General features: G+C 45.9%; 1 protein-coding gene across 1 annotated transcript; it reads right to left on the bottom strand.

Moving 5' to 3' along the window:
- Window positions 1–106885: 106885 nt before the first annotated feature.
- Window positions 106886–871779, bottom strand: LOC146798080 (cytochrome P450 2C11-like). Its single transcript, XM_085625295.1, has 8 exons — window positions 871611–871779; window positions 870332–870481; window positions 539228–539388; window positions 477928–478104; window positions 333366–333507; window positions 229356–229543; window positions 141057–141198; window positions 106886–107282 (listed from the first exon to the last, which is right to left on the bottom strand). The coding sequence occupies exons 1-8, from the start codon at window positions 871657–871659 to the stop codon at window positions 107101–107103; spliced, it is 1191 nt and encodes a 396-aa protein (XP_085481421.1). The 5' UTR covers window positions 871660–871779; the 3' UTR covers window positions 106886–107100.
- Window positions 871780–915840: the final 44061 nt, after the last annotated feature.

Below are 915840 nucleotides of genomic sequence, written 5' to 3'. Positions count from 1 at the left end.
ATGTACATAAACTTTGACCTCTCTGTATATATTGCACACTCGTTGAGCACTGAGCACATATGTCACATGATCACCATTTATATGTAAATATTTCACTGTATGTTGACAGCCTCTATCTACTATTCAATTCAATTCAATTCAAATATCTTTATTCGAATGTAATACAATACATCCATAAAAGTACATTTTAAAACATACAGACATAACATATTCCTTTCATATAAAAAGAAACCATCCATTTCATCAATGAGACGCAAGATAATGTGCAAGAGTTTTGTAAAACCAGGATAACACATAAAATACATCAAGTTAAAAATATAAATAATTATTCAGAGTTAAAAAGGGATAAAAATACAACGATAGTAGCAGCATAGTTAACCTTCCATACTTTTCCTGAAGGTGATAGCAAGTTTCAAAAAGCTACATATAAACAGAGTATAGTCACAATTCAGGAGTTGGAGGTAATAAAGTGCTGGTTTGATTTGAGTAAATTGTAAATCCTTTAAACAAGGCTTCAAGTACAACTTCCGAGGTACTAGATAATAAGGACAAACAAATAAAAAGTGTGCCAAATCTTGCGGAGACTTCCCGTCGCAGCCGCAAGCAGGTAACACTTGACCTCGGTGGGCTCCTTTTGGTGTTGCCAACAGGAGATGAAATAAATCAAAACGGAACCTTATCAAGAGATAGCGTTCATACCCTGACATAGGCCAGGATAGGTATGGTTCCATTTGAGAACATGTCTTAAGTAGGGCGTGCTTCCTTACACTATCTTTCGTCAGCTCGCCCTCCTCCCGGGCAAGATACCTAGTAGACATGAATGTCTTTTTCACAAAAATTACATCAGCTTTGGTTATAAAATTTGGGGATGAGAACAAATCCGGCCGTCCCATTTCAATGAGGCGGTCGTTAATGTACCTCAGCCACGGAACCTTAAACCTACCGTCCCAGGTTAGAGCTTCTTCTAGTATAGCATGAGTGAGAGGTATATCATCATTTAGCCAGGAGTTCAACCAACATAACAGGGGATTTGCTGCTATTCTGTCACTCAGGAATGGTACCCCTAATTCCTCGTGTACCGAGAAATTTCCGGTGCCCCTAGGCAGCCTCAATACCTTCTTTAAAAAGTTATTTTCTGTAACCTCCAGGGCTCGTGTCTGGCAGTAGCCCCATATCTCACTGCCATAGCAGGCGATGGCGACACTTTTGGCTTGATATAGTTTGAGCAAGGCGGCCACCGGACTGTTGCCCATTTTTCTAGCAAAGCCAAGTATTGCTGCATTGACACGTATTACTTCGCCCTTTTTTTTAGCAATAGCTGGGCCCCACTCTAGTTGGTCGTCGAGAAGGACCCCGAGGTATGAGAAGGTTTTGGAATTTGGAATTCTTTCCCCATTTGTATGAAAAGAGTTGGGTTTACGTGACCCCTGGCCTATTTTCATAGTGTAGGATTTTGAATTATTGATACTTAAGCCTCTGGACTCCATAAATTCATAAAAAGAATTTAGAAGTTTCTGAAGACCAATTGCGGTCCTTGAAATAAGGACAGCGTCATCCGCATAGAGTAAGACTGGGATACCTTTTTTGCCTACATAGGGGTAATCTGCACCTATTCTCAACAAACAGTCCTCCAGCTCATTTATGTACAAATTGAAGAGAAATGGTGCTAAAATACATCCTTGACGGACGCCCCTATTAATTCTGATGTCCCCTGTCACCTTCAGGTCTTGTGAATAACGGACGTTGGCTCTTGTATCTGAGTGCAAATCGATCAGAACATAAACTAAGTTCTGATCAATGCCCATTTTTAACATAATGTCCCATAATTTACCTCTGTCCACACAGTCAAATGCGGACGATAGGTCCATAAAGGCCATGTGTATGGTTCCCTGGCGGGCTAGAGTGTATTTGCTTGCAATTAAATACAGGTTCAGACACTGGGTCACTGTTGAGTGGCCTGGTCTGAAGCCGTATTGTATTGAAGATAGAATATTTTTCTCTTTTGCCCATGTTGTAAGTCTGTTCAAAAGCACACCCCCTACCACTTTTGCTACAGAATTAATTAGGGATATTGGTCTGTAGCATGTCGGGCTGCCGCGATCACCCTTTTTAAACACGGGGACAATAGTTGATTGTCCCCAGGATTTTGGGCACCCAGATATTACAGCTGCATTTATTACATTTGTAAGGATAGGAGCCCATAACTGAATACTGGATTTAAAAAGATCCGGAGGGAGGCCATCCGGACCAGGTGCCTTATTGCTAGTTAAACCTTGGATTGCCTTTTCTACTTCGTTGATTGAGAAACAGGGAGGCTTCTCCTCTAGAATTAAAAATTCATGATCTGAAAGTTGATCATGACTTTTAAAAATTGCACTAAAATGGGACACCCAATCTGCCTCTGGGATATTTGTGCCTATTGCAGTATCACTTGGGTTGTCAAACAAAGGTTTGTTGACAATCTCCCAAAATTTGCTGCTATTTCCCAGGACAGCTGGGTCAAGCAGGGACTCCCAAGTACTGGCCTTAATTTCCTTTTTCCGCTTGTCTAATGTTTTTTTATAGGTATAGCGGAGGATCCTGATTTCGCCTAGATCTCTAGGTTCGTTTTTTAACGCCATCCTTAAATTTCTGTTTGCAACAGAGCATGCATGATCAAACCATTTAGGGTGACTATCAACTTGCCCATTTGCTGGAACCAGTAACATAGAGCTTACTGTTAACGCTACACCTTCAAAAGTGACTAAAGTTTGCTTTGGAGACATAGAAGTTGAGGCACAGATCGCCAATTCCTCACCACATAACTTATTAATATCAATATAAAAGTTTTCTTGATTTACCCTATGCCATTTCAAACGACGTTTACCATTAGTACATTGTAGAATTCCCCTGTCTTTACATTGTTTACGTAATTCAAATATACCACCATTCAAATTGATAGAAATGGGGTTGTGATCACTGTAAATATTCATGTGAATAGTAAAGCAGGAGATCTGGTTTACAAGGTCAGCAGATAATAATATATGGTCAATAAAAGACCCATAACGTGACCCTTTAAACGTCGGGACATCAAAAACTTTGGATTCTGGGACCAAAGACATGGCTGCAAACAAATTATATTCATTGAGTAAATCATTAAGAAGGGAACCGCGTCTAGTATGATCAAAGTGAAAACCATCCATGTTGTTACACCCGAGGGATCCCATTGGGGTATCTCTTGGGTTACCGCACGGATGTGCATTAAAGTCACCTACAATCAATACTTTACAAGGTAATATGTCTGTTCCTTCTTTCAACATTTCATTCAATAATAGTATGTTACATTCCCCTTGACTAGATGTGGCGTTATAAAAATTGACTAAAGTCAGAGCATTTTTGCCTCTCTTCAATATAAGCACTTGAAGGTTACTATTTACATATTGGTGAATGGTTATATCACAAGACAGGGCCAAGATTATAAAAATGGCCAGGCCCCCTTTTGCTCTGCCACTAATAGAGGGGGATGCTGGCCTAAGGAAGCTTTGATACCCTTCGATGAAGGCAGTATTTTCTTCTAACCATGTTTCTTGGAGACATATAATCGCATATTTTTTAACAAAAGCAAGCCAGGCAGGGTCGCATATCTTGTCTGCCAAGCCTGCAATGTTCCAGGAAACTAAACTCATTTTACAACCATCATCATTCTCTGTGTTCATGGGAGCCTCAGTACTAGTAAGTTCTGATAACTGGTTTTGTTGTTCATTGACAGTAAATCCCAAAGTTTCTACTGCAGAGGATTTTAATTCTACATTAGATAGGTCAACGTTAAGTGCGTCAGACTGATGATGCAATATATTCGGATATTCACAATCAAGGGATACAGGCCTGGATAGCAAACAATCTATATCTGGTTCTACAAAATTTATGTTGTCTAATTCTTTATTTGGATGACAAATGGAAGCATCGCAATTAAAATCACTTAATGGGGAATCAGCAAGCGTAGGCATTGCTGCTGCAGCATACAGTCAATCAACCCCTTCTAGACCATTTTGCTCGTAAAAAACATCAAACCTGTTTGTAGTTGGGACATTATAATATGTGTTAGAAGGTATTGGTTGGAAATGATTTTGATAGCAATATGGGTCATCTGGGGTCTTCCGTCTTTCATGATAAGCAACTGGATAGTTAACATTTCTGGGTCCCCCAAATATATCATTTCTATACTGTCTGTAATGTCCTGTGTTATAAGAATACTTCATCGGTATTTCTCCATTAAAATGTGAGTTGTAGGTGACATACTTATCTTTTTCCTCAATGATAGGGTGTATAGGCAACTTATTAATGCCATAATCACTTGTGGGATAGAAATAGCTTAAATCTTTAGTGCGGATCAAACTATTGATCGTGTCATCTTTCCAGCCAATAATGTGTTTTACTGCTCGATTATCAGCAAAAGTAACGAGAATGCAGTCCCCCTCGGTAGATTTAAATCTATGGCCCACCCAATCGACCCTCCTGACATTTAAGATTTTGCCACTGATGTGTCTGGGGAGCGGTCTATGCGTGGTTAACCAATGACTTACTTTATTTTTCAAGTCCCCATATCTCTCCGCCTTATCCTTTTCTAATTGCGGGACACCTATCATTACTATGGTGTGTAGTTGGGATTCCGGAGGGAGATGAATATGAATGGGTTTTTTGTTTTGTGGGGGTTGCATGAGGTTTCGTGTTGGTCGTATATTTGTGGCTAGGGGTACCGCTGGTAGAGTCCTAATGGGCATAGCTCGATCGGCAGATGATACTTGGGATAAATCTTCTGCGGCCCATTCGCTCTCGTCATTGTCAGCTATGGAGTATGCCAGCATGGAGGATACACTCGACAACACTAATGGTTCTTTTTGTGTTCTTATGTGTTGTGGTTTGTCGTTCTGAGCATTAGATCCCGTAGGGGTAATGATTGCCGTATTGCAACAAACGGTTTCTGAGTTGTCAGTCTGTATAAAAGTAAGAGGGGATTTGGGGTTTGCGATCTGGACATTATCTCGATATTTCTCGAGTTTGGCTAACATTAACTCTATATTAGTGATTTTCTCATTTATAGGCTGGAGAAGAAGTCTAACCAGCCGTTCTAGATCTGTCAGGTGAGATGTATCGGTTAAACTCACCCTTTCAGTCTGAGTTGTCTCATCTATATGAGGTTTTTTAGTTTTTGGCTGTTTTTCTTTGGCTATTGGTAAATCTTGTTTGGTAGATGTTGTAGCCATGTTAGATGTACTCATTATTGGTTTAGCCAATTTAAAATTAAGCCATACATCTTTGGCTGAGGATTTATGGTTGCCCAGAGGTTTATAAATCTTCCTCGTAATAGACTTAGTTTTTTTTCTCCCATTACGTCCTTTCTTCTTTTTGGGAGAAGGAGACTTATCTGTCACTGTTATGCTAGTCAGGGGGGAACTTTCAGCAAGTACCTCTCCTGGGGAGTTTATTGACATATTTCCTGGTTGTACTAGACACGGGCTAGCGCTAGCCCCGCCATTAGTAGTGGACGAAGGACTTCTTTCATTACTATTTAGAATGATCAGACCTGAGGGTGTTTCATTTCTACAACCTTTACCACTCGGTAACCCCGAGAAGGATTGCAACAAGAGCGAATCGTCCACATTTATAGTTGACTCCACAGTGTTATTATGCTCAGTGGTGTGCATTGAAAGATTTGGGAAACACATATTCGGAGTCAAGGAGAGACGTCTCTCCGTATTTTGAATCGCATCAGCTACTACACTGATCGTTTTCTGCAGCATAAGGTCAATAGCTGTTAAGGATGGCAAGGGTGTAGAGGGGGTGAGATTTTTTCTGGTGGATGATCTTGTAGCCACCGGAGTCTTTCTAGTTTTCGTCATTTTTTGCAGACTATCCCTCTATATTCCAACACAGCTGAATATTACACTTAACCTATGCTCGTATCAGTGCAAGGTAACATATAGCACACAGATGAGATACAGAAATCACCTCACAGCTTTGTTCTGGGTGGCAAGATGAATGCAATGGGGGTGGCCCGTCCCGTCCCCCTCAGTCCCCTGAGGGCCACAGAGGGCCCGCCCTTTGCCCGGGCTTAGCCCGGCGTGTCCCGCGCGCGTCCCGCGACGCGGGGGAAGACCTCACAATTTTAAACGCCTCCTGGCGCGAAAAGGGATCCCCCGATGACGGCTTCCTGCCGCAAAGGTTCACGGGTAATGTAGTTCCTCCCTCCCTCACTGCAGCCGCGCTGTTGGTGGAGGACGCGGCAGCGGGGAGAGACCTTCAGCAGGATCGGCAGAAGTATCAGCCAGGTAGGGTTCCTCAAACTAATGTCAGCCAAGCGCCCACTCCACCGGGGAAGACCTCACAATTTTAAACGCCTCCTGGCGCGAAAAGGGATCCCCCGATGACGGCTTCCTGCCGCAAAGGTTCACGGGTAATGTAGTTCCTCCCTCCCTCACTGCGGCCGCGCTGTTGGTGGAGGACGCGGCAGCGGGGAGAGACCTTCAGCAGGATCGGCAGAAGTATCAGCCAGGTAGGGTTCCTCAAATTAATGTCAGCCAAGCGCCCACTCCACCGGGGAAGACCTCACAATTTTAAACGCCTCCTGGCGCGAAAAGGGATCCCCCGATGACGGCTTCCTGCCGCAAAGGTTCACGGGTAATGTAGTTCCTCCCTCCCTCACTGCGGCCGCGCTGTTGGTGGAGGACGCGGCAGCGGGGAGAGACCTTCAGCAGGATCGGCAGAAGTATCAGCCAGGTAGGGTTCCTCAAATTAATGTCAGCCAAGCGCCCACTCCACCGGGGAAGACCTCACAATTTTAAACGCCTCCTGGCGCGAAAAGGGATCCCCCGATGACGGCTTCCTGCCGCAAAGGTTCACGGGTAATGTAGTTCCTCCCTCCCTCACTGCGGCCGCGCTGTTGGTGGAGGACGCGGCAGCGGGGAGAGACCTTCAGCAGGATCGGCAGAAGTATCAGCCAGGTAGGGTTCCTCAAATTAATGTCAGCCAAGCGCCCACTCCACCGGGGAAGACCTCACAATTTTAAACGCCTCCTGGCGCGAAAAGGGATCCCCCGATGACGGCTTCCTGCCGCAAAGGTTCACGGGTAATGTAGTTCCTCCCTCCCTCACTGCGGCCGCGCTGTTGGTGGAGGACGCGGCAGCGGGGAGAGACCTTCAGCAGGATCGGCAGAAGTATCAGCCAGGTAGGGTTCCTCAAATTAATGTCAGCCAAGCGCCCCTATCTACTACATTTGTGAATATTTGTGAATATATATGAATCATTTAACAAAAAGCAGTAGTCAGAATTTTGAGTCACGTTTTTATTTGTTTGTAAAGTTTTCCTTGTTCAGGCGTTCGAGATACGGTTGCTTTAAATTGGAATTAGGACACACATATGACACTAAGTGTGCTGAAAAGTAATCCACTTTAACCCGACAGAACCATTCTTTGTTTACTTATGTATACCCAGGTTCTGAGGGACACAGGGTCACCCCATTTTTGTTAAACAAATTCTTTATTTAGGCAAACCAGCACTTGCATGCAGATTATTCAAATGCTTGACGCGTTTCGTAGCTGCCTCACTCTTTGATCACAGGCTGTTGGTGCACCTTCACAGATCAAAGATCGTATTTGCATATTCTTAAGCTCCTACTGCCTGAACAGGAAGAATTTAAGGTGTCATAATCATACGGGCTTTGACCTGTACCGATCTTCCCAGCAATCCTAAACACTTTGAATAGCTAGTCGGAAGGGGAGAGGGAGGAGGGCGGGGCAGTTTCTTGTTCAATTCTAACTGTTACTTTACACTTGTTCTATTTTGGTTTTCCAGTTTTGGGATGCATAGCCTACGAAAGCACTTAGCAAATCAATGCCATGGGTGTTGTAACTCTCAGCAGCTTATGATAATTCATGCACCCTTATTGTACTTGGATGACCTTTACCTTCCGACTCCCATACGTGGCCGGCCCAATCTGGGTTGTAGGCAACATGCTGTCTATTATCTCCTTAGTCTGTGATCACCACTTTAATGTAATATGCTCTGCCGTTTAAAATGCATTTGAATCCAGCGGCCGGCCTGAAAGGGGTTGTTGGTGACTTGCTGTGCATGTGACCCACCTAATTATTTATCAACAAAAAGATTTGATCCTGAAATCATTGTCTTCCAGATCTGAGGAGCATCAGCTACAAGCCCAATCACAGTGGAAAGTGATGATGATGAGGAAGAAGATGGTGACATCTTCATGCAAAGCAGTCCAGTCCCCAGCAATGTGCAGAAGATTCACCCACCTCTGAGACTTCACAAAGGCACAAGATTTGGAGCAAGATTGAGACAGCACAGAATACAGGGTCTGCCCCACCCCGACGCACATTGAGTCTATCACTTCCATCTACTTCTCAAAAGATGATTGCATCAGTAGCCCCAGAAAAGAAGAAACTCAGGCTACTATTAAGGGCATGCTTAGACCAGAGGGGCCCTACCAGCTGAACCACCCAATCGTACATTTGAAAAATTGGAAGCTGGCAAAAATGTTAGCGCTGAATCTCCTCCCCTTTTCTTTTGTGGAAGGAGTTGGATTCTTAGAAATTGTGACAGCCATTAGCCTGAAATGGAAGCTACAAGTAGAACCTATCTTGCCAGAGTTGCTGTTGCAGCATTACATCACGATGTGCTTCAGTTGGTTGGACAAGCTTTGCAGCAAAGTGTTGTTCACACCATCCACCTAACAACATACATCTGGACCAGTTGTCAGTCGACTAATTACATGCGCATCACTGCACACTGGATCCCTTTTGCTGGGGTAAAGCAAATGATATCTTCAGGTCTTGGCCTTGAAGAGAGTTTTAAGAGCATTCAGTGGAATGCAACAGTGTCAATTTTCACCATGGAGAAATCACATACAGCTGTAAACATCTTGGAGGAATTCAACAGCAAGGTGTATTAATGGCTGTGACCCAGAGGTCTCAGAATTGGATTTCCTGCCATATACAATAGCAGGAACATAGTCAAGTTTGGCCCATTGCATCAAAGTGGTGGTGCAAGACATCCTCAAAAAAGAAGACCAAGTCAGCAACCTACTGACCACCTGCTGAAGAATCTGCACTCATTTCAGCCATTCGTGTAAAGCATGGAAGCAGTTGTGGATTATTCAGCATAATAATAGAGCACCAGTTAAAGCCCTGATACAGAATGTGCCAACATGTTGGAATTCAACCTTTTACATGTTGCAATGTCTATTTGAACAGTACAAACAGATCAATAACTATATCATTCAAAGAGGAGGGGATGCAGTTGGGAAAGCTAGGCCATTGAATGAGGACAGAAGGGGCCTAGTCAAATGCATGACACAGATGCTACTCCCTTTTGAAGTTTTCATATGGGAGCTTAGCAAGGAGGACAGTACGATGGGCCACGCTATTCCGTTGTTGCATCTCCTACAGAACCAAGTAAAGAATGTGTCTGAAAGGTTCAGCCCTGCAGGTGTGAATGGAAACAAAGAATCACATTTCTTGGTTGAGACCTTAATCCTTCACATGGCTTAAAATACAAGGCGGCAACATGATATCATCCTGTCCAAAGAGTACATCTGTGCCACACTACTTGATCCACAGTAAAAAAATATCCTGTCCACTTTCATTCCTTTTTCTGATGGGGATGTTTTAAAATACAAGTGGTGGATTGTAGAGCAACCCGGAGACTTGGAAGAAGAAAGGCTGGAACTTTGAGTCATACCTCACAGTTCTGGGATGCTGCCTTCAACTTCCAGATGGGGCACTCTTGTCTAACAGCAGTCAAACACACCATCAGCCAGAACACCGCCAACTACAGCAACAGAAGCACTGCACCCAACCTCTGTATTGTATTTGTTTCAATTGGCAGGGCTGAAGTACAGTGCAGAGGCACCGGCAAAACAGGTTGAGCAAGTGGCAGCATCGATAACCATTGTCTCAAAACATGGAAAGATTGACTTTGATCAAAACCAACCAACATTTTATACCACAAAATTACACTGTTCCTGAAAAAGCAGCACAGGAGCAGGGTGATTGGTCCAAAATGTATTCAAGTGTGTTAGCTAATCAACTTCTGGGCAACCGCCTGAGTTTGGGGTTGAGCTCTAGTTCCCGGACTAAGTATGATAGTGCTCCAATAGACCTTTTTAAAAAAAATTCTCGTTAAACTTCTATTGTTGCAACAAAAAAATAGCTAGTGGATCTTTATTATTTTTGTGTTACACTTATGCTGCCTCACCATTATTTTAGTCACATTTATTGACAGATTGCAGTTGGACCAGTGTGTATTGAAGAAGCCTCCACAATTTATTCATAGCTTTGGGGACAATGCCTGCCGCCTTGCATACCTTTGCCTATCCTTTTTTAAATCACTTAGCACTAGAAGGTCTGCCCCAGACGATAGTTGATTATTTACAAGACTGCCTGCCAATACCAAATTCCAATGTGTTACCTGCATCAAAGATGAATACGTAATACCCAAACTACCCGTGCTTGGATTGGAAGAGGTAACTATAGCTATTGCAATGGTGATTGAGTCATTGTGTGAGTGGTGATGATGACAGAGGCTTCATGTGGTGGTGGCAGACAGTGAGGGAGGGTCTTGAACTGTAATATGGGAACTTGTGTGAGATGATTGATTTACAATGTGTGTGGCCTGATTGATGATCATTTTTTCTCTGGAGGTGATTGGCCTTCACAAACGTACTTAGCAAAAATTAATTAACATGTCTGGTTCACTCCTATAGTCCTTCTGGGTTTTCATAATCTAGGTTGGATACCGAGACAATCTTTTGATTTACAAGACTGTCAAATTTCAATCTGCTACTGGCATTAATGGGGAAATAGCGCACCTAATGCACCAAAAAATGATCAGATTATCAAGTGAACATGAGTGATGATTGATGTGGAGTCTGACAGTAAGAGAGGGTGTCTTGAACTGTACTACGGCAAATTTCTTAGGATGAATATTTAAATGCAATGTTTGGGGCTTAAGTGATGGGCGGTCATTGTTTTGCCCTTTCACACTTAGCCAGATATAATTGCAGGGTGCTTTCTTTTTTTCTGGTTCTTTAGAGACCAGGACAGTCACTTTAGTTGACGAATGATAAACTATGCAAAATACAGCAATTCTGTTTCTCTACTTGTTCTTTAACAGCAGTGCACAACACGTCTATCTTGCTTGGGTCATTATGATGACTGGTCCAGGAAAGGGTTACTCGGAGACAGGACTCAGGAGGAGGATGGAAGAGCTCAGGGTGGGAGCTGTGGGACTACCTCATCAACAGTTATAAGCAAGACATTATCAACTTCAGTTCAAAGGTAAATCAAGAGTCAAAGACCTAGTACTCAGGTATGTGAATAGAGAGAGAGATATGTTTGTGAAGTGCTGATGTGTGTGAGTGTGAGAGTATGTTTGTGTGTGTGTATGTTGGATATGTGGCAAAAGTAAAACTCTGAGTACCTTACGTCTGTCCTTCTCCTTGACTCTAAAATGCAGTTTCTCTTTTACAATCTGTGGGCCTTCTTCTAGTCTCCTGCATGAATGAAAGCTGAGCTCAACAACACTTCTGCTTACCTACCTGACCAGTCCAGACAGGTACCAAGAGGGAGAATGCAGATGTGCCTCCTAATTTTGCAAAACAGTATCATTTTTCTTATAACAATCCTACTTGGAGAGCTGGGTGGGTGCTTCACTCCCTAACCTAGAAGACAGAACATTTAAATATCTGATAATTTGGGTCTCGGGGGCAGAAGAGCTGTTAGGAATGCATTTATCTGTATACTGTCATTCTCATTCCTATGTTTCCTTCCACAACAGATTGATGGCGAAAGGAATGCTGCTCATTGCCCGGATGAATATTGTCCTTGTGTAGTGTTTGTCTTTGTCAAACCTTTCCCCAAATCACCTTCCCATCCATTCATCAAACCCCTAACCCTCTTTGCCCGGGCTGTGTAATTATTGAGGTGTTGCTTAATTTACACCATCAATGGATCACACACTTGGTGGGGCGGAGGTGGTGAAAGCAACACCAACTTTCTGCAGGATCTTCTAAGGAATAGCCCACACTGGCTCCATGTATCTACCTATGCATGAAAAGTTATCCATATTTTAGATATAAGATGAAGTACATCAGTCGTCAGCTGCATCATTGACTCTTTGTGTTGTGTAACCATATCTGCCTAATCTAAACTTGTCCACTCCTGACTTTTAGTCCATTTTTTATAACTCAAGGATTTCGTAAATACTACTAGCCGCACATTAACCAAAACCTACTAGTATTGCAATTCTTTGTATTTTTGCACTATCAGGCATTCTCGTTGTGTCATCATGTAATATTTAGGTATCATTTCTTTGTGAAGCTTCGATAAAATAAAACCCACTAACTCACTCTTTTTATTTCCATTTAGTTGCCTACGGTGGATAATCAATCATTCAGATTAATCCTATAGCTGGAGCTCACCTGGGTGGAACTGGAAGTGGCACCTCGCTTGTGAACTTGTGATGCCTTCCCTGTTATAGATTCATCTATATCCAGGAAACAAAAACTAGTATGGAGTGAACTGAGCTAGCTAACATAGTAAGTAAGTAACTAACTGCTACTGTTTTTTATCTAGGTTGTTGTAAACAATGTAGGTAGTCAGGGCAGCATTCCCACTAATGGTCAAGATAGTTAGAGAAGTATGACTCTATAACTAAGTGCTACACTCTCTCCTACAAGCACATAAAAAGGCAGTGTAAAAGCTGAAGGCAACAGTGCAAAGTAAAAGTAAAAAAACTACTTCAGTAATACATTTAAAAGAAATGAAATAGTTTCCCCCACTATTTATTTGACAAAGAAACCTACTCTCTTCGCCCACACAACATGCCTACCCCTCTCCACAAACAACACAGACCCAAGCCTCAAAGTACCAAAAGTCAAAATGTCCAAAGAAATTCACTCCCAACTCCCTTCTCACTCTCTCCACTCAGTCCTAACAGTGCTTCCCACCAAAACAACAATTTTTAAAAAGTGTGAGAAGAGTAAGTAAGTAAGTAAATATTTTATTTGTACATGATTAATTAAAATCTTTACAAGTCGAATAAAAAACATTTAAAAGGACAATTAAAAATTGCAAAGAGAATTAACCAAAGGGTATTTAAAAGTTCTCTCTGTCCTGTGCGTTTGCCAAGTTGATTCAGATTAAAGTGTTGCATTGTTAAAATCAACAGTCCTCAAGCTCTCATGTATCTGACTCCGGCCAGTTCAAAGAATTTTACGACCTGACAGTTTAGTTTTGTTTTGCTGGGATTGAAGCAAAGTTTGACTGCCTGTCTGCATGTCCGTATACCATAGGTTTTGAATGAGTCTCGCAGGAATTTGCATCTCAGATCTTTCAGTTTGGGGCAGATGCACACTGCGTGGACAAGGTCTTCCTTTCCTGCTTTACACAGACGGCATTGTGGATCAAGATTTTTCCTTATCCAGGGCGGTAGGTGAGGATATACCGGGATTACGCCCAGACGCATTTTTAAAAATTTCTCTTTCATTCTTAGGTTCATGCCCACATTGAGGTAAGCCTGTGGTTGCATTGGACCATAATCATTAAGGATTACCCAACCATGTGCTTTTTTTGTCAGGGCCTCCTTGTCTTCAGTTTTAGAGATGAGTCTAACTACTTTTTTGGCTGTTTTTTTAAACGTCACATGGTCTGTTGGAATGTCCCATAAGTTGGATAGGCCCAGCACTTCAAGAGAGTCAATTAAATACTTCCTCGCTGATGATTTTTGATGCTGAAGAGTCTCATCCCAGATGTTAGAATTTAGGGAATCATTGTTGGCGTTACGTATCTTGTGCCAGGCAGTGACGTATGCACACCGTCTTTCTAAGGTTTGTTTCGCGATGCCAAATTCCAGTCGTATTTGTGCTGAGGAGACTTGTTTTGGCAAGTTAAAGATGAGCCTGTAAGAGTTTGAGATGATTGTGTCCAGAAGAGTGGCGTCTTTTCCTTGAAGGGGTTCGCTCCCGTAGGTGAGTGTTGGTTGCAGTTTTGCGCGAAGTACTTGGAGAAGTGGATAGAAGGTCAGATCTGGGAGTTTAGTTTTTAAGGATTTTAGGGCAAGGGAGGTTGCCATTCCCTTGCCTCGCAGGGAGTCCAGCTGGGGTTTAAAAGTGATCTTCGAGTCCAGTATTATGCCCAAGTATTTGTAAGTTGTTACGTTTTCCAATCGTTCTCCATTTATATGCCAATTATGTTCCCTTTTCTTTTTGTAGTTTACTGCCATAACCTTAGATTTATTGAAATTTATCTGCAGTGCATTTTTATTTGAAAAATCGTAGATGGTGTTTAGAAGGTGCTGAAGACCAATGGGTGTCTGGCTGATGAGCACCAGGTCGTCTGCATACAGCAGGTTGGATAGTGTGGTCTTCCCTAGCTTTGGTGCATGGCAGTATTTTTTGTCTAGTTCGCCGGGCAGGTCGGCTAGGAAGAGGTTGAATAGCATTGGGGCTAGGACACAGCCTTGTTTGAGGCCCTTTGTTGTTTTTATTGGTTTTGAAAGATGTGTGCCTGCACCAAGTTTCACTTTAATCCAGGTGTCAGAGTGTAGTGCTATCAGTACGTTTAAGAGATGAACAGGTATGCCCCATTTGGTCAGTTTTTGCCATAACATGTTGCGGTCTACATGATCGAACGCTGCAGTATAGTCGATGAAGGAGAGATATAAAGATTTATTGTTATCTCTTGCTGATTCCATCAGTAGAGTCAGGGCCGTGATGTTTGTAATTGTTCCTTGGCCCTGACGGAATCCGGTTTGGGTGTTCGGGATTACCGAGTTTGCGGCGGCCCATGAGGTTAATTCCTCTAGTATGTTCCCTGCAAAGTATTTAGCTTCTACGTCAATTAGTACTATCAGACGGTAATTTTTTGGGTCTTTTTTGCTCGAATGTTTATGGATTGGACTGATTATTGAACCATGCCATGACTCTGGTAGAAACTGATTAGTTTTTGCGTAGTTGAATAAAGATGTTAACGCGACGCTCCAGAACTCTACGTCGTTTTTGTAAAGCATTGATGGTAAGCCATTGGGTCCAGGGGCTCCTGTTGGTCTTCCTTTCGCTATTTGTCTTCTGATGTCTTCAGTCCCAATCGTCGATGGCTGTGGATCTGAGACTGTTGAGGTGTCGGCGGCATTCTTTAAATCGTTCGCTTTCAAGATGAAAGTGCTGCGTTTGTTGTTTGCTTCTCTTTGGTGGTATCCTGGTACTACCTCCACGTCATCCGTGCTCAACCTCCTTAGCACTTCCTCTTTAGTTGTAGCCTCGCTATTAAAGTGACTGGCTAGATGGTTTATCCATGCTTCTTCTGTGATGTTAGAATCTATGCCACCATGGTCAGGATTTTTTATTTCCTTGATCATTCTCCAGAATTTAGAGCTGTTTTTTTGTTTCGCTTCGTGGAATAGTTTTGCCCACAGTTGATCGTTTTTATTTTTCTGTTTCTCCCATTTCTTCTGTTTTAGTGTTTTTTTAGCTTCCCTCAAGGTTGCCTGCATATCTTTATTGTCCGGGTCTTGCCGTATCTTTCTCAGCGTGTGGTTTATTATTCGTTTTTGGATCTTCATGCCTGGAGAGAGTGATGTTTTATTTAGGTGTCCCTTGCCATACGGAGGCTTCTTTACTGGACCCTTAGATAATTTGTCTGCAACTTTTTGGGTGAAGTTTTGCCATTCTTTTGATGGTGTGTTCAGGCGCTTTACTGTTTGAATGTATAAAGATTTTACGTCGAGACTTATTGTAGTGATGTTGTTGGAGTTACATCGAAGTCGCCTTAGGTTTGATGTTGTGTCTATCTTTGGGCCGGTGTATGGTTCTGTGTTTAATAGTGCTCTTGCTTTTATACAGATTTCTTGGGGGAGGTGGTCACTAAGGTCGTTGACCCCTATCCTAAATGTTGTTATCATTGGGAACATGTTTAAGGATGTAAAGGTGTAGTCGAGATGGGAGGTGTGATTATTGGAATGAAATGTTGGGGCCGGTGGATTGTCGCCAGCAAGTCGCCCGTTAAGTGCCCTTAGGTTGAGGTCTTCTAGCTGTCTCAATAGTTTTTTTGAGTTGGTTGTTGATTTATCTGTTTTAGCCATGCTTTGTCTTGGCACGCCCCACGCGGAGCTGAGTTCTTGCTGAATGTTATTATCGTGGTCTGTGTTGATGAGGAACATATTGAAGTCACCACCGACTATGATCTGGTCGGACTGGTCTTCTTCGGAGATTTTTTGCAGTACTTTTATCAGTTCATTTGCTGCTTTTCGTTTTTGTGTAGGATGAATATAAGTATTTATTATTATAACCTCTTGAGTATGTTGTTGTAGTGTTAGCTGGGTTTTAACCGTCAGGATTCCGCTGGGGGGGGATATGTAAAGCTCTGTGGGTCTTATTGTTCCTATTGTGGCTATGGATGCCAAGATGGCAAGACCTCCTGATCTGCGTCCAAAGATAGAATTTTTGCTGGCAGGGAGAAAGCATGATGTAAACCCTTGAATTTCGAATGGTTCTTCCTCCCAAGTTTCTTGGAGGAGCAGGAGGTCGAATTGGTTTAGGTACTGCAGGAATTCAGGGTCGTGTCTTTTGCTTGCCAGGCCGTTGATATTCCAAATACAAATTTTTATTTGTTTGACTTTTTCTGTAGTGCTCTCAGTGTTCAGAACCCTTTGTCAATTTGGAATAGCTGTATTAATGGTTCGCTGGATCAATGGCAGCTTTTGGGTGAAGATTGGTGGGTTTTGGTCATTTTGTAGGAGTTCCTGACCATTGACCGTTGTTGCCCCAAGTTTGGAATGTGCTGTCGGCGAGAAACTCCTTGCTCCTTTTAGCACTGAATTGGTCTTTTTTCGCGCCGGTGATCTGGGCGGAAGTAAAAAAGGTGCCGGGTATCGAGGTTGTTCTACAAGTCGTAAGTCGATCCCCCAATTTTTAAAGATTATTTTTTCTTCCATTATCTTTTTCGCTGTCTCGGGAGTATTCCACGTTGTTTTTGTCATTTCTTGGTGGATGATGTCGTTACTGGGGATGAATTCAATTTGGAGCAGGTCTGAAGAGTAAGTGTTCTCTAGGGTTGTTATTGAGTGAAGGAGTTTAAGAATGTTACCCCTGTTTAATATGTCGTCCCTGCCAAGGGACGTGTATTCTGGCGCAAAGAGAATGACAGTGGAATTTGCTTGGTTGGTGATGTTTTTGCAGTTTGGTTGGAAACTCACGTAGGTGTTGTGACTAGAGTGGGGTTGCCTGCTTATGCTGCTCACAGTTGGGCTGTTTATTTGGGTTCTTAATGTGTGCTCGACTCTTGTTTCGGTTATATTGCTATTAGTTGTGCTATTTGATGGTTGAATGAGTTCTGTATTATTAATGAGCTTAGTTGTAGAAGTGGTTTTTTGTGTTGAATTAAACTTGACTGTGGGGTCATCGATCTTTCTTGGTTCACAATTGTTTTGGTCAAGTAATTGGTTGTTTGTTTCCAGGTGAAATTTCTTGGCTGGGCTTCTGGTTGTCTTTTGGGCTGTGGCGTGAGGAGGGTTAATTAGCTGCTCTTGTATTTTATCTTGATCCTCTTGTTGTGGTGTATGTGGGCATGGCTCTGTGTCCGTTGCTTCAGAGGAGCTTTTGCTGTCTTCTTGCTGTGGGTTGGACTGTTTTTTGGTGAAAAAGTTGACGTTTGATATGAGCTTTTTCCTCCCTTTCCTTTTTTTCCTTCGAATTTTGTTCTGTGCTTTGTTGTTCTTTGGTGTCAGATTAGTGGGGGTGGCTATTTGGATTACTGGTTCGACGCCTGGGACCTTTAGCTGGGTAGAGGTCAATTCCCTGCTCTCTGCAGTTGGATTGGTGGCTGCTCCCGGGACCAGTGTTGGCTTGGGGTCCTGCGGTTTTTGTTTTGGAATTGATGCTGCACAACAATCTTGCATTAGAGGAATTGATGGTTTTTGTTTTGGAAATGATGCTGCATTACAATCTTGCGTTAGTGGAATTGGTGATTTTATTTCTCGCATCAGGTCCCCTAGCATTGATGGCATTGTGGCTAGTTTGTCTAATATCAATTCACAGGAGCATGGTTGGGAGGGTGACTTGATCGTGTAGGTCGCTTCTTGGCCCCTTTTTATGAGACCGTTTAGTTCAGATATCTTCCCCTCAATGCCTAGTATAGAAGTAGCTATTGATTGTAAGACAGTTAGCTGGGTGTCCATTTTTAGCGATTGGAACTCTAGTGCTTTGGCAGTTGTTTGCAAAGTATTTATGATTATAGGCCATGGGCTTTCAGCTAGTGGATTTAACGTGCTATTGCTGTTCCCCTGGCTTAATGAGGTGTTTGGTTCGTCGAATAAAGTGTTGTACTCTGGCCTCAGGTTGTAAGAGGCGATGAGATCTTCCCATTCCTGCGTGGCCATGAATGTCATATCATTTTCCGCGGAGCAGGTCGTGGAGTTGAGGTCGCTGTAATGAGATAGGGAGCGACGCGTTTTTGAATTGGACTCGATTGTCCCGCTCTGGGCGCTTGTATGCCCCCCATGGTCTGGTTTTGTTCTTATTGGGGGCTCTGTTTGCGTAGTGGTTATGTTAGTCTGTTGGAGTTGTTGGTATTGTTCTTTTAGTAATGTTTCTTGCTTGGTGCTCAAGCTGTCCCGGTTTGTCCGGTTGTTTTGTTGCTCCGTTGAGAAATTTCTGTTTGTTTGTCGAGGTAACGCATCTTGGATGTTCCAACTGTTACCGTCCTTGCTGTCTACTGTCATGGATGGGCTTTGCAGTTTCTTGTCCTGGTTCTCCTGGCTGACCCAACTTTCCTGATGCGGTTTGTTGGTTTCAGTTGAGTGAAGTGCCTCCCTTGAGATGGTATTTGGGGTGTTGGCTGTCACGGCGGGTCCGCCCGTTTCTGATGTGGTCTCTCTTGTGCGATCGACCGTGTCCTTGTCACGTGTGTTAGCCAAGCTTTGGTGGTTTCTTCTGATTGCTCCTTGGTCTACCTTTGGCGGTGACGTTGCCGGACTCCTCAGAACTGGCGAGGTTTTTGAGACTGGTGGATCGTCTAGTATGGTGCTACTGCTCCCCTCTGTAGTCAGTAGGGCGTCATTTGTGTGACTATCAGAACAGGTATAAGTGACTGCCTCGGGTAGGAGAGGAGTTTGCAGACCCTCTATGCATCCAGTCTTAGAGTAGATTGCTAAACCTGGATCTTTCAGGAAGGAAAATTTTGTGTATATCTTGGGTTGTTTAGTACATTTCCTTTTTGTTTCTGATGTTTCTAGTAGTCTCTCTATAGAAATGAGCTCCTTTGATTCGCTAAGAGATTTTAAAAATGACTTCGTCCTGATGATTGGGGGTTGCGATGTTGAGAGTGATGGGCCTAGTGCGGCGGCTGTTGGTAGTTCCGGGTCCGATTGTTGTTGATGGGCCGTGACAGAACTCAGGTTGGGGAAGTTGGCCTTTGATGGTGTCTTGTCCTGTTCTGTCCTTTTGCCGTCTCCATTCGTAGGTGAGGCTGGGTTTGGTGAGGCCGTTAGAACGCTCCTATCTGTCTTGACTGAGGTGTTTTGGGTGACCTCTACAAACCCTTGAAGACCCTCTTGAAGCGGTTTGATGTGCAGATCGAGTGCTCTCTTTATCTTCTTGGGCTTTGAGGGAGGATTCAGGTGGGGGTTGGGTAGCAATTCCCTGACTCTGCCAGATCTCATCTTTGTTGTCTTGAAGGCCTGTTATCTCGGAGGCCTAGTTTAGAGTAGTTAAGTTAGATTGGAATGAGATGGATAAAGCTGGGGGGGTGTGTAGATAGTTAGATAATGTGCAGAAGGGGTGCACACGATCAGACCCTCAAACCCTCAAACCCCTGACCCCCAGGACCGTGTCCGTATCCGTGTCCGGGTTGTTTGCTGTTTCCGGGAAGCAAGTAAGTAGACGCCTGGCGTCGTCTGTGGCGAGGGAGAGGTAACTTGAGGACAGGCGCTGGCAGTCCCCTCAGGGGGGGTCAAGGCGGGACGCTGAACACTAGGCACAACAATGGACAACACTGGACACGACAAGCAACAAACAACAAGACAGCGTCAGGAGATTACTCCTTGCCACATCCCGTTGTGTCCCACTGTCTCCCGCTGCGTCAGCTGTGCCGGTTTTGCCAGTTTGCCAGTCCTCTGACCCGTGTTCTCCCGTGCGTGCGCGCCTCACCTCGCCTCGCCTTAGCTCACTCGCTCACTCGGCACCACTGTTGGCCGGGTTCAGTCCGGCGATGAATCAGTGGTCCTGTCGTTTCTTTTCTTTTCTTTTTGCGGCGTCGGCTTGCTGATTCAAGTTTCAGGTTTTTTGGCTCGGACCACGAGGAGGGAGCTTGAGGGGGAGGGGTGGTGGTCGATGTGACTTAGAGAAGCGCGCTAACAGCTTGCACCTCTCACTGCGCCCCTCTCATCTCCTCTGATCGCATTGACGTTATATCTGCTGATTTCTGCTGATTTCTGCTGTCCTGCTGTCCTGCGAGGACTCTGCGCTGCTCCTCTCAGATCACGGCAGTGTTTGGGGGTGGTGAGACAAGGTAGCACCTCCTGTGCCTGCAACCTCCGTCCTCCGTCCGCATCTGTCACTGTAATGCAGGCGGAGACGTTGAAGCTGTAACGCCAGCTCTGTGTGCGCAATTTTAAGCACCCTTTTAGTCTCTTAAGGGTGATGCCGAGGTGGGGCGGAGAACAAACGAGCCGGAGCTACAGGGGCCGGAGCTGCCGGAGCTACGGGAGCTACGGGAGCCGCGGGGAGCGGGGAGGGGGGAGGGGGGGGGGGCAGATTGGACTGCTGCACCAGCCTGCTCAACCCGACCCGGCCCAACCCAACCCACCTGTGTCTCTCTTGCTCTCTGCCGAATCGTCACGGCTCCGCAGCACCCGGCTCCACAGCTCCACAGCTTCGCTCAACTACTGCACTAGCAGTCCGCGGGAAAGCAGGCTCCTCCTCCTTCGTGGGCCCGTGTGATCAGCTCTCCAGAAGCGTGATTGAAATTCTTAGTTAAAGTAGAGCAGCAGGGCCGCATCCGTCTGCCTGCCACGATTCAATCACCAGTGTGAGAAGAGGACATTGTGAATTTCGGTCTGGAGCTGGTCCATGTTCTGCTCCTTTGTGATTAGCCAACTCTCGATAAAGTCCATCACCTGCAGGTTGTAGCACAGCACTTGCCTGATGGCATTGTCAGTGTGGGAGGGGGTGGCAGCAGTTGATGGAAGCTGGCAGCGGCGCCGGTGATGGGATCGCCAAGTGGCTGGAGGCTGAGGAGTTTGTTTCCTCAGCGGACTAGCGCTCGGCCCCTCCCGCCCTCAGCCCTACAAAAACCCTCCTTGTGCCGCAGTCCATTGATAGACGCTCACGCTGTCAGAGGCTCCTCTGGGCCCTGTGATTTAGCGCAGATATTTTAAATTAATTCTAAAGTGAATTGTATACTTTGATTTTGAACTGCTGAAATTTAAAACTGAACTGCATATTCCGTGATTTTAACTGCACTCTGTTTGCTAACCCCCCTTATTGTTGTGCAGGTCCACTGTTTGCGTTTACCTTGCCTTTATCTCTGTATTCGCCCTGATCTGTCCCCTGGCTGGCGATCGTAGCGCCGCCTGGGACCCGATTTTGGCCGCCATCTTGGGTGAGGAGCTCGGAGCGGAGACGAGGCGAGCGGACTAGCGCTCGGCCCCTCCCGCCCTCAGCCCTACAAAATGGCCATCCCTCCCCGGAAGCGCAGCGGACGAGCGCAGCGGGCGCGTCGTAGGCGCGCCGGAGTCTCGCCTGAGTTAAGCCCGTCTGCGCCCGTCCGCGGCCTGCCGGGCCCAGGGCCCTGGAACGTTGCCCCTGCCCTCACTTATTCCGCTGCTACCCTCAGAGCACTACAGCACTGTCCTTGTGCTCTCCCTTCTGCCGCTTGGGATCGCCTAGTGTCTCTTGGCATCTCGGCTGACACACCTTCATCCCCACCCATATATCAGGCTCCGTCTGTCCCGACCCAGCCTGAGTCCCGGATTCGTATACTCTACCTCAATACACGCTCCCTCCCTCAACATCATTCTGACATATTTCTTCTCCTGACAGCCGAGAACCCTGATGTTCTGCTGCTCACCGAGACTTGGCTATCTGACCTCTCCCTTCCAGATATCCTGGCTGCTCTGCCACCTAGCTATTATATGCTGAATGCCAATCGGCCTTCAGCGCGCCGTGGTGGAGGTGTGGCAGCAATCATACGTAAAGATCTTAAATTCATTGCTTCTTCTTCGCTCTGCCTCCCTGAGGTTGAGAATCTTGTTATCAGCCTAGCCTCCGAGGCTGGAGCCCTGACCCTCATTGTTCTGTACCGTCCTCCTACCCCTATGCCTTCGTTCTCTGCTGCCCTCAGCGAACAGCTTGCCGCCCTGATGATTGCCTCTGCTCGTATCGCCATGTTTGGCGACTTTAATTACTGGTATGATCAGGCTGATGCCGGTCCTCATGCTACCGAACTGTTCGAGGCACTCCTCAGTTTGAATCTGACTCAACATGTCACTACTCCCACTCACATCGGGGGCCACATCTTGGATCACATTTGGTCGATGGGGGTATCGCTCTCTGGCCCGATTATCTCTCCATGCATCTGGTCAGATCACTCTTTGATCGAGACCTCTATCTCGGTGCAAGGCCCGGTCAGACTCCCGCCGTTGGAGGGTGGGGTTGCCAGGAAATGGAATGCCCTCGATTTTCCTGCCTTCCTCTCTCTTCTTGCAGAAACCCGACCCCCTCTTAGTAACAGCTCAGGCGTCAACGCCTTGGAGGCTGACATCATTCACTGGCTTACGATAGCCAGCGACCAATTCGCCCCCATCTCTCGGTTCCCTCGATCCCGACATAGCAATTCCCATAAATGGTTCAACTCAGCTCTGAAAACTCACCATCTTGAGCTACGTCAAGTGGAGCGTAGGTGGAGGCGTAATTACCTCAGCACCGACAGGGAGGCTTACGTGCTAGCACGCAAGGAATATAAAAAAGCCATCATCACCACCAAGGCTGCCTTCGTCTCCAAGAGAATACTAACTGCCCCCAACAAATCCAAGGAGATATTCAAGGTTCTTGCTGAGTTAACTTCAGACGCCAGGACACTCCCCAACCAGGCGCCTTCCGCTGAGTCCTGTGAGGCTCTGAACTCCTTCTTTATTGACAAGATCTTGACAATCAAAAATTCTATTCCTCACTCTACCTCCCTGACCACTGTCGTAGCCCCTTCCATTAACGCTTCTATCCTGACCTGTTTCCCCCCCCTTGGTTCCGAATCCCTAGCAAAACTGGCTACACGTGTGAAATCTGGCTCCCCTCAAGACTGCTGCCCTCCCTCAGTGCTTCGCCAGATCTGCCTTACTTTTCCACACAGTGTTCTTCCCCTACTCAATGCCTCTCTCAGCTCCGGAATAGTGCCCAGGTCATTCAAGGAGGCTATCCTGGTTCCTCTGTTGAAAAAACCTGGCGCGGATCCATCTATTCTCGCAAATTATCGGCCCATTTCCCTCCTGCCTTACCTGTCTAAAATTCTAGAAGCACATGTCACTGCCTGCCTCTCGCAATTTATCGAGGAATCCAATTTCTTAGAATTAAATCAAGCCGGCTTCAGACCAGCCCATTCCACCGAGGCTGTCATTCTCGCCGTGATGGATAACCTCAGAATTAACGCCGACAGAGGTCTCTCCCAGGCCCTGGTCCTATTGGACCTGTCGGCGGCATTCGACACGGTGGACCATGCCATCTTACTCCACCGTGTCGAGTCAGCAGGAATCCATGGGCTTGCTCTGACCTGGGTTAGGTCTTTCCTTGAGGGAAGATCTCAAGCTGTCAAATTGGGCCCTTTTACAGCTCCTAGCACCCCGCTACTCTGTGGCGTCCCCCAAGGATCCTCTTTGTCCCCCCTCCTCTTTAATTTGTACCTTCAACCCCTTATTCACTCCTTGGGTAGGTGGGACGTCACTGTGTTCAACTATGCGGATGACTTACAAATTATTTTTCCACTCACCTCCCCTGACGCTACCACTAATTTCCAAATGGTCATGCTACACATCCAGCATTGGATGAACCAAAACCAACTGAAGCTCAACCCAGGTAAAACTGAGCTCCTCCTTCCCGGGAGGAGCGCCGCCCACTGGGGCCCTCAGTTCTGGCCTTCTGAGCTCGGCCCTCCGCCTTTACCAGCTGACTGTGTAAAGAGCCTTGGAGTCATTATTGACTCTCAGCTCACTCTCAAGGCTCAGGTGAGCGCCGTAACTTCCGCCTGTATGTTCCAGCTCTACCGGATACGGAAAGTCTCCTACCTTCTGACCCCGGAAGCCTTGCTACAGGTGATAATAGCCCTGGTGATGTCCCGCCTGGACTTCTCCAATTCCCTGTACCTCGGCCTCCCTAAATCCTTGCTATCTAGGCTCCAGCTCATTCAAAACCAGGCTGCAAGACTTGTCTTTAGAATCCCTAGATGGCAGTCAGCCAGACCCTTGTTACTCCAACTACACTGGCTGCCCATCAGTGAAAGAATAGCCTTTAAGGTCTATTGCCTGGCTTTTAAAGCTCGGTCAGGCCTCTGTCCAGCTTTCCTGAAATCTCTGGTCATCCCTTACTGTCCCTCCCGCACTCTGAGGTCCATTCATCTCCAGCTCCTAGTCATCCCTCGCTTTAAACTTTCTAGATTAGGCGGCCGCAGCTTTTCTTACCTGGCTCCCAAGCTGTGGAACTCTCTCCCTCCCCTCCTTAAGGCTGAGTCCTCTCTCCTGCCTTTTAGGAAATCACTGAAAACTATGCTTTTCTCACATGCCTGTTAAGCCTCTCTGTACATCCCCGTGGTCTATCAGCGCCAGGAAACTTATGGTGACAGCGCGCTCTATAAATTCCCCTTAACATTAACATTAACATTAACATTCCTCCTCTTCCAGAACCACCATCTGCCAGTACTCTTGCTGGATATGCTCCAGCCTTTGCTGTCACAGACAGCCTGCTATTTCCTGCCCGTTGCTGGTCTGCTGGACCAGCATGAGCAGCTAAATTGAGGAAAAAAAAAAAAAATTGTGAGTAATGCTCTGTCCAAACCTATTTTTTTAAATTACTAGGTGGCAAAGCAGTACATTGCTGGTCCCCTAGGGCCATTGGATTTTGATGTGACTATGATTTTATGTTTTACCAACACATGCCTTGCAGAAATAGCACTGACTGCATGGGAGAAAAGTATTAAAAGGCAGAATAACACCGGGTTTTCTTCTAAAGGATTTTCAAGTAACTAACTATAAACAGATACTTTGAGTTGAAAAATAAATTACCTCTCATTAATGAGTATGGCATTATGTACTATGGAGTACAAGTTGTGTGTTGTGCTAAAAATTATGAAGCCATGATCATTTCTAGCCAGCGCATCAGGTAGTTTGCTACTGTCTGTTGCGGGGCAGCTGCAGTTGACAGTGTTCTATATTTAATTCCAGTGGCCCGCTCTTCTCCAAATGTATTTCTCCTTCTATCCTGATTCCAAAGAGGCAGATGAATAATAAATAAGATACTACGGGCCAGATGTACGACTGCCTGATTTTGCGACTCACAATTTGTGCAAAATAGCGACTCGCAATTTGCGAGTCACAAAAAACTATGTACGTACCCAAGTGTACCCCAATTTGCAACTCGCTAATTACTCGCATTGCAATTTAGTGATAATGCAATTAGCAACTCTAAGCACACGTAAATAGCGTACGCAGCTGAAAAGTGCATTTTTGCATGCGCAAATAGCAAGCACGGTTGGAAAGGCCATATTGGATGCCCGAATAGTGAGAGCAAATTAAACAAAATTTTAAAAAAACATTTCCTGGGAGTGGAGAAGAACCCCAAACCAGGAAGTGGTGTCCCAGGAGAATCCTGATAAAATTTGACAGCACATGGCATGGTGCAGCAGCACAGTACAACACTGCAAGTCAAACAATCAAAAACAAGAAAGATGTGCAGAAAGTCCAGTGAGAAGGCAGGTTAGGGGAGGCTGCGCAAGCTCGAATTCTCTGAGAAGGAACTGGACATATTGACTGAAGAATGCTGCAACAACCATAAGCAGCTTTTTGGGAGGTCATCACAGACTGTACCTGAATCAGAGAAAAGGCGAATCTGGAGAGACATCCAGCTTCGCATAAATGCCCTGAGTGTGGCTGACTGGTCCCTGGACGACATTAAGAAAAGGTGGTACGACCTGCACTCCAGGGCCAAGGAGAGGGTGGCAGCAGGGCTTCTTGAAGCATGAGAAGGAGGCTCATTTAATGTTCCTGAAGCTTCAGCAGCAGAGGCAATGGTGGAAGGTAGCCTTGAGAAAGAGGCAGTAGTGGGATATGGGACCCTTGACACATCTCAAGCTCTACCACACCCTGGTAAGTGTGAGATGTGTGCCATATTAGCATGCCAACTAAACGACAGCTCCCAACATGTATGCCCCACACCCAGAACCAAATGCATCTACATGCTCCCTCTACATGATCCAAAGGTCACACTAGGTGCATTGTGGGAAATGTAGAATGTGACATGAACAGTCCAGTTAGGGACTGACATTACTTGTAAACATAGTACCACCATTGAGAGAGTGACTCAGAATATACCCTTTATTTCCTCTGTTGTAACACAGATACACCTCTGGGAGGAAAGCCAAGGGGAGCTGCAAGTGATGCACAGCAGGGGCAGATCCAGAGTAGGGGCAGGATGAGCCATCTTGTTCTAATGTCCTGGGAAGTGCTGCGCAGAGTTCATCACAGGCTCCAGCGCATGACACACCAGCAACACAGCAGAAATCATAATCATATTGCATTATGGGCACAAGGGTCCGGGTTCTGCGTCCAACACAGCAGTCAGGAAGGCGGCTTCAACCTTGGATACACACTCCCACACACACTGGAGCAGGCATTCATCTGGCATTCGGTGGCTTGGAGCAGGCCATGTTGAAGGTTCAGCGCCTGCAACAAAAGCAGATAAGGCTGATTAATACAAAGCTGAGCCAGGGGTTCAACAACTTCACCCAACAAATGGCTGAAAACAAGGCCTGCATGGAGGGTAAATTTGATGCCCTAAGAGGGGCTATTGGGTAGCTATGCACTGAGTTGTCGGAGGAGAGAGTGCAGCACAGAAGAATGAAGTGCAGCAGGGTAAACGGAATGCACTCAATGAGCAGGGCAATTGGTAGGCTGGCAAAAGCAACAATGCAAAACAGCAAGTGCACTCTGGCTCTGCAAATTAAAATGGGCCACTACAGTGGTGACGTAGCATGAGGGCTGCAACAGATTACAGCTGCAGTTGAGGCAATCCAGACAAACATGGTTGCTACAGGGGGAGCCACATAGAGAGCTGACGGCGAGGTGTCCAGCCGCAGTAGTGTATCTACTGCAGATACACCTATGCAGCGACGAAGCAGCAGTTGGCAGCCAACAATACCACATACAAGATCTCCACATGCTGGACATAGAGGCAGAAAATGATTTTTCATCTAGAAAAGTGCCTGTTTTTTTTTTGGGTGGTGCAGTAACCACTTGCCATTTCTAGTTTAAGTTGGTAATATGGATTGCAATGTACAGGTTGTCCAGCATTGTCCATTGACATGCCTTTCAAATAAAGAGATATTCTTTTTGTGTAATTCACATTTCAGGGTGTCATTTGTTATGTGTAGACTGCCAATGTTTATGACATACCTTGAAAAATAATGTCTGGGTATGTGTTCCATGTGCCTTCTCCCCTCTGCTGCTGAGCTTCCATCGCTTGGCTGTTGGGCTGGTGGGTCAGGGTCTTCATCTCCCGAGTCTGAATCAGACACCTCCATGGGCAAGCCAAGGCAATGTTATGGAGTATGGCACAAGTAGCCATAATTTTGCAGACTGTCTCAGGGGTATACTTCAAGGCTCTTCCACTCTTGTGAAGACACCGGAATCATGATTTCAGGATGCCAAATGTGTACTCAATGACTAACCTGGTGCATCTATGTGCCCTATTGTACCTATTGTACCGCCTCTTTGGTGCGTTGTGGGAGACAGGTACGGTGTGAGGATCCATGGATGCAGGTCATATGCACTGTCACCTGGCAGAAAATATGATGGTAGACAAAAGGCATGCAGACACCATAGTGCATTACATTTCACAGTGGACATGAGAATTCAGTACCTAGTAGGTATCCTTCATCAAAGTCACCTCTCTCTAATTTCTGGTATATGCCACCGTGTCTGAAGATGTATGAGTCATGTGTGCTTCCTGGATATTTGGTAACAATGCCTGTGATGATGTTGTTTGCATCACAGACAACTTGGATGTTGAAGAAACACCGGTTGTAATTTTTGCGAGTCAGTATTTGATCGCATCGCAGTTTTGAGGTTTGCCAGTGCATTTAGTACATTGCGGGCGTTAATTTTTGCATGCGCAAATCGGTTTGCGACTGATTTTGCACTCCCAGATTGGTCATATTACTGTTTTGATATTCACTGTGTATGGTGTATATCTGGTTGAATATGTGACACATTTTGAAGGTCTCTTCTGTCATCCAGGCTAAGTTTCATTAAGTTGTTTGCTGTAGAAAAAGTTTCTCATTATTTAGATTGTCATCTAAAAGGAAAGGTTCCTCATTATGTGTAATTGTTAAAGGTTCAGGAATATATCTTGGTATCTTCTAGGGGCAGGAGGGGTATCTCTGGTGGCTTTTCTAGTTTGTGCAATCAAACATTTAAAAGTGGGGATAGGTGCTAGTTGCCCTGTTATGTGTTCTGAGGCTCTAGGTAGGATAACTTTCAGGATTTTGGTGCTTGCTTCCCTTATATCCTGCAATAGCTCTCTTCCTTCTATTTCTGTCACATCTGGGGGGTAGTTTTGGCCTCTTAGATGAATTACAACATCATCTTCTGCAGTCAGTCTCTCATTGCATGCATTGGAATAATATTGAGTACATTTTCAGGTTATATTTTCTGATGATGCACTCTTGGCTGTAGGTGTAGTCCATGTAATTAAAAAACTGCTTTCCTTTTTGTGAAGTGATAAATGTGGTGGTCTCTGTCCTTTCCAAGGATGCGTAAAGTACACACCTAAGTTTGCCTGTACTCACCCTCTGGTAGGTTGGCACAGAGCAGTAAGGCTAAACTACAGAGGCAATGTGTAATGCATTTGTATATGACCCACAGCGACACAGTGAAAACACCACAAATGGACACAACACCAGTTTAGAAAAATAAAGTATCTCTATCTACACCAAACAAGACCAACATGGCAAATATGCAACATACAGATATTAAAATATGACTTTTAAAAGGTAAAAACAGTTCTGTCCAAAGAAAACTATGGATGTGTCACTTTTGGTGCAAAGTACTTTAGATGTATCAAAATTACAGAGCGGAAACAGGTGCAGGGAAGGTGATGCATCTGTTACTTACTCATAGGGAATGTGATGCGTCAGTTCCTTGCTTCAGCAGAGGTGATGACTGCCATGCAGGGGAGGTAATGTGTTTGTTCCTTACTGAAGAGGTGGTGATTTGTCGGTTTCTTATTGCAAGGGGAGGTAGTGTGTAAGTTTCTTACCAAAAAGTGCAGAATTGTTGATTCAGCACACAGGTGCAATGCGGGAGAAAATCCAGGAATTACAGGTCGATGCAGTGGTGATTCAGGAACTACATCGATGTCTGCAGCTGCAGACAAGTGATGATTCCACTTTCCCAGATGCACAGCAGGGCCTGCATCGGAGTCAGGGCGGTTGTGTCAAATTTAGGAGACTGGTGTGCTGGAGTCTGCTTGCGGTGATACTTCGGGGCACTAGCAGGCGATGGGTTGATTTCTTCAGCCATTTATCCTTCATGGCGGCGCTGCATCGGAAAAACAAGCACTGGAAGTGCAAAGCACGGATGTTGACCGAGAGGAGCAGTAAAACTTTGGCACCACAAGGCAGGTCACAACATCCCAGCAGTAGAGTGCAGGGATGCTGCAGGTGAAATGGTTGTGCCCCCAAGACTTCGGAACAGGAAGAATGCTCTACATCATGTCCTTGGAGATCTTTTCAAGCAGGATTCACAGCAAACGTCAGTCTTTTTCCTCATTCAGGTAATAGCAGGCAACTGCAAGCCAACCCAGCAAAGCAACATACAGGAAAGAGGCAGTACTCTTCCTCACTGCCCTTCAACCCTTTTTCTTGACAGAGGTTTCTTTTGATCTAGAAGTAATTTAAACTGCTGAGGATTTTGGTCTTATACCCTTTGTTTCCTTTGAGTATTTGTAAGAAAGTCTCTCTTGCTCAGTAAAAAACAGTTCTGTCTTCTCTGGTCTAACCACACTGCAGAGGGTGGAGACAGTATTATGCAGAGCAGGCACAGCCTATTCATGTGCTAGTGCCGACTCTTCCCACCACTCTAGCCCAGGAAGACCCATCAGCATATGTACGGTACACCTCAGCTCCCTTCATGTTAATGTCTGGAATGAATGCACAACCAGCTCCTGTCAGTCTCAAACCAAACAGTGACTCACCAAGGAGGCAGAGGCACACAGAATGGTTAAACAAGAAAATGCCCACTTTCTAAAAGTGATATTTTCAAACACACAATTTAAAAAACAACTTTACCAAAATGTGTGTTATTAAAGTCTGATTTCAGAGTACCGAAACTCCAAATCCCTAGCTGTTCCCAATCATTGCTTCAGGACAAAGCCACCTTGATAGAGCGTGCGCACGGCTGGCTTACAGTTCAATCGTACATCAAGCCCGCACCCCAAGCTTATCTACAGACAGGCTTCTCCCAAAAAACAAAAGAGAAGTTCCTGAAATTCCGCCTAGGGCTACTGCCGTCAGCGGCCCACCTGCCACCATGGTTACGGCCGCAGCTACCAATAACATGCCGACTTTGCGGGAATGGCAAAGAAAACACAGTACATCTCATCGCCATCTGCAGCAAACTCATTCAAGAACGTAGCTCCTTCTTGAGACCACTTTTCAACAACCACAGGATATGAACCTAATGCTTCAAAGGCGATGGCATCCAACTAAGCTGCTGAATGGTAAAACTCCTTGAAACAGCAGAAACCTGCTTCAAAATGCTGAAGGATACCCCAAAAAACCTAGCAGCACCATAAAGGACAAGAGGATCAATTCACTCTTACCCTCAAAGAGCAAGCATCAGCTGGCACTGGCAAAGAAGCAGGCGGCATTATGTCAGCATGTGGGGCGTCTAAATACTCCTAAGCATCCACAAACCAACTTTAGGAGAACACGGCCCTGGCAGGGAATCTGAAAGGCCCCAATGTTTACTGCTTAATCCATTAGGAAAAATAGTGCACCTAGAGAGAAACACTCTAGCAGCCCACCTAAGATGCAAGTGGACATGAACCCAACATATGGACTATCCAGCTTCCACCAAACCATCTGATAAGAACGCTCAGGAACACCGCACCGCAGTTAATTGCACCAGCTCCTCGAGCAACGAGTTCCAAAGTGCACTTGCTCTAAGGTTGAGCCTGCGCCAGACATTTGGTGAGGATGAATAATAAGCTGCATCTCCTGGTCCAACTCAAGCAGAAGGGCCAAAACTAAGGTCCCTGAATTTTACCTAATCCTCAAATTGACTCTCACTAGGTGGAGGACAATACTGAAAGCAAACAGCCTCTTTGAACTATACTGAATAGCACTGACCAGATTACAGGGAGAGCCCGAACTGTCATCATAATTAATCACATTCTCTTTTTTAACGCAAACATGTTTTTATTGAAGTGGCACTTTCAAAAAATGTTCTTATTGCATTGGCACTTTACTACATTACCCCTTGGCCAGCAACAAGGGCTAACTTACTGCACATCTTATCATGATAAACAGGCTGTCTAACTGAAATTCTACTTTATTTTAACTTTGCTGCTGCTGTTTCAGTATGTTTTTTACTGAAGGATTTATTGTCTTAATATGTATGGATTTGACCTTTGTTTTATACTGAATTTTTTTTTCCACATTGTAAAGGTTTTAAATAACCATGTACAATAAAGCATTACTTACTTACTTACTTACTTACTTACCTAGCTGTTCCCAATTAAAAGTTACACTTGTAAAATGCTGCAAGGCATATTCAATGATAGCCTACGGGAGAGCTAGTGCTTACAATAGTGAAAAACGAAATTGGCAGTATTTCACTATCAGGACTTGTAAAATACGCCAGTACATGTCCCACCTTTCACATACATTGCACCCTCCCCGTGGGCCTTCCTTGGGGTTTCTTACATGTATAAAAAGGGAGGGTTAGGGCCTGCAAGTAGGCGCCCTTGCTAGGTTGAAATGGCATATGAGAACTGTGCATGCAGACACTGCAGTGGCAGGTCTGAGATACATTTGAAAGGATACAGGTGTGGGTGGCACAATCAGTGTTTCAGGCCCACCAGTAGCATTTGATTTACAGCCCTGGGCACACATAGGGCACTTTCCGAGGAACTAACCAGTAAATCAAATATGCCAATCTTGGATAATCAATCATAATCATAATTTACACAGGGAGCACATGCACTTTGGCAATGATCAGCAGTGGTAAAGTGCCCAGAGTATCTAAACCAGCAAAAAATAATTCCAGCACACAGTTAAAAATAAAGGAGGTAGGGGCAAAAAGTCAAGGGAAACCATGCCAAGGATACAGGTCTAACAGGTGTTCTAATGTGTAGCAGGTACTTTCTTTTCTGTTGAATGAAAAAAACTATAAGTTTCATTTATTTTAAATGGTACTTTGTTGGCAGTTTGTAGATGTTGATGTCATTCGGTTTATTTTTGGTCGGTATTTGGGTGAGATTATAATTTATTTATTTATGTATACTTACTTTCTCATATCTTTTTACTGGTTTGTGATAGTTGGTATTTTCTGGCAGTGTATCAGTTTTCAAGTTGGAGATTTTTTTTTCTTTTAGGAAGTCTATGTAAAAAGATAAAAGTTGGAGAAAAATTTTAATATATCCTTTTTTACAATTTGCACTTTAATAACAGTTACATTTTTTACGTTCAAATATAATTGAATTACTTTATTATGTAGTTGTTGAGATTTTAGATGTATATTTCTTCCAACCGTTGAAGGACTCTGCCAGAGTTTCCTCCCATGGCAGCATTAGTCATTTTTGAATTAATTAGTGTGCCTTTTGTATTGCTGATTTAATTGTTTGCTTGAATTTATCGTTTTTAATTGGTTTGATTAGTATAGTTTGTAATTTTTTTATCAATTGAGTCCTTCTATGGTATTCACAAATGTAGGTATTTTTTTAATGTATGATAATGTTTAATATTTTGGAACATACATACATATCAATATATAAAAATATACAAACACACATATATTTATATACAGATATACACATATTAGCATTTAAAAACCTTAAAAAATTCACAGAAAAACCCACAGGTTTCAGGGACTTTATAGTTAGTTGGACATTTCACGATTACTAAACCAGAGAAATTAGGCCGTTATAGTTAGTTGAACAAACTATAACTTGCGCCACTCATTGCACTGCTGGTGACTTCACATATTACATCACTCATGACATGGTCATTGACATCACTGATGACATCACTAATGACATCTCAAATAACATCACTGATGATATCATCCAGTGACTGAGTGTTTCTGAAAAGTTTAAGAATGTTATCTATATATACGCCAAGGTGTATTGAAGAATGAGTGGCTGTATAAGTCTCTGTATTGATTAATTTGTGGGTGCGTGACTGACTGTATAAGTGAGTGATTAAACGTGTCTCAGTGAATGCATGGGTGAGTGACTAATCTGTGTGATTATCTGTATCAGTTTGTCAGTTGGTGTGTAAGTGGCTGCATGGGTTGGTGAGTAGCTACATGAGTGTCTATATGGATTAATGATTGGTTGTCTGAGTACCTATATGGGTGCCTGAGTGTATGTGTGGATGGATGGGGGTATGTAACTCCCTGCATGGATGTATGAGTGAGTGATTCACTGAGTTTATGGGTTCATGAGAGTGTCTGTGAGGGTCTGTATGGCTGGGTGACTGTGTGTTTGGCTGTGTTGGTGAGTAAATGGATATCTCAATGGTACATGTTTGAGTAACTGCATATGTGAAAGGCCGTATATGTTAGGGTTGGAGTACATAAGTGACTATATGTGAGAGTGAGTGATTGTGAGTGTGGCTGTATGGATGAGTGTGTGCTTCTGTCAGTGATTGTATAACAGAGTAAGTATGTGTTAGTATCTGTATGAATAAGCAAGATGGTGTGTGTATAACTGTATAATGAGTAAATGGCAGTGTGATTGATTCTTTGGGTGACTGACTAGATGTATGAGTAACTGTACGTGTGAGTGGCGGTGTGTGAGTATCTGTATAGGTGCATGAGTGCATCTATCAGTGGCTGTATTGATGAGTGACTGCGTGTATGAGTGACTGTATGGGTGAGTGGAAGTGTTTGTAGACCTATGAATCAGTGAGTGGGTATGTACTAACTGGTATTGGTGTGTCTATGGTTTCGAGAATGTTTGTCTGTATTTTAGAGTAGTTGTATGAAAGGTTATATTAGGGTGTGAGGAGGTGCATCATATATTACGTGGATGATGTCATCAGTGATGTCATCATCAGTGATGACATCAATGATGTCATTGACCGTGTCATAAGTGATGTACTATGTGATGTCATCAGCAGTGCATTGTGGGGACACAAGTTATAATTAGTTCAACTAACTCTAATGGCCGGTTTTGTACGAGTGAAATGTCCAACTAACTATAACGTCCCTGAAACCTGTTGTTTGTTCAGTGAATTTCTACGGTTTTTGAAATGCTAATTTCTAACTATAATGTCCCAGAAACCTGTGGTTTTTTTCAGTGAATTTCTGAATTTTTGTAAATGCTAATTTCAAACTATAATTTAGTAGTCTCATTTGCAGAGTGGTGTAGAAAGGGGACTGGGCCTCTAACCAGTGCTCAGGAATTCCGCTGCATTGGACTTACAGGAGGTACCAGGAGGGCTACTTGGCAACCAAAGTCCCTCAGGAGTAAAGTGGACTTCATCCCCCAACCAGTACTGTGCCAGGAGGTGCATATGCAGAGTGGCGGAGAAAGGTGAGCGTGGCCTCCTAAGACCTCTTAGCAATCCCACTGTGTGGGACTTACAGGAGGTAACCGGAGGGCAGTTGGCCCCAAGGAAAACCTTGGGGGCCAACTACCCCTCCTATTACCTCCAGTAAGTTCCACACAGTAGGGTTGCTAAGTTCTCAAAGCAGGCCATGCCCCCTTTACCCATCAGTCTGCAAACGCACTCCCTGGCACACTCTTGGATGGGGATTAAAGCCCCCTTTGCTGCTGGGGGTCGTTAGGGGCCGACTAGCCTACCAGACACCTCCAATAAGCCCCAGATAATGGGATTGCTGATACTTGGATACAGGCCACGCCCCCTTTCTCCACCACTGTGCAAGCATGCCTCCGGTCATGCTCTTGGTTGGGGTATGAAGTCCCCTTGCCTCCTGAGGGTCCCTGGGGCCAACTAGCCCTCCTGTTATCTCTAGTAAGCCACACACAGCTGGATTTCTGAGACTGGTCTGAGGCCACACACCTTTATACACCACTGTGTAAACGCACCTCCTGGTGCACTGCTGCTCAGGGAATGAAGTCTGCTTTAGTCCTGAGGTACTCAGGACACAAGTAGACCTCATTGCCCTACCAGCAATGCACCAAGAGGCGCATTTGCAGAGTGGTGTAGCAAGGGGTGTGGTCTCGGACCACCTCTCAGCAATTCCACTATGTGGGGCTTACTGGAGGTACCTAGTGGGCTAGTGGACCCCTAAGGACCCTTAAGATTCTATGGAACTTAATCCCCAACCCAGAACGCGCCAGGAGGCATGTTTGCAGAGTGGTGCAGGGAGAGGGCAGGGCCTCCAGAGAGATACCGGCTTTTGTTTTGTTTTGTTTTTGTTAGAAGGAGGGCTGTGTGGCCCCCCTTCACTTAATATTTTGTTGGCCCTGGGGACCTCATCCCCAGGACCTGAGTCATTTATTTTATTTTATTTTATTTTTTAACTGGGACGGTGTCAGGTCTGGGCAAGACAAGTCCTGTAGTGCACTTAAATCAAGCCTATTGGGTGAAGCGGTGTACAGGAGCAACCGATTTAAACCTCGCAGAGTAATATCTCTGTGAGTAATGACCAGTTTATTTCATAATCTCTTTAATTATATTCGGCGGAATTCCAAGATGGCCGCCGGCAATGCCAGTCAAGATGCTACGAGTTGCCGCTCTAGTGGTTCAATGGGGATTCCTCCTCAGCTGAGTTTGCGCGCTCTCGCGCTGAGCTCATCGCACTTCAACGGTGTATTTTAAGGTAAACGGTCGCGTATCTATTTGCGGCTGTTATCACGCTACCGAGGAAGACCAACAGACCACCATTCAGTGTATTTCCAGAGTATTTCTCATAGTTCGTGTACAAAGGGTGTCACAGTATGTACACTGTGACAGAAGGTCAGTCTCTTCGCGAAATATTACGCGGAAGGAACTTTTGGTATTTTGGGGCAAAGAGAAGATTAGTAGAATAATAAGAGCCCAGTCAGAGATATTTGAAGTAGTGCAAAAATTTTTATTGATGTGTCATTTTGTAGACTACAGAAGAGTCGCCTACTACTTAGTTGTGTTTGCACCAGGACATCTTGGAGAACATTTATGTAGAGACAATTTCTGTGACAATTGAAGAAGAAGGAATAAAAGACAGTAGCAGTTCTTAGTCTTGGCCAGAGTATTCTATAAGGAAAAGACAGAGCGATGAATAGACTTGGAAGGAGTGTCAGCGAGGAACCAGCAGTAGATATGGTTATATATATATATATATATAAGTATACTTACCAACTACTCAACAAAGTTCTGCATCATTTATTCCTGCATATAACCAGAAAAGAAGAGGGTTAACTTAAAGAATACTAAAGTGGCAAGATCTGAGTAAAGAAGATATGACACAATAATTCCTATTTTGATTAGAGAGTTTAATAAAATTTATTTTCCACAGAATTCTATAGAGAAAGACAGTTCAAATAGGAATCCTTAGAATTCCAGCCCAACAGTCAGACCTTAAAAGAGAGTGGCAAGCCAATTAAGAAGGACAGGTATTGAAGATAGTTTTAGGGATTGAGAGGGAAATGTAGGAAAAGATTATTCTTACATAACCCTTTATTTTTTAGGAGACAATTGAAGTCAAGCAAGAATCCAGTCCAACAGAAGCAGAAGCAGTTTATGGCAGTCTCTCTTTTTCATCCCAATTCCCCTTTCCCCCTCGTTGCTAGTTGTGAACTTGGTTCACGGTAGTGGAGTAGGGGATTGAGGACCATTCATCTGCTCCTGCGGAAACCCAAGTTCTGGAACAGGTACTTGACAGACGGGGCCCTTGTGGCCCCCCTCCCGAGAATGATTTCAGTCCTGGGGCCCCATCCCCCCAGGCTTGGCCACATTGTCTTTTATTTTTTATTCATATTAAAGGAAGGGGCGGCACGGCCCCCCTCCTGTGGTCATTATTGGCCCCGGGGACCCCATCCCCCGGGGCATTGCCTCGTTTTAATTTTTTAATTTAATTATTTATGTAATTAGAAGCTACCTACAGAAAAAAACTGATTCGACTTTGTCTTGTGTTGTTACTGCTCCAACTGTGTTAGCAGCATATAACATAAAAGGAATTACCTGACATCGTTTGCTAATGTTACCAGTAGAGCATGAGAACAAAATACAATACCACAAGCTAACAGGAGAAGCATGCTTTGAAGTTTCAAGAGTATTGAAGAAAATGAAAGTTCTCATTATTGATGAGGTAAGCATGGTATCAAACTTAATGCTTGCCTTTGTGCATTTAAGAATGCAGCAAATTCTAAAGACAGACTATGACGTGTTATTTGGACAAAAACATGTTTTAGTTTTTGGGGATCTACTGCAGCTCACTCCAGTTAAAGGACAACCAGTATTTCATACTCTTACACATGAAGACACGAAAAAGTCGTTAGGAAGTATAGGTAATGTGAATATTTGGACATACTTTCAGTACAAAGAACTCATTACCAATATGCAGCAAGCAAATACTGAAGATTATGCAAGTATTCTCAAAGATATCAGAATTGGACTACTCACAGAACATGACAGAAAAGCTTTACAGAGTCGATTACTATGTAATTTGTTTCCAACAGAACAAATAGTTCCAGAGAAAATATACAAGAAAATTGCAGAAAAAATTACTGTAATCTGCTTAATGACAACACTACATGAATGCTCTATATTCAATCAAGAACTTTTGAAATTGGAAAATGAAGAGATTATAAAACTGGATGCTGTGGATAAAATACAGCATGAAGGAATAACTATTATATTGACAAGCAAATTGACAACTAAATTGGAATCTCTAGAGAAAAACATATCGGAAACAGCTGGTTTAGAAAAGAATCTTGATGTATGTATGAACTGTCGAGTAATTGTAAGATGTAATTTGGATGTAGAAAAAGGTTTAGTGAATGGAGCTATGGGTAAAGTTGTGGGTTTTGTTAACTACCAGAAAAAAGATGGAATTGAATTTTTAAAAATAAAATGTGATCAGATTGAAGAGGTTAAAGACATTAGTCGTTGTTCAGTTCGTTTTTTACTTGTGAAAGACTTATATGTACGTAGGAAGCAGTTTCCGTTTTCTCTAGCATATGCTGTAACTATTCACAAATCTCAAGGATTAACTGTAGATAGTGCTTTTGTAAACATTGGATCTAGTGTGTTTAAAGAAGGTATGGCATATGTTGCTTTGTCACGCGTGAAAAAAATATCTGGTTTGTTCATGATAGACTTTGATGAGTCAAAAGTTAGTGCTGATGCAAATTGTATAAAGGAGTATAATAGATTAAGAAGAAGCTATGCTCCTCATTTAGGTCAGTATCCTGTGTTTGAAAAACGTGTTGTTTGTCGGAAAAGGAGAATTGTGAATATCTGTAATTAGGATGTACACAATAGTAAACAAATAGAGACTGATGTGATTGCAAGCAAAATGAAAAAGGACAATGTTGAAGAGGTTGTTGGTTGTCATTTTGAAAATAGCTCTGGTGTCAACTGCTACGCTAATGTAGTGCTGAATGTTGTATTTTATCTTGAAAGTTTGATAGAGCAGATGATACTAAATCATGATAAAAGATTCTGTTCTCTGCTGAGTTTCCGTTATGAGAAGCTGAGTAATGATAAAACTAAAATAGAAAGTGCTTCTGATGTTAGAAATCTTTTAGATGTATGTTCGGGATGTATACAGTTTACTGAAAATGTCCGTCCAGATGCACATGTATTCTTAATGTATATGCTTATGGTACTGGAAGATGAAGTTGTAGACATAGAAAATATATTTGGTCTCTAATAAATGGGAACATTCTTGTGAAAATTGTTTGAACACATGCAGCACTAATGTTGATTCCGAAAGGTTCATATATTTAACATTACCAGAGAGTAAATCAGTGACTTTTAGTAAATTAGTTAAAGATGCAAATCACAACATGGAATGTTCTCAATGTAAATCAGAAATGTTATCAACGTTATTTTTAAAGAAATATGGACAGTATGTAATTTTAATGATACAACGTTGTAGAGCTGATGGAACAAAATTAGACACTTTAATAAAGAAGTTTGTAGGAAATCAATTATTTATATCGGGAAAAACTTTTGTTGCAGTTGCAATAATTTTTCATGATGGGCCTTCTATAACTTCTGGTCATTACACAGTTTATATAAAATGTGGAAAAGGCTGGACACTGTGTAATGATTCTCAATTGATTTTCAATCGGTTGCCTGCAGAATTACGAAATTGTTACTTAATTTTTGTAAAACCAAAATTTTAGATACAAATTGCAGCATCTGAAGAAACCATTGTTTCAATTTTATACAATTAACATTAGATATTTCACTTAAAAAGGATTTAAAAATTACCATTGGGCCTCATGGAAAGGTAAATCTTGGTATTGTGGACTTCTTTGACAGATATTATTTTGGTGTATGTGCTTAAGCAACAAGATTTACAGACGTTATATATTGCAAATAGTTATTGTTCTTAGAAGATATTTTTTATATATATGTTATATTTCTAGCAAGGTATGTTTTACTGAGGATACATTCAGAGCTTTTTTAAATAATCTTTCAGATTGTTTATTTTTTTGCCCGCTGTTAAGTGATGAATACAATTGATATCACTATTTTCAGTGAAGTTCAATATATTCTGAAAACAGCAAAAAAAGGGCAAAAATTACTTTGTAAAAAATGAAAATATATGTACTGTTTGCAAAAATGTATTGTTGAATATTAATACTTTTTTCTTTTTTTTCAGATCTAGAAAGAAAATTTAGGAAATTGAATCCATTTTTCTTGCAATTAAAAAAAACCAATAATTTCTAATTAAGTTATTGTGTTAGTCAGGTAAGTTTAAAATATGTGTATTTCTCCCCCTTCACTTTCATGATCCCTTTTCTTCACTTCTCCTCACTCTGCTTTTCTCATTCCCTTCCCTCTCTCTTCTTCTTTTTCTGCTCTTTCGTAACTCTTTCACTCCTTCTCTACTACTCCCCTAGATTTACTGCCTCCTTCACTATTTTTTCAACCATGTTTCTCTCCCTGTCTCCATATGTCTCAGTCATTCTAACTGTCTTACTCCTTCTCAGTTCTTTGCTCTGTGTCTCTGTTTCTGTCTCTCTCCCTTTGTCTGTCTTACCCTTATTTTCCTTTACATCTCAGGGGCAGATTTATAAGCCCCCTGCGCCATCACTATGTGACTTTTTATGATATACTGGTGGCGCAGGGGGCTCCTCCATATTTACAAGGAGAGGAAAAGCCACTCTGTGTGACTTTTCCTCTCCTCGTAAATACGGCCACTTCACATGCAGCACTGTGCGTTGAAGGGGCGTTCCATGGGTGTTGTTGTTGGTGTTTACATGCAACACCCATAGTACTAGACACATCTCCAGATTTTACGAGAAATTGTAACTCTGGAGATGCGTGTGAATGCTACGCCACCCTAGAGGTGGTGTAGCGAGGCACAACGAGGAGAAATGTTTTTATTTCTCCTCGTTTTTTCCTCTTTTAGTGCGTGCTCCATTCTACAGCACGCACTGAAAGAGGAAAAAGCCTCTTGTGATTGTTTTTGTGCAGGAAGGTGTCCCTTCCTGCACAAGAACAATCTCCCCACCACGCAGGCATCCTTGCACCATGGTGCAAGGGAGCCTGCGCCAGCGCATGGCTGCAGTTTGTGCGCCTGCACAGGGGAAGCATAGAGATGCGACAAAAAATTGTAAAGAAAATAGAATTAAAAATCAAGTTTAAGTGTTTGGATGTTGGTTGGCTCTAAAAAGAGCTGTTGTGTTTATTGAGTGTTTTTTGGTACCTACAAGTAAGTACCGATGCAGAGTCGAAAGTTCAAGAGGAAGACTTTGTTCCCTTCATCTGTGAAATGTACACCGTCTACTCTATCAATGCCTTGCCAATTCCCTCACTATTTCTTCTTATTTTGTGGGACAAGGAGCAGAACAGGTATCAATTTTAGTTGAAAATGGCAGAAGAGCACTCTACTTCAGGGAGTGAGGAGGAGATCTGGATGCACTCAGGAGCATTGGTTCATAGTAGTTTCTCTTCCAGAATCTTCAAACACCACAGACACTCCCCTCACTATTTCTTCTTATTTCCTGGGACAAGGAGCTGAACAGCTATCAATTTTACTTGTAAATGGTAGAACAGCAGTGTACTTCAGGGAGTAAGAAGGAGACCTGGATGCACTCATAAGGTGTCTTTCAGTAGAATGGCAATATGAAATGAAAGATAGGTGTAAAAAGGAGGCTTATATACTTTTTTAAAAATAAAAAGAACTCATTGGCTGTTTAAGACCATTTTACACTAAAAACTAGGCTGTGTGTTTACATTTTTGAATGCATGTTTTGTATTGGTTCAGAAAAATGTGTTCCCACAGAACATTACTTTGGATTTGCTGTTAGGTTTGAAAAGTTAAGCAATCTTGCTCTTTGGATTAGAAACATTGTGTGCTGAACTTCTGACGTCTCTGCTCACACCAGTGTTCCATGATCTGTTGCTATGCTAGCAGGCAGAAGTCATGTTTGGGGTAGGAATCATTTGGAAAGGGTTGAAATTTACAACCAAAAGAAATGTGTGTTTCCATTTAAAAGAAAGGTGGAGAACGTGAAAAGGGGGCAGCGCCTTCTCCCAGGGAATCAGAAGTAATAATGAGGGGAGTGGGTGTGGTGTAGGAAATATCTGGAACTGGAACTACTATAAACCAATGAAAAATGTTGTTTCTTAATCACATGACCTGAAACTACTATAAACCAATGAAAAGTGTTGTTTCTTAATCACATGACTTGCCGTGCGCGCACTGTGCGCGCATGGTACAAGCACGCATGCGCGTACGGAGCACACGCGCATGCGCGTACGGAGCACTCACGCACGCGCATACGGAGCATGCACGACGTACGCATGCGCACGTGGATCACGTACGCATGCGCACAAGGAGCACGTACGCATGCGTGAACCGTGCGCGCACTGTCCGCGCACCGTACACGTACCGTGCGCGAACGGTGCACGCACGGTCAAAAACCCTTAAAAAAAAGAAAATGTTTATAGGTTTATAGAAGATATTAACTATGCTGTTCAACTATATCCAAAATAAAAAAAAATAAGAGCTGAGCAATTCCATATTGCAGGATACAGTCAATCTATAACTATATACATAAGTAGCTTATTGAAAAATAAATATTTAAAAATATAATAAAACATTCATAAATTAGCATTTAAAAAACCTTGCAAATTCACTTAAAAAACCATAGATTTCACACACGTTACAGTTAGGAATTAGCATTTAAAAAACCTTTGAAATTCACTTCAAAAACCATAGGTTTCACACACGTTATAGTTAGGAATTAGCATTTAAAAAAACCTTGCAAATTCACTGATAAAACCATAGGTTTCACACACGTTATAGTTAGCTGGACATTTCACTCGAAAAAAAACATTGAAATTCCCCATTTATAGTTAGTTCAGCTAACTATAACTCGCGCGCCCGCAATCCGCTGCTGATGACATCACATATTACATCACTCATGACATGGTCAGTGACATCACTGATGACATCTCAAATGACTTCACTGATGACATCACTGATGACATCATCAATGTGATAAATTACTGCATCTTCTCACACTCTAATTTAACCGTTGATACAAGAACTCAAAATTTCAGACGTCCATTCTCAAAACCATACATACTCCAATACCAATAACTAAATACCCACTTATTAACTCTTAGGTCTACATACACCTCCAATCATTCACATGTACAGTCACTCATAGTTACAGTCACTCCGTACACGACTATCATATGCACTTATGCACCTACATAGACACTCACACACCACCAATCATCCATAGAGGTACTTTCACACCTAGTCAGTCATGCAAATAATTAATCACACTCCCATTTTCTCACCTACACAGTTATACACACTCAAGTTCACTTACTAAATAGTACCACATTCTTACGCTCTTATACAATCATTGATACAAGCACACACTCATCCATACAGCCACTCTCACAATCACACACTCTCACATATACCCACTTATATACTCTTACACGCATATATACTGCCTTTCACATATGTAGTTAGTCACAAATGTACCACTGAGATATACATTCAATCCCTAACACACCCATACATACACTCACTCAACAATACAGTTCATCAGAGATGCACTCTTAAAACCATGCACCCATAGAATCACCCACTCACACATCTATGCACAGAGTCACACACAGCCTACCCACACAAACACTCAAGCACCAATACAGATACTCAGACAACCAATCGTTAACCCATAGAGACACTCATATAGCTATTCACAAAACCATGCAGCCACTTATACACCAACAGACAGAAACATGAAGACATTCACACAGTTTAGTCACTAGTCTGCAGTAAGATACATTTAATGACTCACTTATACAGTCAGTTACGCACCTAGAAAACCATCCATTCACACACTTGTACAGCCACTCATTCTTCTACAGGCCTTTCACTATAAATATATAAAACATATTTAAACTTTATAGAAACACACAGTCACTGGATTATGTCATCTGTGATTTCATCAGTGATGTCATTTGAGATGTCATCAGTGATGTCATCAGTGATGTCACTGACCATGTCATGAGTGATGTAATATGTGACGTCATCAGCAGTAGATGGTGGCGCGCGAGTTATAGTTAGCTGAACTAACTATAAGGGGGAAATTCAATTATTTTTTTCGAGTGAAATGTCCAGCTAACTATAACGTGTGTGAAACCTATGGTTTTTTCAGTGAATTTGCAAGGTTTTTTAAATGCTAATTCCTAACTATAACGTGTGTGAAACCTATGGTTTTTTCAGTGAATATATATGTATGTATATATATTTATACATACATAGATAAATATATATATAATCTGCATATCTATATAAATACAAATATTAATGCATGCATACATAAACATATACATATGTGCATACATATGCATGTTATGTACATGAAAGTTTGAAAAACACTAATGAAAGCAAAGCTAAAAAGCCACCTAATTACAAACTGAATTGCTTTAACTTAAACCAGGGCGAAACCTATTGCATTTTCATTGCTTGTTTACCTTGGTTCCATCAAGAAGGCATTCAGATGTGTCACACATTTGCCATCAATTCTGAATGTTAGCACTCTAGTTGCTCATTAGATCACTGTAGTAAAGCTACTGCTCACCAGGGAAATCTGCTGCTGGTATTCAAAGTGCATGTTTCAGTCTGCACGTCAGAGTTTTTTTAATGAAATAGAAGAGGATTTGAGAAGTCAAAATGTGCCCTAATTTTTCTTTCTGCAGCACTAATCATAATTTCTATGGCAAAATGAACCCCTTCATTTTGGTCCTGTGCCAATTAAATGTTTTAAGTGTTACCACTTTATTCCAATCAAGATAGCTTCAGGTGTGACCATACTTTTGTCATAAGTAAGACTGTTAGTGCTCTAGTTGTTCTTTAGAACACTCTGGGACATTCTGTCATTGGGCTATACTTGGGCTACATTTGGGTGATATTTGTGCTACATTTGGGCTCGTTTGTCTCTGGTGGCCATCTTGGGAGACTTATTTGTTATGAAGTTTCCTAATTTCCTCATTTACTACAGTCTCCTCAGTAGGAAATACTTTCAGTTTTTTACTTTTATTCCATCAAGAAGGCATTCAGATGTGTCACACATTTGCCATAAATTCAGAATGTTAGCACTCTAGTTGCTTATTAGATCACTATAGTAAAACTACTGCTCACCAAGGAAGTCCGCTGCTGGTATTGAAAGTTTATGTTTCAGTCTGCATGTCAGAATTTTTTAATGAAATATAAAAGGATTTGAAAAGTCACTCAAAATGTGCCCTAATTTTTCTTTCTGCAGCACTAATCATACTTTCTATGACAAAATGAACCCCCTCATTTTGTTCCTTTTTAAATTAAATGTTTTAAGAGTTACCACTTTATTCCAATTAAGATGGCTTCAGGTATGCCATACGTTTATCATAAGTAGACACTAAAGGAAATGATCTAGGTATTACAGTTTTGATTACATCAAGATGACGTCAGGCGTTCCACACTTTTGTAATAAATATAGAATGTTAGCAATCTAGTTGTTCATTAGGATACTGTTGAGAGGCAGAGGCCAGGGGCACGGACTCTGAAAATTGAAGGCAGGTAGGAGGGTGCAGAGGCAACAATTTGACCACACTGGGCAGGAAGGAAGGGCAGTGGCAGCACAACAGACTATGGAGGGCAGTGGAAAGGGGGGAAGGGGCAACAAACCAACAATACAGGACTGGCAAGAGAGGCTGTGGCAATATAATAGACCATTTTGGGCAGAAGGAAGAGGCAGTGGTAGTACAACCATACATGCCAACAGACCCGGTCCAGCCAGGAAACGCCCAATGTTTTTAAGCTCAAATGGGCTTTATTTGATCTGTCTCCTGTCTACATTCTCCACTTTTTCAATGTAACTCAAAGGGGAAAATCAATACCCCAGTTTTTTTTTCAAAATCTCCCTTTTACCAAGTTCAAAATGTTCGCAAGTATGGTACATTGGATCATGGAAGGCAGGAGGAATTGGGGTAGGGACATGGACTCGGATAACAGTGGACAGGAGGGACATGGAGAGGTGCATCAAACTGACCCTACAGGGCAGGCATCAGGGTTTGCAGCCGCACAATACACCACACAGGGCATGCGGGACGGGAGTGCAGCACAACAATCCATAGAAAGCAATAGGGAGGGGACAGGACCATGCACATGGACAACAGAGAACAGAGGGGCAAGAGGCAATGGAAGCTAGCTGACCATAATGGACAGACAGGAGAGAAAGCTGCAGCATAACAGGCCATAAAGGGCAGGAGGGACGGGTCAGGGGCATTATAATGGAACAGACAAGCCGGGAGGGAGTAGGGGTCTGCACATGGAAACAGAGGGCTGGGGGCAAGGGGGCAGGGCAGGAGCAGCAAGATAGCATGGCGGTCAGGCAGGATGGGCACTAGAAGCAAGACACACCATGAAGAGCAACACTGAGACTGTGATGGCATACACACAGACCATGGAGGGAAGGTGGGAGGGGGTCAGGGGCAGCTAACTGACCACACAGGGAAGGTGGGAGGGGCCATGGCAGCACAGAACACTATGCATGGCAAGTGGGAGGGTTAGTGGCAGCACAATGGCTATGATGGGCAAGAAGGAGGGTGCAGGGGCATGCACAAAGGACGATGGAGGATAGAAGGGAGGGTCAGGACCTGTGCACAGACAAGAAAGTTCAGGGGAAGGGACCTCACAACAGACCGCACGGGGCAGGCAGTACAATGGACCATGTAGGACAGGAGGAAGAGGATAGGGGCATGGCATGTGGACAGGCAGGGTGGAGGTGGCAGGGACAGGTTACAGTCATCTGACAATGCTAGGCAGGTGGGAGGGGAGTGGCAGCTCAACAGAACACTCAGAGTAGATAGGAGTGGCAGGTCCATGGAACATGGTGGGCAAAAACGATGGAGCAGGAGCATGCACAAAGACATCGGAGGGCAGGGGGAAGGAGAATAGGGGCAGCAAGCTAAGCACAGAGTTTAAGCAGGAGGTCAATGACGGGGCATAGAATTGGGCAATGGAGGGCAGGAGGAGTGGACTGGCACATCATACTAAATTGAGGGCAGTGGCAGCACATCAGACCATGCATGGCAGGAGGGAGGAGGCTATCCCATGGATTCACACAACAGAGGATAGGGAGGAGGGGGATGGGGCAGCAAGCTAACTGTTCAGAGAAGGCGGGTATTAGGAACTTTATTGTTTTTAAAAAACTTACAATATGAACAAGTATGCAGCATAATCTCACTTTTATTCAGGAAGAAGAGAACGTTTGTGACTGTGACTCCGGGCTCACTTGGCAGAAACACCCCCTGACCCTCCACCCCCTATCGCAAAATGTAATGCCCGTGAAAAGGGTAGGTGAACACAGTGTTATACAGAACAGAGTCCTGAGAGCACGATTGAAAATGAAAACTAGATATAGTGGATGTTATAAACTATGCACCAAAAAGTGTGATATAAGATGAACCGGGCATGAAATATAATATGCAATACATTGTGCGCAATGACAGATTCATTGGAGAGCACGAGATAGCACAGGCACTAGCGCGTGCTATGCGATATGCGCCTTGGAGTGTAATATGCACAGGGCAGTGTTGTGTAACTTAACTAGTCTCTAAAGTTGTAATATAAAATATGTGCTGGGGAGTGTAACGTTGCATATGCACTGTGACAAAGATATGGATCCCAGATTGTAATATGTATGGCATAGCACTGTGCGTTATAACATAGGCATCGAGGAAGGCACGTTAGATGGGGCAATATAACCCGTGCGAAGACAAGTGTGACATGACATTCACGGGGTGGTGTTACAGTGCACATGGGCTAGAGAGTGTCATAGTATATGCACTAGCTAGTGCAATACAACAGAGAGGTGTGTGGCACTCAGCAGGCAATGGTGGGTGTAACACAGCATTGGGCTCTGCCAGGAGCGCGCTGTGACTCTCAAGTGATGTTCGTCCCCTTTCCAGAGAGTAAAATAAAAAGTATTACACATCCGGCAGTGGATGTGTGTTTTATTAACCGTGAGGGGGGTTTCTTGCATAGTTTTGGTCAAATTTTTGTCGAATCCCCTTTGAATGGCTTGGTGTGCATGTGTATTAAATGTGCCCGTCAACAGCTAGCCCTGTTTGTATAAATAAACGACAAGGGTGTCTACCGGGATTAGGCACGGTAGGGCATCAGACATGTCAGAGCTTCACTAGTGGTGTAAATACATTCCACGTGGATTCATTGTATGCATAGTCGCCTTTTAATGAATATCACGCAAATCGTCATGGTGATAGGTACGTACGGTTTGTCCAGCATGTCCTAGGTGTGTCTATAAATATATATTTTTTAAAAATAATAAAAAACAGTGGCCGGCCCAGGGGATTGGGGTCAAAAAAATATAATTAGGAGACAGGCCCTGGGGGATGGGGTCATCAGGGCCAATAAATTAGAATAAGAAGGGGAACCACACAGCCCCCCTTCTTAAAAAATTAAAATAAATAAAAGACTGGCATCGTGCCGGAGGCCACGCCCCCTCCTTGCAGCACTCTGCAAAAGCGCCCCCTGGCGAGTTGTAAGTTGGGGAATTAATTCCTCTTCAATACTGAGGGTCCCTGAGGGCCAACTAGCCCAACAGGCATCTCCAGTATGCGCCAGGGAGCTGCGCTGCAGACAGGTGTTCTGAGGCCAAGCCCCTTTTTACACCTCTCTGCAACGCAGCTCTGTGGCGCTTACTGGAGGTACCTAGTGGTCTAGTTTGACCCTAGGGACCCTTAAGATTCAAGGGGACTTAATCTCTCAACTTAGAACAGCCACAGGGCGTGTTTACACAGTGGTGAAGGGAGGGGACGGGGTCTGAGGTGACGTGTGCAAACACGCAATATGGCACGTTTTAAATTGGGGATATCATTTCCCTTCAATACTGAGGGCCCCTGGGGGCTAACTAGCCCACCAAGTGCTTCCAGTAAGCGCCACTGAGCTGCATTGCAGAGAGGTGGTCCAGGCCGTGCCACTTTTTACACCTCTCTGCAACGCAGCTCTGTGGCACTTACTGGAGGTCCCTAGTGGGCTAGTTGGACCCTAGGGACCCTCAGGATTCAAATGAACTTAATCTCCCAACTAAAAACGGACACAGGGCATGTTTACACAGTGGTGAAGGGAGGGTATGGGGCCTGAGTTAACGTGTGCAAAAACGCCCTGTGGCCTGTTTTAAGAGGTAGTGTTAATCCCCCTGCCCTATTATATACTAGGGGCTTACAGAGGAGGTCATGCTAATCACAGGTGGACCCCAACGCATAGTGTTCCCTAGTGTATGTAGATGTATGTAGATGCTCGGTGCGCTTACCGTAAGCTTACCGTACGCGTACGGTGCCGTGCGCGAGCGCGATTCTGATTGGCTGTTAGATCTTAGTGAACATTCGAATCGGTCGAAACCCGGAAGCTGCGTCCGCCATTTTCTCTCTCGCACTCAGAGGGGTGGATGAATAACAAAGACAAAAAACATGTAAAGGGGCTGTTTAGACAGCTACTAACCACCTAGCCTTGATGATGGTGTCCTCAAAGAACCTCCAAGGCCAAAAAATTAATTTTTATTTTTTTCGAAAAATCGCCGATTACGCTTACCGTACGCGTACAGTAAAATTAATTTAAAAAAAAAAAATTATCCACACTCTACACCCCGTGTACAAATGGTGCCCGAAGAGCACCAATTGTGCATGGCTTATGGTTACTCCCAAAAACGTAGAAAATTTAAAAGATTTCCTTTCACAACGAAGCGCATAATATGTCCTCCATATGCGCACGGTGCGCGAAGTGCATCGTGAGTACATGGCCCATCCAGCGTAACGTGGGCACGCGGTGCGCGTAGCGCACCGCGTTCCTACCGAGCGTGCACGGCACTAACTGCGTAAAGTGGGCGCGCGGTGCGCGAAGCGCACCGCGTGCTCACTGTGCGCGCACGGTGCGCACACGGAACAAACTGCGTTAAGTGGGTGCGCACGCCACGAATGGCGTAAAGTAACTTAGCATTTAAAAAAACGTACAAATTCACTGAAAAAACCATAGGTTTCACACACGTTATAGTTAGGAATTAGCATTTAAAAAACCTTGCAAATTCACTGAAAAAACCATAGGTTTCACACATGTTATAGTTAGCTGGACATTTTACTGATAAAAAACCAATGAAATTCCCCCGTTATAGTTAGTGCAGGCAACTATAACTCACGCGACCGCAATCCTCTGCTGATGACATATGTGTCTTTATGAAAAAAAAATATTTGTAATATATGTATAGCTAAAATTTAATGGAAGAAGACATGGGCAAATAAGTGTCTAAATACAGTATGAGCATCAGCAGAGGATTGCGGTCGCGTGAGTTATAGTTGCCTGCACTAACTATAACGGGGGAATTTCATTGGTTTTTTATCAGTAAAATGTCCAGCTAACTATAACATGTGTGAAACCTATGGTTTTTTCAGTGAATATATATATATATATATATATCACCAACACTCGCCCACAATCCGTATATTTTCTTGGAAAGACGAGGCGAACCCAGATTCTGTGATTTCAAAGATTTATTCCGTGCCCTGCACCGATATATATATATATTCAATGAAATTTCCAGAGGGGCAGAAAAAGGTAAATGCTCCATTAGTCACCTGCTCACTTTGTGAGCGTGTCTTATCTAGAGGTAACCCAAGGAAGAAGTATTCCTTTGGTAATCACACTATGGTGAGACACATTAGGGATGTACATCCCAGGACTTTTGCTCAACATTCTGAAGCAAACCCTTCAGTAAGTCACCCGAGCACACCCGCAGAAGCTCAGCCGAGAACATCTTCGGCGGCTCAGCCGAGCCCTTCCTCTGCGGTGGGAGCATCACCCTCTTCTGCTCCTCTGGAAATGAACCCTCGATTTCAGAGGGTACAAATGAGGTGCACCAGATGTTATGGTCTAATTGTTCATGGGGAGAGCAGTGTTTCCCTAATAAACAATAAGATAGACCAGCACATCTGTGGTCCTTGTTAATATTCCCATTCTTTCTTTCCTCTGTCCCTGTATTAACACAACGGCTCTTTTAAGAGCCAACCTTACCTCACAACTATTTTTTAATTTTTTTAATTAATTTTTTTTAATTCTTTTTTTACCGTGCGCGCATTTTTTTTTTTTTAAAACAAGAATTTTTTTTTTTTACCCTACAAAGTCCTTGAGGGAGTACAACGGAAATGAGTACAGCAGAGAGAGGAGAAGTGAAAAAAAGGGAGCATGAAACTAAATGTGTGATAAATACAGAAATTTCACACTTACCTGACCAACAAAATAACGTATTTATTATTAAATGGTTTATTTATATTGCTAGAAAAAAGGTTTATTTTTTCCTAAATTTTCTTTCTCAATCTGAAAAAAAAGAAAAAAGTATTCATATTTAATAATACATTTTAGAATACAGTACACATATTTTCATATTTAAAAACATTTTTTTGCCCTTTTTTTGCTGTTTTCAGAATATATTGCATATCACTGTAAATCGTGAAAGCAATTGCATTCATCACTTAACAGCGGGCAAAAAAAAATAACAATCTGAAAGATTATTTAAAAAAAGCCCAGAATCTCTTCTCACTAAAACATACCTTTATAGAAATGTAACATATTTTTTAAAAATATCATCTAAGAACAATAACTATTTCCACTAAATATCGTCTTAAAATTTTTGTTGCATAAGCATAATCACCAAAATAATATGTGTCAAAGAAGTCCACAATACAAATTGTTACCTTTCCTTTAGGCCAAATGGTAATTTTTAAATTCTTTTCTGATGAAATTTCCAATGGTAATCCAATAAAATTGCAAAAATGATTTGTACAGATGTTGCAAATTCTATCTAAAATTTTGGTTTCAGAAAAATTAAATAGGAATTTGCTAAATCAAAAGGCAAACGTTGCTTAAAAACCAATTGAGAATCATTACACAGTGTCCAGCCTTTTTCACATTTAAGATAAACTGTGTAATGACCAGAAGTTACAGTAGGTCCATCATGGAAAATTATTGCAACTGTAACAAAAGTTTTTCCTGAAATTGATAACTGCTGTCCTATAAACTTCTTTATTAAAGTGTCCAATTTTGAACCATCAGCTCTACAACGTTGCATCATTAAAATTACATACTGTCCACATTTCTTTAAAAATAACGTTGAAAACATGTCAGATTTACATTCACAGCATTCCATGCTATGATTGGCATCTTTAACTAATTTACTAAAACTCACTGATTTACTCTCTGGCAATGTTCTCAAATCTCCTTTTCCGAGAAACAACACGTTTTTCCAACACAGGATACTGACCTAAATGAGGAGCATAGTTTCTTCTTAATCTATTATACTCCTTTACACAATTTGCATCTGCACTCATTTTTGAGTCATCAAACTCTATCATGAATAAACCAGATAATGTTTTCACTCGTGACAAAGCAACATATGCCATACCTTCTTTGAACACAGTAGAACCAATGTTTACAAAAGCACTATCTACAGTTAATCCTTGAGACTTGTGAATAGTTACAGCATATGCTAGAGAAAACAGAAACTGCTTCCTACGTACATATAAGTCTTTTACAAGCAAAAAACGGGCTGAACAACGACTAATCTCTTTAACCTCTGCAATCTGATCAAATTTTATTTTTAAAAATTCAATTCCATCTTTTTTCTTGTATTTCACAAAACCCACAACTTTACCCATAGCTCCATTCACTAAACCTTTTTCAACATCCAAATTTCTCCTTAAAAATACTCGACAGTTCATGCAAAGATATAGATTTTTTTCTAATCCAGCTGTTTTCGAAATGTTCTTCTCTAGAGAATCCAATTTATTTTTCAGTTTGCCTGTTAATGTAATAGTAATTCCTTCATGCTGAATTTTGTCAAGTGCTTCCATTTTCTTAATCTCTTCCTTTTCCAATTTCAAAAGTTCCTCATTGAATATCGAGCATTCACGTAGTGTTGGCATTAAGCAGATTACAGTATTATTTTCTGCAATGTTCTTGTATATTTTCTCTGCAACTATTTCTTCCTTTGGAAATAAATTATGTAGCAACCGACTCTGTAATGCTTTTCTGCCAACTTCTGTGAGTAGTCCAATTCTGATATCTTTCAGAATACTTGCATAATCTTCATCGTTTGCTTGCCTCATATTGGTAGTAAGTTCTTTGTACTCAAAGAACGACCAAATATTCGCATTACCAATGCTTCCTAATGACTTCTTCGTGTCTTGATGTGTCACAGTATTAAACACTGGTTGTCCTTTAACTGGAGTAAGCTGTAGAAGATCCCCAAAAACTATAACATGTTTTCCACCAAATAACAAGTCATAGTCTCTCTTTAAAATTTGCTGCATTCTTAAATGCACAAAGGCAAGCATTAAGTTTGATACCATGCTTACCTCATCAATAATGAGAACTTGCATCTTCTTCAACACTCTTGAAACTTCGAAGCATGCTTCTCCTGTAAGCTTGTGATATTCTATTTTGTTCTCATGCTCCACTGGTAACATTAGCAAGCGATGTAAGGTAATTCCTTTTATGTTATATGCTGCTAACCCAGTTGGAGCAGTAACAACACAAGACAAAGTTGAATCTGTTTTTTGCTGTAGGTAGTTTCTGATGACTTTAATTAGGAAACTTTTTCCAGTTCCAGCTTGTCCACTCACATACATCCTGATTGGTTCAAATGATGTGCATGTGCACTCTTTATTTTCATGTAGTAATCCGTGATCAATTTTTTTTCTGACTTCTTCGTAAATTTGTTGTTGTTCTTCATTCAGTTGTTGTTCCAAATTTGGTAAGTCTATTAAATCTTCTTGAGCTTGATTCATAGCTGTTTCAACTTCATTCATGGCTATTGCAGCTTCATTTTCTATGATTGGTTGTCCTAGGGGATCTTGACTGAGCGTTTCAGAACTTTGGCTGTCTTGAGAACTGTCTCTAGCTACTTCAGCTGCAATTGTTGCTTCCTGTTCAATTTCTTCATTTAACATTTGCACATAATTTATGAAAGTACTGCATTCAATCGTATCTTTACATGCATTGAATGAATCCTCATAGCTTTGAAATTCTCCAAGTAGTTCGTCCTCTGTACGCCATGGTTTAAACAGCTGTAAAAGTGCCAAGTAGTAAAATTCCTTTTTGTCAGTAGTGTTGCAACTCAGCTTCCTATGATTAATCAAACTTCCTTTTGTTTGCTTCACCAAACATCCTTCCTCACCAATGACTTTATATTTTCCATTTTTGATGTCTTCTGTAGCTTTCCGTGAAAAAATGTAGTTCTGCAGCACTTCATAGAGACACATGTTCTCAAGATGACAACTTCTTTTTGGGTAATACGTGTCCAACATGTTTGTTTTCAAAATATCTGTACTTTCCGGGTCGTTCTCGGCCAAATATTCAATTTCTCCAACAGATTTCAGTACCCGATTTCGCATTTCTGCAAGGCCTAAACTTACCCAAATTCTTCTTCTTGATTTCGAGTACAGACTTGCAGATGATAACCTATCTGAGCATTCGTAGGATCCAATGTCTCGATGCAAAAACATCTTTAAACTGAAACTGTATAGCTTCTTACTGACAGTTTTCTCATGAGAAATCTCTTCCCACATTTCCTTCAATTCCGTTTTCTCAGATTTAGTAATGTACGATGTGACATACCGAGCAACAGCAATAGAATTGTCTGCCACATACTGAATATCCATGTTAGCATTCCACATGGATAAAATGACTGGGTTGTAGTCATTTATATATTTTGACTCTCCTTTTCTTCTTAGGTTGTACATATTTTTTGGAGATTTTCTTGTAATAGTATGTCGCACAGCTGACATAAAACTGTTTACTCTTCCTTTTGAAAGAACAGGTCTGGGAAATCCAAATCGACATTTTGTGTAGAATTTATCTTTGCTCTTGTACTTCCGTCGACAGTATTTTCCACACCGATGACTTTGGAAACGTAAAACTTGCTCTTTTAACTTTTTCTCTTCTGTGCTTTTAGGTATAGCACATGTTGCATATTCTTCAATGAAAGATAAAACTGCTTCATCAGCATCTGTTCCAAATTTTGGGGCATCCTTGATCCACAACAGCATACGAACATGAGGAGCACCTCTTGCTTGGTACTCTTTTCTCCAAAAGAAATCCACAACTTCTCCAAGAGGTGGATTTTTTTTATTGCAGATGAAGGACATCATAGCCTCAAATCTATGATTGAAATATCTGCAAACATTAACCGGATCCAATGAGCACAGTTCTCCTGCTGTCTTGTATTCGATGTTTTTAATGTTTGAATTTGCCTCTCGAAGAAAATCCAGAAGATCATCCCAAGCGTACTCTGCACAGCTTAGGGGAAGGAACCATGTAGGAGTTCCTAAATTCCGTAACATACATTTCAATTCTCCATGGCCTTGGTACCAATATTCATTGGTCCCACGCTGACAAGCCATCAGATTGATCAATTGTGATTCCAAATGATCATCTTGCTGCTGCACTTTGTTCATAAAATCCTTTGCAGACACATTATGTAGATGTACTCCACTTTTTAAAATGTGATGTACTGCATAAGATAGTGCAGACAAGTCACTTTCAAATAACAGATGGAACAAATAAGGAATACTTTGACGAAATCTGGGATCTTCTGCATATAATCTTGTAGTCCGATACTCAGAAGCAGGAATCTGGACTGGACGTTCATTCGTATCGTCCACCTTCTCCTGTAGGAAGCAGCTGGGGAAAACAACGAGCTTCCAAACTCTCCTCCCATACACTTATGGGAGTTCCTTTGGCTTTTTTCATCTGAAACAGATCAATAGTGTTTGCCATAACTTCTTTTGAATGAAGAGGATGTATGCTGAAATGTTCATAAATTTCTTCTTCTTTGACTTGTCCACTTTTTCAATTTGCCCAGTTGGTGTTTCTGTGTCTCCTAGTAAATCTTCTTCATCTTCATCTATATAAATTGATTCATACCATTTATTATTCCTTTTCAAATATAAATTTGCTCTTTGTACTTTCCGTACATCTACCAGCTCCTGCCAAATGTTCTTACTCTTTGTAGGTACACCATTAACCAGAATAACTAATGGTTCAGTTTCCAAAGTATCTGTATCAATAGTTTCCATATTTTTTTTCAAATCCAACGGCAAATAGACAACTCTTCCTTTTAAACCTCTCTGTAAATCTGAAGGAGGTAATTTACCAGTTTTGGGCTCCATACGTACTATAGTCTGGAACGGATGAACACATTGAATGAGTATAGACTCATACGTATTTAAATCAGAAAGTTCTGCAGGAATATCAACAAATTCTAAATTATTATGTACAGCTCTAGCTGGCATTTTATTTTCTTCTAACTTGTTATAACAGTATTTACAAATACGATGATCTTCACCCAAATCAAAACAATTTTCAAGAAATATATATGTTGCAAAATCCTTCCACTTATAATTATCTTCTTCTTCACTTTTTTTGTAGAGATCAACATTCCTTGTTTGGATTTTATAATGGCTTCTCCGGAAACAAATACAAGTAATATTTGGTCTTTCATTAGAGATGATAGCAAATTTTGTCATTTGATCTTCAAATTTCTTATTTACGGAGGGTTCTACATTCTCTTCCACATTTTCCTCAATAACTTGTGTCATTCCCTGCACTTTCTTGTTCCGGACCAAAATAACTTAACTGAATTTCATCAGTAACCTTCTCAACATCTGATACAGTTCCACAGAACAGAGCCCTATTCAACTCATTTAACTTTAGTGCTGGACTTTTAGCAAAATACAATCTTCTCACAAATTTTCTAATTTCAGTACGATGAACTGCCAGCATCCTAAAATGGTGAAAAACACTTTGACAAACTTTCCTAGATAGACAAGCCAGAGAGTGTCCTTGCAAACCAGTATTCTCTCTCACTCTGCATGGATCTAGTCTTTGAAGCACCTTAATCTTCTGTTTAACACTCTTTTTACTATATTCTCTTAAAAACTCACGTAATTTATCAATAGATTCCTGTCGCACAGTGCAAATACTACTACAATTCCAAGTGTACACTGGGGCTTTAGGACATCTCCCCATAACCTCATCCGCAATCACTTCTTCCTCATTTCTTGGAACCATTTTCTCCTTTTCCATTATACAACCATCTTTCACTTCATAAGCTCGTCCAGTGGTGTCAACTGCATGCAGCAAACTATTACTTTGAAGATAACTCTCTTCATTAAAAAATGGTTCAGTACTTGAACTATGCATCCATTCTCCTAAAAACACTTTACTAAAGTAATTTTTTTTCACTACTCTTTTTGTTTTGCTTTGTGACTTCATTACATTGACTATTTTTTCTAATGTACGCATCCTGTTCAAAATTAAAATGAATAGTTTTCTTTTTAATTCTAAAGCCTTAGCTACAATGGCTTCAATATCTTTTTTTCTCTTGAAAAATTTCGCTTTTTTCTTATAGTTTTTCACATCCTTTAGCAAATTGGACATCACTCTTCTCTGAAACATTTTTCTACGGATCTCTTTAAATGCTGTTTTTCTTTTTAAGTCAATCTTTATTGCTTCTGCTTGTACATTAGCATTTAGGAAATTCTCACTTTTGTCCTGTTGTTTTCTACTTGAAACAGTTTTTCCAGTGGGGACATTTTTTAAATGTTTCCTTTATTTGAATATATTTTTAAAGAATTCCTTTGTCTGCTTACCAGAAGACTTTTTCTTTTTTCCAACATGAGCATCTTCAACTAACTTGGGTCCTCCAGTTGTCTTCAAATATACATGTTTTTTCTGTTCTTTTCGCTTTCTTGATTTTATAGGCATCTTAAATTAGCTTCACTGCTCTGCAGCAATACCTGAAAGAAACTAAAAAAAAAATACCTTTTTGTAATTTAAATATATTACTATATTTTTTATGAGCTTTTCAAATCTTATAATACTATCTACCCCTTTCCTACAAGTGAAAAACACAATAAAACCAACATGAATTAAATCTCTAAGAACAATTCCTATGTGCACACAGACTCTTGGTGTGATTCTAGGCAGAAAACGATATTTGATTTGCAATTCAAAAGCACACTTACTACTCTTTTTTTTGCAAGTGAAAATTACTATAACAGTCTGACACATTTTCCTTATAGTTTAGAGAGGCAGAAAAGAGCACATGTCCAAACAGCTTTTTCAGACCATGTACATGTGTAACCTGGCTGACTGACTACCCTCCAGCAAAGGTAATGAGCCTTGGTGATATTCAATGCATTAGCGTTACTCACTCCTACCTAAAACACCACACAGTGCTGATTAGTAAGCATGAGTGTACAGGATAAACAGCTAGCTCTCTGCTAAGAGTGTGGTTCTGGAGACTGTCTACTGTCAGGTGCAAGAGAGACTTGAATGGACCCTTACATAACTGCATAAACACTGTAAACATGTATGTAAGACTACATGTGTGGTAAGGGTTAATATGAGTTTTTAGCATGTAGCAACTACATGACCCATTGCACAAGTGGAAGACAAATCTACCATGTTGATTTCAAATATGTTAGCATTTGCCTCTCCTTTGAGATACTCTTTTGGGCTGAATGCTAACCATCACATTTCCAGAAAACAAGCTTCCCTTTTCCTACCAATGCAATTCTAAAAGAACCAGAGTGACACGAAATACATCTCTGACAACAATTCCTGTGTGCTCACAGACTCATGTTGTGATTCTAGGCAGAAAACGAAATTTGCTTGCCAATTTGAAAGCACACTTACTACTGTTTTTTCTGCAAATGATAAGTACTCTAACAGTCTGATACATTTTCATTACAGTTTTCAGAAACAGAAAACAGCACATGTGCAAACAGCTTTTTGAGACCATGAACATGTGTAACCTTGGTGACTGACTACACTCCAGCAAAATAAATCAGCCTTACTGATGTTGAATGTATTAGCGTTACTCACTGCTACCTGAAACACCACTCACTTGTGAATACTAAGCATGATTCAACAGGATAAACAGCTGGGTGTGTGCCAAGAGTCTGCTTCTGCAGACTGTGTATTTTCAGTTACAAGACACATATGCATGGATACATTCATAACAGCATCAACATTGTAGTAATGTATGTAAAAGTACATGTGTGGCAAGGGTTAATTGGAGTTTTGTATATGTAGGACCAACCTCACCCATTCCATGTTTAGTAGCAAAATCTACTATATCTATTTCAAATGTGTTATCATTTGCCTCCCATTTGTGTGATACTGATTTATGCTGAATGGAAACCATCACAGTTCCCAAAAAAAAGCTGACCCTTTCCTACAAATGGCATTCTTACAGAACCAGGCCAACAGAAATAAAATCTCTGACAACATCCAAATCCTCCCCCTTCCTACCAATGCAATTCTAAAAGAACCAGAGTGACACGAAATACACCTCTGACAACAATTCCTGTGTGCTCACAGACTCATGGTGTGATTCTAGGCAGAAAACGAAATTTGCTTGCCAATTTGAAAGCACACTTACTACTGTTTTTACTGCAAATGATAAGTACTCTAACAGTCTGATACATTTTCATTACAGTTTTCAGAAACAGAAAACAGCACATGTGCAAACAGCTTTTTGAGACCATGAACATGTGTAATCTTGGTGACTGACTACACTCCAGCAAAAGAAATCAGCCTTACTGATGTTGAATGTATTAACGTTACTCACTGCTACCTGAAACACCACTCACTTGTGAATACTAAGCATGATTCTACAGGATAAACAGCTGGGTGTGTGCTAAGAGTCTGCTTCTGCAGACTATGTATTTTCAGTTACAAGACACATATGCATGGATACATCCATAACAGCATAAAAATTGTAGTAATGTATGTAAAAGTACATGTGTGGCAAGGGTTACTTGGAGTTTTGTATATGTAGGACCAACCTCACCCATTCCATGTTTAGTAGCAAAATCTACTATATCTATTTCAAATGTGTTATCATTTGCCTCCCATTTGTGTGATACTGATTTATGCTGAATGGAAACCATCACAGTTCCCAAAAAAAAGCTGACCCTTTCCTACAAATGGCATTCTTACAGAACCAGGCCAACAGAAATAAAATCTCTGACAACATCCAAATCCTCCCCTTTCCTACCAATGCAATTCTAAAAGAACCAGAGTGACACGAAATACACCTCTGACAACAATTCCTGTGTGCTCACAGACTCATGGTGTGATTCTAGGCAGAAAACGAAATTTGCTTGCCAATTTGAAAGCACACTTACTACTGTTTTTACTGCAAATGATAAGTACTCTAACAGTCTGACACATTTTCATTACAGTTTTCAGAAACAGAAAACAGCACATGTGCAAACAGCTTTTTGAGACCATGAACATGTGTAATCTTGGTGACTGACTACACTCCAGCAAAAGAAATCAGCCTTACTGATGTTGAATGTAATAACGTTACTCACTGCTACCTGAAACACCGCTCACTTGTGAATACTAAGCATGATTCTACAGGATAAACAGCTGGGTGTGTGCTAAGAGTCTGCTTCTGCAGACTGTGTATTTTCAGTAACAAGACACATATGCATGGATACATCCATAACAGCATAACCATTGTAGTAATGTATGTAAAAGTACATGTGTGGCAAGGGTTAATTGGAGTTTTGTATATGTAGGACCAACCTCACCCATTCTATGTTTAGTAGCAAAATCTACTATATCTATTTCAAATGTGTTATCATTTGCCTCCCATTTGTGTGATACTGATTTATGCTGAATGGAAACCATCACAGTTCCCAAAAAAAAGCTGACCCTTTCCTACAAATGGCATTCTTACAGAACCAGGCCAACAGAAATAAAATCTCTGACAACATCCAAATCTTCCCCTTTCCTACCAATGCAATTCTAAAAGAACCAGAGTGACACGAAATACATCTCTGACAACAATTCCTGTGTGCTCACAGACTCATGGTGTGATCCTAGGCAGAAAACGAAATTTGCTTGCCAATTTGAAAGCACACTTACTACTGTTTTTTCTGCAAGTGATAAGTACTCTAACAGTCTGATACATTTTCATTACAGTTTTCAGAAACAGAAAACAGCACATATGCAAACAGCTTTTTGAGACCATGAACATGTGTAACCTTGGTGACTGACTACACTCCAGCAAAAGAAATCAGCCTTACTGATGTTGAATGTATTAGCGTTACTCACTGCTACCTGAAACACCACTCACTTGTGAATACTAAGCATGATTCTACAGGATAAACAGCTGGGTGTGTGCTAAGAGTCTGCTTCTGCAGACTGTGTATTTCAGTTACAAGACACATATGCATGGATACATCCATAACAGCATAAACATTGTAGTAATGTATCTAAAAGTACATGTGTGGCAAGGGTTAATTGGAGTTTTGTATATGTAGGACCAACCTCACCCATTCCATGTTTAGTAGCAAAATCTACTATATCTATTTCAAATGTGTTATCATTTGCCTCCCATTTGTGTGATACTGATTTATGCTGAATGGAAACCATCACAGTTCCCAAAAAAAGCTGACCCTTTCCTACAAATGGCATTCTTACAGAACCAGGCCAACAGAAATAAAATCTCTGACAACATTCAAAACCTCCCCTTTCCTACCAATGCAATTCTAAAAGAACCAGAGTGATACGAAATACATCTCTGACAACAATTCCTGTGTGCTCACAGACTCATGGTGTGATTCTAGGCAGAAAACGAAATTTGCTTGCCAATTTGAAAGCACACTTACTACTGTTTTTTTTGCAAGTGATAAGTACTCTAACAGTCTGACACATTTTCATTACAGTTTTCAGAAACAGAAAAGAGCATATGTCCAAACAGCTTTTTGAGACCATGAACGTGTGTAACCTGGGTGACTGACTACACTCCAGCAAAGGAAATCAACCTTAGTGATGTTGAATGTATTAGCATTACTCACTGATACCTGAAACACCACTCACTTGTGAATACTAAGCATGATTCTACAGTATAAACAGCTGGTTGTGTGCTAAGAGTGCGCTTCTGCAGACTGTGTATTTTCAGTTACAAGAGACATATGCATGCATGCATCCATAACAGCATAAACATTGTAGTAATGTATGTAAAAGTACATGTGTGGCAAGGTTTAATTGCAGTTTTGTATATGTATGACCAAGCTCAGCAATTACATGATTAGAAGCAAAATCTGCTACATCAATTTCAAATGTGTTAGAGTGTTACTGATTTATGCTGAATGGAAACCATCATATTTACAAAAAGAAAGCTGCCCCTTTCCTACAAATGCCATTCTTACAGAACCGGACCAACAGTATTAAAATCTCTGACAACAATTCCTGTGTGCACACAGACTCATGGTTTGATTCTAGGCACAAAACAGTATTCCTCAGTGATACCAGTACACCTTAACTTATGTTGAAAACATACTCCATAATATTTTACAAGTTCAAGACAGTTAAATATCTCCCAAACCACAAAATGTAAAACATAACTTTTAAAGAAGAACCACAATTCTAATATTTATATCAAAAATCACCACATACATCCTCTCTCAAACTCATATCTCACCTTTAAAATTAGTTAGTTGAGAAAGAAATGTGGCACTCAAACAGCAGACTATCAGAATCAGAATATCAGAGCTCTACACCTCTCTCCTCTCCCCAGAACCAGTAAATGGCAATGTTTCCCTCTCTTTTTTCACACATATACATGTTAATTACAAATCTCAGTGCTTCCCACATTTTTTCAAATGAAATCACACATTTCTATTGGTTGAAAACTTCAACCCTTTTCCAAATGAACCCTTCCCCCAACTTGACTTCTGCCTGCTACCATAGCAACAGCTCATGGAACACTGGTGTGAGCAGAGAGGTCAGAAGTTCAGCACACAATGTTTCAAATCCAAAGAGCAAGAGTGCTTCACCTGTCAAACCTAACAGCAAATCCAAATTAATCTTCTGTGGGAACACAACTTTCTGAACCAATACAAAACATGCTTCTAAAAATGTACACATACAGCCTAGTTTTAACTGTAAAATGATTTGAATCAGCCAATGAGTTCTTTTTATTTAAAAAAAATATGTATGCCTCCATTTTACAACTGTCTTTCATTTCATATTGCCATTCTACTGAAAGACACCTCCTGAGTGCATCCAGATCTCCTTGAAAGATGTTCACAGTGTGGATTGTAGGTCACAGCTATGTCTTCTGGAGTGAAAAGTATGCAGAAAAAAGAGGTATGGTGAGAGACCTTGCTTTGCCAAATGTAGACATTAAATGGATTGGTCGGAGAGGGTTAAAGTGGCACCAATTAATGCCTTTGGTGAAAACCTTTCTAGATCTCCCACAGCCTAACCTTATTATTGTGCACTGTGGTGGAAATGACCTAGGCACTTTAACTGGGGTAGGTCTGGAAATGCTTATTAAGGACACCTTTGTGCAATTGATGTCGCTTTTTCCTCAATCTGCCTTTGTATATTCTAACATATGCCAAAGGCAAAAGTGGAACTGGTCCAACCAATTTTGTCCGCAGATTGACAAAGCAAGAGAGCACGTCAACAAATCTATTTCTGCTTTCCTCAGAGACTATGGTATGGGTTCTATATACCACAACAACTTGCGTTACAACATGCAAGGCATTTATAGAAGAGACGGTGTACATTTCACTGATGAAGGCAACAGAGTCTTCCTCTTGAACTTTAGACTCTGCATCGGTACTTACTTGTAGGTACCACAAAAAAAAACACTTCATAAACACAACGGCTCTTTTTAGAGCCCCCTAATATCTAAACACTTAAATTTGATTTTTACTTCTATTTTTTTTATTGTTTTTTTTCTGCCGTGCGCGTACGGTAAGCTTACCATACGCGCACCCCGCGATTTAAAAAAAATATATATTTTAATGTATTTTTCATACTTTTGGGACCTTCTTGGACCCCCTGACAAATGCTAGGGCGTCTGCAACTCTCTTCGTTGCCCCCTTTTCACATTCTCCACCTTTGTTTATCAGTGTGAGACACACAAAATGGCGGCCGACACTTCCTGATTTCGACCGATTCGAATGTTTACAGTCATGTAACCACCAATCAGAATTAAGCTCGCGCACGGCACCGTGCGCGTACGGTAAGCTTACCGTACGCGCTCGGAGCGCGCTTATAGATATATATATTGATTTAAATGCTATTTTCTCAGCAAATACTGAACACATTTACACAAGAGGGCACTAAAGGGCACATTACTACAAAGGGCACATCCCTGACCTGAGGACTACCTCTCTGCCAAATTTCAAGTAATTCTATTCAGCCGTTCGGGCTGTAGCTTGGACTAAAGGTCCTATGGAAAAATGCATGGGGAACACATGTTTTGGGACCCCCCCTTTTTCTCAGCCCCCGCTTGACGAATCCCCCCAAGACTTTCAGGATAGGAGCAGAGCGCCCCACCTATTTTGAAAATTTCACCAGGATTCGTCAATCGGCTCCAAAGTTATTCAAAATAGAATGTTGCGGATTTCCTATGGAAACCCGGTCCTAACTATAACTGTCTACTGGCAACCACCAGTAAATAATATATATATATATATTACCTACTGGCGGTCGCCAGTAGGTAGTTATAGTTAGGACCACGTTTCCATAGGAAAACCTCAACATTCTATTTTGAATAACTTTGGCGCCGGTCGACGAATCCTCGCGAATTTCTCAAAATAGGTGGGGCGCTCCGCTCCGCTCCTACCCTGAAAGTCTCGGGGGGATCCGTCAAGCGGGGGCTGAGATAAAAGGGGGGTCCCAAAACGCGTTTTTCCCATGCATTTTTCCATAGGACCTTTAGAACGAGCTACAGCCCGAACGGCTGAACAGAATTACTCAAAATTTGGCAGAGAGGTAGTCCCTAGGTCAAGGAAGTGCCTTTTGTAGGTTTGGTGTAAATCTGTTCAGTAGATTCTGAGAAAATAGCCTTTAAATCAATATATATATCTGAGCCCGCTTACGGTACGCTTACCGTACGCTTACGGTAAGCGTACGGCGGCGTGCGCGAGCGCGATTCTGATTGGCTGTTAGATCTTAGTAAACATTCGAATCGGCCGAAACCAGGAAGCGGCGGCCGCCATTTTGTGTATTTCACTCTGAAAAAAAAGAGTGAAAACAAGGAAAGGGGGCAATGAGGAGAGTTACAGACCCCCTAACATTTGTAAGGGGGTCAAAGAAGGACAGAAAAGTACAAAAAAAACATTTATTGATTTTAAAAAAAATCACGGGGTACGCGTACGGTAAGGTTACGGTAAGCGTACGGTAAAAAAATAAAAATAGATAAATGAAAAGCAGATTTAAGAGTTTAGAAATTAGGGAGCTCTAAAAAGAGCTGTTGTGTTTATGAAGTCATTTTTTTAGTGGTACCTACAAGTAAGTACCGATGCAGAGTCTAAGGTTCAAGAGGAAGACTCTGTTCCCTTCATCATTGAAGTGCACACCATCTCCTCTATAAATGTCTTGCATGTCATAACGCAAGTTGTTGTGGTAAATGGCACCCATACCATAGTCACGGAGGAAAGCAGAAACAGATTTGTTGACGTGCTTTCTTGCTTTGTCAATCTGTGGACAGAAATGATTGGACCAGTTCCATTTTTGCCTTTGGCATATGTTGGAAAACACAAAGGCAGTTTTAGGGAAAAGTGTAAACAGTTGTGCAAAGGTGTCCTTCATAAGCATTTCCAGACCTACCCCAGTCAAAGTGCCTAGGTCATTGCCACCACAGTGCACTATTATGAGGTCAGGGTGTTGGATTTGAATGAAGGATTTCACCAATGGCATCAATTGGTGCCACTTTAACCCTCTCTGACCAATCCATTTAATGTCTACATTTGGCAAAGCAAGGTCTCTCACCATATCTGTTTTCTCTGCAAACTTTTCACTCCAGAAGACATAGCTGTGCCCTACAATCCACACTGTGAACATCTTCAAAGGAGAACTGGATGCACTCAGGAGGTGTCTTTCAGTAGAATGGCAATATGAAAAGAAAGACAGTTTGGAAATGGAGGCATACATATTTTTTTAAAACAAAAAGAACTGATTGGCTGTTTCATACCATTCTAGAATAAAAACTAGGCTGTATGTGAAAATTAATAGAAGCATGTTTTGTATTGGTACAAAAATATGTGTAACCAAAGAACAGTACTATGGATTTGCTGTAAGGTTTGAAAAGTCAAGCACTCTTGCTCTGTGGAATTGAAACATTGTGTGTCGAACTTCTGACCTAACTGCACACAGCAGTGTTCCATGAGCTGTTGCTATGGTAGCAGGCAGAAGTCAAGTTGGGGGAAGGGTACTAGGCAGAAGTCAAGTTGGGGGCAGGGTACTTTTGGAAAAGGGTTGGTTTTCAACCAATAGAAATGTGTGATTACATTTGAAAAAAAGGGGGAAGCACTGAGATTTGAAACTTACATGTATATGTGTGGAAAAATAGAGGGAAAGTTTGCCATTATCTGGTTCTGCTGAGAGGAGAGAGGTGAACACAACAGAGATCCTGGCTCTGATAATCTGCTGTTTGAGTGTCACATTTCTTTCACAACTAACTAATTTTAAAGGTGAGTTTAGAGTTTGAGAGGGGATGTATGTGGTAACTTAAGAAATGAATAATAGAAATGGGAATTGTTTTTGTTGTAGTTACACATGGTGGTTTCATAATGTGACAGTGTGTAAAAGTGATTTACACTTGCCCCGAAAAAAAAAAGAGCAGTAAGTGTGCTTTCAAATTGGCAAAGAAATTTCGTTTTGGGACTAATGTGAAAACATGACTCTGTGTGCATAGAAGAATTATAGGCAGAGATTTATTGCGTCTTGCTCTGGTGATTTCACAGTTGCATTAGATGGAAAGGGGGAGCGAATTTTTTGGGGAAGAAGCAGAGGCTTAGCACACACCCATGTGCTTGCCATGTATAGTCATGCACAGTATTTAGAAGCCAGTGGGGTTTTCAGGTTTAAGTCTGTAATGCAAATACATTCAGCATCACTAAGGCTGGTTGCCCTTGGTGGAGTGTAGGCAGTCACAGAGAATGCACATGGTGGTGGTCTGAAAAAAAAACAGCTAGGACACGTGCAATTAAATAAATCAAAAATAGTGGTTTCATAATGTGTCAGTCTGTAAAAGTGATTTCAAATTGTAAAAAGAGATTTTCACTTGGCCCGAAAAAAAAAGAGCAGTAAGTGTGCTTTCAAATTGGCAAAGAAATTTCGTTTTGGGACTAATGTGAAAACATGACTCTGTGTGCATAGAAGAATTATAGGCAGAGATTTATTGCGTCTTGCTCTGGTGATTTCACAGTTGCATTAGATGGAAAGGGGGAGCGAATTTTTTGGGGAAGAAGCAGAGGCTTAGCACACACCCATGTGCTTGCCATGTATAGTCATGCACAGTATTTAGAAGCCACTGGGGTTTTCAGGTTTAAGTCTGTAATGCAAATACATTCAGCATCACTAAGGCTGGTTGCCCTTGCTGGAGTGTAGGCAGACACAGAGAATACACATGGTGTTGGTCTGAAAAAAAAACAGCTTGGACACGTGCAATTAAATAAATCAAAAATAGTGGTTTCATAATGTGTCAGTCTGTAAAAGTGATTTCAAATTGTAAAAAGAGATTTTCACTTGGCCCTAAAAAAAAAGAGCAGTAAGTGTGCTTTCAAATTGGCAAAGAAATTTCGTTTTAGGACTAATGTGAAAACATGACTCTGTGTGCATAGAGGAATTATAGGCAGAGATTTATTGCGTCTTGCTCTGGTGATTTCACAGTTGCATTAGATGGAAAGGGGGAGCGAATTTTTTGGGGAAGAAGCAGAGGCTTAGCACACACCCATGTGCTTGCCATGTATAGTCATGCACAGTATTTAGAAGCCACTGGGGTTTTCAGGTTTAAGTCTGTAATGCAAATACATTCAGCATCACTAAGGCTGGTTGCCCTTGCTGGAGTGTAGGCAGACACAGAGAATACACATGGTGTTGGTCTGAAAAAAAAACAGCTTGGACACGTGCAATTAAATAAATCAAAAATAGTGGTTTCATAATGTGTCAGTCTGTAAAAGTGATTTCAAATTGTAAAAAGAGATTTTCACTTGGCCCTAAAAAAAAAGAGCAGTAAGTGTGCTTTCAAATTGGCAAAGAAATTTCGTTTTAGGACTAATGTGAAAACATGACTCTGTGTGCATAGAGGAATTATAGGCAGAGATTTATTGCGTCTTGCTCTGGTGATTTCACAGTTGCATTAGATGGAAAGGGGGAGCGAATTTTTGGGGGAAGAAGCAGAGGCTTAGCACACACCCATGTGCTTGCCATGTATAGTCATGCACAGTATTTAGAAGCCAGTGGGGTTTTCAGGTTTAAGTCTGTAATGCAAATACATTCAGCATCACTAAGGCTGGTTGCCCTTGGTGGAGTGTAGGCAGTCACAGAGAATGCACATGGTGGTGGTCTGAAAAAACAGCTTGGACATGTGCATTTAAATAAAAGAAAAAAAAGTGGTTTCATAATGTGTCAGTCTGTAAAAGTGATTTCAAATTGTAAAAAAGAGATTTTCACTTGGCCCGAAAAAAAAAGAGCAGTAAGTGTGCTTTCAAATTGGCAAAGAAATTTCGTTTTAGGACTAATGTGAAAACATGACTCTGTGTGCATAGAGGAATTATAGGCAGAGATTTATTGCGTCTTGCTCTGGTGATTTCACAGTTGCATCAGATGGAAAGGGGGAGCGAATTTTTGGGGGAAGAAGCAGAGGCTTAGCACACACCCATGTGCTTGCCGTGTATAGTCATGCACAGTATTTAGAAGCCAGTGGGGTTTTCAGGTTTAAGTCTGTAATGCAAATACATTCAGCATCACTAAGGCTGGTTGCCCTTGCTGGAGTGTAGGCAGACACAGAGAATACACATGGTGGTGGTCTGAAAAAAAAACAGCTTGGACATGTGCAATTAAATAAATTTTTAAAAAAGGTTTCATAATGTGTCAGTCTGTAAAAGTGATTTTCACTCGGCCCGAAAAAAAAAGAGCAGTAAGTGTGCTTTCAAAATGGCAAAGAAATTTAGTTTTGGGACTAATGTGAAAACATGACTCTGTGTGCATAGAGGAATTATAGGCAGAGATTTATTGCGTCTTGCTCTGGTGATTTCACAGTTGCATTAGATGGAAAGGGGGAGCGAATTTTTTGGGGAAGAAGCAGAGGCTTAGCACACACCCATGTGCTTGCCATGTATAGTCATGCACAGTATTTAGAAGCCAGTGAGGTTTTCAGGTTTAAGTCTGTAATGCAAATACATTCAGCATCACTAAGGCTGGTTGCCCTTGCTGGAGTGTAGGCAGACACAGAGAATACACATGGTGGTGGTCTGAAAAAAAAACAGCTTGGACATGTGCAATTAAATAAATTTTTAAAAAAGGTTTCATAATGTGTCAGTCTGTAAAAGTGATTTTCACTCGGCCCGAAAAAAAAAGAGCAGTAAGTGTGCTTTCAAAATGGCAAAGAAATTTCGTTTTGGGACTAATGTGAAAACATGACTCTGTGTGCATAGAGGAATTATAGGCAGAGATTTATTGCGTCTTGCTCTGGTGATTTCACAGTTGCATTAGATGGAAAGGGGAGCGAATTTTTGGGGGAAGAAGCAGAGGCTTAGCACACACCCATGTGCTTGCCATGTATAGTCATGCACAGTATTTAGAAGCCAGTGAGGTTTTCAGGTTTAAGTCTGTAATGCAAATACATTCAGCATCACTAAGGCTGGTTGCCCTTGCTGGAGTGTAGGCAGACACAGAGAATACACATGGTGGTGGTCTGAAAAAAAAACAGCTTGGACATGTGCAATTAAATAAATTTTTAAAAAAGGTTTCATAATGTGTCAGTCTGTAAAAGTGATTTTCACTCGGCCCGAAAAAAAAAGAGCAGTAAGTGTGCTTTCAAAATGGCAAAGAAATTTCGTTTTGGGACTAATGTGAAAACATGACTCTGTGTGCATAGAAGAATTATAGGCAGAGATTTATTGCGTCTTGCTCTGGTGATTTCACAGTTGCATTAGATGGAAAGGGGGAGCGAATTTTTTGGGGAAGAAGCAGAGGCTTAGCACACACCCATGTGCTTGCCATGTATAGTCATGCACAGTATTTAGAAGCCACTGGGGTTTTCAGGTTTAAGTCTGTAATGCAAATACATTCAGCATCACTAAGGCTGGTTGCCCTTGCTGGAGTGTAGGCAGACACAGAGAATACACATGGTGTTGGTCTGAAAAAAAAACAGCTTGGACACGTGCAATTAAATAAATCAAAAATAGTGGTTTCATAATGTGTCAGTCTGTAAAAGTGATTTCAAATTGTAAAAAGAGATTTTCACTTGGCCCTAAAAAAAAAGAGCAGTAAGTGTGCTTTCAAATTGGCAAAGAAATTTCGTTTTAGGACTAATGTGAAAACATGACTCTGTGTGCATAGAGGAATTATAGGCAGAGATTCATTGCGTCTTGCTCTGGTGATTTCACAGTTGCATTAGATGGAAAGGGGGAGCGAATTTTTTGGGGAAGAAGCAGAGGCTTAGCACACACCCATGTGCTTGCCATGTATAGTCATGCACAGTATTTAGAAGCCAGTGGGGTTTTCAGGTTTAAGTCTGTAATGCAAATACATTCAGCATCACTAAGGCTGGTTGCCCTTGGTGGAGTGTAGGCAGTCACAGAGAATGCACATGGTGGTGGTCTGAAAAAAAAACAGTTTGTACACGTGCAATTAAATAAATCAAAAATAGTGGTTTCATAATGTGTCAGTCTGTAAAAGTGATTTCAAATTGTAAAAAGAGATTTTCACTTGGCCCTAAAAAAAAAGAGCAGTAAGTGTGCTTTCAAATTGGCAAAGAAATTTCGTTTTAGGACTAATGTGAAAACATGACTCTGTGTGCAAAGAGGAATTATAGGCAGAGATTTATTGCGTCTTGCTCTGGTGATTTCACAGTTGCATTAGATGGAAAGGGGGAGCGAATTTTTGGGGGAAGAAGCAGAGGCTTAGCACACACCCATGTGCTTGCCATGTATAGTCATGCACAGTATTTAGAAGCCAGTGGGGTTTTCAGGTTTAAGTCTGTAATGCAAATACATTCAGCATCACTAAGGCTGGTTGCCCTTGGTGGAGTGTAGGCAGTCACAGAGAATGCACATGGTGGTGGTCTGAAAAAACAGCTTGGACATGTGCATTTAAATAAAAGAAAAAAAAGTGGTTTCATAATGTGTCAGTCTGTAAAAGTGATTTCAAATTGTAAAAAGAGATTTTCACTTGGCCCGAAAAAAAAGAGCAGTAAGTGTGCTTTCAAATTGGCAAAGAAATTTCGTTTTGGGACTAATGTGAAAACATGACTCTGTGTGCATAGAGGAATTATAGGCAGAGATTTATTGCGTCTTGCTCTGGTGATTTCACAGTTGCATTAGATGGAAAGGGGGAGCGAATTTTTTGGGGAAGAAGCAGAGGCTTAGCACACACCCATGTGCTTGCCGTGTATAGTCATGCACAGTATTTAGAAGCCAGTGGGGTTTTCAGGTTTAAGTCTGTAATGCAAATACATTCAGCATCACTAAGGCTGGTTGCCCTTGCTGGAGTGTAGGCAGACACAGAGAATACACATGGTGGTGGTCTGAAAAAAAAACAGCTTGGACATGTGCAATTAAATAAATTTTTAAAAAAGGTTTCATAATGTGTCAGTCTGTAAAAGTGATTTTCACTCGGCCCGAAAAAAAAAGAGCAGTAAGTGTGCTTTCAAAATGGCAAAGAAATTTCGTTTTGGGACTAATGTGAAAACATGACTCTGTGTGCATAGAGGAATTATAGGCAGAGATTTATTGCGTCTTGCTCTGGTGATTTCACAGTTGCATTAGATGGAAAGGGGGAGCGAATTTTTGGGGGAAGAAGCAGAGGCTTAGCACACACCCATGTGCTTGCCATGTATAGTCATGCACAGTATTTAGAAGCCAGTGAGGTTTTCAGGTTTAAGTCTGTAATGCAAATACATTCAGCATCACTAAGGCTGGTTGCCCTTGCTGGAGTGTAGGCAGACACAGAGAATACACATGGTGGTGGTCTGAAAAAAAAACAGCTTGGACATGTGCAATTAAATAAATTTTTAAAAAAGGTTTCATAATGTGTCAGTCTGTAAAAGTGATTTTCACTCGGCCCGAAAAAAAAAGAGCAGTAAGTGTGCTTTCAAAATGGCAAAGAAATTTCGTTTTGGGACTAATGTGAAAACATGACTCTGTGTGCATAGAGGAATTATAGGCAGAGATTTATTGCGTCTTGCTCTGGTGATTTCACAGTTGCATTAGATGGAAAGGGGGAGCGAATTTTTGGGGGAAGAAGCAGAGTCTTAGCACACACCCATGTGCTTGCCGTGTATAGTCATGCAAAGTATTTACAAGCGAGTGGGGTTTTCAGGTTTCAGTCTGTAATGCAAATACATTGAGCTTCACTAAGGCTGGTTGCCCTTGCTGGAGTGTAGCACTGTGGACATGGGCTTTTTAAAAAATCTGAAAAGTGGTTTCATAATGTGACAGTTTGTAAAAGAGATTTTCACTTGCCCAAAAAAAAGAGCAGTTTGTGTGCATTCAAATTGGCAAAGAAATTTTGTTTTATGACTATTGTGAAAACAAATGTAGTAATATATTTAAATACAATAAAGGATTTTTTTTTTAGTTTTTTTCAGGTATTGCTGAAGAACAGTGAACAAAATTTAAGATGCCTACAAAATCTCGAGCTCAAAAAACGCTAAAAAAAAAACTATATTTGAAGACAACTGGAGGACCAAAGTTAGTAGAAGATGCTCATGTTGGGAAAAAGAAAAAATCTTCTGGTAAGCAGAAAAAACAATTTCTTAACAAAATATTCAAAACAAAGAAAAATGTACAAAATGTCTGTCCTCGGAAAAATGTAACAAAACATAGAGAACAGCAAAAAATTGAGAATTTAGTTAATGCAAATATACCTTCTGCAATTGAAAAGTTTAACATAAACAGAAAAACAGCGTTTAAAGAGATACGTAGAAAAATGTTTCAGAGAAGAGTTATGTCCAATTTGATAAAGGATGTAAAGAAATATAAGCAAAAGGCAAAATATTACAAGAGAAAAAAAGAAATTGAAGCCATTGCAGCAAAAGCATTAGAATTAAAAAGGAAACTATTCATATTAATTTTGAATAGGATGCGTACATTAGATAAAATGGTTAATGTACTGAAATCACAAAGCAAAAGCAAAAGAGTAGTGAACAGAACAAACTTTTGTAAAGTGTTTTTAGGAAAGTGGATGCATAGTTCAAGTAGTGAACCTTTTTTTAATGAAGAGAGCTATTTTCAAAGTAATAGTTTGCTGCATGCAGTTGACACCAGAGGTCGTTCATACGAAGTAAAAAATGGTTGCATAATGGAGAAGGAGATAATGGTTCCAAGAGATGAGGTACAAGTGATGGCAGATGAGGCAATGGGGAGACGTCCTAAAGCCCCAGTGTACACTTGGAATTGTAGTAGTATTTGCACTGAGCGTCAGGAATCTATTGACAGATTTCGAGAGTTTCTAAGAGAATATAGTAAAAAAAGTGTAAAACAAAAGATTAAGGTGCTTCAAAGTCTGGATCCATGCAGAGTGAGAGAGAATACTGGTTTGCAGGGTCATTCTCTTGCTTGTCTATCTAGAAAAGTGTGCAATAGTGTTTTCCATCATTTTAGGATGCTGGCTGTTCATCATACTGAAATGAGAAAGTTTGTGAGACGGTTGTATTTTGCCAAAAGTCCAGCAATAAAGTTAAATGAATTGAATAGGGCTCTGTTCCGAGGAACGGTATCAGATGTAGAGAAGGTTGTTGATGAAATTCAGTTTTGTTACTTTGGTCCTGAACAAAACAGTGCAGAGAAGGACACAGTAAATGAGGCAGAAGTGGAAGAGAATGTAGAACCCTCTGTAAGTAACACATTTAATGATCACATAACAAAATTTGCAATAGTCTCTAATGAAAGACCAAATGTTACTTGTATTTGTTGCCGCAGAACTCATTATAGAAAACAAACTAGGAATGTTGATCTCTACAGAAAGAGTGAAAATGAAGATAATTATAAGTGGATGGATTTTGCCACATATATATTTCTTGAAAATTGTTTTGAATTGGGTGAAGATCAGCGTATTTGTAAATACTGTTACAACAAGTTAGAGGAAAATAGAATGCCGACCAGAGCTGTACATAATAATTTAGAATTGGATGCTATTCCTGCTGAACTTTCTGAATTAAATACATATGAGTCTATACTCATTCAATGTGTTCATCCGTTCCAGACCATAGTACGTATGGAGCCCAAAACTGGTAAATTACCTCCTTCAGATTTACTGAGAGGTTTAAAAGGTAGAGTGGTGTATTTGCCCTTGGATTTGAAAAAAAATATGGAAACTATTGATGCGGATACTTTGGAAACTGAACCATTAATTATTCTGGTTAATGGTGTACCTACAAAGAATAAGAAGATTTGGCAGGAGCTGGTAGATGTGCGGAAAGTACAAAGAGCAAATTTGTATTTGAAAAAAAATAACAAATGGTATGAATCAATTTATATAGAAGAAGAAGAAGAAGAAGAAGATTTTCAAGAACACACAGAAACACCAACTGGACAAATTGAAAAAGTGGACAAGTCAAAGGAAGAAGAAATTTATGAACATTTTAGCATACATCCTCTCCATTCGAAAGAAGTTATGGGAGACAATATTGATCTCTTTCAGATGAAGAAAGCAAAAGGAAATCCCGTGAGTGTATGGGAGGAGAGCTTGGAAGCTCGATGTTTTCCCCAGCTGTTTCCTAAAGGAAAAGGAGGACGATACGATGAACGTCCAGAACAGATTCCAGCTTCAGAGTATCGGACTACAAGACTATATGCTGAAGATCCCAGATTTCGACAAAGTATTCCTTATTTGTTCCATCTTTTATTTGAAAGCGACTTGTCTGCACTGTCTTATGCAGTAAATCACATTTTAAAAAGTGGAGTACATTTACAAAATGTGTCTGCTAAGGATTTTATGGAGAAAGTGCATCACCGAGATGATCATTTGGAAACACAACTGATCAATCTGATGGCTTGTCAGCGTGGGACAAATGAATATTGGTACCGACGCCATGGTGAACTAAAATGCATGTTACGCAATTTAGGAACACCAACATGGTTCCTTACCCTAAGCTGTGCCGAGTACGCTTGGGATGATTTACTGGATTTTCTACGAGAGGCCAATTCAAACATTAAAAACATCGAATACAAGACAGCAGGAGAACTGTGCTCATTGGATCAGGTTAATGTTTGCAGATATTTCAATCATAGATTTGAGGCTATGATGTCCTTCATATGCAATAAAAAAAATCCACCCCTTGGAGAAGTAGTGGATTTCTTTTGGAGAAAAGAGTACCAGGCAAGAGGTGCTCCTCATATTCATATGCTGCTGTGGATCAAGGATGCCCCAAAGTTTGGAACAGATACTGATGAAGCAGTGTTATCTTACATTGAAGAATATGCAACATGTGGTATACCAAAAAGCAAAGAAGAGAACAAGTTAAAGGAGCAAGTTCTACGTTTCCAAAGTCATCGGTGTGGAAAATACTGTCGACGGAAATACAAGAGCAAAGAAAAATACTACACTAAATGTCGATTTGGATTTCCTAGACCTGTTCTTTCAAATGGAAGAGTCAACAGTTTTATGTCAGCTGTGAGACATACTATCACAAGAAAATCACCTAAGAATACCTACAACCTTAAAAGAAAAGAAGAATCAAAAAATATAAATGACTACAACCCAGTCATTTTATCCATGTGGAACGCTAACATGGATATACAGTATGTAGCTGACAATTCCATTGCTGTTGCACGATATGTAACGTCTTACATTACGAAATCAGAAAAAACAGAATTGAAGGAAATGTGGGAAGAGATTTCTCACGAGAAGACTGTCAGTAAGAAGCTGTACAGTTTCAGTTTGAAGATGTTATCGCATCGAGAAATTGGATCCTACGAATGTTCAGATAGGTTATCTTCTGCAAGTCTCTACTCGAAGTCAAGAAGAATAATTTGGGCAAGTTTAGGCCTTGCAGCAATGAGAAATCGGGTACTGAAATCTGTTGGAGAAATTGAATATTTGGCCGAGAATGACCCAGAAAGTACAGATATATTGAAAACAAACATGTTGGACACATATTATCCCAAGAGAAGTCATCATCTGGAGAACATGTGTCTCTATGAAGTGCTGCAGAACTACATTTATTCACGGAAAGCTGCAGAAGACATCAACAGTGGAAAATATAAAGTTGTTGGTGAAGAAGGATGTTTGGTGAAGCAAACCAAAGGAAGTTTGATAAATCACCGGAAGCTGAGTTGCGACACAACCGACAAGAAAGAATTTTACTACTTGGCTCTTTTACAGTTGTTTAAACCATGGCGTACAGAGGATGAACTACTGGGAGAATTCCAGAGCTATGAAGATTCTTTTAATGCTTGCAAAGACAGCATACAATGCAGTACATTCTCAACTTATCTGCAAATGTTAAATGAAGAAATTGAACAGGAAACTACAATTGCAGCAGAAATAGCTAGAGACAGTTCTCAGGACAGCCAAAGTTCAGGAACATACAGTCAAGATCCCCTAGGACAACCAATCGTTGAAAATGAAGCATCAATAGCCATGAATGAAGTGGAAACGGCTATGAATCAAGCTCAAGAAGAATTTATAGACTTACAAAATTTGGAAAGACAACTGAATCAAGAGCAGCAACACATTTATGAAGAGATCAAAAACAAAATTGATCACGGATTTCTACATATAAAAAAAGAGTGCTCATGCACATCATTTCATCCAATCAGGATGTATGTAAGCGGACAAGCTGGCACTGGAAAAAGTTTCCTAATTAAAGTCATCAGAAGCTACCTAAAGCAAAAAACGGATTCTACTTTGTCTTGTGTGGTTACTGCTCCAACTGGGTTAGCAGCATATAACATAAAAGGAATCACCTTACATCGTTTGCTAATGTTACCAGTGGAGCATGAGAACAAAATACAATTCAACAAGCTAACTGGAGAAGCATCCTTGGAAGTTTCAAGAGTATTGAAGAAGATGCAAGTTCTCATTATTGATGAGGTGAGCATGGTATCAAACTTAATGCTTGCCTTTGTGCATTTAAGAATGCAGCAAATTTTGAAGACAGACTATGACGTGTTATTTGGTGGAAAACACGTCATAGTTTTTGGGGATCTTTTGCAACTTACTCCAGTTAAAGGACAACCAGTGTTTAATACTGTGACACATGAAGACACGAAGAAGTCATTGGGAAGCATTGGAAATACAAATATTTGGTCCTTCTTTGAGTACAAGGAACTTACAACTAATATGAGGCAAGCAAACGATGAAGAATATGGAAGTATTCTGAAAGATATCAGAATTGGACTACTCACAGAAGTTGGGAAAAAAGCATTACAGAGTCGGCTGCTACATAATTTATTTCCAAAGGAAGAAATAGTTGCAGAGAAAATATACAAGAATATTGCAGAAAACAAAAGTGTCATCTGCTTAATGCCAACTCTACGTGAATGCTCAATATTTAATGAGGAGCTTTTGAAATTGGAAAAGGAAGAGATCAGGAAATTGGAAGCAGTGGACAAAATTGAGGATGGAAGAATTACTGTCACAGTAACAGGCAAACTGAAAAATAAATTGGACTCACTAGAGAAGAACATCTCCAAAACAGCAGGATTAGAAAAAAATCTATATGTTTGCATGAACTGTAGAGTATTTTTAAGGAGAAATTTGGATGTTGAGAAAGGCTTAGTGAATGGAGCGATGGGAAGAGTTGTGGGTTTTATTAATTATCAGAAAAAAGAAGGAATTGAATGTTTACAGATAAAATTTGATCAGATAGATGAAGTTAAAGATATTTGTCGTTGTACAGTTCGTTTTATGCTTGTGAAAGACTTATATGTACGTAGGAAGCAGTTTCCGTTTTCTCTAGCATATGCTGTAACTATCCACAAGTCTCAAGGATTGACTGTAGATTGTGCATTTGTGAACATTGGTTCAACTGTGTTCAAAGAAGGTATGGCATATGTAGCTTTGTCACGAGTCAAAACATTATCAGGTTTATTCATGATAGACTTTGATGACTCAAAAGTTAGTGCTGATACAAACTGTGTAAAGGAGTATAATAGATTAAGAAGAAGCTATGCTCCTCATTTAGGTCAGTATCCTGTGTTGGAGAAACGTGTAGTTTCTCGTAAAAGGAGAAATGAGAATATCTGTAATGAAGATATAGAGAAGAGGAAAAAAAAGAGGAGTGATGTAATTGCAAGCAAAAAGAAAAAGGACAATGAAGAACAGGTTGTAGGATGTCATTTTGAAAATAGCTCTGGTGTCAACTGCTACGCTAATGTAGTGCTGAATGTTGCATTTTATCTGGAAAGTTTGCAAGAGCAGATAATAGTAAATCAGGGAAAAAGATTCTGTTCAGAGCTGAGTCTCCTTTTTCAAAAGCTGAGTAAAGATAAAACTCAAATAGAAAGTGCTACTGATATTAGAAAACTTTTAGATGTATGTTCAGGACGAACACAGTTTTCTCAAAATGAACAGCAAGATGCACACGAATTTTTGATGTATTTTCTTCAGGTAGTGGAAGAAGAAGGAGTTCCCATTGACATTTTTTTTGGTCTCTCTTATAAATGGGAACATAGTTGTGATAATTGTTATAATATATGTGGCTCTATTGTTGATAATGAAAGGTTTATTTATTTGACATTGCCAGAGAGTAAAACAGTCACTTTTGCAAAATTAGTTAAAGATGCTAATCATAGCATGAAATGTGGTGAGTGTAATTCTGACATGTTTTCAACATTAATTTTAAGGGAATACGGACAGTATGTAATTTTAATGATGCAACAATGTAGAGCTGATGGTTCAAAATTGGATACTTTAATAAAGAAGTTTACAGGACAGCAATTATCAATTTCAGGAAAAACTTTTGTAACTGTTGCAATAATTTTCCATGATGGACCTACTGTTACTTCTGGACATTACACAGTTTATCTAAAATGTGAAAAAGGCTGGACACTGTGTAATGATTCCCAATTGATTTTCAAACAACGTTTGTCTTTTGATTTAGCAAATTCCTATCTAATCTTCCTGAAACCTAAATTTTAGAGAGACTTGGCAAGATCTGGACAAAATAATTTTACCATTTTACTGGATTACCATTGCAATTTTGTAGAAAAAATATTTTTAAAATTATCATTTGGCCTAAAGGAAAGATAACCAATTGTAATGTGGACTTTTTTAATTTTTAATGCAATTTTGAAAAACCAATAATTTATAGATAATCGGTAACTTCTGCACATTTTAAATTTTGGAATGCTATTGGACTGCCATTGGAAATTTTTTCAAAAATGATTTAAAAAATTACTATTTGGCCATGTGGAAAAGTAAGCAATTCTATTGTGGACTAAATAAATTATTCAAAAAATTTTCGTGAACCAAAATGTTACAGAGAATCGGTGAGATCTGGACAGATTAAACTTTAGAATTTTAATGGATTTCCCTTGGAAATTTATTCCAAAAAAAAAAAAATATATACTATTTGGCCTAAAGGAAATGAAATCAGATGTATTTTGGAGTTATTTGAGATATAATATTGTGATTATACTTCTGAAACAAACATATCAGACGGTATTTTAAAGAAATAAGTATTGTTTTTAGATGATATTTTTTTAGAATAATATGCATTTCTGTAATGATAAGTTTAAGTGAGAAGAGATTCTGGGCTTTTTTAATACAATCTTTGAGATTGTTATTTTTTTTTGCCCGCTGTAAAATGATGAATGCAATTGCTTTCACAATTTATAGTGAAATGCAATATATTCTGAAAACAGCAAAAATAAGGCAAAAATATTTTTTTGAAAAAAATGTAAATATGTATACTGTATTATAAATTGTTAAAAAAATATTAATACTTTTTTCTTTTTTTTCAGATCGATATAGAAAATTTTCGAAAACTACAACCATTTTTAAAACTATTTTTTAAAAAAACAAATGAATAAATATTTTTTTGAGTGAGTATGGTAAGTCAATAATAATAATTGTAGTCTCTCAAGGACCTTGTAATGTGATAATTGATTTTTAGTGGTTTTTTTAAAAAATAAAAAAAAGGTACGCGCACCGTACGCGTACGGTAAAAAAAAAAAAAAAAAAGGTTTTAAAAAACATATGTAAAAAAAAGATGAAAGATAAGGTTGGCTCTTAAAAGAACCGTTGTGTTCATGCAGGGACAGAGGAAAGGAAGCATGGGAAAATCATTCAAAGCTACAAATGTGCTGATCTATTTTGTTGTTCACTAGGGAAACACTGGTCTCCCTATGACAAATTAGACCTTTACAAAATGTGCAATGAATATCAACCTTCCGAAATCGAAGGTTCATTTCCAGAGGGCCAGCAAAAGGAGATTCTCCCCCCACAGATGAAGGGCTCACCTGACCTGCAGAAGAAGGAGTCAGCCCTGCAGATGATGGTCCAGGCTGAGCTGCTGTGGATGTACTGGCTCGTCTTTCTGAAGAGTTACCTCCAAAAAGATGACCATGTGTCCTTCTGTGTACATCCTGGAGGTGTCTCTTCATGGTGTGATTCCCAAAGGAATACTTCCTGTTAGGATTACCTCTAGAAAGTACACGCTTACACAGCTTGCAAGTAACTAAGGGTGCATTCACCTTTTGCTGGCCTTCTGGAAAAGTAAAATAATCCCAAACATAAGAAGGCTTTTGTTTCCTCGATCTCTGCCTCAAGACAGTGCTGCTGGTGCTAGCCTCACTCTCAGAAGAGCTCTGCTGTTCTGCCATCGTATCCCAAAGACAAACCAGCTCCTTCTCCCAAGGGATCACAAGCAGAAATGAGGGGAATGGGTGTGGTGTAGGAGAGTTCTAGAACTGAAAGTAGTTTCAACCAATCAAAAGTTGTGTTTCAAGATCACATGACCTACCGTACGCTTACGGTACGCTTACGGTACGCTTACGGCAAAAAGTACGCGTGCGCGTAAAAAAGACACGCGCTTGCGCGCATGCGCATAACAGTAATTTCCCGGCACTTCCGCGTAACGTGCGCGTGTGGCGTAAGCGCGCACGCGTCCCACGCGCAGTACGCGCGGCTACGCAAAGTGCGTAACTATACGCAAGCAGCGTAGATAGATTACGGACGTTGCGTAAACCGTACGCTTACCGTGAGCTTACGGTACGCGTACTATAAAAAAAAAAAAAATAATAAATAAATAAATCTGGTAATAAATTTTACATGTTTATTTTAAAAAATATATTAAAAAAAAATATTTAAGGATTTTAAAAATTTAAGCATAGTCTTTATAAAATGAAAGAAAATTAAATTAAAAATATGTTTGAAAAAAATGAAGAATAAAAAAAAAAATTAGCATTTAAAAAACCTTGCAAATTCACTGAAAAAACCATGGGTTACACACACGTTATAGTTAGGAATTAGCATTTAAAAAACCTTGCAAATTCACTGAAAAAACCATGGGTTTCACACACGTTATAGTTAGGAATTAGCATTTAAAAAACCTTAGAAATTCACTGAAAAAACCATAGGTTTCACACACGTTATAGTTAGGAATTAGCATTTAAAAAACCTTAGAAATTCAGTGAAAAAACCATAGGTTTCACACATGTTATAGTTAGCTGGACATTTTACTCGTAAAAAACCAATGAAATTGCCCCGTTATAGTTAGTTCAGCTAACTATAACTCACGCGCCCGCAATGCACTGCTGATGACGTCACATATTACATCACTCATGACATGGTCAGTGACATCACTCATGACATCACTGATGACATCTCAAATGACATCACTGATGACATCACTGATGACATCATCCTTGTGATAGAGTGGCAGACCTCCTCTCACCTTAATATAAGCTTTGATACACACATTCAAAAATAGAGACTAAAATTTTCAAAACAATGGACATACCAATACCAGTTACAACAACCTCTTCAGTAATTCTAAGATCCACATACACATCCACTCATTCACCAACAGTCCTATACAGTCACTCATACATGTACTCACTCATCATATGTACTCATACACCTATACATCCTGTTACATAATGCCACTCATCCATAGAGTTACTCACACACATAGTCACTCATGCTAATAAAGAATCAAACATACATTCACCTGCATATACAGTTATACACACACCACCACACTTACTTCTACGGAAACTTACACATACTTTGTCTTTTAAACAATCACTTATAGAAACACATACTTATTCATACAGGAACTCTTTCAATCTCTCCCTCTCACATATACTCACATATATACACCAATAGTCACATATACTAGTTTAAAACATATGTAGTTACTCCTGAAGACACTATTGGGACAGTCATTCACTCACTAACACACCCATACACACACTCATCCACCCATACAGTCCTGCACACATGCTGTCTTCAACACATACAAACAGTGAGTCACTCATTCATGCACCTATGCACTACGTAATACCCCCCACCGAACCATACAGACACTCAGACTGATACTCAAAAAAACAACTACTAACCTATATAGACACCCATGTAGCTACTCACCAACCCATGCAGCCACTTATACACAAAGTGAGAGATACACTTAATCAGTCAGTTACACAATCAATTTTTTAAAAACAAATCATCCATTTAGACACTTATATACCCATTTATTCTTCCATCGACCTTGAGATATACATATATAAAACATATTTAATTTTCAGAAAAACACACATTCACTGGATGATGTCATCAGTGAGGTCATCAGTGATGTCATTTGAGATGTCATCAGTGATGTCATGAGTGATGTCACTGACCATGTCATGAGTGATGTAATATGTGACGTCATCAGCAGTGCATTGCGGGCGCGTGAGTTATAGTTAGCTGAACTAACTATAACGGGGCAATTTCATTGGTTTTTTACGAGTAAAATGTCCAGCTAACTATAACATGTGTGAAACCTATGGTTTTTTCACTGAATATATATATATATATATATATATATATATATATATATATATATCAAGCTCAGAGTTGCACTCGGACCGCATTTAGAGATTACACTCTTTTTATTGATATGGGTAGTGTCCATGCAGATCGACCCTCTGCCTGACGCGTTTCGGATATTATTCCTTCTTCTGAGGCGATGGGTTCAGTGCAAGTGCCGCAGGTCCTCCATTTAAAAGAGTGTTATCTCTAACAGCGGTCCGAGTGCTTCCTACGAGTGGGCAACTCTGAGCTTGATGTAAAACGCGGCAGCCCTGCCGCGAGTAGAGCACCACCCCGTGAATTCCAGGGGGCCACGGCCAGTGCGATATTGATTGTGCCGACAATATGTAGGGCCAAAAGTTTTGAATTGAGGACAGTTTTCCGTGCTGAGACTCATTGGAGTTTTTTACTATTCATTCACAGAGTGCAATTATTGAAATGTTAATGAAGCAACTACGGTTCCCAGCATGCTCGGCACTGTGACATTCGGACTGCCCATTCAGGGAGTGCCATTACGCATGTTAAATGGAGGACCTGTGGCAGTTGCACTGAACCCATCGCCTCAGAAGAAGGAATAATATCCGAAACGCGTCAGGCAGAGGGTCGATCTGCATGGACCCTACCCATATCAATAAAAAGAGTGTTATCTCTAACAGCGATCCGAGTGCTTCCTACGAGTGGGCAAGTCTGAGCTTGATGTAAAACGCAGCAGCCCAGCCGCGAGGAGAGCACCACACCACGAATTCCATGGGGCAATGGCCTGTGCGATCTTGATTGTGCCGACAATATGTGGGGCCACATGTTTTGAATTGAGGACAGTTTTCCGTGCTGAGACTCATTGGAGTTTTTTTCTATTCATTCACAGAGTACAATCATCGAAATGTTAATGAAGCAACTACGGTTCCCAGCATGCTCTGCACTGTGACATTCGGACTGCCCATTCAGGGCATGCCATTACGCATGTTAAATGAAGGACCTGCTGCACTTGCACTGAACCCATCGCCTCAGAAGAAGGTATAATATCCGAAACGCATCAGGTAGAGGGTCGATCTGCATGGACACTACCCATATCAATAAAAAGAGTGTTATCTCTAACAATGGTCTGAGTGCTTCCTACGAGTGGGCAACTCTGAGCTTGATGTAAAACGCGACAGCCCAGCCGCAAAGAGAGCACCACCCGGCGAATTCCAGGGGGCCACGGCTGGTGCGATATTGAATGTGCCGACAATATGTGGGGCCACATGTTTTGAATTGAGGACAGTTTTCCGTGCTGAGACTCATTGGAGTTTTTTACTATTCATTCACAGAGTGCAATTATTGAAATGTTAATGAAGCAACTACGGTTCCCAGCATGCTCGGCACTGTGACATTCGAACTGCCCATTCAGGGAGTGCCATTACGCATGTTAAATGGAGGACCTGTGGCAGTTGCACTGAACCCATCGCATCAGAAGAAGGAATAATATCCGAAACGCGTCAGGCAGAGGGTCGATCTGCATGGACCCTACCCAAATCAATACAAAGAGTGTTATCTCTAACAGCGATCCGAGTGCTTCCTACGAGTGGGCAAGTCTGAGCTTGATGTAAAACGCAGCAGCCCAGCCGCGAGGAGAGCACCACACCGCGAATTCCATGGGGCAACGGCCTGTGCGATCTTGATTGTGCCGACAATATGTGGGGCCACATGTTTTGAATTGAGGACAGTTTTCCGTGCTGAGACTCATTGGAGTTTTTTTCTATTCATTCACAGAGTGCAATCATCGAAATGTTAATGAAGCAACTACGGTTCCCAGCATGCTCGGCACTGTGACATTCGGACTGCCCATTCAGGGCATGCCATTACGCATGTTAAATGAAGGACCTGCTGCACTTGCACTGAACCCATCGCCTCAGAAGTAGGAATCATATCCAAAACGCGTCAGGTAGAGGGTCGATCTGCACGGACACTACCCATATCAATAAAAAGAGTGTTATCTCCAACAGTTGTCCGAGTGCTTCCTACGAGTTGGCAACTCTGAGCTTGATGTAAAACGCTGCAGCCCAGCCGTGATGAGAGCACCTCCCCGCGCATTCCAGGGGGCCATGGCCGGTGCAATATTGATTGAGCCAACAATATGTGGGGCCACATGTTTTGAATTGAGGACAGTTTTCCGTGCTGAGACTCATTGCAGTTTTTTACTATTCATTCACAGAGTGCAATCATTGAAATGTTAATGAAGCAACAACGGTTCCCAGCATGCTCGGCACTGTGACATTCGGACTGCCCATTCAGGGCGTGCCATTACGCATGTTAAATGAAGGACCTAGGCACTTGCACTGAACCCATCACCTCAGAAGAAGGAATAATATCCGAAACACGTCAGGCAGAGGGTCGATCTGCATGGACCCTACCCATATCAATAAAAAGAGTGTTATCTCTAACAGCGGTCTGAGTGCTTCCTACGAGTGGGCAACTCTGAGCTTGATATATATATATATATATATATATATATATACATATATTCACTTAAAAAACCATAAGTTTCACACATGTTATAGTTAGCTGTACATTTCACTCGTAAAAAACCAATGAAATTCCACGTTATTGTTAGATCAGGTAACTATAACTTGCGCGCCCACAATAAACTGCTGATGACGTCACATAGTACATCACTCATGACATGGTCAGTGACATCACTCATGACATCAATGATGACATCTGAAATTACACATTGTGGATTGCGGTCGCGCAAGTTATAGTTACCTGATCTAACTATAACGTGGAATTTCATTGGTTTTTTACGAGTGAAATGTACAGCTAACTATAACATGTGTGAAACCTATGGTTTTTTAAGTGAATTTGCAAGGTTTTGTAAATGATAATTCCTAACTATAACGTGTGTGAAACCTATGGTTTTTTCAGTGAATATATATATATATCACCCAGTCCTCTGCAAACATCCAAAGGATGACGACGCCGTGTCCAGGCTCAATAAGTTTATTATTCAATCAGCCGGTTTGTTGTACGCGTTTCGCCTACCCAGCAGGCTTGATCACCAACAATTCATTTGAACTCAAACTCCTTATTTACATATTTTTTTTTTTTTGTGCTCGTGACAAGTCACGTGACGTGACTACAACATTAGTGCATTAAAAGACAGACTCGTAGTCCAACGGGAAAGAAACACTCTTGGTTCAATAGTACACAATTAATCATAATTCTTAAAAATGGAAATAACGTGTAGGCACATCCCATGTCATGCCTCCCCAAAGAAACAAATGCGGGCAAGTGCCCTGATTATTCCTGATTAGTGCAATTACTGATAGCAGATATAATCATAACATTATCCACACGTGTACTGCGCAGTTCCATGTGGATGTCTTCAAATCGACAAATTGTCATTCTATAATAGCACGTTCATTACATTTTGCATGATTAACAATTAAGCCCAAGTGGGCAGTCATTCATTATACTTCTTAAAGAATAGCCCATTGGTCATGTCTTACTATAGACTATACTCGACAAAAAAGTGTGTGCAGTGCAAAAAGAACCAAACAACAACTCATAAGTTTAAATCACAGTCGAGGGGGATTATTGCTGTTATTACATGTGTATATTATACAGGTCCTTTAAAGATGTGTAATCAGATCTTTCTCAATATTAAGACCTGTGGGGGTTTGTGTATTGAGTACAAGGATACAACAAACCGGCTGATTGAATAATAAACTTATTGAGCCTGGACACGGCGTCGTCATCCTTTGGATGTTTGCAGAGGACTGGGTGATGTAATGTGGACTTTGCTGGGGTAGTTCGCGGCCGACGACGCACCCTCTGTTCTGGCGTGCGGCGGCAGTTACTCGAGTGAGGAGGAGCAAATATATATATATATATATATATATTCACTGCAAAAACCATAGGTTTCAGGGACGTTATAGTTTGTTGGAGATTTCACTCATACAAAACCATTGAAATTCCCCCGTTATAGTTAGTTCAGCTAACTATAACTTGAGCCCCCACAATGCACTGCTGATGACGTCACATATTACATCACTCATGGCATGGTCACTGACATCACTGATGACATCACTGATGACATCTCCAATGACATCACTGATGACATCATTCAGTGACTGTGTGCTTCTCTAAAGTTTAAATACGTTTTAATATATATATATAGGGAAAGGCTTGTTGAAGAATGAGTGGGTGTACAAGTGTCTGAATGGATGATTTAGTGGGTGTGTGACTGACTCTATAAGTGAGTGATTAAACATAAATTACTGAATGCGTGGATTAGTGACTAAACTGTGTGAATGTCTGTATGCATCTGCCTGTTGGTGTGTAAACGGCTGCATGGTTTTGCGAACAGCTGCATGAGTGGGTTATTGATTGGTTGTCTGAGTATCTGTATGGGTGCCTCAGTGTTTGTGTGGGTGAGTTGTGTATGACTCTGTGCATAGATGTGTGAGTGGGTGATTCACTGGATGCATGGTTTTAAGAGTGCATCTGTGATGGGCTGTATGGGTGGGTGAGTGTATATATGGGTGTGTTAGTGATGGAATGTATTTCTCAGTGGAACATGTGTGAGTAACTACATATGTGAAAGGCAGTATATATGTGTGTTAGAGTATATAAACGGCTATATGTGAGAGTGTGTGATTGTGAGAGTGGCTGAATAGATGAGTGTGTGCTTGTATCAGTGATTGTATAAGAGCATAAGAATGTGGTAGTATTTTTATGAGTAAGTGAGCTGGTGTGTGTATAACTGAATAGGTGAATAAATGGGAGTGTGATTAATTATTTGCATGACTGACTAGGTGTATGAGTACCTCTATGGATGAGTGGCAGTGTGAGAGTGTCTATATAGGTGGATAAATGCATATGATAGTCCTGTACTGAGTGACTGTAAGTAAAATCTATGGTTTTGAGAATGGCCATCTGTAATTTTGAGTGGGTGTATCAAAGGTTGTATTAGGGTGTGTAAAGATGCATCAAATTATCACATGGATGATGTCATCAGTGATGTCATCAGTGATGTCATCAGTGATGTCACTGACCATGTCATGAGTGATGTAATATGTGACGTCATCAGCAGTGCATTGCAGGGGTGTGAGTTTTAGTTAGCTGAACTAACTATAACGGGGGAATTTCAATGGTTTTGTACGAGTGAAATGTCCAACTAACTATAACACCCCTGAAACCTATGTTTTTTTCAGTGTATTTCTAAGGTTTTTCAAATGCTAATTTCTAACTATAACGTGCCTGAAACCCTTGGTTTTTTCAGTGAATTTGAAAGGTTTTTCAAATGCTAGTTTCTAACTATGCCTACAGAGGTAGGACATGTGAAGAAAGAAGAAAAAACACTCAGAAAGAAGCAAAAGATATCCAGAAATAGGCAACAGAAGTCCACAAATACGAAGAAAATTGCAGGAAGAAGTAAGACATGTGCAGAAAGAACCAACAGAGGAGCAAAAAGAGGCCTTGTTGCAAAATCATCCTGTGCCCACAACTTTTTCAGATGGGTATTGGTGGTAAGTGACTGACTAACCAGGCCTAGAGCCAGTGCTATGCTAAAAGACACTTAGAATATAGTGAAAACACCTACATATACTAGGGAACACTATGCATTGGGGTACCCCTGTGATCAGCATGACCTCCTCTGCAATAACCCTAGTACATATTAGGGCAGGGGGATTAAAACTACCTCTTAAAACGCGCCACGGGGAGCGTTGGCACACTGGTGAAGGGGGGGCGTCTGAGGTTACGTGTGCAAACACGCCCTGTGGCCATTTTAATTTGGAGGATAAAGTCCCCTTGAATCCTGAGTGTCCCTTGGGTCCAACTAGCCCACTAGGTACCTCCAGTAAGCGCCACAGAGCTGCGTTGCAGAGAGGTGTTAAAAGGAGCGTGGCCTCTGAACACCTCTCTGCAACGCAGCTCCCTGGTGCACACTGGAGGTACCTGGTGGGCTAGTTGGCCCTCTGGGACCCTCAGTATTGAAGGGGAATTAATTCCCCAACTTACAACTCGCCATGGGGCTTATTTACACAGTGGTGAAGGGAGGGGACGGGGCCTGAGGTGATCTGTGCAAACACTCCCTTGCTCTCTCTTCCAAAAACCACAGCAGAGTTTGCTATTGCAGGGCAGGACCCACAAGGCTCCTGCCCTGCCATAGCAAACAGCAGTGTCCCGGAGTGGGCACCCCGGGACACTGCAGGAGCTGGCCCTTGGGGGTGGCGGTCCCCGGGGCAATCGAGGGCTCCAGGAGGGGGGCCACGCAGCCCCCTCCCAACATTTGCAAAGTCCCAGGGGGGGGGTTGGACCCCCCAATTTAAAGAGCCCCAGGGAGGTGGTGGTCCCTGGGGCATGTGGGGGGGTTTGAGCCCCCCACAAAGGTCCCCCATTATATTCTAAACATTGCCCCCGGGACATGGCCCACCCGGGGGCTAATTAAAAACGAAGCGCAGGAGCCCGCGCTTTGTTTTTTTTCATTTTTGCGGCTGGATCCACGGATCCTCCGTGCATCCCACGGGTTTTTAAAAACAAAATGCACTTGTAGGCCCACCTGAGCAGGCCTAGGGGGTCAGGGTGTTTCTACCGTGCCCCCTTTTCATGTTTTGTGCATTTGATTTTTGCTTTTCTTGTACCTCGGTTCTACCGAGTCACAAGATGGTTGACAACACTTCCTGGTTTGAAGTGTTGACAGCCAATTAGCATGAAGCTCGTGGTCAGGAAGGTGCGCGGATCCACCGCAGCCAAAGTTATCACTATCTTTATTTCTTAATTTCTCAAAAACTACTGAACGGATGTACACAATATTTAAAAAGGTCGCTTTCTTAGCCAAGTGGTACCTTTTTGCCAAATTTGGTGTAATTCCGTTCAGCAGTTTCTGCTATAACTGTGTCTACAGTTTCCTATGGGAAATTGATTTTTTGACCACTATTTTTTTAATCTCTCTGGAACTACTGAACGGATTTACACCATTTAAAAAAAAGGGCACTTTCTGAACCAAGGGCTACCTTTTTGCAAAATTTGGTGTAATTCCGTTCAGCAGTTTAGCCGTGTCTAAAATTTCCTAAGGGAAATAACATGGGGAAAACGTGTTTTGGGACCCCCCCTTTTTTTCTCGGCCCCCTCTTGACGAATCACCTTTCAGGATAGGAGCTGACTGGAGACCCCCACCAGTTTTGAAAATTTCGCAACAATTCGTTATCCTGTGCCAAAGTTATTGGAAATAGACTGTTACGAATTCCCTATGGATAATAGGTCCTAACTATAACAACCTACTGGCGACCGCCAGTAGATAATATATATTAAATATCATTTACCGTGATGCAACTCGCTGAGGAGCCCACTTGGGCAGGATACAATTGATTTAAAATCACGGTTGAAGACGGAAATGATCATTGTGACTGCATGCCACCTATGAGGAAGGACATAATGTTTGAAACACGTCAGGCAAAGACATGCTTTCATTAAAATCTGCATTTTTTGGTGACCAAAGTTGTTCCATTCCCATGATTAACTTGTTGGGAGTGCACTCCGCATGAAGGCACCTTAGTTTTTGAATTTATTACGGCCCCGCTGGGTCGTGGAGTAGCACCATTGCGGATCAAAGGCAAGTCCATGGGGCTTTATGTAAGTGGCCACATTATGGAGCAACAAAGGGGCATATCAACAAGGGCTTTATCTCTGCTTTTTTGGCTTTAAAAGCCAAAAAAGGAGAGATAAAACTAGCGCCCTATCAACAACAGGGTGCTAACATGCAATTTGCATGTTAGCACCCTTTTACTCTACGCTTCCCTTTGCATCTCTAATGAGATGCAAAGGGGGCGTTCCAGAGTAAAATAATAGGAGAAATGTCGCTAAGCGACATTTCTCCTATTATCAAGAATGTCGCTTACCCTGTTAGAGACAAAAAAAGCAGCGCTACCCGCGGTTAACGCTGTTTTTTTACGTCTGGTATTTTTCTGACTTAGCCATGATATCCTATGGAAGGAGGATATCGTGGCTAAGTTTGCCTGTCCCTATCAACAAGGTAACGTGAGATTATCGCTGGGTTTTCAGCGATTATCTCACGTTAGCCTGTTAGCGTGAGGATTTGTATCGCTATTGAGATAAGCGTTGCTAATAGCACGCTATCTCAGCGATAAAATTTCACGCAAGCCGGCGATAATTATCCTAGTGCTAAGTGCGCTTAGAGATAATTATCACCGGTTGTTGTTGATATGCCCCAAAGTTTGGGTGTATTTTTTGGAGCAATTGCTGGTTTCCGAACTTTGCAAAGCAATAAGCTAAAAAGATGTCACTTTAAATTGCACAGGTTCATGTTTTTCCGACCCATTTGGGTTTAATATGAACTTTATTTTCCGTGATGCAATTCGCTGAGGAGCCCACATGGGCAGCATACAATTGATTTAAAATCACGGTTGAAGACGGAAATGAACATTGTGACTGCATGCCGCCTATGAGGAAGGACATTATGTTTGAAACGCATCAGGCCAAGACATTCTTTCATTACAATCTGCATTTTTTGGTGACTGAAGTTGTTCCATTTCCGTGATTAACTTGTTGGGAGTGCACTCCGCATGAAGGCACCTTTGTTATTGAATATATATGTGTATGTATATATATTACCTACTGGCAGTCGCCACCAGGACCTAGTTTTCATAGGAAAAGCGTTTTTTGTTTTCCCAATAACTTTTGTGGCTGTTGACAAATCTTTACGAAATTTTCAAGACTATTGGGACGCTCCAGTCAGCTTCTGTCTGGAAAGTTTCAGGGTGATTCTTAAAGCAGGGGCAGAGAAAAAAGAGGGGTCCCAAAACACGCTTTCCCCATGGTATTTTCCACAGGCAACCTTAGACAAAGCTACAGAACGGAATTACACCAAATTTGACAAAAAGGTTCAGAAAGAGTCCTTTTTGTTAAATGGTGTAAATCCATTCAGTAGTTCCTGAGAAATTAAAGAAAGAAAATGTTTCAATATCTGTGGCCGAGGAGGGTTCGAGAACCCTCCCGACCACGAGCTTCATTCTGATTGGCTGCCAACACTCCAAACCAGGAAGTGTTGGCATCCATCTTGTGACTCAATAGAACCGAGTCACAAGAAAACAGTAGAAAAAATGTTAAAAAACAAAAAAAGGGGGCTGGGTAGAAACACCCTGACACCCTAAACCTGCTCGGGGGATCCCACAAGGACCCCCAGGGCCCCAAAAACATTTTTTTTTTATAATTTCAGCGGAATTTGCGCTGGGGTCAGGAATCCCATGCTTCATTTTAATGAGGCCCCCGGGTGGGCCAGGTCCCAGGGGCTTGTCCAAAAAATAATAGCGGGGGCACGCGGCCCACCGCAGTACCGGGGACCGCCACCTCCCTGGGTTTTATTAAAATAATGAGGGGGGCCTTGTGGATCCACCAATTCCCGGGGACCACCACCTCCCCGAGGTATCTTTAAATAATGAGGGGGGCCTTGTGGACCCCCCAAGCCCTGGGGACCACCACCTCCATGGGGCTTTGAAACTGAAGGGAGGGGGACCCCACGGCCCCCTCCTGAAGCCCTTTATGGCCCTGGGGACCACCACCCCCCAGGGCCAGCTTCTGCAGTGTCCCAGGGTGCCCACTCCTGGGACACTGCTGTTTGCTATGGTAGGGCGGTGCGGCTCCCGCCCTGTCATAGCAAACTCTGGTTTGGATTTTGGAAGCGAGAGCAAGTTTACTGCTCTCACATCCAAAATCCAAAGCAGATTGCTTTTCCACAAGGGGAGCTGCATGTCAGCAGCTTCCCTTGTGGAAAAGCAATGCCGGCTCCTGCAGGAGGCGGGGAGCGGGCGGGACCGTAGGGACATTAGGGCTCCCTCCACTGTCCCCAACGGAGTGGCTAGGCCCCGGGGGATGGGGTCCCCGGGGCCAGAAGTGGCCCAGGAGGGGTGCCACGCGGCCCCCATTCAATATTGAAAGAAACAAATAACTAAAGAGGCACAGCCAAGGCACGTTATAGTTAGGAATTAGCATTTTAAAAAAAACCTTAGAAATTCCCTCCTGGAGCCCTTGATAGCCCTGGGGGCCACCACCCCCCAGGGCAGGCTACCCTTAGGACATTGCCGTTTGCAATGACAGGGCGGTCATTGGAAACCTACTCTCACTTCCAACAAGCAAAGCAGAATTGCTTTTGGGCAAGGGGAGCTGCATGTTAGCAGCTCCCCTTACCCAGAAGCAATGCCAGCTCCTGCAGGAGGTGGGAAGCCTGCTGGAACCGTTGGGGCATTGGGGCTTCCCAAACGGTCCCCAATACTAATGATCGGCCTCAGGGATGGGGTCCCTGGGGCCAGAAGTGGCCCAGGGGAGGGGGCCACGCCACCCCTCCCACGAAACTTTAAAAAAAAACAATGGAGGCCAACCCCTGGGGGATGGGGTCCAGAGGGGCCAAAAGTGGCCCAGGGAAGGGGGGCCACATGGCCCCCCTCCCAGAAAAAAAAACAGAACAAGGCAAAGCCCCGGGGGGTGGGGTCCCGTGGCCAAGAATGGCCTCAGGAGGGGAGTCGCGCAGCCCCCTCCTTAAAAATGATTTGAAAAAATTAAATATAAATATGTGGCCATGCCGCGGACGATGGGGTCCCAGGGGTAGAAATCAGCCATGAGAGGGGGCCACGCAGACCCCTTCCCGTTTTTGTGAAAAAAATTAAATGGGTCAGGCCCTGGGGAATGGGGTCCCCAGGGCCCAAAAAATACAGAAAGAACGGGGGCCACACAACTCCTCTTCTAAAAATTAAAAAAAAAAGAAAAGCCCACATCTCGCCGGAGGCCCTGCCCCTCCCTGCACCACTGTGCAAAAGCGCCCCTTGGTGCGTTCTAAGTTGGGGGATGAAGTCCTCTTCATTCCTAAAGGTCCCTGGGGGCCAACTAGCTCACCAGGTACCTCCAGTAAGCCCAGTCAGTGGGATTGCTAAGAGGTGGTCCGAGGCCCCACCTTTTTTACACCACTCTGCAAACGTGCCTCTTGGCACATTGCTGGTGGGGCGATGAGGTCCTCTTGTGTCATGAGGACCTCAGGACTAAAGTGGACTTCATCCTCCGAGCAGCAGTGCGTCAGGAGTCGCGTTTCCAGAGTGGTGTAAAAAGGGGGCGTTTCCAATGAGCACTCTCAGCAATCCAGCTGTATCGGGCTTACTGAAGGTAACAGGAGGGCTAGTAGGCCCCCAGGGACCCTCAGGAGGAAAAGGGACTTCATCCCCCAGCCAAGAGTGCACCAAGAGGTGCATTTCCACTGTGTGGGGTTTACTGGAGGTAAGAGGTAGGCTAGTTGGCCCCTAAGGACCCCCAGCAGCAAAGGGCACTTCAATCCCCATCCAAGAGCGCATCAGGGAGCGCGTTTGCAGAGTGGTGGGCAAAGGGGAAGTGGCCTGCTATAAAAACTTAGCAATCCTGCTGTGTGTGACTTACTGGAGGTAATAGGAGGGGTAATTGGCCCCCCACCCCTTTTGTTAGCTCCAGTAAGTCCCACACAGTGGGATTGCTCAGATGTCTTCGGAGGCCATGCCCCCTTTCTCCACCACTCTGCAAACGCGCCTCCTGGCAGACTACAGGATGAGGGATGAAGTCCAATTTACTCCTGAGGGACTTTGGAGGCCAAGAAGCCCTCCTGGTATCTACTGTAAATTCTAGACAGTGGAATTCCGGAGCACTGGTCAGGGCCCAGCACCCTTTCTCCACCACTCTGCAAACGCGACTACTAGTTAAAGAAGATTTTGCATTGTAATAGGCTTCGCATTTGCGAGAATTAGAGCTAATGGCATTGTAAATGCAAAAGTTTTTACTGATGTTTTTTGGAGTGGAGTGGGTGTTCGTTGTGTGTAGTGGAAATATGTGGTAAATTGTGCAGTGAAATTATGTGGATAGAAAGTATGTGGTATTTAGTGTATAGGAATTATGTGAAGTGGGATTATGTGTTATGGAGAGTAGTTATGTGGTATAGTAGTCTGTGTTGTGGAATTGTAACCTCAGGTTTAGTCTTCCTTATTTCCATAGAAGCTCAACTATGAACTCAGCGAGACAAAAAAAGAAGGAATCCCTGAGGAGCACTTGTGGACCTAGTCAGAGGTATGAGCGGGGCCATTGGAATTATGTGATTGTTTGGCTGCACCGACTTTCTCACAATTATACATTTGGTGCATTAGCCACATAATTCATCATCTGCTCCCTAATCTGCAGATTTGAACAAAAAAAAGCCTTGTTTCTAGCTCAAAGGGCTCAAAGGTTAACAAAAATCCAGTGACAGGTGTTACAGCTTGGTGGAAGGCCCTTTGCAAACGTAGAATGGTCAACTGTTACTTTTTGCTAAATGTGGGTGTTAAATTGGTACTAATGGTGTGCAAGCCATTCTTGCTTCCTTTTGCGCCTCTCTTGCATCTGTCTGCATTTCGGTTGCTTCTTTTTGCACATTACTTTCTTTTTCTGCACTTCTCTTGCCTCTTTCTGCAACTCTATTGTACTTTCTGCACCTCTCTTCCCTCTTTCTGCATGTCTGTTGCCTCTTTCTGCACCTCATTTGGTTCTTTCTGCACCTCTACTGTCTCTTTCTGCACTTGTCTTCCCTCTTTCTGTAACTTTCCTGCTTGTTTTTGCATCGTACTTACCTCTTTCTGCTCTTTTCTTGCTTCTTTCTACACCTCTGTTGCTTCTTTCAGCAATTCTCTTGCCTCTTTGTGCACTTCTCTTGCCTGTTTCTGCACCTCTCTTGCATCTTTTTGCACCTCTGTTGTCTCCTTCTGCACCTCATTTGCTAATTTGTACAGTTCTCTTGCCTCTTTGTGCACCCATCCTGCTTCATCCTGCACTTTCCATGCTTCTTTCTTCACTTGTCTTGCTTCTTTCTGCACCCCTGTTGTCTCCTTATGTACCTCTTTTGCCTCTTTCTGCACTTTTACCCAGGTAGTACCCATGCAGTCCAGCAATCCCCCTGTCACTCCTCATGCAGTCCTCCAATCACCCAGCCAGTACCATGCACTTATCCAATCATTCTGCCAAAACCCAAGTACTTATAAAATCACCATGTACTCTCCTTGCAGCACTCTAATCATCCAGTGACTACTCAGGTACTTATGCAATGACCCAGGCACTAACTCATGCAGTGCTACAATCCCCAGAGCACTACCCATGCAGTCCAGCAATCCCCCTGTCACTCCCTGTGCACTCTTCCAGTCACCCAGCTAGCAGCATGTACTTATCCAATCACTGTGCCAAAACCCAAGCACTTATAAATTAACCATGCACTCTCCTTCCAGCACTCTAACTATCCAGTCACTAACCATGTACTCATGTAATGACCGAGGCAGTGACGGTCCGTGTAGGGCGTTTTACCGGGGTGGTGATGTGGCGCAGAGGAGGGGCAGGGTGGGGGGTTGCAAAATGCGGCAAACGGCCGATTTCAGGTAAGTTACGAAAAAAATTAATAAAGCGAATTTCGTTTTAATAATTTTTTTCGTAAGTTACCTGAAATCGTCCGTTTGCCGCATTTTGCAACCCCCCTCCCTGCCCCTCATCTGCGCCACGTCACCGCCCCGGTAAAACGCCCTACACGGGCCTTCACTGGACCCAGGCACTAATTTATGCAGTGCTACAATCCCTAGAGCACTACCTATGCACCCCAGCAATCCCCCTGTCACTGCCTGTGCACTCTTGCACTCACCCCACCAGCACCATATACTTATCTAACCAGTTTGCCAAAACTCAAGCACTTATATTTTCACCATACACTCTCCTTGCAGCACTCTAATCATCCAGTCACTACCCATGTACTCATGCAATAACCCAGACACTAACATATGCAATGCTCCAATCCCCAGAGCACTACCCATGCAATCCTATTATCACTACTGATTTACTCCTTCAATTAACCAGGTAGTACCCATGCAGTCTAGCAATCCCCCTGTCACTACCTGTGCAGTCCTCCAGTCATCCAGCCAGCACCATGTACTTATCCAATCACTCTGCCAAAACCCAAGCACTTATAAATTTACCATGCACTCTCCTTGCAGAACTCTAATTACCCATGCACTATCTCATGCACTGCTACAATCCCCTGAGCACTACCCATGCAGTCCAGCCATTGCCCTGTCACTTCCAATGCACTTCTAAAATCACCCAGTCAATTAACCAGACACTACACATGTACAATTCCAATCACCCAGGCACTACCTATGCACTCTTTCAATTAATGAAGCTTTAAACATGCACTTATGCAATCACCCAGGCATTATCATGCACTTATTTCTCTTTTTTTAACAGATAAGGTAGTTCTGAAAATAACTTTTTTCTTCTTCTTTTTTTGCAGTTATAATTTTGTTGTGTTTTTTAAACCATTTTGTAAATGTTGTTGTTGTTTTTTTTAAAACGAGAAAAACAACAGAACTAACTTTCAACTTTTTCAATTAAACAGTCATTGAAACCATAAAAATAATTAACAGCGGTGATTTCTTGCTGCAGAAATCACTGCATCTACAGATTGCTCCCCACAACAAACCACAGTCTTGCATTTGATGCAGTGTTGCTGTAGATTAGCAAATTCAGGACGAATGTCCGGACCTGAATATGAGGAGCTTGAGGCTCCGGAAGTGCTGGGACCAGCTCCCTGGTCATTCTGCTGCATCTCTTCTTGGGCACGTCAGAGTTGTTCACATGCCAGAGGTAGAAGGTGAATTCTCTGAAGATGATTCATCATGCTAGATGGTCCGCATGAGTACTTTTTATCACTTCCCCTCGACAGTACTCTTGCGTCAGGAGTGCAGCTGACATTGCGGGCATTTACTTTTTTTTCACCAACTGGATTGGTGAAAAACTTCCACACAATGGATTCCTTCTTCTTTTTTAAAGGTTGGTCCAAGACCTTTTCTTCAGATGAAACATCCACAATAGGATTAGAAGAAGCCATTTCTGTTCAAGAAGGAAAACACAAAAAAATATACAAAGCAGCTCACAAAATACAGCAGGTGTGTCTCCTGGGATGGTGCAGCAAGAATGAGAAAAATGGGTGGGTTCCTTCTATTTCTAGAATGGAAAACCTTGTGAACCAATGAAATGCTTTCTTTTAAAGTCACATGGGAGTCGCGCACCCAGCACGCGCCAGGCGCGACTTTGTGAAAGTATCTTTAAGAGTAATATAAATTTATTGTAATTAGAAATATATGATTTTTATAATTAGTTTACATAATCTCTTGGTCTAATATACATATTAACTAATATACAAATAGTTTTAAACATAAATTTGTTTTACGGAAGTCGCGCACCCAGCATGACCCCACACAATGTTACACGGGGCGGGGCACCACGCACCCGTCGCATACCGCATGCATATACGACGCAATCCCATACGTATATGACATTACGCAGGGCCAGGCATCACACACACATTGCATACCAAATGCGCACACGATGCGATCCTATACGTATATGACGTTGCGAGGCGGCTGGTACCGTGCACTCGTTGCTAACCCAATGCGCATAATTCACAACTTTGGCAATATGGCGGCTTGACTCCGCGCACCCACTGAGAAAGGTACATGATGGGTGCGCAACTCCACTGTTTTCTAAAAAAAAAAATCTTTATATTTAAGAAAACACAAGACATTACATAATTTTAATTAAAATAAAATAGAAAAAGTATTTTTGGGATATTAAATTTACACAATATCACAAAGAAAACTTTGAAAATAACTGGAAAAACCATAGCATTAATGAATATTATAGTTAAAAATTAGCATTTAAAAACCTTTGAATTTCACGGAAAAAACAAAGGTTTCAAGAACATTATAGTTAGAAATTAGCATTTAAAAAACCATTGAAATTCACTGAAAAAAACATAGGTTTTAGGGACGTTATAGTTAGAAATTAGCATTAGAAAAACCTTTGACATTCCCTGAAAAAACTAGGTTTCAGGCATGTTATAGTTAGAAATTAGCATTTAAGAAACCTTAGAAATTCATTGAAAAAAACACAGGTTTCAAGGATGTTATAGTTAGTTGGACATTTCACTCGTACAAAACCAGTGAAATTCGACCATTATAGTTAGTTCAGCTAACTATAACGCGCACCCCCACAATGCACTGCTGATGACATCTTATATTACATCACTCATGACATGGTCAGTGACATCATTGATGACATCACTGAGTACAATCTCAAATAACATCACTGATGGCATCACTGATGACATCATCCACGTGATGATTGTATGCATCTTCTCACACCTTAATATAACTTTTGATACACCCACTCTAAATTACAGACTGCCGTTCTCAAATCCATCGACACTCCAACAACAATAGCTACATACTCACTCACTGATTCTTAGGTCTACACACCCATCCACTCACTCACCCATACATTCACTCCTACTTTTGGTCACTCATCAGTACAGGACTATCATATGCACTCATACACCTATATAGACACTCACACACTGTCACTCATCCATAGAGTTACTCACACACCTAGTCAGTCATGCAAATAATTAATCACACTCCCATATACTCACCTATACAATTATACACTCACCACCTCACTAACTCATACAGATACTAACACATACTTAAGCTTTTATACAATCACTGATACAAGCACACACTCACTCACTCTCACATATAGTCATTTATATACTCCAACACTCACATATACAGCCTTTCACATATGTAGTTACTCACACATGTACCACTGAGACATTCATTCACTTACCAACACACCCATACACACACTCACCCACCCATACAATCTATCACAGATGCACTCTTGAATCCATACACCCAGTGAATCACCCACTCACACATCTATGCACAGAGTCACATACCCCCCACCCATACAAACACTAAGGCACCCATACAGATACTCAGGCAACCAATCAATAACCCAGATAGACACTCATGTAGATATTCATCAACCTTTGCAGCAACTTACACACCAACAGACAGACTGATACAGACATTCACACAGTTTAGTTACTAACCCATGCATTCAGTAAGATACGTTTAATCACTCACTTATAGTGTCAGTCATGCAGCTACTAAATCATTCATTCAAACACTCATATACCCACTCATTCTTCAATACACCTTGGTCTATATATATTAAACATATTTACACTTTACAGAAACACACAGTCACTGGGTGATGTCAAAGGTGATGTCATCAGTGATGTCATTTGAGATGTCATGAGTGATGTCACTGACCATGTCATGAGTGATGTAATATGTGACTTCATCAGCAGTGAATTGTGGGGGCGCGAGTTATAGTTAGCTGAACTAACTATAACGGCCGAATTTCACTAGTTTTGTACTAGTGAAATATCCAACTAACTATAAAGTCCCTGAAACCTGTGTTTTTTTATGGGAATTTCAAAGGCCTTTTTAACTAATTTCTAACTATAATGTCCCTAACACCTATGATTTTTTCAGTGAAAAAATAATTAATATATATATATATATATATATATATATATATATATATATATATATATATATATATATATATATATATTCACTTAAAAAACCATAGGTTTCACACAAGTTATAGTTAGCTGTACAGTTCACTCGTAAAAAACCAATGAAATTCCACGTTATAGTTAGATCAGGTAACTATAACTTGCGCGCGCACAATAAACTGCTGATGACGTCACATATTATATCACTTATGACATAGTCAGTGACATCACTCATGACATCAATGATGACATCTGAAATGACACATTGTGCATTGCGGTCGCGCAAGTTATAGTTACCTGATCTAACTATAACATGGAATTTCATTGGTTTTTTACGAGTGAACTGTACAGCTAACTATAACTTGTGTGAAACCTATGGTTTTTTAAGTGAATTTGCAAGGTTTTTTAAATGCTAATTCCTAACTATAACGTGTGTGAAACCTATGGTTTGTTCAGTGAATTTGTACGGTTTTTTAAATGCTAAGTTATGTATTTATTTTTAATTTTTTTAAATTATTGAATTTATTTTTCATACTTTTTGGTCCTTCGTGAACCCCCTGACGAACGCTAGGGGGTCTGCAAGTCTCTTCGTTGCCCCCTTTTCATGTTATCAACCTTTGTTTTTCAGTGCGAGAGACAGAAAATGGCGGCTGATACTTTCTGATTTCGACCGATTCGAATGTTTACAGTCATGTAACCACCAATCAGAATTGAGCTCGCGCACGGCACCGTACGCGTACGGTAAGCTTACCGTAAGCGCACGGAGCGCGCTTACAGATATATATATTGATTTAAATGCTATTTTCTCAGGACCTACTGAACAGATTTACACCAGACATGCAAAAGGCACATCCCTGACCTGAGGACTACCTCTCTGCCCAATTTCAAGTAATTCTGTTCAGCCGTTCGGGCTGTAGCTCGGACTAAAGGTCCTATGGGAAAATGCATGGGGAAAACGCGTTTTGGGACCCCCCTTTTTTCTCAGCCCCCGCTTGACGAATCCCCCCGAGACTTTCAGGGTAGGAGCGGAGCGTAGCGCCCCATTAGTTTTAAAAAATTTGCGAGGATTCGTCAACCGGCGCCAAAGTTATTCCAAATAGAATGTTGCGGATTTCCTATGGAAACACGGTCCTAACTATAACTATCTACTGGCGACCGCCAGTAGATAATATATATATATATATATATATATATATATATATATATATATATATATATATATATATATATATATATATGTGCGTGTTCCCTGTGTAAATTGTGATTACCATTGGTACTAGCTGATTGGCATATTTGATTTACTGGTAAGTCCCTAGGAAAGCACATTGAGTGTGTGCTAGGGCCTGTAAAACAAATGCTACTAGTGGGCCTACAACACGGATTTTGCCACCCACAAAAGAAGCCCTGAAAACGTATCTCAGACCTGCCACTGCAGTTTGTTAACTGCCATGGCTACTTGGCAAGTGCACCCACTTGCCAGGCCCTATCATTCCCTGTTTTGACATGTAAGACACCCTATGGTAGTCCCAAGGTACTCCCATGAGCAGGCTTGCAGTGTATGTGAAAGGCAGGATGTGTACTGGTGTGTGTGACACTATTAAAAGGCTATCTATCCCATATGATAGAATGGGAAATACTTTGTAACATCTTACAAGTATAACTTCCCATTGGGCAAGTTAAAGAAATAAAGTTTAGGCTCTCTGAACTCAGAATTTAGCAGCACATGTTTTAGTAAAGATGGTTTTTAAATTGGGTGTTTGAAAATGCCACTTTCAGAAAGTAAGAAAGGTCAAAGTGCCCACAAGGGATTTATTTGAGATATATTGTTTTTAATAGCTCTATCTTATATAAATAGTGACATCCAATGACACTTTTCAGAATGCCTCAATTTGATTTCAACAGAATTTATCAAATAAATCCCTTGCAGGCACTTTGAACTTTCTTACTTTATTACGCATGCCCACAAGTTGTTATATTAAATTTTAGAAAGTAGGCATTTCCTTGTTTAACCATTCTGTCTGCCTCTGCCTGTTTGTGGATTGACTGTCTGGTTTTGTAGTGACAGGGACTTGGGATGTGCAATCACCGTAGACAGCCACTGAGGGGTTGAGGTGCGCCTGGCCCTGCCTGAGTGACTCAGAGCTGATCTGAATGGGGCTTTGCTACATTTAGAGAAGTGGGAAGAGATTTCCTTACACCTGTCTCCCTTGCACAATGCTTCTTCCACCTCCTGTGTTCATACTGCACCAGTGAGGACAGAACTGGTTTAGACTGGGTTCAGATACCCATGCACAAAGAGAACAAAGACATTTTGGGGTATAAGTATAACACCTACAACCCCAGAACTTTAGATCACTTCTGGGCTCAAAAGGAACCTTTGCCATGGAGAAGCACTAAAAGAGCTGTGAGAAGAAGTAATGCCCCTTTGCTATGTGCTGTGTAGTGTTGACCTGCAGTTTCAGTTTCTGCCAAGGAGAGGACAAAGACTGGAACTTTTCTTTAAACCTGCTTGAAGAAGATCTGCAAGGGACTGTGTGTGCTGGCCTCCTGTTCTGAAGTCTCAGGGACACAAAGGCTACACCCGGAACCTAAAGAACTGAAGAAATTGATGCAGCACTCTTAATGCAGCTGTCTTTCCTGACGCAGCACCGCCGTGCAAGAAGAATCTTCATGCATTGACGCGCCGCTGCCGAGCAGGCCCAGTGCCTGTCACTGCTGCATGAACTGACGCATCAAGGGATTGCGGCTGAAGAAAGTGACGCAATGCCGCATGCCAATGCCACATCAATCACTGACACATCCTAGATTTCCATGCATCGCATCTCTGTGGCAAGTTCTCCCAATGCATCACCCACGGACCAGATCTCCTTGGAGTCGACGCATCACTTCCCCCTACAGTCTGGTTTCGACGCATCACTGCTCCTGTGTGCAGCTAAACTGTTACATCGCCGCCCTAGGGAGGTGGAGACATTTAAGTCAATACGTTTGAGAAATTTTTAACTCGTAAATAGTGAATGGCCTAAAGTAGTAATGTTAATCAAAAGTGTAAGTATAATCTTAAACATGTCAATTACTCTCATGTGTAAGTTATCTTTGTGAATAGCCTTCATGGCATTTACCACTATTAAAGAAAAATATCATGTGTGTAGAAAATTAATTTTTATATCACATTCATTGTTTCCTCTCTGTTGAACATGCTATAGTCTGGTCTAAGGAATTTCATTCAGATAATCCTCCTGTTCTGGTATCCATGTTGATCCAAATGCACTCAGACTTGGGTAAAGGTTCTTTTGAGCTCTTCCAATGAATAATCCAACAAGATTACATTGGAGAATGGCCTAAAACAGGGTTGTGTCTTAGCTCCACTGCTATGTTTTGTATACATATCAGATCTTTGCCAGTATCTAGATTCTACTTTGTCTTATTCATCTAGCTTGACTCTGAGAAAGTTCAATTCATTAAAACAATATGATTTTATTAGGTTTTACTTCTATAGATTTCCAAATCAAACTGAAAATATTTCAGAGGTATTTGGAAAGATTAAACTTGATACTAAATGAAGGAAATCAGAGATTCTGGTGTTCGGGTGACAAACTTGTCAAAATTGATTTAAGTGGGTTGGTAATAATCACCTTTTGGAAAATATTCCAGAATGTACCTATCTGGAGGTGGTAATTTTTAATAACCAACCAACCAAGGATTTTGCTAAGTTCCAGACAACTAAAGAAGCTGATGTTGAAAATTGTGTTATCTGATTGTTAGCTTTTTAGCTGCTTGGGTAGACAGGAGGTTGATGCAATTTTAAAAGGTTACATTGCGAAGATTCCTGGGATATTATTTTACTGTTTTGATTTTCTTAAAATATATGATTATCAAATGTTGTCAGTGGTCAAAAGTACACTTCTGAAGCACTAGACATGGTGGGTATTTTATAGCGAGATACAGGCAGATACAGGCATCTCACAGGGTTATTGTATTACTTAAGTATAAGTTATTCTACCTCTTTAAAGTACCTTTTCTATCCAGCAATATCTGCTCTCTACCTCTCTATAAAGTAATGCAGGCAATAATTTAGCTCTTAATCATGATCTATTCAATTATGACACAACTAAAGTTTGTATTAAACAATGGGTCAACAGATGTGTTAATGTTCAGAGCTGCATTCATAATTGTAATCATTATATGTGAATCAAACATCCAGGGTTCTTATGTATGCTTTTGTCAACTCTCAACATTCAGTTTCATTTTAAGGATAATTTAGATTAGCATGTTTGTTATTTTCATTCATTTTTCAAAACTGAAGGTTTACAAATTGCAGATACCTTATGGTCTAATTATTCCTCCACTTCTGGAAGAAATTTTATTTTTGTTCCTGGCCAACACAGGATTTAAAGTATTTGCTGTTACATGCCCTGGTTTGGCAACAGCACGTCAGCAAATATTATCCCTATGTTGTTTAAATCGGGGAATCTAACGTAGTGTAATGTAATTGTTTTATTCTATTTGGCAAATTTGCTTAATATATGTTATTGTTTGTATACATTTTTTAAATGTTGTATTGATATTTAAGACGTTAATAACAATTCTGTTAAATAGACAATATTATCAATAAATGACACTGTTGAATTGTGCTGTAGTTCTTTATTGATTGCCCCAATGCTCCAAGATCTTAGTCTTTTACACTCTGGAAGAGATTTACTAAGATTTTGCACCATGTTTACATCACAAAAGTGACGCAAAATCTTTTTTTCCTAATTTACTTTTTGGCGCTAAACTTGTTTAGATCTAGAAATAACTTAAAAGTAATGCAAAGCAGTGCATAGCACTGCTTCGCATCACTTTGTGCTATGGGGGAGTGCCAAAGGTGATGCAAGGGTGAGGTGTTCCCATGCAACCACCCAAGGTTTCTAATGCTAAACCCAATTTACTAAATACAGTAGAATGGGATTAATGGGAAAACGGTGCCCTTTTAAACTAGGCGCAAGGAAGAAATGCTTTCATGTCTCCTTCCTTTGCCGACTATGCATGCGTGCTGCACTGCGCACCATGCAGACAAAATGGTAAAAGCTTTCCCTCATGTCTAAGCATAGTATTTTGTACAGGAAGGGTATCTTTCCTATGCAAAACCTATGCTAGGCTCATACACACACACACACCCTAGCGCTGTGGTGGTGTGTAGCACACGGCAGCTGTAATCAGCGCTTGTGCAAGGGAAAGGGGAGTATTGAGCTATATCTTTGAAAATATCAGCTGCTTCCCTGTTGGGCAATGCAGAGCAGCCTCGTGGCTGGCTGCGCTGCGTTGTGTGTAAATTTGGTAAATCTCCCCCTTTATGTCCAAGAGCTTAGGCTCACCAATCTGCATAAAAAAGCCACACAATTTTCCCTTTGTAAGTCCATGAGCCTTAAGCTCCTCAATTGCATGTCCAAGTGTCACAAACTCCTCAACCCTGAACACCCCAAGTTCTTCTTAGTGTATGTTCATGTTCTCAGTCTCATCACTCTGCTTGCCCATCCATGCCAGTGGATCATATTCATTCCATCATATGTCACATTCCTCTTGAAACGTGTTATTCACTTCAGTGACTGTCATATTATTTTTAATACGTATAAATCAATTCACTGCTTGCTATATATTTTTCAGTGAGGGCCACATTCATTGTCGTAGGGTTGACATATTTTGGTGTATTTTTTATTCTATATAGCAAATGTGTTCATATCGTTCAATAAGAAATGTATGCAATCTGTAGTGTATCATGTTTGTTTTACTACGTGGTATACCTATTTGAGACATATAGTCCTTCTGATATGTGTTATAGTCTTTTTGCTACTTTTTTCCAGAAGAGTCATATTTTTTAGAGCTGTAATTTTGACATGAACGGCTTTCCATAGACTAAAGAACAGCGAGTGTTCCTTGATCAAGAACATGGTATGTAGCTAGCCTCCTCATTGTTATCATTTTCTGTTTGATCTTGAGTCTCCGTGTCCCTTCAATTCTTGACTATATGCTGAATTATTCAGTTTTAGCATGATTTTAAGTGAATTAATTTTTCAAATAAGTATTTCATTCTTGAGCTGATACTTACATCTGCCATAACTTAACTCATGTTTAATAAACATTTTTCAGGAATGTAACGAAATTTCATAATAAATAATAGTGGACAAAATATAACAAAGTGGAGTGCAAACATGGATGTGTTGCGGTTTAAGATTTATTTCTGAAGCACTTTAAAGCAGCTTATAATTTGTGAAATACTATTTATTTCTATCAGTGGTTGACAAATTCAGTGAAAAGAAAACATGTATTCACAAAGCATAAGTACTATCATATATTTGGCTTTAAAAGTAAACGCCTAATCACAGGCTGTAGTACCACAATATAGGCCTATCGCTTCCATTCACGCGATGCCCTTAGCGAGGAATGAAGCATATCTTATATGGTGGTGGCAGATTTTCAAAACCACTCTCAACCGGGGTGAGGTCAACATCTTTCAGGTCAATAGGAGATCTTAGGTTGAAATTCTTCAGGATGTTGGTGAATAAAAGAAATAACTCTGCACGAACTAGGCTTTCTCCCGGACAACTCCGTTTACCTGGAAAACATGAAAATACAAATTAGTAGAGTGCCTTTATTAGTTTTATCTGCTGAATGACTTTCCTATGATTCTTTTAAAACTCAGACTCCATTTTAAATCTGCTTGCATTAACCAGAACATTGTGTCCCATTATCCCAAACAGCGTGGGATGAACATTACAACATAGGCCAAGCATTTACTGCAGAACTTCACATGACAGTTAGTGAAACAGTAACTCCAGTCCTAATCCTGAGAAAATATCACTTTAACCTAAACGAAGAAATGAAGTCACAAGTGATCATGAAGAGGCATGGCTTGAGTAATGTATAGGAAATAGCAGGACATTGTCTAATGTAGTACACAATTAGAGGGGACTACATTTCCCTGTGCTGTTCCGTTGCCCACAAAGCAACCAGCAGATGAAGAGAAACTCCCAGAAAGTATGAAGGAGGGAATATTGGACTATTCCTTAAAATTTGGATTTAATTTTTTAGACAATTTTTCAGTAAATAACCAAAGCAGTTCGAGCTGAGGAGATGTATTTATGTAAGTGGTGATGGGGGCTGAGTTTAATAATACTTTCCCGAAATTCTAAGCTTTTTCTTGCATATTTGGAATATCATCAGTTTTTCTTCTCCACACAAATATTCTGAATGTTCAGAGAGGACAAAGAGCTGTGCCTTGATTCAGGGCAGTCGATGTGATTTTACAATGTGAATGCACTGCTCCTTTGTTCATTCTAACACTGGTGCTAGTTTGGTGCTGCAACTGCTGTCCCACCATTTGACTACCGTAAGGTCCTGTAATTATTGGGTTCACAAGTACTGCACCATTCCAACTTTTGCACCTCAGAACAAGGAATGATCTGCAATCTGTGTTCACCTGAGTTGTAATTCTGTGTTGGTGGAAACTTATATGTTCCCTCTGAAACAGAATTAGCATTCAATTTGAAATGAGGGCCGAGCATGCTTATTAATAAAGATGAGGTTTAATAATCAGTCATCGTTCGACCAGTACTAGAAAAATAATTGCCTGTAAATTTGTTTTAGCCAAATACCAGCAACATCTCCATGTGCTGACAGACTGTGTCCCTCACATGAGTTATTTTATGGTAGAAGTTAGGATGCCCTCTTTGCACTTTCCTCGAAAAGTATTTCCACTTTTCAACTCCACAAATTGCTTTAATTGTCTCCTTGCACAGCTCCCATAGGCGGACATTGATGTGTAAATATTCTAAAATGTACCTGTAACTGCTAACACTTCTTTGTAATATAGGTTGACAACGCCACTGTTAAAACTCTTGCATGTCTCCTTCTGTGGTGTATATAATTTGCTTGCTAAGGAACTCTATAGTGTGGCTTTCATTGTGAATACTGTTTGGAGCGTTAGAAACCTTAACTTGATCTTTAAATCCTAATTGAGGCCAATGTATAAAGCCAACTAAAAAGGTGCCCCATTTCCCACACAGCTGGACGTTTGAAGGTGCTCACATTTAGGAAGGCATGCCTAGCCATGTATAGAAATATTATTTTAAAGAGTGCTAATGCTAATTTATCGAATTACTATGTGTGACCAAAGGCTGCTCTTCTCCTATAGATATGACAATAAAATGGACCCTCTCTGCACACAATTGCAATTACCAAAGGATGAATCAAGGAGCAGTCAGAGGAGGGTGATGTAAACCAAACACCCACATGCATAACATTAAGCTATAAGAGATTCACAAAACACATCCACAACTTCCCAACTATTGTTTCAGTGTGAAGCATACCATTCTTACACCTATCTTACAGCTATCCAGCTTTGAGGAAATTCACAAACCAGACCACACAGGGTAACAGTAGATAATCCAGCACAAACATCATTAAATAATTGAAAGCATTTTTTCAGAATGAGAACAAATATCATGTTGCCAGTTTGTCATTAGGTGAAACATCTGGATTGACGTGACACATTGGCCCAGGTTTAATACAGGTTTTCGCTGGTGCAAAGTGACAAAATATAAATGCATATACTTGCATGAGTATTAACTACCTAACACTTTGTCATGAAAATGTTCTTATTTTTCTAAAAGCAGACCCACCTATGCGCTGCTTTGCATCTTCACGACCTTACTAGGCTGAACCACTACACATTCCCTTATGTTTTGACACATTCCGTTTTGACACAAACCCAATATACTAACTAGACTTGGCATACAGAAATGCCTCTTTGAAGCAGGCCTTTACAATCAGTCATCATCCCAAAAATCCCAGGCATTACATATGTGCCGCAGTGCACACAACATACATCTAATTTGTTTATCTAGGCATAGCAATTTTACTGGAAGGGTATGCTTCTACTGTGAGAAGTTGGCCTGATATCTGCTGTCTACTAGTTATAGTGGGCACCTTGTATCAGTCCAAACAACCCCTTATTGGTTATAGGTTAAAGACAACCTTTATTGAATGCTATCCAAGTGGTAGCTATGGAGAGCAGCCTTCAGGCTAAGTCTTGAAGGAATGTAAAGCAGCTTGTTTTACCAGTTTATAATCTCTTGAGTCACTAAATGAAAGATATCCACACCAGGTATATATATAAAATATATATATTTATTACTAAACACACTCTCCTAGTCTCTTAATGAGATTAGAGGTCAAAACACATAAGTTACACTTCAATAATCACAGTAAAATAGCACAAATACACGTCAGGCCCTAGGGGCTAGCCAAACCATATACTAAAATAGTGGTATAAGAACCACAACATAACTAGACACAAGGCCTAGAGCCTGTAGAATCGCTGGGACCCCAAGGACCCACCCAAGGTAGTGACATAGGGGACCCACGGGGGCCGTCTGCAGTGTGTGAACACAGCCGCAAGCTCCCATTAGCTTCCATGGGGAAAGTCGCGGTTAGATTTTTAAAGATTAGAGACACTTGGAAATAAGTCAGGACCAAACCCTTTTGGATTTAGGAAGTTCTAGGGCTACCCCCCATGGGAGCACCAGAGTACTCGTGTTACCTCACCCAGGGAAGCCGGGTGCATAAGTGTCTTATTGTGTCAGGTTGCGTCGTCGATTTCAATGGGAGCTGCCGAAGAACTGCTGCTGCCGTGAAAATGCGAAGTGTCTGAAGAGATCCAAGCCTGGATCGAAGATGAGAAGAACCTGAAAGCAGAGGGGACAGAGTCTGGGTCACTAGCCAGTGACCAGGAAGGCGATGGACAGATGCCCACCAATGTCGGGTGATTTCAGGTGAAAGAGGTGAAGCTTGACTCTTCAGCCACGAGGACCAGGAGTCGTCGAGGACAACCAGGAGCTGGATTTGAGCTGTCCCATAAAGGATGTCGAGTGCTGCAGCATCGGGGCCTGGATTGGACACAACAAACCTTGGCAACAGCAACCCACGCATAAATGAGAAAGATGCTTCGGTGCAGACCAGCAAGGTATGTGGGACTCACCACTTAGGTAGGGAGTCGGGGCACATCTGGAGCAACCAGGGAAGCCCAAGGAAATTCAAAATTACCCCCTCAGGGACCCAACAGTCAACGGATCAGGGATCGCAAAGGGACCTCAAGACAAAACACAAAATGGCGCTAAAGGGGTCACTCGGAATGACCAGGCTGACAATCTTTGGTGGATTCAGTGCTCGAGGTGGGAGCTACAAGTTAGTCCAAGCACGACTTCAGGAGACATTGAGAAGTCAATGCACTTGCAAAAGTGCACAGTGACCAGGAGTTCCGGTTCCACGCTACTCACGAGGGCTGGGGGTATCAGCTTTGCTGGGCACTCAGATCGGCCTCTGAGATGTCTGGAAAACCTCTTCCTGGGCTGCAAATACTTCAGAGTCCTGCAGGAGCTTCAGAAATGCAGACTGGCAAATTGCTTCATTGTTGCCTGCCAAGCAGGGGAGTAACTCCTTGACCCCAAGGGAGATTTCTTCAGTCCTCTAGTCTTGAGCAGAGCGTCGAAGGTCCAGGATTTGGGTTCAGAGTTTCGTCCAGGGTAATCTACAGTTCTGGTTACAGAGGTTCCTTACTTATACCTAAGGAAGGGGTTAGACTAGCTCTGGGGACCCACCTATGGGATGGTTTGGAAAGAGGGGTGGCTACACCCATTTCCTTTGTCCATTTTCACGCTAGAGCAGGGGCTGGAAGCCCCTGAACCGGTCTGAGCTCGACTATGCACAGGGTCACCAAATGTGCCCCCAGTGCAGGACTTCAAAGCACACAGAGAGTGCTCCCACCCAGCCCCAATACACATAATCCTGTCTGGGAGGTGGTTACACCTCCCTGTGAAAGGAAACCTATTGTCCAGGCCTCCCCTGCCAGAGTTTCAGTCAGCAGTAGGAGGCCAGACTTGTGTCTATGGCTGTAGCATCCATTTTGTGATGCCAGGGCTCTATGAAGTTTCTACCGGGTATACCAGTGCTGCCATGTCTCTCCCTCTAGAAGGGTGGGATCATACTCCCACACCAATTACTGGTGTGGAGGTATGTTTCCAAAGTGTTTGACACCAAACATGACATGTTTCCGTGCAGCCAGTCCAAACTTAGCATTTACCGTTTGGTTATAATGCACTTAAGAGTGTATGGTCAGGCTGCACTACTGACAACCCCGAAGAAGAGATTCCGAAGGCTGCAGAGGGGCTCAGCTCATGCCTGGGCACCCCCTCACATATAACCAAGCACCCTGCCTTCAGGATTGATAAGGCCTGCCATAGGGGTGACTGATAGGTTTGTATGTGCAGTATATGGTGAGATATAGTGAACCTATATCTCAGTAAGGGGTGCATGCACCACCTTACTCAGGCTGCAGTAGCAGACCTGTGGTGTCATTTTGGGTGGCTTTCCAGGGGTGGCATAATACATGCTTCAGCCCTTGGTAGGCCTCTGGGGTACCTATGCCCTGGGTACATAGTATACCATATACTAGGGACTTACAAGGGCACTCCAGATCCAATCTGAACTGCACCTAAAGTACATGCAATCAATTTAGAGAGGAAGCAGCTAGGCTGGGGCCCTGAATAGCAGGGTCCCAGCCAGACTAAAGTCGAAAAACAGTGAAACACCAGCAAAAAGTGGGGGTAAACATGTGAAGCAGATCCTACTCTCTTACATCTACTAAAAGTCGTATGCTAGAAAGCACACTCTCACGTCTGCTCCATCATGCAAGGCTGTACAACAATCAAGGTACCCTTATTTGAGAGCCAGCACAAGGGATGCCACTAACAACAGGCCAATCGTGGCAGGTATGGGTCTGTTCTGTGTTTCCACCCTTGAACAATGCAGCTAATTTGAATATTGTTATGTGTTGCATGAAAAATTAGCAAATCTGCCCTAACATGGAAAATCATAACAATTAAAACATCACTGCCAAATGAATGTAGAACATGAGAATTAAACTGATTACTAACAGGGAAGAGTCATTGGTACAGCTCATGAGCCATATTGAATAGCTTCATAAATTTTGTTCTAACTTACAAGAATTGTTTTTGCTCTGCTGTGCAATACTATTTTGGATGTTTCTAAAGTGGGGAATATCTACATTCTGACAATGCAATATGAATGCAACAGTTGTGATGCAGAGATTCATACACAATTGAGGCCTAACATTTTGACTGTGTGGGTGTGTTTAAGGCATAAATGATGACATCCAGCCAGAAGACTAGACTACAACAATTAATTTTACCAGGATGCTTTATAGCATGGGTACTCACAAACTTTCTCTCGGGGGCCAAATTTACAGTGTGGTTTGTGGCTGAGGGCCGCACCGGTGGGGGCAGGGGCAGTGGGGGAGGAGGCGGGGCAAGAGCAAAAAAAAACTATGACCATGAGGTTGAACACAGGCCCCTGCAGCGGACGTCTTCGTCCACTGAGCCACCAGACCCGGCATTCACACATCTTTATCTATCTATCTATCTATCTATCTATCTATCTATCTATCTATCTATCTATCTATCTATCTATCTATCTATCTATCTATCTATCTATCTATCTATCTATCTATCTATCTATCTATCTATCTATCTATCTATCTGTCTGTCTGTCTGTCTGTCTGTCTGTCTGTCTGTCTATCTGTCTATCTATCTATCTATCTATCTATCTATCTATCTATCTATCTATCTATCTATCTATCTATCTCTCGCTCCGTCTCCCTCCCTCTCTCTCTCTCCCTCTGTCTCCCTCACTGTGTCTCCCTCTCTCTGTCTCCCTCCCTCTCTCTCCGTCTCCCTCCCTGTCACCCTCCCTCTCTCTGTCTCCCTCCCTCTCCCTCTCTCTGTCTCCCTCCCTCTCCCTCCCTCTGTCTGTCTCCCTCCCTCTGTCTCCCTCTTGTCTGTCTCAGTCTGTCTCCCTACCTCTCCCTCCCTCCCTCCCTCCCTCCCTCCCTCTATCTCTCTCTCTCTCTCCCTCTGTCTCCCTCTCTGTGTTTGTCTCCCTTTCTCTGTCTCCCTCCCTCCCTCTCTCTCTCTGTCTGTCTCCCTCCCTCCCTCTCTCTCTCTCCCTCCCTCTCTCTCTCTCTCTCTCTCTCTCTCTCCCTCTCTCTCTCTCCCTCTGTCTCCCTCTCTGTGTTTGTCTCCCTTTCTCTGTCTCCCTCCCTCCCTCTCTCTCACCGTCTGTCTCCCTCCCTCTCTCCATCTCCCTCCCTCTGTCTCCCTCTGTCTCACTCCCTCCCTCTGTCTCCCTCTCTCCGTCTCCCTCCATCTGTCTCACTCTGTCTCACTCTGTCTCCCTTTCTCTCTGTCTCCCTCTCTCTCCGTCTCCCTCCCTCTCTATCTCTGTCTCCCTCCCACTCTCTCTCCGTCTCCCTCCCTCTCTCTATCACTCTCTCTCTCCCCCTCTGTCTCACTCACTCTGTTTGTCTCCCTTTCTCTGTCTCCCTCTCTGTCTCCCTGTCTCCTTCTCTCTTTCTCTCTCTCTCTCTCCGTCTGTCTCCCTCCCTCTCTCCATCTTTCTCCCTCCGTCTGTCTCCCTCCCTCTGTCTCCCTCCCTCTCCCTCTCTGTCTCCCTCCCTCTCTCTGTCTCCCTCCCTCTCTCTGTCTCCCTCCCTCTGTCTCCCTCTCTCTCTCCGTCTCCCTCCCTCTCTCTCTCTCTCTGAATCACTGTTTGTCTCCCTTTCGCTCTCCCTCCCTCCCATCTGTCTCCCTCCCTCTCCCTCTGTCTCCCTGTCTGTCTCCCTATCTGTCTCCCTTTGTCTTCCCCCTCTCCCTCTCCCTCTGTCTTCCTCCCTCTGCGCACTCTGTCTTCCTCCCCCTGTCACCTCACCTGCTGCTCTCACTCCCTGCTGCCCTCCGTCACCTCACCCTGCTGTCCTCCTCACCCTTTGAGACCTCACCCGCGCTGAGACAGCTCCCGAGAACACACACAGCCGCCGCCGCACCCAAGTACTTAACAGGTGTTTTAAAAACCATTCACTTGTTAATGAGGCTTTATTGTATTTCACCTCTTCTTAGCGCCCATGCATCAGGGGCACTAAGAAGAGGTGAAATTCAACAAAGCCTCATTTACAAGTTAATGGTCTTTAAAAGAAATCGCCCGGGCCCCAGAAGCTCCATGCTGCTGCAACCGGCGATGTAAAAAACACACAGGTGTGATGTCTGTAAGGTCCGCGGGCCGCCACGGAAGGCTTGCCGGGCCGCCGCCGGCCCGCTGGCCGTACTATGAGTACCCGTGCTTTATAGTATGCATAAGAAACAAAAAGAAAGCAACAATGCAAATAAACCAAAACCTGTCATACAAGAGCAGAGGTCGCTGGCAGTGAAATAAAAAAAGAACTGAATGGGACATCTTAGTGAAGATGTCACAAAGGATGCAGAGAAATAGTTTGCAAGGAAAGCTAAGCATGTTTCACTGGTACAAAGATGCGGTTCAGAAATTGCTCACCAATAAAATGAACTCACTATGGGCCACAGCACACACAGTAGAGGTAAAACAGAAACAATGCCATCGTGTTAAGATGAGCAAAGATTGCTGTAAATGAAATGTTTGTAGGAAGAGCAAGTGGTAGCATAACAACACAGATAATAGAAAACTGAAAACTAACCAAAGAAATGTGTCTTAAGTGCCTTTCTAAATCCCTTCTGGCTGATAATTTGACAAAGGACAAAAGAAATGCAGTTTCAACATTTCCGGGTGTGGACGGAGATGATTCTTCCCCCATTCAAAGAGTTCTTCTACCAGGGAACATTTCCAGAATCAAGGAACAAGAAGGAACATAGGGAAGTAATCTGGAAAGGTTGCACTTAGATACAAGATCATAAAATGCCCAGTGAGAAAGGCATATATTTTTTAATTCAGTGCACTGTTCCACAAGTACCCATTGTAAGCAGTGGAAGGATGATGATACATGATAACATGTGCATCATTGGATTATCAGTCTCACTGCCATATTCTGAATGACCAGAATTTCATGACTCATTTTTGTTTTTTGGAGCAAGCAGTTGCTCAAAGAAGTTGAGGTAGAAATATAAGAATCTTCTTGTGAAGCCTCACCTGATGAAAGCTGCTCAATTCAATAAATTCAACTGGCCCCAATACACTGTTTTCATACTTGGCCATGCTATGAGTTGCAAGGCCTGACCTCATACCTGGGGCCTCAGGCTGTCCTGGTTAAAATAACTCATCTTGGTAACACTGAGCTTCAGAGAACTGTTATTCCTTCAGCTCCTCATTGCCACATAGGAATACTTGGGTGGTTGCTGAAGTTTCAGTTTTTCAGTTTTTAAAGCTTTATTCGACATTTGTCATAAAAGCATTCCCCTATCCCTAATACAATAAATACTACATATAAAAAATACATATTAAACATGAAATGTCGAATAAATACATAATAAAAATACAAGTACTTCAATTTGTCAAATTTCTTAAAATATAGATTTTTCTATAAATAAAATACAATAATCCATGTGGGAGAGTGCAAGATTGGGAATATACATAATTTCATTACGATGCAATTGCCATAAGTGAACGAGTACGAATTAACCATGACCAAGCCAAAAATGTTGCCACCCCAACCACAAGCAATATGGAACAATCTGTTTCAAGTATCCTTAGGGCTACGGATTGGCTGCGGGTTCCCAAACTAGAGCACACAGGTTTTAACCATTTACGTCTGGGGGACGAATACAATGGGCAACAGAACAAAAGATGGGAAATGTGCTCAGTTTGTTCATTACAGTGGTGGCAATGTTCATCCCATGCTGGGGACCAGTGCTTCTTAAACGCATTCACCGGGAGTGTACCTATGCGAAATTGAAAATAAAGTTTTCTATCAAGGGGTTTTTCAATAATATCCCAAAAAATTTCGCAAGAAGGGTACATTTTTATGTCTAAGAAGCGAGATGTTAGGCTTGTGCTTGTGCCGTCACTAGACATTGTAAGATATACCATTTCCCAATATAGATCTTTCAGCTTTGCCTTCGTAGGAAAGCAGGTTACATCTTTGGTATCCCATAGATGATTCAAATTCATTTTTATAAGGAGTCCCCGGAGCTCCCTTAGCCATGGGATAGTATGGAAACGGTCGAATTTAATAACATCCGTCAATGCCGCCGCATAATGGCTTAATTCTGGGGTCACCATAATCCGTCTCCAATATAGAAGAGGGCGTAGCCTCGCTATGTCCTCTATTCCTTTTCTTCCCATATCCAATTTTAGTGGGATTATGGGTGTGCTTTGGGGGACCATCACAATACCTCGTAAAAACCTGTTTTCTGCTCGGCCCAGTTCTCTCAAATTAGAAAACCCCCATAATTCAGAGCCATATAAGCAAGCCCCTAGTACTTTCATGGAATATATTTCCAACACACAATTTACTGGCTTTGTCAGCGAGGAGCGATGTTTTAGGGTAATTGCGCCTGCTAGCTGCCTAAACTTTAGTAAAGTTGTGGTTATGTGTGGCTTCCAACTCATTTTTTCTTGCAGAGTGATACCTAGGTAAGAGAAAGAGTCCACCCTTTCTAAGGGTGTACCTTTATATTTTATTACACCTTTGAAGGTGGACTGCTGGTTGAGGCACATGAATTTTGTTTTGGAGGTGTTCAGTTCAAGGCCCCTCTCGTCACAAAATATACCAAATGCATCAACCACTTTTTGGAGCCCACTGGGGGTGCGGGAAAGTAGGAGCGTGTCATCCGCGAACATGAGGACAGGTACACGAGAGCCTGCGATTACTAGGGCGTCACTAGCAATCTTCTCTAGATGCTCAACGATGCCGTTTATATAAATTGAGAAGAGAGTCGGTGCTAGGACACACCCTTGCCTCACCCCACGTTCTACCGGAAAGGGATCAGTTACTTCTCCGTGCTTGCCCCACCTTATTCTTGCAAAGTTATTTTCGTGGAGACGAACAAGGAGTGTGAGCAATTCCTGACTTAAGCCCACGTCCGACAAGGTCTGCCAAAGTTTTTCTCTGGGGACCAAGTCGAAAGCGGCTTTTAGGTCCACAAAAACTGCATACAATGTCCCCTTCTTTAGGGTAACATTTCTCCAGTAGATGGTTAAAAAGTGGAGGACTTGGTCAACGCTGCTAGTTAAAGGGCGAAATCCAGCTTGATAAGATGACAAAATATTATTTTCGTTGATCCATTGCTGCAGTTTATTTTGGACTAATCGGCCCATTAGTTTTTGTGCTGTATCAATCAAACTGATGGGTCTATAATTTTTGGCCAGGGTTCTATCACCTTTCTTAAATATGGGAATAATTTCGGCTCCCTTCCATGAGGCAGGCACTTTCCCTCCCATTGCCACCGCATTAGCCAGCATTGCAAAATAGGTACACCAGGAATTACGATCCGATAAAAATATATCAGCCGGAATTCCATCCATGCCTGGAGCTTTGCCCCCAGCCACACAATCCAGTACAATACTCACATCCTTTTCATCAAATATTGGAGATTTGTAGAAGACTTGTGGAGGCGGACAACCAATGGTAAATATGGGATTACAAGCATACTGTGGTTGGAAGTATTCCACCCAATTGCTTTTCGGAACATGGTTCGTAGGATGGAGTGCTGTGCCACCCTTTTCCCACTTTACTGTGGACCAGAAGCGCTTAGAATCCTTGGAGGCACACGCCTCCTTGAGTTCGCGCCAGTATTCCTCATCCCAACGCTTCTTTGCCAGTTTTTGGGCCTGTCTATACTGGTTTCTTGCCAACCTTACTGCTGCTGCATTTCCTGTTCTCAGTTCCACGCTAAGGTTATCTCGTGATATCCTGAAACTCCTGTCATACCACCCTTTACTCTCTTGGACTTTTTTCTTTTTATTTGGGGCTACTGTTTTAACAAAGAAACTTTGGATTTTTGAAAATAGTTTCTCGTGAGCAGCCATCATGTAGTCTGTAAAATCAGTCCTCCCATAGTGGCACTTAATCTTGGATACCTCAGTCGCCACTAATTCCTTTAGAGTCTCTAAGTTGGCAACATCTTCCAAGAGCATACTCCACTTCAGGTGACGAAGATTGTTTGAGCTTACAAGATCTTGCGTCACCATTTGGTTCCCTCTTGGGAGATCGGGCATTTCATGGTAGGGATGGAGTGTCAGGCACAGTGGATTGTGATCACTTTCTATTTTGTCTTTCACTTCCATATCCACCAATTTATCCCAAGCCCTTACGTCCAGTAGTATATAATCTATTCTGCTGGCTGCTCGACCATTGTCGAATGTGTTTTTCCCCATTAAGTCAGAGGATGCCCGTCCATTTACTGCTCTGAGCCCTCTTGATAGACAAAGACTCTTCAGTTGGATTGCTACTGTGCTCCATTTTCTAATTGCTGGGATATCCAGTTGGGGAATTCTCCACTTGGTATCCTCATCTTCGGCCAGTGTCCTATCCTCTTCGCCCAAAGGTTCGAAGGTGGTGTTAAAATCCCCGCCTATTATTACATGGGGTAGCACTGGTAGCATTTCAATATAATGCTCGAGGGTCGTTAGGGTCTCTGATGGTTTACCCCTACCAACTCCCCTGGAGTAAAGATTAAACAGGGCTACTTGTTGACCATTTTGCCAACTAATGTCAAGAGCTAGAATATCATTAGAGGGTATAGACCTTTGTTTAACTGAGCAATTCAATGTTTGACGTACCCAAATTAACAGGCCCCCAGAGTGTCGACCCACTCGGTTTCTTATGGCTGGGACATAAAAGTTCAAATACCCTTGTCGGAAAATTGGGGTGAGCGCCCAAGTTTCTTGCAACATTATTATATCGTACAGGTCGATAAAATCGACCCAATCTGGGATGTTTAGCTTGTTTGTAATGCCAGCTATATTCCAAGAAATAATAGATAATGGCAATATATCCAGTTGGTGCTGAATCTGATCCATAACAGAAGTGTATATTCGATCTTCAAGTTCTATACCTGGCACTAAGTCACCATTCAATATTGGTGAATTCTCAATTACCTCTAGTGTTCTTTTTTGCCCCATCCAAACTCCACTCAGATCCTCTGGGGAGGGAGTAGGGGATGCCTTAGAGACCGGGGTCAATTCATCTAGTACAGGCTCATTAAAAATAAGAGGCCTATCATGCCCCTGGTGCAGCTGGAGTTCAGGGGCGACAGGAAAAACACATGCGAGTCAATCACACTCGTTTAGGTCAGATAGCGCGGAGTAGTGGTTATCCAACCTTAACCCCCACTCACATAATGGGTCAGTCCTGGCCCTTCTATTTCCCACAGCTGTCCACTTTGTTCTCAATGTGCTAGGTTTAGCTACTAGTCCTCTTCTACTATAGAAGAAATCCAGTGTCAGTGGTATTATTTCTGCTGTTCTAAGTTGTGGAGGGAAGATGTTCCGTAGGACATCAGGTAAAACTTCAGGACCCTTAAAATTCAAAACCACACAATCCCCTTGAAATTTCTTTGCCTTAGTGCCTATCCACTTAACCCTTCTTGCTGTGAGCAGATCATCAGATAGTTTTTCCTTACCCCAAGGGGAATATGTGCATGTTATTGCTAAGCCACTGCAAAGCCTTATTTCGTAAGGAGTCCGAGGACTCGATCTGCCCTGTTTTCAACGTTGGTGTGTTTGCGAGTACTAGAATCAAGGGGGAAGCTTCAACGATTAATTCAACTGGGCCAGTTTCTGGATTAAGAGTCTCAGAGGTAGTATTGCCTACTGGTTGTGCTGTTTCTAATGTTGGGGCGGTATTAGGAGTCTCACCATGTCCAGAGCAGGCTTGATGAATATGGTCAGGTGGAATTTGTAGGCCTGTATTTATAGTTCCCCCAAGTGTTTTCCCTGCAGCCTCTATATGTTCAAATTTGGATGTTATTAGGTTTGATATTTCCCCCACCCCCTCATTGGTTTTTCTTAGGAGGGTCTCTAGTTTATTAACTTTATTAGCTAATTGGTCTACTTTTGATATAAGAGGTTTCATTAGCCCTGATAATTTGGACTCCAGTGCTCCCATGAGCTTATTTAAAAAGGTATCCTCCCAATCTACACTTTCGTTCTCTTCTTCCCTTATCCCTTCTTCCACCCTTTTCTTTACTCTTCTTGGTGGGGTTACAGATTTAGTTTTACAGGAACGTAGGCCACCTCTTCTAGGAGGTTCCTTAGTAATCCCTTTTTTAACTCTTGGTGCAGGGACAGGAGTGGGAGGAGTATTGCTCTCTGGATCTAGCTCCACAATTGTGTCAGATTGGTTTGGCTCTTCTAGGATAAGTAGATCAACAATAGGATCAAGTTGTTGGACAATAGAAGGCGTGGATACATTTGTTGTGGAGGAATCATAGGGGTCCTCAATCGGGTCGTTAGTAGCGATTTCATCTCTAGCAGACTGAAATATCCCTGATTGGTTAATTTGGGCACAAGGTGGGGAGTCCATAAGTCCCAGGGAAGACCTCCGATCATTATTAATCTTTGCCACTACCTGGACCAAATAATTATCCATTGTGTTTGCCCGGGTGACAGGTGTTTTTTGTCTCGACATTATAATCAGTCAAACCTGTGCAGAAATACCCTGATGGTAACTGTAATAAGTCAATTTCACTTTCAATATGAATATATATCGTCTTACCACAGGTGAATTTGAGGTTGGGGGAAGAGGGGTGGCCCAGTCCAGTCTCTCACAGTCTAGAACGGGCTAAAACGGGCCCGCCCTTCGCCCGGGCTTCGCCCGGGCGCTGCCCGCGCGCGTCCCGCGCTGCGTGGGGCCTGTGAGTTATTTATACAGCCCGGGCGCTGCCTGATGACATCAGCGGCAGGCGCCCGGAGCTGAGGGTGCTGGGAAGTGTAGTTCCGCCGCCTCCCGGCGGTGTCCCAGATCAAGCAGGATTCGTTTTGGCCCCGTCGAAGAAGCCGTTCCCCTCACGGCGAGCCTGGTTCCAAATGGTGGTAGTGGTAAGTTCAAAGAGCGCGTCCCGCGCTGCGTGGGGCCTGTGAGTTATTTATACAGCCCGGGCGCTGCCTGATGACATCAGCGGCAGGCGCCCGGAGCTGAGGGTGCTGGGAAGTGTAGTTCCGCCGCCTCCCGGCGGTGTCCCAGATCAAGCAGGATTCGTTTTGGCCCCGTCGAAGAAGCCGTTCCCCTCACGGCGAGCCTGGTTCCAAATGGTGGTAGTGGTAAGTTCAAAGAGCGCGTCCCGCGCTGCGTGGGGCCTGTGAGTTATTTATACAGCCCGGGCGCTGCCTGATGACATCAGCGGCAGGCGCCCGGAGCTGAGGGTGCTGGGAAGTGTAGTTCCGCCGCCTCCCGGCGGTGTCCCAGATCAAGCAGGATTCGTTTTGGCCCCGTCGAAGAAGCCGTTCCCCTCACGGCGAGCCTGGTTCCAAATGGTGGTAGTGGTAAGTTCAACAGAGGGTCTTTAAAGTGTACAATCAACTGTTTCTTCATATGAGACTGACTCGCTGCATAATAAAATAATAAAAGTAGCTCAAAAGGACTGCATGTAGACATTAACCAGAATGGGGATCATGTTGGACCCCAGTGGAACTCCAGAGTTCACAGTTGACGGTTGAGAAAGACAAAAAGCGAACAGTCTACGAATGATTTTGGTCTGATAACAAATAGAGGAAAATCAGGAAAGGTTTTATTTAATTGTAATACTTTTTTATAGAAATCTCCATCCCTGATGAGGCATTATATTACTATATGGTGAGTAGAATACTACTCTGTTACCCAATGTTTGTGTAATTTCTTTTCTTTTTCATTCATATTAATATTCTGTTGTTAAAAACATTATTCTGTGCTTTGATCCTAGTTTCTTTTCCTAGAATTAATGGAGTTTGGTGAGATTGCTAGTGGGAAGTGGGTGGTTACTTCATACAAATGCTTGATAGGGTTGATAGGCAGGGAGAAGATTGGAAAATTGATAGATTGCAAGAATGTGATTGCCAGTTTCTAAAGAAATAGGGTATTGTGGGATATCGTTCAAAATATGGGCAATTGACAGAAATACAAATAGGCAGTAAATCATACATAATACAAATAGTTTTGAGTAGCTGTTGAACAAGAATTAGCAATTTTGAATTGGGTTGAAAAGGGGGACCAGGTCATGCGCTGGATGATAGGTATTGGATGGTAATAAAGCAAGGTCATTTTGTTTCATATGGTTTTTTTGCAATATCTCAGAGGGAGTTTCTTGAATTGCATACAATCCTGAGTATGTAAGAAGAAGAATAAAAACAAGCGTATTTGCTTGTGGGATAATAGCTGTTTTGTATATTTGATTATTGTGGATCTGGGCCGAAAGAATATCTGTCCAAAGGCAATATTCAATGTTTTCACCCCTATGTTCTTGGCAGGTTGGCAACGACTTCGGTCTGTGGACAGGGAAGGTCTAATTCTTGTTGTGTTTGATGTCATTTAGAAAATAGAGCATCAGGGTGTCCATGATGGTCGGGTAGGTAGGTAATAGCTTGGTGGCTTTTTTTTTTTTGCTGAGCGAGAATTTCACTATTAGGCGTCCTGAAGCAAGAAAATACTGTCACTGACTGTTGTCTTTTTGTAAGCTGAATTGATTATTCACAGTGCTATTCTGGAATTTAAATTCCTAGGTTGTGAGTATTTGATAATTTTCATTTGGAAGAACTCTGGATAGTTATGGTTTATTGTAATGGGTAAACAGTAGGGAGGCTTATGGTGAGGGGACACGTGTATGTCTTTACAATGTAAAGGTAACCTTAGCAGTCCCCCAAAGTTTGTTTCCCTCTGCCTTTTCATGGCAGTGGGACTACCATGAAAAGGAAAGGGACCCCCTAATCCCTATGGCGGTACCTCCACAGGCACCACCTCCATTTTAGAGTTATGAGTCTGACCGCCGCCCTAACGGGATCTTGGATTCTGTCAGAAGCTGTATCCTGCACCTAGAGTAGACCTTAGGGTGACTTACATGTAGAAATAAGGTAGTTTGAGACTTTGGAAGTACTTTAAATTCTAAGTCAAATTTGTACATAGTTTAATTTTAAGACAGCCTGCAAAGCAGGGCTGCCTTTAAAATGACGGCAGGCACCACAGCAATACACACTTAAGTGCACTAAATCTACGGGGCTTCTAAACCTACATGCCCTATGTTAGAAATGGGATTACGGGTTGGCTAGGTTATGCACCCAGGCCAGGCAGGAACAGCCACTCTAGTCAGGGTAAACTAGATACATCCTGTGCTCACCCCTGGTAGCTTGGCACAGAGCAGTCAGTCTTATCTAATGAGGCAATGTGTAAAGTATTTGTGCAACACACACACACACAGCAACACAATGAATATACCACAAAAAGACTCCACACAGGTTCAGCAAACTAGAGAATATTTATCTAAGTAAAACAAAACCAAAATTACGAATTTCCAATCAGTAAATGTCAAGATATGAATTTTTAAATATTACATGGAAAACAGTCACTAGCGGTCAAAAGGTTGCTTGAGGTCGTGAGAGACCGGTACAAATCCGAAGTTCATACCAATTGCGACAGAGTCAGGCCGGCTATAGGACAAATGCAGGGCCGGCTGAGAAAGTATCTTGGATGGAGCAAAGGGTTGAAGCGAAGGGCACAAGGCAATGATCTTTTCCACGCAGTCTGGTTCCTGAGTCATTGTTGAGCTTCATTGAGGTGAAGGCAATGCATCGTTGCCAAGCCGCGCAGAACGTCATCATCAGGCTACAAAGGCTGTAGAACTACTGTTGTCAAATAGCCTCTACTTCGGGGTCGATCAGTGATGCATCGGTTCCGACAGGTGCAGTGGTGACAATGCATACGTTGTGTAGCAAACCTGCTGCAGAACCACTTATGAGGCCCAGTCCTTGGAGGGGCAACTCAGGCAAGGCTAGGATTCACAGGTGGCAGAGTCCAGCAGCATAATCACAATTGCAGGAAGGTTTTTGTGACCTTGAGACTTCAGAAAACAAGATTCAAGCCAGCAAGCCATTGGAGATCACTTGGAGGGAAAGCAGAGGCCAGCTCTTCTTCAGCAAAGTCAGGGAGCTGTAGGCAGCAAGTAACACTCAGAAAAGCCGGCCTTCCAGAAAAGCAGTCTAGTTGAGTCCTTTAAGCAGCACAGCAGTCTTTCTGACTGAGATTCAGTTCAAGATCCAGAAGTGTCTGATTTTAGGGGATCAGAGACCAAGTACGTATATGCAAAAGTTTCTTTTATGTGGGGGATTACTTCAAAGCAGCTCTCTGAAGTGCACAAGGATCTTTTTCAACCCAGTACTGTCTGCCAGCTATCTGTGCTGGGTTAAAACAGTGATATGTGTGGACAAGACACCACCTATTGAAGAGTATGTGTTAGCCCCTCCCATTCCTGCCTGCCCAGGAAGCCTTATCTGAATGCAGATGAGTGCACAAAATGCAGATGAGCCTCACCTTCCTGTGGTTGTGGCTATCTAGAGGGAATGCACAAAGTGTTCCTGTCACTCACTCCAAGCATTTTTTGGAGACACGCTGCCAGGCACTTAGAGCAGTAAGTGCAGAGAAATGTCCACTTCTAAAAGTGGCATTTCTAAAACAGTAATGTTAAATCCAAGTTCACCAGTAAGGAGGATTTATCATTACCATTCCAAAGATATAAAACATGAAAAAGCCACTCCTTTCTGATCATGAATTACAGCTCAAAATGTATTAAGGAATTCACAATGCTGGCATATGAGAGGGGTAGGCCTCACAGTAGTGAAAAACAAAAAAGGGTGTTTGTCACTACCAGGACATGCAAAACATAAAAGTGCATGTCCTACCGTTTAGTTACATAGCACCCTGCCATTAGGCTTATGTAGAGACTGCCCTAGGGGTGACCTGTATGTAATAAAACTGGAGTTTAAAGCCAGGCAAGCAGTTTTTAATGCCACTTCGAAGTGGCAGTAAACTGCAAACACAGGCATTGCAGTGGCAGGCCTGAGACAGGTTTGAAAGGCTACTTATGTGGGTGGCACAATCAGTGCTGCAGCCCACTAGTAGCATTTGAAGTACAGACCCTGGATATGTGGCATATCACTTTACAAGGGACTTAGCAGAACAACAAATATGCCAATCAGGTATACACCAATGTCATCATGTTTAGGGGAGAAGCACATGCACTTTAGCACTGGTTAGCTGTGGGGAAGTGCTCAAAGGCAAACAAAAAGAATCAGCAAAAATGGGAGGCAAATGGCAAAACATCTGGGGAAAGCCCACCCTAAGGATGACAGGTCTAATACCATGCCATATACTAGGGACTTAAAGGTAGATTGTCAGTAACAATTGTAAATACACCTAAATACCATATACCTTATACACAGAGCACTGGCCCTAGGACTGGTTAGCAGCACTCAGGGCACAACCTGAATTAGCAAACACTGGTATCAGTCACAAATGGGGCCAAAAAGAGGGGGGACAGCTTTTTCTCACAAGCATCATAAACAAATTTGTAAAGGTTAAGATCAAAGATGTTTAGTTCCGAAAATTGTTTCACATATGTGTGAAAGAGGACAGTAGATACGATATATATCAAGGTGACTCCTATCTTTATTTTGTACGGTGTTGAGAAGACGTGGGGCATAAATCATTAGTATAGCAGGCTAGCCAAGAAAGAATTTTACAATTAATTATAACTTCCCTAGATCCATTAATAAAAGTTTGATGGTGAACTGTATAGAAAACTGTGGACAGATCCAGAAAAAGTAGTGCAAGTAGGCTGTTTTTGTCAACTGCCTTTTTAGTTTCTACGATATGGTGATTAGAACAGATTCTGCATATGAGAAAACCCAGAGCGGGTGTACTTAGAAGTCTCAGGCCAGGAAGGTGTTGTCACCACTGGGGTGCTGTGGGCCATTGGTACAGGTGAAGTCCCTCACATTCGGACATAGAAACTTTTCTGAAACTAGGAAGTTGAGTCGGACGAGCAGTTCGATGTTTGCCGCTGCGTCTCTGCAACAGTCTGGTGGCAGCCTCTGGTTCTTTCATCAAAAAGGTTAGAAAGAGTTTCTAAGTGTCCAGTCTTGCAATTTTGGAAGGGAAAAGAGTGCACATAATGCCAGTTAAGGGTCCAGGACCTTTTGGAAAACACTTGGAGGTTAGGATTTACCAGCAGGTTCCAGGGAAAATCGAATTGGAACTGGTCAGCTGGGCTCAGCAAAGTTTTTTGGATTCTTTCAGCTTTTGTGTTACTATAACTGAACAGAAGGCTAGCCAACTAACCCTCGGAGTCTACTCTTCTGTCCTGGCTACAAGTGGGGAGCAGGCCGTCCCTTAGATTTTATCTCCACAGGTTTAGTGCCTGGATATGTAAAAGTTATGTACACATGTTGCACTTTTTAAATGCCATGCACCCTGCACTATGGGAACTTAGGGCCTACCTTGAGAGTGACTGACTTATTAGTATTAAAAAGAAAGATTTAGGGGACGTGGCCAAGGCGACCAAGGCAGCCAAGATGGCAGTCACAGTCTGAGACTGCTCCCAACGTCCTCGACAACCACCAAACTCCAGACTGGTCCTATGGCACACCAGGTCCCCATGACTCTCTTTTGCCTCTTGAGGGACCCAGAGCCTTCGTTGAGAGGCCAGAGCCGCCAGGACGAGAAAATGCCTCACTGCTTGAACTCGGCAAAAGGCAGCCTCAGCTACTGCCTGCTACATCTCGGCCTTGCTGGTGAGCCGGGAGTAGATTTTGGTGCCGAGAGGTCATCTCCCTTGTGAATGTCTCTTGGCCCTGCAGCGGCTTGCCGCTGACTTTGTCTGTGCGGCTCCCGAGGGACACAGGGGTTGCTGTATCATCCAACAGGTGTTGCCTCACACCTGAGACCGGGGCCTCCCCTGTGTTGTGCCGGTGGTGGATTCCAGCAGACTTGCTGGTCCCTCGGGCTGGGTGCAGGGCTCACAGTGGACCCATTTTACCAGCAGGGGAGTTTGGACTATTGTTGTGATCCTTGAAGTGGGTATATGCCCCCCCCCCATGATGGGCATTGTTGTGCATTTTGGGCCCCCCCTCCTTTCTTGTGTTTTGGTCTGTGCCCCACCCTAGGTAGCAGAAGGAGCCACCATCTGAGGTCCCCTCCATCATACATCGCATTGGGGGCCTTGTCTACCCTCTGCACCACCGCTGGGGTGGGTGACATGACATCTCTGAGGCCTTTGTTTGGACCCCAGGTTGGGGCCTGGTCCTGGGGCTGTAGATCCTTGCACAGAGGGTTTTGGGGATTGGTGTGAGGCACCCCTCCTTAGCCTAGTTCTGTGGAGATTCCAAGGTGTGGAGTGCTTCGCTGTCCATGTCCCATGTGCTGGTACTAAAGGCTGGCTACCAACATCAACTCTCTCTGATCTGGCTGTGCCATCTTACCACCCACTCTGCCTTGTGCAAACCTTCCTTCTGGAGGTGACCTGGCTGCTTGTGCTGCCGGCAGGCAAGCAGACCAGTGCAAGATGCCCTGTTCCTCTTCCTTGTTGTTTTTATTGGTATTCCATATGGCCTCCGCCATTTGAGGTGCCCTGATTGTTTGTGCTACCTATTGATAAGTGGGCCAGGAGGGAGTCCTCGCTACATCGCTGACCCTTACTCCAGACTCTATGACAGCCTCAATGGACAAGAACAAGGCTCTGCCATCTGCCCCAGACCAAGATGGGTCACTTCACTATGACGGGCCTTGGGGCTTCTGGGAGGTCCACCAGCATGCTGGACCCTTTGGGACATGCCCAACCTGATCTAGCCACTATCCTAAAAGCCATGCAAGAATCCAGAGATGACCTAGACAACATGATGTGTGAGGTACAAGTGAAAGTGGCGCTCCTCCGTCAGGACATTCCAAGTGTTGCCACCCGATTCCCAGAGGCCGAGTGCCGGGGGTCCTTGATGGAAGACGACATCTCTACATTGAAGTGCCAGGTGGCAGGACTAATGACTAGGCCTGGGGGAAGTTCACAGAGTGACAAGAAAACTTCCCAGAGTTCCAAAATTGTGAGTGCAACGCAAACTGAAGTTCGCGCTGACCTTCCTGTTGCTCAGGTAGAAATTCTACCCGAGTGGCAGCTTGTGCTCACCAATTAGCCATTGGCTAGTGAGAGCAGAAAAGAAAACTCCCCTGTACAACACAGAGCTGAGTTTTCTGCACTGCGTGAGCTCTGCCAAGTGCAGTAAATCCCCAAACTACGTGAACGTAACAGAGTTCACTGCTACTACTGACCTCAACAGCAATCCTTGCGGAGCGGGTGGTGGATGTCGAAAATGACTCACGCCGCGACAATCTATGGATAGTGGGGCTCCCGGAGGGCTCAGAAACAGCAAATGTTGTGCACTTCTTGGAAACCTGGTTTCGTTTGTAGGTCCGGGAGTTGGCTCTTTTACCATGGTTCATGGTGGAAAGTGTCCATAGATCCTTGCCCCAAAAGCCCCCACCTAGGGCCCCGGCATGCCTATTGATAGCCAAGATCCTGAACTTTTGTGACAGAGGAGCCTGAGGACAGTCCGACCTTCACTTCCAGAATGTGTACATTATGCTCTTACCTGACTACACCAGGACCTTCAACAACACTGTCACTACTTCACAGAGGTCAAACAAAAAGTCAGGGCACTTAGCCTTGCCCCTTTTTCTGGTAAAACTCAAGGTGCTGTTTAATTCCAAATCATTCTTTTTTGACACTCCGAAGCAGGCATTGGAAAGGGTTGAAGAAAGAAGAGATCCCTGTGCCTCTTTGGATCGAGCGGGTCCCACATATCTTTTTGCAGAACCACAGGGGAGGAGACAGACTAAATAATATGAACCCGTGCCTGCGATGACAGCTGCCTGCGCTCCTCTGGCTCGGAGCCTCTCCCTCTCAGAGTGACAGAGGGTGGCAGTCAACCACTCGTGGCTTCACAGGAGCAGGCCCCCGTGGGATGGAACTCACTTACCTGACCCTGTCTAGATGTGCCCCTGCAGTTCTTGAAGTCAGAGCTCTAGTAGCTATGCCACACTTTGATCCTCCATACTCCGTTGGACCTGTATAATATGCCGAACTTGACCATGCTCAACAATGTCTTCTGTAGGAGGAGGTTCACTAAGTTTCCTGCATTCACTACTTGCCTCCCTTCTTTTTTTCTCTCTCCTTTTTCTTTTTCTTCTACCTCCATTGAGGGCCCATTTGGGCAACAGATGCTTCAACAGTCGAAGTATGAGGTGGGGGAGTTGGGGGTAATGAAGGGATTGGTTTCTTGTATAGGGCTTTTATTGTTTCTGTTGTATTCATTGCACTGCTTTACCCCACCTGTTCTGCTCCTCCAGACACCCACCGCCCCATCATCACACTACCCATGCCCCAGGCCAGGTCACACTTGATCGCAGCCCCACAGCCCCACGAATGAACTAGATTTCATCCTTAAACTGATGTCCTGGAATGTGAATGGTCTCCTGGACTGCATTAAACGCACCTCCATCCAACATTTTACTAAGCACTTCCAGCCCTCCACTCTCATGCTCCAGGAAACTCACTTGTTGGGTAACCAATGTCCCTTCCTTTGGTGCTATGGGTCTGACAGGGTGTTCCGTGCAGGGGTACGTGATGCTTCAGAAAGGTGGCCATCCTGCAGCATAGAGGGCTCTCCCTGACAATGATCAAAGCACATTTGGATGCTCAGGGACGTTACATGGCATTGTAGTGCCTCCTTGAGGGCTGTCAATATAACTTTCTCTCTGTTTACCTTCCTAATCAAGCACCTGCGGAGACACTAGCATCGCTTACTTCCTTTCTCGCAGACCTACAGAAGGGTGTTTCTATCCTTGGCAGAGACCTCAATGCAGTGCCAACCCAGACCATGATGCATCCAGCCACCCCACTCAGGGACGCATCTCCAGTGCCTGCCAGCTCTCGCTTTGGATAAACACACTGGGGCTCTGAGATGTGTGGACGGTTTGTCACTCTGGGACTATATTTATACTCACACTTCGGCTGTACATGGCACAAACTTCTGTATTGATCTCTTCATGCTACCGACTACTAATGTTGGTCACGTAAACTCTGTGTCCATCCCCCCAAGGGGGATTTCTGACCGCACCCCACTTACCATGACCTTTGGTATTGCAGACCTCACTGACCCTCACTTTTTAAGGCTTCCCCAGACCCCAAGATCCAGGCCTACTTTGAAATCAATCAGGTATTGGTGTCTTCGGTGGCCACCCTATGTGGAGCCAGTAAGGCAGTGATTTGTGGTCTGGCGAAAGGGTTAATCCGACGGACTGAAAGGGAGAAAATTGCACAAATTATTGACCTTGGACCATTCTACTCCCGCCCGCATGCATCATCTCTCTATGGTCAGAAGCCACCTACATCAGCTCAACCTTGAGGATGACCATCAATGTTGGTCGGCATGTACTAGAAGCATGTATGAGCATGATAATAAATCTGTGTAACTACTCTACTGACTTGCTACTCATGACACTGTTTTCTTAATCATTCCTCAACTCACAGAAGAGGACAATTGACGCCTAGTCTGCACCCCCGATATCCTACAGTCTTTTGCTGCCTTTTATCAAGACCTTTATGCCAGTAGACCTTGCCCCTCCTGAAAGATAGAGCACCTACTACTGTCTGACATCCTGCTACTTGTGATTCCTTCTTCCCTGGCCCGTGAGTTGAACCAGCCAATAACTGCAGAGTAGAATTACTCTGCCCTTTCCGATACATCTTCTGGCAAGACCCCTGGCCCAACAAGTTCCCTGTTGAGAACTTCTAGAAATGTAATACTCACCTGATCCCATTCTAGCCCAAGCTCTATGCTGATGTGGCTGAGCAGGGAACATTCCTGCCTGAGATCGATTTGGCCTCCATCAAGGTCAATTCCAAACCAGGCCACCCTCCGGAGAAGTGCTCTTTATACAGGCCCATCTCATTAACCAATACTGAAGTTAAGCTTCATACCAAAATTCTGGCCAATCGACTGCAATCTACTCTGCCCTAGGTAATTCATCATTATAAATGTGGCTTTATCCCAGAAAAAAACACTGTGTTAGGAGAGTCCAGGTGTCAATTTCCAGGTTGACTGCATCCTAACCCCCCAGCGGCACTACTCCTTATTGATTTTGAGAAGCCACTTCATATGGTGGCCTGGTCCTTTCTCGATACTGTCCTCAAGTGTGCTGAATGTGCTGGACTTGGGAGAAACATACAGGACCTCACTAGCACCCCTTACCAACAGACCTAAGCACAAATCCAGGACAATGGGAGACTCTCAGGTCATTTCACTATTAGTAGGGGCACACACTAGGGCTGTCCCCTATCTCCCCTCCTAATTGCCACTGTGATAGAGCCTCTGGCATGGTTTATCTGCTGGGATGCTCAGCTTAGTGGCTAGTCGTGGGACGACGGACCGGAGACGAGGATTGCTCTCTACCCTGATGACCTCCTGCTGTTTGAAGCTGACCCCAAGTCCCCCGGACCCCAGTGTCTTGAACTCCTCAGTTTGTTTGGTGAAGCCTCAGGCCTCATAGGGTAACACTGCTGAATCACTATTGGTGCCATTTCGAGGGGACATGAGTGGTTATTCGTGGTAGTCTGCCATCCCGTAAAGAGTCTCTTCTTTAAATACCTTGCGTTTCACATCTTGCTCCTCCCGAACTTACGCAACACCTCAATTTGACCCTATTGGTGTCCAAGATAAATATGGACATCCAGAGGTGAACACAGCTTCCTCTACATGTGATGGACTGCATCACCTGCTTAAGATGATGATTCTCCCTCATTTTTTATACATATTACAGCCTTCCTACTCTCAATTTCCCCAGCTAGTTTCATACCCTTAACTCTACCATTTGTTCCTTTCTTTGGTCTGGTGGTTAGTCCCAAATCACATTTCCCAACAGTAGGCAATCCCCTTACAATAGCAGATTGGGGATGGTGGACCTCCAGTGTTATTATATTATTACCCATCTCAACTAATTGTCATTATTGACTGGTTTAGTGGCGGTGGGTTGATCCAACCTTTTGGGGAAGCTCTCCCTTCTAGGGCTTGACCGCATCCTAGATATTCTATAAGGTGCCCTAAAACCTCACACCCTCCCCAACATCACTAGTGTGATATTCCTTTGCTCGAGGTCTTCAGTGAGATTTTTGGGTTGGAACCGTTGACTTACTGGGATGACCCTGCTCTGAAGGCAGCGAATGCTCTGTCATGCAATGGGATTGGAGGGATTGCAAATGGAATCACATCTTGACTTTTCAGGACTTACAGGACAGCTACAAACTTTTGAGGGGGAAGTCCTCAAGGTTCCCCGAAGCCAGGAGGCAAGCCAGAGTGAACAAAGACTAAACGTAAAGTTCTCCTTTCAAGAGCAATTCAATCACATGTGCACTTTGCAATCATGCCTCAATCCCCTCAAAAGCCAATGTCCAGAGCCACAACAATATAGCAAGGACACAAAAAAAAAATGAATGTGGTCTTTCTCAAAAGTTCATTGTAAAATGTAAATACCCAAATATTAAGCAATCCTTACAATGAACATACTCTCAATCAAAAACAGATTTAATAAGATTTTCTCAAGGATTACAATATGTGTGATCTTCAAGAAACACACATGTAAATATAACATAACACAAAGACTGGGAGAAAACAAAACAAACACAATCGTCTAAATTGCAAAACGGATCAGTTCAATCCAGGATACAAAGTGGTAATCTGCCATTACTTCGTGGCCACTACAACGACTTACCATTACTACGCATTTTTTACTTAGCAGAATCTTTTACTTTGCATGCTTTAAGTTCGCATGCATCTACTTCACATATACCGTTACTTTTCACATTGTTGTTTGGAAAAGGAGGTGCTACCGCTTCCAAACAACGACGTGCAGCTGTGAGGACGCCTGAAGCAGGAGAAGAGAGGAAGTGTGGTGAAGCTAAGGACAACGAGGAGAGAGAGGGAAGTGGGGCAGTGTAGTTTTTGGGGTGTGCAGGGGGTTGTCTTTTAGGTTTTAGGGTTGTGTTTATGTAGTGCAGAGTTGTGTATTTGGGTTTAGTGTAGTGGTCATGCAGGGGGTTGTCTTTTAGGTTGTAGGGTTGTGTTTATGTAGTGTAGAGTAGTGCATTTGGGTTTAGGGTAGTGGTCGTGCAGGAGTTGTCTTTTAGGTTTTAGGGTTGTGTTTATGTAGTGCAGAATAGTGTATTTGGGTTTAGGGTAGTGTTGTGGTGCAGGGGGTTGTCTTTTAGGTTTTGGGGTTGTGTTTATGTAGTGTAGAGTAGTGTATTTGGGTTAAGGGTAGTGGTCGTGCAGGGGGTTGTCTTTTAGGTTTTAGGGTTATGTTTATGTAGCGTAGAGTGGTGTATTTGGGGTTAGGGTAGTGGTCGTGCAGGGGGTTGTCTTTTAGGTTTTAGGGTTGTGTTTATGTAGTGTAGAGTAGTGTATTTGGGTTTAGGGCAGAGGTGTGGTGCAGGGGGTTGTCTTTTAGGATTTAGGGTTGTGTTTATGTAGTGTAGAGTAGTGTATTTGGGGTTAGGGTAGTGTTGTGGTGTTTGTGTAGTGTAGGGTAGTGTTTTAGGGTAGTGTAGTGGTGTTTGGGTAGAGTAGGGTTTTGTAGTGTATGAGGGTAAGGGTAAAACAATAAAAATGCATAGAAGTTGTAAACGTAGTAATATACTGCGAAGTAAATGCATATTTAGTACTTTTAAATGTATTTGCGAACTAAAACCATGCGCAGTTAAATCTTGCATAGTAATGGTGTTTGCGATGTAAAAACATCATAGTAAAAACTTGTGAAGTAATGGTCTGCTAAGTAACATCATATATATACCCATCTACTGAGTACCCAGTGCACTCAGATTCAGTGACACATTTTGGCAGATCAGACTTATAGGTCCCACCTTCCTCAGGACATATAAAATGATTCTCCCACAAATATATGACAAAACTGTAAAAACATGTAACAAAAAAATCACAATTGAAATTCGATTTTTCACACATAAAATTACACTGTAATGGAACATGCAGTTTAGATGATATTGTCCAAACAAAAATGGTCCCAACCTCTCATACTGTTATGGTACCTGGATTGTAGCAATAATAACCCTCTTGAGTCTTTCATTCCATTTGGTGGGTGCCCTGAGCAGAAGTGGTACACACAGGGTCACACTTCTTCATGTCTTCCATACAAACACTTCTGCTCTCTGTGATTCACATATACATCATTTATTGTTGCCAACTTCCACACTCATCTTCAATTAATAAATGCTCATAAGCTCCACCAGGACCCCTATGTAGTGATCCAGTGTGTTCTTAGAACCTTCAATATTATTAACAGAGGAGCACCCTCATTGAGATTCCAACCATATAAGATAGGAAGGAAGCAACATTTTTTTTGAATGTTCACCCTTCATTGACCACCACCTATGGCCCTATTTGCTATTTATATTACTGTTATTTTCTTTTTGAATTTTAAATTCAATATTTTTATTATATAATATTTTTTCTTGTTACAGGGGACTCGAGTGGAGGCTCACTTTTTTAATTATAAGGACTTTAGATGACACATGGCCATTCTCCTTGAGTTTTTCAAAAAGCTTGGCAACCAGAGTGCCCCAGTAGGGTACAAAATGATGCAGCAGGGCATCATAGAATTCCTCTTTCTGCTGCGATGTGGCTGATGCGTCAGAAATTTGGTTTGCCTTGGGACTTGAGTCAGAATAGGCTCTGAAGGTGATGACTTTCAGGAGAGAGACTGAGAGGCACATTGATGCCCTTGAGAGTTCTCTGGAGTTTGAAAGTGGCAGGAGGGTTTGAGTCCCACTTGGTCTTCTTGTGGTTCCTTTTTAATTTATCTGATGACCAGGACAATGATCTTCCATGGACACAACTTTGGGAGCTGGACCAGGACATCCCCTTTGACCTAGAAAAATCACTGTGTGGAGTTTTTCGCGTTGACTGGGTACCAAGTTCAGGTTAAAAGTAGTTATGATATCTCTAATCAGTCTTTTACTACCAAAAAGCAGCCTATTCAGGAATATTGTGAATGTACTATAGAAAATAAGGTGTAGGCTTTGGAATCCAGGCTGCACCATCTCCCTGGATTAATCAGGGCTAAGACCTTATTTAGAACTTGGAGAAACTGAATACTCTGTCAAAACGTGACATATTGCAAGTACCTTAGGCTAAAATGAACTTGTAATAGAGAGGATGGGATACATTTCTTGTTTTGTTAGAGTAGCCCGCCCTCATAACTCTAAATAATACCCTAAGCTATCAGTAGTGAGGAGATGATCTTTCTCACTTTTGCATCCAAGGATGTCCCTCTGTATTAGCATTATTTTTGGTTGGACATTGAACACAATTAAGCTGCAGAGATATATTACCTAGATAATGACTAAAGTATTTACCAAATTTCATTGTAAAGGACGGGATTTTTCTCATTATTCCCACATAGTAAGCATGTATATAATGTACTGATCTCTATTTTCATTCTGATCACTATCTACTGCCCCACTGCATCGGATTTGTTGTAAATGCTTTGATAATTAGCATTAAAAATCACAGTAGATGTTCCTTTGACAGTAGTACCCCATGAACTATCATAACATTCTCTAGCTCCTAATCTCCGAACGACTAATCTATCCTTCTGAACCACACTTGTTTCCTGGAGGCTTTCAATATTTGGCATTAAATTAAATCATTCTATTTTAATCCTCCTTTTTTGCTTTTGAATTGTATCCCCTTTACTTTTAAAGTGATAGTCGGTTTTGAAACATTTAGGAATGTGAACATCAGCTTCATGTATTGGTGCTTTTGTCTCCTGACCATTTTCTTTTGCTTTCTTCCCTCTAACCTGATTGCCCTAGAGCACCAATTTTTTGTCCGCTTAAACCCCATTTGCCTTTACCTTCCTTTAAGATGCTTGACACTTAACTTCCTCAGGGAACCCATCTTGCCATTAGAAGAATCCCCTCCCTCCCTTATCCCATTAGATGTCTGGATGTGTATCCAGAAAACATGACTATCCCTTCCTGACATCTCCCCTTGAAAGAACACATTAGAGTTTGTGCATAAGTTCCAAACTAGGTTGAAATCATGTCAATTCTTAAGGCCCATTTGGTGACATTAGGATTACAAGGTTTTAAGCCATGAAATAAATTGCTGCGCTCATTAGCATCTGCAAATCATAAATGGACCCATGGCAATTAATTGTTAGATTGGATTTCAATGTTGCAGGAATAGAAATTCCCTGAAATTCTGGGATTAAAGTATATAGTAAACATTATCTTTTAGCAGTCTCCCAAGCCTGGTCAGGGATTATATTGAAAAAGAAAATGCATGCTTGGTTGTAAATTACCCTTTTTACCCTGGCATTGCTGAGGAGCAATTACTTAATTTTATGGTCATGAAAATAAGTGATGTTGGGCTTGGGTTTACATCCTGATTTAGGCACACTTTTAGGCACACTGTGTATTCTTGCAACTTATAAATGAGGTGTTGTACTAGATATTTCTAAATCTTTGCCTACATTTTCCTCCAGTAAATCACTGACCCAGATCATTGAATCTGAGGCTCCTGCTTTTGTCAATTCAGGTACCCCAATTGTCCTTTGGCTGAAATGCCACAGGTCTATTTTCAAGGTCCTCAAACTTGAAAGTTAGAGTTTTAATTTGTAGTTCAAATTTGGTCGCTTGTTCCTCTGACCGGGGTACTCTAGAAACTAATTCCAGGACATGTTTCCAATAAATGAAGCCGAATCACTTTTTTGACCAGTGCTTCTATCATGGATCCTTTGTCAATTTGAGATCTTTTTTTATACTACCCTTAATTTCCTTTAAGATGCATTTAAATGTAACTTTAGTAGATTGGGTGATGAGTGAGATGCCTGTGAGCTCTCAGATTATTCTGGTCATAATTCCTGGAACTGCCTGCTGTGCCAGGGTATAAAGCTCATCAGTCTGGTCTTGCTTAGGAATGGCTTGTACTATAGTATTGAGTACTGAGTCAAGAAGGCTAAATCTGTTAGAGCTTGGCACTTGTATGAGTTAGTGGCTATTTGCGCCTGCACCACCAGAATATAGTGAGCGTATTGCACCTGGTCGGGGATCACCCGTCCCAGTACCATATCATTAGGTATTGGCTGGTCATTGAGGAAGGGGACTTGCCTTTCATTGTATATAGGGTATCACAGGTGGTCTCCAATGAGCCCATGTCTTTCTGATAGGGCTTTTAGGGAAGCCTACTTGAAATGTTCCTGTGCTTTTCATTACAGAATAGTTTAGTTTTTATTCCTCTTGCAGATTTTCTATGTATGTGAAAGCCTTGGAGACCACCCAGGAGGTTTGTAGTAGAGGAAAGCTAGATGTAGAGGAATCTAATTGGGTTCCACTGTAGATGCCCAGTTCATGCTCATCAGGAGGCACTTGATTTTTCACAATATTATTTTCCTTGCGCTTAATAGTTTACAACATATGTTTCTTTGGTATAATGCCCGTTTCTCTTGTCACTTGTGTGAGGCCCTGTTTTGCATTCATAATGCCTCTGCTACAGTCTGGATCTCCTATAAAGCTAACTGGACTGGAGCTATTCTGACCGAAGTCCTGACTGTTTGGGATGGTGGAATGGATTTTTTTGACTAGCTACCCTGGCGGGCCTAAAGTTTGTTATAGTTGACCCCTTTGCTTCACTGCTTTAGACCCTTTTGCTGTTGCAGCAGATCTATTAAGTAATTTAATAGGTCCTTTACTGATCATTTCTTTTACCAATTTAGTATCCATGATATGTGGTAAAAGTGAGAAGGACTGAGAAAAACTGCTGGTGCAGGACAGTCAATGTTTTATAGCTACTTATGGTTAGTAATGATGTTTAAATGAGCTTGAAATTAAGCTAGTCCCATTCAGTTAATAAATTATTTTAGTAAAGCATCACCATTCTCATATTTATTTGTGTCTATTTATTAGTTAATACAATGTTATATGGCCCTATGGTGACTGTTCTGTTTGTTGCTTTACAACTGTGGGACCAATCAGGACACTTGTATTGTTTTTAGTCATATAACCCGAGGGACATTCCACAATGAAAATGTACAACTGTAGATGCACTGGTGATTTTTCTTAGGACCCACTACAACCACACACTTTGGTGGTGTTTGAAACAGTGTTGATTTGTGAAAGCTACTGATCATTTAACATAAAAATGTGAAGATAGATTCATGCATGTTAAGAGCAGGCAAATAGTGAAGGAAGTAAAATATGTCTGTTGAATTTAGATGAGCACATATTATATGTTGATGTATATTTACTTTTGAAATTTAAAAGGTTGATTTATATCATTCATACTATGTTTTTGTTTGCAACTTTGCTGTTGTTACAGATGTCCTGATAAAGCCGATGAAGAGTGAAATTGATTCACCTAAATATTTATGTGTACATAATGGGAAACATAAGGAATTTTGATGAACCATAAACTGCAGGTCCATCAACAGGAAGTGCAGGGGCCACCTAAATCCTGATTTCCTCCTTCCCCACACACGATGCTTCATCCTCACATTCTTTCGCACCTTCACATAATGTATTTATGAGTTTCATACTCCTGTCATTCTTTAGAACAGTGAGATGCTTCCAAAGAGCTGCTGTATGACCTGCATTCTGAATTGCTGAGGGTATTTAAAACCAGACAAATTAGTTTGTGAGTGTGTGAATACAGGATGTCTGAGTGAAATTCCTGTCTGTCTTTGGGTTTTTTGATACTTGTTGTGTGACAGTATGGTGGAGTGGTAAATGTGTGAACAGATGTGGTAATTCTGTCTTTGGTTTTGTTTTTGAACGTGATTTCTTAATAGTGTAGCTTTCTATCCCCAGGAGTGATCTAAAATAATTAAGGTATATAGGTATTCACATATGAAAAAATTTCAAATGCAAAGCATGAGTTGGCCTATCAGGCTATTTGCATATGTAAATTTGCTAATTGATGCATTGTAAATCCCATGAAATTGGCAATTTAAGCATGCGCAGAGGTATAAAATTAGACAAGCTTTACAATCACATAAATACATTTTTATGAGGGTCGTAGGGAATTATACTGAATAAAAGCAAAGAGAAGGAAGGAGAGTTTACTTCAAATAGTTTTCATAATGAAAGATCATTTTTTCTTCCCAGGCAAGAAATCATTTAAACCCCACTGACTGGATATTCTGCTATGAACATTTGTGAAGGGGGATGTCACTAAGCACACATATGCATTTGATAGTGTGAGTGGGTAGTGAAAAACTGCACATTTTAGCGCCCTGTTTTAAAGGAATTGAAAACTTCAGTCAGGAGCCCACTCCTCTGTGGGAGATTGGGATCACTGATCTAAAACCAAGAACGCAAATTCAAGTCTTTTCAATTTTTCTCTGCCTGATTTATAAGTGCACAAGAAAGGGGCACAAAAAACTGTGTATGTAATCATTTTATATGCGTTATTACTGATTTTTGCACACACTGTTGGCACCAACTTTGGATCCTAGCTAAGTTAATAATTGTTATTACTGCTAAAAAGAGCAAGATAGATGTGTGCTCAAAAACGTTTACTTGCACCGGAGTCTAAATTAGGCTCCGTAGGCCAGATATACTAAATGCAGGATGCAAAAAGTGGTCACAAATTGTACACCAACTATTGAGATGCAATGTTTGTACTTATAGGTGTACAAAATATCCTTTTGCAGGGGTTGCTGAATGACTTGCTTAATGAATAATAATTCGGCAGGTCACTATTTATGAATTCATGTGATTGGTTGCAAACACTGGGATGATGGCATATTAGGAACAGCAGGTCAACATACCTGAGTATGCATTCCCAAATTGGAAACTTTTTTCTTAAGCAGCCCAGGTTCCTTAAAGGAACAGGTGCCACCCTAAAACAAAACAAATTTCCCATTTGCAAAAACTTTGAGTTGGTGGGATAACAGGCAGCGGTTCATAATAGGTTAGGTGCCTGAAGGGGACATCGTCCACTTTGCAAATCAGTTAGCATCCCAAGTCAGGGGTTGGCAATTCATCAACGGTTTGCAACCATAATTGTGGTTACAAATTATTGATGCATGCACTAGCAAATCACAAGAAGACAGGAACATGCTCTTTCGTAACTACAATTTGGCATGAGTCCCAAAGTCCAGTCTTCCAATCAGCCAAATGAGTCAAATACATTCCTAAAACCCATTTTCCGGTCAAAAACCCTGTGACTTTGCCAAGTGCAGGATGTGTGATTTCAAAATGGCTTTGTATATCTGGATCTATAGTTGTTGTTGAAACCAACTACTCCAGCCTTTACTTTGAAATGTTTGTAAAAACACAATAGAAGAGAATGCAACTGCCCCATACTACATAGAAATTGGAGGAGAGGCTATTTACTATCACTGAGGAAGTAACAGTATCCAGAAATGTCAAATGAAGTTGGGTGAAGGAGGGAGAAGTACCCATCTTAGCATAAATAAGTGTAGTACCACATGAAAGAGGAATTAAGGCATCAACTGTTTTGAAGCTTCCATTTTCATCCAGGAAGTGTCCAGGGTTGAATTTTTGGGGGTCAGGAAAATATTTCGGATCATTCAAGGAAGTTGTCAGAATTCCAAACACATTTGTTCCCTGCAAAGCAAATAAGAATTTAGTAAGAAAAACATAAATAACATTTCTAATTACAACTTGTTCAATCAACAGTTAGGGAGCAAGAACTGAAGAATTTCAAAGCATTTCAGCAAGAGTACAACATATTGGACAGGAATGGCTAAAACTCATTGACATTGAGGCTTAGATTGAAGGTGTCAAAGAAAATGTCCTTATTTGAATGGATGATAAGGGTCAGGAACAATATTATTTACGCCCAAACAAGAGAACATACAACAAGCAATCAGAATTCAAAGCATGTCAAGTGTTGGTAGTGGTATATCTAAGAAAGATCAGCTAAGTTGTGAATAAAGCATTTTCTAAACTTTTATACAAACTTACATATATGAGGAAATTGGTTATAAATTTGTCAGGGGGTACCCATAACAAGTAAATAAATATACTTTGGAATAAATACTGTTCTATGAGAATCTATGCTTAATCCCTGACATGAGCGGCAGGCAATATCCAAAGAAGTGTGTGTTAAGTTTAAGCAGTGTAAACAATTTTAAACTAATGAATAAAACACAATAAAATTCCTAAACCAATTTGGCAAAATTGAGAAACATGTAATGAGCTAAAAGACACCAAGATCAAGTTGGTTTAGGGGAACAATAGATATAAATGATTACATGTTTAAAGCAGAAAGATCCTAGAAAAAGTGAACTGACAATCAAAGTCATTACTCTTGGTTGGCCTGCTCTTAAACAAGATGTCAGGCTGACCACAATGGAGCAGATCGTGGATATGCCTATAAGGTCATCCTGGGCAATGTGTTTGCCTTTGGACTAAGTCTCTGAAAAGTAAATCAAAATGTTCCAGCATGGCAAGACCTCAGACTGTAGCTTGCAAGAGATCCCCCCCGCTGAAACTATTGCTTTTGGCTGCACAAGCTCCAAGTGGGATATATATGAGTTTTGAAGCCACAGAGGTTACTTTGTGTGTCAGATACATTTACTACCAAGCCCCAGTCCAGAATTTACCTTCGGACCTATTCACTTTTCGGATATCAAAGTACTCCAATGGGGCAAATTGGTAACTGTAGCTGAGCAGGGCTCCATGAGTCTGGATACATTTGCTGTGAAGGCCTGCTGAACCACTTTTCAACACTGCCAACAATTCTGGGAAGGATGAACACAGTTTTGTTGCCCGCTTTGGGTGCGCATTCCCTGGGCAAGCCTCAGCACCTTGCCTCAATGCTCCAGGAGAGGAAAAATTATTGATTCCCAACTTTTTCAAAGCACTGAAAAAGTTCCTCCCTGTCAGGCCTGCAACCCCAGGCACCTCATGGTTGGCTTCTGGGCACCATGTCTCACCAGGCAGGGATCCTGCAGGGTCGACGTCTTTATGTTCAATTAGCACTTTCTGGGATATAGGATCCCTTCTGCTTTTTGTTTCCCTGAAGTAGGCAAAAAAGAAGGCAGCCACTTGACACTTTGAGATCCAAACCAGTCTCTAGGGGATATTGGGTTTTGGGAGTCCTTGAGTTCCTAAGTCCTCAGTGAGCACTCTTCTTCCAGCAGGAATCAGGAGGCTTCTTCCAGCAGGGCCTTCTTTTTGAAGTGGCATCTACTTAGAAGTTGGTAATCAGATTGCCAAATTTATGCTGTGCACTAGCCAGTGATAGCAGAAGTTCTACCACCAAATATCAACTATTTTCTCACAGTTGTTGATGTTCTTTTCAAGAATACTTCTTTTCTTTACTAAACTGTAAAATTACCCAGGAGCCCTTGTTTCAATATGGAAGAGTCCAGCTGCCTAGAGGCAGACCTGTCTTCAGCCCATTAGCTAGTTCCCTATAAAGATGAATTCTCCTCTCACCTGACATGGTCGAAACTGGTTCTCTTCTTCACTGTGACTGTAGCCTTCCTTTCTGGAAGGCTCTGGTAATGATTAGAAGAAACCCTTCTTGTAATTCCCTAATCAAACAAGATAGTGCAAACGCTGTCCTTTGTTCTGCAAGCTGTTCCTCTCAACTCCCAGATACCTTACCTTTGATAAGTGGTCAACATTTAACAACAATTTGCTCTACCTGAGCTCTGAGGCAGGCAATTGTCCTCTTCGGCAGAGTGATCAACTCTCACAGTCAAGGATGTGTGTCTCCCCTCTGAGAGTGTAAAGAGCGGCAGAACTGGTTTTAAGCCAGCTGTGTCTGAGGTAGCATAAAATTCTGTTTTACAAATTACTTTTCAATCTGGTATCAAAATTCTCGTTTCACCTTTAAATAAGATTTTGGAAATTAAGTAGGAATTTACTATTGTAGCCTTTTGCATGCATTTTCACCTGTGAAGTTAGGAAATAAAGTTTTTGGTGTCCATCTAGTCTTGTTCAGGAAAACGTATAGCAATGCCTGCACAGTGAAATAGCTTTAGTTTTTTTTTCATTGTGACAGCACCCTAAACCCAATATATAGTGTGGCCTATTGTTATATATTAGCACACTGTCCTATTAACTAAAGGCCTGATTTGGATGTTGGCAAATGGATTACTCTCACAACGATGATGGATATCCCGTCTGCCGAAATATAAATCTCATTATAGGTTATAGGATTTATATTTCAGTTAATGTGATGTAATTCACCATTGTTATGGAGTAACCCATCATCTAACATTTACATCAGACCTAAGATACTAGCCACATTTTAGCAGTGACTTATGAATTCATAAAAATAGACTTTTCCTACATAGCAACAACACTTTTACCTGTCATGTGTACTTCAGTGTACTAAAATTGCAGTACAGCCAGAATACAGTGGTGCTCCTGGCAGAAATATATGTATGGCATATATGTGTGGTGTAAACACATTACAGTTCACATATGACATTTAGCATGCATGCCAGAGTTGCATCTTCTGTGCCATCTGCAATTGTCTTACAGGACAGATAAATGGACCAGCTGGGCAACACCAATTTTACCACTACCCTTTCAAGGCCAGAGCACATGCACTGCAGCATAGATTAGTAGTGTCACAGAGCACACAGTCCTAATACCAGCAAAAATAGAATCCAGGAAAAAAGCTACTGTGCAGAAAAGAAAATGTTGCTACATCAGGATAACTGAGCATCGCTGAGTCCATGATGCTGACCTCTCCTTAAGGCTCCGGGGACCCCACATTTACTTACAATATTTTTCACTGAGGTGTAGGGATCCTAAACTAACCGGATATCCTTGTGGGCAGTGGTGGTGTATGTTTTGAGTTGGGACACTTCACGTTTTGACCCCAGAAACAATGCTGAAACCATCAGGATTTGCTCCCCCTCCTCCTACTGCCTGCAGGGGTTGTGGGGAAGCACTTCAGACTGGAGACAAGGAAGGAGAGGAACAAGTGGGTCTGACTGGTAGATTGCTGAGATGGGAGCCCACCAGCTGATTACAACCGCTGTGTTATAGAGCAGTATGCGGTCTTATGCGGGCGGCCAGAGGCATTGATTGCGGATGAACTGCCATTTTATGTATATGCGCTTCCCTTCAATCGTAGATGTAATGCCCACAACTTTTTGGGGGCATGAGGAAAGTTACCCGAGTCAAAAAAAGGGCCTTTTTCTTTAACTAAAGTTGGGGAACACATACATTGTTATACATCATGATGGCCGCATATACTGGTAAAGTCAGGCAAATCTCCTTATAATTCTTTGTTGATATTGAGCTAGGGGGTTAAAAGCCTTATGAATGAGTGATAAGGGGGGGGGACTACTACAACGTTTCTGTTGCCTGCTACTTAAACTGCCTATCCCCTGAACAAAGGTACAGTGCCATTTTTTGTTCTGGCAAGTTTCTCTGTTTGTAGATATTTTCACTGTGGATCCTCTTAAGAGATGCCCAGAGACAGAGAATGACTAGAACTGGTGTGCGAGCAATAAAGAGGGATTCCGTTCGCAGTCTCCTTTTGCTGTGAGTATGTGGAGTACGCTGTATGTGGCAGCAATGGGTGGTGGCTGATTGAATAGAGTCCCAATCCCTGTGGGTCTATTGTGTACTCAAGGTTACTCAGGGTGGGAAGCAACCTTATGGCCATCTGCTGCTTTTTCTAAATGTCTACGGCCCATAGACGGAGTGTGACCAATGTGCCTTGCAACACACTTGCTTGGCAGCGATACTGCGAGCAGACAGAAGGAGATTAAGGAGGCTCTGCTACTTTCTGAATGTGGTCTCCCTTAGGATGCACAAGACATGGATAGACATTTCATGATTACCAGATGGCCCCCTCTGCACTAGAGGTATTGCATTGTTTGGGCTGTGGTGCTCTTCAAGTACTGGATCAGAGATTGTGGAGGGAGTCAATGCAAGTTCTGCTTGATGGGTAAACTCTGGGGATGTGGCAGAGCTAGGTTCAACTGACAGTAGGATGCATTTTGGTATGTGGATCCTCTGGATTATTAGCTGTGGAGGTCTGATTCAATAAGGGCAGGAAAGCCTCAGAATGTGCACTAGATTTCTTCTGATGACGGTTTGGGCCTGATGCTGATGTGTAACTTTAATATGGGTCTGTGAGCTCATTGTGCCCAATGTAAACATAAATAGGATTCTCATGGATTGACAATTGGATGTTGCCTCATGGAGTATAGGAGGGTGATTTTAATCGAAGACCACTCTCAGTGAACGTTCTGACACTCCAATTCCAAGGAGTGATATTACTGTTGTTGAGGAAAGTTTGTCTTTATGAACTTCAGAGACATTTATGGTTATATACTTCGCTAACGGGAGGGGGAAAGTGCTGCGGCCTGTTAGGTGGCTGCCCTATACCCACCTGTGTCTGTCCTTAAATTTTATGCCCAGGCAGAGAGTAGTTCATAAACTAAGGTATGCTTCCCACAGGTTAGCAACATAGCAGGGGGGTCAGATATCACCTGGAGTTGACACCGATACATTCATCTTGATTTTACAGGTAACCTCTATCAGTAATAAGATCTCTAAATTTGACACAAACATTTCTGACATGGCCACAGACATTGATTCTTTGAGATTAGATCTGACTATTATACATCAGAGTTTAAACATCACTAACAAGAGGCAAGATAAGATGAATCAGGTCAATGGGCAACAACATAATTGAGGTACTGATTTTGTCTGGCAGGTAATAAATTTAAGGTTATTGAGTTGGAGGACTGTTCAAGGAAGGACAACATTAGAATGTATGGGCTCCCCGAGGATCGAGAAGGAACTGATATGTTAGGCTTCCAGCAAATATTTCTCCTAGACATCCTTAAGGTTATGTTTGAGGAACCCTTTGAATTCCAGAGGGTTCACAGGTTCATATCATGGACTACGTCAGCCAGTCAAACACACCAAAGACAATTATTGCATGCTTATTACATCATCAGCAAGCCAGAACAATTTTTCAAACTGTTAAAAAATAAGTGTGCCCCATAGGGGCATTGCAAATACATTTCAACAGATTTTTCCCATAAAATGATGGTAATGAGGAAAAGGTTTTGCTTTTACCGCCTCATCTCAGGAAGAAAGACAATAGATATGGTTTGTTGCATCCTGCTACAATTATTATCACTGTAGAGGGGAACACAAGTGAATTTTTAAATCCAGACCAGCTGAGTGATTTTTTATATCTTTGAGAAACCACCACCATGGAGGCTTTTCCATGTAAGACAGTCGCAGACTACATACCCTTCTCTGAAAGTGTCTCTCATTTCAGAAAGGCATGCAAATCTTTCCCCCAACAGGTAACCATTTGCCTTACGCTTCAACGGCGGTCTAACCAGGAGAGACTGGGTAGGGTTATTTTTGCACTGTCACTGGAACAGGGTAGAGACAAATCACTGCCCCTGTAAAAGGATTGCTCAGTGGGGACTGTGGAACCACTTGCTAAATAAATGGTCTCTCAGTCGACGGCAATATACAAGTTTTGACATGCCCATCACAATGACCATCAAGTAGGACCATCCAATTAATTGGAATACTAGATGGAAGGGGGAGAGGAGTAGATGTATTGCCTCTGAGAGGAGATTGAAGGAGATACTTTGCCAACATAGATATACTTAAGTTATGAGGTTATTCCAAAGACTGTAGAGGGTGGAACAATTGTTCGTCATAGGGGAGGTGGATGAGACCAGAATACAGTGTTTCCTGTTCTGTTTGCGAGATACTTTTGGTTCTGTAGTTAAAGTAGATGTGGCACACATGATATTTGTGCATTATTGAGATGGAATTGTCTCTACTATTTCAGTGTGATGGATCTGGCATCCCAGGGCAGTGGTTTATAGGTTACTTGGGTGCTTTTTGTTGAAGATTTACACCAGCTTTGTTTCAATTGATATTGTATCTTTATACTTTACATTCTACTTCTGCTGGGATTCTGTTTCTATCAGGGGAGGATTATGGAATATGGACTCTAGTCTGGATATTTCAGTTAACTTGCAGACGTCCACTCAGCATCAAAAGATTCAAATAGCATCCTTGAACGGAAATGGTATGATGAGCTATGTGAAGAGAAAAATGGTGCTGACCTTTCTACGTCACCACCATGATTGCATTGCTGATACATGCGTCCCATGTGGGATTCATCCCAGAACCAGCCTCCTACATTAATGAATTCATTGTAGACTTCCAAGTATGTGCATGATGAGCTGTTTGATATTTCACTAGATGCAGAAGGAAAACATTTGACAGAGTGGAATGGCCTGATCTATATAGAATATTGCATTAATAAGGGCTTGGAACTGATTTTAATAATAAAGTAAGATGGCTTTATTATTCCCCAACAACACAAATTAATTGTGAAGCACACTTTTCTCATGTAATATCGATCAAGTGGGGGCTAGACAAGTGTGTCACTGTCACCACAGCTTTTTCATCTTGCTTTGGAACCATTCAATCGCCATTAGGAGTTCCCTCCGGATTGCAGGGATCCCATCCAGCATGGAAGCGATAAATACTTTTTGGTATGCTGATGTAATTCTCTTGACATTATCTAACCCACAGAGTTCTTTACCGCATGTCATGTCACTTTTGAAAACGTTCTCGATTTTCACGGGTAATAAAATCAAGTGGGGGAAATTTTAAGTGATTCCCTTGTCTCTGGCTACTTCCAAAAAATGTCTGCGGGGTCTGCCAATGTCCTGCTAACCAAAGCAATGAGGTACTTGGGGATTAGAATTAATAGAGGAATGGCGGATATAATATCAAACAATTTACAACTGTTGATAACGGCTATGAAACTGAATTTAAGTAGATGATCGGGACTCCAACTGTTCATGTGGGGCAAGATTCAGGTGATGAAAATGTTAATAGCACTACTATTTAATTATTTTCTGGGTATGCTACCACTTTAGGTACTGCTGTCCCTTTTAGGGAGCATTGAGCGAATGATCATGCAGTTTGTGTGGTGTTCGGTAAGGCCGATGCTTTGCATGTCCAAACTTCATGCACACATGGAGGCAGTCGGTTTTGCGACTTGCGCTTATTTTATCATATACCATTGCCAATAAGCTCTCACAGATGATTTATTGGTCAGAAGAGGTCACTGATCCACCCATATGGATGCAGGTGGAGGCCGTGGAGTTACAGTGCAACCAACATTTGAAGTGTTCTATGCAAATATGGGGGCCATAGGGAAGGTGAACAACTAAATTATTGACCAAAGGATAAGGATCTGGAGATTGGCACATAAACTGTTGGGTATGGACCCGTGGGTACATGCACAAGCTCCCATATGGAATGATGCTGGTATCAAGATTAGGAGAAGAGTTATTAGTTGGGGGTCATGGCGTAGTGACGCTATCTTAAAGGTGGATACATTGATATCAGATGAAAAGACAATCAAATCTTCCACTGACTTAAGTGTTGAATTTGGCCTTAGCAATGGCTATTGGTGGTGTGAGAAGTTGGCCTGGCACATGCTGGTCACTAGTTATAGTGGCCACCTTGCACCAGTCCAATTCAACTTTTATGGTAGATAGGTTTAAGACAACCTTTTAAAGAAAGCTATCCTAGTGGTAGCTGTGGAGAGCAACCTTCAGGCTAAGTCTCAGAGAAATGTAAAGCAGCTTGTTTTTACCTTATAATCTCTCGAATTACCAAATGAAAGGACACAACACAGGCATATATATATCAAATATATATGTATTTATTTTTAGACACACTCTACTAATCTCTTTATGAGATTAGAAGTCAGGAACACATTCAAATATCAACGTTTCACAATAAGTTAAGGACAAATATGGCTGGGGCCCTAGGGGCGTACCAGACCATATACTAAATAAGAGGTTTAGGAAAGTCGACTTGCAAGGGGACCAGGCCTAGGGCCTGTAGAATCGCTGGGGTTCACTAATCCACCCAAGGCAGGTAAGTAAAAGACCCACGGGAGACGCGTGCAGTGTGAGAACGCAGTCACGGGTTCCCTATTGATTTCAATGGAGCAAGTCGCGGTAGGAGTTTTAGGGTACTTCGAGGAAGTCTACAAGCAAGCCACTTACAAGGTAAGTAATTCAAGGGCCAACACACACTGGAGCACCGGAGTGCACGAGTTACCTCACCCAGGGAAGCCGGGTGCATAGTTGTCTTTTGGTGTCGTGTCGGGTCGCGTCGTCGTTTTCTATGGAAGCCGATGAAGATTTGCTGCTTGCGAAGACTGGAGAAGTGTTCGGTGAAATCCAAGGCTGGATTCAAGATGAAGATGACCTGAAAGCAGAAGGGACAGTGTTCACAGTCACTTGCCAGTGACCCGGGGTCAGGACGATGGATGCCCACGGAAGTCGGGTGATTTCAGGTGATCAAGGGTGTTTTGACTCTTCAGCCACCAGGTCCAGGAGGCATCGACGATGACCAGAAGCTGGATTCGGACGGCCCCACAACGTCTGCAGCTTACTGAGGTGTCGGCAACAGGATTGGAGCCAACAAGCCATGGCAACAGCAAGTCTCATGGAAAGTGAATAAAGTCAGCGGTGCAGACCAGCAAGGTCTGAGGGACTCACCCAGCAAGGGTGAGTGAGGGCAGGCCAGGAGCAACCAGGGGAGCCCTTTGGTTTGATAAGAAAGTCTTCGGGGGACCCACAAGCCAACGGGCAAGGGATCGTGAAGACGCCTCGTGAGGAAATGCTTTACAGGAGCCCACGGGGTAGGCCTCTGATTTTCGGTGCACAACCTGCTGGAGGCTTGGGCCACAAATGGTCCAATGCACAAGTTCTTAGAACGTCGTGAAGGGGTTGCACTCGACAATAGTGCACGGTACCCGGGTATTGCTGTTCCTCGTCACTCGTGGGGTCCACTCGCCACAGCTTTGCTGGGGACTCACAATGGCCATCGAGAAGTCAGGAAATCCACTTCCGGGGCTGCAGGGACTTCGGACTCCAGCGGGTGCGGGAAAGTTTGCGACCGTTGATTAGAGTTTCTGGTGCCTGCCAAGCAGGGGAGTCACTCCTTGACTCCAAGGGAGATTCTTCAGTCTTCCAAAGGTAGTGGAACGTCGAAGGGCCAGGATTCTTCTTGTAGAGCGTCGTCTAGGGATATCTGATTTGCAATGGCAAGGTTTCCCTATCTTATACTGAAGGTAGGGGAGGGACTAGCTCTATGACCACTCCTCTGGGAGGGTCAGGGTAGGGGGTGGTTACACCCACTTCCCTTTGTCCAGTTTCGCGCCAGAGCAGGGACAGGTAGGCCCTGAACCAGTTTGAGCTGGCATATGCACAGAGGAGCCTACTGCTCCACCATTGCAGGACTTCAAAGCACTCTAGGAGTGCACCCACCCAGCCCCAATACCCTAAATCCTGTCTGGAAGGTGGTTACACCTCCCTGTGACAGGATGCCTATTGTTGGGCCTCCTCCACTGCGAGTTTCGGTCAGCAGCAGGAGGGCAGCCCAGTGTCTGTGCTGGTGGCATCCATTTTGTGATAGTTTTCAATAAATAGGGGGGAGGTAGAGGTAAAAGCTAGGTCCACCCTCCAAATGTACGTAGACCTAAATAACCCGAAATAGCGGGTAAAGAACCTAGCCAAAAAAGGTGTCGGAACTCAGTCTAGGTTCGAAAAACACCAAGAAAGAAAAGCTTTTCCTTCTTGAGTCCCCTCACTCACCAGGGTTTCCCCACGGTGACATACTTAATCATTGGGGCCATCTCAGTCTTCTACGGACTGAGGCGTGCTACGACTTGCGGATTACGTAGAAGCACTGTTGTGACAACTATGTGTGGTGCAGGAAGTGTAGTGGAGTGGGCTAATGTGAGTGTTAAAAATACCTAGCTAGTGGGCCAAATAATTTTATTCTTGCTCCTAGTTAGTATAATCTAAAAACGGGGTAGAATGCTGGAAGGCCTAGCTGTAATGGGATAGGTGTACCTAGCATCATGTCAACATGTTTCGAGCTTCCCCAAGCTCTTCGTCAGGACCACACAGGGACCAGCCCTGTGTAAACCACTCCTAATAGACCTAATTAAGGTGAAAAAACATTAAGTGACGCTGCAACTAATAAGCATGCGTTAGTATATACATACGTATGAGCATTGTCATGTAGTAGCTATAGGGTACATAAAACAAACATTTGTTAAGGAAAAAGATTTTTTTACGTTCCTTTCAGGTTCCTCTATGGTAATCACTGCACGCACATTCAACCTAAATGTTGGTAGAATCCTCTGTTTCTGTGCCCCTGCGTGGGTTAGAAAATAGCATTATTTATCACTCTACATGCAATTTCTGTGCTTTGAAAGAAAGTTCCTCTAGAGTGATTAAAGTGAATTAACAATCATGTGATATGACACACAATACGTAAAACACAAACACATAAGGTATTGCAAGCATTACATACATTTTAGGAAGCAAAAATGTGCCCCATGGTCTCGGAGGGGGTGTGGGTATCTCGTACACCTGTAATGAGCAAAAGTTGAAAGGAGAAAGAACCAGAGAAAATAAACGGAGGAGCAAGCCATGTCTGCGGCTTATCTCTGTAGAAATATGGGAGATGCTAGTAAATTCACATCGGGTCTGATTATCCAGGTTTCGGGACCTCTAATCTGCCTGGAGAAATCACTTACTTGTTAAGAGACGCTCACACTCGAAATCACCTATTTGGAACCCTCACGGACCGCATATTAGCATGTCCTCCTTCAGCGCCAGTATTTATGTGTGTATTTCTGCGTTGTCATGGCGGAAGTGGACATAAAAAATGGACTTCGTGAAACGGGCTTCCGAACCAGAGGTTCGGCCATGATGGGTTGGGTGGGTTTAAAAGTATGTTGCCATATGGTGTGGCGGTTTTATACTGTGTGTTAATATTACTGATAACACATATATTTTGTTATTGTCGAATAAAACATAATAAATTAATTACAAAAGAAATTGTTTTGGAAAAATATTATGGAAAAACATTTCCAAACAAGAAGTTATTGTTACAGTATTGAAGTGAAAAACAGATTGTGAATACACAACTAGTATACACCCACTTCCCATTGTCCAGTTTTGCGCCAGAGCAGGGATAGGTAGCCCCTGAACCGGTTTGAGCTGGCATATGCACAGAGGAGCCTACTGCTCCCCCAGTGCAGCACTTCAAAGCACTCTAGGAGTGCACCCACCCAGCCCCAATACACTAAATCCTGTCTGGAAGGTGGTTACACCTCCCTGTGACAGGATGCATATTGTTGGGCCTCCTCCACTGCGAATTTCGGTCAGCAGCAGGAGGGCAGCCCAGTGTCTGTGCTGGTGGCATCCATTTTGTCATGCCAGGGCTCTTTCAGATTTCTACCGTGTTTCCACAGTGGGTACATGTCGTCCCCTCTAGAAGGGTGGGATCATACTCCCACGCCAGTTACTGGTGTGGGGGTATGATTCCAAGTTGTTTGACACCAAACACAGCATGTTTTGATGCAGTCATTCCAAAGTTAGCATTTACCGGGAGGTTATAATACACTTAAGAGTATATGGTTTAACCGCATCCACAAACAGCCACAGAGAATAGACTCTGCCAGCTGCAGAAGGGCCCTGCTCATGCAGAGGCACACTCTCACATTGTAAACCAAGCACCCTGCCCTCAGGAAGGATTGGGCCTGCCTTAGGGGGGACTGATAGGTTTATATGTGTGTGTATGGTGAGATATAGGGAACCTATACCTCAGTGAGGAGTGCTAACACTACCTCACCCAGGCTGCAGAAGCAGGCCTGTGGTGTCAGATTGTGTCTGCTTCCCAGGGGTGGCATAATACATGCTTCAGCCCCTGGTAGGCCTGTGAAGTACCTATGACCTAGGTACCTAAGGCACCATATACTAGGGGCTCATAAGGTACCATAGTATCCAATCACTAGTACATCTAATATGCACTCCAAGTCGTTTAGAGAGAACAGAGAGACTGGGGCCCTGATTAGCAGGGACCCAGCCAGACTATAGCCAGAAACCAGTGTTAACATCAGAAAAAAAGTGGGGGCAACATAAGTGCAGATCCTACTCTCCTACAGGTGGCAATACCAACAGCATCGTAACTGCTTACAGGTCTGGATAGGCAAAATACCACAGATGCTACTGGAATCTCCAGTCACACAGTATTTTAAAGATAGGTGTATTGTGCGAGGCTCAATTACTGGGTCCCACAACATACTTATTCAGAGGGTCTTCTCAGATTCCACATTATATTCTATGAGACTTTTTTAGGAACCAATTGTGGGAAACTCTCATGATACCCATTTGAGGGAATCTCGCCTCAAATTCTTATATTTCAAAATGTTACATAACTGATGCTGTTCCCCACTAAAGCTGTTCCAAGCATATATTTTACTAAATTCTAATTGTTGGAGATATGATAGGGAAAGGTGCGATATAACCCATATACTTTGGTATTGCCCTAAATTTACATCCTACTGGTCATAAGTTTGGGAGTCCCTTGGTAAACATGAAGAAATAAGACGTAATTTGTCCATATGAATGGCACTCCTGCACGATATGTCAGGAATCAAAATTACTTCAAAACACACAAAGAGATGGGCTACGATTGCCCTTGCAACTGAAAAACTTTGAATTCTTAGTTACTGGAGAACATTAATATTTGCCACGAATAGGAATGGTTATCAGAGGTGGCCAGAGTTGCAGATTATGAGTGAATTATTTATAAAAATGAATGACCAACTGCATATATATGAGCATGTGGGAGAACAAAGCAAACACAAGGCAGCTGAGCTAAAGAATCATGATGGATTCAACCCAGATCTGTGACTGGGGGTGAGTGTCTGAAAAGTTTCAGTGCTCCGTCTATCATCTCTTTCTGTTTGCTTTGTTCGCCTTAAGTTGGCAGGGTATGCCCGGACGTGGGTCCCTTGCTCACTTTGCCACTGTATTCTAGCTAGTCTGGCTAATGAAGGGTGTTACCCAGAAACCGTTCCAGGATGCTTGTTTCCAGTTCAGGGAAGACCTGGCTTGGCAGTTGGGGCTGGACTGTTCCCATAAGGCACAAGGTCGATACTGATTTGCATACTGTTGGGTCTGATCTGACGAAGTGAGCTAAAGAATGATGATGGATTCAACCCAGATCTGTGACTGGGGGTGAGTGTCTGAAAAGTATCAGCGCTCCAACCATCATCTCCTTGTGTTTGCTTTGTGGGGGAAACCTTTAATAAAAGACCACCGGTTGGGTGTGAAGGACTGGGCTATTCTAAGGCCCAGCGGTGCCAGGGGACAACACCTGAAACCTTCGTAGGTTACCTGTTCCGGCGTAGAAAACACAGAGACACGGGACACTTCCTGCGGCGTCAAAGTTCAGCGTTTATTTACTGCAGGGATACAGAAATCGCAAGAAGTACACAACGTGTAGGTTCTGAGAGACTGCTTCGAATTGCAAAAGTGGATTGCTCCTTTTATACACATTTTGATCATAGCACAACATGGCAAACAAAGGTTACGACTCAGTTCCCACAATAAACTTCAAAAAGGGTCGCATTCATGTTTCAAAAGCCCGGGACATAATTACAGCAACATTGCCGGTTCCCAACTGTAAAGGCACGTTATCCCCACATTAAGCACATTCCATCCTGACTGTAAACACATTAAGAGAAGGGACAGAAACAGATGCAAAGGAAGAACAAGGATGCACAACAGATTGAAAAAGAGTGTAGAGAGTAATAACAGAAACTTGATTGCAGGATCAAAGACCTCGTGCCTAATGCATGCATGACTGAAACAATAGACTGGCACGGCAAGATGAGCCTTGAGCGGGGCCATCTGCCTTTGCCGTGTCATTTCCCTTATCATAAAAGACCCTCTCAAAGAAACACGAGTCCTTCGTGGAAGCTTGGGAATCCCAGGGTCACAGAGCGAACAAGGTCCGTTCGCTGGCTACTTGAGGGCAAGAAACAAAATGGATGCCGCATCTAAAATGGAACCCGAGGGTTCGGATGGACGTACCTAGAAATGAGACGATCCATACATGGTAGCGTAGCGAAAACGCGTACACCCACTAAACTCGTCATTTGCGGTTCGTAGATACCAAACTCGTCCATATTTGAACACACCCAAAAAGTGTCGTTCCAATTCACACGGAACCTCAGACGCTCCTTTTGCCCTCATGTAGGCAAACACTAGTCGAGATCAGAATCGATTTCGATATTCATCAGATCGTTCAGCTGTTGCTGGAACATCATTCTATTCATCAATGTCTCCTTGGTAACAGATGACCGTCTTATACACGTTGTAGCACAGAGACTACATAAAGCAGGACCACACTGCACACAAAGACAACACATGAACAGAAACGTCACAACAACCCCCACGATCATCAGAATCTTCCAGCCCCAAGTGGATATCAGGCCCCAAAACCATCCTAGAAGTGTCCAATTACCTTCGTCCACGTGTATGGACTCGGAAATCTTATGCAACTTCGAGATGGCTTGGTAAACAGTTGGAGCGTTGTCAGGAATGAAAATGCAACAGCTCGAATGGATAACTTTGCACACACCACCTCTATCTGCAAGAACAACGTCTAGAACCATACGGTTCTGCAACGTCATAAGTCTATCCGCCTGAAGTTCCGCTGTTAAATTACCAAGAGCACTCGCAGTTATGTTAGCAGTCGACTCTACCACACGGGTCAATTGTCTTAGGTTCCTACTATTAACCATAGGTCCGCAAAACGGCAAGAAACCCTTAAAGAAGTCTCCTGCTTCTTGACCGGCAGTATCCTCTTTGCTAATAACGCCTCTCACAATTCTAGTCTTGTGATAGTCTGAGGCAACCGTAAAAGTCGGTGGCAAAAGATTCGCAATGTAACAGGTACCCGAAAAGTCACGGGGCAACCATGTATATGCACGTTCATAACATACAAAATAGGTACCCTTGGCAGTCAGAAAAACAGGGGAAGAGAGCATCGGTAGAACATACGTATCAGTACAAGCACTGTTCCCAAGTTGTGCTCTCGGATTTCGACCCAAACCTTTCAAGCAGAAATTACCGAGGTGGGGTACGATCCATATTGGAGACGAGCTCTTAAGCTGTCTATCACCCACTGACGCACCATACTCAGCCTCACTCAGGTCCTTATAGGCTTGCACCTCTTCATCTGGAATAAGCGATGCATCAAAAACATCTCTATCTAAATCCGCAATCGCTATCGCCAAAGGCTTGTGGTACGGACCAGGACCAAAGTTTGCAGAGCGTGGCTCTCGACTGGGGTAGGAATCTAGTGCACTACGGAACATAGTTTGGAATGCTCGAGCTGACCCTTGGGAGCTATAAGGAAGAACCAGATACGGAATACCCCTATCCATGGTATGTGGCATTAACCCACACACCCAACAGTTAGTAGTATTCATCACCAATTGATGCTGATGTAGGAGTTGAACGAAGGAATTATTCATGAATTCAGCACGTCTAACCTGTTCATGTTGGGGCAGAGGATGAAAGGAATGTGGAGAAACAGTGGTAATAGAGCTTGGTTTAGGAGAAAGAGTAGGTGAAATGGAAGGCAATAACGACTGTATTCCAAAATACACTCCAACCACCAATAGCATAGACACAGTCAGAAACAGTAGGAATACCTGAAACAGAAAACATTTTGTTCGTACAATCTTATGCAATTTTGATCTTTGCGCCGACATCCTTTCTACTTCCAACAGCTTAGAGAATGCCATCCTCTAAAAACCGTCCGTGACGTACTTGACGCACTTCGTTCTGAGTAGCGATTATCAATTCCCAGGAGTTCCCAGGAGTCGATAAAAGTAACCAACCTAGTGTCAGAAACCTGCTAAACAGAAGGGAGTACCCGCATGGCCCTACGGTTAACCCGGATGATAGGTTTTCCTAAACACTCGGCTCAATACAAATCTCTTTAGCTGTGAAAAGCGCACATAAAAAGAAACTCAAAAAAAGGATGTAATTGTTTGTAGTGTTCGTGGCAACAGAAAAGGGAAATATAAGAAAAATTTTATTAGTCTTTGTTACGTGGACGAAGAAAGTATCGATTTCTTCCAGGTCGAGTCTGTTCTTCAAATAATGGTTCAGCTGGTGAAACAGTGTTCAGTCGATTGGATGACGATTCAGACCTCGACTTCTCTACAACTGACGACTCAACAGGTGTGTCTTGCTGCAATGAATTGTCTCCTACAGGTTGAGCATCGCTAAACGGCACAAAGCATAGAGGGGTCTCAGTTTCCATTGCCGCAATAGCAGTTCTCACCCAACCATCTGTTGGTGAAGGAATCGGCACCTTCTTGGTATGGCCGGCGTGTACCCAGTTCTTTCTGCCTTCCAACCGAACTGCAGTCCTTGTGGCCAATAGCACTTGAAAGGGTCCCACAAATCTTGGCTCCAAGTTGCGTTTTCGGCCAAAATTTCGGGTAACGACCCAGTCACCCGGTTGGAGCCGATGTCCAGGACCCTCTGTCTGTGCCGGCAAAGCTTCAAAGACCTGTTGATGAATTAACCTCAGTTTAGTAGTCAGTTCATGAAGATAATCAATCAGCATTGGATACTCAAGACTATCAAAGGCCTTAGGTCTCGGAACTCCCCAAATGTTCGCAGGGCGGCCAAACACAATCTCATATGGGCTGAGCCCTACTCGAGAGTGTACAGTCGCTCTGGTTGATAGGAGAGCCAGAGGCAAGGCATCAGGCCATGACAACCCAGTCGTAGCTTGTATCTTTGCAAGTTTCAGCTTCAGAGTACCATTGTACCCTTCAACCAAACCCGCTGCCTGGGGATGATTGGCGCTATGGAATTTCTGTTGAATTCCAAGGCCTTTACACACACTCTGCATCACACTTCCCACAAACTCGCTTCCGTTATCTGACCACACAATCCGTGGCATTCCATACCGAGGGAAGTATTCCTTCAGTAGGACTTTCGCTGTGGACAGGGCAGTATTATCCTTAAGAGGATAGGCCTCGATCCATCTGGAGAACGCACAAACCACAACTAAAACATACATCAGATTATTGCATCTCTCCATATGGATGAAGTCCAGTTGGATAACCTCAAAGGGACAGGCAGGAGGAGCAAAATGACCGGGTGGAGTGGGGGTGCCCTTGCCAGGATTATGCATTAAACACACCATACAATTTTTAACCACTCTCTCAGCACATTTAGCAATACCATCATTCTTCCATACAGGAGACAATAACTTGCATATACCTTTCGCACTAATGTGTGACAACCCATGAGCCATAGTCACGACAGCCAATACATAAGCATCCGGTAGCATCCACCTCTGACGTTCCGACAAGTCAACCCAACATCCATGCATGTCCAACTTTCCCGTACTTTCTTTCCACTTAGTTCTTTCAGTTTCAGTGGCCTCATTCTGAATTGTTTTCACGCTCTCAACAGTGTCTTCACACATACCAGTCTCCGTTGGCCACCTCACTGAGCTCGTAACATACATTCGGGTTGCAAGATTCTTAGCCGTTTCCTTGGCAATCTCGTCCGCAAATGCATTACCACGACTAACATCATCCGTAACCTTTCGGTGCGCACTACATTTAACAATCGCTACCTGTTTAGGCAATGTAAGTGCATCCAAAAGATCATTCACGAGCTGCCCGTGTTGGATCTTCGTACCATGCGATGTCATAAATCCTCTTTCTCTCCACAAGCGACCAAAACTATGCGCAACACCGAATGCATACTGACTATCGGTGAACACATTCACTCGCTTTCCCTTAGACAAAACACACGCTCTTGTCAATGCAATCAATTCTGCCACTTGCGCTGAATTCTGACTCAATCTCGCGGTTTCCACAACTGTGCTCAACGTCACTACAGCATACGCAGTCGTCACATCACCATTCGGCAACTTAAAACATGAACCATCAACATACAAAGTGCCATCAGGATCTGTCAACGGAGTGTTTTTCAGGTCCACACGACCCTACGTTTCCTCCTCAGTTCGTAAGTAACAATCATGTGGTGGTACATCATCTGATTCCATATTAATCGGCAACAATGTCGCCGGATTCAGCACATTACAATGCTTGATCTGTATATGACTTGCCAAAAGGGTCAACTCATACCCGGACAACCTTGCACTCGTCAGATGTTGAGTTTTTGTCCGATTCAGGAGAGTGTCAACTGCATGAGGAACCATCACTATGAGCATATTATCCATAACCAGACCTGCGGATTGTCGAATAGACACCGCAGCTGCCGCTGTCGCTCTCAAGCAGCTCGGCAACGCCCTAGCTACCGGGTCTAAGGTCGAGGAAAAATATGCACATGGACGCTGCTTACCACCGAATTGTTGCGTCAAAACACTCAACGCACAACCTTCTCTCTCGTGAACGTATAGTGTAAATGGCTTACTGTAATCAGGAGTACCTAACACAGGAGCCGAACACAACGCATCACGTAGTTCAGAAAAACTTTTCTGACACTCTTCCGTCCATGGCAAAGGAGTCGAAACATCCTTGCACGTGAGAGCTATCAATGGCTTCGCTAACAGTGAAAAATTTGGAATCCACTGTCTGCAGTATGACGTGATACCTAGAAAGGCACGCACATCTCTCTGAGTTGTTGGCACAGTCATTCGAGCAATTGCTGCAATTCTTTCAGGGGTCAACCTTCTTCCCGCCTTTGACAATAAGTGACCTAGATAGGTTACTTCTTGACAACAATATTGTAATTTAGAAGGTGACACTTTGTGATGTAAGTCACATAGATGCTGTAATAGTGACACCGTAGCAGTTTTGCAAATCTGTTCAGTGTCAGCAGCTACCAACAGATCATCGACGTACTGAATCAAAGCCGCACCAGCCGGCAACACAAACGCATCAAGTTGACTCTTAAGAGCTTGACTGTAGATCGATGGACTCTCACAGTAGCCCTGAGGTGCGCGTTTAAACCTGAAGCTGCGACCACCTAATGAGAAACCGAATAAATCTCTACTTTCCTCAGCAATCGGAATGCTAAAGAACGCATTCTTCAGATCAATTACAGAGAACCATGATGCAGAAGCTGGGATCAGAGTCAGCAAAGCTGTAATGTCAGGCACCACGGGAAACTGTGGAACAACAATTTTATTCACCTCCCTTAAATCAATAACAAAACGATACACAGGAGGCTTAGATGGATCAGTTTGTTTCAAAATAGGTAACACAGGACTATTACACACGTTACCCCGTGTTTCCTCGATGACATCTTTATCGATCAAATCGTAAATGATCGCTAATAGTGCTCGTTCACCATCAAGAGAGATACGATACTGCGGAATGCGTGGCAATCGCACGTTTGATTTTAATTGAACGACATAAGGTGGGATATCCAGCAGGCCCACGTCATTGGGACCTGCCGCCCACAAAGAATCAGGAAGAGAACTCAATTCCGGTGGGAGCTTATCAGTCGACAGATACATAGGGGAGATCACTCTCTGACCCAATGTAAGCTCCACTCCCGCAGGAGAACAGTACAAAGTCGCATATAACCGCTTCAATAAATCCAGGCCCAAAAGATTCTCACCACAACCAGTGGTCAAAATCAAGGGAGCTTCTAACTGACGAGACCCAATTGTAAGGGGCAAAGGGCTAGAAACTGGATTTCTAACGGGGGCGCCAGAGAATCCAACGGAAACATTCGTTAAGCCAGACAAAGGCGCGCCAGGGAGTTTCGAATGAATGATGGAACTTTTCGCTGCACCAGTGTCCAACAGAAAAGGCTCAACTATGCCCAATGTAGCAACTGCGACATAAGGCCCTCTCTGATCAAACGGAACTGACACTACTCCCTTTCTTCGTCTAGGGCTGTCCTAGTAATTACCGTCCACACCAACATCATGCTCGACATAATAGTCGTCCACATGATACTGTGCAGATCTACCAGACAATGGATCGCGTCGATCAAAGCAATCTTGCGAATCTGAGGAAGCGGCAAGATGCTCATTCTGATTCTGAGTAACGCCGCGACCTCTGCCACGTGATGCTTGTTGAGGACCACTACGACCTCCTCGAGCCGAAACACCATTGTTGCGGTCACGCAAAACTGGACAATTAAACTTCAAATGGCCCTCACCCCTACAATATGCGCATTGATTGTACCCCAACACAAAGCGAGGTGTAGAGGAGTCATTACGCGACTGCGATCTAGAAGACTGCGATTGTAAGCGATGTGGCTGTTGCGAGTCATTCTGATTCGAGCGCGGGGGATATGCTTGCTGTAATAAGACATTTGTTTTAAGATCCTTCGTTTTCTTATCTGCGCGTTCGCTTTCTTCTTTCTCTCTATTTTTGTAGTATTGGGCCGTGGCTAATATCTGAGCAGTGGTAGAAACGGCCCACGAACTTTCAGAATTCTTCAACTTGTTGCTTAGTTCGAGCAACAAATTCGATACAAATTTATCAACAAACAATCGCTGACCTCCCTCAGAGCTCATATCCTGACCACTATGATCAATAAATGGCTCCTCAAATCTCGTAAAGAAATCGGAGACACTTTCATCCTTCTTTTGTTTGCACGCAGATAATTTGTCCCAATTAACGCGTATAGCTGGCATAAGTGTCTTCATAAGGGTAATTATCCTCTGGGGCAGATTCTCAATGAGCTGTTCAGGTTTAGTCCCACCAACTTGCCGTACGTCAGCCGCCGCAAGAGCAGCCCAATCACCACCTAACTCAGCTCCGTGATTCTCTTGACGGATTTTCGCCCAAATCGGTTGAGGTACTACATTACCAAACAACATGTCAATATCGGCAAGGTTCATGACAGTAGCATCCACTAATTGGGACAACTCCTTATAATAACCTGCAGGATTTTTACGGGGGTCGGGCAAGGTTTGCTTTACCTGCAAAACTTCCGATCGCTTCCATGGGAGGTGTATCCAAACTCTCTGAAAGTGTGGTAGAATAGCAGGATTAGCATTAGGATCACCTGGCATCCATACTGGGGGAACTTCCTGCATAGGATACTGACCTGGTTGTGCCATCCATTCCTCAGTGGCGTCCTTAAACAATGCTCGAGGTTGCATTATAGATCGAAAAGATAACAGACGCTCTAAAGCACGTCGGACGTTGTCACCTACAATCGTACCAGTCGAAAATTGATTCTGAAGCTCAGTGATCTCGGGCGGTACATTCTCTACCTCCTCATTATCCCACTCTTCTCTCAAGGATTTACACATTTCCTCGAACACGAATCTTTGTGTGGGCTCATTAAATTGAGAACATGTCTCAAAAACTATACGCAAAGCGTACTTCGCAGGATGCCTAATCCATTTACGCGCCGTTTTCACTAACGACTCACGTTCCCTACCATCAGGGAGTTGACTGCGCCTCTGAGCAACATCAGAAAGATTGGACCCAAGTACAGGTCCAAAAAACGGAGAATAGAGAGTAGCGACAGTATTAAATATACGACTACGAACAGAAGGGGAAGAAGAAGAAGGCACAGGAGCAACAACATTAGGAGTAAGCGTAGAAACAGTAGCAGTAGTCGGGGTAACAGGAGTAGTAGTAACAATAGGCTGGTGAGGTACCGGCAAAGGAGCAGTAGGGAAAAGAGCGGGTAAAGGAGGATGGACAAGTTGCGGCACAAAGGGATTCGGGAGAACAGGAGGAACGACAGGCTGACCAGCAGCCGCCAAAACAACAGGTTGAGGAACAAGAGGATTCACAGGAACCACGGTATCTGGTGCATAGGGAGGTGGTGATTTCAGTAGATAGGACAATAGGGGATCTTCCACCACTTCTTCTCCCGTCTTATCTGGACTAGACGGTAAAACCGGATAACATCTATCCACTGCCATATGATGAAGCCTAGCACTAACTTCCTGCTCCTTCTCATCTTTTTCTCGCTGATACTGTTCTGCATTTCGCATCACCGTAAGGACACCTCTCTTATTTTTCTTAATCTGTTTGATTTCTTTCTGCTTGGCCTCTTTGCGCCATAATCGAAAGGAATCAAACATGGCCGGCCTAGCCTTCTTTTTAAACAATTTAGCTTCAAGATTATCTAATATTGCAGTTTTGAAACTACCATGTGATGGCCAACTAAGAACACCATCATTTTTAGTGTAACAAATCCAATAGTCATTATATACAATAGGACCTACGCCGTGGCGACTATAGAGCTCATAAATTGGAGTTCCAACTGGAAGTATCGGGCATGAATCCTCCAGTCGGGAATCCGTGCTGCAACATTTGAGGAAACCAAACAAAGTACTACGGCCAGGCATCGTGCACACTATCCGAGTTTACAAACTTCAAGGGCTATCGAATTACGATGTCCTCGCAAAAATGCAAGACCCTCGGTTTTTGGCGATTGCAATCGTCAAATAAGACCCAACAACTAAGAACCAACAACTAAGAACCACAAATGCAATGGAACCATGCAAACAACAAAGTAACCTGGGAGCGACCCCCAAATACTTAACTGAAAGAGCAATGGCGTTACCAGGAAGGCCCGTCTATTGTCTCGCCGTACAAAGGACTACGCCAGGCGCCAAAACAGGTCGACAGTCAGGGCATCAGTCCGTCGCAGCCGTCAGGAGGCGGGAATCTTCGCGGGAAAAGTCTTCGGGCCACTTATTTCGACAACTGGATCGATGAAGTGGGGTGCACCTTCCCTCGGAGATTTCACACGAAGTTCCTCACAATCGTCGGGCTTTGGACCGGTACCGCTGATGTCGCCCCACGTTGGGCGCCAACTGAAGGACTGGGCTATTCTAAGGCCCAGCGGTGCCAGGGGACAACACCTGAAACCTTCGTGGGTTACCTGTTCCGGCGTAGAAAACACAGAGACACGGGACACTTCCTGCGGCGTCAAAGATCAGCGTTTATTTACTGCAGGGATACAGAAATCGCAAGAAGTACACAACGTGTAGGTTCTGAGAGACTGCTTCGAATTGCAAAAGTGGATCGCTCCTTTTATACACATTTTGATCATAGCACAACATGGCAAACAAAGGTTACGACTCAGTTCCCACAATAAACTTCAAAAAGGGTCGCATTCATGTTTCAAAAGCCCAGGACATAATTACAGCAACATTGCCGGTTCCCAAGTGTAAAGGCACGTTATCCCCACATTAAGCACATTCCATCCTGACTGTAAACACATTAAGAGAAGGGACAGAAACAGATGCAAAGGAAGAACAAGGATGCACAACAGATTGAAAAAGAGTGTAGAGAGTAATAACAGAAACTTGATTGCAGGATCAAAGACCTCGTGCCTAATGCATGCATGACTGAAACAATAGACTGGCACGGCAAGATGAGCCTTGAGCGGGGCCATCTGCCTTTGCCGTGTCATTTCCCTTATCATAAAAGACCCTCTCAAAGAAACACGTGTCCTTCGTGGAAGCTTGGGAATCCCAGGGTCACAGAGCGAACAAGGTCCGTTCGCTGGCTACTTGAGGGCAAGAAACAAAATGGATGCCGCATCTAAAATGGAACCCGAGGGTTCGGATGGACGTACCTAGAAATGAGACGATCCATACATAGTAGCGTAGCGAAAACGCGTACACCCACTAAACTCGTCATTTGCGGTTTGTAGATACCAAACTCGTCCATATTTGAACACACCCAAAAAGTGTCGTTCCGATTCACACGGAACCTCAGGTGGGTTAAGTAGAGAGTGATTACCTGAAGTGTGATTCGGTGGGCTATAAGGGATACTGATAACGCTTTACCACTTACAGATATACATGATACTATTTCATGGCCTTTGGGGGCCTATTTATTTTCCTCACTTGGTCCTCTCTTCCTCTTTGCTCTTTCTACTTTTCCTCTACAACATTTTTTCTCTTTTGTTTTCTTTTTTCCCTTATTGATCCTTCTTCATATTGAAGATATTGGGGTGGGGTATAGGAGAGGGGTGGGGGAGCTGACAGTTATCATGTTCGGAGTTGTTTTTTTATACTATTTTAATATTTAAAAAAACATGAAGTGCCTGTAGAATTTGTTATGCTATGTGATGAAAAGTTAAGTACACATTTGTTTTTATACCTGTATATATGGTGGAAAATGTTTGAGAAATGAATGACTTAAAAAAGCCCCCAAAAAATGCTACATCAAACAATTAAATATAGCAAGATCAGATCATTTGTTTCACTGCATCACTTTGCATATGTTAGACATGATTACTAAGAAGGAGATAAACTAGACTTTTAGGTTTTTTAAACTAAGCCATAATTGATATATGGTAAAGTATGAGGATATCTCTGAAAGAAGTATATACTTTGATTGAAATGATATAGTCCCAAACATTGATACAATACATCAAAAGGACAAGGCGACACCAGGTGGTGGTCCACTCTGGGTTTTGGCAGACACACAGTCGCAGCACAGTGAGGACGCATGGCGTAGAAGCGAGGTAGTGAGAAGAAGAGGCTACACTGATCCGCTGATTCGCTGACCCCCGCTGCCACCACCAAGGAGGGGACCTACTTCGGATTTGCCTCTTACAATCGCACCATGACCCCACAGGAAACACCTCAAACGCCACAACCCCTGTAACCAGCCCATGAGCACATGACCAATCAGTAAGGCTGGCTTGGAGGCTTGGATGCGAGTGCAGCCATCACTAGCAGGCGGCTGCAGAGTGTGAGCCCAGGTGGATCCGCGGAAGTAGCCCAACTAGGTTGGGTGCAGCTTGCGGACCCACCCAGAGAGCCCCGCTCACCTGGCCCCCCAGGAACCAGACCCCTGAGGCCCAGTGTTAGGCCGAAACAGCAAATAGCTTGGGCAGCAGCAGCGACAGCAAGACCATTTATACCAACAGTGGATGCAGTGCTGATAGTAGGAGCTGCAGAGGGGGCAGGAAGGTTGGGATGTGCAGAGAGCAGGGCAGCTCTCCACCCATCTATACCCTTTACCTTCCCTGCCCCAGAGATGTGCCACCCCCGCCCAATGTGCCTTCATCTAACCAGACTGCTGGGCAACTGACAATACCGTGGACAGCCCCCTCCAACTGCTTATGAGCAACCAGGGTGATTAAAGATTGGCTGAGGGGCCAGAAGAGCCAGAGGGGCTGGGGCAGAACCACAGACCCAGCCTGAGCCTGTTCAGAAGCAGTAATAGTGACTGCGCCAGGAGGCTTATTTTTAGTGCGGGTGCTCCCGTGAGCATGAGCCAGAAGAGCCAGGGGGGCTGGGCCTAACCTCAAGCAGAACTATAAACTCCAGACGACAAGCCACGGTCTGCTGCTTTAACCTGCCATAACCCGCAATAACCCACTATAACCCGTCTCAACAGCAGCTGCCCCGACTTCTACTCTAAGGGGCTGACCGATGCTTCAGTCTCCGATTCAGCTGCCACTAGTTGGCAACTAACTAAGAGAGAGGGCCTGAGGATTGGGACTGGGGGAGACTCGTAAACCAGGCAAAAGGGGAAAAGGAAGCCGGGAGAAGCACTGAGAGACAGGGAAGATACTCAGGAAGGCTAAGGGTTAGTCATCCACCTGGTCACTTTCTCGCCTAGCTAGCTTTCAGGCACCACACTAGCCCAGAAACCAACCCGCATCCTAACCACAGATCGGCACAGGAGGTGCAGGGGCCAGGGGACCCGGGAGCCAAGGTACACTGGGAAGCCCAAAACAATGAGATCTGCTGGGATAAGAGGAAGACCCTTGCTCAGAACAAAAACAAACAAGTGTAAAAGGAAATCCCAGTCGCCTCAGGGCATAATGGCAGAACCTCAGTCCAAAATCAGACCTGATCATGAGTCAGACTGCTCTATAATAGAAATAGGCTCCACCACAGGCGATCTACAAAAAGGGGAAAAAGCTTCTAAGAGCCATCCCATATTCACATAGCCAAAGATATACACCGAATTCTGGTTTCTAAAAAATATAGGAGACACTCTCCTCTCAAGTACAACTGAAGTCTAGCGCCTTCAGACACCGCTTGAACCGCTCCAACTGCAAGGCAATGGCAGCAACAGGCACGGATCAGACCCTGGTCAAGCACCAGGCTGGACCCAGAAATCCAACTTGGACCTGAGGCTAATCAACTTACTGCAGCAGTTTCAGGATTGAGCCCACAGGACCAAACCACACACTCGTTGCAGAATCCCCAGCACCCTGTTCAGCTGGACGTGGCAGAAGTAATAGCAACTCAAGAACAAGGATTGGAAATGGCGAGGTCTTCTCCCCCTGAGGGGAGGGCACCCCACAGCAGCTGCATGAGGAGTAATTGCATCACAAACGAGGACTTAATAATTAAGCCTGGGCAGAGTATGCAGAGCGGCACTCTGTGGAGTTCCACGGAGTAAAAAAAATACTCTGTGGAACTCCACTCAACCCCAGTCCCACCATTTCTTTTAAAAAGGGGGGAAAAAAAACTTACCTTCTCTCTGCCATCAGTGGGCCACCCTCCTCCTCGCCGTGGTGTCGCCTCTTTTCTGCCGTCAGCCTCCTCGTGTTGCTGGTTGCAACCCCTACATTTTACATCTTGCATGGAGTTCACGCAAGAGGTAAAATGTAGGGGGCTGCGACTGGCAATGCGAGGAGGACGACAGCAGCAAGGAGGAGACACCACGGCGAGGAGGAGGGCAGCCTGCAGAGAGAAGGTAAGTGGGGTTTTTGACCCTTTTTTGGGGGCCGCGTGATGAATACAGGCCCCAGCTAGGCCCGCAGGACACAAGGGTTCGCTCTCCTGCAATGGAATCTACAAGGAAGTTGGCACGGAAACTGCAAAGTACAAAGACAAAGTTTATTAACCCTTAAGGGTGGTCCTACAATCCATACAACACTCTTCAATATTGCATAGAGTAGCACACCGAACTTGCATACACGGTCCCCTTTTATACATAACAGAGGGGCTCATAAGTGGGTGGATACAACATGAGGCAAAGAATATTACCTTTTATGGTCATTTTCGATACAGAATCAATATATGGGCGGAGCTAACACACTCCTTGAGCCCGCGAAAACATGGTCAAGCAAGGACTAACTGATAACAGATGTGGTCAAGTCTGGGCATGCGCCAGACGGACAAAGGAGCTATTTATAGACTGTTACTAGGCAGATTACAAGAGCAACTAACACGAAGATAGGACTCTTCTCGTGCTGAGCACGTGGAGGCATGACAATACAAAATGGAGTCCAGACTTTAGTCAACATACCGAAAGAAACTCGGTCCTAAAGGGGAATTCATGTCTTAAGTAAATGCTTAATCACATCGTTGTTTCAATTTTCAACAGACGACCCTTTCAGCATTTACTGAAGACATCCGGTTTATTAGAACAATCATCGTATATGTACATTTTCATCATTTCTTCTATTTCTTTAGTCAAATGTTTCTGGTAAGTGACATTGGCAATAGCTTTCTTATCAGGAATACAGAGTGACACACACAGGGAACAGGGTAAAGGACCACATTGGATACAAATACAACAGGAAAACAAAATCGCTACAATGATACAGAGACCAGTTAAATCCTTCCATCCCCATGTGGTGATCAATGCCCAAAACCATCCAGAAAAGGTCCAAGTGCCATTTTCTGTATGGATTTCAGCTGCAATTTTATGTAATCTATTAATGGCATTATAGACTGATGGCGTGTGGTCAGGAATAAACACACAACAACTACTTCCGATGATTTTACAAGCTCCACCTCGGTCAACTAACATAACATCTAACACCATACGATTCTGTAATGCAACAATTCTAGTAATTTGCAATTCTTCCGTAAGATTCCCAAGAGCAGCAGCGGTTTGATTAGTCACAGCCTCTACAACTCTTGTTAACCTTCGAACTTTCCTACTATTTAGGGCAGCTCCAACAAAGAAGAACAACCCTAAATTAAAATCAATATACTGCTGTAGGCTAGTATCAGTCTGATCCACATCATCAATGGATAGAGTACGTTTATACCTATTTACAGTCACATTATTCAACAACTTCAAATCTTTATGATAAGATGCAGGTGCCAAGAATACAGGAGGTAATAGGAATGCTACATAACATACTCCAGACCAACCGGCTGGCAAACGGTAATAACCTTTATTTCCACATACGAAGTATGTATTATGGGATGCCAAGAAGGTACTGTTATTCAACCCGTCGATGTTTAAGATAGTGATGCAATCACTAACACCGACAGGAATATAACCCACACTCTGGACACACAGGTCCGCTTGAGCTTGTGCCACTTGAATCACGAATCGATCTTTCCCCACAGTGTCTCTAGTGTTCGTGAAAATATAGGGAATCGATTCATTGTCCGGTCGATACTCTTCCCATTCCCAGATTGTCCCATTCGCTTGCGGATATCCATCTTTATCTTGATGACATTCCCTATTAAGTCTGAAGAGTAGCCGTCCCACGGTAGGTTTCCGTGTGGCAAAAAGCAAAGTGTACCATGCTCTACAAGAGCCATTATGAGAAAAAGGAAGAGGTATGAACGGAGTTCCTCCTTTCTTCTGGTGTGCCGGCATCATGCCACATATCCAACAGTTCGTAGCATTAGTGGCAACATGGGTATGATGCAACATCTGGATGAAAGTGTTATTCAGATAAGACTGGCGATGCTTCAACTCTTGATACGGAAGGGTATAAAAGTAGTGCTCCGCAGGCACTGGAGTAGTCAAAACAAGCAACTCTCGAGCAGGAGTCACATCCTCCACAAACCATGTGGTTATCCCAACAATAGCTACTGTAAGCATAAAACCTGTTGCACAAAGGATTTTCTTTTTCTCCATTTTAGAATGAAAAATCAATATCTTCTTGAAACTAAAAGGTTGTCAGAACTCTTCCCCTTAGGCAGTGGTTGATTTCTTCACCAGCGGGCCAAGACGGGTGTCGCTACACTAATGCAGGGCTGATCCCCCCCCCTTGCCACATCGGCTCTCCGTTTCACTAACCTAAGGGCCGTTCTGACAACTTATCCTGATACTGAAGAATTCACTTCCTTGGTCTGAGATGATATCGTCTTCCTCCAGGAATCACGTGGTCCGGAAAGAGCTCCTCAGTGTCGTTCGGTTCCACAGCACGGCCTTTCTCTGCAGTCAGAATTTCTCGATGGTCGGTCAATACAGCAGGCTCCACCAATCCGGGCGGCACTTTACGACAGTGCAGGGAATGGATCCAATTCTTTCTGTTGGAAACCCGCACAGCCGTCCTCGTTGCAAGTAGGACTTGCTCAGGACCAACCCATCTCGGCTCCAAGCTGTTCGTCCTTTCAAAAATCTTCACCATAACATAGTCTCCAGGTCGGAGACTGTGACCTTCGCCGGTGGACCGATCAGGGAGCGCCTCCCGGACCTGTTGGTGAATAGAAACCAAGTTATCCGTTAACTGTGCCAGATAATCATTCATCATTACACAAGGTACATCATACACAGCCTTAGGTCGTGGTGGACCCCAAATATTCATTGGGCGTCCAAAAACAATCTCATACGGTGTAAGACCGGTTTGAGAATGCGGTATCGATCTAATTGACAATAATGCCAGCGGTAAAGCATCTGGCCAAGTCAAAGAAGTCGAAGCTTGAATCTTAGCGATCTTGAGCTTCAGCGTACCATTATACTTCTCGACCAGTCCTGCAGACTGAGGGTGAAACACTGCGTGAAACTTCTGGGTGATGCCCAGACCCTTCAGGACATACTTTATAACATCCGCTATAAAGTGGGGTCCGTTATCACTCCACAGCAGTCTACAAACGCCATATCGAGGGAAGAACTCCTTCAATAGCATCTTGGCTGTAGTCATTGCAGTATTATCTTTCATAGGGTATGCCTCAACCCATTTACTAAAGGCACAAACCACTACTAGAACATACTTCAAATTGTTACAGCGCTCAAGCTGGATGTAATCCATCTGCAAAACCTCAAAGGGTGCAGTAGGTGTCGCAAATCCTCCTGCTGGAGTTCGAGTACCCTTTCCTGGGTTGTACCTCAGGCAAATCATACAGGTCTGCACTACCCTCTTTGCCGTGCTAGCAATCTCTGGATGCTCCCAGACTTGAGTAAGCAATTTTACAATTGCGGAAGCTCCAACATGTGCTAGCCCATGTGCCATCTGAACCATAGGTTGTACAAAGGCTGTGGGTAACTTCCATCTATCCATCTGCTTATTTCTCCAACAACCCTCATCATCCAATTCTCCATGATTGGACCATTGCTCCCGTTCTTTGTCAGAAGCGGTCCTCTGTATTTCCAGCACTTCTCTTTTCGCATCGTGCCATCTTTCTACCTGCGACTTCACTACGTACTTGGCAGTAGTACCAGGCTGCATTGCAGTCTCCCGTGCCACCCGGTCTGCCAAAGCATTCCCTTCTCCAACTTTGTCAACCACTTTCTTATGGGCACTACATTTAATTATAGCAATCCTCTTCGGATATGTCAATGCAGTCAAAAGGTTGTGAACTAACTCTCCATGCATTATCTGTACTCCATGCGACGTTAGAAACCCTCTCTCCTTCCAGAGTAGGCCAAAATCGTGCGCTACTCCGAAGGCATAGCGGCTATCTGTATAAACATTCACACACAATCCTGTACTGAGCTCGCATGCTCGTGTTAATGCTATAAGTTCCGCTGCCTGAGCTGATTTCTGTGGTATGCGTGCTGTCTCCACTATTGTTTGCAGTGTGGTAATTGCATACGCTGCTGAAGTCGTACCATCTGGTAGCTTCAGGCATGATCCGTCCACCCACAATTCTCCATCTACATCTGGAAAGGGCGTATCCTGGAGATCAATACGACCCTTTGTCTGTTCCTCAGTCACAAGAATACAATCATGTGCTTTTCGTGCTTCAGACTGAGTTTCCGGTGAGGAAATATGAATTTTGTGATCAGTTATGTCCCCTATCGTAGACCCCAACGGCTCCATGTACATGCTATACGTACATGTATGTTCCCTCCTGCTCCAGTTTTGAAGACGCAAATATATGTGCGTCCACCGTCAACATGTCCTCTTTCAGATCCACCATGAATGGGTCAGATATTCCTTTCCTAAGTATGAAAGGCCACCGACTTTATGTGGTTCACTTTCCACATTTTTACAGATTCAGGCGAGTAGGCCCGAATTCTGTCATCAAGCCTTTTCCTGCCTTCTGCCTCTGAAAGCTCCAGTCTGAGCCTGCATCTGTGACCATGAACTTTGTCTTACTCCCTGCGCGGCTAACGGTGCCTGATCCAGCCCGTCGCCTGCCAAAAACTGTATTTCACCTTCAAGATTATCTTCTCCGCCCCTCATCCGAAGCATTCCTGTCTAGCAGTTTAGGTAAACATTCCTCCAGCTACCGTGCAAAGGGCCAGGCCTCGCTGTCCTCATGCAAGTAATTCATAGCCCTGTTACCATGGAATATTCCTACCCCCTCGCATCTAGTGTAGACACTTAGACGCTTGTACACGCACTAACAGTCAGTATAGTCAGTATAGAATAAGATTCTATCCTAAAGAGACCTCTCTTTTTGGATAACACAGTTCTTTAAACATAGGATATTAGATATGATTTGGGATTAGGTTGACATAACCCCAGACTTCTGTCTCCACATGTAGAGCTAAATGTCAAGTCCCATTCTCCCTCTAGTTGCACGTCAATCACACGTCATGCGGCTGCGCACGCATCTCTGCCAAATATTTCTGCTGACATTGCAGGATTCTCTTATGGATCCACCCACTTGTGACATCATGTATAATGACGTTTTCTAGTTACGCCTATTCTAGTTACGCATGCATATTTTATTTTGTCTTATCAGTTGTTACGCCTACTGCATCTGTTTCACTGTAATGCCTTTTCTATAAAAATGATTACCTGTCAATAATATATGCCCTTCCTTCCTGAACTTTCGTGGTGATGGAATAGAATGCCTACAATTCGAATTGTATTCCTTTGTATAGGAATAAAGCCTTTTAAAACCTCTAATACCACGGATTCTGCCTCTCATTTTACTGAGTTATTCTTAATAGACTTTACCGCATAAAAAATAGTACCGGTAACGGAATATTTACCACATAAATTGGCGCCCGAACAGGGACACTTTCTCATCTCACGCGCCGGCGGTGCATTGCAGGCCCGGTCTCCTGCCACAGCTGAACGGACAAAAACGCGTACCTGCAGGATTTCCTGTATCTCCCTCCGGCCAAGCGGGGACGACTGAGGCTGCGATCAACACCCAGACGAGGCGGTGAGAAGTGCGAAGTATCCCGACCAGAGCCTAGCTGAGAGAGCAAGATCCGAGGTATACAGAGACCCGCCAGGTTCCGAAGTTCCGAGTCCAGTCCGGTCCAGTCCAGTTTCAGTTCCGTTCCGAGGCCTTCCGTTCCGAGCTACCCGGTGAGTACCATTACCGGGGAGGCATTTAACGTGCACATAGTCTGTGCCGGTCAAGACGGGTTTGGGTACACAAATCCGGTCTGCACTGTTTTAGCAGTGTATCTGTACTGTTTAGCAGTATATATAGTATGTTTTGCATATAAATTAATATAAATAAGTATTATCTAGTGTCAGTATTATGTCAGTAACTAGTTTTCTATTAGTTATCATTGTTCGTAAAACTGTTAAGTGTTAAATGTTTTGAAATACGTTCTATATATTGTGGTGTGAATGACTGTTCATTATTGTGTTTTTTGTATAAAGTGTGTTCTAGTAATAAGGTCTAAAAATGCCGCTCTTTTCGAAACTAAGACAGATCAAAACTAGAAAAGGTGTACTCGAAGAAGCTGTTCCCATCCCACCTAGGGACACTCCAGGGTATTTTATGTATCATAAGCATGGCCTAGATGCCGTATTATTTCTTGATTTATGGGTGGACTACACCAAGGATTTACCAGAAAGTCAGAGATGGCCCGCAGCGGGGACCTGGGATGCAGATTGCATCATGAGAGTAGAAGAAGAATTATGGAAAAAGAAAGCCAGACAGTCACAGAAAGATGCCATTGAATTATGGCATAAAGAATCGTATAGACGTACAGAAAAAGCACTCAGACAGGAAGAGAAAGGTAGAGAGAATTCAAATAAAACCCGAGAAAATCTATTACTTGAGGAAGGTACCCGAGTAAAATCAGAACAAGTAGACAGACAAAGAAACGCCCTTATGAATGGTATGTATCCACTTCTGGCCGAAGGGTTACCTAAGGCTACTCCGGAAATACCAAAAGACTTGCCACCTCCATTGTTTCCGATAAAAGCACATCCCAAGGGGCATCCCAGAACCGCAGAAGATGTTTTCCTTTCCTCTTATTTAGATGACGCAGCTCCCGAGTATGCAAATACCGCACCACATAGACCGCTTGCCGATGATGCTCGTCGCCAAGATCCTCCGTCTGTACCTCCACAACAACAAGCTCCGACACACATTCCGACAAGCACATCTGTTTCTACCGCTTTTCCCGCAACGACGGTTGCTGTCTCACCTTCAACAAATCCTTTCACGTCCAGCACCCCAGACGGTGCTACAGGAGGTACGACAGACATTTTTTCTACGCCACCCAGAGGAAATAAATTTTCCCTTAGAGAATTAGCACACCAACGTACGCCCAAACTAGCAACGGGATGAAATGCTGCTGTCATCATTACGTATTCGACGAGCTGCAATATATTTAACGAAGCTACCAGGGATGGCTACACATTTAGAAAATATATATCACTTTGTCCAGTCAGGGCGAGGTCCTGAAAGTATTAGCAGAGCTATGGAGTACCAGAAAGCGGAGGTACAGGGACAACTGTTACGTTTCCTCATAAACTGTGTAATCAGAAATCAAGACCGGCCTGGGATAAATCCGGAAGAAATGCAAAAACTTGTCACTTGGGGCCAGAATATATCAGAAGGGAGACATGATAAACAGTTATGTATAGTAGCTATGTACCGAAAGATCCGCAAAGAAGTAGAACGAATACACGAAGAAAGATTAGAGGTAGACGCCACTGACTTAAACAGAGAGGAGGGGGAGCAAGAATCAGACCAATTAGATACAATAGCTGATGTAGGTAGAGGAAGATCCCATAATAATACCAGAGGTTTTATCGACCCAATACGTCCAATACGTCCAGAATATAATAGACATCTTCCAAACCCTATGCTAAATACAAAATCCCCTGAACACTTATTCCAAGCCGCTGATAAATTACTCCGAGATCGAAGGGGATACCACGTGCTTGATTCCATGGACGAACAAGAATTAGCCAGGTCCGCAGTACAATGGGCTGACAGTCCCGGCGAATACAATGATGATGTACTTGCACACACGTTTCTGAATCTAGACCCATATGAACAGCGTTTAGCTAGTATGTACATGATTCAACACCTCCTTATATTATATAAAAGCCAACACTCCGATCCAGGACCCTTACCTGACATATTGACAGAACTACTCACGAATATATGGAGAGGGTCAGGTACTGATTTGATTAAGGAAATTCTAGAATGCCGAAACCAATATTTAAATTTCGTATGCCCAGAACACGTTCCAGTTCCCATTATGGGAAGAAAAATGTATCACATAGATAGACAGAATCCGTTACGCGAAGTGCACCCAATCAGAGGTGCCGGTGATAATTTTACACGCGTGTTTGTGTACACGCCTATAACTAAACTGGAATTATTAGAAATGAAGAAAGTAGTACCCAGCCATGACAAGGACCCAGCAGGTTTCCACCGTGAGATAAAAGACATGTTACTCATGGGAGAGTATACCTACCCCGACATTATGAAAATATTAAAAGTCCTATTACCCGCCGGTGTTTATGAGAAACTCAAAGAAAAGGAATGGGAGGTGGGAGACCAAAAGATAGATTGGACAGCATTAGAAAACGAAGAAAAGGCCCGAGCTGCAGGAGCAGGGCTTGGGGAAAAGACTTCAGCACTAGCAGGATTATTAATACAGGTACTGCCACGTTTATTAACTACGAAAAAGGAAGACTGGGGTGCAATCTCAGCCTGTAAACAAAAGCCAGATGAAGACACTAGTGATTTCTATTCCCGATTTGAAAAATGTTTTAGTATAAATAGTGGCATAAAAGCCAGTAGTGAGTCATATCCAATCCAATCCAAAATTTCTTTATTTCGGCCGATTAGGCCATAAAAGATAAAATCACACAATACATTTAAAGCATCACTAAAAATACAAGCATGATAAAAGCAGTAAAATCAATGTACAAGTGTTACGGACATCTAGACAATGGAATTCATTAAACAACACAGTTCTTATTTATGTTAGACCTTATGTGCCACATAGCCGTTAAAAATTTTGCAACTGCAAACACTATATGCGGATCAGTGTTCGTTTTCAGTATTCTGTACACCTGCTGATGACTCCTAATGCCCAGATTTCTGCATAGTGGGACTAGCCAGTATCTTCTTGGTCTATTGTAAGCTGGGCAAAAGAACAAAATATCCACATCTGTTTGTGACAAAATTAGTTGAAAATTCTCTGCTACAAGTCAAGAATAGAGTATTGAAATTCGAAAGTACCTGGCAAGGTAATACCCCATCACAGATGCTACAGATGTTACAATATCACCACAATAGAATTAGAGAAGAACAAGAACACGAACAAAGACGTATGAAAGATACAAAAATGAAAATGCTTGTTGCACAGTCAGTTCCAGCCGATAGTCATCAAAAGGGTGATTCCGCAGGTCCTGCGAAAGGGACATGCAACTATTGTAAACAACCAGGTCATTATATACACGATTGTTCAGTCCTGAAACATAATATTGCCACAGGTAGAACACATGAGAGACCACGTCCACCTAGACAGGATCAGAATCAACAGCAAATGCCTCAGCAGGCACAACCTAGGTTAGTTCCGCAACAACTAGCTCCGCAACAGGCAGCTCCACAACAGATCGTAGCACCACCACAAGCGCAGCCTATCGCTGCAACACAAGCAACAACACAACAGATGTATCAGTACGCACAAACAGATTATCCCGATTATCAGCGATACTCATGAGATAGCCTAGAGAGGGAAGTTGGCTTACCCCTTATAGAGGTTCCTGTAGACCAAGAGGGACCTTATGTACATAGTGAACTATTAGGGGAAGACAGAAAGTTTTTACTTGATACAGGGGCAAGCAGAACAACTATAAGACGCAGTGAAGTTCCAGGGGCACCCCTCTCAGGCTCACAAAATATTTCCCTTGGATTCTCAGGAAAACCTATAATAAATGACGTAACACAACCTCTTCCACTTACAGTCGGTCCATTGACACGTACTACAGATTTATTGCTTACTAAATCATGTCCAGAAAACTTGTTAGGTATAAAAACATTGAAAGCTCTAGGAGCCATAATATGTTGTTCTCCGGAAGGAGTACGATTATTTTTACGTGACTTTAAAGGTCACTACGTATCCAGAGACATGGATCACCGACTGCAGAATTTACCTACACATTTATGGGCACAAGGCCCCACTGATGTTGGTTGCATGAACATTACACCATATCGAGTCACACTAAAGACAGGAGTGGTACTACCACGAATGCGACAATACAAGTTACCACCAGATGCTGTAGTGGCTTTACTGCAAATCATTGACGAGCTCATTGCACAAGGAGTGGTTGTCAAAACGGACTCTAATGTATGTAATTCCCCCATAATTCCAATTCTTAAAAGAACGGATCCAAAAGCTCCGCCAGTATACCGATTAGTTATTGATCTGCGCGAATTAAATAAATGCATTGTACCACAATACCCCGTGGTCCCAGACATCTCTTCATTACTGACAGCCATTGACTCAGAAGCAACGTTTTTCACTGTAATTGATCTCAAAAATGCTTTCTTTAGTGTCCCAATAGATCTGGGAAGTCAATATCTTTTCGGTTTTAGTTTAAATGGACGAAGTTTTAAATTCACACGCGCACCTCAAGGATTTACAGAAAGCCCCAGCATCTATAGCCAAGCACTGAAACGAGAACTTGACAGTATCCACATGCCAGTTAACACTGCCTTGCTTCAATATGTCGATGATCTGCTGATCACCGCCCGAAGCGAACCTGAATGTGAAAAAGCGTCACTGACGGTTCTAAAATTTCTGGCCGACAAGGGGCACAAGGTGTCCCCCTCTAAGCTGCAATTCTGTGTCCCGCGAGTTGTTTACCTTGGGCACTCGCTGTCCAAGGAGGGAAGGCAGCTAACACCCGATCGCATCCAGTTAATTGCTAACATGCCACCACCCAAGACACAAAAGGAGGTGCGGGCTTTTATAGGCCTCACTTCATACTGTAGGCAGTGGATCCCTCAATATGCATTTCTAGCAAAACCACTCATCCAGTTGACAACACAGGAGGCAGCCACATCGACTGTCCTCCCTTGGACTCCAGAACATACACATGCCTTTGAAAGCTTAAAGAAAGCTTTATGCCAAGCACCTGTCCTAGCAACACCATGTTACAGTAAACAGTTTACACTCTTTGTTACAGAACGCGAAGGTACTGCTTTGTCAGTACTCACTCAGGAACAAGCAGGATCACACAAACCATGTGCTTATTTCTCTAGTACATTAGATCCAGTAGCTCAGGCACTTCCAGCGTGCCTGAAATCAGTGGCAGCAACAGCTTTAGCAATCAGACAAAGCGATGCCATAGTGTTAGGACATCAATTGACAGTACAAGTACCACACGCAGTAGAGGTTCTCTTGAACCGCACACAAACATAACACTTGACTATAGCGAGACTCACCGGTTACGAATTGACATTGTTTCAGCCACACATAGAAATCAGACGTTGTAATACGTTAAATCCTGCCACATTGTTACCAGTAGGTGGAACAGACCCATTGGCACATGATTGTGTCGAAGTCATTACCACCACGACGAAACCCAGACAAGACTTGACAGACATCCCTTTGTCAGATCCAGACTTGACATTATATGTAGATGGGTCATGTATGAGAACAAGTACAGGAGAGTTAGTGGCCGCTTACGCAGTCACAACAGACACTGAAGTCATAGAAACAAATTGTATTAACACTTTGTCAGCTCAAGCAGCAGAGCTCACCGCTCTGACACAAGCCTGTATTCAAGCCACAAATAAAAAAGTTAACATATACACAGATTCACGTTATGCATTCGGAGTCGTCCATGACTTCGGCGTACTGTGGCGAGAGAGAGGTTATTTAACGTCTCACGGTGCCCACATCCAACACGGACCTCTCATTCAAGCCTTATTAGACGCGATTCATCTACCTATTGCAATATCGATTATGAAATGCAAAGCCCACACAAAAGTTACCGATATCATTTCTCAGGGTAATGATCTAGCTGACAGAACAGCTAAACAGACTGCTCAGAATCAGACTCACACAACTGACATGACAAAGACAATAGTCCCGACACCAACACATTGCATGACAGTTAAGGATCCCGCCCTTGATGTAATTGACATACAGACACATGCTACACCAGACGAAATAAAGAAATGGACTGAATTAGGAGGGATCCAAACAGATCAAGGATGGATGACGAAGGAAAAATCTATATGGTTTCTTCCCGACTCAATGGTCCAAGTCATCATTAACACAATACATAGTCCAGCGCACCTAGGAGAAAAAGCTATGCTAGACAGCATTCAACACATTTGGTTCAACAAACACTTGCGAGCCGCAGCTAAACAAAAAGTTCGTACCTGTATGATATGTTGTCAGTTTAACCCAGGTAAAAGCATTCCCGTAGAACAGGGTGGATTTCAGCCTCCTGATCACCCTTTTGAAGTCCTCCAGATGGATTATATCCAGATGGAACGATGTCGAGGATTCAAATATGTTCTCGTAGTTGTCTGTGCTCTTTCCCGTTGGACCGAAGCCTACCCGGTTTCAGATTACACTGCCCCGACTACTGCCAAACAGTTAGTTCGAGAATTCTTCCCACGGTACGGTTTACCACGTGTTGTCTACTCAGATAACGGCCAGCCGTTCTCATCCGAACTAATGAAACACGTTTCCCTTCTATTAGGCTACCAATGGAAATTCCATTGTGTCCGACATCCTGAGGCGGCAGGTCTCGTGGAACGTCATAATCAAACTCTGAAAATTAGATTGTCCAAAATATGTAGAGAAAAAGGAGTCGATTGGATAGTAGCCTTACCAGTTGCGCTCTTTTACATGAGAATGGTAGCACATTCTCGAACAGGGCTATCCCCGTATGAGGTGATCTTCGGTAGACCACCAAATATGTGGGGGACGCCTATACCTCGTAAAATCACTGATGTTGACTGTAATATGCTGACAGATTACCTGGCTTCCTTGATGTCTGCACTACAATCTTGTCGTTCACAGGTATCCGCAGCTTTTCCCGACAATACTGAGGTAAAACCCCATGACGTGGTTCCTGGGGACTTGGTGTTGGTCAGGAATTTTGACCGGAAGACCCAACTGGATCCTAGGTGGAAGTCACCGAAGTTGGTTCTACTCACCACAAGGACAGCTGTGAAGATCGAGGGAAGGAAAGGGTGGTTGCACTCGAGTCATATCAAGAAATTTTATGGACTACCATCCAGCGTAGATACTCAACCCTGTATTCCCTCACAGACAGACTCAAAACTCCCCTTGGCTGAATTAACAAAACCAGAACTGTATAAACTAAAATTGAGGTCTAGTAAGTCAGACAATTTGATTGTTTAAGTCCTCTCCAAGGTGAATCGGTTGAATTTGTCTCTGACATGTATCCTCTAGACCGGAATAGAGAAAGAAATCATCAAATACAGCTCAAGAAGCATGCGTATTGTAAATCATTTCGTAGTCACTGCACAGTGACATTATTAATTTTGTTTTTTCTAAGTCTTCTGATCATCATTGTCAGCATCCTATTGCAGATGTATTATCCTATTCCTAAGCGTGCTTACAATATAACTGCAGAACATTCTTTTAGCGAATTACCTCCGCATGAATTGTCCTATAGATTTGCGCTGCGCAACAACACATTCATTAGTATGCTACATCATTCCCATCAAACCAGCAATGCCACAAATTGTTGGATATGTGGCCGACTCCCTCCCTATCAGAACTATAAGGGAGTTTTGCCCCTCTTTCCCTATCCGTTCACACACAATGGCTCCTGTGGAGCATGGTTTAGTTTGATTAATTCCCTAGATTCGAATTCCGCAGTTTATCAAGACAACTGGGTATGGGGAAACCTGAACTTAGTTTTGCTTAAAGTCTGCTACCCTAACAAGGAGGGACTTCCCAAAAGAACAGGAACTGATCTAGAAAATGAAGTATATGGATTAGGTAATTTTACACTTAACCTTATGATCCTGAACGTTGAATCAGAGGCTACACCAATCTTGCCCGCCATGTCCGTATTCCCAGTAAAAGGGGAACTATGTATAAGAAAGAATGGCTCCATACACATGGGCCATAGTAAATGCACCACTGTAATAAAATTCAGTGATCAAGGCAAGTCTACATTTAGAGCTTCTCGTCATTCCTACTTTATATGTGGCCAGACCGCATATATACGCCTACCTTTAGATTGGGATGGTACTTGTTACATAGCATTCCTTCTACCACCTGTTTTCCTAGCTCCTCCTGATTATCATAGAAATACCCATTTAGTACACAATAGACAGCAGAGAGATCTCCCAATTGTCGATTACACTGAAACAGCATGGGAAAAATACACAGATTTCAATAAAGGTTTCTTTCCCTATATAGGTACAGTCACTAACAGTAAGCTGATACGTAGATTAACCAGAACCCTTGAAGCAGTAGTGAACGAAACTATTTCCGCCTTAGGCAATTTAACAGAAGAGCAGTCTGTTATGCGGATTGTTGTGCTTCAAAATCGTCTTGTCCTTGACGTCATCCTGGCCGATAGGGGCGGAGCTTGTAGGGTCATCGGATCAAGTTGCTGCATTTTCATACCAGAAAATTCGCCGTCAGTATATAAAGCCATAACTCGCCTTCATAAGATTGTAAGCCAGATACACCAGAGTCCAGGCACCTGGACTTGGTCCGGTTGGTTCTGGGGCGTGTTGTCAGCCTGGGGATGGAGAATGCTCTCCTTCCTAGGTATTGGCTTTCTCATACTATTCAGTTGCTGCTTATGTCTACAATGTGGGCCAGCGATTTGTGGTCTGTGTGCCACCTCGTGTATCCCACATCCAAGTTTTCGTTCGAGATCCCGGAAGAAGAAAGAAGAACAAATGATGCTATATGAACAGATCGATGGATTGATGAAGATCGATATCTCCTAAGGGTCCGAAGGGGACAAGGAGGGAATGAGGAAATATGAATTTTGTGATCAGTTATGTCCCCTATCGTAGACCCCAACGGCTCCATGTACATGCTATACGTACATGTATGTTCCCTCCTGCTCCAGTTTTGAAGACGCAAATATATGTGCGTCCACCGTCAACATGTCCTCTTTCAGATCCACCATGAATGGGTCAGATATTCCTTTCCTAAGTATGAAATGCCACCGACTTTATGTGGTTCACTTTCCACATTTTTACAGATTCAGGCGAGTAGGCCCGAATTCTGTCATCAAGCCTTTTCCTGCCTTCTGCCTCTGAAAGCTCCAGTCTGAGCCTGCATCTGTGACCATGAACTTTGTCTTACTCCCTGCGCGGCTAACGGTGCCTGATCCAGCCCGTCGCCTGCCAAAAACTGTATTTCACCTTCAAGATTATCTTCTCCGCCCCTCATCCGATGCATTCCTGTCTAGCAGTTTAGGTAAACATTCCTCCAGCTACCGTGCAAAGGGCCAGGCCTCGCTGTCCTCATGCAAGTAATTCATAGCCCTGTTACCATGGAATATTCCTACCCCCTCGCATCTAGTGTAGACACTTAGACGCTTGTACACGCACTAACAGTCAGTATAGTCAGTATAGAATAAGATTCTATCCTAAAGAGACCTCTCTTTTTGGATAACACAGTTCTTTAAACATAGGATATTAGATATGATTTGGGATTAGGTTGACATAACCCCAGACTTCTGTCTCCACATGTAGAGCTAAATGTCAAGTCCCATTCTCCCTCTAGTTGCACGTCAATCACACGTCATGCGGCTGCGCACGCATCTCTGCCAAATATTTCTGCTGACATTGCAGGATTCTCTTATGGATCCACCCACTTGTGACATCATGTATAATGACGTTTTCTAGTTACGCCTATTCTAGTTACACATGCATATTTTATTTTGTCTTATCAGTTGTTACGCCTACTGCATCTGTTTCACTGTAATGCCTTTTCTATAAAAATGATTACCTGTCAATAATATATGCCCTTCCTTCCTGAACTTTCGTGGTGATGGAATAGAATGCCTACAATTCGAATTGTATTCCTTTGTATAGGAATAAAGCCTTTTAAAACCTCTAATACCACGGATTCTGCCTCTCATTTTACTGAGTTATTCTTAATAGACTTTACCGCATAAAAAATAGTACCGGTAACGAAATATTTACCACACCGGGAACGGCAACAATGTGGCCGGATTTAACGTTACACACCTCTTTAACGTAATATGAGGAGCCAAAAGCGTCAACTCATATCCCGTTAAACGGGCACTGGTCAAATGCTGCGTTTTTGTCTGATTAAGCAGGGCATCAACAGCATGGGGGACTAATACCAACAGTTTGTGAGATAACACAATTCCCTCGCTTTGGCGTATTGACACAGCTGTCGCTGCAACCGAGCGAAAACAACCAGGTAATGCTCGGGCAACAGGATCAAGTACAGCCGAAAAATATGCACAAGGGCGCTGCTTGTCGCCGTGCATCTGCACTAAAACTGATAATGCACATCCATCTTTCTCATGCACATACAGCGAAAAGGGTTTTGTATAATCAGGAGTCCCCAACACTGGTGCTGAACAAAGGGCCTGTCGCAATTGCTGGAAGGCAACGTCACACTCGTGTGACCAGGGAAGAGGAATAGGTGTGTCTTTTGTCAATAGGGCTAATAAGGGCTTAGCTATGTGTGAAAACCCTAATATCCATTGCCTACAAAAAGAAACAAGACCCAAAAATGCGCGCACGTCCTTCTGCGTGGAAGGCACTGGCGTGTCCAAAATTGCTTGAATACGATCTGGTGTGAGTGCACGCCCCTCCTTAGACAAAAGGTGACCCAAATAAGTCACCTTTGGTCTACAGAATTGCAATTTCTTCCTCGACACTTTGTGATTGTGCGATGCCAAAAAGGAAAGCAAGGATAACGTACTTTCCTCACACAGCTCAGGAGTGTCAGCCGCCAACAAGATGTCATCGACATATTGTATGAGGGCGACACCCTCGGGCAGAACAAAGGAGTCCAATTGCCTTTTCAGGGCTTGACTGTAAATGCTAGGGCTTTCTGTGTAGCCCTGAGGAACTCTACAAAATCGATAAGACCTATTATTCAGTGTGAAACCAAAAAGGTATCAGCTATCAGGATGAATAGGAATCGAAAAGAAGGCATTTTTCAAATCAATAACCGAAAACGTGGTCGCCGTAGGCGGGACCAAAGTGAGCAACGTCGTGATATCAGAAACCACTGGATACTGAGGTATCACGATCTTGTTCACCTCCCTCAAATCAATGATAAACCGATAAACTTTGGCATCCGTATCTTTCTTCAAGATGGGTAAAATCGGACTGTTACAGACGTTGTAGGGAACTTCCTCCACTACTCCCACCTTAATCAAATGCTGCACAATCTGTATAAGAGCCTCCTCCCCCTCCTGGGAAATACGATACTGCGGGAGGCGTGGTAACACCGCCCCTTCCTGGACACTAATGTGGACAGGCGGAATCACCATCTGTCCCACATCAGTATCTGAAATGGCCCACAAGGTACGAGGGAGAGAAGCTAACACAGTGTCCTCTGCAACCACACACATCCGTTCTGTTAGAGGGTGATTATCGTTTAATATCACACGTACTCCAGCGGGGGAGCAGCGGATCGTAGCTCTGAAGTGCTTGAGCATATCAAGACCCATAATGTTGTCAGGCGTGTTCGGGGCAAGCAAAAACGGACAAGGTGCAGAAAAGGGATCAACCTGGAATGTAAGGGGTCGAGAAAGAGGGCTTCGAGAGAGTGTACCATCAAACCCTACCAATGTAACCATTAAGCCAGATGGGGGAGCCCTCGGAACCAATTGTTTAGACAGCGCGCTACGAGTCGCTACTGTATCTACTAGGAACCGATCAGTAGAACCCAAAACCTCCGCTGATACATAAGGACCCTTCTGATCAACCGGCACTTCAACTGATTCTAACCCCCATCCAACGCATTCCTATGCATGCTGAGAATCATGGTACCCAGAGCGGTCAGTCCCTGACACTTGATACTGGTGCTGTCGATCAAAGACATTAGGTCTATCTCGCTGCTGCACGGTAGGTTCAAAACGAGCACGATCATTAGAATTCCCTCTAAAACTCGAGAAACCCCCTCTACCTCTCGGTGTACCCTGATTATGCCCCTGACGAGATGCATACAACGCCGGGCAATCTCTGGCCCAATGACCCGATTGTTTACAATACGCACATTGATTCCTATTTAAATCTGATCGACCCGAAGGGGGACCATAGAATCCTCCCCTACCTCTATTGACACCCCGACGGGGCGGACCATACACTTGCGCTAACATCACCTTTGTTTTTAAATCTTTCGACTTCTTCTCCTCCTGCCCCTTCGCTTCTTGTTCCTGACGCTCATAATACTGAGCTATAGTCAGGAGGGCTGTCGGAGACGCGGTGGACCAAGAACTTTCACTCGCTTTTAAACGAGCTGCTATTTCCGGTAATAAATTCGCCACATATTTATCAGCAAAAAGGTGTCGACCCGTATCATCCGTAAGTGACTGACCACTAAAATCATGAAATGTCTCCTCAAAGCGCGTAAAAAAATCTGCAACTGATTCATCAACTTTCTGTTTACACGAGGCTAACATGTTCCAGTCGATCTTTTTAGGGGGAATAATTGTTTTTAACTTGGTCAAAATAGCAGCGGGGAGATCTAGGATAATCTGGGGCGGTTTCTGCGCGGGCTTTCTCTCCCTATCCTCATCCTCAAGCTCAGACCACCGGGCCTTAAAAGCGGCTTGATCATCCACCTTCCGTACAGACCGCCACATATCCGGTGGTAGGATAAGCCCAAAGAACAGATCTATATCTGCTAAGGTCATAGTACAAGAATTCAAGGCCCCTTCGACTTCTTCGTAAAAGGCCGCTGGATTCTTGCGGGGATCAGGCAATGCATTCTTTAATGCCATAACATCAGCCCTATGCCAGGGAGTATAAACCCAATTGTACACAAAATATCCCTTAGCATCGGCAGAGGTAATATCCGAACTAGTTCCCGCTCCTTTAGGAGGAACATACAAAGGTGCCGCCTCTCGCATGGGTTTAGCATGCACTAGCTCGCTCTTATCTGACTGGGAGGAAGACGGCTGCTGGTCGTCCGCCTGCAAGGTCAAGCTCTCCTCCTCCTTGTTCCGATGCGCTTTATCCCGCAGTCGAAGCATCTCATCCCGTAGCGCAAACAGACGGCGGACCGCATCAGGCACCTGAGAGGGAGAGAAAGTACCATTACGTAGTGCTCTAGAATCCGACACTATCTCCTGTGGCTCAAAAACATCAGAATATTTGCGAAAGGCAGCAACTACTTCATCAGAAAAAATGGCAGCAAAATACAACTTCTCCCTATCCTGCCATCCTTCCAGATCCGGTAACAGCTCTGCAAACGACAGCTTATTTGAAACAGCACGATAAGAAAGTTTCCGAAGCTCACCCGAGCGCTCAAGAGATAACATGGATCGCATGTCTATCTTATCTTTACCCGATCCAGAATCCTGAACTGTCGGAGCAGACGCACCTACATAAGGTGGCGGGGAACGATCTAATAGGAAAAAATCATCATCAAGATTAGTAAGGACAGGATAAAGAGGCTGCCGAACAGCATATTGACCCGACACTTGCAGCCTACGCTCTTTCTCTTGTTTTTCCGCCTGTTCTTTTTCCTCCCGACGCTTCGCTTCCTGCGCTCGCACATGATCATTCTTCCGTTGCTCTTTATCAAACAGCGCTTTCTCACGTTTCTCTCGCTCACACACTTCCTTCACCCATAACCGCACACACTCAAACATATCTTGACGAGCACGCCGTTTACACATACACTGTTCCACATACTCAATCTTACGCATATCAAACGATCCATACAAAGGCCATCGTAACTCAGGATCCTTCTTGGTGTATTTCCTCCATACTGTGCTGTACATTATGGAAGAAAGACCATGCTTCACATACATATCCCTATTAGGAGTCCCCTCTGGGGGAGCTGGAGCAGATTCCTCGAGGTTTAACCGGTTTCCAAAGCAGCAGCACCACTTACGGAGTGCGCTAAAAGCAGGCATGCTCAAAAATAATGCAAAATATGCAGTATTATCATAAATGGCACTTAAACTTTGCGCCGTTCAAATTTACACAGCTCCGGAGAAATATCTCCACATTACCTGCCTATATGTGTTGCAACGCATATATTCTCACAGTAATCAATACAAGATATGACCGGTCATCACAAATCAAACTCAAATAGCCAACCCAGGCTTCAAAAACTCGGAGCAAGTACCGTACAACGGTTCTTACCAATCAAGAGTGTCCAGATTCCAACTGCCAAGCTCCAAAATTCGCCCAAACGGCTGTCGCGGCAAACCGACAGAAGAGGTCTCAGTCGAGGACCGGCGCCACCCAGATGGTCAGCTCGGAAGGGAAGGAAGAAAACCTCGGGATGCCAGGACTAAGGTGCCTCTGGCAGTGATCACATCCCCGGCCAAATTCCTCACCTTCGTCACGACCAGTCCTTCGAGCATCCGAGTCGCCGATGAGCCCCGCGTGACGGGCGCCAATTGATGAATACAGGCCCCAGCTAGGCCCGCAGGACACAAGGGTTCGCTCTCCTGCAATGGAATCTACAAGGAAGTTGGCACGGAAACTGCAAAGTACAAAGACAAAGTTTATTAACCCTTAAGGGTGGTCCTACAATCCATACAACACTCTTCAGTATTGCATAGAGTAGCACACCGAACTTGCATACACGGTCCCCTTTTATACATAACAGAGGGGCTCATAAGTGGGTGGATACAACATGAGGCAAAGAATATTACCTTTTATGGTCATTTTCGATACAGAATCAACATATGGGCGGAGCTAACACACTCCTTGAGCCCGCGAAAACATGGTCAAGCAAGGACTAACTGATAACAGATGTGGTCAAGTCTGGGCATGCGCCAGACGGACAAAGGAGCTATTTATAGACTGTTACTAGGCAGATTACAAGAGCAACTAACATGAAGATAGGACTCTTCTCGTGCTGAGCACGTGGAGACATGACAATACAAAATGGAGTCCAGACTTTAGTCAACATAACGAAAGAAACTCGGTCCTAAAGGGGAATTCATGTCTTTAGTAAATGCTTAATCACATCGTTGTTTCAATTTTCAACACGTGGTGCAAGGGTTGAGGGGCATTCTCCACTCTGCCACTCAGTCTGAGTTTTACCTCAACCTCACGTTCCCAGTGGAGCGTGGAATTGGTAAAACACTGCAAACTCTGCTGGCGGAGTGGAGTATGCCGCCCGGGGTTATTAATAATAACAGAGCTGGGAAGCTCAAAGACGCACAAACAAACCTGGACTTCCTCTAACGAAGCAAAGTTCAAACCAATCCTAACACTAAACAGACTCAACATAGAACTCAAAACACCACCAACACCGGCCAGATCAGAACGAACATCAAGACATGAGCCTGGAGGCCCTGATCAGCTCTCAAAGCTCAACCCATGACTTGCCAGCAAAGCCCAAGAGCGATTCTCTATGAGACTCCAAAGTACTGGAGCGCCAAGAAGCAAGAGGAAACTAGGAGTTGGAGGAGCCAACATTAGGGACTAGGCCCAGAAGTCTTACAGGGGAAGTGCAAAAATTAAACTCTGAAAGTGCCTGGGCAAGCTTGCTCAAAACAGTGCAACTACTGTTGGAAGCCCTCCAGTACCAATCAGACAAAATGGACACTCAGCTAACCTTATTGAACACCCTGGCGGTTTTGTGATATCAATCAACAGGAAGCTAAGAGCCCTAAGCACGTTCCTTCAGAACACACAGGGAAATGCTCAAGACATCAAATCAAGCTGTGGGTGTGGCTCTATCATCGACAAATTAGCCTCCCTCCTCTCAATGCAGAGCAACATGTGCACGCAGCTCAAATGTGTATCCCTGAGACCAACCACATCTCAGCTAGAGGCGCAACCCCTTACAGTAATAAAAGAATGGATGAGAACATATCATCCAAAGAGCTGGGTACCAAAGTTTCCCCCTCCTAAAACAGCATTAAAATCTAAACTCACTAACGATGGATGTAATAAAGCAACAACACAGGAACCGGCCATCAGGCAGTCTCTTAGACCCAGGACAGAACCTGCCTCGCTGGGAACAAAAACAAACACAAAACAAAGAAGAGCTCAAAGGAGGAAAGGCCGAAATCAAAAGCCCAGCCTAATTCAAGAAGAATTCCCATGCCTATATAGGCTGACACCAGAAAACACTAAACAACAATCCACATCTGCAGCGGACACGAGGAACAAATACCCCATGCCCGTCAAAAAGGCGGTAAACCAAAACTGCAAGGAACAAACCATCACTCCTGCAAAAATTGAGGCAGGCTAAGGACAAAGACAAAATCCCACCCAACCACAATAACTTCCAACAAGATGCAGATCCTCAGGCCAAGGCTCCAACAGAACACTGGTTGCAACAAACTCATTGAACCATCTACCAATTACTTCAACAACAGCCCCATCAGACCACCAAGCAGTTAAGGCCCCCAGGCCTCCACAGCCATATCTATTAACCAGCCTACCCTCCACTCAGACCCTAGGGAGCTACATCCCATATTGGCAACCAAACTCTCAATTGACTTTGCATATCATCAAGCATGGATGAGAGTCCGGAAGTCTCAATTCCATCGAAACAGCGCCAACCCAATCTTAGGTCTCTCCCGACAAAAAAAAGGACTAGATGATCAACATCGTTCCCCAATGCAAATAAAAAACAAAATGGAGGGCGCATGGCTGATAGTGGGCCGCCAATAATACTCGACATACCAGGCAACAATAACCGCCACTCGATTCCAAACATGCACCCGGCCCCCTCGGCTGGCAACCCAAATAGGAGTGGAAACATCCTCATGTTTACTCCAGAATATAATTCAAAAGACTCACAGGATACATTGAATCAAGGAAATATACTGCGCCTGATCTCACACATACCAACTCTGACATACTTAACTACCACAGATTTGGTCTCAGTAGAATTAATTCACTGCAATGACCCCCAGGAGGGAGCGGACACAAAGACCACATGGAGAAAGCAATCTGTTACACAAAAAGTACTCTCAGAAAGCCCCGTATTCAAGAGCTGGGGGATAAACATCATCCCAGTTATCGAACCTGGCTATCCCATTCCACTGACTTAGGAGCACACAGGTAGCGCATCGGCTGTCCTAAAAAACACCATATGATCAGTATTATAAGGAGCAAGAGGTCATTCTCCAACCACAAAGGAGTGTTTTCAGGAAACAAACAGAAGTCGTCTGGAATCTGTGCATCCAGTGGACTGGCATGATGACCTGAGATGGATCTCAAGGACAACTAACAACCAAACAAAGAATAATTGACAAGGCAGCCACCAACCCTCCAAACAGGAGTAATGAGTCTACTGCAGATATACTCTTGGAACATCAACGGACTGTTCGGTAAGATGTCAGATCCAAACTTCATCAGCTATCAAAGGTTATTCCACATCATCGCACTGCAGTAAACTTGGCTGATTGACCCACCACACTTCCAAGGATACCTGCACTTCTTTACCCCAGCTGTTAGGGGGGCAAGATAGGGGCATTTGAAAGACTACCTCGTAATCTATGTCTCCAACATAAGTATTACCTCAGCATGTACAGTCGGCCTGACATCATCAGGAACTATTGCAATAAAAATATCTGGACCAACCGCGTCATTGTGAAATAGATAAAAAAGACATAGTAATAATAAATGCTTATATACATCCAAAAAGAAAAACCAAGGCAGCAAAACAACTGACAAATTTCTTGGAGTAATGCATAAGCGGGGTGAACACAACAGACATGATCCTTACTGGGAACCTCAATTTACATCTAATAGGTTCATCGACTGCCAAGTGTCCTCCCAAAACTTGGTCTGGAACATTCCTTTGCAGGAGAAGAGTCCATTGGGTCGCCCAACAAAAACTGACCAGTGTCTTTTAGAGGACCTTGAACTCCTCAGCTTTAGAGCAGTCAATGGCAGAACCATGGGTGACAACCCTCCTGCATGTACTCACTATCCTTCAACCAAAAATGAAATATTTGATTATACTTTTGTCTCTCTGCTTTGTTTAATCCAATTGTTTAATTTCTTATGGGCGACAAAGTGGACAGCGATCATCGCCCACAGGAAACCACACTCCGAATGAACATGCCCAAGTTCAAGCAGTCCCAGACCCTACAAGGAGTGAACTTCCCAATTAAATACAGAAAAATCTAATTTGTACAAGCATCACACTGGCGCTTTCTACAAACTACAACACTCCTTTTTGAAGCACGGGTAGAGTGGAACAAAATTGAGAAATGGGTGAACTTTACAACCACTATGGCAGAGACCTTTACTACCCCGATCAAACCAAGAGCACACTTCAGTCACTGTAGCATGAACAATATCTCAAAAGTGCATAAAATCCAGATAAGGCTCATAAAAAATATAATGTACTGCACACTGAGATACTTTCGACATAACCCAACTGACATAACGCCCTCAGCCCTATTACGTCAGTAGAAAGCCCAGCTAAAGAGAGAAATATGGGTGGGCAAGAGAGCCCCGGAGGAAGCCGCCTGGGCGAAACTGCATGCCTACATCAAACAGATCCACAGTGCAAGATTCTGGAGAACAATAAACCGACTCGTCCCACACATGAGGGAATATCATCTAACACATGAGAATAAGTTTGGGCAACTTACCTCGGAGACCATTTCCATCAAGATCACAATTAATTGGCTACAAGATCAAGGATCATAGCAATTCCAGGAGGAGCATCCTCTGAAATCCAACAGGAAGAATGGAGTGCTCTAGTACCCAAGTAGCATAGGGTAATATGCCCTGTGCCCTGCAAACAAGGGACTACATCACATAAATTAAACGGCAAATAGGAAAGCGCAGGAGAGAAGTGGCCCTGGGCCCCAACGGAATCTCGCCTATACAAGCAAGATGCAGATCACTGGGTCAAAGCACTCAGCCCTCTCTTCACTGAAGTAAGGCAGTCCGGCTTACTGCCCCCCTCCTGGAGGACCTTGATAATTTCTCCAATCTTTAAATCGGGAGACAGATCACTGCCAAAAAATTACCGCTTAGTAGCTCTCTTGGGCAACAAGGCAAGTTTGTTTTGCAGGAATACTCCTAGAAGAGCTCCAATCCTGGCTGAACGGAAGATCAATTATTCCCCTAAATCAGCCTGGCTTTCCAAAATCTGTTGGAACAATAACAAACATGAAGACCATGGCTTTGCTGATCGATAAGGTGGAAAAAACAAAAATGCCATTACATCTTTGCTTTATCGACTACAGGGCCATGTAAATCGAAACAGACTGTGGGCAATACTGACAAAATGGGGCATACCATAGCCACTACTGAGCTTGATAATCAACCTGCACACAGATACATGGATCCAAATAATGTTGGGTGATGGATTGTCCCTGTCAAGAACTAGAACAACTAAGAAGGGGCTCAAACAAGGTTGTGTATTGGCCCGACCCTGTTTACCTTGTTCCTAGCAGATCTCGTCCTGATATTAAATGCCAGCAACTCACACGCCCCAAGATTAGGGAGTTTAGCACTACCATGCCTACTCTACATGGACGACTTAGTCCTAATCAGTCAGATGCAGGTGGGTCTACAACATCTTCTTACGACCACACAGGAATGCTCTGAAGCCAATGGCCTAAGTATTAATTGAAGAAAACCAAGACTGTGACAATCAGGAAGAATTTAAAGATAAATTGGCCTGGTTCTGGGGGACCACACGCATTGAATCTGTTCCAGAATACAAATACCTAGGTGTGGTCATTCACAAGGGTGGCCACTTCACTGCTCAGAAGAACTCGATGAGAAGGAAGGACCTTGCCCTGGCAGTTTCATTAAGGAATCTCAACTCCAACTGAGCAGCCAATCGCTACTCCCCGTAGGTCAAGTCTTACGGGCAAAACTCTTAACAACAATAGCCTACGGTAGTGAGCCACAGAGGAGTAGGGATGCAAAAGTATTGGATAGCACAGTCATAACAGCGCACCCTATATTTTTTTGCCTACCAAAGCACACCTCGACTGCACAGATCAGGCTGGAGTTTGGTATACAAAAAAAGAGCCTGGCAAGTCAAGGAGCATATATTATCATCTTCTGGGACAAAGTACGGAAATTTGCAGTAGGAACTCTCAGTTGACACATGTGGTTAGAACTACAATGGCAAGCTTCATCACCTGCCGCAAAATACCATCAAACCAGTCTGACCAACACAGGGTTAACCCAGCTCTGGTAAACACCAACCAACAACTTCACATTTAAAATGTTAGTATGGAAATCAGTCAAACTCCTATCATGGATCGAGGACAAAGCTTCCCTATCAAAAAGGACTCATGGCTGGATGACCCTGAATACTTACTCGACACCTGCGGCACAAAAATATCTAGCCTTGGGGTACGCTAAAACTATCAAAACCCAATTTTTGAAATATCAACTAGGCCTGCTACCCTGCACAAACCACTTTCCACATTGACTGAAGGTCAAAGCAGACCCCACCTGCCGCCTATGTGGCACAGCACCAGAGGACATGTTGCACCTACTTTGCATTTGTAAGGAGCTCTTGAATGAATGAAAGTAACTTTAAAAATCTCATTTTAATCAACAAAGTATTCGCACCCAGAGACAAGCTGTGTTGGCCTGCTTCGCAACTGATGATTCACAGCTGAATTGCTGCTCGGTGAAATTCTTGAGATTGGTGGGGGACAAATGCCATATCAATGTTGGAGCTCAATCCAATGGGAACTCTGAGATACATTTTAACTATCCTGATAGAAGTGCTGGTTCTCAAACCGCACCATCCTCCATACCGTGACTGCACAGCGATGACATCAGACTAAACATATAGGCTCTTAATAAAAGCCCAGGGAATGAACTTAACATTTCAAGCTGAAATGAAAACGAACAATCACTTATCTTAATTTAATTCCTTTAATTATGTTATTACTATTATATAACTTTTACAAAAAACTATTCTTTTTATCGATGTGTTTTCATGCAATGGTTTTAAGTAACTATGCTAATAAAAATAAACTAAACTAAACTAAACAAACTTGGGCAAGGAAAATATATTGATTCTGTTGAAAGTGGGCCAAACGCTGTGTTTGTGTTGGCCATATAGACACATTTCTCTATAAAGATTGATAAGGACATTTTCTTAAACTTAAAGATACTAGGTAGTATTATGAGTAAACATACCCCAAAGCTGGTCAAGGCTGAAGAACATTGATGTATTTACCAAGACTCTTTCAACCATTACATTTGCAGAAGTTGCCCTTGTGAGCATGCCCTGCTCAGAATTATTAGTTTGTAGGCAGAGAGGATGTTCAGTAGATTAGATTAGATTAAAATACTTATAAAGCGCATGGCTGCCTTGGCGAAGAGGCGTCCCAACGCTAAAAGCCAGTCTAAGTGGGGAAAAGAGACAGGGGGAAAAATTCCTGAAATGGGACAGGGAATGGGCCAGAGGAGATTCGACCTGGGCAAAAAGCCAGGTCTTCACAAGGCATCTGAAAGCCTGATGGTCAGGGTTACTGCAGATGTGAAGGGGAAGAGAGTTCCAGAGAGTGGGGGCCAGGCGTCTAAAGGAGCGTCCACTAGATCTAACTCTACGTATGCGAGGGATGAAGGCAAGATTCTGGTTTGCCGAGCATAGGGCACGCAAGGGGATGTACCGGATACAAAGATCCCCTAAGATGTCTGGGGCACTTCCTGTCAGTATCTTATGTGTGATGCAGAGCGTCTTGAAGCGGATACGCTGTTCAAGAGGTAGCCAGTGCAGGCGCGGAGAAGATTAGAGGCATGACTGAATTTAGGAAGGGCAAAGATGGCACGAGCTGCTACATTCTGGACCTGCTGCAGTCTATTGAGCACGGATTTATTGGAGCCGAGCAGAAGCATATTGCAGTAGTCCAGACGAGCCAGTATAGAAGCTTGGATAATCAGTTTGCGTGTTTGGGCATCAAAGAGGTCCAGAATCGGTCGGAGACCGCGCAATAGTCCAAAACATTTCCAAGCTACTGATTTGGCAAGTGTTTCAAAGTTGAGATTTTTATCAACTAAGAAACCTAGGTTTTTCACCGCAGGTTTGGGATCAGGTGGATCACCAAGTGCCGGGGGCCACCAATCATTCATCCAGAGATGGGACTCTCTGCCAACCAGAAGAATCTCTGATTTGGTAGAGTTCAATTGCAGAAAGTTAGCTCTCATCCATTCTGCAATTGCCAAGATGTCTTCTTTGAATTTTATTTTGTCCAACTTGGGGTCATTAGACAGGGCAATCACCAGTTGGGTGTTGTAGGTGTATGACACCAGGGATATTCCTCGTGCTTTAGCTATCCATGCCAGAGGGCTCATATATATATTAAAGAGCATCGGGCTCAATGCAGAGCCCTGAGGAACCCCACAGCGAAGGGAGTGAACCTGAGAAGAGAAGGGAGGAGAGGTCACTTGAAAGGTCCGGTCAGAACAGGAAGGAGGAAAACCACTCTAGAGCTTTACTCCCAAATCCTATCTCCTCTAAGCGTAGGAGCAGGATTTCATGGGACACCATGTCAAAAGCCGCGCTTAGATCCAGCAACACCAACGCTGATATGCTGCCGGCATCCAGCGCGGATTTGAGTTGTTCTACCACAGCCAATAAGGCAAACTCGGTGCTGTATCTTGGTCGGAACCCATTCTGTGAACGGTCAAGTATATGGTTTGATTCTAGAAACTGTGTTAGAATGGAGTTCACATGTGCTTCCAAGATTTTAGAAAGGAAGGGGAGCAATGAAATCGGGCGGTAATTCTCTGATTTAGAATTATCAAGTGTAGGTTTCTTGAGTAGAGGGACCACTTTAGCGTGTTTCCATGACTTAGGCACCATCGCAGTAGTGAGGGATAGATTAAGTAGCTCCAGACACTCAGACAGAGACCTTGTTGAATTTTCCTGAACGCGTCTGGTTTGAGAGGATCATCTGGGGATCCAGATTTAATTTTAACTACTAGTCTCTCTAATTCCTGCAAGGGAATGGAGGGAAGAGATGCAAGGAGGACAGCCTCAGAGCCAGTAGGAGCATTCTTCTCGCAAGCACTGGGGGATATACCGTGGTCGAATTTTTGGTAGATATCTTCAACCTTCTTCAAGAAGAAGGTTGCCAGATCTTCACAGTGTTTGTTGGAAGAGATAACATTATCCGATTCCCCTGGGGCGGAGATCAGGTCTTTCAATAGAGAGAAAATAGTTTTACTGCGGTTGGTGCTAGTACTAATCAAACTGGAGTAATGGGCTGCTCTGGTTTTGTGCACCAGCTTGTGATAGGATTTAATGGTCGATCTATAGAGTACTTTGGCCTGGGGGTCATATGATCTCCTCCAAGATCTTTCCAAGACCTTGCAGTGTTTCTTAGTGAGGATTAGATCTTCATTGAACCAGGCGTTAGCCCGAGTGCTTTTAGAATGTGTGAGTTTAAGGGGGATAAAAGTATCTAAGGCTTGAGTTATCCACGTTTGGAAAATTAAGTTAGCCTCTTCCATGTTTGTGACTTTTACCAGAGGCTTTGCACTCAGAGATGTGAGAAAGTCTACTTGGTTCAATTTATGCCAAGGCCGTTTTAAGGAGGGATATTGATTAAGCTGGGGCTTATGGCCGGCTATAGTTAGCTGCATCAGGATGAGAAAATGATCTGTCCAGATCATAGGTAGCGGTGGCAAAACCTCCAGTGGCTCTAGATTAGAAAAGATAGGGTCAAGGAGATGTCCTGCTCTGTGCGTCGGACTGGGCGTCAGTTGAATCAGCTGACAGGCTGCCAAATCCCCCAGAAAGCTAACATTCTCCGGAGATTCTTGTAGCTCTAGATGGAGGTTCAGATCGCCTATAATATTGAAGTTGGCAGTCTGGAGGGCCAGCGCTACGACAGTATTTATTAGGACTTCTCTAAAGGTTTTTGATGGGCCAGGAGGTCGATAAATAAGCAGACCAGAGAAAGTGAAGTTGGCACTCAGTGAGATTTTAAATAGTGAACTCTCACAGTCAGGAAGATCTAAGGGGAACAGACTGCAGGAGTGAATTCATTTGTAAATAACCGCAATACCGCCCCCTCTTCCTCCAGATCTATTTATGCTGCGTATAGCATAGCCTGTTGGAAGAGCAAGTGCTGGGATATGCACCGAAAATTCACAAAGCCACGTTTCCGTTAGGAAGAGAATCTCGGGTGAGTGTTCCTGTAGGAGATCAAACACCTCAGCATGGTGTTTAGGCAATGAGCGACAATTAATGCTCAGTGTGTGTCGACACCCCAGGACCAGCGAATATAATGTGCCTCAAAGGTAGCGGTCTGAATTCACAGTGTTTACAAAGAGAAAGACAGTTCTCTGGGTCCCAGCTATGATTCCCACAGGAGCCTTTCCAATGTAGGGCCAGTAGTTCTTCGCCTGTGTAGCTATCTCTTTGAGTTTTGGGAAGAGCAGGGTCCCTGGCTCCTGGCGATGTCCCGGCGCGGACGGGCGCAGACGGGCTTGCCTTTGGCGCACCTGCTGCACGCGTCCGCTGTGCGTCCTCGCTGTGATGTGCATTTGGGGCCACGGGGTACAACAGACTCCCCCCGAGCTCTGCGCTGATTGGCTAAGGGCCAACCAATCAGCTTGGGAGGATCGGCAACCAGGAAGTCCGGGCAAAAAGTATGATTTTATCCTTTTTACATAGAAAGCAAAGGTGCAGAGGGCAGAATAGTGAGTGCGCTTGTCAGATTTTAAAAACAAATACAATAAAATTCAGGAAAACGTTCCCCCAACAATTCCCCAACTTAGTTAGCTGCGCGTTCTCGCTGCGGCGCAAATTTAAGGCCACGGGGCTCAACAGACTCCATCCGAGCTCTGCGCTGATTGGCTAAGGGCCAACCAATCAGCGTGGGAGGATCAGCAACCAGGAAGTCCGGGCAACTACACAGTAGTGTGTGGAGAAAAGTACGATTTTATCCTTTTTACATAGAAAGCAAAGGTGCAGTGGGCAGAATAGTGAGTGTGCTTGTCAGATTTTAAATACAAATACAATAAAATTCAGGCAAACGTTCCCCCAACAATTCCCCAACTTAGTCAGCCCTCAGTAGACTTGACTGGGACTGCCTATCAAGCCTACAGGAACAAAATACCTTTCTTCATGCATTCTTAACTATGGTAGAGGCATTACATCAGCACCTCGTTGCAAAGACTTTCAACTGCCACTTTGTACTTTGCTTTCATTTCCATTAGTAGATGCTCAAGACATGAGTATCCGTCATCTCCAAGTTTGTGTGCTTAGATTTTTCAACTACTTGTTCAATTCATTCACAAAGCTATGGAACAAAAAGTGTATCAGTTTGTATAATTCAAATCCTGCATTAATCTCTATGTGCATAATTTTCTAATTTTAATGGGGAACTATACAATCAACATGGCCTGAATTCAAAGCAAACATTCTAAATGTCATATTATACTCTGATTACAAAATAAATTAAAAGAAAGCTACACTAAGCTCAAAAATACCAGAGTTGGTCTAGACAGAGAGAGAAAAAGAAAGAAAAAGTTAGGAAATATGGAGGATAGAAACTACTCTCAGTTTCAAAGACAGATGAAAGGCAAAGTTTGAAAATATGTTAGGTAAGAGTACAGTTCATCAGAACACTAAAAGTAAATTGGCCATTATCATAATTGTGAGAATAGATCTCACCAAAATGAGAGCTTTACCAAACATGTTATTGTCATTCCAGACATGGCTGATACATGCTTCGGCTTCCCTCTTAGCCTAGGTCCAGTTAAGCTTTATTTAAATTATCTTCAATTCAAACAGCCCCCAACCATCTTGGAAGAAAGCATGCCATTCAAATTCAAGGGGTGGCTGACAGTTCCAAATGGGAAGCTCTGATATTGTACAACATTATTACTATCGCTTGTTATTGATGTCTTGTTTGGGCTACATGTCAATGCTAAGTTCTCCAAGCTGTAATAATTCTCCTTGAAATATTGAATTATGCTTTTCATCACAAATTAAAGATTTTACAAAAAGGTGAGATTTAGGAAATGTTTTGATTTCTTTAGATTCCAAGATTAGAACAACTACTTTACTAACAGTAATAGTCTTTGTTTGGTATTTGTAGGAATCTATTGTGTGACTTGCATTCCTTTTCATTTTGGTTGTCAATGAATAAAAATGAAATCATTATGAATGTGTTTACTTTGGAGTGCATTATTATTTTCAACACAATTATGGCAGTAAACTGGAATGTAGTCTGTTGTGTTATAAATAGAAAAAGGATAATTAGATCTTTTGCGACTGATATAGCTATTGTCACACTTAGCTCAAAATGTTAATACAAGTTGGTGGGATCTCTTTGATGTCAAGTGAGTTGAACTGACCATAATGATTGGAGCTGGGACCAGAACTCAAATCCTTAGCTTCAGAAGTCTCCTGTACTGTATTGAACTATGATGAGTACCACCGATATTAACTTAGAGTCAAGCCTAACCAACCTGCACTACGAGTGTAACCAGCTGTTGACATGTACACTTCTACAGGGCAACAAATAGCAGATGAGTTCCATCCTGTGAAAAGTGCCAGCTGTCAATTTGTAAGTTAACCGCAGTGGACTTCGGGTGAGCCTTGGTTTGTTAGAGACCGAATGCCTAGATGCATGCCTTAAGGAGCTGGGGTTTATAGGCTAGTCTAGGAGGTTCTTTCTCAGCATCCAGACTTTCTGGAAGACCAGATAAGGCACCAAGGTTACCCATGAAAGGTACATCCTTAGCATAATGATTTTCAGGTCTTTCCAGCTTGGAACTTTCTACCTCAAGAAAAATGCATTTAGCATGACCTCGCAAAGAAGGCATCCAGCCACATGGATCCTTTTGTGGCTATTATGTTCAGGAATGCGATTAAGGGGGTGATTTATACATTGATGGAATCAAGATATATGGAAAAACTAGCAAACGACTCATCTGCCAAACTAGCAGTTTGTCAACCCCTTTCACAGGTGAGCAGCATGCCAGGCATCAAGTGGCAGAGTCTCAGTTTTCTCCTCCATGTGTAAGCTTTGGCTTATGGCTATTCTGCCACAGAGCTATTGGTTAATTAATACTCTACAGAAGGTTACCCATATTTGAGACAGCCATCTACAAACATGTTCCTGCTTGCTACGGTCAGAAAAAATGTATTTGTTCAAAAGCAAATTTTGGTAACTCCATAAGAAACATCATTGCTTGGATGAAAAACAAAAGCCTCCAGCTCAACACATAAAAAATCAAAGACCTAACCTTCGGCAACAACCACTAACCCTGGGGCACCTCCTGGTAATACTCTGAATCTTGGCTACCCACCCATCCCTGCAGATCCCACCAAGAATGTCCGGATAATCCTGGTCAGCAACCTCTCCATGTGCAGACAGATCAGTGCCGTCTCCTCATCATGTTTCCACATACTGTGAATACTACACAAGTTTTTCAAGTGGATTCCACTGAACATCAGATGAATGGTCATTCAGGCTCTTATCACATGTAGACTTGATTACGGAACCGTCCTCAAAAGTGGAATCTCAGCTCATGTCCTACGCCGTTTTCAAAGCACCCAAAACACTCCTGCCAGACTCATCCAGACATCCAATGAAATAACCACATCTCTCCACACCTCAACAATCTCCACTGGCTCACAGTCCAGGAAAGATGAAAGTTCAAACTACTTACCCACACCTACAAAGCTCTCAAAAACACCGCCCCAGCTCAGCTACCGCCTCAACTTCAATCAACCCACCAGACACCATCAAGCTGCATCCCAGGCAAGAGCAGGCCTCCCTCGCATCAAGAAGACCAGAAGCGGAGGACACTCCTTCTCATATCTTGCAGCCAATGCTTGAAATGACCTCCTGAAACTCCTCAGTACCTCCCCCTCCCTCATGGACTTCTTAAAAAATCTCAAGACATGACTCTTCCAGACGAAACAGGCATGATCTTCTCCTCCCCTTCAGGTCTGCCCTACTCAGCGCCCGAATACCTCCCTGGTGATTAGCCACGCTCTACAAATTTACTTAACATAAGTAACATAACAAGAAACAGAAAAAACTCCCAAGCACTGGAAGAGCACTCTAATCACATTAGGGTTTTTTGTTTTACAGAAGAAACACGCACTTTGGGGATGGCGAGCTCATCTGCACCTTCTTACCTGTATGTTCCACAAGGTCAGCTGAAATGAATTTATCTCTTTGGAGGACCTTGTGACATTTTGAAAGGAGAGTCAATACTTCTTTACCTTACTTCCCTCGAAAAATATCTGAATTACCTCATCTCGCAACTGAAAGAAAAGTCATATCTCAATTGCAAATGAATGAATGATGTCGGTATTCTAGCTGTATAGAATATTTTGCCAAGTTTTCTCTGACTTTGATATAAGGTATTTGGTGCTCTCATAACCATCAAAACCATTTTGCTCATTACAATATTATTGGTAAAAATATAATTTTACAGCAATATTGTGCCCTAAATATAGTTAATTAAAATGTCCTAAGCGGTAGATTTCCCATTATTAACTCCAGTGGGTAATCTTTTTCTAAACAATGTTTATGAGGAAATAGGACACCATTTTTCTGTCAGAAGATGCTTTTATTACAAAATTCTGATACTACACCATAGGCATTATGTAAATGCCCATCTTTTTAACACGCACAGTTTTTTAAGTTTCGCCTGCACAGTGCTTGCGCTGTGCTTGTGAAATCAATTTTTTTGCATATAAACTTAAAGGGACTTACATACCGCCCCCTCTATTTCCTGACTTTTCATTGGTTCCTGTGCTCGACACTTACTTTGTCTCCATTTCTACATTTCTATTGACTGTTTCATATTTTCCTGCATTTTCTTAAATGCTTGTTCCTTGTCTGCTTCTGTTATCAGTTCCCCATAGCCGAAATACTGTTAGCATCCGCTTTGGTGGAACTATTTCTTCATAAAGTTTTGCTTCTTTCTGCTTTTGCGTCTTGCAGCAGAATTATATAGCGCAACATATCACCCGGAGAGATTAAGTGATTTTCCCAGAATCACAGAATTTTGTGCCCTGAGACTTGAACTGGGATCCCCAGCTCTCAAGTCAGCAGCTCTCGCAGCTGCACTACATCCTCTCAACTATTGTGACACTTGTTTCCTATGGTACAGCTGTTATTTCAGTCTGAAGCCGACAAGGCATTTTTTTAGGGGCCTATGCGCAGAGTGCCATGGGAGGAGCGGTGACTGATGGGGGGCGCTTCATCCTGGCTCTCCTCTAGCCCGCTGTCATTAATCATGGCTACTCGGTGTTTCTTCCCTTTTCATTTCCTGCGAGCTGCCTTCTCTGTGCCACTGCCTGCACCTACAGAATAGCACCTGCAGTTTTTGGCACAGTAAAGCGAGAGACTGATTTTGGGAAGAGGGTGGGAGGGCGTGCTCTCCTCAAAACTGCCAAGTTGCATAGTTCCTCTTATGAAAAGAATGGGGCTTGTTTACTGCTGACACGCTCACATGTCAGAAGGCGTCCATTTTATTAGAAAGATAATACGGGGGCGGCGAGTTCTCACAGCATGACCTTACAAGTGCATCTAATTTTGAGCAGATTGAGGTGGAAGAGATTGCTCAACATCTCATAGCAACCTTGAGGTTCTGTAGCGATCCGAACCCGTGTATTCGGTATCATAGTACTGACACGATTTTGGTACCAATGAACCGTAAATGATCCATTTAATGCATGACAGTGTTTTCGCTGCGCTACGAGCATGAATTCACTGAGAAATAGGGCATTCTGTTGTAAAATCATGGCATCCATTTTAGATACGGCACCCATTTTGTTTCTTGCCCTCACATAGTCAATGAACGAGCAATGACCCCGGCAGAATCACCTTGTTAAGGACACGTAAGCTCGAGCCCGAGGAAGCTGACGCTGCGTGACTAGGCAGAATCAAGCTGCCTCCCCTGCCTGAGGCCAGCCCTGCTATACTGGTTCTCGTGTCCATTGTCCTGATTGAGAGGCCGAAGACGGTAGCCATGCCCGTTTATGATCCATAAACACCTCTTATCCTACTTTTCTATCCCTTACACCTGGCCCTGCTCCTCTCCTTCTGGGCTTTTACAATGGGGAGGATACGATTTTTATGATGGGGAGGATTGGTCAAAGAATGGAAAACTGACAAAGAGACTTGATCGAATACTGAAAACCTACGACTAATTATTGTTTGGTGTATGTTTATTGTCTGTTTGGGATACCGGGTTGGGCATGAAAGATATTCGTGTAATGTTGCCTGAAGACATATTTTGTGTATTTAAGGAGCAACCCACTTCTTGCAATTTGAACAGTCTCGTAGATTCTGCCTTTGTGTGGTTCCTATGACTTCTGTGTCCCTGCAGTAAATAAATCTTGGTCTCTGACGCCACCATCCAGAAGCCCGCGTCTCTGTTTATTTGTGCACCAAGGCAGGAAGGAACTCAGGGGTCTTTGGGTGTTGTTTCCCTGACACCTCTGGACTCTTAAAAGTCCAGAACCTCAAATTGGCGCCCACGTGGGGCGACGTCATCCGGTACCGGTCCAAAGCCTTAAATTTCGAGGAGCTTCGTGTGAAGATTCCGGAGGGAGGTACCCCGCTTCATCGATCCCTGTATGTCGTAAAAGTGGCCCGACGATCTCTTCCACGAGGGTTCCCGTTCCCAGACGGCTACAGAGGACCGCTGCCCTGACTGTCGCCCTGTCTTGGACCCGAGGTGCAGACCTTAGTACGGCGAGACATAGACGGGTTCTCCTTGGTGACGTCTTCCACATTTCAGTTAAGTATTAAGTGGGTTGCGCTCAGTTTGGTTGTTCTTTGTTGCTCTTGTTTTGCTCTCTGGATATGTTTGTTTTTGAATTCGTAGATTATCATTGGTTGCTCTTGTTAAGATAATCTTTGTTTTGGTATTGGTTCATTTGGTAGGCCTAAGTTCTTTTGCGCATTTTGGTTGGAATCTGTCCTTAGTTTATAATGACTAACAGTAGTAATTGTTTCCCGTTCTGGTTAAGTTGCAACGGGGATTCCCGGTTGGAGGATCCGTGTTCGGTTCCTCCGATTGGAACTCCTACATATGAGCTCTATTGTAAACACGGTGTAGGTCCTATCGCTTATAATGAAGTATGGGTCCGTTACACCAGGAAAGATGGTGTCCTTAGTTGGCCACCGCATGGTAGCTTTGAAATTGAAATTCTAGACAATCTAGAAATGAAGTTGTTTAAAAAGAAAGCCCGGCCGGCAATGTTTGATTATTTTCGCGTGTGGCGTAAAGAAGCCAAACAGAGAGAAATTAGGAAGATGAAGAAGAAACAGAAAGAGAAAGGGTTGACATTAATGGAGTCTGCTAGACAGTTGCATGTCAACGAAACTGAGAAAGCAATAGAGATGGAGAATAGAAAACATAATTTGGCGATTGATAAATGCTACCCTGTCTTGCCATCTTGTCCTGCTAAGCCGATAGAGGACTCTGAAAAGGATCCTCTGTTGTCTTACCTGTTGAGATCACCTCCACCGTATGCACGGGGTAATACAGCACCACAGTTACTACCTGTTGTGCAGCCAGCTGCTGGTCAGCCTGGAATAGTTGCTCCACTTCCTTTGATTCAAGCTCCTGTCCTCCCTGTGGTTAATGTTCCCTCGGCACCCCCTCTTCCTGGGTTCCCTATTCCGCCTTTGCCTGTCGTTTCGCAAACTGCTTTACCTGCTACTCCCACTGTTACCATTTCATCTGCTCCAGCTTCCCTGTTCCCGAACTCTGTAAACATTCTGACTCCGCTTTCTGTTCGTCGGAAAATAACCGACTCTGTAACTAATATCTTAACTCCTCTCTACAGGTCTTTAATTGGGACCCCCGTTTCTGACTCTACACAGAGACGTAGCCAATTTCCTGTTCCCCAGGAATGAGAAATATTAGATTTGCCAGCTCTTAGGTGGATGTCGAAAGCTGCGAAGTATGATGCACGAAGAGTGTCAGATACATTTATGCAATGGAATGAACCAACTCAACGTTATGTCTTTGATGTGATGTGTTCTCTTTTGCGTGAGGAATGGGATGATGATGACTCAGATTCCGTCCCCTCTGATTTGATAAATATTCAGCAAAAGTTCGCCGCAGGAATGGTGATAGGTTCAGAAGTAAGGGAAGCGATAGAACTGATTTTAGCTTATAGGGATGATTCTCCTCTTCGGTCTCCAAGGGGTTCTGATGGTTCACCGATTACTAGGAAAAGACGTGGTCAATATCCGATGAGGGAAGTTCCACCCATATGGCGCGAAGCAGTTCAAGCTGATGCGGCTAATGGTATTTTAGCTGCTCCAGCACATTTCCATAGAGTGTGGATACACATCCCTTGGAAGCGGGCAGAAGTATTAGCAGTAAAACAGGCATTACCGGATCCACGTAAAAATCCTGCTGGTTATTATAAAGAGTTAACACAGACAGTTCAAGCGTGTGTCATGAATTTGGCAGACATTGAAATGCTATTTGGCAATGTAGTGCCACAACCTATATGGGCCAAGATCCGGCAAGAGAACCACCCAGTCGCCTTAGGAGGTGATTGGCCAGCTATTATAGCGGCAGACGCGCAACAAGTTGGTGGTGCTAAACCTGAGCCTCTGATTGCTGCTTTACCTGGCAGAATAATTAATCTGATGAAAACACTGATGCCAGCGTTACGGGTCAACTGGGATAAACTATCAGCATGCAAGCAGAAGAAAGACGAAAGCGTCTCTGACTTCTTCACTAGATTTGAAGAGACCTTCGTAGACCACAGTGGGCAAGATATGAGTACTGAGGGAGGTCAGAGGTTGTTTGTCGACAAGTTTGTGTTTAATTTACTGCCTGAGCTTAGTAACAAGTTAAAGGATTCTGAGAGTGCATGGGCAGTGTCGACGACAGCACAGATACTTGCAACTGCTCAGTATTACGAGAATAGAGAGAAAGAAGAGAAGGAAAAGTCAGAAAAGAAGACAAAAGATTTGAAAACTAAAGTTCTTTTGCAACAGGCATACCCGCCTCGCTCAATTCAGTCAGATTCACAGCAGCGACCCCAGTTTCAGCAACAGCCACAATTCCAGCAAGGGACGTCCCAAAGATTTAATTATGGTTTTCCCCGACAACAGTTAGCATGGAATCAGTGTGCCTATTGTAAAAAGGAGGGCCATTATAAGAACGAGTGTCCAGTACTGCACACACAAACCAGTGGTGTCCCAGCTCAGAGAGGTAGTGGTGGGTTTATGCAAGCTCCTAGAGGTAGAGGACGTGATACAATGACTCCACAGGCTGATCGCCCATCAAATTATTTCGATCAGCGAAATGTACAATCTACGCAACTAGGTAGATCTCCACAGTATCATGTTGAGGATTACTATGAAAATATTGAAGAGATTCAGAAAAGCGAGTACTAGGACAGCCACAGGCAAAGAAAGGGAGTAGTATCAGTTCCAGTTGATCAGAGTGGACCTTATGTCGCAGTAGTTACATCAGGCGTGGTCGAACCATTTCTGTTGGATACTGGTGCGGCAAAAAGTTCAATTATGCATGCGAAACTCCCTGGCGCACCTTTGTCTGGCTTAACGAACACTTCAGTAGGTTTCTCAGGCGCCCCTGTTCACAATCCTGTTTCTAGTCCTTTGTCAATTTCTGTTGGGCCATGCGAACTAGAAGCACCCCTTATTCTAACAACCGGTTGCAATGAGAATCTGCTTGGTTTAGATCTGTTGAAACGCCTGCATGGGACACTGTACTGTTCTCCTTCGGGAGTACAGCTCACATTGGGTAAGAGAGTCATTTCTCCAATGTACATGTCAATGAATAAGCTCCCACCGGAGCTGCGTTCTCTCCCTGATACTCTTTGGGCGACTGGTCCTAATGATGTAGGTCTTTTGGAAATTCCCCCTTATGTGGTGAGTCTGAAAGCGAATGTTAGATTCCCACGAATCCCACAGTATCGGATTTCGAATGAAGGTGAACGTGCACTTTTACTGATCGTGAAAGACTTAATACAGAAAGATGTGATAGAGGAAACTAGAGGAAATGTGTGCAATAGTCCTGTTCTGCCGATTTTGAAACGCACTGACCCTTCCAAACCTCCAATCTACAGATTTGTGATTGACCTCAGAGAGGTTAACAAAATAGTGATTCCACAGTTTCCTGTGGTACCAGATATCAATGCATTATTGACGTTGATTCCTGCCTCAGCCTCATGGTTTACAGTGATACACTTGAAGAATGCCTTTTTCAGCATCCCGATAGCCGAGGAAAGTAGAGACATTTTTGGTTTCTCCTTAGGTGGTCGCAGTTTCAGGTTCAAGCGCGCTCCACAAGGTTATTGTGAGAGCCCTTCAATTTACAGCCAAGCATTAAAAAGTCAATTAGATGCTCTTGTACTTCCTCCTGGTGTTGCTCTGATCCAATACGTAGATGATCTCTTACTGGCTGCTGATGACAAGGAAACTTGCAAAACAGCTACAATTTCTTTATTACGTCATTTGTCAGACTTACATCACAAGGTTTCACCTTCTAAACTGCAATATTGTTGCCAAGAAGTGACCTACTTAGGTCATCTTTTGTCAAAGGAGGGAAGAAGGTTGACCCCAGAGAGAATCAAAGCAATTTCGCAGATGACTGTACCAAGCACACAGAGAGAAGTGCGTGCGTTTCTGGGTATTACGTCATACTGCAGGCAATGGATCCCAAATTTTTCTCTCATGGAAAAACCATTGGTAGCCCTGACTGGAAAAGGTGTTCCGAGCCCTTTGCCATGGTCTGATGAATGTCAACAGAGCTTCTCCGACTTACGTGATGCGCTGTGTTCAGCTCCTGTGTTGGGTACTCCTGACTACAGTAAGCCATTTACTTTATATGTCCATGAAAGAGAAGGTTGTGCGTTGAGTGTTTTAACGCAACAATTTGGTGACAAACAGCGACCTTGTGCATATTTCTCATCCACATTAGATCCAGTAGCCAGAGCATTGCCAAGTTGTTTGAGAGCTACAGCAGCAGCTGCAGTGTCTATTCGACAGTCTGCTGGACTAGTCATGAACAACATGTTAGTAGTCATGGTTCCACATGCTGTGGATACACTCATGAATCGATCGAAAACTCAGCACCTCACCAGTGCTAGACTATCAGGCTATGAGCTGACGCTTTTGGCAAGTCACATTCAGATCAAGCGATGCAACATATTGAATCCAGCAACGCTGTTGCCCACTACTCAAGAGTCGAGTGATTCAGAGCCCCATGATTGTTGTTTTAGAACTGAGGAAGAGACAAAAGGTAGGATTGATTTAAAAGATACTCCGTTACTAGATCCAGATGGCACTTTGTACGTTGATGGGTCATGTTTTAAACTACAGAATGGTGATGTGACGGCCGCGTATGCAGTTACGACTTTGAGTACAATTGTTGAGACCGCAAGAGTAAGTCAGAATTCTGCCCAAGCTGCAGAATTAATTGCATTAACAAGAGCGTGTGTTTTAGCTGAGGGAAAGAGAGTGAATGTGTTTACTGATAGCCAATACGCCTTCGGCGTAGCACATAGTTTTGGACGTCTGTGGAAAGAAAGAGGTTTTCTCACGTCCCATGGGACTAAGATCCAACATGGACAGTTGGTCAATGACCTGTTGGAATCTCTGACCCTACCGAATGAAGTTGCGATTGTGAAGTGCAGTGCACATCGAAAGATTACGGATGATGTTGGCCGTGGGAATGCGTTTGCTGATGAGGTCGCCAAAGAGACGGCCAAGGACATGATGAGTCGAATGTACGTTGCAACGTCTGCAAGATGGATTGCTGAATCAGGAATGTGTGAGAATACGATTGAAAGTGTGAAGGCAATCCAGAATGAAGCAACTAAAAATGGGAAGAATGAATGGAAGGAGAAAACGGGTAAAATGGATTCAAGTGGATGTTGGGTTGATTTGTCTGAGCAGCAGCGTTGGATGTTACCTGATGCGTATGTACTTGCGGTAGTCACGATGGCGCATGGAGCGGCGCACATTAGTTCGAAAGGGATCTGTAAAATGTTAGCTCCAGTATGGAACAACGATGGAATTACTAAGTGTGCGGAAAGAGTGGTGAAAAATTGCATGATATGCCTGATGCATAATCCTGGCAAGGGAACCCCAACCCCAGTTGGTCACTTTGCTCCCCCTTCTTGTCCCTTTGAAGTGATTCAGTTGGATTGTATCCACATGGACAGGTGTAATAATCTTAAATATGTCCTAGTGGTAGTCTGTGCTTTTTCAAGATGGATTGAGGCGTATCCGTTAAAGGATAACACTGCTATGTCTACTGCCAAAATCCTCCTCAAAGAGTACTTCCCCAGGTATGGTATGCCACGGATTGTTTGGTCGGACAATGGAAGTGAGTTTGTAGGGAAAGTTATGAAGAGTGTGTGTGCGGGTCTGGGAATCACCCAGAAATTCCACAGTGCGAATCACCCACAGTCAGCAGGTTTGGTTGAAGGGTACAATGGTACCTTGAAGCTGAAACTTGCTAAAATTCAAGCTTCCACTGGTCTATCTTGGCCAGACGCACTGCCTTTAGCTTTACTGTCCACCAGAGCGACTGTACACTCTCGAGTAGGGCTTAGCCCATATGAGATTGTGTTTGGTCGTCCTGCTAATGTTTGGGGAGTCCCTAGGCCAAAGGAATTCAAACAGATCGAATATCCAATGTTGATTGATTACCTTTTTGACCTGACTGCTAAATTGAGCCTTATTCATCAACAGGTATTTGAATCCTTGCCTAAACTGCCAGAGAGTCCAGGCCACACATTGAAACCCGGTGATCAAGTTGTGGTGCGGAATTTTGAACGAACCCGGAACCTCCAGCCAAGATTCGTGGGCCCGTTTCAAGTGCTCCTGGCCACAAGAACTGCTGTACGCCTAGCTGGAAGAAAGAATTGGGTGCACGCTAGCCATACGAAGCGTGTCCCTCTCCCACTCCCCTACGACAACTGGGTTAGACAGGGATTTGGTGTATCTGAGACAGAACCTATTCCTAGGCTCATCCCCTTCAGTGATGCAGAGTACATAACGGACAAACGAACTGAAACGCAGAACTCTGATACCCCAACAGGAACTGTTCCTTCGAATCCTGAACAGAGTGTTGTACAAGGTGAACATTTGTCACCTGAGGATTCGAACATTACTGTACCTGTAGATCAATTGTTTCAAGATCAGACGAGACCAGAAAAATTTAGATACAATCTACGTTCTCATTTTAGAAAACAATAGCATTGCATAATTACCTTTCTATTTAAAAAAACTCTTTCACATTTCCATTCAGTCAGGAAGTTTGCTCTATAACTTTTTTTGTTTTCTTTGTGTGGTTCTCTCACCTTGCCATCTGGGTTACCGTAGGGTCGTAACGTGTGCCTTGTTTTAACTTGCAGGGAACCAGACACAAGGTCGGTTTCTTCGGTTTATTTTGGGAACTCCCAGGGTAGACAGAGGCAATTTTTTAACAGGTACAAACCATCCGTTGCGAACGGTTGTAGAAGATGGAGCTTCCTGAACTGCGACGGGCTAACGTCATAAATGCTCGCAAGACAAAACTGTATGAAATATTGAATAGCAAATGTTTCCTAATGCAATGTGCTCTGACATTTCTGATTGTTTTAATAACTCTGGTAGGCGGAATTATTTTTGGTATTCAATTGATCTTTGCACCTGTTACATCTACAGTATCTCCCCATGTTTCTGTTTCTCCGACTGTTGTTTCTTTTCATTCTTTCCATCCTTTTCCTGCACATGAGCAAGCTCGACGCTCTGAGTTTATAAATAACACTTTCATTCAGCTCTTGCACCAACACCAACTAGTGGTAAACACAACGAACTGCTGGGTGTGTGGCTTGATACCACATACCATGGACAAGGGTATCCCTTATCTGGTTCTGCCCTTTAGTTATAATGGATCATTCTGGGCATTTCAGACCATGTTCGTCTATGCTCTAGAGACCTATCCCCCGCGACCTCCGCGTTCCACTAGGTATAACTCCGCTAATAGAGCCTTGGTAAAGGGAATTACTGACATGGTTAGAGATGTCAATAACACTCCGTTTATTCCCAAGGATGAATTGCGAGTTTACATGGGTTGGAATGTTACGGAATATGGCATTACTTTGGGTGAGAACAAACGTAAGAGCTCGACTCCGATCTGGGTCGTACCCCACCAAGGTCAGGTCTGTTTGCAAGGAAATGGGAGGAATCCGAAAGCTCGACTAGGGAAGAGTGACTGTACCGAAACATACGTTTTCCCGTCACAGTCTTCCCCTGCATTCTTAGCTGCTAAGGGCACCTATTTTGTTTGCAAAGACAGAGCATATACATGGCTGCCTGCTGACTTTTCAGGCTCATGTTATATCGCTCAACTGTTGCCTCCGACATACACTGCTGCACCGGATTACCACAAAACTAGAGTTGTGAGAGGTGTTTTCAATAAGGAAGACACTGCTGGCCAAGAAGCAGGAGACTTCTTCAAAGGTTTCCTTCCGTTCTGGGGGCCTATGGCCAACAGTAGAAACTTACGTCAACTAACACAGGTAGTTGAATCCACTATTACCGAAACTGCGGGTGCCCTTAGTAACCTGACAGCTGAGCTTCAAGCGGATCGCCTCATGACGTTACAGAATCATATGGTCCTTGATGTATTACTTGCAGATCGAGGTGGGGTATGTAAGATGATCCAATCGAGTTGCTGTGTTTTTATCCCAGATAATGCGCCAACGGTATATAAGGCCATTTCCAAGTTACACAAAATCTCTGACTCTATTCATGTAGAGGAAGGTGACTGGTCACTAATGGGATGGTTCTGGAATCTGTTATCTGCGTGGGGATGGAAAGTTCTGATAGTCACTGGTGTTGCGTTGGTATTTTTATTCTCGTGCTGTCTCATTGTTCAGTGTGGTCCTGCCTTATGTGGCCTTTGTGTTTCAACATGCGTAAGAAGACCACCTGTTTTTGGAGATACGCCACTCGATAGAATAATGTTCCAGCAACATATCAGTGACCTGATGAACATAGAGATGGACTCTGACATAGAGTAAGTTATTGCCTATGTAAGGGCAAAAGGACGGTCTGAGGTTCTGTAGCGATCCGAACCCGTGTATTCGGTATCGTAGTACTGACACGATTTTGGTACCAATGAACCGTAAATGATCCATTTAATGCATGACAGTGTTTTCGCTGCGCTACGAGCATGAATTCACTGAGAAATAGGGCATTCTGTTGTAAAATCATGGCATCCATTTTAGATACGGCACCCATTTTGTTTCTTGCCCTCACATAGTCAATGAACGAGCAATGACTACGGCAGAATCACCTTGTTAAGGACACGTAAGCTCGAGCCCGAGGAAGCTGACGCTGCGTGACCAAGCAGAATCAAGCTGCCTCCCCCTGCCTGAGGCCAGCCCTGCTATACTGGTTCTCGTGTCCATTGTCCTTATTGAGAGGCCGAAGACGGTAGCCATGCCCGTTTATGATCCATAAACACCTCTTATCCTACTTTTCTATCCCTTACACCTGGCCCTGCTCCTCTCCTTCTGGGCTTTTACAATGGGGAGGATACGATTTTTATGATGGGGAGGATCGGTCAAAGAATGGAAAACTGACAAAGAGACTTGATCGAATACTAAAAACCTACGACTAATTATTGTTTGGTGTATGTTAATTGTCTGTTTGGGATACCGGGTTGGGCATGAAAGATATTCGTGTAATGTTGCCTGAAGAAATATTTTGTGTATTTAAGGAGCAACCCACTTCTTGCAATTTGAACAGTCTCGTAGATTCGGCCTTTGTGTGGTTCCTATGACTTCTGTGTCCCTGCAGTAAATAAATCTTGGTCTCTGACGCCACCATCGAGAAGCCCGCGTCTCTGTTTATTTGTGCACCAAGGCAGGAAGGAACTCAGGGGTCTTTGGGTGTTGTTTCCCTGACACCTCTGGACTCTTAAAAGTCCAGAACCTCAACCTAACTAGTGATGTTACAACATTTTGATGCTGCACCACCCTGTGGGTATTAAAATGAATCGGGTGGGTACTCCAATCCCAGAATGGTAACCATAGTAACATAAAAAATGCATCCCTGAACAGATTTAACATATCAAACATTGCAGTTACGTTTGGCTTTCTCTTTTAAAAATGCAATCAAATACATGAGCGCCAACATTTTATGCGCAGCTACCATGTGATCCTTTATCAGAAATATGGAACAGGGACATGGATATGGAGTGTCTATCCCTAGCCCCGCCTAACAACTACTCTGAGCCAGGAGCCAGGATAGGAGTGACAAAAGTCCTTACTGATGACCCTTTACAGAGCGCCAATGTGCCACTCTGTTTTCTTTCATCCAAAACACTGTTTTGAGGATGCTATTTGTCCCTGTTCCCCAGAGGTTTTATAAATGCTCCTTCTCCAAGATCAAGTAAGGCCCACCCCAGAGGTCTCTGCCCGTCAGTTTGAAATTCTTAGACCACACTGCATGAGGATTCTTACACAACGCACTCTGCAAACTAAGCTCCTCCAGTTATGTTTGTAAGTAAAGAACGCCATTTTTGGTTCTCAAAGGATGAAGGATTTGAGAGCACAGGATCCCAAAGAATAAGAATGAGTCTCGTTGGCGCACAGTCGGGATCATTAGCTGAAGGAGTCACGATGCTGATCACGGCGCTGAGATGTTGAATGAGTGGATCGTATTAATTGTTTTGTAAGTGTACTTCTGGATAATTTTTTAGTTTGCATGAACAAGGCCTAGCATGGGAGACCTTACACAAAAGTAACACTCTTCATATTTTAGATTAAATATGTTTCCTAGTTTTGGCAAATTTTCAGTTATAACGGAGCACAGACGTTAGTGTCTAATTGGCACATTTGCAGTTGAGTCTTGGTGCATTCACATCACGGAGTTTAAGGTTTTTTGGGAAATTCACTTGAATATATTTTTGATTACCATCAAATTATTCGAGAACGCTGATGGTTTGTTTTCATACTACAGTTACCCCTGAAGAAGGGTGTATTCCCAGACCTGCATTGGGAGAATACTTGAATGGTAACCTAGGACAAAAGTGGATTCTAACGTGCTGCAATAAAAGGCCTGGATGGGCATTTATTCTGCATTTGAAGTTTGGAATCTCATTGCCTCCATCGTGAATTTAAGATTAATGTGGAATAATTTTGGATAAACATGGATTACTATGGACTACGATGGTTTACTTGAAATACTCGCTGTTGGATGCTATAACGCATGCTTGTGTGGCTGTGTGGCTTGAACACAGTACGCGATGTCGCAGCAGTCTAATATTGTAAATTAAGAAAGCCATTTTTGGTTCACAAAGGATGAAGGCTTTGAGAGAATAGGAGCCCAAAGTCCTTCAGAACTAATCACATTGCTTGCCTCTGTGAATTAAACCTGAAAGGTTTGCTAAAATTCCGCAACTGGTTCAATTCCTGGGTATTGTATGGTAGCTTCACTGCCACTTGTGTGAGGGCACATTAAACTAGGTCCTAGGATTTGGAATTGCATAATTGTGTGTCCATAGGACTCACACAGGCTGCTACTAAAATATATGTAGATGGTATTGGCTTTGGATCAGAATGGTGTGGTTGCATTAATATGGGCTGTACAGAGATGAAAGGCCCTAGATCCCAGATGCAAGTCATGCAGCCAGTCAGACTCCCTTTTTGAACACTCAGGTGCTTCAGGCCTGTTGAATAATTTGTCAGTTGAGAAACCAGGGTATCTCACTTTTACACTGAATCCTGTCACATCACTTTTTTTCTATGTGCCTCAGTACCCTTGATTGGTAAAATTGGCAACATTCCTAAGTACCTGGGGGACCATATATCTCTGCTTCCAACGTATGAGACATCTCAATTTTGCGCCATGGTAGCGAATATGACGCGTGACCCTCAGAGATGGGCTCAGCTCCCACTACAAGTCAAATACACTAAAAAAAAGTCTTGTTTGTCCAATCAAATGTAGTCTCCTTTGTTTTTAATTACTATATACCAAAGTTATTCATCTAACAACAGTTATGCTAGCCGAGAGAGGCACCAAAACGAGATTAGAATTACTAACAAACCCCACTGTCAGCTCGGCTGCCTCTCTTGATGAAAAAAAGTCTGCTTGCTTTTCCCTTCTGTTTTAAGTATCTTCTTAGATTCAGATTCAACAACGAGTCAGTGAGGTTTTGAGCAAAATAGGCACAATTGTTTTAAACAGTAAAACAATGAAAAAAAAATAAAATACTGGATGTTAATATTCCTAAGAATTTTCAGACATGGTAAGTGTCTGTCCATATGTTTAGGGCCATATCACAATCTCACTATCTAACTTCTTTAAGGCTTACATTATAATGTGCAAGAACACTGCACAAATGTGTACAGCCATCCAAACCCATAGGGGGTGATCCTAGTCAAAGAAAAACCTTCTGGCCACAGCTCATGCTTGATTCCACCAACATATGCTAGGAGATTTATGCTTGAGATTCAAAACCTTTAAGACAACGCTTACTTGCAAGACTGTTATGTTTTAGGAATTTGCAAAGCTTTCATATTCCATAATGTAATAGGCAATAAAAATAGACAACCAACAATTGGCACTATCAATAAAGGTTTGCTGCGTGAAAAACATGGGGCAGATTTACAAGAACTGACTCATCTCTATATTTTATCAGAGCTCAGTCAGTTCAATTGGGTCATGCAAGAAAACCCTTGCGCCACCATGGATGCGCCGCATGTACAATGCGGTGCACCGTGGCGCTAGGATTGACAGGTGCGTCACACATCTGTTGGCGTACCGGCAACGCATTGCTGGAGTCGTGTCGCAAGCACAATGCAACTCCAGCAATGCTAAGGAATGCCTATTCCTAATGAGCTGCATCACTCCTTATGCCTGCTTCAAGCAAGCATCAGGTTTTGACGCAGTGGCATCGTTGAAGTGATGCAGTGAAATCTTGTAGATTTTACTGTGTCACTTTTATGAGGCTTTCTTGTGTCGGAACCCGGCATACATTATACCTGATGCAGGTATAATGTGACACAGGGCTTTACAATGTGATGCATCTCCCTAGATGCGTCATGTTGTGAATGTGTTGCAACGTGTGCATTGTTTACAATGCCGCTGCGTCACAAAAGTTACGCAATGGTGGCATAAAAGTGTTGCAAGGGGCTTGTAAATCTGCCCCCATGCCTTTAGCAGTTTTCCAAAGTTTAGAAAACAGGACTCATGGCCCATGGTTTGAGTTCCAGCGTTTTAATGTCTTCACAGAGAAATACTGCTTTCAAATCGTAACACCTAAATTGGGACAGCCAAAAAAAGCCTAACAGTCTGACCGGAGAGGACGAATGGTGGAATATCAGTTGACCTTTGAGGCCATGAAGTTAGTCAGTAAACTGGAAGACAGGTCTATGGGCAATGTTTCTTTAGAGGTGACTCACTTTTAGGTTTTGCCTGCACAGTGCTTGTGCTTTGCTTGCGAAATCTATTGTTTTTAACATAAACTTAAAAGGGGCTTACATCACGCTGCCTCTCTTTCCTGACTTTTCATTGGTTCTTGTGATTGCCACTTACTTTTCCTCATTTCTGTGGCTGAGGCATATTTTCATGCATTAACCAATGCTCACCATGCCACCCCAGTTTAGACCCAACATATGTAAATCAGTCTTGACCTCATGGGAACAGTCCAGCCCAAATTGCCAAGCCATCGCATTGAGCCCCAGGTCCAGATGCATCGGTGTCAAAGGGGCATTCCGAGGGAGCTACAGAACTCAACTCACAAATGAGTTTTCAGTTTTTTCTAGGGAACCAACATGTTTGTGGCCCCAAAGCTCTGCCGCATAAAATGTGACTCCGATGCCCTGAGCTTGATACACTTGGGTTACTTTATGCCAGTGGTCTGTGTAAATTGACTTTCTTAATTTAATTGTACTAGGGCAATGCCTACATGTTGAAGTGAGAGCTGGCTTTTTACAATTTGGGGGCCCATGATTGTGTACTGGTCAGCCTTACCCCCAGGTACTCCAGTTGATTCACCTCCTCTAATATGGTGGAGCCTTCCCTTATTCTCCTCCTAAAAGACTTGTGTTGATTGAATGCCATAAATTTTGTTTTCGAAGTATTAATTTTTAATCCGATTTCCTTGCAGGCTGTACTAAACCGATCCACTATATTTTGGAGCCTCAACTGTGTTCTGGAAATGAGCAGGGTGTTGTCTGCGAATAATAGCGCAGGCACTGCTTGTCCTGCAAGCTTGTGGGGGCCACCTCTGCAGTCTGTTAGCGATTTAATCAGGCCATTGATGTAGAGGGTGAACAGAGTCGGCACAAGGACACAACTTTGGCACACTCCTCTGTTTACCCTGATCTGGTCGGTCAGCCCCCCCACTCACTCCCCCACCTGACAGGTGCATAGTTGTCCTTGTGGAGTCTCATGATGATCTGCAAGATCGCTCAGGATCCCAATTTTATTTAGGGCCGCCCAAAGTTTTTCCCAGGGGACTAGATCAAATGCGGCACAGAGGTCCACAAACATCACATGTAAGTGATACTTTTTGATTGTTACATATTTCCATAGGATCAGTAAAAAATGAAACAGTTTGGTTTATGGTGCTTGTGTTACCTCTAAATCATGCCTGCAGAGATGACAGTATAGTCCCATCCCTCATTCAATCTAGGAGTTTCTGCAGCAGATGCCGGAAGAATATTTTCTGTGCTATATCGATGAGGCTGATGGGCATATAGTTTGCTGGATTACTTTTATCCCCTTTTTTTAAATGCGGGTACCATCTCTGCATCTAACCAGGAATCCAGAATTTCTGCTCCCTTCAAAATAGCATTGAAGGTGTGATTTAAGATCACACCCCAAATTTTGGGTTCAGAGAGATAGAGGTCACCCGGGATTTTATTGAGACCTGGTGCTTTACCCAGCTGCAGAGTAACTATTACTCTCTGAGTTTCTTCTATGGTAAAGATATGTTGATCTATTTCCAATTCTGCAGCAGGGTATGTACTGGGAGCTTGACTAGTATCCTTTGGTCCAGCATAGATTTGACCAAAGTGGTCTTCTCAAACCTGTGACAGTATATGAACATTTTCTTCTTTGAATACGTTTTTTTGACCCTTTGGATATCAAGTGCCAGAGTTGTTTGCTATTTTTGGCTTGCACCAAAACTAATAAATCTCTCCAGAAGCCTTTGTGCCAGTTTCTTTTTGCCTCAATTTGGGCAATTTTATATTCTTTCCTTTTTGTGGATACCATAGTTCGTAGGCCAGTTTTGATGGCCCCCATCAAAGATTTTAAAGCTTGCTTACAGGACTTGTCAAACCACTCGTTCTTGTTTCTGGTCATTTTCTTGCCCCTGCCTTCCTTATAAAAAAAACTTTTTAACATTACTTAATAGGTTCGTAAATATATCCACCAGAGATTGCAGCTCAGATCCCTGGGTGCCCAGGTCAACCATAGAGAAGGCTACTATGTTGTACATTTGTGCCAAAGTGTCAGCTCTACACTCAATCTCTAGCCATTTAACCCTACTTCTGTTATTGCTAAGGACACCTGGAGTGGATAAAATACTCTCTGGGCATGGCAGGTAGGAATTGAACACTTTAAATAAGTTTAAGGTTAGGGAGTCATGATCACTATCCAGTTTCTCAGTTACACACATATCCACCAGCTTGCACCAAAGGACTACATTGACCAGGATACAATTGATCCTTGTTTGGCAATTATCTTGTTTGTATGCACGGCCGGGCTCTTTGTAAGAGTTAGAACACCCATTACTGGCCCTCAGCCCATATTTAAGGGTTAGAGAGTCAACTTGAGATGCTAACTTCACGTTCTTAGCTTGCTTTACCTCACTTAGATGTGGGAGGCCCGATTCGACATCCTCTTCGTCGGTGACATTCATAGTTACTTCAAGGGGCTCAAAGGTTGTGTTAAAGTCCCCCGCAAGAACTATGTTATGTGATGCCCTTCCCTTTCCAAGAACTCATCTAGGACAATAATTGTGGGGGAGTCATGATGTTGGGAGGGAAATCTGTTGTACATGTTTACCAGGAGCACTGATCTGTTGGTAGTGATTCCTTGGATGCTCAAGGCCACTCAATTAGAGGATTTTATATCATACTTTATAATGCGGACCCCAAGGTTAATTTTGGTCCAGATGATAAGACCACCTGAAGGACGACCCTTTTTGGACGGTACAGCTTCAACACTACAATTAGTAAAACCACTCTGAAAACTTTATCAGTGGGCCAAGTCTTGTGAAAAATACATATGTCATAACTATCCACAAACTTCCCCCATGCTTCACAGACAATCTTAGATCTGAGACCGGCTAGATTCCAGGACAATAGTCTGAGTTTCTTAGTAGGCTCAGGGTTTGAGGTAGTTTGCCTTTCCTCTTGGCTAGTCAAACAAGTCATGGTAGTTGGTGATGTGATCATTAAGGTATGAGACTGCCCCTCCGCGTCACTATTCATATTTAACCAAGCTGGCTGTACTAACTCAGTTGGTGTAAAAGAATAATAGCCTTCCTTTGGTGTATTCTTTTTGACACAGTCGGGAAGCAGTCCCTGCAAATGTCTGCCTGACCCTTGAGAGTTTTATCGTGGGTAATATCTGTTTGTCTCCCATGCTTTAGATCGGTTTCCAAGATATGATTTGGTAGGGAATATTTAAACTGGATCAGAGAACCCTTAGGTGGTGAGGTACGCAGGTCCACCTTGACTAGACCATCCGCTATATCCCGGCCAGCCAGATCGAGTATGATGTAATCTGATCCCTTATCTATAGAGCAGCGTGTTACAGTTATTATGTTTGATCTTATGATCTAACGACATTGCCTTACCTGTCTTAACCAGTGGATGACTTTATTGATAAAAACATTGTTTTTTTCTCCTGAAGCACATGTCAGTTTAGGTACACTTGTCATGAACACTCTATTTCTAGCCCCTCTAGACAATTTGCAGTAAATGGCCCTCCTCCACGACCTGGGGATTTCACCGTCAGTGTGTGAACTTTCGTGAAATTGATTCAAACCATGCACCCCTATCGGAGCCTTTGCAGTCGGGAGTCCTACCCCCAGAATGTTTTTTCCCTTGCATCCTACCTTGACTGCAAAATCTGCCCTGACTCTGCTGACCTTCGTATGGATTACAGAATGTAGTGCTCTTCCCTGCAGCCTCCCTTCAATTAGGGCCTGGGGCATTTGTTTTTTTAAATGCTGCTGGTGGATATGTGAATTTCTGTTGTTTTTGGGGGGCTAAAATTATATATTGTGTAACAATCCCTGAGCTACTATTTCCATCACCCTTGTCCACCCAATCATTACTCTGCTGGTAAGTAATATTGCCCATTTGCCTCCCTCTATTTGTGCTTAAGCTTATTCTGCTAAGCTGATCTATGAGAGACCCCACAGTCATTCTCAGAGAAAGTACCTCTAGAGTTAATTCATTAACAGTTTTTTTGAGGTCACTCAATTCACTATGAAGGGTACTGGTGTCCGCTTTTGTTAAATTATTCCCCTTCCTCCTCTTCGTCTCTGCCTCATGGGGGCAACTACGATCTCCTGCTGACAGTAACTTCAGTGCTAGCAACAAGAGGGTCTAACTAATTTGTGCATACAATATCCGGGGCTACTCTTACCTCGACGTTAGGGTTTGTGTGACCAGTTCCAGAGGGTGAGGGGGATGGGCTCCAGCTGCTTCCTGTTACTTGTGTTGCTGGAATGCACTGAGCACATAGCAGTATCGCTAGAGGCTGGGAGCTTGACCCGGATATTTTTCAGAATGATCCTTTTCAAAAAAATGTCTGCCACTTTCTGGCATGCTTTAAATGGCTTATTCTGATCACTTAGTAGGCTTCTTCAATTAGGGTATCTATATCGTTCACCACATAGTTCGCTGCAGACCTTTCAACTTGCTTAGAAGCCCAATTTTAGACTGCCCTTGGCCTTCCGTTTGCCCATTCTACAAAGGTAAGCAGTATCATCCAAAACTGCGATAGGCAGTAAGCAGGCCTATTAGAAGTAATCCCTTCAGAGGGACTGCGTCAGTCCTACTGCTTTTTGGCTGTTTCACCTGCTATGTTATTAAAAGGAAGAAGGTCAAGGGCAACAGTACCTAGATTGGTGCTTGGTGGTGGTATCCACTTTTTAATTCCATCACCTTAAGCCTGAAAACCAAGGAGGTGGCTTAGCCCAGCCTCCTCTGGGCTGCGATGGGCATGGAAGGGCCCGCCCTTGGCACGGGCTTTGCCTGGGCGCGTCCCATGCCACGGGGCAATGCAGCGCTGAGATCGCAAGGTGGGCGTGGCCTCCAGGAGAGGATGCTGGGGGTCACTGTCCTCCCCCCCGCTGCCAGTTCCTGGCATCCTGTTGGTGGTGGCAGTAACACTGACCGCGGGAACATGCAGCGCTTAAGAGCGCTTAGTGGGTGTTGCTTCCAGGAGCAGATGCTGGGGACTGTGGTCCTCCCCATGAGTGTCGGTTACTGGTGTCCTACTGGTTTTGGCGGTAACACTAACTGCTGGGCCACACAGTCGTAAGAGCATGGGGTGGGTGTAGCCTCCAGGAGAGGATGCTGGGGGCCGTGGACCTTACCATGGCTGTCGGTTTCTTCGGTCCTGCTGGTGGTGGTGGTGTACTGTGTATTGAATTATCAGTTCAGAAGTGCTATCCTTTCGTGTCATCATTAAGGAGTCACAATTAGTCCAGTCAAACCATGACCTTGTGGTACTCACAGGAAAAACTGCATGTTATTCTTATGTTGAATTTTAGATGAAAAAACACTTGTAGAGTGGTTACAACTTACACGATTCAAGAAATCATTACTCACTTTCTCTGAATGTTTCTGCGAGACAAGGTCTACACTCATCTAGGAGTTTACACAACATCTAATTAAACTAGTGATATCTGCACTCCAGTTCTTTGACAATTCCATTGTGGCAAATAACTGGATTTTTCAACTCCATCAAATAATGTGATCCAATGTATCAATGCAGATCTCTAGTCTTCACCCTGGGACTTCAGCTGCCATAAGCTGTCAATATCTCTGGGAGAAAATCTGTTCAAGACCATATGATAAATGGAGAAGAAACAACAATTCCCACAGGTTTTTACTCAAAATCCCTTAATGAGCAATATTTTAATCCCACACAGAATTCCCAGTGTCCCAAATAAAGCCACTCCAAAGGGTAGTGGGTAAAATTGGACTGAAAACTGCATTGTAATGGTCCTAAGAAAGTTTATAAAGGAATGCACAACTTTCCCTGGACTCAGAAGAGGACCTCAAAGTATGAGAAATGTTACTCTGAGATAAAATCAATAAATAATCTTCAGAAGAAAATGAGAGTGTATTGATCTATGTCTGTGCACGAGGCCTCGTGCTACTTGTGGAACCTTAGAATTGTTATGTGAAAGGTCCACATGTAGGGTGGTTAGGAATGGAGAGTTGGAGATGGACTGCACCGCTACTAAGAGCTCGTTGTTATAGCTTATAAACAGCTTACAGATACCTACTTGTAGTCTCCTTTGTTTGTGAAGTACCACAGGTTTTTCTTGGCAACAAGTGGAAGCGAACCATTAACACTGACTCACGGACTACAGAAGGAGTGGTTAAGGACTTAAATTGACTCCTGAGGGGGCATCCAAACCCAGGTTTTGTACCGGGCAGGACTTCATAGCGGGGCATGGGGAACAATCTTTTTCGCATTGTGCAGCGTTTTCACAGATTTGCGGTCAGTAAGTCAGACCAAGAGGGCGTTGTGAAGGTGGTAGAATGCAGACAAAGACCTCTGGAATGCAGCACCGGTTTTGGTGGTGATACGCATTTAGAAGTTTTAACCGTAGCGTGGAGACGCACAGTGTGAACGTGGAGCGAGAATTTTGAATAGGGAAATCCAGTGTAACAGAGGACCTGAGGCATGCAAGTGTAACTGTCAGTGAGTGTCCAGTCCTGTGTAATGTGCTGCAGAGTCAGTGGCAGCTGTCAGGCACATCACAGTGTTATGCTGGGAGTTTCAGGCTGCAAAGAAGGAGTGGTCTTGGTGACATTCACAGCTTACTTCAGATTATGCGTATCACTTGAGCAGCTGTTCACTAACTGAATTGGCACTTGTTAACACCCACACCATGCATGTATTTCAGCACTACTGAGGCTAATATTAAAAAAGGTCACAGCATCTGTGATTCACACAGATTAATTGCTTGTTGTGGTTATTTTAAACAAAAGAATATTCTTGCTGGCACTTGGCACACTTCCAACTATATTTGTTGCAATTCAGTGGAACACTGTTCCTGTGATGTTTTGATTGACTAGAAGCTTCACCACAATTACATTTCCTCGTCTATCAGCCATATGACTAGTGTTAGTCCGTCAGCGTTAGGCTAGTGTGTGTGGTTGACCAGTACAAATGTATTTATTTTCATACAGGGGGTGTCACTAAAGAAAAGGGAATTGGGTAATTCTACTACAGTTCAACTTGATCTTAAACCATACATTTCTTAATGTCAGTATCTATTTCAGTTTAATCCAGGTTTGGGAAAAATTCAAGCTGTATGCTCTCCAACCCATTTCTACAAACACCAGGTGATCCACCAGTAGCTTGAAAATAATGGTTTGAAGCCTTTGAAACATACTTGAGTGCCATTGGAGCTCTACGTTTTCGACCAGAAAGGAAAAAATACCTTATGTTACGCTTGTTAGGCATTGAGGGCAGAGATTTTTTGAAACATTTTCCTGATGATGAAATAGTAGTAGGGGAGGAAGAGTTGGATGAATACCAGGATATGGTGCAAAAATTACAGGATAGGTTTGATGTTCAACCCAGCTTAGTGGTCGTTAGACATAGGTTTTTCAAAAGAGTCCAGCAGGCAGGAGAAGAAGTAGATACATACATAACGACAGTCAGAAGGCTGGTGGCAGATTGCCAATTTGAGTATTTTGCAGATATTATCCCAGGGAAATCCATTTTTAGAGACAACAATCAAAATGGCAAAAAGTATACAAACTTCTCAAGTATTAGCAAAGGAACTGGATTGCAAGAGTGCTGAGCAGGTGGGTGTGGTGAACAAAAATGTGAACAAACTCTAAAAAGACAAAAAAACAGCTGGACAAACCTAAATCTTTTTTCTCCCAGCAGGATGTGTGTTTCTGCTGTGGAAATCATATGCATAATAAAGATGGAATACAATGTCCTGTGAAAATTGTGGTATGTAGGACATGCAACAAACAGGGACATTTAGACAAGATATGCCAAAGTCACAGGTCTAGGATAACATGCATTACTAATGAAGGTGTACTCAATGATGAAGAAAGTATTGGAAGGGATTTGAGGGACATGGTTCTAGTGGTGAAGACAGATGACATAAAGATTGAGGACCACAGTTAATGCATTGATCCTTATGTTGAAATTTTAGTAGGAAGTTAAATGGTAACATGCTGGTGGATTCTAGGGCACGTATAACTATGGCTACCAGAGAGCTGTTGGAAAAGGTGTGGCCTAACAGAATATTATTTCCCCTGATCGAAAAGCTGTGTCCTATGAAGGCTGCAGCATTGGCCTTTGTGGTTACATTGATGATATTTTAGACGATAGAAGGATAGCAGGCATTACTTGCCTTATGTGAATTTTATTCTAGCGTTGTACAAAATTATGCAACCAAATTGAAAACATTGTCCAGTATGGTCAGGAGAGGAGTTGATTTAGAGTGGAGCAACGAGTGTCAAGAAGTATTTGAGTGGGTGAAAGAACAATTGACCTCACCCAGAGTCTTAAATATTTACAACCCAGAGCTGCAGTGTGTCCTTACTTGTGACGCAAGCAATTCAGGGTAGGGTGCTGTGCTCAGCCAGTTAAAAAAACTCCCAAATAAAGACTATTAGATATGCATTACGAGTTTTGATGGACAAACAATACTATGTGATCAAAATGGAATTGTTAGTCTGTTGGTGGGCTGTCATGAAATTTAGGAACTATGTGTGGGGTAAACGCTTTGTCATGCAGACCGATCACAAACCCGTGATATATATCTTGAGTTGAGTGGAAGGAATTCCAAAGGTTTTACACCACGCATTACATGTCTCTCGACTAAATTGTTGCATTTCTACTTTGCACCAGAATACTTTCCTGGTGTGAAAAATGGTTGTGCTGATTTTTATCATGTTCTTCAGATTTTGTCACGGATGATAAGGAATTTAGTTATGGGAACAACAAGGAGAATTACATTGTGGCATAAATTAATTTACCTTTAGTTGGATTCGAGCTTTTTAGGAGCAGGATTGGCGGAAGGTGCTGAAAGAAGATTACACTTTTGGCCTGGTCATGAAATATATTGAGACAGGTTGGCCAAAGAAGAGAAAACTTGATTTTGACTTTAACTTTTGTCACGGTAGAAGAGGGACTATCTCTGGAGGATGGTCTACTATTAAAGGCTGACAAGTTTCTTCCTCCTATTGCTTTGAGACAAACCATCATTGTGGGTGCCCATGATGGTCACTTAGGGGCTATAATGACTAAAAGGTGTGAGAGGTTGTATTTCTGGTGGTCGGCAATGAACCGCAAAATAGATCAAGTAGTCCAACAATGTATGATTTGTTCCAGCTGTGAAAAGTCAATGAAATTAGGAACTCCTCCCTTGTGTCCCATTGAATTACCCACTGGATCTTTGGAACAAATAGGCATTGACATCGTAGGACCATTCTACTCATTAGCCAGCAACTGGATTTTCCCAAGTCATGACTCATGATGAACTACTACAGTAAATGGCCTGAAGTGAGGTTTGTAGGTGAGGAGACATCTACAGTAGTTATGGAATTTATGAAAGAAGTCTTTCTGAAGGAGGGATTTCTGGCTACATTGGTCTCGAACAATGGGGTCCAGTTTGTTCCAGAAGAGTTGAAAGTGCTCCTGGGTGTGAGTGGCATAAAGTATCTTGAGAGTTCTTTATACCGTCCCTAAATGAATGGTCTTGCTGAGAAAATGCACACGTGTTGGGGGAGTGAATTCAATGGGCAATTGCTAATGTGTGTAATCGCCAATGCAGTGAAAAGTATGCTTTGGTTTGATTAATCTGCTCCTCATGTTGCAACAGGGGTCTCTCCTTTCGAATTATTGCCTGGGAAAAGAGCTTCCACATGTTTTTGCCCTGCATGGATGAATACATTGGTGATGTATGGACAAGAACAAAGGTCAGATGACAATGTCAGGGAAAGAGTTTCTAGACGGCACCAAAAACAAAAACAATATTTTGATGATAGAAACAGAGTTAGGCCATCGAATTTTAAACATACAAAAAAAAAAAAAAAAGCAGTGTAGGCACCACTGTTGTACATCATTGATCCTACGTTCAACTTTTCATGGCCCTGCTGCCTAGAAGCCACAACTATTCAATTTACACCACAACAATTAGAAAAAGAGCGTCCACTATATTGTTTTTTTTCCGGCCCAAATTCAGGCAATCCAATTAAAAAAATATAACAATGATGAACAAGAAGTCAGATTCAGTTGTCAGGAGTCTTAAGAATGCATCTAGTATCCAACTTTTATCGATTTTTCAATGTATGAAATTTTCCAGTCAGTCCAGCCAACACATTTCATCCTCTGTGGACTTCATCAGGGTTGTGCTTTCCAAACTTGTGCGAATTTTAAGTAGCAAGAAGTATGGCCTCCTGTGTCAATGTTTTCATGGGTCATAAATCTCTTTTCGGGCGGTGTAGTGCCCCATAAATCATCTTCCTCCTTTGTGCGTCAGGGCTCGAGTGTCATGGAACAATGCCTCTCTCCAATTTCAAGTTTGGTGATATGGTTAGTGTGTGTAAACCTATACATGTGTCTAAAGGGACAACCAGGTTTGGTGTTCCTGTCATGGTCACAAAGGTGAAAGTTAGCATTGTGAAAGTAGTAGGTGGCCAATGGTGAAGCAGTAAAAGTTTGGTGAGAGTGGAGATTGCTAAAAACAAGTTGGAAGAAGAAAGGTTTTTGGTTCTTGAATCAAGATTAGTGAAGAGCACAGGGGATGCAGGTTCACATGGCCAAAATGTTATTTAAGCCAGTCAGAACAAGAACTTGGTCTGAGACGTAGAACTAGCTAAATTAAGGTACCTGTAAGGTTCAGAGGTAATATCCAGTCTAGAAAAGGCTTCAAGTTTGATTTTTATGATCTTTTGACTCACATCAATTTTATCACTATCAATTGTTTAGGTTTTTGATTTTCCAAATCATTATTGTTTTTTACTATTATAATAGTTATCTTGTAACTTTCTTTTAGGGGCACCTTGGGGTGTTTTGTAGTAGGTGTAATGTGTATCTATTTGAATTACTTTCTGTATGTAGGTGATATTTATTTGTATAACCTTCTGTACATTATATTTGTTTGAATGTATATCAAAGAAAAGCATTTTTGCAAAAGGAAAGAGCCATGTTGTGATCTATGTATGTGCATGCAGCCTCAAACTCATGGTGGAACCTTGGCATGGGTATTTGATGGTTCCACATGTAGGGTAGTTGAGAGTGGAGAGTTGGAGACAGACTGTGCCACTACTAACAGCTCGTTCTTTGTTACAGCTAATAAACAGCTTGCGTTTATCTACCGGTAGTCTCCATCTTTACTGAAGAATTAAATAGTGCGTTTACAAAGTAGCAACACGAAAACAGATAACACTCAGAGTAATGGAAAGGGAAAGCATGTGGAAAAGCAACTGTGTTTGGAGTACTATCTCTTGAAACTATGAAGAAAACTTGCCAGAGTCAGGTGAATATATATTATAGACCATTATAATAAAGCAGCTTGCAACTGTTATCAGGAATCAATTGAGGAAAATTATTGTGAAATCTCGTTCTTTCTATATTAAGAGGGATTACATAAAAATCAGCAATATATTATTTGCATTTCTGGACAGGTTGCTTCTTTTATGTTATGTTAGATGTTCTTGTATAGCGCATGGCTGCCCCAACAGCGGGGAGTCCCAGCGCTCGAGGACGGGTGGCCGTGGTGACAAGTGTTGCTAGCCAGATGGAATGACAGCCATATATTATCTGTTTTTAAAAGCCCATGGGACAAGAGCACAGCAGGCCCCCACATTGTGTGCTAGATGGATGAAAACAGTCAGGTTTTGATCTGATCTCTGAATGCCCAATGATCTTGTGTGCTGCGCGCCATGATTGGAATAGAGTTCCATAGGGCTGGGGCCATGGACCTAAATGAGCCCCCCCCCCCCCCCGCTCTGCTCCTGCACATTTGTTTTTCCATTTTTCCATTCATTAAAGGATTATTGAAAATTATGTTTGCCTGACTGACTTACCTATTTGATGCTATGCTTTTATTATGTAACCACTCCAACAAAAAACGCAGGAAACAAGACAAATACATTTTGCTTATGTTGGAAGGCAATTTAAAGATGGATTCGAAACCAAAAATTAAACATTTTCATGATTGCCAAAAAATCAAGGTTCATGTGTTGTTATTATCCTAAACAAGCATTTGCAGAGTGGGAGGAGGTTTTACATGTACATAAAAGTGGCAGGTACCTTAGGTAAGACAAACTCCCTAAATGGAGTATCACGTGTCACAGCGTGAGTACCTCCCATTGGAACGGTATCACTGCATCGCTGGATCTCGGCAATCACAGCTTTGGTGAATGGCATCTTCCCTCTGTCTTCAAAGGTTGGAGTACGGTTCTCACCAATCACATTGTCGATCTCCTCCTGGACCTTTGCTGCCAAGAAAACAGACTTAATTAATACTCAAAAGCAAATTCGGGTTCACAGTCATTGTGAGTAATAATAAAGATCAGCACACATGATGCCTTGGGCACACTTCATGTTCTGTAGTTCTGATGATATGGAATTGACTCTTGCAGTGCTTTAAATGGAAATATAAAAGAGCAGGTACTCACTATTAAGAGTACCTCTTTGCACCTGAGACGAGCTCGTTTTCTTCCTTTATATGTATCACAGCAGTGCTGAGAAGTACAACTGCTCTTTCTCCCTTTCAAATTAAAGAAGTGCGGGTACTCAGTAACTGACGGTGCCTGTCCATTTAAAGCCCTGACCCTTGTGTATTTTGCCTAGCATGCAGTGGACAAACACACATATTTAGACCTGGGATCCCTGGTTGGCTGATGTAGGTACCTTAGGCCAAATAGAGACCCTTGTTTCCACGTCAGGGAAAGGAAGGACGCTTTCTCAGAAGCCCCCGCTCACCCCCTCGGTAGCTTGACACGAGACGCCAGGCTTATCTTCAAGGCAAATGTGTAAGGTATTTGTAACCACGCTCACAGCAACCCAATGATGACACCACAAATGAACTCCACAAGAGTTTCATAAAAACGAATATAAATTTATATAAAAATATATACGATAAGACCACACAATATAAATCCAACATATGCGTATTTGTAATATTCCTCCTGGCCGGTTGTTAGGCCAGCCAGTTCTTGTAAGTTCTGGTGATATTAAAGAGCACTTCTAAACGTTCTACTGCAGTCCTAATGCAATGCTATACAGTTTGTAATGCTAGAATCAGGCACTTTGCAATGTAAAAATAATGCAATGCGTAACGCAACAATCAGGTACTTCGTTATGCAGAAATAATGCAATGCGTAATTCACTAATCAGGTAGTTCGTTATGCAGAAATAATGCACTGTGTAATAAGTCAATCAGGTAGCTCGCTATGCAGAAATAATGCAATGCGTAATACACTCCAGCACCGATCACGTGCCTTTGGTGGTTTCTCCGCCACTCGTGCTGACTCGCAGTCAGCCTCAGTCAACAGTTGCCCCCACATGGGTATGGTGTAAACAAAAAGTGCAGCTCTGCACTACGGCCCCGGTACTGCCACTACTTTGGCAACTACGGGCCGCGATATGAGCCGAAGCAGAGGCTCGCGCTGCAGGAATGGGAGAGGCCGAGAATGTCTCCCTCCGAGGGGGGTGCGACCTCGCTCTTCTCTCCTCTTCCAGCGACTTGGGCCTCTGATGCTATCTTTGTCAATTCCGGACAGTGGGACTCAGGCCCTTCCTTGACGAGGTTAGTTTGAGGTCCCACTCTAGCACTGGCGGGCTCGGGCCGGCGGCTCAACTCCTCTGAGGCTGCCGGTCTGGGCCACTGATGCTACGAAGATCTCGGGCTGCAACAGGGCACACGCTCACAGCGTCGCTGAGACTCACTTGAGCTTCGGATACACGATCACACGGTACTCCTCACAAAGGTATCAGGCTGCACAAAGCACATGCACACAGCGTCGTTGAGACTCGCTTCACCTCCGGGTGCACGATAACAAGGCAATCCTCCCGAAGGTCTCACGCTGCACAAAGCACACGCACACAGCATCGCTGAGACTCACTTGGACTCCAGGAGTGCACAGTAACAAGGCAATCCTCACGAAGGTCTCAGGCTGCACAAAGCACACACACACAGCATTGCTGAGAGTCACTTGGACTCCGGGTACATGATAACAAGGCAATCCTCACAAAGGTCTCAGGCTGCACAAAGCACATGCACACAGTGTCGCTGAGACTCACTTGGACTCCGGGTGTGCACGATAACAAGGCAATCCTCACAAAGGTCTCAGGCTGCACAAAGCACATGCACACAGCATTGCTGAGACTCACTTGGACTCCAGGTGCCCACGATCACAGGGCAATTCTTACAAGGGTCTCAGGCTGCAAAAAGCACACGCACACAGCGTCACTGAGACTCTCCTGGACTCCAGGTGCCCACGATCACAGGGCAATCCTTACGAGGGTCTCAGGCTGCAAAAAGCACATGCACCCAGCGTCACTGAGACTCTTCTGGAAATGTTTGTGTTCCTGAGTTTCCTCGACAGGGAGCCAGCTCACCTCGGGCCCTTGGGGATAAGTTACTTCTGGAAACAGCACACAGCAATCATTTCAAGCAGGGGGACACAACACAAAGCAAAGTCCATTTTAGCCTCTCCTTGGTTAAAGCAGCAAATTGCAGGCCAGCCCCAGAACACACAGCAAGGGTCAGTCCTTTCCTTCAGTCTCTTCAGCTGTATTTTCCTTGGCAAAGGTTCCTCTTGACCACGAAGTAGCTTCAGTCTTGTTCAATCTTGATCAATCCATTTCTCCAATGTTCAGGGGCGTCAGCTCTCATAGTTATACCCCTAAATGTCTTTGAAGTATTTGTGTTCAGGAGGGCACTGACCCCTGTTCAAACCAGTTCTGGGTGCCTCCCTGCCATTGACACCTTCTTCCTTTGATTAGTGGGGGTCTGGATTCTCAATCACTCAGCGGTCGATGGGACAATTGTTTTATGGCAGCAACCCAGGCCTCTTCACCTGTATGGGCTACTCCTCCCCCTACACTCCAGATGCAGGTCAGCCTTTTGCTGTCTCACCTCATCCCCTGGGTCAAGACATTCCCCAGATCCTATCACTTTCAAATCCAGACAGTCAATTCACAACCAGGCAGAGACACACAGAAATGTTAGAGCACAAAAACCCAGCCACTTCTAAAAGAGTGGCTTCTAAACACACAATGCAAAAACCACTTTCATAAAAAAGTTGTGTTATTACATTGTGAGTTCAGGCACACTAAACTTCATATCTCCATCTTAAGCCTTTGGGAAGATAGGCTGGAACACATATTACACAGACTCCCCATTCAATCCTATGGGCAAGATGGCCTTTCCACAGTGAAAAACGAAATGGATATTATTTCACTGACAGGACATGGTACACACCTTAGTACATGTCCTACCTTTCACATGCAGTGCCATGCCCAGGGGGAACCTGGGACCTACCATAGGGGTGTCTGATGTGCTTAGAGAGGGAAGGGTAAGATCTGGCAATTGGGTGCACTTGTCAGAATAACATGGCAGTGTAACAAACTGCGCACAAGTGTTGCACTGGCAGGCCTGAGTTCCCTCTTTAAGGCTACTGGTGTGGGTGGCACAATTAGTGCTGCAGGCCCACTAGTAGCAGTTGCATTACCAGCCCTGGCACACATAGTGCACTTTACTAGGGACTTTACTAGTAAGGCAAATATTGCAATCATGGACAACCAGTTACCATTACACTTTATACAGGGAGCACATGCACTTTGACACTGATCAGCAGTGGCAACGTGCCCAAAGCATCTAAGTTGGCAAAACCATGTCAGAAAAAAGGTCTAGGGGGAAAGCAAAAAGTTTAGGGAACTTTAGCCAAAAAGGGCCAAGTCCAACACACATCAATTGAAAGAAACATATATTGGTAAGTAGCAGAGTGTTAATCATATACGGGCAATGACATACTTATTTTTGGAGCATTCTTAATTTTCTTTTTTAACTTTATTTCTATTGAGCAGAAAAACAAAGGTACACCAATTGATTTATAATAAAAGGACAGAAAACTGTTTTTATACAAATCATAACAATGTAGCCCCTGGCAGCAATCTGAACCCAATCATAGATTATACACAGTGCAACAGCAATGCATACTTCGGTCCATATTATATACAACAAGCGTTCCTAATGCTTCTAGCACCATATTTAAAACACAAAATGCTATCCTAATTCACTGAAGTGTCGACAAAAGGAAACTCCCTTGAGCTTTGTCTAAGAAACAATAAAGTGCATACGATTCAATAAATTCAGCTTAAAAACAACTTTTCCGCTGCTCAAACGCCTTCACTCTTCATCCATAATTTAGATCCTAGTCTGGAGCATGTGCAAAGAGCAATTGAAGGTGCAAGAGTGCTACTTAATTATCAAACAACGCTTTAAAGTTCCAATCATATGTAAATACATTAAACAGAGGAAAGTGTGATAGTGCTTCAAAAGGTGCAATCATATGTATATGCCAGTCAGTCAATCAAAATACTTTATTTGGTTAACTAAAACCAAAAAGCACACACAATAAAATCTAATAAAAACATTGTAAGTATAAATATCTAAAAAGTCTTACTCTAGATCATCACAATAGAACAAAATATATATCACAAAACATCAAGATAAAATATTACTAAACGTTACTGTGTCGTACTTTGGTATTCGGAACCGCGTAGGGGACAGGGCCCTACCTCTGTCTATTTTGGTATTAGCGAACCGCAAATGGTAAATGCGGCACGTACGAGTGCTTTATGTGCCGTTCTAGCTACGAATGCACTGTGTACACGTATTCTGCTCAACTACGCAGGTTCCATTTTGGAAGCAGTGGCCATCTTGTCATTGCCCTCACATAGGCTATGATGGAGTTAATACGGGCCTCACAGTACACGGGCTTTCCCTCTGACTTCTCTGTGACCTGGGCAGCTGGCTCTGCTGCCCCGGGTCAAACCGGTCTCACGAGCTCCCCTTCCTCCTTCCACCTGTGATTCGTATCAGGGCTTGACCCGTCATAAAACCCTTTCATTCTACACAATCCCCCGGCTAATCTCTTCCACACCTGCTTGTTCTTGCTTTATGACTTGTTTCCCAAAACAGGAGATGCTCATATTTATAGGGGGGTCTATTTACTTCAAACATGGGATCTGAACCTTCCTGTGTAAATCATTGTGGGCTGGCCGAACTGGAATGTGGGATGGTCATCATGACTCTGCTTTTTCGTTTGTAATGTATGCCTTTATATGACCATATCGTAAACCAAGGAATGTATGCCTGGAGCATGATATTTTGTACTTAAGGAGAAGTCCGTTCCTATGATTTTCAGCAGTCTCCTGAGAACATACACGCTGTTGTACTTCTAGGATACCTGTCATTGGTCTGCAGCCAATAAACGATTCTTTGACTTCACCCAGAAGACTCTGTGTTTCTGTAGGTCCGGAACAGGGTGAAACCCCGAAGTCATAGGGTGTGTGCCCCTGCACCGCTGGGTCTAAAATACCCAGTACTTCAGTTTGGCGCCCAACTCGGGCCGATTTCAGCGGTACCAGTCCAAGCCAGAGGTTCGTGAGGAGCTTCGTGTGGAAATTCCGGAGGAAGGCCGCCACTTCATCGACCCCTGCATGTCGACGTGGTCCGAAAGTCTTTTCTGCGAGGTTCTCCGCGTCCCGACGGCTACGAAGGACTGCTGCCCTGATTAATCGACCTGTTTTGGACCCTTGACGAGTTTGAGAGAGCGAAACAATCGAGAGAGTCTTCTGGTGACGTCATCGATCAGCAATATTCAGTTAAGTATAAGTGGAGCGTCTCCCATTTGTTTTGGTATCCCTCGGGATCGTTTGATTTGATTTGGTAATTGGTGATTTGGTGTTTGCAAACCCCAAAGCCAGAGAACTCGTGTATTCACGAGAATATCGTAATCGATAATCCTTTGACGTTTGGATCTAGACTAGTGAGCGAAGATGCCTGGTTCTGGACTATTTGGTAGATTATTCTGTTTGGGTTGTGGAAAAGATTTCCAGCTGGAAGAATCATGTCCGGTTCCTCCGGTTGGAACTCCAACTTATGAGCTCTATGTGAAACATGGCGTAGGCCCCATTGCATATAACGAAGTGTGGATCCACTACACCAGGAAAGACGGTGTTTTAAAATGGCCCCAAAATGGTAGTTTTGATACCGATATTTTAGATAACCTGGAAATTAAATTGTTTAAGAAGAAAGCCTGGCCGGCGATGTTTGACTCTTTCCGCTTATGGCGAAAGGAAGCCAAACAGAAGGAAATTAAGCTAGCGAAAAAGAATAAGAGAGAGAGAGGTATGTCAGTAATGCAAGCAGCTGTACAATTTAAAGATAATGAAGAGGAGCAAATGAATGAGCAATTGCACAGGCAGCGTAAGTTAGGGATTGACAAATGTTACCCAGCTTTGCCACATTCTAAGCAGGATGAGTCAGAAGAAAAGGAGAAAGATCCCTTAATGTCGCATTTGTTGAGTTCGCCACCCCCGTATGCTCAAACTGCCACGGCGCCTCCCCAGCTTGTAAATATGCCACCTCCAGTGCATATACTGCAAGCCTTGCCGCAACCGCCAGTTGCTTTGCAACCAGTTCCTATTCCTGTAGCGCAGTCCTCTCAAGCGCCTCCGGTAGTGCTTCCAACTACCCCCGCACTTCCTGCGACTTTGCTTAATCCAGTAACTGCCTCCCCTAACGCTCTTCCTTCTACCACTCCAGTACCTGTCTCTACATCCTCTTTTCTTCCCTCTGTTTTTCCCCCTGTTCTCGCCTCAGCTTCTCCTTCAGCGCGACAGCGTTTAGCCAATGTGGTTACTACATTAATGTCGCCTCTCTTTGGGTCATCTGGTGCAACTCCTGGTGTACAGCGTAAGCAGTTGCGCAGCCAATTGCCTAACCCCGATGAGAAAAAGGTAATAGATCACATGGCGCGTAGATGGATCGTTTTTCCTTCACTGTATGATGTGGAATCGGTTGTTAACACTTTCCATCAATGGGATGCCCCGAAACAGAGATATGTATTCGAGAAAATGTGCGAAATTCTCTGTGAAGAATTGGAGGATAGTGGTAGAAATCCGAACCCGCAGGAATTGTGTAGAGTGAGGTTCGATTTTGGAACTGGTATAATTGTGGACCGCGAAGTAGATAAAGCAGTTGCGGTTGTATTGTCCTTAAGGAATGACGATTGCCAACAGTCATTGTTTGAACACGAGGTCCTTGTGGGGAAAAAGGCAAAAGCGCGACAATACCCTATGAGAGAAGTTCCCCCGGTATGGAAAGAAGCAGTTGCAGCTGTCGGCAATAACCCCGCTGTGCCAGCGCATTTCCAACGTGTTTGGGTGCATGTTCCATGGAAGCGCTCTGAGGTGTTAGCACTTAAGCAGACATTGCCTGATCCCCGTAAAAACCCAGCAGGTTATTATAAAGAGTTGTCACAGACGGCAGGGTCATGCATTATGAATCTGGCCGACATAGACATGTTGTTTGGTAATGTTGTTCCACAGCCTCTATGGGGATCAATTCGTAATGTAGATCACAATGCAGAACTAGGGGATACCTGGGCTAACATTGTTGCTGCTGATGCTAGACAAACGGGTGGTGCGAAACCAGAACCTTTAGTAGCTGAATTGCCTGGTAGAATCATCACGTATATGAAGACAATAATGCCTGCGATGCGCGTAAATTGGTACAAGTTATCTGCATGTAAGCAAAAGAAAGATAAGACAGTGTCAGACTTCTTTACTAGGTTTGAGGAAACGTTTATTGACCACAGTGGGCAGGATATGAGTACTGAGGGTGGCCAACGGTTGTTTGTGGATAAGTTTGTGCAGAATTTACTCCATGACCTGTGTAAAAAGTTGAAAGATTCAGAGAGTTCTTGGGCTGTTTCTTCTTCAGCGCAAATACTGGCTACTGCACAGTATTATGAGAACAGAGATAAAGACGAGAAAGATAGAACGGAGAAGAAAACGAAGGAACTAAAGACAAAGGTCCTTTTACAGCAGGCCTATCCACCACGTGGCGGCGGTAATAATTATAGACAACCCCAAGGTGTCTATCACCAACCCCAACAATTTCAGACTAATCAGCAAATGAATGGGTATTATCAACCACGTGTCCCTGTAGGTCCCAACCAATGTTCATACTGCAAAGAGGAAGGTCATTTTAAATATAGTTGTCCTAAATTAATGCAACGGAACGGTAATGCGTATGGCGCCAGAGGTAGAGGTGGTCAGCAAGCTCCTAGAGGCAGAGGGCGTGGAAGTGTTCCCCAAAACGCGCGTCCTCTTCCGCCCCAAAGCGCCATTAATAGTTTTGATCAGCAAGCTAATGCGACTAGTAATACGGCTCAGTATTACAATAATGATTATTATGCAGAAGATGGTGATGCAGAGAATAATGATTACTAGGATAGCCATAGACAGAGAGAGGGAGTTGTTTCAGTGCCAGTGGATCAGAGTGGACCGTATGTTGAGGTGACTACAGCAAATGTAACGGAGCCTTTTCTGCTAGACACTGGTGCTGCAAAGAGTTCAATCATGCATTCCAAACTCCCTGGCGCACCTTTGTCTGGCGATATAAATGTTTCAGTAGGTTTTTCTGGCGCCCCGGTTAGGAACCCGATTTCCAGTCCCATGTCACTTTCCGTTGGACCTTGCGAGCTGAAAGCGCCCCTGATCCTGACAACAGGTTGTGGTGAGAATTTGCTGGGATTAGATTTGTTGAAAAGATTGCACGCTACACTGTATTGTTCTCCTTCAGGAGTACAACTTACATTAGGCAAGCAAGTGGTTTCTCCAATGTATTTGTCTAAAAACACGATGCCACCTGAATTGTCATCCCTTCCGGATGCCCTTTGGGCTACTGGTCCCAATGATGTGGGCCTCTTGGAAATACCACCATATGTGGTGACTTTAAAGGCTAATGTCAGACTGCCACGTATTCCCCAGTACAAGATCTCTAATGAAGGCCAGAAAGCATTGTTAGACATTGTCAGCGACTTGATTAATAAGGGTGTGATTGAAGAGACAAGAGGCAACGTTTGCAATAGTCCGATTTTACCTGTCTTAAAACGAACGGACCCTTCACAGCCACCTGTTTACAGATTTGTGATTGATCTTAGAGAGGTTAATAAGATTGTTGTGCCTCAGTTTCCGGTTGTCCCTGATATAACTGCCTTGTTAACGATGATTCCAGCCTCTGCTGCATGGTTTTCAGTGATCGATTTAAAGAATGCTTTCTTTAGTATCCCAATTGCAGAAGAGAGCAGAGACATTTTTGGTTTTAGTCTGGGAGGCCGAAGCTTCCGCTTCAAACACGCTCCCCAAGGCTACTGCGAGAGTCCATCCATATACAGTCAAGCTTTGAAAGCGCAGCTTGATGCACTTGTTTTACCTAGTGGCGCTATCCTGATCCAGTACGTGGACGATTTACTGATCGCTGCGGATACTGAAAAGATCTGTAAAGGAGCCACATTGTCACTTATCCGCTTACCATCACAAAGTGTCTCTCTCTAAGCTGCAATATTGTCGACAAGAAGTGACCTACTTAGGTCATCTCTTATCGAAGGAGGGAAGGAGACTGACCCCAGAAAGAATTCAAGCCATTGCACAGTTGAGTGTGCCAAAGACACAGAGAGAAGTGCGTGCTTTCTTGGGCATCACCTCATACTGTAGGCATTGGATCCCTAGTTTTTCTTTGTTGGCAAAACCTTTATTAGCATTAACATGCAAAGACACACCGAATCCTATCCCATGGTCTGAAGAGTGTCAGAAAAGTTTTGTGGAATTACGCAATGCATTATGTTCAGCTCCTGACCGCGCCCATGCGCGTATTTTTCATCCACCTTGGACCCTGTAGCGAGGGCATTGCCAAGCTGTCTGAGAGCGACAGCTGCTGCAGCGATGTCTATCCGACAATCTGCTGGTCTGGTAATGGACAACACATTGATTGTCATGGTTCCACACGCTGTAGACACATTATTAAATAGAACCAAGACACAACACTTGACTAGTGCGCGATTATCAGGGTATGAACTCACACTGTTAGCGAATCACATACACATAAAAAGATGCAATACGCTGAATCCAGCCACATTATTGCCGATTCCAGCAGACTCAGATGAGATTGAGCAACATGACTGTCTGTTCAGGACAGAAGAAGAGACGAAAGGGAGAGTAGATCTCAAAGATACTCCCCTGACTGAATGTGATGGCACTTTATGGGTAGATGGGTCATGTTTCAAGCTCCCTAATGGTGACACGACTGCTGCATATGCTATCACGACTTTACATACGGTCGTGGAAACTGCACGAGTGCCACATAATTCGGCCCAAGCAGCAGAATTGATCGCCCTCACGAGAGCATGTGTGTTGTCTGAAGGAATGAGAGTGAACATATACACAGATAGCCAGTACGCCTTTGGCGTGGCTCATAATTTTGGGCGTTTGTGGAAAGAGCGTGGGTTCCTGACGTCGCATGGAGCTAAAATTCAGAATGGCAAGTTGGTGAATGATCTCCTTGAGTCACTGACCCTACCTTTGCAAGTTGCGATCATGAAATGCAGTGCGCATAGGAAAGTCACAGATGATGTTGGACGTGGGAATGCGTTTGCTGATGAGACCGCGAAAGAGACAGCACAGAATGTGAAGACTAGAATGTATGTTGCAGGCCCCGCAAGATGGGTTAATGATGTGGGAATGTGTGAGAACACAATATAGAGTGTGAAGTCGCTTCAGGCTGAAGCTACAGAAGAAGAGTTAAGCAAGTGGAGAGAGAGTATGGGTAAGTTGGATGAGAATGGTTGTTGGATTGACCTGACAGAACATAGACGATGGTTGTTGCCTGATGCATATGTGCTTCCAGTGGTTACTATGGCACATGGAATGGCACATATCAGTACGAAAGGTATCTGTAAGTTGTTGGCTCCAGTATGGCAGAATGTTGGGATTCCCAAGTGTGCAGAGAATGTGGTCAAGAATTGCATAGTATGCTTGAAGTACAACCCTGGTAGGGGAACCCCAACTCCGGCCGGTCACTTTGCACCCCCATCATGTCCATTCGAAGTTTTGCAGCTGGACTTTATTCACATGGAAAGATGCAACAACCTGAAATATGTATTGGTGGTTGTTTGTGCTTTTTCCAAATGGGTAGAGGCTTATCCTCTGAAAGATAACACTGCCCTATCCACAGCCAAAGCCCTTGTGAAGGAGTTTTTCCCCAGGTTTGGGATGCCGAGAATGGTATGGTGTGATAATGGAAGTGAGTTTGTGGGTAAAGTGATGAAGAATGTATGTGAAGGTTTAGGCATAAGGCAGAAATTCCACGCTGCAAATCACCCCCAATCAGCTGGACTAGTTGAACGCTACAATGGAGCCTTAAAGCTCAAGTTAGCCAAAATCCAGGCGAGCACTGGTCTTAAATGGCCTGACGCTCTGCCTCTAGCACTCTTGTCCACCAGAATGACGATACACTCACGAGTGGGACTTAGTCCTTATGAAGTAGTCTTTGGCCGCCCGGCCAACGTATGGGGTGTGCCAAGGCCTACGAAGTTCAGTGAAATAGAGTATCCAGTACTGCTCGATTACCTGTATGATTTGACTGTTAAACTGCGTGTTTTGCACCAACAGGTACATGATACTCTTCCCCAAGCCTCTGAACCTCCTGGACACCCCATCAACCCTGGCTCGTGGGTCCTGGTCCGGAATTTCCAGCGTAAGGGCAACGACGAACCTCGCTGGATCGGCCCCCATCTTGTTCTTCTTTCGACAAGATCAGCAGTGCGAGTGAAAGGGAAGAAGCACTGGATTCATGGTACTCACTGCAAGGTAGTTCCCTTGCCTCTGCCATATGACCAGTGGGTCAACGAGGGTATCGCCGACTCAGAGACAGACATTGTACCTCGCTTTGTACCATTCAGTGACGCACGCCTAAAAGACACAGCTTCAGTCCAAGAGAGTGACAATATTCTGCAGGAAGCTGTGCCGCCATCAAATCGACTGGACACCACTGAGCCTGAACTTTTGTTTCAAGACCAAACAGCACCTGGCCGTCTCCGCTATAACTTGAGACCTAGGCCCATGGACAAATAAAGATTTCCTCATTATTTCCCTTTTGACATTTTTTGCTCTCCCATCTGAAGGACTTTCTTGATTTTTGTTTTTCGAACCACCATCCGGGTTCTGCCGCAGGGTCGCGGTGCCAAGACTTTGGGGTACAGGCCGAAGACGCTAGGTCAACGGTTCTGGTTGGTCTAGGGCGTTTCCCTGGACTGACAGGCGTACTCCTTAGCAGAAGAAACTCATCCACCGCGAGCGGCCCGAGTAGAGGATGGAGTTTTGTAGGATGGAGAGACCGATTGAGGAAATGAACTCTCAAACAAGGATGTGTAGAATTGTAAAAAGTAAATGTTTTGTCTTTTTGTGCTTTGTTACACTGTGTAGTATCATGATGTTTATTGTAGGATGTGTGTTTTTCTCTGCTCCAAAACCCATTGCACCCACTCAACAGCCTATATCTCTTTCTACTGCCTCCTCTCACTCTTTTCACCCTTTGCCTGAGCACGAACAGACCCGACGATCAGAGTTCGTAAATAACTCGTTTATCCAACTCTTGCACCAGCACCAACTGGTAATGAATACGACCAATTGCTGGGTCTGTGGGTTAATGCCCCATACCACTAACAAGGGTATTCCCTACCTGGTGCTACCGTACAGTTACAATGGATCGTCATGGGCATTCCAAACCATGTTTCTCTACGCCCTAGATACATACTCCCCTCGCCCACCGCGTTCCATCAGACCCATCACCAATAATAAGGCTTTGATGAAAGGAGTTGCCGATATGAGTAGGGACATTAATGCATACTCGTCCATTCCCAAAGAAGAGCTGAGACCTTATGTAGGATGGAACGCGACGGGGTATAGTATTAGTCTGGGTGAAAGACAGCGAAAAATCTCATCTCCAATCTGGGTCGTACCCCACATGGGTCGGTTCTGCTTACAGGGTAATGGTCAGAACCCTAGGGCTCAACTGGGAAGAAGTGACTGTACTGAAACGTACACTTTCCCGTCACAGTTTTCCCCTGCGTTTTTGGCTGCTAAGGGCACATATTTCATCTGTCATGACCGAGCATATACGTGGTTGCCCCCTGATTTCTCGGGCACATGTTATATTGCGAACTTGCTACCGCCGACATTTACTGCCGCCTCTGACTATCACAAGACCAGAGTTGTGAGAGGTGTGATTAGTAAGGAGGACACTGCCGGTCAGGAAGCAGGAGACTTTTTCCTGGGTTTCCTGCCGTTTTGGGGACCTATGGTCAATAGTAGGAACCTGAGACAGCTGACTCGTGTGGTTGAATCCACCATCAATGTAACGGCTGGTGCCCTTAGTAATTTGACAGCTGAGCTCCAAGCGGATCGCCTTATGACTTTGCAGAACCGCATGGTCCTAGACGTTATTCTTGCAGACCGCGGTGGGGTATGCAAGGTCATCCAATCCAGTTGCTGCATTTTCATACCAGATAATGCTCCAACAGTGTATCAAGCCATCTCCAAACTCCATAAAATATCTGAAGCCATACACGTGGATAAGGGAGATTGGTCACTGATGGGATGGTTCTGGGAATTGATATCTGCCTGGGGTTGGAAAGTTCTGATGGTCATTGGAATGATCTTAGCCATTCTTTTCCTGTTCTGTCTATGCATACAGTGTGCTCCTGCGATATGTGGCCTCTGTGCTACCTTCTGTGTAAGGAAACCTGTATCGAGGGACGAGCTAAGTAATAGGATGATGCTACAGCAACATCTCCATGACTTCGTGAACATTGACCTAGACTCGGATTAAGATGAGTATAGTGATTGCCTATGTAAGGGCAAAAGGAGGGTCTGTCGTACTTTGGTATTCGGAACCGCGTAGGGGACAGGGCCCTACCTCTGTCTATTTTGGTATTAGCGAACCGCAAATGGTAAATGCGGCACGTACGAGTGCTTTATGTGCCGTTCTAGCTACGAATGCACTGTGTACACGTATTCTGCTCAACTACGCAGGTTCCATTTTGGAAGCAGTGGCCATCTTGTCATTGCCCTCACATAGGCTATGATGGAGTTAATACGGGCCTCACAGTACACGGGCTTTCCCTCTGACTTCTCTGTGACCTGGGCAGCTGGCTCTGCTGCCCCGGGTCAAACCGGTCTCACGAGCTCCCCTTCCTCCTTCCACCTGTGATTCGTATCAGGGCTTGACCCGTCATAAAACCCTTTCATTCTACACAATCCCCCGGCTAATCTCTTCCACACCTGCTTGTTCTTGCTTTATGACTTGTTTCCCAAAACAGGAGATGCTCATATTTATTGGGGGGTCTATTTACTTCAAACATGGGATCTGAACCTTCCTGTGTAAATCATTGTGGGCTGGCCGAACTGGAATGTGGGATGGTCATCATGACTCTGCTTTTTCGTTTGTAATGTATGCCTTTATATGACCATATCGTAAACCAAGGAATGTATGCCTGGAGCATGATATTTTGTACTTAAGGAGAAGTCCGTTCCTATGATTTTCAGCAGTCTCCTGAGAACATACACGCTGTTGTACTTCTAGGATACCTGTCATTGGTCTGCAGCCAATAAACGATTCTTTGACTTCACCCAGAAGACTCTGTGTTTCTGTAGGTCCGGAACAGGGTGAAACCCCGAAGTCATAGGGTGTGTGCCCCTGCACCGCTGGGTCTAAAATACCCAGTACTTCAACTGTGTACGAATCAGATGTGCACATTACCAGGGAAGCCTTTTTTCTTTTTCCCGACAGCCGCAATTAAGAAACTAGCAATGTTGAAACATTCCCATGAATTATTCAGCACCTGCAAATATGCTAGTGCAGGTCTAACATTCACGAAACCTTTATCTTTTATTAACGGTAATAAAAAACATTTGCGGATACAATCTTAATAGTCACAAATCATCATAAATTACAAAGAATCTTAAGTGGAGAAATTGTCACAGCAGCAGGGGCCCAAGTCTTTTGCCTTACACTACCCCTGAGATTCCACCAGCACAGAATATAACAGATTAAGTCTCTACCTTGTGAGGAGGAAGTGGTGATGGGGATTTGTTAATCAATTAAATAGGTTTCTCTCAGTGGAGTAATTTTTAGTAATACATAGGCCTGTACCAAAGGTTTCAGGGGCTCACTGGCTTCTCTCTCTGCCTGTACCACAGACAGAAAGCGTTTCTTAACTCAAGACAAGTGCTCTCTGACCAGCTCATTGAGTGAGTCAAATAAAGCAGAAAGCTCTAATTTCTTAGCTAAGCTCTTTGAATGTCTGACTAAATATGGACATACAGAAAATCGACCTACAAAAATATCGACACAGAAATATCGAAGTCAAAAATATCAAACTCCTATCTACATAAAGGTAAGTATAAAAATATAGAGAAGAAAAATATAGTTGGGAAAAATATCGATGTTAAAAATATAATTTTTTTAAATGTATTAATAATAATGTAAAAATAAGTAAATAAAATATATAATTAAAAAAATTATAGATATAAATATTAAACATATTTCAGAAATATTAACTAATACATATAGGTGCCGATTCCGATCAGTTAAAAAAAATTCATATTTTTTTACGTACGAATCGTACAAGTCCCTTACAAACAGCGAAGTACGATTCGTATGTGAAAAATACATACGAATCACTGCGGGAAAAGTCTACGAGACGTCCCCGGTCCGTTTTCCATACTTGTGCCCGGGATACGAGTCGTACAGCCCCCTCCCCCTCCCCCCCCACATGTCCGCACCGTATCCCCCCCATGTCCGCACTCTACACCAGCCACGTACGCGTACACACCGTACCCCACCACTGTACCCCAGCCCCATATGTGTACGCACCGTACCCCACCACCGTACCCCAGCCCCGTACATGTACGCACCGTACCCCACCACCGTACCCCAGCCCCTTACTTGTACACACCGTACCACACCACCGTACCCCAGCCCCTTACTTGTACGCACCGTACCTCGCCACCGTACCCCAGCCCCATACGTGTAGGCACCGTACCCCACCACCATACCCCAGCCCCTTACTTGTACTCACCGTACCCCACCACCGTACCCCAGGCCCGGACTTGGATGCACCGTACCCCAGCGCCATACACCAGCGCCCTACCCCAGCCCCGTACCCCAACACCGTACCCCAGCACCGTACTTGTACGCACCTCACCTACAACAAATGCACTCACCTAACCCCAAGCCCTCACCGGACACAACCACACTAAAAAACAACGCTCTTGCCACTAACATGTGTATGCCCCATTCACAAAGCAAGGCCATGCCATGTCCCAGCCTACACAAACCACAAACAAAAGACTGGATGTCCGGGATGCTGGGAGGGTGGGGATCACTAAACACATTGTACAACTCAGAAACAGACACCATTGCCCTCAGCCCATATGGCCCAGGCACATACCCATGCACCACGCACAATGCACAGGGACAGGCAAAGTACTGACAAGGTAGCTGACACTTGGCCCTGCTGTAGGCAGCACAAGGCCCTCCTGTGACAACTGCAAACTCTAACACAAACACAACAAGCTCAGATATCTAGGACAGAAACTCACACTCACTGACATGGCAGCATGCTCCATGGGGGGACAGATACATCACCTTGGAGACCCCCAGCAAAATCACATTACACCCACCAGCAGGCACCGCCAATCAATCAACAATCGATCAGGGTACTTGTAAGGCGTGCTACTTACCTGTGAAGGTCTCAAGCCGCTGAGGGGGTGGGGGTTCCACTACTGCTCGAAGAGCCAGGTCTTGAGGAGTCTTCTGAAGGCAAGTAGGTCTTGGCTGAGTCGTATGTGGGTTGGGAGGGTGTTCCAGGTCTTGGCGGAGAGGTAGGAGAAGGATCTCCTGCAGGCGGTCATACGTTGGATGCGGGGGATAGCTGCGAGGGCGAGGCTGCCGGAGCGGAGCTGGCGGGTGGGGGTGTAGAAGCTGAGTCTGATGTACAGGTAGTCTTGTCCGGCGTTGTGGAGTGCCTTGTGTGCGTGGGTGAGGAGCTTGAAGGTGATCCTCTTGTCGATGTGGAACCAGTGCAGGTCACTCAGGAGGGGGGTGATGTGGCTGTGGCGGGAGGCGTTGACAATCAGTCGTGCGGAGGCGTTTCGGAAGTGTTGTATCCGCCGTTGGTGTTTGGATGGGAGTCCTGCGTAGAGTGCATTGCCGTAGTCCAGTCAGCTGCTGACGAGGGCCTGTGTCACAGTTCTACTTGTTTTGGTCAGGATCCACCAGTAGATCCGGCGGAGCGTGCATAGGGTGTAGTAGCAGGAGGAGGAGGAGACAGCGTTGACCTTCTTGGACATGGAGAGGGAGGATGTGAGGATCAATCCTAGGTTGCATGAGTGGTGGTTGGGTGTCGGTGCTGTCCCCAGAGCGATCGGCCACCAGGAGTCGTCCCAGGCTGAGGGTTTGGGTCCCAGGATGAGGACCTCGGTCTTGTCCGAGTTCTGTTTCAGATGGGCGCTCCGCATCCAGTCGGCGATGGACCTCAGCCCTTGTGGAAATTTGTTTTGGCGGTGTGAGGGTCCTTGGTGAGGGAGAGGATGAGCTGGGTGTCGTCAGCGTAGGAGATGTTTTTGAGGTGGTGGTGGCGGGCCACTTGTGTGAAGGGTGCCATGTGGATGGTGAACAGCGTCGGGCTGAGGGATGATCACTCACCCCTTACACAAGCACACACCCCCGGGACAGCCAATGGAGTTACCCACTCTCACAATGGACATGTGACACAACAAGATCAAGCCACAGCCAAAGAAGCATCCAAGCCCAAATTCGACATGTCAAACACCCTGGAGAATATTTCAATCAGTCCCCTGCAACATACCCATCCACAAGTGAACATTGATGTGAATGCTAGGCACATACAACTACCTGGAGGAACTGTGGCAAATAGAATATGTATGAAACATGGATGTCGCATTAAACAGCATTAACATTGTCTCTCTCTCACACACAGGGCAATGTCATGGATCTCCCCCCAACAATGGGGGGGAAGAACCACAGTCCCAGGCTCGGGAGGAACCTGATCCCACCGGCAGCGACACCTCACAACACTCCGCGGATTACCCCAACCCACCTGGCCCCTCTGGTGTCCAAGCCCCTGCAGCACCTGCTTCAGGTAAATCTGTGCCAACCACCACCTCCATTCCTGTCACATCCCAGGAGAAACCCAGGAGCCCTGCCCACACTGAACAACTGAGCCAGTCTGACCTGAAGGGACACGGTTCGCCGGGCACCCAGGAGGAGGCAGCCAACACCGACACTGCCAACCCTCAGGGGTCCCGTAGACCCGATGTGCCCACAACGGCAGGCCAGGCTCGTGTGGTCAGGGGTGGTGTGAGTGGAGGCAGGAGGAGGTGAGAACCTGACCAGACAGCTGAAGGGACCGGTATGTCACACGTCTGCAACATCATGGAGGCATACCGACGTGACACCAGGGCCATCAGTCAGGTAGTGGCGACCCTCACAGACATTAAGAATCAGCCAAGCAACATGCCAGTCAACAACAACACCAAGGACGGATGGAGGCAAGACTGGCTGAGCTTCTGGCGGTGCAAAGGGACATAAGCCATTCACTCCGTCGGATCGCCGACAACATGGGCAACCCTCCCTGTGACACCAGGCGCAAACCAGCACCAGCCACAGGGAGGAAGGAGGAGGAGGAGGATTCGTCCGACGGAGTGTCCCAAACATCGTCAAGGCCTGCATCTGAGGGTCCCCGAAGGAAGGTGGGTCGTCCACGGAAAAGACCGTGAGAGGCAGCGGACCATCCACATCTCCCAGGTCACCTGGCCTGGCACCTGGCCTTCATGCGCAACAGCAGCACATCATTCACTGACATTCTCTGCCACATGGACTTGCTGGTCACAGTCTGACCAATGATGACCAACACTGTGGTCTGGACTCTGATGACTTCAAATGCCAAGGATACCATCTCCCCCTGTGAACTTTTGATTCTATGCACCCGGTAGAGCACCTTATTTTATCTACCAAAACACGCACCCCACCGAGAATAAAACTACTTCTTTTTTCATGAGATGTTGCAGTCATTTTGCATGAGTACACAACATACGTGTGTGTAAATGTCAAACTATGCCTGAGTGTTAAACTAACTCCAGCCATCCATACCCTGGGATCTGAGTCCGGTACAGGACACACATGTGTCACAATGTATCATCCAATACAGCCTGGGAGCACAATACTCACCCGTGATGGCCTCAAGCTGCTGAGGGGGGGCTTGAAATACTGTGCGGACACACCAATCAGGAAGAGGATCATGAAGGCCTAGAGGTCATGGCTCATGTGGAGGTTCCCGGGGAGGGAGTCCCAGGTATGTTTGTCCAGGCGTGAGAACCATCTCCTTCAAGCTGGAGTGTTGTGGATGTGAAGAATGGTGGCCAGGCCAAGTTCGGATGCATTGAGTTGGGCCAACAGGGTCTTGGATGACAGACGTACAAGGTTGATTTTGGGGTCTGGGGTTGTTGACTGCCTCCTGAGTGTGTGTGAGGCGTGTGAAGGTCATCCTGCAGCACACAGTGATCCCTTGCAGCTCTATTAGGTGGAAGGTGATGTTGATGGGGTGCGGGATGTTGAAGCTGAGTTGTGCAGATGCACCCTGGATGTGGACAAGTTTCCAGTGAGTTTGGATGTACTTGCTCTGTAGAGGGCGGGGCAGTAGTTGACACGGCTGGTGTCATGGACCTGGGGGATGGTCTGTCTTTCCTTGGAGTGGATCTATCTGAGGATCATGTGCATCATGCAGAGGGTGTTGCAGCATGAGGTACAGATGCTGGTGATTTGCAAGGCAAATGTGAGTGACAAATCCATGATGCACACCATCTTGTGTGCGTGGCCACTGGGTGCTTGTGTAGGGCTCCTGTGGGTGGGACACAAGGAGTTGAGCCAGCTGTAAGGGGACAATCCTCAGATGCTTACCTCAGTCCTGTACAAGTCCAGCCTCAGGTGGCTGATGTTCAGCCATTCATCCACGGACCTCATGCCTTCTTGAATGTGGGAACTGGCAATGGCTGGGTCTTTGGTGAGGGTGAGGAGCACCTGGGTGTCAATAGCATACGACATGATGATGTTGTTGTGTGCGCATGTGATGGTGGAGAGGGGGGTCCTGGACACATTGAAGATTGACACGCTGAGAGATTAATCCTGGGCCATGTGCCATATGACGCCACTATACCACATGCTGAAGGCTTGAGTCCCACTCCCATGGCCTTGCTGGTGGACGGAGCGGTGGGGAGCAGGAGGGACATGATCTGGTTGGTGTGACAGGGCCTGGAAGGTGAGGCAGCACTGTGTTGGCAGTTGGAGTTGCACACTCAGCATGCAAAGGTGCCATGTGTGTGCTTAGGGTATGCCTGAGAGCAGGTGGTTGAGTGTTGGGTAGACATTGCTTGGAGGGTGGCTACAACATCAGACTGTAGTGTGATGTGGGTCATGCAAGGACATGAGGGTCGTGCAATGTGCACGTTGCATGTGCTGAGGGTCCTGCCTTTGGCACCGCGTGGACCTAACAGTGGCACAGACAAGATGATGACACCCAAATGAATGGGTGGAGGGAGGCAGGGATGAGCATCTTTGAGGCGTGTGTGTTGCCGAATCCCGCAACTTTGTGGGCCATTGCTGCAGGGGCCCCAGATGCAGGCGGCATGTCCTTGAAACTATGCCAAAAGTAGCACACAAAGACAAGGATGTCAGAAAGGACAACTGCAACAGGCGTATGTTAAGGAAGGAGTGTCCGGTTACCCAAGGAACACCCAGAGAAAATGGATGCACAATCACCAAAGATGACTGACACAGGATCAGGAGACAGAAGGCCGAGCCGCGCACAGGAGACACACCCTCAGCAGACGTTGACGGCCCGTCGTGGGGACCAACATGCCCAAATACATACACAACCATGGAATTCAGGCACAATCGAGATTCTAACCCATGAAGAACTGCATGCATGTAGCCAAACCACACATAGACTCATATGCACAATCTTTGACAACTATGCCAGAGATGACGCATGCAAAGTGTCAAGAGACCTGCATTGACAGAGATGAGGCACCTGGGAGGGTGAGGAACCCCTTTATTACTCAGGCTCACACTAAGGGAAAAGCAACAATATGAACAGACACACAGGTCATTGGGCTGAACATGTGGGACCTACACTGGACACCCCCTTCACAACACAGATGTAGTAAATCCAAATGGCCTGGCACACAAGTTAAGGGGATGAGCCAAAAACCACCTCTGCACACGGAGAGGCTGCAATTCCCCATTGAGCCTGTTATGGGGATGTCCCACACCTTGTCCACCCGTAGCATCCTGTATGTTTCTGAGGGAAGTTATACACACATTGATGCCTTCATCAGAATCCACAAACCATTAGAGATGACTGTCACGAAGGTTGACTATCAATTCATGGGAGTCATGCTACATGTCATGTGCCCCATGGTGAGTCGACATGTATGCATGGTAACCCAACATGCACAGGAGCAGTCCCCACACATTCCAAACACCCAACAACCCCAAAATGCCTTGCTGCAATCCTCACCCAAAAAGACTTTTCCACATGCCCGTGAATGGAACCCAGATTCAGCACACGTCGCAATACTCATGAGGAATAGCAGGAGGCCAACAATGACACAACCAGACATCATGTGCAAGAACCTGTGGATGACAGACACACAAGCAGTCAGCTAAAAGATTGTTATCCGCATACATGGCCATGTACTCTACAGGAATAATGTTGTCACCATGCGAATCAAAATATCAATGTCACAGCTAAAATGAGTGGAATGATATCATCACTCGAGTGACACATCAGAACACACTTCTAAGTCACTTAGCATACAGTCAGCTGGACACACACATTGCAACACATGCCACACAAGGCTCCAAGCGTGCACACTCAGACCCAGTGACTCACCATTATGAGAAGAAGTTGCATATGAGCTGACTCCGGATATCCTCCTCCTCCTCCTCCTCCTCCTCCTCCTCCTCACTTGCCTCGTGACCAATCCCTTCATCCTCCACGGGTGGATGTTCCTGCTCATGCTGCTCCAGGATGAGTGGCACTGCCTTCTCCACTGCCATGTTGTGCAGCATGCAGCACACGAGGAAGATTTTGCAGACCTTCGCCGGTGCATATGGGAGGGACCCGTCTGTCTTGTGAAGGCACCGGAATCGGCTTTTCAGGAGGCCAAATGTCCTCTCAATCACTCGCCTGGTCTGCCCGTGTGTATCGTTGTAATGGTGATCTGCAGCTGATCTTGGGTTGCGGAGAGGCATCATCAGCCATGGCATGTTGGGATAGCCAGAGTCCCCTACATGGAAACATCATGTAAAAAAGTGGGTCAGGAGATGCCGTAAGGCCCAAAGATACCGCAACACACAGGACAAACAGAGTATACCCACCAACAAGACATGCTCGCTTGTTGTGCAGCTGCAGCATCATTTGTGGCACCCTGCTACGCCTTATGATGTAGGCATCGTGTGCTGACCCTGGAAAACGTGCACAGACATGGGAAATCCGCATGTTAGCAAGACACACCACAAGGGCATTTATAGAGTGGTAATGTTTACGGTTGCGATAGGTACCTCCTGTGCCTGTGGTGGTACAAAAGCCACATGTGTCCCATCAATGGACCCAATGACATGGGGCATCCCTCCCAGGGCATAGAAATCACCCTTGACACCTGTCAACTCCTAAAGAATCGGAAAATGGATGAATTCATCCAGGTGCTCCAACATGGCTGCCAAAACATCATGCAGGACACGGCTGAACATCAGCTATGGTGAATTGAAACGTACCTGTGGCAAAAAAATGTAGGGTGGCCATTGTGAGAAGTTGGCCTGATATGTAGTGCTCACTATTCTAGTGATCACTGTGTATCATTCCAAACGACCCTTATTGATGATTGGTTGTAAGTCAACCTTATAGACCAGCTATCCTAGTAGCATGGACAAGAGCAGTCTTTAGGCTAAACTCTAGAGGGCGTGTTAAGCCAGCTGTTTTACCACCACATTTACCCCTTGAACACCACGTGAAAGGACACCCCACAAGTTGTTATGAAAATAAAGGATATTTATTTATACCAAGACTACCCTGGCTCTTTATGAGTCAGGGAGCTAAGCACACTACAAAACTCTTATGAAAATACTTCAAGTTGCACAATTTACACAAATGCCCGAGGGGCACGAGAAACCATATACACTAACAGTGGAATGCGAATGGTTATAGTCTAAAGTTACTGATTCCGGAAAGATCCGATCAGTGGGACTAAACGAAAAAGGAGCTGGACACTTGTAGAGCGAACCTGCGATGGAGCACCGAAATGCTCGAGTTACCTAGCCCAGAGGCTGCGGCTGCGTGAGGTTCGGCAAGATGTCGGGAGTCCTCGTTGTAGTCTCAGGAGCCTGAAAGAAGAAGTTGCTGGCAGGCGACCAGTGTCGATACTCGGAGGGATCCAAGCCTGGATCGGTGATGGTGATAACCTGAAAGCAGAGGGGACTCAGTTCTTAATCACTAGCCAGTGATTGAGGTGGCACCAGGATGGCACCGGAGGTAGTCACCGCGATCAGGTGAGTGGGTGACGCTGGACTCTGCTGTCCCTCGGTGCAGAAGGCGTTGTCGGCGACCAGGCAGAAGGGGCGAGCTGTCCCACAAAGGTGTCTGCTGTTGGCGATGCTGGACCCAGGATTGGGCAACAACCCTTAGCAAGGCAAGCCCACGTGGTGGAGTCAAGATGGCGTCTAGAGTGGACCAGGGGGGTCCGGGGTGCTCCTCTGTTGGAGGGGAGCCAAGGCCAGTCTGGAGCAACCAGACCAGCGACGGAAATGTCGTGGTGCGTCGTTAGGAGGGCCACTAGCCAACGGCAAGTGACCGAACAACGCGGTGAGCGGCAAAGAGCAGAAGGGCCCCCACACAGATCTCGGGGATGCTGGGAGGCTGGTCTTCGGTGCTGGAGCTGCTCAGGGTTGGGGCTTCTCAAACCCCAGGAGCACTCACTCGAGGGTCCCTCGGTGGTCGTGCTAGGCAAGCGTCGTGCAGGTTTTGATGATGGCCGGTCCCGCAGGTCTCGTCACACCCACGAATCTCAGCTGAGCTGATGATGCAGGTAGAGGTCAGAGATGGCAGGGAACCCGGGTCTCGTCGAGCTGGTCAGTCTGGATCCGGAGGATGGACGTGCAGCAAACCGCAAGCGCTTAGGTGGTGCCTGCTGGTGCAGGGTGGCTATTCCTTAGCCACAAGGGAGAGTCTTCAGAAAAAGTCAAGAGTTCCTTTTGTGGAAAGTAGTTCAAGATTCAGAATTATCCAATTTGGGAAGGGGGCCCGCTCCTACCTTTATTCTAAGCAAAGGGGCTGGCCCGTGACTAGGTCCTGCCTATGGGTGGGACCAGGGGGGGGGTGGTTACACCCTTCTCCTTCGTCCGGTCTCTCCCCGGCTCAGAGGCTGGGGTGCCCCTGGAACTGGTTCAAGCCGGCCTATGCACAGTGGGCACCGGGGTGCCACTTGCAGTCACCTTCCTCTCAGCCTTGCCTACCTGGAATACACAAAACCCTGTCTGGGATGGCGCGGGCACCGCCCCCGACAGGAAACCCTTTTGTCCAAGCTCTCCCCGCTGGAAGGACTCCCAGCAGCAGGAGGTCAGACTTGTGTCTGTGGTGGCAGCATCCATTTTGTGATGCTGAGGCTCGAGTCAACTTTAACCGGGGTTCACAGTTACATGCATGTCGTGTCCCTCTAGAAGGGTGGAATGCTAACCCCGTCGCCAGAATTGGCGAGGGGCTAGTATCCCAATTCGTATGACACCTTACTCGACATGCTTTGATAATGCGATGCCAAAGTTAGCAAATAACCGCAAGGATTATAATGCACTTTAAGAGTATATGGTACGCGTTATCCTGGAACAGCTATTAGGACTTGGTTCCGCAAGCTGCAGACGGGCTCAGCTCACGCCAGAGCACCATCTCCCATGATTCCAAGCACTCTGCCTTCAGGATTGATAAGGCCTGCCATAGGAGTGACTGATAGGAATACATGTGTCCATTTTAGGGTTAGATATAGGAATACTATACCTAAAGCAAAGGGTGATTACACCACCTTGCCCCAGCCGTCGTGCAGCCAGTTGTGTCAGATTTGGGTGGCCAGCCAGGGGCGGCATAATACATGCTGCAGCCCCTGGTAGGCCCTGGGTACACGTAGGCCCTGGATACCTAAGGTATGCTGATACAGGGACTGATAAGGTGGCCCAGTTCCAATTAGTAAATGCACCTAAGGTACATGTGTCACTTTAGAGAGAGAACAGCTAGGCTGTGGGTCTGACTAGCAGGCCCACAGCCAGGAAAAGTCGTAAACCAATGAAGCAAAAAGCAAAAATCTGGGGTGATCATAGGATTGCAGACCCTACTCTCCTACATGACCCCCCCCAAACTTTGGGACAATAAGCTAACCTTGACCAGGTGAGTCTTCTTGCTCTAAGTGGAAGTACCTGGAGAGCCCATCTGCATTGCCATGATCAGTGCCAGGTCTATGCTCCACTGTAAAGTCCATCCCCTGTAGGGAAATGGACCACCTAAGTAGTTTGGGGTTTTCACCCTTCATCTGATTTAGCCACAAGAGGGGCTTATGGTCGGTCTGAATCTTGAAGTGAGTGCCAAACAAGTATGGCCTCAACTTCTTCAGGGCCCAAACCACAGCAAAGGCCTCCCTCTCAATGGCTGACCAATTCTTCTCTCTGGGGGTCAGCCTTCTGCTAATAAAAGCAATGGGCTGGTCATGACCATCAAAATTCAGCTGAGATAGAACAGCTCCCACACCCAACTCAGAGCATCTGTTTGGACAATGAATGTTTTGGAGTAGTCTGGACTCTTTAGGATAGGTGCTGTGCACATGGCCTGCTTTAGGTCATCGAATGCCTTTTGACAGCTTGCTGTCCCCTGAACTTTCTTTGGCATTTTTTTACTTGTCAGGTCATTAAGTGGGGTCACAATGGATCCATAATTTCTGACAAATTTCCTGTAATATCCAGTCAGGCCCAAGAAAGCTCGAACCTGAGTCTGGGTGGTTGGAGGAACCCAGTCCTGGACGGCCTGTATCTTGCTCTCCAATGGCTGAACCTGGCCTCCACCTACAAGGTGGCCCAGGTATACAACCTGTGTCTGCCCTATCTGGCACTTAGTGGCCTTGATAGTGAGACCTGCCTTCTGCAGTGCCTCTAACACTTTCCTCAGGTGGACCAGGGGATCCACCCAGGTGGAGCTAAAGACAGCTATATCGTCGAGGTATGCTGCACAGAAGTCGTCCAACCCGGTGAGAACTTGATTCACCAGCCTTTGGAAGGTGGCAGGTGCATTCTTCAAACCAAAGGGCATTACCACAAACTGATAATGCCCACCAGGGGTAGAAAATGCTGTTTTGGGCTTGGCATCCTCAGCTAACCTGATTTGCCAATACCCAGCTGTCAGGTCAAATGTACTTAAGTAGTTGGCAGAAGCCAACCTGTCTATAAGTTCATCTGCTCTTGGTATTGGGTGGGCATCAGTCTTAGTGACTGCATTGAGGCCTCTGTAGTCCACGCAAAACCTCATCTCTTTCTTACCGCCCTGGGTGTGAGGTTTCGGCACGAGAACTACGGGACTAGCCCAGGGGCTGTCCGAGGGCTCAATGACGCCCAGCTCCAACATTTTCTGCACCTCTGTCTTGATGCAGTCTCTGACGTGATCAGGCTGTCGATAGATTTTACTCTTTACGGGCAGACTGTCCCCAGTGTCGACCTCATGGGTACACCAATTGGTCTGACTGGGTGTCAGAGAGAACATATGTCGGAAGGATTGAAGAACCTGTTTACAATCCTTTTGTTGACGTCCAGAGAGGCTGCCACAAAAGACAACACCATCTACTGACCCATCGTCAGGGTTCTGAGAGAGCAGGTCCGGGAGAGGGTCACTCTCCTCCTCCTGTCCCTCATCTGTGGCCATGAGCAAGCCCATGCCCTCCCTGTCGACATATGCTTTGAGCCTGTTTACGTGGAGCACCCTGTGGGGGCTCCGGGGAGTTCCCAGGTCTACCAAGTAGGTGACCCCTCCCTTTTGCTCAATGATCGTGTGGGGCCCAGACCATTTGTCTTTGAGTGCTGCCGGGGCCACTGGCTCCAGCACCCACACCTTCTGTCCAGGCTGGTACACAGTCAGGACAGCCTTTTGATCGTGCCAAGCTTTTTGTAATTCTTGGCTCGCCTCAAGGTTTTTAGATGCCTTTTCCATGTACTCGGCCATCCGCGAGCGGAGACCGAGCACATAGTCCACAATGTTTGATGCCGGCTTTGTGAGAGGTCTCTCCCATCCTTCCTTTACCAAACAAAGGGGTCCCCTTACAGGATGTCCGAACAGAAGTTCAAAAGGGCTGTAGCCAACCCCCTTCTGCGGGACCTCTCTGTAGGCGAACAAGAGGCAGGGTATCAGGACATCCCATCTCCGCCGAAGCTTTTCAGGTAGTCCGTGAATCATCCCTTTTAGGGTCCTGTTGAATCTCTCAACAAGCCCATTGCATTGTGGGTGATAGGGTGTGGTGAACTTTTAGTTGACACCACACTCCTTCCACATTGCAGTCAGATATCCCGACATAAAGTTTGCACCTCTGTCTGAGACAACCTCCTTAGGGAAGCCCACTCTGGAGAACACTCCAACTAGGGCCCGTGCCACCACACGTGCTGTAGTGGTCCTAAGGGGAATAGCTTCAGGATACCTGGTGGCGTGGTCCACCACCACCAGTATAAACTTGTGCCCTGATGCTGTCTGGGGTTCCATTGGTCCGACAATGTCGATCCCCACTCGTTCAAAGGGTACCCCCACCACCGGCAGTGGTATGAGGGGGGCCTTTGTCGTGCCACCTGACTTACCACTGGCTTGGCAAGTGACACAGGAGCGGCAAAACTCCTTCGTATCTTCGGACATGTGGGGCCAGTGAAAGTGTGGAACAATTCTGTCCCAAGTCTTATTCTGGCCTAAGTGACCTGCAAGGGGAATCTCGTGGGCCAAGGTGAGAAGGAATCCTCTCAGAGACAAGGGGATGACCAGCCTCCTGGTCGCGCCAGGTTTGGGGTCTCTTGCCTCGGAGTACAGGAGTCCATCGTCCCAGTACACTTTGTGGGTACCTGTGGCGTTCCCTGCAGCCTCAGGAGCCGCCTGCTGTCTGAGGGGTTCAAGTGAGGGGCAGTCTAACTGCGCCTTCCCCAGGTCTTCCCTGGAGGGTCCCCCTGAGCCCAGAAACTCAACCTGACCAGGTTCAAGCTCTTTTGGCTCAGTTTCCCTCAGGTCTTTAAGGTCAGCCTCCTCAGAGACTTGATCCACGACCTGGGGCAAGGGGGAAGGCGAGGCCTTACCCTTACTGCTCCTTTTCTTGGAAGGTGTCTGGTCCGTTCTTCCAGGATCCAGCACCGGTTCAGTGGGGCATCTTTTGGCCTGTGACCTGGTCACAGCAAGGACATGTGCTGGCAAGCCTAACATTTCCATGTGAGTCCTCTGCTCCACTTCTGACCATTGTGACGTTTCCAAATCATTGCCCAACAGACATTCTACGGGGAGGTCTGAACTAACCACAACTTTCTTTGGGCCACTTACCCCTCCCCAGGAGAAATCAACAACTGCCATACTGTGATTGGTAGTGACATTGCTGGCATTGGTCACTAGGTAATCGGTACCTAGCATGATCTATCCAGGGTCCACAAAGTTAGGTGTCACCATCGTGACACTGGCACAAGTGTGCCTGTAGGCCTGAGCCACTTTTCCATTGATCAAAGGCGTCTGCCTGTATTTGCCCAAAGTATTGGGACTGGCATCAGGGGACATATCCATATTTCCGGTACAGACAAGGACGGCCTGAGTGAGCGTGCCGACTAAGTCGTCACCTCCCTCGGTTCCCAAGGTTAACCCAACTAATGCCTTGGGAGGCGCACTACCACTGCTGACTGTACTAGGGGGTGCAGGTGCCTTAGGGGCTGCAGTGGCAGGAGTTTGCCCTCCTTTCTTGGTGCACTCACTAAACCAGTGAGTCTTACTTTTACAGTATTGGCACCACCTTTTTGACTGACCTTCTTGAGTCTTCTTCTTCTGTGAAGCCTGACCCCCACCCTCTTTGGTTTGTTGGGGACCTGTTGAAGACTTCTGGTCATTTTGTTCGTTCTTGTTACTACCCTTTTGGTCTGCTTTCTTCTGACCACCCTGGTTCTGAGTCTGGTTCTGCTTGACCCTTGTTCTGACCCATCTGTCTGCCTTCTTTCCCAATTCTTGGGGAGAGGTCAGATCCGAGTCGACAAGGTGCTGATGCAACAATTGGTTCTGACAGTTGTTTAAAATCTGTTCTCTCATGATAAGATTGTACAATCCTGTGTAATCAGTAACCTTGCTACCCAGCAACCAGCCTTCCAAAGCCTTAGTGGCACAATCGACAAAGTCAGTCCAATCCTGAGACTGAATTTTCTGGGTGTCCCTGAACAGCAACCTGTACTGTTCCGTGGTTAAGCCAAACCCATCAATCAGTGTATTCTTCAGGACTTGGTAGTTGTTTGCATCCTCAGCTCTAGTAGTGAGGAGCTTGTCTCGCCCTTTACCTTCAAAGGAGAGCCACAGTATAGCTGCCCACTGGCTTGGGGGGACGCACTGGACAGTGCAGGCCCTCTCCAAAGCAGTTATCCACTTGTGGATGTCGTCCCCTTGTTTAAAGGGGGGCACTATTTTACTCAGGTGTCTAGTGTCTATACCCCTGTCTTTATCTCTAATGATAATGCTGCCACCAGTGGGGTCTGACCCACTCAATTTCTGCTCTCGGGCAAAGGCAAGTCTTTCTTTGGCGAGGGCAAGTTCTTCCCGCTCGATCCTCAGATTGACTTCCCTCATCTTCGCTTCATGCTCCCTTCTCTGAGGGGACGTCATTCCTCTCTGAGAAGATGCCTGAGAGACATGTGTTCGAACAGATCTGTTAGAGCCTCTGGAGAGAGACCTAGCTCGTCCGTTCCCAAGGTTAGGCCTGCTTGAGCGTGGGCCCGGGGCTCCCCCAGTTCCATTCTCATGCCTGCTTAAGTTGGTCCTCGTAAGCCTGCTGACTACTACTGGACCTTTGTTTGCCTCGTCTCCTGATAATTCCTCCTCGTCTTCCTCCTCTGTATGGAGGTCGAGGTCTGGGTCACCAAGGGTTCCCTCTAAGGGGGGCATGTTCCCATCCTGTTCAGGGGGGCCTGTGCTAGAGGCCCTCCTCGCATCATAAGTCTCTAAGAGACCTATCAGAAATGTGATGGTAGGGTTAGAACCCTGGTTTAGCTTCCTGGAGGCACACAGTTGTCTCATCTCCGTGAAGCTAAGAGCTGCATATCTTGACGTGACCTGTGGAGGGTCAACAACCACTAGGGGAGTCTCTGAAGACTCTCCGTGGTTAGACATGCTTTCTAGTGAGGTGTAAGTGATGCACCTACCTACACTATGTGTTTTCCTACTGATCCCTTGCTAAGAGCTGTAGTCAGGGTGTGCTACTCCCTGTTACACTACAACAGCTGGTTCAGTAGAACTCAGAGTATTCTAAGTTAAGTTATATGTACCTGGGTACTTATGTGATCTTTCAACCGATGTTCTTAGGATACGTGGGTGGTAAAACACAGCAAGCTCAAATCCCAACCGCTGCTCACCAATGTGAGAAGTTGGCCTGATATGTAGTGCTCACTATTCTAGTGATCACTGTGTATCATTCCAAACGACCCTTATTGATGATTGGTTGTAAGTCAACCTTATAGACCAGCTATCCTAGTAACATGGACAAGAGCAGTCTTTAGGCTAAACTCTAGAGGGCGTGTTAAGCCAGCTGTTTTACCACCACATTTACCCTTTGAACACCAAGTGAAAGGACACCACACAAGTTGTTATGAAAATAAAGGATATTTATTTATAACAAGACTACCCTGGCTCTTTATCAGTCAGGGAGCTAAGCACACTACCAAACTCTTATGAAAATACTTCAAGTTGCACAATTTACACAAATGCCCGAGGGGCACGAAAAACCATCTACACTAAAAGTGGAATGCGAATGGTTAGAGTCTAAAGTTACTGATTCCGGAGAAATCCGATCAGTGGGACTAAACGAAAAAGGAGCTGGACACTTGTAGAGTGAACCTGCGATGGAGCACCGAAATGCTCGAGTTACCTAGCCCAGAGGCTGCGGCTGCGTGAGGTTCGGCAAGATGTCGGGAGTCCTCGTTGTAGTCTCAGGAGCCTGAAAGAAGAAGTTGCTGGCAGGCGACCAGTGTCGATACTCGGAGGGATCCAAGCCTGGATCGGTGATGGTGATAACCTGAAAGCAGAGGGGACTCAGTTCTTAATCACTAGCCAGTGATTGAGGTGGCACCAGGATGGCACCGGAGGTAGTCACTGCGATCAGGTGAGTGGGTGACGCTGGACTCTGCTGTCCCTCGGTGCAGGAGGCATTGTCGGCGACCAGGCAGAAGGGGCGAGCTGTCCCACGAAGGTGTCTGCTGTCGGCGATGCTGGGCCCAGGATTGGGCAACAACCCTTGGCAAGGCAAGCCCACGCGGTGGATTCAAGATGGCGTCTGGAGTGGACCAGGGGGGTCCGGGGTGCTCCTCTGTTGGAGGGGAGCCAAGGCCAGTCTGGAGCAACCAGACCAGCGACGGAAATGTCGTGGTGCGTCGTTAGGAGGGCCACTAGCCAACGGCAAGTGACCGAACAACGCGGTGAGCGGCAAAGAGCAGAAGGGCCCCCACACAGATCTCGGGGATGCTGGGAGGATGGTCTTCGGTGCTGGAGCTGCTCAGGGTTGGGGCTTCTCAAACCCCAGGAGCACTCACTCGAGGGTCCCTCGGTGGTCGTGCTAGGCAAGCGTCGTGCAGGTTTTGATGATGGCCGGTCCCGCAGGTCTCGTCACACCCACGAATCTCAGCTGAGCTGATGATGCAGGTAGAGGTCAGAGATGGCAGGGAACCCGGGTCTCGTCAAGCTGGTCAGTCTGGATCCGGAGGATGGACGTGCAGCAAACCGCAAGCGCTTAGGTGGTGCCTGCTGGTGCAGGGTGGCTACTCCTTAGCCACAAGGGAGAGTCTTCCGAAAAAGTCAAGAGTTCCTTTCGTGGAAAGTAGTTCAAGATTCAGAATTATCCAATTTGGGAAGGGGGCCCGCTCCTACCTTTATTCTAAGCAAAGGGGCTGGCCCGTGACTAGGTCCTGCCTATAGGTGGGACCAGGGGGGGGATGGTTACACCCCTCTCCTTCGTCCGGTCTCTCCCCGGCTCAGAGGCTGGGGTGCCCCTGGAACTGGTTCAAGCCGGCCTATGCACAGTGGGCACCGGGGTGCCACTTGCAGTCACCTTCCTCTCAGCCTTGCCTACCTGGAATACACAAAACCCTGTCTGGGACGGCGCGGGCACCGCCCCCGACAGGAGACCCTTTTGTCCAAGCTCTCCCCGCTGGAAGGACTCCCAGCAGCAGGAGGTCAGACTTGTGTCTGTGGTGGCAGCATCCATATTGTGATGCTGAGGCTCGAGCCAACTTTAACCGGGGTTCACAGTTACATGCATGTCGTGTCCCTCTAAAAGGGTGGAATGCTAACCCCGTCGCCAGAATTGGCGAGGGGCTAGTATCCCAATTCGTATGACACCTTACTCGACATGCTTTGATAATGCGATACCAAAGTTAGCAAATAACCGCAAGGATTATAATGCACTTTAAGAGTATATGGTACGCGTTATCCTGGAACAGCTATTAGGACTTGGTTCCGCAAGCTGCAGACGGGCTCAGCTCACGCCAGAGCACCATCTCCCATGATTCCAAGCACTCTGCCTTCAGGATTGATAAGGCCTGCCATAGGAGTGACTGATAGGAATACATGTGTCCATTTTAGGGTTAGATATAGGAATACTATACCTAAAGCAAAGGGTGATTACACCACCTTGCCCCAGCCGTCGTGCAGCCAGTTGTGTCAGATTTGGGTGGCCAGCCAGGGGTGGCATAATACATGCTGCAGCCCCTGGTAGGCCCTGGGTACACCTAGGCCCTGGATACCTATGGTATGCTGATACAGGGACTGATAAGGTGGCCCAGTTCCAATTAGTAAATGCACCTAAGGTACATGTGTCACTTTAGAGAGAGAACAGCTAGGCTGTGGGTCTGATTAGCAGGCCCACAGCCAGGAAAAGTCGTAAACCAATGAAGCAAAAAGCAAAAATCTGGGGTGATCATAGGATTGCAGACCCTACTCTCCTACAGCCATCACCTTCATCTTGGGGGTTAGCGCAGTAGGATAACTGTATCGCGGTTGGAGGTGTGGTGCTAGCCTGTTTGTGAGGTCCTCAATCAACTGTTGGGTGAATCTGTAACAGCGTATGGAGTCACGTTCCCTCATGGCACCCAAGTTTGGCATTGATCTGGGGACAGGCGGTGCCCTGCATAAATTTGGAATGAATAACGAAGAGTGAGAACATAACAACATCAATGTCAATGACCTGAGCACATGCGCAACTGGTAATACACATCTGTTAAATACAGAGTCTGGTCTGTGCAATACATCCAGGACACGTATGCCAGCCAGGTGATACTCCTACGAAAAGCCTGCTACACCCGTTGATTGTAAAGTCTACATGACATGCCCTGAAACGAGCTGTGGGCCAGTGTTAGTGAACAGCCAGAGACATCACAAGAGTGACATACATCCACATCTCAGCATTTTAAGGATGTCATCTCATATAGACAGCTGACGGCAAGCTAGACGCACAGATCACATGGAATGTCAAATCTACAGATCACACACATGGCGATGAAGGGGTACACGTGAAAACAGAAAACACAGACATTGAGAGGACGCAGATATGTCCTCATGTCAAAACATCAAGTTAGATGCATAGAGACACATGTTACGTGGAAATCCACATCTGGCATGGAGTGCGTAGATGTGTGCCATGCCCATCCAGACACAGACACATGTTGGATGCAGCAACAGCAGATGCAGTTGACGGAACACCAACAGCAAGCTCATGGGAACACATGACACACACATGACATAGTCACATCGTTGCACGCTGGTCGTTAAATGTCAGTTGTTAGTGTCCTTGTCCCTGCCATCAGGGGACAGTTGCGGGTGGTGGTGACTGTGCCATACCAGTGATGCTGTGCTTGACACATTTCTACTACATGCACACATGTGCAAAGTGTGAAGGGGAAGTGTCCCACATAGTGCCCCATCACACATGACATGTGTACACAGGTCATCACACATCAATTGTGAAAATACATGAGGAGACATGTGCAATATCACTGCCTGACACACCTAGGCCCTGCACATGTAGGACAGCAATGACAATGACTTGATGTACATCCTTGTGCGAGTCTGAGACCTCCATTCCTTTCGTGTGCGCATCCTCTCAACAGTGTAAGCGTGTGAAACGCACCGTACACACGCTCTGAGGGCGTGTGTACGGTCCGTATCGCTAGAGTTGTGTGGCCGTAGGAGCACGCAGCGGCGTCACTAGGGTTGGTGTCACCTAGTGCGGTAACTCATGGTGTCACCCGTGCGGTCGCACCCCCCGCACCCTCCTAGTGACGCCACTGTCTCTAGTTATTGGTGTGAAACCCCCCAACAAAGGGCCTCGGTGTGACGTGTCGATGGTCGTGGGGATTGTTGCTTCTGGTCTGGTAGAGTGGATCACTTTTAACCGTGAGCTTGGTCAAGGCCATGCCTACCACCAAGTGTGACAGTGAACCTCTGACATTCAAGATTTACAACCCTCGCGGCGGGATTTTCAACACCCATGAACATATCAGGCGGCCCGTTATCAGAATAACATTCTCTGACACGCTGCATGGGCTTTACAACAGAAACAACCGTGATTCGCCCGCACACACCACACAGATTAAAGGCCCGTGATACCCACTGGCAAGCTAAAAAAAAATAAAGTACTCACGAAATTACGTAGCTTTCAAGGGAATCCAGGGGTCACTAAAGTAACTCAGTGGGTTGAACACTTGCTGAGGAAATCCTTTTAGTAAATTGCAGTTTACGGTTTCTAATCCTAGCAGGACAGGCTCAGCCTTTCATCTTTCTGGAACGGGTACAGCCAGTACAACAAAGCTGGGTAATTCTATGTAAACGACATTTGAATAATGTTGGATGCAAGTGTAAAACGGACAGAGAGACTTAAATGATGCTTGTCTCTCCCAGGCACCTGCTGATCCTTTCATTCGCTCACGCGGTCACGTCATACTCTTGTCTCTTAAAGGCTCCGTCGGGCCACTTCCCCTATAAGGTTGGAATACCTGTGAGAGAATCAGTCTTACGTGAGGCCAACTCTTGTGAAATGCTAGTGAAGCATCCTTCTCCGGGGCTAATACGGGCCTGGCAGTGCTCGTGGCTAACTGGCTTTCGGTTTCGGTGCGAACTGGCCTTCGGAGATGTCCACATGTCCCTGTAGACCCCCCCACTGTGTCACCCCATGTGATGGTGTCACCCGGTGCGGTCCGCACCCCCCGCACCTCCCTAGTGATGCCACTGGGAGCACGCATGGTACGGAACGTACAAGTACGGTCCATATCACTATAGTAGTGGTGCCGTAGGAGCACTCGTGGTACGGACCGTCCACACGTACGTGTACTACCAGTGCATACACGTACGGGTACATGTACTACCAGTGCCTACACGTACGTGTACTACCAGTGCCTACACGTACATGTACTACCAGTGCCTACATGTACGTGTACGCACTGGTAGTACACGTACAGGTACGTGTACTACCAGTGCCTACACGTACGTGTAGGCACTGGTAGTACACATACGTGTAGGCACTGGTAGTACACGTACCCGTACGTGTACTACCAGTGCCTACACGTACGTGTCAAAGGCACTGTGCAACTGGTGCCGTAGGGGTACGTGTGAAACACACCGTACCTGTGTGTGGATTTGAAAATTACATAGGGGACACATAAGGGACAAGTATTAGGCACTAAATGCATGCTGGTTGTCATGGATACAGAGTTTTCAGTTCAAATTTTTCCATCAGGTGGCCTGGAAAAGTCAGTTGGCCACTAAATACAATGTTGCAAAGTGGTTGTTGACTTGACATGCTGCTCAAATTTTGAACGATGCAACTGCTGTCACCGGTGTATGTGGAAAGGGATTGGAGTAAACGTAAGATGCAAATGAATCTGACCAATCACTATGTACTCCTCCAATTGATTGCCCCTCAGCAAGACAGATATAAGTCAGCCAGAACCCATGAGAGGGCACTTGCCTGCACAACGTTCCTGTCGACTGGATTGCTGATGTCTCTGCTTTCCTGTACCATGTCAAGGTCTGTGGAGAGGGCCCAGCCATTCACCCAGGAGGAGAATGAGGCATTGCTGTATGTCATCCTCCCACAGTACCCCAGCCTGTATGGGAGACCAGGGGAGCAGGTGAGTGCTGACTCCACTAGCTTTGACTGTGCACCTTTTTGTGACTGTCACTTCTGGCATTGTGTCCAGGTGTGACAGACATGCAATGTTGTTTAGAGTGGGTCCCAGGGGGAAGAATGGCTAATGTCTCCCATGCAGAGCATGATGTAGTTCATGTGTGCACTCCTCACTTGCATTGTGCTTACTGTGACATTCACTGCATAGTGCATGACACATTCAGCCTGGCTAATCCTTTGCGGCATTTTTTGGCTATAGTCCTGAGGTGATTCAGTGGTCCCCCCGGTGTGACAGGTGACTGTACCCACAGATGTGTGTGAGTTGAGTGGAGCTGTGGTGAGAGTGGCCAAGTGATGTGTACGCCCATGGACATTGATGTGTGTGAATGTTCCTTGTCATGTGGGTGAGTGTATATGTGAAGTGTTGCACCACAGCTGCATGGAGGAGGCAATAGCTCTACCCATCTGATGTGAGAAGTAAGCCGTGCTGTGTGTCTGACTTGCTGAGGTAGACCCCCACCTGTGACACCCCACAGGCAAGTGGCACATGTGCAGAGTGAGGTTTGTATCCACTGTTGCCAATGGCATGTGATTGATCTGTGCCTGTGTGTGTCTGTGTACTCTGCTGAGGTTGCCTCAGTGGCCTGGGGCATGTAACTGCTTGGAGGTATGTCCATCAGCCTGGTGTTGCTTGTGATGCACAGTGTGTGCCATGTTCATGGAGTGTGTCGCACCCCTCATGCCACCTGTGTACTTTATATGCCATGTAGTGCATTGGGGCTTCCACAGAGGCCGATGTCCATATGACTGAGATGCTATTCCTTGGCAGCATCCTATGCCCTGTTCAACATATCAAAGATGTTCAAATGTGTGTCTCTCTGACATGGAGCAGGTGTAGTGATGTAGTCTCACTTTTTCATCCTCACAGGTAACTGCCTACGCCAAGGGGGAGATCTGGAAGCAGGCCGTAAGGGCCTTGAGATCTGTGGAGGGTCGTAGTCGGTGCCTAGCGCAAGTAAGAAAACGGTGGCAGGACATCCAGTGCTGGACCCAGGGGATCGCCCGGGTCATGCTGGAGGACTCACCCCCACGCCGCCACGGAGGGTGCCGACGCCTGACCCACCAGATGAAGCGTGTCCTGGCGGTGGTCTTCCCTGACATGGATAGGCGGTTACAGGAGAAACAGCAGCAAGGAGGGGGTAGGTACATGTGTGTTTGTTGTGTGTCACCAACTTTGGAAAGTGCTCAGTCACCTGGATACACTGCCACGGTTTATATGTGCAGTGCAAATCCTTTTCCCCCAAGTCAACCGGTGCTGTTCTTCCTCCCTTCCCCTCCTTGACATGTGTTCCCTGGTCTGTGTGTAATCACTATTGCACATCGTCATCTAGGCTGCCAGTTAATCCAAGTGCACATTGCTTTCTGCATCATGTGTGGGGGTGGTCTGTGACATGTTTTGGTACCTTGCCTGTGCCCTGTCCTGTTCAGTCATTTGGGGGTCCATATTTGTTGGCACTGATGCTGAGTCTCAACATAGGAGTGCGAGCGTCCAAATTAACAGACTTGCAGCATGCATGACCGATGTAGTGGCCTCAGACATGATGTGCATGAGTGGGAGATATGCATAGTGCCGGGACGGTTGCTCATGTTACAGTCAGATCATTCCAGGACCATGGAGCAGTGTGCCCACTACAGTCCCCTGTGACACCCTTGTCTCGGAATCATGTGTGTCATCCAACACTGTGACCATTCTCTGTGTGTTCCTCATAGGTTGGCCTCTGTGGCATTTTTCCCTGGCCTCATTTGTATTCATGTAAAGTGTGCTACATGTGTCCACTGTACGGGGTAACCCAATTTGGCTTGTGCATCCTCACACTGGGCAGTGCCTGTGTGTCTATGAGTGGGAGATATGCATAGTGCCGGGACGGTTGCTCATGTTACAGTCAGATCATTCCAGGACCATGGAGCAGTGTGCCCACTACAGTCCCCTGTGACACCCTTGTCTCGGAATCATGTGTGTCATCCAACACTGTGCCCATTCTCTGTGTGTTCATCATAGGTTGGCCTCTGTGGCATTTTTCCCTGGCCTCATTTGTATTCATGTAAAGTGTGCTACATGTGTCCACTGTACGGGGTAACCCAATTTGGCTTGTGCATCCTCACACTGGGCAGTGCCTGTGTGTCTATGTACAACTATCTGTTGATGGTTGTTTGTCACAAATATGTGTTGGCAGCCTCACGAGGTGATGTGGAGTGCATTTAGGAATTCTTGATGCACATTTTAGTAAACACAGATTAAGAGGTGTAACTTCTTGATCTGTCTCAATCACATTGTCTCAGGTATGGGGGTTTTGTGCGGGCAAGGCCTACATGTCCAAACCTTATGTCTCCTTGCCAGGTCTGACCTGTGTGTGATAATTGTCTGGACAGACACTCAACATGAAGTGACCCAGTCACGTTGTGCAGGGTTTAATGTTTGTGCTTTGCAGCATGTGTCAAAAGTTTAAATACATGATTCCTGCTCATCCATTTTTGGCACCAGTGTGTGGTCCAGATGCTACGTAGTTTGGTCTTTGTGTGCTGACATCTGTGTGGACATTCTTGGTTGCCATGAGGGTGTCTCCTCAGTGCAGGTGCTCCTTATTCTGACACAATTGCAGGCCCATTAGCTTATGAATTGTCCTGTGTTTGGACATGTGTGCCACTCCACATGACAGGCAGTGGGTCAGATGTGTTGCCAACTGTGTCATCATGGTACGGATGGCCATGTGACAGGTGGCATGATTCAAGTTGTTAGTCAAGAAGTCTTGTACCTTGGCACTCACTACACTTGTCAACATGTCTTAAATCTTTCAATGCTTGACTTTGATGTTTTGTTGTGAAGGACAATAATGTGCCTGCATGACAGATGTCTCCCAAGGAAGTGCACAAGAAACCACCTTTACACTTTCAGGGGACACGCTGGCACATTTTAAAGGAAGGCACAGTTCGAATAACACTTTTTTTCAGATTATACATATACATGTTCCCACAGTGTGATGGCATTTGGGTAAGTCCTTGGTTGTTGCTGATACCAACTTACGAGTGTCAAGTCATCCAGACCGCCGTGGTGCCATGTATATGTATTTACTGAAACCCCATTTCTTTCTAAGAGTGACTTATTTGAATTAGGCTGGCAGCTCATACAATGACTGTGTAAATGTAGTTTTGTGTGCACCTCCTTGTGTGACTTCTTTTATACAGGCACATGTGTGTTCTGTTCGCAAAGTGGCACATTCACACATTCTAAACATGTAGATTGTGTAAAGTGTTGTGATTCCCAAGGGATCACAATGTATTTCGTTTGAGTTTCCAAAGTACTCACAGGTCTCGGAGTGTGGGGACACCTTCAGCATTGTGGTCTGTTATTTAGCCTTGGGTGCACCAATACTGTTTCGTTCACAGTAAACAAGAGGTGGCATGCCTTCATAGTATTGCTGTGCTCAACTGTTCCCAGACACTAGCTTCTCAGTATAATTCGATATCAAGTTATTTGCTGTTGTGTCCTATTTTTCCTAGTTTCCAAGTGGCATGGTGGGTCAACCAACTGGGGAGTGCAGGGCTTACATATGTGCAGAGTAATCTAGATGTTACTCATGATGCATTTCCTGTAATGCACTGTGACCTATTGTGTTTGGACACATGTGTCAGATGTATACAGGGGACTGATTATTTTCTGTATCTTCACCTTGCCCACAGCATCATCGGAGGACACCGAGGCAGACACCTGCACGGACGTGGAGGAGGGATCCAGCACTGGTGCCACCACTGCTGGTGAGTCTGCGGGAGCAAGTGGCATGGAGGGCGAGGGGAGTCATCAGAGGACCTGTCTGGTGGCGACACCGACTACGACGCTGACGGGTCCGAGGCTGAACTCCTCGAGGGGGCAGAGGCTGCTACAACACCTGGCAGCAGCACAACATATGTCACCGCCTCCTCCGTTCCCATTACCGCCCTCCCAGTTGCTCCGGTCCCTTCTGTCCGTGCAGGGCACCACCATGTCTCCTTTGTGCCAGGCAACGCACCCCCTGCCCCTGTCACCCCTGCTGCCCTCACTGCAGAGTCTGTGGACATTCAGCGGCAGTTGCAGGTTGGCCAGACATCGATTCTGAATGTCCTCCATGGCCACACCAGACTGCTGACACAGATGGTGTCGTTCATGGAGGGCATTTCAGCAGCAATGTCTGACCAACAGATGTTGCTGAGGTCCATGGACTCTTCACTGACGGCAGCAGTGAGTCTCATGCAGTGCTTCGTCCTCCCCTACCCCTGCCCCATCCACACTTCCCACTCTCATGCCTGTCCCATGCACACCCAGACATTCCCAAGCACGCAACCCACCAGACACAGGCAGCACACAAACACGTAAGGGAAAGCACACACCTCCTGGCACGCACACTCAGGGGGATAAAGGCACACCCACTGGGTTTGGGGCACACAGGCATACACGCAGCCACAGTCTGAGTCTGCATGCCTCACTACCCAGTACCTCCAAAGGCACTCCCCTTGGCTCCCCTGCCACACAGTCAGACAAGGAGAGCTACTTGGCTGTGCTGGGCCTCAGCCCCACTGGGGCACCAGCCCGCAAACGGGCAAGGCACTCCCCAGGTAAGGGAGTTGAGTCCCCCCCTCTCCACCACCTCCCTCAGTAGCGCTGCACCCCATCCCTCCGACCACCCTCCTTTGTGCCTGTGGTTCCTTCCGGTGCAGGGGATACTCTGGACGACCTGGCAGAAGTGTGCAGCGCCGAGCTCACCTCCACCTTTGGCGCTGCTTCACCCCCTGTGGTGGAGGCGTCCGTCCCTGCACCCACCACACCTACCCTTACACCTCCTGTCCCTGCAGTGCCTGGTCCTTCCCAACATGATGCCCCCACCCCAGTCGACGAACCTGAGGGTTCTAATGTGCAGGCAAGCTAGGGGAGAGACGTGCCCATGTGTCCCCCCAAGGACTTATATTCTGGACTGGCCATTGGCCTTTGTATATAGTGTTGTTGAAAAATATTTTATCTTATGCTGATTAAAGCATTTTCTTTTTACTTTGAACACTATTGCATTTCAGGTATTGATGTTGGTGCTGATGCTTGGGGTTGTGGTAATGTGTTATGTTTTGGGCAAAGGTTCGAGTCGGATGGTCATGAGGTGGCCCATGGGATCTGCGTGCCATCACAAGGTCTCTGCAAAGGATCTTTGGTCGTGTGTGTTATTTGCTTTTTGATACATTGTACCAAGGATTGTCCCTTCCTCCGTGGCACCTGACATCTTCCCTGCGAGAGTTGCACAAACGTTGTGCTGACCTGTGTCTACATTCCCTTCGTTGGTGACGGATCCCTTCAACTATGGCCATGCCTGCTCAGCAATGTCTCCGGCTGCATCGTCTGTGCCATCCTTGCTAGTCACTGTACTTGTGTATTGAGAATGTTGCCATGCCTTCATGGAGAAATTGTCCCTTTTCCGCACTATGCATGTGTGTAATCCCAGCCTAGCACACATATGGTACTTGTTCTGCAGAGTATTTGGGCACCTGACTCACAATAGTGGGCATTGTATCTGTGGGAATTCCACCCTATTCCTTCAATGAGAGACAACATCTTGGTGGCTGTCCCAGCACCTGTACATTCCTATCAATCCTGGGATGTGCGTGACAGTGTGTGTTCCCTTTGGCTCTCTTAGTTTACTAGGCATTGACATGACTATACAGTCTTGTGGCATGATCTCTGTTTGTGTATTGTGCTGCATCCGCCAGGGGTGGGTATGCATGTGTCATTTGTCATCACACCCACATGTGGTGTGTCATGCAGTGGGAGAAAGACATCCATCCTCATGGGAGTGGGACACTGCTGTCAGTGATGTGTTGTTATGGCACTATCAACATAGTAGAAAATTAGGGATGCGTACATACACCCATGGAGTTGTGGTCATCTGATAATGATGTACACACCCCCATGTCTCTGTCCACTGCTGGGAGTGATAGGCACCCACCCCTCACATGTCTATGTCCACTGCTGGTATTCCTCTGCACCCACCCAATGTCTCTGTCCACTGCTGGGAGTCCTCTGCACCCACCCCTCACATGTCTCTGTCCACTGCTGGTATTCCTCTGCACCCACCCCCATGTCTCTGTCCACTGCTGGGAGTCCTCTGCACCCACCTCCATGTCTCTGTCCACTGCTGGGAGTCCTCTGCACCCACCCCCATGTCTCTGTCCACTGCTGGTGTTCCTCTGCACCCACCCCTCACATGTCTCTGTCCACTGCTGGTATTCCTCTGCACCCACCCCCATGTCTCTGTCCACTGCTGGGAGTCCTCTGCACCCACCCCCATGTCTCTGTCCACTGCTGGTGTTCCTCTGCACCCACCCCTCACATGTCTCTGTCCACTGCTGGGAGTGATAGGCACCCACCCCTCACATGTCTCTGTCCACTGTTGGGAGTGATAGGCACCCACCCCTCACATGTCTCTGTCCACTGCTGGTATTCCTCTGCACCGACCCCCATGTTTCTGTCCACTGCTGGGAGTCCTCTGCACCCACCCCCATGTCTCTGTCTACTGCTGGGAGTCCTCTGCACCCACCCCCATGTCTCTGTCCACTGCTGGGAGTTCTCTGCAACCACCCCTCACATGTCTCTGTCCACTGCTGGGAGTGATAGGCACCCACCCCTCACATGTCTCTGTCCACTGCTGGAATTCCTCTGCACCCACTCCCATGTCTCTGTCCACTGCTGGGAGTCCTCTGCACCCACCCCCATGTATCTGTCCACTACTGGGAGTTCTCTGCAACCACCCCTCACACGTCTCTGTCCATTGCTGGGAGTTCTCTGCAAACACTCCTCACATGTCTCTGTCCACTGCTGGGAGTGATAGGCAGCCACCCCTCACATGTCTCTGTCCACTGCTGGTATTCCTCTGCACCCACCCCCATGTCTCTGTCCACTGCTGGGAGTCCCCTGCACCCACACCTCATATGTCTCTGTCCACTGCTGGGAGTGATAGGCACCCACCCCTCACATGTCTCTGTCCACTACTGGTATTCCTCTGCACCCACCCCCATGTCTCTGTCCACTGCTGGGAGTCCTCTGCACCCACCCCCATGTCTCTGTCCACTGCTGGTGTTCCTCTGCACCCACCCCTCACATGTCTCTGTCCACTGCTGGTATTCCTCTGCATCCACCACCATGTCTCTGTCCACTGCTGGGAGTCCTCTGCACCCACCCCCATGTCTCTGTCCACTGCTGGGAGTCCTCTGCACCCACCCCCATGTCTCTGTCCACTGCTGGGAGCTCTCTGCAACCACCCCTCACATGTCTCTGTCCACTGCTGGGAGTGATAGGCACCCACCCCACACATGTCTCTGTCCACTGCTGGCATTCCTCTGCACCCACCCCCATGTCTCTGTCCACTGCTGGGAGTCCTCTGCACCCACCCCTCACATGTCTCTGCCCACTGCTGGGAGTGATAGGCACCCACCCCTCACATGTCTCTGTCCACTGCTGGTATTCCTCTGCACCCACCCCCATGTCTCTGTCCACTGCTGGGAGTCCTCTGCACCCACCCCATGTCTCTGTCCACTGCTGGTGTTCCTCTGCACCCACCCCTCACATGTCTCTGTCCACTGCTGGTATTCCTCTGCACCCATCACCATGTCTCTCTCTGCTGCTGGGAGTCCCCTGCACCCACCCCCATGTCTCTGTCCACTGCTGGGAGTCCTCTGCACCCACCCCCATGTCTCTGTCCACTGCTGGTGTTCCTCTGCACCCACCCCTCACATGTATCTGTCCACTGCTGGTATTCCTCTGCACCCACCCCCGTGTCTCTGTACACTGCTGGGAGTCCTCTGCACCCACCCCTCACATGTCTCTGTCCACTACTGGGAATCCTAGGCAGCCACCCGCACCCTTGGTGCAGTACACTGCTGTCCTGGGCATACACACACCCCAATATACTGGTTATATGCTGCACCAGGCCTTAAGCCAACATTCATGGCGTGTGTACGCCTTGTATCACAAATGTACTGGTGCCCTAGGGGTATGGGTGATGCGGTCTGTACCCCCGCATTCATCGGTTGAGTACGGTCCATACCACGCGTACCCCTACATCACCACAACAATGGTGGTACGGACTATACCCACACTCTGAGGGCGTGGGTACGGTCCGTACCACGCGTACCCCTACATCACCACAACAATGGTGTTACGGACCGTACCCTCGCCCTCAGAGCGTGGGTACCGTCCGTACCATGCGTACCCCTACATCAGCACTACAATGGTGTTACGGACCGTACCCACGCCCTCAGAGTGTGGGTACGGTCCGCACCACGTGTACCCCTACATCACCACAACAATGGTGGTACGGACCATACCTACACTCTGAGGGTGTGGGTATGGTCCGAACCACCATTGTAGTGGTGATGTAGGGGTATGTGTGGTACGGACCGTACCCACGCTCGAGGGCGTGGCTGCGGTCCGTACCACGCGTACCCCTACATCACCACAACAATGGTGGTACGGACTAGGGGTGGGCGGAATTTGCGTAATCGCGTTACGCAAATCTCCGCGAAACGGTAAAAAATCTCTGCGAACACGCAGAAATTCCGCGAACATGCGGAATTGCTTGTTCGCGATACTTTTTTCCTGTTCGCGATCGCTGTTTGCGTGCTCGGGGTGAAATATCTCGCGAACACGCATATTGAGAACGCGAACAAGCAAAAAATTTCGCGAAGTCGCGGAACACAGATTTTTGGGCAATTTCGCGTTCTCCGCGGAACGCGAAATTACCCAAATTCCGCAAATTCCGCGAACGGAACAGAATTTACCGCCCAGCCCTAGTACGGACCATACCCACGCCCTCAGAGCGTGGGTTCGGTCCGTACCACACGTACCCCTACATCACCACAACAATGGTGGTACGGACCGTACCCACGCTCTGAGGGTGTGGGTACGGTCCGTACCACCATTGTAGTGGTGATGTAGGGATACGTGTGGTACGGACCATGCCCACGCCATGAGAGCGAGGGTACGGTCCATACCATGCGTACCCCTACATCACCACAACAATGGTGTTACGGACCGTACTGCGGCGTGCGCGGCGGTTTCAGTGCACCAGGTCATAGGCTAGGAGGGCCGGGATGACACGTAGGATGGGGTCCATGGCTGTCCGTTGCGTACCGGTGCTCCTTCTTCGCGTCGTCCTCAATTTCCCGGGAGTTTTTGGGTGCCGTAAAAAATGAACCGTGCGGAGTGACGTAGGCACGAATCGTACTTGCTGGTCCGTAAAACGCTGCCTGGCTCCGTCCGGACGTCACGTACGCGACATCCCGGATCGGAATTGTGGGTATTTTTTCGCCGCACGTAGTTTTGTACGATTTGTACGGAAATCGTATTTCTGTACAAATCGTACTTGTTGCTTTGTAGGGAGGATTTCCCGGGTACGAGTCGTACGGAGAATACGCTCCATACGACCATTCGTACCCGGGTTTTACAGGATCGGAATCGGCACCATAATGTTAAAATTAATTAAACATCTATATATAAATTAATATATTTACTTACTCCACATATTGCAACATTAGGGAAAGCGTTGAATAGCGTAGGGGTAAAAATTGCTATTCCAACTCCAGAGAGTGCAACAGTAGGGAAAGCACTGGATAGCGTAGGGGTAAAAATTACTATTCCCACTCCAGAGAGTGCAACAGTCGGAAAGCTTTGGATTGCGTAGGGGTAAAAATTATTATTCCCACTCCAGTGAGTGGAACAGTAGGGAAAGCGCTGGATAGTGCAGGGGTAAAAATTACCATTCCCACTCCAGAGACTGCAACAGTAGGGAAAGCGCTGGATAGCGTAGGGGTAAAAATTACTATTCCCACTCCAGAGAGTGCAACAGTAGGGAAAGCGCTGGTTAGCGTAGGGGTAAAAATTACTATTCCCCTCCAGTGAGTGCAACAGTAGGGAAAGCGTTGGATAGTGTAGGGGTAAAAATTGCTATTCCAACTCCAGAGAGTGCAACAGTAGGGAAAGCGCTGGATAACATATGGGTTAAATTAACATAATTATCTATTAACATATTTTTTTATAAAAAAAATAACATATTAATAATTAATTTACAAAAGAATAATTCATAAATACCAATACATTAAAATTAATATTTAATTAAATAACAGTAAATTACATCCCACACTATTCCCCCTTTAACACACAACACACTACACATACCAAAAAACACAATTAATTTAACTATCAATTAATCAATTATTAATAATTAATAATAAATTATGTATAATTAATATAGTTATAAATTAACTAATCAATACATATTAATTACCAAATAACAATTATTCACCAATTAATTATTAATTAACAATAAATTAATTAACACTAACAAATAAACATTAATAATAAATTAATTATAATAAATATATTTAGCTAATTAATAATTAATTACCAGTTAATAATTAATTAACAATTACTTAAGAATAAATACCAATAAATAAAAAAAATATCAATAATTAATTTAATTTAATTACATCCCACCCTATTCCCCTTTAAAACCTACAATCCACTACACATGAAAAATCACATAATTAATTTAATTATCAATCAATCACTTAATAAAAATTAATCACCGATAAATTATTAATTAACAATAAATTAGTAAACAAAAAACAATAAATAAAAATTAATAATAAATTAATTATAATTAATATAATTAGCTAATTAATAGAAATCAAATACCAATTATTAATTAATTAACAATTAATAATGAAAAACAATTAATAAAAATATGTTAATTAATTGATTATAATTAAATTACTTCCCACCCTATTCCCCTATAAACCCACAACCCGCTCTTATACGAAAACGCAAAATTTACTTTAACAAAATTACTAATTTCTAAACATTTATTTTAAAATGTATTCAAATACATAAAAAAAAGTTTAACATACATATAAAATACATACTAAAATACATAACACTAAAAAAAATTGATATTATTGACAGCAATATTTTTGCTTACGATATTACTTTCTTCGATATTACTTACTACTTTTGAGTGGTGTGGCTCAATGGTTAGAATGGCAGATCCTGATGCAGAGGTTCTGGCCCGGACCAGGGTTCAATTCCTGCCTTGGCGATTCTTGGGCTCAATTTCCCCAGACCTGTTAATTCTCGCCTCGGTGCCTATTCTAATCATGGGTCACACTCTGCAACTCTGGGCAAAAGCTTGCTTAAACTCCACAACAGCCCCAACAGTGCTAGGATGCCTGGCCGCACCCTGGGGGTGCCCAGGAGTGGGCACTTCACAGGGAAAGGCCAGGAAGTGTTCCACAGCGGTATGTGTACAGTGCCTTGAGACCCTTTCGGGGGTGATACGTGCGCTATATAAGCACTACATTTACATTTTTTTTTTTTACTTCGATATTAAAAAAACAATATTACTTACCTTGGGGTCGATATTCTGGTCAACGACATTCTTGACTTTGATATTCTGTCCCTACGATATTAAAAACTCAATAATAATGCAGGTCGATATTTAAAATTCGATATTTTGGCTAACCACCAAGCTCTTTATGTAGCATAGCCAGGGAATGTTATTTGCTCTATTTAAGGATAAGCAGTCCTGAACGATTTCACGGTTCAGCTCCAATTCTGGGTTGGTCCAAATCATAATCCAGCGCAGAAGTGGGGCCATTCTGATCAGGTCTGAGACAAACTCAGCCCCCAATTCCTGATGGATAATACAATACAGTACTGATTGCAGGACTGAAAGCAGGTTTCTAAAGAACTTGTTCTTCACTATTTGGAGTGCTTCTGCTTCCTTATACCCCGAAATATCAGACCCATAGCATGTGATAGCAATGCAGTTGGCTCTATAACTATTAACCATAGCTTGAAAAGGTTTGGCCCCTAACCTTCTAGGAAAGTCTTGGACCGCTACGGTTGCTCTCGCCATGACATTTCTGTTTGCCTTTCTTTGTGAAGTCCATGTGCCCTTTTCATCGAACAAAACCCCTAAATAGGAGAATGTAGTCACACTTGGTATTTCGTTTCCTTTACAACAATTATTTTTTATTTTTCTAGCTCTTGGGCCCAGTATCATTGCTCATGATTTGGAAAAATGTATACTTAAGTCCAATTAGGCCATGAAGTCAAAAAAAGAGTAAAGTAGACCCTTGAGTCCTACCGCTGTTCTTGCCATTAATGCCGCGTCATACGCATAGAGGAGTGCAGGAATTAACTGTTCCCCTACACAAGGGATATCTTCACAGACTATGCACAGAGACAAACCTAAATTGTTAATATATAACGTAAAGAGTAAAGGGGCTAGAATCCATCCCTGTCTGACTTCCATAGTTATCTGTATATGCTGTGAGACATTACCCCTTTGATCATATCTCACCACAGCAGTAAGATCCCTATGCAGATCAGATACGAAAGTGTTGATATTCTGATCCACTCCTAGATTAATCAGTAGTGCCCATAATTTGGATCTATTCACAAGGTCAAAGGCCGAGGATAGATCCATAAAGGCTAAGTGTGATGACTCCTTCTTGGCAGCTGTATATTTCCAACTAACAAATATAAGTTGAGAAGTTGAGACACCGGTCTATCGTTCCCCTACTTACTCTAAATCCATATTGTAAATTGGACATTACCTTACGCTCATCTAACCAATCTATTAATCGCTTAAGTATCACTCTTCCCATAACTTTTACTGCTGATTCAGTCAGCTATAAAGGCCTGTAACATTGTGGGTCATCTCTCTGCCCCTTCTTAAAAACTGGGATAATGCTAGATTGTGACCTTGGCAAACCACATAGATAGTTGGCATTAAATACATGTGTTAGTATCTTGGACCATAACATCACATTTAACTTGTAAAGGTTGGTTGGGATGCTGTCCGGTCTAGGCGCTTTATTACTTGACATTAATACAATCGCCTCACATAGGGGCATAATATCAAGACAGGCGATAAAATTATCGCCGCTTTAGCGGCAGAAAACAGCCGCTATGACGGCGATAATGGGCTTGATAATATGCTCTATGGAATTCCAATTGAAGCCCATGTTAGATGTGGAGGACATCTAACCTGAGCTTCAATTGGAATTCCATAGAGCATATTATCAAGCCCATTATCTCCGTTTTAGCTGCAGTTTTCTGCCGCTAAAGCGGCGATAATTTTATCGCCTGTCTTGATAATATGACCCTAACTTCTTCTTCATTAAAGACCATAGAATATTTGTCATTATCTGGTGTCATGTGAGTAGGAATTCCTGCTTCAGCAGGATTAACATGTATGCTTTGGAAATTAGTGACCCACTTATCTTCAGGTATGGTACAGTCCATCGGTTAGTTTGTATCAACCTAAAATCGAAGGTTCGTTAACAATCTCCCAGAACCTGGCACTGTTTTTGATGACATCTGTGGACAATAATTCATTCTAGGCTTCTTTTTTATTTCTGCTTTGTGGATTTCTAGGACTTGCTTATACAGTTTCCTACATGTAACTACCTGGGCCCTTTCTTGGGGTTTATGCTTCAGGGTGTTTAATAATTTCTGACAGGCCTCTGTACATTTGGTTTTAAACCATCTTTCCCCCCACCCTGGTTTCACTAGCAGGTTGTGTGAGTGTTTTGGCCACCTGTTGGCAAACCCTATCATAAGCCTTTGGTATTATATCCCCTTTGTTAGTGCCATCTAAACAGGATCCAATATCAAACCTGGAAGTTTTTAGTAGGTCATTGATAAACTGCTCTGCGACCACCTTGTTCCATTTAAGCCTACGTGCCTGATCCTTTGGCCTAACATCGGCTCTATTAGTACCCCCATGGAAATTTACATTTTCCATAGCGCCCATCTCAACTTAAGGTGTATGGAGTCATGGTCACTGAATTGGTACCACTTGACTGTGTAGGATACTACCTATGTGTTAGACCTGGTACCATTAGGGTGAGTCTCCCTTCCATTTTTTGCTGTTGTCTCCTCTGTTTTTGATATGTTTTGCTGGTTTTAGATGCTTTGGGCACTGTGCCACTGCTATCCAGTGCCACAGTGCAAGTGCTCCCTATGGTAAATTGATGTAATGGATTAGTGACTCCATGACTGGCTTATTTGATTTACTTGTCAGACCCTAGTACAGTGCACCATGTGTGCCCAGGACCTGTAAATCAAATGCTGCTGGTGGGCTTGCAGCACTGGTTGTGCCACCCACAGAAGCCGCTTGTAAAGTTTGTCTCAGTGCTGCCATTGCAGAGCCTGTGTGCATTGCAGCACTGCAAGACTGACCTGGCAAGTGCCCCTACTTACCAGGCCCTAAACCTTCCCTTTTCTTCATATCAGACACCCTTAAGAAAGGCCCAAGGGCAGGGTGCATAGTAAGTAAAATGTAGGACATGCCCTGATATGTGTGGCATGTCCTGATAGTGAATTGCAGCCAATTTTGTTTTCACTATTGCAAGGTTATCTGCTCCCATAGGCCAGAATGGGCAGTTTGATTAAAACATCTTATAATCGTATGCCTGAACTCGGAATGATAAAATACATCTCTTCATGAAGTTGCTTTTAACATTATGGGGTCGATTCCGATCCGGGTCGGACAGCTCTCCGAGAGCTGTTCGTACCCTTACCTTGCGACCGACTTGCACCCTGAGCCGGTCCGTCCTGGCGATGAAGTACGATGCGCATAGCTGACAAAAATCCGACCGACACGTAGGCTGTGATTCAAGCTTCATTCTCTGACCGAGCCGTAACTCTGAACGCCGAACCGAGTCGCCCGGAAGCAGTATCCATAGCAGTTTGCGGCCGGACAAGTACAATGCGCACATCATACGCGCCAGACGGGTCGCCACGTACGGCACATCACAGCATCTGTAAATGAAGCATATCAGGTACGATTCGCGCCAGAACTCAATCCCCGGCTATTAGATGGACCAGCTTGCAACGGGTACGAGACGGAGCAACAAGAAGCGTGTATGAGACAAACACATCATGAATCCCATCGCACAAGTCATACCAGTACTGTACATCTATGACCGGATCAGGAACAGACGCGGACGGCGCAGACGGTAAGTCAGACACCCACCACACAAACAAATGAAATGTACCCGCCAAATATCACACACACCCAGGGGATCCATATCCTGTCAACTAGCAACAGGCCACCATAGGGGTTGCATGGCCAGCACCACTACCACCCCCACTCATAGGGGACCTGCTGCCCATCACTACTGCCACCCCCAACCATAGGGGATCTGTTGCCCATCACTACTGCCACCCCACCCATAGGGGACCTGTTGCCCAGCAATACTGCCACCCCCTCCCAGAGGGGACCTGTTCACTACTGCCACTCCCACCCATAGGGGACCTGTTGCCCAGCACTACGGCACGCACAGGTGACACTGGGACCCCTTGGGTGGTTTTGCTGATGGTGTTGTCTGTAGCTTCCTGGGGGTCCTGTGTCCCTGTGCTGTCGTTGTTCTGTGGCCTTGGCCTGTCCGTGTTGATGGGGGTGCCCTGTCTGTTTCCAGATGCTGGAGGCGTGGGTACAGATGTTGTTGCTGCTGGTGCTGCACGATGACTCACACCGGAGTGGCCAGGTTGTTCGTCGTCATCCGAAGAGGACAGAGACTGATCCACACCAGAGAGCTGAGGGTCCACCAGAGTCTGGGACAGGGACTCCTGTTCATTTGGTGCTGTGTCCCCAGCACCACCTGTGTTTGGAAGAGTCACACACGGTAAGTTATGTTTCTACAGGCATCAATGGATCACATACCTGATATTTTCTACTGTACGTTCGGATGCCTGCCTGTACACTGCTTTGTCCAGGGTTGTCACAAACAGAGATTGATATTGTTGTTGCACATTGTCCAGCCAAAATGAAACATTTCAATGTGCAGGTCGAAGTGTGTGCATGCCCAGCTCATGTATAGATTTATCTGTACATGACCATTACTACTCAAGGTCCATCACGTTGCTGAGACAGGTGTGTCATCCCTGTACACATGTGAGCTTTAACAAGCATGTACCTGCTATTCCACTGAGGATATGTTGTAAGATTGGGGCATGTGTGGTAGCAGATTTTGCTAGTCTTTGTGTGCCACATTGGTGTATTGGTACGACATGTCACAGTCCGGTATGCCTGTGATCTCTTTGGAGTAAGTGTTTTTTTACAGTGTTCCTAGATCCCATCTCATTTCATACAAGTGATGATGTCACCATCATTAATGAGTCTGGTGCTGAGTTTTGTACGTGCATATGTGATTTGACTTGTCAATGTTCTCCATGGTGACATGGAATGGGCAAGGTAGCACTCTGGCTTTTCAATGCTCATGACAGTGAGGGCCGGTGGTGTGTGTGTTGCAGTTTGGCTGCTGTGAGTAGCATGTCTCCTCCAATGCAGTCCAGGTTAGACCTTGTGTCTACGTGTCTATGTCAGTGAGTGGTGTGTTGAGTGAAGGATGCATATGTTTCAGCACAATGTAGGAGTGGAATGCAGCTCACAAGAGCACTGAGTGTGAATGAGACCATGCTATGGTGTCGGCTATATTGTTGTGTCCATTCCATTCACTGTCAGATGTCCCCTCTCAATGATGTATATGTGAGTTCCTGTGTGTTTTGTGCAATGTACCATATATGGCTCTCCACACTTGTCATCTGCAAGACACACCTCTCAGACCAGCCAGGGGGCACCCCTGGACACTGCATCCCCAGACAATGAGTTTGAACATATGGTTGCAATGGCTGTGTGTGCGACCGGGATTTGTTTGGCCAGTGCATATGTGTGATTGTTAGCCACATCATTTCTCAGGCCCAGTGTCAGACATCTTGTCAGTCCATTCCCACTCCCTGTGAGGCGAGCATGGTTCAGTGTTTGCTTGCTGGGCCATGTGGATGGGTGGGGAATGTCTGTGACTGCAACTCTCATCATGCTCTTGGCTACAGCCTCCTTCCCAGCATGCCCATACTTCCTTCCTTTTGACTCTGCTTCCCTGTGAGGGGGTGTGACAGCAATGGCAAGATGGCTGACTGTGCAGTCGTGGTGTTTGTTAGTGTCCAGTTCCCAGCAGGGCCTTGTGCTCCCCACAACAGAGCCCACTGTCAGACATCTTGTCAGTCCATTCCCACTCCCTGTGAGGCGAGCATGGTTCAGTGTTTGCTTGCTGGGTCATGTGGGTGGGTGGGGAATGTCTGTGAATGCAACTCCCATTCATGCTCTTGGCTACACTCTCCTCCCCAGCATGCCCATACTTCCTTCCTTTTGACTCTGCTTCACTGTGAGGGGGTGTGACAGTAATGGCAAGATGGCTGACTGTGGAGTCCTGGTGTTTGTTGGTGCCCAGTTCCCAGCAGGACCCAGTGTCGGCCATCTTGTCAGTCATTTTCCACTCCCTGTGATGTGGGCATAGTTCAGAGAGGTCTTGATGGGCTAATTTGGAGCGGGAGCATTATCTGTGACTACAAACCCCATCATGCTTTTGGATACACTCACTTCACCTGCATACCCACTATTCCTTCCTGTCAGTCAGCTGCACTGTGAGGTAGTGTGTTTGTGGTGGCAAACTGTCTGGCAGTGTTTATTTGGCTTTGTGCCACTGCCTTGCTCTATTTGTTTTTAGGTTGGTACATGTCATGACACAGTTCCAAGTCACTATGAGATGGCAGGTATTGTTTTTGTCTGACTAACATTCACATTTTGGGATGGTTATCTATAGGTTACTGTGGCTTTGCCAATGGTGCATGGTTTCACTGTCCCCTTGCCACACAATATTGAGTATGTTGGTTGTGTACTCACCAGGCTCTGGTATGTTTGCTAGACCATGGACACTCTCTGGTGGGAGGATGTCACGTACCTTCTCTTCCCAGGTCCTGAAGTATACAGGTTTGGCAGGAGGGCCACCGCCAGTGCGCTGACTCAAGGCGTGATCTTTCTCGATTAGTTTCTTGACTCTCCTGCGCACGTCATACCACCTGTTCTGGATATCGTCCTTTGTGCGCAACGTTGGTGCTTGTGCATTCACCTTGTCCACAATCCTCACCCACATCTTGGTTTTCTGTGACATGGGGGTCCTTTGGACCAATGTACCGAACAAATGTGGCTCTACACTGATGATCTCATCTAACAGCACTTCTAACTCATCATCTATTAACTTTGGATTTTTCTTTGGGGGCATGGTGATGGGTGGTGGTGGTGAGTGATATGTGTGTGAGGGTGCAAGTGAGGGTGGGTTAGTGTTGGTTGTGCTAGCTGTATGTGTGGGTGCTTTTGGTGAGGTGCTAATGGTGTGAAAGTTGCGTGATGGGTGAGTTGTGAGTGTGTCTGTGGCTGCTGTGTGTAGGCTGTTTTCTGCAGGCTGTTGTCTCCTATTTGCAAAGCATCATGGTAATGATTGATGTCCTTTATATAGGTGGACTTGTGGGTGTGTCTTTGCTCCAGGTTTTTTTTTCTGATATATATTGACTTTGTCATTGCTTGTTTGGTCCTTTTTTTGTCTTTTTCCTTTGGACTATCTAGGCATGAAGGAGACGTTCTTCTGACCGAGATGGATGCTGATGTTGGCTCGTGCGGGCTTCTCCGGCTCGTTCATGCTAACTTTCTTCTGTGTTTCAAATGCGTCGGTCGCGGAGATCTCTATTGCTTGAGGTCCCTGTATTCTGTGCATGTCGGTTTTGCGGCTTGGGCTCCGTGCAAGCCGGTCTGGGTTTACACGCATTGCATCGTACTGCGCGGATCGGACATTGCGGGTATGTGTTGGTCGAGTTCATTCCTGGTCTGTGTCAGTTGGTGCTAATCGCGTCAGTTTTCCGGGTGAATCACTGTTTTCCCTACGGCTTGGTCGTACGGCTTTTATTCTGTACGTGTCGGTTGTAATTCACACGTGTTGCATCGTACTGCATGGGTCGTACGGCGCCGGTCCGTGACGGTCGGTCTCCGTTCCGTGTCTGTGTCGGTCGGTACGTTTCAGAATCAGCCCCTCTGTGTTTGAAAATACCACATTTAGAAAGTGGGTATTTTCTTACCTAACCATCCAGCCTGCCTCTGCTAGGTTGTGTATTCCATGTCTGGTTTGTGAGTAAAAGGGGCTGGGGTGGCTCCAGGAGACAGGGTGAGTCAGTACAAGGCTGAATAGACCTATCTGCATTGGGAGTGGTGGGAGGAGTAGCACCTGGGCATGAATAGGGCTGAGCCTGCCTTCCACAATGCTGGCTTCACCTCCTGTGGTGCGTCTGATGACCCTGACCCACACTGACAAAGGAAGAAGTTGTGCACAGGCAGAATGCACTCAGAACTGGTTTGGACTAGGTACAGACACTCTCTGCCTTCAGAGACAAAGGATTTACTGGTATAAATATTGGGGCCCAGACCCCAAGACTTTAGATTACTTCTGGGAATCAAGACAGACCTTTTGCCAAGTAGAAGAACCAGGGAATCTACAGGGGTTTTTGACTACCCATATGCCAGTGTGTTATTGGCTGGGGTTGGCGTGCAGTGGTTTCTTTATTGCCAAGGAAAGGAGAAAATACTTTTATTGAAGATTTCATCATCTTGAAGAAGAATCTCCAAGGACTTGAATTGTGCTTGCCCCCTGCTAAAGTCTCAGGAATACAAGACTTCACCACCAGTTCCCCTCTGAATTCGTTTGCTGGGGATTCTGTCTGCAGTAGCCTGCGTGTTGCTGGGAGCTGGAAGTGCGACTCAACAACAAGAAGCGTGTCGCATCAGCAGCTGTTGCCGTTGCATAATCGGAGAAGCGTGTCGCCACCGCAAGGGTCGCCGCCGTATCACCGGAGAAGCATGTCTCCGTTGCAGCTGTGTGTCGCCGCATCACCGGAGAAGCGTGTCGCCACCGCAAGGGTTGTCGCCGCGTCACCGGAGAAGCGTGTCGCAGGGCCTGTCACGGCAAAGTTACATCTTCACGTTGTGGCATCACATCAAGGGCGCCATCTTATCACACCGGATCGTCGCATCACATTGAGGCATCATTGTGTCGCATCACAACTGGAACACACCCGAGATTGTCACATTGCCTCCTCTCCGGTAAGGAACAGACGCATCGCCTACTTTGCGCAAGCACTGAGGGACAGACGCATCACCTCCCCCGAAGCAAGGAACAGACGCATCGTTCTCCCTGCGAACATTTTGTTGTTGTGCGTTATGCACTCCAGGTACTTTTGTGAGAAACGTGCTGCATTTACCATCAACTTGAACTAAGTTACTTCTACCATCTTTAAGTCTATTTTAAAGAATACTTATTTTTAAAAAGCCTGTGTGGTGTCCAGCTGTAGTGTTTTCACTGTATTACTGTATGTGTTCACAAATGCTTTACACACTGCCTCTGAGATAAGTGTGCCAAGCTACCAAGGGGGTGAGCAGGGGTTATTTAGGAGTGTAGCCCCCTTACCCTGACTAGAAGTAAGGGTCCCTACTTGGTCAAATGTACCTACCTCTGCCAACAAGAGACCCTCAGTTCTAACACTATGCAAACAGGCGCTGATAAAAATATAGTCAATTGTGGAGTTCATACCTCTACCAATAAAAGAGGGAATACTGTCCTCACCCTTGTTACCACTCTGGAATTGTAGGTCAAAATCAGGCATAATGTTCTCCAGTAACCTGCGTGTTGCGTATGCTCAAAATACAGGTTTAGACATTTCCTATGGCCAAAATCGTCAAAAACATGGCAATCCTTCTGGCATAAATGCACATTAGAATCCCCAAAATTAACACTGAAAAAAAGTATTTTACTTATCCCTGTAAGACTCTAAAAGGTATTTTAGACTTAGCAAGTGTTTGTTCATAAAATTTCTCTCAAAAGAGTTATAGAAATTCACAAGTAAATTTGGGGCATTTACGGGGGTTATTTGAACCACTAAGAGGTTGTTGGAGCCAGAATTCAGTTTACAGTGGGTGCCTACATTATTGAGGGAGCTTAATGTAAGTAAGCCCCCTTTAGCTTTACCTGCCATTAAGGGTCTTGCAGGTTTAGAGTAGGTCATGAATCCGTCCACCCAGAATGTTTAGCCACTTTCCAAGGTTTCTTGTAAACCCACCACGTTGTGTTCCCTTAAAATATCTATCCATCCTTCGTCTTCTCTTTTATTTTCTAACCGTTATATTCCAGCTAAGAACATTTAAGTGTCTAACTGTATTGGCTACCTCGTCCTTTACAGGACAGGGTCTACCAGGGATTGGGTTATCCTCGGTCTGTGGTAGAGAAGGGAAGGTCAATATGAGTCAGTCATTATTATCCATCTGGCTCACTGCAGATAATCTATTTGTTTTTTCTACGCTGTTTTCAAGAGTCCTCCCCACTTGAACAAAAGCTGGTCTTAGTGGGAGGATTAAGGATCCCACCTGCCCCACTTTTCCTGGGGGACAAAACAAACCAAGTAGCAGTTCTCTTATAACTCCAGTGCTCCGATTAGAACCTCCAAAAAACAACCTCCCAGCAATATCAAAATAATCAAAGTTGATTATGATACATTCCCCCTCTTCCAGTTTGGTTCTCTGACCTACCTAGCCCACCTGTCTGGCCATGATGATATGGGGGAAGCCTGTGCCCCATAATCTGACAAATTTTTGCACCAATATTTTGTTTTCTTCAGGAGCCCTGCAGTGGATTCTTCTATTCCAACTTTAAACGGGGATACCCCTACCAGTACCACTCCCAGGGGTGTAGCCTCAGGGAGTAACTGTATTATGCACTTGCTACCAACCCTGGTTATTGATTCGAACATATGAATAGAATCTAATTTTTATGGGGCTTTACATCGTGTTAAATAGGGTAAATTCCCTGAGCGAAAAGGAGAGTGAACTCCAGACTGGGTTAGACTAATTTCTCACATCCCAGGAGCAGGCCCAATTGGGGACTTCGCCTTGTCAGGTTTAGAGGCAACGTGTTTTCACAAAAGGCAACTACTGATATCTATTTCCAAAGGTTGTTCAATAGTTCCCCGGAATCAGTTTTTGAATAAGTCCCGGTGGTCTTATGTCACAGATGTTGTCCTAGACCATAACCATTCTAAATCCTTTAGGATATCCGCAGATATTGGAGAAGACGCCTCACTCACTTGATAGTGACATGCTTCATCATAGGCGTCTTTCCACACCCAGGTGAGATGGTACTACCTGGGCGGACTCAACCGAAAGATGTTATGGGAGTTCTTATATTAAAAAAATTCTGGTTATGCAGGGAACCAGTTTGGTAATAAATTTAAAAATACCTACAGGTATACCCCGATGCTTTGCTTTATTCGTGGGGTACCTGGGGTATTAGATAAAAAAACGTATGTTTTGATAGGGTTATTGTGAACTATTCGTTTCAGATATACCCTTATTCATGTGCCAACATGTTTCGGCCCACACCAAGAGCCCTAACGGGTCTGGGGCCTTCTTCACGGCTATGCTGTTTACTGTATGGTTTCCTTGGCTGTTGTTTAATACTATACTGCATATAAACATCAGCTTAAATGAGGCCTATTGCACTCACCTATTTGACGAAATCCAGTAGATTATCTGGAAAAAGCAAAACAATTATATATGCCTATTACTTGGTCTATATTGAAAAACCACCATTAGTGACACCTATGAATATCTGTGGTACTATGATCTATTCCATTAAACCCAGGAGTCAACATGGTGAAAGTATCCATCCATACCTGGTGTGTCTAACAATCTAAGTAAAGGCAACGAGGCCTGGATCACTATTTTGTGGTTGCCCCCCCTCTAACATGACCATCCTTCTGTTTACTTTGAGTAGTGTCCAACAGATTAAATGCAGTATGAGAGTCATTTTCCACAAGCCTTGCATTCAAATCAGTCAACAATGTCTCTAAGTGGCACACTTTTCCCCTCAGCCCTTGTATAGTGGAACCAACCAGTTTGGCTAAATTTTCATATAAAGAAACGAGAAGTAGTTCTAATGGGGGCTGGGCAAAGGTCAGCACGTCTGATTTGAAAGGTGGATGCAGCAAATATTCATTTTCCGGGGGCATTTCCGATCCACAATGAATGATAGGGGGAGTGTTATCTCTTATTGAGGGTTCGTCAGTGGCAGTGCCAGCCTTTTGGGACTCTCTTCTTCCTTTTTTGTGCAGGTGCGACTCCTATTATATGTGTATGCATTAAGCTGAGAAAAGTGTGTTAGTGCTACTAAAACATTTAATTTGAGATGCGGGGAAGTATTTGATTCAGGACATCTTCATATATAGTAGAACAAGAAGTACCAGAATTTACATGAATTGATGTTGCAAACTACAAACCAGCACACCACCTAACAACGGGTATAAAGCTTTTAACTGCCTTAACAACTTATTTCCAACTTAGCGAGATGGCATTAAGGACCAGATGCATCCAGCATTTTTCTCCTCGCAAATGGGCCGTTTCGCAGGATCGGCCCGTTTACGATCGCGATGCATCAAACCCAATTTTGCGATTCAGTGACCTTATACCGAATCGCAAAATGGGTTTGGGATTTGCTATTTGGAAGGGGCCTGTTTATGGCGTCCCTTCCAAATAGAGAATCCGAACAGTATGCATGAAGTTTTATGACCGTGAATGGGGTCGCAAAACATTTGCATATTACCACCTACTTCAAGTAGGTGGTAAGACATTTGCAAATAGCAAGGGGTCCCCAAGGGACCCCTTCCCCTATATGAATGTTTGTAAAAGCATTTTTAAGAGCATGCAGTGGTCCTACATCTTTTCAGTCCCCCACCCACTTTGCATATACCTCTTCAAACTTCATTGTGGGGGACATTTTATTCTTCCAGTCTAATATTGTCGGGACCTTGGCGGTCCTCCAATTCTGGAGGATAAAAGAACACACAATCGTCAAAGCTACAGATAAGAAATATTGTTGACCCTTTACTAGTTATTGGCTCCTGTTGGAAACACCAAATAAATCTAGGGTAGAATCTGGCAAAACTGAGCAATCTACAGCATGGCCAATAGCCTCAAACACTTGCAGCCAAAAATGTGAAGACATAAAACATGTGGAGCCACCCCCCTTCGCCCGGTTGATGACAATGAAAAAAAATCTTGGAAACTGCAGAATACATTTTAGGGAGAATTTCCGGGGTATAGATTGCCATCTATCTTGACAAGAATTACATTCTTTTAAAATTAACGGCCAGAAGAAATTCGTTGCCTATCTCTGCAATTATTTGCCAATAACTCACTGATAAATGAGGCACATTTGAATACAAATAATGTTGGTGCTAGATGCAATTTGGAGCGCATTCGCTCCATGAGACTTTTGAGGTATTTAGCATATACATTTCGCACTTGGAAAATTGGGACATGGTCTCTATGTCTAATAGGTTTGTTTGAGTAAAAAACACAATGGTGTGTATCTTGCTTTGAACTCTTATGGTTTTAGGCAAAAGTTTTTGGTCTGTTTTTCTCTTTACTAATATCACTACCTTCACACTCATTAACTTAGATTTTGGTCTTTGGGGTCACATCTAAGGTCTCCTCTTATCTTGTCTGCTCTTTCTTTAAATTGTAGTTGTGGTTATTTATATGCTAGAATTTCCTTTGCTCTTAAATTCTTATGGATCATATTTTTAAACCTGGCACATTAGTGCTTCTTACTTGCTTTGTGATAAATGGAATGATCAATAGGTAATATGTAACACACTGTGATTACCTGTAATAATTGATATTGTACAGTGTTTAGAGTGTGTATTTTTCAAACTTACAGCCTTGAAAAAGTAATCAAATGACAAAACACGTGTCTGCTCTTTCATTTTTGGATTCCAATCAGTTTGAGTGTTTAAGAAATAAAAGCTTTTGGAACTAGAGACACCCGGGTTGGCCACAGGGCCAGACTACAATCAAGCCTTCTCTTCTTTTTTTAGAGTTCAGAAACCTAATTTGGGTTTGCGAACACCATATAGATTCTGGGATTGCAAACCTTAATCCAGCAAAAAATCCCTCTAAGGACCCATGCCAAAAGGCTCTAGGTGTCAGGGGATGTACCACCTGATATCTATTAGGGTAATTATTTTCAGGAAATCCAGAGCTGCATTAAGTAATCCTGAAAACTACAGAAATATTCCTGTTGCAGCCAATCAATCACAGTGCTTGGGTCTATGAAATCAGATTTGGGTTGTGAACCGACACTGGACAACAGGAGAAAATGCTCCCTCATCAATCGGAATTTTTTAAAATAAAATTGAAACCTCACACCAAACCAAAACTGTAAACATGGCCACAATTGTAATTTTTCAAAATATATGTACTTGTATATAATACCTGCTGGTGGTCCTCTGTAGGTAGTTATAGTTAGGGCCATGTTTCCCTTCAGCCAATGGGAACCCTAGCCCAAACCCTAACCAATCATAGCCCTAAACCCAATAGGAGACCAAGACCTTGGAACCAATCATAGCCCTAGTCCAAGCACTCAATCAGACACAAACCGTAAACCCTACGCCCAATAGAAAGTCGAAATCCCAACTCTATTCCTAGCAACTAATTATACAGGAAACCCTAAGACCTATATCCAATAGAAAGCCGAACCCCAGCCCTTGTCCCAACCCTAGTCCCAGCAACCAATCACACAGGAAACCCTAAGCCCCATTTCCACTAGAAAGCCTAACCCCAGCCCCATTGTCAACCCTAGTCCCAGCAACCAATCAGACAGGAAACACTAAGCCCTACGCCCAATAGAAAGCCTAACACCAGGAATCAATCCGAAACCCTAAATCTATTGTGACATGGCCGTTGGAGACATTGTCGACATCACTAGGTTAGCATGAGCCCTGCAGCCATTATGCAGCTTTGCGCACGTTACTACATGGCTTTTTTTTTGTAATTGGCTTTGTTTGTGTCTTTCATATGAGAACTGTTTGCTCTGTTAGTTCTATTTTGTTCTGGGCAGACCTTTGCACCTAGACACAACATACTGAGGCAGCTGTTATTTGGGACATTGTACTTTGGGCTTTAGGATATACAGGAATAGGTGTGACACACTTGGAGAGGGAACTTTCCAAGGAGAAGAGCGAGACACCACCTGTGATGTATATCTAACATCCATAGTCTATGATATGTGGTCTGCAGACAAAACCCAGAGATCTTCTAAAATATAATAATACTTTTTCTTTGCAAAGGGAGGGAGGTTAGGCTCTATAGTCTTTTCTCTACTTTCTTATCATTATGACATCCCCCTTCATGATATATGGACTAGCTGCTCTGCTGACTGTATTTGTATTATGCATTTCCTGCTTGTTTTGGCAAGTATACTGCATGTTAGGGCACCTTAGTTAAAATAAATATTTTAAACAGTTTTGTGTCTCTGTTAGATCTTATTGTGGACAGGTACAAGAGTGTGTGCGAAAGGGTGTGTCTTGTTACCGCGATTCCTGAGAGATCTGGGAGTTTTGTGTTCTGGGGTGTCTAATCACTTGTATTTCTGTGAGTGAATAGGAGAGCAAGTGAGTCACTATGGCTAGTCGGTCCTGGGCTTATGGGTACTCAGGTGGTAGGATGATTCAGTACCGACTTACTAAGGTACCATAATCCTACACATCGTTCTGTTCTTGGGCATAATCTCTGCAACTTGGCGCTGCCAAAGTTCGGCCTGGTACTCATTCGCGAGACCCCTGAGTAGCGCTTGTGCTTGTCCACAATCCCTCTTGCTGGTTTGAGGAGACATACATGGTGAGGGGGAATACACCTCCTATTTTTTTTTTATAGCTATAAGTTTTTTAAGCTTGAGATTTAAAAGGTATTTGTATTGACCCTAAGTTGCGCTACCGTTTCCATTCTTACTGTTCCGCTTTTATCATGGCAATAGCTCTTCCTGCACCTAACCGAGCTGAGGTTACAGCATTTTTAACTGACCATGTTGTGCCCGTGGCTGGGGCTCCTATTGTTTTTGTGGTGGAAGCGGACCCTGCGTTTCGCTTCAAAGTCTTCTACTGTTAGGTTATATTTCCCGCGGTGGATGGGAATAATAATTTGTTTCATGAATATACTGCAGCGGCTGTACTGCATGCTTACCATCCTTATGCATTACTTGAAGTTCTGTTGACATCCTAATTATATGAATGCTACTCTTGTTGAACTTCGTCAGCTACATACAGTTTATGTCACAAGCAGTTCAGGTAGCTCTGGCTAGAGCTGCTTCACTGCTGCCTGGACACGGTGGGGTTGACATTAGTCCCATCAAGTTTAATGGCATCTGCCCATGCCAGAGTGAATGCGAAAATTTCTCTTTTGCAGCAATGTTTCTGGTGGCGTGATTTATATCAGCGAGAGTGTAAATATGTTCCTTCTTCCGATATTAGTCAACAAATTAAACCTTCTACAGTGGCACGCCCACCACATACCCAACTTTACATCTCTAATCAGACCCTTGGCTGTGTTTACCTTGATCACTGCGGTCCTTCAACTTCTGACACTGCATTTGAACATGTTTTCGTTGAAATGGATTAGTGCACACGGTTCCTTTGTGGTTGGCCGCAACGCAGTGCAGACACACAAACTGTTATCAAGGATTTGCGTGTCTTTGGACATTTGCCTGTGGCACTTTTCTTTCTGACCGAGGTCCTGCGTTTGCCTTTAAGGTTTACCGGGGGGCAATGAAGTAATTCGAAATGCAGGTGCAATTCTCGTATCCATATCCGCCTGAGGGCAATTCAGTTGTGGAGAAGAGCGAGACACCACTTGTGATGTAGATCTAACATCCATAGTTTAAGGTATGGGCTCTGCAGACAAAACCCAGAGATCTTCTTGGGAGATTATTTAGTGCATGCTGGACCCTATAAAGATGAGTCAGCCAGGCCAGGCCAGTTGCAGCTGTTCTGTGACCGAGTGCAACAACTTTTTAGATGCTTGCCATTTACGACTCTAGGTAACAGCTATAGGCTTACCTTCCCCTTCGCCTACTTCACTTGCATGCAACCTGTGTTCTATTATTGCCGGTGCACCTTTTTCTGGGCCCTGTATGTCTGCCTCTCCAATACAACACAAGCTGACCTGGATTATGAACTGTTGGTGGGTCCTTTGCTGGCCCATGACCAGGACTGTTCCGGAGAACAGCGTTTGATGTATATGGCTACTCAGAATCAGAATCAGAATAAACTTTATTCGATTTTAGTCATTTAAAATCATAAAAGAGACAGTTAAAACATTTCATACAGATAGTGGTCAAAATACATTTTACTATATCAAATAGCACCTATTCCATACATGTGAATTTCTATCAATTACTTTTGACTGCATAACTAGTAGTTTGCCATAAAGTAATACGGTATAATATGCTTTTTCAATGTAAATATTAGCCAATTATACTTTTCCTTATTCGCAGTATATTCTTCAAAAAAACAGTCTTAACACCCACGCAGTAAGCATTTCCCAGTAATTGTAAATATAAAAAGGCCGGACGACATTGCCTCCAGCCCCCTTGCTCCAACAATGGCAGGATCCATCTTGCTCTTTCTCTTGAATAAAATTTACGAAATAAGGTCACATGAATTGTTGATTGTGGTGACATATTGTCACAAGGGCAGTGACAAAGATCTCTAGACCAATCATTTAGCACTGGATAGCTAACCAGATGTTTGAAGCTGCCAAACCTAAACCTTGTTAGTACATATATGTTGAACCCCCCACTGCACCATACCAAATATGGTTGAATCTGATAAGTTACCAGCGTCAATTGGTGCTGGGCCACAGTACATTTATTCATTTCCAGGGTACCTCTAAGAGACTCTAAATGTGCCATACAAATTATTTTGAATTCCTTCCTAGAGATATCTTCTCCGGGGAAGTATGAAACTCTAAGCGGTCAAGATCCGTCCAGAATTTCTTAACATAGTTCAGCCAGGCGATCTTGTTTGCATGGTCCAGACTCATAGAGTCCCTAACAATTTCTCTATTTAGTCCTGTACTGCTGAAGGTCCATACTCAACGCCACAGTAATAATGGCTGTACTTTAATAATGTCAGAAATATAAAAAATCCCCAACTCGTAATGACAATTAAAAACAGAGGCACTTGAAGGCACTGCTAAAATAAACCTTAAACAAGAATTTTCCACTTGTTGGATTGAAGATACATCTTAAAAACCCCACATTCCCGCCCCAAACATTGCAATACTTATACACTTAGCCTGATAAATGATAAGAAGAATCCCCGCTGGCCCTTGGCCATTTATTTTGCAAAGTTAACCACAGCAGCGATTGACCTCATAAAAAGGAGACTCCTACCTCTTAACCTCCGGTCCCCATGCCCCGGTGTGCTCAAACAGGACGTCCAAATACAAGAACATATTAGTAGAGTCTGCTGGAGCAGGGTTTTATTAAAATTGTGTATACCCTCTCCATTTTGCATGTTTAGATTAATAAGATTAACTAACTAATAGTAACCGTATTACTTGGTTTGCTGTGGAATTTAACCAACCTTACTAACATAAAGAATACACGTGGGAATTGCATTTGCATGGCCTAATTAATATGTGAACTAAACAGTGTACACGTATTGATCATAGATAAATAGAGTATTACATGTTATAAGTTGCTTCCGTGATGTATTTGTAATTTGTGCTCTTTAAATGTGAGTATAACCCTCAATGAGTGTTGCTTCTGCTAGATAAATACACACACATATGGGTATTAGCGAGGGGATAACATTTTATTAGTCATTTCTACGTATTAATTACGTTTTTGTGTCTCTTTGCTTAAGTTGTCCATTATGGCCTGCCTAAAGATGGCTAACATTTGGTACTGAACCCGATTGCCAACGCTGAACAAGGCTTGGGTGAAGTGCGCATGCATCGCCGCTAGCAACAGTGGCATCTACGCGACCCTAACTCACCGTGCCCCCTAGGACGCTCTGGGATGCCAGCCAGATGCCCAAAAGAAACAAAAGAAGATACTTTTTTATTCATGAAATATGAACTATATCTAAAGAAACATTCTCCGTGTGAGAAAGTGGTGGAACGGATTTCATTGACCAATCAGAGACTTTCTAAAATATCATTAGTTACTTTTGGAATGTAATTTTGCTATAAAAGACCATAGAATAGAGAGGTTGCACCTTTTCCTTCCCCATCGATTTCCTGACGTTATGCTGACGGAGAGGAGGACGGTGACACTGCAGGACAGCTGTTTCCAGAAACTCTGACAGATTGAACTGATGACCAAGATTCTGACTTAGAAAACGACTTTTAGCCAGAATAGGTAAATATGATGGTCAGCTGCTTGATTTAACAAATGAACTATTTCGCAATTATTTAGATAAAATATTATTATTATTACAAGAACTGTGTTGGGTTGTTTTTTATGAGAAAAATGTATTAATGTAAATAAGTTATAGGTTTGAAAAGTCACTTCAACCAGCAGCTAGTTGATCCATGGCCTATTCATGAGAGGAGTACCAAACAGGTGAAGTTTAGGCCTTATTGAATGCACTGTTAAGGATTTGAGTCATTTTGTATACAGATTTGTACATGGTTTACGTCCAGACATTGGTGTTATGATAAAACAACATACGGTAGATTGGCAAAATAAGAAAATAGATGAAGTTTTGAGACATGCCAAGTGATGAAATAGAGGCCAAACAGCGAAAATTAAAAGAAAAGGCCATGTGGGCACAGGTGAAGGTAGTTGAAAGGCAGGAATCTCAGTTAGTCGAACAAGCAAATAACCCAGGAACTAAACCCAGATTCGGCCCAGGGAAAGGGAAAGGTAATATAGAAGAAGCTAAAAAGAAGTTCCCATGCCATAATTGCGTTAGGTTAGGGCATTGGAAATCCGAGTGTAAATTTCCTCCGAGTACTAATAATGAAAATCCATCATTGAATCCACAGGTGCAGAATGAGGTGAGTGGTCAACTGCAGCAACAGCAGCAGGTGGTTACTTCACAGAATCAGGTGCAAAAACCACCTTTCTCGCAGAGCAGAAACACTCTGAAGTATAGTAATGAATCAGGATTCTACAATGAAGAACAGGTAAATAAACCATCACGCGCTCGCGCAGTTTCACAGTATTGGCTGCAACGCGATGAAAGTGATTCAGAAGGAAGCTATTGACTGCGCCGAAGGGAGGAAGAGGAGTGCATACTTGGCGCAACACTAGAAGTACACCAGACAGGACCATTTGTAGATGGGAAGGTTAATAATGAAAATATTACTTTCTTAGTCGATACTGGTGCTACTCGATCAACTGTTAGATCAGCTGATGTCAAGAATCTTCCTCTCTCGGATGAAACGATCCAAGTAGTTGGTGTATCCAACAGACAGATTAAAACCTACCTTACAGAACCAGTGAAAGTTAGTATAGGGAAATTTTCAGAAATGCACCGCTTTGTTGTGTGCGACATCAGTCCTGTAAATTTATTAGGTAGGGACCTGTTGTGCAAGATGAATTGCACCATATTCTGTACTCCAGATAGAATAGCATTTGAAACACCAGATGAGGATGTACTGTATAAAATGACAATAGCTAATCAAGATAGTGAAGTTACCGGAACTTATGCAGTATTCAACCCTGATGAATTACCCAAAGAATTGAAACAGTCTGTGAAAGCAGATGTATGGGATTTTACCGGAGATGTAGGGCTAATGAGAAATATAGATCCAGTGAAAATAACTGTAAACGAAGGAATAAGCTATCCAAATGTTCCCCAATATAAATTGACACCTGAGATAATTGAAGGAGTTACTCCAATAATTGAGAAAATGATTAAGCAAGGAATTCTAAGAGAAATAATGAGTAGTCCATGTAATTCACCAATAATGGGACTGAAAAAGCCCAATGGAAAATTCAGGATAGTACAGGATTTGAGAAAGGTAAACAAAATTGTTGTGTCATGTTGTCCCATTGTGCCAAATCTATCAGTAATTTTGTACCAGATTCCCCATGATGCAGAATGGTATACTGTAATTGATCTATGCCATGCTTTCTTTTCTATCCCATTACATCATGACAGCCAGCACATTTTTGCATTTCGGTTTGGACAGCGGATTTTGGCATGGTGCCGAATCCCACCGGGATATTCAGAAAGCCCCTCAATATTTAATCATTTGTTGAAGAAATCATTGGAAAGTCTGCAAATGCCTGAAAGTTCAGTACTAGTTTAGTATATCGACGACCTTTTGGTGGCGTCGAAAACACGTGAAGCTTGCGAAGTAGACACTATAGCACTACTAAGTCACTTGGCAGATGGAGGACTGAAAGTGTCACCAGCAAAATTGCAGTATTGTAAGAAGGAAGTACAATATTTGGGACATAAAATTGAGAAAGGGCTAAGGAAAATAACGATAGACAGAATCAGAATCATAAAAGGAATGAGAGCTCCCATGACTCAAAGAGAGGTGAGAATGTTTCTGGGAATGGTAAGGTATTGTCGTCAGTGGATCAGCAACTTCTCGCTGATTGCAAAACCTTTGGTGCGGTTAACCAGGAGTGATGTAAAAGATCCCCTGGAATTGAACAAGGAAGAATTGGCAGCATTCAAATGATTGAAAGAAGGTTTGTGTGAAGCACCAGCACTAGGCATGCCTGATTACGAGAAAGAGTTTGAGTTGTATTGCAGTGAGAGAAATGGATGTGCACTTTCTGTATTGATTCAGAAACATGGAAGATTGAGGAGACCAATTGCGTACTTTTCATCAATGCTTGACCAGTGGCTGCAGCTTTACCTGGGTGTTTGAAGGCAGTGGCTGCAACTTGTCGAAGTTTGGAGCAGAGTGAAGGAATTGTGATGGGATATCCATTGAGAGTGTTTGTACCTCATGATGTGGCGATTCTTTTAACAAGGAGTCGTACTCAGTATATGACACATAGCCGGCTGACTAAGTATGAGAAGGTCATATTAGGTGCAACAAATGTGAGCCTTGTGAGGTGTTTGAATGTGAATCCTGCAACTTTGTTACCAGATGCTGAGAATGTGGAATTGAGAGATGAAGCAGATCATGATTGTTTGGATGTGCTTGAGTATTGCACAAAGCCACGACCAGATATAAAAGATGTACCATTGCCACTAAGTGATTTTGTGTTGTTCGGTGATGGGTCATGTTTGAGAACAGATAAAGGAGTGCTAAGTGCAGCATACACAGTATGCACGGTTGCAGTAGTAATGGAAGCATCTTACTTGAAAGGAGTGAGATCAGCTCAAGTAGCTGAACTTGGTGCTTTGACAGGAGCATGTAAAATTGGGAAAAGTGTGAGAGTGACTGTGATAACTGACAGCCAGTATGGCTTCGGGGTCGTCCATGATTTTGGCCAACTTTGGCTACAAAGAGGTTTCCTGACCGCAAGTAGAACCCCTATTAAGAATGCTGAAGTGGTTGGAAAATTGATTGAGGTGATACAGCTGCCTAAACAATTGGCTGTGGTGAAATGTGCTGCCCATAGTCAAGGTAGTGGATATATCACTACCGGAAACAGGTATGCTAATGATATGGCACAGTATTGTGCACGGAATCAGAATTCTGTCAATCGGGCAAAGGAAAGCGAAATGTCTTCTTGCTCAGTGATGTTCACTAACGTTGTGGGAACATGGGAAGAAGTGAGACAATTGCAGGAAGAGTCAGGAGATGAGGAAATGAAACAGTGGATAAAAGCATGGTGTGCACCAAGAGAAAAGGACCATGTGTGGGCCTATCGAGATGGAAGACCAGTAATGCCTGATAGCATGATGTCTACCATGGCACGGATGTATCATGGCCAGGGACACATAGGGAGAGACGCCATGATCAGGTCCTTTAAGCAGACCTGGTACAACCCCAAGTTTAGGCTTGTAGCAGAGAGCCTATGTCAGAGATGTGTAATATGTCAGCGATACAATCCTGGAAGGAAGACAGTGGTGGGTCTAGGAACCATAGGCCGAGAAGGAGGGCCTTTCACAAGAATGCAGGTGGAATTCATTGAGATGCCTCCTTGTAACAGATTGAGGTATGTTCTGGTCATAGTCTGCCTATTCTCCTGGTGGGTGGAAGCATTTCCAACTAGAAGAAATGATGGGATGACAGTGGCAAAGCTTCTTTTGAGAGAGTTCATTCCCAGGTTCGGGTTTCCAGTAACCCTTGAGTCAGACAGAGGGGGGCATTTCCACAATGAGATCATAAAATTGATTAGTGAAGCATTGAATGTACAACAAAAATTACATTGCGCCTATCGACCAGAGGCTTCTGGTGTGGTTGAACAGATGAATGGTACGATCAAAAACAGAATAGGGAAAATGTGTTTAGCCACGGGTATGAAATGGCCTGATGTCTTGCCTCTTGTGCTCATGACAATTCGAGCAATACCAGACAGAACTACAGGGTTGAGTCCTCATGAATTAATCATGGGACGTGCAATGAGGCATGTGTTCATCCCAGTCAACAAGCTGATGACAATAACTGATGACATGGTGTTGGAATACTGTAAAGGCCTGGCTGACGCAGTTCATTCTGTGTTTCATCAGGTTGGAGTGGATGCCACCACCCTTGAAAGGAAGCCAGCCCATGATCTGAGCCCAGGAGACTGGGTAAGGATAAAAGTCCACAGAAGAAGAAACTGTTTGGTTCCGAGGTGGGGAAAACCAAGACAAGTCATTCTGACCACGACAACAGCTGTGAAGTGTTCTGGATTGAAAAACTGGATCTATGCCAGCCATACCTTGAGGATACCAAATCCAGTGGACAGCAGAGAAAAAGAGTACTATGACGATTCAGAGTCAAGTACTGAATCAGACAATGAAGAGCTGAGAACACAAGAAAACTCTGAAAGGGGGAGACAGAACCAAAACAAAGATTGGTCCCCAGAAGTATCTCTCTGAGAAGAAGATTGCAGATTTCTGATATCAGTTCAGATTCCGAAAACGAACAAGGAACGCAAGGTTCTAGAAAAGAACACAGAAAGAAGAAGGAAAAAGACAGAGGAGAGACAATAAAAGAAATTCGGGCGAAAGAAGTTTCAGACGAAAGGCTGAGAAAGATTCCACTTGAAATAACTGATTCAAGTGAACAAGGGACAGGTACAGAGAGAGAGGGACAGATTGTGGAAGACCCCAGAGGAGGTGTAGAGAATTGCAACACCCAGTTAGGTGAAGGGACAAGTAGTCAGTAGGAAGATTGCGTGCCGGAGACCCGAGGAGGGACAGAAGTAGGGAAAACAAAACTGGTCGAAGAAGAAGCCGCTGAAGAGACAAAGCAAGTTGAAACAGAGTCTGAAGAAAGTGAGAATGAAATACCCGAAGGTCGAGTATTAAGGAAAAGAGCTTGGAGAGAAGAAAAGAATAATAAAGGAGATAAACAGAAAAGAGTTAAGAAAGATGAGGTGTGGCCAAACAAAATAAAGAGATTAAGATATCGGCTGACACAAGTGCATCCACCGAGAGCTGAACAGGTGAATGAAGTGACAAGCCAAGAAAAGTCAAAAGGAGAAGAAATAACTGAGAATAAAGAAAGTAAAAGAACAAGAAAACCTAACCAGAAGTATAAGTCACCGGAATGGACGTACGTGGCTCTGCCTGACAAAGAAGAAGAGGTAGATAGTCAAGGAAATCCAGAGGAGACTTTACTGAAAGTGGTTCAAGAGGAAGAAGAAGCAGGAATCCTGAGAGTTATCTTGTCCGACATCGGAGAAGAAGAAACGGAAATTCAGGAGTTTCTGTATTGGGATGACGAGAAGGAAGTGAAAAATGATGAGATGCCAAACTGAGTAAAATCAAAAAGCAACTGATGGAATAATAAAAGTCAAAAGATAGAAAACTGGTAGAACCAAGTAGGTGTAGAGAAATCTAAAAGTAGAAACCAGTTGTGAATTAGAAGAGGCTAAGTCAAAAGACACCGTCCAATTCTAACAAGATGGCTAACATAGATAGTAGCAAAAGTAGATGTACATTCATGAAAAGATGGTGTAAAATGTGTTGTTGTTGTACAGGATTATTAATGCTTCTGTGGAGTATACTTGCTCTACTAATTTCTTTCAAGGTTACTATAGATACACTAGAAGGACACACTGAAAACATTACTAATGTAGGGAAGATTCAAAAGGTAGTTCCGCCTAGAATAGATAATAATTATTTACATAAAGATAGGTCTATTAATGATTTTTCAAATAATGTGTTTTCAAAGTTATTGTATGAATATGTAAAAACCATGGACGTAAGGGACTGCTACGTATGCATGCAGTTACCTGTCTCTGTTTCAGGAGTGACTTATCATCACCTTCCAGCAACGTATGGAATAGCATGTAGTGTAATAGCTAGTTTATTTTATCAGACAGGTAAAATAGAATATTATTTTTCAGATGTAGATAATATTTTTGCGCAAGTACATGCTAATAACAAACTAAACAAAGTAAGACCTGCTAAGCTATTAGGTGAATTGTTCTTAGAAACTAAAGAACTAACATTAGAATATATATATTTAGAAACAATTTGACTTGCAGTTTGAAGAAAGAAGAAAAGACATTCTTAGACATGGTCGAAGAAAGGAGATTGAAAATGCAAAGGAAAGTAACAGAAGGAAAAGGGGAGAAAACAGTCTGGGATATAGAAAACGAAAAACATCTGAAGGGTGAAGCTAGTCCAACTATAGCTTTAGATTTGCCTCAGAAAGGGAAGATGTGTATTAGAAGGAATCAAACTGCATATGATAATTATTTTGTAGGTAATAGTGAGTGCCATGATACATACCGAATCATGGGTGGATGGGGATTTAAAGGTGGAAGAGATCCAGTTTTTCCTGGTCTTTATTTTATCTGTGGGAACAGGGCATATTATCGTTTGCCAGACCATTGGTATGGCACATGTTACATAGGCCTGGTTTTTCGAAAAATCTTTCACATGAACAGAGGAGAAGATGGTGTACATAGTTTAGGTAATCATTTAGTACGTAGTAAAAGAGAATCTTGGACAGAAATTATAGGTGATATTTTTGGAGCATTGATACCAGCAGTGGGAATATCTTTGAATGCCGACAAAATTAGAAAATTATCAACAGTAGTGGATCGTTTGTCAACAAGCACCGCTGGAGGACTTAAATTGGTAGATACTGAAATGGTTGCCATGCGTGCTATGGCAATGCAAAATCGACTTGCCCTTGATATATTATTGGCAAAAGCGAGTGGAGTCTGTGGAATGCTAAAAGTTCAACATTGTTGCACTTACATTCCAGACGAAAGTAAGGATCTGAAAATTTATATTAAGAACATTACAGAATTGCATGACGAAATTGTACCACTTCAGGTTGAAAGTGTTTGGGAAAGAATTGGTAAGAAAATAGCTGCTATTAAAAACTATTGAGTTAAAATAGGTAGTACATTTATAGGTAAAATATTGTTTCCATTAACATGTGTGATTTTCATATTATTAATATTAAAATTAGGTTGTATGTGTTGTAAAAACAAGAAAACAAAGAATAAAATAAAAAGAGAAAAACTAAAAAGAAAAGAAAAGGATCCAGATAGAGATTTAGAAGAGATAACTTTAGAAGAGTGGAAGGAAAGTATATATAAAAAGGCAAAAAGAGATGAAGAAGAAACTGAATTATGAATAAGAGCAAGAATACATTTTGAGTTTTCCGTAAAAGGGGTAAAGAAATTTAGTGTTGTTGTGGTGATAAAATCACCAAAGGGGGGATTGCTGGAGCAGGGTTTTATTAAAATTGTGTATACCCTCTCCATTTTGCATGTTTAGATTAATAAGATTAACTAATAGTAACCGTATTACTTGGGTTGCTGTGGAATTTAACCAACCTTACTAACATAAAGAAAACATGTGGGAATTGCATTTGCATGGCCTAATTAATATGTGAACTAAACAGTGTACGCATATTGATCATAGGTAAATAGAGTATTACATGTAATATGTTGCTTCCGTGATGTATTTGTAATTTGTGCTCTATAAATGTGAGTATTACCCGCAATGAGTGTTGCTTCTGCTAGATAAATACACACGCATATGGGTATTAGCGAGGGGATAACATTTTATTAGTCATTTCTACGTATTAATTACGTTTTTGTGTCTCTTTGCTTAAGTTGTCCATTATGGCCTGCCTAAAGATGGCTAACATTTGGTACTGAACCCGATTGCCAACGCTGAACAAGGCTTGGGTGAAGTGCGCATGCGACGCTGCCAGCAACAGTGGCCTCTACGCGACCCTAACTCAACCGTGCCCCTCAAGGACGCTCTGGGATGCCAGCCAGATGCCCAAAAGAAACAAAAGAACATACTTTTTTATTCACGAAATATGAACTATATCTAAAGAAACATTCTCCGTGTGAGAAAGTGGTGGAACGTATTTCATTGACCAATCAGAGACTTTCTAAAATATCATTAGTTACTTTTGGAATGTAATTTTACTATAAAAGACCATAGAATAGAGAGGTTGCACCTTTTCCTTCCCCATCAATTTCCTGACGTTATGCTGACGGTGAGGACGGTGACACTGCAGGACAGCTGTTTCCAGAAACTCTGACAGATTGAACGGATGACCAAGATTCTGACTTAGAAAAAGACTTTTAGCCAGAATAGGTAAATATGATGGTCAGCTGCTTGATTTAACAAATGAACTATTTCACAAATATTTAGATAAAATATTATTATTATTACAAGAACTGTGTCAGGTTGTTTATTATGAGAAACATTTATTAATGTAAATAAGTTATAGGTTTGGAAAGTCACTTCAACCAGCAGCTAGTTGATCCATGGCCTATTCATGAGAGGAGTGCCAAAAAGGTGAAGTTTAGGCCTTATTGAATAGAGAAGTGTTGGACCCGGCCTCGTGGCGTGGTCCTTACCCCCGTGGATTGTGCCCGTTCCCCACCCCGGCCTTCATGGGCCACCCTTCTGAACTGCACCGAGACCCCTCATCCTGAGCTGCACGAGGTCGCGTACCCCTCGTGGCTCCGCCATCTTGTTGGCCTCCACGTGACACTGTGCACCAGCCAGTGCAACCCCGCTCAACCCGGCCTCGACCCCAGCGAAGCCCCGACATCGAGGCACCACGAACTGGCCAGGGGGTGCCGCAGGAACCATTCATCGCCCCCGGCGGAGGACAGTATCGATGGGACCCCCAACTGTCCTCCCCTCTCTAGGTGTGATCGCCCTGCAACTCTCGTGGGCCTGGCGCCTCTCATGCTGGGCGTCTGGCCACCTCCACCCGGCCCCTCCGCCCCCACCGGGTGCCTGGGTCCGGACATCAAAGGGCTCCAGACCTATATCTGGGGCGACCCCGCCACAGACCGGCAGTTGAATCCCGGAGTCGAGAGCCCTGCTGATTGAATCGCGGCTGACCCCACGGAGAAGAACCTTTGTCGGAACCATCACGAGCCCTGCTGACTGCGTCGCGGCTCCTTCTTGTGAACACTTTGAAGCCACCTGGAACATCGGAGCCCTGCTGACGCTGTCGCGGCCCAAACCTCGCTGATGCCTCCCTCGGAGCCCTGCTGACGACGTCGTGGCTCGAGCTGAGCAGAAACCATCTTGAGAGCCCTGCTGATTTGATCGCGGCTCTCCACGAACCATACGCCAGAGCTCTGCGGACGCCGTCGCGGCTCGACCCCTCCGAGATCCGGAGGCCCTCCAGCTTGAGGAGAAGAACTGGGCCCCAGGTACCCTCGTACCGCACCCCTGCCAAAGACTGTCCCGCTACCCCTACCCTTCCAAAGAGACACTGAGACTTTTGGTGGATCCCTCGATCCCTTCGTGTAAATATTGACCTCGTAACCTTTTTATTGCTGATAAAGAATTGCTTGTCTTGAGACAACCTCCTTGAGTCCTGTGTGGTGGTGTTACTGTGCTAGTACGTGATAGGAGAAGGATCTCTCAGGAGACTTCTCGGCAGCGCTCGGCTACTTCGTACAGTGTGAGGGCCCCCCTTGGTGGTCTCGCCGACTCCTCGGGGTCCGCCTTCCAACATTTGGTGGCAGCGGTGGGATCCGAGCCGAACGCAGTACGTACCAGCCAGTACCCACTAGCTACCCATCCAAACGAACAGTAATCATGAGCAGCCAGGAAAATAACGCGACCATGGAGTTCCAGCCCGAACGGCTGGAAGAATATACGCACAAAGAGTTAAAACAGTTCTGCAAAGCCAAAGGCATTACAACCACCGGCCTAGGTACCAAAGAGGAGATGCAGAAAGCTCTGAGGACATGGCTGGAGGCCGGGGCGGGCCCCTCCCAGGAAGAGGGTCCCTTGCCCCTGACTGAGACCACATCAACCGCACTGACTCCGGCAACCGGAGGAAGAAAGAGCCTAGAAACCGGCCTCTCCGAAGAAGAAATACGAGAGCGGGAGAAGGTCCGGAACCACGAGCTAGAGCTCGCACGACTACGGCTGGACGGCGAACTCCAGCTGGCGGAAAAGAAACTGGCCCTAGAGCAGCTACGGCTTCAAGAGGAGATAGAGGAGAAGAGACGACACCGGGAGTTGGAGGAAAAGAAACTGACCCTTGAGCACGAGCGCAGTCTCAAGGAGCTCGAAATCAAGGCCAAGAACGGAGGGACCAACGCCCCCAGTACTAGAGACACCCTACCGCCTTCCGAGACCAAGGTACATATCCCGAAAGAGGTCGTCAGGGAGTACTACAAGAATGATGACATCCAACAATGGTTCAAGGCCTACGAGGTGGCCATGACCTCTCATCGGGTGCCCTGAAAAGACTGGGGCGCGGGCCTGTGGGGGCGGTTCCTGAGTGAGGGTCGAGACACACTGCTCCAGCTGCCGGAGGAGGTGATGACCTCCTACAATCACATGAAGGAGGCCCTGCTCACCCGCTACGGGCTAACAGCGGAAATGTACCGCCAGCGGTTCAGGGACTGCAAGAAAATCCCGGGTACCACCTGGGTGGAGTATGTGGACTTTTTCAGTCGGGCCCTAGACGGATGGATCAAAGGCAGCAAAGTAACAACCTACGGGCAGCTGGTCGACCTCATCGTGTGGGAACATCTCTCCAACAATTGCTTCGTGGAACTAAGACAGCACCTCCTCGACAGCAAAATGACCGACCCGCGAAAACTCGCCGTCGAGGCCGATCGATGGGTCAACTCCCGGGTCCCCCGGAACTCAATGGGGGAGTACCAGAGGAACCCCACCGTACCCCCCCGCCAACGCGGTGGAGGGGGAGGGCCGAACAGGAACCGAGACCCTCCCGCTGGGGCCCCCAGGAGCCCCCCTCGAGGGCCACCGCAGCAACAACTCTCCCCGAGCCTAGCCCGAAGGGGGGCGCCCCCGGCCAGACCCGGACCTCGACCACCAGTAACGTGCTACGGCTGCCAACAAGCCGGACACTATGCCAGCGATCCGGTCTGCCCCCTGAACCGACGAAACGGGGCCGGCAGGCCCCCGCCCCGACAGCTGGCGGCCGCCGCCCTGGGAGAAGGAGAAGAGGAAGAGGAGGCCCTCGACCAAGGGACCACTGAATGGGAGCCGGCAGCCATGTCCCTGGTCTGCCTGGGTAGCCGAGAAATGGTACCCTGCACCCCCATCCCAAGCAACACCCAGAAGTACCGGCAGCAGGTCACGGTCAATGGACAACGGGCCGAAGCCCTTCGTGACACCGGCGCCAGTGTCACCGCTGTCCGCTGCCACCTAGTGACCCCCGAACAGGTCCTACCGAATGTGCTGTGCCCCGTCCGGACGGCCGACAACTGCGAAAGCCTGTGCCAGATGGCCCTGGTCCCCTTCGAATGGGGAGGGGTGACGGGCCTGCTGAAGGTGACGGTACGCGACGACGCCCCTGTCGACTGCCTCCTGGGGAACGACTTGGAGAGTTCCCCCTGTGCTCAAGTAGAGCGACGAGAGCACCTCCGAATGCTGGGACTATCCGACTGGGCCTGCGCCATCACCCGGTCCATGACCGCCCGGGCCCCCCGCTCCTCCTCGGCCTCCGGGGCCGCCCAGCCTGAGGGGCTCGCACCCCCTCCCGCCATCAGCGAGGGGGAGGCGGACACCGACCCTGGACCTAGTGAATCCTTCCCCGAGGAGGTGGCTTCCCCGTGCGCCCTACCAGAGCTGACACAATGGCGACATGAAGGGGGCCCCACCCGGGAGCAGTTCCAACAAGAGCAGCAGTCCTGCCCCACTCTCGAAGGGGTCCGCCAACAAGCGTCCGCCCAAGCCAACAGGGACCAGACCGGCACCCACTGGGTCTACTGGGCCGAGGGCCTGCTATACAGTGAGCAAAAAGTGCCAGAACTCGGGGCCAGCCGAGTGTTGGTGGTCCCCCTCCGCTTCCGGGAGTTCCTGCTCAACCTGGCACATGATGTGCCCCTCGCCGGACACTTGGGGCAAGACAAAATGTACAGCCGTCTGGTGACCCACTTCTACTGGCCCCGGATGCGGAGAGACGTGGACAACCACTGCCGGTCCTGCCAGACCTGCCAAGCCAGCGGGAAGACGGGGGGTCGGGTCAAGGCCCCCCTCCAGCCCTTTCCAGCCGTCAGCACCCCGTTCGAACGGGTCGGAATCGATATCGTGGGGCCCCTGGACCCCCAGACCGCCCTGGGCCACCGCTTCATCCTGGTCCTCGTGGACCACGCCACCAGGTACCCAGAGGCGGTCCCGCTGAGAACTATAATGGCCCCCATGGTAGGCCGGGCCTTAATGGGGATCTTCTCCCGAGTGGGATTTCCCCGCGAAGTGCTGAGCGACAGAGGCACGAACTTTATTTCCAGGTACATGCGGTCCCTGTGGCAGCAGTGCGGGGTCATGTACAAGTTCACGACCCCCTATCACCCTCAGGGAAACGGACTGGTTGAGCGGTTCAACAGAACATTAAAGGGAATGATCCAGGGCCTGGAAGAGCCCCACAGGCTGAGATGGGATGTTCTGCTGCCGTGCCTCCTGTTTGCCTATTGGGAGGTCCCGCAGAAGTCCCTGGGGTTCAGCCCGTTTGAACTATTGTACGGACACCCGGTCCGCGGACCGCTCAGCCTGGTCAAGGAGGGCTAGGAGACGAAGCCCCAAGGCGCCCCTCCTGACGTCTACCGATACCTCCTGACCCTCCGAAACCAGACCCGCAAGTTCCGAGCCATGGCCGAAGCCAACCTCGAGGCCAGCCAGGAGGACATGAAGCGGTGGTACGATCGGAACTCCTCTACCATAGAATTCGAGCCAGGTCAAAAAGTATGGGTCATGGCCCCGGTTGAACCCGGCGCCCTCCAGGACAAGTGGACGGGGCCCTTCAAGGTAGTGGAGAAGAAAAGTCCCGTCACCTACCTGGTCGACCTGGAGTCCCCCCGGAACCCCCTCCGGGTCCTTCATGCTAACAGGCTAAAACCCCATTTTGCCCGGACCGAACTGAGCCTGCTGCTGGCGACCGACGAGGGGGGCGAGGACGACTCCGAGCCCCTGCCCGACCTCTTGCAGTCCAACGTCCATGATGGATCAATCAAAGGTGTCCAACTGGCCTCTTCCCTGACTCCGGAACAGCGCAACGACTGCCAGCAACTGCTGCAGGACTACGCAGCCCTCTTCTCCCTCACCCCGGGGGTGACCCACTGGTGCGTCCACGACGTCGACACCGGGGAGAGCCCTCCCGTGCGACACAGAGCCTACCGGGTACCCGACCGAGTGCGGGCATGCATCCAGGCCGAAGTAGCAAAGATGCTGGCCCTGGGGGTCATCGAACCCTCCGACAGCCCGTGGGCCAGCCCTGTCGTCCTGGTGCCAAAGGCCGCAGCTCCCGGCCACCCCCCGGAGTTACGATTCTGCGTGGACTACCGAGCCCTGAATGCAGTGACCAAGACGGACGCCCACCCTATATCCCGGGCCGACGAGCTCATCGACCGCTTAGGGGCCGCTCGCTACCTGAGCACGCTGGACCTCACCGCCGGGTACTGGCAGATCCAGCTCACCCCCGGCGCCCAAGAAAGATCCGCCTTTTCTACCCCGGATGGGCATTACCACTTTCGGGTGATGCCCTTCGGAATGAAGAACGCCCCGGCCACTTTCCAAAGACTGGTGAACAAGGTTTTGGCCGGGCTTGAGGCCTTCAGCGCGGCCTACCTAGATGACATTGCCGTGTACAGCAACCACTGGGCAGAGCACCTCCTTCACATCAAAGCCGTCCTGGCCGCCCTCCAGCGGGCCGGGCTCACGATCAAAGCCAGCAAATGCCAGATCGGCCACGGATCCGTGACCTACCTGGGCCATCAAGTGGGGAGCGGGCAGGTGGCCCCTCTCCAACCAAATAATAGATGCCATCCAGGCCTGGGAACCCCCCACTACCCAGACCGCTGTCCGGGCCTTCCTGGGTCTCACCGGATACTACCGGCGGTTTATCCGGGACTATGGGAGCATTGTTGGCCCCCTCACAGAGCTAACGTCCAAAAAGCAGCCCAAGAATGTGCACTGGACACCCCGCTGCCAAGCAGCCTTCGACACCCTAAAGACAGCAATGTGTACTGCCCCGGTGCTGCAGGCCCCTGACTACAATAAGGAGTTTGTGGTGCAGACGGACGCCTCCGAGTATGGGATCGGGGCCGTCCTGTCCCAGGCCGATGAAAAGGGGCTCGACCGACCAGTGGCCTTCATCAGCCGACGGCTACTGCCCCGGGAGCAACGATGGAGCACCATCGAGCGTGAGGCCTTCGCTGTAGTGTGGGCCCTCAAGAAGCTCCAGCCCTACCTCTTCGGTACCCACTTCCGGGTCCAGACTGACCACCGGCCCCTGCGGTGGTTAATGCAAATGCGGGGCGAGAACCCCAAGCTGCTGCGGTGGTCCATCTCGCTACAAGGGATGGACTTTGACGTTGAACACCGGCCCGGCAATGACCACGCCAACGCCGACGGCCTGTCCCGCTTTTTCCGCCTTGACGAGGAGAATCCCCAAGGAGATGGGTGACTCTCCATGCCTTCGGCTGAGGGGGACGCCTGTTGGACCCGGCCTCGTGGCGTGGTCCTTACCCCCGTGGATTGTGCCCGTTCCCCGCCCCGGCCTTCACGGGCCACCCTTCTGAACTGCACCGAGACCCCTCATCCTGAGCTGCACGAGGTCGCGTACCCCTCGTGGCTCTGCCATCTTGTTGGCCTCCACGTGACACTGTGCACCAGCCAGTGCAACCCCGCTCAACCCGGCCTCGACCCCAGCGAAGCCCCGACATCGAGGCACCACGAACTGGCCAGGGGGTGCCGCAGGAACCATTCATCGCCCCCGGCGGAGGACAGTATCGATGGGACCCCCAACTGTCCTCCCCTCTCTAGGTGTGATCGCCCTGCAACTCTCGTGGGCCTGGCGCCTCTCATGCTGGGCGTCTGGCCACCTCCACCCGGCCCCTCCGCCCCCACCGGGCGCCTGGGTCCGGACATCAAAGGGCTTCAGACCTATATCTGGGGCGACCCCGCCACAGACCGGCAGTTGTATCCCGGAGTCGAGAGCCCTGCTGATTGAATCGCGGCTGACCCCACGGAGAAGAACCTTTGTCGGAACCATCACGAGCCCTGCTGACTGCGTCGCAGCTCCTTCTTGTGAACACTTTGAAGCCACCCGGATCATCGGAGCCCTGCTGACGCTGTCGCGGCCCAAACCTCGCTGAAGCCTCCCTCGGAGCCCTGCTGACGACGTCGCGGCTCGAGCTGAGCAGAAACCATCTTGAGAGCCCTGCTGATTTGATCGCGGCTCTCCACGAACCATACGCCAGAGCTCTGCGGACGCCGTCGCGGCTCGACCCCTCCGAGATCCGGAGGCCCTCCAGCTTGAGGAGAAGAACTGGGCCCCAGGTACCCTCGTACCGCACCCCTGCCAAAGACTGTCCCGCTACCCCTACCCTTCCAAAGAGACACTGAGACTTTTGGTGGATCCCTCGATCCCTTCGTGTAAATATTGACCTCGTAACCTTTTTATTGCTGATAAAGAATTGCTTGTCTTGAGACAACCTCCTTGAGTCCTGTGTGGTGGTGTTACTGTGCTAGTACGTGATAGGAGAAGGATCTCTCAGGAGACTTCTCGGCAGCGCTCGGCTACTTCGTACAGTGTGAGGGCCCCCCTTGGTGGTCTCGCCGACTCCTCGGGGTCCGCCTTCCAACACGAAGGGTATATCCTTTCATTACAGCGAATGGAACAATCACCTCCCTAGAAAAAGGGATTAATAGAGAATTGAATGTTGGTGTTATTGGCCCCACCAGTGAATGTAGTGATTGAGTGTGTCTGTGCGATCTATGATCTGTGACGGAGGGAGGGATTTTGCATTCCGCGCTGCAGCAAGTCTACCCTGCTATCCCCTAGCAACATACTACTACATGTATTTCTCCCCTTCCACATGACATTACAAAGGTTTTTTTCACATTAAGTTTTAGACCACGGCTATCCTTAAAGCTGGTGTATGAAGCAAGGGCTTTCTGAAGACCTAACTGCGTTTGGGCCATAAGTACTGCGTCGTCCGCGTAGAGGAGGGAGACAATCAGCTACTCTTGGAGTATTGGCAGGCTTGAGTACCTGTGCTTCTGCACAGCGCCTCTTGCGACAGAGTTTCGTCGAATTTCATGCAAGTTGCCCGGCTATGCTCCTGGATGCATTGAATTATGAGTAGCATGTCTGTTCTTTTGAATTTCTCAATTGGATGTCGTCCCTCTTTGCTCTGAACAACAGGAATGACATTTTGGAACTGATTGCATTCCAGATCAATCTCAGCGAAGCAAAGCTAAATACAACTCCAAAGGAGTAGGAACGCTCATTAACTAGAAGGCAAAGGAAAATGATGGCAAGCAAGATAAAACATTGACAAACCACATATCCATCCTTCCCAACAAACAAATTCAAAATGTAGTGAAAGTTGGACCGCACCCCAGGACAAAATGCCCAAGACCAACAGGCTAGAAGGGTGAAGCCATCACATTAGAGATAAACCCCAAAGAGCAACCCAGAGAAGGGAGAGATGAAACACACGTGTACCACAAGGTGGAAAACACAGAGGGTACACACGGTGAGGTGCGGGGCGACTAACATACAAGACAGAAACACATGAGGCACAGGGCGGCTTAGACACAAGACTACAATATGTGAGGCACGGGGCGACTTACACACAAAACTAAAGCAAAATATAAACTGTGACAATGGGGCTAACACCCATAAACACATATGCTATGTAGTGATGTACCATAAACATGTAAATTGGTCTAACACCTGTAACCCAACCTAGTGTAAGGGTTGTCATCATAAACACGTGTAGACGGGAACTGAACCACAAACCTACCCCCATGTAGAGGTCCCTTAATGTAAAAGTAGAAATGGGACTAGTACCCAAACCCATCCCTCATGTAAGAGAGTACAATGTGACTACCACCCACTAAAATACATGGGCCACCCATCTGTTGTGAAGTGTAAACTGTGGCATCACAAAATATGAAAATGATCCTTAAGTCATGCAAAAACAATTCCAATTGTAGTACATTTATAAACTGTAACTCATGCCAGCGATCGACCTCTCAGCCGAGTACTACTAGGCTAGAAACTCCTAAGCGACAGAATATATTAAACACCTTCTCATTAAGAAATAACCTAGTACATTTGAAATGTAGTGTCCAAATTCCACAGGAAACTGATCAATGGTGCTAGGTTGCACCGACAAGTTAAATGACTCAATGTTCAATCGAAAGTAATATGTACCGTGCTTCTAAGCCCTGTGCCACTTCACTGCCTGTTGACACGAGTACTGTGAGACAACATGACAGCATCAATCGGCACAGACTAACCATGGTGACAACAACAGATAATCTACCTAATAATACTCCCTCTTGACCTAAACAACAGTTATTTATATATAAACTAGCACACAAAGCACAAAAGTGTATTCTTAATATTTTTTTTATTTTTCGTATTTTTATATTTTCATTTTTTCTGTATAAAAATATAATCAATTTTGAACAGATAAATCAATTTTTCATAAATGAACGTTTCACTTATACTTTACACATTGTTCATGTCAATACGATAAGACAAAGATATTCTTTTGATTCATGACAAAAAAAGGAAAACAAAACCCAGGGAGAAAGAACACTGCACATACAAACTCTTCATTCATGCAGACACATATCAGACATTCCGTACACATATATCTCAGTAGCTTTACCACTTAACACAAAATGAGTGGTAAGGTAGTCCTAATAGCCCCCAAAAAAAGGAGCTGCTACAAAAAATTTTTTGTAGGATCTACAAGAAGATTTGGTCAACGCGTTTCGGTGGTATAAGCAAACGTGGAAACCACCTTCTTCAGGACCAGCTACTTCTCTTAGCACAAGTTCTCAAAACCTGGGGTATTATTTAGGGGGAAAATATCACCCTACAAAGCCTGCTGTTTGTACTGTAAGACGTAATCACAGTGGAAATTCTTCCTCTTATTTGTCTGTTTATCTGTAGATGTCCGATAGTGGTTAGACTCTAAATCCCACTAAATGTAGTATGCGGCTAGGAGACATCCAACAATGATTCCGTAGTACTCCATGTATCTTTAAAAGAAAGTTTGCACTTCTTGACGGCAGGACGATCTGAGGACGCCTACGTGTGGCAGAAGGCCTTAGATGTTTTGAACGCTGATGATACGGCTTTGACAATCTTGACTACGGAGGGAGGAGTAGAAGTAGATACACGCATTTGGGTGTAGGCTCACTTCCTGACAGCAGGACGATCTGAGGATGCTTACGTGTGACTGAAGGACTTAGATGTTTTGAGCGCTGGGACACCGTAAAGAATTGCAACAGCGTGTATTTGTACGGTTGAGACTCTGCCTATATCTGGTTATGGATGGAAATAATATACTTTGGTGATCTTTAAACAAACTTTCTTTTAAAGATACATGGAGTACTACGGAATCATTGTTGGATGTCTCCTAGCCGCATACTACATTTAGTGGGATTTAGAGTCTAACCACTATCGGACATCTACAGATAAACAGACAAATAAGAGGAAGAATTTCCACTGCGATTACGTCTTACAGTACAAACAGCAGGCTTTGTAGGGTGATATTGTCCCCCTAAATAATACCCCAGGTTTTGAGAACTTGCGCTAAGAGAAGTAGCTGGTCCTGAAGAAGGTGGTTTCCACATTTGCTTATACCACCGAAACGCGTTGACCAAATCTTCTTGTAGATCCTACAAAAATGTTTTTGTAGCAGCTCCTTTTTTTGGGGGCTATTAGGACTACCTTACCACTCATTATGTGTTAAGTGGTAAAGCTACTGAGATATATGTGTACGGAATGTCTGATATGTGTCTGCATGAATGAAGAGTTTGTATGTGCAGTGTTCTTTCTCCCTGGGTTTTGTTTTCCTTTTTTTGTCATGAATCAAAAGAATATCTTTGTCTTATCGTATTGACATGAACAATGTGTAAAGTATAAGTGAAACATTCATTTATGAAAAATTGATTTATCTGTTCAAAATTGATTATATTTTTATACAGAAAAAATGAAAATATAAAAATACGAAAAATAAAAAAAATATTAAGAATACACTTTTGTGCTTTGTGTGCTAGTTTATATATAAATAACTGTTGTTTAGGTCAAGAGGGAGTATTATTAGGTAGATTGGCTTCATTTTCCCCTTTTCTCCCTGACCTATTGGAAAATTATCTCGTATAAAGGGGGTCCCAGTATTTTCTGCATTGACAACAACAGATAATACATGAGCATAGCACTGAAAACCAGATGTAGACCCCCTTAAATAAACATTTCTGGTAGACAGAATAAGAACGTAGTAATAGCCAGCACTCAGAAATAACATTCAGGCAACGTAACATGTGTCCATATGAAGAATGTGGATCCAGCAAGAACACAAGATAAAGAAGTCAGAAGCAGTGACCACAGGTCAAAACCGGGCAAACCAAACCATGCTGTTGCGTGCCGAAACAAATTTGTGGAAGCTGACAGACATAACTGGCACCCAAGACTGTGCACTGTGTTCTGCCAAACACATGCGCATGAATTGCAAAGCAAGCACCTGTTGTTACTTGATGATCGTCAAAATCATAAAACACACCAGACAGACAGGAGAGATGATCTGCAAATGATCTTGACACTGCGACGTCCCCGGACTCCATGAGGTTTTGCTCAAACTTTATTGAACACAGCGTGGTTGACAGTAAACGACCAAGAAATGTAGACCGCTTTGTGGCTCAGGTCCTTGATAGGTGCCTCCAAACTCAAGATGAGTGATACAGAAAACAATGGTCCTCAACCTTTCTTTAAGCAGTGTAAATCTAATCTGTAGTAATCTTTTCATATAGTTTACGAGCATGCACAATGTCACCTCTGAGTAATCAAAATCGTCAAATTAATAATGTGCAACAACCAATACATTCCAAAGATAACGTATATTTATTTAATCATAATTGGACAGGCAGTAGATATCTTACTGTGTTCTAGAGACAATGAAGAAGATATAAAGGGGGGTTTGCTCCAGGGGAACGTGCAGAAAGGTGTGCTCTAGTGCAAAAATGAGGTTAAGGAATGGGAAAAAGTTCCCAGTAGTGCTCAGAAAAGAAGGATTAAAACAATTTACAAATTGGACTGATATGAGAATATCAGTCTGAATAAGCCTGGCCACAATAAATGAATTATATTCAAAGTCTATTTACATATTTTTGAAATTTCAGAGATATATCATCATTTTGCACGGTGGGGTTGAGGGATCGAAGAACGTCACAGAAGAAACAACACGCAACTCCAAAGTTGAAGGTAAGTGTGCTTGCGCGTTCCATTTTAAAATGGTATGTTGCAGTTGAACTGCCATTGCAGCCACAAATGTAAAAACCCAGGGAAAACCACATAACATGTATGCTCATCGCATTGTAGAAAGGTGCGCATGAACCGGCTCGTGCCACAATTTAAAATCAAAACAATGCGCAACAGTTCCACATGCCTCAGAGTAGGCAAGTCATTTCATGTGATGAAATAAATCAAAAATCATAATTTGTCTCACCTTGATGGAACCCACTAGCTGCAGGCAGTGGGCCAAGCCACAGAGAGTGTCCTCAATTGCTTGACGAGCAAGAGTTGCAGAGACACAACAGTGCAGGGCTTTCAGAATATTAACACATGTTGTGCAGCCACTCCTCACAGAGTAGAAACATCCCGATCCAGGGCATATGCAATGAAAGTGAAACAGCACATCAGGGGTATCCATAAAGATGACTTTAGTGAACTTATGCTGCCATTTTACATCAAGTCAATACCCTCTTTGTAGACCTCTGTAAAACGATATGGCTGGATCACCCACATGTGGCACTAGTGTACGTTACACCACCTACTCACTAAACCCTTTTGTAAGACCAATGGAGCATTTCCATGCTGGGGCTGTCCATTAGTAAGGACACTGGTGGGCCTAGCTTGCCTGTTGCGCTAAACTGCTTCTTGTAGTTACTCTTATTTCACCTAGTTGCTATTTGTTTCTGTAGTACTCTTGATTCTTGTAGTTTAACCTTGTCCACAAGTAGTCAGCTTTTAATTCCTTTAAAACGCTTGAGCCCAGGTCCAGTCGTCACCAAAATATGTTGTGCCCTATGACACAGGTTGACACAGGTAGCCAGGAAGAGTTTGAAGACTTCTTTATTGTTTCCATGCAAATATGTACCTCAGTCCAAATTCTAGTTGCCAGCCCTTATTCCAGCCCCACCAGGAGCAGCCTCCCTGCTGCTCAGCCCATCTCCAACTGTCACCACTCATCCACACAGGCACCCAGGCATTCCACTCATCACAGTCACACCAACACTCCAATACCATCTCTCACTCTGGCTGAGCAGCTAGAAGAAAGCTAGGCTGGCTAACATACATACACAACTTTGCTTTCCTGAGTTTGAACTTTTTCTTCTTCTGTATATTCTCTTGTTTATAGGTATTCCCATGTTTTCCCATACTTTCAGTTTTCATTTAAAAGGAAGGGGATAATGTTAAATCCTCATATCGTGTATGTATGTTACCCAGCCTAGCTTTCTCCTAGCTGCTCAGCCAGAGTGAGACATGGTATTGGAATGATGGTGTGACTAAGATGAATGGAATGCCTGAGTGCCTGTGTGGATGAGTGGTGACAGTTGGAGATGGGCTGAGCAGCAGGCAGGCTGCTCCTGGTGGGGCTGGAGTAAGGGCTGGCCCAATAGATATATCTAGGTTTAAGACTGGTGTATGTTGCAACTTGGAACTGATAAAGATAACTACAAAACTCATCCTGGCTACCTTTTTTAAGATACAACATAAACTTTTGGCTTTCACTGACTTGCCCTAAAGGGGCTGGGATACCCGTCTCGATGGCCTGTTTTTTCTGCATTTCAATGACAGTAAAAAAAAATATATATATTCCAGCAATTTGGCCTTTTCGATGAATGCTTTGGCTCTGCTTACCTCTACATTCTGTTGCCATAGGTGCTGCAACCTGACCCGAGGGAAGAGGGTCAGGTGGCCGTTGGGGACATTGTCAATATCACTAAGTTAGCATGAGCCCTGTAGCCATTATGCAGCTTTGCACACATTACTACATGGCTTTGGGCCATATGTATGAAGCTGTTTTGTGATCGCAAACACTGTGAATCGCAAAAAAACTATGTTTGTGATCGCAAAACAGAGTGTTCCTGTGTGAGAAAGGGAACCAGGGTACAAAAACAGTAATCGCAAATTTAGCAATTAGCAATTTAGCGAGGCAGGGAATCTGTGTAAAAATATGCGAATTCGCAATCAGTGACACACAATTTGCGATATTCGCTAATAGCGAATTAGCAAAATGAAATGCAGGTAAAATTCGCAAATTGCAAATATCCAAAAATCACAATTTTGCACATCGCAATTACCACCAACTCTGAGCAGGTGGTAACCAGGTGCAACCTATTTAAACAGGCCCACAATGCAACAGGGGGTTTCACAATGACTGGGCTGTATGTGATAGCCAGAGCTGCTTCACAGAGAAGGATAAGCCATGAAAAAATCTTCAGAGTGCGCATCACCCTGTTCCAGCAGATCGAGGAGGAGATTCATGTGAACTACAGGCTGGACGCAGACAGCATCCTGGACTTAATAGAGGAGCTCAAACCCATACTAGAACACCCCACACACAGGGCACACACCATTCCCACCCATGTACAGGTCCTGTGCTCACTGCACTTACTGGCATAAGGGAGTTTTCAGGGGGTGATAGCTGTAGCAGGAGGGGTCTCCCAGAGTTACCTTCCACGCTTCTTTCATGCTTTCCTTGATGCAACGGTACAGAGGCTGCATCACCACATCCAATTCCCCAGCACACAACAGTCACTAGATCAGACCAAGTAGAATTTCTACCAGCAAGCCCAATTCCCCCATGTAATTGGCTGCATGAATGGGACCCATGTCGCACACTCACCCCATCACAGAATGAGTATGTGTTTAGGAACTGCAAGTCATATCCTTCCCTGAACATACAGGTAGTGTGCAATGCCAAACATGTCATCACTGATATTGTTGCTAAATACCCGGGCAGCACACACGACTCATTCATGTTTTGCCACAGTGGAATAAACAGATGACTCACAGATGGTGAATTTGGTGAGGGCTACCTGCTAAGTAAATGCACAGCTTTCAAACACACAATCAGTAAAGGTCTGAAATGGCAGGACAGTGTTTGACCTAAATCTTGTCACCCTGCAGGTGACAGTACGTATGCTGTAGGTGACTACATCCTGACTCTGTGCCTGAATCCAGCCACTGCATGGGAGCGGAGGTATAACAGTGCCCGTAGAGCCACACACTGTGCCATTGAGAGAACATTTTGAATCCTGAAGAGCCGTTTCCGCTGCCTCCATAAGAGTGGAGGAGCACTACAGTACAGCCCTGAGATGAGCTGCAAAATCGTGGCCACATGTGCAATGCTACACAACATCGCCACCAAGAAAGACACCCCAGTGGAGCTCACAGATTCCAAGTCATCGGATGAGGAGGGCCCAGCTCCACGGTGCAGACCAACAGGTGGTGTCGGTGCGGCTGCCGGGCGCCAGAGACGAGATGAGATCACACAGAACTATTTCTAGATGAGTAATATGACACAATGCTACAGATTGGTACACAACTGTGTTTTTTATTTCCTTGGGGGCAGGAACATACCTGTCACACAGCCTGACGTACACCTAATGTGTGTCACAATTGCATGCACATGTTGGACCCACAGTGCAAGAATGTCGCACAAACATAAGTCAAGATGCAATGTGTTGCCTCGCCCATGCCATACTAAACTTCTGCTTCCTTTTTTGTACATTCTCCTCCTACTCCTTCTCTTTCTCCTAGGGATTCATTTCTCCTTCTCTGACTAGCAGTACACAGTTCTTTCCCTCTCCTCCCAGCCTCTCACTCAGCTTCTGGCAATCAGGTGCAGCATGGGCAGTCACACTTCCTGGTTGTGATGTCATCAAGCTGCACCTGAATTGCCAATTCTCTAAATTGTGAATCCTTATTTGTGAAATCGCAATTAAGGAATCGCAAATTAGGTATTCACATTATTATTCTGCGATTTTATGCGAATCGCTCAAATTTTGCGATCTTTTATATACATCTGGTTTTGCGATTCTCAAAATGCAATTTGCTAAAAATCGGATTTTGAGAATGGCAAAAAACAATTTTGATACATATGGCCCTTTGTTTGTGTCTTTCACGTGAGAACTGTCTGCTTTGTTAGTTCTCTGCCTGTTCCCAGAATTTAGTCTGAACATTTTATGCAAGGTCGATAAACAATGCCCCTTATTATTTTCTGTTCTGGTCAGGCCTTTGAACCTATACACAACATACCGAGGCAGCAGTTGTTTGGGACACCGTACTTTGGGCTTTAGGGGGATACAGGAATAGGTGGGACACACTTGGAGAGGGACCTTTCCAGAGAGAAGAGCAAGACACCACCTGTGGTGTAGATCTAACATCCATAGCCCAAGGTTTGGATTCTGTAGACAAAACCCAGAGATCATTTATAATACAATAATACTTCTTTTTAGCAAGGGGTGAGCGGTTAGGCTCTATAGTCTTTTCTCTATTGTCTTAACATTATGACAACCCCCTTAATGATATATGGACTAGCTGCTATACTGACTGTATTTGTATTATGCATTTTCCTGCTTGTTTGTGGCATGTATACTGCATGTTAGGGCACATTAGTCAAATAAATATTTTAAACTGTTTAGTGTCTCTGTCAGATCGTATTGTGGACAGGTAAAAGAGTGTGTGCGAAAGGGTGTGTCTTGTTACCGCAATTCCTGAGAGATCTGGGAGTGTTGTGTTCTGGGGTGTCTAATCGCTTGTTTCTCTGTGAGTGAGTAGGAGAGCAAGTGAGACACTATAGCTAATTGGTCCTGGGCTTATGGGTACTCAGGTGGTAGGATGACTCAGTCCCTACTTACTAAGGTCCCATAATCCTATGCATAGTTCTGACCCTGGACAGAATCCCTGCAAAACTGTCCACCAATCAGATCACTAACCCTAAGCTCTACATCAATAGAATCACTGACCCAGGAACCAATCAGTATGGGAAACATCATTTACAACGCATGTAATAGGTCGCATGCCATTACAACGCAAGTCATTACAATGATGCGTTGTTACATTGCATGCCATTACAACGCAAGTCATTACAACAACTTGCTGTCAGTGGCAGAAGGTATTGGATTTGTTGGATTTTCAATCCAACACCTTCCCTACTGTTGCACACATTGGAGTTCGAATAGTAATTTATACTATTCCAAACTCCAGTGCCCGTCATTGTACTGATTTGCGTTTTAGTGGCATGTGTAGAAAACACATGCGTTGTAACGAGTGCTATTCATCAGTACTCTCAAATAACCAACCAATGAGCACACTAACCCTATTCCAATAGAAACCAGAGATGCACCCACCAATCAGTGCACACGTATACCATCAAATAGCAGTCTTTATAAGGTCCCTGTTACCTCAAGCAAGGTTAGCTGGTCAGGGAGTTGGAAGCTGCTCCTCAATTCAGAATCTCCTAGGAGACAGACAGGCTCAATCAACACTTTGGACTTCTGCAGGTAAGGGCCTAACAAACTCGGCCCTCTAACAATACTGTTTATATAAAACTTTACTCACTCTCCTAGCCAAAACACGAGTGCACAATCGCTAAATAACACAGGTTAAACAGCTCACAGTAGATTACTGTTGCCTCAAAGCACCCTCTGTTGTCTCTCTGATGTAAAAAATCCCTGTTGCTAGGGGGGAAAATGGGGGGCTGGTTGTACTCACTTGCTAATACAGAATGGGAAATGGGGGTGGATTGCTTAACATACAGGTCTGAATACAGAGCAAGGGAGAAATTAGGAGGGAAGAACAGGTAGTCATGGGAAATGTGAGAATTAAAAACAACCGATTTTGGACTGCCAATCCCACAATTCAACTGGTTAAATGAAACAGTCACAGGCAAGTAAAAATCGCAAGTTTCTATACAAAACAAATAAAAAATGATGCAATCACAGGCAGGTTAAAAACTTCAATTTTCAAACTGTAACAGCCACAAGCAAAAACAGTTAAAAATAATGCAATCACAGGTAGGGAAAATCGCTTTTTAAATTTCAGGAAAGACACAGAACTAGTCTGCCTCCTTATCACCTCCTGGTCCTTGGTTCACTGCAATCTGGAGCACAGGGAAACTGCAGCTCACAAAATGGTGGTGAAACTAGACCATTGTATAATTGCTGTATCTCATTACCATTGAGATTTTGTAGGTCAGGGTATGGGTATAATCAGCTAGAGCAGGCCAGGTGGCCCCTTCATTAATAAAGGGACACATGCATACACAAGTTAGTGTGTGTATAAAGGCACCGCGGAACCAATTTTGATGTTTCCAAGGTGAAAGTGGAATTTCTAAGAGCTGACACGCAATGTACTGTTGTGGTGGTGCAACATCAGTGTATTCACAAAATGACTGTGTATTTGCATCCATAGCTGGAAAATTGACTCAAGAATAAAATACTCCCAAACAGCAGGCATTTTGGGCTTCAACCACGAAGATTATGTCACCACCAACATTGCCAAAGCCATGTAAATTTAAATGTGCATGGACAGCAGGTCTTCAATTGTCAGCTATAGGTATAGGCTATGGCGCCACCAGTAATAAAACTGTAAAGGAAACTGAGTGCTAACACTAACATGGGTAATACTTTTAAAGGTTCAAGCTTGAAAAAACAATAGAAAAAATTAGGTGCTTCCTAAAATACTGTGGAGTATTAATCCCCAACACCATGGAAAACTCTGGAGGAAGTGTAAGGGTACTATGGGCACACCCAAATACTACTCAGGAGACCTGTTAAATATGTACCGGACCAATGTTGTTAGCATCATGTCGCAGGGATTCTGCTGGTAAAGCAGAAGTGTACTTTGGGATGACAGGACGTCAGAAAGTAGGGCCTGAGGCTCTCTATAATGTCAATATCTGTCAACCCAAATCCTGGCTAGCTCACAGTGCCTCATCTAAACTCCTAACCTTTCCAGAGTAGTAGGTGATTTTGGCAACATAAAACATGACCCTCTAGTCCCCAAGGGAATCGTGGAAACAAATCCCCACCTTTCGTCACTCACACATGCATGCCCGCAGTGAAGATAAGAGAGACACAAAGAAAGCTTACTATACATTTATTGAAATTATCGTAGTCTATTATGCAGTATATATGCAGCGATCACTAGGCAGATGAAACTAAACAAAGTAATTTGCATTACTATCAAACTGTATAAAATAAACGCCCCCACCATGGCAAACTATCTATCTGTCTAGGCCTACCCTAACTATGAGGACACAGGGTTATATAAGTGATCTCTGGGATTGGCAATAGACCACATATCTGATATATTTAGTTAGGTGGCCCGCATCATGAGTATCAACTCAGTTTATGCAAGGCTGCATGTCAGGCTCTGCGTGCCTTTGTTCCAGGACAGTTCTCTCTGTTGGAATTCTCCTCTTTGCCCTCAAGGGGACAAGACACATTTTACATGATCAGAACTACTGTGTTTGAAAACTGGAGCTGTGCTACCATGTTATGTCTAAAACGTTAGGAGCTGTTGCTGACCAGGCAAAGAAAACAATACACCATGTTGGTATGTATTCTCTTCAACCTTGGATGAAAAATGCAGACTGGATCCCAAGAAAAGTCCCTGAACAACAGACTCCTAAAATAATTGTTATGAAATCAATTGTATTATGTGTGGCTGTGTAAGAGACAGCTTAAACATTTAATACACAAAACTAAAGGGGAACCAAAGTGGGTCGAGAAGAGAAATCACTGCAATTCAAAGTAGGGGCAGATTATTTTAGGGGTCATACATGAAAAAAACCTGTTGATAGGTAAAAAGTTAACTATGGGGATGTTTTTCACCTCGGGGTTCTGAGTGATATCATAGACGAGTTGAGCTATGCTCTTATTATCTATTTGATGTCACTCTGATGCTCTCAGTGAAAAACATCCCCGTAATTCACTGGTACCCATCTATAAATCTATATATTCTATGTCAGCTCCTAAATGTCCAAAACCAACTATAGGTAACTAGGACAAAACCAAAGTCTACTTCGTAGGCACCAAACCCTCTTTCTGGTTCCCTGTTTGGTGGCCACCTGTTCTTGGTCCTCCCCAATTCCAGCCATGCTGTGAAGAATAACAACCTAGATAGATTTTTGATAACTCCACATCATTAATCACTTCTGAACAAAGTTCTTATGCTTCCTTTAAACTCCTGAAAACCTTGAAAAATATTACATTTTTCTTCCACTGGGAGGAACGCTCATGGTTATCAGGCAAGAATTTTGTTCAGAGTACAGCATTGTGATTATCCTTGGCATGTCAAAATATTTTGTACAAATAATAGAAAATGCATGGCTTTCCTATTTTGGAACTCAAGCAGTATACATCTGTGACCTTTTCTCTTTCCCTGGCAACTGATTGGAATAAGAACCAACTTAAAATCACATTCCAAAGTTCATTCCAATGTCTTCACTTAAGGATGTCTTTTTTGTAGCTGGTCACTGGCTTACACCATTATCATTATTAGTTCCTCTTTGCTTTCTCCGGTGAAAGTTTCCTATATCCACCTCACTCTTACAGGATGCAACTCTTTCGTTTACAAAGCCTCTATTTTCTGCAACAGGCTTTCTCAATCACTCCCTACCATTGTGAATAACATGCCATTCCACACAAAATTTAGATTTTTCCTTGACCTGGATGACTCTTAGCTGTAATTTAACTACTACAATGGAAAAACATTAAACCAAATAGTGACTATACCTTTGGGCCTCCTATTCAGATGAAGAGTAATGGGACGTCTTTAAAAAATGTATGAATGTCTCATCCCTGTGTAAGATCAGTGACTCCAGTCCGTGTTTTCACCATCCAGACGAGACGAGCCGAGCAGTCCGGCGTGTAGGTGAGGACGGCGGCGGCTCCCAGCTCCCAGCACTCAGCTGCCGGTTATCGGCTCTCACTCCTTGGCTCCTTGGCCCCCTGGCCCCTTGGCCCCTTGGCCCCTTGGCCTCCGCTGACTTTTCTGCCTCTGGACGACCGTTGGGTCAGACCGGGCCGCGGAGGTAATTAGTCAAGTGCCAAGTGAGGCAGAGAGCAGACTGCGGAGAGCAGACCGTAATCGAACCTCACGACGTGGAGAGAAGCGCACGGAGCTAAGCGCTGGAGCTGCTGGTGAGAGTGGGGCAGAGCTGTGAATCCAGGCGGCAGTGGCAGGGTTGAGGCAAGCTGAGGCGAGCAGAGCGGAGCCCGGGTGGCAGCACGGGGCTTTGGAAAAAGCGCCTGGGACGCCTGATCCTGAGCCAGGAGGCCGCCAGAGGGGGGGGGACCGCTCACGGAGTTCGAGGAGCCAGAGACTGAGTGCAGCGCACCGCACGGAAGCTCGGAACCGGAACTTGGGCTTTGACGGCTTTGACTGCTTGACTGGAGCTTGAGCTGGAGCTCTCTCACTCTCTCGCTCCCATCTTTTCTGTCGGCCGTAAGAGTCGCTGTGCTGTGCCGTGTTTGGAACAGTGGCTGGAAAGGAGCGGAGGAAGGCTGGGAGGCTGAAAGGCTGTGGCAGCCTCCAGGGGGCTGGGATATTCGAGGCCCGTGGACCTGAGGACCTTAGAGGGATCAACAAAGGTGGAGTCGGTGGAGGAGGAAAACGGAGAACAGCGCATAAGTTACAGCGGACTGTTGGGTGAGGCACTTTAACTTACTATCTTACTACCTTACTGCCTCTACTGGTTACTGATACGCTGGCTCATAGTATAAACTCGCAAAACGCAGAAACGTCATTCACGTTCCCTCCTCCCCCCTAATTGCTGCGAGGCGCGCCAAATGCAACCTATCAAGAGGGTACATTAATTTATGAAAGACACAGCACAAGGAAATTTTATAGTAGTTTCAACTTAAAACCGGTGCTCAGTATCCCGCACAAAAATGCGATCCGGAAGGATAAGACAACAGGAACCTACTAACCCTGCCAAAAGAACCAGGAGGGCAAACAAGAGGTCCATAAACAAGAGCAGTACCGAAGCACTCATGAGACCTATAGATGAAGCCCAGCATCGAATCTCCCCGCTCCTTACCAGCCCCGTACCTTCATCAAGCGGAATGACAAGCAGCGCAAGCTGTGATTCCAGATGGCCCAAGTTAACATATCAACCAAAAATATACACAAAATTCTCCTTTTTAAAAGATGCCGGGCCGGTGCTGTGCTTAAACAGTAGCAAAGTAACCAACCTCCCGGTCCCACTTCAACCTCTCAATGCATGGCAGCAGGGGTCAGACGGGAGAGACCTCTCAGCTACTGGAAAAAGCTGCGACATGGGCATCTGCGATGTAAGCCTTAAAGAGAGAAAAGACATACAAGCCATAACCAAGGAGGCAAGGACCCAGGTATTCAAGGAAGATAATTACCTGGGACTTGATGACATCGCAGTGGGAGGAATTGAAGGCAGAGAGGGAAAAAAGGGAGAAAGCACTAACAACACCACCCACTACAAACAAGATAAGGATGGAACTCTGTCCAAAATGTTACCATCGCAATTGGGAGGGGAGGCGAAGGCTCCTGGGAATCAGAAACATAGCCCTGTGGCTCACGGCTCGTTACAGCAACTGGATATGCCATCGTGGGCCAATACTGAAGATGACCCCAAGGATAACTGTCCCAATCTGGGTTTTTTTTCTGTACAGGACTCATCGGACGCACTGGATAGACTTGGATTATGCAAGTACCCGGAGGAGTGCAAAGCTAAGACGACCACGTCTAACATGAGCAAAGCAGATAACATAGACTCTCACAATGCGATCAAACAAACAGAGGCCGAAATATCACCAACTTCACAAGTCGTGCACACTCAACTACCCCGGGCAAAATCCAATACCCAACTCAGCCCTGTCACTCCACACCTTGAGGGTATTATAGAACGACCACCAATATCACAGGAAATTGAACTAGAAACATCATATCTTACACCCGAAGAATGGGAGGGATTAGTCGCGTCCTATTCTGCTGCTAACGGAGGCGAATCAGAAAGAAGTAACATCAATTCTCCAAAATCCCACATCGGGAAAGACACATCATTGGATTAGGACGACATCTGGCCCACACTACTGCACACAATGCAAATGTCTGTGAATGCACTGCAGTACCACTCAGACAAGATGGACCTCCAGCTGTCAGTCCTCAACTCACTCTCCATCTTTGTCGCTGGTATTGATGACAAGCTGGCTGACCTCAACAATTTGATCAAGAGGGCACAGTCAGAGACAAAATTCACCCAAGCCAGCTGCACCTGTATAACAATTGTAGATAAGCTAGCAACATTACCATCGGCACTGGATAATCTCCTTGCTGACATAAGGAAAGCAGTACCTGCCCAATCATTGCAAGGAGAGATCCCCTCCAGCGTTATTGGCCAAGAAATGACCAAGTTAAGCAAACCTCAAAAACGCAAGGCACAGGTTAAGCAAACCGCAAGCGCGGCATCAACATCAGATGGTAACCAGCATTGCGAGGATGGGGACTCATCCATACTAGTGCAAAACGCTAGCGCATTATCTGAAGGAGCAACAGCAGCACCGAAGAGTAACACTGCCCAATCCAGCGACTCTCTGGAAAAACGGGCACCAATCGAGGGGGCACAACTATCCGCTAAACAGCGGAGAAAACAAAGAAGGAAGGGGAGAAACCAAAATCCAATGCAGGCATCGCCACACAAAAAGGACAGAACCGATAGGACCCGGGTCGAACTAAGGGAAGCCCAACCAGTGCATATGTGCAGCGAGGGAGAAGATATGGCCCTGGGGCGGGAGGAAAAAAAGAGCCTAAGACAGGAAAACGGACTAGAAACTATTGCACAAACCATTGCCATTGATTTGATTAGTGATGGACTGGGGCAGAAACCAGGAAACAACAGCGAGAGTTCTACAGGGGAACCTCCAATACTAAAAACAATGGACTGTACTCTCAATAGGGTAATGCAAGGCCCAGCTTCACCATCAACTAATGGCTCGAGGGAATTAGTAGGAGAAAAAACAGCCCCACAGAGCAGCATTGGCATGGAGGAGGTGATAACTAATACATCAGCACTGAACTTGGAGAAAGCTTCAGTAAGCGATAGCCAGTCATTAGGCTTGACTATGACAACACGTGGACTTTCACTGCCAACAGAGACCTCAACAGCGGCAGAGCCCATCATGGCTCAACAAACAGGGCGCTCAGACGCTATGACAGCAATCATGTTTCACCCTGAGTACACATCAAGGGGTCGGGTCGACATACTAAACAGGTGTAACATCCTGCATTTACTGAGGTCCATTAACACTCTCGAGAACATAAAAACCACTGACCTGGAGTCAGTTGAGTTTATATAGTCACCTGACTGTCCAGGATCAGAGTTAACAAAAACAGTATGGGCCTCACCAGACTTAGCCGAGAGGGTCTTAAAGGAACAAAACAGGTTCAATGAATGGGGCATCAAACTTCAACCACTACCAAAACCAAGGTATCCCGACCCCCTATTGGCCGATTTAAAGTACCAAGAAGAAAACCTCGGTCATGAACTTCTGAGGCCACAAATTTTCTCAGTTCTGCGAGGGGCACGTAGTAAAAGCATAGAACATAGGGCAAACGGAGAACACAATGTACTGAGGGTACCCGTGGACAGAAGCAGGTCCACACTGGAATGGAGCAGGGTCTCCAGGACAATAAACACCAAAACTGGAAGACCATGACACATTAAACATAATGAACCCCCACACAAGAGCTCATTGAAAATCTGTTCCTGGAACATCAACGGGCTGGGAGACAAGACCTCTGACCCAGAACTGCTAGCCTATCTACAGAAATTTGATATAATTACACTCCAGGAAACATGGAGCGAACTACCTGCGGCTCTGCATGGCTATAATATGCTCCATTTACCGGCAACTAGAAATGCAAAATTCGGTCATAACAATGGAGGCCTTGTCACATATACTTCCATAAACAGCATTTACGCAATAGAACCTCTATCACACAATCTGGCGCCACCAAATGAAATGCAAGTAAACCGAATTACCCTACAGGGGAAGACAAGTAAAGAATATATAATACTTGTAAATCTCTACCTACACCCACGTGACACAAATAAAGGGAGCCAACAACTAAAGGAGGAGTTGGTAAAAATTATAACAGGAGAGAAGACAAACAATTGGATAATCACCGGAGACTTCAATTTAAACATGCTGAGGAGACGAGCTAACAACATCTATCCAGAGGAGGACCCATTCGCGTGGGAGTAAATGCCCCAAGATGTAAGCACAGCTGGAAGAACCACTAACACCTCGAAAAATCTACTATCGTTTTTAGAGCAATTGGGTGTACGTGCATTAAATGGCAGATTCCCGGGAGATCGCCCGCAAACAGCAACGTTCAATAACACTGTAACAAGGTCAACAATTGACTACACATTCTGCTCTTGCAGCATGTTCACTAAAATAAAAAACTTTTGCATTGGGAGCGAAGATTTTAGCGACCAGCTACCTCAGGAAATCACGGTAGAAGAGCCAACACTATGTAAGTTGACCTCAGCAAAAACACTCTGCTCAGAATTTACCAACAATGAGAGAAGAGTAAAATGTAGTACTAAAGACCCTGAAGGTCTACTCTCTCGAGCGAAACAACTCTGGGAAGAAGGGAAGGCAGCCACCCCTGATATAATTGGATGCTGGGAGGCATTCATAAACGCCCTAAGTAATAGCTATGGCGCTACAAAGGGTAATCCTTCAAACGGGAGTAAAAAACAACAGCAAAATCCCCGCCCAGGCCCTACTACACGGAATAACATCAAATTAAAAAAGCTAAAAACACGGATAAACTCCACATTGCGGAGACTGAAGAAAGATCCTTCGGCACTGCAAGAACTGGGGCAGTTGAAAGAGACTCAGAAAAAAATCATCTGGCAAAATAAAAAGGAAGCAGAAGAAACCCTTTGGGCCAAGCTCCTGCATGATATTAAGAACAACAACAGCGCCCAATTCTGGAAGAAAATTAATGCCCTATCTAATCCTCAAGGACAGTGTATCAGTTCTAACGTCACAGAAGAAGCTTGGACTACTTTCCTTGAACCACATTTTAATAAAAATCAGATCCCCCAAACTGGCTCAAATACTCCTGTGTCCAGTATGGAACCCCAACCGTCCCAGCTGAATCTGATCACAGAAAACGTGCATAACTGTACAATCACAACAACAATCACACAAATTTACAAAAGAATCTTGAAAGGTAGACTTGAAGGAGCTCCCGGGCCTAATGGGATTCCGCCGATATTATACAAACAAGACTCTGAATTTTGGGCTACTTCCCTAAAACCGGTTTTTGATAGAATCCTGCAGACGTCGATAATACCAACATCATGGAGAGGCTCGATAATCTCTCCTATTTACAAAAAAGGCAACAGGAATGATCCAAGGAGCTACCGATTGGTAGCTCTTTTGGACAATGACGCAAAATATTATGCTGGGGTGCTCCTCCAAGAATTAATAACATGGTCCACAGAAATTAAAGCAATTCCTTACAACCAAACCGGCTTCTGTAGAGACATGGGTACTGTTACCAACATCTCTGCCCTCTCACTAATGATGGACGCTGCACTTCTAATCAAACAACCTTTATACATCTGTTTTATCGACTACAGCTCCGCATTCGACCATATCAATAGAAATATTCTGTGGCAAAAACTAAAAAAACTAGGTATTCCACCATTGCTATTAACACAATTAATCCTTCTGCACAGCAACACCTGGGTACAAGTAAAGCTGGGGGCTGGAGACCATCTATCAAAAAATATGAATACAAGCTCTGGATTAAAACAAGGGTGTGTATTAGCCCCGACATTATTCAACTTATTTATGGCCGAGATCTCAATCAAACTTAATAGAAGCAATGCGCATGCCCCGAAGCTGGGAGGTTGCCAGTTATCTAACCTCCTATATGCAGATGACTTAGTTCTCATCAGTCGGACACCCATAGGATTACAACGCCTGCTGGACATCACATCCCAATACTCAGAAAACAACAAATTAACTATTAACCAAGATAAGACAAAAGTCATGTCTGTAAATTACCGGAAAATAAAAACAAAATACAACTGGCATCTGGCAAAACACAAGCTTGAAGTCGTTCATGACTATAAATATCTGGGGGTTATGCTAGACAGCAGAGGCAATTACAAAGCTCAGCTCGATGCAATAAAAAAGAGGGGGTTGATAACAGCAGTAGCTTTAAGAAATTTGAAGAATATAACCGCTGGACCAAGTTATCTCCCACTGACCAAGGTGATTCAGGCAAAACTGATACCATCAATCACCTATGGAAGTGAAGCCATGAGAGGGAGAGATGCGGAAATTCTAAATGGCACCATCACAAGAGCATTGAGAATAATTTTTGGATTGCCTGGATTTACCTCTCCGGCACAAATGAGGTTGGAATTTGGGATACAAGGGCAGGAGTTAGCCAGAAAAGGAGCCTTTGTCAAAACCTGGTTTAAGATAAAAAAAGGGCAACCAGGAACGCTGAATTTTTACTTGTGGAGAGAAGTGGAAACAACAGGTTCTTGCCCAGCCAGACATTACTTGAATACTGCACTGGACCAGCTGGGGCTACGGCAACTCTGGGCATTGCCCGGGACCATGGCTAGCTTCAAGAAAATTGTAAACAAGATAGTCAAAAAAGAGTCCATTTTACAAGATAAAGCGACCTTGACAAAACGCTCACACGGCTGGCTCACGATACAAACCTATGGGAAAGCGACTCCTCAAGCCTATCTCCTTTCTAACTTCTCTAGAACCATTAAAGAAAAGTCTCTGAAATTTCGGCTAGGTTTATTACCGACGGCATACCATCTGCCTCCCTGGCTGCGCCCTCCTAAACCTGCAATGTGTCGTCTTTGTGGTAAAGGAGAGGAGGACATAGTTCATATCCTAACGATTTGCCGTGAGCTGATGCGAGAACGCCGGTTACTACTTAGGCCTATTTTTAACAAAAAACAATTACGGTCGTGCAGACAAGCGGTGCTTGCAAGCTTCTTTGGTGAAGACATTCAGCTAAGCTGTCGCCTAGTAAAGTTCTTATCTGTAGCTGACCTTCGTTTTAAAAATAAGTGTACTGCAACAGTGTTTTAAGTTTATTATCTCATGCTTTTTAGCACAAGTAAATGCCCTAAGTAAATCAGCAAAAGGACATCTAAATGGCCAACTCTGATACTTGTGGCGGCACTATGCACCTTATACATGTATGTTTAATCCTGCACGCCATGGCCTGATATCATTCTGCAGCTAAGACTCTGAATGGGGGGGAAATGTTACCCAACAAATTGCTGCTAATATTTCCAATAGAACTGAAGAATTAAGACTACGGGCCACCAATGCAGGGGGAGTGGATATTCCGTGCAATTCTAAAATGTGTGTTCTTTTCTTTTTTTTTTTTTTAACTGTTTATCTTTCCTTTTTTTATCATGTTAATAAGAGATGGTCAATTTTTGTAATGGTTTTAATTAACTGTACAATAAACTTATTACTTACTTACTTACTTACTCATCCCTGTCTCTCAGTTCCCCCACCATATTTGAAGGTTGATGGACCACTATATTTCTGATAAGCAAAACGTCAGCTGCCTTTGTTGTCAAAACATGCACCCTCCCTCCCACCTGCCTGTGTCAATGACATTGGAAGGAATACTCGACAAAAGATGACCCTCTGACTTTAATTATTGCGCCTTATTTATGTCTGGGACCACAATGCCCAACATGACAACCTTGGGCAGGAAAAATTCTTAGATGTCTTACCAAATGCTGAGGAATAAAACACGACATGTCAGAGACATTGCTTTTTTCCTTTCTAAAAACACTGGCCAATCTACTTTGTGGATTTGTCTTTGAAAAATAAAGAAAGGTACCAACTTTCTGCAAAAATCCCCATCAAACAGGTAGGGACTTCATGTTAGGCAGACCGGTCACTAGACCGACAGAGGAACGGACTGTGATATGCCCGATGTTTTGCAGTCTATCCATCAAGGGCTAAATGAAGTCTTTAGTTGTATACTGAACTGTGAATCTTCTGACCTGAAACCAATGTAATTGTTTTATGTGACGTTATTTGTTGGAAGTTTGGTTGATCTCAACAGCCCAGTGTACAACCAATATTTACAGTGATGTACGTTCTAGAGAATCTGTGAAATAAAGCTTCTTGACAGACAAAAGGATGAATCTACAGTCTTCAATCAAATTTCAATTTATAGTATTTTTTACCTAGAATTTCAGGATGCTTCATGAGTGCAAGTAATCCGTATGCGGTGGTGGTGGTGATAGTCTCAGTGCCACCAAAAATGATGTCCATAACAGTCATGACTAAATTCATGATGGTAAATACAGATGATGGATCTTCTTTTTCCTGGAAATAAATGCAATGTATTTATTAATTATTTGAATTAGCAAACATATAGATCTGTCCTGTGGGCAAGAGAGTAGCGTATAGAGTAATATACTAATTATAAGTGAAAGTATGCAGAATAGAGAGAAATATATCCATGAGACAGATAAGCTTATGATCCTTAAGGCACAATTGTGAGCCAGATAGATTGAGATTGGCTGAATAGGTGGTTGGCTGGATAGGTAGGTTGTCAACTTCTCTGTGAAGAAAGCAGAATGGCAACCAATAAGCAGAGAAAGAACAACTTCTTCCAGAGCCTCTAAGCATACAGAGAATTTAAGGTAAATGGCTATTCATTCCACATTTCTCACTTTTAGGCCAGGCTGCAACAGATTTATGGATAAGCTCTAGGTTGTTGTTCAATAAATAGCCTTTGATAAATAGTTTATTTGCAATGTAGTTCTTTAGACTAATGGCCTTGAAAGTGCAGACTTACAAAAGCAAGCATACCTGAAGTTAAAACCAGTTTAAATCTCCAAGGCCTGGAGTGTCATGGTCAAACTTATTATGACTTGTGTAATGTAAAGCTAACACATGGGGGACAAATTTAGGAGTGGCGGGATGGTGTAGCCTGGTGAGCAGGGTATTTCACTGGTAAAATATCATGTATCTGGCTTAGAATTAGAAAAAGGTAGGGAGCATTGTTGCTTCTGCAATCAAGATGGCTATATATTACAACCCCAGCGGATCGACCCACTGCGAAGAAAAAAATATGCAGATTGGCAGCTGTTGGCAATCTAAAATACTAATACATCATTGCAGTTTTAACAAAGAGACGAGTTTTTGAAAAAAAAAATCTGGTTGTTAGTTTAGCCCATTACTAGATGTTGCTGTGGAATCAGCACAAGGCTGCCAACTTTAAAGAGACATCTTTCAACTTGTGTTGCTACTATGTTCATTGACCTGTGAGAACACTAATCATAGTATATGTTACTGCAGACAAGAGATAAAGAGTACAGTAACACAGGCTGTTACTAGAGGCCATTTGTGAGGCAGCACTAAGGCGGAGTATCTTTGAAGGTCCCTACATAACTCCACAGGGAGAGACATCAATGTTGTGTTCCATAGTGTGCTTGCTTCATCCTATCTTTAGAGCAAAGGAAGTTAGGACTTGCAAGGAGGCTTCGGATCTGTGCTTTACTGAAACCATGGCATGCAACTTAGCCTGAATGGGGAAGTTCACAAATATAAATAGAATTGCTTTTAACGAGTCGTCACAGACTAACGCCACTCCCAACACAGGCTAATGATTCCACATTTTTGGCACAGTGCACTTTATCCCTTCAAGGGAGCAGCAAGGCAGGTCCCTGACAAATTAGAAGGGGAAGCATATAATGGGCCACCATCCAATAACTCATTAGTTCAATTTACTAACCCTCGACTAACTTGTACTTAAACCTATTGGTCTGTATTAACTGTGCTGAAACAGAATATTCAATTGGCTAAGATGGGAAAGCATATAGTATTTTAAATCAGCACTTCCTGCACCTTATCCTTTTTAACATGTTTGCACAGCAGACCCCTACCAGGTGCAGATGACCTGGACTGCAAGGGCCCCACTGTCCATCTGTGTATTTAATCTCAGTCTGAATGTCCCGGTTCACACACAAGTCCTTAGGACGAGCTAGGCCTTATGTAGAGTAGCACAGTATAAGCTCAAGAGGAAGAGACTCACCTTACTTTAGGATACACAAGCAACTGTACAGGAGGAGAGTCATCACCAACAATCGGCCTTGTAGCCAAAGCCTTATTCACATGAAAGTGCAAATAACTTTGACTTAAGAGCATATGCAGGCCAGAGGAACATCCCTGCTCCAAGACCTGAATAGAGTGGAGGGCGAGGGGGAGGGGGGGTACAGCATAGCACATTTTACTGTAATCATTTCAATTAATTGAAGAATTAATAAAGAAACTTCAAACTTCAAACTAGTGCCCTGTTTTTTTTAAATGAAAGATGAATAATTCCTGGTTACTTACCAGTAATTTTCATTACTCTGAGTTCATGTCTTCCTGATCACAGTCCTTACGTACGAGTTTATCTTCATTCATACAGAACCTAATTACCAATCTTGACTTTTCCTCCCCATTCCAAGATGGTCCCCATACTTATGAGTAAAAATTCATCACTTCCTGTGAAGGACTTCCTGAAATAATCAGGCTAGAAAGAAATCTCTTGAACCACAGGGAGAGGTAGGTGGGAACTATGAGAAGGAAGACATGAACTCGGAATGATGAAGATTGCAGGAAAGTAACCGGGCATTGCCTCCTTGTCCGTCTTCCTCTCACAGTCATAACGTGTGAGTACGTACCCAAGCCAAAACTGATTTTAAAACAAACCACACCTTGGATAAGCATAAAACAGGTGTGTTTAATTAAACAAATGAATCAAAACATGACACTGCAAGAGAACCTACAGAACTCAAAATAGCAGTAACAAAATTAGAGGTAATGGGACATGAAGGTGTGGGGCAGGGCCCAAGTGGCAACAAAACAAATATCACAAATGGAAGCCCCCTTAAATGCTGCTTAGGGGGCAGAGATACCCCTAGTAGACCTCCCTGGGAAAGACAGCAGGATGAGTTGGTCAGCCACGGTATAAGAATAAGAAATGATCAGCTTCCTCCAGCAGGACAAAGTAGAGAGAGAAGGCTTGAGACCTCTCTTTGCTGGCCCATGAGAGGCAAAGAGGCATCAGATTTGTGAAATGAGGCTGTTGGCTGCAAATATATGGAGAAAGCCTGATGGACATCAAGAGAATGCAAACTCACATCCACCTCAGACACTGGTGAAGGGCCAAGGGTAGGCAAAACAATATCAGATTCCAAATGAATTGAAGATACCACCTTATGGAGAATGGCAGGACTAGGACACAGCACCACCTTTCCAGGAATAACCTAAGGAATTTAGGGGAGGGCAACAAAGCCCCAATCTACCCTACCCATCTCCTGTCGTAAGGTCAGCAGAATCCATAGGGTCAAATGGAGCACCCTGCAAACCTTGCAGAACTAGAGGCAAGTCCCACAGTGGCATCCGGGAATGAACAACCAGACTCCACAGAAAACAAATGTGCAGCAAGTGCTCCACCAGAGGGGCCACAGACAACACACCAGCCCCCTCAAAATGACTGAACAGCCATCCACTGACTGCTGAGGGTAGAGACTGCCAAACCCAGTTGAAAACTGTCCAGAAGGCACTCCAACACCACCATAAGATCACAAGATGAAGAGGACAAACCCTTGACCTGACACCAAATGGAAAAATTCCGCCAATGACGGCCATAACTTAAGGGTAGACTGCCACCGAGACTGCTGGATCAGTGCTGCAAAATTCAAAGAACACACTTGCTCTAAGATGGACTGCCTCCAAAGTGCCAAATCACAGCCTCAACCTGGGAAGCATATCCAGAGGAACAAGTGATTGAGGCAGCGAGGACAGATGTATTGGCAATACCCAATGGAGCTGGACTTGCATATGAAGAAAACAAGGGGACCAAGGGCATCACGTCCAAGCCGGGGGAATAAAAAGAAGCTCTACCTGGTCCTTGATCACCTTGTGAATCACCTAAGAGAGAAGAGGGATTGGTGAAAAACAATAAAGGAGACCCCTGGACCAGGGAAAAGTTAGGGTATCCACTGATAAGCCCTTGAAGATGGCATCAGACTGCAAAACTAAGGAAGGAGGGCATTCTCCTACTTTGAGAACAAATTCAGCAACGGATGACTGAACTGAAGATTAACAGACTGAAAGATTGCCAGATCTATACATGTCATCACAGAGGACGGAAACATCCAACTCAGAGCATCGGCAGGCCCATTCTCCCTCCCTGGAAAGTAAACTGCTGAGAGAGCCAGGAGAGGATTCCGCCCAAAGATAAATCCTCCAGGAAAGGAGAAACAGAGAGGGGCACATACCACCCTGCTGATTCAGACTGAAGCAGACAACCTAGTTGTCCATCGGAACACACACAGCCGTGTGTGCAACAGGGGACGGAAAACCAAAAAGGCCTTCGGAACCGCAGCCAGCTCCTTCCAGTTGGAAGACTAAAGCGTCTCCGACTGAAACCACTTCCCCTGTTCCACACATTTACAAAGGTTTTTTGTCAGGTTTGCTGTACTTTTATAATGCAGACCCACCGTAAAATCTTTTTCAGGGTTACAAACCAACACAGATTGCTATTTGTATTGGTTTGTAAAAGAAAGGTAACACAAATCTGCACAAAATGCTTCTTTGTGTTACTCTGCATTCAATGGCCACTACATGGGTGGTACATGTGCGCTCCTATTATTACCACCCACTTTTTTAATGCAAAACCCTATCTAGTAACAATAGTAAACAAGGCTTTTCCACAAAAATCCGTGCCATTCCAAAGCAGGCATTAAAAGGAGAAATTATTTTATTTTGCCTTCTTTTTGCAACTTTGCATGTGTGCTGAACTGTATAGTACACATACAAAGTAGGAAACGTTTTAAATTATGTCTAGGCATAGTATTTTGCTTACGTATCTGTACAGGGATAAGAGTTTCCACAGTACCCATTAATTAGCGGTGTGATAAACTGTGCACCCTTGCAATTTCAACAAGGAAATTATAGCAGGTCATATCTGCTGATATTTGCTGGAGGATAAATGCCTGATTACCCTAATATGCATAATTTGGAGTCATAGGCACATATTTCTGCTTGTCGTGTCACTTTTCTGAGTTTGAACACTGAATAAAAGGTAATATTGGACTCTGTAATTACTCACACAAGTGAAGGTGGCATATCTAGTCAACTCGCCTTCCTTGTCAATTTAAAGAGGTGTCAAGTTTGACAGTCAACTCCAATAAAGAAAATATGGTTCAATATCTTTTTTGGCTTAATTTAGAGCAAGATCTCCATCAGTTATCAGCCTCTGATACGCTGCTTTATCCTCTTATCCTGACCCACTGCCTTGTTTTATTAAGTTGAAGGTCAAACCAGGGGATAGAAGGAGATTAGACTCTGGATGTTAAAGTGATAATTGAGGTGGATGCAGTTCATGTATGCTAACAGCATCTCTAAGGCATCTTCAAATGATTCCTTAAAATTAGAGAGCACAATCTCTACCAGAGTAATATTTTAGCAGCGTGTTTTCAAGTGGGATAGGGTATAGTTTTTTTTAACAGATTTTGGATAGGGTACTTGCAGTTGAAATGTAATCCCTTAGTGGTCAACCAAATGCAATGCAAAGCACATAAAGGGTAGAAATATCAGCATTTAAAAAAAGTATCATCAAGGGTGTGCTCCGTGCAACAAATGAAGATGTTCACCAATGGGCTAAAACCTATATATTTGGGGCCATATGTAGGTAAATTATTTTTACCGATTCTTAAATACCGAATTTTACCGAATCGGTATTTAAGAATCGGTAAGTTATATGTAGGTCAACATTCGGTAAACATTACCGAATCGGTAAAATTCGGTAAACATGAATCGGAATTTACCGAATCGGTAAATACCGAAGCGGTATTTTCCGAATCGGTAAATACCGACGTGGTATATTCCGATTCGGTAAATACCGATTCGGTAAATAACGAATCGGCAGTTCAAAAACACATGACTTCAAGCAGCCAATCCTGTGCAACCTCAACCCCACCCAACCAGGGAGTGGCCACACCCAGGCAGGTGCACACAATTAGCAGACTCTGCAGAGGCTGGGAGTGCTGAGGAGAGGAAGAGAGCAACTGCCAGATTCAGACCTGGAGACTGCAAGAATGGCCAGCCAGGACCCAGAGAGGGAAGGAGGGGAGAGGAAGCGAAAGCTCAAATTCAGCCCGAAGGAGCTGCAAGTTCTGGTGGAGGAGGTTGTGAAGCAGCACCAGAAACTATTTGGGAAACTGTCACAGCAAGTGCCTGAGTCAGAAAAAAGAAAGATCTGGCTTGGAATCCAGGCACAGGTGAATGCCATAGGAGTGACCCCCCGGGACATCGATGTCCTGAAGAAGCGGTGGTATGACATCCGCATTATCACAAAGAGGAAGGTGGCAGATTTAAAAAAAGAGGCCAGCCAGACAGGAGGTGGACGCAACAGAGCACCAGCCCTGACAGAACTTGAGGAGCTAGTGGAGACAACGATTGAGCCAGAAAGCATCGTGGGGATTGGGGACGCTGACAGCTCCGCCAGAGGCACCTCCAAACAAGGTAAGACGCTTGCACAGCAATGTGCCCCCCGCTATCCCTATTCCAACTCCCAAAATGTGCCATGAGAATCCCACTCCAGTACAGGTATTAGTGCATGCTTGCAATGCATCATGGGAGATGTAGTCCCTGAAAGGCCAAACATGATACGAGGACATTGAGATACTGTCTAGAAATTGTTTTGTCATGTCATCAAGACAAAGCTTCAGGTACACTTAGCTGCTGTTGCTTTTCTGTCCACAGGCACTACTGCGCACAGAACTGGCCATGAGAAGGGAGAGAGGGCACACCACACACCCAGCACAGAGAAGGCCACCACCAGTTCCGGCCAGGGAACGGCACCACAGGCACTTACACCACCCCAGCCAGCATCGCCGCTCCTGCCTGCATCCCCAGTCCTGCAGGTTTCACCACCATCTTCACCTCTTGCACAGCACAGGTTGAGGAGGCGTCCTGCAGCTAGGTTGGATGTGACCGACTCATCATCCGAGGAGTCGAGGGGCCCGGAAACGTCCACTGTACCCCAGGATGCAACCCATGCCAGTGTGCCTTCCGAGTCTGAGGGAGAACACACAGTTGGCAGATGGCGCCGCAGGGCTCGGCCGCAGAGTCCACCTCCCCTTGGGCAGGGCCATGGAGTGTTCTCAGGTCTTGAGGGCACCATGGTGAAAATACAACGCGTCCAGGCAAGGGCAATGGTGTCCGTACAGCGACAGATGCGTGGCCTAAACAACACCTTTGGAAACATTGAAAAGGGCATCACCACCATGGCAGGGGGCATTGCTGATATTGCAGCGGGCATGCGGGACATGTCCCAATCCATCATGCAGCTGTGCTCAAAGTTCGATGAGGACAGGGCCACACGGCGCAGGGGACATCAGAGGAAGGATCAGACCTCGAGGGCAGTGAACCGGCTGGCAACTGCCACATCGCTGATCTGCAGGCGCTCTGTGGCGATGCAGGAGGGCCTTGCACAGTGCAGCACAGATGTGTCCAGGGGGATGGTTAGGGTTACAAGTGCACTAGAAGTGCTGCTCACCAGCCAGTCTGCAGCAGCTGGCGCTTTGGATGCTGGCGACACAGAAGACACGACCAGAAGGAGCAGCATAACTCCCCCCCGTCCCAGACACTCGTCGGAGCAACAGGCGTCAACGTGGTGCCACTGGTACCCCAGCCACTGAGGACGCCCCCCTCAATTCCTTCCCGCACTGCTGCGTGTGGGCGCAAACATTAATGCCCCATGCGAAACAATGACACATTTGGGTGAAGTAACCCTTAAGTCACAAAATTTATTTTTTCATTGTTGTTGCAATACAGTTTCCTTTGTGTTGTGGCGTAGTGCTGCCTGATTAAACTACGTCATGGCATCCAACTACAGGCTGTGTCCCCTTACTCATTCAGAAATAGTTGGATGTGATCTCCGCCCGTCTCACTCTTCCATCTGCTGCTGTTTGTACTCCTGCTGCGTTGGCCTCTGCATGCGCAGTCTCATCATCATTTTCCTCAATATATGTCATTTCGACCTCTGTGCCTCTCTTTGTGGCAAGGTTGTGCAGCATTGCACAAGTCGCAATAATCTTGCAGCAGAGGATGGGTGTGTACTGGCGTGCACCTCCACTCTTATGGAGGCAGCGAAACCTGCTCTTCAGTAGTTCAAACGTGCGCTCCACCACATTGCGAGTAGATTTGTGTGCCACATTATATCGTCTCTCACTCTGGGTTGATGGGTGTAGGTAGGGAGTGAGGATGAATGACCGCACGGCATATGCACTGTCCCCTAGGTGAGTAAAAGGGAGACATCAGTCACATGCCTCAATACACTATGATTGGCACTGTGTACTATGTAGCGTCACTGTTACTTACCTAGCAGGTATCCTTCTCCAAATTCTCCCGCAAGCAGTCGTGTGTAGATCCCACTGTTCTGGAATATGTAGGAGTCATGGGTGCTCCCAGGGAATTTGGCAACGATATCAGTGATAATGTTCCCTGCATCGCAGATTACTTGCACATTGATGGAGTGGGTGGACTTTCTGTTTCTGTAGATGTGCTCAGTGGCAGCTGGTGGGCAGATTGGGATGTGTGTGCCATCTATACAGCCAATGACATGGGGGAACTGTGCCATTTGATAAAAGTCAGTTTTTGTTTTCTGCAGTTCAGCCTGTGTGTTTGGAAAGCTGATGTAGTGGTGCATTCTCTGCATCATGGCATCCAGGAACTTCCTGAAGAAACGGGACAGGCAACTCTGGGATACACCGCCCACCGCAGCTATCACCCCCTGGTAACTGCCAGATGCAAGTAGGTGTAGGCTGCAGAGCACCTGCACATGTGGTGGTATGGCATGGGCCCTTCTTGTTGGCTGGTCCAGGAGTGGGTGCAGGTCCCTTATCAGGTCCAAGATGGTTTGGGGGTGTAGCCTGTACCTTTCATGTATCTCTGCGTCAGTCAGTTGGAAGAGTGATGCGCTGTCTGTAGATGCGTTCCTCCCGTCTCCATATCCTCAGTCCTGCAGCCTGTAGACGTAGCCGCCTTGCAATGACATACAGAGCGGCCATGTTGTCCATGCTGTTGCATTTTGGGATTGCTTAAATGCACTGTTGAAAATTACCACCTGCTTTCTATCAGTGTTAATTACCGACTTATTTACCGATTTTGAAGGATTTCTTAATTACCGAATTTACATACATATCATTTTTCCGTGTTACCACTTCATATTTACCACTTCATATTTACCGAATCGGAAAATATGTATTCGGTAAATTTGAAGCGGTGTTTTTGAAGTCGGTAAACTTGAATCGGTATTTACCGAATCATATTTACCGAATATGTGTTTTTGGCCTCCTACATCTCAACTATCTGAATACCGGTCGGTAACGGGTTTTTTACCGAATTTCGGCCGTTACCGACCGGTATTTGCCTACCTACATATGGCCCTTGATGAGGTAGGAGGCTCTCTGATGCTTCAAGTCAAAAATTTAAATTCCCTAACATAACAATAGATGACTACATAACCAACAGATCTTCAACCATAATACTCTACTTCACTCCATGCCACTCCACTCGATGCCACTCTACTAGGCTCTACGACACCCAACTCCACTCCACTCTATAATATGTCATTCCACTCTATGTCACTCCACTCCATTATACAACATGCCACACAACTCTCTGACACTCCACTTGACTCCACTCCACTCTATGCCATTCCCTACCTCTCCACTCTACAACATGATATGCCACTTCACTATAAGACATGCCACTCCACTTTACAACATGCTACTCCAATGTATGAGTTGCCACTACAGTCTACACAACTCCACTATACACCCCGCACTCTAAAGCATTGTACACATCACTCTATGACACGCCACTCCACTCCACCCTACTCTGCAATATGCCACTCCACTCTACACCACTCCACATGACTTTATGACACACCACCCCACTCACCACCACTCCACTCTACAACATTCTACACCATTCTAAGCCCTATGCCCTTCCGCTCCACCCATGAGGCACAAGGTCAAGACTGATTTGCATATAGCTGGGTCTGAACTGAGGTGGCCAAGTGAGCTAAAGAATGATGATGGATTCAAACCAGATCTGTAACTGGGGGTGAGCGTCTGAAACGTTTCAGTGTTCCGTCCATCATCTCCTTGTGTTTGCTTTGTTCACCCTAAGTTGGCAGGGTATGAGTGAAGGTAACTGTAGGAGAGTAGGATCTGCTCCACATGTTTACCCCCACTTTTTGCTGGTGTTTCACTGTTTTTCGACTTTAGTCTGGCTGGGACCTTGCTATTCAGGGCCCCAGCCTAGCTGCTTCTTCTCTAAAATGATTCCATGTACTTTAGGTACAGTTCAGATTGGATCTGAGGTGCCCTTATAAGAGCCTAGTATATGGTATACTATGTACTCAGAGCATAGGTACCCGAGAGGCCTACCAGGGGCTGAAGCATGTATTATGCCACCCCTGGAAAGCCATCCAAAATGACACCACAGGTCTGCTACTGCAGCCTGAGTAAGGTGGTGCATGCACCCCTTACTGAGATGTAGGTTCACTATATCTCACCATATACTGCACATACAAACCAATCAGTCACCCCTATGGCAGGCCTTATCAATCCTGAAGGCAGGGTGCTTGGTTATATGTGAGGGGGTGCCCAGGCATGAGCTGAGCCCCTCTGCAGCATTTGGAATCTCTTCTCCGGTTGTCAGCAGTGCAGCCTGACCATATATTCTTAAGTGCATTATAACCAAACGGTAAATGCTAACTTTGGACTGGCTGCATGGAAACATGTCATGTTTGTTGTCAAACACCTTGGAATCATACCCTCACACCAGTAAATGGTGTGCGAGTATGATCCCACCCTTCTAGAGGGAGAGACTTGACAGCACCAGTATACCCGGTACCAACTTAACTGAGCCCTGGCATCACAAAATGGATGCTACAGCCACAGACACGGGTCTGGCCTCCTGCTGCTGACCAAAACTCTGGCAGGTGAGGCCTGGACAATAGGTTTCCTGTCACAGGGAGGTGTAACCACCTCCCAGACAGGCGTATGTGTATTGGGGTTGGGTGGGAGCACTCTCTGAGTGCTTTGAAGTCCTGCACTAGGGGCACATTTGGTGTTCCTGTTCATAGTCCAGCTCAAACCGGTTCAGGGGCTTCCAGCCCCTGCTCTGGCACGAAACTGGACAAAGGAAATGGGTGTAGCCACCCCTCTTTCCAAACCCTCCCATAGGTGGGTCCCCAGAGTATGTCCAGCCCCCTACCTTAGTATAAGTATGGGAACCCAGTCCTTAGGACTTTAGATTACCCTGGACGGAATTCTGAAGCCAAATCCTGGACCTTCGACGCTCTGCTCAAGACCAGAGGACTGACAAAATCTCCTTTGGGGTCAAGGAGTGACTCCCATGCTTGGCAGGCACAAAAGAAGCAATTTGCTGGTCTGCATCATCGAAGCTCCTGTCGTACTCTGAAGTATTTGCAGCCCAGGAAGAGGATTTGCAGACATCTCAGAGGCTGACCCGAGTCCCCAGCAAAGCTGAGACCCGCAGCCCTCGTGAGTAGCGTGGAACTGGAACTCCTGGTCACCGTGCATTTCTGCAAGTGCATTGACTTCTCGACGTCTCTTGAAGTCGTGCTTGGGCTGATTTGTAGCCCCCACCTCGAGCACTGAATCCACTGAAGATTATCGGCCTGGTCATTCCAAATGACCTGTGGGCCACCATTTTGTGTTTCGTCTCGAGTTCCCATCGTGATCCCTGGTCCATCGACTGGTGGGTTCCTGCATTTCCTTGGGCTTCCCTGGTTGTTCCAGACGTGCCCTGACTCCCAACCAAGTGGTGAGTCCCACAGACCTTGCTGGTCTGCACCGAAGCATCTTTCTCGTTTCTGCGTGGGTTGCTTTTACCAAGGCTTGTTGTGTCCAATCCGGGCACCGACGCTGCAGCACTCGACATCCTTCGTGGGACAGCTCAAATCCAGCTCCTGGTTGTCCTCGACACCTCCTGGTCCTCGTGGCTGAAGCGTCAAGATTCATCTCTTTCACCTGAAATCACCCGACATCGGTGGGCATCTGCTTATCGCCTTCCTGGTCACTGGCTAGTGACCCAGACTCTGTCCCCTCTGCTCTCAGGTTCTTCTCATCTTCGATCCAGGCTTGGATCTCTTCGGACACTTCGCATCTTCACGGCAGCAGCACTTCTTCGCCAGCTCCCATTGAAATCAACGACGCGACCCGACACCAAAAGAAACCTATGCACCCGGCTTCCCTGGTTGAGGTAACACGAGTACTCCGGTGCTCCCATGGGTGCTAGCTGTAGAACTTCCTAAGTCCAAAAGGGTTTGGTCCTGACTCATTTCCAAGTGTCCCTAATCTTTAAAAATCTAACCGCGACTTTCCCCATAGAAGCTAACGGGAGCACGCGGCTGTGTTCACACACTGCACACGGCCCCCGTGGGTTCCCTGTGTCACTACCTTGGGTGGTTCCTTGGGGTCCCAGCGATTCTACAGGCTCTAGGCCTTGTATCTAGTTAAGTCGGGGTTCTTATACCACTATTTTAGTATATGGTTTGGCTCGCCCCTAGGGCCTGACATGTATTTGTGCTATTTTACTGTGAATATTGAAGTGTAACTTATGTGTTTGAACCTCTAGTCTCATAAAGAGACTAGTAGGGTGTGTTTAGTAATAAATACATATATTTTATATATATACCTGGTGTGGATATCTTTCATTTAGTGACTCAAGAGATTATAGACTGTTAAAACAAGCTGCTTTACATTCATAACCAATAAGGGGTTGTTTGGACTGATACAAGGTGCCCACTATAACTAGAGGACAGCATATATCAGGCCAACTTCTCACAGTAACATTTTGGGCAAAAACTTTAACTAATGTTTTCAATGGTGCTACTCAGTATGGGTTCTCAAGGCCTTGGTCCCAATTCACCATAATTCCAGGGCCCGATTCACAGAACTAACTTAAGACAAAATCCTAAACTTACTACTTTTGGTATTCACAGAAGTTAGGATTTTGTCTTAAGTTTGTCTTAAGACAAACTTAAGACAGACTTAAGGCAGACTTAAGTTAGAATTTTGTCTTAAGTTTGTCTTAAGTCTGTCTTAAGTCTATCCTAAGTTTGTCTTAAGTTTGTCTTAAGTTTGTCTTAAGGCTGTCTTAAGTCTGTCTTAAGTCTGTCTTAAGTTTGTCTTAAGACAAACTTAAGACAAAATCCTAACTTCTGTGAATACCAAAAGTAGTAAGTTTAGGATTTTGTCTTAAGTTAGTTCTGTGAATCGGCCCCATCGTGTTTAAAAAGGACAGGAAGGATGACCCGAGTTGTTATAGGCCAATATCCTTGATAGACTCTGCGGTGAAAGTGGTGGGAAGAGTGATTCTCAGCAAATTAATTGACTGGCTAGAAGAGAGTGGGGTCCTGTCTAATTTGCAGTACGTCTTTAGGAAGGGAATGAGTACACTTGACCAGTGCCTAAATTTGCAGATGTTGGCTGGGAAATATACACCTGCCAAAAACAAGACTTTACATCTGGCCTTCATGGACCTGTCCTCGTCTTTTGATCACGTTTACACTGTGGGTATTATAAATAGACATGGGCATGGACCGCGGCATAGTTAATTTCCTGGCCGACCTGCATAGGTATCTCCATGCTTGGGTGAGATTTGATCAGGGGTAGTCATACTAAGCACTTTCGTTTAGGAAGGGGCGTCAGACAGGGCTGTATTTTAGCTCCCCTTCTTTTCACCCTTTCTGTTAATAATCTAGAGACCTCATTGTGCATGGCATTCCAAGATATTCCTAGAGCTGGGACATGGTTAATCCCGGTGTTATTAGATGCAGATGATGCGGTTTTAATAGCCCGCGCAGCAGTGGGGCTTCACTGACTCCTGGATTCCTTTGTGGTCTTTATGGGATCATTGAACTTAAATGTTAATATCCTCAAATCACATACCATGGTGGTTGGTAAGAGACCTAAAAAGTAAAAAACATTCTACTGCCAAGGTTCTGAATTCACAAGGGTGACCTCATTTACAAATGTAGGGGTCTTGTTCTATAAAAAGGGCTCATGGGCGTTGCAGGGAAAAGCTACAAAGCAAGCTATAACAAGATCCACAGTAGCACTCCTTGGCTTTGCACAGAGGCTCGGGCCGAGCCAATCGAAGCCATGCGTAACATTTATAGATCAAAATGCATTGCTAACTATGAGTCAGCAATTTGGGGCTACAAGTAGGCAGAGGACCTATAAATAGTAGAAAATAAATTCCTTAGGAATTCGTTAGCCGTCCCGCAATCCACTCCCTCGTATATTATTCACCAAGAATTAGGCTCCGGCTTTGTATCCGACCTTATAGGTCTGGCTCCACTTGTATGTTGGATATCGAAATGGACAAATCCTGAATTGCTGATAAATAGGGAGATTGCCTGGTATTGCTTAGCTCTGGATAGAACCAGTTGCATTCCGTGGATACAGTACATAAAGACGATTACAAAGAAAATAGGACGTCCCGATCTCTTTGATAACCCACATAATGTCAGGAAAGACGATCTAGCATGGGTTAAGAAACATTTTTTAAATATGATGTACCTAGAAAGAGAGGCAAAAGAGTTAACAAAACTCACTGTACAAGCATATTTTTTGCTAAAAACTTTACCATTGACAGAACCTTACTTGAAAATTGTTACAAAAACACACCATTGCTTTCTTTTAACTAGATTTCGTTTTAATTTCTTGCACTGTATATTGGCCAAACCTCTAGGGGGGAGCATGTTGAAAGATCATGGCCCTTGCACATGCGTTCATTTTTCAACACAAGACACTTAGGTGCACATGCATCAACATTGTGAAAAGCGATTCCTTAATAGCGAGAAATAAGGAATCGGTATTAAGGAATTGCATTTCAGAATGCATCAACAGATTCGGTAAAAATGAGCGATTTCTTAAAAATCGCTAATATTTACCGATTCCGCATTAGCGAGTAGGGCAAACACCGAATAGCAAAAATTATCGAAATCGCTATTACCGATTTCGGTAATACCGAAATCGGTAATAGCGATTTCGATAATAGCGAAATCGGTATTAGCGAAATCGGTAATTGCGAAATCGCAAACAACGGGTCGCTCTGGGAACGGGCTTATGACATCACTACCAGGAAGTACAGCTGCTCCACCCTCATTCACTCGCCTGAGGAGCTCACAGGAGGAGGAACAGGACACAGGCTGAGGCTACAGAATCCTCACTGACAAGACTTCCACCCTACCCTCAACAGGATGGACAAGGATGTACCAGGCACCGCTCAAACAGCCAGGAAGAGGAAGCAAAAGTTCTCAGACCGGGAACTGGAGCACCTGAACGAGGGGGTGAGCAGCAAACATGATAGGCTGTTTGGAAAGCTGTCTCTCAAGGTGCCAGAGGCAGAAAAAAGGCACATATGGCTGCGCATCAGGTAGAGGGTCAATGCCGTGGGAGTGACGCCCCGCAGCATAGACGAACTAAAGAAGAGGTGGTACGACCTCAGGAAGAGGGCCAAGGAGAGGATCACAGAAAGGGTCAGGGAGGCAGCTGGCACAGGAGGGGGACCATCCACAGTGCCTGCAAACACTGCCCTTGAGGAGCTAGTCGAGGGGACCATCGAGCCAGAGGTGGTAGTGGGAGTCACGCAGATGGACACCTCCGGCGCAGCCACAACTGAACAAGGTAAGATGCATGCCTGCAACCATACTCTGCATATCGTATACCCATTCCCACCCCCCAGCTCGATCACAGTGTGCAGGCAGAAGTGCAGCACACATCTTCCCTCATATCAGTAGTGCATCATGGGAGTCGTAGTCACGTCAGCCCGGTGTGCAAGTATAGTCATAAAAGCACAATTATTTTCCATCAGCAGTAGAAGCAAAACAGAGACTCAAAAATTTTAATTAATAGAAGGACATGTATGAAAGATTACAAACTGATGTAGTAACAATCCCACTAACCATGCACTGTTTCACACAGATGCATCTCCTGACGAATCAGATGACAGCGGCCGCCTCATCATCTCAGAGACACCAGCTGATTCTGATGGCGACACTCGGCAGGAGGGTCAATCCCCACCTCCACCAGCAACCATACCACCACCACCTGCTGCACCAACTGCAACCAAACCGCGAAGACGCAGGGCACAAGTCCCCCCATGCAGGGGATGGATGCATGCCCGAGTCCTGCAACACCATCTCCCCAAAGTACCACTGTTGTCACACCGCCAGCACCACCACCAGCACGTGGCCGAGCCACGCAGCGGCGCAGGTCCCTGCGCAGTACTTCGGATGTAGCCAACCAGGCAAGCTCCCCATATGGTGGCATCGAGGCACAGATGCTGCGTGTCCAGCGCCTGCAGGGGAGACACATGGGGACCATTAGCATACACATGGCGCGCCTGGCAAAGCAAATGTGTACCCTGACAGAGGCAGTGCGGGACATGACCACTGTAGTGGCAGAGGGGAACGGAAAACTGAGTGAGGACCTCCAGGAACTCACCCGTGCCATCAGAGCAGGGCATCACAGTGAGCGACGGAGGCACAGACAGAACTTGCTCCGTTCCACTGCATCAACCAAGGCAATCACTAGGCTTTGCAACAGCACTGCTGTATTGTCCCGACGCTCCATGTCACTGCAGGTGGACCTCGGCCATTATTGTGGTGACGTCGCAAAGGTCCTAGGCCAGTTGACCACTGCAGTGGAACACTTGCAGAGCGGAACTTTCAGTGGCAGCACCTTGGGAGGGGAGGACGGCAGTGAGGCTGCCTCAAGTGTCAGCAGCGTATCCGTGGTGGAGACCAGCACCTGGAGGCGCAGTTCGCGCTGCTCCACAGCCACAGGGACAGGCCGTGGTGAGGTGGAGGAGACAGGTGATAGGAGGCTGGGCGTTCGTGGCAAGCGCTACTAGACATACAGTAAGCCATCCCTGACCATGGTGGGGTAGCCATGGTCCTATCCAATTGTACAATTGCACACCCGTGACTAGAACGGGCATGTTTATTTCCTCATTGTGTGGGGGAGCTCTTAATCGCATTTATGTGTGCCTGCACATACATCAGTGCTCCTGTGCATTAAACAGTAGCACCACAAATGATTTCGTCATGGCTCATTCTTACCTGGATCAGAAATGATGTTGCGTGATGTATGTCCGCCTCCTTTGGCCCTCAGCTGTGTTAGGAACGTGTGCCTGTCGGTGTTGTGCGGGTGGTTGGTCATCCCGGTTGTCGTCATTCCTGTCCACCTCAATGGGTATCCCCCTTCTGGTTGCGATGTTGTGCAGCATGGCACATACTGCTACAATCCTGCAGCAGGTTTCTGGTTTGTATTGCAAGGCACCACCAGTCTTATGTGAGATACGGAAGTGACTCTTCAGAATCCCAAAGGTCCTCTCTATCACATTCCTGGTGCTTATGTGGGCCGCGTTGTAGCGTTGCTCCTGTGGTGTTGCTGGATTGATGTAGGGGGTGAGGATATATTCAAGCAGGGCGTATGCACTGTCACCTACAAGATGGAAGCAAAGGCTTAGCGACAGTGATGAATATACATGTGTGATGCTCATGTTTAGATGAGGTATGTGTACGTACCAAGCAGGATTCCCTCTCCAAATTCTCCATTGAGTAGGCGCCTGTGGATGCCACTGTGTCTGAATATGTAGGAGTTGTGTGTGCTCCCTGGAAATTGTGCCACTAGGTCTGTGATGATGTGCTTGGCATCGCAGACGACCTGCACGTTGATGGAGTGGTAGGACTTCCGGTTACGGGAAATGTACTCATTGGCTGAGGGTGGACAGATGGGGACATGCGTGCAGTCGATGTATCCTATGACATGGGGGAATTGGGCCACCTGGTAGAATGCCTGTTTGGTGAGGTCCAACTGCTGTGGGGTTGTGGGGAAGCTGATGTGGGTATGAATCATTGTCAGCATGGCATCAACGAATTTGTGGAAGAAGCGTGAAAGTGCGCTTTGTGATACGCCTCCCGCTACGGCGATGACCCCCTGGAATCTTCCAGAGGCCATTAGGTGCAAGTTGCATAGGACCTGGACGTGCGCAGGAATTGCATTGGTTTGACGTGTCTGGTGCTGCAGTAGTGGTTCAAGGTCTGCAATTAGGCCCATGATCATGGCACGATTGAAACGATACTTGTCGTACACCTCATCCTCATTTTGTCCTAGCAATGTGATGCGCACTATGAATACTCTCTCCTGGACCCTTCTCCTGCGCTGTCCTGCTGCATTGATTCGCATCCTCCTTGCAAGCACGTAGAGGGCTGCCATTTTCTGCAAGGAAACAGGGTCTCCTGGCCCTATTTGAATGGCTTACTGATTGGTAGCATCTTTGGCACATGTAGTGTTTTTTGGTGAAAAAAAAATTAAATGTAACTTTACCTCCAGGTTCTGATTCCCCTTAATCTGCTCATGCTAAATAGCGATTTTTGGGATTTTCGGTATTAGCGATTTTTGGGTTTAGCGATTCTTTATTTTGACGGGGCTTCTTTTAGCGAATCTATATTTTTGCAGGGAATTATTTAGCGATTCTTTATTTTTTCCCGATTTGTGTTGATGCATTGGGAATCGGTTTTTGCCACTCGCTAACGGGTGGTTTTAGCGATTCGGTATTTCAGCGACTTGATTTTTGGTTGATGCATGTGCCAGTATGCTCTTTATCATGTTCTGTGATCATTTTAATGAAATTCGTAGAAAGTTTTTATTGCCAATTCTAAAGAGAAAATGTTTATACAGGTACGACCGGCTTTGGTGTACCTTCAGATGCTGAATAATACTTGGGAAACTTACAACATTGCTAGCTTTTTAGTTGACGCTGACAGGTAGAAGAAAAGAAGGCACGTCTCATATACCCATGCTGTAGTTCGTTCTTAATTAGGCTAAAAGCTGTTTTTAATGATTGTATTTTTTTTAAATGTGGTGTATAATTCTAGGATATGAATATACGAAAATTATTGTTAGGCATGTTTGTTCTCTCTGACTTAGAAGATTTAACAACGATACTTTTGTCTAGATTCATATCAAATATATATTTTTTTTTTTTTTTTTTTTTTTGGTCGTAAGACATTTATTATGAACAAATGAAACAGATGACATACACTGCGTCACGCCAACAACCCGGAGGCAGGCCGCTATAGGGTAAATTATACAAAGATTATACAGAAATATCTCTGAGGCCTTCATCCGGCCAATGGTACCGGCAGAGGTGAGCTTAAGGTATAATAAAAGTCTACAGTTCGTATTGTACATCTTTTAGCGAGTAAACGGTCTTACTTTTGACCCAGTGCTGCTTCCAGCTGAAAGGTAGCGAAAATCAACAAATCCGCCCACAAATAAGCAGCGGTCATCCGCCCGCTTCAGCAGACTATAAAAAGGATGTGTCGGTCAGCACCTTGTTTCCCCCAACAGGACCCCCCAACAACTAAACCAAAAACATCAAACAAAGGTGCAAGTACTTGGAAAACAGCTATGTGGAGAGCGGGTGCGGGAAGGTATCTTAGCTGTGTGCGACTTAGCGAGGGAAGGGCGGGGCGGGGGGCAGGGGGAGAGGGGCGGCAAATTATCCACAGTGGGACCAGGAGGGCGGAGGGGGGGGGGGGGGCAGTGGACTCCGGTCAGGTCAGTGGAGTCAGTAAACGCCAAAGCTTGCGGCTGAGCAGTGTCCAATAGCCCAAGTGCGGGGCAGCGGGACCTCTAACGCTAGTTTACGCAGCGCGCTCCCTCAGCCCATGTCGTCGGAAACGCTGGTAGCGCGTGAGGTGTCGGCGGAGTCAGGGGCCGCGCGTCCTGTAGTCCACTGTATAAACGGGCCCCATATGTCAATGGGTCTGGAAGCGGTGGGCATGGTCTCCCAGTAGTTCGCCAGTTGAGTTTGGCCGTAAGTCACATCACTGATCCAGCTTTCGAGCGTGGGGAGGGCCGGTCTGCCCCAGTGTATAGCTATCTGCCGTTTGGCGTATAACAGGAGTAGTGCATGTAGTTTCCTGTCGCAGGGCTCAGTGCGCTTAACATACCCCAGCAAACCCAGCAGTGGAGATGGGGAGTCGTTCCTCTGTACGATTTGATTTATGGCGTTGAAGACCCCCGACCAGTATGCCTCCAGCTTGGGGCAGCTCCAAGCTACATGTAGAAAGGTGGCATCGTCACCCCCACATTTCCAGCAAGCGGCATCTTCGCGGATCCCCATGCGGCGTAGCAGTGTCGGAGTGCGGTAATATCTGTGTAGGAATTTGAAGTGTATAAGCCGCAATCGGTAACTCGGTGATAGAGCTGTGAGTTGAGCGCAGCAATACCCCCATGCATCATCCGGCAGCTGATCCCCCAGGTCTGCAGCCCAGGCGGACTCGGCCGTGGCTACTGTCACCGGGGCTTGTTCCTGCATGCAGTTATACAATCTGGACACCAGCTTTTTAGGAGAAGGTCTTGAGAGCAAGTCTTGCAGGGCGGCTAGTGCGCAAGGCTCGTCCGGGAAGCCCTGTCCCATTTTCTTGCAGGATTCCCTAAGGGAATGATATAGTAATTTGTCCGCAAACGTGCAAGGTTGGTCATCCCCATCCGCAGGCATCTCGAAAAATGAGCCATCTGGATATATGTCCGCAAAAGTGAGTAGCCTATTCCCACGGATAGTGAGGACTTCACCTCTTGCCGTCAAACAGGGCAGCATCGGGTTGCCCCTGAGAGGAACCGCAGGCGCATAGAGCAGGGAGAGACCAGCTCGCTTCCGAAGCTCGCGCCAGGACCAGCGGATCATTTCCACCGTGTCCACCTCACGCGACGGGCACGTAACCGCTCCGTATAATGCCACTCGTAATGGCGAGGGGGCGACCACTGCAAGCTCCACCGCCACATGCGGCTGGTAGGGGGCTGGGTAGGCCCAGAAATGAAGGAATTGAGCTTGTGCACAAAGCGAATAGAGCTTCAAGTCCGGGGCCCCCAGTCCACCCTGTCGGAGCGGAAGCGTGAGTAGGTCCCAGGATACTCTTGCCTGACCGCCGGCCCACACCAGTTTCAGCAATAGTGAGCGGACCCGTGTGTGGAAGTGCGTCGTCATAGGTAGTGGTACATTGACAAACAAGTACAAGAATTTGGGGAGGACCACCATTTTGGCCAACGCAATTCTAGCCACCAGGGACAGCGGCAATTTATTCCAGACTTCGACTTTCCCTTCCAGCCAGTCCACCGCCCTACCAAAATTCAGCGACCACAGCTCCTGTACATCTCGGCTAATCCAGACGCCCAAATACTTGACAGCTTCCGTCTCCCATCTGAGGGGGTAGTCAGGGGCAGGTCTACCAGTGCTCTCCGTCAGGGGGAATGCCACTGACTTCGACCAATTAATGGATATCCCTGCTAGACCCTCAAATCTCACAAACTCGCGCAGCAGTGGGCTCAGGTTGTCTCTGGGGTTCTGAACGTACAGTGTGACATCGTCCGCGTATAGCGAGATCAATAAGCTTCTAGCACTGAATCCGATGCCTCTGGCAGTGTGGTGTTGCCGAATTCGAGCTGCTAAGGGCTCCATAGCAATCGCAAAGAGAAGCGGGGATAGCGGGCAACCCTGCCTAGTTCCCCTCGAGACAGCGAACGGCTTGGAGACAAGACCATTAACGCTCACCCGGGCTCTGGGTGACGTGTATAGGAGCTTAATAAGGGTCATGAAGTTTTGACTGAATCCCATCCGCTTCAACACTTCGAAGAGATAGGGCCACTCCAGGGAGTCAAAGGCTTTGGTGGCGTCCAAAAACACCACCGCTGCCTGTACTGACGGGTGTAAATAGTGAAGGACCGAGAAGATAGTCCTGAGGTTGTGTGATGTTGCACGTCCAGGGATGAATCCCGATTGATCAGGGAGCGCTATAATCGGCAACAACGGTTGCAATCTATCCGCAATTACTTTTGCGTAGATTTTGGCATCTACGTTTATGGAGTCTGGGAGGGATTGCGACTCGAGAGCCTCAACAAACACAGAGTGCAGTCTCGGCGCTAGTTCAGCCACATAGGTTTTATAAAAGGAGGTGGTCAGGCCATCCGGGCCAGGAGCTTTATTGGCCGGCATGCTTTTAATCACTTGGGCGATATCTTGCACTGTAACGGTGAGGTCCATGTACTGTCTGTGATTGTTGTTGAACCACACGAGGGCTATGGAGTCTAGGAAGTCCCGTAGTGACGCCGGTGTCGTGGGCTGTTTCGAGGTGTACAGAGAGGCATAAAAGTCTGCAAAGGCGCCCAGCACCGCCTCTTGGCCTACCACTAGACGGCCAGTGTTATCATAGATTGCGTGTATGTAGTTCGACTGTGTGCGAGGAGCAATCAGTCTGGCTAGAGTCCTGCTTGGCCTATCTCCCTCCCCGTACCTGCGCGCCTCAGCCTGCCGCCCCAGGAATCGCACCTCCCGCTCCGCCTCCTCTTTGAATGCTAACAGTTTAGTTTTCAGAGCGCCAGCAAGCGCCAACGTTGGGTCGGAGCTAAAAGCGACGTCGAGGGCCTTCAGTTCCCCTTCAAGTGAAGCTAACGTGGCCCGTATGGTACGGAGGACCCCTGCTTGTCGTGCAATGCATTGGCCCCGTACGACAGCTTTAAATGCATCCCACACAATGGCATCAGAAGTTGCTGACCCCTCATTCTCAGTAAAATAATTAGTGATATCCTCCCTTATCTCCTCCACAAACACAGGGTCAGCAAGCGCATGTGGGGGAAGGCGCCACTGGAACGCCCTGCGTGCAGCATCGGGGGGGCGCAATACCAACATACATGGAGCATGGTCTGATAGCGATCTAGCCATAATATCCACATCCGACACCCATGTCGCAACCTCAGGAGACACCAGCCAGAAATCCAGTCGCGACCAAGCAGCCTTGTGAGAGGTGTAGCAGGTCCCCACTTTAGCACCCGGATTTCTAACTCGCCATACATCGGAAAGCAGACCCTCCCTCATGATATCAGAAATCGCTTGGCGCGCCCTAGTGTGCTGCGGTCTGCTCACACCTTTGCGATCTGAGTCATCATCTAACACCACATTAAAATCTCCCCCCAACACCACCGCCCGGCAATCCAGCAGCATAATTTTCGCCCAAACAGTTCTGAAGAAGTCAGGATCGTCCACATTCGGGCCATAGATTGCAGCCAGGACAATGGGTCCCCCCTGCAGAGCCCCATGAAGCAGAACATACCTACCCTCCGCATCCCTCACATGAGAGTACTCCCGCCAATCCAGCCCCCTCCGAATGAGTATTGCTACGCCCCTCGCATAATTCGAGTAAATGGAGGAATAAACATGCGCCCATCTTGAATTCTTCAATCTAGCTGAGGGGGTGACATTCAGATGCGTTTCCTGTAGGAAGCATATATCTACAGTATGCCTTGACAACATGCCATGTAGCAAGCGGGCTTTTTGGAAGTCCCCAAGGCCTCTAATGTTCCAAGTCCAGATTTTGATGTCTCCCATTAAAGCAGTTGACAGACCCAAACCCCTGACACCCAGCCCCGCCCCCGGAAGTCTACCTGGCACCCGGACCTCCTATCTGCGGACCCAGCGCCTTGAGAGCTAGGCTCGTGTTGTAGTACAATGCACCTAATATGAACCAAAACTTGCAACTTTTCAAAACCCCCCCTCCACCCCCTTCCCTCAGCAACCCCCCAATTAGGTCGTGATATATCCCAATAACATGTACTCAATGTGTCAAAAGACCCCAACAACAGCAACAAAGGGAGGCACCCCATGAGGCGTGGTGCGCTCGGCTAACACCCCCACACATGTGGGGTGGCTACTGTCAAACTTAAATGGTCCTGGGTCTGGCAGCACCCCCACCCTACAAACCCCAAGATCCGCAGCCAACCTGTGTCTCAGTGGGAACTCGGAGATGGCAGCCCAAGTCTGCATGCAGTGGCGTCCCATCAACCGCCCCCAAGTAGGCAGTTCGGGAGCAGCAAGCCTGTGCGAGAGGTCAGTCCGGCTGTCAACAGTTGCTCAAAGAGGATACCCGCAGCCCCGTTGGCTGAGCGTGCCAGGGTCCTCAGTCATTGTCACTCAGGTGCCCTGAAGCCTCCTCGAGTCGTGGCGACTTTCTCCTGGCCCCAGCACAGATGTGTTTGGCAAATTTAAGGGCTGCCTTGGCGTCCGTGAAAAAGTGCGAAGTGTTTTCGTGCAGGACCTTTAGCTTTGCCGGGTAGAGGAGAGAGTAGGACACGCCGGCTTGTATTAGGACTTTCTTAGCTGGTAAAAATTCCTTCCGGGCCGCCTGCACCAGCGGGGTGAAATCCGGGTAGAAGGATACGTGATTACCCTGATGCATGATCTTACCCTTCTCTCTCGCCAATCGAAGAATGATGTCCCTATCTTGGTAGTTGAGTAGTTTGGCCAGGATCGGACGTGGTGGGGCCCCCACCGGAGGTTTCTTCCCCAGTGACCTGTGTGCCCTTTCCACCGTGAACACCGGGGACAAGTCCGGGTCGAACAGCTCATGCAGGAGGGACGACACAAACGATTCCATCTTTCCCGTGTTTGTGGTCTCTGGGACACCCGTAATGCGAATATTGGATCTTCGGGAGCGCGCTTCCAAATCGTCTGACTTGGCGCGCAAATTGTCGAGTTCGCGCTCCAGCGTCGTAATGTGTCGCTTAGCTTGTTGTTGGAATTCGCAACACTCAGTTTGCCCTTGCTCGAGACTGTCCAGTCTCTTCTCGTGGGTGTCCACCTTCGTCTGCACGGATTCGAGTTGCGCCGTCATGGTATCCAGCTTTGCATCTATGCTCTTCAGGCTCGCCCTCACCTCCATTATGAGAGCCCCAAAGTCTATATCCGGGGTCGACCCCCGCGACGGTGATGTGCTCACATCAGGTTCCATTGTCGCGCCCTTCGGAGTCTTCTTACCGTCAAATGTCAGCTTCGGTTGTTTGGCGTCCGTTTTCCCCATCGCAGCGGGCAAGAGAGATCTACCGGCCTATCAATAGGGCAGCACCCCACTGCGCGACCGCCAGCAAGCGTCCCGTGGGTGTGCGACTGTCCAGTCGGCACTGGTGCGCGCCAAGCGTGACCCTGAATGCGCAGCAAGTGTGGCAATACACGGTTGAGAACTCTGTAGGCGCCCAGGCCGCTCTGCAAGCGCCAGCGGTCAGCGAGAGCCTTCCTCGGGCGCAATGTGCCGTCTTCCCACTCCACTAGGATAGCGCCGCGCCGGGGCTCAAGGGATTCAGGGCTACAAAGGCCCACTCCGGGTGTCCAGGCGTGTGGCCCGCCCGGCCGAAGAGTAGTGGGAGGCCCCGGTGCCGTTTCAACGTGGCAGGATCAGCTGAGCCCCTCGTCCCTTCAGGGCGCCCTCTCACCTCCTCCCCAGCCGTCGCTGTGACGCCGCCGGCGCGGGCTTGCCTGCACGATCTCCCCCGGGCTCAGCCCCGGTCAGCACCGCCCTCCGCGGCCGCAGGATCTTCGTTTCGCCGCCCGGCTGTCTCTCCAGGTCGCCCCGGGCTTCTCTGTCTCCCCGCAGCCGTCCGCTCAGGGAGCTCACCGTCGGCCGCAATAGTGGTACAGCGGCGAAGCCTTCACAGCAAATTCCGCGCGGTCCGCTGAGGCCTCTGCAGCCTCGGTCTCCCGTGACTCGCGGCTCCCCGCAGGAGGCACTTCCGGCGCAGGTCAGGACCTTCCCGTCAGCCGGCAAATAATTCGACCGCCTCCGCTGCGAGGGGAAACCATCCCCGTGCCCCCAAGTCGAGCCGAAGGATCACCAGGTCGTTAGCCGCAGAATCCGGGAGGTGCGGGGCTCCGCAGTCTCCAGGAACAGGATTACTGAAGGATTAATCCGAGTAGCCGGCGGAGCTCACTCAGAGAGCGGCCATCTCGCTGCTCGGCTAGCCACGCCCCTCATATCAAATATATTTTAATTGCATGGCGCCTAAGTTCATTTAATTCAGAATTTCTGTATATTGGCGCTGAGTATTGTTTTTGTTATGTACTTTTATGGTTTTTATCAAGGGCCATTTTGTATTGTCAGTGTCCATAGGCCTGCATGTGTTCATTGTTTTCCAAGCCTCTTGCTTCTTGTTGCCATGTGGCTGGAAGTAGTATGTTTAGGCAGTCACTGTGCTTTTGCCATAGGCCTGCAAGTGTTCTTTGTTTGTGGCCATGCTGTCTTGGTGGTTGTTGTTGTGACCATTGACCATGTGGCTAGTGGCCATTTTGTGTAGCCAGCCAGTGAGCTACCCCCATAAGCCTGCATGGGTTCTTTTTAGTTTGTTCCAATGCCTTCTTACTTGTTGTTTCTTGTGACTATTTGACTGGTGGCCATTTTGTGAAGCCAGTCAGTGTGCTTTGCCATAGGTCTGCCATCTTCTCTTTGTTCCCGATGACTTTTTGCTCAGTGTTGTTGTTGTTGCTGACAATGTGGCAATGACAGGCAGACATTTTGTGCGTCCAGCCAGTGTGGCCCTTTGCTATATGATTGCATGGATGGTTGAGCAATGAGATAGCAGTTTAATAAATTATGATATTTTTGAGGATACCTTAACTCAATTAGAATTTTTTTTCAATGTTATTTTTTAATTTCTTTAATCATTGTTAATTTTTATTATTTAATTTTGGATTTTTTTTTAAATGCTTACATTTTTGTTGTTTTTTTAACCATTTTCATAACATCTGACATCAATGAATCAACCCTATGTCTGCTATAGGTGAACAACAGCATTCATTGTCTAAGGATTATTCCATTCTCATTTGTCAGCTGCACTTCCTTGAGTTCCATATCCCATGTGAGGCACATAAAGGAAACAGTTACAGCTGTATGTTGTTGTTGCTCTTACTTAACCTTCCTGAATGTACACCATGAAAGTTTATGTTGGTATGGTTTTCCATTTTACGAATGGAAACACTGTATTGTTAATTATTTATAATAAGAGTAACCAGTGACCACACTAAATGATATTGTTTGTTTGTACTACAAATTGAACTGCAACAATGTCATGTTTCACTGATGTTCTTGCTTCTTTTTGGTGCACAAGAGACAACATCACCAACAGTATTGCCAGATAGAATTCTTGTGCGTGACATGTCACTAACCCACACATCAAAGATATCTCTTCAGCTTGTGAAGCTAAGTGCCTCTGCAGCCTGACAGCTATAAGATGCCCCCAAAGAAAGGTGCTACCAAGAAAATGGCCACTTTACACCACTCTACTCTACTCTACTCGCCCTTCACTTTAAGACACCCCACTTCAGTGTATGGCACACCATTCCACTCCAATGTATATTACTCAGTGCCACTCCACTCTACAACATGCCACTACTCTATATGACAAGAGACTCCACTCTTTGGCGTGCCACTCCACTCAATGAGATGCCACTATACTCTACAACACTCCACTCTATGCCCCTACAATCTAAGATGCTCTATGACGCACAACTCTATGACACGCCACACCACTCTACTGTATGATATGCCACTCCACAGAATCCCACTCCACGACAAATCACTCCACACTATGAAATGCTACTTCACTCTGCGATACTCTGCTTCATTCTATGGCACTCCACTCTACAACACACTACTATACTCTAGGATTTGACACACCACTCCACTCTAGGATAGGCCACTCCATTCTACGACATGCCACTCTACTGTAAGCCACTTTACTCTACTCTGCAACACCCACCAACCCTAAAACACTGAACTCTACTCCACTCCACTGTATGACACTCTATTCCACTCTACACCACTGCACTGCTCAACATGCCACTCCAATCCATAAAACACCACTCCACTCTATGACATGGCACTCCAGTCTAGACCACTCTACTATATGCTCTTTGACTCTAAGACACTCTACGACATGCCACTCTAAAACATGCCACTCTACTCTATGATACTCCAAGCCACTCCACTCTACAATACTCCACTCCACTCCACTTTACAACATGTCACTCCACTCTACGATGTGCCACTCTACTTTAGGACACTTCACTTCACTCTATGACACAACGCTCCACTCAATAACATGCCACTACACTCTACCCCCACCACTCCACTATATGATAGGCCACTCCATTCTACAACATGGCACTCCACTGCATGCCACTTCACTCTACTCTACAACATGCCACTCAACTCTAAGCCACTCCACTCTACAACACATCACTCCCCTCTACCTCATGCCACTCCACTGTACAGCACTCTACTCCACTCTATGACACTTCACTGCATAACACGCCACTCAAATCTATGACATGCCACTCTACTCAACGACATGCCACTCCAATCTACACCACTCCACTGTATGGCCTTCCACTCTAAGACACTCTATTACATGTCACTCTATCACATGCCACTCCACTCTACAACACTCTATGACCCTATACTCTATGCCACTCTACTCTAAGACACGCCACTCGACAGCACTCCAATTGACTCTACAACACTCCATACCACTCCAGTCTATGACACGCCACTCCACTCTATGACACATGACTCCACTCTATGACACGTTGCTCCATTCTTCGACATGACACTCCTTTCCATGCCACTCCACTCAACACCCCTCCACTCTAAGACACTGTATGACACACCACTCTATAACACTCCACTCTACTCTATGACACACTACTCCACTTTATACCACTCTACAACACTCTACACTACTCTCTGACATTGTACAACATGCCATTCCAGTTCACTTTATGATACCTCACGCCACTCCATGCGAAGCCTCTCTACTGTAAGCCTCTCCACTCTACTTCACTCCATTATATATCACAACACTCTGTTCCATAACACTTTATGCAGAGCAATAAACACATTCAGTGACATGTTGAATGGTCTGAAAGGGTTTTTATGTGGGAGCTCTGCTTTTCTGTTTGCTGCAGGGCTGGGATTGGCTATTAGGCTACAGTGTTTACACTGGAGCGGGCTGGGGGGGGGTAGTAAGCACTTACATAGGTGTTTAGGATTGAAGGCAATGTCCATCCGGCCTAAGCTGAAGAGTCCACCCCGACTGCGGAGATTACAGCCTGTGTGTGCAGATTCCAGCCCAGGTGCAGAGACTGCATCCGAGTATGGAGATTCCGGTCTAAATGCGGACATAAAGATATGACTTGTAAATGACCTCTCTGAAAACCAAAAATCATAAAGTTAGACTGTTGCCTCAGATTGCCTTTGTTAATCAGGCCCCTTATTTGGAATGTAATATAAATCACACATAATTTTAAAGGCATGGGTCTTAAGCCTAGATTCATTAAGGGTACTCCAAAAGCCTCTTGGTGTATCGCAGGTGAGCTATGGAACCATTACAATGCAAACTATGAGAAACCTGACAAAGTACAAAATGTATTGACCACATTTCGCTGGCCCAACAGAATCTGGTAGAAAGTGTGCATATACACGTGCCTGGATATGTAGATGAAGCTTTGTAAGAATAAATTAGAAAGAAAAACAAAGAGGGGAGTAGAGAGGTTCCACTCAACGAGTGGTGGAGGTGGATACTTCCTCCCTGTAAAGCGTATATAAACAAAAGGATCCACCCGCAGGTACAGTAAATCAAGAGTCTCCCGTTTATACAATGTGTATCCCACGGTCGTGGAGAATACACATCAGCTGTTAAAATACCCCTCACACACCAAAAGGGCCCTTGGTGTCATGCTTCATCATAGGGGTCTTCCCGCCCCTCTACGGGACGGGGCGTGCTACAACCTACGTATACGTGGGAGCACTGTTCTTAATGAGACTACTATGTGTAGTGCAAGGGTGTGCAAGGAAGGGTCAGGAGTGAATGGAGAGTGATTTAAAAAATACCTGGCTCTCTGGACTTGGAAAATTTATTCTGCCGTCTAAGCTGGTATTAGTAAAAAGGTGGGGGGTGGAGGGTGTATGCCTCAATGAGCTTGGCCTCCTGGTGTCGACATGTTTTGAAGCTTCCCCATGCTTCTTCGTCAGGACCTTAAGGATCCCTTCCAACGACGCACTGTGATGTGTTAAAAAATAATGGGTGAAAAAATCAGAGTGGAGGTAAATAGCCTCCAAAAGTTGGTAATGCCCCAATGGGTCTTAGATACTCATATTAACCTAAAAGGAAAAAATGGTATAAAAGAGAGATACACAAGACATTTAATCACGTAGATAGAAGTTCATTCCGTCGTGTTAGAACAGTGATCTGAAAAAGGAGGTGAACGATGATCGTCTTTTAACGCTATCCATAACGTTATCACGTGATCTGTGATGAAAATACTGTGTGACACACTACATAAAAAACACAACATAACAAAACAAAACAGAAAACACACACTCTACTCAGAAAGGAAACAAAGTTCCTGTAAGGCAAATATAACAGTGGTTGTTTACATGCCCAACAAAGCAAAAGTAAAACATACTTGCTGCAAAAAAGAACAATATCCTCATGAGCTCAAATACCGAGTGGTAGGAGTGCCAAAATAGGCTACCCCACATACTCAAGGCCGCAGAAATGCGTTCTGTTGATTGAGCCACATGCTTGTTCATACAAGACCCAAGAACACGTCTCGACCAAGGCCTGTTGGTCTACTACCCCCAGTACAAGGGCATCACCCCTGTGGTAACTGTAGCACCTGTCATCTGACGAAAAAAAGTACACACATTACATTCCGGAATGGCGATGAGTGGGACCAGAGTAGTTTCACGAACTGTAATAGCAAAATTGTTGTCTATTTAAACACCTGTCCTTTCGGCCTTGAGTATGTGGGGATGACATCCAGACCAATCAAGGTACGTATTGGCGAACATCACAGCAATGTCAGATGCGGTAGGAGCACTACCAAAATGTCTAATCACTATATCTCCAATAGACATGGCATAGACGATTTACAGTGGACAGTGATAGAACAATTGGGTAACGAACATGGACTCCTCGAGAAAGAACAACGATGGGTTTTCCGTCTTAAAACTCATATCCATGGATTAAATGAGGATATACCATGGAATCAGTTCCGTGTCTGATAAACATAATACCTGACTGAAAACTGTTCAGCTATCTGTCTTTCTGCCATAGGCATCCAACCTAGCGAGACGATTCCTTCTACATTTTATATGCCCCCAGGGCCTGTCCTGAACCAGTGTAGCAGCACTCCGGTACAATTGTGTGGTTAATTTTCATTCATGCACCTATGAATACCCCACTTAGACCACAGCAGAGGACCTCCCTTTAGTGGCTTTCTCATTCGTGTAGGCATTGCCTATCTGATGTGTATGTACTATTGATTGGTTTAGCCATGTACCGGCTTCATGTACTTAGAGACACTGCCCTGCCGGTGTATTTGTATTAGGTTGAGGAGCCCTTTCCTAGTTTGTCTGTTATTCTAACAAAAACCCCCTCTCCTCAATCCAGGTGACTGTGCCCACCCTTGAGTAAACCTGTCTATCACGCAGGTTTGGACATATCTCCCACCAGTTTTCCATTTTGTAATTTCACTTCGTCATAGTTTTATACAGGCATCTAACATAGACACCTCTCTCTCTCTCTGGGGGTCCTTCGCCATCTAACCACGGTGACCCGGCCGCTCTACCTTCCGGTTCCGGGTCCCGTTAAGCAGTGCCTGCGGGTCTCCGATAACATTGCCAGCGGGCTTCCTTCCATTGGCCTATCATACGTGGCTCACTGGCGCGTAATCCCTGATTGGTGCGGGTACTTAAACTACGATTTCTCCAGTCTGACTCGATCGACGGAGCCGACCGGGGTGGTTATTTGGGCAGGACATTGATCCTTGGAGGCGTAAGTACGGCATAGCCGGCAGGTTGAGGATGTATCCTGGTAGTTCGTAGTATTGACGATTGGATTACAGTCTCCTCTCTCCCTTTACTCAGGTAGCCTATTTTGGCACTCCTACCACTCGGTATTTGAGCTCATGAGGATATTGTTCTTTTTGCAGCAAGTATGTTTTACTTTTGCTTTGTTGGGCATGTAAACAACCACTGTTATATTTGCCTTACAGGAACTTTGTTTCCTTTCTGAGTAGAGTGTGTTTTCTGTTTTGTTTTGTTATGTTGTGTTTTTTATGTAGTGTGTCACACAGTATTTTCATCACAGATCACGTGATAACGTTATGGATAGCGTTAAAAGACGATCATCGTTCACCTCCTTTTTCAGATCACTGTTCTAACACGACGGAATGAACTTCTATCTACGTGATTAAATGTCTTGTGTATCTCTCTTTTATACCATTTTTTCCTTTTAGGTTAATAGGAGTATCTAAGACCCATTGGGGCATTACCAACTTTTGGAGGCTATTTACCTACACTCTGATTTTTTCACCCATTATTTTTTAACACATCACAGTGCGTCGTTGGAAGGGATCCTTAAGGTCCTGACGAAGAAGCATGGAGAAGCTTCGAAACATGTCGACACCAGGAGGCCAAGCTCATTGAGGCATACACCCTCCTCCCCCCACCTTTTTACTAATACCAGCTTAGACGGCAGAATAAATTTTCCCAGTCCAGAGAGCCAGGTATTTTTTAAATCACTCTCCATTCACTCCTGACCCTTCCTTGCACACCCTTGCACTACACATAGTAGTCTCATTAAGGACAGTGCTCCCACGTATACGTAGGTTGTAGCACGCCCCGTCCTGTAGAGGGGCGGGAAGACCCCTATGATGAAGCATGACACCAAGGGCCCTTTTGGTGTGTGAGGGGTATTTTAACAACTGATGTGTATTCTCCACGACCGTGGGATACACATTGTATAAACGGGAGACTCTTGATTTACTGTACCTGCGGGTGGATCCTTTTGTTTATATAAAAATAAATTAGGACACATGATGATTTGGTTGAGAGAAGATGTGATAGGAATATCCTTAGTTCTAAATAGCAAAAGAAGCCTATTTTGGTAAGTCGATTTTCACCACTAATGTCTATAAAAGAGCAAAGATGGCCATCCCTAAAAAGGCCTAGGGAACAGAGGTACCCCTCATGCCAACACATAGAGTGGGCATCTTGCAGCACCTGGGGGATGCAAGGGTTATTTCCCAGTGACGTGTAGCAGTTGAACCATAGGATGTGGTATATTAACTAAAAATCCTGCCACACCTGAAGATAAACAGGGGGCAGGTTTATTAGTTTTCTATGTGGCATTTTGTGCAATACAAAAAGGTGCAACAACACTTACAATGTTGTTTTAAACCAGTTTGGCATCCCATTCACATGCTTGCATAACACAAAACAACTCTGGTGTTTTGCGTGAGAAGCATGCAAATGAATTTTAAGTGAGCATGGTTGGGTGATTTCCACACAAGATGAAGATTAAACCAGTGCTAACCCAATTCACAAAAGTAAAGCAAATCGCTGCAAAGCAGCGAATTACATTGTTGCAAAAGAAAAATAGCACACATACAAAGCAGGGGCAAAAGTAGGCTCACCATAACAAGGAGGGACTGCGAAAGAAACAACATAGAAAGAATAGTCCTATGGGACACCAAATGGAGATAGTCATTGCAAGACATAGGAATCGACTAATTGCACAAGGAGGAAGAAGATGGCGTAAGGAGAAAATCTTCAAACAAAGGGTACCCTTGTTTGACCACCATTAGGAAGAAATCATCAAGAAATACAGACTAAGCAGGGACATGATTGTATGTATGCTCCAACAAATTGCACCAGCATTTGAGCCAGCAACCACCAAATCACATGTCATACCAGCACGTGTGAATAATATGTCAGTGCTGCATCTCTTAGCATTTGAAACCTTCAGGAATACAGGAGCTGCGGTGACAGGTTTTTCACAGGGTACCTTGTCTGTCTTTCTGCCAAAAGTTCTGGAAGCTATATTGAGACATACACCGCAGCACATCAGGTTCCCCAATCCTGGGCCAGAAATTCTAAAAATGAAGAAAGGCTTCTACCAAGTAGCTATTTTTCCACATACCATTGGTGTAATAGACTGCACCCCTGTCAACCTTCTCCCACCACCTGGAACAGCACACCTGTACAGGAATTGCAAACTGGCGCACTCAATCAATGTACAGGCCATTTGTGATGACAAATACTGTTTCACCAATGTAGTAGCCAAATATCCTGGCTTTGCACATGACTCCTACATATTTCGTCACTCAAGGATCAATGAACACTTTGAACATGGAATGTATGGACGAGGCGTACTACTGGGTTTGTATGCATGACAGAAGTGACAGATAAAGTAGTAGAAAGTAATAAAAAGGACTGCATTTCCTCCATGTGGTTTGTAGAACAGAAATGCATTGACAAAAAGCCATAGGGAAGTCAACTACAACTATAGTGGGGTCACAGTGATGTAGCATTGCATAAAATAGGCTATCACAAGGTCGGTGCATGTGTCTCTGCAATCTGGGCAAAGTGTCATACATGTCATAAAGTCAAATATATTAACCAGGTCTGTCAAAACTGTTTTGTTGTTTGAGAAGTAGTCACCCACATCTCTTCATGTAATACACATATTCAACATCAAAGTGTAATTTATATGAAGTGTTAAAATCAAACATTGTTAGCAGTTATCACGTGTCATATTAACAGTAATGTAAGTCAATTTATTCCAGGTGATCTGGGATAGGCTCTAAGGCATGCCTAGTGACTCCATTTGGGCATTAAAGCAATCATTCTGAAGAAGAATATAATACTCCCCACAGCAGGACACTAGCAATCATTGAACACTGTTATGGGGTACTGAAATCCAAATTTAGCTACCTTGAGCTATCCTGTGAACGTTTATTGTACAGGTCAACCACCATCTGTATTTTGAACAATATATAACATATAAATCAGAGGGAAGTTGGACATTTTGGACCAAACTGAACCAGCAAATAATTATCCCACCATGCCAAATGTGGACTAGATTCATATGAAGAACATATCAAAAGGAATGGAACTGCAGCTATTTTTTTAATAAATTATCAACTATTTATACTGATACCAGCACACAACCAAAGTTCATTTCTTTTTTTCTGCGTGTAGGCTGTACCTGATTTGACAGACAATCTTAGAAATAATAAGTTCAAATAATGTAGTGGTGGTGTGTAAACAAACTCTGTCATCATATCACATCAATTTCCAAGTGTCTTACATACATGTCTGTGAAATAAATAATTCATTAATAAATATGAACTGTGTTCGTTCTAGTTTATAACAGCCAAAAATATCAAGTAAGCTGCTGTCCCCCAAAACTCTGTGTTGAGTAGAATGATTCAATAGGTGTCAAATATCATTTAAATAAATTGTATAATGTATGGACATATGGAAAACATATCACATACGCTAAATCAGCTTACTGACAGTATAGACTATGATAACATATGTCAATGGTATCACCATGTCTCGTGTAACATAGAAATTTAACATCACAAGGTATATTGGTCTACATACTATAACTAGATTCACATACTAATGAGGATGCAACAACAAATTCACATGCACAAAGAACAATTTCTCCATATCAAATGTGTCTGTATATACAAATTCCATTTCAATCCATGAACTACACAGACAGATGTTTCCATATCATGTAACATAAATCAAGGGACAGTTGACTCAATGGACCATAACTGCTACCAAGAAAGTATGTCTCACATTGGAGTGGATCAAATCCCTTGCGATGTCTCTTCCCACTAGGGGAGATATAGGGGTGTAAAAGCAGAGATATCGTGCAGTGCCGCAGATATAAATGTAGCACTACACTGTGTGAGAAGGATAGAGCATGAAATGTCAACATCAACAGAGACATGACACCACCCAACACTTTTCCCTATTGCCAATCAAATCAGGTAAACATGCACCCCACACACACATTTTCACCATTTTGCAAGGGTGTTTGAATGAGGCTATATACAAAGATGTGGGATCAGTGAGTGTGGTTGCAGGGTAAAAGGTGTGGGAAAAAATAGTAGTTCGACTGTAACATTTGTGTGGCCTGTTAGCATCAGATAACAGCTTCGAAATTATTCACACAAGACAGACTAATATTGAAAAATGTAGGTTTCTCTGTTGGAAATGCACTGTAGGTCTTTTTGCAACCTCCATCAGCTAATGCACTGCAGAGGTCTGTGTGTGACCAGAAAGCCACAGATGGTAAACTCCTGTGGAGCAAATGTACTTGTATACTTTTAGTGCTACAAGTTCACAGCCCGTGTCAGAAAGCACTGTGATTGTGGAAGTCATTCTTTTCAAATGGAATTACACACTGTGTAAGTTAGACTGCTAACAATGTGTACAAACAGTCAAGATCAGATGGTGCTTCTGAAACATAGATGCTGTAGTCATACCAAGACTGTACGTAATGCAATGTAAAGAACATAACTGTCTTGTCAACACTTCTGTGAAAGAAAGTGCTATAGAAGGAACAATAAAATAGGAAGCAGCCAGTTCACCGCTCAGTTGTTCACTCGTTGGCCCCCCACTCGGAATCAATCTAACTCAACACAAAGGTTTGAGGGATTCACTCAGTTAAAGCCAGTACTGGCTACAGAGCACATGTAACATAATTATATTGCCAATTAACATAGCAGCTTCTACTTGTTGCAGAAACTTGCATATCTTCCATGCAAGCAGGAGCACTGGTAGAAATGCATGTTAACTTGTCTGCCCGATTTCAGTTGCACAGCACAGGAGACTCACAGAATTGCACTACACCTGATGCCTATGTAAAATTGGAATGAACCATTCCGGGAAGGTTGTGTGTGGGCAAACAGTACTGGAATGTGTTCTATCTTGTCACAATAGTATGGGCAAGTACTGGTCCTTTGATCCCGCACACTTGTACCATGGGAGGAACAGGGGCGTAGTATGTCAGTAAGATTGGGAGCATGTGAGCTTTCCCTACAATCATGCTGGCATATAATGTTTAAATAATCAATACAACAATCAGGGTGCACAACAGCGGCTGAAGGGGCAGTGGAAAGGGAGAGACATGCAGATTGTTCAGAGTACTAACCAAGAGAAACACATTAATTTGTGAAATAACCGACCTTTTCGAAGTCTTTCCAAACAGACAGAGGTAGAAAGTGTGTGTAAAAATTCCTGGTGAAATCCAACACACCTAAGCATACCCCACTGAAAGCATCTGTACCCAAATATGTATCATAAAATAAAGTATTTTAGAGGTGTGTAACACCTCAAACATCCCCCCTGAAGCTGAGAGCCTGGTGAGGTTCCGTGTGAATTGGAACGACACTTTTTGGGTGTGTTCGAATATGGACGAGTTTGGTATCTACAAACCGCCAATAACGAGTTTAGTGGGTGTGTGCGTTTTCGCTACGCCACTATGTGCGGATCGTCTCATTCCTAGGTATGTCCATCCGAACCCTCGGGTTCCATTTTAGATGCGGCATCCATCTTGTTTCTTGCCCTCAAGTAGCCAGCGAACGGACCTTGTCCGCTCTGTGACCCTAGGATTCCCAAGCTTTCACGAAGGACACGTGCTTCTTTGAGGGTGTCTTTTATGATAAGGGAAATGACACGGCAGAGGCAGATGGCCCCGCTCAAGGCTCATCTTGCCGTGCCAGTCTATTGTTTCAGTCATGCATTCATTAGTCACGAGGGTTTTGATCCTGCAATCAAGTTTCCGTTATTACTCTCTACACTCTTTTCCAATCTGTTGTGCATCCTTGTTTTTCCTTTACATCTGTTTTTGTCCCTTCTCCTAATTCGTTTACAATCAGAATGGAATGTGCTTAATGTGGGGATGATGTGCTTTTACAGTTGGGAACCGGCAATGTTGCTGTAATTATGTTCCGGGCTTCTGAAACATGAATGCGACCCTTTTGAAGTTTACTGTGGGAACGGAGTTGTAACCTTTGTTTGTTATGTTGTGCTATGACGAAAATGTGTATAAAAGGAGCGATCCACTTTTGCAATTTGAAGCAGTCTCCCAGAACCTACACGTTGTGTACTTCTTGCGATTTCTGTATCCCTGCAGTAAATAAACGCTGATCTTTGACGCCGCCGGAAGTGTCCCGTGTCTCTGTGTTTTGTACGCCGGAACAGGTAACCCACGAAGGTTTCAGGTGTTGTCCCCTGGCACCGCTGGGCCTTAGAATAGCCCAGTCCTTCAGTTGGCGCCCTCGTGGGGCGACATCAGCGGTACCGGTCCAAGCCCGACGATCGTGAGGAACTTCGTGTGAAATCTCCGAGGGAAGGTGCACCGTACGGCGAGACGATAGACGGGCCTTCCTGGTGACGCCATTGCTCTTTCAGTTAAGTATTTGTGGGTCGCTCCCAGAATTTATGGTTTTGTAGTTCCTTTTTGGGACGGTTACTCTGTTGTTTGCATGGTTCCATTGCATTTGTGGTTCTTAGTTGTTGGTTCTTAGTTGTTGGGTTTTATTTGACGATTGCAATTGCCAAAAACCGAGGGTCTTGCATTTTTTGCGAGGACATCGTAATTCGATAGCCCTTGAAGTTTGTAAACTCGGTTAGTGTGCACGATGCCTGGCCGTAGTACTTTGTTTGGTTTCCTTAAACGTTGCAGCACGGATTCCCGACTGGAGGATTCATGCCCGATACCTCCAGTTGGAACTCCAATTTATGAGCTCTATAGTCGCCACGGCGTAGGTCCTATTGTATATAATGAATATTGGATTTGTTACACTAAAAATGATGGTGTTCTTAGTTGGCCATCACATGGTAGTTTCGAAACTGCAATATTAGATAATCTTGAAGCTAAATTGTTTAAAAAGAAGGCTAGGCCGGCCATGTTTGATTCCTTTCGATTATGGCGCAAAGAGGCCAAGCAGAAGGAAATCAAACAGATTAAGAAAAATAAGAGAGAAGGTGTCATTACGGTGATGCGAAATGCAGAACAGTATCAGCGAGACAAAGATGAGAAGGAGCAGGAAGTTAGTGCTAGACTTCATCATATGGCGGTGGATAAATGTTATCCGGTGTTACCGTCTAGTTCTGATAAGACGGGAGAGGAAGTGATAGAGGATCCATTATTGTCTTATCTATTGAAATCACCACCTCCCTATGGACCTGATACCGTGGGTCCTGTGATTCCTCCGGTTCCTCAACCTGTTGTTTTGGCGGCTGCTGGTCAGCCTTTCGTTCCTCCTGTTCTTCCGAATCCCCTTGTGCCGCAAATTATCCACCCTCCTTTACCCGCTCTTTTTCCTACTGCTCCTTTGCCAGTATCTCACCAGCCCAATCTTACTACTGCCCCTGTTACCCCGACTACTACTACTGTTTCTACGCTTACTCCTAATGTTGTTGCTCCTGTGCCTCCCTCTTCTTCCCCTTCTGTTCGTAGTCGTATATTTAATGCTGTCGCTACTCTCTATTCTCCGTTTTTTGGACCAGTACTCGGGTCAGATCTTTCTGATGTTGCTCAGAGGCGCAGTCAAATTCCTGATGGTAGGGAACGTGAGTCGTTAGTGAAAATGGCGCGTAAATGGATTAGGCATCCTGTGAAGTACACGTCGCGTATAGTTTTTGAGACATTTTCCCAGAGCTTCAGAATCAATTTATGACTGGTATGATTGTGGGTGATAATGTCCGACGTGCTTTAGAGCGTCTGTTATCTTTTCGATCTACAGTGCAACCTCGAGCATTGTTTAAGGATGAAACTGGGGAGTGGATGGCAAAACCTGGTCAGTATCCTATGCGGGAAGTTCCCCCAGTATGGATGCCAGGTGATCCTGCTGCTAATCCTGCTATTCTACCACACTTTCAGAGAGTTTGGATACACCTCCCATGGAAGCGATCGGAAGTTTTGCAGGTGAAGCAAACCTTGCCCGACCCCCGTAAAAATCCTGCCGGTTATTATAAGGAGTTGTCCCAATTAGTGGATGCTACTGTCATGAACCTTGCCGATATTGACATGTTGTTTGGTAATGTAGTACCTCAACCGATTTGGGCGAAAATCTGTCAAGAAAATCACGCAGCTGAGTTAGGCGGTGATTGGGCTGCTCTTGCGGCGGCTGACGGACGGCAAGTTGGTGGGGCTAAACCTGAACAGCTCATTGAGAATCTGCCACAGAGGATAATTACACTTATGAAGACACTTATGCCAGCAATATGCGTTAATTGGGACAAATTGTCTGCGTGCAAAAAAAAGAAGGACGAGAGTGTCTCCGATTTCTTTACGAGATTTGAGGAGGCATTTATTGATCATAGTGGTCAGGATATGAGCTCTGAGGGAGGTCAGCGATTGTTTGTTGATAAATTTGTATCAAATTTGTTGCCTGAACTGAGCAACAAGTTGAAGAATTCTGAGAGTTCGTGGGCCGTTTCTACCACTGCTCAGATATTAGCCACGGCCCAATACTACGAAAATAGAGAGAAAGAAGAAAGCGAACGCGCAGATAAGAAAACGAAGGATCTTAAAACAAAGGTCTTATTGCAGCAAGCGTATCCTCCGCGCGCGAATCAAAATGACTCGCAACAGCCACATCGCTTACAATCGCAGTTTTCTAGATCGCAGTCGCGTAATGACTCCTCTACACCTCGCTTTGTGTTGGGGTACAATCAATGTGCATATTGTAGGGGTGAGGGTCATTTGAAGTTTAATTGTCCAGTGCGGCGTGACCGCAACAATGGTGTTTCGGCTCGAGGAGGTCGTAGTGGTCCTCAACAAGCATCACGTGGTAGAGGTCGCGGCGTTACTCAGAATCAGAACGAGCGTCTTGCCACTTCATCAGATTCGCAAAATTGCTTTGATCGGCGCGATCCATCGTCTGGTAGATCCGCACAGTATCATGTGGACGACTATTATGTCGAGCATGATGTTGGTGTTGACGGTAATTACTAGGACAGCCGTAGACGAAGAAAGGGAGTAGTGTCAGTTCCGGTTGATAAGAGAGGGCCTTATGTCGCAGTTGCTACATTGGGCGTAGTTGAGCCTTTTCTGTTGGACACTGGTGCAGCGAAAAGTTCCATCATTCATTCGAAACTCCCTGGGGCGCCTTTGTCTGGCTTGACGAATGTTTCCGTTGGATTCTCTGGCGCCCCCGTTAGCAATCCAGTTTCTAGCCCTTTGCCCCTTACAATTGGGTCTTGTGAGTTGAAAGCTCCCTTGATTTTGACTACTGGTTGTGGTGAGAATCTTTTGGGCCTGGATTTATTGAAGCTGTTATATGCGACTTTGTACTGTTCTCCTGCGGGAGTGGAGCTTACGCTAGGTCAGAGAGTGATCTCTCCTATGTATCTGTCGACTGATAAGCTCCCATCGGAATTGAGTTCTCTTCCTGATTCTTTGTGGGCGACAGGTCCCAATGACGTGGGCCTGCTGGATATACCACCTTACGTTGTTCAATTGAAATCAAATGTGCGACTGCCGCGTATTTCCCAGTATGGTATCTCTCTTGATGGTGAACGAGCACTTTTAGCGATCATTTATGATTTGATCGATAAAGATGTCATCGAGGAAACACGGGGTAACGTGTGTAATAGTCCTGTGTTACCTATTTTGAAACAAACTGATCCATCTAAGCCTCCTGTGTATCGTTTTGTTATTGATTTAAGGGAGGTAAATAAAATTGTTGTTCCACAGTTTCCCGTGGTGCCTGACATTACAGCTTTGCTGACTCTGATTCCAGCTTCTGCATCATGGTTCTCGGTCATCGATCTGAAGAATGCGTTCTTTAGCATTCCGATTGCTGAGGAAAGCAGAGATTTATTCGGTTTCTCCTTAGGTGGTCGCAGCTTCAGGTTCAAACGCGCGCCTCAGGGCTACTGTGAGAGTCCATCGATCTACAGCCAAGCTCTTAAGAGTCAACTCGATGCGTTCGTGTTGCCGGCTGGTGCGGCTTTGATCCAGTACGTTGATGACCTGTTGGTAGCTGCTGACACTGAACAGATTTGCAAAACTGCTACAGTATCACTGTTACAGAATCTAGGTGACGTACATCACAAAGTGTCACCATCTAAACTACAATATTGTTGTCAAGAAGTAACCTATCTAGGTCACTTATTGTCAAAGGCGGGAAGAAGGTTGACCCCTGAAAGAATTGCAGCAATTGCTCGAATGACTGTGCCAACGACTCAGAGAGATGTGCGTGCCTTTCTAGGTATCACGTCATACTGCAGGCAGTGGATTCCGAACTTTTCACTGTTAGCGAAGCCATTGATAGCTCTCACGTGCAAGGATGTTTCGACTCCTTTGCCATGGACGGAAGAGTGTCAGAAAAGTTTTTCTGAACTACGTGATGCGTTGTGTTTGGCTCCTGTGTTAGGTACTCCTGACTACAGTAAACCATTTACACTATACGTTCACGAAAGAGAAGGTTGTGCGTTGAGTGTTTTGACGCAACAATTCGGTGGTAAGCAGCGTCCATGTGCATATTTTTCCATGACCTTAGACCCGGTAGCTAGAGCATTGCCGAGTTGCTTGAGAGCGACAGCGGCAGCTGCGGTGTCTATTCGACAATCCGCAGGTTTGGTTATGGATAATATGCTCATAGTGATGGTTCTGCATGCAGTTGACACTCTCCTGAATCGGACAAAAACTCAACATCTGACGAGTGCAAGGTTGTCAGGGTATGAGTTGACCCTTTTGGCAAGTCATATACAGATCAAGCGTTGTAATGTGCTGAATCCGGTGACATTGTTGCCGATTAATATGGAATCAGATGGTGTACCACCACATGATTGTTATTTACGAACTGAGGAAGAAACGAAGGGTCATGTGGACCTGAAAAACACTCCGTTGACAGATCCCGATGGCACTTTGTATGTTGATGGTTCATGTTTTAAGTTGCCGAATGGTGATGTGACGACTGCGTATGCTGTAGTGACGTTGAGCATGGTTGTGGACACCGCGAGATTGAGTCAGAATTCAGCGCAAGCGGCAGAATTGATTGCGCTAACAAGAGCGTGTGTTTTGTCTAAAGGAAAGCGAGTGAATGTGTTTACCGATAGTCAGTATGCATTCGGTGTTGCACATAGTTTTGGTCGATTGTGGAGAGAAAGAGGATTCATGACATCGCATGGTACGAAGATCCAACACGGGCAGCTCGTGAATGATCTTTTGGATGCACTTACATTGCCTAAACAGGTAGCGATTGTTAAATGTAGTGCGCACCGAAAGGTTACGGATGATGACGTGGTAATGCATTTGCGGACGAGATTGCCAAGGAAACGGCTAAGAATCTTGCAACCCGAATGTATGTTACGGGTTCAGTGAGATGGCCGACGGAGACTGGTATGTGTGAAGATACTGTTGAGAGCGTGAAAACAATTCAGAATGAGGCCACTGAGATTGAAAGGACTAAGTGGAAAGAAAGTACGGGAAAGTTGGACATGCATGGATGTTGGGTTGACTTGTCGGAACGTCAGAGGTGGATGTTACCGGATGCGTATGTATTAGCCGTTGTGACTATGGCTCATGGTTTGTCACATATTAGTGCAAAAGGTATATGCAAGTTATTGTCTCCTGTATGGAAGAACGATGGTATTGCTAAGTGTGCTGAGAGAGTGGTTAAGAATTGTATGGTGTGTTTGATGCATAATCCTGGCAAGGGCACCCCCACTCCACCTGGTCATTTTGCTCCTCCTGCTTGACCCTTTGAGGTTATCCAGCTGGACTTCATTCATATGGAAAGATGCAATAATCTAAAGTATGTTTTGGTTGTGGTTTGTGCGTTCTCTAGATGGATTGAGGCCTATCCTCTCAAGGATAATACTGCCCTGTCCACAGCGAAAGTCCTACTGAAGGAATACTTTCCTTGGTATGGAATGCCACGGATTGTGTGGTCAGATAATGGAAGTGAGTTTGTGGGAAGCGTGATGCAGAGTGTGTGTAAGGGCCTTGGAATTCGACAGAAATTCCATAGTGCCAATCATCCTCAGGCAGCGGGTTTAGTTGAAGGGTACAATGGTACTCTGAAGCTGAAACTTGTGAAGATACAAGCTACGACTGGTTTGTCATGGCCTGATGCCTTACCTCTGGCTCTCCTATCAACCAGAGCGACTGTACACTCTCGAGTAGGGCTCAGCCCATATGAGATTGTGTTCGGCCGCCCTGCGAACATTTGGGGAGTTCCGAGACCTAAGGCCTTTGGTTGTCTTGAGTATCCAATGCTAATTGATTATCTTCATGATCTGACTACTAAACTGAGGTTAATTCATCAACAGGTCTTTGAAGCTTTGCCGGCACAGACAGAGGGTCCTGGACATCGGCTCCAACCGGGTGACTGGGTCGTTACCCGAAATTTTGGCCGAAAACACAACTTGGAGCCGAGATTTGTGGGACCCTTTCAAGTGCTATTGGCTACAAGGACTGCAGTTCATTTGGAAGGCAGAAAGAACTGGGTACACGCCGGCCATACCAAGAAGGTGCCGATCCCTTCACCAACAGATAGTTGGGTGAGAACTGGTATAGCGGCAACGGAAACCGAGACCCCTCTAAGCTTTGTGCCGTTTAGCGATGCTCAACCTGTAAGAGACAATTCATTGCAGTCAGACACACCTGATGAGTCGTCAGTTGTAGAGAATTCGAGGTCTGAATCGTCATCCAATCGACTGAACACTGTTTCACCAGCTGAACAATTATTTGAAGAACAGACTCGACCTGGAAGAAATCGATACTTTCTTCGTCCACGTAACAAAGACTAATAACATTTTTCTTATATTTTCCTTTACTGTTGCCACGAACATTACGAACAATTACATCCTTTTTTTGAGTTTATTTTTATGTGTGCTTTTCACAGCTAAAGAGATTTGTATTAAGCAGAGTGTTTAGGAAAACCTATCATCCGGGTTAACCGTAGGGCCGTGCGGGTACTCCTTTCTGTTTAGCAGGCTTCTGACACTAGGTCGGTTGCTTTTTGTCGACTCCTGGGAACTCCTGGGAATTGATAATCGCTACTCAGAACGAAGTGCGTCAAGTACGTCACGGACGGTTTTTAGAGGATGGCATTCTCTAAGCTGTTGGAAGTAGAAAGGATGTCGGCGCAAAGATCAAAATTGCATAAGATTGTACGAACGAAATGTTTTTTGTGTCAGATGTTTCTGCTGTTTCTGACTGTGTCTATGCTATTGGTGGGTGGAGTGTATTTCGGAATACAGTCGCTATTGCCTTCCATTTCACCTACTCTTTCTCCTAAACCAAGCTCTATTACCACTGTTTCTCCACATTCTTTTCAGCCTCTGCCCCAACATGAACAGGTTAGACGTGCGGAATTCATGAATAACTCCTTCGTTCAACTCCTACATCAGCATCAGTTGGTGATGAATACTACCAACTGTTGGGTGTGTGGGTTAATGCCACATACCATGGATAGGGGTATTCCGTATCTGGTTCTTCCTTATAGCTCCCAAGGGTCAGCTCGAGCATTCCAAACTATGTTCCGTAGTGCACTAGATTCCTACCCCAGTCGAGAGCCACGCTCTGCAAGCTTTGGTCCTGGCCCGTACCATAAGCCTTTGGCGATAGCGATTGCTGATTTAGATAGAGATGTTTTCGATGCATCGCTTATTCCAGATGAAGAGGTGCAAGCCTATAAGGATCTGAGTGAGGCTGAGTATAGTACGTCAGTGGGTGATAGACAGCTTAAGAGCTCGTCTCCAATATGGATCGTACCCCACCTCGCTAATTTCTGCTTGAAAGGTTTGGGTCGAAATCCGAGAGCACAACTTGGGAACAGTGCGTGTACTGATACGTATGTTCTACCGATGCTCTCTTCCCCTGTTTTTCTGACTGCCAAGGGTACCTATTTTGTATGTTATGAACGTGCATATACATGGTTGCCCCGTGACTTCTCGGGTACCTGTTATATCGCGAATCTTTTGCCACCGACTTTTACAGTTGCCTCAGACTATCACAAGACTAGAATTGTGAGAGGCGTTATTAGCGAAGAGGATACTGCTGGTCAAGAAGCAGGAGACTTCTTTAAGGGTTTCTTGCCGTTTTGGGGACCTATGGTTAATAGTAGGAACCTAAGACAGTTGACCCGTGTGGTAGAGTCGACTGCTAACATAACTGCGAGTGCTCTTGGTAATTTAACAGCAGAACTTCAGGCGGATAGACTTATGACGTTGCAGAACCGTATGGTTCTAGACGTTGTTTTTGCGGATAGAGGTGGTGTGTGCAAAGTTATCCATTCGAGCTGTTGCATTTTCATTCCTGACAACGATCCAACTGTTTACCAAGCCATCTCGAAGTTGCATAAGATTTTCTAGTCCATACACGTGGACGAGGGTAATTGGACACTTCTAGGATGGTTTTGGGGCCTGATATCCACTTGGGGCTGGAAGATTCTGATGATCGTAGGGGTTGTTGTAACGTTTCTGTTCACGTGTTGTCTTTGTGTGCAGTGTGGTCCTGCCTTATGTAGTCTCTGTGCTACAACGTGTATAAGACGACCATCTGTTACCAAGGAGACATTGATGGGTAGAATGATGGTCCAGCAACAGCTGAACGATTTGATGAATATCGAAATCGATTCTGATCTCGACTAGTGCTTGCCTACATGAGGGCAAAAGGAGCGTCTGAGGTTCCGTGTGAATCGGAACGACGCTTTTTGGGTGTGTTTGAATATGGACGAGTTTGGTATCTATGAACCGCCAATAACGAGTTTAGTGGGTGTGTGCGTTTTCGCTACGCCACTATGTGCGGATCGTCTCATTCCTAGGTATGTCCATCCGAACCCTCGGGTTCCATTTTAGATGCGGCATCCATCTTGTTTCTTGCCCTCAAGTAGCCAGCGAACGGACCTTGTCCGCTCTGTGACCCTAGGATTCCCAAGCTTTCACGAAGGACACGTGCTTCTTTGAGGGTGTCTTTTATGATAAGGGAAATGACACGGCAGAGGCAGATGGCCCCGCTCAAGGCTTATCTTGCCGTGCCAGTCTATTGTTTCAGTCATGCATTCATTAGTCACGAGGGTTTTGATCCTGCAATCAATTGCGATTTCTGTATCCCTGCAGTAAATAAACGCTGATCTTTGACGCCGCCGGAAGTGTCCTGTGTCTCTGTGTTTTGTACGCCGGAACAGGTAACCCACGAAGGTTTCAGGTGTTGCACCCTGGCACCGCTGGGCCTTAGAATAGCCCAGTCCTTCACTGGGTATTAAGCCACAAATAACTTAAAAATCATATGTGTGTTTCACGCAAAGTAACACAAACCATTTTTAAAATCACGCAAAGACATGTGGATGCAGGGCATCATACTGCGATGCACGTGGCTCCATTTTCTGACATCTGCTTCTCACCCAACGTCATCTCCCTGGTTGGATAGACTGGAGAACATGCATCAAAGAATAATTGAAGATGCCTGTGGATATTTGGTGAGCAACACCAATTAGTGTATTGTGAATGAGTCAGCTAATATTTGTGTATGTGTATATTAATGTTCTATTGACATATTGGGGTGGATTTACTAACATTTCGCACTGGGTTAGTGTAGGAGAGTAGGATCTGCACTTGTGTTGCCCCCACTTTTTGTCTGATGTATACACTGGTTTCTGGCTATAGTCTGGCTGGGTCCCTGCTAATCAGGGCCCCAGTCTAACTGATCTCTCTAAACAACTTGGTGTGCATATTAGATGCACTAGTGATTGGATACGGTGGTACCTTATGAGCCCCTAGTATATGGTACCTTAGGTACCTAGGGCATTGGTACTTCACAGGCCTACCAGGGGCTGCAGCATGTATTATGCCACCCCTGGGAAGCATTCACAATCTGACACCACAGGCCTGCTACTGCAGCCTGTGTGAGGTAGTGTTAGCACTCCTCACTGAGGTATAGGTTCCTATATCTCACCATACACACACATATAAACCTATCAGTCACCCCTATGGTAGGCCCTATCAATCCCAAGGGCAGGGTGCTTGGTTGACTATGTGAGGGGGTGCTTCTGCCTGAGCAGGACCCCTCTGCAGCTGGCAGGGTCTATTCTCTGCTGCTGTTTGTGGATGCGGTTAAACCATATACTCTTAAGTGCATTATAACCTCCCGGTAAATGCTAACTTTGGAATGACTGCATCAAAACATGTCGTGTTTGGTGTCAAACAACTTGGAATCATACCCCCACACCAGTAACTGGTGTGGGAGTATGATCCCACCCTTCTAGAGGGGATGACATGTACCCACTGTACTAAACGGAAGAAATCTTCTAAGGCCCTGGCATCACAAAATGGATGCCAAAAGCACAGACACCGAGCTGCCCTCCTGCTGCTGACCGAAACTCGCAGTGGAGGGAGCTCAACAAAGGGTTTCCTGTCACAGGGTGGTGTCACAACCTCCCAGACAGGCTTTAGTGTATTGGAGCTGGGTGGGTGCACTCTTAGAGTGCCTTTGAAGTCCTGCACTGGGGGAGCAGTAGGCTCCTCTGTGCATATGCCAGCTCAAACCGGTTCAGGGGCTACCTGCCCCTGTCCTGGCGTGAAACTGGACAAAGGGAAGTGGGTGTAACCACCCACTACCCTGGCCCTCCTAGAGGAGTGGCCATAGAGCTAGTCCCTCCCATCTTTTCACTATAAGATTACAAGCATTGCCAATGCAATTCAGATTACACCTGGACGATGCTCTACGAAGAAGAATCCTGGCCCTTCAACTTTCTACTACCTTTAGAAGACCGAAGGATCTCCCTTGGAGTCAAGGAGTGACTCCCCTGCTTGGCAGGTACCAAAAGAACTGAACTACAGTTGCAAACTTTACCGCTCCCGCCGGAGCCCGAAGTCCCTGCGTCCCCTGAAGCAGATTTCCTGACCTCTCGACGGCCATTTTGAGTCCCCAGCGAAGCTGTGGCGTCTGGACCCCACGAGTAACAAGGAACAGCAATATCAGGGAACCATGCACTGATTTCGAGTGCAAGCCCTAATCTATGTGCTACAAACTTGTGCTTTGGACCACTTGTTGTCCAAGTCCCTAACAGGTCTGGTACCGAAAATCAGCAGCCTACCTTGTCCCGAGTGACCGTGGGCTGTTGGTCAACTTTTCCTGCAAAGGCGTCTTTGCAGTTGCTTGCCCGTTGGCTAGTAACTCTTCAGAAGACTTCTGCTTCAACTTCAAGGACTCACCTGGTTGCTCTGGGCCTGCCCTCACTCACCCTTGCTGGGTAAGTCCATCGGACCTTGCTGGTCTGATCCATCGACAATCTTCTATCAACACGAGAATTGCAGTTGCCAAGGCTTGTTGGCTCCAATCCGAGTGCCGACACCATCAACAGCTGCAGACATCGTGGGACCCTACGAATCCAGCTGCTGGTCTTCATCGATCTCTCCTGGACCTCGTGAGCGAAGAGACAAAACGACATCAGCGACCTGAAACGACTCGACAGCTGTGGTCATCTATCCTGCTGGCCACCGGTCACTGTCAAGTGACTTTGAACTCTGTCCCCTCAATTTCTAAGTCTTCTGCAACTCCAATCCATCTTCGGATTCCAGCGGACACTTCTCTCGATGACACAAGCAGCAAGTCTTCAGTGATCTTCATTGAAAACAGCATCGCGACCCGACACCAAAGGACACCTATGCACCCAGCTTCCCTGGGTGAGGTAACTCTTGCATGAAGGTGTGCAAGTGTGCATTGGCTATCGAAATACTTACCCTGTAAGTTGTTGGCTTGTTGTCCACTCCGAAGTACCCTAGAACTGTAAAATACAAACCGCGACATTTGCCATTGAAACGTATGAGAATCCCGCGTGTGTGTTTAGACACTGCACGCGTCTCCTGTGGGCTGATTACTTACCTGCTAACACTGCAGCAGTGAAGCCCCAGCGATTCCCAAGGCCCTAGGCCTCTTCATTTTGCTTGTCGAGGTTGTTATACCATTTTTTTAGTATATGGTCTGGTACGCCCCTAGGGCTACAGCCATAAATGTGCTTAATTTATTGAGAACTGTTGATCTTTTGAATGTTTACCTGACTCTAATCTCATAAAGAGATTAGTAGAGTATATTTAGTAATAAATACATATATATTTGATATATATACCTGTGTGGTGTCTTTTCATTTGTTAATTCAAGAGATTATAAGGTAAAACAAGCTGCTTTACATTCCTCAGAGACTTAGCCTGAAGGCTGCTCTCCACAGCTACCACTAGGATAGCTTTCTTTCAAAAGGTTGTCTTTAAACCTATCTACCAAGGGTCGAATTGGACTGGTGCAAGGTGGCCACTATAACTAGTGACCAGCATATGCCAGGCCAACTTCTCACATTGGTGGGCAGCGTGTGGGATTCCAGCTTGCCATTGTTTTACCAGAAAATCTCTATTTGAATTACTAACTGAAAACCACTTAAGGTACTCAAGGTACATATAAAGTCAAGCTAGTATCAATAAGTTCTACTGAACTTGGAGCTGTTTGTGAAGGGATAAGCACACCCTTGCTACACCTCAAGCTAGGTTTAGTAGGCCACAACTAGTGTAGGTAGTACAACACTGCACAACACTAGTATGCCTCACCAGGATGGAGCCAGTGGGTCTATCCCATCTCAGTACAAAGACATAGCCTACACTGACCTGAAGGCCTTGTGCTTTGCAAGACAACTGAGGGTGGGCAGGAGTCCCTCATCACAACACCTGATAGATCTGTTAGTAGCAGATGACCTGAAACAAGCTCTAGGAGCAAGTGGGTCTGGATCAGGGGGTGGGTCAAACATAGTCTCTGGGTCTGATTATGAAAATCAAGATGACCTGGAGTCTGTGGTTGATGGGCCAGACTCACAAGAGTCTGATAGAAACAGAGGAATTCTCCCTAAGAGAACTGACAGAGTGGGAGACAGGCCTAGGTCCCTCTCAAGGGACTCTGACAAGTCATATCACTGTGGAAGAGAATCTGTTTCACAGAGGAACTCCAACTTTCCCAGGGAGACCTCCTCTGAAAGAAGGTACAAGTTGCTACAGTATGAGGAAGCTAGGCTTGCTCTCAGAACCAAGCAATTGGCCTTAGATAGGGAAGCCTTCGAGCTCCAAAGAGCTTCAAAGAAGGAGGGGTTAGATACCCCTGGTGGCAGCAACAGTGTCCCTAGAGGCAGAGATTATATCCCAGACCATACGAACCTGTCCAAGGTTGTTCCTACCTACCAGAGTGGGGATGATATCCACAAATGGATAACTGCTATGGAGAGGGTCTGTAAAGTTCAACAGGTCCCCCAGACACAGTGGGCCGCAATCTTGTGGCTCTCCTTTTCAGATAAAGGTAGAGACAAGCTCCTCACTGTTAGAGAAGAGGATGCTGATGATTATAAGGCCCTGAAGAGTGCTTTGATAGATGGGTTTGGCTTAACCACTGAACAGTACAGGTTGAAGTTCAGAGACACCCAGAAGGCGTTTTTAAAATCCCCGTTTTGTATTTGTTTCTATTTTTGTTTCTTTTCTCCCCTGATTTTATAGTGTTGCCCACTCACTTGCACAGTAATAGTTTGATCCACCGCTCTTTTGCGGGTCCTTTTCCCGGCCACTCGGCACTTTGGCGGCCATATTGGGTGAGTGAAGGACGCCTGGCGGTGCCATCTGTTTTGACGGTCTAGCGTCACAAGGACGCTCGACCTCTTTTTAAGATGGTCATGCTGACGCACAGCGGATGCACGCAGCGGGGACGCCGGATCCTCGCCGGAGTCACGCCAGAGTCCAGCCCGTCTGTGCCCGTCCGGGCCCAGACGGGCTTAGGGCCAGGATCCCTGGCCAAAACGCCAGAAATAAGGACAACATATTCTCGTGAGGACATCATGTCATTACGCCCCCTTAAAGATATAACTTGTAAGTATATCCACAAAGGATTTAAACTTTTCTCTGGCTGCAGGATATGTCAGTCGATCCAGTCAGCTAAGGGAAAGAATGCCCTGTCTATGGCTCTGCTGAATTGTAGATACCTTCCGAGCCACTCATTAGAAATTAATTTTCTTATTCAAGATCATGATTTAGATATTCTGTTCTTGACGGAAACATGGATTACATCCTGTTCTGGGGTGGATATAGTGCGAGCCCTCCCCCCAGGCTTTTACCATCTGGATAGGCCTGTGGGACAAGGGGGCAGCATTGCAATTATATACAGGGATACTTTTGTGTGCAGGGCTTAGATTGGGGGGGGTGTTGGATTGTGAGAGCTGTCAGTTCTCCCTACGGATTTCATCCACGGTGTCGGTGTCAGGCCTATTGGTATATCGCCCACCGGGTTGTGTGGGCAATTTCGTTAGCTCGCTGATGGAAACAGTCACGTTTTTGGCTTCTTCCACGGCCAACTTTATGGCGCTGGGAGACTTTAATCTCCACTTCAATGACCCGGCAGATTTAGTGGCGGTAGACCTGCAGTGTGATTTGAAAGCTTACGAGTTGAGTCTAATCAACGCGGGAGCTACGCACAATAGGGGTCATCTGCTTGACCCTATTTTTGCTAACATTTCCCGTCTTAGGTCTATGCCCCCTTATTCTCTCCCGTGGTCAGATCACTTCTTGGTTCCTTTAACTTGGCAAGTGGAATCAACGGCCACCCCTCTCCCTAGGGTCCATACTTTGGAGAGAGCCTGGTCTAGGTTATCAGTGGACAACTGGATTACTAACCTTGAATGTACGTGTCCCTCCCCAGTTTCGGACCCGGTAATCGCAGATGCGAACCTCGATCAGTGGCTGACCAGCTCTCTTGACGCTATTCTCCCTAAAAAGAGAGAGTTAAAGAGGGAAAAGAGAATGGGTTCTTCCCCATGGTACACAACCAAGTTGAGAACCCTTAGGAAGGGATGTAAGAAGTTGGAGAGGGCTTGGAGAAAGGAATAGGTGGAAGCCAGGCGAGAGGAGTATCGCTCGGCAATTAGGGAGTATAAATCTGCTCTTCGTTGCGTTAAGGCTCAATTTTTTGAGGAGAGAATAAAAAACTCCTCTAACTCCTCTAGAGAGACTGTCAGAGTGGTAAAGGAACTTCTTAAAGTTCCCGAGCCCTTGGTAACTCATGACAGCCCAGGTGAGAAATGCAAGGAGCTGGCGAACTATTTTCACATGAAAATAGAGAACATTCTAAATGCCTTGCCCCAGGCTGTCCAGAGAACAGATACTGGCAGTCGGCCAGGGGGAGTTCTTGTCCATTTGGACACCCTTGGGCCAGTATCAGTAGATGAAGTCCTTAAGGAATTGGGCTCTATGAAGAGTGGTTCCCCTAGGGATCCGGTCCCTATGAGATTCCTGAAACAGGTAGCAACCATTATTGCGGTCCCGGTAACGGACCTAATTAATGCATCCTTTGTCCAGGGCCTGGTGCCACCGAGCTGGAAGAGAGCAGTGGTAAAGGCTCTCCTGAAAAAGCCAAATCTGGATCCATCGGATTTGGCAAATTTCAGGCCCATTTCCTTGCTTCCTGGACTCGGTAAGATCGCTGAAAGGTTGGTGAACCGTCAGTTGTCACACTTCCTGGGGTCCAATGGCCTGTTGCGAGACTCTCAAACTGGATTTCGGCCAGGTCAGGGCACCGATACCGCTCTTCTGGCAGTCGTTGAGGAAGCCAGGAGCATTTTGGATTCAGGAGGGTCAGTGGCAGTGATCCTCCTGGACCTTCGTGCGGCCTTCGACACTGTGAACCATCAAGTGTTGATCCAACGGCTGTCAGATATAGGGGTTACAGGTGTGGCTCTGAAGTGGCTTATGTCATTTCTCTGCGACCGGACGTACCAGGTTTGGGAAGGCAGTGAACGGTCGGCATCTATCCCCCTCCAGTGTGGTGTGCCACAGGGCTCCTCCCTTAGCCCCACATTGTTTAATGTATATATGGCCCCCCTGGAGGATGTGGTGGCCCCATCTGGTATTAAAATCGTCAGCTATGCTGATGATACTCAGCTGGGGATGTATGACGTTACAACGCATACTTTTACAACGCATGCACTTACAACGCAATTTTTACAACGCAAAAGCCACTACAACGCATTCCATTACATCGCATGACACTACAACGCATTTTTAAAAACTACCTTTACAACGCATTCCATTACATCGCATACTACCTTTACAACGCATACCATTACAACGCATAATGTTAAATTACATTTAAGGTAAGTATTGGATAGTATAGGGGTAAAAATTACTATTCTAACTCCAGGGGGTGCAACAGTAGGGTAAGTGTTGGATAGTGTAGGGGTTAAAAATTACTATTCTAACTCCAGGGGGTGCAACAGTATGTAAGTGTTGGATAGTATAGGGGTAAAAATTACTATTCTAACACCAGGGGGTGCAACAGTAGGGTAAGTGTTGGATAGTATAGGGGTAAAAATTACTATTCTAACTCCAGGGGGTGCAACAGTAGGGTAAGTGTTGGATAGTATAGGGGTAAAAATTACTATTCTAACTCCAGGGGGTGCAACAGTAGGGTAAGTGTTGGATAGTATAGGGGTAAAAATTACTATTCTAACTCCAGGGGGTGCAACAGTAGGGTAAGTGTTGGATAGTGTAGGGGTTAAAAATTACTATTCTAACTCCAATGGTATGCATTGTAATGGTATGCGTTGTAATGGTATGCGTTGTAATGCCTGCGTTGTAGTGACATGCGATGTAGTGTCTGCGTTGTAATGGTATGCATTGTAATGGTATGCGTTGTAGTGTCATGCGTTGTAAAGGATGTTGCGTCGTAATGCCTGCGTTGTAAGTGTACTGCGATGTAATAGTTGCGTTGTAAAGGTTGTTTCCCCTCAGCTGGTGGTCGCTTTATCCCAACTTGTGGATAACCCAGATGCGCTGCACTCCTGTATGTCCAAAGTCTACATCTGGATGTGTGAATCAGCTTTAAAGTTGAACGGTTCAAAGACCGAAATAATGTTGCTAGGGCACAAAATTCCCTCTCTCCCTTCGACTATTTGGCCTAGCTGTCTGGGAGACCTCCCGAGTCCTAAAGAGGAGATTAAGATTCTGGGGATCTGGTTGGAACAAGATCTTTCTTTCAGGACCCAGGCGAAAAAAACGGCAGGAGTGTGTTTTGGTCTTCTCCGTTCAGCTCGTAAAGTCCTGCCCGTGCTTCCTTGGATATCTAGGAAGCTGCTCATTCAGGGGCTTATTGTATCAAGACTAGATTATAGTAATACTATTTTTCTAGGTGCCCCTGAAGCTACGCTCAACTAACTTCAGCAGGTTCAAAATGCTGCTGCACGGCTGTTTACGAGTATACCAAGGACGCAGTCAGCTAAACCTGCTTTGAAGACCCTGCACTGGCTCCCGGTGCGGGAAAGGTTTAATTCAAGGCTCTATGCACAGCGCATAAAATTCTTCAGGGGAAGGGAGCTCCTATCCTGAGGAATTTAGCTATGCCCTATAAGGCTAATAGAGCTTTGCGCTCTGACCAGAAACATCTGCTCCAAATTCCCAGAGTGAAAAGGGCTCGTGCTGGTGGGCGAAGATTCTCGGTCAATATAGCCATTCTGTGGAACATGCTTCCTCTGAGTTTGCGCTCAGAGACTTGTACTTCTCGGTTTCGTAAACTTCTCAAAACCCATCTCTTTCCTGCCTGACGCTGCTGAACCTGTCTTTTGTTAATGGTTGTCGCCCTGGACAAGCACTGGGATGCCCTAGGATAACTATGCGCTATATAAAACTCCAAATAATAAAGCACAGACTCAGGATTGGACTGACTTTGTTGATTGTGCAACCAAGGCTCTAAAAGGTTGGCTGGTTGGTAGTAGAGTAACTGACTTTAAGGGATTGTATAATCTTATAATGAGAGAACAGATCCTTAATAATTGCCAGAACCAGTTGTTGCATCAGTACTTGGTGGACTCTGATCTGACCTCTCCCCAAGAATTGGGAAAGAAGGCAGGCAAATGGGTCAGAACCAGGGTGAGGCAGAAAACCCAGAACAAAGGTGGTGACACTAAGAAGCAAGATCCTAAAGGCTCAGAGAAAGGTGGGGATAAGTCTAAAGACCAGAAGTCTTCACAAGGGCCCCAAAAATCTGCATCTGGTGGGGAGTCACGATCTGCAAAGGGAAAAGGCCAAAAGAAGCCCTGGTGCAAATTCTGTAAACAGAAAGGGCACTGGACTTCTGATTGTACAAAGTCCAAAGACCAAACCACCACCACTCCAGCCCCTAAGGCACCTGTTCCCCCTAGTACAGTCAGTGGTGGAGGTAATGCTCAGAATAAGGGTGTAGTAGGGTTGACCCTGGGTTCTGATTAGGGGTGGGCGGAATTTGCGGAATTAACCTTCGCAAATTATCGCGAGAATGTTTAAAATTATCGCAAACAAGCAGAAATATCGCGAAGATGCGGAAGTTTTTTTCCGGCATGTTCGCGCGATTTTCTGCATGGTTGCGGGTCGCCAACTTACCCATGTGGCTGCTTGCGGGCGCGGCCATCTTGTTTTGAGTTGTTCTCGCGGTGCATGATCGCGAGAAGAAAGACGTGATCGCGCGACGCATGACGTCACTGCGGGCGCGAACTGTCGCGAGACAGCGCAAATGGCTAAAAGCAATACAACATCTCATGGAGAACGCGACCGGATCAAGAAAACTTGTCGGCGAACGCAGGGATTCAGGTAAGGCGATCGCGCGCGCGCGAGAATGTATCATTTTACAGCGCGAGCAAGAAACAAATTATCGCCAAGCTGCGGAAACCGGAATTTTTGACATTTTCGCGCTCTCCGCGGAACGCAAAAATGTCAAATTATCGCAATTTCCGCGAACGGAACGAAATTTTTGCCCAGGCCTAGTTCTGATGTGGACTCTGGCCTAGTCAGAGTACCAACACAGGCATTGCTTGTTTGTGAGGGAGACCTTGATATGTCCTTCCTAGTGAGCCCCAGTAATCTGCAGCAGCCTATAATAAATGGCAAACAGGCTTTGGCATTCAGGGACACAGGTGCTAGTGTCACCATGGTGGCAGAGGACCTAGTGGATCCTGCACAGATCATCCTGGGTGAAATGTACCAGGTAACCAATGCTAGCAACACCAGGACCAACCATAGCCTGGCAGTTGTTAATTTCTCCTGGGGAGGGGTAACTGGCCCCAAAAAGGTAGTAGTCAGTGCAGACCTCCCTATTGAATGTTTGTTGGGCAATGATCTGGAGACTTCAGCCTGGTCTGAAGTAGAGTTATGGATTAATGCTGAGATGTTGGGCATACCTGCAGAGGTATTTGCTGTGACCAGGTCACAAGCCAAAACGCATAGAGCTGAACCAGCAATGGATCCTGAAACTATGGACCAGCTGCTACTCAAGAGGAGGAGCAGTAGGGTTAAGGCTGGGCCTTTCCCTCTGTCTCAGATCCCAGATTCCCCTCCAGAGGGAGGAGAAGCAGAGCCTGAAGAAGGAACTGCCCCAGAGGAACTTGAGCCTGGTCAGGTTGAGTTCTTGGGGGCAGGTGGCCCTTCCCAGGAAGATCTGAGCAAAGAGCAACAGTGCTGCCCCACTCTTGAACCCCTCAGACAGCAAGCTGCTGCTGAGGCTGCTGGGAGTGCTAGTGGGTCCCATAAGGTTTATTGGGATGAGGAGCTCCTATATTCTGAGGCTAGGGAACCTACCCCTGGAGCCACCAGGAGGTTGGTGATTCCTCAGAAGTTTAGGGGGTTCCTCTTGACCCTAGCACATGATATCCCATTGGCAGGTCACTTGGGCCAAAACAAGACCTGGGACAGGCTTGTACCACATTTTTATTGGCCACACATGTCTGAAGACACAAAGGAGTTTTGTCGCTCCTGTGTCATTTGTCAAGCCAGTGGCAAGACAGGTGGCACTACAAAGGCCCCCCTGATACCACTGCCTGTGGTGGGGGTTCCCTTTGAAAGGGTAGGCATTGATATAGTTGGTCCCCTTGACCCTCCAACAGCATCTGGGCACAGATTTATACTGGTGGTAGTGGATCATGCCACCAGGTATCCAGAAGCTATTCCCCTCAGGACTACCACAGCCCCTGTGGTAGCAAGAGTCCTCCTTGGAGTATTCTCCAGGGTGGGTTTTCCTAAGGAGGTTATCTCTGACAGAGGTTCTAACTTTATGTCAGGATATCTAACTGCAATGTGGAAGGGGTGTGGTGTAAACTACAAATTCACCACTCCCTATCACCCACAATGCAATGGGTTAGTTGAGAGGTTCAACAAAACCCTAAAAGGAATGATTAAGGGCCTCCCAGAAAAGCTAAGGCGAAAATGGGACCTTTTACTTCCTTGCCTTCTATTTGCATACAGGGAGGTTCCTCAGAAGGGAGTTGGCTACAGCCCCTTTGAACTTCTGTTTGGGCACCCTGTGAGACGACCATTATGTCTGGTGAAGGAGGGATGGGAGTTACCTCTCAAACCTCCCAAACAGGATGTAGTGGATTATGTACTTGGTCTCCGCTCCAGGATGGCAGAGTACATTAAGAAGGCCACTAAAAACCTCGAGGCAAGCCAAGAACTACAAAAAGCTTGGAATGACCAAAAGGCTGTCTTGACTGTTTACCAGCCAGGCAAGAAAGTGTGGGTGTTGGAGCCTGTGGCCCCAGCAGCTCTCCAGGACAAATGGAGTGGCCCCCATACAATTGTTGAAAAGAAGGGAGAGGTCACCTACTTGGTAGATCTTGGCACTCCCAGGAGCCCTCTTAGAGTGCTCCATGTCAACAGACTTAAGCCATATGTGGACAGGGCTGACATGAGCTTGCTCATGGCAACTGATGAGGACCAGGAGGAGGAGAGCGACCCTCTCCCTGACCTCCTCTCTCAGAACCCTGATGATGGGTCAGTTGATGGTGTTGCTTTGGCAAGCAGCCTCACTGAACATCGGCAAACTGAATAGAGACAAGTGCTACATCAGTTTAGACATATGTTTAGCCTGACCCCAAGTCAGACTTCCTGGTGCACCCATGAGGTGGACACTGGAGACAGTCTGCCTGTCAAGAGTAAAATCTTCAGGCAACCTGACCATGTCAGGGGCTGTATCAGGACTGAAGTCCAGAAAATGTTGGAGCTAGGTGTTATTGAGCCCTCAGATAGCCCTTGGGCTAGCCCAGTAGTCCTTGTCCCAAAACCTCACACCCAGGGCGGTAAGAAAGAGATGAGGTTTTGTGTTGACTACAGAGGCCTCAATGCAGTCACAAGGACTGATGCCTACCCAATACCAAGGGCAGATGAACTAATAGATACTTTGGCCTCAGCCAATTATCTAAGTACATTTGACCTTACAGCTGGCCATTGGCAAATCAAATTAGCTGATGATGCCAAGGCTAAAACTGCATTTTCGACCCCTGGTGGGCACTATCACTTTGTGGTAATGCCCTTTGGTTTGAAGAATGCACCTGCCACCTTTCAGAGGTTGGTGAATAAAGTTCTGACTGGTATGGAAACTTATTGCTCAGCATATCTAGATGATATTGCTGTCTTTAGTTCTCTCTGGCAGGATCACCTGGTCCACCTCAGAAATGTATTGGAGGCCCTGCAGAAAGCAGGCCTCACTATCAAGGCCACTAAGTGCCAGATAGGGCAGAGTCAGGTTGTGTACCTGGGCCACCTTGTAGGTGGAGGCCAGGTTCAACCATTGCAGAGCAAGATCCAGACCATAATGGACTGGGTAGCTCCAACCACCCAGACACAGGTGAGAGCCTTCTTGGGCCTGACTGGGTACTACAGGAGGTTTGTTAAGGGATATGGATCTATAGTGACCCCCTTAAATGATATAACCTCCAAGAAAATGCCCAAAAAGGTTCAGTGGACAGCTAGCTGTCAAAAGGCATTTGATGACCTCAAGCAGGCAATGTGCACTGCCCCATCTTACAGAGTCCAGATTACAAAAAGAAGTTCATTGTCCAAACAGATGCTTCAGAGCTGGGTGTGGGAGCTGTACTGTCTCAACTTAATAATGAAGGTCAAGACAGCCAGTAGCTTTTATAAGCAGAAGGCTGACCCCTAGAGAGAAACGTTGGTCAGCTATTGAGAGGGAGGCCTTTGCTATGGTTTGGGCCCTGAAGAAGCTGAGGCCATACTTGTTGGGTACTCACTTCATTGTTCAGACTGACCATAAGCCCTTCCTATGGCTCAAACAGATGAAAGGTGAAAATCCTAAACTGCTCAGGTGGTCCATTTCCCTACAGGGGATGGACTATACAGTGGAACATAGACCTGGGACCCAACATGCCAATGCAGATGGACTCTCGAGGTATTTCCACTTAGAACATGAAGACTCAACTGGTCAAGGTTAGTTTAATGTCCCTGCTTTTGGGGGGGGTTGTGTAGGAGAGTAGGATCTGCACTTGTGTTGCCCCCACTTTTTGTCTGATGTATACACTGGTTTCTGGCTATAGTCTGGCTGGGTCCCTGCTAATCAGGGCCCCAGTCTAACTGATCTCTCTAAACAACTTGGTGGGCATATTAGATGCACTAGTGATTGGATACTGTGGTACCTTATGAGCCCCTAGTATATGGTACCTTAGGTACCTAGGGCATTGGTACTTCACAGGCCTACCAGGGGCTGCAGCGTGTATTATGCCACCCCTGGGAAGCATTCACAATCTGACACCACAGGCCTGCTACTGCAGCCTGTGTGAGGTAGTGTTAGCACTCCTCACGGAGGTATAGGTTCCTATATCTCACCATACACACACATATAAACCTATCAGTCACCCCTATGGTAGGCCCTATCAATCCCAAGGGCAGGGTGCTTGGTTGACTATGTGAGGGGGTGCTTCTGCCTGAGCAGGACCCCTCTGCAGCTGGCAGAGTCTATTCTCTGCTGCTGTTTGTGGATGCGGTTAAACCATATACTCTAAAGTGCATTATAACCTCCCGGTAAATGCTAACTTTGGAATGACTGCATCAAAACATGTCGTGTTTGGTGTCAAACAACTTGGACTCATACCCCCACACCAGTAACTGGTGTGGGAGTATGATCCCACCCTTCTAGAGGGGATGGCATGTACCCACTGTAATAAACGGTAGAAATCTACTAAGGCCCTGGCATCACAAAATGGATGCCACCAGCACAGACACCGAGCTGCCCTCCTGCTGCTGACCGAAACTCGCAGTGGAGGGAGCTCAACAAAGGGTTTCCTGTCACAGGGAGGTGTCACAACCTCCCAGACAGGATTTAGTGTATTGGAGCTGGGTGGGTGCACTCTTAGAGTGCCTTTGAAGTCCTGCACTGGGGGAGCAGTAGGCTCCTCTGTGCATATGCCAGCTCAAACCGGTTCAGGGGCTACCTGCCCCTGTCCTGGCGCGATACTGGACAAAGGGAAGTGGGTGTAACCACCCACTACCCTGGCCCTCCTAGAGGAGTAGCCATAGAGCTAGCCCCTCCCATCTTTTCAATATAAGATTACAAGCATTGCCAATGCAATTCAGATTACACCTGGACGACGCTCTACGAAGAAGAATCCTGGCCCTTCAACTTTCTACTACCTTTAGAAGACAGAAGGATCTCCCTTGGAGTCAAGGAGTGACTCCCCTGCTTGGCAGGCACCAAAAGAACTGAGCTACGGTTACAAACTTTACCCCTCCCGCCGGAGCCCGAAGTCCCTGCATCCCCTGAAGCAGATTTCCTGACCTCTCGACGGCCATTTTGAGTCCCCAGTGAAGCTGTGGCGTCTGGACCCCACGAGTGATGAGGAACAGCAATACCAGGGAACCATGCACTGATTTCGAGTGCAAGCCCTAATCTACATGCTACAAACTTGTGCTTTGGGCCACTTGTTGTCCAAGTCCCTAACAGGTCTGGTACCGAAAATCAGCGGCCTACCTCATCCCGAGTGACTGTGGGCTGTTGGTCAACTTTTCCTGCAAAGGCATCTTTGCGGTTGATTGCCCATTGGCTAGTAACTCTCCAGAAGACTTCTGCTTCAACTTCAAGGGCTCGCCTGGTTGCTCTGGGCTTGCCCTCACTTACCCTTGCTGGGTAAGTCCATCGGACCTTGCTTGTCTGATCCATCGCCAATCTTCCATCCACACAAGAATTGCAGTTGCCAAGCCTTGTTGGCTCCAATCCAAGTGCCAACACCGTCAACAGCTGCAGACTTCATGCGACCCCCCGAAACCAGCTGCTGGTCTTCATCGAACTCTCCTGGACCTCGTGAGCGAAGAGACAAAACGACATCAGTGACCTGAAACGACTCGACAGCTGTGGTCATCTATCCTGCTGGCCACCGGTCACTGGCAAGTGACTTTGAACTCTGTCCCCTCAATTTCTAGGTCTTCTGCAACTCCAATCCATCTTTGGATTCCAGCGGACACTTCTCTCGATGACACAAGCAGCAAGTCTTCACTGATCTTCATTGAAAACAGCATCGCGACCCGACACTAAAGGACACCTATGCACCCGGCTTCCCTCGGTGAGGTAACTCTTGCATGAAGGTGTCCAAGTGTGCATTGGCTATCGAAATACTTACCCTGTAAGTCGTTTGCTTGTTGTCCACTCCGAAGTGCCCTAGAACTGTAAAATACAAACCGCGACATTTGCCGTTGAAACGTATGAGAATCCCGCATGTGTGTTTAGACACTGCACGCGTCTCCTGTGGGCTGATTACTTACCTGCTAACACTGCAGCAGTGAAGCCCTAGCGATTCCCAAGGCCCTAGGCCTCTTCATTTTGCTTGTCGAGGTTGTTATACCATTTTTTTAGTATATGGTCTGGTACGCCCCTAGGGCTACAGCCATAAATGTGCTTAATTTATTGAGAACTGTTGATCTTTTGAATGTTTACCTGACTCTAATCTCATAAAGAGATTAGTAGAGTATATTTAGTAATAAATACATATATATTTGATATATATACCTGTGTGGTGTCTTTTCATTTGTTAATTCAAGAGATTATAAGGTAAAACAAGCTGCTTTACATTCCTCAGAGACTTAGCCTGAAGGCTACTCTCCACAGCTACCACTAGGATAGCTTTCTTTCAAAAGGTTGTCATTAAACCTATCTACCAAGAGTCGAATTGGACTGGTGCAAGGTGGCCACTGAGAAAGGGACTGATTGTCCCATATAGTTGTCCTGAGACATCCCTCCCACTTGACCGTGCTGTGTAGGCCCTTTTATATGTTATATAGGCCTTTGTTAAGTTGACCATAGCTCTGCCATTTTTAGGGCCTCATGTAGGTAGCCCAATACCGGTCGGTAACGGACGATTTTCGGTAAATATACCGTTACCGACCGGTATTTAGGCTTTTGAGATGTAGGGGCATCATTTCTGTAGTCGGTAATTTACCGAATCGGTAAAATTACCGAATCGGTAATTTTACCGATTCGGTAAATACCGAATACAGAAATGAGATGTAGGGGGACTGTGTGGTGGGTGTGGGGATTCGTTATTTACCACCAACTAATTGTTGGTGGTAAATGACGAATATGTGTGAAAATGCATTTTTGTGCACTGTGAGGTGTGCAATGTGGCAGACATACATGCCCCTAGGGCATGTATGTGCGCCACATGTGCACACATGGACGTATCAGGGGTGCAACAGGGTGTCAATGTGACACCCTGCCACCCTTGAATGTGCTCGCCCCATTACCGAATCGGTATTTACATCAATAGGAAGGTATTCCTCATTACCGAATCGGTAAATACCGATTCGGTAATTACCGACTTACTCCGATTCGGTAACATTTACCGAATTATTACCTACATACACTTTACCGATTCTTAAATACCGAATCGGTATGATTCGGTATTTTAGAATCGGTAAAGTGTATGCCACCTACATATGGCCCTTAGTGTATTACAGGCTGATGGCAGGTCTGGTAGGTCTGACCCAACACATATTCAGTTCCTCTTTCTGCGAGGCTTTCTGCTCCAGACTGGTAGCCCCCACCCTACCCGAGTGTTCTGTGCTCGGTATCAAAGTTCAGCATCCCCTTGAGACATCGACATACAGTAAGCTGCATCCTGGCCTGGCACTTGTTTCCTGGGTTGGTTTCCCGCTTGCAAGGAAGTGGCAACCGCAGAGCGTCAAGTTAGGAGAAGTGAGGAGATTTATGTATGTATATATGTATTTCGCGCACAATATCTGTTTATATTTTCTGCTTGCTCTGTGAAACTTACGACAAGCGATTGGCCTGAGAAACTGACCTTTTCACCTAGTCCATTGTCAGCATTAAGTGGGTAAATGACGACATGTCTGGTGCAATCTGCAGACGAGTCTTTTTGGGGTAGCATACGTAGGTAGAAGTTGCGTGCGAAGGAGCCCGTGAAAAGGTATAAAAGGGGTGCCCCCAGAGACCTCGTTGGACTACCTTGCTGTCTGTCTGTAGGTAGCAGACTCCGTAGGGTTTTCCCCAAGAGCAGCTCTGAAGCTCTTGCGTCTGCTTAGCATTTTGTTGTATTTTACCTATATGAAATGTCCTGTTATGTTTCTTCATTGTTCTTTGAATAATGTATTCATTGGAATTGCAGGAATGCTTGCTCTAGAGTATACTCTGAAACATTTCTCCTTGGTGTAACTTGTTCCTTCAATTGCACTTTTAGATGCGTTCTCTTTCTCTCTGACAGTACAATAGTGCAGATGCAGAGGGTATCACGATGAGCTCCATGTGATTATCTGAATTCTGTATTTTGTATTTTATGCCTTTGTCTTGCAGTTTCTTTGAAGTTGCATCTTCTCATTAAACTGCCATTTTACTCTGCCTTCAATTCCATGTCTCACATGTCTGTTTTCTTCAGTTTTAGAGCAAGCGTTCCCGGGCACCCCAGCTCATATTAAGGTGCCCCTTTTGTCCCTGACTCCCTCTCCTGCTCAGTTCTGTGGTGGCTCCCGGGGCTCTGAGTACCGCCCCTAGCTTCCTTGTCCCGTTATATACCCTCCCTCCAACATTTTGGTGCCGTGTGACTCGGAGTAGCAGTGCCAGCAGACGGGGGAAGGGATCTGCTGGGTTTGAGGAGACGCAGACTGGGCACTCGTGACTCCTTTCTGGCCGAAGCCTCTGAGTACAAGCACTCGGGTGAGTATTATGCTACCTGATGTGGGGGACTTATGGTGATGGTTTATGAAAGGAGCGCTTGTGTACACCTCTGTGCTTTACACTCACTCTCAGTGTTTCTTTCCTGTCTTTCCTGTCTGGTGGATCTCGCTAAGGACATTCTTTAACTGGGGAGGCTTGTGCGGCATGGAATTCTGAGCTGGAGAGTACGGTTAGGAAGTTAGTTGATTTATGTGTTTATTTTGTGCTATATATAGATGTGTGTTTTTGTTGTGCTTTGAGTGCCAGAAGGAAACGACTGCGTCTTGCGTCTTTCACGGGCTCACTTAGCTTCATTTTTTCGTATATTATCTTTTTTGTGGAAAACAGACATATGGAGAAAGACAATAAAAAATAAAGAAATAAGGGATAAGGAAGAGACTGTTTATGTCTGCAGTCTTTTCAGAGGTATTTTGAATTTTGGAATTTGCTTGCTAAAGTGCCTCTCTGCATATAGTGGAATAGAGAGGGCCTCTTTACCAGGGGGTCAAGGGATCGGCCTGGTAGAGGGGAGGAGAGGTTCGATTTACTATTGTAATCTTTCAGCAATAGTATGGTGCTCCTCTGATTGTAGGCAGAGGAGGAGAACCCCTACGTCAGTACAAAGTGGGGAAGAGGGTGGATTATCTCATGACTGCCTAGCTAGCAGGTTACTGGATATCGCCTGATTGATGTGGATTATAAGAGGTTTCCCGGGACGGTTTATTGGATGTTATGATTAAGTGTTTTTGGGTATTTGTGTGTCAGTTTCCCTTTTGTGCGTGCGCCATTGTAAATAGGAAGCACATGTATTTCTGTCCTTCAGTGGGCAAAGTATGCAGTATGTCAAAGCATACAGAGGTTTATTAAGTGCAACAGTTTTTTTGTGGTTAGTGCTTATATGGGCATTGCAGTAAGGGTCACTGGCTGACACAGACACTGATTTTAGTGAGGCCATATTATTTACGTGCACAGTTATTTGCTATTTGTTTTTTTGATAACATGTTTTATGATCTGCAGATGTGTATTAAATCTATAAGAACATAACTGTTGTGTTAAGTTGTTGTTGACTGGCCTCCACCGAGTCTATTAGGGTGAGGCCTGCTAGGTAAGGTTTATATTGTAACAGAAGATCACTGCCAAATGCAGAAGATTGGTTTATTGTGAGATTCAATAACTAGGGAGGAATGTAAATGCTTTTTGTACTCCCACATGTATTGATCTGCCACTGATAACTGAAGTGATTTTTGATTTAAAGTATTGTGTTTTCTTTTTTAAAATATTTTTGTGTCACAATTGTTACAAGTATATTGTTTAGTGTTGCCTTCTTTACAAACCATTAACCATTTCTAGTGCTGCTAACATTAATTAGGTGTCACTAAGGTTTGAGGTACAGCATAGGTACACAGATGAATAGAATATTTGGTTACAGAACTTATAAAACCGCAGACACCATATATGTGAATGTCTCCATGGTAGTGCCAGGATTAGAAATACCGACTGAGATCACCAGCTCCTGGCCCCGTAACCCCCTGCGAAGCAAGGTCCTTCTTTCCTGCCTTGGTGAACATCCTGGTGCCCTGCAATTTCCTGACTTCTCACCAGAAGGAGTTTATAACGGTCCAGATAAACGGGAGATTAAAGAGGCTTTTTATTTAACCATCAAGGAGGCATTAGGGCACGAGCTTATACTTGACCACCCTGCCTCCTCCCTAACTACTGACACATAAGGAGAGCAGTATATATATATAGAATACTAAGGGATACAGATGAGCTATAGTGAACATAAATCGGTTAGGATAATTCTGCACATACTAGATGACAGAATAATAGCAGTGCACAATCCTGACGCACAGACTATAGCAACCTTTAAGAAGCGACAATGTTCTTTGATAGCCAGAGCGTGGGAGTTGCTGGGTGTCGCACTAGCACAGGGCACTGAGGTAAAAGTATCTTCACTGCACCTAGTGCAGCTGCGCCTCCCAGTGTCAACCTGTAGACCCACTACTCTGAGCCCAGACCCTACGCTTGAGGGGCCACGAAGCACCCCCCTCTGTGGGAGACACTCTAGATACAGACACTCCAGGTACACCACTGCAGTCACCACTAGTGTCCCCATCGACGCCATGTGCTGCTAGAGACCCCTCCACGGAATTAACCCAGTTGGGGAGCCCTGATCTCGCTCACCAACTACTCCTTACACCATCCCCTCTATTCACACCGTCTCCTCCAGGCACCAGCCACCTGGGACAACAGGAAGGTTCACAAATCACTGGCGACGCATTAGGCTGTGAACAGCACACGCTACTGCTGCAGGCACTCAACGACCCCAACTTACCCCTGGTTTGTGGGCATCACGCCCAGCAGCTACATGAGCAGCTGCAGCAGCAGCCCTCATTAAGTATCGTAGAGCAGTTACAAGGACACCTTTCTATAACACATTACCCATTGTTGTGGGGATACTTACAAAACCGCCTGTTGCCAAAAGAATAACATTGTTAATTTGCTGCTATAAATAAGCCTGGGTGAGGCTGAAAAGTGACACCCAGTGGAGGTACACTGTTATTCCTGAACACACACAGCGCTAGGGAATAATGGCAACACCACTAGAACACGTGATAAAGAACTTTACTACTCAGGGGAAACGTATAAGAAAACATTGTGGAGAGCTGCACAAGCTCACACAGACTATGCTACACCCTTGGCCAAAAGAGGGTACCTTCGATAAGGCAGTACTAGATCATGCTCAAACGTTCCTGGAAGGAAAGTACTCTGGTAACAAACTAGATAAACGTAAAGAGACCCTGGCCCTGTGGAGAGTCTTTAAAGACAATGATGAAAAAGCCCCAGTACCTACCGCACCGCCACCAGCCTATGACGCAGATGGCATGTATACAGAGCGAGTTGTCAAGGCTGACCTAGAGCCTAATTTAAATGATCAGGCAGCTGTAGGACATAAGGATATTTCTGCCTCAGTGCCCTCAGAAGAATCACCAGACAGCATGCCAGAGAATGTGTAGGGCCAAATAACCTTAAGCTCCCAAAGCCCAGGGGTGCAGTGTGCAACATCAGGAATGCCAGGTCAGATTGACGCGCTTTTCACAATAAAATTGACACCAGCACCCAACTCTGTAGCTCACCAGCAAGAAGAAGGCTCAGAGAGTGATGGAGCCTCTGGTGGTTCACAGCACAGCTCCCACCTGCCGCTTCCTAGGCCTAACCCTACAGCACCTACATTTGTCACTGACAATAGCGAACCCTTGGAGTCAAGGACTAGACACTATGGACCATTCCTCTCCCCTGGCCAGCAGCACAGCAATATACAGACACACCATAGCGGATGGCGGCCCCTTAACACAGGTCCCAAGCGAGAGGAAGAGTACTTACTACAATTCAATGGAGGGAACAGGGATAGTGAACAATATCGCCCTGAAATAATCACTGAGGCGGACATTAGTAGATGGAGAACAGAGCACGACTTGCACCAAGGAACGGGTAGAGAATCAGGGGACATGTCATATGAGCAGCATTCAGGGAGCCCCACTGGCCATCCGGCAACAATACAGCGGTTATCATTACAAGTGGATAGAGTAGAGGATCAACTCACTGAACTGATGGGTGGCTTAGGCCAAGTTAGAAGAAGGCAGCCACCAACACTAAGTGAATTGGCTGGAGCTGCAGGCCCGGTGGTTTCATGTAGTGGTGGGGTCCCAGTGATCCCACCACAACAGGAGCCATGGATAGACTTTACTCAGGAAGTCCCAAGCATGGCCCCAGCCCCACCTCAGATTAACCCAGCAGCTCCCCTGACGACCAACCCAAGCATACCGCAAGCTCTGCCAACAGTGTGTCACGCCCCCATCCATGCACATACCTCAGGCAGTGCCACCCGTAGTCACACCACATAGGCCAGAGGCACAACAGATGGATCTTGATCATTTTGATCTGCCAAGAGTGCTCGAACGGGCAGAAACAAGATGGAGAGGGCAGAGGAGGACAGAGAGAGAGAGACTTGCAGTGCTAGGTAGCCATGGGCGACCTGATGACATCCCACAAGATTATGATGTGACAGGTACTGCAACACTGCGAACAACAAGATCTAGAACGCTGCATCACATGGCCCCTAACAGGCCAGTACCGTCAATGACCAATGGTCTGACGCCAAATGAGATAGTGATACTTGGAGAAGGGACTGACTATTATGTCAATCCATTCTCAGATAATTTAGCAGGTTGGACAGAAGCTAATGCACCTCAAATGAATGTCTGGCCTTGAGATGGGTGATTTGAACCAGAAGAAATGGCCACAGCTGAGGAATGTATTCTGCAGGGGGCAGGAGATGACGATTGGGATTACGACTACATGAGCAAAGGCCTAAAAGTTTGTCAGAAATACTCACGTAGATATGACAACACAAGGCCTACAGGGGTGACACGCCAGCTACCCCTGCTATTTAAAAATGTTAAAGATCCCCCCCTATATGTTCCTTGGTCACTTATGGACAAGGACAATTTGAAGAAACAACTCCCACCCCTCACAGAGGGTGCTGGAAAATGGATACAGGCCTTTGAAAAACACACAGGTGTCCCATTGGCTATTGGAGATGTAAAAAGTCTGCTCACCTCCTTGATTGGAGAGGATGCAGAGGATATGTTCACACGCATTGACACAAGACTGTCTACTACTAACACACGGTGTGATGGTAACCCCTTCAATAAGATTAGATCACCCTTATAGAATGAATTACGTAGGAAGTTTCCTGACGTTCCTGACATTGGCTCTTTGATGTCACAGACAATGCAAAGCAATGAAGACCCAGCACAGTACATTTCAAGAATGAAGGAGAAATGTAACAGGGGGGTATTTGTAGGTTCTTTTACCACACAGTGAAGAAGGGCCTGCCCACTGCAGTACAGGACAAATTAGATGGAATAGTAGCCATGGAATGCAAACCATGGCCAGAGATACACCACATCATTCATTTTTGCAAAAAGGAGCAGGAACTGGAGAAGAAAAGGTTATTAGCAAATGAAAATGCAGCAGCTAAATTAGTGCAGCAAAAACTTAAGAAAAGAGAGACCCCTGACACGATGATGGTAGCTTCACCAGTGAGTCAAATGACTGCTGTTACTAATTTCCCACAAGATGCCCAGAATGCACTAGGAGGTAATACACAGGTAGCTGCACCAAACCTACAGGCACAGCCCATCCATAACAATGTGCAACAACAGGCATACACCAATGAGCAACAACAGCAGTATTATGGTAATGAGCAGATGAGGTATGCAAATACTGGAATGCGGGGGAGAGGTAGAGGATTCGGCTTCCAAAGACCTGCGCCACAGCCAGGAGCACGACTTGCTACTACTGTCAGTGACCAGGACACCTTATGAGGGAATGCTATAACAAAATGCGGGATGAAGGGAGGTCGGTGGGTAGAGGACACCCACAACAAGCTCAAGTGCCAGTACAATACTACCAGCAGCAGCAGCCGCTGCCGCCCCAAGCTGTATACTCCTATCCTTCCCCAGCACAGCAGCCAATGCTGCAGCAGGTACAGTTACAAACACCTGTGACGGCCCAAATGCAGCCCCAGATCCGACAAGCACAGCCACAGTTACTTCAGCCACAGATGCCTGTGTACCAAATGGTGCCACAGACACAAGCTCCTGTGCCTCAGGGAGCCACGATACTGCCCCCCACCAATCCCTTTTCACAGGGCACCATCCAGCAGTACCAGGCTGGAGGGTATTCAAGTTAGGACAGCCCACAGACAACTCTAGTGTGTCCCGTGTTATCGTGCCTCACAAATATCAGAGAGGACCCAGTTGTGTATGTCACGATAAACAACAAAACTTACAGTTTTATGGTTGACACAGGTGCTACATTTTCCTGCATCAGGGAAGGAGCACTGCCCATCTCCAACCAGAGCGCAGACACACAGGGTTTCTCTGGGGCAATAATAAGGGTCCCTTTCACCAAGCCAGTACCAATGGAAATAGGAGGTAAATGTATTCAGCAACGCCTGCTCTACTCAACACAGTCCCCAGTAAATCTCTTGGGACGAGACCTCATGACCAAATTAAATATGACAATTAGTTTTAAAGAGAACGGCACAATGACTTGCTCCATTCCTGGTACATCAATGTGCAGGATGATGGCTGTCACTGTGGATTCTTCCCTGAGAGATGAGAAAAGAGCCCGCCCAATGGATGAGCAATCTTTCTCCACAGCTGTACATATTGTTGTTGCCAACACACCAGAGATGAATGGGCGTATTGTCCAGCTTCCCAAAGAATTTATTTTTCGTCCCCAATCACAGGGCATCCCTGCGCCTGACAAGAATATGATCCTAGGAATACACTGTCTTGATATAACACCCACGTATGGAGCCTTCTTAGCACTAGACGACTATGCCCACACATGGGCCTGTGTCATTTTCATTGAACCTGGACATCAGGTAAGGAATATTTCAGATCACCAACTATTTGGAGAGCCTGAGGAATATTTCAAAGCAGAGATTATTTACCAAAATCCAGTACCTTTGTCAGTGACAGTTGAGATTAGAACTCCAACTCCGCCCGAAGTATTCAATGCTACCCGTGACTCAGACTTAGCTCAGGTACCAAGCATCGTTTGGACAACAGGTCCCAATGACGTGGGGCTCATTAAATCAGCCGCACCATTCAGAGTGACACTGAAACAAGGTGCCCTTCTACCCAGAGTGCGCCAGTACCCTTTGTCTAGGGAAGCAGAGGAGGGAATTGCCCCTACCATATAAGCGCTGCTAAATCAAGGTGTGATATACCCTTGTATTTCGCCGTGTAACACGTGCCTTTTTCCGGTGCGGAAACAGAAGACAAATCAATGGAGATTGGTGCACGACCTTCGCTCAACTAACAGCATAGTGATCCCAGAGTTTCCCATCGTCCCAGACCCTTCAGTGATACTTACCAACATCCCACCTGATGCTAAATATTTTTCTGTTATTGACTTGAAAAATGCATTTTTTAGTGTCCCTCTACATGTTGACAGCCAGTTCTTATTTGCTTTTCATTCCAAGGTAGGCAATTCACATATAAAAGATTACCCCAGGGGTACTGTGAGTCCCCCAGTGTGTTCAACAGAGTTGTAAAGGATGACTTGTCAAATTTCCAATGTGACAGCACCTTGCTACAATATGTCGATGACATACTCCTCTGTAGCACCACTGAGCAGCAGTGCCGACGGGATACAGTTGCTCTACTTACAACACTGGCACAGAGAGGATACAAAGTAGACAAACAGAAACTCCAATACTGTCAGGTATAAGTACAGTACCTGGGACAGCTGATCTCAGCATCAGGGAGAAGAGTTACCCCAGGAAGAGTAGAGGCAATAAGAAACACTCCAGAACCTCAGTCAGTTACAGACATGCAAAAGTTCCTAGGATTAGTGAACTACGTTAGACAATGGGTTTTTGACTATTCTACCATTACTGCACCACTCCTAACCGCAGCATTTGCTGTTGAGAAAAGCACCCCCATAGTCATGGGCACCCCACTGACACTGTACACTGAGCATGCAGTATTCACAGTGATACAAAAAGCTAAAACAACTCTCACCACACAAAGAGTCGGGATATGAAGTCATTCTGTCATTACCATCTTTGAAGGTTGTTAAATGTCATTCTGTGAATCCTGCCACGTTCTTTGTTCATCCCATTGCCACCACTGATGATGACAGTCATGACTGTGCCACCTACTGTCCCGATGAGTCAGGAACAGCGAAAGAAGACCCATTGCCAGATAGTGTAATTTACTTTGTTGACGGTTCCTCTACCATTGATCAAGAGACAGGAATAAGATACACAGGCGCTGCAGTGGTCAGAGCACAACAGAGGGACTCCTCTGACTCACTAGACATCGTACAGCAAGTAACATTGCCATCACATTATTCAGCACAGGCAGCAGAGTTAGTAGCTCTGATTGCAGCCCTCAAACATGGAGCTGATAAAAGGATTACTGTATACTCAGATTCTGTGTATGCCACCACAACAACACATTCCAGCATCCTGAGATGGAAAAGGCGTGGCTTCCTTAAAACTGACGGCACACCTGTGATGCACAAACAGTTACTTGAGGAATTGATAGATTCATTAACATTGCCAGCAGAAGTGGCTGTGGTAAAGTGTACTGCACACACAAATGGCCAAGATTTCATTTCCAGAGGGAATGCCATGGCAGATTGGGCTGCAAAAGCAGCTGCCAGAGGGCCCCGACCTGTACCATCTCAAGTGACAGAGCAAAATACCTGTGCCCCCATCCTGTTTGCTCAGGAAGCATCCGTCGTAGTACAGGTAGATACACAAGGTACAGTTGATGACACAGCGCTCCCATTCACTATGGATGACACACAGCAATATGATATCATTGCACAACTACACCTATGAGAGATACAGGAGAGTGCCCCTCCTGAAGAGAAAGAGCTGTGGAAGAAGAGGGGAGTACAACAAGATGTCTCAGATTTTATTTACAGACAGACAATGACAGGGAAGCCAGTTATGCCACAGGCACTATTGCAAGTAGCACTAACTCAGTTACACCTTCCAACACATGTCCCTCGTGATATCATGTCCACAACTTTACAGACAGAGTGGTTCATCCCCAATGCATATGAGCAGATACAACTCTTTGTTCATCAGTGCCTCATTTGTCAACAATATTCACCTAACCCAACTATGAAGACAGTTGCCTCAACAATACCTAGGCCCAAAGGTCCTTTTAGAGAACTCCACATCGATTACATAGACATGATTGACAGATGCAATAATTACAGGTACCTCATTGTAGTGGTATGCCCTTTCTCACGGTGGATTGAAGCTGGACCATGTGTCCATTGTGACGCAAAGGCCGCAGCTACTTTTTTGCTTCGTGAGGTCATATGTCGCTGGGGATTACCGGATGCTATTCGAAGTGCCAATGGCCGCCATTTTTCAAATGATATCTTTGCCATAATTACGACGATGTTAGGAATAAAACATAAATTGACATCAGCCTATCATCCACAAAGCAATGGTATTTGTGAGCGCCTTAACGGCCTACTCACAGCCAAAATCAGTAAGATAAGTGCCACAATTGGAAAGAAATGGCTCTATTGCCTTACCATTGCTCTTTTCGCACTCAGAAATGCTCCCAGTTCTGACCATCACCTCACACCTCACCAGCTTGTCACGGGCAGATCAATGAATGTGGTTGTTCCCTCTACCAGACCTAAAGTAGACACTGAAACGTCTTCTGAGATTGTGAAAGCTGAATTGTTTGATTACTTGTGTGCTCTAACTCGTGCTGCAAAGTTCCTTTCTATTCAGATATCAAGGACACAGAACAAGGGCTCTATTTCTGATGAACTTCCACCTATTTGCCCTGGGACAAAAATCTTCGTAAAGAAACAAGTCCGGAAGTGGAAAGATCCTAAATTTGAAGGACCCTATCAGGTTATAGACTCTTCGTCCACTGCAGTCCGAATAGCTGAAAGGAAGGCATGGATACATCGGAGCCACGTGAGAATCCACCCGGCACCATCCCAGGCCTGAACTATGGACAAGAGGAGGGCATCATGTTTCCATGGTCTATCCAAGAGAAGGAGTATGAAGATCGCATGGCCATCTATGGACTGAGACACAGTAACAGACGTTCCTCGCATACCAAACTTTCACTGAAAAAGACATGTACAGTCATCGGTATTTTCTTTGTTGCAATTGTAATTGCAGTAATTGCATTTCATTGGGTTGTGGTGTATCCAGAGAGAGGGGGAGGTACAGCTAGCAATATTAGATCTACCCTAGGACAACCCCAGTCTGAGACACTTCCTGGCACCTATGCACCGCCCACTCTGGCACCTTCCACACCCCCTGCTAACCCAACAGAATGGGATATGGTACTAGATATCACCCTGAATGCCCATATGCCAGATACTCATAAAAAATTCCGCTAGAATAAGCGAAGTGTTGGGAGAGAGTTGATTGTCAGAGGCATAAAGGCACCTGCCAGGTATTCGCCACGTATCACTCGCAAGCAAGCAGGGGCCTCGCCAGTAGCAGACTGGGTTAGTAAACTTCAGGACACAGTTGTGTACACCTATGACCAACATTCCATGCCTGGTTTCCACTCCCAGCGCACTGATAAGACGTCAGAGGATAATGGGGTTCACAATGCACTATTTGACAACATGTGGTATAGAGACATGAGGAAGGTTGGGAGGAAGGTCACAAATGAATCCTGCTTTGTGTGCTCTCACATCCCTGATACTGTGGGCGCAGACAAATTGATATTTCCCAGAGAAGTGCCACCACCCACTGCCAAATGTCTCCTACATCTGTTTCTTTGTCGCATACACGGTCAGATACAGCTCCACTCAGCCACAATAGATGGTGCGTTTGTGAATGCTACAGAGTGGGATGACAAATACGTTACATTTACAGTTGTAACAAATCCATCAGAGTATGAAAGGAGGATAGGGGTTTACCGTAGTATGGAAATGCCCGTCGGGCTGTTGGAGGTCTGGAGATACCAGTTTAAGAGACTAGGGTAGTTCGCCTTCCCAACACCCCCGTCAAAATGCCACTCACCAGTGCATCGTCAAGCCAACCATAATGATTCCCAGTGCCCTTGTCAGTGGAGGCCAATATTGTGCCTGCAGGCCAACATTTATTTTAGCGGCAAGTGGAATGGCCCACATGACTTGGTATGCAAGGCAGCCTCCTTAGGGGATGCCATTGTGGAGGAAGATGACACACATCGTATTGATAAGAAGATAGGGGAGGAGTGCGCTGAGATATGGGCACAAGAGACTAGAAGATACACTTTCAATGAGGGTACAAGATACAAACCAAAGAAAGCATACAAGCTAAAGTCTCCTCTCCTTTGTTTCCTAGGTAATGGAACGATCTCTGTGGGCCGCAACACAAACTGCAGCAGCCCAATTTTTAATTCGGACCTTCAGTACGGCACCTCCAGCCTCATGGACATCTATTGGGCCTGTTGTGAACACATTTATCTGCAGCTGCCACCCCACTGGAAAGGACTCTGTTCCATAGTTATGATGCATGAACTACACCTGGTTGTACCAGCATCGAACATTTCCCGCATCCATACCCACCCAATGACAGGTGTCACCCTGCTCCACCACCGAAGAAGGAGCCTCCGGAAATACTTCTCAAATGGTCCATTTTACGAGATTCCATAAGAATTCCTCCTTTTCAACGAAGCTGAACTATTCTTCGGGGGCGCTGTCCCCATGTTCCAGACAAAAGCCAATGCTCGCTGGCTCCAAGTGACGCGATACGAACTGATGCAGCTCGTCAACAACACCCGTGATGGGTTCAACGCCGTGAAAGAAGAACTGACACCTCTGAGACTTATGGTTCTAGAGCACAGATATGTTCTAGATCAGCTGACTGCGATGAGTGGTGGTGTATGCGCAAGGGTGGGGAAGTCCTGCTGTACTTTCATTTTGGCTAATGATGCGGACAACGGAACACTTACAAAGGCCATCGAGGACTTGGACACTTTGGGGAGACAGATGCATGAGGAAGGAGGTGCTGAAGCAGAGGTTTTTGATAATTTGTTCAGTTTTGACTGGATGCCTTCATGGCTGTCTGCTGTACTAAAATTTATGATGCCTATAATTTGTGTTTTGTTGCTGTTGTGTTGTGGTGTACAGATTCTAATACATTGTGTGAAAAGGTTCAGTTCTAAGGTAATTGGCATGAACTACGCGAGCTCAGGAGTGTACACTGAAACACACACTGAACAGGGGGACGGGGAAGAAGTGACTATGCTGAACATAGTAGAGCTCACCATCCCTGGGTCCAACACGTCACAAGCTTCCCTTGGTAGGTGTTACCAGCCCCAGGTGCCTGGTAGCCCCCCACTTCCCTCGAGGAAAGACTTAGTACACCCGTATGAGATAATGGCTGGGCATAAAGGGGAATCACAGGGAGAAATAGAAGCAGGCCCGAATAGGAGTGATGGAGGGCTTTCTCCTCGTGACGCCACATGGCCACTGCCCCCACCGCCAGCTAAGTATGCTGTCAGCTGTACGAATGGTGTTCATTAAAGATGAACTAGAGGAGGGAAATGAGAAAGGGACTGATTGTCCCATATAGTTGTCCTGAGACATCCCTCCCACTTGACTGTGCTGTGTAGGCCCTTTTATATGTTATATAGGCCTTTGTTAAGTTGACCATAGCTCTGCCATTTTTAGTGTATTACAGGCTGATGGTAGGTCTGGCAGGTCTGACCCAACACATATTCAGTTCCTCTTTCTGCGAGGCTTTCTGCTCCAGACTGGTAGCCCCCACCCAACCCGAGTGCTCTGTGCTCGGTATCAAAGTTCAGCATCCCCTTGAGACATCGACATACAGTAAGCTGCATCCTGGCCTGGCACTTGTTTCCTGGGTTGGTTTCCCGCTTGCAAGGAAGTGGCAACCGCAGAGCGTCAAGTTAGGAGAAGTGAGGAGATTTATATATGTATATATGTATTTCGCGCACAATATCTGTTTATATTTTCTGCTTGCTCTGTGAAACTTACGACAAGCGATTGGCCTGAGAAACTGACCTTTTCACCTAGTCCATTGTCAGCATTAAGTGGGTAAATGACGACATGTCTGGTGCAATCTGCAGACGAGTCTTTTTTGGGTAGCATACGTAGGTAGAAGTTGCATGCGAAGGAGCCCATGAAAAGGTATAAAAGGGGTGCCCCCAGAGACCTCGTTGGACTACCTTTCTGTCTGTCTGTAGGTAGCAGACTCCGTAGGGATTTCCCCAAGAGCAGCTCTGAAGCTCTTGCGTCTGCTTAGCATTTTGTTGTATTTTACCTATATGAAATGTCCTGTTATGTTTCTTCATTGTTCTTTGAATAATGTATTCATTGGAATTGCAGGAATGCTTGCTCTAGAGTATACTCTGAAACATTTCTCCTTGGTGTAACTTGTTCCTTCAATTGCACTTTTAGATGCGTTCTCTTTCTCTCTGACAGTACAATAGTGCAGATGCAGAGGGTATCATGATGAGCTCCATGAGATTATCTGAATTCTGTATTTTGTATTTTATGCCTTTGTCTTGCAGTTTCTTTGAAGTTGCATCTTCTCATTAAACTGCGATTTTACTCTGCCTTCAATTCCATGTCTCACATGTCTGTTTTCTTCAGTTTTAGAGCAAGCGTTCCCGGGCACCCCAGCTCGAATTAAGGTGCCCCTTTTGTCCCTGACTCCCTCTCCTGCTCAGTTCTGTGGTGGCTCCCGGGGCTCTGAGTACCGCCCCTAGCTTCCTTGTACCGTTATATACCCTCCCTCCAACACCACTATAACTAGTGACCAGCTTATGCCAGGCCAACTTCTCACAGTTAGCATCACAAAAGTGACTCTAACCTGCACAAAATGTTTTTTTCCTAAATTATATTCCAGTACAAAACTTGTATTGCACTGGAATGTACCCTGAAAGTAATGCAAAGCAGTGTGAAGCGCCAAGGGGGCATTACATGGGTGGTCCTTGGGCATTCCCAGGGGTCCCCCCATGTCTTTTGATGCAAAACTCTATCTACAAACAATAGAGGACAGTACATAATGCAATGTAAAGAACATAACTGTCTTGTCAACACTTCAGTGAAAGAAAGTGCTATGAAGCAACAATTAAATCTGAAGCAGCCACTTCACAGCTCAGTTGTTCACTCATTGGCCTCCCACTCGGAATCAATCTAACTCAAGCCAAAGGTTTGAGGGATTCACTCAGTTAAAGCCCTGTGCAGCACACATGCAAAGTAAGGACATTTTTAAAGTGTGTCTATGTACAGTATTTTGTACTGGAAGGGTACCCTCCCAGTAAACATCCTGTGGTAGACTTAGGCAAGCATCCTAGCACTATGGCGCAGGGCTGTGTGCCAGGCGCACAGCAGTTGATATCAGCACCAGTGCTAGGGAGAGGGGAGGAGAGAGCCATATCTTTGTAGATATGGAGTTCTCGTTCTCCCTCCCTGTCAAGCAATGCAGCACAGCATTTATGGCTGCTGTGCTGCATTCTGTGACATTTTTGTAAATCTGGGCCGTTGTGTCATGATGATATTCATATATATTGAACCATGCGATTATAAAAGATTGTCTATCGCTAGAGCATGGTAAAACTATTCCCTGGCTGAACTATATCAAGAACTTAGCCAGGGAATTGGGTCGGCCAGATATGTTTGATCATCCAAGTAACATAACAAAGGGGGATTTAAAATGGGCTAAAGATACCTATAAACAGAGGGCAATGTTCACAAGGGAAGAAAAGGAGTTACTTAAACCCACTGTAAGGGCTCATCAGTTGATTGTTACATCGAATAGTCTAGAGCCGTACTTGGGTATTGTAAACAACATGCATCATCGATTTTTATTGATTAGGTTCAGAATGAACAAATTTCATCTTCTACTTACTGATTCTCCTGGGTGGACGAAGGAGAGGGATCTGGAGATCTGTTCTCGTGACATATTTTCCATCAAAGATACCACGCGCTTTATCTTTTTTTGTTGCCACCTGTCTTTAATTAGGAACAAATTTATTATCCACCTTATAAAAAATAAAGGTTTTAGACAGGTTAAACCAGCACTTTTATATCTTCAGATGTTGGGTTCTCCCTGGGAGATTTTCAACATAGCTAATTTTTTAGTAATCTCAATGAGGTTAAGGAAAAAAATCACGTGGACATAGTGTAATTAACTTCTAAATTGTGATTAACTTTTACTAAATTATTTTTTAATATGTATGTAACATTATTTTTAATGTTTGCACAACGTTTGTATTGTTTTATGTTCATTGTACTTTTATGGTTTTTGCTATGAACCGAATAAAGTAATTTTGACTGACTGACTGACTGATATTCATATCATTTGTAGGTGACAGTCATCATGACAATTATGCCAAAGGCAGGCCGGAAGAGGGATGTTACTGCGGCGGGACCAACAGCACAAGCCATCTTCAACGCGGAGGAGTTGTGAGTCCTACTCCATTATGTTATGCGCTACCTGCCCAACATGCTGCAGGAAGGTGGTCGTGTGGGTCAAGGGTACCCTTTGCATGAGCACCACCACCGATGGTGCTGGGTTGCCAATCATGTAACACAGGCCAGTGGAATTGAGAGAGTCATGCACTAGGTGCAACATCAGTGGGCTGACATAGTGGCGAGGGAGCAGGATCTACCTCACAGCCTCGGGATCGAGGTGAATGGACCTGTTTGTAGGTAGACATTTTTAGATATCAGGGTGTAATCTGGTGCTGTGCTACTGTTGCAGGGATTCTGCGGAGTCATAGAACTATGCTTGGTGTTATGGACCTTAGTAGGCAGGGACTGAGTCATCCTACTACCTGAGTATCCATGAGCCCGGGACCGACTAGCTATATTGTCTCACTTGCCCTCCTACTCAATCACAGAGAAACAAGTGATTAGAAACTCCAGAACACAACACGCCCGACATTCTCATGAATTGCGGTTGCAGGACATACCCTTGCACTCTCACATTCGTACTTGTTCATAATAAGTTCTGACAGGCACGAGGAAAGTTTACAATGTTTATTTTAACTATGGTGCTCTAGTATGCAGTATACGTGCCACAACAAGTAGGAAAATTCCTAACACAAATATGGTTAGCAGAGCGATTAGTCCGTAAATCATAAATGTAGCTGTCATTATATACGACAGTGTAGCCTAACCTCTCTCCCCTTCTACAGAAGCTAAATGATTATATATCAGAAGTTCTCTGTTTGCAGCAGACCCCGTACCTTAGTATACACAGATGAATGTTCTACATCTCAGTTGCTGTCACAATCTTTTCCCTGGAAAGGTCCTTCTCCAAGTGTGTGTTACCTATCTGTGTATAACTATTTGACAAAAGTATGTTCCAAACAACAGCTGCTTTTGTGTGTTTTGCCTAGGTGGTCAGACATGACCAGAACACGAAAACAAGGGGCATTGGTGTTTAACCTTCTCTATATGTTCAAACTAAATCCCAGGAAAGAACAGGGCGCAAACACAATAACATGTTCTGTGTGAAAGTACAGTGTGACAGAAAGCAAAACGTGTCTGCAGAGTAACGTGCACAAAGCAGAGGGCAGTCTGCAACATGCTCATGCTAACATAAAGAAAACAAAAATGGGCCTGCATGGAACATGTGACACTACTATTAAGAATGTGACACACACTCTTGCTATTAATGATTTTCCCCCCTTCAGTGTACTGCATAAGACTTAAGCCCAGATTTTCCACACAGCCACGGTATGCAGCACAGCAGTCAGATTTGCTGCACTGCTTTGCGTGATAAGGAGGGAAGTGGGGAGAACAATATCTACAGAGATATATCTCTTTCCTCCCTTCTACCTAGGCTGGTGCTGAGATTACCTGCTGTTCGCCGGGCACACAGCTTTGGGCCTTAGTGCATGGGGGTGTGTGTGTTTTGACCTACGGCTTTGTACTGGAAGGGTACCCTTCCAGTTAAATATAATATTCTTAGACACAATTTAAATCTTTGCCTACTTTGTGTGGGTTCTGCACAGTGCAACATACACAAAAAGTAGGAAGACATAGGATAAATGGACACATTCCTCCCTCTGAAACTTCCTTCCAAGTGGCAAACCCTTTTAGCACTAAAGTCAATCTATTAATGCTTGCAGATAGGTTTTTGCATCAAAAACAAATGTGAGCCTGTTTTAAAGTTGACATTGTACACTATCCCAAACTTTACAAATGTTTCTGCTGCTATCTAAATGCTCTTTGCACAAAATTGAGTTATGTTTTGCTGATATTTGTCGTTGCCAGGAAAAATCAGTTTTTAGTTATAAATGTGTCTGTTATTTTTTTAGAATCTGTTTTGTTTATAACTCTTTGCTTTTACATGTTGCACTTTGTTTAATTTGGATTTACTATGAAGTTGGTATTGTATAGAGTTCCATTATTTAAAAATTGCATATGTATTTAAATCTATTCCATTTGCTGCGGTAAAAGACTCAATTACAGTATATTGATTTGCCCTATGTCTCTTAATGAATACTTTGTCTTTATTTGCTTATTCTGTGTTATTGATTGTTTTCATTTGCTCATACACTCTTTATTTTTCTGAGTTATGGAGATTTGAGAACTGGCAATGAAGGGGCATGCTGCTTTGATGATGGGCTAATTTGAATTTAACACTGCCGGTGTTATATAGTTATACATTCTGTGTTTCAATGAACTTTGATACGATTACACTGGAATTGAATTTGTTTAATATTTTACCCCATTTACAATGACAATGAACTGTGCTTGCTTTTTTGTATTTTAATATGTATCTATATAATATCTTTGTGTATCTTTTATATAAACCTCATTGGAGATCCAAATTCTTAATAAAATTGAATTGAATTGAATTTGGTTTTGCATCAATTGGCATAGGATATTGAATGGGGACACCCATGTACCACCCATGTAAGGGCCCCTTGAATCTAAGTAATGCAAAGTGGTGCTATTCACATGTGACTGTTAGTACTATGCAACTTATCTGTGCAAACCCAAATGTTGCACTGAAAACTGAAATAGCAAAAATACAATTCTGTCATGGTTGCCATCACTGTTGTGACACCAACCCCACTGAAAGTCTTTGTAAATCTACCACCCTCTGTGCACATACAAATCTTTTAGAAGCACTGCAATGCTGTGCATACCACTGCATTGCATTACTTAGCACCTAGTGGATGTTACATGGCTTGGTCATGGCCATTCCCAAACATCCATCCTGGGCTAGTGGTGCCAAAGAGGAGTAGCCAGTGTTGGGCATCATATTGTATCACACATTACAGAGGACTGACCCCAAGACATACAAACATGTTGCCATTCAAATCCAACTATGCATGTGTCCTGCAATGACCACCACACACACCAAGCAGGGAAAGGTAAAAAGGGCCTAACCCTTGTATATTGTACTGGAATGGTACCAATCCCATTTTTTTTTTAATTAACAACCTAGGCAATTCAAGTGGATAATAATACAAACTAATTCTATATCCAGTAGTCAGAACAACTCAATACAATGAAACAAGTATGGAAATTATTGTTGTTGTTTAATTATAATTAATTTGTACATTCATCAATAAAAACATTTTATTATGCATAAACAGGTATTAAAATCATTACAGTGATTAAAAATAAATAAATTGTGGTCTACACAGGAGTGAGAAGTAAACAAAGTTGTGGCACAATTGTATACTTTTCGACGTGCGTTTTGGCATAATTAACGCCTTCGTCAGGAAAAAGCCACAATTCCTGTAATTTAAAAAGAGAAAAAGGTCTAAACAACATTTCATGACTACTTTTTTATATGTATCACACATTTGTTATTTTCTGACATTGACATATCGAGAGTCTGACTAGGACTTATTCTTAAGTTAATATACTGTATGCCTTCATTATAGCACTCTATTAATTTCTTTTGTTTCAAATCAGCATTTTGCTAAGTAGATAAAAGGGGAACAAAGGATATAGAAGGAAAAGTGCACAACTCATACATAAGTATGTATAACCATTTAATAAGGAGTCGTTTACTTATTCTTTTAATTATTTAGAGTTGTGGAAGAGAAATAGATAAGGAATAGAAAGAGAAGTGATAGGTTCTGGGTCTTTCTTTAAAGCTAGATATCAACCTTAGGTCTATTCTTCGATTATAAATCTACCTGTGCTCCAATTGATAGATGCTGGAGTTCCAGGAAGTTAAAAGTTGTTTCAGATAAACGAATACCTAACAATTCAGAATACATGGTTATATCTCTATAGCGAATTGTTTTTCTCTAAGGTATAATTTAACTAGTTCTGGTTTATACCTTGATACTTAGGTGCTCATCTGATAGTACTCAGTCAGTCGAGGAGTAGATAGCTTTTCTTTTGTACATATTGTATGGATATTAACTGGAAATGATGTATAAATCTAGAAGTAGAGATTAAAAGACACATTACTTAAATCTGTACCTTGTTAGTAGATCTAAATGAATTGGCTATGTTCAATTCCTTATTAATGTAGAACAAGCATTACCTTTGTTTGATAGCGGACTCTTTTTTTAGGATGCCAGTTCTTGGTTGAGTGGAGGATGTTTGGCATATAAATAGCGTAGGCACAGTAGGTATGATTTAACCTAAAAGTGAAGAGTAATGGGGGATTCAGTGAAATATCATGTATATTTATTTACTCTCTGTTAGGTACTAATTCTTATGGGTTTCAGAGCATATTATTGCCATTTAGCTTAAGATAACGATGTATCTGTTAACTGGAACTATATATGCCACGTTAGGGTTATGTGGTGCTTACCTTCGTGTTTAGATGCTTATTATATCAGCAGAAGCCCTCCTCGGTCGGTAGACTGGTGTGTCTTTAGATGGTGGGTAAAAAGCAAATGCCGCCTCAAAGTTTCGCGTTTATATATTTATTCAACATCTTTCAGGTGTATGGTGGTTGGCTTGTTCAGGGGACGTAGAGCGTGAGACGCTTCTCACGTAGATCTTAGCGGTATTGAATGGCGTGTAACGCTATTCCCAAGGTGAAAGTATTATTGTCTGGTGTATTTCAAATGCATACTGATTGACGCATTTGAGGGACGTGAAGCGTGAAACGCTTCTCTCGTTGCTCATAGAGGTGTCGGGTTGCGTGTAACGCTAATCCCACAAAGGAGGTGTAGCTCACATAGCGATTTTTTATTGGCTAAATTGGCTCACGTGCTGACAAGGCATACAGATTTTAACATGAACCACAATTCTATATGAAGAAAAGTTCCAACATGTGGTTTATCTCTTTTTTATATAATATTTTACTAGTGACGTTTAGGTTTTTGTTACAATTGGTATATTGAGAGGCCATGTGGATAATCCAAGGGTTGCTGCTTATGTGGCGTATAATGAGCTTCGTAGTATGTGACACTGATCACGAGGTGTCTGACATTATTTGTAAGGAGGTTTTTTATTAAATAGTTGGGTTCAGGTGTCAGAATAATATCTGTGTGTAGCGTGAAACTGAACTTTTAAAGTGACAGCAACCCAACTTTCAATTATAACTTTATTGATCATGGTTACCGTGTCATACGGAACTTGATCTATGTTCTAGAGGATATCAGGTGGTTATGTATTACTTGATTTGAAATCTAAATATGGATAAACAATAGCAGGAATATAAAAAGAAATTATAAATCTGAAAATGGAATGATGTTTAAAGTTTCATTCTGCTATATTTTGAGTTCTTATGGTTATGAACTTTATCTTATTTTACTAATAAGGAGGCATCTGGGGAATGTGGTTACTGATACACTTCAAAACACAAACCTAGATTTTTTATATATATAGGTGCATATTCTGTCAAGGTGTAGAAGAGTTAACATTTAGTTAAGTGATTGCATTTTCCCATGGCAGTTCACTGTTGAGGCCATTTTTGAATGTATTCAGTGAAAAAATCCAGAAAACTTCACGTTTCTTACGGATTTTTGTTCCATGTGTATCGTCACGTACGTTAATTTTCTCTAAGATGCGCCAACGGATATCTTCTGGCTTATGTTGGAATTCTAAAAAATGTTTTACTAGGGGGGCAGCTAGTTTTTTAGTTTTTATGGCTGAACGGTGTTCTGATATTCTGGTTTGTATTGCCCTTGACGTTTCTCCTACGTAACCTAATTGGCACGGGCAGAGAATCAAGTATATCACGTTTTGTGTCTTGCAGTTCCACATTTGCGTTGCTTGGATTTTGAATCCATTGTGTATGAGTGTCTCACCTACACTGATAAGATCACATGATTTACAGTTGGTGCATCTGAATGTTCCTTTGATTGGACGCTTATTATCAATGGATTTTTGGATGTAGGGAAGATTGGTATTGTCATCTTCAAATCTGGAACGTACCATGATATCTTTCCAGTTTTTATTTCTACGGTGGGCATAAAGAGGTTTCTCTAATTTGGTGGTATTTGTAGAGCTACAATTCAGAATATGCCAGTTTTTATTAATGATATGTTTAACTTTTGCATTCAATGTAGAGTGCCTTGTTATACATACCAATTGTTTTTGTTCTTGTTGTTTCTCTTTCCGTAACAGACAATCTCGATCACAGAATTTTGCTCTTTTGTAAGACTCTCTTATTAATCGATGTGGGTAGCCTCTTTCTAAGAATTTAGTTTTCATAATGGTGGCCTGTTTATCGAAATCAGATAAGCTAGAACAATTACGTCTAACTCGTAGGAATTGTGAAAAGGGAATACTTTGTTTCTGACTGCGAGGATGGTAGCTTTGAAAGTGTAACAGCGTATTCCTCGCAGTGGGCTTTGGATGGAGATCTACTTCTAGTAGTCCTGAGCGGTTTATAATATTAATATCTAGGAATTCTACTTGAATACTGCTGTTGTTACTTGTGAATTTCAAATGAGGATCTGTAAGGTTTAGCCATTGGATGAATTCTGGAAGAGTGTCGTCCCCACCAGTCCAGATAAAGAAGATGTCATCAATATATCTGGACCAGTGGGTGACAGACTCAAAAAATGGAGCTACTTCGTTATGGATAAATTTGGATTCCCACATTGCCATGTAGATGTTGGCTATGGAAGGTGCTACTGATGCTCCCATACTAACGCCTTTTGTTTGGCGAAAGAGATGACTTCCAAATGAGAAAATGTTCTCGGTGAGTACTATTTGGAGACAATCCTTTATAAAAGGTTTAGAACAAGGTATCTTAAAAGTATCTATAAACCAATCTGTGGCGTCTATGGCTTCTTGTTGTGGGATGTTGCTGTATAGTGACTCGATGTCAAGGGTCACTAATACATCATTATTGCAGTTGAAGGTGAGATATTCTACTTTATTTATTATATCTCTTGTATCTTGCACATAAGATTTTATTTGAGGAATATATGGTCTCAATAAGTTATCTACGAATTTGGAAAGAGGTTCTGTGGCTGTTCCAATAGTAGAAACTATCGGTCTATATGGAGGGTTGTTTGGATTTTTATGAATTTTTGGTACTCCATATATACATGCCGTTTTGCCTTTTGAAAAGTTGAGATAGTCGTGTTCTTTACTTGTGATAAATCCTTCGTTAAGTGCAAGAGTAGTTAGAGTTAGTATTCTTTTTTCTATTCTAGAGGTAGGATTGATTTGTATCTTAGAATAAAATGTGTTATCTTGTAAGATATTGAGCATTTTGTTTTTATAGTCATCTGTATTCAGAACAACGATACCACCGCCTTTATCGCAGCATTTTATTGTTAAGAGTTTATTTTGTGTTAAGCTGTTCATTGCTGCAAACTCTTCTTTCTTTAGATTATAGACGGGTTTTGGAATGAATTTTAGATCCTGTTCTAATTGTTTAAGGACTATATTTTCGAAAGTAGATACCTCTGGTCCCACTTGTTCTAATGTCGGGGTGAATGTGGATGGTAGTGTTAATTTACTCAGATTGGAATCTAGGTTTGTATTATGTTCATCAGATCCAAAGATGATACCAATCCCATGCCAAAGCCACACAGACACTCATGCAGAAGTGTGTGCCTGACACATGGCTGGCTGATTGTGCCTGGGTGCTAGGGAGATGGGAGGAGAGTGGTATATGTCTGGAAATAAGTCCCACACCTGTAGCCTCATTCTCAAACAATGCAGTGCAGCGTAAAATGTGAGTGCACTGCATTGCGTGATTCAACCGGCACATCTGGCCCTCACATTCTTATACATTAGGTCTTTATGCTGGCTGAAATCACTGAGGTAAGTAGATCTAGTTTATTGTTGGTGTATAAATAGTTTATCAATCTGAGCCTGTAAGTCTCATTCACATGTCTTGGATATGGTATGTAATGCTCATACATACAACAAGAGATACACTTATTGACTCACATACATATGAAATAAGGGGATTAGGCATTCAATCGGTGAAGTGCATGTATGTAAGCTAGTAAGTGTAAGAAAAGGTACATTTCAAAAGTGTGAAAAGGAATAGTATGTGCATCTTCTGAAATATTTCACCTCGTCATGGCAGGATTACCAGAGCCCATAGACCCCAGGATATTCACTGAAGGTGCAGACAATTGTGAGTGATGATCAGAAGTCTGTTGTATCCAGGAATTGTAGAGAAAATGTGTATGGTGATATCATGTATATATTTAAGTAGACCACTTTCACAAGGAAGGGCATCTTAGCACTGAGCAACTTGAGCCTAGCCACAGGTGAGTCCTTGTGAGTCTACTTGACAAGTCAGGCCTGTGTCTGCGTCTGGTGTATGAGAACTGAGGAGGTGACTCCAATGTGTAGTGTCAGGTATTTACCAGCCTTAAGAGTGATGTAAATGTTGACTCTACACGTGTGCATGGGATGTGTGCACATAGGAATCTAGTTGAGGAGAGGTGTCTGGACAGTGTGTAAAAAGAGATGCTATGCTGGTGTTCTGTAGTGCCTTAAAAGGTTTTCTGCGGAATTTGAACAGTGAGCAAATGTGTGTAGGAAGCCATGGCCAAGACACCAGGTCTGGTGGGAGTGCGGTGTAGAAGGATGAGGGTGTATCATGTTAGGAATGACTTAGCTGGCAACAGCCCTCTGGTGAGGTCTTTTCAAACGCGGTGTAAAGGGACATTCCTTAGTCCAACTATCTTCTGTTGATGATGTTCTGGCTGCTGATTGTGACCCTTTTCAATTGAAGAGCTTGTCATGCATCCTCTGTGTTGGGAAACATCAGGCGGGTACAGGGTTGCTAAGACTTGAGATGTGTTGGTTACTGTTGTTAATGTGTGTGGTGATAGTGGGTGTCGGTCTGAGCTATTATGACCATGAGGTGCTGTATGCTGTTCATTATCTCATTCCCAGCAATTATTTACCAGACTTGACCATGTCCTGCTTTACCCAGTTGGACTCCATCCCATTGGCAATTTCAGGCATTCAGGCATTGTACGTTGTCTGAGTTTTGGGTGTCCCGTCAGCGAAGGAGATGACAACTTAGTAGTTTTTGATGGAGGACAGGACATTGCTGTTATGAGAGCAGATGATGCAGTCTAGGGTGTTAATCTACACATATTGAAGAGTGTACCTCAGCGAGGAAGTTGAGGAACCTTGGGAAAGTACTCAAATGCTGCAGTATAAGTCTGAGGTATATACTGTCATTCTGAATGAGGGGGTATTTGTACATAGGTGCCAGTCAGTCACTCTGAGTACATATCATTAGATTGCCATGTCTTGGGTGCATGTGGTGTGACATGCTAAAGAGAGGTCCTGGAGGATGTGGGTCATTGTAACTCCTCTGTCCATGGTCATGCATATGTCCTCCGTGGCAATAATGGGTGCTGCTCCTCTGCTGTGTCTAGGTCAGACATCTGATGTGGTATTCTAGACCATAAGTTCATATGTTGGAGTGCGTCTTTGGCTATGGGCGAGTTCACAACTTCATCTGCACCGTAAGACTTGCTTGGGTACTAATATCATCTTAGTAGTTGACATCTATCACATGCCATGTATAAAGTTGCTTCCCATTCTGTAGGGTTTGTCCTGACCCTGGTTGACATCACAAATGGCTTACAAGTGATGTCATTAATTGCAGTAAACTAGATTGGTGTTAAGTCGGTACCACAGATCTGTTAGTTAGTTTTTGAATACCTCTGTTCCCATTTTTTCACCCTAAGCACACTGATCTGGGGTTGGTATCTCACAGTTGATTGTAAGTGTGTACAATGGCTAATCTGTCTCCATGAATGGATATCTTTTATGGCTGTGACCGATGTGAATCAGGAATTGGACACTTATTAATGGGATAAATTGACACAATGTCATGCTGTTATTTATCATAATTTGTGAGTAACTGTTGAACATGACACAGACCTTATTAAAATGCAGTACTGGGATTGGGTAACACAGACTGCACTTACCAACTCGTCATGGGTAGGGGTGGGCGGAATTTGCGTAATCGCGTTACGCAAATCTCCGCGAAACGGTAAAAAATCTCCGCGAACACGCAGAAATTCCGCGAACACGCGGAATTGCTTGTTCGCGATACTTTTTTCCTGTTCGCGATCGCTGTTTGCATGCTCGGGGTGAAATATCTCGCGAACACGCATATTGAGAACGCGAACAAGCAAAAAATTTCGCGAAGTCGCGGAACGCAGATTTTTGGGCAATTTCGTGTTCTCCGCGGAACGCGAAATTACCCAAATTCCGCAAATTCCGCGAACGGAACGGAATTTACCGCCCAGGCCTAGTCATGGGGACGGCTTACGATGGAATTTATGGAGTTCCTTGGAGCAACCAAAACATCATCCAGACACCTAACGACAGGAAATTATACATGCAATTTAGGTTTGGTACAATTCCTTTGAATTCCCTTACAAGCACCTGGAACTGTTCCCCACCATCCTTGCAGTTTTGTTTTATTTGTGCCACAGCGATCAAATCACCTGCACATATATTATTTGTCTGTCCAGCCTACTTAGCTCTGAGAGCCAAGTGGCTTACCTTCTTATGCAAGCAGCTGGGAATGCGCAATCACTGAGAAGCCCTACGAATTCTTGGATAAGACTCAAGATCTGTGGTCGTTTGCTCATTTGCAATGTTTTTGGGGCATGTGTGGGGTATTAGGAGGAAGTTGCAGAACTTGTGAAGCTGATGTTTTTATCTGGTTTTACCATCTATTTTAATATGATTCCCCATATTTTTAACTGTGGATGTACCTAAGGTAATTTATTGGTTGAGCACTAGGAGGATACCGACAGCATGGTGGACCCTGATAGTTTTTCTACAGCTATATTGAAGCTCTTGCTACCACCATCTCTATTTGCACAGCCGAGAGGCCAGTCTACTATGCTGACTGTATATCTGGCTTCTAGCCCAAGTACTTACTGAACTTTCCAACCATGTAACTTACATTTTTAATGTTTACGTACTGTGTTGTACATGCACTTTTATAGTACTTCAATCAAAATAAAGTTTTTGAATGAATGAATGATTCATATAATCTGACATCACTTTAGAAAACATGGCTGATGCTGCCCAAAGGAAATGAAAAAAACGCAAGATGAGGTTGCAACACATGAAGGATGTGGCATCACATTTCTGGCGTGCGGCAGAACTTCACAGTGAGAGGAATAGTGCTAAGGGTCCGGAGGCTCAGAAAGTCCCAGGACACCAACCAAAAACCACTCACAAAGAACAAAGGTCTAGGGCTGCTTTGAGAAGCCATGGTACCACTGTTGTTGGGGGTATCGTATCAGAATCAAGTGGATTAATCCATGCATCCTCAGCCTGTATGTCATGCTTGTACAATACTATCCTGCTAGAACAGCTATTTCAGGAAGTCAGAGTGATGAGGAAGGCTCTCTCAAAATGTACAAAGGCAAACAAAATTATGTTTTATATTTATACTGATGATGTGTTACAGTTAGCAGATGTAACGTTACTTCTTTGGTCATATACGTGTCATTTGACTGTTATGAAGTTTGAAAACAGGACTTGTAATGACAAATTAAGATTCCTGCCTACAATCATTGTGTCTTGTCTCTCCTTTTATTAACCTATGTGTGTTCGATTCAATTCACTCCAACTTATTAGAAATGAATATGTAAAAGGAGTAATTTGTGAGAGGGATCATGGACCAACCATGTTTCTGTTGTTTGGTAGATTGCCTTTCCGCCATATATTGCATGGGTATATGCATTTGTTGGCCCTGCAGCACCCATGGAACAGCTTTTTGCCTATTAGTTATGCAACCCACCTCTGTCTCTCTCTCTTTCTCGCTCTCTCTCTCTCTCTCCCTCTCTCTCTCTCTGTTATGGCTGTAAGTGTTAGCAGGTACCTGATGTTAACAAACAGTCATGTTGGGCAATGGCCATGGTTCCTTAACTAATACTTAGTATAAATGTCACATGACAAGTCAATTGTGTTTAGGTTCAGAATTTATTTTGAAGTACAAACTACATTGAATTGTAGTTCATATGGGTGCCCAAGATGCATTTTGCAGATACAGAGGCTATTGTAAGATGGTGTGAACTAAAATTATGACAGTTAACAAATGGAATTCATAGTATTTCTCATTCTGGTATGATTTGGGAAGACAAGTTACAACACAATGTAATTTTTGGCATGTACATTTTGGATCCACTGATTTGGTACTTCTCTTGCATGACACTTCTAGTATTTTAAATGTTCTTTAATCACAAATTGGCTAACAGGTACACTTTATCACTGTTATGTTAAGCAACAGATTAGGTGCTGGCCACATTACTACTGAGCAAGATATTTTACAGAGTGCTGCTTGTGATACAACATCGCAGTGTATAAGTCAAATTTGACAGCACATGACCCTTAGATGTACACATACCAGAACATGTCTAAAGTGTCTCCAAATATTTTGGGATTCATATTGCTATTCACTTTTGGATGGTAGTTAGGTATTGGTCATTTACTTTCAATTCCATCTTAAGCAGCACATTCGGTCAATCACTATTTGAACAACTAAGTTTATCCACATCATCATCGAGACTGATGTGTTACAGTTGTCCCACCTTGTAATTTTTCAACAAATGATATCTTCTTCTGTGGCATCATGTGAATGTTTGTAGCAATAAGTATGTGTAGGTTGGAGTATAGGTGTTGACTGCATAGCTGGTGGCCCAGACTTTGACTGTACTCTAGCTTCTTGGGTTGCAGCTATTCTGTTGAGTGCAGACGCGATGTCTACATGAATTTCTATCATCTTTACATTTAAGACTGTGATTATTTTGACATGTTCTCTCAGGCCATTCACTGCATATACAAGTTTGGTTATCATGTGGTTGGATTGAAAAGTCAATTTCAATACATAATTGCTGCTTGATGGAGATGTAGTTGGATCGAACATGTTTTGTTGACTGTTGACATTCATTTTTCTATTTATTGACAATAAGTCTTCATGTAAATCCATAAGGGAATTGTCCACACCACTGAAGAAGGAATACAGACCTTTTATTTTGTCAGGCAGGGACTTGTTTGGATTTAGACATTCTGTCATAGCCTTGACAACATCTTATATCAATCACATAATTTGTAAAGTGCACTATGTACCTGTGAGGGTTTCAAGGCGCTGGGGGGTGGGGGGGGGGAGCTGCTGCTATTGGTCGAACAGCCAGGTCTTGAGTTGTCTCCTGAAGGTCAGCAGGTCTTCGGTTTGTTGCAGGTAGAGGGGGAGGGTGTTCCAGGTCTTGTCGGCGCTATGGGAGAAGGCTCTGCCTCCGGAAGTAGTTCTCCGGATGCGTGGGACCGTGGCCAGGGCGTGGTCAGCGGAGCGGAGTTTCCTGTTGGGTACGTAGAAGGAGAGTCGACAGTTGAGATAGGCTGGGCCGGTTTTGTGGGTTGCCTTGTGTGCGTGGATCAGGAGCTTGAAGGAGATTCTTTTGTCGACGGGGAGCCAGTGCAGGTTCCTCAGTTGGGGGTTATGCGGTCGCGGCGTGGGATGTCGAGGATCAGGCGTGTGGAGGCATTCTGGATTCTCTGTATTCTGTTGATGAGTTGGGACGAGGCTCCGGCGTAGAGGGCGTTTCCGTAGTCGAGTCTGCTGCTGACTAGGGCCTGGGTGACTGTTTTCCTCGTGTTTATCAGGATCCATCTGTAGATCTTGTGAAGCATGCGGAGGGTGTTGAAACAGGTGGAGGAGACTGCGTTGACTTGTTTGGTCATTGAGAGTTTCGAGTCGAGGATGACTCCCAGGTTGCGTGCGTGGTCGGTGGGGGCCGGGGGGGGACCCCAGTGACGTGGGCCACCAAGAGTCGTCCCAAGCAGAAGGGTTGGACCCGAGGATGAGGATTTCAGTTTGTCTGTGTTCAGTTTGAGGCTGCTGTCCTCCATCCAGTCTGCGACGGCCTTCATTCCCTGGTGGAGGTTGGATTTGGCAGTGAGGGGGTCCTTGGTGAGGGAGAGGATGAGCTGAGTGTTGTCGGCATAGGAGATTATGTTGAGGTTGTGCTGTCGGGCGATGCGTGCAAGTGGTGCCTTGTAGACGTTGAACAGCATCGGGCTGAGGGAAGATCCTTGGGGGATGCCGCAGATGATCTCAGAGGCATCGGATCGGAACGGGGGAGGCGAACTCTTTGAGTTCTGCCGGAGAGGAAGGAGGTGGTCCAGGGCCTTGTCTCGGATCCCTGCGTCGTGGAGGCGCGTGCGTAGTGTGCGGTGGCAGGCGGTGTCGAAGGCGGCGCAGAGGTCCAGGAGGATGAGGGCCGCCGTCTCGCCATTGTCTAGCAGGATCCTGATGTCGTCTGTGGTGGCGATGAGGTCAGTCTCGGTGCTGTGGTTGCTGCAGAAACCTGATTGGGACGGGTCCAGGATGTTGTTGTCTTCGAGGTGACGGGTGAGCTGGGTGTTTACTATCTTCTCGATGACCTTTGCTGGGAATGGAAACAGGGAGATGGGTCGGAAGTTCTTGAGGCCGCTTGGATCCGCCTTTGGTTTCTTCAGTAGGGCGTTGATCTCTGCGTGCTTCCAGTTCTCAGGGAAGGTGGCGGTCTCGATGGAGAGGTCGATGATGTTGTGCAGGTGGGGCGCGATGGAATAGCTGGCTTTGTTGAAGATGTGGTGCGGAAAAGGGTCGGACAAGGATCCGGAGTGGATTGTTCCCATGGTCGTGATTGTGTCCTCGATGCTCACGTTGGCCCAGGTTGTCAGGGTGTCGTGGGTGGTAGGGTGCGGTGGGTTCGGTGCGGTGCAGTTGTCGGGGGTCATCCGGGGTCTGAAGCTGTCATGGATGTCGGTGATTTTCTGGTGAAAGAAGGTGGCGAGGGAGTCGCACAGGGCTTGCGATGGTGGGATGTCGTTGGCGTTGGAGCTGGGGTTGAAGAGTACCTTCACGATGGTGAAAAGCTCCTTGCTGTTGTGTGCGTTGTTGTCAAGGCGGTCTGTGAAGGAGGTCATTTTGGCGGTCCTGATGAGGTGGTGGTGGTTGCGGATGGCGTCTTTGTGGGCAGTGCGGCTGTCTGGCGTGACTTGCCACTGCGCCATATGTTCTCCGGTTTTGTGTGTTTTGAGTCGAGGAGTTCCGGGGTGAACCAGCTGACTCTTCTGCTGGTGGGGTTTTTCAGCGGGGCGACGGTGTTGGCGCAGTCGTTCATCCAGCGTTCGAGGGTGAGTGCACCTTCATCAGGGTTGGTGGGGTTCGTCGGAGGGTTGAGTGCAAGGCTTGTCTGTAGTTGTTCTTGGGAGACTTTGCCCCAGCAGCAGCGGGGGGTCTGTAGTGTGCAGTGGTGTGTGAGGGGTTTTCGGAAGGAGAAGTGGATCCAGTGGTGGTCTGTCCAGGTGGGTTCGGAGGCGTGGCTGAAGGTGACGTGGGGGCTTGAGGAGAAGATGGCATCTAGCATGTGGCCGGCGATGTGGGTCGGCGTCGTGACGAGCTGTTTCAGTCCGAGGTTGGCGAGATTGTCGATCAGGGTGGAGGAGTTGCTGTCGTTGTTCTCCAGGTGATAGCTCAGGTCTCCGAGGAGGATGTAGCCGGTGGAGGTCAGCGCGTGCTGATGAGGTCGGCGATGGAGTCGCAGAATTGAGGCCAGGGTCCTGGCGGTCTGTAGACGAGGGTGCCTCTTAGGGTGGCTTTGGGGTCCGTGTGGATCTGGAAGTGCATGTGTTCGGCGGTGCCGAGGGTGTCTTGGTGTTTGTTGGGACCCTGATGGTGTTTTTGTGGACGAAGGCGATTCCTCCTCCGGCCCTGTTGGTGCGTTCTCTGCGGTTGATCTTGTACCCGTCTGGGATGGCTATGGCGATGTCTGGCGAGGAGGCTTCGTTCATTCAGGTCTTGGTCAGGAAGGCGAAGTCCGGTGATGTGGTGTCGAGTAGGTCCCAGAGTTCGATGGCGTGCTTGTGTGCGGAGCGGGTGTTGATCAGGATGCATCTAAGCTGGTTGGGTTCCGTCGCGGCAGGCGTCTTGGCGCTTTCGAGGCAGGAGAAGCTGCAGTTCCGGCAGGTGAAGGGGCCACGGGTGCGCCTCGGGGTGGCCTTGCAGCTGGTGTGGGTCCTTCCTGGGTTGAGAGCGATGAGGGTGTTGGCGTCGTAGCGGAGGCGGCAGTCTTCGTGGCTGCGGGGGGCAGGGGTTCTGGCGCTGGGCACGATACAGGCTCGGACGGGCGCAGCCGCAAACGGGCTTGACTTAGGCGCGCCTACGGCGCGCCAGAGGCGCAGCCGCGCAGCCGCGCAGCATCCGCCATATATGGGGAGGTGGGGAGGGAGTAGGAGCTGGGAGGCGGGAGGCGAGGGACGGGTGGAGCGAGTGGGTGTAGAGGGGGCGGGCCGCAGGGGACACAGCGGCGGGTACGGGGCCAGGGAGCGGAGCGGGGCGACCGCGGAGCAGTGAAAGGCAGTGGTCGAGAGGGCACAGAAGGCAGCGCGAGGGACACAGAATGATAGGGGCAGCAGTTAACGAAACAGAGGCACAGTATCAAGCAGCACAAGGAAGCAGGGCACAGAATCGGGGCACAAAGTAAAAAGGGGGCAGCAGTAGATGAAACAGAGCCACAGAATCAAGCAGTACAAGGAAACGGGGCACAGAATTGGGGCACAGAATGAAAAAGGGGCAGCAGTGAATGAGACTGAGGAGAGGGGAAACGGGGCACAGAATCAAAACAGGGCACAGAACAGAATGGCGAGCAGGGGGAGGGGGCACAGAAGAGGAGCAAACAGGCAGAGAAGGCACAGAAGCGGGTACAAACCAAGGCCATCCCTGGCCACCAGGGATGAGGCGCAGGTGGAAGCCTGTGGGTGGTGGAGGGCCTCGACTTCGGCGTAGAACGGACACTTCAGTGGGGGTGCAGGTGGAGCTGCAACAGGGGGGAGCGACCTACCAGGAAGGTCAAGGGTCGCTCTCCTCACCAAGCAGCGGCCGCCATATATGGGGAGGTGGGGAGGGAGGAGCAGCTGGGAGGCGAGGGACGGGTGGAGCGAGTGGGTGTGGAGGGGGCGGGGCCACAGGGGAGGCAGCGGCAGGTACGGGGCCGGGGAGCGGAGGGGGGCGACCGCGGGGCGGTGAAAGGCAGGGGTCGAGAGGGCACGGAAGGCAGCGCGAGGGACACAGAATCAAAGGGACAGCAGTGAACCAAACAGAGGCACAGAATCAAGCAGCACAAGGAAGCGGGGCACAGAATCGGGGCATAAAGTAAAAAGGGGGCAGCAGTAGATGAAACAGAGGCACAGAATCAAGCAGTACAAGGAAACGGGGCACAGAATCAGGGCACAGAATGAAAAAGGGGCAGCAGTGAACGAGACTGAGGAGAGGGGAAACGGGGCACAGAATCAAAACGGGGCACAGAACAGAATGACGAGCGGGGGAGGGGGAGCACAGAAGAGGAGCAAACAGGCTGAGAAGGCACAGAAGCGGGTAAAAACCAAGGCCACCACTGGCCACCAGGGATGAGGCACAGGTGGAAGCCTGCGGGTGGTGGAGGGCCTCGACTTTGGCATAGAACAGACACTTCAGCGGGGCTGCAGGTGGAGCTGCAGCGGGGGGGAGCGACCTACCAGGAAGGTCAAGGGTCACTCTCATACAAATATATCTATAGGCTTGAGAATCCCTTCTGCACTACTTCCTGTGATTGATCCTGTGATCTGTGATATTTTTCTTCAAATTCATCTACATCTGATGTCTTGTTGGATGTCTGTCTTCTTGTCCTTTTTTGAAGTAGGTTGCGTTTCATCCTGTGTGATTTCAGCATCGTCAGTTTGGGCAACAGCTGTGGTGAGTTTGTAAAATATTTAATGTGATGAACAAAGTATCATCATCTAGGTGAGCCGTGTTATCATCTGAATCCTCATTTCCTGGCTCTTCATTTTGTGGTTCTACAGGCACAGCAGGAATTGCTACACAGGGAAAGAGATGAAGCATAGCTTTTTTGACATTTATATACCTACAGGATGAGTAAAAGTTGAATCCTCATCTCGTGGCTCTTCATTTTGTGGTTGGACAGGTACACTGGGAATTGCTACAAAAGGAAGGAGATAGCACATAGCTTCTTTGACATTTATACACCTACAGGATGAGTAAAAGTATGTAATGTTTGTACTAAGCATTTACAATGCAACATCACAGCATAATGGATATGTATGAAGCAGAAGGTTGGCCATATTACACTTTCTATATGACATAGTTTGCTTATATGTTGCTCCACATTTGTCTCTCATTTTTGCCTGTTACAATATGATTAGTCAGTAAGTAAAATGGGTTGCTGGTTGACTGAGTTATGGGCTATGGGGAAGCAGCAACCACGATAATTGTCAGAGTGAATCCCAGGCCAACCTCCATGTACCTGCCGTCAACGCTCCAGTTGGCACAGAACATTTAGTCTTCACTTAAAGGTCAAGTTTTAAGTATTGAAGCTATGTTTGAGAGATTGATGACGTGGAAGACAGGTTTGTGCATATCCTAGTTTTCATTTCCAAGTTTGAACTGCCATTTGGGAACTCCACACACAGGCATTGACATTGAATGTGAAATTACTTAATTGTACCTAATTTTCTTGAATATAATACAAATTGCAGGATGCCTAGACTGCTTTTAGCAGTACAAAATGTTATTTTATAACTTAAAGTTGTTTAAGCGCTTGACACTTTAGAAACAGCTTTGCATGATCAATTGAGCGTCTATCCATAACTTTGCATGCACAATGGTACTTTACTCAGTTAACCAACTCCCATATCTAAAGGTTTAGCTCATACACTATACTTTAGACAGCCCAGGTAGAATGATACTGCTGTGAATAAGCATCCTACAACTATTATTAGAAACTGCGGGGTATCCAGGCTGTTTTAGTGGTATAAAATGTCAGATATCATGTCATTTGTAATACTCTTCAGCAATTTTAGAATTCATGTGTTAGACACAATATTTTGCACTATTGAGAACAATGCATAGATTTATAAACATGCATGCATAATGGCACTTTACTCATTCTAATAAAGACTGATGTTAGAATGTTTATCAATTTATATTATATTCTTTTTTTTTTTAGATAGCCACAACTGATAGCCATACCTGATAATGGGATCTATCTAGCAAAAAAAAATTCATCAGCCTAGTTTTATACGTTTTATGATACTAATGTACATGGCGATATTGTGATGGTTTTTCTTAATTTATAACAATAAACATTAATTGATTGATTGTATCTCTGTATGATGATTTACTTTCTATGCTGATGGACAGTATACACAAATGCATGAACGGCAAGTACAGGAGACAGAAACAATGTCTGTCAGACAACATGTGACTAGTTATTGATATTAGGATTTTGTGCACATATATTATGTGAGTGAACGTACGTTCCGTCACATGTTTAGGCTCACCCATATCAAAATCTCACTCATGGATAATTCATAGAGAATGTGGGTTTCACAGGTTTTAAGCACTACTTTCTATCCTATCCTGGCTTGGTGCATTGTATAAGTATAACAAATTAGGTCACTGTTTGAGCTTAGTTTTTGAGGTTTTTTGTAGCAAATGATAGAGATCTATGGGTACATGTGACCTTATTCATCTGTTTAACATTGATAGTGGAGTTCTGGTGTGAAATTATTGTTGCATGACAGAATAATTTATGCCTTTTAAATTAATTTGGTAATATGTGTGAACATACATATGGTGCATATTCACTTACAAGTAGTTGCATTTTCTCCTATCATAGCTGTATCTGCCCCTTCAAGTCCTTCGACCAACTCGGGTAGAATTACTGATGTAACTTGCTCCTCTGCTGCTGTTATTGTGATGTGACAATCCGGCCTCTCACCTGTTGCCATTGCACAATGACAGTTGTGTGCCATTTTTTCTTTTGTGCGCTTCTTGCAGTCGTGCCACCATTTTTTCACCTCTTCTTCCGTTTGCACTGTTGTGGCTACTACATTGATTTTATTTTGGATTGCTCTCCATAATGCAGACTTTTTGCCTAGAGGTTGTTTGGAAGTGACAAAAAGTTGGTGCTGATACTTTGTCACCTCAGCTATTAGGATATCTACCTCTTCTGTGGTGAATTTTAATTTTCTTTTACATCCTCCTTCATGTGGGGCCACTGATGGTGATGCAGAGCTATTATTTTTGGCTGAAAACATCGCCAGGTTGGATTTCAGTAAAAAGACTTCTAAGAGCCTTGAACCATCTGTGTTTAAAGTAAGCTGTGTCAACATGCCCTTTGCAGGGGGAACAACCTTTACAACGCAACTTTTACAACGAACTACCATTACAACGCATTTTTTACAACGCATAATCCATTACAACGCATGATATTACAACGCATGACACTACAACGCATTTTTAAAAACTACCTTTACAACGCATTCCATTACAACGCATACTACCATTACAACGCATACCATTACAACGCATAATATTACACTATACTATCCAACACTTACCCTACTGATGCACCCCCTGGAGTTAGAATAGTAATTTTTACCCCTATACTATCCAACACTTACCCTACTGATGCACCCCCTGGAGTTAGAATAGTAATTTTTACCCCTATACTATCCAACACTTACCCTACTGATGCACCCCCTGGAGTTAGAATAGTAATTTTTACCCCTATACTATCCAACACTTACCCTACTGTTGCACCCCCTGGAGTTGGAATAGTAATTTTTACCCCTATACTATCCAACACTTACCCTACTGATGCACCCCCTGGAGTTAGAATAGTAATTTTTACCCCTATACTATCCAACACTTACCCTACTGATGCACCCCCTGGAGTTAGAATAGTAATTTTTACCCCTATACTATCCAACACTTACCCTACTGATGCACCCCCTGGAGTTAGAATAGTAATTTTTACCCCTATACTATCCAACACTTTCCCTACTGTTGCACCCCCTGGAGTTAGAATAGTAATTTTTACCCCTACACTATCCAACACTTACCCTACTGTTGCACCCCCTGGAGTTAGAATAGTAATTTTTACCCCTACACTATCCAACACTTACCCTACTGTTGCACCCCCTGGAGTTAGAATAGTAATTTTTACCCCTACACTATCCAACACTTACCCTACTGTTGCACCCCCTGGAGTTAGAATAGTAATTTTTACCCCTATACTATCTAATACTTACCTTAAATGTAATTTAATATTATGCGTTGTAATGGTATGCGTTGTAAAGGTAGTATGCGTTGTAATGGTAGTGCGTTGTAAAGGTATTTTTAAAAAATGCGTTGTAGTGTCATGCGTTGTAATGTCATGCGTTGTAATGGATTATGCGTTGTAAAAAATGCGTTGTAAGTGCATGCGTTGTAATAGTGTGCGTTGTAACGTCATACATCCCTTTGCAGGGTATTACCAGTTGAGAGTATGTCAGATACTCTAAAAATAACCTGGCAAGTAGCCAGGTGCCTTTCCTGATGACCTCAAACAATCTATATGTAAAACCGCTTAGAAATAGATCCCTAATCTGGAAGTGCAAACCCACCCTGATTGCATGGTAACTGAAAATACCTTATAGCACATCTGGATTTCTTGTATTCCCATATACATTTCTGCCAGCTGATTTTGATTCTTTTAAATAAGCTCTTGCAAAGGTAGTGGAGAATAGACATAAATAGGCAAAGGTACAATGACAAAATGATCATCTTAATTATAATTCATCTACCAACTAAGCCAATATGCAATCTATTCCACTTTCAAAGCAAAGCTTGGGCCTCCGCAAACAGTGCTTCATAATTTAGAGATACAGTAGTTTCCATAATAAAATTAACTTTGACCCTCACATACTGAGTTGATGTAACATATCGAGAGTCAGATTGATCAGGATCCCTATTTGCAATGATCTCAGTTTTATCGAAATTCAATTAACGCCCTGAAACTTGCCCAAAAACAGTAGGAGCATCCTCAGCGGCCCACGATGACTTTACAGGACAAGAGGTGACAATGGCAATATCATCTGCATATGCCAACAGCTTGGATTCCCATGTATGCAACCGCAGTGATGGAATATGTGGGGATAGTCTAAGGTCCTGGATATATGAATCTAGATGAAAGCAAACAATAGCAGAGACAGGGGGCATCCCTCTCTGGTGCCCCAGTAGATACAGATTGGTGCAGACAGTATCCCTATGCATGTGATCCTTGCCATAAAAAAGGAGAAGAGTGTATTTTTCTTGGAAAGAAACCCCATGCTGAAACCCATGGAGGCCATAACTGTAAACGGATACTGCCAGGACACCCTTTTGAATGCTATTTCTGCATCCAACAGGATCATCCTGGCAGGTTATCCCATGCCCTCTGTTATGACACCAGCAAGCCGGTTAGATAAGGATCTTGTATACATTTTAGAGCCACAGTTATTTAGCCTGATGGGGTAATATGAGTCACAATTAAGTGGATCCTTATTCTTCTTAAGGAACATAGCAATATAGATTTCAGCCCAGGACAGTGTTGTTGAAGCCAAAAAGGCAAGAGAATTGACAAGCTCGCAAATGAGAGGGGTCAGGATATCTTAAAACTTTTGCATAATTCTGATGGTATGGAATCAGGTCGAACTGCGTTAGCCTTCGCTAGCTGTGAGATGGCCCTATCAATCTCTGACCCAGGTATTTAAGCATCTAGCATGGGGTTAGTCAGCCCCACAACCCTATTCATGCTAGTCAATGAAGAGAGGCTTATTGGCTTTGTCAAGGGGTGACCACATCAATATACAAGGTAAGCCTATTGGCAATGTAAGGGGTCACCAAATCATTATAATAGACATGCCTACTGACTTTGTCAAGCGATGAACACATAATTATTCAAGACACGCCTATTGGCCTTGGCGAAGGGTGACCACATCAATGTAGAAGGCAAGTCTATTGGCTTTTTCAAGGGGCCACCACATCTTATATGAAGGGAAGGTATTGGCGCTGCCAAGGTGTGACCACATCATTATACAGGGCAAGCCTCTTGGGTTTGTCAGGGGTCACCAAATCCTTATATGAAGACAAGTCTGTTGACTTTGTCTAGAGATGACCACATCAATATGCAAAACAAGTCTATTGGCTTTGTCAAAGGGAGAACCACATCAAAGTACAAGGTAAGCCTAAATGTTTTGCAGAGGGTCACCAACTCATTATATGAAGGCACCCTTAATGGCTTTGTCAAGAGGTGACCAAAACAATGTAAAAGCCAAGCCAATTAGCTTTCTCAAAGGGTCACCACATCATTGTATTAAGGCAAACCTACTGGCTTGTCAAAGGGTGCCTACATCAATGTGCAAGGTAAGCCACCACATCATTATATGAAGAGAAGCCTATTGGTTTTGTTAAGGGGTGACCACGTTGTTATACAAGACAAGACTATTGACTGTGTCAAAGGGTTACCACATCAATATAAAGGGCAGCACATTGGCTTTGTCAAGAGGTCACCAGGTCATATATGAAGGGATGCCTATTTGCTTTGTTAGGGATGACCATATCAATATACAAGGCAGGACTATTGGCTTTGTTAAATGGGTCATTATGTCATTATGTGAGAGCAAGCCTATTGGCTTTGTCACGGGGTGAACACATCAACGTTCTAGGCCAGCCTATTAGCGATGTCAAGTAGCGATCACATCATTATTTCAATAGAAGGCTATGGGCTTTGTCAAGGAGTGACCAAAAAATTATAGAAGACAAGTCTATTGACTTTGTTAAAGTGTTACTGCATCAATGTACAAGGCAATCCCATTGGCTTTGTCAAGGTGGCCCCACATCATTATATAAAGGCAAACCTATTGCTTTTCTCAAGTGGTCGCCACATCACTATCTGAAGACAAGCCTATTAGATTTGCCAAAACGTACCCGCATCAATTTACATGGCAACTTATTGGGCTTGTCAACGGGTAACGTGCCATGTCACTACATGAAAACAAGCCAATTGGCTTTGTCAAGGAATAATCAGATCATTATATAAGACAGGTCAAATAGCATTGCATGTGAAGGAAAGTCTATTGGTAGATGAATAGTCTGTCTTTTACAATCCTCAGATCACATCAGAAAACCACAAGACTAACATCAAGTGGGTCATGCAAATCTGAACTGAAGAACAAAAACTCCAACACAGGAAATGCTCAAAATAAAAGTACTAGTGACTGTTCCTGGGGTCACGCTGTATGCACCCCAGGAAATACAGGGTTACTATTAATAAATTATTTCTGGGGAGCTCCTTCTCTCCCTGCAACCCTCACAACACATGGGTAATATGTTGGTGGCACTCCTGCCCCGATTGGAGCTCCACAAAGCAGAACTAAATACGCAAATTAGCCCATGAAGAGCATTATAGGGTGCTTCTGGCCAGAAGGGGAGGATAATAAATGGAAAGATAAAATATTTTCTGATAGGGTCCATCTAGGACACCCACACAAAGGCTAGGGGATCCTGGTATTCATACCCTGCCCTTATGTTCTGTTTTCAAAACATTCCTGGGACATGGGACCAAGTCCCTGAAGCTTGTAATGGCTACTAAAACATTGTTTATGTTGCGGCAAGAAATTCAGAGAGCTCGCTCTGAAAAAACCTCCTCAGACAATCAGCAGACTTGAATTTTTATATTTCAGCCATACAGTACAGATATTTATAAACATTGACAATAATTTCTCAAAACTTAATTGACGAAATTAACCAAATCACAAAAAGCAAGCTTTCTGGGTAAAGCTGTAGCTTTCTGCCAAATTTGATGTAATTCTGTTCAGTAATTTGGGCTGTAGCGCTATTCAAAATTCCATATGAAAATTGTATTTTGGGGCCTCCTTTTTATCTTAGCCCCCAATTGACAGATCACCCAAAACATTCAAGAAAGGAGCTAAGGTGGATGAACTTTTTTAAAGAAAGTTTTGTGAAGATTTATCAAATGGTGTCAAAGTTATTTGCAAAACAAAAATTGCTCTTCCTATGGAAAGTCTTTCCTAACTATCACTACACAGTTGCGACTGCCACATGCTTGACTTACTTTCCAAATGTCTGTCAGTGCAAAAATTTATTATTTGCATTTTCTCCTAATTCAACATTTAAAATAAAATAACAATTGTAATAGATAAGCCTTTTACCAGATGCTGATGTGAAATTTTTACAAAGATGCCTACTTCATTTTGCTGTTAGAAGTAGCATGGGTAAATGCAAACAACCAGAAGAGAGTCAAGTAATATTGACTGCTACTATTCAGCAATTTACTAAGACACTTTGTAAAATGTCTCTTTTTGGATCCTTGAGAGCACATGATAGAGGTTTGGAGGAATACAGCATTAAGGCAGAGAGGTGGAACCCAGATTGATGCAACCACATTTCTTTAACCACAGCTCCCTCTATTGTTGAGTTTGGTTTAAGGCAAGTCTGAATTGGTTGGTCCTGAACCACATGTAGTTGGGTTTGGAACTTAGGGGCATATTATCAAGAAACAGCGTTAAAATTATCGCCGCTTTAGCGGCAGAAAACTGCCGCTAAAGCAGCGATAATGGGTTTGATAATATGCCCTTGGGAATTCCAATAGAAGCCCATGTTCTGGTGTCAACATGAGCTTCTATTGGAATTCTCAAGGGCATATTATCAAGCCCATTATAGCCGCTTTAGCTGAAGTTTTCTGCCGCTAAAGCGGCGATAATTTTAACACTGTGCTTGATAATATGCCCCTGAGTCTCAGTTTATGGGCATTCAAGTGTCTAGGTCCTTTTATGCTGAGTGAGCTTCCTCTGCATTTCATACTCTTCAATAATTATTGTGTAATCCGATAGGTAAACACCAAATTAAAGGCTCTGCTAGGATTAGTAAAACATCAGCCTCTATGAATAAATTCTGGACCTAATATCCTTTATAAGTGGTGCACTAAACCCTACATTTGATCCTGACATCAATAGAAAACTAGAGGAGTTCATTATCGGTGAGTAATAGGTGCCCCCCTTACAAAGGTTAAGGCAAAGTCAGACTGTCTGGTTTGGAAGTCTTTGAAGCCTTGCAGTAAATTCTATGAAAGGTTTGAGCTGGTGATACTACAGTTGTGATGTAGTGTGCTCTCCACCAAACTCTAAATCAGCTCCTCAATCTGACTGTGGAATTAACAGGAAACCAGATAAGTGCATGACAGATGAGTAACCTTATAAAGGTTAAGACAAAGTCAGACTGCCTGATTCTGAAATCTTTAGAGTTTTTAAGTCAGTAGCTTGGAAGTCTTGAGTTGATGATCCTACAGTAACTGTGATGCACCAGGAAAAGTCTCTAGTAAGCTTGACCCTGTGATCAGTGTGGAGGAGTTGGAGAATTTTAGGAATGAAAGATAATTGCATATTTTAAACTGATATCAGACTGTTCATCTGTGGGAGAAAGAGAGGTTGGCATTGAAATGTTTGCCAGATCTCTACTTTTGTTGAGGTGGATGGTAGAGATCAGTGACTCTACTTTCTAGGATCTAACATCATTCATCTACCTGAAGCTCTCCTTTATTCAGTGGAATATGTGATCCATGCAGCAGTAAAAGCAGCAGCAGTGTGGAGGCGAGGAAACACCGAAATAAGAACTTATCAGCCCCTCGCTGGCCCGTGGCCCTGCTCGACCCTTCTTGGCCCCTCCTGGCTAATGGTAATCGTTGCTGGCCCTCGCATCGGTGAAAACATTGGACAGACATTGGACGGAGTGCCGGAGCAAAGACGCAAAAGGTGGCAAGTAAGAAGGGGGAAAGGGACTGAGGCCGGTAGAGGTGGTGGAGGTGGAGGCTGAGTTGCACAATTCGTAGCGGCCGGCTGCCCAGTGTGAACCCAGCCTCTGCAGAAGCGGCCCAACTAGGTTTGGGTGCAGTTTGTGGGTGGACTGGCATGTTCCTGCCCTGCTCTCCTCCTTCACCCTTCCAATTTCCATCCCCCCGAAGCAGCATTACTAGAGGCTTTGTTTTCCACAACTCTACTACCCAGCAGAGCCCAACTGCCAGCCTGTTTGGGCTTAAAAGAGGAGTGAAGAGGAGTAGGCGGATAGATCCCCCTCCTGAAATAAAAAGAAGCCCTCCTATTAAAGAAAACCTCCAGTTATAACCAGGGATTAGAAATGTGAACAAGAAACTCTACGCAGCTGCAAAATTCCCATCTTCCCATAAGCCATCAAATGACAGAAAGCTAAGATGCTGTACCCTCAAGTAGTAAGGCGAGGGAATCAGTCATCACCTCGAACTGAGGAAACCCTGGAGGTGCACGAGCTGGCCAAATCGGGCAGGCTTAGCAACCTCCTGACGCCCTCGGTTGAAGGAAAGCAAGAAGCCCATGAGAATGCACAACCAGGATATGTCCCGGAGCCAGCCAAACGGAACAATTGCGACACCAGAGACATCAGAAATTATCTCAATAGGCACGGTGAAGAAATCCAAATGCTTAAGCAAGTAGCCCTCCCTACGAGACCTGAGAGCCCAAGTTCCCATAACCAAAGTGAGGAAATTCGAAAAAGTACACCTCACCCAGTTTCTCTTACTCTCGAAATATTTATCCATGGGAGGGATTCAGCCTCCTCACAACTAGCCTCACCACCCTCCCAAAGGATACTCCAAGAAAGACGCCTGGATGACTTGCAAAATAATAAGACAACCTCAGGCACCGTCAGATCCTCTGGTAACGCAAAATCCAGTGTGGCCAATCAAGGGACACCACAATGGGTGGTACCCCCGGACCCTCAAGAAGATCAAGACCTTGTTTTAACCCAAGCCTCTGGTCAGAAATCGTTAAAATCACCAATATGGATCTCATCCGCTAGCTCAGCGAGCCCAGTATGTCAGCTCATGAAATTATCAAGTCCGTCGCTCTCTGAAATAGAAGTAAAACAATCTAATGGTGCACTGTAGTCTTGTATCCAAATGCTCAGGTTTGAATCCCCCTGCCTGCTTCCACGCCATCTTTTGCTCCTTGCGAGCAATCTTGCAATACCTGCCCCAAGGACCTGCACCAGCTTGAGACAAGTAGCTGGGTAATTAAGGCTTCATTGATGGTCACCAACAACAGTAGTGCCAGCTACAAAGCACTTAACCTACAACTAAACCTGAATAAAAACTCTCAAAAGAAGCGACCCTCGTCAACCAATAGCTATTTACACTCAGACTCAACCTCCCCACATCCTCAAAGTCAGGTCAACAAACCCTCAAAAATTGAATCCCGGCTCAGGGAGCCACTTTACACTCCATCTACACACAAGGTTGAGGCGTTGCTCTCAGCCAACATTCAAGCCCCGAACTCAATGGCTAGCGCTGCTCACATGCATGCAGACAAACAGGATGTCCAAATAAATATCTTACACCTGATAGCTGACTTAATAACCAGAAGTGACACCAAGCTCGACCAATTAAACTCTCTGATATGCAGAGCTCAAACTAATGTAGCGCTAAATCAAAGTCACAGAGGTTGTAGCTGCAACCCGATACTAAACAAACTAGAACCGCTCCCGGAAGTAATGTTCACCCTAATTGAAGAACTGAAAAATGAGGCATGTAGACGAGCGCCAAAAACTGCTCCTCCCCCGCCACCTCAAAGCCAGCACCTACATTGGCCAACCTTAGGAAAAGAGCGTTCATACATCATAGAGCACTTAGGAGACAATAGGATTGATACCAGGACAAGATGCCAATCACACCACTGTGACCCCTACGATGTTCCCGAGCAGCAGATCACTATCACCAAAGGGAACCAGGCCAGAAGCTCGAAAACCACTGATAACCAAGACCATGAGCTTACTTTGGAAAAAATACAAATAACGAGAGGCGTAGATAATATCCATCCAATCCAACCCCATTATAGACATCGGCAATCCAATCTATTCTACTGAGACATCAAAAACGACCTACGCACCTCCCATAGAAGGACAACACTTGTCTAGGAAAAACAAGAAGCAACAAAAAAAATTAAATAAGGCCAGGAAAAAGGACGGTGCATTGCTACGCTGATGCAGAACAGATGACATTGAATTTAAAGCCAATATAGCCTCTGCACCCAATAATAACATCCATGGAGGAGAAACTGTAGCTACTTGTTCTCTAGAACAAACCATTGAAGCGCAAGATGTGGGCCAAAACAAGGTCGACTTCGACCGATGCACAGTGCTTGATTCAGAGGAGACCTCTGAGAAGCCTAAGGGAAAAAAAGAAGTAAAAAAACACAGTGGAGAATCCCCTAAGACCCTGGACAAACATATAAAACCATCAAGCAGTCGACCACTCTTCCAACATGGTGTGAAAAAGCCCACGGGCAGGGGCTCTCCTCATAAAGCCACAAATTGTCATGATTTATCACAGCCACTTGAAGTCAAGGGAGAAGGTATTTAAACAAGAAAACTCACAGAAGAGATAGTCACACAAGTAAATCTTAGGGACGGGCCAGGAAAAAAACAAAACGAGAAGGCATTGAACCCCCTCGATATAGCCGATCACAGGCTGCAGCTCTCTCAAGGAAGTGCAAGAGAGGAAGAATCTTCCCATGATGCCAGCCTACACTGCTCTAATGTGAACAGACCAGAATGTCTATATCAATAACCCAAGATCCAGGTACCCAAAGATGACTCAGTGGTAAAACTCAATCAACAGCCGAAAATAGCTGTATTGAACACTGCAAAGACCACTTAGTTGCCACAAGAAGGCGTAAAATTAATGCTGTACCCTGAGTATGTATCCCAAGGGAGATGGGACACCCTAAATAGAGGAAATATTCTAAAGCTGTGTCTGCACCTTCCGGGATTGGAAAATATAAAACAATGGATATTGAAAGTGTGGCTTTCGTCGCCCCAGAACAGGGCCAGACAAATTAGGCTATGGTAGTAACCCTCTATAGCAAAGACATGGCCTCTGCTCTAATGAAGAATAAAAATTGCCTGGGTGACTGGGGCATCCAGGTCAGTCTTGCAACCAAGGTCAAGTATCCCGCTTTCTTAAAGGACGGAGCTCTCAACCCCTTAATGGTCTCCTACAACAAAAATGTGTCCAACAGAAATACAACCAGGCAGCCGCCTACCTCAGTTTTGTGTGGCTCTCTAGCCAGAACCCAAACAATGCCCTGGAAAGAGAACTTGCTCCAAATTAATACATCTAAAGTAGGAGGTCCACATCAGTGTGCTATCAAACGGCAGAACTCCCAAGAGTGGTACTAGATCTCCCAGGTCCTAGGGTGAAGCACACACCACCTCGGCTGAATATAAAGCTAATAAAGACACCGCTTAGCATCCAGAATCAGTTTTTGGAATATTCGTCGACTAACCAATGAAAAAGCTGAAAGGACAACTACCTTCATCGCCTTGGAAGAAACTTGGTCCTTGCAACCTATCACCTGGGGGGACTTCACTGCCTATGAATCCTATGCAACAGCATCTCAAGCAGGGGGGCAACTAGGCCTCTGCATTTTAAATAGAAGACTCAACTCGGATTCGCCCACTGCTTATACCCATCTATCTCCCTTCAGAATGGCCATTCTGGACTACATATGGATTTCGGTTGCCCACTTTCATCTTGTGCAGGAATTTGCGGTAACTTCCTCACCAAAAAGTGATCATGGCACTCTAGTGTGCAAAGTTTCATCCAGCTTGTGCTTCTGCCCAAAAATCCATCTGATTGGGAAAAAAGCTAACTTGGAGCCTGTAAGAAAACTATGGTGGAATTTGGACCATCAGGAAAAAATTGAAGAGAAGGTGGATGACTTCTTGGAAAAACTGAACCAAGAGTCTACTGACCAACTGACCATATTATCATGGGAAATGGCAGTGGAGGACCTCAGAGAAAACTTAGCCACAAAAATAACTAAAAGGCCAAATAACTCCATTTCAAACACACTCAACTTCAGTGAGCACAAGCAGACTACAATGAATATTAAACAGAAATTAAATAACTTACTGCGTAGGTGCGCCTACAACGATATAGATCACAAATTCCTACGAGAGACGATATTGTTCAACTGCAAGGAGTACAGGAAGTCAAGTTTCACCTCTCAGAGGATGAAAGAGGACATCTCTGGACAACTGCCCACAAAATTATAAAATCAAAGGACCAAAGGAGATTTTGGAGCTCAGTAAACAAGGGTGTCAGATCTGCCCAACCACCTACTGTGACAAACATCTCTCACACTGAATGGGGGGCTCACATGAAAACACTCTATGTAGAGCCCACTAGAAACAACTGGCCTAGTCATCACAGCTCTAGCCACACTAACTCCTACAGAGGATCGGAGCCCACCATCAAGACTACACCAAACCAAGTTGCACTTATTGAAAAGAAAATGCGCCGCAGAGGGGCGCCTGGCCCCAATGGCATACCAACAAAGATATATAAAGCATCTACTCACCAGTAGGCCGTACTCTTGGTCCCCCTATTTAAGGCAAGCAGAATTGCCTATACCTGACTCCTGGCGAGGCTCTCTCCTCGTCCTCATCCATAAAAAAGGCCCGCAGTCCAATCCTGACAATTACCGGATTATTGCCCTCCTCGATGTTGAAGGGAAGTCCTATGCAAGTGTTCTACTACAAGAACTGACTACCTGGGTGGAAGACCGTAAATTAATATACTTTACTCAAACCGGCTTCCAAAAAGGCTGCCACATCGAAGACAATATGATCTGCCTAGCCCACATGATTGAGGGTGCACTCGCTACAAAAGGAAAATCACCTTTTTTCATAGATTTCCAAAAAGCTTTTGATAGCGTTGTTCGTCCCAGACTCTGGGAAAAGTTACTGAAATGGGGCATCCCGCAATCCCTAATTAATGCTCTCATCGCCCTGTATACTGACACCTGGGTAAAAATAAGAGTTTCCTCTGGATGGTCAACAACCAACAAAAATTATGAACAACGGAGGTTTAAAGCAGGGATGCATATTGGCCCCACTACTCTTTAATTTGTATCTAGCTGACCTGCCCGAGTGGCTGTCTCTCTCTCTCTCTCGAGCATTTCCACCTAGAATCACATCTACTAAAATGCAATCAATGCAATATGCAGACAATATGATTCTTCTTGATCAAACCCAGGTGGGCCTTCAAAGACTCCTCGATTCCCTGGCACTGTGCTGTAAAACAAACGTTTTGGAGATCAACATTGCCAAAACCAAGGTGATGATAGTCTCGAGACTCGAGACTACGAGCAAGAAAGCGCTCCTGGTATATTGAAGGGAAATGAATAGAGGTAGTGACCCCATATACGTATCTGGGAATCTGGATAGACCACAGAAGGAGACTGGCTTCGCACATCGCTGCAATGCAAGGAGCGGCCCACTGTCTGGAGGGGGCCTTCCTAAGAACCAAGAAAGCCCTCCATTCTCCTGATTTCTCACCGCTAATAAGAGTGATAGGTGCCATACTTCTACCGACCATCGCTTTTGGTGCCATAACTTCAAAGATAAAATGTTCACCTGGCTATATAGAGTGCGGTCAGCCTGTTTTCACAGAGTGTTCCATCTACCCAACTCAACCTCTCATGCCCAAATTCAAATGGAGTTTTGCTTGTCATCCCAGCACTGGATTATGAAAGCAAGATTTGTTGCCTACTGCTTAAAAACCAAAATGGCTTGTGACTTTACACTAAGGAGCTGCATATGGTCTCTGTTAATAACCCTAATACCTCCTGGAGTCAATTTTTAAAATTCTGTTTGGACGCACTAGAAGCTCAAGATATATGGGCTAGTTTGCTGCCCATAGGGGTGGTTGCAAAAATCCTGACCAAACAAGCAAAGATCTTGTCATGGAACATGATGCAGCAGCAGTGAAAAATCTCTCCCCTGGCAGCTGGGCGTCAAAACTCTATGACCTTAAAACCCTACCACACTATCTGTCGTCTCCCCTGACGCTACCAGTGAAACACCACCTAATGAGATACGTTTTGGCCTAATCCCCCTGATGGCGTACATGTACAGCCGGAGGTACAAGGCAGACGCGCCCTCTCAGTGCAGATTTTGCAGCAATGGGGAAGAAAATCTAATTCACGTCTTGTGCATCTATGGAACCTTATTCCCCATGCGAACCTTTGGCTGCGTCCAATTTGGCGGATCCTCAATGTGCGGACATGTCAAGAAGCCCTAGAGGAGTGTATGAAGGGTGACTCAGCTTAGATGACCACCTGTTTTGTAGAATACATGTCTGAGATTAATTCTATTCTACCAGTAGACGACCGGCATGAACTTCTGCCGTGCTAGCCACAATCCCTTTTTTAACATGAACCATTTTTTAATAGAGAACGGAAAGTGCTCTTAAGTTTTCTTTTGCATGAATTGCAATGATTTTAATTAATTGTGCAATAAATAAATTATTAATATGTGATCCATGCACAGTGATGTTGGTTGGATTCTCTGGCCCTTTATCCAATTAGAAGTAGATCTGTGTCATCAGCGTATATTTGGAAGTCAACTGATGCAACTCAAGGAGGTGATACAGGGAACACATGTAGATAGTTAAGAAGAACATATGAGAAGGATGATCCTTGAGTAGTGCTGCATCACACTGGACATGTGGACTATTCTAATGATCCAATTATAATCTGTTTAAGGAAAGTTGGTGAGAAATGAAGGCAGCTATAGCTGAATAGAACCAGAAATTGCCATCCACTGTTCAAGTCTCTCAAGCAGCACTGTGAAGTCTTCATTGTTGTGGGTGAGGAAAATACCAATGGACATATGGAAAGTTATGGTGTCCTCTTCCAGTGAGAGGAGGAGTTTGTCCTGTTACCAGAAAGAAAATTATATAGATCTTTAGTGCTGGAATCCTTACTGTATTGGAGGAAGTGGTTCAGATCCACACAGTCTTGAAGTTGTGTTGTCACCCCCAGTTCAAGATTTTGTGAGTAACAGGACAATTGTTTTAAAGGGCATACTGATGGTGTGTTTACGATGGCCTGGGATTGTGCAAGAGAGAACAGAGACATTGCTCAGGTTGGTTAGGTTTGTAATGAGGAGAAGGAAGAAATGTTTGAGGCATGTCAGAGAGCAGGTAGGAGAATTCTGCATTTTGTTTTGTCACCCCAGTTAAAAATCTTTTTCTTAGTGAGGTCCTCTGTACGAGTACTCCGTTTTCATTGGCATTGTTTTTGTTTTTGCAAAATGTCAGCCCTTGCAGAGCCGTTATTCCCCTTTCCTGCAATACTGCTTTTCATTTTTATTTGCCTTGTCCTATAATATCATTCAATATAGAAATGGATTTTGCAATGCCTCAAAGAGTACTTTCACTCAGGCAGAATTTATTTTGAGAAACTTTGTCAATGCAGAAACAAATTATTTGGTAGTATCCCAAAAGAATCCTGGATTTGAAAAAAAACTGGTGATGTTGCGTGACTACAAGACTGCTATCCTCACGAGGAAACTTTTTAACAATATATCTGATTGCAGCATTTTCTCTCTAAGGAGTCCTCCAGTAATGGTTTGTGTTTATGTAGAGAGAAGCAAAGGCATGCAGTTATCATGGCTGTTATCGAAGGCCACTTTGAGTCACCAGTTTAAACACTTACTAAATGTTGATATAGAATCAGCACAGCTGGTGACTTCACAGAGACATTTATCCACTGGAGCTTCTCCTAGTGGTTTGTGTTACTGCAGTCAGTGGTAAAAGAGTGCAGTAACATCAGTGGTGATTAGAGGCTGCATTTAGGTTAGTGGTTATGGTGTCATGCCCTTAGAGCAGAGGTCTTCAAACTTTTTGATGTCGGGACCCCCTGTCAAAACGTTTTAGGCGTAAGGACCCCCTCCTCATCATTGCCAACTATCCAGCGGCGGCCGGTCAGGTAAGCGTGGTGGAGCGAAGTAGGGGGCGGCATGGATGGAAGCAGACAGATGACGGAATAAATAGGTATTATTTCTTTACTTAATTATACCTATTTGGTTGTCTGTCAACTTCCCTGCCCACCCCACCTCGCTTACCTGAGCTGGCCACCGCTGCAACTATCGACAACCATAAATGCCCACTGTTCACACAGCAAATCATTTTTATAATGTGGAAATAAATTAAACTATGTTTAGCAAACCAAAGGTCAATCATGAAGGGGGGGGGGGGTCCTCTTTCAATGTGTGCTGCAGCATACATGGAAAGAGTAAAACACGAGGAGAAATGAAAAACATTTCTCCTCGTTACGCCAGCTGTGGGGAGGCATAAGGTTTTGGCGCTGTCCCAGGTTTACAAGGTTTTCAAATCTGGGGCAGCGTCAAAATCCATGGGTGTTGCGTGGGAACACCCACTGCAATGCCCATGGAATGCCTACTTGACATAGAGTAAGGCAACACAGCGACTCGCGCTGCTTTGTCTTACTCCATATCTATAAGGCCATGCAAAGCCACGCAGGGTGACTTTGCCTCGCCTCATAGATATGATTGAGAGGCTGGTGCCACCTAAGTTTTTTTTTTAAAATGACACTCCGGCTGCACAAGCCTCTCATAAATCAGCTCCAAAGTAATATCAGACCATAAGTAATGCTTTTGTTTTTTGCATAACAGTCCCTCAACTCCTCCTCTGGGTACTAAGCACTCTGTAAATACAGATTAAAAGCACCCACTTCACATCTCAGTTGTTAAACACCAGGCAAAAAAACAAAAACACATCTTTGCCCTCACAATGCTTGGAGTGAATCGAGCAACTGCAGCCAGAACCTCTCCCAAGCATCCTTTACATATGCAGATTAACTTCTAGCACACATTTGCTTTTCATTCAGGCAAGCAGACACCCTGGAAAGAAGGCTTGTTAGAGGGATTGTTTTACTTGTCTGCTGGGCCTCTTCCTTTTACAGCACATGAGACTCAAGTTACTTCAGCTGAAGTGTTTTAGATCGCGGTGTTTTTGTCCAAAGGAAGAACACATGTTTTGTATACCAGGCAGAAGTTAGGCCTGGAATTGCGCGACCCCCTTCCCAGGACTCGTGGCCCCCCTGTGGGTCGCGCCCCACAGATTGAAGACCTCTGCCTTAGAGAATGATTTGCATCTCCAAAAGGACAACTAGCAATGTATTGTGTCTTGTTCGTGTTTTTTCCCAACTACAAAAGGAGTTCCAGAGCTTTTCTATTCTACTATCACTGTATCGCTTTTTTTTTGTCCTTATACCACCATTGTTTGCGAAGTCAAGCCTGACACTCGAGCTGTACCACCCTAGGCTATTTTGCAATAACACATATAGTCCTGCGTTCCAGCCCAACCTGTTTCCTGGTTGCTGGATCCATGCAGGTGTAATCATAGGACGTGAGGGATTGAGTTCTTATTATAAAATTCCAGCTCAAAGTCATCCCAGATCTTAGTATGTGTGCCAGCCTCGATTCCTATGTCCATTTTGCAGATAGTTTTAACCGCCGGGAGCCAGTCCGAGACATGAGATGGTGCAGAGTCAAAATTTTATTTCAACACCCTCCCCTTTCTCCTCTATCTCACTTAGCGCTACAGCTAAGCAGCAAAATGAATCAGACACACTAATTCACTTACATAAAAAACATATAAGAACAGAGTTACACAGGCATTTCCTTCTAGAGCACCTTAAAGCAGGTACGGTCCCCTGGGGTTTGCAAGTGAAGAATATCCCTGTCATTTTCACTGAGGACCCCGAGTACAAAAAGGTATTTAATTTCATCAGTACAAACTGTAGCCGAGACCTTATGGTGCACACAATAGAGACAGCTCAGTGAATTTGCAAAAAGGAGGCTGATGAACTATATGCACTATCCCAAGCAATTAAGGATAATCACGCTACATCAGAAGCAAAGACCCTACTTGAGAAAATCGAAAAGGAAATTCTAGCATTTAAAGACAACACAATCAGTTTTAAAACATCTAAATTTGAAAGGGACACTAACGTCTTCAATATAGAAGTGGCATATCCTTATTTGAAAGACAATTTTTACACCAAGACAGACTCTCGTCAAGCTCTTTCAGAGTATAAAGGAAGATCAAAGAATTGGATTTTAACCTTTTCAGAATCATCCTCATCGGACACATCGTGAGAATTGGACCCCAGGGAAGGACCTTCAAAAAGGCAAAACTCTTTTTTAGAGAAAGACGACCAAAAGCCCAGGGTGAGAATCAAGCCACAGCCAGGGGAAATGAGAACAATGTGCCAATATTACAAGTCTTAAAAAGGACCTCCATCGTGAACTTGTCTGACAAAAAGTTATCCAAAGATGAAGAATCTGTCCTCGAACTAGGCCTGAAGTTTGTCCCAAACCAACACACTGACCATACAAAATTAAAAATAGAGGCAATTACATTTTTCTGTAAAATTCATCACAAGATGTTCTTTGCTGGGAAATAATACAAAGGAAGTGGAGAACACTCCGGCTTAGTAAATAAATCAAAGTTTGTGCCACCAACCTATAACTTATGCCACTCTGGAGATCATTCCCTTCATCTCACAGGAGGGTTTTCTTGCTCTCAGCACCAAAGTTAAATCGGGATCTCCTCTTGACCCCTTGAGACCAGCTCAATTCTGAGAGTGCCTTTCCGTTCTTCTTACTCCCCTACTTTCGACCATTAACTCTTCATTCAGCAAGGCATCGGTTCCCACATCTTGGAAACAAGCCAAGGTGCTTCCACTGTTAAAAAAACCACTTTTGGATCCCACTAAGCCCGAAAACTTCCGTCCAATCTCCCTCCTGCCCTGGGTGGCTAAAGTTGCGGAGGCACATGTCAATAAAGTTCTCTCTGACTTTCTAAACAACAATATGATCTTAGACCGGTCTCAGAATGGATTCCGTGCTGGCCACAGCACCGAAACAGCACATCTAGCGGTGAGTTAACATCTGCGGTCCATCCTAGATGAAGGACAAACAGCGGCACTCGTACTACTCGATCTGAGCGCCGCGTTTGACACAGTCTCCCATCGGATCCTTCTGCGTCGGCTAGAAGAATTCGGAGTAAAAGATCTTGCCCTCGAATGGTTCCGCTCCTTCCTGTCAGATAGATCTTTTCAGGTTTTTGCTCCCCCTTTTGCTTCCTCCATTAAACCTATTGATCAGGGGGTTCCAAAGGGCTCGGCTTTAAGTCCGGCCCTGTTTAACCTTTATGTTCAGCCCCTAGCAGCAGTCGCACGCCACCATGATCTTTCCATGGTCCCCTACGCGGACGACACCCAGCTTATGATGGCTCTCTCGGATGACCATGCTAACGACGCCTCCCAATTTCGGACAGGCCTCGAGGCAGTCGCAGGCTGGTTGACGAAGAACTGTCTCCAGCTCAACGCCAGCAAATCCGAGGTCCTACTGGTGGGCTGGGACAGGGGGCTATGGAACACTCAATGGTGGCCTCCGTCCCTGGGTCCTGCCCCTTCCCCTAAGCTGGTGGTAAAGAACCTCGGGTTTCTGTTCGACTCGACCCTGAGTTTTCAAGAGCACACCAAATAAATCGCTGGCACCTGCTTCGGTCTGCTACGTGGCTTAAGGCCTATTCTTCGGTTCTTCAATTCGACCACACGCCAACTCATAGTCCAGGCCACTATCCTCTCCAGACTTGATTATGCTAGTTCCTTGCTGCTGGGCGCCAATAAGGCGGAACTGAACCGTTTGCAGCGCATCCAGAATACAGCGGCACGTGCCATACTTGGCCTCTCAAGATCGAGTTCTGGAGCTGGGGCTGTTCGCCGCCTCCATTGGCTTCCTATCTCTAAAAGGGTTGATTTCAAGTCCCTATGCCTCACCTTTTAAATTCTCAAGCTCTCCACACCTGAGATCTTGTCGGGGCTGATCACCCCTTACATCCCCAGCCGCATGCTACGTTCTTCCGAACTGTTCCTGGCTTCTATCCCCAGAGTCAAGCGATCCAGAGCTGGCGGCAAGTCTTTCCGTCTCCTTGCGGCCAAGCTGTGGAACTCTCTCCCTTTGAAGATCCGCAGCCTAGAGTGTTTGATATCTTTCCGTAAAGCTATCAAAACTTTTCTTTTTCCCATAGCCTAACCGTATCTCGCCTGGACACTGCTATTTAGCGCCGGGACGCCCCTTCGTTGGGGCAGCTGCGCGCTTTATAAATGGTTTTAACATAACATAACATAACCAACACACAGTATTCCTAAACAAATCGGAGCGTTTGAACAAGTAGCGCTTTTATCCATTGGCCAGTTGGAGAAACAAAAAACGTATCTGAAAAAGCATATAACATCGCAACAACAACAAGCCATACGTGATTTGAGAAGTGATGACTCAGTTGTCATGAAGCCAGCTGACAAAGGTGAGACCTTGGTGTTATGGCCCATGAATATGTATCTCACAAAGGGCAGAAGTCAAATACACACTTTAGAATGGTACCGTCCAATCCACGGGGCACCCGACACGGCAAATCCAGGAACTAATTACGGAAATATGGAAAGAAGGTTTGGAGCAGGGTTTCCTCGGACCCAAAGAATTTGATTTCCTTTCTAAGAAACATTCATGAATCCCTGCCATCTACTTTCTGCCAAAAATTCATAAGATCCACCAGGGAGACCAATCGTCTCGGGTGTGACTCCATAATGGAGCCCATCTCTAAATACGTAGATATCTTCCTAAAACCATTCATAGAAGAGGTTCCATCCTATCTAGTAGATACTACGGATTTCATCATTAAAGTAGAAGGCCAACAATTTGACAGCCAATTGCATTGGATGGTCTCATTTGATGTCATCAGCCTGTATACACAGATCCCGCAGGATGAAGCCTTGCAAGTGATAGAGATCTATCTGTAAAGCAGATTGAGACCACACAGGGTTCCAACAGACTTTATTTTAAGACTGGTAGAAGTTGCCTTGAAAAAGAACTACTTCAAATTTGAGGAATAATTTTTTATGCAAACAAAAGGAAATGGCGGTCCTCTTCATGGCACAGGAATAGAACAAATTCATTTTTAACAACAATCTTTTTGAAAGAAGCATCCTACAATGGCATCGAAATATAGATGACATCTGGTGTCTGTGGAAAGGCGTAGAAAAGGATCTCGATACATTCCACGGGTGGCTGAACAGCAGGCACAAAGATATTAAAATCAGCATTACCAAGAGTAAGACCAGCTTGACCTTTCTGGATGTTTGAAATTGTTCCACGGGATAAAGCATTGACGACTGTGTTATACCGTAATGAAACAGACAGGAGCACAATTTTACATCATAGTAGCTCACACCCCCAAAATTTAAAGGATAATCTCCCTTATGGTCAGCTATTAAGAATACGCAGGAACTGCTTACAAAGAGAGATTTTGAGATCCAAGCGTCCATATTCTGCCAACAAATGATGGAATGAGGGTATTCGAAAAAATCTCTCAAACATGCAACCAAAGAAGCGTGGTTCACTCCACGTGAAGTACTTCTCCAAAAAAAAATCAAACAACCAAAAGAGAAACTTGTGTGTGTGTCCACCTATGGCCCTGCAACTAACAAGTTTCTGCAGATAATTTAACAAAATTGGCACTTGCTACAAGGGCTTGAGCGTCCATTTCCAGAACCGCTGTTCGCAATGAAGAAGAACATTTCCATTGAACAACAAATCATCACAGCTGACTTGCCATCGACCCGCCCTAAAAGTGATTTAAGAACACAATGGAAAATGAAACCTGTACAAGGCCACCACAGTGTGGAAATTGCTCTGTGTGTGGATTGACGATAGAAGGCATAGAATTCTGTCATGGCACCATTAAATGAAAACACAAGGAATTCACAAACTGTAAAACAACAAACTTAATGTATGCGGTAATTTGCCCATGTTCGAAGATCTACATTGGGAAACAAATCAACAAATAAACCTATGGATTGCCCAGCACCGCTCAAGAATATAAAAGAAAGTGTTAAATGCACCTATGGTCTCGCATTATATTGAGAGAAATCATGGGGAAAATGATTTAAGATGGACAGTCGTAACAAGAATCACACTAAATGCGAGAGGAGGCGATGTGGAGGAGCTGCTTCTCCAAAAAGAAGCATACCTTATTTTGAAATTTAACTGCACCGTCTCTGGTCTGAATGAAATTACAGAACTTTCACGGACATGAAACAAACTGAAGATAAAGACCTCAAAAACCCCAACGCCCATAATACACCTGGGCAATTAGTGATGTTCAAGTAGGAGCAAACAGTAAGTTCCTTTAGCTGACAAAACAGAAATGGTTGTGTGGTGATCGAGAGAGGCTGGAAGACTGCACTCTCAACCAACAAATACAGAAAAGAGAGATGCCGCCCGGTTACAAACAGGTGCACGGCCCATCATTAAGAACGTTAGCGGTTGTAGCAATGAACTGCAAGAGAGTCAGCAAATAATATCCCACATGTCATTTGCAGGGAGGAAACCGCCGGGAGCATTGTTCATGAAAGGGAAGCGCTGCCCGCTAACAAAGAGGTACGCGCCTCCGCACCACAGCGATTATCAGTATTAGCAGCTGCAACAATGTACCGTACAGTTGACAATAATGATACAAATGTCACCCGCAGGAAAGAATTGATTTGAACGTCCTGCTTATACTATGTAACATTGATGCGCATGAATGGAAAGACGCCGCCACCCACGATCCAGGTATCCAGAGCAGACATATTGTGCAATTCATTAAAAATACAGCTTAGACATTTCCTAAACACTAAACAATTGATCCTCTTCCCCCAACAGCCCCCCATGAACATAGGAATGACACGTGCACAACTAAAAATCGGTGAATACAAATCTGAACACCACAGGTAATTCTTTAATGGTATAGTGTATATAAATAGAGAGAAGGCGAAGTTTTTAACAAACTGACACACATTCATTTATGTTTAATCACTAGATTTCATCTACACACTGAATCAGACTAGAAATCAAGAAGCCCTGATGAGAGCCCCATGAGTTTCACTGGGACTTGAAGCACGTCGGCATTGGCATTTACCTGAAAGGCATTTTTTTGAAAGAATAGACTGGCATTTGTTGTTCCCTCTTCCTTCAATGTATCAATATTAAACCAAAAGAGTCTATTGTAAAAATTAGTGTGTAAAAAGAAGGTGCATCACTGTATGTCTTAAATGTTACACATTTGTTGTCACAATATTTTTTGCTTATTTGTTTGTTTATGAATTATGTTTTTGAATGTCTAAATGAATAGTGTTTCCTTTATATTCAGACACTTTAAAAATTCAGAAGATCTGAAATGTTAAAAAGAAAAAAAAATAATAATTAATCAGATCCAAGCGTAATCCAACGTTGGTTCTTGTAGTGTGTCTGTGTAATTAAATAGCAGTACCACAAAACAGTAGCCAGGTTATTCTCACAGTTTCTAACTGGTCTTGCAGGCATTCTGGTGTACCTGGTGAATCCCATATTGGTGCACCATATGAAAAGTACCCCATTCCAAGGGTGTTCCTTATTCCTTCCCATAGAGTAAGTGCTACTTTAAGCGTCTTCAGTCTAACTTTTTAAAATAATTGTTTTGCCCCAAATTTGTAGAGAAACCCTTTTGAGCCCCACTTCTTAACCATCTCCTCCAGTAGCCGACCCCACTCCAAGAGTTTCATGTACCTAAGAGAGCTCTGCAATTTTTTAATTGAAAGGCCATGCAATATGCTAACCCGCTTTCTCCCAGTTTACGCCTCAATGTTTTCCAAGACAACCGTGCTCCCCTGGCTGCCAAGACAAAACTGCCCAATTCGCCCTGTATTTTTTCGATCAAGCCTTTGGGAAAATTAAGAGGGACACAATTAAAGAGGAATGTTAACTTGGGAAGTAACACCATTTTAATTAAGTTTACTCTTCCATGTAATGACAAAGGCATGTTCTTCCTCTCTAGACTGTGCTGAGGGACTCCCTCTAATGAGTTAATAATACCTATTCCGAGATACCTGATCTCTCTCTGGACACTTCCCCACCAGTCTGAGACGTTCCAGCACATTATCCTGGTTTTCTCATTATTTACTGAATAGCCTGAAAAAGCTCCAAATTCTTCCGCTAAAAGCTCCACCATGGGAATTGTAACAGCCGGATCTACTGTGTAAATTATAAGGTCATCAGCATATAACGCAATTTTCTTTTCGCATGCACCTACTCGGAAAACAATAACCTGATCATCCTGGTGAACCATCTGGGCAAATGGTTCAATATATATATCGAACAATAATGGGGAAATGGGACACCCCTGTCTTGTCCCTCTAAGAATCGAAAAACTCCTAGTGAGAGGGCCATTGAGGAGGATCCTAGCTTTAGAGCGAAGATACAGAGCCTTTAGTATTGTTATAAAATGTAGCCCAAACCCCATGATCTCAAATACTGCCCATAACTACTCCCAGTAAACACGATCAAAAGCCTTTGCGGCGTCCAGTTTGAACGTCGCCAAGGGTACCAACCTTGATGTAGCTATCTCGATACAACCAATCAGCTGCTGGGTCAGTTCATGCGTCTGCCTCCCAGGGGTAAAGCCCTTCTGATCTTCATGGATGAGCTGTAGGGCAATACTAGCCAGCCTCCCCGCTGAAATGCCAACAAAGATTTAATAGTCTTCATTTAGCAGGGACATAGGTCGATATAACTCTGCTTTTGCTGGGTCCTCGGCTGGTTTTAATATCAGAACTATAGAGACTTCTCTCCATGATTCAGTGACCTGTGACTCCCCCATACATACCATATTAAACAGGCTTTCCCAGACAGGCAGTACTTTCTCTATTAACATTATATATACTTCTGAGGGGACAGCACCCAAATCAGCGGCCTTCCCATTCTTAGCTCTTTTTATTGACCCCCTAATCTCCTCCTGGATAATTGGAGCTTCCATCATTTTTTCCCCTTCACCATTCAGTACAGGTAGACCAAGTGTGCTAAGCCAACTTTTGAGCTTTTGGGGGTCAGTGGTAGTATCTTCCTTGTAGAGCTGTGAAAAGAGTGTCACTACATGTTCCTCCATAGTATCCCAGCTGTCAAACACCTCCTTCACCTCCCCCCTCAGCTCCTTTATTTAATTTCTGGCTCTTTCGAACCTAGACTTCTAGGCCAGCAAAGCCCCTGCTTTCTCTCCATACTCAAATTCCTTCACATTTGCAGCTTGCCACCTTACCTTACACTTTAAGTCCAGCCTGATCTTATATTTTAGTTGGGCCTCTTCTAACATCCTTTCCAACATCTCCCTTTCCTCTCCCACACTTATATAATGCAGATCTTCTTCAAGGTTCCCCACTTCCTTTTTGATGTTTATTAATTCTGCCCTTTCTTGTCTGCTTTTTGCGCAGGCAAGGCTTTTTAGGGCCTCGCGTATATATGCCTTAAAGGCATCCCATACTATTCCAGTGGAGGCAGTATCTTTAGTATTAATAGAATATTCTAATGCAGCCTTTTTTAAAGCTATTTCCACTCCCCCATCTAGGTGAAGGGTGCGCTTTAGCGTCTATCTCTTGCAGGGCTGCGGTCCTGGAGCCTATAAAGTGATGATGACTGCTCAATGATCTGAGATATGGGCTGGAAGAAGCTCAATCTTTTTAATATTGGTTGCAAAGCATCTATCAACCAAAAAGTAGTCTAATCTTGAGAAGTGATGGTATTTTTTACTATGATGAGTGTACCCTCTCACCCTCCCTCTCAGATGCCTCCAGACATCTAGTAAGTCTAGATCCTGTATCAGACTTTTCAGTGCATTTCTCATTCTGGGAAACAGAGCACTCTCCCTTCAGGTTGATCGATCCATTACAGGATCCAACAGTACATTAAAGCCCCCCCCACAATCTCAGGTGCTGAAATATCCACCAACCTCAATTCCAATTCTATAATATGTTGTGGATTGTCCTCATTGGGTCCATAAAACCGGACACATATAAAGTCACTATCTGCCCATCTCATTCAAGCTAGAACCCATCTACTGGAGCTGTCCGTACTGGACGACTTAAACTCGATCCCACCGCCATTTCTATTTAAGATTGCGACCCCCTTACAGCATTGTGCTTGATCAGAGGCAATGAAATTTTGGACCCAGCCACACCTGGCAAACAACTCCTTACTCTCATTTGCTAGTAGGTTTGTCTCCTGTAGAATCATAATTTGTGCCTGACTGTCTTCTAAAACATTAGCACTTTCCTCTGTCTGGGTTTAGACCTGAGAATATTCACATTTCATGTGAGTATGTCAATACTTGGGATTCTGGCCATAATACTTCCTCTCAAATTACACCTCCTGCTTCATTACTGGCTTATTGAGGCTCTCCCACGTAGGCAGTTCTGGGGACTTTTTTTTGTTTTTTAAACCCTCTGCATCCCACCCGTGCCCACACCCCCCACCACCATCCCACCCCACACCCCTTATCCAACCCCGGGGAACCCTCTCTCTCTTTTTAGGCATAACAATGCCTATGGGCGCACCATTGGAGGAATTTAAACTTATTCAGCAATACACAAGAGAGCAAACTATCCCAGTAGTCCAAAGTTGGTCACTTAGCGGTATCTCCCTTCTTTTTGATCCTATTAATTAGTGACTCAACATCGTCTACTGAGCGAAAATTGTACATTTGATTATCCCACAAAATGCACAGCATTGCGGGAAATTTTAGCTGAACCTTTGCTCCCAACTTCCGTAGCTCCTCCATCTTATTTCCTAACTCCCACAGCCTCTGTTCTGTAGCTTTACATAGGGCCGACCTAACTAGTAGTGAATAGCCATCTACTAGGTATGGGCCGTTTTTTAGGGCCTCACTAAGAATTCCTCTTTGGTGGTATAAGAGAGAAAATTCACAAGGATCTTCCTAGGTTTGGCCCTTTGAGGGTTGCGATGAAAAGGCTCTCAGGGCGCTCTTTGAACTTCGTGCTCAAGATTGATATCTTCCTTGCCCTTTAAGATCGTATTCCATAGCAACTTGATGATAAAAGCCTTCATAACCAACCCTTCCTCGGCTTCCGGGACGTTAACAAATCTCAAGTAATTCCTTCGAGAATGGTTGTCCACTCTCTCAATATGATCCCCTAGGGTTTGATTTTGCCTTACTAGCTTAGAGATCTCAGAAGCGTTCTTTGACACATTCTGCTTTACTATGACTACCTCTTCCTCTAATTTCTTTGTACAAAGGGTTTCATCATCCAGTTTTTGGGATAACTCCAAGCAGGATGCTTGAATGCCTAACTGATTTGCTTTCATTTTTCAGGCCCAATAGAATGCTTGCCAGAGAGGCTTCAGAGGCTTCTTAGTTCCCCTAGCTCACTCCAGATATTCCTGCATCCGACCTGCTCTGTCTATTTCCATTCTGAGCTTGTACAGGAGCTCCTGGGTCATCCATTAGTGCCAACACAGTAAACCTGTTGCTCATGGGAGTTGCTATAACTTCTTCTTGAAGTGCCATGGTATTACAGCTAGGCTCATTCAACTGTGCGGGACTGCCGACGCTATTTGCACCCTTTTTCGTGCTGATTACGGTTTCCTCTGAATTAGCACTTTTACCTGATATGGCTATTTCCATATTGAGACCTACACCGCCTGCACCATCTTTCTGCTTACTTGGAAGCATGCGAAAAAATGATATAAGTGAGGGAGTAATTTTTATTTTGGTGGGCGCGTTTACAGTATTGCCTTTATTTTTACCCTCGCTGGTTTTTCCCGGTGATTTCCCTGCTCCCCTACTCTGGTGACTCCCTCCTCCTTGCTGCCCCCGGTTCGCCTTAATGATTACTGTAGCTGCTTGCATTGATCCTGGAAATGTATCTGATGAAATTGGTACAAAATTCGTCTTACCTCCAGTGTTCCTGCTCCTTCCATTCCCCTAATGTGTTCCTCCGGTCTCCAAAGGTCTTCCTCACTTCCTCAGCGGGCTGCTGGCAGGCTTAACTTGTTCTGTCTCTGCCCTCAGTTCTAACGCCAGCCTCCCAGGAACATCGGAGCTCCACTGCTACCTCCCTCCATCACGTCCCTGGAGAACCGAAAATCAGACCCAGCTCCCAGCAAGCCTGCTCATCTCACGTGTCTGCGGCATTCCTCGATGCAGTAAGTTTTAATTATTCATTTTCCCGCGACGGCATCCCTCTTGCTGCTCTCTCCCGGGAACGGTTTCTCCCAATGACGCCCGAGGCCGTGAGCGTCTAGCTCGGACTCGGAGCCGCCATGTTCCCCCGCTGTCTGACTCTCACTGTATCCCTGTCCACTTTTTTATCTCTCTTCCCCTTCTGTGAGGAAACACCCCAGAAAACATTGTTAATGGGACTGTTTCTCATTTTTTGTGTTGATGTTTTTCTCTTACGCTCGGCCAGAACGACAAGTCATGGAAAATATTTCCTTCATGAGGAAATTACATAAGGTGAGTGAAATTGGATTTTTTTCTTACTTTGTAATTGTAGCAAATACTTTTTTTTAAAGAATAATAGGAGCAGTAATCTGGCTGGTTCCTGGATGTTTATGTAGAATCAGAACAAAAACTCGGATTTCAGAAAGATATTTTTAATCCTGTTTTACTGCAGACATCTTCTGGCACCAGGTGCTTGTGGTACTGTAGTCAGTAGAAAAAGAGTGCAGATAAAGAAGATGTAACTAGAGTTCACAGTTAAAAGAGCATCAAGTCTGCTGTATCTCTGACTATTATGAGAGACCATTTTCTCCTCCACAGGGAGAGTTCTTAATGTTGTGTGCGCCTTCATTCTAATTATGCCTTTTTTGCTCCGCAAGGAGGAAAGAACTCACAAAAATGTCCTTTCCCTTGCTCGCTGCAGGACTGTCCATTTATATATTTAAGGGGCCCGTGAATAAGGACAAGTTTCGTAAAACACCATTCTGTGTCTTTTTTAAAACAAACATTATGTTGCACTGTTTTCTATCATGATATGCGAGGTGGCCAGTCTTAGTACAGCCCCTTTGCACCTTGCAAGCTTCACCAAAAACCTGTGAATGAATGCTGTGATTGTTGAGGTTGAACAAGCACAACTATGTTTAAAAACATATTGGAAGCAGTAATTTAACTCTTTCACAGACGAGACGCAGTCAGTAGAAGGCAGATGACTTCACAAGTCATCTTTTAGAACTTTATGTTACTGCAATTCTCTTCTGACTTTAGCGGGGCTTTATTAATGGGCTCAAATCCTGCCGAAAAACAGGTTCCTGTGCTGCTCCATGAGGACAGCTGGTTCTGTGTGCTCATGTGCCCCTTTTTTGCTTTGCACGTTTTCATTTTGTTATACTGCTCGGCTTGGTGGACCAGTCTTGCATGGCTTAATATGCTCTTGTCCACCTTCTAATGTTTTTTTTAATTTGCCTTGCAAAGCCAAAAGGCCAAGTTTTGTAGAGCTTTGTTTACTTTGATATCTCTTTTTTTTCTTTCTGTCATGTGTGTTTCTATCAGGTTGTGTGTTACGAGGTCAGACGTCGCAGAGCATTTGGAGGATAAAAGTTACAATACGTCAGTCAATGGAGAGAGGGCATGCTTTGCATTTTCATCCAGCACAAGTATTTATTTATTTACTTATTTAATGTGTTATGTAATTCAGCCGATCTGTATATTGTGATATGGAATCGGCACAAGGTGGCTGACTCACCACCTCACTTTTAGTAAACAGTATTACTGCAGCCTTCTTCCAACTCTCTATAGGAAAGGTTTTTATTAACAAAGGAATTGTAGCTCAAAGCACTGCAGATGTAATACCAGTCCTTGGATAAAGAACGGAGGAATTAAACCCTGCTTCCTGTAAGCATGAATGCAACCCTATTTTTTAGGGACCTCTCAGCGAGGCTGTTGTGACATAGGTAGTGAACTATGGAACCCTGGCCCTTTTGGCAAGTGTGATGGCCCTCATCTTTTTCAAACACTTAGGCCTTGTTCATTATTTTTTCATTCCTGACCCAATAGAATCACAACTGACTGCACATTCCTTCCACCATATATTAACATATGCCGAGGAAAATGTGGACTTACATAACTTTCCTTTTTCGTTTTTGTTGCCTAGCAGAATTTGTTTGTCTTGAACAGAAGATTTTTTTTCCTGGGGATCAATCAATCAATCAATCAATCAATCAAAGACATTTATAGAGCGCACTACCTACCCATAGGGTCTCAAGGCGCTTGGAGGGGGGGGGGTTTGGGTGCCGTTACTGCTCGAACAGCCAGGTCTTGAGCTTCTTCCTGAAGGAGAGGTGGTCTTGGGTAAGGCGCAGGTCGGCCGGGAGGTAGTTCCAGGTCTTGGCGGCCAGGTAGGAGAAGGACCTTCCTCCTGTTGTCGCTCTCCGGATGCGTGGGACGGCGGCGAGGGCGTGGCTGGCTGATCGGAGGTGGCGTTTGGGAGCGTAGAAGTTGATGCGGTTGTTGAGGTAGCTCGGGCCTTGATCGTGTAGGGCTTTGTGTGCGTGAGTGAGGAGCCGGAAGGTGATTCTTTTGTTGACGGGGAGCCAGTGCAGGTCTCTCAGGTGTCCGGAGATGTGGCTGTTTCGTGGGACATCGAGGATGAGTCTGGCTGAGGTGTTCTGGATCCGCTGGAGTTTCTTCTGGAGCTTGGCGGTGGTTCCGGCGTAGAGGGCGTTGCCGTAGTCCAGTCGGCTGGTGACGAGGGCCTATGTGACGGTCTTCCTGGTCTCCGTGGGGATCCACCAGAAGATCTTCCGAAGCATGCGCAGGATGTTGAAGCATGACGAGGAGACGGCGTTGACTTGCCTGGTCATGGAGAGGGAGGAGTCCAGGATGAAGCCCAGGTTGCGTGCGTGGTTCGTCGGTTTGGGTGCGGTGCCCAGGGCGGGGGGCCACCAGGAGTCGTCCCAGGCGGAGGGCGAGGAGCCCAGGATGAGGACCTCCGTCTTGTCTGAGTTCAGTTTCAGGCGGCTGGTTGTCATCCACTCGGCTACCTCTTTCATCCCTTCGTGCAGGTTGGCTCTGGCGGCGGCGGGGTCGTTGGTCAGGGAGAGGATCAGCTGGGTGTCGTCGGCGTAGGAGATTATGTTGAGGTTGTGTTGACGTGCGATGGCCGCGAGGGAGCACATGTAGACGTTGAAGAGGGTAGGGCTCAGCGAGGATCCTTGAGGGACGCCGCAGATGACTTCGGTTGCCTCTGACTTGTACGGTGGTAGGCGGACTCTCTGCGTTCTTCCGTCGAGGAAGGAGACTGAGGTTCTGTAGCGATCCGAACCCGTAAATTCGGTATCGTAGTACTGACACGAATTCGGTACCAATGAACCGCAAATGATCCATTGTATACATGACAGTGTTTTCGCTGCGCAACTAGCATGGATTCACTGGAAAATAGGGCATTCTGTCGTAAAAGTCATGGCATCCATTTTAGTTACGGCATCCATCTTGTTTCTTGCCCTCACATAGTCAATGAACGAACGATGACCCCGGCAGAGTCACCTTGTTAAGGACACGTAAGCTCGAGCCCGAGAAAGGCTGACGCTGCATGACTAGGCAGAATCAAGCTGCCTCCCTTGCCTAAGGCCAGTCCTGCTATACTGGTTCTCGGGTCCGTTATCCTGACTGAAAGGCCGAAGACGGTAGCCATGCCCGTTTATGATCCGTAAACACCTCTTATCCTACATTTCAATCCTTTGCACCTGGCACTGCTCCTTTCCTTCTGGGCTTTTACAATGGGGAGGTTACGATTTTTATGACGGGGAGGATCAAGTAGAGAATGAAGAACTGACAAGAGAGCCTGATCGAATACCGAAAACCTACAACTAGTCATTGTTTGATATTTATTTATTGTCTGTTTGGGATACCGGGTTAGGCATGAGAAATATTCGTGTAATTTTGCCCCAAGACATTTTTCTTGTATTTAAGAAACGACCCACTTAATGCAATTTGAACAGTCTCGTAGATTCTGCCTCTGTGTGGTTCCTATGACCTCTGTGTCCCTGCAGTAAATAAACCTTGGTCTTTGACGCCGCCATCGAGAAGCCCGTGTCTCTGTTTATTTGTGCACCGAGACAGGAGGAACTCAGGGGTCTTCGGGTGTTGTTTCCCTGACACCTCTGGACTCTTAAAAGTCCAGAACCTCAAATTGGCGCCCAACGTGGGGCGACGTCATTCGGTACCGGTCCAAAGCCTGAAAAGTTCGAGAAGTTTCGTGTGAAGATTCCGGAGGGAGGTACCCCGCTTCATCGATCCCTGCATGTCGTAAAAGTGGCCCGACGATCTCTTCCACGAGGGTTCCCGTTCCCAGACGGCTACAGAGGACCGCTGCCTTGACTGTCGCCCTGTCTTGGACCCGAGGTGCAGACCTTAGTACGGCGAGACGTAGACGGGTTCTCCTTGGTGACGTCTTCCACATTTCAGTTAAGTATGGGTTGTGCTCAGTCTGGTCATTTGGATACGTTTGTTTTGGATTTGTAGATTATCATTGGTTGCTCTTGTTAAGATAATCTTTGTATTTGGTATTGGTTCATTTTGGTAGGCCTAAGTTCTCTGCGCATTTTGGTTGGAATTTGTCTTTGTAGTCATGACTAGGGGCAACAATTGTTTCTTGTCCTTATTACGTTGCAACGGGGATTCACGGTTGGAGGATTCGTGTTCGGTTCCTCCGATTGGGACTCCTACATATGAGATCTACTGTAAACATGGTGTGGGTCCTATTACGTATAATGAAGTATGGGTCCGTTATACCAAGAAAGATGGTGTCCTTAGTTGGCCACCGCATGGTAGTTTCGAAACGGAAATACTAGATAATTTAGAAATGAAGTTGTTCAAGAAAAAAGCCCGGCCGGCAATGTTTGATTCTTTTCGCGTATGGCGCAAAGAAGCCAAACAGAGAGAAATTAGGAAAACGAAGAAAGAACAGAAAGAGAAAGGGTTGACCTTAATGGAGTCTGCTAGGCAGCTGCATGTCAACGAGACTGAAAAAGCAATAGAGATAGCGAATAGAAAACATAATTTGGCGATTGATAAATGTTACCCTGTACTGCCATCTTGTCCTGCTAAGCCGATGGAGGACCTTGAGAAGGATCCTTTGTTGTCTTACCTGTTAAGCTCACCTCCACCGTATGCACAGGGTATTACAGCACCACAGTTACTACCTGTTGTACAGCCAGCTGCTGGTCAGCCTGGAATAGGTGCTCCACTTCCTTTGAATCCAGCTCCTGTCTTTCCCGTGATCAATGATCCTACGGCACCCCCTCTTCCTGGGTCGCCTGTTCCGCCTTTGCCTATCGTTTCGCAAACTGCTTTACCTACTACTCCTACCCTTACTATATCATCCGCTCCAGCTGCTCTGTTCCCGAACCCTGTAAACATTCTGACTCCGCTTTCCGTTCGTCGGAAAATAACCGACTCTGTAACTAATATCTTAACTCCTCTCTACAGGTCTTTAATTGGGACCCCCGTTTCTGACTCTATACAGAGACGTAGCCAGCTTCCTGGTCCCGAGGAACGAGACACGTTAGATTCGACAGCTCTTAGGTGGATGTCGAAAGCTGCGAAGTATGATGCACGAAGAGTGTTAGACAAATTTATGCAATGGAATGAACCAACTCAACGTTATGTTTTTGACGTGATGTGTTCTCTTGTGCGTGAGGAATGGGAAGATGATGACTTAGATACAGTCCCCTCTGATTTAATAAATATTCAGCAGAAATTCGCCGCAGGAATGGTGATAGGTTCAGAAGTAGGGAGAGCGATAGAATTGATTTTAGCTTATAGGGATGAGTCCCCTTTTAGGGCGACGAGAGACCCTGATGGTACACCGATAACTAGAAAAAGACGAGGTCAGTATCCGATGAGGGAAGTTCCGCCCATATGGTGCGAAGCAGTTGCCGCTGATGGGGCTAATAATATTGTAGCTGCTCCAGCGCAATTCCAGAGAGTATGGATACACATCCCTTGGAAGCGAGCTGAAGTACTAGCGGTAAAACAAGCATTGCCAGACCCGCGTAAAAATCCTGCTGGTTATTATAAAGAATTAACGCAAACAGTTCAAGCATGTATCATGAATTTGGCAGACATTGAAATGCTATTTGGTAATGTAGTACCACAGCCTATATGGGCCAAGATTCGGCAAGAGAACCACCCAGTCGCCTTAGGAGGTGATTGGCCAGCTATCGTAGCGGCAGATGCACAGCAGGTTGGTGGAGCTAAACCTGAACCTCTGATTGCTGACTTACCTGGCAGAATAATTAATCTAATGAAAACGCTGATGCCAGCGTTACGGGTAAATTGGGATAAACTATCGGCATGCAAACAGAAAAAGGACGAAAGCGTCTCTGACTTCTTCACTAGATTTGAAGAGACCTTCGTAGATCACAGTGGGCAAGATATGAGTACTGAGGGAGGCCAGAGATTGTTTGTCGACAAGTTTGTGTTTAATTTATTACCTGAGCTTAGTAACAAGTTAAAGGATTCAGAAAGTGCATGGGCAGTGTCCACGACAGCACAGATACTCGCAACTGCTCAGTACTACGAGAATAGAGAGAAAGAAGAGAAGGAAAAATCAGAAAAGAAAACGAAAGATTTAAAAACCAAAGTTCTTTTGCAACAGGCATATCCGCCTCGTTCGAATCAGTCAGATTCACAGCAGCGACCCCAGTTTCAACAGCAGCCACAATTTCAGCAAGGGACGGCCCAAAGACTTAATTATAATTTTCCCCGACAACAGTTAGCATGGAATCAGTGTGCTTATTGTAAAAAGGAGGGTCATTATAAGAATGAGTGTCCAGTACTACACCCACAAACTAGTGGTATCCCAGCTCAGAGAGGTAATGTTGGGTTTATGCAAGCTCCTAGAGGTAGAGGGCGTGGTACGATGACACCACAGACTGATCGCCAAGCGAATTATTTCGATCAGCGAAATATACAACCTACGCAACCAGGTAGATCTCCACAGTATCATGTTGAAGATTACTATGATCATAATGAAGAGATTCAAAGAAGCGAACAATAGGACAGCCGCAGGCAGAGAGAGGGAGTAGTATCAGTTCCAGTTGATCAGAGTGGACCTTATGTCGCAGTAGTTACCTCAGACGTGGTCGAACCGTTTCTGTTGGATACTGGTGCGGCAAAAAGTTCAATTATGCATGCGAAACTCCCTGGCGCACCTTTGTCCGGCTTAACGAACACTTCAGTAGGTTTCTCAGGCGCCCCTGTTCACAATCCTGTGTCCAGTCCTTTATCTATCTCTGTTGGGCCATGCGAGCTAGAAGCACCCCTCATCCTAACAACCGGTTGTAATGAGAATCTGCTTGGTTTAGACCTGTTGAAACGCCTGCATGCGACACTGTACTGTTCTCCTTCGGGAGTACAGCTCACATTAGGCAAGAGAGTCATTTCTCCAATGTACATGTCGATGGATAAGCTCCCATCGGAGCTGCGTTCTCTCCCTGATACTCTTTGGGCAACTGGTCCTAACGATGTAGGCCTCTTGGAAATTCCCCCTTATGTGGTGAGTCTAAAAGCGAATGTTAAATTTCCACGAATCCCACAGTATCGGATTTCAAATGAAGGTGAACAAGCACTCTTGCTGATTGTGAAAGACTTGATACAGAAAGATGTGATAGAGGAAACGAGAGGAAATGTCTGCAATAGTCCTGTTTTGCCGATCTTGAAACGCACTGATCCTTCCAAACCTCCAATCTACAGATTTGTGATTGACCTCAGAGAGGTTAACAAAATAGTGATTCCACAGTTTCCTGTGGTACCAGATATCACTGCATTACTGACGTTGATTCCTGCCTCAGCTTCATGGTTTACAGTGATTGACTTGAAAAATGCATTTTTCAGCATTCCCATAGCCGAGGAAAGTAGAGACATTTTCGGTTTCTCCTTAGGAGGTCGTAGTTTCAGATTCAAACGCGCTCCACAAGGTTATTGTGAAAGCCCTTCAATTTATAGCCAAGCATTAAAGAGTCAATTAGATGCCCTTGTACTTCCTCATGGTGTTGCTCTGATCCAATACGTAGACGATCTTTTACTAGCCGCTGATGACAAGGAAACTTGCAAAGCAGCTACAATTTCTTTGTTGCGTCATTTGTCAGACTTACATCACAAGGTGTCACCTTCTAAACTGCAATATTGTTGCCAAGAAGTGACCTACTTAGGTCATCTTTTGTCAAAGGAGGGAAGAAGGTTGACCCCAGAGAGAATTAAAGCAATTTCGCAGATGACTGTACCAAGCACACAAAGAGAAGTGCGTGCGTTTTTGGGTATTACGTCATACTGTAGGCAATGGATCCCAAATTTTTCTCTCATGGCAAAACCATTGGTAGCCCTGACTGGAAAAGGTGTTCCGAGCCCTTTGCCATGGTCTGATGAATGTCAACAGAGCTTCTCTGATTTACGTGATGCGTTGTGTTCAGCGCCTGTGTTGGGTACCCCTGACTACAGTAAGCCGTTTACTCTATATGTCCATGAAAGAGAAGGCTGTGCATTGAGTGTATTAACGCAACAATTTGGCGACAAACAGCGGCCTTGTGCATATTTCTCATTCACATTAGATCCGGTAGCCAGAGCATTGCCAAGTTGTTTGAGAGCTACAGCAGCAACTGCAGTGTCTATTCGACAGTCTGCTGGACTAGTCATGAACAACATGTTAATAGTCATGGTTCCACATGCTGTGGATACACTCATGAATCGAACGAAAACTCAGCACCTCACCAGTGCTAGATTATCAGGCTATGAGCTGACGCTTTTGGCAAGTCACATTCAGATCAAGCGATGTAACATATTGAATCCAGCAACACTGTTGCCGACTACTCAGGAGTCGAGTGATTCAGAGCCCCATGATTGTTGTTTCAGAACTGAGGAAGAGACAAAAGGTAGAATTGATTTAAAAGATACTCCGTTATCAGACCCAGACGGCACGTTATATGTCGATGGGTCGTGCTTCAAATTACAGAATGGTGATGTGACGGCCGCGTATGCAGTTACGACTTTGAGTACGATTGTTGAGACTGCAAGAGTGAGTCAGAATATTGCCCAAGCAGCAGAATTAATTGCATTGACAAGAGCGTGTGTTTTAGCTGAGGGAAAGTGAGTGAATGTGTTTACTGATAGCCAGTACGCCTTCGGTGTTGCACACAATTTTGGGCGTCTCTGGAGAGAAAGAGGTTTTCTCACGTCACATGGAACTAAGATCCAACATGGACAGTTAGTCAGCGATGTATTGGAATCCCTGACCCTACCGAATGAAGTTGCGATTGTGAAGTGCAGTGCACATCGAAAGATCACGGATGATGTTGGCCGAGGGAATGCGTTTGCTGATGAGGTCGCTAAAGAAACGGCCAAGAACATGTTGAGTCGAATGTACGTTGCAACGTCTGCAAGATGGATTGCTGAATCAGGAATGTGTGAGAATACGATTGATAGTGTGAAAGCAATCCAGAATGAGGCAACTGAAAATGAGAAGAATGAATGGAAGGAGAAAACGGGTAAAATGGATTCGAGTGGATGTTGGATTGATCTGTCTGAACAGCAGCGTTGGATGTTACCTGATGCGTATGTGCTCGCAGTAGTCACGATGGCGCATGGAGCGGCGCACATCAGTTCGAAAGGGATTTGTAAACTGTTAGCTCCAGTATGGAAGAACGATGGAATTACTAAGTGTGCGGAAAGAGTGGTGAAAAATTGCATGGTATGCCTGATGCATAATCCTGGCAAGGGAACCCCAACCCCAACTGGTCATTTTGCTCCCCCTTCTTGTCCCTTTGAAGTGATTCAGTTGGATTATATCCACATGGACAGGTGTAACAATCTTAAGTATGTCCTAGTGGTAGTATGTGCCTTTTCAAGATGGATTGAGGCATCCCCATTAAAGGATAACACTGCCATGTCCACTGCCAAAATCCTCCTCAAAGAATACTTCCCTAGGTATGGTATGCCACGGATTGTTTGGTCGGACAACGGAAGTGAGTTTGTAGGGAAAGTTATGAAGAGTGTATGTGCAGGTCTAGGAATTGTACAAAAATTCCACAGTGCGAATCACCCACAGTCAGCGGGTTTGGTTGAAGGGTACAATGGCACTCTGAAGCTGAAACTTGTGAAAATTCAAGCTTCCACTGGTCTATCTTGGCCAGACGCACTGCCTTTAGCTTTACTGTCCACCAGAGCGACTGTACACTCTCTAGTAGGGCTTAGTCCATATCAGATTGTGTTCGGCCGCCCTGCTAATGTTTGGGGAGTCCCTAGGCCAAAGGAATTTAAACAAATTGAATACCTAATGTTGATTGATTACCTTCATGATCTGACTGCTGAACTGAGCCTTATTCATCAACAGGTATTCGAATCCTTGCCTAAACCGCCGGAGAGTCCAGGCCATACGTTGAAACCCGGTGACCAGGTTGTGGTGCGGAACTTTGAACGTACCCGAAACCTTCAGCCAAGATTCATGGGCCCGTTCCAGGTCCTCCTCGTAACCAGAACTGCAGTACGCCTAGCTGGCAGGAAAAATTAGGTGCACGCCAGCCACACGAAGCGTGTCCCTCTTCCACTCCCTTATGACAACTGGGTTAGACAGGGAATTGGTGTATCCGAGACAGAACCTGTTCCTAGGCACATCCCTTTCAGTGATGCAGAGTACCTAACGGACCACCCACGAACAGAGACACAGAACTTTGACACCTCAGCAGAAACCACTCCCTTGAATCCTGAACCGAGTATTGCACAAAGTGAACACTTGTCACCTGTGGAGTCGAACATTTCTGCACCTGTGGATCAGCTCTTCCAAGACCAAACAAGACCTGGAAAGTACAGATACAATCTACGATCTCATGTGATGAACTGATGACATTGCATTATTACATTTCTGTTTGAAAACTGTAAAACTGTTTTGATCGCATTGCATCCCGTACAGTCAGGAAGTTTGCTTTTATTTTTTTACTATCCTCTTACCTTGCCGTCTGGGTTACCGTAGGGTCGTAACGTGTGCCTTGTTTTAATTTACAGGGAATCAGACAATAGGTCGGTTTCTTCTGTTTGTCTTGGGAACTCCCAGGATAAACAGAGGTAAGTTTTTAACAGGTACAAACCATCCGTTGCGAACGGTTGTAGAAGATGGAGCTTCCTGAATTACGACGGGTTAAAGTCATAAATGTGCACAAGACAAAATTATATGACATTTTGTATAGTAAATGTTTCCTAATCCAATGTGCCCTGACACTTCTGATTGTTTTTATAACTCTGGTAGGCGGAATTATTTTTGGTATTCAATTGATCTTTGCACCTATTACGTCTACAGTATCTCCCCATATTTCTGTTTCCCCGACTATTGGTACTATTCATTCTTTCCACCCTTTTCCTGCCCACGAGCAAGCTCGACGCTCAGAGTTTATAAATAACACTTTCATTCAACTCTTGCACCAACATCAACTAGTAGTCAACACAACAAACTGCTGGGTATGTGGCCTGATACCACATACCATGGACAAGGGCATCCCTTATTTGGTTCTGCCTTTTAGTTATAATGGATCATTCTGGGCATTTCAGACCATGTTCGCCTATGCTCTAGAGACCTACCCTCCACGACCTCCGCGTTCCACCCGGTATAACTCTGCTAATAGAGCCTTGGTAAAAGGAATCACTGACATGGTGAGAGATGTCAATAATACTCCGTACATTCCCAAGGATGAGTTGCGAGTTTACATGGGGTGGAACATTACAGAATATGGCATTACTTTGGGCGAGAACAAACGTAAGAGCTCGACTCCGATCTGGGTCGTACCTCACCAAGGTCAGGTCTGTTTGCAAGGGAATGGGAGGAATCCGAAAGCTCGACTAGGGAAGAGTGACTGTATTGAAACATACGTGTTCCCGTCACAATCTTCCCCTGCATTCTTAGCCGCTAAGGGTACCTATTTTGTTTGTCAAGACAGAGCATATACATGGCTTCCCGCTGACTTCTCAGGCTCATGTTATATCGCTCAACTGTTACCTCCGACATACACTGCTGCACCGGACTTTCACAAAACGACATACACTGCTGCACCGGACTTTCACAAAACGAGAGTTGTGAGAGGTGTATTCAGTAAAGAAGATACTGCTGGCCAGGAGGCAGGAGACTTTTTCAAGGGTTTCCTCCCATTCTGGGGGCCTATGGCCAACAGTAGAAACCTGCGTCAACTAACACGAGTAGTTGAATCCACCATTACCGAAACTACAGGTGCCCTTAGTAATCTGACAGCTGAACTTCAAGCGGATCGCCTCATGACGTTACAGAACCGTATGGTTCTTGATGTGTTACTTGCAGATCGAGGTGGGGTATGCAAGATGATCCAATCAAGTTGCTGCGTTTTTATCCCAGATAATGCACCAACAGTATACAAGGCCATCTCTAAGTTACATAAAATTTCCGACCCCATTCACGTAGAGGAAGGTGACTGGTCACTAATGGGATGGTTCTGGAATCTGTTATCTGCATGGGGGTGAAAGGTTCTAATGGTCATTGGTGTTACGTTAGTATTTTTATTTTCGTGCTGTCTCATTATTCAGTGTGGCCCTGCCTTATGTAGCGTTTGTGTTTCATCATGCGTAAGAAGACCACCTGTTTTCAGAGATGCACCACGAGATAGAGTAATGCTACAACAACATATCAGTGACCTAATGAACATAGAAATGGACTGTGACATAGAGTGAATTATTGCCTATGTAAGGGCAAAAGGACGGTCTGAGGTTCTGTAGCGATCCGAACCCGTAAATTCGGTATCGTAGTACTGACACGAATTCGGTACCAATGAACCGCAAATGATCCATTGTATACATGACAGTGTTTTCGCTGCGCAACTAGCATGGATTCACTGGAAAATAGGGCATTCTTTCGTAAAAGTCATGGCATCCATTTTAGTTACGGCATCCATCTTGTTTCTTGCCCTCACATAGTCAATGAACGAACGATGACCCCGGCAGAGTCACCTTGTTAAGGACACGTAAGCTCGAGCCCGAGAAAGGCTGACGCTGCATGACTAGGCAGAATCAAGCTGCCTCCCTTGCCTAAGGCCAGTCCTGCTATACTGGTTCTCGGGTCCGTTATCCTGACTGAAAGGCCGAAGACGGTAGCCATGCCCGTTTATGATCCGTAAACACCTCTTATCCTACATTTCAATCCTTTGCACCTGGCACTGCTCCTTTCCTTCTGGGCTTTTACAATGGGGAGGTTATGATTTTTATGACGGGGAGGATCAAGTAGAGAATGAAGAACTGACAAGAGAGCCTGATCGAATACCGAAAACCTACAACTAGTCATTGTTTGATATTTATTTATTGTCTGTTTGGGATACCGGGTTAGGCATGAGAAATTTTCGTGTAATGTTGCCCCAAGACATTTTTCTTGTATTTAAGAAACGACCCACTTAATGCAATTTGAACAGTCTCGTAGATTCTGCCTCTGTGTGGTTCCTATGACTTCTGTGTCCCTGCAGTAAATAAACCTTGGTCTTTGACGCCGCCATCGAGAAGCCCGTGTCTCTGTTTATTTGTGCACCGAGACAGGAGGAACTCAGGGGTCTTCGGGTGTTGTTTCCCTGACACCTCTGGACTCTTAAAAGTCCAGAACCTCAAGACGATCCATTCCAGTGCCTTCTCCTGGATTCCGACGTTGCCGAGGCGCTGCACTAGGGTGCGGTGGCAGACCGTGTCGAAAGCTGCGGAGAGGTCTAGGAGGATGAGGGCCGCTGTCTCTCCGTTGTCCATCAGGGCTCGGATGTCGTCGGTGGCGGCGATGAGGGCGGTCTCGGTGCTGAGGTTGGCTCGGAAGCCGGACTGTGAGGGGTCGAGGGATCCGTTCGTCTCGAGGAAGGCGGCCAGCTGCTTGTTGACGGTCTTCTCGATGACTTTGGCTGGAAACGGGAGTAGCGAGATGGGGCGGTAATTCTTGAGTTCGGTGGGGTCTGCTGTGGGTTTCTTGAGTAGAGCGCTGAGTTCGGCGTGCTTCCAGCTCTCGGGGAAGGTGGCGGTGTCGAAGGAGGTGTTGATGATGTCCCGCAGGTGGGGTGCGATGACAGCGTCGGCTTTGTTGAAGACGTGGTGAGGGCAGGGGTCGGTTGGAGATCCGGAGTGGACGGAGTTCATCATGCGGATGGTGTCTTCGGTGCTGATCGGAGTCCAGGCTCGGAGGGTGGTGGTGGGCGGCGTTGCTGTGGTCGTGGCGTGGGTCGGTTGAGTGCTGAAGCTGTTGTGTATGTCCGTGATCTTGTTGTGGAAGTAGGAGGCGAGGGAGTTGCAGAGGTCTTGCGAAGGGGTGATGTCGTTGTTTCCGGCGTTGGGGTTGGAGAGCTCTTTCACGATGTTGAAGAGTTCCTTGCAGTTGTGTGCGTTGTTGTCCAGTCGGTTCTTGAAAGCCGTTTTCTTGGTGGCGCGGATCAGTTGGTGGTGCTTCGGGGTGGCGAGCTTGAGGGTGGTCCTGTTGTCCGGTGTGGGTTCCTTTCTCCAGAGTTTCTCGAGGGCTCGGCAGTTCTTCTTGGAGCTCTTGAGTTCGTCGGTAAACCATGGGGCTTTCTTGCTGCCGGGTCTGCTGGGCGGGGTCCTCAAAGGGGCGAGTACGTCTGCGCAGTTGCTGATCCACTTCGTGAGGTTGTCGGCGGCCTGGCTGGGGTTCACTAAGCTGGCCGGAGGGTGCTGGCTCAGGGAGGCGGCGAGCTGGTCGGCGGTGATCTTGTTCCAGCTTCTACGGGCGACCTGTTGCTGGTGGTGGTGGATCATCGTCCTTTCGAAGGTGAAGTGGACACAGCTGTGGTCCGTCCAGTGGAGTTCTGTGGCGTGGTTGAAAGCGATGTCTTTGCTGGATGAGAAGATGGCGTCGAGTGTGTGTCCGGCGAGGTGGGTGGGGGTGCTCACCAGTTGCTTGAGTCCAAGGTTGGCGAGGTTGTCGAGCAGGGTGCTGGTGTTGTGGTCGTTGTTGTTCTCCAGGTGGAAGTTGAGGTCCCCCAGGAGGATGTAGTCAGCGGAGGGGAGGGCGTGCGGGCTGATGAATTCGGCGATGTCCTCGCTGAATTGAGTGCGTGGCCCCGGGGGTCGGTAGATCAGGGTGCCTCTGAGGGTGGTAATCGGGTCGGTGTGGATCTGGAAATGCAGGTGTTCGGCGGTGGTTAGGGTGTTGTCGGTGCTGGTCGTGACACAGATGGTGTTCCTGTGGATGATGGCGATGCCTCCTCCCACCTGGTTGGCGGTGCGGTCCCTCCGGGTGATCTTGTAGCCCTCTGGGATGGCGATGGCGATGTCGGGCGCTGAGGAGGCGTTCATCCAGGTCTCCGTGAGGAAGGCGACGTCAGGGGCTGTGGTGTCTAGGAGGTTCCAGAGTTCGATGGCGTGTCTGTGGACGGAGCGGGTGTTGAGCAGGATGCACTTGAGGTGGTTGCTGCTGGTGTTCGGCTTGGCGGGTGCTGGTGCGGGGCAGGTCCGGATGCAGGTGAACTTGCAGGCGAGGCAGCTGAAGGGTCCGTGGGTGCGTCTCGGGGTGGCTTGGTGGCATCCCGGGGTTCGGCCGGTGTTGAGTGCGTTGAGGGTGGCGGCGTCGTACGTCTGGCGGGTCGGTCGGGGTCCCCGCGGGCCAGGGGTCCTGGCACTGGGCACGATCCAGGCGCGGACGTGCGTAGACGGGCTTACCTTTGGCGCGCCTTCGGCGCACAATCGGCGCACCCGCTGCGCGTGACCGCTGCGCGTTCGCACGGTCGCCATATATGGCGAAGTGCGCGGGGGGGCGGAGCAGCTGGGAGGCGGGAGCGGGGAGGGTACACAAAAAAAGGGGCGGGGCAAGCGGTGATGGCGGGAAGCGGGAAGCGGGGAGCGGGGAGGGATGAGACGGGGACGTCAAAAACGGAGGCAAAACAGGCACAAATGGGGGAATAAAACAATTCAACAGAACAGCTTACAAGTCAATACAAATCAATACAAATCGAGTGACAACAACAGAGACAGGTACACAGGCCAGGAAGCTAGCACAGACCACGCCGCTCGGTGGCAGGGGGCGTGGTCACGCGGCGGAGCCGGGGCAGCGAGGCACAAGGCGGGGAGGCACACGCAGCAGCTGGTGGCCGTGCGGCGCGGGGGTGTCCTAGAACTAGGTCACACTCACCTGCGTCGCACGGTCGCCATATATGGCCAAGTGCGCGGGGGGCGGAGCAGCTGGGAGGCGGGAGCGGGGAGGGTACACAAAGAAAGGGGCGGGGCTAGCGGTGATGGCGGGAAGCGGGGAGCGGGGAGGGATGAGACGGGGACGGCAAAAACGGAGGCAAAACAGGCACAAATGGGGGAATAAAACAATTTGTGAGAAAAATAGAGTATGCAGTTCCTCAGGCACAAAGGGAGAGAGAGAGTGTCAGGAAGAGACTGTGTAAGGAGGAAGGGGAATTCCTCTAGTCGGAACTAGGGTCCTCACACACCCAGCAAGCTAGGTGTCATGCTTCATCATATGGACCTGCTCCTCGTCGGGACGGCGCTGCAATCCCCGACGGGCACCCTTAAAGGGGCTCTTTGGCGGAGATCTTTAGTTCCTGGCCGTATGATGTGGTGTGTGTGAGGGGCCTAGTGGTGTAGGTGTGGATGTATGTGAGTGATTAAAACAAGTTGGATAGTCCACAAACAGGACTTTATTTAGGAAAGGCTATCCACTTGATTAAAAACAGGAAACAGAGTGGCAGCTGACTGACGTTAGGGTTCAGCTAAGCTATGCTCTTCTGTGATGGTCAACATGTTTCATGCCTAGTGGTCTAGTGATCCATGGCAATTCTTCAGGACCTAGTTATCAATTAACTATCCACACACTGTGGGGAGTACAATAGTTACCTGCCACGTGTATAATGGGACAATGGTCTCACCATATGCAATGGGGGAAACCTATGTGGGTGTATATCCCTGCTTCTGTCCGTATTCGTTGCGCCCCCCGTAACACCAGACTTCTGGTGTAGTCAATGTTGTTACCGGGACAGGCCGTTTAACCTACCCTTGCGCCACACGAACCGGGAATAAAACAATTCAACAGAACAGCTTACAAGTCAATACAAATCAATACAAATCGAGTGACAACAACAGAGACAGGTACACATGCCAGGAAGCTAGCACAGACCACGCCGCTCGGTGGCAGGGGGCGTGGTCACGCGGCAGAGCCGGGACAGCGAGGCACAAGGCGGGGAGGCACACGCAGCAGCTGGTGGCCGTGCGGCGCGGGGGTGTCCTAGAACTAGGATCTGTTTGATAAGGTTTCCTAACATAACTCTCATGGGGCTCTAATTATATAATTCAATTTTTTTTAATGGATGTTTTCAGAAGTGCTTCCGGCTTCATGCATATTTATTTAGTTACTGTCACTCATGCTGCCACAGCAAACATATTTCTATGGTGACACTCTGTCAGGTTGCTTCACTCATTTTTTAATGTGTATCTTTTCAAGCAAAAAAAAAAAACATGAATAAATAAAAAGTATTTTTCTTGTTTTTGTATCACAAATAACCTGAAAGTTACTAAGCAGGGAATTTAAATTAGGAATAAATGCAATCCAGTACTCATGATACAAGAAGTAATGTATGGCTTTAAATTATGTAATGATTCAAAACCAAATTCTATCATTTCTGAAAGAACACACAAAGTACTGAATAATGTTGTGATTTTAGTCTACCTTCTCTTAGTGGGTAAAGGTCAACCTGGTACAACAGCAGTGGATGATATTATGGATAAAAGAATTCTAAATGTTATGTGTTTGCTTTCCATGATTTTATAGAAATCCAGAATTAGTTATCATAACAGATTGTGCATGTAAAGAGATGCTGCTCTAATCAGTGCATGCCAGTGCATCATAGTTTAAAAAAATTAATCAAGGGGATTTGCACACTCATTTAAAATCATGACTAAATAATTTGACAGTAGATTCCATCAAAATACGTGCATGAATTGATATGACCTAAAGACAATTATTCTTCAATTCTGGACAGATTATGGTGTCCATAGTATAATAGGAGAACTATTCACAGATAGAAATACCTGGGAATAAAATCACAAAATCCCCTCTCATTCTGTATATAAAAACTATCTGGACAAACAATGGAATTATCTATTTAAACTAAGCAAAATTTCCCCGACCCTGTACATGAATGATAATTATTGTTGCTTGTTTTTTTAGTTCTGAATGGTAATCCCAAAGCTTTCACCAAAATAATCCAATTTGAAAATGTATTTGGCTACTATTCAAGGCAAATGTAATAGTGGGCAATGGTGAATAAATATGGACATTTGCTCTATAAAAAATATTTTTTTAAACTTTAATTATGCAATTATGGTTTATCGACTATTTGTAAAGGGTAAATATAGATTACCTTCTCTCTTTGAATGAGAAAGCAGTCAATGTAATCTCTTGGGTTGTTGGGATCCAGGGTTTTCTGGTTCTGTTCTACTCTTTCTACAATGAAGTCTTCCAGATACTTAAAAAGCTCAAACATTCTCTTGTGAGGTCCAGGTAGGTGATCCATTATCCTTGGATACATCTCATACAACTGTAAAGAGAAATTCAAAGCAAAAATAAGCCACATCAGGCCTTTATTCATTAATTAGCTTTAGTGGTCAACAATATTTTAAGAAATAGTGATGCTGCTCAAGAAAACCTCCAAATTTTAATTTCACTTTACATTGGAATTTGGATTAAGTAGTTGTTATAAGTGTAATTACTGGGATTGAAAGGAAACATCAGCTTCTATAGACCACTTGCTTCGGAAATAACATTGGATCAGGACTGGAGAAATAAAATGTCATCAATAGTTTGTGTTTGCAATATCAATTTCTCAATCGGTGTTGTGGTATTTGCTGACATTACATAATTTTGAAAAACTAAGGCATAGAATGACCAAGATTTTGCAATGGGGTGGTGTCTCTTTTTTGATACAGCACTGACGCAAGATTAATTTTTGTATATATTAAGCCATGCAAAGCCTCATTTGCATGACTTTGTGTTGCTTTGTAACAAAAGACATCAATGCAATGCAGCTCATAGTGCTGCCTTGCATTATCCTGTGTCAGGTAGGCAATATATGGGTGGAGCTCCCCTGCATTTACCCATACGTTTAGATGCAAGCCCATATTTTCTAACAAATTGTAAACATGGGTTTGCTCCAATATGCTGTACCTACCCGAAGGGATTTCTCCTCATAACTTCCTCTTCGCAAGTGTGTTGCATTATGAAGCACACTTACAAAGTGGAATAAGCCTCAAAGGATACCTTTTGTGCGGGAAGGTATCCCTTGAGTGTGCTTGCATTGGCAATAGGCAGCCACAAGGGCGACAGCGCTAGGAGAGAGCAAAACTTTGTAAATATGGCACAGTTCTGCGCTCTCTCATTCACACAATGCAGTGCAGCAGTCTGACTTGCTGTGCTGCATTGCAAGAACGTTTACTAAATCTGGGTTTAGGAAACATCAATGGCAGTTACTAAACTTTAAAGGAGGTGTAGAGTAAATATTTTTTAGAAATATATTTTATACATGGCATTATTTTGAATCAAATTGTTCCACCCAAACAATTCCAAGTTGATACTTGTCATAAGATATGCTTAGACTCTACATGGAAGGATCAGGAATAGCAAGACAAAAATTATACAAATCTCACAATCAGAATATCATACACCAGAGATGCATAGGTCTTACAGCCATGCACAATAATTCTACATAGAGATCGCAGGATCAAATGGCAGATGGATTACAGCAATATAGATTACATTGAAAAAGCTCAATGTGTATGAAAATCCCACTACATATGTCCTGAAGTAGCAGCTTAACTACCATAGCAGTAAGTGCACTCTTGAACCAAGGAACCAAAATGAGCAGTATGTGCCTCTAATTAATTATGCATCAAATACCATCTTTCAGTATATTATGGAAAGGCAGTAATTTTGTCTGCAATGTTAGCATGTCTTTAAATATAGAGACATTTCACAATTTTCATTTTGGTAACTACATTGTTACCATAGAAAGCTTTTTTTCATTTTCATAAAAACCTATAACCTATATGTGTGTCACAAAATTACAGATTTGCACTTCTTCATGCAAAAATATAGCATGTCCCCTAATTTCAGTTTGTGATTTTCATCAAGCAATTACATATATTACTTTCACACAGTAACAATGAAACAAGGATTGGACTCTGGTATTCTAGGTTTAAGGAGAATTCGACCATACTGGTCACAATATGACAAGAATACAGTACTAGTTTGTCAAAGATAGAATGCTATTTATGAAAGGCAGAGAAAGGTGTGATGTGAGTTCATTTACTGGGTGCAATAAATTGAATTATTATTTGGGGTGGATTTCTATCCACCTCAAGGAATATTCACTACCCTTGTCTGGGTGAATAATCAACGTCATTGAATTAATCTGTTGTCAACCCCCTAGTAGTCATACCACAGACCAGAGAGGCTTAGCTCAAGGTAATGTGTAAAGTATTTATGCAGAACAAAAAAAGAGTTATAAATTAGAAATCCCAAAAAATATAAATCCCAAACAAAAATAGATAAGTAGAGTCAAATATAAGAAGTAAAATTGCACCGAAATCCAGTAAGGGGGACAGAGTTTTAAGTAGGAATAGTGGCAAGCAGCAGAAAACGCCAATAAGAGTCGATGATCACAGTAGACCGGAGCCTAAGAGGAATTTGACAATGACTGCAATGAAGCATATCAGATACATGAAGCAGGTTTGTCCTGTTCAAAGATTTTACTTAATTAGACACTGACTGTGAAGAAGTACATCAGATACATAAAGCAGGTTTGTACTAGATAAAGATTTTGCCATCTCACTTTAGTTCCTCAAGTTCCAATCCACCACAGGTGTAAACTTCTGAAGTCCTGAGAACTTATGGGGAGGCACTTGGAGTTTCACAAGGTGTCAGACAGAGGCCAACAGTAGGGTCCAGACCTGGTCCAGTTGCCCTAAACAACTGGGCAGTTGCAGGAATGGTCCTTAAACCTGTTTTATTCCTATATCTTGAGCAGGAGGTCAGCCTTACAAATCTTGTAGTCCACTTCTCTGTCCTTGATACATGACAGAGCAGGTCAAGTCTTTCATGTCTTTTCTCAGATTGCAGACAGCAAGTTCATTCCTCCAGTCAGGTCCAGGGTTCTTCTGTAATGGGTGCCTGGAAATGCAACACTTATGCCAGGTGTGAGCTAGTGGGTGGAACTGACCCCTGTACACACGTTAACCAATGGGGTAAAAGTTCTATGCCCAACCAAACCTACTCTGGGCATTTTTAGAGTGGTGAAATTCTTCAGCCAAACTAAAATTGGACTGTGAAGGCTAGTTGTGTGTGTGTGGGAGTGTACTATAGAGTCCTCCCACATCTATCACTAAACTCAAGTTTTGGGCAGTCACTGTTCCACAATAAACCAAGAGACAGACGTTTGGTAGAACAAAGTAGGGTTTTCCAACGATCAGACCATGGATATACAAGTATTGTTTTGGTACCTTGTTTCCCTTCTGTTCAATAATGCCCCCAGTGTCATATGTAACACTCAGAGACAACGTCTAGTCTAATAGAAGTAGGATTATCAGCAGCCATACAATGGCTAAATAAGAACGGTTTTGGCATCGTGTTTCCATTCATTTCCAGTGTGCCAAACAGGGTTCGACATTCAAGCAAGATTCAACACTGTAATGTGAAAAATGATGTTCACAGTCCCACACTACCCATTCTGTCTGGCTCAGATGAGTTGATCCAGCGCAAGACTGGGAAATGGGGACAACATATACCGATGTTCTCCCTGCGACGCAGACCCGTCGTCACATACACTCATTCATACACGCATTCATTGGTGGGGCCCATAACACCAACTCACACACGTCACCATTCACGAGTCTACACACACAGGAGGGATGAGTAATTCAAGCACTGAACATGTGGGGGAACACCTTATAATCTATAGGGAGGAAAGAGTCAGTTTACATTATATACATTAGTTTTGTCGCCTATAGATCCCTATTCGCAAAAATCTAGGCACTCCACCCACTTGGTCGGCGGACCAATCAGTTGGATTGGTTGATGGTGATTTAGAACCAGCTAAAACACATTTTAAGAATCTGAATCCTTCTCTAAATGAAAAACCACAAACTCATATTTTCTTGGTAATTAATTTTGTTTATCTAAATATTCATAATGATTTATATATGCATTTGTCTCGTCAAAGTTTAGAATTTCTATATCAATTTAAATAAATCGCAGAACATCATATTTACCTAATCTGGCTATTCGGAGTCCTCTAATTCATTGGCTCTGCATAACCGAGTTTGTGGTAAATTGTCCAAATAAAACAGGCCAAGGCTCAAAGTCCAAAGTCCTCTGCTCAGCACGCTACAGTCCCAAATTTATCAAAGGACCAGAAATCGTGCAAGCATCTATCATAGCCTGTAGGGTTTTGAAAGGTTGCAGTCATCAAACGGTCAAGCAGCATCTGGACCATCAAGAAAAAGGCGTCACGACCACCCCCCTTCCCATTCCACTATGCTTTTATAATACAAAACCCAGGTTAACATGATACAATTTAAGCCAAGAACAGTGGTGATTGGATGGTTGGGATCGTCCGATTCATATTCCCAGATTCTGAGTACAGTTCGAGGGGCGAGGTCACTAGTCGACTCTTGTATCGGCTTGTTCCATTTTACTGTAAGGTTGATTGTTCCCTTATCTTGGCACACCTCCCAGTCCATATCCTGGACTGGGAACATGATGAGCAAAGGTCACCAAGAAGTTCATGCTGTTGTCCATACATGAGCACTTGACTCTGCGCCTCACGAGACAGTGACCACTTCTTCGTGCAAAGTCAGTGGCCATTTTGGATGAGGCCCAGATGTCAACTTAAGCAAAACAAACACAAAAGAATAATTAATATATGGAAATAATGATTCTAATGTTAACCCCTTTCTAATCCCTTTATGTGTTTGTATTTATCTAGCGTATAGCGACATTTAAAGCCATTATATTAACCTTTTCGATTTAATCAGGAACGCAAACATCATAAAAGCAACACATATCATGCGATATTCTATCACCACATATACTAATCATTAAAATGTGTACAGATTTTAGTTATAAGAGTTATTAAGCCATGCAAATAGCAAATCCCGTGTGTAGTTCAAGAATTAATAATGTTGATTAGTATACATGCAACACTCATTAAATAATATTATAGTTAATAGTTTATATAATTAGTATTTTCATGCACGAATAGAGGAGGTATACAAAATGTTGCACTACCTGCTCCATCAATCCCCCCTTTGGTGATTATATCACCACAATACCTACAATTTTGTAAAATTTATTTAAAAAAAAAAAAATGAATTCAAGAAATATTACTTCACATTTCTGTTTCACCTATTTCTTCTTCTCTTCCTCTTCTATACATACTATCTTTCATTTCTTCTATTTCTACTTCTTAAAATTCTCTTTCTCATCTTTTATTCTCTCTCTTTTTCAAAGCTTCTCTTTTTACATTTTTCTGTATTTTCTTTCTTTTGCAACATAAACTTCCTAATCTTAAAATTAATACTAGAAAAACCACACAAGTTAATGGAAATAGAATCTTACCTATAAATGTACTTCCTATTTTTAATAGGAAATCTTTAATAGAAGATAATTTCTTTCCAATCTTTTCCTGTAGATCTTGACTTTCATCAGGAAGGTAAGTACAACAATGTTGAACTTTCAGCATTCCACAGACTCCACCCTCTTTTGCCAAAATGATGCAAGCGCAAGTCGATTTTGCATTACACTCTCACATTGCGCCCCTTCCCGCTGCCACTAGAGGAGAAAGCATTATCTCTTCTCTGATTCCCAGGACAACACTAGATTACAAGGGGGAAACTCTGCTATCGCTCCCTGCCGCTACAGGGCTGGTCAGAGGAGAACCTACAGTATGAGCCAGCATGTATTGCGTAAGAGGACCCCATATTTCTCTTGGTCTCGAAGTGCAGGGCAATGTCTCCGCATAGATTGTAAGTTGGTCCTGACAATACACTAGATCCTCCAGCCATTCCTTAAATTTAGGGGCTCGTCCTCTACCCCATCTGCAAGCCACCCTGTGCTTCGCCAACAGCAGCGAGAGCGAAACATAGGGGCGACGCGCGTTGGGATTGTGTCTAGTATAGCCCAGAAGCGCAACTAAGGGGTCACAGTCTATCGATAAGCACTGTGAGGGCTCTCGCACTCCGCTCGTATCGCTCGGTACAAGTTGGATACCAGGGTGCCGATTATGATCCTGGAAAAAAATTCCCCGTACAACTCGTATCCGGTCTTTTTACCGTACGAATCGTACAAGTGCCGTACAAACTGCGAATCACGATTCGCATGGTAAAAAGTCCATATGAATCGCATTGGGAATCATTCCCCACACGTCCTCGGGTCGGAAAATGTGTCCGACACGTCCCCGGACGATTTACCGTACAAATGTGAAAAGTGAAGTCCGACCGCGGAATCACGATCCATCCCGTGCGTCCGATGTTACAACCGTATGGAAAAAACACTGTCCGCACCGAACTCCCATAGCAACCATGGAGACATGTTCCCGCATACGTGCCCAACACCCCCCCAGCCCTCCTATGTACGAGTCGAATCCCCACCCGTGTATGTACACCCGTGTATGTATGAGATGTACCCCCACCCGTGAATGTATGGAGCGTACCCCCACCCCAACCGTGTATGTACGACCCGTACCCTCACCCGCGTACGGATGGAGCATACCCCCACCCCAACAGTGTAAGTACGACCCGTACCCTCACCCGCGTACGTATGGAGCGTACCCCCACCCCAACAGTGTATGTACGACCTGTACCCCCACCCCAACCGTGTATGTACGACCTGTACCCCCACCCACGTATGCATGGAGCGTACCCCCACCCCAACCTTGTATGTACTACCCGTACCCTCACCCGCGTATGTATGGAGCGTACCCCCACCCCAACCATGTATGTACGACCCGTACCCTCACCCGCGTACGTATGGAGCGTACCCCCCACTCCAACAGTGTAAGTACGACCCGTACCATCACCTGCGTACGTATGGAGCGTACCCCCCACCCCAACAGTGTAAGTACGACCCATACCCTCACCCGCGTACATATGGAGCGTACCCCCCACCCCAACAGTGTAAGTATGACCCGTACCCTCACCCGCGTACGGATGGAGCGTACCCCCCACCCCAACAGTGTAAGTACGACCCGTACCCTCCCCCGCGTATGCATGGAGCGTACTCACGCCCCAACCGTGTATGTACGACCCGTACCCTCACCCGCGTATGCATGGAGCGTACCCCCACCCCAACCGTGTATGTACGGACCGTACCCTCACCCGCGTACGTATGGAGCGTACCCCCACCCCAACAGTGTATGTACGACCCGTACCCTCACCCGCGTATGCATGGAGCGTACCCCCACCCCAACCGTGTATGTACGACGCGTACCCCCACCCGCGTATGCATAGAGTGTACCCCCACCCCAACATTCTAAGTACGGAGCGCACCCCAGGCCCCAACACCAGCACCTTCACACAACATCGCGCATGTACGAGTCGTACCAAGCCAGACACAAGGACAGCACTGTACAACTAAATTCCCGATGTACACACCGTACACACGCTAAAAACGCACGTACACAGCCAGGACCAAGCAAAACAACACAAGAATACACCATTCGAATGGCACAAAGCCACAAAACATGTCCAACAAGCACAAAAACAACACATTCACTGACCTGCAACTGCCAAAATCCCAAACAGAGGCCCAAAACACAACCACTCCTTATAACACACCCACACAAACTTCAAACACAGCCACACCCACCAATGGACCAATAAAAAGGGCCCACACACACAAACCATGAGCCTTTGCAACAGACTCACTGCTGCCAGACCCCACAGACAACCTACAGCACCATACTAGAACCTTTACTACACCTTACACTTGCACACCTTCACACACCCACCTTCACAAACACCCCCTCATCACATTCACACACACACCTGCACAACCACACCCACACACCCACAACCATCCACACCCCCCCCACCATCCACACCCACACCCCTCACCATGCCCACTAACAAGAATCCAAAGTTCACTAGCCGAGAGTTGGAGGTCCTTGTCGATGAAATCCTCAGAGTCGAGCCACACCTCTTTGGAACATTGGTCAGACAGACCAGCATTTCAGAAAAAACAGCCATGTGGCAGACGATTGTCGATGCTGTGAATGCTGTTGCGTCCACCAGAAGGACCAGACATGAATGCCAAGCCAGGTGGTACGATCTGCGGAGGAGGGTCCGAGCCAAAATGACCGACGAACACAACCAGGCCAACGTCACTGGAGGAGGACCGCCCTGCAGACGCGTAGAATACCATCCCTGGGAGGAGAGAGTGATGGCCATACTGCCGGTGGTGGCAGTGGACGGATTAGAAGGACTCCGAGACCCCGGTGAGTACACAAATAACTCACCTCACATGGGGGGAACGTCATCCACAACCAAACTCACAAACAGGCACGCAACCATCCCAAGCTATCGCATGACTCAACCACACTCCATGAACACGCACATGCCACTGGCGCCACCATGCCCCATGCACCCAGCTGGACAATGCCAAGTCACAGCCCACAGAAAACACCAACACAAGACACGGTAAGCCGGATGGCGGGAGTGTGGGCCCCAAAAATCACATAGTGCAACTCAGAAGCAGACAACAATGCCGCCTGCCCATATGGCCTAGGTCACAGCCAGACAAACAGTGTGTCCCCACACAGGAAAGACTTGCCAGCAAATGGCGGACGCCTTGCATTAACACATGGGGGTGATGGCACGTTCTTGCACATGACAGCAGATAATGAACAGCCAACACTGTGAAAGAGTGGCAGCACACACCACCACAGCAGCAGCGCAGACACAGACACTACACCCAATGGGTGCCTGGAGATCAGAAACAAACTCACATCAACAATCCAAGGGCCATTCAAAGATCTGCTAACAGTGTGTGCCCAGGAAGCTGGGCTGAGGTGACAGAGGTTGACACACAGAGGGAGGGAGAGGGGGAGAGAGAGGGAGGGAGACACAGGGAGACAGACAGAGGGAGTAGGCTGACACACAGAGGGAGGGAGAGGGGGACAGAGAGGGAGCGAGAAAGGGACACACAGGGAGAGCAATTCAGCCTTGTGGGGTGTGGGAATGTCTGCTCGTCAGCAGGTGGACTGCGTGCATGTAGACAAGGGAGGCCAGTGCCAGAACCCCCCCTCTTCTCCATGGCAAAACACAGGGCCATGTCACAACCTGTGCACGAGCACAACGACAGCTACCTGCATTATCTAAGTGCGTGGAACCACTCCATGTGCCCACGTACAGTGTAACACGGAAGGTGCCAATGCATGGCTCGCCACACCTGCCCACTCCACTGCTGACTGCAGTCACAATTGACGCAGCAAGTAAGACTGTGCCACACATAGGTAAAGTCGCAAAAGCTGTGGCCAAGGAACATACCCATGCACAAGTGCACTGTGAGTGGAATGCAAGACATATCCAAATTCCCAGAGGAAATGTGCCAACTTAGAAACCAATGAAACATGGATGTTGCATGGAACAAAATTAACATTGTCTCTCTCACACACAGGTCAACGTCGTGGATCACCCCCCCAACACTGGGGGGGAAGACTCACAGGACCCGGCACGGCGGGATGACGGAGCCACCGGCAGCGACGACTCTCACCACTCTGTGGACGAACCCGACCCCTACCAACCTGGCCCCTCTGGTGTCCAACGACCTGCAGCACCTGCGTCAGGTACAACTGGGCCAACCACCACCCCCACTCCTGCCACATCCCAGGAGACACCCAGGATCCCTGCCCCACCACCACAATGCAGCCAGGCTGGCCAGGAGGGACACGGTGTACCGGGCACCCAGGAGGAGGCAGGCGACAACGCCAATGCCACGCCTCAGGGGTCCCGGAGACCAGATGTGCCCACAAGGGCAGGCCAGGTGCAAGTGGGCAGGGGTGGTGGGAGTGGAGGACGGCGGAGGCGCGAGCCTGACCAGTTGGCTGCGGAATCGGTATATTCCTATGTCCGAAACATCCTGGACACATACCGGCAGGACACCACGGGCATGGCCCAGGTTGTGTCCACCCTCAACGAGATGAAGGGGACCCTCGATGAGATCAAGACCCAGCAGGCCCAGCAACATGCGGAGCAACATGCCTGTCTACTGCGACACCAAGGGCGGATGGAGGACAGACAGGCTGAGCTTGTGACGGTGTTCACGGGAATTCACAGTACACTCCGTCGGATAGCCGACAACATGGGCAACCCTCCCTGTGCCACCAGGCGTAGAACATCACCACCCACAGGGAGGGATCAGGAGGAGGAGGAGTCATCCGACGGAGCATCCTAAACATCGTCACGGCCTGCTTCTGAGGGTCCCTGCAGGAGGGCGGGTCGTCCACGGAAAAGACCGTGAGGGTCGGCGCAACAGCACCATCTCCCAGGACACCTGGCCTGGCACCTGGCCCACTGGACCAACAGCAGCACAGCAGCAAAAGACATTCTCTGCCACATGGACTTGCTGGTCACTGTCTGACCAATGTTGACAAAGACTGTGGCATGGACTCTGAGGATTTTCAATGGCAAGGACACCAACTTCCCTAGTGAACTTTGGATTCCACACACGCGGAAAGCCCCTCATGTCATACCCCCCCACGTACCCCAACCAAAATAAAAAGTTACACGATAAAGAGATGATGCCTACATTTTGCATTATTACCTTACATGTGTCTTGTAAAGTCTAACCATGCCTGAGTTCTCATTTGACTTCAACCATCCACACACTGGGGCCTGAGTCTGGCACAGGACACACATGGGTCACAATGTATTAGGCAAGACGGACATGGAGCACCATACACACCCGTGATGGGCCCAACCAGCTGAGGGGGTGGCCGCACAACCGTGCCGACAGACATATTGAGTACAGCGACAGCCATGCGCAGTGGTCAGGGATCATGTGGAGTGTCCTGGGGGCACCCAGGTATGTGTGGACAGGTGGCAGAACCATGTCCTGCAAGCTTGAGTCAGGTGGATGCAGAGAATGGTGGCCTGGCCAACGTTGGATGCATGGGGATGGCACATGTCACAATACCCACACAGTCATGGACATCATGCACAATACACAGTCTAATCCCACACAAACAGCATGCATCTTGCTACTCGACACATAGACACATAGCCACTATCACGGAAAACCATGCCAGACATGCCATATGCACCGTGGCAACACACCAGCATTGACTGAGAATAGGCACCTTGGAGGCATAGGGACACCTTTATTATTCATGTATTTGGGAATGCAGAGGCAACTCGGAGTACACATGAACAGGTCATGTGGAGTAACATGTGGGTCCAACACTGGAACCCCCCTTCTGCAGCACAAATGCGTGATAGCCATGGAACTGGCACACAAGTGTCGGCTAACAGCTAAACACCCCCTGCTGCTCACGGAGAGGCTGCCATTCACCATTGATCCTCTGATGTGGAAGTCCCACACCATGTCAAGCCAATGCAAACCGTATGTGTCTGAGGGCAGTGTAACACACATTGATGCCATCATCACAATCCACAATCCCATCACTGATGACTGTCAACAAGTCTGACCATCTATTCAGGTGTACCCATCTGCATGTCATGTGTCCCATGGTGATGCAACATGTCTGCAGAGGAACCAAACATCGACAGGGGCAGTGTGCACACATCGTAAACAACAGCCACACCCAATACACCCCTGATGCATCCCTTACCCTAAGGAGACTTCCAAACTTGTCCATGCGTGTAACGCTGAGTCAGCACACGATGACGTGTCCATGAGGAATAGCAGTGCCACAACAATGCAACCAGCAGATGGCATGCGCAAGTACCTGGGAATGAGAGACATACAAGAAGTCAGCCACAAAAAGCACAGCCACTTGCATGTGCATGTACTCGACACATGTAAGGATGACAACATGCTAGGTCACTATTATGACTGGGGAAATACACTCATCACTGGCACCATCACTCCAGTGACACATCCACACACACCTCTGACTCATGTGGCATACATGCAGATGGACACACACATGGCAACACATGCCACACGGGGACCAATGCGTGCACACACAGACACTGGTACTCACCACTAGGCAAAGAAGTCGCGTATGAGCCGAGTCCGGATGTCCTCTTGCGGAACCACATCCTCTACATCACTAGCCCCATTGCCAAGACCTTGGTCCTCCACGGGTGGATGGTCCTGTTCATCTTGATCCAGGATGAGTGGGACAGCTTTCTCAACTGCCATGTTGTGCAGCATGCAGCAGACCATGAAGATTTTGCAGACCTTCGCCGGGGCATATGGGAGGGCGCCGCCGGTCTTGTGGAGGCATCTGAATCGGCTCTTCAGGAGGCCAAATGTCCTCTCTATCACTCGCCTTGTCCGGCCATGGGCTGTGTTGTAGCGGAGCTGGGCAGGCGTGATGGGGTTGCGGAGAGGTGTGATCAGCCATGGCATGTTGGGATAGCCAGCGTTCCCTACATGGAAAGCACATGGACATAAGTTGGACAGGAGAAGCGGTCGTGCTGGGAGTCTACGCAAAATACAGGACTGACAGAGTGTACCCACCAACAACACATGCTCGTTCGTTGCGCAGCTGCGTCATCATTTCAGGCACCCTGCTACGCCTCATGATGTAGGCATCGTGTGCTGATCCAGGAAAACCAGCACAGACATGTGAAATCACCATGTTGGACAGACACACCACAAGGGCATTGATGGAGTGGTAGTGCTTGTGATTCCTGTACGCTACCTCCTGTGCCTGTGGTGGTACCAAAGCCACATGTGTCCCATCTATGAACCCAATGACATGGGGCATCCCTCCCAGGGCATAGAATCCACGCTTGACCCCAGTCAACATTTCAGGGGTTGGGAAATGGATGAACTCATCCAGGTGAAGCAACATGGCCTCTAAGAAATCATGCAGCACATGGCAGAACATGCTCTGGGACATGCCACTAACATGAGCTATGGTATTTTGAAAGGTACCCGTGGCAAGAAAATGTAGGGCTGCCATTACCTTCAGCTTGGGTGTCAGTGCCGTAGGATACCTGTGCAGCGGTTGCAGGTGTGGTGCCAGCCTCGCCGTCAACTCCTCAATCAACGGTTGGGGGAAGCGGTAGCACCGGATACAGTCATTCTCCCGCATGTCAGCCAAGTCCGGAATTGCTCGGGGAAGAAGTGGCGCTCTGCAGTAATTTGGAAGTGACAAGGAAGAGTGAGTGCACTACAACAACAATTTTGTGGTGCTGAGCACATGTTAATCTGTCAATACACATATGCGACATACGGAGTCAGGTATGTGCCACATGCCTTGGACACGTATGGCTGCCAGGTGACACTCCTACCAAGACCCAGCTACACACGGAGATTGTGAACCTCCACATGCCATGGCATGGGATTAGCTGTGTCCCAGTGTAAGTGAACAGCCAGACGCAACACAGGAGTGACATACATCAACACATCAGTAGAAGTAGGATGTCAATTTCAGAGACTGGTAGCGGAACACTAGAGCCACAGGTCACATGACATTACACTAGGACAGCCCACACACCTTGCCAATAAGGTGTACATGTAATGACTCACCACACATTCATAGAGAGGATGCGGACATGTCCTTGTTACGCTACGCCGTGTCCCATGCATACATACGCACCTCACATCCGATACCACATGTGGCCTGGTGTGCGTAACAGTGTGCCATGTCCATCTACACACAGACACATGTTGGTTGCTGCAACAGCTGATGCTTTTGAGGGAGCACCAACATCAAGCTAATGGGAACACCCCACACATACATGACATAGTCACATCGTGCACCGTGGGCAGTCACATGTCTGGTGTGCTAACCCCTGTAGCGGGCATCAGGGGACACTTGCGTGTGTTGTTGACTGTGCCATTCCAGTGACGCTCATCCCAAGTGTGCAGTACGACATGCACACATGTCAAAGGAGTGAAGGGCATGCCTGGCACACATTGCACCCTCACACATAACATCTGTACACATCTCATCATACATATGTTGCCTTCTCGACTCAGGAGTAATGTGCCACATCACAGCCTTTCACACCTGTGCCCCACACATGTAGTACTGCCCAGACAATGCCTTGATGTCCATCCATGGACAAGTATGTCAGCCCTATTCCTTCCTGTGTGCTGCCTGTCACCACTGTGATGTGTGAAAGGCACCGTACTTTCGCTCAGAGGGCCTGTGTACGTTCCCTATCACTATGGGAGTGCTGCCGTATCTGTACCCATAGTGATAGTGAGCGTACAGGCATGTGTACGGTCCGTACCACTATGAGTACGCATATGCGAGAACACCCATAGTGATACGGACCGTACACGCGTGCGTATGCTCACTATCACTATGGGTGTTCTCGCGTATGCGTACTCATAGTGGTACGGACCGTACACGTGTGCGTACGCTCACTTTCACTATGGGTACGCATACGGAAGCACACCCATCGTGATAGTGAGCGTACAGGCGTGTGTACGGTCCGTACCACTATGAGTACGCATACGCGAGAACACCCATAGTGATAGTGAGCGTACAGGCGTGTGTACGGTCCGTACCACTATGAGTACGCATACGCGAGAACACCCATAGTGATACGGACCGTACACGCGTGCGTACGCTCACTATCACTATGGGTGTTCTCGCATATGCGTACTCATAGTGGTACGGACCGTACACACGCCTGTACGCTCACTATCACTATCGGTGTTCTCGCGTATGCGTACTCATAGTGGTACGGACCGTACACACGCCTGTACGCTCACTATCACTATGGGTGTTCTCGCGTATGTGTACCCATAGTGGTACGGACCGTACACGCGTGCGTACGCTCACTTTCACTATGGGTACGCATACGCAAGCACACCCATAGTGATACGGACCGTACACACGCCTGTACGGGCCGTTGCTATGCATTTGTGGTGCCCTAGGGCCCCGGGACGCACCGTACCTGTGTGTGAAACACCAAATTACATAGGGGACACATGAGGGACAAGTAGAAAGGCCTACATGCATGCTGGTTGTCATGGAGACCAAGTTTAAAGTTTGAATTTTTTTCTGCAGGTGCACAGCAGTAGTCAGTTTGAATGAATCTACTTTGTTGCAATGTGGTTCTGGAGTTGACATCATGCTCAAGAAAAAAACACAATAAGAACCCACTGACTGTGCTAGGTTTGAAGGGATTGGAGGAAACATAGGATGCAAATGTGAGTGACCAATCACTCTGTACTCCTGTGCATGAAACAGGCCAGCAAGGCAGATATAAGGCAGCCAGGTCCCATGAGGGAGCACTTGCCTGCACATCTTAGGATTCGATGACCCAGCTGCTGCTACTGATTCCCTGGAACCATGTCAAGGTCTGTGGAGAGGTCACAGCCTTTCACCCTGGAGGAGAACCTGGCTTTGCTGGATGTGATCCTTCCACAGTACCCCCTGCTGTATGGGCGACCAGGGTGTCAGGTAAGTGCAGAGTCTACTAGCACAGACTGTGTCCCTTGTTTGTGACTGTGACTTCTGGCATTGTGTCCAGGTGTGACACACATGCTATGTACTGTAGGGGGGTCCCAGGGGGGGAATGCCTGATGTCTCCCAGCCAGTGCATGCTGTGGTGCATGTCTGCCATCCTCACTTGCATTGTGTTTACTGTGACAATCACTGCATGGTGCATGCCACATTCTGCCTGTCTTGTCCTCCTGGGAATGTAGCCTCTGCAGTCCTCATTTAATTATGTGGTCAGCCCAGTGTGACAGGTGACTGTACCCACAGATGTGTGTTAGTTCTGTGTACCTGTGCTGAGAGAGTCCACATGATGTGTTCGTACCCTGGACATCGGTGTGTGTGTAAGTCCCCTGTCATGTGGGTGGGTGCATATGTGGAGTGTGGCCCCCGGCCTGCATGAGGGATGGATATACCCTGCCCATGTGATGTGAGCAGGGAGCAGTGCTGTGTGTCTGACATGCAGAGCCAGCCCCACACCTGTGAGCCCCCCCCGTCTAGTGGCACATGTGCAGAGTGAGGTTTGTCGCTGCATTTGGCAATGGCAGGTGGATGTCCTGTGCCTGTGTGTGTCTGTGTACTCTGCTGCGGTAGTGTCAGTGGCCTGTGGCATGTGACTGCTTAGAGGTGCTGCACATTATCCTGGTGTACCTTCTGATGCACAGTGTGAGCCTGGATCATTGATTGTGTCGTTGCCCTCATTCCACCTGTGTACTTTCAATGGCACGTACTGCGTTTGCCCTTCCCCAGAGGATCATGTCCCTATGACAAAGGTGCAATGCGTTGGATGCATACTATGCCTTGTTGTAAACAGCTAATTTGTTCTAATATGTCTCTCTGTGACATGTGCCTGGTGTATTGATGTAGTGTCACTTGTTCATCCTCACAGGTAGGCGCCTCTGCCAAGGAGCAGATCTGGATGAACACCGTCAGTGCCGTGAGGAGGACGGAGGGTCGCAAGCGGCGCCTGGCCCAGGTGAGGAAACGCTGGCAGGATATCCGGTGCTGGACGTGGAGGATCGCACAGGTCCTGCTGGGGGACTCACCTGAGACCCATAAGAACCGCGGGCGCCGCCGTCTGACCCACATCCACAAGCGTGTGCTGGCGGTGGTATTTCCAGACTTGGACAGGCGCTTACAGGAGAAGCAGCAGCAGGAAGGGGGTAGGTACATGTGTGTTTGTTGTGTGTCACCAGCATTTGTAAGTGCACAGTTGCATGGATACACTGCCAGGGTTCAAGGGTGCTGTGCAGATCCAGTTACCCACAGTATAGCGGTGCTCTCCTGCCTCCCTTCCCCTCCTTGCAATTTGTTCCCAGGTCTGTGTGTAGTCACTCCTTCACAAGGTAATGTAGGCTGGCGCTTTCTCCACGGGAACTATGCCTGTAGCATCATGTGTGGGGGTGGTGTGTAACAGGTTTTGGGACCTTGCCTGTGCGCTGTCCAGTTCAGTCCATGTGGGTTCCATGTCAGTTGGCACTGATGCTGAGTCCAGACATGGGAGTTAGTCTCTCAAGTGTCAAGCCTTACAGCACGCATGTCCTATGTTGTGGCCTGTGACATGATGTGCATGAGTGTGCGATACGCATAGTGCAGGGATGATGGCGTGTGTTGCAGTCATTCCCATTCAGGACCATGGAGTTGTGTGGCCACTACTGTCCCCTGGGGCATATTTTCCTAGGTGTCATGTGTGTCATCACAAAACGTGGACACTCTCAGTGTCTACAGCATAGGTTGTGCTCTGTGCCATTGTCCCCTGGCACCATGTATATTGACGTAAAATGTAGTACAAGTGTCCACTGTACAGCCTGACCTGATTTTCCTTGTCCATACTCACGGGGGACAGTGCCTGTGTGTCTTGTTACAATCATCTGATGCTGCCCATTTGTACATGATTATTTGGACAGGCGCACCATGGGTATTTGGCGTCCAATCTTGCATTTATGCAGCCCCTGTGTATTTCACCCAGACTAAGAGATGTAAGTGCTTCCTGTGTCTCAACAAATTGTCTCATGTAGGGGGGGGTTGGTGCGGGCAAAGCCTACATGTCAAAACCTGAAATCTCCTTGCTAGGTCTGGCCAGTGTGTGATGTTTGTCTGGACATACACTCAAGGTGCAGTGAGCCAGTCATGGTGGGCATGTTTTCAGTATTACCTATGCTGCATGTGCCTCAAGTTCATGGGTATGGTCCCTGCTCATCCCTATTTTCGGCAACGCTGTGTGGTGCATATGCAGTGCTGGATTGTCCCCAGGGCCTGGCTCCTCTGTCAAACTCCATTTCATGTCATTTGCTATTGTGTCATGCTCTCCATGGTTTTTCAGTGGCATGGTGGGTCAACCAACTGTGTGTTGCATGCCCTACATCTGTACCTTGTTTTGTAGATGTTACTGATCTTTCTTTTCAGGCTATGCACTGTAACCTATGTAGATTGGACTCATGTGACATATGTATACAGGTGTATGATTAATTGCTGTCTCTTCACCTTGCCCACAGCATCGTCGGGGGACACGGAGGGAGACATGAGCACAGACGGAGCGGAGGGACCGAGCACCAGTGCCAGCGTTGACATTGTGGCTGGCACATTGAGTGGAACTGAGGCAGAGGAGAGTGAGGCCGAGGACCTGTCCACTGGCACGACAGAATATGAAGCTGACGGGTTCGAGGATGATCTCTCCGAGTGGGCGGAGGCTGCACCAGCAGCTGACAGCGGCACAACATCTCAGCCCGCCCCCTCCATTGCCATCAGCCGCCTCCCACTTGCTCGTGTCCCTTCGCAGCGTGCCCGGTCACCACATGTCTCCTTCCTGCCAGGCACCGCACCCCCTGCCCCTGTCTCCACTGCTGCCGCCAATGCCGAGTCTGTGGACATCCAGCGGCAGTTGCAGGTTGGTCAGGCTGCGATGCTTAATGTCCTCCATGGCCACAGCCAAGTGCTGAACAACATGGAGGCATACTTGGAGGGCATTTTTTCATCGCAGGCTGACCAACGCAACTTGCTGAGGTCCATTGACTCGACACTGACTGCAGCAGTGGGTCTCCTGCAGCGCTACGTCCAACCCCCTACCCCTGACCCATCCACACTTCCCACTCCCATGCCTGTCCCACGTACACCCAGATGTCAGCATGCACCCACCACAACAGACACAGGCACCACACCAGCAGGGAAGGTCATACGCACACCTCCTGGCACGCACACACAGGGTGAAGTAGGCACACCCACTGGGTCGGGGGCAAACGTAAGTCACGCAGCCAGAGTGGAAGTCCGCATTCCACCGAATCCACTCCCTCCAAATCCCCTCCCCTCAGCTCTCCTGGCCACATATCCGGCAAAGACTCCTTCATGGCCGCTCTGTCCCTGAGCCCCACGGTGACACCACCCCGCAAGCGGTCAAGGGAGTCCCCGGTCAGGGTGGTTGAGTCCCCCCCCCCTGTCCACACCCTCCCCCTGTGGCGCTGCGACCCATCCCTCCGCCCCCCCCCCTCCTTTTGGCCTGTAGTTCCTTCAGGTGCAGGGGAGTTGCTGGAGGACCTAGCAAAGGTGTGCAGCGCCATCCTGGCCTCCGCCTTTGGCCCTGACCCACCCCCTGTGGGGGAGTCCTCCATCCCTGCACCCACGACGCCTACCCTTCGCCCTCATGTCTCTGCGGTGCCTGGTCCTTCCCCCCCACATGATGCCCTCCCCGCTCTGGAAGACGAAGGAGTCTGACTGTGCAGGCAAGCTAGGGGACACGCGTCCCACTGTGTCCCCCACCTGGATTGGAACTTTGGTTTGCCCTATGGGCATTGTACTTTTTGAACTTTGAAGGGACAAACATATTTTTGGATGCTGATTAAAGCAATTTATTTTTCCTGAGTACACTACTGTCTGTCTGGTATTGCTGTTGGTCGACCTGCCCCATTATTTTGGGTGGTGATTATGTGTTGGGTGTGTGGGAATTGTCGTCTTGTGCTGGTCATAGGGTGGATCCTGGTATCTGTGTGCCATCACAAGCTGTTGGCTACATAACTTTGTTCATGTAAGCAGTTACTGCATAGTGACATCGTCCCAAGGTGTGTTCCTTCCTCTGTGTAACCTGACTTCTTCCCTGCAGGGTCTTTCCAATATGTGGTGCTGAGCTGTGTCTACATTGGCTGGGTGTGTGACGGACTTGTTAGACTTGGCCCATGCATGCTGAGCGATGTCTCCACCTGCATCATTCGTGGCGTCCTTGGTGGTCACTGTACTTGTGTATGTAGACTGTTGGCATGACTTCATGTGTACATGTATTCTTTTAGGCGCTATGCATATGTATACTTCCAGCCTCGCACACATGTGGTACATGTACTGCAGGATCTTTGTGCACCTGACTGACATTTGTGGGCATTGGATCTGTGGGTACTCCACCCTTTTCTTTGCAGGGGCACTGCTGTGAGTGTTAGGCACCCACCCCTCCTGTGTCTGGGCACTGCTGGGAGTGATAGATACCCACCCCTCCTGTGTCTGGGCACTGCTGGGAGTGATAGGCACACACCCCTCTTGTGTCTGGGCACTGCTGGGAGGACTCTGCACCCACCTCTCCTGGGTCTGGGCACTGCTGTGAGTGTGAGGCACCCACCCCTCCTGTCTCTGGGCACTGCTGGGAGGACTCTGCACCCACCCCTCCTGCGTCTGGGCACTGCTGGGAGGACTCTACACCCACCCCTCCTGTCTCTGGGCACTGCTGGGAGGACTCTGCACCCACCCCTCCTGTCTCTGGGCACTGCTGGGAGGACACTACACCCACCCCTCCTGCGTCTGGGCACTGCTGTGAGTGTTAGGCACCCACCCCTCCTGTGTCTGGGCACTGCTGGGAGGACTCTGCACCCACCCCTCCTGCGTCTGGGCACTGCTGGGAGGACTCTGCACACACCCCTCCTATTTCAGGATATGTACGCTTAGAACATACACGGGTGTGGGTTCGCTACATGCATACGAGGTGGGGGTACGGTCCGTACATACACGGTTGGGGTGGGGGTACGCTCCATACGTACGCGGGTGAGGGTATGGGTCGTACTTACACTGTTGGGGTGGGGGTACGCTCCATACGTACGGCGGGTGTGGGTACGGGTCGTACTTACACTGTTGGGATGGGGGGTACGCTCCATACGTACGCAGGTGAGGGTACGGGTCGTACTTACACTGTTGGGGTGGGGGGTACGCTCCATACGTACGGCGGGTGTGGGTACGGGTCGTACTTACACTGTTGGGGTGGGGGGTACGCTCCATACGTACGCGGGTGAGGGTACGGGTCGTACTTACACTGTTGGGGTGGGGGTACGCTCCATACGTACGCGGGTGAGGGTATGGTCCGTACATACACGGTTGGGGTGGGGGTACGCTCCATACGTACGCGGGTGAGGGTACGGGTCGTTCTTACACTGTTGGGGTGGAGGGTACGCTCCATACGTGTGGCGGGTGTGGGTACGGGTCGTACTTACACTGTTGGGGTGGGGAGTACGCTCCATACGTACTCGGGTGAGGGTACGGGTCGTACTTACACTGTTGGGGTTGGGTGTATGCTCCATACGTATGCGGGTGTGGGTACGGGTCATACTTACACTGTTGGGGTGGGGGGTACGCTCCATACGTACGCGGGTGTGGGTACGGGTCGTACTTACACTGTTGGGGTGGGGGTACGCTCCATACGTACGCGGGTGAGGGTACGGGTCGTACTTACACTGTTGGGGTGGGGGGTACGCTCCATACATACGCGGGTGAGGGTACGGGTCGTACTTACACTGTTGGGGAGGGGGTACGCTCCATACATACGAGGGTGAGGGTACGGGTCGCACTTGCACTGTTGGGGAGGGGGTATGCTCCATACATATGGGGGTGGGGGTACGGTCCGTACATATCCATCCCCACGCTATGTGATGCTTGTGCGGGCCGTACCCAGGCCTTTGCCACGTGGGTACAGTTGTCCCGCCATTGTTGGGATGACGTAGGTGTGGGCATGGTATGACTCGTACCCACGCTCTTAAGGCCTGGGTACGGGACGTACCTGTATTGTTGTGTTGCCGGTCCGCGTCGTCAAGCACTTCCGTTGTGGCGGACGCTGGCTTTGCTGGACACGCCCCCACCCCCTCGTAGTGACCAGGGCCTGGGGGTCAGGTATGTCCAGGGCATGTGTGCTGTGTGAGTTTGGTGGGGGGTTTGAGGCCTGCCCCTGCTCCTGCCCCCCCTTTCCCCCCTCCATTTGTTGTTCTGACCTTCTGCGGCATCTGCGTCGTAACCTGTAGAGGAGGTCGACTGCTATGAGGGCCGGGATGACACGTAGGTTCGGGTCCATGTCTGTCCGTCGCGTGCAGGTAGTCCTTGTTCGTGTCGTCCTGATTTCCCGGCAGTTTTTGGCTGCTGGAAAATATTCACCGTGCGGGATGACGTCGGTGCGAATCGTAATTCCTGGTTCGTGAATTGCAGGCTGCGTGCGTCCCGACGTCACGTCGGCGCTTTCCCGGATCACATTTGTATGTTTATTTTCGTCGGTCGGGGTTTTGTACGATTCGTACGGAAATGGGATTTCCGTGCGAATCGTAATTCCATGTTTGTACATTTTTTGACCGGGTACGCGTCGGACGGAGAATATGCTCCGTCCGACGGTTCGTACCCGGTTTTTACAGGATCGTGATCAGCACCCAGGTGTCCAGGACTCTGTAACATCTGGTTCAGCGGCTTTAGGATCGTCGGCTCCCGTAGGAAGCTCGGGAGAATGGCCCGCATACCCTGCCGTAATCTCACATATAAAAACATTTCCAAAGGGGTGGGTTGCATGTTGCCAAAAAATTGTGCGGACGTACAAAAATTGCCATTACAAAACAAATCTCCCCAGGTTCGTCTGCACACTAGAGCGCATAATTGTCTGAAGCCTGCTTCCTGCAGCAGCGACAGTCGTGGGTGATACGTCAGAGGCAAATTCGGGGAATAAAGAGTCGAGACCCCCAGGACCCTCATGATATAGTGCCATGCATCTACCGCGCCCGTGATCGTAGTTGGCTCAGTGCTTCGGGAATGAGGCTGTGCGTGTATCATTCCATCCAGGGGAATCGGGTCCGCTAGCCAGTGCTCCGCCGCTACCTGTGGCACGCATGCTGGCAGATGCACCCAATAGTAGACGTAGTGGGCTTGGGCGCAGGCATGATATAGTTCAAAGTCCTGGATATAAAATCCCCCATTCACTGCAGGTCTCGTAAGCACCTTCCACTGGATCCGTGGCCTCCTACCGCCCCAAAATAGGCGCATAAGTTCAGAGCGCAGTGTTTTAAAGAAGAACCGTCCCGGATGATAAGGAAGGTTGAGAAATAGATATAAAAATTGTGGCAGTATCACCATTTTAATCAATGAAGCTCTACCTGCAATTGACAGTGGCAGGGCAATCCAACGTGTGACATTGGCGGTAAGACGACATATGGCAGTGCCATAGTTGAGGCGGATCATTTCGTCTCTATCCCCTGATATCTGAACCCCCAAATATCTCAAATCTGTGTCGCACCATGCAAGCGGGTAGTCCAGTGGGAATTTGACCGCTGCCGATGTCAGGGGGAAAATTTGCGATTTTTCCCAATTAAAATGAATTCCAGAGAGCTTTCCATAGACTATAAATTCACACAATAAGGGGTTTCGGTTAGTATGGGGATCCCGAACATATAACGTCAGATCATCAGCGTATAGTGAGATCAGTATTTGCCGCAAGGGACATCGGAGCGCCCTGTCGTTGTGGTGCTGTCGCAATCTGCATGCCAGGGGTTCGATCGCGAGGGCGAACAGGAGGGGGGACAGGGGTCATCCCTGTCTAGTCCCTCTTGTAACTGGGAAGGCAGGCGAAACCCGACCATTAATGAGCACCCTAGCGGTAGGCCACCGGTAGAGCAACTGCACCCATTACACAAACCCCGGGGGAAAGCCCATGAGGAACAGAATACCAAAAAGATAATCCCATTTGACTGAGTCAAACTCCTTAGTAGCGTCTAGAAATACCGCAGCCAGCGGAAGGCCAGGCGACACATTCTGTAAGACCGAGCACAGTGTACGAAGATTATGCGAAGTCGCCCTCCCTGGAATGAAGCCCACCTGGTCCGGCAGCACCAGCTTATCTATCAGGAGGAGAACTCGATTCGCTATGAGCTTTGCCAATATTTTGGTATCACAGTTAAGGAGCGATAGTGGTCTCTAGGAGGCACAAAGCTGGGGTTCCTTTCCAGGCTTCAGTATAGATGTAATCAGGGCTTCCCTCATGGAAGGAGGTATCGTACCACCCTCGAAGGCCTCCTCATATATTTCCTTCAATATAGGGGCCAGAATATCCATGTAAGTCTTATAAAATTCAGCAGGGATTCCGTCGAGTCCCGGCGTCCTACCAGACCTCTGCTGCATTATTGCCTCACCAACCTCGTCTAGTTCGAACGGGGCACATAGAAACTCTCGATGGTGATCTTCCAGCCACCCCAATGCAACATCTCCCAGAAACGTCTCAAATTCTAAAGGGTCTCCGTGCTGTGTTGTATATAACTTGGTATAATGGTCTACACAAATATCCCGCACTGCCGTCGCATCTCGGCACATCTCCCCAGTCGTGCCCATTATGTCAAGAATATAATTGGAAAATTTAGGCTTCTTGATAGCGTCCGCCAATGCCCTCCCCGGACGCTCTCCCTCCCCATACCTCCGAGCCCGCCAGTATTTCCCCAAGAACTTGGATTCACGCTCTGCTGTGTCTGTGTATTCCGATAGTTTGTCCCTAAACTCTACATGTGCCTGCCCTCTGTCTCCCTGAGTCATCCCCACCTCCAGTGTCTTCAGTTCCCTTTCTAATCTCTGGAGTCACCCCCGAATATCCCGGAGCACTCCGAAACTTTTCGACATGCACACTCCCCTGATCGCAACCTCGAATGCTTCCCATATGATTTCCACCGAGTCCACTGATCCTTTGTTTCTTTGAAAGAAACCTCAAATCTCTTCCTCCAGCTCATCATGGAATGCCGCATCCAGCAAGGCGGTGGGCTGCAGTCGCCATACACATTTTGCTCCTCCTCCTCCACCAAATCGAGCACAAGATGTACTGGCGAGTGATCACAATACGTGCGTGGAAGGTGGCTTACTCTTCTAATAGACAGCCCCAGACCTTTCGATGTTAGACAGTAATCTATCCGGGCCCATGACGCTGCACTAGATTTATAGTGCATGCCCTCTGTGGTCTGCGGATGCATGTGACGCCAAGTGTCTATCAGTCCTCCCTCTTCCATGATATCTTGCATCGTTGCCTGCGAGCGATTGTAGTGATGCGACAGCGCCGTGGATCTGTCCATGCTAGGGTCAAAGGCTACATTAAAATTTCCCCCCCAGATGATATGTGTGGTTCCCAATGTCAGTATTTTACCCCATAGAACTGTAAAAAAGTCAGGCGCATCTACATTCGGGCCATAACAACTTACCAACGTGACAGTGTCAGCTCCCAACCTCCCCAAACCATCGCGTACCTGCCCTGCGGATCTACGAACTCTCCCTGTGCCGAAATGGGCATGTGTCGTTTAACTAAGATGGCAACACCACGAGCATAGGAAGAGTATGAGCAGAATAGTCTGTAAGTTGCCCATTTCCTCTCCCATCCTGTGTCAGCGCTCTGTCTCCTTCTTGGCTCCGTTGCTCTGCCAGGCGCCAAGGCCCAGTCACGTATGGCGCCCGCGAGACTCTGTAATAGCTCGCAAGCACTGCCCACGTCAATATGCCACCACCTCACTCTCAAAACAGTCCTCACAGGCAGAGATGTCGCATGCTGTCACCTCACAGTGCAGCATCAGCAGCAGCCGCCGGCCCTCGGTGCCTCTATTTCCAAGCCCAGTGGTATCTCTTCGCCCCCAGCAGTGTCTCTCAGTGCAGCACCCCCTCTGCTTCAGCCGCCGGTGATATCTCAGGGCCCGCACTAGAATATATTTCAATCTTGTATTTGTGGTAAAGTCCCGCCACCGCTCCCTCCTTCAAATTGACCGGCCTGGGTCTCAGGCCTCCGCAGGTACCCGCGCACTATACCTCGCACAGGCACAGATACGGGCCGTACTCGCATCGTCCTTCACCGCTCTCGGTGCAACAATCTGTACTCACACGGTCCGGAGCTTCAGATCGTACTCGGGTGCTGCGTCAGTCGATCCGTCCTCCGATGACAGGCACTCGTCTCCGCAGCCGGTATCCCTGGTCCGATGCGGCCCACACGCCATGTGAGCGCCGCGGCCTCTCGTGAGCGAGCCTCGCCCAGCCGGGGCTCCGAGCAAGCAAGTCCCGCCGCCGGTCAGAGCATTTTCATCCACTCACTGGCTTCTCCCTTCTCCGGCACACGCGAGACTCGCCTGGGTTGCACAGCGACTATTTCTCCACCATTGCCTTGCAATTTTTATATGGTATCTGGCCCTGAAGTAGGATTAATTAGCGGATTATGCCATCGGACTGCGGGAGCTTCACCCAGAGGCAGGCGTTCCGCACTTGCGCCACCTAATGCCCCTAGTCACCTCCGGGTTTCCTTGGCTATGCGCCTCTTCTTTTATCTCAGGCAGTGCCACATATGACCATTCCGGCGACTTATACTTCTGGTTAGGTTTTTTCGTTCTCTTATTTTCCTCTGCTGTCATTGTTTCCCCGTCTTTCAATTTTCCTTGACTAGATACTTCATTCACTTGTTCAGCTCTAGATGAATTCACTCGTGTCAACCTGTATCTCAATCTCTTTATTTTGTTTGGCCAGATTTCATCTTTTGCTGATCTTTTCAATTTATGTCCATGTTCATTTTTCTCAGCTCTCCATGCTCTCTTTCTCAGGACTCGACCTTCTGGTACTTCTTCATCACTATCCTCTGATTCTGTTTCAACTTGACTTTTACTTTCAGCTGTTCTTCTTTCCACCACCTCTTTTATTTTCTCTACTTCTGTCCCTCCTCGTGTTTCTCCCACACAATCTTCCTGCTGACTAACCGTCCCTTCCTCTAACTCGATGTTTGAATTCCCTACAACTCCTCGGGGGTTTTCCGCAAAAATCTTTCCCTCGCTTTCTGTATCTGGCACCTGACCATCTACTTTTGTTATTTCAGGTGGAATTTCTCTCAGCTTTCCATCAGGAACTTCCTTATCAACAATTTCTTTAATTGTCTCTTCACTGCTTTTTTCCTTTCCAGAATGTACCTGTGTTTGTTCAGTCTCTGAGTCTGAGCTGGTATCAGAAATCTGCAATTTCCTCCTCAAAGGAATGTTCTCTGGAGCAAAAGTCAAATTTGGTTCTGACTCCCCCTTTCAGAACTTTGTCTGGTTCCTGTGTCCTCAGCCTCAGATTCAGAACTAGTTTCTGATTCTTCAAAATATTCTCCTTCCTTGTTATCCTCTGGGTTTGGAATTCGCAAAGTATGACTAGCATGAATCCAATTCTTTATGCCTGCACACTTCACAGCTGTTGTCGTAGTTAGTATCACTTGTTATGGTTTTCCCCAACGTGGGACCAAACAATTCCTTCTTCTATGCACTTTAATTCTCACCCAATCACCTGGGCTTAGATCATGAGCTGGCTTCTTTTCAAGGGTGGTGGCATCCGATCCAACCTGATGAAACAGAGAATGTACGGAGTCAGCCAACCCCTTACAGTAATCCAACATGAAGTCATCAGTTATAGGCAATAGCTTGTTGACTTGTATGAAAACATGCTGCATTGCTCTTCCCATGACAATTTCATGGGGACTCAGACCTGTGTTCCTATCTGGAATAGATCTAATAGTCATGAGTACCAGAGGCAAGACATCAGGCCATTTCAAACCTGTGGCTAAACACATTTTCCCCAATCTTTTTTCAATGGTGCCATTTACTTGTTCCACCACACCAGAAGCCTCTGGGCGATAGGCACAATGTTGTTTCTGTTGTACATTGAATGCTTCACAAATTAACTTCATAATTTCATTATGGAAATGTTTTCCTCTATCTGATTCAATTGTGATTGGAAATCCGAATCTAGGGATGAACTCTCTCAATAGTAGTTTGGCTACTGTGATTCCATCACTTCTTCTTGTGGGGTATGCTTCTACCCACCTAGAAAACAGACAGACCATCACTAGAACAAATCTAAACCTATTATAGTGGGGCATTTTAATGTAATCAATCTGCATTCTAGTGAAAGGCCCTGCTTCTCGACCTATCGTTCCTAGACTTACCACTGTTTTTCTTCCAGGATTGAACTGTTGACATATAAGACATCTTTGACAAAGGCTCTCAGCTACAAGCCTGAATTTTGCATTGTACCAGGTTTGCTTAAACAATCTCATCATTATGTCTCTCCCTACATGTGCTTATCCATGATACATCCGTGCCATGGCAGACAGCATGCTGTCAGGCTTAACTGGTCTTCCATCCCGATAGACCCACACATGATCTGTTTCCCTTGGTGCACATCCCGCTTTTGCCCACTGTCTCATTTACTCATCCCCTGCTTCTTCCTGTAACTGCCCCACTTCTTCCCATGTATTCACAATGTTAGTAAACAACAAGGAACCTGAATTCATTTCTTTTTCTTTTGCCCGATTTACAGAATTCTGATTGCGTGCACAATATTGAGCCATGTCGTTTGCAAACTGGTTACCTGCTGAGATGTAATCAGCAGACTTCGAATGTGCAGCACACTTCACCACTGCTAACTGCTTAGGCAGCTGTATCGCCTCAAGCAATTTTCCAACGACTTCAGCTTTCCTTAAAGGAGTTCCACTCGATGTCAAAAACCCTCTCTGAGACCAGATTTGGTAAAAATCATGCACCACACCAAAACGGTACTGACTATCTGTTATCACAGTCACTCTCACATTCTTCCCCAACTTGCATGCTCTTGTTAAAGCAAAAAGTTCAGCGACCTGGGCTGATTTTACTCCTTTCAGGCAAGATGCTTCCAATACAGCCGCTACCGTAACTACTGCATATGCTGCACTCAAGATTCCCTCATCCGTTCTCAGACATGATCCATCCACGAACATCACGTAGTCACTTTCTGTCAAAGGTACATCTTTTATATCTGGACGTAGTTTGGTACAGAAATCAAGTACATCCAAACAGTTATGATCCACATCATCTCTGATTTTCACATTCTCATCATCAGATAATAACGTTGAAGGATTCACATTCAGACATCTCACGAGGCTCACATTTGTTGCACCTAATATGACCTTCTCATATTTAGTCAGCCGACTATGCGTCATGAACTGAGTGCAGCTCCTTGTTAAAAGGATTGCCACATCATGAGGTACAAACACTCGCACAGGATATCCCATCACAATTCCTTCACTCTGTTCCAGACTCTTACAGGTGGCTGCTACAGCTTTCAAACAACCAGGCAATCCTACAGCTACAGGGTCAAGTATAGCTGAAAAATATGCAATTGGTCTTCTCAGTTTTCCATGTTTCTGTATTAATACAGAAAGTGCACATCCATTCCTTTCGCTGCAGTATAGTTCAAACTCCTTGTCATAGTCAGGCATACCCAATGCTGGTGCCTCACAGAAACTGTTTCTCAATTGATTAAAGGCTGTTAACTATTCTTTATTTAATTCAATGGGGTCTTTTACATCACTTCTCGTCGGGAGTACCAAATACTTTGCCATCAGAGAGATGTTACTTATCCACTGACGACAATATCCACCATTTCAAGGAATATTCTCACTTCTCTTTGCATCATTGGTGCTCTCATTCCTTTTAATATCTTGATTCTATCTGCAGTTACTTTTCTCAGTCCTTTTTCAATTTTGTGGCCTAAATATTGTACTTCTTTCTGACAGAATTGCAATTTTGATGGGGATACTTTAAGTCCTTCATCTGCCAGATGATTTAGCAATGCTATGGTATCCACTACACAAGCTTCTCGAGTTTTTGACGCAACAAGTAGGTCGTCAATATACTGCACTAGCACTGAATTCTCGGGTATCTCTAGATCTTCTAAGGACCTTTTCAATATCTGGTTAAATATTGAGGGACTCTCTGTACACCCCTGTGGGATTCGGCACCATGCCAAAATACGTTCGCCAAACCCGAACACAAAAATCTGTTGGCTGTCATGATGCAATGGAATGGAAAAGAAAGCATGACATAGATCAATTACTGTGTATCATTCTGCATCATGAGGGATCTGATACAAAATCACAGATGGATTTGGTACAATAGGACAACATGGCACAACAATTTTGTTTATCTTTCTCAAGTCTTGCACTATTCTAAACGTTCCATTAGGTTTTTTCAGGCCCATAATTGGTGAATTACATGGACTACTCATTATTTCTCTCAGAATACCTTGCTTAATCATTTTCTCTATTATAGGAGTAACTCTTTTAATTATTTTGGGTGTCAATTTGTACTGAGGAATATTTGGGTAACTTATTCCTTCCTTTATAGTCACTTTTACAGGATCTACATTTTTCATTAATCCCACATCTTCTCCTGTGAAATCCCAGACTTCCGCCTTTACTGTCTTTTTCAGTTCTTTTGGTAATTCTTCAGGGTTAAATACAGCAAATGCCTCAGTAATCTCAGGTTCCATATTAGCCATAGTCATCTTATACAGTACATCTTCATCAGGGGTCTCAAATGCTATACCATCAGGAGTGCAAACTATGGTGCAATTCATTTTACACAATGAATCTCTTCCTAACAAATTTACAGGGCTGGAATCGCACACAACAAAGCGGTGCATTTCAGAAAATTTCCCTATGTTAACTTTTACTGGTTCAGAGAGATACGTTTCAACCTGTCTGTTGGATACTCCAAACACTTGGATTGTTTCGTCCGAGAGAGGAAGATTTTTAAAATCAGCTGACCTAACAGTTGAACGAGTAGCACCATTACTAGGAAAGTAATATTTCCATTATTTACCTTTCCATCTACAAAAAGACCTGTTTGGTCTACTTCTAGAGTTGCGCCAAGTACGCACTCTTCTTCCTCCCCTTGGCGCCGTCAATAACTTTCTTCTGATTCACTCTCATCGCATTGTAGCCAATACTGCGCGACAGCACTAGCGCGCGGCACCTTAGTTACCTGTTCTTTGTTGTAGATTCCTGTCTCATTACTGTATGTCTGTGAATTTACGCTCTGTGGAAAAGGCGGTTTTGGCGCCTGATTCTGTTGGGCAACAACCTGCTGCTGTCGCTGTGGTTGACAAATCACCTCTTTCTGCACCTGCGAATTCAATGATGCATTATCACCATTAGTACTAAAGGGAAATTTACACTCGGTTTTCCAATGCCCTATTCTTCCGCAATTATGACATGGCCATTTCTTTTTGGCTTCTTCTATATTAAATTGTCCGTTTCCTTTTCCCGCATTAAATTTGGATTTCATACTTGCATTATTGGCCTGTTCAATCAATTGAGCGTCCTGTCTTTCTGCCACTTTTACCTGTGCCCACATAGCCTTTTCTTTTAATTTACGCTGTTTTGCTTCAATTTCATCACTAAAATATTTTGCATGTCTCAGTACTTCATTTATTTTCTTATTTTGCCAGTCCACTGTATGCTGTTTAATCATTTCACTTATTTCTGGACGCAGCCCATATACAAATCAATATACGAAATGACTTAAATCCTTTTCACTCAAATTTTCATCACCGCTAAACTGTTTAAAGGCGAGTATTAACCTCTCATAATAAGCATGTACCGACTCTTTGGCTTCTTGATGAGTTCGGTCAATTTTTACCCAATCAGGCTCCTTTGGAGGTACATTGTTTTTCAGAAAGGCAATTACTTGTTCATATTTTTTCATCACCTCAGGATCAGGGGCACCCGTTTTTGGGTCTCTAGGGTACTCTTGTTTAGGCCAACTTATCATAATTTTGCATTCTGTCCATAAATCCGCTGGTACTATTATGTCAAAAAGACTATCTAAGTCGATCCATAAAATTTTTGATAATTTCACAAAACTATCTACCTGTCTATACCACTAGACTGGCTTTTCGCGCAATCGAGGGAAATCATTGGTAAATGACAAAATATCTTGTCTGGTCCAGGGGACATGTACATATCCTCCACCTGGAATTTCTCTCATGGGACATTCTGTTACTATCTTTTCCTTTTCTCTCATTGGGAAAGCTGCAAACGTTTTATCTGGGATATCATCTCGTTTTCAAACCACCTACTTTTCCATTTATCTACATCTCCCCATTTTGGTAACAAAATGATTTAACTTTAATCTGAGTTGTTCGTCTTGCGGTGTTCAAATTTTCAATATCTTTTTCAGAAAAATCTACTCTGTATGGTTTTTGTAAAGCTTTTACTCTTTCAAAGTCTATACCCATTTCATTTGCCACTTCTTCTAGTCTTTCGTGTAGATTCCTGGCTCTCCAAGTTATACTTTTACATAAAAATAATAATTCTTCATCCTGATAGGTTTTTAGCTTCTCCATGGTGATAGTCCCTACTATTAATTCTTCCAAAACAATTTTTAGCTTGGCCACATCTATAGATTGGGACTCTGTTTCTTTCCGCTGTAAGCTCCTCAACCATTCGCTTAATTCCTCTGAAGTAGGCCCTACTGTTTTTTTCTCGCTATTAGGTTGTTCTGAACCTTTTGGTGATCCTGGGACTGATTCTGTCGTCATTATTATTCTATCCACTAAACTTTGATTAACTGTCAAGTTTTTAGGCGTACTTTGTTCTGAAATACCTGCTGTTTGTCTCCATGGGTTCTCATCTGAATTCTTTCCTGGCCTCTCGGTCTGTTTATTACTGTTATAAGGAATCGTCAGACAATGCTCACTATCTTTCTGTTTATCAAAAATAGGCATTACGGGTCCTATAGTTACTGGAACGGTCACGGCTTCCAAGTTTTTAGTTAATTCCCTAATCTTTTCAGTTAACTCTAAGGTTGTTTTCGCTAGTTCAGCAGAATTTTCATTACCCATTTTACCATGTTGTGTTTTCTCTATCTCTCTAAAAGGATTCTTTCTTCCCACTTCCTGTGGTACTGATTCAAATGTTATATTTCATGGTGTCTCTCTCATTGGGGCACTTGGTGTCAATAATGTGGAATCTAATTGATATGGGGGTGGGTTTTTATAAAACATGTCATCAAGAACATCATCCTCCGATTCATGCACACCATATCCTCCTGATTCAGTATTATTTCCTTTTCCCATACATTTTTTACTGCTAATCTCTTCAGCATTTCTCACTGGAAAGAAACCCTCAGTCATATTTGTGCTTCGCCATCTTCTCATTCTGTCATCATGATTCTCCTGTCCATATGATCTACCAAACATATATTTGTACCTTCCGCCACTCCTCTGCCGTTCTCTGTCATGCATCTCGTCTTCCCATTCTGTCAATGCTTCAAATTGAGTTGGTCTAGGTCTTGGTTCTAGATTCATCATTCTCTCCCTCAAATTTTTCAAAACCGCGAGATTAAATGAACCATGTTCCGGAAATGCTAAGACTCCATCATCTTTTGTATACTTTGCCCAATTTTCTAACCAAACACATGTATGATATCCATATTTTCCGATCATAAAGGATGCAGGCGATTTCGGTGGAGGAAGCAATTGTCCCTCTCTAGTCACAATCGGTGTGTCCTTTTTAAATAAACTCTTGATCTTTCCAAACCAGGACTTTTTCTCTTTTTCTGGTGGATCGCAATACATCATTTTGTCTTTTCAGTATCGCTAGATTTTTCCTTACAACTATTCTTGCTGTTATTCTCCAATCGTAGCGCGACTTACACTGACGCACCAATCCGGAGCATCTATGTCACTTCTGTTATTCTCCAATCCCAGCGCGACTCACACTAACGCACCAATCAGGAGCGTCTACGTCACTCTGTAATTCTCCAATCCCTGCGCGACTCACACTAACGCACCAATCAAGAGCGTCTACGTTTCTTACTGACCAGCCAATCCCAGCGCGGTTTTTCTGAAGTCAGCTTTTCTCGCTACTCCTGCTTCCGCTGACCCCTCCTTTACACAATTTATCAGCAAAATTTTTAACGTTCTTTCTGACTCACAAATCTGTTAGTAACAACATAAAAACGCCACCACCATTATCTGTTTTGCTAACAAAAGAATAGTTAATGACCTTTCTTACAAGAATTCTGTCTTTCCCGAGAGCAGCGAACAATCTGCCCTACTATGGAATCAATTTGTCCGTTGATAAAGTAGCACTTCCCTCTACCTTACCCTTCTAACAAGCATTAGCTAACTGTTTCTCTAGAATTAAGACACCTAGTTGGAGACGCTCTGCTCCTGAGAAATAAAACCAGAGTTTCACAATTAACCTGAATGTTATTTCATTCACGCACTTTCATACGGAAAATGTAGTTCATTCATACAGAATTCTGTCTTTCCCGGGAGCAGCGAACAATCTGCCCTACTACAGAATTATTTCATTCGTTAATAAAGTAGCACATCCCTCTACTTCATCCTTCTAACAAGCTTAGAGAACACCTATTACCTTTCCAGTGAGAAGCGTAATCAAACTACATTCTGGACTCCTGGTACCTAAGACCAATATTTCACAGGTGACCTTCGCTACCATACATTTCTCTCATACAGAAAATGTCCCTAGCGGCAACACACGTCGATGTTACCAAATCGAACCCAGACAATGCGTCGCGCAACTCCAATCGTCACACGTTTTCTTCATGTACCTACAGGGCAACAACAATTCCGTCTTTCCCGAGAGCAGCAAACAGCCTGCCCTACTACGGAACCATTCCAAACTTCCGTCTTCCTACATCCCAGAAGCCGTCAAACAACATGAAACGCAACGTAACTCAACATAGAGTTAATACATATACCAATACTTTTCAAACATACGCAATCAATAATCAATAAGCAATTTACAAGCAATAATCACCAAACCAATACAATAATAACCATCATACTGCTACCAGAAAAACTGATCCAGCGCAAGACTGGGAAACGGGGACAACATATACCGATATTCTCCCTGTGAAGCAGACCAGTCATCACGCACACTCATTCATACACGCATTCATTGGTGGGGCCCATAACACCAACTCACACACGTCACCATTCACAAGTCTACACACACAGGAGGGATGAGTAATTCAAGCGCTGGACATGTGGGGGAACACCTTATAATCTATAGGGAGGAAAGAGACAGTTTACATTATATACATTAATTTTGTCGCCTATAGATCCCTATTCTCAAACATCAAGGCACTCCACCCACTTGGTCGGCGGACCAATTAGTTGGATTGGTTGATGGTGATTTAGAACCAGCTAAAACACATTTTAAGAATCTGAATCCTTCTCTAAATGAAAAACTACAAACTCATATTTTCTTGTTAATTAATTTTGTTTATCTAAATTTTCATAATGATTTATATATGCATTTTCCCGTCAAAGTTTAGAATTTTTATATCAATTTAAATAAATCGCAGAACATCATATTTACCTAATCTGGCTATTTGGAGTCCTCTAATTCATTGGCTCTGCATAACCGAGTTTGTCGTAAATTGTCCAAATAAACAGGCCAAGGCTCAAACTACAAAGTCCTCTGCTCAGCACGCTACAGTCCCAAATTTATCAAAAGACCAGAAATCGTGCAAGCATCTATCATAGCCTGTAGGGTTTTGAAAGGTTGCAGTCATCAAACGGTCAAGCAGCGTCTGGACCATCAAGGAAAAGGCGTCGCGACCACCCCCTTCCCATTCCACTATCCCTTTATAATAAAAACCCAGCTTAACATGATACAATTTAGGCCAAGAACAGTGGTGATTGGATGGTTGGGATTGTCCGATTCATATACCCAGATTCTCAGTACAGTTCGAGGGGTGAGGTCACTAGTCCACTCTTGTATCAGCTTGTTACGTTTTACTATAAGGTTGATTGTTCCCTTATCTTGGCAGACCTCCCAGTTCATATCCTTGACTGGGAACATGATGAGCAAAGGTCGCCAAGAAGTTCATGATGTTGTCCGTACATGCGCACTTGACTCTGCACCTCACGAGACAGTGGCCACTTCTGCGTGCAAAGTCAGCGGCCATTTTGGATTAGGCCCAGATGTCAACTTAAGCGAAACAAGCACAAAAGAATAATTAATATATGGAAATAATGATTCTAATGTTAACCCCTTTCTAATCCCTTTATGTGTTTGTATTTATCTAGCGTATAGCGACATTTAAATCCATTATATTCACCTTTTTGATCCAATCAGGAACGCAAGCATCACAAAAGCAACACATATCATGCGATATTATATCACCACATATACTATTCACTAAAAGGCGTACAGATTTTAGTTATAGGAATTATTAAGCCATGCAAAAAGCAAATCCCGTATGTAGTTCAAGAATTAATAATGTTGATTAGTATCCATGCAACACTCATTTAATAATATTATAGTTAATAGTTTATATAATTAGTATTTTCATGCAAGAATAGAGGAGGTATACAAAATTTTGCACTACCTGCTCCACCAGAGTCGTCTGCGCCCATTGAGGTAATCCTGTTGTTGGCTCATTGGAGGCATTTTGCACCTTTTCACACTTGTTCAAATGCTAATTACTGGCTAGCAGAATTGGAAGAGCAAATGCAAATGTAGCCTCCAGGACATCCAGGCATGGAGAAGGTCTTTTTCTAAAAGTTACTCTTTTACTTAACGTTTTAAGTTCAAGAAAAGGTTTATTGGAGAGATTATTATGATCATAAAAACAATACTTCATATATGCAGTTATTTGTTAATATATAAATACATGAAGGTGTAATAAAGATTAACGATATATAATATCCATTAAAATAGTAAAAGGATAATATAGAAGATGATATGAATACAAGCAAAGGTTCACAGAAATCGTAAATAACAGTACATGTCAAAAATACACAATTAAAATTAAAATATATATATATATATAGATATATATAATAGAAAATGATAAATTAAACAGAATTATAAATAAACAATAGGAGGTCACGGAGGCTTGGTCACTTCTTGTTGTGAGGGAGCAGGTAAAGGAGTTTTCTTCACGGTATCGTCTAGAAATTGTGTGAGTGGGCCCCAAAGGTGAGAACGTTTAGTAGCAAGAGAGATAGGATGAACGAGTGCTGTATCAAGGCGATGATTGTGACATACAGCATACCACCAAGCTAAATAGGACAATTTAGAGGAATCTTTCCAGTTTTTTGATATTTGCTGAAAAGCTACAGCTATTAACAAATCAATAAGTGGTAACTGAGATTGACTTGTTTTCCAGTCCGGTGTTAAACTACCTAGGAAAATGTTTGTAGGGGAGAGTGGAATTGTGGTGTGAAATATAGTGTTGATTTGGTGCCAGACCTGTTTCCAAAATATAAAAACATGTGGACATGTGAAAAGCATATGATGGAGATCAGCGTGAACCTGGGAACATGTCCAGCAAGTGTTGAGATTTGTGTTGTGTATTTTATGTAGGTATGTGGGAGTAAGAAACAATCTGTTGTAAATAAAGAAGAGTGTTTGTGTTGTGCTGGCCGCTCTGGATGATTTCCTAAGTTTTGTCCAAATTCTGTTCCAAAAAGAGATAGGCCAATTTGTTCCCAGATCGGATTCCCACGAGAGTTCCACTTTGGTTTTGTCTCGGATCTCAGGAGGTACCATTAATCGGAAATAAATGGTGGACGCTTTGGGCTTTATGTGCAAAAGGTTATGCCATGGGAAAAGGGGGTGGGAGGGTGAGGAAGGTGAAGATTTGAGTTTAGCATAAGTATCAAGTATTGCTTTCTGCAAGGTCAAAAATTTAGGTTTAAAGGAAGAAGGCAAATGATAAAGAGTTTGTAATTGCGTAAATTGAATGGGTGTGCCCTGATCTAAAAATTGATGAACCCAGAGTAGACCTTTATTTCTCCAAGCCTTCCAAAATATAGGTTTCCTATTGAGAAGGATTTGTTTATTGTGCCAAATTGTGGAATTGAGAAAAGTGTCTAAATTATGTACTACTAAGTGGGGTGCAGTGGATAGTAGTTTACAGGATTGCTTAATTATGGGAGTAGAGAGCTTTTGTGGTTTGCGAGTAAAGGAGAGATATTCCTGAAATGAAAAGGGAGCTAAAAACGAGGTCTCAAGATCCACCCAGAGAGGTTTATCTTCAGATTGATTAGTGATCCAATTTGATAGTTGTCGTAACTGAAAGGCTTTGTGATAATTGGAGAAATGGGGGAAATTGACACCGCCTTCAGATTTTGGTCTTGTTAATTTCTGTAACGCCATTCTTGGTTTTTTAGCATTCCATAAAAAAGAAGTCAAAATAGAATTAATCTTTTGAAAGAATTTAGATGGAATGGAAAGTGGAATGTTAGAAAGGATATACAAAACTATCGGAGTCAACATCATTTTGATTGTGTCCAGACGACCCCACCAAGAAAGATGAAGGGGATGCCATCTTGCGACCAAAGTTTTAAGTTTGGCAGAACATTTGTCTATGTTTAAAGAGATAGATGTCTTTATAGAGGGAGAGAACCAGATACCAAGATATTTTATATGTTTAGGGCTCCAGGTAAAATTGGAGATCTTAAAATCATCCTTAAAGGTGTATTTGGTTAAGGGTAATATCTCACATTTTCCTCTATTCAGTTTATAGCCAGATACCAATCCATAGGCCTCCACCTCTCCCATGAAAGCTGTAAGTGAAGATTGTGGTTTGGAGAGAAAAACTAAAATATCGTCAGCATATGCTGCCAGCTTAATTTGTTGAGGATCCGAGACAAAACCTGTGATTGAGTTATTCTGGCGTATTCTTGAGAGAAAGGGTTCTAAGGCCAAATTGAAAAGAAAAGGGGACAAGGGGCATCCTTGGCGTACTCCTCGTTTAAGATTAAAGTAGGGGGAGATGAGGCCATTGGTAGATATGGCGGCCTTGGGCTCAGAGTAAAGTAGGGCTATTAAAGAAATGATTTTCGGTCCAAACCCAAACCACTTGAGAGCGTGGAAGATGAAAGGCCTGTAAACCCTATCAAAGGCCTTTTCTGCATCTAACGCAATTGCTGCCAAGGAGTCCGGATAATGTGATGATTTAGATAAAATGTCAAAGAATAAGCGTGTATTATCAGTGATGTTGCGACCTTTGACAAAACCTGATTGTTCTTTTCCAAGCAGCATGGGAAGATATGGTTCTAATCTTAGGACTAGAGCTTTCGAGAAAATTTTATAATCTACGTTAACTAAGGATATAGGTCTATAATTCTTACAGTAACGTAAATCCTTATCAGCCTTTGGTATTAGACAGATCAAGGCTTCGGAAAAAGAGCCAGTGGAATTATGGGAAGAGATAAAGGAAGAAAGAAGAGTGTGTAAGTGTGGGAGTAATAGATGAACGAAATGTAAATAAAATTCCACTGTGAAGCCGTCTGGGCCTGGGGCCTTGTCTTTTTTAAGAGTTTTTAAAGCATTTAACAATTCTGTTTGTGTAAGTTCAGCTTCCAAAGAGGCTAAATCTAATTGGGGATTAATATGTTTTTGAATCGCGGAGAAATATTGGGATATGTCTGTATCTGAGGGTGTGTTTTCTGGTGTGTAAAGGGATTGATAGAAATGTACAAATTCTTGGAGTATTTCAGTGTCTTTGAATTTCGGTGCTTGGCTATCATCGATAATGGAATCAATATGAAGTTTCTGTTGTTTAATCTTTAGATAATTGGCTAGAAGTTTGCCTGATTTATTTTGGCCACCATAATACTTTGCTGAGGATTTCAGTAAGTATAGGGAGGCCTGTTCGGTAGTGGACTTGTTAAAAGCGATTTTTGCAGTGATGAGATCTTTAAGGGAGTCCTTCGACTTGGAGGTGTAGAAGGAGTGCTCAAGTTTTTTAATCTTAGCAAGAAGTGTGTTATGTAATATGCGGGAAACTTTACGTTTATTTGACACAAATCTAATGATGAAATCCCGAGCGGTGGCCTTAAAGGCGTCCCACACTGTATGAAAGGAGACATCATTCGTTAAATTAATGTGAAAAAACTCTTGAGCGAAAGAGGTAAAAGATGAATTGAAATTAGGGTCAAGGAGTAAGGAATTATTGAAACGCCATTTTTTGGGCAATGTGGATTGATTTAAAATGTCTAATTGAATTGAAACAGGTGCATGATCCGAAATGAGTATAGGGCCTATGTCAGCAGAACGTAAGGATTGGGAAATGTTGCGGGAAATAAAAATATGGTCTATCCGAGATTGTGTTTGATGTGGAGAGGAAAAAAAGGAGTATTCTCTTGTGGATGGGTTGCAGAGGCGCCATGAGTCTAATAAGTTTCTTTGTTGAATAGTTTGTGTGAAAACTTTGTGTGGCGTGTTTGGGATAAAGGGGGATTTGGAATTTCTATCAATAAACGGGTCCATCACTTGGTTGCAGTCTCCTGCAAGAATAAAGTTTTCTGATGGGTACTTGAGCAATAATTGAGATATACGAGACCAAAACGTGGCATCACCGCTAGTAGGGGCATAAATGTTGAGCAAAGACAGAGGGGTCTTCCCCAGCAGGAGGTTAGTGAGAATCCACCTACCCTCTGTGTCGGATTCTTGAGATACAAGCTTGGCATTCAGTGTTTTGTGACAAAGAGTTATAACCCCATTCCTTTTGCCATCTCCTGGTGAGAAAAAGATTTCACCAACCCAATTTCTTTTGAGTTTTAGTGATTCTCCTTCGGTAAGATGTGATTCTTGCAGTAACGCAATATTAACATCTAATTTGGAGAGGTGAGATAAGACTCTCTGTCGCTTAATGGGGGAGTTCAAGCCTCGGACGTTCCATGTGACAATTTTCAAAAACATTTGTGAGATGAAAGTAATAAAAACATAAGTGAACCAATAAAATCTCGTAAATTGTGAACGATAGTACATGTGAAAAATTCAGCAATAGAAACTATAAAAAACATTGAAGTAAACCTTATATTAGGTACGAAGATATTAAAAGTTAAAACCAATTGAGAGAAGCTGAAAAGGTGGGAAAGATGAAGAAAAGGAAGAAGCAAGATTGGAAAAAGAGGCAAATGATAGAAACATGTATGATAAGAAAGAAGAGGGAAAAAAGGAGAAGGGGTGAGAGCTGTAAAGAAGAATATAAGAAAAAGGATCATATCCACAAAGAAGTCAAAACAATGGAAGGATGTGGGGGGGGGGGACCACATGGAATGATGACGTACCCAGACTCCATGAGGGAAGGCGGGGAAGACTTCGGGATGTAAACAACATTCAAAACTAAAAGGTCAAGCACATGAGGTTAGGTCCTGTGTAAAAAGAAACAACAAATAGTTAATACAAACAGGATGGAATATGTCACGACACATCATGAGGTCATAATGTGAAATGGAAGAAGATAGTGAGAACAAACAGACCATTATACCATGACAAAAACCATTCTAGAATTCTGTAAGTAAAACAACATACTGAAAAGCTAAACCCTATTCCAATATATAACAGAAGAAGAGCTATTTAGAGATTCATGAGATCAAACAAACCATTATAACATGGCAAAAGGTATATTAAACTTCTATAGTTAAAACAGCACACTGAGGATTTAATCCCTATTCAAATATATTCCAGTCAAAAAACTATTTAAAGCGAGTGCTGGAAATGTCCATCTTTTCTGGGCATTGTGCATTGAGGAAACTCTTCAGCTTTGTTGGGTCCTCATAAGTTGTGGTTTTATTGTTGAGAGTGACTTTAAACAAGCAAGGATGAAGCAATCCGAAACGAGCTCCAATTGAACGCAACGCTGGACGCATATTGAGGAATTCTTTGCGTCTATCTGCTGTGGATTTGGCGTAGTCTTGCGAGAAGAACAGTTGATGACCTGAAAATGAAATACGCTTCAGGAGCCTAACTGCGGAAAGCACTTTGAGGAGGTCCGTATACTCAAGGAAATATAATATAACCCCTCTTGGTCTTTTCGTGCTTGAGGGTGTTGAATGCAGTGGGCCCAGTCTATGAGCACGTTGTATATTGAGAGTAGTGCCCTCCGGTAGATTTAGTACTGTCGGTAGAAATTTTTGAAAGAAGGAGATGGGATCCGATCCCTCCGTGCCTTCCGATAATCCATAAATGCGAAGGTTGTTGCGTCTGTTTCTATTTTCAAGGCTTTCAACCTGTTTTTGCAAGGATGTAATCTGGGAATGAAAGATGTCTACTTTGTTGTAACATGCACTGAGAGTTTCAACATTATGTTCAACCTTGGTGACTCTTTCTTCCAATTTTTCCCAGCCATCGGTTAAGATTTGTATTTTAGAATTTGTCTCTTCAACAAATGGCCGCAGAGCTCGAATTTCCTCCAGAAGGAGATCCATGGAGACAGACGAAGAAGGCTTGGGTGGAGAGGGTGGATTTTGTTTAAGGCGTTTAGTTGTTATTTTAGTAAGAGAAGAGGAGCCATTAGTCGTATTCGAAGAAGCAGCTGTTTTGGGCGTCGATGTTTGGGAGTCCTCCATTTTAATGAAGTTCACACGTGACTTTGAATGGACAATAAATCTGCGATGTGAAGATATTTGCGATGAAGATACTTTTTTTAACCTACCCATGCAATGGGGAGAGTTAAAACCTATAGAGACAAGATAATGTAAAACTGCAAGGTATAACTTACGTGCGTAATTCCACCTAATAATAGTGGGCGAGGCACACTGTAACAGAATTTGTGTGCATTTGGCGCATGACAGAATATCAAAATATACATTTACCAATAAGCATGAAGTGAAATATAAAAGTGATATCTGTATGCTTAAATGGAATAGAATATATGTATGAAATGTAAGTCACCACAATACATTACAAGAGTGTGTCTATGCCCAAGCAAACCATACCACATGCTTAGCTTAATACCATATCCAATAAAGCCACTTTAAATAAAGAATCTCGTGGTACACTCATATAACATTGTAGGTTCTGAGAGAAACACAGCTAAGAAATGCAGATATTTGCACATACACATATTAGCAACACAGGACCCAGGTTGCTGAAATGCCCATCTAAAGCCTGTTAATACAAGCGCAAGGGAGTAATGTCCAAATTCACTTTTCAATATGATTTCTAGTGTGAAACATCCATAATCAGTGAACCGGGGTCAGTAAATGAATAAAACATTGCTCCTTTCTGAAGAAATTCAGAGTGCGATGGAAATAATCTCCTCAGTGTGCCGACTGCTTTGAAGCCACATTTCTCATTCAGTTAGTCAAGAAGCCATGTGTTTCACAGAAAGGGCATTGCGGGGCAAAGTGAGGCAATAAATCACTGCAGAATTTAACTTTAGAGTTCTTCTCATGTTAGTTCAATTTGTTAACTTGAAAATGCAAACTGAAAGGAAACCGGGCTCTCCCAGCGCGTGAGCGGCAGTTAAGCAGCTGTCACAGATACCTCAGCTGTGAGCAGAAAGGTTAATAAAAGGTCAAAGCTTGCCAGAAAGAAGACGAAAATACTTCCATTTAGAGGCTCTTACATTCCGACCATAAATTATGCAGTTTTGCAGACCTTCAAGACTCCGGTAAAGCCAGAAAATCCCTCAGAAAGCCCCGTCACCTCAAGCGAGTCACAGGAATGCCGCCATCTTCCTCGGGCTCAAGCCACGCCCCCTTTACTTAACGTTTACTAAAATTAAAATTGGATTTTAATAATTTTTTAAAACAGCTGTTTAAATATTTTCTGAGCTAGTCCCATCAGTCAGATACAATATTAGGATTTTTAGGTCTCGCCTGGCGTAGACTTCGCAGACATGCGCAGTCTCGCTGGCGAGATTTAATGAGTTAGGGAAGATTTCTAAAGTGGGCTTTAAGCCCCGCCCCTCTTTTCCATTGGCTGGCGTCCCCGTTTATGCTAAACGGTGGCCAGCCATTGGTAAAGAGCGTCTAGTGACGTACACTTTTCTCTTTTAGAGCTGTCCCAGATGTACTGGCTCGGTTGCTTTACGTATGTCGTAAAAGCTTTTCTTATCTTTATGGGGCCATGTGTTTCAAACACATGGCCCCATAAAGACAAGAAACCTTTCATGGCTGAACGAAAGCAGGCCCCATGTTTATTTTTCCATCGCGCTTAAAGTGACAGCGCGATGCAAAAATAAACAGTGGCTGACTGGCGAGCGCTTTTTTTTGCGTACTTTTTTTTCCTTGTTTCATCTGTTGCCGCCCTCGCCACCCCGACCCCTTTGCTTGTTAAACAAGCCCAGGGCTTGCTCTCGAAATAGCGGATTTTCAGGAACAAGCTAAAACTCGTGGCACATGTCGCCCCTCCCTCCCCCGCCCATGCTTGTAGTTTGGGAGCGGCGTCTGCTTTCATGAATTTGTGTTTCCCAGATAGCCATCTCCTTGTAATTGCCCGGGCCTGGGTTACTTGAGCCCTCGGAATAGCTGAGCAAATTCCAGCCGTTCGCTCACAGCGGCCATATATTCCGATTACAATCGCCCTTTTGTCCTCGTGCGAGCCCTGCTCGCCTCCTCAGCTAGTCACAAATACAAAAAAACGCAAAACAATAGCCTGCTTTTAGAAAAAAAAAGTACAATCAGCGTTTAAGGCAATGATATCGGAGGTGCGTGCTGGAGCCCACAGTCCAGGGCTGGGGGGTGGCGGCATGCTCTAGCTACGTGTATCTGTCTGCCATTATCCAGATTCTGCGGTCTAGAGAGATCTTTCTTTTCATTCCAGTCTGTCACCTTCTGTTCTTCTCTCAATCTAGAATCGCCAGTCTATCTTTGCGTATTCATCGTTGTGTAACCTTCCCTATCATTATCCAACCCCCAGCTCTATCTCTTTATTCTCGTCCGTCCGTCTGGCGTATCTCTGTGTATCACGGTCTGTTCTCTCATAAACTGCCTCTCTCTTGTCATCTATCGATCGCACTTACCTATCTTTATCTGTCATTTTCTGCCTATCGTCACTTGTTTTTGTATTGACATTTGCGGTCCAGTTTAAAGAGACTCTGCTGCTTCTGGGGGCCCCTAGGCTGACAGCTCCTCCCAGGCCCCCCTTCCAGACCCGTCTACGTGTCCCAAGGGACCAAGAACAGGCTGTACAAGTGTTTAGAGGCAGGCACTGCTAAGGGTAGGGCAGATAGGTCAGGTCAGGGCAGGCACTCGGTCTCTCGGCACCTTCTCCTAATTAACGTCCTTCAGAGCACAGCCGGGACCCTGCTTGATGCTCCCATTTAGCTCCTCTCCTGCTCCTTGGGACTCAAGGCACCCTACCTTGCGTTCAGGACTTCTTTGGTATGATCTAAGAGAGGGCTGTGTTATCCCCGATAATTACTCCAGTGCCCCCCCTCTTTTTCCCCCTCCTCTCCTCTCCTCCTCTCCTCCCCTCCCCTATCCTCCCCCTCCTATCCTGGCCGAGACTCACCTCCAGCTCTGCTCCTCGCGCTCCATGTGCCTCGAGGCACATTCAAATCTCCGAAGATGTGGTGCAGCCACATTTTTAAAGACGCGCCTGGATAGTTTAAACTCCTTCAATGATAAAGCTCCTGCGTCGGCTCTTTGGCGCTCACCCTATTGAATTGCTTTGGTTTCAATGCAGCCACGCCCACCCCAGGAGAGAACCCCTCACCTGTGAGGCTCCGGCAATTAGATGAGCCTTGGGGGAGGGGCATCAAGCCCCCCTCTGTGGTACAAGAACCGGAGATCTGGGGTCTGCAGGAAATACCCAAGGGGGGAGACATGGAAATCTTTGAAGGGACGTTCTTGAATTTATTTCATCTGCAATTGTGTTACACACATTTATTTGAAAGTAACACATGAAACAAATGGGCAAACTGGTCATATTTTTTGTCAATGGATATCAATATAGTTTCTCTTCTCACCCCTCTGCTTCTTTCTCTGTCTTTGTGAGCTGTCTCCGTCGCCCGGTGTTGCTATTTCCTCCGTGCCCGCCAAACACCTGCTCAATTGGTTTCATGTTTTACCCCCCCTCCTATCTTTTGTTAGCAGTTTTATGTACCGTAAACCCAAAGGTATCGAAGCGCTTTTACATGAGCACCAGTTACATTATTTTTTAAGGCATTAGTAGATTAATTAATTTGCCAAGAATCACTAGGTGTTCGTCCGATGCTGAGACTAGACACAGAACAGGCTTACAGGCTCACAGGCTAGGGTGGAGGCTGAAAGATCCGAGACATAAACAGTTTGGGGAAGATTAATGTGGGACTTGCGCCCCTTTTACGCCGCCGTTGCGTCACTTTTGTGACGCAGCGGCGGCGTAAACCCTGCGCCACGTTGCGCCCTATTTACATCGTGACGCATCTATGGAAATGCGTCACGGTGTAAAGCCCTGCGCCACATGAAACCTGCGTCAGGTTTCATGTGGGCGTTTCTACGCAGGGGGGGTGTTCCGTCGCAGGAACGCCCCTGAAAAGTAACTCAGTAAAATCTATAAGATTTCACTGAGTCACTTTTCCAACGCTGATGCGTCAAAACCCTGCGCCTGCTTGAAGCAGGCGTAAGGCTTGAAGCACCATGTTACAGATAGGGCAGGTTGGAACAGTGCTGCAGTTGCGTCGCGCTTGCGATACAACTTCAACACTGCGCCAACCTTACGCCAGCACATGCGTCACGCATCTGCTTGTCCTTGCGCCAGGATGCACCGCATTGTAAATGTGGCGCATCTGCGGTGGTGCAAGGGCAAACTTGCGTGACGCATCTTCCCTGGCGCATCCATGCTGATTTGCAGGGATGCGCCAGGGAACATAAATCTGCCCCTTTGTTTTTAAAAGAAAAAGGGTTAATGAGGAATCGTTACAGTGGGGAGTGGGAAAGAACCCAGAGCTTTAAGAAGTTCCCAGGAAGTCCACAATTATATAACAGTTTACCTATTGAAACGTGTGCCAGTCCTCCAAAAGTTTTTTTTTTTTTTTAAATAAGGATAATGCAACAATATATTACAAACTGAATCTAAATTAATTTAGCACACTGACCCATTGAATGTGTAGAGGCATGCCCATCTCTCCTCCTGGCTCCACTAATTAGCAAGCAGTACCATAAAATGTATGAGCAGAGACATTTTAGGGTATAGCCAAGGTGAACAATTGCCCAGAACCCCTCCTTTCAAGGTGCCCCTGGTAAAGTGAACTTTCTTCGTACATCACTTCTGTATATTTCTACAACTCAACCTTAACTTACAATTCAATATTTTTAAGCAACATTGGGCTTGAATTAGCTGAAAATGTGTAATAAAATGCAAAGGTGCACCCGACTCTGATGCACACCGCTAATTCCGCTGTTTGGCTGAAGCTCAATAGAGGGTGCTTACGTCCCACCACCTTCCCACTCCGAGATTACAGCATGCCGCATACCCTCAGTGTGGAGGCGTGAGCTTTCATATGCTGTGAACAGCACAAAGTACACTTGCCACTTCCGGATGTGTAATAATGTGGGGAATCAAGGAAACAATAACAAACAAAACCAAGGTATTATTAGTAATGTGAATTAATTTGCTATGGACATGTCTCTCGTTCTGTTACCAGGCACATAATGGTCGGACAATAACCACTCCTGCATTGGACATGTTTGAATCAACAGAGATGCATTATTAGAAATAATGATAAACAGTTTACATTTGAACCCTTCCCTCAACATCAGCCATTTCCTCGCAAACCAAGGCATGCCACCTTACATTTCTTAAGAAAATACATTTGTGACGCAGTCCTTGGCAAACCTGTCACGCACCTCTGCCGCGTTAATCCACTGCTCCTAATATTGTTTTAAACACCCAGTGATAACAAACACTTCTCCCTTTAGTAGTGTTCTGTACCCAAATCGGTTATGCCTGAGTAGGTGGACAGACACAGGTACTGTAATGGTACAAATGAATATTTACCCATAACTTTTCAACATGCTGCACAGCAACGACACTGCCCTACACCATAGCTTAAAGCCATTGGCAAAGCCAATAGCTCTGGCTAAACACTTATAAGGTCCCAAAGGCGAGACCTATTGGCTATGCCAATGCTTGTTTAATCTGTACTCTGGTTTTCTAAATAGGCCAGCTAGGCCCACCCCTGTGAAAAATAGCTTTAGGGTACTAGTCACTGTAAGGCATGTTAACATTAAATGCATATATGTCTCACTAAATGCAATGCACCCTGCCTTGTTGACAACAAGATACACGTAGGGGTTCCTTATTAATATTTAAAAGGGAGGTTTTAACTTGGCAAAAGGGTTTCTTTTGACACATCAAGCTGCAGTGCTTAATCTGCCACTGTCAGGCTACCCTGGTAGGCCTGAAGCTATATTTTAGACTATCACTCCAGTGGATCGCATTATAGAAACTGCAGCCCACTAGTGACATTTAACTTACACGCCCTGGGTATACATTTTGTACCACATACTGGGGATATATAGGCAAATCAAAAATGCCCAAATTAGGAATATGCTAACTCAACCATTTTTAAAAGGGCTGCACAGGCACTCTACTACTGATTCACAAATGTATTTTGCACAGGGTACTAAAGCTATCAAAAACATAGGGCCCAACAAAAGGCTAAATTTACTGGGTGGCCTCACATAAAAAGCAGATTTCCACACTTGGCCGAAATATTAAAGAAAATTATCTGTAGTGATGTTTCAGTATAGTCAGGGATGTTTAAGCTTTAATAGATACTTTGTGGATCAGTATTGGGTCCTGCACTCCACACAGCACTCCAAAGCAGTAAGTAGAGCTACATATGACTCAAAATTATAGAGCATTAGCTAGTCCACTTTTGAGAGACATCAGAAAGCACATGATTTAAACAGACGGTTCAGCTAGCAAGTACTACCAGTCATCAAAAAATGTATATTGTATGTGGAATCATCCTGCTTAAGAAATATGTCTCTCTTGTCCAACAACCTTAGCAGATAAACTATGTATTACAGCAAATGTGACATATATATCTCAAAATTACGATTGCGAAATTCTCATTAACCACTCTGAGACTGCATGTTATTGGTACAAACACCACCATCCCACACTTTCTTTCCTGTATATGTGCCTGTTGTCCTGAGCCCTGTTTAAGGGCTGCAAAAATGTAAGATCTTGTGCCATTGCTTGAAAACTAATTTACTTTTGATACAATGTCCTTCAAGAAATATAATGTGAGAAGGAAATCAGCACTACACAAGCATCTCACCCATGACGTTGTTCATTTATTCATTTAAAGTATTAATAGAGCGCACTAACACCAAAATGGTATCCTGGCAGTAACAGCCTTCACCAGGATGGAAAAATGCTGCAAGGAAAATGAAGAAGAATACCAGAATTAATGAGGGAAGAGCCAAGTTTTCACAGCTTTTTTAAAATGCTGAAGATCAGCTAAGGATCTGTGGGAAGCAGGAAAGTGATTCTAAAGTTGGGCAGCTCTCACTATGAAGGCCCGCCCTCCCACCCTGTCTTATCTTCCTGAATTTGGCAATGCAGATATGATTGGCAGATGAGGAACAAAGTTATCTTCCTGGAGAATATCTTTAAGAAATATTTTGTAGGAGGATTAGATATAGACCCTAAAGTGTTTTCAAAACAATACATAGGGATTTGAAGGCTATTCTCTGTTAAACTGGTAACCAGTGAAGCTCCTTCAGTGCACCGAATGCAGATGATATTCTAGGCCTATCCAGATTCAGTTTAGCTACTGCAGCTTGGACTCTATATAGTCTGTTTATCAGGAATTCTGGAGCTCCTAAAAGAAGAGCTTTGCAATAGTCAAGCCTACTTAGAATCACACTGCACACAATCAAGTTTTAGCTATTGTCGGCAGCATGGGAAGGAGTTTCCACATTCCCCAAAGAAGCAAGAAACATATCCGCACTACTCTGGTGACGTGACCTTCAAGGGACAGTTTATTGTCTAATGTAACCCCAAATTATGGATTGAGTCAGAAGGTGGTAAATCATCCTCGGGTGACAGTGGAAAAAAGTTGGTGGGCAGAGTCAGAGACATTTTTTTAGATGAGCAACACAAGAACTCAAATTTGTCTCCATTGAATTTAAGGAAGTTGGAATTCAACCATGTGACAATGTCATTCATACAATTATGAAAGACATTGACCGCAAACTGAGAGTCACTATCCAGTGACAAAATCAGCTGAATTGACTATTCGAGGATGAGGATTTTTTATAAGGGTCACTAGTGGCCTCCTATATATATTAAACAAATTTTGACTAAGACCCGACCCTTGATGGATTCCAAGTTTAAATTCTCTAAAAGCAGAGAGGGAGAGGGGGAAAGATCCTTGGTCTGGCAGTGCTCCGATGAATAGGATTGGATACATTTTCAGAGCAGTTCCACCTACTTTGACTGAGGTGAGTCTAACCATGAGAATTTTGTGATTTACCATGTAAAAAGTGGCAGATAGAATAAGTAGGATCAAGATCGCTAGCTAGACTCTGTTGACTAGCATCAGGAGCTCATCCATGGCAGTGAGTACAGCCGTCTCGGTTCCATGCCCTCTATAAGGTTGTTATGTTCCAGGTAATGGAATAATGTTTTACTAACATAACATTCCAATAGTTTTTCCGGAAATGGTAACAGTGAAATTGGACTGTAGTTGCCAAGGACCGATGGGTCTAAAGAGGGTTTTATTCAAAATGGGGATGACAGTGACTTTTTTCCAGGTCTGTGGTACTGTGCCAGAGCCCAGTGATTGATTGCAATTCTGGTGTAGCAGTGGAAAAGACTCCTCCGCCATGTCTTTACAGACCCTGTGCATCAAAGGATTATGTTGAGAGCCAGAGCATGTAGATTTGGCTAAGGAATGGAAGCAGTCATTTAAAATAGGTTCGAAGTTATTAAGCCAAGCACCTGGAGTTTTACAAGAGATAGACTGACTCAGGTAGGATACAGGGAGGGTGCAAAAGAGATTCAATGATTAGGCAGCAATCAGAGAGTGCAGTAGCTGAATTTTGGCCTCTCAGCTGAGAGGAGTCCCTGATGTCATCCATCCAGAATTGTACCAAACTTTTCCTCAAAGAACTAGGCAAGGTTGTGACCTAGTTTTTGAGACAGTGTGAAGTCCCTTTTCATGCATTCAGGGTTGGAGAATTCACGCTTGATGTCAAAGAAATTTGTTGGTATTGTTGGGCGCAGTGAGAGTGGTGGTGGCATAATGGTCAGCTTTTGCTTTATTAAACTCTTTCTTATATTCAATCAATCAAACAACTTTATTTGAGAAGTAAAAACTATAAAAGCACTACAAATTGATGCATGTTCGACATAAAAAAGCCATCCTTAGGATTTGTACAGTAAAGTTAATGTTGGTTTATCTAAAACTGTTAAACACTATTAAAAATACCAATTTACAGTTAAAAATTAATAAAAGTGGGGTCTTACAGAAACTTACAGTGACTGAATGGTATCAAGGTTGACTGCTGTTCCTGTAGGATCCCACGTTTATTCTTTTTTAACTGCAATTGTGTAAATGTATATTTTTAATGAGTTTTAACCATTTTTAACCATTTTAGTTAATCCAAAACTAACTTTACTGTACATATTCTGAGGATGGCTTTTCTTATGTGTTGTACATGTATCGATTTGTTGTATTTTTATGATTTTCATTTCAAAAGCTGAATCAAGTTGTTCGATATTCGTTCAGAGAAGTTCTGAGACATATTTTGTCCTCCTCCTTACAGGAGCTACACCATTTCCTATAATTTACTGCAGGCTAATTTCAGTGAGGGGTTCTACCAAGGAGCAGAGGGACAGCTGTGCGTTTTCAAAATTTGCAGCAGGATTTCAGTATTGAGGAGCTCAAGAACTTTTCCCTCCATGATTTTATAATTTTCTTCTACCAATTTATCTAGGTCAAATATAGTAGACATGTCAAACAACCCATTGCAGAAAGACACTCCAAGTTTATGCCATGCCCTACCAATATGTGAAAAGGCTGTCTCCTTTTTGGTGGTATTGAGTACCCTAATATGAAGCTAGAACGCTATTAGTGCATGATCCATCCAGCATAGAGGGAATTGTCTTTGACAATGACCAACCCCTCTGGGGCAAAGATAAGATCTATGGTATGGCCACTGGAATGAGTGGGGCCAGATACCAACTGGAGTAGCCCTGAAATATCACAGGAGGAACATCATTATTTATATCGGTGAAAAGGGAAACCTCTGCAGCCCACAAATGTAATTCTCCTAGAATAAAAAAGTTGGAATGGGCCATGGCCATGCTGGAAATTGCCTCTATCAGAGGTTGTAGGTGTGAGGCCGGGAGGCTGGTGGGGGGCGATAGCATAAGATTCCTGAAACTAAACAACCTTTTTCAGACTTCAAAGAGAAGCCCATCAAATCTGGCCCGGCATGTTCATTGAGAGCTAAAGATACAAAGTTCCAGCTATCCTTTAAAATAATTTCCAATCCTCCACCTCTTAGTGGTACGCAGCTTACTAAGACAGGCGATTATATCCAGGGGGATATGTAAGACCTAGGTAAATGGCAGAGTCTGGAGTGGTCCAAGTTTCTGTAATAAATAGTATATCCCAGTTATCTCTCACTAACAACAAATTGATTTTAGGTGAGTGCTTGATATGAGACCTCGCAGCAGACCACATTTCAGAGAGCCAGGCATTGTGGTGGAGTCAGATAAAGTTATCTCCTCATTAATGTGCCCCGGGTTCAGTGTGGAATTATTAACCCGCTTACTGAGATAGATTAGTTACTCTCTGGTGTAATTCAATGTGCCATTTGGAGGTCTTGAGGGTTCACTGTGTCGACTGGCAGCATGTCTGGTGCTGTGTGCAGTTGGTGTGTGGACAGGCGCAGACAGGCTTGTCTATGGCATGCCATCGGCACGCCCGCTGTATGCCATCGCGCCTGCATCTGGATTAAATAGTCTCCCCTCCAGGAGAAAGGAAGATTAGACCGGCAACAACAATGGCTGCTGTTTCCATAGACCTGCTCTTAAAGATTGGTAAAATGTGCAAATGAGACTTTAAAAACTAAAAAGCCTCACAAAGTTTTAAAAAGTTAGAAATCATATGATATGTGGACAACAATGTGCAGGCAGACAAGATATAGCAGCTGTAGTCTGGTTTTAGGAGCTCAGTCAAGCCTGCATTCAGATTAAATAGTCTCCTCTTCAGGAGAAAGGAAGATTAGAGCTGCAACAACAATGGCCACTGTTTCGAAAGTCCTGCTCTTACAGACAGGTATAATATGTAAATGATGCCATTAAAACCTAAAGAGCCTCACAATGTTTAAAAAAGTTAGAAATCAACTGATATGTGGACAACAATGTGCAAGCAGACAAGATATAGCAGTTTTAGCCTGGTTTTGGCACAGCACGGTCGTGCCTGCTTCCGGATTAAATAGTCTCCTCTCCAGGAGAAAGGAAGACAAGAGCAGCAACAATAATTTTGAAAGTCCCGCTCTCCATTAAGTGCCTCAGCAATTTTTCCCTTTAAATAAGAGGCCCTACCATTGCAGAGAGCCCTCTTCTGATACACATCTCCAAATCCTCACAGAGATAGTGATTTCTGTTGCAATTTGCAAAATAGTATAAAGTGGCGACCTATCATAGTTATTTAAATTCATGAAAGGATTGAAGACATGAGAACAGAAACACACATAAAAAATGACAATGTTAGAGGTGATGAGAGCACTACCTCGAAAACAGTGACTAAACTAGCTGCTTCTTAGAGATAAAATGATGTGAGGTAACCCCTTTAGACAGATATAAAGAAGGTAATAAATGAACAGCAGACCAAAGCCATACAAACTGCTGCTGTAATTTAATCGACACAAATGACTGCCTGAATGAATCTTAATCCAATCCCAAACAGCAGTTGCACTCATCATTATCCATCTGTTCCAATTGTTTGTGGGCAGGAAACTGAAACAATAGGCAGAATTAGCCACACAACCTGGATGGCCATTGCTGTAATTGTCACCTTATGGGATGTATCTACATGTAGGATTAAGTTATATTCCTCAGAGGTGAGGTCATTAGATATGAGGTGAAGTCCCCAATTGAAAGGTTGTTTGGAAGGAATATAGCCCAGTGGAAGGTTTTTAGAATGCTGGGAAAGGTGAACAAATCTGAGTAGTTCCACAATAAGTATAATGGATTAAGCATGTTCTATTGTCTTTGCCTTGGAATCTATAACAGAGGTAGGTAGATTCCATCTGGCTTCTGTTTGGGCAGGATGCGTATAGGAAATGTATACTTTTTATAGGCTCCTCCAATTGTTTTATTTTGGACTTTGGATATACGGTGCTTGACCTCCAAAGTAGATGGAGCCTGTCAACAGTTACATGTGTTTTACCCTAAAGCTAAAACAAATGTTTGACAAACTCAGAGATTTGACAATTTGGTAAGTGAACTGTAAATTTAGGACAACTCTTTTAATAAACTGCTCATGGTGTAAATCTGAAATACAAGATTTATGGAGCTGTTTTACCACATTCATGTTTATTTATTTATAGGCCGATTATAGCATGAACCCGACTCATCAGAGTAACAAGACTTTGATACAAACTATAATTGGCAGTACAATGGTTAAGGAATGGATAAGAAATAAAAGTGTGTCAGGTAATATAGGTAAATAAAGATACAAAAGGCGGGAAATAAGTCAGGCAGCAGTCTAGGAGTCAACAGCTAGAAGCATAGGCTCAAGAGGAAATGAGTATGCGGTGTCAGATCCTCATTCAAAAGATGTAGCATCAGAGGGGCTTGAAAGTAAGGCATGGGGAGAGCTATCCATATTTTTAAGTCTCTCATAGGAAGAATTTCTGTTGGAAGCTAATTATAATTGTGTCATGTCTGGAAGCATAGTTGTAACAACAGGACTTTGTGCTCTTTCTGGAATATGGTGTAGGAGAGATTTAATATGAATTTCCATACCTTAGGTGCACGTCATCGGAAACATTGTCCTGGAGTGGACAAGTAGAATGTATTTTCTGTGTCTGCTTAGATCATATGCCTACTGGGCAGGAACCCAGCTCATTGTGCCCAAATTCCTATGGATCAGTGACATGAACCACCAAGCAAGGCAGATTAAGCTATTCGAGCTCCAAAGCCAGATTCTGGTTGTTGGCTTTCTTCCAATTGGGGACAGCCTGGGCAAGACTCATGATAGAGTGTTTGTATTAAGAATGATTCGCCTGCTGGAGTAAATGGATTGCTGGACTGCATCTTCCAGAATAGAAGCCTTGTGTGTGCAGTCACAAGCACTACTACCTAGTTAGTAGAAGCTGAGCAAGGGGCCTGAGTTCTAATCCTCCTGAAATAGCTGTAATAGCTTTGACCGGAGAGGCTAACTGGCTATGGGAAAAGGTGTTTGAAGTATGCACGGAAAGATGAATTATAATAATTATTAAATCCTTGTCCAGTCACCGTAATACTCTTATTATTAACCTCTCTTCCTCAGTGTTTATCAGTGTTTTTCCTTGCTTATGCAAATAATCTTTACTTAAGTCAGTGGTGATATTTGTTTTTTTATTTAATTTATCTGTACCATTAGATATTGTTATGCACTCTTATCTGCGGGATCCCTCTTCTGTTTATAAACCTTTTACCTCCAGGATCAGAGTTCTATATATGTTAGATTCAACTCAGGTACAATAACATGTCCATTGTGTAAGAAGGAACCCAATGATGAAGTTTGCTACCACTGGTGGGTGAGAGTTCTCTGTCATTAGAAATGACTTCCGCAAATGTGTTGATTCTATGTTAAATTCCTTACTTTGATTCACTACACCTTTGTTGTTTAGCATTTCATTCTACAACCAATTGGCACACCATACTGTAGGGAGCTAATTCTTTTATATGGCAGTAGCCATCACCTCAGCATGGCTGGGACCTAAAATCTATCCTATATTAGCAGAAATCGTGGGAAAGTTCTTGCAAATCTCTGCTGTTCCCTATTTTACATAAAATGTGATCACAAAAGCTACCAATGCACAACAGAGGGCTCTGTGCATCCAGAAAAGCAGAAGTGTTATTTATCCACTGCTTGTTCATGGTGTTCATGAGTTACTGACTCCTTGAGTTGGGTTTCTAAAAGTATCTCACAAAAACAGGTACAGTCTGTGACTTCACTCAGCGCGCAACAGTGTTTTATTTGTTCTCTGTGGTCTGGTCAAGCCTAATGAATATTGCAGGTTTAAAAAAGTAGCACAGTGACTTATGAGTCAAATTGAATACTACAAACCATAATCTCCTGCTTACCCAGCCCTAACACTGTGATCTCACATAGAAGGTATTTGTCACGGTTTCATAAACTTTTGCCCAATAGTATGCAAACTGTAGCCTCTGTCCTGTAATGAGCCAAGGAATCATGCACTTTTCCTAGGGGTTTTCAACCTCTTGCTGATCCTATTTTGTCTCTGGGCTGACACTTTCATCTGTAAGCCAAAAAAGACTTTCCAAATAGATGTGCAGAGAACCAGTTTTCTCAACCTCTCAATCTGTAATTGAGTGCTGACAGTGAATCATTCAATCAATCAATCAATCTATCAGGATTTATAAAGTGTGGCTAATTATCCAATACGGTATCCAGGTGCTTGCAGGTCCCAGAGACTTATTCGAACAAACTGCTATTGAGGGTCATTTGGAATTCCGGAAGTGTGATGATGGCCCAGCAGTATGAGGAGGCTTTTCCATGTCTTTGCTGTGATGTGGGAGAAGGAGCATCCTCTACTTCTGCTTCAGTATATGGGGGAAGTATGAGCAAGTGAAAGGGAGGTGGAGCGCATTCTTCTCAATGGTTGTTAAAAGGTCAGGTGGTGGTAAGTGTAGGCTGGTTCTTGGTTGTGTAGAGCCTTGTTGTGAGTCAGCAGCTTGAATTGGCATCTCTTCCGTACGAGGAGCTAGTGGAGTTTCCTGACATGGGGTGTGATGTGGGTTCATCGGGGAAGGCCGAAGATGAGTTTTGCTGCTGTGTTCTGTATGGTCTGAAGTCTCTGTAGAAGGTGTGAGGAAATTCCTACATAGAGGGCATTGCCATAGTCCAGTTGGCTGGTGATGAGGACTTGTGTCACAGTACATCTTGTAGTGGTAGGCACTAAAAGATCTTACGTAGCATGCGCAGAGTGAGGAAGCGGTCAGAGGAGATGGCGTTGATATGTGAATTCATGGTAAGCTTGTTGTCAATGATGATTCTAAGGTTTCTGGCATGGTTGAAGGAAGTGGGTGTGGATCCTAGTCCTGATGACCAACAGAAGTTGTTCCATGTGTTGCTGCCGTTACCAAAGTTCAGTACTTCCATCTTGTCTGTGTTCAGTTTCAGGCAGTTCTTCTTTATCCATTTGGTGACATTTGTTATGCATCTGTGGAAGCTGGTTCTGGTGGTGGTGGAGTCGTCAGTAAGTGAGAGGATGAGTTGAGTGTCATCTGATTATGAATTATGCTGAGACCATGGGATCTGACGATGCTGGCAGCGGGTTCATATATGCATGGAAGAGCGATGGCTGAGGGATGAGACCTGGGGGACAACACAGGTGATCTCCTTGGGTTCAGAGGTGAAAGGTGGGAGGTAAGAGGTAGTTCCTCTGGGTTCTTCCGGTGAGGAAGAAGATGATTCATCTGAGTACATCCCCTTGGATGCTGATGTTGTGGAGTCTTATGATCAGTGTGCAGTGGGAAATGTTATCGAAGGTTGCCGAGAGGTCTAGGAGGATCAAAGTCGCTGTTTCTCCTCAGTTGAGAAGGGGGGTTGGGATGTTGCTGGCAGCTGCGATAGGGCATTTTTCGTGCTGTGTTGGCTACGTAGCCCAGATTGGGAGGTGTTGAGTAGCTGGTTCCGCACCAGGTGTGTCATGAGTTAATTGTTGATGAGCTTTTCCAGTACTTTTGCTAGGGAATGGGAGCAGGGAGAATGGCTGGTAGTATTTGAGATTGATGGGGATGGCGGAGGGTTTTTTGAGTAGTCGCTTGCTTTGACGTGTTGGAAAATGTTGCAGTGGTGACAGAGATGTTGAGCAGGGTGTTGAGTTCCTGGCTGATCCTTTGGTCTCCGAGGTTGAAGATATGGTGCTGGCATTTATCTGTGAGAGCTTCCGAGTGGATGGGTTTCATGGTGGAGGTGCTTTCCTAGGAGGAAAGGATGTTCCAGGTGGTCAGTGTGTGGTTTATGTCGGGTACGGGGTTTACAGTGGTGGCATATCTGTCAAGGAAGTCTGTAGGTGTGGGTTGAGGTTCAATTTTCTGTATATGGCTGTGATCTTGTTGTGGAAGAAATGATTGAGGTTGTCACACAGCTCCTGTGAGGGTTTGGCTGGCAGCCTTAACAATGTTGAAAAGTTACTTGGTGTTATTGGTACTGGTTTTGATGCATACAGCAAGGGCTGTCTTCTTTGTTGCCCTCAGCAGGCGGTGGCAGAGGTGGGCTCGAAGGCTGCCCTGTTGGAGGTGTCCTTGGTGGTGCGCATCTCCTCTCCAACTGTTTGCTGCCTTGTTTCACTGTTCTGGGTTCTTAGTGTACCAGCTGTCCTTTTTGGTGGATTTTCTCTGGATGTCGCTCTTGATGGGGATGGTGTTGACGTTTTTCACGTCCGGTTTGAGGTTGATGGCAATATCAGGGTTGAAGGTGTGAATGGCATTCGCCCAGCTTGTCTCTGAGATTTTGTTCCACCTCTGGTGGGGGGCATTGGTCATCTTGAGGGTGGCAGTGCAGGGGCAGAAGATGCTGAAGTGGATGATGGAGGGATGGGTCCGTGTGAGTTCTGTGACCTGGCTGTATTTGTCACGAATGCTGGAGGTGAAAATTGGGTCCAGTGTTTGTCTCATGGTGTGTGAAGGGTCATGGACAATTTTGGTCAATCTGTGGCTGCTCATACTGTTGAGGAAGTGTGCACTGCTTTTGTCATTGGGGTCATCAATGTGGAATTTTAGGTCTCCAAGGAAGATGTTGTCCTTCGAGTCTAAGGCTGGGGGCACAACAAAGTCCCCAATGGCGTTGCAGAAGCTGGAGCATGGGCCTGGGGTTAGGTTTGTGAAGGTACCTCCGATAATTGTCATGTCATCTGTGTGGAGCTTAAAGTTGACATGTTCCATGTGGATGGCGGTGTTGTCAGTGGTGGTGGTTCACTGTATGGTCTCTTCGTGGATGATGTTTCTCCTCTCGGCTTCCTAATGCAGTCCTGGTTATTGATTTTCTATCCATCTGGATTGCAGTGGCAATGTCTAAGATGGATGTGGGGTTGAGCAAGGTCTCGGTGAGGAAGACAATGTTGGGTGCGAGGGTAGAGATGAGGTCCCATAATTCAGTAGAATGCTTGCATGAGCGTGTGTTGAGAAGGGCACATGCAAGTTGGTGTTCTTGTGCAGGTTGTGTCTGTGGTGTGTTCGTGTTGGGGCTGGCCTATGGGTTGGTGTGTTTTCTGTGGCAGGTGAAGTGACAGTGGGTGCAGGTGTGTGTAGGTCAGAGCAGTGGCAGTGTTTCTTGCGGTGTCCAGGGTCAAGGCTGTAAAGCTCAGCTATGAAGTACTGGGTATTTTAAGCCCAGCGGTGCAGGGGAACACACCCTATGACTTTGGGGTTCTTCCTGTTTCAGACCTACAGAAACACAGAGTCTTCTGGGTGAAGTCAAAGATCAGTTTATTGGCTGCAGACCAATTACAGGTGTCCTAGAAGTACAACAGCGTGTATGTTCTCAGGAGACTGCTGAAAATCACAGAAACGGGATTCTTCTTAAATACAGAATATCCTGCCTCAGGCATACATTCTTTAGTTTACGATATGGCCATTACATGTATACATTTCAAACGAAAAGGCAGAGTCATGATGACCATCCCACATTCCAGTTAAGCCAGCCCGCAATTATTTACACAGCAAGGCTCAGATCCCACATCAGATATCGATAGGCCCCAATAAACATGAGCATCTCCTGTTTGGGAAACAAGCCATAAAGCAGGAACAGTCAGGTGCGAAAGAGATTAGCTGGAGGCTCGTGTAGGATGAAAAGACTTTATGGTGTGTAAAGCCCTGATGCTAATCACAGGTGGCCAGAGGACGGGGAACTCGTGAGACCAGTTTGATCTGGGGCAGTGGAGCCAAGCTGCCCAGGTCACAGAAAAGTCAAAGAAAGGCACATGTGCTCTAAAAGGCCCGTATTCGCTTCATGCTATATAGCCTATGTGAGGGCAACCATAAGATGGCCACTGATACAAAATGGAACCCACGTAGTGATGTATAATAACGTATACACAGTGCATTCATAGCTAAAACGTTACACAAAGCACTTGTACATACCGCATTAACCATTCGCGGTTCAGTAATACTGGGATAGACAGGGGTAGGGCCCTGCCTCCTACGCGGTCCCAAATTCTAAAGTACGACAGCTATAGTGTATCTTCTGTGGAGGAAAGGCCAGGGGTCGTGTCGGTGGGCATGGTCCAGGTGCAAACAGGCTTGCCTTTGGTTAACCTTAGATGCGCAAGCGGTTTGGTTGCACTGTTGCCTGTATTAAGTAGGTCCTGGGGTAGGCGGGACTTTGTTGGTGGGAAGAACAATGAGTGGGAAAACCTTGTTGAGAAAACCCCAGTGGGAAAGCCCATGCATCAGCTGGATCAGTCTTCAACAAGCAGGAACTGGAGACCACAGGCAAGTGGCAAGCTAGGTGACCAGGTGCTTACTGATGAGGTCGCACTGCGGCCTGCATTAAGTAGGTCCTGGGGTGGGCAGGTCTTTTGTTGGCAGGAAGAACAGTGAGTGGGAAAAGCCAGTTGGGATACATTATTAGGAAATGGCTTAAATCAGCTTCTTATAAGACAGAAGTTTGAATAGTCTGAAAAGGCATTGAATTCTGAAACAACACTTTGTGAGCTAACAAGTATGGTGGCTCTCAAAGCCTATCTGGACGAAATTCATGGTTTTTGTTTTGATTTTGAACTGTCTTGCAAATCTCAGATCATGTCCTCTATTTTGTTTTACTACCCTGGAGTAATGAGTGAAAATCTTCCTTAACGGTCACTTTTTGGAAGATTTACAGCTGCATTTAATCCCAATTGCTTGCAAATGGACTATAGCAATGATCTTTATCTAGGCCAGTGAAACAAATCACTCACCAGCTGTACAGCAATTCATAGTATTGTGGGTAAGCCTGGGCAAAGCACTACGCTACGCTCGCGTAGTTTGCGAAGTTCGCGCTACTTCGCACTACGCGAACTGCACGTAGCACAGTGCGAACACCCGTAGCGTAGTGTTGCGTAGTGCTGCGGTCATTTTTTGCTTGCTCGCGGTCCTCAACGTCAAGTTGGCGACCGCGAGCAAGCAAAATTACATCCCGGCGAGACTTTTTCCTTGTTCGCGATCAGCAACTGCAAGTTGGCGATCGCGAGCATGGAAAATAAACCTTCCGGCGAGATTCCCAACGCGAGGAGGTTAGGTTTCTCATTGTGAGTGGTCGTGTATGCTCGCGACCGCTCGCGATGAGAAACTACCAGTTCGCGTTGAGAAAGCTGAAGCTCGAGTAAAAATCTACTCGAGCAGCAGAAAACTACAGCTCGCACTGTGCAAGATGCCATTTTCAATGATTGCACAGTGCCGGTTGCTTGTCCGCACTGTGCAATCATTGAAAACGACATCTGGCACAGTGCGAACAAGGTACTACGCAGTTCGCGAAGTGCTACGCGTAGCTCGCGTAGTGCGAACTTCACTTTGCGTAGCTTCGCGAAGTGCTACTTCGCGAACTACGCCCAGGCCTATGGGCAGCATGCCTTTTGTTCCTTGCAGATTTTCTCTTGAGCCCCCACTACGGCTTTTTTTTTATTTATGTACATGTGGATTGATTTTTTAGATTATGCGCCAACTCCGCTGCTCCATTTGTGGGAACGATCTACCATTCTGTTCAAGAACACTTGCCCCTTTTCTTCCTCTGTAGCAAATATTGTCACTTGGCCTTAATTTTCTTGTCATTTATTTCATTAGTTGAAGACGAAGCAGTGTTAGAGCCATTCTGATCCTGGCACCTTTCATATAGTACTTCCAATGATTTTACAGACAATATTAGACTTATACACTTTCTCAAAATATCTATGAACTTTCCTCGCTTTTTACTGTTACACCTGCTATAGTCTCTGTGGCTTACTTGTTGTTAAAATACTTTACAAAATGTAATGTAGCAAAACACTGAAAACAGCAGACTGTTACCTGTCCCCAAAAGGAGCTCATGATGTGGAAGCCTTCTCTCAAGGTATTGAGAATTTTATTGAATACCTTATCCTCATAGTTGAATCGCTCCCCCACAGTGATGTGGAGGATGACATTACTAGATGCATGGATCAGAAGAGGGGGTGTATTGATGGGAGTTCCTGTAAAAAAAGAAAAGAAATGTTCATTAGTTATCCAAGAAAAACACCTTTAATATTACATTAGCACTAGACGTTTGAGACACATTGAAAGGAAAATCCCAAAGTAAGAGAAAAGTCATGAGATCATGGAAAATGTAGTTGTTTGGCAGTATCTGCATTTCAAACTACAGGGGAACTTTGGGACTTATTTAGAGTTTGGCAGACAGGGTACGCTGCACAAACATGGTGCAGTACCCTGTCTGTTAAACTAATGGCATGCCTATTTTAATTACAGTAGCACAGACTGTTACGTTTCTGGCAGTGATACCCTTGCTGTTTCAAATAGCAGAAACCGTACACCGATGGCCATCGGAGTAAGTACCTGTGTGGCTTGGGGCTCATTGGGTGAATGTTATGTTTCATTAGAGAATGCTGTTAGCCAGTGTAGTGATCTAAGTTGTGGAATGTTGGTCAGTTGGAGCTGATCTCCTGGGGCCTTTATACTTGTTGCTTTGTGCTCCCAGCCTGTATTTCAGAATGCTCAACAAAAACGACTCTACTGCTTGGACATCATGGGGCAGATTTATGATAACTGGCGCATCCCTGCATATCAGCAGGGATGCGCCAGTTATTATGCGCCACAGCTGCGCCACCATGGATGCGCCGCATTTATAATGCGGCGTACCATGGGGCAAAAACGGCACAGATGCGTGACGCATCTGTGCCGTAAAAGTGGCGCATTGCTGGAGTTGCGTCGCAAGCACGACGCAGCTCCAGCAATGCTCTGGGGGGCCCTATCTGTACAATGCTGCGTCAATCCTTACGCCTGCTTCAAGCAGGCGCAGGGTTTTGACGCAGCATGGGCCTAAAAGTGACTGAGTGAAATCTTGTAGATTTCACTCAGCCACTTTTAGGAGGCGTTCCTGCGCCGGAATGCCCCCACCTGCCCTGGAACGCCTACATGTGGCGCAGGGCTTTACAACGTGACGCATCTCCCAGATACGTCACGTTGTAAATATCCCGCACCATGGCGCAGGATTTGCGCAAGTGACGCAACGGCGGCGCAAAAGTGGCGCAAGTGCAACATAAATCTGCCCCCATGTCTTCACAGATTGGCGAGGAGTTGATTTACCGTATATGCAATTGGAGGTAATCAGAACTTATTTCAAGGTACTGTGTTATGATTGGTTGGGCCCAGTGATCATTTAAAGTATAATCACCAGACCTGGGGTGTCTAGTTTCTATGTGGGAAACTGGATTTGTGGTGTTTGTAATTATTATTCATTTGTCGCTTACTTGGGGTTCAGTTTCCTGTCATTTCTACAGGTAATTGGAGGATGCGCAAAAGCGCTCCGCTGTATAAAAAAAGGTGTGAACGAGATCTTTTAATTTTCTCTCGTCTTGTGCACACCATGCTTGAAGAGCCTTTTGTTAAACAGCAGTGCACAAAGCGTTTTGTGCACGCTGTGCTAGAGGTTCTCTGTGGATGCAGCACCTGCAGGACACACTTGTGTGACTGAAAGCTTTACTCTACAGTTTCCGCAGAACAAGGTATGAGACACATGTCTCTCTCTGTGTGACAGTATTGTCACTACCGGAAAAGAGTATAGGGGCAGATTTACAAGAAAGTGACGCATCTGTAGAGATGCGTCACTTTACCTGCGCCAACTTGCCAAATCCTTGCGTCACCATGGATGCACGATATTTACAATACGGCACACCATGGCGCAAGGATTGACAGATGCGTCAGAAATTCTGACGCATCTGTTGACGGAAAAGTCACGAATTGCTGGAGTCGTGTCGCAAGCACGACGCAACTCCAGCAATGCTCAGGGCCGCCCTATGCCTAACATGCTGCGTCAATTCTTACGCCTCCTTCAGGGTTTTGACGCAGCATGGACGTAAAAGTGACTCAGTGAAATCTTGTAGATTTCACTGCGTCACTTTTACGGGGCTTCCTGCGACAGAACGCCCACCCTGCATACATTAAACCTGACGCAGGTTTAATGTGGCGCAGGGCTTCACAACGTGACGCATCTCCCTAGATGCGTCACGTTGTAAATGGGCCGCAACTTTTACGCTGCCGCTGCGTCACAAAAGTGACGCAACGATGGTGCAAAAGTGACGAAAGGGGCTTGTAAATCTGCCCCATAGTTTCCTGCATGGGCTAGAGTGGCATCCAGCATTGCTTTAATAACAGCACCATCTGTGGGACTTCCAAGATCATTACACATTTAGATGTGTCAACAGAGATTGGCATGCTTATTTTTCGAGGACCTACATGTGCAAATTAATACTTATTAAAGGCAATTGACACTTTAAGTCATCAATTTTGGATGTGTCAACTGTGATTGACATGCTACTTCAATTCTTTCAGTATGATTTACACTTTCTCAAGGAAGTGGATACTTATGCAGAACATTAACATTTATATTTAAAAAAATATATATGCTAGTTTTCCTAGGTTATTTACAGAGTATACATTGTTCATAATTGTTATTGTGTAAAATGTCTTTGTGTTTTTTCTGTTTCTTCTCTTTTACTATTTCTTTGTTATCTTTCTATTTTATATTCAATTGTATTCCCTATAATATCATTATGCAGGCAGTTACTCCACCAAATTCCTTCTTACAAGAACTTGTGGATCCCACAATAAAATAGAATTTGTGGTTTAGGTCTTTTATACATATCTAGGTGCTATTGACAGGCTAGAATTCAAGGCAAATTTACTCTATTATGACTTAGATATTGATGATTTTTGGTCATTTGCCAGAATATGTTGGCACACATGATGATGACAGGGATGAATTTCAAATATCAGTATAACAACTTGATGCATGTTTTTAAGAGAAAGTAAATTTAGTAGTTCATAGACATAAATTATCCACTCGTACCCAATGTCCTAATGAATCCATTGACTCATGTGTTACTGCTCTGAAAATGTTAGTGTGTTATTGTAAATTTGATGGGTTCACTTCACAATTCTTTTGTGTTCAAATTGTTTGTAGGTGTCGCTCAAAATGATATCGCAAAACCTTTTATCTTGCAAAAATCCTTCACTAGGTAAATTAATAGATACAGCAATAAGCATAGAGTGTTCACAACAAGATGAAAAACAATTGGAGCAAGAAACTTCTCATCTTTCTATAGGGAAATTCTAATTCCCAGAATAGAGTGCAACAACCATCTTCATCCACTGAGACCTATAGTAGGGGCCGTGAAGGTGATGCAGGCCATCCTTCATCAAAATATACATGTTTTAAATTTTAACAGTGGTTCAACTCCACATGTCTTGAATTTCAGAAATTGTCCAGCAATTGCGCTAAAGTGCTAGAAGTGAAAGAAAATTGGTCATTTTGGGAAAGTATGCAGGGATGGCAAACACATACCAGTTAGAAGGGTTCAGGAACAATGTATGAGCAATGATTTTGAGTATGTTGAGAAAAAAGTGGAAGAATTAGGTCTATCTGTGGATTGTGGGGAAATAAACAGTGTGCATAATGAGAAACGGTATAGTGATCCGCTGGTGTCTGTAAAAAGTGACGGTATCACACTTGCCTCTTCCTAATAATTCCTGTGTAAGAATCGGCATCATATCCATTGAAAAGTACAGAGAGTGCTGGTCCAGCAAAGAATTGTTATCCCCGGATCTTTTCACCACAAAGGCATAAATGTGGTGGGATGGTGGCATCCAGCTGATTATGATATGATAACTAGACCTGGTCAGAAGGACCCGGTTTCACTTATCAGTCCACAGATCAGGCATGAAAGGAGAAATGTAAAGGGGTGTTTAAAAAAAAATTGGTCAAATTAACAATGTTGTATGCATCATTAAATCCAAGGAGTTGGCCCTTCCCGTTAAACATAGGCTTTGCAATGCACCATACAGCATAAGTAGCAAATTAACACAAATGTTGAAAACATTTGTACACACTAATAATGTCAAGGAGGTAGTCCTTCCAGTTAATCATAGACTTTGTAATTTACCACACAGTATAAGGAGTGAATTAACACAAATGTTGAAAATGATGCAGGATGACGGTATTATTGTATGTGTAGATACTACATTATGGCTTCCACCAATTGTTCTAACCGAAAGGAAATCAGGAGATTTACATTTGTGTATAGATCCTAGATCTCCCAACAATGTCATCTAGGTGAAAAAATATCCTTTCCAGGTATTGATGATCTTATCACAGCTGTAGGTCAGTCCAAATGGTTTTCTACATTGGAGCTTCATGTGGCTTACTATTAGGTAGTATTGGATGGTCAGTCATGTTGTTTAACTGCTTTTGTTACACCTGATGGTAAGTTTCAATTTTGCTACATGCCATTTGGACTGGCCTCAGTGGCATCTGTTTTTCAAAAGGTCATGTCTGAAATGTTACAAGATATTGCCAATGTTGTCATTTTTCAAGTTTACATTTTAGAGCATGCTGATACTAAAGAAATACATGTTGGCACTGTAGAAAAAGTGTTGTCTACTTTACAGAACAATGAAGTAACCACTAAAAAAAAAAAATGTATATTTTGTGTGAATTAAATTGAATATCATGGACATGACCAGGAAGGTGTGAAGCCAAAAGCCAGTATTGTCGATGGCATCATCAATGCTCTTTAGCCAAATGATAAAGATCAGTCATGCTCATTCATTGGTTTACGTGAGATCCAATCAAAATTTAACAAAACTTTCTCAAATCTCACAGAATGTTTCAGGGGTCTTTTAAAAAAAAAGTGGCAGATTTTGAGTGGACATCACTGTGTCATGGAAATTTTCCATTAATCAAACAAAGAATAACAACATCTGTGGCACTTCAAGCTTATGTTGAGGGTCGTGAGACATATATAACCATTGATGGTATGTCTTATGGAATGGGTACAGTGTTGTCATGGCAAGCTGGTGGTAATGAGGTTCCTGTAGAATTTGCTTCCAAGAGAGTGAAAGAAGAAGAAATTAGATATTCTGTGACAGAGAAAGAGATATTGGCTTGTGTCTGGAGTATGGAAAAACTCAAACCATATCTGTGAGAAAGGAAGTTTTAGTTAAGAACAGATTGCAAGCCATTGTTGGTTATTTTGTCTGGTAATGAAATAAAGAAAGCAACTGCTGTTGATCACATTTTAGGAAGAAAGAATGTGAAGGCAGATGATTTTGTCCAGGTTACCTATCAAGGATTGTATGAGTGAAAACAATTAACAAAAAGAAATAGCAGAATGTCTTATTGCAAGTGTTAAGGATTGGGTGATTTGTTCAGACATGGATGTATGGCATAATGCCCTTAAGGAGGACAATGTCTTCTGACATGTTATGAAGTTTGTAATTACAGGTTGGTCAAATGAAAAGTTAGTTGATGCTGGTTTACAACCTTTTTTACATAGTAGCAGAGGAATTGTCTATAGAAAATCATTTGTTGTTTATAGGAGACAAATTGATTTCACTAAAGTGTTTTTAGACAAAGAATCCTAGAAACCACTCACTCAAAAGGAATGTCTGCCACACAATGTAGAGTCAGGCATGATTTTTGGTGGCCTGGTTTGAATTGAAAGGTGGAGATTTTGATGAGGAAGTGTATACAATATTCCTACAGTGACAAACATTTCATCACATCAACACTTCCTCCGGTTCCTGTTTTGTGTCCGGATAAGATGTGGCAAAGTTGCAGGAAATGTTTTAGATCCTTTTCATGTTTTGCCAAACAAACTAAAGTATTTCATTGTGTTGATAGATAATCTATCTAGGTGCGTGGAAGTGAGAGGTGTTTCTGAACCCATCACCAGAACAGCTATTCATTTTTTACAGGAGGTTTTCAGCAAGAAATTTAGGGAGATTCAGCAGGATGGTGGTGGAGTGCATTCAAAGTTCTATTTAGGCTAAGGTTGATAGTGAAACCACCATCAGAGAACAAGCATGGGGCTACAGGGCCACTTCACATTCTGTTAATGGTGCGGTTCCATTTGCACTTACGAGAGGCAGGAATGTTACGTTTTCCTTAAATTCACTTTGGAAAATTAAGGCACTGGATCAAGAATGCAATGTGCTGGTTTCGTCCCACAAAGCCAAGTTTACTAGTGACCAACTTAATTGTGAGATAAGTGAGAAGGCGCACCAGCACAAAAAGAAACAGAATTTTAATTTTGTTGTGGCTGAGTATGTTTCTATTAAGAAACCCTTGCTTTTGCAAAAGGGAAAGTTGAAATTCAGAGAGCCCATCCACATTATTGACATAAGAGGTCAAGCTGTAAAAATGGCTGTTGGACAATGGTGGAACATGTCTCAATTGGCCAAGGTTGAAGCACTTAATTTTGGTAACGACAAACAAACCAGGTGTGATCAAAGCGGACAGGGTGAGCCAGTATTATTTAGGAGCACAAGGGCTAGAAATATTCCTAGCAAAATTGTGACTAGTTACGCTATTTGGATAATTTAATTAGAGATTTGGTGTTATCTTGAATACCATGTATATAGGTATGTTTACTTTATTTTAGCTATAAGTGATAATAATTGTGTATGTTTATGTTCGGTATTTTTATTTGTCTAAATTGTTTGTGAAAGAGGGAGATATGTAGTTTCTTTGGCTCACTGGCTGAACACTATGTTCTATGACAGAATGACAGAATACTGTTAGAGAATGTAGTGATGAAAATTCTGGAATGATAGTCAGTTGGAGCTTATCTCCTAGGCCCTTTAGACTCATAGCTATCAACTTCCAGCCTGTATTCACTAAACTCACCTAAAATTACTCTACTGCTTGGACATCATGTTTTCACAGTACTTCATTATTATAGAAAATGTTCGCACTTGACCTGTATTTCTTCTCGTATGCCAAACAAGTTCTGACCCCCAAATAAAATTATGCTACATATGGAGTATCTTTTTAACGACCTTGCTTATTCATTTTACCTATATTTTGTCATATTCATTGATATCAGTAGGCACATCTCAAAAAAAGTCTACAAGTACATTTTAACAATTCCTTCCATGTACTGCGAAAGAAATCTTTTCAGATTTAAAACAATTATGTTGTCTATGTCACGATTCACTCCCTGCACTCTCGCGCCCACCACCAGGGGGCCATATTGTGGAAATTTTCAGTGTTCTAATAGGCTTCCGGACCCTTCCCTACATGCATATACTGACTTCCAGCCATTTGAACGCTATTTGGAAATTGCCATCCATTCCCAATCCATTCCAGGTTTTTTGGAAGATGTGGCTGGCTGCTGCTAGCCTGCTCACATCTGATTAATGTGATGTGTGAGCTCTTTTAAACCCCAGCTCCTTTCAGTCCAGTATTGGTCATTGTAGCTGTGCTCCAGTGAGACTGATCCTTGTTTCCTGAGCTTTTGATATCATTGTTTCCTGAGATTTTGATATTCCTACGCATAAGCTATAGCTATTCCTTGTTCCTGAACTATCACTGCTTTCAGTGTTTCCTTGATTGCTCCTCCTGAGCAATAGATATTCTTGTTCCTGAACTAGCACTGCTCTCAGCGTTTCCTTGATTTCTGTTCCTGAGCTCTAGCATTCATTGTTCCTGAATTAGCATTGTCTTCTGTGCTATCTTGACCCCTGTTCCTTAGCTATTCCTTGTTTCCTTGTTTCCTGAACTAGTACTAATTAATGCACCATTTAATCCACTCTCCTGTATTTCCCTTGTCCCAGTTCCTGCGTTTCCCCCATTTCCTCTGTTTCAGTCCATAGTTTGCTGTCTTCCTGTTCTTCTGTCTTGCTTCTAGTTTCTTTGTATTGTGTTACTTGTTTTCTGCCAAGTTTGTCCTTGCTTCCCTTCTCTACTTTAGCACTCCTCCTTGCTAGCTCCTTGTCTATTGTGGTTGTGTATTTATTTCTATACCCTTGCTGTTACCACCTTGCATGTTCCTGTTTGATCACCAAGATCCATGGGCTCAGCTGACAAGCTAGGTGGTGTTTCTTGTCCACTACGAGTCTTGTCTTTGAGATGCTTTTATAACATCACCATAGGCATCAGATCCACAGACCCTGCCTTTGCATGTTTTTCCAATACATGGGTATTCCCAGTCAGTATCTGTAACAGCAATTGTGGGTGAGGAACTTACTGAACTTCAATCTTACCATGTGGAGATCCTGTGTGCTTCATCCCACATTCCCTTTATTGCTAATATTTTATATCTGTCTTGCCACGCCCGTCCTGGGTGTAGTTATTCTGAATACTAAATCACCTCTTGAATGCCTATCCTTTCTGAGTCTCAGCCACTTTCTTCCCTTGTGGAGGCTTCCCCTTTGAATCCCTTTTCTACTCGGACTTCCTGTGTGACACTGGGCAGCACTGTACTCCTCTTTCTACTTACGTTTTATACCCAGTAACCAGTCCTTAACCAAGTTCCTGACTGTGTTTCACACAGAGCCCCAGACAGTCCCTGACAGTCCTTTACATAAAATCAGAACTACCGCCACATAACAATCCATTTACTCCTACACACATCCATAATCACAACCTACCATACACTACATTCATACCCTGACCCACCATTCTACACATACACTGAACAAATAGCAATGGAAAAAGTTTTTATTTGTTTCCCTTGAAACATTGTGGGCTGGGATCACTTCCAAGAATGGTCAACGCACGTTTTGTTGTGGTCATTGATTTTGTCCAACCTCCTTCTTTTGGACCACACAATACAAATACTTTTAGGGGTGGCCATTGGGGGGAATTGATCTATTCAACACACTACCACGTATAGGAAACAGCAAATCACATTTATGTGTGGGAGGTGAAACACCTCCTTACTATTCCTTAAGCTAGAGTGTATTTTAAAGCCCTACACACCTGCCAGAGCCCTCAGGTCCACCAACCTGGGAAATCCACATGTTCCTAGAGTCAGCAGGACCAGATAGGGCGGTAAGAGCTTTACGGCTACAACTGCCTGCCTGTGGAACTCTCTTCCCGTCCTTCTTACAAAAGAGCCCAGTCTTCTCAAATTTAGGAAGGGCCTTAAAACGTTGCTGTTCTCAGCTTAACTGTACCTCAGTGTGTGCCCCGAGCAACCTATACTAAAGGCAGCGCCTAGACACCGCAGGGTATTTATCACGCTCTATAAATCATTCATCGTCATCATGTGTAGGATGCAGGGTCTGGGTATTAATGTAGTGTATGGTGGGTAGGAATTTTGTATGTGTTTAGGAGTGAGTGGATTGTTGTGGGGGATATTTCTGATTTAATGTAAAAGACAACATTATTTTCTTTATTGTGAAAAACAGGCTTCTGTCACAGTACATGGAAGTAATTGTTAAAATGGACTTGTAGCCTTTTTTTAGATGTGCCTGCTGATATCAAAGAATATGACAAAATATGAGTAAAATCAATAAGCGTGGTCTGTAAAAAGATACTGCGTACGTACCATACATTTATTTGGGTATCAGAACCAATTACACTTGTTAAGCATACAGGAAGAAATACAGGCCAAGTCGGAACATTTTCTATAATAGTGGTCTTTCCGCCCCTTATCCCTGACCTATACATTTTTGTGTAGGGGGTAACCTTTGTTTCCGATGATTCACAGTAGCTCATACCATCCACCCTATTGAGAGCAGATGGACCAACACATTTTTTAATGCATAGAGAAAATAAAAAATTACATCTATTGGTGAATAATTCTTTTGTTTTTTAAACTTCCACTTTGGGAGTTTCTGTTTTGTAAAATACAAAGGTCTGCTGAGCAGCTGCATAAAAAATGGCAAAAGACACACAATTGACAGACGGAATGCAGAACAAATCAAAGCATTCACCCCAAGCCAAGAGATCTGGGTTAAATCCATCATTCCTTTGCTCACCATGCCAGCCCAGTTTGGACCTGACCATATGCAAATCAGTCTTGACCCTGTGCCTCATGGGAACAGTCCCAGCCGAACTGCCAATCAGGTCCTCCCTGGACTGGAAATCAGCATCTTAGAACCAGTTTCGGGGTTTCACCCCTCATCAGCCAGGATAGCTTGAATCCAGTGGCACAGTGAGCCCGGGATTCACGTCTGGGCATACCCGGCACACTTAGGATGAGAAAGCAAAAGACACACGTTTTCAGCCTTGCGCTATGACCCACCCGTACCCGTCAGCGATCCCTTCCGAGCAACTCAAAAATGGCCAACACGTACAGCGCAATGCGTACGATTTCCAAGCGACCAAGTACAATGTGCGTTTCGAGCAGCCGGAGTAAGTAGGAGCCTCTGCCTTGAAAAAGCTCTTGGAAGCGGCCCCCCTCACCCGGGGCCCTACAAATCAGCCAGCGTAGGGGACCCAGGGGTCCCCCCCTACACATGCATGTACGGTGTGGGGGCACCGTCACGTCCTCACGACAAGAGGTGCCCTTTTCCGAGACATGCCTTCTTCGTTAATGGGATGTCTATGTACGCTCTGTACAACAGGCTCCCATTGACTTCAATGGGGCTCCGAGCGACCCGAGTCCGTCAGCGCATACTTGCATCCTACTCGGTCTCTCGGAGCCACAGAGCACGAGTCAGAAAGCTCTACGGGTGTGAGTTGGCCGTAGGGCTTTCCGAGAGAGATAGGAATCAGTCCCTAGGTGTTGAATATGCGACAAACAGTTCATTCGCATACCAAATTAAAAAACGTATTGCACTGGCCTACGTCCCAGTTATTGACGTGGCCGAACATTACAACCTATTAATGGAAAGTCCTTACTACCAGCAACATGAACACAAATTTAGTCCCCTCCTAGACTATTTTGAAGATACCTGGGTGGGAAGACTGCATAGATCAGGACATAGGAGATAACCAAAATACCAAATTCCATGGTGGAATGTATACCTTAGCACACTAAACCGAGAGTCAAAAACAAATAATGCTGTTGAAGGTTGGCTTAATGCCTTCCAAGCAACAACAGGACGAGGTACACCTACTCTACACAATCTCCTACTCTCCCTCCAAAAAGAACAGAGCTACTAACAGCTAAGAATGGAGCAATCTGTAACACAAATAAGGTCTAAAATATGCAAACAAACGAAACAAATGTTTGAATACCTACAACATCACGTCAAACTATACCCAACAACAAGAGGCCTAGAATACTTACAAATAATTGCCAAAAGCCTACTCCTAATTATTAAAGCAGTTTAAAATAAATAATACTTTTCTGTAAAAAGAATTTAACTGCATACAAATCATTTTTATCTTTTCGCAAAATGTAAGTAATTTTTCTAATGTATTTTTCTTAAAATATAAATATATATATAGACATATTAATTGAATATTTGAAAATATAAACAACAATAACATTTACTCCTTTAGCATTTCCCTCCCACAATAAATAATTAAATTAACTTACTGTTTCCTTAGCTGTAGACAGAAAATCCCAAATCTTGTAAAACAATCCAAGTATCTGATAATCCAAATAGGACAAAAAATTACCCCCAAAAAATGTAAAAATCCAGCTGTTCCAAAACGAATTCTCCGTTCATAAACAATAAACCATAAAAAACCAGAAAAAGTGTTTAAAAAAAAGATACGCTCCATGGAAACCCGAAAAATTAAGGAAGTGTAAAATAATTATTAGGTACTTAAACTAATACACACTTCCTTATTTAAAAAATTGCAATCTCCTCGTAACCGCCACTGCCATCGGCCAAAACCTATGAAAACCACACGAACATGCCCAACCACACAAATATACACATAACACACAATATAAAACTATTAGAAACATTATACACACATATTGTAACATATTTTACAATTTCGAAACTAGGCCTCAAAAACTAACAAAACATAAATCGCTAAAACCTAATTTACACACAAAAAACGCCACAACTCCAAAAACCTAACACTACAAACAATAACTACAACCTAACTACCTTCAAATTTAATTAAAAATATAGTTAAAATAAAGAAAATAATCTTAACTTCCTCAACGCGACGCAGCTCCCAACCGCGAGCTTGTCCCCTTTGAAATAACCCAAAACAAACGTGAGCGGTTACAAAATGCAAGCACCAAACAATTATAGCAGCTTTAAACATATAGAATAAATGTATTTAGTTTTAAAAATTGTTATTACATTTTATATGAGTTACTAAAATATTTAATTAAAATACTACAATTTACAATTTATATGTTTAAATGTATGTAACATTTTTCCAGCATTGTAAAATTATAATAATAAATATTATTAAACATATATTATTTATTATAAATCCATATATTTACAAGTTACATACGTTTATTAAAAACATGTAATATTTTTATTCAATACCTAAAAACAGTTGACCTTTTAAGATAAATGTATAAAAATGTAACCATGTAATGAATAATATTAATATTTTATATATTAATAATATTAATTAAAATGAACAACTGTTAATAATAATTATATTATTTTCTCAAATGCTTTTAAACAAATGTAAAACTACATTATTTGATATTATAAAGTTTACATAACTGTATTAAAAACTTTATCAATATATAAAAATGTTGTTTACATTATCATGTATGTAAAAATAGACGTATGTATAAATTATTTTGGTGTAGATTCTGATCCTGGAGAAACCGGGTACGATTCGTCGGACGGAGCGTTTTCTCCGTCCGACTCGTACCCGGGAAATAAACCTTACAAATATGCAAGTACGATTCGTACGGAAACACCATTTCCGTACGAATCGTACAAACCACCAAACGGCAAAAACATACCCACAATTCTGATCCGGGACACCGCGGACGTGACGTCCGGACACATTCAGGCAGCGTTTCACGAACCAGCAAGTACGATCCGTGCCCACGTCACTCAGCACGGATTATTTTTTACGGCAGCCAAAAAGTGCCAGGAAATCAGGACGACGCGCAGAAGGAGCACCTGTACGCGACGGACAGCCATGGACCCCAACCTACGTATCATCCCGGCCCTCATAGCAGTCCAACTGGTGTACAGGAACCGACGCAGATGCCGCAGAAGGTCAGAACAACACCCAGGGCCAAAAGGGGGGGCAGGGGCAGGAAACATAACCCCCACCCAAGTTCAAAATCATACATGCCCTGTACATACCTGACCCCCAGGGCCTGGTCACTTCGGGGGGGGTGGGGGCGTGTCCACCAAGGCCTGCATCCGCCACAACGGAAGTGGACGTTGACGCGAACCGTCAACAAAACAATTGTGGTACCTACCGTACCCACGCCTTAAGAGCGTGGGTATGGGTCGTACCACACCCACCCCTACGTCACCCCAACAAAGGCGGTACGGCCTGTACCCATGCCTTTGGGACGTGGGTACGGGTCGTACCACGCCTACCCCTACGTCACCCCGACAATGGCGGTACGGCCCGTACCCACATCCCAAAGGCATGGGTACGGCCCGTACCCCTACGGCACCCCAACAATGGTGGTATGGCCCGTACCAATGCCTTCAGGACGTGGGTACGGGCCGTACCGCCATTGTTGGGGTGACGTAGGGGTAGGCGTGGTACGACCCGTACCCACGTCCTAAAGGCATTGTTACGGGCCGTACCCCTACGGCACAACAACAATGGTGGTACGGACCGTACCCACGTCCTAAAGGCATTGGCACGGGCCGTACCACCATTGTTGGTGTGACGTAGAGGTACGGCCCATACCCAGGCCTTTAGGACGTGGGTACGGGTCGTACCACGCCAGTGGACAGACACATAGGGGTGTGTGGCCATCAGCTCCAGCAGTGCCCAGACATATGAGGGGTGGGTGCAGAGTCCTTCCAGCAGTGCCCAGACATAGGAGGGGTGGGTGCAGAGTCCTCCCAGCAGTGCCCAGACATAGGAGGGGTGGGTGCAGAGTCCTCCCAGCAGTGCCCAGACATAGGAGGGGTGGGTGCAGAGTCCTCCCAGCAGTGCCCAGACATAGGAGGGGTGGGTGCAGAGACCTCCCAGCAGTGCCCAGACATGGGAGGGGTGGGTGCCTATCACTCCCAGCAGTGCCCAGACATAGGAGGGGTGGGTGCAGAGACCTCCCAGCAGTGCCCAGACATAGGAGGGGTGGGTGCCTATCACTCCCAGCAGTGCCCAGACATAGGAGAGGTGGGTGCAGAGACCACCCAGCAGTGCCCAGACATAGGAGGGGTGGGTGCCTATCACTCCCAGCAGTGCCCAGACATATGAGGGGTAGGTGCAGAGACCTCCCAGCAGTGCCCAGACATAGGAGGGGTGGGTGCCTATCACTCCCAGCTGTGCCCAGACATAGGAGGGGTGGGTGCCTATCACTCCCAGCAGTGCCCAGACATAGGGGGGTGGGTGCCTATCACTCCCAGCAGTGCCCAGACATAGGAGGGGTGGGTGCCTATCACTCTCAGCAGTGCCCAGACATAGGAGGGGTGGGTGCAGAGACCTCCCAGCAGTGCCCAGACATATGAGGGGTGGGTGCCTATCACTCCCAGCAGTGGACAGAGACATGGTGGTGTGTACACCAAACTACAATTAACAAAACTCCATGGGTGCATGAAGGCATACACAAAGTGCGACTATATTGAGAGTGGCATGCCAACACATCAATGACAGCAGGGTCCTACTCCCATGAGAGTGGATGTCCATCCCCCACTGCATGACAAATCACATGTGGGTGTGATGAAAAATTACACATGCATATCCACCCCTGGCGCTGGCAGCACAATACACACACTGAGAGCATGCAACAAGACTGTATATTCATGTGCCACCCTACTAAACTAAGAGACCCAAAGGTAACACACACTGTCACGCACATTCCAGGACTGATAGCAATGTACAGGTGCTGGGGCAGCCAACAAGTTGTTGCCTCCCATGGAAGGAAAAGGGTGGAGTACCCACAGATACAATGCCCACAATTGTCAGTCAGGTGCCCAAAGACCCTGCAGAACACGTAACACATGTGTGCGAGGCTGGGAGTACACACATGCATAGTGCATAAAAGGGAACATGTCCACATGAAGTCATGTCAATATACTCCATACACAAGTACAGTGACCACCAAGGATGCCACAAATGATGCAGGTGGAGACATTGCTGAGCATGCATGGTCAAAGTTTAAGGGATCCGTCACACACCCAGGAAATGTAGACACAGCTCAGCACAACAATTGGGAAACACCCTGCAGGGAAGATGTCAGTGTCCACAGAGGAAGGAACACACCTTGGGACAATGTCACCATACAGTAAGAGCTTACATGACCAAAGATTATTTGCAGAGACCTTGTGATGACACACAGATACCAGGGTCCACCCCATGAGCAGCACACTACTACATTTCCCAGAGACCTAACACATTATCACCACCCCAAATCATGGAGCAGCACCACCAACAGCAATACCAGTAAAGCATTAGTGTGCAAATGAAAAACAAAATGCTTTATTCAGCAGAAAAAATGATTGGATTGGAAATGTACACTATTTACAAGGCCCATAGGCCAGTCCATATTAGAATTCCTGGTGGGGTACACATTGGGACGCGTGTCCCCTAGCTTGCCTGCACAGTTCAGAGTTCCTATCCATCCACAGGGGGGCATCATGTGGGGGGAAGGACCAGGCACCGCAGGGACAGGAGGGGCAAGGGTAGGCGTTGTGGGTGCAGGGACGGAGGACTCCACCACAGGGGGTGAGGCAGCGCCAAAGGTGGTGGTTAGGATGGCGCTGCACATGGTTGCAAGGTCCCCCAGCGTATCCCCTGCACCCGAAGGAATGACAGGCCCCAAGGAGGGGGGGGGTCAGAGGGATGGGTTGCAGCGCTACTGGGGGAGGGTGTGGACAGGGGGGGGCTCAACTACCCTGCCCGGGTCCTGCCTCCACCGCTTGTGGGGTGGTGCCACACTGGGGCTGATGGACAGACTGGCCATGAAGGACTCTTTGTCCAACTGTGGGGCAGGAGAGCTGAGGGGAGTGGTTTTGGAGAAAGTGGGTCGTGAGGACTGCGGACTCCCACTGTGGCTGCATGTCTGCCGTTTGCCCCCCGACCCAGTGGGCATGCCTACTTCCCCCTGTGCGTGCGTGACAGGAGGTGTGCGCTTGGCCTTCCCTGGTGGTGTGCTGTCTGTGTCTGGTGGGGTGCGTGCATAGGGACGTCTGGGTGTGCTTGGGACAGGCATGGTAGTGGGAACTGTGGATGGTGCAGGGGTAGGGGGGGACGCAGCACTGCAGGAGACCCACTGCTGCAGTCAGTGACGAGTCTATGGACCTCAGCAACATGCATTGGTCAGACATCGCAGCTGACATGCCCTCCATGTACGACACCATCTGTGTCAGCAGTCTGGTCTGGCCATGGAGGACATTAAGCTGCAATGTCTGACCAACCTGCAACTGCCGCAGAATGTCCACAGACTCGGCATCGACGGCAGCAGGGGAGACAGGGGCAGGGGGTGCGGTGCCTGGCACGAAGGAGACATGTTGTTGCCTAGCACGGACGGAAGGGACCCGAGCAAGTGGGAGGCCGGTGATGGTAATGGAGGGGGCGGCGACAGATGGAGTGCTGCTTTCAGCTCTGGGAGCAGCCTCCGCCCCTCTAGGAGCTCAGCCTCGGACCCGTCAGCATCATAGTCGGTGGTGGGACTGGACAGGTCCTCCGCCTCACTCCCCTCGGCCTCCGTGCCACTCGCTTGGCCAGACTCGACAGCACTGGTGGCACCGGTGCTCGATCCCTCCTCAAGGTCCGTGCCAGTGTCTCCCTCGGTTTCCCCCCGACGATGCTGTTGGCAAGGTGAAGAGACAGGAAATAATCAGACACATGCTGCTTAACAAATACATTAAATCATGCCCAACATGACTGGGTCACTGCATGTTGAGTGTATGTCCAGACAAACATCACACACAGGCCAGACCTGGCAAGGAGACATAAGGTTTGGACTAGGGGTGGGCGGAATTTGCGTAATCGCGTTACGCAAATCTCCGCGAAACGGTAAAAAATCTCCGCGAACACGCAGAAATTCCGCGAACACGCGGAATTGCTTGTTCGCGATACTTTTTTCCTGTTCGTGATCGCTGTTTGCGTGCTCGGGGTGAAATATCTCGCGAACAAGCATATTGAGAACGCGAACAAGCAAAAAAAATTTGCGAAGTCGCGGAACGTAGATTTTTGGGCAATTTCGCGTTCTCCGCGGAACGCGAAATTACCCAAATTCCGCAAATTCCGCGAACGGAACGGAATTTACCGCCCAGGCCTAGTTTGGACATGTAGGCCTTGCCCGCACAAACCCCCCCCCTACCTTAGACAATGTGATAGAGACAGAGGAAGTACTTACACCTCTTACTCGGGGATTAAAAACATGGCCGTCAATAAATCCTGATTGTACACAAACTACCCCTCGTGTGCCTGCCCACACATATAATTGACAAACAACCATCATCAGATAGTTGTACCAAGAAACACAGGCACTGGCCACTGTGAGTATGCAGAAGCAAAATTGGGTCACCCTGTACAGTGCTGTAAGGCAGTACACTTTTAAGACACACTCCTATGTCGGGACTCAGCATCAGTGCCAACTAACATGGACCCCACAATGACTGAACTGGCCAGGGCACAGGCAAAGTCCCAACACATGTCACACACCACCCCCACACATGATGCTGCAAGCATTAGGCACTTGGGTTAAATGGCAGCCTAGATAACCTTGTGCAAGAGTGACTACACACAGACCAGGGAACACATGTCAAGGAGGGGAAAGGAGGAAGAACAGCACCGTTTGACTTGGTGGAACAGGATATGCACTGCACACATAAACCCTGGCAGTGTATCCATGCGACTGTGCATTTCCAAAAGCTGGTGACACACAACAAACACACATGTACCTACCCCCTTCCTGCTGCTGCTTCTCCTGTAAGCGCCTATCCATCTCTGGGAAGACCACCGCCAGTACACGCTTCATGATGTGGGTCAGGCGCCGGCACCCACGGTTCTTATGTCCCTCAGGTGAGTCCCCCAGCAGGACCCGGGCGATCCTCCTGGTGCAGAACCGGATATCCTGCCAGCGTTTCCTCACCTGGGCCAGGCGCCGCTCCCGACCCTCCACTGACCTCACGGCACTGACGGCTTGCCTCCAAATCTCCCCCTTGGCATAGGTGCCTACCTGTGAGGATGAAAAAATGAGAATACTTAAATACACCTGCTACATGTCACAGAGACACACATTAGAACAATTTAGCTGGTTTGAACAGGGCATAGTATGCAGCCAACTCATTGCACCTTTGTCATAGGGACATTATCCTCTGGGGAAGGCCAAATGCACTACGTGGCATTGAAAGTACACAGGTGACATGAGGGGTGCGACAGAATCAATGATCCAGGCTCACACTGTGCATCACAAGCTACACCAGGATTATGTACAGCACCTCAAAGCAGTCACATGCCCCAGGCACACTGACGCAACCTCAGCAGAGTACACAGACACACACAGGCACAGGACAATCACCTGCCATTGGCAACTGCAAGTACAAACCTCACTCTGCACATTTGCCACTAGACTGGGGGTGTCACAGGTGTGGGGCTGGCTCAGCACGGCAGACACACAGCACTGCTCCCTGCTCACATCAGATGGGTAGGGTATATGCATCCCTAATGCAGCTGGGGTGCAACACTTCACATAGATACTCACTCACATGACAGGGGCCTTACACACACACCAATGTCCAGGGGAGGAACACATCATTCGGACACTCTCACCACAGGTACACTCAACACACACACATCTGTGGGTACAGTCACCTGTCACACTGGGGGGACCACAGAATCACATCAGGACTGTAGAAACAACATTCCCAAGAGGATTAGCCAGGCTGAATGTGGCATGCACCATGCAGTGATTGTCACAGTAAACACTATGCAAGTGAGGAGTGCAGACATGCACTACAGCATGCTTTGCACGGGAGACATGAGGCATTCCCCCCCCTGGGACCCACTCGAAAGAATATTGCATGTCTGTCACACCTGGACACAATGCCAGAAGTGACAGTCACAAAAAAGGGGCACAGTCTAAGCTAGTGGAGTCAGCACTCACCTGCTCCCCTGGTCTCCCATACAGGCTGGGGTACTGTGGGAGGATGACATCTAGCAATGCCACATTCTCCTCCAGGGTGAATGGCTGGGCCCTCTCCACAGACCTGGACATGGTGCCAGAGGAATCACGAGCAGCAGCAGTGGTGTGGAATGAAAGGTTGTGCAGGCAAGTGCCCTCTCATGGGACCTGGCTGCCTTATATCTGCCTTGCTGGCCTGTTTCATCTACAGGAGTACAGAGTGATTGGTCAATCTCATTAGCATCCTACGTTTCCTCCAATCCCTTTAAACGTACCCCAGTGTGTGCCTTGGCATGGTTTAAAAATTGAGCATGATGTCAAGTCAACAACCACTTTGCAACATGTATATTGTCTCCAACCGACTTTTGCTGGCCACCTGATGAATAAATTTTAACTTGAAACTCGGTCTCCATGACAACCAGCATGCATTTAGGCCCTTATACTTGTCCCTCATGTGTCCCCTATGTAATTTCACTATACACACACAGGTACGGTGCGTTCTACGCCCCTAGGGCACCACTACTCCAGTGATATGGTCCGTACACGCATGTGTAGGGTCCGTATCACTATGGGAGTGTTGCAGTAGGCGTACGCCATAGGGATACGGTCCATACACGCGTGTGTACGGGCCTTATCACTATGGGAGTGCCGCCGTAGGCGTACGCCATAGGGATACGGTCCGTACACTCGTGTGTAGGCTCCGTATCACTATGGGAGTGCTGCCGTAGGCGTACGCCATAGTGATACAGTCCGTACACGCGTGTGTAGGGTCCGTATCACTCTGGGAGTGCTGCCGTAGGTGTACGCCATAGTGATACGATCCGTACACACGTGTGTAGGGTCCGTATCACTATGGAAGTGCTGCCGTAGGCGTACGCCATAGTAATACGATCCGTACACGCGTGTGTAGGGTCTGTATCACTATGTGAGTGCTGCCGTAGGTGTACGCCATAGTGATATGGTCCGTACATGCGTGTGTAGGGTCCGTATCACTATGGGAGTGCTGCCGTAGGCATACGCCATAGTGATACGGTCCGTACATGCATGTGTAGGGTTCGTATCACCATGGCGTACACCTACGGCCACACTAGCATAGTGATACGGTCCGTACACGTGTGTGTAGGGTCCGTATCACCATGGCGTACGCCTACGGCCACACTAGCATAGTGATACGGTCCGTACACGCGTGTGTAGGGTCCGTATCACCATGGCGTACGCCTACGGCCACACTAGCATAGTGATACGGTCCGTACACACGTGTGTAGGGTCCGTATCACCATGGCGTACGCCTACGATGACACTACCATAGTGATACGGTCCGTACACGTGTGTGTAGGGTCCGTATCACTATGGGAGTGTTGCCGTAGGCGTACGCCATAGGGATACGGTCCGTACACGCGTGTGTAGGGTCCGTATCACTATGGGATTGTTGCCGTAGGGTACGCCGTAGGGATACGGTCCGTACATGCGTGTGTAGGGTCCGTATCACTATGGGAGTGTTTCCGTAGGCGTACGCCATGGTGACACGGACCCTACACACGCGTGTACGGACCGTATCCCTATGGCGTATGCCTACGGCAACACTCCCATAGTGATACGGACCCTACACACGCGTGTTTGGACCGTATCCCTATGGCGTACGCCTACGGCAACACTCCCATAGTGATACGGACTCTACACACGCATGTACGGACCGTATCCCTATGGCGTACGCCTACGGCAACACTCCCATAGTGATACGGACCCTACACATGCGTGTACGGACCGTATCCCTATGGCGTACGCCTACGGCAACACTCCCATAGTGATACGGACCCTACACACGCGTGTACGGACCGTATCCCTATGGCATACGCCTACGGCAACAATCCCATAGTGATACGGACCCTACACACGCGTGTACGGACCGTATCCCTATGGCGTACACCCACGGCAACACTCCCATAGTGATACGGACCCTACACATGCGTGTACGGACCGTATCCCTATGGCGTACGCCTATGGCAACACTACCATAGTGATACGGACCCTACACACGCCCTCAGAGCGTGTGTAAGGTGCGTTTCACACCTTACACTGGTGACAGGCGGCACACAGAAGGTAATTGAGCTGTCATACTTGGCCAAGGCTGGACATCAAGTCATTATCAGTGCAGTCCTACATGTCTCGGGCCTAGGTGTGTCAGGCTGTGATATGGCACATATCTCCTCATGTTTGAACCCAATAGATGTGTGATGAGCTGTGTACACATGTCATGTGTGATGGTGCACTATGTGCCACACATCCCCTTCACTCCTTTGACATGTGTGCATGTAGTACAGACTTGTCAAGCACTGGATCACTGGCATGGCACAGTCACCAACACCCGCAAATGTCCCCTGATGCCAGGTACACGGATAATTACACCTGACATGTGACTACCGGCGTTGCACGATGTGACTATGTCATGTGTGTGTCATGTGTTCCCAAAAGGTTGCTGTTGGTGTTCCGTCAAATGCATCTGCAGTTGCTGCATCCAACATGTGTCTGTGTGTAGATGGGCATGGCACACTATTACGCACACCAGGACACATGTGGAATCAGACGTAACATGTGTATGTATGCATTGAACATGGACTTGCGAGACAAGGACATATCTGCATAGTCTCAATGTATGTGTGATCAGTCTTGACATGTACCCCTTCATGGCAAGGTGTGTGGTCTGTCCTTTTTTCAAGGACATGTGACCTGTGCCTCTAGTGTTCCGCAACCTGTCTGTATGATAAACATCCTTCTTCTGCACATATGTGGATGTCTGTCACTCCTGTAATGCGTCTGCCTGTTCACTTACACTGGCCCACAGCTCGTTTCATGCCATGTCATGTTGAGCTTCAGAATCCACGTTTGTAGCTGGCTCTTGGTAGGAGTGTCACCTGCCTGGCATACGTGTCCAGGATATATTGCACAGACCTGACTCTGTATGTAGCATATGTGCATTGCCTGTTGAACATGTGCTCAGTACATTGACATTGTTGTTGTACTGTACTCACTCTTCGTTGTCCCTTCCAAATTACCGCAGGGCTCCGCCTCTCCCCCGACCAATGTCAGACTTGGCTGACCTGAGGGAACCTGACTGTATACGCCGCTACCGCATCACCCGACGGTTGATTGAGAACTTGACCGCAAGGCTGGCACCACACCTCCAACCACTACACAGGTATCCTACTGCACTGACACCCAAGATGAAGGTGATGGCAGCCCTACATTTCTTTGCCACGGGTACGTTTCAATATACCATAGCTCATGTTGGTGACATGTCCCAGACCATGTTCAGCCGTGTCCTGCATGATTTTTTAGAGGCCATGTTGGTTCACCTGGATGAGTTTATACATTTCCCAACCCCTGAGCAGTTGACAGGTGTCAAGGGTGACTTCTATGCCCTGGGAGGGATGCCCCATGTCATTGGGTCTATTGATGGGACACATGTGGCTTTGGTACCACCACAGGCACAGGAGGTAGCCTATAGGAACCGCAAACATTACCACTCCATTAATGCCCTTGTGGTGTGTCTTGCTAACATGGTGATTTCCCATGTCTGTGCTTGTTTTCCAGGATCAGCACACAATGCCTACATCATGAGGCGTAGCAGGGTGCCTGAAATAATCCTGCAGCTGCGCAACGAACGAGCATGTCTTGTTGGTGGGTATACTCTGTTATTCCTGTATTTAGTGGCATCTTTATGTCTTACTGCTTCTCCTGACCCACTTCTGTACACGATGTTTCCATGTAGGGGACTCTGGCTATCCCAACATGCCATGGCTGATCACGCCTCTCCGCAACCCCAGAACGGCTGCCGATCACCGCTACAACAACGCCCATGGGCAGACCAGGCGAGTGATAGAGAGGACTTTTGGCCTCCTGAAGAGCCCATTCCGGTGCATCCACAAGACCGGCGGCGCACTCCCATATGCACCGGTGAAGGTCTGCAAAATCTTCCTCGTGTGCTGCATGCTGCACAACATGGCAGTGGAGAAAGCTGTGCCACTTATCCTGGATCCGGATGAGCAGGAACATCCACCCGTGGAGGATGAAGGGCTTGGTGACGAGGCAAGTGATGTTGAGGAGGAGGAGGAAGGGGACATCCGGAATCGGCTCATACGCACCTTCTTTGCTTAGTGGTGAGTGCCAGTGTCTGAGTGTGCACGCATTGAGCCTTGTGTGGCATGTGTTGCAATGTGTGGGTCCATCTGCATGTATGCCAAGTGAGTCAGAGGTGTGTTTGGATGTATCACTCGAGTGATGGTGCAATAGAAGAATGTATTTCCTGAGACACTATTTTCACCTAGCATGTCGACAACCTTCTACGTGTCGAGTACATGCCCATGCATGCGGATGTGCTTCTTTTGGCTGACTTCTTGTGTGTCTCTCATCCCCAGGTATTTGCGCATGCTGTCTGCTGGTGACATTGTTGTGCTCCTGCTATTCCTCATGAACACAGCAACATGTGCTGAATCAGCGTTACATGCACGGACATGTTGAAAAATCTCCTTAGGGTAAGGGATGCAGCACAGCTTTTTGGGTGTGGTATTTGTTTGGAATGTGTGTGCACTGCTCCTGTTCATGTTTGTTTACTTTGCATACATGTAGAATCACCATAGGGCACATGACATGGAGCTGGATTCACCTGAATTGATAGTCACACTTGGTGACAGTCATCTGTAATGGGATAGTGGATTGTGATGAAGGCATCAATGTGTGTAACACTGCCCTCGGAAACATACGGGATGTACCGGGTTGACATAGTGTGGGACATCCCCATTAGAGGCTCAATGGTGAATAGCAGCCTCTCCGTGAGCAGCAGGGGGTGTTTAGCTCAAACCCGTCACTTGTGTGCCATTTCTATGGATTTCCAGCATCTGTGGTGCAAAGGGGGGTGCCAGTGTAGGTCCCACATGTTCATCCACATGACCTGTGCATCTGTTAATACAGATGCATTTGCCTTCCGGCACACATGACTAATAAAGGTGTCCCTCTGCCTCCAAGGTGCCTCATCTCTGTCAATGCTGGTCTCTTGCCACTGTGCATGCGGCATGTCTGGCATAGTTATCAGACATTGTGCATATGAGTCTATGTGTAGAGTAGCAAGATGCAAGCTGTTTGTCAGGGATTATAATATGTATTGTGCATGATGTACATGGCTGTGTAGGTATTTTAGTTAAACAACAGAAGAGTGACAAGGAAAAAAGGAGCAAAAGAGCACGGGCAAAAACCAAAAGGATTTGTTAAAAGAACCCTCACTCACCAACCTAGTTGGTGACATGCTTCATCATCGGGTTCCCACCAGAGAGGCCGAGTGCCTCTCTGGTGTGCTGCGATGCCTGAATTACAGCGGAGCTGGTTTTTGAATGTGAAAGGAAGTGAAATTAAAAGGTAAATGATTTTAACCAACAACAAATTTAATCATGGCAAACCAAAGACCAATAAAAACACGTGAGTTGGACAAGAGCCGGTTGGTTAGGTTAACCAGAGCTCAACCAATTTGCAATAAGGTCGACATGTTTCTGCTTATCATGCCCAGTTTGCTAAGCTTTCATCAGGACCAAAAGGACCTCCACGGCGGTATGCGCACTCTAAGCGCACCCTAACCTGTGGAGATCAGATGGTAAAGCTCACAGTTCTACCGAAAAGCCATCCTATTATTCCGGGGCTAAAGACGTCTGTAGGAGAGAAAAACAGACAAAACACACATAAAGACATAAAGAGACATAACTTTGTTGATTGCATTATTATTCTTTACGTGATTGGGTGAACAAACAATTTGATAATCCCGTGCTGTGGAGCGGGAGTGGGTGTCAAAATAGCAATTATAGCCAGAAAACGCCCAAACACGAGTGATTACTCGTCGCAAGCAGAGGACCTATAGAAACATCAAGGTGTTTCTATGAGGCCCTATACACTGATTGTCCCTGCGTTCGATTACATTGTGTGGTGTCAAGTCAGCAGACAATGTGCAATCGTAGTGGCTATTGAGCCGCTGTGTATGCCGAAGAAATAGCAGACTCGTGAAGGTGGTAGGCATGCTAAAAACAAGCGTCTGAGGTGTTTGCCAGGCGCCGTTGCTCCAGAGCATGTCTAACGTTAAAAATTGTTAAAAGCAGCTGCATGGATGAATAATTTTGATCCTCTTACTCATGTTCTTGGTGCTACTTACATCATGGGTCCTCATCCCCAGTTTCAACAGAACCAATACCGCCCCCCCTTTTTAGAGAGGGGCAGGAGAGGCCGCGGACGAAGAAGAGGACCCACTCAAGTCCACTGGCAACAGGACGAAACAGTGGGGGACAACACGCGGAGCAAGGCACAACGAGCAGGCCCCAGCAATCAACGAGTTTGATCACGAACCTGTCATCAGTAATACTCACGTCTGATGAGACCTCAGTCCTGGAAAAGGGGTTAGGTTTTATACCCACAGCCCGTTTTGATCGCTTCAAACTCAAATGCGAACTTTTGAATTTTTTTAGGAAACTTAAGCTCAAGAGTTTCTTTGAAAAACAGTCTCCAGACAATACTCAGCCTCAATTGAGCGATACAGGGTTTAAGGTAAAATCTACTTTTACCCCCCCTCCTTATGCTATCCCACCTGAGATCACGGCGTTTGAACAGGCAGTTTCCAATGATTTTGAAGCTTTCCTTGAACCAAACCGTTTTAAGAACATGAAGGCCGGCGAGTTTCAAGCTTTACACTCCTTGCAATCCAACACGAACATCGTGATAAAATCAGCAGACAAAGGTGGCGGAGTAGTAATTCAAGACACTACTACTTATGACAGGGAATGTAGACGCCTCCTAGATGATCCTATTAGTTACACTCCCTTAGTTGTGGATCCTTCCCAAGAACTCCAGAGTATCATTCACGAGTTGGTCGAGGACGCAGAACTCCAGGGTTTTATCTCTAAACAGGAAGCAACTTTCCTCACAACCAGTGAAGGCACCATCCCTTACTTCTATACGCTACCTAAAACGCACAAGAACAGAATACCCCCTCCTGGACGTCCCATAGTGTCTGGGATTGGTTCACTGCTGGAACCCCTGTCACGTTACTGTGATTTTTTCTTAAAACCACTTATCCAGTCAACTAGTACCTACCTCAAGGATACGAAAAGTTTATTGGCACTTCTCCAGGAGATCACCCTCCCTGATGGAGTCGTTTTCCTGGTGACCATGGACATAGAAAGTCTCTATACCTGCATTCCCCAGGACGACACCATTAATGTAATCAGGAGCACTTTAGAGTCTAGCACTTGGAACTACACAACTCAACGTGATTTTGTGATCGCTTGTGCTCCCCTCGCTTTAAAAAGAAATTTCTTTGAATACAAGGGCGATCTGTTCTTACAGTCAACTGGCACATCGATGGGCAGCACCTTTGCGCCTTCGGTAGCCGGGCTGTATGTGTTTGATTTCGAATGCAAATTCATCCTAGCTCCGCAAAACCCTTTTTCGTCAAATATATTCTTTTGGAAAAGATATATTGACGATGTCTTGATCATTTGGCAGGGATCGGAGGAATCTCTCCTGGAATTTTTCAACTGGGTGAACGTATGCGATCCTCACCTTAAGTTCACACATACTCATGACAAAGATGAGATGATTTTCCTGGATGTGGTCATCACCAGGGTAGGCAATACTCTCCAAACCAAAACCCACCATAAACCGACGGCAAAGAACAACCTGCTACATTTCTCAAGTTACCACCCTCGGCCACTGAGGGAAAACCTCCCTTTTGGCCAATACCTTCGTCTCCGTCGGAATTGCAGTGAAGTCTCTACTTACAAGAAACAAGCCAATGAACTTACTTGGAAATTGAAAGATCGTGGCTACCCTGATAAAATCCTTTCAAGGAGTAATAAACGAGCCCGCAACCAAAACAGGGAGGCTCTGTTGGAAGTTCATGTGAAAGAAGATCAGGACTCCATACCTCTTACTTGCGTTACAACCTACAATGCAGCATCCAACGCAGTAAGCAAGTCCATCAGGAAACATTGGAAGATCCTGACAAGTAACAAACACGACTGGGAGAAACCCTTGTATTCTTACAAAAGAGCAAGAAGCCTTAAGGACTCTTTGGTACACACCCGTCCGAAAGTTCAGGATAAGAATCAGGACCAGTCCATTGTCAGTGCCTGGGGCCTTCCCCCCATTGTTGGCCACTACCCCTGTGGCTCATGTAGTGTCTGCCATCTGACATCCCCCTCGAAATATCTAATACTCGAACAAGGAAAACAATGGATGCAAAAAATGCACACTAATTGCAATTCCACTGATGCGGTTTACTTAATCACTTGCCCATGCGGACTGAAATATGTCAGCATGACAAGTAGAAAAATCAAACAGCGCATCTGCGAACATCGCAGCACCATTCGGTGTCGCAAGTTGAGCACAAAACTTACGGAACACTCTTTGCTGTTGAACCACGCAACAAATGACATGAAGTGGTCAATCATTGAAAAACTGAAGCCTGGACCAAATACCCAACAGTCACTATTCGAGAAAGAACAACGCTGGGTTTATCGTTTATCTACTCACCTTATTGGTCTGAATGACAGTATTCCATGGGGTTCCATATTAAAACACTGATTTGCTGCCCCAGCCTAGCCAGTTTGGTTAAATGCCTAAATAGCCTCCGTGTAGCTTAATTCATAATAGTTTCTGATATGCCACTTTTTCCTTGTCAACCCCCAACATCTGGGTGACAAGGTTTGCCTTTGACTGAGATTCTCCAAAGATAGGCAAAATATTTGGCATTTGCACTTTGCGTATCATGTTCCCATTAAACGGCGTGTTTTCTCATAAAAGCTCCTCCACTAACCTAACGCCCTATTTAACTTTCCCGTGTAAATACCAATGTTATCCCGAGCTTATTTTTTTAAGCACGTTGGATAAAGCACGCCGGTTCAAATTCCCCATTACGAAGGATGAACCAATACGAATGCACACATTAGCTTTCTAATCACACGCCCCTTTTGACTGCATCACACGCATACGCGCGTCGAAGCAATCACGTGACGGGAATCATGGAGTATTTACTTCCGCGTTCCCCATTCACTCACTAATATCCGGGCCGAGCAGGACTGATCCAGGTTGATCGCGGGAGTGTGCGAGCATGGAAGTAAGTTGGCGAACCATTCCTTGATACAGCACTAGGTTCCTTTCAGCTTGTGCTGAGTATTTTAACAGATTAAAACAATTTATTGTTTTTCTTCCATCCTGGCAGATACTATAGCTCACTACCCCCCTCTCGGACCCATGATGTTAGTAGCACCAAGTACATGAGTAAGAGGATCAAAATTATTCATCCATGCAGCTGCTTTTAACAATTTTTAATGTTAGACATGCTCTGGAGCAACGGCGCCTGGCAAACACCTCAGACGCTTGTTTTTAGCATGCCTACCACCTTCACGAGTCCGCTATTTCTTCGGCATACACAGCGGCTCAATAGCCACTACGATTGCACATTGTCTGCTGACTTGACACCACACAATGTAATCGAACGCAGGCACAATCAGTGTATAGGGCCTCATAGAAACACCTTGATGTTTCTATAGGTCCTCTGCTTGCGGCGAGTAATCACTCGTGTTTGGGCTTTTTCTGGCTATAATTGCTATTTTGACACCCACTCCCGCTCCACAGCACGGCATTATCAAATTGTTTGTTCACCCAATCACGTAAAGAATAATAATGCAATCAACAAAGTTATGTCTCTTTATGTCTTTATGTGTGTTTTGTCTGTTTTTCTCTCCTACAGACGTCTTTAGCCCCGGAATAATAGTATGGCTTTTCGGTAGAACTGTGAGTTTTACCATCTGATCTCCACAGGTTAGGGTGCGCCTTAGCGTGCGCATACCGCCGTGGAGGTCCTTGTGGTCCTGATGAAAGCTTAGCCAACTGGGCATGATAAGCAGAAACATGTCGACCTTATTGCATATTGGTTGAGCTCCAACCGGCTCTTGTCCAACTCACGTGTTTTTATTGGTCTTTGGTTTGCCATGATTAAATTTGTTGTTGGTTAAAATCATTTACCTTTTAATTTCACTTCCTTTCACATTCAAAAAGCAGCTCCGCTGTAATTCAGGCGTCGCAGCACACCAGAGAGGCACTCGGCCTCTCTGGTGGGAACCCGATGATGAAGCATGTCACCAACTAGGTTGGTGAGTGAGGGTTCTTTTAACAAATCCTTTTGGTTTTTGCCCGTGCTCTTTTGCTCCTTTTTTCCTTGTCACTCTTCTGTTGTTTAACTGAATTAACCAGGGGGAACAAGAGTGATTGTCCCTCACCTTCTCTTTGTTTTTGTGGTGTGTAGGTATTTTGCCATGTCAGTCCCCACAACGGCCACTGTGCTGCATGTGCATCCATTGTCTGTGTGTGTGCCATGTTGAACCAGACACTCCTTCCTTAACATACACCTTTTGCATTGGTCCTTTCTGACATCCTTGTCTTTGTGTGCAACTTGTGGCATGGTTTTCTGGACAATGCGCCTGCTGCTGCAGGCCCTGCAGCAAAGGCACACAGAGTTTCTAGATTTAGCCTCACACACATGCCTCTTAGACGCACCCCCTTCCTCTCTCCACCCATTGATTTGGATGTAATCTGCTTGTGTGTGACACAGTTGCGGTGGCAAAGGCTGGACCGTCTGCACATGCTACGTGCACATTGCACGTGCCTCATGTCCTTGCATGTGCCACATCACACTACACCATGATGTTGAGGCCACCCACCAAGCAATGTCCATCCAATACATCTGTTGCATGCACTCAGGCATGCACTAATCGGCCACACAACACCTTTGCATTATGAGTGTGCAACTCCAACTGCCTACACAGCGCTGGCACGCCTTCCAGGCCCTGTCACCACAACCAGGTCATGTCCCTCCTACTCCCCACCGTCTCTCTGTACCCCAACAAGGCCATGGGAGTGGTACTCCAGGCCTCTGCTTGTAGTATGGTGTCATTGTGGGACACATGGCACAGGTATCATGTCTCAGCGTGTCAGTCTACAATGTGTCCAGGATCCCCCTCTACACCATGACATGCGCACTGCATCTCATCATCATCTGGTGCCCCATTGACAGCCAGGTGCTCCTCACCCTCCCCAAAGACGCAGTCCTTGCCAGTTCTCATATTGAATAATGCATGGTATCCATTGGCAGATGGCTGAACATCAGCCACCTGATGCTGGACTTGTACAGGACTGAGGTGTTCATCTGCGGATTGTCCCCTTACAGCTGGGTCAACTGCTTGTGTCCCACCCGCAAGGGCCCTGCATAGGCACACAGTGTCCACGCACACGAGCTGGTGTTCATCATGGATTGCTTGCTCACATGTGCTATGCTGATCACCAGCATCTGTACCTCAGACTGCAGCACACTCTGCATTATGCACAAGATCCACAGTTCGATCCACCTCAAGGCAAGACAGTCCATCCCCCAGGTCAACTACAACATCCGTGTCTAATCCTACCCTGCACTCTACGGACAAGTACATTACAACTCCCATGATACTTGTCCACATCCAGGGTGCATCTGCACAGCTCTGCTTCTACATCCGGCGACCAAGCCACATCACCGTCCAACAGAGATAGCTGCAATGGATCACTGCCAGCTGCAGGATGACCTTCACAATCCACGCCCACACTCAGGATGCAGCTCACGACCACGACCCCAACACAACCTTGTGGCACTGTCATCCAAGACCCCATTGTGCCATCTCCATGCATCCAACCTTGGCCTGGCCACCATTCTCCACATCCACCTGACTCCAGCATGCAGGACATAGTTCTCCCACCTGTCTCCACATACCTGGGAGTCCCACCCCAGGACACTCCACATGATCCCTGACCTCTGCGCATGACTGTTGCTCTTTGAAATAGGTCTGTCCGCACAGTTGTGCAGGCACCCCCTCAGCTGGTTGGGCCCATCATGGGTGAGTATGGTGCTCCATGTCTGTATTGGATGATACATTGTGACCCATGTGTGTCCTGTGCCAGACTCAGACCCCAGGGTATGGATGGTTGGAGTTACTTCAAAACTCAGGCATGGTTTGACATTACAACATACACATGTTATGGAATAATGCAAAATGATGGCATCATCTCGTGATTGTGATTATTTTTATTAGTGGTGGGGTACGTGTTTGGGGGGATGAAAAGATGTGCTCGCCGGGTGTCTAGAATCCAAAGTTCACTGGGGGAGTTGGTATCCTTGCCATTGGAAGTCATCAGAGTCCATGCCACAGTCTTTGTCAACATTGGTCAGACAGTGACCAGCAAGTCCATGTGGCAGAGAATGTCATTTGATGAGGTACTGCTGTTGCGCCAGAGGGCCAGGTGCCAGGCCAGGTGACCTGGGAGATGGTGATGGTCCGCTGACTCTCACGGTCTTTTGCGTGGATGACCCACCTTCCTCTGGGGACCCTTAGAAGCAGGCCGTGATGATGTCTGTGATGCTCCGTCGGATGAATCCTCCTCCTCCTGATCCCTCCCTGTGGCTGGTGGTGATCTTCGCCTGGTGGCACAGGGAGGGTTGCCCATGTTTTCGGCAATCCGACAGAGTGAATGGCTCATGTCCGTTTGCACCGCCACGAGCTCAGCCAGTCTTGCCTCCATCTGTCCTTGGTGTCGCTGTTGACTGGCATATTGCTCGGCCTGCATGTTCTTAATCTCATTGAGGGTCTCCACTACCTGGCTGATGCCCCTGGTGTCACGCCGGTATGTGTCCAGGATGTTGCGGACGTGTGACATAACCGGTTCCTCAGCTGTCTGGTCAGGTTCGCGCCTCCGCCGTCCTCCACTCCCACCACCCCTGCCCACTTGAGCCTGGCCTGCCGTTGTGGGCACATCGGGTCTCCGGGACCCCTGAGGGATGGCATTTGCGGGGTCGCCTGCCTCCTCCTGGGTGCCCGGAGTACCTTGTCCCTCCTGGTCAGACTGGCTGCATTGTTGTGTGCGAGCAGGGCTCCTGGGTGTATCCTGGGATGTGGCAGGAATGGGGGTGGTGGTTGGCACAGTTGTACCTGACGCAGGTGCTGCAGGTGCTTAGGCACCAGAGGGGCCAGGTTGGTCGGGGTCATCCACGCAGTGGTGAGAGTCGTCGCTGCCAGTGGGATCATCTTCACGCCGAGCCTGGTCCTGTGATTCTTCCCCCCCAGTGTTGGGGGGAGATCGACGACGTTGCCCTGTGTGTGAGAGAGAGACAATGTTAATGGTGTTACATGCGACATCCATGTTTCATACATATTCAAGTTGGCACAGTTCCTCTGGGTAGTTGGAATGTCTAGCATTCCTCTTACAGTGCACTTGTGGATGTGGATGTTGCGGGGGACAGGTTGATATGTACTCCTGGTTATTTGACCTGTCTAATGAGTGTTGGGATGATTATTTGGCTATGGATTGGTCTTGTTGTTTCACATGTCCATTGTGGGAGTGGCAATTTGCGTTGGCTGCCCCGGGGGTGTGTGCTTGTGTAAGGGGGTGGGTGTGTGACTGGGCATGCTGTTGGGTGTGGTGTGATTTGTCATTGGGTCTACCAGGTGATGTGTCTATCCCCTCATGGTGCATGCTGGCATGACAGTGAATGTGAGTTCCTGTGGTAGGTAGGTGGCATGTGGAGTTGGTGTTTGAGTGTACAGTGGTCACAGGAGTGCCTTGTGCTGTCTACAGCAGGGCCAAGTGTCATCTACCTTGTCTGTACTTGGCAAGTCCCTGTGCATTGTGCATGGTGCATGGGCATGTCCCTTGGCCACAGATTTCAACACTTTTCCTATGTGTGACACACTCTTTGTTGTTGCATCACTTTGGAATGCAGGAAGCAGTGTAGCGAGCGGGCGTAGTGCGCAATGCAGAACCGGATTACGTGTTGCACTGTACGTGGCCAAATGGTGCTGTTTCATATCTATTTGAGACTGCAGGTAGGTAACTTATGTATTTGTGACAGGGTTTTAACAAACACAGTGAGTGGGAATACTGGGTGTAAGGTTAGGTTTGTGCCTGCAGCACAGATCTACTCGTGCACAGTTTGACACATGGGCCTGTGATTTCCAACACAAAAAGGGGTGGTTCACGCACTGCCAAACCTTGTCAACATGCACACAGTCCACCTGCTGACGAGCTGACATGCCCACACCACCCAAGGGTGATTTTGTCTCCCTCTGTCTCCCTCTCTCCCTCCCTCTGTCACCCTCCTCCCTCTGTCTGTCTCCCTCTGTCGCCCTCTGTCGCCCTCTGTCTCCCTCCCTCACTCTCCCTCTCCCTCCCTCTGTCTGTCACCCTCTGTCACCTCAGCCCAGCTTCCTGGGCACACACACTTTGCAGGTCTTTCAAAGGCCATTGTCTTGTTCATGTGGCTTTGTTTAGGATCTCCCAGCCCCCATTGGGCAGAGTGTCTCTGAGTGTGCGCTGCTGTGGCGGTGTGTGCTGACACTCTTTCACAGTGATGCCTCTTCATTAGCTGCTGTTATGTGCAAATTGGGCCTTTATACCCATGTCATCCTGCGACGCGGCCACCATTTGCAGGCAACACAGTACTGTCAGGACACACTGTTTGTATAGCTCTGCCCTAGGCCATATGGGCTGAGGGCATTGGTGTCTGCTTCTGAGTTGCACAATGTGTTTTTTGAGGCCCACCCTCCCGGCATCACGGACATCCTGTATTGTGTTGGTGTTTTGTGTGGCCTGTGACTTGGCATAGCCTTGCTTGGTGCATGGGGCATGGAGCCGCTAGTGGCATGTGCGTGTTTTTTTAGTGTGGTTGTGTCTGGTGATGGCTATGGGGTAGTTGCGTGCATTATTGGGAGTTGGGTTGTGGATGCGGTTCCCCCCATGTGAGGTGAGTTGTTTGTGTACTCACCAGGCTCGGCGACTCCTTCTACTCCGTGTACTCCCACCGGCGGCAGCATGCGCATCACCTTCTCCTCTCAGGGATGGTAGTGTACCGGTCTGCGGGGCGGGCCACCTCCAGTGATGTTCCCCTGGTTATATTCCTCCATCATTTTGCGGCGGACCGTCCTCCGCAGATCGTACCACCTGGCTTGGCATTCATGCCTGTTCCTTCTGACGGCCGCAGCAGCATTCACCCTGTCGACGATCCTCTGCCACATGGCTGATTTAGCTGCTACGCTGGTCTGTCTGGCCAATGTTCCAAATAGCTGTGGCTCGACTCTGATGATTTCGTTGACAAGGATTTCCAGCTCCTCCCTTGTGAACTTTGGATTCTTGTTTGTTGGCATGGTGTGGGGTGTGGGTGTGGATGGTTGTGGGTGTGTGGGTGTGGTTGTGATGGTGTGTGTGAATGTGATGAGGGGGTGTTTGTGAAGGTGGTTGTGTGAAGGTGTGCAAGTGTAAGGTGTATTCAAGGTTGAAGTATGGTGCAGTGGGTTGTGTGTGGGGTCTGGCAGCAGTGGGTCTGTTGCAAAGGCTCATGGTTTGTGTGTGTGGGCCCTTTTTATTGGTCCATTTGTGGGTGTGGCTGTGTTTGAACTTTGGGTGGGTGTGTTATAAAAAGTGGTTGTGTTTTGGGCCTCTGTTTACCTGTTTGGCTGTTGCAGGTCAGTGTATTGGATGTATTTGGGCTTGTTGGACGTGTTTTGTGGTGTTGTGCGATTCGAATTGACTCTCCTTGTGGTGTTTTGCAGTGTCCTGGTTCAGAACGAGTGTTTTTCGCGTTTGTAAGGTGCGTACATCTGCTATGTTGTTGTACAGTGCTGACATTTGCTATGGCATGGTGCGACTCGTACATGCACAATGCTGGGTGAGGGTGCTGGTGTAGGGGCCTGGGGTAGGGTGCCTACAGCCATGGGCAGGGTGGGGGTCTGCACCGTCCATAGGGGGTGGGGGTACGCTCCGTCCATACACGGGGGACTGGGGGTACGCTCCGTACATACACGGGGGCTGGGGGTACGCTCCATCCATACACGGGGGCTGGGGGTACGCTCCGTACATACACGGGTGGGGGTACGCTCCGTCCATACATGGGGGCTGGAGGTACGCTCCGTCCATACACGGGGGCTGGGGGTACGCTCCGTCCATACACGGGGGGCTGGGGGTATGCTCCGTACATACACGGGGGTGGGTGTACGCTCCGTACATACACGGGTGGGGGTACGCTCTGTCCATACATGGGTGTGGGTACGCTATGTCCATATACGGGGGCTGGGGCTACGCTCCGTACATACACGGGGGGCTGGGGGTACGCTCTGTACATACACGGGGGCTGGGTGTATGCTCCGTACATGCACGGGTGGGGGTATGCTCCGTCCATACACGGGGGCCTGGGGGTACGCTCCGTACATACACGGGGGCTGGGTGTACGCTCCGTCCATACACGGGGGGCTGGGGGTACGCTCTGTCCATACACGGGGGGCTGGGGGTACGCTTCGTACATACACGGGGGGCTGGGGGTATGCTCCGTCCATACACGGGGGCTGGGGGTACGCTCCGTACATCCACGGGGGGCTGGGTGTATGCTCTGTAAATACACGGGGGCTAGGGGTACGCTCTGTCCATACACGGGGGCAGGGGGTACGCTCCATACATACACGGGGGGCTGGGGGTACAGCGCGTACATAGGGGGGTGCTGGGGGGGTGTTCGGCACGTATGCGGGCCATTGTTTGAACGTCTCCATGGTTGCTATTGCAGTTCGCTCCGTATGGTGTTTTTTCCATACGGTTGTACATTCGGACGGACGGGACGGATCGTACTTGCGCGCTCGGACTTCAGTTTTCAGATTCGTACGTAAAATCGTCCAGGGACGTGTCGGACACTTTTCCCGACCCGAGGACCTGTCGGGGAATTTTCCCAATACGATTCGTATGTATTTTTTCCCATACGAATCGTACTTGCCAGTTTGTACGGGACTTGTACGATTCGTACGGGAATAAACCCGGATACGAATCGTACGTGGAATTTTTTTTATGGATCGGAATCGGCACCTTTGTGTCTGTAAAATAAATATGTTTATTTATGTATATTTCTTGATTTATATTATATAAACTTAATATAATAAATGTTTTTATTGCTTACAAAATCATTTACAATAAATAAACACCTATCAAAAATAAAATGTCTTTTTTTTGTGTTTGAATTTCATAATGTTGTATTTAATATTAAAAATTATGTTTGAATAAATATACTGTATTAAATAATATGTGTAATTAACTCTATATATATAATTTTTTTAATCTATTTATAACTATATCATAATTAAAAGACATTACTACTACAAACTGTATTAATTTTTTAAGCTTACAAATTAATAAATACATACATAATTTACTATTACCACTCCAGTTAGTATTAATTCATCGTAGGTGTTGGACACTAAACTTAATTAATTTACTATTCCCACTCCAGTTTGTATTAAATAAGGGGTGGTGCTGAACACTAAACCTAATTATTTACTATTCCCACCCCAGATAGTATTAAATAAGGGTAGGTGCTGGACACTAAACTTAATTAATTTACTATTCCCACTCCTGTTAGTATTAATTCAGGATAGGTGCTGGACACTAAACTAAAACAATTTACTATTCCCACTCCAGTTAGTATTAATTCAGGGTAGGAGCTGGACAATAAACTTTTTTAATTTACTATTCCCAATCCAGATAGTATTAATTCATGGTAGATGCTGGACGCTAAACTTATTAATTTACTATTCCCACTCCAGTTAGTATAAAATAAGGGTAGGTGCTGGACACTAAACTTGATTTAATTTACTATTCCAACTCCAGTTAGTATTAATTCAGGGTAGGTGCTGGACACAAACTTAATTAATTTTTACTATTCCCACTCCAGTTAGTATTAAATAATGGTAGGTGCTGGACAATAAATTAATTTACTATTCCCACTCCAGTTAGTATTAAATAAGGTTAGGTGCTGGACACTAAACTTAATTAATTTACTATTCCCTCTCCAGTTAGTATTAAATAAGGGTAGATGTTGGACACAACTTAATTAATTTACTTTTCCCACTCCAGTTTGGGGCCGATTCCGATCCGGGTCTGAAGGGCACCGAACGCGATCCGGCCGGAAAAACTGCGAGCAGTACGTGTGTTTTCCGCCCGACTCGTACAGCTGTACCAGTGAGCAAGTACGATGCGAGCTACGTGAAATTCACCGACCGAGTCGTTTCCGGATCCGAACCGCTCCGTACTTCTCGGTCGTAAGTGAACCGTGGCGTGCAATGGATGCGATTTACGACCGAGCCAGTACGATGCACGTGTCGGACAGCCGGTGCGAGCCGGAGTGTCCGGCTCGCAAAACGTCCGGGTGGTTGCCTTTGGGGGTCTGCGTTGGACCCCCTGTCACCTGCAGCCCTACGACTTGAACACAGGGGGAGACCCAAGGGTTCCCCCAACACAGGCATGTACGGTGCGGATAGCACCGATGCATACCCACTGTAGGGGGCGCCCTTGTGCGACAAGTACCCATTCAGTCAATGGGAGCCCATGTACGCATCGTACGACCGGCTCCCATTGACTCGGTCGGAAAACACTCCGGATCCGGCTCGGTCGGAGTGCTTTCCGACCCGGATCGGAATCGGCACCTTATTATTAAATAAGGGTAGGTGCTAATCACTAAATTTAATTAATGTACTTTTCCCACTCCAGTTAGTATTAATTCAGGGTAGATGCTTGACACTAAACTTATTTACTATACCCACTGTAATAACTATAAAATTGTTGCCAGACACTAAACATATCTAATTTTGTTTTCCCGATACAAATAATATAATATCACTGACTATACACTACATTAAAATGTAATTATTTAATATTCCCTATAATAATTTAGTACAGTATATATATATTTTTTAAATGTTTGAAAGTTTGAAAATTCTTATATTCTTTTTTAAATATTTATTTAAATAATATTATGTTTTTCTACATATGATAATTCACATATAAATCTTTTATCTATATACTATACCTTATACTTTATATTAAAATATTATATTTTTAATTATTTAAACAATGTATATGTTGTAGTAAATATTTCAAATTAATACATATTAATATATATGTATATCATATTTTCATAACAAACTGGTATAATGTACATTATACATTATTAATATTACATATTTTTAATTTGTCATATTCAATTATTAATAATAAACAATTCAATTTAAATATTTTTTAATTGAATATACACTACAAACATATTAATTTGTAAATATATTTTCAATTTTTTTTCAAATATTCCATTTTTAAATATTTTTACACATTTTTTAAAAAGCTCTCTGAACTTGTACCCTATAAATATAACTCCCAAATCCTAAAAAACATAGAGGTCCATTAGGATGGCGGGCGGAAAAGCACCCCGACCGCCATGGAAGCGGAAAACGACCATCTGCGGGCACCGTGGGAAAACCGGCGGCCAATTTGGGATCAACCTCCCAAAAGATCCGACAGCGGCGGAACGAGGCCAAGAAAAACCGCCCGAGGCAGGCGGCGATGGCCAAAATCCGTCCGCGGCGGTCAGATTTGCTGCGGAAAAACACCAACCCGCCGCAAGTATAGCGGAAACACCGCACCTGAAATGTTGATATCCATGACGGTCCCGCGGTACGTATCGCTGTATCCAACCACCACGGTAGCACAATGGGATGAATGGGAGAGCCAGCGGAAGAGCTGAAGCACAGCCACCACGGCGGACGATACGTAAAAAATATGGCGAACGAAGCAAAGAACCCACAAGAAGGCCAAAAAGTGCACACAGAAAACTAGCCATGCCCCCCAAATACACAAAACACACCCCAATGACACAACCACATGGTAAAAAGAAAGATATAAATCCCAGGACAACACACCTGTCAGCAACACCCCAATTGGACACACCCACATAGCTGAGTATAAAACCAGCCACTTCCCTGACCACAATCCCTTGCAATACTACTGGAGAGAAGGGACACATACCCCAGCTGACAGGAGAGGCAAAGGATACAACATCACTAGCCACACCACACACAGCACCACCACCACCTCCACACCAGCACAACTAACCCCCCTGCACAACACACACCATACACAGCACAACCACAACCACCACTCACACTCCTGCACCCACAACCACTTTGCACACAACACACCATGGCCACACAGAAAATACCCAAATTCACTGAGAGTGAGTTGAAGGTCATGGTAGATGAGATAATCAGAGTGGAACCACAGCTTTTTGGTATCCTGGCCCAACAGACACCATTAGGCACAAGGAGACAAATGTGGGCAATGATAGTCCAAAGGGACAATGCAGTAGGGCCACCCCAAGATCAAAAAAGGAGATCATGAAGCGTTGGCATGATCTGAAGAGGGTGGCCAAGGAGAGGAGGAGCAAGAACCATGAGCTGGCTCAGAGGACTGGTGGTGGCCCTCCCATTCCACCAAAACCATTCACACAAAGGGAGGAGAAGGTGCTTTCCATATTGCATCCAGAGAGTCTCACAGGAGTAGCCGGGGGAGTGGAGGCTGGTAATTACAAACAAATGACAACTGCTACTCTGCTATGTATTGTCTTGCACAACTACAAAGCTACACCACCTAGAACACATACTATCCATCTGCACCACACACTCCCAAAATCATGGCTCACAGATCCAACATTCACCCACTCCCATTCACCCCAAATGTAGCTACCAACATTACCATGGGGGCATGTGTAAAGGCAGACAGCACTACAACTCCCACAAGGACCCCTGGCCCACAGCATCAGCAAGATGGACCCCTCCCCCCACCCCACCCAGAAGCATGTGTCAGCCATTACACAACCCACATCAAACTCACAGGTAGGTAGCCATCTTCCCTGGGAGGGTGTCTGGGGTTGGGGGTCCCGCACCACTACTCCCACCATGCCACCTGTCCCACAGCCTAGCAAGATGGATCCCTCCCATCACCCCACCCAGAAGCATGTGTCAGCCATCACACAACCCACATCAAACTCACAGGTAGGTACCCATCCTCCCCGGGGGGGTGTCTGGGGGTGAGGGCCTACACCACTACTCCCACCATGCCCCCTGTCCCACAGCCTAGCAAGATGGATCCCTCCCAGCACCCCAACCAGAAGCATGTGTCAGCCATCACACAACTCACATCAAACTCACAGGTAGGTAGCCATTTTCCCAGAAGGCTGTCTAGGGGTGGGGGGCCTGTACCACTACTCCCACCATGCCCCCTGTCCCACAGCCTAGCAAGATGTATCCCTCCCACCACCCCACCCAGAAGCATGTGTCAGCCATCACACAACCCACATCAAACTCACAGGCAGGTAGCCATCTTCCCCGGGAGGGTGTCTGGGGTTGGGTGCCTGCACCACTACTCCTACCATGCCAACTGTCCCACAGCCTCGCAAGATGGATCCCTCCCACCACCCCACCTAGAAGCATATGTCAGCCATTACATCAGCCTCATCAAACTTACAGGTAGGTAGTCATCTTCCAAGTGAGGGTGTTTGTGGCTGGAATGCCTGCACTACTACTCCCAACATTCCCACTGTCCCACATCTGAGCAGGATGGATGCTCCCTCACCCAGGAGCAGTTGGAAGCCATTGCAGTACACCAAACAAACTTACAGGTAGGTAGTCATCTTCACAGTGAGGGTGTTTGTGGGTGGGAGGCCTGCACCACTACTCCCACCATGCCCCGTCCCACACCTGAGCAGGATGGAGCCCTCCCCCAGCAGTTGGAAGCGATTAAATCACCCTCATCAAACTTACAGGTAGGTAGCCATCTTCACAGTGAGGGTGTTTGTGGGTGGGAGGCCTGCACTACTACTCCCAACATTCCCTCTGTCCCACACCTGAGCAGGATGGAGCATTCCCCCACTCAGAAGCAGTTGGAAGCCATTGCAGTACACCAAACAAACTTACAGGTAGGTACCCATCTTCACAATGAGTGTGTCTGGGGGTGGGGGCCTGTACCACTACTCCTACCATGCCCCCTGTTCCACACCTGAGCAGGATGGAGCCCTCCCCCCAACAGTTTGAAGCCATTACATCACCCTCATCAAACTTACAGGTAGGTAGCCATCTTCACAGTGAGGGTGTTTGTTGGTGGGAGGCCTGCACCACTACTCCCACCATGCCCCCTGTCCCACACCTGAGCAGGATGGAGCCCTCCCCCCAGCAGTTGGAAGCCATATCATCAACCTCATCAAACGTACATGTGGGTAGCCATCTTCACAGTGAGGGAGTTTGTAGGTGGGAGGCCTGCACCACTACTCCCACTATGCCCCCTGCCCCACACCTGAGCAGGATGGAGCCCTCCCCCCCAGCAGTTGGAAGCCATTACATCACCCTCATCAAACTTACAGGTAGGTAGCCATCTTCACAGTGAGGGTGTTTGTGGGTGGGAGGCCTGCACTACTGCTCCCAACATTCCCTCTGTCCCACCCCTGAGCAGGATGGAGCACCCCCCACCCAGAAGCAGTTGGAAACCATTGCAGTACACCAAAGAAACTTACAGGTAGGTAGCCATCCTCACAGTGAGGGTGTTTGTGGCTGGGAGGCCTGCAATACTACTCCTAGCATCCCCTCTGTCCCACACCTAAGCAGGATGGAGCACTCCCCTCCCAGAAACAGTTGGACGTCATTACATCACCCTCATCAAACTTACAGGTAGGTAGCCATCTTCACAGTGAGGGTGTTTGTGGGTGGGAGGCCTGGGCTACTACTCCCAACATTCCCTCTGTCCCACACATGAGCAGGATGGAACACTCCCCCACCCACAAGCAGTTGAAAGCCATTGCAATATACCAAACAAACTTACAGGTAAGTAGCCAGTACGTGCACCCACCCATTTGTCACAAATTAAATGGTGCCATATGACAACACCAGCCCTCTCATTGCACAAAGAGGCATACCTACCCCATTGCCAAGCACAGTGTGCACACAGGTAAGCTAAGGAAACTGTCAAAGCTACCAAATTGATACACACCAATGCACAAGTAGAAGAAAGCCAGGGCACAATCATGCACAGCACCTAGTTACATGTGCATCGCCATGAGGCAAGTGCAACAAGGACCATTCGAAAAATATGAAAGCATGTGTGGTGGCACAAATCAAGATATGCACATGAGAGGACAAAGGGATGCAGGAGATGACAATGGCCAGTCCATGGCCAGATATGACGTCTGCCAGGTCAGACAAATAAACAATGAGTTCTCAATTAAACACATGTTGTTCCAGGCCCTAGATGGCAACAAGTTCCTGTAAACCCTAATTGTGCACAGGTCGCATGGTATGCCTTGACACCTCATACCATGGACAAGTAATGAGTGTACCACTGCATCATGTCTGGAAGCACAGTAGTGCACATAGTCAACAATGTGATGATCTGTCAATTGTGCAGTGTACAAAAAGTGAATGACACACAGCTAACACAAAGCTTGCTGGGTGCACTACAGTGACCATTTCCCATCTGACCCACAGGTGACCAAGAACTCACTGCAGAGGACAACACCAGCAACCTGCAGAGCCAGTCTCCCCCGGTACATGGACTCTCGGATGTTGTTTCCCAGGATTCCATGGACGATGAGCTCGAGGCCGGCCCATCTGGTGTGCCAGGGAGCAACAGGTCCCAGGACCCCATCGTCCCCCCACCACATCTGCGCCAACAACAACTTCACAGCAGACCCCTGCTATCACGGCCTGTGCAGCCACCGCCACCACCACCACCACCACCAGTGCTGCCTGCAACACCCTCCCTGTCCCAGAGGATGACCAGCACACACCACCGACGGAGGAGGGCAGGGAGAGGATGCGGGTACCCACAGTGGTAAGGCAACAGGTCTGTGGTAGCAGGGCAGGTGGGAGCAGGGCAGGGTAAGCCACGGATACCAGGAGGCTGGGACCCACTCCCTGGAACACATCACCAGAGTCCTGGGCTCATACGAATAGGCCCAGGGACAAACGGGCCGGTTGGACGAACTGTTGCACAAGCTCATCCTGCTGATGAGGTTCATTGACACCCGCATGGGACAAATCGTGGCCCTCTTGGGCCAGCAAGTGGCGGTACTGAGGGACAGGTATGCGCCACAGACAACACCCCCACCTCCCTCTGGTGGGCCGCACGATGAGAGTTCACCATCCTCCCCTGCGCCCACAGAGAGGGGTGAGTCCTCAGACCCCACTGGCCCTGCAGCAGGGGCTCCCCCTGTCAAATGATGAAGGGGCCGTCCCAAGAAGACCCTGGGAGTATCTGGATGCCAAGCACCTGCCAGACGCCAGTCACAGAGCCAGCCATGATGGGAACCCTCTCCACCACTGCATTGACTTTTTGGCCTGTCCTTCCCCACACTGCCTTGTGAATGGCATATGTCTGTTGGACTGGGTCACCACAGCAATGTGGTGACTACTCGATTATCTCATCTACCACAACTGTCAACTCAATGCTCTACCCCACCCCCAATGGAAATGTACACCCCCTCACATCAAACCATTGCAAATAAAATATCCTTACAAACATGTTGTCGTGTCTGCTCCGTCTTTATTGCAGGATGTACAGTCTTCAACATGATCACAATGTACCAGGAGCATGGGCTGCATGTAGGCAAGGAGAAGTCAAAGGCACCTAGGGAAACACAACAGAACAACTGTCACTGGTATGGGTGTGGCATCACAGACATCACGCAACCCCTACCATCAGGATAACCCAACATGCATATGTCACAATGGCCAACAAGTGTCAACATACACGTCCGGTTGATGTTCCCAAATGACATGTCCCAGAAACATTTCCAACCACCACTGATTCTACAACTGGCTGCTGCTACAATTCTCACATGCCCCTTCACGACAACAGCACCATCAGCAGACAATGGGTATGTTGCACATTGACACCCACCGTCAAGTAAAGTAGCGGGTGATGAGCTGTTCACGCAGGTCAAACCTTCCTTATATCCACTGTCCTCATCACTGGACACGGCTTGGTTTTCAGGCTGGGCCTTTGGTCCTTACCATCATCCAGGAGCAGGGGAATCTCCTTGCAAATGGCTAGGTTGTGGATCATGCAGCATGCCACTACAATCTGACACACCTTCCTGGGCGAGTATGCCAGTGCACCACTGGTCTTGTCCAGGCAGCGGAAACGTGACTTGAGCTGACCGAAAGTACGCTCCACCACACGATGTGTCCTCCCATGGGCCTCATTGTAGCGGACTTCAGCCGGGGACCTGGGATTCCGCAGGGGGCTCAGCAACCAGGGACAGTTGGGATATGGAGAGTCACCTAGGTATGACAAACACAAACAGACATTGCAACGTCGCAGAGGCTGAGGGCAGCAGGTCACACACCTAGCACGCCACATGACTAGGCATACTCACCCACAATCCATGTGCGCTCGGGAAGAAGATTAGCCATCAGCTGGGGCACTATGCTGTTCTGCAGGATATAGAAGTCATGGGCCGAGCCTGGGAATTTGGCACACACGTGTGAGATGGTCATATCTGCCAGGCCACCACCTGCACATTGATGGAGGGGTAATGCTTGCGATTGCTGTAAATGTGCTCACTTGCCTGTGGTGGCACAAGACCGACATGGGTGCAATCAATGGCCCCAACAACATTGGGGATGTGTCCAAGGGGATAGAAGTCTCCCTTCACAGCTGGCAATTCAGCACCCCTGGGGAAATGGATGTATCTGTCCTTGTATAGCATCATGGCGGACAGTACATCACGCAGCACCATGCTGAACATCGGTTGTGACATCCCACCAGCGCTGGCCACTGTCTCTTGGAATGATCCAGTGGCAAAAAATTGCAGGGCTGCCATCACCTTATATAATAGGGGTAAAAGTTGTTGGATATGTCCTGTGGGGCTGCAGGTGGGGCTCCAACAGATCAAAAGGGTTTTCAGGGTGGCTCTGTCCAGGTGGCATATCCGCATGTTTACAACATCCTCCATGTCTTCCAGCACCTTCAAGTGACAAATCAAATTTGGCCTCCTCCTAGTGGAGATGATAGTGAACACGTGTCAATGCAATACATCATGAGATGTGCACAGCACATCATGTTCTGGATGACACAACAATAACAATGACTGACATCAACCTTGACTAACAGACCAGCTCACATATAGGGACACCTTCATGTGCACAAAGGCCACACCTGTCAACTTACACAAGACAAGTACCTCAAACACCACCTTGGTTAATGTGAATGCACATAGGGATATGGCCACATTTCAAATGGCCATGCCTGGGAGTATAGCATCCATCAAATGTGTAACTAATCTAACCCACTGTCTCATACCTAGCTTCTGTGCCTGTCACACCTCAATGTGTCATTACAACTTGGCACACATCCACCACACAATGACCACAGTAGGCGCTGGAATGACGAATGTGTGCATGAGCAGACATGAGAGGCAATGCAACATAGTTCATCATTCATTGGAACGAGCATCGCTATGATTGTCACTGCACCTCAACACATTGAAATGTGTACACATTGTAGAGTCCAGAACAGCACTCTCCTGCCTACACCAACATCACATCCATAAGTGACATGTAAGTGGGTACAGGCCAATCTACGAAACACACACACAAACATGGCATGTGTAGCCATTAGTGGAGTAAATGGAGATTGACCTTGTGTGCATGGTGATGTTCCATTGACCATCTTGGCACTGTGCCTTGTTGATGTTTGACAGATGGGCATTGCGATTGTATGGCACCCATATCATGGTAGCTACCGCCTGGCCCCGGCGCTGTGTCACCAGCACCCCTATTCACACAAGTGCGGTAGTCATAGGCATGGAGACATGCCCATGTGGTGGTGGGCATGCTCCACCACCCAAATCGCAGTGCCTCGTGTCAATGCATGGCACCCATATCGTGGTAGCTACCGCCTGGCCCTGGCAGTGTCACCAGCACCCCCATTCACACTAGTGTGGTAGTCATAGGCATGGAGACATGCCCATATGGTAGTGGGCATGCTCCGCCACCCAAATCGCAGTAGCGCACACCGGGCCCCTGCGGTGTGTCACCACCATGGAGTTCCACCTAGAGCCAATGCGAAGCTCGATAGAGGTGGCATGATGCAATTTTGAAGATCGCGGTAGGCGTGAAAGATGCACCATCGCTGTAGTGCACCCCGGGCCCCAGCATTGTATCACAGCCATGGAGCATGCCCTTACAGCCAATGGGAGCCATGATTGTGGTGACATGATTTTGGAAGGTCGCGGTAGGCGTGCTCCGCCACCGCAGAGGCGGTCATTGGATGTATTTGAAAGAGGCAGACCTGGACCACCAATTGCTGCAGCTTGGCACCTTTGAAACGACCCCAGGGGGCTATATATGTGTGGGAGTGAGCCTCACATTGCCACTGCTCCCAGAGCCTGCCGCCTGAGACCCCTCACCTGCTGCTGCCTCCAGGGATTGCTGCCTGAGACCCCTCACCTGCTGCTGCCTCCAGGGACTGCTGCCTGAGACCCCTCACCACCCTAATCCCCTGCTGTTGTCTCATGTCCACAGTGATGGCAAGGACAGAGAAGATCCTTGCCAGTCCCTTCACGAGCAAGGAGCTGGCGGTCCTGGTGGACGAGGTGCTCACACAGTACCCAAGGCTATATGGTGCGCCAAATGTCGTGGTAAGTCTTCAACAGTGGTGGGGTAGGGCAGGGGGGCCACACATGTAGTTGGACTGATGCAGTATGTGCCTGGGAGTGTGGGGTAGTGTCATGCACTGCCTGACATGCTGTCTCCAGTGGGAGGGTGTGGGTACCCAATGCCACAGCTTTCCCTCCCATCACATGTATGTATGAGTGACCTGTGTTTTGTTGTCAGCCATACAGTGACACAGAAGTTTGTTCATGCTGTAGTCAGGACAGTGATTGCTTGGCTGGATGACAGTGTGTGCCCCTGTAGTTCATCTCAGTGTAAGCCCAGCTGTCCTGCACAGTCCCTGCCTACAAAGACAAGGACAACTCACTTAACTTACAGAGTATAACATCAGTCTTTTCACATTGCACTCCAGCTATGGTCCATCTCAGCACTGTAGTTTGCACACAAATGCCCTTGTGAATGGCATTTTGTATTTGTGAGATCATTTCCCTCTATGTGACCACCATGACACATTCAACTATTCATAGGACAGGGACATTGATGGCTGCGCAGTCTTGGACACAGTGAGTCCACCCCCAAACACAGATTGACATTTGATGTATGTGTTGCTCAAGCCAACAATGGACTGGAGATGTGGGCAGGCTATATGGGTGTTTCAGTGCTGCATCCTGCATGTTTGTGAGATGTGCAGGGACTGTGTTCCCCCTCACATGTGCATGCTTTAACATCAGCTTTTCGCATGCAGGTGTCCCATGTGAGCTGTACTTTAGTCTCTGATTGACCTATCATTGGATATGTGATGATTTTGTATCTTGCTGCTATACTGATAGATGTCGGTACATGACACTGTGTCACTGATCATTTCCCCCTCTTGTCTCCCATGCCTGCAGCTCAAGGTACACCAGCGTTACCTGAATGATCGCTAGGTTTATGAACACCTCTACAAGGGAGAACTGCTATCCCCCGGCTGCCAGACGTAACGCTGCTGCGGCCGGTCCACCATTCCGAGAGGGTTTGGCTATACTTGGAACTCGGTCAATATGGTTCTCGGACGCAGTGACGTCCCCTTTATCTAGACTCTAGCTGACGTGGTAGTATAGAGCTTTCCCTGACTCCAAGTTTTTACCCTTTCTCTTCACACACGGTCCTGAAGAAGCACACTAGGATCCACTAGGGACCACAAGGTTTCGCGAAACATCTCGTCCACCATAGACCCCTAACACATCACACATCCCCATCACGGTTTGAGAGCCAGTGGGATAATACCTATCCCTCCTCTCTATTTAGTTCAAAGGAGAGTCTCCAAACCAGTCTACTAGTTTTAATTTACCTCAAGGACCTTTTATTAAAGATGTTTTTGAGGTACCGAGAGGTAATTTTATCATCACTCACTTACACCACTTTGGCCCACACACCCACATGCACAAATACGGCACCTCCTTCAAAAGATCTCCGACAAAGAACCCTCTTGTAGGGTCCGTGAGGGACTGCAGCGCCACCCCCACTAGGAGCACCGCCCTATGATGATGCTTTATGTGGGAGCCGGCCTCGTGGCGTGGTCCTATTCCCCCTCGCTAAGCTGCATGAGGTCCCATGCACCTCGGCGCTCCTCCATTTTGGATTATACGTCACTCCACGTGACCACCTGCGTGACCCCGCTTCACCCGGCCTCTGTCCCAGCGAGGTCCGACATCGAGGCGCCAACCCCTGGCCCGGGGGATACCACGTGAACCCTTCCCACTCCCGGCGGAGGGCAGTATCGATGGGACCCCCAACCGTCCTTCCACACCTAGATGCGATCGCCCCACTGCTCTCTGGGGCCTGGCGCCTCTCCTGCTGGGCGTCTGGCCACCCCCACCCGGCCTCTCAGCCCCCTCCGGGCGCAAGGGTCCGGACATCAAAGGGCTACAGTCCTATATCTGGGGCGACCCGACAATAGTACAACAGTTGTATCCCGGAGTAAAGAGCCCTGCTGATCGGATTGCGGCTGACCCTACGGAAGAAGACTCAACCTGAACCCACAATCTGAGCCCTGCTGACGACGTCGCGGCTCCACCGTGCTTAAAGACCTTCATGAACCTTTGGGGCCCTGCTGACGCCGTCGCGGCCCGACCTTGTTGAACCTTACCATCAGAGCCCAGCTGACCTCGTCGCGGCTCGACCGAAGCGGACCTACCACCGGAGCCCTGCTGACTGTGTCGCGGCTCGACCCAAGCGGAACTACCACCCGAGCCCTGCAGACGCCGTCGCGGCTCCCCACGTCCGAGCCGCTCTGAGACCAGCACTCAAGGTCTGGCGCAGAGCCTTTCCGTACCTGGCTGGTACTAAGACTGTCCCGCTACCCTATCCCTCTAAAAGACATTGAGACTCTTACTGGATCCCTCAATCCCACTATAAATATTGAACGCACTACTTCTGATAAAGAACCAAGTCAAGCAACTGATATTGAGTCCTGTGTGGTGGTGTTACTGGGCCTAGTACGATCATAGGAGAAGGACCTCCCCGAAGGGAGCTTCTCACCGGCGCTCGGCTAGACCTTTGCGGTAGGAAGGTGCCCCGGAATAGTCTCCCCGACTCCCCGGCGGTCCTCCCTCCAACATTTGGTGGCCAGCGACGGGATCCGAGCCAGACGCAATCGTACAGGCAAGTAACGCACCCACTACCTAACCAGACGGAAAAAGAAAAAGGGAAACATGGAAGGCCAAGAGGCAACCGTAGCCGCAACCTTCCAGCCGGAAAGGTTGGAAGAATACACCCACAAAGAACTGAAACAATTCTGCAAGGACAAAGGGATCCCAACCACAGGATTGGGCACCAAGGAAGAAATGCAGAAAGCCCTGAAAGCCTGGACAGAACCCGAGACCACTCCACCCCGAGCCGAAGGGACCTCGGCCCGGGACGGAAACCTGCTGATCCCAACCCCGACAGATGGGGGCGAACCGTCCAGAAACCAGCCTTTCCCACGAAGAAATGCGAGAACAGGAGAGGGTCCGGACACACGAAATGGACCTCGCCCGACTCCGGCTGGACGGTGAGCTCCTACTGGCGGAGAAGAAAATAGCCTTGGAGCAACTACGGCTGCAAGAGGAAATCGAGGAAAAGAAACGGCATCGGGAACTAGAGGAGAGACGGCTAACCCTCGATCACGAGAGGAGCCTTAAGGATCTTGAACTAAAAGCTAAAACGGGGGAGACCAGCAACCCCGGAGCCCGGGACGCTCTGCCCCTGACCGAGCCAAAGGTTCACATCCCCAAGGATGTCGTCAAAGAGTACTATAAAAATGATGACATCCAGCAATGGTTCCGAGCGTACGAAGTAGCCATGACCTCTCATCGGGTACCTCGGAAGGATTGGGGTGCCGGCCTATGGGGGAGGTTCCTCAGCGAGGGCCGGGATACCCTGCTGCAACTCCCTGACGCGGTGATGACATCATACGACCACATGAAAGAAGCCCTACTCACACGCTACGGACTATCAGCCGAGATGTACCGGCAGCGCTTCCGGGACTGCAAGAAGCTCCCCGGTACCACATGGGTCGAATACGTGGACTTCTTCAGCCGAGCGTTGGAAGGATGGATAAAAGGAAGCAAGGTCACCTCATACAATGAACTGTTCGACCTCATTGTCTGGGAGCACCTCGCCAACAACTGCTTTGTTGAACTAAGGCAACACCTCCTGGACAGTAAACTGACCAAGCCCCGGAAGCTCGCCGCCGAAGCAGACCGATGGGTCAACACCCGGGTCCCCCGGAACCCAGTGGGGGACTACCAATGGAGTACCACGGGACCTCCCCGCCAGCGAGGCGGCGGAGGGGGGTCCCACCGCAGTCGAGAATTCCCGGCCGGGCCGCCCAGAAGCCCGCCACGAGGCCAAGCCCCCAACCACACTTCCCCGACCCTGGGCCGAAGGGGGACCCCTATCGCACGGCCTGGACCACGACCGACAGTGACCTGCTTCGGCTGTCAGCAGACCGGCCACTATGCGAGCGACCCGGCCTGCCCCATGAACCGACGGAACGGGACCGCTGGGCCCCCTCCCCGACAAATAGCCGCCGCAGCCCTGTGGGAGGGAGAAGACGAGGAGGAAAACCACGACGATGGGTCCCCCGAGTGGGAACCAGCTGCCATGTCGCTTGTATGCCTGGGCTCCCGAGAAATGGTGCCCCGAGCTGCCATCCCAAGAAACACCCAGAAGTACCAACAGTGGGTCACCATCAATGGATGATGGGCCGAGGCCCTCCGGGACACTGGGGCCAGTGTGACCGCTGTCCGCTGCCACCTGGTGGCCCCCGAACAAATCCTGCCGCATGTCCTATGCCCTGTCCGGACCGCGGACAACACCGAGAGCATGTGCCGGATGGCCAGGATCCCCTTCGAGTGGGGAGGAGTGTCCAGCACCCTAAAAGTAACTGTCCGCGACGACGCCCCAGTGGACTGCCTCCTGGGGAACGACCTAGAGAGCTCACCCTGGGCCCAGGTGGAACGCCGAGAGCATCTGGGGATGCTAGGACTGCCCGAGTGGGCCTGCGCCACCACCCGGTCCATGACCGCCCAACCAGCCGCTGCCGCGGCCCCCGACAAGCCGACGGGCCCCGAACTATCACCCTCTTCCCGCACGGAGGAACCTGACGAGGAGGCCGGGCCATCCGAACTTTCTCCCGACGAGGCCCCCTCCCTCAGCGAGATCCCTGAGCTGGCCCAGTGGCGCCACGACGGGGGCCCACCCGCGAACAATTCCAACAAGAGCAGAAGGCCTGCCCGTCCCTCGAGGGGGCCCGACAGCAAGCGGCCGCCCAGGCTGCGGGGGACCCCACGGGAACCCACTGGGTCTATTGGGACAATGACTTATTGTATAGCGAGCAGAAAGTCGCCGAACTAGGGGCCGGCCGGGTGCTGGTGGTCCCCCTCCGATTTCGAGAGTTCCTCCTGAACCTGGCGCATGACGTGCCCCTCGCCGGACACCTCGGGCGGGACAAAACTTACAGCCGCCTAGTGACCCATTTCTATTGGCCCCGAATGAGAAGAGACGTGGACCATCACTGCCGGTCCTGCCCGACCTGCCAAGCTAGCGGAAAGACTGGGGGGCGAGTGAAAGCCCCCCTCCAACCATTTCCAGCCGTCCACACCCCGTTCGAACGAGTGGGCATCAACATCGTGGGGCCCCTCGACCCCCGAACCGCCCTGGGGCACCGCTTCATCCTGGTACTGGTCGACCATGCCACCTGATACCCCGAGGCCATCCCACTCCGCACTGTGACAGCTCCAGTGGTGGGCCGGGCCCTGATGGGCATCTTCTCCAGGGTGGGGTTCCCCTGAGAAGTGGTGAGCGACAGGGGTACGAACTTTATTTCAAAGTACATGAGATCCCTCTGGCAACAATGTGGGGTCACCTATAAATTCACCACCCCGTACCACCCCCAGGGGAATGGACTGGTCGAGCGGTTCAACAGAACCCTGAAGGGGATGATCAAGGGCCTGGAAGAGCCCCTGAGGAGGAGATGGGATGTCCTGCTGCCCTGCCTCCTGTTCGCCTATCGGGAGGTACCACAGAAATCACTGGGCTTCAGCCCCTTCGAACTGTTGTATGGGCACCCCGTCCGAGGGCCCCTCAGCCTGGTCAAGGAGGGCTGGGAGGCGCAAGTCCAAGATGCCCCTCCTGACTTCTTCCGGTACCTCCTGACCCTGTGGAACCTGACTCGTAAGTTCCGGGCCCTGGCAGAAGCCAACCTCGAAGCCAGCCAAGAAGACATGAAACGCTGGTATGATGAAAATGCCTCAGCCATCGAGTTCGAGCCGGGCCAGCAAGTCTGGGTCATGTCACCCGTGGACCCCTGCGCCCTGCAGGACAAGTGGACCAGGCCCTTCAAGGTAGTTGAGAGGAAGAGCCCCGTCACATACCTGGTCGACATGGAGTCCCCGAGGAACCCCCTCCGGGTCCTACATGCCAACCGGCTCAAGCCCCACTTTGCCCGAACTGAACTAAGCCTACTGCTGGCTACCGACGATGGGGGCGAAAGTGACTCCGAGCCCCTACCAGACCTCCTGGGGTCCTCGGGCCAAGACGGCTCCTTGGAGGGTGTCCGCCTCTCCGCCACCCTGACACCAGAACAGCTCCATGACTGCCAGAAGCTGCTGCAACCCTTCGCTGCCCTCTTCTCTCTCACGCCCGGGGTGACCCCCTGTTGCGTCCATGACGTGGATACTGGGGACAGCCCCCCTGTGCGGCACCGCGCTTACAGAGTACCTGACCGAGTCCGAGCCTGCATACAGACCGAGGTCGCCAAGATGCTCGCCCTCGGAGTCATCGAGCCTTCCGACAGCCCGTGGGCCAGCCCGGTAGTCTTGGTGCCGAAGGCTGCCGCCCCCGGCACTGCCCCGGAACTCAGATTTTGTGTCGACTACCGGGGCCTGAACGCAGTCACCAAGACCGATGCCCACCCCTTGCCACGAGCAGACGAGCTGATCGATCGCTTAGGGGCCGCCTGCTACCTAAGCACCTTTGATCTCACCGCTGGGTACTGGCAGATCAAGCTCACCCCCGGCGCCCAGGAACGATCCGCCTTTTCCACCCCCGATGGGCACTACCACTTTCGGGTAATGCCCTTCGGTATGAAGAACGCCCCAGCGACCTTTCAGAGGCTAGTGAACAAGGTCCTGGCCGGACTAGAAGCCTTCAGCGCGGCCTACCTCGACGACATTGCAGTCTTCAGCGACCACTGGGCCGCGCACCTAGGACACCTCGGGGAAGTTCTGGCCGCTCTCCAAAGAGCCGTGCTCACCATTAAGGCCAGTAAATGCCAGATCGGTCAAGGATCTGTGACCTATCTGGGCACCAGGTGGGGAGTGGCCAGGTGGCACCCCTCCAGTTAAAGGTCGACGCCATCCAGGCGTGGGAGCCCCCCGCAACCCAAACCGCTGTCCGGGCCTTCCTAGGCCTCACAGGCTACTACCGACGATTCATCAAGGATTATGGCAGCATTGTGGGCCCCCTTACGGAGCTCACTTCCAAGAAACAGCCCAAGGCGGTGCACTGGATGCCCCGCTGTCAGACCGCTTTTGAGGCCCTCAAGGCGGCCATGTGCGCGGCCCCTGTGCTACAGGCCCCTGACTACAGCAAGGAATTTGTAGTCCAGACCGATGCCTCGGAGTACGGGGTCGGGGCAGGCCTCTCCCAGATGGACGCCAAGGGCCTCGACCGACCTGTGGCCTTTATCAGCCGCCGACTGCTGCCGCGAGAACAGAGGTGGAGCACCATCGAGCGGGAGGCCTTCGCCGTGGTATGGGCTCTCAAGAAGCTCCGGCCCTACATTTTCGGCACCCATTTTAGGGTCCAAACTGACCACCGGCCCTTGCGGTGGCTCATGCAAATGCGGGGCGAGAACCCCAAGTTGTTGCGATGGTCCATCTCGCTGCAAGGGATGGACTTCACTGTGGAACACCGGCCCGGAAGCGACCACGCCAATGCTGACGGCCTGTCCCGATTCTTCCGCCTCGGCGAGGAGAACCCCCAAGGAGATGGGTGACTCTCCCTGCCTTCAGCTGGGGGGGACGCGTGTGGGAGCTGGCCTCGTGGCGTGGTCCTATTCCTCCTCGCTAAGCCGCACGAGGTCCCATGCACCTCGGGGCTCCTCCATTTTGGATTATACATCACTCCACGTGACCACCTGCGTGACCCCGCTTCACCCGGCCTCTGTCCCAGCGAGGTCCGACATCGAGGTGCCAACCCCTGGCCCGTGGGATACCACGTGAACCCTTCCCACTCCCGGCGGAGGGCAGTATCGATGGGACCCCCAACCGTCCTTCCACACCTAGGTGCGATCGCCCCACAGCTCTCTGGGGCCTGGCGTCTCTCCTGCTGGGCGTCTGGCCGCCCCCACCCGGCCTCTCCGCCCCCTCCGGGCGCAAGGGTCCGGACATCAAAGGGCTCCAGTCCTATATCTGGGGCGACCCGACAATAGGACAACAGTTGCATCCCGGAGTCAAGAGCCCTGCTGATCGGATCGCGGCTGACCCTACGGAAGAAGACTCAACCTGAACCCACAATCTGAGCCCTGCTGACGACGTCGCGGCTCCACCGTGCTTAAAGACCTTCATGAACCTTTGGGGCCTTGCTGACGCCGTCGCGGCCCGACCTTGTTGAACCTTACCATCAGAGCCCAGCTGACCTCGTCGCGGCTCGACCGAAGCGGACCTACCACCGGAGCCCTGCTGACTGTGTCGCGGCTCGACCCAAGCGGAACTACCACCCGAGCCCTGCAGATGTCGTCGCGGCTCCCCACGTCCGAGCCGCTCTGAGACCAGCACTCAAGGTCTGGCGCAGAGCCTTTCCGTACCTGGCTGGTACTAAGACAGTCCCGCTACCCTATCCCTCTAACAGACATTGAGACTCTTACTGGATCCCTCAATACCACTGTAAATATTGAACGCACTACTTCTGATAAAGAACCAAGTCAAGCAACTGATATTGAGTCCTGTGTGGTGGTGTTACTGGGCCTAGTACGATCATAGGAGAAGGACCTCCCCGAAGGGGGCTTCTCAGCGGCGCTCGGCTAGACCTTTTCGGTAGGAAGGTGCCCCGGAATAGTCTCCCCGACTCCCCGGCGGTCCTCCCTCCAACACTTTACACTCGTAAGAGAGTGTGAGGGCACCTAACAAAAAGGAGGTACACTCCCACCTCTAGCACACTCAACTACCCTTTGGAGACAATTTCTAATGCCTCACAACCATAATCAGATTGTCGAGCATTTATTCTTTCCCTTTAGGAACTGTGACCTCTTTGTGTTTACACCAGCGTAAGGCCATGTGGAGGGCCATTGCAGTGAAGGTGCGAGCTCTGGAGGTCTCAAAACGACGGCGCACCCACTGCCACACAAGGTGGGACGACATCAGCCGGCTGGCAAAGAATGTGGCGTAGATGATCTTGGGGCTGCTTCCTCGCACTGGGCGTCTGGCACGGCGCAGCATGACACCACTAATGGGCCGCATCTTGGCGGTGCCACAGCCTGAGCTGGATGCACATTTGAAGGAGCATCAGCACTAAGCCAGGGGTGAGCATTTAGGGAGTCTGACTTTGGCTGGGAGTGGCTGCATGTGTACAGAGCCTGTGCCAATGCTGGCCTATGTGATGTTGGTAGTGTGATGCTGTGGCATGTAAGTGGCTGCTGGCCTGGGTGCTGGTGGCATGCATTTGCCCTACCTGTACTTACAAAGGGGATTTGGATGCTGTGCCTTCACATTTCATCTGAGTTGTGCTCTTCAGGTTTCTTCTGCATTGGGGTAGTCTTGGGAATCCCATGGGAGGGAACGGCAGTGTGCCCGATCTGACTGTGCGTACATCAATGCGTCCATTGTATGCCACCATATTGGGGAGGCCTACACATCTTACTGCAATGTGCAGAATTATATTGTCCCCAAGGTACGACATGGTGGGTGGCATGGGCTAATGTCCATTGTGGACTGCCATGTTGTAGTCTGGGTCTGTGTTGTTCCCTCCTGTTCCATCCAATTCTGTCATTGGCAACAAGTAGTGTGCCCCCATCATGTCCCTAGGTGTGCTCAGAACTAGTTGTATGTCTGTTTGAACAGAGCCACAAGCAGGGTGTTGTATTGTGTGGTCATCACATGGCTCACTCATGCATGAGTTTCCAGTTTCCATGCACTGCTTGAGTCTATATAGTGAGTTGGCACAATGTGATTGCACAGGGTGGTGTGCAACATGTAGATTTGGTCAACTTTTCTCATGCATTGCTTGCATATGTTTGTTCTGTTGCTGCCACTGACCTGACCCTACATCTCTCTCTCTCATGCAGCATCACCTGTGGTTACGGAGGGACAGGAGACAGACACCAGTGGGGGTCAAACTAGCACAACAGCTTCCCAGGAGCCCAATGACACAGATGGCAGCAGCACCTCAGAGGGGGACAGGAGTCTGCTGGAAGAGTCCCAGCCTGAGACGCAAAGCACCACATATTCCGATGCCAGCGGGGATGCATCCATGTTGGAGGGCACATGGAACGGGGACTCTGATCGACTTCCCCCACACAGCGGCCATTGCCCACCCTCCCAGCCACTTCCTCTGGTGCTGCCCGTGTCCTCCTCAGTAAGAGGGGAAGAGTGCCCTTCACCCCTGGCACCACTGCCCCTGACCCTGTCCCCCCTGCTGTCATCAGTACTGAGTCTGTGGACCTTTTGCGCCAGCTGTGTGTAGGCCAGACAGCTCTCCTCAATGCCTTCATTGACCATGACAAGAAATTGGCCCAGGTGGTTGCTTTCATGGAGGGCATACATTCCGACCTGGGTGGGCTGCACCAGACCATCCAGGCTTTGTCATCAACTGTGATGTCTGCCCTGCAACAGGCACATACTCACAGTCCAGCTCCGGTCCTTTTGTCCACCCCCCTGGCAGACGATAGTTACCATGGTCCACATACATCAAAGTCACGATACAGCACACGAAGCACACAGCAGCAGCAACCCAAGCAGACCCCTACCCAACAGAAGACTAAAGCCACCCCAGAGCGCAGGGAAAGAAGCCTATCAGGCAACACCAGTGGACAAAAAGCAAAGCAGCCGACCTCAGGCACATATGCCTCAGCGGCATCCCCATCCAAGGACTTTCCTGCCCCTAAAGCATCACGCAATGATAATCGTACAGTGTCTGTGCCCAGCAAGGAGGTGGTGCATGCCAAGGGTACACCTAGGAAAGGCTCCAAGGCAGAATCACCAACCACCTCGACTCCCATTCCAAGCCCAGTGAAGCAGGGGCCGGAGGGCACTGTAGGGTTAACACCTAGTAAACAGGGGAAGGTGGGCAGAGCCGAAGCCAGGCCAAGCGTTCTGCTGTGTCCAGCACATCACCAGAGGGGCTGCCAGCGCCTGATCCTGCTGCAGCTGTGGTGGTGAGTGTGCCTGGTGTGCCCACACCACTTCCCATTGATCCAAAGTCAGGCAAGCCATTTAGGATCCCTAAGAAGTGGAAGGGCACCCCTCCACAATCTCCCAGCCACATCGTGTCTCCCGTCTGCATGATTCCACCTCCACATGCCACTACACCACCTGGTCCAAGCAGTCCTCCGGCTTGCCAAGCCACTGATAGCTCTACCTCAGCTGTTCTGCTCTCTCCCCCGTCATTTGCCCCGACAGTCCCCGAGACACAGCCAGCTCCCAGTCCACCTGATAGCCAAGTCTGAGTGGTAGTCACCCTCACACACCTATCTCTCACAGAGGTGGGCCTGTACTGGACATTGTTGCCCCCTGACTGTGTTGCTGACCATGGAAAGGTACAGTCACACACATTCCCTGTGCAGCTTCTCATGGACATACTCTGCACCCTAAACTGGCCACTGGCCTTGTGTTTTTCCCCAAGCCTGTGCAGCTTCTCATGGACTCAGTCTGCACTTTGCCCTGCCCACTGGCCTTGTTGTTCACTGCTGTGTGCCCCCTGCCTGTGCAGCTTCTCATAGACTCAGTCTGCACTTTGTCCTGCCCACTGACCTTGTCATTCACTGCTGTGTGCCCCCTGCCTGTGCAGCTTCTCATGGACTCAGTCTGCACCCTGAACTGGCCACTGGCCTTGTTGCTCTTTGCTGTGTTGAACTCTTCCCTGTGCAGTTTCTAATGTACTCAGTCAGCACTTTGTCCTGCACACTGGCCTTGTCATTCACTGCTGTGTGCCCCCAGCCTGTGCAGCTTCTCATGGACTCAGTCTGCACCCTGAACTGGCCACTGGCCTTGTTGCTCTTTGTTGTGTTGAACTCTTCCCTGTGCAGCTTCTCATGGACTCAGTCTGCACTTTGTCCTGCCCACTGGCCTTGTTGTTCACTGCGGTGTGACCCCAGCCTGTGTAGCTTCTCATGGTCTCAGTCTGCACTTTGTTCTTCCCACTGGCCTTGTTGTTCACTGATGTGTGTCCCCAGCCTGTGTCGCTTCCCATGGACTCAGTCTGCAGTTTGTCCTGCCCACTGGCCTTGTCGTTCACTGTTGTGTGCCCCCTGCCTGTGCAGATTCTCATGGACTCAGTCTGCACCCTGAACTGGCCACTGGCCTTGTTGCTCTTTGCTGTGTTGAACTCTTCCCTGTGCAGCTTCTCATGGACTCAGTCTGCACCCTGAACTGGCCACTGGCCTTGTCGTTCACTGCTGTGTTCCTCCTACCTGTGCAGCTTCTCATGGACTCAGTCTGCACTTTGTCCTGCCCACTGGCCTTGTCGTTCACTGCTGTGTGCCCCCTGCCTGAGCAGCTTCTCATGGACATGCTCTGCGTCTTGTGCCTTGCTCTTCTCTTCTCATGGTACCTATCTGTGCAATATGTGAATAAAGACAGTTGCTCCTGTTGTCTATTTTGTCAGTGTCCTTACTGAGTAAAGTTCTATTGCTGTGTGTAAATGGTTGAATGTGCCACATGGTCTGTGTGGCACTTCAACATAGTCAATGTTTTGGCTCACTTACTCTCTTTTTTTCAGGGGTGACAGGGCCTTCAGTTCTTCTTGACCCAGATACTTATGGTGGCAATGGTGTCAATTTCGAATGTTGAGCAGTAGTCATTTACTTGATTAGTTATTGGCTATATTGTACACGTCAGGTGGGGGGGGCACTGCCAGCACAGAGTGGGTTTCTACACACAGTTTTGCAGGCAGGCTGTCCAGTGTCATCATGTGTGTGTGTTCTTCCTATATGTGTGCCCAGTGGTGTGGTCATCTTGTGAAGGCCAGTCATCCTAGTCATATGGCTTACTTTCCTTTGTGCTCTTGGGTGGCCAGGTAGTGTGCAGTGTGAAGAGGGTGAGTTTGTGGGGAGTGTTGATGTGTACATGCCTTTGCAATGTCAACTACACACACGTGTCACCCAGGAGTAGTGTGCCTGTTGTTCTGATTGTTCATCCCTGTGGATGTGGTTGTATGCCCATGTGTGAGTTGTATGCTGTGCACTGTGCAGTGTGTTGGTGTGTCCTTGCAGTTCTGTCTGACTCCTACTTGTTGTTTTTGTCACTTGTGAGTATGCAGAGAGTGTTACTGGCAAGTCAGTGTTGTGTTTTGTTGCACATCCATGTGTTGTGGGGACTGTGCAGACCTGCTGCTCCACACTGCCATTGTGGTTGTGTTTTCTCATGTCTTGCTGTCACATGGTGCCTTCTTGCCTCCAGTGTGGCATGTTGTGTGTGTTGTCATGCCATCCCCTACCTGTGCTTCAGCTGCCTACCCACCCATTGTGGGTCTACACTCCCTCTCTTTGTGTATGGTACACTCCTACCATGTCCCCTGCTGACATGCAGTACACTTCACTTTGGTGTGAGCTGTCCCCTTGTTTTATATGTGCATATGCCTCCCCATGACTTCATTTGTGACACTGCTTTGTGGTGCAGTTCTTTGGCCAGGGTCAATGTGTCACTCAGGGCATTTCCTCAATGGGTCATGTTTAAAGTTCTGGTGTTGTTTGTCAGTCATGGTTGCTCCTATGTAGTTCAACTGTGTGTTCTTCCCAGTCCTGTGGTCAAGTTGTTTCCACCTTTGTGTCCCAGAATTGTGCATCTATTGGGTGTTGTGTTGGATGTATGTGTGTTGTTTGTGTTTTTGCTTCACTTCCTGGGTGTGCTGTTGTCTTTTTGCTGTGCTGTATGGTGTTGTGTGGGTTGCTGTTCTGTCACTGGTGTCTGTGTGTGTCTGGTATGCTTGGTGTGCACACACAGCTTGTTGTGAATGCAGTGTTGTGTGTGTATGTTGCCTTGTGATTGCCTGGTGTGCATCCCCTGATGCCCTGCTGTGTTTGCTATGTGATTGTTCTGCCGGTGCATCTGTTGTTTGTTTGCTGTGGCTGTGTTGTTCTGTGATGGTGCACTTCTTGAGTGTGTTGTGGTATGAGGAGGTTATGTACTCCTGTTGTGTCTGTGCCCCCATTGCCTTTCCCAAGTTTAGCGGCACAGGGCATGTATGTTGTTGTGCCTCTGTGTGTGTTTCTGTTGGGCTATGTGTTTGTCTGTTGTATTTGTTTCCACATTTGTGGTGGCATCTGTGGGTATGTGTGTGTGTGATGTTTGTGGCTGAGCCCAGGGTGTGTGGTTGTTTGTGTGCTTGTGTGTGTATTTACTGTCAAGTATTGCCAGCCTTCAGTGTGTTTGGCACTGGTGTTGTGTGCTGCTGGTGTGAGGGGGGTATGTGTGTAGATTCTTACTGGTGTTTGTCAGTCCTGAGGTGTGTAGATGGGCCCTGTGTGTAGTGCTGCTGGTTTACTCCTGTGAAGTAGTTGTATGGATGTGTGGCTGTTCACAGTTTGACTTCAGGGCCTTCCTTTCATCCTTGTACCTATACGTGGTTTGCCTTGCTGTCTCCCTGAGTTTTTGCACTGGGCTGTCTGTGGTTTGAGTTCACTGACTGTGCCAGCCATGTGTGCTTTGATGGTGTGAGGGTGTTGTGCTCTGTTCCTTGTGTTGATGTGATGTACACATGTTTGTTGTGTGTCTTCATGGCCTTCCATTTGTGTGCAGCCCGTCTTGGTTTCCATATTTGTTGTGCTCCATTGCTGTTGGCATGTGGGGTGTGTATGTGTGTGTGTGTGTCAGTTTGTGGTATGTATGTATGTATGTATGTCTTCTCCTGAAGAAATCCAATCTAGACCCGACAAATCCAGGGAACTACCGCCCGATCTCACTGTTACCTTGGATAACTAAAATCGCTGAAAAGTACGTAAACCAATGCCTGACAGAATTCTTGGAAACTAACAACTTTCTGGACATCTCTCATACTGGATTCCGCCCCATGCATGGAACGGAAACTGCTTTATTAGCAGTAACAGAAGGAGCTAGAAAAATCGTGGATCAGGGCGGCACTGCGGCCATCATTTTACTGGACCTCAGTGCCGCCTTCGACACTGTAAATCATGACATCTTATGCCACAGAATGGCAGAGCTAGGGATAACCTCCACTGCTGCGTCCTGGCTACACTCCTTTCTTTCTACCCGCTCCTTCCGTGTCTGTGAGGGCAATACCACCTCGCCCAGCAAACCTCTTAGTTGTGGGGTCCCTCAGGGCTCGTCCTTGAGCCCCACACTATTTAACATTTACATGCTTCCCCTCGCAGATATAATACGCCCTTTCGGCGTTCAAGTCGTGTCTTACGCCGACGACACGCAATTGGTGGTTACCCTGACTCATCCCTCCTCTTATTCCAGCGATCTCAGAGGCTGCATGGAAGCAGTATGCATCTGGATGAGTCAGTCCTACCTGAAGATGAACGGCGACAAAACAGAGCTAATGGTGTTGGGTAACTCCCCCCAAAAATCCATCGACTCTCTGTGGCCGCCAGTATTAGGCCCCGCACCCCCAGCCGTGAACTCCATCAAGAGCCTGGGCATCTGGCTGGACAACGCATTAACCTTTGGCCATCAAGCAACCAAACTAGCAGCCACTTGCATAGGCATTTTAAGACTCATACGAAAGATTCTACCGCTTCTCCCTTTCAAGGCTAGACAGATTTTGGTCCAGGGTCTAATCCTCTCCCGGATAGACTTCGGAAACGCCCTTTACCTAGGAGCCCCCGAATCCACCCTAAAAAAACTACAGGTTATCCAAAACTGCGCGGCTCGTACTCTCCTACGCATCCCCAGATGGCAATCAGTGAAATCTGAATTAAGAGCCCTTCACTGGCTGCCAGTAAAGGACAGAGTCAACTTTAAAAGTATGTGCATTGCCCACCGTGCTTACTGGAGGAAAGGAGCAACCCTGAATCACACCTTAATCACCCCCTATCACCCCAACAGGCAGTTGAGGTCGACCCTCGCCTTTCAAGTCATCATTCCTAGGTTCAAAAAGGAAATAAGTGGTGGAAGAATGTTCTCAACAAACGCGGCCAGACTCTGGAACTCCCTTCCACTTTCTATCCGATCTGAACCCAACATCCTGCTTTTCCGCAGAAAATTAAAAACCTTTTTCTTCAGGAAATAACTTTGACCCACGCCACCCACTTGTATTCTGTTAAAGCGCTAGGACGCCTGCGGGTAGCTATCGCGCTATACAAAAACTTATTCCATTCCATGTGTAACTGTGCAGGCTGTGTGTCCATTTGGATGTTAATTCCTTGTATGTGTTTATTTGTTGCTTTTCCTCATTTATATTTCCCTGAGTGTGGTGGTGTGGTGGTGTGTGTGTGACCAAGCCGTAAAGGTGAAACGTGTCGTTTTGCACTTGGATATTAAAGAATCTGCATGCAACTTTGGAGTCCGAGTATATTTTCATCACGACGAGAGTAGGTGCTTTTCATATATATATATATATATATATATATATATATATATATATATATATATATATATTCACTGAAAAAACCATAGGTTTCACACATGTTATAGTTAGCGGAAATTTTACTGATAAAAAACCAATGAAATTCCCCCGTTATAGTTAGTGCAGGCAACTATAACTCACGCGACCGCAATCCTCTGCTGATGCTAATACTGTATTTAGACACTTATTTGCCCATGTCTTCTTCCATACATTTTTAGCTATACATATATTACAAATATTTTTTTTTCATAAAGACACATATGTCATCAGCAGAAGATTGCGGTCGCGTGAGTTATAGTTGCCTGCACTAACTATAACGGGGGAATTTCATTGGTTTTTTATCAGTAAAATTTCCGCTAACTATAACATGTGTGAAACCTATGGTTTTTTCAGTGAATTTGCAAGGTTTTTTAAATGCTAATTCCTAACTATAACGTGTGTGAAACCTATGGTTTTTTCAGTGAATTTGTACGGTTTTTTAAATGCTAACTTACTTTACGCCATTCGTGGCGTGCGCGCCCAGTTAACGCAGTTCGTTCCGTGCGCGCACGGTGCGCTTCGCGCACCGCGTGCCCACTTTACGCAGTTAGTGCCGTGCACGCACGGTGGGCACGAGGTGCGATGACAAAGCAAGAAAGCACGTCAACAAATCTGTACTTACTTGTAGGTACCACTAAAAAATCATTTCATAAACACAACGGCTCTTTTTAGAGCCCCCTAATATCTAAACACTTAAATCTGATTTTCATTTTTTTTTTTTTTTTTTTTCTACCGTACGCTTACCGTAAGCTTACCGTACGCGTACCCCGTGATTTTTTTTAAAATCAATAAATGTTTTCTTTGTACTTTACAGTCCTTCTTTGACCCCCTCACAAATGTAAGGGGGTCTGTAACTCTCCTCATTGCCCCCTTTCCTTGTTTTCACTCTTTTTTTTCAGAGTGAAATAAACAAAATGGCGGCCGCCGCTTCCTGGTTTCGGCCGATTCGAATGTTTACTAAGATCTAAGAGCCAATCAGAATCGCGCTCGCGCACGCCACCGTACGCTTACCGTAAGCGTACGGTAAGCGTACCGTAAGCGGGCTCAGATATATATATTGATTTAAAGGCTATTTTCTCAGAATCTACTGAACAGATTTACACCAAACCTACAAAAGGCACTTCCTTGACCTAGGGACTACCTCTCTGCCAAATTTTGAGTAATTCTGTTCAGCCGTTCGGGCTGTAGCTCGTTCTAAAGGTCCTATGGAAAAATGCATGGGAAAAACGCGTTTTGGGACCCCCCTTTTATCTCAGCCCCCGCTTGACGGATCCCCCCGAGACTTTCAGGGTAGGAGCGGAGCATAGCGCCCCACCTATTTTGAGAAATTCGCGAGGATTCGTCGACCGGCGCCAAAGTTATTCAAAATAGAATGTTGAGGTTTTCCTATGGAAACGTGGTCCTAACTATAACTACCTACTGGCGACCGCCAGTAGGTAATATATATATATATTACCTACTGGCGGTCGCCAGTAGGTAGTTATAGTTAGGACCCCTTTTCCATAGGAAATCCGCAACATTCTATTTTGAATAACTTTGGCGCCGGTCGATGAATCCTCGCGAATTTCTCAAAATAGGTGGGGCGCTACGCTCCGCTCCTACCCTGAAAGTCTCGGGGGGATTCGTCAAGCGGGGGCTGAGATAAAAGGGGGGTCCCAAAACGCGTTTTTCCCATGCATTTTTCCATAGGACCTTTAGAACGAGCTACAGCCCGAACGGCTGAACAGAATTACTAGAAATTTGGCAGAGAGGTAGTCCGTAGGTCAAAGAAGTGCCTTTTGTAGGTTTGATGTAAATCTGTTCAGTAGATTCTGAGAAAATAGCCTTTAAATCAATATATATATCTGAGCCCGCTTACGGTACGCTTACGGTACGCTTACCGTACGCGTACGGTGGCGTGCGCGAGCGAGATTCTGATTGGCTGTTAGATCTTAGTAAACATTCGAATCGGCCGAAACCAGGAAGCGGCGGCCGCCATTTTGTGTGTTTCACTCAGAAAAAAAAGAGTGAAAACAAGAAAAGGGGGCAATGAGGAGAGTTACAGACCCCCTTACATTTGTGAGGGGGTCAAAGAAGGACTGTAAAGTACAAAGAAAACATTTATTGATTTTTAAAAAAATCACGGGGTACGCGTACGGTAAGCTTACGGTAAGCGTACGGAAGAAAAAATAAATTAAAAAAGAAATGAAATGCAGATTTAAGAGTTTAGATATTAGGGAGCTCTAAAAAGAGCTGTTGTGTTTATGAAGTCATTTTGTTAGTGGTACCTACAAGTAAGTACCGATGCAGAGTCTAAGGTTCAAGAGGAAGACTCTGTTCCCTTCATCATTGAAGTGCACACCATCTCCTCTATAAATGTCTTGCATGTCATAACGCAAGTTGTTGTGGTAAATGGCACCCATACCATAGTCACGGAGGAAAGCAGAAACAGATTTGTTGACGTGCTTTCTTGCTTTGTCAATCTGCGGACAGAAATGATTGGACCAGTTCCATTTTTGCCTTTGGCATATGTTGGAAAACACAAAGGCAGTTTTAGGGAAAAGTGAAAACAGTTGTGCAAAGGTGTCCTTCATAAGCATTTCCAGACCTACCCCAGTCAAAGTGCCTAGGTCATTGCCACCACAGTGCACTAATATGAGGTCAGGGTGTTGGATTTGCATGAAGGATTTCACCAATGGCATCAATTGGTGCCACTTTAACCCTCTCTGACCAATCCATTTAATGTCTACATTTGGCAAAGCAAGGTCTCTCACCATATCTGTTTTCTCTGCAAACTTTTCACTCCAGAAGACATAGCTGTGCCCTACAATCCACACTGTGAACATCTTCAAAGGAGAACTGGATGCACTCAGGAGGTGTCTTTCAGTAGAATGGCAATATGAAAAGAAAGACAGTTTGGAAATGGAGGCATACATATTTTTTTCAAAACAAAAAGAACTGATTGGCTGTTTCATACCATTCTAGAATAAAAACTAGGCTGTATGTGTAAATTAATAGAAGCATGTTTTGTATTGGTACAAAAAAATGTGTTACCAAAGAACAGTACTATGGATTTGCTGTTAGGTTTGAAAAGTCAAGCACTCTTGCTCTGTGGAATTGAAACATTGTGTGGCGAACTTCTGACCTAACTCCACACAGCAGTGTTCCATGAGCTGTTGCTATGGTAGCAGGCAGAAGTCAAGTTGGGGGAAGGGTACTAGGCAGAAGTCAAGTTGGGGGCAGGGTACTTTTGGAAAAGGGTTGGTTTTCAACCAATAGAAATGTGTGATTACATTTGAAAAAAAGGGGGAAGCACTGAGATTTGAAACTTACATGTATATGTGTGGAAAAATAGAGGGAAAGTTTGCCATTATCTGGTTCTGCTAAGAGGAGAGAGGTGAACAGAACAGAGATCCTGGCTCTGATAATCTGCTGTTTGAGTGCCACATTTCTTTCACAACTAACTAATTTTAAAGGTGAGGTTAGAGTTTGAGAGGAGATGTATATGGTAAATTAAGAAATGAATAATAGAAATGGAAATTCTTTTTGTTGAAGTTGCGTTTATCATTTTCTGTTTTGGGAGAAATTTAAATGTGAGGAACATGTAAAATAATATGGACTATGTTTTCACGATAAATTAAGGTGTACTGGAAAAAAAAAGAATAGTTTAAGGGTTTGAGGTTGGACTCAGTAATGCAAATACATTCAGCATCACTAAGGCTGGTTGCCCTTGCTGGAATGTAGGCAGCCACCCAGGTTACACATGGTGGTGGTCTGAAAAAGCAGTTTGGACATGTGCATTTAAAAAAATCCAAAAAGTGGTTTCATAATGTGTCAGTCTGTAAAAGTGATTTTCACTTGCCAAAAAAAAAGAGCAGTAAGTGTGCATTCAAATTGGCAAAGAAATTTCGTTTTGGGACTAATGTGAAAACATGACTCTGTGTGGAAATAGGAATTACAGGCAGAGATTTATTGTGTTTTTTTCTGGTGATTTCACAGTTGCATTAGTAGGAAAAAGGGGGAGCGATTTTTTGGGGGAAGAAGCAGACTCTTAGCACACACCCATCTGCTTGCCATGTATAATCATGCACAGTATTTACAAGCGAGTGGGGTTTTCAGGTTTTAGTCTGTAATGCAAATACATTCAGCATCACTAAGGCTGGTTGCCCTTGCTGGAATGTAGGCAGCCACCCAGGTTACACATGGTGGTGGTCTGAAAAAGCAGTTTGGACATGTGCATTTAAAAAAATCAAAAAAGTGGTTTCATAATGTGTCAGTCTGTAAAAGTGATTTTCACTTGCCAAAAAAAAAGAGCAGTAAGTGTGCATTCAAATTGGCAAAGAAATTTCGTTTTGGGACTAATGTGAAAACATGACTCTGTGTGGAAATAGGAATTACAGGCAGAGATTTATTGCGTTTTTTTCTGGTGATTTCACAGTTGCATTAGTAGGAAAAAGGGGGAGCGATTTTTTGGGGGAAGAAGCAGACTCTTAGCACACACCCATCTGCTTGCCATGTATAATCATGCACAGTATTTACAAGCGAGTGGGGTTTTCAGGTTTTAGTCTGTAATGCAAATACATTCAGCATCACTAAGGCTGGTTGCCCTTGCTGGAATGTAGGCAGCCACCCAGGTTACACATGGTGGTGGTCTGAAAAAGCAGTTTGGATATGTGCATTTAAAAAAATCTGAAAAGTGGATTCATAATGTGTCAGTCTGTAAAAGTGATTTTCACTTGCCAAAAAAAAAGAGCAGTAAGTGTGCTTTCAAATTGGCAAAGAAATTTCGTTTTGGGACTAATGTGAAAACATGACTCTGTGTGGAAATAGGAATTACAGGCAGAGATTTATTGCGTATTGCTCTGGTGATTTCACAGTTGCATTAGTAGGAAAAAGGGGGAGCGATTTTTGGTGCAGAAGCAGACTCTTAGCACACACCCAGCTGCTTGCCATGTATAATCATGCACAGTATTTACAAGCGAGTGGGGTTTTCAGGTTTCAGTCTGTAATGCAAATACATTCAGCATCACTAAGGCTGGTTGCCCTTGCTGGAATGTAGGCAGCCACCCAGGTTACACATGGTGGTGGTCTGAAAAAGCAGTCTGGACATGGGCTTTTTAAAAAAACTGAAAAGTGGTTTCATAATGTGTCAGTCTGTAAAAGTGATTTTAACTTGCCAAAAAAAGAGAGCAGTAAGTGTGCATTCAAATTGGCAAAGAAATTTCGTTTTGGGACTAATGTGAAAACATGACTCTGTGTAGAAATAGGAATTACAGGCAGAGATTTATTGCGTTTTGCTCTGGTGATTTCACAGTTGCATTAGTAGGAAAAAGGGGGAGCGATTTTTTGGGGGAAGAAGCAGACTCTTAGCAAACACACCCAGCTGCTTGCCATGTATAATCATGCACAGTATTTACAAGCGAGTGGGGTTTTCAGGTTTCAGTCTGTAATGCAAATACATTCAGCATCACTAAGGCTGGTTGCCCTTGAAGGAGTGTAGGCAGTCACTGAGGATACACATGGTGGTGGTCTGAAAAAGCAGTCTGGTCATGGGCTTTTTAAAAAAACTGAAAAGTGGTTTCATAATGTGTTAGTCTGTAAAAGTGATTTTAACTTGCGAAAAAAAAAGAGCAGTAAGTGTGCATTCAAATTGGCAAAGAAATTTCGTTTTGGGACTAATGTGAAAACATGACTCTGTGTGGAAATAGGAATTACAGGCAGAGATTTATTGCGTTTTGCTCTGGTGATTTCACAGTTGCATTAGTAGGAAAAAGGGGGAGCGATTTTTTGGGGGAAGAAGCAGACTCTTAGCACACACCCAGCTCCTTTCCATGTCTTATCATGCACAGTATTTAGAAGCGAGTGGGGTTTTCAGGTTTCAGTCTGTAATGCAAATACATTCAGCATCACTAAGGCTGGTTGCCCTTGCTGGAGTGTAGCAGTCTGGACATGGGCTTTTTAAAAAATCTGAAAAGTGGTTTCATAATGTGTCAGTCTGTAAAAGTGATTTTCACTTGCCAAAAAAAAAGAGCAGTAAGTGTGCATTCAAATTGGCAAAGAAATTTCGTTTTGTGACTATTGTGAAAAGAAATGTAGTAATATATTTAAATAAAATAAAGGAATTTTTTTTTTAGTTTTTTTCAGGTATTGCTGAAGAGCAGTGAACAAAATTTAAGATGCCTACAAAATCCAGAGTTCAAAAAACGCTAAAAAAAAACCTATATTTGAAGACAACTAGAGGACCAAAGTTAGTAGAAGATGCTGATGTTGGGAAAAAGAAAAAATCTTCTGGTAAGCACAAAAAACGATTTCTTATAAATATATTCAAAAGAATGAAAAATGAACAAAATGTCTGTACTCGAAAGGATGTTTTTAAAAAAAAAGGAGAGGAAAAAATTGACAATTTAGTTAATGCAAATATACCTTCAGCAACTGAAAAGATTTATATAAATAGAAAAACAGCGTTTAAAGAGATACGTAGAAAAATGTTTCAGAGAAGAGTTATGTCTAATTTGATGAAGGATGTGAAGAAATATAAGAAAAAGACAAAGTTTTATAAAAGAAAAAAAGAAATAGAAGCCATTGCAGCAAAGGCATTAGAATTAAAAAGGAAACTATTCATATTAATTTTGAATAGGATGCGTACATTAGACAAAATGGTTAATGTACTGAAATCACATAGCAAAAGGAAAAGAGTAGTGAACAGAACAAACTTTTGTAAAGTGTTTTTAGGCAAGTGGATGCATAGTTCAAGTAGTGAACCTTTTTTTAATGAAGAAAGCTATTTTCAAAGTAATAGTTTGCTGCATGCAGTTGACACCAGAGGTCGTTCATACGAAGTAAAAAATGGTTGCATAATGGAGAAGGAGATAATGGTTCCAAGAGATGAGGTACAAGTGATGGCAGATGAGGCAATGGGGAGACGTCCTAAAGCCCCAGTGTACACTTGGAATTGTAGTAGTAGTTGCACTGTGCGTCAGGAATCTATTGACAAATTTCGAGAGTTTCTAAGAGAATATAGTAAAAAAAAGTATAAAACAGAAGATTAAGGTGCTTCAAAGTCTGGATCCATGCAGAGTGAGAGAGAATACTGGTTTGCAGGGTCATTCTCTGGCTTGTCTATCTAGAAAAGTGTGCAATAGTGTTTTCCATCATTTTAGGATGCTGGCTGTTCATCATACTGAAATGAGAAAGTTTGTGAGACGGTTGTATTTTGCTAAAAGTCCAGCAATAAAGTTAAATGAATTGAATAGGGCTCTGTTCCGAGGAACGGTATCAGATGTAGAGAAGGTTGTTGATGAAATTCAGTTTTGTTACTTTGGTCCTGAACAAAACAGTGCAGAGAAGGACACACTAAATGAGGAAGAAGTGGAAGAGAATGTACAACCATTTGTAAGTAAGACATTTAATGATCACATAACAAAATTTGAAAAAATCTCTAATGAAAGACCAAATATTACTTGTATTTGTTGCCGCAGAACTCATTATAGAAAACAAACCAGGTATGTTGATCTGTACAGAAAGAGTGAAAATGAAGGTAATTATAAGTGGAAGGATTTTGCCACATATATATTTCTTGAAAATTGTTTTGAATTGGGTGAAGTTCAGCGTATTTGTAAATACTGTTACAACAAGTTAGAGGAAAATAGAATGCCGACCAGAGCTGTACATAATAATTTAGAATTGGATGCTATTCCTGCTGAACTTTCTGAATTAAATACTTATGAGTCTATACTCATTCAATGTGTTCATCCGTTCCAGACCATAGTACGTATGGAGCCCAAAACTGGTAAATTACCTCCTTCTGATTTACTGAGAGGTTTAAAAGGTAGAGTGGTGTATTTGCCCTTGGATTTGAAAAAAAATATGGAAACTATTGATGCGGATACTTTGGAAACTGAACCATTAGTTATTCTGGTTAATGGTGTACCTACAAAGAATAAGAAGATTTGGCAGGAGCTGGTAGATGTACGGAAAGTACAAAGAGCAAATTTGTATTTGAAAAGGAATAACAAATGGTATGAATCAATTTATATAGAAGAAGAAGAAGAAGAAGAAGAAGAAGAAGAAGATTTACAAGAAGACACAGAAACACCAACTGGACAAATTGAAAAAGTGGACAAGTCAAAGGAAGAAGAAATTTATGAACATTTTAGCATACATCCTCTTCATTCAAAAGAAGTTATGGGAGACAATATTGATCTCTTTCAGATGAAGAAAGCAAAAGGGACTCCCGTGAGTGTATGGGAGGAGAGCTTGGAAGCTCGATGTTTTCCCCAGCTGTTTCCTAAAGGAAAAGGAGGACGATACGATGAACGTCCAGAACAGATTCCAGCTTCTGAGTATCGGACTACAAGACTATATGCTGAAGATCCCAGATTTCGACAAAGTATTCCTTATTTGTTCCATCTTTTATTTGAAAGCAACTTGTCTGCACTGTCTTATGCAGTAAATCACATTTTAAAAAGTGGAGTACATTTACAAAATGTGTCTGCTAAGGATTTTATGGAGAAAGTGCAGCACCGAGATGATCATTTGGAAACACAACTGATCAATCTGATGGCTTGTCAGCGTGGGACAAATGAATATTGGTACCGACGCCATGGTGAATTAAAATGCATGTTACGGAATTTAGGAACTCCAACATGGTTCCTTACCCTAAGCTGTGCCGAGTACGCTTGGGATGATTTACTGGATTTTCTACGAGAGGCAAATTCAAACATTAAAAACATCGAATACAAGACAGCAGGAGAACTGTGCTCATTGGATCCGGTTAATGTTTGCAGATATTTCAATCATAGATTTGAGGCTATGATGTCCTTCATCTGCAATAAAAAAAATCCACCTCTTGGAGAAGTAGTGGATTTCTTTTGGAGAAAAGAGTACCAGGCAAGAGGTGCTCCTCATATTCATATGCTGTTGTGGATCAAGGATGCCCCAAAGTTTGGAACAGATACTGATGAAGCAGTGTTATCTTACATTGAAGAATATGCAACATGTGCTATACCAAAAAGCACAGAAGAGAAAAAGTTAAAGGAGCAAGTTTTACGTTTCCAAAATCATCGGTGTGGAAAATACTGTCGACGGAAATACAAGAGCAAAGAAAAATACTACACTAAATGTCGATTTGGATTTCCTAGACCTGTTCTTTCAAATGGAAGAGTTAACAGTTTTATGTCAGCTGTGAGACATACTATCACAAGAAAATCACCTAAGAATACCTACAACCTTAAAAGAAAAGAAGAATCAAAAAATATAAATGACTACAACCCAGTCATTTTATCCATGTGGAACGCTAACATGGATATACAGTATGTAGCTGACAATTCCATTGCTGTTGCTCGATATGTAACGTCTTACATTACGAAATCAGAAAAAACAGAATTGAAGGAAATGTGGGAAGAGATTTCTCACGAGAAGACTGTCAGTAAGAAGCTGTACAGTTTCAGTTTGAAGATGTTATCGCATCGAGAAATTGGATCCTACGAATGTTCAGATAGGTTATCTTCTGCAAGTCTCTACTCGAAGTCAAGAAGAATAATTTGGGCAAGTTTAGGCCTTGCAGCAATGAGAAATTGGGTACTGAAATCTGTAGGAGAAATTGAATATTTGGCCGAGAATGACCCAGAAAGTACAGATATTTTGAAATCAAACATGTTGGACACTTATTATCCCAAGAGAAGTCATCATCTGGAGAACATGTGTCTCTATGAAGTGCTGCAGAACTACATTTATTCACGGAAAGCCGCAGAAGACATCAACAATGGAAAATATAAAGTCCTTGGTGAAGAAGGATGTTTGGTGAAGCAAACAAAAGGAAGTTTGATAAATCACCGGAAGCTGAGTTGTGACACTACTGACAAGAAGGAATTTTACTACTTGGCTCTTTTACAGTTGTTTAAACCATGGCGTACAGAGGATGAACTACTGGGAGAATTTCAAAGCTATGAAGATTCTTTTAATGCTTGCAAAGACAGCATACAATGCAGTACATTCTCAACTTATCTGCAAATGTTAAATGAAGAAATTGAACAGGAAACTACAATTGCAGCAGAAATAGCTAGAGACAGTTCTCAGGACAGCCAAAGTTCAGGAACACTCAGTCAAGATCCCCTAGGACAACCAATCGTTGAAAATGAAGCATCAATAGCCATGAATGAAGTGGAAATGGCTATGAATCAAGCTCAAGAAGAATTTATAGACTTAGAAAATTTGGAAAGACAACTGAATCAAGAGCAGCAACAAATTTATGAAGAGATCAAAAACAAAATTGATCACGGATTTCTACATGAAAAAAAAGAGTGCTCATGCACATCATTTCATCCAATCAGGATGTATGTAAGCGGACAAGCTGGAACTGGAAAAAGTTTCCTAATAAAAGTCATCAGAAGCTACCTACAGCAACAAACGGATTCTACTTTGTCTTGTGTGGTTACTGCTCCAACTGGGTTAGCAGCATATAACATAAAAGGAATCACTTTACATCGTTTGCTAATGTTACCAGTGGAGCATGAGAACAAAATACAATACAACAAGCTAACTGGAGAAGCATCCTTGGAAGTTTCAAGAGTATTGAAGAAGATGCAAGTTCTCATTATTGATGAGGTGAGCATGGTATCAAACTTAATGCTTGCCTTTGTGCATTTAAGAATGCAGCAAATTTTGAAGACAGACTATGACATGTTATTTGGTGGAAAACACGTCATAGTTTTTGTAGATCTTCTGCAGCTTACTCCAGTTAAAGGACAACCAGTATTTAATACTGTCACACATGAAGACACGAAGAAGTCATTGGGAAGCATCGGAAATACAAATATTTGGTCCTTCTTTGAGTACAAGGAACTTACTACTAATATGAGGCAAGCAAGCGATGAAGAATATGGAAGTATTCTGAAAGATATCAGAATTGGACTACTCACAGAAGTTGGCAAAAAAGCATTACAGAGTCGGCTGCTACATAATTTATTTCCAAAGGAAGAAATAGTTGCAGAGAAAATATACAAGAATATTGCAGAAAACAAAAGTGTCATCTGCTTAATGCCAACTCTACGTGAATGCTCAATATTTAATGAGGAGCTTTTGAAATTGGAAAAGGAAGAGATCAGGAAATTGGAAGCAGTGGACAAAATTGAGGATGGAAGAATTACTGTCACAGTAACAGGCAAACTGAAAAATAAATTGGACTCACTAGAGAAGAACATCTCCAAAACAGCTGGATTAGAAAAAAATCTATATGTTTGCATGAACTGTAGAGTATTTTTAAGAAGAAATTTGGATGTTGAAAAAGGTTTAGTTAATGGAGCTATGGGAAGAGTTGTGGGTTTTATTAATTATCAGAAAAAAGAAGGAATTGAATGTTTAAAAATAAAATTTGATCAGATAGAAGAAGTTAAAGATATTTGTCGTTGTACAGTTCGTTTCATGCTTGTGAAAGACTTATATGTACGTAGGAAGCAGTTTCCGTTTTTTCTAGCATATGCTGTAACTATTCACAAGTCTCAAGGATTGACTGTAGATTGTGCTTTTGTGAACATTGGTTCAACTGTGTTCAAAGAAGGTATGGCATATGTTGCTTTGTCACGAGTGAAAACATTATCAGGTTTATTCATGATAGACTTTGATGATTCAAAAGTTAGTGCTGATACAAACTGTGTAAAGGAGTATAATAGATTAAGAAGAAGCTATGCTCCTCATTTAGGTCAGTATCCTGTGTTGGAGAAACGTGTAGTTTCTCGTAAAAGAAAAAATGAGAATATCTGTAATGAAGATGTAGAGAAGAGGAAAAAAAAGAGGAGTGATGTAATTGCAAGCAAAAAGAAAAAGGAAAATGAAGAACAGGTTGTAGGATGTCATTTTGAAAATAGCTCTGGTGTCAACTGCTACGCAAATGTAGTGCTGAATGTTGCATTTTATCTGGAAAGTTTGCAAGAGCAGATAATAGTAAATCAGGGAAAAAGATTCTGTTCAGAGCTGAGTCTCCTTTTTCAAAAGCTGAGTAAAGATAAAACTCAAATAGAAAGTGCTACTGAAATTAGAAAACTTTTAGATATATGTTCAGGACGAACACAGTTTTCTCAAAATGAACAGCAAGATGCACACGAATTTCTGATGTATTTTCTTCAGGTAGTGGAAGAAGAAGGAGTTCCCATTGAAATTTTTTTTGGTCTCTCTTATAAATGGGAACATAGTTGTGAAAATTGTTATAATATATGTGGCTCTAATGTTGATAATGAAAGGTTTATTTATTTGACATTGCCAGAGAGTAAAACAGTCACTTTTGCAAAATTAGTTAAAGATGCTAATCATAGCATGAAATGTGGTGAGTGTAAATCTGACATGTTTTCAACATTAATTTTAAAGGAATACGGACAGTATGTAATTTTAATGATGCAACGATGTAGAGCTGATGGTTCAAAATTGGATACTTTAATAAAGAAGTTTACAGGACAGCAATTATCAATTTCAGGAAAAACTTTTGTAACTGTTGCAATAATTTTCCATGATGGACCTACTGTTACTTCTGGACATTACACAGTTTATCTTAAATGTGAAAAAGGCTGGACACTGTGTAATGATTCCCAATTGATTTTCAAACAACGTTTGCCTTTTGATTCAGCAAATTCCTATCTAATCTTCCTGAAACCTAAATTTTAGAGAGATTTGGCAAGATCTGGACAAAATAATTTTACCATTTTACTGGATTACCATTGCAATTTTGTAAAAAAAAGATTTTTTAAATTATCATTTGGCCTAATGGAAAGATAACCAATTGTAATGTGGACTTTTTTAATTTTTAATGAAACTTTCAAAAACCAATAATTTAGAGATAATCGGTAACATCTGCACAATTTAAATTTTGGAATGTTATTGGACTGCCATTGGAAATTTTTTCAAAAATGATTTAAAAAATTACTATTTGGCCATGTGGAAAAGTAACCAATTCTATTGTGGACTTAATAAATTATTCAAAAAATTTTCGTGAACCAAAATGTTACAGAGAATCGGTGAGATCTGGACAAATTAAACTTTAGAATTTTATTGGATTACCGTTGGAAATTTATTCCCAAAAAAATTTTAAAATTACTATTTGGCCTAAAGGAAATGGAATCAGATGTATTGTGGAGTTATTTGAGATATAATATAATGATTATACTTCTGAAACAAACATATCAGACGGTATTTTAAAGAAATTAGTATTGGTATTAGATGATATTTTTTTAGAATATTATGCATTTCTATAATGTTAAGTTTAAGTAAAAAGAGATTCTGGGCTTTTTTAATACAATCTTTGTGATTGTTATTTTTTTTTGCCCGCTGTAAAATGATGAATGCAATTGCTTTCACAATTTATAGTGAAATGCAATATATTCTGAAAACAGCAAAAATAAGGCAAAAATATTTTTTGAAAAATATGTAAATATGTGTACTGTATTATAAAATGTTTTAAAAATATTAATACTTTTTTCTTTTTTTTCAGATTGATATAGAAAAATTTCGAAAACTAGAACCATTTTTAAAGCTATTTTTTTAAAAAACAAATGAATAAATATTTTTTTGAGTGGGTATGGTAAGTCAATAATAATAATTGTAGTCTCTCAAGGACCTTGTAATGTGATAATTGATTTTTAGTGTTTTTTAAAAAAAAAAAAAAAAAAAGTACGCGCACCGTACGCGTACGGTAAAAAAAAAAATAAAAAAAGTTTTTAAAAACATATGTAAAAAAAATATGAAAGATAAGGTTGGCTCTTAAAAGAACCGTTGTGTTCATGCAGGGACAGAGGAAAGAAAGAATGGGAAAATTATTCAAAGCGACAAGTGTGCTGATCTATTTTGTTGTTCACTAGGGAAACACTGGTCTCCCTATGGCAAATTAGATCTTGACAAAAGGCGCATCGAATATCAACCCTCCGAAATCGAGGGTTCATTTCCAGAGGGCCAGCAAAAGGAGATGCTCCCCCCACAGATGAAGGGCTCACCTGACCTGCAGAAGAAGGAGTCAGCTCTGCAGATGATGGTCCAGGCTGAGCTGCTGTGGATGTACTTGCTTGTCTTTCTGAAGAGTTACCTCCAAAAAGATGACCATGTGTCCTTCTGTGTACATCCTTGAGGTGTCTCTTCATGGTATGATTCCCAAAGGAATACTTCCTGTCAGGATTACCTCTTGAAAGTACACGCTGACACAGCTTGCAAGTTACTAAGGGTGCATTCACCTTTTGCTGGCCTTCTGGAAAAGTAAAATAATCCCATACATAAGAGGGCTTTTGTTTCCTCGCTCTCTGCCTCAAAACAGTGCTGCTAGTGCTAGCCTCACTCTCAGAAGAGCTCTGCTGTTCTGCCATCGTATCACAAAGACAACCCAGCTCCTTCTCCTAAGGGATCACAAGCAGAAATGAGAGGAATGGGTGTGGTGTAGGAGAGTTCTAGAACTGAAAGTAGTTTCAACCAATCAAAAGTTGTGTTTCATGATCACATGACCTACCGTACGCTTACGGTACGCTTACGGTACGCTTACGGCAAAAGTGCGCATGCGCGTAAAAAAGACACGCGCTTGCGCGCATGCGCATAACAGTCACTACCCGACACTTCCGCGTAACGTGCGCGTGTAGCGTACGCGCGCACGCGTCCCACGCGGAGTACGCGCGGCTACGCAAATTGCGTAACTATACGCAAGCAGCGTAGAAAAATTACGGGCGTTGCGTAAACCGTACGCTTACCGTAAGCTTACGGTACGCGTACTAAAAAAATAATAAAAAAAAAAAAAATGTACTGCAAATAAATTTTACATGTTTATTTTAAAAAAATATATAAAAAAAAAACATATTAAAGAATTTAAAAAATTTAACCATAGTCTTTATAAAAGGTAAGAAAATTAAAATAAAAATATGTTAAAAAAAATAGAAGAAAAAAAAAACAATTAGCATTTTAAAAACCTTGCAAATTCACTGAAAAAACCATGGGTTTCACACACGTTATAGTTAGGAATTAGCATTTAAAAAACCTTAGAAATTCAGTGAAAAAACCATAGGTTTCACACACGTTATAGTTAGGAATTAGCATTTAAAAAACCTTAGAAATTCAGTGAAAAAACCATAGGTTTCACACATGTTATAGTTAGCTGGACATTTTACTCGTAAAAAACCAATGAAATTCCCCCGTTATAGTTAGTTCAGCTAACTATAACTCGCGCGCCCGCAATGCACTGCTGATGACGTCACATATTACATCACTCATGACATGGTCAGTGACATCACTCATGACATCACTGATGACATCTCAAATGACATCACTGATGACCTCACTGATGACATCATCCTTGTGATAGAGTGGCAGACCTCCTCTTCCCCTAATAAAACCTTTGATACACACATTCAAAAATAGAGACTAAAATTTACAAAAGAATGGACATACCAATAACAGTTACAACAACCTCTTCAGTAATTCTAAGATCCACATACACATCCACTCATTCACCAACAGTCCAATACAGTCACTCATACATGTACTCACTTATCATATGTACTCATACACCTATACATCCTGTTACACAATGCCACTCATCCATAGAGCTACTCACACACATAGTCACTCATGCTAATAAAGAATCAAACATACATTTACTTGCATATACAGTTATACACACACCACCACACTTACTTCTACGGAAACTTACACATACTTAGTCTTTTAAACAATCACTTATAGAAATACATACTTATTCATACAGGAACTCTTTCAATCTCTCACTCTCACATATACTCACATATATAAACCAATAGTCACATATACTAGTTTTAAACATATGTAGTTACTCATAAAGACACTATTGAGACAGTCCTTCACTCACTAACACACCCATACACACACACATCCACCCATGCAGTCCTGCACACATGCTCTGTTCAACACATACAAACAGTGAGTCACTCATTCATGCACCTATGCACTACGTAATACCCCCCACCAAACCATGCAGACACTCATACTGATACTCAAAAAACCAACTAATAACCTATATAGACACCCATGTAGCTACTCACCAACCCATGCAGCCACTTATACACGAAGTGAAAAAATGATACAGATATTTATATATTTAAACATTACTCACTAAGCCATGTATTCACTATGATACACTTAATCAGTCAGTTACACAATCAATTTTTCAAAAAGAAATCATCCATTTAGACAGTAATATACCCATTTATTCTTCCATCGACCTTGAGATATACATATATAAAACATATTTAATTTTCAGAAAAACACACATTCACTGGATGATGTCATCAGTGAGGTCATCAGTGATGTCATTTGAGATGTCATCAGTGATGTCATGAGTGATGTCACTGACCATGTCATGAGTGATGTAATATGTGACGTCATCAGCAGTGCATTGCGGGCGCGCGAGTTATAGTTAGCTGAACTAACTATAACGGGGGAATTTCATTGGTTTTTTACGAGTAAAATGTCCAGCTAACTATAACATGTGTGAAACCTATGGTTTTTTCACTGAATTTCTAAGGTTTTTTAAATGCTAATTCCTAACTATAACGTGTGTGAAACCTATGGTTTTTTCACTGAATTTCTAAGGTTTTTTAAATGCTAATTCCTAACTATAACGTGTGTGAAACCCAAGGTTTTTTCAGTGAATATATATATATATAAAACTCCAAACTTTTCTTTATGCAAAAGTAAACACGGACTCCCAGGAGATTTGCAGTTCTAAAGCTTGTTTAATAGACTGCACACAACAACGCGTTTCAGCTTTCGCCTTGTTCACGTTAAAGAAAATACTGTTTGAATAAAGTTAAATACAATTGATTAAGCGCAAAATAGACAACAGACTCAACTAAACCACATAATGGTACAGGGAGATGGTAATATGGCGGCCATCTTAACCTGGTGCAAAATTCATTCAAAAAACCTGTAATGTGAAATAACACTACAAAAATTATAAATAAATAAAGCGACAGTGATTGACTTTGATTATCACAGCTCAATAATATTTTCAGTAAATGTGAAAAGCAAATCATACCCCATATCATAACAAAAGACGTATATGAATATACATCAAACAAAATGCGCTAATATAGCCCAAGTGGGCAAAACACAGGTGTTGAAACCTAGAAACCTTCATACAAAAATTACTTGCCTAATAAGCAAATCTCTATTACTGTATCAAATGCAGTCATCGATATGCACAATTCCTCCTACATATATAGCCCCAGTGGGCAAAAGAAAAGTACAATGCTATGAATAATTTACTTAAGCGTGATACGAATTTCAAGTTCATCAGAAGGCCTCAGCATAATAATGGTACCACTCCCTGAAAAACATAATAAAACAAAGCAAAAACAGATTTAATATCACATAATTCTAGCCTCAGTAATAACAATATAATAATAACAGTTTTAGTTGTGCAGATGTACAGATAACTCCTCACTCGAGTTCAACCCTTTTGGAAACATAGTCTCGAAGTCCACAATAAATCTAGACTCCAATTGTCTTAAATGAAGTACTTTGTTCCCTCCACGTACAGTATCCATAACAGCATTTAATACCACCATTTTAAGAAGCCGTTCATTTTGGGCATGTTGTTCGAAAAAGTGTCGTGCCACAGGGTATTGTTTATTGTTATGGCGCAGTGCCCTTACATGTTCTAGCACTCTTTTTTTTGCACGATGAATGGTGCTACCAATGTATGCCTTATTACAAGGACATACTAGTGCATAAACACAATACATAGTATTACAAGTGAGAGCTTTTTTGATCTTAAATTTTTGGCTCATGCTGCAGAATTGTACCTCCGTACAATCCACACAGTATCTGCAAGCCTTACAGTTTTTACAACAACGGAATCCTGGCCTGCCACTACTTTTTAAGGTCGTGTCACTAGTAATAACATTAGGACTTAGCTCATCCCTCAGAGAGTTGCTTCTCTTAAAAGTGACTTGCGGATGGTTCGTCAGATGTTTTTTAAGGTTATTGTCAGTCATCAACACGTGCCAGTGTTTATCCAGAACACGGCGCAAATCATGCGCCTTTCCAGAGTATGTGCTTATGAAACGGAGACTTTCCAATTCTGATGCACGTGGTGCTGGATGTAACAACTCGTTCCGTGCCACAGCATCAGCTTTTTTACAAGCTTCTTTGATGGTATGTGAGTGATAGCCTCTGTCTCTAAAGCGTTGCACCATATTGGCTTTTTCATTAAGATAGCTGGTCTCTGTACTACAGTTGCGCTTCGCGCGTAGTAATTCCCCATATGGGATGCTGCATACCAATTTCCGAGGATGGGAGCTTGATGCACATAGAATGCTGTTACCGGCGGTCTTTTACGGTAAAGATGTGTGTGTATAGTTTGGTCACTGATCTCCACCCTAACATCTAGGAACTCAACAGAGGTTCTACTAGCATGCTTGGTGAAGACCAAATTGTAAGGGTTGTCATTTAGTTTATCTACAAAAGCACTGGCAGAGTTGAGGTCACCTTTCCAAATTAAAAAGATGTCGTCAATATATCGGAGCCACAGGACACAGTTGGAAAAATCTTCCAACTGCCAGGCCACCTGCTCCTCCCACCAGCCCATGACAAGATTGGCATAGCTGGGGGCGAAGCAGGTGCCCATCGCCGTTCCCTGTGACTGCCGTGTTCTGGATAAACACTGGCACGTGTTGATGACTGACAATAACCTTAAAAAACATCTGACGAACCATCCGCAAGTCACTTTTAAGAGAAGCAACTCTCTGAGGGATGAGCTAAGTCCTAATGTTATTACTAGTGACACGACCTTAAAAAGTAGTGGCAGGCCAGGATTCCGTTGTTGTAAAAACTGTAAGGCTTGCAGATACAGTGTGGATTGTACGGAGGTACAATTCTGCAGCATGAGCCAAAAATTTAAGATCAAAAAAGCTCTCACTTGTAATACTATGTATTGTGTTTATGCACTAGTATGTCCTTGTAATAAGGCATACATTGGTAGCACCATTCATCGTGCAAAAAAAAGAATGCTAGAACATGTAAGGGCACTGCGCCATAACAATAAACAATACCCTGTGGCACGACACTTTTTCGAACAACATGCCCAAAATGAACGGCTTCTTAAAATGGTGGTATTAGATGCTGTTATGGATACTGTACGTGGAGGGAACAAAGTACTTCATTTAAGACAATTGGAGTCTAGATTTATTGTGGACTTCGAGACTATGTTTCCAAAAGGGTTGAACTCGAGTGAGGAGTTATCTGTACATCTGCACAACTAAAACTGTTATTATTATATTGTTATTACTGAGGCTAGAATTATGTGATATTAAATCTGTTTTTGCTTTGTTTTATTATGTTTTTCAGGGAGTGGTACCATTATTATGCTGAGGCCTTCTGATGAACTTGAAATTCGTATCACGCTTAAGTAAATTATTCATAGCATTGTACTTTTCTTTTGCCCACTGGGGCTATATATGTAGGAGGAATTGTGCATATCGATGACTGCATTTGATACAGTAATAGAGATTTGCTTATTAGGCAAGTAATTTTTGTATGAAGGTTTCTAGGTTTCAACACCTGTGTTTTGCCCACTTGGGCTATATTAGCGCAGTTTGTTTGATGTATATTCATATACGTCTTTTGTTATGATATGGGGTATGATTTGCTTTTCACATTTACTGAAAATATTATTGAGCTGTGATAATCAAAGTCAATCACTGTCGCTTTATTTATTTATAATTTTTGTAGTGTTATTTCACATTACAGGTTTTTTGAATGAATTTTGCACCAGGCTAAGATGGCCGCCATATTACCATCTCCCTGTACCATTATGTGGTTTAGTTGAGTCTGTTGTCTATTTTGCGCTTAATCAATTGTATTTAACTTTATTCAAACAGTATTTTCTTTAACGTGAACAAGGCGAAAGCTGAAACGCGTTGTTGTGTGCAGTCTATTAAACAAGCTTTAGAACTGCAAATCTCCTGGGAGTCCGTGTTTACTTTTGCATAAAGAAAAGTTTGGAGTTTTATAATTGGGGCTGCCGATTACCCCAACTCGGACCGCCCTATCTGACAGCCTTCTCCATTATCGGGACTGTTGGTGATATATATATATATATATATATATATATATATATATATATATATATATATATATATATATATATATATATATATATATATATATATATATAAAACCGCAAGAGTTACCTTAAAGAGAGAGCCCACACGGGTGAGTAAAGCTGGATGATTTATTCATGGCTGCAGCGCACAACAAGAGAAATGCAAAGTCCATCAGTACAGCCAGACGCGTTTCGGGCCCCTGCCCTTAATCTCTGAAAACTGGAGTGCAGAAAGTGAGTAGCACACCTGAGGTTCTTATCACATCCCACGCCCATGGGGCGCGGCCACTTGCGAGGCTTTCTGGGACTTGTGGTGTGCTGTAGTGTTGCTCGAGTGAGCCTTAATGCCAACCAGTGATAAAATCATTAGTATTGCCTCAGTGGGTTGTTTTGCAGTCCTCGTTTCTTTGCGCACACACATTCCTGCCATTAAAAACGGCTCCCGTCCTGTTGTAATGGACACCGGATGGCATTCTCCAGGTCTGCTGAAAGGCTGCAGCGGGACTCTCTCACGGCCAGGTTAGCCGTTCCAAATAAAACCGCAAGAGTTACCTTAAAGAGAGAGCCCACACGGGTGAGTAAAGCTGGATGATTTATTAATGGCTGCAGCGCACAACAAGAGAAATGCAAAGTCCATCAGTACAGCCAGACGCGTTTCGGGCTCCTGCCCTTAATCATTGCTCTGAAAACTGGAGTGCAGAAAGTGAGTAGCACACCTGAGGTTCTTATCAAATCCCACGCCCACGTGGGCGCGGCCACTTGTGAGGCTATCTGGGACTTGTGGTGTGCTGTAGTGTTGCTCGAGTGAGCCTTAAGGCCAACCAGTGATAAAATCATTAGTATTGCCTCAGTGGGTTGTTTTGCAGTCCTCGTTTGTTTGCGCACACACATTCCTGCCATGAAAAACGGCTCCCGTCCTGTTGTATATATATATATATATATATATATATATATGAACACCCAGTCCTACTCCAATTGAAGAAGGCACGCACACAGGCTGTAAATATACGGCATTATTTATTTTCTTGGGTCTCCCTCGACCCTGCGACAAGAGAGACGCGTTTCGGCTTCAAGGAAGCCTTTGTCAATCTAATTGGCGCCAAAATATACGTATGTATATATAGCCCTTCCCACTCGAAGCACACATAAACAGAAAGAAAATACTCTACATTTGAGGTTATGCCCTCGGACAAACCAATAAAGTTATTTAAACATTACCCTGACAAAATAACTCAACAGTGCAGCTGGTACAGATAGTCATACGTTATTAAATTTAACGTTGTGAATAAACTGCAAAGTGCAACCCAGCATGTCTTAACATCATGCTTCCTCCGCCTGCACTGCTCCAGGGATAAACTTAATGCGTGCACATGGGAAGAATAAATCACAAGCTTGTTATTAATTTAAACAGCGCCAATCCCTCAGAAAAATAAAGCCCACAATGTATAAAAGAGAACATGTAAATGTATTAATTAAAAATCGTGCTGTGCATATCAACTTCGCGTTGGGGTGAGTTCCTTTTGACCCCGTGATGTTGCCCCTAATGCTTATGGGATTTGCCAGTAATATTATTGACAAGAATATAGATCTATTAATATTAATAGATTTGAAAATAGTAAATGTTAAATATTTGAATATAGAAATGTAATGTGATGTAAATTAAATACATTCCACTAAAATAAACAATAAATATATGTCATGTGATCAAGGCTCCACGAGGGCTGAAACGCGTTATGGCTGGGTGCATGGGTTCGAAATAAATTAACTGCACCATACCTGGGTTCGCTGTGTCATTGTTCGAAGAAAAGAACGATAAAGAGACATTTCATGTATATATATATATATATATATATATATATTATCTACTGTCGGTCGCCAGTAGATAGTTATAGTTGGGACCGTGTTTCCATAGGAAATCCGCAACATTCTATTTGGAATAACTTTTGCGCCGGTTGACGAATCCTCGTGAAAGTTTCAAAATAGGTGGGGTGCTCCACTCCGCTCCTACCCTGAAAGTCTCGGGGAGATTTGTCAAGCGGGGGCTGAGAAAAAAGGGGGGTCCTAAAACACATTTTCCCCATGCAATTTTCCATAGGGACCTTTAGTCCAAGGTACAGCCCGAACGGCTGAACAGAATTACTTGAAATTTGGCAGAGAGGTAGTCCTCAGCTCAAGGAAGTGCCTTTTGCAGGTCTGGTGTCAATCTGTTAAATAGTTCCTGAGAAAATCAAAAGTAAAATCATATATATATGTGGGCGGAGCCTAACCACACATCTCATCCTGAGATCTGATTGGCTGTCAGCACTTCATCCAAGAAGTGTTGGCAGCCATCTTGGGACCAATATACATGATAGCACCTCATTAAAAAGCATTGCAGTTAATAGAAGGTTTTAAGACTTTAGTTACATTATAAATCATTTGTTGATGGTACCATACTCATTTTAGGAATTGTGGTATGTTCTAAGGTGATTTCACCATGTGAAAAAGCCTTCTGCTGGGATATCATGATTGAGAGAAAAATATTTTCTCATGCTTTTCCCACAGAGGTTTGGAAGGTGATCTATAAGCTAAACTGAGAGCTTATTTTCTGTAAATTCACATTATCTTTCTCAGTCATGTGAGAATGAAGTCTGACATTCTCAGTAAAACATGTACATCTAACAAGGGCAGAGACTTTCAGTTGATTCCTTTGTGTTCTACTGCAGCTTCCCAGAGTGTTCCAAAGAACTACTAGAGCGCTAACAGTCCTACTTATGATAAACGTATGGCACACCTGAAGCCATCTTGCTTGGATTAAAGTGATAACTCTTAAAACGTTTAATTTAAAAAGGAACAAAATGAGCAGGTTCATTTTTCCATAAAAAGTATGATTAGTGCTGCAGAAAGAAAAATTAGGGCACATTTTGAGTGACTTCTCAAATCCTCTTCTATTTCATTAAAAAATTCTGACATGCAGACTGAAACATGCACTTTCAATACCAGCAGCAGTTTTCCCTGGTGAGCAGTAGCTTTACTAGAGTGAGCTAATGAGCAAAAAGAGTGCTAACATTCTGAATTTATGGCAAATGTGTGACACAACTGAATGCCTTCTTGATGGAATCAAAGTAAAAAACTGAAAGTATTTCCCACTGAGGAGACTGCAGTAAATGAGGAAATTAGGAAACTTCATAACAAATAAGTCTCCCAAAATGGCCACCAGAGACAAAAGAGCCCAAATGTAGCCCAAATATCACCCAGATGTAGCCCAAGTATAGCCCAATGACAGAATGTCCCAGAGTGTTCTTAAAAACAACTAGAGCGCTTACTGTCTTCATTATGACAAAAGTGTGGCACACCTGAAGCCATCTTGATTGGAATAAACTGGTAACACTTAAAACATTTAATTTAAAAAGGAACACAATGAGGGGTTCATTTTGCCATAGAAATTATGATTAATGCTGAAAAAAGAAAATGAGGGCACATTTTAAGTGACTTCTCAAATCCTCTTCTATTTCATTAAAAAATTCTGACATGCAGACTGAAACATGCACTTTTAATACCAGGAGCAGACTTCCATGGTGAACAGTAGTTTTACTACAGTGATCTAATGAGCAGCTAGAGTGCTAACATTCAGAATTTGTGGCAAATGTGTGACATATCTGAATACCTTCATGATGGAATCAAAGTAAAAAACTGAAAGCATTTCCTACAGAGGAGACTGCAGTACATGAGGAAATTAGGAAACTTCATAACAAATAAATCTCCCAAGATGGCCACCGGAGACAAAAGAGCCCAAATGTAGCCCAAAATCACCCAGATGTAGCCCAAATATAGCCCAATGACAGAAGTGTGCAAAACACTTATTATTTTGTGTTTTTGCAGTGTTATATAGTGCAGACTTGTCAGGTATTGGAGTGCTTTACATGAGCATTGGTTACATCACACAAGAACAAATTCATTTTGGTTGTAGACATGGGGAGATTAAGTGATTTGACCAGAATCACAGAATGTCGAGCTGAAGCAGAAACTCCAACCTGGTTCCCCAGTTGCAAAGTCTGCAGTTCTGGAAGTAACACCACATCCTCTCCCTTAACTGCAACATTTAATCAAGTGGTCAACTTGATAAAAAAACATAAAGATAACAAATAATTTAAAAGTGCTTTGTTGCTATTTGAAAACTCAGAAAATATGTCCTTATTTTAGTCTTTTAGAGCACTAACCATAAAGTTGATGCCAATAAGACCCTCTCATATATGTAATTTCTAAAGGAAATGCTCTAGGTATTACAGTTTTGATTACATCAAGATGAAGTCAGGCGTTCCACACTTTTGAAATAAATATAGAATGTTAGCAATCTAGTTGTTCATTAGGATACTGTTGAGAGACAGAGGCCAGGGGCACGGACTCTGAAAATTGAAGGCAGGTAGGAGGGTGCAAAGGCAACAATTTAACCACACTGAGCAGGCAGGAAGGGCGGTGGAAGCACAACAGACTATGGAGGGCAGTGGAAAGGGGGGCAGGGGCAACAAATAAACCAATACAGGACTTGCAAGAGAGGCTGTGGCAATGTAATAGACCATTGTGGGCAGAAGGAAGAGGCAATGGTAGTACAACCATACATGCCAACAGACCAGATTCGGCCAGGAAACGTCCAATGTTTTTAAGCTCAAATGGGCTTTATTTGATCTGTCTCCTGTCTACAATCTCCTCTTTTTCAATGTAACTCAAAGGGGAAAATCAATACCCCAGTTTTTTTCCAAAATCTCCCTCTTACCAAGTTCAAAATGTTCGCAAGTATGGTACATTGGATCATGGAAGGAAATGGGGTAGGGACATGAACTTGGATAACAGAGGACAGGAGGGACATGGAGAGGTGCACCAAACTGACCCTGCAGGGCAGGCATCAGGGTTTGCAGCAGCACAATACACCACACAGGGCATGCGGGACGGGAGTGCAGCACAACAATCCCAAGAGGAGGGGACAGGACCATGCACATGGACAACAGAGAACTGAGGGGCAAGAGGCAATGGTAGCTAGCTGACCATAATGGACAGACAGGAGAGAAAGCTGCAGCATAACAGACCATAAAGGGCAGGAGGGACGGATCAGGGGCATTACAATGGAACAGACAAGCCAGGAGGGAGAGAGTAGGGGTCTGCACATGTAAACAGAGGGCTGGGGGCAAGGGGGCAGGGCAGGAGCAGCAAGATAGCCATGGAGGTCAGGCAGGATGGGCACTAGAAGCAAGACACACCATGAAGAGCAACAGTGAGACTGTGATGGCATACACACAGACCATGGAGGGAAGGTGGGAGGGGGTCAGGGGCAGCTAACTGACCACACAGGGAAGGTGGTAGGGGCCATGGCAGCACAGAAGACCATGCATGGCAAGTGGGAGGTTTAGTGGCAGCACAATGGCTATGATGGGCAAGAAGGAGGGTGCAAGGGCATGCACAAAGGACGATGGAGGATAGAAGGGAGGGTCAGGACCTGTGCACAGACAAAGTTCAGGGGAAGGGATCTCACAACAGACCGCACGGGGCAGGCAGGAGGAGCAGTTGCAGCACAACAGACCAGGGAGGGCAGAAGGGTGTGGCAGTACAATGGACCATGTAGGACAGGAGGAAGAAGATAGGGGCATGGCATGTGGACAGGCAGGGTGGAGGTGGCAGGAACAGGTTACAGTCATCTGACAATGCTAAGCAGGTGGGAGGGGAGGGGCAGCTCAACAGAACACTCAGAGTAGATAGGAGTGGCAGGTCCATGGAACATGGTGGGCAAAAAGGATAGCCCAAGGGCATGCACAAAGACATCGGAGGGCAGGGGGAAGGAGAATAGGGGCAGCAAGCTAAGCACAGAGTTTAAGCAGGAGGTCAATGATGGGGCATAGAATTGGGCAATGGAGGGCAGGAGGAGTGGACTGGTACATCATACTAAATTGAGGGCAGTGGCAGCACATCAGACCATGCATGGCAGGAGGGAGGAGGCTAGTCCATGGATTCACACAACAGAGGATAGGGAGGAGGGGGATGGGGCAGCAAGCTAACTGTTCAGAGAAGGCGGGTATTAGGAACTTTATTGTTTTTAAAATGTGTGTCTGTGCGAACTACTTAAAATATGAACAAGTATGCAGCATAATCTCACTTTTATTCAGGAAGAAGAGGACGTTTGTGACTGTGACTCCGGGCTCACTTGGCAGAAATACCCCCTGACCCTCCACCCCCTATCGCAAAATGTAATGCCCGTGAAAAGGGTAGGTGAACACAGTGTTATATAGAACATAGTCCTGAGAGCACGATTGAAAATGAAAACTAGATATAGAGTATGGTATAAACTATGCACCAAAAAGTGTGATATAAGATGAACCGGGCGTGAAATATAATATGCAATACATTGTGCGCAATGACAGATTCATTAGAGAGCGCGAGATAGCACAGGCACTAGCGCGTGCTATGCGATATGCGCCTTGGAGTGTAATATGCACAGGGCAGTGTTGTATAACCGAACTAGTCTCTAAAGTTGTAATATAAAATATGTGCTGGGGAGTGTAACGTTGTATATGCACTGTGACAAAGATATGGATCCCAGATTGTAATATGTATAGCATGGCACTGTGCGTTATAACATAGGCATCGAGGAAGGCACATTAGATGGGGCAATATAACCCGTGCGAAGACAAGTGTGGCATGACAAATTCACGGGGTGGTGTTACAGTGCACATGTGTAGAGAGTGTCATAGCATATGCACTAGCTAGTGGAATACAACACAGAGGTGTGTGGCACTCGGCAGGCAATGGTGGGTGTAACACAGCATTGGGCTCTGCCAGGAGCGCGCTGTGACTCTCAAGTGATGTTCGTCCCCTTTCCAGAGAGTAAAATAAAAAGTATTACACATCCGGCAGTGGATGTGTGTTTTATTAACCGTGAAGGGAGTTTCTTGCAAAGTTTTGGTCGAATTTTTGTCGAATCCCCTTTGAATGGCTTGGTGTGCATGTGTATTAAATGTGCCCGTCAATAGCTACCCATGTTTGTATAAATAAACTACAAGGGTGTCTACCGGGATTAGGCACGGTAGGGCATCAGAGATGTCAGAGCTTCCCTAGTTGTGTAAATACATTCCACGTGGATTCATTGTATGCATAGTCGCCTTTTAATGAATATCACGCAAATCGCCATGGTGATAGGTACGTACGGTTTGTCCAGCATGTCCTAGGTGTGTCTATAAATATATATTTTTTAAAAATTATAAAAAACAGTGGCCGGCCCTGGGGATTGGGGTCAAAAAAATATAATTAGGAGACAGGCCCTGGGGGATGGGGTCATTAGGGCCAATAAATTAGAATAAGAAGGGGAACCACACAGCCCCCCTTCTTAAAAAATTCAAATAAATAAAAGACTGGCATCGTGCCGGAATCCATGCCCCGTCCTTGCAGCACTCTGCAAACGCGCCCCCTGGCGAGTTGTAAGTTGGGGAATTAATTCCTCTTCAATACTGAGGGTCCCTGAGGGCCAACTAGCCCAACAGGCATCTCCAGTATGCGCCAGGGAGCTGCGCTGCAGACAGGTGTTCTGAGGCCAAGCCCCTTTTTACACCTCTCTGCAACGCAGCTCTGTGGCGCTTACTGGAGGTACCTAGTGGTCTAGTTTGACCCTAGGGACCCTTAGGATTCAAGGGGACTTAATCTCTCAACTGAGAACAGCCACAGGGCGCGTTTACACAGTGGTGAAGGGAGGGGACGGGGCCTGAGGTGACGTGTGCAAACACGCACTATGGCACGTTTTAAATTGGGGATATAATTTCCCTTCAATACTGAGGGCCCCTGGGGGCTAACTAGCCCACCAAGTGCTTCCAGTAAGCGCCACTGAGCTGCATTGCAGAGAGGTGGTCCAGGCCATGCCACTTTTTACACCTCTCTGCCACGCAGCTCTGTGGCACTTACTGGAGGTACCTAATGGGCTAGTTGAACCCTAGGGACCCTCAGGATTCAAGTGAACTTAATCTCCCAACTAAAAACGGACACAGGGCGTGTTTACACAGTGGTGAAGGGAGTGGACGGGGCCTGAGTTAACGTGTGCAAAAACGCCCTGTGGCCTGTTTTAAGAGGTAGTTTTAATCCCCCTGCCCTATTATATACTAGGGGCTTACAGAGGAGGTCATGCTAATCACAGGGGGACCCCAACGCATAATGTTCCCTAGTGTATGTAGGTGTTTTCACTGTATTCTAAGTGTCTTTTAACATAGCACTGGCTCTAGGACTGGTTAGTCAGACTCAGTTACCACCAGTATCCGTCTGAAAAAGTTGAGGGTACAGGATGATTTTGCAACAAGGCTTCTTTTTGCTCTTCTTTTTGTTCTTTCTGCACGTTATCCTTCTTCCTGCACTTTTCTTCGTCTTTGAGGACTTCTGTTGCTTCTTTCTGCACTTCTTTTTTTTCTTTCTGTGCATTTTTTCTTCTTTCTTCACATGTCCCATCTCTGTAGGCATAGTTAGAAATTAGCATTTAAAAAACCTTTGAAATTCACAGAAAAAACCATAGGTTTCAGGCACGTTATAGTTAGGAATTAGCATTTAAAAAACCTCAGAAATTCACTGAAAAAACCATAGGTTTCAGGGGTGTTATAGTTAGCTAGACTTTTCACTTGTACAAAACCATTGAAATTCCCCCGTTATAACTCGCGCGCCCGCAATGCACTACTGATGACGTCACATATTACATCACTCATGACATGGTCAGTGACATCACTCATGACATCACTGATGACATCTCAAATGACATCACTGATGACATCATCCTTGTGATAGAGTGGCAGACCTCCTCTCACCCTAATATAACCTTTGTTATGTTCAAAACAATGGACATACCAATACCAGTTACAACAACCTCTTCAGTAATTCTAGGATCCACATACACATCCACTCATTCACCAACAGCCCTATACAGTCACTCATACATGTACTCACTCATCATATGTACTCATACACCTATACATCCTGTTACACAATGCCACTCATCCATAGAGTTACTCACACACATAGTCACTCATGCTAATAAAGAATCAAACATACATTTACTTGCATATACAGTTATACACACACCACCACACTTACTTCTACGGAAACTTACACATACTTAGTCTTTTAAACAATCACTTATAGAAACACATACTTATTCATACAGGAACTCTTTCAATCTCTCACTCTCACATATACTCACTTATATACACCAATAGTCACATATACTAGTTTAAAACATATGTAGTTACTCATAAAGACACTATTGAGATAGTCATTCACTCACTAACACACCCATACACACACTCATCCACCCATACAGTCCTGCACACATGCTGTCTTCAACACATACAAACAGTGAGTCACTCATTCATGCAACTATGCACTACGTAATACCCCCCACCGAACCATGCAGACACTCAGACTGATACTCAAAAAATCAACTAATAACCTATATAGACACCCATGTAGCTACTCACCAACCCATGCAGCCACTTATACACAAAGTGAGAGACTGATACAGATATTTACATATTTAAACATTACTCACTAAGCCATGTATTCACTATGATACACTTAATCAGTCAGTTACACAATCAATTTTTCAAAAACAAATCATCCATTTAGACACTTATATACCCATTTATTCTTCCATCGACCTTGAGATATACATATATAAAACATATTTAATTTTCAGAAAAACACACATTCACTGGATGATGTCATCAGTGATGTCATCAGTGATGTCATTTGAGATGTCATCAGTGATGTCATGAGTGATGTCACTGACCATGTCATGAGTGATGTAATATGTGACGTCATCAGCAGTGCATTGCGGGCGCGCGAGTTATAGTTAGCTGAACTAACTATAACGGGGGAATTTCAATGGTTTTGTACGAGTGAAAAGTCCAGCTAACTATAACACCCCTGAAACCTATGGTTTTTTCAGTTAATTTCTGAGGTTTTTTAAATGCTAATTCCTAACTATAACGTGCCTGAAACCTATGGTTTTTTCTGTGAATATATATATATATATATTATCTACTGGCGGTCACCAGTAGATAGTTATAGTTAGGACCATGTTTCCGTAGGAAATCCACAACATTCTATTTGGAATAACTTTGGCGCCGATTGACGAATCCTCGCGAAATTTTCAAAATAGGTGGGGCGCTCCGCTCCGCTCCTTCCCCGAAAGTCTCAGGGGGATTCGTCAAGCGGGGGCTGAGAAAAAGGGGGGTCCCAAAACGTGTTTTCCCAATGCATTTTTCCATAGAGACCTTTAGTCCAAGCTACAGCCCGAACGGCTGAACAGAATTACTTGAAATTTGGCAGAGAGGTAGTCCTCAGGTCAGGGATGTGCCTTTTGCATGTCTGGAATCAATCTGTTCAGTATTTCCTGAGAAAATTGCAGTTAAAAGCATATACATATCTATAGCCGCGCTCCGTGCGCGTACGGTAAACAATACCGTACGCGCACGAGCGTAATTCTGATTGGTGGTTACATGACTGTAAACATTCGAATCGGTCGAAATCAGGAAGTGTTGGCCGCTATTTTGTGTGTCTCACACTGATAAACAAAGGTGGAGAATGTGAAAAGGGGGCAAGGAAGAGAGTTGCAGACCCCCTAGCGTTTGTCAGGGGGTCCATGAAGGACCCAAAAGTGTGAAAAATACATTTTTTTTTTTTTTAAATCGCTCCATGCGCGTACGGTAAGCTTACCGTACGCGCACGGCGGTAAAAAATTATTTTAAAAAAGTAGAATTAAAAATCAAATTTAAGTGTTTAGATATTAGGGGGCTCTAAAAAGAGCCGTTGTGTTTATGAAGTGGTTTTTTTTTGGTACCTACAAGTAAGTACCGATGCAGAGTCTAAAGTTCGAGAGGAAGACTCTGTTGCCTTCATCTGTGAAATGTACACCGTCTCCTCTATAAATGCCTTGCATGTTGTAACGCAAGTTGTTGTGGTATATAGAACCCATACCATAGTCTCTGAGGAAAGCAGAAATAGATTTATTGACGTGCTTTCTTGCTTTGTCAATCTGTGGACCAGTTCCACTTTTGCCTTTGGCATATATTAGAATATACAAAGGTAGTTTGTGGAAAAAGCGACATCAATTGCACAAAGGTGTCCTTAACAAGCATTTCCAGACCTACCCCAGTTAAAGTGCCTAGGTCATTTCCACCACAGTGCACAATAATAAGGTTAGGCTGTGGGAGATGTAGAAAGGATTTCACCAACGGCATTAATTGGTGCCACTTTAACCCTCTCTGACCAATCTATTTAATGTCTACATTTGGCAAAGCAAGGTCTCTCACAATACCTATTTTTTCTGCATACTTTTCACTCCAGAAGACATAGCTATGACCTACAATCCACACTGTGAACATCTTCCAAGGAGATCTGGATGCACTCAGGAGGTGTCTTTCAGTAGAATGGCAAAATGAAATGAAAGATAGTTGTAAAATGGAGGCATACATACTTTTTTTTTAATAAAAAGAACTCATTGGCTGATTCAAACCATTTTACAGTTAAAACTAGGCTGTATGTTTACATTTTTACAAGAAAAATGTGTTCCCACAGAAGATTAATTTGGATTTGCTGTTAGGTTTGAAAGGTCAAGCACTCTTGCTCTTTGGATTAGAAACATTGTGTGCTGAACTTCTGACCTCTCTGCTCACACCAGTGTTCCATGACCTGTTGCTATGCTAGCAGGTAGAAGTCATGTTGGGGGAAGGGATCATTTGGAAAAGGGTTGAAATTTGCAACCAATAGAAATGTGTGATTCCATTTGAAAAAATGTGGGAAGCACTGTGATTTGAAGTTAACATGTATATGTGTGAAAAAAGAGAGGGAAACATTGCCATTTACTGGTTCTGGTGAGAGGAGAGAGGTGTACAGCTCAGAGATTCTGGCTCTGATAATCTGCTGTTTGAGTGCCACATTTCTTTCTCAACTAACTAATTTTATTTTTTTATTTTTTTTATTTTTTTTGGTTTGCAGTGAATAAATACAAATGTCATCTCTTAACGCACAGTATCAGTGCAAAGAATATAAATTTCCAGTTTATCAAGTACATACATAGCACAAATTCTTTATCTACTCAAAAAAAAAAATGTTATATCTGTAGAAAAAAGCAGAGGAGAGGAAAAGGGGGAAAAGAAAGGGGGGATACCTCTGCCTTCTCTACATCTCTGCAGACCTGGCCTCTCTCCAGTTTGTTATAGGAGCCGAAATGCTTTGACCAAAATCCCTTACTTTTTTCCCTTTCAGTGTATACAGAGAGATTTCTATATTATGCATGCCTAATAGTCTAGAAAGCCACATTTGAAAAGAGGGGGGTACTGTATCTTTCCAGCCTGCAGAAATTAGTAGCCGAAATACTGCCACAGAAATAAACATAAGGGCCTCTTCCATTTTCTCTAATTTTAATCTATTGTCCGTACCTAGGACCATCAAGGTAGATGACATAAGTATTTTTTTCCCTAGGAGTGTCTCCCAAAATTTTTCTATCTCTCTCCGTATTCCCAGAAGAGACCCACATTCGAAAAACATATGAAGCTGGTCTGCCTCGCCGACCTTACATCTGGGGCACGTATCGTCCTCCCTTAAACCCCAAGCATATAGCTTTGCGGGCGTATGATATAAATTGAACAGCGTTTTGTAATGCTGTGCCCTGAAATTTGTAGAACGGAATATTTTCCTATTTAGTAGGAGGGCGAGGTCTAAGTCAATATCGGGATTTCCCAATTTACTAGCCAATGCTTCTTCTGTTCTGCCTAGATCGTCTTGTATTTCCCGACATAATAGATTATAAAAAACCCTAATCTTCTCACTCCCTTTAACCAGCTGGTCGATAATGGGAAATTCAGCTAAGAATACTATCCTTGGTCTTACGGCCTTCATCCAGCTTATCACTTTATTATAAAGTAGCCAATGTTTTAAGGGAATACGGAATCTGGATTGTAGAGCCTCAAATCCCAAAATCTGACCTCCCTGCGTTATATCACCGAATGTCTTAACTCCTAGCTCTTCCCAGACTTGTAGATTCCTATCTACTACCATCTGGGGGAATAGCCTAGAATTGTATAAATGTAAATATCTATTGATCTTTGGGATTCGGCAGAACTTTGAGATGGCTCTCCAGACCCCCCAAGCACCTCCCAGTACCTTGAAGCGAGCCTTCCTATAAAATCTACGATCAATTTCCCGCATTAAAAGACCAAATGCTTTTCTACCAACCAGTAGCTCATATATTGAGGGAGGAGTCAGGCTGCCATAAAATCCAAAATTTACTTGTTGGTCTATCCGAAAAAGGATAGACATGTGTATCAATAGACATGACCAATGATACAGCCTCAAATTCGGTAATCCCAAGCCACCTCTTTCCCTAGGGAGAGAGAGAAGATTAGTAGAACGTCTAACTCTCCCGTACTGCCATACAAATTTTATAAAAATAGATTCCAAACTTTTAATTATTTTTTCCTCTATCAGGAGAGGTATGGCTCGAAATAGGTAAAGAACTTTGGGGAACATTGTCATCTTTAACACATTAACCCTTCCAATCAATGAAAGGTGTAAGGCATCAATTCTTTTTAAATCTTTTTCTATAGATTTGCTCAATGGACCGAAATTCTCTTCTATAATTTTGTCCATTGAGGCATTGATTCTTACCCCTAGATATAGGGCCGAGTCTACAAATCTTTCATCTGTTTTAATAATATTTTTAGTACATATAATTTGTGTTTAAGTTTCATTTAATAGATAACCAGAGTGTTCCCCAAAGTCCCCAGCCATTCGTATCAACTCAGGGAATGCTTGGTGCGGATCGCTCGTGAACACAGCCAGGTCATCCGCATATGCCAAAATCTTAGTTTCATGCCCCTGACATATCACCGGTCTAATTCTTGGACTACCTAATATCTTTTGGATAAATAGATCGATATATAGGGCAAAAAGAATTGGAGAACATGGACATCCTTGGCGCGTACCACGGTTTATTGTTATAGTATCAGAACTCTGACCCATAACCACAACTCGGGCAACTGGATTAACATATATTGCTTTTAGTGCTCTTATAAATTTTTCTCCAAAGCCTCTTCCTGCAAGAATCCCCCAAAGGAAATTCCAAACCACTTGATCGAAGGCTTTTTCTGCGTCAAGCAGGATCATGGCCATCTCGTCTCCCAGAGCAGACTGAGCATCAAACAATGTTATTGCCCTCCTAGTATGGTCCGTAGTACCACGCCCTGGTACAAACCCGTGTTGCCACGGGGAGACCAGGCAGCCTATGACCCTGCCCAACCTTTTTGCCAAAATTTTTGAATATAGTTTGGTATCAGCGTTGATTAATGAAATGGGGCGATAACAGCCCGGTTTCTCCCTCGGTTTGCCCTTTTTATGAAAGACCGCTATGTTCGTTTCCCTCCATGAATCTGGAGCAACCCCTGAAAATGCCACACCATTGAATAGGTCAATTAGAAGCGGGATAATCTCCGGTGCAAAACATTTATAAATCTCAGAAGGGATCCCATCAGGACCCGAAGCCTTGCCTGTAGGTAGTTCCTGCAGATCTATTACTACCTCATTCTCACTAATGTCCTGTTCTAAGTCTTCCTTGGCAGCATTATCAAGCCGAGGACCATTATCAATGAACGCGGCTCGGGGATCTCCTAGATTCTCTTCAGTGTAATGTTCATGATAGAATTTCTTGAAGACCTGAAGAATACCCTTAGCTTCCGTATACTCTATCCCGTTATCTTCCATTTTGATAATGTTATTTCGAACTCTTTCTTGTTTGGTTTGTAATGCTAGAATTCTACCGGCTTGCTCGCCAGTTTCATAGCGTTGAAGCCTAAAGGTTTGATACTCACTTACTGCCCTGCATGTTATCAACTTCTGTAGATCAGCTTTAGCTACTAACAATTTCTTTTGGCTTTCAGTGCTCACTCTGCCTTGTGTTATATCTAAGATGTGTTGTTCCTCAGCTCCTGATAATTCTCTCATTAGCCTCTCGACCTCGCTCCTGTCTTCTCTTCTCAATCTTGCAGCACAGCTTATTAGCTCTCCTCTTAAGGCGGCCTTAAACGTCTCCCACACAGTATTTCGTGAGGCACTATATCTATTAGCAGAAAAGAATTCCCCAACCCATTTCCTTATATGATCTACAAATCTTTCATCTTGTAATAATTTCCTTTCAAAAGTCCACCTAATGGGAGCCCTTTCTAATCTCTCCAATTCGTAATTTATTACAAAAGGGTTATGATCCGATAGTAACTTTGGGAGTTTGAATATTGCTACTCTATTTCTTTCTGATTCTGAGACAAAAAAATAATCCAGTTTGGTATATCTCTGATGTGGAATTGAAAAATATGTGTATCCTGGATCTTTAGGCTCCTTCATCCGCCATACGTCTACTAGCCCATGTGATCCTATAAGAGATTAAACCGCCCTAAATGTTCTAGGCTTGCGTCCAGAATAAGCTTTATTCAGATCCCACTCAGCTGAAATATTAAAATCACCACAAAAGATTATAGGGGTTACCCAAGTGGCTAATTCTACTTCCAGAAAATCTAAAATCTCGGGGTCGTCATTATTAGATCCATAGACTACACATAGTGTGAGGCCCTTTTCCAACTCAAGTAAGGCCCATCTCCCGTTACTGTCTGCTTTAGTCCGTCTCACTCCTCCCAAAAGTGATCTGACCAACACTGCTACGCCCCTATTTGTCGAAGATTGTTTTGAACAAACCCCTAATTCATAACCACTCATATACATGAGATTCCTTTTAGCCCATGGGAGGTGTGTTTCTTGAAGGCATAACACATCCAATCTATTGTACCTCACAAAATGGGCTAATTTTTGTCGCTTCCTATAGTCATTCAACCCTCCAATATTAATGGAGCATATCCTAATATTCATCATCACAAGAAACTATTCGAAAAACAAGGAAGACAGGCACTACCAGAAGCCTAAGCTGATAACTGTTAACGAGATCTTTCCACTGATAATTACACCCATAATATTCAAATCTGCAACTTTTTCTTACTTTTCCTGGTTTTGGACCCGCCCCCAACCCTTCCCACCCCCTTCCCACCCCCGTCTGTCCTGCCCCCCACCACCCAAACCCGACCTACCCCTGACTGAGAAGCGCTCAGACCTAGTCTGTGCACGTGATGGACAGCGGTGCTGCGGTGAAGAGCAGAAAAAATTAAATCTCTATCTAGATAACCCCTTAGATCGAGAATCTATAACAATACATAAACCAAATGTGCGAAAACAGTGAAAGTCACTATACGAGCACATAGACATAATTATGTGAAATTCAGCTCCTTTTTTTCCCTTTTTTTTTTTTCCCTACACCTCGCAATCAGGAAAATAAAAATCTATTTGCCAGTAGAGTCAATGGAGTCCAAGTACTCTTTGGCTTTGATTTCAGAGCCAAAGAATAAAGTTTTGCCATCAGATATCACTTTTAACTGTGCCGGATTAATCAAAAAAGCTTAGTCTCCATCTTCGCTCGACTGTCGAATGGCAATAATCAGGACGCACAAAAAACGAAATTCCTTCGCCAGCTCTTCTTGCTTCCGGTCTGGCTTTTTCGGCAATAGACTGTCTCAAGATATAATTTCCGAAGAAAACCAATATCGCTCTGGGTTCATCACCTCCTCTCGTAGTTTTACGAATTTTGAAGGGTGTACGATGGACACGCTGAATCACAGTAGCCCAGTTCCAGCTGGAAAGTTCCGGAAAAGCCTGTTCGAAAATCTTAATGATGTAGACCTTTATATCAGAGCCCTCCGCCCCCTCCGGGACCCCCAGGACCCTCAGGTTGTTTTGGCGAAGCCTGTTTTCCAATTGTTCCGTCTTCCACTGTAGATCGAGCACCTGTGCACATTGAGCATCAACCTTAGAAGTAGACTCAGCAGCTTCTGCTTCTATTGTTACTATTCGATCTTCCAGGTTTGACACTCTATCCCTGGTATTGGCACAGGCCTTGGAAAGTTTTCTCACTATGCCCTGCATCTTCCTCATCGCTGACTGAGCTTTACGATTATCCGGGCGTGTTTCCTCTCTATGTGCCATGATTTCTTGGTGAATCGTCTCCAATAATGAGAGATTAGTATTGTTAACACCAGGATCTTCCTGAAGGGGAAGAGCAGGGGGTTGATTAATACTAATATCACTACGGCTCGGGGTCTTATGCCTTATCGCCATTGGGGGTCTAGTAGTTATTACTAAGGCATCCACTTCAGAATTGCTATCTGAGCCCCCATCAAACTCTGGATCAGAGCTATCTTCACCATCTTCCGACCAGCCGGCCCCCTCAGAAGTAGAAAAGAAGCACTCGCTTGGGACTTTCTCCTTTTCACTAAAGGGATCAACCAATTCGGAGTCCGACTCAATTCTTGAAATTCCCATATTGGTGGTGTCTTCTGCTCGCATTACGGATATTTGGCCCTTGCCTGGCAAGATACCTTCTGACCCCAGCTTACTTAAATCCTGCCGCGAGGAGTTCTGAGTTGACTGGTCAGCTTCTGCATACAGAACGTTTTTTACGCCCACTTTTACCGCTGCTTTAGTCTGAGATTGCGTTTTGGTAGGCGTTGCGCTGTCAACCTCCTGATTTATAGCAATAGTTAATGGCTCAGTATTATTATCTATTTTCGGGCCCCCCATAAGCCCTCTGTCCGTCGGTGCATTAGTGTTGCCCTCATTCGCCACTACCGTGTCAGCCAATGCCACCATCACCCCCTCCTTCTCCTTACCAGCCTTTGGAAAAATATCTGCAATCGAGGTGGGGGCCTGACGTGTTTTCGTAGTGCTTTGCTGGTGTTTTCTTCCCTTTTCAAGAGGAAGCTCATTTCCCTCAGCCTCGAGGCCACCATCGTCCCGAATCTGTTTTTTCCTTTGGGACGCCGTTTTCAAACCCGCCGCGATTTTTGGGGCCATCCTGCTTCCTCGTGTCCTCGCCCTTCTTCGTATTTCAGTAAACTTCTGTGAAGTAGGAAGACCGTTGTCGCTGCTCTGCTCGGCTCCAGTCCTGATAAGGATCAGTTCAGAATACTCCGCACTATCCTCCGATCTGTTCCGCGTAATTCTGCTCTGACTGCACCAGCTCCGTGCTGTTCTAGCTAGGCTCCGCCTCACCAAACTTCCGCGGGGGCTGCACCGGACCAAAGACGCTGTGGGCTTCACGTCACCCTCGGTCAGCAAGCAAACAGTGTTTCGTATAGTCGAAACTATCCGTATCACCAACATCCTTAGCTCCGAATTGACGGTGAGAATTCGCTCAATTTCGTTTCCGCAAACGTTTTTAGCCATCCATCGATCTCCTGCCTCTGCTCACTGCCTTCACCGCCTCACTGCACCGGCCGTTTAGACAGCCACCATCTTGCTTTCTTAGCTGATCTGGTCCCTCAACTAACTAATTTTAAAGGTGAGTTATGAGTTTGAGAGGGGATGTATGTGGTGAATTTTGATATAAATATTAGAATTGTGATTCTTCTTTTAAAGTTGTGTTTTACATTTTGTGTTTTGGGAGATATTTAACTGTCTTGAACTTGTCAAATATTATGGAGTACGTCTTCACCATAAGTTAAGGTGTACTGGTATCACTGAGGAATACTGTTTTGTGCCTAGAATCAAACCATGAGTCTGTGTGCACACAGGAATTGTTGTCAGAGATTTTATTTGTGTTGGTCTGGTTCTGTAAGAATGGCATTCGTAGGAAAGGGGCAGCTTGTTTTTTGGAACTGTGGTGGTTAGCATTCAGCCCAAATCACTATCTCACAAATGAGAGGCAAATGCTAACATATTTGAAATCAACATGGTACGTTTTCCTTCCACTCCTGCAATGGGTGAGGTAGTTCCTACATGTTCAAAACTCCTATTAACCCTTACCACACATGTAGTCTTACATACATGTCTCCAGTGTTTATGCAGTTATGCAAGCATCCATGCAGATCTCTCTTGCACCTGACAGTAGACAGTCTCCAGAAGCACACTTTTAGCAGAGAGCAAGCTGTTTCTCCTGCACAGTCATGCTTACTATTCAGCACTGTATGGTTTTTCAGATAGCAGTGAGTAACCCTAATACATTCAACATCACCAAGGCTTATTTCCTTTGGTGGACTGTAGTCAGTCACCCAGGTTACACATGTTCATGGTCTCAAAAAGCTGTTTGGACATGTGCAATTTTCTGTTTCTGAAAACTGTAATGAAAATGTGTCAGACTGATAGAGTACTTATCACTTGCTCTACCACAGTAGTAAGTGTGCTTTCAAATTGCCTATCAAATTTCGTTTTCTGCCTAGAATCACACCATGAGTCTGTGTGCACACAGGAATTGTTGTCAGAGATTTAATTTGTGTTACTCTGGTTCTTTTAGAATTGCATTCGTAGGAAAGGGGAAGCTTCATTTCTTGAACTGTGATGGTTAGCATTCAGCAGAAATCACTATCTCACAAATGAGAGGCAAATGCTAACATATTTGAAATCAACATGGTAGATTTTCCTTCCACTTGTGCAATGGGTCACGTAGTTCCTACATGTTCAAAACTGCTATTAACCCTTACCACACATGTAGTCTTTCATACATGTCTCCAGTGTTTATGCAGTTATGCAAGCATCCATGCAGATCTCTCTTGCACCTGACAGTAGACAGTCTCCAGAAGTACACTCTTAGCAGAGATCAAGCTGTTTCTCCTGTACAGTCATGCTTACTATTCAGCACTGTGTTGTGTTTCAGATAGCAGTGAGTAACACTAATACATTCAACATCACCAAGGCTCATTTCCTTTACTGGAGTGTAGTCAGTCACCCAGGTTACACATGTTCATGGTCTCAAAAAGCTGTTTGGACATGTGCTCTTTTCTGTTTCTGAAAACTGTAATGAAAATGTGTCAGACTGTTAGAGTAATTATCACTTGCACTACCACAGTAGTAAGTGTGCTTTCAATTCGCCAAAGAAATTTCGTTTTCTGCCTAGAATCACACCATGAGTCTGTGTGCACACAGGAATGCACACAGGAATTGTTGTCAGAGATTTAATTTGTGTTACTCTGGTTCTTTTAGAATTGCATTTGTAGGAAAGGGGAAGCTTGTTTTTATGAACTTTGGTGATTAGCATTGAGTCCAAATTAATATGTTACAAATGAGAGGGCAATGCTAACACATTTAAAATCAACATGGTAGATTTTCCATCCACTCGTGCAATGGGTCATGTAGTTCCCACATGTTCAAAACTCCAATTAACCCTTACCACACATGTACTCTTACATATATCTATCCAGTGATCAGGCAGTTGTGCAAGCGTCACTGCAGATGTCTCTTGCACCTGACAATAACAAGTCTCCAGAAGTACACTCTTCGCACACAGCCAGCAGCTTCTCCTGCACAGTCATGCTTACTAATCAGTACTGTGTGGTGTTTCAGTTTGGAATGAGTAACGCTAATACATTCAACATCACCAAGGCTCATTTCCTTTGCTGGAGTGTAGTCACTCACCCAGGTTACACATGGTCATAGTCTCAAGTAGCTGTTAGGACATGTGCTTTTTTTCTGCTTCTGAAAACTATTAGGAAAATGTGTCAGACTGTTACAGTAATTATCACTTGCAAAAAAACAGTAGTAAATAAATAGAAAAATTAGCATTTAAAAAACCTTGCAAATTCACTGAAAAAACCATAGGTTTCACACACGTTATAGTTAGGAATTAGCATTTAAAAAACCTTGCAAATTCACTGAAAAAACCATAGGTTTCACACATGTTATAGTTAGCTGGACATTTCTCTCGTAAAAAACCATTGAAATTCCCCCGTTATAGTTAGTTCAGCTAACTATAACTCGCGCGCCCGCAATCCACTGCTGATGACGTCACACATTACATCACTCATGACATGGTCAGTGACATCACTCATGACATCACTGATGACATCTCAAATGACATCACTGATGACGTCATCCATGTGATAAATTACCGCATCTTCTCACACCCTAATATAACCTTTGATACACCAACTCAAAATTTCAGAGTTCCATTGTCAAAACCATTCCAATCTCCACTTATTAACTCTTAGGTCTACATACACCTCCACTCATTCACCTGTACAGTCACTCATACTTACAGTCACTCCATACAAGACTATCACATGCATTTATACACCTATATAGACAGTCACACACCATCAATCATCCATAGAGGTACTCTCACACCTAGTCAGTCATGCAAATAATCACACTCCCATTTACTTACCTATGTGGTTATTCACACTCAAGTTCACTTACTCATAAACATAGTACCACATTCTTACGCTCTTATAGAATCATTGATACAAGCACACACTCATCCATACAGTCACTCTTAAAATCACATACTCTCCCATCTACCCACTTATATACTCTTACACGCATATAAACTGCCTTTCACATATGTAGTTAGTCACAAATGTACCACTGAGATATACATTCAATCACCAACACACCCATACATACACTCACTCAACCATACAGTCCATCACAGATCCACTCTAAAAACCATGAACCCACTGAATCACCCACTCACACATCTAGTCACAGAGTCACACACACCCTAGCCACACAAGCACTCAGGAACCCATACAGCTACTCAGACAAGCAATCAATAACCCATATAGACACTCATATAGCTATTCACAAAATCATGCAACCACTTATACACCAACACACAGACACATACAGAGATTCACATAGTTTAGTCACTAGTATGCAGTAAGACACATTTAATGACTCACTTATAGAGTCAGTTACGCACCTAGAAATGTATCCATTCACTCACTTTTACACCCACTTATTGTTCAACAGGGCTTTCCCTATATATATATTAAACATATTAAAACTGTTCAGAAACACATACTCAATGGATGACGTCATCAGTGATGTAATTTGAGATGTCATCAGTGATACTTTTCCTCATTACTACAATTCCTGCGGGCTCTTAATAGTTCTCCAAAGGGGATACTACGGATGAGGTTTTTAGGATGACAGCTACTCGCATGTAGTAAGCTGTTTCCAGAAGTGGCCTTCCTGAACAATTTGGTGCTCAATTTGTTATCCTTGATTTCAAGTTGTAAATCAAGGAATTCGATGTTGGTAGTGTCAATAGTACTGGTAAATTGCAAGTTGAGATCATAAAATCTGATAAGGGAGGGAATGTGGTGATCTGGCCACGAGCTATGTATCTTGAGGAAGGCAGACTACAATTGTCCGACAAAGCCAGATACAGTACTTCCAATAAAACTGAATATGATAGAGCTGTTATTGAAGTTGCCAACAAACTAATAAAATGGAGAGACAGTTATGACTGAGAGGTTCCTAGCACGGGGATATGGTAAAACTCTAATTAAGGAGGCCTCTGACAAAGTTGATAAATTGAAGAGACAAGAGCTGTTATTTCCAGCCGGAACAAACAGCAATAATGAGCTAAAAGAACCTTTAACCCCTTCGATGCTCATGACGGAGCGGTTCCGTCATGAGCATCGGTTGAGCTGTGCTCATGATGGAACCGCTCCGTCATGAGCACAGCCCCTGGGGGAAGCGCTGGCGCTCCCCCCCCTGGGGCATCGATCGTGCCCCCACAGAGGGGGATGGCAGCGGAAGAGTTTCCGCTGCCACACCCGAGCCCCCCCACGCTTCCTGATGATGTCAGCGCGCACAGCGCGCGCCAGCGTCATCAGGAAGCGTTGGACGCGCTGGAATTCATTTCTTCCAGCGCGTCCAACGGGGAGGGTGAGAATTTTGCTGCGGTGTGGCGGGGGGCGGAATTCAAAGGCCTTGAGGCATCGGGGGAGAGGAAAGAGTATTTATTTACACTAATTCCCTGGTGTCTAGTGGGCTTTTCTGCCCCCCCTGCGGACGGACCTAAAGTCGACCGATCTGCCCCCAGGGGCAAGGGTCGCTTCCTTGGGGGCATGATTTTCTGGAAGACTTTTCTGCCCCCCCTGGGGGCAGATCGGTCGACTTTAGGTCCGTCCGCAGGGGGGGCAGAAAAGCCCACTAGACACCAGGGAATTAGTGTAAATAAAAATAGAAGTGACCCCTTTGGCAAGTGTCGCTTCCAGGGGGCAATTTTTATAATATGTATTTGGCCCACCCGCCCCGGGACAGAGTAGCCTTTTTTTTTCCTGCTGTTTTCTGCCCCACCTGGCACATAACTAGGCCTGGGCAAAATTTCCGTTCCGTTCGCGGAATTTGCGATAATTTGCGATAATTTGGCATTTCCGCGTTCCACGGAGAGCGCGGAAATGTTAAAATTTCCGCATTCCGCAGCTTTGCGATAATTTGGTTCTTGCTCGCGCTGTAAAATAATACATTCTCGCGTGCGATCGCCTTACCTGAATCCCCGCGTTCGCCGACAAGTTTTCCCGATCCGGTCGCGTTCTCCATGAGTTGTTGTATTGTTTTAGCCATTTGTGCTGTCTCGCGACAGTTCGCGTCCGCAGTGACGTCATGCGTCGCGCGATCACGTCTTTTTTCTCGCGATCATGCACCGCGAGACAACTGAAAACAAGATGGCCGCGCCCGCAAGCAACCACATGGGTAAGTTGGCGACCCGCAACCATGCAGAAAATCTCGCGAACATGCCGGAAAAAAACTTCCGCATCTTCGCGATATTTCCGCTTGTTTGCGGAGATTTTTAACATTTTCGCGATAATTTTCAGAAGTCGCTTTCGCAAATTCCGCCCACCCCTACACATAACCCGATTGACCATTTGGGTAGTAACATAGCATGTTATAATGTTTATTGTTATATTTTTTGTGAATTGCAATAGTAATGTTTTTTTTTTTACTTTTTTGTTCTAGGTGAAGGCTTTTGCTCTTTTCAGTTTGCCGTGTTGTTACTGGTGGTTCTGCTGTTTGTGTAGTTTGGTAAGAGACTCTTTTTTGTACAATGTAAATGTGTTTGATTTCTCTGCATGAATTTTTTTTGCAAATGGTGTAATAATAGCAGTATGTTTGTTTTTTGAGTGTCAAAAACTTTTTGCATTGGTGCTCGATGTGTATTTTGTTGTCTTGTGAGTAATTTGTTTTTTTTTCTTCTTTCTAGTTTGACATCGTTGGTTTTTGCTGTGTCACTGCAGAGTTGGTTTCTGGTGAGTGCAGCTGTCTCTTGTAATTGGATTGTATAGTTTTTGAGTACATTGATCTTTGTGATAAAGGTACACATTTCTTTACTTACTTGGTTTGCACATTGTTGGTTGTTGTTGACTTGTTTGTGCAGTCTTCTATCTTAGTAAGTATAATGGCTAGCCGCAGGATTACTGCTCAGCAGGTTGTTGGTTTGCTGTTTGAGTCTTCCTCTGACCATGGTTCAGAGACTGACTCTGCATCTGAGGGAGAGGAGGCAGGGAATGATTCTGGCAGTGAGTTGTCTCTCCGTATGGAGTCATCGGATGATGAAGATACTCTTAGTGCGGATGTAGTGCCTGTGTTAGAGGAGGAGACTGATGTGCCGATAGTGCGGCAAGAGGCATCTGGGCTGCAGCCTGGGGCTGCAAGGCTTCCCGTTGGTGTAGTGCGGCAAGAGGCATCTGGGCCGCAGGCTGGGGCTGCAAGGCTTCCCTTTGAAAGTGATGACCTCTGGGTTGCCCCTGGCATGGTGCAGCCGGCATTGCCAGAGTTTACTGGTGTTCCAGGGTCTAGAGTGAATACTGAAAACTTTTTGCCGGTAAATTTTTTTCAGTTGTTTATGGACGATGTGTTTTTGGCAGAGATTGTTGAGCAGACTAATTTGTATGCCGAACAGTTTTTGAGGGACAACAGTGCCAGACTTAGGCCCTACTCTAGAGCTACCCGGTGGACTCCCACAAATGTTGAAGAGATGAAGAAGTTCTTGGGTTTAACTTTTTTGATGGGCTTGCTAAGGAAGCCATCAATGTCTTCATATTGGTCTAGCAGTCCCTTGATGGCAACGTCTATTTTTCCGGCAGTCATGAGTCGTGACAGGTATTTGCTTCTGCTTCGGATGATGGATTTTGTTGATAATGGTTTAGCGTTGCCACGAGATCACCCTGATTGTGACCGTCTTTTTAAGATTAGGCCTGTCCTTGATCACTTTGTTGATCGATTTTCTGAGATTTATGCCCCTGGGAAAGAAATTGCAGTGGATGAGTCTTTGGTGTTGTTCAAGGGCCGCTTGGTTTTTAGGCAATACATTCCTAGTAAGAGGGCACGCTATGGAATAAAGCTGTATATGCTGTGTGACAGTAGGACTGGATATGTGTCTAATTTCAGGGTGTACACCGGTAAGGAATCTAGGATTAACCTCCCTGGTTGTCCGTCCACTTTTTGTGTGACTGAGAAACTTGTTTGGGAACTTGGTAGAGGATTTTTCAACAAAGGCCACCATTTATATGTAGATAACTTCTACACTGGTGTGCGGTTGTTCAGGGAATTGGCCAAAGTGGACACTTTTGCTTGTGGCACAATCCGCTCTAACCGTAAAGGTTTCGCGAAAGAACTTGTTTGTCAAAAGCTTGTGCGGGGACAGTGCAGTGCGTTGCGTTGCCCGGAGCTTCTTGCTGTGAAGTTTTCAGACAGGAGAGATGTCTACATGCTGACTACCATCCATGATAAAAGCACTGCACCTGTGACTGTTTGGGGTCAGGTCGCTGAAGCGCGCAAACCTGTGTGCATTTTAAACTATAATAGGCACATGGGTGGTGTTGACAGAGTAGATCAGAGGTTGGAACCTTACACTGCTCTTCGTAAGGCTTACATTTGGTACAAGAAGTTGGCTATCCATCTTTTCCACTTGGCGATGTTTAATGCTTTTGCTGTGTTCCAGGATTCTTGCCCTGAGTCAAAGATGACTTTTGCTAAGTTTCAGGAGTCTGTAATAGGCAGCCTTGTTGTAGTGGAACAGGCAAGTGTTACTAGAGTTGGAGTGGTGGAGGATGTTGCTAGATTGAAAGATCAGCATTTTCCAGATCACATTCCTCCCACACCCTCAAAAGATTTTCCCAGTAGGAGATGTAGAGTCTGTTGGCGAAGAGGTACGCGGAAGGAGAGTCGTATGTACTGCCCCAACTGTCCTTCTCATCCTGCACTGTATCTTCCTGCTTGTTTTAGAGCGTACCACACGCGAAAGAATTATTGGGAGCATTCATGAGTGGTAAAGTGAACTGCCTGGTCTGTATTCTTTGGATAATTTGATTCTGTTTCAAGGTTGGTGTTAGTGCAATGTATTTAGTTGCTGATTTTCTGTTAGAAGATTTGTATCTATTTGCGATTTGTTTGTGTTTTTATTTTTTTCTAAAAAAATCCTAAATGTGATGGTGGTGTGTGTAGGCATGCGCTTGGCTGTTGGTGTGTGTGGACTGGCACTTGGTTGGTGGTGTGCGTGGAATGGTGCTTGGCTGGCGGTGAGCGTGGACTGGTGGTGTGCATGGACTGGCGGTGTGCGTGGACTGGTGCGTGGCTGGTGGTGTGCGTGGACTGGAGCTTGGCTGGCGGTGTGCGTGGAATGGTGCTTGGCTGGCGGTGTGCGTGGACTGGTACTTGGCTGGTGGTGTGCGTGGACTGGTGGTGTGTGTGGACTGGTGCTTGGCTGGTTGTGTGTGCGGACTGGTGCTTGGCTGGTGGTGTCCGTGGACTGGAGCTTGGCTGGTGGTGTGCGTGGACTGGAGCTTGGCAGGTGGTGTGCGTGGAATGGTGCTTGGCTGGTGGTGTGCGTGGACTGGTACTTGGCTGGCGGTGTGCGTGGACTTGTGGTGTGTGCGGACTGGTGCTTGGCTGGAGGTGTCAGTGGACGGGAGCTTGGCTGGTGGTGTGCGTGGATTGGCGATTGGCTGCCGGTGTGCCTGGACTGGCGATTGGCTGGCAGTGTGCCTGGACTGGCGCTTGGCTGGCGGTGTGCCTGGACTGGCGCTTGGCTAGTGGTGTGCGTGGACTGGCGCTCTGCTAGCGGTGTGTGTGGACTGGCGCCCTGCTAGCGGTGTGTGTGGACTGGAGCTCGGCTGGCTGTGTGTGAGTAGTGACTTTCTGCTGGTCACTACACACACTGCTAGCTGAGTGCCACTCCACGCAATCCATCAGCATGTGTAGTTGCTGTGTCTGGATTCTGGGCGTGTGAAAGTGATGGGCCCTTGAATGGCGCTGTGTGCTGGTGTGAGTTTTGTTATGTGATGGGCCCGCGGCTGGCAGTGTGAATGGTTTTGTATGTCTCACACGTATGAAAGGTGTATGAAGGGCCTGTAAAGAGGTTGGTGCCTTGTCGTGGCTTTACAGCTCACGAGCTGTGAGTCAATGGTTCAGTTTCTCGCCCTTTCAATTATTACCAGTGCATTTCATGTTTTGTGAAATCACTTGCTAATACAATTGTATCTACTGAACCATCACTCACCCTCGTGCCAAATCCAACCAGTATGTGTGTGTGCTTGCGGATTAGATGGCTGTGCAGTAATATTTGTCTTTCTGAAGCAGGGTGTACCTTGTCCCTTTTTGGTGAATTTTGTACTGTGTTGCTTTTGTACCTGGTGGTGCGAATGGTCTTGTTTGTATCACGTATGAAAGGTGTGTGAATGGCCTGTAAAGTGGTTGGTGCCTTGACGTGGCTTTACAGCTCACGAGCTGCGAGTCATTGGTTTGGTTTTTTGTGAATTTAATTATTGACAGTGCATTTCATTTTTGTGAAATCTCTAGTTAATAAAATTTAATACACTGAACCATGACTCGCCCTCGTGCCAAATCCAACCAGTATGTGTGTGTGTTTGAGGAACAGATGGATGTGCAGCTATGTTTGTCTTTAGTTTCTCTGCCAAGGTACACTTTCCATGTAAGAATAACCCACCAACTGTAGATATTGTTGAAAACCCATGGGAGTTCATGGTGATGTCTCTCCTGTGAATTCCCCAAAATTTTTTTATCCCCAATGTCCTGCAAACCTCAAAATGTCTGCCACATTTTCTTTCCAATTTTACTCCAAAATTCTCACGCTGTAGGAACAATAGTTAATCTGGTTTTGCAAAGGGGGTCACTTTGGTTTTTGACCCGGTGCTCGGCGGCCATCTAGGGAAACCTACCAAACCCACACATTTCTGAAAACTAGACATCCGGCGGCTTCCAGGGAGGTATGGCTTGCGTGGATCCCCCAACGTTTCCTTACCCAGAATCCCCTGCAAACCTCAATTTTAGCTGAAAAAATCACTTTTTTCACACATTTTGGGGTGGGAAAGTTGTGGCATCACCAGGCTCACACAAATTTACCACCACCCAGCGTTCCCCCAGGTCTCCCGGTAAAAATGGTGCCTCACTTGTGTGGAAGGCCCAAGTACCCGCGGCAGTCAAGGGCCCAATGTCTGAAACAGCGCAAAACGCAACATGGTCACACCTCAATTTTGCAGTGAAAAATGACCCTTTTTTGGCAAAGTGACGAGCTGTAGTTTTTGAACCCTAGCCCTGCCGGCACCTAGGGAAACCTAGCAAACCTATACATTTTTGAAAACTAGACACCCATGGGAATCCAGGATGGGGTGACTTGACTGCCTCCCACCTTGCCTGCTGCGGGTACTTGGGCCTCCCACACAAGTGAGGCACCATTTTTACCGGGAGACCTGGGGGAACGCTGGGTGGTGGTAAATTTGTGTGAGCCCAGTGATGCCATTACTTTCCCACCCCAAAATGTGTGAAAAAAGTGATTTTTTCAGCTAAAATTGAGGTTTGCAGGGTATTCTGGGTAAGGAAACGTTGGGGGATCCACGCAAGCCATACCTCCCTGGAAGCCGCCGGGTGTCTAGTTTTCAGAAATGCATGGGTTTGGTAGGTTTCCCTAGATGGCCGCAGAGCACCGGGCCAAAAACCAAAGTGACCCCCCTTGCAAAACCAGGTGGTTTTGCGATAGGCCATTTTGATGTCGCCTCACTACGTTTTGGGCCCTTGCCTGCCGCGGGTACGTGGGCCTCCCACACAAGTGAGGCACCATTTTTACTGGGAGACCTGGGAGAACGCTGGGGGGTGGTAAATTTGTGTGAGCCCGGTGATGCCACAACTTTCCCGCCCCAAAAATGTGTGAAAAAAGTGATTTTTTTCAGCTAAAATTGAGGTTTGCAGGGGATTCTGGGTAAGGAAACGTTGGGGGATCCACGCAAGCCATACCTCCCTCGAAGCCGCCGGGTGTCTAGTTTTCAGAAATGTGTGGGTTTGGTAGGGTTACCTAGATGGACGCAGAGCACCAGGCCAAAAACCAAAGTGACCCCCCTTGCAAAACCAGGTGGTTTTGCGATAGGCCATTTTGATTTCACCTCACTTCGTTTTGGGCCCTTGCCTGCCGCGGGTACTTGGGCCTCCCACACAAGTGAGGCACCATTTTTACCGGGAGACCTGGGGGAACGCCGGGTGGTGGTAAATTTGTGTGAGCCCGGTGATGCCACAACTTTCCCACCCCAAAATGTGTGAAAAAAGTGATCTTTTCTGCTAAAGTTGAGGTTTGCAGGGGATTCTGGGATAGGAAACGTTGGGAGATCCATGCAAGCCATACCTCCCTGGAAGCCGCCGGGTGTCTAGTTTTCAGAAATGCATGGGTTTGGTAGGTTTCCCTAGATGGCCGCCGAGCACCGGGCCAAAAACCCAAGTGACCCCCCTTGCAAAACCAGGTGGTTTTGCGATAGGCCATTTTGATGTCGCCTCACTACGTTTTGGGCCCTTGCCTGCCGCGGGTACTTGGGCCTCCCACACAAGTGAGGCACCATTTTTACCGGGAGACCTGGGGGAACGCTGGGTGGTGGTAAATTTGTGTGAGCCCGGTGATGCTACAACTTTCCCACCCCAAAATGTGTGAAAAAAGTGATCTTTTCTGCTAAAATTGAGGTTTGCAGGGGATTCTGGGTAAGGAAACGTTGGGGGATCCACGCAAGCCATACCTCTCTGGAAGCCGCCGGGTGTCTAGTTTTCAGAAATGCATGGGTTTGGTAGGTTTCCCTAGGTGCCGGCAGAGCTAGGGTTCAAAAACTACAGCTCGTCACTTTGCCAAAAAAGGGTCATTTTTCACTGCAAAATTGAGGTGTCACCACGTTGCGTTTTGCGCCGTTTCCTGTCGCGGGCACTATGCCGACCCGCACAAGTGAGGTACCATTTTTCTCGTAGGACTTTGGGGAACGTGGGGTGGGTGGAAATTTGTGGATCCACGCAGATTCGAGAACTTTCCATCACAGAAATGTGGAGAAAATGTGTTTTTATTTGTCAATTTTTTACGTTTGCAAGGGATTCTGGGTAACAGACCATGGTGGGAGGCAGTCAAGTCACCCCATCCTGGATTCCCATGGGTGTCTAGTTTTCAAAAATGTATAGGTTTGCTAGGTTTCCCTAGGTGCCGGCAGGGCTAGGGTTCAAAAACTACAGCTCGTCACTTTGCCAAAAAAGGGTCATTTTTCACTGCAAAATTGAGGTGTGACCACGTTGCGTTTTGCGCCATTTCCTGTCGCAGGCACTATGCTGACCCGCACAAGTGAGGTACAATTTTTCTCGTTGGACTTAGGGGAACGTGGGGTGGGTGGAAATTTGTGGATCCACGCAGATTCCAGAACTTTCCATCACAGAAATGTGGAGAAAATATGTTTTTTTTGTCAATTTTTTACGTTTGCAACGGATTCTGGGTAACAGACCATGGTGGGAGGCACTCAAGTCACGCCATCCTGAAATCCCCTGGGTGTCTAGTTTTCAAAAATGTATAGGTTTGCTAGGTTTCCCTAGGTGCCGGCAGGGCTAGGGTTCAAAAACTACAGCTAGTCACTTTGCCAAAAAAGGGTCATTTTTCACTGCAAAATTGAGGTGTGACCATGTTGCGTTTTGCGCTGTTTCAGACATTGGGCCCTTGACTGCCGCGGGTACTTGGGCCTTCCACACAAGTGAGGCACCATTTTTACCGGGAGACCTGGGGGAACGCTGGGTGGTGGTAAATTTGTGTGAGCCCGGGGATGCCACAACTTTCCCACGCCAAAATGTGTGAAAAAAGTGATTTTTTCAGCAAAAATTGAGGTTTGCAGGGGATTCTGGGTAAGGAAATGTTGGGGGATCCACGCAAGCCATACCTTCCTGGAAGCCGCCGGGTGTCTAGTTTTCAGAAATGCGTGGGTTTGGTAGGTTTCCCTAGATAGCCGCAGAGCACCGGGCCAAAAACCAAAGTGACCCCCCTTGCAAAACCAGGTGGTTTTGCGATAGGCCATTTTGATGTCGCCTCACTACGTTTTGGGCCCTTGCCTGCCGCGGGTACTTGGGTCTCCCACACAAGTGAGGCACCATTTTTACCGGGAGACCTGGGGGAATGCTGGGTGGTGGTAAATTTGTGTGAGCCCGGTGATGCCACAACTTTCCCACCGCAAAATGTGTGAAAAAAGTGATTTTTTCAGCTAAAATTGAGGTTTGCAGGGGATTCTGGGTAAGGACACGTTGGGGGATCCACGCAAGCCATACCTCCCTGGAAGCCGCCGGGTGCCTAGTGTTCAGAAATGCATGGGTTTGGTAGGTTTCCCTAGATGGCCGCAGAGCACTGGGCCAAAAACCAAAGTGACCCCCCTTACAAAACCAGGTGGTTTTGCGATAGGCCATTTTGATGTCGCCTCACTACGTTTTGGGCCCTTGCCTGCCGCGGGTACTTGGGCCTCCCACACAAGTGAGGCACCATTTTTACCGGGAGACCTGGGGGAACGCTGGGTGGTGGTAAATTTGTTTGAGCCCGGTGATGCCACAACCCTCCCACCCCAAAATGTGTGAAAAAAGTGATCTTTTCTGCTAAAGTTGAGGTTTGCAGGGGGTTCTGGGTAAGAAAATGTTGGGGGATCCACGCAAGCCATACCTCCCTGGAAGCCGCCGGGTGTCTAGTTTTCAGAAATGCATGGGTTTGGTAGGTTTCCTGTTAGAAATGAGGGGGCTCTGGTTGATGCAGGTGCGAACCCACAACAAGCAGGGACCCTTTACTTCTTGTCAGGGCGAAGGATGACTCCCCAGAATAACCCCTACTCACCCTCTAGGTGCGTGGCACGAGCAGTCTAGGCTAAGTCTCAGGCGTACACGGTTAAGCAAATGCAATTACACATACAGTAAACCCCTAGCATGCACCACAAACGGACACCAATCAGGTAGTATATAAAAATAAGCTTTTATGTAGATTCAGCAGATTCAAATACAAGGCCCAGTAACGTTGAACTGATGGGGCCACAATTCTCAGGAATACGGTAAAGTTCTCTTTGTACGGAAAGTTCTTTAGACGGGCACAAGGTAACTGTGGGCCTCAGCGCACTTCGTGCTGAGGCGGCGGCCGGGAAGCACTCGGCAGATGACAGGGAAATCAGAACGTTGAGGACCCTGGATCCGATGCGAGCTCGTGGTCGAGTTCGTAAGTACAGTACCTTGTTTCTTGACGCAAAGGCGGGTGCGGGATTTCAGCGGCTCTTTGACAGAAGGGCGAGGCGGCGTCCGGGGCTCCCACACTTCACGATGGGTGTCTGGTCTTCAGGCTCACGACAAGAGCGGGGTGTTGCAGGTGGCGGGTGAACAAAGCGGGGCAGCCGGGCACGCAGATACGTCCGGGCCGTCCGAGGCTTGGAGATGCTCACAACGCCGATTCTGGCGGGAGGGTGAAGGTGCACAGCGAGCCTCCAACGAGCGAGGTGACAGGGGCAGCCCAGCACAGCGTAGGGGGAGCGGCTCCGGACGAGCGAGGCTCTTCCCAAGGCGGGGGCGGCTAAGCAGTCCTGGTCATGGCTCAGGGAGGGACTGCGGCACGAGGGTCACAGCTCCGGCGAGGGAAAGGACACCACAGTCCAGCAGCAGGCGAGTGAAGATCAGGTAGAGCCCAATGGTCCTGGGGCTCAGTTCAGGGGGCAAGCTCAGTTCCAAGCCCTTGGAGATCGTTTTGGAAAAGCACAGGTCTTTAAAGTAAAAATAAAGCAAAGTCTTCAGCAACAGTTTCTCTTCTCCCCTTTGGCAGCAAGGTCACCACTGCAGGCCAATCCCCCAGGATAGGGACAGTCTTCCTCCTACAGCTTTCCCGGTGCCTCCTCCTCAGGCAGAGATTCTTCTTGGTCAAAAGCGGATCTAGTTTCTCAGGAGCAGGGCTCCTCCATTTATACAGCAAATCTTTTGTTCTCCCAGGCCAGGGGGGCCCTTGCCTAGTTCAGTCCGGTTTCTGAGCACTTTGTTTACGCGATGCAGGCTTCTTCTTTCAGAGTGCAGGGCAGAGTCATCAGACGCTCCACAGGGGGCGGAGCCGGCATTGAGGTAGCAGAGCACTGTCCTATTCAGAGCCTAGGAGCACTCCTCCCACCCATCTACCTGTTGATCGTCCTATTCACCACCAGGCTACCTAGCCCTGCCCATCTGGGTTCCCCCAGCCCTGTCACTCATACCAGCCAGACAACAGATGCACATCACGCAGAGGCGGCTGAAATGTTTAGGCAAGCAAAGGCCAACTTTCTAAAAGCGGCATTTGCAAACCCGGAATATTAAAATAAACCTTGCGAAAAGATGTACCTTATTATTCCGAGTTCAGGCATACTAAACTCGATCTCCTACCATGTTCCCTGGGTCGGTGAGGATCATAGGGTGTAATAATCCCGGCCGCCCATACTGGCCTATGAGAACAGGGTAGCCTCACAGCAGTGAACAACAAAATGGCGGTCATTCACTACCAGGACATGCCATGCATCTAGGCTTGTCCTACCTCAGGCTCACAACGCACCCTGCCCGTGGGCCTACCAGAGGGGTGACTAACATGCAGCTAAGGGAAGGTTTCAGGGACCGGCAAGTGTGGGCACTTGCCAGTCAGCATGTCAGTACCAGACTGCACGCAGGTTCTGCGATGGCAGACCTTAGACGTATTTTACCGGCCGCTTCTGTGGGTGGCACAACCAGTGCTGCAAGCCCACCAGCGGTGTTTGCCTTTACATGCCCTGGCGCTCCTGGCGCACTTTACTGGGGTCTGATAGTAAATCAAACAATCCAATCATGGAATCCAACCACCATATATAATTTACAAAGGGAGCACTCGCACCGTGACACTGGTTGGCAGTGGCACAGCGCGCTGAGCGGCCAACACCATTAAAACACATGAGGCACAGCGACAAAAAGAGGGAGGGAGACTCACGCCAAGGTGCCAGGTCTAACACGTGTCCCCTCCAGCTGAAAAGTGGGGAGAACTACCCTACCCCAGGGAGTTCCTCATCACTAAGGCGGAAAAATCTGGACAGACCGTCAGCATTGGCGTGATCTGTGCCAGGGCGATGTTCCACCATGAAATCCATCCCCTGTAGGGAAATGGACCACCTCAACAGCTTTGGATTCTCACCCCTCATATGCATCAACCATCTGAGGGGCCTGTGGTCCGTCTGAACCCGGAAGTGATACCCAAACAAGTAGGGTCTTAGCTTCTTCAGCGCCCAGACCACAGCAAATGCCTCACGCTCAATAGCACTCCACCTCTGTTCCCGTGGAAGTAACCTCCTGCTAAGAAAGGCTACGGGTTGATCTAGGCGCTCCTCATTAATCTGTGAAAGAACAGCCCCCACACCATGCTCTGAAGCGTCTGTCTGAACGATAAACTCTTTGGAGAAGTTGGGAGCCAAGAGCACGGGCGCCGTGCACATAGCAGTTTTCAAGGCCTCAAAAGCTTTCTGACAGGTGTCAGTCCAAATCACTTTCCTGGGCTGCTTCCGCGAAGTCAGCGCTGTCAAGGGGGCAACCATGTTGCCATACCCCTTGACAAACCTCCTGTAGTACCCAGTGAGGCCTAGGAAGGCTCTCACCTCTGTCTGGGTTTTGGGCGCCTCCCAATTCAGGATGGTTTCTATCTTGGGCTGAAGGGGTGCCACCTGGCCACTCCCAACTTGGTGTCCCAACTTACACCACTGAACCCTGCCCGATCTGGCACTTACTTGCCTTGATCGTGAGGCCTGCCTTACGCAGCGCCATCAACACTTCCCAGAGGTGACGCAAGTGTTCCTCCCACGTGGAGCTGAACACTGCAATGTCATCCAGGTAGGCTGCACTGAACGAATCCAGCCCAGCCAACACCTGGTTGACCAATCTCTGGAAGGTGGCAGGGGCATTCTTCATCCCAAATGGCATAACCCGGAACTGGTAGTGCCCATCTGGGGTGGAAAATGCTGACCTCTCTTTGGCCCCCTCGGTCAAGGCGATCTGCCAATACCCAGACGTTAGATCAAACGTGCTGAGGTAGTTGGCAGCCCCTAGCCGATCGATGAGCTCATCAGCTCTGGGGATGGGGTGTGCGTCAGTCCTAGTGACTGAATTGAGTCCTCTGTAGTCCACACAGAACCGGAGTTCGGGTGTGGCTCCCGGCGCTGCAGCCTTTGGGACCAAGACCACGGGGCTGGCCCAAGGACTGCTAGAAGACTCAATTACCCCGAGTGCAAACATCTTGGAGACCTCCTCCTTGATGCATTTCCTCACCCTGTCAGTCACCCTGTAGGCCTTGTGCCGCACAGGTGGACTATCCCCAGTGTCCACATCATGGACGCACCAATCAGTGACACCAGGGACCAGGGAAAACAGATCAGAAAATTGTCCCAGCAACTGGCGACAATCATTCTGTTGCTCAGGGGTCAGGGTGGAAGAGAGGATGACACCATCCACTGACCCATCTTGCTCCTTGGCTGACAGGAGGTCAGGAAGAGGTTCTGTCTCCTCTTCCATCCCAGCATCTGTTGCCAAGAGCATGCCCACTTGGGACCTCTCCAAGTGGGGCTTGAGGCGGTTGACATGTAGGACCCGTAAGGGGTTCCTAGGAGACTTCAGGTCCACCACGTAGGTAACAGGACTCTTGCGGTCCACCACCTCAAAGGGACCGGTCCACTTATCCTGGAGCGCACACGGCTCCACGGGGGCCAAGACCCATACTTTCTGCCCAGGCTGAAGCTCTACCAGAGTGGCATTCTGGTCGTACCACCGCTTCATCTCCTCCTGGCTGGCTTCCAGATTTGCCTCAGCAAGTTGCCTGAAACGCCTAGTCTGATTCCTGAAGGCCAGCATGTAGCTATATACATTCTGGGGAGGTTTCCTGGGAGATTGCTCCCAGCCTTCCTTGACCAGACTTAGAGGTCCTCTGACTGGGTGACCATACAGAAGCTCAAAGGGACTGAACCCCAGAGACTTCTGTGGCACCTCACGATAAGCGAAGAGAAGGCATGGTAAGAGGACGTCCCACTTACGCCTCATGGGTCCTTCTAGGCCCATTATCATGCCTTTGAGGGTTCGGTTGAATCTCTCAACCAACCCGTTTCCTTGGGGGTGGTAAGGTGTAGTGAATTTGTAGGTTACACCACACTCTTGCCAAAGAGATTTCATGTACTTGGACATGAAATTGGTACCTCGGTCAGACAACACCTCTAGAGGGAATCCCACTCGGGAGAAAATTCCCATCAGTGCACGTCCCACCACGGGGGCCGTCACTGTCCTCAGAGGAATGGCTTCCGGGTACCGGGTGGCATGGTCCACTAGGACCAGGATGAACCTATTGCCCATCGCTGTCCTGGGGTCCAGTGGCCCTACAATGTCAATCCCCACTCGCTGGAATGGAGTACCGACCACAGGGAATGGCTGGAGTGGAGCCTTCTGCTTCCTTCCACTCTTTCCACTTGCCTGGCAAGTCTGGCATGTCCTGCAGTGAGTATCCGAACTCCTGCGCATTTGAGGCCAATAAAAGTGGGTGACAAGCCTTTCAAAGGTCTTGTCCTGCCCCAAATGCCCTGCCAATGGCACATCGTGAGCCAGCCCCAGTAGGAAGGCTCTGAAGTCCTGGGGTACCACCAGCGCACGGGCTGACCCAGGCTCAGCAACCTTAGGCTCTGTATATAGGAGGTCGTTCTCCCAGTAAACGAAATGTGATCCTGACTGATCACCCGCGGCCTGGTCTGCCGCCTGCTGCCGCATACCCACGAGAGAAGGGCACTCCTTCTGTGCCTTACAAAAGTCCTCCCTGGTGGGACCCCCTTCCTGCTGCCAATGGGTCAGCTCCGGCAGGTCTCCCAGTTCAGCTATTTGTTCCCCTATAGGCTCCAGGGCATCCCCCTCAAGGTCTGCTTCCTCCTGGACCGTGGGAACTTCAGGGGCCGGCTTCCCGCGCCCCTTGCTCCTTCTCTCTGAGGCCGGTTCCTGGGCCTCCCTCTCAGGCTCCAGGACCTCTTGAGTACCTCTACTGGCTGCCATGGACCGTGTGGTGACACACGCCCAATCTGGCATACCCAACATCTCCAGGTGAGCACTCCGCTCCACCTTGGCCCAAGGTGAGCTCTCCAAATCGTTCCCTAACAAACAGTCTACAGGCATGGCGGGCCTCACAGCTACCTGAAGAGTACCAGAGACCCCCCCCCACTCGAAGGGAACCTGAGCCACCTTGCAGTGCCTCTCTGTGTTGTCAGCGGCAACAACGGGATAGAATGCATTGGGGACTACCTGCTCCTGAGACACCAGGTGACACCTGACAGCTGTCACACTGGCTCCTGTATCTCTAAGAGCTTCCACCCTATGGCCATTTATGGTCACCCACTGCCTGTATTTCTTAGTGTTCTCAGGCAGCTGGGTTGGAGGGACCACTTCACTGTCTCCTAGCGAGACCAGGGACAACTCTGCGGGACCCCACCCACCTTGGACATCCCTCTCCTCCCCCAAGGCTGCACTAGTCACCTGCCGGGGTGGAGCACCAGTGGGTGCTGGCTTACCAAACAATGGACACTTTACATCAGAGGCAAAATGCCCCAAATTGTTACACCTGTAACATCTTACGGGCCCCTTCTGGACAGGAGGACCCGTCGGGGCCCCGGTCGGTTTCTGGGGTGGGGGAGGCTGAGAACCCTTCCCTTGGTTCCCTTGGGGACTATTTTGGGGCCCTTTTTGGAACTGCTTCTGTTTACCCCTGTCCCCCCCACTCTTCTGCTGGGGACCCTGCCCACCTTTGGCGGAATCTCCCACGGTACCCTTGTGGACCCTGGTACTGACCCAGCGGTCCGCCTCCTCAGCAAGCTTCCTCGGGTTAGTCAGCCGACTATCTATCAGGTGCTGGCGTAGCTCAGGAAAACAATTACTGGACAAGTGCTCCCATGCCATTAAATCAAGAAGCCCTTGATAATCATTTACCTTACTACCCTTTACCCAACCATCCAGCGCTCTGCAAAAGAAAGTCACATACTCCACATATGTACTATTGGGAATCTTAGTGCAACCCCTGAACCTCTGTCTATATAACTCAGGGGTCAACCCATACCTAGCCATCAATGCTTCCTTCATATGGGCATAAGAATTATGAACATCAGCAGGTAAATCTAACAGTGTGTCCCGCCCTTCACTCAGGAACCGTCCCCACAACCCCGCTCCCCAATCTTTCTCAGGGACCCGGTGGGAAGACATGGCTACCTCGTAGGCTCTGAACCACTGCCCGATGTCGTCATTCTTGAAGAACTCCTTCACTACATCCTTGGGAATATAAACTCTTGGTTCCGCCGGTACTGGCGGTGTGCTGCCATCAGAGGGATTAAGCTCCAAACTTTTTGCTTTCAGCTCCAGCTCCCTCAGCTTCATGTCATGCTCTAATTGTAGTTTCTTTTCTTCCATGGCTAATATTTGTTTTTCCATATCCATCTGCCCATGAAGTTTTGCCATTTCCACCTCGTGTGCCCGGGTTGCTGCCCTGTCTGCCAATTCTTCTGGCGACAGGCCTCTGCCAAACTCATGGACACTTTCTGGTGGAACCACTTCCACCTGATTCTCCGGTGCCTTTGACTCATACCAGGCCCTCAGCGCCTTCACGAATTGGGCCTTGTTTTTTAATCCAGTTTGGGCAATCCTGAACTTGGAGCACAAACCTTTCAATTCTTCATTGGTACGATTCTGAAGTGCGTCTTCCTCCCAATCTACGTCTTCAAATCCAGAGATTATGGAAGCCGCCCTTCCGGCGGAAAGTGAACCAGGCATGGCTCTACAACGGAGATTCTTGGCAAAACAAAAACAAATGCTAGCCTTGTGGCTGTGTTACTGGTCTGCTCTCACTACGTGGTGATCAGTGATTCACTATACGCAAACCACAAATGCAAATCCGTAAATCCCACCGCTGCCACCAATGTTAGAAATGAGGGGGCTCTGGTTGACGCAGGTGTGAACCCACAACAAGCAGGGACCCTTTACTTCTTGTCAGGGCGAAGGATGACTCCCCAGAATAACCCCTGCTCACCCTCTAGGTGCGTGGCGCGAGCAGTCTAGGCTAAGTCTCAGGCGTACACGGTTAAGCAAATGCAATTACACATACAGTAAACCCCTTGCATGCACCACAAACGGACACCAATCAGGTAGTATATAAAAATAAGCTTTTATGTAGATTCAGCAGATTCAAATACAAGGCCCAGTAACGTTGAACTGATGGGGCCACAATTCTCAGGAATACGGTAAAGTTCTCTTTGTACGGAAAGTTCTTTAGACGGGCACAAGGTAACTGTGGGCCTCAGCGCACTTCATGCTGAGGCGGCGGCCGGGAAGCACTCGGCAGATGACAGGGAAATCAGAACGTTGCGGACCCTGGATCCGATGCGAGCTCGTGGTCGAGTTCGTAAGTACAGTACCTTGTTTCTTGACGCAAAGGCGGGTGCGGGATTTCAGCGGCTCTTCGACAGAAGGGCGAGGCGGCGTCCGGGGCTCCCACACTTCACGATGGGTGTCTGGTCTTCAGGCTCACGACAAGAGCGGGGTGTTGCAGGTGGCGGGTGAACAAAGCGGGGCAGCCGGGCACGCAGATACGTCCGGGCCGTCCGAGGCTTGGAGATGCTCACAACGCCGATTCCGGCGGGAGGGTGAAGGTGCACAGCGAGCCTCCAACGAGCGAGGTGACAGGGGCAGCCCAGCACAGCGTAGGGGGAGCGGCTCCGGACGAGCGAGGCTCTTCCCAAGGCGGGGGCGGCTAAGCAGTCCTGGTCACGGCTCAGGGAGGGACTGCGGCACGAGGGTCACAGCTCCGGCGAGGGAAAGGACACCACAGTCCAGCAGCAGGCGAGTGAAGATCAGGTAGAGCCCAATGGTCCTGGGGCTCAGTTCAGGGGGCAAGCTCAGTTCCAAGCCCTTGGAGATGGTTTTGGAAAAGCACAGGTCTTGAAAGTAAAAATAAAGCAAAGTCTTCAGCAACAGTTTCTCTTCTCCCCTTTGGCAGCAAGGTCACCACTGCAGGCCAATCCCCCAGGATAGGGACAGTCTTCCTCCTACAGCTTTCCCGGTGCCTCCTCCTCAGGCAGAGATTCTTCTTGGTCAAAAGCGGATCTAGTTTCTCAGGAGCAGGGCTCCTCCATTTATACAGCAAATCTTTTGTTCTCCCAGGCCAGGGGGGCCCTTGCCTAGTTCAGTCCGGTTTCTGAGCACTTTGTTTACGCGATGCAGGCTTCTTCTTTCAGAGTGCAGGGCAGAGTCATCAGACGCTCCACAGGGGGCGGAGCCGGCATTGAGGTAGCAGAGCACTGTCCTATTCAGAGCCTAGGAGCACTCCTCCCACCCATCTACCTGTTGATCGTCCTATTCACCACCAGGCTACCTAGCCCTGCCCATCTGGGTTCCCCCAGCCCTGTCACTCATAACAGCCAGACAACAGATACACATCACGCAGAGGCGGCTGAAATGTTTAGGCAAGCAAAGGCCAACTTTCTAAAAGTGGCATTTGCAAACCCGGAATATTAAAATAAACCTTGCGAAAAGATGTACCTTATTATTCCGAGTTCATGCATACTAAACTCGATCTCCTACCATGTTCCCTGGGTCGGTTAGGATCATAGGGTGTAATAATCCCGGCCGCCCATACTGGCCTATGAGAACAGGGTAGCCTTACAGCAGTGAACAACAAAATGGCGGTCATTCACTACCAGGACATGCCATGCATCTAGGCTTGTCCTACCTCAGGCTCACAACGCACCCTGCCCGTGGGCCTACCAGAGGGGTGACTAACATGCAGCTAAGGGAAGGTTTCAGGGACCGGCAAGTGTGGGCACTTGCCAGTCAGCATGTCAGTACCAGACTGCACGCAGGTTCTGCGATGGCAGACCTTAGACGTATTTTACCGGCCGCTTCTGTGGGTGGCACAACCAGTGCTGCAAGCCCACCAGCGGTGTTTGCCTTTACATGCCCTGGCGCTCCTGGCGCACTTTACTGGGGTCTGATAGTAAATCAAACAATCCAATCATGGAATCCAACCACCATATATAATTTACAAAGGGAGCACTCGCACCGTGACACTGGTTGGCAGTGGCACAGCGCGCTGAGCGGCCAACACCATTAAAACACATGAGGCACAGCGACAAAAAGAGGGAGGGAGACTCACGCCAAGGTGCCAGGTCTAACATTTCCCTAGATGGCCGCCGAGCACCGGGCCAAAAACCCAAGTGACCCCCCTTTCAAAACCAGGTGGTTTTGCGATAGGCCATTTTGATGTCGCCTCACTACGTTTTGGGCCCTTGCCTGCCGCGGGTACTTGGGCCTCCCACACAAGTGAGGCACCATTTTTACCGGGAGACCTGGGGGAACGCTGGGTGGTGGTAAATTTGTGTGAGCCTGGTGATGCCACAACTTACCCACCCCAAAATGTGTGAAAAAAGTGATCTTTTCTGCTAAAATTGAGGTTTGCAGGGGATTCTGGGTAAGGAAACGTTGGGGGTTCCACGCAAGCCATACCTCTCTGGAAGCCGCCGGGTGTCTAGTTTTTAGAAATGCATGGGTTTGGTAGGTTTCCCTAGGTGCCGGCAGAGCTAGGGTTCAAAAACTACAGCTCGTCACTTTGCCAAAAAAGGGTCATTTTTCACTGCAAAATTGAGGTGTGACCACATTGCGTTTTGCGTAGTTTCCTGTCACGGGCACTATGCCGACCTGCACAAGTGACGTACCATTTTTCTCGTAGGACTTCGGGGAACGCGGGGTGGGTGGAAATTTGTGTATCCACGCAGATTCCAGAACTTTCCATCACAGAAATGTGGAGAAAATGTGGGTTTTTTTTGTCAAATTATTACGTTTGCAAGGGATTCTGGGTAACAGACCATGGTGAGAGGCAGTCAAGTCACCCCATCCTCGATTCCCCTGGGTGTCTAGTTTTCAAAAATGTATAGGTTTGCTAGGTTTCCCTAGGTACCGGCAGGGCTAGGGTTCAAAAACCACAGCTCGTCACTTTGCCAAAAAAGGGTCATTTTTCACTGCAAAATTGAGGTGTGACCACGTTGCGTTTTGCGCCGTTTCCTGTCACGGGCACTATGCCGACCCGAACAAGTGAGGTACCATTTTTCTATTAGGACTTTGGGGAACGCGGGGTGGGTGGAAGTTTGTGGATCCACGCAGATTCCAGAACTTTCCATCACAAAAATGTTGAGAAAATTTGTTTTTTTTGTCAATGTTTTACGTTTGCAAGGGATTCTGGGTAACAGACCATGGTGGGAGGCAGTCAAGTCACCCCATCCTGTATTCCCCTGGGTGTCTAGTTTTCAAAAATGTATAGGTTTGCTAGGTTTCCCTAGGTGCCGGCAGGGCTAGGGTTCAAAAACTACAGCTAGTCACTTTGCCAAAAAAGGGTCATTTTTCACTGCAAAATTGAGGTGTGACCATGTTGCGTTTTGCGCCGTTTCAGACATTGGGCCCTTGCCTGCCGCGGGTACTTGGGCCTCCCACACAAGTGAGGCATCATTTTTACCGGGAGACCTGGGGGAACGCTGGGTGGTGGTAAATTTGTGTGAGCCCGGTGATGCCACAACTTTCCCACCCCAAAATGTGTGAAAAAAGTGATTTTTTCAGCTAAAATTGAGGTTTGCATGGGATTCTGGGTAAGGATATGTTGGGGGATCCACGCAAGCCATACCTTCCTGGAAGCCGCCGGGTGTCTAGTTTTCAGAAATGCATGGGTTTGGTAGGTTTCCCTAGATGGCCGCAGAGCACCGGGCCAAAAACCAAAGTGACCCCCCTTGCAAAACCAGGTGGTTTTGCGATAGGCCATTTTGATGTCGCCTCACTACGTTTTGGGCCCTTGCCTGCCGCGGGTACTTGGGCCTCCCACACAAGTGAGGCACCATTTTTACCGGGAGACCTGGGGGAATGCTGGGTGGTGGTAAATTTGTGTGAGCCTGGTGATGCCACAACTTACCCACCCCAAAATGTGTGAAAAAAGTGATCTTTTCTGCTAAAATTGAGGTTTGCAGGGGATTCTGGGTAAGGAAAAGTTGGGGGATCCACGCAAGCCATACCTCTCTGGAAGACGCCGGGTGTCTAGTTTTCAGAAATGCATGGGTTTGGTAGGTTTCCCTAGGTGCCGGCAGAGCTAGGGTTCAAAAACTACAGCTCGTCACTTTGCCAAAAAAGGGTCATTTTTCACTGCAAAATTGAGGTGTGACCACGTTGCGTTTTGCGTAGTTTCCTGTCACGGGCACTATGCCGACCTGCACAAGTGACGTACCATTTTTCTCGTAGGACTTCGGGGAACGCTGGGTGGGTGGAAATTTGTGTATCCACGCAGATTCCAGAACTTTCCATCACAGAAATGTGGAGAAAATGTGGGTTTTTTTTGTCAAATTATTACATTTGCAAGGGATTCTGGGTAACAGACCATGGTGAGAGGCAGTCAAGTCACCCCATCCTCGATTCCCCTGGGTGTCTAGTTTTCAAAAATGTATAGGTTTGCTAGGTTTCCCTAGGTACCGGCAGGGCTAGGGTTCAAAAACCACAGCTCGTCACTTTGCCAAAAAAGGGTCATTTTTCACTGCAAAATTGAGGAGTGACCACGTTGCGTTTTGCGCCGTTTCCTGTCACGGGCACTATGCCGACCCGAACAAGTGAGGTACCATTTTTCTATTAGGACTTTGGGGAACGCGGGGTGGGTGGAAGTTTGTGGATCCACGCAGATTCCAGAACTTTCCATCACAAAAATGTTGAGAAAATTTGTTTTTTTTGTCAATGTTTTACGTTTGCAAGGGATTCTGGGTAACAGACCATGGTGGGAGGCAGTCAAGTCACCCCATCCTGTATTCCCCTGGGTGTCTAGTTTTCAAAAATGTATAGGTTTGCTAGGTTTCCCTAGGTGCCGGCAGGGCTAGGGTTCAAAAACTACAGCTAGTCACTTTGCCAAAAAAGGGTCATTTTTCACTGCAAAATTGAGGTGTGACCATGTTGCGTTTTGCGCCGTTTCAGACATTGGGCCCTTGCCTGCCGCGGGTACTTGGGCCTCCCACACAAGTGAGGCATCATTTTTACCGGGAGACCTGGGGGAACGCTGGGTGGTGGTAAATTTGTGTGAGCCCGGTGATGCCACAACTTTCCCACCCCAAAATGTGTGAAAAAAGTGATTTTTTCAGCTAAAATTGAGGTTTGCATGGGATTCTGGGTAAGGATATGTTGGGGGATCCACGCAAGCCATACCTTCCTGGAAGCCGCCGGGTGTCTAGTTTTCAGAAATGCATGGGTTTGGTAGGTTTCCCTAGATGGCCGCAGAGCACCGGGCCAAAAACCAAAGTGACCCCCCATGCAAAACCAGGTGGTTTTGCGATAGGCCATTTTGATGTCGCCTCACTACGTTTTGGGCCCTTGCCTGCCGCGGGTACTTGGGCCTCCCACACAAGTGAGGCACCATTTTTACCGGGAGACCTGGGGGAATGCTGGGTGGTGGTAAATTTGTGTGAGCCTGGTGATGCCACAACTTTCCCACCGCAAAATGTGTGAAAAAAGTGATTTTTTTCAGCTAAAATTGAGGTTTGCAGGGGATTCTGGGTAACAGACCATGGTGAGAGGCAGTCAAGTCACCCCATCCTCGATTCCCCTGGGTGTCTAGTTTTCAAAAATGTATAGGTTTGCTAGGTTTCCCTAGGTACCGGCAGGGCTAGGGTTCAAAAACCACAGCTCGTCACTTTGCCAAAAAAGGGTCATTTTTCACTGCAAAATTGAGGTGTGACCACGTTGCGTTTTGCGCCGTTTCCTGTCACGGGCACTATGCCGACCCGAACAAGTGAGGTACCATTTTTCTATTAGGACTTTGGGGAACGCGGGGTGGGTGGAAGTTTGTGGATCCACGCAGATTCCAGAACTTTCCATCACAAAAATGTTGAGAAAATTTGTTTTTTTTGTCAATGTTTTACGTTTGCAAGGGATTCTGGGTAACAGACCATGGTGGGAGGCAGTCAAGTCACCCCATCCTGTATTCCCCTGGGTGTCTAGTTTTCAAAAATGTATAGGTTTGCTAGGTTTCCCTAGGTGCCGGCAGGGCTAGGGTTCAAAAACTACAGCTAGTCACTTTGCCAAAAAAGGGTCATTTTTCACTGCAAAATTGAGGTGTGACCATGTTGCGTTTTGCGCCGTTTCAGACATTGGGCCCTTGCCTGCCGCGGGTACTTGGGCCTCCCACACAAGTGAGGCATCATTTTTACCGGGAGACCTGGGGGAACGCTGGGTGGTGGTAAATTTGTGTGAGCCCGGTGATGCCACAACTTTCCCACCCCAAAATGTGTGAAAAAAGTGATTTTTTCAGCTAAAATTGAGGTTTGCATGGGATTCTGGGTAAGGATATGTTGGGGGATCCACGCAAGCCATACCTTCCTGGAAGCCGCCGGGTGTCTAGTTTTCAGAAATGCATGGTTTTGGTAGGTTTCCCTAGATGGCCGCAGAGCACCGGGCCAAAAACCAAAGTGACCCCCCTTGCAAAACCAGGTGGTTTTGCGATAGGCCATTTTGATGTCGCCTCACTACGTTTTGGGCCCTTGCCTGCCGCGGGTACTTGGGCCTCCCACACAAGTGAGGCACCATTTTTACCGGGAGACCTGGGGGAATGCTGGGTGGTGGTAAATTTGTGTGAGCCTGGTGATACCACAACTTACCCACCCCAAAATGTGTGAAAAAAGTGATCTTTTCTGCTAAAATTGAGGTTTGCAGGGGATTCTGGGTAAGGGAAAGTTGGGGGATCCACGCAAGCCATACCTCTCTGGAAGACGCCGGGTGTCTAGTTTTCAGAAATGCATGGGTTTGGTAGGTTTCCCTAGGTGCCGGCAGAGCTAGGGTTCAAAAACTACAGCTCGTCACTTTGCCAAAAAAGGGTCATTTTTCACTGCAAAATTGAGGTGTGACCACGTTGCGTTTTGCGTAGTTTCCTGTCACGGGCACTATGCCGACCTGCACAAGTGACGTACCATTTTTCTCGTAGGACTTCGGGGAACGCTGGGTGGGTGGAAATTTGTGTATCCACGCAGATTCCAGAACTTTCCATCACAGAAATGTGGAGAAAATGTGGGTTTTTTTTGTCAAATTATTACATTTGCAAGGGATTCTGGGTAACAGACCATGGTGAGAGGCAGTCAAGTCACCCCATCCTCGATTCCCCTGGGTGTCTAGTTTTCAAAAATGTATAGGTTTGCTAGGTTTCCCTAGGTACCGGCAGGGCTAGGGTTCAAAAACCACAGCTCGTCACTTTGCCAAAAAAGGGTCATTTTTCACTGCAAAATTGAGGAGTGACCACGTTGCGTTTTGCGCCGTTTCCTGTCACGGGCACTATGCCGACCCGAACAAGTGAGGTACCATTTTTCTATTAGGACTTTGGGGAACGCGGGGTGGGTGGAAGTTTGTGGATCCACGCAGATTCCAGAACTTTCCATCACAAAAATGTTGAGAAATTTTGTTTTTTTTGTCAATGTTTTACGTTTGCAAGGGATTCTGGGTAACAGACCATGGTGGGAGGCAGTCAAGTCACCCCATCCTGTATTCCCCTGGGTGTCTAGTTTTCAAAAATGTATAGGTTTGCTAGGTTTCCCTAGGTGCCGGCAGGGCTAGGGTTCAAAAACTACAGCTAGTCACTTTGCCAAAAAAGGGTCATTTTTCACTGCAAAATTGAGGTGTGACCATGTTGCGTTTTGCGCCGTTTCAGACATTGGGCCCTTGCCTGCCGCGGGTACTTGGGCCTCCCACACAAGTGAGGCATCATTTTTACCGGGAGACCTGGGGGAACGCTGGGTGGTGGTAAATTTGTGTGAGCCCGGTGATGCCACAACTTTCCCACCCCAAAATGTGTGAAAAAAGTGATTTTTTCAGCTAAAATTGAGGTTTGCATGGGATTCTGGGTAAGGATATGTTGGGGGATCCACGCAAGCCATACCTTCCTGGAAGCCGCCGGGTGTCTAGTTTTCAGAAATGCATGGGTTTGGTAGGTTTCCCTAGATGGCCGCAGAGCACCGGGCCAAAAACCAAAGTGACCCCCCTTGCAAAACCAGGTGGTTTTGCGATAGGCCATTTTGATGTCGCCTCACTACGTTTTGGGCCCTTGCCTGCCGCGGGTACTTGGGCCTCCCACACAAGTGAGGCACCATTTTTACCGGGAGACCTGGGGGAATGCTGGGTGGTGGTAAATTTGTGTGAGCCTGGTGATGCCACAACTTTCCCACCGCAAAATGTGTGAAAAAAGTGATTTTTTTCAGCTAAAATTGAGGTTTGCAGGGGATTCTGGGTAAGGACACGTTGGGGGATCCACGCAAGCCATACTTCCCTGTAAGCCGCCGGGTGCCTAGTGTTCAGAAATGCATGGGTTTGGTAGGTTTCCCTAGATGGCTGCAGAGCACTGGGCCAAAAACCAAAGTGACCCCCCTTGCAAAACCAGGTGGTTTTGCGACAGGCCATTTTGATGTCGCCTCACTACGTTTTGGGCCCTTGCCTGCCGCGGGTACTTGGGCCTCCCACACAAGTGAGGCACCATTTTTACCGGGAGACCTGGGGGAACGCTGGGTGGTGGTAAATTTGTGTGAGCCCGGTGATGCCACAACCCTCCCACCCTAAAATGTGTGAAAAAAGTGATCTTTTCTGCTAAAGTTGAGGTTTGCAGGGGATTCTGGGTAAGAAAATATTGGGGGATCCACACAAGCCATACCTACCTGGAAGCCGCCGGGTATCTAGTTTTCATAAATGCATGGGTTTGGTAGGTTTCCCTTGATGGCCGCCGAGCACCGGGCCAAAAACCCAAGTGACCCCCCTTTCAAAACCAGGTGGTTTTGCGATAGGCCATTTTGATGTCGCCTCACTACGTTTTGGGCCCTTGCCTGCCGCGGGTACTTGGGCCTCCCACACAAGTGAGGCACCATTTTTACCGGGAGACCTGGGGGAACGCTGGGTGGTGGTAAATTTGTGTGAGCCTGGTGATGCCACAACTTACCCACCCCAAAATGTGTGAAAAAAGTGATCTTTTCTGCTAAAATTGAGGTTTGCAGGGGATTCTGGGTAAGGAAAAGTTGGGGGATCCACGCAAGCCATACCTCTCTGGAAGCCGCCGGGTGTCTAGTTTTCAGAAATGCATGGGTTTGGTAGGTTTCCCTAGGTGCCGGCAGAGCTAGGGTTCAAAAACTACAGCTCGTCACTTTGCCAAAAAAGGGTCATTTTTCTCTGCAAAATTGAGGTGTGACCACGTTGCGTTTTGCGTAGTTTCCTGTCACGGGCACTATGCCGACCTGCACAAGTGACGTACCATTTTTCTCGTAGGACTTCGGGGAACGCGGGGTGGGTGTAAATTTGTGTATCCACGCAGATTCCAGAACTTTCCATCACAGAAATGTGGAGAAAATGTGGGGTTTTTTTGTCAAATTATTACGTTTGCAAGGGATTCTGGGTAACAGACCATGGTGAGAGGCAGTCAAGTCACCCCATCCTCGATTCCCCTGGGTGTCTAGTTTTCAAAAATGTATAGGTTTGCTAGGTTTCCCTAGGTACCGGCAGGGCTAGGGTTCAAAAACTACAGCTCGTCACTTTGCCAAAAAAGGGTCATTTTTCACTGCAAAATTGAGGTGTGACCACGTTGCGTTTTGCGCCGTTTCCTGTCACGGGCACTATGCCGACCCGCACAAGTGAGGTACCATTTTTCTCTTAGGACTTTGGGGAACGCGGGGTGGGTGGAAGTTTGTGGATCCACGCAGATTCCAGAACTTTCCATCACAAAAATGTTGAGAAAATTTGTTTTATTTGTCAATGTTTTACGTTTGCAAGGGATTCTGGGTAACAGACCATGGTGGGAGGCAGTCAAGTCACCCCATCCTGTATTCCCCTGGGTGTCTAGTTTTCAAAAATGTATAGGTTTGCTAGGTTTCCCTAGGTGCCGGCAGGGCTAGGGTTCAAAAACTACAGCTAGTCACTTTGCCAAAAAAGGGTCATTTTTCACTGCAAAATTGAGGTGTGACCATGTAGCGTTTTGCGCCGTTTCAGACATTGGGCCCTTGCCTGCTGCGGGTACTTGGGCCTCCCACACAAGTGAGGCACCATTTTTACCGGAAGACCTGGGGGAACGCTGGGTGGTGGTAAATTTGTGTGAGCCCGGTGATGCCACAACTTTCCCACCCCAAAATGTGTGAAAAAAGTGATTTTTTCAGCTAAAATCGAGGTTTGCATGGGATTCTGGGTAAGGATATGTTGGGGGATCCACGCAAGCCATACTTCCCTGTAAGCCGCCGGGTGCCTAGTGTTCAGAAATGCATGGGTTTGGTAGGTTTCCCTAGATTGCCGCAGAGCACTGGGCCAAAAACCAAAGTGACCCCCCTTGCAAAACCAGGTGGTTTTGCGATAGGCCATTTTGATGTCGCCTCACTACGTTTTGGGCCCTTGCCTGCCGCGGGTACTTGGGCCTCCCACACAAGTGAGGCACCATTTTTACCGGGAGACCTGGGGGAACGCTGGGTGGTGGTAAATTTGTGTGAGCCCGGTGATGCCACAACCCTCCCACCCCAAAATGTGTGAAAAAAGTGATCTTTTCTGCTAAAGTTGAGGTTTGCAGGGGATTCTGGGTAAGAAAATGTTGGGGGATCCACACAAGCCATACCTCCCTGGAAGCCGCCGGGTATCTAGTTTTCATAAATGCATGGGTTTGGTAGGTTTCCCTAGATGGCCACAGAGCACTGGGCCAAAAACCAAAGTGACCCCCCTTGCAAAACCAGGTGGTTTTGCGATAGGCCATTTTGATGTCGCCTCACTACGTTTTGGGCCCTTGCCTGCCGCGGGTACTTGGGCCTTCCACACAAGTGAGGCACCATTTTTACCGGGAGACCTGGGGGAACGCTGGGTGGTGGTAAATTTGTGTGAGCCTGGTGATGCCACAACTTACCCACCCCAAAATGTGTGAAAAAAGTGATCTTTTCTGCTAAAATTGAGGTTTGCAGGGGATTCTGGGTAAGGAAAAGTTGGGGGATCCACGCAAGCCATACCTCTCTGGAAGCCGCCGGGTGTCTAGTTTTCAGAAATGCATGGGTTTGGTAGGTTTCCCTAGGTGCCGGCAGAGCTAGGGTTCAAAAACTACAGCTCGTCACTTTGACAAAAAAGGGTCATTTTTCACTGCAAAATTGAGGTGTGACCACGTTGCGTTTTGCGTAGTTTCTTGTCATGGGCACTATGCCGACCTGCACAAGTGACGTACCATTTTTCTTGTAGGACTTCGGGGAACGCGGGGTGGGTGGAAATTTGTGTATCCACGCAGATTCCAGAACTTTCCATCACAGAAATGTGGAGAAAATGTGGGTTTTTTTTGTCAAATTATTATGTTTGCAAGGGATTCTGGGTAACAGACCATGGTGAGAGGCAGTCAAGTCACCCCATCCTCGATTCCCCTGGGTGTCTAGTTTTCAAAAATGTATAGGTTTGCTAGGTTTCCCTAGGTACCGGCAGGGCTAGGGTTCAAAAACTACAGCTAGTCACTTTGCCAAAAAAGGGTCATTTTTCACTGCAAAATTGAGGTGTGACCATGTTGCGTTTTGCGCCGTTTCAGACATTGGGCCCTTGCCTGCCGCGGGTACTTGGGCCTCCCACACAAGTGAGGCACCATTTTTACCGGGAGACCTGGGGGAACGCTGGGTGGTGGTAAATTTGTGTGAGCCCGGTGATGCCACAACTTTCCCACCCCAAAATGTGTGAAAAAAGTGATTTTTTCAGCTAAAATTGAGGTTTGCATGGGATTCTGGGTAAGGATATGTTGGGGGATCCACGCAAGCCATACCTTCCTGGAAGCCGCCGGGTGTCTAGTTTTCAGAAATGCATGGGTTTGGTAGGTTTCCCTAGATGGCCGCAGAGCACCGGGCCAAAAACCAAAGTGACCCCCCTTGCAAAACCAGGTGGTTTTGCGATAGGCCATTTTGATGTCGCCTCACTACGTTTTGGGCCCTTGCCTGCCGCGGGTACTTGGGCCTCCCACACAAGTGAGGCACCATTTTTACCGGGAGACCTGGGGGAACGCTGGGTGGTGGTAAATTTGTGTGAGCCCGGTGATGCCACAACCCTCCCACCCCAAAATGTGTGAAAAAAGTGATCTTTTCTGCTAAAGTTGAGGTTTGCAGGGGATTCTGGGTAAGAAAATGTTGGGGGATCCACACAAGCCATACCTCCCTGGAAGCCGCCGGGTATCTAGTTTTCATAAATGCATGGGTTTGGTAGGTTTCCCTAGATGGCCGCCGAGCACCGGGCCAAAAACCCAAGTGACCCCCCTTTCAAAACCAGGTGGTTTTGCGATAGGCCATTTTGATGTCGCCTCACTACGTTTTGGGCCCTTGCCTGCCGCGGGTACTTGGGCCTCCCACACAAGTGAGGCACCATTTTTACCGGGAGACCTGGGGGAACACTGGGTGGTGGTAAATTTGTGTGAGCCCGGTGATGCCACAACTTACCCACCCCAAAATGTGTGAAAAAAGTGATCTTTTCTGCTAAAATTGAGGTTTGCAGGGGATTCTGGGTAAGGAAACGTTGGGGGATCCATGCAAGCCATACCTCTCTGGAAGCCGCCGGGTGTCTAGTTTTCAGAAATGCATGGGTTTTGTAGGTTTCCCTAGGTGCCGGCAGAGCTAGGGTTCAAAAACTACAGCTCGTCACTTTGCCAAAAAAGGGTCATTTTTCACTGCAAAATTGAGGTGTGACCACGTTGCGTTTTGCTTCGTTTCCTGTCACGGGCACTATGCCGACCCGCACAAGTGACGTACCATTTTTCTCGTAGGACTTCGGGGAACGCGGGGTGGGTGGAAATTTGTGTATCCACGCAGATTCCAGATCTTTCCATCACAAAAATGTGGAGAAAATTAGTTTTTTTTGTCAAATTATTACGTTTGCAAGGGATTCTGGGTAACAGACCATGATGAGAGGCAGTCAAGTCACCCCATCCTTAATTCCCCCGGGTGTCTAGTTTTCAAAAATGTATAGGTTTGCTAGGTTTCCCTAGGTACCGGCAGGGCTAGGGTTAAAAAACTACAGCTCGTCACTTTGCCAAAAAAGGGTCATTTTTCACTGCAAAATTGAGGTGTGACCACGTTGCGTTTTGCGCCGTTTCCTGTCGCAGCCACTATGCCGACCCGCACAAGTGAGGTACCATTTCTCTCGTAAGACTTTGGGGAACGCGGGGTCGGTGGAAATTTGTGGATCCACACAGATTCCAGAACTTTCCATCACAGAAATGTGGGGAAAATGTGTTTTTTTTGTCAATTTTTTACGTTTGCAAGGGATTCTGGGTAACAGACCATGGTGGGAGGCAGTCAAGGCACCCCATCCTGGATTCCCCTGGGTGTCTAGTTTTCAAAAATGTATAGGTTTGCTAGGTTTCCCTAGGTGCCGGCAGGGCTAGGGTTCAAAAACTACAGCTCGTCACTTTGCCAAAAAAGGGTCATTTTTCAATGCAAAATTGAGGTGTGACCACGTTGTGTTTTGCGCCGTTTCCTGTCGCGGGCACTATGCTGACCCGCACAAGTGAGGTACCATTTTTCTCGTAGGACTTTGGGGAACGTGGGGTGGGTGGAAATTTGTGGATCCACGCAGATTCGAGAACTTTCCATCACAGAAATGTGGAGAAAATGTGTTTTTTTTGTCAATTTTTTACGTTTGCAAGGGATTCTGGGTAACAGACCATGGTGGGAGACACTCAAGTCACCCCATCCTGAAATCCCCTGGGTGTCTAGTATTCAAAAATGTATAGGTGTGCTAGGTTTCCCTAGGTGCCGGCAGGGCTAGGGTTCAAAAACTACAGCTAGTCACTTTGCCAAAATAGGGTCATTTTTCACTGCAAAATTGAGGTGTGACCATGTTGCGTTTTGCGCCGTTTCCTGTCACGGGCACTATGCCGACCCGCACAAGTGACGTACCATTTTTCTCGTAGGACTTTGGGGAACGTGGGGTGGGTGGAAATTTGTGGATCCACGCAGATTCCAGAACTTTCCATCACAGAAATGTGGAGAAAATGTGTTTTGTTTGTCAATTTTTTACGTTTGCAAGGGATTCTGGGTAACAGACCATGGTGGGAGGCAGTCAGGTCACCCCATCCTGGATTCTCCTGGGTGTCTAGTTTTCAAAAATGTATAGGTTTGCTAGGTTTCCCTAGGTGACGGCAGAGCTAGGGTTCAAAAACTACAGCTAGTCACTTTGCCAAAAAAGGGTCATTTTTCACTGCAAAATTGAGGTGTGAACACGTTGCGTTTTGCGCCGTTTCATGTCGCGGGCACTATGCCGACCCGCACAAATGAGGTACCATTTTTCTCGTAGGACTTTGGGGAACGCAGGGTGGGTGGAAATTTGTGGATCCACGCAGATTCCAGAACTTTCCATCACAGAAATATGGGGAAAATGTGTTTTTTTTGTCAATTTTTTACGTTTGCAAGGGATTCTGGGTAGCAGACCATGGTGGGAGGCAGTCAAATCACCCCATCCTGGATTCCCCTGGGTGTCTAGTTTTCAAAAATGGATAGGTTTGCTAGGTTTCCCTAGGTACCGGCAGGGCTAGGGTTCAAAAACTACAGCTCGTCACTTTGCCAAAAAAGGGTCATTTTTCACTGCAAAATTGAGGTGTGACCACGTTGCGTTTTGCGCCGTTTCCTGTCACGGGCACTATGCCGACCCGCACAAGTGAGGTACCATTTTTCTCTTAGGACTTTGGGGAACACGGGGTGGGTGGAAGTTTGTGGATCCACGCAGATTCCAGAACTTTCCATCACAAAAATGTTGAGAAAATTTGTTTTATTTGTCAATGTTTTACGTTTGCAAGGGATTCTGGGTAACAGACCATGGTGGGAGGCAGTCAAGTCACCCCATCCTGTATTCCCCTGGGTGTCTAGTTTTCAAAAATGTATAGGTTTGCTAGGTTTCCCTAGGTGCCGGCAGGGCTAGGGTTCAAAAACTACAGCTAGTCACTTTGCCAAAAAAGGGTCATTTTTCACTGCAAAATTGAGGTGTGACCATGTAGCGTTTTGCGCCGTTTCAGACATTGGGCCCTTGCCTGCTGCGGGTACTTGGGCCTCCCACACAAGTGAGGCACCATTTTTACCGGAAGACCTGGGGGAACGCTGGGTGGTGGTAAATTTGTGTGAGCCCGGTGATGCCACAACTTTCCCACCCCAAAATGTGTGAAAAAAGTGATTTTTTCAGCTAAAATCGAGGTTTGCATGGGATTCTGGGTAAGGATATGTTGGGGGATCCACGCAAGCCATACTTCCCTGTAAGCCGCCGGGTGCCTAGTGTTCAGAAATGCATGGGTTTGGTAGGTTTCCCTAGATGGCCGCAGAGCACTGGGCCAAAAACCAAAGTGACCCCCCTTGCAAAACCAGGTGGTTTTGCGATAGGCCATTTTGATGTCGCCTCACTACGTTTTGGGCCCTTGCCTGCCGCGGGTACTTGGGCCTCCCACACAAGTGAGGCACCATTTTTACCGGGAGACCTGGGGGAATGCTGGGTGGTGGTAAATTTGTGTGAGCCCGGTGATGCCACAACCCTCCCACCCCAAAATGTGTGAAAAAAGTGATCTTTTCTGCTAAAGTTGAGGTTTGCAGGGGATTCTGGGTAAGAAAATGTTGGGGGATCCACACAAGCCATACCTCCCTGGAAGCCGCCGGGTATCTAGTTTTCATAAATGCATGGGTTTGGTAGGTTTCCCTAGATGGCCGCAGAGCACTGGGCCAAAAACCAAAGTGACCCCCCTTGCAAAACCAGGTGGTTTTGCGATAGGCCATTTTGATGTCGCCTCACTACGTTTTGGGCCCTTGCCTGCCGCGGGTACTTGGGCCTTCCACACAAGTGAGGCACCATTTTTACCGGGAGACCTGGGGGAACGCTGGGTGGTGGTAAATTTGTGTGAGCCTGGTGATGCCACAACTTACCCACCCCAAAATGTGTGAAAAAAGTGATCTTTTCTGCTAAAATTGAGGTTTGCAGGGGATTCTGGGTAAGGAAAAGTTGGGGGATCCACGCAAGCCATACCTCTCTGGAAGCCGCCGGGTGTCTAGTTTTCAGAAATGCATGGGTTTGGTAGGCTTCCCTAGGTGCCGGCAGAGCTAGGGTTCAAAAACTACAGCTCGTCACTTTGCCAAAAAAGGGTCATTTTTCACTGCAAAATTGAGGTGTGACCACGTTGCGTTTTGCATAGTTTCTTGTCATGGGCACTATGCCGACCTGCACAAGTGACGTACCATTTTTCTTGTAGGACTTCGGGGAACGCGGGGTGGGTGGAAATTTGTGTATCCACGCAGATTCCAGAACTTTCCATCACAGAAATGTGGAGAAAATGTGGGTTTTTTTTGTCAAATTATTACGTTTGCAAGGGATTCTGGGTAACAGACCATGGTGAGAGGCAGTCAAGTCACCCCATCCTCGATTCCCCTGGGTGTCTAGTTTTCAAAAATGTATAGGTTTGCTAGGTTTCCCTAGGTACCGGCAGGGCTAGGGTTCAAAAACTACAGCTCGTCACTTTGCCAAAAAAGGGTCATTTTTCACTGCAAAATTGAGGTGTGACCACGTTGCGTTTTGCGCCGTTTCCTGTCACGGGCACTATGCCGACCCGCACAAGTGAGGTACCATTTTTCTCTTAGGACTTTGGGGAACGCGGGGTGGGTGGAAGTTTGTGGATCCACGCAGATTCCAGAACTTTCCATCACAAAAATGTTGAGAACATTTGTTTTTTTTGTCAATGTTTTACGTTTGCAAGGGATTCTGGGTAACAGACCATGGTGGGAGGCAGTCAAGTCACCCCATCCTGTATTCCCCTGGGTGTCTAGTTTTCAAAAATGTATAGGTTTGCTAGGTTTCCCTAGGTGCCGGCAGGGCTAGGGTTCAAAAACTACAGCTAGTCACTTTGCCAAAAAAGGGTCATTTTTCACTGCAAAATTGAGGTGTGACCATGTTGCGTTTTGCGCCGTTTCAGACATTGGGCCCTTGCCTGCCGCGGGTACTTGGGCCTCCCACACAAGTGAGGCACCATTTTTACCGGGAGACCTGGGGGAACGCTGGGTGGTGGTAAATTTGTGTGAGCCCGGTGATGCCACAACTTTCCCACCCCAAAATGTGTGAAAAAAGTGATTTTTTCAGCTAAAATTGAGGTTTGCATGGGATTCTGGGTAAGGATATGTTGGGGGATCCACGCAAGCCATACCTTCCTGGAAGCCGCCGGGTGTCTAGTTTTCAGAAATGCATGGGTTTGGTAGGTTTCCCTAGATGGCCGCAGAGCACCGGGCCAAAAACCAAAGTGACCCCCCTTGCAAAACCAGGTGGTTTTGCGATAGGCCATTTTGATGTCGCCTCACTACGTTTTGGGCCCTTGCCTGCCGCGGGTACTTGGGCCTCCCACACAAGTGAGGCACCATTTTTACCGGGAGACCTGGGGGAACGCTGGGTGGTGGTAAATTTGTGTGAGCCCGGTGATGCCACAACCCTCCCACCCCAAAATGTGTGAAAAAAGTGATCTTTTCTGCTAAAGTTGAGGTTTGCAGGGGATTCTGGGTAAGAAAATGTTGGGGGATCCACACAAGCCATACCTCCCTGGAAGCCGCCGGGTATCTAGTTTTCATAAATGCATGGGTTTGGTAGGTTTCCCTAGATGGCCGCCGAGCACCGGGCCAAAAACCCAAGTGACCCCCCTTTCAAAACCAGGTGGTTTTGCGATAGGCCATTTTGATGTCGCCTCACTACGTTTTGGGCCCTTGCCTGCCGCGGGTACTTGGGCCTCCCACACAAGTGAGGCACCATTTTTACCGGGAGACCTGGGGGAACACTGGGTGGTGGTAAATTTGTGTGAGCCCGGTGATGCCACAACTTACCCACCCCAAAATATGTGAAAAAAGTGATCTTTTCTGCTAAAATTGAGGTTTGCAGGGGATTCTGGGTAAGGAAACGTTGGGGGATCCATGCAAGCCATACCTCTCTGGAAGCCGCCGGGTGTCTAGTTTTCAGAAATGCATGGGTTTTGTAGGTTTCCCTAGGTGCCGGCAGAGCTAGGGTTCAAAAACTACAGCTCGTCACTTTGCCAAAAAAGGGTCATTTTTCACTGCAAAATTGAGGTGTGACCACGTTGCGTTTTGCTTCGTTTCCTGTCACGGGCACTATGCCGACCCGCACAAGTGACGTACCATTTTTCTCGTAGGACTTCGGGGAACGCGGGGTGGGTGGAAATTTGTGTATCCACGCAGATTCCAGATCTTTCCATCACAAAAATGTGGAGAAAATTAGTTTTTTTTGTCAAATTATTACGTTTGCAAGGGATTCTGGGTAACAGACCATGATGAGAGGCAGTCAAGTCACCCCATCCTTAATTCCCCCGGGTGTCTAGTTTTCAAAAATGTATAGGTTTGCTAGGTTTCCCTAGGTACCGGCAGGGCTAGGGTTAAAAAACAACAGCTCGTCACTTTGCCAAAAAAGGGTCATTTTTCACTGCAAAATTGAGGTGTGACCACGTTGCGTTTTGCGCCGTTTCCTGTCGCAGCCACTATGCCGACCCGCACAAGTGAGGTACCATTTCTCTCGTAAGACTTTGGGGAACGCGGGGTCGGTGGAAATTTGTGGATCCACACAGATTCCAGAACTTTCCATCACAGAAATGTGGGGAAAATGTGTTTTTTTTGTCAATTTTTTACGTTTGCAAGGGATTCTGGGTAACAGACCATGGTGGGAGGCAGTCAAGGCACCCCATCCTGGATTCCCCTGGGTGTCTAGTTTTCAAAAATGTATAGGTTTGCTAGGTTTCCCTAGGTGCCGGCAGGGCTAGGGTTCAAAAACTACAGCTCGTCACTTTGCCAAAAAAGGGTCATTTTTCACTGCAAAATTGAGGTGTGACCACGTTGTGTTTTGCGCCGTTTCCTGTCGCGGGCACTATGCTGACCCGCACAAGTGAGGTACCATTTTTCTCGTAGGACTTTGGGGAACGTGGGGTGGGTGGAAATTTGTGGATCCACGCAGATTCGAGAACTTTCCATCACAGAAATGTGGAGAAAATGTGTTTTTTTTGTCAATTTTTTACGTTTGCAAGGGATTCTGGGTAACAGACCATGGTGGGAGACACTCAAGTCACCCCATCCTGAAATCCCCTGGGTGTCTAGTATTCAAAAATGTATAGGTTTGCTAGGTTTCCCTAGGTGCCGGCAGGGCTAGGGTTCAAAAACTACAGCTAGTCACTTTGCCAAAATAGGGTCATTTTTCACTGCAAAATTGAGGTGTGACCATGTTGCGTTTTGCGCCGTTTCCTGTCACGGGCACTATGCCGACCCGCACAAGTGACGTACCATTTTTCTCGTAGGACTTTGGGGAACGTGGGGTGGGTGGAAATTTGTGGATCCACGCAGATTCCAGAACTTTCCATCACAGAAATGTGGAGAAAATGTGTTTTGTTTGTCAATTTTTTACGTTTGCAAGGGATTCTGGGTAACAGACCATGGTGGGAGGCAGTCAGGTCACCCCATCCTGGATTCTCCTGGGTGTCTAGTTTTCAAAAATGTATAGGTTTGCTAGGTTTCCCTAGGTGACGGCAGAGCTAGGGTTCAAAAACTACAGCTAGTCACTTTGCCAAAAAAGGGTAATTTTTCACTGCAAAATTGAGGTGTGAACACGTTGCGTTTTGCGCCGTTTCATGTCGCGGGCACTATGCCGACCCGCACAAATGAGGTACCATTTTTCTCGTAGGACTTTGGGGAACGCAGGGTGGGTGGAAATTTGTGGATCCACGCAGATTCCAGAACTTTCCATCACAGAAATATGGGGAAAATGTGTTTTTTTTGTCAATTTTTTACGTTTGCAAGGGATTCTGGGTAGCAGACCATGGTGGGAGGCAGTCAAATCACCCCATCCTGGATTCCCCTGGGTGTCTAGTTTTCAAAAATGTATAGGTTTGCTAGGTTTCCCTAGGTACCGGCAGGGCTAGGGTTCAAAAACTACAGCTCGTCACTTTGCCAAAAAAGGGTCATTTTTCACTGCAAAATTGAGGTGTGACCACGTTGCGTTTTGCGCCGTTTCCTGTCACGGGCACTATGCCGACCCGCACAAGTGAGGTACCATTTTTCTCTTAGGACTTTGGGGAACGCGGGGTGGGTGGAAGTTTGTGGATCCACGCAGATTCCAGAACTTTCCATCACAAAAATGTTGAGAAAATTTGTTTTATTTGTCAATGTTTTACGTTTGCAAGGGATTCTGGGTAACAGACCATGGTGGGAGGCAGTCAAGTCACCCCATCCTGTATTCCCCTGGGTGTCTAGTTTTCAAAAATGTATAGGTTTGCTAGGTTTCCCTAGGTGCCGGCAGGGCTAGGGTTCAAAAACTACAGCTAGTCACTTTGCCAAAAAAGGGTCATTTTTCACTGCAAAATTGAGGTGTGACCATGTAGCGTTTTGCGCCGTTTCAGACATTGGGCCCTTGCCTGCTGCGGGTACTTGGGCCTCCCACACAAGTGAGGCACCATTTTTACCGGAAGACCTGGGGGAACGCTGGGTGGTGGTAAATTTGTGTGAGCCCGGTGATGCCACAACTTTCCCACCCCAAAATGTGTGAAAAAAGTGATTTTTTCAGCTAAAATCGAGGTTTGCATGGGATTCTGGGTAAGGATATGTTGGGGGATCCACGCAAGCCATACTTCCCTGTAAGCCGCCGGGTGCCTAGTGTTCAGAAATGCATGGGTTTGGTAGGTTTTCCTAGATGGCCGCAGAGCACTGGGCCAAAAACCAAAGTGACCCCCCTTGCAAAACCAGGTGGTTTTGCGATAGGCCATTTTGATGTCGCCTCACTACGTTTTGGGCCCTTGCCTGCCGCGGGTACTTGGGCCTCCCACACAAGTGAGGCACCATTTTTACCGGGAGACCTGGGGGAACGCTGGGTGGTGGTAAATTTGTGTGAGCCCGGTGATGCCACAACCCTCCCACCCCAAAATGTGTGAAAAAAGTGATCTTTTCTGCTAAAGTTGAGGTTTGCAGGGGATTCTGGGTAAGAAAATGTTGGGGGATCCACACAAGCCATACCTCCCTGGAAGCCGCCGGGTATCTAGTTTTCATAAATGCATGGGTTTGGTAGGTTTCCCTAGATGGCCGCAGAGCACTGGGCCAAAAACCAAAGTGACCCCCCTTGCAAAACCAGGTGGTTTTGCGATAGGCCATTTTGATGTCGCCTCACTACGTTTTGGGCCCTTGCCTGCCGCGGGTACTTGGGCCTTCCACACAAGTGAGGCACCATTTTTACCGGGAGACCTGGGGGAACGCTGGGTGGTGGTAAATTTGTGTGAGCCTGGTGATGCCACAACTTACCCACCCCAAAATGTGTGAAAAAAGTGATCTTTTCTGCTAAAATTGAGGTTTGCAGGGGATTCTGGGTAAGGAAAAGTTGGGGGATCCACGCAAGCCATACCTCTCTGGAAGACGCCGGGTGTCTAGTTTTCAGAAATGCATGGGTTTGGTAGGTTTCCCTAGGTGCCGGCAGAGCTAGGGTTCAAAAACTACAGCTCGTCACTTTGCCAAAAAAGGGTCATTTTTCACTGCAAAATTGAGGTGTGACCACGTTGCGTTTTGCGTAGTTTCTTGTCATGGGCACTATGCCGACCTGCACAAGTGACATACCATTTTTCTTGTAGGACTTCGGGGAACGCGGGGTGGGTGGAAATTTGTGTATCCACGCAGATTCCAGAACTTTCCATCACAGAAATGTGGAGAAAATGTGGGTTTTTTTTGTCAAATTATTACGTTTGCAAGGGATTCTGGGTAACAGACCATGGTGAGAGGCAGTCAAGTCACCCCATCCTCGATTCCCCTGGGTGTCTAGTTTTCAAAAATGTATAGGTTTGCTAGGTTTCCCTAGGTACCGGCAGGGCTAGGGTTCAAAAACTACAGCTCGTCACTTTGCCAAAAAAGGGTCATTTTTCACTGCAAAATTGAGGTGTGACCACGTTGCGTTTTGCGCCGTTTCCTGTCACGGGCACTATGCCGACCCGCACAAGTGAGGTACCATTTTTCTCTTAGGACTTTGGGGAACGCGGGGTGGGTGGAAGTTTGTGGATCCACGCAGATTCCAGAACTTTCCATCACAAAAATGTTGAGAAAATTTGTTTTTTTTGTCAATGTTTTACGTTTGCAAGGGATTCTGGGTAACAGACCATGGTGGGAGGCAGTCAAGTCACCCCATCCTGTATTCCCCTGGGTGTCTAGTTTTCAAAAATGTATAGGTTTGCTAGGTTTCCCTAGGTGCCGGCAGGGCTAGGGTTCAAAAACTACAGCTAGTCACTTTGCCAAAAAAGGGTCATTTTTCACTGCAAAATTGAGGTGTGACCATGTTGCGTTTTGCGCCGTTTCAGACATTGGGCCCTTGCCTGCCGCGGGTACTTGGGCCTCCCACACAAGTGAGGCACCATTTTTACCGGGAGACCTGGGGGAACGCTGGGTGGTGGTAAATTTGTGTGAGCCCGGTGATGCCACAACTTTCCCACCCCAAAATGTGTGAAAAAAGTGATTTTTTCAGCTAAAATTGAGGTTTGCATGGGATTCTGGGTAAGGATATGTTGGGGGATCCACGCAAGCCATACCTTCCTGGAAGCCGCCGGGTGTCTAGTTTTCAGAAATGCATGGGTTTGGTAGGTTTCCCTAGATGGCCGCAGAGCACCGGGCCAAAAACCAAAGTGACCCCCCTTGCAAAACCAGGTGGTTTTGCGATAGGCCATTTTGATGTCGCCTCACTACGTTTTGGGCCCTTGCCTGCCGCGGGTACTTGGGCCTCCCACACAAGTGAGGCACCATTTTTACCGGGAGACCTGGGGGAACGCTGGGTGGTGGTAAATTTGTGTGAGCCCGGTGATGCCACAACCCTCCCACCCCAAAATGTGTGAAAAAAGTGATCTTTTCTGCTAAAGTTGAGGTTTGCAGGGGATTCTGGGTAAGAAAATGTTGGGGGATCCACACAAGCCATACCTCCCTGGAAGCCGCCGGGTATCTAGTTTTCATAAATGCATGGGTTTGGTAGGTTTCCCTAGATGGCCGCCGAGCACCGGGCCAAAAACCCAAGTGACCCCCCTTTCAAAACCAGGTGGTTTTGCGATAGGCCATTTTGATGTCGCCTCACTACGTTTTGGGCCCTTGCCTGCCGCGGGTACTTGGGCCTCCCACACAAGTGAGGCACCATTTTTACCGGGAGACCTGGGGGAACACTGGGTGGTGGTAAATTTGTGTGAGCCCGGTGATGCCACAACTTACCCACCCCAAAATGTGTGAAAAAAGTGATCTTTTCTGCTAAAATTGAGGTTTGCAGGGGATTCTGGGTAAGGAAACGTTGGGGGATCCATGCAAGCCATACCTCTCTGGAAGCCGCCGGGTGTCTAGTTTTCAGAAATGCATGGGTTTTGTAGGTTTCCCTAGGTGCCGGCAGAGCTAGGGTTCAAAAACTACAGCTCGTCACTTTGCCAAAAAAGGGTCATTTTTCACTGCAAAATTGAGGTGTGACCACGTTGCGTTTTGCTTCGTTTCCTGTCACGGGCACTATGCCGACCCGCACAAGTGACGTACCATTTTTCTCGTAGGACTTCGGGGAACGCGGGGTGGGCTGAAATTTGTGTATCCACGCAGATTCCAGATCTTTCCATCACAAAAATGTGGAGAAAATTTGTTTTTTTTGTCAAATTATTACGTTTGCAAGGGATTCTGGGTAACAGACCATAATGAGAGGCAGTCAAGTCACCCCATCCTTAATTACCCCGGGTGTCTAGTTTTCAAAAATGTATAGGTTTGCTAGGTTTCCCTAGGTACCGGCAGGGCTAGGGTTAAAAAACTACAGCTCGTCACTTTGCCAAAAAAGGGTCATTTTTCACTGCAAAATTGAGGTGTGACCACGTTGCGTTTTGCGCCGTTTCCTGTCGCAGCCACTATGCCGACCCGCACAAGTGAGGTACCATTTCTCTCGTAAGACTTTGGGGAACGCGGGGTCGGTGGAAATTTGTGGATCCACACAGATTCCAGAACTTTCCATCACAGAAATGTGGGGAAAATGTGTTTTTTTTGTAAATTTTTTACGTTTGCAAGGGATTCTGGGTAACAGACCATGGTGGGAGGCAGTCAAGGCACCCCATCCTGGATTCCCCTGGGTGTCTAGTTTTCAAAAATGTATAGGTTTGCTAGGTTTCCCTAGGTGCCGGCAGGGCTAGGGTTCAAAAACTACAGCTCGTCACTCTGCCAAAAAAGGGTCATTTTTCACTGCAAAATTGAGGTGTGACCACGTTGTGTTTTGCGCCATTTCCTGTCGCGGGCACTATGCTGACCCGCACAAGTGAGGTACCATTTTTCTCGTAGGACTTTGGGGAACGTGGGGTGGGTGGAAATTTGTGGATCCACGCAGATTCGAGAACTTTCCATCACAGAAATGTGGAGAAAATGTGTTTTTTTTGTCAATGTTTTACGTTTGCAAGGGATTCTGGGTAACAGACCATGGTGGGAGACACTCAAGTCACCCCATCCTGAAATCCCCTGGGTGTCTAGTATTCAAAAATGTATAGGTTTGCTAGGTTTCCCTAGGTGCCGGCAGGGCTAGGGTTCAAAAACTACAGCTAGTCACTTTGCCAAAATAGGGTCATTTTTCACTGCAAAATTGAGGTGTGACCATGTTGCGTTTTGCGCCGTTTCCTGTCACGGGCACTATGCCGACCCGCACAAGTGACGTACCATTTTTCTCGTAGGACTTTGGGGAACGTGGGGTGGGTGGAAATTTGTGGATCCACGCAGATTCCAGAACTTTCCATCACAGAAATGTGGAGAAAATGTGTTTTGTTTGTCAATTTTTTACGTTTGCAAGGGATTCTGGGTAACAGACCATGGTGGGAGGCAGTCAGGTCACCTCATCCTGGATTCTCCTGGGTGTCTAGTTTTCAAAAATGTATAGGTTTGCTAGGTTTCCCTAGGTGACGGCAGAGCTAGGGTTCAAAAACTACAGCTAGTCACTTTGCCAAAAAAGGGTAATTTTTCACTGCAAAATTGAGGTGTGAACACGTTGCGTTTTGCGCCGTTTCATGTTGCGGGCACTATGCCGACCCGCACAAATGAGGTACCATTTTTCTCGTAGGACTTTGGGGAACGCAGGGTGGGTGGAAATTTGTGGATCCACGCAGATTCCAGAACTTTCCATCACAGAAATATGGGGAAAATGTGTTTTTTTTGTCAATTTTTTACGTTTGCAAGGGATTCTGGGTAGCAGACCATGGTGGTAGGCAGTCAAATCACACCATCCTGGATTCCCCTGGGTGTCTAGTTTTCAAAAATTTATAGGTTTGCTAGGTTTCCCTAGGTGCCGGCAGGGCTAGGGTTCAAAAACTACAGCTAGACTCTTCGCAAAAAAAGTGTACATTTTCAGTATGAAAATGTGGTGTGTTCACCTTAGGTTTTGAGCCACTTCCTGTCGTGGGCACTATGCCTATCCACACAAGTGAGGTACCATTTTTATCGGGAGACTTTGGGTAGTTCAGATTTGTAAAACAACTGTTATTACCTATTGATGTTTGATGCATTTCTCCCTTCCAAATGAAAGACATTGTGTAAAAAAAAAAGTCGTTTTGAAAAATGACCAATAATTGTCATGCAAGTATGAGTATTCCAAATTTCGAAAATGTCCAAATATGCACTGTTTCTAAACTCTGTAATTTGTTCCCATTTCAGAAATACATAGGTGTCTTTCATACAGATTTTTCCATGTATACATTTTCCCACAATAATTGCTATATACCCGGAACAAAAAAAAGAAACATTACAAAATGCTGCTCAGTTTTTTACTCTGGGTTCGTAGGGCTCTTGGTGAACCTACAAGTCCTATATATCCCCACAACCACCGGATGTAACGGTACATTGCTTTCAAAGAGATGTCATAATTCGAAGAAGTTACAGGTGAAAACGTTGACTCAAAAGGCTGCTTTTTTCAACAAATTTTTAATTTTTCCTTTATTTACCTGTTAGTTTTTATAAAGAAACCTTGATGGATCTACACAAATAACCCCTTGCTGAATTCAGAATTTTGTCTACTTTTCAAAAATGTATAGCTTTCCAGGATCCATTATTGCTTTTCTACCCATTTTTACCATTATCTGGAAGGAGGTTCAAAGCACAAAAAATAGCAAAAATAGGGTATGTCCCAGAAAAATGTCAAAACTGTGTAAAAAATGTTGGATTTCTGACAAAAATCTGTCATTCCCTAAAAGCTGAAGAAATTGTGATTTCAGCCCCACAAACCCTTTTTTGATATCATTTGCAGAGAAAAACCCAGACGCTTTCATTTGCAGCCACTTTTCCCCAGTTTTCACAAAAAAAACTAAATTTTGCTGTATTTTGACTAATTTCTGGGAACCCTCTAGGAGAATCCACAAACCCTGGGTACCTTTAGAATCCCCATGATGTTGGAAGAAAAGGACGCAAATTTGGCATGGATACCTAATGTGGTCAAAAAGTTACAGGGGCCTAAGCGCGCACTACCCCAAATAGCCCAAAAAAGGCTTAGCACAGGAGGGGAAAAGGCCTAGCAGCGAAGGGGTTAATCGCTGTAGTTTCCTGAGTTGCAACTCTAATTCTTTCTAATGCGATGTATAATACATAATAGCATAATCTTTGAGCCCAAGTGGGCTTAACCCCTTCCATGCGGGGCGGATTCCCCCGCGGTGCTGACCGTTGCTTGCGCGGGCGTGGTCATGACGGAACGGTTCCGTCATGAGCACAGCTCAACCGACGCTCATGACGGAACCGTTCCGTCATGAGCGTCGAAGGGGTTAACAAAGGTATTTCACGTTTGTCTGCTTGTATACTTGCAACTCGATAAAGTTTCATTTGTTGATGTTCCAACATAAAACATGAAGATGTGGCACATTATTAGGGAGCGCACAATATTGTGCTAAGACTTTTCTGAGCTGATTGAAGATAATTTCTTGCAGACAAATGTCTGAACTTTAATAATTTTCTTATACATTATTAGGGTGCAGCTATGCAATGCATAAAAGTTATGATTATCATCATTTCCTTTGTTTATGAATATAACTGGATTGATGATTAAGCCCACTTGGGCTTGAAATTCCCCCGTTATAGTTACTGCAGGCAACTATAACTCACGCGACCGCAATCCTCTGCTGATGACGTCAGATATTACATCACTGATGACATATGTGTCTTTCTGAAAAATAAATATTTGTAATATATGTATAGCTAAAGATTAATGGAAGAAGACATGGGTAAATAAGTGTCTAAATACAGTGATGTAATATCTGATGTCATCAGCAGAGGATTGCGGTCGCGTGAGTTATAGTTGCCTGCAGTAACTATAACGGGGGAATTTCATTGGTTTTTTACGAGTGAAATGTCCAGCTAACTATAACATATGTGAAACCTATGGTTTTTTAAGTGAAATTGCAAGGTTTTTTAAATGCTAATTCGTAACTATAAAGCGCAAAAATAAATACATAACTTAGCATTTAAAAAAGCGTACAAATTCACTGAAAAAAAACCATAGATCTCACACACGTTATAGTTAGGAATTAGCATTTAAAAAACCTTGCAAATTCACTTAAAAAACCATAGGTTTCACACAAGTTATAGTTAGCTGTACATTTCACTCGTAAAAAACCAATGAAATTCCACGTTATAGTTAGATCCGGTAACTATAAATTGCGCGACCGCAATGCACAATGTGTCATTTCAGATGTCATCATTGATGTCATGAGTGTTGTCACTGACCATGTCATAAGTGATGTAATATGTGACGTCATCAGCAGTTTATTGTGGGCGCGCAAGTTATAGTTACCTGATCTAACTATAACGTGGAATTTCATTGGTTTTTTACGAGTGAAATGTACAGCTAACTATAACTTGTGTGAAACCTATGGTTTTTTAAGTGAATTTGCAAGGTTTTTTAAATGCTAATTCCTAACTATAACATGTGTGAAACCTATGGTTTTTTCAGTGAATATATATATATATATATATATATATATATATATATAAAATATAAACAGACAAACATATATATGTTTGTATATATATATGTTTATATACGTATACATATATAGTGACAAATAATCCCCAAAAATTATTTTACATTATATTTATATTATATTTCTTTATTATTATGAAAACATATACATATATAACATGTGTAATACAAATATTAATTTTACAATATATCCAGTTTTTAAGTATTTGAAATGAATGCATCAGAAAATATATATGTATATTTATTCATAGTAAAACATAAAAAAAATACAATTAGAATGTCAAATATATACTTTTAATAATTAGTTATATATATACAAATTGCACAAAGAACTTTCATGCTGGAGGGGATTAGGCCTGTTATCCCAAAACAATCCTGTGACATTTAATCCCTAAAATTCATGAGAACAAAGAAAAGCCACCGGGCAGACCTATTATTTCTGCCATTGGAAGCTTATTTGAAACAACCTCAACCTATCTGGATCACTTCTTGTAGGAATTAAGTAAAATTGAAACACTAATTTACAAAGAGAGCTATTTGTTAATAACACCTGACGTTACCTCGTTATACACGAGTATTGAACATGAGGCAGGGCTGAATGCTATGCGTTACTTTTTGTCCACATGACACATTTACTTATATCTTCATTTTAGAATTCTGATTGAGATGGGCAGAATGTGTCTAGAAGATAAGAGTTTTTTATTTGGAACTAAGACGTATAGACAAGTACGCGGTACGGCGATGGGCACCTGCTTCGCCCTCAGCTATGCTAATTTGCATATGGGCTGGTGAGAGGAGCTGGTGCTCAAAGTTGACCATGCACAGGAATGGAATGAAAATGTAGTAGTGTGGAAAAGGTTTATAGATGACCTGTTTGTGGTCTGGGAAGGCTCAGAGGAGTTGGCAAAAGATTTTGTCATGAAATTTAATAACAACTCATTAAATATAAAATTTACAGATACCATAAACAGGACGTCAGTAAAGTTTTTAGTCCTTGAAATTTATATAAAAACAACACACTACACACACGCACATTGAGGAAAGCAACAGCAGGGAATTCCATCCTGCACGTGAACAGTTTCCACCCCACTAACCTTAAAATTAGCATTCCCTATGCCGAACATCTTAGGATGAAAAGAAATTGCAGTGAGAGGCAGGCATTAGAGGAAGCCCAGAATAGTCTAACAAAAAGGTTTGGGGAAAGGGGTTACAAAGAGCAGGTCCTGAACAAGACTGAATGCAGCAGCTAAACTCATCAGTGAACCTGTACTTCGATTCTGAAATCCATTTACATATGATAATCAATAACCCACACAAGGCAATAACATTTATGTTCGTTCTTTTCCATGTAATGCATAGAGCTGCCTGAACCAAGCACTACAAAAAGTTAGTGGTATCAAAAGAGAGGTCTTGTTAAAACCTAAAGAAGAAAAAGCATAAACCAAAAAATATGACTATGAGGAAATAAAACTGATCACAGAATACAGTGCCTACCACACAAAAGTGAGAGATTGTGTTAGTAGGCACTGGCATCTAATAAGGAGTGATCCAATGCTCAGCGCAGTAGTCAAACAGAGGCACCAGATGACCTTCGAAAGGGCTAAATCCATAAGGCAAGAGTTAATGGGCAGTAGCCCAGAATTAATTAAATCTGAGAGCTGGCTAAAAGCAAATCCAGGGTTTTACAAATGCCAACAGTGCATAGCCTGTTCTATTGCTCAAAACACCAAACAAGTAATGTCCCCACTTACGGTGAACCCATGGAAAATCAGATGCTTCTTAAATTGTCCCTGATCCTATGATTCCAAAGGTCAAAGCGTGGTCCCCTCTGGCCCTTCAAATCTCCGCTCTCACACTTTCCTTGTCACTGAGGGCTTGTATTGGGAGATTTGATTCTGACAGACCAGGTCGAGCTACCTTCAATAGGGTAGGTCATACTTCCATTCTCGACTATATCCTTATTGAAACTAGATCTTGGGATAAGGTGCTTGACTTTAGGGTGTTAGATCGCAATGATAGCGACCACAATGCCTTGGTTATAACCTTTAAACCAGGCTGTTGGGGCATGAGCACCTATGATGTACCACCACCCACCACTGCACAACACCCCATATTATCCAACAACAAACGAAGGGTGAGATGGCCGCACATTGCCGCAAGCCCTAATAAAATCTCCGAAATCTATAGCCTTGCTCTTCCTTATCTTGTGGAAATGTCTGAGGTGGAATCATCACGTCTACCACCTGTACATGCAGCCGGACCCACAGGCATTCACCTACAGTTAGTAGATAAACTCTCGAAGGCGTTTTGCCTGACAGGGCCCGTGAGGCCCCATCTGCCTAAAAGGCAACCGTGGTACTCTGCTGAGTGCAGGAAATCGAAGAGCGAGCTACTTATCGCCATCAAAACCCTCGATAGAGATAGGACTAAAGTAGCTAGGGCCAAACACAAACAAACTTTAGAAAGGGCCAAAAAATGCTGGGAGTCTGATATTTGGGAAGAATTAAGATCTACTCTAATAGCGAAGGATTTCAGGGGCTTTTGGACAACCGTGAGCAAGGGGAGGAAAGAAGCAGGAACGAGCCCATTCCCAAACATAGCTCCAGCTGTATGGGAAGCACATTATGGAGGTCTCTACTCAAGCACATATACCAATACTCCTCCTTTGCCTATCTTCTCTCCCGGATCTATCACCCAATGCGCGGCCTCAACGATGATAACCATAAAGGAGGTGGAAAGGGCTATTCATCTCTTAATACCAAACAAAGCTCCAGGATTGGACAAAATTCCGGGCGACCTCTATCGCTCTGAACCTATGATTTGGGTGCCATACCTTTGTGTCCTATTCAATTCCATCCTGTCGGGAAATGATCCACCAGAGTCATGGTTAGGCGCGGAGATTGTGCCCATATTCAAGAAAGGCTGTCCCCTAAAACCCTCAAACTATAGGCCCATCAGCTTAATCGACATCACTCAGAAGCTGTTTGGGCGTATAATACTGGACAGACTCCAGGCCTGGGAGACTGAAAACAACATCTTAAGTTCACTGCAAGCAGGATTCAGAAAGGGCACCTCCACTGTGGACCAGATCTTCCGACTTCAGGTCATACATTGGAAGACCGTGAGTTTAGAGGGTGGCAGCCTCTATCTCATTTTTGTTGACCTGAGGTCGGCCTTCGACCTGGTTCCGCGTGAAAAACTGTGGAAGGTGCTCCTGGCTCTTAATGTCCCCTTGTATCTTCTGGACATTATCTTCAGACTGCACACAAAAAATTTTGCACAGGTTAGTTGTGGCAAATACGGTGAACTTTCGTCCCGTTTTCCCGTAAACCGTGGAGTCCGACAGGGATGCGTGTTGGCACCCACATTATTTTGTCTTTATATCAATGGGCTTATCAAGCACCTGGCAGATATTAGGGACATTGATGCGCCCAGACTTGCCACAGGCCTGGTGCCAGCGTTGATGTTCGCCGATGACACTCTTTTGTTATCGCGCACATCAACCGGCATCCAACGCATCCTGGATGGCTTTGTGGATTTTTGTGCAGAAAGAGGCTTAGAGATCAACTTGGCCAAAACCAAATATATGATTCTAAATCCCCCCAAACACACACGGCCAAACCCAGTTCTGAATGGTGTATACCTTGAGCGGGTAACCACATTCAGTTATCTGGGGATTTTACTACAGGAAAACTTTGGCTGGGGCGGCCAGGTTGCAAACTCTGTGCTAAAACTTGCACAAACCACCGGGGGAATCTCTCAAGTATTCAGGGGTTCGGTCTCCAAACCAGTGTCCCCTGCATTGGAAATATATCAGACACAAGTAAGAGCAGCCTCCATATATGGAGCGGAACTGTGGGGCCACACCAGAATACACAGCTTGACTGGGTCAGAAAATTCATTCGTGAGGAGCATGTTGGGCCTTCCATCTAGCTCCCCACTGACCCCTATCAGGCTGGATTGTGGGTTACTACCCATTGAACAAGTGGTAATGCTGCGTCCATTGTTATACTGGAAGAGATTATGGTCAAATGAGGAGTTGGGATTTTATCGTGAGGAATTTAAGGGAGTCTGGTCCCAACTCAAGAGCAAGAATATTCCATGGCTGAGATTTGTCAGGGATTCTTGCACTAAGATTGGCCTTCCAGAATTATGGACTACTCCGGAGGCCTCATGCCTGGCCCTACCCAAAGCTAAATTGGTCGAACAGTTTAAAAACCATCACCTTGCGTGTCTGTATGAAAACCCTAAGATCGGCAGGCTGACGGCCGTGTTCCTCCAAATTAAAGATACTTACAGGAAAGAGGAATTTTTAGACCTGGTTAGTCCACCGGCCGCAAGGAAACTTTACTGCCAGTTGAGAATGGGTTGTCTTCCGCTTAGGTCATTTACATCTGGATGGGACGCCAATAAAACCACTGCTTGTCCGGCCTGTAGCTACATACTTGAGGATGAAAAACATGTCTTTTTCTTCTGCCCAATATATCTACACCAAAGGAAACGCTGGATCAAGCCCCTTTGCAATAATCTTGGTTTTAGAGAATGCGAAAAAGCAATGAGAATTTTAAAATATGATACAAAACCTCTGATAGTTTTCGCTGTTTCCCGGTTCCTCAACTCTGTCTGGTTATCACGCAGGAAATTTTTATAATCGATTATCCTGCCAAATATTTTTCTGCTCATTTTGAATGTAATGTGTTATCTCGAAAATGATTGGATTGGCTCTATTTATTAAGATTTTTATTTGTATTATCTATTGTGACAATGATTGCCGCTTTTATGGTCATTGAACCGAAATAAAGCTTTTAATGATGATGATGATAATCAATAACCCACACAAGGCAATAACATTTATGTTCGTTCTTTTCCATGTAATGCATAGAGCTGCCTGAACCAAGCACTACAAAAAGTTAGTGGTATCAAAAGAGAGGTCTTGTTAAAACCTAAAGAAGAAAAAGCATAAACCAAAAAATATGACTATGAGGAAATAAAACTGATCACAGAATACAGTGCCTACCACACAAAAGTGAGAGATTGTGTTAGTAGGCACTGGCATCTAATAAGGAGTGATCCAATGCTCAGCGCAGTAGTCAAACAGAGGCACCAGATGACCTTCGAAAGGGCTAAATCCATAAGGCAAGAGTTAATGGGCAGTAGCCCAGAATTAATTAAATCTGAGAGCTGGCTAAAAGCAAATCCAGGGTTTTACAAATGCCAACAGTGCATAGCCTGTTCTATTGCTCAAAACACCAAACAAGTAATGTCCCCACTTACGGTGAACCCATGGAAAATCAGATGCTTCTTAAATTGTTGAAGTGAACATGTGGTCTACATTCTAAAATGCTCCTGCCCAAAGTTATATGTAGGAAGCACAACCCACATGGTTTACGTCCACATCCTGCAGCATATGTGAGCGATAAAAAATAACAACAAGACCTATCTGTTGGTGTGCCACATTAATGGAATTCACAATTCTGACCTATTTTGCAATAGACCAGGTACCCAAAATTAGAAGGGGCGGGAACAGAGAGAGAAGATTGCGACAACTGGAGTCTAAGTATATAATGCTTTTTAACACCAGAATCCCATCAGGAATGAACACAGATGAGGATTTGCATGTACACCTAAGCCACTAGCAGTATCCATAAGAAAATGGCTGATTTTAAACAAGTTACGAAAATTCATAATCAGATTTTAAACGAATAAAGTTGCTGTGTTAAGGTATTTCTGTAAAAGAAATTGAAAGACAAAAAAATGTAATGTTTGCAGCAGTTAGAGTTCAGATATCAATATGTGGCATTATTGGTACTAATGCAATTTAATATTTCGAATTGAGGGTACTAAACCAAAATGCACCAACGGGTTTATTAGGTGCTAAAATATTGGAATTGATGATGGGTTTTAAGTCAATTACGGTCATAGCACTTGCACTTTACCGTACTTTGCCCTGAATTGTCATTTAATGTACTGTATTGACAATATTTGCACATTGTATTTTTGCACATTGCACTAGCACTTTAGAGATTGACCACATATTTGAATATTGTTTTATTTACTTATCTAATTCTTATGAATTTTTATTATGCACATGAACTAATCTCTCTGAAGTAAGGAAAATCCAAATTATTAACGCATGGTGCACTGGTACCCTATCCAAACAGAACAGATCAATGAATTTTGATGAAACTGTCCTCAATAGAAATATTTTTTTTTTAAAGAGGTCTCTAGTGGTATAAATATCTAAAATACATATGATTTTTATTATGGATTTTAACAAAATGATTATTGCACCTTATATCCCGTGCCAGTTTTGCACATTGTAGTATTTTAAGGATCTCTAACAAGTTGTTTGATGAAATAAGATACTTGTCACCAAAACTTTGGCTGAACAAAAATGAAAGTGGTGGGAAAATACCCGAAAACATTTAAATATTCCTGTGTTCTGTCACATATTCAGACAGCAATGCAAACTTAAAACATGAAGGTGTAATGTTTTAAATTGTTTAAAAATTCTTATACACGGCAACTATTTCTTTGAATTTGAATTTAACATGATGTGTGATGTAGTCTTTTTTCCATTGCATTGGAAACAGCGAACCATGTGATCTGGTGCTTGCAGTTTTTAAATGGAGTAATGGCAATTGCGTTGTTGGTGTGAGCAAGCCTGTGGACACAGGCGCAACGTGTTACCGAAATAATACCAAAATAATAAAAGAGATCTTTTATAAAGAAAGACCAGAGTCCTTGTAATGGTATTCAGGGTAAAAGGAAAACTGGATGTGGTGTTCATATATATAGTCACAGAAAAAAGCATAGGTTTCAGGGGTGTTATAGTTAGCTGGCCATTTCACTCGTACAAAACCATAGAAATTCCTCCATTATAGTTAGTTCTGCTAACTATAACTCGCGTGCCAGCAATGCACTGCTGATGATGTCAAATATTGCATCATTCATGACATGGTGAGTGACATCACTGATGACATCACTGATGACATCTCAAATGACATCATCCAGTGAATCTGGTTTAGTTTTAAATTTAAATATGTATTATATATATATATATCAATCTGTATTGAAGATTGAGTGGATATATAACTGTCTGGATTGTGGTAAATAATTTAATTACCGGAACTTAATTTGATGCGGAAAATTAATAATAATAGCTCAGAAAAATAAGAGGCAGAATCCGTGGTATTAGAGGTTCGGAACGGGCTTTATTCCAAAATCAATTCGAATTGATGGACTCCATATTCCATCACCACGAAGGTTCAGGAAGTGAAGGACCAACTTTATTGACAAGTAATCATTTTTATACAATAGGCATTACAGTGAAACAGATGCAGGAGGCGTAACAATTGATAACACATACATGCGTAACTAAAGTGGGTGTAACTAGGCGTAACTTAAAGAACGTCATCAGGTATGATGTCACAATAGGGTGGTTCCATGAAAGAATTTCGCAATGTCAGCAGAAATACTTGGCAGAGATGCGCGCGCAGCAGCATGACGTGTGATTGACGTGCAACTAAGGGATGAAGGGGACTTGACATTTAGCTCTACATGTGGAGACAGAAGTCTGGGGGGTCAAGTCAACCTAATCCCAAATCATATCTAACATCCTATGTTTAAAGAACTATGTTATCCAAAAAGAAAGGTCTTTCGAACAAAATCTATTCTATACTGACTGTGAGTGCGTGTACAAGCGTCTAAGTGTCTACACTAGATGCGAGGGCAGAAATCTTCCATAGTAACAGGGCTATGAATTACTTGCATAAAGACAGAGAAGCCGGGCCCTTTGCTCGGTAGCTGGAAGAATGTTTACTTGAACTACTAGACAGGAATGCATTGGATAGGGAGCGGAGCAGATAATCTCGAAGGTGAAATACAGTTTTTTGGCAGGCAACAGGCTGGAGTCAGGCACCGTTAGCCGCGCAGGGAGTAGGACAAAGTTCATGGATACAGATGCGAGCTCAGACTGGAGCTTTCAGAGGCAGAAGGCAGGAAAAGGCTTAATGGCAGAATCAGGGCCTACTCGCCTGGACTGAAAAATGGGATAAATGAACCATATAAAGCCGGTGGCCTTTCATACTTAGGAATGGAATATCCGACCCATTCATGGCGGATCTGAAAGAGGACATGTTGGCGGTGGACGCACATGTGTTTGCGTCTTCATAACTGGAACTGGAGGGATCATACATGTACTTGTGATTTATACATGAAACCGTTGGGGTCCAAGATAGGGGACATAACTGATCATAAAAATCCATATTTCCACATTCCCTCCTTGTCCCCTACTTGCCCTTAAGAGATATCAATCTTCATCAATCCGTTGATCTGTTCATATAGCATCATTTGTTCTTCTTTTTTCTTCTGGGATGAATGAAATCTTGGTGGTGGAATACACGATGTGGCACACAGACCACAAATCGCTGGTCCACATTGTAGGCATAAGCAGCAACTGAATAGTATTAGAAAGCCAATACCTAGGAAGGATAGGACCCTCCATCCAAAGGTAGATAATACACTCCAAAACCAACCGGACCAAGTCCAGGTGCCTGGATTCTGGTGTATCTGGCTTACAATCTTATGAAGGCGAGTTATGGCTTTATATACAGATGGCGAATTTTCTGGTATGAAAATGCAACAGCTTGATCCGATGACCCTACAAGCTCCGCCCCTATCGGCCAGGATGACGTCAAGGACGAGACGATTTTGAAGCACAACAATCCGCATAGCAGACTGCTCTTCTGTTAAATTGCCTAAGGCGGAAATAGTTTTGTTCACTACTGCTTCAAGGGTTCTGGTTAATCTACGTATCAGCTTACTATTGGTAACTGTACCTATATAGGGAAAGAGACCTTTATTGAAATCTGTGTATTTTTCCCATGCTGTCTCAGTGTAATCGACTATTGGGAGATCTCTCCGTTCTCTATTGTGTACTAAATGAGTATTTCTATGATAATCGGGAGGAGCTAGGAAAACAGGTGGCAAAAGCAATCCGATGTAGCAGGTACCATCCCAATCTAGAGGCAAACGTATATATGCAGTCTGACCACATACGAAGTAGGAATGGCGAGAAGCTCTAAATGTAGACTTGCCTTGATCACTGAATTCTATTACAGTGGTGCATCTACTATGGCCCATATGTATGGATCCATTCTTTCTTACACATAATTCACCTTTAACTGGGAATACTGACATGGCAGGCAAAATTGGTGCAGCTTCGGATTCAACATTCAGGATCATGAGATTAAGCGTGAAATTCCCTAATCCATATACTTCATTTTCTAGATCAGTTCCTGTTCTTTTGGGAAGTCCCTTCTTGTCAGGGTAGCAGACTTTGAGTAAAACTAAGTTCAGGTTTCCCCATACCCAGTTGTCTTGATAAACTGCAGAATTCGAATCTAGGGAATTAATTAAACTAAACCATGCTCCACAGGAGCCATTGTGTGTGAACGGATATGGAAAGAGAGGCAGAATTCCCTGATAGTTCTGATAGGGAGGGAGTCGGCCACATATCCAACAATTCGTAGCATTGCTAGCCTGATGGGAATGATGTAACATACTAATGAAAGTGTTATTGCGCAGCGCAAATCTATAGGACAACTCATGCGGGGGTAATTCACTAAAAGAATGTTCAGCAGTAACATTGTAAACATGTTTAGAAATAGGATAATATATGTGCAACAATATACTTGCAGCTATTATTAAAAGACTTAAGAAAAACAAAATTAATAACGTCACTGTGCAATGACTACGCAGTGATTTACAGTACGCATGTTGTTTCAGTCGCATCTTTCGGTTTCTTTCTCTATTCAGGTCTAAGGGATACATGTCAGAGACAAATTCGACCGATTCACCTTGGAGAGGACTTAAACAATCAAATTGCCTGACTTGTTAGACCGTAGTTTTAGTTTATATTGTTCCTTGTCATTCAGTTCAACCAAAGGAAGCTTTGAGTCAATCGGTGAAGACACGCGAGGTGTGTCATTTACATCGGATGGTAGTCCATGAAATTTCTTGATATGACTTGAATGTATCCAGCCTTTTCGACCTTCGATTTTCACGGCTGTCCTCGTGGTTAACAGTACGAGTTGAGGCGATTTCCACCTAGGATCCAGCTGAGACTTCCGGTCAAAGTTCCTCACTAACACCAGGTCCCCGGGAATTACGTCATGGGGTTTTACCTCGGTGTTGTCGGGAAAGGCTGCAGCTACCTGTGAACGACAAGATTGTAGTGCAGACATCAAGGAAGCCAGGTAATCTGTCAGCATATTACAGTCAACATCAGTTATTTTGCGTGGTATAGGCGTCCCCCACATATTTGGTGGTCTGCCAAAGACCACCTCATAAGGGGATAGCCCTGTTCGAGAGTGCGCTACCATTCTCATGTAAAAGAGTGCAACTGGTAAGGCTACTACCCAGTCGACACCTTTCTCTCTACATATTTTGGACAATCTAATTTTCAGGGTTTGATTATGTCGTTCCACGAGACCTGCTGCCTCGGGGTGTCGGACACAGTGAAATTTCCACTGATAGCCTAACAAAAGTGAAACGTGTTTCATTAGTTCGGATGAGAACGGCTGGCCGTTATCTGAATAGACAACACGTGGTAAACCATACCGTGGGAAGAATTCTCGAACCAACTGTTTGGCAGTAGTCGGGGCAGTGTAATCTGAAACCGGGTATGCCTCTGTCCAACGGGAAAGAGCACAGACAACTACGAGAACATATTTGAATCCTCGACATCGTTCCATCTGGATATAATCCATCTGGAGGACTTCAAAAGGGTGATCAGGAGGCTGAAATCCATCTTGTTCTACGGGAATGCTTTTACCTGGGTTAAACTGACAACAGATCATACAGGTACGAACTTTTTGTTTAGCTGCGGCTCGTAAATGTTTGTTGAACCAAATGTGTTGAATGCTGTCTAGCATAGCTTTTTCTCCTAGGTGCGCTGGACTATGTACAGTATTAATGATAACTTGGACCATTGAATCAGGAAGGAACCACACAGATTTTTCCTTCGTCATCCATCCTTGATCCGTTTGGATCCCTCCTAATTCAGTCCATTTCTTTATTTCATCTGGTGTAGCATGTGTCTGTATGTCAATTACGTCAAGAGCGGGATCCTTAACCGTCATACAATATGTTGGTGTCGGAACTATTGTCTTTGTCATGTCAGATGTTTGAGTTTGAGCAGTCTGTTTAGCTGTTCTGTCAGCTAGGTCATTGCCTTGGGAAATGACATCAGTAACTTTCGTATGAGCTTTACATTTCATAATTGATATTGCAGTGGGTAGATGTATTGCATCTAATAAGGCATGAATGAGGGGTCCGTGCTGAATGTGGGCACCGTGAGAAGTTAAATAACCTCTCTCTCGCCACAGCACGCCGAAGTCATGTACAACTCCGAATGCATAACGTGAATCAGTGTATATGTTGACTTTTTTATTTGTGGCTTGAATACAAGCTTGTGTCAGAGCGATGAGCTCTGCTGCTTGAGCGGACAAGGTATTTATGCAATTTGTTTCAATGATTTCAGTGTCTGTTGTGACTGCGTAAGCGGCCACTAACTCTCCTGTACTTGTTCTCATACATGAACCATCTACATACAACGTCAGGTCTGGGTCTGACAATGGGACGTCTGTTAAGTCTTGTCTGGGTTTCGTTGTGATAGTGATAACTTCAATACAATCATGTGCTAGTGGGTCTGTTCCGTTTACTGGTAACAGTGTGGCAGGATTCAATGTATTACAACGTCTGATTTCTATGTGTGGCTGAAATAATGTTAATTCGTAACCAGTGAGTCTTGCTATAGTCAAGTGTTGTGTTTGTGTGCGGTTCAAGAGAACCTCTACTGCATGTGGTACTTGTACTGTCAATTGGTGTCCTAACACTATGGCATTGCTTTGTCGTATTGCTAAAGCTGTCGCTGCCACTGATTTCAGGCACGCAGGCAGAGCCTGAGCTAAGGGATCTAATGTACTAGAAAAATAAGCACATGGTTTGTGTGATCCTGCTTGTTCCTGTGTGAGTACTGACAAGGCAGTACCTTCGCGTTCTGTAACAAAGAGTGTAAACTGTTTATTGTAACATGGTGTTTGCTAAAACAGGTGCTTGACATAAAGCTTTCTTTAGGCTTTCAAAAGCTTGTGTATGTTCCTGAGTCCAAGGGAGAACAGTCGATGTGGCTGCCTCCTGCGTTGTCAACTGAATGAGTGGTTTTGCTAGAAATGCATACTGAGGGATCCACTGCCTACAATATGAAGTGAGGCCTATGAAAGCCCGCACCTCCTTTTGTGTCTTGGGTATTGGCATGTTAGCAATTAACTGGATGCGATCGGGTGTAAGCTGCCTTCCCTCCTTGGACAGCGAGTGCCCAAGGTAAACAACTCGCTGGACACAGAATTGCAGCTTAGAAGGGGACACCTTGTGCCCCTTTTCGGCCAAAAATTGTAAAACCGTCAGTGAGGCTCTTTCACATTCAGGTTCGCTTCTAGCGGTGATCAGCAGATCATCGACATATTGAAGCAGGGCAGTGTTGACTGGCATGTGGATGCTGTCAAGTTCTCGTTTCAGTGCTTGGCTATAGATGCTGGGGCTTTCTGTGAATCCTTGAGGTGCGCGTGTGAATTTAAAGCTTCGTCCATTTAAACTAAATCCGAACAAGTATTGGCTTTCCGGATCTATTGGGACGCTGAAAAAGGCATTCTTGAGCTCAATTACAGTAAAGAATGTTGCTTCGGAATCAATGGCTGTCAGTAATGAAGAAATGTCTGGGACTACGGGGTATTGTGGTACAATGCATTTATTTAATTCGCGCAGATCAATAACCAATCGATATACTGGCGGGGCTGTTGGATCAGTTCGTTTAAGAATCGGAATTATCGGTGAATTACAAACATTGGAGTCCGTTTCCACAACCACTCCTTGGGTAATAAGCTCGTCAATGATTTGCAGTAAAGCCACTACAGCATCTGGGGGTAACTTGTATTGTCGCATTCGTGGTAGTACCACTCCTGCCTTTAGTGTGACTCAATATGGTGTAATGTTCATGCAACCAACATCTGTAGGGCCTTGTGCCCATAAATGTGTGGGTAAAGTCTGCAGTCGGTCATCCATGTCTCGGGACACATAGTGCCCTTTGAAATCACGTAGAAACAATCTTACTCCTTCCGGAGAACAACATATTATAGCTCCTAGAGCTTTCAATGTTTTTATACCTAACAAGTTTTCTGGACATGATTTAGTAAGTAATAAATCTGTAGTTCGTGTCAAGGGACCAATCGTAAGTGGAAGAGGCTGTGATACTTCGTTAATGATAGGTTTTCCTGAAAAGCCAAGGGAAATATTCTGTGAGCCTGAGAGGGGTGCCCCTGGAACTTCACTACGTTTTATTGTTGTCCGGCTTGCCCCTGTATCAAGTAAGAATTTTCTATCTTGGCCTAATAGTTCACTGTGTACATAAGGTCCTTCTTGATCTACAGGAACCTCAATAAGGGGTAAGCCAACTTCCCTCTCTAGGCTGTTTCATGAGTATCGTTGATAATCAGGATAGTCATACTGTGCGGTCTGATACATCTGTCGTGTCGTTGTTTGTGTGGCAGCAATAGGCTGCGGTGGTGGAGCTGGCATAGACTGTTGCGGAGCTGGCATGGACTGCGCATGCTGCGGGGCTCCTTGTTGGTTCTGATCCTGTCTAAGTGGTCGTGGTCTTTCTTTTGTATTACCTATGGCGATATTATGTTTTAAGACTGGACAATCGTGTACATAATGACCTGGCTGTTTACAATAGTTGCACGTCCCTTTTACAGGACCTGCTGAAACACTGGACTGTGTCATACCCTTTTTATGACCGTCAGTTGGAACTGTCTGGGAAACTAGCATTTTCATTTTCGTGTCTTTCATGCGTCTTTGTTCATGTTCTTGTTCCTCTCTAATTCTATTGTGATGGTACTGTAGCATTTGTAACATTTGTGACGGAGTGTTACCTTGCCAGGTACTCTCGAATTTCAATACTCTATTCTTAACTTGGGGCAAGGCATTTTCAACCAATTTTGTCACAAACAGATGTGGATACGACTCGCTACTTGCTTTTATTCCACTATTTATACCAAAACATTTTTCAAATCGGGAATAGAAATCACTAGTGTCTTCATCTGGTTTTTGTTTACAGGCTGAGATTGCACCCCAGTCTTCCTTTTTCGTAGTTAATAAACGTGGCAGTACCTGTACTAGTAGACCTGGTAGTGTTTTGGTCTTTTCCCCAAGCCCTGAACCTGGACCTCGAGCTTTTTCTTCGTTTTCTAATGCTGTCCAATCTATCTTCTGGTCTCCCACCTCCCAATCCTTTTCCTTGAGTTTTTCGTGAATGCCCGCAGGCATTAATACCTTCAATATTGTCATAATGTCGGGGTAGGTATATTCTCCCATGAGTAACATATCCTTAATTTCACGGTGGAAACCCGCTGGGTCTTTGTCATGACTGGGTACCACTTTCTTCATTTCTAATAGTTCTATTTTGGATATGGGTGTGTATACAAACACACGTTTAAACTGATTGTCCTCACCTTTTATCGGGTGGACTTCGCGTAAGGGATTCTGTCTATCCATATAATACGTCGTTCTTTCCTTGATGGGCAGTGAGACATGTTCGGGACATACAAAAAGAATGTACTGCTTTCTGGATTCTAGTATTTCTCTAATTAACTCAGTACCTGAACCTCTCCATTTATTCGTGAGTAATTCAGTCAATATATCAGGTAAGGGGCCAGGATCGGAGTGTTGGCTTTTATATAATATAAGGAGTTGTTGAATCATATAGATACCAGCTAAACGCTGTTCATCTGGGGTGAGGTTCAAAAACGTGTGCGCTAGTGTATCATCACTATATTTTCCGGGACTATCGACCCAGTGAACGGCTGACCTGGCTAATTCTTGTTCGTCCATAGAATCGAGTATATGATAACCCCTTCGTTCTCGAAGTAATTTGTCAGCGGCTTGGAACGAATGTTCGGGGGACCTTATATTTATTATAGGAGTTTGGAATTTTCTGCTATTATCTGGACGTATCGGACGTATCGGATCAGTAAAGCATCTAGTATTATTGCAAGATCTTCCTCTACCTACATACGCCATGGTTTCTAACTGTCCTGTGGGCAGTTCTAATTCTTCCTCGTCCTCGGTTTGTTCAGGTTCGTCTACTGCTAATCTTTCTTCGTGTATTCGTTCTATTTCTTTGCGGATCTTTCGGCACATAGCTACTATACATGATCGTTTATCATGTCTCCCCTCTGATATATTCTGACTCCATGTGGTAAGAATTTGCATTTCTTCCGGATTTACCCCTGGTCGGTCTTGATTTCTGATCACACAGTTTATGAGGAAACGTAACAGTTCCCCCTGTATTTCCACTTTTTGGTACTCCATGGCTCTGTTAATACTCTCAGAATCTCGCCCTGACTGGACAAAGTGATATATATTTTCTAAATGTGTAGTCATTCCTGGTAGCTTCCCTAAATATATTGCAGCTCGTCGGATACGTAATGATGCCAGCACCATTTCGTCCCCTTTTCCGGGCACAGGGTCATATCTACAATCTATTAGAAGTTCCTTGAGCGTGTTGGGAGTTACTAGTTTGGGCGTACGTTGGTGGGCTAATTCTTGAAAGGAAAGTTTATTTACTCTGGGTGGCGTGGAAAAAATGTTTGATGTACCTCCGGTAGCACCACCTGGGGTGCTGGGTGTGAAAGGATTTGTTGAACGTGATATAGCAACCATAGGTGTGGATACAGATGTAGAAACAGATGTGCTTGCCGGAACTTGTGTCGGGGTTTGCTGTTGCGGAGGTACAGACGGAGGAGGGTCTTGGCGTTGAACCCCCTCGGCAGGCGGTCTATGTGGCGCAGTATTAGCATACTCGGGAGCTGCGTCGTCTAAATAAGAGGAAAGAAAAACATCTTCTGCGGTTCTGGGATGCCCTTTGGGATGTACTTTTATCGGAAACAATGGGGGTGGCAAGTCTTTTGGTATCTCCGGAGTAGCCTTAGGTAACCCTTTGGCCAGAAGAGGATACATACCATTCATAAGGGCATTTCTTTGTCTGTCTATTTGTTCTGATTTTACTCGAGTACCTTCTTCAATTAATAGATTTTCTCGAACTTTATTTGAATTCTCCTTACTTTTCTCTTCCTGTCTGAGCGCTTTTTCTGTACGTCTATATGATTCTTTACGCCATAATTCAATGGCATCTTTCTGTGACTGTCTAGCTTTCTTTTTCCATAATTCTTCTTCTACTTTCATGATGCAATCTGCATCCCAGGTCCCAGCTGCGGGCCACCTCTGACTTTCTGGTAGTTCCTTGGTGTAGTCCACCCATAAATCAAGAAATAATATGGCGTCTAGGCCATGTTTATGATACATGAAGTACCCTGGAGTGTCCCTAGGAGGAATGGGAACAGCTTCTTCGAGTACCCCTTTTCTAGTTTTGATCTGTCTTAATTTCGAAAAGAGCGGCATATTGAGAACTGATCTGATACCTAATTTTGAACACGTTTAATAAAGCAAAAACACAATAATGAACAGTCATTCACACCACAGTATGCAGAACGTATTTGAAACATTTAACATTTAACATTTAATGAACAACAATGATGGCCATTTAGGGAACTAATCACTAAGCATAATACTCGACACTAACTAGGTAATTCTGAATTATATACTAGACATACTTGATATACTGCTAAACAGTACAGATACACTGCTGAAACAGTGCAGACCGGATTTGTGTACCCAAACCCGTCTTGACCGGCACAAACTATGTGCACGTCAGAACGCCTCCCCGACAATGGTACTCACCGGGTAGCTCGGAACGGAAGGCCTCGGAACTGAACTGAACTGGACTTGAACCGGACTGGACTCGACTCGAAACTTCGGAACCTCGGAAACTGGTGGGCCTCTGTATACCTCGGATCTTGCTCTCTCAGCTAGGCTCTGGTCGGGATACTTCGCATTTCTCACCGCCTCGTCTGGGTGTTGATCGCAGCCTCAGTTACCCCCGCTCGGCAGGAGGGAGATACAGGAAATCCTGTGGGTACGCGTTGTTGTCCGTCCAGCTGTGGCAGGAGACCGGGCCTGCAACGCACCTCCGGCGCGTGAGATGAGAAAGTGTCCCTGTTCGGGCGCCATATATGTGGTAAATAATTTAATTACCGGAACTTAATTTGATGCGGAAAATTAATAATAATAGCTCAGAAAAATAAGAGGCAGAATCCGTGGTATTAGAGGTTCGGAACGGGCTTTATTCCAAAATCAATTCGAATTGATGGACTCCATATTCCATCACGACGAAGGTTCAGGAAGTGAAGGACCAACTTTATTGACAAGTAATCATTTTTATACAATAGGCATTACAGTGAAACAGATGCAGGAGGCGTAACAATTGATAACACATACATGCGTAACTAAAGTGGGTGTAACTAGGCGTAACTTAAAGAACGTCATCAGGTATGATGTCACAATAGGGTGGTTCCATGAAAGAATTTCGCAATGTCAGCAGAAATACTTGGCAGAGATGCGCGCGCAGCAGCATGACGTGTGATTGACGTGCAACTAAGGGATGAAGGGGACTTGACATTTAGCTCTACATGTGGAGACAGAAGTCTGGGGGGTCAAGTCAACCTAATCCCAAATCATATCTAACATCCTATGTTTAAAGAACTATGTTATCCAAAAAGAAAGGTCTTTCGAACAAAATCTATTCTATACTGACTGTGAGTGCGTGTACAAGCGTCTAAGTGTCTACACTAGATGCGAGGGCAGAAATCTTCCATAGTAACAGGGCTATGAATTACTTGCATAAAGACAGAGAAGCCGGGCCCTTTGCTCGGTAGCTGGAAGAATGTTTACTTGAACTACTAGACAGGAATGCATTGGATAGGGAGCGGAGCAGATAATCTCGAAGGTGAAATACAGTTTTTTGGCAGGCAACAGGCTGGAGTCAGGCACCGTTAGCCGCGCAGGGAGTAGGACAAAGTTCATGGATACAGATGCGAGCTCAGACTGGAGCTTTCAGAGGCAGAAGGCAGGAAAAGGCTTAATGGCAGAATCAGGGCCTACTCGCCTGGACTGAAAAATGGGATAAATGAACCATATAAAGCCGGTGGCCTTTCATACTTAGGAATGGAATATCCGACCCATTCATGGCGGATCTGAAAGAGGACATGTTGGCGGTGGACGCACATGTGTTTGCGTCTTCATAACTGGAACTGGAGGGATCATACATGTACTTGTGATTTATACATGAAACCGTTGGGGTCCAAGATAGGGGACATAACTGATCATAAAAATCCATATTTCCACAGGATGGAGGATTTAGTAGCTGTCTGACTGTCTGTTTAAGTGAGTAATTCAAAGTGTCTCACTTAATACATGGATTAGTAACTAAACTATGTGAATGTGTGCATCACTCTCTCTGTTGTTGTATAACATGCTGCATCAGTTGGTCACTAACTACCTGAATGTGTATATTAGTTATTGATTAGTTGGGTGATTATTTGTATGGGACACTGAGTTTGTGTGTGGTTGGATGGGGTGTGTGTAACTCTATGCATAGATGTGTGAATGATTGATTGACTTGGTGTATAGGTTTAAGAGTGCATGTGGAAACAGTTGTTTGGGTGACTGAGTGTATTTATTTGTGTGTTGGTGAGCGAATATATGTTTTAGTTGTACATCTTCAACAAAGTAAAAAAATAAAAGGCATTGTATGTGAGAGTTGATGTATATAAATAAGTATGTGTAAGAGTCAGTGATTGTGAGAGTAACTATATGAATGAGTGTATATTTGTAATGGTGATTTTTTAACATATTAACTATGAGTTACTATGTGTTTGAATAAACGAAGTGTTGTTGGATAATTGTGTAATTTTTTTCATGAGTGAGTAGGATGACAGTATAACCGACTAAGATGACTGCTGATGTGTCAATGTCTATATATGTGTATAAGTGCATTTCATAGTGTTCTCTTAATTAGTGACTGCATGTATAAGTGATTCTGTTGTTGAATGGGGAATTGTGTGTGTAGACTTAGGAATCAGTGACAGGGTATGCAGTAACTAATATTGGTGTGTCAATGGTTTCAAATATGGTACTCTGTATTTTACAGTGAGTAATGAAAGGTTATACTAGTGTAAGATGAGGTGTATCAGATTGTCACATGGATGATGTCATCAGTGATGTCATTTGAGATGTCATCAGTGATGTCATCAGTGATGTCACTGACCATATCATGAATGGTGCAATATGAGACATCATCAGCAGTGCATTGCGAGGGCGCGAGTTATAGTTAGCAGAACTAACTATAACGGAGGAATTTCTTTGGTTTTGTACGAGTGAAATGGCCAGCTAAATATAACGCGCCTGAAACCAATGTTTTTTTCTGTGAATTTCTAAGGTTTTTTAAATGCTAATTTCTAACTATTACGTCTCTGAAACCTATGGTTTTTCAGTGAATTTCAAAGTTTTTTTAAATGGTAATTTCTAACTATAACGTCTCTGAAACCTATGGTTTTTTTCAGTGAATTTCAAAGGTTTCTTAAATGCTAATTTTTAAGTGTGATAGTAGTTATACCTATTTTTTGTACTGATTTTCTACAGTTTTTTAACTGTTTATTTAAAAATATTTTATTCATTAAATAACATTATATGCGGTGGCGGATCCCAAGTGATGTCATATACATGATGGGGTGCACTGGGTGCTCGACTCCCGCAAAAAAATGTTATGTTCGAAAATGATAGGTATGTGTCCTTAATATACATATTAGGGCAAGAGATTATCTAAGATATTCATCAAAATAATATATTTGTACTTATAATAAACTTGTATTATTTTTAAATATATTTTCGCAAAGTCGAGTGCGTGCATTGTGAGGGCAGAGAAGCTGGTCAGCAGAGCTGCTGTACAGCCAGAGAAACCAGGTCAGCAGAGCCAGAGAACCAGGTCAGCAGAGCTGCTCTAGAGGCCGAGTACCAGCTCAGCAGAGCTGCTGTAGGGCCAGAGAAACCAGGTCAGCAGAGCTGCTTTAGAGCCAGAGAACCAGGTCAGCAGAGCTGCTCTAGAGCCAGAGAACCAGGTCAGCAGAGCTGCTTGAGAGCCATAGAACCAGGTCAGCAGAGCTGCCCTAGAGGCAGAGAACAAGGTCAGCAGAACTGATTTAGAGCCAGAGAAAGAGGTCAGCAGAGCTCTTTAGAGGGAGAGAACCAGGTCAGCACAGCTGTTCTAGAGCCAGAGAACCAGGTCAGCAGAGTTGCTTTAGAGCCAGAGAACAGGTAAGCAGAGCTGCTTTAGAGACAGAGAACCAGGTCAGCAGAGCTGCTCTTGAGGCAGAGAACCAGGTCAGCAGAGCTGCTTTAGAGATAAAGAATAAGGTCAGCAGAGCTGCTTTAGAGCCAGAGAACCAGGTCAGCAGAGCTGCTCAAGAGCCAGAGAAACCAGGTCAGCAGAGCTGCTTTAGAGGGAGAGAACCAGGTCAGCAGAGCTGCTTTAGAGCCAGAGAACCAGGTCAGCAGAGTTTGTCTAGAGGCAGAGAACCAGGTCTGCAGAGCTGATTTAGAGGGAGAGAACCAGGTCGGCAGAGCTGCTTTAGAGCCAAAGAATAATGTCAGCAGAGCTGCTCTGGAGCCAGAGAACCAGGTCCGCAGAGCTGCTTTAGAGCCAGAGAACCAGTTCAGCAGAAGATCCGCTTCAGAGCCAGAGAACCAGGTCAGTAGAGCTGCTCTAGAGCATAAGAACTAGGTCAGCAGGGTTGCTTTAGAGCCAGAGAACCAGGTCAGCAGAGCTGCTGTAGAGTCAGAGAAACCAGGTCAGTAGAGTTGCTTTAGAGCGAGAGAACCAGGTCAGCAGAGCTGCTTTAGAGGGAGAGAACCAGGTCAGCAGATCTGCTTTAGGGCCAAAGGGACCAGGTCAGCAGAGCTGCTCTAGAGCCGGAGAACCAGGTCAGCAGAACTGCTTTAGAAACATAGAACCGGGTCAGCGGAGCTGCTTTAGAGCCAGAGAACCAGGTCAGCAGAGCTGTTGAGGAGCCAGAGAACCAGGTCAGCAGAGCTGCTCTAGAGCCTAAGAACTAGGTCAGCAGAGTTGCTCTAGAGCCAGAGAACCAGGTAATCAGAGATGCTGTAGAGCCAGAGAAACCAGGTCAGCAAAGCTGCTTTAGAGCGTGAGAAGCAGGTCAGCAGAGCTGCTTTAGAGCCAGAGAACCAGGTCAGCAGAGCTGATCTACCCCAGAGAACCAAATCAGCAGAGCTGCTCTAGAGCCAGAGAACCAGGTCAGCAGAGCTGCTCTAGAGCCAGAGAACCAGGTCAGCAGAGCTGCTTTAGAGCCATAGAACCAGGTCAGCAGAGCTGCTTTAGAGCCAGAAAATCACGTCAGCAAAGCTGCTCTAGAGGCAGAGAACCAGGTCAGCAGAGCTGCTTTAGAGGGAGAGAACCAGGTCAGCAGAGCTGCTTTAGAGGCAGAGAACCAGGTCAGCAGAGCTGCTCTAGAGCAAGAGAACCAGGTCAGCAGAGCTGGTTTAGAGCCATAAAACCAGGTCAGCCGAGCGGCTCTAGAGGCAGAGAACCAGGTCAGCAGAGCTGATTTCGAGAGAGAGAACCAGGTCAGCAGAGCTGCTTTAGAACCAGAGAACTAGGACAGAAGAGCTGCTCTAGAGCCAGAGAACCAGGTCAGCATAGCTGCTTTAGAGCCATAGAACCAGGATAGCAGAGCTGCTTTAGAGCCAGAGAACCAGGTCAGCAGAGCTGACATAGAGCCTAAGAACCAGATCAGCAGAGCTGCTCTAGAGCCAGAGAACCAGGTCAGCAGAGCTGCTGTGGAGCCAGAGAAACCAGGTAAGTAGAGCTGCTTTAGAGCGAGTGAACCAGGTCAGCAGAGCTGCTTTAGAGGGAGAGAACCAGGTCTGCAGAGCTGCTTTAGAGGGAGAGAACCAGGTCAGCAGAGCTCCTTTAGAGCCAGAGAACCAGGTCAGCAGAGCTGCTCTAGAGCAAGAGAACAGGTCAGCAGAGCTGCTCTCGAGCCAGAGAACCAGGTCAGCAGAGCTGCTTTAGAGCCATGGAACCAGGTCAGCAGAGCTGCTCTAGAGGCAGAGAACCAGGTCAATAGACCTGATTTAGAGGGAGAGAACCAGGTCAGAAGAGCTGCTTTAAGGCCAGAGAACCAAATCAGTAGAGCTGCTTTGGAGCGAGAGAACAATCTCAGCAGAGCTGCTTTAGAGGGAAAGAACTAGGTCAGAAGAGCTGCTTTAGAGCCAGAAAATCATGTCAGCAAAGCTGCTCTAGAGGCAGAGAACCAGGTCAGCAGGGCTGCTTTAGAGGGAGGGAACCAGGTCAGCAGAGCTGCTTTAGAGCCAGAGAACCAGGTCAGCAGAGCTGCTCTAGAGTAAGAGGACCCGTTCAGCAGAGCTGGCTTAGAGCCTTAGAACCAGGTCAGCCGAGCTGCTCTTGAGGAAGAGAACCAGGTCAGCAGAGCTGATTTAGAGGGAGAGAACCAGGTCAGCAGAGCTGCTTTAGAGCCAGAGAACCAGGTCAGCAGAACTGCTCAAGAGCCAGAGAAACCAGGTCAGCAGAGCTGATTTAGAGGGAGAGAACCAGGTCAGCAGAGCTGCTTTAGAGCCAGAGAATAATGTCAGCAGAGCTGCTCTAGAGCCAGAGAACCAGGTCCGCAGAGCTGCTTTAGAGCCAGAGAACCAGTTCAGCAGAGCTGCTGTAGAGTCAGAGAAACCAGGTCAGTAGAGTTGCTTTAGAGCGAGAGAACCAGGTCAGCAGAGCTGTTTTAGAGGGAGAGAACCAGGTCAGCAGATCTGCTTTAGGGCCAAAGGGACCAGGTCAGCAGAGCTGCTCTAGAGCCAGAGAACCAGGTCAGCAGAACTGCTTTAGAGTCATAGAACCGGGTCAGCGGAGCTGCTTTAGAGCCAGAGAACCAGGTCAGCAGAGCTGCTCTAGAGCCTAAGAACTAGGTTAGCAGTGTTGCTCTAGAGCCAGAGAACCAGGTCATCAGAGCTGCTGTAGAGCCAGAGAAACCAGGTCAGCAAAGCTGCTTTAGAGCGTGAGAAGCAGGTCAGCAGAGCTGCTTAAGAGCCAGAGAACCAGGCCAGCAGAGCTGCTTTAGAGCCAGAGAACCAGGTCAGCAGAGCTGCTTTAGAGTCAGAGACCAAGGTCAGCAGAGCTGCTCTAGACTCGGAGAACCAAGTCAGCAGAGCTGCTCTAGAGCCGGAGAACCAGGTCAGCAGAGCTGCTCTAGAGCCAGAGAACCAGGTCAGCAGAGCTGCTTTAGAGCCATAGAACCAGGTCAGCAGAGTGTGTCTAGAGGCAGAGAACCAGGTTAGCAGAGCTGCTTTAGAGCCAGAGAACCACGTCAGCAGAGCTGCTCTAGAGCCAGAGAAACCAAGTCAGCAGAGCTGCTTTAGAGCCAGAGAACCATGTCAGCAGAACTGCTTTAGAGCCATGGAACCGGGTCAGCAGAGCTGCTTTAGACCCAGAGAACCAAGTCAGCAGAGCTGCTCGAGAGCCAGAGAACCAGGTCAGCAGAGCTGCTTTAGAGCCAGAGAACCAAGTCAGCAGAGCTGCTTTAGAGCCATAGAACCAGGTCAGCAGAGCTGCTTTAGAGCCAGAAAATCACGTCAGCAAAGCTGCTCTAGAGCAAGAGAACCAGGTCAGCAGAGCTCGTTTAGAGCCAGAGAACCAGCTCAGCAGAGCTGCTTTAGAGGGAGAGAACCAGGTCAGCAGAGCTGCTTTTGAGCCAGAGAACCAGGTCAGCAGAGCTGCTCTAGAGCAAGAGAACCAGGTCAGCAGAGCTGGTTTAGAGCCATAGAAGCAGGTCAGCCGAGCTGCTCTAGAGGCAGAGAACCAGGTCAGCAGAGCTGATTTAGAGGGAGAGAAACAGGTCAGCAGAGCTGCTCTAGAGCCAGAGAACCAGGTCAGCATAGCTGCTTTAGAGCCATAGAACCAGGATAGCAGAGCTGCTTTAGAGCCAGAGAACCAGGTCCCCAGAGCTGACATAGAGCCTAAGATCCAGGTCAGCAGAGCTGCTCTAGAGCCAGAGAACCAGGTCAGCATAGCTGCTTTAGAGCCATAGAACCAGGATAGCAGAGCTGCTTTAGAGCCAGAGAACCAGGTCAGCAGAGCTGCTCTAGAGCCAGAGAACCAGGTCAGCAGAGCTGCTGAAGAGCCAGAGAAACCAGGTAAGTATAGCTGCTTTAGAGCGATTGAACCAGGTCAGCAGAGATGCTTTAGAGGGAGAGAACCAGGTCTGCAGAGTTGCTTTAGAGGCAGAGAACCAGGTCAGCAGAGCTCCTTTAGAGCCAGAGAACCAGGTCAGCAGAGCTGCTCTAGAGCAAGAGAACCAGGTCAGCAGAGCTGCTCTCGAGCCAGAGAACCAGGTCAGCAGAGCTGCTTTAGTGCCATAGAACCAGGTCAGAAGAGCTGCTCTAGAGGCAGAGAACCAGGTCAGCAGACCTGATTTAGAGGGAGAGAAACAGGTCAGAAGAGCTGCTTTAAAGCCAGAGAACCAAATCAGTAGAGCTGCTTTAGAGTGAGAGAACCATCTCAGCAGAGCTGCTTTAGAGGGAAAGAACTAGGTCAGAAGAGCTGCTTTAGAGCCAGAAAATCACATCAGCAAAGCTGCTCTAGAGGCAGAGAACCAGGTCAGCAGAGCTGATTTAGAGGGAGAGAACCAGGTCAGCAGAGCTGCTTTAGAACCAGAGAACCAGGTCAGCAGAGCTGCTCTAGAGCCAGAGAACCAGGTCAGCATAGCTGCTTTAGAGCCATAGAACCAGGATAGCAGAGCTGCTTTAGAGCCAGAGAACCAGGTCACCAGAGCTGACATAGAGCCTAAGATCCAGGTCAGCAGAGCTGCTCAAGAGCCAGAGAACCAGGTCAGCATCGCTGCTTTAGAGCCATAGAACCAGGATAGCAGAGCTGCTTTAGAGCCAGAGAACCAGGTCAGCAGAGCTGACATAGAGCCTAAGAACCAGGTCAGCAGAGCTGCTCTAGAGCCAGAGAACCAGGTCAGCAGAGCTGCTGAAGAGCCAGAGAAACCAGGTAAGTATAGCTGCTTTAGAGCGATTGAACAAGGTCAGCAGAGATGCTTTAGAGGGAGAGAACCAGGTCTGCAGAGCTGCTTTAGAGAGAGAGAACCAGGTCAGCAGAGCTCCTTTAGAGCCAGAGAACCAGGTCAGCAGAGCTGCTCTAGAGCAAGAGAACCAGGTCAGCAGAGCTGCTCTCGAGCCAGAGAACCAGGTCAGCAGAGCTGCTTTAGAGCCATAGAACCAGGTCAGCAGAGCTGCTATAGAGGCAGAGAACCAGGTCAGCAGACCTGATTTAGAGGGAGAGAACCAGGTCAGAAGAGCTGCTTTAAAGCCAGAGAACCAAATCAGTAGAGCTGCTTTAGAGCGAGAGAACCATCTCAGCAGAGCTGCTTTAGAGGGAAAGAACTAGGTCAGAAGAGCTGCTTTAGAGCCAGAAAATCACATCAGCAAAGCTGCTCTAGAGGCAGAGAACCAGGTCAGCAGAGCTGCTTTAGAGGGAGGGAACCAGGTCAGCAGAGCTGCTTTAGAGCCAGAGAATCAGGTCAGCAGAGCTGCTCTAGAGTAAGAGGACCCGGTCAGCAGAGCTGGCTTAGAGCCATAGAACCAGGTCAGCCGAGCTGCTCTAGAGGCAGAGAACCAGGTCAGCAGAGCTGATTTAGAGGGAGAGAACCAGGTCAGCAGAGCTGCTCTAGAGCCAGAGACCCAGGTCAGCATAGCTGCTTAAGAGCCATAGAATCAGGTCAGCAGAGCTGCTTTAAAGCCAGAGAACCAGGTCAGCAGAGCTGACATAGAGCCTAAGAACCAGTTCAGCAGAGCTGCTCTAGAGCCAGAGAACCAGGTCAGCAGAGCTGCTGTAGGGCCAGAGAAACCATGTCAGTAGAGCTGCTTTAGAGCGATTGAACCAGGTCAGCAGAGCTGCTTTAGATGGAGAGAACCAGGTCAGCAGAGCTGCTTTAGAGCCAATTGACCAGGTCAACAGAGCTGCTCTAGAGCCACAGAACCAGGTCAGCAAAACTGCTTTAGAGCCATAGAAACGGGTCAGCAGAGCTGCTTTAGAGCTAGAGAACCAGGTCAGCAGAGCTGTTGTAGAGCCAGAGAATCAGGTCAGCAGAGCTGCTCTAGAGCCTAAGAACTGCGTCAGCAGAGCTGCTTTAGAAGGAGAGAACCAGGTCAGCAGAGCTGCTCTAGAGCCAGATAAACCAGTTCAGCAGAGCTACTTTAGAGGGAGAGAACCAGGTCAGCAGAGCTGCTTTAGAGCCAGATAACCAGGTCAGCAGAGCTGCTCTAGAGCCAGAGAACCAGGTCAGCAGAGCTGGTTTAGAGCCATAGAACCAGATCAACAGAGCTGCTCTAGAGGCAGAGAACCAGGTCAGCAGACCAGATTTAGAGTGAGTGAACCTGGTCAGCAGAACTGCTTTAGAGCCAGAAAACCAGGTCAGCAGAGCTGCTCTAGAGCCAGAGAACCATGTCAGCAGAACTGCTTTAGAGCCATGGAACCGGGTCAGCAGAGCTGCTTTAGAGCCAGAGAACCAGGTCAGCAGAGCTTCTCTAGAGCCAGAGAACCAGGTCAGCAGAGCTGCTTTAGAGCCATAGAACTAGGTCAGCAGAGCTGCTTTAGAGCCAGAAAATCACGTCAGCAAAGCTGCTCTAGAGACAGAGAACCAGGTCAGCAGAGCTGCTTTAGAGGGAGAGAACCAGGTCAGCAGAGCTGCTTTAGAGCCAGAGAACCAGGTCAGCAGAGCTGCTCTATAGCAAGAGAACCAGGTCAGCAGAGCTGGTTTAGAGCCATAGAACCAGGTCAGCCGAGCTGCTCTAGAGGCTGAGAACCAGGTCAGCAGAGCTGATTTAGAGGGAGAGAACCAGGTCAGCAGAGCTGCTTTAGAACCAGAGAACCAGGTCAGCAGAGCTGCTCTAGAGCCAGAGAACCAGGTCAGCATTGCTGCTTTAGAGCCATAGAGCCAGGATAGCAGAGCTGCTTTAGAGCCAGAGAACCAGGTCCCCAGAGCTGACATAGAGCCAAAGATCCAGGTCAGCAGAGCTGCTCTAGAGCCAGAGAACCAGGTCAGCAGAGCTGCTTTAGAGCCATAGAACCAGGTCAGCAGAGCTGCTTTAGAGCCAGAAAATCACGTCAGCAAAGCTGCTCTAGAGGCAGAGAACCAGCTCAGCAGAGCTGCTTTAGAGGGAGAGAACCAGGTCAGCAGAGCTGCTTTAGAGCCAGAGAACCAGGTCAGCAGAGCTGCTCTAGAGCAAGAGAACCAGGTCAGCAGAGCTGGTTTAGAGCCATAGAACCAGGTCAGCCGAGCTGCTCTAGAGGCAGAGAACCAGGTCAGCAGAGCTGATTTAGAGGGAGAGAACCAGGTCAGCAGAGCTGCTTTAGAACCAGAGAACCAGGTCAGCAGAGCTGCTCTAGAGCCAGAGAACCAGGTCAGCATAGCTGCTTTATAGCCATAGAACTAGGATAGCAGAGCTGCTTTAGAGCCAGAGAACCAGGTCCCCAGAGCTGACATAGAGCCTAAGATCCAGGTCAGCAGAGCTGCTCTAGAGCCAGAGAACCAGGTCAGCATAGCTGCTTTAGAGCCATAGAACCAGGATAGCAGAGCTGCTTTAGAGCCAGAGAACCAGGTCAGCAGAGCTGACATAGAGCCTAAGAACCAGGTCAGCAGAGCTGCTCTAGAGCCAGAGAACCAGGTCAGCAGAGCTGCTGAAGAGCCAGAGAAACCAGGTAAGTATAGCTGCTTTAGAGCGATTGAACCAGGTCAGCAGAGATGCTTTAGATGGAGAGAACCAGGTCTGCAGAGCTGCTTTAGAGGGAGAGAACCAGGTCAGCAGAGCTCCTTTAGAGCCAGAGAACCAGGTCAGCAGAGCTGCTCTAGAGCAAGAGAACCAGGTCAGCAGAGCTGCTCTCGAGCCAGAGAACCAGGTCAGCAGAGCTGCTTTAGAGCCATAGAACCAGGTCAGCAGAGCTGCTCTAGAGGCAGAGAACCAGATCAGCAGACCTGATTTAGAGGGAGAGAACCAGGTCAGAAGAGCTGCTTTAAAGCCAGAGAACCAAATCAGTAGAGCTGCTTTAGAGCGAGAGAACCATCTCAGCAGAGCTGCTATAGAGGGAAAGAACTGCGTCAGCAGAGCTGCTTTAGAAGGAGAGAACCAGGTCAGCAGAGCTGCTCTAGAGCCAGATAAACCAGTTCAGCAGAGCTACTTTAGAGGGAGAGAACCAGGTCCGCAGAGCTGCTTTAGAGCCAGATAACCAGGTCAGCAGAGCTGCTCTAGAGCCAGAGAACCAGGTCAGCAGAGCTGGTTTAGAGCCATAGAACCAGATCAACAGAGCTGCTCTAGAGGCAGAGAACCAAATCAGTAGAGCTGCTTTAGAGCGAGAGAACCATCTCAGCAGAGCTGCTTTAGAGGGAAAGAACTAGGTCAGAAGAGCTGCTTTAGAGCCAGAAAATCACATCAGCAAAGCTGCTCTAGAGGCAGAGAACCAGGTCAGCAGAGCTGATTTAGAGGGAGAGAACCAGGTCAGCAGAGCTGCTTTAGAACCAGAGAACCAGGTCAGCAGAGCTGCTCTAGAGCCAGAGAACCAGGTCAGCATAGCTGCTTTAGAGGGAGAGAACCAGGTCAGCAGAGCTGCTTTAGAACCAGAGAAGCAGGTCAGCAGAGCTGCTCTAGAGCCAGAGAACCATGTCAGCATAGCTGCTTTAGAGCCATAGAACCAGGATAGCAGAGCTGCTTTAGAGCCAGAGAACCAGGTCCCCAGAGCTGACATAGAGCCTAAGATCCAGGTCAGCAGAGCTGCTCTAGAGCCAGAGAACCAGGTCAGCATAGCTGCTTTAGGGCCATAGAACCAGGATAGCAGAGCTGCTTTAGAGCCAGAGAACCAGGTCAGCAGAGCTGACATAGAGCCTAAGAACCAGGTCAGCAGAGCTGCTCTAGAGCCAGAGAACCAGGTCAGCAGAGCTGCTGAAGAGCCAGAGAAACCAGGTAAGTATAGCTGCTTTATAGCGATTGAACCAGGTCAGCAGAGATGCTTTAGATGGAGAGAACCAGGTCTGCAGAGCTGCTTTAGAGGGAGAGAACCAGGTCAGCAGAGCTCCTTTAGAGCCAGAGAACCAGGTCAGCAGAGCTGCTCTAGAGCATGAGAACCAGGTCAGCAGAGCTGCTCTCGAGCCAGAGAACCAGGTCAGCAGAGCTGCTTTAGAGCCATAGAACCAGGTCAGCAGAGCTGCTCTAGAGGCAGAGAACCAGGTCAGCAGACCTGATTTAGAGGGAGAGAACCAGGTCAGAAGAGCTGCTTTAAAGCCAGAGAACCAAATCAGTAGAGCTGCTTTAGAGCGAGAGAACCATCTCAGCAGAGATGCTTTAGAGGGAAAGAACTGCGTCAGCAGAGCTGCTTTAGAAGGAGAGAACCAGGTCAGCAGAGCTGCTCTAGAGCCAGATAAACCAGTTCAGCAGAGCTACTTTAGAGGGAGAGAAACAGGTCCGCAGAGCTGCTTTAGAGCCAGATAACCAGGTCAGCAGAGCTGCTCTAGAGCCAGAGAACCAGATCAACAGAGCTGCTCTAGAGGCAGAGAACCAGGTCAGCAGACCAGATTTAGAGCGAGTGAACCTGGTCAGTAGAACTGCTTTAGAGCCAGAAAACCAGGTCAGCAGAGCTGCTCTAGAGCCAGAGAACCATGTCAGCAGAACTGCTTTAGAGCCATGGAACCGGGTCAGCAGAGCTGCTTTAGAGCCAGAGAACCAGGTCAGCAGAGGTTCTCTAGAGCCAGAGAACCAGGTCAGCAGAGCTGCTTTAGAGCCATAGAACCAGGTCAGCAGAGCTGCTTTAGAGCCAGAAAATCACGTCAGCAAAGCTGCTCTAGAGGCAGAGAACCAGGTCAGCAGAGCTGCTTTAGAGGGAGAGAACCAGGTCAGCAGAGCTGCTTTAGAGCCAGAGAACCAGGTCAGCAGAGCTGCTCTAGAGCAAGAGAACCAGGACAGCAGAGCTGGTTTAGAGCCATACAACCAGGTCAGCCGAGCTGCTCTAGAGGCGTGGAACCAGGTCAGCAGAGCTGATTTAGAGGGAGAGAACCAGGTCAGCAGAGCTGCTTTAGAACTAGAGAACCAGGTCAGCAGAGCTGCTCTAGAGCCAGAGAACCAGGTCAGCATAGCTGCTTTAGAGCCATAGAACCAGGATAGCAGAGCTGCTTTAGAGCCAGAGAACCAGGTCCCCAGAGCTGACATAGAGCCTAAGATCCAGGTCAGCAGAGCTGCTCTAGAGCCAGAGAACCAGGTCAGCATAGCTGCTTTAGGGCCATAGAACCAGGATAGCAGAGCTGCTTTAGAGCCAGAGAACCAGGTCAGCAGAGCTGACATAGAGCCTAAGAACCAGGTCAGCAGAGCTGCTCTAGAGCCAGAGAACCAGGTCAGCAGAGCTGCTGAAGAGCCAGAGAAACCAGGTAAGTATAGCTGCTTTATAGCGATTGAACCAGGTCAGCAGAGATGCTTTAGATGGAGAGAACCAGGTCTGCAGAGCTGCTTTAGAGGGAGAGAACCAGGTCAGCAGAGCTCCTTTAGAGCCAGAGAACCAGGTCAGCAGAGCTGCTCTAGAGCAAGAGAACCAGGTCAGCAGAGCTGCTCTCGAGCCAGAGAACCAGGTCAGCAGAGCTGCTTTAGAGCCATAGAACCAGGTCAGCAGAGCTGCTCTAGAGGCAGAGAACCAGGTCAGCAGACCTGATTTAGAGGGAGAGAACCAGGTCAGAAGAGCTGCTTTAAAGCCAGAGAACCAAATCAGTAGAGCTGCTTTAGAGCGAGAGAACCATCTCAGCAGAGATGCTTTAGAGGGAAAGAACTGCGTCAGCAGAGCTGCTTTAGAAGGAGAGAACCAGGTCAGCAGAGCTGCTCTAGAGCCAGATAAACCAGTTCAGCAGAGCTACTTTAGAGGGAGAGAACCAGGTCCGCAGAGCTGCTTTAGAGCCAGATAACCAGGTCAGCAGAGCTGCTCTAGAGCCAGAGAACCAGGTCAGCAGAGCTGGTTTAGAGCCATAGAACCAGATCAACAGAGCTGCTCTAGAGGCAGAGAACCAGGTCAGCAGACCAGATTTAGAGCGAGTGAACCTGGTCAGTAGAACTGCTTTAGAGCCAGAAAACCAGGTCAGCAGAGCTACTCTAGAGCCAGAGAACCATGTCAGCAGAACTGCTTTAGAGCCATGGAACCGGGTCAGCAGAGCTGCTTTAGAGCCAGAGAACCAGGTCAGCAGAGGTTCTCTAGAGCCATAGAACCAGGTCAGCAGAGCTGCTTTAGAGCCATAGAACCAGGTCAGCAGAGCTGCTTTAGAGCCAGAAAATCACGTCAGCAAAGCTGCTCTAGAGGCAGAGAACCAGGTCAGCAGAGCTGCTTTAGAGGGAGAGAACCAGGTCAGCAGAGCTGCTTTAGAGCCAGAGAACCAGGTCAGCAGAGCTGCTCTAGAGCAAGAGAACCAGGACAGCAGAGCTGGTTTAGAGCCATAGAACCAGGTCAGCCGAGCTGCTCTAGAGGCAGAGAACCAGGTCAGCAGAGCTGATTTAGAGGGAGAGAACCAGGTCAGCAGAGCTGCTTTAGAACTAGAGAACCAGGTCAGCAGAGCTGCTCTAGAGCCAGAGAACCAGGTCAGCATAGCTGCTGTAGAGCCATAGAACCAGGATAGCAGAGCTGCTTTAGAGCCAGAGAACCAGGGCCCCAGAGCTGACATAGAGCCTAAGATCCAGGTCAGCAGAGCTGCTCTAGAGCCAGAGAACCAGGTCAGCAGAGGTGCTTTAGAGCCATAGAACCAGGTCAGCAGAGCTGCTTTAGAGCCAGAAAATCACGTCAGCAAAGCTGCTCTAGAGGCAGAGAACCAGCTCAGCAGAGCTGCTTTAGAGGGAGAGAACCAGGTCAGCAGAGCTGCTTTAGAGCCTTAGAACCAGGTCAGCAGAGCTGCTCTAGAGCAAGAGAACCAGGTCAGCAGAGCTGGTTTAGAGCCATAGAACCAGGTCAGCCGAGCTGCTCTAGAGGCAGAGAACCAGGTCAGCAGAGCTGATTTAGAGGGAGAGAACCAGGTCAGCAGAGCTGCTTTTGAACCAGAGAACCAGGTCAGCAGAGCTGCTCTAGAGCCAGAGAACCAGGTCAGCATATATGCTTTAGAGCCATAGAACCAGGATAGCAGAGCTGCTTTAGAGCCAGAGAACCAGGTCCCCAGAGCTGACATAGAGCCTAAGATCCAGGTCAGCAGAGCTGCTCTAGAGCCAGAGAACCAGGTCAGCATAGCTGCTTTAGAGCCATAGAACCAGGATAGCAGAGCTGCTTTAGACCCAGAGAACCAGGTCAGCAGAGCTGACATAGAGCCTAAGAACCAGGTCAGCAGAGCTGCTCTAGAGCCAGAGAACCAGGTCAGCAGAGCTGCTGAAGAGCCAGAGAAACCAGGTAAGTATAGCTGCTTTAGAGCGATTGAACCAGGTCAGCAGAGATGCTTTCGAGGGAGAAAACCAGGTCTGCAGAGCTGCTTTAGAGGGAGAGAACCAGGTCAGCAGAGCTCCTTTAGAGCCAGAGAACAAGGTCAGCAGAGCTGCTCTAGAGCAAGAGAACCAGGTCAGCAGAGCTGCTCTCGAGCCAGAGAACCAGGTCAGCAGAGCTGCTTTAGAGCCATAGAACCAGGTCAGCAGAGCTGCTCTAGAGGCAGAGAACCAGGTCAGCAGACCTGATTTAGAGGGAGAGAACCAGGTCAGAAGAGCTGCTTTAAAGCCAGAGAACCAAATCAGTAGAGCTGCTTTAGAGCGAGAGAACCATCTCAGCAAAGCTGCTTTAGAGGGAAAGAACTAGTTCATAAGAGCTGCTTTAGAGCCAGAAAATCACATCAGCAAAGCTGCTCTAGAGGCAGAGAACCAGGTCAGCAGAGCTGCTTTAGAGGGAGGGAACCAGGTCAGCAGAGCTGCTTTAGAGCCAGAGAACCAGGTCAGCAGAACTGCTCTAGAGTAAGAGGACCCTGTCAGCAGAGCTGGCTTAGAGCCATAGAACCAGGTCAGCCGAGCTGCTCTAGAGGCAGAGAACCAGGTCAGCAGAGCTGATTTAGAGGGAGAGAACCAGGTCAGCAGAGCTGCTCTAGAGGCAGAGAACCAGGTCAGCAGAGCTGACATAGAGCCTAAGAACCAGGTCAGCAGAGCTGCTCTAGAGCCAGAGAACCAGGTCAGCAGAGCTGCTGTAGGGCCACAGAAACCAGGTCATTAGAGCTGCTTTAGAGCGATTGAACCAGGTCAGCAGAGCTGCTTTAGATGGAGAGAACCAGGTCAGCAGAGCTGCTTTAGAGCCAATTGACCAGGTCAACAGAGCTGCTCTAGAGCCACAGAACCAGGTCAGCAAAACTGCTTTAGAGCAATAGAAACGGGTCAGCAGAGCTGCTTTAGAGCTAGAGAACCAGGTCAGCAGAGCTGTTGTAGAGCCAGAGAATCAGGTCAGCAGAGCTGCTCTAGAGCCTAAGAACTGCGTCAGCAGAGCTGCTTTAGAAGGAGAGAACCAGGTCAGCAGAGCTGCTCTAGAGCCAGATAAACAAGTTCAGCAGAGCTACTTTAGAGGGAGAGAACCAGGTCAGCAGAGCTGCTTTAGAGCCATATAACCAGGTCAGCAGAGCTGCTCTAGAGCCAGAGAACCAGGTCAGCAGAGCTAGTTTAGAGCCATAGAACCAGATCAACAGAGCTGCTCTAGAGGCAGAGAACCAGGTCAGCAGACCAGATTTAGAGTGAGTGAACCTGGTCAGCAGAACTGCTTTTGAGCCAGAAAACCAGGTCTGCAGAGCTGCTCTAGAGCCAGAGAACCATGTCAGCAGAACTGCTTTAGAGCCATGGAACCGGGTCAGCAGAGCTGCTTTAGAGCCAGAGAACCAGGTCAGCAGAGCTTCTCTAGAGCCAGACAACCAGGTCAGCAGAGCTGCTTTAAAGCCATAGAACCAGGTCAGCAGAGCTGCTTTAGAGCCAGAAAATCACGTCAGCAAAGCTGCTCTAGAGGCAGAGAACCAGGTCAGCAGAGCTGCTTTAGAGGGAGAGAACCAGGTCAGCAGAGCTGGTTTAGAGCCATAGAACCAGGTCAGCCGAGCTGCTCTAGAGGCAGAAAACCAGGTCAGCAGAGCTGATTTAGAGGGAGAGAACCAGGTCAGCAGAGCTGCTTTAGAACCAGAGAACCAGGTCAGCAGAGCTGCTCTAGAGCCAGAGAACCAGGTCAGCATAGCTGCTTTAGAGCCTTAGAACCAGTATAGCAGAGCTGCTTTAGAGCCAGAGAACCAGGTCCCCAGAGCTGACATAGCGCCTAAGATCCAGGTCAGCAGAGCTGCTCTAGAGCCAGAGAACCAGGTCAGCATAGCTGCTTTAGAGCCATAGAACCAGGATAGCAAAGCTTCTTTAGAGCCAGAGAAACCAGGTAAGTATAGCTGCTTTAGAGCGATTGAACCAGGTCAGCAGAGATGCTTTAGATGGAGAGAACCAGGAACCAGGTCAGCAGAGCTGCTCTAGAGCAAGAGAACCAGGTCAGCAGAGCTGCTCTAGAGCCAGAGAATCAGGTCAGCAGAGCTGCTTTAGAGCCATAGAACCAGGTCAGCAGAGCTGCTCTAGAGGCAGAGAACCAGGTCAGCAGACCTGATTTAGAGGGAGAGAACCAGGTCAGAAGAGCTGCTTTAAAGCCAGAGAACCAAATCAGTAGAGCTGCTTTAGAGCGAGAGAACCATCTCAGCAGAGCTGCTTTAGAGGGAAAGAACTGCGTCAGCAGAGCTGCTTTAGAAGGAGAGAACCAGGTCAGCAGAGCTGCTCTAGAGCCAGATAAACCAGTTCAGCAGAGCTACTTTAGAGGAAGAGAACCAGGTCCGCAGAGCTGCTTTAGAGCCAGATAACCAGGTCAGCAGAGCTGCTCTAGAGCCAGAGAACCAGGTCAGCAGAGCTGGTTTAGAGCCATAGAACCAGATCAACAGAGCTGCTCTAGAGGCAGAGAACCAGGTCAGCAGACCAGATTTAGAGCGAGTGAACCTGGTCAGTAGAACTGCTTTAGAGCCAGAAAACCAGGTCAGCAGAGCTGCTCTAGAGCCAGAGAACCATGTCAGCAGAACTGCTTTAGAGCCATGGAACCGGGTCAGCAGAGCTGGTTTAGAGCCATAGAACCAGATCAACAGAGCTGCTCTAGAGGCAGAGAACCAGGTCAGCAGACCAGATTTAGAGCGAGTGAACCTGGTCAGTAGAACTGCTTTAGAGCCAGAAAACCAGGTCAGCAGAGCTGCTCTAGAGCCAGAGAACCATGTCAGCAGAACTGGTTTAGAGCCATGGAACCGGGTCAGCAGAGGTTCTCTAGAGCCAGAGAACCAGGTCAGCAGAGCTGCTTTAGAGCCATAGAACCAGGTCAGCAGAGCTGCTTTAGAGCCAGAAAATCACGTCAGCGAAGCTGCTCTAGAGGCAGAGAAACAGGTCAGCAGAGCTGCTTTAGAGGGAGAGAACCAGGTCAGCAGAGCTGCTTTAGAGCCAGAGAACCAGGTCAGCAGAGCTGCTCTAGAGCAAGAGAACCAGGACAGCAGAGCTGGTTTAGAGCCATAGAACCAGGTCAGCAGAGCTGATTTAGAGGGAGAGAACCAGGTCAGCAGAGCTGCTTTAGAACCAGAGAACCAGGTCAGTAGAGCTGCTCTAGAGCCAGAGAACCAGGTCAGCATAGCTGCTTTAGAGCCATAGAACCAGGATAGCAGAGCTGCTTTAGAGCCAGAGAACCAGGTCAGCAGAGATGACATAGAGCCTAAGAACCAGGTCAGCAGAGCTGCTCTAGAGCCAGAGAACCAGGTCAGCAGAGCTGCTTTAGAGCCAGAAAATCACGTCAGCAAAGCTGCTCTAGAGGCAGAGAACCAGCTCAGCAGAGCTGCTTTAGAGGGAGAGAACCAGGTCAGCAGAGCTGCTTTAGAGCCAGAGAACCAGGTCAGCAGAGCTGCTCTAGAGCAAGAGAACCAGGTCAGCAGAGCTGGTTTAGAGCCATAGAACCAGGTCAGCCGAGCTGCTCTAGAGGCAGAGAACCAGGTCAGCAGAGCTGATTTAGAGGGAGAGAACCAGGTCAGCAGAGCTGCTTTAGAACCAGAGAACCAGGTCAGCAGAGCTGCTCTAGAGCCAGAGAACCAGGTCAGCATAGCTGCTTTAGAGCCATAGAACCAGGATATCAGAGCTGCTTTAGAGCCAGAGAACCAGGTCAGCATAGCTGCTTTAGAGCCATAGAACCAGGATAGCAGAGCTGCTTTAGAGCCAGAGAACCAGGTCAGCAGAGCTGACATAGAGCCTAAGAACCAGGTCAGCAGAGCTGCTCTAGAGCCAGAGAACCAGGTCAGCAGAGCTGCTGAAGAGCCAGAGAAACCAGGTAAGTATAGCTGCTTTAGAGCGATTGAACCAGGTCAGCAGAGATACTTTAGAGGGAGAGAACCAGGTCTGCAGAGCTGCTTTAGAGGGAGAGAACCAGGTCAGCAGAGCTCCTTTAGAGCCAGAGAACAAGGTCAGCAGAGCTGCTCCAGAGCAAGAGAACCAGGTCAGCAGAGCTGCTCTCGAGCCAGAGAACCAGGTCAGCAGAGCTGCTTTAGAGCCATAGAACCAGGTCAGCAGAGCTGCTCTAGAGGCAGAGAACCAGGTCAGCAGACCTGATTTAGAGGGAGAGAACCAGGTCAGAAGAGCTGCTTTAAAGCCAGAGAACCAAATCAGTAGAGCTGCTTTAGAGCGAGAGAACCATCTCAGCAGAGCTGCTTTAGAGGGAAGGAACTAGTTCAGAAGAGCTGCTTTAGAGCCAGAAAATCACATCAGCAAAGCTGCTCTAGAGGCAGAGAACCAGGTCAGCAGAGCTGCTTTAGAGGGAGGGAACCAGGTCAGCAGAGCTGCTTTAGAGCCAGAGAACCAGGTCAGCAGAGCTGCTCTAGAGTAAGAGGACCCGGTCAGCAGAGCTGGCTTAGAGCCATAGAACCAGGTCAGACGAGCTGCTCTACAGGCAGTGAACCAGGTCAGCAGAGCTGATTTAGAGGGAGAGAACCAGGTCAGCAGAGCTGCTCTAGAGCCAGATAAACAAGTTCAGCAGAGCTACTTTAGAGGGAGAGAACCAGGTCAGCAGAGCTGCTTTAGAGCCATATAACCAGGTCAGCAGAGCTGCTCTAGAGCCAGAGAACCAGGTCATCAGAGCTGCTCTAGAGCCAGAAAACCAGGTCAGCAGAGCTGCTGTAGGGCCAGAGAAACCAGGTCAGTAGAGCTGCTTTAGAGCGATTGAACCAGGTCAGCAGAGCTGCTTTAGATGGAGAGAACCAGGTCAGCAGAGCTGCTTTAGAGCCAATTGACCAGGTCAACAGAGCTGCTCTAGAGCCACAGAACCAGGTCAGCAAAACTGCTTTAGAGCCATAGAAACGGGTCAGCAGAGCTGCTTTAGAGCTAGAGAACCAGGTCAGCAGAGCTGTTGTAGAGCCAGAGAATCAGGTCAGCAGAGCTGCTCTAGAGCCTAAGAACTGCGTCAGCAGAGCTGCTTTAGAAGGAAAGAAACAGGTCAGCAGATCTGCTCTAGAGCCAGATAAACAAGTTCAGCAGAGCTACTTTAGAGGGAGAGAACCAGGTCAGCAGAGCTGCTTTAGAGCCATATAACTAGGTCAGCAGAGCTGCTCTAGAGCCAGAGAACCAGGTCAGCAGAGCTAGTTTAGAGCCATAGAACCAGATCAACAGAGCTGCTCTAGAGGCAGAGAACCAGGTCAGCACACCAGATTTAGAGCGAGTGAACCTGGTCAGCAGAACTGCTTTAGAGCCAGAAAACCAGGTCAGCAGAGCTGCTCTAGAGCCAGAGAACCATGTCAGCAGAACTGCTTTAGAGCCATGGAACCGGGTCAGCAGAGCTGCTTTAGAGCCAGAGAACCAGGTCAGCAGAGCTTCTCTAGAGCCAGACAACCAGGTCAGCAGAGCTGCTTTAGAGCCATAGAACCAGGTCAGCAGAGCTGCTTTAGGGCCAGAAAATCACGTCAGCAAAGCTGCTCTAGAGGCAGAGAACCAGGTCAGCAGAGCTGCTTTAGAGGGAGAGAACCAGGTCAGCAGAGCTGCTTTAGAGCCATAGAACCAGGTCAGCAGAGCTGCTCTAGAGCAAGAGAACCAGGTCAGCAGAGCTGGTTTAGAGCCATAGAACCAGGTCAGCCGAGCTGCTCTAGAGGCAGAGAACCAGGTCAGCAGAGCTGATTTAGAGGGAGAGAACCAGGTCAGCAGAGCTGCTTTAGAACCAGAGAACCAGGTAAGCAGAGCTGCTCTAGAGCCAGAGAACCAGGTCAGCATAGCTGCTTTAGAACCATAGAACCAGGATAGCAGAGCTGCTTTAGAGCCAGAGAACCAGGTCCCCAGAGCTGACATAGAGCCTAAGATCCAGGTCAGCAGAGCTGCTCTAGAGCCAGAGAACCAGGTCAGCATAGCTGCTTTAGAGCCATAGAACCAGGATAGCAGAGCTGCTTTAGAGCCAGAGAACCAGGTCAGCAGAGATGACATAGAGCCTAAGAACCAGGTCAGCAGAGCTGCTCTAGAGCCAGAGAACCAGGTCAGCAGAGCTGCTGAAGAGCCAGAGAAACCAGGTAAGTATAGCTGCTTTAGAGCGATTGAACCAGGTCAGCAGAGATGCTTTAGAGGGAGAGAACCAGGTCTGCAGAGCTGCTTTAGAGGGAGAGAAACAGGTCAGCAGAGCTCCTTTAGAGCCAGAGAACCAGGTCAGCAGAGCTGCTCTAGAGCAAGAGAACCAGGTCAGCAGAGCTGCTCTCGAGCCAGAGAACCAGGTCAGCAGAGCTGCTTTAGAGCCATAGAACCAGGTCAGCAGAGCTGCTCTAGAGGCAGAGAACCAGGTCAGCAGACCTGATTTAGAGGGAGAGAACCAGGTCAGAAGAGCTGCTTTAAAGCCAGAGAACCAAATCAGTAGAGCTGCTTTAGAGCGAGAGAACCATCTCAGCAGAGCTGCTTTAGAGGGAAAGAACTAGTTCAGAAAAGCTGCTTTAGAGCCAGAAAATCCCATCAGCAAAGCTGCTCTAGAGGCAGAGAACCAGGTCAGCAGAGCTGCTTTAGAGGGAGGGAACCAGGTCAGCAAGCTGCTTTAGAGCCAGAGAACCAGGTCAGCAGAGCTGCTCTAGAGTAAGAGGACCCGGTCAGCAGAGCTGGCTTAGAGCCATAGAACCAGGTCAGCCGAGCTGCTCTAGAGGCAGAGAACCAGGTCAGCAGAGCTGATTTAGAGGGAGAGAACCAGGTCAGCAGAGCTGCTCTAGAGCCAGAGACCCAGGTCAGCATAGCTGCTTAAGAGCCATAGAATCAGGTCAGCAGAGCTGCTTTAAAGCCAGAGAACCAGGTCAGCAGAGCTGACATAGAGCCTAAGAACCAGGTCAGCAGAGCTGCTCTAGAGCCAGAGAACCAGGTCAGCAGAGCTGCTGTAGGGCCAGAGAAACCAGGTCAGTAGAGCTGCTTTAGAGCGATTGAACCAGGTCAGCAGAGCTGCTTTAGATGGAGAGAACCAGGTCAGCAGAGCTGCTTTAGAGCCAATTGACCAGGTCAACAGAGCTGCTCTAGAGCTACAGAACCAGGTCAGCAAAACTGCTTTAGAGCCATAGAAACGGGTCAGCAGAGCTGCTTTCGAGCTAGAGAACCAGGTCAGCAGAGCTGTTGTAGAGCCAGAGAATCAGGTCAGCAGAGCTGCTCTAGAGCCTAAGAACTGCGTCAGCAGAGCTGCTTTAGAAGGAGAGAACCAGGTCAGCAGAGCTGCTCTAGAGCCAGATAAACAAGTTCAGCAGAGCTACTTTAGAAGGAGAGAACCAGGTCAGCAGAGCTGCTTTAGAGCCATATAACCAGGTCAGCAGAGCTGCTCTAGAGCCAGAGAACCAGGTCAGCAGAGCTAGTTTAGAGCCATAGAACCAGATCAACAGAGCTGCTCTAGAGGCAGAGAACCAGGTCAGCACACCAGATTTAGAGCGAGTGAACCTGGTCAGCAGAACTGCTTTAGAGCCAGAAAACCAGGTCAGCAGAGCTGCTCTAGAGCCAGAGAACCATGTCAGCAGAACTGCTTTAGAGCCATGGAACCGGGTCAGCAGAGCTGCTTTAGAGCCAGAGAACCAGGTCAGCAGAGCTGCTCTAGAGTAAGAGGACCCGGTCAGCAGAGCTGGCTTAGAGCCATAGAACCAGGTCAGCCGAGCTGCTCTACAGGCAGAGAACCAGGTCAGCAGAGCTGATTTAGAGGGAGAGAACCAGGTCAGCAGAGCTGCTCTAGAGCCAGAGACCCAGGTCAGCATAGCTGCTTAAGAGCCATAGAATCAGGTCAGCAGAGCTGCTTTAAAGCCAGAGAACCAGGTCAGCAGAGCTGACATAGAGCCTAAGAACCAGGTCAGCAGAGCTGCTCTAGAGCCAGAAAACCAGGTCAGCAGAGCTGCTGTAGGGCCAGAGAAACCAGGTCAGTAGAGCTGCTTTAGAGCGATTGAACCAGGTCAGCAGAGCTGCTTTAGATGGAGAGAACCAGGTCAGCAGAGCTGCTTTAGAGCCAATTGACCAGGTCAACAGAGCTGCTCTAGAGCCACAGAACCAGGTCAGCAAAACTGCTTTAGAGCCATAGAAACGGGTCAGCAGAGCTGCTTTAGAGCTAGAGAACCAGGTCAGCAGAGCTGTTGTAGAGCCAGAGAATCAGGTCAGCAGAGCTGCTCTAGAGCCTAAGAACTGCGTCAGCAGAGCTGCTTTAGAAGGAGAGAACCAGGTCAGCAGAGCTGCTCTAGAGCCAGATAAACAAGTTCAGCAGAGCTACTTTAGAGGGAGAGAACCAGGTCAGCAGAGCTGCTTTAGAGCCATATAACCAGGTCAGCAGAGCTGCTCTAGAGCCAGAGAACCAGGTCAGCAGAGCTGCTCTAGAGCCAGAAAACCAGGTCAGCAGAGCTGCTGTAGGGCCAGAGAAACCAGGTCAGTAGAGCTGCTTTAGAGCGATTGAACCAGGTCAGCAGAGCTGCTTTAGATGGAGAGAACCAGGTCAGCAGAGCTGCTTTAGAGCCAATTGACCAGGTCAACAGAGCTGCTCTAGAGCCACAGAACCAGGTCAGCAAAACTGCTTTAGAGCCATAGAAACGGGTCAGCAGAGCTGCTTTAGAGCTAGAGAACCATGTCAGCAGAGCTGTTGTAGAGCCAGAGAATCAGGTCAGCAGAGCTGCTCTAGAGCCTAAGAACTGCGTCAGCAGAGCTGCTTTAGAAGGAGAGAACCAGGTCAGCAGAGCTGCTCTAGAGCCAGATAAACAAGTTCAGCAGAGCTACTTTAGAGGGAGAGAACCAGGTCAGCAGAGCTGCTTTAGAGCCATATAACCAGGTCAGCAGAGCTGCTCTAGAGCCAGAGAACCAGGTCAGCAGAGCTAGTTTAGAGCCATAGAACCAGATCAACAGAGCTGCTCTAGAGGCAGAGATCCAGGTCAGCACACCAGATTTAGAGCGAGTGAACCTGGTCAGCAGAACTGCTTTAGAGCCAGAAAACCAGGTCAGCAGAGCTGCTCTAGAGCCAGAGAACCATGTCAGCAGAACTGCTTTAGAGTCATGGAACCGGGTCAGCAGAGCTGCTTTAGAGCCTGAGAACCAGGTCAGCAGAGCTTCTCTAGAGCCAGACAACCAGGTCAGCAGAGCTGCTTTAGAGCCATAGAACCAGGTCAGCAGAGCTGCGTTAGAGCCAGAAAATCACGTCAGCAAAGCTGCTCTAGAGGCAGAGAACCAGGTCAGCAGAGCTGCTTTAGAGGGAGAGAACCAGGTCAGCAGAGCTGCTTTAGAGCCAGAGAACCAGGTCAGCAGAGCTGCTCTAGAGCAAGAGAACCAGGTCAGCAGAGCTGGTTTAGAGCCATAGAACCAGGTCAGCCGAGCTGCTCTAGAGGCAGAGAACCAGGTCAGCAGAGCTGATTTAGAGGGAGAGAACCAGGTCAGCAGAGCTGCTTTAGAACCAGAGAACCAGGTCAGCAGAGCTGCTCTAGAGCCAGAGAACCAGGTCAGCATAGCTGCTTTAGAACCATAGAACCAGGATAGCAGAGCTGCTTTAGAGCCAGAGAACCAGGTCCCCAGAGCTGACATAGAGCCTAAGATCCAGGTCAGCAGAGCTGCTCTAGAGCCAGAGAACCAGATCAGCATAGCTGCTTTAGAGCCATAGAACCAGGATAGCAGAGCTGCTTTAGAGCCAGAGAACCAGGTCAGCAGAGATGACATAGAGCCTAAGAACCAGGTCAGCAGAGCTTCTCTAGAGCCAGAGAACCAGGTCAGCAGAGCTGCTGAAGAGCCAGAGAAACCAGGTAAGTATAGCTGCTTTAGAGCGATTGAACCAGGTCAGCAGAGATGCTTTAGAGGGAGAGAACCAGGTCTGCAGAGCTGCTTTAGAGGGAGAGAACCAGGTCAGCAGAGCTCCTTTAGAGCCAGAGAACCAGGTCAGCAGAGCTGCTCTAGAGCAAGAGAACCAGGTCAGCAGAGCTGCTCTCGAGCCAGAGAACCAGGTCAGCAGAGCTGCTTTAGAGCCATAGAACCAGGTCAGCAGAGCTGCTCTAGAGGCAGAGAACCAGGTCAGCAGACCTGATTTAGAGGGAGAGAACCAAATCAGTAGAGCTGCTTTAGAGTGAGAGAACCATCTCAGCAGAGCTGCTTTAGAGGGAAAGAACTAGTTCAGAAAAGCTGCTTTAGAGCCAGAAAATCCCATCAGCAAAGCTGCCCTAGAGGCAGAGAACCAGGTCAGCAGAGCTGCTTTAGAGGGAGGGAACCAGGTCAGCAGAGCTGCCTTAGAGCCAGAGAACCAGGTCAGCAGAGCTGCTCTAGAGTAAGAGGACCCGGTCAGCAGAGCTGGCTTAGAGCCATAGAACCAGGTCAGCCGAGCTGCTCTAGAGGCAGAGAACCAGGTCAGCAGAGCTGATTTAGAGGGAGAGAACCAGGTCAGCAGAGCTGCTCTAGAGCCAGAGACCCAGGTCAGCATAGCTGCTTAAGAGCCATAGAATCAGGTCAGCAGATCTGCTTTAAAGCCAGAGAACCAGGTCAGCAGAGCTGACATAGAGCCTAAGAACCAGGTCAGCAGAGCTGCTCTAGAGCCAGAGAACCAGGTCAGCAGAGCTGCTGTAGGGCCAGAGAAACCTGGTCAGTAGAGCTGCTTTAGAGCGATTGAACCAGGTCAGCAGAGCTGCTTTAGATGGAGAGAACCAGGTCAGCAGAGCTGCTTTAGAGCCAATTGACCAGGTCAACAGAGCTGCTCTAGAGCTACAGAACCAGGTCAGCAAAACTGCTTTAGAGCCATAGAAACGGGTCAGCAGAGCTGCTTTCGAGCTAGAGAACCAGGTCAGCAGAGCTGTTGTAGAGCCAGAGAATCAGGTCAGCAGAGCTGCTCTAGAGCCTAAGAACTGCGTCAGCAGAGCTGCTTTAGAAGGAGAGAACCAGGTCAGCAGAGCTTCTCTAGAGCCAGATAAACAAGTTCAGCAGAGCTACTTTAGAGGGAGAGAACCAGGTCAGCAGAGCTGCTTTAGAGCCATATAACCAGGTCAGCAGAGCTGCTCTAGAGCCAGAGAACCAGGTCATCAGAGCTAGTTTAGAGCCATAGAACCAGATCAACAGAGCTGCTCTAGAGGCAGAGAACCAGGTCAGCACACCAGATTTAGAGCGAGTGAACCTGGTCAGCAGAACTGCTTTAGAGCCAGAAAACCAGGTCAGCAGAGCTGCTCTAGAGCCAGAGAACCATGTCAGCAGAACTGCTTTAGAGCCATGGAACCGGGTCAGCAGAGCTGCTTTAGAGCCAGAGAACCAGGTCAGCAGAGCTTCTCTAGAGCCAGACAACCAGGTCAGCAGAGCTGCTCTAGAGCCACAGAACCAGGTCAGCAAAACTGCTTTAGAGCCATAGAAACGGGTCAGCAGAGCTGCTTTACAGCTAGAGAACCAGGTCAGCAGAGCTGTTGTAGAGCCAGAGAATCAGGTCAGCAGAGCTGCCCTAGAGCCTAAGAACTGCGTCAGCAGAGCTGCTTTAGAAGGAGAGAACCAGGTCAGCAGAGCTGCTCTAGAGCCAGATAAACAAGTTCAGCAGAGCTACTTTAGAGGGAGAGAACCAGGTCAGCAGAGCTGCTTTAGAGCCATATAACCAGGTCAGCAGAGCTGCTCTAGAGCCAGAGAACCAGGTCAGCAGAGCTAGTTTAGAGCCATAGAACCAGATCAACAGAGCTGCTCTAGAGGCAGAGAACCAGGTCAGCACACCAGATTTAGAGCGAGTGAACCTGGTCAGCAGAACTGCTTTAGAGCCAGAAAACCAGGTCAGCAGAGCTGCTCTAGAGCCAGAGAACCATGTCAGCAGAACTGCTTTAGAGTCATGGAACCGGGTCAGCAGAGCTGCTTTAGAGCCAGAGAACCAGGTCAGCAGAGCTTCTCTAGAGCCAGACAACCAGGTCAGCAGAGCTGCTTTAGAGCCATAGAACCAGGTCAGCAGAGCTGCTTTAGAGCCAGAAAATCACGTCAGCAAAGCTGCTCTAGAGGCAGAGAACCAGGTCAGCAGAGCTGCTTTAGAGGGAGAGAACCAGGTCAGCAGAGCTGCTTCAGAGCCAGAGAACCAGGTCAGCAGAGCTGCTCTAGAGCAAGAGAACCAGGTCAGCAGAGCTGGTTTAGAGCCATAGAACCAGGTCAGCCGAGCTGCTCTAGAGGCAGAGAACCAGGTCAGCAGAGCTGATTTAGAGGGAGAGAACCAGGTCAGCAGAGCTGCTTTAGAACCAGAGAACCAGGTCAGCAGAGCTGCTCTAGAGCCAGAGAACCAGGTCAGCATAGCTGCTTTAGAACCATAGAACCAGGATAGCAGAGCTGCTTTAGAGCCAGAGAACCAGGTCCCCAGAGCTGACATAGAGCCTAAGATCCAGGTCAGCAGAGCTGCTCTAGAGCCAGAGAACCAGATCAGCATAGCTGCTTTAGAGCCATAGAACCAGGATAGCAGAGCTGCTTTAGAGCCAGAGAACCAGGTCAGCAGAGATGACATAGAGCCTAAGAACCAGGTCAGCAGAGCTGCTCTAGAGCCAGAGAACCAGGTCAGCAGAGCTGCTGAAGAGCCAGAGAAACCAGGTAAGTATAGCTGCTTTAGAGCGATTGAACCAGGTCAGCAGAGATGCTTTAGAGGGAGAGAACCAGGTCTGCAGAGCTGCTTTAGAGGGAGAGAACCAGGTCAGCAGAGCTCCTTTAGAGCCAGAGAACCAGGTCAACAGAGCTGCTCTAGAGCAAGAGAACCAGGTCAGCAGAGCTGCTCTCGAGCCAGAGAACCAGGTCAGCAGAGCTGCTTTAGAGCCATAGAACCAGGTCAGCAGAGCTGCTCTAGAGGCAGAGAACCAGGTCAGCAGACCTGATTTAGAGGGAGAGAACCAGGTCAGAAGAGCTGCTTTAAAGCCAGAGAACCAAATCAGTAGAGCTGCTTTAGAGCGAGAGAACCATCTCAGCAGAGCTGCTTTAGAGGGAAAGAACTAGTTCAGAAAAGCTGCTTTAGAGCCAGAAAATCCCATCAGCAAAGCTGCTCTAGAGGCAGAGAACCAGGTCAGCAGAGCTGCTTTAGAGGGAGGGAACCAGGTCAGCAGAGCTGCTTTAGAGCCAGAGAACCAGGTCAGCAGAGCTGCTCTAGAGTAAGAGGACCCGGTCAGCAGAGCTGGCTTAGAGCCATAGAACCAGGTCAGCCGAGCTGCTCTAGAGGCAGAGAACCAGGTCAGCAGAGCTGATTTAGAGGGAGAGAACCAGGTCAGCAGAGCTGCTCTAGAGCCAGAGACCCAGGTCAGCATAGCTGCTTAAGAGCCATAGAATCAGGTCAGCAGATCTGCTTTAAAGCCAGAGAACCAGGTCAGCAGAGCTGACATAGAGCCTAAGAACCAGGTCAGCAGAGCTGCTCTAGAGCCAGAGAACCAGGTCAGCAGAGCTGCTGTAGGGCCAGAGAAACCAGGTCAGTAGAGCTGCTTTAGAGCGATTGAACCAGGTCAGCAGAGCTGCTTTAGATGGAGAGAACCAGGTCAGCAGAGCTGCTTTAGAGCCAATTGACCAGGTCAACAGAGCTGCTCTAGAGCTACAGAACCAGGTCAGCAAAACTGCTTTAGAGCCATAGAAACGGGTCAGCAGAGCTGCTTTCGAGCTAGAGAACCAGGTCAGCAGAGCTGTTGTAGAGCCAGAGAATCAGGTCAGCAGAGCTGCTCTAGAGCCTAAGAACTGCGTCAGCAGAGCTGCTTTAGAAGGAGAGAACCAGGTCAGCAGAGCTTCTCTAGAGCCAGATAAACAAGTTCAGCAGAGCTACTTTAGAGGGAGAGAACCAGGTCAGCAGAGCTGCTTTAGAGCCATATAACCAGGTCAGCAGAGCTGCTCTAGAGCCAGAGAACCAGGTCAGCAGAGCTAGTTTAGAGCCATAGAACCAGATCAACAGAGCTGCTCTAGAGGCAGAGAACCAGGTCAGCACACCAGATTTAGAGCGAGTGAACCTGGTCAGCAGAACTGCTTTAGAGCCAGAAAACCAGGTCAGCAGAGCTGCTCTAGAGCCAGAGAACCATGTCAGCAGAACTGCTTTAGAGCCATGGAACCGGGTCAGCAGAGCTGCTTTAGAGCCAGAGAACCAGGTCAGCAGAGCTTCTCTAGAGCCAGACAACCAGGTCAGCAGAGCTGCTCTAGAGCCACAGAACCAGGTCAGCAAAACTGCTTTAGAGCCATAGAAACGGGTCAGCAGAGCTGCTTTAGAGCTAGAGAACCAGGTCAGCAGAGCTGTTGTAGAGCCAGAGAATCAGGTCAGCAGAGCTGCCCTAGAGCCTAAGAACTGCGTCAGCAGAGCTGCTTTAGAAGGAGAGAACCAGGTCAGCAGAGCTGCTCTAGAGCCAGATAAACAAGTTCAGCAGAGCTACTTTAGAGGGAGAGAACCAGGTCAGCAGAGCTGCTTTAGAGCCATATAACCAGGTCAGCAGAGCTGCTCTAGAGCCAGAGAACCAGGTCAGCAGAGCTAGTTTAGAGCCATAGAACCAGATCAACAGAGCTGCTCTAGAGGCAGAGAACCAGGTCAGCACACCAGATTTAGAGCGAGTGAACCTGGTCAGCAGAACTGCTTTAGAGCCAGAAAACCAGGTCAGCAGAGCTGCTCTAGAGCCAGAGAACCATGTCAGCAGAACTGCTTTAGAGTCATGGAACCGGGTCAGCAGAGCTGCTTTAGAGCCAGAGAACCAGGTCAGCAGAGCTTCTCTAGAGCCAGACAACCAGGTCAGCAGAGCTGCTTTAGAGCCATAGAACCAGGTCAGCAGAGCTGCTTTAGAGCCAGAAAATCACGTCAGCAAAGCTGCTCTAGAGGCAGAGAACCAGGTCAGCAGAGCTGCTTTAGAGGGAGAGAACCAGGTCAGCAGAGCTGCTTTAGAGCCAGAGAACCAGGTCAGCAGAGCTGCTCTAGAGCAAGAGAACCAGGTCAGCAGAGCTGGTTTAGAGCCATAGAACCAGGTCAGCCGAGCTGCTCTAGAGGCAGAGAACCAGGTCAGCAGAGCTGATTTAGAGGGAGAGAACCAGGTCAGCAGAGCTGCTTTAGAACCAGAGAACCAGGTCAGCAGAGCTGCTCTAGAGCCAGAGAACCAGGTCAGCATAGCTGCTTTAGAACCATAGAACCAGGATAGCAGAGCTGCTTTAGAGCCAGAGAACCAGGTCCCCAGAGCTGACATAGAGCCTAAGATCCAGGTCAGCAGAGCTGCTCTAGAGCCAGAGAACCAGATCAGCATAGCTGCTTTAGAGCCATAGAACCAGGATAGCAGAGCTGCTTTAGAGCCAGAGAACCAGGTCAGCAGAGATGACATAGAGCCTAAGAACCAGGTCAGCAGAGCTGCTCTAGAGCCAGAGAACCAGGTCAGCAGAGCTGCTGAAGAGCCAGAGAAACCAGGTAAGTATAGCTGCTTTAGAGCGATTGAACCAGGTCAGCAGAGATGCTTTAGAGGGAGAGAACCAGGTCTGCAGAGCTGCTTTAGAGGGAGAGAACCAGGTCAGCAGAGCTCCTTTAGAGCCAGAGAACCAGGTCAACAGAGCTGCTCTAGAGCAAGAGAACCAGGTCAGCAGAGCTGCTCTCGAGCCAGAGAACCAGGTCAGCAGAGCTGCTTGAGAGCCATAGAACCAGGTCAGCAGAGCTGCTCTAGAGGCAGAGAACCAGGTCAGCAGACCTGATTTAGAGGGAGAGAACCAGGTCAGAAGAGCTGCTTTAAAGCCAGAGAACCAAATCAGTAGAGCTGCTTTAGAGCGAGAGAACCATCTCAGCAGAGCTGCTTTAGAGGGAAAGAACTAGTTCAGAAAAGCTGCTTTAGAGCCAGAAAATCCCATCAGCAAAGCTGCTCTAGAGGCAGAGAACCAGGTCAGCAGAGCTGCTTTAGAGGGAGGGAACCAGGTCAGCAGAGCTGCTTTAGAGCCAGAGAACCAGGTCAGCAGAGCTGCTCTAGAGTAAGAGGACCCGGTCAGCAGAGCTGGCTTAGAGCCATAGAACCAGGTCAGCCGAGCTGCTCTAGAGGCAGAGAACCAGGTCAGCAGAGCTGATTTAGAGGGAGAGAACCAGGTCAGCAGAGCTGCTCTAGAGCCAGAGACCCAGGTCAGCATAGCTGCTTAAGAGCCATAGAATCAGGTCAGCAGAGCTGCTTTAAAGCCAGAGAACCAGGTCAGCAGAGCTGACATAGAGCCTAAGAACCAGGTCAGCAGAGCTGCTCTAGAGCCAGAGAACCAGGTCAGCAGAGCTGCTGTAGGGCCAGAGAAACCAGGTCAGTAGAGCTGCTTTAGAGCGATTGAACCAGGTCAGCAGAGCTGCTTTAGATGGAGAGAACCAGGTCAGCAGAGCTGCTTTAGAGCCAATTGACCAGGTCAACAGAGCTGCTCTAGAGCTACAGAACCAGGTCAGCAAAACTGCTTTAGAGCCATAGAAACGGGTCAGCAGAGCTGCTTTCGAGCTAGAGAACCAGGTCAGCAGAGCTGTTGTAGAGCCAGAGAATCAGGTCAGCAGAGCTGCTCTAGAGCCTAAGAACTGCGTCAGCAGAGCTGCTTTAGAAGGAGAGAACCAGGTCAGCAGAGCTGCTCTAGAGCCAGATAAACAAGTTCAGCAGAGCTACTTTAGAGGGAGAGAACCAGGTCAGCAGAGCTGCTTTAGAGCCATATAACCAGGTCAGCAGAGCTGCTCTAGAGCCAGAGAACCAGGTCAGCAGAGCTAGTTTAGAGCCATAGAACCAGATCAACAGAGCTGCTCTAGAGGCAGAGAACCAGGTCAGCACACCAGATTTAGAGCGAGTGAACCTGGTCAGCAGAACTGCTTTAGAGCCAGAAAACCAGGTCAGCAGAGCTGCTCTAGAGCCAGAGAACCATGTCAGCAGAACTGCTTTAGAGCCATGGAACCTGGTCAGCAGAGCTGCTTTAGAGCCAGAGAACCAGGTCAGCAGAGCTTCTCTAGAGCCAGACAACCAGGTCAGCAGAGCTGCTTTAGAGCCATAGAACCAGGTCAGCAGAGCTGCTTTAGAGCCAGAAAATCACATCAGCAAAGCTGCTCTAGAGGCAGAGAACCAGGTCAGCAGAGCTGCTTTAGAGGGAGAGAACCAGGTCAGCAGAGCTGCTTTAGAGCCATGGAACCAGGTCAGCAGAGCTGCTCTAGAGCAAGAGAACCAGGTCAGCAGAGCTGGTTTAGAGCCATAGAACCAGGTCAGCCGAGCTGCTCTAGAGGCAGAGAACCAGGTCAGCAGAGCTGATTTAGAGGGAGAGAACCAGGTCAGCAGAGCTGCTTTAGAACCAGAGAACCAGGTCAGCAGAGCTGCTCTAGAGCCAGAGAACCAGGTCAGCATAGCTGCTTTAGAGCCATAGAACCAGGATAGCAGAGCTGCTTTAGAGCCAGAGAACCAGGTCCCCAGAGCTGACATAGAGCCTAAGATCCAGGTCAGCAGAGCTGCTCTAGAGCCAGAGAACCAGGTCAGCATAGCTGCTTTAGAGCCATAGAACCAGGATAGCAGAGCTGCTTTAGAGCCAGAGAAACCAGGTAAGTATAGCTGCTTTAGAGCGATTGAACCAGGTCAGCAGAGATGCTTTAGAGGGAGAGAACCAGGTCAGCAGAGCTCCTTTAGAGCCAGAGAACCAGGTCAGCAGAGCTGCTCTAGAGCAAGAGAACCAGGTCAGCAGAGCTGCTCTAGAGCCAGAGAACCAGGTCAGCAGAGCTGCTCTAGAGCCAGAGAACCAGGTCAGCAGAGCTGCTTTAGAGCCATAGAACCAGGTCAGCAGAGCTGCTCTAGAGGCAGAGAACCAGGTCAGCAGACCTGATTTAGAGGGAGAGAACCAGGTCAGAAGAGCTGCTTTAAAGCCAGAGAACCAAATCAGTAGAGCTGCTTTAGAGCGAGAGAACCATCTCAGTAGAGCTGCTTTAGAGGGAAAGAACTGCGTCAGCAGAGCTGCTTTAGAAGGAGAGAACCAGGTCAGCAGAGCTGCTCTAGAGCCAGATAAACCAGTTCAGCAGAGCTACTTTAGAGGGAGAGAACCAGGTCCGCAGAGCTGCTTTAGAGCCAGATAACCAGGTCAGCAGAGCTGCTCTAGAGCCAGAGAACCAGGTCAGCAGAGCTGGTTTAGAGCCATAGAACCAGATCAACAGAGCTGCTCTAGAGGCAGAGAACCAGGTCAGCAGACCAGATTTAGAGCGAGTGAACCTGGTCAGTAGAACTGCTTTAGAGCCAGAAAACCAGGTCAGCAGAGCTGCTCTAGAGCCAGAGAACCATGTCAGCAGAACTGCTTTAGAGCCATGGAACCGGGTCAGCAGAGCTGCTTTAGAGCCAGAGAACCAGGTCAGCAGAGGTTCTCTAGAGCCAGAGAACCAGGTCAGCAGAGCTGCTTTAGAGCCATAAAACCAGGTCAGCAGAGCTGCTTTAGAGCCAGAAAATCACGTCAGCAAAACTGCTCTAGAGGCAGAGAACCAGGTCAGCAGAGCTGCTTTAGAGGGAGAGAACCAGGTCAGCAGAGCTGCTTTAGAGCCAGAGAACCAGGTCAGCAGAGCTGCTCTAGAGCAAGAGAACCAGGTCAGCAGAGCTGCTTCAGAACCAGAGAATCAGGTCAGCAGAGCTGCTCTAGAGCCAGAGAACCAGGTCAGCATAGCTGCTTTAGAGCCAGAGAACCAGGATAGCAGAGCTGCTTTAGAGCCAGAGAACCAGGTCCCCAGAGCTGACATAGAGCCTAAGATCCAAGTCAGCAGAGCTGCTCTAGAGCCAGAGAACCAGGTCAGCATAGCTGCTTTAGAGCCATAGAACCAGGATAGCAGAGCTGCTTTAGAGCCAGAGAACCAGGTCCCCAGAGCTGACATAGAGCCTAAGATCCAGGTCAGCAGAGCTGCTCTAGAGCCAGAGAACCAGGTCAGCATAGCTGCTTTAGAGCCATAGAACCAGGATAGCAGAGCTGCTTTAGAGCCAGAGAAACCAGGTAAGTATAGCTGCTTTAGAGCGATTGAACCAGGTCAGCAGAGATGCTTTAGAGGGAGAGAACCAGGTCAGCAGAGCTCCTTTAGAGCCAGAGAACCAGGTCAGCAGAGCTGCTCTAGAGCAAGAGAACCAGGTCAGCAGAGCTGCTCTAGAGCCAGAGAACCAGGTCAGCAGAGCTGCTCTAGAGCCAGAGAACCAGGTCAGCAGAGCTGCTTTAGAGCCATAGAACCAGGTCAGCAGAGCTGCTCTAGAGGCAGAGAACCAGGTCAGCAGACCTGATTTAGAGGGAGAGAACCAGGTCAGAAGAGCTGCTTTAAAGCCAGAGAACCAAATCAGTAGAGCTGCTTTAGAGCGAGAGAACCATCTCAGTAGAGCTGCTTTAGAGGGAAAGAACTGCGTCAGCAGAGCTGCTTTAGAAGGAGAGAACCAGGTCAGCAGAGCTGCTCTAGAGCCAGATAAACCAGTTCAGCAGAGCTACTTTAGAGGGAGAGAACCAGGTCCGCAGAGCTGCTTTAGAGCCAGATAACCAGGTCAGCAGAGCTGCTCTAGAGCCAGAGAACCAGGTCAGCAGAGCTGGTTTAGAGCCATAGAACCAGATCAACAGAGCTGCTCTAGAGGCAGAGAACCAGGTCAGCAGACCAGATTTAGAGCGAGTGAACCTGGTCAGTAGAACTGCTTTAGAGCCAGAAAACCAGGTCAGCAGAGCTGCTCTAGAGCCAGAGAACCATGTCAGCAGAACTGCTTTAGAGCCATGGAACCGGGTCAGCAGAGCTGCTTTAGAGCCAGAGAACCAGGTCAGCAGAGGTTCTCTAGAGCCAGAGAACCAGGTCAGCAGAGCTGCTTTAGAGCCATAAAACCAGGTCAGCAGAGCTGCTTTAGAGCCAGAAAATCACGTCAGCAAAACTGCTCTAGAGGCAGAGAACCAGGTCAGCAGAGCTGCTTTAGAGGGAGAGAACCAGGTCAGCAGAGCTGCTTTAGAGCCAGAGAACCAGGTCAGCAGAGCTGCTCTAAAGCAAGAGAACCAGGACAGCAGAGCTGGTTTAGAGCCATAGAACCAGGTCAGCCGAGCTGCTCTAGAGGCAGAGAACAAGGTCAGCAGAGCTGATTTAGAGGGAGAGAACCAGGTCAGCAGAGCTGCTTTAGAACCAGAGAACCAGGTCAGCAGAGCTGCTCTAGAGCCAGAGAACCAGGCCAGCATAGCTGCTTTAGAGCCATAGAACCAGGATAGCAGAGCTGCTTTAGAGCCAGAGAACCAGGTCCCCAGAGCTGACATAGAGCCTAAGATACAGGTCAGCAGAGCTGCTCTAGAGCCAGAGAACCAGGTCAGCAGAGCTGCTTTAGAGCCATAGAACCAGGTCAGCAGAGCTGCTTTAGAGCCAGAAAATCACGTCAGCAAAGCTGCTCTAGAGGCAGAGAACCAGCTCAGCAGAGCTGCTTTAGAGGGAGAGAACCAGGTCAGCAGAGCTGCTTTAGAGGCAGAGAACCAGGTCAGCAGAGCTGATTTAGAGGGAGAGAACCAGGTCAGCAGAGCTGCTTTAGAACCAGAGAACCAGGTCAGCAGAGCTGCTCTAGAGCCAGAGAACCAGGTCAGCATAGCTGCTTTAGAGCCATAGAACCAGGATAGCAGAGCTGCTTTAGAGCCAGAGAACCAGGTCAGCATAGCTGCTTTAGAGCCATAGAACCAGGTCAGCAGAGCTGACATAGAGCCTAAGAACCAGGTCAGCAGAGCTGCTCTAGAGCCAGAGAACCAGGTCAGCAGAGCTGCTGAAGAGCCAGAGAAACCAGGTAAGTATAGCTGCTTTAGAGCGATTGAACCAGGTCAGCAGAGATGCTTTAGAGGGAGAGAACCAGGTCTGCAGAGCTGCTTTAGAGGGAGAGAACCAGGTCAGCAGAGCTCCTTTAGAGCCAGAGAACAAGGTCAGCAGAGCTGCTCTAGAGCAAGAGAACCAGGTCAGCAGAGCTGCTCTCGAGCCAGAGAACCAGGTCAGCAGAGCTGCTTTAGAGCCATAGAACCAGGTCAGCAGAGCTGCTCTAGAGGCAGAGAACCAGATCAGCCGACCTGATTTAGAGGGAGAGAACCAGGTCAGAAGAGCTGCTTTAAAGCCAGAGAACCAAATCAGTAGAGCTGCTTTAGAGCGAGAGAACCATCTCAGCAGAGCTGCTTTAGAGGGAAGGAACTAGTTCAGAAGAGCTGCCTTAGAGCCAGAAAATCACATCAGCAAAGCTGCTCTAGAGGCAGAGAACCAGGTCAGCAGAGCTGCTTTAGAGGGAGGGAACCAGGTCAGCAGAGCTGCTTTAGAGCCAGAGAACCAGGTCAGCAGAGCTGCTCTAGAGTAAGAGGACCCGGTCAGCAGAGCTGGCTTAGAGCCATAGAACCAGGTCAGCCGAGCTGCTCTACAGGCAGAGAACCAGGTCAGCAGAGCTGATTTAGAGGGAGAGAACCAGGTCAGCAGAGCTGCTCTAGAGCCAGAGACCCAGGTCAGCATAGCTGCTTAAGAGCCATAGAATCAGGTCAGCAGAGCTGCTTTAAAGCCAGAGAACCAGGTCAGCAGAGCTGACATAGAGCCTAAGAACCAGGTCAGCAGAGCTGCTCTAGAGCCAGAAAACCAGGTCAGCAGAGCTGCTGTAGGGCCAGAGAAACCAGGTCAGTAGAGCTGCTTTAGAGCGATTGAACCAGGTCAGCAGAGCTGCTTTAGATGGAGAGAACCAGGTCAGCAGAGCTGCTTTAGAGCCAATTGACCAGGTCAACAGAGCTGCTCTAGAGCCACAGAACCAGGTCAGCAAAACTGCTTTAGAGCCATAGAAACGGGTCAGCCGAGCTGCTTTAGAGCTAGAGAACCAGGTCAGCAGAGCTGTTGTTGAGCCAGATAATCAGGTCAGCAGAGCTGCTCTAGAGCCTAAGAACTGCGTCAGCAGAGCTGCTTTAGAAGGAGAGAACCAGGTCAGCAGAGCTGCTCTAGAGCCAGATAAACAAGTTCAGCAGATCTACTTTAGAGGGAGAGAACCAGGTCAGCAGAGCTGCTTTAGAGCCATATAACCAGGTCAGCAGAGCTGCTCTAGAGCCAGAGAACCAGGTCAGCAGAGCTAGTTTAGAGCCATAGAACCAGATCAACAGAGCTGCTCTAGAGGCAGAGAACCAGGTCAGCACACCAGATTTAGAGCGAGTGAACCTGGTCAGCAGAACTGCTTTAGAGCCAGAAAACCAGGTCAGCAGAGCTGCTCTAGAGCCAGAGAACCATGTCAGCAGAACTGCTTTAGAGCCATGGAACCGGGTCAGCAGAGCTGCTTTAGAGCCAGAGAACCAGGTCAGCAGAGCTTCTCTAGAGCCAGACAACCAGGTCAGCAGAGCTGCTTTAGAGCCATAGAACCAGGTCAGCAGAGCTGCTTTAGAGCTAGAAAATCACGTCAGCAAAGCTGCTCTAGAGGCAGAGAACCAGGTCAGCAGAGCTGCTTTAGAGGGAGAGAACCAGGTCAGCAGAGCTGCTTTAGAGCCAGAGAACCAGGTCAGCAGAGCTGCTCTAGAGCAAGAGAACCAGGTCAGCAGAGATGGTTTAGAGCCATTGAACCAGGTCAGCCGAGCTGCTCTAGAGGCAGAGAACCAGGTCAGCAGAGCTGATTTAGAGGGAGAGAACCAGGTCAGCAGAGCTGCTTTAGAACCAGAGAACCAGGTCAGCAGAGCTGCTCTAGAGCCAGAGAACCAGGTCAGCATAGCTGCTTTAGAGCCATAGAACCAGGATAGCAGAGCTGCTTTAGAGCCAGAGAACCAGGTCCCCAGAGCTGACATGGAGCCTAAGATCCAGGTCAGCAGAGCTGCTCTAGAGCCAGAGAACCAGGTCAGCATAGCTGCTTTAGAGCCATAGAACCAGGATAGCAGAGCTGCTTTAGAGCCAGAAAACCAGGTCAGCAGAGATGACATAGAGCCTAAGAACCAGGTCAGCAGAGCTGCTCTAGAGCCAGAGAACCAGGTCAGCAGAGCTGCTGAAGAGCCAGAGAAACCAGGTAAGTATAGCTGCTTTAGAGCGATTGAACCAGGTCAGCAGAGATGCTTTAGAGGGAGAGAACCAGGTCTGCAGAGCTGCTTTAGAGGGAGAGAACCAGGTCAGCAGAGCTCCTTTAGAGCCAGAGAACCAGGTCAGCAGAGCTGCTCTAGAGCAAGAGAACCAGGTCAGCAGAGCTGCTCTCGAGCCAGAGAACCAGGTCTGCAGAGCTGCTTTAGAGCCATAGAACCAGGTCAGCAGAGCTGCTCTAGAGGCAGAGAACCAGGTCAGCAGACCTGATTTAGAGGGAGAGAACCAGGTCAGAAGAGCTGCTTTAAAGCCAGAGAACCAAATCAGTAGAGCTGCTTTAGAGCGAGAGAACCATCTCATCAGAGCTGCTTTAGAGGGAAAGAACTAGTTCAGAAAAGCTGCTTTAGAGCCAGAAAATACCATCAGCAAAGCTGCTCTAGAGGCAGAGAACCAGGTCAGCAGAGCTGCTTTAGAGGGAGGGAACCAGGTCAGCAGAGCTGCTTTAGAGCCAGAGAACCAGGTCAGCAGAGCTGCTCTAGAGTAAGAGGACCCGGACAGCAGAGCTGGCTTAGAGCCATAGAACCAGGTCAGCCGAGCTGCTCTAGAGGCAGAGAACCAGGTCAGCAGAGCTGATTTAGAGGGAGAGAACCAGGTCAGCAGAGCTGCTCTAGAGCCAGAGACCCAGGTCAGCATAGCTGCTTAAGAGCCATAGAATCAGGTCAGCAGAGTTGCTTTAAAGCCAGAGAACCAGGTCAGCAGAGCTGACATAGAGCCTAAGAACCAGGTCAGCAGAGCTGCTGTAGGGCCAGAGAAACCAGGTCAGTAGAGCTGCTTTAGAGCGATTGAACCAGGTCAGCAGAGCTGCTTTAGATGGAGAGAACCAGGTCAGCAGAGCTGCTTTAGAGCCAATTGACCAGGTCAACAGAACTGCTCTAGAGCTACAGTACCAGGTCAGCAAAACTGCTTTAGAGCCATAGAAACGGGTCAGCAGAACTGCTTTCGAGCTAGAGAACCAGGTCAGCAGAGCTGTTGTAGAGCCAGAGAATCAGGTCAGCAGAGCTGCTCTAGAGCCTAAGAACTGCGTCAGCAGAGCTGCTTTAGAAGGAGAGAACCAGGTCAGTAGAGCTGCTCTAGAGCCAGATAAACAAGTTCAGCAGAGCTACTTTAGAGGGAGAGAACCAGGTCAGCAGAGCTGCTTTAGAGCCATATAACCAGGTCAGCAGAGCTGCTCTAGAGCCAGAGAACCAGGTCAGCAGAGCTAGTTTAGAGCCATAGAACCAGATCAACAGAGCTGCTCTAGAGGCAGAGAACCAGGTCAGCACACCAGATTTAGAGCGAGTGAACCTGGTCAGCAGAACTGCTTTAGAGCCAGAAAACCAGGTCAGCAGAGCTGCTCTAGAGCCAGAGAACCATGTCAGCAGAACTGCTTTAGAGCCATGGAACCGGGTCAGCAGAGCTGCTTTAGAGCCAGAGAACCAGGTCAGTAGAGCTTCTCTAGAGCCAGACAACCAGGTCAGCAGAGCTGCTTTAGAGCCATAGAACAAGGTCAGCAGAGCTGCTTTAGAGCCAGAAAATCACGTCAGCAAGGCTGCTCTAGAGGCAGAGAACCAGGTCAGCAGAGCTGCTTTAGAGGGAGAGAACCAGGTCAGCAGAGCTGCTTTAGAGCCAGAGAACCAGGTCAGCAGAGCTGCTCTAGAGCAAGAGAACCAGGTCAGCAGAGCTGGTTTAGAGCCATAGAACCAGGTCAGCCGAGCTGCTCTAGAGGCAGAGAACCAGGTCAGCAGAGCTGATTTAGAGGGAGAGAACCAGGTCAGCAGAGCTGCTTTAGAACCAGAGAACCAGGTCAGTAGAGCTGCTCTAGAGCCAGAGAACCAGGTCAGCATAGCTGCTTTAGAGCCATAGAACCAGGATAGCAGAGCTGCTTTAGAGCCAGAGAACCAGGTCCCCAGAGCTGGCATAGAGCCTAAGATCCAGGTCAGCAGAGCTGCTCTGGAGCCAGAGAACCAGGTCAGCATAGCTGCTTTCGAGCCATAGAACCAGGATAGCAGAGCTGCTTTAGAGCCAGAGAACCAGGTCAGCAGAGATGACATAGAGCCTAAGAACCAGGTCAGCAGAGCTGCTCTAGAGCCAGAGAACCAGGTTAGCAGAGCTGCTGAAGAGCCAGAGAAACCAGGTAAGTATAGCTGCTTTAGAGCGATTGAACCAGGTCAGCAGAGATGCTTTAGAGGGAGAGAACCAGGTCTGCAGAGCTGCTTTAGAGGGAGAGAACCAGGTCAGCAGAGCTCCTTTAGAGCCAGAGAACCAGGTCAGCAGAGCTGCTCTAGAGCAAGAGAACCAGGTCAGCAGAGCTGCTCTCGAGCCAGAGAACCAGGTCAGCAGAGCTGCTTGAGAGCCATAGAACCAGGTCAGCAGAGCTGCTCTAGAGGCAGAGAACCAGGTCAGCAGACCTGATTTAGAGGGAGATAACCAGGTCAGAAGAGCTGCTTTAAAGCCAGAGAACCAAATCAGTAGAGCTGCTTTAGAGCGAGAGAACCATCTCAGCAGAGCTGCTTTAGAGGGAAAGAACTAGTTCAGAAAAGCTGCTTTAGAGCCAGAAAATCCCATCAGCAAAGCTGCTCTAGAGGCAGAGAACCAGGTCAGCAGAGCTGCTTTAGAGGGAGGGAACCAGGTCAGCAGAGCTGCTTTAGAGCCAGAGAACCAGGTCAGCAGAGCTGCTCTAGAGTAAGAGGACCCGGTCAGCAGAGCTGGCTTAGAGCCATAGAACCAGGTCAGCCGAGCTGCTCTAGAGGCAGAGAACCAGGTCAGCAGAGCTGATTTAGAGGGAGAGAACCAGGTCAGCAGAGCTGCTCTAGAGCCAGAGACCCAGGTCAGCAGAGCTGCTTTAAAGCCAGAGAACCAGGTCAGCAGAGCTGACATAGAGCCTAAGAACCAGGTCAGCAGAGCTGCTCTAGAGCCAGAGAACCAGGTCAGCAGAGCTGCTGTAGGGCCAGAGAAACCAGGTCAGTAGAGCTGCTTTAGAGCGATTGAACCAGGTCAGCAGAGCTGCTTTAGATGGAGAGAACCAGGTCAGCAGAGCTGCTTTAGAGCCAATTGACCAGGTCAACAGAGCTGCTCTAGAGCTACAGAACCAGGTCAGCAAAACTGCTTTAGAGCCATAGAAACGGGTCAGCAGAGCTGCTTTCGAGCTAGAGAACCAGGTCAGCAGAGCTGTTGTAGAGCCAGATAATCAGGTCAGCAGAGCTGCTCTAGAGCCTAAGAACTGCGTCAGCAGAGCTGCTTTAGAAGGAGAGAACCAGGTCAGCAGAGCTGCTCTAGAGCCAGATAAACAAGTTCAGCAGAGCTACTTTAGAGGGAGAGAACCAGGTCAGCAGAGCTGCTTTAGAGCCATATAACCAGGTCAGCAGAGCTGCTCTAGAGCCAGAGAACCAGGTCAGCAGAGCCAGTTTATAGCCATAGAACCAGATCAACAGAGCTGCTCTAGAGGCAGAGAACCAGGTCAGCACACCAGATTTAGAGCGAGTGAACCTGGTCAGCAGAACTGCTTTAGAGGCAGAGAACCAGGTCAGCAGAGCTGCTTTAGAGGGAAAGAACCAGGTCAGCAGAGCTGCTTTAGAGCCAGCGAACCAGGTCAGCAGAGCTGCTCTAGAGCAAGAGAACCAGGTCAGCAGAGCTGGTTTAGAGCCATAGAACCAGGTCAGCCGAGCTGCTCTAGAGGCAGAGAACCAGGTCAGCAGAGCTGATTTAGAGGGAGAGAACCAGGTCAGCGGAGCTGCTTTAGAACCAGAGAACCAGGTCAGCAGAGCTGCTCTAGAGCCAGAGAACCAGGTCAGCATAGCTGCTTTAGAGCCATAGAACCAGGATAGCAGAGCTGCTTTAGAGCCAGAGAACCAGGTCCCCAGACCTGACATAGAGCCTAAGATCCAGGTCAGCAGAGCTGCTCTAGAGCCAGAGAACCAGGTCAGCATAGCTGCTTTAGAGCCATAGAACCAGGATAGCAGAGCTGCTTTAGAGCCAGAGAAACCAGGTAAGTATAGCTGCTTTAGAGCGATTGAACCAGGTCAGCAGAGATGCTTTAGAGGGAGAGAACCAGGTCAGCAGAGCTCCTTTAGAGCCAGAGAACCAGGTCAGCAGAGCTGCTCTAGAGCAAGAGAACCAGGTCAGCAGACCTGATTTAGAAGGAGAGAACCAGGTCAGAAGAGCTGCTTTAAAGCCAGAGAACCAAATCAGTAAAGCTGCTTTAGAGCGAGAGAACCATCTCAGCAGAGCTGCTTTAGAGGGAAAGAACTAGGTCAGAAGAGCTGCTTTAGAGCCAGAAAATCACATCAGCAAAGCTGCTCTAGAGGCAGAGAACCAGGTCAGCAGGGCTGCTTTAGAGGGAGGGAACCAGGTCAGCAGAGCTGCTTTAGAGCCAGAGAACCAGGTCAGCAGAGCTGCTCTAGAGCCAGAGAACCAGGTCAGCAGAGCTGCTTTAGAGCCATAGAACCAGGTCAGCAGAGCTGCTCTAGAGGCAGAGAACCAGGTCAGCAGACCTGATTTAGAGGGAGAGAACCAGGTCAGAAGAGCTGCTTTAAAGCCAGAGAACCAAATCAGTAGAGCTGCTTTAGAGCGAGAGAACCATCTCAGCAGAGCTGCTTTAGAGGGAAAGAACTGCGTCAGCAGAGCTGCTTTAGAAGGAGAGAACCAGGTCAGCAGAGCTGCTCTAGAGCCAGATAAACCAGTTCAGCAGAGCTACTTTAGAAGGAGAGAACCAGGTCCGCAGAGCTGCTTTAGAGCCAGAGAACCAGGTCAGCAGAGCTGGTTTAGAGCCATAGAACCAGATCAACAGAGCTGCTCTAGAGGCAGAGAACCAGGTCAGCAGACCAGATTTAGAGCGAGTGAACCTGGTCAGTAGAACTGCTTTAGAGCCAGAAAACCAGGTCAGCAGAGCTGCTCTAGAGCCAGAGAACCATGTCAGCAGAACAGCTTTAGAGCCATGGAACCGGGTCAGCAGAGCTGCTTTAGAGCCAGAGAACCAGGTCAGCAGAGGTTCTCTAGAGCCAGAGAACCAGGTCAGCAGAGCTGCTTTAGAGCCATAAAACCAGGTCAGCAGAGCTGCTTTAGAGCCAGAAAATCACGTCAGCAAAGCTGCTCTAGAGGCAGAGAACCAGGTCAGCAGAGCTGCTTTAGGTGAGAGAACCAGGTCAGCAGAGCTGCTTTAGAGCCAGAGAACCAGGTCAGCAGAGCTGCTCTAAAGCAAGAGAACCAGGACAGCAGACCTGGTTTAGAGCCATAGAACCAGGTCAGCCGAGCTGCTCTAGAGGCAGAGAACCAGGTCAGCAGAGCTGATTTAGAGGGAGAGAACCAGGTCAGCAGAGCTGCTTTAGAACCAGAGAACCAGGTCAGCAGAGCTGCTATAGAGCCAGAGAACCAGGCCAGCATAGCTGCTTTAGAGCCATAGAACCAGGATAGCAGAGCTGCTTTAGAGCCAGAGAACCAGGTCCCCAGAGCTGACATAGAGCCTAAGATACAGGTCAGCAGAGCTGCTCTAGAGTAAGAGGACCCGGTCAGCAGAGCTGGCTTAGAGCCATAGAACCAGGTCAGCCGAGCTGCTCTAGAGGCAGAGAACCAGGTCAGCAGAGCTGATTTAGAGGGAGAGAACCAGGTCAGCAGAGCTGCTCTAGAGCCAGAGACCCAGGTCAGCATAGCTGCTTAAGAGCCATAGAATCAGGTCAGCAGAGCTGCTTTAAAGCCAGAGAACCAGGTCAGCAGAGCTGACATAGAGCCTAAGAACCAGGTCAGCAGAGCTGCTCTAGAGCCAGAGAACCAGGTCAGCAGAGCTGCTGTAGGGCCAGAGAAACCAGGTCAGTAGAGCTGCTTTAGAGCGATTGAACCAGGTCAGCAGAGCTGCTTTAGATGGAGAGAACCAGGTCAGCAGAGCTGCTTTAGAGCCAATTGACCAGGTCAACAGAGCTGCTCTAGAGCTACAGAACCAGGTCAGCAAAACTGCTTTAGAGCCATAGAAACGGGTCAGCAGAGCTGCTTTCGAGCTAGAGAACCAGGTCAGCAGAGCTGTTGTTGAGCCAGATAATCAGGTCAGCAGAGCTGCTCTAGAGCCTAAGAACTGCGTCAGCAGAGCTGCTTTAGAAGAGGAGAACCAGGTCAGCAGAGCTGCTCTAGAGCCAGATAAACAAGTTCAGCAGAGCTACTTTAGAGGGAGAGAACCAGGTCAGCAGAGCTGCTTTAGAGCCATATAACCAGGTCAGCAGAGCTGCTCTAGAGCCAGAGAACCAGGTCAGCAGAGCTAGTTTAGAGCCATAGAACCAGATCAACAGAGCTGCTCTAGAGGCAGAGAACCAGGTCAGCACACCAGATTTAGAGCGAGTGAACCTGGTCAGCAGAACTGCTTTAGAGCCAGAAAACCAGGTCAGCAGAGCTGCTCTAGAGCCAGAGAACCATGTCAGCAGAACTGCTTTAGAGCCATGGAACCGGGTCAGCAGAGCTGCTTTAGAGCCAGAGAACCAGGTCAGCAGAGCTTCTCTAGAGCCAGACAACCAGGTCAGCAGAGCTGCTTTAGAGCCATAGAACCAGGTCAGCAGAGCTGCTTTAGAGCCAGAAAATCACATCAGCAAAGCTGCTCTAGAGGCAGAGAACCAGGTCAGCAGAGCTGCTTTAGAGGGAGAGAACCAGGTCAGCAGAGCTGCTTTAGAGCCATAGAACCAGGTCAGCGGAGCTGCTCTAGAGCAAGAGAACCAGGTCAGCAGAGCTGGTTTAGAGCCATAGAACCAGGTCAGCAGAGCTGCTCTAGAGGCAGAGAACCAGGTCAGCAGAGCTGATTTAGAGGGAGAGAACCAGGTCAGCAGAGCTGCTTTAGAACCAGAGAACCAGGTCAGCAGAGCTGCTCTAGAGCCAGAGAACCAGGTCAGCATAGCTGCTTTAGAGCCATAGAACCAGGATAGCAGAGCTGCTTTAGAGCCAGAGAACCAGGTCCCCAGAGCTGACATAGAGCCTAAGATCCAGGTCAGCAGAGCTGCTCTAGAGCCAGAGAACCAGGTCAGCATAGCTGCTTTAGAGCCATAGAACCAGGATAGCAGAGCTGCTTTAGAGCCAGAGAAACCAGGTAAGTATAGCTGCTTTAGAGCGATTGAACCAGGTCAGCAGAGATGCTTTAGAGGGAGAGAACCAGGTCAGCAGAGCTCCTTTAGAGCCAGAGAACCAGGTCAGCAGAGCTGCTCTAGAGCAAGAGAACCACTGTTGTTTCCCTGAATGACTGTTGTTTTAGTTCATTATAACTTTTAGAGATATTGTGTTGTGCATATTGTAATGATGAATTGTTTTTTATGTCTGTACTTTTATGAATTCAAGTAATTCGAATAAAGGTCTTTTGATTGATTGATTGATTGATTGATTGAGAACCAGGTCAGCAGAGCTGCTCTAGAGCCAGAGAACCAGGTCAGCAGAGCTGCTCTAGAGCCAGAGAACCAGGTCAGCAGAGCTGCTTTAGAGCCATAGAACCAGGTCAGCAGAGCTGCTCTAGAGGCAGAGAACCAGGTCAGCAGACCTGATTTAGAGGGAGAGAACCAGGTCAGAAGAGCTGCTTTAAAGCCAGAGAACCAAATCAGTAGAGCTGCTTTAGAGTGAGAGAACCATCTCAGCAGAGCTGCTTTAGAGGGAAAGAACTGCGTCAGCAGAGCTGCTTTAGAAGGAGAGAACCAGGTCAGCAGAGCTGCTCTAGAGCCAGATAAACCAGTTCAGCAGAGCTACTTTAGAGGGAGAGAACCAGGTCCGCAGAGCTGCTTTAGAGCCAGATAACCAGGTCAGCAGAGCTGCTCTAGAGCCAGAGAACCAGGTCAGCAGAGCTGGTTTAGAGCCATAGAACCAGATCAACAGAGCTGCTCTAGAGGCAGAGAACCAGGTCAGCAGACCAGATTTAGAGCGAGTGAACCTGGTCAGTAGAACTGCTTTAGAGCCAGAAAACCAGGTCAGCAGAGCTGCTCTAGAGCCAGAGAACCATGTCAGCAGAACTGCTTTAGAGCCATGGAATCGGGTCAGCAGAGCTGCTTTAGAGCCAGAGAACCAGGTCAGCAGAGGTTCTCTAGAGCCAGAGAACCAGGTCAGCAGAGCTGCTTTAGAGCCATAAAACCAGGTCAGCAGAGCTGCTTTAGAGCCAGAAAATCACGTCAGCAAAGCTGCTCTAGAGGCAGAGAACCAGGTCAGCAGAGCTGCATTAGAGGGAGAGAACCAGGTCAGCAGAGCTGCTTTAGAGCCAGAGAACCAGGTCAGCAGAGCTGCTCTAAAGCAAGAGAACCAGGACAGGAGAGCTGGTTTAGAGCCATAGAACCAGGTCAGCCGAGCTGCTCTAGAGGCAGAGAACCAGGTCAGCAGAGCTGATTTAGAGGGAGAGAACCAGGTCAGCAGAGCTGCTTTAGAACCAGATAAACCAGTTCAGCAGAGCTACTTTAGAGGGAGAGAACCAGGTCCGCAGAGCTGCTTTAGAGCCAGATAACCAGGTCAGCAGAGCTGCTCTAGAGCCAGAGAACCAGGTCAGCAGAGCTGGTTTAGAGCCATAGAACCAGATCAACAGAGCTGCTCTAGAGGCAGAGAACCAGGTCAGCAGACCAGATTTAGAGCGAGTGAACCTGGTCAGTAGAACTGCTTTAGAGCCAGAAAACCAGGTCAGCAGAGCTGCTCTAGAGCCAGAGAACCATGTCAGCAGAACTGCTTTAGAGCCATGGAACAGGGTCAGCAGAGCTGCTTTAGAGCCAGAGAACCAGGTCAGCAGAGCTTCTCTAGAGCCAGACAACCAGGTCAGCAGAGCTGCTTTAGAGCCATAAAACCAGGTCAGCAGAGCTGCTTTAGAGCCAGAAAATCACGTCAGCAAAGCTGCTCTAGAGGCAGAGAACCAGGTCAGCAGAGCTGCTTCAGAGAGAGAGAACCAGGTCAGCAGAGCTGCTTTAAAGCCAGAGAACCAGGTCAGCAGAGCTGCTCTAAAGCAAGAGAACCAGGACAGCAGAGCTGGTTTAGAGCCATAGAACCAGGTCAGCCGAGCTGCTCTAGAGGCAGAGAACCAGGTCAGCAGAGCTGATTTAGAGAGAGAGAACCAGGTCAGCAGAGCTGCTTTAGAACCAGAGAACCAGGTCAGCAGAGCTGCTCTAGAGCCAGAGAACCAGGCCAGCATAGCTGCTTTAGAACCATAGAACCAGGATAGCAGAGCTGCTTTAGAGCCAGAGAACCAGGTCCCCAGAGCTGACATAGAGCCTAAGATCCAGGTCAGCAGAGCTGCTCTAGAGCCAGAGAACCAGGTCAGCAGAGCTGCTTTAGAGCCATAGAACCAGGTCAGCAGAGCTGCTTTAGAGCCAGAAAATCACGTCAGCAAAGCTGCTCTAGAGGCAGAGAACCAGCTCAGCAGAGCTGCTTTAGAGGGAGAGAACCAGGTCAGCAGAGCTGCTTTAGAGGCAGAGAACCAGGTCAGCAGAGCTGATTTAGAGGGAGAGAACCAGGTCAGCAGAGCTGCTTTAGAACCAGAGAACCAGGTCAGCAGAGCTGCTCTAGAGCCAGAGAACCAGGTCAGCATAGCTGCTTTAGAGCCATAGAACCAGGATAGCAGAGCTGCTTTAGAGCCAGAGAACCAGGTCAGCATAGCTGCTTTAGAGCCATAGAACCAGGATAGCAGAGCTGCTTTAGAGCCAGAGAACCAGGTCAGCAGAGCTGACATAGAGCCTAAGAACCAGGTCAGCAGAGCTGCTCTAGAGCCAGAGAACCAGGTCAGCAGAGCTGCTGAAGAGCCAGAGAAACCAGGTAAGTATAGCTGCTTTAGAGCGATTGAACCAGGTCAGCAGAGATGCTTTAGAGGGAGAGAACCAGGTCTGCAGAGCTGCTTTAGAGGGAGAGAACCAGGTCAGCAGAGCTCCTTTAGAGCCAGAGAACAAGGTCAGCAGAGCTGCTCTAGAGCAAGAGAACCAGGTCAGCAGAGCTGCTCTCGAGCCAGAGAACCAGGTCAGCAGAGCTGCTTTAGAGCCATAGAACCAGGTCAGCAGAGCTGCTCTAGAGGCAGAGAACCAGGTCAGCCGACCTGATTTAGAGGGAGAGAACCAGGTCAGAAGAGCTGCTTTAAAGCCAGAGAACCAAATCAGTAGAGCTGCTTTAGAGCGAGAGAACCATCTCAGCAGAGCTGCTTTAGAGGGAAGGAACTAGTTCAGAAGAGCTGCCTTAGAGCCAGAAAATCACATCAGCAAAGCTGCTCTAGAGGCAGAGAACCAGGTCAGCAGAGCTGCTTTAGAGGGAGGGAACCAGGTCAGCAGAGCTGCTTTAGAGCCAGAGAACCAGGTCAGCAGAGCTGCTCTAGAGTAAGAGGACCCGGTCAGCAGAGCTGGCTTAGAGCCATAGAACCAGGTCAGCCGAGCTGCTCTACAGGCAGAGAACCAGGTCAGCAGAGCTGATTTAGAGGGAGAGAACCAGGTCAGCAGAGCTGCTCTAGAGCCAGAGACCCAGGTCAGCATAGCTGCTTAAGAGCCATAGAATCAGGTCAGCAGAGCTGCTTTAAAGCCAGAGAACCAGGTCAGCAGAGCTGACATAGAGCCTAAGAACCAGGTCAGCAGAGCTGCTCTAGAGCCAGAAAACCAGGTCAGCAGAGCTGCTGTAGGGCCAGAGAAACCAGGTCAGTAGAGCTGCTTTAGAGCGATTGAACCAGGTCAGCAGAGCTGCTTTAGATGGAGAGAACCAGGTCAGCAGAGCTGCTTTAGAGCCAATTGACCAGGTCAACAGAGCTGCTCTAGAGCCACAGAACCAGGTCAGCAAAACTGCTTTAGAGCCATAGAAACGGGTCAGCCGAGCTGCTTTAGAGCTAGAGAACCAGGTCAGCAGAGCTGTTGTTGAGCCAGATAATCAGGTCAGCAGAGCTGCTCTAGAGCCTAAGAACTGCGTCAGCAGAGCTGCTTTAGAAGGAGAGAACCAGGTCAGCAGAGCTGCTCTAGAGCCAGATAAACAAGTTCAGCAGATCTACTTTAGAGGGAGAGAACCAGGTCAGCAGAGCTGCTTTAGAGCCATATAACCAGGTCAGCAGAGCTGCTCTAGAGCCAGAGAACCAGGTCAGCAGAGCTAGTTTAGAGCCATAGAACCAGATCAACAGAGCTGCTCTAGAGGCAGAGAACCAGGTCAGCACACCAGATTTAGAGCGAGTGAACCTGGTCAGCAGAACTGCTTTAGAGCCAGAAAACCAGGTCAGCAGAGCTGCTCTAGAGCCAGAGAACCATGTCAGCAGAACTGCTTTAGAGCCATGGAACCGGGTCAGCAGAGCTGCTTTAGAGCCAGAGAACCAGGTCAGCAGAGCTTCTCTAGAGCCAGACAACCAGGTCAGCAGAGCTGCTTTAGAGCCATAGAACCAGGTCAGCAGAGCTGCTTTAGAGCTAGAAAATCACGTCAGCAAAGCTGCTCTAGAGGCAGAGAACCAGGTCAGCAGAGCTGCTTTAGAGGGAGAGAACCAGGTCAGCAGAGCTGCTTTAGAGCCAGAGAACCAGGTCAGCAGAGCTGCTCTAGAGCAAGAGAACCAGGTCAGCAGAGATGGTTTAGAGCCATTGAACCAGGTCAGCCGAGCTGCTCTAGAGGCAGAGAACCAGGTCAGCAGAGCTGATTTAGAGGGAGAGAACCAGGTCAGCAGAGCTGCTTTAGAACCAGAGAACCAGGTCAGCAGAGCTGCTCTAGAGCCAGAGAACCAGGTCAGCATAGCTGCTTTAGAGCCATAGAACCAGGATAGCAGAGCTGCTTTAGAGCCAGAGAACCAGGTCCCCAGAGCTGACATAGAGCCTAAGATCCAGGTCAGCAGAGCTGCTCTAGAGCCAGAGAACCAGGTCAGCATAGCTGCTTTAGAGCCATAGAACCAGGATAGCAGAGCTGCTTTAGAGCCAGAAAACCAGGTCAGCAGAGATGACATAGAGCCTAAGAACCAGGTCAGCAGAGCTGCTCTAGAGCCAGAGAACCAGGTCAGCAGAGCTGCTGAAGAGCCAGAGAAACCAGGTAAGTATAGCTGCTTTAGAGCGATTGAACCAGGTCAGCAGAGATGCTTTAGAGGGAGAGAACCAGGTCTGCAGAGCTGCTTTAGAGGGAGAGAACCAGGTCAGCAGAGCTCCTTTAGAGCCAGAGAACCAGGTCAGCAGAGCTGCTCTAGAGCAAGAGAACCAGGTCAGCAGAGCTGCTCTCGAGCCAGAGAACCAGGTCTGCAGAGCTGCTTTAGAGCCATAGAACCAGGTCAGCAGAGCTGCTCTAGAGGCAGAGAACCAGGTCAGCAGACCTGATTTAGAGGGAGAGAACCAGGTCAGAAGAGCTGCTTTAAAGCCAGAGAACCAAATCAGTAGAGCTGCTTTAGAGCGAGAGAACCATCTCATCAGAGCTGCTTTAGAGGGAAAGAACTAGTTCAGAAAAGCTGCTTTAGAGCCAGAAAATACCATCAGCAAAGCTGCTCTAGAGGCAGAGAACCAGGTCAGCAGAGCTGCTTTAGAGGGAGGGAACCAGGTCAGCAGAGCTGCTTTAGAGCCAGAGAACCAGGTCAGCAGAGCTGCTCTAGAGTAAGAGGACCCGGACAGCAGAGCTGGCTTAGAGCCATAGAACCAGGTCAGCCGAGCTGCTCTAGAGGCAGAGAACCAGGTCAGCAGAGCTGATTTAGAGGGAGAGAACCAGGTCAGCAGAGCTGCTCTAGAGCCAGAGACCCAGGTCAGCATAGCTGCTTAAGAGCCATAGAATCAGGTCAGCAGAGTTGCTTTAAAGCCAGAGAACCAGGTCAGCAGAGCTGACATAGAGCCTAAGAACCAGGTCAGCAGAGCTGCTCTAGAGCCAGAGAACCAGGTCAGCAGAGCTGCTGTAGGGCCAGAGAAACCAGGTCAGTAGAGCTGCTTTAGAGCGATTGAACCAGGTCAGCAGAGCTGCTTTAGATGGAGAGAACCAGGTCAGCAGAGCTGCTTTAGAGCCAATTGACCAGGTCAACAGAACTGCTCTAGAGCTACAGAACCAGGTCAGCAAAACTGCTTTAGAGCCATAGAAACGGGTCAGCAGAACTGCTTTCGAGCTAGAGAACCAGGTCAGCAGAGCTGTTGTAGAGCCAGAGAATCAGGTCAGCAGAGCTGCTCTAGAGCCTAAGAACTGCGTCAGCAGAGCTGCTTTAGAAGGAGAGAACCAGGTCAGTAGAGCTGCTCTAGAGCCAGATAAACAAGTTCAGCAGAGCTACTTTAGAGGGAGAGAACCAGGTCAGCAGAGCTGCTTTAGAGCCATATAACCAGGTCAGCAGAGCTGCTCTAGAGCCAGAGAACCAGGTCAGCAGAGCTAGTTTAGAGCCATAGAACCAGATCAACAGAGCTGCTCTAGAGGCAGAGAACCAGGTCAGCACACCAGATTTAGAGCGAGTGAACCTGGTCAGCAGAACTGCTTTAGAGCCAGAAAACCAGGTCAGCAGAGCTGCTCTAGAGCCAGAGAACCATGTCAGCAGAACTGCTTTAGAGCCATGGAACCGGGTCAGCAGAGCTGCTTTAGAGCCAGAGAACCAGGTCAGTAGAGCTTCTCTAGAGCCAGACAACCAGGTCAGCAGAGCTGCTTTAGAGCCATAGAACAAGGTCAGCAGAGCTGCTTTAGAGCCAGAAAATCACGTCAGCAAGGCTGCTCTAGAGGCAGAGAACCAGGTCAGCAGAGCTGCTTTAGAGGGAGAGAACCAGGTCAGCAGAGCTGCTTTAGAGCCAGAGAACCAGGTCAGCAGAGCTGCTCTAGAGCAAGAGAACCAGGTCAGCAGAGCTGGTTTAGAGCCATAGAACCAGGTCAGCCGAGCTGCTCTAGAGGCAGAGAACCAGGTCAGCAGAGCTGATTTAGAGGGAGAGAACCAGGTCAGCAGAGCTGCTTTAGAACCAGAGAACCAGGTCAGTAGAGCTGCTCTAGAGCCAGAGAACCAGGTCAGCATAGCTGCTTTAGAGCCATAGAACCAGGATAGCAGAGCTGCTTTAGAGCCAGAGAACCAGGTCCCCAGAGCTGACATAGAGCCTAAGATCCAGGTCAGCAGAGCTGCTCTGGAGCCAGAGAACCAGGTCAGCATAGCTGCTTTCGAGCCATAGAACCAGGATAGCAGAGCTGCTTTAGAGCCAGAGAACCAGGTCAGCAGAGATGACATAGAGCCTAAGAACCAGGTCAGCAGAGCTGCTCTAGAGCCAGAGAACCAGGTTAGCAGAGCTGCTGAAGAGCCAGAGAAACCAGGTAAGTATAGCTGCTTTAGAGCGATTGAACCAGGTCAGCAGAGATGCTTTAGAGGGAGAGAACCAGGTCTGCAGAGCTGCTTTAGAGGGAGAGAACCAGGTCAGCAGAGCTCCTTTAGAGCCAGAGAACCAGGTCAGCAGAGCTGCTCTAGAGCAAGAGAACCAGGTCAGCAGAGCTGCTCTCGAGCCAGAGAACCAGGTCAGCAGAGCTGCTTGAGAGCCATAGAACCAGGTCAGCAGAGCTGCTCTAGAGGCAGAGAACCAGGTCAGCAGACCTGATTTAGAGGGAGAGAACCAGGTCAGAAGAGCTGCTTTAAAGCCAGAGAACCAAATCAGTAGAGCTGCTTTAGAGCGAGAGAACCATCTCAGCAGAGCTGCTTTAGAGGGAAAGAACTAGTTCAGAAAAGCTGCTTTAGAGCCAGAAAATCCCATCAGCAAAGCTGCTCTAGAGGCAGAGAACCAGGTCAGCAGAGCTGCTTTAGAGGGAGGGAACCAGGTCAGCAGAGCTGCTTTAGAGCCAGAGAACCAGGTCAGCAGAGCTGCTCTAGAGTAAGAGGACCCGGTCAGCAGAGCTGGCTTAGAGCCATAGAACCAGGTCAGCCGAGCTGCTCTAGAGGCAGAGAACCAGGTCAGCAGAGCTGATTTAGAGGGAGAGAACCAGGTCAGCAGAGCTGCTCTAGAGCCAGAGACCCAGGTCAGCATAGCTGCTTAAGAGCCATAGAATCAGGTCAGCAGAGCTGCTTTAAAGCCAGAGAACCAGGTCAGCAGAGCTGACATAGAGCCTAAGAACCAGGTCAGCAGAGCTGCTCTAGAGCCAGAGAACCAGGTCAGCAGAGCTGCTGTAGGGCCAGAGAAACCAGGTCAGTAGAGCTGCTTTAGAGCGATTGAACCAGGTCAGCAAAGCTGCTTTAGATGGAGAGAACCAGGTCAGCAGAGCTGCTTTAGAGCCAATTGACCAGGTCAACAGAGCTGCTCTAGAGCTACAGAACCAGGTCAGCAAAACTGCTTTAGAGCCATAGAAACGGGTCAGCAGAGCTGCTTTCGAGCTAGAGAACCAGGTCAGCAGAGCTGTTGTAGAGCCAGATAATCAGGTCAGCAGAGCTGCTCTAGAGCCTAAGAACTGCGTCAGCAGAGCTGCTTTAGAAGGAGAGAACCAGGTCAGCAGAGCTGCTCTAGAGCCAGATAAACAAGTTCAGCAGAGCTACTTTAGAGGGAGAGAACCAGGTCAGCAGAGCTGCTTTAGAGCCATATAACCAGGTCAGCAGAGCTGCTCTAGAGCCAGAGAACCAGGTCAGCAGAGCCAGTTTATAGCCATAGAACCAGATCAACAGAGCTGCTCTAGAGGCAGAGAACCAGGTCAGCACACCAGATTTAGAGCGAGTGAACCTGGTCAGCAGAACTGCTTTAGAGGCAGAGAACCAGGTCAGCAGAGCTGCTTTAGAGGGAAAGAACCAGGTCAGCAGAGCTGCTTTAGAGCCAGCGAACCAGGTCAGCAGAGCTGCTCTAGAGCAAGAGAACCAGGTCAGCAGAGCTGGTTTAGAGCCATAGAACCAGGTCAGCCGAGCTGCTCTAGAGGCAGAGAACCAGGTCAGCAGAGCTGATTTAGAGGGAGAGAACCAGGTCAGCGGAGCTGCTTTAGAACCAGAGAACCAGGTCAGCAGAGCTGCTCTAGAGCCAGAGAACCAGGTCAGCATAGCTGCTTTAGAGCCATAGAACCAGGATAGCAGAGCTGCTTTAGAGCCAGAGAACCAGGTCCCCAGACCTGACATAGAGCCTAAGATCCAGGTCAGCAGAGCTGCTCTAGAGCCAGAGAACCAGGTCAGCATAGCTGCTTTAGAGCCATAGAACCAGGATAGCAGAGCTGCTTTAGAGCCAGAGAAACCAGGTAAGTATAGCTGCTTTAGAGCGATTGAACCAGGTCAGCAGAGATGCTTTAGAGGGAGAGAACCAGGTCAGCAGAGCTCCTTTAGAGCCAGAGAACCAGGTCAGCAGAGCTGCTCTAGAGCAAGAGAACCAGGTCAGCAGACCTGATTTAGAAGGAGAGAACCAGGTCAGAAGAGCTGCTTTAAAGCCAGAGAACCAAATCAGTAAAGCTGCTTTAGAGCGAGAGAACCATCTCAGCAGAGCTGCTTTAGAGGGAAAGAACTAGGTCAGAAAAGCTGCTTTAGAGCCAGAAAATCACATCAGCAAAGCTGCTCTAGAGGCAGAGAACCAGGTCAGCAGGGCTGCTTTAGAGGGAGGGAACCAGGTCAGCAGAGCTGCTTTAGAGCCAGAGAACCAGGTCAGCAGAGCTGCTCTAGAGCCAGAGAACCAGGTCAGCAGAGCTGCTTTAGAGCCATAGAACCAGGTCAGCAGAGCTGCTCTAGAGGCAGAGAACCAGGTCAGCAGACCTGATTTAGAGGGAGAGAACCAGGTCAGAAGAGCTGCTTTAAAGCCAGAGAACCAAATCAGTAGAGCTGCTTTAGAGCGAGAGAACCATCTCAGCAGAGCTGCTTTAGAGGGAAAGAACTGCGTCAGCAGAGCTGCTTTAGAAGGAGAGAACCAGGTCAGCAGAGCTGCTCTAGAGCCAGATAAACCAGTTCAGCAGAGCTACTTTAGAAGGAGAGAACCAGGTCCGCAGAGCTGCTTTAGAGCCAGAGAACCAGGTCAGCAGAGCTGGTTTAGAGCCATAGAACCAGATCAACAGAGCTGCTCTAGAGGCAGAGAACCAGGTCAGCAGACCAGATTTAGAGCGAGTGAACCTGGTCAGTAGAACTGCTTTAGAGCCAGAAAACCAGGTCAGCAGAGCTGCTCTAGAGCCAGAGAACCATGTCAGCAGAACAGCTTTAGAGCCATGGAACCGGGTCAGCAGAGCTGCTTTAGAGCCAGAGAACCAGGTCAGCAGAGGTTCTCTAGAGCCAGAGAACCAGGTCAGCAGAGCTGCTTTAGAGCCATAAAACCAGGTCAGCAGAGCTGCTTTAGAGCCAGAAAATCACGTCAGCAAAGCTGCTCTAGAGGCAGAGAACCAGGTCAGCAGAGCTGCTTTAGGTGAGAGAACCAGGTCAGCAGAGCTGCTTTAGAGCCAGAGAACCAGGTCAGCAGAGCTGCTCTAAAGCAAGAGAACCAGGACAGCAGACCTGGTTTAGAGCCATAGAACCAGGTCAGCCGAGCTGCTCTAGAGGCAGAGAACCAGGTCAGCAGAGCTGATTTAGAGGGAGAGAACCAGGTCAGCAGAGCTGCTTTAGAACCAGAGAACCAGGTCAGCAGAGCTGCTATAGAGCCAGAGAACCAGGCCAGCATAGCTGCTTTAGAGCCATAGAACCAGGATAGCAGAGCTGCTTTAGAGCCAGAGAACCAGGTCCCCAGAGCTGACATAGAGCCTAAGATACAGGTCAGCAGAGCTGCTCTAGAGTAAGAGGACCCGGTCAGCAGAGCTGGCTTAGAGCCATAGAACCAGGTCAGCCGAGCTGCTCTAGAGGCAGAGAACCAGGTCAGCAGAGCTGATTTAGAGGGAGAGAACCAGGTCAGCAGAGCTGCTCTAGAGCCAGAGACCCAGGTCAGCATAGCTGCTTAAGAGCCATAGAATCAGGTCAGCAGAGCTGCTTTAAAGCCAGAGAACCAGGTCAGCAGAGCTGACATAGAGCCTAAGAACCAGGTCAGCAGAGCTGCTCTAGAGCCAGAGAACCAGGTCAGCAGAGCTGCTGTAGGGCCAGAGAAACCAGGTCAGTAGAGCTGCTTTAGAGCGATTGAACCAGGTCAGCAGAGCTGCTTTAGATGGAGAGAACCAGGTCAGCAGAGCTGCTTTAGAGCCAATTGACCAGGTCAACAGAGCTGCTCTAGAGCTACAGAACCAGGTCAGCAAAACTGCTTTAGAGCCATAGAAACGGGTCAGCAGAGCTGCTTTCGAGCTAGAGAACCAGGTCAGCAGAGCTGTTGTTGAGCCAGATAATCAGGTCAGCAGAGCTGCTCTAGAGCCTAAGAACTGCGTCAGCAGAGCTGCTTTAGAAGAGGAGAACCAGGTCAGCAGAGCTGCTCTAGAGCCAGATAAACAAGTTCAGCAGAGCTACTTTAGAGGGAGAGAACCAGGTCAGCAGAGCTGCTTTAGAGCCATATAACCAGGTCAGCAGAGCTGCTCTAGAGCCAGAGAACCAGGTCAGCAGAGCTAGTTTAGAGCCATAGAACCGGATCAACAGAGCTGCTCTAGAGGCAGAGAACCAGGTCAGCACACCAGATTTAGAGCGAGTGAACCTGGTCAGAAGAACTGCTTTAGAGCCAGAAAACCAGGTCAGCAGAGCTGCTCTAGAGCCAGAGAACCATGTCAGCAGAACTGCTTTAGAGCCATGGAACCGGGTCAGCAGAGCTGCTTTAGAGCCAGAGAACCAGGTCAGCAGAGCTTCTCTAGAGCCAGACAACCAGGTCAGCAGAGCTGCTTTAGAGCCATAGAACCAGGTCAGCAGAGCTGCTTTAGAGCCAGAAAATCACATCAGCAAAGCTGCTCTAGAGGCAGAGAACCAGGTCAGCAGAGCTGCTTTAGAGGGAGAGAACCAGGTCAGCAGAGCTGCTTTAGAGCCATAGAACCAGGTCAGCGGAGCTGCTCTAGAGCAAGAGAACCAGGTCAGCAGAGCTGGTTTAGAGCCATAGAACCAGGTCAGCAGAGCTGCTCTAGAGGCAGAGAACCAGGTCAGCAGAGCTGATTTAGAGGGAGAGAACCAGGTCAGCAGAGCTGCTTTAGAACCAGAGAACCAGGTCAGCAGAGCTGCTCTAGAGCCAGAGAACCAGGTCAGCATAGCTGCTTTAGAGCCATAGAACCAGGATAGCAGAGCTGCTTTAGAGCCAGAGAACCAGGTCCCCAGAGCTGACATAGAGCCTAAGATCCAGGTCAGCAGAGCTGCTCTAGAGCCAGAGAACCAGGTCAGCATAGCTGCTTTAGAGCCATAGAACCAGGATAGCAGAGCTGCTTTAGAGCCAGAGAAACCAGGTAAGTATAGCTGCTTTAGAGCGATTGAACCAGGTCAGCAGAGATGCTTTAGAGGGAGAGAACCAGGTCAGCAGAGCTCCTTTAGAGCCAGAGAACCAGGTCAGCAGAGCTGCTCTAGAGCAAGAGAACCACTGTTGTTTCCCTGAATGACTGTTGTTTTAGTTCATTATAACTTTTAGAGATATTGTGTTGTGCATATTGTAATGATGAATTGTTTTTTATGTCTGTACTTTTATGAATTCAAGTAATTCGAATAAAGGTCTTTTGATTGATTGATTGATTGATTGATTGAGAACCAGGTCAGCAGAGCTGCTCTAGAGCAAGAGAACCAGGTCAGCAGAGCTGCTCTAGAGCCAGAGAACCAGGTCAGCAGAGCTGCTTTAGAGCCATAGAACCAGGTCAGCAGAGCTGCTCTAGAGGCAGAGAACCAGGTCAGCAGACCTGATTTAGAGGGAGAGAACCAGGTCAGAAGAGCTGCTTTAAAGCCAGAGAACCAAATCAGTAGAGCTGCTTTAGAGTGAGAGAACCATCTCAGCAGAGCTGCTTTAGAGGGAAAGAACTGCGTCAGCAGAGCTGCTTTAGAAGGAGAGAACCAGGTCAGCAGAGCTGCTCTAGAGCCAGATAAACCAGTTCAGCAGAGCTACTTTAGAGGGAGAGAACCAGGTCCGCAGAGCTGCTTTAGAGCCAGATAACCAGGTCAGCAGAGCTGCTCTAGAGCCAGAGAACCAGGTCAGCAGAGCTGGTTTAGAGCCATAGAACCAGATCAACAGAGCTGCTCTAGAGGCAGAGAACCAGGTCAGCAGACCAGATTTAGAGCGAGTGAACCTGGTCAGTAGAACTGCTTTAGAGCCAGAAAACCAGGTCAGCAGAGCTGCTCTAGAGCCAGAGAACCATGTCAGCAGAACTGCTTTAGAGCCATGGAATCGGGTCAGCAGAGCTGCTTTAGAGCCAGAGAACCAGGTCAGCAGAGGTTCTCTAGAGCCAGAGAACCAGGTCAGCAGAGCTGCTTTAGAGCCATAAAACCAGGTCAGCAGAGCTGCTTTAGAGCCAGAAAATCACGTCAGCAAAGCTGCTCTAGAGGCAGAGAACCAGGTCAGCAGAGCTGCATTAGAGGGAGAGAACCAGGTCAGCAGAGCTGCTTTAGAGCCAGAGAACCAGGTCAGCAGAGCTGCTCTAAAGCAAGAGAACCAGGACAGGAGAGCTGGTTTAGAGCCATAGAACCAGGTCAGCCGAGCTGCTCTAGAGGCAGAGAACCAGGTCAGCAGAGCTGATTTAGAGGGAGAGAACCAGGTCAGCAGAGCTGCTTTAGAACCAGATAAACCAGTTCAGCAGAGCTACTTTAGAGGGAGAGAACCAGGTCCGCAGAGCTGCTTTAGAGCCAGATAACCAGGTCAGCAGAGCTGCTCTAGAGCCAGAGAACCAGGTCAGCAGAGCTGGTTTAGAGCCATAGAACCAGATCAACAGAGCTGCTCTAGAGGCAGAGAACCAGGTCAGCAGACCAGATTTAGAGCGAGTGAACCTGGTCAGTAGAACTGCTTTAGAGCCAGAAAACCAGGTCAGCAGAGCTGCTCTAGAGCCAGAGAACCATGTCAGCAGAACTGCTTTAGAGCCATGGAACAGGGTCAGCAGAGCTGCTTTAGAGCCAGAGAACCAGGTCAGCAGAGCTTCTCTAGAGCCAGACAACCAGGTCAGCAGAGCTGCTTTAGAGCCATAAAACCAGGTCAGCAGAGCTGCTTTAGAGCCAGAAAATCACGTCAGCAAAGCTGCTCTAGAGGCAGAGAACCAGGTCAGCAGAGCTGCTTCAGAGAGAGAGAACCAGGTCAGCAGAGCTGCTCTAAAGCAAGAGAACCAGGACAGCAGAGCTGGTTTAGAGCCATAGAACCAGGTCAGCCGAGCTGCTCTAGAGGCAGAGAACCAGGTCAGCAGAGCTGATTTAGAGAGAGAGAACCAGGTCAGCAGAGCTGCTTTAGAACCAGAGAACCAGGTCAGCAGAGCTGCTCTAGAGCCACAGAACCAGGCCAGCATAGCTGCTTTAGAACCATAGAACCAGGATAGCAGAGCTGCTTTAGAGCCAGAGAACCAGGTCCCCAGAGCTGACATAGAGCCTAAGATCCAGGTCAGCAGAGCTGCTCTAGAGCCAGAGAACCAGGTCAGCAGAGCTGCTTTAGAGCCATAGAACCAGGTCAGCAGAGCTGCTTTAGAGCCAGACAATCACGTCAGCAAAGCTGCTCTAGAGGCAGAGAACCAGCTCAGCAGAGCTGCTTTAGAGGGAGAGAACCAGGTCAGCAGAGCTGCTTTAGAGCCAGAGAACCAGGTCAGCAGAGCTGCTCTAGAGCAAGAGAACCAGGTCATCAGAGCTGCTTCAGAACCAGAGAATCAGGTCAGCAGAGCTGCTCTAGAGCCAGAGAACCAGGTCAGCATAGCTGCTTTAGAGCCAGAGAACCAGGATAGCAGAGCTGCTTTAGAGCCAGAGAACCAGGTCCCCAGAGCTGACATAGAGCCTAAGATCCAAGTCAGCAGAGCTGCTCTAGAGCCAGAGAACCAGGTCAGCATAGCTGCTTTAGAGCCATAGAACCAGGATAGCAGAGCTGCTTTAGAGCCAGAGAACCAGGTCAGCAGAGCTGACATAGAGCCTAAGAACCAGGTCAGCAGAGCTGCTCTAGAGCCAGAGAACCAGGTCAGCAGAGCTGCTGAAGAGCCAGAGAAACCAGGTAAGTATAGCTGCTTTAGAGCGATTGAACCAGGTCAGCAGAGATGCTTTAGAGGGAGAGAACCAGGTCTGCAGAGCTGCTTTAGAGGGAGAGAACCAGGTCAGCAGAGCTCCTTTAGAGCCAGAGAACAAGGTCAGCAGAGCTGCTCTAGAGCAAGAGAACGAGGTCAGCAGAGCTGCTCTCGAGCCAGAGAACCAGGTCTGCAGAGCTGCTTTAGAGCCAAAGAACGAGGTCAGCAGAGCTGCTCTAGAGGCAGAGAACCAGGTCAGCAGACCTAATTTAGAGGGAGAGAACCAGGTCAGAAGAGCTGCTTTAAAGCCAGAGAACCAAATCAGTAGAGCTGCTTTAGAGCGAGAGAACCATCTCAGCAGAGCTGCTTTAGAGGGAAAGAACTAGTTCAGAAGAGCTGCTTTAGAGCCAGAAAATCACATCAGCAAAGCTGCTCTAGAGGCATAGAACCAGGTCAGCAGAGCTGCTTTAGAGGGAGGGAACCAGGTCAGCAGAGCTGCTTTAGAGCCAGAGAACCAGGTCAGCAGAGCTGCTCTAGAGTAAGAGGACCCGGTCAGCAGAGCTGGCTCAGAGCCATAGAACCAGGTCAGCCGAGCTGCTCTAGAGGCAGAGAACCAGGTCAGCAGAGCTGATTTAGAGGGAGAGAACCATGTCAGCAGAGCTGCTCTAGAGCCAGAGACCCAGGTCAGCATAGCTGCTTAAGAGCCATAGAATCAGGTCAGCAGAGCTGCTTTAAAGCCAGAGAACCAGGTCAGCAGAGCTGACATAGAGCCTAAGAACCAGGTCAGCAGAGCTGCTCTAGAGCCAGAGAACCAGGTCAGCAGAGCTGCTGTAGGGCCAGAGAAACCAGGTCAGTAGAGCTGCTTTAGAGCGATTGAACCAGGTCAGCAGAGCTGCTTTAGATGGAGAGAACCAGGTCAGCAGAGCTGCTTTAGAGCCAATTGACCAGGTCAACAGAGCTGCTCTAGAGCCACAGAACCAGGTCAGCAAAACTGCTTTAGAGCCATAGAAACGGGTCAGCAGAGCTGCTTTAGAGTTAGAGAACCAGGTCAGCAGAGCTGTTGTAGAGCCAGAGAATCAGGTCAGCAGAGCTGCTCTAGAGCCTAAGAACTGCGTCAGCAGAGCTGCTTTAGAAGGAGAGAACCAGGTCAGCAGAGCTGCTCTAGAGCCAGATAAACAAGTTCAGCAGAGCTACTTTAGAGGGAGAGAACCAGGTCAGCAGAGCTGCTTTAGAGCCATATAACCAGGTCAGCAGAGCTGTTCTAGAGCCAGAGAACCAGGTCAGCAGAGCTAGTTTAGAGCCATAGAACCAGATCAACAGAGCTGCTCTAGAGGCAGAGAACCAGGTCAGCAGACCAGATTTAGAGAGAGTGAACCTGGTCAGCAGAACTGCTTTAGAGCCAGAAAACCAGGTCAGCAGAGCTGCTCTAGAGCCAGAGAACCATGTCAGCAGAACTGCTTTAGAGCCATGGAACCGGGTCAGCAGAGCTGCTTTAGAGCCAGAGAACCAGGTCAGCAGAGCTTCTCTAGAGCCAGACAACCAGGTCAGCAGACCTGCTTTAGAGCCATAGAACCAGGTCAGCAGAGCTGCTTTAGAGCCAGAAAATCACGTCAGCAAAGCTGCTCTAGAGGCAGAGAACCAGGTCAGCAGAGCTGCTTTAGAGGGAGAGAACCAGGTCAGCAGAGCTGCTTTAGAGGGAGGGAACCAGGTCAGCAGAGCTGCTTTAGAGCCAGAGAACCAGGTCAGCAGAGCTGCTCTAGAGTAAGAGGACCCGGTCAGCAGAGCTGGCTTAGAGCCATAGAACCAGGTCAGCCGAGCTGCTCTAGAGGCAGAGAACCAGGTCAGCAGAGCTGATTTAGAGGGAGAGAACCATGTCAGCAGAGCTGCTCTAGAGCCAGAGACCCAGGTCAGCATAGCTGCTTAAGAGCCATAGAATCAGGTCAGCAGAGCTGCTTTAAAGCCAGAGAACCAGGTCAGCAGAGCTGACATAGAGCCTAAGAACCAGGTCAGCAGAGCTGCTCTAGAGCCAGAGAACCAGGTCAGCAGAGCTGCTGTAGGGCCAGAGAAACCAGGTCAGTAGAGCTGCTTTAGAGCGATTGAACCAGGTCAGCAGAGCTGCTTTAGATGGAGAGAACCAGGTCAGCAGAGCTGCTTTAGAGCCAATTGACCAGGTCAACAGAGCTGCTCTAGAGCCACAGAACCAGGTCAGCAAAACTGCTTTAGAGCCATAGAAACGGGTCAGCAGAGCTGCTTTAGAGCTAGAGAACCAGGTCAGCAGAGCTGTTGTAGAGCCAGAGAATCAGGTCAGCAGAGCTGCTCTAGAGCCTAAGAACTGCGTCAGCAGAGCTGCTTTAGAAGGAGAGAACCAGGTCAGCAGAGCTGCTCTAGAGCCAGATAAACAAGTTCAGCAGAGCTACTTTAGAGGGAGAGAACCATGTCAGCAGTTCTGCTTTAGAGCCATATAACCAGGTCAGCAGAGCTGTTCTAGAGCCAGAGAACCAGGTCAGCAGAGCTTGTTTAGAGCCATAGAACCAGATCAACAGAGCTGCTCTAGAGGCAGAGAACCAGGTCAGCAGACCAGATTTAGAGAGAGTGAACCTGGTCAGCAGAACTGCTTTAGAGCCAGAAAACCAGGTCAGCACAGCTGCTCTAGAGCCAGAGAACCATGTCAGCAGAACTGCTTTAGAGCCATGGAACCGGGTCAGCAGAGCTGCTTTAGAGCCAGAGAACCAGGTCAGCAGAGCTTCTCTAGAGCCAGACAACCAGGTCAGCAGACCTGCTTTAGAGCCATAGAACCAGGTCAGCAGAGCTGCTTTAGAGCCAGAAAATCACGTCAGCAAAGCTGCTCTAGAGCCACAGAACCAGGTCAGCAAAACTGCTTTAGAGCCATAGAAACGGGTCAGCAGAGCTGCTTTAGAGTTAGAGAACCAGGTCAGCAGAGCTGTTGTAGAGCCAGAGAATCAGGTCAGCAGAGCTGCTCTAGAGCCTAAGAACTGCGTCAGCAGAGCTGCTTTAGAAGGAGAGAACCAGGTCAGCAGAGCTGCTCTAGAGCCAGATAAACAAGTTCAGCAGAGCTACTTTAGAGGGAGAGAACCAGGTCAGCAGAGCTGCTTTAGAGCCATATAACCAGGTCAGCAGAGCTGTTCTAGAGCCAGAGAACCAGGTCAGCAGAGCTAGTTTAGAGCCATAGAACCAGATCAACAGAGCTGCTCTAGAGGCAGAGAACCAGGTCAGCAGACCAGATTTAGAGAGAGTGAACCTGGTCAGCAGAACTGCTTTAGAGCCAGAAAACCAGGTCAGCAGAGCTGCTCTAGAGCCATAGAACCATGTCAGCAGAACTGCTTTAGAGCCATGGAACCGGGTCAGCAGAGCTGCTTTAGAGCCAGAGAACCAGGTCAGCAGAGCTTCTCTAGAGCCAGACAACCAGGTCAGCAGACCTGCTTTAGAGCCATAGAACCAGGTCAGCAGAGCTGCTTTAGAGCCAGAAAATCACGTCAGCAAAGCTGCTCTAGAGGCCGAGAACCAGGTCAGCAGAGCTGCTTTAGAGGGAGAGAACCAGGTCAGCAGAGCTGCTTTAGAGGGAGGGAACCAGGTCAGCAGAGCTGCTTTAGAGCCAGAGAACCAGGTCAGCAGAGCTGCTCTAGAGTAAGAGGACCCGGTCAGCAGAGCTGGCTTAGAGCCATAGAACCAGGTCAGCCGAGCTGCTCTAGAGGCAGAGAACCAGGTCAGCAGAGCTGATTTAGAGGGAGAGAACCATGTCAGCAGAGCTGCTCTAGAGCCAGAGACCCAGGTCAGCATAGCTGCTTAAGAGCCATAGAATCAGGTCAGCAGAGCTGCTTTAAAGCCAGAGAACCAGGTCAGCAGAGCTGACATAGAGCCTAAGAACCAGGTCAGCAGAGCTGCTCTAGAGCCAGAGAACCAGGTCAGCAGAGCTGCTGTAGGGCCAGAGAAACCAGGTCAGTAGAGCTGCTTTAGAGCGATTGAACCAGGTCAGCAGAGCTGCTTTAGATGGAGAGAACCAGGTCAGCAGAGCTGCTTTAGAGCCAATTGACCAGGTCAACAGAGCTGCTCTAGAGCCACAGAACCAGGTCAGCAAAACTGCTTTAGAGCCATAGAAACGGGTCAGCAGAGCTGCTTTAGAGCTAGAGAACCAGGTCAGCAGAGCTGTTGTAGAGCCAGAGAATCAGGTCAGCAGAGCTGCTCTAGAGCCTAAGAACTGCGTCAGCAGAGCTGCTTTAGAAGGAGAGAACCAGGTCAGCAGAGCTGCTCTAGAGCCAGATAAACAAGTTCAGCAGAGCTACTTTAGAGGGAGAGAACCATGTCAGCAGAGCTGCTTTAGAGCCATATAACCAGGTCAGCAGAGCTGTTCTAGAGCCAGAGAACCAGGTCAGCAGAGCTAGTTTAAAGCCATAGAACCAGATCAACAGAGCTGCTCTAGAGGCAGAGAACCAGGTCAGCAGACCAGATTTAGAGAGAGTGAACCTGGTCAGCAGAACTGCTTTAGAGCCAGAAAACCAGGTCAGCAGAGTTGCTCTAGAGCCAGAGAACCATGTCAGCAGAACTGCTTTAGAGCCATGGAACCGGGTCAGCAGAGCTGCTTTAGAGCCAGAGAACCAGGTCAGCAGAGCTTCTCTAGAGCCAGACAACCAGGTCAGCAGACCTGCTTTAGAGCCATAGAACCAGGTCAGCAGAGCTGCTTTAGAGCCAGAAAATCACGTCAGCAAAGCTGCTCTAGAGACAGAGAACCAGGTCAGCAGAGCTGCTTTAGAGGGAGAGAACCAGGTCAGCAGAGCTGCTTTAGAGCCAGAGAACCAAGTCAGCAGAGCTGCTCTAGAGCAAGAGAACCAGGTCAGCAGAGCTGGTTTAGAGCCATAGAACCAGGTCAGCCGAGCTGCTCTAGAGGCAGAGAACCAGGTCAGCAGAGCTGATTTAGAGGGAGAGAACCAGGTCAGCAGAGCTGCTTTAGAACCAGAGAACCAGGTCAGCAGAGCTGCTCTAGAGCCAGAGAACCAGGTCAGCATAGCTGCTTTAGAGCCATAGAACCAGGATAGCAGAGCTGCTTTAGAGCCATAGAACCAGGATAGCAGAGCTGCTTTAGAGCCAGAGAACCAGGTCCCCAGAGCTGACATAGAGCCTAAGATCCAGGTCAGCAGAGCTGCTCTAGAGCCAGAGAACCAGGTCAGCATAGCTGCTTTAGAGCCATAGAACCAGGATAGCAGAGCTGCTGTAGGGCCAGAGAAACCAGGCGCTTTAGAGCGATTGAACCAGGTCAGCAGAGCTGCTTTAGATGGAGAGAACCAGCTCAGCAGAGCTGCTTTAGAGCCAATTGACCAGGTCAACAGAGCTGCTCTAGAGCCACAGAACCAGGTCAGCAAAACTGCTTTAGAGCCATAGAAACCGGTCAGCAGAGCTGCTTTAGAGCTAGAGAACCAGGTCAGCAGAGCTGTTGTAGAGCCAGAGAATCAGGTCAGCAGAGCTGCTCTAGAGCCTAAGAACTGCGTCAGCAGAGCTGCTTTAGAAGGAGAGAACCAGGTCAGCAGAGCTGCTCTAGAGCCAGATAAACAAGTTCAGCAGAGCTACTTTAGAGGGAGAGAACCAGGTCAGCAGAGCTGCTTTAGAGCCATATAACCACGTCAGCAGAGCTGTTCTAGAGCCAGAGAACCAGGTCAGCAGAGCTAGTTTAAAACCATAGAACCAGATCAACAGAGCTGCTCTAGAGGCAGAGAACCAGGTCAGCAGACCAGATTTGGAGCGAGTGAACCTGGTCAGCAGAACTGCTTTAGAGCCAGAAAACCAGGTCAGCAGAGCTGCTCTAGAGCCAGAGAACCATGTCAGCAGAACTGCTTTAGAGCCATGGAACCGGGTCAGCAGAGCTGCTTTAGAGCCAGAGAACCAGGTCAGCAGAGCTTCTCTAGAGCCAGACAACCAGGTTAGCAGAGCTGCTTTAGAGCCATAGAACCAGGTCAGCAGAGCTGCTTTAGAGCCAGACAATCACGTCAGCAAAGCTGCTCTAGAGGCAGAGAACCAGGTCAGCAGAGCTGCTTTAGAGGGAGAGAACCAGGTCAGCAGAGCTGCTTTAGAGCCAGAAAATCACGTCAGCAAAGCTGCTCTAGAGGCAGAGAACCAGGTCAGCAGAGCTGCTTTAGAGGGAGAGAACCAGGTCAGCAGAGCTGCTTTAGAGCCAGAGAACCAGGTCAGCAGAGCTGCTCTAAAGCAAGAGAACCAGGACAGCAGAGCTGGTTTAGAGCCATAGAACCAGGTCAGCCGAGCTGCTCTAGAGGCAGAGAACCAGGTCAGCAGAGCTGATTTAGTGGGAGAGAACCAGGTCAGCAGAGCTGCTTTTGAACCAGAGACCCAGGTCAGCATAGCTGCTTAAGAGCCATAGAATCAGGTCAGCAGAGCTGCTTTAAAGCCAGAGAACCAGGTCAGCAGAGCTGACATAGAGCCTAAGAACCAGGTCAGCAGAGCGGCTCTAGAGCCAGAGAACCAGGTCAGCAGAGCTGCTGTAGGGCCAGAGAAACCAGGTCAGTAGAGCTGCTTTAGAGCGATTGAACCAGGTCAGCAGAGCTGCTTTAGATGGAGAGAACCAGGTCAGCAGAGCTGCTTTAGAGCCAATTGACCAGGTCAACAGAGCTGCTCTAGAGCCACAGAACCAGGTCAGCAAAACTGCTTTAGAGCCATAGAAACGGGTCAGCAGAGCTGCTTTAGAGCTAGAGAACCAGGTCAGCAGAGCTGTTGTAGAGCCAGAGAATCAGGTCAGCAGAGCTGCTCTAGAGCCTAAGAACTGTGTCAGCAGAGCTGCTTTAGAAGGAGAGAACCAGGTCAGCAGAGCTGCTCTAGAGCCAGATAAACAAGTTCAGCAGAGCTACTTTAGAGGGAGAGAACCAGGTCAGCAGAGCTGCTTTAGAGCCATATAACCAGGTCAGCAGAGCTGCTCTAGAGCCAGAGAACCAGGTCAGCAGAGCTAGTTTAGAGCCATAGAACCAGATCAACAGAGCTGCTCTAGAGGCAGAGAACCAGGTCAGCAGAACTGCTTTAGAGCCATGGAACCGGGTCAGCAGAGCTGCTTTAGAGCCAGAGAACCAGGTCAGCAGAGCTTCTCTAGAGCCAGACAACCAGGTCAGCAGACCTGCTTTAGAGCCATAGAACCAGGTCAGCAGAGCTGCTTTAGAGCCAGAAAATCACGTCAGCAAAGCTGCTCTAGAGACAGAGAACCAGGTCAGCAGAGCTGCTTTAGAGGGAGAGAACCAGGTCAGCAGAGCTGCTTTAGAGCCAGAGAACCAAGTCAGCAGAGCTGCTCTAGAGCAAGAGAACCAGGTCAGCAGAGCTGGTTTAGAGCCATAGAACCAGGTCAGCCGAGCTGCTCTAGAGGCAGAGAACCAGGTCAGCAGAGCTGATTTAGAGGGAGAGAACCAGGTCAGCAGAGCTGCTTTAGAACCAGAGAACCAGGTCAGCAGAGCTGCTCTAGAGCCAGAGAACCAGGTCAGCATAGCTGCTTTAGAGCCATAGAACCAGGATAGCAGAGCTGCTTTAGAGCCATAGAACCAGGATAGCAGAGCTGCTTTAGAGCCAGAGAACCAGGTCCCCAGAGCTGACATAGAGCCTAAGATCCAGGTCAGCAGAGCTGCTCTAGAGCCAGAGAACCAGGTCAGCATAGCTGCTTTAGAGCCATAGAACCAGGATAGCAGAGCTGCTGTAGGGCCAGAGAAACCAGGCGCTTTAGAGCGATTGAACCAGGTCAGCAGAGCTGCTTTAGATGGAGAGAACCAGCTCAGCAGAGCTGCTTTAGAGCCAATTGACCAGGTCAACAGAGCTGCTCTAGAGCCACAGAACCAGGTCAGCAAAACTGCTTTAGAGCCATAGAAACCGGTCAGCAGAGCTGCTTTAGAGCTAGAGAACCAGGTCAGCAGAGCTGTTGTAGAGCCAGAGAATCAGGTCAGCAGAGCTGCTCTAGAGCCTAAGAACTGCGTCAGCAGAGCTGCTTTAGAAGGAGAGAACCAGGTCAGCAGAGCTGCTCTAGAGCCAGATAAACAAGTTCAGCAGAGCTACTTTAGAGGGAGAGAACCAGGTTAGCAGAGCTGCTTTAGAGCCATATAACCACGTCAGCAGAGCTGTTCTAGAGCCAGAGAACCAGGTCAGCAGAGCTAGTTTAAAACCATAGAACCAGATCAACAGAGCTGCTCTAGAGGCAGAGAACCAGGTCAGCAGACCAGATTTGGAGCGAGTGAACCTGGTCAGCAGAACTGCTTTAGAGCCAGAAAACCAGGTCAGCAGAGCTGCTCTAGAGCCAGAGAACCATGTCAGCAGAACTGCTTTAGAGCCATGGAACCGGGTCAGCAGAGCTGCTTTAGAGCCAGAGAACCAGGTCAGCAGAGCTTCTCTAGAGCCAGACAACCAGGTTAGCAGAGCTGCTTTAGAGCCATAGAACCAGGTCAGCAGAGCTGCTTTAGAGCCAGACAATCACGTCAGCAAAGCTGCTCTAGAGGCAGAGAACCAGGTCAGCAGAGCTGCTTTAGAGGGAGAGAACCAGGTCAGCAGAGCTGCTTTAGAGCCAGAAAATCACGTCAGCAAAGCTGCTCTAGAGGCAGAGAACCAGGTCAGCAGAGCTGCTTTAGAGGGAGAGAACCAGGTCAGCAGAGCTGCTTTAGAGCCAGAGAACCAGGTCAGCAGAGCTGCTCTAAAGCAAGAGAACCAGGACAGCAGAGCTGGTTTAGAGCCATAGAACCAGGTCAGCCGAGCTGCTCTAGAGGCAGAGAACCAGGTCAGCAGAGCTGATTTAGTGGGAGAGAACCAGGTCAGCAGAGCTGCTTTAGAACCAGAGACCCAGGTCAGCATAGCTGCTTAAGAGCCATAGAATCAGGTCAGCAGAGCTGCTTTAAAGCCAGAGAACCAGGTCAGCAGAGCTGACATAGAGCCTAAGAACCAGGTCAGCAGAGCGGCTCTAGAGCCAGAGAACCAGGTCAGCAGAGCTGCTGTAGGGCCAGAGAAACCAGGTCAGTAGAGCTGCTTTAGAGCGATTGAACCAGGTCAGCAGAGCTGCTTTAGATGGAGAGAACCAGGTCAGCAGAGCTGCTTTAGAGCCAATTGACCAGGTCAACAGAGCTGCTCTAGAGCCACAGAACCAGGTCAGCAAAACTGCTTTAGAGCCATAGAAACGGGTCAGCAGAGCTGCTTTAGAGCTAGAGAACCAGGTCAGCAGAGCTGTTGTAGAGCCAGAGAATCAGGTCAGCAGAGCTGCTCTAGAGCCTAAGAACTGTGTCAGCAGAGCTGCTTTAGAAGGAGAGAACCAGGTCAGCAGAGCTGCTCTAGAGCCAGATAAACAAGTTCAGCAGAGCTACTTTAGAGGGAGAGAACCAGGTCAGCAGAGCTGCTTTAGAGCCATATAACCAGGTCAGCAGAGCTGTTCTAGAGCCAGAGAACCAGGTCAGCAGAGCTGCTTTAGAGCCAGAAAATCACGTCAGCAAAGCTGCTCTAGAGGCAGAGAACCAGGTCAGCAGAGCTGCTTCAGAGAGAGAGAACCAGGTCAGCAGAGCTGCTTTAAAGCCAGAGAACCAGGTCAGCAGAGCTGCTCTAAAGCAAGAGAACCAGGACAGCAGAGCTGGTTTAGAGCCATAGAACCAGGTCAGCCGAGCTGCTCTAGAGGCAGAGAACCAGGTCAGCAGAGCTGATTTAGAGAGAGAGAACCAGGTCAGCAGAGCTGCTTTAGAACCAGAGAACCAGGTCAGCAGAGCTGCTCTAGAGCCAGAGAACCAGGCCAGCATAGCTGCTTTAGAACCATAGAACCAGGATAGCAGAGCTGCTTTAGAGCCAGAGAACCAGGTCCCCAGAGCTGACATAGAGCCTAAGATCCAGGTCAGCAGAGCTGCTCTAGAGCCAGAGAACCAGGTCAGCAGAGCTGCTTTAGAGCCATAGAACCAGGTCAGCAGAGCTGCTTTAGAGCCAGACAATCACGTCAGCAAAGCTGCTCTAGAGGCAGAGAACCAGCTCAGCAGAGCTGCTTTAGAGGGAGAGAACCAGGTCAGCAGAGCTGCTTTAGAGCCAGAGAACCAGGTCAGCAGAGCTGCTCTAGAGCAAGAGAACCAGGTCAGCAGAGCTGCTTCAGAACCAGAGAATCAGGTCAGCAGAGCTGCTCTAGAGCCAGAGAACCAGGTCAGCATAGCTGCTTTAGAGCCAGAGAACCAGGATAGCAGAGCTGCTTTAGAGCCAGAGAACCAGGTCCCCAGAGCTGACATAGAGCCTAAGATCCAAGTCAGCAGAGCTGCTCTAGAGCCAGAGAACCAGGTCAGCATAGCTGCTTTAGAGCCATAGAACCAGGATAGCAGAGCTGCTTTAGAGCCAGAGAACCAGGTCAGCAGAGCTGACATAGAGCCTAAGAACCAGGTCAGCAGAGCTGCTCTAGAGCCAGAGAACCAGGTCAGCAGAGCTGCTGAAGAGCCAGAGAAACCAGGTAAGTATAGCTGCTTTAGAGCGATTGAACCAGGTCAGCAGAGATGCTTTAGAGGGAGAGAACCAGGTCTGCAGAGCTGCTTTAGAGGGAGAGAACCAGGTCAGCAGAGCTCCTTTAGAGCCAGAGAACAAGGTCAGCAGAGCTGCTCTAGAGCAAGAGAACGAGGTCAGCAGAGCTGCTCTCGAGCCAGAGAACCAGGTCTGCAGAGCTGCTTTAGAGCCAAAGAACGAGGTCAGCAGAGCTGCTCTAGAGGCAGAGAACCAGGTCAGCAGACCTAATTTAGAGGGAGAGAACCAGGTCAGAAGAGCTGCTTTAAAGCCAGAGAACCAAATCAGTAGAGCTGCTTTAGAGCGAGAGAACCATCTCAGCAGAGCTGCTTTAGAGGGAAAGAACTAGTTCAGAAGAGCTGCTTTAAGCCAGAAAATCACACCAGCAAAGCTGCTCTAGAGGCATAGAACCAGGTCAGCAGAGCTGCTTTAGAGGGAGGGAACCAGGTCAGCAGAGCTGCTTTAGAGCCAGAGAACCAGGTCAGCAGAGCTGCTCTAGAGTAAGAGGACCCGGTCAGCAGAGCTGGCTCAGAGCCATAGAACCAGGTCAGCCGAGCTGCTCTAGAGGCAGAGAACCAGGTCAGCAGAGCTGATTTAGAGGGAGAGAACCATGTCAGCAGAGCTGCTCTAGAGCCAGAGACCCAGGTCAGCATAGCTGCTTAAGAGCCATAGAATCAGGTCAGCAGAGCTGCTTTAAAGCCAGAGAACCAGGTCAGCAGAGCTGACATAGAGCCTAAGAACCAGGTCAGCAGAGCTGCTCTAGAGCCAGAGAACCAGGTCAGCAGAGCTGCTGTAGGGCCAGAGAAACCAGGTCAGTAGAGCTGCTTTAGAGCGATTGAACCAGGTCAGCAGAGCTGCTTTAGATGGAGAGAACCAGGTCAGCAGAGCTGCTTTAGAGCCAATTGACCAGGTCAACAGAGCTGCTCTAGAGCCACAGAACCAGGTCAGCAAAACTGCTTTAGAGCCATAGAAACGGGTCAGCAGAGCTGCTTTAGAGTTAGAGAACCAGGTCAGCAGAGCTGTTGTAGAGCCAGAGAATCAGGTCAGCAGAGCTGCTCTAGAGCCTAAGAACTGCGTCAGCAGAGCTGCTTTAGAAGGAGAGAACCAGGTCAGCAGAGCTGCTCTAGAGCCAGATAAACAAGTTCAGCAGAGCTACTTTAGAGGGAGAGAACCAGGTCAGCAGAGCTGCTTTAGAGCCATATAACCAGGTCAGCAGAGCTGTTCTAGAGCCAGAGAACCAGGTCAGCAGAGCTAGTTTAGAGCCATAGAACCAGATCAACAGAGCTGCTCTAGAGGCAGAGAACCAGGTCAGCAGACCAGATTTAGAGAGAGTGAACCTGGTCAGCAGAACTGCTTTAGAGCCAGAAAACCAGGTCAGCAGAGCTGCTCTAGAGCCAGAGAACCATGTCAGCAGAACTGCTTTAGAGCCATGGAACCGGGTCAGCAGAGCTGCTTTAGAGCCAGAGAACCAGGTCAGCAGAGCTTCTCTAGAGCCAGACAACCAGGTCAGCAGACCTGCTTTAGAGCCATAGAACCAGGTCAGCAGAGCTGCTTTAGAGCCAGAAAATCACGTCAGCAAAGCTGCTCTAGAGGCAGAGAACCAGGTCAGCAGAGCTGCTTTAGAGGGAGAGAACCAGGTCAGCAGAGCTGCTTTAGAGGGAGGGAACCAGGTCAGCAGAGCTGCTTTAGAGCCAGAGAACCAGGTCAGCAGAGCTGCTCTAGAGTAAGAGGACCCGGTCAGCAGAGCTGGCTTAGAGCCATAGAACCAGGTCAGCCGAGCTGCTCTAGAGGCAGAGAACCAGGTCAGCAGAGCTGATTTAGAGGGAGAGAACCATGTCAGCAGAGCTGCTCTAGAGCCAGAGACCCAGGTCAGCATAGCTGCTTAAGAGCCATAGAATCAGGTCAGCAGAGCTGCTTTAAAGCCAGAGAACCAGGTCAGCAGAGCTGACATAGAGCCTAAGAACCAGGTCAGCAGAGCTGCTCTAGAGCCAGAGAACCAGGTCAGCAGAGCTGCTGTAGGGCCAGAGAAACAAGGTCAGTAGAGCTGCTTTAGAGCGATTGAACCAGGTCAGCAGAGCTGCTTTAGATGGAGAGAACCAGGTCAGCAGAGCTGCTTTAGAGCCAATTGACCAGGTCAACAGAGCTGCTCTAGAGCCACAGAACCAGGTCAGCAAAACTGCTTTAGAGCCATAGAAACGGGTCAGCAGAGCTGCTTTAGAGCTAGAGAACCAGGTCAGCAGAGCTGTTGTAGAGCCAGAGAATCAGGTCAGCAGAGCTGCTCTAGAGCCTAAGAACTGCGTCAGCAGAGCTGCTTTAGAAGGAGAGAACCAGGTCAGCAGAGCTGCTCTAGAGCCAGATAAACAAGTTCAGCAGAGCTACTTTAGAGGGAGAGAACCATGTCAGCAGTTCTGCTTTAGAGCCATATAACCAGGTCAGCAGAGCTGTTCTAGAGCCAGAGAACCAGGTCAGCAGAGCTTGTTTAGAGCCATAGAACCAGATCAACAGAGCTGCTCTAGAGGCAGAGAACCAGGTCAGCAGACCAGATTTAGAGAGAGTGAACCTGGTCAGCAGAACTGCTTTAGAGCCAGAAAACCAGGTCAGCACAGCTGCTCTAGAGCCAGAGAACCATGTCAGCAGAACTGCTTTAGAGCCATGGAACCGGGTCAGCAGAGCTGCTTTAGAGCCAGAGAACCAGGTCAGCAGAGCTTCTCTAGAGCCAGACAACCAGGTCAGCAGACCTGCTTTAGAGCCATAGAACCAGGTCAGCAGAGCTGCTTTAGAGCCAGAAAATCACGTCAGCAAAGCTGCTCTAGAGCCACAGAACCAGGTCAGCAAAACTGCTTTAGAGCCATAGAAACGGGTCAGCAGAGCTGCTTTAGAGTTAGAGAACCAGGTCAGCAGAGCTGTTGTAGAGCCAGAGAATCAGGTCAGCAGAGCTGCTCTAGAGCCTAAGAACTGCGTCAGCAGAGCTGCTTTAGAAGGAGAGAACCAGGTCAGCAGAGCTGCTCTAGAGCCAGATAAACAAGTTCAGCAGAGCTACTTTAGAGGGAGAGAACCAGGTCAGCAGAGCTGCTTTAGAGCCATATAACCAGGTCAGCAGAGCTGTTCTAGAGCCAGAGAACCAGGTCAGCAGAGCTAGTTTAGAGCCATAGAACCAGATCAACAGAGCTGCTCTAGAGGCAGAGAACCAGGTCAGCAGACCAGATTTAGAGAGAGTGAACCTGGTCAGCAGAACTGCTTTAGAGCCAGAAAACCAGGTCAGCAGAGCTGCTCTAGAGCCATAGAACCATGTCAGCAGAACTGCTTTAGAGCCATGGAACCGGGTCAGCAGAGCTGCTTTAGAGCCAGAGAACCAGGTCAGCAGAGCTTCTCTAGAGCCAGACAACCAGGTCAGCAGACCTGCTTTAGAGCCATAGAACCAGGTCAGCAGAGCTGCTTTAGAGCCAGAAAATCACGTCAGCAAAGCTGCTCTAGAGGCCGAGAACCAGGTCAGCAGAGCTGCTTTAGAGGGAGAGAACCAGGTCAGCAGAGCTGCTTTAGAGGGAGGGAACCAGGTCAGCAGAGCTGCTTTAGAGCCAGAGAACCAGGTCAGCAGAGCTGCTCTAGAGTAAGAGGACCCGGTCAGCAGAGCTGGCTTAGAGCCATAGAACCAGGTCAGCCGAGCTGCTCTAGAGGCAGAGAACCAGGTCAGCAGAGCTGATTTAGAGGGAGAGAACCATGTCAGCAGAGCTGCTCTAGAGCCAGAGACCCAGGTCAGCATAGCTGCTTAAGAGCCATAGAATCAGGTCAGCAGAGCTGCTTTAAAGCCAGAGAACCAGGTCAGCAGAGCTGACATAGAGCCTAAGAACCAGGTCAGCAGAGCTGCTCTAGAGCCAGAGAACCAGGTCAGCAGAGCTGCTGTAGGGCCAGAGAAACCAGGTCAGTAGAGCTGCTTTAGAGCGATTGAACCAGGTCAGCAGAGCTGCTTTAGATGGAGAGAACCAGGTCAGCAGAGCTGCTTTAGAGCCATATAACCAGGTCAGCAGAGCTGTTCTAGAGCCAGAGAACCAGGTCAGCAGAGCTAGTTTAAAGCCATAGAACCAGATCAACAGAGCTGCTCTAGAGGCAGAGAACCAGGTCAGCAGACCAGATTTAGAGAGAGTGAACCTGGTCAGCAGAACTGCTTTAGAGCCAGAAAACCAGGTCAGCAGAGTTGCTCTAGAGCCAGAGAACCATGTCAGCAGAACTGCTTTAGAGCCATGGAACCGGGTCAGCAGAGCTGCTTTAGAGCCAGAGAACCAGGTCAGCAGAGCTTCTCTAGAGCCAGACAACCAGGTCAGCAGACCTGCTTTAGAGCCATAGAACCAGGTCAGCAGAGCTGCTTTAGAGCCAGAAAATCACGTCAGCAAAGCTGCTCTAGAGACAGAGAACCAGGTCAGCAGAGCTGCTTTAGAGGGAGAGAACCAGGTCAGCAGAGCTGCTTTAGAGCCAGAGAACCAAGTCAGCAGAGCTGCTCTAGAGCAAGAGAACCAGGTCAGCAGAGCTGGTTTAGAGCCATAGAACCAGGTCAGCCGAGCTGCTCTAGAGGCAGAGAACCAGGTCAGCAGAGCTGATTTAGAGGGAGAGAACCAGGTCAGCAGAGCTGCTTTAGAACCAGAGAACCAGGTCAGCAGAGCTGCTCTAGAGCCAGAGAACCAGGTCAGCATAGCTGCTTTAGAGCCATAGAACCAGGATAGCAGAGCTGCTTTAGAGCCATAGAACCAGGATAGCAGAGCTGCTTTAGAGCCAGAGAACCAGGTCCCCAGAGCTGACATAGAGCCTAAGATCCAGGTCAGCAGAGCTGCTCTAGAGCCAGAGAACCAGGTCAGCATAGCTGCTTTAGAGCCATAGAACCAGGATAGCAGAGCTGCTGTAGGGCCAGAGAAACCAGGTGCTTTAGAGCGATTGAACCAGGTCAGCAGAGCTGCTTTAGATGGAGAGAACCAGCTCAGCAGAGCTGCTTTAGAGCCAATTGACCAGGTCAACAGAGCTGCTCTAGAGCCACAGAACCAGGTCAGCAAAACTGCTTTAGAGCCATAGAAACCGGTCAGCAGAGCTGCTTTAGAGCTAGAGAACCAGGTCAGCAGAGCTGTTGTAGAGCCAGAGAATCAGGTCAGCAGAGCTGCTCTAGAGCCTAAGAACTGCGTCAGCAGAGCTGCTTTAGAAGGAGAGAACCAGGTCAGCAGAGCTGCTCTAGAGCCAGATAAACAAGTTCAGCAGAGCTACTTTAGAGGGAGAGAACCAGGTCAGCAGAGCTGCTTTAGAGCCATATAACCACGTCAGCAGAGCTGTTCTAGAGCCAGAGAACCAGGTCAGCAGAGCTAGTTTAAAACCATAGAACCAGATCAACAGAGCTGCTCTAGAGGCAGAGAACCAGGTCAGCAGACCAGATTTGGAGCGAGTGAACCTGGTCAGCAGAACTGCTTTAGAGCCAGAAAACCAGGTCAGCAGAGCTGCTCTAGAGCCAGAGAACCATGTCAGCAGAACTGCTTTAGAGCCATGGAACCGGGTCAGCAGAGCTGCTTTAGAGCCAGAGAACCAGGTCAGCAGAGCTTCTCTAGAGCCAGACAACCAGGTTAGCAGAGCTGCTTTAGAGCCATAGAACCAGGTCAGCAGAGCTGCTTTAGAGCCAGAAAATCACGTCAGCAAAGCTGCTCTAGAGGCAGAGAACCAGGTCAGCAGAGCTGCTTTAGAGGGAGAGAACCAGGTCAGCAGAGCTGCTTTAGAGCCAGAAAATCACGTCAGCAAAGCTGCTCTAGAGGCAGAGAACCAGGTCAGCAGAGCTGCTTTAGAGGGAGAGAACCAGGTCAGCAGAGCTGCTTTAGAGCCAGAGAACCAGGTCAGCAGAGCTGCTCTAAAGCAAGAGAACCAGGACAGCAGAGCTGGTTTAGAGCCATAGAACCAGGTCAGCCGAGCTGCTCTAGAGGCAGAGAACCAGGTCAGCAGAGCTGATTTAGTGGGAGAGAACCAGGTCAGCAGAGCTGCTTTAGAACCAGAGACCCAGGTCAGCATAGCTGCTTAAGAGCCATAGAATCAGGTCAGCAGAGCTGCTTTAAAGCCAGAGAACCAGGTCAGCAGAGCTGACATAGAGCCTAAGAACCAGGTCAGCAGAGCGGCTCTAGAGCCAGAGAACCAGGTCAGCAGAGCTGCTGTAGGGCCAGAGAAACCAGGTCAGTAGAGCTGCTTTAGAGCGATTGAACCAGGTCAGCAGAGCTGCTTTAGATGGAGAGAACCAGGTCAGCAGAGCTGCTTTAGAGCCAATTGACCAGGTCAACAGAGCTGCTCTAGAGCCACAGAACCAGGTCAGCAAAACTGCTTTAGAGCCATAGAAACGGGTCAGCAGAGCTGCTTTAGAGCTAGAGAACCAGGTCAGCAGAGCTGTTGTAGAGCCAGAGAATCAGGTCAGCAGAGCTGCTCTAGAGCCTAAGAACTGTGTCAGCAGAGCTGCTTTAGAAGGAGAGAACCAGGTCAGCAGAGCTGCTCTAGAGCCAGATAAACAAGTTCAGCAGAGCTACTTTAGAGGGAGAGAACCAGGTCAGCAGAGCTGCTTTAGAGCCATATAACCAGGTCAGCAGAGCTGTTCTAGAGCCAGAGAACCAGGTCAGCAGAGCTAGTTTAGAGCCATAGAACCAGATCAACAGAGCTGCTCTAGAGGCAGAGAACCAGGTCAGCAGACCAGATTTAGAGCGAGTGAACCTGGTCAGCAGAACTGCTTTAGAGCCAGAAAACCAGGTCAGCAGAGCTGCTCTAGAGCCAGAGAACCATGTCAGCAGAACTGCTTTAGAGCCATGGAACCGGGTCAGCAGAGCTGCTTTAGAGCCAGAGAACCAGGTCAGCAGAGCTTCTCTAGAGCCAGACAACCAGGTCAGCAGAGCTGCTTTAGAGCCATAGAACCAGGTCAGCAGAGCTGCTTTAGAGCCAGAAAATCACGTCAGCAAAGCTGCTCTAGAGGCAGAGAACCAGGTCAGCAGAGCTGCTTTAGAGGGAGAGAACCAGGTCAGCAGAGCTGCTTTAGAACCAGAGAACCAGGTCAGCAGAGCTGCTCTAGAGCAAGAGAACCAGGTCAGCAGAGCTGGTTTAGAGCCATAGAACCAGGTCAGCCGAGCTGCTCTAGAGGCAGAGAACCAGGTCAGCAGAGCTGATTTAGAGGGAGAGAACCAGGTCAGCAGAGCTGCTTTAGAACCAGAGAACCAGGTCAGCAGAGCTGCTCTAGAGCCAGAGAACCAGGTCAGCATAGCTGCTTTAGAGCCATAGAACCAGGATAGCAGAGCTGCTTTAGAGCCAGAGAACCAGGTCCCCAGAGCTGACATAGAGCCTAAGATCCAGGTCAGCAGAGCTGCTCTAGAGCCAGAGAACCAGGTCAGCATAGCTGCTTTAGAGCCATAGAACCAGGATAGCAGAGCTGCTTTAGAGCCAGAGAAACCAGGTAAGTATAGCTGCTTTAGAGCGATTGAACCAGGTCAGCAGAGATGCTTTAGAGGGAGAGAACCAGGTCAGCAGAGCTGCTTTAGAGGGAGAGAACCAGGTCAGCAGAGCTCCTTTAGAGCCATAGAACCAGGTCAGCAGAGCTGCTCTAGAGCAAGAGAACCAGGTCAGCAGAGCTGCTCTAGAGCCAGAGAACCAGCTCAGCAGAGCTGCTTTAGAGCCATAGAACTAGGTCAGCAGAGTTGCTCTAGAGGCAGAGAACCAGGTCAGCAGACCTTATTTAGAGGGAGAGAACCAGGTCAGAAGAGCTGCTTTAAAGCGAGAGAACCAAATCAGTAGAGCTGCTTTAGAGTGAGAGAACCATCTCAGCAGAGCTGCTTTAGAGGGAAAGAACTAGGTCAGAAGAGCTGCTTTAGAGCAAGAAAATCACGTCAGCAAAGCTGCTCCAGAGGCAGAGAACCAGGTCAGCAGAGCTGCTTTAGAGGGAGGGAACCAGGTCAGCAGAGCTGCTTTAGAGCCAGAGAACCAGGTCAGCAGAGCTGCTCTAATGCCTAAGAACTGCGTCAGAAGAGCTGCTTTAGAGGGGAGAGAACCAGGTCAGCAGAGCTGCTTTAGAACCAGAGAACCAGGTCAGCAGAGCTGCTCTAGAGCCTGAGAACCAGGTCAGCATAGCTGCTTTAGAGCCATAGAACCAGGATAGCAGAGCTGCTTTAGAGCCAGAGAACCAGGTCCCCAGAGCTGACATAGAGCCTAAGATCCAGGTCAGCAGAGCTGCTCTAGAGCCAGAGAACCAGGTCAGCATAGCTGCTTTTAACCCATAGAACCAGTATAGCAGAGCTGCTTTAGAGCCAGAGAACCAGGTCAGCAGAGCTGACATAGGGCCTAAGAACCAGGTCAGCAGAGCTGCTCTAGAGCCAGAGAACCAGGTCAGCAGAGCTGCTGTAGAGCCAGAGAAACCAGGTAAGTATAGCTGCTTTAGAGCGATTGAACCAGGTCAGCAGAGATGCTTTAGAGGGAGAGAACCAGGTCTGCAGAGCTGCTTTAGAGGGAGAGAACCAGGTCAGCAGAGCTCCTTTAGAGCCAGAGAACCAGGTCAGCAGAGCTGCTCTAGAGCAAGAGAACCAGGTCAGCAGAGCTGCTCTAGAGCCAGAGAACCAGGTCAGCAGAGCTGCTTTAGAGCCATAGAACCAGGTCAGCAGAGCTGCTCTAGAGGCAGAGAACCAGGTCAGCAGACCTGATTTAGAGGGAGATAACCAGGTCAGAAGAGCTGCTTTAAAGCGAGAGAACCAAATCAGTAGAGCTGATTTAGAGCGAGAGAACCATCTCAGCAGAGCTGCTTTAGAGGGAAAGAACTAGGTCAGAAGAGCTGCTTTAGAGCAAGAAAATCACGTCAGCAAAGTTGCTCTTGAGGCAGAGAACCAGGTCAGCAGAGCTGCTTTAGAGGGAGGGAACCAGGTCAGCAGAGCTGCTTTAGAGCCAGAGAACCAGGTCAGCAGAGCTGCTCTAGAGTAAGAGGAACGGTCAGCAGAGCTGGCTTAGAGCCATAGAACCAGGTCAGCAAAACTGCTTTAGAGCCATAGAAATGGGTCAGCAGAGCTGCTTTAGAGCCAGAGAACCAGGTCAGCAGAGCTGTTGTAGAGCCAGAGAATCAGGTCAGCAGAGCTGCTCTAGAGCCTAAGAACTGCGTCAGCAGAGCTGCTTTAGAAGGAGAGAACCAGGTCAGCAGAGCTGCTTTAGAACCAGAGAACCAGGTCAGCAGAGCTGCTCTAGAGCCAGAGAACCAGGTCAGCATAGCTGCTTTAGAGCCATAGAACCAGGATAGCAGAGCTGCTTTAGAGCCAGAGAACCAGGTCCCCAGAGCTGACGTAGAGCCTAAGATCCAGGTCAGCAGAGCTGCTCTAGAGCCAGAGAACCAGGTCAGCATAGCTGCTTTAGAGCCATAGAACCAGTATAGCAGAGCTGCTTTAGAGCCAGAGAACGAGGTCAGCAGAGCTGACAAAGAGTCTAAGAACCAGGTCAGCAGAGCTGCTCTAGAGGCAGAGAACCAGGTCAGCAGAGCTGCTGTAGAGCCAGAGAAACCAGGTAAGTATAGCTGCTTTAGAGCGATTAAACCAGGTCAGCAGAGATGCTTTAGAGGGTGAGAACCAGGTCTGCAGAGCTGCTTTAGAGGGAGAGAACCAGGTCAGCAGAGCTGCTCTAGAGCCAGAGAACCAGGTCAGCAGAGCTGCTTTAGAGCCATAGAACCAGGTCAGCAGAGCTGCTCTAGAGGCAGAGAACCAGGTCAGCAGACCTGATTTAGAGGGAGAAAACCAGGTCAGAAGAGCTGCTTTAAAGCGAGAGAACCAAATCAGTAGAGCTGATTTAGAGCGAGAGAACCATCTCAGCAGAGCTGCTTTAGAGGGAAAGAACTAGGTCAGAAGAGCTGCTTTAGAGCAAGAAAATCACGTCAGCAAAGTTGCTCTAGATGCAGAGAACCAGGTCAGCAGAGCTGCTTTAGAGGGAGGGAACCAGGTCAGCAGAGCTGCTTTAGAGCCAGAGAACCAGGTCAGCAGAGCTGCTCTAGAGTAAGAGGAACGGTCAGCAGAGCTGGCTTAGAGCCATAGACTCAGGTCAGCAAAACTGCTTTAGAGCCATAGAAACGGGTCAGCAGAGCTGCTTTAGAGCCAGAGAACCAGGTCAGCAGAGCTGTTGTAGAGCCAGAGAATCAGGTCAGCAGAGCTGCTCTAGAGCCTAAGAACTGCGTTAGCAGAGCTGCTTTAGAAGGAGAGCACCAGGTCAGCAGAGCTGCTCTAGAGCCAGATAAACCAGTTCAGCAGAGCTACTTTAGAGGGAGAGAACCAGGTCAGCAGAGCTGCTTTAGAGCCAGATAACCAGGTCAGCAGAGCTGCTCTAGAGCCAGAGAACCAGGTCAGCAGAGCTGGTTTAGAGCCATAGAACCAGATCAACAGAGCTGCTCTAGAGGCAGAGAACCAGTTCAGCAGACCAGATTTAGAGCTAGTGAACCTGGTCAGCAGAACTGCTTTAGAGCCAGAAAACCAGGTCAGCAGAGCTGCTCTAGAGCCAGAGAACCATGTCAGCAGAACTGCTTTAGAGCCATAGAACCGGGTCAGCAGAGCTGCTTTAGAGCCAGAGAACCAGGTTGTTGGACTTGGCCCTTCTGGCAGGTTCACCCCTGAAACTTTTTGCTTTTTAACTGTGACTTATGTTAGTGATTGTTGGTTTCTGCGCACTTTCCCTGTGTCCCAGAGTAAAGTGTGTGCGCCCTCTGAGTGCATGTGGTGAGATAGGCCTGCCCTCCCATAGGAATGCATGGGGAATGTATGTGTCCCTGGTAGTTCCTTATGCGTGGGGTGTGCAGGGTCGAGTCTGGTATGTACGGACTCGTGTGATAAAATGCTGCGCGATGATGTGTGCGGCGTGCATGTATCTAGTGTGGAAGTGCCACTTCTAGAAATGGGCACTTCTGTGTGCAGTGTGAAATGTGTGCCTTGCCTGGTGATTGGCTGGCTGAGGTCAGGTGACGGGCTAGGGAATCCCCAGAGTCAGGGGGAGTCACCCAGTGGTGAATAGGGAGATCAGCAGCTAGATGGGTGGGAGGAGTACACCTGAGTCCTGAATAGGGCTGGGCTTTCCCCACACAATGCTGGCTCCTCCCCCTGTGGTGCGACTGATGACCCTGGCCTGCACTCTGAATAGGGAGAGGGGCTGAGCAAAACAAAGTGCTCAGGAACCAGTTGTAACAGGTTCTCCCCTTCCCTGCACCCTGAGACAAAGGGTTTTACTGTATAAAAATGGGGCTGTGTCCCCTCAGAAACTGTTCTCTTCCAGGATCCTATCTGAGGGGGGCCTGCTGCTGCTGGGCGCCAGGAGAGACTGCCACTGGGAACTGCCTCCCTGCTGGAGGGCCCTGTGAGCTGGCCTCTGGGCCCAGTCCTGCCCCCTGCATCTGAAGACTTTGTTTCTGGACTAGTTTTGTCCCTAAGCGCCTGGGAGCGCTTTTATTTGCTCTATAGCGCTTCAGTGTCGCTCCAGCCGCACCGAACTATTTGCCTGCAACGAGGGAATCCCCAGCGTAGGGATCCCTCCCTCGTGGTGCCGAGAATTGCAGCGGGTGCCCACCCCGCATTGTGTGCTCGTTGGCGGGTGCCCACCCCGCTTATTTGATCCTTTAGTTGGCGGGTGCCCACCCCGCTTCAGTGTGGTGGTTGCGAGGGAGCCTACCCCTCTCACGAGCCGAGAATCACCGCCGCGGCCGGGGAAGCCCAGGAAGTCAGGCAGCGCTGACTGAGACGTGGGCGGGGCCTTAGGCCGGAAGGAGAAGCGGAGGAAGTGACCGGGGCTCCCGTGAGCTGAGGGAGCCCCGCGCGGTTGCGGCCTGCTTGAGGAGTGAAGATCCAGGCGGGAGCGCACCCCGCGCTGGACCGTGCGGAGGAGTGCGGCCGGCGCTGGTGCGGAGGGGGTGCGAGGCACATTGTCGGTGCCTGCCCCTCCACGTTGCAAGAAGCCTCAGAGTCCTCCCTTCAGCCGAGAGCGGAGACGACGCGGGAGTCCCCGGAGAGCAGCCCGGTGAGTGCGAAGGGCTGGGGGACTCCGCGCATGTGTTGGGGGTGCGGGGGCAGTGTTCACGAGCCCCGTGAGGCTCCAACGAAGAGGGCTGTATGTGGCAGAGCCTGTGAGGCTCCAACGGGGCGCATTGTTTGAAGAGTCCAAAGGGACTCCAACGAAGGGGGCCCCAGGGGTCCATAATAGAGCAGCCCCTGAAGGCAGCGGGCCGCTCCCCCCTTGCCCCACAGTAACGTTCAGAGCCACGAAGGCTCTAGGGGGTATTTTGTGTGGCTAGAGCCCAGGAGAGGCTCCACGTGAGTGCTGCAGATTGGTGTTGAAGGGCAAGGTGGTGCCCACGCTCATTTCTGCTGCTGCCCAGCACTTAGTGGGCAGCTGCAACGTTTAGGTGGTGGCCTTTACGCTTTTGGCTTGCGCAGCTGGTGCAGCCTTACTGGACAGGGCGTCTTAGCCCCGACAAGGCCAGTTGGCCTAGGGACTGCCACAGGTGGTGGCTTATGTGAGTTTCTCGCTAAGGTTCCTAACCTGCACCTCTGAATGTATTTTATGCATCATGTGTTTTCTTTCCCTACACCGCTGAATGTATTTTATGCATCATGTGTGTTCTTGCTTTACACCGCTGAATGTATTTTATGCATCATGTGTTTTCCTTCCCCACACCTCTGAATGTTTTATGCATCATGTGTAATGTGCGTTTACCCCTACAGGTATTGTGATACTTAGGTGGTTGTTTTCTCCTAGTACAGGTGGTGCTAGTGAGGTTCTGGTTCCCTGCGCGATATTCTCCTAAGGTGGTTAGGGTTGCGTAGGTGGTACTTACCTGTTACCAGTAGTTACTGGTTGTGTGCTACATGTTCTATTTTTAGTGCTACAGTGATTGTATGTGCTATGTTCTAAAGTATTATTCCTATATTCTAAGTGCTAATTTCTACAAAGTGCTAATTCCAGACAGTGGTCCATGTGGCCCTGTCCCCTGTACATATAATCCCTTGTAAATTCTGCCCGTGCCTGTTGGCACATTGTAAAGTGTGTGTTTTTATCTAATGTGTTTTTGGTATAATACAAAGGCTATTTTTATATAATACCTTGTGTGGAGTTTCCTTTGGGGTGGGCCTTGGGTGTTGTTGCTGGGTGCGCGCGCAAACGCTTTACACATTGCCTCAGAGATAAGCCTGACTGCTCGTGCCAAGCTACCAAGGGGGTGAGCAGGGGTTATCTTTGGCGTGTAACTGCCGCCGCTGAGCTGCCCGTCATCGCCGATTCCCGCCACTGCCTCCCTGCGGCCCCGCCCACCTCCAGCCCATTGGCCGCCCCGCTCCCGCCTCCTAGCTGACCCGCCCTCCCGGCTCCAGATTTATGATGCCCCCAGAGCGACCGCGCTGCGGACGCGCGCAGCGGGAGCGCCGATTGAGCGCCGAAGGTGCGCCAAAGGTAAGCCCGTCTGCGCCCGTCCGTGCCTGGACCGTGCCCAGTGCCAGGACCCCTGGCCCCCGCAGACCCCAGCCTGCCCGCCGGACGTACGACACCACCACCCTCAACGCCCTCAACGCCGGCCGAGTCCCAGGCTGCTACCGTGCCACCCCGAGACGCACCCACGGACCCTTCTGCTGCAACGCCTGCAAGTTCACCTGCACTACACCTGCACCAACCAAGACCAAGACGAGCAACAGCAGCAGCCACCTGAAATGCATCGTGCTCAACACCCGCTCCGTCCACAGGCACGCCATCGAGCTCTGGAACCTGCTCGACACAACCTCACCAGACGTCGCCTTCCTCACGGAAACCTGGATGAACGCCTCTTCAGCGCCGGACATCGCCATCGCCATCCCAGACGGCTACAAGATCATCCGAAGGGACCGCATCAACCACACCGGAGGAGGCATCGCCATCGTCCACAGGAACACCATCCGCATCACAACCAACACCGACGACAGCCTCGCAACCGCCGAGCACCTGCACTTCCAAGTCCACATCAACCCCAAGACCACCCTCAGAGGCACCCTCATCTACAGACCCCCGGGACAATGCACACAATTCAGCGAAGACATCGCCGACTTCATCAGCCCACACGCCCTCTGCTCCGCTGACTACATCCTCCTAGGGGACCTCAACTTCCACCTGGAGAACAACAACGACCGCAACACCACCACCCTGCTGGACAACCTCGCCAACCTGGGACTCAAGCAGCTGGTCACCACCCCCACCCACTACGCCGGACACACACTCGACCCCGTCTTCTCATCCAGCAAGGACATCGCCTTCAGCCACGCCACCGGACTCCACTGGACCGACCACAGCTGCGTCCACTTCAGCTTCGGCAGGACCACGATCCACCACCACCAGCAACAGGTCGCGCGCAGGAGCTGGAACAAGATCACTGCCGACCAGCTCGCGTCCTCCCTGAGCATGAACCCGCCCACCAGTACAACGAACCCCAGCCAGGCGGCCACCAACCTCACGAAGTGGATTAGCGACTGCGCAGACGAGCTCGCCCCCTGAGGAACCCGCCTAGCAGACCCGGTAGCAAGAGAGCCCCATGGTTCACCGACGAACTCAAAAGCTCCAAGAAGAACTGCCGAGCCCTCGAGAAAACCTGGCGCAGAGACCCAACACCGGACAACATGACTGCCCTCAAGCTCGCCACCCGAAAACACCACCAACTCATCCACGCCACCAAGAAAACCGCATTCAAGGAACGACTGGACAACAACGCACACAACAGCAAGGAACTCTTCAACATCGTCAAAGAGCTCTCCAACCCCAATGCCGGAAACAAGCAAGACCTCTGCAACTCCCTCGCCTCCTACTTCCACAACAAGATCGCGGACATACACAACAGCTTCAGCACTCAACCAACGAACGCCACGACCGAACCACCGCCCCCCACAACCACCCTCCGCGCCTGGACCCCGATCAGCACCGAAGACACCGTCCGCACGATGAACTCCATCCACTCCGGATCTCCGACCGATCCCTGCCCTCACCACGTTTTCAACAAGGCCGACGCTGTCATCGCACCCCACCTGCGGAACATCATTGTTGGAGCCGGCCTCGTGGCGTGGTGGTGTTCCCCCTCGCTAAGTCGCACGAGGTCCCATGCACCTCGGGGCGCCTCCATTTTGGATTATACGTCACTCCAGGTGACCACCTACATGACCCTGCTCTACCCGGCCTCGGTCCCAGCGAGACCCACTCCCGGCGGAGGGCAGTATCGATGGGACCCCCACCCAACCGTCCTTCCACACCTAGGTGCAATCGCCCCACAGCTCTCTGGGGACTGGCGCCTCTCCTGCTGGGCGTCTGGCCGCGCCCTACCCGGCCTCTCCACCCTCCTGGGCGCAAGGGTCCGGACATCAAAGGGCTCCAGACCTATATCTGGGGCGACCCGGCAACAAGACGACAGTTGTATCCCGGAGTCCAGAGCCCTGCTGATCGGATCGCGGCTGACCCTACGGAGAAAGACTCTTCCTGAACCGACACTCTGAGCCCTGCTGACGACGTCGCGGCTCCATCGTGCTTACAAGACCTTCACGAACCTTCGGGGCCCTGCTGACGCTGTCGCGGCCCGACCTTGTTGAAACGTACCATCAGAGCCCAGCTGACCTCGTCGCGGCTCGACCGAAGCGGACCTACCACCGGAGCCCTGCTGACTGTGTCGCGGCTCGACCCAAGCGGAACTACCACCCGAGCCCTGCAGACGCCGTCGCGGCTCTCCACGTCCGAGCCGCTCTGAGACCAGCACCCAAGGTCTGGCGCAGAGCCTTCCCGTACCTGGCTGGTACTAAGACTGTCCCGCTACCCTATCCCCCCAAGAACATTGAGACTCTTACCGGATCACTCGATCCTATTGTAAATATTGAACCGTGCTCCTTTTTATATAAAGAACCAAGATAAGCAACTGATACGGAGTCCTGTGTGGTGGTGTTACTGGGCCTAGTACGATCATAGGAGAAGGACCTCTCCAAGGAGGCTTCTCAGCGGCGCTTGGCTATAACTTTGCGGTAGGAAGGTGCCCGAGGTAGTCCCCCCGACTCCCCGGTGGTCCTCCCTCCAACATTTGGTGGCCAGCGACGGGATCCGAGCCAGACGCAATCGTACAGGCAAGTAACGCACCCACTACCTGACCAGACGGAAAAAGAAAAAGGGAACCATGGACGGCCAAGAAGCAACCGTGGCCGCAACCTTCCAGCTGGAAAAACTGGAAGAATACACCCACAAAGAACTCAAACAATTCTGCAAGGACAAAGGGATCCCAACCACAGGATTGGGCACCAAGGAGGAAATGCAGAAAGCCCTGAAAGCCTGGGCAGAAGCCGAGGCCACTCCACCCCGCACCGAAGGGACCTCAGCCCGGGACGAAAACCTGCCGACCACAACCCCGACAGATGGGGGGCGAGGCATCCCCGAAGCAATCCTATCCCACGAAGAAATGCGAGAACGAGAGAGGGTCCGGGCACACGAAATGGACCTCGCACGACTCCGGCTGGACGGCGAGCTCCAACTGGCGGAGAAGAAAATAGCCTTGGAGCAACTACGGCTGCAAGAGGAAATTGAAGAAAAGAAACAGCATCGGGAGCTCGAAGAGAGAAGGCTAACCCTCGAGCACGAGAGGAGCCTCAAAGAACTCAAACTGAAAGCCAAAACGGGGGAGACCAGCACCCCCGGGACCCGGGACGCTCTGCCACTGACCGAGCCAAAGGTTCATATCCCCAAGGATGTCGTCAAAGAATACTACAAGAACGACGACATCCAGCAATGGTTCCGAGTCTACGAGGTAGCCATGACCTCCCATCGGGTACCCCAGAAGGATTGGGGTGCCGGCCTATGGGGGAGGTTCCTCAGCGAGGGCCGTGATACCCTGCTGCAACTCCCCGACGCAGTGATGACCTCCTACGACCACATGAAAGAAGCCCTACTCACCCGCTACGGACTATCAGCCGAGATGTACCGGCAGCGCTTCCGAGACTGCAAGAAGCTCCCCGGTACCACCTGGGTTGAGTACGTGGACTTCTTCAGCCGGGCCTATGAAGGGTGGATAAAAGGGAGCAAGGTCACATCGTACAATGAACTGTTCGACCTCATTGTCTGGGAGCACCTCGCCAACAACTGCTTTGTGGAACTACGGCAACACCTCCTGGACAGTAAACTGACCGAGCCCCGGAAGCTCGCCGCCGAAGCAGACCGATGGGTCAACACCCGGGTCCCCCGGAACCCCGTGGGGGACTACCAACGGAGAACCACGGGTCCTCCTCGCCAGCGGGGCGGAGGAGGGGGGTCCCACCGCGGTCGAGAATTCCCGGCCGGACCGCCCAGAAGCCCGCCACGAGGCCAAGCCACCAACCACACGTCCCCGACCATGGGCCGAAGGGGGACCCCCATCGCCCGGCCTGGACCCCGACCACCAGTGACCTGCTTCGGCTGCCAGCAGACCGGCCACTATGCGAGCGACCCGGCCTGCCCCGTGAACCGACGGAACGGGACCACTGGGCCCCCTCCCCGACAAATAGCAGCCGCAGCCCTGGGGGAAGGAGAGGACGAGGAGGAAAACCGCGACAACGGATCCCCCGAGTGGGAACCCGCTGCCATGTCGCTCGTATGCCTGGGCTCCCGAGAAATGGTGCCCCGAGCGGCTATCCCCAGCAAAACCCAGAAGTACCAGCAGTGGGTCACCATCAATGGACGGCGGGCAGAAGCCCTCCGGGACACTGGGGCCAGCGTGACCGCTGTCCGCTGCCACCTGGTGACCCCCGAACAAATCCTGCCCCATGTCCTATGCCCTGTCCGGACCGCGGACAACACCGAGAGCATGTACCGGATGGCCCGGATCCCCTTCGAGTGAGGAGGAGTGTCCGGCACTCTAAAAGTGACTGTCCGCGACGACGCCCCCGTGGACTGCCTCCTGGGGAATGACCTAGAGAGCTCCCACTGGGCCCAGGTGGAGCGCCGCGAGCATCTGGGGATGCTAGGGCTGCCCGAGTGGGCCTGCGCCACCACCAGGTCCATGACCGCCCAACCAGCCGCTGCCGCGGCCACCGACAAGCCTACGGGCCCAGATCTATCACCATCCTCCGGCACGGAGGAACCCGACGACGAGGCCGAGCCATCCAAACTTTCACCCGACGAGGCCGCCCCCCTCAGCGAGATTCCCGAGCTGGCCCAGTGGCGCCACGAGGGGGGCCCCACCCGCGAACAATTCCAGCAAGAACAGAAGGCCTGCCCGTCCCTCGAGGGGGCCCGACAGCAAGCGGCCGCCCAGGCCTCGGGGGACCCCACGGGAACCCACTGGGTCTATTGGGACAATGACTTACTATACAGCGAGCAGAAAATCGCCGAACTGGGAGCCGGCCGGGTGTTGGTGGTTCCCCTCCGGTTCCGAGAGTTCCTCCTGAACCTTGCGCATGACGTGCCCCTCGCCAGACACCTCGGGCGGGACAATACTTACAGCCGCCTCGTGACCCATTTCTATTGGCCCCGAATGCGGAGAGATGTGGACCACCACTGCCGGTCCTGCCAGACCTGTCAGGCTAGCGGAAAGACTGGGGGTCGAGTTAAAGCCCCCCTCCAGCCATTTCCAGCCGTCCACACCCCGTTCGAACGAGTGGGGATCGACATCGTGGGGCCCCTCGACCCCCGAACCGCCCTGGGACACCGCTTCATCCTGGTACTGGTCGACCACGCCACCCGATACCCCGAGGCCATCCCATTTCGCACCGTGACAGCTCCAGTGGTGGGCCGGGCCCTGATGGGCATCTTCTCCAGGGTGGGGTTCCCCCGAGAAGTGGTGAGTGACAGGGATACGAACTTTATTTCAAAGTACATGAAATCCCTCTGGCAACAATGTGGGGTCACCTACAGATTCACCACCCCTTACCACCCCCAGGGGAACGGACTGGTTGAGCGGTTCAACAGAACCCTAAAAGGGATGATCCAGGGCCTGGAAGAGCCCCTGAGGAGGAGGTGGGATGTCCTGCTACCCTGCCTCCTGTTCGCCTATCGGGAGGTACCACAGAAATCCCTGGGCTTCAGCCCCTTCGAACTATTGTATGGGCACCCCGTCCGAGGGCCCCTCAGCCTGGTCAAGGAGGGCTGGGAGGCGAACATCCAAGATGCCCCCCCCGACGTTTACCGGTACCTCCTGACCCTGCGGAACCAGACTCGGAAGTTCCGGGCCCTGGCAGAAGCCAGCCAAGAGGACATGAAGCGCTGGTATGACGCAAATGCCTCGACCGTCGAGTTCGAGCCGGGCCAGCAAGTCTGTGTCATGTCGCCCGTGGACCCCTGCGCCATGCAGGACAAGTGGACCGGGCCCTTCAAGGTGGTTGAGAAGAAGAGCCCCGTCACCTACCTGGTCGACATGGAGTCCCCGAGGAACCCCCTCCGGGTCCTACACGCCAACCGGCTCAAGCCCCACTTTGCCCGAACTGAACTAAGCCTGCTGCTGGCTACTGACGATGGGGGCGAAAGCGACTCCGAGCCCCTACCCGACCTCCTGGGGTCCTCGGGCCAAGACGGCTCCTTGGAGGCCGTCCACCTCTCCGCCACACTGACCCCAGAACAGCGCCATGACTGCCGGAGGCTGCTGCAACCCTTCGCTGCCCTCTTCTCTCTCACGCCCGGGGTGACCCCCTGGTGCGTCCACGACGTGGATACCGGGGACAGCCCCCCTGTGCGACACCGCGCCTACAGAGTACCTGACCGAGTCCGAGCCTGCATACAGACCGAGGTCGCCAAGATGCTCGCCCTCGGAGTCATCGAGCCCTCCGACAGCCCTTGGGCCAGCCCGGTGGTCTTGGTGCCGAAGGCCGCCGCCCCCGGCCCCTCTCCGGAACTCAGATTTTGTGTAGACTACCGGGGCCTGAACGCAGTCACCAAGACCGATGCCCACCCCCTACCACGGGCAGACGAGCTGATCGACCGCTTAGGGGCCGCCCGCTACCTAAGCACCTTTGATCTCACCGCTGGGTACTGGCAGATCAGGCTCACTCCCGGCGCCCAGTGAGGTTCTGGACTTTTAAGAGTCCAGAGGTGTCAGGGAAACAACACCCGAAGACCCCTGAGTTCCTTCCTGTCTCGGTGAACAAATAAACAGAGACGCGGGTTTCTCGATGGTGGCGTCAAAGACCAAGATTTATTCACTGCAGGGACACAGAAGTCATAGGAACCACACAGAGGCAGAATCTACGAGACTGTTCAAATTGCATTAAGTGGGTTGTTCTTTAAATACACGCAAAATGTCTTTAGGCAACATTACACGAATATTTCTCATGCCCAACCCGGTATCCCAAACAAAACAGTAAATAGACATCAAACAATAATTAGTCGTAGGTTTTCGGTATTCGATCAGGTCCCCTTGTCAGTTTTCCATTCTTTGCCCGATCCTCCCCATCATAAAAATCGTAACCTCCCCATTGTAAAAGCCCAGAAGGAGAGGAGCAGAGCCAGGTGCAAAGGATGAAAAAGTAGGATAAGAGGTGTTTATGGATCATAAACGGGCATGGCTACCGTCTTCGGCCTTTCAGTAAGGACAACGGACACGAGAACCAGTATAGCAGGACTGGCCTCAGGCAAGGGAGGCAGCTTGATTCTGCCTAGTCATGCAGCGTCAGCCTTTCTCGGGGCTCGAGCTTACGTGTCCTTAACAAGGTGACTCTGCCGGGGTCATCGTCCGTTCATTGACTATGTGAGGGCAAGAAACAAAATGGATGCCGTAACTAAAATGGATGCCATGACTTTACAACAGAATGCCCTATTTCTCAGTGAATTCATGCTAGTTGCGTAGCGAAAACACTGTTATGCATATAATGGATCATTTGCGGTTCATTGGTACCGAAATCGTGTCAGTACTACGATACCGAATTCACGGGTTCGGATCACTACAGAACCTCAGACCGTCCTTTTGCCCTTACATAGGCAATAACTTACTCTATGTCAGAGTCCATTTCTATGTTCATCAGGTCACTGATATGTTGTTGAAGCATTACTCTATCCCGTGGCGTATCTCTAAAAACAGGTGGTCTTCTTACGCATGTAGAAATGCAGAGATTACATAAGGCAGGACCACACTGAACAATGAGACAGCACGAAAATAAAAATACCAACGCAACACCAGTGACTATCAGAACCTTCCATCCCCACGCAGATAACAGGCTCCAGAACCATCCCATTAATGACCAGTCACCTTCCTCTACATGAATAGAGTCAGAGATTTTGTGTAACTTAGAGATGCACTGTTGGCGCATTATCTGGGATAAAAACACAGCAGCTCGATTGGATCATCTTACATACTCCACCTCGATCTGCAAGTAACACATCAAGGACCATACGGTTCTGTAACATCATGAGGCGATCCGCTTGAAGCTCAGCTGTCAGGTTACTAAGGGCACCTGCAGTTTCGGTGATAGTAGATTCAACTACCCGTGTTAGTTGACGTAAGTTTCTACTGTTGACCATAGGCCCCCAGAATGGAAGGAAACCTTTGAAGAAGTCTCCTGCTTCTTGGCCAGCAGTATCTTCTTTACTGAAAACACCTCTCACAATTCTAGTTTTGTGATAGTCCGGTGCAGCAGTGTATGTCGGAGGTAACAGTTGAGCGATATAACATGAGCCTGAGAAGTCAGCAGGCAGCCATGTGTATGCTCTGTCTTGGCAAACAAAATAGGTACCCTTAGCAGCTAAGAATGCAGGGGAAGACTGTGACGGGAAAACATATGTTTCGATACAGTCACTCTTCCCTAGTCGAGCTTTCGGATTCCTCCCATTTCCTTGCAAACAGACCTGACCTTGGTGGGGTACAACCCAAATCGGAGTCGAGCTTTTACGTTTGTTCTCACCCAGAGTAATGCCATATTCCGTAACATTCCAACCCATGTAAACTCGCAATTCATCCTTGGGAATGAACGGAGTGTTGTTGACATCTCTAACCATGTCAGTGATTCCTTTTACCAAGGCTCTATTAGCAGAGTTATACCTAGTGGAATGCGGGGGTCGTGGAGGATAGGTCTCTAGGGCATAAGCGAACATTGTCTGAAATGCCCAGAATGATCCATTATAACTAAAGGGCAGAACCAGATAAGGGATGCCCTTGTCCATGGTATGTGGTATCAAGCCACACACCCAGCAGTTTGTTGTGTTAACCACTAGTTGATGTTGATGCAAGAGCTGAATGAAAGTGTTATTTATAAACTCAGAGCGTCAAGCTTGCTCGTGGGCAGGAAAAGGATGGAAAGAATGAAGAGAAACAACAGTCGGAGAAACAGGAACATGGGGAGATACTGTAGATGTAACAGGTGCAAAGATCAACTGAATACCAAAAATAATTCCGCCTACCAAAGTTATCAAAACAATCAGAAGTGTCAGAGTACATTGCATTAGAAAACATTTGCTATATAATATGTCATATAGTTTTGTCTTGTGCACATTTATGACATTAACCCATCGCAGTTCAGGAAGCTCCATCTTCTACAACCGTTCGCAATGGATGGTTTGTACCTGTTAGAAATTTGCCTCTGTTTACCCTGGGAGTTCCCAAGATAGACAGAAGAAACCGACCTTGTGTCTGGTTCCCTGCAAATTAAAACAAGGCACACGTTAGGACCCTACGGTAACCCAGACGGCAAGGTGAGAGAAACAACAAAAACAAAAAGATAAACATTTGAGCAAACTTCCTGACTGAATGGAATGCAATAAGATCAAAATAGTTTTCAAACAGAAAGGTAATTATGCAATGTCATCAGTTCGCAACATGAGAACGTAGATTATATCTGTACTTTCCGGGTCTTGTCTGATCTTGAAATAGCTGGTCTACAGGTGCGGAGATGTTCGACTCCACAGGTGGCAAATGTTCACTTTGTACAATACTCGGTCAAGGATTCAAAAGAGCGGTTCCTGCTGAGGTGTCAAAGTTCTGTGTTTCAGTTCGTGGGTGGTCCGTTATGTACTCTGCATCACTGAAAGGGATGTGCCTAGGAACAGGTTCTGTTTCGGATACACCAAATCCCTGTCTAACCCAGTTGTCATAGGGAAGTGGGAGAGGGACACGTTTCGTATGGCTAGCGTGCACCCAATTCTTCCTTCCAGTTAGGCGTACAGCAGTTCTCGTTGTGAGGAGTACCTGGAACGGACCCACGAATCTTGGCTGGAGGTTCCGAGTTCATTCAAAATTCCGTACTACCACTTGGTCGCCTGGTTTCAACGTGTGGCCTGGACTCTCTGGCAGTTTAGGCAAGGATTCAAATACCTGTTGACGAATAAGGCTGAGTTTAGCAGTCAGGTCATAAAGATAATCAATCAACATTGGGTATTCGATCTGTTTGAATTCCTTTGGCCTAGGCACTCCCCAAACATTAGCAGGACGACCGAACACAATCTCATATGGGCTAAGCCCTACTCGAGAGTGTACAGTCGCTCTGGTGGACAATAGAGCTAAAGGCAGTGCATCTGGCCAAGATAGACCAGTGGAAGCTTGAATTTTAGCAAATTTCAGCTTCAGGGTGCCATTGTACCCTTCAACCAAACCCGCTGACTGTGGGTGATTCGCACTGTGGAATTTTTGGTTAATACCCAGACCCGTACACACACTCTTCATAACTTTCCCTACAAACTCACTTCCATTGTCCGACCAAACAATCCGTGGCATACCATACCTGGGGAAGTATTCTTTGAGGAGGATTTTGGCAGTGGACATAGCAGTGTTATCCTTTAACGGATATGCCTCAATCCATCTTGAAAAGGCACAGACTACCACTAGGACATATTTAAGATTGTTACACCTGTCCATGTGGATAAAATCCAACTGAATCACTTCAAAGGGACAAGAAGGGGGAGCAAAATGACCATTTGGGGTTGATGTTCCCTTGCCAGGAATATGCATCAGGCATATCATGCAGTTTTTCACCACTCTTTCCGCACACTTAGTAATTCCACCATTCTTCCATACTGGAGCTAACATTTTACAGATCCCTTTCGAACTGATGTGCGCCGCTCCATGCACCATCGTGACTACTGCGAGCACATACGCGTCAGGTAGCATCCAACATTGCTGCTCAGACAAATCAACCCAACATCCACTTGAATCCTTTTTACCCGTTTTCTCCTTCCATTCATTCTTCTCATTTTCAGTTGCTTCATTCTGGATTGCCTTCACACTTTCAATCGTATTTTCACACATCCCTGATTCAGCAATCCATCTTGCAGACGTTGCAACGTACATTCGGCTCGTCATGTTCTTGGCTGTTTCTTTAGCGACCTCATCAGCAAACGCATTCCCACGGCCAACATCATCCGTAATCTTTTGATGTGCACTGCACTTTACAATCGCAACTTCATTCGGTAGGGTCAGGGATTCTAATAGATCGCTGACTAACTGTCCATGTTGGATCTTAGTCCCATGGGACGTGAGAAAACCTCTTTCTTTCCAGAGTCGTCCAAAGCTATGTGCTACGCCGAAGGCGTATTGGCTATCAGTAAACACATTCACTCTCTTTCCCTCAGCTAAAACACACGCTCTTGTTAATGCAATTAATTCTGCAGCTTGAGCAGAATTCTGACTTACTCTTGCAGTCTCAACAATCGTACTCAAAGTCGTAACTGCATACGCGGCCGTCACATCACCATTCTGTAGTTTAAAACATGACCCATCGACATATAAAGTGCCGTCTGGATCTAGTAACGGAGTATCTTTTAAATCAATCCGACCTTTTGTCTCTTCCTCAGTTCTAAAACAGCAATCATGGGGCTCTGAATCACTCGACTCTTGAGTAGTCGGCAACAGCGTTGCTGGATTCAATATGTTGCATCGTTTAATCTGAATGTGACTTGCCAAAAGCGTCAGCTCATAGCCTGATAGTCTAGCACTGGTGAGGTGCTGAGTTTTCGTTCGATTCATGAGTGTATCCACAGCATGTGGAACCATGACTACTAACATGTTGTTCATGACTAGTCCAGCAGACTGTCGGATAGACACTGCAGCTGCTGCTGTAGCTCTCAAACAACTTGGCAATGCTCTGGCTACCGGATCTAATGAGGATGAGAAATATGCACAAGGCCGCTGTTTGTCACCAAATTGTTGCGTTAATACACTCAACGCACAACCTTCTCTTTCATGGACATATAAAGTAAACGGCTTACTGTAGTCAGGAGTACCCAACACAGGAGCTGAACACAGCGCATCACGTAAGTCGGAGAAGCTCTGTTGACATTCATCAGACCATGGCAAAGGACTCGGAACACCTTTTACAGTCAGGGCTACCAATGGTTTTGCCATGAGAGAAAATTTGGGATCCATTGCCTGCAGTATGACGTAATACCCAAAAACGCACGCACTTCTCTCTGTGTGCTTGGTACAGTCATCTGCGAAATTGCTCTGATTCTCTCTGGGGTCAACCTTCTTCCCTCCTTTGACAAAAGATGACCTAAATAGGTCACTTCTTGGCAACAATATTGCAGTTTAGAAGGTGACACCTTGTGATGTAAGTCTGACAAATGACGTAATAGAGAAATTGTAGCTGCTTTGCAAGTTTCCTTGTCATCAGCAGCCAGTAAAAGATCATCTACGTATTGGATCAGAGCAACACCAGGCGGAAGTACAAGAGCATCTAATTGACTCTTCAATGCTTGACTGTAAATTGAAGGGCTCTCACAATAACCTTGTGGAGCGCGCTTGAATCTGAAACTGCGACCTCCTAAGGAGAAACCAAAAATGTCTCTACTTTCTTCGGCTATCGGAATGCTGAAAAAGGCATTCTTCAAATCGATCACTGTGAACCATGAAGCGGAGGCAGGAATCAACGTCAGTAATGCAGTGATATCTGGTACCACAGGAAACTGCGGAATTACTATTTTGTTAACTTCTCTGAGGTCAATCACAAATCTGTAGATTGGAGGTTTGGAAGGGTCAGTGCGTTTCAAAATCGGCAGAACAGGACTATTGCAGACATTTCCTCTAGTTTCCTCTATCACATCTTTCTGAATTAAGTCTTTCACAATCAGCAAGAGTGCACGTTCACCTTCATTCGAAATCCGATACTGTGGGATTTGTGGGAATTTAACATTTGCTTTCAGACTTTACCACATAAGGGGGAATTTCCAAGAGGCCTACATCGTTAGGACCAGTCGCCCAAAGAGTATCAGGGAGAGAACGCAGCTCCGGTGGGAGCTTATCCATCGACATATACATTGGAGAGATGACTCTTTTGCCTAATGTGAGCTGTACTCCTGAAGGAGAACAGTACAGTGTCGCATGCAGGCGTTTTAACAGATCTAAACCAAGCAGATTTTCATTACAACCGGTTGTTAGGATAAGGGGTGCTTCTAGTTCGCATGGCCCAACAGATATTGGCAACGGACTAGAAACAGGATTGTGAACAGGGGCGCCTGAGAAACCTACTGAAGTGTTCGTTAAGCCAGACAAAGGTGCGCCAGGGAGTTTCGAATGCATAATTGAACTTTTCGCCGCACCAGTATCCAACAGAAACGGTTCGACCACGCCTGATGTAACTACTGCGACATAAGGTCCACTCTGATCAACTGGAACTGATACTACTCCCTCTCTTTGCCTGTGGCTGTCCTAGTACTCGCTTCTCTGAATCTCTTCATTATGTTCATAATAATCTTCAACATGATACTGTGGAGATCTACCTGGTTGCGCAGATTGTGCATTTCGCTGATCGAAATAATTCGATTGGCGATCAGCCTGTGGTGTCGTTGTACCACGTCCTCTGCCTCTAGGAGTTTGCATAAACCCGGCATTACCTCTCTGAGCTGGGACACCACTAGTCTGTGCGTGCAGTACTGGACACTCATTCTTATAATGACCCTCCTTTTTACAATAGGCACACTGATTCCATGCTAACTGTTGTCGGGGAAAACCATAATTAAATCTTTGGGACGTACCTTGCTGGAATTGTGGCTGTTGCTGAAACTGGGGTCGCTGCTGTGAATCTGACTGATTCGAACGAGGCGGATACGCTTGTTGCAATAGAACTTTAGTCTTTAAATCTTTCGTTTTCTTTTCTGACTTTTCCTTCTCTTCTTTCTCTCTATTCTCGTAATACTGAGCAGTTGCAAGTATCTGTGCTGTTGTCGACACTGCCCATGCACTTTCAGAATCCTTTAACTTGTTACTAAGCTCAGGTAATAAATTAAACAAGAACTTGTCGACAAACAACCTTTGGCCTCCCTCAGTACTCATATCTTGCCCACTGTGGTCTACGAAGGTCTCTTCAAATCTAGTGAAAAAGTCAGAGACGCTTTCGTCCTTCTTTTGCTTGCATGCCGATAGTTTATCCCAGTTAACTCGTAACGCTGGCATCAGCGTTTTCATCAGATTAATTATTCTGCCAGGCAAGGCAGCAATCAGAGGTTCAGGTTTAGCACCGCCAACTTGTTGCCCATCTGCTGCTACAATAGCAGGCCAATCACCTCCTAAGGCGACTGGGTGGTTCTCTTGCCGAATTTTGGCCCATATAGGCTGTGGCACTACATTGCCAAATAGCATTTCAATGTCTGCCAAATTCATGACACACGCTTGGACTGTCTGCGTTAACTCTTTGTAATAACCAGCAGGATTTTTACGCGGGTCTGGCAATGCCTGTTTTACTGCTAATACGTCGGCCCGTTTCCAAGGGTTGTGTATCCACACTCTCTGGAATTGTGCCGGGGCAGCTGCAATGCCCTGAGCTGCATCAGCTTGAACTGCATCACGCCATATCGGTGGAACTTCCCTCATCGGGTATTGACCTCGTCTTTTCCTAGTAGTAATCGGTGAACCATCAGGGTCCCTTGTCGCTTGAAGAGGGGAATTATCCCTATAGGCTAAAATCAGTTCTATCGCTCCTCTTACTTCTGAACCTATCACCATTCCTGCGGTGAATTTCTGCTGAATATTTATCAGATCAGAGGGAATGGAATCTAGGTCATCATCTTCCCATTCTTCACGCACAAGAGAACACATTACGTCAAAAACATAACGTTGAGTTGGTTCATTCCATTGCATAAAGGTATCTAACACTCTTCGTGCATCATACTTCACAGCTTTCGACATCCACCTAAGAGCTGTCGAATCTAACATTTCTCGTTCCTGTGGACCAGGAAGCTGGCTACGTCTCTCTATAGAGTCAGAAACGGGGGTCCCAATTAAAGACCTGTAGAGAGGAGTTAAAATATTAGTTACAGAGTCGGTTATTTTCCGACGAACGGAAAGCGGAGTCAGAATGTTCACAGGGTTTGGGGACAGGGCGGCTGAAGCAGATGAAATAGTAAAGATGGGAGTAGCAGGTAAAGCAGTTTGCGAAACGACAGGCAAAGGCAGAACAGGCGACCCAGGAAGAGGGGGTGCCGAAGGAACATTAACCACGGGAAGGACAGGAGCTGGAATCAAAGGAAGTGGAGCAACTATTCCAGGCTGACCAGCAGCTGGATGTACAACAGGTAATAACTGTGGTGCTATAATACCCTGTGCATATGGTGGAGGTGAATTCAACAGGTAAGACAACAGAGGATCCTTTTCATGATCCTCCATCGGCTTAGTAGGACAAGATGGCAATACAGGGTAACATTTATCAATTGCCAAATTATATTTTCTATTCACCATCTCCATTGCTTTCTCAGTCTCGTTGACATGCAACTGCCTAGCAGACTCCATTAAAGTCAACCCTTTCTCTTTCTGTTCTTTCTTCGTCTTCCTAATTTCTCTCTGTTTGGCTTCTTTGCGCCATATGCGGAAAGAATCAAACATTGCCGGCCGGGCTTTTCTCTTAAACAACTTCATTTCTAGATTGTCTAGTATTTCAGTTTCGAAGCTACCATGCGGTGGCCAACTAAGGACACCATCTTTTCTGGTATAACGGACCCATACTTCATTATACGTAATAGGACCCACACCATGTTTACAATAGAGCTCATATGTAGGAGTTCCAATCGGAGGAACCGAACACGAATCCTCCAACCGGGAATCCCCGTTGCAACGTAACCAGGACAGGAAACAATTACTACTGGTAGTCATGACAAACAAAGACAAATTCCAAACAAAAATGCGCAGAGAACTTAGGCCTATCAAATGAACTAATACCAGAACAAAGATTATCTAAACAAGAGCAACCAATGATAATCTACGAATTAAACCAGAACAACTAAACTGAGCGTAACCCACTTAATACTTAGCTGAAATGTGGAAGACGTCACCAAGGAGAACCCGTCTACGTCTTGAGGTTCCGTGTGAGACGGGACGGCACTTTTTGAGTGGTGACGAATATGGATGAGTTTGGTATCTATGAACCGCAAATGACGAGTATAGTGGGTGTACGAAGTTTCGCTATACAGCCACGTATGGTTCGCCTCATTTTCGGGTTTCGTTCATTCGAACCCTCGGGTTCCATTTTAGATACAGCGTCCATTTTGTTTCTTGCCCTCAGGTAGCCAGCGAACGGGCTTTTTGTCCGCTTCGTGACCCTGGAACTTTCAAGCTAGTACGAAGGACACGTGTTCCTTCGAGGTGACTTTTACGATGAGGGAAATGACACGAGTGAGGCAGATGGCCCCGCTCAAGGCCCATCTTGCCGCTCCGGTCTATTGTTTCAGTCACGCATACATTAGACACGAGGTCTTTGACCCCTCTATCGAGTTTCCTTTATTGCCCCTAACACTCTTTTCTAACCTGTTGTGCATCCTCGTTCTTTCCCCGCATTCTGTTTTTCGTCCTTCCTTAATGCTTTTATGGTTGGGAGGAAATGTGTTTATTGCGGAGGGAATATGTTTTTACAGTTGGGAACTGACAGGACTGTTGTAATTATGTTCCGGCCTCCTGAAACATGAATGCGACCCTTTTGAAGTTTATTGTGGGAACCGAGTTGTAACCTTTGTTCGCCATACTGTGCTATGGCAAAAACGTGTATAAAAGGAGCGACCCACTTCTACGAATTTGAAGCAGTCTCCGAGAACCTACACGTTGTGTACTTCTTGTGACCTCTGTATCCCTGCAGTAAATAAACGCTGATCTCTGACGTCGCTGGAAGTGTCCCGTGTCTCTGTGTTTGGTACGCCAGAACAGGTAACCCACGAAGGTTTCAGGTGTTGTTCCCTGGCACCGCTGGGTCTTAAGAATAACCCAGTCCTTCAGTTGGCGCCCAACGTGGGGCGACATCAACGGTACCGGTCCAAAGCCCGACGATCGTGAGGAACTTCGTGTGAAATCTCCGAGGGAAGGTGCACCCCGCTTCACCGATCCAGTTGTCGAAATAAGTGGCCCGACGTCTTTTCCCGCGAAGATCCCCGCCTCCTGACGGCTGCGACGGACCGATGCCCTGACTGTCGACCTGTTTTGGCGCCTGGCGTAGTCCTTTGTACGGCGAGACGATTGACGGGCCTTCCTGGTGACGCCATTGCTCTCTCAGTTAAGTATTTGTGGGTCGCTCCCAGCATTGCTTTGTTGTTTGCATGGTTCCATAGCATTCGTGGTTCTTAGTTGTTGGGTTTTATTTGACGATTGCAATTGCCAAAAACCGAGGGTCTTGCATCTTTGCGAGGACATCGTGATTCGATAGCCCTTGAAGTTTGTATACTTGGCTAGTGTGCACGATGCCTGGCCGTAGTACTTTGTTTGGGTTTCTCAAATGTTGCAGCATGGATTCCCGGCTGGAGGATTCATGTCCGATACCTCCGGCTGGAACTCCGCTTTATGAGCTCTATAGTCGCCATGGCGTGGGTCCTATCGTATATAATGAATATTGGGTTCGTTACACTAAAAAGGATGGCGTCCTTAGTTGGCCACCTCATGGTAGTTTCGAGACTGCCATTTTAGATAACTTGGAAGCTACATTATTTAAAAAGAAAGCTAGGCCGGCCATGTTTGATTCCTTCCGGTTATGGCGGAAAGAGGCCAAACAGAAAGAAATCAAACAGAATAAGAAAAATAAACGAGAAGGTGTTATTACGGTGATGCGAAATGCGGAACAGTATCAGTTAGACAAAGATGAGAAAGAGCAGGAAGTTAGCGCTCGGCTTCACCATATGGCAGTGGACAAATGTTATCCGGCGCTACCTTCGACGATCGATAAGACAGGAGAAGAATCGGTGGAAGATTCGCTTTTGTCTTATCTGATGAAATCGCCACCTCCCTATGCTCCCGATGTTATGGGTCCCGTTCGTCCACCTCTTCCTCAACCCGCTGCTTTGGCGGCTGCTGGTCAGCCCGCCGTTCCTCCCGTACTCCCGAATCCCCTGGGGCCACAGATCGTACATCCTCTTGTTCCGGCTTCTCTCCCTATTGCGCCTTTCCAAGTCCCTCCTCAGCCTGTCGTTCCCGCTACTCCTGCTGCTGCGTCTACTTCTACTGTTTCCACCCCTATGGCTGCTACGCCTGTATCTTCTTCCTCTTCTCCTTCTGTTCGTAGTCGTCTTATGACTGCTGTTGCTTCTCTTTATTCTCCGCTCTTTGGGCCGATACTTGGTTCAACTCTTTCAGATGTTGCTCAAAGACGCAGCCAGCTTCCTGATGGTAGGGAACGTGAATTGTTGGTGAAAACGGCACGTAGATGGATTCGTAACCCTGTTAAATACACCCCACGTGTAGTGTTTGAAACGTTTTCTCAGTTTAATGTGCCCACGCAGCGATTTGTGTTCGAAGAATTGTGTAAGTCATTGAAAGAGGAGTGGGACGATGATATAGCTGATGATATACCACCTGAGGTTTCCGAGCTGCAGTTTCGGTTTGCCACGGGTACAATTGTAGGTGACAAAGTTCGAGAGGCTCTGGAACGCTTGCTATCCCTTCGATGTACAGTGCAACCACGTGCGCTGTTTAAGGACACGACCGCGAAATGGATGGCACAACCTGGTCAATATCCTATGCGGGAAGTTCCCCCGGTATGGATGCCAGGTGATCAGGCTGCTATCCCTCCTGTCCCAGGCCATTTCCAGAGAGTGTGGATACACCTCCCTTGGAAACGATCGGAAGTGTTACAAGTAAAGCAATCCTTACCTGATCCCCGTAAGAATCCTGCAGGGTATTATAAAGAGCTGTCCCAATTGGTGGATGCTACTGTTATGAACCTAGCTGATATTGATATGTTGTTCGGCAATGTGGTGCCTCAGCCGATTTGGGCGAAAATTCGTCACGAGAATCACGTAGCCGAGTTAGGCGGTGATTGGCCTGCCCTTACAGCGGCAGATGCCCGGCAGGTTGGTGGGGCTAAACCCGAACAGATTATTGTGGCTTTGCCCCAGAGAATAATTACCCTCATGAAAACACTTATGCCAGCGATGCGCGTCAATTGGGACAAATTATCGGCGTGCAGGCAAAAGAGGGATGAAAGTGTTTCTGATTTCTTTACAAGATTTGAGGAAGCGTTTATTGATCATAGCGGTCAGGACATGGGTTCCGAGGGTGGTCAGCGGCTGTTCGTTGATAAATTTGTCTCAAATTTGTCACCCGACCTTGGCAATAAGTTGAAGAATTCTGAGAGTGCGTGGGCTGTTTCTACCACTGCCCAAATATTGGCTACGGCCCAATATTACGAAAATAGAGAAAAAGAGGAAAGTGAGCGTGCAGAAAAGAAAACTAAGGATCTCAAAACTAAGGTCTTGTTGCAGCAAGCCTATCCACCGCGTTCGAATTTCAGTGATACACAGCAGCCGAATAGATCGCAATCACAGTTCTCTAGACCACAGCCGCGCAATGCTTCGCCTGCGCCTCGCTTTGTGCTGGGATATAATCAGTGCGCGTATTGTCGTGGGGAAGGCCATCTGAAGTTTGATTGTCCGGTTCTCCGTGATAGGACCAATGGCGTATCGGCTCGGGGAGGACGTAGCGGTCCGCAACAGGTCTCTCGTGGTAGAGGTCGCGGAGTTACCCAGAATCAGGCCGAACGCTTTGCGATGTCTTCGGATTCGCAAAATTGTTTCGATCGGCGCGAACAATCGTCCGGTCGGTCTACACAGTATCATGTGGATGATTGCTATGTTGAGTATGATGTTGATGCGGATGGTATCTACTAGGACAGCCATAGACAAAGGAAGGGAGAAGTATCAGTCCCGGTAGATCAGAGAGGGCCTTATGTTGCAGTAGCCACTATGGGCGTTGTTGAGCCTTTTCTGTTGGACACTGGTGCAGCAAAAAGTTCCATCATGCATTCAAAACTCCCTGGCGCGCCTTTGTCTGGCTTAACGAATGTTTCCGTTGGATTTTCTGGCGCCCCCGTTAGCAATCCAGTTTCTAGTCCTTTGCCCCTTACAATTGGGTCTCATGAGCTGGAAGCTCCTTTGATTTTGACTACTGGTTGTGGTGAGAATCTTTTGGGTTTAGATTTGTTGAAAAGGTTACATGCGACTTTGTACTGTTCTCCTGCGGGTGTGGAGCTTACTTTGGGTAAGAGCGTGATTTCCCCTATGTATTTATCGAGCGATAAGTTCCCATCGGAATTGAGATCTCTCCCAGACTCCTTGTGGGCGACAGGTCCCAATGACGTGGGCCTGTTGGATATACCACCTTATGTTGTCCAACTAAAAGTTGGTGCGCGTTTGCCGCGTATACCTCAGTACCGTATTTCCCTTGATGGTGAAAGGGCACTGTTAGCAATCATTTACGATCTGATCGGCAAAGATGTTATTGAGGAGACACGAGGTAATGTGTGCAATAGTCCCGTGTTGCCTATTCTGAAACGAACGGATCCCTCCAAGCCTCCCGTGTATCGTCTAGTTATCGACTTACGGGAGGTAAATAAAGTCGTTGTTCCGCAGTTTCCTGTGGTGCCAGACATTACAGCTTTACTGACTCTGATTCCAGCCACTGCATCATGGTTCTCGGTGATCGATCTGAAGAATGCGTTCTTTAGCATTCCGATTGCTGAGGGAAGCAGAGATTTGTTTGGTTTCTCATTAGGTGGTCGTAGCTTCCGATTCAAACGCGCTCCACAGGGCTACTGTGAGAGTCCATCCATCTACAGCCAAGCTCTTAAAAGCCAGCTTGATGCATTTGTGTTACCGGCTGGTGCAGCCTTGATTCAGTACGTTGATGATCTGTTGGTTGCTGCTGACACTGAACAGCTCTGTAGAGCCGCTACAGTGTCTTTGTTACAGCATCTCTGTGCTTTACATCATAAAGTGTCTCCTTCTAAACTACAATATTGTTGTCAAGAAGTTACCTACCTCGGTCACTTATTGTCAAAGGCGGGAAGAAGGTTGACCCCTGAACGAATTGCAGCAATTGCTCGAATGCCTGTGCCAGCAACTCAGAGAGATGTGCGCGCCTTTTTAGGTATCACGTCATACTGCAGACAGTGGATCCCGAACTTTTCACTGTTAGCGAAGCCATTGGTAGCCCTCACGTGCAAGGACGTTTCAACCCCTTTGCCTTGGACGGAGGAATGCCAGAAAAGTTTCTCTGAACTACGTGATGCGCTGTGTTCGGCTCCTGTGTTAGGTACTCCTGATTACAGCAAGCCTTTCACATTATACGTCCATGAGAGGGACGGTTGTGCGTTGAGTGTTCTAACGCAACAATTTGGTGATAAGCAGCGTCCGTGTGCATATTTTTCCTCGACCTTAGACCCGGTGGCTAGAGTGTTGCCAAGTTGCTTGAGGGCGACAGCGGCAGCTGCGGCGTCTATTCGGCAGTCCGCAGGCCTGGTCATGGACAATATGCTCATAGTAATGGTTCCGCATGCAGTTGATACGCTCTTGAATCGGACAAAGACTCAACATCTGACGAGTGCAAGGTTGTCCGGGTACGAGCTGACCCTTTTGGCAAGTCATATACAGATTAAGCGTTGTAATGTACTGAATCCGGCGACATTGTTGCCGATTAATATGGAATCAGATGATGTACTGCCACATGATTGTTATTTACGGACTGAGGAAGAAACAAAAGGTCGTGTGGACCTGAAAAACACCCCCTTGTCAGACCCTGATGGTACTTTGTATGTGGATGGCTCTTGCTTCAAATTGCCGAATGGCGATGTGACGACTGCGTATGCTGTGGTGACGTTAAGCACGATTGTGGAAACTGCGAGATTGAACCAGAATTCAGCACAAGCAGCAGAATTAATTGCATTAACAAGAGCGTGTGTTCTGTCGAAGGGAAAGCGAGTGAATGTGTTTACCGACAGTCAGTATGCGTTTGGCGTTGCGCATAACTTTGGAAGATTGTGGAGAGAAAGAGGATTTATGACATCGCATGGTACAAAGATCCAGCACGGGCATCTCGTGAATGATCTTCTGGATGCACTTACGTTGCCTAAACAAGTGGCGATCGTCAAATGTAGTGCACATCGGAAAGTGACGGATGATGTTGGTCGTGGTAATGCATTTGCGGATGAGATTGCTAAGGAAACGGCTAAGAATCTTGCGACTCGAATGTATGTCACGAGTTCAGTAAGGTGGCCGACGGAGACTAGTATGTGTGAAAATACTGTTGAAAGTGTGAAAGAAATTCAGAACGAAGCTACTGAAGCTGAAAAGACCAAGTGGAAAGAAAGTACAGGGAAATTGGATATGCATGGATGTTGGGTTGACCTGACGGAATGTCAGAGGTGGATGTTACCAGACGCGTATGTATTAGCTGTTGTGACGATGGCCCATGGGTTGTCACATATTAGTGCGAAAGGAATATGCAAGTTTTTGTCTCCTGTATGGAGGAACGATGGTATCGCTAAGTGTGCCGAAAGAGTGGTTAAAAATTGTATGGTGTGCTTGATGCACAATCCCGGAAAAGGTACCCCCACTCCACCTGGTCATTTCGCTCCTCCTGCCTGTCCCTTTGAGGTTATCCAGCTGGACTTTATCCATATGGAGAGATGCAATAATCTGAAGTATGTTTTAGTTGTGGTTTGCGCGTTCTCCGGATGGATTGAGGCCTATCCTCTTAAAGATAATACTGCCCTGTCAACAGCAAAAATCCTGCTGAAGGAGTATTTTCCTAGGTATGGAATGCCGCGGATTGTGTGGTCGGATAATGGAAGTGAGTTTGTGGGAAGTGTAATGCAGAGTGTGTGTAAAGGCCTTGGAATACGACAGAAATTCCACAGTGCCAACCATCCTCAGGCAGCGGGTTTGGTCGAAGGGTACAATGGTACCCTGAAACTGAAACTCGCTAAGATTCAAGCTACGACTGGTCTGTCATGGCCTGATGCCTTGCCTCTGGCTCTCCTATCGACCAGAGCAACTGCACACTCTCGAGTAGGGCTCAGCCCATATGAGATTGTGTTCGGTCGCCCTGCAAATATTTGGGGAGTCCCGAGACCTAGGGCTTTTGATAGTCTTGAATATCCAATGTTGATCGATTACTTGTATGATTTGACCACTAAACTACGATTAATTCATCAACAGGTCTTTGCAGCTCTACCAGCGCAGACAGAGGGTCCTGGACATCAGCTCCGGCCAGGAGATTGGGTGGTCACCCGAAACTTCGGTCGGAAGCGTAACTTGGAGCCCAGATTTGTTGGACCCCACCTAGTCTTGTTGACGACGAGGACAGCGGTTCGACTGGAGGGCCGGAAAAATTGGGTCCATGCCAGTCACACAAAGAAGGTACCGATCCCCTTACCAACCGACGGTTGGGTGAGAACTGGGATTTCGGCCGGAGAAACTGAGACTCCCCCGCGTTTTGTGCCATTCAGCGACGCCCAACTTGTGGAGGAGGATTCGTCTTTGCCGAGTCCACAGGTGGAGTCATTAGTAGCAGAGAACCCAAGGTCCGACTCGTCATCCACTTCATTGAACACTGTCGTGCCAGCTGAACAATTGTTCGTAGAGCAAACTCGACCTGGAAGAAGTCGATACTTTCTTCGTTCAAGGACTAATAAAAATTAACAGTATAGTGGTTTTTAACGTTACGAACATTATGGACAATTACATCCTTTCTTTTTGAGTTTTTGTGCTTTCCACTGCTAAGAGACTTGTAATAACTTTGAACGTTTCGAGGAAACCTCGCCATCCGGGTTACCGTAGGGCCGTGCGGGTACTTCTTTCTGCTTAGCAGGTCTCCGACGTTAGGTTGGTTACTTTTGTCGATCTCTGGGAACTCCTGGGGATTGATAATCGCTACTCAGAACGAAGTGCGTCAAGTACGTCACGGACGGTTTGTAGAGGATGGCATTCTCTAAGCTGGTGGAAGAAGAAGGGGTGTTGGCACAGAGATCAGAGTTATGGAGGGTTGTACGAACAAAATGTTTTCTGTTTCAGGTGTTTCTATTGTTCCTAACTGTATCTATGTTATTGGTGGGTGGAGTGTATTTCGGAGTATCGTTGTTCTTGCCTTCTGTTTCACCTACCTCTTCTCTTAATCTAAGTTCCCTCACCACTGTCTCCCCACATTCCTTTCATCCTTTGCCTCAACATGAGCAGGTTAGACGTGCGGAATTCATGAATAATTCCTTTGTTCAACTCCTGCATCAGCATCAGTTGGTGGTGAATACTACCAATTGTTGGGTATGTGGGTTAATGCCACACACCATGGATAGGGGTATTCCGTATCTGGTTCTCCCATACAGTTCCCAGGGTTCAGCTCGGGCTTTCCAAACTATGTTCCGCAGTGCACTAGATTCCTACCCCAGTCGAGAGCCACGATCTGTCAACTTCGGTCCTGGGCCGTACCACAAGCCTTTGGCGATAGCCATAGCAGATCTGGACAGAGATGTTTTCGATGCATCACTCATTCCAGACGAAGAAGTGCAGGCCTATAAGGATCTGAGTGAGACTGAGTATAGTACATCAGTGGGTGATAGACAGCTTAAGAGCTCGTCCCCGATATGGATTGTACCGCACCTTGGTAATTTCTGCTTGCAGGGTTTGGGTCGAAATCCAAGAGCACAACTTGGGAACAGTGCTTGCACTGAAACGTACGTCCTACCGATGCTCTCCTCCCCTGTTTTTCTGACTGCTAAGGGCACCTATTTTGTGTGTTATGAACGCGCATATACATGGTTACCCCGCGACTTCTCGGGTACCTGTTATATTGCGAATCTTTTACCTCCGACCTTCACAGTTGCCTCGGACTACCACAAAACTAGAGTCGTGAGAGGCGTCATTAGCAAAGAGGATACTGCTGGTCAAGAAGCAGGAGACTTCTTTAAGGGTTTCTTGCCGTTTTGGGGACCTATGGTTAATAGTAGGAACCTAAGACAGTTGACCCGTGTGGTAGAATCGACTGCTAATATTACTGCAAATGCCCTTGGTAATCTAACAGCTGAACTACAGGCGGATAGACTCATGACGTTGCAGAACCGTATGGTTCTAGACGTTGTTCTTGCAGATAGAGGGGGTGTGTGTAAAATTATCCATTCGAGTTGTTGCATTTTTATTCCTGACAATGCTCCAACTGTTTATCAAGCCATCTCGAAGTTGCACAAGATTTCCGAGTCCATACACGTGGACGAAGGTAATTGGACGCTCCTAGGATGGTTTTGGGGCCTGATGTCAACCTGGGGTTGGAAGATTCTAATGATCGTAGGGGCTGTTGTAGCGCTTCTGTTCACGTGTTGTCTTTGTGTGCAGTGTGGTCCTGCCTTATGTGGCCTATGCGCTGCGACGTGTATAAGGCGGCCATCTGTTACCAAGGAGACATTGATGAGCAGAATGATGTTCCAGCAGCATCTGAACGATCTGATGAATATTGATATAGATTCCGATCTTGACTAGTGCTTGCCTACATGAGGGCAAAAGGAGCGTCTGAGGTTCCGTGTGAGACGGGACGGCACTTTTTGAGTGGTGACGAATATGGATGAGTTTGGTATCTATGAACCGCAAATGACGAGTATAGTGGGTGTACGAAGTTTCGCTATACAGCCACGTATGGTTCGCCTCATTTTCGGGTTTCGTTCATTCGAACCCTCGGGTTCCATTTTAGATACAGCGTCCATTTTGTTTCTTGCCCTCAGGTAGCCAGCGAACGGGCTTTTTGTCCGCTTCGTGACCCTGGAACTTTCAAGCTAGTACGAAGGACACGTGTTCCTTCGAGGTGACTTTTATGATGAGGGAAATGACACGAGTGAGGCAGATGGCCCCGCTCAAGGCCCATCTTGCCGCTCCGGTCTATTGTTTCAGTCACGCATACATTAGACACGAGGTCTTTGACCCCTCTATCGAGTTTCCTTTATTGCCCCTAACACTCTTTTCTAACCTGTTGTGCATCCTCGTTCTTTCCCCGCATTCTGTTTTTCGTCCTTCCTTAATGCTTTTATGGTTGGGAGGAAATGTGTTTATTGCGGAGGGAATATGTTTTTACAGTTGGGAACTGACAGGACTGTTGTAATTATGTTCCGGCCTCCTGAAACATGAATGCGACCCTTTTGAAGTTTATTGTGGGAACCGAGTTGTAACCTTTGTTCGCCATACTGTGCTATGGCAAAAACGTGTATAAAAGGAGCGACCCACTTCTACGAATTTGAAGCAGTCTCCGAGAACCTACACGTTGTGTACTTCTTGTGACCTCTGTATCCCTGCAGTAAATAAACGCTGATCTCTGACGTCGCTGGAAGTGTCCCGTGTCTCTGTGTTTGGTACGCCAGAACAGGTAACCCACGAAGGTTTCAGGTGTTGTTCCCTGGCACCGCTGGGTCTTAAGAATAACCCAGTCCTTCAGTCTCGCCGTACTAAGGTCTGCACCTCGGGTCCAAGACAGGGCGACAGTCAGGGCAGCGGTCCTCTGTAGCCGTCTGGGAACGGGAACCCTCGTGGAAGAATCGTCGGGCAACTTTTACGACATGCAGGGATCGATGAAGCGGGGTACCTCCCTCCGGAATCTTCACACGAAACTTCTCGAACTTTTCAGGCTTTGGACCGGTACCGGATGACGTCGCCCCACGTGGGCGCCAATTTGAGGTTCTGGACTTTTAAGAGTCCAGAGGTGTCAGGGAAACAACACCCGAAGACCCCTGAGTTCCTTCCTGTCTCGGTGCACAAATAAACAGAGACGCGGGTTTCTCGATGGTGGCGTCAAAGACCAAGATTTATTCACTGCAGGGACACAGAAGTCATAGGAACCACACAGAGGCAGAATCTACGAGACTGTTCAAATTGCATTAAGTGGGTTGTTCTTTAAATACACGCAAAATGTCTTTAGGCAACATTACACGAATATTTCTCATGCCCAACCCGGTATCCCAAACAAAACAGTAAATAGACATCAAACAATAATTAGTCGTAGGTTTTCGGTATTCGATCAGGTCCCCTTGTCAGTTTTCCATTCTTTGCCCGATCCTCCCCATCATAAAAATCGTAACCTCCCCATTGTAAAAGCCCAGAAGGAGAGGAGCAGAGCCAGGTGCAAAGGATGAAAAAGTAGGATAAGAGGTGTTTATGGATCATAAACGGGCATGGCTACCCTCTTCGGCCTTTCAGTAAGGACAACGGACACGAGAACCAGTATAGCAGGACTGGCCTCAGGCAAGGGAGGCAGCTTGATTCTGCCTAGTCATGCAGCGTCAGCCTTTCTCGGGGCTCGAGCTTACGTGTCCTTAACAAGGTGACTCTGCCGGGGTCATCGTCCGTTCATTGACTATGTGAGGGCAAGAAACAAAATGGATGCCGTAACTAAAATGAATGCCATGACTTTACAACAGAATGCCCTATTTCTCAGTGAATTCATGCTAGTTGCGTAGCGAAAACACTGTTATGCATATAATGGATCATTTGCGGTTCATTGGTACCGAAATCGTGTCAGTACTACGATACCGAATTCACGGGTTCGGATCACTACAGAACCTCACCAGGAACGATCCGCCTTTTCCACCCCCGATGGGCACTACCACTTTCGGGTGATGCCCTTCGGTATGAAGAACGCCCCAGCGACCTTTCAGAGGCTGGTGAACAAGGTCCTGGCCGGGCTAGAAGCCTTCAGCGCGGCCTACCTCGATGACATTGCAGTCTTCAGCGACTAGTGGGCCGCGCACCTAGGGCACCTCGAAGAAGTCCTGGCCGCTCTCCAAAGGGCCGGGCTCACAATTAAGGCCAGCAAGTGCCAGATCAGTCAAGGCTCTGTGACCTATCTGGGACACCAGGTGGGGAGTGGCCAGGTAGCGCCCCTCCAGTTAAAGGTCAATGCCATCCAGGCGTGGGAGCCCCCCGCAACCCAAACCGCTGTCCGGGCCTTCTTAGACCTCACAAGCTACTACCGGCGATTTATTAAAGATTATGGCAGCATAGTGGGCCCCCTTACGGAGCTCACTTCCAAGAAACAGCCCAAAGTGGTGCACTGGACGCCCCGCTGTCAGACCGCTTTTGAAGCCCTCAAGGCGGCCATGTGTGCTGCCCCGGTGCTACAGGCCCCTGACTACAGCAAGGAATTTGTGGTGCAGACCGACGCATCAGAGTACGGGGTCGGGGCAGTCCTCTCCCAGATGGACGCCGAGGGCCTCGACCAACCTGTGGCCTTTATCAGCCGCCGACTGCTGCCCCGAGAACAGAGGTGGAGCACCATCGAGCGGGAGGCTTTCGCTGTGGTATGGGCTCTCAAGAAGCTCCGGCCCTACCTTTTCGGCACCCACTTCAGGGTCCAGACTGACCACCGGCCCTTGCGGTGGCTCATGCAAATGCAGGGCGAAAACCCCAAGTTGTTGCGATGGTCCATCTCGCTGCAAGGGATGGACTTCACCGTGGAACACCGACCCGGCAACAACCACGCCAATGCTGACGGCCTGTCCAGATTCTTCCGCCTCGGCGAGGAGAACCCCCAAGGAGATGGGTGACTCTCCCTGCCTTCAGCTGGGGGGGACGCGTGTTGGAGCCGGCCTCGTGGCGTGGTCCTGTTCCCCCTCGCTAAGCCGCACGAGGTCCCATGCACCTCGGGGCTCCTCCATTTTGGATTATACGTCACTCCACGTGACCACCTACATGACCCTGCTCTACCCGGCCTCGGTCCCAGCGAGACCCGACATCGAGGCGCCAACCCCTGGCCCGGGGGATACCACGTGAGCCCTTCCCACTCCCGGCGGAGGGCAGTATCGATGGGACCCCCAACCGTCCTTCCACACCTAGGTGCGATCGCCCCACAGCTCTCTGGGGCCTGGTGCCTCTCCTGCTGGGCGTCTGGCCGCGCCCTACCCGGCCTCTCCGCTCTCCTGGGCGCAAGGGTCTGGACATCAAAGGGCTCCAGACCTATATCTGGGGCGACCCGGCAACAAGACGACAGTTGTATCCCGGAGTCCAGAGCCCTGCTGATCGGATCGCGGCTGACCCTACGGAGAAAGACTCTTCCTGAACCGACACTCTGAGCCCTGCTGACGACGTCGCGGCTCCATCGTGCTTACAAGACCTTCACGAACCTTCGGGGCCCTGCTGACGCTGTCGCGGCCCGACCTTTTTGAAACGTACCATCAGAGCCCAGCTGACCTCGTCGCGGCTCGACCGAAGCGGACCTACCACCGGAGCCCTGCTGACTGTGTCGCGGCTCGACCCAAGCGGAACTACCACCCGAGCCCTGCAGACGCCGTCGCGGCTCTCCACGTCCGAGCCGCTCTGAGACCAGCACCCAAGGTCTGGTGCAGAGCCTTCCCGTACCTGGCTGGTACTAAGACTGTCCCGCTACCCTATCCCCCCAAGAACATTGAGACTCTTACCGGATCACTCGATCCTATTGTAAATATTGAACCGTGCTCCTTTTTATATAAAGAACCAAGATAAGCAACTGATACGGAGTCCTGAGTGGTGGTGTTTCTGGGCCTAGTACGATCATAGGAGAAGGACCTCTCCAAGGAGGCTTCTCAGCGGCGCTCGGCTATAACTTTGCGGTAGGAAGGTGCCCGAGGTAGTCCCCCCGACTCCCCGGTGGTCCTCCCTCCAACAATCATCAACACCTCCTTCGACACCGCTACCTTCCCGGAGAGCTGGAAGCACGCCGAACTCAGCGCCCTACTCAAGAAGCCATTGGCCGACCCCACCGACCTCAAGAACTACCGCCCCATCTCGCTGCTCCCATTTCCCGCAAAAGTCATCGAGAAGACCGTCAACAAGCAGCTGGCCGCCTTCTTCGAGACGAACGGATCCCTCGACCCCTCGCAGTCTGGCTTCCGGGCCAACCACAGCACCGAGACCGCCCTGATCGCAGCCACCGATGACATCCGAGCGCTACTCGACAACGGAGAAACAGCGGCCCTCATCCTCCTCGACCTCTCCGCGGCCTTCGACACTGTCTGCCACCGTACCCTAGTACAACGCCTCAGCAACGTCGGAGTCCAAGAAAAGGCACTGGAGTGGATCATCTCCTTCCTCGCCGGAAGGACACAGAGAGTCCGCCTCCCTCCGTTCAGATCTGAAGCCACCGAAGTCATCTGCGGCGTTCCTCAAGGCTCCTCGCTCAGTCCTACTCTCTTCAACGTCTACATGAGCCCCCTCGCAGACATCGCACGCCAGCACAACCTCAACATCATCACCTACGCCGACGACACCCAGCTGATCCTCTCCCTCACCAACGACCCCGCCACCGCCAGAGCCAACCTTCACGAAGGGATGAAAGAGGTAGCCGAATGGATGAAGAACAGCCGCCTGAAACTGAACTCGGACAAGACGGAAGTCCTCATCCTGGGATCCTCACCCGCCGCTTGGAACGACTCCTGGTGGCCCCCCGCCCTAGGCAGCGCACCCAATCCAACAGACCACGCACGCAACCTGGGCTTCATCCTGGACTCCTCCCTCTCCATGACCAGACAAGTCAACGCTGTCTCCTCGTCGTGCTTCAACATCCTGCGCATGCTACGCAAGATCTTCCGGTGGATCCCCACCGAGACCAGGAAGACGGTCACCCAGGCCCTCGTCACCAGCCGTCTGGACTACGGCAACTCCCTCTACGCTGGAACCACCGCCAAAGTCCCGAAGAGACTCCAGAGGATCCAGAACGCCTCAGCACGACTCATCCTGGACATCCCCCGTCGCAGCCACATCTCCAGACACTTGAGAGACCTGCACTGGCTCCCGGTCAACAAGAGAATCACCTTCCATCTCCTCACCCACGCACACAAAGCCCTACACAACCAAGGCCCAGGGTACCTCAACAGCTGCCTCAACTTCTACGCTCCCAAACGCCAGCTTCGATCGACCAGCCACGCCCTCGCCGCCGTCCCCCGCATCCGAAGAGCCACCACAGGGGGACGATCCTTCTCCTACCTCGCCGCCAAGACATGGAACTCCCTCCCCACCCACCTCCGCCAGACCTTGACCACTTCGCCTTCAGGAAGCAACTCAAGACTTGGCTGTTCGAGCAGTAGCGGACCCCCCAGCGCCTTGAGACCCTCTGGGTGAGTAGTGCGCTATATAAATGCGATGATTGATTGATTGATTGATTGATTAACTTCCTTGCCCTGACTAGAGTGGTGGTTTCTGCCTGACTTTGGCGCAAGCCTTAGCCAACCAGAAATCGCCATTTCTAACATTGGTGATCAGCGGTGGGATTTGGACTTGCGTTTGCGCTGTACCGCAGCAGCAACCGGCCGCACTACAAAACTCTGCATTTAGATAATCACATGGTATAGGGATTATTGTTCTAAGGTTGCTTTTAAGTGTCATTTCTGTGGAAATGTGTTTCTGGATTCACCAGTAGGGTGGGATCCAGTGGTGGCAGCATAATAGTGTCCAGTACATTTGTCCCCTGCCCTGCGCCCAGAGTTGGTAACTGTGTCACGTGTGGTCAGGTTGAGGAATCAGGGGTGGTAGAAACTGCCTTACCAGTCCGAGGGGAGGGTTGTGTGTAGATGAATAGTGTGTGGCACTAGGCAAGTGAGTGTGAGTTCTCTGGGATAGAGAGCTTGCTGAACCTTTTTTTTGTGAATTATGTACTCCTGTTTTAGCTCAGACGCCCAGGTTCCTTGTGTTAAACTTTTCTCGAGAACGTCCGCCAAAATGGAGCCTGCTTTTAATTTCTGTGGTCTGTTTAGATACAGTATGTTGGAGTTGGTAAGGTTCTGTAAAGAGAGAGACATAGAGGTGGGTGAGTCAGATACCCAGTCCAAACTGAGGGACAACCTGATCCTATGGCAAAAGGATGAGTGGGAACGTGAGCGCAATGAGGAAGATAGGGCCCGGGCCGCACACCAAGAGGGTGGTGGGTCTGTGGGGAGCCCTGAAGATTCAGAAGAGGAGGAAGATTACCTGACAGGGACGCCAGTAGGAAGTGAAGACCCCATAGATAGGGAGTCCCTTGCTGGGTCCAGTGTCGGGAGCAGCACCCCATCCCTTTCCCTGTCCCCAGAAGAGTGGGTAGATAGGAGGGAAGAAAGGGAGCATCAGCTGGCCATGGAGAAGCTCAGGTTAGAGCATGCCAAGGAGATGGCGCAGCTGAATGTGGAGGAGAAAAAGTTTGAGACCGAGAGTGTCTTAACGGAGGAGAGGATAGCAGAAGCTGAGAGGGCCTTCGCCAGGGAGAAATTAGCTCTGGAGGGTAAGTTATCCCCTGCGTGCAGTTTTAATTTTCTGGGCTCCCCAGGGAGGGTAGAGTCCAGTGGTGGCAGCGAAATAGAGTCCAGTGCAGGACGTCCCATTCCCAGTTCACCCAGTCTGGTACCTGTTTCCCAAGAAGAGGAGTATAGGTTGAAATTCAGGGGCAGTAAGAAGCTGTCTCACCAGTCTTGGGAGGAGTTTGTGGAGGAATGTGATGATGCACTGTGTGATTGGGTGAAGGTTACTCCGAAATGTGATTTTAGTAATCTGTTTTATCTGGTTCTCAAAGAGCAGATGCTCAGGAGTTGTTATCCCGGGTTGCGCCAACACCTGTGGGGATGTGACGCCTGGGATCCGTGGGACCTGGCAACAGAAGCGGACCGTTGGGAGGGTGCCCAAGGTTCTGATGATGCATGGGAGAGTACGTCCAATAGTAGTGGCTCAGGTATCTTCCCGTCCAGTATTGGGGAAGAGGCTCAGAGTAGCCCAGCTAGGTCCCAAAGTAGTGAGAGGGGTGTAGGGGCTCACGTCCTGTCTCAGTGGAGTAGGAGTGAGTGGGTGACTTCGAGTCCCCAGAGGCCCGAAACCCAGTCTCAGAACCTGGATGGTTTCTTCAGGGAACACCAGGTTGGGGGCCTAGGCTGTCCTGTGAGTCCATTTGAGGAGGATCACCTAGTGTATGGAGGACCTGGAGCGTCTGTAAATAGAGCTCCAGTGGTTCTGATGTCTGGCAGTACCGCTCCAGTAGGGAGGGTACAGAAGTCCAGCGAGAGGAGTGGCATGGGGCTGTGTTCCCCGGTGGAGGAGCCAGTGGGTCAGGGACCAGCCGGGAGGGCTGAGTCTCCTGGAGGTGACCATGGTGACCACACGTCTCTCCTGAGGGATCTCCGCGCACTGTCAGGTGGACAGGGGACGGGAGATCTGCGCCAGGCAGACTGTCATGCAACATATGAGGCATATGTTACTCTCGGGGGGATGGTGTGTAAGTCCCCCGAAGTCCTGGAGTGCCAGGCAATTATTCCACCAAAGGTCCTAGACCAGAGGTTGGGAGGCCAGGTTCAGGATCAGCCTGACCTGAAGGGTAGGATGACTGTAACCAGTGTCCTGACCGGTTCTTCTTCCAGAGGTACCGCCCCAGTTGGTAGGGAGCAGGACTCTGGAAGGGGGTGCAGAGGGTGGGAGAGCCCACCTCTGACCCCGGTGCAACCTGAGGGGTTAAACCCTAGGTTGGGAGACCAGTTCTCAGGGAGGGGTCCTGAGCTGTAGGTGAGTTGCATTACGGGGTCGCCTCTCAGAGGAAGAGAGGGCGGAACCCTAGAAGAAGAGGTAGGGGGAGGAGAGCCTCTCCCGTGACATTTGGTCAGCTTGAGGGTACAGACCCTAGGCTGGAGGATCAGTGGCAGTTTAGAACTGCCCTGATGAGGGGTAGAGTGGAGAATGGTTGCTATGTACCAGGGGTTACTACCCCCCACTCTGTGGTTAGGCAAGGACCAGTGGGACCTGGGTGGCCTAGGCCCTGGTCCTGGCCACGGACAGCTGAGGAGTACCAGTGGGGTAGCCCAGTTGGTCCACCGAGTTTTTTCAGAGGGAACCACGTGAGTTCAGAGTGGCGTAAAACTGGAGAGTGTCCCTGCCGTTGCAGGCCTGCGTCCGTGTTTTACCGCCCCAAGCAGGGAAGTCCATCACGGTGGTGATTGGTCTGCCCTGCGTTTTGGCTGGAAGGGGGTTGTGTTGGACTTGGCCCTTCTGGCAGGTTTACCCCTGAAACTTTTTGCTTTTTAACTGTGACTTGTGTTAGTGATTTTTGGTTTCTGCGCACTTTCCCTGGGTCCCAGAGTAAAGTGCGTGTGCCCTCTGAGTGCATGTGGTGAGATAGGCCTGCCCTCCCATAGGAATGCATGGGGAATGTATGTGTCCCTGGTAGTTCCTGATGCGTGAGGTGTGCAGGGTCGAGTCTGGTATGTACGGACTTGTGTGATAAAATGCTGAGCGTGCATATATCTAGTGTGGAAGTGCCACTTCTAGAAGTGGGCACTTCTGTGTGCAGTGTGAAATGTGTGCCTTGCCTGGTGATTGGCTGGCTGAGGTCAGGTGACGGGCTAGGGAATCCCCAGAGTCAGGGGGAGTCACCCAGTGGTGAATAGGGAGATCAGCAGCTAGATGGGCGGGAGGAGTACACCTGAGTCCTGATAGGGCTGGGCTTTCCCCACACAATGCTGGCTCCGCCCCCTGTGGTGCGACTGATGACCCTGGCCTGCACTCTGAATAGGGAGAGGGGGCTGAGCAAAACAAAGTGCTCAGGAACCAGTTGTAACTGGTTCGCCCCTTCCCTGCACCCTGAGACAAAGGGTTTTACTGTATAAAAATGGGGCTGTGTCCCCACAGAAACTGTTCTCTTCCAGGATCCTATCTGAGGGGGGCCTACTGCTGCTGGGCGCCAGGAGAGACTGCCACTGGGGACTGCCTCCCTGCTGGAGGGCCCTGTGAGCTGGCCCCTGGGCCCAGTCCTGCCCCCTGCATCTGAAGACTTTGTTTCTGGACTAGTTTTGTCCCTAAGCGCCTGGGAGCGCTTTTATTTGCTCTATAGCGCTAGGAGCGCGTTACTCTGGACCCTAGCGCTGAGAGAGCGCTTCAGTGTCGCTTCAGCCGCACCGAACTATTTGCCTGCAACGAGGGAATCCCCAGCGTAGGGATCCCCCCCTCGTGGTGCCGAGAATTGCAGCGGGTGCCCACCCCGCATTGTGTGCTCGTTGGCGGTTGCCCACCCCGCTTAAGTGTGGTGGTTGCGAGGGAGCCTACCCCTCTCACGAGCCGAGAATCACCGCCGCGGCCGGGGAAGCCCAGGAAGTCAGGCAGCACTGACTGAGACGTGGGCAGGGCCTTAGGCCGGAAGGAGAAGCGGAGGAAGTGACCGGGGCTCCCGTGAGCTGAGGGAGCCCCGCGCGGTTGCGGCCTGCTTGAGGAGTGAAGATCCAGGCGGGAGCGCACCCCGCGCTGGACCGTGCGGAGGAGTGCGGCCGGCGCTGGTGCGGAGGGGGCGCGAGGCACATTGTCGGTGCCTGCCCCTCCACGTTGCAAGAAGCCTCGGAGTCCTGCCTTCAGCCGAGAGCGGAGACGACGCAGGAGTCCCCGGAGAGCAGCCCGGTGAGTGCGAAGGGCTGGGGGACTCCGCGCATGTGTTGGGGGTGCGGGGGCAGTGTTCACGAGCCCCGTGAGGCTCCAACGAAGAGGGCTGTATGTGGCAGAGCCTGTGAGGCTCCAACGGGGCGCATTGTTTGAAGAGTCCAAAGGGACTCCAACGAAGGGGGCCCCAGGGGTCCATAATAGAGCGGCTCCCGAAGGCAGCGGGCCGCTCCCCCCTTGCCCCACAGTAATGTTCAGAGCCACGAAGGCTCTAGGGGGCATTTTGAGCCCAGGAGAGGCTCCACGTGAGTGCTGCAGATTGGTGTTGAAGGGCACGGTGGTGCCCACGCTCATTTCTCCAGCTGCCCAGCACTTAGTGGGCAGCTGCAACGTTTAGGTGGTGGCCTTTACGCTTTTGGCTTGCGCAGCTGGTGCAGCCTTACTGGACAGGGCGTCTTAGCCCCGACAAGGCCAGTTGGCCTAGGGACTGCCACAGGTGGTGGCTTATGTGAGTTTCTCGCTAAGGTTCCTAACCTGCACCTCTAAATGTATTTTATGCATCATGTGTTTTCTTTCCCTACACCCCTGAATGTATTTTATGCATCATGTGTGTTCTTGCTTTACACCGCTGAATGTATTTTATGCATCATGTGTTTTCCTTCCCCACACCTCTGAATGTTTTATGCATCATGTGTAGTGTGCGTTTACCCCTACAGGTATTGTGATACTTAGGTGGTTGTTTTCTCCTAGTACAGGTGGTGCTAGTGAGGTTCTGGTTCCCTGCGCGATATTCTCCTAAGGTGGTTAGAGTTGCGTAGGTGGTACTTACCTGTTACCAGTAGTTACTGGTTGTGTGCTACATGTTCTATTTTTAGTGCTACAGTGATTGTATGTGCTATGTTCTAAAGTATTATTCCTATTTTCTAAGTGCTAATTTCTACAAAGTGCTAATTCCTGACAGTGGTCCATGTGGCCCTGTCCCCTGTACATATAATCCCTTGTAAATTCTGCCCGTGCCTGTTGGCACATTGTAAAGTGTGTGTTTTTATCTAATGTGTTTTTGGTATAATACAAAGGCTATTTTTATATAATACCTTGTGTGGAGTTTTCTTTGGGGTGGGCCTTGGGTGTTGTTGCTGGGTGCGCGCGCAAACGCTTTACACATTGCTTCAGAGATAAGCCTGACTGCTCGTGCCAAGCAACCAAGGGGGTGAGCAGGGGTTATCTTTGGCGTGTAACTTCCTTGCCCTGACTAGAGTGGTGGTTTCTGCCTGACTTTGGCGCAAGCCTTAGCCAACCAGAAATCGCCATTTCTAACACAGGTCAGCAGAGCTGCTTTAGAGCCATACAACCAGGTCAGCAGAGCTGCTTTAGAGCCAGAAACTCACGTCAGCAAAGCTGCTCTAGAGGCAGAGAACCAGGTCAGCAGAGCGGCTTTAGAGGGAGAGAACCAGGTCAGCAGAGCTGCTTTAGAGCCAGAGTACCAGGTCAGCAGAGCTGCTCTAGAGCAAGAGAACCATGTCAGCAGAGCTGGTTTAGAGCCATAGAACCAGGTCAGCCGAGCTGCTCTAGAGGCAGAGAACCCGGTCAGCAGAGCTGATTTAGAGGGAGAGAACCAGGTCAGCAGAGCTGCTTTAGAACCAGAGAACCAGGTCAGCAGAGCTGCTCTAGAGCCAGAGAACCAGGTCAGCATAGCTGCTTTAGAGCCATAGAACCAGGATAGCAGAGCTGCATTAGAGCCAGAGAACCAGGTCCCCAGAGCTGACATAGAGCCTAAGATCCAGGTCAGCAGAGCTGCTCTAGAGCCAGAGAACCAGGTCAGCATAGCTGCTTTAGAGCCATAGAACCAGGATAGCAGAGCTGTTTTAGAGCCAGAGAACCAGGTCAGCAGAGCTGACATAGAGCCATAGAACCAGATCAACAGAGCTGCTCTAGAGGCAGAGAACCAGGTCAGCAGACCATATTTAGTGCGAGTGAACCTGGTCAGCAGAACTGCTTTAGAGCCAGAAAACCAGGTCAGCAGAGCTGCTCTAGAGCCAGAGAACCATGTCAGCAGAACTGCTTTAGAGCCATAGAACCGGGTCAGCAGAGCTGCTTTAGAGCCAGAGAACCGAACCAGGTCAGCAGATCTGCTCTAGAGCCAGAGAACCAGGTCAGCAGAGCTGCTTTAGAGCCATAGAACCAGGTCAGCAGAGCTGCTTTAGAGCCGGAAAATCACGTCAGCAAAGCTGCTCTAGAGGCAGAGAACCAGGTCAGCATAGCTGCTTTAGAGGGAGAGAACCAGGTCAGCAGAGCTGCTTTAGAGCCAGAGAACCAGGTCAGCAGAGCTGCTCTAGAGCAAGAGAACTATGTCATCAGAGCTGGTTTAGAGCCATAGAACCAGGTCAGCCGAGCTGCTCTAGAGGCAGAGAACCAGGTCAGCAGAGCTGATTTAGAGGGAGAGAACCAGGTCAGCAGAGCTGCTTTGGAACCAGAGAACCAGGTCAGCAGAGCTGCTCTAGAGCCAGAGAACCAGGTCAGCATAGCTGCTTTAGAGCCATAGAACCAGGATAGCAGAGCTGCTTGAGAGCCAGAGAACCAGGTCCCCAGAGCTGACATAGAGCCTAAGATCCAGGTCAGCAGAGCTGCTCTAGAGCCAGAGAACCAGGTCAGCATAGCTGCTTTAGAGCCATAGAACCAGGATAGCAGAGCTGCTTTAGAGCCAGAGTACCAGGTCAGCAGAGCTGACATAGAGCCTAAGGACCAGGTCAGCAGAGCTGCTCTAGAGCCAGAGAACCAGGTCAGCAGAGCTGCTGTAGAGCCAGAGAAACCAAGTAAGTATAGCTGCTTTAGAGCGATTGAACCAGGTCAGCAGAGATGCTTTAGAGGGAGAGAACCAGATCTGCAGAGCTGCTTTAGAGGGAGAGAACCAGGTCAGCAGAGCTCCTTTAGAGCCAGAGAACCAGGTCAGCAGAGTTGCTCTAGAGCAAGAGAACCAGGTCAGCAGAGCTGCTTTAGAGGGAAGGAACCAGGTCAGCAGAGCTGCTTTTGAGCCAGAGAACCAGGTCAGCAGAGCTGCTCTAGAGTAGGAGGAACGGTCAGCAGAGCTGGCTTAGAGCCATAGAACCAGGTCAGCCGAGCTGCTCTAGAGGCAGAGAACCAGGTCAGCGGAGCTGATTTAGAGGGAGAGAACCAGGTCAGCAGAGCTGCTCTAGAGCCAGAGACCCAGGTCAGCATAGCTGCTTAAGAGCCATAGAATCAGGTCAGCAGAGCTGCTTTAAAGCCAGAGAACCAGGTCAGCAGAGCTGATTTAGAGCCTAAGAACCAGGTCAGCAGAGCTGCTCTAGTGCCAGAGAACCAGGTCAGCAGAGCTGCAGTAGAGCCAGAGAAACCAGGTCAGTAGAGCTGCTTTAGAGCGATTGAACCAGGTCAGCAGAGCTGCTTTAGATGGAGAGAACCAGGTCAGCAGAGCTGCTTTAGAGCCAAGTGACCAGGTCAACAGAGCTGCTCTAGAGCCACAGAACCAGGTCAGCAAAACTGCTTTAGAGCCATAGAAACGGGTCAGGAGAGCTGCTTTAGAGCCAGAGAACCAGGTCAGCAGAGCTGTTGTAGAGCCAGAGAATCAGGTCAGCAGAGCTGCTCTAGAGCCTAAGAACTGCCTCAGCAGAGCTGCTTTAGAAGGAGAGAACCAGGTCAGCAGAGCTGCTCTAGAGCCAGATAAACCAGTTCAGCAGAGCTGCTTTAGAGGGAGAGAACCAGGTCAGCAGAGCTGCTTTAGAGCCAGAGAACCAGGTCAGCAGAGCTGCTCTAGAGCCAGAGAACCAGGTCAGCAGAGCTGGTTTAGAGCCATAGAACCAGATCAACAGAGCTGCTCTAGAGGCAGAGAACCAGGTCAGCAGACCATATATAGAGGGAGTGAACCTGGTCAGCAGAACTGCTTTAGAGCCAGAAAACCAGGTCAGCAGAGCTGCTCTAGAGCCAGAGAACCATGTCAGCAGAACTGCTTTAGAGCCATAGAACCGGGTCAGCAGAGCTGCTTTAGAGCCACAGAACCAGGTCAGCAGAGCTGCTACAGAGCCAAAGAACCAGGTCGGCAGAGCTGCTTTAGAGCCATAGAACCAGGTCAGCAGAGCTGCTTTAGAGCCAGAAAATCACGTCAGCAAAGCTACTCTAGAGGCAGAGAACCAGGTCATCAGAGCTGCTTTAGAGGGAGAGAACCAGGTCAGCAGAGCTGCTTTAGAGCCAGAGAACCAGGTCAGCAGAGCTGCTCTAGAGCAAGAGAACCAGGTCAGCAGAGCTGGTTTAGAGCCATAAAACCAGGTCAGCCGAGCTGCTCTAGAGGCAGAGAACCAGGTCAGCAGAGCTGATTTAGAGGGAGAGAACTAGGTCACCAGAGCTGCTTTAGAACCAGAGAACCAGGTCAGCAGAGCTGCTCTAGAGCCAGAGAACCAGGTCAGTATAGCTGCTTTAGAGCCATAGAACCAGGATAGCAGAGCTGCTTTGGGGCCAGAGAACCAGGTCACGAGAGCTGACATAGAGCCTAAGATCCAGGTCAGCAGAGCTGCTCTAGAGCCAGAGATACAGGTCAGCAGAGCTGCTGTAGAGCCAGATAAACCAGGTAAGTAGAGCTGCTTTAGAGCGATTGAACCAAGTCAGCAGAGCTGCTTTAGAGGGAGAGAACCAGGTCTGCAGAGCTGCTTTAGAGGGAGAGAACAAGGTCAGCAGAGCTGCTTTAGAGCCAGAGAACCAGGTCAGCAGAGCTGCTCTAGAGCCAGAGAACCAGGTCAGCAGAGCTGGTTTAGAGCCATAGAACCAGATCAACAGAGCTGCTCTAGAGGCAGAGAACCAGGTCAGCAGACCAGATTTAGAGGGAGTGAACCTGGTCAGCAGAACTGCTTTAGAGCCAGAAAACCAGGTCAGCAGAGCTGCTCTAGAGCCAGAGAACCATGTCAGCAGAAGTGATTTAGAGCCATAGAACCGGGTCAGCAGAGCTGTTTTAGAGCCAGAGAACCAGGTCAGCAGAGCTGCTCTAGAGCCAGAGAACCAGGTCAGCAGAGCTGCTTTAGAGCCATAGAACCAGGTCAGCAGAGCTGCTTTACAGCCAGAAAATCACATCAGCAAAGCTGCTCTAGAGGCAGAGAACTAGGTCAGCAGAGCTGCTTTAGAGGGAGAGAACCAGGTCAGCAGAGCTGCTTTAGAGCCAGAGAACCAGGTCAGTAGAGCTGCTCTAGAGCAAGAGAACCAGGTCAGCAGAGCTGGTTTAGAGCCATAGAACCAGGTCAGCCGAGCTGCTCTAGAGGCAGAGAACCAGGTCAACAGAGCTGATTTAGAGGGAGAGAACCAGGTCAGCAGAGCTGCTTTAGAACCAGAGAACCAGGTCAGCAGAGCTGCTCTAGAGCCAGAGAACCAGGTCAGTATAGCTGCTTTAGAGCCAAAGAACCAGGATAGCAGAGCTGCTTTAGAGCCAGAGAACCAGGTCACCAGAGCTGACATAGAGCCTAAGATCCAGGTCAGCAGAGCTGCTCTAGAGCCAGAGAACCAGGTCAGCAGAGCTGCTGTAGAGCCAGAGAAACCAGGTCAGCAGAGCTGCTTTAGAGGGAGAGAACCAGGTCTGCAGAGCTGCTTTAGAGGGAGAGAACCAGGTCAGCAGAGCTCCTTTAGAGCCAGAGAACCAGGTCAGCAGAGCTGCTCTAGAGCAAAAGAACCAGGTCTGCAGAGCTGCTCTAGAGCCAGAGAACCAGGTCAGCAGAGCTGCTTTAGAGCCATATAACCAGGTCAGCAGAGCTGCTCTAGAGGCAGAGAACCAGGTCAGCAGACCTGATTTAGAGGGAGAGAACCAGGTCAGAAGAGTTGCTTTAAAGCCAGAGAACCAAATCAGTAGAGCTGCTTTAGAGCGAGAGAACCATCTCAGCAGAGCTGCTTTAGAGGGAAAGAACTAGGTCAGAAGAGCTGCTTTAAGCCAGAAAATAATGTCAGCAAAGCTGCTCTAGAGGCAGAGAACCAGGTCAGCAGAGCAGCTTTAGAGGGAGGGAACCAGGTCAGCAGAGCTGCTTTAGAGCCAGAGAACCAGGTCAGCAGAGCTGCTCTGGAGTAAGAGAACCAGGTCAGCAGAGCTGGCTTAGAGCCATAGAACCAGGTCAGCCGAGCTGCTCTAGAGGCAGAGAACCAGGTCAGTGGAGCTGATTTAGAGGGAGAGAACCAGGTCAGCAGAGCTGCTCTAGAGCCAGAGACCCAGGTCAGCATAGCTGCTTAAGAGCCATAGAATCAGGTCAGCAGAGCTGCTTTAAAGCCAGAGAACCAGGTCAGCAGAGCTGACATAGAGCCTACGAACCAGGTCAGCAGAGCTGCTGTAGAGCCAGAGAAACCAGGTCAGTAGAGCTGCTTTAGAGTGATTGAACCAGGTCAGCAGAGCTGCTTTAAATGGAGAGAACCAGGTCAGCAGAGCTGCTTTAGAGCCAAGTGACCAGGTCAACAGAGCTGCTCTAGAGCCACAGAACCAGGTCAGCAAAACTGCTTTAGAGCCATAGAAACGGGTCAGCAGAGCTGCTTTAGAGCCAGAGAACCAGGTCAGCAGAGCTGTTGTAGAGCCAGAGAATCAGGTCAGCAGAGCTGCTCTAGAGCCTAATAACTGCGTCAGCAGAGCTGCTTTAGAAGGAGAGAACCAGGTCAGCAGAGCTGCGTTAGAGGGAGAGAACCAGGTCAGCAGAGCTGCTTTAGAGCCAGAGAACCAGGTCAGCAGAGCTGCTCTAGAGCCAGAGAACCAGGTCAGCAGAGCTGGTTTAGAGCCATAGAACCAGATCAACAGAGCTGCTCTAGAGGCAGAGAACCTGGTCAGCACACCAGATTTAGAGGGAGTGAACCTGGTCAGCAGAACTGCTTTAGAGCCAGAAAACCAGGTCAGCAGAGCTGCTCTAGAGTCAGAGAACCCAGTCAGCAGAGCTGCTTTAGAGCCATAGAACCAGGTCAGCAGAGCTGCTTTAGAGCCAGAGAACCAGGTCAGCAGTGCTGCTCTAGAGCCTAAGATCCAGGTCGGCAGAGCTGCTCTAGAGCCAGAGAACCAGGTCAGCAGATCTGCCGTGGAGCCAGAGAAACCAGGTCAGCACAGATGTTGTAGAGCCAGAGAAGCAGGTCAGCAGAGCTGCTCTAGAGCCTAAGAAGTAGGTCAGCAGGGCTGCTCTAGAGCCAGAGAACCAGGTCAGCAGAGCTGCTTTAGAGGAAGAGAAACAGGTCTGCATAGCTGATTTAGAGCCAGAGAACCAGGTCAGCAGAGCTGCTTTAGAGGGAGAGAACCAGGTCAGCAGAGCTGCTTTAGAGCCAAGGGACCAGGTCAGCAGAGCTGCTCTAGAGCCAGAGAACCAAGTCAGCAGAACTACTTTAGAGCCAAAGAACCGGGTCAGCAGAGCTGCTTTAGAGCCAGAGAACCAGGTCAGCAGATTTGTTGCAGAGCCAGAGAACCAGGTCAGCAGGGCTGCTCTAGAGCCTAAGAACTAGGTCAAGAGAGCTGCTCTAGAGCCAGAGAACCAGGTCAGCAGATCTGCTTTAGAGGGAGAGAACCAGGTCTTCAGAGCTGCTTTAGAGCCATAGAACCAGTTCAGCAGAGCTGCTCTAGAGCCAGAGAACCAAGTCAGCAGAGCTGCTTTAGAGCCATAGAACCAGGTCAGCAGAGCTGCTCTAGAGACAGAGAACCAGGTTAGCAGAACTGCTTTAGAGGGAGAGAACCAGGTCAGCAGAGCTGCTCAAGAGCCAGAGAACCGGGTCAGCAGAGCTGCTTTAGAGCTATAGAACCAGGTCAGCAGAGCTGCTCTAGAGGCAGAGAACCAGGTCAGCAGACCTTATTTAGAGGGAGAGAACCAGGTCAGAAGAGCTCCTTTAGAGCCAGAGAACAAAATCAGTAGAGCTGCTTTAGAGCGAGAGAACCATCTCAGCAGAGCTGCTTTAGAGGGAAAGAACTAATGAGAAGAGCTGCTTTAGAGCCATAGAACCAGGTCAGCAGAGCTGTTCTAGAAGCAGAGAACCAGATCAGCAGAGCTGATTTAGAGGGAGAGAACCAGGTCAGCAGAGCTGCTTTAGAGCCAGAGAACCACGTCAGTAGAGCTGCTCTAGAGCCTAAGAACTAGGTCAGCGGAGCTGCTATAGAGCCAGAGAACCAGGTCAGCAGAGCTGCTTTAGAGGGAGAGAACCAGGGCAGCAGAGCTGCTCTAGAGCCAGAGAATCAGGTCAGCAGAGCTTCTCTAGAGGCAGAGAACCAGGTCAGCAGACCTGATTTAGAGGAAGAGAACCAGGTCAGCAGAGCTGCTTTAGAACAGAGAACCAGGTCAGCAGAGCTGCTCTAGAGCCAGAGAACCTTCCAGGGTCGAAGATATGTACTTTTCCTACAGTCATGCGATCATGCAGGCTGTACCTATGCAGTCATGTAATAACCTCCACACTATCCTTGCAGTCATAGAATCACCCATGCCCTTCTGTTGCATTCATATATTCACCTAGGCAGTACTCAATGACTCTTCATCCCTTCAGGTGCTCTGTATACACTTATCCATGCAGTTGATGAGTATGTTTGCCCTCATACAATGAGCTAGTCAGTATACATCTTGTTCTGCAATTATCCAGTGAGTACCCTTGTTCTCACACAATCACCCAAGCACTACCCACGTAGTTTTGGAATCACTCTTGTAGATCTAGTACATGTCTCAATTTCTAGGGTGCACTATATTCAGAAATACTGCATATATATTTATGTTAGGTATCAGGATGATTTGAAAACGTAGCGATATATGTATGTGTGCTTTTAACAATATGGGGAGAATCACTGAGGAGTACTTGTGAACATAGTCAGAGGTATGAGCAGGGCCACTGGAATTCTGCGAGTGTTTGACTGCACCGACTTTCGCATAATTATACATTTTCTGCATTAGCCACATAATTCTTCATCTGCAGATTTGAACAAAAAAAGACTTGTTTCCAGCTCAAACAGCTCAAATGTTAACAAAAATGCAGTGACAAGTGTTACAGCATGGTGGAAGGCTCTTTGCAAACCTACAATGGTCAGCTGTTACTTAATTGTGGGTGTTAAATTGGGACTAATCGTGTGGAAGCCACTTGTGCTTCCCTCTACGCCTCTGTTGCCTCTTTCTGCATTTCTGTTGCTTCTTTGTGCATGTTTCTTTCTTTTTCTGCACTTCTCTTGTCTCATTCTGCAAATCTCTTCTACTTTCTGCACCTCACTTACCTGTTTCTGCACCTCTATTGCATGTTTCTGCAGTTCTTTTGTATCCTTCTGCACTTCACTTTGCCTCTTTCTGTAACTCTCTTGCCTCTTTCTGCACCCCCCTTGCCCGTTTCTGCACCTCACTTGCTTCTTTCTGTACCCCTTTCAACTGTATCTGCATACCTGTTCCCTCCTTTTGGAACTTTCTTGCCTCTTCCTGCACCTCTCTTCCCTGTTTCTGCACCACTTTTGCCTCCTTCTGTACCCCTGTTCCTTCTTTCTTCACCCGTCTTGTCTGTTTCTGCATCCTCCATGCCTATTTCACCACCTCTGTTGCTTCTTTCTGCAGTTCTGTTCCTCGTTCTGCACCCCTCATTCCTCTTTCTGTAACCCTCTTGCCTCAATCTGCACCTCTCCTACCCTTTCTGCACTCCTGTTGTCTTTTTTCCACCTCAGTTGGTTCTTTCTGCACCTCTTTTGCTTCATTCTGCATTTTACTTGCCTTTTTCTGTCCCCTCTTGCCTCTTTGTGCACCTATGTTGGTTCTTTCTGCACTGCTATGTCTTCTTCCTGCACCTCTGTTCCAAATTTCTGCATTTCTCTTTCTTTTTTCTGCACCCGTCTTCCCTCTTTCTGTACCTCTCTTGCCTCTCTCTGCCCACCTGTTCCCTCTTTCTGTACCTCTTTTGCCAGTTTCTGCAACTCTCTTGCCTCTTTCTGCAGTTCTCTTGCCTCCTTCTATACCTCATTTGCCTCTTTTTGCATCTCTGATGGTTCTTTTGCACTGCTCCTGCTTCTTTCTGCACCTCTCTTGCAAATTTCTGCACCCCTCTCATGCAGTTATAAAAACACCAAAGTAATCACCATGCAGACTTACAATGATGCAGGCACTAGATATGTAGTGCTGTAATCATTCAGACATTACTGCTCCATTTTATATCTGCACCCCTCTTCACTTATTGTGTGCAGCTCAGGTGTAATTGTTACCATATTCCAAACACCATATATGCATTTGTTTGTAGCTTTTAAATAGAAGGTGTTTCTTTAGTAATGCATAGGAATATTTGTATATAATTATTTTAATAATATTAAATTATTTTAAAAATTCAGTTTTTTTCAGATATTCTCCATTATTATTATTATTAAGAAAGATTTACCACGACAAAAAAAAGTGCTAAAGAAAAAACAACAAAAAACCCAGTACTATTTAAAGAAGAAACGAAAGCAGGAATAAGATGAACTAAAACATGTGGCAAAAAATAAAAAATCTTATGGTAAGAAAACAAATGAATTTATCAAAAGACATTTAAGGACTGGAAAGGATTTTGAAAATGCTGAAAATAGAAAGAATACTATTAGAACGAAGACGAATGAAATGAAAAAAGGACAAATTAATGGAAATTCAGGAAATGAGAAAGCAATCTATGTTGAAAGAAGGATGAAACAATATCACTATTTTAGAAAACAAATGTATAAAAGTAGAGTAGTACAAAATGTATTGAAAGATTGCAAACAATATTAAAAAATCTGCATTTTATAAAAAGAAACAAGAAATTGAAAGTATAGATGAAAAGGTTTTTGAATTGAAAAGAAGATTGTTTATTTTAGTTCTGAAAAGAATGCCAACATTGGATTAACCAATGCATTCTGTGAAGGACAAAATTAAAAGGAAAAGATTAATTAACAGAACTAACTTTGTAAAAATATTTTGGGTGAATGGAAGCACAGTTCTAGTTCAGAACCTTTTTTTAATGACGAGAGCTATTTTCAAAACAATACATTAGTTCATGCAGTTGATACCAGTGGTAGTGCTTATGAAGTAAAGATGGTTTTGCAATTGAAACAGGAAAGATGGTTCCTAGAATGTGGAAGAAGTGATATCTGAAGAAGTTCAAGGAAGACATACACAAGCTCCAGTGTATACGTGGGATTGTAGTAGTATTTGAAGTACACAACACAAGTCTATTGATATTTTATGAAATTTCTTAAGAGATCATACTAAAAAAAGTATTAAACAAAAGATTAAAATGTTGCAAAGACTAGATCCTTGTGAAGTGAGAAAAAAATACTGGCTTGCAAGGTCATTCTCGAAAAGTGTGTCAAAGTGTTTTTCATCATTTGAGAATGCTAGCAGAATGCTAGCAGTACCTCACTCTGCAATGCGGAAGTTTATTTTTTATTTTATAATTTTATATAGTGCTGAATCACCCCAAGGGGTATCTCTGCGCTAGATAACTATGCCAGCACTAAGTTTAGAAAATGTAGGTTTTCATCAACTTTCTAAACTGAGGAAGGGTAATTTCAGAGCGAAGGTATTGAGGAAGGCTATTCCAAAAACTCGGAGCCAGATAAGAAAAAGCTTTGCCACCAGTACGGGCCTTATTGGTTCTTGGAATTTTAGCACCCGATCTGAGTGAGCATCCAGGAGTGTAGATATTAAGTTTCCTGGCAAGATAGGAGGGACTGAGCTTGTTTAAGGCCTTAAAGATCATATAACCAATCTTAAATTCCACTCTTTTTTTTACTGGTAACCAGTGGAGCTTGGATAACAAAGGCAAAGAGGGGGTCCTAGAAGGTAAGCCAGTCACCAGACGGGCTGCCGTATTTTGAATGACCTGCAATTTACTCAATGAGGCTACGTGCGTAGAAAGTAGCAGGGCATTACAATAGTCAATTCTGCTCATAATCAGTGCCTGAATCAGGGTCTTCCTAGTGGAAATAGAGAGCAGAGGAAAAATTCTCCTAAGGAGACTCAGAATATGGTAACAGGTGCCAACGGTTGTATTAATGTGGGTATCAAAAGTAAGTTTTAGATCGAGTTTAATGCCCAAATATTTTACCTCCTCCTTAGGAGTAGGAGCTTTACACAACTCCTCAGGCCACCAATTGGGCGACCAGCTAATAGCAGCACCCCCAAACAACATAATCTCAGATTTTTCAGAGTTTAATTGGAGATAATTTATTTTCATCCAAGAGACTACCGCCATCATACCCTGGGAGAAATTATGTTGTGTGTCTGATCTTTTTTTATCAAAGGTGAGGAGGAGTTGGGTATCATCTGTGTAAGAAGTAGGGTTAAACCCCAAGTTCCTCATAAGTTTAGCCAGGCGCGTCACGTAGATGTTAAACAAAGTAGGGCTTAAACATGAGCCCAGGGGGACACCCCTGGTGACTTGTGAGGGAGCAGAAGTAAAAGAACCTAATGTCACTGCCTGAGTTATGTTAATCAGAAAATCTGACAACCACTTCAATGCAAGTCCTTTAACCCCAAGCCCCTGTAATCTGGACAACAGAACGCGATGAGAGATAGTGTTGAATGCTGCTGAAAGGTCAAGCAGCACCACAAGTGCCTCTTGACCTTTATCCAGAGCCATCCTAATGTTGTCCGTTACTTCCACTAAAGCAGTCTTTGTGCTATGCATAGCACGAAAACCTGATTGGGAAATATCGAGTGCACAAGTGGACTCAATAAATGCTGATAAGAGCTTATTAATGTGTTTTTCAATAAGCTTACTCTGTAGAGGGCGCAAAGAGATCGGACGATAGTTGGTCAATTCAGAGGCAGGGATGTTTGAAATTTTACGGATGGGAATAATTTGGGCATGTTTCCAACTTTGCGGGAGACTACCAGGTTTCAAAGAACTATTAATGATAGAGCATATGGGAGGAGCAAACTGAACCAAAAGTTTAGAAGCAATTTTAGCTGGAATGATGTCAAGCGGGGATCCAGATTTAGTACATTCCAGTAGAGATAATACTTCTGTGATGGTAATATTGGGAAAAGCAAGTAATTGAAAGTTTTCACTGGTGAAATCTGATGAGGCTGCAATCGAGACCGGAAAAGAAGAATTGGATAAAATTATTTTTTGATAAATATTTTCTACCTTTTGTATAAAAAAGGAGGAGATATTATCACATAATGTTTGAGAGGAAATATCCCTGATCTCGCAGGATTTAGGATTAGTGAAATCTCTAACAATTTGGAAAAGCATTCTGGAATTATTGCCTGCGTGCTCCAATACAGACGCAGTATGCATTTTACGAGCCTTTTTAATATTATTATGATAATTAGATAATGCAGCTTTATAGTTGGATTTAGCTTGCTCATTATGCGAATGTCGCCATACACATTCTAGCTTCTTGCAAGAGCTTTTCTCCTCTCGTAAAACAGATGAATACCAACCAGTAGAGGTGTTTTTAGGAGGGTGAGTGAGAGGTTTTATGGGGATTATTTTATCAAGCAAATTAAACATAATGGAATTAAAAAGGTCAAGTTGCTGATTGACATTATAAAACATAGTATCCCTTTCCCACTCCGAAAAGAGCAAGGAAAAATGATTAGGAGTCAGTTTTTGCCACGGTCTATACTGCCGAGTAGCCGGAGCAATAGTTGCAACAGGAATATGGTTAATAGGACTGAAAAGTTGAAAGTTTATTAATGAATGATCGGACCAGGTGAGCGGGTAAGACTCACCACATTTAATATCCTGTGAATTGGTGAAGATAAGATCCAAAGTGTGACCCGCTATATGGGTAGGAGCAGAATTGATTTTAACCAATCCACAGGGCGCCAGATCTTGCAGACATAGTCTTGCATCCAGATTAGAAACATCTTCGCTATGGATATTAAAATCTCCAAGCAGAAGAAATTTACGAGAGGCAATTATATAAGGAGAAATGAAGTCTTGCAATTGGCTGGTAAAGTCCAATACTGAGCCAGGCGGTCTATAGACCAAAGCACCTTTCCAGCTACAACGTGCGGAGAGGTCCAATCTAAAGACAAGGCATTCAAATGCTTCTGTCCCCGTTTGATCTAATATGGTGATTGCTAAATCCTCTTTATCAATTAAGGCTATACCCCCACCCACTTTGCCTATTCTGTCCTGTCTCAATATCCGATATCCCTCTGGGATAGCTAAGGCAATGGCAGGGGTGGAAGATGGCTTGATCCAGGTCTCGGTGATGAAACCCATATCAGGCTTTAAATCAGTCAGAATATCCCATAAGTCTGTAGCATACTTAGGAAGCGACCTAACATTAGCCAAAAAGCAGTTCCACTCAATATTTTTCCCTAGGAGAGATGAAGGATTAGAAGAAATGTCCTTCAAAAATTGAGAGGGATCTTTAAAATCAAGCTGTGATACAGTAGGCAAGGAGGGGTGAAGGCATTCCATACACTGAAATCTGCAAACTCGACATGAAAAGGGGCCCTCCAAGATACGATAGAGATAAGGAGGAGATTTACAGCGCGCAGGTTTGAGATCCATTAAACACTCACGCGAGTATCTGCGCAGTGAGTTAGAGGTAGGTGCCATAGAAGGTGGTAACCTACCAGAGATCCTGGCTGCTGGCGGCAGACTGGCGCGGACGGGCGCAGACGGACTTGCCTCTGGCGCGCCTCCGGCGCACCATCGGCTCGCTGCGCGCTTGCATGATCCTGCCTGAAATAGCCCCAACTGCAGAAGTGCTAGAGCGCTACCAAAGATGGCGGCCAAAAGTGGCACAATCCCCCTGGGAAAACCAAAGAGACTCGCTAAATAGCGAGGAGTGTAGCCAATTTTATGTGCAGGTAAATAGATGGGTAAATAAGTTTTCTTTAAAACAGCTGAGGAGCATAAAAATAAAGTAGTGCACAAACAAATAATGACTGCAAAATACCTTCCCTCATATTAGGAGAGGGGAGGGAGCCGCAGTATCGCTAAAAACACACAGAACGAGCAGCTACAGTGAACAGCCTTCAACACACATCACTCGCGCTAAAGGTGTCATCTGTTGCGCTGCGCGCTTGCATGATCCTGCCTGAAATAGCCCCAACTGCAGAAGCGCTAGAGTGCTAACAAAGATGGCGGCCAAAAGTGGCACAATCCCCCTGGGAAAACCAAAGAGACTCGCTAAATTGCGAGGAGTGTAGCCAATTTTATGTGCAGGTAAGCGGATGGGTAAATAAGTTTTCTTTAAAACAGCTGAGGAGCATAAAAATAAAGTAGTGCACAAACAAATAATGCCTGCAAAATACCTTCCCTCGTATTAGGAGTAGGGAGGGAGCCGCAGTATCGCTAAAAACACACAGAACGAGCAGCTACAGTGAACAACCTTCAACACACATCACTCGCGCTAAAGGTGTCGTCTGTTGCCAGTTAGTAAGAATATTGTACTATGTAAAAAGTCCTGCTTTATTTTTAAGTGAAATAAACACTGCTCTTTTGCATGGGCCAGTATCAGATGTAAAAAAAGTTTGTGATGATATAGAGTTTTGATTCCTTAGTACTGAAAAAGAGTGTAGAGAAAGTGAGAGTTTGAAAAGTGTAAGTGTTGAAGAGGAGGTAGAAGATAGTAGTACTGAGAAGTTTACAGAAGAAATTACAAAGTTTAAGGTAATTTGTTCTGAAAAACCAAACTATGTTTGTATTTGTTGTCAACGTACTCAGTATAGAAATCAAACTAGGAATGTTGATCTGTATTTCAAAAGTGAAACGGAAGACAATGATAAGTGGAAGGAATTTGGTGCTTATTTGTTGGTGGAAGGTCTTTTTAGTTGGGTAGTGATCAACATATTTGTAAAGATTGTTACAGCAAATTAGAAGAGAACGAAATGCCAGCTAGAGCTGTAATTATTAACCTAGAGTTGGTATCTATTCCTTCAGAACTGGTAGATTTAAATACGTATGAGCCCATTCTTTTTCAATCTGTGTACCCGTTTTAGGCTATTGTTCGTATGGAGCCTAATACAGGTAAGCTGCCTCCATCAGATTTACAAAGAGGATTAAAAGGAAGAGTTGTGTATTTACCTTCAGATTTAAATAAAAATATTGAAACTATTGGTGTAGAGAGAGAGAGGAATCTGAACCTGTAGTTATTCTAGTTAATGGTGTTCCAACAGAGAGCTGGAAAATATGGTAAGAGTTAGTAGATGTGAGTAAAGTTCAAAAGGCTAGGTTATATCTCATAAAAAACAATCTTTATTACAAAAATGTATATCTGGAAGAAGAAGAAATAGTTTTAGGAGATGATACCGAAATTTCAACTGGCCAAATCGGAAAAGGGGATATCTCCTTGGAGTGAAGAAATGTATTAACATTATAGTGTACATCCTTCACATTCAAAGAAAGTGATTGGAAATACTATTGAATTATTCCAAATGAAGAAAGCGAAGGGAACTCCTCTGAGTGCTTGGGAAAGAAGTTTAGAAGCCAGTTTTTTTAACAGCTCTTCTCCACTGGAAAAGGTGGACGATATGATGAATGAGCCATGCAGATTCCAGCTTCAGAATATCGTACAACAAGACTGTACTCAGAAGATCCAAGATTTCGATAACGTATTCCATATATATTTCATCTTTTGTTTGAAAGTGACTTGTCTGGACTTTCATATGCAGTGAACCACATATTAAAACAGGAGTTCATCTTTAACATTTTTCTGCAAAGGAATTCATGGACAAAGTGCAACAAAGAGACGATCATTTAGAATCTCAATTGATTAATTTGATGGCGTGTCAAAGTGGTACAAATGAGTATTGGTATCGTCATCACAGAGAACTTAAATGTATGTTAAGGAACTTAGAATCCCCTACATGGTTTGTTACACTAAGCTGTTCTGAATACGCATGGGACGATTTACTTGAATTTCTATGAAAAGCAAATTCAAATATGAAAAACATTGAATTCAAGACAGCTGGAGAACTGTGTTCCTTGGATCCTGTAAATGTGTGCAGATATTTTAATCATAGGTTTCAAGCTATGATGTACTTTATCTGCAATAAAAAATAACCCACCTCTTGGAGAAGGTATTGATTTCTTTTGGAGAAAGGAGTACCAAGCCAGAGGTGCTCCTCATATACATATGCTATTATGGATCAAGGATGCACCTAAATTTGAAACTGATTCAGATTTGACTGTTTTATCTTTCATTGAAGACTATATTACATGTGGTATTCCAAAAACAGGAGAAGAAAATACCATAAGACAACAAGTTTTACGATTTCAAACTAATCGATGTGGGAAATATTGTCGACAGAAATACAAGTCAAAGGAATAACTTTATACAAAATGTCATTTTGAATTCCCGCGTCCAGTAATTTCCAAAGGAAGAATCAACAGTTTCATGTCAGCAGTGAGGCATACTATAACTCGAAAATCTCCCAAAAATACTTACAATATAAAAAGAAGTGAACATTCAAAGTATATTAATGATCACAATTCAGGGATTTTGAAGATGAGGAATGCAAATATGGATATCCAGTATGTTGCAGATAATTTGATTGCTGTTGCTCGCTATGTTACATCATACATAACAAAATCTGAAAAGACGGAGTTGAAAGAAATGTGGGAAGAAATTTCACAAGAGAAGACTCTTAGTAACAAATTGTACAGCTTTAGTTTGAAGATGCTTTCCCATCGAGAGATTGGATCCTATGATTGTTTGAATCAGTTGACATCTGCAAGTTTATATTCAAAGTCAAGAAAGTACAGATATTGTTGAAACAAACATGTTGAATACGTACAATCCTAAAAGAAGCCCACATCTGGAAAACATATGTTTCCATGAAGTACTGCAATATTACAGCTTTAGGAGAAATGTAACAGAAAATATAAATGTGAAAAATATGCAGTAATTGGATGTTATGGATGTTTGGTAAAACACACCAAAGGAAATTTAATTAATCACAGGAAACTCAGTTGTGATACTGCAGATAAAAGAGAATTATTCAATTTAGCACTTTTGCAACTCTTCAAACCTTAGCTTACTGAAATGGAATTACTTGGAGATTTTGAGTGCTATAAAGATTCTTTTAGTGTATGTAAAGCTAGCATTGAATGCACACTGTTTCCAAATTATCTACAAATGTGGAATGAAGAGATTGAACAAGAAACTACTATTGCAGCTGAAATTGCTAGATACAGTTCTCAAAACAGTCAAAGTTATGCTCTGCTGAGTCAAGATTCCACTAGGAGAACCAATTCTTGAAAATGAACCACCAATAGCCATGAGTGAGGTAGAAAGAGCAATGCATCAAGCACAACAGGATACTGTGGAGTTAGGAAATTTGGAAGAACAACTGTATATTGAACAGAAAGAAAAATATCAGTAAGTTACGCACCAGAAACACCATAGTTTACTTCATGAAAAAAAGAATGTAACTGCTCATCATTTAAACCTATTCAAATGTATTTCAGTGGTCAAGCTGGTACAGGAACAAGTTTCTTAATTGAAGTTTTGACCAGTTATCTACAGAAAACCACTGAATCATATTTATCTTGTGCTGTAACCGCTCCAACTGGGTTAGCAGCACACAACATTAAAGGCATTACATTACATCGTTTACTGATGCTACCAGTTGAACATGAAAATAAGTTGGAATATCACAAGCCATCTGGAGAAGCTTGTTATGAAGTTTCAAGAGTACTAAAGAAAATGAAACTTCTGATCATTGATGAAGTTTGCATGGTCTCAATCTTAATGCTTGCCTTTGTACATTTAAGATTGCAGCAGATTTTAAAAGCAGATTATGATCTTTTATTTGGAGGAAAACATGTAATTGTATTTGGTGACCTACTACAACTTACTCCTGTAAAAGGGAAAACACTTGTGCATGAAGACACTAGGAAATCTTTGGGAAGTATTAGAAATGTCAACATGTGGTCTCATTTTAAATATAAAGAACTTATTAAGAATGTTTGATAAGCAAGTGAATGAACATTATGGAAGCATTCTTCAAGATAAAAGAATTGGTGTTTTGACAAAACATGGTAAAGAAGCTTTACAAAGTAGGATACTTACAAACTTGTTTCTAAATGAAAATGTTGGTCCTGAAATATTGTGGTAAACATTGGAGAAAAGAAATCTGTAATTTGCCTAATGCCAACACTGCAAAAGAGTTCTACATTCAATCAAGAACTTTTGAAGCTGGAAAAACAACAAATAGTGAAAATGGAAGCCATTGATAAAATTCGGTCAGAAAATTAAAATCAAAATTGGATTAGTTGGAAAAGTCTATATCTACGACTGCTGGCTTAGAAAAGAATTTATATGTATGTGAAAACCTTCGGGTAATTTTACGGCGTCATTTGGATGTAGGAAAAGGTTTAATAAATGGAACAATTGGAAAAGTTGTTGATTTTGTTAATTATCAAAATAGAGATGGAATTGAATTCTTGAAGATTAAATTTGATCAGATTGAAGAGGTAAAACAGATTGGACGTTGTGCTGTTCATTTTTTGCTTGTGTTGAACTGGGATTTCTGGTTGGCTAGGGCTTGTGCCTAAGCCAGGCAGAAACCACCACTCTAATCAGGACAAGGGAGTTACATGCTGAAGATAACCCCTGCTGCTCACTCCCTTGGTAGCTTGGCACAAGCAGTCAGGCTTATCCCAGAGGCAATGTGTAAAGCGTTTGTGCAACACACACACACACGAAACTCCACTCAAGGTTATATATAAAAATAGCCTTTGTATTATCCAAAATATATTGGAATAGTAATCACACTATATACACTGTGCCAACTGGCACTAGGCAATACTTACAGTGGATTATATACACATGACAGGGCCAATTGGGCCACTGTCAGAAGCATCACAAAGCACAAATAATAAATGTAGAACACATCCAGTAACTACTGGCAAAACACTGTACTCAGCATTATATCCTGCAACATAAATCATATGATGCACTCAGCATCACATCAGGCCTAAAACACATTATGTGCCAACCTCATAAGCATAAACACATTATGCAATAACCTCAGAAGCATAAACCACCTTCTGCAATAACCTCATAAGCATCAACCTCAGATTAGGGAATAACCTCCTAACCATAAACATCAGAGGCATAAATCATGGTGCATAAACATTTAGCATATTTTCACATAAATCAAATTAGGGCCTGGTGCACTATCAACCTGACTGACCCCTGGCCAACTGGCCTTCTCAGATGGCTCAAATGCCCTATGTCCCAAATGTCAGGGCGGCTGCCACTGCAGCAGAATCCAAGGACGCAAATGCGCTGGCACCACTGTGCCTCCTGGGTCCCCACTGGGACCCCTAACAAAGGCTTTGGCCTAAACGTTGCAGCTGTCACTAATTGCGGTGCAGCTGTGAAGAAAAGTGTGGGCACTGGCACCCACTGTGCCCTCTGGGTCCCCACTGGGACTCTCTCCAATATATATGCCCAATCGTTGCAGCTGCCCACTACGGCGGCACAGCTGTGGGTAATTAAGCCAGAACTGGCCTGAGCCCTTCTATGTGATTATAACCAGAAAGAGGAACAGCTGTGATGATAACCAGAAAGAGGCACGGGCACCACTGTGCCCTCTGGACCCCCACAGGGGCCCTAAAAACATTGCGTCCCATGTTGGAGCAGCCGGCTATCCTGCGGGACTACTCAGGCACCAAGAAGGTGCAGCACGAGCTCCCACTCAACGGGCTCTCTGGGGAACTCTGACGGTCTCCTCCAAGGACAGAGCAGGCTCGGCGGCCTCTCTCGGTTGTCCTCTTCTCCAGGCAGCATGCGGGGCTCCCACAGCTCACGGGAACCCGCTCAGGGAGATGCCGACTTCCTCTGTCCAGCACCTTGGGACTTTAGCAGCATGCGGGTCTCCCTCACACTCACAAGAGCCCCGTTTCGACAGGCCGCCACTTCCGCCTCCTGGTCCCGCCAATAGTCAGGCAGCTTGCCTGGCTTCCGGGCCAGACGCATTCCCTTTTCAGGTCGTTGCGGTGATTCTCAGCAGCAGGACGTGGGGTGGGCTCCTGCTAAAGCAAATAATGTGGGGTAGGCACCCGCCGAACTTCCTCCAAATGTGGGGTAGGCACCCGCTGTTTCCATATGCATAAAGCGGGGTGGGCTCTCGCTCGGTGTGCAAAATGTGGGGTTTGCACTCGCTCCACAATGCAGCACAGGGGAATTCCTATGATGGGGATTCACTCTGAAACATGGGCAGCTCAGCGCTGCAAAGCCCACGCACTCCTCTTCTCGGGCAAATTAAAATCAGGGCGCTCACGAGGCGGTAGGAGCAAATACTCCAAAGAGGGAAAGGGGGGGAAAAAAGCTGGGTCCATGCAGGCCAGCACACAGAGCCCTCCAACAGGGAGGCAGTCCCTCGTGACGGTTCCTCCTGAAGCCCAGCAGCAGCAAGCCTCCCAAGCACAGGAACAACAACAACCTCATGGGGTCACAGCCCCTATTTTTGTAGTACATTTTCCTTTGTCTGCAGTACAGGGCTTTGGAGGAACAAGATACAACTGGTTCAGGGGGGAATTGGAGCACTTTGTTTACCAGGGTCCTCTTCCCATTTGTCAGGTGGGGGCTTGGTGATCAGACACACCACGGGGGCGGAGCCAGCATTGTACAGGCTAGGCACAGACCTATTCAGGGACCAGAGACTTTTCCTCCCACTACTCCAATTGCAGATGTCCCATAAAGCCTAGTGCTGACTCACCCTGCCCCTCCTGGAGTCACACACACCTCACCAGCCCCTGTCACTCAACAGCCAGACATGCAATTCACATCAGGCAGGCAGACACATAGCAGACAGAAATGCCAACTTCTAAAAGTGGCATTTCTAAAATAATTATAATAAATCTGCGCACACCATTGCGTTGCATTTATTATCACTATTGCAAATATACCAAACTTGACGACGCTGCGCCTCTCATATCAGGAATTACCACTGAAACACTTATCAGGGAATCTCTAATGCATTCTTATGGGAGGGCAGCTCCACAGTAGTGAGAAACCAAAATGGCTGTTTGTCACTACCAGGACATGTCACACACTTAAGGTACATGTCCTATCTTTTACCTACAATATACCCTGTCCATAGGGCTAGCTAGGGCCTACCTTAGGGGTGAATTATAATTGTGCAAATTGTGCGGAAGGCTTTGAGTAATTGTGATAGTGTGACAAACCCAGGTGTGCTCTTTACCTTTATGGATTAACAAAAGCAACATATGGTCATAACTTTGAAGAAGCTAAGAATCAAATGGAAAGGTCAGTGGTTTGAAAGACCTGCTGAGATGTAAACGTTTTGATAAACAGCTTTATTAGATTTGCAATTGCAAACAACATTTCAAACCAGGACACCTGTGAACACCTCCCCATTCCTGCAAGGGCTTTCACAATATCAGAGATCCCAGACCGAAATAGTTCAAACATTTCTCCCAAATCCATTCAGGTTTGTGGAGGCATCCTCTCGCCATGCAAATGGCCTCCTCCAATTTGGCACATCAGTGCATTCCTGTCCGCCATTTGGTCAATGTGGGTGGTTCCACCATCTTCCATCTCTGGGCTATGTCTCTTTCGGCTATCACCGTCGACATACTAATGAAGTGTCTTTCCACTATGGTGCTTTCAAAATCATCCAGTATTCCAAGGATAGTATGTTTGGGTGCCAGTTCGATTGGGCATCTCAGGACCTGAAGCAAGGAATTAGCTAATCATATCTAGTAGTCGGCAATCAGGGCCATAGCATGTCATTTGGAAAAAAGTCTGCATCCTTGTTAGAATAGTGGTAGGAGGACAAACTGGATAGTTTCCCTGCATGCCATAGCTTCATGAGAGTAAAATAGGTGCCATAAATGTAATTCAATTGAATTAGTCTCAGTTCAATTCAATTCAATTCAAATAGTCTTTATTCGGATTTAAAAAAAAAAACATCCATATAAGCACGAAACCTGAGTTTAAAATACACGTTTAAACATCTACAATTTTAGGCCGCAAGTTAATAATGTTAACTACTAGCTTTATAAGGGCAAAGCAGATACAATGCATTGAATTTGTGCAGATAAGGCTTTAAAGTGCATAATGCATATATAAACAGAATTACTAAATTTTCAAAGACCTGCGTGAACGTACAATTGCATTAGGAAAACCACTGACTCTAAAAATTAATTAATCAGATCCGAGCATTAAAAGGTGTTTAAAAGCATGGTTGTGGTCAGTCAAATCATATTTCCTGCAGTAAGGGATTAGGTAATACTTTGTATATTTCCTATAAAAGCCACAGGCAAAAATAAAATGGAGCATACTCTGGGTTCCACCATGATCACAGGGGCAATGTAGTTTTTCCAGATTTTTAATATAGCCCAGTGGAAAGCAGACAAGGTTTACAATGCTCCTGTCCCTAAATCTAAATAATAAGCTCCTGTTCCACCTGCCCAACTTTTTGCGTAGATAGGGCTGGGGTAACGTCGAAGATTCAATAAATAACTCCTGGATCGTTAAGTAGTTTATTGTAGATGGTTTCAGTGAGTCCACTCTTTCCCTCTCATTGTAAAAATGTTGATAAAGTGCCCTACTCACCAGATTTTTATGGGAGCAGTCAATCTGGTGGGGATCTGTGAAAAGGTGACCATAGTTGACACTCACAAGGCTCCTTTCCACCGCATTTATCCAGGGGATTAAACTCAATTTCTCACTTTTCAAACAGTCCATAATGATCTCACGGGAAAGGGAAGCTGCTGGGTTTTGCCAAATCCTTAACCAAAACAATGCAGGTCTGGCTCTAATAAAATCCTCAATATACTGTAAATTTAATTCTATATGACATACATAGGTCGGTGCGCTAATCCCCCCCCCCAAGATCTTCCGACAGAATCTGTTCTCTTCTCTTTGTAACTCTGAACAGTTCAAGAACCCCCAGACTTCTGCTCCATACGTTCCAGTTGGGAGACATTGAGTCCGATAAATTTGTAATAAACTGGAAACCACATCAGCTCGATGGGGTTGGCGAAGAGAGATGACAGAGTTAATAGATTTAGAGAGTTTGTTCCTCCCCATTGCAACATGGGGTTGCCACGAACCACTATTAGAGAATAGCAGACCCAGATAAGGGAAAGTGCATGTGCTTTTCAAAATGTTTTGACCTATCGCAATATTGGGGATTTTGTAATTTTTAGAGCCACAGGTCATTATAAAAGATTTACTAAAATTGGTGCACAGACCTAGATCGGACATGTAATTAACAAATCCCGAGATTAAAATGCGCAGAGCGTTCGGGGTGCGGCCCATAAGGACCGCATCATCTGCGTAAAGTAACGCCGGGATGGGTTTCTGATTTATAATAGGGACGTCCTTTGTCAGATTGCATAGGGAGTTAGTTAGTTCATTAATGTATAATATAAAAAGCAAGGGGGCCAGGACGCAGCCTTGTCTCACCCCCTTGCCAATTAAAATGTCATTTGAAACCTCGCCTTCGTTATTTATTCTAACGCGGGCTTTCAAATTGCAGTGGAGGTTGGCCAAAAAGTGGACTAAAGGTTCATCTAAACCATAATTTAAAAGAATAGACCATAAGCGGGAGCGATTTACAAAATCGAATGCTGAACTTAAATCCATAAAACCAAAATATAAAGGGGATTGTTTAGCTCTTGTATATTTGGCCATCAGAAGATTAACATTCAAGCATTGTTCCACCGTACCAAGTTTACTCCTAAAACCCAACTGGCAGCGATGGATAATAGAGTTCTCGTCGGCCCAAGTACTGATTTTATTAAAAAGAACCCTTCCAAGGACCTTCAGGGTGTTATCAACCAAAGATATTGGTCGATAACATCCCGGGTCCATCCTATCACCTTTTTTAAAGATGGGTACGATGGTACTATTGGACCATGTCGAGGGGATGGATTTTTTACTCAAGTTATTAAAAAGTTTACAGAGTAAGGGGGCCCAAAAACAGGTATTAGATTTTATCTGGTCAATGGACAAGCCATCTGGGCCAGAAGCCTTGTTACTAGCACTATTGGCAATAGCTTCCTCCACCTCCTCTAATGTTATAACTATGGTGCTATCGGGGAAAATATCCTCGGTTAGGTCTCCGACCACAGCATAGAGCTTAGAAAAATGATTAACCCATGAATCACCTGTGATATTGCAGTTTATCGGAGTAATATTACTACCCAGGGCTCTCAAGTTCTTTACTTCTCTCCAGAACCCTGGCAAGTCTTTTAGGGCAGCAGTTTTAGTCAGATTATCCCAGTGGCTTATTAACAACTCCTCAGATCTAGCTTTTAATGTATGTTTATATTTAAGACGCAATGATCTGACAAGGGACACGTCTCGGGGTTTAGCTTCCAGGGCCCTTCTGAGCTCTCTGTTGGCCCTCGAGCAACTGGTGTCAAACCATCTGGGATTATTTATGTTGTTCTCTCTTAGGGGTTTGGAGATTGCCCTTTTTATAACTGCACATAAATCACAGAAGGACTTGATTATATCAGGGCCACCAAATGTTAAGCAATTAGAGATCAGTAAAGGGTGATTACTAATCACATTAGCTAGAATCTCTTGATTATCAACCCCCCTCCATACAATCCTAAGCCTACCTGTAGATACGGTAATGTTTGAGGCCCCAACCTCGTGTGGGCCTACAGGTTTTTTAATGGATTTAAAATGAATTACTATTGGCAAGTGGTCACTATATGAATTACTGACAACCTCAGATTTAAATAAAACATCACTGAGGAGGGAAGAGGTGAACACATAGTCAATAGTTGTTGAGCTACCGCGGCCAATGTAGGTAGGGACCGGTGCCTTTTCCTCAGCAATTCCCCTGTAGCCCATTACATCATCTAAATCCCTGCTATATAATAGATCCAATAATTCAATTCCTCTTCTACAGGGCGGGGATATAGAATGAATGTGAGCATTAAAATCTCCGCCTACACAAATGCCATCAAATTGGCCATACTTTTCTCCATTCGCAATATCATCAATAAAATTAAACAATTCTATAAAAGTAGGGTTAGGGTGGTTAACGAAATCATTGTTATAAAAATTTATAAAACAAAGCTTTGACCTTGCAATATATTTCACAGCTATCAAATGTTTACTAACCACATACAACGGTTCAATTTTCACATCCTTGGAGATTTTAGCCCAGATAGATAGACCACCACTGGGTCGCCCCATGGCGGGGGATGGTACAGTGAGGTTATGACAAAAAAAGCCCTCCAGTAATTGAATACATGTGCACCATGTTTCTTGCAGCATTACCACATCAAAATTACTTATCCAAGTAACCCATTCCTTAATTTTCATCTTGCCTAGAAGCCCAGCGATGTTCCAACTAATGATACTCAAAGTATCAGTCGGTGAAATGGTAGGGGAAAAAGGAAGGGCGATGGGAAGATCGGGGCATACTACATGTGGAGGTACTAATCTGCCGGGGCATGGCTTATGGATACATGCGGAATTTGCCTTTTCCAGAGGGACAGTACTAGTAACCTCATCAGGTATATTAAAAAATGTTGGTGGTAGTCAATCTAGACTTCCTAAATCAGATAGGGCGGAAAATCTATTAGATAGGGGAAAAATAATAGGGGCCGTTTGGAATGGTCTATGAGGGGGCCTATAGAAATAACCCAATGGAAGAAGGGATATTACAGTAGACAGACTGACATGAGTGTTATGATTGTCCATAAAAAATCTAACTGAGTTTGGGTGTCTAAAATTAATGACTATACAGTCCCCACTAATATTTTTGTGTTGTGGACCCACCCAACTCACCCGACGGGCTGATATAATCTCATTTGAGATGTCCCATCTTGCCCCTTTGTGTTTGGTCAACCAATCGATGCATTTGTTGTGTAATTGTACCCATGATTCCCTCTGACCTTCTTTAAGGGCAGGGACACCTGCTAAAACTAAAACGTATGGGCAGGCTTCTGGGGGTAAGTGAAGTGGCGGCCCCTGATTATTAGTGGTTCTATTTCTTACAGGTGCACTTCCACTATTACTTTCGCCATCCAAGGTGATGCCTGTCCTGGCTAGTGGGGTAGCTAGTGGGGTAGCAATAGCCTTAGCATTTAGACTTACAGTTTTGCCCGTTGCTGTTCCTGCTACTTTAGAGGGTTCATAAGTTGGACCAATGTTCCGTACGAGTGGGGTATTGGCTGGGCTGCTGGCTGAGCTGCTGTTAGAGAGAACAATTTTGGAAATAGTTGGGCCTTTGATGTTACTAGACCACCCTCCCTCAGGCCGTTACATAGTAAATCCAACTCCTTCATGAATTTATCCCCCCGAAGAGCATCTAAACTAATAATGCCTTTCCTTTTAGTTTCCTCTTTTTTTACAAGGTTTTCGATTTTATCTAATCTCTTAAAAATAGTATTAAATTGTTTTGCTATTTGGATTTCAACTTGTTTAAAAATGGTGTCTCCGATGGTTTCGATCAGGTTGCCATTGGGTTTAGGTTGGGTATTTCGATCAGAGAATTCGGTCTGTGTACAGACAGAATTTTCAGTTCCCTCGGGGGGCACCAAGGAATCCCCACGGGTGCCTTTGTCCAAAGCTGAAGGCTGTGGTCTACAGGCAGGGGCAGGGAGTCTCTCGGTGCCTTTGTCCAATGGTGATAGTGGGGGCGATAGATCCTCGGTGTCAATTAGTGTTACTATTTCACAATCTTTGTCTTTATTCCACATGCTCTGTGGGGTGGGTTGATTTCTACAGCGGCTTAGTTGTTTCCTTTTATTTGCAGTACTTTTGGCAGGGCCTCTTTTACGCTTTTCCCCTGCTGGTTTATTAGTAGATGACGTTATGTCTGTTTCAAGTTCCACTAAAGAGTCAATGACAGGAACAGTCGGCAAACTGGTGACTCCAATAGTATGAGCTGATGTGTTGACTTGAACAGTTGGTTTTATAGCAGTTACAGTAGGGGAAAGTGGGGGGCCGTGATTAAAGGTAGCCGTTGGGGATTGAGGGCATAGAGGAATAGTAGTAGATAACCCAGTGGACATCCTTCTTTCAGTGTCTGCTATCTCATTGGTAACCATGGTGAGAGCATTGGCCAACAGTTTATCAATTGATATGGGCAACTCAATAGAGACGGCGGGAGCTATAGGTACAATCGTGTTCATACATTTCCCCATAGTATGTTTAGTTACCTTCGCAGCCTGATGTGGAATTAGGAGTGGCCCGCCCAACCGCTGATGACCACTGAGGGCCACACAGGGCCCGCCCTTTGCCCGGGCTTTCCCCGGGCGCTCCTGCGCGCGACTCGCGGGGGGAGTGGGCAGTCTCTCCTTTATTCTCGCCTCCATGCGCTCACTGCGCGCCACGGGTGCGCCGCCCCAGAGGCTGCTGGGGGCTGTGGTCTGCAGGTAGGGGCAGGGAGTCTCTCGGCGCTCCCGCTCTGCCTGTTGCTGCTGCTGCTGCCGTTTCCCTCACGGCTCTCTGCCCAATGGCACCGCCGCCGACCTGTGGTCAGTCTGTTCGCGTGCTCCCCAGCTTTATTAGATTTGCAATTGCAAACAACATTTCAAACCAGGACACCTGTGAACACCTCCCCATTCCTGCAAGGGCTTTCACAATCAAACACAAAATCAGAGACCCCAGACCGAAATAATTCAAACATTTCTCCCAAATCCATTCAGGTTTGTGGAGGCATCCTCTCGCCATGCAAATGGCCTCCTCCAATTTGGCACATCAGTGCATTCCTGTCCGCCATTTGGTCAATGTGGGTGGTTCCACCATCTTCCATCTCTGGGCTATGTCTCTTTCGGCTATCACCGTCGACATACTAATGAAGTGTCTTTCCACTATGGTGCTTTCAAAATCATCCAGTATTCCCAGGATCGTATGTTTGGGTGCCAGTTCGATTGTGCATCTCAGGACCTGAAGCAAGGAATTAGCTAATCATATCTAGTAGTCGGCAATCAGGGCCATAGCATGTCATTTGGAAAAAAGTCTGCATCCATGTTAGAATAGTGGTAGGAGGACAAACTGGATAGTTTCCCTGCATGCCATAGCTTCATGAGAGTAAAATAGGTTCCATAAATGTAATTCAATTGAATTAGTCTCAGTTGCGAGGATATGACAATTTTGTAAGGGGCCATGCCAGGGAGCCACCAGTCAAAGTCATCCAGGGGCGGATTCAGTTCTCCCATGTCTGCCTCAGGGGAGTAAAGACATCAGGAGCATTATCAACCAGAGTGCGGTATATGCAAGAGATGCCGCCTCTTTCCAACAGGGAGCCCATCAAGACACTTTATGTACATGTCTAGAGCATGTCTGAGTTGCAGATATTTAAGAAATTGGATCTTTGATAGGTCACATTGAGCCTGAAGGACTTGGAATGAATTAGTATGGTTCCCCTGCCAAATGCCACCCAGGTTTGTAATGTCAATGTTGTCCCCTGCCTGGAAGCCCTGGAGATCGGAAGCGTGGTGGTGACATTCCTTCCACAGTGGAGTATTTTGGGTGAATATGGTATACCAACCTATGGAGCACATTGCCTCCCACCAAGTTAGGAAGATAACACTGGTCAATTTGGGAAGCCTCGATGGGAGAGGGTCCCCATAACATAGTCCCATTACTGTATAGAGTCAGAGAAGGGTGAGTTCAACCCAGTACTCAGGATCATCCCAACCTCCAGTCAACTAATCATTGACCACAACTAACTGTGTATTCCTGTACTACATCTCAAGGTACGCCCATACCACCCTTGTAAACCAATAGTCGGTATTTAGCCCAGGCTATGTGGGGTGGGTGTTTCACCCACAGAAAGACTCATATCACTGGGGTGAAATTCCTAAACCATGGGACTGGGATTGTCAACCAGACGTTCTGGAGGACATAAAAGTATCATGGTAGGAACATCATTTCAAAAAGGGCCATATGGACCAGTCACCAACCCCTCCCCCAGATATTGCTATTTGGAGATATGCAAAAAATAATTAAATCTTCACTTTTGTAAAAATCCTGCAATTATCACAAAAGGGCCCACGAAAACAAAGGAAACTGTAGTTTATTTAAAAAGAAGATAAGGCTTCTCCTTCTTTGATTGGCTCTGCACTGTCATGCAAAATATGAAAGGAATGTGTTCAACATGACAGCTTGCAGCAGAGGTGCTAAAATCCTCTGTCGCCTAATTACCTCCCCGTATCTACATCTCTAGTGCCCCTCCCTCTTCATTGTCCTTTATTTCTGTCAAGCAGTGTTGCTGAAAGTCACCAGCATATTAAACTGGCCAGAGAGGTCTAACTGAGCAATGGGATTACATGACCACATAATAAACAATTTTGTTTTTTGCAACTATATACAGCGCAAACAGGGTCCACGGGCATTAGCGCCCTTAACATGAGCACCAGTTACAGTACACAAGGTGAGATTCATATAAGTAGTTTTTCAGGCTTAGAATCACAGGCTGTTGAGGCAATGTGAGACTTGTGATAGTTCCCCAGTTCCATTGTTGGAAGCTCTCGCAAACAGCAGAGCTACAAGGACGGTAGAAGTAGGCCACTACAACTACTATCTGGATACGTCTCGGCAACAAGTACAGTTTACTTTCAGGTGATTTGGAGCAGCATTTTTATGACAGGCATATAGTACGCCTGCTGCAAAAATGGCACAAATTTTGGGGGGTTTGACCACAAATTTAGAATTTTTTGCGGCAAAATTTGCCATACCCAGCCACAAAATCATGAAACGTTCTGCCCAGTACAGTGAATGGTTACGCAGCGAAGAAGGTCCAAATTCATCAGCAATATGAGGGACGTCATGTTACAGCTCAATGTCATCTCTGAGATACGCAAGAAATAGATTCCCAGATATTGAACGCTTATTTGTTTTATATGTATAGACAAGTGCCATTTTTTAGCCGCACTGTTGGTCAGATTGGGAGCCAGTAAGGATTTGTCCTTGTTTACTTGAAGCTTGAGGCCTCCTCATAGAGCTCAAGGAGTTCAAGACATTGCGGCCTCATAAGATGTGGATTTGCTAAAAAAGAGGAGGACATCGTCAATGTAAAGTGCAATTCTTTCCTCCATTCTGCTCTCCCATTTCCACCCCTGCAACTGGGCATCACCTCTCACCAATCAGGCTAGTGGTTCTTTGGCAGGGGAAAGAGGAGCAGGGAGAGGGTAACACTCTTTGGTTCAAGAGAACTTTGTTAATCAACACTTAAACTAGTGGCCTTGAATACAGCAGGTCAATATATCCACGTATGTGATGGCCAAGACCCATTTTCACCAGAACAGCCCTTAGGGAGCTGCAGTCAACAGAAATAAAGGCCTTCTGGAAGTCAAGGAGCAAAATTGCACAGGGTTCAGATATTTTGTGGGCCGGGATAGTGCAACTTGTAATTGATGTATGCAACTCCGGCGACTCTGATGAAGGATAACCCTGCACTGGTCCGGATGGGCCAGGCTAGTTATAATTCTTTTAAGTCTAATGGCAATGAGTTTGTGATGATGTTGACGTCAGCGTTGATGAGGCATATGGGCCTTTATGAGCTTAAGTGTGGTGGGGGGTGGCTAGCCTTGGGGAGCACTTCTATAGTGGCCACATCTTGCTCCAATGGTGGCGGTATCTCGGGGCCTCCTCTGCATATAAGTTGAGAAGATTGGGGAAGAGGATATCACAGAAGTTCTGATAGTATTCTAGGGGGCATCTGTCCAGCCCCAGCATCTTCCCAGAGTTCAGTCCAGATATACCAACGGGATTTCTTCCATGAAGATTTGTACATCGAGGTCAGCCACTCAGTAGGGGATAGTTATAGCAGTGGTTTGTGTGCCAACATGGGTTGGGGTTGCTCACAAGTAGGCCAAGGTTAGTTCACAATCAGATTATAGTGCTACTCATTGAATATTGCTGCTATCTCAGCTGATTTATATTTAAGGCAGCCAGTCAAGTCCAGGATTTTTGGATTTAATCTAGAAGTCGAGTGTCTGGTAGTCAGCCAGTAGAGTAATTTTCTGGTTTTGTCCCCACTCTCTTACACCTGCTGTTTGGAGGCCCTCTGGCACTGGCATGCCTCTTCCAAGACTGTCTGTCTGAGGTGGACCTGGCCAGTGCCAATTGACTCTGCATGGCCTCAGTAGAGTTATGTGCACGTTGCTCAGGCAGCATGCGGATGCAGGCTTCCAGATTCATCACCACTCATAATTTGTCCTCTTCAGTCCATTGTATATAACCTTTTGCCTTTCCACAGATAGCAGCTTGGCAAGAGAAACAGGGCGTACCCACAGAGTCCATTGTCCCTGTATTAATGTCAAACTAGGCTTGCCGTTCAGTGACCAGGTTTTCTGTGCAACAGTCATCCTGGAGGAAGCAGACAATTAGCCACCAGAGGGTTTGAGCTGTGGATACACGGCTCTCAAAGCGAACTTAAATGGGTGAATGATCTGAAATACCCCAGAGGAGAATCACTACACAGCAAACATGCAGAGCATCAGTTTCAGCAGACAGGAGGAGATCTACACCTGAGAGAGTTGTGTGTGAAGCTGATGTGTGAGCATATACTTTATCTCTAGGGTGCCAGGGCCTCAATATGTCACATATTCCCAAGGAATCCAGCCATCCTTTTGAGCTGTTTGCCCTCATCAGATGGTGTGCTGTGTGGATTCCTGTGTTGTCTATGTCGGAGTTTATTTTGGCATTAAAGTCCCCTCTATAATGGTTGTGCCAGTGGGGAAGGTTCTTAGCTTCTCTTTGTGGGCTTCACAGGTTTGGGACGACAGATGGGCCAGGAAGTACAGGCGTACAATGTTTATTTATTGATTTAATTATTCTGACCTTTAAATACCACAAACAAGACCCTTATTGAATGACATAGCGATTTATAGGTAGAGTGCAAAATATGGGATATAACAGATATAGATAAACATAAAAATATAAAAATAGGCTATGTACAAGTGTAGATGAGTGAATAAACAAGAAATATATTTGCACATATGGTAAATAGTTTGGTAGGTGCATATAGTCTAGCATAAGCCCAGGGATAAGCTTATTCCGGAGTGCCAGGAGGCAGCAAACAAATAGGTGGGAGGAGTCGATCAGGGGAGCTGGAGAAATGTACTCAAAGTGAAAGGAATTTGTTGGATAGTAACGTTTTTACTTTCTTTCTGAAGGTGAATCTGGATGTGTTGAATCTGATCTCGGTTGGGATGGAGTTCCAAATTTTAGGGACCATACTGGAGAAAGAAGCTAGTGCTTCTCAAAGATCTGTTTTCACCTGACTGGGTCAGTTTCTGAGACAGGTAGGAGGGGGCATTGCGGTGTAACACTTTGTGGGTCATTCAAGCAATTTTGAGATGAATGCTTGCCTCATAGGGTAGCCACATCAGTGATTGAAGGTCAGGTGATACGATTTACTTTTTTGGGATCCAGAGATGAGCCTTGCTGCTGCACTCAGTGTAGCTTTCAATGGTGTAAGTGAGGTTTTTGGGAAGTCCACCAGGTTAAGACTACCGTAATCTAATTTTGATAACACAAATGCATGAACTGCAGTTGTGAGGTCAGCAACGGGGAAGAAAGGTTTTAGTTTCCTGAGAACATGCAGCTGATGGCTAGCTCCTCTGTGATGTGTTGATAACCGTTAGAGGGAAGGATTTGTGCAATAGTGTGGCAACTCCTTTGGAAACTTGCAAACCCCACGTGCATGTCTTTATTATATCCATACCATTTCAGAAAGGGGCAATTAGAGCCTAGGAGATGTGTCTCCGATAACATGAGGATAGTTGGATAGGAGCATTTAGTGTATCTCACAACAGCCATTCTCTTGCTAAGCTCCAGGAATCCATTAACATTCCAGGTCATGGCAGTGTGAGCTATCATGGGTTCATCATTGGTGTGGTATGGGACGTTGTCCCCTCAACAGGTGGACAAGGTTGGTGCAGAAGTACCAAGTGGTTCCAAGGAATATAGTCACAGGTCATGGCACCCCCAGGATGGGGTGTACAGTAACCGGCATACTGGTGAGACACATAATAATAAAACAGAAACTTGACAATTTCCCCATCCCCACAAGACCTTTTCCCCACACTTCCTCCCCTTAAGAATCTCATTCTGAAACTGTTATGCTTTACTGGGGGATCATCCATGGAATGAGAGGATTGGTGTGATTGTTATGAGAACACATTGGTGGCGCCAGAGGGTACTTAATATTCAGCTGTATGTAAAAAAGTCCAATTGCTAGGTGCATTAGGGAAAGAGGGCCAACATGTCTTTAAATATCTCCCAGCTTCAGGAGAGGTGGTAGATGATGTTTACAAAGTAGCTATTATTAGGTTACGTACTATATTTGCAAATCAAGAGAATGTTGTTATGCGCAGATACAAATGTTATACACAACCACAAAAGGTTAATGAAACTATCCATGAATTTGTATCAAGATTGAGGGAGTTATCCACCAAGTGTCAATTTGGTCCTATGCAGGTTGACATGATTAGAGATCAATTTATTGTTCAATGATAGAGCAAGAAAGCTCAAGAGAGGTTGTGGGCGACTAGTAATACCACTTTCAAAGAAGGTATTATGATTGCTAAAGTTGTAGAAGAGTCAGAAAAATGTATGAGGGCAATGATAACCAATCAACAGGACAAAGGATCGGAGGTAGCCACTCTACACAGTAGTTTTGAGGAGGTGAATGTTGTGCGTAGCAAGTCCAATAAGAGGTGTTTTGACAGTACTAAACCTAACACCGGTAAGAGTACCATGTCTCTGTGGTAAAAAAGTTCTAATCATACATGTCATAGGTGCGGCAGTACTTTCCACTTGGCTGATTCAAAAAATTGTTTGCTTTAGACAAGGAGCGTCTTAAGTGTAGGAAAAAGGCACATTATGCCTGCAAGTGCAAAGCTACAGGAAAAAAATTAGCAGTGGTGGAGGAGGAGGAGGACAGTGAGGTCAAAGTCATGGTAGTCAAGCGAGAGGCGAACTATTCCTGTGATTTGAGTAGGAATAGGATTCGTCCCAAGGCCGATTTCAGGATCAATGGGGAGACAGTGTCCTTAATGGTGAATACTGGATCCCAAATCTGAGTGTGATTCAGTGTAGGAAGGTGTTAAATTGTTACCATCTGATGTGATATTGAAGGGATATCAAGGAGCTAAAATTGGTGTTCTGGGTTGTATGGAGGCGGAAATCGGATTTGCTTAAAGGTCGACAGAAGGAAAGGTTTACCTTTGCCCCCGAAGGTCTGGCCATTTTAGTGGTGGCTTCACTAGTACGATCTTAACATCAGAGTAGGTCCAATGGCAGACCAACAGGTTATGTGTATAAATTATACTGATCAGCAAAGTATTTTACAATTACATGTGAATGTTTTCGAATCTGTATTGGGGGAGGCTGTCGGGTTTCTACACAAAATAAGGCTGAGAAAAGATGCTGTGCCGATTAAACATGTTGCCAGGAGAGTTCCCATGGCTGGCAGAGCCCAAATTAAAGATTTTATCAAGCAGATGTTGGATGAAAAGATCACTGAAACTGTGGAGGCTGCTGAATGGTTGTCTCCAGTGTTAATCACTCAAAAACAGGATGGCTCGCTTTGCTTTTGTGTGGACGTGAGGAGCCTAAACAAGGGCGTCATCATGGACAGTTTTCCCCTTCCAAACATTAATGAGATCATTTTGAGTTTGACAGGTGGTAGAGTATTTTCTAAACTGGATTTACGCGGTGCATATCACCAAATCAAACTTCATCCGGATTCAAGAAAGTATACATTGTTTATTACGACAGAAGGCACCTATAATTTTAACAGACTTCTGTTTAGCCTATGCTCAGCAGCTAGCGCATTTCAATGTATTATCACAGAAATCTTGAAGGGTATTGATCAAGTAGTATTTTTTCAAGATGACATTTTGATATATGGGCAGAATGTCAAAGATCATAACACCATCTTGGCTCAGGTACTATCTCATTTGAGCGGTGCTTGGTTGACATTGCGAAAAGACAATTTTTTTTTGCTGTTGACAAAGTTGATTATTTTGGGAATCACATGACAAAAGAAGGTATCCAACCCAAGCATGATTTGGTTAGTGTCATAGTCAACGTAAAAAAACTGATGACAGAGACAAATTGAGGTCATTCATGAGTAGGGTGGAATGCTATGTCAAATTTGTTCAAGGCTTTGCACACAAGGTGGAACCTCTAACAGTGTTTCTGAGGAAAGGCAAGAAATTTACATGGGGTGGCGAGCAACAAAAAGCTTTTAATATGGTCAAAGAGAACATTGCTAACTCTAACATCTTAGCACCTTTTACCCACCATTTTGGCAATGGTGGGAGCTCGGTGGGTATTAGTGCAGTTTTGGCACAAAAATATGCAGGACAAGAAAGAACTGTGGATTTTGCTTCACGTTCCTTGACTGAGACTGAGTGAAAGTACTTGGGTATTAAACGTGAGGTGTTAGTATCTGCATGGGCCACCAGATATTTTAGGGTGTTTTGTGGGGTATTGTCTTTACGCTACACACAGATCATAAACCACTCTTGAAAGTTTTGGGTCCTGATGGCACAAAAAACTGTTCTGGGAGATTTGCACGTCTGGCTGTTAGGATACAAGATTTCATGTGTAAGGTGGGACATGTACCTGGTTGGCATAACCATGTGGCAGATTGCCTATCTACGCTACCTGATGCCAAAGCCTCATCATCTTATTTAATTACAGAAGAGGTGGTGGCTAGTCTTGAAGATCTCACTGAGGATTTGGGCAATGCCATTACCAGAGAGGATTGGGTGGAAGGGATGCGCAAAGACAATATTCTTGCTGGCGTTATGAGAATGGTCAGAGAAGGAGTGTCAGGGAAAGCACTTTATCACCAGGCCGCAGACTTTTTGTTCAGTTGCAGGATGAGATGCCCACGCAAGGCAGTTTTTTTGTGTTGAGGGGTGAGAGGTTCATATTACCCAAATCTGTGAGAATTAGAATGATTGGTTTAGCCCATGAGGGACATCGAGGTCAGACCTTAACGGGAAGACACTTAAAATAAAGATTTTGGTGGACTGGTATGGATGGTCAGGTAAAGGAGTGGGTGGAGAACTGCTGCAGTAAAAGCAGCGAAAAAGCAGCGAACAGTCTTTCCGTCTGCCGCGGTACCCCCTGCCATGCTAATGTGGCGGGGGTGACAGGTCGTGGTATTTTGGCGGGTGCATCGCCACCGCCGGTCGGGCGCTGGTGATCCGCCCGCCATGCTAATGACCCCCTAAGTGAGGTGTTTCAAAGGGAAGGTATCGCAGCCATGCTTCTTACAGATAAAGGCACACAACTTATGTCATAAGATATGGTGGACTATTTTGACAGGATTGGTTTGAAGCACATGTGTACATCATTGTACAATCCACAAGGCAATGACCTATGTGAGAGGGTGAATAGACTGGTAAAAGGCACCATGCAGTTAGCATTAACTTCTAATTTTCCTGTACAATGTGAAATCAAAGAAAATGTATGGGCATACCGCACTACTGTACATCAAGGTATGGATAAATCCCCTTTTGAATTAATGAGGGGGAGGCAAGCTGGCAACAAAATGGTTCCCACCATTGGTTGCTCAAAAATAATTATTTGTCGTGTGCATCCAAATACAACAATTTGTGGGGCAGTTGGAGTATTCAACCGGTGACTTGGTGAAAGTTAAATCTGGTGGTGTTAATAAAGGATTAGCAAATCCAGGGGTCCTTTTCAGTTGAGGTCGGTAGGAGGAAGTTGGGTGGAGTTACAGAATGGACAGACATGGAATCTTAGGAGGATGGTTTTGTACCCAAAACAAGCAAAGTCATTGCAGAATCCCACATTCACGGGTGTCGGCCACCGGCCTAATGACAAAAACAGGGATGTCAAGTTATTTTCAAGGGAGGTACTGGCAAGGTAAGAGTGGTTCGGGAACACAGGTTGACATTTTATTTGAAACACTATATTTGTGATTGAGTTTTGAAGCAAAGGAGTGGGGTAGGGTATTTGATGGTGCATTGTATCAATTTTGTTGAACCTCATTGTGCACTGTACGCAACCTCATTGTGTATTGTATGCGGGGTCTCACATTGTGTTTGTTTTTCTTTATAGTTTTATTGTTTTGTTGCATATTTTGTTTTTAATGATATTTAATCTTGATGTTAAACCTCTTTCTGGAAGGAAAGGAGATGTGTTAAGTTTTACTCTTGGCTTGGGGCAGCATGCCTCTGGCTTCCCAGCTCTTGGCATTTGACATCTTTTGTGTTCCATGCCCCGTGCTCGGTGTTCTGTAGAAGTGACAGTTGGAGGTTGAAGGTTTCACTGGCTGTGCTGGTCAGGTGCCCATGCTGCCCGCGAGGAATAAACTACTTTAAATTTATACAACAGTCTTCATTTTATATATGACAGAAACATTAAAAACCAAATACTTGAAAATAAATTTTGTGGGGTGCTAGAGGCAGATCTCCTTGTAAAAACAGATAGTCTGAAGGCTTCGCATACGTTCTTGTGTCTCCAGTAGTATAGTCATGATTATGATAGATTTCTTCCTCAAGCCATGGTATACTCGGTCATTGGGTCATCCGTGAAACCAGATTCTCCTTCAGCATTCAGCTGGGCTACTCATGGTTTTGAGATGGTTGATTCATGGCGTGCTATGGCTCTGTATTTGAAAAAGTCTGGAGAGACCAAGGACCGCCTAAGAATCCTTCAAAATATGATCTTCTGTTGCTGCTTTGTTTTCACAGTTTTCGCAAGGAAATCCATGAATCTGGGGACGCTCCAGGGTGTGTCACAGGGTACCGCCGGGATGGCCTCTCAGCCACCCATTCCTACTCCACCTCTGTAGTTTCAAAGAAATGAGAACACCTTTTATGGATTGCTTTGAGTTTTGGTGGAAAAATGAGAATTTATTGGAGGTTAAGGGCCTTGATTTTCTGCTTTACCTCATCAAAGGATTGCCGCTGCTTTTTGTGTCACATAGGCATAGTCCGGAAAATCGTTATTCAGGACGACTGGATCATTAGCGATCCAGCCTTGTGGGCCTCTCAGAGGATAGCATTCCTGTTGCGATAATTGAGGATTCAGGCAATCAGTGGGCATGGCGGTGCTCCAGGTGGGGGGTATTGAACCAGCAATATATATGTCCGTTCGATCACGAACCACTGTGAAAGGGTGCTCTCCTGTAGCCATGACACTCCATAAGGGAGCAAGAAGTGCAGAGGGTCTGGGAACTCAGCACACTCCGGGAACCCAGCGGAGCAAGGGCTATTACACCTTGAACTATTTTCTGCATCTTCTGCTCATCCTTCAAGAGTATATTTAAAAAAACAAGAGCACCTATACGTCCATGCGTACTGGATATTAAATTATAGCTTGCAGCAAGTGTTCACATGGAACTCATTTTGAAAACAATCATATTTTATCACACATTATTATTTTGTGTTGGCTTAGTCAGAGGAGAGAAAAGAATAACAATAAGCCAGGATACATGTGCCGCAAATTAATTCTAACAACCCAAATATAAATATTTGTCAATTAAAGGTAAGTAGTCAACTGGATGTATTAAATTATACTCAAATGTATTCATTAGTTCATCCAATTATTGACACATATTTATTTTGATTATGACGCAAAATAAACTCAGTGAGTGGTGGTTTTAGAGAGAAGAGTGACCTATGAAACCCCAGTGAAGTGACCACAATCAAACATATAATTTAAAAAATACATTATAGAGACTTAAAATTGAAAAAGGGTTATTGGTTTGTACAAGGATATCTATGTGTTTTTTTATAATTCCACAGAAGATGCACTAGATTGTTTTCTGGTGCTTTCTTCAATACACTATTACTAGGTGTTGTCGATGACTTTTCAACCCTACTTGAAATATGAGGGTCTCTTTAGGACAGAAATACCCTGGGGACTAGGTGGCTGCTGTGCTCCCGTTAGTGCGCAGAGAGCAGTTATTTTAGTATCTAATGGATTATGAGTCTTCCTTTATGACATGTCTGGGGATACCGTGCAGTTAATGACTTCTCACTGTGAACCATTCACTGAGTTAATTTTGCGTCATAATTAAAATGAATATGTGTCATATTAATTGGATGAACTAATGAATATATGTATTACTCAGTTCAGCTGAATTGAGTATACTTTAAAACATCCAGTTGGCTACTTACCTTTATTTGAAAAATAATTATATTTGTGTTGTTAAAATACATTTGCAGCAGATATATCCTGCCTTATTGTTATACTTTTCATTTCTCTGACAAAACCAACACAAAATAAGAATGTGTGATAAAACATGATTGTTTTCTAAATGAGTTTGATGTGAACACATTGCAAGCCAAGCCATCCCTCAAGGGTCATGCTGAGGCATATGTACTTCATCAACTTGTTCTTAACTGATGTGATGTCATCTCCCAAGGATGAGATTCTTTCTACTTTTAGCCCCCCGCGGATTGTGGATATGGTCGCTGCCTTGGTGCTAGGCATGGTGTGTAGTTTCAGCCCGCTTGTTTGGGGGGATCCAACAGGGACAGCACATCTAGCTGGAGGAAGAGGAGTCTGGCTCAGAGAATGGTCCTCAGTGTGGAGAAGGCAGTCGCAAGCTTAGGTGCCTCATCCTCTTCTCCCCTTCAGCAGCCAAAGCCTGCACTTTCTGTCTAATCTGCCCTGTCAGGCTCAGCCCACAACACTGCACCAATGCTCTCAGGAGGCCCACCCCACTACCCACACCCCTGAACCCTTCACCACAATGTGGCACCAGGAGGTGGGAGGCAGCCCATTCCCCAAAAAACGCCCCTCCCAGGACGTGGCCCACCATGTAAGGAGGCACAGATTCCCTCAACAGTCTGCTCCACTCAGCAGAATGCCCTGGTGCTGTGGTGTCACAAGGCCATGCATTTCTGAGGAAAGTCACTGCCTCTGACTCGGATTCAGCCCAAATTCGACCCAGCTGCTCTCCAGAGAGGCACTGGAACCCCTGATAGGCTCCAGCACTCCATCAAAGGCTCCACTGTGTCACAAGGCTGCCTTGGTCTGGGTAGTTAAGTTAATGTCAATGACCCTGAATTCCATCCCAACTCAGCCCAGCTGCTCTCCTGGGACCCATCGAGGATAGCTCTGGAGAGAAGTGACACACAGCAAGCCAGAGGCTTGAGGATGGCAGGGATGGCCCAGGAGCAATTTCAGTGTCCGGCCGCCATCTTGGCCGGGATAGCCACATTTACATTTTTTTAAACCAAACCATAGATTTATTTCCTTTCCTTAATCATGAGTGCTCTTTAGTTTAATGCCTAATCATGTTTTAGTAGTGGGTCCTGCAAATATAAATGTGCAAAAGTTATGATCTTAAAATGCTGTGTGCCCTTGGACGTCATTAATTTTTTGGAAAGGGCATTGCTTAATTTGTAAAACTAAAATGAGTGTCAGTGCCCAAATTTCTGCTCAGCAGTCTGTGGCCAGTACTTTTAAATGTTTGTGCATCAAATACCTAGGCTGCATAGGCTACATAGACTTGAATCCTTCTCATGCATCTCTAATCCACCAGCAGACTCTCCCTGACCCTTTATCTCACTCATGCAAGTGCCAATTTACGCTGAGAAATTTTGTGGAGTTCCTTAAAAACTCAGCGAGATGCAGCAGAGTTTCACCAATGGGAGGTTAATGGCACTCCATGCTGCACGCACTGAAATTTAGTCTGGATAGCTGATGAAAAATCAGCACAAATGGCAACACTCGGGTTGCTAGAGCATGCACCCATTCGACTTGATTTTGCTGTTGCTGAAATAGAAAGTCTTCTAGAGAAGCAGTCCTTGGTCCGCTCCCGCAACTGCTTGCATTAGAGAATCACTCCAGACAGCATCGCAGCAACTGGAAATCATGCTAGAGGAAGCCAAATCTTGCTTACGCCTGCTTGCTAGAGCCTGGTGTTCCCGTTGTCATTGCATTGCTTGAATGGGAAAAATTGTGTTAAAGAGTAACATGGAGTTGCCAAATTCTTCCAATTCTGTGATAAATTGAAAAATCCGCGAGGGCTTAGTTTTTAACCTTTCAGACAGGTTTTCCTTCTTCCTCTTTCTACTTTTTACCCTTTTGGTAAAAGTCTAATGCTGAAAAGTAAGTTCGGATCCCCAAAGTTTAGTGCTGGTGGGTTCCAGTATAAACCATAAGCTCAATTATAGCACTAAGAAAGGGGAAAAGAAACAGTCTTAAATTACCTGCACTTACAAAGTCTCAACATCAGGTGAGTTGACTGTTGTGGGAATGTTCAAATTGACCCACAGGCGGTCACTTTTTTGAAAGCTAAATACCCATTTTCTCAACTTGACGCACTAGAGGAAAAGCATGCCTAGGCAGATATGACATCAGACTAGTAGGCATGCCTGGCAGCAGGTCATTGTAGGAGTAAATGAACGTGTTGAAATTGATAGTATCAATGCCAATGCTGCTAATGATACACTCGCATGTATGAATAAAATTGCTTCACTGTTATCAAATTTGCGCTTCATGAACTTTCCAGCAACCCTGACTCAGAAATAACTGCTCAGACAGGCTCTGCAACCTAGGCGCACTATAACTGATTGAGAGGTCACAGGTGGGGTGGCACGTAGCCAGAAGACACATTAGTGAACAGAAAATTCAGGCCCTTTCCCCAGATAAGCATCGCAACACCAAAATAGTCCTAGAAAATTGGCCCCAGTAAAGCAGACATGGCCAGAGCGGTGCACCCATTCCCAAACACCCTAAAGTCAGATGCCACATGCAGTTAGGAACATACAATCAAGGTAAAATCATATTCGAGCAACAAACGTATTTTTGAATGTATTCCCAAGTTGTTTTTAGTGATGAAGGAATGTGTATGCTATAAAGTTTTACGCAAAGGAGCAGGGTTATCAATATGAATGGAAGGGGCATATGATGGGGATATATGGACACACTAAAAGAAGTAATTAATGACCCAATGCTTTGTCAAATATATGGATGCACATAGCACAGCTGGTCTGATACAGCAATAAAAATAATGCAAAGGGAGGGGAAATATATAGAAAAGAAAGGTTAGAGATGATTAATTGGATATGTCTAGTGTTTTGATGGATAGATTGTGCAAATGATATGCTTCAGCAGTGAATTAGGCACACCATTGAAATGGAAGGGAAAAGATATGGGTGAGAGAGGTTCTGTTGTACATATGGGGCCTCATTTATGGCATATGGCAGGCAGTGCAGCAAGGCACCTTGCTGTGCTGCCCTATGCCAAGGTGAAAGGGCAAGAATGAACCGCTTTTAAGCAATGTGGTGCATTCCCGTCATTTCTGCCTATGCTGGTGCCATTTTGTCAGCCTAGTGCCAACATAGGCACCCTTGCACAAAGGTGCAAGGATGCCTCCATTACAGGCAGGATTGTTTTTGTGCAGGAAGGGACACCTTCCTGCACAAAAACAATCCTACAAGGCATTTTCCTCTTTCTATGGAAAGGGGAAAAACAAGGAGAAATTATTCCATTTGTCCTCATTACGCCTCACCTCAGGAGGCGTACGGATTTGGCGCTTACCCACATTTACACGTTTATGTAAATTGGGGGCAGCGTCAAATTCCATGGGTATTGTGTAAGATAACCCACCACATTGTGCATGGAACGCCTCCCAGGGACAGAGTAAGGTGACGCAGAGATTTGCACAGTGTCACCTTCTGCATGATTTATAAGGCCACTCAAAGCCATGCAGGGTGGCTTTGCGTGGCTTCATAAATCTTTATGCGAGTCCTGCGTCACACACGTACCACTTTACATGGTGCAAATGTAGTGCTGGATTAAACCCTGTGGAGGACCCTAGGCAGTTGAAATTTCAGACCCCCCTCGCAAATTATATCCTAATACCCAATGCATGGGATGTTTTACAAAGTGACAGCTGCCAGAAGATGAGCTCTTAAGAGACAAACTGTTATGTGAATCTGACTACTCTGGTTTATGTATTTTAAGTTCATAAAGGGTACATTACATTAATACAGTATTTTCTCTATAGAGTTTTGATGTAACATTTTTGTATCTTCGAGTTGATTAAAAAATATTCTATCTTTTGGAAGCAGTATTCAAGAATGCTTGATTGTAATCTTTTTTAGGATCAAATCAATATTATTTTGATTTGTTTTTGAGGGCCTCTAAAAAGAGTGGAGCCATAGGCCGGTGCCTACTTTGCCTATTTGGTAATCCAGAACTGTACAAATGTGATGCAGGGTTCTCATAAATAAGCTCCACAGTGTGTGCTGGGAAGCTCCTAGTGTTTGCTACACGGTATGTGGTCACGTTCCATATAGAATGAAGTTGGATTGAATATTCATTGTGGGATGGGGTTGCACAGGGAGAAAGAAATTATATATTGTTCACCTGGGAGGTTCCATAAATCTAGTGTTCTAAATGTGCTACAGGGTATGTGATCACAGAATTTAATCTGGATATTCAATGGGGACGAGTTATATTGTATCGAAATATTGTTCACTTCGGATATTTCATTAAAGCCATGGTTGATCTGTAAAAAGACTCTCACATATTAAAACCACACACTGATCAAGTAGAGTGAAATACATGCTGTCCACATGACAAAACTCTAAACAGCTGACAGAAATGCTGTTATGTAAAAAAAAAATGCAGAAAACCTTTTGCTTTTCTAATCTCGTTCACTAAGATGTTGACCTCTTCTTGAATGATCCCCTCAATGCTTCTTTTTCCCATGCCATAATTCCTCATGGTTGAGAGAGAAAAACGCCGAATCTGTTTCCACTCATCACCGTTGAGGACCGCAATCCCTGTGGTAAATAAAAATAACATTTATTGATTTGCTTCCACGACTTTTATCTCAAAACCACATTTTGTACTCATGAGTACCACCAGCTACTGATTTAGCATACTCCCACGCACTGCATTGCTTTAAAGGGAAAGGGCAGGAATGCACTTTTGACTGCCTAGCACCAATGCGGACACCTTTCCACCATGGTGCATGGGTACATGTGTCAAAAGCAGCATTGCTTTTGTGCAGGAAGGAACACCTTCCTGCCCAAAAACAATCCTGAGAGGCATTTTCCTCTATTGTTTGCTGCAGCAACACACATGGAAAGAGGAAAAAAACAATGAGAAATAAAGATATTTCTCCTTGTTTCACCTCCTCTGAGGAGGTGTAGCATTCTAACAAAATCCCTGTTATACCAGCATTGGGAAATGTGAGAATGCTTTAGAATTCATGGGTGGATTAATGGGATCCCCAAGCTCCACCCATGGAAAGCCTCCCTGGGGCAGAGTAACATAATGCAGTGATTTGTGCTGCTGTGCGATACTCCAGATTTATCAAGCCATGCAGGGTCATGCAAGTTGGCCTTGCATGGCTTGATGAATCTGACTTTAGTGTAGCTTTGCCCTTGTGTCTGAGGCACTACTATGATAAATATGGGCCTCAGTGGCAGCCGCAATATGGCATTAAGCTTGATTGTAAATTATCAAGAAGGACATATGCATGAAAAAATAAAAGTTTGCATCGTTAGTCACTGCAATGCAGGTGTAAAAAGGGATAAATCACTGATTCAATTCATGCAATCTGGCTCCAGGAGTTGTTTTATGGGTGTTGTTCCAAACTACGAAAGACAGATTAAGAATCCACATATATTTTTTTCTTAGAGTTTTATATAGCGCGAACTAGACCCCCGACATCGGATATCAGAGAGCTTTACATAGCATCAGTTTCGTTACAGAAGTACACATTCATTTTTGTTAGGCACAGGGAGATTAAGTGATTTGCCCAGAATCACAGAATGTTAAGCGTCGTTGCCGAGACTCGAATCCGGCTCCCCAGCTTCAAGGTCGACCGTTCTAGCTGTAAGGCTACATCCTCTCCCATATTGGTTTTATATTGACTCCAATTTACCCTTTCTTTCAAGGACTCACCACGGCCATTACATATCTTTTCGAATGTCGGAAATGCTCCTCTTGCCATAAAGTCGTCTGCCTGGTCAATAAAAGCTTCTTTAATAACATCGTAGCTGCACAGAACCACCACAGGTCTTAGACCTATGTACACCGTGAACACAGGGCCATAGATATCACGCAGCTGCAAAAGAGAATATATGCCCTTAGAAAATGCCACTACATGTCCTTACATAAAACATGCCATTAAACTCAGGTAGCACAACAGAATCAGCATTTAAACTAAAACCTAGTCTGTCACGGTTGTCCGCTAGTGGTGAGATGTCACAAGGGGACAAAATACGTGATGCCCTGATTACTTACCGGTAATCTTCCTTACTCCGAGATAGTCTACCTCGCCACATGACTAACAAAGTGAGCTTCAGCTCCACACCAGAACCCTCCAAAGCAAAAAAAGTCAGCCTCCCATGCCTCCCATCCCTTCCCAATATGGCGACCCATTACACTCCATGACCACTATAAGAAGAGGGCAGGCCCAACCCCAAAGCCTGAAACTACCAAGCCCAAACATGAAGCCGATAGCCAGACAGGGAGGGAGGGATGGGAACTCATGTGTCGAGGAAGACTATCTCGGAGTAATGAAGATTACCGGTAAGTAATCGGGGCATTACCTCCTCGTTAGTCTTCCTCGCCACATGACTAATGAAGTGAGCACATACCAAAGCCAAGCGGCTTCATGGAAACTCACAGGAAACCAACAGACTAGAAGGGGACACCCACGAAAGAGGGCAAACCCAACAGACTAGTACGAGTGGAAAGTCCACCCAGGAGAGAGGCAACCACGAGCAGGAAGAACGAGCCCAGGACCGAAAGACACTGGGAAGGCCGAAAACCCGTACCCCAGAGACACAAAGAGCCACCAGGAAATAATCCCCATGCAAAAGTCGAAGGAGGACAGAGAAAGGCACGGGACCAGACTGCACGGAGCCAAAGGCCACAGGATACAGGGCCCAGAACACAAAAGCGCAAGTCGGACCAAACACACCAGGACAGCCCAATGCACAGCCCAAAAGCAAGAGGGGGGCAAACGTCCAGAGAGAGGAATCAATTGAACAGAGGGCATCCCCACCACAGTGACCCAACAAAAAAGCCACAGCAGAAAGAGAGACGCAGTCCGACAAACACAGCAACACCGCAAGGGTGACCACCGCCCGTGAGAGAGCCGAACCAGAGGAATGGGGCAGCAGAACCAGATGTAACCAAACAGACTGGCAAGAGCCACAAGAAGAGAAACAGGAGGGGGATATACCCCAGTCACACAAAAGACCCCCCCCAAAAGGTACGGCAACCCCAAGGAGAGAACCCAGGCAGGCACAAGGCAAAACATACCCAGGAAGGTGCCGGAAACAACACCAAAGAGACCCGGAGAGAACCCAACCGGCCAACAGCGGAAAGCGGAAAACCCAGAGGTCCGCCCACATCCGGAAGGAAGGGAGACGCAGCGTGGCGGTCCGAGACCGCCCCACAGGGACCAAGCAAACTGACCCAGGAATGTACCACAAGAAGGAAGCGAACCACCGAAGCGAGCACCCAGGTGGCCATACAGTCAGGCAACCAACAACCAGGCCCAGCCTGACAACGAAGAACTGACAGGAACAGGAGTGCACAGGACAAAAAATCACAGGCAGAAACACATATCGGCAGGCTCAGAACACCTGTCCAGCAAAAGGCAGTGCCAAAGGCGAGAAGGACAGAAGGGCAGGGCGAAAACAAGTCCGTGCCATGCCAAGACTCCCATGGAGCCACCAGAGCAAAAGGCCCCGGGACCCCAAAACCAGTGACAAACAACACTGGAATTGCAAGGACCATGCCAGGGAGATGAGAACCAGGAGTTCCAACACCCCCGGACACCCAACAGCCCTGCAGGAAACAAAAACCAGCAAGGGAACGAGAAAGCAGGGGCAGGACAGAAAACCCGTGCCCCCAAAGGCAAAAAACAAGGACCAACGAGCAACAGGGCTCAAGACAACCACCGCAGAAGCAGACACCAACTGAGCAGCACCCAGGCGAGCACCACCAACAGGACAAAATCCCTGGCCAGGCCAGGCCAAACAAGCCCAGAAACCCTGGAAGAAAAAGGACCCCAGGAAAGCGCAAAGCTGGAAGCCCGGATGAGAAGGCTGAAGAGCCAACCCCGGGGACCCAAAGGAAGCAGATAGCACCAGACGTACCCAGGAGAACTCCCAACCAGGCACTAAAGAGGCTCGACCCACAAATCACCGAATGAGAGCCGATGAGAACAAGAGCATACAGGGTGGAACGGCCTGAGCCAAAACAACCCAGGCAAGGACAGCACCAAAGTGCCAAAAGCCAACAAGGGCGAACCCCGCAAACACCCCGGAGCACGAGGCAGGGGACAAACCCACCAGAATGGCAACAAACAAGCCCCAGCAAGGCAGGGGAAAACCCCAGAGAATCCAAGAAATGGCAAACAGAAGCCAGACGGGAAAACCAGGCAAAAGTCACCAAAACTCGGGAAGGAGGTACCTAGCCGCACCAGGAGAAAGAGCGGGAAGGGCCCGGGGCAAAAAGAGCCAAGGAAGGGCCAGTGGAACCAAGACCAACAGGAAGGGGAGGATCTGCAAAGGACAGACAGGGGTGAAACACCGCCAGTCAACAAAACCCAAAACACGACTCGAGGAAGGCCCCTACCAAGGCAGACAACCCCAACCGGAGCAACCGGGGGGCTAAGCTTAACCCGATGAACAGTACCCATCACATAAGGACCAGCGAGACTGCCAAAAGTGACCCTGCAACAAAAAAGGGCAGAACGCACACCCCACCAGAGGCGGGAGCCGACCCCCAGCCCAACCAAGCAGGCACCACCCAAAGTAAGCAGAGCAACCAAAGAACCACAACACCAAGGACAGGAACAGGGGAGCCCAAGAACCGACAACCGGAGCGGGCAGGCAGAGAGCAGGAGCCAAGGAACAGTGCCACTCAGGACGAGAGGAGAGGCGACAGAAGGACCAAAACAAAACCCCGACCCCCAGGAGAAGCATGGTGACATCAGGAAGCCAGCAGAAAAGGGGCGCAAAAACCCCCTCCGAGACAGTGAGCCCGCCAGGAGCATAAATAGCCAGCAAGGAAACACCAGGCGACCACCCATTCAGCCCAGCGAAGGACGGACAGGTGCCAACCGCAGCCTGCCCTAATCAGACACGCCGCAGACCACAGCCCCTGGAACCCCCGGAGGACGCCACCAAGGAACTGACCGGGACAGCACAACAACGGTGGGAACAGCAGCCCACAGGACGAAAGGACCGCAGGCCCAAAGCCCGTAAGGGAGGAAGAAGACAGGGACCAAACAGCAAACAATGAAGCTGAGGCCCCGCAACCCAACGCCACATGCGCCGAATAACAGAACGGGTCAACGTCACCCAAGGCAACCAGAGAACCCCATGAAAAAATGGATAGAACAACTGAATGGGACCCGCCGATGCCAAAATTGAAGAAAACCAGAGTGGTGAAACACCAGGAAGGCCCCAATGCAGGGTCTTGTAGAGCACGGAAGGGCGCACAAACGCCTCCTCGATGCCGGACCCAAAGAAGCAGAAACTGCATCATCAAAACAGATAGACATGACCAGCAGGGAATAACAAAAACGTAACACATTGCAACCATAGGAGCATGCGGAGGACGAAGTGCCAAATCTGGAAACCGCACCGACACCCTGTCATGAACTAAAAAACAAGGATCAAAGCGAGTACAGCAACTTTTTAAAAACATTTCCCAACCTTACTGAAGGAAATACCATTGCCCACACTTTAGACGAGCAAACAGTGACATAGAAAGACCCGGGATCGAACACCTAATCTGCAGAGGAAGAGTCTAAGACCTAAACCATTAGGCCAGAGTGACTCATTTTGGGAAAATGGGACAGCCGCAGATGAACCAAGCCGAAGCAGGCCATATACACACACCAGGGAGACAGCCACGGAGTACAAGTGAGCTGCCCAGAGTCACAGGATAGTGAGCGCCCTAGCCGAGACATGAACCAGGAACCTAAAGACCTAGGCCGGCCGTGCAAGCCGGAAGGACACATCCTCCACCCCAAAACCATACCCAGACGAAAACCTCGAATCGAAGGTGACCACCACAGGAAGACCCACATGAAGGACCAGAGTCAAAGAAGGGCATATGACCAGCCACAAGTCTCACACCAGAAAGAACGGGAAAGAACGCAGCCCCGCACTAGAGCAAGCCAAATTAGCAATGCCTACACCAGAAGAAACAGATATATTGAAAAAACAGGAATAGAACAGTTAACGGAGAGTGTAAGTGCCCAAGACCCTAACTAATCAGGCAACAGAGGCAACGGTACAAGCGAGCGGCCCCAGGCCAAAAGCGCGCCAACATGGACAGGGGGGTCCTGCGCGGAAAATGGAGGCATGGCAGAGGCAGGACAAGCACAGTACGCACCGGCTCAGTCCCAGTGCGTAACAGAAAAGGAGGGCAAAAATGCAGAAGCTCCAGTGAGAGAATCCAGTGCTAAGTGTCCATGCCAACCGAGCCCACCAGCCGTCCGTGGAACAGAGCCGACAGTGCGACCAACCAGCACCGGGACAGAAAAACCCAGCCCCGAGAGAAAACAGCAGCGCGGGAAACCGGACAGGACCAGACCCGCCCCCCGGCGGACGGACCACAAAGCTGCCGAAAGGGGCACCCAGCCCACAAGGAAGATTCACAGGAGAGGCGCGGGGAGGAAGGCAGGTAAGCCAGAGGGGCCGGGGAGCACAGTAGAAGTCACAGCCCACAGGAGAGAGCCCCACACCGCGAAGATGGCAAAAGCCGCGCAGCACCGCCGCCGCAGCTCCTCGAAGAGCAGGCAGCATGCGAGAGTAGCAGGAGCCAGGTAGGAAACTCACCCATCCTAGAGCAAGACAGAGCCCCACATCGTTACCCCAGACAGGCACAATACAGCCGCTGCCTGCTGCAGCGCGAGCGGGGAATACAGAAACCGTGCTGAACAGCCACCGCCCGCCGGAGTGCTGCAAGGGAAGGTGGGCGGCGAGGCCGCGTTCACAGCGTGCAAACAGCAGTGTGTAGAAAGGCGCCCTGGAGCTAGCCCTGACGGCCGTACACCCCTCAGGGAGGGAAAAAAATGGAAAGTCGAGCCGCGACCTGCCGCAGAGTCACAAGGGGCAGGAGGGCGGCGAGACAAAGAAGGAGCTGCCACTGTGGCCAGTCCAGGCCATGTAGTGAAACCGCTCCACTGTACCGGATCTAACCCCCGAAACCAACCCTGGTGCAGGGAATGAGACACGTACAACCGCCCCCCACTGCAGCGCCACGAAAGGCAAGGGGGCAGGGACAAAACCGGGCACAGGGTAAAGGGACATTCAGACATAATCCCACACAGCGGAGGCAGGGTGCCGGCCTCCATCACAAACAGTACCCGGGCCACCCCCCCCTTGAAAACCCTCGGCCCGCTGGAGCAGAGCCTAACCGGCTACATACAGAACACACTGGGGGGAAAGGGGGGAAAAGAGAGTCCAAGATCCTAGGGTCCGCTAGCGCAGGACCTCCAACCTGAGACCCAAGTACCTGCTACTGCAGGCACCACTTACCTGACGCATCTGGAGAGAGGTGCGCAGAACTAAAAAACAGGCTTTGGGTTTGGGCCGGCCCTCCTCTTATAGTGGTCATGCAGTGTAATGGATCGGCCATATTGGGAAGGGATGGGAGGCGTGGGAGGCTGACTTTTTTTGCTTTGGAGAGTTCTGGTGTGGAGCTGAAGCTCACTTTGTTAGTCATGTGGCGAGGAAGACTAACGAGGAGGTAATGAACTCATTGTTTGTGTGAACATCCATGCCTTCATTTCGAAAATGGTGTCAGGCGAGCATGGCCACCTCCTCTACTACGGCTCCTCTACTGTTCTACATACAACAAAGCGTTAAAACAGGCCCCATTGCTTCTACCTCTGTCTGATGTGTCCACATGTTACAGATTTCTCTGTACTATGCTTTTTTGTTTGGCCTAAAGACAGATTTAGCTAGCTTGTAAACCGCATGTTTTCAACAAAAAAAATACTAAAATACAAACAAAATATATGTACTAGAGATGCTTTTGGTAATCCTTTCCATCCCTTGGTCTGATCAAGTGTCTTTCAAATTTTGCATCCACACTGTACAGCCCACAGCATGGGGAAGTGGGTCAGCCGGTGTCAACCATCACATCTCTTCACATTGGGTGATGCAATTTGCTCTTGCACATGTGCTCATCCATCTAGAAAATAGTCCTCTTTAGCGCCAGGGCTTGTAGGCAAATCTCTGCTTTCTTTCTGTGTAAATTTCATGTTTTAAATCTATTTTTGCAATGTGTCGTTTTTCATGAAATGTTTTTGCAAATATATGTACACGTTTATTTTTTTCTATTTTAACTTTGTATTACTTTTTATATATTTATACCCCTGTAATTCCTATTCCATATTTTTACACACACAAAAATAGGCTTGAAAAGGCCCGATCTGTAGTTTTGTTGACTTGTTGCATAATTGAATATGAATTTGTCGCTCTCATCGGTTACTCTCATACCCTGATAGTTGTATTATCAACAATTTGCTGTAAAGAGCCTCTCGTTCAACACGTATTCACCTCATCTCAATTAGGAAAGTAATTCAGATTAGGTCCTTTCACAACTGGAAATATGAAGCTAAATGTCTTTCAGACCCAGGCATGCTCTTAGTCCAAAAGCATCCCTGGCAGAACAAATCCCTTTTAAATCAAACCCTATCCTTCATCATCTCCAGTCCTCCAAGACTATTTGTGGCAAATAGCTCTTTAAGACAAACAAGGCCAGTTTAGGATTTAGCTACCTGTTATAAGATTTACAGTGACGTCAAATATATATTTAATAATCATGTTCTTTTACTCTTTCCATAGGGTATTATTCCTATATTTTTATAAATAATGCAATGGTTTGATTTGAACCAATCGATAGATTAAACGTTTTGGCTGTGCTGAGCCACTCCTTAATTAACTATGGCAAAGATTTTATGTTTTGAATTTGTGTATCTAAGGAATATACTTTAACGTGTTGCCAATCTGGACAGTGAGGGCATTGGTTTGAACTCCAGTGCTGGAACGGCCTGTCAGCTGCCTAAGCAAGCGAGATGCACACTGCTAGGGAATGCGAGAAACTACCTTCTGTTTGTTGAATTGTCATACATTGGATTCTGCAATTCCTGTATCAACCCGATCTCTAATTTCTTTACAACACATAGGATTATGCAAGCTCTTTTTACAAAGTATCTACTTTTTCAAAAATAATTAGTGACTTGTGACCCAGCCAGTCACTGCTTATGAAGAAATGACATCAGAACTCAACTGTGAAAGCTTATTAAAGTTAAGTTCTGATATCACAATGCCTCCTGCCAGAGCGAGCAGGTGAGCAGAAAGGCAGGTCAGGCCATGGAGCTTAATTAAAGCAGCTGTTTAAAGAAAGAAAAATGAAACCTTGCTTTTCTTTCTTTTCTCTTTTTTTTGTAGCTTTACATTGAAAAGAAGGACAGAGATATTTATGGCAACATGTTTATTTTTGCACTACTTGCCCAATTGTAGAAGAGTTGGAATCCTTCTGCAAGTGGTGGAGCGCAATTTAGACTCCACCCCTTACACGTCAACAGTGCACAATTTGTATTTAGATTTGACATTATCTCTACAGTGTGCCTTAATAATATTAACGTAAGAACACATGCATGCATTAATGAAATGTAACCACTTAGAAACTGAAGCTCTATAAATGTGTTTACTAATGTTCACTTGCATTTATACTTTAAGTCACATTTGCATATATTCTGAAAGTCATATTTGAAAGATGCATCATGTATGCTTTAACTAACTTAGGGGCAGCTTTACAAGAAAGTGACGCATCTTTCCCTGCGTCACCCTTAGAAACCCTTGCGCCGTATTTACAATACGGCGCACAATGGCGCAAGGATTGACAGATGCATCAGAAATTCTGACTCATCTGTTGGCTGAAAAGTCATGCATTGCTGGAGTCGTGTCGCAAGCACAGCGCAACTCCAGCAATGCGTGTTGAGGCCTATTCCAACTACACTACGTCACTACTTACGCCTGCTTGAAGCAGGCGTAAGGTTTTGACGCAGTGGCGTCCTAAAAGTGGCGCAGTGAAATCTTGTAGATTTCACTGAATCACTTTTACGAGGCCTTCCTGCGTGGGAACGCCCACCCTGCATACATTATACCTGACACAGGTATAATGTGACACAGGGCTTTACAACGTGACGCATCTCCCTAGTTGCGTCACGTTGTAAATAGGCAGCATTGTTTGGGCCGCTGTTCTGCTGGAGCAGGTATAATACTTTTTATTGAAATACCTATTCCATTTTTGTATGTCTATATTAAAATAACTGATGATTAATTATAAATATTAATTCCTTGTCGTATTTGACTAAATCAACCTTATTAACAGAAGAAATACACGTGGGAATGCATCTGCATGGCAAAACTAATAAGTGAACTAAGCCAGTACGCATATTAATGAAATAAACGTTGCTTATGTGATGTTATTGTGATTTGCGCTTAAAATAAACATGCACTAATGGCTTTAGATGTTGCATATGGCTAGATAAATGCACACACATATGGGTATTAGCAGGGGAATAACACTGTTTTAAGTATTTCCTTGTATTAATTACGATTTTGTGTTTCTTTGCTTAAGTTGACCATTGTGGCCTGTCATAAAATGGCCGCCGACTGAAGCCTAGTAAGAAATTGAATGACTTCATTAAACAAACAATGGAGAAGGCGTTTTGCACTGACATCGACCATGTCCCTTGTGTGACCTGTCACGCCATGTCCATGAAGACTACCCTGGGCATGTGGCCAATGCACATGAATGTGAAGAAAATTGTTACATGAAAAGGAATGTGAACTCCTGAACTCATCCCGTTCCTGACGAATTGCAACAAAAATGAAGATAATAATTTGTGCTACCCCAACATATCGATTATGAACATTAGGCGAATGGGAAAATAAAGAGATGTTGCAGAATAAAATAAAGACTATTTTGAACTGACCAATTGGAACTCTGAGCAATGTCAAAACCAACATTTTTCATGTAAATTTTAGTATAAATATTGGTAGACTAGAGAGGTATAGGAGTTCGTCATTTCCAGTATCCTGAGGTTATGCTGACGGAGAGGACGGTGACTCTACATGACGGCACAGACTCTGACGATTTACTGAGGACCAGTTCTGACTTAGAAAACGACAAATAGCCAGAATAGGTAAATATGACGAAAGATGATATTGCATTTTATTAGGCTTTTAACATGCATTTGATTTAGATGAACACACATTATTTGAATTAATGTATCGGGTGATTATTTCATTGCAATGTTTAATGAATATTTAGAGTGTTAAGGCGTCATCAAACTAAACAACTAAATGATTCGAGCGACCTATTTGATGGAGGGACTGTTATGGTGATTTTAGTGAAAGTGGTTCGTCCATCAAGAAAAAGCAGTTTGGTTCGGAACTGATGGTTTCCCTTTGCAAGGCACGGATAGATTGATAGAATGAATGTTGGTGTTATGGGCCCCACCAGCGCATGATGTTTATGTGTGTGTGTGACTGAGAATCATTCCGTCCGTGGAAGTAGAGGGGAATTGAGGAACCCGAACTGCACCAGTTTCTTGGTAGCAGTATGATGGTTATTTATTGTTCTGGTTTGATGATTTTGCGTGTATATAAGCTTATTGATTATTGATTGGTATTGATATGTGTACTAACACTATATGTTAAAGTCGTATTGAGTTTTATGTAGTGCATACGGCTTCTGGGACGTAGGAAGTCGGTGACAGTTCCGTTGTAGGGCAGAGGCAAGCGCTGCTCTCGGGAAAGGCGGAATTGTTGGCCCTGTAGGCATGCAGGGGAAAACGTGTGACAATAGAAGTTGCGCGTCGCATTGTCTGGGTTCGATTTGGTAGCATCGCCGTGTGTTGCCATTAGAGACATATTTTCTGTGTAAGAGAAGTGTGTATGATAGCGAAGGTTACCTGTGAAGTTCTGGTCTTAGGTACCAGGGATCCTATTGGCATTCCGATAACGCTTATCACTAGAAAGGTAATAGGTACTCTCTGAGCTTGTTAGAAGGACAGGGTAGAGGTAAGCGCTGCTTTGTTAACGTGTGTTATAATTCTGTAGTAGGACATACTGTTCGCTGTTCTCAGGAAAGACAGGATTCTGTGTGAATGTGCTACATTTTCTGGTATGAAAGTGCGTGAATGAAAAAGGCATTCCGGTTAATTGTTTTATTTCTCAGGAGCATTACGTCTCCAACTATGTGTCCTAATTCTGGAGAAACAGTTAATTGATGCTTGCTAGAAGGGTGAAGTTGAGGGATGTGCTACTTTATCAACGGAAGTAACGATTCCGTAGTAGGGCAGAGGTAAGTGCTGCTCTCAGGAAAGACGGAATTCTCGTGAGAAAGGTCTATTGCTATTCTTTGGTTAGCGAAGCGGACAATGGAGATGTTTATATGTTGTAACTAACAGAATCGTAGAAATTGAAACAAAGTCTACCGAGTAGTTTTGTAAAGGAGGGGTAGACGAGGGACAGGAGACAGGAGCAGGCGCTGCTGCTGCGACTGCTGACGTCAGAAAGACTGCGCTGGGATTGGACAGTGGGTTAGATCAGCAGAAGCGCTCTGATTGATGTGTTAGTGTGTGCCGCGCACGGATTGGAAGACGTACTGGGTGACGTAGACGCTCCAGGATTGGTGCGTTGGTGTGAGTCATGCTGGGATTTGTGGATTGTGACGGTGACGTAGACGCTCCGGATTGGTGTGTTGGTGTGAGTCGCGCTGCAATTGTATAAGAGATCGTACAGTTATAGTTAGGACTAGGGATTTACGGAAAAGAAGAAAAAATCATTATTTGGTAGAATCAAGGGTTGGTTTGTGAAAGACAAAGAGATTGTGACTAGGGAAGGACAGTTACTTCCTCCAACGAAGACCCCCGCATCCTTCATAGTTGCAAAATATGGGTATCATACTTGTATTTGGTTGGACAATTGGGTGAAGTACACGAAGGAGGACGGAGTTTTAGCTTTCCCAGAACATGGCTCATTTAATCTGGCCATATTAAGAAATCTGTGAGAGCGAATGATGAGTCTAGAGCCTCGGCCTAGACCTACACAGTTTTAGGCCTTGACTGAATGGGAAGATTAAATGCATGAGCGAGAAAAACAGAGAACCGGTGGTAGATATAGGTATATGTTTGGGCGACAGTATGATCGTGAAACTCATCATGATCGAATGAGAAGGTGGCAAGACGCTAGCATGACTGAAGGACTGTTTCCTTTAAGAACTGCAGGGGAGACGGAAGGGAGAAAATGTGCAGAAAAGAGACATAATGTAGAAACTAGGAGGTATGGGGCAAATGAGTCTGAGGACGACGTTTTAGATGACATGTTTTTCAAAAGTCCACCTCCGTATAGACAAGAACCAGAGGTAGGAATGCCAGTTACCCCAATGAGAGATACCCTGCGAAGTATCAAAACAGAAGTCATGACACCTGAGGTGAAAAGAAGTAATTCCCTTAGGGAAAGAGAGAAAGAAATGGAAAACAGGGCTGAGAGTAAAAACTCGATGGAATTAGCAAAAACCACATTAGAACTGACCGAGAAAATAAGAGAATTGACCAAAAATCTAGAAGCAGTTACGGTTCCTGTAACAATAGGTCCCGTTATGCCCATTTTTGAGAAGCAGAAAGAAAGCGAGCATGGTCTAACAGTTCCGTATGTGAGCAATAGACAGGTCGTTCAGCCAGAACAAACCCTAATGAGAACAAGAGAGAACCCGTGGAGACATACAATGTGCGAAGGTGAATTGAATGTGACAACTAACCCGTTCTTGAGTCCTGATTGCATAGAAAGGAACAGAATGACCGGAGGATCAATATTAGAACCTCAAAGAGTGACAGAACAAGGAAGTGTAGAAAAATCCACAAGAATAACTACAGATGAATTGAGTGAATGGTTAAAGGGTTTGCAGGGAAAGGAAAGAGAATCTCAAACAATTGATGTGGCCAAATTACGCATGGTACTAGAAGAATCAATAGTAGGGACGATCCCCACAGAAAAGCTGAAAAATTACCAGGATGAGGAGTTGTTATTTCTATGCAAAAGTGTCACTTGGAGAGCAAAGAACCTACATGACAGGTTAGAAGAAATAGCAAGCGAAATGGGAATTGACATTTACAGGGTAAAAGCTTTACAAAAGCCTTACCGAGTGGATTTTACAGAGAAGGATATCGAGAACATGAACACTACTGGCCGAATAGGGCAGATTAAGGAAATAATCACTTTGCTGAGAAAATGGGGAGATGTGGAGAAATGGAAAAGTAGGTGGTATGGAAAACGAGATGATGTTTCAGACAGAACTTTTTCAGCATTTCTTGTGAGGGAGAAAGAGAAGGTAGTGACAGAATTTCCCATGAGAGAGATTCCAGGAGGGGGATATGTGCATGTCCCATGGACCAGACAGGATATTTTGTCATTTACAAATGACTTCCCTCGATTGAGAGAAAAGCCCTTCGAGTGGTACAGACAGGTAGACAGATTTGTGAAGTTGTCAAAGGTACTGTGGATTGACCTGAACAGCCTATTTGATATAATAGTGCCAGCAGACTTATGGCCTGAATGCAAGATAGTCATAGATTGGCCAGCAATAGAATACCCCAGAGATCCCAAAACAGGAGCACGAGACCCCGAGGTAATGAAGAAATATGAACAAGTAATGGTTTTCCTGAAAAACAAGGTACCTCCCAAAGAGACAGATTGGGTTAAAATAGATCGAACACATCAGGAAGTGAAAGAATCAGTCCACGCTTACTATGAAAGACTAATACTGGCTTTCAAGCAGTTTAGTGGAGATGAACATCTGGGTGAAAAGGACCTGAGCCATTTTGTATATAGATTTGTGTATGGTTTGCGTCCTGAAATCAGTGAAATGGCAGCACACTGTAGACTGGCAGAGCAAAAAGATTGATGAGATCTTGAGACATGCTAAATACTTTAGTGATGAGATTGAGTCAAAACAAAGAAAGCTGAAAGAAAAGGCAATGTGGGCACAAGTGAAAGTTGCAGAAAGGCAGGAAGCTCAGTTAGTCGAACAAGCAAATAACCCAGGAAATTAACCGAGATTTGGCCCAGGAAAAGGGAAAGGTAACATAGAAGAGGCCAAAAAGAAGTTTCCATGCCACAATTGCGGTAGGTTAGGGCATTGGAAATCCGAGTGTAAAAATCCTCCGTGTGATAATAATGAAAATCCATCATTGAATCCACAGGTGCAGAGTGAGGGGTGTGGCCAACAGCAGCAACAGCAGAAGGCTGTTACTCAAGAGAATCAGGTGCCAAAACCACCTTTACCACAGAGCAGAAACACCCAGAAAAATAGCCAAGATTCGGGATTCTACAACGAAGAACAGGTAAACAAACCGCAACACACGAGCGCTGTGTCACAATATTGGCTGAGAAATTAAGAAAGTGATTTAGAGGAAGGTTTCTGACGGTGCCGAGGGGAGGAAGAAGAGTGCGTGCTTGGCGCAACTCTAGAAATAGACAAGACAGGACCATTTGTAGATGGGAAGGTTAATGACGAAAACATTACTTTTCTAGTCGACACTGGAGCTACACGATCAACTGTCAGGTCAGCTGATGTAAAGAATCTTCCTCTCTCGGATGAAACAATCCAAGTAGTTGGTGTGTCTAACACACAGATCAGAACGTACCTTACTGAACAGGTAAAGGTCACAATAGGTAAAATTTCAGACATGCACCGATTTGTGGTGTGTGACACCAGTCCTGTGAATTTGCTAGGTAGGGATTTGTTGTGCAAGATGAACTGCACCATTTTCTGTACTCCAGATGGAATAGCTTTTGAGACTAGTAACGTTAGAGACCTACAATGGCGTGATGGTAATGCTAAGTGAGAATGCGTGTGAATATGGTTCCCATCATCCACATGACGTGGTTGGCTTCATCATCTGGGAAACCGGGACTGAATTGAGAACCATCTTCTACTTGGAGATTGTAGATATTGGTCTCATAAGTGTCCCAGACCTCTTGGTGGTATCGTGTTTAGATGGTGATGAAGGAAAGATGTTTTGGTAGTAGTTATTGAGGATGATGACTGCAGTGCAAAAGAAGAGTGCTAGTGAGCAAGTGCTGTTTAAAAATTGTCTATCAAGGCACAAAATAAACTTTATTGGAACGCTACCTTGATGGCAATGATTAAAAACAGTGCTACAACAGTTTCAACAAATAACTGTGGTGGAGATGGTCTACATGTTTCAGCTGTCGGATATGATTAATCCTAGCTTTCGTCAGGACCAATAAAGCTACTGCATAAGTAAATAGTGCCAAAGTAACCAGAAATTAGTAATTAGTGCCAGAGTAACTGGAAAAGATTGAAATACAACCTGAACCCAATTTATGGGCCAAGAGGATCCGTGGGGAGTAGGTTTTGTTTTATTGACCTGCACGGATAAAAACAAAATAAACACACAACAACAAAGCATAACCATCAATATCATAATTATGTGAGGTCAAAAACAATGCATCCAGAGAAAAATATCAAGTATGCTAATACTCATGATGTATCTTAGACAATTATAAATTTGTCCTAATTAATACAATTGTTAAATAAGTTCATGGCACTTACCCAATTAGTAGTGGGTGTGCGCCTCACCTCACCTGGCAACTGCTCAGGTTATGGAGGCACCGCTCTGTAAAAATAGTAAGAGGGTTCAACATTGTCTAACCCTTTTAATGGGTTGTTACGTAGAAACACTGTCATAAGCACCGCAAGAAGTTAAAACCATGCTCGACATGTAATGATACAGGCTGTCAAAATACATGAATATAAAGGGTGAAATCATTAAGTTTTTAAATCGAAGACCACGGAATATCGTCATTTAGTCCATGGCAGTCACTTTTGAGTTTGAACACCCATTTCTGTTCTTTAAGAAAAAGGAACCTGGTGACATTTGTGACATGCGGGGGGAATAAATGGTTGTTCCAAAATAAGCCATTTCAGATCTTCCCACAGTGTTGGTACTTTCGTGCTGACTTTCATTTTTGGTCTAGTATGAATGTTGTTTCGTGCCCTTTATCTACTGTCACTTACTAGTTACGAATTTCATATCACATGCAACAAGGTGATGAATTAAGACTAAACCGCCAGTCTATTAAAGACATTACATACTGAGGAAAAGAACAATATACAGCTTAAACCGCTCTCGCTATAAAACCCTTGAACGAGGATCTAGTTTGCCTCCTTTCCAAGCAGATCTAGGCAGGATAGACTACGCAAACCCGTCCTGTAGTCCTCTTTCTTCTTAAGGAGACTACAGTTCCCAGAGTCTTTAGGGTTACGGCGTGACGCGATCAATCTGAGCCCGAAAACCGACGCACACTTGGTTTCTCGGGCAACCTAGACCATTCTTCACTTATACCAGGAGCTCTCAACACGCCGGTTACCTCCCCTTCGAGCTCAGCATCGGCAAGAGGTACCGACGGATAGGTGAGCGCAAACATCATTACTTTACTTTACTATTTTGCGTATTTCGGATCATGACCTGAGAACGAAATACTTGTCCTGTTTGACGATAAACGGGTGAGATAATGAGCTTTCTTAACGCATTGGTAGGCATCCATCCAACAGTTGATGTAGCGCATGTACTCACTCTAATTGACAGTTCACCTATCAGATATAACTGGAGGTTACACGAATGTCATTTCGAACCTACTGTTTCGTAATCGGAAGGGTTACGGTGATTTCCCGGCATGGTTTTAACTTCTTGCGGTGCTTATGACAGTGTTTCTACGTAACAACCCATTAAAAGGGTTAGACAATGTTGAACCCTCTTACTATTTTTACAGAGCGGTGCCTCCATAACCTGAGCAGTTGCCAGGTGAGGTGAGGCGCACACCCACTACTAATTGGGTAAGTGCCATGAACTTATTTAACAATTGTATTAATTAGAACAAATTTATAATTGTCTAAGATACATCATGAGTATTAGCATACTTGATATTTTTCTCTGGATGCATTGTTTTTGACCTCACATAATTATGATATTGATGGTTATGCTTTGTTGTTGTGTGTTTATTTTGTTTTTATCCGTGCAGGTCAATAAAACAAAACCTACTCCCCACGGATCCTCTTGGCCCATAAATTGGGTTCAGGTTGTATTTCAATCTTTTCCAGTTACTCTGGCACTAATTACTAATTTCTGGTTACTTTGGCACTATTTACTTCTGCAGTAGCTTTATTGGTCCTGACGAAAGCTAGGATTAATCATATCCGACAGCTGAAACATGTAGACCATCCCCACCACAGTTATTTGTTGAAACTGTTGTAGCACTGTTTTTAATCATTGCCATCAAGGTAGCGTTCCAATAAAGTTTATTTTGTGCCTTGATAGACAATTTTTAAACAGCACTTGCTCACTAGCACTCTTCTTTTGCACTGCAGTCATCATCCTCAATAACTACTACCAAAACATCTTTCCTTCATCACCATCTAAACACGATACCACCAAGAGGTCTGGGACACTTATGAGACCAATATCTACAATCTCCAAGTAGAAGATGGTTCTCAATTCAGTCCCGGTTTCCCAGATGATGAAGCCAACCACGTCATGTGGATGATGGGAACCATATTCACACACATTCTCACTTAGCATTACCATCACACCATTGTAGGTCTCTAACGTTACTAGACTCATAGTTTTCTTTGTGCATTATATTATTGATTTGGGGATTTCAAAACTATTAGAGTCTTTAAACTTTATCCCTTGGACCCCCACTCTTTTTTGAGATACTTTAATATAGCTTTTGAGACACCAGATGAGGATGTCCTGTATAAAATGACCATAGCTAACAGAGAGAATGATGTTGCTAAAACCTATGCCGTATTCAATCCTGATGAATTGCCCCCAGAATTAAAACAGACAGTGAAAGCAGCAGTCTGGGATTTCACTGGAGAAGATGTAGGCCTGATGAGAAATGTAGACCCAGTGAAAATCACTGTTAAAGAAGGAGTAATTTTCCCAAACATTCCACAATACAGACTGACACCCGAAATAATTGAAGGAGTAACACCTTTAATTGAGAAAATGATCCAGCAAGGAGAGTTGAGGGAAATACTGAGCAGTCCATGCAATTCACCTATAATGGGACTGAAGAAACCTAATGGGAAGTTCAGAATAGTGCAGGATTTGAGGAAGGTAAACAAAATTGTTGTGTCATGCTGTCCCATTGTACCAAATCCATCAGTGATTTTGTATCAGATTCCCCATGATGCAGAATGGTACACAGTAATTGATTTGTGCCATGCTTTCTTTTGAATCCCGTTGCATCATGACAGCCAACCGATTTTTGCATTTCGGTTTGGAGAGCGTATTTTGGCATGGTGCCGAATCCCACAGGGGTACACAGAGAGCCCCTCAATATTTAATCAGTTGTTGAAGAAATCTCTGGAAAGTCTAGCAATGCCTGAAAATTCAGTATTGGTCCAGTATATCGATGACCTACTTGTGGCATCGAAAACACGTGAAGCTTGTGAAACAGACACAATTGCTTTGCTGAATCATTTGGCAGATGGAGGACTAAAAGCATCTCCAGCAAAATTGCAATTCTGCAAGAAAGAAGTCCAGTACCTAGGACATAATATTGAGAAAGGGCTGATAGACAGAATCAGAATCATTAGAGGAATGAGAGCCCCGATGACACAAAGAGAAGTAAGAATGTTCCTGGGAATGGTTGGTTATTGTCGTCAGTGGATAAGTAATTTTTCCCTGATTGCTAAGCCATTGATAAAATTGACAAAAAGCGAAGTGAAGGACCCCCTTGTGTTAAACAAAGAAGAATTAGCAGCATTCAAACAATTGAAGAACAATCTTTGTGAAGCACCTGCTCTAGGTATGCCAGACTATGAGAAAGAGTTTGAGTTATACTGCAGTGAGAGAAATGGATGTGCACTCTCAGTGTTAATTCAGAAACATGGAAGATTGAGAAGACCAGTTGCATACTTTTCATCAACACTTGACCCAGTAGCTGTGGGTTTGCCAGGATGTCTGAAAGCAGTAGCTGCTACATGCCGAAGTCTGGAGCAAAGTGAGGGGATTGTAATGGGATATCCATTAAGAGTGTTTGTACCTCATGATGTGGCGATCCTTTTAACAAGGAGCCGGACACAGTTCATGTCACATAGTCGGCTGACTAAGTATGAGAAAGTCATTCTAGGTGCATCAAATGTGAGTCTTGAAAGATGTGTGAATGTGAATCCAGCCACTCTATTGCCAGATGCTGAAAGTGTGGAGGTAAGAGATGATATTGATCATGATTGCCTGGATGTGCTTGATTACTGTACAAAACCCAGACCAGACATAAGAGATCTGCCACTGCCTGAAAGTGATTATGTGTTTTTTGTGGATGGATCTTGTCTGAGAACGGATGAAGGAGTGTTGAGTGCAGCTTATGCAGTATGCACAGTTGCAGGAGTTATAGAAGCATCACCCTTGAAAGGAGTTAAATCCGCTGAAGTGGCAGAACTAGTGGCAATAACCAAGGCCTGCAAAAATGGAAGGAATTTGAGAGTGACTGTGATGACTGACAGCCAGTATGGCTTCGGAGTTGTCCACGACTTTGGCCAACTATGGCTACAGAGGGGTTTCCTGACCTCAAGTGGAACTCCCATAAAGAATGCAGAAGTGGTTGGAAAATTGCTTGAGGCGATACAGCTGCCCAAAGAACTGGCTGTTGTAAAATGTGCTGCTCATAGTCAAGGTAGTGATTACATCACTACAGGGAATCGCTTTGCAAATGACATGGCACAGTATTGTGCTAGAAACCAATATTCAATTAATCGGTCAAAGGAAAAGGAAATGTCTTCTTGCTCCTTAATATTTACTAACATTGTGGTAACATGGGAAGAAGTGAGGCAGTTGCAGGATGAAGCAGGAGATGAGGAAATGAGGGAATGGGTAAAAGCAGGTTGCGCACCAAGGGAGAAAGACCACGTGTGGGTCTATAGGGTTGGAAAACCAGTAATGCCTAATAGCATGATGTCAACCATGGCACTGATGTATCATGGCCAGGGACACCTAGGGAGAGACGCTATGATAAGGGCCTTTAAGCAGACCTGGTACAATGCAAAATTCGGGTTGATAGCAGAGAGTCTCTGTCAAAGATGCCTGATATGTCAGCAATACAATCCTGGAAAGAAAACAGTAGTGAGCCTAGGCACAATAGGCAGAGAGGGAGGACCCTTCACCAGAATGCAGATAGATTTCCTTGAAATGCCCCAAGTCAACAGGTTGAGGTATGTCCTGGTAATAGTCTGTCTGTTCTCCAGGTGGGTGGAAGCATTCCCAACAAGAAGAAATGATGGGATAACAGTAGCTAAGCTATTGTTAAGAGAGTTCATCCCAAGGTTCGGGTTCCCAGTGACCATTGAATCAGACAGAGGAGGACACTTTTATAATGAAATCATGGGATTGATCTGTGAAGCATTGAGTGTACAGCAAAAACTGCATTGCGCCTACCGACCAGAGGCTTCTGGTGTGGTTGAACAAATGAATGGTACCATCAAAAACAGAATTGGGAAAATGTGTTTAGCCACAGGAATGAAATGGCCTGATGTCTTGCCTCTAGTCTTGATGACGATTAGGTCTACTCCAGACAGAACAACAGGTTTGAGTCCCCATGAAATCATTATGGTACGTGCCATGAGACACGTGTTTGTACCAGTCAACAAGCTGATGGCTATAACTGATGACATGGTTTTGGATTACTGTAAAGGCCTGGCTGACGCAGTCAATTCTGTGTTTCACCAGGTTGGAGCGGATGCCACCACACTTGAAAGGAAACCAGCCCATGATTTGAGCCCAGGGGACTGGGTGAGAATAAAGGTCCACAGAAGAAGAAATTGCTTGGTTCCAAGTTGGGGAAGGCCAAGGCAAGTTGTCCTGACCACAACAACTGATGTGAAGTATGCTGGAGTGAAAAATTGGATACATGCAAGTCACACCTTGAGAGTTCCAAATCCAGGTGACAGCATTGGAAAAGAATACTTTGATGATTCAGAATCGAGTGACGATTCAGATAAAGAGACTGCAAAGATAAAATGAAATCCTGAAAGGGGGGAGAAAGGGCCAAGAACGGCTTCAATCCCACAAGGAGAAATCCTGAGAAGAACGCTGCAGACTCCAGAGACAAGTCCACATTCTGGAGAAGTGCCAGAAATCCCAACTACCAGTAACGAACACAAAAAGAAAGAAAGAAAAGAAAAGAACATTCCAACAGAAGTGACATTTACACCAAATGAGAAAGTTGGAGAAGTTCCACCTGAGATAATCCTTGAGGAGGAAGAAGGGACAGAAATAGAAAGAGAGGGACAGATTTCTGCGTAAAACCCCCGAGGAGGTGTAGGGAAAACCAACACTGTGATAGGTGAAGGGACAAGTAGACAGCAAGAAGATTGCGTGTCGGAGACCCGAGGAGGGACAGAAGTAGGGCAATCTCAACAGGTGGGAAAGAAAGCTGTTGGTGAAAAAGAGGCAACTGAAACAGAATCTGAAGAAAGTGAGAATGAGATACATGAAGGTCGAGTTCTGAGAAAGAGAACTTGGATCGGAGAGAAGAACAATAAAGAAGGAAAACAAAAGAGAAATGCTAAAGGAGACCTTTGGCCCAACAAGATAAAGAGACTGAGATATCGACTGACACGAGTTAACACCTCGAAAGCTGAACAGGTGAACGAAGTGTCAAGTCAGAACCAAGCAGAAGAAGGAGAACCAGAGATATCTGAAGAAAACAAAAGAATAAGAAAAACAAACTAGAAGTATAAGTCGCCAGAATGGACGTACGTGGCACTTCCTGAACAAGGAGAAGAGGCAGACAGTCAAGGAAATCCAGAGGAGACTTTACTGAGAGTGGTTGAAGAAGAAGAGACAGTAGGAATCCTGAGAGTTATCTTGTCCGATATTGGAGAAGAAGCGGATATTCAGGAATTTCTGCATTTTGACGACGAAGAGGAAGTGAAAAGTGATGAGAGGCCAGACTGAGTAATTCCAAAGAAGTCATTTGGGAAAGAAAGTGAAAAGAGTAAAAATAGAAACTAACAGACTGTAATAACCTGTTGGGTATTTGGTGCCCTAAAAGTACAGTAGTGGAGTAGAAGAGGCTAAGTCAAAAGACACAGTCAATTTAACAAGATGGCTAACACAGAAGATAACAAGAGTAGATGCACCATCATGAAAAGATGGTGCAAGATGTGTTGCTGTTGTACAGGACTATTAATGCTTCTTTGGAGTGTACTTGCTCTACTGATCTCTTTCAAAGTAACAATAGACACATTAGGAGGACATACTGAGAACATGACTAACATAGGGAAAAGTTCCCAGAAGGTAGTTCCAACTAGAACCAGCAATGTACATATACATAAGGATAGGTCAATTAATGATTTTTCTAGCACTGTGTTTTCAAAATTGCTGTATGAATACGTAAAGGCAATGGACGTAAGGGATTGCTACGTTTGTATGCAATTACCTGCATCAGTTTCAGAAGGAGTGACTTATCATCACCTTCCAGCTACGTATGGAATTTCATGTAGTGTGCTAATTAGTATATTCTATCAATTAGGGAAATTAGATTATAATTTGTCAAATGTAGATAACATTCTTGGGCAATTGCCTAAGAACAATGAACTAAATCCTGCTAAAGAAGCTAATGTATTAGGTAAAATTTTCATATAAACTAAGGAACTAACACTAGAATACATTTTTAGAAACAATCTAACTTGCAGTTTGAAGGAAGAAGAGAAAACATTTCTAGACATGATTGAGGAAAGAAGATTAAACATGCACAAGAAAGCAGAAGGAAATAAAATGAGTGAAACAGTGTGGGACATTGAGAAAGAAAAGGAGCTGAAAAATGAAGCCAGTCCAACAATGGCTATAGATACACCACAGAAAGGCAAACTATGTATTATGAGAAAGAGATCCCACTATGATTATTATTTCATAGGGACTAGTGAGTGCCATGATACATACTTTATTGCAACCGGATGGGGATTTAGAGGTGGAGAAGATCCAGCCTTTCCTGGATTATATTACATCTGTGGGCACAAGGCTTATTATAGGTTGCCTGACCATTGGTATGGCACATGTTATATTGGCCTGGTCTTTCCAAAAATCTTTCACATGGATAGAGTAGAAAACACTGGACAAAATAACCTACTAATGCGCAGTAGAAGAGAAACTTGGCCAGAAATTGTAGGTGATATTTTTGGAGCTTTGATACCAGCAGTGGGAATATCTTTGAATGCAAATAACATTCGGAAGCTGTCAACAGTAGTGGATCGCTTGTCAACAAGCACCGCTGGAGGCTTTCTTTTGGTAAACACTGAAATGGTTGCCATGCGTGCTATGGTGATGCAAAATCGACTTGCCCTTGATATTTTATTGGCAAAAGAGGGTGGAGTCTGTGGAATGCTGAAAGTTCAACATTGTTGCACTTACATTCCTGACGAAAGCAAAGATCTAAAAGTCTATATCAAAAACATTACTGAATTGCATGATGAAATAGTACCACTGGAAGCTGAAAGTATCTGGACTAAAGTTGCTAATAAAATGATTGCTATTAAAAATGTCATAGCTAAAATAGGTAGTACCATTATTGGTAAAATATTATTTCCACTTACATGTGTGATTTTCGCATTATTAATTCTTAGACTAGCATGTATGTGTTGTAGATATAGAAGAAATAAAAAGAAAATCAGACTAGAAAAGAGAGAAAAGAAATCAGAAAGAGATTTACAAGAAATAGAATTAAAAGAATGGAGGGAGAGTATGTATATAGAAGCAAAAAGAGAAGAGGAAGAAGAAACAAGATTATAAAAACTGAGCAAGAAAACATTTTAAATTTCCGTAAAAGGGAAAAAATTAAATTTTTTGGGGGGGTTTTGATTTTTGTGGTGATAAAATCACCAAAGGGGCTGGAGCAGGTATAATCCTTTTTATTGAAATACCTATTCCATTTTCGTATGTCTATATTAAAATAACTGATGATTAATTATAAATACTAATTGCTTGTCGTATTTGACTAAATCAACCTTATTAACAGAAATGGGAATGCATCTGCATGGAATAAGTGAACTAAGCCAGTACGCATATTAAGGAAATAAACGTTGCTTATGTGATGTTATTGTGATTTGCGCTTAAAATAAACATGTACTAATGGCTTTAGATGTTGCATATGGCTAGATAAATGCACACACATATGGGTATTAGCAGGGGAATAACACTGTTTTAAGTATTTCCATGTATTAATTACGATTTTGTGTTTCTTTGCTTAAGTTGACCATTGTGGCCTGTCATAAAATGGCCGCCTACTGAAGCCTAGTAAGAAATTGAATGACTTCATTAAACAAACAATGGAGAAGGCGTTTTGCACTGACATCGAACATGTCCCTTGTGTGACCTGTCACGCCATGTCCATGAAGACTACCCTGGGCATGTGGCCAATGCCCCTGAACGTGAAGAAAATTGTTACATGAAAAGGAATGTGAACTCCTGAACTCATCCCATTCCTGACGAATTGCAACAAAAATGAAGATAATAATTTGTGCTTCCCCAACATATCGATTATGAACATTAGGCGAATGGGAAAATAAAGAGATGTTGCAGAATAAAATAAAGACTATTTTGAACTGACCAATTGGAACTCTGAGAAATGTCAAAAGTAACATTTTTCATGTACATTTTAGTATAAATATTGGTAGACTAGAGAGGTATAGGAGTTTGTCATTTCCAGTATCCTGAGGTTATGCTGACGGAGAGGACGGTGACTCTACATGACGGCACAGACTCTGACGATTTACTGAGGACCAGTTCTGACTTAGAAAACGACAAATAGCCAGAATAGGTAAATATGACGAAAGATGATATTGCATTTTATTAGGCTTTTAACATGCATTTGATTTAGATAAACAAACATTATTTGAATTAATGTGTCGGGGGATTATTTCATTGCAATGTTTAATTAATATTTAGAGTGTTAAGGCGTCATCAAACTAAACAACTAAATGATTCGATCGACCTATTTGATGGAGGGACTGTTATGGTGATTTTAGGGAAAGTGGTTCGTCCATCAAGGAAAAGCAATTTGGTTCGGAACTGATGGTTTCCCTTTGCAAGGCACGGATAGATTGATAGAATGAATGTTGGTGTTATGGGCCCCACCAGCGTATGATGTGTATGTGTGCGTGTGACTGACAAATCATTCCGTCCGTGGAAGTAGAGGGGAATTGAGGAACCCGAACTGCACCAGTTGCGTCAAAAAAGTGACGCAACTGCAGCGCAAAAGTCACGCAAGGGGCATGTAAATCTGCCCCTTAGGGTTTGTTCTTAAGTTATATGTGCACAAGTATAACCATGTATTTGATGTGCATGCTTAAATGTTTAGTTAACGTTAGCCTGACTAAAGGCCTTGTGATTTTGAAATATACTTTGCTCAGTCAGCATGTTCTTTCCTTTACAGGTACGTTCTCAAGGTGTCATTTGCTAGAGAAAAGGAGTATTGTTGTCTTTAATATTTTTTGATAGTAAAGACTGAGAAGTGAAATCTTGGCGAGAAATTTGAAGACCTAATGAGCAGATGAAGTCTTCTATCCATCGCAAGAACTAGGGATGTTCAAGGTTGCAACACATTTTTGATATGCTTACTTTAACAGTAAAGATGTTATTTGTTTTCTTCATATTTTGCAAACATGATCTCTCCTTCATATGAAAGACCCACACACCAGCAATTTAAGGGATTTGTACGACAGGTGATGTTGTGACCATCTACTGTAAGGAATGAAGCACCCATGCCGTATATGATACTGCATTGCACGTCATTTCAAAGTTCCATAATCCTATAAAGGAACTTGGCCTTTGGCCTTGTGCCTCTATATGGTCATGGACTGCCTCGGTGGCTTGCATTATCCTTATAAGGTACAGCAGGGGGTACTTTATCCCAAATATAATCAGCGACTTGTGATGCACCAAGTAACCGATTATGAAAAAATGATGGAAGAACTCAATTGTAATAATTTATTACAGTTCAGTTCTGATGTCACAAGGCCTGCTACCAGAGCCAGCAGCCAAGGAGAGAGGCAGGTCAGGACACAGAGCATAATTAACACAGTTGCTTAATGAACAAAAAAAGAAACCTGGCTTATCTTTGTTCTGCTTTACATTGACAAGTAAAAAAGGAGATATTTATGGCAACATATTTATTTTTGCACAACTGAGGTAATTATAAAAAAGTTAGAATCTTTCTGCATCTTTCTGCACATTGGGAACTATTGCACCTGTTAAAAAATGGACTTGTAGTAAAGGTATTCCAATATCTGTCTGCAACTAATATCAAAAATATTTTGTAATATGTTTTTTTGCTTTAGAGATTCTATTTGTATTCTTCTGACTTGTAAACATGATCTTTTTCATATGAAAGAGCTATGCACTAAGTATTTTAAAGGTTTGGGGAACAGAAAATGGTGTGACCATGTATTATAAGGGGTAAAGTACCCCCTGATGTACATGATAAGGACATTGCTTTGACCTAGGAGTTCCATAAACTTCCCCTGTACTTTCCTGAGCATGGACAAATAATGGTTCATTGTACAAAGCAACTAATGGGGCTTGGGTGTCTGAAGGTAGTGGACTCTCAGTAACATTTCTGCAACAGAGATTTGATGTTTTTATCACACTCTGTACCGGTTCAGCACCTACAGCTGTAGTGAAAGCCTCAAACAAAAAACTGAACACTCTAGCAAAGGCAGCATCAATGCGAGGTCCAACAACATCAGGGTAGGTATAGAACAGACAGGCCCAATGCTTCACTTAGACAAAGTATGAAAAAAACAAGTATATGATGGACATTTGTAAACCTTATGTGTTGGTTGTTTATTATTTGCCCTGGCACTAAACTCCAAGTTTTAGTTCAGCCCCTTTAAACAGCACAATAGCAACTCCCATATAGTACAGTGAAATAATTATTAGATGTGCTCCTATGCCTAAGAAAAGGGTTTGTGTTACTGCAGTATTAGCAAAGTATAGCTACCCCATGTCTGATGCCACAATGTCTTCCAGCCCTTTTAGTTCCTTGCAGTATGGTGCTTTCAGATTTAAATTGTAATCACAAATGCAGGTTTGCATTTACTAAAATGCAAGATACAATAAAATACAAAAAACGCTCTTGCAATAACCAAACATACAAGTGTCAACAAAAGTTGACTTCACATACTGGTGTCTAAATAGACAGCTTTATAAGGAGAGAAATAAATAAAGCATGACTTTGTGCCCCCCTTTCGTTCTTTTGTTCCATCCTTTGAAAGATGAAAATTAGAAAACAAACAATACCACTTAGTAGCTGAATTTAGTTTTGGTGCTCTTTGTCTGGACCCCAGTTGACTAGTCAACTGACGGAAGTAGAACTTAGGCCTCGATATGTAGATTGTTCACATCTCAGTGGCACAAATATCAATCAATCAATCAATTAGCATTTGTAGAGCAAGTAACTGTCACCCCTGGCAGTCACAGCCCATGCAGGTAAGTGGGGTGGGGCCGTGGGACCCGGTAGGGGGGGATTTCGACAGACACGAAGAGGGAAAATTAAATAAATTGTTCATTTTCCCTCATAGTCATATATGTCGAAACCCTCCCCCAAACCAGCACCACCACTCTTACTTAGACGGGCCGTGGCTGACCCCGGGTGCTGGGGTGCAAGGTCTTCGCCGAAAAGACAGTTCTTCAAGAAACGGGAAAGAGGAAAGAAACAAGCTGAAAAATGCAAAACAGAAAATAGAAAAACAAGCGGGAAGGCAAAACAGAGCGGAAGAGGGCAAAACAGAGGGCAGAAAAACTAGCAGAAAAGGCAACACAAAGGGCAGAAAACCAGCTGAATAGGCAAAATGGAGGGCAGAAAGAAACCGGAAAGTCAAAGTGGAGGGCAGAAAAACAAGCTGTAAAGGCAAAACAGAGCAGAAGAGGGCAAAACAGAGGACAGAAAAATTGGCAGAAATGGCCAAGCAGAGGGCAGAAAAACTAGCAGAAAAGGCAACACAGAGGGCAGAAAAACAAGTAGAAAAAAGCGAAGCAGAGGGCAGAAAAACAAGCAGAAAAGGCCAAACTGAGCAGAAGAGTGCTAAACAGAGGGCAGAAAATCAAGCAAAAAAGGCAAAACGGAGGGCAGAACAATTACCAAAAAAGGCAAAACAGAGAGAAGAAAAAGGCAAAATATAGGGCAGAAAAATGAGCAGACTAGGCAAAACAGAGCTAAATACGATCACAGGAGGAGCAAACAGAGTGCAGCAGGCAGATAGGCAGCAGAGGGTAGCGTACTGCGGGAAAGTTGGACAGGAGAACTGTCGAAGGAGTTGCTGGCACAAGTAATTTATTACATTTTTGTGCATTGCACCACAGTTGGTTGCTTTCCTGTGTGGCACTAGTGGGAAGGAGCAGCACTAAGCCATATCTATAAAAAATAAACTGCTACTGCTCTAATCCCCTGCGCTAGTACATAGGTAGGCTGTCTAGTACCATGCACAATCTTTTTGACCATGGTGAAATAATGTAGTTTATTTATAGAGTGCACATAAACCTCATAAAGCAGTGTGGAGGCACTTCTGAGATGATTGTATGCTCAAACAACACAGGGAAATACAGTGCATGCATTAACCACACATTTTTTACCCCACTTTTTTTAACAATGCATATGCTTTTACAACTTACGCCATTACCACGCATTGTTCATATATATAAAAACAATGTATTTGTGGGGGAAGTCCCCCCACACCCCCAACTTACCTTAAATATGCAGTAAAGACATGAGTTCTAAGAACATGCAGATGGTAAAAACATGTGTGCTAAAAAATGTATCATAATGGCACAACATGGTAAAAACCTAGTTGTAAAGGCTGTTTCCCTTGTGACACTATCCAATGCAGGAGCAAGAGACAGGCTGTATTTTTCTTTAATAAAAAGATGACATTTAAGCCCTTTTCTGAAGCTTGCATATTTTGTCTGAGCCTGAAGAGAGACGGACATGGCAGTCCATGCTTTTCCCATCAGAAAACAAATCTATCAAGTTACCTGTCTGACTTTATTATATTTCGGTGATTTGAATAAGTGTTGTGACTTAGATCACAGCAATCATGACAGAGAGTACCAAGAGAACAACGGGGCCATGTAGGAGTTTGCTGTTGTGCTATATCGTGTTTTATTTCTAAGGCAAAGCGTTTTAATGAACATTTTCTGGGCAGTGGGTAATGGTTAGCCAGGGTAACTGTCTCAGATGGGTAGAGATTGGTGCACTTCTTTTTAAACCAAAGATGATCTTGCAGAAGCTTTCTGAACTAACTGCATTTTGTGAACAAGATAAGTTGGTAAAGGGTCCAGTGAGGGATTACAATAATTTAGCCTTAATGTTATGAGAGCTTGAACCACATTTTTCCTGGAAGATGTTGGGAGAAAAGAAGGAAGAATCTTCCGGATAATTGCTAAAAGGTGGAAGCAGGAGGTTTTAGAGGATTTAATGTGCTTTTCAAATCTGAGCCTGGAGTCAATTTTGACTACCAAGATTTTGGCAGACTCAGCAGGCACTGGTAAAGAGTTGTGTCTTTCAAAGAAGAGGACTTCCTTTTTGTCACCGTTAATTACTAAAGAGTTGTTTTTCACCTAATACTTTTTTAGGCAGGATGGTGCAAAGGTGTATGTGTGTGTAGGTGATGTCTAGTATAGCAGGCTCTGTAAGTATACCTTTCCAGTGCAAAATCCTCTGCCTAGAATATTTTTTTAAATTTCACATGTTTGGAAAAATACAAGCATTTCTTCAAAATGTGCACCTGTCTCAGGAGTTGTTATTGTATGTTGCAAAGTTTGGTCTGGCAATCATAGTAGATCACCATTTGTGTTATAAATCATCGGGACATTAGTTTCAATGACTGTAAATTCCCATCCATACCAACAAAATTGATCAATCAATCACTACACAAAGCAAAAACACAGAACAAACACTGGCAATGCCAATAGGCCTGTCTTTGCCGTGTAACACCATGCACACCCTGCATTATTATTGGCCCTTTGCTCACCCTACTCTCACATGGGCAGAGTTTTTTTTAATTCTAGTCTCTTTGGTATAAGAGCCCTAACCAAGAAAGAGAGTTTGCTTGGTCTTGTGCAATGGTCATTGAAGCAAGTAACACTGCATGAGAAGAGGAATGAAGCATGTCTGAGGGTATGGCTGAAGCTAAGAGATGAGATGCCTTTTAACCATGCAAAACATCTTGAAAATATCAATTTATTTACTGCTAACAAAGTCCAAGGAAGCCCAACTGGGATTTAACAATAGCATGTTGAGAAAAATAAAGTAATGAATGTGGCAGATACATTTTACACAATCTGAATTTGGCAAATAAGATTGTAAAATAAGTAAAGCAAGACTGTATTTTTCGTAATCCAGATGGGATGTGAATAAAGACTGGGTGACCAACCTTCTCTCTTCAATTCCAAGGCAAGAAATCATTTTCCTTAAAACTCTCCAAAGGTAGTAACATGTACCAGTGATCTTGTGGTTATGGTAGAAGGTAAGATCAGCCCGGATAGTAGAACCAAAATTTTGGCCATGGTAGCAGGGAGTGAGCCAAAAGTAAGTGACTAGCAAGCTTATGTGCAGGCTTCTTTATATATCTGAATGCCACTATGTTTGCAGAGTTTGAACATTAGATAGAATTAGTTTTTCTTTGATACAGGGTTGATAGTTATGTATATCCTATAGACGGTTAATATATTTTACTCATGTATTTATAATGGAAGTGGATTAACGTTTTGAATTGATCAGTCTGATATGTTAATTTTGGGGCTACTTTTATACAGCTGAGCATCCTGAATTGCTCTCTGGTCCAACCCAGTCTGTACTGTTTGTCAAAGAGAGAGCCTTGAGGCTGGCAGTCATTGGCTTCTGTTGGTTGATGCTCTAGTGGTTGCTAGGATCATGGGAGGAAGCCACCAGTGCAAACACGGCATGGATGTGCGCAGAGGGCATGCTGCTAGCACACCAAAGGCAAGCTTGTTTGTACCCGTCTGCACCTGACTGTCACTGGACACCCGAACCCATGCTCACTATCACCAAGGGGTTTTATATTTAGCGGGTAAACTTTGATTCCTTATCAACGATGCTTGTTAAAACATGAATGACAATGATTCAGCCCATAGTTGTATACTTTGAAATGTTAGATCCCTTCTGAAGTGTGAAACTGAAATTTGGAATCTTTTGACATCCTGTAACCCAGATATTTGTTTTTTCACTGAGACATGGTTTCATCTGGCAGCTCTTCCAGATATTGCTATTGCTGACCCAGATCACTATAAGTTGATTAAATTGGATAGAGAATATCGGGCAGGAGGGGGAGTTGCAATTGCTTTTCCCAAAAAGCTTAACATAGCTATCATTGAATCTTACCCTTCCAAACCATTAGAGAGACTGGTAGATAGATAGATGAACAAAGCTTTATTCAAACATTATTCAATGATCATAAAAGCATACAAAAAAGATATCACAGGATAAAATATTACACTCTTAAAAACATCAGCATCATACCCATCCCCCATACAAACGTAACAACAAATATATATAACCATCAAGACCAATAGCAACATCACATTAAAAACTGTTTAGCAAAACAGGTATGAAATCAACAGAACAAAAAACAAAATGAAGCAGACTTTGCGGAGAGCATTCATCGCATGGGTAGAGAAGAAAATAGGCTAGATTAAACTATCCGAGGGGGAAACATAGCTGCCATCTAAAGATTACTAAAGGAAATCGAGTCGGAGGGGGCCTATCCCTAGCATGTACGGTAACGTTCAAATATGGCTCTACCCCAGTGGAGGTTTTGATATTAATATATTCTTTAATCTGAGTTTTAGCAAACTCCAACGACTCCCAGTCCCGTTGCTTTAAAGCCAAAAATAATGTCTTCACTCATGACCTTTCACCCTTTGAAAGACCTGTCCCATTGAAAAAAAAATTGTATAACCAATGTGATACATATTGTCCTGATGCATTGTAACCAGGGAATATAATGCCCCACCACAAGATAAGCAATCCTCTCGAATTTCTCTAATGATCACAGCTGGGGGATTGTTCCAAACAGAACACCACAATAACAGAGCAAGATTTATAAGGTCTTCGACATTCTCCAGCCCCAATTCCTCATGCATTGTATAGGAAAGGGATGTCAGTGGGAGACCAAGAAATTGTCTACACACTGAGGGCGTGATTCTGATAGTGGCGGTCGGACTGCCTGCATGCTTGTCGGTGGTCTCCTGACCACTGCAATAGTGACTGGCGGTCTGACCCACCGCCATCAGAATCAGGCCATCTATTCTTTTTTACCTGAAGGCTTTGAGCCTCTCCACCCGTATGTTAAAATTCGGAATACACTTCATCTGGTACACTTCTAGAAAAGGGGCAATTGGCTTCGTGCCTATACAGAAAATTAAATTATTTTTAAAAACCTAAACTACATACAAAATGTTTCCTAACTGCGGAAATAAAAGGGGATCAGGAGCCTGACAAATCAAAAGAGACCCCCAGGTAAGAGAACTCACTGACTTTAGTGACTGGGTGCTGTCCAACAAATATTTGCCTTTTTTAACACCTATTTGCCATGGTAAATAGTCACAATATCGATTTTAAGATATTGATGTGTCATGATATTACGTTTTAAATGTCGATAGTCAAAACTTTCATTGTTTAAAAAATTGATGTTAATAATATCGATTTACTGTGTTGCTTAAAATCTCGTTGTCAAAAATATTGATTACTAAAATATCGTTATTAAAAAATAACATTTTGTTAAATGTTTATTTTTTGTATTATAGTATATGTTTGAAAATGTTATAAATATTGTTAATAAATGTGATATTTATTTTTGAAATTTTGTTTTAGGAGCGGGATGTTGGGTTCATAGGGGATAAGCGTGGGGAGTGTTTTATAAAATGTATGATTTCAAATTAAATATTTTAAAATTGATAATGATGAAATTGTAATATTATAGTTAAAAGCGGGATGTTGGGTATATAGGGGATAAGCGTGGGGAGTGTTTTAAAAATGTATGATTTCAAATTCAATGTTTTAAAATTGATAATGATGAAATTGTAATATTATATTTAAAAACAGGATGTTGGGTATATAGGGGATAAGGGTGGGGAGTGTTTTAAAAAAAATATATAATATTTTTAATATTTTTAATTAATATTAATGAAATTGTAATATTTTATTTAGGAGCGGGATGTTGGGTTTATAGGGGATAAGGTTGGGAAATGTTTAAAATTCAAAAATTAAAAAAATTTAACATTTTAATTGATATTTATGAAATTAAAAATTGATTTGTTAGGAGAGGGATTTTGGGATTATAGGGGAAGATAATGTGGATTTTTTTAATGTATAAAATGTTTATATAATAATGGGCATGGCCAAGTTGGCAGCCGAGTAGGACGTGCCTGCTCGCTTGTCCTTGTAACTGCCTAGGCCCGCCATTTAATCACCGTGAGCAAATAGGAGGCAGCGCAGATCTGTGCCCCAGAGAGCAGATCTGGTCAGGTAAGGGTCACGAAAGCACCGCCTGACCTGCACCCGAGAGCTGCGCTCCCTGAACCGTGACTGTGAGCAGTGGGCGGCCAAACAGCTTGGGGCCTGCCTGCAGCAATCACACCTGATCGAGTCAGGGTTGCACCCGGACGATCGCCGGCTGCTGCAGGACTGACGACAGTAGAGAGAGCCCTAGAGTGAGAGATCCAATCATGAGGCCTGCGATTGGGCGGCCCATGAGAAGCGAGCTGTGAGGCCCCCGGAGGCAGTGAGAAGCAGAGCGGAGGGACCCAAGCAGCGGAGAGTTTGGGCCGGTGGGGACAGCACGCAGCAAAAGAAAGAGGTAATCGATGTACAGGTCGCCTCCCCCCTGCTCCACAACCTGCTGGGGCCAGAGGGCCCAGGCTTCAAGGGAGACCGTAGCTGCGAGTGACGCCTCCAGGCCAACCGATTGGCGAGAATGCCCTGATGTCTTTCCGGGGATTGGGGGATGAACAATCCTGCCAGTCGAGGGACAGCGAGGGCCGTGAGGTGGCGGATTTGCAGGTGAAGCCTAAGCTTGGGCTGGTGGGACTGCAGGGCACTCCCCCCCTCCCTGGAGACGGAAGGAAGAAGAACTGGGGGTCTTGCCAGATGGAGGGGGCTGGGACAGAGAGGGGCTGAGCCCAGACGCTAGAGAGGTGAGCGACGCTCACCCCCCCTCTTTTATTTGGTCCCTTGAGGAACTCCACGAGGAGGCCTACGAGACCGGTGGGCTTGGTCATTAGTGAGTCCGTAACTACCAGAGATAGTCACGGACTGTAACTGACCCCTGGAAGCAGCGCCAAGGACCGTAGCCGAATTCTAAGAGCCTTCAGAGCAGCAAAGTTTATAGCGGTGCCCCCCTCCCTCCATTATATTGAGTGAGGGCCAGGCCACAAGAGAGCCACAACAGAGTGCACGTAGTGCCAACGCACATGGGGTCTGTGAACCTGACACACTCTTGGGACTGGCAGCGGGGGGAGTCAGACTCAGGCCGTGGAGCGACGAAGGCCCCTCATTTCAAAAGTCTGGTTGTGAGGCTGCAACACAACTCACAGTGAATAGAAGCTGCGGGACACCAATAGTAACAGGGCAGGAACTATAAGACAGTGATTACTCAACGGATCCGGCTGAGCTCAACGACATGCCCTCTGAGTCTGAGCACAGCATAGTAATAATTGAGATCGCATCCAACAAAACTAAGAAAGAACGGTCAGTCAAAGACCTCCTCCTCAGGTCTGGTGCTGGGGGCTCTGAGACACTCTCTTCTGCGGCTGGTAGTCCAGTGGACACAGAGACAGCAGATGCCGAAAGCCAGATCACACGCGCCTTCTTAGAGTCCCTAAGTGCCTCCCTGAAAGATGACCTCCATACCATGAAAAAGGAGATAACCCAGGAATCGCTAGAGATCCAGAAGGACTTGGACTTTCTGGCCGATAGAATAGATACGCCGGAGACGCAGGCTACAGCGAGAGATGAGGAGATAGAACAGCTCCAACAAGAGGTCATCCACCTGCAGGATCAACAAATGGACCTCCACACACATGCGGAAGACCTCGAAAAGAATGAACAACATATGAATTCAAGCAGTTCCACAGGGGTCCGAAGTGGTCAATGTTTCATCAGTGAGGTTCAATACCAGGTCTACGTCGAACTTGGGCCTACCTGCTGGTCTTTAGTTTGGCTTCTTGTGCTTATCACCCATGTATCCTCTTCCCATTGAACTCTTCTGTTGCCACGTCTGCCCTGTCTGCCTCTTCTCCCAGCCCTGCCTAAAAAATATTGTTGATTCTGGTTGGGCTGGAAGTATGTCATTCCAAAGAACTGTAGTGGGCCTTGGAATTGCGGTTGGTTGTAAGAGCCGGGCCATGGGAGCATCTGTGATGGATGTCCCTGGGATTGGCCTCCTCTTCTTTGTCTTCATGGTCTGTCTCTCCAGCTCTTATTGGAATTGTCACTAGACCATTCATCCTGGTCGGAGTACAGAGACCCCGAGTCACTCCTATTAGAAGAACCAGTGTCACTATCTGGTTGTTTGGGATAATTGTCACAAATGTAGGGATAGACCTTTTTGTGGGAATTTTTTTAAAGGTTCTTTTGTAGTTTGATAATTTTTCTGTGCATTAGAAACTCTTTATGTTCACTGATCACTTTTTTCACTTCTTCAAGTTTCTTTTTGAAGACTGTGATTTTTATCTGAGTGCTTAAGGCATCTTCACTTGTTTTGATGTTGAGGAGGAGTGCTTCCGAGAGATGTTTGGCCGTATTGATAATTAAAATTAACCAATCGCGTGTGCACCTCCACGCGTTAGTGACCATTCTTTCTTAAAGAGAGGGTCATCAAAGACGATGTGGGCTCAATCGTAACTAAATAATCCTGTAGGAGCCGCATTACTCCTTAAAGATTCGGTCATAATGGCCCCATGTTGTAAAATCTTCATTTGGTATCTTTTCAACTCTTTAAGCTTGTCCCAATTTTGGGATTGATTTAGACACTGAGTGATATTTGTGTCGGGTAACAATGATGGTGCTGCAAGGATTGCCGATGCCATGTCATCAGAATATCCAATTCCTAATTGTTCCGCCATCTTGATGTGGGACAATGTTTGTGAGTGATGTGACACAGTGATAAGTGTGTGTAACTGTGTATTCAACAGGCAAGGAGGTTGGTTGGGTTGGAGTGAGTGCTGTAAACATATTCTAGGTTATTCACTTGTTTCGAGTTACTTTGGAAATTATCCTATATCTCACAGCTATACGCTGCACAAGTAGTGCTAACCACACGTGACGGGGGAACGTGCTCCACCGGCACCGAGGGGTAAGAGAGGTTTTCTAGGAAGTGGATACATACTCCCAATTAAACTACAACTACCGTACGGTATCCAGAACCATCAAGCTAAAAAATAAAACTTACGTGGCGTACCCCGCTGGATGCAGAAAGGAGGCAATTCCTTTTTGTTAATTAACCCTCACACACCCTATTGGTGTCATGCTTCATCATCTGGTTCACCCTGACCCCTAAAGGTCAGAGTGGGCTTGGCCGTATTTCAGGGAGCACTTAGGGTTTAAAGATGAAAGATGAAAATCCTTCTGCGATCCCCAGGTATCCCTTTATTCACGGGGATGTAGCGGATATTAAAAATATATAAAATATGGGTCTTTTTAGAGGTAATGGTCCTATGACCCTAAGAATATGCCAACATGTTTCAGCCCTTGTAAGTGGCCTGTGATTCTGGCCAAATCACTAAGGGGCACATGCATCAAGCTAATTACCAGTCGCAAAGGGGCTGATTCTGTGAATAGGCCTCTTTGCAACTGGTAATTAGCCATTTAGGATGCATCAAGCCCAAACCCAATAGCAAAATAGGTAATCGCAAACTTTGTGATGACCTATTTTGCAAATGTGTTTAGGGAACCGCAATTTGCGATTCCTTAAATGCAATGCAAGAAGCAATCTGAGATTGAGACTTTGCATTAAGGAATCGCAAATTACCACCAAAGTTGGTGGTAATCTGCAATTCCTTAGAAAAATGCTAGAAATTGCATTTTTCTAAGTGCTATGTGGCACACACACCTGCCCTTGGGGTATGTGTGTGCACCACATGTGCACACATGCCAGTTCTGGGGATGAATCAGGGTGGCCTTTTGGCCCCCTATCACCCTTCAAAATGCATGCCCCATTTGCGATTACCTTTTTGGTAATCGCAAATTGTGTGTGGTTTCCGATTCATTTCTATTTGCCGCTAGGCAATTTATTTTGCGATTCCTACATGCATAGGGAATCGCAAGTCCCTAATACGGATTCCTTAAAAATCACTATTAAGGAATTGCAATTCCTTACATTGATGCATGTGCCCCAGCATCTCCCTGTGCCTAACAAAAATAAATGTGTCTGTCTGGAATGCAATTGGTGCTCATGTAAGCTCTCTGATACCTTATACCTTTGGGTCAAGTTTGCACTACATAAAAATCTGGGGGAAAAAAATAGCTCCTAGCAGTGGACTGCGCTTCATTCATAATAAGTTTCTCCATAGGATATACAATACACCTGCCCGACTATATCGCTATTGACTCTGCTCAGATGATGTGTGTGGCAGGTGTAACTTGTCTGAGACAAACTTACCTGTACAAGAAGAGAGGGGGGGACCAGGAGCTTGTTGTGGTCCAGTGTCTGTGCTCCGTATATCATCTGTATTAATCAAAAGGAGACACTGTTCCAAAATGAGGATAAGTAAATGAGAAAGACTCAAAAATATTAGAGGAGACTAAAGTCCTAGGCTATTATTGGACCCAGAAATTAGAGGGGGAAGCATGACATGATTTCTCTTGTTGCCCTCACACACCCCGAAGGATGTCATGCTTCATCGTTGGGCGTTTTGCTCCTCGTCGGGCCGGCGCTGCAATGCCCTACGGGTCCCCCTACGGGTCACTTTGGCGGAGATCTTTTAAGAGAAAACGCCGTATGGTGCTTGTGGGTGTGTGGTCTGGGTCCTAATAAAGGCAAGTGGTGATGTGAGTGTGTCAGTGACGTGATAAGTTAAAAATGTCTAAGGGTTGCTAGTAGAGTCAGTTTTTAATATAAGTGGCACCCTTGACACGCTAAAAAACCCGTAGGTTAGGTATTACCTTAATGGTAATAATGTTCCATCAGGTGACTAAAACGTGGTCGACATGTTTCGCGCCCCAATGGTCCAAAACGGATCCGTGGCGCTTCCTCAGGACCGACTAAGAGTTGTGAACTGTGAAAGTGGACTGGGGGGTACTACCCACAGTCTGTATCCGGGCGTGCAGGTATAAATGACCCTGCTCTCTGTGTCAGAGTAAGGGATGCTCCTGGATAAAGGCCTAGAAATGGGGAGAATGATGCTCCATAGATTAGGAGGACGGCTGGGGTAGGTGTATAAGAGGCAAGGCCGGAGCTAAACTCACATGAAGGTGTGTACGCTCGTCCCCTAATCTATGGAGCATCATTCTCCCCATTTCTAGGCCTTTATCCAGGAGCATCCCTTACTCTGACACAGAGAGCAGGGTCATTTATACCTGCACGCCCGGATACAGACTGTGGGTAGTACCCCCCAGTCCACTTTCACAGTTCACAACTCTTAGTCGGTCCTGAGGAAGCGCCACGGATCCGTTTTGGACCATTGGGGCGCGAAATATGTCGACCACATTTTAGTCACCTGATGGAACATTATTACCATTAAGGTAACACCTAACCTACGGGTTTTTTAGCGTGTCAAGGGTGCCACTTATATTAAAAACTGACTCTACTAGCAACCCTTAGACATTTTTAACTTATCACGTCACTGACACACTCACATCACCACTTGCCTTTATTAGGACCCAGACCACACACCCACAAGCACCATATGGCGTTTTCTCTTAAAAGATCTCCGCCAAAGTGACCCTTCGGGGGACCCGTAGGGCATTGCAGCGCCGGCCCGACGAGGAGCAAAACGCCCAATGATGAAGCATGACATCCTTCGCTGTGTGTCAGGGCAACAAGAGAAATCATGTTATGCTTCCCCCTCTAATTTCTGGGTCCAATAATAGCCTAGGACTTGAGACAAACTTACTCCATCTAGCGTGATCCTGTGTGCTGATACAGACTTCTGGGGTGAAGTGATCACTGCACTCACTTGCATGATTAGATAGGCCCTAACACTTACCCCTCTCTTGGCACCCTTGGGATGCACAGATGAGATCGAAGCTGTGTTCAGAAAATATATGGCCCTGGCTCTTCTATTGGCTAAGCGTAGAGTCGCTTGTCGATGGGGGCGTGGAACGCACTGAAATTCAAGGATTGGCTATCTGACCCTATTTATTGTAATGAACAATTGTCTGTATATGCTGACCTGTTGCCTCCCACGTCTAGACCTTGAGACATTTGGGAGTTAGGACCCACTGCGTAACTATTTGCTTCTGCATAACCCATTGACTGATGCAGGGGCTGAGTCAGCGGATGCAGTGCGTGCAGAGTGTGGCCCCTGAGAGGACTGAAGACTTCTTTTAGATGTCGCCTCTTAGACGAACATGTATATTAAGTGCCCTCCAATCGCTGCATGGATTTGGGTTATTTTATCTGATGTTCCATGTCTTTTAAAATGTAATGAAAGTGTTTTATGACTTCGCTATGATTAGATGAGAAGGGAGGTTTTTTCCATCGGCGATGTGAGGGTGGGGAATGTAGGGGAGAGATCTAACACCGTATTCACAATGAATTCACAGCGGTTGATGATTTTGTAATTTTTTATCCTCTTTATTTTAATTAAGATAGAAATGTAAAAAAAAAGCAAATAATACTGATACATTTCAAAACATTTATTCAACTATATTTTTAAATGAGATTTTTACTGTATTTGCCATAGGGAATCGGCTACTATCTACCCCAGTACCGTAGCAGATTGCCATGGGCCACAACGCAAGCATGGAACTGAGCCCACTGTCCCTGTTTGGTGGTTATAGCCTGACAAAATCAGGCACATGGCAAAACATAGAAAGGGAATAGTCAGCCTGAGAAAAGTGCATCTGCATGGCAAAATCACTTTAACGAGAATGTCTAAAGTAGACTGATCCCTAGAGTTGAGGGGCATCATGCAATGATTACAACACATGTTTATACAGCCAGGCCGAGATTTATCAAAGGATTGTGTTGCCCTTGTGTCATGCAAGGTAATGCAAGGGCAATGCAATTATTAAGTCAGATTTACCATGCCACACAAGGCCACCTTGCATGGCCCTGCTTGGCTACCGTATTAAATCTTGAGTAACGCAAGACTGCTCAAGTCTCTGCCTTGCGTTACTCCACGTTAAGACGGTATTACATGAAAGGAGAGTGGGGCTCCCATGCATCCACCCATGTGTTTTGGCACACTCCCACATTTACCAAGATAAATAAACCTGTGACTGCATGAAAATTGTATTCCTTCAAAGTAGAGGTGCACCAAGGAGAAATATCTTTATTTCGCCTTGTTTTTTTCCACTTTCTAAGGTTGCAGATATTTGCAGTGCACTTAGAATGATAAAAACTCCTCTAAAGATTATTTTTATGAAGGAAGGTGTTTCTTTCTGCACAAAAACAACCCTGCCTGCAATGCAGGCACCCTTGCACCATGGGGCAAGAATGTCCGTCTTGGCACTAGACAGCACATAGTGAACCAGCACAGTGAGAGAGCAATAATGTGCAGGAATAGTAACTATGGCACATTCCTGCCCTTCCCATTTGATACAGCGCAGCAAGTTGTCTTGCTGCGCTGCATCATAAATAGATAAGTCTGTCCTTATGACTCAGTGCATTCTGGGTGGCAGTTCCTAATCACAGGACATGGCTAAATTAATACATGAATAAAATATGAGATGCAGCTCCACATATCTCAGAGCGGGACCATTTACAATGAATAGGTACATGTTTTCGTTTAATCTGTTTGTTTTACACTTCAGACAGAGCTGGCTAGCTGTAGGATATGAGTGAATGAATAAAAATGTGATACCTTTGATTCTTTTGAGGCACATACTGTGCAAGAGGGTTATTGACATTGAGTACTTAGCTTGTTTGCATGAGGTTTGTTACTGTTCACCTATAGTTAGTTAGCTACAAGACAAAGACAAAATGAATGAATGAAGAATTTTTTATAACGCCTCACACATATAGGGGAATCAGTTACAAGGCTTCTTGTTATGGTCATAGCTCTTTCTTTTTTGTGTTGCTCTTCGAAGGGCTGCCTACACGCAGATGAATGGATGAATGAATTCATGAACAAACTCAAGCGTTTTGGAAGGCTCAAATTACAATGCATGTCCACTTGTGTTTATAAGCAGTTCGTTACACTGCATATGGATTAGACTTACTGCAGGAAAAGAAAGACTGAATGAACGCATGAACATTTTTCGATCACGGTATGTACTATCCACTTAGACCTGTTGTAAACAACGCACAGTCACTCGCATCGTCTGCATGCGCTTTGTAACTGTGCACATGGAGCAGACGAGTTAGGAGGGGGAGGTTACAGCCACTACTTGCATTGTGAGACTAACAAGCACAGTAATGCAGCACAGTGCTGACACCGCATGATGCAAAATAATTGCCAAACACCATTTTACAATCACTATGCTGTCCTAGTCAGTGCAAAAAGCATCTCCCTTAAATATGTGTCATGGTGGCAGAAAACATTGAGGGGGATATGTGCAATGAAGTGGCGGAGAGTGTTGTTAGCCTCCTGGGTTTAAAGACACGATCTGCCACATTGGAAATACAAGGCTGAACCATATTTACAAGAATGTGATGCAGCCTTGCTTTTCCCCCTGCGATGGAGCTAAGTTTAACATCATTTGGCACCAATGCAGGCACCCTTGCACCAGAGTGCAAGGGTGTCTGTGTGCAGGGGAGGATTGGTTATGTGTAGGAAGGTGTCCCATCCTGCATATAAACAATCCTAAAATGCCATTTTGTAACTTTCTATCTGCTGCTTCATGCAGCACACATGAAAGTTACAAAATGGCATGTTTTGAAAAGGTTTGTTTATGTAGAGGAAGGGACACCTTCCTACACATTAACAAACCATGACATTTTGCATTTTCCATGTGTGCTGCACAATGCAGCACACATGGAAAAAGCAAAAACGAGGAGAAATAATGAATTTCTCCTTGTTTCGCCAACTTAAGACCAGGACGGTCCCTGCTTTCTTCAGTATGCAGAGCGGCAAGAGGAAGGCACTGAGGGAATCGGCTGCAGGGATTAAGGCACCCCTTCAAAGCAAAACACCTCAAACAATACCGGCACAAGACCAAATTCAAGGTACTGTACCACCTTCAGCCGAGACTATAATTAAAGAACTGGTTACAGAATTACCTGATCAAGGGGGTAAACGAGCTTCGGAGGGTGCTCTGGAGGGGAAAAGCCATGCTGGTATCGATGGGCAAAACGATAATCTAAGATTCTTGATATCTACTGGGAGTCTTTCAGAGGAAGGTAGTGGAATAGCAGCCAAGCTGCAAGATAGATGCATTATGAGAGCTGAAGTCCAGTCAAATATTATTCAGGATAAAAATACTATAGATATTACAGGCCAGAATAATATCGAAATAATGTCGACAAAGGCGTCTGATAATGTGATGTCTACTCCAGAGACATCGCAAGAAGAGGAATCAAGATCTATTAAGAGGTAGATTTGGGGGATAAATTCTATTCCATGTCGGACCACTCTAATTCCTCAGGGGACGATTGTTTTGGCAAAGACTGGGCTGAAGATGAAAGTGACTGTAGTAGCGTGCGATGGGAGGATGAAGGAGAAAAGACACACATATATCTGGAATGGTCCGCAAGCAGAAAAATCAAGCTATTGTGTCTAAAAAGACTCTAGGCACGGCTGGCTCTATGATTTGGGACTATTCTTTCTTACCCAAACTAGATGGGAAGAAGGTACAGGACGAAGAGGCACCCTTAGCAAATAATGGAGTAAGTTCAAATAAACCTGTAGAACCCATAGAAATTACACTCTCTACAATATATCAGAGCATTATGGCTCATCGGGAGGAGAGCCGGGTGGAGAGCTCCCACACTCATGGTGCATGCCGCAAACTACAAAACTCTATTTGCAGGGTTGCTAAGAATTGTTCTAACTTCTCCGTAAGAATCAGTGAGGCTGAAGCCAGGATATTCCTGTTTAAAGACGAGTTAGCTGCACAAAAGATCATGACTGAGTCTATCAAAGAGCTGAAAGAGGAAACTCTCTGGAAATGGACTGATTTTGAAAATCGTTCTTGGAGGAATAACCTGTGGATTCTGGATATTCCTGAGGGCGAGGAGGGGGCAAATGCCTGGCAGTTCTCGATCAAACATTTTGAAGAGGCATTCCCAGAACTTAAGCAATGGGATAGGAAAATCAAGTTACAAAGGGCCCACCGATTTCCTTTCTTCCAACGTAAAAAAGGGGGACAAATGGATAATCGACCGAGAGCGATTCTTATATGTTTAAATAATTTCTTGGGAGTCTCCAGGATGGAGGGTTGGGGTAGGTGGGGCACGGGGATATGGGGTTGTCGGGGGGAGCAAAATTATTGTTTAGCATGTATGGTCATTGTGATCATCTTCACACTAAAATGAAAACATTTAGTAGTGTTTTTTCTAAAGTTTATTTGAAGTGATTGTATTATCTTATGAATTCTGAAAAAGAGTCAGTATCCCATAAGGAAAATGGATAGAAGGGACAAAATACGTATCTGTTCTCTAAATATCTGGGGTCTTAACGACAGCAAAAAAAATGGGTTTATTGGCTAAACTGATACGGCATATGCAAATAGAGGTGCTGTGCTTGCTAGAAACTCACATACCTTGGAGTAAACGAGGCTGGCTTAAAGACCTGGGCCTAGACTTATTGACTAGTACACGTCAAGGTATCACTACACGGGGGTAGCCATCGTCGCAATACCTGGAACTATAATATGCAAACGTATGAAGGAGGATAAATTGGACCGATGTGTGATTTTGGAAGCGGTAATTAATGGCACTTCATTTTCAATCTGTTCCTTGTATGGCTCAAATTTGGACGATCCTGAAGTGCTGAATTATTTGAGGCTAGAACTGGCCGAATGGCCATCTCTGCTAATTCTTTGTGGCAATTTTAACATTCATTTAGATAGTAGTTTTAATCTTCTTGGTAATCTTCCGGATCAAGAAAGAAAAGGTAGGACCTTCAAAGCGCTACAGGGGTTAGTTAGGGAACACAGACTCACTGATGTGTGGCACAGACACAGACCGGGAGGATCCTGGTTTTACTTTTTTTTCTGCTCCCCATAATAAATTAGTCCATTTGTCCAATTTCTTTTTATCTCATATCAAACAGCTGAAAAGGTTAGCATTGAAGTCCTCCCGATAATAATATCAGACCATAACCCGCTAGGAGTGGAGTTCCCGTTAAGCGATTTTTCTAGTCCTCAGTCGAAGTGGACCTTCGACAGGAAACTGTTATTGGACCAATCATATTGTGTTAATATGGCTAAATGGATCATGGATTTTTTTTATATAAACAGAGGTACAGCTCCTGAAATAACAGTGTGGGACGCGTTAAAATCTGCCCTGCAGAGCGAGACCCTCAGCTTTTCTCTATACCGCCAGAGGATGGTGAAGGAAAAAATCAGAGGGTGGATTGAAGATCTACGGCTAGCTGAGATTGAGTTTATGAGGAAAATTAAGGATGATCAAAAACAGATGACTGTCAGCAGCTCATCGCGGTCATTAAAGCTAAAATGCATTAATATTTTGGGGAAGAGTTAGCCGTTAAATATGTACAGCACAGAGCTGACATATTTGAACTTGGGGAAAACACGGGAAAGTTTACTAAAAAAACTAAACATATTCAGCAGAGGGGGGTGGGGAATAGAATATGTAGAATCCTAGATCAATGTGATCAGATACAGGACTGTCCGGCCGAAATTTTTAATGTATTCCAGAATTTTTATCAACAATTATACATAGCAGAAAGCGAGTCGACTTCGGAGAG

The sequence above is a fragment of the Triturus cristatus genome, chromosome 9 (genome assembly GCF_964204655.1).
Source record: "Triturus cristatus chromosome 9, aTriCri1.1, whole genome shotgun sequence".
In the NCBI taxonomy this organism is placed as follows: Eukaryota; Metazoa; Chordata; class Amphibia; order Caudata; family Salamandridae; genus Triturus; species Triturus cristatus.
Note: the sequence above shows the minus strand (reverse complement) of the source record. Positions and strands in the feature narration are given on the sequence as shown.

What these genes read in the sequence shown, in the direction of transcription:
- LOC146798080 (XM_085625295.1), bottom strand. Translation starts at nt 871,659, where the DNA reads ATGGCAAGAGGAGCATTTCCGACATTCGAAAAGATATGTAATGGCCGT. An exon ending in AAAGATATGTAATGGCCGTG is followed by an intron (nt 870,482 to 871,610) that starts GTGAGTCCTTGA and finishes TATTTACCACAG; the next exon opens with GGATTGCGGTCCTCAACGGT. An exon ending in CGAGATTAGAAAAGCAAAAG is followed by an intron (nt 539,389 to 870,331) that starts GTTTTCTGCATT and finishes CTTTTTTTACAG; the next exon opens with GAACTCCCATCAATACACCC.